Source organism: Botrytis fragariae, assembly GCF_013461495.1.
Source record: "Botrytis fragariae strain BVB16 chromosome Unknown tig00000012, whole genome shotgun sequence".
Classification (NCBI taxonomy): domain Eukaryota; kingdom Fungi; phylum Ascomycota; class Leotiomycetes; order Helotiales; family Sclerotiniaceae; genus Botrytis; species Botrytis fragariae.
This window is the reverse complement of record NW_023500989.1, coordinates 2338581-3281694: the sequence shown is the minus strand read 5'-3', so window position 1 is coordinate 3281694 and position 943114 is coordinate 2338581. Positions and strand designations below refer to the sequence as shown.

Genomic DNA, 943114 nt, shown 5'->3' with positions numbered 1-943114 from the left:
ATATAAATTTAGAATTATAAGAATTAATATTTAGAATTTATTATTAATATTAATAAAATTAAAGTTAATTTAGAAAAGATTAATATAATCAAAGAATAAAAACTATTAATCAATATTCAAGGGATATAATTCTTTCTAGAATTTTATAATTTTTATTAGCGATTTATTTAAGATTTCGGAAGGATAGCTAAATCTTTTATTCAATTAATAAAAAAAGATATTCAATTTACCCAGAATTCAGAATATAAAAAAAGCTTTAAAGAATTAAAATATAAATTGATATAGATATTTATTTTTTGATATTATTATATTAAAAAATAAATTATAATTGAAATGGATATATTTAATAGTATAGTAAATAGAATTCTTTTTAATTATAGGAGGATAATTAATAGTAATGTAATATATGGGGAACTCGGACATATGGGGAACTCGGACAGGTATCTTTATATCAAATTTTATATGTAAAGATATTTAGAGCAACTTTTTATATTTCTAGAAATACTAGAGATATAGTTTTGATATTTTGAAGTATAATATATTCAATATAAATATTTAATATAACAAAATTTTATAGAAATAAAATTTTTTTAATAAAGATATTAAAGTTTCTTTCAAATTTTCGTTTTTGTTTAACAAAAATTATTATAGGAATTTTTAGAATTATATTAATTTAAGAATAATATTATTAAAAAGTGTTTTATAACTTTAATACTATATTTTTATTAGATATTAAATTTAATTATTAAAAAAAATTAAATTATTTTTAATATTTATAAAGATATAAAAAGTCGCTTTAAATACCTTTATATAAAAAATTTGGTGTAAAGGTATTTGTCCAAATTCCTTATATATCCGAGTTCCCTATACGTTATATTATCTTATAATGTTTTTTATTAAAATAATATTTTTAGTAGAAATGAATTATATAATATTTAATAAAGAGATATTAGTTATTATAAAAGCTTTTAAGATTTAATATATTGAATATATAGTGATTCCTTATTATATTAAGATTTATATTAATTATAAAATGTTAGAATACTTTATAATTAAAAAGATTTTTAATTAATATTAAACTAAATAAACTAAAATTCTATTAAATTTCTAGTTTAAGATTGTATATTAATTAGAAGTAAATAATGCTATAGTAAATGCTCTAAATTGCTGAAAGTAGAAAATCATTAAATAAAAGATTAAATATTTAGAATAATAAATCTAAATTCTTTTATTGGATATAGTTTTTAATTAATAGATTATTGATGAATTCAATATGGAGAGGGAGGAAATAGTAGAGTTATTATTTATTAATATTGATAATATGAATTTAATAAACAAAATTCTATATGTTAATTAGAATTATATATTTATTTAATTTGAATGTGATTTAATAATTAAATTCAAAAAGAGTTATTCAATAAAGAATAGGCTTTTTTTTTATAAAGATTATTTAGTAATTCTAGATAAGGATAATTTATATACTAAAATTGTAGAAGAAACCTATACTCAAATCTTTTTAATCTATTTTAATAAAACAAAGATTAAACTAATTCTAAGAAAAAGATATTTTTGAAAGAGTATATTAGATTTTATTGATTAATATATTAATAATTATATTATTTATTATAATTTCTATATTTTTAAAAACAAAATATTAAAATTCCTTTAGTTTTTGCTTATATTCTTTTGATTATAAGCAAATATATTTATAAATTTTAAATCTTTTTCTATTAATAAATCAGAATATAATAATATCTTTATAATAATAAATAGATTATTAAAACAATTAATATTTATATTATATTATAAAATAATTATAATTAAAGATATAGTAATTATGTACTTTAATTATATATATTAATAAAAAAATATTTTATTAATAATAATTTTCAATTAGAGTTTTTAATTTATTTCAAATTTTTGGAAAGAGTTTACTTATATTTTGGAAATCAAATTGAAGCTATTTATAATTTATTTTTCTTAAATAAATGAATAAATAAAGATTATAAATAAATACTTAGATTAATATTTATATTCTTATATCAATTATTATTAGAATAATTAATTCGATTTACTATATATTATAAATTATATTCAATTTATTTTTTCTTATAAGAGTTTAGGAATATCCTTATTTAAACTCTAAAACAAATACTTTTTTATTACTTCTTTTGATTAGAATAAATCTATAATATCTTTTGTTTCTATAATACAAAAAAAGCTTTCTCAAAAAAATATATAAATCTTTATAATTAGAATATATAAAATCTAGGAAGTAATAAAAAGAATTATTCTCAGATCTTAAGAAAAGAAAAGAAGAAATATAAATAAATACAAACAATCTATTAACTTTATTATAAGAAATAAAGTCTATATTATTATTAGAAATTTTATTATTAAAAGATTTAATAGAAAATTGAATTTACAAATAATAGGATCTTATATTATCTTAATAAAAGAGGGATACTTATATTATTTAGATTTATTTGAAAATATAAAAGTTTATAAAATCTTTTTCCTTAATAAATTATATTTAACTCTTAACAATTTTATTTCTAATTAAAAAATAAATCCTTTACCCCTTATTATAATATCTACAAATATTAAATTCAAAGTATAAAACATATTAGCTTTCAAGATTATTTGAAATAAGATTTAATATAAAATCAAATGAATAGATTATAATAATAATTCTATATAGTATTAACGTAACGTATGGGGAACTCGGATATATAAGGAACTTGGACAGGTATCTTTATACCAAATTTTGTATATAAAGATACTTAGAGTGACTTTTTATATCTCTATGGATATTAAAGATAATTTAATTTTTTTTGATAATTAGGTTTAATATCTAATAAAAATATAGTATTAAAATTATAAAACACTTTTTAATAATATTATTCTTGAATTAATACAATTCTAAAAATTCCTATAGTAATTTTTGTTAAGCAAAAACGAAAATTTGAAAGAAACTTTAATATCTTTATTAAAAAAAATTATATCTCTATAAAATTTTGTTATATTAAATATTTATATTGAATATATCATATTTCAAAATATCAAAACTATATCTCTAATATTTCTAGAGATATGAAAAGTTGCTCTAAGTATCTTTACATATAAAATTTGGTGTAAAGGTACCTATCCGAGTTCCCCATATGTCCGAGTTCCTCATACATTACATTACTATAATAATATTATATATATTCTATATAAAATAAAAAGTTTTTATTTGTAATATTCTTATATTATTAAACTATTAAAGAATCTATTTAATTAAATAGCAAATTAGAAAAAGGGTATTAATAATTATAACAAATTTTCAAATAAAAAACCTATAAGTTTATACTAAAAACAAATCTATTTAACAAATTTATTTCTTATCGAAAAAAGATAAAAATATAGATTATCTTATAAATCTCACTAAAAATTGTTTACTTTATTTTGCTTTTTATTGAAAATTTTCCTATACTTGCTTTATTCTTTTTCCCTTTTGAAATTTATTTTATAAATCAATTTCATTTAAATCAAATTAATTCTTTAATTTAATTCGAAAATAAAAATATTCATAATATTTCAAGCTATTTATAATACATTTAGCTTTTTAAACTATATATCTCAGACTTCTCTATAATTTCTATTTCCCTTTCTTTTTACAATCCTATACCCTACTCTAAAACCGAATAATAATATATAAAACCTATTTAACTAATAATTCCATATTACTAATCCTTTTATTACAAATACTAATATCATTAGCCTTCATATAAATGAGATTATTATATTCACAGATATCTTCGATTATTTTGTTATTATTGGAATTCACATGTGTAGTATATATATGACATATGCATACCACTATAAAACTCTTTCTTTAGGGTTTTTGGATATATAGATTTAATATATATATTCAATATATTATTTATTATACATAACTTGCTATCTACTTCTAATAGATTATAAGCCCCGCGTTATTATAAGCTTCATTTTATATTTTTATATTCTCTAAATCTTAAATTCTTATTTCCTTATAGCTACTCTTACTCTTAACATTATAGTAAACAAAATCACTATCAATATAATTCAAACAAAATAGGGAATACTAATTATTTTTAATAATCATAACTAAATAGACTTTTATGAAGTTATTTGAACTATTATAATAACAGTATCTATACTATCCTTATATATAAGAAAAAGCATAAGATTAGTGAGTGGTCAAACTAATATTGTTGAATGGGATAGAAAAACGGGAATTGCATTTTTTATTATTAATTCCTATATTATTTCTATATATCACTTTCAACTTATATATATAATTAATATAGAAAATATTATAGGAATCTAGGCGAAACTCTTAATATTCAATAATAATATAAATCTTTAACACGCTTAGAATCTCTAGTAACAATTCGCTTGCAAGCAATTCAATCTTAAAACAAAGATAATTCAATTCTTCTTCAATTAACTCCTCAACTATCAACATAAATTATCTACAATAATATAATTTTTATTCAAAATAAAGATTTATTCTTATCTTTTGAATATATTGTTAGATACAGAAATCTAATAGATATAGTGAAACTTTATTACATTATCAAATATAAATACACGAGATGTATTATATGCTTTATAACAAATTAAAAGAATTCCTTAAAATATAATAAATCATTTAGTAATAGCTAATACTGTACAAGGAAATATAAGAGGAAGAGGTAATAAGAGAGCTCGAGGAAGGGGTAGAAAAGGATATAGAGAATATTATAGAAATAGAAGAAAATATATGCCTGAGAAAGATTATACTACTTTGCTAAATTCTAGTAAAGCTATTAAGACTGAATTTCACACTTATAAATTCTGTAAAAAGAAAGGACACTGACAAAATACTTACTAAAAGTATAATAAAACTAGAGAAACTTTATATTCAAATAAAAAGACTAAAAATAATAATTTTGTGTAAATAGTTATAATAAACAAATATATTAATTCCCTCTATCCTTATACTACAATATATACTGAAATCCAAAATAATATATGGATTCTTGATTTAAAAGTCTCTCATTACTTTACTAATTCTATTAAAAATCTTTCTAATATTATACAATAAAGTACTTTATAAAGAATCAAAACTATAAATAATATATATTCTATAAATATTACATACAAAACAGCTACTATTAAAAACTTTATATTAAGAAATATCTAGTATATTAAGAACTTTTGGAATAATCAATTCATTTCAATTGGAATACTTATCGAAATAGATCGAAAAGTTATTTTTAAAGGGGATTTAATATTATACTAAAAAAATAATTAATTAGAAATAACTACAAAATATATTAATAATAGTTATATTATTTAATAATCATTTATTTAATAAGTATATATAATTAATACAAACTCAGAAATAAAAGAGATTAATATGAATAATAATAAAGCCAAGATTATATATTATTGTTTAGATTATTTCAATTACGATTAGATGGACAAACTAAAGAAAGCTTTAAATGAATTATATTATATTAAAAGAAAGAAAAGTACTAATTGAAAAACTTGTGAGCCTTATTTCACAAAAAAAATGAATAAATATTTTAATAAATATACAGCTATTTGTATACCCACAAAACTATAATGCTTATATATGGATCTATTAGGAATTCAAGAATCTTTTGAAAATAAAAATAGATATTTTATTACAATTATTGATAATACAACAAAAAGAACTTAGCTTAGACTTATAAAAAATAAATCTGTAGAGATTATCATACCTATATTAATGGATTTTATTAATCAAATTAAGAAAGAGTTCAATTATAAAATTATTATTATCAGAGTAGATAATGAAAAGAATGAATTTAATATATCTTTTTAAATAAAAATTAAAAAAAGAGAATTAATATTCAAACCTTTATTTTTTGGAAAGTATTTTATAAATAAAGTAACTAAAAAGAAGATTTAAGATATTAATATTATAGTAAAATTGTTATTGAATAAATTAGATATTAAGTCTAGTATATGGGAATTTATTATTAAACATATTATATACCTAAAAAATAAATCATTCATTAAAGTATTACCTTTTGAAAAAACAGAAATGCTCTCTATAGCAATAACATTATACAAGGCTATATATAGCAGACAGCCTGATTTTAAGAAACTCAGAATATTCGATTATAAAGCATAGGCTAGAAACCCTCAGCAACCAGGTTTAATAACCAAGAAATTCGAGTTTAGAATACTCAAAGGAAAGTATATTATAATTGGAATGAATAAAAATAATATTTATTACCTTCTCAATCTTTATACTAAAATTATTACTAGAATAGTAAATACTAATTTCAATAAATATAAATATTTATTTAAAGAATTCAAAAAAAAAAGTATTTTAAAATTGTTTGGAATAGAAAGGAAAAAGAAATCTTATTTATATAATTTATAAAAGACTACAAAAAAAAGAGTGTAATTGGTAGTATAAGAAGATATACATAAAAATATATATACTAATAAGTGAGTGAAAACTCAAATCCAAAAAAAACAAAAGAAAGCTTGGATTTATTCTTTGCGAATGTTATGATAATAACAACTATAGGGAATTAGATATTTTATATAAAATATATAAATATTTTTATTTTCAAAATAAAGAATATAAGTAATTATAGAGATTCCAAGAGTTAAATTTATTTCAATAGCTATTTTAATTCGAGATGTTTTAAATAAGAATTATAAGAAATAATTAAAAAAGATCTTTAATAATTAGATTATTTAATATATAATTATATTATATATTGCCTTTATATATCCTAAAGATTATTTAATTAATAACTTTAATTCAATATTTAAAGAATTAATAAAACTTGAAAATATTATATAAAGAGATATCTAAGTATAAATAGAAGTAATTAAATCTGAATTACAGAGTTTAAAGAATAATAATATTTTCAAGATTATAAATAAAATTATATCTGTAGGCTGAAAACTATTAAATAATAGATATATTCTGAGAAATAAATTAAATTAATTTAGCAAATTAATTAAAAGAAAAGCAAAATTAGTAATTAAGGGATATCTTTAAAGATATAAAATAAATTTTCAAAAGATTTTTATTAATATAGCAAAATATTTAATATTATATATTTTATTAGTTAAAGCTGTTACAAAAGATTTAGAGATTAATAATATAAATATTAATACTATTTTTTTGAATGGTAAGCTAATAAATATAAAAATCCTTATAAAAGTACTAGAATTTTTCAAAGAAATCTTCTCTGAAATCAAATTCAAAAGCAAACTATATTTCAAACTAAAAAAGTTATTTTATAAGTTAAAACAAGTACTAAGAATTTAATAAATTATTATCTGAAGATTCTTCAAAGAGATTAGACTTAAGGAATCCATAATAAATCTAAATATTTTTATAGAAAAGGGAATATATATTCTATTATATATAAATGATTTATTAATAATAAAAAATCATATTAATATAAATTTAATAAAAAAAATAATTTCAAATAAATAGAAATACAAAGATTTGAATAAAACCAATATATTTCTAGATATTTAAATAGAGTATTATTAATAGAATTAATTAATCAAGATATATTAATTAAATTATATAAAGAAGATTTTATACAAATTTGAAATTAATCTTTTTAATACTAAGAATTTGCTTTTATTTCCAGATATAATAATTCGAAATATAAAAAAAGAAGAGTTATTATATAAAGATAATAAAACTCTTTATCTTTAAATTATTGGTAGTACTATTTACTTTTTCAATTATATATAATCCAATATAGTATATACTATAGGCTAGTTTGTTTATATTATATATACACTAAGGGAAAGTTATTTAATACTTATAAAATACTTATTTCAATATTTTACTAATATATATTCAATTGGTATAATCTATTCAAATCGATTTAATATACTTTTATATAAATATCGAGTTTATATAAACTTAATATAAGAATTTTTAATTAATAGGAAATCTATTTAAAAAATAGTTCTTATTAAATATGATGATGTTATAATGTAATTTTTAATAAAATAGAAATTGATATTTTTTTATATAATGGAAGTTGAGATTATAGCAGCAAATGAGGGTGTAAAAGAATTAGTTTAAATAGAAAAGCTAGTTAAAGACTTGGATGAATGCTTTAAGGAAGAGCTTTTTATTTCAATGTTATATTATAATAATATAAGTAGAGTCGATTGAATACAAAAGAATAAGTTTTATAGTAAGACAAAGCATATTAATATTTGATGGTATTATATTTGGAAAGATATAATTAACACAAAAAGGTTATATATTGTATGGATTCTAGGAACTAAGCAGATAGCTGATATTCTTATAAAATAGCTTATATATCCTGACTTTATAACTTATAGAAAAGGTTTAGAATTAGATTTGGAATATTGAAAGTAAGTGTATCAAAGAGTGTTAATAAATATTAGTTCTGAATTTGGTTATATTCTATATTTTGGTTGATTTAATTGATTTAATCCTTTATTAACTAAATTGATCAAATCAATTGATTAAATTGATTAAATTGAACAATTTACCTAAAATTGATTAAAACCACTGAGTTTACCTGATTTTTTAATTCTATTAATATTATGAGATTCACTATAATCACTAGATTTATCAAATTTATCGAAAATTGTATGAATTAATTAAATTAATCGATTTACTGTAAATTAATTAAATCAATTGATCAAATTGATTAAATTGATTATTTGAAAGAAAACTATGTGGGGTAACAAATAATCTGGAGGTTTGTTTGCATAAAATTGGATTTGGATTGTTTATTATATTAAAAAGGTAATCCTATAATTTGAAAATAATAAACCTAAAGTAATCCATTAGTGTATATATAAAAAGGATTTTATAAAAGTAGATTAAATTTATATTACTATATTTCTTTATAATGGATTAGATTTTATTTGATATAGGCAGGGAAAACAAGATTCAGATAAAAGAGTATTTTTATATTGCAATATGATATTAGATTGTAGGATTATTGAATTCTATTGGAGATATAAAAACCATAAATAATATTAGAGTGTTAGCATTGTTATAGAAATTAATAAGGCTTTTTACAAATATATATATATATATAAAGTTTATATAATTTAGATGGTAGATTTCTATTATAGAGGGGATATTGGAATTCATATGTGTAGCATGTATGTGGTATGTGCATACTACTATAAAACTCCTTCTTTGGGGTTCCCGGATATATAGATTCAATATATATATTCAATATATCATTTATTATGCATAACTTGCTGTTTACTTCTAACAGTTATAAATCCTGAATTATTAAAATAAATACAAACTGAAATAATAAATATAATTAAAATATAAACAATACAATTAGAAAGATTTATAAACAACTTTATAGCAAAAATAAATATTTATAATAAAAAAAAAAAGCTTTATAAATATTTGAATATAATAAAAAAAAATATGAATACTAAATACCCCTAATTTATTATTATAATTAGTTAAAGAATTTATTTTATAAAAAAACTCAAACTTATAACTAAATATTTAAAGAGACTTATAAATTCAAAAAATCGAATTATAATAAAAACCATTAAATATAGCAAAAGATAAAGAAATAATATTATTAATTCTAAAAATTTCACTTATTTCCTTAATTTGATATTTAATAATTTGAATATTTGCTATATATTAAATATAATTATTATAGAATAACTTGAAAGAATTGAAAACGGTTAATATAATGAAATCAGATTTTTGGATATTATTATTATGAATTTCAAAAAAGCTTATAAACTTATATTTAAATCTCTTATTTCCTATTTCTTTTATAAACTTTTATTATTATAGAAATATAGTATATATATACTGCTCTTTAGCTTTTATAATAAATAAAAGCTTTTAAATTATATTCTTTTATTAACTTTCAGTTTTAAGAAAAAGAAAAAAGATATAATAATTAATATATATTACAGATTATTAATAATATCCTAAATTATAATTAAGAAATTTGAGTTATAATAATAATATTATTATATTAAATATATGAAATCTTAATCGAAATTCTTAATAATAATAACAAAAAACCTTTTATTATTTTCTCTAAAAAAAGAAAATCGATTAAATAAGGAATAGGAAATATAATAATAATAAAAAAGGAATCAAGCTTATTATAAACAAAAAGAATAAAATAGATTTAAAAATAAATTAATTTTCGAAAAGGGAGTAATATAATAATTTAGCTTTAAGCTTTGATTAGTTATTTATTTATTTTATTAGGTAGAGTAAATCACTTTATCTAATTTTAGTTCTATTTTAATTCTATTTAGGTTCTATTTGATAAAAACTATAAAAGCCCTTTTCAGATTTACTCTTTATATAATAATTTGTTATTCTTTAGTTATAATAATTGATTCATTCTATCACTATAACTTGACTCCATTGCCGTTACATTTATAGATTACTCTTTTGGAATCTTAATACTATAATTTCCTAATATTCCTTTTCATAATATCATAGATTATAGATTTATTATAAGCCAAACTAATAACTCTTAAATTGAGTTTTACTAATATCAACTTTCCAATAGTCGCCAAGCGATTAGCCTATAATTATCCCGGGGTTTCCCCAGGGCTTCCCCGGGGCTTCCCCAGCTGACTAATAGTATCCTGCGCTAACAGATTTGAAATTTAATTATAAGAATTATATTTACTTTATATATCTAAATCAAGTAGTAAAATTATTTAATTAAATTAATAAGATTGTTACGATCAAATCCTAGAAAACTACTAAAGGCATATAAATAGGTTCTTTAGACCTACTTCGGGCCAATATTAGCCTGTATATAATTATAAGTTATAGAATTTTTATAATTTAATAATAATGTTTCTTTATTACTATTTTTTGAGTGAAAATTGATTTATAAGAGATTTAGCTTTATTCTTAAATTATAAACTTTTAACTTTTTATTTAGATTTATTATCTTTTATTAATAATATTTCATTTCGAGCCTTTTAATAGCAAAAAAGAAAAGAGTACTTTTCAATTAATATAGAATTAGATAATATACTTAATTAATTAAATATATATTAATATGTGTTTTTTAAATTTAAAAATAATAATAAATAAAAGAAATATCGAGTATATACTCTATATATATCATGAAGAATAGCTATGTCACTTGGTCACCTTAATTAGAAAGTAGATATATATAGTAATAATAAACTAAATTGACTTAAAATATAATTATAAGAACTATATCTATTTTATATATCTAAATCAAATAATGAAATTATTTAATTAGATTAATAGAACTTACTAATATTAATAATAAAAGAGTGTTTTATTATTATATAAATAGGTATTTTAGAGAAATACTATATTTAATTATATAGTATTATATAAAATAGTGATTTTCATGATATATCTTTTAAATTGATTAATATTTTAATAATTGTATTAAATAATTTATAAAATAAAGAAAGGAAAATTGGTAGATAATAAATATTATAAGTATTAATGAATTTATTTTCTAAGTAATTATTGTGAATTTGACTTATTGAATAGATATATTTATAAACAAAAAAAATTAAAATGTATAAAATATATGAGTTTTATAGTAAAACAAATGAAAAGTTAGTATGTAAATATAGATAACTATTAAAATGAATATAGATTCTTAAATAAATAATTTAATAAATTAGTTTTTTATATATAAATTGATTTTATATTATTATTTATTTAAATCAAATAAATATTTCTAGAACTTGATTTGAAAAATGATTTTGTATAGTGTTTTTATAGTATCAATAGAAATTAATAGAATTTAAAGGTTATAAAAACTTTTAGATATAATAATTAGTTAATATTATTAGAAGTAGACAGCAAGTTGTATATAGTAAGTGATATATTGAATATATATATATCCAGGAAGTTCGAAAAAGGAGTTTTATAATAGTGTACATATATTATACATATACTATATATGTAATTTCCAATATCCTCCCTATAATAGAAATCTATTATCTGAATTATATAAACTCTATATATATATATATTTATAAAAAGTCTTATTAACTCTTATAATAGTACTAATGTTTTAGTATTACCTATAGTTTCTATATCTTTAATAAAATTCGATAACCCTACGATCTAATATTATATTGTAGTATAAGAATACTCTTTTATCTAAATCCTATTTTCCCTATTTATATCAAATAAAATCCAATTTACTATAAGAAAATATAGTAATACGAATTCGATCTACTTTTATAAAATCCCTTTTATATATACACTAATGAATTACTTTGAATTTGTTATTTTCGAATCATAGGGTTATCTTTTTAATACAATAAACAATCCAAATTCAATTTCATATAAACAAACCTTTAGCTTATCTATTACCCCATATAATTTTCTTAAAATAATTAATTTAGTTAATTTGATTAATTTAATCGATTTATAATAAATTAATTAATTTGACTAATTAAAACAGTTTTTAATAAATTCGATAGATTTAATGAATATAGTAAATCTAATAAATCTAATGAAATTATTGAAATAGATGAAATTTATCAATTTAGTCAATTTAATTAATTTGATTAATTTAAATTAATCAAATTAATTAAATCAATCAAAATGGTTGATTTGATTAAATACAATACTAGTATTTATTAATTCTTCTTAATATATATATATTTAATATTCCAAATCTAATTCTAAACCTTTTTTATAAATTATAAAGCTGGGGTATATAAATTGTTTTATAAGAATATTAGTAATTTATTCAATTCCTAGAATTTATATAATATATAATCTTTTTGTATCAATTATATCTTTCCAAATATAATATTATTAAATATCGATATACTTTGTTTTACTATAAAACTTGTTCTCTTATATTTAATCAATTCTATTTGTATTATTATAATATAATATTAGAATAAAGGATTTTTCTTTAGAGCTTTTATTTAAATCTTTTATTAGCTTTTTTATTCAAATTAATTCTTTTATATCCTTATTTGCTATTATAATTTCAGTTTTTATTATACAAAGAGATATTGATTTCTGTTTTGTTAAAGACTACATTATAGTATTATTATATTTAATAAAAGCTATTTCTTGAACAGATTTCCTATTAGCTAAAGATCCCCATATTAAGTCTATATAAACTTAATATTCATATAAAAGTATATTAAATCGATTTGAATAGATTATACTAATTGAATATATATTAATAAGATATTAAAGCAAGTGTTTTGTAAGTACTAAATGATTTTCCCCCAATATATATATAACATAAGCAAACTAGCCTATAGTATATACTATATTTGATTATATATAATTAAAGGAGTAGATAGTACTATCAACAATTTGTAAATAAAGAGTTTTATTGTTTTTATATAATAACTTTTTTTTCTCTATATCTCAAATTACTATATCTAAAGAAAAAGGCAAATTCTTAATATTAAAAAGATTAATTCTAAATCTATATAAAATCTTTTTTATATAGTTTAATTAATATATTTTAAGTAATTGATTCTATTAATTATACTTTATCTGAATACTTAGGAATATACTAATTTCACCCAAATCTTTACATTTCCATTTATTTAAGATTATTTTTTTTATTAAATTTATATTAATACGATTTTCTATTATTAATAGATTATTTATATATAATAGAATATATACTTTCTTTTTTATAAAGAGATTTAAATCTACTATAAATTCCTTAAGTCTAATCTTTTTGAAAAATCTTTGAATAACAATTCATCAAATTCTTAGTACTTGTTTTAGTTTATAAAATGACTTTTTCAGTTTAAGATATAATTTGTTTTTGAATCTAATCTTAGAAAAAATTTCTTTAAAAAAATTTAGTATTTCTATAAGGATTTTTATATTTGTTAGCTTATTATTCAAAAAGATAATATTAATATTTATATTATTAATCTCTAAATCTTTTATAATAGCTTTAACTAATAAAATATATAATATTGAATATTTTATTATATTAATAAAAATCTTTTAAAAGTTTATTCTATATCTTTAAAGATATCCTTTAATTATTAATTTTACTTTTTTTTTAATTAATCTATTAAATTGATTTAATTTATTTTTCAGAATATATCTACTCTTTAATAGCTTTTAATCTACAAGTATAGCTTTATTTATAATCTTGAAAATATTATTATTCTTTAAACTCTATAATTCAAATCTAATTATTTTTATTTATATTTAAATATCCTTTTATATAATGTTTTCAAACTCTATTAATTCTTCAAATATTGAATTAGAGTTACTAGCTAAATAATCTTTAGAATATATAAAGATAATATATAATATAATTATATACTAAATAATCTAATTACTAAAAATCTTTTTTAATTATTTCTTATAACTTTTATTTAAAATATTTCGAATTAGAATAATTATAGAAATAGATCTAACTTTTGGAATTTCTATAACTATTTATATTCTTTATTTTAAAAATAAAGATACTTATATTTTTTGTATTGGCTTAATAATCTATAGTTATTATTATTATAATATTTATAAAGAATAAATCTAAACTTATAGCTTATTTTGAATCTAAATATTCTATTATTTATTAATATATATTTATATATCTTTTTATACTTATTATACTTTTCTTCTTTTTATAATATTATTATATAAAAAAGGTTTTCTTTTATTTATTATCCCAGATTATTCTGGAATTACTTTTTCTTTAAAATCTTTAAGGGAATATCTATATTCATTAAAATCAACATTTACTATTCTATTTATAATCATATTATAAAGACTAAAGAGGAAATAAATATTATTTCTATTTATTTTAATAAAAATATAATTTTCTTTGAATATTCTAAATTTGAATTTCTTTATTATTAAATTAAATTGCTATAAATTTCTAGTTTATATTTTATAACCAAATATTCTAAGTTTCTTGAAATTAGATTATTAATTAAATATAGTTTTGTATAGTATGATTATTGAGAAGAGTATTTTAGCTTCTTTAAAAGATAGGGATTTAATAAAAGATCTGTTTTTCAGATATATAGCATACTTAATTATAAGTTTTTATATATTAAATCTTATTTCTAATTTATTTAATAGTAATCTAAATATTATATTAATATCTTGAATCTTTTTTTTTATAATTCTGTTTATAGAATACTTTCCTAATAATAATAATTCAAAAATTAAATCTTTTTTTAAAATCTTTATTTGGAATTATTATTCAAATTCATTTTTATTATTATTTATTCTGATTATAGCAACTTTCGAGTTAAATTCTTTTTTAATTTAATTAATTAAATCCATTAATATAAATATAATAGTATTTATAAATTTATCTTTTATATATTTGATTTATATAGCTCTAATTATATTATTAATAATTATAATAAAGTATTTATTATTATTCTCTAAGAATTCCTAAATTCCTAAAAGATTTATATAAAGATAATATAATCTTATAGGAATATAAATAGTAATATATTTATTGAAATACTTATTTATTCTTTTTATAAGATATAACTTATAAACTTTTTGATTAATAATTTTTGTCTTTCTAATATAATAAAGATTATTTAAAGCTTTTTTTAATTTCTTTAATTAATTATAATTAAGATAATTAAATCGATAATATATAATCTCTATTTTATCATTATTTGAATTAATATTTTTAATTTCAGAATTTAAATAAATCATATAAATATAATAAATAAAAGATTATCTAATAATATAATTCTTATTAATTTTTCTTATAAATATTTCAAATTATTCATTTTTTTAATAAAAAACTGAATCCCCTTTGAATATGACTTTTCATCTAATTAATATAAGTATTCCAATTAATATAAAATAAATAGATTTAAAGTCTTTAATATATTATACATCTTTTAAAGTAAGATTCCCAATTATAACTATTTCAAAGATAATACTAAAAACATTTATATTACTTACAATCTTTATATACTAAAAAGTATTCTAATATATAATATTTTATAGATTTATAAATAAACCAATAAAATAATAGGAAACTTCAAAATCAAGTATTCATATATAATCATTAAATGCTTATATATATATAGTACTAGCAAAATAAAAAGAAATAATATATTCCGATTTCGCTATTATAAAGTATACAACAGCTATATATATAAAACCTTTATTAACTATCTTATTATTTCTTACTACTTTTCTAGCTTTAATATAAATAAAGTAATCTTTTTATACATATCCCTTCTTTCTACAGAAATTATAATTAGAACTATTTATCTTAATAACTTTATTAGCCTTTAATAAATATATTTCTTTATCATTTCCTTAATATTCTCTATAACCTCTAAATCCTCCCTTTCCTTAAGCTCCTTTTAATCTACATCCCCAAAAGACTCCTTATATAATATAAGCTGATATAGAGTTTATATTAGTTTAAAAAACTCTCTCAGCTTACTATAAAGTATATAATATATCTTAAAGATTTATATTTATAAATATAATGAAATTGTATTATATCTATCAGACTTCTATATTTAATAATATATTTAAGAACTGAATATAAATATTTATATCAATAATAGATTACTTTGTTTTAAATATTTTATACTTATATTCAATAAGGCAATTAAGGAAAACTTAAATAGTTTCTATTTTTGAATTAAATTATTTATAAATAAATAATCTTTAAAAATTCTGAATATATTAAGGATTTATAGTATTATTAAATATTAATAGCTTTATTTAAATATCTAAAAAATTATTTATTATAAATAGAGATACTAATTGAAAGTAATATATTAAAATTAGATAGAAATTAATAATATTAATAATAATTCCTTTCTTATTCTTTTAATCTATAATTTTTAAATAAAGATCTATTAATATCTCTTTTTTCTTTATATATATTCTTAATATATTAGTTTCTAATATTATAAATATAATATATTTATAAAAGTCCATTTAATTATTATCTTTAAAGATAATAAAAGATTTATACTTTGATTCAATTAAAGTTGAATTTATTATATTTGAATAATATGAATTTTCATATTAAAATATATTATAAAGAAAATAAAAAAGAAAGCTTTTTATAATATAATACTTATAATCTATTAGAAATAAATAATAAATTGTATATAATAAGTAATATATTAAATATATATATATTTGAAAAGTCTAGAAAAGGAGTTTTATAGTAGTGTGTATATACTATATATATGCTATACATGTGATTTCTAATAAATATAAATATAAAATAGGAATATTTCCTATCTTTTAGACTTAGTTTTTGAGTTATTTTCATTTAGTTTTTATTATATCTTCCTTAATTCAAGAATTGCTTTTTAAAAGGATTATACTTTTATTATTTTATGAATTTTTTGTTATTAAATAATTTCTTTAGATTTTAATTAATATATATAAATAATTATATATAATTCCTTTGCGATTTTTCCTTTTTATAATTTCTTATTATTCTATTTGAAAATAATAGATTCTCTGATTTATTAAATAAACTATATAATAATATTAAATTTAATTTTTCTATTATTATTTACTTAAATTGATTTGGAAAAAGATTATTTATATAAAAACTATTTAGTTTTAATATATTTGAATATGTTAGGAATTCCTTAAGAAAGGTATATAATAATAAACAAAAAATATTTTATTTATTTAATAATAAAACTAATCATATTATTATTATATTTATAAATTATAAGGATTTATTTATTTGTCCTATTTACACCTTTAATTCTAATAAACTCTTTTTATATGATAAAAATTCTAAAACTTTATTTTCTTTTTTTTATTCTAAATTTTCAACCCCTAAGCCCAGATCTATTTCCAAAGAAATATTAATTTATAAAGATTAATTAAAAACTATTATACAGAATATAAGAAATAAAGATAATAAGAATTATATATTTTATATAAAATATATTCAATCCTTTTTATTTAATTGTTATAAGAATTATAGAAAATGTTTTAAGAAAAAACGAAATTCTTCTTTCAAATATTAGAAGTATTAGATATATCAATATTTATTTTTTCTAATATTTTTATAATCTTTAATTATTTATTTAATAAAACTTTGAAACTCTGATTATATAATATTACTTAGGAAAATAAATATTTATAAAAACTTTGATTATTTATTATATTAAGCTAATACAGATTTTTAGAAAATAATTTCAAATAAAAAATCTATTTATATTATAATATTAATTATATTAATAATAGAAAAGAGAATAGTAAATTCTTTAATCTTAATTCACTTTTATTATTAATACAAAGTATTTCTTTTTTTGTTATTAAACCATCCCAATTATTTATACATCCTTCTCTAATCAAAAGATTATTATTTTTCTTTTTGACTAAAAAACAAAGATTTATTTTTTCTTTTCAATTTCTGATTATAAAGTATACAAAGATTAATATAAAAACTTCTTTTATTATAAAAATAAGGTTTCAATTTACTAAGGATTTTAAAGAATTAATAGTTTTTGTAAATAAAAATAAAAAGATTATATTTGAAATTAAGAATAATAATAATTTCAATAATAAATATTATATTGTTGGTAATAAAGATATAATTGATTTTAATAATAAGTTTATTAAAAAGAAAAAATAATTTGGTTTATTGTAGTTTGAGATTGAATTTGTTATAAAAAAGTAAGCTTTTAAGAATAAATATATTATATAAATTTCAATAATATTATTTGATTATTATAATTATTATTTAATATAATATTATTATAATCTTATTAAGAATAGTTAAAGTTATATTTATTATAATTTATTTAATTTTTTTAATCCTTATATTTATATTTCAAAGATTTAATAGGGATATAAAATAATTAAACTTTTATTATAATAAATTCTTAATTAATTTATTTACTATTATTTTTATAATAAATAAATAAATAAAATAAAAATTGCTTTTTGTATATTCTTAATATAACTATATATTTTGTATATTAATGTATTTTAACTTAATAATGATTCTTTTGTTTTTATTAATAATTAATCTAATAATTTATTAATTATTACAAAAAATTATAATTAGCTATTTAACTATAAAATTGATTTTCTTAAAAAAGCAAAATATTATTAATATCTTTTTTGATATATACTTAATTTCTAGTAATTTAGCTTTTATTATTAATATAATTATTATATTCTATCTAAAAGCTTTTTATACTATTAATATAATTATTATATTCTATCTAAAAGCTTTTTATACTATTAATCCTTTAAATAAAAATATTAGGAATTCTTAAGATAATTTTCTTGATTTCTTATTATTAACAAATAAGGAATCTGAAAACAATAATAGCTATAGAATTTGTTTTCTATAATATCCAATTATATAATATTTTATATTTTAGAAATATTAAATATAATAATCAATTATTTTTATATAACCTAAAAATAGATTAATTAAAAAGTAACTAAATTGGAATATTACAAAAACTATATTTACTCTAATTATAATTATTATATATAATATTAATTCTATCTTTTCTTAATATATTTATATAAATATAATAATTACTTATTCATCGAATTTTATAAATTTTATAATAAATAGTGAAATATATAAATTACTTTTATTGAGATTAAATTTCTTTATGATTTTCTTAATATATATATTATATACTAACTATAATTTCTTTATCTTTTAATTACAAATGATTTGAATATTTAAGAATTACTTTATATTATTTAGATTTCTCAATTTATAAATTGTTTTGATATGTTACAGCGGGTAATAATATATCATGTGGCAAGTGTCATATAATGGAGCCTTTGGAGCTTCGGATCCAAGGAACTAGGAGCTTTGGAGCCTAGGATCTAGGAGGGCTTTAAATGGAACAGAACCTTAGGTTTTGTAAAGAATAAAGACTTATATAAGAAATAAAATTTTATTATAATATAGAGCTTTATGCTTAAGAACAATCATTAGTTTTATTACTATAGTTACAAGAATTGTAATTAGTTATAATCTTATTGAATTCCTATTTGAAGTTTAGTCTAAACCATCTTGAGAGATCTTTAACCATTTCCATGTGACCCTAGAGGCAGCTCCCGTAACATGATATTAGAAATAATATTATTAATTATAAATACATTTTTATAATAATATATAATTTATATATTATTTATAAAAAATAATATTAAAATAATCTAATCTAAATTTATAAAAAGATAGAATTCTTTTTTATACTAATTTAAATCTAGATTCTTTAATATTTTATTAAAGTCTTTAAACTAAATAGTAAAAGAATTTCAGAAATTATGTAATATATAATCAAGTATTATATATTTATTTAATTTCTTAAATTTATTAGATAAATAGCAAACTACAAATATACCTAATAAATCCCTTTAAACATTAACAAATATATTTATAATATCAAATTGTTTTATTTCCAAATCATATTTCACTATTAAAACTATAACAATTCTAAATAATCTTCTAGCGAATATAATAATATAAATTAATTCAATTATATTTTTAGTTTAAAGATTACTATAAACAATTAATCTAATTCTACATCTATTAAGAAATCCTGATTTATTACATTTGTATATAAATACCCATTATAATAAAATAAAAGTAATTAATATATTTTCTATATTTATCTTATACTAGGTTTTATAATCTTTTAGATTGTTTATTTCAATCTTATACTCACATTTGAACCATTTTCCTAAAAAGTAATCTTTAAAATAATAATAATATTACAATGATTTAAGTAATCCTAAAAGATACAATTTAAATAGCTCCTCTAAATAATCCTTTTTTAAAATATTAAATAAACTAGTTTTTATTTATATAATAAAAGCAATCACACTATATACAATAATAAATAAATACTATTCCTTCTATTTATCTATATTTAAATAATTAAATCAAAATATAATATAAAAATCTTTAATATATAAATTACCTTTTTATAATATATTTATAATAAAAATACTTATAAATATCTAATTATATAATAATATTTTATTCTATAATTTCTTTTATTGTTAAATAAAATATTAATGATTTGTAGATATATTGATATCAAAAATTAATTAATTAAAATCAAAGGATTAATACTTATCTAGATTAAGAGTTAAGTAAGGAATTTCGATTCTTATAATTCTTTATCTTTTGAATATTCAATCAAAAAGCAATAAAATTTGATTTTCCTTAAATTAATCAATTATATATATTGAGAGAAATAATCTTTTCAATAATATTACTTTCTTAATTGTATATAAATCTATAATATTAATAGAACAAATATCTGAATTGTTTTTATATTTTCTGTATATAATTTGGGTAGTATTACTAATATATTTATATTTTATATTTTCTAGTTAATTATTATAATTACTTTATACTATCAAAATAGAATATATAAATTTTTTTACCTAATTAATTTGTTTTTAAATGAAAATTCAATTTTTTACTTCTGAAGCTTTTTTAGAATATAAAGCCTTATATATATTACTACTTTTAAGATTTAATAATATACTTTTACCCCCCAAATATACTCCCAAGTTCTATTCTTTTTAAAATATATTTATAATATATATAATAATATTATTAATCTCAATAATAATATATATTGAAATTATTATATTATTCTTTTGATTATTAATAACATGGTTTATCAGTGCGTGGCCCATATCAGTAGATGGCCCATCTCATTTTACATACAAAATTCGTTTATGTATAATCATACACTTTCTTTATTTATTTATTAAATCTTTTAAAATCTGAATATATAAAATTTAATCATAATTGTATTATAAAAATCTAATCTTTTTTTAAAAATTCGAATTAATATAAGAGTTATTATAGAAATAGTTTTTTTGTAACGAAAATCGTAACAATTTCTACTTTTCTTAGAATATAATAAGAAAATTTATATTAAAACTATATATTCAAAAGACTGAATTTTAATTATTATTTAATATTCTTTTTTATTAAGAAAATAATGATTGGTTATTAAAATATGATTATTAAAAAAAGCTTAATTTTGGTGTATTTTTGAAGTGGGCCATCTACTAATATGGGCTATGTACTAATAAACCATGTTAATTCTATTAATATTAATTATTTTTAAATATCAAAAATTAATATAAATTACTATAATTTTTGATTTATATAAATATTAATAATTAAGTGATTTATAATTAATAATATGGATAATTGGAGATATTTATAAAACTAAATATTTAATACTTTATTTAATAACTTAAATAATTAAGCTTTGAAAGAGCTAATATTATATAAATAAATAACAATTTATACTATTTCAATCTATAATAAATCTAATATCCCTAAGTATTAAAAGGAATAGAAGTTACTGGTACTAATCATGTACTATGATTAGTAATATGGTTACCTAAATAGGCTAAATTAAACGAACCATAGACAGATATATTGATTCCCTTGAAGGGGAGTAAAAGGGGATCAAGATGTCTATATATATAGTAATATAATCAATATAGAAGCCTCTTTTATTCAATCTTTTAATAGATTATAAGTCTGGATAGTATAGCCTCTAAACATAATTGATATGATCATTATTATAATCCAACTTACAGAGTTGAAAAGTGTATGGTACTATTCTATAACTAGTATATAGTGCTATAATCACTATTATTATTAATTTGTAGAGTTGAAAGAGTATATAATACTATTTACAAACAAAATATACATGGTATAACAAAAAGGCATATAATACTAATTATACTTATATTTATAATTTGTATAGATTTATTTATATAAAAAAAGGAAAAGAAAAACCTTGTAAATTCTTTGTATAAATATCAAAATAAACGAAATCAAAAAGCAAATAAAAAGTATTTTGAATTTTATTTAAAAGACTTATAATCGATAGTTTTAATAAATAAAAATATAATTAAAAGAAAAGGATTAATTCTATATAATTGAGTTTATATTACAAAAGTATACTAAGATTAGAGAAGTTAGGATGAAAGTTGATGATATTAAAGTTTTTCTAATCCTTAAAGGAAGTAAAATTATGAATATCAGGCTTAATTTAAATAAGAAGATTAAATATTTGAAAGATGAAGCTAGTATACTATTATATATATATAGATTATTTAGTAACAATAATAAAGTACTTGTTAACAAGTATAATATAGTATAAATATTATAGAACTATCTGAAATTAAAGTATTCAAAAATTAGTAATATTATAGTCAATTTGTATTTGATAATAATCTAAACATTCATTTTTAAGCCTATTAGCTATCCAGAGATAACTATTATTAAAACCTGGGATAAATTGAAAAAATATTAATACAAGTTTAATACTATTAATTCTATATTTAAGAATTTATATAAAAACAAAGCTTTATTTTTAATTCTAACTAGAAATCTTTTAAACAAATATCAAATAATAATCGATGCTATAAGCATTCAAAATATACTAATAATAAAAAACAAGATTAAATATCTTATAGCTAAGAAACTCAATATTCAGAAGATAGAACAAAGCTATATTACTAATGGAAAGTATATAATCCTAAAATAATAAAAAGAATATAAAGAATTAAATCTATCTATAAAGCAAGATCAAAATAATAAAGCTAAAATCTATACTTATTATTTTTATAAACAAAAAGAATACTTTCTATATAATTATAAAAATCTTATACTTACACAAATTTTAATCCATAATTATTATAAAGCTGAGTAATAAAAAGCAATATTCAAAAAGATAACTAAAGTATTATTTGCTAAGAAAAAAAGTAATCACACTTATCTTATAAATAACGAAAGTTTTCTAATTAATCTTGATTCATTAGAAAACAAAAAAGAGTTTAATAACAAAAAATATCATATTTCTAAAGAATTCATTTATAAAACTATCTCTTTTTGCTAATATACAGATACTAATATTTCCTTATACATATTTAATTAACTTTCTCTTTTTAAAAATATTAAGAAAATAAAAAGAAAAACAATAAAAGTTGATAGGGAAATTATATATTATAATCGGATAAATATTACTATAATAAAGCTAGAAAACAGAGGCATAATTTTATTCTCAAAAACATTATATATACTGGGATTAGAAATCAATCTTTTCTTTAATAAAAAAATTTATAAAACTAAATTTAAAAACAAATTCAATTTAAATCATATATATTTTTAAAAAAATGAAATAAATATTATTAAAACAAAAATGAATAAAGGAATTTATATAATCTCAGATATTACAAAAGGATATAAAGATATTACTCTTTAAAATATAAAGATTATTAATAATATAGAATCAAACAAAATTATAATAGAAATCTTCTTGAATAAATCTAAAAACCTAAAAAACTATCTATTATAATATAAACAATTCAATTATTTTAATCTAAAAAAGATATAAAATCTTTATAAAATTACTATATTAGGAAAACTAATCAAAGTCCTATTCAAAATCTTTATATACAAAGTTTATATATTTACTAAAATAAAGAATCTAATTCTAAAACAATTCAATCTTTATAAAACAAAAAGATTAAAATTTATTTATTTTGATATTATTAATCTATTCCTAAAGTCTTTATAAAAAAACTATTATTTCCTATTAATTATAAATAATTAAATAAAAATAAACTAAATTTTAATTCTAAAAATAAAAAACAAAGCTATACCAAAACTAAAGAAATAGAAAACTAAATTGAAATTAAATATAGATAATAAGATATTAACTATTCGAATTGATAATACATTAGAGCTAATTCAAGTTATTAAAAAATAGAATTCTAAAACTCAATCGAAATTAATTATTATAGTATTATCTTATTAAAATGAAACTACTAAGAGAAACATTGGTATTACTAAAGCTGATATAAGAGTTATACTAAAAAAAGCTAAATTACTATTAGAATTCTAGGATAAAGCTATTAAATATGATATATACTACAGGAATAGAATAAATACTAAATTAATTATTAATAATAATATTATTAGTTTTATTAAAATGTTTATAAAATTAATTCCGAATATTAGTTATTATAGAATATAAGAAAACAAATACTATATATATATTAATTTAAAAATAATCCTAAAGGATTAATAGTATAATAAATTATGAGATATAATTCAAATAGGTATTTTTATAAGATATTTATATATAATTAATAGGTATATTAGAATGTATTTACTAAAGTTAGGCTATATTATATAAGCAAGCTAAGTAATTATAAACAAATCTAAAAGGGGGGAGATCTAAACTTGAGAATAAGAAATTTTATATTAAAATCTTAAGGTATAAAAAATGTCATTTTTGATAGAAAATTGAGAGATAAATCTTATAAGATATAAGAGATATAAAAATCCTTATCTAAATCATTATAAGATGCTATTATTTCTAAATATTTGAAAATTGTAATTTCTAGTATATCTAAAATCAACAATATTCAGTAATTCAATAAAGATAGTAAAGGGAATATTATTGAGATTAATCCTTTTACAAAACTAATTCTATTTTTAGGAATGAAAAAGATAGAAATACTAGATATAATATCTATAACTAATAAATCTTTAATTGAGACTCCAATTATATATATAAATATAAATCTTTTCAAAAGATACTCTTTTCGAAAATATAAATAAAACAATAATAAACTAGATAAATATATCCAAAAACTAATAAAAGTAATAATAATAATATTCTCAATAAATCTAAATAAAAATATTATTAAATATATTATGATCTCTATACCTCTTATACTAAGAATCGATTTAAGTATTAAAATGAAATTGTCCAAAAACCTTCAATTAATCTTAGAAAGTTCAATAAATAAGGATATAGCTTTCCTTATAGAATAGATCCTAGATATCCCTATTCCTATTATATATAATCAAATAATCTCGAACTCTAAATATAGAGAAAAATAGAAGTAAGTTATTAAAGAGGAAATCAGCTTATCAATTATAAATAATATTTAAAAAGAATATATTCTATTAAAAGAAAGGAATCTTATTTTAATTAAATGAGTATTTATAATAAAGACGAAGAACAATAAGATTGAGAGATTTAAAGTATAATTAGTAATAAGAGATTTTAGTTAAATTCTTGAAAAAAACTATAATGAAATATTCGTTTCTATAATGCGGCTTGATATACTCTGTTTGTTCTTAGTAATCACTGTAAAAGAAAATTTGGAGTGCTGATATTTTAATATAAAGAATACTTTTACAAAATCTTATTTCAAAGAAGAAATATATCTTATATTATTTTAAGAAGTTAATATATTAGATAGAAATGTTTTATATATATTATAGAGTTTATATAATTTCAAATAAATTAGATAAAATTGAAATCAACTTTTAAAATCCAAATTGATTAATTAGGGCTTTACTTAAAATCTCATCAATTCATATTTATATATATATACTACTTAATAATTTAATCTATTAATTTATATTAATAATATAATCACCTCCTCAATTTTAAAAGATTAATTCAATTAATTCTTTATAATATTTTCCTTATACTTTAATACTAAGAATCTAGGGGAGATTAGTAAGATTCTAGGTATTAGGGTTATAAGAGATTGAGTAAATAGATTATTCATATTAAATCAAGAAGAGTATCTGGAAGCTATATTTATTAAATTCGAAATCTTATATATTTAATATTATATTAAGAAGATATCTATCGCTAATTACTTATATCTATAATTTGCTATAGAAAATAATAAATTAATTGATATTATTGAATATTAATAAGCTATAAGTAGTCTTATTCATTCAATAATATATATAAAACTAGATATCTCCTTTATACTAAACTGGCTATTATAGTACATAGCAAAACTAATAAAATATTATGGAATAGGAGTAAAGAATTTAATATAATACTTAAAAGCTATAATCACTTAGAAACTTAAATATGGGTTTAAGGGAATATAATACTAAATTATAAAGAAATATAATCTATTAGTAAATATTATAAAAGTCTTTATTAATATAGATTAAATAAGTAATCAATATAATTGAAAAAGTATTTCTAAGAGAGTTATTATATTCTATAGAGGATTGATATTATAGATTAGTAAAAAGTAGAATTCAATAGTAATATCAAATATTGAATTTGAATATATATTAATAATAATGTTTATTAAATAAGGGAAATAGTTAGCTCAAATATTCAAAAATCTTAAAAAAACGGAATATATATCTGTATATAGAGATATTATTTAATTATTAGATGATAACTAAGGAGTAATAGCTTTAATCAAAAACCTATATTTATATGAATAATTAAAATATATTGATATATACTACTACTTTATTAGGGATTTTACTAAAAAAGAAAAGGTAGTAATTAGCTATATTAATATATTGGATATAGTAGTAGATGGGATAATCAAACCTTTAATAAGAGTAGTATTTGAAAGGTTCAAAGAAATATTAGGATTGAGATAATAGAGATATAGAGGATTAGAAAGATTAAAGGTAGTAATTCTTATAGGGGAGTATTAAAAGGAATAGAAGTTATTAGTATTAATTATATACTATAATTAGTAATATGGTTACCTAAATAGGCTAGATTAGACGAACTATAGACAGGCATATTAGTCCCCTCGGAGGGGAGTAAGAGGGGACCAAGATGTCTACACGCGTAGTAATATAGTTAATATAGAGGCCTCTTCTATTCAATCTTTTAATACTAAGGATATTTATATCTTAATTTATTTAGTAATTATTTTTTATTCTATTTATTCTAATTCTTCATTTAATTTATATATATTAAATAATAATAATTTTAGTTCTATACCTTCAGTTTTAATTTATTTCTTGAATATAGTATTTCTTATAATTCTAATAACTAAAATATTATTATTTTACTTAATATAAATTATTAAAAGATTATATTTTTGGAATATTCAAATAAGAAAGTATTAAATTATCTCAAAGATCTCAAAATATATTTTTTAATATAATAAGAAATTAAAGATTTTTTTATTATATATATTTTTAATTATTAAAAGCTAAAACACTTTTGTATATATATATAGAAAATCGAATAAATCCTATTATATTTTATAAAAGGAATAAGATAATTAATATTTATTAGAAGCTTATAATATTATTTGCTTAATATAAATATATATATAATTTATATATTTGATTTTAATAAATTCTTTTATTTTTATATTTCTTATTACAAAAACAAAATATTCAAAAGCTTCTTTTTCTAAATATTCTAATTTTTTATATTATAATTCTATAGAGTCTTTTTAAGATTTAAATGAATCTTTTGATTTATAAAATAAATATATAATTTTTATATTAAATATGGAATATATAAGAATATATAAATTTATTAATATAAAATTTAAAAAAAATAAATAAAAGGAAAATAATTTATATTCTAAAAATAAAAGATTATCTTTATAGATATATTGAATAATAATATAGTTATTCTTAAGATTGTTTTTTTATAAAATAAAATTCATTTCTAAAAACTATATTTCTATTTTTATAAGTTTTATTTTCAAAATAATATTAATATAAAATCTAGGGATATAAATAATATCAAAAAGAATTAGATTATCTTTTGAATTCTAAAGTTTTTATAGAATATTTTTAATTATTTAAATATTTTATTCAACGATTTGAAATCTTATAGTTTTTATTTTAATATAATCTAATTATAAAAAAATACATATTTATTTCTATTAAGAAAATCAATATTATTAATAAAATATATAGTATTATTATTATTAAATATAATATTATTAAAGAATAAATGGAGTAATCCAAATAATATATTATATATTTTATAGTCAAATTAATTTTAAATGATATAGGCTATTATTCTTATTCTTAGATCTCTAAAATCTAATAATTAAAAAACCCTGCTTTTTAAATTAATTTATTTTTTTTGTTTTTAATTCTTTTATACATTTGATTATTGATTATTCTTAATTCTTTTTTATATATTATTATATTCATTTTTAATTAAAATAAATAAATTCCTAAAACTATATTTACTTATAAAAACTAGTTTTATTAATCAATAGATTTTGAAATAATATTTGGAATTAGCTTTTCTATTTTTTCAATCAGATTTTAATTTATAAAAACAATAATATTGATTATTATTCTTTTTAGATTATTCCCTTTTTTATATATTCTCTTTTTCTTATAAATTATCTAGATTTTGCTTAATTTAAAAATTGATTATTAAAAATATATCCTTACCTTTTAATACTAAAGAATTTTGATAAACTAATCTATCAAAAATATCTCCAAATTGCTTTAAAAAGTAGTTAGGGATTTCAAATTAATTATTAATTTCAATCTAAATAAATATAATAATAGCTTATATAAAAAGTATTTATATACTTATAATCTATAGAAAATTAATAATTACTAAATTATTTTTAACCTCAATATAATAAGATTTTATATTTATATAAACTTTAGTTCATTTATTATACTATTTAATAGAATTAATTTGATCTAGAATTACTTATTAAAGAATATTTCGATATTTTTATATAATAACTAATTTTTTTATTATAATTATAGATACAAATTTATTCTATAGTTTTTAAATAATCATTTTAAATAATAAAACTTTAAATTCATTATTTTCAATTATCAATTCTATAAAACAAGAAATATTCACTATTTCAATAATCCATTTATAACATTCTAATACAATTTATATATAATATTATATTTATCTCTTTTGCTACGATATTCTCCTTATAATACTAAATACTCTATAGAGATATTCTAAAAGATATAAGAAATAAATAAAGAAATAAGATTCATTTGAATATCTCCTTTTTGATCTTATTTAAATCTATTTTGATATATAATAAAATCTTATTTATATTTTACTTAATTGATTATATTATATTTACTCATAAATTCCAAGATTTCAATAAATTCAAATAAATCCTTAATAAACCAATCTTCCTTATAAATAAAGATTACTTAATGAAAATTTTTATTATCTTTCAAGGATTTTCTAATCTTAATTGAAATAATCAAAATAATCTTATTTTTGAATAATTTGATATCCTTCTAAATACTTTTTGATATATAAAGATATTATAAATATAAAAATCATTTTAATTAATATCTATAAATAATTAAGCAAATAATTTCTAAAGAGTTATATTTTGATATAACAAATTATAATAAAATTGAATATAAAAGGATATTTTATATTTGAAGTGAATCAAAAGATATATATATATATATATATATATAATTTGAATACTAATCAGGCTTATAACTATTATAGAGAATAGTTATATCATTTGATTACTTTAATTAGGAAATAAATATATATAATAATAATAAATTAGATTGATTTAAGATATAATTATAAGGATTATATCTATTTTATATATCTGAATCGAGCAATGAAATTGCTTAATTAGATTAATAGAGTTTACTAATATTAATAATAAAAGAGTATTTTATTATTATATAAATAGACATTTTAGAGAAGTACTATACTTAATTATATAGTATTATACAAGACGGTGATTTCCGTGACAATATAATATATATAATAATAAGAATTAAAGAAATATATTATTTCTAAAATATAGCTTTATAAATAAAGTGATTTTATAACTTTTATATCTATTCAAAATAAGCAATTAAGGACTATCGAGAACTACTAATATTATGAAAAAAAAAATACTCTATTTGTGACGACAACAGGTTCAAGGCATAGTAGAAAAGAATCAATTATCGTAACTAGAGAATAACAAACTACTATATAAAGAATGAATCTATAAGAGGCTTTTATAGGCCTGAAGAGAACCAGGAGGGAACCAAGAGGAGACTAAAGCGAAGCGAGATTTGCCCTGCTAGATGGGGCAAATGGATGACTAATCTAGGCCTGAGGCCGGATCGTCACACTATTCAATTACTTTAAAATTATTCTATTAATTATTCATTTACTATTTATAGTAATGAAGCTTTATTTATTATATAAAAAAAATCTTTAGAGAATTGTTAATATTAAATATTTTGAAAATAATTAATAGATTAATAGCTTTTTTATTAATTGAAATATATTCAAATAAAAAAGGTTTATATTTTTAAATTAGATTTTTATTGAGAATCTCTTATCGCTAGTTTATTTATATCTTAATTCTTTATGATATTAGCTTTATCTATATTCTATTTATTTTTTGATTTAATATACTTAATATCAAAAAGATTAAGCTTTTTAAAAAAAATTAATATATTGATTTTAGTATTTATGATTTATACTAAATTGAAACTATTTTTCACTGATTTTGAATGTTTAATTAATATAATCTTGAAAAATAGCTTTTGATATACTATAATTCAAAGCAAATTTTTTTATTAATTAATTAGTTATAATTATATCAGAAATTATTACAATATTATCTTTAATATACAATTTTATTATAATTTAATTAATAAATATTCATATTTTCAAATCAATTGATTAAAGGATTATAGAATTATTAAGATTCTAAAAAGATAGATTGCTTTCAATAATATAGATTTCGAGGTATAGTCATCGTACACAGCTGTTCGTCGGTTCCAAAAATCACATCAAAAACAGTCATTTTGCCCTATTTTTAATTATAAAGAATAAATATTCAAAAACATTAAAATTAATTAAAATTTTAGATAATATAATATATGAGGAACTTAGACAGATACCTTTATACTAAATATTATATATAAAGGTATTTAGAGCGGCTTTTTATATTTCTAGAAATACTAGAAATATAATTTTAATATTTCGAAGTATAATATATTCAATATAAATATTTAATATAACAAAATTCTCTAGAAATATAATTTTTTTAATAAAAATATTAAAGTTTCTTTCAAATTTTCGTTTTTGCTTAACAAAGATTACTATAGGAATTTTTAAAATCATATTAATCTAAGAACAATATTATTAAAAACTATTTTATAACTTTAATACTATATTTTTATTAGATATTAAATCTAATTATCAAAAAAAATTAAATTATCTTTAATATCTATAGAAATATAAAAAGTTACCCTAAATACCTTTATATACAAAATTTGATATAAAGATACCTATCCAAGTTCCCTATATATTAGAGTTCCCTATATATTACGTCATATTTTTATTAAATATTCAGAAATCCAAATTTAATTTTTTATTGAGTTTAAAATATAATAATATCATTATATATAAGATTGAATTAATATCAAAAGAAAAGTTCTTAATTTTTGCTTATTTTATTAGTAAACTTCAATATTTTAGATTCATATTAACTTTCTATATAGATTTTATGATAAATAAAAATCCTAAAAATAAATAATCTTATTTTTATTAAAGTTTAATTAAAAATAAAGAGATTAACATGAAATTTATTATGTTTAAGCTATATTATTATTGAGAAATATATTCATAATTTATCTGACTTTTGGTGTGATTTTGGTGTTCGGCAAACAGCTGTGCCTTAGTACTGTAGTCGAAATGAGGGGGTGACCAGGGTATGGGGTAATGGACTTATATGGAGATATGAAAGTTTTCGGTTGACCAGGATTCAGTTGGCCAACCAGACTATCATTTGGCGCCTGCACTTTCATCATCACACCTTGCTCCAATAAAATATCTGATTATATCTTAGCTCGCGGACAGCTTTACAGGATTGGAAGGTGACCATATGTATAGATATCGAAGGGGGGAAAATCTACCTGGTTATGGCATTCTAGATCGAACCGACGACTCCGATTGTAACTGCCGTTCTGAAATTGGTCAGCCAGATCAGCTCATTACAAATCGTGGTGTTTCTGCAACCAATCCTTGGTTCCATGAGCCGCAAAGTTTCCAGGTGGCAGCTCGCGCCCACTATTCTCTTTCATCAGACAGCTTTTTGGAGAAACTTTTTATCATTTGCAAAATTATTTGTCTCAAGAGGAACCATATTCTCTTTCTATTGAATAGTACAATGGCAACAGAGAAGGAACCACTGTATTCACAACTCGATGGGAGCGATGAAGGACTTGAAGATTCAGTCTCTTTGCATCACCCGTTGCCTACTCTTGAATGGAAAATATACTTCTTCATTCTTCTTGGCATATTCTCCACTAGTCTTGTGGTCATTGTAATTCTTGCTATGATTTACTCGCCACATTGCACATGCCCTATGGACGAAAGTGATGTGATATCTCCATATTGTGAGTTATAAAACAAAAATCGCAAGACGCTCTGATACTATACTGATATTGGACTGGCTGTAGCTCCAGCAGACCGACAGTTTGGCTATGTGAACAAATTTCTTACCAGTGATCCTGATACACCCAAGTTCATGGGAAGACCGAGACCTGAGATGGATGACGCATGGCACGAGTTGCTGGAAGGTGAATCTTGTCCTGAAAACAGAGAAGTAGACTTCTTAACAAGAACTGTGTAGGAACTTTGATACGAGTCACTGAGGAAGAACTTGATATGGCAGGCAACAGCACATCAGTCGAGTACAGTGAGGGAGGTTATGTAGCGGGGCTCGGATTATCTCATACACTTCACTGTCTGGTATAGCAAACCCTCATCTCGAAGAATCACATATCGTGCTGATCCTAATGACTTCTAGAAACGACTCAAACAATACATGTATCCAGATTACTATTATTCACAAGAGGAACAAAACTGGGAAGAACTGGAGTCCCACGCTGGTAACATCATAGCATCTTTCTAAGAGCCAGATCAAAAGCTGACATGGGTTTGAAAATCACTGTCTCGAAAGTCTTCGCCAGATCATCCTCTGTCACCCGGATACCTCAGTATATACGTTAGAATGGACACGGCATAGTAGGGTGAAACCAACAGTAAGAGTACCGCAGCCTCACGCTTGCGCAAACTGGCCAGAGCTACATGATTGGATGAAGGGACGTGCAGGATTGACGGAGAATATGGTACCGCCGCCAGGTTCACTTTATGCTGATAAGGTACCGGCATAGCAATCACTTGATGGCCCTGAGTAATACATGAATTCATTATGTATGTAATAGCAGAGGATAAGAAATCCTAATACATCTGAACTATCATCCGATCCGATCGTATCATATCCTATACAACCTATGCATAAAGGCGACATAATAATCCCAGTTCAATACTATCATCACACAACAAGTCTCCTTAAATCTCCGAACACACCTCAAAGAACCAAATATCTAAGTTCAAAATCTGAAGACCATAGCCCCCAAATACACAAGGTTAGTGTGGATATCCAAAAGGACTATCGTCCGAAAACTCGTACCTCAAAAGTCAACTACCTTTTGTGGTCCTCTTGCAGATATAACGACTCGAAGGCTCGAAGTCAGAAGACAGGCTAGTATCGGATTACGAGTTAGAGCCAGGGGCAACTCTACATCATGTGTCTCTTGTCGTGCGCCATCTCAGGATCCCGCATTCGCCGTGGTATTCTCTCCTGCCTGCCAAAACAAGAAGAGATTTCACTTTCCTTCTAATCCATTACCAGCTCTTCTTGAGTGTATACCTCAATCTCCACCCCCTGCATATATATACTTTATGGAAACGAGGTATGCTGTGAGAAGAAAATGAGCTGGAATACAATGGATTCATTAGCGAAATGGAATTGAAAAAAAAAGCCAAAAAGGACAAATACAATATACAACATCCATTAAAATAAGAATCTATTCTCAGAAGTCTAGGAATCAAAGAATGATATGAAAATTACTTCATACTCAACCAGTGAATCGAGTATGTGAATGAATAGTTTCTTGTTCTCTCTCAACTCTTTCCTCCGAAGAATGGCACGCTTACTAATCCAGCAAAATACTTACTTTCTTTCTTACCTATTTAATCTTCCTTCACTCCACCTATCTACTAAATTTCTTCTCTAACTTTCTTTCACGTGGCAGAAAAGCGTTGTTCATGCTGTTGTGCATGCTTTTGGTTTCTCTTAGGTCTTGATGGGGGTTTAGATCTGGTTTGGGATGTAGATGGGAGGGTGTGGAGATTGAATGGGTTGGTTGGTATGGTTTGGGCGGATGAAGTCATCTGGTGGTTGGGTGAGATGTTGGTATTCACGGGATGATTTTTCACTGTTTTTTTGTATATATTAAAAAGGAGAAAGTAGGAATCCTGAAAATAAAGATAAAGCGAGAAGGAAAGAGTAAAGAACAAGCTTCGAGTGCTATTATTTATCGCAAACGAATTTTTTATCACTCTATTTCATAGTATAACCCAATGCTTATACCAGGAGATAGTATATAAAGTCAAGAACTATATCAGAGGGCAAATATTTTGATTAGCTGGATTTTAGGACGGAAATTTTTTGGCTGCTTCGATACTGGAAGTATATTAGGCACAAACTATAAGCCCAATCTCATCGCTTCTGGGCGTGGGTGGTGGTTGTGAGATTGGGGTTGGGGGTGATATTTAAAGAAGAGGAAGGGGGAGAAAATCTGGTGATAAGTTAATAAGATCGGACCTAAGATTGATAGGTCAGAGTGATGAAGGAGGTGCGGGGGTAATATGTATGGGATAGTATGTATGGAAAATCAAGAAGGTTCATCTGTTTCTCTGATTTGAAAGAACTCATTTAGTGGTTACGCAAGCGCTATTGGCTTTTACACACCTGGACTGTTATCGTTTATTCAGAACAGCTATCTGTTGTTGCTGTTAGCTTATTTCCCGAACGCGTAATCAGACGAGGATTAAGAGAACCAGAGAACTAAGTTCAGTACCCCACTTTTCGGCCACCCCTCTTTTCAGCCACCTCATAAATCTTATCACTCTAACTAACCATCTCTCTTTAATCTTTAATAATTCAATAACTATTGAATCAATTAATTCAAAAATTTGATATATTATCAATTATATTATAAGTAGTAGTTATACCGAAAATGATATTACTATAGTACTTAATATTATAATAGAAAATATAATTATCAGAAAAGCTGATTTAAATTATAGAATACTCTACACTATTCTTCAATACTATATAAAAGATTACCTTTTTTATCAAAAAGGTATTCAAAATATACAAAAAATAGTTTCAATACAAAATAAAATATTAGTCAAATAAATATTAATTCAAAAGGCTTTAAACACTAATCCTATATATCAGTAGATACAAGAAATTAGCAAAACCCTTCTCAAAATAAAAGAAAATAAATCTACACTTGGAAAACAATAGATATACAACTTTCTACTTAGAAACCTTGAAATTCGAATCAAAAAACAAATCAAAATCGATAATCAACATATTTCAAATACTATTACTGTTGGTATCACCATGGGGATGGTGAAGTCAATATAGTACTATGATTCACACTGTTGTAATATTGCTCGAGGTTCTAAAAGCTAGGACTACGAAACCGCTGTATTAGAGTGCCGAGGCACTAGCGCAAGCGCTAGTGCGGTCACATGATCCCTATCCCGACAATTACCGAAATTATTAACAAGTTCTTCGAAAAGTTGAATTTACCAACTATTATCCATATTAAACCAAAAAACAAATAGAATATAAATAAAACTAATATTATAGAAAACCAAAACTTGAATAATATAATACTTAAGAATATTAAGAAATACTTTATTCAAAAGAAACAATTTAGTATAAAAAGTTGGACCTCTTTTATTGAATATATTTCTATTACAAAAAAAACATTACTACCCCTTATTATATATAAAAATAAAAGTATTCAACAACAATAATTCTCTACTAAACTTAATATATATAAAGATTGGAAATTCTATACTATAGAAAATGAATAAACTACCAATAAAACAAATCTAATATAGCTAAAAGAAATCTTTATTCCTCAAACCACCCCTTCTAACCCAAAAAAAGCTAAATTGCTTATTTTAAATAAACATAGAAACCACAAAACCATTCAATTTATACTTAAATACTTCAAGAATAATATACACCTCTTATTTCTTTCTCTATATACATCATATATACTACAACCTTTTAATTTATCAATATTCTTTTCTCTAAAATATAAATACCAATATAAACTCAATAAATTAGATTCACTATCTGATTCTATATTTATAAACAAAAAGAATTTTTTTATATACTATTAAAAAACAAAATTAAAAAGTTTAACTTTAAATAATATCACTTCAAAATAAAGAACTTCAGATTTATAACCTCAAAACTATATTAAACCTCTTTTATCCAAATTATTACTTGAAAATAGCAATAAAAAAATTCAAAACCTGAATTCAATTTCAGATAATGATTTCATACTTCAATAAAATATAAATTCATTTTTGATTCAATAAAAAACACTACAAAAAACAAATAATCTACAAAAATATATATTAATATTGAAATCTGAAAAAGAAACAGACTTATACACTCATCGATTACTCTTTCAAAAAATTCAAAAAGCATTTGATACTAAAAACTATAAAATTATAAAATCTAAACATCAAACAAAAAAATTAGAACACAAATTAGAATATATTATATCTAAAAAAAGAGAAAAATTAATACTAACCCAAATTCAAAGTTTTCTAAAATTAAGATTATATATCAAATTTAAATTAAAGCCAGTAATCATAAAATTGATAAGATAAACTCCAATAATATATATAAAACTAATATTACAAAAGATTATATTATAATTAAATAATTATTGAATTATTGAAGTTTAAAAATTGTATATATATATTTTATAAGGTGGCCGAAAAGAGGGGTGGCCGAAAAGTGGGGTGCTAAACTTAGAGCGATGATTCCGGAAAGGAGATATACTTTCTCTACTACCGCAATACAGGAAGCACAGCAAGCACACCCCCTCCAAATCGGTCTCCTTGCCGGTCAATGTTCGAGGTTGTCTGTGAGAGTTGGGAATTTAGAATAACACTTAAATAGAAAAGAGGAGGAAATGAAGTAATTGGTAAGCAAAATCAAAATCAGGGTAAAGATTGATAGGCCAGAGGGTTAGGGGGCTGCTGAGTGGTGGTGTTTATGGGATTGTATGGAAATCAAGAAGGTCCCGTCTGAGTTATACAAGTATTGTTGTCGTTTTATGAGAAGTGCTGTTGGTTATTTTGGAAGCGGGTAATTAAACGAGTATCAAGGGAATTAGTGATTAATTTGGGAGAGGAGGTATGTTTTTCTGTATAGATATGGTTTAGCATATACACCGGGCTTTTCTAGTTCGGTTTCCTTGCCTGTTAGTGTTTGGGTTTGTTTATGGGAGCGGGGGTTTGGGTGGGGGTTGATATTTAAAGAACTTGCACTCAACAGAAGACTGATTACTTACGTATTTTTACGATTGTGTTATTGGGTGCGGTATACTTAGGGCTTGAGGCTCTTGCTCTGGTGACAGGCTGGTTTAGAGGGGATGTATAGTGTGTGCCGAGAGAGAAGGAAAGGAAAGGATGAGAATGGAGGCTTGAGCTTGACTATTCCGTTCAAGTGGGCGAGAGGGGAGTTGTAAATTCTGAGCTGGTACTTGGTATTTGTCCATAGGAGGGTAGAGGGGGAGATGAAATCAAAGTATGAGAATTGGGGATTAATAATTGAGGCGGAGATGAATGAGCTCAAACGAGCGAAAGCCCATGGTGGATTTTTGAAACTTCTTATTGTGCTGCTGCATAGGAAAGAGAAAGAGGGATGGAAGCTCAAGTGAGATACTAATAACCACTTCTTTGAGCCTTAGGTACGCTAAGAATCGGATTGGTGAATAGTAGTCGCGATACCGTGGAATGAGGCTTTTCTCTCCTTTTTTTAGTCAGTAGGGATATCATATTTACTTGGTAGGCCTGAATTTCTTGTTTGATATTCATCTGTATTACCAAATCTTATTAAATAATAACGTGGAATCACTGTGAACGGCGAAATGCAGGCGATATCTTTTTTTGCTTGATGTCCGTTCTTGCTTGATCTCGCCCGGGTCGTGGATAAATTATGGCCCGCTTGGAGACTGGATTCTATCTTGAGATGAGGGGTAGTGGGAATGAGTGGCAGGGGACAATGAGGGTGTTGTAGAAGGGAATAATGAAGTTTGATGGTAGGATATAGCTCATCGACGCAGGCATACTGTTAATGGATCATACCATTCTTTGCCCAATTCTGGTAACGATAGTAGGTGAATAGAGTCATCTCTGTTTTCAAATTCCTAAAGACAGCTCTCAGCTCCGTGGGTTTCACAACCTTCAAACCCCCGCCTGGGTATCTCGTTCTTTCAAGTTGCAGTATCGAACGACAGCAAAAGTATTCAGAAAATGGTGGACAAAATTGTGCCAAGTATTTCGTTCTGAGAAGAACAGGGTAGGAATACCTCGGCTGGATCTGATTCTTTATATCAATTTTCACTCCCTTCCCCTCGTTTTTTGCAATTGGTCTCATAGTGAGAAACCCTGTTTAAACGGAGAGGTAGGTTGGACTAGGAATTAGAAGACATCTTATAATAAGCTGCTGAATATCCAGTGTTTTGATATTTTGAAGTTGATCAATAACTTGAATGTCTTTGCCACTGTATGGTCTACCACTTTCCTCTCAAATTTTCCCTTACTTAAAGGACTCAAAGCCTTTGCATTTCTATCACAATCCTTAATCTCTCCTACTCCAAATCTTTACCTCTATCTTTTTCGACTCGTATACTTGATACACCATGTGTCAACTTGTCAAAAGAACACGCTTTTGCGGACATCTCTTTGATATGACATACTGGATTCCGGCCGATGTGAATTATTGTACGTTTGCCCAAAATGCGGGCATCTATATTCATGGTCTACTACAACGGTGCACTTGTAGTAGTTATTCAACAACCATTTTGATAGAACTATAATAATAGATTATAGAGTTATCAAACTTCATTGAAGAAGTAGAAACTATGAGCAACTCTAGAATATTGATATTATCATAAAAGTTAATAAGGTGTTTTAAAGATATTTACATAGAGTTCATATAATTAAATAGTAGATTTTTATTATAAAGAGAAATATTAGAAATTATATAATATAGAATAACGTGTTTTATATACATATAGGCTTTATTATTGTATAGGCTACTTTCACCTCAATTCTTATTTACTCAATTTAATATACAATATAATCACATACTAGAGTATATTATGGAGATCAAATAACTAGAATAAGAAAGCTAAAGAGGAAAGATATCCTTAAGGGATCTCTTTATCTCTTATATAATAACAATCGCCTTAGTTCAAACTAGTCTTGAACTAAGGTTGTGATGAGTCATCACTTTGTCACGTGATATTCTTCACATATCTATATATAAAATAATGTCTTAATTATTAAATAATTATTGAATGTTAATTAAAGACTATAAGAATAGCTTCAAAGTTCAACAATTAGATAAAAGAACTAAGGAAGAAAGGTCTCCCTAATAAATCAACCTCTATATAGAGGTTGATCACGTGACTATCTATTCGTCATTCACTAGACAGGGGTCTAGGCATGACAATAATTAATTATAACAGAAGTAGATATTATTTTAATATTAATTATATAATCAAATATCCACACGTTTGAATAGATTTGAATAATCCGAATTGAGATATTTAATTTAAATCATTCTAATTTTCGTTCAGAAAATCAATTCGATTCGCGTAATTGTTTTAATTGAGAACATACTCTGTAAGTTTAGTCCATTAGTAGTTTTACAGACTCACGTGACACTCGAAAAGAAAGTATTGGTTTGAGAAGGATACAGAAGACGTAGTACCTACGAATGTAGGTCCTAAATGTCTATATTGTATTCTATCTAAAGAGCTAGCTATATACAGGAAATAATAGGTCTTATATAGACCTACTAAAAGAGCTAGTCTCTTTCGCTTTCGCTTAGGGCTTGTAATACAGTAGCTAATGAATTGAAACTACTCACTGTATGATCAACGTTCATACAGAAAGTATAATTCTACACCAAAAACAACGACTTTGATTATTCAATCAAAATTCAGAAATCCAATCAATTTCTTTTAAAATCAAATTCAAAGATTTCTAAGTATAAGGATTCTACATAATATAAAAGTTGAATAAAGGAATGAAAATCAAGTTTTCACGCATTAATTATATAATTTCCTATCAAAATATTTAACGAGAAAGTGTACTATTGAGTTTTGGAGCTCAAATTTGAAAAGAATTCTAATAAATTTTATATATAATATTTTTTTAATATTTGAAAAATACAATGTTTCAATTTGAATGATATTAAATCAGATCTCCAATTTCAATTCAATTTTGAAGTTGATTAATTTAAGTGTGAAATTGTGCTTTATTATTACGCTGTCTCATGAGTCTGTACATCTACTAATAGTTGAGAGATAGAGGAATAAATGTTCGAAGCAAAGCGAAACTACCCCCTGTGGTGGCAAACTTAATATTCTGGATGAAGATAAATTCAATATAAATCCCCATACAAATTTCTATTTCGTACATTACAATATTGATATATATATTCATCAATAACGAATAAAGCTTTTTATTATTAATAAATCAAATTGGTTTTTTTTGTAATTCGTTTATTATTGAATTTTAATAGAAAAAAAGAAAATAAGGGTCCTAAAAGGCTTTAGGAATTTCGAGATCTTCGAATATTAAAGTTATAAATAAAATGAACAAAAGAAAGCAAGTGTACAAACTAAAAAGAAATTAAAAAGGTAAATTAAAACTAAAAAGAAGAAAAGAGGAATAAGCATAGAAACTAAAAAATAAATAAAAAGTATTAGTCGAAAATTTAAAAGGGAGTATCCCCATTATTTATTATTCATTTTCAAGTTATTCTTTAATTAAAAGTTTTATTAATATACTATATAATACAGAATATACTAAATAAGCAAGAAAACAATCTAATTTGAATATATATAAATATTTTGATCTGAAAATTATTATCTTAAACTAAAATTTAAAAGCTTTCTAAATTCAAGAATTTCATTAAAACCTTATTAATTAGAATAAACCTTATAAGATATAGAGATTTAGATTAATCATATTAATACTTTAAAAACAATTTATTCAATACATAATAAAGGTATTATAGAATTTATAGCAATTATAAAAGGATCACTTCGTCAACCACGGATTCTGCCACCACAGGGTACCGAAGTTTCCAGTGTACATTACATCATTAAAATTTGTTTGGATCGCAAATAATTTTATTTTCGTCACTGTAATTACAAGTCAAGCTCAATAGTGTATATAGTGTATCAACCATTTCATTCATCAAAAATATCATGTGAAGATAGATAGACCAACTTTCCATCCATTAAAATTCGTTGATCCTGCAAAGAATATGGACGTCGTCAAACAAAGTCATTCCCAAAAACAATCCTTGAGCTGATGAACAGCCTAGCATCTCATAGAAAGCTCAACCATAGCGACTACAAAGACAGGTTATCATCCATTGTGAATTATCTTCAGTCTTCAATCAACGTTGGGGTCTTTTTGCCATGGCTCATAATAAGATCTCTTGCCTCCATGATAATTCTCTTCCCAATCTCCATTCTTGTATACTCGGTACATCCCGCAAGTATCCTTCCTACACTTTCTAGTAGCGGTACCTGGGTATGATCTATTGAAAGTTCCGCATGAACATTGCCAAGTCATGATCGCGGGAGCTTGTGGTGCTGATTTGGGTTCGGATTTGGATTTGAAGAGGGGCATTTTGAACGGAAGGTGTATACTTTTTTGGGGGGCGTAGTGATGTGTATACGTTGAATCGAGGTGGCTCGTGGTTGGTAGAATGAGTAAAAGACTTAAAGTAGATTTCTTTGAATTTGTTGTGATTGCTGAGGAAGTGTTTGAAATAGATTTACTCTTAAACTTTATTATCTTAATTATTCCGTGACTCTGAGAGTTTATGAATCAAAACAGTTCCATGACTCTGCGGAGGTCGAAGTAGTGAATTATACGGCAGAGAGATTGTACAAATAATACTATGTTTTTGAATGGCGCAGAAAACACCGAGTTACTCTAATCAATCTCGCTACACAATCTTGTCACATGTGCAAGTTTGAATCATAGCTTTCTAAATTTGGTATTGATAGGTATCAAATTGTCTCCGGGAGAAATTTGAAGAGATTGTTCTCTAAGTCTCCTCCATGGCCCAAAATTTAGCTCGAATCTATGAAAATCCTGTAGCATCTCCTGTGAAATCAGGCAATCACCAACGAGATAGAGCCTTCTCGATTTCAAACCTTTGACGCCCATCCAATTTCTTCTTCATGTCATTTCAATATTCACAGAACCCGCATTCACTCTTCTCACGATACTATCGTGTGAACAAGGTACGTCTTTTACATTTCCACTCTCCCTTAATATTCATCTCCCACCTGGTGCGACAATTCTTGCACTGCTTCAATTGTATATTTGGGCGATTCTCATTATCTAGTCCGCAAACTAGACAATGAAAGTTGATCCTGTTTTCTTAATCGGGTGTTTTGACATCTCCGACTGGACTAATCATCTTCTTGGATTCTCAGTTGGTGTATAATTTGCTTTTTGTGTAATGGTGCTTGTGTTTGAATTGAGGATGTGATGATCTTTGAGATGTGAAATGCACGTCTGGTAGAGGTTTGTAGTAAGGGCCTTTTGAGTAACTATCCAATTCTACCCCAGGACTTTCTTTCCCTTAAATATCCGCGAGCCATGGCTAGTAGATGTATTTGATTAACAATCTTCAAGGAGTAATCAATGTACGTTGGTGGTGGAGGAACTTCAGTGATTCAGAGTGTATACATTATATCGAACGTTTCCGTTCCATGGCAAATCACCGTTATGCGAAAATCAAATATTTTATTTCTATTTTTTGCCCAACCACATTCCACTTGGTGGGGATTCAAATTAACTTTGGAAGCTGCAGAGAAAGACATAATCTTCATGTAATTGTTTGTGAATAGACGATTGAAGCCATTCTACACACTTAACAAGGTAGTTCATGCACAACAACCTGATCTGAATGGCTCAAAACCGCTCGGTTCTATGCTACAAAATGGTCCATCATTCTCATTAACACTTGCTGTAAATCCCCAGGCAACCAAAACGTATCACTACCCAGGTATTTAAGAGATAGACCACGATCTTCCTAAGTTTATTCCAAACCTCGACAGAAGAACATCTACAGCACAAACACAATCTCGATCATTGCACCAAAAGTCCAACAACTTCAAACCCTTCGAAACGACATCACATATCGATAAATCACAAAGTTCCGTAACGATAAGCATCAATGGGGGCAGCTAACACTTGGTACTGTTTATCATGTTACACCTCTCAATATGGTTCTGTCTCCGCCATTCGCCCCTGCAAGAAATGCAAATACATGATGAGTATTTGGCATCAACCTGGATCTAATCCAGCTCTGCCAGTATATGTTGGTACCACAGGTGGTTGTGTTGAGCGTCAAGCTCCCGTTGAAGAACTCGTTCAACACGAGAAAGTAACTCAGAAACTGGCTAGTTAAGTTTTAGCAGTCAAAGGCATCATGGGCTACTAGCTTTTTGCCGGTAGTCACGGGCGTCAGAAAGAAATTATGGTCAACAGAAGATAGTACGCGGAACGGAGACATGGATATGGCACGGAAGGTTGGATCATAGCAAATTGTGTACTTTCCGCAATACAAGGCTTTCAACATGTACTTGGTCAAGGTTGATTGCTAGTGATGCATGATCTTGTGAATTTTCTTACCAGAGAATGATTTCTTTTGATGGTGAATGTTACGATCCGCGAATAAATGAAAAGCAGACAGAAAAAATCGATGAACCAGTGAGATTTGGGTTTCAATGATAAGACTCTGTACCCCCACTTTGGCTCCCTCCCTAGTATTCTCTGTGGCAATTTCCTCATTTCTGTCCAGCCAGTAGCTTTTCCCTTCGACTTGACTCATCATTCCAGCACCACTGCCTTGAATTCTCAAATAAAACATTGAGTTCCCACAGAAATTTGCTTGCCGTTCGGATCTGTTATCAGGAATCACTATCGGATTCCTATCTAAATCGCTATATATCTGAGGCGAATAGACAACCGGTTTCATGTGGACAATAGGAGCCGAATGTACCTTCAATGCTGCTCCTTGAAAAATAAACTGATATAACATCAGAAACCAACTCTTGAATAGTATTGGCTTGACATAAGATGCTTAAGAAACATCCTCAATCGAGCAGCCGGAATCTCCAAATTCAGGCAGACCAACTTTGATTAAGGTTAGAAGGTTTTCGACTTCGAGGTAAACAATAGAAAATGGCCGCCTGAATCAAAGCAGACCGAGGTTGATTCAGGAAATTCAAAAGTCCACTTCATCTCACACTCCGCCAAATCCTTCCCCTCTAGAACTGACAGTCCTTTTTCCCTTCTTCAGAGCCATATCCCACCAACTCGCACTTCTTGTCAAGCTAGGTCTCGGACCAGTTGTTGCTGTAATGGTATCGATTGAAGATATCGAAGTGTATTTTGGTCTTTGTATAGGCGTATAAGAAGTCATTGGCGTTGTTAATGGATGCTCTGGAATCGGATTCATAGACGGCGTGGTTGATGGCGAAAAAGGTGACTTTATTGGAGATTGATGACTAGTATTCGAGGCAAGCTCTTTTCGAGCCGCAAGAGATTGAGCGGTATTGATTGAATATGAGTGTGGAAGAGGTTTAGGTTTATCGTTGTTGATATTTATGGAGCTTGAACTTGTACTAGGATATGATTGTGAGGGGTCTTTAAAGATGTTAGCTTTTTTCTCTTCCTCTTTGTTATTTAATTATTTGGTACATACCTCCCATCAATGACGAAGTCTTAGTGACCGCTGAAGAAGATGATGATGATGATGACGATGAGTGAATACCTTGCTGTCCAAACCATCCCAAAAGTCTATACCACCTTACTCTCCAAAATTGCATACCACTGGTAGTGTTTAATGCTCCGACTAAAAAGAAGAAAGGAACACAGACAGTCGCCATTGTTATAGCGAAAGGGGTAAAATCATGATCAGTGGTCATATTTGTCATACCATATACCGAGGTTACAAACGTGAGTGGAAGGAAAAATATCGAAACCATAGTCAATAGTTTGATATTATGACCCTGTAAAATAGTCACCGCGGCCATCTCCACACTCTTTCTACTTTCCAAAACACTCGTACCCGAGAAAAGTTGATCCCTCAAAGTTCTAATCTCTTTCATTTTTTCGTCAGTTTCCTCATAAAGTTTGAATAGATTAGCCATTTGCTTTTCGAAATCTATTTTTAGTTTTTGCATGCGCTTTTGCCAGTATTTATTCCGATGAGAGTCTGGGTCCAGCATTGGCCAGAGAGTCTTATGTTTTCCCTCCCAAACATCATCGGTAAAGGTATCTTCGTAACTATCCATCATGGCTTTAAGTCCATTCTTCAATAGACCGAGTGTTTGATAGGCCCAGAAGTAGCGACGGGAGTAGGTGAATTCTTCATCTTCGAAAAGCAATTTATCTCTAATTTCCCCATCGAACATAAAATTTGCCTGCGAAATGGATCAGTAGGAAATGAATTTTTGAAATTGAGAACTAACTTACTGGCGGTGACACGAGCTTACTGATCTTCATGTATATTGCCTCAAATCTCTTTTCTGCATCTCTAAATTCCGAGAGCAGTGTATGAAGAAAAGCTTCCGGTCCGTTTACATAATGCTTAGTTGAATCATGAACATCCATAGTATGACGATGGTCTGGGTAGCATTGAACGTTGAGAACGTGCCATGCTGCCCATGGATCATAAACATACCCATAGTCTGTGCTAGCACGTCTAGCAGGATTTCTTAGCTTTCGGATAGGATCGCCAGACAAGGAGAGAGCTACAACGGAGTTACATCTCGATATAGGGATATGATCCTTTGAGGTACTTGGGGTTTTATCAGCCAGTTGCCAAGGCATTGGTTGACATTCTTCCCCCACGATTGTCCAGTACTCAAAGTTAAAAACAAAGGACTTTTGTTGTCGGCTATCAGCGGAGAAAGGTCTCCGCATTATATTGGCCTGTCATATGATGTAAGCAAGAGAAAAAATGTGGTAAATCAGACACACATACAGATGTAACTTCGTCGGAGACTAAATAATTGAATAATTCATCCACATCAAAAGTCTTGTTCAAAGTGAGATGTAAGGCCCCAAGTACGACAGGAGATGGTTCTCGAACAATTCTTTTGCGTACATACATTAGCTCTAGGAATAATCAGTATAGGAGTGATAGAAAGACTCACGTTATCCTGCCAACAGCCGGCCGGAGCGATTCGGGATCACTATTTAAGTCCTACACTCAAAAACTTAGATACAACGATCGATCTTTTTATGGTAGATGCATTCGCTCACTTTAACCGCTTGCCATATAGCAGAATCAATTTTAGTAGTACCCGGTTTCACTACATCTCTTCTGGATAAAGGAGCTCCATCTTTTCCAACATCAAACACAGAATAATGGGAATTATGAGATCGATCAGCTCTATGATAATCTGGAAATAAAACAGGATCTAGGAGTCGTCCATTTTTGGTGATCACACTTTCCAGAATTATATGACCAGCATCTGTAAAATTATAAGTTCTGAAATGCTGTCGTAATTGTTCTTCGTCATATTTAAATGGTACGAGCGGTGTTTGAACATATAAATCGTCATCATCGTCACTATCGTCACTATCTCCTGATAAAACAGAGCTGTGAAGTGTTGATGGTCGTACTTTGGGAATCTCACCATCATCTTTGGTAGATCTTCTTCGCCGTTTTGTAAATGTTCGGATGGAACCAGGACTTTGTGGTGCCGCACTAACAGGATTTGGATTTGTAATACTGTTATTCAGAGCATCGTGAACAAGTTTGAATGTCTCGAGGTAAGCTTGATGTTGATCGTCGAGTTTCTTCAATAATTCCTCGGTACTCATACTCGACATTTCTTGGAAAGGCTGTTGGATGTGATTGTGTAAAAGAATGTAAGAAAAGGAAGAGAAATGGCTGGACCGATCAAGATGTAGACCCAGCCCTTGCCACTCACCATCGTTGGATACTCACCTGCGCCCCAGTTGAGCCGCGAGGCTTTCGCTTTTAAATGCCATATTTCATGGCCGCCTCTATAAATCAACAAACATCATTGGATCGGGATTGTGAGCTGGCACTTCTTCGTATGCATCTCTCCATAGATATTTTTTAAGCCCATTGAGGAATCGCAGTCTCTAACTTCAAAAGTGGCGGTGAATTTCTTATCGATACAACAAGGGTTATGAAGATCAAAATACTCGGTATGACAACGCAGAATTTCCGCCAAGATTTGTTGGGACCTGTGCACGTGGTCTCCCGAAAATGATGCATTTCGGAATTCCTTCGACTAGACCGGTTCGTCTGGTTTGTCAAGCCGTTCAGTCTCCCCTTTTCTATGTTTGAACCGACGATTCGGTTGCCAATGGCTCAAATATACCATCGTTCGATCTTCAAATCACCGTTGAAATACAAGATCCCTTCTGCCAGATATTAACTTGGTGGCTAATCTGTAGCGGTGCACCCTGTGGAGAAAATTGATTCTGGCGCAGGCTTCGACACGGCATTCATAATTCTCAAGAGAATGAATGACCCATGACAAAGAGGAGCGAGTCTTGAATTGCTTATATCTCAACCAATTTTAACTCATTTATCGTTTATGGTGTCAAAGTCGTTCGTAATAATACAGATTGGAATATACCAATAGCTTGTTTCCGGCATACAACAATCGTACAAGTCCCTTATTTTAATCACTTTACCAATGGTGTACGCACACCAACATCTTAGCTGAAGTAAAACTCCTGCCGTTATTTCTTTCAAGGATTGTTTCTTGTAAAGCACATTATTAAACATTTGCACAGCCTTTGTCTGAATGGTTCGACAGGTACGAATGTGAGGACGGCTACCAAGAATTGAAGAGCTGACAATGTCCTTACTGGACCGGGACATCTGGATAGAAATGATCCGGTGAACCTCTTGGAGACTCATTTGGTTTCAAGAACTAGATGTTATCATGTAGAAAACGAGAAAAAGTATAGCTTTGGAAGGAAAAGGAGAAACTTGCCGTGGTAGCTTGCGCGGCTACTGCTTCTTCCCGCACTTTCCGTATAATATCTTTCATTGCCATTTCTGAAATTTGAACTCCTCCGAAAGAGATATTTGGAACGTCGTCCTTTTCAATTGGCTTGTTGGGTCAGTGTCCTATTCAACATCTTTTGAACAGGTTGTTTCGAGGTTCATTATTCATAGCAGCTTCATGCGTGATAAGTTGTCCATCATCCTGGAACAGGAGTTGTTAGAAGTCCCCTGGACTATTCAATCCATAAGATCGCCACTTTTCTTCTTGTACCGATAGGCTGGCAACGTTGTAGTTCTTGATTTCGGAATCATCTATCTCCGATTTTCCACCATATATACATGGACATTGAAAATCTTGACAAGCTTCGCAGGACGGTTTCCACCTCGTACATTCTAACTGTCGAATTTCTCAGTGGACTGAATTTATCACTGGGAGATAAAGAAACAAACCTTACGCCTTTTACACGAATCACAACCTGCCAACGCTTTTAGTCGACTACCCTGTACGGGTATGCTGCGTGCTAGTGGATCATGAGCTCCAGAAGTTGCTATAAATAATCGCACTGCTAGGTGAAGATTCTGGTTTATACCTAAGGAATCTCGGCTCCATCGTCTCCAACAATAGTTTTCATGAACGCTCGAACCAAAGTTTGTATTACTAGACTGTAAAAGACTGATAACCACCATGTCTTGCCACGCAAGTTCTCCTTCTTGAAGAAATCCTTCGATAGTTGCTCAATGTACCGCTTTATTGTGGACATTAAGCTTTCCACATTCCTGTTGTTACAGAAGTTTGAGGAGGTTCCTCGTTCACGTAGACGGGGTATAGAATTTTATCATATCCTGGCTTGTCTTTGCAAAGGGAATATTATCTATGACAAGATTAGGCAGATCTACGTCTTCAAATATGTGACATCCTCAGTGGGAAAATTCGTGCAAAGCGCCTAATGTCTTGACACGCTTGAGCTCAAGTGCTTCACGAAGGCATATAAGTGATTGTGCGATCAATCCATGTGGATCCTGGCCAAGTCAATGATCTATCTTGAGTAAAACCATGAAGCTTTCTACTGACTGGTTCTAATTTTGCTTAATAAATCGAAGCAGACCGCAACAATATAACTAGATCATCGAGTGGCCTCTCTGAAGATTTGCAAAATGTTGGTAGACTTTGAAGGTATGGAGAATCTTCTACAATTTCCCGTACTATTGCCATGGAACATTGATCAAGGGCAATGAGTGATGGCATTGAAGCTTGATTCGGAAAGTAAGTGCCAGTCGACGATAGGGGGCGAAAAAGTCGCCCAAAGTTTTCTAGACATGTTTTGCCTAAGAGCAGCAATGGTCAAACCCAACTTGGTAATTGTACCTTCTCCTTCGGTGAAACTGACTACATGCTTTTGTCGTCTTCTTTCGGCTTATTCTACGTAATTATTTTTATTTTTGAGATCCGATGTGAAAGGTCTGATTACCGTGGCATTGATTGTTTAGCATCTTGGACATTTGCTTTCATGCGAGTCTGGGCTTTGACACCAATGACGCCGGTATTGAAAACAAAAAACATCGATACCCCAAGGCATTGGTTGGAAATACGATATCGGACAGAGATCGATAGACTCCATCTCCTCTGAAGGTGTGCCTCGCTTACGGCCAATTTGAGTCCAAGCTGTTTTGCCAACTTTGTTTCGTTTTGGGCAAGTATCGCAAGGATTCTCTTCTATACACTAATCGGCTTTAGAAATTTTTTTGTCTCGAAAATTTTACACACTAACCTTTTACCCAGAATTCGGTATTACCAACACGCTCCTCTGATCATCTTGATAGTTTTCATGCCGATGCGTGCAAAAGAAGTTAGTGGTCCACTGCGACCAGATCTTCCAGAAGAGGCACATCTAGATGTTGAATCATATGTAGCATACATCGACTGGCTCGCTAAAGAGTTATGTCTGCTTACGCTTGAATTTCTGGAGGTTTGCGTAATCCGATTACGTCAATGTTCGCTCTGAAGACTGGAAACACATATTGACCTAGTTCCACTCGCAAAAAATATTATTCCTTGCATTTCAAATCTATCAAGTGATGAGTTTAAGGTGGTAAGTCCGAATGGAGGAACAGATGATAATAAAGTGGACGAGTTAAAAGAGTTGGAACGTGAGTTCCGCGGACTCGACTAGTTTTGGAGGGTGTATAAAGGTCTTGTCAAAAATGGTTCGTCGGTCAATCACGCTCTCATACTGTCATTATCAACCAAGTGGACGAAGTGTGAGATGGTAATTTAGGAATGTCCGGTGATTGTCTGCAGATGTCTGTTGTTCCAAGTAATCTCTTTTTATGCGCCTCTTCCCGATGCCGTATTAAAAGATCACGTGGAGTAAAGTACTCTGCACAATTTGGGCACTTGATGCGGTTGTCTTCTACATGAGCAATTCTCTTGTGGCGTCTGAGATAAATCTCCCGAGAAAAGGACCTTTGACAAGTTTTGCAGAGGTATGCTCGGCGTTTAATGTTCTGTTGAATAGGGTCATAACCACTATTGACCGAGGAGATCCTGGGTGTGCCGAGATTCGCAGCCGGAGTGACTTCTTCGCCGACAGTGTATTGCGATCAATTTCGTGTCAACTGAGAACTGATGAATTATCATAGATGTCATATTCGAGCATATCTGATTGTGAGCCAGTTTCGGGTTGTTGTAACGGCAAACCTTCCGACGCGACATTGTCCTGGGCCAGTTCGGTTGGTAATTCTAGTGGATATGGGTACACTGAATACTGATGCGGTGGCTTTATCTCAGTGTACGAGCCAAATTAATCGGTCTTGTAGTGGGATGGTTCGTTGACAAGTCTTCCAAAGTCGGTCGATTCATTGTAATGGGTAAGTTCCGCAGGAGAGTTTTCGATCATAGCCTCAATATTCCAATCGGTTGTACAATTACGCAAGACTCTTCCATAAGCTTGTTGATATTCATAGTCCAAGTTCCTACTATGAGCAATTGACTGAATCGCCCTTTGCTGTGAACGATCAAGATTTCGAGTATCAATTCATACTTGCCGATGTCGTTCTCAAAGTCTATAATTTTTCTATAGAACTCGAGATTGCCAGGAACATTCATGTCTTCATTCGTTTCGTCAGCATACGATCGGGGACACAACCCTACAAAGGTAGCTGTGCTCGGGTGCTTACCTGGTAATTGTATGTCATCTGAAGAGTCCATGCTGAATGACCTAAATGCAGGGCAAGATATTGGCTTGGAATGAGTTAGAGAAGTCAAGGAAAAAGGTCCTCTTTCCGGTAGGGTATTACCCGATAGAGAATGGAAATTGATAATGTTCCCCGCTGCTGAAACTCGTTGGGGGCAGGTTTTAAGCTTTAATCTCTTCCAGAATCTATTCAAAGCCGATGCACGATTTCGTGTACCAAATATATAATGAGAGCAAATTCAATCGACTGCTCTCTAGAGTTTGATTCCCTATAAGGTTATCTTTTACGAAACTGAAAGGTAAGGACCGATAGTGAGAGAAAGCATGAAATCAAATCGCACCAAGGAATGACAAAAATTGAATCGAATTATGTCAGAGCTCGAGTCTCTGAAGTTTGCCGACGTGTCTCGAGCATGCAATTTTTGGACGTCCTTGGACAGTTGATGTAACCTTGGTTCGTACTAACCATTTGGGGTCTACTCGAAAGATACGTTGATTGGTCAACTCAACGCCCAACATTGCTGATGACAGGGGAGTGAAACGATACACAGGACCGCCAAAATAACTGCAGTCGAGCTCGGAATAATACATTAGTAAAAACCGCCAATCTGTAGCCCGACATATGAGTATAGAATGCGGTGCGACGTGTCTTGAATACGTATTCGAAATTAGAGACCGACAATCAGACATCTGGTAGCTTCTTTTTCAACAATATATCTCAACTGGTACGAGCATACTATTTGTATAGGACCACCAGAACTGCGGCTCTGAATTCCCTCGTCTTTACCGGAGAGTGTAAGATGTAAGAACCATTGATTGAAGACCACCGTAATATAAGTGAACGCTCCAAGTGAGATAAATAGCACTCATACCACTGGTGAGGAGACTTACATTCAAATGTTCATTGTCTTGTCATGTATTGCATTTATTGACCATCATCCATTATCTTCTTTCCATCATTCACATTTTCACGATGAGTGATCTTGTTCCATCCTCTGTTCAACATTTTGGGACAAGCTCAGCCGGCAAGAACAGCTTGATTTCAGATGACTGCTTACATCCTTCACCACATAGCTGCCATAGGAACTTGCTTGAAGAGACACTCCCCAATGTCGATCCGAGTCTATACTCACCTCCTCCGTCCTGGACCCAAGTTGTAAGAGAGCCTCCAGGGGCTCCAAGTTTCGCGGTACGTACGATAGCAACCGTATTCGATGTTCCTTCTACAACTGTTCTTCGACCTTTGCACGTCGAGGAGATTTGGCTCGCCATTAGAAATCTCTTCATTGCCCCAAGACGCCATGTATTTACTCATCAATGGGCTATTCATATCAAACTGGTCCACTTGATAAAATGAAGGAGCATACAAAGAAAAAGCATCCTACCATACCTCATTTCGATCGCGTAGGTTAGATGAAAATGTCCGATCAATAATGAAATAGAATAAAATAATTGATTCTGTACCCAGATATAACCAACTATCAAGAAGCTAGGACCGAACGTTTGTCGCACTCTGAGATATCACATTTCCCAGAAAGTGAGATTGAATGGGCACCGAAAATGGTGATTTGAGCGCGTTCGTGTGGAAGGATATCAACCTTGGAGCCGAAAGTATGGGGGTGGAGTTTCCTCTCCAAATTCTTGATGAATTGTAAGAGTAGGGAATGTGGTCTGAATCTTGGAGGTAGAAGAGGAGGACGGATGAATTCGTGAATGGGTACAGCATGCAAGAACACCCCCGTTTGATCAATAGCGAAATGTAGTTTATCAATGAATTGGCATGCAAGTCTCATCTATATTTTAAGAGAAGCATGATTTGTTGAAAGCAACGTGCTGTAAAAATGAACTCGTGTACACTGAGAAACGTCGTTAATTGCAGTCATGGTATTGAGAGTCTTGATGCTGTTGCAGATTCGGACTTGAGTACATATGACTGACCTATTTTAGAACTTTAGTAGTATTGAGATAAGAAAAAGAGAGGAGGCCAATCATTTTCCTATCAATTTACTTTATATCTATCATTTCCATCAGACAAAAAGCAAGTAAACCTTGACCTACCTCATCCTTACACCCTGTTTTCAAAGCAACCACCAAGCAAACAAAACATTCTTCTCAGATCCTTCATTCCATTCACTCTCGTAGTATGAATGGCAAGAAGCAGGATTCTAGACGCTATTCTCGTCCAAAAAGAAAACCCCTGAAACTCCCCAAAAAACAAAACAAGGAAGACACCGGGATTTGAACCCAGGACCATCTGGAATCTAGAGTCTAAGAGCTGGAATCAGATACGCTACCACTGCGCCATGCCTTCGATCATATGCCGATTCATTTGATGAGATGGAGGCTATTGTTTGAGTTCATAAAGATCAAGTGTTCTGTTGTGTTGAGTGAAGATGAAAAGGAAGGTGGTGTTGGGAAAAGAGAAAGCGAAAAGGGGCATGGCGACATAACGGCATTACCTCGAGTTTCGGGACACCACAACTGGACAGGTACTTTCTTATCTACTTTGATAATTTTATGATTCGAAAACGACTTAGATTATAGATTTATTACACTGATGAGGAATTCGATGATAAGTTTGTATGTGAGATCTGCAAGCATAGCATGATGATCGCACAAGTACAGGACAGTAACGACGAAGTTGATATAGGCTCATAGAAAGAGGATAGATGTAATGTTGTATAGATTGATTTCAGCCAAACGATACAGAAAAAGCAAGAATATCAACGCCGCCCCGAGACTTATGTATGTGTCTGGATATTTATTCTAGAAGCATTCACCCATAAAAGCAAAAGACTAGATCTCATCTCGGAAAGGTCCTCATTTCTTTCCCTTCTTTCCTTTAGCTGCAGGTCCCATGGCAGCCTCTCTTCTTTTTTGTTCCCTTGCCAATTGCTCTGACTTTGCCTGCTCCTGTTCCTTACGCTCTTCTTCTTCGGCCTGCATAATATTAGCATGATCTCAAGACAAAGAAAAGGGGGTATAGTGGAACATACAGCCTTGCGTTCTGCTGCCAAGCGTCTCTCCTCTCTGACCTTTGCCAATCTTGCGAGATCGGCTTGAGCTTCATCAGTCTTTCCAGCAAGATGTAATCTTTGATATGCTTCTCTCTTCTTTTGTGCCTCAATTGCCTCTCTTTCCTTGCGACTCAACTCTTGAGGTTTCTTGCTGACGCTCATCTTTGCAACTTCATCGGCAACTTCATCAACAGATTTTGGAGGTGCCATGGCTTGATTTCTAGCAGCCTTGCTATGATTGGGATTGGCGGGCATGTCATCATCCTCACTCTCTTCTTCGCTATCGGTTGGGAGATCACCAACTTGTGCAACTTTTTGGTTCTTCTTCTTGATAGCGGCTTCTTTCTTTGCTTTGGCGGCGGCGCGACGTTGTTCACGGGTCATCTCTTGCTTTTCTTCTTCCTCTTCCTCAGAAGATTCCTCCTCCGATTCCTCTTCTTCTTCTGAGGATGAATCATCGGCATTCTTTTCGCGGATTTCGTTTCCATTGGCGTCGAGAGGTCGAAGATCACGAGAGAAGTGTTTACCACCTATTGAAAAGTTCAAATCAGGATGTTTCACAATGTAGCACTAGCATTCATGATATTCTTACCTCCACGAGTGAACTTCTTGAATTTTCCACCTCTGCCACGTCCGGCTGCTGGTCCTCCTGGAGCCATCTTGTCTTTAGATAATGTCGAGAAAATCGAAAATATATTATTTGATTTGAGGTGTACTGGCGTTGAAGATTTTATCGAATGCTAACCTCAAGGTAACCTTTTTATCCTGTGATGTCAGGTAAAAGGATGATGACTGATTGTGCTTTTAATCCATCCAGAAGATATCGATTTTAGTGCGGGGCACATACAAAATAAACCCCGCCGTACTTAAAAGAGTCTTTAGCTCAAAATGAGGAAGACCTGGACCAATGAGATAATAAATGAATAAAATCATACCAAAAGCCGACTGCCCGATGATTTAGAAGCTAAGATCAGTGCTAGTTTGGCGCCATTGCTCGCTTAGATCACATGATGATAAAAATTCGAGTACAATATAATCTACAATCTTCGAGATTTCTTCTACTTCTTCTCTTTATAAAACTAAAACTGATTCCTCAATATTCACTCTGGTCTTTTGTCTTTCAATGGCGGGATCTTGGAGGGGAAATTGCAGGATAGAAGAGAATCTTTTCGTTTACTTACCCTCCATCCTATGGCATGAGAATGCGTTGGGTCATGGAGAAATATAAAAAACGGGACATTTACATCCATCATTGTTATTTTCTTTATTGTTTTCGGAGCCAATTTTAAATAGCATTGTCTTGGATTCAACAGCATACTTTGCACTTTGCGCGCGATTAAATCTAGTCGTTGGGCTTGTGTTGTCGTCCATTCATTTGCTTTCAGCCATACCAAAATGGACAAAGAATGTTTGCAGTGCGAGTTGAGGAATTTTGAATCTTGGTTGCCAGATCCAGTCTCGTTTGCAACTTGTTCTTTGTTCACATCAGGTAAAGATGGTAAGAATTGTACAGTCAAGAAGGTTCAAATCAATCTTTCAATTATGACCATTTGCTATACCTGTCAATCATCCATGAATCATACTCACGTCTAGTCATTGTCAACCCCATTTCGTTTGAGACTCATCTACAAATTAATATGTCCGCATGTCCAGCCTGCGACCGTCCCCTCGTCCTACCTCCTGCATTTGCATATATTGCTCTCAAGTTCCCTCGAATTAGAGCCTCTCTCGATTGTGATCGCACATTGCCGCGTTGCAAAGAATGCGATCAAGCAGCAGCTGAAAAACGAGCCGCTGATGCAATCCTCCCGCCACCGTATTATATCAATCCTGTCGCGCAAATCAAGAAACAAATCGACTTGTCGCAAGAATTGATCAAGGCAGGAGTGCGGCGAGAAGAACTGGAGATGGAACTTCCTGCTTTAATGAAAGAAGGGCTATTAAGATTGCAGAACAGGAATGCAAACATGCGAAGTGCCTGGCATGAATATTGGGAGATTTGGGGATGGCAACAAGGACAACCTCGACCTTGAATGTAATTTGCGCTTGGGTGGTACGAGGATGGATATAAACAATATTAACCATATGAGATATGGAGTTCTATAATTATTATTGAATGGAGATTTTATATATACATTTTTGAAGAACATATTTGGACGCTCGACTTGTTCTTTGAAGCAGGCAGTTGGTGGCTTGGACCTTAGGTACCAACTTTTGTAAGGGTACTGTTGCTGTCAAAAACCACTTCATAGCGCATGCGCCCACATTATGGAACGTCTGTGTGGACGGATAAGAAATAATGAATTTAGATGAATGATAACATATCAATCAATGTGAAGATATAAATATTTTGGGTTGTGATGATGGTCTTTGTCTAATGATGTTTAACAAAACCCCCTGAATATCTCTTTTATTATTCATAGCCAAGAGATACCACGTAGGTTCCTTCAGATGACGCCAATAAGGCAATTTCAAGGTTCTTCCAACAGCATTAACCCTCCTGGTCACTATCGTAGCTAATAACCAACACCAAAACACAATATCAACAACGTTTATCATTCCACATCTGTCAGATCAAAATGGCAGCATTTCTACGTGGAAAACAAGCAGGTATACAAAATGATTTATCTGCTGGTATATTGCCAGGTCTATTTGCGCCTGATGATCTAGATCGTTTCGGCATCAATTCTCAAATAGGGTATGTCCGACTCTGTCGCCGTCTGAATTGAAGGCATTCAACTAACTTTTCGCCCCTTTAGTTCTCTCGCATTCGATCCAGTACAATCTCTGCTTGCAGTGGGAACGAACGAGACGACATTCGGAAGTGGACAAATTTATATCTTTGGTCAGAAGAGAGTTCAAGTAAAGCTTACATTACCCCGCCGAGCATCAGTCAAAACTTTACAATTTTGCGCCGATAGACTCATCAGCGTGGATTCCAAAAACGAAGTGATAGTATGGGACTTGGCAACGGCAAAGAAATTGGCGGCTTACTCTCCGCCAGGAGTAGTGACAACCATTGTGACGGATCCTATGCTGGATTGGTGCTTGATCGGACTACAAACTGGAGATATCATCTGCTACGATTTGGATAGAGAGAAGCTTGCGCCATTACGTCTTCCCAACTTCTGGCGTGAAATGAACCCACGATCGAGGTTATTAAGTTGTGTGTCTTTACAACTACATCCTAGAGATATCGGACAGCTGTTGATAGGATACACGGAAGGAGCTGTAATATACTCTTTCAAACAAAACAAACCCATCAAATACTTTAGATACGAAGTACCAGCTGGAGCCCCTGGTGGGAATGGAGATCCTATGGGAAAGAGTACGCCGAGGCAACCACGTCTTACGCAAGCTCTATGGCATCCAACTGGAACATTCATTGCTACAGCGCATGATGATGCAAGCATTGTATTTTGGGATCCTAAAGACGGTCGGATTGTAATGGCTCGAACCTTACAAGATACACATGTCAATGTGCCTGGTTCTCAACCACAAGGTTCCGGTGATACATTCTCGTTGAAAGGAGATTTTGCAAAAATAGCTTGGTGCTGCAAAGGAAACCCCGATGATACTGGTCTACTCATAGCTGGTGGAATCCCCACCACCATGCCTCACAAAGGATTGACATTTATGGAGTTGGGAGTAACTCCTGTTTATGCGACTTCCACTTGGCAAATTCTGACTGATCACTTTGATGGAAAACGTTCGAATTTCCTACCAATTCCTGTTGATGTGGATATAGCGGATTTCTGTCTTATTCCTCGTGCTTCTCCACATTTTGCCGGTGCTCAAGATCCTATTGCTGTTATAGCACTTCTGACATCCGGTGAGCTAGTTACATTAAGTTTCCCTAGTGGTCATCCTATTTCACCAACCAACCAACTCCACCCTTCTCTTACATTTGTTCATCCTTTCGTCAATTTTGTGGCTGTATCTGCCGTTGATCGTGGACGATGGCTAGGCATGACAGAAGCTCGAGCTATAGGTCCTCAACTTCTGAAAGGAGGGGCTGAGGGAGTAAAGCATCTACGAAGATATGAAGCTCGTAATATTATTCAGACGGCTCACGGTGATGGTACAGTCAGAATTTGGGACGCTGGACATGGAGATGAATTAGAAAACTCCGTCATGCTACAAGTCGATGTGGCCAGGGCTGTTGCGGGTGTTGAATTTGTCAATATCTCTGCCGTCAATATGGCTTCAAGCACTGGGGAGCTGTGTGTTGGAACAGCAGCTGGTGAAGTCGTAGTGTATAGGTGGGGTGGCAATAGAGCCTATGGTAGCGAGCAACCGGCAAACGAGAGGCAGCCAGGAGGTATCACGGATATTTCAATTCGTGCAGAGCCATCTCTCAAGGAAGGTCTACAACCATTCATCCTTTACGACATGGCACAAGGAGCCATAAGTGCGATCCGTATGTCAGATGTGGGATTTGTGGGAGTTGGGTCTGAAGGTGGAATCTTCTCAATCATCGATCTCCGAGGGCCATCGGTCATCTTCACCACTGCAATGAGTGACTTCATTAAGCAAGATAAAAGAAGCAGTTTCATGAGAAAGGGGAGTAGCCAAACTACTGCCAAATCGGAGTGGCCCGTATGTATTGAATTTGGAGTCATGACACTAGATGATGATAAATACTCTAGCATTGCTTGTTTTGTGGGAACAAACAATGGTAAGGTCGCCACATTCAAGATTTTACCACAACAAAACGGTGGATATACAGCTCAGTTAGCAGGAGTAACCTCTTGCTCCGATAAAGTAATTTCAATTACACCTATTGTAGCTGAAACAGGAAAACCTGCATCAGCAACAGGTCCTATCGTAGCTGCACTCCGCAATGGACAGCAAACACACGGTGCCCTTGTAGTTGGTAAGTTCACTATAGTCGTGGTTGCTATTAACCTCCTTTCCTATGTGAGGAGGTCAGTAGCTTCTAGACCCTTCGGACATTCCTTTCATTATTCCATATGATATAATACTAATAATCCTCTAGTCACCCAAACTGAAGCTCGCATATTCAAACCCTCCAGTGCCAAAGGTGCTCACAAAACCTTCGATGATGTCTTTTGTGATTCTGCTGCCGTAACCGAATTCGAACTTCATGGTTTCGCACTCGTCGGAGTTTTTGGTGATGGAACAGCTCGCGCTTACTCGCTTCCAGCACTCAAAGAAATTGGATCATCGAAACTTGACATACTGGACAAAACTCGCTCGTCGAATAGTGTCGTCACACCCGCTGGGGATATTATTGGTTGGACTGGCCCTAGTGAGATAGCAATGGTTAATGTCTGGGGAACCGGACTTCCACTTGGAAGAAGTCAAGATAAATTGTTCAATCCCGAAGCATTGATTCCTCCTCGTCCCACGATCTCAAACCTCCAATGGATATCCGGAACCCAATACGTCTCTCCCACTGACCTCGATCTCTTAATCGGTGGTCCTGATCGTCCACCTAGTAAACGCATGCTTGCCGCTTCGGCTGAAGAGGAACGATTAGCTCGGAGTGCTGGAGGTGGAGCTGGACCTAGTGGGAGTCAAGAGGGGTGGGGTGATTACATGACTAGACAACTCAATGAGAGGACGGAGAAACTTAATATCATGGGAGATAATTTAGATAAAGTACAAGAGAATAGTGCGGGGTGGGCGGATGACGTTAGTAAGTATGTCAACAAACAGAAGAGGAGTATGTTGTTAGGTGGAATTACTGGGAAATGGTTCTAACGGGCAATGAAATGGACGGTACGGGCAGATAGGTGTGTTGGAGTGGCGTTCTTGGGATTTAGTGGATACCTGGCTTGGGAATACTTCGACGATACTGAAAAAGAATCCACGTTTCCAAAGTATGGGAACGTACGAAGGATGGGCGTTGGACTAGTGAGTTCAACTTCATGTCTCATATGACATCTCATTTCAATGGAAAGGTGTTGCTTTTTGACGTTTGAATCCAAAACCTATGCTGTTATCAATATTGCGAATGCTATTGATATCTGATCTGGGTTGGAAGAGTATTGGGTGGAAACAGCGCGCTCAAGCTGTCTAGATTAGGTGGAGTCCGCTCAACATCGTTTTCGTCGAAAATTGGCCAACCATCTTTAAGTTCATGTATCTACTCGATTAACAAATTATCTCTATGAAAGTTTCATAACGTAATGAGGAGTGACGTTACGTCTGGCCAATTTTTGGGCCAAACTGCGGTGGACTACCTAATTAGCATAAGCTAAGCGGCAACTGGCTGAAAAGTGGATAAGGCGGAAGACCAAAGACCTCAGACAGGATAATTTGAGGGTTTATGTTTGGGCCAAGTCCGAGAGACAATTGAGTTATGAACGGAGGATCTCTTTTGAATGTCTAATAAGGGTTTGATAGTGTGGCGTAAGTCATTTTGGCTTCTACTAACACGGCCAGTAGGTCCGAAATATTTTCACCTGTGGGTACGTCTCGTGTGAGTTTGAATTAGAGCGTTGTTTGTTTTTGAGGGTTGGGTTAAGGCGCGAGTTGCGCGCAGTTGAGAGTTGGTTGGAATATCTGGGGGTGCATAGATTGAGTAAAATCTTAGAGAAAGTCAGAGCACAGGAGATACAAAATTATCGATTGCAATAGAATTGTTCAAGATATTTTCACCATGAGAATCAAATGGCATTCATCCAAATTACATGCTGGCTAGCAGGTCTGACGGAGAGAAAATTTATGACCTTATTACATACGTCGCCACGGCAACATCTAGACCTTTGTGATATTTTTAGCACAAAACATTGTGGATGAACAGATATGACGGTATGGTAGCTTGTAAATGTGGCCTGGTCAAAAGTTGATGATTGAGAATTTCTCCAACATGTAGTTGCGTAATTGAGTTGAACTTCTCATATTTATACAGTCCGTTTCTTACTCGTATCAATTCTAATCATCTCATACCAATCCCCATCAATTTCATATCATCCTAAAAGTTTCCATCTGCACAAGACTCAAGTGTCTTCCAAACGCCTCTCGAAATCATAGGAACAAATCCCCCTCTATTAAACATGCCTACTGAAAAGTCCCCCAAGAGAGAAATCAAGTGGGCTGCGGGCACCAAAACAAACGATGGCAAGAACGAAAAGCTTGGAACTAAGAGAGGTGCGCCGAGTACCACACCTGCCCAAGGGGAAACTGCGCCGAAGAAAAAGGCACCTAGGACCATTTTACCAGCTAAGGGGAACCAGAAATGAGAACAGGGACTTCGTAGCTTTATTTTGATGTAGATCTAAGCGCGGAGTTTGAAGTTTGGAGGTTAGATATGGTGTGAGATTTGATATCTTGCGAGTTGGGTATTCAGGCGTTTGGATGTATCGTTACTAGCTGGCTGGCTGGCTGGTTGGCTGGTTGGCTGGCTGGGCTTTACCTGGGAATACTCCAGATTAGATTGAATCATTGAATGATTAGTAGATACACATGGCAACTTCAAATCTTTTGAACCCATTCGCTGCTACTATTCTCGCGATGTTTCCCCCTTGAGTGGAAATGATGATGTATACATAGTTGTGTATTTGCTGCGATGTATGAATATTTTTCTGTCAGTGCTTTCATGAATTGTATGTGTACGAGGCTACATATGTACATATCGGTTGTTGAATCAACGCTGCTAGCCACCCAAAGTTTTCTCCATGTCGGAATTGGCGTCCAGCTGGCTATTCGTTTCATCAATATGCGACAAGTAGTGTCACTAGCCTAGTTCATCAGTAGAAGGAAATGAGACAAAATTAATATCAACGCAGAAAAAAGGATCATAAGGCCAGATGGAAATATGTTCATGATCGTAATGCTATACTAAAAGCATTCAAAACCCTATTTGATATTCCTATTTAGAGTATCTTTATTGACTCTTTGTATTCATCATGTAACTATTTTAATATTTGCTTCCCTCCCAGTCATAACCTATCGTAACGCGCTCAATGAATTCTAAAATCAAAAACTATGTATTGGGTATGGGGTATTGAAATTAGGCTGCCATGACAACGTCAACTTGATTTGTAACGCCACCAGTTTTTCCGGAGATTGGCTTCTCAACGCCATCCATCTCCATGTCGTCATCTCCAGCACCTTCTTCTTCCTCAACTTCCTCATCGGATTCGCCACTGCTCTCAGCCTCAAGATCTTCACTCTCATCACCAGTTTCTTCAGCGGCAGCTCCCTCAGCTTCTGCGCCAGCCATCTCTGAATCTTGTTCCATTGCATCTGGGTCGGCTGCACCACCTTCCTCTCCCTCAACTTCCTCGTCCTCGTCCTCTCCAGCTTCTTCAGCGCCATACTCTTCTCCATCGGCGACCAAATCTGCCTCGGGTTGTTCAGGGGGGAATTCAGCAGGAGCAGATGCATCAGAGTCCCTGTAAATCAATATTAGCGTGTAACTTTGCCTAACGAGTGCATGGTGACTCACCACTTGATAGCAAATCTAGTGACACGAGGTTTTTCAGCAAGAACATTTCTCTTGACTCGATCTAGGAGTGGCTTGGCGGGGGGATCGGCGTTCAATTCCTCAGAATCGTATTCGTTGTTAACATAATAGCCAACTCGAACAAATTCTCTACCATCGTAGGCGCAAGTAAGAAGAATGACAGTGACACCGAGGATTTCTGCGTCTGGGATTCGCTTGGTATCTGGGGCATCTGCCTGGAAGAGGAATTTATTTGTGCCGACTGGAATAGGACCGACAAGGAGAGAATCGAGTTCTTGGTCATGTTCATCGCTTTATTTCGTTAGTTTCATATTTGAAATAGGCAGAAACTCAAGGACGTGGAGACGTACGACGTGGCAGAACCAACATAGGTCAATTTCCATTCGAGGTCTGTGATGAATATAGATTAGCGATTGAAAAGATGGCGGCGAAGACAATCCTAAGAGAGCAGGACAGGAACTTACCTTTTTGCAATGCCTCAAGACACTCGAAAGTGATCTCAAACTCATAAGGGTCCCCAAATTTGGCTGGATTGTTGAGGACATTGACACCAAGAAGTGAGACGACAGACATCTTGAAAGTGGTTGATTTTGCTGTTTCGTATAATGTTTAGATGAGTTCCAAATATCGATTCAAGATTTGTACTCTTTTTAACCAAAAGATGCCAGTCAAGTGAAGTTTGTGAGGTTGTGGGAAATACTATGGTAGTGATTGTATTGAGTATTGGAAGAAGAGAAGAAAGCACGGGGGGGTCGAGACGAATAAAGTCGATAAATTGGTTGATGGGGCAGCATTTAGTTCCAAATACCACGGTGAGCCATGGCAGTATTAACGCGTGTGGAAAATCCAAATCGCGTGTGTTGAGATGTTTGAACCGCGATTTCCACTTTACGAAATGCGCTAACCGGATTTGATATTAGCGTATCTCTCTCATTTTCTTCGCCTTCTTTCCAAGGTTGTTACTAGGTACCTAGTAGTTAAGAGCTCTCTCAACTTTTGGCGACATCTACGAGGAAAGAAATCTTGTTTGTTTCTTTTTTCAATGAGTCCTTCAACAACAACAATAATCAAGTACATCAACAGTTGATTAATTTAGATACTCTACCTACTTTCTTTGTTGCGCCGACGATCCTTTGACTTTGCGCGCAAGTTTGTTGCACTCTTCATACAGGTTAGCCTCACCTTATTTAACTTGCCCTCCTCAACATCATTTCACCATAACGACGCAAGCGCATTTGCTAACTAATTATCAATGATCTTCTAGACACTTTTAACCATTAGTATCTACATTACCTACCACATTAACTCAAAATCGTCGCTCGCGCATCCATACAACAACTCAAAACGGTCTTGTCTTCAAAATGGCGGAGGAAGATGCAGATATAGCTCTTTTACATCAGTTTCAGGCAGGTCAAGAAGCTACGGCTTGGGAAGATGGAGATAATGGAATCGCAGAGGGTGATCTACCTTCCAATACAGAAGATAACAACGAACATGTCAAGCAAGATTCCGTTAAAGATGCCCAAGTTTCTCGTGCTTTGTCTCCTTCAGGCGCAGCTGCTTCGGCCGCTGGCGACGACTATGACCCTTCCTCTGTTATATCCCTTCCAGCTGTGGTAACTGAACAAGATTCTACAAGACCCAGCTCTCAAACTTCTGTGCGCAAACCAAAAACTGTTGGAGGATTTATTGCAGATGATTCTGATGAGGAGAATGACGAATCTACACCAATTAATACTGGTCATTTGCAACTGCCAGCCTCTGATGACCCCAAACGATCTCCTTCTCCATTGCAAAATTCTATTACTCAGCAGGAAGTGCACATCAAGATGGAGAATCAAGTTGATTCCAAACCCGAGGCACTTTCCTCTGTTCCTAATTCCATGAATCCGAGTAATGTTGGAACACCTATAGAACAATCTTCGGTGCAAGTGCCCATTCCTGTTGGTACATCACAAAGTGCATCTGTTCCTAGAGCTCGCCTTCCCCATGATAAGATCGGTATGCTTGAAGATCGGGTCAAGGAGGATCCCCGAGGTGACATGGAAGCATGGCTTTCTTTGATTGGTGAACATCGCAAGCGTAACAAGTTGGATGATGCCAGAGCAGTCTATGAAAGATTCTTGAAGGTCTTTCCACACTCTGTAAGTTATAAGTCCGGCAATCTTTTTTCTCGCGATACTTACTAACGGCAAATTAGGCGGAGATTTGGGTTGCTTATACTGAAATGGAACTCGAATACGAAAACTTTAGTGCAGCAGAACAAATCTTTGGCAAATCATTATTGACGGTCCCGAACATTCAATTATGGTCGGTTTATTTGAACTACATACGCCGCATGAATGACCTCAATGTCGATCCCAGTGGTACAGCTCGTGCAACCGTGTCTCAAGCATACGATTTTGTGTTGGCAAACATTGGGATTGATAGGGATTCTGGTAAAATTTGGCAGGATTATATTCAATTCATTCGTAGTGCACCTGGTTCAATTGGTGGCAATAGTTGGCAAGATCAACAAAAGATGGATCAATTGCGAAAAGCCTATCAACGTGCCATCTGTGTTCCTATGTCAAACGTGAATGAATTATGGAAACAGTATGATCAATTTGAGATGGGCCTGAACAAGATGACGGTGGGTTTTGGTTTTCAAATTTCGTTACGGTTCAGAACTGACAGATCATATTAGGGTCGCAAATTCCTTCAAGAGAGATCTCCAAATTACATGACTGCAAGAAGTGCGAATACTGCGCTTGAAAATATCATTCGCGGCCTCCAGCGCACAACTTTACCTCGACTTCCACCTGCTTTTGGATTTGAGGGTGATCAGGAGTATTTACATCAACTCGATCTATGGAAGAAGTGGATAGCTTGGGAGCAGGAAGATCCTTTGGTTCTCCAGGCGGATGAGCTGGATGCTTACAGACAGCGCATCTTATATGTCTACAAGCAAGCTGTGATGGCGTTACGCTTTTGGCCTGAGATCTGGGTAGATGCTGCTGAGTGGTGCTTCAACAACAACCTAGACAAGGAAGGCGATACTTTTCTCGCAGATGGAATTGCCGCAAACCCTGAGAGTTGTTTGATAGCTTTCAAAAAAGCCGATCGACTTGAGTCTACGCTCTCTACCGAGGAAGCTGGGAAAAGCGATGTTGAGAAAGGAACAATTGTTCGGGCACCTTACGCCAAGCTTCTCGAATCTCTTTATGAACTGATCGCGGACTTGAAAGTCAGAGAGACAAAAGAAAAGGCTAAACTTGAGGAAAACTCAGCAATCGACGCTTCCATCAGTGCAATTGTGAGAAAGGCAGAGGATGATGATGATGATAGTGATCCCGATAAAGATGCCCGAGAAAGTTTTAAAGCTGCCCAACTGAATGCTATCACACAGGGTTATGAAATGCAGAGAAAACTTTTGCAGAGAACTGTATCTTTCTCCTGGATTGCACTAATGAGGGCTATGCGACGCATTCAAGGAAATGGTGCAATTGATGCTAAAACCGGATCAAGATACGTCTTTGCTGAGGCCCGTCAACGCGGCATGATCACAAGTGAAGTTTATGTTGCCAGCGCGTTGATTGAACACATGGTATACAAGGACAAATCTGGTACTAAGATCTTTGAAAGGGGAGCTAAACTTTTCCCAACCGATGAAGCCTACCTTCTTGAGTATCTAAAGCACTTGATTTCCATTTCTGACATCACCAGTAAGTCTTTTACCTCAGTATTTTCCTCATCCATGCTAATCATGACATAGATGCCAGGGTGGCTTTCGAAACTGCAGTTAGTCGTCTAGCACAGAAACCCGAAACCGTTTACAAAACAAAGCCACTTTACGTTTACTTCCATAGCTACGAATCTCAATTTGGAACGTTGGATCAAATCAAGAAGCTGGAAAAGCGCATGGCAGAACTCTTCCCGGATGATCCAAAACTTCTCAGGTTCTCTTCGCGTTACAGTGTGGAGGGATTCGACCCTACTGCTGTACGACCAATTGTTTCGCCTGCTTCACAAATGAGACCAAAATTGGTCATGCAATCAATTGAGCAAGCCCCGTCCGTTCCAGATAGTCCACGTCCTCAATACGTACAAGAACAAAGCCCTCGCCCACAGCAACCGCCACCATTTATGCAGAATCAAAACACAAACTCACCAAAGCGACCATTCCCAATGGAAGATTTTGAAAGCGAGCTCAACCCTCCACGAAAACTGGCTCGTGGTCAATCTCCTCTGAAGGGAGCTGCAGGACGCAGATTGGCGCAACAAAAGGGAATACAACAAACGCAAGGCGCACCTGCATGGCAATCAAACGCCGCACCATACGTAATTCCACGAGACATCACATTCCTCCTTAGCATTATTCCTCGGTCTGATATCTATCTTCGTGACCCACAATTGAAGGGCGTCAAATTCATTCCAAGTGACTTGGTGCAGCTCCTTGCCCGTACGGAGGTACCGGATTTCACGCAATGGAAAAGTGCGCGAGAACAACCTCAACAATCTCAACAACCACAACAATCTCAGCAACGCTATGACGGTATGACACCCAGTTACCAAGCTCCCAATACTCGTGAATCTCATGGTTATGGTATACAAAATACTGGAAATAATGGATATTCTGGGGAGCCGCAGCGCATGTCGCAGCCTGGTTATCTTCCTGTAGATGATCGAGTTTCAAGCGTAATTCAGGGTCATGATTACACCAGGTCTCCGGTCACACCCCAGGATAATCAATGGGGAGGCGGATATAGCCAAGCAACTTCTCACTCACGAAATGCGAGCTTTGAGAGTAGAGGATGGCAAGGGCAGCAACAACAGCCTGGAGCATACATGCAACCTCAATGGCCCGGCAATGGAAATGCCAATGGTGGATATTATCATTGAAGCTAACTTTTGAATCTTATACAGGATATTCTTATCGATAATGATCTTTCTTTCAACGATCATGATTCTGTTGTCGACCTCGCATCAAAATCTTTCTTTACTTCGTAATCTCAAAACCAAACGCAAAATGTATATTTAAACAACCTCTCTTCTTCACCATACCCTACATATCTTCGCGCTTCTCCAAATTTACGTGGCTTCTGGTGGTTGGATGGGGGGGCAGTGGCGCGGATGAGGTATTTCTGGTTTACCAGATTCTTGTTCGCTAGAGGTTTTTACGCCGTATCAATTATTCTTCGTTTGATGGAAAGGGGTTGATTGTAACGAAACAGAAAACTGTGCACAAGGTTTTGCAAGTTGTTTCTTCATAGTAAGGCGTTTAGGAGGGAGCTGCAAGTTTTACTATGTCATGCCAGCCAGTCAGCTTTGAATGTATATTAAAGAAGTACGTGGTGTAATCGATGAATACAAATGATGACTATCATACCTACATGAGTTCTTGTCTATGTTTTTCTGTTCGAGCTTTCTGTTTGATTCCTTGGCTTTTGGTGAGGGGCAGTGCATGATTGATGTCACACTGCATGCATAAGTACTTGTGACAAAAACTACGGTGTGTCATATAGCAGTCCTCTCATGTACCAATAAGGGAGCTCAAATTGCATATGTGTTTCAACATTAAGTTTTATGTATACTTACTACAATCGATTCATGCTTGGAGGGAGGGAGGATTGGTCAGCGTAGTCATGGCAATCATCTTTCTTTTCCCTGTCTCGACCGTTCTTCCCTTCTGTGCATCTATTCCTTCAGTCTCTTGCCAAACCATCTGTGCGCCTTGCTTTTCTCACGTCGATTACAGATCGCAATTCGATGTTGAAAGTGAGTATTACAATTTCATACATATTACACAGCAAATTAAGCCATGAAGTCATGTTTGAATAAATCGTTCCATTGCGTACATATGTTAGGCACACACGCAAGCAGTTACTGTCCTGAATTTGCATCGCGCATAGGCGCATACAGAGACGCAAACCTAAGAGCAAACGCGCCTTCAATAAACCAATGCCATAAATTGTAAATCTTCATGTGTGCAATACGCAGGTATCCAAATTGCTTCAAGGTATAAACTTAACGCAATAATGACACTTAATTGCTGGCTCATAATAACATTTGGGACTCATTTTTCGTCCAGATTAACACAAAACTTTTCATATTTCCTCATTCTAATCTAATCTAATGAAAGAAGAATATCATCTCATCTCATATTTCACCTCGGTTCTGAGCTTTAGTTCATTTATAGAGGTTCCTTCCTCCAATCAAGAAAGAAAATAAAAGGCACCTTGCCAGCTCTTTCCAATTTTCAATTGACCTTTACACTAGCGCCAAATCTACGTTGACTCAATCTCGCTGTCGCTTCTCTCTCGTCCCTCAATTCTTTTTTCCACAACAACAACCAACAACCTTTCTATCTACAACATCAATTTTCTCTTCTACGCCATAGTTCTATCATTCGACGCAACAAAGTACAAGTAAGTAATTTTCTTTCTTCACGAATTGAGTTGGTTTGTCTTCCTGCTTGAAGTGGACTTGAAAAATATATCTTCAAGCGCAGTCGCGTTTGTTTGCCCTCTTGACTGCTGCGGTTGCTTGCTTTCTCCTGGCAATCCAGTTTCTCAACTTCAAAAACCACTCTCATCCATTGCAACAATCTTTCCCTTCCTATCTAATATCTATTCAACTGTCAATCTCATCCCATATCGTTGTTGATTGAATTTTAATCGTTCGCATAAGCTAATTCCATTGCATAGCTCGACTGCCAGAATCTCTGGTAATTGCCTCACACAATTACAGCTAAGCAAAACCAACAGTCCTCAACGGTGATCAACTTTTGGTGAGTCAAACAAATTGATTATTTTTGCCATCCTTGTCACTTGCTTCCGATCTTGTTCTCGTCGTCGCTATTCTCACAACCCAGCATCTTCCTCCCATTGTTACACCCACGACGATCTATCAATTTCATATCACTTTCGCGATCCAAGTTTTTACCATCATCTTTTTCAAGCCCTCCATTCCTCTTCGGTCGAGATTTTCTTGCCATACATAGATAGCAATTACTAACACACTGCTTCTCAAATTACAGACGCCATCAAAATCGACATCATGGGTGCTGGTCAACAGCAGCGTCGCGATCAGGGTCCACCTTCATCGGCTGGAAACCCTGGTCAGCAGCAATCACTTCCTTCAGTATCACAATCAGTTACTGGTGGACAACAAATCAGATCATCAGTCATCCCTCAAGTTGACGGACCAAATGAGCCACGCCAGAATTCATTTGTGCGTGGTCCTGGCTTTGATCCTGCGAGAGATCCGAAGAAAGATGAGACCAGAAAGTTGCGTTGTGAGCTTCCCTCTTATCGTGAAAATGTAAGTAACATATTTGCTTTATCTATCTGTTTGGCCATGGTATTTTTACAATCTGTGTGGAAGCAGTTGCTACTTCAAGGAAGTATGCCAAGCTGCGTGGTTTTGTGATGCGATTCATCTGTGGTTGGATTTCTGCACTAAATTTACTTCTTAACTTGATGGTTTCAACCTCGCTGTTCCCACTCGCAGCTGAGATCAACAGGCTGTTGTACCTGTCCATCAACTTCCATCTCTCACTTTTGTACCCCTCCTTATCTTGTTACTCCCCAGCATCTTGCCCACTCAAGCAAATCAAGCTAGTTGCTTGATTGGATTGCTATTATTTCTGGAAGGAGTGAGGGGAAATTGAAAGAGAGTGACCCACCAACCCTGATGCACAGTCATACCCCGCTCTATGATCAACCAAGTTTGGACAAAATTCACCTCTTCAGGGCATTAGCGCTCTTTCTCTTCCACCCCCCTTCCACTAGCTCCAATCTACTGGCTACAAAAGAGTCCTCCTCTGCCCTCAATCCCCATCTCTCTTACAACCAAACGGTCCAAGCCCTTCAGCTCTTTACTCCTCCTTCAATCATCTCTAACCCTTACACATATCAAAACATATCACTGTCCCTTCCAGCTTTTAAAAGCACAATCAAATCTACCACATTCGCGAGTCTTTACTGCAGGCTGGTTTTTCAGCCAGCACTTCTGACTGCTTTCCCATCTCATATCCTTACCCTCCAAACATTCTCATCTTCCTCCGCCTTTTCTCTGACTCTTTCCTCAAACTTTATCAACTGCAAAAATGGAACAAAACCATTTCTTCCGACGTGAAACTGATATCAAACAGTATGACAAACCCCCGGAGACCCTTCTTCCAGCTCGCCCAGGATACAATTCCCAGGGCAAGGCAATTAGCATTCGGGTGAATCAATTTAAAGTCCTGGATGCTCCGAGCAAGGATGTCTACCAATTCGATGTAAGTATTGAAATGTTCACATGGCTCACCTTCCAAATACTAACAGACATCAAGATCTTGGTTGGTGAAGGTGGCGAGAAGATGGGACTCATCAAGAAGGTCTGGGAATCCAAGACCGTTAAGAGAGAGTTGGCAAAGCATGGCAAGTACTGGCTCTGGGATGGCAACAAGATTGCATGGTAAGTGATTTTGCTCAGTTCAACTCTCATCTCACACCATGCTTATATGTCCTAGGTGCTTAAATCCATTGGCTCGTGGTGAATTCCGTATTCTCGTTGATCTTGATGCCGAGGCTGGCAAACCAGGTGGAGACTCCAAACGCATGATTTACTGCACGGTCAAGCAAACCACCACCATCAGAATGGCTTCTTTGCACGCCTATCTTAACAAGGAATGCGACTTTGACAACAATGTTCTTTGCGCTATCAGTAAGTCTTGTTGATGCAACCCCAATAAATGTAACTAACTCTCATGATAGACTTCCTTGATCATATGATTCGACAATGGCCCAGTGAGAAATATGTTGTTCAGAAGCGTAGCTTCTTCGCTCGTGGCATTGACCGTTGTCCTTTGGACATCACAATTGAGGCTATGAAAGGTGTTTATCAATCGATTCGCCTTTGCAATCATCTCAATGAGAAGGGTCCTGCCATCCGTGGCTTGGCAGTCAATGTCGATGTTGCCAATGGCACATTCTGGACATCGCAAGATTTCATGCAGGCTGCTCGTAACTTGTGTAGTGTTCCTCGTAACAAGGCTCTCGATTACGATGTCTTCCGAAAGCATCTGAGACCTGAACAGAAAATGATGCCAAATGGTAGACTCGAGAAGTCTGCGGAGTTCTTGACACTTGAAAAGATGAAGAAATTGAAGTTCACTTTGAAGCATCACGGCAAGACAAATGGTTTGTTGCTTCTCACCACTTGCAAATTGATATTGCTAACATTTGATTTTAGACCTGAAGATATATACCGTGAAGAAATTTACTTTCCATCATGATTCCGTATATGCCGCTGATGGTGTCAATTCTAAGAATCATTTCTTCACTCCAAAGGATACTGGAAAGGAAATATCTATCTACAATTACTTCAAGTCCAAGTACAACATCAATCTTAAATATTGGTGGGCACCTTTGATCGAGACTGAGAGAGCAGGTTTCTTTCCCATGGAGGTATGCACTTTGGCCCCAAGTCAAAAATACCAGTATAAGCTGGACCCCAATCAGACCTCCTCCATGATCAAGTTTGCAGTCACTAGACCAAAGGTCCGCATCCAATCGATTGAGCATGGTCTTGGCATGTTAAAGTGGAACGAGGACCCTTATCTCGCTCACTATGGTTGCAAGATTGACCGAACTATGACCATGGTAAGTTGTTTCCCCTTGTAATACTCATTGCTATACAGTTACTTACATATCTTCAGACTCAAGCTCGTCTACTTCAAAATCCAGTAGTTCAATTTGATAAGGCTACCATCGATCCCAAGACATCTGGACGTTGGGACTTACGTGGCAAGAAATTTCTGTATGCTAATCCAGAACCATTGGTCTCTTGGGGTGTTGCCATCGTGGACAACTGTATCCAGGAACCTGCTGTCAAGAATTTCCTCCAGGTGTTCATTCAGACTTACATTGGCCATGGTGGTAGAGTCACTAATAAGGTTCCCCCCATCATGAAGATTTCTGGTGCTCCAGACAAGATCGGCGAGGGAGTTCAGACCGTTCGCAACGCTGCTGGTCAACAGGCCAAGCAAATCCCTCAAATTTTATTCTTCATTTTACCTGATCGAAATTCTTTCGTGTACGAACGCTTCAAGAAGAACAATGAGTGTCGCTTCGCGATGATGTCCCAGAGTAATTATGGCACTCGTACCCCAAAGTAATTGACTAACAAATCATAGTGATGAACGTTGCTCATGTTGCGAAGGCGCAACCTCAATATTGCTCCAACGTTTGTATGAAGGTGAATGCAAAGCTTGGTGGTACCACATGCAAGGTTGCGGATACCAAACCACCAAAGCCCTTTTTCCCCCGTGCAACAATGGTCATTGGTGCGGATGTCTCTCACGCCACACCAGGATCTCCACAGTCTTCTATGGCTTGTTTGACAATGTCAATGGACTCTACTGCGTGTAGATATGCTGCTGCGGTCCAAACTAACGGACATCGTGTTGAAATGATATCGCCTGATAATATTAACTCAATGCTAATTCCATTGTTCAGAGAATGGGTCACCAAAGTTGGTAAGGGATCTGGACCGTTACATATTTATTACTTTAGAGACGGTGTTTCCGAAGGTCAATTCGAACATGTTATCAACCAAGAGGTTAAGAACATGAAGATCGCCCTCGAGAAGGCATTTGGCCCCAAAGCTGCAGCAGTAAGTGTTTGAACTTCTCAATTCTTGATGGTCTCTTTCTGACAACATTTAGATTCGCTGGACTGTGACGGTGTGCACCAAGAGACATCATTTGCGATTCTTTCCCAAAGACAACGACATGGCCGCTGGTGACAAGAACGGAAATGCCCTTCCAGGTACACTTGTCGAACGAGACATCACTCATCCTTTCGAGTACGACTTTTACTTGAGTTCTCACTCAGCCATCCAAGGAACTGCTCGTCCAGTTCACTACCAGGTTATCATGGATGAAGCTCAGGTTCCAGTCAATGATTTCCAGAAAATGGTCTATCAGCATTGCTATCAGTATATGCGTTCTACTACTCCTGTCTCCTTGTGTAAGTTTCTAAATTCTCGGACATCTTACTTATACTAATTTCTTCTCAGATCCTGCCGTCTACTATGCGCATTTGGCATCTAACCGTGCTCGTGCTCATGAGGCTAAGGGCCATAGTGCGGGACCTCGCGGTGGAGAGAAATTCCTTGAGAAGCAAGTAAAGGAAGCCCAAGACAGAGTCGCTGGCAAGGCACCCTCTAGTCAAACTGGCTCAAGCCAGCTGGTGGTTGAGGATGTTCCACTCCTTCCTTTGGGACAACTCAGTCAAAACGATAAAGTTAATCCGGAAGTCATCTCAAAGCTTCGCACTGGCATGTGGTACATTTGAGTACTTCTATCACTTCATCACCAACACGATCTTTGACTCTTGTCCTTGATCTTAACACCATTTTACTTCTTCATTTTGTTTTATTACGACTTTTCGATCTTCGGATCCCTGATCTTAGGATTTCTCAATCTTTCTCTGCTCGCTGATTGCTATGGCAATTGGTTTATAAGGGATTTGGGAATAGGACTTGTACTTTCACTTCTTAGGACTTTGATCTCATCTCGAATTCTTTTGTGAGGGATTGAGTTTTCACGGTCTCCTCCTCTTTATTTATGCATATGGGTATCTGGAAGTCGCTATGGGCTTGATGATGGGAAGGATATTATTGATCAAGCAAAGGTTTATTTAATTTAGCGGTGCGATAGTTGCAAGATGGGGGCTCTTTCTCTTTTTATTTTAGTGTAGTTTTTAGTTTGATGTTCTCGATTGAGAAATCTTCCTACTAAAATGCAGATGTGAATGGGAAATGACGTTCTTGCGGCGGGTACTTAGTTAGGTTTCAAGAAAATAAAAGATTTGCGATTGCAATTCAAATCAAGACTCGTGCTGGTGATTCGTGAATGAAGATTCGCCTTTTACAGTAGTCGGTGGGCCAAGAGATGGACATACAAAAATCTTGAAGAAAGCGACCACAAGAGAGCTTATTGGATATGGATCGATGCTGGAAACTATATGGAAAAGGGATGGTTAGTTTAGGATTTTTTACTAGGATTAAGAGATTGAATTTATGTCGAAATGTGGAATATAGGTAACGTAAGGAAAGGCATAGTAGGATAGAATGTAACGTTGATGAAGTGTGTAAGAATGATAAGTTCGAAGAAGAATCTGGGCATTCAGGGTAATCCTTACAGATTTCATCGGCGTAGTCCTTTTCAACAATACAAGTTAGCTGGATTGATTAATTAAGCTCATTTGAAAGATTGAACCCGAATGAGAGATCAAGATCATCTAAGCAACTGAATTTAAATCAACCTTTAACCTGCCTGTAGATAAGCACAAGGCTTGCCACAAACAAAACAAAAAATCACAATCATAATGGCATACACCCGATCTCAAAGGCATACTAATCCGGTACTTTTCTAAGTAGCCTTACTTGGCCTGTCAATTGAGAAGGTGGTTCCCCTCTCTCCATGAGGCGACACTAATCTATGTCTTCGTCTTTCGGCAATGGCGTTAACCACAAGCACATTTATTTATATGCTGGGTATATATGTACATCTAACATTTGAGAAATACTGATTCCTGCCTGACCAATACTCAATGCATGAGTTCTCTTTGTAACACAAGATATATTGATAGACCAGGTCCGGATCAAGTACTTCTCAAGAGAAAATGTTCGAAGAGGTCATAATTATAGAAACTACTGAGTACTAAAACCGCTAAGTCATAGTTCCATCCTTAGTGAAGAACACAATTAACTATAAAAACAGGTTTCTCACGCAAGATACACATGTCCGCAAGAATATCATGAACAATACGAAAGCACATGCGAATCGTTTCTTAGAAACGACAAAGACTTCACGAAACACATGTCAACATATTGATATTCAAGGCCAGCAACCATGAATGCAACCTCCTCACCCGCACAAAATATCACCTCCTCCTCCTCCTCTTACTCGAATTCCACCGACATTCTGAAATACGGTTTGTCCATAGAAATAAAACGAAAGTTGCCACCATGGATGATTGCATTAATCTGTGGCATTCCAACAACCTAATTTTTGTGTGCTTTCCTGTGCCTTTGTTGGAAGGCCCGTCACCCAGGACCTGATTTCTATGGAACAAATGAGGGAGATGAAGAGAATGGGGGAGGAGAGGGGAGGATTGAAGGAAGAAGAGAAGGAGCAGGGAGGGGAAGCACTCGAGGACTTGGTGAAAACGATGAAGTGATCGGGACGTTTGATGCACATGTGAGAGATGGTTGTCATAGACAGGAGATGGTGACGATCAATGCAATTGTGGTTGATAAAGGACCCTCTAAGATGAAGATGAGTGAGCTTCGGCCTTTTGAGGGGTGAGGGACGAGGGAGATGGGAGATGGGAGACAAGGAATAGGAAATAGGAGATGGAAGATAGAAGATGCAAAATGGAATATAAGGAATAGAAAATAGGAATTGGGAGATAGAAGATGCAAAATGGAATATATCATTGTGTTATATTTGATACACACATCAGTAGTTTCACGACCTATCTATCTAATAGTATAAGAACAAATGTTTAAAATGTGTTTAAAATGTTCAATTGATGTAGCGGAACAATAAGAGGGAAAAAGATTGAAGCACCTCCCCAACCCAGGCCGGACCAGCCTCGCCAATAATCTCTCATCTCTGATGGTTTATTCGCAAAGGAAGCTCAACTCGATGAGATTGCATTCTATTCAAGGTGCAGCTTGCAACCAGTTGAATACTCTCCTCACTACTCGAGTACATATCTTCAATTCAATGGGAGGGGATGGGTGAATGAAGCAAGGAATTTGAGGAAAGATATTAAGAACAAGAATAGTCTGTACACAAGACCTACTTATGTATTGATTAATTGATCAATTGATCAATTGATTAATTGCTTGCTTGCTTGCTTGCTTCATATCTCTCCGACCAAGCACAAAGGAAGAGAAAAGCAGATCGAAAAGAACAAATCACAACAAGACCATCTCGGCCGTCTGCCCACCAAGCCACCCACGAGTTCATTGATCCATCTTATCCATCTACCCACAACACCATTCAAATAATCCCTGCCCGGGTCGACCCTTTTACACTTTCATTCTCATATTTCATTGGTTTACATACCCCTGATGTATCCCCGCACATTTACCTTTTATCACATCATCCCATGAAACCCAATCTCTCAAATCTCTCGAATCTCTCGAATCTCCATTTCTTTTCCTTCCCCGGAGAGTTCAGTCTAGGACTTGATTCAGATTACCTTTTTCTTCTTCCACGTCTTTCATAAGGTCTTATATTGACTCGGGGCTTGGGAACGGATTACCCAATATAAACATTCGAGTCAAACGAGATGGGAAAAGTATAGAGAGTAAAATGTCTTTTGAATAGGTAGGTCAGAATATTTACCAGGGGATTATTCATCGCTCGCCTTGTACAGCAGGGAGAAGCTGTCCATGTAGATTGAATCCAGACCAGTATCTACTATCGAATGGTATGATTTGACTCAATATAATCGCACCGCCGTTCACGTCCTGCCCTTGCTTGTCTGCTTGCTTGTCTCGGGAATTTGGAGAAGACTAATAGAGGGGCGTGGTTGTACAAATGAATTGTTGGGTGTGCCACACCTTTTTCTTTTTCTTTTTTCATCGTTACATATCGGTCCTCAAAGTCTACAAATGTATAGACGATTCCAATCCCTCAAGAGAATAGGAGAATATACATACGCCAAGCCCAATTGAAGAGGAAACATACTATTAAAAGAAAGGGGATAACGGTAAGATGGATTGGAATTAAAAAGAGACGCGGGATAGATTATATTTATATTACAGTCTGTGCGGAATTTCTTCTTTCGACTAGAAGACAATTGGGTTTTCGGAAGTTAGTTGAAAGAAGGATATTCGAATTGGATCAAATTGTTTTAAATCAATTGGGTCGAAGGTTTGGCGCAATTGGGAAAAGGAAAGAAAGGAGAAAGGATATAAGGGAATTCGCGAGTGAATGTGGAGGAAGGTAGGAAGGTTGGAGGAATACATACACACAATACATACACGAACGAACGAACAAACAAACAAACGAACGAACGAACGAGCGAATGATTGAATGAACGAACGAACAGAAATAGAACGGACACAGAACGCTCAGTCAAGAACAGATATCTGCGACAATCAATCGGGTTTCGAGCGACGGTTTCAATTCTACTTCTACCATACCTCAAACACCTTCTCAAACAACTTGTCCTTTCGCTTTCGCTCTTAAACAAACCCTACCAATCGATCACTCTTCAATCCATTTCCCTGTTACCTCGTCTCCGCAAATACCTCACCATACCATATTACACGACCAAATCATGGCAGCAACTTCTTATGACTCCAATCGCATAACCATAACTATCCTCGGCGACGGTGGCGTTGGCAAATCCGCTTTAACCCTCCGTCTTGTAAAATCTCAATGGACATCTGACTACGACCCTACCATTGAGGATTCCTATACTCTCACTCGACGCATCGATGGCCAAACATATCATCTCTCCATAACCGACACCGCAGGCCAAGAAGAATATCGCGGGATGTGGCAGAGTGCCAATGGGAGTATGAGAAGCGATGCTTTCTTATTGGTATATGATATTACGCGACGGGAAAGTTTGGATGCGCTGGATTGGTTCGACGAATTAGTTACTATGGAGGGAGAAGTTCGGGGCGAAGAATGGAGAAGAGCGCAGGCCGAATCTTCTCCTTCGAAATCTCGTTCAAAAACAAAGAAAATTCAGAGCTCAAATGCAAAGTCAACACAAGGGGGAGGATTCGATTATGGATATACGCCTCCGATTAAAATTATTGCGGGAAATAAATGCGATCTTCAAGAATCGCGCGAGGTGACGGCTTCGCAGGGTTTAGAGTGGGCTAGAGCAAGAAATTGTGGGTTTATGGAAACAAGCGCGAGGAGTATTGTTAATATCGAGGAAACTTTCGCGTTGATTGTTAGACGGGTTGTGGAGGGAAGAAAGAGGGCGCTCATGGATAGGGAAATGATGGATAGAGGGGAATTTGGGGATGAGATATCGGGTGTGCGTATGGATGGGGTGGAAGGGGATGAAATGAATGGGGAAAGGGAGAAATTGGGGACTAGGAGGGCGATGACGAAACCATTGACGCCTTTACCGCCAGGGACCCCAAATGAAGAGTTTGAAAAGAGAGGGAATAGAAATGGGAGAGGAATTAGCAAGGGGAGATTCAGGGAGATAGGAAGGAAGTTCGTCTGTTGGAGATAAATCGAAGGAATGGATGGGATGAGGTGGTTGGAGATAATACTGAATGAGAGCGAGTGGCTGGAAAAGAAGGAATGAGACGAGATGGACGACACAAGACGAGAACTTACGACATATATTAATGACATCACAACTTATGAGTAGTGATTTTGCTTAGTTGATTTACTGGATATCCATTTGTATTTTTTATTTTGGAGGGACAGGAAAAGGATAGGGATAGGGATAGGGATAGGGATAGGGATACTGTTGGTTTGAGAAGGATACAGAAGACGTAGTACCTACGAATGTAGGTCCTAAATGTCTATGTTGTATTCTGTCTAAAGAGCTAGCTATGTACAGGAAGTAGTAGGTCTTATATAGACCTACTGAAAGAGCTAGTCTCTTTCGCTTTCGCTTAGGGCTTGTAATACAGTAGCTAATGAATTGAAACTATTCACTGTATGATCAACGTTCATACAGATACCGTTAGCGTGGAAGGAAGGATACGCTTGGACGGGATGGATACGAAATGGTTGAGTTTGTCAATTTAGGCAAGTAAAATGCCAATCAATGTCAAGGGGTTGGATGGGCTGAACGGATTGAAATGGAACAAAAATACATTGCTGCAGTACTGTCTGCTATCTATTGCAAAAGAAGAAAAGGAACAAAGGGAAAAGAAGGAATAGCATATAGCACATACCATAGGATAGGAAAGCATATAGCGAGGAGCTGAGGAGCTTTTTATATTTTTCTCTAGCGATTAATAAACTAGTATCGAATACTTGGATGCATTGAAGGGTCTTGAAATGAAATATATATGTACCTGACTAACTATTTACGAAACACAAGATGCGCGTGGAAATGCGAGCTACGAGGTAAGAACTGGCCAACTTACTCACGATGTCTCCGATGTCTCTAGTCTTATCAAAGAACGGTGTCCAGCACGCTGCTCGAAATGTGACTGACTGTGTTTGAATTTGGGTGCACCACACAAGAACGCGTTGAACCACATACGTGAGATAGATTGAGGTTGAGGTAATTCTATTGATGTTTCCGAGATTTGAATATATCAGAGATTCAGGTGGAGAGAAAACGTAGTATGTATATATGGAGCGCTAGAGGAAATCCTATACACCCTTGGATACCCTTCAATTAAAGTCCAAATTCTTTGAATTGAAATGGGACAATTGGATTGTTGAAGGGATTCGCCAGTGCTCAATTCCGGTCTGTTTTCCCTCGTATGAATAGGCCGGCGGATGAGGGAAGTAGTTGAATGGTATGGAGAAGGGTGGAAATCAAGCAGAAGGGATAGATTGAATTAAATGAGCCTCCGGTTAAATCTCTATCTGTTGTCATAAATCATTGTATGTTGTATCTTATGCACTCCCTATTCCATGTTCCCGCACACTTTTACCACCCGCTAAGATCGATGATAGTGAGATTCCTTCCCATCCTGTTCCTATGTCCAGTATTTAGAAGGTGTAATATTCGTCACCTCTAATTCCTCGCCTCAACCTTATTGTCCAGCTTCTCTACCCAAGTCCTCCACTCATTATATTCCTTCCAGCTAACACTCTCCTTTCTTCCCTGATACCTCACAACACTCAGCTGGCTCACTTCCCTCCACTTCTCTCTTCTTCCTCCCCAGCCCGCCTTCCTCATCGCACTCACAACCGTCTCTTCCTTTCCCCACTCCTGTTCCACCGCCACATCAGGTAAATAGCACGCTCCAAACCTCTTGTTTTTATGATAAAAACTGATCCTAATCCCATGAACTCCGATTTCCCAATCCAGCGGATGAACACACTCTTCGAAATCCGTAAGTAAAGTAACGGCAACCTCGAGAGTTGGGAGTTCCCGCAGTGTAATGGGATCAAAGCGGGAATCGTGCAGGGCGGAAATTATTGCGTATTCGGGTAGAGATGTGAGGAGGGGTTCGGAGGAGAAAGTACCGATGCAGCCGCGTAGAGAGGGCGATTGTTGATGGGGTTGTGAGGAAGAGGAAAGAGTATTCCAGGTTACGAAGAGAGGGGTGGACCATTCGCGGAGGTTGCGGGGAGGGGAGAGTTGGGTTGTTTGACGGGGAGTGGGGGAGATACCGATAGGGGTGAATGAGGTGGTTGAACTGGAGGGAGTAGTTGCAGATGTGGAATTCGAGGTTGATGTTCGTTCGGAGGAACTAGAAGATGGTGTACTGGTTCCGGAAGCAGATCGTGTAATTCGCTGGAGAATAGGATGACGTGCTGAATTTGTGGTTGAATTTGGATCTGGTCTTGGATTTGTTTTTGGTGGATGGGAACCAGTTATTTGAAGATCAACATCTTCTTCTTCCTCTTCTTCGGTGTTTTGTAATTCGAGACCTTTGGGATAGGACGTCCATAATTCTTGCACCTTTTCCAAACCTAATGGTTGTCGTTTTTCGAGATGAGCAGTCAAAACCTCGAAACAATAGAGACAATGATCTGGAGTTGCCATAATTGTTGGTCTTACTGGCGAAGATGGATTGGTTGATGAATTTGTGGTTGTGTCGAGGGTTAGATTTGAATGGAGTTGTAGTTGTCGTCGACCTAACGGTAAGGGAAGGGGATACGAATATGGATACGAGTGTTTGTATGAATATTTGTAATCGTATTTGAATTTGGATTTGGATTTGGATTCATGGAATAAGTTAACTCTATTGTACTTGACAAACTTTGTGATGAGAGTAAGTTGGCGAAATGAGGTTATTGATGTTGTTGAGATAAGGGATTTGAGTAGAAGTGAAGTCTGATAGGAAGGTTGTTGTGAGTGAATGTCAGTACCGGTGGAGGGAGCTCGGGTGTTGTGGGACTTCATAGCGGGGGTTATCGATAAGCTTTAGTCTTGATTTGTGGAAATCGATGATGAATGTTTCAGGTACCCATGATTTGCATAAATCGAGAGTCGAGTGGATAACTTGTGAATTGTGCATTATCTATTCCGGATTCGGACTTCAAGAAGATGGATCATTCCAGGCCGAGATCTCCGGCTTGCTCGGTTTATTACGTTCCGTTAGTCGGTTGGTCGGTCGGTAAGAATGCCATAAAGCATGAGATGAGCAATTGAATATATGCTTTCTTTTTATTGCTTCATATCAATGATGTTTATATTTTATTTCCATTGTAAAGGGTGAGGCTGGAGTCGTTCGAATTAACCGACAACGTGGATATCATGGCGATGATGATGAAGTTGATGTTTTAACCTCTTTGGTATTGAAAGTGCAGCTGACAAGAAGCCCTCTTTTTCATCATCATTAAAATTAAAAGAGCTCCTGTTTGAAGCTTGAAAGACGTTTTTCCTTGTATGTCATCATCGCAAAGTACAAAGTACAAAGGACGAATATCTTGAGACACTCAGGTACCTAGCCAGTAGTCACCTATTCAAAGCCACGCTTTTATTGCCAAGTACAATACGAATCGCAAGTCAAATACTCAAAGGCTATTTACAGATCAAAAGCAATAATCACTTTACTTACACATCAATATCGGGTATCTGTCTTAGAAGCTTGCTGTCAATCATTTCCCAAACCACCCAGCCTCAAACGAGACCTTTACCCCTTAAATCTATAAACAACAACAGAAAGCCTTATTCCTCCACAACATCTACAGCCTCCAAAAGTTCATCCGTTCGGATCTCAAGAATCCCGTCCTTCCAAAATCCTCTGTGCATGAAAGATCCCTATTATATCGGTTCATTGGATCGTTTTGGAGCTTCATGGGTAATGTTAGGACGACAGCCTTGTTTGCATCTCGCTTCACTTCATCCACGTTTCATCACCCTTTTTCTTTTAAACCTTACAACACATCAATCCTGTTTTTCTTTATCATTATCCCCAACTTCCCCCAGGAAATCTGAGATATATCCACGAGCTTAAATAATATTCTATACAATATAAGCCTTGCCCATACGTTCGATGTATCATGACCATGTGAATATCATTCAATTTGTAATGCAGTGAGCCCCGGTTTCTGCTCGAATCATGATATCTGCAAATAAAGCAAAGCTATGGATTCCAGTAGACATGGGATTGGGATGTTGATAGGTGCTCCTTTGAAATCGTCTCTTAATATTGGATGAAGTTTATGACGATGGCTTTGGGAAGCGAGAGGCGCAGGTTTGAGTCTAGATCCCCGTCTTGAGTTCGTGGGATGTTGATATTTGGATGAAGAGAAGATATAAAGACGATGACCTCGAAGTATAGGGGATTCATTTTATCACTATTTTCATCTCGTTCTTCATCCATCTATTCATCCATCAATCATTGATTGATTTCTTGTTTATACGCAATTACTTGTTGCCGGTCGACTTCATTAAATCATCACTATCATTAAACAGTCTTCTGCATTTTTCATCGCTCAACATCTAAATAAATATACCCACCAGCAACCATGCAGTTCACACTCGTCACTATTCTTTCTTTCGTCGCAATTGCGATTGCCACACGTATGTTATCCTGATTTTCCACACGCCGACCTACCTTTGTCATCCACATTCCTCTTTCCGCTCTCCTTTTCAATGGAGCCATATATTGTTCCCCAGTGCTGATATGAACACAGCTATTCAACTCGCAGCACGCGCAGTAGATGCATCGACTGCCTCAATGACCGATGCTCAGGGAAACGTCGTTAGCTTCGACTCTTCCAGTGTTAATCAAGGTACGCTACAAAAATTCTTCTCTTCTTTTTCGGAAGATATGACCGTCCTTTTCTTCTATCCTCCATTTTCCATTTTCTAAGATCAACTTCCTGGTATACTAACACTTGTGGAACTACTTAGCTGCAAAGAACTCTGGCATGTAAATCAACTTCTTGTCTGGATGCCACAGGTTTCATTCCCATATGGAAGAACGGAGTTTGAATTCAAGAAACAACCGGAGGGGATTAGTAATGAAGCGGAGGTGGTCGAGATATCGTGGTGTATTGTTCAGTGACAGTCAGCTTGGTCCTGGAGAAACCTATGCGGCATAGATTGTATTGCATTGGTATTTTTCTACGGCAGTCGTCCATTGAATTAGTAGGATAGGATAGGAGTAGATCATATTGATGATCAAATCTGCACTTTATCACAGGATTTTAATTGCATACTATTATCCACGATCACTTTCATTGTGAAGGGATGTCAGTATCTCTCTTGCGGGAGGAATAACAAGTAGATGCCTCATTCATCGAGGGTTATTCTGACTCTTACCTTCATCGGCTGTAGTTCGGTTGATATTGATTGTACCGCGTCGACAACATCTCAATCATTTCTTTCCAATTTCCAATCCAAGATCAGATGTCCACATGATCTTTGTCGGAAGATAAGCAAAACATTACTTACTTGTAATGTTCACCTGGTGGTCGTCCAATATGATAAGCTAAGCCTTCTATCACGGACAATCATCCGAACCTCAAATGTGGGGAAAGGTTCCACTAGAACTTCACGCCTTTAGATAGACATATGCTTACTAGACGTTCTTTCTTATCTTGTTCCTCGTCATATAGTTTCCATTTTGATTCTTTATTGCTTTTCAAACTGCGTGCAAGACTACAACTCGGACAAAACAGACTTCTTCAATTAATCGATCAATCCCGTCTCAATTTATCAAGCAAGTATGGTCGACTCAACTCCACAAACCCTTCGTCCAAATCTCCCCGAAACCCTCCGTATCCTCCGTCTCGATCCAATCCATACACCCTCACCAGATTTCTCACCTCTCCCAATCCCTTATACCGTCACCGAGCTACCCAATCCTCCTCCAAAAGGTGACGAACTAATGACATATCTCAAACCCGCCCATGTCTTAATCTCCACTCGTTTCTTCCTCACCTCTACCATTCTATCCCAACTACCAAATTTGAAGCACATAGCTATTCTCGCCATCGGAACAGATCATGTCGATATTGCTTACTGTAAAGAACATGGGATTTCAGTATCAAATGTTCCAGCAGCAAGTAATGAAGCGGTGTCAGAACATGGATTAACGTTGTATATGGCGCTTAGAAGAAATGTAGTAGGGATGCATGAGAGGACCAGAGAGGGAAAGGAATGGAAGGAGAAGGGGAGTTTGAGTGAGCATTTCTATGGGGGATTGATGACAGGGTTTAAGGGGGAAGTGGTGGGAATTGTAGGGGGTGGGGAGTTAGGTACGATTGCAGTTTGATTTTTCTTGGTGTTATTTTTGAAGGCTGAAATCGAAGGAGTGATTGAAACGTAGTTCGCTTCATGCTTATCTTACAATCATCTATCAGTAGGAGGTATTTCCTAGGTGATGTTGTCAAAGTTGGCCAGATCATGCGATATGGCACTCTACTGAGCTCTCATCTCCTTTTCAAACCAAGGTAGTCAGTAGTCTGAATGATGTATTCCGTATGAGGAACACAGTATCCAATAGTCTTGGCTGCAGTCCAATGATATGAAGTTTTGCATATCTAAAAGCAGTCAGAAATCTGAAGATGATTCAACATTCCAATCAAATTCAATGTCTTGAATAATTTGAATGATTCAATTGTTTTGGAGATTCAGATAATCTTCATGTTGAACTGCAGTCCAGACTATTGGATACTCTGATGAGGACCGAGTGTCCAAATGAGCTTCCGGCATTGAAAGCTTCTGGTTCTTTCCCTGTCGGACTGGGCCACTGAAGACTTTACCCACAATCCCACAACACCAAGCACACGAACCACAAAACTAACAAAGCATAGGAAACCGAGTAGCAGACCTTTGTCGAGCCCTAGGAATGACGGTCCAGTTCAGCGAGCGAAAAGGCGTCCCTGAAACTGAAACCCGTCCAGATTATGCCTCATTCACCACCGTCATGAAAATCAGTACCGTCCTCTTCCTTTCTCTCCCCTTGACACCCACCACGGAAAACATGATTGCCGCGGCGGAATTATCAATAATGAGACCAGACACTCTCATCATCAATATCGCACGAGGAGGAATAGTCAATGAGGAGGATTTAGTAGATGCATTGAAGCAAGGCAAAATTGCTGGAGCCGCAACGGATGTTTATGTAGAAGAACCAGCCGGAGAAAATAATACGTTGGTGAAAGCAGCGAGAGATAGCGAATTGCGGGATAGTGGAAGATTAATTTTGAGTCCTCATGTTGCTTGGTATGGAATAAGTAGTGTGGAGAAATTGAGGAGGGTTGTGACGGAGAATATCAAAGGGTGGTGTGAGGGTGCTGGCGGGAATGTTGTGGGTTGATTTTTTGAGGGGTAAAGTGAACAGTATAGGAATAGAAAGGCTGAGGCTACATGACGTGCAGATTTCAATCAAGTCAATACCATTTAAATCATGGATCTTCATTATTCCGATCTCCGGATACTTAATTGAATTCACATGCTGAGGTCTTTCGATTTTGACATCTTTTTTTGTGTATTCACAATTGAAATAAGCGAGTATATGATCATGAGAAGGCCTTCAATTTAATTATTGTTAATGTATATCCTAGATCAAACTTCCCACTACTTCTTGTATATCAATCTATGTCTAATTACAAATTACCCCAACCCATTAAACATGACTCTGGGTTATTCATCAGATCGTCAATCATGGTGCACATTCCCAATCCGCACTATCTACCAATTCCACTTCTGATCAACAGGTCTGTCATCCAAAGCCCACGATTTCCATTTCTCTAATAGCTCAATTTCTCCCTCTGTAACGGCAAACCAGAAATTCTTGCTAAACCATGCGTTGAAGAGCTCGGCTGTGCTCCACTCAAAATGTAGGGAATTGTCGCATTTGTACAGGGTATCGACGAGGAAGAGATGCCAGGGGCGGCCGGTGATGGTGGTTGTTGGACTGGGTGAGGATCGGGATTGGGATGAAGGAGATGAGGGAATCGAAGGCGTTGAATAAGTTGAAGGTGTCAACGAATCAGATGGCATATCCTCCTTTTTATCCTCAGCATCATCCTCAAATGTAGGTTCAGAGTGAGCCGAAGGAGTTGATGGTGATTCAACAGATGTCCATTCACCTGAAGAAGTTGAGGGGGTCAAGAGACCCGGTTCCATTTCCTCCTCTTCATCTTCACCTTCATTTTCATCTTTGTTACTAACCTCATTCTCAACTGCGGCCATTTCTACATTTTCGAAAATATCTTCCAATTTTCTTTCCAATCCCTCTAATTGCTCAATCATTCGTGGCATATTAGATTCTGATATTGAGTACAATTTTTCGATATTTTGTTCGGTTTCTATGATGATTCGCACTGCGTTATGTCTCTCTACTGAATTTAGATCTCGGGTAACTGAGTCGATCATTTCACGGAGTCTTGATCTCAAAGGACTTGGAAGGCTAACGATGATTGTTGACCGGGGTTTAGTAGATTGAAGTGGAGAAAGAGAAAAAGTCGGGGATATTGTTTCGTCGGCGATAGAATGTTTATCGAGACTGTCTTGGGTTTCTTCCTCGGTGTCGAAGTCTACAAAGTTGAGCCAAAGATGCTTCCTTGTTTGGGACAAGGGAGGTTGATTCTCTGAATGTCTGAGATCGGAAGAAATTTTCATTTCCTTCTTATTGTCTGCATCGGTCTCGGATTTTTGTATTTCCTTTAGTTTCCATATCATTTTCTTGTATGGGTGTGTTTCTTCTGACCCTGTGACAATATTGTATTGAATTCCGTCTAGTAGTGAAGACATGTAACTGATGATTGCGGAGATTGGCTCAGGGTAGTTTGCAGAGTGAGGGTTTTCTTCCCTTTTCTCATTCTCAGCAGCGTTCTTTTTCTCCACCCCAAATGGCTTCTGGAAATGCTCCAATGTGATATCTACACACACTTCACCGATTTCGTAAGCAGCGCCAATTAAAAGCCAGCAAGGTTTGACAGTGATCATAACTGCGAGGAGCTTCAGCTTTCCTCCCGTCTCCAGAAGTGAAATCGCAAGTAATTTGCGCCCAATTTGATAGAAAACATAGTAGATGAGGAAGTCTGGATCTAGACTGATTGAAACCATGAGCGCTACGATAATTTTTGCTGTGTTCTTCCAAGGAAGGATCTGAGATGTGACGGTTTTGTAGTTGGAAGTAGGGTAGAGTAAGGGTATTCTTGTAATCATCATCAAGATAAAGAGATATATTGTGAAGATGGTGAGTGCTCGTGATAGTAATGATAGGTGGTAGGAAGATGTTCGGAGTGAAGATATGCATTGATGGACTTGGGGAGAAGTCATGTTCGCTGGATTCGTCATGGTTATTTCTGGTTTGTGTGTAAAGGTATATGTGAGGGTATGCGTAAAGGTATGCGCGAACATATATCTGAATGTTGGTATAAGGAGGAGGAGAGCAAGTTTTCTCAAATGCGGGCGGGACAACCTTTATATAGAAAATTTCCATGCAAGCCAGCCAAGTTCCAAGAACAGATCTACCTGCTAAAGACAAACCGTTGAATCTAGTCCGGAGAATTCAGTATCTTAGTACTGAAAAGTCTTTGCAGTACTTGATGAGCTCTATAGTGGAAGGAGCTAGCCTGAATAGGCATATATTTTACAATAAGACCAGTCTTTGTGCCCTTAGGGGTATGACCTGGCTCAATGGTAGTCTAGGTCATTATAGTAAATTTCAGTTTTCTTCTGCCTTTGAGTTTTGAGTTGGTGCTAAATATTAACTACTGATATCTAGTCTACGAGCTAAGAGATTTAACTCTCTTCCTGTGTGGGGGAGACAGATTTATGAGTCTAATATCTTAGTTTTCATGCTAGTTGTGCGCTAAAATGAGGGGGACAGATTTGACATCTCGCTTAAACGAAGGCGCGGAGAAGTTCTGCAAGATGTGATTTCATGATCGTACTCGATTGCGGATAATCTAGATACTTTATCTATGTAGTTAATCTTTGTAGGAATAAAGATTTATATTTTTCTCATTCAGGATCCATCTCAACTACACTCTCCCTTCTGTAATGAAGAGGTCATTCCAAACCATGAATTATATTGTTTGTTGAGACTTACGTCACAAACTTTCACTTTGTTCTGTGTGGAATACTTTTTCGACAATAAACTTTGATTGAAAACTTAAAGTTCCAACGGTAGATAGATTATCAGATAAATGCGTGTGGGCGGTTGTGCAATTCTTTGAGATTAGATAGTAATCTGGTGTAATGCTTTCACTACTTTAGCTTCAATGTTTTCTTTCTTCTCTTCCAAGATGCAGGTGAGCGAAAGATGAAATTACAGAAGGACAACGTATACTTTTACACTTTAAGAGAATGCTTGGACGGAAGAAGGTTTTAACTTCTAGGACAAGATAGCCAAGAACTCGGAATTCCAGTTTTCGTTTGATATGACATTCCGGCTTGTGCTACTGCAGGTATTTTAAAGGTACTACTATTTTTAGATCAAATATGTCTGTTAAAGGGGGCAGTGATTGTTCATGATGAGGATAGAATTGATAGGTAGAAGGCATAAAATAAACTTTCGGGCGGCCGATCAAAGTCTGTGATGAAATTTCTAGAACAAACACATTAGTACTAGTGTCAATGATTTACTTTGGCTATCAATCTAGCTCAATCACCAAAAGACTTGATAATCACCAATTACAATGTTGAATATCGTGATGAATCGGAAAATTTTCAAGACTTTATCTGTCTATAGTTGGCATGACGGATGCTTAATACTAGCACAGCCTTTTCGAAGACGACATAAGACATCCACGTCATTTAGGTCCTTCGATATTCGAACATTGACAACCTCTGAAGTTTGTGAAATTTTCAATGCTCAATTATCAGTCACAGAATCACTTATCCAGCAGATAAAATATTCCAGTACGGCGTCGATCACAAGAGCTCCGGTCCCAGCCAATCTCGATGAATGCTATTGTCCCGATTAACAGTGTTTCCTTACCTTTTCGGAGACAATGAAACCATTCAGAAAAACGTCTTCAGAAAGAAGAAACAATATTTGAATCAAATCAATGTAGTGACAAGGGCAATCGTCGAGGGGTCGATGAAATAACTGAGTGTTCACGCAGAGATTATACAAGAGAAATCCATGAGAATTTTTCATGAGAACCGTATTTAATTATTTAACATTTCATTATACAAAATAGACCGTCATTAATTATCATCCAAAATTTCCTTAATCGTTCATCGTAACCGCACTGGAGAAAAATCACAGCCCAAACTTTTACCATCCCTTATTCTTCTACCCCCTCATTCTCTTAGGTAAACTGCATGTCCTCATGACTTGACAGGTTTCTTTGAAACTTGATCTGCCTTTTCACTACCGGTTGTCTTTTCACTACCGGTTGTCTTTTCACTACCAGTTGTCGTCTCACTACCATTTGTCGTTTCACTACCAGTTGTCTTTACACTATCAGTTGCCTTCTCACTGCCAGTTACCATCTCACTACCAGTGACCTTCTGAACAGCCTTGGTCATTCTCCCTTCTTCAACTCGTCTCTGTTCATCCATAGACCTATTCGAGACAATGCGAGCGCGAATATTTTGTATGGCGATAGCAAAAATGATGATGAAAAAGAAGGCGATAGAGACACCTGCAATGTAGGCGGGTCTTTGCTCGTCACTTATGGATTTTGCATCATGTGTTGGAATACATGATCTCAAGGTGATAGCTTTGGCGCAAGTGCTGTTTTTGGAGGTGATTCCAACGTAGAAGTTATCGGTACTGTTGGAATTCATGGTGTTGTTGGGATTCATGGTTATGATTTGGTAGATGTCGAGTTGAATTTGATTGTTTGTGTAGAAAGAGATGATGTAGAAAGCGATTGTATATATGTATATTATGTAAACTGAGTGATAGATTCGCGAATGTTTGTAAAAGAGTGATTGGATATGATCAGAACGTGAAGAAAAATTGGGGAAATATTTATATGCGTTCGTGAAGCTGTACGCTAAGAAAAAACGATCAATATAGGGGTTACTTCATCCTATCAGATAAAGCATATAATTAGTTGCCATGTTTAAAGTCTAATTTAGGGATGATCTCTAATAGTGAATGACGTTTTCCTGAGGCGCACATATGGAATTTACTATTCAGCCTGAAACTAGTTCTGTGATATCAATTGGCTCATGGGCGATCTGCACTAATTGCGGTATTTGAACATAGATTGTCCCATGACCGCTCGGCATTGCTTGTGAGAGACATAAAAAGAAATAAAAAAGTGTTTAGGTTTTATCCAAAGCCACAAATCATGGTTGACAGTAAGACGATATTTTGAGCTTAAGTGATTTTCGAATCTGACGAGCAGATACTTCATCGAGTGCAAGGTCTTTAAAGTTTTAAAGGAGTAGACTTCAATGCTAAAACTGTTGGTCCATTGATGACATTCAAATCTCAGGACAAACTGAAACTGACTGCCTTGGTAAGGTACAGTTCAGCGCGAGTCGCTATGATGAAAGACACGCTGACATTCTCTCTTGAGTAATGGTGCGACGAAGATGCGGGAGGAGCCAAGGAAGCTATAGAGAGGGGATTATGGATGACAAGACAACCCCTCTTAGGATACACACTGCTTATTGCCATCTTAGGTATATAACCCGTTTAGCTGAAGATCGAAATGTGTGGATTGGGATGATATGCCAGGTACTAGTGCAGAGTGGATTCTAGCGGCTCTTGGAAGAGCGACCCTATGAATGCCATTTAGGACTTTGTTTGGACGACTTTGTTCATCGTCATCTTAGTTTGTAACAGAAGTGTAAATGAAATGTGATTTGGTCATAGGGATATAGAAATGACGGTACTCGAGTCCTAGTGCTTTATAAAATTAGATTACCAAGGCTATCGAATACTAATCGAACGCTTCTGAGAATGTGGCCTATGAAAAAAGGTCATAGATATGCAACAAAAACTTTGAAAGAGCTGTAAAGAAGTTTAACTGGATGACAGTAATGTTAATGAACACCATTAGAGTTTTGGATCGGCATTAGCTGACGAGGAGAACTGTAAGGAACAGAACCAATAGCTAATCAGAATATCGAATGAACATCAGAAGAGGCTAGGACAAGAAAAAATGACCTCGGGACAAATCGTGGAGTACTTGCTTCTAAACTAAAGAGGCAGATCAGGAACATGCAGGATTGAAAAAATTCCAATCATATCTGGGTTGGTAAGACAAGATACAATAATAACTTCAACAATGATGACATATGGAATTTTACTTTCTGACATACTCATCACTTCCAAACATTATGGCAAGGATGAAAGTTTCGAAAGCTCGGAGTGATACGGTCCACTCATCTTTTCCAGCCTCTGCACGTAACTTCCTTGATGTCAAGTAAACCACGTTACAAAAATTTGTTGGCTGTACTTTAGGTTATCAGTCAATTCATCAAGTTAAATCCCTATATCATCGAGGATTGGCAATTTTCCCGGAGAAGTCTAAACATCGATCTACAACAATTGCCGCATTCTTTGCTTCTTTGTATCATCGCATTTTATCCCCCACGAGGAGAATATCATGGGATGCATTTTGAAATTCATGCAACTCCACTTTATTACCCTCTACCTCCTTCCTCTCCGCTGCAAACTCAACAATTGTATGGGTAAGTACCTCCCTCCACCTTTCGATCACCATTCATATAAGTACTGGTGTGGGAAATGAATGGGGTAGTAGTGAGAACCAAGAATTCGTGATTTCCATTAGGTCTGGGAAATAGAGAATGATATCCCATTCTAATGTGAAGCCTGCTAGGTAATCCTGTTATGTAATTCCGATGCGAATCGATATGGGCACAAGTTTGAGATGGGAGATCAATAGATAGACTCCACAATGTACAACTGACAAGATTGGGTAAGAATTAACCATTCCCACCATTTGATTTCTGCTCAGAAACATGTCTCAACAACGCAACCGCAATGTCTCCTCCAGCAAAATCTAACGAAATGATAATTTTAGATGGAGAGATACCCGGATAAACAAGATGCTTGTATACAGTGACCCCGTCCTGGAGAGCCACTGAGAATTACAAAGCGGAACCGTCGACAAGGTTGTATTGGACAAGCAGTGCATATTCAGCACTGTGTTTGATGAGAAGCTCGGCCGCATCCGACCATTCAGATGTTCGACGAGATTCGAATATAAATGAGGCACTGTGAAAGTGTATAACGACGGTGTCTTGTTCGTCGAATTAGAAATTTTCTGAGTGCTATGTGCCTCCACTCATAGGTGATATGACGGGAGCAATGGCAAGAATGTCACTATAAATCTTTTTTTTTTATGCTTTGATTATTAGAAATCAATCTCCTTCTGTCCCTGGATCCATTGACAGAGGTAGTGCAAGCTTGGTATATGTGATAAGGCAGAGGGCAATTCGATAAATTCGTTGATCATGGCGTAGCGATGTGTCCATGTAGAATTTTGACGTCTAAATTTGGGATGTAGTGGCGACTAAGAAAAAGCAAATGGGCTGTAAGATGAATTGCTGCGACGGAGAACTATAAAGCTTTCCTAGGCTATCGAGCGTGGAAACCTGTCAGAGGCGGATCTATTTCGAATTCAGGGGGGAACAGGTTTCAGCAGGAGCATGATGACGACCGCTTCCGAAGTTGAGAATGGTGTATCAAATCTACTTCAGGAATCCAAGCAGAATGAATCGAATAGGCGACTAGAATGCTACTTTTCATATAAGCGCAGTGTAAAACCCACGATTACTGGATGTAGACGGGAATAAAGCAGTGTGATGATAGTAATTCAAAGATTATTCAAGTACCACTTGTCACCATTTTGTCTACACTTGTAGGAATTAAGATTTTGAAAGGTGCATCAGTATCATGTTTGGTAACCAACATTTGTGTATGTTGGCGGTTGTGTATGTTGGGAGCGTAGCTCCACCGTGCCCAATTGATAGCACAAACCTATCAACTTGATCAGAATGTGGTATTCGATCACTGCGTAATCATTTGTATACTTATTCATGCCTTTGGTGGAAAATGTATCACTTGTTCTATAGGGTATCATCTGAATTTCCAAGCCAAATCAATCCATCCCAGGAAGCCCTTCAGTCCCACCAATCTTTTCCCAAAATGCTTCGAAGTCGACTCCTTGTGACTCGAACATTACTTTGGCCTTCTCCATTGTGGCCTTTTGCTGCTCCGGACCAAATCCTTCTGGTTTCGAGGATTCGAACTGAACCAATTCAATCCATTTGAAGAAAAGGTTTTCCTTCCCCATTAATGTCAACTCATCCTTGAAAGCTGTTATTTTCTTCCTTCCCAACTCTTCCTTACTATTTGGGTCGATAGGAGCCTCAGTTTGAATCATCCATCCATAAGCTGCGTGCCATGCGAAAACAGTCGTCTTGAAATCTTGAAGATCCATAGTCTTCTTATCCACCAGTTTTGTAGCCTGAATCATAGCTTTCCAATCCAAATCCCATTCTCTGTTCAACATCAAATATCCGGTCTTTTGTGACAACCATAATGGTTCAATGGCCCTTCTGACATTCGATGCCATTAATTCTTTTCCAGTTTCATTATCTTCCTTTAAGAAGTCCCCGATTGTTTGATCCCATTTTCTACTACGACGCACAACAATCTCTGTTTCGCGGAAACCTACTCCTAATCTCCATGACACCGGATTACCAATCGTTCGTCCCAGGAAGAAATCTCGAGGCCATGGCCAAACAAAAATATATAGAAGTAGATCGATCATGAATATTGAAGCACGACGTAAAATCTCGTATCCTGTATCATTCAATGGTATCTTATGAGTTTCAATGGTTGTCTCGTTGTAATTCCCCATCATCGAAAAACAAATCTTCATGTAAAAGGGGAAGACAGTAGAAGCGCGCCATAGGAGTCCTACAACAATTGCAACATTCATAAGCACCGGAACCACGAAGATCTTCTTTTTGAAGTCTGCGGGATGTTTGTCGATATGCGCAATGTAAATATGATACTTCGAGAGCTTCTCTAGGAATGGTTGAAGCTTTGGAGGAGGCCGTGTAAAGGGGGCAGGAGGTTCATCTGAAGTGGTTGGGGGCGATCTCTTAGCAGAGGTAGTATTAAAAGTCCTCTTGGACTTCGCTTTAGGAGGCATAATGACCCGTGGATACAAGAATGTATTAAAAATTATGTGGTTGTGAAGTCTAATTTGTATGGACTATAAATGGAAAGGGCTGGAACAATGTCTCGGAATATCTAAATGCGTAGTTGGTACTTTTCGGTATCCGTAAATTCCTTCAATCATTATGATGGCAACTTTATGAAAATTATTTAAATATTCATTGAAACGACAATGCAATCATGAGGAGGGGTCGCAATTTAATAAAGGTATGCGAACTCAAATTGTATTATACTTTATGATATTCTAATTAATATAGGAAACATCAGCTCCATCAGTATGCGCTTTTTGTTGGCATCGACTTGGAGCAATTGGCCCTACTTCACATACACAGCGGCGATTTTTACAATCCTCTAATTCGAGATCAAAACCACCCGCCGAAGGTACTGCGGTACGAGAATCTGAAGAGTATGAATCAACTCCGCTTGCGCAGCCCAAGGTATCTGCTACATCATGGCGCCCTGGACCTGGGATGGGAAGTGGCTTCAATAAACCGGCCTTTGGAGGTTCTAAAATTCCTGGAGTAGGGCCTTCTGCTAGCTTCGGTCGTCCAGCTGCTGGAATTCCTATGAAGTCAAGAATACCAGATCCTCCCAAACCAGAGCGACCTGCACAGCCTTCTGCCGAAGAAGAGTTCCGTGTAAGTCAACAACGAAAAGTCGAGATACATTCAGGGCCAGGGCCCGAGACAAATAGAGCATTTAGACCACCACCACGTTCACAAAAAGAGAAACTGGAGATAGCTAAGGTCGCCGCGAAAAGGAAGGAGACTATGGATATACATGCGATGAATAAGCAGCACACTGTACAGGATGCGCCTTTGCGATTTTTTGAGAAAGACGATCCTCGTATTCGTAGACAGACTTCCAGTCAAATAATCAATGACTCAACTGAAACAACTACTCCAAACGAAAGCAATGGCGAGCCCTCCAAAGATGTATCCAAATGGACCCAATTAAGAAAGAAGGTTGGAGAAAATCGACCGCCGCCACCAGTTCAACAACCACAAGATCCTATCACTGAGGCTCAAGCCAGAAGAGAACAGGAAGCTAGTTCGGGGACTTACACGCCGCTGAGAGGTAGACTTCCATCAGAAAGAGGTCGATTTACAGAACTTCCAAGAGCGGACATGTGGAGTAGGCCAAATAGTTATAATAGAAGTGATAACATGGCCCAAACCTCACAAACGAGTCCCGCAAATGATTATCAATCCTCGCAAAACAATGGTCACAGCAGATCCATATTCAATTCACGCCCTGCCACAAACTCTGAACCCGCACGTCCAGCTCAATCAGCACAATCAGCTCGCAATATGTTGAAGCCTCTTGGATCTTTCGGACCTTCATTTGGTGCAGGTTTTGGTAAGACCGGTGGAAGTAGTTTTAAGATTCCCGGTTTGACAAGTCCAATCCCATTGATTGATTTGGCGAAACATCAGGAATTTCAAGATCCGGTTGAGAAGCCTGCCGAAAAACAAGTAGCTTATAGTCCACTAGCGACAGAGCCGGAGGAGTCAAATGTGCGCGAAAAAGTGATGAACGAATTTTCATCTCCAGCGGAATTAGAAACGAGGCATCGAAGATTATCGGGACGTTGGGGAGCCGACGAAGATGTCGGGAATAATCCAAATCACAGAGATCACTCGTTGCCAAAAAATGCCCACAGTAAACAAGCTAAAAAGGCAGCCAGGAGACAGCGGGAAATGAAAACGGACCAAGACGAAGATGAAGCGAGTGAGTTAGCTGCTGAGCGAGCAGAACTCAAAAGGCAAAGAAAGCGTGAAAAGGCGGCAAAGAAAGCAGCTGCACCAACCCCTATGATTTTGCCAGAGTTCATCAGCGTCTCGAATTTAGCCGTCGCACTCAGAGTCAAGCTTGAAGATTTCCTCGATAGACTGGAAGAATTAGGTTTCGAAGGTGTTAATCATGATCACATTTTGAACGCTGAAAATGCTGGACTTATTGCTATGGAATATAATTTTGAGGCTATCATTGAAAGAGGTGAATCTGAAGATTTGAAAGCTAGACCTCCAGCCGAAGATCCATCAATACTACCTCAAAGAGCTCCGGTTGTTACCATTATGGGACATGTTGATCATGGTAAAACTACAATTCTTGATTATCTACGAAAATCTTCCGTTGCGGCATCAGAACATGGTGGTATTACACAACATATCGGAGCATTTTCTGTGCCTATGCCTTCAGGGAAGACGATTACCTTCCTCGACACTCCTGGTCACGAAGCTTTCTTGAGTATGCGCCAAAGAGGTGCCAATGTTACTGATATTGTGATCTTGGTTGTTGCAGCAGATGATAGTGTTAAACCACAAACTATTGAAGCTATCAATCATGCCAAAGCAGCAAAGGTACCAATCATTGTCGCAATCAACAAAATCGATAGGCCTGAAATTGATATTGAGCGAGTGAAACAAGATCTTGCTCGTCATGGTGTCGATGTCGAAGATTTTGGTGGTGACACTCAAGTCGTATGTGTAAGTGGCAAAACCGGAAGAGGAATGGATGATTTGGAAGAAGCCGCTGTTACTCTATCCGAGATTCTTGATATGCGTGCCGAAAGAGATGGTCCAGCAGAAGGTTATGTCATCGAAGCAAGCATCAAGTCTATGGGTAAGGTTGCTACAATCTTGGTTAGGAGAGGTACCATGCGACCGGGAGATTTTATCGTCGCTGGTAAAACTTGGGCTAGAATTAGATGTCTACGCAATGAAGCTGGTATGGAGATTGAAGAAGCTGGTCCAGGTACACCAGTAGAAATCGATGGATGGAGAGAACAACCATCTGCTGGAGATGAAGTTCTTCAAGCTCCTGACGAAGCAAAGGCTAAAAGCGTTATCGAATTCCGACTTGAGAAAGAGGAAAGGGATAAATTGGCCGCGGATATGGAAGCTATCAATGAGAACCGCAAAATGGAACATGATAAACGCGAGCGTGAAAAGGCGGAGAAAGAATCTGCTCTTCTTGGTGAAGAAGGAGAAAAGGATGATTCTTCTACTCCTAACAAAGATCCTACCGGTCCTAAACCTGTCTACTTTGTCATCAAAGGAGACGTGAGTGGATCTGTAGAAGCTGTCGTCGATCAATTGAACGCAACTGGTACTAAAGAGGTAGAACCTATCGTCCTTCGATCTGGCGTCGGCAAACTCAGTGAATCTGATATTGAACATGCTGCCACTGCAAAAGGTTACGTTATCAACTTCAACACTGAGGTTGAACCAAACATTGCACAATTTGCTGCGCAAAATAAGGTCAAGATCTTGGATCATAATATCATCTATAGATTGATGGATGATGTAAGAGCTGAGATGTCGAAATTCTTACCACCGTTGGTTACGCAAAGAGTATTGGGTGAAGCTGTTGTGGCACAGATCTTCGATATCAATATCAAAGGAAGGAAGTATAGGAGTGTAGCAGGTTGTAAGGTTCGTAATGGTACCGTGTCTAAGGATGATCGATATAGGGTACTGAGAGATGGGGAGAAGGTGTTTGATGGTATGTCATTGCGCTTTGTGGTCTTTTGTTTCTTATCATTGCCTTGCCATTGCTCAGCTCTCGTTCCGACGAGTAATTGGAATTCAATATACTAACTTGTGTGATAGGTAAACTCGAATCCCTCAAGAACGTAAAGAAAGACGTTTCAGAGATGAAAAAGGGTGGTGAGTGTGGCATGGGATTTTCAGGATGGACAGACTTCCAAATCGGAGATCAAATACAGGCATATGAGGAGAAGCAAGAGAAGAGATATTTGTAATTTCTCGTAGGAGTAGTTGTGAGGATTTGATATGTATAAATATAGATTTCCACTCGCATTTGCGGGAGTCGAAGATAAGAGATGAGAGATGGATGAATGAATGAATGAATGAATGAGAGATATGGTTTTTATGTATAGAAATTAGATTAGTAGACTCTATCCTCAATTCACTCACTGCTCTTGCATGGATCGAAGATTCTCTGATTTCACTCCATTTTACCGGAAGAGATGGATGGGTTTTCTCACCTCGTCGATTGAACACATCCTATCCTTGGGGACATGGGGGAAAATGAGGTCAAAATTCATCGGCCCATAAATTCTATAACAAATCAACTACAGATAAAGTTATGAGAAATAATAGTGTTAAACAGACCTTGAGAAAGTCTTAAGTTTTAACACTATTTAAATATATAATTCGCTGGATTGAATTGAAATGGAATGATTGAATTGTGGAGAGAGGGGTTTCGCTCGTGGTTCTTCTGGACTGTTATGTTCTTTTCTCCTATGGAGACCGGTAGGTAGAGTAGAGTTCGGAGGAGAGCTAGGTGGCCAATGCCTTTCTTCGGGTAGTTGGTCGCTCGGATTGTCCTCATTGATTTGGGAAGTGTCGTGTGTTCACTTACTTGGATACTCTGTGATTGTTGTTGTTAATATTACTGTTATTAATGTTATTAATGTTGTTGATGTTAATGTTGTTAATGTTAATATTGTTAATGTTCATGCAGATATTAATGTTACAGTAGAGTATGATATACCTCCCTAGATACCAAGTAAGTCTGTGCTCCGACTGACACGAAACGAAACGAAGATTCACAAGAAACGAAACCCATTTCCTGATCATCGTTTAGTGAGGAATGTGTGTATTTCGCATGGAATCTGAACATTGATTGTTGGATTCGTCTGATGTTGATGTTGATGTTGATGTGATGTTTGAAATTCGATATCTTGAAACGGAAGGGTGGGGGATTGATGGGTAGGTAGGTATGGTGTTTTGATGGTTGTTTCGGAGGGAGGGGATGAAACTTTACTTTGCTTTCTTCTAGAGAAATACTGTGATAGGGAGATAGGTGGAATTTGGTGTGTATGTGTACTTACCTAGGGAGATTATACGGCTTCGATGCATGATTGATCGACAGAGAGAAGGGGTAGGATTTCGTTGCGAGATTTGCGTGTGGTGTTTTCGCATCGGATGGGAGGTATTGATGGGCGAGGAGAGGGGAGGGGAGGGGTTAGTCTGCTAGTCTGACTTCTTCATCTGGGTATCGTGTTGTGTTGTGTTGTGTTGGTTGGGAGTTTTGGTTTATTTCTTTCTGGACTTTTTGGATCTGGATTTATATTGATATTTATATTGTGTTATGCTATATCACATCTGAAAGTCCTCCACGATATAATTACTCAACACCCAACACCCACAACCCTTAACCTCTGCTGTACAATACAAAACAAGAACTCGTTTCCAGACCATATCAACTTTATAGATTCACACATCCACGCCTCGCCTTCATATTGATATCTATCCATTTTCGCCGAGGAGAGGGATACAAATAACATCACAAACTACACCTCGTTCAACCACACTATATAACATCACTTATAACATCCACAACCAACCCAAAACCACACCACAAAAAACGTCTCTTAGAAAATCACACTCAAAAACATCTCCCGCAAAAACCATGAAATCAGCCCTCACCTACCTCTACAGCAGCACCAAAACCGCCGCGGAGGAACGCACCCAAAATCGAGAATGGAGACGGACTTATGATGGAAATGGTGGGTATCGGGTCAGTAAATTAGAGTTTGGGGATCAGAAAGAGAGGGAGAGGAGGTTTACTATTGGGGGTTGGGGAAAGGGGATGAGAGGAGAAGGGAAAAGGAGAAGGAGAAAGAGAAAGAGAGGAGATATACTATTGGGGATTGGGAATGGGGATGGAAAGGAGGAGAGAAGCGAGGGAGAGGGAAAAGGAAAAGAAGAGAGGGATGGGGATGGGAGGGGAAGAGGAGATGATAAGTGGATTACGATCGAGGAGATGGATGGGGATGGGGATGAGGATGGGGAAGGAGAGGGGAACATGGATGGGAACGGAGAAGGAAGAGAGGGGGAAGGAATGGGAAGAAGAGAAAAAGAAAGAGAAGGAGGAAGGTGGAGAAAAAGTGTGATTTCGATGTTTCAACCGGTTTTGAAGAGGGGCGATTTTTGATTTTTGATTTCGGGAAGCGAGCTTTGGATAATGGAAATGAGAGATGGAGTATTGGTTGTTGAATGGTTTTTTGTTCATGAGGCTTTTGTAATTAATGGAATTTGATATAAATTATCTGTTATGCTTTGTGTGGATTGGATTGGGTTATAATGGAGTGATGAAAATCCAATCATCTATCCAATCATCTAGTTCTCGACGAACAATGAAAGGTTCTTATACCTGTATTATCTTTCCCTCTTCTCTTCTTATAGTTTTGGGTGATGGGAATGATAGGAATGGGTATCGTGAGAGATGGAGTACTGTTCGTTGCATACCTAATCAACGAGGCTTTTGTGATGGAATCAGATGTAAACATTGCGTTTGATTCCTTTCCATTGTTTGCATTGGATTGGATTGTAATGGAATAATGTAAATCTAAATGTCTCTCCAATCATCCAGTTCTCATATCCACCTTCCTTTCAATCCCTTCTCTTACAAAATCTACACCACAACACCCTCTCCAATCTCCACAATAGCTTTCACCAACCCCTCCATTGTTTCCCGTCTCGTTTGAATATTTACCACGGCCCTGAAGAATTTCCCCTTTTCTCCACTCGCATAATCCACCATGAATCCCCGCGTCAACAATTTCTGCGCTACATCCTGGGTGATTTTCGTATTTTGTTCTTTGTCCCCCAATTTCCCCTCCTTCGCAAAGTAAAAACAAACCTGTAAACAGGGCGGTGGATTTTGCGAAACAAGTACCAGATCCCTATGGTCTTCGACCAATTGGGCAAAATATTCCGCCACGGAAAAAGCATGATCGATCTGTTGCTGGAAACCGGATGTGCCGTAGTAGATCCAGGAGAGGGCTAGTTTGAGAGAATCTCCACGACGACCGCATTGCAGAGTGAGATCTGCGAGGTCCCAGACTTCGGCTCCGTCTTCGATGGCGTGGAAGAGGTAATCTGCGGGAAGCGTGTTTGCTTTGTGGAATTTTGAAATATCGGGTGCGAGGAGGAAGGAACAGGTTACGGGGACATTTAACATTTTATGCGGGTTTACGGCTAGAGAGTCGGCGAGGTGAGAACCTTTTAATTTGGAGGCGTGGGTGGGAGAGAAGATGGCGGGACCACCCCATGAAGCATCGATGTGGAACCAAAGGTTGTGCGATTTACAGATGGCGGAGATTTCGGTAAAGGGGTCGTAGGAACCATAGATGGTGGTTCCAGCGGTGGCATTTACGTAAAAGGGAGTTTTGTTTTCGGAAATGCTCTTTTTGATGAGGGAGTCGAGTTTGGAGGGGATCATACGACCTCGAGGATCGACGGGAACGAGAATCACGCTATTGGATCCGAGACCACACATTTGAGCGGCTTTCTCCAGGGAATAGTGACCATGCGCCGAAGTGAACAGAACGAATTGATGATTTCCATTTCCATTTTGTTTTGTGTTTGGGAAGAGAGTATTGCGGGCAATGATGATGGAGGTTGTGTTGGAAGCCGAACCACCTTGAGTTGAGATACCTCCTGCGTGAGGACCATCGAAGCCGAAGAGATTGGCAAAAGCTTTTGCCGTGGTTTTTTCAATAATGGTCAAGGCTGGGGAAACTTGGTATACATGAACCTATTGATGCGTTTAGTATAGGGCTGACATGATGGATGACATGCAAGGTTATCAGTCGTCAAGACATGACCCATGAAGGATTAATCTTACATTTGTATTTAAAACGGCCAATATTAATTCCGAAATAATTCCTACCTATCGATCAAGTTTTCAGCTGAAGTGCTTTGGAATGTGTAACTTTCACCGCTTCAATTGTGGATGCAGCGAGATGCAGATGGATACGTACCGCATTGGTGCTTGCATACAGTTTATCTAAGAATCCTTGATCCCACGTATTCACGCTGTATTTGAGCACTTGCTCGATGGATGATAGTAAACCCTCTTTTCCTTTTCCACTGCTGGGAAGATTGAAATCTAGCAATTGGAGTAATTTCTCTGGTTTGTGATGTTCGAGAAGAGTGGTTCGAGGCCCTCCACCGGCAATGGCTTTTCCATGACCGGTGTGTTTGGTCATGGCATCTTCATCGGCCGATGCGATGAATGGGATGATGAGAGATTGAACGGCATTGAGTAACTAGGATAATTAAACATGTTAGATGATGTGTACTTTTGATGGTTACTGTGGTTACTTTTGATTGCTAAGATTTGATGTGACATGGAGATGATGGGATGAAAGACATGGCTTGGTGGATTAAGGTTTTTTTGATATTGAGATGAGGTATACGGTAAGTGTAGGAAGGAAGTGAAGGAAGGAAGTGTAGGGAGGAAATGTAGAGAGGATGTGTAGGGAGGATGGGTAGGTCGTATGTGCAGGTCGTATGTGCAGGTCGTATGTGTAGGTAGCTAGGATGTGTAGGTAGCTCGGTGTGCGTATAAGATTGAAGGGGTGATGATCATGATAACGATCATGATAACTCGTAACTGGGAATGCATGAATGCATGGACTTTTCTCACATCTTCTACTTCATCGGCACGGTTCAATGGGTTTGGAGCGTCTGGCCCAGTGGAAAGCGTGTCGTCCCGGAGTGGCAAGGCGGATTCTGCTGTTACATGTGAAGACATTGTGAGGGAGGATTTGATGGAGAGGGCGAGGTGATGTGTGTGTGTAGGAAGTAGAGCGAGGAAGATCAATCGAGGAAGATCAATCGCGGAAGATCAATCGCGGAATGTCCTTGACCACCAGTGATGTATGTGTATGTGTGTGTATACCGGTGCCGGCAGCACCGCATTATAACCTCACTCAAGCAGTCAATGATGAATGGATTGACATGATATGAAACCGTAATCCACGGGATCTTACTGGCGATGACTAACCATTTGTATTAGTAACAGATGAAAATATATTCCATTCCCATGACGCAAAGATTTCACCATCATCAATCATTTCATCAGTCATTTCACCAGTCATTTCGTCAGTCATTTGGGATTGTCAAAGCCATAAACTTATTATCCCTGGTAGCCATACCTCTCTTCCACTACCCTTGGCCGGGCTGGCTGGGCCATAGCAAAACCAAAAGAGAGAGAAAAACGGCAGAATATCGGACCAAAGGAAACAGCGGTGATTTATTTGTACCTGGGCTTGAGGATGTGTAGTGATGTATGGAGGGAAGTGAAGTTGGAGGGAAGTTGGAGTGAAGTTTGAAGGAAGTGAAGTTGGAGGGAAGTGAAGTGAAGTTTGAAGGAAGTGAAGTTGGAGTGAAGTTCGACTGCAGTTCGACTGCAGTTCGACTGAAGATTAATAAAATCAAGCGAGTAACGATTGAAATCGAAACTCAAAGCAAAGAAATGAAAGAAAAAAAAAAGATTTTAAAAAAAAAGGCTGAAGATCTCACCGCTTTGATAAACGCTGGGATTTTTCTTCTGATTGACCTTCCTAGCTATGTGACAACAAGGCACGACAAGGCTTACAACCCACTTCGTTCCAACACTTTGACCAATTTACTCGTTCACTGACAGTCACTGGTGCATTTCCTCGTTATCCATCACTCGATCGACTCCATTAAAAGGTCCATTCACTCTGTTCACTCCATTCATTCATCATTTTGCCAAGAAAGTTCAGCTACGATACAAGGTTATTTCACAATCCCCAGCACTTCATAGGTAAAAAAAGTACAAAAATAAACCGCTAGCGCCCGCAATTTACATTTCCAAAACTTTTGATTCGAATTCTTCAATTACATCAACTTTCTCTGTCTGCCCTCTCCTACCTCCTGCCTCCTCCTCCACACATCCCTTGATTCAAAGGAAGAGAGAGAAAACAGAATTCATTCTTCTTTCTACATTATATTCTCACTCTTTTATTGTTTCATTTTCACATTACATTCAATTCTATTCGACTCAATTCCGTTCAACGTGATTCGATTCGATTTACCTCGATTCCCTCGATTCCCTCTCAAAAACCAGCACACCCCCTCCAAAATGCCAAAAGAAAATAAGCATGCCAGAGGTAGGAGAGACACTTTGAAAAGAAAGAGGGAAGAAAATACCGATAGGGAAGAAGATCATGATAATGATTCCCAAGATCTGAAAAAGCGAAGATCTTCCCAAATTGAAGACGAGGTTTCTTTCACAGGTCCAGACAACGACAAAAGTCTATCTTCCTTCCCAGCTGCTACCGGTACGAATGCAATCGAAGTTGCTGACCGACCTTATTATGGATTGCTGGAGGACGAAGAACAAGAATACTTTCGAAGAGCAGACGAATTACTCGAGTTGAACGATTTCCCCTCAGATGAAGAGCGAAGCCTTTTTCTCGCAAATGTATATCGGGAAGCAAAGGGAAAGGAATTGAAGATTGCGTGTAGTCAATCATGCTCGAGATTAATGGAAAGATTGATTTTGTTGAGTACACCTCAGCAAAAAAAGAAATTGTTCTCTCAATTTGCCGGAAATTTTCCTCATTTGGTATCACATCGTTTCGCAAGTCATTGTTGTGAAACGTTATTCATTCAATCGGCTTCAATCGTTACCGAGGAACTCACGGGAGAAGAAAAGAAGGATGAGATGAAAGTGGCAGAGGTAAAGGCAGACGCAGAGGATGGAGCAGAGGGAAAAGAAGATGAGATTACCGAGTCGATGGAAAGTTTGTTTCTAGCAACATTGGACGAACTTGAAGGACAACTGTCCTCTCTCCTCACCGATCGATTCGCTTCCCATACACTTCGAGTGTTACTCATCATCCTTTCTGGGCGACCTTTGGAGAAATCTTCGACCAAATCATTACTACAAAGCAAGAAGAAGGAGAAGGTTGGCATAAATGGATTGGATACCGCTCCCACAGAATTTTCTCTCAATAAGCGTACGGTGCCGGAATCTTTCTTGTGGGCAATTGAGAAGATCATTTCGGATACCATTGCTTCCATGGATAGAGCTTTCATCCAAGTTTTGGTTGGACATCCTACAGGAAATCCTTGTTTACAATTATTACTCGAATTAGAGCTCACGAATCCCAGCTCCAAAAAGGGTGGTAATTCTGAACAAAAAACTCTTATTTCGACACTTTTACCAGATGACATCACTGTAGAAGGTAGTCAATCTGCCATCTTCGTCAATGGTATTGTCTACGATCAAATTGGATCTAGAGTGTTGGAAACAATCATGACACATAGTCCAGGAAAGTTATTCAAACAAATTTATCGAGCAATCTTCAAGGATCGAATCGCGGGATTGGCACGAAACGAGATCGCATCTTACGTTGTCATTCGAGTTTTGAATCGTCTCAGCAAAGAAGATCTTGAGGAAGCGATAACCGAAATTTCTCCTCAGATTGAAGGGTTGGTCGGCAGACAACGTACAAATATCATCAAGGTTTTATTGGAACGTTGTCAAGTACGACGTGCAAGTACGGAAGCTCTCACAAAAAGTATTGCTGATGCATATGGATCTGATAAGAATGAGTTGATATTGAAGATGGCCGATATTTCTCTCGAAACTCTTACGTTAGCTACAGCACCACCTCCGGCAGCCGCTGATGATGATAAACCAGCTCCGGTTCCGGTTCTACCAAAACCTAGCCCATCTCAACTGCACGGATCCTTACTCGCTCAGGCTATGCTCAAGATTCCTGGACCGCCTGCGCAACTCATTCAGAATTCTTTACTGGCTCTTCCTACCTCGACGATTCTCGCACTCTCGTTATACCCAACCACAACTCATATCATTCAAGCGTCATTGCTTCCATCTCCACCTAATACCCCTTCAAACCTTTTATTCCGTCGCAAACTCATCAATTCTATTATATCACCTTCAGCCGGAGCTACTCCAACACCTCAACCTCCAATTATCACATTATCCTTGTCGTCTGCAGGAACACACATCTTGGATTCCCTTCTACACACCACGACCACTCCAACTTCTACTTCATCAGCTTCCCTATTTTCTCTCTGCGAACGTATCGCTATGTCTCTCATGCCTTACGAACCTTTACTTAGAGATAGCTGGACTGGAAGAATTGTTTGGAGAAATTGGTCCATGGATTTATTCAAGAGGAGAAGAGCGGATTGGGTAAAGAGAGTTAAGAGTGGTGATACACAAGGAAAATCGAATATTCAAAGTCAAATGGTATTGAAGAGTCAAGATGGTAATGCAAATGCTGTTGTTGGAAAGGAAATTCTTGGAGATGGAATTGGAAAGCCACATGGGAAGGGCAAAGGTGGTGAGAAGGAAATTGGAGGAGAAAGACAAAAGAGTGCTATCGAGTTGGCAAGAGAAAAGTTCGCTGCTCAAAAACTTGCGGGTGGAAAGATAAAGACTCTGCCACCAAAGGGATTCAGAGCAACTGGTGCAAATGCTATTTGAGGGGACAGAATTGTAATTGGGGGAGGGGGGTGTTGAATTAAACGAACATGGAATCTTGAACGAGTTTTCACGATAATGACATGATGGAATTGGACGGGTGGATCAAAATACTCATGACACGACTCGCTTTTCTGGAAAACGAACGAACGAGCATGAAGGTACTAGCCTATGAGAATTGGGATGGATGAAAACCGGATATCAAAAGCCAAGGCAAAATAACGAATGAGAAACAGGTACATGAAGGAACAAAAAAAAAAGGGTGTATGATATGAGAATGCAGAAGACCATTGATGTGATAGCCAGGAGCGATGAGAAAGAGTTTTTACATTACTTTACTTTCTTTTTTCGTTTGTTTGTCTGTCTACTCTGGTCGGCAATAAGATGTTCTTGATTGTTTGATTGGCTTTCAAATAATGATTTTCGTTATTGGCTATTTTTTTCTTTTTTTTGATTGATCAAACATATTAGCGTGCATAGCATGGGGGAATGGGGATAGGGGTCGATGAATGGTTGGATGTATGATGAGAAGAGAGGGGGTGGTGATGAGATTAGATTAGTGGGGGGAGGAAAATGATAATTCGGAATTTGATATCAGAGAATTCATTCTTTGATCTTGGTTTTGGTGATTGAAGTGCGATGTTGTATTGTGTTATTTGATCTTCTTGATACTGGATTGTTGACTGACCAGACCGAACGGGGAGAAGGGAGGTAGTTTATTTAGATATATGTATGTGTGTGTAGGTATGCACTCAATTCATAAATCACATTTGAACTTTGAGTTTGAGTTCGAGTCTCATGTCGTTGATACACTATGGGAATGAGGAGGAAGAGCGGCAAGGGAAGACGATAGATTGCGGTTTGGTTGACTGGCTGGCTGTGAGAGAATGAGAGAATTTGGTCTTTTGGGGGTTGAATGGGTGGTTGAATAGGGGGTTGGTTAGAGGGAGTGATTGTATGGATTGAAGTATTGATGCTAATGTGATAGATATCGTAATTTCCCATCTTACAGACTCACTTTGGTGCTTCTTGTTTCCAGACAACAATTTGCAATTGCCAAGGCTACGAGCGCAATCTCAATCGTAATAACTGATGCAAGACTAGCAAAATTCAACATTAGTCTCCTTTGTAAGTAAAAAGAAGTTTTACTTACTGTTTTTCAACCCCAATTCCCCGTACTCTCTTCTTAAAGTCTTCCTTCGTTTCATGCTCATAATTCTGCTTTCCATGTTTGGTCACGTGATTAGTCTTACGATCAGTTGTTTGAGTTATTATCAACTACTAACAATTCTCCCTCACAATGGTGTCTGTATGATCAGCGGTTGATTAGCATACCTCCGTATACTTAGAGTTGATATTATTGGTCTTACCGAGCGTGCAATTGACTTCTAAAATAAGAGTTTCATTAGCCTCGCTGCTTTCTGAGTTTGTACATCGAGACTTGCTGCAAATTTGTGACTCTTCTGCATCTACAAAACTGAGTTCGGGTGTTAGCAACTCACTCACTAATTCACCCATTCACGGGTAAGGCCCAAGTAAAAACATACAATTCACGTATAATTTCTTCGCTAGAAGAAGTCAGCTTTAATTTCTCTTTGCATATTACTATATCTGCTACTGTGCATCACACTGATTCCGGCCTGGTCTATATGCATAGAGCTTCGGCATGAGCATTGGCCTTTGCTTCTCACATTGAGATGGCATACGCCCTCTGTCTCATGAACGATCCCTCTTGGTAGGGGAATCGATCCCAAGCACCAGACGAAAAAGATTCTTCAAGTCGGAAATGTTAGCGCTACTTTGAAGAACATTCAAGAAGGGTACAACACAAGAGAGTTTTCTCTCCAAATCTTCTGAAGTAGTAGTATGGCTATCCAAGCAAATACCAGAATAAGCTCCACTCTGAAGTTGTCGTACTAGACATAGTATCGAGGAATACAAGATGAACATCATCTCACAATACCATCTACTAATGGGGGTTTGAAAACTTGGTATACACTGGTTGCTTCAGATAATGTCATGAAGACGAGAAGGCATTCTATCATATGTATCGACACCAGGTTCACCAGCGGGTGCATGGATTGATGGGACACTACCCAACTTTCAAAGTTTTTAACAAATTCATTCTTGAATTGTATGATATCAGAATTCACAATTTGATTGCTTCATTTTGGATGAATGATTGTGACAATTGCTAAAATATGCAAGTTGAAATATCGAGAGATGTTAGAAGAATAACCCTCGGAAGCCTTTTGTAGCTTTTCCTCGAATAGATACAAAAGTCAAGCGGAAATTCTTTACTCTATTTAACGGAGTAAACAGATGACTGCCTAGGACTGAACCTTTATAATTTTTTTAGAGATATTCATGAAATATCTGATGCTAGCCGTCGGGGGAAAAGAATTTACAGACTACGAATCCGAGGAATTTCTTTCTTCTTATTAATGAGTACAGAATTCAGCCTCTCATCATAGAATCCAATCTTTCATCATGAAATTTACCCTTCTTCATATCATTAAATCTAACCTAAAATGACTAGAATCTATCACTTGAGGGCGCATTCTACCTATCATAGAATCTAAGGGGCATGAGAGTAATTTATCATTTGATGTATTTCTCAGCTTCCCTTTACTAGGGCTTTCTCTTAATACAATAAGAAATAAGATTAGTGAAGCGGTTGATATCTTGTCGTTTTGAGGGCCAAAGACTATAGACAAGATGTCACCATCTGATGAAGGGAGGCTTGTAACTCAAAAAATCAGTCGGCCAATGACTCTCACTTCGTTCTCCAGTAAGATCACGAAAAATAAGTTGAGAAATCAAAAGGGGATTTGATGAGATTGTGTTCGCTTAGCATATCAATTAGTACCCATCTAGCTCCATACTAAGCATTCTAGTTATACCTCGTTAGGCTTGGAAAAGGGTTAAATTAATGTTTTTTGTAATATCAGATTTTTCTAGAATATTATGCTTACATGCTTATAATATTGAAACTAAATTACTCAAATTAAACATGATATTCAAACCCTTAATAAGAGTCAGAACTCCAGTGATACATGATTCTGCCCACCCCACCCAGCGCCTCGCCAAATGAGAATATCCCAGTCCACTCCAAACAGAACAATTACATCATGATTCCCAATTTACAAATCCACATATTCCCTCAACAAAGTATGTTTCGCCTTCCAATATCTCGTAGGGCTCCTCGGATACATACTGCGACAAATCTCCGTATCGACCCGCGTAACCACAAATCCCCTCTTAATCACCATTCTCTTTCCCTCCTTCGGCGAAACCCTCTCCGCCAGCTCCCACGAGTTCACAAGATCTTGTTGAGTCTTAACTGATTTCTCCTGGAAATCCAAATTTAGACTTTCCGGTTTCCCCCAATCGAAACAAAGATATTCATGCACATATTCATTCTCTGAAGTGGCGAGGTGGAGAGTTATGGGTTGGCCGACGAAAACGTGGAGTCTTCGTTTGATGATGCGGGGATCCGCGCGGATGATGGAGGTGAAGTGTTCTTCGACGATGGATCGGAAGGAGATGGTTTCTTTCGGGGTCTTTTTGGGGAGTTTGGAGTTGTATATGCCGGTTTGGCAGGTAGGGCAGTGAGTGGGATGCGGGCAGTGGTGGCCAAATAGTCGGTTGAAAGATGAGAGGTTTGAGAAAGGCATTTTGGGATTTAAATGATGGAGGTGAGATAGTGCATAAATTAGGTGTGAATTAGAATTAGAATTAGATGTATAGCAGAAGATGTTTCGAGGAAACTCTGGTGTTGCAAGTCATGATTTGATCTGATGTGATCTGTGAATTATGGCTTTAGAACAATTTCAAGGAGAGAGAGCTCAATAAATATTTCCACGGGAGGCCAGAAATATGTCATTCTTGTCACTTCACTAGTAACTTGTAGCGTGTAATCTTATATCATTTCTAACTAAATAATTCAGCTATGGTGTCGATCAACTTTTAGGTACACCATTTTGGGTGTGTAGCCTAACGGGACATTTCTCAACTTCTGAAATTCTCAACAAATTCATTCTTCAATCATTTGATATCAGAATTTATCTGTTGATTGTTCAATCTCTAATGAAATACGGTATATATTCCTAAGATATACCAATCGATATATCAAGAGATATTTATAATTCCGTTCTTGGAGTGTCCCTTCAGTCCGTACACCTACTGGTGGTACCGAAGACCTATCACAGATTCCCAGATTACGCAAGGACTTAGTGTATAGATTCATCACTTTTCTTTCGCTCTGGTGTAATGATACCTCGCCATGTGATGCGTGTTTCCTGACCATCCATATCTATGGCTACCATTTCTAGACTTTCCTTGTCACTTGATTCGTTGGTGATAGCAGGATTATTGACTTCTACTATCTGTAGATTTTCCCTGTCACAAAATTCGTTGGTCATAGGCGTGTGGTTACTCTCTACCATCTCTACTATATCTTGAGACTCGCTACTGAGCTCTTTCCCCGCCGTCTCGATTCTGTCTAGGTTTGAAAGCTCATCCAAGGGGACTGAAAGATTGAAGTTGATGACCTCCTGAATATGCGTAACTCCATGAACATCATTCAGAGTAATGGTGATTGGTTCGTATTCTCTATAATCAATGACTCCTCTATCATATTCCTCCTCAGTAATATCCCCCATTCCGAGTCTTGGTTCCGTAATCGCTTCAATTTGAGCGTTCATTCCAGTGTTGAATTTGGTTTCTTCATCGACTTTGATTTGGGCATCTTTTTGGTCCTGTCTTAGAATAGATTTTTGATGTTGCTTGTGAGATAACTTCGAGAAGTAGGTTCTGATACAGGAACAGGCCATCTTGATAACTTGGGTGTGATGTTGTGTAGATGAATCGTTGTATGTGGTTTGGAAATATTGTTGAGTGATTGGGTTCGAAGTTCTTTTGTTAGACTTTTACAAATAAAGTCTCATAAGAATTTTACCGGGTGTCTAGATGATCTTTTTATATGGGTAATTGCATCGGGGTGAAATACGTTGCCTGGTTTGGTGCACGTTTAAAGTTAGTGGTTGAACTTTGACCGTACTGCAGAGGAACAGCGACGTAGCGGATCTTGTCAATCTCACCCTCGAATCTACGGTTCCGTATCTTCAGAATCATGTGATCGCGAATTAATGTGGAAGTATGTATGTGCTTAATACATCTGGGTCACTGGGAAAGCTAGGGTTTTCTATATCTTTTCATGCTGTAAAAGCGATCATGGGCTCATCACACTTCAATCGTTCGATAGTAATTGGATACTTCATATCTTCAATTTGACTTGTTCGTGAAATCTACTCAAATAGGAAGTATCTTGATCAAAATATCTCATTATTGGCAACAATTTATTGCAAAAGAGATTGACCAATATATACCTTTCCGCCCAGTTACATGATGAACATGAGACTATCTTATCTCAGCATGTGCAATCCAAATAAATCCCATAACTCCATCTCATGCTAGACTCCAAATTCTCATAGTCATCAGGGCTCTAAGACAATTAAGTCCATTACTGAACCGAACCTCAACCGCAGCAGTATAATATCAAGCGCCTTTAATGCTCATGAAATTACTTCAGTCTGCGGCATGGAAAATTAGCTAAACTCCTTGAATATATGTCAGGAGACAAGTACAACCAACTCACAAACTTTTTCCAAGCAATCCATGATATTTTATTCACGGACAGTCCCATTAGTCATGAAGAGCAAAACCTTTTCCATGAAGACATTAATTCTCTGCTTCGTACTCATGACTTGACGACGGCTTTCAAGAGCATCTTTTCTACAGCGTTCTTTGATCTGATTCACAATAATTTCTGTGAGATTTTGATTCTTAGGCCTAGATGTAGCGAACAGAGCCCAAAACCAGTAAATAACTTTCGAAATCGGATTTGGCGAATTCATGATTGTGAATGAGAGAACTATGATTTGATACCACAAGAAATTGAGATTCAAGATATTTCAAATCTGATAGTCTTCTGGATGGCGGGGATATCATTATACTAATTTTGGGAAGGGGAATTAAGTCGAATTTGTGGTTGAGGTTAAAAAAGAATGGAGAAGAACTTTCTCTGGTAAGAATTTGTACGACTGCATATTTGGGAGACATTTAGGACTGTGAAATTAGTGATAGACTAGACATTTAGTGTCGGTACACGATGCGATGATTCTGAGTCCGGTTGAAATAGGAGAACTCGTTTAAATGAGGCTAAACCATTTTAGGTCTACTGTCTCTTTCGGGGTACCACTAGATCGTTCTAAAGCATTTCTAATTACATCTTTGGGGAGCATTCCTTTGCGTATGTAGATTGAGGTAATCGTGTTGTATCATGTTCATTTGGGACCACTCTTGTGAGGGCAAATTGGATTAATGTTGAATTTATGTGTGGCTGCAATATGATCATTGAATATTCAATCCAGTATTTACGTTCAATGATTGAGACCGTGTTGGACTGTTTAATGCCGAATCATTTATAGACCTTCAGGTAAATACAAGAATTGTGAGCGACTCTCAACATCCGAGCCCACCAAGTGAATCCTCGGCTCTTGAAAGACATCGAGCCATCGAAACCAGCAGATACTACGGATCTCGGTCAACGTTTTATCAATTATTTTGCCTCTAGAATAAGATCAGGAACTTCCGCAGTCAAGATGAAATATTCAAGAATGCAGGGCAAAATTCTAAATGCTATAAATACACGTTTCGAGTTGAGTGATTGCGTTCAAAGGACTTTCAAAGATCAAGAAGCAAAGTTGGTAATCATTCATAGTGACACAAGCATGTGAAGTGTTCGTTGCACTAAGCCGATCCAATTTTGATTTTCCTATTAACGAAAATATATGCGAAAGGTTCATCGAGTACTTCATTCTGCTCGGCAGTAGTGTTGATGCAATATGACTCTCGATTCTGCGCATCACATTCTGACAGTTTTCAGTGCCTACTCAAAGTTATGCTTCAACAATCAGTTCTTTCGACGATATTGTTTGTTACAAAGTGAAGTTGCTCCGAGCGGATACCATTACTTCTTGCAGATTGCACTGGCTTTCTCTGAACCGGCCAGTCTCTCCATCTTCCATCACATCATTAAGATGCTCTATATGTTGTGAAAGTTATAATGTTTTAGAGCCAGCGAGACAATCATCGTGCCGCGGTTTCTATAGATCGCCTTTGTGTGGCTTGTGGTCTCTTTACTAGGCTCAATCATATGGTTATATGGTAAGATTGTATGGAAATATGAGGGTATGAGTGATTGTATAATATGAATTGGGATAATAATATAAATTGAGATAATTATAACAACTGGGACAATGATATCAATTGTGAGGATCATAGACTTTGAAAGGGGGGAGTGCTTTAAATCTATTTGAGTTTATGATAAAGCTACCTACCACTTCTTAGCTACCACTTCTTTGGTGCCCCAACGACCGTCCTTGAAAATGTAGCACTGGCAATGGTTGGAGATACGGTCTTGGCTTTCTCTTTTGCTATTATACCTGTCCTATCGGTGACAGGAGTAGCATCAATGATGTTGTCAAATTCATCGTCTTCTCCATTATCCGAATCCGCTTCGACTTCCGAATCTTCTTTCAATGGTACTGGCCTTGAGATCTTTTCTGGTGCGACCTTTTGACTGGAATTTTGTGGATTGGCAAATGGTTTGGAGGCTAGGACTCTTCGTCGGAGTTCTGCCATTTCCTCTTCATCATCCTCATCATCTGAGATGGCAAAAGGATCCTTGTCCTCATCCTCCTCCTCCTCCTCATCATCTTCGGGTGGGGGTTTCTTTTTTGGTTGTTCTTTACCGAGATAAATTCCATCGACTTCGTCGTCACTGTCTTTTCCCTCTTCATCTTCTTCGTCCTCATCCTCATCCTCATCTTCCGAACTTTCCGGTAATCTATGATTTGTATTTCCGCTTTTCCAAATATCATCTTCACCATCCGCTCCACCCTCTCTACTCTCTTTATATTCTCTCTCTAATTTCTCCATCCAAACTTCCTGAGCCTTCTTAATCTCTGCTTCGTCTTTGCATGCTGCATATCGCTTTAATAAACTTGAATTAATATCCAGGAATGATCTGCCGTAATTGAATGGTTCTAATATTTGTTCTGCCCAATCCTCGAATCCACATATGTAAAAGGCAGCTCCCAAAGCCTCTACACAATTTAGCCTCCAAGGTTTACCATAATTGACGGAGTTCGCGGCGACGAGATATGGTAATAGTCTCTCACATTTTCCACCTATCTTAGCCCAAGGAACTTCTGCTGTACGAGCCCATGAACATTCTACGACCGCCGCACCGTACTGTTGCATGATTTCACGATCTGCCGGGGATATTGTAGCTTTCGCGTTTGGAGATATAATAACGCCTTGATGTTTCTGACCAATATGTAACTCTCGCATAAGATTAAGCTTCATGAGTTTCTTTCCGGAACATCGTTTTGGATCGCAGTGACCGAGATCCCAACATGCGGCTTTGAATGGAGGGCGAGAAGAGCGGGGTTGTGATTCATCGTCGGAGTTGTTGCGAGGGCCTCGAGTTCGTGGAGGATTACTATATTTCTTGCCTCGAGAAGAGAAGTTATCTTTCTTGTGTCGAACCATAATGTGTATATGCAGATGAACGTCAATATGTGGCGATTTATCTACAAAAGAGAAAGTAAATGTATGATGTGATATAAAAATCGAGGTGGGGAGCCAAGAAATGTTCCAGCCTTGCGAATAGTGATGACTAAGCACCTCTCATCATTCCAAAGTCCAATCGTGTCCACCCCACTGAGCTCATTACAACTCTCTCTATCGCGCCGCATCAGCTCATCGACGAAGTTCTTACAACCAACACTTTTTTTAAAGATCGATAACCGTTCCGCTTGGTAATATAGGAGAACACACCTCCAAATGGAGGCAGCTTCCGCAAGAATGGCGGCACGAGACAGGTTCTCTATGATGGGAGATCCAGGACCCTCCCCTCTCCAACGATATATCCAGCAAGCTTGTTCCCCTGAAAATTACGAGCCAAATCTTGCTATGAACCTCGAAATTTCCGACCTCATTAATTCGAAAAAGGGAAACGCGCCACGGGAAGCAGCCATTGCAATTGTCAATTATATTAATCATCGCAACCCAAATGTCGCGATACTAGCACTTGTCCTGTTGGACATTTGTGTGAAGAATTGCGGTTATCCATTTCACTTGCAAATTAGCACAAAAGAGTTTCTAAATGAATTGGTGAGAAGGTTCCCGGAACGCCCACCCATCAGACCGAGTAAAGTCCAGATGAAGATTTTGGAAGCTATCGAAGAATGGAGGGGAACGATATGTCAGACTTCGAGGTACAAGGAGGATTTAGGTTTCATAAGGGATATGCATAGGTTATTAAGTTACAAAGGCTATGTATTCCCGGAAGTCAGAGTGGAGGATGCTGCGGTACTCAATCCAAGCGATGTAAGTTCAGTGATGGATCTGGGTACGGATTCCTTCGTTAGGATACTAACGATATCATAGAATTTAAAATCTGCCGAAGAGATGGAGGAAGAAGAAAAGGCGGCACAATCTGCGAAATTGCAAGAACTAATTCGTCGTGGTGGTCCCGAGGATTTGCAAGAAGCCAACAGGTTAATGAAGATTATGGCTGGATATGATACCAGATCGAAAACGGATTACCGAGCCAAAGCAGCAGAGGAAGTCGGAAAAGTACAACAGAAAGCGAGATTACTAGAAGAACGTTTGGAAGAATTCAAGCCTGGAGATGTTATGACGGAGGGCGATGTCTACGAAGAACTTGCGTCGGCTCTTCAAAGCGCTCACCCCAAAATACAGAAGATGTGCGAAGAGGAATCGGATGATCATGAAGCTGTCGCAAAGCTTCTTGAAATTAATGATAGTATCCATCGTACTGTGGAGCGGTACAAGTTGATGAAGAAGGGCGATGTGGATGCAGCTTTGAAGATTGCCAAGGGTACCCTTGGTACCAGTACAGGGGTTAGCAAGAATTCCGCAAATGAACTTTCCTTGATCGATTTTGATGGAGAGCCGGAGACCAATGGAAGTTCGTCTATGAATAACGCTCCGGCGAGCACATCCCAAGCCGGTGATTTAGAAAATGACTTATTGGGACTGTCTATGGGAGATTCCTCATACAGTCAAGAGGGTGGCATCTCGCTTGGCTTTGGGAACAATACTAGTGAGTTATCCATATATGGTTGAATTTTACCATCCTAACAAGCTCTAGATATTCCTGGTCCCGCTTTAATGTCTTCAACGACTGAAAACAGTACTGCCAGAGGACCAACGCCAACCAGATCTCCGGCACCTTCAAATTTACCCGTGAAACCCGATTATTCTGCATTCTCTGCATTTGGATCACAGCCACCTTCCAAACCCGTTACTCCACAACCATCCCTCTTCCAACAGCAACAACAGCAGCAACAAGCTGCAGCCGCAAGACCTCCTCCGTCAAATATTGATCCATTCGCTGCTCTTACATCCCCATCAAGACAATCCACCCCTCAGCAATCTGGCTCCATTTTCGATTTTGCAAATCCCAAACCTCCAGTATCACATGCAGCGAATGCCCCAGCACCTGCAGCGGATGATGATGAATGGGCATTTTCGTCTGCCCTACCCGAAGGTCTTCCATCTACCAACGATTTAACCATTAGTAATACTAACGTCAAAATATCCTTAAATGCTACCCGCGAACCTAGTACGCCTGATGTCATCACTTTATCAATTGCATTCTCAAATAATTCAAACGAACCAATATCCGACTTCACATTTCAAGCCGCAGTCACAAAGGTATTGTTTCTCTATCTATCTTCAGTGTGATCCAAAAATGCTAACACTACAAAAGGGCTATACACTACGGCTCCAACCTCAAAGTGGACGGAGGCTTAATCCCCACCAAAATTCGGGCATTACTCAAAAGATTTACCTTCAAGGTGTGGAGCACGGGAAGGGCGATCAGGTGAAGATGAGGTGGAAGTGCTCATACAAGCTTGGTACTCAAAATTCTAATGAGCAAGGTGAAATTGCGAGCTTGGGCATTTCTTGATGTTGATGAAATGAGAAATGGGATGAAAGCTGGATCCAAGGAGTTGAACTAGGACAGGATGTTAGGAATTATAGGTTATGGGTGTCGGAACGTATGTTTAGAAGCACGAAAGTTCAAGCGATTTAGTTCAGATGAAGGAGCGGGTTACAATACATGAAGGTTGCCGGTATCTGGCTATGGCCAATATCAACTAATTTCAAACTCATATTAAAATTCTATTTGGCCACTTATTTAATGCAAAACAGTTGGTTGATGATTCCTTTTCCTTGGGTGTTTCTTTGTGAAGAGTGCAGCTCCGAATCATACATACACTTCAACATTGTCAATTCAAGAAAATTTAGGATTTAAGCATAATCAGCTGTTTCTCTCTCTTCGCCCATTTCCTTAGGTGCCTTTGAATATATTTGAGGTGTCCGAATCAGGTGGTTCCTCACACCTGGGAGGTTCGATCCATTGTGGAAAGTTTGCGTCGTCAGTCGAATGTGTCCTCCTTCGCACCCGCAGTTATTTTTAGGCCTGAACGGAGTATGCGAGACAGAGTTATCCATTGGATAAAATGCAAAATGTATGTGAGGCTCGCTACACTTCAAATCTCGGAATGACTTCCAATTTTCAGCTTCAATCGCTATGGCTCCAATTCAAAAAGGTCTTCTCCACCGATCATCATAACTTCTCACTGGACATGCAATTTGCGTATAAAATCCTTTCTTTCGAGTCTTATCGTTGCAAGAGCATAATTATCATTTATATTCCTCCAGTTTCATCTCCGCATGGCTTCTCGATTTCTCCTCCTACGTTTCCTACCAGAAATAGAATCACAGCAGAAAAACAACATAGTAGCAAGCCCAATAATGATGAAACATATTATAAAATAAGCCCCCCACACATACATCAACATAAAGGCAGTATTGGCCTTATACCGTATTTTGAAGCTATTAGAGATGGTGAATCTTATGCAATCGGCTTCCCAGGTGGCTGTCCAGGTCGTTGAATTTGATTCGTGAAGAAAAGAGGTTTTCATGTTTTCGTGTGGCAGTTTGTGTTTGTGAGAATTTAGAAGATTCACAGTTAGATGTGTTGGTATTTTCTTTTTGGAATTTATAAGCTTTTGAATTATAACATCAGTAGGTTACTCAAGATAGTAGGAGGTATTCAACCAATGAAATCTACATCTGTACGAATCGATCCCATAATCAACCTAGCTAGAAGGTAGTGGAGAGGTTGATTATTTAGCGAAACGTATCATTTGGTTGGCCATCACATTGTATGCTACATAAACTAGGTCAAATTTTCAGCTTGGCTCATCACTAGCGAGGCTAGACGATACTAGATGTTTTACCACTCGTCATACCTTACTAGCTAGTCACGTCATCAATGAGTAATGTATTTCAGATATCTACGTTGAAGTGTCCTTTACGAACAGTACCGTTGAATCTACGAAAAAGGAAGGAGATTCATCTCACTTAGCTCACTCATACAAAATGACCTCGAACTTTGATATTTTCTTATCTCGGATCTTTCATTGATTCTAGAATAACTATATCCATCTATCATTTCAACAAGAAATTTCTTTCATCTCAGCGATCTAAAATGATTACTCAGTAATCCCGATTAAAGGTGTCTATTATCCCATCCCAATCACTATTACAACTCTATTCATCCCATCCATCCAATCCATCCATATCATCTATTTCAATTACTATCATCCGATAAACTTTATACACACAAAAATACAGACACCAAAACCAACTCAAAATACCCCCCCCTCCCTCAACTATTGCCATCAAAACACAATCATCTATTCAATAAACTCATTACTCGAGCAAATCTTAAATCTCATATTTCCAAATCCAAACATCATGCATCAATTTCCTCTCCTTTTTTGTCTCTCTAATTCAATAATTGTATTACATGACATCTTTCACTACCCCAAACACACAATTCCTTCCCAGCCCCAATCCCAATTCCAATACAAATCACAATACAAATACAAATACACAACAGACCATGAAAGTCCCAATCTCAATACACAGTTCAAACAAAGATCGGTAAATAAAACCAAATGATACTTAGGTAAGATTACATACTTCATACACCCCCTCACCTTTCAACATCTATAATTATCCCCCCTTCTCGCCCACCAACATCTCAAAAAAACACACACAAACAGGCATACAGACTTGTAATCCATGGATAAATGAATTTTTACTTCTCTTTCTCTTTCTTTTATAATAATTATAATCTATTCATCACCCTATCCATCTCTCTTCTATTACACATACAAAAAATGAATAGAATAAATAGAATACATATACATATCCACATTCCGGGGTATCATATCATACAAATTCTTCATAATCATAAACATACACTGTCAGCCAGCTGTCCACCTTTGTCCTCCCTTCCAACTTTCATTTATCTTCCCTTAATTCCTTCGTATCTCTCGTAGTGTCGTACCAAGCTATGCGATTCTATGCGATTCTGTGCTATACATATGCTATAGATATGCTGCCCATTCCTTCTTTTCCATGCTATTGTCATGCTGTTGTCATTACATCCATGCCCTATGCTATCCGGTATGTGTACATCTCCGTACATGCAAGCCCTTCTTCCTTGTTCCCGAGTTCTCTCCGTGGTATATCTATAGTATATGGTATCCTGTGCCCAATGCTATGCCGTGCCGTGCCTTGCCCAAAACTCCATATGATAAAGTGTAACAATATCAATACAACATAAGAAGAATCCACAAATCCCCAATCCTCAACCCTCAACTCAACCCATCAACCCATTAACGACTCCTACTCCTTCTCTCCCCATACCAACCTCTCCCATCCCCCTCGCTCCCCCCTCCCCTCCGGTCCGAATCCCCAACCCAGTCTCTCCAAATTCAATCATACCCTCTCTCTCCGCACTCCAATTTCTCTGCGTTTGAAACCTCTGTGGTGTTCCCAGATCTCCGAATTCGACGACTCTCCCTCCTCCGACTACTAAACCTCCACTCCCACTACTTCCTCCTCTTTTCATGAGCGGGGCTTGTAGCTCTCTCTCTGCTATTCCATTTCTATTTGTATTTCCATTCCCATGCGCAAATCCCTCACTACCCATCTCCGGACTCGGATAAATAAAACTCAAATCCCTCATCCCGACCCCCACTCTCCTCTCCTCACTCAGACTCTGCCCCAAGTATCCCATCTGACTCTGACTCCCACCCGCTGCCGCCCCCATCCTCGGACTAAAATTCGGCGCCAAAGGATTAAACGTTCTCGGAATCCTCGCTTGCGAAGAAATATATTGATTTGAATTCTGTCCCTGTCCCTGTCTCTGTAACTCTCTCTCCCTCTCTTGACTTTCGTACAGAGTTCTCGCAGCATCATCACCCACGACCGCCCGCGCAAAAGCTAATCTCGGACTTTTCCTTACCATTCCTCTTTCGCGATCTTGAGGAGAGTGGTTTAGATAATGAGCTGAAGAGATTTGATAGCTGATCTGCGGACTCATAGCCTGCGCGGTGACTCGAGGAGAAAAGGGAAGTTGGGGGAGAGGTTCGGTTTCTGCGAGGGAGGTACGGCGTTGTTTGGATGTGGAGTTGGAGCTTGAGCAGGGATGAGGGGAAGGGCGGGGAAGAGAGATGGTGGAGTGCGTTGATTGGCCCGAGGGGTTGCGGGAGAGGGGCTGGGATGTGTAGCCTGATTCTTGGGGGGAGGTACGAGAGGTTGTTATACTTGTTGTGTCGGAGTGGGAGAATTCAGGACGGCCGGGGTAGTATGTTGAAGGGGTTGGTCGATACTGAGAAGGAAGGAGGTTGGGTGAGGAGATTGATTGGAAGTGAGTGGGCCGAAGTAGATGATGGGGACTCTGATGATTGCCTTGATGCGGAATCGGATTATGCATCGAGTTGTGTAATGAGCTAGGATAAGATTGTGAATCCCAACTTGGATAATCATGAGGTAGGTCCCTCTTTAGTGACGGTGACAATGATGTGTATGGTATTGAAGATCTTGTCAAAGGGGGTGGACCTGTCATGATCGGATATATATTGTCAAAGGGATCTGGTATTGGTTTGAAACTATCTTGACTGTTATTCGTGATCGGCGTATCATACATGTTACTACTAGCCGCAGAATATGGTTGTCGATAATACAAATCCGGGGTATGAGGATATGGTGGCATACGAGTATAGGGTACGTGTGGTTGAGGTGGTTGAGACTCTGTATCATGAGGAATACGCTGTAAAGCGGCAACAGCTGTTGTTGGTTCTGGGTATCCAAGGTTCGATGTCGTATCACTAAAGTTTTCTTCAGTGCCATGTCTTGAAGCTGTATCTCTCGTTGGACCAGAAACAGCCGATGCATAAGTTGGTGTCCTAGTGATAAGATTCGTTTCTGTCAATTTATGTGTAGGTGCTCTTCGATTTTGAATTGGGCCACCTCCACGAACTGGGGGTGGACTCGATTTACTGATATGAGCGAGTGCTACTCTAGCACTAGATTGACCAGATAAGGTACCCCGAGATTGCGGTCGAATAGCAGGTTGTTGTAATTCACCATGTGCTGTAACACTAGTTACACGTGGATCGGAAAACCCTCCGGGAGTCATCGAACGAAAAGAGGCCGCACGATTACGGTATCTTCTTGATTCCTGAGCACGAATAGTTCTATGAAGATCAAGCTTCGGAGCCGTGACCCTTGAACGCCGAGGCTTGACAACTTCCCATGGACCCCCAGGACTTTCAGGAGAACCAGCCGAAGGAGCCAAAGACTTTGGTGGCTGTAGCGTCATGGTAGAACCTTCTAGTTCACTATCATATCCAGTATCTTCCTTGGGAAGTTGAGGCGGAAATCGAATTTGTTTGATATTCTCTACCTGTTGAAGAAAATCCGGATCATGAACAAGACTTTTAGGAGATTCAATGTGAGGCCCTAGAACCCAAGGTGAACCATCACAGAATTTGTCCGCAGGTGTTTCGGCATCGGCGCCAGTATCAGATGAGCTACCCGTCCGATCAAATATCGATGTTTGGAATGCTTCTGGTTGACCTCCAGCAATCACATGAGAAGATTCCGGAGTGCGTCGTTGGATTTCACTTCTAATTGCAGTTAATTTATCATCCAACATAATACAAGTAGCATCCGGATCCAAAGTCTCCTTTTTGTGATGCTTGATATATTCCTTCTTGTGTCTCTCAAGATGACTTTGAAGTCTCATGCCATGGATTTCGTAAAGGCGATAATCTTCAACAAGACCAGTGCGTGTTTTCTGTGTGATCCGATCGTTTGCTTGGTCAAATGAGTAGCAAAAAACTGAAATGGCTCGGTCAAGCCACATGGGCAATTCTTTTTTCGCATGTAAAGTATCCACAAAAAATCCTTGGACGACACTATGTAGCCTGATAACATCAATATCATCCGACAACAAATCTCTGCTACCTTTTGAAGTTTGGGAAGAGCCGAGTGAGGCTTCGTGTTCGTTCCGGTCAATTAAGGCGAACTTGTTCAATACTTTGAATGTGTTGTTCAATGATCTACCAGTAATAGGCTCGCTGGCTCTAATGGGAACATCGAGTGCATCTAAACCTATGGATGATGTTAGTATGGATAGATACCTATTGAAGAGATAGATATGCGTATGATGCACTTACCTAGTGCAATCATCTCAACCGGCAGGTGTTGACTGAAGAAGCACAAGATATGTATCAGATTGAGAGTTTCATAGGCACCCAATTTTTCCAACTGTTCAACCACCGATGTGAAAGCCTGGAGTTCTCTCAACCCCTTTGGCGCCGATGCATAAGATCTAGCATATCTTGCAAGTGGTTCATCCGTAGCTTTTAATCGTTGAGCGACGACATGAATAACTACAGGTAAAAATTGCATTGCTTGAACCAACTCCATAGAGTGTCTGAGGTCATCTTGAACATACGGCTCCCTCTTGTCCAGTTCTCGCAATAAAAGATGTTGAGCTTCTCTCGCCGAAAGTGCTGGTAATTTCAAAACCTGCGGATTCATAAAGTGATGATCGCCACTGACAGACTTCTCCGTTGATGTATAGATAATACTAGTGTTGATACTATCGGGAATGAATCTTCGTAAGCTATCATCAAAGTGCATACCATCCAGTATTAAAAGCCAGTGATGTCGATGATTTAACCACTTTTTGACCAATTTGATAAATTGATCCGGATTGTTGAGGACCTTTGGATCTTCATTAACCATCGAAGCTTTCAAAGCTGCTTTCTTCGCAATTTGCCAAAAACCTGCTGTGATTTCCTGTTTACTTTTCGCTCGAATCCAGAAAACGCCACCGGGAAATTCGTGTCTATATTCAAATGCATATTGTCGAGCCAAATGTGTCTTACCACCACCAGGCATGCTTTGAATCAAAACAGCACATGAACCTTGAGATCTTCTCTGTTCATCAAAAAGCATTCTATGCATTTCAGCCAATTCTCCTCGTCGACCAACAAATATGGAATTGGGACGGAATCCGGGTGGTTTGATAAAATATTCTGCACTCTCGTCTGACATATCGGGCTCAAGACTTGCAATAGTTTGTACTGAATTCGATAAATCTACGGAACCCAAAAAATCAGCTTCCCGCTAACAATATAAAAAAGCACAACGCGACGCTCCCATAACCAAAGAAAATATTAAAAGAAAACATCAATCTCAACGCCCGAGGTACAGATAATAGAGAGCCCTGGCGATCAACTCCAACGATCCGCCATCTCAAAATCTTCCTCCTCAACTTCCGACACCTCATAATCAAAAATGGGTCTTGCTCGTGGAGACTCAGTCAACACAGGTTGATGATGACTCGGAGAGCTACCATGGTACATACCCTGTGGTTGTTTTGGAGTTCCCGGCGCTAATGTTGGCTACGAATTTGTTAGTGAATTTCTTGGGCCAAGATCATAGAGGGCGTACATCTTCGAATTGACCTCTAAGCTCTCTGATTTGCGCTTCTGTTTCCTCGGCTCGTTTCTTTATTTCATGTCTCCAGCGAGCACGAATTACTGGGGAAGCTTCCAAAGCCCATGTCTTGATTTTGGTAGAGACATTCATGTAACCTGGTGCTCTTTTGCTTTCATATTTGCACATGCCGCTGTGTGTAGCCTCAATACCAAAGTAGGAGACATCTGGAAGTAGAGGACTGGCGGAAGTTTGATCAACGATAAAAGCTTTTGTCCCTTTGAAATCCGTCTTCAAACTCTCATGTGCCATACAAATCTTGAAGCGTTGATAAATGTCGAGAAAATGAAGATTGATATTGGCAAGTGTTTCATTGTTTGTCGTCAAAGTTTTGATGAGGATCGATTCCGAGTCCATGGCTTTCTTCGGCATTAAAGCCGATACCATTCCTTGGAAAATCAATCCCCATTTCGCCGGATCAGCACCCGTATGAGGAGTACCGAGAAATATGATACCGAAAGTCGAGACTGCGATGGAACGAATCTCGTCATTGCTCTTGCCCTGATAATCGTGGGAGATTTCTAGTGCCTGAGAGATGCATAAGCATTAATAAAATTGTGGGGGTAGCCAGTAGTGCTACTTACTCGTTTTACCAAGATACCACCCAAACTATGCGCAACCCAAATGATTGGGTTTTCTTCGGCCTCTTCACTCTTCCTCTCTAGCGCCAAACTGGAAACCAGACTTTGTGCATGTTCGTGTATCTTGTCGTGCGAAGCTGATTTCTCTGCAAAAGCTACCACATCCGCATTGTATCCATAGACGAGTATCCGAACCTTTGCAGATTTCTTTGGATCTTTGGAGCTGAAGGTAACTGGGAGAAGAGCCGTGGGCCAGAAGATGCCATTCTTAGCTGTCCACGTATGCTGTGGGTGGCCGTTCAATCCATGAACCAGTACGATGTCTACTTCAGCTTGGGGATGTGCATAGACTTCTGTGACTTCGAAGCGATTGATTTCGTTGGGGTTTATAGCGGATCCATCCTGCCAAAGCACCAAATCAGCCGAAGAACTCTGAGATCCCTGCTCGTTCCTTACAGACGGGAAGAAAGATGGAATCTGGGGAAAGGATTGTTCACTTACCATGTCGAGATCTTCGTTGGTCCGCGATGAAGCTCGAGTTCAATCGTATGGTTGCATATATAAGCATGAAAGAGTGAAGACTTATATAGACGAATGAAGGATGGAATCACAAAAGTAAGTAAAGTGTCATGAAGACTGGGAAAAGTAAGCCTGCGGACGCAAAGTATCGGAGACGTCTGCCTGACTCGATTGACGTACCCAGGGCATATAAGTTCTCGGTGTATATGAATATAAATTGTACCCGTGAAGATTGTGGCACGCGCTAATGGAGGTTGGGGTGTTAGTCACACGGGGGAAGAAAAGTATATACGACGCCACAAGAACAATATTTATTTAGTTCAAGACATGATTGATGCGATGTCGTAATAGCTATATACTTTTCCGAGGTGAACGATTTGAGAGAGGACAAGGAGTTGGATGATGGTGGGATGGATGTGAAAACATTTTGAGAAATATTGAAGTCAGCTGGTGACATGGGATGAAGGACTGGGGATAGTGATTTACAAGGGTTGAAGATGGAATGGGTATAGTTTCTGGGACATCAGGTTCATCAATAGGGCTACCGGTGGCTATGAAATCGATTTGAGGTGTCATAATAGGTTTAGAAGGGTTAGAAGGGCCAGGAAGGGTTAAAAAAAAAGGGCAATAAAGTTATTAAGAGAAGGCTTAGCATTTTTACTAAAACAATTGAGGAAGCGTGGGAACTTCCACTCCGCATATTATCTTTCCACCTAGACGCCCTTCCCCAATCATTTGGCCTGATTATCCCCATTCTCAAACCACCCTCGCCATCTCACAACTTTAACTCTAAAAATGGCGAATTTGGTGGAAAGGATTAAAGACGCTTGTAGGGTTTCTTACGGGCACGGGTAGGTACTTGTACATCCAATCCTAGAGAGTGATTCTTTACCTGCGGGATGGCGCCGTAATTGCATCAGCATTAGCATTAGCATCGGTGTCAGCGTCAGCATCATTGTCAGTACCTATCTGTATTAGTATCAGGGGAACTTTGTATCAGGGGAATCAGAATGCCAGTCATAATTCGTCCGATCTATGCGCGTATGTAACGCTGCGCTTCAAGACGAGTACTAGGTAGGTACGCTCCAATGCTAGATATATCCAGATCTCAGATTAGTAGCGGATAGATACTGTACCATCATGGAAAATTATATTCATATGCATGCTTTTCAAGAGAAGAGAATCGAATTTGAAACACCAAACAGAACTTATTACTCACTGCTATTGGAACAACGACGATCGCTTAAATCTTTGTACCATGACTTCTGTCCCGAAAGGAGTTCGCAATGTAGAATACGGTATAAAATAAGCTGAGTGAGCTTGTAACATAAGAGAGCATTTGGTGGAATTTCTAGAATGGCTACCTGATATCTATGACAAAATGAATCCTCCTACCACCAGATTTTGAGCCCCAAACACATTCATCGAGGCGCATGCTTTGAAGATCTCGGGAGATGTAGAGCCAATACGTAAAGGAGGCAAATCACGTGAAAGGGACTGATAAAGTTCTACCTGGGGGAATGTGACCTAATCAAGACACATAGCACCACCACACTCTAGGGCTTTGCTATCCAAATCTGCCCTACGTATGGTGTTTCAATTATGCGTTCACGAGTGACAAGTGACAATTATGAGGCTCAAAGTTTCAATACGCTTGATTTGTCAATAAGTATTTTAGCACCGGCACTTTTCCTTCTACCCAACTGCCCTAAAACATTCAAGCTTTTAAACTCTATTTGCTATTCTCGGCGAAATTACCGCGGTGACCTTGATAGGTTGCACTGGCGGCAAAGTCAAGTGAGACATTGTGAATTAGTGAGTGTTGCGAAGAGGAAAGTTTTTAACACATGCATATTCTGTTCCCTTCAAAGATCTTCATACCTCCGCACGGTTTAGAAATCTTGTGATGAGTTGCAGCTGACTTCTGCTTCGCTGATATGGTACAAATCGTATAGCATGATAAGTATCAAAGGAACTTTCGAAAGTATGTTACCATAGATGACAACCACCCCTTTCAAGAAATTCCTTTTTGTTAAGTTCTCGGTGCCAACATTAGGACGTACTCTCTTGTACTGTGACCAAACTGTATCATGTCCTTATCCATTAACTCTACATATCGACTCGCATCGATCGAATCTTTGTTCATCATCGTACCATTCGCAGATTCAAGATCGATCAAGTATGGCTTTACTTTCCGAATCTTATCTCCAAATTCGTTCATCTTCTCGGTGGCTTTGAACTGTATGACGGCATGTTGTTTGCTGATACTTGGATGTTCCGCAACTAAATCCACCACGGCACGTTCTCGACCAACAAGCCAGCAACTCTTCGCACTCACATCAATTGTTTCAATAATGTCGGCGCCTTTAAACACAAAAAGTTTCCAGTCGTCTTTAGATGGTGGCTTGCATGCTTCAGGTGGTTCGTGATATTTTAGAACTATAGAATTTCCATCTGCCTGTGTAATTGTATTTGAAGCTGCTGCTAAGACTCCCGTGTGGCCCAAATTCGGCTTCTCTTTTTCTGGTAGCGGTTCGTCACCGGTGGTTACAAGAGCCGTTGAGGATGGATCTTTTTTCGATTGAAACGATGCAGCTTGGGATGGTAGCGGACCGTTCTGTTTTCGCGATGCTACCGACTTCGTGGGTGGTTCCAGCGACCTGGTATTGTCGTTGTCATTTTCATCCTTAATTCGTTTTCGGTCTCGAGATCTATCTCTTCTTCTGCGATGTGAATCTCGGTCATCCTTTCGTCGAGGACTGCGCGATCTTCTGCGCTGTGAATCTCGATTGTCTTTTTGCCGGGAAGAATCTGAATCAACTGGACTACGCGACCTTCTGCGATATCTCACATTATCTTCGTATTTATCTCTCGTGCCTTTAGAACGATCATCATGCCTGTCGGAACGAGTTGATCCACGGTCAGCCTCTCGCTCTCTCCTGCGCCTTCTCCGCCTTCTCTCTGCTTCGGAATCTGTTGAGGGGGACCGAGAATGTCGCCGTGAAGAATAATCCTTCTGACGATTCGAAGTTTCAGGTGAGCTCATATTATTTAATTATTGGAGTGATTGGATTGTGGAAGAAAAATAGAAAAAGAGAAAAAGAGAAAAAGAGACAAAATTAAAGGATAAATAATGAAGAGACCGATAAGTACCTACTAGATGCGAGTGATTGTGGATGTAATTCAAGCTTACCACCATTCTTTGTACGTATCGTCTACCGTATCTTTAATTGGTATGAGCGCCCATAGCTGAACTTCAACCTTTCTGCTCCATACCGAATTCAGATTAGCCGAGATATTCTGACCATGAATCCTTCGGACCTTCAAAATGGAAATTCTCCTGAACACCACCTCGACCACCTAGGCAGGTACTTATCCATATGCCACATCTTGCTTTTCTCTATATCAAGTATATCAAGTTGTCCCCGGAACTGCTAACTCATGTCACTCACTCCATGATATGATACGATGTGATGCGATGTGAAGCGATGTGTTTGTTTGTTTGTGTTTGTTTGTGTTCTCTTGTGTTCTGCAATGTTTGTTTGCTTCTCTTCCTTCACCAACAACAATGATATATAACGCAAGGAAATCCGGTTGATGCAAATCTAACAGTTATACATATACATATGCAGCAAATAGGATCATGTGGACGCCATCGTCCAACCCCAAGGCTTCCTGATCCATCCGGTTCTATTTTCGAAACTCGCGATACATTCATCATTGATGCAAGAACTGTCATTGATGCAAGAACTGTCATTGATGCTTGGTTATTCCATCCTTATACGAAGAATACACTTACGATGTAAGTTAGGGTGCATTGCAGGACTTGAAACTCTCTTCGAAAATCGATTGCAAGGTATCTTTTCTCCGTATTCCAATTCTCTTACTTGATCTCTTTTACTGTTATCATTTGCTTCCAATCGCGTCCTTTTCTCTTCTCTAATATTACTTGTTCTTGCTCTACTTCCGAGTGTTTTTTACTGCGCCGCAAGCGTTGGCTCTCGCGTTTGGTTGGATGTAGTGATGACCAGATAAGCGACCGCCCCCATGGCGGTTACGAAAGTTTTTATGTCTTTTATGATTCGTCTGCATAATTTGAATCGACGCTTTTTTATCGGTTTCAGGTTACTGTGTCAAATCGAGTGGTTCATAATGACTCTTACCATTGAGACACCAGGCCGCAGCAGCGTTGCCGCATACTCGCACACTTGAAATGATTGATCGAGGCTTCCAGCTCGAGTCGAAAAATATAATGTGAGATGGGGTCCAATCCTACAATATTTATATATCTCTTTGACCATGGCCCAGCCTCAGCCCTTAGATCTAAGCCTACCTTGATTACAATTCAATCTTTTCGAGGTCAGTTTTCAACGTGAAAACTCAACTGTCGTTTAAATTTTACGTCGCATGGAAATAATTCCTTAGGCAATTACCCGACCGTATCTTTCCTCGGGTTTCGCGGATGCATTACTTGTACAATATTTTCTCTTGTTAAGCTCGTCTCAAACCTTTGGCATCGAGGGTTACCTCTTGCTTGGGCCAACACTCTTTTCAAAGTCACTTGTGAATACCTCTAAAAAGGGCGTGGAATTATGCCTCATGTTGTCTCTCAAATGCAGCCAAGGGAAAGGCCCCAACAAACGTCTAACTCAAAACGAGCAATGGTCAAGAATGCAATTTCTCAAGATAACCTTCGACCATCTACTACTCCTCGTCGTCGAAATGCAAATGGCCCAACTCCTACCTTGAGTTTGCTCGTTACCCCACAAGGTGCATGGAACTATACACCAGGTCGACAGCATTCAAAACAATTTTCTCCTGATAGAATGACACCTATATCTGCCGTCGATTCTGTTTTTGAATTATCTTCGGCAGCTACAAATGCTTCTCCAAATTCAGCCACATCATCATTTATTGCTGAACTGGAAGATACTTCTCCTGGGGCAGTCAAACCTCACAAAGTCAACATGGAGTCAAAGTCTCCACTCAGTCCTACACGTTCCGTAAGTTCTCTATTGACATGCCATTTTATACTATCAATACTCATTCATATTCTTAGTTACATGCAGCTACTGCCATTGACGCTATCAATGACTTCGAGGCAGAGAATAAGCGTCTTCTTGAGCGGGCTATTGCGGCTGAAAGTGTAGCAAAGTTATTGGAGGAGCAAAATATCGATCTCCGAAGAAAAGTCGACTATTGTATGGAACAACATAGACCAAAGACTGCACCACCTCAGAGAAACTCACAAGACTTACGCAAGCGCAATACTGCATATAGCACAACAACACCTCTATCCGCATTCAACACTATGATGGATCATGTGGAGGCTGAGTATTTACCACCTCCTATTAATGATACACCCACACCATTACCTCGACGAAAATCTTCATTCCCATCAGAATCATTAGTTTCACATCAAGGTGAACTTACGCCGAACAGATTTGGTCCCAGTGGGTTTATTCCCTCGCGGCGGCCTCCTCCAATCCCAGAGGGTAAAAAGATTCCTTCATTAAAAGACCAAAACCGTCGTCGTGATACATTAAAAAAGAACGACGTGAGCACTCCAAAAACAAGACGTTCTAATAGTCGAATGACCAAAATTTCTCTGTCGGATGCAACTCTTAGATCCAAACCATTACCATGGGCTCCATCAGCAATTCCAGGTATGGTTGAAATTGGCAGTACATATGAAGATGCTGCCCCTACGTCTCAATTAAGACCGAAGAAAAGTTTCGCAAAATTCTTTAGAAAGGCGAAGAAGGAATAATCAGTAGCGTTTTTGTCCACAAACTTTCCCTTTGTCAATAATACCAATGGGAATATATCGGGATGTTATATCATACATCTCAGGCGTTTTGGACTTTCAATATGTATATATCTTATGAATAATGACAATGGTATATATGGAGTAATGGGTATTTGGTCGCAGAGTCAGGATTTGACACGGGCTTTCCAGAATAAGGGAATGGTAGTTGAGTAATAATATACTGTTCCTTTCGCATTTGTTATTCATGTGTGTTGAATTTTTCTCGTTCTTTCATCTCTGATTTCTGTTTTTCTTTTTCTCTGTCTCCCTTTTCAGGGGATAGATTGGCAACGTCTTTCGCGGCGAGGCACATTGCATTTGCATGATGTGGGATTAAATCGTACCCCTGCGAATGAGATGCTCTACTCTTCGAAAGTGTTCGATAGCTTGTGGCTTCCTTCAACATACCAAACAAAATAAAGCGATCTATTCCATGAATTCTAATGGAAACGGGGGGTATGAAAGGTAGGAAAGGACCACGAGGATACAAACAGCGGCGAGGAAGAGTGATGAGTTCAATGGGTGTCTGTTCTACTAAGTTGTATCAACACTTCCCATCATTCATTTATGCTTTCACGAAGATAAAGGGTACACCTAATTCATTAGACAAAAAACATAAAACATCCCACTATGCGAGGATCTGCAAAGTTTGAATGACAGGAGATTGATTAGCTATCTTTACAATCCATTTATATCAATTTGTTGATGTATCTAGGTATCTTCTACATCATCGTTTATCACAAACTTTTGTGAACGCTTTCTTTTATCCTTTCCGTCCGTGTTGCCGCACTTTTTCTCTCATCCATGACTTTTATAAACGCCAACTTTCAATCCTTTTGTCTATATGCCCATACTTTTTTTCATTAACTCTTCCATCTAGTAATCCTCCCTTCTTTTCAACCCACTAATAAGCCCAAAAGCTTTCCGAACTAGTCGAACAATTATTGCATTCCTCTCGCGATGGAATGAATCCACTCTCTCTTTTCACTTCCCTATCCTTTCTCCTCGCCTCATCTAGAATCTTCTTATCACCAGCATATTGATCTCGCTCGTCACTCATAATTCTATCAATATCTCCCCAATTCTCATCATCCGGATTCATCTCCCTATCCTTCTTACCCTCATCACCAATATGCGGACCATCTGCTGCCGTTGCCCAAGGTAGACCAACAATCCACGAGGAAGATTCTTGGCCTGGAATTGCCACTGGTGCAGTGGTTGCGTTGGAGATTGTGAGAAAATCGGGGGAAGAGGAGGACTGCGTAATCTCTTGGGGGGATTAAGACGAGGGGGACGAGAGGGACGAGTAGGAGACGCTGCGAATTGTAGACCTGCTTGTTGTTTCGAGGTGGGTGGACGGCGGATGGGTCGGGGCAGGTTGGCCCATTCTACTTTGCGACGGCTAGGTGTGGTTAGGTGGGAGGGCTGGGCGCTTTCCCATTCGGGTTCGCTGGGATGGATATCGGTCGTTTCGGTAAGTTTAGTAGCTTTGACGGGTTTGGTGGGTTTGATAGCTTTGGAAACTTTGGTAGCCTTGATCGCATTGATAGCTTTGGTAGCCTTGGTATCATTGATAGGATTGGTATATTTCCAATTCTCGGTGCTCCTGGATGAAGGAACAGGGCATCGTCCATTCTCCTCATCATCATACGGAGAAGTCTCATCAAACGTACGATAACGAAAGAAAATTCTTCGCGTTATCAATCCTTCAAACTCCCCATATGATTCGTAACTATATCGCTTTTGCAGCTTGGTAACGTGAAGTTTGCAAACGTAGTTGAGGAAGTAGGTGAGGGAGAAGAGTGCGCAGCAAGACATGATGAAGAATAAGGAATAGAGCATGATTCTTGTTGTATCTAAAGTCTCTTTGGGTGCGGAGACTGCGTTCACAGTTTGGTTAAGGAAGAAAGACCTAGCGTAAATTCTTCGGAACTGGGTGGGTAGTGTGGACGCCGAATAGTAGGGTGGTTGAGTTGGTTGTGTCGAATAGGAAGGTAAAAGTGGTGGAGAGACAAACATAGTATTCGAGGAAGTGATGCGTGGCGAGAGGGTGCTATCTGTGAATCTGCCACCGGTAATCATTTTTGTGATCATTTTAAGGATGTTCACGTGGTGGTTAAATGGTGTTCCAATGATGAAGTTTTGGTGGTATCGGAATAGATGATCTTAAGCTATTCAAAAAATATGATAAACATTTATGTGACAACAAGTATATAACGATGAGATGAATATGATATTGTGACGTGTTCAAGATACTCTGATAATATTTTCTGTGTGATGCTTTTTCGTGCGATGTGTAGGAAAATATTTCGAGGGCAGAAATTATTTAAATCCATTTTCATCAAATATTTTTCTCTCAAGGGTTCGATATGAGAATCGAAGTGAACTAATGTTCTAGTTCTCCCTCTAGACATGCGCTAATGTCTGTCAAGCACAATACTAATGACGGGTTACATTGCTTATCTACTATTAGTAACTGAAATTGAAGTCCATACAGTAATTTCAGTGGTTGTAATGATGACATTTAAAAGCTAGTCAGGCTCAGTACATAGTTTATATTTTTGATCGGTAAACTGGGGAAGGACTGTGGGGTAAAAGTCAAACTACTTTCGCTTAGCCCCCCTTTAGTTTTGGAGCGAGTGCTGTTGAAGCCAAGCTAGATCGAACTATATCACGTGATTCGTTTATAGAACGTCTGGCCAGACGTAGTTATCGGGACTTGATTTCGTATATGTGATCTCTCAAAGTTTGATCGGAATTTTATTCCCGGCTCATGGCTAGACAATATCAAGTTCTGTAAGGTGTTTGAATGTTGAATTTGTATGGTTGTCACCGCTATAACTCCAACTACAGTGCTGACTCATTTAACATCCAGCACCTTCCTTGCGACGCTCTATTCCGCTCATCCATATCTTATGACAAGAAACCAGAATCCTTTAAAAGAGGTTGCTGCCGACCTTCATTCCGGCTTTATCTCCAAGTACCATGGTACTGTTAAACTTGTCCCCCATCAAAAAATCCCAGCCAAGGGGTTCCAAGACAAAAATCAAATAACCCAAAACCCAATTTTCAAATCTCAAAGCCCAACTCCAAAACCCCGATCCCCGATCTCTGATGTTGTTGAAACCGAAAGAACGCATATTTGATTCATTAGTAGAGACGTTTCGTGGAACCACAACCGCGCGCTTGTGTTTTGAAGGCCAAAGAAAAAGTTAAAGAGATCAGTCCAATACTCTGCCAATTTTAGGGGTGAAAATTCTTTCATGATATCAGAATCATTCGTTTGAATTGAAGTGAAGGGCCTCAACATACCTTGAAAAATTCTAGGCCCAACAATCGACCCATTGGCTGCATCTAATCGCAAGCAAAATCTTATATTTGAGGATATATGGTACAAAAACTCTCAATTATCAAAACCGTAGAAACCACTTGATGGCTCCACATTCATAAAATAGTCTATTCAATGTCAGTGATATAGTTCTGTAGAAATGTGAAAATTTTTGACCTTTCAATAAATTCGTACCGCTACTCTACAGTACAACCATAATGTTCAAACACCTTTCAGCACTGTTACAGTACAGCTTTTTGAAAGTCTAGTAGCTCATTCCATGATAGTTCCATGATACTCCAGATTCTCGAGTGCAGTCAGACGGAGATCTCGGAGTCTTAAAAGTTCAAAATATGGCTTCAATGACTTATCTTCAATATCCTCGGCAACTGAAGGCTCCAGTCCAGCCTGGACTTTCCTCCAATACATATCGTCTGTGACTTGGAAATCCTGGTCTATCCAAGCTTCGATAAAGTCACAGTCCATTTTGCCACCCAATCTGGTAAAAACCCTCGCGAGTCTTTGTTCGAACTCCCGATATTTGTACTCTTCTTCGAGCTCGCGAGCCAGACGTAATTGAAAGCTGGCATGCTTATAGCCAACCACAAATTGAGGGCGCCATCCATTAAATTCAATTGAACAATACATCATTTCTTCGAAGTCCTCTCCCAACGATTTGAAACTAATAAGATGTTCGAGTACGGTTAGAGTGAGTAGCATTGCCTCGAGGACTGTATCAAAGTAAATCATAGAACCTCCCCAAATAATTAAAGAGGCTTCATATAAAAACAAACTCATCGTTACAGATAAGTATAACAAGAATATTCGATATTGATGGCAACCCCTCCAACCCTTTGATCGGTAGTAGATGTACTGGATGAATTCAGAAATTATCCAGAAAATCACAAAAGACAAAATGTAAATTAAATGACCCGCTATTATGAATATTGTTCTGTAGAAATTTTCGCTAAAACACGAATTATGTCGTTGGCACATGATTGTCGAGAATTAATTATTTGAAGATGAGATGGATACCTTGAGATTATACAAGAGTGAAGAATGATCTGGCTTTTTGATGTATAATAACTATAATCAAGGCTAAGTCTCATGTGACGAATTGCTCTAAATGCCTGTAACTAACGCTTTTACTGGGTAGTGAATATGCTAGACATTATCTTCTAAAGTTTAAAGTGTTATTTTGAAATTTTTGATGCCAAGTGTTGTACTAATTTTGAGTAAAGGACAGTTCTTGTAATCTATCATCTTCATCAGTCTCATATCTACCACTAGAATTGACCATATTCTCAAGACTACAGGCAGTATATGTTAAGGACTCCTCAAAAATTGTATAGTTTTCAATGATCGACATTGAACTGCTCAATTCCAGATAATTAGCCTGAAGTCACAGAAATCCCAGCGCCGCATGATTGACTTGCACAATGAGAGAGATAGCTTCTGCAACTTCCACTCCGGCGAGTAACAATAATAGCCGCTGTGTCTTCTCTATATTTGAATCTCGTACAAAGACTTGGCAATTGAGAGCCTTTGAGAAGTGGGAATTCAAAATTACTGCCAACATTACACAGATTCTCGGCTAGGAAACCCAGTTTGAGTTCATCATGATTACACGTCATTCTTAATTCTTAATTTTTTTATTTAAAAAAAGAGCAAAAAATATATAGTTGGCCAACGATGCCCTATATTAGAAGTTAGAACCAGTGCAAATTCTTTCTCTTTGAATGATGACTTTTTTGATCACCATCGAAATCGTAATTTTGAATCACTTCAATTTCAAGGCAATTAAATAATCCTCAATCATCCAATCTCGTACGTATTCCCCCCATCCGAACCATGAGAAGGTCTAATCATTGAAAGTTCGAGTTTCAGAATGTCACCATTACCAGATATTACTGAGATTACAGGGCCTATCATAAATGGCACTGATATTACACAAGTTGAACTCACAATTATGGAAACGATTATATTTGGCTTCTTCGCCCCATTAGGAATTATATGTATGATTTTTATCATTACCTCGTGGATTGCGATACTCATTATCTCCATTTATGAAACAATAAATGATTGGAGACGTGGTTCATTGGATGCAAGCGAGAGAAGACCAATGTCGAAACCGACGAACATATATCTCAATTCAGTTAATGAGAGTGCGAGAAACTCACTTTTGGATGTCAAGAAATGGTCGGAACACGCGATCAAGGGAGTTGAATTTTTCAGCAAGAATGACTTGCCAAATTACGGAACGATAACGTGGATGTCAAGAGATGAGATTGATGCTCTTCAAAGAAGCAGAGCAGTATCTAAAGAAATGATGGGGATGTCCTTAGGAGATGATCAAGTATAGAGACCTGGATCTTTGAGGGCGCGATAACGAGATTAGATGAAGATGTTTTGGTTCAGAGTCAGGACTGGTTCAAGAGGAAGAGATTTGACAAAAACTTAGTGAGAAGAAAAGTTTGGAGTCATTGAAATCTGGAAGACTGTCATTTGATTTCAATATTTAAATAGTATGAAGAGTCTTAAATGTAACATTATACAGAGATCGCTTTGTACAACATTTCACTAAGTCTCAGGATGTCAAATCTATATTGTGCTCTATCAAAAGTATGGGAATGCGTATTATTACTGAAGACATGTCTCATCATACTGAATATTCTTTGGATAGAGGCCGAAAAACTTTTAAAAATGATCTACTAACGTAATTTATTGTATCATGTCATATTGATACTTACTTCCCTCACTTCTGAAAGTTCATGAATCTTGCACCGACTGTATTTCCAGATTTGCAAGGACTAGATGGCTGTATTTGCAAATTTCTGTTATCCGAATGTCATCGTTTCCTTTTAGATAATCACTACAGACTTTAGCTTTGTAGATCTGTACAAATTTACCCGAACAAGTCAATAGCGTTTATCGAGGGCCAATGTCAGAATTTTCAATGTTAAGAGTTTTGAAAGTGTTATTAGTGTAAATTTATTCTTGATCTTCTCAATCTGCCACATTTCGCTTCCAATGACAACATTTCTTCTCGCATACCACCCGTTTGTGGGAAGACTCTAAACCTAGATGTTAGTCTCAACAATATTTAACCAAGATTCATGTCGACGATCTACATGGGCCAATTGCCAAGCTTTGAACTCAAATATTTGTCATGCTTCAAGAATCATAGATACTTGTGACTAGAGAACATGTATATATTGCGTTGTGTCTGTAACTAAAGTTCTTGACTTCCAGAAAAACAAATCATCCCATTCTAATCAACGAAAAGTACCAAGTCTACAGCAAGATTATAATGCCTGCGCTACTCAATTTTCACCAAACACAATTGGATCCTATTACCGAACCCGTTCTCGACATCATCAAAGCAGTCAGATATGGACACGGACAGATACCCAGAACCTCTCCAACCGCGATATTTATGTATGGACTCGCAAGTGGGCTAATCATCATGACATCCATTATCGGTCTTCTCTTGGTATTATTCGATCGAATTCTCCGTAAGGAAAATGTGAAAACCATAAGATTTGGTCCTCACTTCCCTGAATCGCAAGGAGGGGACAAATTCTTCCTCGAGCAGAAAAATGGTACGATCTACGAGGGTATTGTGACTTTTAATGAGTCACATTACTACGAGATCAGAAGTGATGAGGCGATAGATCAGGAGTCAGTTATCATTCCTTCCTCTAAGTTAGAGCAGGCGGAGATAGAGGACGATCGGAAAAAAGCAAAGAGAGAAATGAGAAAGGTCGAAGAGGAACACGAGTACCAAGCTTTTATGGGTAGATTTTCTATTGAAAACTTTGCTACTTTTATGGATGCTAATGTTGATAATGATGAAATTGAAGAAGGTGAGGATGAGGATGATGATGAGGATTCCACAACATAGATGGTACTCGATCGGATTCTTTGACCATTTTTGGGAGATATCAAAGTGGATAGTGGAATGCATTGTGACATTTGGCACGAGCTCTGATTATTGTCAAGATCTGGGGATCGGGTGAAGAATTAAATGACTTGGACACTGTTTTGATTGATAAGGATTAATGGAAGGTGGAGTCGAACGGATTCTGGATAGTGGTGTTGTATTATTGGGTGCGCCGACGAGAGTGGGGATTACATGACAGGGAATGGAGGAGCTGAAGTTGAGGTGGAAAGCAGAAATTCACCAGAAACTCACCAGTGTGTCGAGCAGTTTTAATTGGAGACAATCAAAATGTATAATCATAATGTATAATCAAAGAATATTATGCGAGAGTTGTGAACCCAACACCGGTCCCAATGCTTGGATATATGTAACGAATATCGAGTAATCTGCATCTTTCAATCATCTTCAAATCTACCCCACCAGAGTTTACGGCTACTACAAGTGATCCTTCAAATTTTCTATGGCGACCGAGACTACGAAGACGGAGGGTGAAGGTCGTAGCGAAACAGGCGAAATGAAACAGAAAACTAAGGCCAGACAAGCAATGACTTCGATGATGCAATTAACACGATATCTGGAAGCGACAGGCGAGAGTGGATAGTAAGAAAAAAGAGAGATATGCGGACATATCAGCTATCAATGATTAGTAAAGTGTTTGATAAACAATAGGGTTGAAAGACAAACACCTGGCAGGCAAAATTTTAGCTACTTCAACGCAAAAATACTAAAGTAAGTTGCAACCGACAACTTTCCAGATCAGTATCATGATCTTGCGGCGTCCCCTTTTCTGAAGAAATGATTCATTGGAATGTCGTACCGCTCATCCTCACGGTATACAGACGATCGAACTTGAAGAAGAAGAGATACCACACAAGATCATTACTTAATAGGCTGAATGTTATAGACGCAATAAATCTAGTGCCTATACCTCCCCGTCCAAAACATCGAATAAGCGAGTCGGTTGACTTGTGGTTTCATGCACCACGATCAAGTCTCAAATCACATAATTCTTCCTCGCATCTTCAAAAACAGTAATCCATTTACCTTTTGCATCAAGAACGCTTTGTGGAAGTGTTAAGTCTAAGATTTGGGTCTTTCTATTATGTATGAAAGACATAGAATGATCTCTGGCTACAGGGTCGCTAGTTTTCTCAATGCCAAAATCCAAGCACCTCCACAGTACTTGACGTACGTTAAGATGTCGATTGCTCAGACTATGCCATTTCCTTTATTTCTTGGATATCGACCCGGAATTGAACAAGGCCTGGAGTTTTGTTGAAGGTAGGATGAACAAAAGCAGTGATGGTACGCAAAATACAATGCTCAATCATTAGCAGCCTTATCTTGGAATGCAGAGTTTCCCTTTGAGAAAATACTTAGAAAACATAGTTTTATTTTGCTTATTCAACGTTTTTAGTGTTTTCATGTTTATCCAGACAATCAATTACAGAACACAAGCATACAAGCAACATTCGTAGCTTCCCCAAATAATGTCCATATCTATCTGTTTTCCTAATCTTCTCGATCCTCTGCTTCCTCCAGAGCTACTTTTGAGTCGTACCTTCTCCATATCAACCGCCAAAATTGCTCTCAATCTCAGAAAGAAAAATATCTCTTACATTTTTTCATCATCATCATCATCATCATCATATCATATCACATCACCGATTTTATCCCACAAACTTAGGTATCTCGATTTTTGGTTATTAGCATACTATACATACAATATATATTTGCAAAATATATCACCATCCCTCCGTGTCGGCAAGAGAAACGCAAAAAATCCCGTGTTGATTTTCTATACCAGGGGAACCATCCCAGGACACTCGGAGAAGGGTCACAACAGCACGAAATGCATCCTCTATTTCAAAGGTACTTTGGACAGAGTTTAGCCAATGAAGACTCAAAGCAAAACCTCCCTGCAAACCCCAATTCCAAGAGCCCACAGCGCAATCCAAATGCGGGACCGAACTTTTCGCAGCCTACAAGAGTCCATCCTAGATCAGAATATCTGTCTAATCAGGTTCATCCTATGATAGAAAATGGCTGGAATGGAGGTCAACCAATGGAATTTAATGACTCGAAGCCATACTATTCGAACCTAGAAAGCCAATATCTAGGCACAAATTCACCTGTTACTATCGAAAAGAACGGACCGAGTTCTCAGCAAGGACCTGAAGCTCTCAAAGATCAATCAAAATTCAATGCTCGATTCCAACAACTTGACGTAAATTCTAGTCAATTTTCGCCTCAAGCCACAACAGCCAATGCTCCGACACCATACCAACTACATCAATGGGTCAATGGAAGTTTAAACACATTTGTCCCCATTGCAGTAAATGACTTGAATCCTCAGCGGGCGCAGGGAGAGTTCGATAATGGACTGGGATTCAGTCATTTAGACTTCAATCTTGTCTATACCCCACAATGCACAATACCACTATCTGAGCTGCATGTTCAGTTGACTTCAATTGCCCGTGAGATCAAGCTAAGAAATGTGGAGAGTATAAATGCAGCTTCAGAACATATGAAACCTCAGGGAAACGAAGAATTCTTTATGCTCTATCTTGTACGTAACATCTCTTATGCTCCAGACCTTTGCTTCTTAATCTAATCTGCAAAAGGTTGTTTTAGGGCAGTATATCCTACAAGGTGGGTCCGCTTGGTATACCAACCTTCCTCCTCCAGCCCCCAAATTGCTCATGTCACCCCGGGCCACAAAATCACTTTCTTCGAGTCCTATCCCATTTAAGCTGGAAAAAGTCAAGAGAGAGAGCAAAACAAATGATAGAGTTGATGAAAACAAATGCGCTCCTAAGAAAGTAAATCCAATTGACACTACAAACTGGGACACTGTTCTTCGTGATCCGGTCTTCTTTGAGCTCGAAGACGTAGATCATTCTGTTCCTCTGGACTCTGAAGGTATTCTCCTTGAACCAGAATATTTTGAGATCTATTCGGAGTACTCTACTAGTTCTTCAATACATGATGGAGGTTTTTTTTCTTCGTCTCCTTCCCCAGGGCCTGGAAACTCGAATACTCTTCTCTCAACATCCTCCATGCGAGTCCGCCCTCTTTCACCTTGTGCACCGGTATTTGTCCCCGCCAGCGAAAGTAACCAAACAGTTTCAAGTGTTGATGGCGATCATGAACCACTGGAGTCTCCAGACAATAAAGTCTTATCAAAGAGTCATTCTGAACCAACAAAAGCTAGAACTCCACGTGTAAAGTCTGTTTCATTTGTGGATGAGAAGATGCTTACAGACCCTTTTATCACCAATAACTCATCAAATACAACCACTCCATCCGTTGGCTCCCTTCAGCGAACTCGATCTTACTTATCGACTCCGCCAACTCCTATTAGTCCTTTCCTTCAAGCTAGCCCATCCGCTTTTGGCAGTCCATCCCCTAGAGAACTATTTGTTGCTCAAGGACCATTACAAATCCCTGGTAACATCTGTTTCATCCGTACGAATCCTGGCTCAGGAATAAGGGTCTGTGTCTTTCCAGAAAATACCTGGGTTGATCTTCCCCAGATAGGGATTCACCACTGTAATGAAGATTTACCAGAAATGTCAGTACATGTTACTCCTACCACGAGCAGACTAACAGCTAACTTTCATGTAGACATTATGTGATGGGTTCTGCAAGCTGGTTCTACACACAAAATTGGGTTCCGATATTATATCAAGAGATTCTTACTTATAATTCATTGAAAAGGTTTGAGGAACTTAGAACGGCGCCAACGCAGTCTGCACCCGAACCATACACTATACCAACTGGATATGTAGACATGTACGGAAGACCGACCTTTTTTCAAGCATGTAACTCTAGGCCTGAATCTAAAGCAGTATCGTGCCCTAGTGGCGACGACTTGGGTGTCAACTGGAATGCGACACTAGCCGAAAGAATGAGGATTAGATTAACCAAGGTAAGACAAATGTGGGAAGAATGGCAAGAAGGAGCTCGGGATGTAAGATTCCTTTGGCATCTTTGGAAGCGATGGGGCCGGATAAAGGGATGGACAGAGAAAAAAAATGGATGCGGGGATAATGCAAAGGCAGAAGAGATGGATATGACGGATCATTATCAATTGATGATGATAGTGATGTTCACGTCTAGACAAGGATTTGACACCAAACAAATTAGCTTTGAGGACAAGAAGAATATTTTGGATGGAAGATCGATTGAGCAATTTAACAAGGATTGGGAAGAGAGACAAAGAAAATTTGGCAGTTCGAATTGGTTGGAATGAGAAAATATGGAGGTCTTGAAGTAACGAATGACTACACAGCGATAATATAATGTAATTTCAGCGAAACAATCGATAGAGATTAGCATATGGATCAATATCTGAATTGTGCCGTTCCTCATAACGCACATTGAGCATCATATTCTCCTGATTTCACATGAGTTACATCGCGACTATTGTGCTGCCCTAGGATATTTAGAGTTGCTGTGTGAATTGATCAGCACAAAAATAGATGATGACATTTAAGACTCCAGACTTTGTGGGCACGTGCAATTAGCAGCAAAGGAAGCAGGTAGACTCACCACTTCCCACACCCTCATACTTCCTCCACCCCAATTTTTCAAGTCCACTCAAAGGATCCTTCGCGAACTCAATCAAAGTTCTCATCATCTCCTTACTCAATCTTTCTTCACCTCTCGTATTGGAAATACCACTTACATCTCTGCCCACACCATGCCACATATTCAAATCACTCAAATGATACGCACCACTTGTTGGATAAAGGCGCGTGTTATCGAAATCTCCAAAATATCGATATAGATAAACAGTGACATTATGCTTCAAGCGTAAGAGGGCAGACTGAGCAGCGGAGCAAGTAAATGTTTTGAGGTCGAAGAGATCCCACTGAGAGCGGCTGAAAGTGATGTTTTGGGCAAAAGCGGAGATGGCGTAGAAGCCTGATTCGTGATTCGCGTTGCCTACTAGGTATGGCAGTTTAGAGAATCTTCCAGCGTTGGCTCGGGTAGCATAGTCTGAAAACACAATCTTCTCGTCAATTGTTGGTACGAATTGTGTTCGTGGTAGAAATTCGGTAGGCGTGAGAGGTAAACTTTTGATGGCAGCCAAGATGGTTTGATATGGTGCCTCCTGCATACAGCTCACAACATCTTCTTCGACGCCACTCTTGCATCCAACTAGAACGGAAAGCTTATCCCAATATGACTTGCTCAATTCTGGACTATTAGGTTCGTCATTGATAGTTCCGGATATAGACATGAATGAAGAAGCAATCGGATCATCTGGCCAGGCAAATGCATGGTAATGAATAGATAGTCCACCAACTGATTGTCCGTACATGAGAATTTTGGATGGGTCTCCTCCGAATGATGCAATGTTTGCTTTGACCCATTCGAGGGCGAGTCGTTGATCCAAGATTGCTAGGTTGGCGCTGGGTAATAATGGTGAGCCTGGGAATCCAAACACGAGCAGTCGGTAGCTAATATACTTTAGTTCGTCATTTAAATGATTTGGAAGAAAAGAGTATATACTCAATAGTCACAACAACAATATCGCCAGTGGCAGCAAGATAATGTCCTTCATACAATGCGTTGTTGGTACTGCCGGACACAAATCTCCCTCCGTGAATGAAAAATATAACTGGCTTGAGCCCTTTTGGTGATATAGATGAAGTCCATATATTGAGCGCCAGACAGTCTTCACTGAATTCAAGACCCGTTCCACCAGTAGCTGTTGCATATATGCGGTCGAATGTGGAAGATTTGTTGGGGAAGGTGGGGAGAGGTGGAGCGGGGTTAAAGGGACAAGCTCTTGGGAGTGATGTTAGGTGGGGACTCAATTGCATTGAACTATTTAGTGGAGTATGATCCATCATAGATGCCCCAAAGAATCCGCTCGCTAATTTGATGTTCTTGACACAAACATAAGGCCCAAAGAGAGCAAAACCTACGGTGAATATTGTGAAGCTTTGTACGTATCAGAGGAAATGAATGGAACCGGAGGCCGGAATCTTAACGAGCCATTGGTTGCCTGAGCATATCGAATGCCTAGGAATTCAACAACATCACTTTCGTTTCTTGCAGAATGTCCAATGACTACTCCACTTGTCGTTTGCACACGAGGGATCGCAGTTCCACTGAAGCCAATGGCTGACGAGACAAGAGACGCAAAGAGAAATATCCAGTTAGAGGTAATGTCCTTCATATTGGTGAGCTCATGTGTAGAATCATATGTGACATCTCGTCGATATTGTATGCCATTTCGTGAAGTCTACAAGAGGGTAGCGAAGGTATGTTGATGGTAGGGTATGTAACACAGAGGATGCGGGGTTGATATCAATATCTGGATAATCCGGATAAACCCCGGAGAAGATCAGATAACAGGGGTTCGGTAAGACCCCACTCAACCTGATCGGTACTTTCGATTGATTCCTTGGCATCAAACATACTCTTTATAGATATCCTGATTTTCATGAGACAAACGTTTTTTCAATAATTCTTTAGCATGTCTTCGACTGTGCCTCCTTTCTGCAGACTCCCAGCAACCGTTCTACGCAGAAGACATAAAATGGCAACGTATCAAAGAAATCTCAGCCCCCGTTTATCGCGATCATCCCCTGCTCGAAACACTACCAACCAATAAAAGCATCATTTTTCCCCGATTCGGAAATTAACCCTGTATTCAGCGCACCACTTAAGGGTAGCATTTTTGCTAGTTGATGATCTACGGTAAAAATATGCACCATAAATGATGAAACTGGCACTTTTGAAAATCACGAAGAGTCCCGACCGTTTTGCTTCATATTGTTTGTTGTTAATTATTATCCGTTATCTATTCCTTGGCATGAACGGTCGGACTGGATCGATGCAGACGACGTGTATGAATGCATGAATGGAGTGTGTTCCGATTGAAAAGTGCTTGAAAGAAATTGGAGAGAGATGGCGATTTTGAGTGTGATTGCTGAAGGGTTGAGGTTGGAATTCAAGAGGGAATTGGTAAGGTCTCATCAAGCCTCTAAATTTTCCGCTCCGGCAACAGTCTTTACTAATATTTGATTGTTCTTTTGTTTTCTAGAACCAGAGTTCTGATCCAAGAGTTGGTTCTTCAAGAGACAATTCCACAAGTTCGACCTTAGCAGCTGCAGCATCGGGGTCCAATTCCTCGTCATTCTCTGCACTGTTTTCCACTTTAATACCCGTGGGCGTATTCGCTGCAGTCTGCACCATCTCATTTCTGGTGTTACGCAGGAAATATCCGAGAGTATATTCACCACGGACTTTCTTGAGCAGTTTAGATCCTCAGTGAGTTAGATGCGATTAATGACAAAAGATTAAACTGACGTCAGAATAGTGAACGAAGTAAGGAATTACCATCTGGATATTTCAATTGGATCAGACCCTTTTTCAATACCCCAGATGAAGCGGTTCTCAATCAGTCATCGCTAGATGGGTACTTATTCCTCCGATTCCTCAAGATTATGTGTGTAATATGTCTTGTAGGATGTGGACTTGTATTCCCCGTCTTGATACCTTTGCATATACTTGGAGGTGCCGGTAATGAACAACTTGATCAATTGACATTTGGAAATGTTGACAACCCCAGGATTTACTATGTACACGCGTTTCTGGCATGGCTCTTCTTCGGTGGGTATAATTTTCCAAATGCATGAACTTTACTAATGTATAGTTAGGATTTATCATGTATACTGTCTCACGAGAGTGTGTTTATTATATTAATCTCCGTCAAGCGTATCTTCTTCATCCGTATTATGCTAAGCGCCTGTCATCGAAGACCGTTCTATTCACGTGCGTTCCACAACAGAATTTGGAGGAGGCGAAATTACGGAAGGTATTTGGCGATTCTGTCAAGCATGTTTGGATCCCAAGAGAAACCCGAGAACTGCAGGATTTGGTGGATGAAAGAAATCAAACTGCTTATCGACTGGAAAGGGCCGAGACAGCATTAATAAAGCTTGCGAATAAAGAAAGAAATCGAGCACTCAAACATGGCCATCCAGATCTTGAATCGAGCATTGGTATCAATTCTGTTCAAGAGACAAAGCGGGGATCTTCAGCAACCGAGAATCGTAGACCAAGCTTAATTAGAAGTCCAGCTGATGCAAATCCCACGGACATCGAGATTTCGGAAGATCCTATGTCACCTACAGATACACTAGTAGGGTCAAATTCCAGTCCAATCAGTGGAAAGGAAAAGGAAGCCAGGGTGACCGAGAAAGCAATGTCCCAAACAAATTCTCAAGCAACCACGGACGAAAATCCCACAACCCCGACTTTGAAATGGGGAGATAATGGATACGGAATGTCTGGGCCTCCTCCTGGAGTAAGTGGATCAATTGCAGCACAATGGATTCCCCACAGCTGGAGACCAACGCATCGACCCTTATCAAATTATGGAAGAAGCGTAGATACTATCAAATGGACACGAGCTCGACTGAAGGAAATCGCACCACAGATCAACAAGCTGAGAAGAATGCATCGACAGGGAAAAGTAAAGCCATTACCCGCCGCGTTTATTGAATTCGATACTCAAGTCAACGCTCAATCCGCCTACCAAACATTATCTCATCATCGAGCATTTCACATGACACCACATATCAATGGAATTCGACCACACGAGATCGTATGGGAATCGCTTCGCATGAGATGGTGGGAACGTATCATGCGTAATTTCGCGATCCAAGGTTTCGTGGCATGTATGGTCATATTTTGGTCCATTCCTTGTGCATTGATAGGAATAGTATCCAACATCAATTTTTTAACCACCAAAATCCCATTCTTAGGTTGGATTGACAAGCTTCCATCTTCAATCCTCGGTTTGCTCACGGGCTTATTGCCAGCTCTAGCTTTGACATTTCTTATGGCATTAGTTCCAGTCATTTTACGACATTGTGCGCGTCAAGCTGGAATCCCGTCTTATTCGATGATCGAGCTCTACACACAATCCAATTACTTTATATTCCAAGTTGTGCAAGTGTTTCTTGTCACAACTATCACTTCGGCCGCATCTGCAGCATTCGAAAAAATCATACAGGATCCAACTTCTGTGCGCTCACTGCTTTCGCAAAATCTACCTAAATCATCAAACTTTTACGTCTCGTATTTCATCCTCCAGGGTCTCGCCATGTCCGCAACGAGATTATTGCAACTGCCTGCTTTGATTCGTCACCTGATGTTCCAGAATGAGCAAAATCCAAGACTGATCATCAACAAATGGCACCGAATCCGAATTGTCCATTGGGGAGCTGTTTATCCTGTGTTCACAAATATGGGCGTCATAGCTATTACATATTCGCTAATAAGTCCACTGACAATCGTATTCGCACTCGTGGGTTTATATCTCATATATCTCGTATCAAAATACAACCTTCTCTACACCTATTCCTCTGAGATATCTACACGAGGACTGCTGTATCCACATGCTCTTAAACAACTGCTTACAGGTGTATATCTTGCGGAAATCTGTCTCATCGGTCTTTTCGGATTACGAAGCGCATTTGGGCCGTTAGTAATCATGTTCGGATTAACAATCTTCACAGCATTGATCCATATAAGTCTCAACGAAGCACTCGGACCACTCCTCTGGAATCTTCCTCGAACCCTTGCTGTGGAGGAATTATATCGCGGACTTGCATTTAATTCCGATTTGCAAACACCCATGCCGACTATGAATCGAAGCAACACCCATAACGAAAATGAAAACGGAGATTCATTTTTCCCTATGCAGACGCCTGAACAAACCCAATCCCAGCCAGCAGTATCAACATACATAAGCCACCGCATATCCACAGCACCAGATCCACACCCCACCATCTCAGAAGAGAACGAACCCGAACCCGAAAACCACAAAAACTCTAATACATCCCCGCACGACGACTCCGACTCCGAGAAAGAAGACGAAGACGAAAATGAAAACGACCTCCACGATCTCAACCCCCAAACCCGCTCTGCAGCCAAACGCATAGAAGGGCTCCCCCACCTCTCAAAATTAACCATCACCTTCCTCCTACAGGCCCTGAAATCCAAAATCCAACCGCACCTCCACCACCTAACCCCCTATCTAACCTACCTCACCCCGCTCATCTCCCCCGTCTACAACCCCTCCTCCCCACCCAACTTCTTCATCAAATTCCTGCACCCAGAAATATTCTCCGACTACCATATTCTGCGCTCCCTAACCGCTTCTTTACCGCTTATGCCCTCCGGTTTTGAGTATACGCAAAAACAGCACGAGGATGCGTATTTCCCGCCCTGTGTGGCGAGAGGTCGAGATCCAAAATTGTGGATTCCGAGGGATGAGGCGGGGGTGAGTAGACAGGAGTGTGAGCATGTGAGGAAGTTGGCGGGGATGGAGTGTAGTGATGAGGGGGTGGAGTTGAGGTTTGAAAATGAGGAAGAGGGAGGAGAAAAGGGAAAAGGGAGATGGGGGAAGAAGAAGGAGGGGACAGTCGTGGTGAAGGATTTGCAGGCGGAGAATTGTATTTGGGTGAGGGAAACGAAGTTTTAGATTCGAGGGATTGGGACCACCAGTAGGTATACGGACTGACGGGACACTACAAAAATGGACTTGTCAATATCTCTTGATATATCGAATTATATATCTCGAAAATTGTTACAATCATTCATGAGATATGAAACAATCAAACCGTAAGTGTTCATATTAAACAGTTAAAGAATAATTTTATTAAGAATTTCGTTGGTTGAGAATTGTCCCGTCAATCCATGCACCCACTCACTGGCGGACTCGGGAGTGGGCACTGGTTATGAAAAGGAGAGTTTCATGAATGTGATGATCATGATTCGGAATTTTGGTTGGTTTGGCGTAATTTTGGATGCATGATAGAATCAAAAAGCGTTGTAGTTAGTACATAAGGAAACATAATTTAATTCAATTTTGAGATCAAGTTAATGATACCTTTCTTATTTAAATACTTTCAAATACCTAATCTTAGGTTGTACTGACAAGCTTTTCTAATTTCACTAAGCAACTGTTAGATCAAAGTGACCTTCCTGCACTGCGCAGAACATCCAGACTTAAATCATGCACCATAGCTTCAAGATCTCAAATCACCTAACACTTGAATTCCTTCACGCCTAATGGAAATAAGCACCAGCTACCGCTTTAGTCTTAGCCCACGCCTTATCCAATGCTTCAAGAATCTCCTTCGACAATGGTCCTTTCTCCAGATCCACCAAATTTTCTCTTAAATGTTTCTCGCTGCTTGCTCCAATAATAATCTTGTCCTCTCTCTCCGCCTCAAGTCCGCTATGATGTACCAACCATCTCAATGCACATTCGCTCTCCGTTGATCCCTCCTTCTTCGCCGCTTCTCTGATGATATCCAACGCGTCAAACATGGTATCATTCCAGTATCTTTGCCTATACATTTTACCCTGCAAATGCGAATCATCGAAACGAGAGGTTGCTTCGACGGATTCCTGGTTGCGATGGTAGCGTGAAGTGAGGTAGCCGCCGGCGATAGGGTTGAAGGCGTAGAAAGACATGTTGTATTTATGAAGACAGGGAAGGAGCTCTGGTTCGATGGAGCGCTGAATGGTATTGTATACACCTTGGTATACTGAAGGACAAATCCACTTTTTGAGTGTTAGTTTTGTATTTTCCTAAGATTGAGTGACTATTGAAGGGACTTACGTTATTTTTGATGCAAATTTCTTGAATGTGTGCAACCTCCCAAGACATGTAATTACTAACACCCAACCTACTAAATTTTCCTTCCTTGTACAAAACATCGCACATGGCAAATGTCTCCTCGTAAGAAACGCTTCTATCTGGTCCATGTAGATAAAAAAGATCGACTTTTTCAACACCTAAGGCTTTCAAACTTTTGTCCAAGTGAAGTCTGAGATCATCCGCTGAATGCGTGATCTTGAACCCAGTCATGTTGTTAGGATAGAGTTTGGTAGCCATAATGATACCACGGTCAGTGTATGAGGGTTGAAGTTGGCCCAGATACTCTTCTGATGAACCCAGGCCGTAGACGCGGGCAGTGTCTATTTCATTGTGACCATGTGACTGAAAGATATCAATCATAGAAGAGACATCTTTAAGATCATGGACTCGGGTTTGCATGACGCCTTGATGAGTTTAGTTCCAGAACATTGCAATTCCGGAGCGAAACGACTTACCAGGCTTCCCGAATGTCATTGCACCCAAGACAATGGGTATCTTAGTCTTTGCTTGTGTTTCTACACCCATGTTTGCTGATAGTACCTGTAGTCTTGTGTAAATATGGAGACTGAAGATGAAACCTGTGTTGAACTTCGTCTAGAGATTTGGAGGAAAGCCGAATTGATTCTTTTGTAGGCTTGGTTCGAGATGCGAGTTGAAAGATGGTCAATTGAGATTAAAATGGGGAGTTTAAAAAGTCTTTATATATGTCTCCTCAGTATCAGTCAACAAATGAGGAGTTTATTATTTAATTATTTGTATGTTGTCCCCCATCTGGCGATAACGGATTTTACATGCAACTTTGGTGGAGCTGGTGGAGTTAAGACTTTCGGCCGATGAAAGAGATCGACCGCTTTGTTACCGAAAACAGTACGGATGTAACTCGAAAAATGACATTTCGATGATGTAAGCTAGCATCCATCGAACTTTTCTCCTGCATCTAGAGCTACAGCATATATTGAAAATATGGATTCTCCCTGTCGGTTAAATCCTGAAATGCCATTTTGTCCCTGCTCACTTGATCTAATCTGCAAGATGTCAGTCAGCACGATTTGATACAGATTGGCATGAGAGGACAGCAAGATATATGGAGTAGAAGTTTGCAAAGTGGCCTGCCAATTCAATACGACGAACGTGAAAGTATCCTGACAACGTTGAGTTAGATAAAAGTGGTGTAGACTTACTCCATTAATGCTCTCTTGCGGTTTTCTCTAGTCAGCACAGCATACAACACCACTGCTGCTATAATTGTAATGCAATAACTATCTAGCGTCAGTAATCTCACCATCTCTATTCATTTAATTTGTAACTTACCAAATGATTAATCCTAACCAGAGTTCTGGATAATGTCTCGACTTCGTTTGTGATATGATCAATTGAGGTCCTACGATATTACCAACACAATATGCCACAAAAATAGTCGCTGCCATGAAACACTTTTTGGTTTGACCTGCGACATTGGCCATACCAATCGTGATGATCAAGCTCACTACAGGACCAAAAAATCCAATTATAGTATACCCGACAACTGGTGTAGCTGCATGATGATGCCAAGAACTCTTCCATATCATTGCACATCCAGCGATGACTGGCAGACAACAAATAACGAGGAGGATGATTCGTATATTTGGAATATGTGATGAAAGATAACCAGTGAGTAAGATGAAGATCAAACATATTGCCCCAAGAGGGAATTGGAATAGAATAGAATCTAGGGTCGAATACCCAAAAGTAGAAACGATGAGAGGACCAAAACCACTGACTGCTCCGTTGACAGTGTAAGCGGAAGCCATCATGATAGCGACGAGCCATACTTTGATATCAAGCAAAGATTCCTTGATCTGATACCACTTGAACTTTGTACAGCGAATTCCGGTTTGACCATATCTTAGACGTTCCGTAGCAACCATACGCTCATCTGTCGTAAGAAACCAAGCTGAGATTGGGGAATCTGGTACGAAGAAACAACAAATTCCGAAAAGGAAAGTAAGAGAACCGGCAAGCAAATAAATGTACTGCCATCTTTTAAGATCTCCACCATCGATTTGTCCAAATCCATAATTCAGTGCACCTCCAATAATGGTAAAAGCCCCAGTTGAGGAAAACCACCAACTCTGTCTCAAAGATTGTTCGGATTGTGTGTAAAAGGAACTGATTATACACATGAATCCAGTTGGGATGATACTTTCGACAAAACCAAGGAAGAACCTTTGTGCATATAGACCGCGCCAATTTGTTACAGCAGCTGTGCACATGCAGATCAAGGCCCACAAGCATACCACGATTCCTATGATCCTACCCATATTAAATCTTTGCAATGCAAATGACATTGGGTATAAACCCGCCAACATGCCAAAGTAAAAAAGCGATGTTGCCCAACTAAGACGAGAGGTATCTGTAGTATGAGGGGTCACATTGGTATTGGTGATGGATAGAGATAGATCAGTCGTCATGCCAAAGAGGACTGCGGATCCTAAAATTGCCTGAGAATTGTTAAGTTTGGAATTGATATAAACAATGAAAAAGCTGTATCCTACCTTATCATAATAAACAAGCCCATATCCAATGAACATCGCAGGGACCAAATATCGATCTATCTTTCGAACGACTCGAGCTTCTACCACGGGGTCAATTTCATGACGATGCTCTCCCACCACAGCGATAGCGATATCTTTGTCCTGGTCGGCAGATGGTAAAGTAGGGCCATCTTGAATTCTTGGAGGCTCTGACGATACCTGCTTCTCCTCCGCAGCTCCAGCTTCAATGGGAGAATTCATTGCGTGTATAGTGAATGGCACATTGATGAAGCTTGAAAATATTTTGATACCTGGGTGAATAGAGCCGAGTCTAACCTAAACTAACCTGAACCCTACATGACGGGATTGTTGAGGGATGGCCCGCAGCTTGGGATCTAGTCTGGAATCATCATGGCTTGTGAAGGGAAGACCTTTGGTATGATATCCCAGAATTCAGTAACAACTGAGTATTCGGTTTGAGTTTGAGCTTGGTATGACTGAGGGCGACGAGTACCCAGTAGTTGAATAACGAACCCACGATATTGTATCGGTGTTGTGTCAAAGTAACTCCACCCAAGTACTGCATTTCGAATTACCTTGTGGAAAAGATGCTAAGCGTTTCACTGGCAACTCATCGATTCGACCATCAAGATCAATGACAGATGAGGATATAATGATGCCATTCACCGAGATGCTCGAATTGGTATCGTGATAAAAGCTTCAAATACCAAGGCTGGTGGAGTAAATTCTAAGTTTTATAGACCCAAATAAATTGATGTCGTCGTGATTGAGTTCTATCATAGCTTCAGATACTTTCCGTCCCACTGTAGGTCTAGGCCTGACTAGCCAGCCTTGCGATATCGAGGGAAAAAAAAATATGTAACATTGGAATGTTTTTGTGTAACATTAGCCACACCAATTGAAAGACATGATTTCAATACGGCGAGCAGTTGATAAGACTGCGCCATTAATAAGAACTTCAACATTTCCCACAAGAAACAATACTATCATCCGATCATTAACGACGACAACCCCTCCAAATCCTCGCAGGCAATGGCGTGAAGAGACAAGGCAACCTCGAACGAGAGTGAACCTCCGACACTTTTCCAATTCAACCAATACCTCCCCAGCCCTCACGCTACACAATCAAACCGTCGAGAAAATCTCCGCGAATGTACGTCAATTCTACGATCGAAAAGAGAAATTCCGTATCAACCATGGTTCCACGAACAGCACACGAAATAATGCCAAAGGCAAGAACATAATCAACATTGGCGGGTTATCGCATGTATTGGAAGTCAATCCCACAACGCAGACAGCATGGGTGGAACCAAATGTGCCAATGGATAGATTGGTAGAGGAGACATTAAAATATGGGCTTGTGCCGCCGGTAGTCATGGAATTTCCGGGTATTACTGCTGGAGGAGGATATGCGGGGACATCGGGTGAAAGCAGTTCTTTTCGACATGGTTTCTTCAATGAGACTATCAATCGGGTTGAGATGATTTTGGCAGATGGTCAGGTCATCCAATGTTCGAAGACTGAGAAGCCTGATTTATTTCATGGCGCAGCGGGAGCAGTCGGAAGTATGGGAGTCACGACGTTGGTAGAGTTGCAATTACAAAAGGCTAGGAAATATGTTGAGACTACATATCATCCGGTTTTTGATATGCCAGATGCAATCAAGAAGATTGAAGAGATGACTGCGGATCCAACGATCGATTATGTGGACGGAATTATGTTTTCGAAGACGAAAGGTGCTATTATTACTGGTCGTCTGACAGATACCCCAACGGAGAATACTCCAGTACAACGATTCAGTAGTGCTTCAGATCCTTGGTTCTATATGCATGTAGAATCTAGTATCGACAACAGCCAGTCCTCCCCCAGATTCGCCATACCTCTCGCGGAATACTTCTTTCGATATGATCGTGGAGCATTCTGGGTCGGTGCTTCAGCCTTCAAATACTTCTCATTTCCATTCAACAAATTCACACGTTGGTTCCTAGACGACTTTCTACATACACGCATGCTTTATACTGCACTGCACACCGCCGGAATGCCATCCGGGTACATCGTTCAAGATCTCGCACTACCATATTCCACCGCCACAGAATTTGTAGACTACACCGACGAATATTTCGGTATCTATCCCTTATGGCTCTGCCCCCTAAAGCAAAGCCCTATGCCAACCATGCACCCCCACTCCGCCTCCTACGAAACCGACGGTAAAAGTCTCAAGCCGCTTATGAACATCGGTCTCTGGGGCTACGGGAAAGAAAAAGATCTAGTAAAAGCCAACATCAGTCTCGAGAAAAAACTCAAAGAGCTCGGGGGTATGAAATGGTTATACGCACAAACCTACTACAACGAAGAACAGTTTTGGGAAATGTACGATCGCAAATGGTACGATGGATTGAGGGAGAGATATGGAGCAACCACCTTACCAAGTGTTTATGAGAAAGTCAAAGCGGCGCCAAAAACGGAGGTGGCGAAGACGCTGAGCATTTCGGAAAAGATACTGAAAGCGTGGCCTATTAGTGGATTCCATGGAATTTATAAGGCGATTCAAAGTAAAACTTATTTAGCGGCAAGGGCTTCGGCATGGAAGACTCTTGATGTCGTGGTGAATAAAGAGAAGGAATCTCGTTAATCGTGATTTGAGCCTCCGGCTAACTGCCAATGTGTGTCATCGCGACAGAAGGGTATCTACCCTCGGGGTCCAGCGGAAACTGTACATATATACTACATTCCAAAAAAACAGACGATGTACAATACAGCATATATGTAATTACACAGGTAAAATGTTGAAGGTCATTTGGATTAGAAAAGAGCTTGGATTTTTCATCGCATGCGCATGCGCATGTACAGCGGATTGTATACTTAAACATCTCCAATTTCAGTACGCAGCCAAATGCGAAGAAAACTCACAATAATAAGTACCAGACTGGCATTATCTCGAACACCTATCGAGTTATGTCCTCTACAAACTTTCCGCATTGTTTTGCTTTTTCAAAACCGCATCCATCCCGCAAAACCAATCACAACACATCACCCCTCACCCCCCGGCCCCCTTTAAAATCACCACCGGCTCCCCTAATCTCTTCCAGAGAACCTTACAAGCATCCATACTCGTGATAATATAAATCGACGCATTCCAAAACCCCTGCAGCGGTAACACAAATACAGAAACATATTGCAGAGACATGTTAACCATGCCCGGGTACAAAATGGAATAGATGCGATTTGCAGTCGATGGAATCCACGTGATCATCATAGCGAGGAAGAACAGTAGCGAGACTTTTGCATAGGCCCACATAGCCGCGTTGGCTTGTTTATTGGGATGCACACTTGTACAAGATGGTTGGACAGGAGGTAATCCCGGTCTAGAGGGTTTATCGGAGGGGGTTCTTCGGCGGAGTTGGTGGTTGGGAGGAGCTCGGTCTGAGAGCTTCTGGACTTTTCTCTACGTGCTTTGGGTAGGGTGTCAGGTGATATGCGTTCATTTGCTCTCACAAGCTCTCGTCGCTTGTCGAAGATTTTCTTTCCCGCGAAGGTATAGATCATGACTGTGATTAATATGGTGATCCTTCAAATACCTAGTCAACCAAGGATTCCACGATGGTGAAAGGTGTAAACATACCAAACTGGTACGTAAAAACTCCAGAGTCTCCACCAACCCCATTTTGTCTTGATCCAGCACCATGATACAGCACTTCCATATATATACCCGCGTGTTCTTGTATGTACAAAGAAAAATACGAATGCGGGAATGAATGGTAGACCATAGCATAGCAGTATGTACCATTTCTCCAATTGGCGGAGCTCTACCACATCGAAGTGAAAGAAAAATGCACACATGACGCTACATGCCATAGCCAATGTCCAATATGCATCGGCTGGGAGGAACCTTTCATCCGTTAGAAAACAATTCTAGGGATTGCGCTGTGAAGACTGGAAAGGAGGTACATCTGAATGAGAAAAGCCTGGAATTGACAAAACCGACCATCTGGATCTGCAAGTGCAGAGCGAGAAATAAGCGTAGCGAGATTGGTGAAAATATTACCCAGAGAAGCGTAGAAAACCAATCGATTAATGGGTTTACGAAATGCAGTGGTGGTAAGAAAGGTAATGATTATGAAGAAACAACCTAGGAGAGAAATTCCAGAACATGTTCGTTCTATGGCGACAATGTTGGAGAATTCGTGGCTGGTGATGTTTTCTGCTGCTTTCATCTTATGGATGCTTTAACGGAGGTGGTGGAAGATCGGTAGCGAATTGATAGGTTGTGTAGATGAAGTAACAATAACGGAAAAAGAGAATGGTGATGCTTAGGTATAGGGCGAATTTGCAATCTATGGAAATGAGAAGGAGGGGACTTTGGGGATTCATAGGTAAGGAATAATTATGTATTGATTGACAATCTGGGTGTTGAAAATGCATATACGTCGTGAGAAGATGGGTTCATATCGACATGCTCTGTATTCATGGACGTGGAAAGCACTTTGTGAAGAATTTATCAGATATACTGCATAGCAGCTTCCTCGCACTGTGAGATGTGTAGATTGACATTGAAGAATCGTACGACATGGCTATATGACGATGGTCAGAATCAGACGGATGTGTTGCAAGCAATCGACACTAAGTTCGCAAGGCCTAAATGACAATGAAGATGACTGGAATTATTTAGGAAAGAAACAACGAGACAATAAATTAATATGTGAGATCGTAGAAGGGCACATTAGAACTCTTCACTTTTCGACATTTACAATCGATAAAAAGGGAAGGAGCGCTAGGCTCCGCGACTCGGGAGAATCGAGACGAAAATACTGTGAATTCAAAATCACTGCGACTGTAGCAATTCTCATTGTTGATCCAACAGTATTCTAAGACCTCGTAGATTCGTTCCTTTTGAGTCAAGGTAACCTTCCAATGGCTGGTTATAATGCCTGAAAATCAGTTCGTCAAATGCCCCGAAAGAGTGTTCCGAATTTGAAACCATAACAATTCCTTTATGCACTCTGGGAGCCTGGAACATTTCCAACTCTATGGCCATAGAAAATCGCTTGATATTGGGAGGGTTAAGATGACGGCCTTAGATTTACCTTGTTCAGATCCTTTCACCTAACCGACTTTCGCTAATCTGGGGTGCCTAGTACTCATGTGGGCTTAAGGGTATCTAAGGACCTGCCTCTTATCTTTTGAGGCCTGGAGTATCTCTAGGGTATATTTTTCAAGAGCGACAAATTAGGCAGAAAATGTTTCTCGCAATACAAAAGTAAGGGGAGTATCTGATTCTAGCGACATCTCTTTTCGTTTCATACACTCATCATATCATCATCATTGAACATATTTGCGTTACAGAAGCTTGCAATTACCTCATCACACCAAATTTCAAATCTTCCCTTCTTTACTTATTAAATTAATAATAATGCCAACTTCACGGTCCCAAGATGCTCTCAAATCAGCCCGTTAGAATGATCGGCTCAATAAGATTAGAAGCACAGAAACCGAAGTCGATCCACCTAAACTTGACAATAAAAAGAAACAGAATACAAAACGTATATCTGGTGAAATAATAGGCGAACGGCTTCCTCTGCCCAAATGGGCTACGGGCTTTAAGCTTCATAAAAAGTCTAGAATATATTTAATGTTGAGTGCAATTGACGACGAAGACGAATTCGATGTAATTTGGAAACCCTTCCAACCAACTATTGGGGATGCCAGCATGCCTACCATAGGATACACGAAAACGCATGCCATAATAAATGATGATCGCAAACTATGTAGTCGATTGTCACATGTGAAAATCTTATTCTATCAGCCTTATAAGCTCAATAGCTATCCAATGTGAATGTTTTAGGCAAGGGATGTTTGCATTTGGTTGAATGAATGAATGGTGAGATTGCTACTCTATTGCACGATGAGTCGAAAAGCAGGTTTGACATGATCATAGAAACACCCCGATATTATGATGTCAGTCATGATAATTGGTGATCACTCAACGCTATGTTAAGGAAGCAATTTTCTTGAACAGGATATATATCATTTTAAAATAAGATATCAAATGCACAGGGTGATATTTATTCACGTAGCTTTGAAGAGGGTTCTACTTGCTATTGCGGACCATCGTCATTAGCAAAATCAGGTGTGCTCGCTTCTTACTCAAAAGACAAGGATTATGGCACAGAGGTCTTATCCTCCTGCTTATGGCGGTTCTAAATTCAAATCAGATATACTTGGATGTATCCAAAATCCCGAAGGCAAAGACTATAAGGTTTCGAAAATTACCTGGGGATTGGAAGATACTCTCTGGCTCTCTGTTTCGTTACAGAAATGGCGTGGAGACGACCATTTACTTTCTCAAGTAGCAGTGCTGTGTCTTTCACTGGATTGAAAGACAGATAAACTGCCCCACTGTGAGGTAATTCGGTGATAACGACATTTTAAAGACCTAAAGCAGGAAATGCTGACACGAGTTTAGAAACCCACACAAGGAGATGGTGAAAATCCACGGATTAGATGAAACTGATGAAAAAGGAACAGCCTGAAAGACCCTTTTAATCCAATTCATTCGAGCTCCATCATACCACCAAGATATATTTCGGCAAATTTGTGGAGTGGATTTACATTATATATAAAAGCTTCGTGATACATACGGGACTGAGCATGATCGTTTTGTCGAGGGAATCTGATTCTGTTAATCCAAGTATAGTAGACTACGAAAAGAGCTCCAGGTGACCATGGAATGTCTTACAGGTCTTTGGTCATTTGCATATTACGTTCAGGTTCCTGGATTTTGAAGTATCGCCATTGGTTCTTTGGAATATCATAGAAAACTGTTGAGTCGACTGAGTTTAAACAGCTCCAAGAATTGACTGCCCTTGTTCGTCGACTCATAAATGATGATAGCAAGCTTCGCAGATGGCCTGTCAGCTCTTTGGTAGCTGCTGTTGAGATGGACTACCTGTTCATCCATCAAGGCCTAAACCGATCTTACATAGAAATGCAAAAATATCATGTCGCTTATTCTGTAGCTGGTGATTTAATAGTCGACAAGGTTACAATGAGCAATCGAGCAGCGATGATGCAATTTTATGTCGAAGATTCGGTAATGCCAGAGCCGGTAGTTGAGGGCGGATAGTGGTGCTATGGAAGAAGTTTTTGAGATTCGTTGAATAGAGGTCATAGAGGAGGAGGTTCGCTTGTTTCTCTACTTAGAGCATCCTAGTAGTCAGTAAAGGGAATTTTGCAGATCTTTGATTGAGCCTGACTTACTGGGCATATTTACTTTGCAAAAATGCAACAATTATCTACCAAAGAACAACATTGTCAGCCTCGAGATATGCTACAGGATGAGAGATCAGACGAGAGACAAATAGGAGTCAATGCAACTCGGATCTAATATTCTAAAATCTCCGCTGCTAATTAAAATCTGTTCAATAATTCACCATGTATACAGCCTTCTATGTATGACAGTTCGTCAAGCTATTTAATTTTTCAACCTTTGATAGAGTTTCCCTTCCCTCCAAGCTTTGTACAACTCTTTTTCTATTACCACTTTGTGGAATATTTTAATCACTACTTTCTTTAACATCAAAATATTCACCTATATCAGTCACTCTCAGTAGCTCAATATAGAGGTCGTTTTTGTGTTTTTAGATCTTGTTTCTGCTGCGACGCGATTTGCTAAGCATTTACTTCAACCTCTCGAATCTTTTCAACCTTTTCAACCTTCCTTCTTCTATCACAACATACATCACTCGTGTTACATAGTATCAAGCTCTTGCTTGTTTGGTAAGCATATGAATAATCTTTGACGTCCCTTTCATCATCTCATCGGCGTCTCTAACTCGGCTTATCCTCTTTCAGACTGACGTTACGCACTTCTCTCTCAAACTCCTCGATCAAACGCTCAAGCAAGACTCCAAATCTCAATTGTGCCTTGCCTGCCGTCTATTAGTATGTCTGATCCATTTTCTAGTCCTTGTTAACCCTCTTCTCACCTCGCTGGCGCCGCTTGTCGAAATCTTCCTCCTCCAGATCGTTTTGAAGACCCTTCTTCTCGATTTACTACACCGAAAGCGCCAGATTATCTCTCTCAGACTCATAAGCTACTCCAGATAGCTTGGAATTACCTCTTATCTATTATTTAGTTCCAGTCAACTCGACTAATCTCGCTTTAGAAATACTTGCTGCGCCATTAGATCCCCTCGGTAATCGAAACTCCCCGTCGTACAACAACTTCCTCACAATTACACCTCTAAACAAATACCTTTTCAAGTATGAACAATAACGTCAATAACTGGCAATGGGGCCAGCACGCTGCTCCTGCTCCTTTTGGCGCCTTCTCTGCTAGTCCAAATCGTGGCCAGCATGGTGCTAACTTCGACCGAAACGCTGTAATCGGACCTTATCGTTCGTACAATCTTGTCGTTCGGGATTATCTCGTTGGCAACTTGTCCACATCACACTCACCTCCTGTTTACAGAGGAACTCCCTATGAACATAGGGCTACCTCTTCCAACCTGATCGGGGTAGCTAGCGGTCTAACTGTCTATCCTGCTCTTGATACCGTTGCTGCTAACGCAACTAATACTAATGAAGCTGTGCGAGCACTAAGCCGTCTGCGTCTTGATGCGGCTAACCGTCATCAAGGTCCTACTTGGGAGTAAGCATCACCTTTTTCTTTACTATATCTACCCTTACTATTTATAATATTGATGCTGACTACTATAAAACAGAGACGCGCCAATGGATATGATCACTATCTATATCAAGGGAGAGGATGGTTCAATAGACGGTCCTCCTTTTAACCTCCACAAGTCCTTCTTCACACACCTCTCACCATACTTCGACGCTGTCTTCAACTCTACTTTTGCCGAATCTGCCACGCAGACTCTCCACTTCGCTGAGTCTAATCGAGAGATCTTTGCTATGCTTATCGACTGGGTATACAAGAAGCAGCTAAGCACTCTTGCCGCCTTTGAGCTAGATGATCGCAAGAATCTTCCTGTCGGTATTGGCTTAAGCACCCTTCAGGGAAGCGACCTTGACAATTACATCAGCAAATCGCAAGATACCGCCTTCAAACACACCACCAAGCTTATCGATCTCTGGTTCCTTGCCGACAAGGTCTTAATACCGGAGCTACAAAATGCTGCTATCCAGGCTATTGAGCTTCTCCGCTTCTTCACTCCATTGCAGGGAGTTCCTGCAGAGATCTCGCGTGCCGTCTACGATAAGACACCAAAAGATTCTCCACTTCGCAAGTACCTTGCGTATACTACACTCCGTCGACTACATCCTCAGTCTGAAGACAAGGGCGAGGACTTCCACCCTGACATGCTTGTGGATATCTTTGATATCGTCAAGGTAGCTGGATCTGATGCGAAGTTACGTCATTACGGTTTATCCGAGAAGGCTATGGAGTCGTTCTTGGTGGAAGTAAAGGGGGGAAGCCACCTAAAGGCTAATCCTAACACCGTTGCGCCTCTTGCTGACGACATTTGGGTTAGTTTGTGGGAGGTTAGAAGAAATGCTTTGAAGTTCTAGACAGATTTCAAGCAGATTGGGGCAATTTTGGGAGTAATTTTGGTACATTTGGATTCTTTTAGAGGTACCTTTATTGGAAGAGAAATAGATAAATTAGATAATAGCTTGCCCAACACTAATCCACACCTTTTTGACCGCTGCAAGCTAGTACTATAATGCATTGAAATGAGGGCGATAAGCTATTCTTTGATAATTATTTTATGGAATTAGATCATGGTGATAGAGTGGACTGAATGAATTAGACTCACTTACAATGATTATTCAACCCATCACCGATGTGAAATGTACACCTCTGGGAAATTTAGACATAACTTAGCACCAAAATGAGCCAAAATGAGTCAAATTTAAGATGGAACTACGTGACTTGGAGCAATTAATCACCATTTGACTCTAATTGGCTCATTGAATGAAGATATCAGTACTGAACTTGGAGAGATTGGCCTCAAAATGGCTCGAGATGTCCACCAAATGAAGCCGAAATGATGAATATACAGGCTGATTCTGAGTTCAGTTTGAGTAACTTGTTACAAAACTTGTCATTTTTATGGCAAAATACCTTCATTCTGGTGAAGAGTGCACGTGTTTTCAAAGAGATTTTTATCGAAATGACCTATAATTACAGCAGGTCGACGCGTAGGTATAGAGCCTGAAGCCTATAACTGTCAGAGTACGTGCAAAGACTTATATTGTACCATAAGGGTAGAAGAGCTATGGAAGAGAGAGGCCCTACTTATAAGAAGTAGAGCACACTAATGATCAATGCCTGAGGCACGAAGACAACTACTGAGCATGTAGTTGGCGCCGTGACAATAGCTTTAGGCTTACTTGCCATATATTTGGGAATAGTGCCTATACTTACAGGTCTCAAGATGAGCTTTCATCCACCATTTCGGCATCTTTAATTCATCAAAAAGTTTGGACGGGATTGTTATCGAGTGTTCGTACTTAGGACCAAGTTCTCGGTACCAATGTCTGATCTTTCAATTTTGAATCAGTTTGGTGTCTACGATGGAGATTAATGCTTAAAAGTGTCAATATGACACTTTCATGATATGAGATAAAAGTCTCCCAATGCTTGTGATCTGGGACTATACTAGAGAGCCCTTGTCTGCTTCTCTCAACATGAGTATCTTCAAGTCTTTGTATGATAACAGACGGTTTGGGCATGCCATTATAGCATTCCAAGAATATAAAACACATTTTCTTTAATATTTACCACTGACTGTTTATCCTACGACTATTGCCAAATCTTTAGGAGATAATATCTTGATTCGTCAAGTTAAATTCAAAATTTGCACTAGCCGGCGATAGGAGTTTTAGTCTCTTGTGGAAGACACGTTCAATTGTTTACTATTCAGCCAAGCAACAAGAGATTACTAGTTAGTCATTATATTTAACATTTGTCGTATATACATTGAATACTCCTGATATTCTAGGTTTACATCTCACGCTCATTAGACTAACCCGCGCTTAAGTAAAGAAAAGATGGAGTCCATTTGGTTATATACTATAGAATAATAGCGGATATATGATTAGTATTGAGATAGAATTCATATGATTGATAAAATAGTGGTAGAAATATCAGTCGAGAGTCGCTCAGATAATTGCGATTCGCGTATGTGTTAGCGTACTATTATTTCGTCTTTAACACGAAGATAGTCCCTTAATTAGATCACATCACATCATTTAGTCCGTGAATTTTAACAAATTCGACGCGATTTGGATAAATTTCTGAGGAAAACTGATATTTGAGATCACAGTTGACTACAACTTATGATGAGTATAGTTCAGAAGTATCAGTTGAGGTCGAAGACTTCCGAAATTGTAAGTTTATAATCGCAGCAATATAAGACGAGAGTTCCTTTGATGTAGAGGACTTTAACAGACAATGAATTGTTATAATAAAATGGTTGGTCATGACCATATAGATATACAATCCCTAATTATGTATTCTATGATCTTTTTCTCGCAATTTTGGAATCTTCGTATGATAGTAAGCTCATCGGTTGTAACAGTAAAGGACAATTCTATACTCGCACTTGATTAATCCAAGTAACAGTATTCAGATGGCACAATCAAAGTCATACAAATCTGAAATTTTCTCTTTGTCATTTTGAGGAGTTCAAAGAAAGGTCAAGCCAGTAGTCAAGACTCGTAATATGTCTAAGAGAATACTATCTGACATTTTAAAGGAAAGTAATCATGATGTGAAAACAGGGAATGAAAGTACATCCGTTTGTTTGCCGTTCTCATGAGGAAAATAATAACAATATTCAGATGTGATTGCCAGCTGCAATAAATAGTCTTTTCTGACGACTTAAGCACCGAGCACTCTAAGATTACAGTTTATATAGACGTCTGGAGTTCTAATACCCTGAGGAACTAGCTAAGAGCAACTCAACTGCTTGGAGAATAGATTTTGTTGAAGTAACTACTATAAGAAGATAGACAGGATAATAAATCACATATCAAGGCCTGACTTGAACATAGTTCAATAGCCAAATTTACGATTTTCATCAAGTCAATGATTTACTCGATAGAATTGAAGGTCAAGGATAATTTTGAGATGACAATGAAAATGAACTCGGACTGCATTTGTCGTATAATTTTCTAATGCCAATACATTTACGACACCTACTTTTGATTTGAACAGAGACCTTGATACCGCTCTGAGATCCCTTAAACAATTTAACAAGTGTTCCTTGAAGTTTCGTATGATACACAAGAAGAATCTCAAGTCGCATTCACGCCAACAATACCCTTGTTCAAGATAGCAGGCAGAATTTCACTTCGAGCCTGAAGATATCAGTGGAATCAGAGATTGACCGCTTGATTTAGCTTGCGTTTTGTCTAGTGCACTTGCGTAGACACTGGAAATTTTGAGATTTGTTGGGAAAAATCCATTTTCTAAGCATCTTCCTTGACGCGTTTGGCCCTTAAAACAGTGGGATTTGTCTGTGAACTAAGGATTTTGGTCGAGGTTTTCAATACATGCAAGTTTGGTAGAAATAGAGTGAATATGCTAATGTGTTCAACTCGAAAATAAAACGCGCATAGTCTCAAGCAGTGATAGCTGTGAATTATTTACCTAGCAAAGGCAGCAGTATCACAAAGAAAGTGAGATTTTACGGTGCAGGCTTCCGCTTTCTTCTAGAAGAAGGATAATTGTATATTGCCGCCAGTTTCCTATGGCAGATGTCAATTAAGTCTACTGAATATTTTCATTGAATGCCACTGCACGAAGCAGAATGAAATCTACCGTGGTTCTTGCCTTAGACAATTCATATCGTGGTCTCCCTAGCCTACCTAAGAATGCACAAATGTGGACAATTGTCATAAATTCCCTGAACTATGGGTACGCTTAAAACTTTGCCGTCACTGGCTCCAAAGAGATCATTTATTCCAGATCTGAACATGCGGAGTTAAGAGCTGCTCTGGCGTTGACAAGACTTGGTTCATACACGAACTCAATGGAGGTCGATGGACGTGTCACATTCATTGCCGATTCACTTTGCGTGACGCTTCGAAGATTCATCCTTGGCGAAAGCCGTAGGATGCAGGGTGCGACCATACCCGTTCATATCGCAATCAAGTTTGGCGATAGCCCATTCTTCGATATGAAAACCGCTTTCGATGTTGAAGTCGAGAACGTTCCTCTATTCTTGCGCCCAGGACCTTCCACAAATCAGTCGTTACATGACTTTATTGATATGGCGACATCTTCCTTGAATATTGCAATGCCCTCCTCCAAGTCTCTTCTTAGAACGGAGCCCATTGATGAAGACTCCGACCTCTCCAATGATAGGGTTGGACCCAGATCTCTTTCTACCATTTCCCTTGATAAAGAAGCATACCATTCAGTATCCTCTGATTCCCCACTTTTTGACGCCTGTGCTACGGCTAATTCACGTTGCGATGTAAGATATGGTATTGGAAAAGATGATACAATTGTCCAAGCACTCTTACATGCGGGCAGAGGAGGAAGTGCGGTTTCAACAGCACTCGTAATTGCTCACGATGCGTCAAAAGAGATCTGTACGTCTTTGCGGGAGAAAGAGATCCTCGTGACATTGCTTGGACATCGCGTTACAGACAACGACCCTCAGATGGAACTTGGAGGGTTCAGGTATTCCAGTACTGGAAAATACGAATTCGACGAGCATTATGATGTGGCCTATATTGACATACCAAGCTCGAAGGAGTTGACGGTAGACACGCATCAGAAGTGCAAGTTAGCCGCCTATTTGCGCGATTCTGGCAGGGTCAAAGGATCAATCATGATATCAGTGGGTTCCATGCCCGCCGAAAAGGACAAGTGTGACATCCTAAATATCTATGGTCATACCGGAACTAGTACAGATACTATATTTCGTCTTCGGAGCAGCTTTGATGACTCTCTCTATAGTGAGGAACCTTTCAAATGTTTGATAATGGGCACTATCGACGTTGCGAAGGGTGAAATCTTGAGACGATTTACTTTGCCTTGCCATCCTATCTTTACAAGCTTTCTGGACGAGCTCACTCCTGGTTTGTTTTTCTGCGAGGAAAATCAATGGAATCATGTGTTACTGGGTCAATCATACCTTCTCGCTAATGGCCTTTGGTCTTCATTTGAGCATGTGTTACTTGCAGAAAATCCCTTGCAGTGTTATGCTGCTCTTAAAATCGACACTCCATCTCAATTTTCCACTAGTTTGGAACAATATTTCATGTCTACCTCGGTAGATCATATCGATGTTTCACCATCATTATTCTTTTCCCACAAACCTCGCTTCATTGAAATGATGAGCGCACGATAGGACGAATTGAAGGTGTTTTGTCACGATACTACCACTGATGCGCCCGAAACGATAACCTCCCTATTATTCAGCCCTGCGGCAACTACCCTACTGCAAAGCCTGATGGGTTTTCGGAACTCTTTAAACGAGTTTGATCCTTACGATGAAAAGAGAGGTTATCATAGAGTGGTTCCCTTTGAGGCCATGGCAATACTTTACTCTATTCCGTTTTTTTATCATTCACATGTACATGTACGCTCGCCAAAAATTCATTGGTAACTCTACCAGCGTCTGGGAGCTTCAGAATTCCTTTGTAGGCTAACAGCATTTGGAACGTGGGAAGAAAAGCGATTGTACATGACACTGAAGTTCGGGAAGCTTCTCCACGGAACAGCTGATGAAGAGGAAATATGAAAAGGACAACAAGATTATCGAGGATTCCGATATTCGTTACCTGTATAGTTAAAACTCTGAAGGGAGAAAGAAAGGGAACGGGACGAATAGCGGACGAGAACTGTGCTTGTACTTGAATAGTGATGGTGCTACATAATGTATTACCAACACAAGGCACGACTTGGAGGCGCCTTGCTGAATCAACAGTATCATTAATCGTCTGTTTTATTCTATACCTATTGCTTACCTAGGTGCAGTACAGTACAGTACATACAATACAATACGGCCTGTCGATATACTTACTGTCATCTCAAGGAGAAGCAAGATTCTAGTCGAACTCAATATGTGAGACAAGTTGTTTCCTGGCATTCCAAACATGCTCCTCCACTTAAAGCTTCTTTTCTTGCGACTTAATTCCCACTACGACAGGCATTGAAGTGAACATCGATGGCCATTCCAAATCCACCAGATCTTGCTTGCCATTGCGACAGTATCGCAGCCAAATTGACCAGGTGATATTATTGTACGCAGCTATTCCTGTCAAAATATGCCTGTGTACCTACATTAGCTTTCTCTTCCCGGATATTGAAACTAATAAAAATTAAAAGACTCACCACCATCCATGGCCCTCCAGGAGAATACCCCACGGTAATCCCACTTCTCTTCTCCATCTTCTAATCGTCCCACAATAAATGTTGTCCAAATTCCATATGAAAAATGCGAGAGCTACATAAGTTAATCCTATAAAATTCAACTTCCACATCTGGCCCAAGATTTTGCTATCTCTCTCGTCTCTTCTTTTTTGCTCCATTGTAGTGACCTTTTCGTCTTTAACGCGACGCTTTGGATTAAGTATATGTACCATTATCCACATACTTCGGAATACCACAATGGCGGTGAGCAGTGCAAACATGTTTTGATGAAAGACTGGGTCTTGAAGGTAATGATAGTATAGAGTAATAAATATCGCAAGCGCAGAAATCGAGAAAGCGAGCACGAAACGCGACAAAGGGGATTTCTGGTGTGCAAAAACGGAGTAGGCTAGGATGCACTCTAGATAAATCATGGCCAGTTCGTCCACAAGTTGCATGGGGTCTAGAAGCTGTTAACTTCTTCCGTTTATTTTAGGAAGGAAAAGAAGGATATTGACGAACAAATCAACGTAGAATGGAATAGCATGCTTCCGACTCCAATAACCAGATAACTGAGGAAGGCAACAAGGAAGACGCGGTCATGGCCATATCTAATACAGCTAGAAATTCCCTTCCAAGCCAAAATCACAAACATCAAATTGGTAATCGTATTCACAATCTCAGCCGAATAGATTGTAGCATAGTAGTCCTGAACGGGATGTTAGTAGTGAGTAGGGAAATTAGAGAGAATGAAAGGCATCACGTGCTTCTTCACACCAATTGATGGTTGAGGTTACGGGGCCCCAGTATCCTGGGCCAGAGGAAGGGTAGGGCGTCGATGGTAGCATGTTGAAAATGCTTGTTTGGCGTTAAAATGATGCCGTTGTTGTTCCCTGAGGTTATAGATAGGTCTATAAAGATTCCAGGAAGATAGGAGAATTATGATAGTTCGACGGATTGAAAGATTAGTAATATGGCATCATGAGAAACAAGATTTCTTTTAGTCCTTTCTCATCAATAACACCAATGCAGAATGCGGACCAGAAAATAGATATTCACTTTGCAATCTACGACATGTGGCCTTTCGACAAGTGAAAATTTCACCGTCGAGCATAAGATTTGTGGTAAATCACATGATGTTGTGCAGGATAAATAGTTGACTTTGCCGAACCTCGGATGAGAGGTTCCGTGCTTCATCACCTTTCATACTATGCAGGACATTTACCTTTTTCACTCCCCCCTTTTCTACCGGATTCAAAAAGGTCTTTGCCTCTCTCCAAATGCAGTTAAATCGTCTGATTTCTTTTGCAGTCTCATCTTTTCTAGTTCTTCCATTTAGTCATTCTAGATGCGACGGTGTTTCAACCCCAGGATAATGAATGGCAAGGTACAGAGATTGAAGTGTCCACCCAGAGATCCACTTTCATCTACGGAACCAGCTACGATTGAACGTTTCGAAACATTTTAATGGGATCGCTCGTGGTGACGCGTGCTGTCCACGCTATCATTAGATATGGAAATGATGGACGGCGACGACGATAAGGTGATGCGCACATGGCTTGAAGCGCGTTTGTTAGAAGATCTAAGGGGCAAAAATATATAATTGAGGGGAAGAGCTTGTCTTTAGTTTTTCTGTCTGTGGTCTGTATTTCGCGTGTTGGAGCTTTCCGAGGAATTGTAATATTTTTAATTGCTGGGCAAGATTTATTCGACATATTGGCGATCAATGCGTACAGTTGATAAATAGAGACACCCAGAATTCAGGCTGTGAGCTCAATACATCGCCATCATGAACAATGAAGGAACAATTGCACTTATTCCTCATCCCAGTGATGACCCACGAGATCCATTGGTAGATACTTCCCCCTACTATTCAACAAATCACGATGTTAACAATTACTAGAATTGGCCCATGAGGAGGAAAGTGCCCATCGTTGCTGCCTTATGTCTCGCGACCTTCGCCGGTTGTGCGGGTGGCCTTGCTGGTCAGTTAATCCCAGCACCACAAGCAAAATTGTATGGTGTTGAGATTACGAAGATGGCTTATCAGGTACGCAGACATGTTCCAGCAAGATCTTCGTACAGTTGAAGTTTAATTGACACAAAGCGAACTTAGACATCTTGTTCCAATGCTGGCATGATAGCAGGATCTTTGATCCTCTTTCCATTATCTCACAAATTCGGTCGTTCATCAGTAATCTTCTGGTCTACCGTTGGAGTATTCATCACCCAAGTATGGGCAGCATGCATGACAGATTCCACGCAGTACGCCCCATTCCTTGCTTCCAGAGTAATGGCTGGATTCTTTGGAACCATAGCTGGTATACTCGGCCCTCGTATACTTTTTGATCTCTTCTTCTTGCATCAGAGAGGCCGTGTCTTCACCTACTTTTATTGGGCTTTCGATTTCGGCACAGTGGCTGGTCCAACGCTGTCGGCATTCATATCAACAGCTGGGAAGGGATCATGGACCTATGCATTTTGGTGGACAGCAGCGTTGGCAGCTTTAGCAGCAATAATGGTATTTTTGTTCGTGCATGAGACTTCCTGGGACCGATCGGAGGGGGCAGATAATTCAGCAATCGCAACGCCTGATGGATTCATTGCGAGTAAACTTGCGACATTTCTCCCTGGGACAAAAGTCACAAAGCAGGCCAATTTGAAACAGGTCTTGGGGGCTGCAGCCAATCCATTTTTGATCATGGCTAATCCGTCAATGATATTACTGGCAATGTTTACGCTGATTAGTTTTGGTTTCTATGTTGCTATGAATGCAATTACTCCGGTTTGGTTACAGAAGGGCGTGAAAGAGGGAGGTTACGGATTCACCTCCAAGGAAAATGCTCTATGTATGTACCTCCACTTCCCGAGTTTGAATAAAAGGTCATCTAACAATCACCAGTTTCTCTCGGTCACTGGGCAGGAATAATAATAGCCTTGATCTACGGCCACTTTGTCAGTGATCGTCTCCCTCTCTGGATTTGTTCTCGAAATCGCGGTCTTTGGAAGCCCGAATATCGTCTATACGCTCTCATTCTCCCTGCCTTGATTTTCAATCCGATTGGTCTTGGTCTCTTCGGCGCAACTCTCCAAAATCATTGGAGCTGGGGAGTTCTCATCTGGGCACAAATAATGGTGACATTCGGATCTCTATCTATCACCCCGATTACCGCAAACTATGCGTGTGAACTCTTTACGAAAGCTCCTGCTGAGACAGCTATTGTGATGAATAATTATAGAGTTGCATTTGGATTGTCGGTATCGTTTTATATTACGCCTTGGGTTGAGGAGTTAGGGTTTAGATGGACATATGGAATGATGGCATTCTTGCAAGTAGCGAGCTTTATATTTGTGGTGATACTCATGTGGAAGGGACATGAGATTAGAGAGTGGAAAGTTGGAGGTTTGAGTAGTGATGAGGAGGGCCAATGTGTTATGGATAAGGGAGAGAGTATAAGTGAGCGTAGCGTGGGTAGTGAACATCAGTATGTCGAGGGTGAAAAAGGGAGTCATCACGTCTGATTGTATACAATAATGTTTAATCAGTGTCAAATAGTTTTCGGAATGTATTCCAACAATAAAGATTTATCAAATCTACAAATTAGTTAAAACATCCAGATCATTTAAGATACTGAATTTGATTAGAATGTAAAACTATTTTCAGATTTCTAATTGCTTTTAAATATTCAAAATCTTATATTGTTGGACTATAGTTCAACAATTAAGGTTTACCAAATCTCCAAATCTATTAGAACATTCAAATCATTTAGAATATTAAATTTAATTAAAAAATTAAACTCCTGTCAAATTTCCAATTGCTTTTGGACATTCAAACCCTAATATTATTGGACTGCAGTCCGGACTATGAAACACCCTGCTCGGAGTCTTGACTGTTTAGAAGTTAACATCGTGTGAAAATAAAACTAACATTCAGTTATAAAGTACAAGTAAATGATAAAAGAAGAACAGCCACAAAAAGAAACAGACAGGAACGCCAGAAGCACCTAATCATGCAACATATCCATCATCAACCCAAATCCACGAAATCCCTCCACCCCCTAATCCATTCCCACCGATTCGGCAATCCCCAAGTCCTCTTTTGATTCGTGCTACTAGAACTCTCACTCTCACTACTAGCCGAAGTTTCACTCGTACTTTCCGAAAGACTCACACTTCCATCCACATCGTCCGCAATTTCCTCCACATTCCCAGTAACAGCCACACATTGCTCAACAGGGATTCTAATCCCCTTGGTCAACAATGCCGTTCCCGCAGATGGCAACTCGTCGTTTCCTCTCGACGCAGGAACACGTCCTACATACGCATTGAAATTATAGTTTCCACAAGCACAAATCTCTGTCACATTCCTGGGGCTCGTTTCCTGGACCACTATTTTTCCTTTCCTCCAGAGTCCGAAGATTTGCCTTCCTACTCCCATAGGCACGGTAAAGGCATTTACACCTTGCACTGCGTTGAATTGGAACGCGCCGCTTCCGGAGACTACGGTCACGTTGCCAGGAGATTTGAGGAAGGCGGTTACGAAAATACTGTCGGTTTCGGTTTCCCAACCATTGGGTTTTCCGTTGAAGTAATCTCCGGATGAGTTGGATGCAGCGAGCATAGTCGTATCGGTGGCATCGCAGTTGAGAGAGAGAGGATTGGGACGGTACCAGTAGACTATGAGGTCGCGTTTGATATGTTTAGAGGGGGAGGTAGCGCCGGCGTGAAAAGCACGGATGAATGGGGTAGCAAGGGTGAGCCATGCTCCATGAGGCCTGGACTTGTTAGCCATAAAATTCAACAGAAAAAAAATTGCAGTTGTGGAAAAAAAATCTTACATATCATTCGTCCATTTTGAATTTCCATCATCAGTATGTGGTGCAGACAACGGTCCCACGTAATGGCTTTCCCCTACTCCAAATCAGTATCCCAATTCTTCGATAATAGCAGAGCAACTGACCATAATCATTCCAACTAACAATTTCCACAAACCTTGCTCCCAGCCCCAACAAATCTTGCCATCTCTGAACCCACTGTCCCTCCGCTGGAAACACCCAATTCTTACTATACGACACCTCAGGTCCATAATGCGTAAAGAACCACGGGCTCACAGGCGCAATATAATCTTTCCCTGCCAACGCATTCATATACGCCAAATCACCATCACGGACTGTGAGATTCGAAGAAGAAGAGGGCGCTTTATTAGCACCATTATTAGGCCAACCCATCCAATTAAAGGCCGCATCCAGCTCCTTGAAATTAGACGACCCGGGGCTAAAGTTCGGCGCGAAAAAAATAGGAACACCAGCTTTTGCACGCACATCTGCGACATTGAGCGCATCTCCAATGAAAGTCGAAACAAAGACTTTGTTATCAACAGACAATTGTGCAGTCTGATCAGCATATTTTGCTATTTTTGCCCCTACTGATGATGAATCTGCCGGGTCCCATGAATTGAAATCGAAAGACAAAAAGACTTTCATACGATTTGTAGCTGCGGATGCATAGGCGTAGTCGAGCTGTGTATCTGTGAATGCGTCGGCGCCGATATTTAGTGCAAATGCGTCGATTCCGGCACGACGGGCGAGCTGCATATCTTTGTCGTAATCGCCGGGGCTGGCTCGGTTGCTTACAATGCCGACCTAGGGGCTTTGATTACTTTTCATTTTCATTCGCTAGAGAAGAGTGCATACCATGAAATGTGCAAAAACATAGCGACTGGGAGAAGTCTGATGGTTTGAATCCCTCGATGAGGGATCAGCAGTGATGAGTTGAATAGAGTTAAGTAGTGTGAGAAGCCATGGAATGGTCTTCAGGAAGAAAGTGTTTGTCTGCATAGTGAGGTTCATTGACCGAGTTACTGTACAACCTTGAGAACGAGAAACTGGCACTATATTCTGGAATGGAGCAGTAGGTATACCTCGAAGGATGCAGTTACTATATCCGCATGATGAAGCTTCATAGCGATACATGGAGGGATATGAATTACTGAAATCACGAACAAAGGAACAAACACGTATGGTCTAGTAACTCGCCATCCCTTTGATTTTGGAAGAGAAATGGAATTTTAATTTCTTTGTCTACTGTGGATAGCCTGTAATTCTTTCGGAAACATTTTGGCGTTTCTCTAGCACACACATCATCTGAAGCTGTTAGAATCTCTAAATAAATTGCAGTTTTCCCGTCGATATAACTCTGTACATTGAGCTTGCAATGCGCCTCCCACTCTCACTCCACTCATCAACAGCGAGGCTCAAGCCCTTTATATTGACAGCCAGCAGAGTCATGTTGTGGAAGCCATAATCAATTCCACTGTTTTGACAGGCTTAATTTAATAAATACCACAAGCATAGGAATCGCAAGGACAAGATTGATGAAATTAATGATACAGGTAGCACCTGGAGATATGAAAGGCGATAGACTAGCATTGATTGCTTATGAGAGGGTTTTGGTTGCTCAAGAGTTTGTATGGGTAGTTTTCGCTGATACAACGAGGAGGAAAATTGAGAAGAAAAAAGAGAGGCAGGGCAGGTTGTTAAGTCCCAGCTGTGAGAGAAATGTAACTGGTAAATGACTCATTTAGCATTTTTGGTTATCTATCCGGTATCCAAGTCTTTATATCCATATTAATTTCCGTATCACAAATGCTTATATCCCAACCTTTTCAAATGCAAATGCGAATTCCTTCTCTTCACACTTCACTTGAAACTCTTCCTTGACTCCCGGTCCACAAGCCGCCGATCCAACACCTGCAGACTCAGCATCTAACCTCCATAATACTTCATTTTCCTTCACCAAGTCCCTTGGATGTCTGGCTTTTTGCAATGTAGTAGGGGAATATCTTGTAGCTGCCCATTGAAACGTGGAGTTTCCAGATGAACTTGCCCTAACTCCCACTCCGGAGGAATCTGTCATATGTACCCATCTAGTCTTCATACGGTTACCGTTTTCTTGCGGTACATCGTAAGGAGTATGTAGCGCATCCACATCAGCAGAATATATACCGAGCTTCTGTGAAGAGCATTTATCCGCGTACGATTCTCCTGGTCCAATACCGAACCATTCTGCATTGTCGAGATCATCGCGGAGTTTAATGTCCAAGCCAACTCTAGGCAGGTTTAATGGCATTGATCCAGTAGGTTTGAGGTTGACTTTGATCTGCAAAGAGCCAGTTGCTGAGACCTGATATGTGGTAGTAGCCTCGAAGCCCCAGTTCAATATTGGAGGTGAAATGAATGTTACAGCGGTGAGGGTAACTAGATCGTCATCGGTCTTCACATCAAAAGATCGAAGCTGCGACGTCAACGCATCCAACCCATATCGTTTATAGTAAGGAAAATCATAAGGCATATCATTGTCTGTCGGAGCTCTCCAAAAGCCTGGTGTAATTGATGAGATTAGTATCTCGGTTGACTTCAAGGTCGTTGGACTGGTAAAATTCCATTGAGACAAACTACCCCGAGCTGCATCAAATGCAAATAGGAAGTTTGAGCCTGTAATTCTGTACTCCGTCCTAGATGAGACAACGTCGAGATGAGAAGTGTTTGTAGGGGATACTCGGGAGATCAAATCTGCATTAGGCTTCGAGATCTGCTCTTGCATCCATGCAAGCTCATGACCAGCATCAGCCCAAGCAGTCGAAAACTTTTGTTGAAAGGTGACTGTAATCCATAGCTCGCCCGATCCATTTCTAGAAGGGGTAGATGGTAATTCTATTGAAGAGGACTTTCCTGGGAGAATACTTGGAAGTGCCAAATCACCCGATTTTACAATCTTCCGGCTTTGAAAGGTTAGCAAATCTAATTCTTCGAAGTATGATAAACATTCACAAACCTTTTTTCGAACGACTCAATCTTGTACGAAGCGACGACATGATCAAGTCCTATGAAATCATATCCATTTGCGATCACGATTTTACCCTCTTCAACCCAAGCACGAATTGGAGCGATGACCTTTTTGAGTTCCGTCAAACCAGGCGTGGGCGTGTGATCACTGTAGCACAGGCCATCCATGACAAAGGTATCATCATTCGGGACATCACCAAAATCGCCTCCGTAGGCATAAAAGCCCTCCTTTCCTGGCTCTGTCTTCCACAGCCCGTGATTTGCCCATTCCCAAACCCAACCGCCTTGGAGTCTTTCGTAATCTCTGAATGCAGCCTGATAATCTTCTAAACCTCCGGGTCCATTTCCCATGGCATGGCCATATTCGCAAAGTACGATAGGCTTATCATAGGAGCCATCAGAAACACCAGTAGTCTCTGCGTGCTTGATAAGAACATCGATGGGTGGATACATGTAAGAAAACATGTCTGCAGACTTTGCATCGGTATCACCTTCATAATGGACCAGTCGGCTAGGGTCCACTTCCTTTGCGTAGTCATACATTGCCTTGTGATTTTTTCCATAGAATGCTTCATTTCCTAAAGACCACAAGATAATCGAAGGATGGTTCTTATCTCGATTCACAAGCTGGGTCATTCGGTCGATATATGCGTCGCGCCAAGTTTCGTTATCGGAGGTAAATTTGGCGGCTTGTGGAAAAGTCAGTTTCTTACGTTCTTCGTACGGTATCGATTCTGGGATATCGGCAGGATATGCTACAGCATCATAAAATCCGTGACACTCTAAGTCTGCTTCATCCATAACCCATAGACCAAGCTCATCACACAGATCATATATTCCTGGGTGTGATGGATAATGCGAGCAGCGTAGTGCATTGATATTATGTTGCTTCATCAACAGTAAATCTTGTTTGATAAAGGATAATGGCACTGCACGTCCGAGATGTGGATGGTGATCATGACGGTTTGCGCCATTGAAGAGAATAGCTTTGCCATTGACTGTTATAAGCCCATTTTTGAGCTCGACGCAACGAAAACCAACGTTTTGGTAAATGGTGTGAGTAACTTCGTTGTTTACATGAACTGAAATCTCAAGCTGATATAAATAAGGTGTCTCGGCTGTCCATTTCTGAGGTTGTGATACCGACAAGCTCAATGAGAGCTTCTTCGCGTCAGATTCAAAAGATTGAGAACCACTCGATATTTCTTCATCGCCATCAGAAGTATCACGCAGCGTCAATTTTACCTCTCCAGAAGATGGAGCAACCAAATCCAAGGCAACTTCCAGAGTCGCGTCATTATATTTTTCATCCAGCTTAGGTGTAACGAAATAGTCGTCGATTCGACCCGTTGTAGGAAATGATAAAAGATTCACATCTCTGAATATACCTGGAATAAAATTGTTAGTCTACGTTCCTCAGTTCTAATGCCCCTCCCACAGAATTCGAACTTACCAGAAAGCCACCATTGATCTTGATCCTCGATATATGACCCATCACACCATTGGTATACACGAACCCAGACTTCGTTTGCGCTTCCCCGGTTCACAAATGTCGAAACATCAAATTCCGCCGCATTTCTGGATCCTTGCGAGTACCCAATGAATTGGCCATTGATCCAGACGTGGAACGCGCTATCTACGCCATCAAATCTCAATCGCAGCTGGGAAGACTTATCCCACGACTTTGGAACGTGGAACGATCTGCGATAAGTTCCTGTAGGGTTTTCGGTCGGGACATGTGGAGGGCAGACGGGAAATGGGAATATTGTATTTGTATATTGAGGTCGACCATGCCCTTGAAGTTGCCAATGCCCCGGAACTGTTATATTCCCCCATTCCACCTCATCATCTGGTAAAGTCTCGATTTGTTTATCTGCAGTTGGTGGCACATTCACATATCCTTCCTTAGTGCCCAATTCTGAGGTTGGTGTATTTGATTGAGCTGGAAGTGGTGCATGTTTGGGTGTTGGGGCATAATGGAAGTCCCATGTGCCATTCAAGAGGAGAGAGGAAGGTGGGATATAGTATGATCTCGCTGGAAGTCGATTTCGTTGGAAGATCTTCTCGTCGCAGATATCCAAGTCGGAAGCCATGATGGTGTCGTAGCTGTAAAGAATACTATAACCCTTGAGAAGTGAATGGTGATGAGTGAGAAAGAAGGTATTGGTCTGTCTATGGCATATATTATACTACAATGGCATTGATATCACGGCTATCGTGACTCAGTGTACATCTTTGCCCAGAGTTGGCATCGAGTGCACCACTCTTGGGCGTGCCAGGAGACCCCTCATTACCCAGAGAGCACAGAGATGCGTAGATTGACAGCTGACGGATGTCGGCCTCGGGGATATATGTTCCGAAAGATTCAATCAAACGAATAATTTCACGATGGGGTAGAAGTTTCATTAGTTTGATAACTTTATTGGATTTCGTAATTTTGGTTGGCTGAAATGAGGGCGATGAGGTGAGGGGTAGATTGAGTGAAGTTTGGGGAAATGTTTAGTTCGGGGAACGCGGAGCCGAAACCCCTGCAGTCAAAATCACCACAAACACGAGACCATACCGTTAATTGATTTTGGCGCACCAACCCACTCTCACCGCGAATTTTGGCTTACATCTCCACTCGAAATCTTGATTCAGGTTGAACTGTTATTGGTCGTTCGATTACTCGCCGCAAAGTTCCCCTGTTTCCCCATGTTATGAATCTGGGGTATCTTCCAGAGCTTCAAGCTTCATGTGGTTGACAACGTCGGGATATAGGCCAAAAATGGACTACACTCACGATTCGATGGGATGAGAGAGCAGGTACGACGGGAAACGCAATCAAATGAGGCCAATGATGGTGAACTTCGTAGAGAAAGATGACAGACCTTGGGACTATATATTACGCCCTCGTGCTGCTGGTGAAAGGAGGAAGAGCTGAACTAAACTGTCATCTGTTCTTGTTCATTCCTATCTATCCGTTTAATTCTTGATATTGCCAACTGGTTCTCATCAGCAATGGCCGAAAAGCACTTGCAAGATGTTGAACTGCACGAAACAAAGTCTGAGGGTGTGGTTGGTGAGGCTGTTCAACTTGCTCATGATGTCGACGGAACGAAGCCCCGTCCATTCACCTTGAGCATGTTTCGTCTTTATGGTTGTTTGATGGTCGCATATCTATGTGGATGTTTGAATGGATTCGATGGTTCTTTAATGGGTGGTCTTAATGCTATGAAGACTTATCAAACCTACTTCCACATGTAAGTAATTATCTATTCCCTTCATTCCATTGCACTAAATCATTTCGACTCCGAGAATCATGTACAGTATGACCATTTGAAAACAGTCTTTCATCTCTTAAAGATGACATAAACGTCATCAACATAGAGTATCATGATACTAACCAGCCTAAAGGAGCGCTGCAGGGTCTTCGACTGGCCTTGTTTTTGCCATGTACAACATAGGCTCAATTCCTGCGGTCTTCTTCACTGGTCCTGTCAATGATCATTTTGGTAGACGAATGGGCATGTTTACTGGTGCCGTTTTGGTTATCATTGGTACATGTGTTCAAGCGCCTTCAACAAATCATGGCATGTTTCTAGCTGGTCGTTTTATTCTCGGCTTTGGAGTCAGCTTTTGCTGCGTTAGTGCTCCTTGCTATGTGAGCGAGATGGCTGTAAGTTCAATCATAAAAGAATCATGGCAGTGACTGACTAGTTTAGCATCCTGCTTGGAGAGGGACTCTCACTGGACTGTACAATACTACTTGGTAAGTCGAATTTCCATTCTTTGAAAGTTAGCAATCGCTGATCAATAATCAGGTACATCGGATCAATTGTTGCATCTTGGGTTGTGTATGGTTGTAGGACAATCGATGGCAATGCCAGTTGGAGAATACCAATTTGGTGCCAGTTGATTTCCTCCGGATTCGTCGCGATTGGTGTCTGGTGGTTACCAGAATCTCCTCGCTGGTTAATGGCACAAGACAATGCAGACGAGGCCGTTAAGGTCTTGGCAAGGTACCATGGAGAAGGTTCGATTGATCACCCAATGGTGACTTTGCAGCTCAAGGAGATGCAACAGCAAATTGGCCTTAATGACTCTGACAAAAGATGGTGGGATTATTCTGAGCTTGTGAAAACTCATTCTGCTCGCCGCCGTCTTATTTGCGTACTCGGAATGGCATGCTTTGGTCAACTGAGCGGAAACTCCGTTACCAGCTACTACTTACCCGAGATGTTACTCAATGCTGGAATTGTATCTGAAGAAAGACAGCTTTTGATGAACGGCATCTACTCTCCTATCTGCTTTATTGGAGCCATTGCTGGAGCTAGGTATACAGATAATTGGGGTCGTCGACCGCTTTTACTCTACTCCATCTTGTTTTGCTCGGTCTGCTTTGCAATCATCACCGGAACATCTAAGTTGGCTACCCAGGACACAACCAACGTCACTGCTGCAAACACAGTCATCGCATTCATCTACATCTTCGGATTTGTCTTTTCTTTTGGATGGACCGCTTTACAAAGTATGTACATCGCAGAGACGCTTCCAACTTCAACCAGAGCCAAGGGTACAGCTATCGGCAATTTCTCCTCATCGGTCGCGAGCACAATCATTCAATACAGCTCGGGACCAGCATTCGAGAACATTCACTACTACTTTTACCTCGTATTCGTCTTCTGGGATTTGGTTGAAGCGGTTATCATTTACTTCTACTTCCCAGAAACTAAGGATAGAACATTGGAGGAATTGGCTGAAGTGTTCGAGGCTCCAAATCCAGTTCAAAGGAGTTTGGAAAAGAGAAACGCAACTACAGTTCTCAGGACACTCAGAGTTGATACGACGATTGCGAAAGGCGAAGTTTAAAGCGAATATGTCATATCTGTCTGAATGGAAAGGATGTGAGATTTGTGAACTCATAGTGTTTGAGCTATTTTAATATTAGTATGAATCATGATCTAATTTCTGACATTAAATTTTATGCTAGCAGGCAGTGCATATAAACGATATCGTCGTATCCAGAGTCGTAAAATGTCTACTCCGTATCATTTATTTCGATTCCCAATTTCAAGATTGCAGGTACAATTTATCATGCCCGTATCTGATATCTAATGCCTGATGCATGCATGCGAGACCGCTAACCCACCATCCACCACCCACCACCCACATGACCCCAAATTTCAATTCCAAGCGCAAATTCATTTTCCCACACTCCACATAATCACAAAGGCTTTTTACGCCGGTTATCCATTCGAGCCATTCTTCTTCGAGAGGAAGAAACATCCGTGCCAATCATTAAAAAAATGGGTACGCGTCCACCAAGCAAGCGTTTTCGTATCCTGTAATTTAAATCCCAAAAGTCTTATGCCGAATCCCCCGATTGTCTTTATCGAAAGTCGAGAGCATTTGGTATTCCCTGCGAGCGTTGTGATGTCGGCCGTAGATCCTGCCCCACGGACAAGACGACGGGCAGCTCATGCAGTAAGAACCTCGGTCAATCCTCATGTGAGAAATTATTGACCACTCATGCAGTGCGATGTTTGCCGATTGAGGAAAATCAGGTGATTATTATTCGTTCAAGGGAGTCTCACATACTGAATAGTGGTATCGTAGATGCGATGGGCACAATCCATGTGCTACATGCATAGCGACGGATCAGGATTGTTCGTATGGAATTGATGTAAATCCGTAAGTTTCCACTTCAATCTTGAGTTGTACCTTATGTAACACAATCAAATTCTAGTCGAGGCAAGAATGACTCGATTTTGGAGGGCGTCCTCCGCATCGAGAGATATCTACAGGATATGAATGCAATGATGGTACATGATCCTTCGCTATGTCAGTGCAAGCGAAATTCCATTGCTTATTCGTCTCTAGGCTGCTTCGCCTGCTTTTATGAATCATCATGTCGCCAATGATCACAATTCAGGCTCGCCTCAAACGGCGTACTCAGGGGGAGCAACAATTGCATCACCATTACCACAACAGATAACTAGACCTCGTCATCTATCTTTTCATGATGAACAAAGTGTCCACAATGCCGTTCTATCTTCTTTTCACACTTCGGCTACCGAGTCCATTCTCTCATGGCAGCTCTTCGATGTGTTCCCTTCCATCAGACAAAACTACACCTCCATCTTCCATCTGGAACAAGCAATTATGCCAATCGCTAGCAGGTCGTCTACTATGCATCCATATGTCGGAAGTCCAGAGCTGGATCACATCATTGAGTCATTTCAAGCAAACATAAATTTTTGGTATCCTGCGATGTCAAACAATAAGAGAAATCAACTCCGAGATTGTGTGTTGTTACGGAAATTGGAGCAACCTACAACTCTATCTGTATTGGCTCTATTGATGATGTCACTGGGATGCGCAAGTCAATCAATCATAGATATTGCTGTTCCGAGGGATCTGACAACGGATGAGCATGAGTACTACAAGGGACGGAAACTAATGGCAGATATCTATTTCGATGAAGTTCTGAAGAGACTGTACATTCCTCATACCGAAATGAGTTCAACTGCTGTTCAATGTCTTTTCTACACTGCGTAAGTATCCTCCTCTTCGGACATGAACAAGTTTAACTGTGAAACTCAGGGTATACTTTGCATTTTCTCAGCGACCACTTCAAGCATGGGAATACATTAACGCAACCGCTGCAAAATGTCGGCTGCTCTTATCTTACCACTCACCTGGAGAATCGGCCGAAGATGTCGAATGTTTAAGGCGCATCTTCTGGTCATGTTATATACTTGAAAGGTAAGTCTAAGATATTATTTCGAGATTGTTTAAGTTAACACACACAAGTGACTACCTTGCGGAGTTATCTGGTCTTCCTGAGTCGGGTCTTGCATCAATTGAATCAACTATACCCCTTCCAGGTAGTTACGATACACACGACTCACAAGTAGACGAAGAACATTCATCACTCTATTTCCTAGCATGTATCTCAATGCGTCGACTTCTAAATCGCGTTCACAACCTTCTCTATGCTAAGGAAACCGGAGCAAGTCTTGACGACGCACGTTTCCCGTTCATTGTGGAAGAACTAGACCATCAACTCGAAGAATGGAGGGACTTTTTACCCCCAGCTTTACAATTCGTCGTCGATACACAACCTGCTCAAGGTCAACACGCAGGATTTCTGAGACAGAGATATTTGACATGTAGAAGCGTTATTTATCGACCTTACTTGACTTGGGTTCTTACAAATCATTCTCAAGACATAAATGTCGCACAAAATGTACTGGAAAAGTGTCGAAATTGCTTAGATGCCTGTTTGCTTCACATAATTAATTTACGAGGGTTTGCACATACGGTTATGATGGATACCTGGATATGTTCTTTGTCGTATTTCTCCCCCCTCTTCTTCATATAACGAATCCCATCCCACATATCCTACTTTTCATACCACTACACATTCAATCACATTACTAACGTCCATCCAGAATGACGGGCGCAATGCTTGTACTCCTCGCCGCTTCCCGTCTCCCATATCTCCGTATTCTTCTCGGCCAAGACGTCACAAACATTGGATCACATCTTCAAACATTAATCAAAAGGTGGGTTCAGATACCAGGGGAAAACAGATCTCCCAGTATTGAACAGAGTCTGAGGATGATTGGGGAAATTGATGTTTTCCTTCATCGGGAGTTTGGAACGGAGAAAAAAGATTAGTAAGGGATTGTGGATTGTTACGTCCGCAATCTTTTGATGGGTTGTACGATGGGGTGCTTGCCGATGCATCTACGTATCTACTTTGTCTTTTGCGATATGATGAGCGGGAGTTGATTGGAATTTTGAAATCACATCCTGCCAAATAACAGAAGCGCTGGGGTGTTCGTTGTCAAAATTAGTTGATGGGGAAATAGCACGAGCATTATCATGTCACCCACCAAAAGGAAAAGGGAATCTCTTGTGGTATATAATACACAAATATAAAGACCGACATCGATCCGTCAGAATGATACAGATATCCTTATTTGTGAATGAAAGTATTCATAAATGTCTCTAAAATATACACAAAACGTCTCGAGGTGCTCTCTTCACATCTCAGCTTGGTGTTGATGAACCCCTGTAATGACCCACGGATCCTCCGACTATCGTTATCATGCTCGTGACATCGATTATCACAAGGATCGTAATTATGATTCAGAGAGCTTCCTTCCGATCATACAAATACATTACGACAGAGTTCGACAGATAGGCCGTTGTGACAACGTTCCTTCACGTTCTTGGTGCGTTCTTTTCCCTATCAAAATTGATAGTGGCGTGCTGGATTTCTTGCTGGATTTCCTGATAACAAAAGGAACATAATAAGGGATGATTAAGATGTCGACGGAAGATACCCCGTTACTGTATTACGATTTCCCATTGTTTTGACCTCAACATTGGTCCCATGTATCCTCAAACACATCACTAATCTCTACACAGCTCAGATGAGGTCTCCGCAAACCTTGATCCCACCAAATCCAACAATGACACGATCACAACTTCACCGAACTCAGCTGTTGCTGTCTTTCCTGAGAACACAGCTTTCGCAAAAAGGCTGGTCAGAAAAATAGATTTAAGACTTATGCCATTGATGTTTATAACGTTTAATTTTAATTACATCGATAAGAGTATTTTGAGCACTGCGGCTGTGTTTGGGTTGGTTGGGGATACGGTATGTAAATTTCCTTTTTGAACTGGGAGATTCGGAATTCTCTAGTTTGAAGGAATGTTGACTATGACGGTCGTGAGATGCGGATTTCTAGTCGTTACTGACACCCGTCAAGCATCTCGTGGACGGCCAGTTTAGTTCCATCTCCAGTGTCTTCTATTTCGGCTATCTTTTGTGGGAATACCCCGGTGTCTATCTCATCCAAACCCTCCCTGTTGCAAAATATATTGCAGCGGATATTGTGATCTGGGGAATCATTGTTGCGAGTACGGCTTCATGTACCTCTTATGAGGGACTAATGGTAGCGAGGCTATTCACGGGGATGGTAGAATCAAGTATTAGTCCAGCGTTTCTGTATGTTACGAGCATGTGGTATACGAGGGATGAAATGCCTAGTCGTATGGGGCTGTGGTAAGTAATCTGTGAATAAGATAGGTAAAATCCCAGAATGAGGGGGCTGATATTGTTCTAGGTATGCGGGGAATTCTTTTGGGGGTGCCGTCGCTAGTTTGCTCTCTTTTGGGATTGGACAGATTCATTCTTCATTGAAACCTTGGAAGTTGTTATATATTGTAAGTGTTGTCCGAACAAAGCAACTAAGAATCATTTTAACAGATTGTAAGATATTTGGATTAGCAACAGCTATATGGGGCTTTATTGTCCTCGTTTTCCTACCAGATACTATCTCCAGAGCCAAGTTTCTCACCCCGGAAGAGAAGAAATGTGCAGAGGAGAGAGTTCGTGTAGCAGGGACTGGAATTACTATGTCTGTCAAAAACGACTGGAAAGGCGAACAGGCCATCGAGTGTCTACTCGATCCAAAAACGTGGTTTTGCGTTTTCATTTCCTTGTTTACCATGGTAAATCAACATTCTTACAGTTCCCGAAAACAGAACTAACCGAGCCCCAGATCCCGAATGGAGGAACAACCAGTTTCGCAAACATTCTCATAACAAGCTTTGGATTTACTGGTCTCCAATCAACTCTCATCTCCCTCCCATCTTCTCTAATATCTTTTCTCACAATCGTAATATCCGGACATCTCGCGTCCCGCTATCGCGACACCACGACTCTTCTTCTCTCTACCCTTCTTCTTCCCCCTATTATCGGCGCAAGCCTCATGAACTGGGCTCCTCTCAATTCGCTAAAACTAACAGGGTTCTATCTCATTGGCTTCTCGCATGCGACTATTCCATTAACAATGAGTCTTATAGGAGCGAACACAAGAGGGACGACAAAAAAAATGACAATGAGTGCTTGTATGTTTGTCGCGTATTGTGTGGGGAATATGTTAGGCCCGCATATCTTTGGTGGTAAGGAGAGAGATATGGGATTTGGGAGAGGGTTTGCGGTCTGTTTAGGATGTTATTTTCTGTCTGCAGCGATGGCGGTGGGACTGAGGGATATTTAAAGGGGGTTAATGGGAGGAGGGATAGAGAGGAATGGGGTTTGGAGTCCGAGGATGAGGAACCAGAGGGAGAAATGGACATGGGCGGGGATCTCACAGATTTTCAAACTCGAGGATTCAGATATAGATTATAATCTTTTGGAAGTGATCGAACTGTATTGGTTGTATTTCTCACTTTCCAACGACCTAGCCATTCAGACACCCAATTTCACGAAGAACATCGATGTACGTACCTCCACACCTACAAACCAAAGTAGAAAACCGCCATCTTTATCCGAACCAATACCAAATAGCTTGCTTGTAAGCACTAATGCATGTGTTACATGTGTTGATTTGGATACGATATGCAACAAATCCGCGATGTGTCTTTCAGATAGTTTTGCCACTCTGAAGAGGGTGTCTCACGTGATTTGTTTTGTTGGTTTGGTTTGGTTTGGGTTGGTTTGGTGCCGCGGAGAAGCGGAGTTGTGAGCGGGGATGGAAATTATAGGGGTGATGCATTGCATTTGAACGATTATTGGGAAGAGAAGTAGAGACGTAGAGAAAATGTGATGGGGGAGGTTAGTGCGAATTTGTCGCTAGAGGGAGTAGTTGATTAGGAAGAGAAAGTGGTGATGAAGCCGAAAACTTGTGGCCTCATGTTTTCTCAGGTCTTTCTTTTCGTTTCGGTGGATATGCATGGAGAAAGAATATCATCACAAGATAAAGTTCGTATTTGGAATCATTCAGAGTTCTCTGAAATGATTTATTTACCGCGAGCTTTTAACATTCTAATCTTGTCAATTGCGAGGATTCTAGTGCGAGGGTTCTAGGAGCCGCTCTCCTCGTATATCATATTTCAATCCGCTCCCGCTACATCCTAATGCCAAGGTACCAAAGTTAGATCTGCATATGTGGGTTTATTGCCTATCAAGTATTCTTAGCCTGCTAAAGGGTGTTCAGAATGCTTGTTAGGTGTTTGGCTTCGTTGATGGAGCGATCTGGGATGTTGGGTGGGATATCTTCTCGAGGTTGGAGTAGGCGAATCACTTGATGGGAGGATAGGTGTCAGCTAGTTGTGATATGAGAGTAAACTTTCATAATTCAAGATCGTTAGGTAAAATATGTGCGAGGGCTTGACCGAAATAAGGACCTTGTCCAGATGCTTGGAAAAGCTGTTGGTCCAAGTCTTATTTCTCGGAGGAAGCAAAGATTTATAATTTGCCTCTTTTTTCGTAGACATCGATGAGGTATTTGGTGATTGCAGCGGACTCCTAAACTTTAGTTTCGATGTTTGGATCGTTGATTGCTGGGGCTCTCTAGTGCTTGTGTTGGGATAAATATTTGAGTGAAATTCCGAATGGATCTGATAGATGATCTTACCGGCCATTTGAGTTGATGGCTAAGAATTCAGGCTCTTTCACCGTCTTGCTAACGAATTCGAGCTGATATGAATATCAAGCTCATCGCATAGAACGTCGATCTTCCTGGATTGTGGTACCTAGGCGAGGGAACAGATTGTAACTGGGAGTGTCATTTGCAATGGAATATTTCGGAAGTAGCTTGAGGATAAGAGGAAATTTGCTTGGCATGGAGATGATAGTTTCATTCGTATTTCGGCCAAGATTTATTCTGTCATTTATACATTGATGTTTTGAAAAATTGTTGTCTTTTTATGCCCCCGCTCAGCTCCAACAGTTGGTGGTGCTTTCAATGTCTTAAGCACACTCGTTAGATTGACTTTTGGAATAATTTCACCTCAGTGCTCATTCCCGATCAAACCAAAAGAGCTTACTTCTCACATTTCACAGTTGGATAATTGTGTCTTGGCAGCGATTGATCTGAATTCCATATCATAACTACTATCAGGAACTCTCGTTCCGTTTGTTGCAAACTACACAGGGCTTAGTCACATGGACAATAAAGTATTATCAAAAGTCTCACCATCAGTTCATATTCAAAAATTGAATTAGGATCAAAAGAGGCACAGTAAACTAGTGCGAAGCTACCCCTCAAGCAGAAAAAAGCGCTACCTGGCAACCATTACCATTTTTCACCACCAGCTTCACATCTTCGGTCCACGGCCTATCATCGCGACTTTCTATTCGCTGAAACTGACTTGCTATTCTGGCAACAATGTACGAGGCCTCTCCTAGAGCTTTATGTCGACCAGCACAGCTACGCGGACCGTGGCTGAATGGCATGAATTCCCAACTACTTGGAGAAATATGATTCCATCGGTCGGGGTTGAAAGTCTCGATGTCATCCCCAAATACCGATTTTTCTCGGTGAAGTGTGTAAAAGTTTGTGCTGACTTTCCTGCCTGCTGGAATGAATATTGGTGCTGTACCATTAGAACCCCCGCCAGTTGGAAGTGTTGTGTCGACAAGAGCTATACGGCTGTTTGCGTGGAATAGAGGACAGATGCGAAGAGCTTTATTCATTAGTTCTTTTTTGACAATAAATTAAGAGTCACAGATTAGAGCAAGCTTACATTCTTTTATGCAATTTTGAACAAGTTTTAAGTTCTTCAAATCTGTTGCACTCCAAACTTCGACTGGACCGAGGGCAGCAATATCATCTCGCAGGCGTGCCCAGATCTTTGGAGATCTCGAAAGCAGGAATATTGTATTGCTCAAGACTATTCCCGTTGTATCTTGAGTGACTAGCATACCTTGAAGAATTTGCGAGCGGATTTCGTCTAGATTCTTTCCCCGTAACACTAAATTTTCGAGAAGAGTTGACGCATACTCCTCTAAAGTTGAGTTGTCTGGTTTCTCAAGTGCTTTGACAATATGATGGTCCACGAAAGAATGTACTATTCTGCATGACTCTTTCCATTTGTTACTGAGGAGGGAGACACTGCGTCCAAACTTTCCAAATGCTAATCGTATACCCATCCAAGTTTGTGCAGCATCAAATGCTTTCTCGAAGGTATGCATATCCACCGGTGAATCCCCTGAGTATAATACTGCTAGACGCTTACCGAACAGAAATTGGAGTGATAGATCCAGGAACTATGGTCAGTTAGATATTGTGCACTTGTCTTTGGGCTACAACTTACCAATTTATTGAAGATTGGTGCCAAATCAACAGTCTGTCCATTTGACGGCAAATCTTGTATGTAGTGTTTGTAAGCATCGCCGAGGAGTTTCAAATTTACAGTATTGGCTTCTGTCAAGGTTGAAGCAAACAAACTTCGATGAACTCTCCATTCTTCGCCATCTCTAGTAACAAATCCTCTTCCGCAGAAAGGCTCCATGGCATCAGCTCTACCTGTACCCCATTCTTTCCAGTTTGTTCCATAAATTGCTTTTAGGTTGTCTGGATGGGCTGTATATATCGTGGTTCTGCCGAGACGTAAAGCTTGGAATGTCTTGCCGTAGATATCATGTTGCTTTGCGTGGGTTTCTAAGATGGTATGCTGTTTTCTTATCTCAAGAGATTTCTTGAACAGATCCAAACCAAGAAAAGGTTCGATTGTAGGTAAGCTTGGAGCTTGTTGACATTCTGCAGGTGTGTTCCTTCTGGATTTCCATCCTTTATAGAGCTGATAGCAGAAAATAACTGAGAATAATAGCAGCAATTTGATGAGTAAAGAGGCCATAATTAATAGAGCTCACTGTCCTTCTTATTTGAGAAGTTGTTCTTTCCTGTGTTGGAAGAGATCTGAATAGCTCACAATTCCCACTATTGCAAGGCATTTTGTTTGTGTAACTATATATTTATAACTGTGACCAACGGAAACGGATAGCAAACTGATAGAGTATTCGCCGTTTTCACGTGCTTGATATGTCGTCTATTGGCTCTCGTCTTAACATGGATTAGAAAGGGGTAGCTCCGATTGGCACGTTATTCACTACCATGACGGGTGGGACAATGCGCAACATCTTTCCGACAAGTGATTTAGTTGCATTCTCTCAAGCTACATAGTCAAAATTTCTTGGCCGCCAAATGCCGAACGAGCTTAACACTCGATCCCGCTCTTACATCCAAAATGATGCCATTGAAAAAGCAATTATAACAACACAGCCTCTACAAGCCACTCTACAATCCACTTCCTTATCGCTCAACTCCGCAAACAGCCTCCGACCTGTCAGACAACTCCTGCCGTCTTCAGTCCCCTTGGTAGGCGGCAACAGAAAGCCCGTTCGTATCAATAGCGTTGTCAGGCCATCTCACAAATTCATCACCATCTAATAGAAACTCAGTCAAATTATGCTGCATAGTTGAGAGTGTTTTTCACAAACCTGTTGATCTGATCGTAGGGGAGTCTATAATGATTGTTAGCGGGGTAACGTGTCAGGAAGGTGCATTTTGTCTCTTACCAGGATGGCTGAGAGGGGCAGCAATGGCCATAAATCCAAAGCTTAAGACGACGAGTTGGTAAAGAGTGGCGCGCATTTTTCTCTGAAGATGTTTGGTTCGATCGAGTTTTGAATGTATTAGATATCTGGGAAAATGCAGATAAGTAGGTAGGTTCAGTCGATCATTTTATAGTTCAGTTAATTGATTTTAAGAGTTCATCTTTTTCTCTATTTCTTAATCGATTCCTCCGAAAAGATCCAAAATATTGGATGATGACAAGGCGCAAAAAGCTTCGCTTTCCACATACATAAGTACCGAATACCATTTTCGATGTTCCGCCCTACGAGTTTGCTTGTACTATTGGTTGAGAGGAGAATTTCCCAGCTGGTTTCATCTTTCCCCTATATGAGAAAAGCCTTATCGGTTTCCCCATCATCTTTATCTCAATCTGGTTGCGCAAATGTCGGACATTTGTGCTTCCCGCAGCAAATCTCGACGGTTTTGCATTTAACCGGTGACCAAAAGCAGGCCGGTATCAATTTTATTGGAGATTATTGTTCAGCTGCTTGCGCGTAAGTTCTTGGTTGGACGAGGATCTTCCGATATCAATATTCTGCCCATTGTCTGCGGGGATGCATCGGGTGTTGAGTCTCGAAATTACCATTCTTGGCTATGTTGGCAATACATTGAAGCCTATTGCTACCCCGAAGATCATACGATGTGCTCTATGCAGCAGCGATACCACGTGCTGTACAGTTTAATCTGATTATTCGGAGCTCGAGTCGCCGATATGTAATGACCTTGGCTTCAATTAAAGATATCTGCGATCAGTCGTGTCAAGCTTCAGTAAACAGCTTCAATCCCACGATCGCAGTACAATGTCATCAGAAAGTAAACCATTTTTATTGGATGAGGAAAGATCAGAAAATGAAAACCCTAAGAATGAACGAGATAATGCAAAGCTGACCCTGCGAGTCGTCTTCCTACATATTTCAATAGTATTGTTATATACTATCATTTTCATACTCGCCCTACAGCAATCAACCTGTTCCATACCAACTTCAGTTCATCGTATGCTTCATGACTTCCCGATGACCCTTAGGTGCCAACGTACTCATTAATTCTAGCTCTACCGGGTGTGAGAGTTCAATATGTTCCAATTGCTCCTCCCGATCTCCCATCGTCGCCTTACGCTGGGCCCCCGAGCGAGTCGGTAGATCAAGCATGGCATGACCTGTTGAAAGACATGAATATACGGGTCACGACAGAAGAATTGGAGAAGAGTGGTCAAAAGTCTGTATCTCTACCAGAAGGTGGTGGGCATATGGTTTGGATCGGAGCTCATCATCAGCTACATTGCATTGCAAGTTTCATCTGAATGATTATCTCAGCTAAGCAACTGACAAATCGACAGAAAATGCTTCGACGATGGAACTATCGGGATTACTACTATCCCAACATAACAGACCCAACAATTGAACATTGGGATATCCATGCAGGTAACCTTTCCCTCTCCTCGTCACCAAGGTGAAGATACTGATGCAGTAGTTAGATCACTGTTTCGATATTTTACGCAGTGCAGTAATGTGTCAAGGCGACACAACGCTCACAACTTTCGGATGGGAAAAACTATCCAAGCCACAGCCGCATGTCAAACCGACAGAACATCGATGCGTGGATTGGAACGCGCTAATGGAATCTCTCGCCGATCGTGTTGTTGGCGAGGAAGAAATGGCTGCGCTTGTGAATCCTAGACTGGAAGGAGGTGCATAATCAGAATGGAGTTCGGAGCCGTTGAGTTGCGGATGTGTGATAGACGATAGTGGCAATGAAACATACGTATCTTGGAACGCTTTTGGTACTACATAAGATTCGTGGTTGAGAGAGTTAAACTGTGTTTACTGTTTTTGAGACACCTGGCCCTCCTCGATTGGCGCGCTTTGGCTAGCTATCTCAAATTTGTGGTGACATTATTTGATATTGTATCTATATAGAGTTCCATCGTCAAGATATGGTCTTACAATGATGAACCAATGAACTCTTGAATACTCAGGTTCTGTCAGATTTAAACTTCCATGACAGATTACTTGACTCTTGAGACAACAATTGAAACCACATGCGGTCCATTTTTTTTTTTAGAAATGCGACTATCATGCAAACACTATCTCGTTGCAACTATCCTATCTACTTTTGTACAGATTCCAGCTGTTCAGGCAACCTTCTTCCAATTTCTCCAAAAACTATCTTTAATTTTGGCTCATCATACCTGATTGTCTCCTATCTTTGTCTCTCATCCCTCGCGATCTAATCTCTGCCTCTCTCCAACCCATTCCTGCAACTCTTCCCAATTCGTACACATATGCTCAGTACCCCATCCCGTAACACCCTGTATGATTCCCGTTAGCAAGCATCCTTTCTTCTCTTCATTCATATCCTGCCTTCTCTTCTGCTTTTACAACTAGTTTTACTCTCAAACCACAAAATAATCATATCAACTTTTCTTCAAAGGCAAATGAAAGCTCGCTTCAGGCGAAGCAGAGAACAACCTACCTTCAGCTCAGGATTGACCCTCTCAATACTACTATCCCCACAACACATCAAACTCTGCCTCAAAAAATCAATACAATGCCTCATGTGACTTCTTCTCATATGAAGGTCTAATTCTTCGTCAAGAAGTACTGTTCCAGTCGTCGCTGCGTCATTGTTGAGGTAGTAAATGTGACGTATACCATCCTGAACTACGGTTAGTAACCATTATTGAGATGTAATAGGATGAATTCTTGATGAAAAGGTAAAACAATTATGCCGAGGAGATGGGGAATCAGATATAGGATTAAAAAAAACCAAGACAGAAATACATTCTTACCAAACAGTGTAACTGATGCAAGACGCTCAATGTAGCTCTTTCTCCTTTCACATAAGGATGATTGAAGAATCCCCCATCACCTTTTGTCATAAACAATCCATTCCAAGCAGCATCTGTGGTATTAGATGGCGGATACGAGAAATTGCGACTATAGGAGAAAGTACTCAGTTCTTTAGCAACTAATCATGTAATATTAGCTCTACCATAATCTCATTACTTCGGGGGAAAAGTGTATACATCGAAGTCCTACACGGGAAGCGATCGATTGCGTGTCTAGGAATCTTGCAGCAAGGAATCCCAGTGTACAAGATACGGAACAAAGGGCAACGAGTAGCAGAATGTTCAATCTCAAGCTCAGTTTGTTCTTGTAACTTCTATCAAGCCTCGATTTTGCTTCTTCATCAGAATCGACGGTGATAGGTGCGTAGACAGGTCGTCTCGTGATTAAAGGAAACCACATTGTGCCAAGAAGTTTGAACGTATCTGTGCATCACTCTACCATACAATGAAGTATATAGACAGGTTCAGCATGTTAACTCGCAATATAAATTGTTTATCTTCTCTCGCAGTATCACAGGAAGGACTCAATTTCTCGTGGCGGTACGAGATAAAGAAGTCACATATACAGAGAGGCGTCTTTAAATTTAATGCACGACCACTTTAAAGCATATTAAGCTCAAAGTCCGATACTTTATGTGAAATATCTGCGACATGTTTTTCTGCACGATAGCATTTATAGCACGAGTTGAAGGGAATCGTACGACTACCAACCGCGTTCTTATCGTCTTGGATTCTTGGTATGTCGTACATGTGCGACCTTGATATGAGCCGTGTATAACAATAGAAATCTTGAAAATTTCTTCCCATTCACATTTAAATAGATATCCATTTCAGACATTTAAAATCCTGTAGATTCATAATTGTTCTGAAATATTCATTGTCATCGTATCATGAATACATCTCCACCATACAAAAAGAGGCGCAAGCCGAACTTTATAGATAGCAACCCAAGGACATACCATGCGTCGGAGAATATACTCCCTCGGAAGTTATTCAAACTATCCGACTTAGAAGAAGTTCGGAAGCGGAGTCCCGCAATCTTGATCAGCCAGCCCGCCGGAAGTGCCATCCCGTAAGCAGCTTTATGGCAACAATCAACTTCTTTTAAATTGCCTTCCAGAAGATTGTCATCAGGTCTTCAAGCCGAAGGTTGCCTTCTTTTCTCCTGTATACATGGCGTGATTTGGTATTTTAATTCTCAAGCCAGAATCAGGGGCCTGAATAGAAAACAATTGAAATGAGGGATCAGATAAATGAAGATGATAGGGAATATGTCTCTGTATGTGATGCAAATTAGATTTATTGAGAATTAAAGTTTAGGTAGCATTGTTCCACGGCATTTAAAAGAACGGGATAGTATTGGATGTTTATGCGTGGACAAGTATGGTTCCAAGAAGAAGTGATTTGTTCGCGAGATGAGCGTAAATGTGCTTATTGTTCCACGCGAAAGGGAGGAATGGGTATTATTGGATGGCATCTAGAGCTTTTTCTTGGAGAGAAAGAGTGGCATGAGAAGTTTTGGAGGTAGACGGAAAGGATTTGAATGAGACATAAAAATGGAGGATTGTGGAGTTTAAATGTACATTTTCAAAGAACATGAACATTCAGCTATACATCGAAAAGGTAAATGGCGTTGGACTAGAAGTACTTACACGTACGGCCACCAAGACTCAATGCTATTGCTCATGTAATACCACTTTGGTCACAAAGTTCAGGACCTCGTGTCTAATTAATGTATCTAAGCATCCCAGCTTCTCATTTCTTGGAGCCCTGACAAACCAAATTGCCAAGTCATGTAATAGAATGTCCGAGCCGTTGCGTCTGTGGACAGGATGCAATCCATTGAAGAATCTTCCAGCTCAGCCGTTTCCACTTTTACCCCCCTCACGATTCTGTACCATCCAGCCATGCGTCGCGTCGAGGGGGTGGAAGATTCCAATTAATAGTATATGGTAGGCATGTAGCACAGCACTTGTCGGCGTTACGGATAATAAACCAGTCATATATGTAAAAATATCCCCACTCGAGTCCAGAGATATTGTGTTTGAAGTATAGTCCCACATCTACGTGATATTCTTTCTCAGACAACAACCATCATAATTAACTCCCATACTATGGCGATCCCAGAAGTTGCCGTCGGCGGCGTCGTCGCAAATGTGATTCTCGCTGTCCTCGCAACTATTACAGTTTCTCTACGCTTCTATGCGAGAAAGAGAAGTAAGCTGACCTTACAAGCTGATGATTGGTTGATTCTTTTCTGTTTGGTATGTTCTTCTTTTCATCAAATCATCATGTGTACCATTAACTTTTGTCTGGTAGATTTGCTCAATTGCGTTATGTGTTGAATGCATCTATGCGGCCGCGAGTGGACTCCGAGGAGTTCGTCTATCGACTTTGAGCTTTCCAGATATCGAACGGTTCTTTGAAGTCCAGTTTGCTGATACTTTGATCTGTCATTTTGTGTATGGACTTATCAAGATATCAGTGGTGGTTTTCTATAAACGCATTTTCACTAGTCGAACCTTCATTATTTGTGCGAACACCGTCTTGGGCATGATTTCGTTGTATATGATTTTGTCTTTCTTCGTAAGTATCAATGATATCCACTGGGAGTGTAGCACTAAAGAGATAACCCATTTAGCTGTTCCTTTTTTCTGCTCATCCTGTCGCAGCGTATTGGAATACGTCACCCGAGTTGATTGGCACTCAGTTTATCCTGGATGTCCCAAATCTCGTTATCGCCTGCGCAGCTGTAGATATCTTCCTTGATATCGCAGTTCTTAGTCTTCCATTCCCTGTGATCAAGGGCCTTCATATGCCGACGGAGAAGAAAGTTTATGTATCCGGCGTTTTCCTTCTCGGTGCTTTGTGAGAATCCAGTGTTGTCCCAGAAAAATGGTTACATTTTGCTGATGCCGAGTATCATAGCTGTCTCATCTCATCTTGCATTCGACTTTACTATTCCCAGAAACTATTCGGAACCAGCACACCTGATCTCAGTAAGTCTGCCATTTCCAATCATTTTGCAGCTCTAACTAACGACTATTAGAACTCGACGAAGAAGTATATCTCTGGGCTCATATCGAAGCCTACGCCAGCACTATAACTGCCTGTCTTCCCTGTCTCGCACCTCTTCTCCGAGGCGGCCGCAGCCTCGGCTCTATGATCGGTAGCGTGCGTTCTAAACTCTCTATCCGCAGCAAGAACAGTTCCTTGTTCCGAAAACACTCTTCTGACTCTACATCCAACAATCTGCCAAGCCCTCTTTCCGAAAAGTCGCCTTGGAATGACGATGGATCAGGACCAACTTCAATTGTTACGGGTGGAGCTAGAGATTTGGAGAGTCAGAGATATCCCAAATACCCCGAGGAGAGAATTCTGGTGGAGAAGAGCTTTGTTTCGGCTGCTGGATCAGCAGTCAATTGATGGGGTATATCGAGTTGATGGGTATAAGACCTGGCTTTGGAGAGTGGTTTTTAATTGGCTGTGTTCGTACTAGGAGAATAGGGACCTAAGGATAGATCCGTCCTTTGTGTAAGATTGAATTGAAATGAAACTTCATGTGGCATTGTCTTGTGCTTTTCTAAATGGGTTTCTTGAATTGACATTTCGAATAGAACTTTTCAAAGGGTAGTGTTGCACATCTGTAGTCCATTGAAGCATGCGTTATCCCTGTTGGTTTGAAATACTAATCGTTAGTCGACATAGCTTAATAGACTTGCTTCTGTCCATCCCAGTCACTAGACTAAGCTTTTAGGTGCAGAAGCAAACTGATCCTCCATAAAGGTCTATGTTGCGCAACCTCAGTCTGTTTGTTACATGCCTCATCCTGGTGGGCATGAAATAGTCCTATTTGGTTCTGGCGATGATGGTTTGCAGTGGGGAGATTTAATGTCCATTGTGAGAATCATTCATCGTACTTAATGAATTGATAAATGGAACATTTGCACAACTTTTGAATAAAAAGGTCAACGTGAGCTCCACAACCGTCAATAAAGTAAAACACAATTCGATCTCAAAACCAAAGGATTCCTGTGGATTCTCGCGAGATCCCATATACCCCACAATCCCACCCCGCATTAAACCATTAATTCAAGATTCTAGTCGTAGTATCGAGGTTTTTGGTGGATTTGGTACGTTTCAGATCTTCTCAATGCTCAAATACGACCCTAATGATTCCAGAAGCCTCAATGTCGGTGTTCAAAGACCCCAAGCGCGCGCATATACTGTACTGCCCTGTCCCGACCCACCAGACCTGCACCAACTTGAGGCTGAGTAGACGCGAGCCCTGACATATAGATACACGTTGAAACCCTATCTAGAGAATTAGAAGTCAAAGATTCAATTTAGACATTCTTTAAGGTTTCCATTTTCTTTCATTTTTCTTTTTATTATCGCATAATTGTAATTTTTGGGGTGCCTTGCATAATCACTAGTCTCTCGTTATTCATCATTGCTTGTAAATTTCACGCTGCTTCATACAAGACACGGCAAAAAAACATGGCAATTCAAAATTTGGATTTGATTCCTCGATTTCCCAAGAGGCGTGAAATACAAAAGCTTTCTGTCAACACCACCGTCACTCTCAATGCCGTCCCAGCTCAATCACCCATTCCACTGCCTAAATCGGCATCAAAGGTCATGACTCTCTCCGCCTACACCAGGGATTTATCATTATGGGGGATCCCCCGCTGGCCATTTGAACCAAAAATGGAGCGAATACGCACACTGGTACTGGATCGTTTGGGCTTACGAGATGATAATCCTTGCATAGTATCATTTGAAAACAGAACGGCATTCAAGAAAGTCTACAAGGTTATTGTTTATCAAATGGTAAAGTGGAGAGAAGGTTGGGAAGAGAAGAAAGAAAGGGTTTATCATTTGAGCGTTCGATATCCTTTGCAGGAGAGTGACGAAACGCTGAGTGAAGTAGCAACCATGAAGTTTGCGCGAAAATTAGGGGTTCCTGCCCCCCGAGTAATTGCTTGGGATGCAAATCGAAGGAATAAATTGGGTTTTGAGTGGATTCTGATGAGACAATTGGAGGGTAAATGTCTCAAGGATGAATGGGAAGATTTGTCATTTGCTCAAAAGGAGAAAGTGGTTAAAAGCATAGCGAAATATCAAGCAAAACTATATGCAACTAGCTTTGACGACATTGGAAACCTTTTCGACGCGCAAGACGCGGATGATTATATCACAGACTATAGATACGGTGATTTCAGTACTTCACATCAAATATCGAGAGAAGTCCGACCCTTTGTTGGTCGATTGATCTCTATTGCTGCGATTAGTGACAGGAATTCTTACTGTTCTTTCCCGAATAGCAGCTCCTATTTAGAAGCTCTGTTGGTACCCATATGGAAGGAGTTGTCGTCTACATTACGAACCTCGACTAATGAAGAAGAAATGATCGAAGCACAAAGTCTTCAGAAGCTCGTTCAAAAAGTACATGCTAAGATTCTTCAAACATTCCCCGAAGCAATGGTGTCCACGGTCCTTGTCCATGACGATTTATCGATGAGAAATATTTTGATTGACGACATGGGAAATATAACAGGCATTCTAGGATGGGAAGACGCGACGGCCATGCCGACCTGGAAAGCAACTCAATACCCGCAATTTTTGAGTGTCGAACATACACAACAATCAAGTACGGAATGTCAAGAGAGCATCCATGAAGACGTCGAGGAAAGAATTGAAGTGGTAAGGTTAAGACGTCTCTACGATGAGGAGATGGCTAAGAGGGTGGTCGCTTGGAAGGAAGAGATTAATCGAGGAAAAATCAGGAGAGAGCTTGAATTCGCGTGCAAATTCTGTAGCGTTGAAAGCTGTGTAAAGGAGATTGAGGACTGGGTGAATGCACTAGAAACCAATATACCCATCGCATTGGTAAAACAATAAGCCAAGGTACGTACACTAATTTCTGAGAAAAGGAAATTCTTCATTGAGAAGGCATTGTTATGAAGCTTCTGCTTTCTTGTCCTTCCCCATGTTGGTTACAATCCGCATTTCCTCATCGGAAGGCATATTGACGATCATGAGATACACCACATCCTATTAATACGTGAGTGTAATGCTTTTGCTTTGAAAAGCGGACTAGACTAACCTTATGAAGCTTTCTTTTCGCAGTCCTCAAGATACCAGTTCTTTGGGGCTTGGGTTTTTCATCCTTGGGCAAGCCTTTTCTCTCTCTCCTTCTCTCTTTCCTGGCAGTTCGCCCGAGATGACCACCAGACAATACTCCAATAATCCCACCTTGATTCACAGGGTGAGAAGCATCTGCCCAGCGTGATGAAGGCACTTGTTGTTCACCAGCGTTTGTCGCCAATGTCGTTGAAGGATTTTCAGTTGCCTGTTGCATGAGTCAAATTGTCATTCCTTACATTTTTATGATAGATGTAACGTTCAAGATTGAAGAGACGTAAGAACGTACAAACTTAGCCGTGCTCCTCTTGTCTCTCCACTCCCCAAACCATACTCCTGCTTTTTTCATTGCGTTTACTTTTTGTTCATCGGTAGCTGTCTCCAATAATGGAAATATCAATTCTGCACTTTCCGGCATCTGCGACTGTCCAATTGTTTTACCAGAGGTAGAATGGAATCCACTGCGACCCTGGACTTCACGTGAGGCGACAGATGTGACTAGCTTGGTGTTCATATCAACAGTAGAGACAAGTGGTTGAGAAGCTGCAGAGTTATTTGATTTCCAGGTCATAAGCAAAGCATAAAGTCCATGTGGTTTGAATAGTTTCTCATTCATTCCGACGAGATATTTGTTCTGTCTGGGGAGTAGAATTAGATTCATACCTCTCAGCCTCACAATCAATGAATCTGATAATACGTACTCTTTAGACATATATGCCCTTCTACCGAACTCAGTGCTGGTGTGCACTGCGAATGCAGCAGCGTGAACAATGATACTTGGTGCCACAGCGAGTCCTTCAGCCATCACACTCGCAGCCACAGCCAAGTTTATCACATGAAAGTATGGAGATGCCTGAGCAATTTGTTAGCACTTGTTCCATTGATCGCGCTGCTTTTAGCTACTCAGATAGGTTCTACCTTGATAGAAGCTTCGAATCCTACTAGAAAATCCATGAATTTATCTTGATCTATACCACAATCTATCAAAACTGGTGCATAAGCTCTGACGAATCCTCGATGTTTAGATCCCGGTCTTCGCTCAGGAATAATTATTGGAACGGGTAATCCTTGCTTTATGTTTGGCCGAGTTGACGAGGGTATGCCAGGATGTTGCTTTCCAAAGTCACCAAGTATTTGCTTAACACTCTCGGGTTCATCTACTATTTCCTGATCGTATGGAGACAGTTCGGCTTGTGTATCGTCTCTGATCCAGTCTCCTTCGTCGTCTTCATCGTAACTTTCGTACCCGTGAGCATTGGAGACGGTTGTAAGGCTATTATGTTCAACAGTCGAAGACTCTGAAGCATCTGGAGTTTTCGCTCTTTGGACATTCCTTTCTGCGCTCTCCTCTGAACCGACTTTTTTTTCTTTAAAGGAGGCGTATGCATCAGTGCCGAATCCAATGATCCCACTAACGGCATCTCTTATAGGTCGTCGACTCATAACTTGTTTGATCACTATTTCAGTGAATGCGGGTAGTGTGATGGTTCTTGGGTGACACAATTCGAGTGGAAGAGTAACAATAAAGAACACACCCGGGGGATTCTCTGTTGTTATAACCCCGCATTCCTCGCCGTTTTGTCACCACTGACTGATAGAGGTACAGGAATGCAACCATGCGACGCATTTAGTTGATGTAGCATCATTGCAGGGAGCCCACCTGTATATCTCATTCAGACGCAGCGAATTGCTAACTGGACGATAAGCCATATATCAGGTCTGCAGTGGATCGAAGTGTACAGATAAGGGTTTTACTGTGGAATGCAGATTATAGCGGTGATGATAAAACAACAATGATATAAGAGGGGATTATAACTTTATATCCACGCGACCTTGAATCTGAATACCCTACAAAATGGTATCCATACTTAGAATTTTGTGTCGCTTCTAAAGGTAGGCAGTGTATCTGATCACTCCATCTCGACCGAGGCGGATAACAAGCAATTTCGATTAGTCTAGAAAGATATTCAATCAAATGCTTATATAATCATTTGATATTGATTGGTCTACAGAGCTATTCAATTCTATATTTCACTAGGGTAGGCTTTGTGCGACCCAATATACACTTTCGATATGCGATGTGCGGCTAATGAACATCACGACATCCACTGAAGAGTTCGGATTTTGCCACTACCTGTCCCAAAAAGACACCTCAACGATAATCACTCCGATTTGTTTCAAACGGTCGTTTTAGATTTCGCAGAAATTTATGACAATTATCATTGAGTTGCTTAAACAAAATTAGTTACTATATGCATTGTCTACCTATGGGTTCCCGTCATACAAGATGATAAATGATATTATATCAGGGTTGATTCTTCATCCAAAAATTATCCAAATCATCTATTTGGCCACGACAACTTGGACACTGTCTCTTAAAGACTCGGTATAGGTATAGGTCTTCAATACTTTAAGACCGGCTGAGTCTAAAACCTTCTCCCATTGACTTTGAGTACGTTCCATTGCCGATAAAGCTGCCATCATAGTGAAATCAATGTTCATGGCTTGGAAATTGGTGCCGCTGTTGGGAAGAACCATTTCATCAATCAAGATGGCAGAATTTGGGCCCATTGCCTCACGGAGATGGTCCAAAATTATCTTGCACTTGTCATCTGGCCAGTCATGCAAAATCTATATCGCGAAAGGTTAGTCATCTTATCCCGGCGTGCTCTGCATGGAGGATATGACTTACGTTACGCATGTAGTAAAATCTGGCATCTAATTTCAGAGTCAGTATGGTACAACCGATGAGATTTTTGCATTATTGAAGTACGTACTCTTGATTTGTTGGGGTGTGAAGAAATCTTGTGGTAAAGCTTTTACGCCATTGATGGATAAAGCATGCTTCAAAGTTATTGGAAGATCCTCAAGAATAATCTCGCCCTTAAGGGCAGGGAATCTAGTCTTGAGTTCTAAGCATTTGTGACCAATTCCACCACCGACGTCAACAAACATAACTTGGGCTGGGTCAAGGTCCTTGACATATTCTTCGAAGGGGAACAAGTCTAACCAGACATCCATTCCCTCTCGCTGAGCAGTCATCCACTCCATGAAGAAGTTGAGTTTCTCTGGATTTTGCTGGAACCATTCGAACAATGGGAGATCTGTGCGATGTCCCATGTGAAATGGTGAGTATGATGCATCGGCAGGATTCTTGTATTCAGTAGCCTTGAAGAACTCTGGGAGGGCTTGAAATGCTGGACCAACACTATCGAAGCTAGAGGCGGATTGTCTTAACATATGTATCTTTGTTTGCGATAATGTACTTACGTGTGGTTCATTCCAGCTTTAAGGCCAGGTTTGGCAAGTGCTTTTGTGATATTGTCTGCGATAAATGTCTCTTCTCCGACCTCTGTTACGATATCTGTCGATGCCAAGAACCTCAAAATCCGACCTACAGTAGTTAGAACCTGGTAAATATCTTTAATGGGTAGGAACATACTTAAAAGTAGAGGGTCACATTTGGTTTTCTCTGCTAATTCTGACGTAGTCATGGGACCATCGTTGTCGGCTAAAATCCTGAAGAGATCGAGATCATTACCAGTACGGCAAAGTGCGGGTTGAATTGCCTTAAAAAGAAATTCGTCAGCAAGCGGCTATATGAATATCATATGTCAAGCATGGACACGTACGAGGTAGAGAAGACGCTGGATAGTTTCGCCCGAAGTCTCAAGGGACACAGCCGTCTTTCGAAGTTGATTGATGAGATTCTTACGCGTGTGCTCATCAGCAATCTTGGCTGCCTCCGTGATTCTGGAAAGCGCAAGTTCGAGATCTCCAACGGAACCCATCTTGATATTCTGACTTGAAGTAATGTCACGGTAATGTTGAGTTTCGAGAGGAGTGACGTTTGTATCTCAAATAAAGATATTCAGAAAGTCAATGACAGCTCTGATGCAGTCGTCGGGACTTACATATATATACTAAATGAACGGCCAACGGTTGGGGGGCGAGGTAGTGGCTCGGATTGGTAATGTTTAGCAACCTCGTACTCCATACCGAATCAGCAATACAAGCGTCGTGGTTGACAGCCCCTCTCAAGACCTCGCCTGCTCACCAATTTTGGACCCCACAGTCTTGATAGGCAAGAAATTCCATCGCAGGTTTAGTGAAGAGCATTGAGTTCGTTGCAACATGTGCCTATCTACAGTCACAATACTGCCGGAATCAACCTCTTTCTTGGACGTATCTTTCAGATGTTATCACGCCGCATGACAGCATACAGAGCTTGTTCCAGATCAATCGTGAATTGCGACCTCCGGCATCAGGGCATCCATGTCACCGCTAGCAAGGCCGGTATGTGAAATCCCACATCACAGCTATACAGACACGAAATTTCTTGCAATCTCCGTTTCTATATTATTTGTCACATGCCTGGGCGGCAAGCCATTTGATGATGCCTTTGATAAGCATAAAAATCAAAGATCGGCGACCTCACCCTTAACGTTGTTCATATCTAATTTTTGTTGTTTGAACATCATGGAGCCAAGGAGTTGAAGCGTGGGGTAAAAAGACGGTGCCTCGGCCTTGGGACAGGGGGTAAATTGAAAATTGCCCATTTTTCCAAGTATCGTCCCAAATTTAAATTTCAAGGGCATAATGACCTATAATATCGCATCGATTAAGCATGCTTAACCATGAAGCTGGTACTGGGGGTACGGACGGACGTGTCTATTTTGCTTCTTTGGATCCAATAGTACACCTTTACGTTGCAACCCTCGCTCGTAAGAAACCCTATAAGGGTTACAATAAGAGGATGGTGAGAAATTACAAATACGTATGTCAGCTTATTTTGGTGTAAATTCATCCAATAAGGAAAGTTGAAGCTCTTTCCTCTCAATGATTATGGAAGCTTAGACTCCTTCAGGATTTCTTTTCGAAGTTTATCATTATCGAGCATAAGCAGGTCTCGGCGATCCTTCCAACTGCGGTAGTTTATACCTCGTTATGTGATTAAGCTTATAATAGCATTTTGGTTTTACTGCAGTTCAGAATAATCTGGAATATTCAAGGCACGTTGCAAAGTTGCAGTCGGAAGTTCCCATTCCACTCTTTTATTTACTTTTACAATTCAATGTCACTCTACTGTGTGACTGTGTGATAGTCTACCGCTGAGAGGGTTGCAAGGCCACGTTTTGATCGTCCAGGCACATACTGGGGTAGAACGGCGTAGAACTTTATGACAATCACCTCACAATACTTTTGTGAGGTGATGTATTGATCATTTCAGCATAGCGCTCTAGGCAACACAGTATAAATTGTGGGCTAAAATGTGCGTAATGGCTTATTGATATATTGGCTGTCAGCCCCATATAGCATTTACAACAGGTCTTATGCACGCAGTATTAAGCGCTACACATCAATCACTATCTTCAGGTGCAAATACCGTCTTTCGTGAAGTGATAAAAATAACGGAACAATAGTAGCACTGAGCGCTTCTATATGAAAGTGGTGAAGGAAATAAATTACGACGTACTATCGGCTATGGGTGTTCAGAATGAGGGGGTACTTCTCTCTCCGCACAATCCACTTTCGACTTCATGGCTTAATAGAGTGGGATATACACATTCTCTGTTCGGCATCTGCTCCGTGTCGGTGCACCCGAAATCTCAGGAATACCACCTGCTGATTCCTCTCTAGGAAATGCTCTCAATGATGATATTCTCAGCACTGATGGGCCCAGAGAATATCTTTCTTATGCTGCATACCATTCTCTGCAGGTATCGCTCTAGCCGCGGAGTTGAACGACCACTCCTGGTAAACTGACCAGGTACTCGTAATAATAGGCGCAGTTTATGTCTACGTCGAGCCATTGAGTGGCGCATCGACTGTGCCATTATTGTAGCCTGAGCCTAGCTGTCAGATCTCCTCACCCCGTCTTCCTTCGTGAATGGATACTACATTGGGACACGTGGACAGCTCGGCATGGCATGGCAACAATGACATCTCTAGGTCCAATTTTCCCATATTCGATACACGCACAAGCTTTATGTTTGGTTTTGCTGATGTGCTGAATTTGTGTGAAAGAGGATCGAAGGAATAGTATAATTTCCTCAATTTGTGCTATCTGCATACACTATCACACCAGCCATGCTTACACATCACATAGATAGACATTGATTTCCACAAATTGTGATCATTGACTTGTTTGACCGATCTGATCTTAGGGAAAAGTTTGTATCTACATTCCAGAAATTCGGCACTCACGGATTCAAGCTAGCTAACTCGACAATGGAGGCCCCAGCTGGAGGAGATGTCGATAGAGGACCAACTATCATGGCAATTATGTGGGCGCAAGCTGCTATTTCTTGCATCGTGGTCGCTATGAGGTTTTGGGCCAGAATGACGATCAAAGCGCTCGGGAAAGATGATTGGATTATGCTTTGTACTTTGATCAAGTATGTATTGGTATTGGTACCCAATCAATCAAGGCAGTTGTTAACCATGATTCTGTTAGTTTCCTCGTTTTCTGTGGGTTTGTCACCGTTCAAGCTCTACATGGCGGCGATAGGCATCTGTATTACATTCCTCTCGCAGAGCAAGAATTCGCGATCAAAATGACTTGGTTACTGCAGCCCTTCGTTATTCTAGCAATCTGCCTGGGAAAAGTATCGGTCGCTTTCTTGATAATGAGACTTCTTTCGCCTAATCCGAAATGGCCAAAGCCATTCCTTTGGTTTTGCATCATCTCTTGCCTTGTCTTCGTTTTCGTCGATATTGTTTTGACATATGTTCAATGTACACCTGCAAAGGCGCTTTGGGATCCAACCGTCCCACATACCTGCTGGGAGCCAAAAGTTCAATCGGATTTCGCGATCTTCTGTGCTACCTGGCTTGTTTTCATCGATGCGCTTCTGGCAATTTCTCCCATATTGTTCTTTGGGAGGTTGAAGATGAGCTTGAGGAAAAAGATTGGAATCTGTGCACTCTTAGGAGGAGGTATTATGTATGTATCCTGCTACGGTCCTCACTTCATTGAGAAAGGCTCAGCTAACCACATTAATTTCAGCGCTGCGATCTGCGGATCAATCAAAATTTCTTATTTGACAGAGCTCAGTGCGCGAGCAGATATCACCTGTAAGGCTTCCAGACTACAAGGAAGCGCAAAGCCGAGAATTCTAACATCGATATAGGGGCAACGTACGATTTATTCGTTTGGAGTGGCGCTGAGGCATTTATCCTGATAGTCTGCGGAAGTATACCACCATTGAAGATTCTTTGGGATCGTTACATCTCAAAGACGACCGGCCAGACGAAGACGTCGAGTTCGTCATATATACAGTTTAGTAGTGGGAGATCTAGAGCCACAGCCCATCAATATGACGGAGTGACCTACGACATGAAGCCATTGGCTTCACCATTACCCGGCAGAGAAGTAGACTTGGAAGGTCAGAGGGCATCGACAGTACAGGAACACAGCGACTCTCTATCAATAGGAGACAGGGAAAGGCCGCATTCCGTAGGAATGAGCAGGTGATTAATTTTATATGTATTTTAGCGATGGGAGGGAACGGTTAACCCTTGAATGTATAATATGTAGTTCTGAGAACCGCAGAAGCAATGATACCCTAATGTATATGATCGAGCAAAAGATCTACAGAATCTGCGGCCCCAATTGGTCTACTCGTACACGCTTTACTTTTGCCTCAACTCCGCGTTATAATCATGTATACTCAGTGTCAACTCACCAAAAGCCGTTTATTACGCTATTTAGTAACGATCCTACGAATCCATGCTCACCAAAGACTCGGGTATCCGGGATTATTCAAAGTAAACGAGTACGGAGTACATAAAATACCAAGACCAACACGTCCACCAACACGCCCCCATCATACTCTGACAGTGTAAGTCTTCTTATCACCATCCCCGCTCTGTCGTTGAGGATATTAGCTCCAGTAAGATTCACTAAGGGAGCGGAGTATACAACCAGGAAGATAGAAGATATTTTCCCCTGGAAGAAACCCGAGTGCTGTGCCCCATAATCTAACTGTGATGAATTTGTCAAAGTTTATGAGGCCAATACTAGATAGGTGGGTGAGCATACATATAGTATGTCAAACTTTCCATATGGTATTTCGCATTTTGTACTTTTCCTTCCATTCAACAGGAACACCGAATCCTACCACCGGTCGACATAGGTGAATGAGGAGAATCTGCTAGGCCTCGACGTATTGCACTTATAGCCTTACCTGGACTAAACAATCGCCACGAGGTGATAGATCAATACTGATAATCGCCTCAGACGATACCCACCACTGACTGGATTCTTGGGGGGTCAATGACAAGCTATATCTAAGACTCTCTTACTCGATTATTGATCACGGTGTTACACCACCGCTAATTTGATTTAAACAATACCATACCACTAGTGAGCATGAATCTTCAACATTCAACCCTAGTCTTCGGACCGCAGACGAATTCCTTTGACGCGACCCATCTCTCCGCCGTTAGAAACTCTTTAGTTTCTAACAAACGCCTAAAGCCATTCCACAAAGCCATTACCGGACTTTCCGACTTCTTGCAAATACTACTCGCTCATGATCCTTCTCTGCAGAAACTACCTGCAGTAGAATACTGCACCTTCCTGATTCAATGGCTGGAAACCGGTTCATTAGCACCAGAGCCAATGAATCGGGATTTACCGAACATGGTCTGCACGCCCCTCACAGTCATCATCCACGTTGTGCAGTTTTTCAGCTATCTCGAGGCCCACTATGGGCCTGTTCACGCATATGATAGTTTCCTTGCATCTGCAACTCCAATTGGGGCCCAGGGGTTCTGTATCGGGTTTTTGACCGCAGCTGCTGTAACTTGTGCTTCGGATGAGGACACTTTGGTCCAACTGTGCTCAAATGCCTTGCGACTTGCTCTTTGCATAGGCGCTTATGTTGATCTAGATCAGTCGAATGCGGAAGAGAATCTGACAACTGCTGTTATGGTTTCTTGGAGTGAGAAGAATAAACCCGTTTGCGATGTTTACAAGTTCTTGAAGGATTTTCCAGAAGTAAGTCGTCTTACTAGTGCACAATTATGTGACGAGTGTCGCAAAGCCACATTTGTGCGATTGAATTCTCCACGTGAAATTCTCGGGTTTAGATGCTGATTTCTGGTGGCTGTGCTTAGGCTTACATTTCTGTTATCTCCGACAAAACCAAAATCACAATAACACTTCCCCAGAAACTTTGTGATCCCATTTCAAAAGCCTTGTTGGATCAAGGGTACAGTGTGATTCCATTGGTTGTCTTCGGTCGTTTCCATTCATCTGTTCAGACAAATGCCTGTCAGAAACTTATTCAACTATGTGCGTCGACGGAATCTTTACAGTTCCCCCAAGCAAAAAGTCTTCGGACCGCTTTGAGAACAGGTGAGGATGGACAAGAAATACGTGAAGGATCACTTCATGAAATTGCACTTGTTTCATTGCTTTCAAGACAATCGAAATGGTACGTGACCATCTCAAACACCGTTTCTCAATTGGATGCAAGTCAAAAGAGACATGTACTTCAAGTAGGGTTTGTCGATTGCATTCCAAGCCGACTTGTTCGTGAATTTGATCTCAAAGTCGTAAAGCTTAGCAACTTCCTCCTTAATTATGGATCCCATACCATTGCTACTCCTCTACAGAAAAATATCTTTCAATCTTGTCCACCAAAAGAACATGTCTATCCCAAACACTCAATTGCAGTTGTTGGGTACTCATGCAAATTTCCTGGAGCAAATTCGCCCGAAGAATTTTGGGACATCTTGACTGAAGGCAGGTCATTACTTCGAACAATACCAGATGGGAGATTCCCTGTCGAAGGTCTGAGGAGGTCTTCGAAACAACCATTCTATGGCAATTTCGTGGATGACATTGATGCATTTGATCATAGGTTTTTCCAGAAATCTCCTCGAGAAGCGGCGTCCATGGATCCACAACAAAGATTCTTACTTGAGTGTTCTTATAATGCTCTCTCATCCAGTGGATATTTTGGCCGGCAATCAATGTCTAAAAGCAAAGGACACAATGAGCAAAATGATGTTGGATGTTTCTTCGGAGTTTGCGGTTCTGACTACAATGATAATATTGCTTCACATCCACCAAATGCATTCTCATCTTTAGGCAGTTTACGAGCATTCCTCAGTGGAAAAGTCAGTCATTTCTTTGGTTTCACAGGGCCTTCGGTGATCTACGATACAGCTTGCTCTTCTTCAGCTGTTGCAATTGACGCCGCATGTAAATCTCTGCAGGCCGGAGACTGTTCAGCGGCTCTAGCAGGAGGTGTTTCTTTATACACTAGTCCATATTTCTACGAGAACTTGGGGGCCGCGTCATTTTTGAGTCCGACCGGCGCTACAAAGCCGTTCGATGCGGGAGCCGATGGGTATTGTAGAGGAGAGGGCGTGGGAATCGTTGTGTTGAAACGATTGGAGACTGCGATTGCAGATGGTGACCATATATTAGGAGTTATTGCTGGATCTGCTGTTAATCAGAGTATGAATTCAACAAGTATTACGGTGCCAAATCTGGAATCTCAGTCAGTGTTGTTCGAAAAGGTGGCGGCACTTGCAGGCTCGAGTCCATCGGAATTCTCATATGTCGAAGCTCATGGGACAGGAACACCTGTTGGGTAAGTTCTTCTTTTTCTCAAAAATCTTGGAACTAGATATCATCTGAATTATTGACATCGTCTGCAATAATTCTAGACTTTATAATTCAAAAGCTGACTCGAAGCAGAGATCCAATAGAAATAAATGCAATCCGCAAAGTATTTGGCGGAGCACACCGATCGATACCACTACATGTAGCATCGGTGAAGGGCAATATTGGTCATCTGGAAGGTGCCTCGGGTGTGGCATCATTGATTAAGGTCCTTCTAATGATGAAGCACAAATCAATACCAAGACAAGCGAACCATTTGTCCTTAAACCCCAAGATAAGAGCTTTGGAACCGGACAAAATGAAAATCCCGCTCCATACAACACCATGGGAAGCTGATCTCCGTATCGCCAGCATCAACAACTACGGTGCATCTGGGAGCAATGCATCTATAGTCGTGGTCGAGCCACCTTCTCAAGAGCTCAAGTCTCGTTTTTTTGACAGCCCAGAGAGTTCGCCTATGACAGCTAAATATCCTATCAGGGTATCTGCAAATTCTCCAGGAAGTTTGGCCGCCTATTGCGATCGTCTTAAGAAACAAGTTCCCCAACTCTGTCAGGACTCTATTACTTTGCGTGATCTCTCTTATGGCCTAGCAGAAACTCAGAACTGGAATTTCACCAACGTTTTCACGGCGGCAGTCTCAGACCTTAGCGAGTTAGACAACGCGCTGATGAATAGTGTGGAAGACTGCTTCACCTTCCCTCAGAAAGTTAAGCCGGTAATATTGTGCTTCGGTGGACAAACGAGTGCTACAGCTTCCGTGGATCGGGATCTATACAATCAATCGACACTCTTCCGTCGTCATGTTGATCATTGCGATGAGGTTCTGCGGTCGTTGGGAAAGAATTCCATATTCCCTAGCATCTTCGACTCCAGTCCTGATCCTAGCACAGTCAATCTTCACTCTAAATTGTTCGTCCTGCAATATAGCGCTGCTAAGACGTGGATAGATTCCGGTATCCAAGTTAGCTCGATGATCGGCCATAGTTTCGGACAATTGACAGCGTTGACGGTTGCAGGCTCTCTCTCTCTGGAGGATGGCTTGAAGCTTGTTGTTGGTCGTGCTGAATTGGTTGAGAAGTTGTGGGGCCACGATAATGGTTGTATGCTAGCTGTTGAAACAGATCACGATACTCTGAATAAGCTCATTGACTTGACGAGAAAGCAAGGGTCCAAATTTGAAGTCGAAGTTGCGTGTTACAACGGCCCAACAAGCTTCGTATTGGTCGGCACCCATCTCGCTATTGCGAAGGTCGAAGACATCCTTAAGAATAATGCAGTGGACTTTTCGTCACTCAAATCAAAGAAATTGGATGTCACCCATGGATATCACTCTTCATTGACCGATGTTATTCTACCTGAATACATGCAAATTATGAAAGGTTTGGAATTCAGCGAACCCAAGATTCACATCGAAACATGCTCTGAAAATGAAGCATGGTTAATTCCTAGTCCCGAACTGGTTGTTGAACACACGAGAACAGGAGTCTATTTTGGCAATGCAGTTGAACGAATTAATCAAAGATTTGGTCCTTGCATATGGCTAGATGTTGGCTCTGGGTCAGCCATCACCAAAATGGCTAGGAGAGCGCTCAAGTCGGGAACATCCACCGTTCAGTTACACCAGTTCTTAGATACCAAACTAGACAACGACAGAGTCTTAGATCAAATGACAAATACGACAATTGAACTTTGGAAAGGTGGGAGTAAAGTCCACTTTTGGCTTCATCATCGCTGCGAGAAAAATAGCTACAAAAGAATCGATCTGCCTCCCTACCAATTTGAGAAGGCACGTCATTGGTTGGAATGGAAAGAACCTCAGACCGCCGCGTCTCTACCGTCAACACTAGAAGACTCTTCCGTTAAACGGCCAAATTCCTTGCTATCATTTGTAAAATTTCATGACAAAGATAGGAGTCATGTTGAATTTCGGATTAATGTACAGGAGCAAGGATATCAGAAATATATCACCGGTCATGCCGTTCTTGGACAACCACTTTGCCCTGCCCCTCTCTATATGGAACTTGCATCCTCTGCGATTCTAATTCTCGAAAACTACAAGTTACATCAAGACACTCCTATACTTCCCCAAATACAAGACCTCGAGATCAAAGCTCCTTTGGGTAAAGCACTTGATAAATCAGTGGCTTTGATACTCAGAGCAGATGGCGAGTCTTGGCTATTCGAGTTTTCAAGCCAGAGTTCGACAATCAGGAGAAATTCATCTCAACCAGTGACACATGCTACTGGTAATATAGTGCTGCGAGATAGGTTCCCAACAAGCACTTCACGAACCGAAAGATTGATACCACAAACTCGCCTCACGGCTATTCAATCAGATACCAAGGCGGAAAGCCTTCAAGGAACGCAGGTATATGACAGGTTTTCTCGGGCAGTAACATATTCCGAAATTTATAAAGGTGTAAGAGAGGTCTATGCAAGGGAGCACGAGATTGTCGGAAAAATTGGACTTCCAAAAGAGAGTCAGCTCTCAGGCTTAGGACGCAAGACTATAATTGACCCAATCGCGTTGGACAACTTCATTCAAATAGCCGGTCTCCACGTCAATTGTCTTATTCCCATCAACGACAATGAAGTCAATGTCTGCGTAAAGATATCTGATCTTGAATTTCACAAAGAACTGGATAAATCAGATAGTCAATCCGGATGGACGGTCTTTTCAACATATTCGACAACTGGACCAAGAGAAGTAGAGAATGATATCTATGTCTTCGACTCACAAAGTCATAAACTTGTTTTAACGATTTTTGGCGCCATTTTCATGCGAGTTAATATCAATTCTTTAGCCAAGACACTATCTAAAGCAAATGCTCGTAGCACTATTGTCATTGATGAACCTCGGATCACCTTTGATAATTTTGAGGCAGAAAATTTGACAGTCTCGACACTTCTCGAAGATGAAGGCTACAGATCCATCGATACTACGATAATTCACTCCGAGGAAGAAGATAACGAAGAAATGTCACCACTACCAGCAGGTCACAATCCAATTCCTCGGCTGGAACAATTATTGATCGATCATTTGGATCTTCCCGAGGGTAGTGTGAAACCAGAAATGAATCTGGTAGATGAAGGACTAGATTCCTTGTTGGCTATCGAGCTTGGAAACGATATCAGCAAAATGTTCGGTGTTAGAAATCTAGCACTGGATGAATTTCAAACTTTTGGAGAGCTTTGTATTGCTGTATTTGGAAAAGATATAAAGCCTATAAAGGCAGATGTTAAAAAGAAGAGTATTGATGCCAAGGCCCTCACTTCTAGTCTGAAGAAGATCGAGAAGCCTATTGTCATTGAGAAATTTGCAAGCGAAATTTTGGTGCCGGACGATCCATCTTTCCTAAAAGGATCGCAGTTGGTATTTGACAAAGTCCGCCGTGAGTTCGACACGTTTGCGAAAGAGACAGGTTTCAATGGCTTCTGGGAGAATGTTTATCCTTCACAGAAGAAGCTTGTCCTATCTTATGTTGTGGAGGCCTTTGTTAAGCTCGGGTGTCTCATTCCGTCGTTAATTGCCGGTGAAGTTCTCCCGTCGATTGATTTCCTACCAAAACATCAGAAATTGGTTTCGCAGTTGTACAATATATTGGAAGATGGCAATTTGATAAAGAGTGGTGAAGGAAGATTTCTGCGAACCAATGTTCCGGTCGACACCACTCCATCTTCTAAGTTGTATCAGAAAATTTTGGCAGAAGTACCACTCTTTCACCTCGAACACCGTATTCTCCACATCACCGGCTCCAATCTTGCAGACTGTCTTATAGGGAAAGCAGATCCCGTACAGCTCCTCTTTGGAAAAAGAGAAAACAAAACGCTCTTGGAAGAATGGTACGCCACAGCTCCAGCTCCAGCGGCCATCACAGCCCACCTCACGCATTTCCTTCACCAAGCTCTGTCCGTCCAATTCGGAATTGTTAAAATTCTTGAAATTGGTGGAGGAACTGGAGGAACAACAAAGCACATGATAGATTTTCTCACTTCCAATAACATTCCCTTCGAATACACATTCTCCGACATATCCCCCATGTTCGTTAATGCCGCCAAGAAAAGGTTTGCTAAATATCCGAATGTCACTGTTACAACTTTAGATATCGAAAAGCCAGTCTCTGGAAATATGCAGAAAAAGTTTCACATAATTTTATCAACAAATTGTATTCATGCCACCAAAGATATCTCCAATTCCACGGCACATATTCGCGATATGCTCCTGCCCAACGGCTTTTGCTCCCTAGTCGAATTCACTCGTAACATATTTTGGTTCGATTTGGTATTTGGACTATTAGATGGCTGGTGGTTTTACGAAGACGGACGATCCCACGTTTTGGCCGATGAATGGTTTTGGGAATCGAGTATGAAAACAGCTGGGTTTGGACATGTTTCGTGGACACATAATTCTAGTGCTGAATCGCGGACTGTCAGGATTATTACAGGATTTCTAGAGGCTCCTAAGAGTACGAACGTTGTTCCCAAGAGGCCGAGGAAAAGTTTCAAGTATGAAACGCTGGAGTATAAGATGGTTGGGGAATGCCGACTTTTTGCGGACGTTTATTATGATTCTAGTACTGCGAAGAATGAAATCGAGAGACCTGTCGGTGAGTGCTACACAAGACGATAAATACGATGGTTAGAATAACATGCTGACAAAGTTCAGCGCTTATGATCCATGGTGGAGGCCATACCTTATACAGCCGAAAAGATATAAACCCAAAGCACATTCGACTGCTCCAAGACAACGGATTTATCCCAGTCAGCATTGACTATCGGTTTATACCCGAGGTACCTCTCCGCGAAGGAGCCATGTCCGATGTTTGTGATGCGCTAGTATGGGCTCGAAATACTCTACCATCCATCATTCTAAAGAATTGCCCTCAGCAAAGGGTAGACGGTAGTAGAGTAGTTGTACTTGGATGGTCCACCGGTGGTACACTCGCCATGTCCAGCGCCTTTACATCTCTCGAACAAGGGACTCAACCACCCGAAGCTATTTTAGCGTTTTATTGTCCTACAGATTATGACGATGAATGTAAGTTTCTCTTCGGTTTTCCAAGACGTATAACTGTTCTGATCTTTTAACTAGGGTGGAAAACTCCCATTAACCCAAAAATGTCCATCTCCGATCCTTCCACGCCATATAATCTTCTCGAGGGCGTACAGAACACTCCGGTAACAAGTTATACGCCCACAACCAGCACTGGTGCTTCGACTCAATTGTTCTCTCTACAAGATCCGCGCACCCGCTTTATTTTACATATGAACTGGCGCGCGCAAGCATTACCGATCTTGATCAACGGTCTCCCATCGCTTCCCACCTCTCAAACGACCACGTCTTTCTCTCCCTCTACCACCTCCTACGAAAGCCTCCCCATGCCATCACCCAGCCAAATCGCCCGCATATCACCTTACTCACAAATCGTCTCTTCACACTACAAGACCCCCACATTTCTGATCCATGGTACAGAAGATGATTTGATTCCTTGGCAGCAAAGCCAGAAAACATATGAGGCGCTAAAAGAAAGGGGAGTTGAGGCAGACATTGAGGTTTTGGAGGGATCGGGACATCTTTTTGATTTGACTAGGGATAGAGGTGGCGATGAGGGGGTAAGAGCGGTAGAGAGAGGACTGGAGTTTTTAAAGAGATTCGTGTAAGGTTTTTAAAGGGGATGAGGGGGCGTATTGAGGGGAAGTTTGGGGGCTGGAACTGAATGAATTGAAATGAATCCAGTGGCGGGGTTGTTCGTTTTTGTTATTCATGAAGTGTGATCATGATTCATGATAGCGACCGCAGGCGGTCTGACTTTGATGACTAGGCTTAGTTGCTGTTGATTTCCTAATTGTACATATCGAATACTATCTTCTATCCATAATAGTTGGTCCTCTACCTCTAATGATTAAATATACATGTGTATTTTAAAAATCCTAAGCGTCACCCAAATGATTGTCAGACTTTCTTTAATTAAGACGCAGACTTTAAAATAATTCAAACTGTACCGTCGTGATATGATCGCCAGTGAGGGGATAATCATAATGGAATGGTAATTAAAATACGATTTGTTGTGTGACGCTTTCAGATTCTTTGACAAAATATGCTGTCTGGGTGATAAGTGTTTACACCTGCTATATCGTTCGACCACCCATTGAGGAGCAGCTTCAAACACTATCCAGCTATTTTAGATATTGATGACTTGATATTCACATCGATGGATAGTGTAAGGCTGAAGAGGCAGTTGAGATGAACCTATATACTTACCAGCCAATACCTAGATTATCAACAAGAATGGGCGTTAACGAATCCGAGCAATCTAATTGAATGCTCGGAAAGCAATTTGGCTCAGATTTCGGACATTCGGATATGCAACGAAAATAAACTACTCCGAGATTCATTTCAACACTCCGCTGTCCACTTTAAATTTGAGCTGCTGAATGAAGTTTGCTGTACAGTACGTTATGGGATGAGAGTGGGATGATAAGAGAGATCTCGGATAGACAATCACCCAAAATGTAGCTTCGAAGTGGCAGAAGAAGAGAACAAAGTCGCAATCCTAATTAGATCCAGAATTCGCTTGTCGTGAGCTAAGGAACACCAACTATTTCCAGACTCACGCTCCGAGAGCTCAGAACTAAAATTCACGTGAACTTCACGTGGCTATGGTGATCTCAAGTCGATCCTGGGAAAATCTGTACCTGACATCGTGAAAAATAAAGAGCCAGTGAAAGTTTTGAATAAACCACCTGGTATGTATGAAGAAGAGAGAAGCTCCAGATCATAAATAGATTCGTTTCGCGCACAATACTCTCATGCAAAGTTGATATCGCATCCGGCCAACAGAGAACATGGAATCGCAGCCTATTGATAGAGATATATTCCGAGATGAGGTAGGCGTCCCATGGCAATGTTATTGGGTAGAGTCTGTTACCGTGAGCGGACATTGATACCATTGACAGAATGTTTGAGACACCTGCCAAACTTCAGGGTCCAAAATCGTTCAATGATCCGCGAAATTGAGTTTAGTAATTCAATAGATAAATAATCTCGTATCCAAGTCGACAAGGAATTCTATCAATCGTCAAGATTATATTATCAGGGAGAGATATGCCCATTCGAGTATATTGAACCTTGGTTAAATAGAATCGAAAGTAATGTCTCACTTGCCCTATCTATGCCAGGAGGGTTTGTAGATAGCGATATCAGTATCAATATTACGCCCCTGAGCAGTCCCATAATGCGGGTGTTATCTGTACGGAGTACACGCCAGCCAGCCTGGTGTCAATGCTCTAGTACCTGGGGACACGCGGAAGTACTCCAGATATGGTAGTGTAAGGCTGGATCCGTTTACAATTAGGGGAAGTGAGTGAAGAATTTCCTAGATATGGACTGGATATCAGAGATCTATGTGATGAGTCTCAAATGTTTGAAATTCCGAGGCTGTGAAGGTTCAATGCGAGGGATCCCCGAAAGACTCTATTTGTTACTATAATTGTTATGCAAGATGTAAAATGTCCTCTTTTCCCTCCCCCCTCGTTCTGATCCACTACCGGGATGCCTATTCCAGTAATACTCATCGTGATAAGAAGAACTCCGCATGTACGTATTCACAATACTGGAGTAAAATAATAATGCCAACCTTACAATGGGGTGCTCCAGTGTGAAAACTAATCTGATGTGGATTGATCTCGCAGTTTCCAAGACGCGGTAATGAGGACAAGAATCACAAGACTCGCCAGAGAAAACAAGAAAAAGAGGCTCAGAAACAAGAGATTAGACCAAGTTTCAAAACATATGAGGAATATGTACAAGGGACGAAATTTCATGGGGACGAAAGCACCTTAGTTGCTTCTCGTACTGTAATTGCCTTATTACGGGTGGTTGGAACATGGTTGACACTTGACAGAGAGAGAAAGGTAGACGGACAAACTAAATCGAAGTAAATGGAAAATCAAGAGCAAAAGCTGCACAACCAATGAAACACATGCTTTGACATATCAAAGATTCCACTGTGAGCCCCACCGCAATTCCATTGTAACATCACCTCCACACCACCGTAACTACAACTAAATTCTTATCCATGGGGTTATCCAGTTATTCGTCCCAACGTCTGACTGATATGGCAAAAATGTTGATTGAGTTTTCAAAAGATTCTATTAACTCGAATTCCCATGGAGATGTCCATCATTCTATTCCATTTTCCCATCCTAGTTCGGTTATTGCCCTCTAGCAGTGTGCGGAAATTTACTCGTATCCCGTCTTTGCCCCTTCACTTGACTTCATATCCTTTCATCCTAAGGCGAATGCTCCAACCGTCGAACTCTAGAAGCCAAGCAGAATGCTAGTTATTCTCCCAAATCTACCTGGTATAACTAATCCGTCGTTTATGATATACAAGGGGAGTCCTTCACGGCACCACCGAGATTTGTCCATTTCAGCCTATCTCTGTGCTTTCATTCTCACATACCTTGTTTCTCATGCAGGATGATGCACTCGTCTCCATTCATTCCCACTCTAACCTCAGAAATCGCCCGACCGACCACCGTCCCCATGTCGACTCGCGCTTACTTTCTTACTGACTTGCTAAAAACCCTAGCAATCACTGGTGCTTCGTAAGGAATCATGTCTTTCCAACTGTACCGCAGTCCAGAAGCAAGATCAGTATTTTTGCACTGTTACGTAAATTGAAGTCGCTGAGTAGTTTGCTAACATTCGCCGCCTGTTTTGGAACTAAAGAACTTTGAGTTTTGCCAAGACCCATTAATTCTGCCATCCATGGGTCAAGTATTTGGAACACGGCAAACGCTCATATATTTTTGTTGTTTCTAATCTTTATATATCTGGAGAGTTTCCCCTCCTTTTTTTGACTTTCCTCCAGATTTCGGTATTCACTCATTATCTCAATTGGTCCGAACCTGGTTTGATAGACATTGAAATATTCAAACATAATTACGATAGATTACAAAGGTCACTATGGCGGACTACAAAGGCACTTCTTCTGGTGGAGTGTTCGAACAGAATGCCAACCAAGGAGATTTACATAGAAGAAACGTCGTCGGTATGGAGGAAGGTCCCGATGCTGATGCGCAACTCGCTGCTCAATTTGGATACAAACCTGTATTCAAGAGAGAATTCGGATATCTCTCGACTTTCTCCTTCGCCGTCTCTATCAGTGGATTGTTTGCTACTACCATGACCACTTTCTCCTACCCAATTATGTCTGGTGGATCTGCCGCAGCAGTATGGTGTTGGGCAATTTCTGGTGCTGGTTGCATGTGTATTGCTGTAAGTTCAATGGCAACCACATTTTCTGATTAACATCTTGCTCATTTGATATTAGCTTTCTGTCGCTGAGCTGGTCTCTGCATATCCTACTTCCGGCGGTCTATACTTTGCAATTTCACGACTCACACCAACAGACTGGGTACCATCTATTAGTTGGGTTACTGGTTGGTTGAATCTTCTCGGACAGGTTGCTGGTGTTGCCTCCTCCCAATACGGTGCATCTCAAATGCTGTTAGCGGCTGTCTCCATTGGCAAAGATTTCGACTATACGATTAACGCAAATACAACGGTCGGTGTAATGGCCGGTTTGATGGTGCTTACTGGATTGGTTAACTCATTATCTACCTATTGGATGGAAAAGATGACAAAGAGCTATGTTATCTTCCACGTTCTCGTTTTGGTATCGTGCTGTATCGCTCTTTTGGTCAAAACCCCGAACAAACATGATGCCACCTATGTTTTTACCAATGTTGATTCAACCTCCGGTTGGACCCCTGTCGGATGGAGTTTTCTCTTCGGGTTCCTCTCCGTCTCCTGGACCATGACCGATTACGATGCTACCGCTCATATCACTGAAGAGTAAGTAATCTAAACCCTTCTTGGATCATTTGGGCTAATCAATCTATTAGAATTTCCGAACCAGAGAAAAAAGCACCTTGGGCTATCTCTATGGCTATGCTTTTCACCTATGTTGCTGGATTTCTTTTCAACATTGTACTTTGTTTCTGCATGGGTGACCCGGCCGAAATCCTTGGCACAAGTATTGGTCAGCCAGTCGCTCAGCTTTTCTACAACAGTCTAGGAAAGGCAGGTGGTATCTTCTACACCGTTTGTGGATTCATCATTCTTGAATTTGTTTGCTTTACTGCTATGGTACGTTATGAATCCCCTTTACCTTTGGCAAAAATGGGCTGACAATCAATCTAGCAATCATTGGCCCGAACTGTTTTTGCTTTCTCCCGTGATAAGCTTGTACCATTTTCCAAAGTCTGGACAAAGATCTTACCCATCACTGGAACGCCCATTGCAGCCGTCTGGATTTCTGTCGTCCTCTGCATTGCTATCAACCTTATCGGTCTTGGATCCTACACTGCTATTTCTGGAGTCTTCAATGTTTGCGCCATTGCTTTAGATTGGAGTTATTGTATTCCAATTGCGTGCAAACTTCTCTTTGGCAAATTCGAGCCAGGTCCATGGCATATGGGTAAATTCAGTACTGCCGTCAACGCATGGGCCTGTATCTGGACTCTTTTTGTCAGTATCATCTTCATTCTCCCGACCGAACGACCAGTGACTGCCCTCAACATGAACTACGCTATCGCCTTCTTAGGATTGATCCTAGGCTTCTCTACCATCTACTGGTATGTTTCTGGCAAGAAGTTCTACACCGGTCCTGTCATCGAGGCCGCCGACGAAGACTCCCTACGAAATTCGTTGGACCGCGACTCGAGACAGGAGAAGGTGGAGACCCATAAGTCATAAACCTGAGGTTTGGGTTATGATTATATTTCTAGAGATCATGATTGATGATTTGATGCGATTCCGATGCGACGTGTCTGCCATTGCGACTTTTTTGATCAAGGGGAAAAGGGATAACAAAAAAGCCATTGCGACTTGATGTTGATGTGCGGTGCAGGAGGATTTTTTTTACTAAGATACCATTTCATTTCCCATTGCGACACATACCTATTGCGCCTTCTAAAAGCTACTGCGCCTTTAAAAGAACTAAATTACAAATACAAGAAAAAACGTCTGCAAAAACAACCCCAAGCGCACCGAGGCTCCGTTTTTGGCGGAAAAGATACATCTTGATCTGATCTGACGGATCTTGACTTTGACGTAAATGAGGAAGGTCACGTGAAGATAAACAGCTGCCGATGTGATAACATTAGCCGAGGTCTGATTTTTTGCCCCTTCATCAATGCTCTCAAGAGCTAAGCAAATTTTCTGAGTTCTCTCAACAACGGTCGTTACTGTCAGCTTACCCGCATTGCTTTGCTTGTCGGTCGCGTTGAACTGCACCTTGATCAAAAGCAATTCAAATAACGTTCCACTCGAAACCAACGGTTCTTGGTGAGAAAAGGTCAAATGAACAATAATTTTTCCTGAGCAAGAACATTGTTCCGAAAATAAACTGGGGATTTTAAGGGTCGATTGATTAATGATTTCCGCTCGTAAACCCACTTTTGTCGGGGATTGAGAGATTGAGTCAAGGTGTGGGTTTGGCTGTGATGTTATGAGTCTGTTTTTGATTGGGGTGTGAGGTTGGATTTGCATGTGTGCTGGGAATTATAGAGTAGGCATGGTGTAGTGGGAAAGAGTAGTGGATGGGAAGTGGAGCAAGAGGTACGACTTATGTGCATTAAGTTTTGGGGAAGAGACTGGATCTTGTGCAGGTAATGTATAGGCGATGAATGACGGGGATCTAGGGACGATACTGTAGGTAAAGATGATGGCAAATTGCTACTTAGGTTGATGACGGATGTGATTACCGGGAATTGCTACGAGTAGTCTGGCAAATTGGGGAAAGGGAGAAAGAAATTGGGAGGGAAGGAACAAGAAGTAAGAGAAGAAAGGGGTGAGAGATGAATTAGTTTAGATGATTGATGGAGGTGACAGGAACATGATGGCGGCAATGAATTCAACTTTTCTGCATCAAGATCGTCTGGACGTTCAAGGATCTATTTAAGACTACGAGTTTTTGTTTAGGATAGGCTGTATTTTGATGCTTCAAAATCCCTCGGTTTGAGAAGCCTCGTGCTAATGTTTAGCAAAATCTTGCAGCAGATGTCTCGATCCTTGAAGCTGTACAGCAAATCTATAATTGCCATTGCCATACACTAGGGGATACGCCGCTCACCGGCAGACATATTTTAGAATTACTTTTTCGACAGTTGAAACCCCACTATTAAAATTTGCAGAGGCTCTAGGTGAAAAAGCGTTAAGACGAAAATCTTAGCCCACTTTATGATTTATGCAAACCGTGATACATATCAGATTATTTGATCGACGCACAGTATCGGATATTAAAGGCATAGGATTATCGTGTGCTTCATTCCCTTGTTAATCCAACGGGTTTATTATAATTTACATGCACTTGGAACTGCATCCTTTCTAGCATGTAAAAAAACATGATGTGAGATTTATCGGAAGCGGTGGTCGGAAAATGTTTAGATGGACCCTGACTTGGCACACGGCTTCGTTTGCCGATGTTGTCATTGTCTTGAAGAGTTTAGACGTTTATATCAAAGTAAGTGGTAACTATTCTGCTCTTAGAATTGATACTCGAATAAGAGTATAGATACGTTGTAGTTTGCTCGTGTTTGGTAACTTTAAACCATAAGATACAAGGAAATCAGCCAGTTTTGCATGTCGAAAAAAGTTAACTCGTTGACTTTTCATGAAGTTCGCCAACATGCTAACTCAATTTGGCTAAGTCTCCTCGGTAAGCGGCTGCAAAAATTTTCATTTTCAGCAAGGTGATGCGCATACTCGATTTTGAAATTTATACATCAGCTCACAGGCCAAGTATTGGCCCTCTTTAAAATCAGATTATCAATAGAATTGGATTTCTCGGGGTCAGTCGGTCTGAGTCGTTTGACAGAGTAGTATTATGTTGGGGTTAAAAGGCTACCAGTCAGAAGGGCAGGACTTATCTTCCCAGATGGATTATTCAATCTTGATGGAGATATTGGGGCCAGATGCTAGGACATGACGCTAGCTCGCACAAATTTCTTTGACAGACTAGAATTTGCTATATGGATGACTCTTCCCTTCTTATGTCAACCGTTTTCTTCTCTTGATTTCATGCATGCACTCTTTCTTGTTAATATTTTTGAAATTTGTTGTACATTTGCGTGAGAATTGACCTCTATTATCTAGGACCTTTGGAGTCAGTGATTGGAAGTGCATTGTGGTGAATACTTGCGGGATAGGACAGGAGTGAAGAGTTTCACGGAACTGTCTGTTACTGTAGCCTTTCGACGTAGTTTGAAATCGTCGAGGTTTTCAGTTTCAGTCTTTCACTGTTGAGTCTTTGCACTGCGTCCCAGGCCCGGTTTCGAGACGTTACATACAGCAGTAGCTGCAGGAAGGGATCTCGGTGAGAGAAGGACAACGCAGCTTGGAAGTTGAAGGAAGATATTACGTTTGGAAACCTCGAAAAAGTTGCGCACGCGCATTTTCTGTCAACATGGCTCCACATATGGAGATGGACTCAATTCAGGCAATAAATAAGGCCGCGGGAGATGACAAAAAAGATTCGGCTTCGGGTCATTCGTCGCAGGATCCAGAGAAGGGTATCCAGGTGGGCAGTGGGCCGGAGTTGCAGAGGAAGCTAAAGAGTAGACATTTACAGATGATCGCTATTGGTGCGTTACTTCTATGGACTATCACATATTTCCATCTTCACTCATCACAAGATGGTTGATGAAGGGTATTGGAATAGAATAAAGATACTAATAATGTATACCAGGTGGAACAATCGGCACAGGTCTCTTCATAGGATCCGGATCCGCCATTGCTGAATCCGGTCCAGCAGGTGCTCTCATCGCATATGCATTTGTCGGCACCCTCATATACAGCGTCATGATGTCCTTGGGAGAAATGGCAACCTTCATTCCCATTCCCGGAGCCTTCACTCTCTACGCAGCACGATTCATCGATCCTTCGCTTGGATTTGCCATGGGATGGATCTATTGGTTTTCCTGGGCAACCACCTACGCTCTTGAACTCACAGCCACAGGTCTCATTATCCAATACTGGGCGCCCCAACTCAATGTCGGCATCTTTATCTCTGTCTTCTTTGTCGTCATCTCTGGCGTCAATTTTCTCCCTGTCAGCTTTTTCGGCGAAATCGAATTTTGGTTTTCACTCATCAAGGTTATCACCGTGCTCGGTTTCCTCATCTTTGGTATCTGCATCGATGCCGGAGCAGGTCAACAAGGCTATCTCGGATTCCACAACTGGGGCAATCCAGGTGCATTTGCGCCTTATCTCATCAATCCCGAGAATCCCGTTTCCAAATTCGTCGGATTCTGGGCTGTACTTATCCAAGCCGGATTTTCTTACCAAGGAACCGAACTGGTCGGAATCGCAGCTGGAGAAACCGAAAATCCCAGGAAGAACGTCCCAGCCGCTATTCGCAAGACATTTTTCCGAATTCTCTTTTTCTTCGTCGGAACAGTTTTCTTCATCGGTCTCTTGATTCCATACGATAACCCAGATTTATTATCTGGGGGCTCAGATGCATCCGCCAGTCCTTTCGTTATTGCCGCCAAACTAGCTGGTGTTAAGACACTTCCCGGGCTCATCAACGCCGTGCTCCTCTTCGTCGTTCTCAGCGCCGCGAACTCTAACGTCTATTCCGGTTCCCGTATCCTGGTTGGCCTTGCGGAAGGAAATTGCGCCCCCAAATGTTTCTTGAAGACAACTAGGGGTGGAGTTCCCTACTTCGCCGTCGCATTTACCTCTATTTTCGGTCTTCTGGCTTTCCTGAATGAGAGTTCCGGAGGCAGTGACGCATTTGTTTGGATCCAAAATATTTCTGCTGTCGCTGGATTTATCAGTTGGGCTTGCATTTCCGGATGTCATATTGCTTTCATGAAGGCACTTGCAGCCCGAGGTATCAGTCGCGATCGTTTACCTTATAAATCCATGTGGCAACCGTGGTTTGCGTGGTATGGATTAGTATTTACGGTATTGATTATTTTCACCCAAGGATTCACAGCTTTTATTCCTGGATTTCAGGTCAGAGAGTTCTTTGTGGCGTATATCAGTTTGATATTGTTCGCGATTGCTTATTTTGGGCATAAGATTATTTGTAAGACTAGAATTGTAGGAAGTTTGGAGGCGGATTTGGATACCGGTTGTCTGGGACTCGAGGATGAGGGGGCCATTGATTGGGAAGCGGAGGAGCATATGACTTTCAAGGAGAAAGTTGTTAATTTCTTTTGTTAGGAGGTGCAGATGAGATGGTCAGAACCGAGATCGGACGGAGGTAGAAGGAGGTATTTGAACTCCTCCTTCTGGAATTCCTCCAATGATTTGACGGTTATGAGCATTGTATCTGGAGCTTTTCTAACAACAGTTACGAAGCAGCTTTGTTTTTGAAATGATTGTTATGGGAATTGTATTGATGAGGGCGTTATGATGAATGGGAATGACTTCGGAAGATGAGATGAAACTTTAATATATGGAGATAATTTAGATGATTAGGTAGAAAAACTGAATTCCTTACTCTAACTTGGTAGATCTTCATTGGACTGGAGAGGTGAAACATGATGTACTAATATGTATAGTTGTTGTACACTTGAAATCCTGCTGCATGTTGATTTGAGCAATCATAGAGATAGAGGCAACAATCACGTTAAAAAAAGACTTTGGGAGATGGAGGATGAGCTAAATCAGGATTGCTTGTTCGGGAAAAATTCAAGATTAGATATGATATTGCTTTACGGTGCGATGGGATGGCACGATAGTCTTTCGAAACTAGGGACCCATGTAATGCTCGGCTGCGAGCTGTCTAGGTATACTGTGATGATTCTCTAGGAAGTTACAAGAATAAAACCCTAGGTCATAAAAGCCTTTATACCCTTCCAATCTACTTCAGATCTCAACTTTTGCAATGTGAAAAGTGCTTCGCCTCCTCACTTGACTTGAACATGGCGGAAGCCCTCGATTATATTCTCATATGGCACTGAAACTTGGATGTAAAGGAGTCACTCACATGCCTTAAAATATCTCTCTCGTTTAAATTCCCTGTCCTTCTGGCAAATTCCAGCCAGCCAATCAGATCTCATAGTCAAAAGTTTTCTTGCATATCTGAAAAATAAAGGAATTGCAAGTGAAACTTATATCTCTCATCTTATCCAGATTTTGGGAGGTCACCTTGCCTGACGACGTTACCGGCTCCGATTTGGACATGGAGATCCTGACTCGCTGGAGTCAGATCTGACGCTCTAAACTGATGACTTGCTAAGATCATCAATTTGATTACTGTCTAATCTAGCTGGCAACGCAAAAACTTTCTTTTCCTGAACCTCCGGAGGGGAAGGTTGAGAAGTTTGATGATCATGAAGGGGAAATGATTACTTCGCTGGGCAAGGTCGTCTCTTCAATAAGCCATCACAGTCATTCGCACTACATTCATACTTTACTCTCAATACCTAGATATTCCACAATATTGTAGTTCAGAAGTTTTTCTTGGATTTCTTAACTTGACTACTTGATGGAGAGTTCTCTCTCTGGACTTGGAATGATGAGTTTAAGTTTCGAACTTTGAATGTTCCAGAGTTAGACAGACAGCAGAGTTGCCGCTACGTTCTAAACTCATTTTTTGGGCATCACTCTTGTGAATTGAAAGATTTTGATTCTTAAACATACGGGAAAATAGAGTTTATGCTGAATGATGAAGCTTTTATGGGGCCTTGATTGAGTTTAGTCTTGTCAAAAGTCAGTATGTCTTGGTTATGAGTAGTATGACATCTTATTGACTTATAATTCACGTGATATATAACCAATCAATGCCACTCTTCGAACTTTGTTGCATGCCTATAAACATATTTGCTTGACAAGTATCATTCTGATTCAATTAGGTGAGAGAGAACAGAGGTATGATATGATGTGATGTGATCTGCTCATAGTGAGAGACACCTGGCTCCTATCAAACTACAAACTTAGAATTGGCCAAACCTTACTTCCCGAGGTCTTCACACCGAAAGCTTCATTGCATACCTGGAAACAGCATTCTTCTTGGTAATGATTTCAAAGTTATTTTCTCTGAACAGCTGCACAATCGAAAAAGAGAAACAAAACAGTGAACATCGAAGCTCTATTCCTGGTATTGATGGAGTTCGGTAAAAGAGTCGTGAGACCCTGTAGCTATGGGCGTGAATAGCCTACGGAAGTTTCCGGATAAGATCAGTATTCTCGCAACGCGGCGAGGAACTAATTTCTTCGAAAATTCTACCTTTAAACTCTTGCCTCGAGTGACAAGTATCTGCGAGAGTGCGTTGGAGTCTATGGCTGCTCTCAATATCTCTGCAGTATACTAATGCATCCAAGCATGATAATCTACCTATACTAAGTACCGCTTCATGGAATACATTTACTATTTGCTTGCTATTTGGGCCTGTTAACCTCAGATTAAACACTATTAGATTCGATTCGACTATAGAGCACGTATCACTCCCTTCACTTCCGTGCTTCGCTTTTACGATGTCAGTATACACCAGACAAGAAAGTAGAGAGCGGCCACCAGCGCCTACGAGTAAACAATCGTTCTACCATTTGCATAACATACAACTCACCCATATCATTGTCATCTCGGGAATTGCAGCGACCGGGCGCTGTTCTACACATACATATCTTCAACACACATAAGCAAAGAAGGACATCTGGAAAAGCTATGTACGAACAACGGACACGAACAACGGACATGAGCTCGACTCCGCCCTTCGTGTGATACCAGCCAGACATACTTGGAAGTCCGACTGCGGTAAAAATGGGAAGGAGCGACACGACTTTGGATGTGACACATGTGGTTTATGTACACCCCGGAATGTAGGAATTGAATGATCATTCGAGCTGTGTATAGAATGGTAAGCTCATCATTACGAGAAGCTGCAATTGCATAGCAGGACTAGAGCACCAATTCTAGCGTCTCCACTTCCGACAACGAGATAATCGCAATTCACTTATACGGATACGAATATACTTTATCCTTCGGTCACCACGGCACTAGCACGAGATGTCTAGTTTATACGGGAATACGATGCGAACTTCGCATTGAAAATGGAACGTTCATCGAAAGTTCAATATGCAATGCCCATCGAATTGGTTCTGCCGCTTGTTACCTGTACAATCATATTACATTGCATTCGATATATGCGGAGGTTTGCATGGGAGATTTGGGTTAGTCAGAGTTCATAATGCGGTGGAAATTTGCTCGGTGAGTAGTTTGGGGATGTCGGACGGACGTTGCATATGGTGCCATGTACGATGTGCGACTTGGGATGTTGTGATACGATAATGATCTGCGGCGTGGGGAAATTGTTGTTTGTATATCGGGTTCCGGGTCGGAGAAGGGATTTGGGGAAGACTCGGACTACAACCTTGATCTGGGATGAAGAAGGATGGGTTAATGGCCCGAAGAAGGGAAAAGAGGTAAGTTTTGTTTGCGGCAGGCATGTCAAGGGCATAGTGTAGGTTATGACCAGGAATTACAGTAAGTCTAGATCGGGTCTTTCTTTTTTCTTTCCAAGGTAGGAGCATTGCCACCTGATATTTGTTCTTTCGCGTACGTCTTGTGCGCGCCTTCTGCGAGAACCGTGTTTGAGAGCAACATTTCTCATAGGAGGCTTTGTGACATGGGACTGGCCATCAACCAGGAAAAGGAAGTTAGGGCATAGCAATTATCACTACCCCTCGCAAGTTGCAAAGTTTAAGTCCACGTTAAAATGCATTCAAAAGTTATAACATTAGTCCTCTCTGTCCACATTGTCGCTAGGTTGCGTAGTCGCAAACATGTTCTCGCTGATAATCTTCTTTGATGCCCTATTTCCAAAATCTGAACAAGCCCAAAATAACTGCTTTATGCCCGGCGCTGGAACTCCTCTATGATGCTCCATCTCCAAATCCAAGTCCGGCTCTCCAACAGTTTCCTTGTCTCCCATTCAGTAAAGAATTTCCTAACCACAACGAAATTCTTTTCATCCAAGCAAGGAATAAATACATTCATCACAGCCTCCCTCATTAAACCCAAGTTAGAACCTCAATGGTCTTTTCCACATGTAGCCGCCTTCTCGGTACTATATCTCGTCTTGTGCGCCCCACAGCCACAAGAATTGCGCGCAAACATCCGGTACGCATAGCCAGCAACCAAAACACATACAAAAAGAATCAGGAGCAAAGGAGGCTCTGATAGATGTGAGCTGATAGGTTGCATTGGTGCACCAGATGGAACAGCAGGAATCGCTAGATATTGTTTTTGTGGTCGAGCAGGAGCATAGGGGACATAGGGGTGTGTTTCGTGGAGAGTCGCTTCGAAAAATGGGTTTTCGTGATAGGACATCTTGTTGGAAAATAGCGGGAAGGGAGACTTTTTCGGGGGAGGAAGAGGAGGCATGCTGAAGGTTTGTTATCGGATGCTTGTTGGTAGTAAATTATATGGTGAGGTAAGAATAAGGGGTATTTGATAGTTTGGTGGGGTTTATTGATGTCTTTGTTGTATGGAATGTTTTGGTTTGGATTAAAGATGTTTCGAAAATCCATCTTCTTGTTTCTTCCAGATGCTTCGTTCTTGCCTTGTGCTGTTGAGGGCGTTTGGAAAGTATGGACTGGTTATTCTTGTGTGGTATGCCATGGTGTGCAATTGGGTTTACTTAACTACGCCGGCCACTTTTTTTCGTTACGATCGATTTTGAAGATTATTCTGTTATGGTGACAGATAGCCATTTGATGAGTCAGATGCTTAAGATTCTTACGATCGATATGAATCTTGAGAAATCTTGAAGTGCCGTTTAAATTTCGTAAAGGATTCTTGAATTGGGTAGGAATAGGTAGATGAAGGTGGGTATTGTGTTTTTGACCTCTTTTGACGCGAGATTGAGAAGCAAAAACGCGAAACGGGAATTGAAGGAATTGAGAAAATTGACACGATGAGATTGGAGTGTAGAGTGTAGAGTGAGTGTAATTGTATAGTTATAGCTATGAGATATCATGTATATTCTCCCTGTTGCACATCGCGCCATTCATTACATTCACTATGCGCAATAGGATACTCACCATACTTACCTCCCACATTTGTCTTAGCGAATTGTCATTCTTAAACGGTGTGGGGAAAATTGCTATGTGCATCTTGCCATCTATACTATTCTTTATTTTTACACACCATGTTCAAACGACAGGGTCATCTGCACCTCTCATTGGTGCTGATGCGCCAGCGCGTATAACGCCTTTTTGGGCCGGATATCCGTTATTGAGGGGCAGCTTACCTAGACATCGTATATTTGAGTTTTCCCTGATGGTTTTCCCACTCCAATGGTGTTATCTCTTGTGATTTCGAAGATTTCATTCTGCCTTGATTTCAGAAATTCAAGGAATAGGGACAAAGAATTAGGGTGAAAATGCCTTCGTGTGTATCTCTTCTCAGATCTGAACAGCTGGTACTAATAAAACGGTAGAGAAATAGCGAAATCGAATTTGAAGGTCCTAATAGTAGGAGGAGGAATTGTGGGATTGACATTGGCTCAAGGGTGTAGGGAGAATGGGATTGAATTTGAGATTGTAGAGAAGGATGAGCATGGGAAGAGAGCGCAAGGCTGGGCTATTACTTTGCATGTGAGTTTGAGGAGAAGAGGGGGTTGGCAGTGGAGGAGTTGGCGATGGTGGTGATGTTGATGGGACCCTTGATGAGACCATTGATTGATGAGTGGTGCTTCAAACCACGGGTGGGGAGCTGGCAAGACGGTGGGAAGGGTGGGAAGGGACAGCTTGCTAACCAGACGATAATATAGTGGTGCTTGAGAAGCTTGGAAAGAACGATTGGGGAGAAATTATCCGAGTTGATACCTACGGTAAGAGTTTTCTAGCACGAAATTTAGAGATCGTGTGAATCTCGGTGATGAGTCGGAAGCCACAAGATGCAACCATCTCAAGGGAGCCACGTGCTAACAAATTGCCGACATAAAATGATCCAACAACTAATATGTCTAAACACAACAGGCAGCCGTTGATCCAAACCTCAACGACGACGATGGAAATTTTTTATTCCTCAACGCCCGTACAGCCTCACCGCGCTACAAAATCCCACCAAGCAAACTCCGTCGTCGTTTAGATCGACAAAAGATCCGCAATGTACTCGCCACCGATCTCAATATTCATGAAGGAAAAGGTCTTACATCAATTGCCCCTGCCTCAGATTCTGATCTCGTGACTGCGCAATTTTCGGACGGGACAACAAGCAATGCCACCTTGGTTGTGGGTGCTGATGGAAACAATAGTGTGATGCGAAAATGCTTGTTTAATGGATCCGAGGAGGCCAATTTGACGAAATTGCCTGTTTATTGTATTGGAGTCGTGAGGCCTTTTACGGAAGAACAAATTTCGTCTGTAAGAGCTATCGATCCATTGTTGTTCCAAGGGTTAGACCCGGAAACTGGAAGTTACATGTGGTTTAGTTTACAAGAGATAGTTCCCAAGGACGATGGAAGTAAGAGCTACAAAGGACTCATAGTTTTTTCTTGGTTAATCAAAGATGAGGTTGCGGATGCCATGCCGAAGACTGATGCTGAGAGAGTGGTGTATATGAAGAAGAGGACGGAAGGGTTTGCAGAACCATTGAGGAGTATTGTCACGGGTATTCCGGAGGACATAACGACGACTCCGTTGAGGTTGAGTGACTTTCCGACGAAGGAATGGGATAATTGGGGTGGAAAGGTTACATTGGTGGGGGATGCGGCGCATGCTATGACTATGTGAGTTTCTTAAGATTTCTTGATCTCTTAATCTCGCTCTTGCCATCGTATGATTACAAAATTCAAGGGGAAATGGGTGCACGGGAATCGGTAGGAATTAACATGATAAATAGGTATCGAGGCGAAGGGGCCAACCACGGCATCCTAGACGCAGCTCTTTTAGTTGATCAATTGAAAAAGGTCAAAGCTGGGGAAATCACACAAAAAGAAGCAATTGATGCATACGAAGCAGAGATGAGGCCAAGAACCCACGAGGCAGTCTTGAAGAGTAGACAAGCTGCACTGGATGCTCATGATTGGGATGTGTTGACTGAGAATTCTCCTGTGATTGGAGGCAGATTTGCTCCTAAAACTGCTTTTGTTTGATCGGAATTGGAACGGGATTGAAGAACTAGATGGACAGAGGCAGAGATAAAGATGGATGGACAAATTTAGATAGATGTAGAGGTAGACATAAATTCAGACGTATGATATGGTATACATTATTTGTTGAATTGGGGCTTTTATACAATAATTCGAGGTCCCACGTTTAGCGACTAGCGAATCCAGCAAATGGCTGAATCTTTTTGATGTCGAGTGGTGCACCCAAGAGTTTCTCCTCAGACAAAAGCTTTCCGAGTTCAATGAAGTAGGATGTACCCATATGAGCAGCTAATGCGGCTTCATCTTCATCTAGTTGTTGTTAGTATCTGTAATTCTACATGTGCCATTTATACTTTCATGGCTGAAGATGGGCAAGCGGACGATAGTGGGACGAGAGGAACATACAGATTTCTTGGAGAACGAAGACATTTCCTTTTTCACCATCATATTGCTCGAATGCTTGGTACTTACGAACTGCCTGCTCGTTCTTCTCGACTTGGTTTGCGAGGTCGGTGATGATTTCTCGGAGCTGGAAAAGGTATGTTAGCTCGGGTTGGTATTAGTGTAAGGAGAATATTGAGGCACATACACGAGCCTCCTTTCCCGGTGCGGGAGTAACAGTTGCTAAGCAGTGAACTGGTGCCATTATGTATATGTCAATATTTATTCGGATATGAGGCTCTTAGAGAGTTGAAGAAGGTAAATACAGGAAACGTTAAAGAAATAGTTGAAGTTCAAAGCACTCAATTTAGCATTTCAAAGACCGAGGTCTTTCTTTGGAAGCTCGGGATCTCTCATAAATCAACTTATCGGACTTAATGAGCTTGATTGATAATTTGGCAATAAACTTAATTATGATGCAGCAGAACCTCTCCATAAGGATCCAGTTTATAAGGATATATTTCTGGGTTCCGAAAGATTTTAGGTTTAGACGTGATATGTATCCTTAAACCCTTTTTTATAAGGATATCCTTATATTTTGAGATCCTAGGATTATGCGTATCTTTATCAAAGTAGAAAATATCTTAGAAATGCGACCCGATCGGAATTAACTCAAAAAACCGGTATCCTCACGGAGAGGTTTTGCTGTAGGCTCAAAATTGGATCCATTCTATGCTTTGCTCCGCAACAATTGGTATGAGCGTCAGTGGAGCTTCAGAATCGCGGACTCACATTCGAGCTTGACGAAGATTTCAAGATTCGTAGATGAAGCCAATATGACTTCATATCGAATGCATTTACCAACCACTCCCGCAACAACACTGCATTGCGAATATTCATTCGAGCCAGCAAACTTTGTCGCTCAAAAAGGAGCTACATACTCACCAAAGCGGTGAGACGCGGCAATATAAATACCACATCCATTCAAATTCAATCAGAACGTCTACTCACACTATCCCCAAGGACATCGCGTTCTCATAGGTTTAGCAACGAAATTCAGTTCCACACAATAAATCTGAAGTTTATTTCTGTATGAATCTGACCAATTACTATACCTGAGGCTTAACGATGTTAACACTAGCTCACATCTCACAATTACAAATCTTATAGTCCGTAACTCAATTGGCTTTCTATCATTACGTCGTAGAGATGCTTGTTTTGGCCGCAAAGACTCTTCGAGTCCAACTGCCGATGCGCAAGAGATATACGAATGAGTATGCACAAAGTCTTCTACAAATACGCCATGTAACAGCAACCAATGGTTGGGTGCGGGGTTGGGTTGGTGTGTTACTTTCATGGTTCATGAACGAATGAATGTCCGAGCCTGGAAACATCCATACTATAGTTGGAACGCGGGGAAGACGATGCCATCATACTTGAATGATATATATACTAGGCAATTCTAAGTAGAAATCAACGTTCACCTTAAAGACGTAGGTTTTGCATAGAAGTAGCCTTCAAGATGTCTCAAACGCAAACAATGAAAGCGGTTATATACCAAGGTATGATCCTTAATCCTATCCAAGTACTCTCTTAAAGACCGAATGATTGACATTTATATTATGCAGAGCCCTTCAAAGTAACTGTCGAAGAACGCCCACTGCCAAAGATCGAACATCCGGATGATGCACTGGTTAAGGTGACAACAGCCGCAATCTGCGGAAGTGATTTGCATATGTATCAGGGAAGAACGGCTGCGGAAGGTGGATTATGTTTTGGACATGAGAATATGGGAATAGTGATCGAGACTGGTTCTGGTGTTCAGCATATCAAGAAAGGGGATCGTGTGGTGATGCCATTCAATGTGGCAGATGGCAGATGTAGGAATTGTGAAGAGGGCAAAACAGCTTTTTGTACAGGTGTTAATCCGTAGGTCTCATCTAAGCTTGAGCTTCCTGTTTACACTTCATTAATTCAGTTAAGCGGATTCGCAGGCGGGGCTTATGGATATGTCGCAATGGGACCTTACCAAGGAGGTCAAGCACAATATATCCGTGTACCATATGCCGAATTCAACTGCCTTCCTCTTCCTGCTGGAAAAGAACACGAAGCGGATTTTATTCTCCTTGCCGACATATTCCCAACGGGGTGGCATGGCGTTGTACTTTCTGGCTTTCAGCCAGGAGAATCAATCGCCGTTTTCGGAGCCGGACCTGTTGGTTTGATGGCTGCATATAGCGCAAAGCTCAGAGGAGCAAGCAAAATATTCGTCGTGGATAGCGTGAAAGAACGTCTACAAGCTGCGGAGAAAATTGGTTGTATCGCTGTGAATTTCACGAAATGTGACGCTGTCGAGGAAATCATAAAGCAGAATGGTCAGATGGTTGATAGGAGCGTGGACGCTGTCGGGTACCAGGCTTCTGCACAGGATGGCAAGAAAGAAGTACCAAGTATTGTTTTGGAGAATTGCATCAAGGTGACGAGACCAACCGGTGGTATTGGTGTTCCTGGATTATATGTCCCAAGCGACCCTGGTGCTCCAGATAGCAATGCTGGTCAAGGAATGTTATTGATAAGTTTTGGGAAGTTGTTCGAGAAGGTGAGTTCGGTGATAGTATTACTACAAGTACCAATGCAGATGAGTGTTACTGACATTTCAGGGTCTTTCCATTGGCACTGGACAATGTAATGTCAAAGCCTACAATCGTTATTTGCGAGATATGATTATTTCAGGCGTCGCAAAGCCTTCATTCGTCGTTTCGCATGAAATTGGTATCGATGAGGCACCGAACGCATATACCAAATTTGATAGAAGGGAGGATGGATATACCAAAGTTCTAATTCATCCTAATGGCCCTCTCTGAACAATCAAGATTTGAAACTGGCATGAATTGCGATGGCCCACATTTGCAAAACTACCTCTGTATATATTGTGGCAGTATACATACAACGATTAATCTGCTTAATTCTTGGTCTGGAGGATTACTGATGGCAATCACTGTGTGACCAATGCAAAGCCCCAACATCTAAAATAATTCTGCTTGTGTTTGTACTAGATAGTCCTAGATATGCACAACAGATTAATTTCCAAAGAGATGCGACGTTCCTACCATATTAAGGTGAAACCTATCCAGCAACACTACTGGCTTTCTCATTACTTGATGTTCTTCTAGCAAACTCGGAAAGAACCCGGAATGTCGAAATTCAAAGAAGGTTCAATGATAGCAGGAGTGCCGTGCCCTTTTTCAGTTCTTGCAACACATGAGATAGAGACTGAGGTTTAAAGTGAGTAATTGCTATCATGACTGCCATCGAATGATCTTCTGGAAACAATCATGTTGAGTTAGTGCGACTGGACGCAGAAATATGCAGATGATTATTGCTTCTCAGGCAACTACTTGATGGCATTGACTGAATTCAATTCAATTACTTTTTTCCTGCGATTTTAACACAACACACACTCCTGGAACTCTTCGCTACCTGGAACGAAGTTGCACAACTCTTACAAATATAATGTTACATAAGAATTCGCTTGCTGCAATTCACAAATCATGGTCTCGCCAATGATTTTTTGTACTGATTGTGATTTCATAAAGCCAATTGTTAAGTGCATGGCAGGGACAACATGTGCATAGGTATATCAGCAAGCTAAATCACAGTGAAAACAGGAGGTTGACCTCTCATGTGCAAGGTCGCAAGTCACCGCGGCCACAATTTGGACATTCGAATGTTTTGAGCATGTTTGAAAGCATGCAATTGGCTCAAGACAATGAATATTGGATCAAAAGCGAGCTAAATGCTTGTATTGAATCGAAGCCCAATTTTCTGTCGCGAAATTTGCAGTAGGCGGCTTGAATGTTGCTGTGATAGCGCTAAGGGAAGAGATGGATCGTTTGGAGGTGCCAAGGTTGATTCTATGCATCCAGAGATGGATTAGATGATGTATGGCCATGGTAATGAGAACTGACTGGGACAGATTGGATATTTTGGGCAATATAGAAAGTCAGTTTTAATTTTTGCGGCGACTCATTTTTAAATAATGCTGGTTAGAGTACGTTGCTCTTTTATTGTATTGTTTGGTGAGTATCTTTTCATTAACATCCCCGTGGTAGTTCTCTTTCATCTAAGCCATCTAGTACCTTGTGGCAGAGTTCTTTTGATGAAGTAAAGTGATCGTCGTGTGTAAGTATCACGGCCTCGTGTAGTGTTACAGCTCGTATGGTACCACAGCTTAGATTGCACATCCAAAGCGGTCTAGTTGTAAATAATATCATCGGCATAAACATTTGAATTGTAGTTGTTCAAATAGAATGAAAGCGGTCGTGGAGAATTCTTAGCTCACGCTTTGGAGCATTGTGCCAAGATTTGACAAGAACATAAAAGTTCAATGGTCTGACTTCTAATCAAACAGTGATTGTTGTTCATATACGCTATTGAGTCATCAATGTATTATTTCTCTTTCCAGGGTAGAGATTCTGATTCAGATTGCAGATTTCCGAATATATGCGCTCAACAACCCCCCATTTCCTCTCCCGAAAATAAACGTTTGTCTTGAACTGGTTGTTTAATCTTCTACCAAGTGCACACCCGGATGTTTGTGGAACACAGAAACGAATCATTGGGTCATCGATTCATTCTTCAATTCTTATGTGTCCCGAATTGAATGACAATCTCAAGACTTTCGAGTAACTCATTTCCAATTGCTTTCGTTTGCCTTTCACAGTAATAATGACAGGATCAAGGTCAGAGGTCTCGATTATCCATTCCGTAATTTTCGCGCTGGTTTTCCCTTACAAAATTTAGCCCTCTCCAAAGTCCAAACTCTTGAGGTCGTTGGAGATATTTTTGTAGCGGTGATAAATTAGCTACTATTATTCCTAACATTCAAAAGTGACAAAAGATGATGATTCTCGGGAAAGACACTGCCGTACCCGGAGTGGAGTAAAAGAAAGCAGATTTTTGGAATCTTGTAAAACACAGCAAAGATAGTATGCACTACGCCTGCATCAGTCGCGATAACTATCGGCACGATATGTTGTCAAGAACTATTGCACTCGTAACACTTCCTTCATCGAGCCCGTTTTGCGAGGGACATGAAAGATGCTTGGTCTGAAACAGGCAAGCGTACATCTGTATCAGATCTAGGAATATTTTGGAATTTTGAATGCCGGAAATTAATGTGAAATCTAGAGCCTTCATTTGTAAGAGCCCCGAAGTCTGTCGAGGTCAAAATGATGATTTGCCTTGTAACAACGTCTGTTGAAATGAGTTTTGCTTTGAGATATTGCAGATAAACACAGGAACGATATTCACACTCTATAAAGGGATCGCATGTAAGTTAAGTTATAGGAACAAGAACAGAGTGCATTACTGGAGAGTAGCTTACGAAATAACACCAAGGCGCGAAAATAGCACAAGATATTGTCTGACAACTACCTGTAGTACGGCTGAGGTCAATAATATGCAAGCTTCCAGCTCGGATATGCATGCAGCCTAGAATAGAAGATACAAATTCTTCACATGGAATAACATATGAAGAGCAGAGAAGTCATTCATGTGTAAGCCCACCAGCCGGAATAATCGAGCTAGGCCATGCAATCAGTCAGTCAATGTCGTCACGAAAATTTCGCTGTCCGCAGCTCGATCATCGTGTTTTTGGAATAACATTATCTCGGATTTTTTTTAGGTCGAAGAGGCGAATGGAGAGAAGCGAAAAAGAAGGAGAAGAGATTATAGTAACGAAATGCAATTGGGTATGTCTGGCGGAAGGATTGAAGTGGCCCGACGAGGTCACGTGTCACAAATATATAGCAGAACGCGTTTCGCTAGCGTGTTCATTTTCCGGTCGGACAATCTCACCCACAACACCAACTCGTATTTTGCAAATGCAATCGCAACAGTACAATCGTGATCATGGAGGCATATCCCTCACGTTTGAATATCTCCCCCGATGAATGTGTTTATCTCATGGTGGTCTAGCTGGTCGAGTCTAAGACATTTGACTCTCAAGCAACTTGCTCCAACATTGGGATGCGCTCGGCTAGTAGGCTGAGCCGCTCAAACTCCAGGTTAGAGTCATGACCGCGTGGGGATGTCCGCCGGACAATGTAGCACCGGAACTTGTTACAATCAATTCTGTGGTGTTATGTACTGTCAGTACGGACGTTGCTTATGCGAGGTACCACCTAGCTCCAATGTCAATTATTCTTGTATTTTGGGTACCTAATCTCGGGCGAATGAGATCCTTTGGAACCAGTCCGATCTCTTCAGGATAGCTAATCACAATTAGTGCGGCGGAATGGGACAAATCGTCTCATTTCGTATCCGTATAGGCGTTAAAACTATCTACCCGGTAATAGACGTTGATACCAAAAAGAGAATATTGTAAGATATGGACTTGTCAGCGTTAGTTCTCAGAAAAGGTCTACGTTTCTTAGTCGACCCGCACCCTCCATCATTCTAAAAAAGCTTTTCAACCCTTGTTTGTCATATTATTTTGAGATTGATGACCGGACAAAGACACCAGAAGTCAATGAGCTGATAATGATCCACAGTGTTTTGCCATCATAACATGGTTGAAGGTAAAGGTTACTCCGTAAATTGATTTCAAATCAGATGAGATGAGCTGAGCTTTCTTCTTGGAGATTCAATATATACAGGCCACTTCAAGTTGTGCATATAGAGTTGATGAAATACCAGTGGGTTTCTCTCAAGGTTTTTCTACCAACTTAGCTTCTTCTATCATACTGAATATGGGAGACAAAATGTCTTTCCTGGTCTTTGGCGACCAGTCATTGGACACGCATACTTTCTTGACCGACTTTTGTCAACATGGGAGACCGAGTGTGCTTTCGAGATCTTTCCTCGAGCAGGCTGGCTCTGCCCTTAGGGAAGAGATCGATAGATTACCAAGCCTCCAACGAAATAGGATACCAGAGTTCTCCACGATACTCGAACTAAACAAGTTATATCATGCAGGAACTATCAAAAGTCCTGCTATTGACAGTGCCCTTTTGTGCATCGCTCAGTTGTCGCAATATATCGAGTTAGTATAAACTCTCTATAGAGCCAGTTCTGTCACTAATATATCTAATCAGTCGCCACGAGAAAGAACATGGAGATTCGACTAGTCCTAGTGAAACCTGCCTTGTTGGCTTGTGCACTGGACTTTTTGCTGCCGCTGCAATTGCTTCTTCCCCATCGATCTCTCAACTGATACCCATCGCTATTCAAGTGATGTTGATGTCATTTCGAACGGGTGCATATGTCGCAGCCCTCGCCGACAGACTCGATAGCCGACCAGAGTTACCAGAAAGCTGGACTTACGTCGTTCCCGCTGCCCAGGAGAGCGAAGTGAACTCGATACTCAGCGACTTTCACAAAGAAAATGTGCGTTGTAATTTTCTCACTTTGCCGATTTTTACTGACTCTGCAAAGGAAACACCTATAGTAAATCAAGTATATATTAGTGCAACAACCTCAAAAAGCATTGCGATAAGTGGGCCTCCTTCCACTTTGAGATCACTTTTTGCATCGGAGGCTTTGCAAGCGAAGCCAGTGTCTATCCCTGTATACGGTCCCTATCATGCTGCCCATCTTCGTTCGAGTTTGAATGTAGAGCATATTTTACATCTGAAAGACAAAAAAGTCCGAGAAGCGCTTGGGAATCTCAAGACTAGATTTCCTGTGATTTCTTGTACGACCGGAACTTGGTATACCGAACAAGAGCCAGAATTGCTACTCCAAGCAATTCTACTAGAGATGTTGACAGAACCGATTCTATTCAACAAAATTCTTCAAGGTTGCGTGCAGAAAGGAAAAGAATTCCAGGGCCGAGAGTGCCTGATTATTCCATTTGGTAAGAATTTGTTTCCAGAGAAATTTTATCAATTTGCTAATTCTGAGTAGGTCCTACGAGTGCGGCCAAAGTCTTAGCAGCAGTACTAGAATCTCAGACGGAACTTGACATAACTCTGCGATCGCCCCAATCCGGGAATCAACAAGCAGCTAAGCAAAAAAGCTCGATGGAAGTTTCTACAGGAAAATGCAAGCTTGCGATTGTCGGAATGGCTGGAAGGTTTCCAGATGCTGCAAGCCACGAGAAATTATGGGAATTACTCGAAAACGGCCTAGATGTTCATCGAGAGGTACCGAAAGACAGATTCGATGTTGCGACACATTTCGATCCTACAAGTAAAATCAGAAATACCAGTCATACTCCTTACGGATGCTGGATTGAGAACCCAGGGCTGTTCGATCCCAGATTCTTCAACATGTCCCCTCGAGAGGCATATCAAACGTGTCCCATGCAACGTCTTGGTCTTGCAACCGCGTACGAGGCTCTGGAAATGGCTGGTTATGTTCCGAATAGAACGCATTCCACAAAGCTTGATCGAATCGGTACATTTTATGGGCAGACGAGTGACGACTGGCGTGAAATAAATGCGGCCCAAGATGTGGATACGTATTTCATTACCGGAGGCGTAAGAGCCTTCGGACCTGGGCGAATCAATTATCATTTTGGGTTTTCAGGACCATCTTTCAATATCGATACAGCTTGTTCCTCTAGTGCCGCTGCGCTCCAACTTGCCTGCACATCTCTATGGGCCGGAGATTGTGATACAGCCGTTGTTGGTGGTCTCTCCTGTATGACAAACCCAGATATCTTTTCAGGACTTAGTAGAGGGCAATTTTTGTCAAAAACTGGACCATGCGCTACTTTTGATCATGATGCGGATGGCTATTGCAGAGCAGACGGAATTGGTACTGTTATCATCAAGAGGTTAGATCATGCACTAGCTGAGTAAGTCTAATTCTTGAAGTACATTCTCCATGATTCTGAACTAATTTGTTTGCTTTTTCTAACAGTAAGGACAATGTTTTGGCTGTTATTCTTGGAAGTGCCACCAACCACTCTGCAGACGCTGTTTCTATCACCCACCCTCACGGAGGAACACAAGAGATTCTCTACAAGCGTATTTTGAATAATGCGGGTGTTGATCCTAATGATGTTGATTACGTGGAAATGCATGGTACTGGGACTCAAGCCGGCGATGGGACGGAGATGAAATCTGTTACCAACGTTTTCGCTTCGGCAGATCGAAAGAGAAGACCGGATCAACCGCTGTATCTTGGGGCTATCAAAGCGAATGTTGGACACGGTGAAGCCGCATCTGGTGTCACCGCTCTTATAAAATGCTTAATGATGTTGCAGAAGAATACCATACCCCCCCACGTTGGAATTAAGAAGACGATCAATCAAGGATTTCCCAAGGATCTTAAGGAACGCAATGTACACATAGCCTTCAAGAATACGCCACTTCCCAGAAAGAAGTCCGGAGCTCCACGACGTATCTTTGTCAACAATTTCAGCGCTGCTGGTGGGAACACCGGATTATTGCTTGAGGATGCACCCGAACTTCCTTCCAAAATAGCCGACCTTCGTTCCACACATGTCATCGCAATCACTGCCAAGTCTAAGTCTGCCATGCTTAATAACGCAGAGCGTCTGATATCTTATCTTGAACGAAATCGAGACATAAATCTGGCAGATTTGGCATATACGACTACTGCACGTCGAATACAGCACAAATGGAGAATGTCAGTAACTGCAAGTGAGATATCCGAAGTCTCAATAGCCCTTAGATCTAAGTTACATCAACAATTCATTCCGGTCCTTCCAGAGCCACCCAAAGTTGCATTCTTATTCACAGGTCAGGGATCTCAATATGCTGCTATGGGTCGCGAGTTGTTCGAGAACTCATCCCTATTCAAGGAAACTATCATGGAATTTGATAATCTTGCTACAGTTCTCGGTTTCCCATCATTCATCTCCTTGATTGATGGCAGTGTGACTGATACTCAAGGATTGTCGCCTGTGGTGGTGCAACTTTCGATTGTGTGCCTGGAAATGACAATGGCTAAACTCTGGGAGTCTTGGGGTGTTAAGCCATCTGTTGTGATTGGCCATAGTCTTGGTGAATACGCCGCACTCAATGTTGCTGGAATATTGTCTGCTAGTGACACCATTTATTTAGTTGGACGTCGAGCTCAGCTCTTGGTTGAACGATGCACTGCTGGAACTCATGCAATGCTTGCTGTTCAAGGATCGAGATCGGCAGTGAGCGAAGCATTTAGCGATATTGGAACCTCAGTGAACATCGCTTGCATCAACAGTACTCGAGAGACAGTTCTTAGTGGCGAGGCTGCTGAAGTCTCGAATGTTTCTGATCAACTTTGCAACTCTGGTTTCAAATGCACACAACTAAAAGTTCCCTTCGCCTTTCACTCTGCTCAAGTGGAGCCAATCTTGGATCAATTCGAAAAGTTGGCTGCATCTGTACACTTCGGTAAAGAGAAGATCCCTCTTATCTCGTCCTTGTTTGGTAGATGCCTTAACGAATCTGAGGACATTAACGCTGCATATCTCCGCAACCATGCTAGACAACCGGTCAATTTCTTAGATGGACTCGTTTCTGCCCAAAATTCAGGTGTCATAGACGAGAAAACTGTTTGGCTTGAGTTAGGACCACATCCAGTATGTCTGGGACTCGTTAAAGCAACAGTCGGTACTTCCACTATTGCTGCTCCATCCCTTCGCAGAAATGAAAGTGCATATAAAACCCTCAGCAACAGCCTCAGCGTCTTGCACACTGCCGGTCTTGAAATCGATTGGAATGAGTATCATCGAGATTTCAATGATTCAGTTCATCTTCTCGATTTACCCACTTATGCGTTTGACGACAAGAATTATTGGATTCAGTATGAGGGAGATTGGTGCTTGACAAAAGGACAATCGCCAGACAAAGCTCCTCTTCAGCTCGAGCCCCCCAAGCCTAAGCTCTCAACTTCCACCATACATAGCGTCGTAAGTGAAAAGATTGAAGGAGACATTGCCGTTGTTACTGCCCAGTCTGATTTAGCACGTGCTGATCTTCGTGGGGTTGTTACTGGCCATCTCGTCAACGGCGCCATGTTATGCCCATCGGTTAGTAATTCGATGTGAAAACCTTGCTCAAGCTAACAGTGTTCTAGTCTCTGTACGCAGATATGGCCATGACTTTATGCGAGTACGGTTATAAGCTTCTTCGGCCTGATGTCAAGAATCTAGGCCTAGATGTTGGAAGAATGAAGGTACCCAAATCGTTGATAGCTGATCCAGGTGGAAAATCTCAAGTACTCACTCTCACTGCTACAATCAATGCGGCAAATGGTCGTGCTGATCTTCTCTTCTCAACGGGTACTGACAAGGCTCGAGTCGAGCACGCAAACTGTCAAGTCTACTTTGGCGACACCGAAGAATATCATGCCGACTTTCAACGAACTGCATATCTCATTCAGTCACGAATTGATTGGTTACAGGAGGCCGAGAGGAATGGTAGAGTCTCTAAAATCAATCGTGGACTTGCCTATAAGCTGTTTGCTGCATTGGTAGACTATGACCAGAAATATCGTGGCATGGAAGAGGTCATCCTCGACAGCACGAAGATGGAAGCTACATCACGTGTCGTCTTTCAAACTACAGAGCAAGACGGGACATTCAAATGCAGTCCGTACTGGATTGACAGTGTGGCGCATATCTCAGGATTCATCGTCAATGGTTCTGATGCTGTAGATTCACGAGAAAAGGTCTACATCTCACATGGTTGGGATTCCTTAAAATTTTCGGAGCCTCTGAGTGCGGATAAGACCTACCGCTCCTATGTCAGGATGCAGCAGCGCAAGGATAATACTATGGCCGGCGATGTTTACGTTTTTGATGGGGATAAGATTATCGGTATGGTCGGTGGATTAGCCTTCCAAGCCATCCCTCGAAAAGTTCTCAATATGTTCTTGCCTCCAGTAGGCGTTGCCACCGCAGTTCCTACGAAACCATCTCCTGCGCTCCGGGCACCTCAAGCCTCCAAGGCTTCAAACTCAAAGGCTATCAAGAAGGTTCAGGTTACAAAAGCCAATCTCTCCAAGGTCAATGAAAAGCTCACGTCAATTACATCTCAAGTTATGGATATTCTTGCAGCAGAAGTAGGCGTACAACACGATGAACTTGTTGACAACGTCGCCTTTACTGATCTCGGAGCCGACTCGCTCATGGCCTTAACAGTTTGTGGAAGATTACGGGAAGAAATGGACATTGATATCAATTCTAACGAATTCATCAACCATCCTACAATTGGAGCTTTCAAGTTATTCTTATCACAATTCGAGGGAAAGCCATCTGTTGCCTACAGCGAAGATCCAAGTTCGCCTGTCACTACGCCTAGTCCTGGGGAATCAGTACACGACCCACAAGATGACTCGGAATTCACAGATCCTTCAGATGATGATATATCTACCATTGGGGCCGTGGATAATCTTGGTGATGTAATTAGAGTTACAATCGCCGAGGAAATGTCGGTTGATGTTCTAGAGGTTGCGAGTTGCCCTGATCTCGCTTCACTTGGTATGGATTCACTCATGGCTCTTACAGTGCTTGGAAGATTGAGAGAGAAGACAGGTCTCTCTCTTCCATCTGATCTCTTCCAGGCCAACCAGACCATCCGTGATATTGAGAAGGCTCTCAACGTGGAAGCGCCTTCAAAGCCAAAGCCTAAGCCTAAATCTAAGGCTCCATCCGAGCAGCCAAGGCCATCTAAACCGTCAGCTCCTATCGCCAAACTGGAAATGCAGTCTACTTCTCAAAGAATAGCAAGTTCAATCTTACTTCAAGGGAATTTGAGAAAAGCAAGCAAGTATCTTTGGATGGTTCCAGATGGAGGCGGATCCGCAACTTCATACACCGAGATCCCGGCGCTCTCATCTGATGTTGCTGTCTTTGGTCTCAACTCGCCATATATGAAGACCCCCGAGGAATTCACCTGTGGTGTAGTGGGTATGGCTACTCACTATATCACAGAAATGAAGCGTCGCCAGCCAACGGGGCCCTACACCTTATCCGGATGGAGCGCTGGTGGCGTCATCGCTTACGAAATAGTCAGCCAACTTACCAAAAATAACGAAGTTGTCGATAAGCTCATTCTCCTCGACTCTCCATGTCCTGATATCATTGAACCTCTTCCATCTTCACTTCATCAGTGGTTCGCTGAAATTGGTCTTCTTGGCGATGGCGATCCAAGCAAAATTCCAGAATGGCTTCTCCCTCATTTTGCTGCTTCCGTGCAAGCTCTTTCGACTTACATGCCTGAAGCAATAGATCCTAAGAAGGTACCTCAAGTGATGGCCATTTGGTGCGAAGACGGCGTCTGTAAACTACCAACAGATCCACGACCGGATCCTTTCCCGTATGGTCATGCTCAATTCTTGCTGGACAATAGAACCGATTTTGGACCTAACATATGGGATAAATATCTGGGCAACAAAAAGTTTGTCACCAGACATATGCCAGGGAATCATTTTTCTATGATGCACACCCCCCATGTAAGTTGAATAGCATTATTGACAACGGCGCACATTCACTGACTGCATCACAGATAAAGCTCCTAGGGGATTTTATGAGGGAGGCTCTTACCATGTGATAGGATAGATTTTATACTTGTTTATTGTATTAGAATTTGGTGGTACTTGGTTTGGTGGATGCTTTTGATTTTGACGAATTTCCTTTTCATGAATACCACTTTCGTTACTGAACTCTTCGTACAATAGCTCAATATGCACGCTGCAATTGCAAATAAGATTTAAAATCCTCTCCCAACCATGTTCTTGAACAGTGTGTGTCTACAATACGGGAAATACGTAAAACGGCAAAAATGACACTTTTGACATTTCAGGTATTACCGTATATAATATCTCCCCCCCCCCCCCCCGAATTCAAGTGACTTGACAAAATAGCTCTAGTGAATTGATTTCATTCGCTATTAGGCAAAAGAAAAACATCCAATGCAAGGCTAAGATTGAGAAGTAGCATGTCACCAAAACCTCATGTGTACATGAACCGTCACCACTGCCTCCTAACTCCACACATCTGCACTCGCGCCACACTTCACACCTACGACCATACTCCTTGTATGCAAATCAGCATGTTCTTCGCGTTTTCAAACGCGGCAGAGAAAATGCGCACATGAAGCCACCAATATGTATCTGCATCGATTCTGCAGCTTACTTTTAGATGATCCTTGTTTGTTTACCCACCTCATATGTTGCACAGCCTATTTTCCGGCCTGCGTATATTAGAGTCGATTGCGAGCGGGACATGGGATTTTTAATACTCTTTGTATACTAGTTGCATCCTGATAAGAACTATCGTGGAAGATAAGATGACGGTCATAGACCAGGGCAGGGGTTGCTAAACGTACATAACGGTCGATATCTATTTGGGAAACTTGCTCGTTCCGAGCCTCCCGGATGTCTTGCGAGCTGAGAAAGCTCGGGATTTATACACCGCAAGCGAAGATAGCCCGAAAGCTTGTATCTCATTCCGTTGAATTTATGGTTTAGCTCACAAGTAGTCTGGTAAAATTAATACAGTCATTGGTTTGTTTTCAAATAATCTTCATCCAATGCCGTAGTAGAAGGTCTAGGTCCGGACTGCAAATGCCGTTGCGAAGATATAGCCTGAATTGCTAGCCTTCTTCTCGGGTGTATCCGAGTAGAAGATGTAGCAGCCTTGAAATGCGATTGGACGAGCTCGAAATTGGGAATGGGCTGCACATGTTTAGCATATTAATTGATTCTTGGGTAATTCTTAAGCTTGTTTTTGGTAGGTATTTCTTCTTGGAAATATGTGAATGGCATGTTGTATTTATATAATACAATTGTGTCGGTATTAGATGCGGAAAAATCAAGGTAATTCACAGCTTCCTTAGCCATGAATGGTGTGGTGTCAAGTAACACGAGGGTGAAATATGTAGAAAGAAACAAGTATACTTGGTGTATGTCATGTTTCGTGAAATTGAACGTAAATAATCTTAAAACTTTCTCTTCCTTCAATCAAAATTAGAGGATCCAAGGATTTGGTTTATCAAATTCCGTGGAATCATCGATAAGACTGCTCTTGTGAGTTATCTAGGGCAAGCAGTCTCTCGATCGGCGGCGTCAATTTGGCGGCCGCCTTGCTGGCCATCTTACACGTCATTACTCTTAATAAAAACTCACTGAAAGTAGCTCCGCCATTGTTCTTGGGTGCTTGATAGATACGAGTCTCTTCCATTATACTCGTGAGTTGTACACTTTCAAGCTTTTCATCATCTTTTCATAGTGAGCCACTGGCAAAGAAATTGCAGGTAGCACAAAGGTTGCCTCATAGATACCAATACCAAGGTCATGGGCTGACAATTACAAGAATAATTAAAGCACACCACGATAACACTGCCTTCGCAGCAATGTACTGACATATCTTGATGCGATGCAAGTAATACATTGCATTTTTTAATAAAAAATGGTTCAGCATCGTATTGCAGGCCCAAATTAATGTCGCCATACATCTTGGATGGCTACTCTTGGTTTGTTTCAAAGTTGATCGTGTGCTGTATAATCATCGAGTCATCGATAAAAAATATTAAGAAGAACGATTGTCAGTCATGCCGGCATCAACAGGAGAATTCTCTATTCACTTGACGATATCGACTAATCCATGCATATCCGCATTCAAACCAATAGCTTCCCGACTCCCTGCAAGATTTACCGTCTCGAGTAACGCTCTATGTTGGTAGACAGCTTCTATTGCAAAGGGCCGTTGCTGTCCAGGCATCTATGCCAGTTTACGGAGAAGGTTCAGCGGCTGACTGGCAATACTACCATCCCCATACCAATACCGTTCCCCGAGCTGGTACAATAATAGGCTCTATCTGTGGATGTGTCAATATGTTTGGATTTTATACGGTGTGGTGGATACGATCTCACTTGCATAGACGGCTGACTAGACCTAGTCGAGGGCTGGAAGAAGCAGCCTGTTTTAAATAATTTCAGTGTCTTGGAATGGGCCATGAATATCTCGTGAAGAAGTTTGAAGAAGATCCCCAGCTTTATTTTAATTTATTTGATTTTATACTGAATCCCATGATCGCTTACCAAGATATGGGGCATGCGAGTTCTAATCACGAGTGAAAAACGTGATCGGCTTCACAAGAAGTGTTAAAGTCCGATCGTCCTTCACAAGCCAGTCCTTTTCCAATTCGTATCCTTCAAGTCTTGTTGTTTGTATATCAGCAAGCTTTGTGGCGGGATACCCCACCGGATGTCCGGGTAAGCCAAAGCCTAATCAATGATATTTGCACATACCAACTTAGGGAAGTAAACATTGCCAAATTTTAGAACTCATAGTCAAACTTCCTCCCGTTTCGAGATGTAATTCCATATTTGAGGTTCTCTATACTAACGAGTACCCCTGACCCTTTCTCGTCAATTCGACGCCAAGAGTTGTCTCTTCAGCCAAACTCTCGGAATCTCAGATAAGATACACATCTACAGCTGTGCTCCATCTACAACCAATGGCCACCTCTTGATTTATACCAATTTCTTAATCAAGATCGTAATATGTGCTTGCCTGTGCATGCATATTTGCATATGATCCCATTCTTTCGTCGGTAAGTCTTCCGTGCTATAAAGAGCTTCCCTAGAAGCAATGCAAAACAAAATTATGAATAGTGACATTCGGAGGCGTTTCTGTGATTTAGTCAAATTTTAGAATCCAATAATTTTCAAGTTTATGCGATTCTGTAAATGAATTCTACGATAACAACATACAACATTGTAAAGTAACGTCGCATTTCAGACATTTCCTTATACTAACATCAGAATAACTCTAACCCTCGAAATGTACATGTCCGAAACTCCTAAGGAAAGGCATATTCGACGCTCTATGTATTCTGCAATATGATTTCCATGTTCCAATTCTTCGAAAACGCCAACAATTTCCTTCTTATCCCGTCCGACACTGGTAGAGTAACACCAAATTCGAGTAACGAGATACAATGGCTCATAATATCGTTAGGCCTATGAAGTTCCACGTACCCGTCGGCCCTGCTGAGTACTGGAATACCTTCACCATTCCATAGATAAGCTTTGACAGAGGGATGATCAGGTGCCACTGCATCAATCGGAAATATTGGGCCCTTATCACATTTTTGTGTATAGGTGTCAATGCGTGATACACTTTCAAGCCATAAGATCATAGTGGCACGATAGATAGCCACCGACCACCAACGCGGACGTCCCTCTTTTGCCATCGAAGTCACAAGACGAATGACTTGTCCACAATGGAAAATAGCTTCTCCAGAATTGTAAATGCATCTTTTGTAGCGAAGAGAAAGTTCTAAGCTTGTTCCATCGAAGTCCTCTTTTCGTGCTAGCCGCTCAATCTCTGGGAAGAATGTCACCGCATTCAGACTTATGAGGTGGTAGAGGACGAGATTAGCTCGAGTAACTTGACAACTTGGATCATTTCTAGCATGAATCTCACATAAGTCATACCATTTCTGGAGCAATGACTGAGCTTCCTGAAGACGTAGTAGATTGGACGCTTTGGTAACGGATCTAGTTCCTTGTCGTGAGTTATATATTTCAGAATGAAAAGTTAAAGCTTGATGCAGATGACACAAGGAGCTATGAATTGGGTGAAGGAGAAGTTTTAACTGTAGCGGAGATAATTGCCCGTGTCGACGTTCGATGTTATCCGATAACATGTCTCGGAAGAGGCCACAGAGTGAAGGTCCTACTGGTGGTGTACCGATAGAATCTGGATTCAGGAGCCAATCAGTGCCGATATATGTTTGCTGAACAATTGCCGCCCAATCATTTGCATCTTTAGCCAACCATAAGCACTCTATTCCAGGCATTGGAGTCTCAAGTTCTGTAATTGACATAATAGGTGAGGTATCGTGGAATAAGCTCAGCTCTTGGTCTACCATGACCCAGTTGTAGACCAACCTAAAATATTGTCAACCTTCGTATAGAGAAAATCCACAAGATTGAACGAATTATCATGGTTCATTGAATTGTAATGGATGGAAACGGATTAAGATTTTGGCTTTGGCTTTGGAATCTTACCTGCTTTTCTTTTCTCTCTGTAGCCAAATTCTCCACTGGTCATCTAGACTCGAGGATTCGCGAAAAGATGGCGCCATTGGTATGTGAGGCTCCAACATACCAGCATGTTTTAGCATCTATATTCAACAAATAAGTATCTTGAAAGCTTTGATTTAGTAATTACTTACCGCAAGATACATCCCTCGTTGTGCCATAGCTAGGTTCATGTGAGAAGCATCTCCACCCCAAGCACCAAGTATCGTGAAAAGCAGTGCGCATTTGAACACCACAGGATCAGCTGATAAATCAACGTTTTTTTCGATCACCTTAAATAGCGATATGCGGCAAGCTTCCGTAAGCCCCGCAGTCAAGCATCTAGCTTCAGCGGTTGGAAGAGCTGCAGCGCCATGTGCTATCATTAACAACAATAGTAATGTTGAAGTTTGGTTGTTCAGCATTAATTCGTTGGGATCAAGGTTTCCGCCATTGATGAGAGTGTAGTAAGGAGCCAAGCTTCGAACGTGACTTCGAAGAAAATACTCCAAGACGTTTGATGGAGGTAGAACAAGGAAATTGAATCCTGCATCAGGACTCGTGTAATTGGAAGATTTTGGCCAACCTTTCAAACCTCCTCGATGTGTTTCTAAAGCTGTATGAAGAAAGCTTTGGGTGATGGCCATTATCCTATCTCTGGTGCTTGCACTCACAGGCATAACAGATACTCCATCTCCATATCGAATCTCGGCTGGTTCCAAATCATGATTTAACGAATCCCATGTGGCGTCATGCTTCGAGTGTTGTTCCAGATTCTCGAGGTATGCTATAGCTGTTCGTGCTGACGGCCCAGGAATCAGTCGTGGATTGCATCGTGCAAGAGGCCACGCCGATTCCGCGGCTACCAGGAGCTCAAAGTCATCAGAGCTGCTATCTGTCAGAATGGGAACCGCGATTTCGATAAGCTTGGCTGGACGGTTAGCATCTGAAGAGATGCTAGCGCTCTTAGTATGTGACATCGACGGAGATGGATGCAGAGATCCAGTAAATAGTGGCTCTGAAATTGAAGACGTATCGCTTGGTTCCAGAAAGTTTGGCGTTACTAGATTGCTGGATAATTCAGACCCCATCGAGTATATTTCAATATCTAAGGGGTAGTGACTCCATGCCATCAAGTCATGGTAATTGACGTTCCCATTCATTGTATCTGTGTTGCCGAACATCGAGTGTTCCATCCCCCCAAGGCTTTCGCCTGGGGAAGGTCCGAAGCCATCAACAGTAAATCGTAAGTCTTGGGTGGGATATATATTTTTTTCCGGTGTTGCTACCATAAATTGCGGATCTATGGGTGTTTCTGTGGGACTGACTTTGGTTTCCGGTAATATTTCCTTTGGTACTATGTCCTGATCCATGGGGTCACGCGGTGGCTCTTGTGTTGGTGGTGTCTTTTTGTGCGAGCTTGAGGACCGGTTCGCAGCCTTTGATGAACGTCGGGCATATCTGCTCGCGCATGGTAGGTTTTTCTCAGAACATCTTGAGCAAGGAACCCTTTTATCACAACCGGTTTTTGCACTAGCGCAATTGATGCATGCAATGGGTGTTCGACCGTTGACCGTTGGGACACCACCTGGTAATGGCTCCATTGGATCTTTTGCTTCATGATATGTAGAGTGATGTCTTTGGAGAAGATCTCTTGAGATTGCATAGTTAGTGGATCTCGAGTCTTAACATAGCCAAATTACGGGGTGTGAATACCTTCTGGGAAAAGATAGTTGACACAATGTACACCTATGTGGCTTTACGTTTGTATCTGCAGGATAGAGGTTATATTAGAATTCTCTTATTCAATGGTGATAATAGGACTTTTCGTTACTTACGGCTCGGTATGTGTCTTTCTAAATGTTCCTTACGAGTAAAACTCTTTCCGCAATATGTGCAAAAAATCATATTCTCCATTTAACGTCGGCAGTGGTTCTCTTTCTCTTTATCGTAGCTTCCATTGATGGGGGATCTGATAGGGATTTGAATAGTTAAAGATTGGGATCTCCTAAGCATATTGTGTTGAAAGCGGCTGACAGCTTTATGCGTGGCCGAGTGTCAAAATAGTTTGCAGGCAAGTCCTATGGACAAGGCTTAGATTTGACAAACATTTGGTAAGGATAAGAGTAGGTGACCATGATATTAACAAAGACGAACCAAACATCTTACGCATGGTCAGACCACACTCATTCGTGGTGACAGGGTTCAGAGGCACCCGATCTTTAATTCGCCGACTAGGGAAATGTCGTATTAGCCATGCAGTGGCTTCGTGGTAATCGTGAAGCTTGATGTTAATATTGGAATCGAGGCTGGAACCAGTGATATTAGTGCTGCTGGCCTGAAGGATTTTAAGATCCCTCTTTGTACAGGTATCTGAGAGGGCGGTACATAGACCAGACACCCTAGTGTAGATCTGATGGAGGGTCCAATCCCAGCCGGAAAGCCGCAGCTTGGGAGCTTGGCTAACAGCTGAGCTAGGACTTTTGACGTTGAAAGTACCATCATAATTAATAAACAAACCGTAGGTAGCCATCTTTACGACTCAAAGTAGTAGCAGTTTCAGCGTGAAGATAATTAATTGTACAAACATGTTTTGGGATCCTGACGAACCAACCCCCTACCAGGTCTAAATCACAAGTGTTATCACATGCAGAATCCTTGTTTAAGCATTCTTGTATGATTTCAAATCATCGTTACTTGGATAAATAAACCCCACGTGTACTTATGTATGCAGTTAAGACGGGATGTTAATTGAATTTTGTTTGTGCCATGATTATGCAAGATTCCGGTACAGAAAAACGAGGTCTGCAGTGGTAAGTACCACAAATATCCAAAGTAGTATACTGTACATATTTTGCAATACTATACCCCTTCTGGAAGACTGCAGTAGATCTAGTGCGTGAAACAGTAAGAGTACCGGCGGAAGTATGATCAAGCCGTTGAATGAAGATAACAAGAACAACTGTTTGTAGCAATAGACGAAAAGAAGTAGTTAGACTAGTGTCGTTTAAACAAATTGGGTCTCATCATTCGATACCTACCAAACGAGGTTGCATCGAAGCTAACAAGGGACAGTAAGCCCAAATATCGGAATAAGGTACGTGTAAGGATATTAGATAAATCCATCCTGGTATGACCGTCAGGATTATGCACGTCATAGCATGATAGCTAATAGCAGTTCGAACAACGCATGATCTTCATGTCTAGTTGGGGTAGCCAGAGGAACGCGAGGAGACGATTGATTGCCCATGAACCCTACCCACACTCCTAAAATATTTCCAAAGGGGAAATCGGCATCTGTTCAATCTGAATGAGTGCTTTGTGGCTTGGATTCTTAGATATACATCTAATGTTTCACGAAGGCAGTACAACCACACCTGAATTAATTTCCTTCTCCAGCTCCTCCCTCCTCCATTGAGAACGTGAAACCTTGGCGAGTACTTTGGCTAAGAATAAAGAGCTTGTACAAATATTAGTTCCGAAGAAGTACTACTCGGTACCAAAGCATGGTGGAACTATTCGGATTTCGTAGATAACGATCGAAAGAAATTATACGAGGCTCTGGGCGTTCCGAAAAAGGTAATTCTAGAATGGGGATTCTAGATAATGATTTTGGGATGAGCCAAGAGCCAGTATTAACCTATCAAAATCGTCTGAAAGTCTTACCTTGGGGGAGCCCGCGAGGAATCGAAACACTACTCCAAATCACACCCCGCCAATCATGCCCACCACATTCCAGCTCATCCAACCATGAGAACCCCACAGTCAAAGGACTGATCCTGGAGAATACAAACACTTTCAAGACTTCACCCCGCTATCCATGAAATGCCAAACAAGACCTTTCTGAGTACTGTAGAGATCAGCTGTACGCTTATAAGCGCCTTTTAACCTCCATCCAAGAACAAGGCTGCAATCGAGTTGTATACTCCGTATTTCAAGTGCTATTTGTGATCAGTAAACCATCTCGTGGCGTTGGCCAATGCTTTTCATTTGGATTCATGGGTTTCATTGGCTATCATTTGCATGAGCCTACGATCATTAGAACGATGACATCTCAAACCTCAAGAAACATTGAATACAGCAATCTCCAGTAACTGTCTTGGGAATCCTGAGATGGCCTCGAGAACCTTGTGAAAATAGAAGGTGCGACTCTCAGTTGGAGCCACGAGCAGTTCAACTTGTGTGTTTTGAAGGAAAAATGAGTTTCTCTGCTGATAGAACGAACGACTCCTGTGATATAATTGGTCTATTGATAAAACATGATCGCATGCTCTCACCTTTAAATTGTGTATTATTTCGATTAAATGTACTCGTAGAATTTTTCCGCCGGTTATTCACGTTGGAATTCCAAGCGATATTCGGGTACTGCCCATGAAACAGTTTACCCCACGGTTCAAGAGCTGTTTAAATCAGCCCGACCTTCTCGCTTAGCCGTAAACCCCCATCTTATGTTTCATCCCAGCTCCTCTGCTCCGCCGTCTGTATGACTGACAGTTCCTATAGGTGGATCTCAGTTGAAGAGGATTTAAATTACCTTGCTGGTATATCAGCCCTACATGACTTTCATTCCGATAATAATACGACAAACCGATCCGAGATGGCTCCTGGTTTTACTCTAAAACGCCATTGAAATCCAGGTACTTGTGGATGGAAGTTGAAATTCCACAGGGCAACTTCAGAATCAAAGTTTTTTCAAAATATTCTGTGTAAATACTGAACACGTATACACCATAGAGTCGTCTCAAACTCTTTAATCAAGCTGGTGTTACCATAAGCTTGATGATGTACGGGATAATACGAGGTGCAAGTTCTTCAGCATCAGCACGCCTGGTCTTAACTCCGCGTATCAAAGCATACTAAGTATCGGCATGAAGATGAAATATTAATAGTTTATCATCGGTCAGATTTTAGTATTGAACACGGCCGGCAGTAGTACAAGTTTGCGATTCATAAAAATCATGACCAGCGCGCAGTTGTCAAAACATACCACATGACTGTCAGAACTCTGTCCTAAAAAAAGGCGTCAAACCTTTTTTGGCCATCAAGACTTATAATTGCAGATGATGAGAAGTACCAGTACAAAATTAATGCCGGAGGTACATTACATCAGGGGTTGCGGTAGATTAAAGCCGAAACTTGGCACCGTTTCATAGTCCTGAACACACCACGACCACATTACAACTTGCTCTTAGTACACAAATATTAATGAGGAAACTCATGGTAGTTGACGAGGTAGATCTTACAGTTTAAATCAATGATGACGGTCCAGACTATCGGTCGCTATGGATGACGTGCTTTAGACACGATTTCAAGTTTTGATGCGAAGTTTTTAATCCGAATCAAGATTACGCAGGTCTGTAAAAGGTTGTCAAAGGTATGAACCAGTTATCAAGATAGTGGCTGCAATAGATGTCGGAGATAGAAGCCATGAATTGGTATCTCAACTATGCATGTAGGCATAGAACTTGACTCATCAGAAGGTAATTGAGAAGTACACCTATGACTAATGCACATGCAGATACGGTACTCTCCAACGACCACATGAGTTTCATGCTAGATAGCTACGATAAAACAATCTATCAGTAACAGGCAACTAGAATGATCTGAAGTCTCGCAAGAACGCCAGTGCATAATCCTGCAGCGTGGCTCAGGCTATTGGCCGTTGGCCACGTAACTATTTACTGGAAACGATCATAAATCCCGACAACCACTTCTACGGATCATCGCTTCCGTTTCTTGGAATAGTCTTTGAAGATAGCTATCTTTTGTAGCTACTAGATAAGATGAACAGGGTGAATTATTATGACCCGAAGTGTCCAAAAAGCTTTCTAGAGTGACCCCGAGACTAAAAACTTGAAACAGCAACAATATTCATTCATGGCTTCCAGTAGCTTTGAAAAATCACATATACATACCAACAGTGATTTTAGCAATCAGGGCTCAGAGCGAGCACCGACTCGTCAATCGTAGTGCCCAGGAATTTTGAGATAAGATCTAAAGTTGACAATCTGGTCACTGCATGGAAGTCGAATATATGAACTCCTACGCCAGGAGCAGATTTCGAAACATCCCCGCATTCTTGGCAAGAACAATTCTAGCGTATCAAGAAGCTTACCGAAGGTGAGATGAAAACGCCACTTCAAGCTATTCTAAGTTATATCGTCTCTCAAATAATGGCCAGGATCAGCCTCTTTGACTAGCCAGGGCAACTCATGCAGTGATCGATATCTGCACTAATTATATATGTAGAAGAATATAGATCACTTCAAGTGAGATTTAGGTACATAGGAGCCATTATATGAATGATAGGATATAAGGATCTGGCGTTGTTGATGAACCTCCCGCCATGATGAAACAACGATTACCCGATATCACATCACCTTGCCCCATACTTGGCACCTTCCTTCAAAACTTACCCGCTCCAAGTTGCCGGCATATCCACGCTCTAGACTATAACCGGGGACAAAGTTTGAAGGTTCCGAGACCTTGGAATTGGATATGCTCATCTTAGAACACTGTATGGATAATTCATGCCTGGATCCTTGAAACTAGGTTATTTATTGAATAATTGGAATGAAAATCAATGGATTAGTAAGTGCGGCGCCCAGTTATTCCATGGAATTGACACAATGACCAAAATCATCTAATTGGCCGTCGTCTATTTTTCGGTACATTATCTTGTAGAGCTCATCTCACCTCACGTAATCGCCAGTACATATCCATCATCAATCAGCCTACGTATATCAGAAATAGATACTGCGCCCATAATACATGTGATTAGCCCACACAGCCTAAATTAGACGACGCATAGGAGAACACAACAGACAGTAAGAAGCTTCAATCTTAGCAAGATATAGCACAGTAAGAATCATATCTGGGACTAAGAAACCGGAAAGTCAGATAAAGCTTGACATAAGCCAGACGCTGAGAAGTTTCGATACCTATTCTGAAAATATATCACAGCTTTGACATCAACAGAGCTGAGCCAATACTCTGAGATGCGGGGAGATGAGTAAGAGTTCAAGATATAGCATCAGTATCTGTCTTTGATATATCATCAAAAGCAGCAGGAATTTGAGATTAAAAAGTAATAAAGGTCGGGCTATGGACAGATGTGGGGTACATGAGGCTGAAAAGGAGTGGGATACGATATATTATGGATGCAACACTCGGTATTGACCTCTTTCGATTAGTAACGTAACGCTAAAGTCTCATACCTAGAAAAGCAACGATAGATAATCACGTCAACGCCGCTTGCATCAAGTATATCAAGAAGTTTTATGGGTAATCGGGATCCAGCTTCAAAAAACCGGGACAACTTTTCCAGTTCCATTCAAGCAGGTTACCTTACCCCCGATGCCACCGGTTTTTACAACGGATCATGCTAGTAAATAATCGGGATCTATAATAATCAACCCAAAACACACAATTCTTCAACGGCATGTGTCATCAGCCCCTCATACTTCTCTGACACCGGAAGTTTACAGCCTAGAGCCCTAACAACTTTCCGGTTGACTCATCCGGTGATCAAGGATACGTGAGATGCCTTGTCTCTTGTCCTGGGGAGAAACTCGTTCGGTATTGCTATCTCAAGGATTGGTACTACCAACTTGGTAAGGAGCTTGACGATCGATAAATCACGAATCACTAATCATCACAACCTCGCCTCAACCTTCTAGCTGCGTACTTTCTATTAGCGTTAATCTCAGCCTCAAAATGTCCAAGATACACATATCATCCCTTGCTATCTCACACGAAACCTTGTCTAACCCTTGTTTTCCTGGCTTCACTGGTTCTCGATCCAAAACCAAGAAACCCCAAGATATACCGAATTGTCTTCGGCGAGTCAACCTTGATTGTGACCGCAAATAACACGAAATCAGGAATCAGATATCACATCAACAAGCGCAAGCACAATTCCAAGAAACTAAAACTGGTATCAAGATCGATATCATGCATGCACTAATTACGAGCTATAATACCAGAAAACACCACAGTCTAACAGTTTCAAGAATGCCAATCTTCAACTACTAGCTAACAATATCATCAAGACAACAAATTCTTTACAATCCGACCTCGCCAAGCAACTTGAAGATTTCAAGCAAAATCCAACAACCTATCATCACCAACACCAACATCACAATCAGAATCGTAAGTTTATCCGATCTGACATGCATCTACCGACCCCACCAATCCTCGCCCCTCTCCACCACTTGAGCATCTATTCCGCCTTACACTTTCCAAGTTCATGGTCACAATATCAATGTCACTATCATCTTTTGACTACCACCCATTCACTATCACTATCACAATCAATATCACCTTTTCAAACAATCACCTCGAGTTCTCTCCCTCTCATCTTCTCATCCTCTCTCACCCTTTCACATCTCCATCCCCCAGCCCCGCTCGCTACACAGCCCTATCTCACCCCCAAACGAAAACCCCATCGCACCAATCATCAAATCAATTAAAATCAATTCACCAACCCAATACGAATCTCCAACAATCCAGCTCTTCTCCAACAACCACCCTCCTCTCCCACCCATCCCATCCCATCCCATCCGCTCATATATCAATCACATCTCAAAAACCATCCTCTTCCTATCATCCACCCATCCATCCATCCATCTCCATCATCCCGCCCCAACATCTCCCAATTCAAATTTATTCGTTCACACACCACACCTGTTTGCTCACGAGCCACGCCGCTTATCACAATGTAACCTCGTTTATCCCCCACTAACCAACACTGAAATAGGCCGCGCTCGGCGCCCAGCGCGCGCTAATTCAGAGGATGAGGTGAGATACTACATCGTACTTACGCGGAGAGTGGCGAGGGATTATGTTTTGAGAATATGGGATGTGAGATGTGAGATGAATTTTCTCGATGCGATGATTTGATTTAATAGAACTAGACACAATTGAATGAGATGAGCTCTGGTGATTCATCTCTTATTGTCTTGAAATCAGGTGATTTGTTTTAGCGAGTGATTGAGCGAAGATTGTGAATAGGAGGGTCTAGGAGAGGAGATGATGAAGATGCTTGCATACATTGGTTTTGAGTTTGAGTTTGGGTAATGATGTGTATCAACTTTGTTTGTGCTGCGTAGCAGATAAAGATGTATATGTAGATGCATGTGAACAATAAAATCACATAGTGCAAAGACAGAGTGTACCATCTATCAAAATTTTCAATTCCAAAGAATCCCTGGCGTTCAATGATTTGCGATAGCTAGCAAGCAACAATAGAGTTTACTTGAAACCCTTTGTCAAATCTTACACTCTCGGTTCATCTGATCTCCCGCTCCCCTTCCCTCTCTTGGCAACCCCTTTCCAATGCGTCCTCATTCCCTTCAACAATACATAAGCCAAGCCCCTATAAATCACAGTACAAATGCCCAGCGCAATGATATTCCACAGGGCGTCCGTATTCAAATCGTAGAGATCCAGTGCTTCCACTCCGTTATTGATCGGACAACTTCCATCTGGCAGTTTCTGCGCATCAGTACACGTAAATACAATGCTTCTCAAGGTGTACGGCGCCAAATTCCTAATAGCGTAGCGAATAGGCGAGAGATAGTTTACTCCTTGGAGAAACGCAGGCATACCAATGGACATGATACCGGACATAAATTGGGCTATTGATAGGAATACACTTGTAAGGTTTACCGCGAAGCCTGTGTGGGAGAAGAGGGTATTGAACTATTGTCATGTTAGTAACTACTATGAGTCTTGGACTTCGGATAAGGAGAACATACCATAATACCCAGACTCTCTCCACAATTAATAATGCAAAAGCAATTAAAGAAGCACACAAAGAATACCTGAGAATTTCTGGGTAATCCCGTAGCTAAATCCGTCAATATCGCAAAGATTAAAGATGTGAATATCTCAAATGGTATCTCCAGTGTAGTATATTGAGCGAAAAAAGCTTCGACGCTATAAATACCGTCGTCGTTTTCTCGATAGAAGACATCTTTTTCATTAGGATAGACTGCAACGTTTTGCAGCATACCTACGAAATAAAATGCACAAAATTCTTGGATGAAACCAAATCTGTTTTGTACGGAATAATAGTCGTGTTTTAATGGTGCGAAGAACAAAGCGAGAATTATAGCGAGACCCAAGACTTGCATAGTTCGAGCTAGGAGTAAATCAGGCTGTCGACGAAAATTGATCGAAGCTCTATGAACAAGAATAGGGTATGCAGAGAAGAAGCCAGATGATTTGCGAACAAGAGAACCCAGTTCTGCAGGAGTAGATATTGTGGTTGGGATGATAGCTTTTGTGAAATCTCCCGATGACCAGGAATTAATGAGATCTCTTACTCTAGAACGAGTGGCTTCCTCTCGTCTAGACTGTTGTAAATCAATGGTGATTAGATCGAGTGCGAAATCAGCTGGATTTGTCGTAGTAGGACATGGATGGCCCAAATTATTAAAGTGTGAAATCATATCAGAACCTTTACCAGCATAAACGGGAAAGCCTCCACGTGCTAATAGAAGAACACTCCCAAAATGCTTAAAGGTGTCCGAGCGAGATTGATGGATTGTGAGTATTAGAGTTCGACCTTCTTGTGCAAGACCTTGAAGCACTTCCATGATGGATGAAGCGGTGAATGCATCTAAACCAGAGGTTGGTTCATCTAAAAGGAGCACCTATGGTAAAGAATTAGCGGCAAGCAATTTTCAACAGAGCAGTAATTATTTGCAATTGGAAGTGTAAGGGGAATAGATAAAGTTCTTGTAGACTCACCCTTGGATCCGTCAGAATTTGAACGGCGATAGTTACTCTGCGCTTTTCACCACCTGATATACCTTTAATGAGATCAGATCCAATAAGGTTGTCCGCACAATCCTTCAGACCCATCTTCAGCAGAACATCCTCAGCACGTCGAATCTTTTGGTCCTTTGTCATAAATGACGGAAGTCGTAGCCCAGCTGCAAAATGAAGGGTTTCCCTAACCGTTAATGAAGGAAGTAATGCATCATCATCTTGACATACGTAACAACAAACAGATCGTATGACTGAAGCCGATGGCACTGCACCATTAAAAGTCATGTCTCCACTTGGTCGATATTTTGTTCCGATGGAATTACGTAGTCGCAAAGCCATCGCATTGAGAAGAGATGTTTTACCGCTGCCTGATGGTCCCATAATGACATTTAATACACCGGCTTGGAATGTTGCTGTGACTGGATTTAATATGGTTTTGGTGGGTTGTTTTTTCCCAAATGAATTACGTTTCTCGAGATCTAACGCGAATTTGTCAAGGCCGATATCAACCTATGCTAATTAGTGCCAATCCGTCATACAAATCGATATAGACATGGTCAAGTACAAGCGTGCATCAATTCACGTTTCGCCATTCATGATATCACTGGAAAGCGGAAAACAGAATATCCACTCACAGTTCGAACCTCCGCCGCAGACCTTACTGTCATCTTTTCTTTCCCTGCAGAAAAGTCCGCATCTGACCCTCTAGCTCTGGCAATCGTCATTTCAACTTTTAGGAATCGTAGACCAATGCCCGCAAGTCCGTAGAACATGATTGAATAACAGAGTAGGAAAACGATTGGCCTGACAACCCAGTTATCAGGAAATCCCAGCGAATTTATGATGAATGCGCCTGTGTATTCGACACAGGCTGGGTTCGATTCTCCGCCTTCATAAGGGCAATCATAAAACTGGCCTACGAATTCGTTTGAACACAAAGCACCAAACGCATAAAAGACATAGGCTGTCCATTTCAGCCAACGCACGTACACCGGAATAGTATTTACTTGTACGAAAAATCCACAGGCAAAGCTCTGAACTGTGTAACCCATATTTGCAATGAGAGATGCACCAGCAAAGTTCCTTGAGGCAGCTATGCACGTCATGGCGAAGGTGACGGCGATATATTGACAGAGTAACACGATAGAAAAGAAAGTAAGGAAAGTCGAGCCATCTGATCTAAAGCCTGCCATCCAATAAGATATGAGTGAAAATATCAGAGGAACAGGAAAGTCTTCGGTAAAGAACCTTGCAATTCTTCTACTGAGCAGAAAAGGGATAACGTCCACAACATTCTCGTTATTCTCACGATCAAAGAGTTGTATGTCAATCGTCAGACGATATGTTTCGAATAAGAGCATGAGATAGCCTTGTAATGCGGCAGCATTATAAAGAGCACCTTCGCGACTGCGAATACCAGAAAGATCTTCCCCCAGGTTAAAGAACACCCACCCACTCATGATCCCCATTCCTATCGCTTCTATAAGAGACCCAAACATACCCATAGGGTCTCGATAGGTTGTGACAAAGGTTCGAGAAGTTAGTACACGAGTCTGACGAACGAACGGAGAGTGACGTGTCCAATTCTTTGCTACAAGAGGGTTTGTATCCGGCGTCTCAGTAGCTGTAACCTTTTCCGAAACTTGGAAGAACCTTTTGTCATTTTCTTCTGCCCAAGCAGATTTCAAATTTTCAACTCTTGCAGAAGAAGTTGCCTCGAGTTCCGGGGAGCGATTATCAATAGCAGCTATATCAATTAAGAACTCCGCTGGATTGACAAATGCCGGTAGCTCCATGCCAATTCCTTTGAACCAAGACAAACAGTCCGCAGCTTTGCCAGAATATACTGGACTACCTCTTGTTAAGATTGTTAGACCATCAAACATTCCCCATATCTCGGATCTAGGCTGGTGAATGGTTGTAATAACCGTCCGACCTTTCCTGGCCAACCCTTTCAGGGTCCTGACTAGCTGAAATGCACTCGTCGCATCAAGTCCAGTGGTCGGTTCGTCCAGAAATAAGACGCTTGGGTTGCTTAATAATTGTACGCCAATACTTGTTCTTCTTTTCTCGCCTCCAGAGCACCCCTTGTGTTGTGTGCTACCGATTCGTGTGTCGGCGCATTCCTTCAAACCAAGCTCCAAGATTACTTCCTCCACAATATTCCTCCTTTCCTTTTCAGTTGTCGGTGGCGGTAATCGCAGATCTGCGGCATAACGTAAAGTTTCCCGAACTGTCAAAGTTGGTAGTAATACGTCTTGTTGCATGACATATGCACTACGAACACTGTGTACACCTTCCATGCCATTGAAAGTTGTGGTTCCACCAATTGTTAATCGTCCACTTGTCATGCGCTCAGCCATTGTATTTAACATAGTTGTCTTTCCCGAACCACTGCCACCAATGATGGCAGTAAGTGTTCCGATGGGCATCGAGGCAGATACGGAGTGTAAGATCTGTTTCGTGGTGGGAGTGGCAAATCCATCTTGGGCCTTCTTTCGCGGTATCCACCGTTCAATTGAAAATGGCGAAGGAGAGATATCAACGTTCACCGACAGATTTCGTATCTGAACATCGACCGGTTCTACAGCGGACAGAGAAAGTGTATTGCTCTGGGTAGTCGTGATAGCTTGGAGATTTGTGGCATCATTTTCATTTGTGGCTGATGAGGCAAGCGGTTGCGATCGAATGGATAACGATGATTTGGTTTTGGCTTCGCGAGCTTCGTGCTCATCCTTCGAGTCCATATTTCCTGGTTTTCCCTACAGTCGCATTTTCTATCTCAATGTCTGTACTGCTGTATGCTGGTCCACGGGGTTTGGTTTGATGTTTCGAGATATCCCTACTGTCAAAGAGCAAATAGCCTAATAGAAATCTCACCAGCCTGATTCAACGTTTCCGAATCGCACATGTCATCGTATTTGAGATAAAAAAAGATCAAAGAGATAAGATGAAATATACTTAGACATGTATTTGAGGTGAATCCAAATCCTTCGAATAGAACATCAATATTATCTATACAGATTGGTCATTTTCCGTTGATTTGCCTCAAGGTTCATGATACCCTAGCTGTAATGTGGATAAATTTCTTGCGGGGGGTTTCAACAATAGGTTATTTAGCGCACCTCGGCTGCGAAGCGATGACTGCAAACAGTAATTTCAGGCGATAAGACGCCTATCGAACCCCGCAGTATAATGAATATCCCCTGTATCGGGATAGTGTAAAACCCAACAAACGGTGAATCTGTCAGTCTGTACAACAAAATAACGTGTATGTCGCGTGTAACGCGTGCGATCGTCGCATTCCAGAAATTCTAGAAGTCTAGAATAGAAGTCTACAAGACTACAATCGACCCCTATATTCGTGCGGATCGCACCAACAGTTTTCTGAGAATGTCCCGGTGAGCTCCAATGCCGAATATGGAAGCGTTCTACATGTTTGGGCATATCACTTGAAGACCTTCAACTGAATTGATATCCTTATAATACTTTGCAACACACCTACTTTGATGATAATTCAATAAAGAAGTCGTGTTAATCGTAGGAATTGATTTTCTATCCTAGATGCATGGTTATCGTTTCGATCAAGAGCTTCCAAGGTTCAGTACAACACCGGTGGCTTAGGCATAGAAGGCCATCAATACGAAGCTCCATTATGTATTTTGTCTATCATTGTATATCCTGTTTTCATCTATGAAGATCACGGAGAGGTCTTCTCTAAAAATGTCCCAGAGATTCTATTTCCTCAATTTCAGCAGCTAAGTAGTGGTAGCACCTGGAATCCGAAATACAACCAAAACAACCAAGTCATGAGTCCAGCTTTGGGATTGGGATTGCCACCGATATTTTCTGCAGCCAAACCGACAATCAAATCAATATAGACTTGCGTCGATGTTGCACAGATTCCCCATATAATACAGCCTGATTCCGCCGATCGAAAGTTCAACACACGGCTTAACATGCGGTAGCATTCATATCCCAAGTTTTGCGTTGATCTCGAGGGCTCCGCGTCACCCTCTAACTCCGAGTACGTTTCATGAGCATCTTCGTCTCCCTCTGGATGCCATCGATACCAGTGATGCAGAGCTGAAGCTGTCATTATTAACAAAATGACTGTGGTTGTAGTAATACCATATATCCCAGTAGTGACCCCAAATTTGAGGCCATGGCGTACCAAGTTACTCGCCAAAGTGATTGCGCCGAACATTATACCTATTGTCGCTGCAATGAATATTGCCAAAATCCAAACGGGTATCAATGTAGGTTCAGAACGCTCCGATCTTTTTTGTGATTCTTGACGGCCAGCAGAAAACGCGATTGCGCTCGAAATCAGAGAGGTAACGAGCTTCAAGGACGTTATAAATTGAAGATGGCAGTTTTGACTTTCGACTATCACTATTGGCGGAATGATTATGGTCGATGAGAACTGCATGACAGCTAATATGGCATTGAAACGCGCATGCTTTAAACTGGTCCCATCTTCTAATGTATTTCTGCAACAATTGCTCCAAAATAGAGGACTCTTACTACACAACAACATGACGGATATGTAAAAAGTGATGACATCTGTCGCAATACCAATACCGCCATATGGAAGGGCGAAATTTAGACTGGCTTGCGCTAGATCTATCTGTTCCGAAGGGGGTTTGACCGTCATCATCTAACTCTGAAAGACCAAACCTAACGGATTACGTAGTTAGAGTTCAATGTGGGAAACGCCTCTGTCTTCAAACCGTAGCAGCTATTATCCTCTTTTCCTCTTCACAGATATAATCAACCTTTAAATGTGTTTTCCAACATTGGGCATTGCGTTCAACATATTGCCTCTCGAAGAGGCACATGCACTACATGAAGCTATGTTGACTCCCGCTTTAGTTAGCAATCACTTCCACAACAGAGCGGTACCCAAGCTGGCCCCTATCAGATCTTCAAAGTGCCATTTCTTTAATGCATGAACTGTACAAACAGCAATTAATAATCAGACATGTGAAGGCTTTTGGTCAGGTGGGTACAAAAATCAAAACAAAGACACAAGCTTTGATATATGTCTGCGGGATCATCATTCGAAAGGATGTGGGTTAGCAGTTGCCAATGCAGAACCAATTTGATATGTTTGACTTATGGTAGAACTTCATTGATACTAGTTATTCAATAATTATCTGCTCTTACTTTAGGTTATGGCAACTTTTCTTTCGTTTTCCAATTTGGGCTCTGTATAATCAAGGCGTCCTTGCGAGCCGTTCCAGAGATACGAATGGTAAATTTCGATCAATCTTATAGCTTTCTCACACAGCGGATAAAGTTTAGCTAGCACACCAAGTGGTCATAGTCATTCAAATCTTGCTTTACGATCGTTAGTATTCAAACCTCAATATCTACCAAATATCGACTTGTGAGAATCAATACCTGGTACATCTAGATACATTTAATTGCAACTGCTCTGTTCGCATAACAATTTTCATCCTAACTTTTCTTACAACGCTTTTGAGTTTCGTCTTAGGCCATCGTAGTAGCATTTTATTCACCAGTGTATCGTTCAAGGAGCGAATCGACTATATAAATCGCATCTCAAACACGAGAATGCTTCTTATACATGCCACTACTTCATAGAATGCTCTCTGAAGGCTCTGTGGAATAGACAACGCTGGAGATTATATTTGCATCTTTCTTCTCTCCAGTATGCATTTTTCGCTACGAAACATCAGCCACTATACGTCATCACTCACTATCAGTCAACCCAAATTATCACCGTCAAAAAAAATTAACGACATTATTCCTGAATAGTAACAGCGCTACAACATGCAACATGTCTCTGATACCGTTCTCCAATAATAATACTATTGCTCAACGGGGAAGGGCGAGAGAGGATTGCAGATGGATCCCCGCACTCTGGATTTTGGAGTGTCTAGATTTCGATGGAGAAAAGGGAGTCGTTTCTAGCATTTCTATCAAGTCTCGAATACGAAGTTGGTTTCATACTACAATGTGGCCCCTGATTATTTCACTCTATTCCCTGTCGACTGGAACTTCACTTTGAGTATGTCGATTAGCTGAATACAATACTTCTCAGTACAATTCAGACTTCTCTATAAACCACTTCTGATTAAGTCCTTGTTTTTCAGTCAGACACCATGCGTGACGAATTGCTAGATTAGGCATCAAGGTTCACGTGAGAAGGAGCGGTTTGAAGATGTAGCTGTTTCAGGTTCTCTGGTTTTGGTTACTATCACCAATCACACATGTAGTATCTTAATCCGAAAGTTGTCGTCAATTCAACCAAGCGGGCACCATTCATTTATTATTGTCGATTATGTTGAATACTGAACATCGATGTTTCTCATCGGTCCTCCTCTTTAATTCAGAATCGAAACAACGGAATAAAGTTAGTTGACCATTATAAATCACTTCTAACTTTAGCTCGCCTCATCAATTGTGTATCCGTTGATTGGTAAAGATCTGAGGGCCCCAGTTACAAGATTGTATGATTATTTTGTACTTCTGTATTCAAAATTGATCTCGAAAAGCGAGAATCGAATCTGTCATTTTTAGAACTAGACGTAAGCCACAAGAATCTGACCGAGTAGAAGAGGTTATTTCATCCCCCAAACATACATGTGGCTGCATATTCTCGTCGGGTTTATCTCTCTTTTCCAAAGAGCATCTGCTTTCGCCTGAAGAGGGGTATTTTGATGAAGTCCATCTTTTCCCTTCGTCAGTTTCTTAAGTTACTGTCGTTGAACAACTGATCGATCGCTAAGGATTCTGAGTTCTCGTTTCCCGTCCCAACTTTAAAACAAATGCCCCACGATGACTGACATGAATGATGATAGCGGTATGCGCGTGTCTGGAAAGCTTTCGATTGAGAGGTATGTTTGAATATTCCATTCGTTCCTTTGACTTTGCTTCCGGATGTTCTGAAATCGATGCTGATATATCCTTCTCCTCATCAGTAAGCCATTGACCCATTGGATTGACATGCGAATCGGGGATGAAGGAGAAAAAACAAGTAAAAGGTTCATGGTAAGCAAGGAGTTACTTATCAAGAAATTCAGGTTCTTTAAAGATGTGTTGGTAGTAGAAAAGGAAAGTCGTAGGAGGTTGACAGGTTTGGTGATTGAAAATTGTGGTGAAGATGTTTTGAAGATACTTTCGAGGTGGGTTGATGTTACAAGTACGCGTCAGATTATTACACTGAGATGTTGTTCACTCTGAGAGGAGATGGAACAATACACGTCGAGACTGACATACCAGCTTTCAATTATTTACTCTTGACAGTTCAATCTTCACTCTCCATCCATCTCTAAAAACTCCTGGTCATTCAATCTCAAACTCCTCCACTCTCACTTCCAAGCCCTCATTTCCAATCCTCACTTCCCACCTAGATCCTATACAACCTTAACCCCGCGTGTCCCCTTGACTGATTAGTCAAAATTCATCTGCTATGTACCGAGAGTCCTAGATCTAGTTTCCAAGGATCTTAAGACGATATCTCATACCATATTCACTCAAGCTTCCGCAATTAGCTTCGCTAATATTAACCGATGAAATGAATACTCCTACATCCTTCCATTTGTTGCACATCTGAACTCTGGCCTTTTTTGCGCTCGTTCAATTTTTGATCAATCTTAATCAATTTCGATTCACCTCATGCATAGATGAGATTTTTAAATCGCTGCGGCTTGATATATGACGTATATCTTATTGAGATGGGATTGTGCATTCACTTCCCATGTATTCACTTCCATCTCAAAACTTCGTGTTTCTAACACCTCACTTACCCAGTTGAAATCCGGTTTTAGTTTTGGGTTATAAATTTGATGTGATTGTAAGTTTGAGGGGCAAATTTACAGTATATGACGGGTAAAGCTCAAAAGCTCTCTAGTCATATCAATCATGTGACATGGAAAACCGTTTACGAAGAGAGATTAATCTTCCAAGGATCTCTCAAACCTTTCTCAAACCTCTCTCAAACAATGACAACGTTATGATTCATTCAGAAGACTACAGACATTCAAAAACCACATTGATGTGACATGAGAAAAAAAAAATGCACTTTCAGAGCGGCATTCCTTAGAAATGAGCGGATTGTGCGATGTCCTGAGTGTGGGCCAGGAAATTCAACAGTTCATGTGTAAAAGCGCAGTTTACGTATAGATATGTATTGTTTTATTTGATTTCCCTTAGCGACATTTGTCTCTTTACTATATCGTATAGTAGCGTATATAAACATAGCACCACCCAGCCAGCGAGCCAAGCCATATTATCCTTCCAATTTCCCAAGACGCCAATTACATGTCATATCAAGCTCATTCCCCTCCACATTGTCCCAACCCTTTATAAACATTCAATACTCTTAAAGAACGGATTCGCCCTCAATTTCTCATCGCCTCCCACCAACCTCCTCAAGACCGCAATTTTGTCCTCCTTTGCCATATCCTTCCCGTCAATTTCCGCCTTCCAGTTCTTCAATATATCCTTCAACAATCTACTTCCCTCCTCCACATCTTCCTTTCCATATTCTTGACTACTTGGATCTCCATTGTCAGCCTTTCCACTCGTTCCGAAATCTTCTAATTCCTCTGCCTTTCTCCTCGCCATGCCTATTACTTTTTCTGGGAATTTGACTAGTTCTGCTACATGAATACCGAAACTTTGATCGCAGATTCCCTCTTCAACTTTGTATAGTAACGTGACCTCTCGCTTCCTTTCTTGTGACGAAGGTTCTGTATCAATATGCGCGACCACATGTAAATTTCTGACTTGAGGGAAAGTATCCGCCAGCGCTGTCAATTCATGGAAATGCGTAGCAAACATACTGAATGCTCCAATTTCCCTAACGATATATTCGGAGATGGCCCACGCTAAGCCAAATCCATCATATGTACTAGTACCTCTACCCAATTCATCAATGATGATAAGAGATTCTGAAGTTGCTGATTTGAGTATATTAGCCGTTTCTAACATCTCTGCCATGAATGTTGAGACGCCTTTGAGTTGTGAATCTGATGCTCCTACTCTCGCTAATATGCAATCGAAGATTGTTAGTTCTGCTTCTGAGCAAGGGACGAAGCAACCGATTTGAGCCATCAGTGCTATGACGCCGATTTGTCGTATATAAGTACTCTTGCCACCCATGTTAGGACCCTTTTCGGTCGTTAGTTAAACAAATTTAAGTTACACAATGTTTGTAACAAACTGAAACATTGTGAGGGTGAAATTGTGGTACATACTGTAATTATAAGGAATGAGGACTCATCACGAATAAGCGAGACGTCATTAGTAATGAATTGAACATCATCTTGCATTTCCATACAAGGATGGCGAGCTTCTTTAAGAATCGTAGAACCAGTTCCACGAGGATGCATCTTTGGACGAACGTAAGATGTAGGGGCATGCGCAGAAGTATGGGCTAGCGAAACGATAACGTCGAGATGGGCAAGAACAGAGGCGAGTTGTTCAATGACTGGACAATAGGATGCAGCTGTAGCTACAACTTCGTTCACAAGACTAGATTGGGTGCGATTGTAATTTTCTGAGAGCTGGTCAAATTCGCGGCGTATAGAGAGGAGTTTCGAGGTGGTAAAATAGACACCATTCTTTTGTGTCTGACATTCTTGGTATTTGCTCTTGTTTCGAATACAGGAGGCTTCCGTCCGTGTGAGTCTCATGCACCAACCATGAACTTTGTTGTTTTCCAAGAAGATTTTCTTTTCCATTTCCTGGCCGAGATCTTTGGCTACTACACGGAATTCTTGATCCATTTCGTACTTCAATTTGTCCAACTTTCGCCTAATGATATTAAGGCTGTCATCGAATTCAGGCTTGATGATATATTCGTGGTTGTCCATAGCATCGAGGTCAACTGTAGTCTCTACCATTTCTGCTAAATTTCCCAGACTAGCGTTGCATCCACGAAGCTTATCTGTATATGCTTCATCAAGAGCATCACGATACTTCTCATCCATAACGTCCTCAAGAGTTTTAATGAAGTCCGGTATTCTTATGACGACTTGATATGCTCGAACGACATCTTCTAGGTTCGCCAACTTTTTCTGAAATCGTTTGGCTAAGCGATATAAATCGGGTATCGACCGCATATGAGTTTCTTGTATGGTTTGTTTCAATTCTTGATCTTCAACAAAAGCCTCTACCAATTGTTGTCGTTTCTCAATTTCCTCTAAACTCATCAAAGGTTGCTTTAACCATTGTGCCAAAAGTCTACTTCCGACTGGTGTTTTGCAATGATTGAGTAGACCATAAAGAGACATGGTTTTCGATCCGTCCCTCGGTCCAGGCATAAGATTTAGAGCTTTGAGCGCAGAAGCATCCAGTTTCATAAATTGGGAAAGGTCATGCTGATAGAGTTGGTATTGTCCGAAATTCGAATTATCATGTAGCACACCCAAATAATTGATAAGAGCTGCCGCTGAACCCATAGCAAGTTTCAGATCCGTTTGTGGAAGAACTCCCGTAGACTTCTCATCCTTCAAAAGTCTTGCAAGATCTTGTTCGATATCTTTGGTCCCAAAGGTTCCTCCTGCTCGTTCCGTCCAAGCACAACCGCAGTTTTCGATAATTTGTTTAAGTTTTTGTAGCTCTACATCTTTTGTCGATCTGTCTACTTGAATTAGACATTCTTTAACTCCCAGCTGAATCAGTAGCGATTCGAAGTTTGAGTATAAATCGTTGTCGAGAAATTCGCTGACTCCCAATTCTCGAACACTTGCATCTGCAAAACAAACACCAATATTTCTTGCTTCTGATGCTTTGGCGGAAACCTTGACAGCGAGGATGATTGGTGCGGCATCAAATGATCCTCCCAATTCTTCCTCTACATCTTGTAAGTTTCCCGGCGATGCTGTCTTTGTGACCTTCCAATTATTTCTTCCAGAGGTTGTGAATATTTCCACCCTCTTTCCCATTCGATAAAGTGCTTCTCGTAGAAAGTTTTTGTATACTGTTACGGTCATCGTTACTGAGGGGATTTTTGTAGAATTACTGCCTAGATCACGTAGGACTGAAGTAGTTTTGTAGACCTAAAATTGTTAGATGTATGTCTACCTCCGTTCAAAGATACATACAGTGCGGGCAATGAACGTCGCATCATCTCCATGAGCCGTGTAGAAGTCCCCTCTATCAAAGACTCTAATAGTTTCTCCATCTCTCTGAGGTAAATTTGTGAAAAACTTAATGAATCCAAGCTCATCATCAACCTAAAATACACCATCAGTAAGGAACCTTTCAAACCCAAAAGCTACAATCAAGGGGTGGCGTACCTTAAGCTCAGGACGAGAAGACATTTTGAGAGGTTTTCCTAGATATCAATTATAAAAGAATGTCTTCAGATTGCTCTAGAGTCAAGAACATAGAGGTCAAATTATCAAAGTCAAACTTCTGAACAAATTCCCCAAGAATAGAGTAGAGGAGACGCGACGGGCGACACGCTAAACCATAAATCACGCGTTCTGCCAAAGCGGTGAAGAAGAAAATCAATTTAGATATTCTCAGTCATATGAAATTCAAGCTTTCCCCTCACCAACTTCTCTAATCTATGTAAAAATGTCCGACATCGACGAACGACCCTCTAAAATACGCAAAGTCGCACCTACCGACGATGCATCGACTTCTACCGATTCAATTGCCCCCAATTTCAATTCCAATGACATAACAAAGCAGCTCGAAACTTCAATAAGTACTGAAGATGCCCCCGCTAATCCCGAGTCCACCACTATAGCCAATTCAAATGAGCCCAATCCCCTCTCAAAATCGCAATTGAAAAAGCGCAGGAAGCAGGAAGAATGGGAAGCCAACAAATCCAAACGTACCGAATTCCGGCGCATCAAGCGCAAAGAAAAACAGGCTCGTAAAGCTGCGGCTCAAGCAGCTGGACTGCTACCTCCCCCTCCACCTTCCTCATCCCGTCGACCTATTCAAGTCCCAGTTTCTTTCCTTATTGATTGTGATTTTGAATCCTATATGATGGAAAAAGAAATCATATCATTGACAGCGCAAGTAACACGCTGTTATAGTGATAATCGAACTGCAGTTTGCAGAGGACATATGGGAATATCGGGATGGGGAGGCAAAATGAAGGAGAGATTTGAAGGAGTATTGGCAGGTAATTTTAATAGTTGGAAGGGAGTTAAATTTTTGGAGGAGGGCTGGATGGAGGCAGCGGGTATTATGGATGGACTTATGAGGGGACCTGAAGGCGGGAAGTTGCTAGGTGCTTTGGCGACAGAAAATGGACTCGAGGAATACAAGAAACCGCGCAGAGGATCAAAGAAGTTGGAAGCAGAATCAGCGGAAGCTGTACAGCTAGAAGTTGATGAACAGCTAAATCCAACCATTCCAGAAGCCTCAGAAGCCTCAGACTCTACACCCGCAACCAATCCCTCATCCACCACTCCAAATATAGTCTACCTCTCTTCCGACTCCGAAAACACCCTCACTACTCTCTCCCCATACACAACCTATATAATCGGCGGCATAGTCGACAAAAATCGTCACAAAGGCCTTTGCTACAAACGGGCTTGCGATGCGGGTATCCCAACCGCAAAGTTACCCATTGGAGAATATATGACTATGCAAAGTCGGACCGTGTTGACTGTGAATCATGTTATGGAGATCATGATAAGGTGGTTAGAGACGGGTGATTGGGGAAAGGCTTTCTTGAAGGTTATCCCTAAGAGGAAGGAGGCGAAGTTAAAGACCAAGGGGAAGAATGCCGGGGCAGAGGGCGAGGAAGATAATGAGGAAGAGGACGAAGATGAGCTGGATGAGAACGAGGAGGAAAAGAGTGGATATGAGAGCGAAGATGGTGATGAGGGTGGAGTTTCTCTTGAAGCCGAAAAACGGGCAGAGGAGCAACAAGCATTGGATAAGGAAGAAGGAGATGATACCACAGTTTGAGAAGCTGATTAAGTAAACTCGGAAATAGAATAACAAAATCATTTTGACCATTCATTCATTCAAAACACTAATCAAAATCCGGGTATAATCTTCCAGTATCCATGAAAACAACCACACCCAAACGCCTCATTCCAGTTCTCTCAAACAAAATTCTCTCACCAAAGAACTCTATTCCCACAATCCTAACCTCTCTTCCCCGTCCCCCTAACATATTCTTCCGCCCGTCCCGCTCTATCCCTCGTAGCCCCTACCTCCGGCAACCCCCTAAACAACCCCTCCAACCCACCAATCCCCTTCTCCCAATCCCCTTCCACCTCCACCATCCTCTCATTCCTCTCCAACCCCAATCCGCTCCCCCCTTCTGCAAAAATCGCCTCATCCTCCATCCCCAATTTTTCCCTCCACCCCTCAATCTCCCGCTCTTCCTCCTCCACCTCTTTCTTCCACCTTCCTTCCCTCTTCACCACCACCGCCGGTACATTTCTCCTCAGCGCAGCAATCTGCTCTACTAATTCTTCCTCTTTAACCGCTAATGCTTTCGCCCTCTCCCATAACTGTCCGTCGAAAGGTTCGTGTTCTTCGCGTTCTTCAATGATATCTTTATCCTTTTCTTCCGGTTGGAGATTGGCATTGATGAGTTTGCGCTGGGGTACCATGCCATTGATGGAGATGCTGGGGGAGGCTGTTAGGAAAGTTTTGTGTATGTACTATTATGGTAATTAGTATTCTTCCATTCCCTGATCTTAGCATTCCCTTTCCGTTTCCCGTCTCTCAAAAAATCCCCCCCCCTCCAAAGCCCAACATCCCTAGCATCTAAGAAAAAGAAATATCACAAACCTCTCCCACAATCTCCTCCACCAATCTCCTCATCGCATCCTCCCCCTCTATCGGCGGTAAATCTCGATCAATCATTTCCCGCGCCGCCCTCTTCACATTCGCGACTAGATATTTTAAATCATCTGGCGATTGGAGTTCGATTTTCCGTTGTTGTTCTGCCATATTTGTTTTCTGTCTCTGTCCCTTTCCCTTTCTTTTCTTTCCTATGTAATTGCGCTTTCCCTCTGCTATCTGCAGAGATAATCGCGAAGATGAAACGGTTCAAGAAAGCTGGCGTTGCGCGATCACTCCTCCGCGTTCACAAACCAGAACCCAATCAGCTCGAGGAATCTTAAGGCGAATCAAAGAATTCGTTTCAATTCACTCGAAGATTGAAGTATAACTGTACTTGGTAATCGATTAAGCAGTGTAATGTGGAATTAAATTGTCATTGTCTCAATTCTGCTTCAAAGAGTATTTGTTTACATTCACAAGTCGGTAACCATCTTATCGGAAAACAACTTCACGGCACCAGAGCAAAGCTTCTAGACTTTTTAGAGTCCGTGCGTGGGGTATTGATTAGTAATCACTTGACCTCACCGGGGTTCTGCTCTGTCTTTTTTTTGTGTCTGAAACTACTCCTGTTGGATAGACTTATGTGCACGAAATAAGCTTTATATTCTCCGAGAGCTTTTTACTATTAGTTTTGCGTCTTACTTCTGTTGTATATTCAAGACTAAGAGATTGAATAATTGCATAGCTACAAGTAGATGTCAAGATTTCCTTAGAATATATCTATTCAACAACATCTCCTATTTACATAAACATCTATCTTGTATTCCGGATAGATATATTTCTACGATTCGATGCTAGTGTGCATCATGGAGCACTCCAATATTTACCTGATGACTCTTCCAATTCCACTTTCTCCCTCTTCCCCGTTCTCTCTAAAGTTCCTTCTCACGTTCCCGTCTTCAGGCGATGGGCATCCCGCGGGGAGGTCCTAGTAATCTAGACACAGCCACTCTTTCACTTACCTACTCCAGACTATAAGGTAGCGGCACGTGTCAGTCATGATTACATACCACGAAACTTTCTTTGTGGTCTTAACAGATATAACACAATACAAGAGCGCTCTCGTTGTTTGAGAAGTACCTTGCTGCTCCCAGCTAAACAACTATACTTCTTTTTATGACGTGTGATGTGCAACAAAGCGTAAGTGCCAAGCCTGGACTGTATAACATCTCTTCTAAATCTTTGAGTGGGTGGCCCTTAGCTGCGCAGAATATATCATAGGCCGCATTCCGAACAATTGTAGTAAATTTAGACCTAGCTCCGTATTAATAAAAGAAAATCTTTCAACCGCTCAAGTCCGAAGCAAGAACAAATTAGGACCATCCATATAACCGGTAAAGACTATAGAGTAAAGCATCATCCTAAAAAAGCAAGCTATGGCAACGCCGTTCAGAGGGAACAAACAAACTTAGAATGAAACCTTAAATCGCGCAGAAGTTCTGCGGAGCAAATAGGGAAAATCTTTAATTTAAGAACGCTCGGATGTTACCACGCTGTTGTTAGTGAAACTTTCGAATCTCTGACAGCGCTTGGAAGCAACGAGTTTCAGATCCGGGATTTTGTCAGATAGAAAGTGACATTATTGATTAAGCCATGTGGCTTGTCTCGATCTGGATTGAGTTTACCGGATTATATTAAGGTTTAGTTTCCGTACTGACGCATACTTTCCGGCACTTCGGATAGACCTGTGTTAGAGGGTCAGCACTAGTATGTATTCTTGCAACGGTGGAATTACATATGATATGCTAGTACTGAACTATTTGGAACTAGGGTATCGAAGCGCAGAGGAAGACTGATGAGACGTCTAGAAACTTCATCTGACCAATGAGCCAATCTCAGGATGTCTTTGATTAACTCCGAATACTCTAGCTGCCGTAACATCCAAAACCAAATGTTCTGTCAGGGTTGAAACCTAGCACGGATTGATATTGTGCACGGAGAAACAAGATGAATTGGCATTGCTCCTGCACAGTTTCTGCCATCCATAAGTTATTGGGAGGCCTCTATCTTTCTCAAGGAAACCATTATTTCATCAAACGAACGTGGCTTCAGATTCGGCACAAAAAACAGATCCAAACTGAAAGTTCATAACACATTGGATTGGCAAGATGGTTAACACTGGTAAACCATCCAGAGGATGTTATCTCTGCAGATCTCGGCGAGTCAAGGTCAGATGTCATCCTCAATATAGCAGATGAAGAGTACTAACACAAATCAGTGTGATGAGAAAAAGCCAGGCTGTGGTAATTGCCAAAGGTTGAAGCGCGATTGTCCTGGATATCGACCAATCTTTGACGTTATGCATCGTAATGGATCGAATTCGGCACAGCGCAAAACGTCTCATGCAATCGCAACCACAACAGCCCTTGCTACAATTCAAATGGCTCGCCCTCACAGCCGGAGTAAATCGGAATCTAATATAATGCCTTATACACGATGGAGACCGAGGCAGAACTCCTGTCCGGAGGTCCAGAGATTGGTAGAAGCAATACAGAATGGAACACAATTGGCATGCCCGCCTTTGACAGCGGCATTGGAAGAACGTGCAATCTGTTTCTTTCTTTCGAATTATGTTTTGATTCCTCATGGAGCAGTGAGATGTGGCTTCCTCGGTTTTTTACTTCCATTGATGAAGCTTCAACCTTCGGCTGTCTTATCAGATTCGCTCTCTGCGGTGGCACTGGCTACGTTTGGAAATCAACCAAATGCAAGGATGCTAAAGCCAAAAGCCGAGCAGGCCTACTTGAAGGCATTACGCCAAGTCACTAACGCCATAGGCGATCCTAAACAAGCCGCCGAAGATACAACACTTGCAGCGGTTATGTTACTTGCGTTATTTGAGGTCAATATTCTCCAAATTTCTTTCAAGATGTCGTTACTGACTGTAAGCAGACTATGGCATATAGTCTCGTGAAAGAGAATGAAGGCTGGAACACTTGGAATTCCCATGTGACTGGTGCAACAGCCCTTTTGAAGATGCGCGATGTAAAAGGGGCGATGACTCCGTTAACTTTGGAATTGATATGGACCGTAAAAATACACTTGGTACGTCTAAAATTGTTTGCGTCATTGATTAGATCAGTCAGTTGATTTACGAAAACAGAACCTGAGTTGTCTCCTCAACGGAAAGCTGTTCGATATCCCGGCGGAGTGGAATGAAGTCCTTACTAAGAGAAGAGACAAATCCAGGGGCGGTCCAACCATGTGTAATCGTCTTCAATCCAAAGTCGCGGAAGCTCGTGTTGCATGTGATGAACTTATGGCCAGCGCGAAACGAACTCCTCAAGACTTCGAAAATGTCCTGAATTTGATGCGAAGAGCTGAAGCCATAGAACAAAGCTACTTGGAATGGGCAGAATCAATGCCACCTCAATGCAATTATAGACCCATAGGATGGATCGACGCTATACCGGAAGAGAAACTTGCCGAATCGAAATACTTTCCGGGTAAGATTGACAAGTACCACGAAGTTTGGGTAGCTCATATTTGGAATCTGTCCCGTGGATCGCGATTACTCAATAACAGTACTATCGTCCGATGTGCTGCCTGGCTATGCTCACCACAAGATTACCGAACTACTGTGGAGTATGAGAAAGCTATGATAGCCGGAAAAGAAATGATTCGGGACGTTATTGCCAGCGTCCCTAATTGTCTCGGAGAAATACCAACAGCTATGGATATCAAAATCCCTTCTGAACACAGCTTCGCCTGCGGAGATGAAAGCGATGCCCGTGCGAAAGGTCTATCTGGACTTTTCATATTGTGGCCTTTGTTTTCCGTCGCTACTTCAGATTTTGTTAGCCAATCGCAAAGAACATGGGTCCTAGGAAGGATGAAGTATGCGGCAGAGGAGTTGGGAGTTAGTCAAGGATCTACTGTATACTCAGAGGTATGTGCATATGGTGGCAATGTTTTGTAAGTGAAGTTGCTGATCGGTGTTGTAGCAAAAATGTTCTGTACGAATTCCATCTTCGATGTTGGAGAAAGACGGCCTCATGCCTTCAAGGGTGGAGGAAATCTTGAACCTTCAGATTCCTCCTATCCAACAAGCCTTTGAGGATGTTCAGGAGATCTGGACCGAAAGGACCGATAGATTTTCTCATTATCCGACCCCAAGCCCAACATCGACTTCTGCATGTTCGCCGAGGGCCAAACACGATTGGACATTGTTGAACACTGAATCTCTCGATATGAATACACTGAACAATTGGCCGCATCAAACTCAGTCTAATTGGTTCAACCCAAACATGGATACCAATGTCATCACCTCAGCAGAACCAGCACAACAAACGTTGGCAGTTCAAAATCCTCATTCAGAGTACCCGGTTGAGTCTCAACCAGACAGAATATACCACGAGAGATTTACAGAAATATACAACATATGACGAGGACCGACCACGGATGGAAGTTTGCATGAGAATATGACAAATTTTATGACTGGTGTTATTGATGTCATTGGTATTATTATTGGTGTTAGTGAGGTTGATTTTGGAGTACATTTTGTGAATTTAGCCAGTCCTGCGCTTATCTACTTTTGAATTTAGCGTCGAATGGAAGCGGTAGAAGCGGAAGAAGCGAGGACATTAAAAAGCTTGGCGAGATTTTCCAAAGAAGCTACAGCACTGCTGCTGTGTATCATTATTATTGTAACAACGCTCTACATTACCAAAAAATTTCAACCATTTGGATAATTTGCAAGTATGATTGATTGTTCCGTGTCCTGAGACATTCGTCGCTGCTAAATTACCCCGAAGGAAATATCATGAACATGAAACCGTGCCAATACACATGATACATTTGATCATCAAAACATAGTTCGTGGAGAGATAGGACAATCCAATCATGACCAAGTTTCAAAATAAGACATGAACAAGAAAGACACCTTCTCAACTTTGATCCCTGATGCAAACTTTAACTTGATCTTAAACACTACCGAAGCATCTATTGGCCGTGGTAGCTTCATTGGCAACGATCCCTTCAACATTCTTATATAATGCTGGCGCACGCATAAAGAAGTTTGATTGTGATCATCTCTATAGCAGTAACTTCGAATCCAAGGCCTTCGAATGGTTGAATGTTATCGGGATCTCAAATCCAATCGTACAGATGCACGTGCACACACGGTTTGACGATGAAAGGGATATCGAAGATCATAGGACGGAGTGAGCCAGCAACAACGAGACAACTTTCTTGAGGAAATTGCCTATCACCAACCGAATACTACAATTTTGATTGTCTTTCCTCACTCGATCTCCCACTGGATATTTACAACATATATGATCCAGCCCCCCCCGATTACCTAATCCATACCCTCCGCATGCTCAACCTAAGCTAGCCATGATTAGCGCCGGGGTCACGATAACACGAGTGGGGTTCTTAGATAGTGAAAGCTGATAGCTAACCGTACACCTTGTGGGGATGGAGTCGTTTTAGCAATGAGCGATTCAGTTATTTGTGAATCGAACCAGAAAAAGAAAGAGAAATGTCTTATAGTCCGAGCACACAGTCGTATTCTAAGATATAATCTATATTCAGAACGGAAAGAACAAGACCAAAAACCAAAAACGGAATTATCGGCACAAGTAGCTACCTAGGCACCTAGGTAACTAGGATAACTTTAGCGATGACTTCATCACGAGTGGAAATGGCATCAAAAAATATCTCGGTCGGCTTAGAATAATCTTTCAAAATTCTCACAATATGGCTACCTAGGTCGTTATGTTAGATATAGTCATGATTTTCTGGTTGGATTTGCAGTTGGTGTTGTGTTACTTCTTGTATCGCAACCTGTCGGTGGCCCCGAGTGTAGCCTATGATGCCCATGCAGTCGGCCTTCACATGAGGCTGAGTTCGTTGTGCTTTCTTTTCCGCCACCACAATTTTTTCAACAGAAAATTAAGAAGCAATCATGGTCTAGCAAGGCATGTTAAAATGGAGTTGAATTGATCAAGGGGAATCTGTTGTAAAAAGAGGGACGCCTAGTCCAGTACACCCAATAACCAAATTCCAAAAGAATTGTATCCAAACTCCTCATGTCTCCTAACAAAACCAAATACCACCAGTCCCTAGATAATATATCCCACTCGCAATCGCTGACCAGGCTACCTAAATATAACGCACCTCTGTACCCGCGAAATCGTAATGATATGTTCAAACCCTCAGCGCCAGAATGTGCAACCCAAACCCATCAATTTATATCAACGTCCATCACTAGTGTTTTGTACACAGCCTATTGAGGGAACATTTGCTTGATTTCCTCATCACTCAATCTGATTTCAAGAACAGGCTCGCGCTTTCGTTCGAGCGATTCGAAATCGGATTCCATGTAGGAGGGGAAGAATATTTCTATCACAAATTGTTAGCATATTAGGAAGGATGATCATAGGGCATTCTTACCTGGGTTCCAGTCAAACCCTTGTGAAGAACGCACGCAAGTGATCTATATATAACATTCGTAAGTACACATTCAATCATTAGCAGCATTCTCACGCCGCATTAACGTACAAGTCGTGGTGTGCCGTCAGGATCCCCAATATTAATTGTAGTATGTTCTTCCTTTGCAAGTGCTGTGCCTGAAGTAGATATGTTAGTCATGTTCTCTGCTGATTGACATGAGAATGATGATCCCGTCCGAAGGTCCGTTATAATTCCATAAATTCACAACTCTTGTCTTCCGGAAATGAGATTTCAAGCACCAACGAGGGTAAACACTTACTCAAAAGACTTCTTCTCCTATCATATCCACATCGAGTGTTTGGAGAAGTAGCGGCTGATGATGGTGATTGTTGTGATGTTGTAGGAGAGCTTGAATATGAAGAGGAGCTGCTTGGGCTTGCCGTAGCAGCAGCCTTATTGGAATTTCTAGTTGGGATCGTAATAGATGACGACATGGTTGACAGCTTGACGAGCTGGACGTTGATGGATTCAGGTGATAATCAAAGAAAAGTTGAAAGTTTATGAAAGGGATCTTTCTGGCCAAACCGACACTCAGTGACTAGGTACTTTCCAAAGTTGTTGTATATGTCCTGGTTTGAGTCGTATGAGAATGAAAGTAAACGAGAGCCTGGAGATAGATTAATGTTAACATGAGTACCCCCCGTATTTGGTGGAGTCACAGATGGGGCGAACTAGTGCTGAGCTAATCTGAAACAAGTATAGTCACACAGGGCTCCCACCCGACTGTAAGATATGCTTCATTGCCTCAAATGTGAGGCGTGAGTATTGATCACGTGACCATATCGTTGATTAGCTAAGCATGATTCAAACACCGAGCCAGCCTTGAGCTTCAGCTAGGCTAACAACTACGCGCGCCTTCTAAGGACTTAAATTGAAACCGAATCGACAACAACATCATCATAACCATCTACCACATCTCACCACCACCGTACATCCGCATTCAAATCCAACCGGCAGATCTTCAATATGGGTGACGTTTTATTAGAGAACCCTGCGACTCAGGCTTTGCCCCATCGAAAACCATTACCATCCTCGATACCAAATATAGATTCGCTGGAGGGCTTAGGAACCGATGGAAGTGATGAATATTCAACATTGAAGAAGCTTCAAAGGCACTTGGAGTTAGTATAGTTTTGGATAGATTTTCGAAAGGGAAATGCTAACCAAGTGTTACAGATATATCCAACTTCAAGAAGAATATATCAAGGATGAACAAAGGTATGCGATCTAAACTCTATCTGTTGTTTATACAAGTACTTATCATGATTACTTTAACAGAAGCTTGAAGAGGGAGCTTGTCCGAGCTCAGGAAGAAATCAAACGTATTCAAAGTGTTCCTTTGGTGATAGGGCAATTCATGGAAGCTATTGATCAAAAGTACAACACACACTTGTTCATCTTTCCAGCAATTAGTGATACTAACACATTCAAACAGTACTGGTATCGTACAATCATCAACAGGATCCAACTATGTTGTTCGAATCCTATCCACCCTCGATCGCGAACTTCTAAAACCATCCTCCTCTGTCGCTCTCCACAGGCACTCAAATTCCTTAGTCGATATCTTACCCCCCGAGGCCGATTCATCAATTGCCATGTTAGGTTCTGATGAGAAACCCGATGTTACGTACGCAGACGTTGGAGGACTTGATATGCAAAAGCAAGAAATTCGAGAAGCCGTCGAACTTCCATTAACGCATTTCGACCTATACAAGCAAATTGGTATCGATCCACCACGAGGTGTTCTACTATATGGCCCACCAGGAACAGGAAAGACTATGCTTGTCAAGGCAGTAGCAAACTCGACAACTGCAAACTTCATCCGTGTCGTTGGGTCTGAGTTCGTACAAAAGTATCTTGGAGAAGGTCCACGTATGGTCCGTGATGTGTTCCGTATGGCTCGTGAGAACTCCCCAGCTATCATCTTCATTGATGAAATCGATGCCATCGCCACGAAGCGTTTCGATGCACAAACTGGAGCTGATAGAGAAGTTCAACGTATTCTTCTCGAGCTTTTGAACCAAATGGATGGTTTCGACCAAACTTCCAACGTTAAAGTCATTATGGCCACTAATCGTGCCGACACTCTCGACCCTGCTTTACTTCGTCCCGGTCGTCTGGATAGAAAGATTGAGTTCCCCAATCTTCGCGATCGCAGAGAGAGACGTTTGATTTTCACTACTATTGCATCGAGAATGTCATTGTCACCTGAAGTCGATCTGGACAGTTTAATCATTAGAAATGATCCATTATCTGGTGCTATTATTGCAGCTATCATGCAAGAAGCTGGTTTGAGAGCAGTAAGAAAGAACAGATATAACATCATTCAATCTGATCTTGAAGATGCCTATTCTAGTCAAGTTAAGGGTGCACAAGAGGTATGTATAGAGCTGAATTTTTTATTAATTTTGAGTATGCCATGTCAAAATATTCTAACATTTCTCAGGCCGATAAATTCGACTTCTACAAATAGAGGAATGATAACGGCGAAAAAGAAAGTGGGGAGAAGTGGCATGGGAGCGAGGTGGAAAGTGGAAAATGCCTTGAAATGCGACATTTCTGAAAAGTATCGGATGCTTCATTCATGCTGGGCTTTTGCAATTGTACCAACATACCAAACATTACGTTGTAGTAATAATCTCTGCAATGAATGCAGGGAACTTTATACAACCCGCATGAATCTATACCCTTTTGACATGAAAATTGGTTTGCTTCACTGGATGGAATATGAACGACTTGATAGTTACTTGTGAAATGAAATGTGATTTTTCAACCAATCAAAAGCGTCGATGTAGTGACTTAATTTGTGGCATATCTGATCCGAATTTGAGACATGCATTATCACTAGATAGTAAGAAAAACTTCAGTTATTCTTCAAGTGAAGACGAGGGGATTGAATAAACGTGCAAACAATCATCTTTACTTATGAACTGAAGACTAAATAATAAGCGGGTGAAATTTTGTACTCATCGAAGGAACTCACTACTGAATCTTACCTCTCCAAATTCCTTCTATATTTCAAGGCTCTTATTTGGGGTGCAAAAATGGTGATTAGAGAGAGCGATATGCCTCGTTGATGTCGACACTAGTTCCGACGTCTGGGTGGCTTGAGTGGTGCATTGTGCTTGATGGGTAGATTCTAAAGATGGGGTTACCCAGTATTCTTGCTGTTCAATGGAAATGCATTGTATTCATGAAGTATGAATTCCATTGCATTATTCCAATATGCCAACCCTCTCCGAAATTACTCAAGAACAGCCAGTTTACCTGCAACTTTCTCCTAAGCTCTGCAAACTTCCCATGTTGTTGATATTTACCTTTGTAAACTCCGCTTCTAGGTTACTTCGAATCTGATTCCGCACTTTCACCCTTCCACTGTGCTCAAACTCCTCGCTTGTTCCAAGTCTTGCGTTAGTCTTAGGGTCTTCATGAACTGCTTGTTCAAGTCATTCACTTTGTTTGTTCTTCCGGCCATATTCTTGAGCTATTTATCCAGTATTAACCTCGAGTGAGAAGTGTTGATTTATATTCTCTAGCGAGTAGCAGAAGCTAAGTAGGCTTTTCCCTTCCGATTTGCTATTACCAATGTCCAATGACAAGTCTATATACGTCATTTCACGATCTATGTTTCGATGATCATCAATGCCTCAAAGATGTACGGCGAGTATTATCTCAAGAAGAAGGCCGAGGATCCCAATTATCTATCTCAAAAGTCTCTTTTCATTACTTCGAATTCCCAGGCTCAGTCCCGCTCATTGAGAAGCAGAGTGTCAATATCTATTCTTGAAGCATTCTTTTCGTGAGAACTACTCTTGCCAAACTTTTGTTCATTTGTTACTTTGTTTCATTCTTCGCAATATTGAGAGAGGAATAGAGGACTGAGACACTCTCTCTTGAAATCGTAGTCATGTGGGATCAGACGAGAATTACTTTTTCTGTTATTGGTAACCTGGTGTGACTAACCTGTCTTGATGATTAATCACCTGATGATAGAATTATGAGTAAATGAAGTACCAGGCTTCCATTTCCAGATGTTGAGTATGGTCCATCGAAAGCGGGATTCAATTATTTGTCTCGCAAGATACATTTTGAGCACGAGTTTTTAAAACAACATCTGCGCACAATCCGGGGTCATAACGATTATTCCCTTCTCGCATAATATAATATTGCTGATCGTCAAATAAATGGGTGAAAACTGCTATTGGAAATGCAGAGGCTCAAACATTTGAATTGGGAGAAACGGCGCTATCAATAGATGAAAATATAGCAGGTTTGGTGAAAGTTGTAAGTTCGAGTTCACGCAAAAAGAAAGAGGGGGTTTGTTGACGGGATCATATAGATTGATGGAGCTACCGGAGTTAAGACCTCAGGGAAATTTATGGAGCACATTGGTAACGAATTGGATTGGTAGCATTGGGTATTGAAGCAGAATTTCTACAGTGGCTGGGGAAGTTTCCAACTTGTTGGTATGTACTACTTTACTATAAACTTGGTCACAGAATCATAGCCAGCGTTTTCAACCAATAGTAGGTTACAGTCATGCAATTGCTGGTTTCCTACTCAGTGATAGCTTTATTGGTTCCACGTATTTGCATTGTATATGATAGACCACCTGTGCATTCTGGTGGGCGATTGAATTCAATCCCCAGAGAATGAAAGTGCAGAGAATTCCTAGTATACGAAACACTATCTCTACCGCTTAGCCGCAGTTTCATGCTTAACCAGATCTCAGGTAGTTTCAACTTAAATACTGCCTCAAATCTTAGACCTCGGCATTCAAGAGTTAAATTTACTGGTAGATATTTTATCCATTCTCTTAACATCCGCTTAGAGCATAGACTTATTGCGTCTCAGCACATATCAAGACTGATGAAGAACAATTTTCATGTCTTTGAATGACTACTTTTTCCTTGTCTTTGAGCTAAGTCCTAGGAGAATAAAAGACTTGCAAGATCAGAGACGAATCCAATTCTGAACGGTCAGTTCAGATTCACACAAATAGAGCGACAGATATGATACAAAATGGATAATAAAGGCAGAAGATTGTAAGAGCAGAAAGTGCGTATAAGAGAATGGTGTCAACACGTACCTACCGTACTCAAATTGCATATGCCTTTCAAAGCCATGGCTATCGTCTGCTAGCATTGAAAGCCTGAAGTCCTTCGCCTTCGAATGGAAATTCTTCGCATACAATGTCTGAGTCGCGCATATCTTTAACCGAGACTTGTGCCCAGCTTAGGACTTTATCATCGTGACGTGTGACACGATGAGAGTAGTTATTATATTACCATTGTGAGACCGATTGCAGTCACGGGATTCAACTTCTTAGAAGATTGTCTTTTTGCGTGATCTAACCAAGTATCTCCATCTTCCGGTGGAATACCCGATTTCAGTAGGATCTTGGTATCTTGAGGCCAAGGGAAAGTTCCAACCTCTAAAAGATAGGGGTATATATTTTGACCTGTATACTTACCTATTGGGTTATTTACTACAACAATGTCCCTTATGTGATCCCGGACTTTATTGCGCATGACCTTGAGTGCAGGCGCATAGGCTAGCATGTGGAGACTGAAACTGGCAGATCTATCTACAAGGAAAGGACTGCTCAGCGTAATTTCAAATTTTGATTGTGCGCGTGCAATGTTAGAGAGAGTCTTTCTGATAAATTCAATATTTGAGGTTCCCAATCTGCGGACGAGTTCCAAATTAGGCAATACTTGTGCATCGACCCTCGGTGCATAGATATCTTTTCGAATACTTCTCAGCCTAAATTCGTCAAGTGGGCTTAGGCGCACTATAACGTTTACGACTCGTCCGAACGGCTCTCTGGTTTGAGGAAAGAATGGTAGTGGCAAAACCATAGTGAATAAAGTTAACAGCAGGAATATATAAGCCCAATCATCCAAATTCTCGATCCTAAAGTTAGCCAATCTCTTTGACGAACGAATGGGAGGTAATACTATAATTGAGAGTATTATTTCGACTTCAGACTCCAATCAATCAACTTTTGATTCAGCTTTGAAATTGTACAGGAGCCTTGATCAGAAATAGCTAGTATGTATAACTCTGATTCGGTAGTATATTATGAACATAAGATCTCGGTTCGCTTGCATCTCGTGCGTGAAAATTGACGTCAATTTGTGTATCTACCAAAAGAACTAACGACCAGTTGAGACCAAATTGGCAAACTGTGGTTAGGATGGAGGACAATCACACTCATCAATCGAGACCAATTTAGATGTAGATTTGACTTGGTATATCCAGGTATTTGATGTTGATTCTTATGAGAAATGGGTAACAGTGTGTAGTGAGATTTCGCATGGGAAATACATCTTCTAGCTGACTAATCGAAGATTAATATCCAGCCACAATCGAGCCACAAATCGATCTCATCACAGCAACAACGTAGCTAATTCATTTCAACGTCCAACATGCACTGCACATATTCCAATCTTTCACCAACATCCTACTCCAATCCATCCTTCTAATTAGCACCATGCTCCGGTGCTCCTCCCTGAGGACCCCAAATACTCCTCTCTTGCAACCATTCCAACTTTCCACTCTGCTTATCCACCTTCCCAAACATAAAGCTTTCAAATTCCGTATCTTCCCCATCAACTTTGATAGTTCCCGTCATGTGTGCTGCCAGACTATCTCCATCGCGGAGGAATTGATCGCTATACATATCTGTGTCAGCTTTCCGTAGCTCAATCTTTCTCTCACCTCCTAAAGACTACTTGCTAAACTCAGGAGATAACTTACACAACAGGTTGATACGCACTAATCTTCCCCCTCCACATCTCAATCCCCTTGATCCAATTCTCGGCATTTGATTTCTGTCCGTTCATCACATGATAGAATGTAGGAAGAGCAGTAGCTTCTGCATACGTCTTTGCTTCAGCAGGTGGACCAATTAGACTCTCTTCCATCGCGCGCTGGAAGCCTTGAATTGTGGATGTATATTCGGCCATTGCTTATTCAAATTGGAAGTTTGAGAAATCGCTACGCAGTTTGGAAGTGTTGTGTGAATTTACCTTCTTTTTCTTTCTTCTCTTTTTCAAAAGAAAATCATTAATGATTGCAAACAATGAGGAAGCTGATCTGCTTATGGTGCCAAATATCTTTGCTGCGCCGCACAACTAACAGTTGGACTGTCAAAGTGACGTCCGCGAGTGGATATGCGGGATATTTGTGTAATGGGGGATGGCGCTAGTCATGGTTATATCTTATGTGAGAAAGTAGCTCTTAGGCTGGATCAGCGCCCCATGGTGTTTTTTTTAATCAAAACGAAGTGGTATTTAATCTATAACGCTTTTCTTCTGACTGGGCATCTTCTTTACGTGTATTCAGTGTGATGTCAAGGTTGTTCGAAGTCTCAATGTACTTGTTCTCAGTATATGCGGTCTCGCCCATTCTCCTCCTCCCCCCTTCTTCCAATTCAAATTCAAATCCACTACTTCTTTCTCCCAGCCCTCCTAACCAAGACAAACTATCATCCCAATTCAACCTCTCTTGGTTAGTTCCTTACCATTTTCTCTTCTACTCCCTTCAAAAAGAGGCAGAATAATCACACCCACACAATTTCTTCCTATTCCACTCCATCCCTCTAACCCCCAACTTCCCCAGCTAGCATAATAACACTTATTAAATTTGAAATCATGCCTTACCTTACCAGTATCAATATCAATACTAATCAATCTCCATCTCCATCTCCATCTCCATACTCTAAATCCCAAATCCAAATCTTCAATCCCCAATCCACAAACTAGAATACCCCAACTCAACATCCATCATTCACCACGATTCTTTCCAAGTCTTCTCTCCCTCCCCATATCAAATCTCCAACCCAAATTCCAACACAAATCCCAGCACCCAAGCTATCATTCAGGAGGGCTTTACCAACTTCCAGATATCGAGATCCCTATCCCCATCAATCCTCATCTTCCCCATCATCCAACCCACTTGTATCTTTCCAACCAACCTAACACACACCCACACTTAAACTCCTACCATAGACTTACACTAAATTATCTCCCCCCCTTTTCCACTTTATGTTACCTCAGCTCTTTCCCTCTCACTGATAACCATCCGATATAAGAAACTCAATATCAATTCCCAACTTCCAATTCCCAACTCCCAATTCCCAACTCCCAATTCCCAACTCCCAAACATCTCCTCGCTTAACAGGATTACTTATTCAGAGCTAGCTAACATCATCTGAGTAGATTCTATCCAGTCAGCTAAATACATAGATATATAGATATATAGACCTATTCACCTCTTCACCTCCCCACCCACCCACTCATTCATCAAATCAACGAAAAGCTCTTCAAATATCAATATCAAATCAAATCAAATCAAATAATCTCACTCGTCATTCTTTATTTATCTATCCATCCATCCATCCAATCTCTCACTACAAACACTACAAACACTACAGAAATAGAAAAATTACACTCTGTACCTACCTACCTGACTACCTGACTAATTGTCAACTCTACTGTAACCACACACACATATACCAGCTCCCTTCAAAATTACCAATCCACATATAATAAATCAGGTAATGAAATATAATCTCTAACAATTTCATCTCATAATCAATAATCATATCTCTTTACTCTTCACTCTTCACTCTTCACTCTTCACTCTTCATTCTTCACTCTTCACTCTTCACTCTTCATCTTACAATCTAGGGAATTTTGAAATCGTTTTCTCAAATTTAGATGTATAAGTTTTCCTTCCCTTTAAATCTATTCTCGCTAATATCTATTCACAGAATTTTGACTTCGAGGTCTTAATGTACTGTACCAACATAGACCATATAATTCATCACCACCCTACATCCTCCCTTCAACCTCTCTAATCACTATCTTCCTCTTCACTATCCTCCTCCTCCTCCTCGCTACTCTCCTCGCTCTCCGCCTCCCTCAACCACTCAACAAACACTCCCGTCCTCTCCCTCACCTTCTTCATCTCCGCATCCCCGCCCTCCTTTCCATCCCCTCCACTTTCTGCCTCCTCCCACCATCCCAAAATCGCTTCTTCAGTCACCACATCCCTCTCATATAATTTCTGGCAAAGACTCGCCATAACCGGCGCTCCATTCTGTTTCCCCACCAATCCCTTCTGCAAACAAACGAGGAATTCTTTCATCCCCCCTTCATCCCTCTCAATTCCCACCGCGACCTCCTCCAAGAATTTCTGTGCACCCGCTACACTCAATGCCTGCACCGTTGCTTCGACCGCTGTTTTCGTTCCGGCCGTTACAACTTCCGCTATGAATTTCGTAAAAGCCGCTGCGATTGCTCTGCGAATTTGATAATCATCCGCATCATTACTTAATCGCAAGCCCATAAATTCCAATTTCGCACCATCGAAATCCCCATTCTCTCTTAATGTATCAAGAAGACCTTGAACAGCATCATGATGGAAAGATTCCGAATTGCCATGTCCATGTTCATCATCCGATAACGAGCCTGCGAAACTGGAGTGACGGGATCGAGTATCAACTTCACCGGCTGAAATTTCGGATGAGATAGTAGAGATGGATTCGCTAGAGATATTGAGATGTGCGGTTGAGTATATGAGACTAGAGTGAAAGGCGCTAGATTCTTCATCTTCAAATTCTTCTTCGTCAATGAATTCATATCCTTCTCCGCCTTCTCCAACGATTTTAGAGTCGGTGGGTGTATCGTCATCAGACTCAGAATCATCCTTTGCTCTCTGTCCGGTTGTGATACGTGATCCTTTAGTGATTTCAATTCCATCAGCTATCCTCACACCGAATGAAAGAAGTGATCCTTCACTAATCTTGCACTTTTGTCCAATCAAAACATTATTAGCAACTATAGTCTGCTCCACAGATGATCCATCACCAATGATAACATCATCCCAAATATAAGCATTCTTAATCGTGACATTCTTTCCAATTCGACATCCTCTACCAATAGTACTATTGATAATCGTCGAGCCATCTCCTATACTCGTACCTGCCCCTAACACAGTTCTTCTACCAATCTTGCAAGTTCGAGCTAATATGACACCATTTTCCTTGCAAAATCCACCTCGTTGGAATTTATATGTTTGTCCTGCGACTAAATTGCTATCTGGAACAAGGGGATATGTCCATCTTCCCAGAACATCCTTGGTTATAGCTTCATAAGCTTGTAGATTAAATGCTCGAGCTGCGTAATGATCTGTTACAATCTCGGTATGAATAGTCTTTCCATTCAGTTCATAATCTTTCAATACACCATGTAAGAAATGTCTTCTAGGAACCTCGTAGTCGAAAGATTCCGCCCATAATGCTAGTACATCCGGTGTACAAATATCGATACCACAATCAATAAAATCCGTTCGAATCTCTATTTCGGAATTTTCTGAAATTATGTCCGGATCGAGACTGAGATATTTATTCGATTGAAGAGGGTTCATCTCTTCATAATGAAGACAGCGGTTCTTCGTTGGATCCAAGACAAAAACCGGTGTAATACCATTCGATTTTGTTCTATGCTCTTCCAATCCAGCTGATCTTAAAATCATAGTCATAATAGCATTTTTATTCGCATATCTCCTGGCTCTATGTGCAGCCAACGCAGAATCGATTGGTAAATTCGAGACCAAATCCCCATGAACCAGTAGAAAATCCCCCGTAATCCAATTTCGCGCGTCCAAATCCCGCATCGCATCTCCAACCGAGTGGGCCGTAGTTTTGACAATCATGAGTTTGCTGAAGGGGGACGAGGGCGAAGTTTGTGGGTCCCATTTGGAGTTATGGAGGTATTCTTCTACAGCTTCGGTATGTGCACCACAGTATATATAGATATCCGCGACACCGGACATGGCGAGAAATTCGAGTGTATATTCGATGAGAGGAGTATTGGCTAGAGGTAACAGACATCTTGGTGTGTTCAAAGTAAAAGGATTAAACCTCGTCTCGAAGGAATCGGCCAGTACCACAGCTTGCAATGTCTCATCTCTCTCATCTTCTTTCTTTCCTCCACCTGCCGCAGCACCCTTTTTGCCTTTAGAACCACCTCCTTGTGCTCCCTTTCCTCCAACCCCGCCAGCATTCTTGGTGGACTTTGCCGATTGTGCCATATTCGTTTGCTTGTGTGTCTCTTTTTGGGGGAAGGAAAAAACTCTCTTTATGTGCGGAATGAATAGATAGTATTTCGGTTATTGTATTTCATGAAGGAACAAATATATGATAACAATCCAGTCCCTTGTATAAAAGTATCTTCTAAGTTCCAATAATTGTTTGAGGTTGAGTTGAGAAGATATAAATCCAAAATTGATGAAAATCGAGGGGTAGAATAATTCGTTGCTTTGGTTGACTCATTCACAGCCTTTCCATTCATTAGCTTATTATTAGTTTTTTTTAGCATTTGGTGGGGTTGTAGCCTTCCGTACTCATTTCCCGCATTTCAATTTCAGCCTCGTCTTGTGCCTCGCTTCCTTGAAGGCTCATTGCATATAATATCATGAGTCTCTAAGAATCTAGACCTTCAGGTGGGCTGACGATCTAGATTTCTTATCATTAACCAAGTGTATATAAATGTCAGCTCCATCCCTTCATGGCCATCATTTTCATATCTCAAAAAAGCGACATTCTGGGTATTCAATTTTTTTATATTTTATCAACCTAAAAACCTATGAATAGTTTTCGACCGTCAACAATTCTAGATAGCTAAATAGCTATACTTGTTTTTCAATCTGTCAATTCTGCGGATCGAAGTACCGAGTTGGATTACTTCGACATTAAACCAGACATATATCGACCTGTCCGATTTCCCGGCTACTCGTTCATCCATATAAACGCCCCGTCCTGTCCCATCCGAATCCAGACCAAACCATGCCATGATTCGCATCTAAGTTTTCTAATCATTTAACAAACACCGAGATGCCTTCATGGCTCGCCGGATATTGTTCTCGTCAGACCGTCCTGCTCGCGAAAGAAATATAAATGAAGCTACCATCTGAGCTTTTAATGTCCAAAAAATTTGTCCCGCAGTGATTAGATAATTCAATCTAAATCAGGGACTGAGAAAAATATACAAATTAAAGACCAATCGAGTCAATAGCGATGGGGTGCAGAATCTTTGAGAATTGATCTGTCGGAAAGATATCTAACAGAAAATTATGGGACTGAAGGAGGTAAGTCAAGGTCCTCATCATGTAATCAAGTATGGTAGCTTGGGTTATTCTTGTTTGATCGAACAACAAACTTTTGAAACGGGGGGTTCGTCTTCTTGAAATAGAAGTTGGCAGTTGGGGAAGAGATTTCAGCCTTGCTGGTAGTTTCCAGGCGGGGCATACATTCTCTGGCGTTTTTGATCAGAATTGCCATCCGGGGTACTGGAACCACTTATATCGGATATGCCTCTCCTATGTGGAGGTCTCTGATTACCTAGACCGGATAGAGGCGCAGCGAAACCAGATTGAGAATGAGGGTGGGTTGGGGTCACAGAATATGATGGGTCTCTCATGCCATTAGTAGGCTGCATATAGCTCCCTGGGGCCGATGTTACAACTGGAGACCCCCCTGGTAATTGAATTGGCGACTGCCAAGATGTAGCAGTTTGAGGTGACTTTCCAGAAGCTGTATCATCTACTATGGACTGGGTAGCAGTTAATTGGCCCATGTTTAGACCCAATGGAGGGTGAGACTGCGATTGGGTTGGGGTAACAAATCCACCCGGATGTGACATTGGTCCGGGGCTTGAGAAACCGATCGAAGGCGCATCCTTTCTGAAATGAGCCAAGTGTTTCTCAAGTGCTTTCATCATACCCTCTTTCGTGAAAGGTTTGGGTAAGACATCATTCATGCCTAGTCAAGTCAGTATTCGAAAGATGAAACGTATGTGTGTATGTGTAATGTGACTAACCGTAACGGAAGTACATTTCAATGTCATCAGTTCGAATATTTGACGTCATTGCAATGATAGGAATATTTGCACGTATTTCTCGTATGCAAACAGTGGCAGACACTCCATCAAGGTGCGGCATAATAATATCCATTAAAATGAGATCGAAATGATTTTCAGCACCAAGGTTGATTTTGCTTACTGCCTCGAGGCCATCACGCTATTGAGGGTAAGCTTTGAATGCACAACAAATTGCACAAACGGGGTAAAAACTTACTGCTATATCAACTCCACATTCAAATGATTCCAAGAATTTAGTTCCAATTCGTGCGCATACCTGATCATCCTCTACCAGTAAAATCCTGGGCTTCCGTTCACCCCAAATCGAAACCATACCCTTCTTACGCGGGCCGGGTGCACGAGGAGGTTGAGGCATCAGCTCGGCGGGGGGCATACTGTCCCTTGGCATTAATCCTTGAGGGGGAAGCGCGTATGGGATGTTATTGACATGCTGTTGATCAATCGGATCAATACCGACGATAGCACCAACAGGATAGACCAAATTATCCAATTCAGATTTGTCCATAGAATAGCCTGTTGTTGGGGCATTCACTGAGTCGGAAATCGGAGGCATTGAAACAAGTCCTCCTGGATCATTTGGGGGAGTTGAGTAATCTTGTCGTAGATGATAATCGTGACTCATTTGTTCCAACTCTTTGCTGGGAAAATTCTCGGCCGACAGTTGCCCAAGAAGGCTTCGAGCTTGAAGCAATGGAGTTGACGGATGACCATCTTCCGTAGGTCGGCCGAGCATGTTAGGTCCAGCACCATTTGAAAGTCCTGGAGCGCGACCATTCCTTCGCTGCGCGTCCTGGCCAAATAGATGTCCAACGAGACCATGCATAACCCCTTCGTGATTTTTGATGAACTTTTGAGCATCGACAACTTGTTGTAATAGCATTACGTTAAGCTGTGCTAAATCCTGATAACTTCGAGATAGGCCTTGTAGTTGTTGTTGAGTGGCGGCGAGTTGATTACCAAGGAGGTCCATTTGCTGTTGGGCATGAGCCGGGTACGTTTCTTCATTACTCTGAGCAACCTTCCTCGGAGCTGGTGCCTTTCGTCTGATATTATCTAGTGAATCCTTTTTGTTCGCTTGAAATTCGGGATGTTTGAACTCCCAAGCCTGTAAATAAATTAGTTTGACGCCTTTGTATAGTTAGAAATACCACGCACATTTTGCCCATAAGGAGATTGTGTGTTATCCTCATTATTTTGTCGGACCTTGTGGAAATCATATTTGTTTAGCTGTCTAACAAAACTAGCAAAGTTGCTGTGTTTGAAGTGCTTCGGGAGGATTTGTTTGGTAAATTTCTCGTTCTATATCTCTGTATTAATAACGGATCAAGATTCAACAATTTTCCCATTCGAAGACATACTTCAAGAACCACAAAACTCTCTCCTGCTTCACCCCACCGTACTATACTTTCATATGTTGGGTCTTCGAGCATTCTAAAGATTGGGCAGAATTAGCGGTTTGTCGCATGAATGATTACCCAAGTCGGACATCGAACGAGCTATTTGCTTACTTGTATAATTTTCGGACCTGTGAAAGAGATATTAGTCATTGAAGATATTTCAAATATTTGCGCCATCACGTCGCGAAAAGGTACAAGTATTGTGTGTGTGTGTGTGTGTGTGTACTTACAAAGTCGCTGGAATTGTTGGCGGAAGGACCAGCCATATCTCCACCCTTCTCCATCATATTTGCGCGGGAACCTGTCCGATGACAGGAATATCAAACGATATTATTCCCTTCCCCCCAAAGAACCTGATTTGTCGACGACGATGTGGGCGAGGATAACCTCTATATAGATAGAGACGGGGAGTATATATAAAAAGGGACGATGATTCCAGGTACCCAGTAGTAGTACAAATGACCTTTTTCTAGATGCACGGGCCGTCGCGTCGGTGGGAAAAAAATAAAAAGAATGCCTTAAAAGGTGTTAAAGTGTAATAAAAGCTGTAGGCCAACACACACGGTTAACGGGAAGTCATTTTTGGAGAATCCCGGAGGATTATTTGAGAAACGAGATTTGAATGATGATGTGAGTGATATGAGTGATAAGGTGATAAAGTGATAAACGATGCTGTTTTTTTTCCTGGGGTATAATGTATCGATCGAGTTAAGGATGACGACTTACAAGAATAGAGATTGAAGAGAATGAATGGATTGATGTTGAAGGGATACAAACAAGCAATCTAGAACGGGACGACTATCTAGATCTCAAGCGGTCCGGCTGTGTGTGTATGTGTATGTGTATGTGTATGTGTATGTGTGTGTGGTTCTATTAAAAGGCTGCAGATCTAGAACTCGAGGAACAAGAGAGGGAAGGATAGAGGAAGAAAGAAGGTTTGATGCGTATATCTTTGGTGCGGCTGCCCTTTTTTTCTTCTCTCTCTTTTCTTCTTCTTTTCAAATTAAGTGTGACATTATGGTTTTCTAAGTGTGAGGTGTGTATAGTATGGTACGAGGTGCGATGAGAGAATGGGTAGTGCGGCTGGTGCCAAATGATATAAAATGAATGATACAGCACGGAGTCGTAGGGTGGGAGGGTAGGAGGACAGCGGGTAGCAGGCGAGTAGACGAGTAGACGAGTAAGAGGTAGAGTTCAAAGTAAGTTCAGAGTCTAAAGTAAATTCAAAGTTCAAAGTCCAAAGTTCAAAGTCCAAAGTTCAAAGTCCGAATTCCAAAATCCAGTTGCTACAATTTAATAAACCACGATAGGTACTAGGAAACACTTTCGTACCATTAGCAAGAATATCAAGTTTAATCCTGGTGAAGTGGAGATTCCTTTTGAAAGTTTAAAAACTTTAGATGTGATTTAAATCATGTTAGTCTTGACTGGGAAGTAGACCTTACCTATATCAGAGCAGCTAATACCAATCTGGCTGATGGTGGGTGGACTGCGGGTGTGCTGGAAGTATTGATGAGATGTGTATGGAGTGTTCTCTCTATCTTTCTGCATTATCATGGATTATACTCGAGTCACTCACTCGCTCAGGGTCACTTATCACTTTTTCTTCTGGCCCTTTGCTCTGTCTGTCTGTGCTGTGTTGTACTCCTGTGCCTTATTCTTTTATTTGCCGATGAAAACTTTCCATGAACCCTGAATATCATTGGACGGGACCAGCTTTAATTTTTTCCAGTAATCCGCAATGAGAAAACGATACAAGGATGGAGGCGAAGGAGAAAAAACATCAAGATTCATAGAGAGGGAGGAGACGTGAGCTCCAGCACGAATTAGATGTCGAGAAAAGGGTGAAAGGCTGCTTGAGTGTTTGCATGTTTGAATAAGGGACCACCTCTTATTAATTTATTGATCTTTCGGAAGAGATCCCCGAGAGTAATAAGATTTTAAATTTTACGCATTGGATGGGATAATGACAAAAACCTTGAACCTTGAATATACGGAGGAATATTGGTAAGTGGTAATAAGTTGTATATAAGTTGTAAGTTGTAACTTTCATTCATTAGATACATAGTACACACATATTACATATTACTGCATCTGCATCTACCTGGGTATCGGTATAACAACCTAGTCAGTATGTATATATGCAACCGAGAGAAAAAACTGTTTGAATCAAGACTTGAAGAGAAAAGGGTGTGGTCGTGTAGGAGGACGCTCTCCCTCATTGATCTAATTGCCGACCAAATACTCCATAGCTCTCCACTTGATGTGTTGTTAAATGTTGAAAAGTCTTCGACGATGTAATGTACCAACACCAGCAAGTTTTGAATCATAAAAGCTTTGATGAAGGGGCTCGTACCGAGAGAAAAGCACATGCCACCTTTGCACCTTTGAGCCACAAACCAAGTACTAGGTAGAGGACTAGGTAGTAGGGAGGTGTACGGAGTAAGTACGATGTAGGTACGTAGGGAGGCACACTCGAGTATTACTTATAAAAGATGTCCTCTGATCTGATAAAGAAACTCCTCCTCCTTCTCCCGGTGCTCTTCTTGTCATGAACCATGCTACTTAGTGTTCCTCGAACCGAGCGTGTGCAGGTAAGATGTTGTGTTGTGGCAATTGATCGTCACCCATTCAAGCATTGCAATTTATCACCACATTTTGATTTTCTGATAGAAATTCTTTCTAAACCAATCAAAGACGAATTGTATTATTCATTTGAAAGAACTTAGAACTTCATATCGTAATCCCGGAGCTTCTTTCTTTCATCCTTCGAACCAATCTCATCGCATGAACAATAGACCTATTTGTATGGATACTGGAAAATGCTATAGATGACAGCATCCCTCCCCTTTATCTCTTTTCGATATGGGTTCATAACTCAAATAAAGTACAATAGCAATGGTGATCGATCAGACGTTTTGAGTACTTCCCCTCTCGGTCTCGTTTGTTCTCTGATTTATCGGTCAAAGAAGAAGAGTTTCCACTTTTCAGCTACGAGCTGTGTGCCAAAGAGCTGGGAATGACGCAGTGGTAGCCACAGCCGAGGGGTTCCTGTCACATGCCATCAGTGACCAGTGACCAGTGACCCTTTATGCATACGAAACATACTGGCACACGCTGCACAGTTGCGTGTATACTTTTCCTTTGAGATACTTTTTGGGCGTTGCTGAGGGTTGAGAAAGAGGAAGACGCGTTGAGGGTCGTATATGGAGTATAGAAACGAGCATGTGTCTATATAAACACATAGCTACTCCGTATATAATACGACTGAGCTAACGTGAGAACCATACTACTTCTCCGCCAACATAGGAATCATGGGAATCATGAGGATCATACTGCCTACTCACTGCCTACTCACTGCCTACTCACTGCCTAGGTACCTTTCACCTACTCAATCATCACGATTTTCTACCTTAGACGCTATTAGACGACACATACGAGATGAACACATTTTAATACGAGCTTAATTCATCTGCTTCATAATCATTCATGTGAGTAAAGTTTAATCCCTTCTCGAGATCTCTTAGAATATTTTGTGTCATTTTAACAAGGCTTCCAAAATCTCCAATGTCTCCACTACTACTTCGTACATCTCAAAAAAAATCGGATATCGGCTTCTCAAAAGGATTTTTATCTCGGGATATCCACTGACATCCCATCCACCCCTCCACCTGAACTCTGTGAAATCTTATCGGATTTATCCAAAAGCAACAAAAAGGAAAGGATCTTCTGTGGTGTCTCCATACTTAACCGGCGCGCATATCAAACTACTGACGCATGAGAGGGGATCCACTGATCGAAAAAAGCAGAATCATCTTGTCATGCTTTGTGGCTTGCTTACAGGACCCCCATGAACTTCTATATCTTGGCTATTAATGTTACTGTACGCAGTAAAGTACAACTACCTGAACATTGTACCACACTGTGTACACACTTTTCTTGATTCGCAGAACTTTCCCTACCGTTCGAACATGGATGCACGCCGCTGATGAAAGGGATGTTGACTTGGATTTCTCGGCACCTTCTTCTTCCTTTTGCTTCTCGGAATATAATCTATGCGGGTTCACGGGAGCGATTGAGGAACCTTCAAGCCAATACGAGTACATCTCAGCCAGAATCCTACTTGTACTCAAATAACATCCAGTGATGATCCTTTCCAAAGTTCAACAAGTACGCATGCATCGTCTACTCAGTACCCCATCCTTGGTCGATGAATGGGAGTGTGGAGGGTATGGACTCAGCGCGAAATCCTAGTATTTCCGCTTTAGTGTAATTTTCGTGCTTGTTTTTGTTCAGCGATAATTACATGTGTTGTGTGCCGCAGAAGATGCCAAGTATCTAAAATATCACTGCGTTAGATTGTGTCTACACCCTCCAGTTTCTATCTACCTTTAGATGTCGACCGTTATCACGTGCGTCGGTTCATTCATTTCGATTATGTAGTCGAATCCTACATCATGCCTTCAAAAGCCTCACGAAATCAGCCATGTTCTGAATACCTTCCTGTATCATATTCCAGTAATTGTTTGTGGGGGGGGGAGGGGGGTTCTAAGCTCAAATTACTCTCGCACTCAAAATGATGTTTGATGGAATTACATGTTATTGCTGTTGATGGTAAACATTCTACTCTCTTTACACTGTCATCTTGACCGCCGCCAACTACTCATACTTTGGCGTAACGGTTCAATTGACCGAAGACCCGAGTCCATACAACATAGGAGCTTTCTCGCCAGGTGACGCGGTGATCACTTCTTCAATAATGTATTCTTCCTTCGCCTACGGGATGACAGACATGGTACGACAGATCGACTTGAAGGGTTCAACAGGGAAGCATTATAAGACTTGTGCCGGCGTACAGAGCTGGAGCTGATCTTGCTATCGATGGGTCTGCGCGCTTTGCTATTATTCTCCCTAATCCGCAGCACGCTGTCAAAAAGTTCCCGGACGGATGATCGGCATATCTCGACTAACTAGCGAAGATGTGAGGGATACTCAGAGTAGAATTCGTTACGTTCGTGGACAAAACTGACTGAGACGAATCTTCGGAATGAGTATCTTGGGAATGCTCTATGAAGGCTTGCCGGATCTCAACGAATGGTGTATGGAAGAATGGTGGATTCGAGGTGTACTGGTCGCAAAAACAAAAATCCAACTACCCCTAACCTATCAGGTCTTGGCATTTCTACTTGCTATCCGCAAACGTTGTCTAACCCCTTCCAGTGTCATTTTAGCTAGAAAATCGTCTACCAACAAGTCCTCTATACCTCTGTACGCAATAATCTTATCCTTCGATGTTCTCCCACGAATAACTTCTAGGTCGGTCTTTGGACATTTTAATATCTACATAGACACTGTTAGGCAATCATTCAATAATCATACTGTTTAAAACATATTGGCCAAAAGAAAAGCCAGTAACAAAAATGAATCCATACGTGACTCAAAACCTCAACAACACCTTTATTTGCTTCATTATCCCGTGCTGGTTGGGCGACGCATACTTCGATTGAAGAAGATGTGTCTGAGAAGGCTTTTATACCTACTCTTGATGCGCTGGAGTTGGGTTTAACGTGACAGCTTAAATGAATGGTTTGTTTGACTATCTTGAGAGAACCACCTACAATCTTCTTCATTGTTGGAATTATCGAGGCTATTGTAGATTGTTGTTCTAGGTTCTTTCCGTATCACGTCCGGTGTACAGAAAACATTCATTGTGTGAAGCGAATGAGAGTCGAGAACCGTAGCGCTACTGTTACGCTAAACTCTAAGACGCTTAGCGCCACGGCTGGTCAAAGCATTTCGAGATTCGAGGAAAGCAACACCAGATAGAAATTCTGGCAACGTCGAGAACCTAGGTACCTATCAATCGCATCTGCAAAACAACGACAATTGAGCGCAGAAGTTGCACATTATCCCAAGAGCTCTTGAAATCACTGTGTATCTTATCAAGAGCTTCTCACGTTACTGTGACTTACGCCTCATCATGGCGCAAACTCCAAATGGGGGATCGAACTTCAATCAATATACAACCACGGCTTTGAATCGTTGGTCTGTTGCGGATAAACAGTTGCCTGGTAAGATGTTTTTGGATCGGGAGAGATTTGGGAGTGAGGATGGATGAATTGCTAATCATTTATAGCTGTGGATAAAATTAAGGCACTTCATGTTTATGATTTTGATAATACCCGTAAGTTTAATGATATTTCTAGAGGGGCAAAGTTTACCATCCTGTCGAAGCCTTGTGCTCCTATTTACATATACAATTTGCTAACATACTTTCACAGTTTTCAACAGCCCTCTTCCCAATCCGAAATTATGGAACGGACCGACCATAGGATTTCTACAAACTCAAGACACATTTGCGACGGGTGGTTGGTGGCACGATTCGAGAATTCTTGCAGCTACAGGTGAAGGTGTAGAGAAAGAAGAGCCACGAGCTTGGAAAGGTTGGTGGAATGAGCGAATTGTTGAACTCATTCAGCTGAGTATGCAACAAAAAGATGTTCTTTCTATTCTCTTAACTGGTCGTTCCGAGGCTGGATTTTCAGAACTATTGAAAAAAATGCTTGCCAGTAGGGGTCTCGATACGGATATGATTGTCCTAAAACCAGCGGCAGGTCCCAGAAATGAGAGGTTCAGTAGCACAATGAACTTCAAACAATGCTTCTTGGAAAGTTTGATGGAGACATATAAAGGTGCTGAGGAAATCAGAATCTACGAGGATAGAGTCAGACATGTCAAGGCATTCAGAGATTTCTTTACGGATTACAACAAACGTCAAAATGGCTCCAGTGGTATTCCATCTCGCTCTACTATCGTTGCCGAAGTGGTTCAAGTTGCAGATGGAGCTACATTACTTGATCCGGTTGTGGAAGCTGCTGAGGTACAGCGTTTGATCAATGATCATAATGCTGCCATTGAAGCAAGAAATTATGGCGAGAGGCTTCAGATTAAGAAGACTGTTTTCTATACTGGATATTTGATCAATAACACTGACACTCAGAAGCTGCTTACTTTAGCTCAGCTTCCATCGAACATGCCAGATACAGAAGCCAAATTTCTAGCCAATAATGTTCTTATTACTCCACGCCCATGTCCAGAAAGTATCCTTCAAAAAGTTGGAGGGATGGGAAGTAAGACCACCTGGGAAGTAACAGGAACAGCAGTCTTTGAGAACAAGATTTGGGCCGCTCGTGTCAGACCTGTACCGGAATCCAAGAAATTCTATACCGAAAACCCCATTCCTGTAGTCGTTCTCGCATTGCGCAAAGGAGCTCGACCAATTGATGCAGGTAAGATACAAAATTGGCAACCTGTTCCACCAGAGAAGGCATTTGTCTTTGAAAGTACTGTGGGTGAAAAGGTTCTTTTGAGGATAGAGAAGGAAGATCTTTCCGAAAACGAGTATGAGAGTTTGTTCCCCAATAAATCATTCAAGCGCAAGCATTCCCCTGAGCCTAAACCAACAAATGGATCATATGGTGGAAATTATCAAGGGCCATCAAGCAAGAGAGGAAGTCAAGAAAATAACTATGGTGGTGGTCGTGGAGGTCGAGGCAATCATAGGGGAAATGGAAATCAACGTGGAGGCTATGGACGTAATAATCGCGGAGGCAATGGTAATGGTGGAGGAGGTGGCGGTAAGGGAAAGGGACGAGGATATGGTTATAGGAGTTTGGATGATGTTAATGAACGAACATCAAATAATACGCCGCCAGTTTATAATCCGGCAGTTGCGTATGAAGATTTCCCTCCGTTGCAGAAAAACTATCAAACGCCACAGCAACTTGTGCAAGCGCAGTTTCAACAGTATCAGGCGCAGTTGCAGAAGAGTAATGGGGGAAAGAACAGTGGGAATGGAGAGTTGCAATATTTCTAGATGTGGTTTGAGGGGGTGCAGTTGGGGAACTTGAGAATAATGAGAGATGGGAAATAAACAACTACTCGATGATTGTTTTTTACTTATATTATATTATGCTTCTGAATGCATGGAACGGAGGTTTGAACGCATGGCATAGCATGGCATAGCATAGATGCATGGTGTTTCTGGGGCGTTTTGGGAGGGGTCGATAAATTATGATTTACAGATGGATGTGTCTTTTAGGGATTTTGATATGGGTTGGTGTTGCATGGTCTGGTATGGTCGAGCTTGAAATAAGGAATGGATGGGTGAATAAATGGATGGATGGCGTAGAAATTTATCGTGTTGTGTGAAGTTGGGTTGTATTAAGTGGTATTGTACGTGTTATGTATGGATATATTGTGTATGGAATAAATAGAATGAATAAAGTGAAATGGAATGGAATGAAGTGAAATAGAAGAGTTGTTATGCTTGTGTTGGTGATGTGATGTAGTTGGGATTTGGTAGCTACTTATTACTGGGTAGTGGCTAGGTGGGTGTTGGATTTGAATTTGGTTTTGGATTTGAAGTTGTGAAGGTGAGGGGAGGGGTCGTGGGTTGATGAGAGGGGATGAGAGGGGATGAGAGGTGAAAGGTCATGAGAGGTGATAGATTAATGAAATGATGAAAAGTGATGGGTTGATGTGTTAGTATTTGATTGATTAATTGATTAAATAGGTAGGTAGATGAATGAATTAGTATATAGGTATAGTAATACTCTAGAGTGTATTATATGGAGATAAATATATATATACATAGATAAAGAGGTATATAGATAGAGAGGTAGACGAAAGTATGTATATAAATCCTCAATACACCATCACGAGTTTCTATCATACATGCATACACACATCTCAACTTTCCAATGCAAATTCGTATTACATTACTTAAATCTCTTCCATCCCACCCCCTACGCATCACCCATCTTCCCCAAATCTCTCCTCACGCGCCAAACTCTCGCGCCTATCCCTCTTCCCTGCGAACCCGTCAATTTTTCCACCCACGGAATGTGGCGGAATGCGTGATGCGGTGTATCCGTATCGATGGATACTACATCCGGGGTCTCGAGTGCAATTCCTATCCCGGCATCTATCTCCAATTCTTCTGTATTACTCTCTTCGTTGTCTTCGTCTTCATCTTCATCTTCGTCCTCCTCGGTGTCGTATTCTGCTATTTCGTCTTCTTCGTCTGATTCTTTCCTTCGCTTTTCCTTCTCCATCCATGTCCTTCTTACTAATTCCTCTGTGTAGGCCCACCCGGGGGTATCTAGCTTTCCACTTACTAGCACGATTTTCTTCCCTTCTTGATTGATTTCCTCAAACATGACTTGTGGAATCGGAGTGAGGATTTGCAAGCGCTGGCGTTTAGTATCAATTCCACGAACGAGAGCTGATCCGATCGTATGGGAAAATTCCGGATCGAGACTTATCGCATTAAGGGGGTTGAAATATGGGAGGTTTTCGTGAGGAGTTGGAAGGATGAGGGGCTTCTTGATGAGGTCGAGGGTTAATGGGGAATTGAACTCGTGGAGAGTGTTGGGATCTGAGATTTCGGATTTGTCTTGTTGAGTGGAAGTGTATCCTGGTATTGCAGCTGGGTCTTCGATGACAACTATCGAAATTATAGAGCCATTTATAGTTTCAAAAAGGAGATCTGATGGTGGTTGTTCGCCGTAGCATAAGATACCTAGAATACCGGCATTTTCGCCGGAATACTTGATTTCCCAAGGAGGAATGGATGATAATGGGGTTCCGCTCCATGCTAGTTCCTTCTTGTTTGCTGGGTCTAGATGGAAATATGACATTGATTGCATAGTTCTTAGATGAGCCGAAGTGCGTGTCATGAAATCGGTAGTTTGTGAAGGAAGAGTAACAAGAGGTGTTGTTTTGGCTGCATCTTGAAGACTTTCGACCACTTCGACAGGACCTGCTTTAGACATGTATATGACTTCTGATGGGTGCACCTTGGCTATTAAGTCTACGAGAATTTCAAGCCCTGTTCCAAGAACCCAGCCGGGAGTATTGATGACCAGAGGGCAGTTGAAATGAAGAGAGGCTAAATTGCGGTAATGTGCAAATAAATCGAGTGCACATGACATGTAGAGACTTGGATCCATAGATGGCGATACTGCACCTAGAGCATGTGCACGAATTATACGACTGCTAGTTCCCGGTATAGGATGAGTAATTGAGGGACCAAAATTTGGTTCCTTGATATGAATGAGGGATACTTGACCAGGATGAGAATATTCCGGCTGCCCTGGATCAAGATCAAGGAGTGCAACACCAGGACCCTTTCTTGAATTTGAACTGTTCTCATTCTGACTTGTAGACAAAAGTCGATTTACAAGCAATTTCGCAAAAGTCGATTTTCCGGATGACTTGGGGCCGCAGAGCATAATTCGGTTGGTAGTTTGGGTGGAGCTGGATAATTTGGATAAGGTCTTGTTCCATTCTGGTGGTGAGATGACTGGTTGTAGATAGGATTTGTGTACAATTTGAAATGTGCTTTTTCCGAGCTTTGCGGCAAGGTGACTATGCGCTGATTTGAAAGCTCGGGAATCCTCGTTCCATAACTTTCCAAATAGCGGGGAGAGAGATTCCAACGATCTTATTCCACAATCAGATTGATGAAGACGGAGAACTGCATGGTCCAGCTCCCCATCTGGACATCTAATCACTGGTAACGAATATGAAGTCGCTGCATATACTGGATGTTTAGTTTTCGAAGCTCTTAGTATAGACCCTAAGATCGTGATTTGTCCTTCGACAACTTCAAGATTACATTGGCCCAGAATGACCAATCTCTATAAAGCGTTAGATTTTATAGTCAACGGATATAAAATCACTGACCTCACCAGGTGCAAGCTTCAACACTAGTATTCTGCTTTTGAGCACCTTGGTATTATCGTCACTAGGTTTGAAAGTAGACAACACCATCGACGGTCGGTTTGAAATCAGTTCAGGTGACTGCTCACGTGAATCAGAACTGGTTTAAATCAATATTTGGAGGATTAATAGCACAATCCAGCAGCAGTAAAGAACGCACCTCAAGACATGGTTTTCTAGCTCTTCTCCTCGTCCATTTCCCTCAACAATAAAGCCTGGGTTTATGGAAGGGAGATCACGTTTAACCGTACTCGGTTTTCCACGGTTAGAGTTTCTGGAGGGGACATCATTTGTCACCTGCTGAGAGATTCTTTCATTATGATTTTGAGAAGATGAGGTCTCTTTTTGTGAACTGCTCTGAGCAGCAGCATGCGCCTTCCTGGCTGCGAAAGCACTCACAGCACTGAGCTCTATATTGAAGTTAGTGAAATTGCATTTGTTTTTGTAATATGATAAACTTACGGGGTTTTATAGGAGAATCTAACTTTCTTCTTTTACTTGACATTATTTGAATAGTTTACATCAATAAAATAAGTTCCAATATAATTATAAATTCGAGAGCAGAGTTCTGATAGCAGCTCGGGGTACCAAAAAACTTAGTTCCGATGTTTTTCCGAGCAAGGCCGAGCCTTGCCAAAAAAAAAGTTTCGATGCGATTTTCCATTTATTTACAACTACCAGTGAACCAATCCTCCATCAATTTCTCCTGAAACAATAATATACTCATTCATAATGGGGCCTTCCAAAGTAACTCTTAGTGAGCGAAAGAAAAAGGCAGATTCTTCGAAGTCCTCCACGAAATCCTCTGCCAAAACTGCTGCCAAAACTCCAATTGTCAAATCTCCGCAAGATTTCAAGAGCTCCGAATTTGTTGGAGAAAGCGACAATGAAAATGACGAGCCGAAGGGAAACACATCGGAATCAGATAGCGATAACGATTCTCTGCCATCGAATCCCGCTGTGAAATCTACATCTAAATCCAAGTCCAAATCGAATAGCAAGGCCGCAGAGAGTAGCGACAGTTCCGAGGCTGAAAGCTCCGAAGAGAGTGAAAGTGAAAGCGGGAGCTATGAGAAGGAGTCTGAAGATGAATCAAGTGCAAATGCAAAGAAGTCTGTTGTGCCATCGTCATCTAAGTAAGTTTTACCAAGCTTGACAGACTCTAGGTTTGTTTGCTAATATCATATCAGGAAAGATGCCAAAACAGTATCGATGAAAGTTGCGCCCTTCAAGCCCCCTCCCGGATTCGAAAAGTCTTCTTCAAAGAATTCAAGTAAAGCACCACAATTGTTCGGCAAGTCTAATTTGGAGGGAAAAGAAATTTGGTATATCACAGCACCTGCGTCGGTACCCATTGCTTCTGTAACGGAGATGTCGCTGCGAGATGCAAAATTGGGCAAAGCAGTATTTTCGCAGAATGGCAACGATTATGGTTTCGTTCACGACCCGCTTGATGACAAGATGTATACCAAGATCTTGTTACCAAGCAGTTCTAAAGATGGTTACTCCATTGGTAATCTACCCCGTCTACTAATGCGCTTCAGTACACTGACATACAATTACAGAGAAAAAATCCGTGGATCAAATATATCATATGCAACAAGTCGTTAACCTTTCTAAGGAGAATTCCAGCCAAGCTACAGTGCCTGCGAAGCGACCTGTTCGTCAACAGCCCAAAGGTCTGAAGGCGCGATACCAACCAATTGGCTTTGCGAGCGCACCTGGTATCATTGGATCTGACGAAGATGAAAGCGAGTCAGAAGAACGCGCTCCCAAATTCCAAAAAATCGCAATGTCAGAAGACGAAACATCAGATGTGGAGATGGAAGATGCACCGCCGGTGAAAAAGTCAAAATCCGATAAATCGAAGAAGAGCCACAAAGACTCTGAAGAAAGTGCAGATCGCTCATCGAAAAAGAAGCACAAGGATTCTGGAGATAAGAAGAAAAAGCACAAGAGTTTGTTTCCATCAACCTCCATAGGATCACAGGAACTAAAAACATTGAAGAAACAGAAAGCAATTGAGCTCGTGGATCAGCCTATGCCACTACGTCAACGAGTAAAATAGCATTCAGATTCGGGCCCCGAGATTACCACTAATACTAGAGCTTCACCGCTTCACATACTCCCATCGGGGAAGGCGTCATCAAGTCCGAGTAAGGATATCTCGCAGTCTCGGCCTGCGACGCTCGGTTCGACTGTAGAACCCCTGTCCTCGCATCCGGAGAGTACGAGGAAGAAAGTTACAGCAACGTTTGTCATTGAAGATTCGGGTATGGCAAACACCAAGGATGAACCAAAATGGGAGAAAAGGGCGCAAATGGAGGCGAAAAAGAGACGTTTGGAGTCTCGTACTGATAATTTTTGACAAGGGAGATATTGTGTATTAAAAGCTACTTGCTCTCACCAATGGAGAACTAGAGTCCTGGCAATACCTCGCTCGCGGGATCAAATAGACTCAAGAAACACTATGAATGAATCTCACGCAATGAGCAAAACACCGTGCAAACTTCCTTTTCGATACTTCAAGCGAGCCCCTTTCACGGGAGACGTCGAATTTTCGTGCCTTGAGTCTTTGACAATGAGAGCAAGCAAGCAGCCCCGGGCAGTTGTGTAATGACCACTGCTTCGTAGATTTGGTGATAGTAAAGTTTACAAATTCAAGAGCATATCCAGATACCATTATACGCTGATTCTTCATACAACTCTTCCATCAATAGTAGGAATGACCTTTCAATTCATCTTCATTCAAACCAAAATATAATATATTGTCCCGTGGTTTAACCATTGTTCCCCCGCACCATTTTTTTTAATGCGGGATATTCATTTTAGCGAGTCACGTCGATAGTGGTTGTGGGGTTTCATTGGCTGAAATCCACTCCGATCCCGCTAGCTTGCTGGAGGGGCAACTCTTAGCTTGACTAAATTTTTGTATATACTTCTTTGTCTGACCTCTCATCTTTTTTTATTTTCTTAAGCAAACTTCACTTCAGTATTTCAATATACAAATCAGCTACACTCTCCTTTGCATTTAAGAGTATCAATTTGCAATCATGTCTACTACATACGCCCTCCCAAAGTCTCACCAAGAGGTTTGTCACCATTCAAAATGCCCCGCGATCAAAAATGCTGGGTAATTTAACTGACTCATCGTTTCACAGATGTTGGAAAAGTCTTTGGTTGAGACTGATCCTGAGATCGCTGAGATCATGGTAAGTAATTCAATCCATCTCCTCATCTATGCCAATTACTCACGAGAGTATATAGAAACTCGAGATCCAACGTCAGCGTGAATCGATTATCCTCATTGCCTCCGAGAATGTTACCTCCCGTGCCGTTTTCGATGCTTTGGGATCACCCATGTCAAACAAATACTCTGAGGGATACCCAGGTGCTAGATACTATGGTGGAAACCAACACATTGACTCTATTGAGTTGACCTGCCAAGCTCGTGCTCTCAAGGCATTCAACTTGGATTCTGAGAAATGGGGTGTCAATGTTCAATGTTTGTCTGGTTCTCCAGCAAACCTCCAAGTTTACCAAGCTATCATGAGACCTCATGACAGACTTATGGGTCTCGATCTTCCACACGGTGGCCACTTGTCCCACGGTTATCAGACTCCCCAGAGAAAGTAAGTTGCAAATTTGTCGTTTCTTCATATTTTCATCCAATTAACGAATATTTCAGAATCTCTGCCGTATCAACATACTTCGAGACCTTCCCATACCGTGTCAACTTGGAGACTGGTATCATTGATTACGATCAACTCGAGGCCAACGCTTTGATGTACAGACCAAAGGTTCTCGTTGCTGGAACATCTGCTTACTGCCGTCTTATCGATTACGCCCGTATGCGCAAGATCGCTGATCTTGTCGGTGCTTACCTCGTTGTTGATATGGCTCACATCTCTGGTTTGATCGCCGCTGGTGTCATCCCAAGTCCTTTCGAACATGCTGATATCGTTACTACCACAACCCACAAGTCTCTCCGTGGTCCTCGTGGTGCCATGATCTTCTTCCGCAAGGGTGTCCGTAAGACTGATGCCAAGACCGGAAAGGAGACCCTTTACGATCTCGAAGGCCCAATCAACTTCTCCGTCTTTCCAGGTCACCAGGGTGGACCACATAACCACACCATCACAGCCCTTGCTGTTGCTCTCAAGCAAGCCACAACTGATGACTTCAAGAAATATCAACAACAAGTTGTTGACAATGCTAAGGCTCTCGAGAACGAGTTCAAGCAATTGGGCTACAAGCTCGTAGCCGACGGCACTGACTCCCACATGGTTCTCCTCGATCTCAGAGCACAAGCACTTGACGGTGCCCGTGTTGAGGCCGTCTTGGAGCAAATCAACATTGCTTGCAACAAGAACTCTATTCCAGGTGACAAGTCTGCTTTGACCCCTTGCGGTATCCGTATCGGTACCCCAGCTATGACCAGTCGTGGATTCGGTACTGAGGACTTCAAGAGAGTTGTATCATACATTGATCAAAGCATCAAGATCTGCAAGGAAGTCCAAGCTGCTCTGCCAAAGAGTGACAACAAGCTTAAGGACTTCAAGGCTAAGGTCGCTGGCGGTGAAGTTGAGAAGATCAACGAATTGAGAAAGGAGATTTCTGAGTGGGCCAGCAGCTTCCCTCTCCCAGTTGAGGGCTGGAGAGAGTAAATGTTTGACAATTTGGCATTTGGTTATGGTGTTTATGGTTTGGGTGTGGGTAAGAAAAAGCAATTAGGATTCATCATTTGCAGGCGCTACTTCTTTTGACTGATTCAACGTCGTCATGATATACCAGGGAGTGGCAGGGGGTTTATGAGGGAAAAGTTTAGAGGTCGAATTCAATAGACCATATGAGATACCTAGATAGAAAATCAACTGTTTCTATCGTCACTTTGTATTGAAGTATTACGTATTAGAGACCAAAACGTGAATGCTCATTGGGGGAAACCATTACTGATATTGTACCACCTACCATTTCTGTCTTCTGGATATACATTACGGGCGCTGAACGTACTGCGTGAGGGATGGGTTTAGGTTAAGATCTGACCAGGATAATTATGTCAAATAGTACCTAGGTAGGTAAATAATAACATGATTAAATATTTGCTTGAGCAAAATCTTATTCCTTTCATTCACGGCCGGCTTTACTTTCCATATCTCCATATCTACCTAGGTACCCATCTAGTGTCTAATAAGTGAGACAATGAATCACATGTGGCTAGGTACGTAGTTTATCTTAACCAATTCCGATGCTCCTTCACATTCTCGTAATCCGAGGCAAGCCACTCCAAACTTTCTGTGTTCCTGAATTCTGGGGCGAAAAGGCGGTTGGCGCCGGATCCACACAAGCAGTGTTCGCGTTGTGCCTGACATGACACGATAAGATTTTCATCAAGTTTTAAGCTAAGGGATTGGGATACGGGTACGGATAGTTCCAAGGTTATTTAGGTATTTGGTTGGTAGGTAGGTAGGTAGGTAATGAAGATTGGTGTTATGACGATATAGGAATATAGTGTTTTGATATTTATATAGGTCGTCTTTTATAGGTCGTATCTGGATACGGAGATAGAGTAGAGAGTAGATAGTAGGTAGTTGAGCATGTTGATGTATTACCATGCATCTTTTGATTAGAGATAGATGAGATGGATATAGAGATAGATATATAGATAGAGATAGAGATAGAGATAGAGATAGAGATAGAGATAGAGATAGAGATAGATATAGATATACAGATAGATATACAGATAGATAAAGTCACACGTATTCGTACCGTCACCAAGGTGAAACTGACATTGATAGATCAAGGCATATATACTTGTAGCTACCAAGGTATGTTATGTATGGTACCTCTTGTGGTATGATTGATTCCCTTTTCGAAATGTCGGGGTATCGGTATCTATCTAATCATTTTAAGTCTTGCGCCAATGTACTCGACGAGACTCATGATCACTTTTCATTGGTTAAATCTCACTTTTTGAGCGTGTTAGTGGGTCGGGTTGTGGAGGCAACCGTAATAGGCGACCGCTATCGTCATTCATTCGTGCTCGTCCATCCTGCCGTGCTTTGCTTTGCTTTGCTCTTGCTAATACCTTGAAGCTCTCTCTCTCTCTCTACCTTCATCTCCGCCATCTTCCTTTCTCTTATCAACAACCAACTCTTCTACTTTATCATCATTTTGCAATTCCATCAAAGATATCATTCTCATTTTCGTAATTCATTAATACAATTCAATAAAATACATACGAATTAAATCTACATCATGAAGGGTGCAGTTTTCGCCGCAGCATCGCTGCTCGGCAGTGTGAGCGCCGGTGTTCACAAGATGCCTCTCAAGAAGGTATCTTTGAGTGAGCAACTTGCTACTGCCAACATGCAGGAGCATGCCAAACACCTGGGTCAAAAGTATATGGGTGTTCGACCTGAATCTCATGCCAGTGAGATGTTCAAGGAGACTTCCGTCCACGACGCAGGCGACCACACTGTTCCAGTTTCCAACTTCCTCAATGCCCAATGTAAGAACATACACCAACAACAAGCATTAACCACAGACTAACTTTCCAATAGACTTCTCAGAAATTACTATCGGTACACCACCACAAACATTCAAGGTCGTCCTTGACACCGGAAGTTCCAACCTTTGGGTTCCATCTTCCCAGTGCGGTTCGATCGCATGCTACCTTCACACAAAGTACGACTCCTCCTCATCATCTACCTACAAGGCAAATGGAACTTCATTCGAGATCCGATACGGCTCTGGAAGCTTGAGTGGTTTCACCTCCAAGGACGTCATGTCCATTGGTGATCTCAAGATCAAGGACCAAGTCTTCGCCGAAGCTACTGAAGAGCCAGGTCTTGCATTTGCCTTCGGTAGATTTGACGGTATCTTGGGTCTTGGTTATGATACCATCTCCGTAAACAGTATCGTCCCACCTTTCTATAGCATGATCGACCAAGGTCTTTTGGACGAGCCAGTTTTTGCCTTCTACTTGGGTTCCAATGATGAGACTGACGCATCCGAGGCTATCTTCGGTGGCGTCAACAAGGATCACTACGAGGGCAAGATCACTGAGCTCCCATTGAGACGCAAGGCTTACTGGGAGGTTGACCTTGATGCGATCGCCTTTGGTGATGCTAAGGCTGAGCTTGATAACACTGGTGTTATACTTGACACTGGAACTTCTCTCATTGCTCTCCCAACCACTCTTGCTGAGCTTCTCAACAAGGAAATCGGTGCTAAGAAGGGATGGAACGGTCAATACACTGTCGATTGTGCCAAGCGTGACAGTCTTCCAGACCTCACATTCACCCTCAGCGGTCATGATTTCGCTATTGGCCCTTACGACTACATTCTCGAAGTTCAAGACTCTTGTATCTCCACCTTCATGGTAAGTTTTCCTTTGACACTGATTCTACTCATGAATGTCTGCTAACAATCTACTAGGGTATGGACTTCCCAGAGCCAGTTGGACCTCTTGCTATCTTGGGTGATGCTTTCCTTCGAAGATACTACTCCGTCTATGACCTTGGTAAGAATACTGTTGGTCTTGCTAAGGCCAAGGCATAAATGGACTTCCATCAAGCCAAAGTGCTAAAGTTGTAACAAATTGAATACCCTCGAGTAACTCGAGGATGGAAATCGGCGATGGGAATTTCCTTTTAGTGTGTAGAATAGGGAGTTCTCATTTCTCTAATAATAACTATTATGCATGGTTTTCTCTTTGGGACGGAGGGTTACTTTTCCTTGGTCAGAATGCCTATATTTGATCATTGGTGATTATCACATTAGTTTTTGATGTCTACACATCTACTAGTACGGTACTAAATACAAATATACCGATGAAAAATATTGTTCTTTGCGAGATTGTTTTGACTGTGAATGAATATGATGTAATTTATTACTTTATTTAATGAACGCTATGAAAAACTTACAACGATGAAGATTGTAAACCACACAAAGCGTGACAATTGCATCTCTGGCGGGGGTGAAGATGATGCAAGCACCACAGTATTACATAAGCGAGAACTTTACCTATATGTTGTAGTGGGCAGTTTCGATAATTTTGAATATCATAAATATTTTTGTTTCGCAGACGCCAAATATGGCGGATACAGATACTAAGTAAGTGAAGAATCTGCATTTGTAAATGAACCTGCCCAGTTCTGCAATTCTGTAGGAAGAGAGGTTCCTATAGTCTATCCATTCAAAAGCGTTCCCCAGGTCGCAGAATGGCGAGTTGCGGATGGCTGTGTGAAGTATATAATTTGGTCTGCAGAGGAGAGGGGTCTGGGGAGCTTACTGGAGTTTGTGGGAAGAGTTCACTACCATTCGCAGAGAAGAGGTTCTTAAAATTCGCAGAAAACTAGCTAACTCTCAACCCTTCAGAAAAGATGCCGCCCGCACAAATGAGCGAGGTATTCCATATGCACCATTCGTGGATCGAGTCGAGGATTACGTTACTACGAGGGCGGATGTTGAGCCTACGTTGAAGAGATTCCAGGAGATGATTTCGTAGGTTGGAACTCTATTTTTGGATATTTTATGCACATGGAGGAGTGTGTGCATTAGGGACTCAGACTTGGGGGATCGGGGCATTGGGGCATTGGACGATTCGAGAAATCAGAAGCTCATACTTTCGAATTTGTTTAGGAAATATCAGTTCATGGAGGTAAATCAACAAAAGAGAATCGCCGGGTTGAAAATCAATATGCCGGATATTCAGAAGACGCTGGATACGGTGAGGTTTCTGAAGACGAGGAAGGTATGTTTGTACTATGTTGTGAGCGGAGGAAGGCTTGAGATATTGGTGCTGATATTTTTTTGATAGGAGGGTACGGATCCTATACAGGCTACATTTGAGTTGAATGATACTTTATATGCCAAAGCCAACATTCCGGCTACGGAGGAGGTTTATTTATGGTTAGGGGTATGTTCAACATTTAGGGAAGAGGTGTTGTAGGTGTATTGACAAGATGGCAGGCAAATGTGATGTTAGCATATCCGATTGATGAGGCGGAGGAATTACTTTCGAACCGACTCGCGGCTGCGAAACAAAGTTTCGCGAATTGTGAGGAGGATTTGGATTTCTTGAGAGAACAGATTACGGTATGTTTACTCCACTTCACCCACAGACCATGACTGGGGAAAAGAGAGGGTTGCGGAGTGGAGAGAGATTAAGCTGACGAAACTCTTTTAATGAATAGACTATGGAGGTTGCTACAGCTAGGGTGTACAATTGGGATGTTACGATGAAGAGAAAAGAGAAGAACGAATCGGAGGTTGCAGAGGAAAAGGATGGGAAGACTGGTAGTTCTAATGGTTGATAGAGTCTTTGGAGGAGAAATAATGAAAACATAAAGTTCTGGGATGTTGATGGGAGCTTTCTTATGATATGATAATGACGATGATGTCGATGATATTCAGGAGAACTCAAACCAAACCATCTCTGGTCCAAATACAAGGAGAAGAACAACAAAGATCTTCGAGATCTGATGTAGAGAAATGAAACTCTTGATATTCTATTGGTGTGTTGATATTTGATCAATATAGATCATACACAAGTTTTCTGGCTCCTGATAGAAACTTTGGTACAATAGATATACTCCGTACAGAGTAAGTACAATGCCCACGTAATTTAGCTTCTCCCCTGGAAATGCATGCTCGTGTAATCTACGATATTCGTAAGATCTAATCTTGATCTTGTTTGTTCCCAACGGCTTCTTAATATCGAAGGATAGAAATATCGATTTGGGGTTGAATACACGCCCCTGATCAGGGGATCGATCAGGGGAACTTTTCCTTACCAAACTCGCTTACAGGGTGGATGTAATCATCGTGAACTCATACGTACACTCCATTTGTAGGGGAAAAAAGAAGGCAAAGTTGAGTATTTGCGTTGATTTATTGAAATTTTAAATCGACCACATATCAAATGAGAAGATGTAAAATGATGAAGTGAAACTTGGGCTTTTTTTTATATCTCAAATTGTGAAATAAATATATTTCATGTAGAATAGGCTGGTAATAATTGACATATAACCACAATCTGAAGGGACCATTTCCAGCCTCGTAAAGCTAGAGCCCCTCTTGGATCTAATAATTAGTTCAGCCAACTTACCTGGCAATAAGTTGAATCTCTGTGCGCACATCAACACCTCCCCATTACATTACCTTCCCTTTCTTCTTTTATTCTTCGCCGCACATATTACCCTGAGAATTTTTAAGATAGCATACCGTGAGAAATCAGACAACATGGCAGCCAATCTCGAAATCAAACTCGATCCCAAATACGATCACTATGATTTCCCAACCACGTCGCCTACGGCTCAGAGTGGTCACCCTGGACACACTACCCCAGAACAGGATGCGCAGGTGCAGCAGTTGAGGATGAAGTTGGAGGCGGCGGGGTTGACGGAGAGATTGGATACGCTTACTTTGGTATGTTTGTTTGTTTGTTCATTTGTTTTTCGTGGTGCTGGTGTTGATGCTTGGAATGAGGGGAGAGGGGAGAATCTACTAGTGTTTTTGATGATCGAGATTATTTTCTGGGCTTGTCGCTGTTTGTTACTTGGTTTTGAGTGTTTGGTGATGTGCGAAGGATTGATGCGAAAGGGGATTGCATATCGAATATAGCTAATTGTTATTTCTTCGCAGCTTCGATTCCTACGAGCACGTAAGTTCGACGTCACATTGGCTGAGAAGATGTAAGAACCCTCGATATATACACCTTTGATTTTCAATATATGTTGGAAGGATGATAAATACTGATACTGGAGAATAGGTTCGTGGATGCAGAGCAGTGGAGAAAAGATTTCGGTCTTGATGAACTCGTCCGTACCTTTGATTACAAGGAGAAGGAGGAGGTCTTCAAGTACTATCCTCAATACTATCATAAGACTGATAAGGTACGTCTTTTGTTGGCTTTGTCTGGTTTCCTTTGCGAGATTGTCCTCTCTCGTATTTGTTCGTTCACTATCTAACATAATCCACCCATAGGATGGCCGTCCAGTCTACATTGAACAAATGGGTAACATTGACCTTAACGCCATGTACAAAATCACCACTTCCGAGCGTATGCTTCAAAACCTCGCTGTCGAGTACGAGAAAATGGCCGATCCCCGTCTCCCAGCCTGTTCCCGCAAAGCTGGTACTCTCCTCGAAACCTGCTGCACCATTATGGATCTCAAGGGCGTTGGACTCTCCAAGGTTCCTTCCGTTTACGCATACGTAAAACAAGCCTCTGGCATGTCCCAAAACTATTACCCAGAGCGTCTCGGCAAATTGTATTTAATCAATGCCCCATGGGGTTTCTCCACCGTTTTTGGTGTTGTTAAGGGTTGGTTGGATCCTATTACCGTTGAAAAGATTCATGTTTTGGGATCGGGGTATCAAAAGGAATTATTGGCGCAAGTCCCCAAGGAGAACTTACCGAAGATTTTTGGAGGTAGCTGCGAGTGTAAGGGTGGTTGTGCATTGAGTGATGAGGGTCCTTGGACAGATCCTGCTTGGGCTAAACCTCCTAAGTGGGCATCGACAAATGGTGATCAACATGTCATCAACACCGAGAACGTTAATGCAGGCACTATCCCAAGTGGAACCACTGCTCCAGCTCCGGTTCCTAGTGAGGAGGGTGTCAAGGCACCTGCGCCAATTGCTGAGTAGATGTATATATTGGGAAGGGAGTTGTTGTTGATTGTGATGGGTTGGCGTGTGGTTGAGCGAATGGGTGTTGAGGTGTCATCTGAGATGTCAGTTGAGTTGTGAATGAAAATGGAAATGGAAATGAGAACGAAATTGGGATGAAATGCATGTTACACGTGGAAAAATAAAGACACTGTCATGGATGGAGCATGGAGAGAAATGGATGCATACAAATGAGGGAATGGAGAAGAAAGACTCCATCGATGCGATTTTTGCGTTTTTCTTCTTTTTCTTCCTTTTTGGTAGTTCAGTACAGACAGAAACAGAACTTTAGATATGGGATTTGGTATTGGTATGTTTTTACTTTTTGAGGATTTTTGATTGTTTGATTGTGTGACTGGACGGCGATTGAATGCCGCCCAACCATTGACTTGGTATGACTCTAATGTATGAGTACGAGTAGTCTGGTAAATGTAAATGTGCTGAATGGTTGTGAAGGAGAACAAGCAAATTTACGAGAGGGGACTAATGGGTTTTAGACTTTGAGAGTTGGGGATTTGTGTGGTGAAGTAAATGGAATGGATTGTGCTTTTGTGATTTGATTTGATATTGCTGGCTAGATCTAGGTGGCATGGATGGGTAAGTTGTAGGTTTGTAGGTTTGTAATAGTGAAAAGGATGTGTGGAGGGGTTGGAGGAGGTGGACATAGAGAGAGTGGTGTATTCTTTCTTATCTTAAGTCTTCCGCTGTGTGTATCTGTTTTCTTTGGGGGACTTGGGGTTGGGGAAGAAGATGAGGATTGGGAAGAGAGAAGAGGGAAAAAGGAAGAGGGAAAAAGGAAGAGGGAAAAAGGAAGAGGGAAGAAAATAGGCAGAGTGGGAAGAGAGTAGGCAAAGTGGATATATATGTATTAAATAGGAGGAGGAAGGTAGAGCTCATACAGAGAGAGAGGGGAGGAGAGAGAGAGAGAGAGCGATTAAAGCACCACATCTAGTGTTTTTGAATATCCAACAACTCTGCCATTCTGAGTTTCTTATCGTCTGGAATGCTCACTGCAGTTCGAGCGTTTTTTTTCAATAGTAAAAAATGATTGGAGTTTTATGTAGGTGAGTAGAGGTTTGTCCAATTTTCGATTTGGGATATGAAATATGAAATATGAAATATGAAATATAGGATGTGAGATTAGTTTAGAATTTATCTCAAATCTGTAGAAGTGAATAACTGAATAGCTGAGTGAGTTCCCAAGTAGTGATATTGATAGTGGATATCAACTGCAAATAGTCTGCTTGTTTGGAACTACTGTTGGGTTTGCTAGCACTGGGGTGTTTTATGTTTGTTTGTTTGTTTGCGAGTGATGATGACACTTGGCATTTATGTAGAGTTTTGAATCGTATCTTCTTCATAGAAGTGTGATGGGATGTGATACTGCGTTTGTTGATTTGGGTTTGACTTGGATATTGGATTATGATGGTGTATTCATGCAAGACTACCAATACGAAGACCTCTTTCGGGTAATTTATATAATAAGGAGAATTTCGATTGATACGATTTGATTTATAGCTTCGCAGAATCTTGAAAATGGAATCTAGATGGTATAGAGCGGAGCCGGGAAAGGGGAGGTGGTATTGGAGCTCGCTTGAGATTATGAATAGTATGAACCATCATTCTGAGTATCGAAGGAAAATTGAGGAGCATGTAGCATATGTGCTCTGTTTGGTATTTGCTATCTGTGTAAATCTATCTATGTACTTTCTTTCCATTTGCATGGTATCGCGTATGCGGGATGTATGTAATCGCTATCTGTGTATCATATGTCTTAATCTCATCTCAACTCATCTCATCTCGTCGTAAACGCTCCTCGCCAATGCTAAATTCAAAATGCCACAGAACACCCAAGAAAAAACCGCTCTGTATGTACCAACTCAACCCGAGTAAAAATCAAGAAACAAGAAAGAAAGGTCTCAATGTTTACCATCCAAATTTCTCAATCGTAACTTCTAAATCTCTACCTGCTCGTACCAATTCCGCGCATTTGTTGTTTACTGTTCGATTCAATCCATCCGGTCCACTAACCACCACACCTATCTTCTGTTTTTTCTCCATCTCTTTACTTGAGCCGCGAACAACCCCCTCCATCAACCCATCTAAATCCGGTCTCCCAACCTCTATCGTAGCACCCGGAATAATAATCTCCACTCCCTTCCTCGCCAAATCTTCCCTCTCCTTCTCATCAATCCATTCAAGATGGGCACTTTTGTGAATAATCCAAATCATTACAATTCTCTGTCTGTTCTTAGTCGTCAGTGCTCCAGTCTCGGGATCTTCGCCTTCGCTTGAGATATTCAGGAGATGATGTATGATTGGCCACGTAACAGCGATTCCACTCCCTCCAGCAACTAATATCGCGAGATCCGAATCTTCAAGAAGAGAACGAGCATGACTACTTCCGTATGGACCGTCGAGACGACATTTTAGTGTGTCTTTGAGTTGGGCGGCACGAAGGAGATCGGCGGAGAATCCTGAGCGGGCTCGGATTAGTAGGGTGAGATTGGAGGTTTTTGAAGAGGGAAGGGGGCTGGCGAGGCGATGGTAAAAGGGTGAGCTTGGAGTGCGTGGGAACGACCTAGAGATGGAATGGTGAGGAAAACGTGGTCGGTTGCGTTCCAGCCGGAGGAGATCGAGTGGCCGAGGGTTTGGGAGAATATTGTGGTGGGTGATTTGGGGAGGTTAAAGGTTATGAGGAGGGTTTCGTTGTCAGGGTAGATGCTGACTTTTGCCTAGGTAAAGGTGAGTTAGTTGTGTGGAAAGTGAAGGAGAGGAGGCAAAACCCTACCTCAACCATGACACTTTTCGCGCAAAGGCGATACATCAAGCGATCCACAAGAAATATTGCAATAGCCCATCCAACATAAGTTCTCGTTCCCCTGTGGTGGAAATACAAAATGATCAAAGCACCAGCTTGCAACACAACGTGCGATCCCAAAAACACCTCGTACCATCGCTGACGAAACGATGCTAATGACGTTACATATAACGATTTATATGTAAATAAAGCTGATAGTCCCAAATAGATACACGGGTGAGATAAATAATCCCAAATTGTCCAGCCACTAAATGGTACCAAAATCACATACCACATCACGAACATAGCGCCAGCATGAATGAGCGCAGCAACCATAATTAGTTCTCCAAGCCGCCGATGAATAATATTTAGAGATTCGTAGGAAACACCTGTTAGAACTTTAAGTGGTTGATTCTTTGCACCGAGGATGTATAGAAGCGGTAGATTGACACCGAATATTAGGCCTGCTCGGTCTCCAAGCACGGAGGCTTCGAACGATGTGAATGAGATGTTGTAGAAGGTGTAGAAGATATTGAGGGCAAGAAACGACATGATGAATATCGAAGAGCCGTTTGAAGGGAGAACTTTGTGGAAATAGGGGATTGGTCGAGGTTGGTATACGAGGAACGCTTTGATGCGGGAGATGATGGTGATTCGATTCGACGAGGTGCTATTGGGAAAACGGCTTCCGGATAATAGAGGCATGCGTTCTCCCCCGTCATCGTGTTTAATGGAAGGGGTGTTTGATGCAAATGTACTGCTCCCGGACGAGCTAGCACCGCCATAGTCTGTCGCCTCCTCTCGAATTGTCTTCGATGGTCCATCGTCAAGTAAATCGTATGGATATCTCTCCCCTCTCTTCCATAAAGCCCTTCTTCTCCATCGTATAATCTTCTCCGTCCAGTGTATACCCGAAAGAACCAATACAAACCCTAAAATAACCCAAGGATAAGTATTGATAAGTTTCTCATTATACAGCGCTCCATCGATCAATTTCTGGAATTTATTCTCATCCGGCTTCTCCTCAGAATCGTCCGTCGTCGATAGTTGTGAGCTTGTATGAACAACAACATTTCGAACAGTGCTGTGTATCCATTCCGTGAGAAGGTGATGTGATAAAGTGGTATTCATGTGGAAGTTTAACAAGATGCATATGCTGGTGTAACGAGGGAATCCCGAGGATCAGATTAGATCTGAGAAATGATCTGATAAGATTTCAAGAGTTGACTAATTTAATATGGTGAAAAGTAGTCTAGCGAATCATGGTGCGTCGGATTTAACATCAAAAGTGGAGTGCGATGCGAAACGAGCTCTTATTCACTCAGCAGCTCAAAGAGCACACCCCCAAAAGCTCATGGAGGGGAGGGGAGGGGATATTTATCAAAGGGAATATTTGATCAACGAGTTGATTGAGAAATGAGAGATCATATCAGAATGCAAAGGAACAGGGGCAAACCTCGCTGAGAACAGGCAACCCCTCCCGTTCAACACCACCTGAACAGTAGAGTGTGACAGAAGCGTGTCTGCATTTCCTAAGAATTAGTTTTTGATCATTTATATGCTGTGGCTTATGCTCCGACACACCAAGAGTTTTGGAAACTTGTTACATGGGAATACCTGACCCTTCGGCAGATTACTATGCAGGTATTTTGTCGAGGAATCTTATCTTGTACTTACTCAAATTGACTCGCACCATACCTTGAACGTATGTTATGCTCTATTACAAGTATATCCAATGGAGAGTCTGAGTATTCCTGCAAGTTTCAGATACGAAAACGGAAGCAAAAGTCATTTGCTAGTGTTGTGGGAAAGTTGGCAAGCGCACACTTTCCGATGTCTTATGTTTTGATTCCATGAAACGGCCACGCTTAGCTGTACAGAACTCGAAAGGTCTAGGCTAAGTTTGTTGGATGTCAACAGCGATAAAGCTACTGTAATTTCATTGCCATCTCTGTTTATATCTCTTGCTAGCTGCATAGTGAAATAGAAGAACCATAGGCGAATTATGTGGCATTTTAAGATTGATGAACAAAAAGCTATCACTGGTGTTGATTCTGCATTTGCGCTTCCACAGAGGTTCAGGAGATTAGAACATTGAATTTGAAAAGGAATGACATGCGCAATTCGAGATGCTGAAGTTCCCCTAGTAGAACGTAATAAGTGAAGCTAGACTGGACGTCGTTCGCACCCAGGACAACATAACGCATACCGGTCATTATTTCGAAAGGATATCAACACATTAATAATCCACGACGCCAAACTCAAACCACCAAAAGTAATTAAGTCACTTGCACCCAATATCTCGGCCTTAGACACTGGTGATCAGCTTTGGATGTATCCCATTTTCCAAGCAATAAATACATCCATCACCTACAAATCATATATTCTGATCAAAGTAACTGACATGCGACAACGAGACTCATAGCACAAGTTCCACTTTAAATTCACTCCTGCGCTCCTTCAGCAACCAACCCCCAAAAGTTTTCAGGTGAGCAAAAGTGCAAAAACCAGACCTTGCTGGCTATTTTATGATAGACAGGGTCTGGAAAATTCCCGAGTTGGCAGGAATTTTTTTCCGATCATGAACCCTTCGTTCCGGGGTCACTTTTACCGTATTCCGTTTTAACACTCACCCACCTCGCGGTGGTTAAAGCGCAGTGGACAGTCGTATTGGCCACTGCGCCAGGTCGTACGATGAATTGTTGTGAGAAGAGAGATTGTTTTGGTATATATTTGAGAGGGGATATAGTGAATGATGGTGGCTGAAGATGTTACGGACGATAGCGAAAGCGGTGAAATATGACTGAAGTTTTGTGAGTGGAACGTGAAATTTGGGAAGCAAGCAGTGGCTTCATTCAGATAGGGATATAGAAGGTACAGGAATCTTGGGAGTCTACATTGGATATCTCATCATGCTCAAGCATTATTTCCATAATGTAGTAGCCATAACGTCAGAGTGGTTCATTATTCTTGGAATCGATGACTACAATACCCCTAAATTTGGGATCAGTCTCTTCATAAAACCGACATATAACTTCCATTGTTCAAACCCCAATCATAGAATAGAATACCTTTCCTCCACTATTCTTCAAACCCATCACACACCAGTCCTTTCTCAACTCAGATACGCGAGACCCATGGATCTGACTATGCATCATTTCACACCACCCCCTCCCCAATCCGGAAAAATCGCGTGGAACTTCTCCAAGATCCCAACTGGTGAAACATCGAGTTCTTTGCAGGTATCATAGAAAGCCTGCAAAGCCTGATCGTCGACGAACAACCCACTGTATCTTCCACTCAATTGTCTAGTAACCCGTACAAGACGACCCACTTCTAGTTTGAAGTCCTCCAACCCACGGGAGATCTGCGTGATGCCGGGAGCTGATCCTTGAGTTTTATTGGGTGCGCAGGTAACATTCAAAATTTTCCGACCTGCTGCATTTCTATCTCGAAATCGTGGTCATCGAGACAAGAGACCGAGGAGTGCGTGTATTTCTCGAGGACATTGCAAGTGTGAGAAGGTGTCGAATTTTGACGACTTTGTGTTTGATATGGCGGCGGTGTGAATCTACCAAGCATCTAGGAGGTGCGCCATCGACCATAAGTAGTCCAATAATTGAAAAAATGCGGGCGGGAATTTGAACCTACAGGGATCTCGGGAGCTTGCATTAGTTTCGACGTGCGACTTCATATTATCCTTTATTCTTGGTAGTTCATCTGCATGGAGCCGCTGCTACATTATCTATGATGAATAAAATCAAGCTCCCCGTCACTTTTCTTTCATGGTCAGCATGTTGCTTCATCCATGAGATTGAGTTACACTAAGGCTTTCGAATATTCCCATAAGATGAATGCGTTGGTTCCGGATATATTTGTAGAGGGAGGACTATTATAAAGAATTGTTGCTTCTATATAGTTGGGAGAGAGCCTATACTTTGTCTCAGTTTGCAACCATACGCAGATCAATGCCATGCTTGGAGGAAGCATCAAATGCAAGTTTCAGAACACCACACCATCAATGCATGTATGGTCATTCATATAGACCATTCATTTCCTCACTTGAAGTAGACGGATGAACATCGAGGTATGATACCAACTACTGTGCCTTCACTTGCTTGTGACACTTATCGTTTCTTATCTAAGTATCCAACAGTTCTTGTTGTGATGAAGGTCCCCACCCAAAACATGAGAAGATTCTTTCCGCAGAACGCACATTCAGAATCTGGATATTCGAGACATTGCATCACCAGCATAGATATGATCGAATAATCAAAAATTAAATCCTCTGATTAAAATTACACTTGGATTTTTTCCTATGTCGGCATAATTTGAAAATGCATCATCGTCGATTGGTAAATCGCTGTTCCCAAATGTTGAACTTGGTACTTTCTTCCCCCAGAGCACGCCCATCGTTGGACCCATATGCCTATCGTAAATTATCCAGTTAACGCCTCTCCATTACTATTCTACAATGCCCTCATGCCCACCACCTCCACAGTTGGCGGTACCCATTCTGGGTCGTCCTTTTGCATATGTGCAAAGATTTGTTTCAGCGTAGGAAGTATCTGACTTTCCTCCAAGGAAATATTCCTAGACTCCGGAAGCTCTTTGCACATACGCAAGCGTCTTCCTTTAGGAACATAACCTGTGTTGTAACGATGCGGCTCAGCCCCGTCCGGATCTTCAACCACAATATATAAATGATCGAGCTTCTTGAAGATATCGAATTCTCGAAGCAAAGCCTGACAGGACCAATAACATAGATTGACCGCAAGCTTCGTGATACCTTGATTGACGGCATTGAGGACAATATATGGTGCATCAAGAACATTTTGTGTGAAGTCGCGGGAGCGATTGGTTACAGACTTGTATTGAAGATAAATGACATCAAAGCACCGAGAGTAGACAGGTATAGATGGAACTCGGAGGTCTTTGTATCCGTATTGCAAAAAAAGAGTGTTGAATTTTTGAAGGGCCACTTCACGTGAGGCTCGACAGGTAAAAAAGAGGGGAGAAGGTTGTCTGTTTGGAACGAAACGAGGATTTGGTTGTGTCGTATTTGAATCTGAAACGTAGAACACTTCGGTGACATGGCAGAGGTCATCTTGGAGGATTGCTTCTTTCCATATTTGGAGCTGTACTTCCTTAGGGAGGGAAGAGAAAATGGTGAAAACGCGTTCCGTCTCTGTCCTGTGTTCGAGTGTGACCGGCGAAAGGGTTTTTTCCATATTCGTATTAGCTGGCATAATCCTCATGTGTTGCAGGGACTCTTGAATGGTGTTTGGATTGTCAACAGGGCCTGGCTGAACATCCTGGATGGCATTTGTAGCGGGAGGACGGTTGACAACCAGGACAGAGCTATGGCAAAGGTCGGGAGTGAGATTTTGCATAGGTTTGTTGCATTGAGGAATAGCTTGGTTGCTCGTCATTTCATCACCAACAACGATTTGAGAATCTATCAATTTCGTGTTAGTACAGAATTCAAGATATGTATGTGGTATAATTAATAGGAGATGCGACTGAAATACGATTCACATAACAAATGAAAACAATTAAGTGAAGCATGATTATCTCATGATGCTTGCCTCCATGGTTTGAATTGACAGTATTGCTGCTATCCCACTTGCATTTGTTCTTCATCTTTGGTTATCAAATATATTGACATTATCTGGGCATGAGAGTGCTTTGAGAGGAGTAGGAATCCATCTTGACGACGAAGAAGCGAATACAACTATTTTCAAACCTAAATTTCTTGGGGACCGAAAAATATATCCTTATAAAGAGATGATCCTTATGTCGGGGATCCTGATAGAGAGGTTTTACTGCAGCAACAAGGAATTACACGCGAGAGTGAGCTACTGCATCAAATGGCACAACTCTGGCAAAAGGTGAAACAAGCTTCCACGAAATCGATTCTGATTGGTGTCTTTTGGTAAGGGTATCTACTAGAAAGCTACCATCTCAAAAGGAGCAAATTGACACAAAGAAGAAAAGAAAGCAAAGCGTATTGAGCAAGGAGCTTCCAAAGCTGTATACTTAACGAATTATCAAACCATCTTGGTTATGGGCGTTACTGTGGTACATCAAACTATGCTTGACACCGAATTCAATCAAAGAGTCCCCATGAAAGTGTTCAAAATAAAACTGTCGAAGCATTCCAAAGCTCTGATGGGAATCAAATATATCTCCGCTAGATATTGTGTGCTTTGGATGGGACCTTACCTTGACAAAAGTTACTCTAGTTTCTCAAGAGATGGTCGTGAATGGCAGGCTGAGTAAATCGATGTTGATGGTTGGAAGCTTGGAATTGCTGCAATTCAATCTGCGGCGGCCGTGGACGAGCAAGAAGCCTCAAGTGTAACACGTCAATAAAGAATATTTACAAATAACTTTATCGTTATCGTATGTGATTACCTAGTAGTTGCCGTCGAAGTAAGTGATTGAGTTTTGGGTGTGTTGGAGCATCCATGTGAAGTATGATTCCAGTTCGTACCTGGGTACCTAGTTCGCCTGAAAGTGTAAAGACCAAGCGAATCACGGCACGTGACAAATCGGCAAAAACTACTGGGAATTTTTTGAGCCTAGCGCATTTCACGGGCATCCCACGACGAAAAAAATAATCCTAGGAGCTTCTGAAAATTTGTGGAAGCTTAACTTTCAACCCAACAAGTCAACCACCAACAACGACAACATTATATCGACAAGATGTCTGCCGTTGATTATCTTCTCCATGAGTCGGCCACTGGTTTCGCAATCTTTCAGGTTGTGCACCAAGCTGACACAATTGGCAATCGATTGAAGGAAGTTCAAGATGCAGGTCAAGATCTTGCGAAATTTGGCAAAATGGTCAAGCTTGTCAATTTTGCGCCATACAGGTTAGCTATTCAATGCTTTGCAGAGCGGAGAGTCTGAATTGACAATTACTCTAGAAATGCTGCTGAGGCGCTCGAAAATATTAACATGATCTCCGAGGGTGTACTTTCCGATTACTTGAAGTCGAACTTGGAATTGAACATGCCAAAGCCATCGAAGAAGAAGAAGACCATTCTCGGTGTTTCCGACAAGACTTTGGCTGGTAGCATCAAGGAGGAATTCCCGGGTGTTTCTTGTGAGACTGGTGAAACTTCCGAGGTTGTCGCAGACTTACTCAGAGGATTGCGATTGCACGCACCAAAGTTGTTGAAGGGTTTACAAGAGGGTGATGTCGAGAGAGCTCAATTGGGTCTTGGACACGCATATTCGCGCGCTAAGGTTAAGTTCTCAGTCCAGAAGAACGATAACCACATTATCCAAGCTATCGCTACTTTGGATCACCTCGACAAGGCTGTTAACACTTTCTCCATGCGTGTCCGTGAATGGTACGGATGGCACTTCCCAGAACTTGTCCGACTCGTCTCGGATAACCACACATATGCCAAACTTGCTTTGGCAATTGGTAACAAGAAGAACTTGACCGACGAAGATTTACACGATATTGCCGCCCTTGTTGACGATGATGGAGATAAGGCGCAATCGATCATTGATGCTGCAAAGGTTTCCATGGGTCAAGATATTTCAGTCAACGATATGGAGAATGTTTCCGCATTTGCAAACCGTGTCGTCAAGCTCGCCGAATACAGAAGGTCCCTTTTCCAATACTTGACCGACAAAATGGCAATTGTTGCACCTAACTTGGCCGCTTTGATCGGTGAAGTTGTTGCTGCCAGACTTATCTCTCACGCCGGTTCCCTTACCAACCTTTCCAAATACCCAGCCTCCACTGTCCAAATTCTCGGTGCTGAGAAGGCCTTGTTCAGAGCACTCAAGACCAAGGGTAACACACCTAAATATGGATTGATTTACCACTCCAGCTTCATTGGTCGTGCAGGCGCAAAGAACAAGGGACGTATCTCCAGATTTTTGGCCAACAAGTGCAGTATTGCAAGCAGAATCGATAACTTCTCTGAGGCACCAACCAACAAATTCGGTGAGGCTTTGAGAGCCCAAGTCGAAGAAAGATTAGATTTCTACGCTACTGGTACCGCACCAACAAAGAACCAAGATGCTATGGTAAGGACTCCGAAAAATTCCCAATCGTGATCTAGAGACTAACATATTTTGATAGAAAAAAGCAATGGATGCTGTTCTCGGTGACATCAACGTTGAAGACCCAACCGCCGAAGATACCGAAATGGCTGACATCGCCCCAACCTCCGTCTCCAAGCAAGAGAAGAAATCCAAAGACAAGAAAGAGAAGAAGGAAAAGAAAGACAAGAGCGAAAAGAGTGAGAAGAAGGACAAAAAGCGTAGACACAGCGAAGCCAACGGAGAAGAAGAGGGCGAGAAGAAAAAGAAGAAGAAGAGCAAGGCGGAATAAATGTCGCCTTCATCATTTTAAACATGGTCTAGACGTCCTTCTCCTTTTCTCTTTTTCTCCTATCATCTCATCTTGTAAATTTCGGGCAGCTGGGTCATCAATGGCGGAGTATAGCTGTGTTATTATGGGCGTTGAGGACTACTTTTTTGTTAACAATCTTACCGTAGAAGCTCTGGCTTGTGGTGGTATTTTATATGGCTTGGCTAGACACTATGAGGTGCATAAAATTGGAAAAAAGCATATAACTCATTACTTCTACGGATGATCTCTCTTTTTCCATTTGACCTGGACTTAATATTGAATTATCAATCTGTGAGACTTGCTTGACATTATTGACATATATGTAATTGTATTCTTGTAGCTCTTCGCCTTTCTTAACTCGTAGCATTCATTTAAATCGACTTGTGCCGGGCGCTCGTTTAAGTTTAGAACGCTATCCATTTATAAACGCCGCCTTCGCCATCATACCCCGTCCCATACTCCTCTCCCCCAACCACTCCCCGTAGCTATGTTTTCTTTTCTCGCTATTACTAAGTATCAAGGCAAAACATAATCAAGCACCTTCACTACCAAACTCATTGGTCCAATCTGTGCTCCTTTGGATATCTTCTTGAGAAACGGTAGGTCTAGCCCCCTTGATAGCTTTGATGAAATCTTTTACTTGGAGAGGTGGCTCGAGAAGCTTATCCGAATCGACTGCCGTCCAGGACATTTCCATGGCGCCTGCATCGCCGGGTGAGCAGGGAGTTAGTTTTTCTATTCCATCGGACATGACCTTTCGTGGAGTTAGTCAAATCTTCTTCTATTGAGAGAGGAGATCACTGGGTGATATTGAAAACTTTACCTTTTTATAATGTGTAGCGGTTTGGATTTTCCGTACAGGTTGCATCAAAGCATCTTGAACCGCAATACTGATATCACTTCCCGAGTACCCCTCACTCAGTTCTCCCAGCTTTCTATAATCAGAGGCCACCAATTCACAAGGAGTAGTTCCGACACTGATCTCGAACATTTTAGTTCGTGCGGGTAAATCTGGAAGGGAAATATGAACTCGACGTTGGAAACGACGTCGAATGGCAGCATCTAGTTGCCAGGGGATATTGGTAGCACCTAGGACTAATACGCCTCGGCTGTCTCTTCCTACACCGTCCATTTGGACAAGCATTTCGGTTTTGATACGTCTCGAGGCTTCTGATTCTCCTTCTCCTCTGGGTCCGCAAAGAGCATCTACTTCGTCGATGAAGATGATAGAGGGTTTGTTTTCGCGGGCCATGGTAAATAGTTGTTTGACTAATCTATTGAATTGTCAGAAATGCATATAGCTCCATGATACAAATTTGAGAAACGTACCTTTCACTCTCTCCCATCCACTTACTGACCAAATCGGAACTGCTCACACTGAAGAACGTACTGTTTGCTTCCGTAGCTACCGCCTTGGCCAAATGACTCTTTCCTGTTCCCGGTGGTCCATAAAGCAGAATACCCTTCCAAGGTTGTCTTTTTCCCGTGAACAAATGCGGAAACTTAATTGGCAAAATGACAGCCTCCTTAAGCGCCTCCTTGGCGGCCTCCAAACCCGCTACATCCTCCCACTTGATATTTGGTTTATCCTGTAGAATTGCTCCTTGCAATGCATTTCTCAACTTTTTACTCTCTGGATCCCCTTCCTCTTCATTTGCCTTTCCTCCCGCCGAGCTCCCATTCGCTCCCATCATACTGGGTTTCTTTCGTTTGCCTTCCGCATCTGCAAGATGTGTTTTTAATTTTTCGGCTCGTTCCATGTATTCGCCGGCTTTGGCGCGGATCATTTCCTTGGATTTGGCATTCTTCTCCCATTTGAGAGCGAGCATGAAGAGTTCAAGAGATTGGTAGTAGAGTTGATATGCTTTATCATATTCCGCTGCGGTGTCGGCTTCGATGGCTTTCTTAACCACGTCTATGGCTCGCCCAAGGAAATCGGTGTTCGACATCTTGAGGGTGGGGTTTGCGAGTGTTGATGTTGATGTCTAGATACAGAAGCTTGCTTGGATAGTAATGAAACTCCAGGCGATTGTTTACACGGCGCTCCTCTTTCTTGTCAAAGGACACCAAGATTGACGTTTGATTTGAATGTCGTTGTACTTGTACTTGAACAAGTCTCGAATTTGGTAGAATGACGATGATAACCTTGGTCAACAAAGCGAGCACAAATTAAACTCTGTGGGACTGCTGTAGGAACGAATATTAACAGACAGAACCAGTATATTAATTCTCTATGCGCCCGGTACTCTCGTCCTATGTATCTTGGGGTATGAATCTGTGGAGGGGATTGAGAATTCGAAAGTCTAGGTTGTCGCTTGAGCTTGTGAGCTTGGCGGTGTTTTGGTTGCCCCGCGATTGCGCTAGACATCATCTCAATAATTTGATACTGGATAAGAGAAACTTACGAAATTTCGATATTAGAATATTATTTACAGACAAATTATTTTAATTCTCTACGACTGCATTACAAGACGGTCGATTTGTAGCGCTCATAATCGCAATCTATTGGTATAATTTGCAGCTTTCCTCGCACAGAAAAAGTAATCTTCGCAGAGTATAATCAGCCTACTCAACTCCTCTAAGCTCCAGACCAGATATCAAATACCCTCACATCCTCACCATGGCAGAACAGCAGCAGCGTCTCCAAGCTCTCACAGAGGAATACCAAAAACTCCAAACAGGTCATTTTCACCTCTCCTCTCCTTTACTTCTTCCCGCCATATATTAACCTCCCCCAGATCTTCAAAGCTCCATTTCTTCCCGCCAAAAGCTGGAATCCCAACAACAAGAAAACAAGAGCGTTCAAAAAGTACAGCTCTCCTTCCTCTCATTCCCATTCACTTGACACACCTTTCCATTCCCCAACCTTCTCTCAATTCCAATCCCAGAATCGCACTGACCCCGCTGCCCTCAGGAATTCTCCGCCCTCTCCTCCGACTCCAACATCTACAAGCTCGTCGGCCCGGTCCTCCTTAAGCAAGATAAAACCGAAGCTGTCATGGCTGTTGACGGAAGATTGGAATTTATCGAGAAGGAAATGTGCGTACCTTATCTCTTCTTTCTACACTTTACATTCTATACTTTCCTCTGCAACACTATTGGATGTTCTACTTATGGGACTTTCGAAATGGAGTTTCGGAGCAATCAGATGAATTTGAGAATGAACAAATTTCTAATACTTTTTGTCTCTCGCCTGTGTAGAAAACGAGTCGAACAAGCTATCAAAGATGTACAAGATAAATGTGACGGTTTGAAGATGGAGGCATGTTCCCCTTCCACTCCCCCCAAACCCCAACTAACACTGCCTCAGATAATAAAACTCCAATCCGAGACCCAAGGGGCCCAGCCCCAAGCCGCAGCCTAAATCCTCACCAGCTAGCAAACATACATTAAAAGTACTTTAAAGAAATCAAGCAAAAGTGAGGCAGGCGGGCGTTAATATCATCAGGGATGTATAACATATACACACAAAAGTATGTATGTACCGGAGCATTTGCATGGCCAAGGGCGTTAGATATCCATTTACTACGTTTCCTACGCACTAGATATGCGTATGACGTATTCATAGTAGAGCGAGCAAGAAGTGACTTTGACCATACAAGATTTCATTCTCTTCCCGCGTATTCATGATCAGCACAAAGACCTCTTGATTTTGATACAAAGTACCAAGCTAGTCCCATGTGGATATGTAGGCTAAGAGCTCATTGGGATCGATGCTTGAATCTCAATCTTGTAAACAAAGCTCTCTCTGGAAGCGTTTTCAAAGTCATCTAGGTATTCCACAGTCACACAGTCACACAATCACACCTCAAACTCTAATAATATCATATAACAGTATAAATATCCACATAATTTTCCTTAATGGCTCCATTCCCAGTCAAAGTGGTGCTCATCAGTCCAGTCCACACACACTCCCTTTCTAGACTTCTACTCAAGTATCGAATCTCGAATCTCGAACCCCTCCCCCGGGGAAATATCAAACTCCATCTGCCCTCTCCTCTAGAATACAAATTTGACTTATTCGGGCATCCCCATCCCCATCCCCATCCCCATCCCAATCCATAATTTCGCATAACTTCGCATCGCATCATCTATCTTGATTCTTGAATATAAAAATAAATATCATTCGTATATGCTTTTCCTCTTTTCCCTCTCCCTCTCCCTCTCCCTCTCCCTCTCCCTCTCCCTCTCCCTCTCCAATCCAATCCAATCCAATCCAATCCAATCTACTAACCAACATCCTCACCTACTACCTAACATACAACCCAGAAACCCCATCCAGACATCCCATAATCATAAATCATCCTCTCATCTCCTTATCCCAGGAAGAAAAGTTCCCAAATATGCACATTCTATCCCATCCTATCCCATCCCATTCCATCCTATTCACCACACATGCACACATGCACGCAGCACTCCCAAAAACGAACGAACGAACGAACGAACAAAAGAACGAATGTAAATGCCCAACAAGAAAAGATTCTGATCATCCACCTAACCACTTCCTCCCTTCGTTGTTTACCAAAAAAATGAACATCAAATATCACACCCGTCCAAGCGAAAACTCTTTATCCCCATCCCATCCCATCCCAATCCATCCCTATCTACCTGTCTGCCTATTCAAGCCCAAGCGCCCCTACCCTACCCTACCCAACCCAACCCAACTCTACCCATCAAACTCAAACTCAAGACTCAAGACTCAAGACACAAGACACAAAACGCAAGAAGCAAGACGCAAAAAGCAATAGACAACAAAAAACACCATGCAATGAGAAAAAAAAGGGGATAATTCTTAATACATATAACACGAACTAATTAACTGAATTGATCTGCTCGAATTGCTCGGCGCGCTCTCTTAAAATTCATGGTGATATCAAAGTTTCCCACCATACCCTATCCTATCCTATCCTATCCTACCCAGATGATCATCTCCTATGTGGAGCCAGCTGGTACCGTTGGAAAAGACCGCCCATCCGCCCACCCATCCATCCCTTTCCCATATGTACTAGTATATTGAGTTCTTTCTTTCTGCTATCACACTGTCCGCCCATTCCTATCCATGATGCCGAATGCTTGATGCTCGGGTCGTTTTCTGTGAGTGGTATCAACCAGCGAGCACACTTCACATTTCACTCTTGTCTTTCCCGTGTTCCTTTACTTTCCTCGATCTGATTCGAAGGAAAATATAGGATCGTGAATGTGCACATCTCATCATATTCATCCCATCCAGCTCTACTCTCCCCCTCCCAGAAATAGCCACCCCCAGCAACACCACCATCATGCATACGCAAAGCACAATACAACCAACCAACCACCCAAATTTTTTTATATAGCCCATCCTCCCCCCACATAACCCCATTACCTCTCCCCAATACTCTCCGGGCTCATTGGAATCGTCGCCCCATCATCTTTTTCCACCGGACTATTCCCATCCATACTCTCCTCCACGCTCCCCGCATTTCCATTTGGCAATCCTGATTTGCCCTTCTCACCCTTACCCTTTTGCGGACTTCCACTTCCACCCGTCTTAATCGACAACTGCGAATCGACTGCTGCTCCATTATCCAATTTCTTCTTCTTCTTCGCGTTACCGCTCTGTTCTTTGAGAGGTCTCTTTCTTGGGCTTGTAATTTTACCCGTCGGGCCCAGACGTGGTCGAGTGGGCTTTTGTTTCCCAGTCAGTTCCTCGTCTTCTAGTAGCGGTTCATCATCATTCGCATGTAACTTAGCGAGGAAGAAATTCTTGACCAAGCCGATCTGACTAGTGATGCTTTCCTTTGTAATAGGTGGTAAAGGTTCGAGTTGTGCGAATATTTCGGCTTGGGGCGCTGCTGCGGTGGGTCCTTGGTAGGCACTACGAACTCTCGTATGAAGGAGATGGAGTGGTACGCCAAGACTCGTCATTGAGAATTCACTATCCAAACCAAGAGCCTTGAAACCGAAGTAATCCTCGCCCAGTTCTGCTGCGAAATCACCACCGACAAATTGCTCACTGCCTTCGTTGAATGCACCGGATCCATCTTGGCTATTATCTTGCAGAGCGGGTCTGAGTAGATCTGTAAGATGAGCCTTCATGCGTTCATGCATGACCGAAAGTTTGGTTCCGAGACGCTCCACATCATCTTTCACGTAGCTTTCCAAGGCTTCTATATCCATACCATTTTCACCCAAACTATGCAAGACGACTTCTTCGTTGGTATAACGTTCTTGCCACTTACTTCCAGTGCCAGGTGCAGCAGGGACTTTATGCGCTTCTCGATAAACACCAAAGGTTTTGACAATTTTGCCAAAGAAATCTCCAGCAATATCAGTTATAACATCTAAAGCAGACGGCTGCAATTCTTCAAACCCAGCATGATAGCAAAGCTTGGCGACAGATCGTTGCATTGCAGCTCTACAAACCCAAGAAGACATGATAGGGCCATCATCTGAAGTGACGTGTGGTTCGATATCTGTTTCTAAGAAGGGCTCAGGCTCATACTTGGGGAACTGATTGTTATACATCTGCACGGAAAATTAGTAAAATTCAATCTCCGGCCAAAACCAGCTCAATCTTACCTGCGCCTGCAATTGCATCTGCTTTATAACACCAATCTTGGAACACAGCTTTCTCGTTTCCTGCATTTGCTTCATATTGGCTTCAACTTTGCCAGTCAAGAAACTTTTCGGTGCGGTAAAATGTCCAGCAGGTACCATTCGAAGAAATTCTCCCGACTGTTCAACCAAATTACCATCCGCATCTTCCACCCATTGTAATCTCGGGTTGATATCTGGAATGGCTGATAGCGGATCATAATAATCAGGCAAGAACTGTTCTTCTTCGCCCTCCATACCTTCGGCAAGAGTCTCTGCGCCCTGTTTCGCTTTTTTATCTTCAATGGCACCTTCGACATTCGAGCTATTGGGATCATCCAGTTTCCGTTGGCGCAGCCACCTTCTCATCCCGGCTTTGCTTCGTAGAAGAGCAGGTTCATCTGGATTCAACTTATCACCTTTGAATAATCGGTTTCGATCTTTAGCGACCATGGCACGATTTTTCTTGGTGACCTGCTTCCAGATTTTATACTCTTCATCTTCATAGATGTTTTCTGTCGCAAATCCTTGCATACCCATGCCATTGATTGAAGGGGCATCAATATCCATACCATCACCCTGACTAGCGACACCATTCATGCCGCCAGGTGTTACTGAACCACCCGGAATCGGAGTAGAAAAGCCATTCTGACTACCATCCACTTCTGAACCATCCTGATTGAGGTTCCCGAGAACGCCATTGAGTTGAATAGCAGGTTTTTGATCGATGCCCGGGGTGCTTTCTTCACGCCTGGAAGTATTCTTCCGTGCCTTGCCATGCCCCTTCACACCTCGACCACCTTCACCCCGACCTCTAGAAGACATGATAGGTTCGTCGTCACTTTCATCAGCATCATCCCCTCCATTTTGTTTGCGACGTTCCTCTGCTTCTACTTCTGCTCGAGGTCGAATAACAAGATCTGGAATCAAGGGGATAAGTTTTGCTGCCTCTTTCCTCATGCTCTCCGCATTTCTTCGCAAAGGATGTTTATCTGCGCCATTATAATTCAAGCAATTCTCCCATATCAAGTCGAGATCGGCAACAAATTCACTCTTCGATCTGTACTGGTGTGTCTTCAACTTCTTAGTCATTGTGCCGAGGTCCATAGGGTGCTTGATAACTATTTCATGTCAGCGACAAAATTCACTCATGTATGAGCCATGGAAATTACCGTTGTAATAATCAGGAGCCTCGCGCTTATTGACTCTGACAAGAAAAGGAGCCGAGTATTCTGTCATAGCCTTGAGCTCACTCAAAACCTTATCCGCAGCCTCGTACAACTCTTCCTGGTTAACATTGTCCTCACTGGCCCATTTACTTCTATTCTTACGGACCTCGTTGATCAAGGCTCTCAACTCTAGATCCGTAGCTTGGACCCTGTCACGCTTGGCGTCGATGCGAGCAAAGAGATTCTTCAACGTCAAACTCGATGCGCCCATCTCGGCACTGGCCAGGGAACTATGTTGTTCGGCTTGTCGATTATTGGCAGGTCCAGCATTGCCATTATTATCCATTTCCGCGTCTGTTTGCCTTTCGGATTCCTCCAGCCGCTGCTGTTCCAGCATGGCGATCCGATCATTCTCCAATGTGTAGAATATGGTATTGAAACTGCGCTTGGCAGCATCCTCGACGGCCTTCTTCTCCTCTTCCAATTTCTTGCGCGCATCTTCAGAAGTTTTAGGGAGGTCGCTCGCCGCATCATCTTTATTTTGTTCCGCGTTCTTTGAGGGGGATAAGTCAGATTGGATGGGAGAACTCCCCGACTTCGAAGGCGACAACAAAGCATTCGCGCTTCTTGCCTTTGAGGGGGAATCTTGTTGTTCATCCTCGTCGTCCTCGTCATCATCATCATAATTGTCTTCGTCTATGGCGCGCGCCGGTTTCTTTGGTGGTTGTGCTTGCTTAGCCGGTTCAATGGCAGTTGCATCTTCGACCAATTGTGTGTTTTGTGCCGAGACATCATGATCTTCATTGAAATCTGCAGGAGAATCTCCACCTCCAAATAATCCCGCCAACTTTGCCTCGCTGCGGCGATATAATTCTTTAAATATTGTCCTTTGACTTTCCTCCTCCTGTACGTTGGCCGAGTCAGCCATTGTGGCATCGAATATACTTGGAGTATGCGATCGCGGAGGAGTATTGTTTTTATTTTGGTAAGTCTTTTGGGAATGAATTACATTCGATGAGGAAGGTGACCATGATGTGCCATTTGTGATGGAAGAGTTGTGTCCGGATACCCCAGAGCGAGACAAAAGTCCCCTCTCTCCGCCGCCCATAACGTCAAATCTCTAGGTCGCGACAAACCGTCTTGAAGTTGTCGCCTTTTCGTGATTTAAATTGGATTCGATATTGTGCGCATCTTTGTATGAGATTTGCGCAAAATATTGATTAATTTATGGCGTTGATGTTGATGGTTTGATGAAGTTCTTGAGATGAGGTTAGATTTGGTGGTTGTAGGACGTTGTCTGTGATTCCCTTACCTAGAAATCTAGCACTCGTAGTGTATTGAAAAGACAATGAATTGAGCAACATTTGGACCATCATTTCCTCATGAATTTCATGTTCTCCCTCCTGGAATATCTTCAAAATTCGTATATCATTACAATACATCACAATTTACAAACATAAATATATACATTTCAATTATCTATCTATTTTCCCATGTATAGGTCGAATTAAAGATTACCTCGTACTGAATCTCCATATTCAACATTGAAGATATTGGTCCGTGCAAGAATTTTGATAGGTGCACGAAGTAGACTGACTGACCATTGGAAAGAAATTGAACCTCAGGCGTGATTTCGAGCTGCAGCCAACCCACATGGGAGATGGAGAAGGAATCTGCAAGTTGCCAGGTTTAACCAGAAGCTCTGAACTCTTTTTGAACACAAGAAGAGAGAGCTTGTCTCAACATAATCCATAAGGAAATCAACCCATACAAGTTAGTTAAAAACTAGCAGTGATGCTTTTGTAACCTCGAGGAAATCCAATTTACCACAAAAGAAAAGAAAAGGGCTCGAGGACTTTCAAGAAAATGCGCATAAGGCTACCCTTTGCAGGTAAATCATACTTTAGCTCCCCCTCCCAGTTTCATGCCCTCCCCTCCTTCTCCACACCATACCATCCTATCCATAATCCCTTCCCCATGTCCCCAGAGATCTCCCAAACTAACACAATCTTGTCACGATAGGAGCATTCCTGTTCCTTCTCCTACTCGCTGGTTATGCGGGGTTGACATCCATCCAAGTCGACGCAGTCATTAACGACAAAGTCCTGCACACCATAACCTTCTTCATCCTCACCGTCGTCTTCTATTGGATACTCGATACCAGTCGTCGAAGAAACCTCAACTTTACTTTAATAATCTGCACCGGTATTCTTGGAATCGGCTCCGAATTCCTTCAGGGTTTCTTGCCCAATGGTAGAACCTTTGATTTCTACGATATTGTCGCCAATATCGTAGGTTCGCTAGCTGGCGTCGCATTGTGTAGTTGGTATCATTTGCGGATGTTGGAGCGTAAGCGACTGGCAAAGACGTATCATGTTGTACCAGGGATGAAGAGCAAGATTTGGAATTGGGAGAGGGAGTGGGAGCACAGGAGAGTGGTGTGGCCGCGGCATCGAGGACACTAGATGAAGAAGTGGATAATTGGGATGAGAATATGGAAGATGCGTGGGATGAGGATGAGCAAGCAGGCGTTGTGGACAGCGTCGAGGGCGAAGAGTTGAAGACGCCAAGTGCTAGTAGCACTGGTGAAGTCGATGGAGACTCAAAGAAAAGGGCAGTTTAAGTTACAATGTAACTTGCTATGATGTTACGGATATGATTGGCTACAATGTAGTTTTATGAAGGAACGAAATCAAAAACTTCCTTAACGACGAAATATGTTAGGTAATCGGGTGTATATTAGATGATATTTCATGCGAAAAAGGAAAATACTGGAAGAGATATAGGCAACTGGCACAGGTACTCATACCAAGTTCTTTGATTCAACCACTAGAATATTATCCACATGAATGTGTGGGGGAGCCTTTCGACCAAAATCCCCAGTACAAACGCATGATCATGAATACACGCAGCACTTCAAGCATTTCTCCCAGTATCAGCTCTAACGACCACACAATATTTTATAAACCCCACTAGAACATATCACCCATGAATTCGCATGCCGCTCCTATATCGTGGACATGAAAAATACACTTTGAAGGAGCCAAAGGTTTAGGAGATGAGGGAGGAACGGACGGAGTCACGAAGCTCTCTTTTTTAATAGCATTCATCCATTTCGATACATCCCTCCACAATTTCGGATGGCCAGATCCCATCATCCAGACCTGTTTCTCTGAAAAATCACCTATAGCTAAAAGGCTAATCGCCAATGAGTGGGACACGAACGAACGAAGTTTGGAACCGTCATCCGTATCCAGATATATCAAATGGGCGTATTCTTCGTCGAATGACAATTCATCATGCATTGCATAATTTGTGATGAGAACGGTCATGGTATAATCCATCAGTTCTGAGAGATCGTATTCAACTCCTAGACCATACAGGATGATGCGACTCCGAAAGGGGATAGGTCCCTCTTCGATATCCAAAGGTGCGTACACCCCGCGTTGAATCCAGTCGAGAAACAGAGCAAAGGAAGTTGGTTCTTTGTCGGGAAGATTCATATGCCTGATCTCGGGGCTCCGCGTGAAAAGGTCATCGAAGTATTTGACTTTGGCACGAAGAAGGGCTTTCGGGGTGTGAAAGGTACGACGATTGTGCGAGACTTTACCAACGTATAGTCTAATGCGGTCATCACGATCGATGAAACGCGCCCGTGTATTCCCCTGTTTACCCAAATATTGCCGCCCATTCTCATGTACGTCCTTTGAAGATTCTACAGTGGCATGCTTTTCTTCTGGGTCATGTTTTTTTTTCAATGGCGACATAATATTGGTGTCATTAAAGGATGCCATTCCCTCCAGCGTTGTCATGCCACTGTCTCCATCAACCACCGAATCAGCCCTCCTCTTCGTCGATTTCTTCCTCTTCCGCTCCACATATTCTATTTCCTCACCTTCCTGCTCGATCGACATCGGTCGTGGTAGTGCATGTGGTAGTTTCATGACCTTCAAAGCCAAAGCTGTTGGGGTAGACATTGAATCCTAATACCAGGTGACTGAACCAGAGCAGGTTGTAAAAAGATATCTGCCGCACCAAAGTCCAAAAATATCCCAGAACTGCTTATTGACTTTCAGTCAAAACGAATTGATACTCGGCGGTAAACAATAAGCACGATTTCTATCAATATAAATACTGATTTCTAAAAGCGAGATGATTTAGTATCTAGTAAAAGATACGAAAAGAAACAAAATCAGAAACCCAAACCAAAATCGAGAATAGTAATGAGGAATTGATGGGTGTACTTATGAATGGAGATTTTGATAGAAGAAGAGGAAATAAGAAAGTAGGGCAGAAGGCTCAAGGTATCGAAGAGACATATAAAGTTAAGAAAGAGGTGTGAAATTCCCCTACTGTTAAAATTGGAAAGCGCGACTGCTTGATATGGCGGTTTGTGACATGAAATATTACTAGCGAGGCTCTTGCTGATAGCCAATCCTGTCGTAACAATCTACGATTAATGGTATGAAATGGAGTGAGGCAAGAGAACTTTTTGATGCAAAAGCTTAAAAATTGTCACCAATTCGCTTTAACTTACTTGTGGATTCTCAAACCCGTGATAATTGAACTTTCTATTTCTTAGCCAATTTTTTCTCCCGGAATCTGGCCATGCAACGAATGTTCTACTCAGACTTGAATATCGTAACATAAGATTCTTTTCTGGGTTGATAGGATGGGTATACATGTTTGTGAGCGTTTGGACGTCGAAATGATGTTTTTGCAAATAATAGGCAGATAGGTCTAACACAATCACCTTGATTGCGAATCGTCATCATATCATGATATAAAAACTCATGCTGATTTCCAAGGATCTTTTGTACACATCATAAACATTAGGCCAAAGATCATTTCTCATAACTCGTCAATCAGCCTTCCAAATATGCCCACCACCTTTCTGCCAAAGCCATAAAGCTTCTATAGCGTAGGCTTTGCTGCCTTGGTGCCCCCCTCGGTATTAGCAGCTTCCTCAAGAGTCTGAATAACTTTGCCCTCTTCCACGATTCTCCAAAGACCCTTTGGCATCTCAGTACCCGGATCTCCCCACTCGCCTCTGCCGAGCCTATATAGGAATCGCCCCAGAGTTTGGAATGCAATACACCTTTGGGCCGGGAACGCAGAGCGAGCTAATCTTGCCAATTCCGGAATTGTATACCCAGCAGCTTCAGGAGCCTCACCATGATGGTGCAGCCCTTTGGTAATTGGCATAGCCCTCGCGATTCTGGGTGGCAATAATCCTCCTCTAAAATCAAATCGAAGAGCTGAAGCTGCTAAAGCTTCCGCTGCTGGATAGTAAGGAGATTCTTGATCTGCTACCGAACCATGTGTGGGTATTGGTGCCATCCAAGCGAGCTTTGAAGGATCAGCGGGAAGAGATGGATAATATTTCTGATGTAGGTTCTCGAGAAACGAAGGGTCGTTCGGATCTAAGTCTGGAACAGCGGAAGCGGTCGGGAAGTGTATAGATGGTTGAGGAACTTCAGGAACGCTCGAAGCAGGCTCTGATGCTGGTTTTAGATCTATGGGTTTTGCCGGCTCTTCATCTTCTTCAAATCTCACAGACTTTTGAGGCGCGACTGGCTTTCCTTCTGGTTTGGGTGCAGGGGTGGCTTGATCTTTGTTTTCCAGAGGTATAGTTTTGGCCTCATCGTTCTTTAGAGATTGAGTCAAAGATGGGGGATCGATTCCCGTATCTCCACGTCCGTCATCGAAATTGGCTCTCTTCAAAAGTCGTTGGATCAAAGAAGGATCTAAAGTAGCGAGTAAGTCTTCTTGTTCTTGCTCGATTTCTTCTTTTGACATAGAAGCTATTCTCATTTTATTCTCCTCATCTATTCTTTTCCTTTCCTTTTCGATACTGAAATCGTCCTCCCGAGTAGCTGCCGTCTCTGCGCCCGTTGGACGTCCCTGAGAAGGTGGAACTCCGAAAGCATTGGGAGAATCTGCCACCGCTGCGTTTGGAATGTCTGCCACCGAATCGTTTGCGTTACCCGCCCGTTGTTTTTTGAATGCTGATACTCGTGTTCTTTTTTTATGTTCGGGAAAGCCTGTCGTTGAGGTTTTTAATTGAGGAGCTGTTGGTGGTTTTGTAGAACGTTCTTTGATGTCTGCGACGAAGGGAGAGGTAAATGAAGGGGTATTGTTCGATGGAATAGTTGACCTTGATTCGATTTCATCCTCATCATCGGAAAGATTCACAGTGAATCTCTCACCACGAAACTCCATGTTTAGTATATTTTTGCGCAGAGCTACCTAGGCAGTGTTTTTGTAGTCTTTTTGTTTAGGTTGTGGGGAAATTAAGATCCGTATGCAAGGCTGCTAGGATATCACAAACGTGAGCCTCTAAGGAAAAAAATAAGGTTATGCGCTAACTCATATCTGACTAGCTGCATTTCACAAACATTTATTTCGGGAAGCCATCAGACGTCGAGCAACGATTGACAACATCTCGATGGAAAACAATATCAATTCTGTTGTTACATTTTTGGCTCGAGGTTATGCATGTTAATAATATACCGACATAAGTGTCCATGCCAGGTAGATGCATAGGAAGGTATGATATATATATGTATCCTCGGATGAAGCAAAATATTTATCACTCACGATACGAACATTTAAAGGGGAAGATTGAATTGAAGTAGGTTCTGGGACAGTATTTGCCGAAAATGGAGAGATTTCTTTTAGATGCGGAACTGCACATACGGCTGCACACACGGAGATGTTATCTGATGTTTCCGTTGGATATAACTGGATATAACTGGGTATAAAATCACAGGCATTATAAACCCCCCTTGTCAGTTTATAGAGGGAGGGAGACTGGGGTGGTGAGAGTCAGTCAGTCCTATTGTTGGAAAAACGGATAATTATTACCTACCAGTATTCTTCAAGCTAAAAATAAGGGAGAATTGATTTATCGAATACTATCGAGGTACTTTCTTTCTTTCTTTTCTTCTTTCTTTCTTTCTCTCCCTCTCTCTTTCCCTCTCTCTCTCTCTCTCTGTGTCTCCTAGATCCGTATTCTTATTTACTTTCCCATTACCAAATGGACCATTTTGCCTTAGGTAAGCCTTTTTACCCTTCTTGCCCTTTGCACCCTTTCCCCCTTTAGCCCTGGTCTTGTTTCGTCTATCGTCTATTCTCATCGGACAATCCATCGTAGCTTGGAGAAGGACATTCTCTGCTACGCTTCTATCTTCCCTTGTCAGACCAACCAAAGTGCCTAGGGACCTACAGCTCACAGGACTATTTTAATTGCTTCGATGATCCGCAATGGAACACACCACCCACCACCCACCACCGCACTTAAGCTCCGAACACATACCCCCATGTCCAACACCCAAATCTAAAGCAAAGCCCCATATGCCCAGACCAAGTCGTACCAATTGATTGAGGTGAAGGTGGGTAGGAAAAAGCAAAGAAATCGAAACAGAAAGGCTTACTTATTGCTAGTACCACGGCATTTTTGACCAACTAGCGTCGACAATCTCTCTTTCTCTCTTGCTCTCTCATCTAAAGTCATCAGTCAGTCCGTCAGTCAGTTAGTCAAGTCAGTCAATCGATCAGTCCATGTTCCGGCAACCGTTCTTTCCCAATCCAATTCCCACTTCCTCTTCCTCTTCCCTTTCCTTCCCTTCCCTTTCCTTCCCTTGCTCTTCCCTCTTCCCTTTGCCTTTCTTTACCTTTGCCTTTGCCTTTGCCCTTGACCACCACCACCACCACCTTGCCTTTCGTTCCCATCCGTACCATACGGCCCCAAAAGAGTTTCTGATTAAATGGCGTCTGTGAATAATTGGAAATGTCGCTTGTATTGAATTAAATCCAAAACGTAGTAATGATCAAAGTACAAGAAGTCTAAAATCCCCCTCTCTTCAATCTCCATATCTAAACACCTTTTCAACACTTTTCTTCAACCCAAACCCTTCTTCTCATTTACACTTAACAATTTATACAAGTTCAAATCATCAATCGATCCATTTCATCAATCATTTGGGTCTTTCTATCGATCACCGCCTCAAAATAATACCATTAGATAGCGATTGGTCTCAACTATTTGTTCCTCTATCAATCACATTAAAACTCAACTCGCTTCCTATCAACAACAACGATTTTTCATTTTCCTCATCCTCGTGTCAAATTTGAAGCTATTCAGAAGTTTCGCAACGCTTTCGTACTACGAACGTTATCGCCAACAACAATCACGGGTTACATGCAAATCACACCAAAAATCAAAGAATCATAGTTGTCATACGTACACTTCTCCAGAGAGCAATAGATGGTGTCGATTACACATTTAAATACCCCAAATTAAATAATTTGACTTTATTTGTCAAAAATGTCAAATTCTCATGATGTTCGCGGGGTCTCACCACCAATGGGTTCCAACAACAGCAATTCCGATTTATCATCCCCACCAAGATCCAGTCCCGAGATAGATGACATACAAATTCGTAATGATTCAAATAGCATTACCGTCAACCAATCTAATGGAGCTGCTTCAACATCAGAAAAGCCAACCCGCAAGAAGGCCGTTAGAAAACCTAGACAAAAGGTCGGTGATGCTAGTTCGGCCACCAATACCGACGCTCCAAAACCTAAAAGAGTACGCAAACCAAGAGACCCTAACGCTCCTCCTTCTGCACGATCACGAAAGCCAAAGGCTACACCTTCCGAAAATACCAATGGGGGAGAATCATCACGACAAACCAAGATTACGGATGCTCCTGGAATGCATTTAAGTGATGTTAGCTTCAGTGCTCCTGCGACCCCACCAGTACAGAACGCTATGATTGCCAATTCGGGTCAAAGTGAGGCTATTCCCAAATCTTTCTTCAATTCCGCCCCACCTCAACCAAAACCTCAAGTTCCTCCGCCACAACAAGTACAGCAACAAATCAGTCAACCTCAGTCACATGTGGCAATACAACAACCGCAACCACAAAGTGCGGTCCGTACTAGCGGTCAGAATTATGATCCTATTAGATCTAATTATGATCCCGTTCGAGAAACCCTCGTCAGTCATCACTCGTACAATAATTCTCAGGGATCACCAATTCCACCTCAAGTCACCAATCGCGCCAGTGCATCACCTTCCATCGCCAGTCTCGTCGACCCTCCGAATCAGCCATTGACCTCACCATCGGCTCATTCATTTTTAATGCATCAACAACGTCAACAAGACGGCCATTCTTCCTTACCTGCCTCCCCAATTGTTAACAGGTTAGGATTATCAGCAATGTCTGAGACAAATAGTCCTCGGCCCTTTGCACCCACCCCAACATTAACGTCACAACCAATGCCCGCCCCAACACCACCTACTGCTCCAATTGTTTTGGCGCAAAAGGAACCTCAAGTTTCTAACGGTAATTCGAATAAGAAAACCGCAGCCAACGGAGTTTCAGGAACATCAACGCCGAAACCACCGGCAAAGGGCAAAGAGAAAGAGAAAGAAAAAGATATTCTCCTTACCCCACCGCCGCTTCCTGGTTCAGGCCTGATGGGACTCGGAGGTAATGACGGTACGGAGACGCGTGCCCCTACAATTGTTCTTGACATCCCCTTGAATGGTGATGTAAATATTTATGTCAATTTCGCTCGCACGGCCGAGGAGAAATATGGTTGGGATGCCTTACACCCCCGATTGGCAGCTCAACGTGATCGGCTCGCAAGGGTTGCAGCAGCAGGTGCAGCCTTGGAGAGAAATGGCTCCAACAAGGAGAGTGGTGATGAAATGTCACTGGATTCTGAAGGAGAGGGTAGTAATGTTGAGATGGGCGGAATGAGTGATGGGCGAGTTGGTACTGATAGCGGTACAAGAAAAGCTAAGGCTGCTCCCAAAAGAAAGACCAAGGAGGATGAATACGACAAGGACGACGGTTTTGTTGATGATTCAGAGATGATTTGGGAGGAACAAGCTGCCGCTGTAAATGATGGCTTCTTCGTATATTCTGGTCCTCTCGTTCGAGAGGGCGAGAAACCAACACTCGAGAGGTATGTACCACAAACCATTGATGAAACCCAATACAGGACTAATCCGTTACATAGGGGTGAGGGTCCAGCAAAGAAGCCGCGAGTTCGAAAACCAAAAGCCGCCACTGGCGAGAAAGCCACCACAAGTCGTGTCAGTACGGGCGGTAAAGCTGCCGCTACATCAAGCGGAGCGGGTTCCCGTGGTGGAAACACAGCAGCACGTAAAGCTCGTATCACGAAAGCTGATCGTGCGCGCATGGAGCAAGAGAAACTTGAGCGAGAGCAGATGGGTTCCATGGCTGGTATGCCCGGAGGATATAATACCATACAACTTGCACCGAGCTTGGGTGGAACACCCATGGTTTTTAATCAGTAAGGTTAATTTATGGAATGGATGGCATTTGGCTGGGATTAATGGACGGGCATTTTTTTTGTAGAATTTTTTATTCTTGAAAACATCACCTCCTTGTATGGGTGGAAATGGTAAACTTACCAAGGCGTTGGGAAGGGCGGATCGAAATGCATATGGAGTATTGGGTTGGGGTTTCAATCCACGCGCATACAATCCTGGTTGTACATTAGACTGCCTATCTTTGCATGACTGAATAGTTCTATGTCCTCTGAATGTACGAGTATATTGCAGAACAAAAATTCTAAATGTTATAATATTCATTTTGCGGTGCACTTGAGATCTGATAGGATGTTGATTTGATTTTGGTAACTTGGAGAGTTTAGGCGGGCAAATTAAAGCGGCAAGTAAGTGATACTCATACGAAGAATGTGAAGCCATAGATACATGTCAACGTCATGGGATATGTGAAGATGAGTATACCTATGAAGATAGGAATAGACCTCTGCATTAAACTTGTTATACGTTCAGCTGCTAGACCAGTGTCCATAACACTAGTGGTAGGTACTACTAAATGAACCAAGCAGATCCAATTATCAGTCAACTTATCAATCGATAACGAAAATACCCCTCGCTAAAAGCGGCCAGCACCGAGTATCGGGTGCAACGATATGATTGCATCACAATCCCCAAGTAAATGAACACACAGGCACGAAAAAGTATTTCCCGCCCGCATGAATCCCTGTTGATAGCTCTTTTTGGTCCCCTCGAACAGAGCCTAACTTCCCATTCCGTACTTTGCATTCGCCATTGTCATTGTCACATACATCTAACTTTCCCTCCATCCATCCACGCACGCAGTACTCCTGCGACACACACCTCCTCACCATGGCCTCAACCACGGCTGCCGCCCAGGAAAAACCCAAACAGAGACCCTCGGCGCTGCGCAGCATCATCGCAGGAAGCACTGCCGGCGCCGTCGAAATCGCCATCACGTATCCATTTGAGTTTGCAAAGACGCGGACGCAGCTGAATAGAAGATTGCCCGAGAGTGGGAAGCTTCCGTGGCCGAAATTTGGGAGCGCGTGGTATGCGGGGTGTACGACGTTGATTATTGGGAATTCATTGAAGGCGGGAATTAGTATGTTTTTTTTCTTTTTCTTTTTTTTTTGGTTGTCTTTGGAGTTTTGGGGATTGGGATTGGGATTGGGATTTGCTTTGGATGGTTGGGGAATGCGGGGGGAATCGATAATGTGGGAGAGGTGTGGATGTGAATGAATGCTAATCTCAATCGCAAATAGGATTCGTCGCATTCGATCAATATAAATCGCTACTCCAAGACGCGGATGGGAAGATTTCCGGGCCCAGAACTGTAATTGCTGGATTTGGAGCTGGTGTTACCGAGAGTTTATTAGCAGTCACGCCTTTCGAGAGTATCAAAACTACTTTGTAATTCCCCCTCACCCCTCTGCAAATAAGATCAAATCTAACACCCCCGTAGAATCGACGACCGCAAATCCGCAAAACCACGTCTTCGAGGCTTTCTCCACGCCGTCCCCATCATCGCCCGCGAAAGAGGCCTGCGCGGATTCTTCCAAGGTTTCGTCCCCACCACCGCCCGCCAGTCTGCCAATTCAGCTGTCCGCTTCGGCTCCTACACTTCGCTGCGTCAGCTCGCACAATCCTATACCGCGCCGGGGGAAAAACTAGGCGCTCTGTCTACCTTTGGAATCGGGGGATTGGCAGGTATCATCACGGTTTATGTAACGCAACCGCTTGATACGGTGAAGACGCGCATGCAGAGTATAGAGGCGAGAACGCTGTATAAGAATAGTTTTCACTGCGCCAGCTTGATTGTGAAGAATGAGGGCCTGTTTACGTTTTGGAGTGGGGCTTTGCCGAGATTGGGCAGATTGATATTGAGTGGTGGGATTGTGTTTACGATGTATGAACAGAGTATTGAGTTGATGGGGAGAGTGGATCCGAATGGTAGATATATTTAGGGGAAGGCAGTAGGAAGGGAAGGGAAGATGCATTTTTGGGCACACAGTGAAGAATCGACAAGCCTCGTAGAATTCCGTGATATAACTCGAGGATACCAACTTCGCAGTGGAATAATAGCTTGCAGGTTTGGATATCTGGGGTTGTAGTCTCGGTAGGAGGAATGGAGTGATGAGCTGTGTGCTTTGTATATGTACTGTACAGAGCAAGAGTTGCTCTTGCACTTCCCTTACTCTTGGGCACATAGAAAGAGAGGAAGGAGGGAATGAAGCAAAAAAGAAAGAGCTTGGTATCTAGCTAGAGATTCAGGGTTTCAAAGCTCGATTAACTATCCTTCAATGAATGTATTATGATTGCCCAATGAATATATACCCCTCTGTTTACCGAGTGATGCGAGCACTTATGCAATCATCTCTTCATCCTTCACTCCCAGACATCTTTCATTCATCAATCTCATCAATCAATCAATCAAAGGTACTAAACGCCTAGTATTTACACAATTCCATTCCATTCCCTACCTATTTATATATACATACTAATTTTACCCATTTTTCTTTCTCCCTTTCATCATCGTCATATCGGTAACATAAGTAAATCACTCATTGAAATCGTAAAGCTCCCTTCCATCTGTTCACCTGCTGTTGGAACCAACTCCTATTAGGTGCCTCCTCGAGCTCCTTCACTAGATCTTCGTAGTATGTTGGGTTGCTGGCGGGTTTGAGGGTTTTGCTTGTTAGAGGGTACTAGATTGAGAGGGGTGTTAGTTGGATTTTATGATTTCTCTTCTTTATTTTTTTTCTTTCCTTCTCTCTTTTAAAACAGAGCATAAGACATTCTCTACCCTCCCTCTCCTTCTCCCTCTCTCTCTCTGTTCCATGAAAGTAGAAGAAATCAAATCAAATCAAACATACCTTCCCCAAATACCGATTCTCAACCAAACTATACAGTGCGTTTACCTGGCCCAGCTCTTTCTTTTCGTTGAAGTTTCCAGCGGCGGATACGCGTTCGAGGCGGCGGCGGATGGCGTCTTGGAATTGGGCTTCGGGACGGAGGGCGTCTTTGGGCCAGCGGGAGAGGGCGCGGAGGTAGTGGCGGGTGGCGGGCTGGAGGAGGGGAGGGGTGTTAGTTGGGTTGTTTGGGTTGTTTGGGTTGGGAAGGGAAAAGGAGGGAGGAGGTAAGAGGGGGGAACAAGACAGGGAGGCGTTGAGGATAATGAGGATATAGCTTATGCAGAGTAAGAGGTTCAAACAGTCCTCATAGCATAATTACTCTATCCCATCTCATCCCCCATTCAATTCATCCCATGACATGAAGATCTAGACTTCTAGCCCAAGCGAGCACATCCCATCATATCTCGCCCCCGGTACAAATTCAAGCATTTGATTTCCCCAACACCACCACCACCATCAATACCAAAGACCAAAACAAACGTTGAAGAAAATCCAAACTTACAGATTGCGACATGATGTTTTCAATAAATCAAACCCTCTCGTACAAAATATTCACAGAGAAGGAATCGACAGGGAATCTTTTGGATCTCGTAGAATTGGAGGGGGAGAAATAAAATGGATTTTCAATGCAGATTATATTATGGATGTATGTGATGGATAGATATGTGGGTGGTAGGTACAGGATGCGGTCATGACTTTTGGAGAATGGTGAGTGGAATGAATGATGCTTCTAGGGTGAGCTAGAGCCTAGAGAGGAATGAGAGTTAGTGAGTTTTAGTGGGTGGTGCATGTTACTATGCGGTGCGAGATTTTGCTAACGGGTGGTGCGGTGCTGCTTGTGCTGCTTGTGCTGCTGTGCTGCTATATTTGGATGTTAGAGATTGGGTGGGTGTGTGATTAGTTGCTATGGGCAAATATGATGGGTGTGCGGTTAGTACATATGGGAGCGTTTGATGCGAGAATTTGGGGCAGGTGATTTGAGAGCATGATTTGTAAGAAATCATACTTTGGCACGGGGTCAGAGATGTATGTGATTTGAGTTGGGAATCTCATCTCGGAATGAATGGATGAGGGAATGAATGATTGAGGAACTTGGAGTACCTAGGTATCTATCTATCTATCTATCTATGTACGGAGTAGTTCCAACATGAATCGTAAAACATATAACTAGACGATCGTGTATATATATATATATATATATGCATATTTACTAAATCTTTCTATATCCTTCTAAAATGCAAATTCACAATAATAATCCCATTGTCTATCCCCTTATCAATCAAAAGAGCCGCTCACCAGTCCTTGTTCCTTACTGCGCCTTTTCCCTCTAAAATGCCAATGATTTCTAGCGAATGAATGCACTAAATAAGAGTACCACCTAACCATACTGTAACCCATCTCATATCTCAAACAAAGCCGAAAGGACCATCCTTCTCCACGACCTTCTACTTCTACTTCTTCTTCCTTTAAATCTCCTGACGCTTCACACAAACAACTTTTCCTTTTCTTCCTTTCACCTACTTCACGACCCACGCCTTTTTTTTCCAACCCTTTACATTCATTCGCTCACAACTCGAGTTTTGTTCCTTGGTCTTTTTCTTTTCTGTCTTGTTCGAATACCCAAATCAATTTTAAGATGAGTTCGCAACGATACGAGAGGGTGCGTAATCCCCACCTAATCCGCGCCACGATTTGTGTAGTGGATGCTATGGTTATGATTCAAAAAGAGAATATATACTAATGCAGTTCAAAATAGGTATCTGCGAACGATGAAGATACCCCTCCGACACCTACATCCCCTCCACCATCCTTCCGATCGCGAGGCTCCTCTCCTTCTTCACGACATCACGTAGCGCCCGTCGACCAAAATCTAGCGGATACTTTTGATGATGGATCTGATGATGAGGATAACGATGGAGATGATAGACAACGATTAATGCGTGGAAATCCTTCTTCGTCAACGGAGAGATTGAACGAAACGACGAGCGATGATCGATCAACTACTCAGAGAACAGTAACCGTCGTGCCGACATTTGTACCGCCAACAGGTGGAAGGGTTTATGGCGGTGGTTCCGGATCTGATGGTGTTTTCGCGAATCTAAGTGCTAAGCCTGAGAGAGGCGAGAAACAAGAAGAACATCCTCCGGTATGTATACATGCTATTGTGTTGTGAACTTGTACTAATGAAATATAGACATACGAACAAGCAGCCGCAGATGCCGCACCACCGTACTGGGAAACCACCATTCTCGCTCCTGGACTTGGTGGATTAGATGAAGTATACGTCGAGGGTCTTCCAGTTGGCTCTCTATTCTCTTTTATCTGGAACGCCATGATATCCATGTCTTTCCAACTCGTTGGTTTTCTCCTCACATATCTATTACATACCACTCACGCCGCCAAAAATGGATCTCGTGCCGGTCTCGGAATTACGCTTATTCAATATGGTTTCTATATGAAAGGAACAAATAATGTTGTTACGCCACCTTCAGGGGGAAATGATGCATCATATGCTCAACCTCCCGATCCAAACTCTCATGATTTCGACCCCGATAAGGTTAACGCGGCTGCTACTGCAGGAATGGATTCGGGAAGTGGAGGAATCGGTGATATCGCTAGTAATGAATGGTTTGCGTATGCATTGATGATTGTTGGATGGTTCATCTTGATCAGAGCGTTTAGCGATTTCATTAGAGCGAGGAGACATGAGCAACTGGTGTTACAAAGCCCGGATCGTGGATTACCAGTTCCTATTATTGCGACTGGAGAGGAGAGCGAGACTATTGTTTAGGGATGGATAAATGGATAGGGTTGGATGGGGGCATGGACAACTGCAATGATAGGGAAGATATTCTTCACACGTAAAGTAAAGCATAGAAGCTTACCCGGAGTTTATATGGACAGGCTAGGCTAGGATGGATTCAAGAGATTATGGATGGGAGATAGGGAAGGGATTACTTTAAAAAAGAATTCCTGATAGGGTTACTATAACTTTTTTTTTTCTTTTTTTAAATATCATCTGGTTGGACAAGCGGGCGTTAGATAATCTAATTCTCCCTTCTTTTTGTCTTGTATTGTGGTATGGTTTTTGCTACTGGTGTAGGCTGACTGAGGAGTGTGAAGAAGATCGAGGAGTAGATGATGTGTATTAAGTTGAGATATATAATGAATATATGGGATTTATATACAAATAGGTGCAATTACTCTAGCACAATTGCATATGGTTTAGTTATGGTTATACACGTACGATGACTTAGGATTTTCTGACTGTGATTATTTGGATGGATGAATGGATGGATGAATGAATGGATGAATGGATAATTGATGTGCTGGTATACATAGGTAGGTAGGTATACAGAGAAAGCATCGTTGATCTTGAGCTTATTTGTTTACCTACTCTCTTAAAGTTCATTTTGCTGTTGCCTACTACTTACTATTTATTTATCTATTCACTACTTACTCACTACTTACTCACTACTTACTCATTATTCATTAATATCTACCATCTACCATCTATCGCCACAGTCACAACCACAACCACAACCACACCAAGCCAGCCAGCCAAACTCAAACATCAAATCTCTCTTCTAGGCCAAATCACCAAATCACCAAATCACCAAATTACCAAATTACCAAATTACCAGGATGTTTCACCAGGTACTAGGTAATATTTATCCGACTTATCCGACTTAACTGACTTCACATACTCACTCACATACTCACTCACATACTCACTCACATACTCACTCACATACTCACTCACATACTCACTCACTAGACAACCAGGTAACTAATCATCTCACCATAACGATTCTCACCAAACCGAGGAACCATTGTCATGGTAGCTAAAATATCTACAAGTCTCACCGGAGATTTAGATCTTTTCGGATTTTCACTCACTTCCTACCTAGATAGAGATTCTTGGGGCCAACCGGGACTTGAGCCAAAGGAACAAAAAAAGCGGTGACAGCACAATATACTCCTTTCTATCATCGTGATTTCGCAGTCAACTATCAGATGCATATCTAAATCAATCATAAATATATCATTCCGAATTATCGTTTCTCATTCCAATCCTAGTCAATACTAATCCTAACCATGACCAATAGCCTTATTCGAGGCTCAAAAACAAGAGCAACAGGATATCATTTTTGCCTTTATCTATTTTCCCATCTCTCTCTTCTCACCTGTAATGGAAAACACACAATGAATCTTTCTCCTAGCTTTCTATTACTCCCAACACCAAACACTCTTTTGTTGTCCTCCCATGCCACAATTTCGGAATCAATCCTTCGCTCCAAACTCCATAATATAGTAAATTTAACAGTAACAATTAATCCAATAACATATGCTCTTCTGCTGTATCGATCAAGTCCTCGGCATTGTTGCCCGTTGCATTGTCGATGTGTTCGTATCTTTTCGTATTGTAGGGTCGTAGTATTGTTCATCATATCCGCGTAGGTCTCCTCAGCATCCTTAACCAGCATATACAAATCGTCCCAAATGGAGGCCGAAACTCTTACTTTGCCCCTCTTCGATAGGTGATAATGGCTCATCCTCTCCCTCGCTGTCTGGTATGATCATATCCTCACTTCCCTTTGAATTCAAAGCAGCCTCCTCAATCGCATCAACTGGAGGCAATGGAATGGATGCCGGTTTAATGTCTGCCAATTTTGTTCTGCTATTTTTGTTGTTTTCGGGGAAAGAGAGACCGGTTGTCCCACGAAGAAGGGCAATGGGACCAGCAGCAAGCATAGGAGTCATTGGTGGGGTTGGTGGTAAGTTGAAGCGGTTGTGTGCGACAGCACCTAATCGCTGAAGAGGCGTGAGAACAGATCTAGTAGCGGTGGCAAGGGGTTTCTTTGCAGCTGCAGTGGTTAACTTTGTTGCAACGGGAATCTTCGATTGGAACTGAGCCGAAGAGGAAGGTGGAGTTGGAAGACCTTGGTTGAAAATGGTCTTCGGAGTTCTCAGAGTCGAAGCATCAAAAGAATACCTGCTTTTCAGACTTGAAAACGGGGTAGACGATTCGGGAATCGGAGATGGAGGTTGCTCAGATGAATTCCTACTGGAGGTCACAGATTCGAGGCTAGGGACCGTATCCTGGGAGTCTTCAGTTCGATTGTGCTCGGTTAACGTACTTGTGCTTTGCTGTGAGCCAAGGGTAGATTTGAATGAAGCCTCTCTGAAAATTTTGATTTTTGGCTGCCTATTCGTCAAGTAGTCATCGACATCTGGAATGCTCATCATCGCTTCCTCAATGGAATCATCCGAGAAGATGGTAATATCTTCCTTCTGTTTATTCTTTTTCTTGGAGACCTTGTTAACACTTGGACTATCATCCTCAAATCCATCTGCAAAGAAACGGCTTCGACCAAGTTCCACTTTTTGGCCAGTTCCCGGTGTTTGGAGAAAGGAATCATCTTCACATAGACGGGCACGCTTTTGTGGGCGAGACTCTGTGGGCGAAGACACTCTTCTTCCAGTCGAAACGGACCTTTGAGAAGTAGGGTGAGGAGGTAATTGAGGCTCGAGATCGGTGGTAGCTCGTTGCAGATGAGGGCGGACTGGTTCAGCAACCCATGAGCCAGGGTTGCGAGAAAGAACCTCCTGTTGACTACGAGAATGTGTAAAGGAATTGATATCTAGTTCCGCAAGAGGAGTCCGCTTGGCTTTGAAATATGTCTCGATTGAAACACCCTTCTTGAGATCGCTTGTGGATACAGATCTCTTCGAAGCCATGAAAGGATTTGCCATCTTGCTTCTGCGCCCAGTGACAATAGGTTGCTTGGTGATAGGATTCAAATCGCCTCTCGCAACTCCTTGGGCAATTTCTGGCAATACGTCGTGCCCAATAAATTGGGTTTGATCTTCCGTAAGTGGAAGATCAGGTTGAGTATGAAGCACTAAGGTGAGAGATTGGGGACAGAAAACTCTTTGATGTAAAAAAGTGAATTCGGCTTGATAAAAAGATTCCAGGTAATTTTTCGGCACGTGAAATTTTCCGTCAAATTGAATCATACGCAGGACTTTTTCAATCGTCTTATACTTCCGAACCAACCGATAGGCTGTCTTTAGCCCCATATTGCTCATACTGGGCAAATAATCGCACCCACTTAAAATTGCCATTCTTCGAAACTCGGCGTCAGACCAGCCCGTCAAGTTAACATCTTTGCAAGCGCAGAAATCGGCCTTGTTGACCTCGATACAATTTCCATACTGGTCCAACTTGGTAAGAAGACATTTAGCACCGAATACTAGAAGATCAGAGTCCTCAGACAATATTCCATCGATTATGCCTTTTCGCTCCAGGTAGACCATTTGGGCATCGGCTTCATATGGAGCTACAATGTATTGTACCCCCATCTCTTTCAACTCATCAATAACATGGCGGGCCATCTCGGGGGTCACATCGACCGCCTTTTGGAATTCCAGGTACGCTTGGGAAGTCTTTCCAGCATTCAATAGTTCTTGCCCAAGTCGTTTACTATCTTTCCGACGCTTTTCTCTATCCTTCTCTGTCGCAGCTTTACTTGGCAAGTAATCTCCATCGAATATCAAGTAAGGAGTGACGCCGAAATGGAGCAGCATTCGTACCCGGTGCATACAATACTCAACATATCTGCTTTTTGGGTTAGCTATTTCTTCCTAGGTTCGTCTCGGTCTCCATACTTTCTTGTTGGCTTTCCCATAGCAAGATCCATAGCACATGACACAGTTCCACGATGGAGCCAGCCATAAGCGTCCACCCCGAGGGTTTTGCCATCGAACTTCTTCAAATTACATGGCTTGTGTATGGATTTGAGCAAAGGGAGAAGACCTATAAGTGGTTAACATAAGGAAACTTGTAGAAATTATCAATGAATTATATACATACCATTGATCCCCATATTGACGATAACGTTAGTAACACAAAACAAACGGATCAATAGAGGGAGATTCGAGGAATCATTAGACCATTAACCATGAATTAGATGTCGTAGGGTGGCGAGCAAAGAATGAAACGAATGTATGAGTCAAGACATGAATAAGGGGAACAGGATACCGTTACTTATAAGTGTTCAATGGTCGTTGAAGTTGTCGTAGGTCGCTGTGAAGATGTCGATAAGACGTTGACACCAAAGTTCGAAGTCTAAAATGTCCATCCACTTAAACCTGCATGATAGAAAGAACGCGTGTGGAAGGCGCGTCGAACACCAAGGAACTTCCTTTGGCTTCACTACGGCAACCATGAAATTGATTGGCGGCGCACCCTTTTTTTTGCAGGTAAGTCTGTGACCTCATATCCCTGCTAGCTTAAAAATTATCAAGCGGGGAATTTTTGCGATAAAGATTCCGATATGGAAAAAAAGTTCAAGAACCGAGTATCTACAACTATACCTACAAAGCATCAAAAATCCCAATTTAACATACTTCAATCAATCAATTACAACTTTCACGATGCCAAAAAGTCTTAAGAAAACATCGAAGCATATCTCGAAGAAGAGAGGAGGGGAAGTTACAGCTTTACATGAAGGGTCTCGGGATTCTATGAGCTTAAGAAGAGCAGGAGGAAGAGATGATAAATTAGAAAGAATGGCTGCTGAGAGAAAGAGACATAATCGTCCCATATGTATGTACTTCAACCGATGTGTGCAAGCTTCAATTCAATTGACACAATCATAGTGGAGCGAGCTCTCTATTTCCAAAATGCCATAAAGGAAAATGGAGTGCAGCCACTCGAGCTCGATGCGATCCATAGTCTCATAAAAACGTAATGCGGTCCCCTAAACAACCATACTTTCAACGCTTTTCGTCTAACCACAATATATCCAGTTTCGTACACCAAAACGATGAAGAGCTTAATGCTATAAAGAAAGAGCGTCGTCCTGGACGACCTGCGAGTACAAGGGAGGACCTCCTGAAAATCAAAATCGCAGCCGACGAGAAAGAATACGAAAATGGATTCTGTTCGTCAATACTCTACCCGAGGGACTTTGAAGTCAACGACTAACAATATACAGATCTACCAGACCTCACTGATTCGGATAATGTAATGGCTTTTGCGCTATGGGAAAAATCCACCTGGTCGTATCTTAACACCTTGAAATGGGTGCGCTTGTCGAGCAGTGGACATATTCAAGAGACTAAATTCCCACCCAAAGGATCTTCATGATTGAGTTAAGCAGAACTGGCGGCGTTAGTGGAGTTTATATCAATACCCAAAATTGCGGGAGCAAATTGCGGATGATATGGTTCGGACGATATTGTTGTTATTTGTGCTATGGGGTTTGTTTGTTTGAAACTTTGAATAGAGTTGAGACATTCAACAAATCTACAAATAACAAACTTGAAATAATAAAATACATTTCTAGCACATACAGAGTAGTAGCTAATACCTAAAAAGCCAATCAAATTAATTCTCAGTCTGAAAATACCTTTGTGAAAACAGCCTATGAAATCATCTCAAATTTACAAGATCCACCTTTTTTTCCGTGCTCAAAAAAAGTTCCCTCAGAGGCGAGCTCAAGAGATCAAATTGTAAAATCTTCCATACCACCAATTTTATATCGCATCAAATTCAAAAAACTCAATTCGAATCCAAAGCATAAACAAATTCATCATGCTTTCCCTCCGTACTCTCACCCGCTCAGCACCACGAGTTGCCCGCGGTCTCACCAGTACCGCCATTAAAACCGCAACCCGACCCTCCCTCCTCCAAGCCGCTTTCCCCGCCTCAAGACTCCAATGCGCATCTGCATTTTCCACTTCGAGCATCAGAGCCAAGTCTGCTGCTCCAGAAAGCGATGCCGAGTTGGTCGAGAAGCTCGCTAGCGAGATCCAAATGGAGGAGGAGATGAAAGAGCATGAGGAACTTCCTACAAGTGTGAAGGATTATATGGAGAATGGTCCTTTTGAGATTCTTGACACACCTGGGCAGGAAGAGGTTGTTTTGACTAGAAGCTTTGGTGATGAGAAGTAGGTTTTTTTCTTTGCTTTTTCTTTTCCGCTACTCTCTTCTATCTGCCTATTTTTCTTTAGATCTTCTTCTTCTTCCCGTCTTCACAACCCTCAAAAAATAAAGAAACCCCAAAACTAACCTCCACCCCACCCACAGAATCCGCGTCTCCTTCTCCATCGCCGACCTCAACGCCTACGACCCCGACTCCGACGAATTCCAAGACCGCGCCATGTCCGACGAAGACCCCAACATCGACCCCGCCGACCCCTCCGAGCTGGACCCTGAAAACCCCTCCGACGCCGAAGGCGAGTCCCACGGCTTCCCCGCCCGCGTAAACATCATTGTCGAGAAGAAGGGCAAAGGTGCGCTCGCCATTGAAACCGTCGCTGAGGATGGCATGATCGTCATCGATAACGTATACTACTATGCCGATGCCGCGCACGCCTATGCGAAGACCACCGAGGCTGTCCACCAACGTCAAGATATGTATGTCGGACCCCCTTACGGAAACTTGGACGAGGATTTACAGGTGTTGATGGAGAGATATTTGGATGAGCGGGGAATCAACCAGGCATTGGCGATTTTCGTGCCCGATTACATTGATATGAAGGAACAGAAGGAGTACTTGAGATGGTTGAAGAATGTCAAGGGATTTGTTGAGGCTTAAGTGTCATCCACTGACGCTCAGAATCACTGATTCTTAACTATTCCTTTTCCCCTCGGTACGAAAAAAAAAGCGTTTCTATTTTGACTTTCCCTTCAATGTTGTTTTCATACCCTTTCCACTCTGCTGGCACCATCATACCTATAAGCTAGGTATACCTGTATATTATCAGATAGCAAGACTGTCTACACTACGTACGATATGACAGATACGAATGCTATGTAATGAATTTCAAGAGAGATACTTGATGATTATAACTTTTGCTTCGCTCGATTGGTGATTGGTGATTAGTGATTGTGCTGTTTAAATTCCATTGCTTCGTTAGACGTACCAGTGTTGTGCTTCTCATAGTCTCACTATTCTCTATTCCAAGTGCTATTTTAAGCTAGGAAACTTTCTCAAGCTTCAAATGGGTGAAGCATACAAGTAGTATGACAAGTATCAGCATCAGCAAGCACCAGGTACAGACGTCATGAATCATACTACGCAGCAGAAAGATACAATTTTTTACGCTTTTTATTTCAAAATACAAAGTAACATCGCTAATTATCAATTCATTGATACGCCATATCTCATTTGATCCCATCCTCAAAATCAGACTTGATTTCTAGTCTTGTTCTCAATCTCAATCTTGTGATTCTTATTTTTATCTGCTCAATAGTGACCTAGCTCAATCACCTACGCCCTGCCCTATCCGATCATACACCACCCACCCCTATGTACTCCCCGAATCCATTGCAAGCAAGTAAGCGACCGGCAACCAACCAAACCGAATTCCTACCAGTGCAAACCAATTCCTTTCCATTGGATACCCACCAAAACATAGATAGATCGCCCGGCCGGCTTGTGGAAAGACAAGGCAAGCAAGAGGAGCAAAAAGCAAATGATAACCCCATCACGCCATGATCGATAAAATGGACGAAGACAGACAGCTAAAGTGGAAGAAAAATTATGCACCGTGTTCTTGTACCTATTCTTCCCGTGTCGTAAAAAGGTATTCAGGTCGAGGAAATTGCAATAGGTGCTGAAAATAAGAAAACATCCAGTGTCGAGGGGACTAAGATAAGCCAGCACAAACGCCCAATGATGCAGAGAGAAGCCTTGATCACTGTAAAAAAGACATTTAAGGTCTAGACACTGGTAGAGGGGAACCTTGAAGACCATCGCTCAAAGATGGTCGGTATAACAAAATCTTCCGGCATACTTGAAAATAGTTATTGCTCTCGCTCCTTGGTCTTTGAAATTTCTTGGCCATCTACCAAGGCTGAGTCATAGTCAGCGAAGAAGCGACCAAAGACTGAACAATGTGCGATCTAGAAGTTTGTGCTCCAAGACCACGAACCATTGGCAAGATTTTCGGCCGTATCTGCAAGCAGGATGACCCGACGTTTATTGCAATAGGATGTCTTGTCCATAATTTCAACCTTCAACTTCTGAACTGCAAGTTCCTGAACCGGCTTTTCAAACATTTCTGACAAATTTTCAACGGCCATCTCGAGATCTCTTTGGTTATTTTCGAACAGCTCTGTAAGATTGTTGCGCTGAAGATAGAAGGCAAATGCGTAAGTCCATTTAAGAGTTTGACGGCAAGTTTGCAAGGCTTGACTAGCCGAGTTAAGGTACTGAACTTCGATCCAAGATAATCCCGACGCAGATTGAAGTTGAATCATCTTCTTCTCGGTCTTATGGTAGATATCCTTGTCCAACTTTGCCGACTGTTCATGATTTGCATATCGATTGTAGTAATGCAAATAACGTTCTAGGGACTTTCGAGAGTTGGCCTGAGCATCTCTAGCTTCGGAGCCACTCTTCTCTTCAAATCTATTGCAATTGTACCAGCTTGTGCCGTGCTCCGACCATAGTCCCATGCACATCCAACAAAATTCGTGTTTGCACTTCCGACATGTCATATGGTTGCAACCTCCGTTCTTCTCGATAGTAGAATTACATTCTGGACATTCTTTTGTGTTGGCAGAAATCCAGTTGGCAGTTTCTGAATCATCCGCGCACTTCTTCAACCATTTCTTTACCAATGTACAAGGTGCAGGCTGATGATCTGCTAAGATACAACCAAAGCAGAAACGATGCTTGCAATCACATACGACTGTTGGGACAACCTTGTCGAGATCTTTCTTCTTGATGCCGCATTCGATAGCATTCTGACAATCTGGAGCGGGACACCATTTCAAGAACTCTTTATCCTCAACGTACGTTCTGGTAAGAAGTTCGTGATATCGTGATTTCAAATCTGCAGCGACAAGGAGATCTAGAGAGTGGCTATCCATAATTCTTCGGCATCCATCATGTGGACACTGAATACGAGCTGCCTCCCCCTCCTCCTTGATCTTTTGAATCAAGTATTGATTGTAGCAGTTGACGCAGTATCTGTGCCCACATTTCATGGCAAATGATTGTAAGCCGGGTTCGTCCTCACAGCAGATATCGCAAACAAAATCCGGTATAACCTCAAGTTTGGGTGGCCCAGATTTACTCGACACCAAACCAGCATCATCAAGAACTTTTTTCGGGCGATCCATGTAATCTTCAATCAAACGTTCCTTGTTCCATCTGAAATGCCTCAAGAGAATAGCTGCATCTTCTTTTCGAATGTCGAGTATCATGTTGACTTCGTTGATAAGTTCGTCCTGCTGACCTTGGACATCCTCGGGATGATGAACCTTGTAGTTAATGTCGAACTTCGCCTTCTTCTTCTGCGAATTATCATCTTTGAAACTGATGTCAGGTGCTGATTCTTCAAAACCGAACTCTAGATAGCATTGAAGGTATCAGCAATTGTATCAAGGTGGGGGAAGTGATTGTGAGGGGTTTAAGAAAATATACCGTTACCATCTTCAGACTCCTCCTCGTTCTCACTCTCATCCATAAGAACGTCATCTTCACTTGATGCTCCAGACATGAAGTCGTCCTCGGAATCCATGCTGATACTGTTGCTGTTGGTTTGCGGCGAGGGAGGTGTTATAGGTTTTGCAGAAGATGCTAAAGTTGCTGCTGCTGAGGCGATCCGTTTGTTGGTTCGAGTCTCGTCCTTGTCGTCGTATGATATCGCCTCAGCCGCCTTTCTCTTTTTAGATTGGGAAGAAATGGTGACTGTGAAGGGGTCCTTGGCTCGTCAAAGCCGACGAGGTCCTAGGCACACAAGGCTACCGAAGAAAAGTGATCTCGGTGTGAGTGACCCTCAAAAGCAAGCAACGAGTCAGGAGTGGCGTGTGATTGTTAGTGTATGTAACCTGATGATTAAAGAGAGAAATGCTGAAGGATTTGCTGAGACCTTCTCACGTTGTTTAGTGGAAGAAGGAATAGGTGTTGTAAAGTAAAAGTAGAGATGACCAGAACAAGTGAGAAGAATTAGGTTGGTAAGAAAGTGTCTAAGAGTGCAGGTTGCAATAAACTTTTGGACTTAATAAACCTTGGAAGATCGGGAACAAACAAAATAGTATGGAATAAGTTTTATTTGGGGTCGTAGTGGCTCTGCTTTATTATTTGTCTGACTAAGGGTTATGAATCCATGTTACAAGTACTGCGTGTACTGCCACTGTTACCGTCTCTTGAAATGGATCTTAGATCTTGACTCTTGAAGTTCAGTTGTTGGCCGTTATCTAATCAATACTTATTACTAGCTAACGGAAGGCAAGGCAAGGCACGACGAGGCAACTACGGCGAGGCGCTTACCCCATCTAATATTAGCGTGTTCTGAGAGCGGACTCGGCGCCCGATATTAACCGATTGATTGATATCTCGACTCATTTCGTACGGAGCTCCTTTCGAATCCTTCCGTAAGTGAATCTTGCCTCTTAGGAAGTCAAACAGCCGTTTCAATAACCCTTAGAAATACGATGAATATGGTGAAAGGCATAGCCTGCAATACATCAGTTATGAAAGTCCATACCTTTCAAGGTACAGCCAATAATTATGAGCCAAGCAATCCTCTGTCGGGTCCTCACATCTTAGAGGTATCCATCGTTTGATCCGCCACACCTAAGTTTCCGTTCAAATGTTATGGTGAACCATATTATGTCTTCAGTTTTCTATACACGTTCCTGGTTTGAACAATGGAGAAATCGGGCGTCGGGTTTCAAATTGCCATTGCAGGTCGGAGGCCCCAAAAATCCTACTGGTTTGGCCAATTACTGCCATTCAGCGTACGTCATCTTATTCAATCTATACCAAAACAGTTCGGCTTCAGCATAAGTATACGCACAGTTGTAAGTATAAAGAATCAAAGTCGAAGCCGTTTTGATCACCTCTCTCTCTCTCTCTCTCTCTCTCTCTCTCTTATTTCTTGATATAGTTCTCTTCTTCATCATTATTATACAAATCGTTACCATGGCCGCTGAGCACCAAATCCCCATCCTGATCATAGGTGGCGGCATTGTAGGTCTATCGGCTTCTCTCTTTCTCTCCCAACACGGAATACAATCTCTCCTCATTGAGCGTCACTCGGGAACATCTATACACCCACGAGCTCGATCCGTCAATGCTCGAACCATGGAACTATTCCGCGGTCTCGAGATGGACGATCTTGTTCGAGAAGCCGGTGCCTCAATGAAAGCAACTATGGGTATTCACAAAGGAAAATCGCTCAAGGAAGTGATAGAAGCTAAGAAACCAACCGATGGTCCTAGGAAGTTTCCTTTGGCTGGTTTGATGAGTCCGATTAGTCCGGTGCAAGGAACTTTTGTAACGCAGGATATGCTTGAACCAGTTTTGGTGGATGTGGCAAGGGAGCGAGGGGGTGATTTGAGATTCTATACGGAATGTGTTAGTATTCAACAAGACAGTGATAGTGTTACGGCCACACTCAAAGACCGAGAAACTGGCGCTGTCTCCTCAGTTCGTGCAGAGTACCTTATCGCCGCCGATGGGGCAGGAAGCCCTATCCGAAATCGACTCAACGTCCCAACATCGGGACAAGGTACGATGGGATATTTAATCAACATACTATTCCACGCCGATCTCAAATCCCTGGTACACAAACGTGAATTTTCCATCTGTGTGATCGAACGTCCAGAGATTAATGGAGCATTCACATCCATCAATAATGACGACCGTTGGGTGTTCCATCTCGCTTATGACCCCTCCAAAGGCGAACAAGCTTCAGACTTCACTTCCGAGAAATGTATAGAGTTATTACGCATTGCAATAGGAACACCCGATCTTGAAATAGATGTCAAAAGCATACTGCCTTGGGAACCATCTGTACGAGTAGCAGATCAACTACAACATGGGCGTATCTTTCTCGCCGGTGATGCTGCTCATCAGATGCCTCCATGGGGAGGTCAGGGTGCAAACTCTGGCATTTCAGACGTTCATAATCTTGCTTGGAAACTCGCACTGGTACTTCAAGAACAAGCAAGCAAGAGATTGTTAGAAACATACAATACAGAACGTCAACCCGTAGGCAAAACAGCAGCAGTGGTATCAGCAAGTGGTAGCGATAAACGGGGAATGGTCTCGCTAAACCTCCGGGATCCAGCTGTTATAGTGGGATTTTATAAGAGGATAGGATTAATCTCCGGACACGGATATACCTATGCTAGTAACGCAATATGCGCAGAGAGTACATCTCCTCTCGGTGGACTGACATGGAAACCGTGGACATTAGCTAGTTTGTTCTTTTTACTCGATGGTAGACCTGGTAGTAGACTTCCACATTTATGGACCATGTATGAAGGAAAACGCATCTCGACTCTTGATCTATGCGGGAAAAAATTCATCTTGATGACTGGAGCAAAAGGAGAAGCATGGATCGAAGCTGCGAAACTAATATCGAAAACTCTAGCTGTTGACATATCCGCATACAGTACAGGACCAAACGGCGATCTCATCGCAGAAACCAACATATTCGAAACCACAACGGGCATATCATCTCAAGGTGCAATATTGGTACGACCCGATGGGTTTATAGCATGGAGAGCCAGAAGACAAGATTCTGGTGTGGAGACGCCAAGAGTTCAACTTGAGGTGGCGATGAGACGAGTTCTTTGTTTGTTGTGATTTATCTGTGGGTTTTGAAGATGTGTGATTAATGATATGGAAATCGAGGAGTTCAGGGATAGTTTTACTGGATCGGATGATGAGTAAATGTAGATCGTCTGGTTGGGATCTATACATCTCCTCTTAGTCGTTATTTGAAATATGTACTTTATCTTAATTGAACATGAACCTTTGATTCTACCCATGGACATGGACATATTGCAGATTAAAGAGTTTCAAACCCCCAACTTTATTATAATTCATGATGGTCTTATTCTCTTACACAAGGTGAGCAACACTCTCCAAAAACGAGTTCCAACAAATGTAAATGTGAAAGCTAGCAGGATTCAGGAAGCTAGGGAATTTATGTATGTATCTCCTTAATAATTTTATATACTTCCATAATTACTTAGTTGCTTAGTATCAGCCAAGCCACTGGAATATTAAGATCGATTTCATTCATGATCAAAGCTAGTATTAATATCAGATTTTCTTGTATACTTTATACTCGTTCAGAAAACTATCATAGGAAGCAGTACATGTCATATGATATATAGATTTAGAATCTTAGGATCATATTTTCCCATTCTTCTTGTATGTTCTCCAGATGTTGAATCGTATAAACTGTAAAATGCATTATCTATTACCAAAAACTATATAATAATGCCGCGGGATTGTTTGTTTTTCAAATTCTAACATACTTCAGATTGTTTCATAATTCTCACTCTTACTAAAATTTCACAAGTATACAGTAGTATATACAAATAAATTATACATTTCTTATTTCTTAATTCATATCTCATACATCATATACCCCAAGCAACTCCAACCATTCCACCACTGACTAAAACTACGACTCGGCTGCCAACCCCTTTTTGATATCAATCACACTAACAGTAACCTTATTTGTCGTACTAGGTGGCAAAATTCCACCACCGGCAATCAAAAGATGGTTCTTATTACTATCCAACACTCTCAAATGTCGGGTGTAACTTGTTCCCTCTGGAGTTGCCACTGTCTTCCATGCATCTGCAGCTCCAAGGGCTCTATTGACGAAAACTTCCGAGCGGCCTCCGGAACTGACAATGATAGTACCGTTTGCACCACCGATTGGTGACCACACGTTATATGGGGAGCCGGTGGGCTGGATACCGTTGTTTGTGATCAGAGGTGTACCGGGTGCGGAGAGGAAGGTAAGAGGAGAAGATGAAATGCGGTAGTAAACGGGGAAGAGGTAGGTGGAGGTGTTGTTTACGGTTGGGCCACCGCCGTATTCGTAGGTCATGATGTATTTACCGTTGGGAAGTTTGGAGATGGTTGTCATTCCTGGACGAGCGGTATAGGTTGAATAGTGAACGTCATCTACAATTGCTCCCCAGGTGAGGAGGTCAGAGGAGACAGTGTGGACGAGCTTTTGACCGTATAATGGATCACGTTGATCGGAGTAGTAGACTTTTGTTTGGTCAGTATTTATGGGATGGTATAGATTATGAGAGTACTTACGAACAACCTGTCCCTTGTATGTGAGAAGGAAAGGTTCCCAAATAGCAGGAACACCATTATCAGGAACAGCTGCACCACCATTTGCTACAGTCGATACGAATTCCCAAGTATATCCGTGATCCAAACTAGCATAGACATCAATCTGAGTCTCACTCAAATCCGTCGGGATAGAATTTCCAGTCGCAAGGATAGTACCAGCTGGGTATTTACCGACTTTCTCCGTCATATAGTATAAGAATGGTTGATATCTCAATCCCCATCCATTGACCTGGTCTGTAATATTTGAGATATGTTTCCATGATTCTCCACCATCTGTACTCTTGAAGATGGGGAAATAGACAAGAGGAGGTTCGGGACTGTAGTTTTCCCATGTAGCTAAGAGCACACCACCTGGTAACTCGACAGTTCGGGCATAGAGAACACCAGGATCAGTCCAATTAGCTCCAGGAGTAAAAATCGTGACATCAGAAAATGTGCTAAAAGGAGCAAGTGCAGGAGCCGCAAAAACCGTCTCGCACACTGCAGCAAGCAGCGCAAAAGAGAAGAACTTCATCTTGAGTAGTAGAGGAGGATCTAGTATGAGAACATAAGGAGAAACTACACAAACAACAAGAGAAAATTCATGACTTTTATACTCTCCTCTATACCCCTGTATTCCCCAAGTTTGATTCACTTGATCATGACCAGGTACTCCGGAAAAATACCCCGCATGAGAATAGTAACCACTGGGAACATAGCTTTGCATCGTACTCTCCAGTATGCGGTCGGTATGGGGATGTCCCCATGTTGATCCCCGCAAAAACTATAGTTGAGCGCGCTGGCCATCAACACGGGACTGGTTCGCAAGAAAGGTTTCTCCAGTGCATTTGGATGCGCACCAATCGGAGAAGAGCGCTAAGTGACTACATCACCCCATCGCCGGTAAAGAAAAACATGTACTTGGCGTTGAGGTGTACCTTGAGAGGGGAAACTTGGGGATACTATAGATTGCATACAGATGTACTGGCGGTGAAATTGTTTGTCCGAGGTTTGGAGTTCTTGGTTTTTCTTGGAGAAGGTTGGGATGGATGAAGTTTTGTGCTAAATTGTCATACGAGAAAGCTAGCGTTGATGATACAATCATTGGGTTGTTGCCGATATAAATTGAGTCTTGGTATTATTACTCAATTTGAGTCAATTTACCACCAGTGTGAATAACTAGTATGTAAATCAATTGACGGGTATCCATCATGTTGTGAAGTTCGAGAGTTCCAATGACAATGTTTCTCGGCCTCATCCCATCTCAAAAGAGGCAAGAAGTGACGATCCTCAGCACGTCACCATCGCTTGCAACTTCCCTTCCAACTTTTCCCAACCCCATGCTATCAACATCTGAATACCTTCACCATTTCACCTCAACAACTCAATCTCATTGACCCCAAGAGATAATTCCTAAACACCAATTCATCTCTCAATTAACAATCAAAACACCTATACAATGGCTACCAGATTCGCGATTCGCCGTCTTGCGACCCCTCAAACTTTCCGCACTTTCTCCACCACCCGCCCAGCATTCATTAAAGTCGGCGATAAAATCCCCAATCTCGATACCTTGGTCGAGAACTCACCCGCTAACAAGGTTAACTTGAGTGAGCTTACTACCGGCAAGGCTTTGATCATTGGTGTTCCTGCTGCTTTCAGTATGTTTATTCCCCCTTTTCTTGCTTTCGCTTTCAATCTTTAGTGGGAATTCCGAATCTGCAATTCTACTCAAATACTCAAATAGATTTGGAGACTTTCGATACCTAAAATCACAAAGGAAGAAGAAAGAAAGAAAGATGGATAATAAATTGACACAAAAACAGGTCCCTCATGCTCCAATTCTCACATTCCGGGCTACATCAATCATCCCAAGCTCAAGGAAGCAGGTGATGTATTTGTAGTTGCTGTTAATGATCCTTTTGTGTAAGTGAGCTACTATGTAAAATTCTGTCATCCATACTCGGCTCTATACTTTCCATTTGATAACTTTGATCGAAATGTCATGAGGATAGCACATAGATGGATGAAATGATCAGATCGTACTAACACGAAATTCCAGTACCAAAGCATGGGGCTCAACTCTTGATCCTACCGGTGAATCGGGTGTATGTGCTCTACCCCCCTCTCCCTAACCCATCCACTCACCCCCCTCAACCATCCGCGGTCCCCAAACTACCATTGACTCTCCCCTCAAACAGATCCGTTTTCTCGGCGACCCAACCGCCTCCTTCACCTCCGCCCTTGATCTAACCTTCGACGGCGCCACCATCTTCGGCGGACCCCGCAGTAAACGTTACGCGCTCCAAATTGAAGATGGGAAGGTTAAGGCTCTTCATGTTGAGCCTGATAATACTGGTTTAGATGGTATGCTTTTCCATTTTCAATTCCTTTCTACAATCTTTTGCTTCTCCCTTCTTCGTTTTCGATGTTATCCACCCAGTCCCGTGGTATCTCCACACATCACTCTCATCCTAGTTCAATCATCGCAGCTCGAGAGCAGAGCAGAGAAAGGCAAAGCAGGAGAAAAAAGCTAACACAGCCCCCTCTAATAGTCAGCGCCGCCGAAAAAGTCCTCGGCTAAACACCCCAAGTCAAATCAATTCATGATCCCTAGTCACCCAAGTCCTAGACATTTCTCACTTTGATCAGTGGTGTATTTATCCATTACTTCATCTGCTTCATATCCACATGTCAAATAGCTGGCCCACGAACAGATACCTCGAAATGAATGATCAAAATACTCTTTCTGCTTGTACCCATCCATCGTTTCCCAAACCGTGAAACATCTACCTAGTAACCAATGAATGTGACAATGACAGTGACCCCTTCATCTCAAAGCAACAATCCCAGCACACCCAATACCCAAGGAGAAACCCCACAATGAGATACACGATACAGGTAAACGCACCAAGACTAGCTTTAGTGATGCTCCTCTGTATTTTAGATTTTGTAATTATCAAGGTCCGTTTTCTCTATACACTATCATCGAGAGCTTATTATTTTTTTAGGACCGAGCAGTCTATTTTTATAGTGCCTCGGCCAAATATTGTGCCGATCTGAACCCCGAGAGCGATATATATAAGCTGCTCATACCCCAATTCAAAACTCAGCTGTATCTGTCCGACAACCACAAGATTAAAGTGATATCTCGTGTTCACTTTCAAACCATCGGGCCCAAGTTTTGGGGGGCCAGTTGTTATCATTCGCTCAAGTGCGTCGGATGTTTAGAACTCCGTCTTCGTTCTGTCAAATCATGCCTAGGCAATTAGTCGCTGATGTTGGATTGGATTCTGGTGGTGCAGAAGATCGCTCGAATAGCTACAATCGCATCCGAAAGCGAGATTCATCTATGCTATATATATTCTCTCAAGTTACATTGCGTATATTCATGATCCTATTATGCTGTACGACGCGACGTTCTACCTCCCCCTGCATCTTTCTTACATTGTAGCACCTTGTAATGTCAGCCCTAGAGCGTTTTACATTCATCCTTATTTTCTTTATGTGTGCGGCTACTCCTTCAAGAATAAAGCATAGTTCACGGGATGAAGTTTACTCAAAAATCTACCCATGATCTGGTTTCTTTTCTTCGTCTTTCTAATAGGCAGTGCCGGTGCAGCGGGCACCTCTAACAATTTCATATTCCCCTCAAACCTCTCAACTCTCAACGCTTCTCACGTCGTCGAAGGATCATACGAAGTAGGCAGCACAGTCGACTTACGATGAGATACCATCTGGGATATGGTCACCATTGTCATCTGGCAAAATGGAAAGCCACCTTATCAATACCTTCCTAATTCTGGTAACTCAACCTTTATTTTTATTTTACATTCCATCTGATGGATTCCAATATCTCGAAATTCGTTTGACATATTGAACTCATTCAAGACATTTAACCAGCTCGAACCACTAGGATTTACTGAGATATCTACGGTGGCTGGATAATCGAAAGCTTTCTCATCTGTACTGAACTTGAATGAACTACGTTGTTTCATCTTACTAACAACGTTTCCAAATAGTTCAAATACCCAATCTGGTAAATTCATACACATGGATTATCGATATCAGTGGCACGAACGGTAATCCGGGATTCGACCTCAACAATGGATCGACATTTTATTTCATAATCACGCATACTGGAACCCCTGACTTATTCGCAAGTCAGTCGATTAATATTACAAATAAGGCTATCAGTTCATCTGCTACTTCTTCTCCTTCTTTGGCAATTGAGGCAACAAGTACTGCGAGTGTTTTGACGGCTGCTTCGAGCACATCTTCTTCAGCTGCTTCTCCAGCTACAACATCGAGTGAGTTGAGTACAGGTGCTAAAGTGGGTATAGGAGTGGGTGTGACACTGTGTGTTGTGGCTATCGTCGCAGCATTTGCGCTAGGATATTTTTTTCGACGACCTTCGAAGTCTCCAAGTACTCATATCATGAATACGAGACCGAGAGATGAGTCGGCGGAACCGAAACCATTTGGATGGCAACCGCCACAGGAATTGTCGTCTAGCGCCCCGCGCCCGAAACCATTCGTACCGCAACCTCCTCAAGAATTGTCATCGAAATCTACACGCTCGAAGCCTAAGGGTCCGATTTTTGAGATACAGGGGTAGGGAATGCATGAATTGCGTCTAAACTTCGAGGGAGTTTTGATCTCTTTTTGTTGGTCGCATGGTTTTATTTTCATTGAGGGATCTTCTGAGCCGATTTTGTTCGCATGGTCAAATATCGTAATGCATGATTTGCATACTATTACGGTACGCTTCCTGTAAATAGCTTTTAGAATATACATTACTAGTACATCTCACAGAAGACAAAGTGTTGATAAAGGTACTTGGATATTTGTTATTTCATCTCTTGGCATAATCGCGAAAGTGTTACGAGCACCTTCAAGCGAAGGGATACGAGTATCGAGAAAGCCATCTATCAACCGAGTTTCGATTTCTCGAGGTACAAAGTGATCAATTTTCTTCCGTGTTGCGTGGTGTCAATATCAAGCATATATACAAGTCTGCCACAGAATCGGTGTCTCAAAAACATATAACGAATTCCACAAAAGATCGGAATGGATTTATGTATTCGATCAGCCACTACAGGAGCGCTAATAAACTCGTGGTTGATGTTCGCCTCCGCCTCCGCCCTGATATAGTGTATATTTGTTAACATCATCCAGAGCCACAATAAAGTTTATTTATTTGCACGAAAGGATTTTGATTCGTCTCGAGACCACACAGAAAGAGGGAGACCACTTTAGCCCTTGTGCCAATAATACACGAATACAGAGACGAGACGAAGAATTGTAGTACCGGGTCTGTTACCCGAGGCGAGGGTGACAGTGTCTCCTATTGATACCCCAAAATTGTGCTGGGGCGTCTACAAACCAAGTCCCCCTTCCTCCCCCAACAGGTTCGCTCATATAATACTTCATCCGCCAAGAAGAAAAGGGTTAGCTGCCAGTCCAACATTCGTCGCTTTTTGTGTCCGTAATCCAGCATACCAGATCACGCACCGGCCATTCATTTTCTGCACCAAAAGTTTCGATCCCCCTTTCCGCATAACGAAGAGGTGCCAGAAGAAGCCCCTCGTCGTTAGAAAAGCCAGTCTGAATCCCGACAGAAGAATTTCAGATATTATCAATATGTCATAAATCAGCTTCGCACTTCTGAATCCAGGAAACCTATTCATCTATCTACCTATCTACACACACACACACACACACACACACACACAATTCAATTCTCCTGCTCCGCTCCATTCCACTAATCTCCTAACCAGCTAACCCACTAACCCACCAACCTCCATACTTTGCGCAGGTAGATACTAGATAGTTTACGTATGGATTTAAATTCAAGGGGATCGTTGATATACTAAGTACTTCTCTCCCCCCCCTTTATCATCTTACATATGATACCTGCCCACCCACCCCACCTACCAATTCACGTCAACTTCTCTTGCAGAGGAAAGAATCTCTCTAACCAGTATTATTTCTTTCGAACTCTGCGGATTCTGAATCTCAAAACTCAAAACTCAAAACAATCATCACAATAATTTAATAGCCTAATTTCACCAAAGCATCTCGGATACAAATATTCCCTATATGAACAGAACATTGAGATTTAAAGGCTACATACAAATCGCTAAACGATGTCTGAATTGTCAGATAAATTAAGGAGGCTCAATTCATCAAACTCCAATTAATAACGCTAAATAACTTAATTCCCCATTTTCCATTCCATCGTACATGATTTAAATCATATCCCATGATATCATCCCCAAAATCATCCATCTATAGCAATGCTTGCTCGCTCAAAATCAATATGGTATCTCCACCTTACGCCAAACCAAACCAGAGATCCACACCGCACTTGTACAACCAGCAATAATAGACTGCTCGTATTAAACCAAATCCCAACCAAGAATGGCCTGAACCCAATATAAACCTTCCAAATCACGCCATAGAATGCCCAAGTCCGATATATTCACCAATTGAAATAAGATTCAACTCCAAATCTCACAAATGTTTACAACATTCAAAGTTCCACCTCATCACTCTCCTCCAACGGAATCGGAGGAACGGATTTACTCGCCGCACTCCCCAACTGAACACTCTTATCACTAGCTTCCATTTCATACCTTTCCTCCTGGATCGCCACAGCCTTCGGATCGACACCTTTTACAAAAGCCAACATATCAATACTATCATCATCATCGTCGTCGTCTTCTCCAGCGTCTTCAACATCCATGGCATCGCCATCAGATGATACTTGAATGTCGTTATCTGACATTAGATCTTCGCCTTTTTCTAGAGGTTCGTCTCTAAGATGAGAAATTCCCATGAAAGACGACGAGGTATCCGAAAATTCTCCTGTGGTTTCAGTGCCGGAAAGCATGTCGAAATAAGAGGATGGCTCGGGTATGGGTGACGGGTGGAGCATTATCAATTCTTCCGAGATGTTTTCAGTCTTAATGGGTAAACTCTCATATGGTCGTTGCGGTGGGCATCCATTGGCAGGATTGGTTAAGGAAGCCAATTTACTAATTATGCCATCCGCCTTATTCTGAGGCTCGGGATTGTGAAATGAATCTAATGAAGACTGTGAAATTGTGTGTAAAATCTTCGAGGTTGAACGCGGAGCAGAGAATTTAGAAACCTTGAAAGGAACATGGTCATGATTCGTTGTCAATCGTGTATGAACCTTGTAAAGCAAGTGGTCGGCTGGCTGTGTGCCGGCGAGCCCACTGGCGACAAATTCGGCAAGGGGCTGAGGAGATTCAGGGTCGTCACAAGCGATGTCGGTGGTAAATTCGAAGTCCGTATCATCGGAGAGTACACTAGGGGTTTGTGGTCTTGTTTCTGGGGACTGTAACAGATCTCCTCCTTTGGAATAGTCCTTGAAAGGCCTGAATGGTAGAAAAGAGCCGGAAGGAGTCCTGTCCTTAAGAAGGTGTCTTGTAGGATGTGAGCAGCCGACAGCATCTTCAGTGTGATTGCTGTAACCATCTTTGTCGACGCTGGTAATATGTAACGGGGTTTCAAGGTCGCCACGATCACCAGAGAGATCACTAAAGAATTTCGTTCCATTGTAGAATATCAATGGCCCATCATCGCGTGGACTGTTGTCATGTCTCTTGATAGGGAACGCAAAACCGGGAAGACTATAACCATTTGGTGAGATGTCGCTCTCATCACCAGACACCTCGGACGTATGTTGTGGATAACGAACAAACATCGGCTCATAAAAGCATGCATCCGTCACTTTAGGATTCCTTGAGCTCTGGTTTATAATTTTCAGGGGTGCTTGTCCCGTAGGAGTGAATTTGTTGGCATGAACCTTGCGTCTTTTGCGCGAAGCTTCATCACTGCCATCACTATCGGGTGGAGATCGTTGATGAACACTGCTATTACCGCTGTCACTGCTTAAGCTTGTTCCTTGCGTACCACCTCTCCATCGCAGTTTCTTGCCATCTGGAGATATCTGAAGTTTCCTACTCATTTCGGTGACGGCAGATCTAATAAAGCCAGGCGTAACGTTGATAATATGCAATTGCGCCATATTGATGAGAAGATTCAGATAGACCCACCCCTCGGCATCAACGGCAGCATCTTGTGATTCTTCTGTTAATAGTTGGGGTGCTGAGATTCCGAGGTGGCGAATATACTCGACATTATCGGAACCGACTTGGTCACGATCTGGATCCAAATCCAAGGGTCTAGTCGGCCTTTGCTGTGGTGAAGGGGATCCGCGAGACTTTTGGGGAGAATTTGACTGTCCTGTTGGCGATTGGCTATTCTTTGAATTGTTTACTAATCCCTGCTTGTCTAGTTCCATATTATGTGGCCCGATATGAGCTTCGCGTACACCTTCTCTAGGGTGGAAATGAATTTGCGAGGCATGGTCTGCTCTCGCGGCCGACCTAGACACCTCTTGCTGTTGTAAAGATTGACTATGCGCACCGATGAGCGATCCTGTCTTTCCTGTAAATAATTGTTCTAGACGCCGAACAACCATCCTCTTTCGCTGATTCTCGGACATCTCGAGGGACGATCTCGGTTGTAATCCCTGAGGAATGTCTTGCAAGAAATCTTGCATTTTTTGATCGTTTGTGATCCGCGATTGCGTTGGCCTATGCCCTTCTCCAGCCGAGGAGCTATGCGAGGGCCCGGATCTTGACATCGAGGCATATGCGGAGTCAGTCGGTCGGGAGTTAGACCCCGATGAAACAGATTTATGCTTTGTGGGTTTACCGGAAAGCGGATAAGCTCTTGACTGTCGACCTGTTGGACCATTGATACTTAGATCTTCTGACGAACTGTCAAAACTGGTAGAAAATGAGCGAAGAAGTTCTTCTAGCTCCCTTCGTTTACGTGCCGATAAGGCATGGATTTTGACTTCGAAGAGTTTCTCGTTCTCCAAGTGGGTAGTCGATGAACGCCCATATCTTTTCAATTTCTCCTTCAACTTCTGATTTTCGATGGTCAAATCGTCAATGATACTGCGATACTCTTCTGATGCACTGCCATCTCGAGATCTTGATATGGGTTTCAATGAGTGTAGATTGTATCGGTTGCCTCGAAGTGGAAATTCTTTGCTGGAATCGGTGTCCTCGTTAGAGCTGTGGTGAAGAAAGTATGGCGGGTCACCTGCAACTATGTCAATTTACAGGAGCCGGTGAAGCTCCGTAACCAAAAACTTACTGGTGTCTCCAGAGTCCTGGTTGACAGCAATCATAGGACGTGTATTTGAGCGATCAAACCATTCATTTACATTCGTCGCAACAGTATCTTCTGAATCGTCCGATGTTTGTTTTCTGAAAGGCGAGGTGGAATTGCTTCTTGGCTTAGTAGAGGTGTCAACTTGCTTTACCACACTCAAATCCGACCTTTCCTTCCCAATAGGATCAGGCGTGTCGTGCCTCAAGGAGACGGAGAGATGTGCCGGAGGTCTTCGAGGATGAGAAGCCGTCGCAACCATAGTTGAATCTGATTCCAAATTCATAGTCGACGAGACAATTCAAGATGTTTTGAGGTACTATAAATGTAAAGAACCCATTGCAACAGGCCGTGGACAATATCACAGTCGACCTACGGTTTGAATGAGATTATGTGCAAATGTTGAAGCGAGATAGCCTTATGAATCTTCACCGACGGATTTGTTGGATATATGAAATAGATTTGAGCCTGCGTGAAGTATTTATTTTTATTTTTTTCCGATTGAGTACCTAGGTAGGTAGGTATGTATCGTATTTCGTATGTCCGAAGGAGGGGATACGATTGAAAGCTTTAACAATTTGGGTGATTAATACTTGGGTACCGGCACCTTCTGGATTCTTGAGAGAAGCGAAGACCAAGGTTGTATATAATTCGTTGAATGAGGAGGTACTGGATATTGCATATGTGTGCGCAATTGGAGTAGATGATGAAAATGGGACTTCTTTACGTCTTTACAGAGAAGGAAAGGATTGATGAAGGGAATAATATTCTTTTTTGGTGAAAAGAAATAAATGATAAAGGAAAGAGAATATTCATCATATTGACCATATCATGCCTACCTAGTTTGCTGGTATTATTGAAAGTTGAAAAAATCGACCTCATGTTTAGGTTCTTGCTTTGCTGATGCGATAAACAAGCCACGATCCATGGACCAACTTTCCAGTTTCTGAAGGGTCGTCGAGATCTGAAAATCAATGGGAGATCTGAGCTTAGGTGGCATGATCTTGGTGTGATTGGTTGATGGTCTTACTAATCCACAGAAATCCGGACTCCACCAATCGAGAATTTACGATGGTGAGTTTCCCCAATTCAAGTGTTGAGGAGAAGAAGTTGTATTCTGTCCGAGTCTGTAGTGTATGTATATGTCTATCTGTATTTGTGTATGTATGTACGAAGTATATATATATATACATATATACACATACACATACATACACTCATACACATAAATATATATAAAGACCAAACGATCGATTTACCGATTTTCTCTACACCAAAATCCGGTCCCGTCGCATCCTCCAACAACAGGGGAGTCGGACTGTCGGAGGAGCCCTGTTGAAAGTCTGGATGCTCTCCCTCTCCATTTCCTCGATAACTAGGGGTCTTTCTCGATTCAGGGACCTTTATTAGCTTCGGAGTAGCCACTTTCACACTAGCCGATGGTCTACCCAGGCAAGAAGCATTGATCATGATTGATGTCACCTGCATTATTCCAATTAATGAACCACGAGCCATACCTAGGTAATCCACGAGCCACAATCCACAACCCACAAGCCACAACCCATGAGCTATCCAGCCCTTTTCCAACGGAGACTTAACTAATTACCAGATTATCACTCAATGCCCCTCACCAAGTAGGGCTCAGATGTTTGAGACACCAATCGTTACGAGTAGATGTCTGAAGATACAGATATCTAATCTCGTCGAGTGCTATTCAGATATCCAGGTATCTGACCTCATCTCATCTATGCTAAAGGATCAAACCATATTCAGAGATTCCAAATCTCTCCTTCCAATTCGAGATCGAACAAGCATTGAATGATATCCAACGACAGAAATCACCAAGCGATTGGCAACGTTTTCAACTTAATCTCGAATCTCGATTGGCTCTGAAACGTTCCAAGCTGTCTTGTGCAATAAGCTTGATAAGCTCGTTTAACCCCTTCTGCGATTTCATTCGGCATTCGGAACGTTGAATTCGATTTCATCGACGATGAATTTGAACAACGTTCTGTATTACCCTAAAGAACCTTCTTCCCATGGTCTTACTTCAGATGGGCATAGATAGTCAGAAGTTGTTTCACGTGTATATCGAGTCACATTTTTTGCATGAGCCTAGATTTGGCCACTAACCTACTATGTCATTGAAATTTGAGTGGCAACGATATGTATCGAAAGATCAACATGTCAAAATCTCCTTATGCCATTCAGCAGCCCTTTTATATATTGGTCTAGCACACCGGGCACGCACTAAAATCGCCCAAAGTCGATCTGTACATGGGATCAACAAAGATACGTCCTACCCGGTGTTGTCGGTGCGGAAAATACAGACAAATACCCTTTCAGGATACAAACCTTCCGATTCGGTCAATTTGCGTTTCAATATGTGTCCCGAAAAGAAAATGATAAGCTTACCTAGATGCGATTTTTGGGGGTCTCACAATTGGGCAGATATTCAACCATGGATAATGAATGAGCTCAGAGTTTACATCCTGATCAACCCAATTCCTCGCCTATTCTATCAAGAAAAAAGGGATCGAGATTTCTGAACCCTCATCACAACGGTGCGACCCCTCTCCGACATGATATGATCTCCGGCTCTTAAACGCCCATTCTTGTGATTACACAGAGTTGCTTCTCCTTCAATCTTACTCCGTATGACAAATTCAACCCGCAAAAGATAAAGGTCCAGGAAGATATCAACCATTCACGCCCGTCACGAGTGTCTCATCATACCAAACTCTTGCCCATTTTTACAATCTCCAATACCAACCCATCATCGAGAGGCGCGTCGGATCTTCCCAATGCCTCGTACCCCATCTTCTCATAGAATGCAACTCCACTCAAAGTTGAGCCGATTTCAGCCTTCTTAAAGCCCGCTTCTATCGCAGCATTCTCACAAGCTCGAATAATCATACCAGCAATACCTCTTCGTGTCCAATTAGGATGAACAAAGAAAGCACGAATTCTGGCACCATCTACATCAGGATCCAACAGTTTTGAATCTCGAGTTGCAAATTGATCACCTCCATACAACGTGGACCTATAAGATATTCCACCACTTCCCACTATCGTATCTCCAGATGTCACTACAAAGTAATTTCCATCCTGGATGAGTTGGGTGTCAACTCCGTATACTGATTTCAGAGCCCCGGCTATTTGGGCTGGCGTATAGTGTTCGACTTGGAGACCTCGGACCGACGCATCGATCAGCGGATGAAGTTGCGGGATGTCATTGACGGTAGCTCGGCGAAGTTGGAGTTCCATGGCGAAATTGGTATGTTATTCTTCCCCGAGTACGACAATTTGTATTCTCTCGTCTGTCTCAGATCGAAATACTTTGATCGAACCTTTGTGAATCTCTGAACCGTGAACATATAACCGCCCACTTTTGAAGCCATTATCGGCCGGGAGATTATCGGAGGTGAAGCTGTACAGAAGTGAATCCGGAAATAGATAAGAAACCTAGGTATTTCTATCACCAATTCATGATTGATATCACGATGAGGTTGCAGTACATCTAGGCACCAGTCAAATGGTACCGAAATCGCACGACCTCATGATTTGATTGTTTGGCTGCAACACTGCGGCATGATTGGGATACTGATATGGGAAAATGGAAAATGATGCCGGTAGGTGATACGATCAATATAGCCGGAAGTTATCCCAAGATTTCTCTAAGCATGGAAAAAGCATTGGATGCGCGTATGGCACGAGAAGAATGCACGACGACCCTCCGTCTTATGACTTTTTTGTCCGTATATTAATAAATGTCGATTGAACGCCATTCTTTAGGAAACTCACCCGACGGGTATATACTGACGAAATCAGAGACGCCTTGTGAGGTCTAGATTGGAGGTGCAATCAATACATGAAGATATCGTGAATACCTATCCATGGATGATATGAGATGATGTTCGCATGGATGAAGTTTTTCAATCTATTCAAGATGATCGACCAATTAGATGTTTTTATTCCTTTATAACTTTGGTTCATTGATTCACCTTGCTAACCAATAGTGAGGTTTATATTGCAGTTAGTCGAGAATGTCATCAATAATTATAGCAAATAAGTTAGTTATATCAGAATCCGAATATTTCTTCTTCAAGTAACCTGGAACCTTTGACAATTGTTTAAATTGGATTACGTCGTGTATTCTTCCTTCTTCAGCCTTCTTCACTGCGGGGTCAAATTGTATGGTAAGCGGGATAATCTTCTTATCAGTTTTTATAGGAACATTTCCAGCAGCGGAATACTTTGTACAAGGTAGATGTCAACAAATAAAACGCATCGACAAACACACATTACACTCCAACCACCTTTAGACGACCTATCTGAACGTTTGAAGTAAGAACTGAAGTATATCTTCACGTTCAGGGCCCACTTCGAACTATCTAGTAATCTCTCGAATGCTTTCTCGGTGACTTTCAACATGGGGTGGAGGAAAACCTCCTAGAACTCTCCGCCGATGAGGTAATTGTTGTTAATTTGATCATTGATGCCCACCACCTGCAAATATTCCATGTTCCTGTTGGCGGGGAACGAAAAATACTTGACAATAAAAACCCAAAGGGATATCATAAAACTTTTAGAAGACTAGACTAGTATTCCTAGATTAAAAGATATTTTTTCTGCTCTTCTTTTCAATCCCTTTCGAAGAAGTTTACTACACCTTGGACAAGTTCATGTAATCGCTATTGAAGACATCTTTGTCCTTTGTTTTTTTCTGAAGCTACCCATCGACTGTCGGTTTCCAAGTTTATCTATATTTATAACCTTGGAAATTATTCACTCCCAAGCTCAAGCTTGCCAACGAACAAGAAAACCACTTACAGGAAAACCACTCACACCTTTTGGAAATTTATCCAACTCATACTACCTATTTAGCCTTACCGGGAACACCCGTTTATCGCTTGTAAAGCTTCCCATTATCTACTTCTTTGACAGCTTCCTTTAAAGATCTCAAGAGGATCTCAAGAAGATCCATCTCAACTTATAATCCGAACCATTTGATCTAGCCCAGTTCTAGTTCTACTTGTGCCATCAGCCGCACATTGCATCACGACCATAAAACGAAAATAACTGCAACATGCCTTCCATAGTTGACGAGGAGCCCAAAGCTTCTAGCAGATTACTTCTGGTATCAAACAGATTGCCCATCACAATCAAACGAACTGAGGATGGTCAATATGAATTCACTGGTTCCTCGGGTGGATTGGTAACGGGTTTGAGTGGATTGGCAAAGACGACTACATTTCAGTGGTATGGATGGCCAGGTTTGGAAGTGCCAGATGCTGAAGCAAAACCTTTGGTTAAGAGATTGAAGGACGAACATGGTGCTCATCCAGTTTTCGTCGATGATGAATTGGCAGACAAGCATTACAATGGATTCTCTAGTATGTATTTTCTACCAACTCTGCCCGGTTGCACCTGTCGTTACATCTGCAAGTACTAACAGCAGTCATAGATTCTATCCTTTGGCCTCTATTTCATTACCATCCAGGAGAGATTACATTCGACGAGTCACAATGGATGGCATACAAGGAGGTCAACAGATTATTCGCGAAAACGATTGCTAAGGATGTACAAGATGGTGATTTGATTTGGGTCCACGATTATCATCTTATGCTTCTTCCAGAAATGTTGCGCGATGAAATCGGCACCAGCAAGAAGAATGTCAAGATTGGATTTTTCCTTCATACACCTTTCCCTTCCAGTGAGATTTACAGAATCTTGCCTGTTAGAGAATCTTTGTTGTTGAGTGTCCTTCATTGTGATTTGATCGGTTTCCACACATATGATTATGCCAGACATTTCCTTAGCAGTTGCTCTAGAATTTTGTAAGTATCAATCCTGCTCTTCACAAACTCCATCTAACAACATATAGAGAAACACAAACAACACCTAATGGTGTCGAATTCCGTGGTAAATATGTCACAGTAGCTGCTTTCCCCATCGGTATCGACCCCGAAAAGTTTATCGAAACTCTCAAAAAGCCAAAGGTCGAAGAGCGCATTGCTCAACTAGAGCGCAAATTCGAAGGTGTTAAACTCATCGTCGGGGTTGACAGATTAGATTACATCAAAGGTGTCCCACAAAAATTGCACGCTCTTGAAGTTTTCCTCACAGAACATCCCGAATGGATCGGCAAGGTAGTCCTCGTCCAAGTCGCTGTTCCTTCTCGTCAAGATGTCGAAGAATATCAAAATCTCCGCGCCGTCGTTAACGAACTCGTCGGTCGTATCAACGGTCGCTTTGGTACCGTTGAGTTCATGCCCATTCATTTCCTCCATCAATCCGTCAATTTCGATGAACTCACCGCTCTCTACGCCGTCTCAGACGCCTGTCTCGTATCCAGTACTCGTGATGGCATGAATCTTGTCTCTTACGAATACATCGCCACACAACGTAAACGTCACGGTGTAATGATCCTCTCCGAATTCACGGGCGCGGCTCAATCTCTCAATGGCGCTCTCATTGTTAACCCATGGAATACGGAAGAACTTGCAGATGCTATCCATGACGCCGTCACAATGTCACCAGAACAAAGAGAAATCAATTTCAAGAAATTGGAAAAATATGTCTTCAAATACACGAGTTCATGGTGGGGAGAAAGTTTCGTAAGCGAGTTGCAGAGGATTAGTGAACACGCGGCGAAAAAATCAAGCAGTAAGGGGACGGTAGATAAGATGCCAGACTTGGTAGAGGGGGTTCAGCAATTCAATCTTGGGGAACAGAGAGAGGAGGGGAGATTGGAACCGGGTGAATTCGATGACTAGATTCAGGGTTTGGGATAGAATGGAAAGGGAGTACGACCAGATAGGAGAGAGGAAGATCTTTTGATGGGACCGCACATACTTTCCTTGATAGCATTGATGGGTGGATGGATGGACGGATGGCGTTAATATGTTTGTTTGTTTGCTTGCTTATGATTGATGACTTGATTCATATTTCAAATTGAATCGAATTGGAACATGCACGGATGGATGGATGGGTGTGCTGGGAACATAAGAAAATGGGAAACAAACAAATACATACATACATGTTTACAGCATACATATATGCGTGCAAACATATGTGCATAGATAGATAGATGAATGAAAGAGAGAGAAAAAAATGATGAAATGAAAAGAGATCATATCATATCATATTCACCGTTAGAATATCTCTATCAAAATCTACATAGCAAGATCAAAATCACACGGAGAGTCAATAATAAAAAACAAATAACAAAACAATAAGAGAATTTTCATTTTTGATTTTTGATTTTAAAAATTGAAATGAATCATTTGATCGAAGAAGGAATTTGATGCGTGTCTCGACTAAATCAACCCACCACCCACCTTATATCTCTCACGAACGTAATCAGAAAAAGGAAGGAAGGTAGGTAGGCAAGAATGCAAGAAAGAAAGAAAGTCTCTACGTATAAAATTAAGACTTTCACTCCATTCATGTATACATCAATCATCTGATTCCTCTTACATTCTCACTCCTTAATCATCATTTTTTCCCTCACACGCACCATTCATTCTCTTTCTGTCCATGCATGCATGCAACCATCCATCCAATCACCCCGTACTGAATTCCTTTTCTCCATCCTCCCACCTCATCCTGCTTCTCCAAACTCACAACCTAAGAACTAACCTTCTCCCTCATCATCCCCATCCACTGCTGAAAGCTCATTCCCTGATCCGCCCTATCCTCGACCAACAGCGTCTGGGCCCACAATTTCAGCGACGGTTCTCCGTCTTCTCTCACCACATACAAATGCGGCACGACAATACTACCGACACCTCTACTCCTATAATCTCTTGCTTTCTGGAACACATTTCTGACTCTCTCACTAAAATCGTTATCCAATTCCGGTAGTGTCGCTTTCCCAACCTTTAGTTTCGAGCGATCCGAAATATCAAATACGTCAGCTAACAATTGAGGAACGGCGTCGCGGCCGACCCAGAGGAATTGTGTTTGGCCGTCATCAATAAGATAGAGACCGAATGGGACGAGACGTTCCGATGAAAGATTCATTGGTGGAGGAAGGACGATTTGATTTGTTTCCGGGTCGGGGATACCGGCGTTATCGGGCATATCATGCAATGAGTACAAACGTGGATAGATGTATTGCATCAAGAGTGGAAGAGGAAGTGTGGATAATTGGCAAAGAGCCGCAGATCTCAAATCTGAAGGAATTTGAGCCGATTTTCGAAGTCCAACATTCTTGATGAGACCCAGGAAAAGAACTGGTAATCCACGAAGGTTGGCAGGGAATTGAAGTCCACCGCCACCCATATTGCCACCTGCGAGCTCTTTCTTGAATGTTTGGAGAAGCTCAATCAATTTCGATTGGAGAGCTTCACGTGCAGGCTCAAGCCCACCACTCAATGCACGCTCAACAGCCTTGTGACTGAAGTAAGTAGTAATTGCGCATTGATCAGCAGATGCATAAACATCTTGAAGAGTAGTTGTTGTAGGTAATGACAAAGTCATAACTCTAATACGACGTTCTCCGTTACTTGTAGTGTGCAAGACGGCCGTTTGCATGCAAACAAAGTTCTTGGTAAGAGACTCATCGATAGCAACTTCGACAACATAGCTTTGATCGCGAGGGAAGGCTGGGAAGGCACATAGATCCGAACTTCGGTTGAAGAAATTACCATAGAAAGTGCTCATTCGGAGGCCGGTAGTAGCACGAACACGTAACACTGCCTCAAGACCAATCTCAGCAGAGAGATAATCACTGAACTCGGTAGCGAATTTGATAGCGTCTTCGCTTCTTCCAGCATTCCATCCAGGGTAGAAATAGGTTTGTCCACCAGTATATCTTGGAAGGTTGCTAAGAGAAGCAACATCCTGATATTGTGATGAGAATAAGAACATGTCGATGGAAACTTGGTTCTTTGAACATTCGACCGCAAAACTCTTGTAGAAACTGTTGGCTGTTTGTAATAGACCACTCTCCTTTGAGGTACCCAGTAACTTTTTATCCTCGCGCATCTCTAATTTGCCAAATCCAACATTAGGTAATGAAGCAGTGATTACAACAATCTTTCCACCGAGAGGAGAGATAAGTTTGTGGCCAGCCCGGAGAGCTGAACCCATACATGATCCATTGTTTGTATTGGTCTGGAACATTTGAGGAAGAGTCATGAGGAATTTCTCTACATTCAATCTGCATTCAGACAATGGCACCAATAGCTCTTGAGGAACTGGAAGGAAAGGCTCATCCAGATCGCTAACAACGAGCATATTTGTCTCGCCATTCTCTTCCGTATCTTTTGGAACTTGGAAGTAGTGTAAGCTGGAGTCTACAGCCATAAACCCAACTCTTGTTCTTCGATCCGCATTTGGTATCCTGTTAAGACTGTCGAGAATAGTTCTGGCACTAGTAGCCAACAAGCCACAAGATACAGAAGCGAAGCTGACGTCGAACAAGAAGAGATAGACAAGTGGTTGTGGAGGTCTAACCATATATTCCTGTGGTGCGACGAATTCCACCACTGCGTGGTTGAGTTCCGGCCGTTGCCATCGGTCAACACTTTGTTGTGCAGCTGCATCCCAGTCGAAAGCTTGTGGAACATCGTTTGTGAGGTTACACATATTACACCTCCATCTGTGGCCATGGTCGAGGAATGAAACATATGGGTTGATGTATGAACGACATCTTCTACAACGTGAAATGACTTGATCTTGAACAACTGGTACCGGATCGTCGACATCGTGCAATGAAGTGTATGGCTGTATAACTAATGCGAAAGGAAGTTTCGATTTCTTGAGGAGAGAATTGGTCGTAGGAACCGCATTCAAAGTGGATCTAACATATTTTGGTGGGCAATTCGCATTTGGGGAAGGGGTGACACTTGACTATTTAAGCATTAGCATAGAATTCCATAAAATAGATATTCAAACTTACATTTGCAGGCAAGATAATTGGAGGAGGAGGTAAGTCCAACTCTGCGACATTGAAAGGTTGGTTGGTGAGATCTGTAGGATAAAGCTGATTCAACGCAACCTGGGCTGGAGCACCACCAGGACGAGCTTGAGCCGCAATAGGTTGTTGCGGTCCACCCATTCCCATCTGCCCCATTCCTTGAGTAATTCCCGCTACACCAGGAGTAACGGGTGTGCCTGGACCAGGATATCCGGCATCAGGAGGTTGATAACCACCCACACCGCCGCCATATTGCGGTTGAGCGAAACCGCCTTGAGGAGCGCCGGCCATGCCAGCTTGTGGAGCTCCATATGCAGCAGCGGGATCTGGTTGAGCTTGATATCCGCCATATGCAGCAGGTGCTTGTGCGGGTTGAAATTGAGCACCGCCATGTGTTTGTCCTCCTAAGGCTGAATTCGCACCTTGACCAAAATCATAAGCTTGTGTCGCATAACCCCTCTTCTTCTTCTTTCCGGCATCTGCTCCTGGCGGTCCAGCTTGTTGTGTGGGAGAAGTCAGTGGTTGTTCATAGCCTGGTTGCGCGGGACTTTGCTGTGCGTATGGATCTTGAGGAGGATAAGCTTGGCCTGGATATCCATCTTGTGGTGCCGCCATATTTGCTATTGTTTTAATTCTCTGGGGCAGCGTTTCCGAGATTTAAAATGTGGTGTAGTGGCGCAAGAAAATTGGTAGTCGCGCTTGAAAGCTTGATGTTGTCCTGTTCGAGGGGTAGGTCGAGTATGGAAAGTGACAAGTCAATACCCAAGCTTAGAATTCTTGGATAGATCTACGATAGTTGATTGCCTCAAGGAACACGTTGCTAAGAAAGAGCTTCCTAGACAGATGAGATCCGAACAGATTGTAAAAAGTCCAGGGGTAGTTCTAGACAACAAGAGAAGATTTGAAAATTATAATCAATTCATTCATGACATTGAATTGAACTTTGCATATGATATGTATGATCTGTATGATATGAAATTGGTTGAGATTCCAAAGTTTGGACTTGGACTGGTCACTCTCTGAAAGGAATCCTGGCCTTTCGGCTTTCATCATTCACGCCCACCGACTGACCAAAGAGCCCACCCTCCACCAAAACTGCCCTCACCCAAATTATTTTGTCCCGCAGCATCACGTGTTAGAGTACAAGGCAGGTACAAGGCAGGGTACAAGCACAGCCTTACAGTGTGTCGAGAGTGGTTATCGGGCTGTATTGGGGACTGTATTGGGGGTCTATCTTACACTATGACCCCCTAAATTTGGAATCACTACCTAGTAAGTACCTGTCTAATTGATGACTGCGCAATCCCCAAATCCCTAAAATCCCTCTCCGTATTCCGTATTACGTATTACCAGGATAAACATCCTAAATTAACAATCGCAATATAACTTGCAGCCCTTCAATCTGAAACTTATCATCTACCAGTACATATACTTCTCCAACATCCAATTCTGTGGTTCGAATTTATATTCTCCATTTGATAGACAAAGATCGATTCATTCATTTTATACCCATAATAAATCCATTTATTCCTCTTCAAACAACAGAACAATGGCTTGGGGATCGTCTTCAAAAGCCCCTCTACCACCCCGCTCTGCTTTAAGGTATGTCCAGCTGTTACCAGATATCTCTTTGTCTTTGTACGAACGTTGGAACTTTGTCGCATACACCAACCAATCTTGTTCTTACCTACTCCTCTCTATTCTCTACCTTCATTAAATAGCACAAATCAAATCAAATCAAATCATGTGGAACTTCAACCCCCCAAAACAATAGCTAACCATGCTCCCAACCAACAGCAAGCTTCTCCCTCTCCTCGTCTTCCTCATCGTCCTCGCCGCATTCGCATTCGTTGGCTACCAAGTCTACCTCGTCACGCAACAAGTCTCGAAATCCGCCTCAGACAAGATGGCTTCCAAGAATGTTTCGTTCACCAAGGACGGCGTCAAAGTCGGAGTGAAAGAGTTGAAAAATGAAAGTTATGTGGATAAAACTCAAGGCTTCTTGGTCAAGGCCTGGAATTTAAGTACATGGCCTGCGTACCAATCGAGATTGGGCTGGAATAGTCCCAAGGATAGTGGAAATGGTGGGAAAGTAGAATCTAGAAAACCGTGAGTTTGCTCTATTTCTTTAGATGCGCCGAAGAGAATGAGGGAAGAGTGGGTGGAATAATTATGAAATTTATGCTTTCAGTTCTCCTGCTGTTCCCGACCTCCTTCCAAACAACTTACTCTCAGAAAGTAACTAATTTCCCATTTCCCCCTTCAGATATTCTCGCTCCTCATCCAGCAGATAAATCAAGCTCCCTTGGGCGCAGATCTCGCTAATACCCCCGATTTATTTCTTCATATTTTGTATTACCGTACTCTCTTTCAAGTTTCTCATTACCAGATTCTCTCTGAACCAAACCAGAGAATATCCTCTAAAGTGAGGTCAATACAGCCAATAGTCCTTCCATCCGCGCAAAGCATGAAATCTTGGGAAAGGATCGATGGATGGGGCATTCATCGATATTTTTATACTACAGATCTACAGTACTCGCTCATCTTCCAACTCCGGTTACCGGGCTGGATTATAAGGGGAGAGGTCGTCTGAAATTCCAGACCCCCATTACTAGTAATGGAATTGCGCAAACGTTGGATTCACGGAACAGATGAGCGTTGGTCAGATATTCTCATCTTCATCTTCATTGGGATTCTCATATACCCATCTGGTATTCTATTTCATATAACTACTCTCTTCATCGGCTCACGAATACTGGTTTTACGACGACATACGTACGAGTATTTCCTAGGTTATGTTATCTCAGATTCGATCTCATGAACCCTCTTCATAAAAGGTTATGATACTAGATATATATAGCAGAGCTATACAAATCCCATCCTCATTCTGAAATCAGAATCTCACATCCTTCTTGTCTCCTCGTGTCAAATTTGAGAAGTGAATATACATAAATAGAGAGCTTCTTTAATGCAAAATCATTCATAACGTTCCAAGTAGATTATTCACAAAGTTTCTGAGAAATTCCAAACTACAACCCGTTAACTGATGCTTGTTAATTTTTAATCACTTTAATATGGTCGGGTCATTTCATAATCCTACTGAGTCCTTTCTAATATGTAGATCGATCTACTCACCCTGATATCTATATCCAATTATCCAATCCATCATTCATTCTGATCCGAATACTACACCTAAACCCAAACCTAAAGCCAAACATATCCCACTACTACTACTACTACTACTACTACTACTACTACTACTACTACTACTACCACCACCAAATAAATACTAGATAACTCACCACTTTCAAAACTCATTTCTTGCCTCCCTCTCCCTCTCCCAGCTTTCCTAACCTCATCAGCAAACTCCATCTCCATTCAGATTCCATACCACTACATCGCTCCACCACTCCATCGTTACAGTACAGTTCCATACCTCTCATACCTCTCATATCCCCTTACCACATGACATACATAAACCACAACCCAGAACATAATAGAATAGAATGCCTTGATTTCAATTCAACATACTTTACATATAATACTGTGCTTATAATACTCATCATACTGTATTCATATACTCTATCTATTCAATCCTCTCGAGTATCTATGTAACATAATATAATGTATATATATATATTTCACATGTGTATGTATAACAACCCCTCTGCCCCCTGCTCCCCTTGGCTAACCTATAAACACTATAAACACCCTAACACCTCAGCACCAATACCCACACCAGCCCGAGTTTTTGCTTACTGGCTGACTGACTGACTGAATTATAATAAAGAGTTAAAGACAGAGATGTACAAGAGGTACAAGATTAAACAACAGTATACGCCTTTCCTGAGGACTTTTCCTCTCCTCTCCTTCCCTTTCCTGGCCTTTCCTTTCCTTTCCGTGACCAAAATCAAAATAAAATCAATCCATACGCTCCATTCACCCCTTCCCTTCATTCCATTTCAATCCGAATCCCTCCCATTCCCTTACAAAACACAGTACCCAGAACCCAAAGAAATCCACCCCTATCCAAAGCTTTGCTCGCTCTACCCAAACCCCCACATCAAACTGTCGTCTCCCACCATCCCAACCCCTCCAACCACGCGTATTTCTTCCCCTGCTCATTACTAATTTTCCAACCCATCTCTCCCGTTTTCTGCATCCCATTTGCATTTCCCACACCATTCCCACTCAAGCCCAGCCCATATTTACTCTGTTGATATTGAAGCATGACATTATTATTCAACCCATTTCCATTCATAGCTCCGATCCCACTTAATCCCCTCCTCCTCCCCCTACATTCCCACTACTATTCTCCAACACACTCCTCCCCAAATATTGTTGTCGTTGCTGCTGTTCCTCTCTCACCTTCTCCATCGCAGCCTTTCGTTCCCGTTCCCACATTTCCCTCTTCATAGCTTCTCGTTGTTGAAAATTGAGTGCCGAAATAGAAGGGGGGAGCGTGGGCATAATTGCCGGTTTACCTGAAGGTCTAACAGAGTTTGTCGCGTTCGGCGGTGCGTAGCCCATGTTATCGCGGCGGACGATCATAGATGGGAGACGGAGCTGGAGCTAGTGTGTGTGTTAGTATAAATTTTATATACTTGTGAGATGGTAGATGAGAGGGCAAAAGGAAAGAAATAACGTACAGTACTAACAACCTTGGCCTGATTTAAGCCCATGACTTCCGAAATGAATTTGAGCCGTCCTTTAATCCACAACCTCTGCGAATCCGTCGTGAAATCACTACAACTAACTGATAACAGTGGCCAAATTGCATAAACCCCTCCTAACGCCTTAACGCCCGTAGCATCGTTACCACTCATAGGATCTCCTGGTTTCAATCTTCCCTCATCATCTAAATGCCACCCAAACATGAAAGGAATAGAAGCGATAATATCACAAATCATTTTCTGACCCATCCTCGACATTTGCGCGTATTCCGGCGTGGTCCGGTAGTCGACGGGATGGCATGTCCATGCTGCACAACGGATAACTATTGCAGCGATGAATATCCTTGATACACGGGAGAAATTCCATGCCGAGCAGGCGAAAACATCGGGGTACAGGTCAACTCGTCCAGGACACACATCGGCTTTTGTTATATCACCCCCAGGAATATTATCCACCCATGCTACCGTTTGCTTTGTTTGCGTTTCTTCCCATCTTTGATACTCTTGCTCTAGTTCTAGAGCACGATGCATAATCTCAGTAACTAATTCGGTAGTTTCCGGTGACCGGGGATGTGACATTAGTATTCTGTTCAGATCGCTACGCAATTCGGCTACTTGAAGGTTTAATCTGTTGACAAAGGCAGCCCCTTCATCTTTCTGAGAATCAGCGCACCACCAGTCGGCGCCTAGCATGGGAGTCTTGGATGAAGAGAGACAGTTGACAAGCTAAATGCATATTAGTATCGAACCTACTTAAAAGAGGGGCAACTAGCATACCATTTGTCCTCGAACACTTTGGAATAAAGCAACACCAACTTTCGTCCTTAACTGTTTCTTCCCTCTCATCTTCACTATTTGTACAGCTCCATCGATGTGTGATCCCCAAGCCGTGATACTCGCTTTCTCTTGAGTAATAGTTTCGAAGAATCCCAATAATAGAATCGAAGCTAGTGTCTGATCGGTTTTTTGTTGCACTGAATTTTGTAGCGCCAAGTTAACAACCTTCAACGCCTTGGCGTAATTCTCAATAGCTAAATGCATCAAATTGCTTCCTCTCGCATTTGGTTTATTTGCTAAAGAAGCCATGGCCACAGCTTGGAATGAAAGAGATAATGCCGAGTCAGGAGCTTCCATCTTGATTAATGGTAATACCCAGTCAAATGAGCCTCGTATTTGTCCGCTCTGTGGTATAATGACGAAATTTGACATGAAATAACATGGTGCTTGTTGCTCGATAGGACTGGTGAAGGCCACTTGTAATCCTAGGGCATCTGAAGATGAGGAATCACTGCCGTTGGATTCAATCTTGGCCAGCTCCATTCCAGTCGTTGAATACATGATTTCGGCATCGTTGGAACTTGAATTAGAGACAATTGAAAACTTGCGACTTGCATCACTTCTATTCACTGGTCCAATCTGGGTGTTGTTATTGCTGCCCCTCTTGTTCTTTAATGATCGTTGTGCTCGTCTCTCTGTAGCTTTTGTCTCATTACGAAAGACAAGATCGAAGTCATCCTTATATCCTGGACATTGTCGTCTTGATTTTTGACACTGGTTGCAAGTGGGTTTGGTTTCATCACACTATGAGGATGATATTAGCAAACCAAATGTTCTCCTTGATAGACAACGTAGAGACTTCACCTTTATCCTTCGAGTTCTGCACATCTGGCAGCCCCGTGAAGGCTTGCCACAGTATACCATCTTGATATACGTTGACTTTTTTGTTTATTCTTTGACAAGATGAACGCTTGATACAACAACAGGTTTAACTGAATACTTTGTTTCCTTCCAGCTCACAATTGATCATCCAATTTCTCAATCAAAGTTTCGAAAAGAGGAAATTCGAGGAAATGAACAAGATGATGTGAATATACAGTAAACAATATATGGGACGAGGCTCTAAAACCCATGCGATATTGACAAATGGCTGTGCTTTAGATCTGAAACTCATACATGAAGTTACAACTCGGTAACAGCTCCGATGAGACAAGCTAGAACAAGCTTTGTTCCTCCGATTACACCTCGGTCAGTCACAAGTTTGAGTAGCTTAGGTATGAAGAATAAGAGTGCGTGCTAGGAATAAGCATGTAAAACCGAAGGTGTAATCAAATAGGCTTGATGGTGGAATAGAGACACCGGTAGCAGTGGAGAAAAAGAGTTGAAATATATGATTGAGATGAAAAAAGAAACAAGACGGATTGACATCTGTCAGTCTGGGATTAGGATGTTTAGATGTTTAATAAGTTCAAGGCTTTGAAGTCGTTGGAGGAGAGCCACTGGCGGTATTGGTTTTGTAAATTGTAGAGCATCCCCGTCACCTACCTAGACGGTTGTTAGTTAGTGGGTTTTAGCAAAGGTACCAAGTAGCAAGTAGCAAGTACTAGGCAGTATTTCAAACAAAACTATCTAGATTTACCGGTAGATTGTTTCGAAGATCGAAAGATGATGATCAAGTAAAACTGGGGGAGAGGGAAAAAAGCATTTCGAGGCAAGCAAGCATACAAGCAAGCATACAAGCAAGCATTCAAGCAAGCACCACCACTTTTTTTCTTCCTTACCAGTTGAATCAATCGTGCAGCTGGTCGCCGATGTCAAGGGATATTTGATGCAAACTCTATCCTTTAGTCAAGGGTCCCCCCTGAACGATAGACCTCTGAGCGATCAATACCACCCCTAACCCCTCTTTTGGGGGAGACTTCTTTTTGTGTTTTGAATAGCAGGGGACTTGAAGGAATTATATTGTAGAGTGCTGGTAAAGCTCTCAGCTGAATATAAAAGGAAAATGAAAAATGGAAATGGGAATGGAAATGAAAAATGGATATATAAAAAAGGCAATAGATCTAAACGATTTAAGAGATGTCCCTAGTAGAAACGTATTTACCAATGATAAGTAATCATTCATTCAATCATCCTTGAACGAAATTGGAGAAATTGCCTACCGCTTCAAGCCGTTAAGTACACATCGTAGATAGCAACTTTCCCCCAACGGTATTGCCGTCCCCGGAGAATAAGGAAATTGTAGGGAGAGTTTGTATTATTACACATACAGTGTATACGAAATACGAAAGAAATACTTGGTATAAATAAGATGTCCGGCCTAGATTCCTCCAAGTACAAACTGTGTAAAATGTTATTGAGTAAAGGGGCAGTGGAGCAAGCGGGGGGAGTTTGGTCAAAACGGTCAAAACGACTTGCTATCGGTGCTATGATTACTTGGGCGTAGTATGAAGCAAAGTTCCAAAGGACTATCCTATCGTGCGACGGTTAACAGTCAAAGACAGTCTCACCGTTGATTTTCTCTGAGGTATCTCAGCTATCTAACCGTGCGAATGCGAAGTTTGAATGCTACAGGTCTATGTATGTATGTATGTATGTATGTATGTATGTATGTATGTATGTATGTATGTATGTATGTATGTATGTATATATGTATGTATGTATGTATGTATGTATGTATGTATGTATATATGTCCTAGGTATATATATGTGTGTGTGTATAATATACATACATGTACATTTATTATCCCGGGAGTCTCACACTAAATGATACTTACTCGAGTACCCATTAGTATAAAAAAGATCGACCACCAAAACTGTTATTGTTTGTTGTGTTCGCGGTGGTGGTTCTTGGATTAGATGCATGGAAATGCATAGCGCTGAGATGTGTGCAGCCATGTGCAGGTATCTCATATGCTGTATGGGCCATTATTGGTCATTGTTAGACCTTCTACATGGGTATCTCTACAAATGAAGTAGATCAGGTTATACTGCCGCGAGAGATCTACAGAGTCCCTCTGGCAGCTTTTCTTGGGAGATCTCGGAAAAGGGTCCGGCAATGTCGTAAGAAGTCATGGAAGTATATGGAACTTTAAATCATACGATTTGGAGATATATGACAATGACAGTATGTGTGTATCTGGATATGTTTATCAATTGCTACACAGAGTAAGTGTACAACAGCACTTTGTAGTCAGACATTTCCATAGCTCAACATCGAATGATAAGTGGAATAACGGTCCCGTAATAACGGCATCTACCGCAAGTCATTCTAAGTCATCGGCATTGAATCAATATCCACTATAATAATGAGATACCACCCTCAATCTCCAATCTCAGATTTCCATTTAGATTTCCCGTTCTGCAAGATCCCGAGCCGCTCTACCTTACCATTCATTGATCTAGCCCGGAACCTCTTTCCATCTCCCCTTCATTCCCGGTTTCCCAAGATCAAACCCAAGTCTCTTTACTAACAAGGTTATTTCGATCGATGCATGCTAGCAACAATACCGATTGTTAAATAAAATACACGCAGCTACCAATCCCATGCTTCACAACCACAATCTCCTCGAGTCCTTCTCCATCTCTTTGCCTCGTCGAAAAAGCACATAACATCCAGATCCACACGCATCTGTCATGTCAAATCAAATCAAATAATGCTTCCTAGGTATCTCGAGGTCTACGTACATCCGTCCTCCCAAACCCATCCACCTACCCCACCAGAACGCGACCCAAGCGCAACATCCCCCTCAAGGATAAAATATACAGAACGACTGGGGTTTCAAACTAACGCCTAATATTTCCCAATTCAATTGTGCAAACAAGATCTCACTGGATCATGTTTGGCGAATGTGGACGAGCCCTGAGATTGCATCTCTCCAGGCCTCCGGAATCGTCTTGGAAGGATGAGGCGTGAGGTAGTAGCCTTGAATCGATCGATGGTGATGCCGATGATGGAATCAGAGATGGATGGATGATGGCTCGCCCCACTGCCAAACCATGGGTTTGGAATTTGCTTTGTTTGATATATAAGACATTTTGTGCCAACGGCTGATTCAACTAGACGATGTATGCTATTAGTAGAGCATATTTCTTATTCTTTTGACGGCGAGAGAAGTCTGTAGAAGCTCTGCACGACAATCCATATCGTCAGGTCAGGGGAACATCATCAGCTTCTGGAATGAAAACGCTAGTTTCAGCTCCTCCTCATCCTTTCTATGCACAAAGGTATACGCACTCGATCTACTCAATTACTCTTAAAACAGTAACCTAATCCAAAGGCATGCTTACCCATAACCTTATCGGGACTGCTTTGCATGCACGCACCATATGCTGGAAGGATTGACAACCTGACGGACAAATTGGCCAGGGATTATGTCCGATTTAGATCGTTTACCAGATCTGTCAATTGAGCATACACACACTCTTCCCCATCTCTTCTCCACCAGTGAACTCACCTCCTCGTTTTCCCCTACCTCAATCCAATCCGTTTCGTCTCATCTCGTCTCACCCCATCTCAACGCCCTCTCCATCTCCATCCTCCCCTCCCTTCACCCCGTTCCCTCTAAAGAAAAACAAGGTATAACAAGACCCCAGAACCCGGATACCACACCATACACAAACCATACATACATTATTGACGCATCCAAGATGTCATCAACCACACATCAACCACACATCAACCCAAAATCATTCACATCATGACATTCCCAATTCTTGACCCCCAATCAAACTCCTTTTCTGCACCACTTATATGCCACCGCATCCATTCCATTCTACTCTATTCCCGTACATTGCACATAGCTAGTGCTACGTCCTGTACTGTACCACACTGCATATGCGTGATCCAAATTACCATTCCTACAGGTAAGAGAACCACCCATCTACCTCCCTACCGTCAATCTCCATCTCCATCTCCATCTCCATCTCCAAACCAATCACCCAACTCAACCCATCATCCCCCATCCACCCATTTATTCATTCGCAAACATTTCCCAATCCATCCATCCCTTCTCCCTCTCCCCCCCCCCCCCCCCCCCCCCCCCCCCAAGTCCCCCCAACCTTCTCCTCTAACCTCCAATCACAATCATAACTACCAAGAAATGCCCCCCTCGTCCTTCTCTCACCCCTGTCTTAAATCCGAACACTTGCATCTACCGTAGTATCTGTACTACTACTACCATACATCATCTAAGTTCTAACCCATCTCCATACGATACGATACATATCTCCGACCACGGCGTTAAGTAAAACCTTGGGGACTTTTGATTTCTTCCCCCTAGAACTAGCTCTCGTTTTGTCTCCTATCTTCCATCTTCCATGTGTAGCTGAAATGCATATATCCCTCATACACACTTCATACACATACATACAAACATACATACATAAAACCCACAATCTCAATCTTAATCATAATATCTCGCCATCTAAGTTCTAACCGTCATTCCTCCGTGTATAATACATAATAGGACCCGACTCCTTATGGTAAGTCTGACTATCTATCATGCATGCTTCGTTAGAAGTCCAGAATTCAGAAGTCCGGAATTCAAGATGCAGATTCCATGACGCTCACAAATGAATTACATCGCTACAGATCTAGTACGCTGTATGTAGACTCTGGATGGGTGTATGAATACCAATATGCTATGCCATTCACAAAACACACTACGAGTACCTAAATAGATAGATGAATACCCAGTATGGATTCAGATATACCTCTCTGTCTATCTATCTATCTATCTACGCAAAGTATTATGTAGACAGATAAATAGGTAGATAGGTGAGTGGATGCTATAGCTGTAGCTGTATCTGTAGCTATACCTAATAACCCACCCACCAAACCCATCAATGAGCCAGTGCACTCTATCCCCAAGCCCAACCCTAACCCCTATCCACAACGCACTTTACTATTTTATCTTTTGTAACTTGTATATTCTCAGCAGACCTCTATTCCCCCATTCCCTTCCTTTCCTTGCCTTTCCATCCCATTCTATCAATCATTATCTTCTCTCCCCTCTCCAACCCTGCCCTTTTCTTCCCTTTCTTTTCCACCCATCCATCCTACCCCTTCACCCACCATCTAATTATCAAAAAGACCCGCCACCCCCTCCAAATCATCAATCTCACTCTTCACCTTCCTATTATCCTCAACCGGTCCCCTCATAAAAGCCTCTTGCATTTTACTCCTCTCCTTCCTCACCACACTTGCACTCTTCGAGATCCTCCCCTGTTCACTAATACTAACACCCTTCAAATCCTTCAACAAATCCAATACCAGCGCCCGCTGGGTTCTCTGTTGAACACCCTGTACTGTCAATGCCTCGATACATTTATTTACCGCTTTTTCTTGGATACCAGGTAGACTGAGGAGGATTTGTTTGGGGGTATCTGTAACGGGTGCATAGTGAGCTAGAATCGATGCGATAAGAGAAGCGAGATCTTTTTGTAGTTCTACGAAATAGGGTTCATTTAGTGACGAAATGGCAGCTTTTAGTACTTCGGTGCTGATAAATTCTCTGATTGATGAAGCGAGGGAAGAATCGTTGCCTGAGGAAAATTCGGGAACAATGGATCGGAAAACACGGAGGACAACCCCACAACAACGGGTATCTCTCATGCGAATTGCGTGTGTTAGGAAAAGTAAAAGAGATTCGAGAATAGCTTGTGATGTTAAGCAAAACTTTCTCATGCTTGGATATGAATTCGCTTGATTTTGAATGAATGTTGAAGCTTCTTTGGCTGACCTCGGTGCGGGTGTGCTTCCAATATCTAGCAAAGGGTTAGTCTTGGTAACATATGTGAAGATCTTTGGTAATTTACTTGGTCGTGCTGGATCGAGGAATCCAGCAATCATCATGACAGATGTATGTGTCAACTGTCGCAGAATGCTCTCTTCCTTCATTTCCTCGGTCAAGGTGTCTCCATCTGCAGGAACCACTTCCTTATGAGATAATCTCTCCCATTCGGAACTACATTTAGCGTCCATTTGAGCGAAGCAGGAAGCCAATATAGGAGGCACAAAATGAGATCGAACTTCGACTGGACAATCATCCACCATGAGTCGCACAACATTCAACAAAGCAATAAGTTGATGCGAAGACAAGCAATGCGCATCTGCGAATAAAGCATTTGCGAGTGGTCCAGGAAGTTCGCTAAAGCCATAGAAATCAACATCCAAACGACTCATGGAATAAAGTATCGAGTAACAAGACTCTCTAACAGTACGAATTGAGCCTCGAATAGATGATGCAAGACCTTCCATGGTAGATTTGGTACCAGTAACCCTAGCATAGAAGTCATCTTTACTTCCAACAGAAATTCCAGATTGCCAGAAGCGGTCCGTCAGAATTCGACTAACAATCGGTGCCATCTCTGGGGGGAGTTCATTCCAATTTGCAGGGTTATGAAAGGCATGTGCATGACTACAAAAATTAGTAAGAACATACAAAAATAAGCAGTTCCACTCTTACCTCAAGTATCTTAGAAGAGTTGGCAATATAATTGGCAATGCATCTCTCCATAAGGTGCAGGAAACCTTATAGGCAGGGTCTTCTTTCTCAAGCTTCTCGGTCGAGCAGCCTAAAAATGATTTTGTAGTTCTTAGCGGCAAGGCCTGTACTCAAATTAGTGATAACCCCATGAGTTCAACAGCATTGAATATACCTTTAATCTTTCTTCCATATCTTTCTGTATCGATTGAGCTTCCGAGTCAAGCTGATAAGTCGACCAGTCCTGTATCTCATGAACTCGCCTTGTGACAAGAAAATCTCTTACGCGGTTCAACCCAAGTAGGTCGCAGAAGCCAGAGAACCCTTCGACCGCGTGATTCATTTCTGAATCTTGCCAACTTGCTTGCACAGGTGTTAAAAATCCTTGCAGCTTTTGTAAACGAATCTCTGGGTCAATTTTAGAGTTACGGTGGCTGCCAATATTAGTACGATATCTCAGATTTGGTTGTGAGGAACAACATACATGATTGTGAATAAGAAAGTTTGATAAGATGTCTGGCGCTTCTTATCGAGATTTCTGGTAGAAATAATTTCATCGACCTTTGCTTGGAGTTGATCATAGACGTCCTGCGAGCTTCAATCAGTAAACACATCTTAAATACTTTGAAGAAACTTACTAATAGTTGATCAGGCATTTTTCCGGCTAGTCGTTGCAACTCATAAGCAGACTCTGCTTGTAGCTCTTTCACAGCTTCCGTATAAGCTGAGGCGTTGGGATACTCCATGGGTTGTGTCATCAAAATGTGTTCTAGCACTTTTAGCATGAAGCCCACTTTCTTATCTAAAGCAGTGGTTGAAAAGGCGACGGCAAGTTGTGTAATTCTCTTTTGGATGATTGGATCCTAGTGACGAGGTTAGATAAGACCAAGAAAAGTGTGACTTCAACGGACCTCAAACTTGAGCTCCAGTAATCGTTGACACCAAGTTTCTAGATTGTCTTCTATACTTGTGCGCTCTTGTTCCTGCTGATAGTCAGTTGGATGCGTCAATCTTGCTGTGCGTATAATTACATCTCGTTGAGGGTCAGAGCCATGGCCTGCTCTCCATTTCATATATCCCTTGAGTGCTGCTTCTACCACGGTGAAATTCTTGTCAACTCGTAGTACTGCTATCGAGGTTTTGGAATAGTTTTCCACTAAGATTGGGTCAATTAAATGCAATTTAAAGTCGGGGTGGGCGGGAGGAGGCAATCTACCAGAAAAGGGGGGCATCCATCATAAAGGTGCTGCAAAGAGTTATCCACTTGGCTTAAAATATGATAAATGGCCTCTGATTGCTTTTGCCGAACGACAAGCTCTATGATTTGAGAGCAATATCGTCGGTAATTTCCTAGAAATGCATGTCTTTCAGGCTGTGTATCGATATCTTCCTGTAGAAATAGGTACTCTGGATCTTCGCAGTCATCTGGCATGTTCTCATATCGAATGAGGCGTGAACTAGAAAGTTCTAAAAGAGGTGCAATTAAAGGTGTTATAAAAGAAGACCCTCCAATGATTGGTGAGCGAAGTAATTTTGTCCAGGTAAGAATAATGGGTATCGAAACGACAAGGCTTTGACTTTGAGCAATAGCAAGAAAAAGATTCAAGAGGTTAGAAAGATCGCATGATTCGGGTATAGCTGAAATTTTAGATTCTATGAAGACTCCGAGATTTGACATCATCTACACGAGGTCAGTATGAGCGGGTTGGTTGTCAAAAGTGTGTCAAACCTCAGAAAACTTCTTAGCAAATAGATACTTTTCATCGTCAATATCATTTGCGTCTACCACAGACCATTGGAATAGATTTCGTAGTAAACCAACCACTTCGCTGGTATACATCGGGCATACAAGCTCTAAGAATTCTTCATCCGAAAAATGCACACGAGAATAAAGTGCAAATAGAGCCTGAACAGACGCCTACAAAGGATATCAGTTCTAAAAGCTAGTTTCACAGGTACTGTTTTAAACTTACCAGTTGCACGGGTGTACTGGGCGCAGCGAGACATTTGCACATATATTGCACGCATTGAGCACTGGAGATGGCTTTTGGTACGGTCCAGGGTACCACGGATTTATAAACAGCCAGTATCTTCACTGCACAGCTCTGATACTGAGGACTCGAAATGTCCAGTTGAAGGCACTGGCCTAGCAATCCACCAATTCTTACAAGCCAACCTTCTTCTCCGTGTCTCAAAACGGTACCTAGCTGTCGATTCGGGAATGCTTCTGACAGTACAACTGCAGGTGTAAAGATTTCGACACAGGCTTTGCTCAGAGCACCCTCGCGTAAAACCGTGACAGCGTCTTCGCCATTGAAGACCTCGTCGGAGAGGGTTTCGAGAACAAACAGAACAAATTCCTTATAAACCACAGTCCCTGGAAGCTCCCATAGGCCCACGAGGAGCTTATCCATATCAATCCACTCTGATCCCCAACTCCTCTTCGCAATCTCTACCCAAAGTTGTGCTGTCTTGTTTCGCAGATATGAGGGGTCCTCTTGAGCCAAATTCTCTGAGAGTTGAATGACCCATTGCCGCAGCGCACTTGCTTGCCCTTCCGAATATGCTGCCCATTTATGTTTTATCGCATGCTCCAAAAGAGACAGTGCATAGTGGCGTACGACCGGTTCTTGCGATTTATCGGATGCTAGGGTAAACCCATGATAAGGAGCTTCGTCTTCGGCTTTGATATTCTCTAGGAAACTCGAGGCTTGTTGGCGAGACTGGTTGGATGAATACGGAGCATGGACAAGTTTCAAGGCTTCGTGGATTTGTGATAATAATGCCGTATTTCCATTGGCATGAGAAGCTGATACCTCGTTGGTAGTTGGGTTATGCCCATTAGTAGACCCGTTCATGGTGACCTATTACTGTATGGCGGAAGCTAGAAAGTCAAGAAAATCTTTGCAAATTCTTGGGGTTTATTTCCCAATGCTACCCGTCTTTATAGAAAGAGTCTCGAATTATGTGGTCCAACCTAAATATATGTGAGAGTTAGATGTTCAAAGAGCTTTATCGAATTGCTTCGCAAACGCTTAAGTGAAGTTTATGAGAATTACAATCAATAGAAAAGTGAGAGTTTCGTGTCAGCGTAATTAAAGAAGGTACAGGAAGTCGGTATTGAATGAAATCCTCGTGTGCTGCGTTCATTCGAGAATATTGTACAGTAGAGAGAGGATTTGATACCGAAGATCCAAAGTAAGTAAACCAAAGCAATATCACTTGTACAGTGAATCCAGATGTAGCCTTCTTCCTTAGTTTTCAGCGGTTGCTGCAGCCTTGCGGACCCACCCAATCACATCAATTACATAATCATCATAAAGTCGGTAACTTAAGTTAATGCATCAATTATCAAATCTCCGATCCGGGGTTGAATTCTCAACGTCAATTATATTACCTTGCCCAGGCCCGTGGTACAAAATGACTAAAGGCATTGATATAACGAGGATCTCAAATCAAACTGGGATAAATACAACGAATCCATTGAAAGTTTTATGTATCGTATATATTGTGGTTCTATGGTTCAGATTAGCCATATTATTTTCCTAAGCTGCCTTCTTAGATGGTCATATCTCCAATTCTTCCGCTGCTATGAGAATCTAAAAGTTTGGACCATCAGTTCGTCAACTGTAAGTGATAGTACGGTGGAAATACCAGTGTATTTGGATCCTCAGTAGTTCTGAACTCACTCCCTTTGGCGCTCTGTTCATTCGTTCTTCTCTTAACTAGTGCCTTTCTGAAGCCCTTCCCCCTCTTCTGTTCTCGCTACTTTCATAATTGCTTTGCCTTCCTAACTTGAGTAATGTCCTTCGGGCAGCACTTTAGCTGCATACACTCCCAATATTGGACGTTCATTATGGTATCCTATCTTCTCCCTTTCATTTGAGGTCTGTTTGAATGAATTTGAAATGAAATGGAATATATGTATTTTCGTGAGCTAGGTAGAGGGTCCTGCTTATCACTCATTCCATTTATCTTCGTCTGTCTGTTAGCTTTGGGGAAACTGAAGCATTGGGGCTACCAAACACACTCCGCGGAGAGAAAAACTACAGAGCAGACATGTCACTTATTCAAAGATTCACAAACTGGCACATGCTCTTGTTTTGATCTCGAACAGTGTGTTCTCGCTTTCTGTTGAATATGTTATTTTGCGACGATAGAGTAAGAAATAGATTAAAGATCATGCTCGAACAAACCTCTGTTGCACAAGTCACTTTCACGAACCCAGCTCTACTGCTCCTCAATTTATTTACCCTCTCTTCTCTGCAGTCTAGCCCTAAAATAAAATGGTTATTAGAAACAGAGAGACTCGAACTCCCATCACACATACTCACGGTAGGTCCGAACCACGAAAGCACTCAGAGGTGCCCCACATGCAGTCCGTCCACACTTAGAGACGAGTATTCTACCATTGAACTATGTTTCCAGTCAGTCAATGTTGTTTAACTAGAAGAGGAATTTGTTTGGGTATTTGGCACAAGGTTGGAAAGTGAAATTAGAGAATATTATTCGTCATAAACTGAAGAAAAGATTGAAGATCGCTGTACAATATTACCTTATTATAGAAGCAGTACTACAGTACTTGTGGAAGTATCAAGTTTTTAAATATAATATTCTTATTTACACACAAGCTGACTAGAAAATTACTACTCCTACCTATTGAAACCACATCTAGATATTCAAATCTCTCCTACTCCTATCACTATTTAAAACTACAAATTAGTGTTTTTGCCTCCATCCATCTTCTGTCCCGATTCAAACATATTCACCCTTAGTCGATCCAGCACATCAAATTAAGTCTCATACCCTATTTCCCTCAAACCCAGAGACAGATATTCCCCCCACGCATTCATTTCTCGCCTAATCCAAACTATCAATGCAATTATCAGTCTCAGAAATCAAAAATCATAATACATAATGCTAAGTGTACTGAGAATTTACAGTGCATCACCCTTCACTCTACTGTACCCATATCTTCAAAATCTCACACATCCCATCTCGCATCTCAACTCATCTCAACTCACCGCAAATCTATCCATACTAAAACGTATATAGCGTAGAGACTTACATAACATCACCACCCTTTTCTCCTTTTATTTCCCTGCCTGCCTTCCTTCCTTTCTTCCTTTCTCTTTCTATAAAAACAATACCCTTTCACAGAAACTAGCTACGCAGCTAGATAATCCTTACCCGTATATGAAAGCAAGCGAGAAGAAGACTCATATGATTCATAATTGCAATTTTGGAAAAGCTTGACTAGCCCTACGAGATATTGGGGGAGAGCAAGAGAGAGAGAGAGAACCGAACAATTCAAAATCAAGTATCCCTTTACTATTCACCTACAAATGAAGTGCTACCAACCCAACAGAGATGAAAGGAGAGAAACAAAAGAAAGAAACAAGAGTACCCTACCCTATCACACAAACAGATAAATACCATATCAAGCAAATCATCACAGATGACAACTATTGCTATTCAATCCAATCCAATCTAATTTTAACAGATCAATTCGATGTATCATTCAAATATCTGGATACTACCCACGAACAACCTCTATTCCAATAGTCATACTGAAATATCGAAAGCAAGTTGAACTAATTGTAGAGAGCACGATAGGTGGTAGGGATGAGGATGTATCTTGTGTATAGATGAGTGGGAATATGATGAGGGAGAGAGTAGTATGATAATAGGCAAACAGGACTAGGGGATAAAGGTATAAGGGAAGATCGAGGTTGGAAATAAAGCACAATAGGTTTTGGGCATGATAGATTTGTAGTGAACCGAACTGTATATTGTAGAATATTGAGCATGCGACTTTGCATGTATGGTATAATTTGATTAGTTTCCAGTGAGGCTTGCACTATTTTACCTCAAATTTTTTTATTCATGTGTTTGAAGTATGATTGATTCGTATTGATTATTGTGCAATTATGAGTATCCATCGTTAATCCATCTCAAGAAGATTTTAGTGTCTAGAAAATACAAACCCCATAGACGACAAAAAACACACTTTCATTGTGCCTCGAGAATTCTATTCCTTAATCACATCCCCGTTCTTCTCCATTTCACCTACCAAGAATCTCCACTCATCACTACTTACTTTGCTTACACTCAATCGTGCCAGCTTCAACATCTGCATATTATTCAATGCATTTCCCTTTTCTTCAAACCAGGCTTTGATTTCCTTGAGCGTGATAGGTGTTTTTAGTTTCTGGCGAAATTCGACGTGTACGACACTCCACTTGGGATCATCCGGTGACGATTTAGGATCGTAGTACGGAGCCTCAGAATCATGCGCTGAGACTATTCTTCCCATTAGTATAGTAATTGAAAGTATATGATTGATGGGGATTTATTACGATCCGGAGAATGTTCTTCAACGATCTCCATGATTCCAACAATTGCAGGAACTTTGCATGATGAATGATAAAAGAAGGCTAAATCTCCCTTCTTCATCGCACGAAGATTGTTGCGTGCTAATTTATGTGTTAGTGATGGTATTGTAAAACAGAATTGCAAGGTGACACACCTGGATATGCTCGTATTCCTTTAAAACGTTAGTATTAATGTTGACATGTAATACATGTATAAGGAATAACATACCATCCCAAGGCTCTGGTTCAGTTTTGGCTGCCAAATCATCGATGGAGAATTTAATATCATGACCTTTTTCGATACGTGATTCAGGTTCAGCTTTCATTAGCCAATATTGACGAGTTGATGAGGATTCGGCCGAGGGGATTTCTGATGTAGTAGATTTGGTGCCATTTGGTAGAGATGGTTTGGTAGATTTTGTGGATTTGGTAGAACTCTAAAAATGGACCAGAAATTAAACTCGAAAGCGCAAAGATAGAAAATGAAATTGTCAAAATGGTTCGAGAATATGTGAGATCAAACCACTACCAGTGAGAGGGATTTGTGAAGAGCACGTGCTTGTCCAAAAATGCCCTCGTGAATCAAGATATGAAGCAGTAGATGCTAGGTCGGTATAGAATTCATAGGAGACTAGAGCATGAGAATATTGAAAATAAGGGAAATAATCAACCTACAGCAGTCGTTTTTGGGGCAGTAACTTCTCCATTAACATTTGCTCCTTTTTGAGAATCTCTCTTTGTCGTCTCCTTTTTGATCTCCTTCTTGGTATTCGGTGCCGAGGAATACGAAGTTGATGAAGTTGTAGCCTTTTCTTTCAAGCTCTCAGTATTGTTTACTTTTTGTCGACTCGATCTTCGAGGTTCTATATGAACTTCATCTCCGACACCTTTGGCCTTTCTCTTGACCATCTTGTACCGTATGTACCGTATGTACCGTGTGTTGTGTTTTATTAATGGTAAACACAATGGATATTTGAAACCTTGTATGTTTATGCAATGGAAAAGAGATAGGTGAATTCCCCTAGCACGAAGTAGATAAGCTAATGGATGATTTGATGGGTCCATGGAAGTAATATCACCAAAGCTTTCCAAGCTCCAACGCCTCCAATGCCTCCATATATTTATTTGGATGGAGCAACAAGGATTAAAACCTTCTCGGCGTTTCCCAAACTTCCTTAAGCGAAAGAAATGACGACCAAGAAGCCTCGTGCCTGCCGAAACTAAAATCAAAAGCTAATCCATTTTTATGTTGTGCCCCAGTTACACCATCTGCACTCCTCCCTTTTAATACCACCTACGAAAGTGTCTAAAATGTAGGTCAACACTAGGCAAGTAATGTTCTGAGGTATCTAGTAGACACTTATTCAGATCATGAGAAGGGGAGTGTTTAGACACATGAGAATGAGAGTTAACCCAATAATATTCGCCTCGTAGATTATATAAGAAACATCTTTTCCTTTTCCATGGTGTCACTAGACGTTTATTCTCGTTCCTCACCTGGACATTCATTAATGTGTGATTTAACGGACATTTATCCATCCATCCATCCATCCATACTGTTCTGGGCTTTCAAAAGCATTGGACCCTGTCTCATGCATGCTTGATAGACCATGGAGGCACTCTTCTCAAATAAACCCTAGCAACATGAACGCCATTCTGTCAAAAGCATCTATCCTTCCACAAAGCTTTCGTGCTTCCACCCAGCAAGCTTCAACGAGATATTGAGTCTCCACAATCATCAACGACGGATTCGGATGGCCGGCTCCGAGGCAGATATCTAATGAATATGAAGAACACACGAGGGAAGTTGCAATTTCACGGCACATTACTTGCAGGATAAATAGTCTCAGATGCAGGAATCATGATACGCAGTAATCACCACAAAATAGCATACACGATAGCCTCCCTTCACTTTCCCACGCGTAGCATTTCATTGGTCTCATTAATTTTCAATGAATCAATGTGGTTGTGAGGAAGAATAGCGTACCAAGGAGCTATCAGTCCAGGCCATGATAGCAATGCTCTATAAACTTACTCGGTATTGAGATGACATTAAAAAAGAACCTAGATGCATTGATCGACCTGAGTCCAGTATAGATTTTCCCGTCTAATCTTTTGGTTCCCTTTCACCTATTCTCATTAGTGGATGTCAATCGAAGCCACAAACATACCACAAACATATCATACAGAAACACACAGGAATTGTCAAACGAATTCCCCGAGAAATAACGAGTCAACGGAACGAGGTTCCAAGACGATATTGGCACCTCACGGAAAGAAAGATCTAAATATCATATGCCCACCTGTCTCCTAGTGAAATTACCAAGCCCATTTCTCACCCATCTCGTCCCAAACCCAAGAGGCATAATCAGTAAGGGTATCATTGGTCTGTGTGTTTGTGTGTGTGATATGGTTAGTATCTCCATGATGTGAGGAGAATTGAAATGGGTCTAGAGAAGTAAAAGAAGGAACGAGTACCATACCAGCATATCCTTCAGAGACGGCATTTGTAACCTATCAATCTGATCTTTTCTGGATCGTCAGGTAAGGCAATGGATTATACGCCAAAAGCTTATATCCCGGTGGGAAACGTGATTTCCAAATTGGCCCTGCACCTTTGAACAATTAAATAAAACTCCATTCCCCCTCTTTTTCTTCTGTTCCTGTTTTTTTCTCATCCTACTATTCTCTCTCTGGTGTCATGGTTCTCTCTTCTATTCCATCTGTCTTTTCTTCTTCGTTTTCTTTCTTGTTCCGAGTCATTATTGGGAATTGATTCAATTTCTCCGTCTTGTATCCTCCTTCCTCACGCTATCATAAACCTTGTCAAGAAAGACACAGGGCGGCCTTCCATCTTCCAAATACAACAAGCTGGACGAGATGGATTCACAGGATCAAATGACTATGGAATCGTCTGTCTCTACATCATGGAACATTGTCCTTCATTCCTGCAACCTTTTCTTCACTTTCTTCATCTTGCAAATGTCAAGTTTTTTTCCCTTTCTGTCACAGATTTTCGTATGGTGCAAATCCGTCAGGTTAAAGCGACCAGGAATTTCACACCGCATCAGGAACAGGCACGACCGGGAACCAATCACACTAGTCCAACACACATACTATCGCTCATATTTACTATACTTACTCACCCAATTTCATTAACCAAGGAATCTTTAGGACATTGCGAAGATATTAACAGTAATAGAAGGATAACCTAGGTCTTGGTGAAGGATCATTCTATGCGTTTTTTGATGTGATTCGAATTCCCCTTCGAATTCACTGAAGATGATAAAATGATCTTTTCGGATGGAAGGGTTACCAATTGAGTTGAGCCAAGGTTATCAAGATATGATTGGCTTAACCGTCGTTAGCCTTTTTCTCTTTTTCTCTAAAAAAAATGGAGCGACGACCGAGGAAAGGAAAGGAAAACGAAACGAAACGATTTCATACAGCATCCATCCATCCTTCAGCAAGAAACAGGTGAACGCCGCGACATTCATCCGACAATCTCATTACTCAACAACGCAACCCTCCCCCGGAAGACTTCTCATTAGTTCAAATTCGCACTTTAGAGTGTCATTCCAAGCTGCCTAGGCATTTCAATTATCTTTGGGTTGCTTATTCGGTCCACCAGTTGATTCAACCAACGTGTTACAGCAAGCATTCTCCCATTCTCCCATTGATTCTTATTTTTTATTTTTACGATACAGCATTATTTCGCCAACCATCGGATCCAAACCCCCATTCTCTGTCCGAACCTATTCTAATCCGACCTTGTTTTTGGAGCCGTGTATTGAGACGGGTATGTTCCGATCTTTTCTATTATCTTTTGATCTTCCCATGTATCTTATCCGCACAAATCCGGAGAAGTTGTACGGGCTGGCTTCTTACCGCTTCGTCGCTGCCTTACCTTTTCTCTCCTCACCTTACCTTGCCGGACTACCGCACATTCGCAACTCTCCCTCACGTTTACCACCACCGTACCTTATTATTCCTCAAGCTACCTACTACCTACCTCCACCTCCAACCCACACAAACGTGACCTTGAATCCTTACACTCAGAATTGGTCACGCTTTCACTCTCCGCCAATGCTATGTTGCACTCATTTACTCTGGAGCACAACACCGATCTATTCATCGTATCAATCATCAATCATCAATCATCAACCATCAATCAAATCAGCACAAATACATACACATTCATTCATATTCCACCCACGCACCCACCAATTCGACCATTCTGGATCTCCCAATTACCATGGATAATTGACTGACACAACATATTTTGTTCTAGAAAATAACCAATTCTTCTTTTTTGAGTACACTTCGATTATAAAAACTCACCTCTTCTCATTATCTCGTCATTGGTTGGTGAGTTAATAATTTCTGAAATTCTAGAAAGTCTTTTTCCCCTTTGATCTTCACTCAATTGACGCTCTGTTCCGTTGTTCTGATTGAACGAACGAAGCGTGGTTATTTTGGGGCGTTACTTTTTTAGTCACTAATCCTAATCTTACGTTAGCGTACAATTCAGGTGAAGAGAGACTCCGAGACTGTCAAAACAATTTGGGACCTCAACAGCGCGCGTCGATAGGTAAGACCTTACCTTTCATTCCTCTCATTCCTATCCTTATGTTAGAAAGATGTCACGAGACACATTGTAGTTATTGATGCGCATGTTGATTGAATATCGTGGATGCTGTTGATAATAAAGTTGATGAAGCAATTGTTTCCCCCTTTGCTTCATTTGACCCATCAGCGCGTCGCGACTTCATCGCGCTAGATTCTATCTTTTATTTCTGCATCTGCACCTTTATCCTACTGGATTTCAATGGATTCAAACTTAACTTTGATGATAACTAACACTTGTGCGCATCTGCAGATGGGTTGCCACTACTATCATCCACAGACATGAGCTCCTGGATGAACGACGCTGCCGTCCAAAACCACAATGGCGCAGGCTTCAATCATATGAACGAATCGAATACCGGAGGAAACATGATGGACCCATCGGGTTTTATGCCCACTTCATCATCCTTTGATCCCAATCAATTCCAGAATCAACAATTACAACAAAGAATGCAAAATGGTGGAATGCGCAATGGGTCGCCAGCCTTCAATAACCCGTGTATCAAACCAATCCTGTTATTCCATCAAAGAGACCAAGGCCAAGGGAAGACAGTCTAGGTACATCACCCAGGCAAGCTTCTGGCATGCTACCTGGATCTCGCTCACAAACTCCACAACAAGCTGCCTATCCCAATTTTTCACCTAATAATGTCCCCCCACAACATGCGCCTCAACAGACACCATATTCGCATTTACAGAATGGATCGAGTAATGCTAGTCCGTCTCCAATCATGGCTAATCAGCTACGTCCTGGCGGTGTACCACAACGAGTTTCTACAGCTTCTCCTCATCCATTCTCGCCTTCACAATCTGATCATGGAAGCCGAGTCGAGACACCACAAAGTAGTACATTTGCCCAGAACACTCCCTATGCACCTGCCTATGGTCAAAATTTTACTCCCCCACCAGGACGAACTTCGGCACCACCGCAAAGTGCAATGTCGACGCCACAAATGCCACCTACGATGTCACAACCTCAAATGTACAATCAACAGGCCCAGCCACCGAATCACCAACCGCAACAAAAGAACACTTCTTTGGACCAAACCAGGCAAATGTATCAGATGCGACTGCAACAATCACTTCAGCAGCAGCAGCAGCAGCAGCAACAACAACAACAGCAACAGCATCAACAACAGAGCAATCTACATGCTGCGCAACGACAGAACATGTCGCCCGGTGTAAATCCATTGTCTCAAGGGCAGATGATGCAAGCACCAAACGGCCAATTTGCTGGCATGCGACCTCAGCAAGCTTCATTGGCCCAAAACCAAAATCCGAACAATTTTCTCAAAAGCTTGGCTGCTTTTATGCAGTCAAAGGGTCTGCCTTTAGAGACGAATCCATTTGTAGGTGATAGACATATCAATATTTACGTTTTGTATGTGGCAGTTACCAAATATGGAGGATACAGAAATGTGACGGCTCAAAATGCATGGGGACAAATTGCGCAAGCCATTCAAATACATCCTTTGAGATACCAAAATGTGCCTCCGCAACTCAAGGCTCTATATGAGAGAAATCTTCTTGCGTTCGAGGAGGCTTTTCAATCCAATATGCAAAGGCAGAGAGCAGCCGCAATGAAGCAGGGTGGTGCTATCGGTGTACCCCAAATGTCGCCCACTAAACAAATGCCTCCATCAAACTCTATGCAAGCATCGCATTACATGCAACAGCAGATCGCCCAACAGCAGCATCTCCAACAGCAACAAACTACCCCCATGAAGCAAATGACACCTCTACATCATCCTCAACAACCTGCCATGAATGGTTTCTCAACTCCACAAGCCCCGCCAGTACATCCTTTAGGATCTCAAAGCCATGCTCGGAACAGTCTCTCGAGGAGTGTCGAGGCCACCCCGCCGCAGAATACCGGCATTTATCCTATACCGTCTCCAGCTTCAATACCCAAGTCTGGCAGTATATCATTGGCATCACCTCATCCTAACATGGTGCCGGCATTAGATGAGCAAAATCAAGATGAGGTAATGAACGTAGTCCTTCCTGAGAAGTTGAAGGTCTTTTCGCGGATTCCTGATGAAAATGGGGGCGCCCTCGATTTGGAGGTTCTCCGTGGCGAGGGGACTTCCTTGTTGAAACTGAAGCCAGATTTTCCACCATTGACTGAAATTGGTACCATCGACGTCCATGCCTTAACCATGAGCCTTCAATCCGGACTACATGCCGAAGTACGTTTGGCTTTAGATACTCTGGCCTTGGTGTCCTCGGAACAACGGCTACCAATAGAGTTGATGAAATGTGATGATTTGGTTGAGACACTAGTTGATTGCGCCGAGGATCAGGTTGAATTGTTAGCCGAAAACGCGGCAGAGGTATCGGATATGATGCTCATAAATTCATACGAGGATGTCGTCCGCGCCTGCCAGGCTGAGAAGCATACCGTACAAGATATTCCACCTTTTGGATCGGAGGAATATCAGGTCGATCGAGCAGTCGAGAAGCTGATTTGCATAACCAGTATTCTGCGCAACCTTTCATTTCACGAACCAAATCTTTTGTTCCTTGCAGAAGAGTTTGTTATCAAATTCTTCTGCGTGGTAATACGGTATCTTGGAACTCGAAATATGCTACTTAGGACCAACCAGAACACGCTGGAGTTCATGAAAGACGGTGTTATTTTACTATCAAATATGGCACATGAGATCAAGTTACCTGGTCGCGAACAAGCGTTATGTTTATTGCATTTCCTATTAGCATTTGCGCCCTGCCCTCCCCCAAATGTAATGGGATCCGATAAAATCACATTTTCGCAGTACGACCCAACTATTCATTATTATATCTATCCTGCTGTTGATAGTCTTGCCAAGCTTCTTGCGCGGGATGAACCAAACCGAACCCATTACAAAACGATCTTTGCCTCTGACGTGTCTTCGTCTCCACCTTTTGACCTTCTGACAAGAACATTCGCTCTGTCTATCTCGGTGATACCTGATCAGCAAAAAGACCCTAAACGGGGAACCTTCCTACCTCTGGTTGAAGCACGAAAGCCAATGCTGATGCAAGGCATGCTTGCTGCGGAACTTCTGGCAAACCTTGCACCAGGATACGACAGTGGCATTGCAAAAGCTTGGTTAACTTCAGAGGATGGGTTTGCAAAGAACCTTTCACACCTTGTATTAACATTATGTCACGAAGCCCCACAAGGTCCATCGCATGGCAGAGTTTCTGCCGTACCTAAAACGGCAGAGGAAGAGGCAATGTTACAAATAGTTCTTGGTGGAATTGGAATATTACGCCGACTGGCTGAAAAGTCACGAGACCCCGAAGACCCGACCTCTATGATACCCATACCTGGAATGCCAACGACGGAACGAATAATAAAACTACATGAACGCAAACAGCCTAGGCTGAAAGAGGCATTGCGACAATTGTGCACTTTTACAAGTCTTGGCTAATGAGTGGTTGGGTTTTCATAAATGTATTAAGGTTCATAGACGCATGAATTAATAGCGTATGGAGTCGGCGTTTGTAATTTGATATATCTGCCTGCTAAGCGTGGCATTTGCTTGATGTCTGTGATTCTTGTGGTATGGCTGGTATTGGTTTGTGTACAAGGGGTGATGGGTTCTCTTGAAAAGTAAGAGTGTATTGTACATATAGGCATTGAGTGTGTAGAATGATAATCAAAGCAAAATATTGCTTTTGAAACAACTAAACCCGTATAAAATCTTTCTCGTCCATAAATGTATTGCAAGTATCCCATTAAAAATGTCGCTCCTTGAGGAACTCCTTTACTTCCGGTTTGCACCACCCCTGTGATATGGTCAGTAAACTCATGGATCAGACCTCCATAAAGACTACACAACATACCTTGATTATGATATGCTTCGCCAATTGATTGACCCGAATTTCCTTGTTGGAGAATGCCTCTTCTAATTGCTCCTTCAACTTCATGATATCTCCTTCAATCTTTCTAATTTTTGTCTGCTTCAAGTTGCCACCTGCTTTGGAAAGTGCATATACTGGCAGTTGTTTGGACGGCGTTCGAGATACATAGTACGGTTGATTCGGGGCTGTCGCAGGTGTAGTTTGTGAGGGGATTGGCGTCGAGGTTGAAATTGCTTCCTTTGTTGGGCTTGAGGAAGCGGGGTTCGTAGATAGTCTAGCAACACCAAGGAAATATCGTAAAGTGGTTGGTCTAGGCAAAGCCATAGGTCTGAGGAATTGTAGTGACATCGTAAAGGATGTGAGGTTGTGGAAAGATTGATTTTTGATCAATTACCTTCCCCAAACTTCATTCGAACGTCGCGAACTTCTCAAAGACAAAAAAGACGCTAATAATTTAAGCTACCCTCCACTAGCGCGAAATTTTGTAGGCGGGCGCACACAATCATCAAATTCCGACATCTTTATCCTGCGAAAGCGTGAACCCCACCACTATTTCCAACTCACGACAGCACAATAGGATCGCAATCATGGCGGACAATACTCCCACGACTGCGAATGACCTTCTCAATGATGCTGCTCAAGCAGCGGCCAAGAGCCCCGAGGAAATCGCCAAAGAGAACGATCTCCTTCCTAAACTCATCACCCACCTCGACAGACATTTAATCTTCCCTTTGCTACAGTTTGTCGGTGACCAAGATGACGAGCCATCGCCAGAAATCACAAAGGCAAAATTCGAATTGTTGAAGAAGACCAACATGACAGATTATGTTGCCAGTCTCCACTGCGAAATCGAGGGTGTGGATGAAGCCCCAAAGGAATACGCGAACAAGAGACAAGAAATTCTTCAAAGATTAGAAATTTTCGGACAAGAGAGCGAGAAAATTACAGATTTGTTAGGCAGAGAGGATGTTGTTACTGGACTGAGAAGTGACAAGGTTGCTAACTTGGAGTTCTTGAAGAAGGAGCATGATGTACGTATGGGAATTCTGTGTCACTGAAAATTCAACCTAACAAAGAAACAGGTCACAATTGAGATGGTCAACGTCTTATACGACTTCGGTAACTTCCAATACAGCTGTGGAAACTACGGAGCGGCTGCCGAACTCCTTTACCAATTCAGAGTCCTCTCTACCGACGATGACAAAGTCACTGCAGCAACATGGGGTAAATTGGCTTGTGAGATCTTGACTGGAAACTGGGAATCCGCTATGGAGGAAGTCCAAAAAGTGAAAGAATCGATCGAGACCAAGCTCTTCAACAAACCTCTCGCACAACTTCACCACCGCACCTGGCTCATCCACTGGGCTTTGTTCCCATTCTTCAACCACGAACCCGCTCGTGATGTTATCTGCGACCTCTTCTTCTCCCCAGCATTCATCAACACCATTCAAACCGCCTGCCCATGGATTCTAAGATATTTGACTGCTGCAGTCATTACCAACCGTAACCGCACACGCAACACTGGTCAATATCAGAAACAACTCAAAGATATTATTCGTATTGTTAAGCAAGAGAACTACGAATACTCAGACCCCGTCACCGATTTCATCAAGGCTCTATACCTCGACTTCGATTTCGAGGAAGCACAAAAGAAACTTTCCGAGGCTGAGGAAGTTCTCCGTTCCGATTTCTTCCTCGTCGCTGCCTCTGAAAACTTTGTTGAGGCCGCAAGACATTTGATCAGCGAGAGCTACTGCAAGATCCATCAGAGAATTGATATCAAGGATTTGAGTGCAAGATTAGGTTTGAACCAAGATGATGGTGAAAAATGGATTGTCAACCTCATCAGAGATACCAGAGTTGACGCCAAGATTGATTACAAGGAAGGAACAGTTGTCATGAACCACCCACCAAGCAGTGTATACCAACAAGTAATTGAGAGGACGAAGGGAGGATTCTTCAGAACACAAGTTCTGAGCGCAGCTGTTGCGAAGTAAGGCGAATCTACACTTTAGGGGGCTGGAGAGAGGTTAGGAGCGTGGAAGCTGTTATCTAGGTCTCTCGTAATGGGTAGATGGGATCACGCATACTGAACGATATGTATATGGTCGGTCTGTTACGATCTGGTCTGGTCTGCATGGCTTTAAGCTGGCTGGCGTTTGGATTGGGGAAAATAAATAGCAAAAATGGAATGAGAACGAAATGATATAGTAGATTTCAGTCTTAGCTGTGCCCTTTTGACCTCGAAATGAATGGGGATGATGCATGCAAGACATGATGGAAATGAAAGCATGTGGGCGGTTGAACAGATGTATTGAAAGCAAATGATTATATGAATTCGTTGCTTGCACGAATATATCAAATTACTGGATCTATGTTTTGCTTAAGGAACTGTCTGCTGAACTGAAACGCCCCTTTATATATTTTATCTCTCTTTTGCACATTGTATTTGCATACTTTCCTACTTCAGCAACTGAATAGGTCAACCGAATACAACCTTAATTTATCGAGGTAGTCCTCATACTTCTGTTTCATTCTTGGTATTAGTAGGCGTGCACCAGTTTTTCTGTTTGGACAGTCTGCTTTTGAATTCGAGGGATGGGTTGGTGGATAGATACTAGATGAGCCACACCACACACTCTCTCTTGTTTGGTCTTCGTAGGCGGCAGTTTGTGTGGTTGGTGCTACTGGCAAAATACACAATGCATGCTGGATACTTGATGATGAACGGAAATAGAACAAAACAGTGCACTAGAGCTCGATTCTTTGATTTATTTTAGGGTTTCTTGTTCTGCCGAACAAAGCTACATGTCTTTTTCATTCATTTCAATCCTATTGTTAAGCTTTCTTTGTCTCTTAATAAAAGATGATTGAGTACAATAAGATTGACAGAACAATGCCCCTCTTCCTTTAAAATGCTTCTTGTGCCGCGACATGTTTTCTTCCTTTCCATTTTCTGAAAACCTTCCAAGTTATACATCTCATCTCCTATTTGCCTTTACGTTTATATTTACAGTCCATCACATATTTTCTACACTAAACAATTCTCAAAACACACACACACACATCAACACCCATCAAACCTACAATCTTCACCTCACAAAGCGAACTAACAACCACCCACCCAACCATGCCCAAACAAACTCGCACCCCAGGACAACCCCTCCAAGAACGTCCCCACCTCGACACCCACGTCCAACAAACCCTCACCCGCGCCCTCTTCCGCGAACCCACGCTTGCGCGTCGCCAAAAACAAGCACAGGTGCAGCGCAGAGAAACACTCGTCCAGAGAGCAGTCCAAAGACCCCATGTAAGTATCTTCACCGAATCCGATTCTGACATCTTCCCTGTAGTGCATACTCCTTCCTTTACCGTTTCGCCCGAAGATGCTTTTGCTGTTCGGGGGAGCGGGGCAGGTTCGCCCGTTTCGCCTTTGACTCCTGAGGCTCTGTCGCAGTCGCAGTCGCGGTCGCAGTCTGAATCTCAAGAGCAAGACGCTGAGCAAGAACAAACAAACTACACCCTCGAGATCGAACCCGCGACTCCAGCCTCGGAACTCGAACCCCGTGGTGCAGCGATGTATACCCATTGGTATTTTGATCATCAGGCGGCAAACCACTATGATGAGAAACATGTGAGTATGAGTGACAGGTCTGCGTTTACGATGATGAGTGGAGGGTTGGAGAGGAGAAGGGGGGGAGTGAGGGTTAGTGTTAAGAGGGTGAAGACGTGGATTCGAGAGAAAGCGGAGAAGAAGGAGAGAGAAAGGTTAGAGAGGAGACGGGAGAAAAAGGGGAGTTGGTGATTAAAGAGAGGGTTTTGGGGTGCGAGGAGAAGGAGGGGGGTGAGAAGGGGAAGGGGTGAGAGGGAAGTTGAGCGCGGTGATGAAGAGGGGGTCGGATAGGTTGAGGAGATTGGTGCCGGGGGTGAAGAAGGAGAAGAAAGAGGAATGGAGGGTGTTGGATAGGATTACGGGGTTTCAGACGATTGAGTAAGTAGGGCGAGTACTCTAGGTAGGTGTTTGATTTCTCTCTTGTTCTTTCTTTCTTTCCTTCTGTCATCTTTGGATCGCCTTATTCTTTGTGGGATATCAATTTGTTTGTTTTGAAGGTAAGTCATAAATAATACACTATACGCATAAATGAGAAATTGTCTCTACTCCTTATTTGTGACCCACTGATATGCTGTGATGAGTGAGATGTAACTTTGATTTTTGTCAGGAGTAAGTATTAGTGAAATCATTTACTATATCTAGTACAAGACCTATTGATAAACAACTGTATGTTCCAAAGGAATGGTATAAAAACGAAGCGACTGCTGACATAGGGAGACTTACCAAGCCAAAAGATATAGACGGTCTGATCAGTAATATACAATAAACAGGCCATTAATTCTCTCAAAAAATCCTCTTCCTCCATCACCAAACACGTCAATCATTGATCAACAATCCTAATCGAGGTAAGGGGCAGAACGAAAACCCCAACACCGCGTATACACTATTCGTCCCCCTCCAAAATATACCAAGTCGGTACATTCCTCGCAAAAAATGCAAAAAGATACATACAACAGTGGGGATTCGCTGGTGGTCACCCACCCAACTACTAATCCACCGATCTGAAGCTTGTGTATGGCAGAGCGGACGGGATGCCCAATTCTCTTCAGTCTATGGTCGTATGTAACAGAAAGTGATAGAATTGAGTATATACTGCTGGTTTGTTTGTTTATCCTGGTCTCATAAGCGAGGGGTTGCACTACCGAGATTCGATTTGGCTTGATCTCACCCTCACTCAGTCTGGGTATTGAATTTGGAGTGTCTGCTTTGACCTTGGACTTGATTGTAAGGTATGTAAAAGATATTGTCATTCAGACAGAGCTAGTTGTTGCTTTGCGAAGGAATGATAAATAGTGACTGTCGTGAATGGAAAAAAACCGCGGGTGCACTCCAATGCTGACTTCCGTCGCAAAGGATATGGATTCCTCATCATCTCCTATGATTCTCATCCATATGATGATATGATTCCGCAAACTCGAAGAGTTCACCGGCTAAACAAGCTTCGTGAAGCTCTAGTAGATCTGCCTCTCTCAGAAGTCTCTTGTAAGTCTCTAACAGAATGCAGGTTTCCTCAAAAGTCTGGCAATTCATGAACCCATAGTCCACTTTCACTGTTTCATTTGGTGGAAACTCGGCGGGATTGTCAATGGCTACGAACTGTTTCAAAGACCAGACTGAAGGTTGTGGTCCGGAGGGGGATACTGATAGAAACCATTCTAGCAACTTAAACTCTGATCGCATTTTCTTCAGACCTTTGGAGTCTATGAGTTCGATTAAGGTACCAGACTCGTACGCATGCCAAAATTCCGTAAAGGTAGCTGTTAGCGGCGCGGGACCATAGAACATGTGTTGAGTATTGCCTCGAAGGTCCCCAAGAAGTTCATTCCCGAGTAGTAATCGTGTGTAGAGCACTCCAAGCGCGCTTTCCTCTCGCTCGTCATTGCAAGTGCAAAAGCCAAAGTTGTACCAGTTCATTTGGATTGGATTTGGACGCGCCATATGAAGAGCCGTCGCTAGAAGTTCATAGCATTTCATCTTGGCCTCGGGTTTCAATTGACTTGGCTGTTTATGCTGGTCCTCTTTATCCAAATAAAGTTGGGCTTGGTCGTAAAATGTGGCTAGCAAATTCTGAGTTGACTCCTCTTTAGTTAATGGTTTCTCTAAAATATGTAGATTGACCAGAAACCACGGAAAATAACCCCCTCGATGGGCTTCGTTGATTTGATAGAAGTGTTTTTTGATGTTAGTAATAAGGGTACTCTCGACTTGCCATCTGTGAATGTCTTCGACTGGGACACCACCGAGCCACAACCCCTTATAAAGCCCCAAAAGATTAGATCTATCGGCAAATGACGACAGATGATTGAAACCAAAATCCTCAAGCACTTCCTCCTCATCAGGAATGGTATTCTCAGATATATTTATATAAAGATAATCAGCCGAGGTGAGCGGTCGCTTGGCACACGTGAACACATGCGACCCGTTTGTCCTGGTTTCGCATGATTCACTGCAATAGTAATCTATATTGCAGATACTGCACAGTCGAGATGTCACTCTAGAGCAGGTGTTGCATTCACCGAGTTCTTCTGACTCTACCAATGTGCCGTCTGACAGATTTCCCCAGGTGCGCTTCGGGAAAGGGGTACCACTCCTTTCTACCGATGGTCTGTGCGGATCTCAGCTCTTGCATAACAGTTTCAACAGCTGGAAGATTATATCTCTACCCTTCTTACCTATTGAATAGCCTAGCAACTCTTTCTTGCTCCATTTTCTTTTTTCTTCTCTCTATTACCAGGTGCTTACCTGACTTCTCAGAATTGTGGTCACTGAATATGCTGCTTCCACCAACAACAGACGTTTTTTCTAGTCGTATTGCTTTGTCGAAGTCCGACTTCAATTCTTTCTCAATGTCTTTTTGCACTTGTACCACTGATTTGGCTACTTTATCCGCCTGGCTAGAAGCTAGTCCTATTGCTTCGGGTACCGTCCAGGGTTTGAATAGTCGACCATGGCAGCCCCTTGTACCAATCCTGCCATATGCTTTGAGGAAGTGCGAGCACATGAAACAGCTATACTTGCTGCAACCAAAATAGGCGAATGATTGATCCAATAACCGCTCATTCTTGCTCAAAAACAGAATCATTTGAATCTCAGCATGTATGTTAAGTGCCTGCTTTTGCAACTTCCCGTACTCCCGCTCAGCCTTGGCAACAGTCCAGCTTGGCCCGATCACAGTTTTGACTGTCAAGGTGTCGGTCGGGAGATCAAGGAGCTTCAAGGTCTCCTTTAGCTTGAGTGCATCCTTGAGCGCCTTTTGCGGTATCCTATCACCGGTCACTGCAGTTATGGTAACATTGTTGAAACTTGGGAGCTTAAGAGAAACCTCTTTGAATCTTTCAAGTATGACCCGAAGCCTACCGAGAAAACAAATATCAAGCCATAGTTTTCTAGTTTGTTTCGTAGACTTCGGAGATGTTTGGAGAAGCTCCTCGACGACTTTGCTCTTTCGTAATTCATATGCTTTTGTGACAAGCGTGCTATGTCTGTCGATCAACCTCTGACCCGTCTCTAGCCTAGCAAAGGTCTGATTTTGAAGAACCGAGAGTTCGTTACGTGCTGTAGCGAACCTGTCGTTATTGTAATCGTTGAATGTGGTGTTGTAACTCTTGAGGCTCAACCTCAGGTTCGGAATATAAGTTTCTTCGAGACGGTCTTCATAATACGCCAACATTTCATTCCAAAGCACCACCTCGACTATTCGATTCGGCAAGTCTTCACAGAAAGTTAAATTTGGCTCAAGGTTTAATTAGTGAACAGGTACCTTTTCCGTGGAACAAGCCACTTAGCCGCTTGCTTAACTTCTCAAAGAAAATATTGTCCACAATCTGAAAGCCTCCATTTCGGGTGATCCAAAGCGTCACATTCTCCTCGTCTTCCATCATACTGGAACATGCAACATATTTGCCGCCTTTTCTATTAGCGATCAATTCCGCCAGACAATCCAGGAACTTTGTTTTCAATTGATGATATCCTGAATCTGAAATTTGGTCACGGTAGCTTGTGTCTATACTAATCGCATCGCTGTCGATAGTAGACTCGTTCTTGTCAGACAGCTCCGTGCCCAAGGAGACTGACTCAACTTGCCCATCATTTCGAAGTGCAAGAAGATTTGCGTAGGCAGTGAATTCTAGTTTATTAAGTCCTGGGAGATTCCAGTTGAAGTCTTGAGTCATGATGCTAGACTTATCGATGAATTTTGTGAGCCATTTAATGAAGGTGTGAAATATAAGTCATGCCATGCATGCATGCGGAGGCGACCATTATCATGTCACAGAATATACGCCACAATATGTGGCTTTGAACCTGTAAGCTTACAATTGCAAAGTCTAACATAACAGTCAGTCTATTAAAATTTGAATTTGAATGCATATCAGCGTTGGTAGGATAGAAGTAGGAACCCATCTAGTTCTTCCTTGATCTATGCTTGTGAGTAGTGGGTTAGCGCTTACTACAGAGTATATGGAAGCTTTATATTATCAGGAAAGGGGGCTGAGAAATGAGAAATCTCAGACTTTTCACATGAGAACATGTTACACAATCTATCGAGGAAATCATTGATAAAAGGGTAGGTTTATGTATGGAATAAGATACTTAGACAAATCTGCCACCTGGGCAAGCATCTGGTTCGTGATTTCGCTACGAGTTTATTGATCGGCTGTCTGACATGAAATTCTTCAAACTTTTAGGAATTCGTTATTTCAATAAACTCGGTAATAGCATGATGCCGAAAACCAAGAGGCTATCGCTGTTGAGGTTGTATTTCGGACCATCGAACGAACTGGCCTGGTCTGAGGTGGCTGCTTCCTCTTTGAAAAAATAATGGTCCAACACAAGCTAGAGTACTAGTCATGAGGCAGCAAACGGGCAAACAATGTACTCAAAAAGGTATGCTATACATGTATATAAACTAAACTTAAACATTAAAACCACAACTAGTATTTATACACGTGAATATTAATATATCGCATCAATCCGCATCCACATCCAAACTATTCGTACAACGCTTGTTGCCACCATGCACATCTGTTGTTTGCAGTGGTATCAGTTTGCACACTTCCCAAGCCAGTAGTTCCAAGAACGAGAGTCGTGGCATTGCTTTGGTATTCTGGGAAAAATGGCACTCCAACCCCATTGGGATTACCTGTCATAGCGAAGTTCATGATGTATCTTTGTAAATCAGCTGCTATGGTAGCATTTACTGGCAATCCATCGTTTGATGTAGTAGTGTCACCATTGAAGAACGTGTATGCAATATCTTCGCCGTGAAGTCCGGGTGGAACGGTAAAGTAGTAGGAGTGTGTTTCGTTAAGGAACGCGGTGTTCAGGTAGCGAGTATTGCACGTGAAAACGATTTCGGCTGTGATGAGGGATGCTCGTTCCCAAATACTCGTGTATGGATAAGAACCATTGTAGACTGGTGGGTAAAGGGTTCCAGTCACGTAGGCAAGCGTGGAATTGGATATGGTGGGCAGCGTTGTTGTAAGATCGGTAGCAATATCGGCGTCTGTAGAGAAGAAGGGAGATGTGAAGAATGCACCTTCATTGGAATTGTGCCCTGTCATGATCTTGACGTTCGTATCGAATTTGCCCTCAAGAAGTAATTTGGCCGGTAACTCAGGTACAAAGGTACCGTCAACTGCCGGTCCGAAAGTAAAAGTACCATAAGGAGCCGATCGCGCAGTAATAATAGTATTAAGCCCGGCCAGCGTGGCGAAGTCGAGATTTCTCAAATCCGATACGGAGGTGATGTTAGGTCCAATAAGTTCTTGTGCTTGAGTGATGACGTTTTGGAAAGTCGCCTCTTGTTGGGCATCTGAATAAACGGGGGATAGCCAGGACTTTGTAGAATGGCCTGAGAGAAAGGTGCATTGCCATTGCTACCACCATATGCTGTAATCTGATGCATGATCGACCCAGCTCCGGCCGATTCGCCGATAACTGTTACTCGATCCGCATCTCCACCAAAGAGGTAAATATACTTTTGTATCCATTCCAAAGCCAATCTCTGATCAAGAAGAGCAGCATTTGCTGCTCCACTTTCCTCAAATGTGGGACCAGAAAGCCATCCCTATATCTGGTCAATTACTTTCCTCAAAATCAATGAATATGAACTTACAAAGAGACCAAGTCTGTAGTTTAGAGCAACATAAATTACACCTTCATCCCCATTCTCTTGACTCCTTGAAATCAACGTAGCCGGATTCCCTGAACCAAATTTTGATCCGGCGACATAACCACCTCCATATATCCAAACAACAACGGGGGCGCTACTTTCACCACAAGAATCGTATATGGACTTTGGGACAATGACATCGAGGAACAAGCAGTCCTCTGAAGTCAATGGTGCTGGCGCGGAGAGTCCCGAGATGGTGAGATTCTTCTCGACTGCTTCTACTTCTGCCTCGACGAATTCCAAGGTAGCTGTATTAGCACCTTGAAAATAGTACAAAGCAACTTCTTCCCAATAAGGTGTTCCCTGCGCACAGATAGCACCCTGCTGACCATCGTTGATGGTTCGGTTTACTTCAGTCGGTTCGATCGGAGCAGCAAATCGAAGATTTCCTATAGGCGGGGCTGCATATCGAATATTTGAGAAGTTGTAGTACTGTCCTGTCTCCTGTAGTTGTATTTAGTATCTACTCCAAAACGTGACCGATTTGAGATTGCATACATTTATTGTAGCCCGGTGAAGTGCATAGTCAAGATCAACGACTGGTAGGGAAGCGTTAGTGGGCAAAGCGTAGGCAGTTTGAACTGCACAAGCAGCAATCACAACGGCCTTGATTGCAATCATCTTTATTTTTCAGAAAGGAGGCAATTTGCGATGGAGCAAACGGCATAAAAGAAAACTTTGAAGAAGGGAAGCCATCTCGTATATAGAACTCAAGTGAGCGTGCAGCGGTACATCTTCTTCGTTACCTCGGTGGCTTATCAACCAACACTTGTTTTGGCGCCGAAAAATATATTAATTACATTGTTGTCAGTCTGCAAAGGCTTGTCATTAACTCGACATTCGGAGATGAGCATTTAATCGGTGCACTAGCAACGGGCGGGGGAAACTGGGTACTAGGATAAAGACGGCATGAAGATCTTAGGGGCTGTCATCCAAAGAAAGGAGACGGGACTACCTGGTACCTAGCCACTCATAGCTAAGAGCTCACCGGAGAACAATCCCTTTAGAGATGTGCTTTGAAATTCATTTCAGGGATAAGGACAATTTAGTCCGGGGAGAAAGGAACATTCTATCGAAGATCTCACTCGTATAGAGCTGAGAGTGACATGTCTACGCGTTCACATTACACGCGAGATCTACATTGAGAGGAAGTTGCGAAGCCTAAGGGTTGCTAATACATTCCCGGTTCGTATACCCACGAGCGTTTGTGCCATTTAGACAGTTGGCCCATTTTATTTTGTGTCTACGCGTAAATAAACATGTTAATGGTTTCCCAATATAGATCGCAAGCAATTTCGGTAAGAACATCAAGCAAGGATATGAAGGTCACATCAAAAGCTTGTTATCGCTTGTCTCAGGGTCTAGGATTATACCGTATCGTTCCGACGTGATTATATCATTGGACGACGGATGTGGTTCATGAGAGCGAACTGTAGTTTGGCAGCTCAGCCTTACGCTCGAGCCACAACCTCAATTCCCGTCTCCTGATTCAACCAAGAACAATTGTTTTACCAAGAAGCATTATACACTTATTGATGCGAAATACTGACCCCGCGCATTATGTCTACAATTGCCCAACCTCGAGAAAGCTCCGTGAATGGGCGTCGCGTTCCTTTACTCACGACACCTACTTCCTCAACACGACCGAGTCTAGACCATTCCCGTTCATCTGAACCATCTCCGAATCGAGGATCCTCAGTCGCGATACCTCGACGCAACCGTGCCGCTTTGCGAGAATATTATAACCTCAGAAAAGGACAAGACGCTCCCACTGACGATGCGGCATCCGAAGTTTCCTCAATACACTTTGATAGTGAGGTACAAGAAAGCGAAATGGACAAGGACGGATTTGATGGGGAGAAATATGTGAAAGAGGTTCTGGAAAAGCAAACATTGGGAGAGCTATTACGGACCTACAATGGAGTTCTGACCGATATAAGGGCTTTAGACGCGGAGAAAAAGGCACTGGTCTATGATAATTACAGCAAGTTGATTGCGGCAACAGAGACAATCAGGAAGATGAGGACAAACATGGACCCATTAAATCCAATGGCCAGTACGCTCGACCCGGCTATCGCGAGTATCTACGAAAGGGCTGAGAAGATTAAGGTTGAGTTGAAGGAAGGCATTCCGGAATCACAAAGGAGACTCATGGAGATGGGGGCAGAGGAAAGGACGACATTCCAGAAGAAACAAAACATGAAGAAGCTTGTAATTCAAGTATTGGAGACACCTGAGAAGCTAAGATCATTGGTAGCGGGGGCAATGAAGACGAAGCCAGATTGGAATGGGAAAAAATCTCAACGTTGTTGAAAAGATGGAAAGAGAGAGGTGTAGGGGGAAGTGACGTGCAGGCCTGTATAGAAGACGGAGAGTCAGCCTTGAGGGGCGAGCCTCCAAATGAGAAGAGCTGGGTTAACATAAGAGCAAAGAGATCATCATGACATCAATATTTTTATCACAGCACAGCAACGACAGCACGACAGCATAGCGGTAACATTTTGAGAGTATAACGATACCGTAGTGACAGCGATAGCACGACAGCATACGAACTATTATCGTTTATCAGGAACACAAGCGGACAATTATTCGTATAAACTTGCAAGGACACCCACTATCTTACCAGTTCACCTCATCCTTGTGAATCATATCAAAGGGATCCCTATCGACCTCACTTACCGCGATATCCGCTTTCCCCTCCATTGCCTCCGCCAATGCAGACTGCATTCGGTCCTTTAGATAGGCTCTTTCAGTGTTGCTATGGAATGCAGTGACAACACATTTACCCTGCTCAACGGCTGCCAAGGCTTCATGGTGGCTCAATTCGCCAGTGAATAATAAGTCAACGTCCAAACCGTTGAGCATGGATCCTCCAGATCCGGCACATATGCCAATGGAAGAAATTTCAATAAATGACTTTTCTCCTCTAGGTATGGATTGTGGAACTGCAACGGAAAGTCCGGATATACGGTCTCCAATTTGGAGTGAAGATTGCATCCGTGCAACAAGATCTCCTAGCTTCTGAGGTTGCTTGAATCGAACGATTCGGCCATATCCGGCACCCTCGAACCCATCGGGTATATCCTTGATGGGATTAATAATCGAGCGTTCGTGATCAATGGATTCGGTACCGATACTATTTTATATCAGTCTCTCATTTCAAGAGTAGGATTGGCATTAAAAATTGAGCATACGGTTGGTTCTTTTTCAAGGGCCGATTAGTGACTATATCGGCAAGCCAATCATTGAGGCCTTCTGGCGCAGCATCTACAGCTGTATGAGGACTGTAAACACTGATTCCCTCTTGGGCAAGACGGAGCAGAGAACTCTGTTGGGAGTTGGCAAGGGTGACTGCTTTCAAGCCACGAAATATGATAGGATCTTAAAAATGATTAGAAACATGATACCTTTGCTCTAATAGACACCAAATATACTTACGATATGTGACAATGATTGAATCTTTCCTGCGGATAGCTTCATCTGCAACCCCCTTTGTGAGATCAACAGTCAGAAGAACTGAATCCCTAAGATAACTTTCACGATGTGGTGCCTCCAACAGAACTTGAATATTATGAGTGAAAGATTCTCAAAGATAAGCAATGAAACTCACGCCCGGTGTTATCAAAACTACTGTCCGCGAGCTTTTCCGGATATCTGCAATGCACCATGAGAAATGGACCTTTTGGGAGATATTGATTGACCATAACTTACAACTTTCTCATAGCCGCAACAACAGCTTGAGTGAATGGAGAAGAAGTTGTAGACATGGTTCTTTTTGATATTGCGATGTTCTTGGAAACTACTCTTGAGAACATCACGTTCATATTGAGTTTATTTTGTCTACAGCCCACATGGTGATGACTTTCTTCCAGAGTGCAATTTGTATTAAAGCGGCGACATTTTTGCATCATCACAATCGCAATCCCCGATTTCGCATGATGATAATTTCGAAAAAGTTCTAACACAGTGTTTGACATATACCGGTATTATATTACCACAGAAATAATGGCAGAAGCTTCAGGCGTGTCTGCTGAAGCTCTCAAGGTCAAGATCACAGATTTATTAAATGCAAGTCATGTCGAAATTGAAGATATGTCAGGTACGGATACCTTCAACTGCCCCGCAGTATCCCCGCCATACTGATTGAATATGGTCTATAGGAGGTTGTGGACAGGCATTCTCTGCCGTGATTGTTTCGCCGCAATTCGAGAAGAAGACTACATTGGCAAGGCATAGATTGGTGAATGGGGCGCTGAAGGCTGAGATTGCGGCCATCCATGCCTGGACTCCCAAGTGCTTCACACCGGAACAATGGGAGAAGCAGAAAGAGGATGGCAAGGAGGCGGTTGCGCCAGGAAAGAACACTACTGGGGAGGTTGTGGATGGGACGACTGCTTGAGAGGGAGAAGGAATCGGAGTTCTGGCGCAGAATGAATCTATACCACAGCTTCCGGGGTGGTGATGGCAATCGGACGGGGAGAGGAACGGGGCTTACGGGGACAATGGAGCACGGGGAAGAAGAGCTATGATATACCAAGGAGTCACCGGGAAGGAGAAAATCTGTTTGTGATTGAGCCCTTATGTAATGGGCCATGTGGATAGTATTTCATATTGGCACTGCGGTAAAGCAAAAGGAATCACTGCGTTTGTGATCACAATGCTTCTCTACACCCCGGCTCTGTGAAGACCAAGGACAGTGTCTTCCAAAGCAGGTGTGTGGGACTCATGTGGCTCTGAGTTCTTCAGTCACACATTTCAGAGTCCTGCACGCTTAATCATACGAGGCCCAGGGATATTATTCAAGCCTTTAGAAAGCCAAGATAATGACAAGTTTCGTACAGCAAATTGTTGACGTCTCTTTCCAGTTGTCTGGATAGAGCCTTCCGTCGCTAGTAATCAGGTCTGGACTTTGCTGACACGCTGTGCAACAACACTGAATACTGCAATAGATGATATAAATAAGACTATGTTGTAGAACTATAGTTCATAAGCTAAAAGTCATGGATCTTCAATCTTGAGGAAACATACAGCATTCCTTGAATACGTGCTCTCTTCAGCATCTGTTCTTGCTTCAACAAAGAGCCTTCGAAGATTGGGTAAATTTGCCTTGGAGAATGCCATCATTAGTTTCGCAACTCAATTAGAACAAATAGGGGAATTAATGAATGTTACCATATTAAAAGTCTTTCGGGAGTTTATCCAACAATTTGTTTCAGATGACTTTATTTGACAGGGGATTCACATCTGAAAGCACGATTGCTGGTCCCCTGTTCTTTCAAGATCTAGCGAGTCCTTTACAAAGCGCACCAGGCTGAAGCTATCTGGTATCAACAACTTGCCCACCACTTTGACCCTATACTTCAATTACAACACAATCCACGAATCACACGATTCTCCCTCTCTATACGGAACACTCGCGGATTCCCTTCTGGAAATTTCAAAGCTCACATTAATCCACCCCTTCCACGAACCGTGGCCTTACCGTCAATCGACAACTTAGCCATCGGCGTATGAGGGGCACCCTCAAGGTCGCCATCTGTGTGAGCGATGGCGGTGAATAGGATTAAAGGTGCCTTCGCACCACCCAAGAAGGGAGAAACATACGAGTTGAGAGCTGGTTTAGTATCTCAATATGCTTACGAGCGCAAAGAAGCAATTCAAAAGACCATCATGTCCATGACCCTGGGCAAAGATGTGTCTGCGTTGTTTCCGGATGTTTTGAAGAATATTGCTACAGCAGATTTAGACCAGAAGAAGCTGGTGTATTTGTATTTAATGTTTGTCAAGACTACTTATTGGGATTGGAATGAATGATGTTGCTAATGTTCACCACTAGGAATTATGCCAAATCGCATCCCGACCTTTGTATTCTAGCGGTCAATACTTTCGTACAAGATTCCGAAGACCCAAATCCGCTGGTGCGAGCTCTTGCGATTCGGACAATGGGTTGTATTCGAGTAGATAAAATGGTAGATTATATGGAGGAACCACTGCGGAAAACGTTAAGGGATGAATCGCCATACGTACGAAAGACTGCAGCAATCTGTGTTGCGAAATTGTTCGACCTTAATCCTACAATGTGTCTCGAGAACGGCTTCTTGGAAACTCTGCAAGAATTGATCGGAGATCCTAATCCTATGGTTGTGGCTAATTCTGTAACGGCGCTCGTGGAAATCAATGAGACTGCACCAGAGACAAAGGCTTTACGGATCACATCTGCGACATTAAAGAAGATGCTCATGGCTTTGAACGAATGTACCGAATGGGGAAGAGTAACTATCTTGTCTACTTTGGCGGATTACAAGGCTTCGGATATTAAGGAGTCAGAACACATTTGTGAAAGAGTATCTCCTCAATTTCAACATGTCAACCCAAGTGTTGTCTTGGCTGCTGTCAAAGTTGTTTTCCTCCATATGAAGAATGTCAATGCGGATTTGGGAAAGCAATATCTGAAAAAGATGGCACCACCTCTTGGTAAGTGAAATATCTATGTCAAAGGAGAAAGGTGTCCTAGTCTGGACTGGCAAGCGTGATAAAAGCCCTCGGTATTTAGAACCATGATTCTCCAAGGCAATTTGGTATTTCGAAGCATTTGAATCATTTGAATCCAGAAGCGGAAAGCTTCTGATTGTTGGGCTGCAGTCCGGACTATTGAGAATCTTGAGGAGGATTGAGCTAATAGATTGTAGTAACTCTTGTTGCTTCCGCCCCTGAAGTTCAATATGTTGCTTTGAGAAACATAGATCTTCTCTTGCAAGCGAAGCCAGATATTCTTAGCAAGGAGTTGAGAGTCTTCTTCTGCAAATACAACGATCCGCCTTATGTAAAACTTCAGAAATTGGAGATTATGGTACGGATAGCTAACGACAAGAATGTTGATCAATTATTATCGGAGCTCAAAGAATACGCTCTTGAAGTCGACATGGATTTTGTTCGGAGAGCCGTTAAGGCTATTGGTCAAGCAGCCATTAAGATTGAGAGCGCAAGCGAAAAGTGTGTCAACACATTACTCGACTTGATTGCTACAAAGGTCAACTACGTTGTACAGGAGGCCATTGTCGTCATCAAAGATATCTTTAGAAAATACCCAGGATATGAGGGTATCATTCCAACCTTGTGCAAGTACATCGACGAATTAGACGAGCCAAACGCGCGAGGAGCTTTAATTTGGATTGTTGGCGAGTATGCCGAGAAGATCAGCAATGCAGATGAAATCCTTGCAGGATTTGTTGAAGGTTTCATGGAAGAGTTTACCCAGACTCAACTTCAAATCTTGACAGCTGTCGTTAAGTTATTTTTGAAGAAGCCAGATAACAATCAGGGCCTCGTCCAAAAAGTTTTACAGGTATCGACCGCCGAAAATGATAACCCAGATATTAGAGACAGAGCTTATGTATATTGGCGTTTGTTGTCAGGTGATCTTTCAATAGCAAAGGTAATTATGACAGTCCTATCCCCAATCAAGATCATATTACTAACAATAAATCTAGAACATTATCCTTTCAGATAAACCACCTATTACTACAACCATGACATCCCTTCCCCCAGCACTCCTCGACCAACTATTGACAGAACTCAGCACTCTCGCTTCTGTATACCATAAACCTCCTGAGACATTTGTCGGCCAAGGTCGCTACGGCGCTGATGCTATCCAACACGCTGCTATTCAGGAACAACGTCAAAATGCCGTCGAGAACCCAATTGCAGCCGCTGTCGCTGCAGCCGGAAATGGCGCTCCTGCTCAAAATAACGCCGAGAATCTCCTCGACATTGATTTTGATGGTGCAGCTCCAGCAAGTGCAGACGCGCCTCCCAGTGCTGGAACAAGTGGATTGGAAGGATTGGCAGGCACGCCTCAAAGAGTAGATAGTCCAGCCGCGGGCGCCAATGCTGGTGGTAGTATGGCAGATATGATGGGGTTATTTGATGCTCCTGCTCCTGCCCCAGCTGCTGGCGGCATGGGAATGGGCGGAATGGGGAATGATATGATGAATGGGTTTGCAGGGCTAGATTTGAGTGGTACTAGCCAACCTCCTAGTGCGCAAACGCAGTTACAGCAGGGTGGTGCGAAGAAAACAAACGAGGATTTGTTAGGGATGTTTTAAATGTGAGGGTTGGGCAATAAGCAGCGGGTCGGTGGTGTTGTGAATGAATCTAGAGGGAATAGATCATTCGATGCAGCCAGTGGTTAGAGATTAGCAAAATTAGTATGTATGTATGTATTCAAGGCAATTCGAAGCAATTCAGTAAATAAGACAATGTTGATGAATGTGAGTTAATATGTTTTCCACATATTTTCAACTTGTATGAAGCATAATTGAGTCAAAATTCATTGTATATCTGTATCGTAAATGTATTCTAATAACGAAGAGTGTGCCATTTTCAATATCTGATTGAACTGTAAGTTGCCAATTTTGTGAAAACACTCACCGGGGCGCGGCTGGTAGATGCCATAGCCTGATGGCCCAAGCTTTTGGAAGGCTGCAAGGCTGATGGGAATGCAAGAAATGAGCAAGGCTACTTGCTTTATTTATTTCGCAAACAAGTATACATGCATGTATTTAGGTATAACTTCTCTTCTTCTTTCCCTTCTCATACCATGTCATTCTAATAAAGCTATTACGACACGTCACGATATGTCTTGCATGGTTCATCATTATCAATTTCTAGCTATCTTCTAGAAAAACAGTTCGTTTGTTAATTTCTAATAACTCAACAACCACTTCCTCCTCTCTCTATGAACCAAAAAAGAAAAGAAATATGAGCACCCCAAATCCCTCAACCCTACACAAACAACTCCTCCACTCCCTCTCAACCTCGCACCTCCCCCTCCCCAGCCCCACCTTCCTGCACTCCATCCTCACCCCCTCAACCACACACCTCTCCTCGCTCCCCTCGCTCCCCTCCCTCCTCGCCACAACCCGCCACCGTCTCCTCTCCACCTCCCTCACAACCCCCAACTTCCTCTCCCCAGAAACCCACTCCCTCCCCCCCTCCCTCTCAAACCCCCTCGTCAAAGAAACCCTCCTCAACCACGACATCCCCGTCCAAGTCCTCGACATCGAAGACATCAGCCGCTCGAAAAGCGATCTCCTCCTCGATCTGGAAGCCGAGCGATCAGGCGAGCGCACACAAGGCCGTTCGATTATCCGCGTCGCAGACGAATCCTCCTCTCCCTCTTCCTCCTCTACCCTCGATCTCGGATCTTCAGCCTCGACGCAACACCCCAATCAAACACATACCCACAGTCATAAATCACACCCATCCAATTCGCCCGGTCCTTTCAAACTCCACCTCCAAGACCTCACCGGCGCAACTATCTACGCATTTACGAGTTCTCTCTCCGCATCTTCTCTTCTGCAGGAAAAGATAGGGCTTCCTCCGAAAATGAATATAGGCTGTAAGATACTTTTGCAGCGGGGAACGCGGGTGCATAGGGGATTGGTGAGGTTGGAGGCGCATACGTGTATTGTGCTTGGGGGACGGGTGGAGGGATTAGATCGGGTGTGGAGAGAGGGCTGGGAGGGGAGATTGAGGGAGAGTATTGAGAAGGGGAGGGGTGGGGGTGAATGGGTGGAGTAGAGAGGGGATTGTAGGAGGGGATGCATGAGGGAATATATTGTTGGAGACATTTGGGATCACTTAGGATGTTCGGTCGATGGTAGCAATACTGACATCGATATGAAGGCATCATATGCATGCATTCATCCGTCCACGTCTTGTCGTCTCTACAAATCACTATACCCCTCGCATAAACACCACGAGCTGCTTTATTTCACCGACAAATTTAAGAGGAGAGAGAGAGAGAGAGAGAGATCTATGCCTCAAAGCTCGCAGATACCAATCAACAGGTACAAGAGTGAAGTGTCTAGAAAAGAGCAATCCGTATCCGCTATTACTGGATAATGCACGAGAAGAGACACACCATACTTCACACAATAGAAATCAAACACCCTATCCAATCTCTCTAGAACATCACAAAAGCAAAGAAAAGCGTAGCAACACCAGTACAATACCAATATCAATCACATTCAAACCCAAGTTACAACGAATGCACGTAAACATCATATCATATCATATCATATCATATATGAATCTTTATGAACCTTTATGAAATAAAAAAAAGAACCCTAGCAAATGAAAGAAACATAAAAAAGAAGAAGCTGTACGTAACATGATTTCATGCCATCATAATTTGCATTCCATCCTCCATCGCCATCCCCATCCCATCATCTCACTTTCAAAAAAATCATCTCAAATGATATCCCGCCTCTGACTAATTCCCAACACTCCATCTGGAATTCCATCCTGTGAATTATGAAAAGAAAATGGTCTTCGAGTCTCCCCCTTTCGACATCCCGCCCTCAGGCTATCCAACTCAAAAAGCAAATTTGATAGCCATATTCTTTTATACCATCTTCGTAAGATTCGGTTATTTAAAGACTCTCTTTTGAGACTACACAAATCGGGTGAAGATTGCGTCACCAAGTGAAGCGAGATAAATACGGTCCAGAACAGAAAGTACAGTTTCAAATGTTTGAAATTTCAATGCCACAAATACCTTCTCTCTAGGACTAAATTAATCAATAGTTCAAGATTTAAATTTCCAAATAATGCGTTGAAGGATATCCGAAGCAATTAAAAACAAAATTAAAGGCAAAGTCTATCTCATGATCTCTTCATAAATCAATTTTTTGAGTTGTTCCTTGGTGAGATTGTCCTTGTTTTTGTCGAAATCAAAGAATTCTTCAGGGATGGGGTTGGCGGTTGGTTCATCTTCGGGATCGTGGTATGGTTCAAGGTATGGGTGCTTCAGTGCTTCTTCAACAGTGATTCTCTTGACTGGGTTAAAAGCGAGAAGCTTCTCGAGGAGGTCCAAAGCGAGATCTGAGGTCTTTGGGAACATGGTCTTGAAAGGAACCTTCTTCTTGAATGGCAACGATCGGATATATTCTCTTGCACGACGAGATTTGATACCGTAGTAATCTTCCATGGTTGGAGTACCAAGAACGTCAAGAATAAGTGTGAGTTGGTGGTGGTCTATAAGTTATTAGCAGGGAGCATTACTTCTATACAGACGTCACTCACAATCCTTTCCAGGGAACAGGGGCTTTCCGCTCAGCATCTCGGCCAAAATACATCCAACCGACCAGACATCAATAGCCTTGGTGTATTCCTTGAATGTCAACATAATTTCGGGAGCACGGTACCATCTGGTCGCAACATATTCGGTCATGAAACCAGAGTTATCTTCTTGAGATGCAGCGGATCTTGCAAGACCGAAATCGCAGACCTTCAAATCGCAGTTGGCATTGAGTAACAGATTAGATGGCTTCAAATCTCTGTGTAGAACATTTGCGGAGTGCATAGCTTTCAAGGCTCGGAGGGTTTGGTAGATAAAGTATTGGCAGTGGTCGTCGGATAAATCTTGGGTGCGAATTACACGATGCATATCGGTCTCCATGAGTTCCTGCTATTGCATTAGTGCATTGTCTTATTTCCACCTGATACTGCAAATCTACATACCTGAATAAGGTAAACTTCGGTGAAGGATTCATAGCTTCTTGGCTTCTGGATATCGAGAATGGAGATAATGTTTTCGTGATTGAAGTACCGGAGTAGCTTCATTTCACGGAGTGTTCGCAAACAGAACATAGAATGATCGAAAGGAGTGATCTTCTTGATAGCGACCTTTTGGCCCGAAGGCTTGTGCAAAGCTGAACTATAAAGAGAGAAATCGAATCAGCACATCTCCATTTTCTGCAAGTTGCCGTCCTCTGCATCCATTCGAAAGATTGTACGAGTAACAAAGTGGGGTAGCATACCAGACAACACCATAAGCTCCTTCTCCTACAACATCCTGGATATCATATTGTTCGCTGACATTGAAAGAGATCTTTCGAGATCCCGAGGCAGGATTAGGCGCACGAGCTGTCATGGTGCAATGATGGGTATATGAAGCAAGAAGATCGTATATTGCAGAATTGAAGAACTGGAAACTTGTCTACCAGTTATAAACACTAATAGACAGCTTTACTGAATGATTACAGGAATAAACTGTATGTGCTGAAGTTGAAGGATGCTATTTTTATTGTAGATAGAAATGTCGAAGCTCGGGAACTTTTCTTTGTTGTCGTTAGTTGGGGATGTTCCAAGCGACGTCAAAGCAAAGTATGGATCTATTCACCCTTTTTTGAACCTTGTCTTTCAATATTCTTTCAGCTGGCGGGCTTTCTTTTCTCTGGGTTAAAATGTTGTTGAAAGCTAAATTTGTACAAAGACAACAAGCTTCAGATTAAAAAGATTGATTGATCTCTCTCTCGAAAGTAAGTCGTGAAGGTTGTTCTCAACACTTGTACCTGCTTGCGCTCGGTCCTGTTGTAAAGGTAAAGAATATCTTCAGCTTGTCACAGCTTTGATATAACTCCAGCAAAGTCGTAATTACCAGAATGTAACCAGCTGAGATGATCTAGTAGTGAAGAAAGTTGATCGAAGGTAATGGGAATCGTGGTTTATCTATGTGGTCAAGTAAACATAATCAGCATTTCTTGTTCTCTCTTATTTGTGTCCCGCTTTCACATCTCCTTCTTCTCGCATAGAGACCAACCTCAAAAAGATTCTAAAGCTTCCCGAACAACTCGAGACTTCTTCTAACAAATGCGCAAATTGAATACGAAGATTGTAGACAATTCATCCGATATATGAACAGTTGGGAAGGGAGATATGCTGTACCTGTACTGTAATCTTTCCCAATATGTGTTCCAGACCAAGAGGTTCAGATTGCCCCGCTACAAGGATGAGGTTTCTTTCTTCCAAGATTTCAAGTTGGACCTGTGAATTCGGAGAACGTTGACTTGTCGCAGAGTTGAGAAAGATGTTTACGAGAGATGGAAGTCTTCCAAACTTCAGATGATAAAGTGTGAAAAGAAGAGAAGATAGGAAACCTTTTGGAAATATGTCTCTTGTCCGAATGGTCAAGTAAATGGTAGTTAGTGGGTGATGGATGTTGTTGAAAGTAAAGTAGTAAAAAGCACGGGTGTCAGTGGTTTTGAATGAGGGGGGAACTTTGGTGCTGATTGGAAGCTTTTTAGTGGAGTGGGATGAAATGGATAAGCTGGGTCCCTTCTTTTCTCTACCTAATAGGTAAAAAGGTCAAGCAAGCAATGGCCCAAGGTCCAGGTCAAGAAAGTCAAAAAGTACTCAAAGTCCAAATTCAGGGACGTCCGAGAAAGATCTCAAACAGTAGTTGAATACTTTGGTATTTGGTATTTGGTATTTGTATATAAAAAATACTGGTAATTGTTTGGTAAGTAATTATTCCAAGGAAGGAGTGATATGATATGGATATTACACGAATAAATAGACAAGATGAAGACTACAACATTGTTAGTATCAATTGTGTGAGAATTGATAGGTGTAGACATAATTGACTTATTATTATATTTCCATGTCAGAGGGATATATGAGAGACCCCATTTGTCTAATGCTTGGTGGCTATGTTGCTCAATCAAGATCAATATCAAATCAAAGAATCTACCTCTGACTTTCTCACACCAAATAACAAATATCTCTATCAATCACCAATTGCAACATCCAAATAACAACTCGCTGGCCCTCTAAGAAAAGGACCCCACCAGGAATGTACTCTTCATAACCTCACAGACTCAATTCTTTTCTCTCTAAGCGCCCAACTCGAAATTCCAAAATTCCATCACATAGAGATTTCACTTACGAGGTAGGTGAGATCAAATCAACCTCTCAAACCAAACTCTGACAACCACTGGATTACCATGATCTGAAAATTTCACTCGCTTATGCGTCTGTTTCACACGGCACAGCCGTTGGCCTTTCTCATGGAACCAATCAACAGATATTCATGTGCGTGGAAATTATACCTAGGTATTTGTGTTACATATGTTCACACTTTAGAAGATCCTTAAAATAGCGATTTGGATATTCATTACTACCTACCCAGAGAGTGAGATTCTACTGTGAACAGAGATACCATGGTTTGCGTTTGATTAACAGCTACCTACTTGCTAATCCGTGGGCACGAAGGTGATACAAGATGAATCGTATCATCAGAGCGTCCTTTGAGGGACCATACATATACTGCGTAGGGTCCCAAATATTCAATAACATTGACAGGAACCAAATTCATCCAAGACGAAGATCCATATGTATAGCACCGTACATACAGCATCTCATATTCACATTGACATTCGTGCGAGAAGCTTTGCGATTTCTTTCTAGGAAGGATCCGGTATGCTCATCCAGTGTATTCTGCTACAATCTTTGAATCATGATATATACCGATCTCTCTGTTCTTTTGTTTCATTCCATCATCCTCAATTTCCTTTCACAAGCCTCATCATATCCACAGTACAGTAACATAGAAAAACACCACCACTTACAAACCAGCCTTCGTATCTACTCGAGCAGACACTAAAAACATCTCATATAGATTAAGAGGTCCATCAACTGCCATCCACTTCTCAAACAAACACCTACACGGAGACTCTGGCTCGATGGATCTAAATCCTTCTGACCTGACCTGACCTGACCTGACCTGACCTGACTTCGATCATGTGGCCCGTGATCTGATCGTCACTCTTATTTTCACTCCCTTAACCTTAACACTTATATGTCCATCTCATCACCATACCCGATCACCATATAAGTATATAGCCAAACCAAACTCTACCATCAAATCACCATCACAGTACATCAACTTAACACAAACTTAACACAACACAACAAATCCATCCACCCCAAGAGCAAGCCTCTTTAAACCCTCCCTCCCTATCCTCCCCCCACCCTTCCCCAACCTCCAAGTTTTGACCTCCCCAAATACAATATACTCTACAAAGCACCTCCAAGTTCCAACCGCATCACTCCCACCACCCTACGCATTACTCTTCCCCACCACCCAGAAACTCAAATCTCTCCATCCAATAGATTTCCCCTCTGCACGCCACCCCGTTTGACATTTCTCCAGACGAAACACCTCCTTTCATCATCCCGGTTCTTATTCCTACCCGCTTGGTTTCACTTTTGATTCTCGCTTTTTACTTCGGGAGGTGTTCATTTTCATGTTCATTTATTATACCTATCTATTTACCTATTTACCTATTTACCGTAAAAGAAACCCCCCATCCCAAAATCACATCCCAAAATCCCACTACCGTAAATCATAATACATACTACACACCCACAACCCTTCAGGCCATCCCCCCAAAATCCAAGATCCAGATCCAGATCCAGATCCATCCATCCATACCCACCAAGAATCAAGATCACCACATCACACAAACAAACGCTTAATTAATTATGCTTAATGCTTAATGCTTAACACTCCCTTCCTTTATACCTTCATACCCTACCTCGAGAATGCCCACTCCACTCACTAACTCTCTACTCTTCGAAACGCTACCTCTTACCTCGCACCTATCCCAACAAGCTCGAGACTCGAGTGTATGTCATCTAACCTAATCCATACCCTCACGAGTTCCTAGTGAGCAAGCAAGCGCTTTTGTAACCTCTGCACATTGACGCGTATTTCCAAATCATACAACGCAAATCACAAGCATAGCATAGCATAGCATACAGAAAATCCCCCGAATCCAAAAAGTACTCAAATTCAACACAATACAAAATGGCATACCCATACATACCCCTCATATAATCGCCATGCCCTTCTACATGTAATCTTATCAATATTCCATGCAGATACCAAGTCTACAACTCATACCGCACCATATCACAATTTGATTCTCTCGTCTTCAAATACCAATACCCAATACCCAATACCCAATACCCAATACACCTATTTCTCCCCCCTTTGTTCTCCTTCAAGAAAACTCCTCTAGTGACCCGACACACTCATATCCATGACCGCAATCCTGCACCTATCTATCTATCTATCTATTCAATCATCTATCACTCACTCAACTCCAAGTCGTTCACACCCTACACCCTATACCTTCCCTTTCACATACACATGTACATACATAAACACAAGCACAAGCACAAATAATCTCATCTCCCAACACGCTGGTATTCAACTAACAAACATCTCGAATGTCGAATCTACACGCTATGAAAATAGGTAGGTCCAACTATTAACAACCAATACCCATTCATCCCAGCAATCCTCAATCAACAACCTATAAACCCCGCTCCGAACACCAAACCATGCTCAAAAAACCCATATATATTCTTTATCTCATGTCATTCATTACATCAACGTGCAAGACTTTGCAAACCCCAGCATATTTTTATAATAACCCTCATCATCTTCTTCCCCCGTGTTCACATTCTGTTTACTTATAACCCCCGTGACTTTAATCGAATGTTCACCTTCCGCATGCCACCATCTAAGTCTTTGAATCAACCCTCCATCCGCATCATCCGTACTAATTGTCCACTTCCCCGCGCTAACTTCAACGTCGCATTTATCTTTCGGGAAATGGAATTCGGGGAGGAAGACTTCGGTGGGCGTATCTTCGGATGTTGCTTGGCCGGCATGAAGTCGCAATGTAAAGGTACACTTTCGAAGATCGAATCCGTAGTTCAAAACCTTACCAACCGTTGCGATGGGGGACGGACGAATATAGGCCTCGGCGGCTCGGTAACCAGGGGAAGTGGTGAGTTCAGGAGGGCTATCAGTTTGCTTCGACAAAATTGAGGGAGTTTTCAATGTTGCTTTTAAATTACCTGGATTGACAGTTGACTCGTCTGAGTTTTGTTTTTTGGTATTGGGTCCAGCTGTGTGGTCTACTAGCGATGTACTTGAATCGCTGGGCGTTGTAGGGTTGGCTTCGAGTGGTAGTGGTAAATCATCCAAGGAAAAAATTGAAAGATCCTCGCCATTCCATTGGTCGCCGAGAGAATGTTTATTCTGTAAATGATTAGTGAACGTCAAGTTATGAGAATCCTGTTAACTTGCCTCGCACATATAAAGCCATAGAGTATAACCTGCCATAGCACTTCCTTCTACGGCAAAGTGATTTGCATCCATTGCTCCTGATTGACTAGAATAATCACCCGTTTTGTAAGCATACTTATCATCCATGTCATAAGGAATACCAAATTCTGTTAAAACACATGGATGATTTCCCATATAGTCTTCACCCTCTTTCTTGATCGCCGCAAGTTGATCTTTGAAACAATTCCTGATTGCTGTCTCTCCAATCTTTATAGCTAAGGCCGGCGTCCAATATCGACCTCGCAAAATACCAAAAACATCAACATTCCAATGTCGATTCCACTTTTTGGTCATAAGCGTGACTCCATCATAGTAATGAGGCGCATAGACCATAAGAGGATCGTCATCTTTTGTACCTTTGATTGACGGAGGAATTTCCAATACTGGTGGTTGACAAAACAAAATTGAGTCTTTATGATGAGCTCTGATGGCATCCCGGTGTTTGCGGTAGTAATCCATAAAGTATGAGTTCGTAAACTCTTCATAGCTAAGTTCTTGCCCTGTTCGAGGATTCTTTTTAAAATAATCTTTCTTCAACAGAGTATCTGTAGATGGATCCCATACGCCGTGCTGAGCCCAGATACACTCGCCCAGCTTCCAGCCAGGGTCTCGCTTGTAGCCATATCTTGATTCGTCATAGTCTGCTGATAACCATGTTGTTTCTCCTTGGGGATCAACATAAGTTGTGCCAGATTTGTATGGTCCCATTCCCCCAAAATCCCATGTAGCTATTTCACATGCTCTTCCGGACCCAGTCAACATGGCTTGAAATGCAGTCGGAGATGTTCCTTTCTGCAACTTCTGTTCGCTTGGAATGGTAGATAAATCTGCCCAGCCGGCAAAGCCACGATTAGGCTCATTCATACTTTCCCAGCCAATTACCACTTCGTTTTCGAGATCTCCAGCTTCATGAATCCGCTTTGCAAGGTGGGCGCAAGCATTTATGAAGTGATCTTGAAGGTAATCCTGTATGTTCTTACCATCAATGATACATTTAGGTGCAAAGTCCCGACCAGCGAAGAAAAACGTAAATATCGTTTGACAGGCTAAACGTGTATAATTGGTAGACCAAATCATTTTGGGAAAATTCTCGGGATCTGGATATGTATTGTGTACGACTGCCGCTTCTGTCACAGCGAACTTTTTAGGATCAAGTCCGCAAGCATAGAGCGTCCACATCGGAGCTCCTGATCCACCTGAAAATCTCGACCACTACTTTGTTAGTCTTTTAAAGTATTGCTTGAAGGCTGTATACTTACGACATCTTGATGGGGGTCCATAAAAATATAGAAACCATAACTTTTTGCCAATCGCAGAATTTCAATGGTATGCTGAATCCACGTTTCGTCATATATGCCTGGGCCTGCTGATTCTATTGCCTCCCATGTAAAAACGTATCGTATCGTATTGTAACCCCAACGTTTCAATCGCGCCAAATGAGTATGTGCGTCTTCTGGAGAAAATGGGCGAGTATGGAAGTTGACATGATCTCCATCGAAGAAGTCCTTTACAATATGTGAGGGTTGGTTCGGATTGCTAGGGTACTTGGCGTCCCCAGCAAGATTTATTCCACGAAGGGTAACTTCACGGCCATAGGAATCGCGGAAGAGGCCATTCTCGATCGTTAAGCGCAGTGGTGACATGGTGTGAAGGCGTTCTTGGAGAGAGAGTGCGAGAAAGGTTCAAGAATTGTTCTCGGGCAGCAGCGAGGTACGAGATGGTTTTGGTTGCTGGCAGACAGCGCTTAGTGATCTGCTTGCTTTGATACGATATCGGTGTGGTTCTTGTTATCAATCTCTCTCGATTGATTGATAGCAGTTATATCTCTATCGTCTTAATTGCAGTACGGAAAGAGATATTTATATGAATTGAATTAAAAGTTATACGAATGTGATAGGAACAAATAAACAAAGACTAGTACCAATTCACGTATTCGGGTTCTTGGTTCCTTCTATTTGCACCGCCTAGGTAGTTTTGATATCTTGCGGCAACAATGACGATGTCAGATGGGTATCCGACAATCACAGGGGTAAAACGTACCCAATGAAAAGACCCTGTTAATCGAACTTTACTTCGTACAACTGGCTATCTAATAGGTGTGTTGTGTGTCAGCACAACACAGGCCTCTTCCAAAGGGCGAACTTCGTAAGCTTTTAGGACGAAGATGATCCGAGCCGAACAGGCACGAGGAGACATGGCAGGGCAGGCTAGACCCCACCAAGAAGGACAAGGCTGTGATCAAAAAATGTATGATGTACCTACCTAGCTTATTAGTGCTTGCTATAATTCGAAATCATGTGTACTTCAGAACTTACCGTTTGATCTTCAACACTTTCTCATAAATCAACCCTAATTTGTTGGGATAACTATGCCGGATAAATTACTCAGTAATACAACATGTCAGGAACCAAAGCCGCGCTGAAAGCTATCAATGCTGCAGTTCAATCTCAAAAGTATGATGAAGCTGTCGAGCAAGCCCGGAAGCTTCTTGATTCGGATCCAAATAGCTACCAGGCGTAAGTTATTAAACCCTGTACCACTGTACATGCATTTATACATCTTTCTCGGAAGCAACATCTCTCTCTAACTTCCTGTCCGCAGGAATATATTCTTAGGATTTGCCTATAGTAAACAAGCGAAATACTCAGAAGCAGAAAAGGCTTACGATGCTGGGACGAAAGTCAAAGAAGGAGAGCCACAGGCATGGCAAGGTCTCATTCAGTTATACGAGAAGCAAGGTGGTTCCAAGGTTGAGCAATACCAAACAGCAGCTTTGCAGTTAGCTCAAATCTATCAAGCTCACGACGACAAATACAAATGTCAAGATGTCATTGACAAGTTTCTCGCATTTGCCAAAAATGAAGGATCCCGCTGGCAACACAGGAAGTCCTTGGAAGTTATTCTACCTGATAGCCCAATCTATCAATATCTGGAAGGTCGCGTTCATCATCCTTCACATACCTATCAAATCATAGCCCAGATTACCGAATTCGAAGAGAAAGAGCGTATCAACAAGGAAATAGGAGAGCGACGAACAAGACTAGGTGCCAAAATTAGTCAAGTAACAGTCGAAGTAAAACGAGAAGTCTTGAAAGATAGTGATTTGGAAGAAATTTACGATAAAATCATAGACTGGACCACCGACGATGAGATTCGCCGTCAATATGAAGAGAAACTCATTAAAAGATGTCTAGACACTCTGGTAGTTCTCCCGCCTGGAGACTCAAAGACAGAAAAACGATCAAAAGTATTCAAGCTGGCTACAGATATGGTTTTAATTAAGCATCCGTACAAGCTGGCCTGGGATATTGCTATTGAGTGGCAAGATCCCGAACATGTTCAAGGCTTGGATGTCAACAATTTGCGCGAATACATAGATTTCTTTCCTACGAGTGGTCTTGCTCAGGTTCTTCGAGGATTCATGTCAAGTGAGATTTCGCCATTCCCGCCACCGCCACGAACTCCGGCTCCCACGAATAACGAGAAAAGTGATGAAAGTAGTTCAGATGAAGACGACGGAGGAGGAGTGACGTTGGATGATTACGCAATGCTTGCAGAAGATCGCCTGGCAATGATGATAGAAGGCATGACGGATTCTCCCACATCAATACTGGCACATCGTCTCATGGGAGAGTATTATCAATTTTTAGATGAGCACGAAAGCGTAGTGGAACTTATGCGGAACGCAAATCGGCTTGCGTTAGAAGAATCCAACAAAATTGGCAAAAAGTTTAAAAATGCATCCCAATCTTTCAAGGCCTTGTTGGGTACTGCTCTCGTATTTTATCAATCGCCAAAGAATCATCCGGAAGCCAAAGCTTTATTCGATGGACTGTTGAAAGAAAATCCAACCTCAACTCCTGCTCTCATAGGAATTGGTTTGATTTATGAAGAAGAAGACGACTTTGTTGCCGCTATTGATTTCCTTGAACGTGCTTTACAACGAGATCCTACGAATATTCGAGTTAAAACTGAAGCCGCATGGGTCAAGGCTATTAATGGCGATTATCTTCGTGGACGTGATGAGTTAGAAGAGTGCTTACCTCAAATCGAAGCCAAAGATATGAAGTCTCGAGACTTGCTGGCCCAGACACAATATCGTGTCGGTGTTTGCTTATGGAACATAGATACTTCGAAATCCGCACGCAAAGACAGAAAGGGTGCATATTCATATTTCTTAGCATCACTGAAAAGTAACCTCAATTTTGCTCCGGCATATACCAGTCTAGGCATATTCTACGCAGACTATTCGAATGACAAAAAGAGATCTCGAAAGTGTTTTCAGAAAGCCTTTGAGCTTTCATCCTCGGAAGTGGAAGCTGCTGAGCGCTTGGCTAGGATATTCGCAGGCCAGGGCGAGTGGGAGCTGGTCGAATCAGTTGCTCAACGAGTTGTCAATTCAGGAAAGGTCAGACCAGCACCTGGCTCGAAGAAAAAGGGCATCAGTTGGCCATTTGCTGCTCTCGGAACTGCCGAGTTGAATAAACAAGACTACTCCAAGAGCATTGTTTCTTTCCAATCCGCACTGCGCATTACACCTTCTGATTATCATTCATGGGTCGGCCTAGGCGAGAGTTATCACAATTCTGGACGTTACATTGCTGCAACAAAAGCTTTCCACCACGCGGAACAATTCGAGAGTGAAATTGAACAAAGACAGGATGGTGAGACTTGGTTTGCAAAGCATATGCTCGCCAATGTAAAGCGTGAGCTAGGAAATTTCGATGATGCCATAGAGGGCTATAAATCTGTGCTTCAGAATCGTCCCGCAGAATTTGGTGTTTCCATTGCTCTGATCCAGACTTTAGTTGATAGTGCCTGGGATAGTGTTGAGAAAGGTCTATTTGGACAAGCAGCTCAACGTGCGACCGAGGCTATTGAAGTTGCTAGTCTAGTTTTCCAGAGCAGAGCTGATGCTTTCAACCTCTGGCGAGCTGTAGGCGATGCTTGTGCTGTTTACTCTTGGGTTTGGAGTCGCATTAACGAGTTCCCAGATGCGAATATCAAAAAATTGTTTGAAGAATGGGCAACTACTTATGATGTTTTCGCAGACATTGATGGAGTATCTATTGATGTCGTATTAGCAAAGGGACTATTTCCTGCCGACGAGGAGGATGGAGTGCGCCGAACTCGATGCCTTCATGCAGCGATTTTAGCTCACAAGCGAGCAATACATGCCTCATCTCACGATACACACGCCCAGGCGGTCGCTTATTACAACCTCGGTTGGATTGAGCATCGTGCTCATGTCTGTTTGGCACCTAGTTTGAAAAAGAAATCTACCAGATATCAGAAAGCCGCAGTGCGATGTTTCAAAAGAGCTATCGAATTAGAAGCAGGCAACTCAGAGTTCTGGAACGCGTTGGGTATAGTCACCAGTGATCTAAACCCAAAGGTTGCACAGCATTCTTTTGTTCGAAGTCTCTACTTGAATGAGAGAAGTGCTCAGACATGGACTAATTTAGGATCATTATATTTACAACAGAATGATCACCAGCTTGCCAATGATGCCTTTACAAGAGCTCAATCTACTGATCCGGATTACTCGCATGCTTGGATAGGACAGGGACTTCTTGCTCTCATGTTGGGCGATGTGAAAGAAGCCAATCTCCTTTTTACTCATGCTATGGAGATCTCTGGATCATCTTCTTTAATCACGCATCGGCAATACTCACAGTCAGCTTTTGATCAAGTTCTGGCTGCGAAGAATGTCACCAATGTAGCAGACTTGGTTCAGCCTTTATTTGCACTGAACCAAGTGCAATCGATGGCTCCTCATGATCTTGTCTCAAAGCATCTCTCATCACTTTTTTCTGAGCGTGCACACGATATTTCTTCAGCTGTAACAACCTTGACCACAATCTGTGGAGCAGCTGAAGCCGATTATGAAGTCACAGAATCACCAGAATCATTATCTCGATTTGCTTTGGCCAAAGCAGATCTCGCTCGATCTCAATTGGCAAATCAACAGTATGAAGAAGCTGTAGAAAGTGGAGACCTCGCTTTACAACTCTGTGATGAAGATAGTGGCAATGAGCTTTCTGCAGAAGATCGTCAGAAATGTAGACTATCGGCTCATCTCACTGTCGGCCTAGCCCATTACTACCTGAAAAATCTCGATACAGCTCTTGAATATTTTGAGCCCGCTCTCAAAGAATCCAAAGGAAATCCTGATGCAGTATGCGTCCTTGCTCAAGTTTTATGGGCTCATGGCACCGAATCATCCCGCTCCAAAGCACAAGATATTCTCTATGAATGTGTGGAGTCTCGTCCCAATCACGTACAATCAGTGTTACTTCTCGGAATTATAGCTCTTTTCAATTCAGATACCGAAGGCATCGAAGCAGTAACTGCGGAATTACAAACTCTCCGCACTAATAGACTTATCACGGGTGCAGAACAAGCACGTGTTGGCGAAGTTCTTCGTTCCATTGCTGCATTTGCTGAAGAGGATTCGCAGATTCAAGTAATGAGTGAGGTCCAGAAAGATGTGATTCTTTATCCAGGTTCGACGCATGGTTGGTCAAGATTAGCAAATACAACTGGCGATGCAAAGGCGGCTGAGATGGCAGTACTGACGGCGAAGAAATCCGTCCCTCCACGTGGAGTCTTGGGTGCTGATGATTTATCAACTGCGTATGCCGGCACTGGGAAGGTCGGAGACGCTCAGAGGGGTATTATGATCGCACCGTGGAAGAAGGATGCGTGGGATGCTTTCAGTAATGGTATCTCTGCATAGTCCGCTATGTCTCAAATTGAAAATATCATGATTAATGCCCAATTCAACGTCATCGCGTGGACGCAAAAAAACTATCTTTCTATGCATGGCATACTATCTCATGTATCAAATACGGTGTTCTCGAAGGCGCATCACGAATAGAAACCATTGCTTACGTCTAAACTTGAATATATGAACTCGTTAGCGCAGAAATGCTGTGTATTTGGTAACGAGTAGTGCCTTGCAATTAATTCACTTTTAGACCTCGCGGATAGAGACTACGATTTCCTCATGATCACCCCATGTCTCGATCTTTTCTGATCAATGGTCTTTGCTCTCCTCTTTATCTTTAAACCTTCCATCGATATTGATACCATCTACCAAATCTCTTCCCAATCTTAATAACTGCAGTATGTCAAAAAATTCGTAGCACCGAAACCAGTCTAGAAGATCTATTGATTTAGATCTAGAAGATATAGATGAGATCACGCAAAATCTCTGATATCAATTGGCTGAATGCTAGTCTCTGGCCTCAATCGTAGGAGTTGTATAAACATAAATCGATTTGGATTTTTGGAAATCGCTCGGGATCTGATATGTAACATTATGTGGAGTCTAGCAATTACTAAAATGATACAATTTTCATCTTTAATTTCGAGGGCAAATCTTTGTTGTTAATTCAAACATTGGAGCGAGAGATCAGTGCTCTGAATCTGAGATCAGAAAGAGAAAGTAATACATCTTACAAATTACCTCAGAGATTGCAAACTTTTATTTGAGTTGTAGAGAAATAGTTGGTTGCCAACTTACAGAGGTACTACTCTCAATAATACCTGCCATGTTTCGTGATGAGACAAAACCTCTCGAAGTTCAGTCTGTTCAGATATGTCACGGCAATTCATAGATCCTGATCTGAAATCTTGAAATGAGTTTCTTAAACTACTCAATTGTTCCTAGTTAGAATTCTGACTCTAGGATATTCCATGCCTAAGCCTCTTGAAGAATCTAGAGTACAGCTAGTATCCCTCATACTTGAAATGAGAACACCCTCATGAAACCTCCCTCAATCTAGGTCTGTAGATAAAATACGCAGCAGCACCCACGATCACCGAGCTCATTATCACAAGCATGGCCATTAACCACGGAAGTGACATCGGAATAAGGTGAACAGAATCTTGATCACCATTCGCAATCGTAGAATTACCCGTTCCATTCCCATGTGCTGCGGCGTAAGCGGTAGCCCATGCTTTGTAGTTATCTGTTGTGATGGTAGTCAACGCACTATCCCCATCCACAGTCGCGATAGTGGTAGTTCCGAAGACGCTCTCGAGATCGGCTTCTAGCACGACGGTGTATTTAGACATTTGTATAGAATTGTAGGAGCTGTAGTGGTTATTGGCAGATTCCCAGGAGACTGGCAGTGCAGAATATGATGGGTCTGGAAGACCATTTGAGGGCGTCGAGGTGGGAGCATCGGCTGGTCCAGAGGTATTTGGTGTTGGAAGAGGTGGCTCTCGATTGTATACGAAGACTGCAGCTGTGAGGCTTGTGGTAGGCGAGAAGATCAGATCTTGTGTGGTGGGTCCAGGCTCAGTGTGCGAGGTTGTTTCGAGAGATGAGAGAGTTGCAGGTGGCTTTGTGTCCCCAAGGATTAGTAAACAATATTCACAGATTACTTCATTGTCAGAGATGAAGACGGTGGGAGTGGAAAGATAATGTTGGAAGTCCGTATTGTTGGTAGGTCTGTGAACTATTAGTTTGTGGGATCATTTAATGAGTAAGTACTACCTCCCACAGTGCAGGTGAACACATAGATTGAGAGAAATAGTTAAGAACATACTTAAAACACCAATCACTTCTAGTAGTGTCGGCTTGTATAGTGACTTGGTCCCATTGAACTGGCCCAAAGTCCCACTTACTTCCTCCTTGTGTTTCGATAGCGAAAAGTGCCTAAAGAAAGTTAGTCTATGTCTGAAGGTCATAAAGGAGTATCAAAACCAGCTGCTTACCTTATTAAACGGGCTTTGGCCACCAGGGGTCGCTGTTAATCATCCTCGTTAGCATGTTCTACTTCTGGTTCGTCGGATTTTGATAGCAAATGAGAGTGTTCTCTGTGACTTACGATGCTCTAAAGGATAGAAGAAAGATTCTGCAGTAAAGGATATCTCGCCAGCTTGAGTGCCGGAGTGACCCCTCTCAACCTTCCATGTAACATTATACACTCCAGTATTTGCATTTATTAATTGGTACTTTGTAATAATACAATCTCCTGGATATACTGTATATCTATCAGCTCGACTGTCTGCTTAGATTGGCACAAATTTTGAACGTACCTTGCTGAGCTTTATCAGCTTGCCAGTCTTCAGGTCTGCATGTTTTCTGAGAATCAGTGTTGTCACTTCAAATATTTCACAATGATCTCGGTTGATCTTAAGTCGAATTGTGTGTAAAAAGATAGAACGAATACATACGTGCAACAGAACTCTAATCCAATATAAAACCACTCTCCGATGCTTCCTTGGTTTGCGACCACAGTTTGCATAATGCCTTGATTGTTTTGAAGTGCAGGCCATATAGCTTGAACGTTGCCTGGGATGACTAGTGCGTTGGAGGAGGAGGGAACCACTTGAACACTTTGAAACTTCGACGAGTCAGCTTGCTACCAAAAAAGTAGGTTAGCAGAGTAGAAGTGACCATCTTACCATTGTGATTGTTGCATTTGGATCCAGAGTAAGATAATAGAAATTTGCATTAATGTCAGCTGAAGCTGTAGAAGCTGCAAGTCCACTCAAGAGACCCCAGACCAATATGAAAATTAACATTATCACAGGCTGAAATTGAGCCAATGATTCTCGAAAGACAATAAGCATGATAAAAGGTTCAGTTAAACAAAGCTTAAAGAAGCAATTTCGTGGTTATTGGGGTTTATTGGAGAATGAATAGTGTGTATTGAACTTGATGAAAATCCAGAAGGAAATGACAAAATAATTGCAAGAATGACAGTAGAAAGTTTGATACAATGTAGATATGAATATCAAAGAGAAAGCTGAGACGTGTGAAATATATGAGTAGGTATTTTGTCATGACTGAATAACTGCCAGGTAAACACCGGAGAAAGATAGTTCCGAAGTGTCCAGACGAAGTTATTCACTACTCGAGCAATGATGTTTGACAGATGTGACTTTCTTTATGAACATTTCACACTAAGCACAAACCACAGCGTTCTAGGAGTAAACCAAGAATTGAATCTCTTCCTTATGAAAATCATGGTTTTTCAAACATGGCTGGCTGGGCCCTTGGATTTTTCGCTCATGATGAGCTACAGAAACTGCAAATCCTTCTTTATAAAGGAGAAATGCACAGTCTGGTGGTATTTGCCACAAATGTGAGCTTTCGAATAGTTGTTGCTGGAGAGGACAGTATGTATTTATACTCTTATGGTGGAATTTTGCAACGGGTTTAAGGCCGTAGGATGAGAACACAGAGATCTTCACTCTGCTGCAATGCAAAACATAGGGCTCAATTTTGTCTTGGCAAGATGAAAAGAACTTTTCCTGATACCATCAAATAACAAAAGCTTTTCTAAAAGAGCGATCGTGACGAGGTGGAAGAACCAGAACACACCACTTTGACTCCTCTTAAGAAAAAGTTTGCATGGACACTAATCATGATAGTCTTGTAGCATTTCTCACTTATTTTAGCCTGGAAACTCGTCATTATATCATAGCGTCACTCAACACATAATGTTTGTGATACTGAGAATGAAAATTTTGCTTCAACAATTTCAGGGCCAAGAGGATATACTCAAAACATACTTGAGCAGGTTGAATTCCTTCCCGACCAAGTGCAACATGACAACGAAAGCTTCACACACTTGAAGGAGCTATGCATGGCAAGCGCTTATGCATCGGCAACGAGGTACTTCGAGCTAGATATTGTGTCAAATTCGTGAATTCCTGTTTCGAACTTGCATACCTCCAAGTATGAAAAAGGATACACAGCTTACGATAACCTTCACAGGATTTGATGCCTCTTGAAACTAGTTACTAGTAAACTACCTATTAGAATTCCTTTCTTGCGGCTATCCTCCGCAATGTAACATCTAGAGTGCAGTCGAGTTGAGGTGGGTTTAAGGTTCATCGGCGTCGGTTATCTCGCTTCCAGGTTCGGCCTGACGTTACAGCTTGCTCTTGCCGAATGCAACAGCATACCGACATGCAGATTGATACCTATCGACTTCAATTTAGGTATTATCTCGTCAATATTTCCATAAAATTTTGGACTTGTCACTAAATTATATTTCTTTTATATCGTCTACCTCAAGAATATTACTTCATCTGATGTCACACTTTTGAGATCTTCTTAGATGACAACTGCTCGGCTTTTACAATGAGATCGAGGAATCAAAAGGTGATCCGCATAGCTTCATCACCAGACCCTACAAAGTTACTTTTATTCTCGCCTCCCTAAACATATAAGATATCGCGTTTGAAATACACTCTCGTCTTATTGATTGCCAAACACTTCTCACAGATTTATTGCTGGATGGGATTTCGAAAATTACAAACAACTATTCATAGTTGGAACAAGTACCTCCTCCATGACTTACCAAGGTGAGGTGTAAACATATTCGTGCTCTACTCATATCCATGTTTTTATTGTGCTCGTTTAAATTGACAGATTGACCGACCGCCTTTACCCTGGCGTATTTAATTCAAGAATGCTAAAGGTCTCGGTATACCCCACATATCGCTCGGTAAAAATCTCCACGCGCCTTGATGTGCACGACAATACCAATAATGGACAAGATATCTTGCAAACCCCGGTACTGCTGGAAATACGTATTTTCCATTCTCAAACGTGCTATCTGACAGACCCAGGATCAGTGGCAAGGCTATATCCTGTCTTTGCTTAGTCTTGTACACGAAAGATCATATTGCGGGGTAATACCAACATTTGGTTGATTGAAGCCTGCAGCCTCGCATTCTTTGAATATCTTCATAATACCCTCGCTCTCGTAGGGCTGCAGTGCTAAAAGTGTGGGAATTTCTGCTTTTAGATGATTCCGTAGGGCATCCGCAAATCCATCAATCAACGAGCGTACCTTCGTGGCGCTGAATGCGGAAGGCGAAGTCTTCTCTGAGTAATCAGCAAGTTCGTGAAGACCAGGTTCGAAAGTTGCATGCTGCGCAACGTTGGCACTCATGCAGCCAGGCTTGCCGGTAAAATCCTCAAGCCGAGGGAACACAAGCTCTTCCTCAACGTCGTGGTGATGCTTCACAAAAGAGCACCAGGCTTTGACGAAGAACAAGAAATCCTTAACATCTTCTGTCGCTCTCACGTGGGGCGCTTGTAAATAGATACAATTGATGCCTCTAATTATGCAATTATGTAAATGAGCCATCTCGTTTGCAGAGTGGATTGCGGCGTGGTTTTTCTATTCATATCAATAGGTCAATTGGCTTTGCGTTTCACGAGTGTGAATAATTACTGACTATATCTTGAGTGTTCCCCGGTGTCTCCAATAGCTCCCAGGGGCCATCTGCCCAAGAACTCTGGGTAGATGTCATCGAGTTGGGTTTTGAGAAGAAAAGTTAGAAATGATTATCGAGGCAAGATGCAGTCTCTTAAATGGATACGATTGCTTATCAGCAGCAAACAAAACTGGATCACCGAGGGTCAGACCACGATTGTACTAATTTCTGACTGGCAGTATGCGACTACGCGGCAAGTTGCATTCATTGGCTTTACAAGGATAATGATCACATGCATATTTATCATAGAGGATGCTGTCACACAAGCGTCACAAGAAGATATGAAATTATAACCATTGAACTTCGGTTAAATCACGATATGAAGAAATACCCCTAAAGCCCAGAGACACAAGCGTGCTCCAAGTGGATTCCAGATTTCCAGCTTTGGCCACCAGAGAAGCCCTACTAGAAATTCGCTTCGTATCCCGTTTCTTACTTGCTGCCCTCGATTTTGTCACGCTTTCTTTGCCGTAACCTCTGAGAATGTGATGCTCGTGGAGAGAAAGAAAATGATGCATAGGATAGGATATCCATGGTTACACATATAACTTCTCAGTGTGAAATGCAGAGCAACTCAAATACGATGCAAACTTCCATCCTCGGTTAAAGAAGACAGAACTTTATGCCATATAACATCGATAAGAAGATTCACACCGAACAGGATGCTCATCATTCTGCAGAGATGAATAGTAAAGAGGATTCCAGGTGGAACAATCCAAAACTGTACATGCTTTTATTAGAAAGAAACAAGTTGCTAAAAGTGTACATATACGGAGACATGCCAGAATCAGCCTGGTCACAAATCTTAGTATTATATTTCACACTGATACCAGCTCGACCCGTAAAAGAAAAGCACAGGGTTGGGAATCAAATTCAGTTCTAGTATTTCTGAAATGCTCAATAGGTAGCTGAAAGTGTGGGTTCCCATATCGTTTTCACCCACGTATTCATGAAGCTCACGGGTTATTGAAAGAAACTCATTTTCACACTACATGCGCTTCCTCGTGCGTCGCGTTACTCATCAACCAGCCGGCTGGAAGATTTGCAGAAGGAAACCGGAAACCAGAAACCGAATTCATCGTTTGTATTAGTTCCTACTCTTACAGCTTTTTGAACTTCATGACATGATAACATCTACTACTCAATTTCTCGATCGTCCGTATCAATAAATCCTATCCCGATTTCCTTTAACGTCTAGTGAAAATTCTACTAAGATCATAACTCCTCGCTTATTCTCCCAGTCCTTGAAGCAATCATCACTGTGTATCGTTCATTTAAAATCCCTATACACCAATTAGTCTACAAATTAATCTCCTTCCATCTCATCCCATTCTATACTTCGATCTAAACTATCCGTTACTCAACACAGTGCTTGCAATCCTTCCATGTTGTACAGTCGAACAGTTATCCGTGGAAATTCTAGCGATGATACATTCCACCTCTTCATCGGGTATTTAGATAGTCAGTATCTCGATATCGAGTCACATTACCACCCAGTTTATTCAAATAGAACGAGTATCATCTTCTTCATCCCCAAGATATCACATACGTATAAATGATTCTCATCATGGATGAATAGTTTCCATCCCATGCATTCACTCATTTGCTCACCACTTTTGAATATAAATCGTCGTTAAGATAGAGAGAGATCATGATAAAACTGAAATTGCACGCGAGGATAGCTCAAAACCCCGTCCCGCAGTATCCCATTCGTAATAAATATTAATCTTCCCCTTCCACAGCAAGTTACATACTGATTGCAATCCCACCTACAGATATCCACCCTCCACATCCTATTCGCGTCGCTCTCATCATGTTACAGTACTGAATCCTTCCCTTTCCACTTCTATCCCCTTAATTTCCTCGTTTCCCCATTTCCTCATTCCCGCTTCTTCCACATCCATTCCATTTTCTCTCCATCAACACACTTCCTGATCGCCGCGTACTAACTAACTTCTATTTCATATTCCTCGCAGAGATGTTTGATACTATCAAGAACTCGCAATAGAATTATCATCTATATATATACATACTCTCCTCTCTATCCACTAGCCTCATTAAAAGACTCCTAATACCTTCACATACACTACTACCACTTCCCATTTCGTCCTCTCTTCTTCTCGCCCCCCCACCACCAATCCTATCCACCAACCAAAATAAACACTCCCCCCTCAGAATCCAAATCAAATCCCAAAATCCAAATCCAAACCCCCTTTTTCCAATTCCCTTACTAAAACCCAGCAAACTATATAAAAAATAAATCCTCCATTCAAAAACCTCACCTCTCATCCCATCCCATCCCATCCCATCCCTCAATTCCCATACCCCATACCCCATACCCCACCCATAAAAAACTCACTCACTCACTCCATACAAACAAACAAACAAACAAACAAACAAACAAACAAACAAACATCCCACCATAACCCAATAACCCAATAGCCCACTATTCATAAAATCCATCACCTACCTACCTACCTACCTACCCACCTAGAACAAGACTTTCATCATCATCATCATCATCATCATCATCATCATCATCATCATCATCATCATCATCATCATAACCATCATCATAACCATCATCGAGAAGTCCACAAGAACGTATCTCAAAAGCCTACCTAGGTATTTTCCCGACTTTCTAATCAGACTAATCAGACTAATCAGACTAGCAAGACTAGCAAGACTAACGAGACTTCTCCAGTATCGCTTCGCTAGTCGCTAGTCGCTAGGCACCATCCAATTTATAAATACCTACTCGTACAACCAGTAGGTAATTACTAATAATTTCTCAAGCACGCGACCACAGTAGTACACTTCATTCATATGTATAAGCAAGATATATTCAAATCCATTTGTTCATTTGAATTTCATTTCATTCAACTCATATCAATCGTCTTCATCTTAATCTTTATATCTTCATTTTGTTCTTTTTCATTTCATTTCATTACTTTCAACTACACTCTCCTTCTCCCTTCTCCCTTCCTTCAAGAGAAGAGAGAATCACTTCCTTCCCTCCATCTCCTTTCCATCTCATCTTTATACATCACACCTTAAAGTCATTCCAAATCCAAAAGTGTGTGATGATTCCATCAATTCGATTCGATCCAATCCGAATCGTGTCTATAACGACAGATGTAAGCCCAAACCAAAATCAGGTTATGCTATGTTATGGTAAACCATTTAGGAAATCCATCTATAATCCCTTGTCCCACGCTCATTACATCCATCCGTGACATTAGAATTCCCTAATTCCCTATCATCTTATCACCACCACCCACAAAACAACTGAAGTAATAAAGAATAATCTCAGAATCTATATTCAGCGAGAGACTTTAAAGAGTAATTCTCATTAAAAAAAATGAAGAGAATATACATGTATAGCGAGCCCAGCACAAACTTTTCTCTATAAAAACACCTCCTAAGAGAAGAGGGAAAAGCGGCGGTAACTCTAGCGATAGTTGGACTGTTTATTCACACAAAGTGGGCGAATAAATAAATAAAAAAGTGCCCATGTCCATAATCAACCATGATAGGTGTATTATGAACGGTAAGAAATGAAGTTGAAATCGAAATGTTTAGCCAGAAATCGCTTGCCATGTCGAAATGACGCAGCAGGTCGGCATGGTTCAGTTGATTCCGGCAGTATTATCATTAGTATATACTGTAAGGAACTCGTGTATCCAAATCTTCGAATTGAATGGTCCCGAAAATAGTTAAAAGAGGTATATGTACAAATGTTCGAACTGTCCAGTATTCCAGGGAATGCCGGAAATGGGAAGTCGAATTATGATAGAAGTCGCTCGTGTCGAAACGCCGTAACATGATAATGCCGTAAAATCATGATGAGAAATTCCGTCAACTTGGAGAGTTGAGAGAAATTACTCTTGTCGAGTGCAATATTATTGCAGATGTGAAAAGATCACCTAACAACGACCTCACTGAGCTCACTATCGGAAGCCTGAGATGCCAGGGTATCGCCTTCCCATGCTGATCCGTTTTCATCAGTTGGGCTTCTTGATCCGGAAGAAAATGAAGAGGATGATCCCATGGTCCACTCGTCACTGCTATCATGACGGAAATCTTGATCGAGAACTGCAAGTCCATATTCGTAAATGCCGGTAGGCGCATCACCTCTCTCAACATAGTCGTAATCCCAACGGAACATCTTGTCTGCTTGAATTCTTGGCAAGAAGTTTGTCTTGGAGATATAGAAAGCAATGGCGGCAAGGAAACCTCCGGCTACGAGATCAACGGCATAATGGTGAGATAGATACATGGTTGCCCACCACATCCACATGGCGTATCCAATAACGAATGGTCTGAGTTTTGGGAAGCAATGGCTCATGAAAAGTGCTTCCAATACTGCATTACCAGAATGCAATGATGGGAAGGCTCCAAACACCAAAGGCGATGCGGTAAAGTTCGTTGTGTACATATCAAAACCGAAGAGTAAATCGATTCGTGCAAGACCTGCAGGTGATCCTTCCATGGAATAGTTGGCAGGCGCAAGACCATACAAATTCTCATACCATGGAGGCGAACAAGGGAAGATCAATTGAATGACAACGCCAATAATGTTCAAATAACCGAAAGTTCGTGCGAATACTGGTACGGTACCGGGAGGACCGAAAAGGAACATCAAGGCGGCCCAAACGAACGGTCCTCCAAAGTGTAGAATTCCATAGGGTAACCATGCTAGGACGTCAAGAGCGACATATTGGTGTGCTGAGAGAATGTTGCTAATATTTGCGCCATAAAAGATATTTTCGAGGGCAGGTAGAACTTTAACCCAGATATGTGGTCGATACTCGGCAGGAATAAATCTATGAAATCTGTTAGAAACAACGCGGTCTGGCATGTGTTTAGTGGTGGAAGAGGGAGTTTCAGAGTCGCTCAAAGACAGCGGCAAAACGAATCGCAATGCGAATTGAATAGTACACATACCGAGCATTGAAAAAGAAAATCAACCAGGTGAAGATTGGGAGAACTGGTAAGAAGAATTGTCTTGTTACTGGCATCAGAAGCGCAAGCATTAAAAGAGTAGCAGCTCCAGTCTTCATGAGAGGCCCAGGAGCCTGACTGATTGAAAGCGAGAATATTGCGATGATGATCAAGATCAAATATTGACCGTCATAAACCGACCATCTATGTGACCTTAGAGCTCGCAATGTATCCTTTGGATCGAAAGACGTCTCAATTGAAGCTATTGATGAAGCCGGAGGTAAATTTGAACGAAACTTGGACCTCAGCTTCCTTCTCATTCTACGAGGTATAGGATTTGGTATCGACGGCCACGAGAAAGGCATCTTGGATTTTGTAAATGTTGGTGAAGTTGTCGAAGAGTAATAATTTGTTTCCGGCATGGCAAATTATGAGGGAGGTACAGGTATCAAAGGAATGATCACGTAGAAGTCGACGATGTTTAAACCGTTGAACTTTTTTTTTTCCCTGTTCACACGGTGAGGGTGAGAGTGAGAGTGAGAGTGAGGCGTTTCTACGGGATCGGCGGATACGCGCAAAGGAAGATGGCGGAGTTTAAGAGGAAGGATGCTGATTTATAATTGACGAAATGTATGATTATCTCATGAATGATGGATAATGTTTGTTTGTTGATTTGGTTGTATGTGATTTATTGAGAGAGGAAGAGAAGATGCTATTGTCTAATTTTATCGAATCATAAAATTAAAATTGTAGTTGTAGTTGTGGTGAAACCCAAAAGTATAAAAAGACTTGGGAAGGTAAGGTCAGGTAGGACAGGTCAGAGGATTAGAGGGGGAGGTGGAGGGAGGTGTGTGATGTATAAGAGAAGTCTGGTTGTGATTGATGAGGGAAGAGGCGGATGTATGATGGAAGTGATGGAAGCAACAAAAAATAAGAAAATCGGGGTTAGGAGGATATGGCGCGGTACTAGTAAAGTAGTCCGAACGTACCAAGTAATGAGAAGAAGGTCTTTTTTGGATCTTTTGGGTCTTTTGGGTCTTTTAGGTCTTTTGGGTCTTTTCGGTCTTGTTAGTCTTGTTAGTCTTCTTCTTATTATTTTAGTCCCTGGTCCTTTTTTAGTTTCCTTTTCTTCCCTTTCCCTCCTCCTCTCCCTCTCCCTTCCCTTCCCTTCCCTTCCCTTCCCTTTTACTTGAATGGGGCCGGGATCTCGTTTGGCTTTCGAGCGCCAGGTCTTTTTTTAATTATGACTGGGTTCATAACTTATGTCAGCTAAGCTCCCCAAGAGAAGAAAGAAAAAAGACTGGATCTTGGCAAGGTAATGAATGTCTGAATGATCTTGGCAAATAGATTCATGGCCCCAAAAGACATGATCAGATACACACAAACGGGGTACGGAAGTGTAACCAAGGTTCTACTGGTATTTTCCAGTTGATTTGACTATTTATTTATTTATTGTTATTTACTGTTATTTATTGTTATTTATTGTTATTTATTGTTATTTATTGTTATTTATTGTTATTTATTGTTATTTATTGATTGATTTGAATCTCGGTGGTTTACGTGTGATTGTGTAATGAATGTGCGTGTTTGTTGAATCTTTCTTATGAATTGGTCATCATGTGAGAAGTTCTAGTTCCAAAAGATCAAGAACGAAAACGGTCGGAAGAAAGGTAAAACAATATCAAGAGGTGAGGTGAGGTGAGGGCTGTTTGAAGTGAGTCTTGCATAGGTAGTCCAGACTTGAAAGTACTGGTCAAGAAATCAGGTCTCATCTAGCTACGCGCTTCAACAAACCTCGACAGGCGGGTGAGATTGGAAAGCAGGCGCAGGTCTCCCTGGAGGTAAAGGATTATTGTTGAGACTTTGAGAACTCAGATCGCCCATCGGTACTTTGATTACATCGTATATCGTATATCGTACGTGCCTAACACATACATACATACCGGCCGGTATACATACATGATACATGATACATCCAACCTCCAAACCTCCAACCTCCAACCTCCAACCTCCAATCTATTACAGTCACCCAACGAACACCGATACGAGCTATCCGAATCCGACTGCGACCAATCATCACCGACACACGAGATTTTCCAAGGTTTGTTGCTGCGGAACTGGAAAACTTGGAAGGAACCTACAAATGCGGCGGGAGACGATGTAAAATTATGTCAGACAGGGTACTTCTGATGTGCATTTAGACGGATGGATTACCAAATGTTTAAGCTGCGAGATTACCCGTGAAGAGAGTTTCGAACAAAGAGAAAAAAAGGCTGCTTGCTCTCGACTAGGTGAGTACGAGTACGAAGGAACTTTAATAGCATCCGTTTGACATAAAGAACACTCATATAGATTATACCTCTGAATTTCGAATTGCCGTTTAAGAACATCCAACTGTTTTACAAAGATTGTCAACTCTTCACAGCCATGCGCATCGCGATGTGTACCGACGTATACCAACGTATACCACCGTATAGCATATCAAATAAGATGTTTTTCCCAAAGTCCAATGCTTCAAAATGATGATAAGCTCCATCTTAGCCCATCTTAGCCCATCTTAGCCCATCTTAGCCCATCCTGATCCTCATCCCTACCGACGTGCTATCCCCATCCATCCCCATCCATCCTCTCAAGGCTATAATTGCCTGCATAATTTTATGCAGTGTAATCGCCAGACCACCCAGGTGCCTAGGTAGGTATGACATGATTGGACAAATCCCATGTCTCGTTCATCAAGTTTCGCACATCAAAATTTAAACCCCCTTGTCGTGAGAAACAAAGACCGCTTTTCCGAGCATGCCGTCGTCGTCTTTCATTGGCTGCATTGGACTTCATAGTCCTCTTATTAAGGCTTCCTCGAAAAGATTCATCACTTAAAGGAAATGAGGATAGTGAAGGATGAATGGTGATACCGCAGTAGTAGCAGTAGCAGTAGCAGTAGCAGTACATATCTGAATATTGATTCAAATTCAATATCGAAATTACGGCCGCGCAAATCTTTCAAGGGAGTAGAAGCCGTGGTATATCATTTTGCAAATGATTAGGTATCAATCAACCGACAGGATACATATGTGCGTACAGATTATGGTTTCGATGCCCCTGATTAGACGGAAACATCTAACCTTCACTCAACAATTCCTTTTGCAGTCTGTGAAACCCTTAAATTATATCAATAGCATGAATGCCGGGGATCTCCAGGTTTTGAACTCTCAGCTCCAACCGTTCGCATCAGGGTCGTCTTCAATTCATCTCATCGTATCTCCTTTCACGCCCTTGAGGGTGTCGTCGCGTTTTTTTACGAACGAAAGTTTCACATCCTCAAAGTGTCGCTTACAAGCTTTTCTAAGCCACTCACTACAAAACTTTTGATGTTATAGGATTTCCATGGCCATTTACGGAATCAGCCTCCTTCCACCTTAACTGCGGGGTTCTAAATGGGTATACTTTTCATGCTGTGCTGCTGCGCCAGTATTGTCCGTGTTTTCAGTTGATGACTGCCTGGGTCAATGTCCAGCACTTCCATGGATTCTCGCCCACCAAGCATTGCCCAGCCACCCACGGAAGCGCGTACCAAAATTCCCATGATGAGGATCATCTCAGCAAAAATCGTCATGTTTCACAATCTTTTAATTGCTCACGAGTCGTTATCGATATCAAAGCTCAATACGCCGTATCGCTCCCCAAGTCTGGCAAGGCAAGTCAAGATAATTTAGCTCAACAAGACATCTCGAGTCTTGACAAGAATAATACTGGTGTAATTGATTTGCCGATGCTGGCAACTTACAACTTACGACAGTGCCTCTTTCATCCATGGGCGCAGCGCAATCAACGAGCTACACCGTTCTTGGTATATAAATACGCCTTGCCGTGCTTGTCGTGCTTGTCGTCTAATAGCCTCAAAGTTACTGTACAATGACTGTAAGCTCCGGAAACTTCGGTAGATGTCGAATCCAATCAATTCCATCATTCATTCACACATCGCATCCTCACCAAAACGTTTACTTATGCGATGCCACCTCGAATTGCATAAATCCCACTCGGGACAGAGAATCCGCGATAAACCGAGCTAATTGCCTTATCGATCTATCAAATCTTCAATTCCTTATCTTGAATATACATGGTGATATCTCAAATACCGATAATGTACTAGGTAGTGTGTACATGTACAACCTCACGCGACCAATTCGCCTCTCGAATTAAAAGCTCCAAAGTCGAGTAACGTTCATCGCGGTTCTCCCGAGCAATGATCAACACATGTGACATATCATGACAACCAGAGCAAGACGACTAGGTAGCTATTTCTATCTTGTCAGACCGATACTCCGTAACTTCTGGTTCAAGAATCGCGCGATGGATTTCTCACCATTTATGGAGTACACTTTACCCAGGCATCTTTAGAAAATCACTCCACCGAGTTCCCACCGACTATCGAAAGAGTTTCTAAGCGCCTATCCACCTATCGGCACCAAATATCATCACGGATCTACCTCCGTCCAATCGTCACGAATCATGATTTAGCAGGAAGTATTCGTCCTTTCTTTCCTACGGTGTAAGGTGTAAGGCGTACGATGTACGGTGTACATAACCTTAAAGTTTACTGTATTTTAAAACTTCTTTCAAGCTTCTTCTTCTTCTTCCCCTTAGTTCCCTACCGAATCACAATTCTACTAGTCATCCATCAATCATTAAACACTATACAGACCACTCACTCACTATACACCACCAAGATTTGTCAGATCAAACTTCACCTCTCGCCATATTTCCCTTACCCCTCCTCAATCTCCATCCATAATCTCCTTATCCAAATTTCCATCCCAATCCAATCCAATCCACACCGCACCGATACAACCCCTCCCTAAAACCAAAAAATCTCTTCTCCCTACCCAGTAACTAAACATGTGCTTGTTTACCTGTCATGTCAGCCTGTCCCTCATTACCTTACCCAGTCCAGCGAACAATCTCATCTCAATCCCTACGCGATCAACGATAGTACTGTAGTCTGTACAGCAACACCTCCTTATCCTTGCGCCCTATAATTTCCCACGCGCATGGGAAATGGGGCGAGCGGGCTCGGACATCGGAAATAGGATGGGATACCTAGAGAGCGAACCCAATTTATTAGTTTTTTTTTTCTCTTGCGCTTTTTCTTTTCACGGCCGGCCGGCTGGTTGGAATTCTCCGCATGGCGATGGCGCTTTTGGGTTTGGAGTTTTGGGTTTGAGGAAAGGGAAAGGGTGGGGACGGGGGTTTCTTTCTTCAGTGAGGGATGGATGCTTTGTCATGGAATGGAAGGTAGATCATGTAATGTAATGTAATGTAATGTAATGTAATGTAATGTAATGTGATTCTTCTTTCTTCCTATGGAACCATCCGGACGGAGAATGGAAATGGAGATGGGAAAAGAAGGAAAATCGGGAATCGGGATACGCGGATCTCGGAAACGGATGTAGAGAGAGAAAGTGAGGGGAAGGGGAAGTCGAGAATATCTTCTTGCATAAGTGTATTATGCATCGATGCATCGATTCATTAAATGCAAACAGGTGGATGGATGGAGGTATAGTATCGTATGTAGAGAGGCAAGGAGAAGACTATTTGTGTTATCATCTATTTCTTACGCGGTGAGGTTGTTAGGTTTGATGACTTGTTTATCTATCTACGCTTTATATACTATCACTCTATCAAATCAATTATTATCCTCTTTCTAACCTTTTCCTCTTCCCATCCCACACAAGTACAAATACAAATACACATATCTATCTACACACAAACTTCCCAAACATCATCCCAATCCCTCCTCTCCTCCCATCCACCCCCTTTTTCTCTCCATCCCATCTTCCCTCTCCCACACACACACACACACACACACACACACACCACATATCCCAAACCTCACCACCCAACATCGAATTTCGCACTCCCAATGCCATTCCCACAATATCGATAAACACCTTCTCTACCAATACTCCCTAGCAATATCCCCATCGCCCTATAAGGCTTCAAAGTTGAAGATCAGCTTTTGCCAAAGGGATAGCGAATGGTGAAGGTGTGATCCACCGTTTTTTGCGCGGTGCTGGGTGCTTGCTTGTGAGTCATGGGATGGGAGATGGAGGGATGGATGGAGGGATGGAAGTCTTTTATTATCCGCTTTCCGAGGGGGTGCGCAGGTGGTCGGAAATTGGGTGGTGGAGTGGAGATGGAAATTATATTTGTTTATCTGGATTGGGTTGGAGGGGGGATATATATATATATAAACAATAATAATACAAACCAAATAAAAGAATCGAATAATTTTCTCAGAGAATCTCGTTAAATAGTTCTTTTTTCTTCTTCTTTAGTTTTGATTTTGGGTTTGAGTTCCAATACTATATACTATGTATATATATATATTTTAAAAAGATTCTAAAGTAAAATCTAGAACTTTCATTCTTATATTCATACATCTCTTATAATTACATTGTACACCAACTAAATAAATACTATTTCTTCCTTCTTTCTTTCTCTTTATATCTAAACCCTAAACTCTAAGCCCTAAATCTCAATCTCAATCTCAATCTCAATCTCAAAATCTCCTTCTACAAATAAACTTCCCAAAAGACCATTCTTATCATTTTGATACGTAAAAATCAGATCTCACACACAAATCGGATTTGAGAGACAAGCTAAAAAAGTCGGTATGCTTTTTGTATGTTGTTTTGTTGATATATGTATGTATGTATGTATGTATATATGTATGTATGTATGAATGGATATAGTATATGAGGAGATTCTTAAAGGGGGCGGAAAGGGAGGTGAAGAGGGGCTACGAAAGAATGAATTGAATGAATGGATGTAGTGTGATGAAGGGAATGAGTAGAGAAGTATCTGAAGAGGGTATCTGTAATACATGAATGATCAATACAATACAACGCGATGAAATCTACACACACATTGAATACCAACACTAGTACCAACATTCTCAACCAGATCATCCAGAAGATCAAAGACAGCAAGGGGATGAAAGTGGTTTGAATTATTCTTAATGCATAGATAGATGTACTTCATATTCCATAGAGAAAATCGATAGTAAGCACGAGTATTACTATATGTATATAGATGTTTTACTCACTTACTATCTATCTATCTATCACTCGACTCAAGTCTATCAAGATATTAACTTACGATTTATCATTTTTCATTATATATATAAATACTCACTAATATAGCTATCTATCTACATATCTACATATCTACATATCTACATATCTACATATCTACATATCTACATATCTACATATCTACACACATACACACATACACACATACACACATACACACATACACACATACACACATACACACATACACACATACACACATACACCAACTCAATAAAAACCAACACTCATTATCTATCGATCGTTCTCAGCTTCAGATATTTCAACACCTCATAGTATGAGCAGATAAATGAGTTAGACGAGAACTTAAAAGATTTCGTAGGCTTTGAGATATTTCTTGATTGATTACTTAGGTCTTCATTCATTCATTCATTCATTTAGATCTTGAATCGGTCGAGGCGGGAGAAGTACTTCATACGAATGATCCTGTCAATATCTAGGATATCAACATAGGTGCATTCGAGACTCAGTAGAATCCCCGAAATAAGCGAAATGTCTAGTCAGGTTAGCGACTCGTGAGTAAGTAATGATATAGTATAGTAGCTAGATAATTAGACAGCTAGACAGCTAGACAGCTAGACAGCAAGAAATCCATTCATTCCTATAGAAGCTCTTTATTCATTCATTCGGAAATCTTACTTCAACAACTCGACTCAACTAAATTCAAAAAGATAAATATATACATCATCTCATCCCATCTCATCTACATTAAAATCTTTTCCCCGCTTCCTCCCTCCCAATTACATTCAACTTTTCCCGCTCCGCCCCACTCCTAATTCATTGAATATCGTTTTGTAACGCATAGAATAGCACATTTAGGTATTTATTTTCCCTTTTCCGTCCATGACATGAAATGACACCCCACGAAAAAAGATGGGAAATTAAAAGGTAGAAGATAGAAGATATATTAAATGTGCACAAATGCACCTCCGTCCATTCATTCATTCATTCAATCATTCCCAAATTCGTTCCAAATCCTAACCTAACCATAATATCTCGGCTCATCAAAAACGTGATACCTGTGTCCCCTCACCCCCTCACCTCTGAATAATTGTGGGAATCTCTTTCCTTCACTCACATCCCCTTCATCCACTCTTCTATTCCTCACCTCGTCACTCTCTCCCTCTGGTTCTCCGACCAAAAATTTCCCCACTTGAATCTCCGTATCCGTAATCGTACTTCTGGAAACTCTTGCATATGCCGATCTTCTGAGCCCCTTGTAAAGAATGTATTCGCACCATCTATCCCAATCACTTGGATCAATATCATGCATACCCGATCTTTCAGATACATAAGTATTGTAATTTCCTTCTAGAGGTTTAGTGACAAGGTAAGAGAGGAGGATAGATGGGTTTGTAGAAGCACCCATTAAGTCAGCCAAGTATTCAGACTGAAGTCTTCGATCTTCGGGATCTTCTTCTTGACCTGAATGGAAGACGAAGACGTCCACTGGACTTCCGTATACGTCTAGGGTAGCAGCGATCGCGGGAGCTAATTCTCCTACAGGTGATGGGAGTAAGTGGTGGGTAGAATTGAGAATTGGAAATTTGGAGAGTAGTGCACAACCCCAAGTGTGTTTGTTAGGGCCTGGTCCGTAATCAACATACATGCCAAGATCTTCTGCGAGAAATTGAGTTGTATCACGGTTGCCCATGATAATACGTTGAAGATCCGATTCGAGAAGGCCAATGACATCGATTTCCAATTCTTTGATTACATCTCTCATACGATATTCGGATGACCACATGTCATTGTCTAGACTGAAGTGAATAGTCCAAATGCCTGCCGTGAAAACCTTCTCCTCTTTATGGTAAGGGACATAATCATACGTTGGGAAACGCATGTATGCTGTCGAGATAGAAGTAAGTTGAAGAGCTACAATTATATAGAGGTAGTATAAACGTTGCTTTCGTTGATTCAAGAAAGCATTGAATCGTTTTCGTTGTGCTGCAGGAGTGGATGAAAATGTAGCGAAAACACCACAACCAATCAATAACATAGTAACAGTCATGACCCAGTCTGTGTGTTCTCTAACAAGAGGGCCACCTGGAACAAAGGCATAAGCCACAACCCAAACATGAAATAATACCATGAAGTTGTATACGAGGAAACCAATTCCAAACGCTTTAGCTGGACTTTTTCTGGCAGCTGATCCAAGCAACGGAACAGATACAGCCATGAGGTAAACAGTCAAAACCAAGGCACCATAATACCCTTTCCAATGACTGTATAAGGTAAGCATGGCAGCACCTACACAACCAACACCATACAATGTCCAGCTACGAGCCAAAGATTCATTAAATAATCCGAGAATGAGACCAACTCCCATCGCAGCAATGGTCCAGGCACCATGAGGTGCTGAAATTGGACCACGAACAGGGTATCCTTCCCAGACCCAAAGAATCATTGTGCTAGAATCGGATAGCAAGGAATGTAAACCAAAGAAAAGACCTCCAATACCAAGACCAGCAAGAAGTGATGGTCCTTCCTTACGACCTTGGACTGAAAGTTGATCCCCAGTGATCAAACTTTGACTTGGTCGTGTGGATCGCAAAACAGATAGAATGGCAATGATGAGACCATGACCATTCAAACCACCATTTTCAGCATGCGCAATAGGCCAGATAGGATTATTGGTGTGGAATGCAAATTTGACAACACTTGATGCAATGAGACCAATGGTCCATGCTGAAATTTTCGATTCGAGACGACCTGGCTGCCCTGCTGATGCGTACCAAGTAGCTGCCCAAGATAAACATGACATCCAAAGACCAAAGCCAACGACGAAAAGTCTAGGCGCTGGGCTCGTGATTTGATAGGCACATAAGCCAATCAAAGACATGAGATGGCATGTCCGAAGATTTTTCACAACTAATGCTCGAACGGATCTAATTCCTAAGAACAATGGAGAAATGGTACACATAACCATAACTTCATAGCCTGAGATACCCATATGCCAAAGAGGAAAATCTAACAAGATTAGCGAGCTTCATCTCAGTCACCTTTTCGGTACTTACACCAGACGACTATGCCCAAAGAAGTCAACATTGACCAGAATACGAACTACATAAATTTCAGTAAAAGTCTCCCAGACAATGAAAATCAATACTTACGCCATTATAGACATCAGCTGCCGCATCGAAAGCTTCAGGCCATGAAAAAGATTGGCCGAATAGTTGACCAACTTCCTTTTCTTTTCTACTTACCGATTAGCTAAAGATATTTTTTTTAGAAAGGAATTAGATATCACAAACTCTTTTTCAAAGACTTTATCAACTATCATCTTTTCTTTTCTAAATAATGATATTGATTTAGACGTGCTCATAATAATGTTACATTCAACAAAAATGTTATACACTATTTCGGAAGCCAGTGGACGTACCCCTTAGACTGACCCTTAACATCCTTCACAACTAATTCGAAAGTTTCAAAATCGAGAGCTGTAACAGCATCGAAAGCCACATCAAACAAAATCAAAGCCCATTCGAAGAAAGCGTATGCCGTGTATGCTAAATGTTCCATTAGTTGGGAATTTGATACCTGATTTGATAGTAATCTTACCTCCAGCAACTCTGTGAACTTTGTGTTGTATAAAAAAATATACCAAAGGTACCAAAGTTCCAAAGAAAGATCCCGCGAGATATTTTCGATATTTAACAGCTCGTGCATTATCTGGACTCAAAGCTAGACATCCTAAAGTCCATGGCAAAGTAGCCACCAAATATGAAATCATGAAAATATCATGCCAATCGTGATCGTCCGTAGAGGTAACATAAGTCCAACCACCACATGTAAGAGTACGGAAAACGCCCGCGAAAGCAACGAACTTGGGTAACTTTGAATTCGGACGCGCAGTGAGAAGGTACCATAATCCAACAAGAGCAAATCTAGGGCCTGAAAGAGGTGTTAGACAAGATTCATATAGCTCCAATATCTTGAATTCTGCCACATACCAGATGTAATAGCTATAAAGACCATGAAAAACGAACGTTCCGGGTATCGATCTCCAATTGTCGCGGAAACTGAAGGGAACCATTCATCTGGATAACCATAATATTCATTTTGAACGATTTTGTGATAATGAAGTGAAACCCCAACAATGAGTGCGCTGAGAAAAGCAGCTATTGATAAATTGTAAGTAACTTCAACATAAACAAGGATAACACCAAAGATTCGTTTGCTCTTACCATATGCGACTGCGGTATGAGTCCATGACACCCATTTACCTGAGAAAGCGAGTACAGTGTCGCCGTCCTTGAATTTAGGTGCCATCTGTGATCCTAATCACTTTGTATATGAAATATTCACATCCAAATGAGTGTAGTCCGTAGCATCCGGAGAGATAAAAGAGGAAAGAGGGAAGAAAAAATTGAGATGGGATGGGATGGTAATCACAAATGGGGTTCAATGTAAGGTACAAGTGGGCACGCGTTTATTTGAGATGAGATGAGTTGTTGGAGACCAAGCCTCTTGAGATAGCCGTGAAAGCCGTGAAAGCCGTGAAAGTCATGCAATTCGTGCAAGTCGATTGATAATGGCTTTTCCCCTCCAATAGACCTGGGTGCACTTACAAGGTAAATTCTCAGCCTTCTCCGAAAGCTCCGTGACGTCTCGTGGGATTTTAAATTGTTAAGGTGGAACCGGTTCAGAAAGCTGTTCAATGCAAAAAACTCGTGGCGCGCAGAGTTCAAAGTGTACCTGGGTAAACACGTAAAATATGACACGGATGAAGATAATCCTTGTTGGCCGGGGACTCGGGCTTTTGATATTCCGTCTTTATCCACTAGGCTCAAACTGATCGGCATAATGCACACAATTATTCACCGCCCAAAGAATTTCTGAAGATTTCCCCAGGGTAAAGAAAAGTCCAGAGAATCATCATAAAAATCAATCTTCATATACTTCAACAATGTCGGGCGCGAACGATAAAGCAAGATTCTATCTTGAACAAGGTGTTCCTCAATTGCAAGAATTGGAGCAAAAGAAAATATTTACAAAGGTTAGTTTTACTGTTTCTCTACATTTTATATGTCGTTTTCATCTTATGCGATCAACTACTAACCCGAACAATGTATTCAGGATGAAATTAAAACATTAGTTAAAAAGCGATCCGATTTCGAACATAGGGTGTTAGTGAGAGGTTCAAAAGCCGTTGATTTTGCTCGATATGCCGCATGGGAAATGAGTCTTGAGGACCTTCGTCAAAAAAGATGTAAACGAATGCGCATAAAAGGAAGCTCATCGCATGCCGGTCAAGCACGCGTATTCGGTATATTTGATCGAGGTGTAAAGAAACATGCTGGAGATGTCGCATTATGGATGTCATATTTGGAATATGCAAGGAAAGCCAAAGCGACGAAGAAATTCAAGACGGTATTGACAGCGGCAATTCGATTACATCCTACCAAACCGGAACTATGGCTGTATGCGGCCAAATGGGCCTTGGAATTAGATGCGGATATGAATGAGGCAAGAAGTTATATGCAGAGGGGAACTCGATTCTGTACTAGGAGTAAGGACTTATGGATCGAATATGCGAAATTGGAGATGATCTATTTGGCAAAGATTGCTATACGTAGGAGGATTCTTGGTTTGGATATCGATAGGACTATCGAAGCTCCAAAAGAAATCGAAGAAACACCGGAAGAATCTGGGTTCACAACCTCGCAGGATATGATCGCAATTCCAGATTTCAAGGATAACACAATGCAACCAAGCATGATGGCAAGAGTAGGAGTAGATTCCGAAGCCGCTAAAGATCCAATGACTACACCAGCTCTCAATGGTGCAATTCCACTCGCTATCTTTGATGTCGCTAAAAAGCAAGCATTCTATTCATCAGCCGCAGTAGAAGGATTCTTCAACATGTTCGCAGCATTTACTCAAGTAAAATGTCTTCCTAAAATCCTTCAGCACGTTTTGGACAGTATGTTGGAATCATATCCTAAGGATCCCGCAACATGCAATTGTTATATTCGTCAACCATTAATTGGCATCGATCACACCTCTCCCGAATTTGCAGTCGCCATTGGATCTGCACTGAACCGTCTCAAGGAATCCATGGAGAACACTAACGATAAAACTCAATTGTCACTGAAGACAAGAGCATGGATTGAGGCCATCATAGCATTACCGGAATTAGATTCAGGCATTCAAACGGTTTTGCAACATACACTCCGAAAGCTGGAATAATTGCAGCATGATTAAGGGGGCAGAGGATTCGAGCGCAGTACGAACACATTTAAGCGAATTTGGAGACGTGGACGTGGGAAATGTCTGAATTCTCATTCGATGATGAAAGCGAGAAATCACACCGGTGGGATTAAATAAGCCTCTACAATCCTTGACTACTCATTCATAAGATAAGGAAGGTTAGAGGTACAACGGAAGCAACAATCTAGACCTTGTGCATAATAATGTAAAGAGGAAAAGTTTCAAATGGCGTTGGGCTTGGGCGGGAGTATAGGAGGAAGGTCTCTATGAGATACTCAATATCGAGAAGAAAAAGTACTACTCGATACCAAGAATCTATCAATTACTTTAATTTTTTTCGAACCTGGATTAATGTGAATTTTTAAAACAGAGGTTATTTCTTAATTTTTTATGTTATTCGCCGCATAGTTCAACGGTATGTGGACATAAGCCAACCTTTTCTATCTCAAAGTTAAGATGGCAAGTTTTGAATTATTAGTATACCTACTCTGGTAGTCTCCTTCTCAGTGATTAGGAAAGTAACTCACTCATCTACAAACTATTCTCACATACATACATAAATCAAATAAGTAGGATAATTCAGAGATTCTCCAGTAGTCCACTGCATCTCCAGGTTTTCTTTCGCCGTATAAACAATCTTACCTACGTATTTATCTCTATCTATATCCACAAACTTACTCAGAAAGACGAATTGATAAATCACTTCAAGTATGTTATATTCTTTATCACCTCTCTATATCGATACTAGGTAGGCAGGTATCTAATCATCTCATCTTATCTCATCTCATATTATAAACTACAACTTCAATCTATAATCCCAATCATATTTTCCATAATAAACTACCTACCTATCTAGTATATACATAAAACAAACTCTACAAGTAGGCAGTTACCTAGAAACCCATCCCGTCGACTTCCCAACCCTCTTTAAAATCTTCATTCTGAAGTGGAAGGAGGAAGTTGGAATCGTATCTTGAGCTGGGAATAGTACTAGGTATGTATATATATCTATCTATTTGTGGAATTACAGAACTTATCTCTTCCTTCTGAATCAAACTCGCACCCAACAAATTTCTTCATGTGTGGCTGGAAACTCCGGGCTTTGGGGCCGTGATGATATACGATGTATAGTTAATACATCAGTAGGTGATTCGGATTGTTGGTACAGAGTCGGTGGTTCATTATCTATCTATCTATCTATCTATCTATCTATCTATTTATTCAGCATAATAAAGCGAGAAACACGAGAATGTGATAGAGCGGAATTCATTGTGGAAAGTTTTCACAAGGGGATACATGCATTGAGGATAGTAGTAGGATTGAGAGTATGACATATCATTCTAATTTATCTGGTTATCTGTATCTGTATCTGTATTTGTATCTGTATCTGTATCTATCTATATCTGTATCCATTTCAATTTCCCTATTTGCATCCCCATCCAAGAAGAAGAAAATTTCCCCAAACTCCATTCATCATAATGCGTAAGAAGCGAAATTTCGAAATTCGTCTCCAACTCAACTGTTTCTCAATCTATCTTTCTTTCCTTCTCTCCTTCTTTCTTCCAAACACTCTTGAAAATAATCTGATTGAGTGAATAGGTGTAGATAGTAGATATCTAGTATGGAAGAGTATACGCATGACTCATACATCCATACCATAAAAGAAGAAGAAGAAGAAGAAGAAGAGGATAAATAAGATGATCCAAAAACAATCAAGATCAAACCCCCTCTTCCCCTAGGGAGAAAATGTGACGAATAAATGAGTGAATGAGTGAGTAAATGAATGAATGGCCGCCTCCAACCTCTTCGTTGCCGCCTTGAGGTCTTTCCTGTGGGTGTTGAAGTGATACTGCTTCATATCACACCTGTCGCCTGATATCTATCTTTCAAGCATCAGTCTTCCCAGTAGCTGCATATCTTCTGGTAAGCACCCAACGTCCAGCACCTAACATCCGTTCCTCCTTCTCCATCCCCAACATATCCCATGAATATACCTCATCAACCATTCGCTCCTCAAACCAACCACCCATTAACAGGTGGATAAACCTGTTCCTCCCAAATCCTCCCCTCTTCCACACTCCCTTCACCCACCACCCCCCTCCTCTCCCTCGCCCTCACAATACTCTTCAAAATCCTCTCCCGATCTCCCTTACTCGCCGCAATTCTTGCCGAAATCGACACATGCGCTCGCTCCCCCATGGCTCCCGTTCCAAATCCTCTCACCCCATGCATTTCCATATTAGCTGCTGCGATTCCATCCCGTTTTCCATGCGTGAAATACCCATTTCCATGCACATCATACCTGTTTCGAGCGTTTCCGCGCACGCCCTCGGAGCTCGCAAAGGCTTTGACGCTGGAGGTTTGGTGGTAGAGGTTTTTGGCGGTGCTTTGGAAGTGCGTTTTGGAGAGGATGGATTGGTTGTAGCGGAGGAGGTGACGGGCGATGACGGGAAGGGTTTCGGGGGCGGACATTTTGGTGGGGTTGTGTGTTTGTTGAGTGGAGTTGTGTTTGAGGGAATAGTATGAAGATGGTGATGTACTTCAAGTGAGTTGATCGAGAAGTAGATATTCGGTATTCGAAGGGCTCAATGAAGAGATCTTCTTTCGACGATGAGCTGGTTTAGTTGATCGACTTGCTTGCTTTCAATATAATCTGTAGAGAAACCTCTCTTCTATAAATCTTCAAGATCTTGAGAATTCTCGACTCCGGAACTCAAAGTAGAAATAGCGACTCCGTTCCTGAACAGGAAATGCGGGTTTGGATGCGAGTATCAAGTGATATTCACGTGAGGAATATCTGCGGGGGAAATAAGGTTAATCGTTGATGATGATGACGATGATGATGATGATAATGATGATGTGACGTGATATGATTTGATGTAACGTGAACACTGAACACCAATAAAAAACGACGATAAAAGCTATCAAACAACGATATGAATCGAAAATCCTCCTGGGACTATTTATCGATATATATAATCTCAAGAAGCACAAAACCAAGAAGAAGGAACACGAAGGTAATTAAACAACGATAAAGTATGATAAATAGATAAGAATCCTGCTCCTAACCGGAAAACCCGTCTAATATTTATCCTCCAACCCATCAGCTGCCCACCTCATCTATTTCTCCATCCTATCCCATCCCGTCCCCGTCACCAAAAGTTACACCTTCCATCCGTCCAGCCCGCCAAGCGCCCACCAAGTTCCACCCGCTGAAACCATACTCCACCCATGCGATACAACCATAACCTACGTGCCGACTCGATAGAGAAATACCCAGAGAAACACCGTCCGTAGACTGCAGTGCTGCACACACACATACACACACACCCATTCGGAAATGCGTACATACAAACTGCCAAACATCTTGGCCCGCCCAAGCTTCTGGGCATTTAAGATTCCCACACTACATCCAGCAAATCACATGTGTCAAGAATGTAAATTGGCTTCCAAAGTGGATTCGATCAAGATAAAACTCGACAAAGTTAAAGGTTCCATTCGCACGCTAATACCTTATCTGTTTGGATAAATGGATAAATATAGATTTCTCGCTTGGCATCTTCAGATCAGCACGGCTGCTTCCGTTTGCATCAATTCGAGGGGGAGATCCCTTTTGGTGGGGGTGTTTTGAGGGAATATGTGGATTGTGAGTATGGAGAATCATAGAAACATCACGGGGTTAGATGGAAGAGTGCTTGATGCTCCAAGAACTCGGACACAAACAAGGTATCATGAAGGGCTAGACTTGATGCGAATAGCCCCATTGTATCCAATTAGTACGTTTAAAAGGAAGAACAAGAAGACTACCCAAGTGTTCTATTCATGAATATGTGATGTTCCAAGACTATCATTGCATTGTGAAATGGTATCCTGTTATTATGAAATCTATAGGTTTCCTTCCCAATACACCCCACTAGATTTCCAAGAGCTCATATCATAGCTCAACTGTCTCAAATCTCATCTTCATCATGCAAACAAAAATCCCCAACCCAAAGTTGCTCAAAAAGATACTTCAACTCCTCATTTGAATATAAAGTCGACGTGAAACGCCAGAAGAAATAGATCATGGTCGTAGGGAATTCGTATCGTCCAGTGGCATGGTGTGGAGAAAATAAAAAATGGTAAAGGGCCGAAGAGAACAAGAAGAATTGAAGTTTTGAATATCAAGTGCTTTTTCATCATCTTCCCGAGATCTTCGCCGCTCCTGCAGACCATAAACCCTTTGTCGTTTCAGCAATCTTCCTAGTCTGCGCCTCGATTTGTGCTTCCGTTTGACCTTGACCAGAGCTTCTTTCTATAGCCCTCATAAACCTTTCACGCTCATCATTATTCGTACCTGCTGTACCATATCCTGAATCAACATCCATAGCACTATCTCCATCTCCATCTCCAGGTCCCATTCCACCCAACCCAGAATCTTTACTGTTATGATTCAAAGGCCTGGCTCCACGATCTGGCTCCATGGACTTTGAACCGTCCATCATGCCAGCTTGACCTTCGCGGAGTTTGTTAATGGCGCGCACAGTATCAATGGCAGCATGAAGAGTACGCCTAGCATTGAAGTTCTTCTTAACAATCGGAAGTAAATCGCTACCTTTACCATCCTTTGATACTGATTCGCCGGTGACGAAAGGGTGTGTCAATGCTTCGTGGGCCGTCATTCTTTGGGTAGGGTCTATAGTAAGGCATTTCTTGATAAACTCTCGAGCTCCTCGACTAACACCTCGCCAGTATTCTATGGGTGTAAAGCTATAGTCTGCGATGAGAATCGCTTGCATTTCCTCCAAATTAGAGTCTCTGTCGAAAGGCGTATATCCACACAGTAAGAAATATGTAATGACACCAATTGCCCAAATGTCGACTGGTTTTCCGTGTCCTGTCTTCTTGAAGATTTCTGGTGCCATGTAACCTGGTGTGCCGCAAGTAGTGGTTAAAACGTGAAATTGCTCTTCGTCCATTATTCTGCTCAAACCAAAATCGGCAATCAACAAATCCGCATTATCTTCTGGCGTTCGAAACAATAAATTCTCGGGTTTAAGATCTCGATGGACGATGCCATGATCGTGTAGGTATGCCACAGCGGAAAGTGTTGCTCTGATAAGGTCTGCAGCATCGGATTCAAAGTAAGAACCTTTTCGACAAATGCGATCAAACAATTCTCCACCAAGTGCCAAATCGGTAACCAGATATAAATTATTGAGGGTTTCGAAGTAATCGACTAAAGTGAGGATGTTTTGATGTCCCATGGAAACACGTTTGAGTACAGCGATTTCATTACGAATCTGCAATCAGGAGGTGTCAGCAAACATTATTAATATGAGAGGAATGAAAAGTTCTTACCATATGTTCTCTTCCCGCCATCAATCGTTTATTAATGACTTTTGCGGCATAATATCTTCCTGTATCAACGTGAACACATTCTTTGACGACCGAGTATGACCCTGCGCCCAGCGTTTTCCCAGTCTTATACCGACATGCTTGAATTTGGGGTTGCGGGTGAGAACCCTGGGGATTCGAGGAGCTCATCTTGTTGTGCGGAGCGATGGAGTATTAGATGAGGTATATTATTAAAAAGTGCGCACGACAATCAAGAATGTGATGATGAACCACTCTGCACGGATGAATCTCGGAGAGTTTTGATAAGCAAATTTGAAGGGTTGCTGGAAGTTAAAGTTGTTGTTAGTTGTTCTGGTGTTCCAGAATTGAAAAGGATGGTCTTTCAGGTATTGCAGGTGCGGTTAGATTGCGGGGCAGTGGATGGTGGTATCTACATCAGGCTTAGTAAGCTCGAGGTCAGCCATCGTTAGCTGAAATTACCTGCATTCACCAACGGCCAAAGAAAATCAATCACTCAGGCAGTCAGTCCAGTCTTCACTTGCACAAAGTCGACTGAGCTCAAGCCTTCAAGGGACCATGTACACATACGACTAGAAATGAATACGAACCCTTTCAAGTTGATGCGAAAGTTTAAGAGTCAAAATAAGAGATTGCAGGGTTGCTGGTCATTCACATGATTTCTGGTCAGATTAATTGAAATGATCTTCTGTGATAATCGTGAAGACTCAGTTCAGGAAAAGATTACTGCATTATTATGTGGCTCACCAAATTCCCATTGCTGATCACTGGGTTTGCTTTCCGAAGATTTGGCTGGCGGTCAAGGAAGGCTGCTTACTTCTTACTTTGCTATGGCGTATGGCGTATGGCGTATGGAATATGGAGTATGGAGTATGAAGTACAGAGTACAGAGTACAGAGTAATATAAAGGTTGAAGTGAAGACTGATCATAGACTGATAACAGACTGAAGTGAAGACTGATATAATAGACTGAGCTAATAAAAGACCCCCAAGCTCAGCCATAGATATTTTTCGACATGTAAACCAAACCTGGACCCTGATAGTGGATGTAACGATGATCTTATTGGTCATGATGATGTAAAAGTCTATTTTAAGGTTGGTGAGGGTATTGGTGAGGGTAATGGTAATACATAAGTTGCTTGGTTGTGACTTGGGGAAATAGCTAGATCAATTGAATTTTTCTTCTCGAGTACCTAGTGTAAAAAGGGTAAAAAAAACACAGGGCAGACCTTCATACTTCACACTTCACACTTCACACTTCATACTTCACACTTCACCTGACCCTTCACTCCCACCCTTCACTCCCACCAAATACGAGTACGATCCACTAGAGACCTCGTATCTTTCTTCACTGCACTACCTACTACCTCGTACACAGTCTACATCCACTATACACTCGACCACGATGATATACCTACTACTTTGCAATCAATATTGATAGATATATCATCACATATCATCACAGATCATCACAGATCAATACTCGTACTATCGCGGTTACTATTCAATTTCCCCAAAGCTGCTACCACCTCCTAGCATTCTCAAACTCAATTCACTCATCTCAATCAAAAATCTTCTCATTTTGTGGTAGAACTTCGACCATTCCCATGTGTTCTGCTCTTGAACCTTGCTATCGGTATTTAATCCGAACCTCCAGTCCTTATTACTCATTCATGGATGTGGATGGTAGAATAGATGGATGGATGGATGTATCAATCAATCAATCAATCAATCAACCAATCCTTGATCCAACATTTCATGCTTCTTGCTTCTTTCTTTTTTCTCAACACCAACCTTCTCAATTCTAAAACAAGTTCCAGAAGATTGCATTTTCACTCTATTTCAGACAAATTCATCCATTTTCTTTCATTTAACAGCATAATTAATCTACACGTGATACAATTGTCTCCATTTAATTACTCCACAGCAAAAGACGCGTCGTCACAGATATATCATCTCAAAATTCTACCGAATGTGATCTTCCAAAACTTAAATCGTGTTGCTGGGACTGCGCCTTGTCAACAGTACAAATCCACAAAAAATCGTAAGTCTCGACTAGGATATCATCTTGTGTTGTCATTAATGTGTATGGCGTTGAAATTCACTTAATTATGTTGTCCTGCCCTGGCCGCGCCATTTCTTTTTCTTCTTCTTCTCCTTCTCCTCCTTCAGCTCCTATTTATTTGTTTCAAGTATACCCTCGTTTTGTACTTTGAATTTCTCACTTGTTTTTGTTTAATTTTCTTTCGTGCACCAAGAATATCTTCTTGAGCAAGAGACCTGCGCAAAGAAACTGTGGAAAGTAGTAATCAGTCGTACATTTACCGTTAAGAGAGATGGACGACTATGGTGTGGGATCTAGTGGAAGTAGTGGTACCCCAGGAAGCCAAGCTGGAGCCCAAGGAAGCTATGACAGTTCCGGTAGCTATGGATCAAGTGGGAGTCAAACAACACAAGGTCAATACAATGCTCAGACAACCGCATATACATCTGCATATACATCTGCAGCTACTCCAACAACTACCTCTAACAGTCAAAGTCAAACAAACTCCGCATTTCCAACTTCTACTTCTTCATCAAGTGGACTATCATCAACGGAACGAACAGCAATCATAGCAGGTGTTCTTGGTGGTGTCGGAGCATTATTGATCATCTCTCTCATTGCTATCTATCTACTGCAAAGGAGGAAGACTAAGAAGGCTGCTGGTCGCAAAGGAGTTACTCAGCAAGTATCTTACAATGGATTAAACTCTTCATTTGCTGGCGTGCCTTTTATCAAGAGGAACAGTCAAGGGAGTGATAGTGAAATATCTCGACCACCAATGGTTGCCGACACTTCATACCAAGGAGCATATATGAGAGGCGGACAATCAAGCTATCCTGACCTTTCCAGTGATATGGAAACAGACAGATTCTTACCAAATGACGAGGAAACCCAACAGAGAATGGCCGGTGGAGGAAATGGATATCACTCACCATCTAATCACCTTGGCTCTCCGACACAAGATCCCTTCACAGATCAAAACCGCCTATCTCAGCTGACACAAAACCGCCTGTCTCAGTTGTCACAAAATGTCACGTCTCCTCCCAGACCAGGACCATTAGTCAGACATGATACCATGGGGTTTCCTCTCGACGACGATGACACCTCATACATCGGACCAGATGGTGAACAACACCGCCTCTCTAGAATAATGCACAGCCCTCAATCCTTGAACCGACCATTATAGCTCCCTCCCCCATACGCCCCACCATTTCCCATGAGAATCTCGAGCGAGGCCTCAATGGAAACCAGGATCTCCATCAAAATCGGGTCGTTCCCCAACATCTTGATTCTCTGACATCAAATTATGATACTCCATACGACGTCGAAAATGAAAATGATACAGTTCCACCTATGTATGGAGGTGTCCAAAGTCTGTCTCCAGCTCCTATGGAATCGGGAGCATGGATCGCCGCACGCAATCCACATCTAGCTGCTGCTTTTGGCAATGATATGCATAGGAATTCGAGCACGAGGACTCAGAGTAGTTTTGCACCTAGTGTGATTAGTGATACGGAATTGGATAGATTGGGTGTGGGACAGAGATTGTGAGAATGAGAATGAGGAAGTTAGAATCAAAGTGGAGGGGAAAGTCGAATGAGAATGAGAATATGAATTTCATTTGTAGGATCAGTGTGGTGGATTGGATTGGGTAGTGAAAAAGGGTAATGTTGATGTTCGATTGGATAGGATGGGATAGTATTGGATGGTATTGAATTGAAAGTGTAGGAAGGGAGGGAGTGGGCATTTGAATTGGCGTTTTGGGAAAACAGCATATGATATCCTGGTCCGGTCAGTGAATAATGAGTTGTTAGCATAGCAGTCAATCGATTTTATTATAATTGACTTCTTTGAAAGATGCTTGTGATTGTATTGTGGTTGCGGAGTGTGGGGGGGGTTCTTGCGATTTTGGATTTGGAGTGCGGGGTTTGGGCTGTGCTTCTTTCTGGGTGGGAGGAGAGTCGGAGATTAAATTGAATTAGATGCTGTGAGATGAGGTGAGATGGGTTATGGTTGGCTATTGTGTGTTGTTAGTTGTTGGTTCTGAGTTGGTTGGTTTCGTATTTGTATGTTTGTATGTATATATGCATGGGGTGGCTTCTGTGTTGTGTCTCTAGTTGGAGAAATTTGGGGTTTGGCTTGTATTAATATCATCTCGAATCTTGGTCTGATATGTGTGATTGATTCGCGAATGAATCTATAAATAGATGGTTATGGTACCGGACTTTTGTTCTCTCATTTTCCAAGTAACTTGGGATTGCAATCCGAGCTTTGAAATAGTTTGGATCGAGAGAACTTTGATTTTTTTTTGTCATGGTTCATCGTCCAGGGTAATGTGTGTGATGATCTTCTAGATTCTGTATACTTCTTGATGTGATTGATATTGATATTTATATATGTATATATATACACACACCTGGTGATGTCTAGAAACCCAGTATGATTCCATATCAGAATCATTATGCGCATATCCATACTCATCCTTTTGGGTGTGAGCCAGGTAATTAGCTTGCAGCATCGCTCGAATTCTCAATGTCGCTGGGAATCAGCGACCTATGGTGGTTTACCCGATGCATTGGGACTCCTTCACGCACGCCCTATCCGAGACTCCTCGCCGCCAGATCCCGCGACAGACAGCCCCCGTCACGCAACTTTCTCAGTTATCTCTCCGATGTCGGAATATGTGTTGCGGTCCGGGTACGTGGGCCAAGCCTGGCTTTTTATGGTGAGTCTTCTCGTTCATCTGCGAGCTGGACTCCTTTCTTTCGAGAGATGCACAGTGCTCCTGGGGTTACGGGATAAAGTCTGCGTTGAAATTTCCAGGGAGATTAATTTGAGGCTTGTGGTGAGGAGACGGGGTGTGGATTCAGGGAAATAGACGAGGCGGGAGCGGGTGCTCGTATGTTCGTGAAGAGTTCGTATTTGCGTATGGGTTTCAGCTTGATGTTTGTCTCGATGGGTATTACACCCTCATGATGTCTCACTTCAGCACTTTCTGCAGGCTGCTGGGTGGAACACATTATTTCTAGCGTTTTGCGGAAAATAGGTAGCTACCTACTTCTTGCTTCTCATCAACTCCCACAAACTGGGTTTCCACAAATGAGAAATAAGAGAATGTCCAATCGCTGACAATCCCAAAGCGGGGTTTCTTTGTATTCGATAAGTTGAGGATTTGCATGCGATTTCGTGGGTGACTTCAAGGGGTCTTTGTGTCTGACAAAGTAGTCCACGTCGATGCTCGCGAGAGCTTCAATCTCCGCGGAGCTGATCGAATAACTTCAACATTGTCACATCCTTCGGGATAAAAACTTTGAAATCGGGAATGTTTGAGGTGGAGCGGCATGCTATATGTCTGAATATATTCCCAAGTTCCCAATGCTACTTGCGAGATGGTGTTTATGTGGTTTGCCCATGAAGGGTGCTTTGAAGAGCAGCAGATCCCTTCTTCTTCTTCTCCAGATGAGGAGAAAACTTCTGTTACCTGTATGATATTCCAGTTGCCCGACGTTTTGAACTAAGCAGCTATATATATAGTCGGATATCCTGTGCCTCAGGCAAAATGCATCGAATCATTACTCTGAATCTGATTCTGCATGATACTTAGCCATGTAGTGCAAACAAGATCACGGAATATCACCTATCAACTTTTGCTCGGTTCCTTGGATCATCAGGTTGAAGTTTTTGACACCGGTCCAGGAGGAATTTTTCACCCTCAGAGTTTGTTGCATATTGCCTTCGAGAAATTTTACCAACGTAAGACGCATTCGCCAAGACTAATCGAATTGAAAGTGTCAATTGGCGAAATATTGTTTATTAAGTTGATACATCGAAGCTTTTTCAGATATCCTGGGGTCAGGTAGACTATTTATCCTTCAACCCCACCAACGATCAATTCATGTTGGTGGCTGAGACATGGGGTCGTATACCTAGGTAGGTATGTATTGTAACCACGCAGAAGTGTTCGTTCTGCTGGCTTCCTGCATAATCTGTATCCTCCAACTTTACAACAGCCACCTCCAATACCCATGTACAGAATCTGCTTTGAAGCAATTGAAATATGATACATATATGCTTCTTCATCCGGTGAACCAATTTGTGTTCTCTTGGTGAACTTTTGAAAGCCAGTAGAACATTCCAGACAACAAAATGAATATGTGATAATTCTATTTCAGATGTCACCGCCGCCCTTTCCACTACTTCTAGATTTCTTTTTATCCCCATGTTGCTTTTTCATTTTCAACCTTGCTATGTTGGCCGAAGTTTGTCTGTCATGAATATTAGCACGTTCTTCATTCTCGTGATCAAAAGGGTGACAATATCTCAAATCTATCGAACTGTATCGCTTTTGTAAAGTTTTCAGATATAAATCACAAAGTTGACTTGCCCTCATCCTCATAGCTAGACGACGGGCGCCAGCCCCTGACTTCCGCTTATTTTTTGAAGAAGAAAAACTTCTGGGCATCTTTACTTATCCCTTTCATTTACACGGTTTGCTCGAAAAGAGCTTCTTCCGCCATTGTTTGAAGGAGATGATGTTCTATGTAAGAAGCACAAACTTCACGAATGAATAATGATTGAGAGAACATAAAAGCAAAGAAATTTATGACTTACAAGTGCTTCACTCTCTGTTGTTGTTCAATTGAAGCCTTTCCCGGAACGGTTGTTCTGTATATACGTTTGATTTCTTCATTTAATCTTCGATGTGTCTCCTCTTTATTATCAGTCCGATTGCGACTACTATCACATTGAATCTGAATTGCATCAGTATTCTTCACATAATAAGTGCCACGGCGTAATCCCTTCGATATTATCAGTGGCAGAATGGCATCGAGCTTTTTCATAGACCAAATGGTATTTGCTTTTGAAGATGTTCTGGAGGGGGTCAGTACTTGGGAGACTTTGCCTTTGGATCTCAAGAGGCTCGACGTACTTGTTGGTCTTTTGTCCACCGGGACCCCCGGCAGCTGAGTAGGTAGTCTCGGCTAGCTTTGTGGAAATGGTTGATTCATTGAAGTTAGAATACCACTTTCTGGCAACCTCAAATTCAATGTCATCTGTAGATTGAACGGAATATGATCTACAACACTGGAGATTTAACCCTGTAAATGAAGGTCGTGTTTGAAAAGGTGATGTATAAATTGGCTTGACACCTTGAGAAGATAATTGCAGCAGCTTAGCTGTGAGCTTGGCAAAATAATGCATATCACTTCGACAAACTTCTTTGTTATCTCACCTGCCTCGAGGTTCATATGATGTTGGCAAGGTGTTGCTTGACTGAGATAGTATGTAAATACTCTACAGATGGAAATTTTCCCTTTTGAGCTCCAGCATTGAAGTGTAGTGTGACAATGGAGATGAGGGCAAATGTAAATGTAAAACAAATGACCGTCCGAGGATATTACATAAGCATTATTAATAAGTCAAGTCACCGAATTCACAGATCCGAGATTTATCCGAGCCAGACTCTCCCAGGCTACCTAGTACTTCATACCAGTACCGGTACGGCTAGTGAAAAAAGGTCTTTCAGGATTTCTTGGCATGATCAAATTAATCCAATTCTCAATTCTCTCCCAAATCATATCTAGAAATCATCAAAAGCATTGCGACAACCTCATAACTTCGATCCCACCACACCCAAGAAAAATCATCAACTTGACGCCAGTAACCATCAAAATCTTTTACATTACCAAGGTGACAACGTTACTTTTGATAATCTAATAGATAACTATTTTTTGACTGCAGTTTCCCCCAAAGTTTTCAATCGAGCAGGCAAATCAAATCTTGCCTAAATCTGGACAAACTTATCGCATCGCCTTTGCCTATCAAATTATCTCCAAACTCCATTAATTTTTATATCTGCTACTTTCTATCAGTTTGTATCTTCTCCTAGCCTACGACATTGTCAAATATCGGATCCAATCAACCTTGATAGTTTGTGTGCATTCCGCACTCATAACAAAGACATTTATGACTTCAGAACCACCTGAATTCCATACAAAAATTCAGTCACCGCTCTCTCCACTTCCGGTTCACTTCCCCAATCCATCTGAAATTCCTGTTCTTCGAAATCAGATTGATCCGACTTTCAACATGACGGCGACCCACGAGCCATCAAAGGCTCCTTTGGTGGTTCCTGAAATTATCGAATCCTCGATGGTTTCTGAGGATATAGACTCTCCACTTTCCGATACGCGCTTTTCAGATGCATATGATGAGAAGGATGAGGATACAACAGTAGCAAAGGCTGAGGAAGAAGATGAAGGCGATGATTATGCCATGACATTTGACTCTGATGGGGAAGAACATTCAGATAGTCGCGATCAATCACAGGCAGTTGACCAAGAGTCGAACAGTCTTCCTAACACAGTGCCAACGAGCGAATTGCCTCATTCTCTTTCCAACAACCGACCTGCCACATTTGATACCCAAAATGGCCCAGAAACCCAGCCCGCCCATACCATCCCTTCTCTTACTGTCCCCTCGATTCCTCAATCTACAGCTGCCCAAAGCTCTGATGATTCTCAAAATCCCATTACCAAAGCGGAAACCACAAACTCTGAGGATCCAAACGGAGAAATAGACATTCAGCAGCTTTTGGACAATATTACTGCCAATGCCGAGATTAATGCACAAGCTGCCCGCCCAAATTCTTCCTCTTCTAGCAATGCCCCTCCAAAAGGTAGCTCGAGTCTACCTACCCATGCAAGCCTTCCCCCCCGCCCACAAATTACCCAAATTCCTAAACGTTCCAATTATACTTCTTTCGATGATCCCCATAAGTACAATGTTGGAGGTTCAGGTTTTTCACACCAACCCAACTCCTATAACCATTCTGGTGTAACATCATCATTAGTTGCAGTCGGTGCCCCTGGTACCGCTACTGATCCCCGATATGGACTTCCCCCGCCCCCATCTGTTTCTTTCAATCATCCCCATCAAGATGCGAACAGCCCAAAACTTTACACACAAACCCGTCGCTTTCCATCTGACCAATCCCATGATGGAAATGACAATGATGACAGACCTTGGGGACCAACAGTGCAGAAAAAGTATGATGAATTTCTTGATAGAGAACGCACATATGTCACTGAAGGGCTTTGGGAAAGATTTCCAAAAGGCTCACGGTTGTTTATAGGTAAGGAAGTCTTATGCAATACCGCTAATCATCAAATATCTAATTTTTGTTCAGGTAATCTTCCATCGGAAAAACTTACTAAACGAGACTTGTTCCATGTTTTCCACAAGTATGGCGAACTTGCCCAAATATCGATCAAACAAGCATTTGGATTTGTTCAATTTCATGATGCTGCCTCTTGTTATAAAGCTTTAGAAATGGAGCAAGGCAAGGAAGTTAGAGGTCGTAAGATGCGTAAGTTATTTCATATTGCTTTTTAAAGCCAAGCTAATATCCTTCGTACAGACCTCGAAGTGTCCAAGGCACAGAAGAACACTCGGAATGCTGGTCAGGCCTGGAGACGATCCCAATCCCCCGAACAAACAAGAGGAAATACATCAGCTCGTAATCGTAATCCTCAATTAGAAGCTCGTGGTTCAGGCTATAATCACAACGATCGTAATCAGAATGATCGCCACAGATCGCAACCACAGCATGGAAGTCAACGCCCACATGATGGATATCGATCTGGTAGGTCGCCATCGCCAAGCCGAAACTATAGGGGTAGAGAAGCCAGAGACGAATACAGATCTACTCGTAACAATGATTCATACGATAGCAGAGATAGGCGTCGTTCACGATCTCCTTTCTCAGGTGCACAGCGCGGCAGTTATAGAGATCGTAGCCCAAGCCCAAGAACCCGTGAAGCCAATGAAGATGGCACACTTCAAATCCCTCGACGCGAGCCGTCAATGGTTCCCGATGTCCAAATCATTCTTATGGCGGAGTTGGACCGAGGATTTGTCTCCTGGGTTGAGGGAGAACTTCGTGGACGAGGTGTCAAAACCGAAGTAATGTTCCTCAGCCCTCGACTCTCCCTTCAAGCTGTCATTCGTAGACAAATTCTCGAAGGTGTCATTGCAGTTTCTCAACTCGATATGAGGTCTCAAAACGCTAGCAAAATACCTTTGCAAGTATTCGATCGTTCAGGAGGTATCAATGCTGCTGTTCGATTTGATGAGTATCAGGATTTGGAACCTAAGATTGCTGCCGAGCTTGTCGTGCGCGCGAAAGCCACGGCTCAAAGACCTCAGTACGCGCCAAACCCAGCTCCGATTTACCAAGCTCCAACAGCACAACCAAACGCAAATATCGCCAACATCATGGGACAACTGGACAATCCTACTTTGCAAAAGTTGCTTGGAACGTTGAACAGCATGCCTCAGCAACAGAACGCACCTGCTGTAGCAGCAAACTCGGCAGTAGACCTTGTTAGTCTGTTGGGTGGTTTAGCACCGCAACAACAACAGGTTCCTCAGCAGGTTTATCAACAATCAATGCCACAAGCTGCTACAGACCCTTACGCCAGCTATAACAATAGCGCTGCATATGGACAGCCAGCTGCACAACAAAATGGACAAGATGCACAGCAGGTACAGGCTATTATGGCTCAGTTGGCTAGATATAGGCAGTAAACGGTGGATCTGTGACCTTTGTTCCTTTTCAACTAGGAGACCGTCGTTAAATTTGCATATGGGGGTGGCGTTTATGTATATTGCGCGATGAATTATGGTTAAATGTGCATTTCGGGAGTTAAGGGCATGGCATGGTATGGGAGTTATCATGATGTTAAGAGTTTGTTTTCTACTGTGTATGATGTGTATGATGCATGCCGTTTCAAGGAGAGCTAGCGATGAGAGCAAATTAGGGGATAGAACAGAACAGAAGAAATCACTCGTGCGTAGATATACATCACAGCTCTTAATAAACAAATAATATCAAATGCAGAGATGTTTCTATTTCTATGTCTATCTATATACTGAGTGAGGTCTTTTTATCTATCGAGAAGTGTGGTTGCTTTTTCCCGTATCCTACAATTGCTGTACATGTGGAGATGATTTTGTGAATGAACAAGAAATGGAATCGAAGTGCGTGTATCTGGACATAAAATTCGTGTGCTATCGTACAAAGTGGTCGTGTGTGCTCGTAGGTATCTAGAGCATCTTAGGCTTCGAGGGCCATGCTGCCGGTCTTGTAAAATGGTCAGCTGGTAAATTTAGGGGCTCGAAGATCATTTGTCAACTCACCTAGTCAAAAGCAGGGTTTCCACTCCAGCCTTCTCTCTCGATCTCAACCAAGCATTCAAGTGCATCCTTAACATGTGGACATCCCGTCCCATAACATCGATTCCTCTTTCCACACACGCCATCCTTAATTCTTCTTCCAACATCCCTTTCACACCCCCCTCATTTTTAATGAGCTTATCATCCATATCCAAATACTTCACCCTCTTCTCCACTTTCCTCCTCAAGATCACATTCGGCAGTCCAGGCAATCTTCCTCCGATATAATCCCAGACACTACTACTCAGACCCAAACTCCAAGAGATATGCAACAATTGCATGCGTCTCAATCCCTGCGCATCCGTTCCCGCAGGCGGAGTCTTCATAGTTAGATTCCTAAAACTAATCGCCCTCCTCTGTTCCAATTTCTTTCGATCCGCATCGATTTGTTTGGGAATCCGACATGTCCACGGCACGACACTACTAATCGCAATAACGACCAGCGGCGTAAATTCTCCACAGATCAAAAATACCAGAGCGAAGATGGGAACGCGCTTGACATCGTGGCGATTGCGGATCAAGAGTTGGAAATCCGAACGAGATAGCGCATCGCCCTTTACGGCGGAAGAGAGAGAGGATTTGTGTTTTTCGTCAATGATGGTTTGGATGGTGCGGGAGGCGATGAAATTGTAGTAGATATTTTTGACGCCGGTTTTGTAGAATTTGGCATAGGCTTTTCCGAGGGTGAAGGCGTATTTGAAGAAGAATGGTTGGTTGGGTTCGCGGGTGGGGAGATCGAGGGGCGCGGGGAGAGTAGAGGGGGGTCCGTTGACGGTGTTGGCGGGGATTAGATTGGAGGGGAGGGAGGGGGACAGAGGAGTGCTGGATTGGAAACGCTGGGTTGATGGTAGGGAGCAGAGACGGATGAGGGGTTGATATTGAGGTTTGAGGGGCGAGTGCAAGAGGGATGAAGTGCGCAGACTGCGCATGGTGGTTGTATTCATCGCATTGGTGAGGTTCGTAGATATTCAATTTTGTAAATTTGAATAGGAAGATAAATGTTGATGTTAGATACCTTGTCAAATAAACTTTCTGCGAAAAATAAATAAAATAATTCACATTACTCAAGTAGTGGCATTCTAATTTTCCGCATTAAAAATGTATTGACGTCCCAAGGTCTTTCATGGGGTATTTTAGTCGAACAGGGATTAGTTTTATACATTTCATCCCTCTGTATGGTCCGAGCTTCCGCGCGGGTCAGAATCGGTATTAGTGTAATAAATCTTCAGTGATTGGTCAATTAATTGCTTAGTGCTGATGAGTTGGATATCAGTCCGAAAGGATTCGGATAGACAGGGACTGTAACAAAATATGCCATACTCGATAAAACTCTATTCGCCCGGATGTTTTGAATGGGCGGGTAGTTGGGTATAGACATATATAAACGTTCCGTCTTGATTTAGATTTCTAGATACTCTTTCATTTTTTGGGTAACCCTTTTTGCAAACTCAAGAGGTGTCGTTCGTTGTCGATATCAATAACCAAATACAGGTATAGGAATACCTTCAAGATGTCCTGGCCTTACCGCATCAAGTTTCCCACTCCGGAAGAGAGAATACAAAGTCGTATTCTCCTCGATCGATATGGTCTCTACGCCCAACTTTCCATTTTCATCCCCATCATCCTGTATAATGTCTATCGATTAGCAACATGGGTTTATTCCGAGCGTCAACGATCGAAAGTCGATTATAATGCCCTTCCCAGCTCTCCTACGTCGAAGAAGAAGAGGACTTCGAGGAGCGCGGAGTGGAAGCGAAAGGCAAGAAGTGTGGTATGGTGGTTGGGCGGGGAAGTGGCACCCGGTCGGGGTGAGAGGGGCCAGTGGATTATGGCGGGGATGTGGGGGGCTTGGTTGGGATTTTTGTGTGTGCATAGGACGGGTGATGGTATGATTATTTATTTGTTTTTGTCGTCGATTAGAGGAGGTGTATTGAGTATACTGGTCCAAGTAAAGTTACTTGGATTGTCTGTATATCGGAGTTTGTGGGAATTCTTCTCGAGGGCTTGCAAAGAACAGCAGATGTCTCATCTGAGTAGATTTGAGATTGCAAGCAAATTACTCCCTCCTCCAAATGAACCACTGTTCCATCTCAAATGGATCGAGTCTTTGAAATATACTTAGCTGTCAAGGTCCTCTCATTGGTGAAACTGTGGTTGGGCTATCTAGGACCTCGGAAATTCCCATGCTGTACAATTGAACATAGTTACTAATGATCTTCCCAGATTACTTTCACATAACGAAGCGATTTGGTATAGTTGCAGCATCACAATTCCCTGCTCACTATGCACTATCCATGAAGTCTTTATATTCACCACTCTCCGTATTCTTCGGATCATCTCATGAGCAGCTCAACACCTGGCACCGAATATCCGGCAGAGTCATATGGACTCTTCTTGCTTGCCATGCCAGCTGGTATATAAACGCTTGGGTTCAGATTGGAGTTGTATACATGAAAGTCACAACGCCTATAATCATCTACGGTATACTTTCTTTCTGGCTCATCAATCTCCTCATCATCACGAGTTTGCCAATTGTTCGTCGTTGGTCTTACCGGGTTTTCTTTATCATTCATCTTTTTGTCGCCATCGCCATAATTCCTCTTCTATTCTTCCATGCCACTGCTCTTCGTGTTTACATACTCGAAGCATTTGCTCTTTTTATAATCGACCTTGGCATTCGCAAATCCAACACCCTTAAAGCTTTCGCTATCATAAAGCCAGTCCCAGAGACTTCACTTGTCGAAGTCACTATCCCAATTACACCTTCGAAAATCTCCCAATTTCAATATGCTCCAGGTCAACACGTTTACCTGTCTATCCCTCCATCATCCGTCCCCAAATCTACAGAGTATAATCGTCATCTCTATGAATTACTCTACAATCCCTTTACTGTTGCTTCCGTCTCAGAAACTCCTTCACCACAAATCACTCTAACAATGCGTACTCTCAACGGACCCACTACATCCGCTCTATCTTCTCTTTCCCATCTCAGCAAAGCCCGTCCGCCACTCAACATCGAAGGGCCATATGGAACCTCTCGCAAATTCCCCAATCTAGCCGAGAAATTCGATAGAGTATTGCTCGTAGCCGGTGGCGTAGGCGCTACCTTTACTTTACCCATCTACCGAGCTGTAAAGCAAGAAATGGAGAATGAAGGTAGAGTAGGTAGTCATGTAAGAATGATCTGGGTTATGCGAGATGCAGCCGAATCATCCTGGGCACTGTCCTCCTCCTCCTCGCCTCAAAATGAGAACTCGGAACTCAAAATCGAAAGTAACCCGGGAATAGAATTATACATCACTTCTCCCCGTGCTTCTTCTTCCACATCCACTACCTCGTTAGGTGAACCTGGAAGTGTGGAAATGCATAACTTGGCATCTCCATCTAGTGATATGAAATATTCGAGACCGGATTTGCGCGCGATTGTAGATAGAGTCTTTTGTCAAGGATTGGAGGAGAGAGTAGCGGTTCTGGTTTGTGGACCGACAGGTATGGCGAGGGAGTTGAGAGAACATGTAGGGAAGTGGGTTGAAAAGGGTAGGGAGGTGTGGTGGCACGATGAGGGGTTCGGATGGTAGATGGAGGAAGTTGGGACTTGGGACTTGGCGAATGTGCTTTTCGGTTTGTAATAACTGCTGATTGAGTGGTAAGAGTGTTTGAGCAATCAAGCAGGGTGCAAATTATGCATACTTAGTGTCTCATACCATGCGTTAGCTCTGGAATCAGAGATAGAAAAACCATGTTTGCAGATCGAAAGATAGGTTTTTACAGATCAGATGGAGAGGTCAGATTTAGAGATAGTATCTTCAATTACACACCTTGTAGAGTTTCATCGAATGACTACTACATTCGAACAGTATCACATTAACAATCACAACACTCTTTCATCTCAAGATAAATAAATAAAACAATCCATTTTTAAACCATTGAATCTAATATTATACCGCTATCTAACATAGGTTCGCTACCCCTTCATGACTTTCCGCCACGGGATGTTCTTTTTTCAAGACATGTTAAGAATACCGCGCATAAGACACCATAATGCTATGCTATTCTCTGACCTGAGTTTGACCCTTGTATACAAAACCCAGAATATCAAACCAGGACCCCGCCAGACCTTCAAATGAAACTTCTGTGCTTACCCATACCAGTCAAATGAGCTATTCGAACCAACACCCCACGCAGCAACTAACCAAGCTCTACCTCACTCCGAGCAAACCGCCCAAAAATCTCTCCGCGGACGTTTCCTCGGCGAAGTAGAAAGTGCAGAATTCTGCACCGCCGCTAGCAAGGGCTCCTCCCTTAGGCGCTCCTTTCGAGAAGTAGAGCTTGTAGTTCGCACAGTTGGCCCCGAAGACTTATTTCTCGCAACTTTTTCAGAAGAAGGTTTATCTTCCGATGTTTGCATGACTATTGCCCAAAAATCTTTCCTTGCATGGGTCTGTGGAGGAATTGGGTTTGCAGAATCTTGTAGGGATGTCTCTGATTTCCTTTTTGGAGGATTCTTAGATGGTTTGCTGATATCTGCAGGAGCTTGCATGACGGTCGCCCAGAATTCACTCCTTATGGGTTTCTTATGAGGTAGAGCAATATTTGCATGAGATTTTATGACTCTCGCCTGATCATTTAAATCAAGTGCCGCGAACTGTTTCTTATGCCTCATCAAAGTCTCTGCTATGATGTCGTGTTTGAATGCCGCAGTGTAACGTCTTGCAATTTTTCTACAAGTTTGGGGATGACCATCTATTGCATCAACGAGCTGCAATTTCTTCTCATTCTGATAACAATCCCTGGAGTATTGAGATTCGCATTTCTTTTTTGATATCTGGTGATTTATATACTCACCAGCAGCCTTATTGTTCAGGGCTTGCTTTACAGGGTCTGAAAAAAAGCGCCGTGTTGCTGAGAAAAATGGATCGGACTTCTCTCTTCTCTTTGTATACTGATCTGGGTTCGCGACATCTCGTGAAGAGTCATGTGGAAGAGGGAGACTGGTCTTGGCTACTGTGTCTTTTGACTTGTTCAGCGTTGGGCTCGTGGTTCGAGTATCTTCAAATGGTTTGGACATTGGCGAATATTCGAATTCGGAGGTTTCGAGAAGCAAAGGTGGAGACGGCGTTGTAAGATCGATGACATGATTCAATCCCTGATGATTGAGCGCAGACTGAGTCCCGAAGCACTCGGCAGAAAATGAGATGTGAATCGGTGATTCCTTTTTACGAGAACTCGCATTGATTGCAGTGGATCCGTCCATTTTAGAAGGGTAAGGATGATTAAGACTGTTGACAGAATTAAGTTTATTGTGCGCTGTGCAATGAAGATACTTCCAAGCATACAAGATTAGATAACTTAGTATGGTGTTGAAGAGATGGAAGATTAAAGGAATAACTATCACTTGTGTTCTTGAAGGTCACCAACAACTTCCTCCTCTTTCTATTATTTGCGTATCACCACAACAAAAATCGCACCTTTCTCGTCTCTAGAGATGAGACTGCAATTTTGAGAGTACACAGATATTGCCTTTGATCTTGCCCGATCGATGTGCACTGGAGGGGATTTTTGCCACACAAGTGCGATTTTTATCTAGGATTCAACAACTTGGGACAGCAGTGCTTAGTCTTGAGAATGAATACCTATCTAGGTAGGTACGTATAGTAAGTAAATTGAAAGTAAAATCGTCGGGCGGAGTTAAATTTCATCGATTTGTGAGCCGAACAACTCCATGCAAGTCTTAACAAGATCCATCTACGATAATGTCGTGGACATTTCGATAAGAGTGTCTTGTCTACACTTGTAGATTTGGTTCACTTCTTTTAATACATAAATTGACATTCAGACCAACGGGAAAATGTTTTGTTGCACAAATTATGGAATTTCTGTGTCCAGTTACTCGCATTTTGAAGAACCACCTCTGATATGTACAATTTCCCACCTCGCAACAAATAAAAACATGGTTATCTATATGGTGCATCAGCCCTTGCGGCTGCTGCCAATTCCGGCTCCCACTTGTCTCCGTTAGACAGTAACTGTAGAATAGGTTAGTAAGAGATGAACCAAACCCGGCGGGTTATTTGATTATAGACATACCTTCTCCTTGTTGTACAACAGTTCCTCTCTCGTCTCAGTGGCGTATTCAGCGTTTGGTGATTCCACAATGGCATCAACTGGACAACTCTCCTGGCAGAATCCGCAATAGATACATTTTGTCATATCGATATCGTATCGGGTCGTTCTGCGACTTCCATCTTCACGCTCCTCCGCTTCGATCGTAATAGCTTGTGCGGGACAGATCTAAACTATATGAGAATCCGCCACTACTCGTTAGAATGGAATAACATACAGCTTCGCAAAGCTTGCAAGCAATGCATCGTTCTTCTCCTGAAGGGTATCTTCGTAAAGCGTGCTCGCCTCTGAATCGAGGAGAAATTGGACCCTATATCCTATAAGTATTCGTTGCCACCCTAATGTATTTTTGAACTGTATACCTTCTCGAAAGGATAATAAATTGTATATCTACAAGTGGTTAGCCACTGCAATATGGAGGTTGAGAGACTCAATGGCATAACTTACGGAGGTCTAAAGTACTGTTCTAGTACTACATACATTCCCCGGAACAACTCCGACATGAGAAAGTATTTCCCTGCCTTATCCATTGTACTCTCCTTACTCTCGTTCCATCTTACAGGTTTTGGCAGTCTGAAGCCGGGCGGGGGAGGACCGGCTGGGGTGGCGCCTCGAAATTGAGAAGTTGAGAAAGTTGCTCTAGATGCAACGGGTGTGAATGTGCGAATTGTTGAGGCAGTCAAAGTAGTTAATGGACGACTGCGCGCCACGAGCATAGTTATGGGCTTTGTTGTTGCCATTGTGAAGGGTTGCTCGTGGCAGGATTGTTGGAGATCTGTAACTTGAATATGATATTATTTGAGGGTTGACGGAACTTTACGACTTGATTTCGAAATGACTTTCTGTGATTGGCCAAAAGTTGAAAGCTTCTATTATACGCCACCACTTCCTTTTATATTTTTGAAACGGTAGTATAGATTGAATATAGTCTTCAAGATACAATTTACCATTTCAAACTGAATTTGTACCAATCAAAATTACTCTACGTAATTCCATCAAACTCGTCGGCGCACTCTTTGTCACGTGAATCCAAAATACGCTAAAGCTAAACATTCTGGGAAGCATCTCTATCGTCAAATTCGTATCTACCACTGTATTATCCACAGACGTCACTTCTAATCCTCTCCACATATCAAGATGTTCAGAACCGCCCTTCTCAGATCAGCCCGCAGCGCTGCTAGCAAAGCTGTCCAAAGACCTGCAGCAATTGCTCGTCCTATCAACCAAAGTTCTTTCATCACAAAATCTCAATTCGCCCCATCAGCTTTCCAAGCTGCAAGATGCTACTCCGCAGCCGCCAGTCTTAACAAGGGAGAAGTTGAGGGCAGAATCCTTTCTTTACTGGGCAACTTCGACAAAGTAAGTATGCTTAATGATGTCTGACTGGAAATGTACTAATTTGATCTGTAGGTTTCGGACCCAACGAAGGTATGATATATGATAGGGAAGACGGCTTGAACGTCATGGTTGACATTGAATAGCTTTCTGCAAGCGCACACTTCTCGAATGATCTTGGGTTGGACAGCTTGGACACTGTAGAGGTTGTTATGGCTATTGAGGAGGTTTGTACAAGGTATTCACAGTGGGGAACTAGAGACTGATGCGATCACAGGAATTCAGCATTGAGATCCCAGACAAGGACGCAGATGCTATTCTCAGTGGTATGTCGTCTTGGTGGGAACATTCAACAGCGCAATTATCTAACAAACTCCATAGTTGACCAAGCCGTCGAGTATATTCTCCACCAACCAGATGGTGAGTCTCTTGCAATATTCCACAAAGGCAAACACAATAGCTAACATCTTTTACAGCTCATTAGATCATGGAATTGTATAATATGGAGACGGTCAAGATTGAAGTAAGGCAATGGGGGATTCATGGGCCAGGAATGAGAAATACAAGTGGTGAACGGGCGGCGATACAAGGGAGGGGAAACTTGTACGAGCTTCGATGCGTTCATAGAAGTGATGTGATTCTATGCGCCTGTAAAAATGTTTAGATCATCTTACTCAACAAACCTTTATGTTCCCCTCTTAAATTTAAAACATGAAGATACATTAAGTTTGGATATGTTTCAAATCATTCTTTTCACTAAGAACTTTCTCTCCGAACCATCATAATAATCTCCCACTTCCCCAGTCAAAGAAGTTCCTCTATAAAATATTAGCGTCCTCTGATTGCGCTATCCCTGTTCATCCACGCACCTCAAAGCTCTACAGAACAATTCAACCTACAAGACACTACAATTGCCCCGCCCACTTTTTTACTATTGATACGAAAAAGAACGAAGTCAAGAATCTAGAACTTCGATATCAATTAATTTATCGACAGAAGATAGGATATTCTACTGGCGGAATTGCTTTTGTGAGCGGTAACGCCGCTGTCTCACTGCAAAGAGGACAAAAATCCACCCCCCTTTGCTTAATTCTTACGACATCCCCTACTCATACATCAAATACTACAAGTATAATCGATTTCGCGATACGACGCAATGTCTTCTGGACTCACACGCAGACGAGGTGGCGGAGGAGGAGCTGGCGATACAGAAAATGGAGAATCGAGTCGTGTTGCATCACCGGCGCCCAAGGCCGGAAATTCTCGCGATACAAGCGGCCCAGAAACATCATATGAGAGCGGAGAGAATGGACACAAAATCGCCTTTGACCCAAGAGACATTAACGAAAGTGCAGAGAGAAGCAAACAACCTAAATTGACGTTAATGGAGGAAGTTTTGTTGCTGGGATTGAAGGATAAGCAAGTAGGTGGCTTGATCTGAACAGGTGGTGGTTTGCGCTTCAGCGATTGATACTAATGTCGTTGTGTAGGGTTATCTTTCATTCTGGAATGACAACATATCATATGCGCTTCGTGGATGCATTGTCATTGAGCTGGCATTCAGAGGGAGAGTGAGCATGCAGAAGGATTCCTCGAGGCGGCGATTCCCTTTAGCAGACAGAGTAATTGAGGTTATCGATGATACTTTGACAGGCGAAGTCTTATTGGATGAAGCGCTCAAAATGATGAAAGCGAGTGAGAAGATGAGTGTCAGTTCATGGATCGATTTGATGAGTGGTAAGAAATCGCAATTCCGCACATCTTAAGATCTCAACATTAACATTATCTACCAGGCGAGACATGGAATCTCATGAAAATCGGATATCAATTGAAACAAGTCAGAGAACGATTGGCTAAAGGATTGGTCGATAAGGGCATTCTAAGAACCGAAAAGAGAAACTTCCTTTTATTCGATATGGCGACACATCCCGTAGCAGACGGCGGAGCAAAGGAGGAAATCAGAAGAAGAGTCCGAAACGTCCTTACACAACGAACCGTTGTACTCCCAGGCAGTCAATTTCTCCCCGAAAACCTCGAATTTAGATATGTCAGAACAATTGCCATGGTATGTGCTGCCTATGCAGCCAACGTATTAGAGAATGCCCTCGCATCACTCGGTCACGAATCCAGAGAACGAGCATTTGCTCAAGTTGATGAGTTATTGGCAGAATATAGCCAATGGCCATTTGGAAAGAGAGCAGGAGGCTCAGCAGGAATAGGTGCAAATTTGGGACAGGTTATTACTGATGTATGTATCATCGTCTATTCACCCATACCCCTGTCCATGCATCCCTTTCTAACATTACGTATACTAATACCATGCAAATAGGAAGTAAACAATGGAAAGGATAAAGAACTACAACTCGAAGTCGTTGCAGCATGTTTAAGTGTCTTTACCCGTTTGGACTCTTTGCTATAATTATTTCTCACACATGCAATTCGATCCACGATCTCATACACAAGGCGGAAGTGGGCCGCATCTCGATGTCACTTTTATGATGGAGCAGGGAAAATTACAAAATATGACAACACACACACACAAAGAGATCTTTTGCTATGCCACCGCTTCATCATTCATTTTCGTTCAATTGGAAGGGGAGGAGGAGTAGGGGAGTCGGAATATTAGACTCTTTGTTCGTGAAGGAAATGGGGGAAAGAGAAAGGGAAAAGTTCACCTAGTAGTTTCACTCATCTGTTCTTATCTGGGCGGGCGCCAGGAAATGTATTTACAGATACGGTACGAAGTAAGGGAGGAAAATGAAGATTAAGATCAAGATTCAAGAGATGACGAACTTGGGCATGCATGATCATCGGATTTGCAAATGGGTGGGGATTTTCTTGTAAAAGAAAAAGGAAAATCACATCTTACCTTACTTTACTTTACCTTACCTTACCTTATGTACCTTTGGAATCTTGTTGTAATAGCAGAATTTAAACAGATTATTAGATTTTTTTACATGTTGGATGAAGGTGAAGATGAGGATGAGGATACTTGGTGTGAGTGATATGGTGGTTGTGGTTCTGCTTCTGAATATCTTTTTCTCGTATCTTCTTGTCGTTTTCTTCGCTTTCCTCTCCCCCTTCATTCTTGATAGATAGATAGATAGATAGATAGATAGATAGATAGATAGATAGACAGATAGATAGATAGATTGCTGGGGAATAAATAGATGATAGGGGAGAGGGGAGAGGGAGGAAGAGGGAGTTTGCTTTGCGATTAGTTGATGGTTGGTGGTGGATAGTTGATAGTCGATTGCTAACGGTTAGTATTGAGAAAGTAAACAGACTTGATAGGCGTAATAGACTTCATAGATTTAATCAAAAAAAGGGTTGGGAAGAGAGGGAAGAGAGGGGAGAGAGGGAAGTATCAACGATAGTTTAGTAGATGTTAATTGAAGTACTGTCTATATACTGTCTGCGTGTATACTATTTCTCTGGAATACTATCTCTCTGTTTATATCTATATACTGTCTAGAGACTGCATACAGTAATAGGAACTACACCATGATTAATTTCAAATCCCATTGCAAATCAACCGCTGCATGGGTGAACAAACAACTGGACAAATAAATAGTTAGACCAATGTAATAGTGTATATATGATCGCTCCCTACCTATCTGTATACAAGACCCCCAAATTTGCAAACCAAGAGTTATATATAAAACTTCTTGAATCTTGGACTCAAAGATTCAGGATACTTTATGAACAGGGTTACTTTAGGAGAGTCTGCTTTATGTTTATGAGGAAGACAGTGATGGTGAGTCTTATATGGGAATTGAGCTTGTTTGTTTGCTCTCTTTTAGGTTGTGTTGAGTTGGGTTGAATCGAGTTGGATAGGATGAGATAGGATGGGATGAGATTCCAAGCTATTTTAATTATAAGATGTTTTAATAAGGATTCAGTTGTTCACCAAATTAATTGTCTTTTACAAAAACGTTTATTGTAGATGGTATTGTAGATGATTTCTCTCGTGACCAATGTAGTAAGTACAATTCCATCATCCATGCATCCATTTTGCTGGATGAGAATGATTCTTCTTCTGGTCAGTCTACTCCATAGACGTGACACTCACTATCACTTTCCTTTCCTATCCTACCTACCAACCACCACATCCTCTATTATAATTTTCCTATCCTCACTCCCAAACACCTAATCAAAACCCTAACAGAACGTCATGTCACGATAGCCTTTATTTTTTCTTTCCTCCACCTCCGAAACTACCCTCAAAGCCCGGCCTACTCTTCTTCTTTGCACCACCAGCTGGTTTTCCACCCTTTCCACCCTTCTTTCCCTTTCCGCCCTTTCCATCTCTCCTAGCCTTGAGGTTCTCCTCTCTCTTCTTTTGCTTCATATGAGTTGCCTTCTTGACACCATCCATCCTATCACCCCATTCCTTTTCACTCTTCTTCCTCGCGGCCTCCTTTCTCTTGAGGGTTTTCTTCAGTAACGAACTATCGTCTCGAACTTTCTCACCATTGACGCGCTTTTTCGCAATCAACCAACGTTCTTTCTCTTCGATATCTTGACGTTTTTCGGGATCCATAGCTTCTAGTCGAGATTGTTTCTTGGCTGCTGCGGCAAGTGCACTATTGGCATCTTGTGGACCCTTCTTTTTTGGTATGGATTTGAGGGCGGTCAAATCTTCATTGAGACTTTGTCCATCAGCGAATGCGACTCTACCGAAAGCAAAATTGTTTTCGGGTGAGCGAATTAGAGGGCTGAGCAAGCTTCCTGCTGGACTACTTCGTGCTGATACCAAAGCGGCTTCTCGTCTAGCCTCTTCGTCGATCTTGGCTTGGAGTCGGAGTTCTTTTTTGTGGGCTTTGCGTTGCTCTTCCTTTCTGCGACGTTGGTCCATGAGTTCTTGGCGGTTGCGAACGGGGGTACCATCGGGATTGTTTGCTTTACGTTGAGCTCGTAGGGCTTCGATGCGAGCTGCTAATCTAGAACGGAGAGCTTCGGAGTCGGCTGGAATGGTGATGTGCTTAGGAGGGGCGGTAGGAGGGATAGTAGAGGATGTGGATGTACCTCCACTGGCATTGTCCTCGTTTGTTGCGGAGAAAGTAGAGGATGGCGGCGATGATTTGGTAGATTCAGGCTCCTCTAGACCTTCAGCTTCGAAATGGCCAATTTCGTGATCATGCTCTGGTTCCTCATCGGCCGCAATTTCATGCTCGATTGTCTTTTTGGTAAGGGTCTTGTTAGTGGCAGTGTCCTTGGTCACTTCTTCAGCCACATCATCTTTTGTAGTCGACTCACTAGCAGGAGTGTCTTCGGTTGGTAATTCGACGACTTGTTTGGCAGCTTCCTCCCTCTTTGCCTTTTGTTTAGCTGACTTCTTGGCTGCCTTTGCCTTCTTCTGTTCCTCTTTCTGGTTTCTCTTCTCCAACTTTGCCGCCTCTTCTTCTGGTGTCAAACCCTTCTTGGATGTAGAGTCTTTTGGCGTCGCAGATTTGGATGTCTCTTTTGTGGATTCAGCATCAGTCTTCAGTTTCTTTGCTGGCTTCTCGATGGCCTTTTTCAATCCTTGTTTGGGTAATTCTTTTTCAATACCCTCCACTTCGGAGCCCTCTTCAACATCCTCAGACTCTTCCAATTTTCTTTTCTTTGCTCTTTCATCCATGACATCCTTTGCGGTCTTTGCAGAATCTGGGTCAAGCTTTGCGCGTCTTGCAGCGGCAGCTTGTTGCTTAGTTTGCTTCTTCTTTTTCCATTGATCCTGTATTGGAAAGGCAATCAGCATTGTGGCACTAGCAATTGAAACCAAGATGAATTTTCAACATACACTGGTATCTTCGGCATAGTAGTATTTTGCTGGAATCAAGGATAGCAATCCATCGAATGCCTCTGCATGCTCACGCAGTCTGTCCTGTGAAAAAATGGTTAATGGATAAATAGGAAAGGCGGGGAAAGGAAGACAAACTTGAAGAGTACTCTCTGCCATCTTTTACCAATGACAAATGAGACACAATATGAATACAAGTAAGATAAAACTTGAATTAAGTAAATGCTATATCTTTTGATCCTAATGCAATCAAAATAACACAACTATCACAAAAGTTGTTCCGTGTTTGTATGGTACCTAGGTATGATTGAAATTGTAGTAAAAAAGTATGAAGCTTTTCTTCTTCTCCCTCTGTACGATAATCCGAGCCAAAATTAATTTTTCGAGATTTCTTAACTCCTAGTGCACGAACTTTTGATGGATTTTAATTGGCCACTTCGTACCAATCAAGGGTCGTATTTATGGGGTTTTGGGTGAAATATCCATTTTAAGCGGGCGAAGCGGGCAAGGTGAGTGAGGAGTGAGTGGACTCTCTACCTCTACCTACAAGACTCAAGTACCTCCCTGGTACACACTCGTGCCTACCTAGGTAAAGTGAAGTCAAGGGCAGAAAAAAGAAAAGTCAAAAATCTCAGCCTCATACACCAGCCTCACACATTTCGTCGGTACATCTCAATTGACATTGTGGCAGTGCAAAGCTGCAAGTCAATCTTATGGTTGGGATTTCTTGGTGACCCGCCAGCAGATGATCTGATCGACCCAGCCAAATAAATTATTTGCTTGGAATAGCACAAGGAGTCCAAGAATCAAGGATTTCAATATAAAAGTCTCATCTAAGTATTTATTTTCTTTATCTCAACATACCTGGGTAGCCCCAAGCAACATGTGGATCAGCTATATGATGTCGTGGCAATCATTATCACCGCTACATCTTTGATAACTTTCTCAATCTTTATAAGTTTCTGCGATTCCTTGTTACGCCAGCTCTTTTTTCATCCCATCAGCATATCAGCCTTCCTCATTCGCCATATGCGACCCCAGTTCCAGATACCCACCATCTCTCCCTGACATAGGTATCTGGGGTACATTTTCGGCTGCCCAATATCAAAGTGATATAGCAAAAAGCGTAATAAATCGAAAACCTACAAAACAAAATTCTCTTCCAAGAAGGCTGAGCTTCTCCAATCCGCTTCTTGTCAATAATCCCAAACTTTAATCTGCCGAATCTGTTGCTTTGCCTTCCTGGTTGTGTGTGATTGATTCACTTCAAAGGAACAGGAGTGTAAAAAGAAGAGCTTCCCTTCTCTTTTTTTCGGTCCAGTCCCATCGTACACCTCAAATCGCCGGCGAAATATGTCTCCGCAAGATTTTGTTGAAGCAAACTCGCTTTCTGGTCTGATCCAGCTTGCTGGAAACCCTCCGAAGTATCCACGAAATCCAACCGAGCAGAAAAGGGCCAATCTAGTTCTCTATATCGCCAGAGTACCTGGTAGCAATGGTGCGTTTGCATGCATATAGGTCGTACATCGTCAAAGCTGACCATGTTTTCTAGATATCATTCTTACAACCTTGAAACCACTACTCAAGAATGTCACATCCGAAGATGTCGCAAACTCTTTATACTACTTACATCTAAATTCGGATGAGGATGCCCAACTCTTACCCGAAGAGCAGCCGATTCCCTCCCGGGCACTGTCTAAAAAGACTTTACCCCGCAAACCTCTACCTGATGGCTCTAGGGCCCAGTCTTTGGATATTGATAGGCAGAGTGTGTTGAATTTAGAGCGCCTACAACACCAAGCACCTACGCTAGATATCCAGAAGGATGATACTTCGGGACACGATGACATCGTGTCCCCGCGTGACAACGTTGCCAATAAGCCAATGGTAGCAGAAGCAGGTAGTTCTCGGCGGGTCGTAGGTCAGCATCCTTCTATGGCGCGATCAAATACCGTCAACAGAAAGCCTCTCACGAAAATAATGCCTCAAAATTCGATATTCACTCCAGAGTCTTCTCAGATTGGCAGTCCTATTCACAATGATCTGGAAACATCACACCGGCCTCAAAGTAGCCATACGATGTTTGAAAGACCCAAACCAGTTGACGATTCTGCGAAGGCATTTTCGATAACCATCATTCGACGAGATCCAACCTCGGGCGCCCAATGGAATGTCGGCATAGTTGAGGGAAAATCAAATCCTCCCACTGTAGGGATGACGGCAACTAAAAAACCTTACTATGACATTTCTGTGCATATCACAACGCCAGGCTATACCTATTTCCGCAATCATACTCACCCGATAGGCAATAACAAGCTCGGTGGTACAGCTCAAAATCGGGAGTCACAAGGAGCTAGATTCCAACCCTCCGGAAATGAAGTCCCACATCAGTGACGCAAAAGGCTGGGGTCTCCGGATCTGGGTTTCACAGTCAAATATCGATGGAATGGGCTAGTTCATGGAATCAAACTTTCAAACAACACAGAAGGGCAATATCTGATTTCTCGACAAATCACAGCAGAAATAACAGCGGCAGCTCGGAAGGTCCGCAGGAATCTGATCCAGAAAATCGGTCCGCAGATGGGTCCGAAAATTCTCGCGCCAAGGGTTACACGTTCTTAAGTCCTTGGGGAGGTACCTGCACTTTCTCCACCGGTGGCGCTGGCCGGTCCTTACGTTGTCTACACAAGCTACCAGCCCCAGTCTCCGCAGATTCCACCGCCTCTTCGTCAAGCTCTGTAACTGTGAGCGAACTTCGCTTCAATTTACCAAGTTCAGATTTATTCGATAGAGAGAAGATGGACTTGGCTGCAGCTCAAGTCAAGAGTGGGTCGACTAAGCTCACACGAAAACTAGGAAGTTTCCGTAAAAGACTATCTAAGTCTAGCCCTCACCATCCATCTGAAACTCAGCTGCATCAAACGTCTCATGCTATCCCATACGCAAGTGATGGGACGGATCTTTCCCATCTACCACCTAGACCTTCCTCGATCAACTCATCATTTGAAGAAGACTCTCCGCCCTTGACACAAAGATTAAATGACTTCTTAGACGAGCTGACAATCTCGAATGATAATGACGATCGGCTGGACCTTAGTATTGGACAGGAAAAGGCCGGTGGTGGGAATAGAGGCAAGCGTGCAAAACTTGGAAAACTTATCATCCATGATGAAGGCTTGAAGATGTTAGATCTAATCATAGCGGCCAATATTGGCGTTTGGTGGACCATTTGGAACCCAAACTAGGCTCATATTTGGAATAAGTACTTCTTTCGCATTTCTGGCACACATGATACTTGAAAGGAGACAAGGGAGGTCTGCATAATCTTTGAATATCTAGCTACATGTTCTGCGAAAATTTCACCTTACCGAATTTCAGTGGCGAATTGACTTTGATAGTTATGGAATCGAATAATTGGAGTTATCTTAGTGTGGCGCATTCATCGGAGGATTATGGCAATTTAGCATCACACGCTCTACAGATTATCAGCCTCGTAGATGTATCTATTCTCTCCTTCGTTCTGTGCTTCAGTGTCCCCCCAGCCACTATCTATGATGTACAATTTCAGCTTAATTTCACGGGGACCTATGAAGACTCCGACGATCCATCGTTGTTGCTTGTTGACTCTTCCTATTCAAGTGTATGCAATATCGTAACGTGGCAAAATTGACTCTATCTAAAGTTCGGTATTGATGTAGTACATCGTCACATGGAAACTTTTAACTTGGCCTTTCCCTATCCATCGAATTCTCTTGGCCAATTGCGGGTTGTTTTCACTTTTACTCTTACACAAGATCACGTTCTGCCATGATGGCTCACGATGGCTCATTCCTTTTTTATGTGAGAAACATGCTCATTTTAATGATTCACATAAAAAATCAGGATAGGAATACGCAGTTCCGGAAAGAGACGGTATAACAGGCATCAAGGACGATTGGCGTTTTTCTAGTGACGTGAAAGCTCTTTCCTCCGTAGTGTGAATACACAATGCCATCTCCTTTGTCCCATCTCGCTTGTGAATCGCACCTACTCCTTTCAACATTTCGGCCTCTTGGCAGTCCATAAGACTGTCTACTGGGGGCGACAGCTCTTGCCTCGATTTTCCAGTGTTACTTTGATGAGACAAGCTCTCGTATATAAGGTCTCATACTTCTCCTCTGCATCTCATTTTTTCATCAACTCATCAACTCACATTTGCTTGACTTTGCTGAACAACCTCGCTTCATACAAACACTTTTGCTCATATTCATTCGCTTTGAAATCAACGACTCAAGCCAATAACATCCTTCCAACAATCAAAATGCGTTTCACTATCGCCACTGTTGTTCTCTCTTTGGCCGCCATGGTCGTTGCTATTCCCACTACGGAATCAACTATCTTCGCTCGTGGTGGAGGTCAAACCTGTGCTCAAGGTCAAACACTCTCATGTTGCCAATCTGTCACTACTGGAGGTGATGGTATTTTGGGCAATCTATTGGGATTGAACTGTATGTTCTATTTTATTAACCCGTTGGAGTTCACCAATCTATAAATATTGTCTCGTCTGGTCCAGAAGTCCTTGCTAATGACAATAACAGGCGCCGAAATCCCAATTCCGATCCTTGGTGTCGTTCTCGGAGGCAAATGCAACTCCGCACCCGTCTGCTGTAATTCGAACGGTGGCGATACCAGCGTAAGTCTTCTCTATTCTTTATTACATTTCTTTATCTTACATGGCTAGCCCGATTGCGATGACGATTCTAACAGTGGTGGTACACAGGGTGGAATCAATGTTCTCACCAACAGCTGCGTTGCCATTCCAATCGTTCTTTAGATGGTCAAAAAGCCTCGAATCCTCCACGAAAAGGAGTATTGCTGATCAATCGATCATCACCCCTTTCCTTACCTCCCACCTACCCGTCATCTCAGCAACAAGAAATATATCTTTTGACTTCTTCGACGTAAATCAGCAATATACGCTTCGAAGCGTTAAGCATGGATTTCAACTGGGTGGCCGTCATTGCGCATATGTTTGTTCTCTTTCGGCACTAGGACTCGGTATTGACTTTGCGAGTGTGCGATTCTCTCTTCATTTTCAGATGATGTCCCAATTCAACATTGGACACTTCTCTTCATTCTTTCATCGTGCATGGAATCTCGTTTATACATGGGTATTGATATGGTTGTTCAAATGGTTCGGTTTGAAAGAATTATATATTGCCAGGCAGTTACTTTTCTCTTCTAACCGGAGAGATATGATTAGTATGTATGCAATACAGAGACTCTTCATGATACTGCAATTTTTTCTTGGTGAATACGTGGCATTCGTAATGGTAACGCAAATGTTTTGCATTGCATTGATGGGTAAAGCAGGTCATTTGTACAATGTCTCATCGGGTGTACGACTCGGTAATCTAGGTATCTTATATCGAGGCTGGATGTGGTATGTGGTACGGCAGGAAATAACTTGCTCATGATTTCATACGCACGCCACGGAGATACACAACATGTATTTCGCTGTGTATTTTGGGAAGTGATGTCTGGAGGAGCTGAGATGTGGAGATGTGGAGGGGTAGAGTGGAAGTATGGGGTATTTCATTTATGTATATACGTATGTGCATGTGCATGTGCATGTAAACTTGGAGTTTTAAAGATTTTTTATTTTATTTTTTTTAAAAAAGGGGCGTAGGAGGTCGATTTTGAGTTCGAAAAAGACGATATGATGGTTGTGTACTAGAAAGAAACAAAGATACATTGATATGGTGGGGTTGTAACTTGTATTTGTATTTGTAAGAGGAGAGGGAGATGAAGATGAGGGGTATGGATTTATGTATGGATTTGTGTGTTTATGACAGTATTTATAGAAGTATGCACCTGTGTATCCATTTGATAGTGGTAGTGGTAATGGTAGTGGTAGTAATGGTGTAAATAGTGGTGTAATCATTGTTTCTACTAATGTAATGTGATGAATTGTGATGTGGCTAAAGTTTTGATGGGTGAGTATTTATCTATCTATCTAGTAAGTGATTGGCTTTTCTGATTCAGTTAATAGTGGCGAAGAAGTGATATGGTAGGGTTTGTGGTTTGAAGATTTGAAGGTGGAATTGTGAGAGGAGGAGGATGAGGAGGAGAAGCTAGGATATGTAGGGAATAGAACCGGTGGATGTTTGTAAATTGTAAATTTCGAATTAGTTATCTGATATATAACTTCTTACGTATAATGTGGTTGGAACTTGGAAGGAGCACGTATGAAACTTGGGTGTGAGGAATATGGGATTGTGTTATCTCTGTACTTCTATTTTGAGGTAATGTGAGTTTGTGATAAAATCTGAGGGCTGTGATATGCCGTTTGAAATTGGACAGTTTCTTAATGCTGATTTTAATGTCGATGATTGAGCATCTGGTGATCCTGAGGTGTGCGAGGGGAGTTTGACTAGGTAGGTATACAAGTAGACACAATACTGGAGGGGTTTTTACTGTTGACCTTTGACTCTTATTTTGATATGTGTGAGATATTTGGATAGCAAATGAAGCAGTCAGTGATTTTAGGAGGTCGAGAGAATTGAAAATCAAAATCATATAAGTATTCTAGGTACTATAATCGCTTCTGTCTATCATTATCATGCCAAAACGCCCGCTCGAGAAAATACTACAAAGGAGCTTAATTCCCTCCGAGTCGTCGTTGAATTCCCAAACAAAATTAAGGATGACAAAAAAAGTATGCTCCAATTCCGTGCATCAAAAAACACCCAGCATCCGTTCCAGTCCCATAACCCTATACACTCAACTTCCCTCTCCTAATGACTTATGTACTGGAATACTGCACTAACATCCTCATCTCCACACTCCTGTCTTAACAACAAATCCTGTATTGTTCCCAACCCTGCATTAACAAAATGATTCCATGTACTTGTATCACCATACATCATAGCCTGGGCCTTTAAGAACTGTTTCCCATCCGGCTTACAACGTTTACATTTGAACGTATCATGAGTATCACTCGTCGTGTCTTTCCTATATTGAAACAATTCTCTCAAAGAATCCAGACTAAAATGTCTTTCGACATCTTCGGCAGAATCAACAACACAGGATGAAAGCGATTGTTTATGGGATTGACGTTGGAAGATCTTTTCTTCAATGGTACCAGTGGCGATGAAGCGATATACGAAACAATCCTTCTTTTGGCCATCACGCCACACTCGAGCGAGAGCTTGTTGATCAGCAGCTGGGTTCCAATCGGGATCGAAAAGGACAAGTCGATTGGCTCCGATGAGATTGAGACCGCATCCTCCGGCTTTACTACTTAGCAAAAAGACAAATTCCTGACCATTCGGATCGTTGAATTTGTCAACTAGCTTTTGACGCTTCGTTACATTCATGGTACCGTCGAGACGTAGAGATCCATAGCCGCGGCTTCGACATAATTTATCAAACATGTCAAGGGTTTGTGTGTAATTGGAGATTAGCACGATTTTATCATTGGTATCTTGACGGATGCGTGCAAGCATGCGGTCGAGAACTTGCATCTTTCCTGAATACCAAGGTTTGATATCACGATCGCGACCGCGGCCATCTTTTGGAACGTAGTCTTCGGGCCAGTATTGTTCACATCCGGGAAGGTCTTCGGAAAGATTCAGAAGATCAGGATGATTGCAGAGCTTCTTGAGCATGCCGATGGCTTTGAGAGGTTGACTTCCTTTTCCTCTCAGAAGAGCTTTGATGTCTGGACTAGTGATGAAATGATTATATAAATCGAGTTGAAAGGGTGCGAGACCGCAGAAAACGACGTGTTCATATTTGACCGGTAGATATTTGGAAAGAATATCGTTTGTTCGGCGAATAATAAATTTGTTGACGACGTTGAGAAGTTCTTTGATGCATTCGTCTCCCTTTTGTCGATCTTTATCGCTACCAGCCGCATCTCGACCACGTTGAATTGGTAATTCATATTTTTTACGGAATTCCATTCGAGTTCCCAAAAGACCTGGATTGGCAAAGCTGACCAGGGAGAAATATTCTGTCAAGTCATTCTGTATTGGTGTTCCAGATAAAATAACTCTCCTAGTAACATTGAGACTATTCAATGCTACAAATGTCTGGCTGTCTCCATTCTTCAAACGATGACCTTCGTCACATAACATCAGTCCGATTTGAGTATGCTTGAGTTCATCAACATAAAGTCGTAAAGTCTCATAAGAAACAATGATAACTGGCCTTGTAATGGATCGACCACTAGCTATAGCCCATTGTCGTAATTGCTGGATAAGTTCCTCCTTTGAAGCTTTGCCATCAATCGCAAATGGTTGGATGGCATCCGGACCTAGCCACTTGACCAATTCATTCGCCCAATTCTTGACTAAACTCGACGGACAAGCAATGATTGCCTTGTTGATAGTAGGTTTCCCGGCATCGGTAGATTGCTTCAACATTGTCCACATAAGAGTAATGCATTGTAGAGTCTTTCCCAGACCCATCTCATCTGCCATGATGCATCCATTCGCCCTATCATCCACCATACCAGTGACGCATCTATACATGAACTTGACACCTTCAATTTGATGAGGTCGCAAAACTTTTGCGAGTCGGGGATCAATAACAACCGGAACCTTAGGCCGTTCACCTTCCACAACCTTTTTTATCCCCAGTATCTCCGCCAGACTTTTATGTGCCAATGGGGCGTCCAATTTCAGTACCGGTTTCTCGGGTTCGCCATCCTTCTTCTCGGTCTCATTCTTCGCATCTTCTTCCTCTTTTTTGGCTTGTTCTATACTCCTGGGCTTCTCATCAATCGTAGGGTCATAAAGAACAATCGCAAACTCGCCACTAGGGTCGTGTAAAGGTTTCGCAACAAACACCGCTCCCTGTCTCAGTCCAAGTGTTGGTGGCGGTCGATTAGGATTATACCCTCCTTCATCTTTGTTTATCAATGGTACCGAAAATCGTTTCCTAAACATAGTATCCTTATCCTTGACTTGGAAAACAGGAAACTTATTTGATTCTCTATTCGCAAGAGCTAGTCGATCCTCATTTGTCCAAGGTTTATCTCCATCTTCCGTCTCGCCATCTGCACCTCCATAATCAACCTTTCGCCGCTTTCGAGCGGGCTTTACAGAAGCTCGAGTTATCGTCGCTGAACCAGGACATCGGAATGGTTTTACTAATTTATCGACGGATTGAGGAGTTCCGCCATATAATCGTCCTCTCTGTGTCGAAGGAGGAGCATTCTCCTTATCTTCGCCCGATGTGACATGAAAAGCTTGTTTGAGCCGATCCGTTGATTGAGGAGTACCTGCAAGTCCAATCCTCTTTTTCCCTGCGAGAGGAATTGAGGTTCGCGCCTCTGCTTGCGCGTTAACAGTCTCATTTTCACTCGGTGGCGTTATCATTATGTCGTCGATTAAACAGGTCCTATGTCCTGAACGCACTGCTGTGACACTTTAAACACCCAAATTATTGTTTTAATCAAATTGTGGTCGCGGATTTGCAATTTGATGTTATTAGATTTCTTGATGTGGCGTGGCGATAGAGAGAGAGGGTTGAATGTTGAACGCGTCTAAACTTCGCGAAAGCACGTGACTGCACCCAAATACAGCACTAGTATTGTTGGTTCCTTCCGTATCATCCTTTCGAATTTCATTCGCTGTGCTGAATCCAAAACCATCTTGACTTCCTGTATCGTTGTCAATTGCAAAGCAACGTTTCATAATATCTCACAGGTAAACATTTGTGATTACTTCGCTTGGGGTGAAAGATATCATTGATTGGTAGTTTCCCCTCAACAGTCACCACCTGCGATACTGCTTTGCCCCTTTCAACTCTTTTGCTTTCCTTCTATTTGGCATTGCATTCATTACATTGAAAATATTCGTAATTATTCGGGAAGTAGTCCACTTCATATCTATCATGGTTCGATAGCTGTTTTGCTGATTGAAAGTTCTTTCTATAGATATTCATGAAAGTGCATCCACCATTGAGGAGCAGCGATTGTATAGGTATCATTAATTGAAAGCCAGCACATACCATTATCGTTCACAATCTAGTGCTTGTAGGATATTTTGGTCACTTTCACGATGTTTGCAGAATTTGTAGTGATGAGCCACGAAAGGCTCGAAGTTACAATTGCAATCTTACGCGGCTGTTAGTGTGAGCACTTGAGTGCTCTTATGTGGCCGTGGATACCGACAATTTCCAACATATATTAGGCCAATCGATTAAACAATCACACAGTTGTTCACTCAGTTCTTTCGAAATGAACTTTTGGGTCGCCACCGTCAAACCTACTGCCAAAATTTGGCCCCAAGAATTTCAAACACCGCCAGACCCGCCCCCATCTCCCGCCCGAACCAACTTCGTAATTTCACCGCTGCTAATGAATCTATTCCGTAACTTTCCACCCGATTCCTCAACTCAATATCATCTTCTGGTATGCCTAAAATCTTTGATAAACTCGAGCGTAAAGCAATAGCTACTAGAAGCCCGGCCTCCGCAATTGTGAGACAAGCGGCAAGGATGTTCTTATAATTTGGACCCGCTTCGTTTGCATCTTGAGATACTTTGCTGAGTGCATTCATTTGGTGCAAGGGGAGGAACATTGGCTCGTAAAGATAGGAAGGAACTGTTTTACCTTCTGCAATAATTTGGGAAAGAATTCCTAGGCCAGTGATGACTTGGCTGTGTATTGGCGATTGAAATCGCAATATCACGTCACAGTAGAGGTCGAAGAGTGCGAAAAGCTTTTCTAGATCAAGCGGTAGAATTGACCCAATTTGTTGGAGTGTCTCCCTTACGCCAGGGGTTTCGGTTACAAAACCCGCACCCAGTACAACACCCAGGTCAATAGCGGTCGCTTTCTCACCATTGGATAGACGGAATTGTGCGAGGGCGTCTTGGTAGGTGTTTCCCGCTGCGTAATTGGACTGACCCACATGTCCGATAATTCCAACAGTTGATAAAAGGAGGATGAAGAAATACATCTCTTGGGGCAGAACAGTATGTAGATTTCATGATCCTGAAACCTTGGGGTTGACGCAATGCTCCCATTCTTGAAATTTCATATTGACGAAGCGAGTATCCTGCATATTGTTAGTTTTTACTAAGCTTGAAGCGATTAAAATTTGTTACATACCTTGAGTACCATTGCGGCTTGAAAGCAGCCTGTAATTGTGGCATCTTTGATGCGCATTCATCAATCATGCTTTGTGATGACGCCAGATCTGTTATATCGCACTGTGGGATCTCGACCCGAACCCCCTGGCTTTTAAGCTCGATCAGTAATTTTTGTGCCTCGTCTTTTTGAGGCCCTGATCTTGATACCAGAATAAAATTTTGTGCGCCGCTGGCTACCAACCAGTAAGCGATACTACGACCTAAACCACCCAGCCCACCAGTCACCAAGTATGTTGCATTCGGGTCCATCGCGTAACTTGGTCTAGATTTCAACGACGTCTACTCAAAAATTAGCCTCGCATTTCTCATATACAAAAAGAAGATAATGCATACCAGAACTTTCGCTTTCTTTCGAACTCAACGACCATCTTTCCAATATGCTTACCGCCTTGCAATGCTCTAAGAACCTTCCTCAGGTCCGAGATCGATAAAACCTCTAGAGAATTGAAAGGTCGCAGCTTGTTTTCTGCTATCAACTCCATGATCTTGCGACAGGGATTCGACATTATCAGAGGTCTTTGCGCTGCCATATCATCGAGATTCACGGCTGCAAACATGGTATTCCTTGCAGAAGAATACATGTCAAGTTTCCCACGCGAAAAAAATGTCTCCCATCCGATCTCTATCATTCTACCAAATGGTGCTATGCATTCCCAAGTTACTGCAAGTTTCTCTCCAAAAACAGAATTGACAACAATGTCTACCCCTTTGCCCTGTGTCATTGTCATAATTCCATCTGCGAAAGCGTCATCTCGACTGAAGAAAATATGGTCTTCTCGAATATCGTACATCTTCATCAGGTGTCGTTTCTTCTTTGCACTGCTGACTGTTACAAACACTTCAGAGCCCAATAGCTGAGCAAATTGGATAAGTACTTGTCCAGTTCCACCAGCACCAGAATTGATCAAGATATTTTCTCCCGGCTGCAGTGAACTGATCTCATTTAAACTATACCAAGCGGTTGTGAATGCTACTAGAATAGATGCAGCTTGCGAAAATGTCAGACTTGTAGCAATCTTCATCGCAAGAGTCCAGTGACATCTCGCGTATTATCTAAAGACATTTCGGCCGATCATCGTCACACGATCCTCTGCGCAAAACTGTGTGCAGTTTTCTCCAACCCGAGCACCTGCCCTTTCACAACCATAGACATCACTAGCTACCTTTCCATTGATCTGGAGAAGATCTCTGAGGTTAACGCCTGCTGCGTGGACTTCTATCTCAACCTCGTCTGCGCCCAACGGTTCGGATATTTGTCGGTCTTCAATAAATTCAATAGAGCCGATAAGTCCTGGGGTTTTGACATTAAGTTGTAATGGTTGTCCTTCTCTGAATTCTTGAGTCTTCTCCACGCAGTTTGTTCTCTCAAAAGTGTGATTATTGACAATTGTGGCTTCTGAAACGCGGTTGATACCAAGAAATCCGTCCATGTATTCTGGTTCCAACTTACTTGTGCTTTTTGATATGAGATTGAAAGTTCTAGCTATATTTGTGGTATGCCGCTCTATCCGCTCCTCTGTTGAATCCTCCAACGCCAATGCGGTAAAGGGAACTCCGAGAATTTCTTGCCGCAGCATGCGTGCAAGTCCCAGAATCGGACTGTAGTCGGAATTTATAATGTTGCTACCTCCTGATGTGACGCAAAGAATTTTACTTGCGGAAGAAAACAGGGTTTGGATCGCTTCAAATTCTTTTGCGGAAATGTTTCGGATCACCGGGCGATCGAGTTCGATCAAGACAATTTATGTTTTCTTAAAAATTGGGTAATGATGCCAAATCTATCAAAATAGACAACTCGCCGAGCAATTCTCCCGATTTTTTCACATGTTGCTCGAGCTTCTGCGCAACCTCGGTCTGAAGTCCGGATTTATTGTCCAAAACAAGCTTCCATCCTAGGCTTTGAGAAGAAATCAATGCCCCTGTAGCTGTTGTCATCAAGTTGTTTCATAACTTCAATGGCCATCGCAAGGACACCAGCTGCAGGATACAAGATGATACCGTTGATTCTATGATCTTTTGCCCAAGACATATCGTTCAAGTTAATTTTTTTGATGTACTGCGAGTTTGTCTCGTAACAGAACCGAACTGTATGTAATTGATGTGTGAGCTTTCTTCACAGATGTCAGAATACTGCGTATAGGTCCTTGAAGTGCGGCATGAGGACCAATCTCAAGCCATGAGTTGATTGAAACTTTATTCAGATGACTTTGATCAAGCTTTTCCCTTACTTCCACAACTGTGGACTGATTATAACACCGCTGAACAGCCCCGACGAAGTCCACTTTCGAGATCATGTTTTGCACTCAGTACTACGAAGTGCAAAGTACGTCGGCAGAAATGATATCTCCCATCACAGAGGAGACCATCTGATGTTTTGCCGGACTAGTTCCTCTCTATATTGTACTAATCAAGTGCAAATATTCGGACTCAACTTGCATCATCTGAGGAGAGTTAAAACCAACGCTAACTTGTAGCTTCCGGGTGAATATTTGCCGGGTTTTGAGGTGTGCCACAAGAGACTCAACTTGAGTCACAGGTCCTGATATAGTTGTGCATGTTGGGCTATTGACGCAGCTTATTGTAAATACAGTAGCCACAACAGAATCAAGTTCTTCCTTCCAAAAATATCGCCGAGCTTCGCCCAGATCATGACAAGACCTATTCACCACTTAAAATTTGAAACTAGCATGATAGGTTTTTGGTCAAGTACCAGCGTATGTGAGAATATTAGAAGTAAAGAACCATGAAGCTTCATCGAATCCTTTTAACTCATTGGTGATGGAGACGGTAGAAGGAAGTACTGAAGAGCGATGACTCCATCTGAGCCGAAAAAATGCTCATACTCAAACTACAATAGATAATAATTAGATAGGGTTAGTAGACACCCTTTTCGATAGCAGACAAAGCATGGTGGGCATACGCTAAAGTGATTAGATGCAGCCTCCATCCAGAGGTATATTCACCCTCGGACACAGCTTTGTTGTGATGAAGATATCTGCTCACAGAAGTCGTTCTAAGCTCAACTACTGAGCCAACTCTGCCGATTCTTTCGCTCGACTTGATATATTCGAGCTCTGTCATTGGTAATGGTAATAATGTCAACAGCAAGTACACTGATTTTAGAGTGGGCTGCAAGTGAAAATACTGTAAGGGAGTCGGATTGAATCTACATATGTGCCTGGTAAGCTGTAAAACGAGCGGCAGCATACAACATAATGTTTATGATCTCTGTACGTATATTTTATGGCTCCCAAGGTTATGGCACCTCTTCCGTGTACTCCTCCCTCGGAGTTGAAATGTTGTGGTACTGTACTACAACCCAATGCAAGTTTTCAAATGATCGCCAATATGCGGTGCAACGTGGCTGCCACTGTTAAACCAAAATTGCACGAATTGATTAGAGTTTCACAATTATGTAGTGGAAGACGATAATATAATTTGTACGAAGCAAAGCCTGTAAGATCTGCCAATAAACTACTTGCTGGACTTAGAGCTCAGAACCGGTGTACTGAATTCGCAGCGGAAGCATAGTCAATCCAATCGAGAAGCCACATGGTTTCAGCCAAAAACATCCTGTTAAAGGATTGCATCCCATGACCTATGTACGCACTTCTTCTCTTCCCCTGTCTTCTATCATTCGCAGCCGCACCGTTCCCTGTGTACCATATGCCTCTCAACTTCTTAAAGGCCTCCACCACAAGATCTCAGAAATTATCGGTTTTCCTGCCGATCCTCATGTCTGACCCTTCTACTGACATACGTTTCGGGGGTACAGCCTTTCTATGTCATATAGGGGCTTCAATCAACACTATAGTTTGTGTTTGAGGTTTGCATAATGTGACTGGGTCTGAACTTTGAACTGAGTCACCATAACTTCTCCACTCCCCTCTCTTTGTGCCACCGATGAGATATGAGATGCCTATCTCAAGAGGGAAACTTCTGTTTATTTGTAGCATGGAATGCTTCTTGGCTCTCCATATTTGTATAGTGACATCGCTGATCCAATGTTGGTCAATATTAGTTCCTCTTGAGATGGAGCCTGAACGAGTGATCACGAAAATATGTAAGTTACGTAATTACAACGCTTCGTGTTGACATTGCACACGACTTTTAGACTTCCAAAGCAAGATTCTGTCCCTCATAGGGGAGAAGGGGTTTGGTTTCAAGCATTTCTGTATTACTTTCTGTCCAAGATTTAGTGCGAAGCCATTCTAGGTATTTGTCGGTGTCGTCTAAATTTGTGGACCTCTCTGTATGTAAACAGAGCCCTGAGGCCTTCTAGTGATAGGATTGCAATTCGTGTGAAGCAAGGGCCTCCAATTCCCAAATGGGACAAAAGACGCCAGCCCCTGAGTTGCTACCCTGTTCATTTTAATCTATTAGAATCAAACATCATAGGAGGTCTAGCAGGATTTAGTTGATTGCCGTTGTGTATCGAGTAGAGTTTCTTGGGTGGATACTCCAGCTACACGCTGATTGATCCCTTCATCTCTGTCTGTTTGGTTTGGTTCGGATATTCATTATTCCGTTCCAGAGAGCTAGTGCTTTGCCAAGGAATATACCCCGCCAACTTATATTTCCCGATTCTCTGTTTGAATGTCTCGGGTTCCAGCAAAAACGAGCGAATGGATTCACATTATTGAGAGTCTAAGTCAGTACCGGTGGATATCTTATACTGAAGTGCAAAGGCGTCTCCCTCACTTAGTGCCAACTATGATAGCTAGCTTTCTATCATAGACAAAGCTGGAATTGAGCGAAGGAACAGAACAGTTGTTTACTGTATATATAGTGAAGCAAGCGACACACGGCTTTCAGAGAAAGTACTGGGTGTCTTAAAGCGGGAACCAATTTACAGCCTATCGGCAATTTATCCCTCAGACTTCAGTCGACATACGATCCGTTGATCCGAGACATGATCCCACGATAAAGACAATTGCCAATACCCCTTTATTATCCACAAAGATCGGACAATGTCCGCAGATTTCTGGGCTGGTTACATTAGTGGTGCCATCAGTATTATAATCGGCAATCCTCTTGATCTCCTCAAGGTCCGTCTCCAAGCCTCGAGCTCATCACGTGCCAATGGTCTCTCTCCGATTCTCACCCCGCTCACTTCTACTCCGCCTACTACCGCTTTCTCAACCCCTAGCTCCCTTATCCGTGGAACTGCCGCACCCATTCTCTCAACAGGTGCTCTCAACGCCCTTCTCTTTGTAACTTATAACAGAACACTCTCGTTGCTCCACCCTACTTACACCCCCAACCGTCCGGAATCCGTATCCCTATTCTCGACCTTTCTTGCAGGCACTATTGGTGGTCTCTGTTCCTCTATTGTTTCTACCCCAACAGAATTGATAAAATGTCGCGCTCAGCTCTCTAACCCTCCCGTCTCTTCCCTTGCGATAGCTCGCTCTATTGTATCTACAACCGGAATCCGGGGTCTGTATTTCGGAGGTGTAGTTACCGCGTTGAGAGATAGTATAGGTTACGGGTTTTATTTTTGGAGCTATGAGTTATCATCGCGTCTTTACACTTCTTACGTTCTCTCATCATCGCCAGGAATGGAGGATACTACCAGTTCTAGGGACGAAGCAATCAAAATTCTTCTCTGCGGTGGCGTAGCCGGTGTGGTGACATGGGCTAGTGTTTTCCCCCTTGACGTTGTAAAAACAAGACTGCAAACTCAAATTCTCTCTCCTGCATCGGTTACGGAAACCACACCCCTTCTTATCGGATCTCCACCATGTAATCCCAGAGGAGCCTTAGAAATAGCAAGACTAGCATACCACAATGAAGGCATGGGTGTGTTTTTCAGGGGACTTGGTGTATGTAGTTTTAGGGCTTTCATTGTGAATGCAGCACAGTGGACAGCATATGAGTGGATTATGAGGGAGCTGGGGGCCAAAGGTGGGATCGATACTGGCGTCAAGGACAGAGGCAAGAGTGAGATTCTGATTTAGAAAGGGATGATTCGACTTGAAGTTTTATTTTGAAGATGAAACTTTTGAAGATGCTGTAAACATAGAGGAAGAGGAAGAGGTGGGAAGTCGGACAAAGGCCATGACAAAAGAATAGAGATAGGATACTTGGATAGATGTTATAGATTCGGACTGAGAATTAGGTGTACAAATTAAAGCCAGACAAGGTGCTCTGGTGGTACCACCGTCAAGATAGCGGTTAGCTCAGTTATATGAAATCCAGTCAAATTTCAAGATTATCTTGTCTGCCACTTGGTAATTACTCAACGTTAAAGTTTCAGCCAACACGAATTAACTTGTATTCTAGATAAATGTCGACATTTACACGATACTAAACATTTTAAGTGCTAAAACATTGACCGCCGTTGGCGCTGACAACACTACCGGTCATCCATGCACTCTCTGGGCTACAAACCATACCAACAACGCTAGCAATTTCTTCGACATATGCTGGACGACCACCCCATTTCTTGCCAACTGCCTTGACCTCTTCGGTATCCCACTCACGTACACCTGACAATGGGATCAACGGACTCCATTGTGCTTGAGCTGCAAGCACATCGTCGCTACATTGACGGAACATATCTGTGAGTACCGAACCAGGGTTGATAGTGTTGACGGTGGCATTTTCAGCCAATTCTCTTGACCAAGTTCTTGTCATAGCCTCAAGTGCACCCTTCGTTCCATTGTAAAGCGTCAAGTATGGAGTGCCGACCTTTTGTCCGATACTTGAGACGTTCACAATTCTTCCGGATCGATCTGTTGGTAGGTATGGTTTGCATGCTCCTGTAAGCAAGATAGGAGCTAGCACATTGGTCTCATACGACTTGATAAAATCCGCGTGCGTAACTGATTCAAGAGGACCAATGCCAATCATAATAGCAGCACAGTTGATCAGGATATCAATTTGTAGCTTGTTGGTTTTGGCATTTGGAGGCATCTTTGAGTTACATGCCTCAATGATGGCTGCGCAGCCTTCAGGTGTAGAAATGTCAGATCGACATGGTACGGCAACAACTCCATGGTTCTTAGTAAGCTCTTCTGCGAGCTCAGCAGCAGAGCTGTCAGAACCTTCGGTTAGATAGCTGATTAAGATGTTGGCACCCTTAGATGCGAGGTTTCTAGCAATACCAGCACCAATGCCTAGAAACAAAATCAGCTAAGACATTGGGAAACGGGTAATCTATCAATCCTTACTTCGTGCTGAACCTGTTACAATCGCAACCTTGCCTTCATGCACTCGACCGGTGTTGTTAGAAGCCATGTTGAATATTGGATCACTAAAAAATCTTTGGTACTGAAAATCTAGTGCGGGTTAAAGGTAAAACGTTAATTTTCCAGAGTAAGTGACGGGAGGAAGAAAAGAAGAGACTATCAACCCCCCACGTTTGCATACCAATGTATGAGACCCATACCATGGGTAACATGCCCATGACACATGATGGTGGAGCAAAAGGTTACCGAAGGGGCAATGAATGGCAACTTTAATCAATCCCATGCTGCATTCGTGAGATTTTAGGAATCGTCTCCGCCCGGGGACAGAAAAGCCCAAGGCCCCCTATGCAAAACCTCTCTTCACTGTGGGGTCATTGGTGGTGACCGTTGGGAATTAATATCCAAGATCTTGCATTGTACAGATAGTACACCGTACAGAGCCTGTCAACTTGTCAATTGACTGGGGACTTGATCATTCCGTCCACATGGATCTCACGGCAAAAAACCTTTTACATCTGCAAACTATCTAGTAGGTAAGAATTAGAGGAATCCTTAGAAAATTTCACGTTGCACGCAAAATTCTGCAACGAAGCAGTTGCCAAGCCTACTAATCGAAATGAGTACGTGGTCGTCATTAGCGAATCAACGATTGTGCCATGTTTTTGTCATCTAGAACCTTCATTTCATGTATAATATCGAAAATATACCTCTATTAAAGTTCACTAGTGACAAACGGGTAATCCATGGCTCATCTCAGAGTTTCAATACCTGGCAATATTGTAAAAATACAGAACCAATCCATCAAACTCAGAATTCTCACACTAGCCTAAGGAGGAAGTCAGTCGTTTAACGACGACAACTAAAAAGTGGAACAAGCCCTGTCAAATTTCATAGAGCAGTTCTCTATAAGGCTTTTGGACATTCAAGATTGGTCAAGGTGCAATCATTCCACTCCACCGCGATCCGGCCCACCCATTTTGTAGTGGATAATGTGGGGCCAAATATGAAAGGGGTGGAAAGTGGGATCATTTTCACCGCAATAGAAAACGAAAACTCTGGAATCCCACGAAAAGGCTCGTCCTCTCGGAAGCAAGTGTGCGAGTCCCAGATCCGGAATAAACGAGGGACATCAGTGGATAGTGTATAGAATATCTTGTTTCCGGAACCCTGGGGAAAATGTCTATGCATCGGATCCTTGTTCATAATATAGACTCCTTCAGACTATAGAGTATGAAGAAGTACATCATGTCGTTGTCTCCAGATATGATGATACGATTCTTCACAAACACACACCACGCTTCTCTTTGAACCAGAATCGACTCGACGCGCAAATGGCCGATGTCGATGCTACAATACTTCCCCTCGAAGGTTTCCCTTTGGCAATCTTCGCCGTGTCTCTTGTCTGCCTTTGTATTTCGACGATTACCATAGTCGTAAGGACATATGTCAGAATTAATGACAATGCATTCGGCTGGGACGATAAATTGATAGTCCTGGGACTGGTAAAGTCACTCCAGCTTTTCAATTCTCAACTTGAAACTAACTTTTACTAGATCGTTTACATCGCCGATGTCGCTTTGGCTTGTCATGGTGCTCGAGTTGGCCTTGGTTCACATAATAGCAGGCTAAATACCTTCTTCTCGGTACAAGGCACAAAGTACCTCATGCTATGGATGATGCTATATATTTTAGGTCTGGCAATCATCAAAAGCTCGATTTGTGTGACTCTCTTGCGTATAGCTAGCGCGCACAAGACGTACCGATTTTTCGTCTTGAGCTTGCTCGGTCTCACCATCGCGACATTCTTGGTGACTTTCATTGGAATTCTGTTTCTATGCAGACCTGTGGCTGCAAATTGGGATACGTCGTTGATAACAGAAGGAAAAGGGACATGTTCGGGCATGGGCACAATGATCGCATTGAGCTATACCTCGACAGCTTGTACCATTGTGACAGATTTGGCTTGCGCAGTGTTCCCTGGTGTAATGCTGTATAGGACGCAGATGCCATTGGGAAGGAAGATACAAGTGGGCTTGCTTTTGTCATTCGCTTCTGTGTAAGACAATTCCTCAAATCCTTACTGCCTAAGCGTTCGGTGTAACTAACCAGAGTCTTTCAATTAGTGCTTCAATATCGACAATGATTCGAGCACCGTACATTGAAAACTACCGCACTCCCACAGATAACCTGCTCTGTAAGTTATTCAACAGTGTTCTCTAATGACAATAATGCTTATAGATCTCTAGACTATACCGGTTTCATCGTTCTCCTATCCAACATAGAAACAGCCATTGGTTGTGTAGCAAGCTCGATTCCTACAGTCGGTCGCTTTTTCATGCGCAACAGCGCCACAAAAAAATCAACATCCGAACCAGATGGCCCAAAAGATCTCGTCACTTTTGGTAGCGCACCGATAAGTGCCCGACACAATACCAAAGGTCGAGTCTTTCGCAATCCTACCGACACCGGTACAACATTCGCTACAGTGCACGCACACGGAGATGGAGATTGGAGTAGACTGCACGATGGAGATTCCGATCACAACCCGGAACTAGATGCTCAGCAGGGGATTCGCGCAGATTATACTTATCAAGTAGAGCTGTCTAAGTCGCCGAAACACAACCAGTCAGAATCCGTCAGGGAGTTAGCCCATGATGGATCTTCGTGTTAGACAAAGGGAAAACCTCTCTCTCATTCTTCTATTTTGTTATTTATACCCAGATCATTAAGGCGCAAATGGCGGGGCATCTTTTAGTTGCGAAAAGTTAGACACTTATTGCATTGTATGATTAAAGAAATATTGACGGCTTTCACTATGTTATAAGAATCTATCGTATTTGCTCCCATGTTTTCCTAAAATCTTCAGAAATACATAAGTGGGGGTAGCCAGACTCAAGATAAGCGAAAGATTATGGCGAAGTATATCCTTCATTGACAAAACTCAAAACTGTGGACCACAGAGCAAGTGCTATTTAAGCGGCCATACCTTTATTCCAAGTAGAAGGTCACAAAAACAGATCGGCACGTACAATCAGTGGCAAAACCTGTGTCTATCGATTATTCTATGGAGCCTCATGACATTGAAGATACTGGTGGCGATCAAATACGGAGTGAACATGCGGTTAAAGTTAAGCCTTGCACTTGATCGCCGTGAAGATATTTTTACTTGAAAGCGAGAATTGAAATGACACAAATACCAAAAAGCCACTAGAGTTGATCCCACACCTTCACTCTATAAATCGCCCTCTTCATGCATCTTTTCCCAATGCATTATATAGACGGAGCGCTCCAGCCATCTGACAAGCAACGCTCAGATCAACATTGAAAATTATCCGCCTTATGTATTGAAAACTATCGTTATCCACCACCCCGAAACTTTTTATCAAATTTGGCCAACCTTGTGCCAATTCAAAATCCTGCCGCGGCGACGGTGACCAGCTTAGTACGGCCTATGCGTAGGTTCCCGCACGTGTAAGGATATAGAACTGGACTCTCATCGTCGGCCAGATAGCGGCGTATGCTCTTTCTCCATGGTGGAGAAAGGTGGGTCAATGAGTGGGCGGAAGATGAGAAACGAAGTGATTGAGACGAGTGGATTCTTTCCACTGCAAAGAGGGGATGTCGGGTCACCACTACTGTGTAGGCAGAGGGATTCAGTACAGGAATTGAAGGAAGACGAAGACATGTGAAGCATGGCACATGAAAAATCTACCATACTTGAAAACCGAGAGGAATTCATATCAAAAACAAAGACGAAGCCATGGGATAACAGACCGGTCTGCGACTATAAGCGTGGTACCCCACTGAAACAACAAAAAGATTTTTCTCGACGTTCCATATCAAATTATATAAATGGTGAGATGGCCAGACAGAACGGAAAAGCATAAACTAACTTGAACGTGGCAGAGTCATCCAAAGCCATATCGAAGTTCTTGTTGGTACTTGAATTGATGGTTATGAGTTATTGGAAAGGCTTGTGCGTCAATAATTCTGAACTGACGGATAGGCAAATAGGTAATTGAAACTTTAACGCCGAGCTTCAAAAGCTGAGTTGAATGCACGTGCAGAAAAACAGAATGCAGAAAAAAGACAGATTTGAGAAGTCGAGAAATCTCGGTTTTATTACAGATTTGGATATACGGCTGCAAAAGCTGGAGCGAGCTTCTAATCGTTAAATTTGAAGCGACTTGCTGACGGGCGTGTCGTATATCGTATTCTTCCCATTCTGTATATATAAGAGGGGAAGATATTGTTCCTCGCCTCATTCCTCCCTAAAAAATCAAGTCTGTGGCCATAATCTCAAAACTACCAATATACTCTACGTAGTACGAATGTCATTTATCGCTTAATCGACTGACACTCTTATACCAGTCTCTTAGAAGGAAACGTTGCCGCATACTTTAGTTTGCATGAGGCGCCATCCGGAAGGTATATACAGAATAATCCTTGCTCCTTACTGGTGGTATACTCGAGCTATTTTCACCTTATACCAAGTTAAGAAAAGACGGACACGAGTTGCGAGTTACACACTGTATCGGCTTTGGTCTTGAGTGCAACATTAGGCGTAATTCGCGTAAGCAACTGCGGGTGGCTCGGAAATTTTTTACTTCTTGACTTTGCGAGGCGCATATCAAAAGAACCACACCCAGCCTCGTCTTTCAGACTACGCTTCAGCATCTTTTGCCTTTCTTTGAATCTTACATTTGTTACCAAACTTCGATCGAACTGTAAACAAAATGTTCAAGTAAACGCTGAAGCATCATAAATTAATTCGGGCAGCCAAAAATTGCAGCACGAAGAATACTTGGCCACGCTCACGACTCCTCCGTCCCCATACCATGGTTATAAAGGTACGGTACGTAGAAAAGTCAAAGATATAACATGCAGGTACAGGGGAGGTTTTGTCTAATCAGGAAGTACCGGGTAAAGGGTAGCAGAACCTGGTAGAATACAGCATGCAGGACAACTGCTGAAGTGTTTGGATATGGGCCGAGCCTCGGGAGGTGTGTTGGACCGAATCTCGGGAGACCCACCACTACCCATTTATGTCCTGGATGAGTACACTTGCCTCGGACAGTTTGGTTTTGGGTGGGAAAATAGGGTGAATTGAAACGATCTGACGGTTATATTGAGGGAACAACATGGCAAGACGCAGTGATAGAATCAATGGGGACACTGAGGAACGAGAAATACTTTCTCCGTGATCTATTCTGTTCTTATGGCACTCGATTTGGCATGTGATATTTTTCTGCATGCGTGAATCATTTTGTGGGTGGAGATGCGAGCCGACCGATCAGAGGTTGAAGATGCAGCAAAGCACACAATGGGCTGGTTGCAGTATAAATACAATCAATCCAATCTGATTCCCAAGTCAGATGCTGTCACTTGGCATAGTTTACTGAAAATGTCACATCAAACTGCATAGCCTCGTCGTATTTTGAACCGAGTGACGATCAGTGATGGAGTAATGAAATGGTCAATGTTCGGCAGAGGAGTATGAACCTGTGGATCAGTAGTCAACAGCTCTGCAGGCACAAAACGTAATAGTGACGTGCAGTGGTTACTTTGTCGAACCTCGACATTTCATTTCAAATCAGTGCAACGGTAAGCCAATGGAGTCACTAGTCATATTCAGACCGTTCCTCTCAAGCGTTCAAATATCGTCAGCCACAAGATCTTCACTTTGCAAACACCAAAATGAACAAACCATCCATGCCTTCGATTTGAGAGTTCATTCCACACGAGAGAATATGCTATGAGAAAGGCCAATGCTCGATATAGTTTGAGCTCGCCACATAATAACACCGACTTTTATCGCATTTCTCGTTGCGCATTGATTGGAATGCATAATGGGATGCTGGTAATGGCAGTTAACGGATTGTGGATAAGTGGTTGAGAGGGACCAAATGAAAGGCGAGAGGGGGAAAAAGTCATAGTCTAATTTCCAAATAGCCATGTAGAAGTCAAAAGGGTGAAATTCGTTTTGCTGCAGTTATCAAACGTATTTCATTCTTATAGTTCACTGCATGGCAACTGGGAAGAATACGTACAAATTTCAATGGACATCACAAGAAGCTTCCTCCTCTAGTGACCGAATTTGAGTGAGTACCTTTGGAAAAGTCGTCACAGCTATTACTTCTTCTTAAAGCTGAAATAAGTCAAAAGCTGAATTTTCGTTTGATGCTTTCGATTCTGTGATTTTATCTGTAGCTGTCTCGTGATTTCAATTGATCAATAATATCAAAACACGCAAATCCGAAGACTTATTTCGCTGCCTTAAAGACTTTGTTGACATCTTCCAGTAGGACGGAAAAACGAAGCATTCCCAAAAAAATATATACTCTTTTAAATATTCAATAATAAATCTTGTAATCATCAATTTAAATCAAAAACAAAATGAGTTATTCGAAAATCTTTCGATTTACCATGAGAATTATTTTCAATATTGTTCGATATCAATTGATTTGACTATAAGATATTAAGCTATGAGTGTTCTCAATGTATGATTCTATTTGAGTGATTTGGAGCCCGTTCAACGACTACCTCACACAAATCCTGATCTTTCTGTTGGCTTACGAATTGACTGACCTGTTTGAGAAAATCTAAGCATATGTATAGATTTTGGTTTGATACTCAAATCATAAATCGTCCGAAAAAAGCCAATCTGATGATCACCTTGATAATTGAGGGTGTTACGTTTGACGACCGGATGATAATTCGAACGTTGATTCCAAATTTGAAGGAAATGAAGCTGTTCGCTTATCAATCTCGAATGAAGGAGTTCTATAGGTTTGAATTTGAATATTCGATAAAATCGCTGTTTCCATTCAGAATTCAACAAAAATGATTTCATTTGAAAGCTAGCAATTGAATATTTCTGAGTACCAAGCTTTATAAGATGATAACATTGAATGATTGAAAGAAATCCAAGTGAAGTTAAAAAGCTTGAAACCCTTTCATTTGGCTTCGAGATTCGAATTGATCTAAGCCACAAGAATATGAACCACCCTTCAAAACAGTCTCTCCAGCTTGATCTTAATTTCGAAAATTTGATATTGATTAAAAATAATAGTGATTTGTATGCCTACTCACAAAATTAATATCTGAATAGACTCACTTTTTATAATCTGGTCCCCAAACAGTGATTTCAGAAGCAGAATCAAATGCGACGCTAATTTGATCCACAATCAAAATCAGATTCCGGAGACCGTTTTTTCCACTCACACATGAACACATCATTTCTTTTGTTAAAATATATATCCAAATAATCACGTGTCTTTCATCAAACAAACACACTCAAGCGGCTTTAGCTCACTTGGGAGAGCGCCAGACTGAAGTACACTTCAGTTCATTAATCTGGAGGCACTGTGTTCGATCCACAGAAGCCGCATTCTGCGAGTTGAGGTAAACCTCGACCACTAAACTTTTTTGTCTTTTTAGCTTTTTCTATTCTGGAACTGTGAGGTAGGTGGTTGTTCGCTCTTTCTGTTTTGGAAATTTGATGGTTTTTTGGGGTTGTGTAACATCGGGTAGTTGTTCCGAGGTTACCCCATATTTATTTGGTACGCTTGATTTCTCAGGTAGCTTCTACAACTTCATTGAAAACATTCAGATGTTAAATTTCGAATACTCAGCTTAGAGAAGTTTCTTCGATTCTTTTATTTCAAAAAAGCTCTATAATTCGATAGTACTCTTGATTATATCTAACTTGTCTATAATTCTGTATATAATAAATAGACTCATTAAAGCATTTCAAAATCAATACAAGAATTCTCTCTTTCAATTAAAAACAAGCACACACACTACTACTACTCACTCGCTCAAAAAGATATTCAATCCTAACTCAAAACCGTAAAGTTGAAGTTTTATCATAACTATCTATCTGCCTACCTATCTACCTACCTTCAGCAAAAATTCAATGACATTACAAAATCGCGTTTTGAAAGCTAGTCAAGAAATCAAAAATATCGGGATATAACATAGGGGTTTGATTCGATAGACGTTTACATACAACGTCTCTGAATCACAGGGACTTACTTTTTGAATAACAAATGCATAAATTCATTCACAACCAATCATTGATGCCCTTCACATCTTTCTTCCTGTAACGAGTATGCCGCGTCTTTTCTTGTTCCTGATAATACAGTGTTTGTTGATGTCAGCTATCCTGAGGATTTATCAAGTTCACAATCGATGAATGTACAGGGTACGATGAGGAGAATTAATGGGCCGACTGATATATCATTGGTAGGTTCTTTTACAAGTAAATATAGAATATGTATAAAGGCGCAAAAGGTGTTTCAAAAAGTGTGATTAAACTCATTAATTCATACATATGAGAGACCGCTCATGTTAGAACCTCATGCATCGTCCAGTATAATATCCTTCGACGAGTTGTACCTCATGAGCTAGCCATGGCCATACTGCTCCAGACTATGCTTATCCGGTTGACTTGCTTAACCTTCCATTTCCAGACCCCTCTTCAGTATCACCTCTGTCATATCTCATAATTTGCATCCAGTTCTTCAATCCCATGGAATATCCAGCAATACACCTCAGATAGTCCATAAGCAAGCAGCGAAACCATAAACTCAGGCTCATAAACCCAACCCAACCCAACCCCCGCAATGCTTCCAGCCTTAACTCCGACCAAAGCACCGTAAACATACTCATGCATTGAAAAGCAAAATGACAGACATGCCTACCACTAATCAAAATAGCGCAAGACTTCCATCACGAATCTTCCTCTCGAAGGCCACCTCTCCATAATTTGAGGACAATACATCTGTACATTGAGTACCAACCATCACAAAATGATGATTCACACTATTGTAACCCCTATCGATCATAACCTTATTCACCCATTTCAACCAAGTCCTAGCATACCCGATGTCTACCCACTTTCTCTTTTGTCTTGCCGAGAGATGCCGAAACTTGATTTCATTATCCCGGTCGATGATTGCTGAGTCTCTGATTTCGTTTATGACGACGTAGATGTTTTTCAAAGAGGGAATCTTTTCTCGAATATATTCGGATGCTTCAACCTGGGTGAAAGCATTTTGAGGGTTATCGGTAAGAAATGTTCGACGCAATGCCAAATTTTGAACCTTTTTCATGTGAGGACAAGAGAGAAGAGTCTCGTAAAGAATTTTGGATGCCTCAACTTGTTTGGTCAAGTACAAAATGTCGGTATGAAAGTTGACGTATGTTCCGAATGCCCAGGTATTGTGCGTTCGCGAAAGATACCATTCTCGGGATTCCTTGCAGACTTGTACGATATTCGAGAACGAGAGATGTGATGTGATTGAGTCGGTGATCTTTCCAGTATTGCGGTCTGTGTTATTTAGATGATGGACTTTTGGGAGGAGATCTTCCGCGAATGCGTATTCCCAAATATCAAGTCGAAGTTCGGCTGGCAGTTTCTTGAAGGAAGGAAAAGTGCGGTCACCAAGTTGTGTATTCGGACTCGATTCGATTTGTGGATACCGAATATTACGATATTCCGAGAGGTTTCTGCAAGTCAAGCCTTTCAATAAAAATGATCTAAGCTCCCATAGATCCAATTCATGAAAAAGCTCTATTACACCATTGTAATCCTTATGGTTGTGATGTTTTCCCAATATGATATTAAACCATTGACTTGGCCACTTGGAAACCATGTCTAGTTTGTCAGCCATTTGAAGATCAAGCAGATTTTTGAGAGACTGTTTTCCAACATCTATTTCTCTTTTCGTTTGCGGGCCAACAACCTTCATGATTGCTGATTTGAAAGATATAGAGAAAAGTTAAGTGGCTGCTGGAATGCGTTGTATGTTTGAGAGATCATAAACCAAAGAGAGTACAGTGGGAGCAGTGAAGATAATAAATCTATACACTTTGTAAAGATATAATAAGTACCTTGATGATATTGAACCCAACAAGGTTGCTGAGCGTGAACGTCCAAAGAATACTGTGAATCATAATATAATGGACTTTGTTTACGGTTTGATCATTTAACCAGCAAGGTACTTTTCTTGGCTTTGCATGATTGCGCCATCGTAGCTTCCACAACCACAATTGTAACTGCAAAGTGTACACACCCAACATCCGTGGATATAGCAATTGTTTGTCAGGTGATTGATTGAAAGGGAAAATTGACCAAAGAGCAACTCTGCTCTGTCCATTGAAGAAAGACCACATTCTTGTATGTTATTTACATACTGTCCTACCAAGCATTGGCAACATCGTATTACAAATCTTCCTACATCTTGTCATAAGCACCTGACTATTTGCGATGTTATCACCGTATGTAATATCACCACGTATTTTATCAAAGAATCTGGCATTGTTGATGGGCGCAAATGATACGAAGTATCATCGCATAGAACTTTGGTTATCAAATGATAATCGAATCCAACGGAAGACAAAGTCTGGTCACATGAGCAGTTGCATGAAAATCATGACAAAGTTGTTGTGGGTCATGGGAAGATCACCAAATTATAATCATCAAGGTGATTTCGAAGATTCAGCGATATTCTTGGTGTGCATCATAAGTTTGAAGTTCAAGATACTTCATCTTATGTGAAAGTAGAACACGACCAAACATGAACGAGTGAGAACTACTCCAGAGGTCTTTTCATCAACAGATAAGTTTCAATGTTCTCGACCACCTGAGCCCCTTTTCGTTCGCTTCCACGTGATTAGCCACACAATCTCGTATCCATTTACTAGGTGATTATCCTTGCCGCCAATCTCCGCCATTAACGGCTCCTTGTCGGTACTTGGTGGAGACAAGCTTTTTTCAAGCTTCATCAAGAAAAAACGGAGGATTACTCTCTTGACTTGGACCATACTAAGCATCGCAATCCAAGACAATTATGGCTTGGCTTCTATCATCGTTCGTTATTGCTTTTTGCTAGTTTTATATCAAGATCAAAAGTGGCACGTTTGCAAGATTCGATACTCGATTCACGACGGTGAGATATCAGGAAATTTTGGGTGTCTCTAGGAGATGAGGGCCGCCAGGGAATCAATTAAACGTGAACCAAACAAGGATGACGTACCCACCGCGTAAGCCAATGCGTGTCCATTATTCATTTTGTTATGAACCAGGCATCACTCTTTCAGCCCATAGGTTTTCAAATCTCTCTGAGTCTTTAGTTTCTCTCCCAGGGAGAAACGCTGGTGGGTCTAAAAGATTCTGAAAATAGTGTTTTAAAATCCACTGGGATGTGGCTGACACGCAAGGTCTATTAAAAGGAAGAAACCAAAGAAGACTTGCCGTGGGCCGTATGTCAAAAACAGAACAGTGGACCAGGAGTTTTGTTATTACGGAACTAGAGGTAAGTGTAGTAGGAAGTATGTCTCTCCTCACTTTGAATTCTGGTGAATAGTCTTCGTTTCTTTTCGACTTGATGGTAAGATAGTACGCTTTTCTTCTTATACATCAGCGATCCGGCATATTTTATCTTATACTCTCGTTTGGCCGAATCGTTTGCAAATCTGGAATTGATCGGACCCCCCCGTTTTGGTATTGTGATTGGTGAAGAAGTGTTATATACAGTATCTATACTCTAGTTTGAATCACGGAAGAGGAGCAAGATGAGGGTCAGTGGAGGAAAAGTCTTGGCATATACTGCTGCCATTTGCTCAACATGTAGTAGTTTGGTTAGTGCAATCACTCTTGATTTGAGCTCTGATGGTATGTTGTCTCTCTATGTTGCTTCCTGTTGAGTGAAGAGCAATATACTGATTGAAAAACTATGATCAGAAAGCATCAAAACCGCCGCATCCGATGTCGCCTACGATATGATGAAATACTATACAGGAAATAATACCGGAGATGTCGCTGGTAACTTACCTGACCCCTATTATTGGTGGGAGGCAGGAGCTATGTTTGGTATAATGGTCGACTATTGGTATTATACTGGAGATACTACCTATAATGCTGAAGTAAAACAAGCTCTCCTGCATCAAGCTGGCGACGATTACGATTTCATGCCTCTCAATCAGACAAAGACAGAAGGAAACGATGACCAGGGATTCTGGGGAATGGCTGCTATGTCCGCTGCAGAGGCTAATTTCGACAATCCGGATAGTGGAACACCTGGTTGGTTAGCAATGGCGCAAGCAGTTTTCAACGATATGGCAACTAGATGGGATGAATCAACTTGTGGAGGTGGGTTGAGATGGCAAATCTTTACATTCAACTCCGGATACGACTATAAGAATAGTATTGCGAATGGTTGTTTCTTCAATTTAGGAGCAAGGTTGGCAAGATACACTGGAAATTCATCATATGCCGATTGGGCCGAAAAGATATTCACGTGGGAACAATCTGTTGGATTGATCGGTGATGCTTGGGAGGTGTATGATGGTACATCCGACACAACGAACTGCAGTTCTCTCGATCATGTACAATGGACATATAACGCTGGTATCTATCTTTTCGGAGCCGCCATGATGTACAATTACGTTCGTTCCCCCTTTTCTTCTAATCACCTCCCGGACAAGTCATATAGTTCTACTAACACCTGCCTCATAGACCAACGGATCATCCACATGGGAAAATCGAACAGCAGGACTTTTGAATGCCAGTAGTGTATTCTTTAAAGATAATGTTATGTATGAAGCAGCATGCGAAACTACCACCGTCGGTTGCGACACCGATGAACAATCATTTAAAGCCTACCTTTCTCGTTGGATGGCAGGAACAACTAAGCTCGCCCCATTTACTGAACCAACAATCATGACCTACATTAACGCATCTGCTCAAGCCGCAGCAGAACAATGCGATGGAGGAACCAGCGGAAGGGCATGTGGAGAACATTGGACTGCAGGAAGTACTTACGATGGAAAATATGGAGTCGGAGAACAAATGAGCGCTTTAAGTATCATTCAAGCAACACTTATTGGGCAAGCAGCCGATCTTGTTACAAACAACACGGGCGGAACAAGCGTAGGAAATGCAGCAGGTGGAAGTGGAAGTAGTACCGCTAGCGATGGAACAGTCGAAACACCCATCACCAGTGGAGATAGAGCCGGAGCAGGAATCTTAACGGCGCTTATAATAACCGGTGTTATCGGAGGTGTGGGATTTATGGTTCTGGGTTGAGATGAGGAGGGTGAATGGGGCATTGAGAGGGAAAGATGGTTGTATGTTTACATGGAATAAGTTGGGCGTTTGGGGGTTCAAATCATGTGTGCATCTACATTTTTGGGGTATATCACCAGCATTTTGCATTAGGGAGGGAGTATATTATCTTACAATCTGGAATTCGATACCGGGGCATCCATTTATCAACTTTTTAGTATTTACCCGATACAATTTGTACATTTACATTTATCTAGATAAAACAGAATAAGTCAAGGACTAAAAAATTAAGAAACCTATGAATATCTAATTTTATCATTTGAGAATCCCTTACCTGCTAGTCTCGTATCAATCATTTCATGCACCACATCACATCGTATCGTCCACCCAATCACACAATCCTTCTTCCCCACTATGGTACAAGACTCAGAAAAAATTCTTTATCTTCTCATTTTCCTTCTCCACTTTTACTCCCCTGAAAATATATACGCAAACAAGCAGCACATCTCCAACGAATCATGAATAATGATTTCACAGGACAGATGGCCGAGTGGTTATGGCGTGTGACTCAAGCTTCCTAGCTTAATTGGTGTAAAATCAATTAGCATTCTCATGGGCTTAGCCCGCGGGGGTTCGAATCCCCCTCTGTTCAATACTTTTTGTGTTTTGGGGCTTGGGAGGAAGAAGAGGAAGTTTTTGGACGGCGGAAGTGGAAGGGTTGTGTACAGAGAGAGAGAGAGAGAGAGAGAGATGGGCGGGGTAGAGGAGATGAATTTTTAATATGTAAATTGATGAACTCTTGGTGTTATGGATGAGAGGTTTATTTATTAAGTTTTTCGCTATACTTATTCTTATTCGTATCTTCTGAAATATAATAAATCAGAACAATTCTTTACCTATTTACTTACTTATGCGCAGTGGTTATTTGCAAGCGCACACAGTGGAAATTATTCTCTTTCTTACTAATACAAGGGCCCAGTATCTGGAAATCGGATTCCGCATGTGTGATGGAATGCAAATGGCATAATCGGAGATTCCCATGAAAAATTGGATGCTTGATTTTCATATACTGGGTAGATAGATGGTAGGTATTATCACTTATTTACTTACACACTTTACTCTACCGTGTACTTGTTTACTTGTAGGTGGATACTAGATATGTATATAAAATGACATTTACCTACGTACTTGTTTTATTTTATTGATCACGTAATTGTATTCAACACACAATATATGACAATATGTACTAGCTAGCTATCTAGATACACATATGAATTCCACTCACATCACATCACATCACATCAGATCTCTGATCTTGAATCTCGAATCTCAAATCAAGAATGAGGTAATGGCACTTAGGTATCTATCTATCTCTCGATATCGGTGGAAAAGAGGGGTAAATCACCTAGCTAGTAGCTAGAAGTAGACCTCTAACGATGTACGATGCGGTGGAACGAAAGTGACGTCATTGTGACGGAAGGAAGCTCCTTCCTACCTTTCCAATAGCTTGCTTGGAGCTACCTCCCTACCTACTTTGATGGAAGGAGTGGAATGGTATTTATATATTGATTTCTTACCTTTTGTATATATATTCTTTTTCGTACCAACAAACAAACAAATAATCTATCTACGAAATCTCCAATTCCAATCTCAAAACACGACAACAACGACGAATTAATCAAATCAAGCAAACCAAACAAACAACCACACACCCCATTCAAAATGCAATCCATAACCCGCACCCTCTCCCGCCAATCCCATCTCCTCAACCCCCAACTACGCCTCCAAGCCACCCGTCCCTTCTCCTCAACCTTCATCTCTCGCAAATCCGCTACCGAAACCGTCAAGGAAACAGTTCATAAAGTCGACAAAGCCGTTGCGAGCAAGATCGTAGATGGTATTGAAGTTGGTCGTATGTCACCCTCTCCCTCTCTCCCTCCCCCTTCTCCCCCCTCCACACCACACCACACACACCACAAACACAACAGCAGATAACTAACCCCCTCCCTCCCCTCTAGAAACCGCAACCCAAAAAGCCAAAGCCGCTGCCGGCCTCTCCGCCTCTGAAGCCAAAACCGCCGCTTCCAACGCAGCCTCTGAAGCACAAGGCGCCACCTCTTCCGCAACCGGTTCTGCATCTGGTACCGCGTCGGAACTTTCTGGAAAAGCGTCGGAGTTAGCTGGACAAGCGAAGGGAAAGGCGGCAGAGTTGAAGGGAGGGGCGAAGGGAAAGGCGGCGGAGTTGAAGGGAGAAGCGAAAGGGAAGTTGTAGAGGAGAGTTGGATAGGTGGCGAGGTGTGGAGAGGATGAAGATGAGATTTGTATTATAGGTTGCTGATGGATTTGGCGGAGAGAAAAATGGCTTGACAGGACAGGACACGAAAGGGCAAAACACAGCAGAAACGGTTGTGATAATATGGGAGTCAGTCAATAATTGATGAATGCCACGAAATTCAAAGAAAGAAAGAAAATTATAATTTGCTTCACAAACATACACGTACCCACTTACTTATTTCGATTGTGAACATGTGAGATCTAAAACCCGATGATTCTGGAAATATTATCATTAAGTAATCCGTATCTATATACAGTACATACATACAAAACCTATCACCTCCAACCTCTCCAACGCTCCTTTTTATTTGTCTCGTCTCATCTCATCTCATTTGGCCTATGGAAAACCAATCATATATACAAAAGAGCCCGTCAATCACTCATCCACATCCACATTCATTCCACGTAATTTCTAATGCCCACCCCTCCGAGCCATATACCCATTTCCTCTCCTCAAATTTCCATTTCCCTTGGCCAAACTGGCCACACCACCATTTAACCACCCAGCACTGCCTCTTCTCCTATCCTTTCCCTCATCAGAATTAGTCGTCAATGCATACCACATATCCATAATACCCGCTCGACGAGCTGGTAACATGCTGTACTGAAGCGAATAGAGATTTTTGCGATGTATAGGCGGAACGAATTTGCCGGTCGCGAGACAGAGCAGCACTCGAGGTGAAGCGTAATGTTTACGGATACGATGACCGAGTTGAAAATATTGGTGGAACATGGCGCGGAAAGTGAGGGGAACGGACTGTAGGTTTCTGTTAGTAATGTGAGAACAAATTAGTAGGAAGAGAACCATCATACTTTGAGATATATATAGGATGTTGGTGGAGGAGATGGGGTATTAGGTATTTGGCTTGCTAGTTGTTGGGTATCTCGAAGTTCAAATCGTATGCCACCTTTGTATGTTAGTGTGATGTAGTCTGGAAAATTTATGTGAGAACATACCTGGCAATCGTTGCGAATCTTTAAGTCGTAACATCAATGCAAAAAGGGGGAAATGATTCAAGCATGCAAGTAAAGCATCTAAAATAGCTTTCAATGAGATGATTGCCATTCGTGCACATGCAAATGCCAAGTAGAATACAACTACTGTAGGCAGGAGAAAGAAGAGTAGTGTGAATAAAATCGTGCCTAGCAATAATTGATCGAGATCGTAATCGCATGAATCGATACGTTTTCGAAGAACGTTATGCTTCTTGCCCCGAAACAGTTGAAACAGAGAGAGGAGGATCGTATACTGCCAATTGAATATACGTGCAGAAGCCATGTAAAACGAATAGATGTGAAGTGTCAGGATTGTGAGTAGATCAGAGAAAAGGGCGATTGGCATGCTGGCTCCAGCAAAACTGGAAAAACCAACAACCCATATAACATGAGGCAATACTGGATGCAAAGCTTCAATACAGCCTGTGACAGTCAGTTAATGCATTGTTTGTTGGAGAAGACGATAAACATACTTGACCAATGTTCGATGACCCATAAGAACAAATCACCAAGGAAAGCAGCCAGTTCGGTATTGAGTTTCAAGCCAGCTGGCCAATCCATCAGCCAATTTATCGTCCTTTGTAGAGCAGCTATAGAATAAGTGCTTAGGATATCACTGATAGTCTCTGCTACCCAGGCGGAGTTGTCAATAATATAAGACCCCAATGCAATTCCAATGATCACGTCATTAGCAACTAGCCAAAGGCTATTATAAAACCTTATGTAGTCCGGATGACTTGTTGTCACACTACCCCAGTCTCTTTTACTTCTTCGAAGTGTGACATATTGCATAGGCCAATAGCAGAATTGTTGTAAGCGTATCTCCACTTGCTGTGCAGTTGCGGAGATATCTTTCAAGGCTGCATAATCTGGCTTAGCTCTCCACTCTAGAATCAGTAGTAAAGCTTCAGCAGCAAATCTATGACAAACGAGACCAACAACAAATCCACGTCTGATGATAGGATATATGTAAAGAGTGATGAGTTGCCATATTGTCAAAAGAACGAAATCACGCATCGTGGTTGCTGACTCCACTACCCTTTCCGACACGCTCAGACTTCTCCTTGACCGAGCTCCAACTAGCGAAATGTTTTTCTGTAATAATTGATGGACCTCCCAAGCACAATTGATTTGATTGACTATCCTTGGCAAGGCGAGTTCTTTTTGTGATGGTGGATGTTTAACGACGGAGTGGTACTTCAACTTTTCGACTAGTTCCTGAGTCCTTTTCCTCTGTCTTATTTCTTCTCGTTCTTCCTCCGCATCAACACTTCCTGGTGCATGAAATGTCATTTCAGCCTTGTCATCCAATGCCAATGATATTGGCTTCAGAGATATGTATTGCATCCTATTAGGCTGAGGTCGATCAAACACGACTATTTGATTCGTTGATGCTCGAGCACAGGATATCTGAGGTAATTTGTATGCCGACCCTGTAGTTGCGCGGATTTGAAGAGTATCGACATCTGCTTTTGGTGAATTTGTCAAGCCCAATACCTGTAGAGACGACTGTCCACATAATTCATATATTCGCTCGATGGGATGACTGGCATTTCGGAACAGAGTTCCGACCTTCAATGCATTCTCTACATTGCGCGCCTGCAATTACGTCAGTCGGTTCCAATTTCACATAGCCTTATCGCTGCTCACGTCAACATCCTCCAATATCGCAACCACAAAAATATCAAGGCCAGAATTCCTCCAGCCAACAATTACTCCAGGTGAATCGCTCCTTGGGATATCTCTCGGCCAGAAGATCCTCATCAATCCATCATGATCGGGCATGACAAATGCTCACTTGTCATAAACTCTCTTCCTTCAAAAAGAACCCCGACGTCGCAATTGTTCTCGTGCAGATATGCCGACGCTGCCAGATCGCGGATGCTATTGGGTTATTAGCTAGGCTTATGATTGTAGATGTAATGCTTCTTTACTAGTGTCGTCTCCCTCGACGCGAGCCTTTCTACGGGTATAATGAATAAAAAGAAGAAGAGGGAAAGAATCGCGAATCCTTTCAAAGTTCGTGCCTATGCGCCAAATGATATTAGTGACATGTATCGAGTTGATTCAGGGGAAATCAAAGCTAACCACTACTCCGTGATCCCATGCGAATATTGCAAGCTCATAAAGTCTAGTAACCAGATCCCACCTCGCAGTGATGTAGCCGGCTACGAAAATCGCAAGTGTGAGAATAGAGAAGGGGTGCATGAATTGTTTCCTATTGCTGGCGCATCACTGTAATATTTTGCTGTAGGAAATTCGAGACGGGTTTACTGGCTTCTGCAGCTCACGGTACTCGGCGGAAGAGTTGGTGGTAGGAGGAGTGAGAGTAGAGAGGGGAGGGATAAAAGAGAATGAAAGATATTGGTAGTACCTAGGTAGGATGAGAGTATATAAAGGTGTTTTCACAAGTATGAGGTTCTCGAATCCCACATAATTGTTTAAAGTCAGGGTCCAGATTTCGGGTGGGATTCTTTTTTCTGGATCTCCCTTCATATAAACCAATCCCAGTACAGGAATTTAAACTTATCTGGAGAAACGAAGATAGAAAGGCTGAAAGCAATTTGTTCTTTTGCAGGGGTAGATGAAATTAAGCTTTATAGGCTAAGAATTATAATCACGTGCTAGTGTGAAGTTTGGAAGTTGGTGAACATTTGATGGGAAAGGGATGAAGATGGAGAGGGGGGAAGAGGAGATGAAGATAAAGATGTTTTAAGCTATGTAATTCGATATATCATACACATGATTGATGCTGTACTATATTGATGAAATGGATAGACGTAGAGAATTTGCACTTTCAATAAGCCATGTTCCTTCAACGGAATCTCCATCTTAACTTTGGTAGCTCTCAAAGGCCTTCGCGCTATGTCGTTGTATTGCTTATGATATAGAATGTTACTGTTTTTTGAACATCATACAAAGTTGAGATAGTTTTTATATCCCCAATAACAGTGGAATCTTGATCTGCAAGACCATCCTAACGCCTTTCCCATGCATAGGTAGTAGTGTTGTTTGTACAGTCTGATGTTATGCATGCATTTCATTCTACTCAACAATCAGCCATCATATCCCCTCCCCGGAAAAGAATGCGAATAACTCACAAGGCCGTCGCAGATTTACGGCATCATGCTCCTTATGATCCTCTCGTGCCTCTTCAAGCATTTTGTCAATACCACGCTCTTTCAAAGCACCCTATATTAGTTAGATTGGGAATCGTTCAGAACTACTGAAGGATTTTCCAAACTTACTGTTAAGCATTTCCGGTAGTCTTTGAATAAAGATTCACACTCATCAGTTGTACCTTTACCTCGAAGGTATTCTAGTCATCTTGTTAGTCCATGTCTATACTTCCAATAACGAACCTTACTTACTTTCGCTATACCATTTCAAGAAGCACGAATCATATCGTCTTTGGAAATGTTCAGCATATTAAAAACTGGTTCAGAAACGAATAGAATATAGCAGACATTACATACTCCTTGACTTCATTGCATTCAGGTGCAAGTGAAGCCGACATGATGAGAAGATTGTGGTGCAAGATTATATGACAGTAAGTTGTGTTCTTGGATTGTGCCTTATGACTACCAAACTCGTGTGGCGATAGATGGGATCCTTTGTCATGTGAAGTCGTGAAGTCGTGGGTAAGTGAAAGAATTTAGAATTCCGGCTGAAATGAAACTGATGAAAATGCGGAGGACCCAACCTGCAACAAGGTTTAGAAACATACGCTAGTGTAGGCAGTTCCACCCACCGTTTGAAATAATGACAAGGGTAGGAAAGTTGAACTTTTGAATATTTTTTGACCAAATCAAATCGCAGAATTTAACTCAATCTTTTCCGACGCAACAACAAATTGATTTTGTCAATTATGGCAGAAGATACACAGGATTTCAAGTCCTTACAAGATGAAGTTCAAGCTGCTCTCGTAACAACCGTCAAAACTGCCGGTCATATAGCATCAGAAGATCTCGGCTTTCATCGATCATTAAATCCTGAAGTGGGAAGTGCTCTCGACGAACAGAATGCGCGCTTGCTCGCACTTGCCAATCAGTTGCTCAAGTCTGCAGCTTCTGTCTCAGGTATCCAGGTACCAATTTTAGAAGATGTCGACGACGTTGATAACAATTGGCGCGGTGTTGTGGATGTTGTGGATTCCTTACTCGAAAAAACGGATACTTGCCTTGACGAATATACTGGAATTATCAAAAGGAAACAAGTGGAAGAGGTGATTATTGAATCGCATAAACTATCGAATTGCATACTGATATCTGCCAGACTTCTGCGACAATGAAATCCCAGAAACGACCTCTCGACAATTCGCTCCGTACACAAAACCTTGTGAAGCCACAACTCGCATTCGAGGTCAAACCTGACAATGAGAATACATCGCCATGGCTGCCTCTACTTAAGACCAAACCGCACGCGAAAGTGTCATTAGAGGATAGTCTTGGAATGATTACAAACGAATACGACCAAAAACAGTATGACTACTTTAATTTTATTCCCCTCGCATTACTCCCAGATTCCCCGCGTGAAGGAAAGAAGCTGGAAGACTTAAGCAAGTCGGCCAGGGCCAGTCGCTCCAAAGCAAAACGGGAAAAACTAAGAAGGCATCAGGAAATGGGTTCCACTATAAGATTTACTAACAAGCAATTCAGGTATAAACACCCTTATGAAACGGAAATCTTACAATTACAATACCCGAGCGCTATGTACGAGAAGGCGGAACCAATAAAATATCTACCCGTTGAAAGTACGTCTGCGAAATTTGTTGATACCTACGAGGGCGTTCTGGAGATGTTGGAAGAGCTCAAAGGTGCTACGGAAATCGCAGTCGACCTGGAACATCATGATACTCGTTCATATGTTGGACTCGTGTCTTTAATGCAAATCAGTACTCGCGAAAAGGATTGGATTGTCGATACTCTCAAGCCATGGAGACAACAGCTTCAAGTACTCAATGAAGTTTTCGCCGATCCAAATATAATCAAGGTATGTTCAATACTTTTCAAAATTCCTCAATGTCAGCTAACGATTTAGGTCTTCCACGGTGCGTATATGGATATTGTATGGCTCCAACGCGACCTCGGCCTATATGTAGTTGGCTTGTTCGATACACATTATGCATGCAGAAGGTTGGGATTTGCTGGAGGAAGCTTAGCCTTCTTATTAAAGAAGTACATTGATTTTGACGCCGACAAGAAATACCAATTAGCAGATTGGCGAATTAGGCAAGCTGATAGTATGAGACTTTATATCATTAAACTAACTATTCTCCAGGCCACTTCCCGAAGAGATGTTCTTTTACGCTAGAGCTGACACGCATTTCCTTCTTTACATCTTTGACAATTTGCGAAATGAGCTACTTGACGCACCTGATGTTGAAACGCCTGATGCAGAGGAACCCGTAGTAACTTCGATGGATATAGTCTTACAAAAGTCTAAAGAGACTTCGTTACTTCGATATGAGCGGCAGCTATACAATGCAGAATCTGGAAAAGGGCCAGGAGGATGGTTTTCACTAATTTACAAAACGCCTGCTCTGTTAAGTAGTGAGCAATTCTCAGTATTCAAAGCTGTGCACGCCTGGAGAGATCAGATAGCAAGAAAGGATGATGACAGCATTAATTTCGTCATGTCAAATTCAGTTGTTGTCAATCTAGCCAAATTCATGCCCATGGATATGATAGCCTTACTCAGTATCATTCGACCAATATCTCACAGCGTAAAATCGCGTACTGGGGAACTCTTGGAAGTTATCAAGGCGGCAAAGGAAAACGGAAAAGATGGTCCAAAGTCGATAGACGTCCTCAGAAAATCACCGGATTCTGCCGCAACCCCGAAATCCAACACTGGAGCGAAATCCACATCGCAAAAGCTATCCAAACTTGATGTTACACCGGTAGACAAAACCGAACTTACAACGGAGACATCCTCTTTCTGGGGAGGTGCATTTGGAAGCAGTATATGGGAGCCCTCAACCACAACTCCGGATCAAGATAGCATGAGACTCGCAATACCCTTACCTCAATTATCGGAAGAAGTTTTCGCCGAAACAAGTACACCTCTTACCGATCGATCCCGTATGGTCATGCCCGAAGCACAGACGCCTGTTGCAACACCCACACCTAGTAAAGTAAAAGACGAACCATTTGTTCTCAAGCGAGGCTCAAAGAGAAAGAGCGAGACCATCACAGATCCCGATGAAGACCAGAAGGCTACCGGGGACTACGACATTTCTCTTGACTATACCTCCTCCGCCGAAGCCGAAAGACGTCGAGCTAAATTTGCAAAAATGGAGGAGAAACGATTGAGAAAACAACAGAAGAAAGAAGCAGCTCAGGAACTCAAGGCAGCGGCACAAGAACGTAAAGCAGAAGAAGAGGAATCCGATAATCAAGAAGGAGAAGAAGACGTAGAGAAATCGGAAGCAGAACAAGCGGACGAAGAACAAGGACAAGAAGATGAGGAAGAGGATTTCGATTACAGTAAAGCGGATTCGGTACTTAATTCCAAAAAGGATAAGAAAGACAAAGGTGGAAAGGGTGGAAAGGGAAAGAAAGAAAAGAAACCGTTTGACCCATATCAGAAGAGTAGTAATGCGGAGAAGGGAATGAGAAGAGTGCAAAATGGGGAGAGGGGTGGACGAAGTGCGACTTTCAAGAAGTGAGGGGTATTCTAAAGGGAGCAATATTACTCAGGTTTAGAGATCATGAATATAGGGATGATGAACATGAAGTGGAGGATTCGAGAATTGAAGTTTAAGAATTAGATCGAGCGGATATGTAGCATGTGAGCAAAGCACGAATGGAGAGATGCAGAGGCGGATATAAGGAAGCAAATGACGAAGAGGTGAAAATGAGAGAGGATAGGCGAGGTGATGATCTTGGTGCATATGATGTATATGATAATACCTACCTACTTACCTACCTACACTACTATAATCTAATATAGTGATTTGCGGTACCCATAGAGTTCTTTGAATATGAATTGATATCGTAGGATGTGATGTGATGGGATAAGATAGGATAGGATATGGTGGGATGTATTGTGAAGAGATGTGGGGTGAAGTGTGATGAGCAAAGATATTGACAATTTTTGCTTTTTTGCTATGAAGAGAAAGGAGAAGAGAGAAGAGAGGGGAGGGGAGTCTGATTTGAATCTTTGGAAATGAGAAATAGACTTATCATCATTTACAATTCGCTTTACACGGATTCACAGTAGCATCAGTATAGTACACATGAAATCTTGCATGCGTGCACGTATTCATTCACTCATTCATCCATTCATGAATCAATCAATTTCATTCATCATAAAATATCGCATCATCTTACGCAGCATACCTATCATAAGAAGAAGCCTACCCAACCACCCGGTAATCTTCCCAGAACCCCCCTCCCCCATTGTCCCCAACCCGTCCGCTATCAGACCAGCCCAGCCTAGCCCAGCCCAAATCACAGGTACCCATACACAGAAAGTGAAAGAAAAAAAGAAAAAAAGAAGGGTAACACGTCAACGCCCGCCAATATTGAACGATCCAGACTTTGGAAAATTCGATGCACTCTGTCCCACACACATCCCAGAATTCTTAATAGCAACTTTTGTTAAAAAGACATCTTACTTCTTTTCCTCGAAATAGAACTTGCCAAGACCAGCTTGATCGGGACTACCAAGAGGTGGTCTACTCGCCGCAGAAGGACTATCCTCAATTCTCTCTTTCAGGATTTTTTCAGCAGCTTCGGCACCTACTCCCGTACCCAATCCCGAACCGGTCGAATTGCGATTCCCGGCGATTCCTACCCCTTGACCCCGCGCAGCCGTGTCTACATACCCACTCGTGTTATCATCTGTGATGCCATCCAGCATTCTCGCATCGCGTTTCTGTTGCTCGGTGGTGGTGGATGTCGATGCGCTGACGGGGGTTCCGGGATTGCTGCTTGAGACTTCTTTTGCTAGGCCGCTTTTTCCCACGGTGAGGGGACTCGCGAGGAGATTACTCCGGCTGTATATTGGTCCGCTGACGGTACTTCCGGCTCCTTCGCCAAAACCGACTAAACTCGTATCGTCGCTCATTCCATCCTCGTTGCCTTCTTCATCCATCGCAGATGCGGAAAATCGATCCCGATCATCAATTTCCCGGAAGTTATTATCCATGCTCATTTCATCATCATCGGCTTCCGTTTGTCCTTTCGCGCTATTAGATGCCCATGTAGTTGTTCGACCGGTGAGAGATCCGGTTGCTGATGCAGAACCGACGGTAGACATGCGGGTTGTGTAGACGGGGTTTCCGGCTTGGTCGAAATAACCTGGGATCTGACCAGTTGTGGGGACAGAGGTGTTACCGCTGGGATTTTGAGGGGTCGCGGTGGTGACTCGTTCGAGTCCTGCGAGACGGGAAATTCGATCAGCGCGTTGTGCTTCGAGAGTGTTGCTAGAGAGGGTGTGTTGGTGGTGAGAACTTGCGGTTGGGTGGGCTGAGCCGCGATGACCATCTTTGATGGCGGTTGTGGAGAGGGCGGAAAGGGATGTGGTGGTTGAGTTGGGAGTTCCTCTGGAGAGAATTTAGATTAGTGATTTGTAAGAGAGTGGTAATGGAGGGGGCAGCTACGTACGGTGCATCGGTTGGAGTATCAACAGTTGATGGCGGTTCGGGCATACCGATTAATGTAGGTGTAGATGACATTTTGATGTTGAACCTTGGATTACGAGATAATTTTTAGTTATTTATCGTGTGTTTAGGTTGAGTAAGAACGTAGGTATGTTTGGTGGGACTGGAAGCTTCTTGGCTCGTTTGGTTTGTTTGGCTCTTAAGGTGGGTTGATTAGCTCGATAGTCTCTGGAGCTGTAAGGCTGGACTAAAGATTTACACCTAGTAATAAGATTAGGCTCTCGAATTCCGTTGGTTGAAAGAATCTTGATATGATTTCTTTTTTATGTACTTTGTAAACAAAATAGTATGATATCAATCGTATTGCTTGCTTGCTATGAAAGTCCTTGTCACTCCAATTCTTGAGAGAAAGATCAAAATTGAATTATCTATCTGGGTATTTAATAGATGAAGGAGAAAAGCAGCTTAAGCTTCAAAAGCTGCAGGATCGTCTAATGACGCAGTTCCCAAGACGCTAGAGCTTATCGGTCGAGCCCCACATTGCAGAAACATACTATTCCTGTTTTGTTGCTAGTGAGAAGTTAATTTCCCCTGTCTTTCATTCTTCCAACAACATGATCTCTCCACTCATACTCATTTCAACATACCAACAGGCCATCTTACAAGGCAAGATGGTGAAGTGTGATTTGAGAAGGGGACCAAGTTACTTCTAGGATTGTGATTCGCTGAGTTCGGTCCGCGGTTCGCGTGCTACTTGCCAACATTTTGGAGATACAATCACCCATTGTGAAGCATGGCGGTCAGCAATACGCTACCCGCCTCGTGGCTTGAGTTCAAGTGAAACTTTATGGCATCTGCTGGATGATTGATACTAAAATCGCTTTTCGAGTTGAAAAGAGACGAATGCAGATCGAATGAACATTACTGATTCCAAAGCTTCGTCTTCCAACTTGTCGTTGACTTGTGTCTCCTTTTCGTCGTAGATTAGGACGAGAAATTTTCATCAGGTCCATGTCAAGGTCAGCAGTTCCGAAAATCATAGAGCGCCAGCTTGTCCTATTGAATATCCTGAAGTCTGGGATATCGATTTACTTCACCCTTTTCATAAGAGTACACTTAACGCCATGTTGAAGGCTTACCTGTCTTAACTACTTGAGTTGTATAGAGGATGGTACATGAAATTATCATCAATACCCTCCGATGATTTCTTGTCTTCATGAACGATTGGGGGCATACCGTACACTTAATATGGTAGAACTCATCAGACACGTTCACCATTCCTTCATGACCACAAAGTTGGCTGATCCTTCTCTACGTAGCCTTCATACAAGTGCACAAGTGCCTCTTGATTGAAACAAAACTCACGACTATGCGTATATAATTCTCACTGTTATCTCAGAATCACTATGTATAGAAACTTCATTGAAGATGTCACCGAACTAGTGATAAATTTTCCATTCTTGTTAAGTTATCGGATCATCCTAAAGGCCTCTCTTGTAACCATCCAACTTTGCCAAGCCCACTTGAACCTTCGAGTGATGTGTCAAGCCTCTCATTTACGATAGAATATTGCATCAAACTGCTGCAACTTCCCGCTCATTGTATGTACAGCAGTCGAACTTCTGTCGAGGTTGCCGTCGGCAGGAATAGTAGGCAAGATGTATGGCACGGGAGAGTTGTTGTCGGCAAGGTAGCGTTGAACACGACGTGTAGAGAGGTGCTCAGCTTCAGTGGAGGAAGTAGCATTCGAAGGGTTATGCGAGGTATTACTTGGGCTAAATGAAAGAAGGTACATTAAAAAGAATTCTTTGGAAGCGGTCACAGTTGAGAGGGAGGAATGAAAGAGCTCTTGATTAAAGACAAAGTATTGCATTGCATATTAGTAGTTTTTGGGTATGGATAACCTCATAGCAGGTGAAACCAGGATGTGCAAAGATGGACAGAGAGGACGGGTTGCAAGATACTCATCCAATGAAGACACTGCTGAAAGAGAATCTTAAAGTCCAATAGGCTAGAGGATAGAAAGAAAAAAGTTATGGAGGAACATTATGGTATGTTGCGAACTGTGAAAGATATCCCGTATGGTATTGTTGAATGCAGGAAACAAAGATAACTTACTCGGAGGTTATAGAGACTTGCACAGCAATGCAGGAGCTCTTACTAGTGTTCGACATGGTTACTTTGGGATTTGAGAGACATAGATGTTTCGTTCGGGATTGGCGAGAGGAAGTTGGCAATTGAACTACGAAAATCTGAGCAAGAAGAATCTCTTGTATAAAGGAAGAAAATAGTGAAAAACTTGGGAAATAAAGTGTTTATATACTGAAGTGTAAAGGACTGAAGAAAACTCATGAGCAATCATTCCGGTCATCAATTTCTGAAGGTTACATGCAACGAGCAAAAAGTAGTGAAGAGCCCCAGTGCCATATCAGTCTTCCCATCTTGACACTAACCTTCTACATTTTAGCCAAACCCTTGTCCAGTGCGGTTCCAACAATATCGCGCTACCGCATCTTTCTTCCACATCTTCTTCCAACCCTTGTTCGGTCGCGGTTGTACTTCCCCCAAAAAAGGTCTTTGGATGTGTATAGTTTGTAAATCCCTGGTAAGGGTAAGGTAGGGGCCGATGGAAATCATTGGATATCATCACTCCAGGCGAGAAATTTCAAACGGATTATCCAATGAACTCACAGTTATCTCTGTTTCGATAACACGGCATATGCACATAACACGTAGCTTTGCCAGAGGTGCGTCAATATAATGTGGACCGATGAGCATGGCGATGAAGCAGACGTATCATGCTAATCCTTTTCTCTACTTGACTCGTTTAGGCTAATCATCTTTGTGTATGATCCCTGTGCGCTGTGTATGGTATGCTAGTAAGATTTTCAGTTTCTCAGCCAGTCGATTGAGGGGTAAGGCCCAGCAGGGGCATTTTTTTTCGTGAACCACATTTTAGCAATTTGATTGGAATTTGAAGGTTTACCGAGGCTGGAAGAAGATTGAACGTAGTAATGCAACGAGGCTGGAGATGGTTACGGCGAGGCAAAGATGGGATGGCAAAAATGATGTTTTCTTCAAGAACCACAACCTTTGATAATTTTGATTAAGATTTGAAAGCAATTCCATATTGGGAGCCTAAAACCATGTGAACTACTTTAAATTCATAATGTTTGCCATTCTTGGTTAGGATTTGAGATCGGTTCGAGGCTAGGGCTCCAAAATGATTTTGACCAACAAGGCTGCGTGAGAGAAGGCAAATTGTGATTTTGCGAACTACTTAAGGACCGAATTGCAAACCACGATCTTTCGTGTTGTCGGTCGTGATCTGAAAGCAATTAGAGGCTGATAGGAACAAAACAGTGCGTATGCGTCCCGGAAATGTTGGGAAGAAATTTATCAACCGCATTGTTCCGAGGTAGAATAGCTTCGAGCCAAACGATACTAAGTCATTTTCGCTGATACAAAAGATTTGCCACCCAGCCTGGCGTTTTAAAGTAGCTATACCGACCTCATTCAGTCAGGAATACAACCCAGATATATACAAACATATAATCGTTTTGATTGCAATACGCTTACATCTTCTTTCAGAAGTTAAGGTTTTTGAGACATGCCTATTTCGTATACGTTAACCTGTGACTTATTTCCCATAAGCTTCATGTTCATAGAGCTCCGTAGCTGTACACTTTGAATTTGTTGCCTCGATGCGCAAAGAGTAAGTCTTGTTTAATATTCACCTGCATATCAAACCGGAGATTAGTAAGACCGATATACAGATAATCTGCTTGATGTAAAGACCACTGTACTAAACATATAACTAGCTGTCGCATACAACATTCTTCCAGAACATGAGAACTCAACGTTAGCGGAACACATTATTGATGACGTACACACTTAGACAAAAGGTTGGTTATGTGGTACGGAGTATGCCTTGGGGGATAACACTGCGTGAAGAAGCCTTGGGAATTGTAAGTTTAGTTCTCCAAATGTAGTTGTTTGATACTGGAAGCCAAGCTTTTCATTCATGAGCTATATCGTGCCGAACCATTTCGGGTGTCGGCCACAAGGAATGACCCGAGTCGGAATATTGTTCGGGTTCTAGTTGGATTGGGAATTGTTTCATCGCGAGTCACATCACACCGTAAGCCGCAATTCAATTCTATAAGGCTCCCCACTGTAGTGTCATTTTTTGGGCAAGTTTATCGCGCTACTGTTTGGCTACGATTTGGTTTATAAGATTTGGATTTCGCCTCTCGGTTATTCTTTCTAATTGAAGAATACCACTTGAGGTGTTAAATAAACAAAATCACTGGGTCAAATCATATCGTCAGCCCCTGAACTGAACATGTTAATTTCGCTTGCAGTGGCAATCTACTTTCCTCCTCCATGTCGGTCTAGGAGCTATCACTCCATGTTGTGTACGGTATCGGACTTGGTAAATGCAATGAACTTTTCTTGTAACAAATCTTTTCGTTTGTACATCAGTCTATCTTTCATACTCATCGGCTAGCAGCAAGTGTCGCTACATTCACACATCTCAGAATAGTAATTCTCATGCGTTACACATTTGAATTTTGCGCACGGAATTTTTTTTTGGAACTTCTTGTCTTTAAATTCTTTCTTGCATACTCTGAAAGGTAGTTAATGTTTGAACTAACGTAGGAGAGTACAAAGTTTTTATCCCTCGACGCGAACCGCCCCACTTCCTAGATCAATCCCAATTCTACAGCCGAAATGGACTCGCTTCCTACATTGCACGATCTGCTAGACAAAAATTTGATGAAGCTATCAGAATTTAGTTAATAGAAGGCAGTTTGCTTTCTTCATTACTCATTCTCAGACAGAGGCTCATTCGAGCCAACCATACTCTGACTAAACCAATTCATTGAGAATAGGCCCCACTCAAAGATCCTAACAAGCTCTGAGGTCGCAGAGTATGTTCATCATTGGTGTATTCGTATACACCTACTTGATGTAGGTGTCAAAATGTCGTTACGGTGATAAGAAATTGAGTATTGAACCAAGTTGCGGAGAATACATGCTACCACTTGACAAAATGATCACTAGCCACACTTACACTTGTTGGATGGCGCACAGAGTTTAAGGCTCTAGCTCTAACGGTAATAGTAGGTTAAGAGCAGATACATTGAAGTTGCACTGACAGGAATGTTTGGATCTAAAGACGCGTACGCTTTGAATCGAAATAAAATCTGTTTGGAGTTTCTGAAGAAAGACAAGGAGCTTTTCTCTTCAACTCATCATTTACTCAATGGAACCATATTAAAGTTCTCCCGATAAGGAGAACTCGTGGTATCCCTCTCCGAGTGTATCTCTATGCTTGAACGTACATGCACCTTGCCCCCCGAGATATTGCCTTCCTCGGCCTCATGCAAGCTGGTGAACGGGTGCGTTGAGTCCGTCGAAATAGATTCTCCGAGAGTAAACTCTCCTTTTCGTTTGCGATTCTGTTTTTTGGGCCCTGATCCAATTGTCCAGATCGCTGGTCTATCTGAGGTTGGTGACGATGCATGGTTCTTTTTGCGCCTGGATATACACACCCATACGATGCGTAGGGTCGGAAGACAAGCTTTTGTCGGTTATAATCAGCATTATCCATCTAAGATTGGAAAGATAAAGATTGGGAAGTGTATCTAGGTAGGTGATCGGCATACCTGATACTATCGCAAAATTACTCTCCACCACTGCCCATATTCCCTGATTGACCCAATTCCAGCTAAAGTCCGAAACCGAATTCTGCTGCCAAACACTAATCAATCTCATGATTGATGCTATACAGACGCTGTAACAGATTGAGATTAGAATAAATGCACATCAAACATAAGTTATATGGATTTTTGAGAACTTACAATCCTCCAAGTAGGAATGTGCCCATCAAAAGTCGTTTCTGAGACCAGGCAGTGTTCAATCGCAAAACGTATGGGATTGGTAACAACAGCAGAGCAACATCCGTAAGAATATTAGGAACCGAGATACCGATCAAGAATTGTTGGCTATTGACGTTGCAAGAAGCATGTATGTCTTTATCCCAAAAGCCCTTTGGGGGCACGCAGGTGAAGATGGAGAGAAAAAGCTAAACGGATTGTGTTAGAATCTCAATAGTTGACGGGCGGACGGAACGCTTACAACTGCAATTCCCCAAGATGTGACAATCGCCGCTAGTATTACTACTGGCCATTTGATGCTGGTGCTTCGAAAAACCCGCCAGTACAAGGCCAAGATGGAATATTTGACGAAGACAATGATGACAGTGTATATCACTTCAGCCATGAAGAATCCCAAGAAGAAATTATACTCCGCTTTTGGGCCAAATGCCTCCATGTGTTTACCAAATCCATTTGGTATCCCTGGTGTTGAATGAGTGACAGTGATGGGAGTGAATAAGTATAGAAAACTTGAACTTACACCAACAAAAATTGATCATCATCGCAACACCACCAACCTGGACAGAATTAATCCCAATTTCTTCTTCAAAAGTGGACACGTACCAGTGCTATGCAAATAAAGAGATCATCCAACCACAAGCCAGCACCAGCAACTCGCCGCGACCAGATGCGAAGTCCCACGGCCACTACAGCAGCGAAAAATGTGACGATATCTGCTGCGTACAAATTGGCTTGCCTGCTGGCAGACAGATCGATTGAATCATCCATAGCAGACGTAAATTTGCAGTAAGAATAGAACAAAGTGAAGATAGGTATGAAGAAAGCTCCAAGTCAGCAATTCGTGGGATGCCGGTCCGGAGGTCAGCAGCAAGTATAATATAACATGGTAAATTCTGATGTTACACATATGCCGCTTCCTTTCATGCAGTCATCTTCGGATTCTTGATCTCATATTACATGGTTTTGGCTTATTGTAGAATCATACGCATGTATGCTCAAGGAATGGCCATCAGCTCGGAGTTGGCCGTACATTGGATTTGATGCTGTGTTCAGGCGGTTCAATCATCCATCATTGATTCGACAAACAAAAGTCAGGATTTGAAGCTATAAAATGCAACAAAAACTTAGAGGCCTTGAACCGATAGGATATCGAAATTCGAGAAGGCTAATCAATCATCTTAGTGAATCTCGCTAGATATCGGCATAGTGGAGAAATCGAACACGGTTTTGATACCCGGGTACCTATTGCTATATGCCTGTTAATCTATCTTTAGGGGTATTTTGTAATTCTTGTTACAGGCCTCGGAGTATCTCCATGGTAGAACAGGGGTCATTGGTAGGGGTAATGCATTAGGAGAAGACGCAAGCCCCGCACTGTGTAACGTTGGCGAGGGATTTTTAATTAATACCCGCTGACTGCCGATCATTTCCACCCGTTTGGTTCTCAAACAAGTTAGACCCAACATTGCTGATACATGCGGCGTGATATTTATCCACACATATATGGGCTGATCTACCGTGAAATATTTCTGTTTCAGCAATTTTTGAATAACACTCAAATTTTCTTAGAGATTTAATATCACGAAATGAGTTCTCCTCGTCCAACTCTGGTATTCTTTGCGGGTGCGTTTGCTGATCCCTCTTGCTTCGATCGTGTTGTACCTTTGTTTAGAAAGGCCGGATATCCATCTGTCTATGTTCGCATTCCTTCTTGCAATCCAGACCCGTCCAATTTGGGCTCAATATCTTCTTCCAACGACGTTTCAGAGGCTCGCAAGAATGTTCTATTGCCTCTCATCGAGGGGCAACACAAAGATGTAATCGTTATTACTCATTCTTATGGAGGAGTCGTCGGAGGAGCTGCTGCAGCTGGTTTAAGTAAAGCTGCTCGCAGCTCTCGCGGCGAAGCTGGTGGTGTCTTGGGTCTGGTATACTGGGTTGGCAATATTGTCTCTGAAGGTGAAAGCTTATTTGAAGCTGTCGGTGGTGCATACCCTCCTTTCATCAAAGCTGGAACGGTGAGTTTGAACCCAAGTCAACCCGAATTTGCAATGCTGTTCAATGCTAATGAATACTTTGGCTTTGCCATAGCCATCTCCGGGTCTTGCAGTTATTGACCCTGTAATGCCAATACTCTACGCTGATTGTGATGCATCTTTAGCACCGACTCTCGAAGCTGCTATGATTCCTCATGCTCTAGCCGCCTTCGAAACCCCGGCTCCAGCTCCAGCTTGGGCGGAGCCATCGTTTGATGGACGTCGCGCCTACATTCGTACTGCGGAAGACCAATGCAATCCATTGTTTTTACAAGATATCTGGATTGAAAAGAGCAAAGTCTCGTGGGATATCGCAGATCTCAAGACATCTCATTGTCCATTCATCAGCTGTCCGGAGGAAGTTGTTGAGAAAACCCTTACTTTCATCGAGAAATGGACTTAGCTTGAGAATCGGGAAAGAATGCAGCGTTTCATGCTAGAATTATGGGCTGTAATAAGTGAAGCTCTATCGATTGTGAGGCAGTAGATTTTGACCAGGAGCTCATGCAAGGTGATATATAATGTGGGAACACTTTAATGTATACTTGTCTATCTTGGTATATCATCATCGCTATCATAGGCCATATGACTCGGATTTGGGATGCAAACAGATTCGAACGCATAATCACTATACTATAGCGCCTATAATCTAATTCAGACCAGGACCAATGAGGAGTTCTTAACTAGATCATTGTATAGTCCTAATGTGCTTGACCGCTACCTTTCTTCGACATAATACAGCCTAGGTCTTATAATAGGCTAGGCAAGACAAATCGATGACATGATTCTCGGTGTCATCTCCGTTGATTACTGGACCGATTTCGTTATAGCGAGTCTCCTCACTAAAATCAATTCAAACGTAATCTGTGTTAGAACCCAATAGCTTTTCATTCGTCTTGTTGGGAAATTCGAAATTCGAAATGTGCTGAAATACTGAGGTTCTTTCAGAAAATCAACACCCTATTTCAAAGCTCTACTTTATCTTTGATTTTTCAGAAAACCATGTCGTCCTTTCAAAATCCTGTAAAACCTTTGACCTAGCTGCTTACTCAGCCCGGCATTCATTCAGAGCGACGCTGAGCAGACAAGAGGAGCCCAAGACAATGCAAGGTCCCAGAGTGGTTGACACTATTCACTGCGGGAACATGGTCTACTCTAATGCCCGCACCCATTCCGCTGGGGTAATACCCATCCTTTCGTATTATTTGAACAGAAATCTCATCATAACTCTCGAGATTTGAGACGTTATCCTCAAAGCACAATCTCATGAATCAATTTGACTATCTAAAAAGACGACGAGTAAAGCGAAGATTTGTTTTTGTCAAAATTTTGACACTGAAGAGAGGCACATCCATGATTATGTTTTGCATGTCGGGAATGTTTTCTATGCCAGGGCTTTGACGTAAGGGACTTTGAGACGTTAACTGTGCCCCAGGCTGAACTTGAACTAGCATGCCAGGGGGATGGACAATATGTGAAGATGACACTTCAACTTGCTTGCGTAACCTTTTTTGAAGGGGTTCCAACCAATTGTTGCTCCCCCTAGCCACTATCTGACGTGGGAATAGGAATAAGATTTGATCAATATCCATCTACGTAATCCATTCAAGCAAATCAAAGGGGAAATCCGTATACGAACATCGCACTGCAGAATTATTGTAGACCGGATCGTCCCTTTGATTGATCCCCGGATACTTTTGGGCTCAAGGAAACGACCAAGCTTACCGGAACCTCACCAGTAACTGTCAAATCAATCACACGATGAGTAATAAGTGCCGTTTCTCACTGTCCAGCTTATGCTCATGTGTTGCATTCTAGGTTCGGCATTGAGTCAATGGTATGTCACTGTAGCTCTTTTGCCGCAACGATACATTGTTTATTGCAGAGACTGTGTCGTCGGCTGTGTTTATCCCACATGTTTGAGATAGGGGTTATGGGATTCCAGGCGGACAATAGTATCGATGATGTTGGCAGATTCCTACTGGCAGGATCTTGCAGAACAGAAAGTTTCACAAAAGAGACAAAAGAGGCCATGCTATATTATCAATGCTGATGGAGTAGTATTGAATACCTTGGAAGTCATGATGGGACAATTATACCAGGCATACATGAAAGTTAGGTTGCAATTACTTGTTATCTAGTTTGTTGTTCTCATTTTCTATTGGTGCTCTGTCTAGGATTGCTATTACATGGCCAATATCTTGGCGATCCAAGTCTTTCAAGTGAAAGACGTCGAATCTTTTGTCCGCTTCTATTTATGACTCTTCATACGGAAATCAGAATGCTTATCATTGTCCATGAAGTACAACAGCTGAGGATCAAGTGAAGACTCAGTATGCGAACTCTTGCAACATAATGTCATCTCCCTTTTAGAACGATTGATTAGTATCAATTGGACAGAAGGCACTACTGACTGCAGACGATGCGCATTTGACATAAGAATAGAATTCAGTACTTCGCCACACATGCTTTCAGGCATTTCCAGTTGCAAGGAGTAAGCACTGCTTATAAAGAAGGCTTCAGACCTCAGAATTCTCTCCATTCATCAACATTTCAATGCACTTCTTCTTTCTACCACCTCAAAATTCTTCAAAATTCTTCAATTAGATAGCAATGGCCCCCTTTATGGCTTCAAGTCCACAGTCGGTCGATACTTATGAGTCTATTCCCAAAGGTGTTTATGCCCTGAAGCGTGATTTCAACGCGAGTACTAGGTAAACGCTTGCATCCATTCGTGTTTTAATTTGCTAACAAGAATTGCAACAATAGGCTTACCGCCCAGCACTACTTGTGGAAAGATGCCCTTAGATTCAACATTCATCCAGACATACCTACAGATAACAGCCAGATAAGGATTGCAGATGTTGCCACAGGGAACGGGTTTGTCGAGACGCTGTCCATTTCCTAGTCAAATGCTGATCTATAACCCTAGTATCTGGCTTTTGGATGTGGCACGCGAAATCTCTCCATCGGCAAGACTAGACGGGTTCGATATCAGTCTTGATCAATGTCCTCCATCCCCATGGCTACCGGCCAATACTCATCTTCACACCTGGGACGTCTATAAAGAGCCACCAAAACAATTTCAGGAGATGTTTGATATTGTTCATGTGAGGTTGATTACAGTTGCCATCAAGAACAATGATCCACGACCTGTCTTGGCTAATCTGCGTAAATTGCTTAGTAAGCTTATCATACGCTCAAGTCCATCGTGTTCATGGAACTGACATATCAAATCTAGAACCTGGTGGTTTCCTTCAATGGGATGAGGCTGATAGTGTTGATTGGGCTGTCAAAACTATTGACTCATCTGTGGCTACTGACGCCGTGAAGCGCTTATTTCAGCAGCTATGTGGTTCTCATGAGTGAGTGGAGACTTGACAAATTTCAATCCCAAATTGCTAACAGACCCCAGTTGGAAGCGCTATATGGTAGACATACTCAATGAAGACGGATTTGAGGATGTCCGACTCCACAAAGTGAAATATGACCTGACCATGGCAAGGTATTGGAATGACGTGTAAGAGAATATACCATAGCGCTTTTGAGAGTCTACAGCTTGCTAACACTTTATAGTTATATGAGCACTTGGGATGAGTTCGCAAAGATGATTGTACGGAAACCTGAAGAATCACTGCAACTCAACCGGGAAGCCATGGATCAAGTTCGTGATGGTTGTGCTATATCTTGCCCTAAGCTTGTCTGGATTGCCCAGAAGGCTTGGTAGTTGACGGATATATTTCTGGAAATGATAGAGTGCAATAAGCTTCCGAAATTCTATTCCAATATAAATGTAAACCATCTTATCTTTTTTGTTCATGGCAGCTATAAGGTGAAGCAAAGTCTGTCGGTGAAAGTATTACTTAGTCATTAACAGTTACAGAATGAACGCCTATAAATCTATCAACAACCCAAACAACATGTAATCTCTACTCTAACTAATCACTTTCACTGTTTTCCATAATCCCCCCGCCTACTTTTCAAATCATTATAATCCTCCTCCTCCTCCACCCCCAACCTCTTATTAACCATTCTCTCCACTCTCCTAATCAATCTATCTTCCTCCGCTTCCGTTCCATCCCAAGCTCCTTGCCCCATTACCCCGGGATCCTTCACACTAAAGAGATCTTCAGGCTTATCCTCAACCACTTTATGAAACCCTGTATAAATCGCTTTTGTAAATTTCTCAGCATCAGCCTTTCCGCGTTCATCATCATCTCGAGTTCGGACGATGCGACGTTTGCGATCGCGAGAAACCTGATTTAGACGTGCATAAGCCCAATCGTCAGGAGAATCGATATAAAATTCTTTAGGAAGCCAGAGACGGAGCCAATTTACGAATTTTACGAAAGCGGAGTCTTTAGTACTTGTCTTGCAATCATCGGGGATTTCCTAAGGGCGTACTGTGAGACTTTTGTTCTAGTGGAAAGCGAGCGACAAAAACTTACAATTGATTCGACTTTGCTGAGTTCAAAGCCGAGAATCGTGTATACGCTCCACTACACAGTTGTTAGTCCTGCTTCGGAGAGATTCATTTAGACAAAGAAAGGCACCAACCAAAGCCGCATGTCGATAAATCATATCAATAGCTTGACGAGGTGGCATATGGATCATACCAATAAGTCCGTGCGACTTTGCAGTTCTGAAGAGAATACCACTTCTATTGTGAGCTCTACCATTTTGGTCGAACCACATAGCTGGACAATTGACTGTTCCATCTTTGAGCCTGACGCCTGCCTCTCTGTCATAGGCAACAAGTGCTAGTCGTTCATCGTGATCTTTCTTTTCGTCAAGTCGATAGAAATGTAACTCGATCAGGTGTGGAAGTTCGTGAAGGTGGGCTGACATCTTGAGGATTAACTATTTGACGACAGCTGTGCTAGGAAAGCAAATAGAAGCTCTGCGAAAGGGAATTCCACATAAATAGATGGTGATTTGTGGCCGTGATAAAGTGGTGGCGCAGAATGTAGGCTTCTTGGCAGGCTTTCAGGGTCTGTTATAAGGCCTTGAGAATTTTCCTAAGTATCTTGTTGGGCAGCAAGCTTCCTGCGGATTGATAAGGTATTACAACTCTAATCGAAAAGTCATGAGATTTCATTCGTCAGATTGATTGATTTCCGGCGGTGGATGATAAAGATTCTCGGCAAACATGATGATCATGCCAGTCCAGACACAATAGCGAGCATGAGGTGCCTACGGGCGAGTCATCGAGGGTCACGATCAATATACCCGACTTATCTTGCCGAAGCATTGTCATGAGGATGAATTACCACGAACCTAAACGTTGATTCAAAAACTTTTCTGTGTGAACGCCAGGTCATGTGCTAATATGGCAGTAATTAGTGTTCATCGATGGCCCAGAACGAGATCATTTCCACAAATTTGTGATTGTTCCGATTATATATGCCTATCTAGACAGTGTATTGGATGAAGACCCTTTGAATCTTGTTCCATTATTTAAGTTTCTGTTATCAATGACTTAAAATATTGAACGAGTAATCTTTGGAATCCATTTTGAGAATTTCGCAAGGTCAATTCAATATTAGTACTGGGAGCTCTCCAAGCTGACTGAGAGCGGGACTCCCTTGTACAAATGGACCTAGAATCTAGTTTTAGCATGGCAATATTCGAGTGGGGATTTTTGCTCAGTAAAAGAGAGTTGGAATACGCAATTCAAGGCAGTTTTCGAGACCCAATGGTCTTCTAGTGAGCCTGGAATTCCAACAATGATAGTCCAGATTTCGTAAACTTTTGCCTCCATCAAACTCACAGTTTTATTGATTTGCTTGGCATTGCCTATGTATTCCAAAAACGTGTCGTAGAAATCCCGATTATTAAGAAGTAAAGATCAAGCCACAATTAGAGAGAAAGCAAATATTTCCGAGTGGCATGGCGGCCACACATAAGGACACCAGTGATAACAGTAAGAGACCAGCAAGAGACCAGCTGACTATACCAATCAACATGTTTGTCTTACTGACACAGAGCTAGAGTTTCAATTGAATCTCATCGTAAGTTCGGGTTTGGCAAACAAATACACATCCGAGTTCTTTTTAGCCAAGCTACTGGAACCGAACTATAGGGCTAATGCAGTACAACTCGGCACGACAATGGTCGCATGTTAAAGTCGTGATCTCTACATTTGAGTGAGACCGGAGAATTTTGGTATTTTGGTACAGATATTCATTGATTTTTCTTGTAAGGCTGAGGCTTGATTGATGGAACAAGGTGTTGTGATGGCACTATTCCACGTGGAGATTGGTACTATCACTTTAACTTTAAAAGGTCCAGTTTTGTGTAGAGCTTAGAAATTAATTTCTTGATTTTAAATTCAATACTTATATCATAATCTCAAATATTTAATCAAAATTGGGTTCGACAATCAATTCTATGAGAAAAACGTTGTTGGTCTTGGATTTGTGAGAGCAAATTGGCGACCGAGATACTAAAATTTCCGGTGGTGCATTCATTCATCCATCGCTAATTGTACCCTACACCTTGAGCCGAAGATGAGCCGTGAATACTAACGCTGCTAGACCAACATTATGCAGATGTTATGATAGGTATGAAGACTAACTTTAGCAAAGTTGTATTAATGAAGGGTCTAATTTGGTAACATTAGTTTCGGAAAATTGATCGGTTGCGAGATCACTCTAACGGGGGTTTTCTGGCCCCGATTTTAATCGCACAGGGCTGTAACAAAAGGAGAAGAAATACTTTTTCAGCTTGTGAGATGGAGCCAAGTGCTGGTGAGGCTCACTTCATAGTCCGCTTCATAGTAACAGCGAATGTGTTCCCGAGAGGAAGCCGTCTCAGCCGATGATCGGGATTTCGCCCGATAAATTGTAACCACACCTACATTGATTATTATTATCTCGTTTTTAGATGTAACCAACGTAGTCCCAGAGCCACGTTAGAAAACCGAGAAAGCTCTTCTAACACACCTAAGAGATATTCCTGATGCGCAATACCGAGGTGGGATTATGACGTGATAAGGGAAAATCATTATCTTTGGAGACAACACACTGCCTGTCATATCGTTAGCTCGTACTAGAAAGGCACAAGGCCTTTGCGCAAAAAACAAGCAAAGCCGCCTTACAAGTGACTTTTATTGAATTTCTCATATGAGGCCAAGACATTGCGCTACTAGGAATCCATAATATCTAACCGGAATCACAAAAAATGTGAAATATCTAAACTCTTCAGATGCTGTACCACAGTAGCATAGAATTATTGCGATCATACATGACACCAATCTCTGCCAAGCGTTGTCGTGTTGTGCCTATCCATCTCCATTAGATTAGAGGACCGATTAGAGGCGCGGTGGAACGATGAGATGCGATTTCTTTGAAATATGACAGTACCCAAAATTTTTGTCAATATTGCACGATCTTGCAATGCTCAGAGCGACTGAGAATTCTTTCAACAGGTTGTTGCCACTCGGCTAGTGGTTGTCGAATCTATCAATCAAATATTCTCCGGATATGCAGGTGCAAACGCCACTTGCACATGGATTATCGGGAATGCCTGCCCGGACTTCGATGAGTTGGTCTGGACCATCGTTGGGAATTTCTGGAATTTATTTGGTGGATGCAAAGCTTCCACCTGATGACTATCTCACCAAGTGCATACGGGTTCGTTCCGTTCCGAGCATAGTTCGGCAGGTATAGCAGCCACCCGTTATTATCCTAGTTCAAGCTTGCCTATTCAACGGCTTGGATATGAGTATTTGCATTTTTTAAGGCCTCGATTTTAGGTATACCTGATCCTGCATCTGCAAGTAATGTAAGTTTCTAGACCTTTGGCACACCTGTCACTTCTTGATATTTCCCTTTTAGGTAAGCCTTTGTTTCACTAATCTTTTTGTTACTGATAATACCTAGAAAGTACCTTATATTTGAATATGACTCTAATAGTGCTAGTGTAACATTCTATGAGATCTCCCTACCGTCCTTCTTGTTGCAGATACTTCATTGATATACCAATAAATTGAGTTATCATTTTTATGTTTAATAGTACTGACTTTTACGTATTGATTATATACCCTTGAATCTTGGCAAGTACTTGAAAAACTTACGTATCTGCGACCAAAAACAACAGTATTGTTGGACGAGTGTAAAACAATAGATATATTGAAAGAGAAAAGAGCAGTCTAGATAAGCTTAGAATAGACATTTTTGGTGCGGGGCATACCCTTCGATATTGTGTGATGTGATCTAACACCACAGCTCGGCAATAGGCATAGTGCATGATAAATGATGCATTAATTTCGTGGCTCCAGTTCATGGTGAAAAACAGCCTGATCCTCAGAGCGCAACAGTCTCAATGACATGAAACCTGCTATCTATAGCTTGGCGGCTTTCCCAATTTTCAGTTCATTATATAAAGCCCCTTCTCTTTAAGTATGGCCCTACATTCTATCGATCCTTCCCTCATGAATAAACTCCCCTTGTTATCATCGACTCACGAGACTTTCGTGAATTGCCCGATCGAAAACTCCCACAATTACTATTGTCATGTCTAACTTGAGTCAATACTCCGATTTGGCGGTCCAAGGCTCCGAAGTGGCAGGGTCAGTATTCTTTCTATACCTGTTACCCTTCTATAAGTGGTACGTTTCACTTCTATATCATATCTCCCAAGCTTTTCACTCGGTGGGGGGCTTAAAGCTTCAATGAAGACTCATTTTTTTCTGCCGCTTTGATGTCTTGCTCTGTTACTTGCTGGATACTAGCTATGGTGAAGTATCTTCCTTCTCAGTTTTCATCACTTGATCCATCGCTTTAGAGCTCAAAACAATCAGAACTGCCAACTATGCACTTGATATCGCCATTAACATTCTTGTCCATCTTCATATGTTGATCGTTTACTTAATCTTTCCTCCCAGCCTCAAAGTACAAAGTAGAAAGTCTGACTAACACTCTTGTATCTAACTAGAACGAATGAGAATTCTACCTCACCGAACTGTTCCAGTTCCATCCCCGCCTCTACCGAAACTATCAGTTCGTCATCACTCTATGCTTACCGCATGGATCGCTACCTTGCTGATTCAGATCATTCTGTTCCTTACACCTCGCCTTCTATTATCGACGACGAGTTGCCCAGTCCAAGACACACAGAGCTTCGCAAGGAAGCAATCGCAGCGGACCTCAGAAGATGCATTACTGAGTTTCGTGATTAGCTATGACACATGAAAGAACTTTTGCTTGATAGTAACCTACCTTTCAGGAAGCTTGCTTTGCGGGAGGGATCAGGATGGGCATATCGATGGCAGAATCGAGTAAGCATAAAGTTTGGACTCGATGCATGGCTATGTAAAGGAACTTTCTAGACTGGTTGTGGATTAAAAATTGTTCCTATAGTTCGGGCCACTGATTTCGAGGCAGAAATTAGTTCTTTGGGAAATCCAGACACTAGTTTCTTTTGGAATTGGTTCAGCTTACCGAGTATCTGGGCGTTAATTTTCCGACACACTTGTGTAGCTCTATATGCCAGATATATCTCCATGATCTCTTCCTTATCCCAATTCGAGATCCATGGATGCGCTATTATTTCCTTGTTGACATTTGGGTCAAATCAGTCGTCGTATTGCAGCTCATTCAGTTCATTTTTGGTGAGATCCCAATGTGTTTCTCTCTTTTGATCCTTGATTCATCAATTAGTGGTCGCAAAGGAAGTAGCCTTAGTATGATGCGCGCAAAATAAATGCTCTAAAGGCCTGATGTTAGTCAAGATTCTTTGTTGATTAGGATATCTTTGAGCCCGAGGCCCATTTTAAAGCGTTCATAAGCGTCGCCGCTACCAGAATACCTTTTCATTCACTTAAAAAGAACTTTTTATGTCGGGAGAGTATTATCCTGTCGTATATCAATGAAGGAAATGCTGTTGATGTGTAAGAAATATTGACAGGTGTGGCTGACGATAATATACAGAGGTAACGTGTTCCGATAGCTGAGGTTACATCAGCAGCTTCTATAAATCAGAGGAAAAAATTCTAGAATGATTCTCAGTCGATGCTTTAATTGCAACCAAATGATCTAAGTTTCTACGATTCGTCGCGTAAATGAATCGACTTTCTATGAATTACAAAATCGGAAACTATCTATACGAGCTTCAACAATATGAGCAGCATAGAATGCTTTCGTTGTTAGCGCTTCTGCAAGTTTAGGCTCGAATAAAAGTTGACAAGCAAAGAAAATAAATGAACACAAAATGAATATATTATGATATCTTCAAGCTTTCTGCTCATGGATAAGTAACTGGTAATTATGATGTGGGTATATTCGAATAGCCAAGGTAATAATCAATGCCTCAGTGTTTGTGCTGGAATAGTATCAAAGATTGATGAGAACTGTAGGTCCAAGATTGACGTCTGAAAAGAAGGAATTGGCGGTCTGGTTTGCAAGGGTAGTATGAGCTTCGCTTCAAGGATTATAATGTATGATCTTCATGGTTTACAACGCCTTTATATCCTTAATAAACCACAATCTTCTGTAGGGCAAGTAAGCAGCACAGAAAATTTAAGCCAGGTTGTAACTGCCAGCTAATGATGCGCCGAATTGGTAAAACAAACAGGCTAAATTCCTCGCGTATCTAGAGTACGAGTTGGAGAAACCATCCTTGAGTATTTTCTGGGATGGTGGGGGAAGCATCTCACCGAAAACCGTGGTTTGCATTTGCCTCATTCTTTAAGACATTCATCTCAAAAAATATACTATATAACAATAAGGTAAGCCCACTCATTCAAAAACATATATAAGAACTATCATAATCCCAGAATTGTTTCCAAATGCAATATCTCTTCTTTAAATTGATTATCTTTTCTCAAACTTTGCTCTTGAGGATTAGTGATTCTAAGAAAGTCACGTGCACTGGCTCCTCGTTACTTGTACCCTCTTTCATATCACGAATTCCACCTCACTTCACATTATGCCTGGCCAAACTTCCGAGATTGTTTCGGAAGGCTCTAAAGCTCCTTAGTAAGTTAAGAGTTTACAAAATTATTATTCTATCTCTTACATATTAGTCGACTCCAAGAACATCATTTATTCTCCTTCGAGGCTCTTTTTAAAAATCTCGGTGTTTAACTCTTCGGATCCATTTAGATTTTCATACCGTTCCTAGCCAAACCTGTTCATGTTACTAGTTCATATCTCTCCGTTAGTCTAGTTTATGCTTCATTTACTCTTATATGTCAGTGCTTTCCCCAGTTCAACCATGGTTGTATATTTACCTCTTTCCTTCAAAGATCTACCTCTCAGAGTCGCCTTCTCGTATCGTCTCTTGTCCAATACTATCACATGCGCTTAATATTATAACTGATAGGCTATGACTCTATTTTTCTCCACCCACTTTGAAGTATACTAACAGCCGTCTCTCATGTCTAGCCCAAAGAATATCTCATCTCTTCGATCTTCCTCTGCCAAGTCCGCGGAATCCCAAAGAATCGCGGCCTCTCGAATTCATAGCTACCTCCAAGACCCAAATACCTCTGTTCCATATGCAATGATGGTCAAAAATCCTCAAGCTAGTGTTCATAAACAGCTTAACAGAGTAGCGGCCGTCGGATATAGAATGGGTACTATGCTGGAGGAATTCGACAAGGCTTTTGATGGCAATACCAGTGGGAGTAACAATGGATCTAATGATCGGAGCAATACTGGCTCTTAATTTTACTGCTTGGACGATGTATTAGCCCAGGGATGGCATATGGAGAAGGGCAGTTAATCAAAAATTAATGGTTGGGCTCGGACGGAGCAAAGAGATCACTTGTCGATTCCATAAAAGCCTAGTGCTATTGTGTCAAGATTCCGAAACATTTCTTGGAGTGCGGAGAGGTATAAATTTATTGAGTTGTTTGCTTTTGAGTGGAAAGTGTCTTGTTGGAAATAATACGAAACTTCCCCTTTAAATTCTCGCTTAAGCTTTTGTGAGACATCTACTCTTTAACTATCTCCAAAATTGTGGGCTCGCTCAGTATCAACTGGCAATCATGAAATATTGATAGTCATATCAAGGTAAGCTGGAGAATTTTAATGGCTAACGTAGCATCCTTACGCAATTTTGTATGTAAGCTGCAGCTGCAGCTACAGGCATCAGAATGGAAAGCGGGGTTGATCACGTGAATGATTCAATGTTGAAGAGACGCTCGTACATAGATGAACGAGATCAAACAATACAAGCGAAGGATAAAAGTGATGATGCTTACCGTCCTGCAGGGAAGCTGATCCTGAATATTTTGGATATATAAACACACAAGCCAACTTCACATGTCAATCCCAGTATCATTGGATCCGCTTGTTTACATCGTGAGAGAAGTGATAACACACAGTGTTATGTACTCTTAAACACCGAAATGCTTAATTCAGCTGATTTCGGATTTAATCCTTATATTTTATTGGAGCTGGATAGTTCTGTTTACGTCGGATTTAAATGTCGTATGTCTGTTTGGGGCGCTTGATGACTTTTTTTCTCGGATTTAATTCTTATGTTTCTATTGGAGCGAGCCAGTTCTGTTTATCTCGGACCGAGTCCTTGTGTGTCTACTGCGCCAGGGCTGCGTTCAATCACCTTCAAGATTGAAATCTCGAAATCTAATTTGTAGCGACATAATAAGTTACACTGCTGACGGAAAAAAGGCAGTGGATCAATATTCCAAGCTGTGCGACAGGCAGTTTACATTCGCCTGTTTCTTAGGAGTAAAAGAAATGAAAACGTCTTCTGCAAACTAAATGATGGCAAGGGAAGCCTGCGCAATCAAGAAGTACGATGGTCGCCATGTGCTTGATAGTACTCTGCAAAATCAATGGCGTCCAATTTGGTCCATCGACGCTTTGGGGCAAAATACATTTTCCTGTACAACCCTGATGCATAGAATAATGGTAGTTAGGAGATTTCACACTCATCACATTGTCCGCCTCATTTCTCCACCTGCACATCCGATTTTTCGCGGATCTTTTTGTTTTATCAACGCAATATAACAATATAACATTGTGAACATAGTCAGAAAGGAAAATGTCAGTTCTTGGGACCTTTCAGACCACTAGTCTCACCGAAGTAGAATTGCACATATAAATAGTCTTTTTCCCTCACGAAATTATGTTCTCTTCTCTGTCCATATCCCAGTATTTTAATCCTTGTGTCCAGAAACCACGCGCACATACATTACAAGATCATCATGTCAAACTCCACTGAGAGCTCTACTGCAGCCGTGCGAGGATCTGTGCCATCCGAGTGAGTTCTTGTCGTGTTGGAATCTATCCCCGAAACAGTTTCAAGAACTTGCTTGTCGTTCGAATTTGGCTGAATGAATGTTCACTTGTGTTCTCCTACTACCCATCGCAAACACTTAAACTTTATTGTGTTTCTGTGCATTCAGTTTCTGTTAAATTATCATTCTTGCCTCATGATCTAATAAAGCTCTCTTTTAGTAACAACGTCGCTTCCAACACTACCCGTATCGAGGACACTTACCTCTCCGCCAATCGCGTGAGTTCCTATCTCGCAGATCCCGATCTCCTGGTTCCTCACACATCAATCAACCAACAACATGTTGGTGACAAGACTGTTGACTTTGCGGTGTCTCAGATGAGAAACAAATTGCAAGAATTCGACGCAGCCTTCTACCGCAACGGCGGTAGTAACGGTGGTGCTTAGAGGTCACGACTACAACCCCCTTTGGGACTCGCCAGTTGTGATGTGAAGGAGATATTTAGTGAGGAATGTTGATTTTACTAGGGAAAAGACGAGGAGTTACCAGATGATATTGAGAGGAAGTAAATTTGCTTTGGTCGATCGGCAGGGAAAAGACAATAAGACATTTTCAATCTTTTGTATGGAAATTCAATTGCATTGATATGCCGAGAGAATCAAGGCAGAGGTCCTTAAAATTAGGATCATTCTGTACACGATGACAGACCTCCAGTTGCGGCTCAGCAGATGCACGGAAAACTTCAAAGACATGAAAAAAGAAAGAAATATGCAAAGAGACAAAGTGCAAAGCGTCTGGAAAACAGATTGACACTACAACTTTAGAGTAGTCTGTATCATGATCTTTGTATCTGAAGTTGATCCAACTCACCTGCAAAAACAACATACTTTTGTACATTTTCTACTATAAACAAGATTATGCACCTCCCCCAAAAGCTATCTTGACCTTCTATTCAAGTCATGATGAAGCGAAATTCGAGTCACCTATGTAGTATTCCCTGTGTAATATTCCCTGTCTTGTTGCGTGTTAATTTCGTGTTGTAGTTGTCATTTCACATAAGAACTGCGACAGAAAACCTCAGGGGCAATATACCGGTGTCTTTTACCGCAACTACATGATTGGTATTCGGAAAAGGCTTTTAATTTCCACATTTCGGTTTTACTTATACGATAACCTATGTCTTGGATTCGCAAGCGATAGCGCATCTTGGTAGAACCATTGTGTCCTCGGTCACACTCTTTGTTGACGATTAGATAGTAATGTTGAGGTACAGAAAGTGAGGATGTTTGTTGACTTCATCGTGGCATTAATCACATAGCTGTACACTGTAGCTCATCGATAATATTTCAGTTATATACCTAGGTAGAAATAGAGCTTTTGAGAAATTAGATATAAAACCTAAAATCGTACTAAGTATCTTGACTTCAATGGCCTATTCCTCACCTCCGTTGTTCAATTAATTGATGTGGAAATTGGGATTCCTGTATGCAAAGAGGGTGCCTCTTATATTTAAACTCCACTACGTTTTCACTGATTCTGCTTTAAGCGGATCTTATTTGAAAGAAGCAGATAGCACCTGGACAGCCTGTAACCGATTTCATCGTGACTATAATGTGCAATCGTGGCTCGGTTAAATTGAAAATAAAATTTATATCTTTATAAAATCACGTGTTGAGACCGATTTTGAGCTAGTACTAGCTTGGCATCCCAGCAATATTGGAATATCTTCAACGGTCGGGATGTCTTATTTAGAGTACCTAGAAAGGCCACATGTTGTACCTTCAGCCTCAAATGACGTTTCGACACTGGATGGATGTGCACGCGGACATATTTTACTAAGAAGGATGTTTAAAATGAATTCCTTCGATGAACTTATTGATTAAAGTATGCTCCATCCAATTTCTTGAATGGGAATATCAACTTCTAAATTGTAGAAAGTGTGTGAGGATGCCGATTACATGTCCAGAACTTGCTCATCATCATTACCCTCCTCCTCGATTACTAATTGTTTACTCCCGTCCTGTGCAGAACCAACCAGAATCCCTGATCTGTTGATCGGCAACAGCCACAAGGTTGCTCTCCAATGATTTTTCAACCTTTCTCATTCCTTCATGTACCTAGAATCTCTGTTCACTTGCGTCACAGCTCCCCTTGTTCACTCCCCTGGATTACTTCAGATAAGGCTCTGACGAGATTTATGGAAGGGCATCGGAAAAGAACAAAGGAACAGACTTGGAGGAATTATGTAGTATCACATGACATTCAAATTGAACGACTCGGCCCCTTTAGAACGTCCCATTCAACCAAAGAAAGATGGAAAGGTACATCAATGCCAAAAAAAGTCGGCATTCCTCATTACCAAACTAATCCGGGGCGAGGGATCTCGCCTACATTTCAGAGTATATAATAATTCGAAATCATTTGTTTCTTTAATTCTTTATATAATTACACACAAATGGATTCTTAAGTCTTGAAAACACAGACAATCAATATATTATGCTATACAAAAGGTTTATAAAATCCAACGCATAAGTTTCTTTTGCTAGACGCCCAAACATAGATCAAAATTTATTAGAAGTGTGGTAGCTAGCGTAGTGCAAAGCGGAGTGGGCGTGGCTGACTGCAGGAAGTTCTTTTGACATGTGTCGTAATCATAACTTAGCACCCAAGATCAAGTACCGAAACATAATTGGGACAATACATGACCCTAAAAATAGGCTAATTGGCCCTTGGCACACTCATAACAATTTTGAATTGACCCAATAACAGTAACAGAATGCCTCGTAGGCGTGCACAATTACACTTTGCATATATATACGAATGATAAAGTGTTGTGCTGGGATGTCTGCAAATTTGCGACGGAATGGAAGTAGTTGCGAACTTTTGTCGCACAATCCCTCTTCGGGAAAAAAATACATGTCCAATTGTTCTATCGGGATGCTTCATTACCACCTTTTTTTTTTTGCTTTAATAATTACACGTATGTGACACCGCCCTCGTTCTCTTCGGAGTTCGCGCACTTGCTCTCCATAAGTACTAGAGGAGAGAAAGTATAGACAATGTAAATTAAAAAAATTGCTGGAATAAAGTATTTTAATTGTAAAAATTGATCGGAATCACGAATCTACCATAAATGTGATCAAACAAGTTGAAGCACAAACAAAAGTTTATTTGTCGTCGCAAGTTAGAATTTAGGTTGAATAAAGTAAAAAGGTCGTGAACTACACATACCCAGACCCCCATCGGCTTGCTCGGACTTCTAGTGATCTTTTAGAGACCATCGGATGCCGGCAATACATTTCTCCTTATCAGTAGATCCAACAACCCATGCCCACTTGTCACCATCCATCTAACACTGATTTGGTAGCCTGCTAGGATCAATTATCGACGGAAGTGGTATCAACATCATCTCTTCTAAGTCTCCCGTAAAAGAATTAAGGATATCTAGAGCTTTCACTGCGTCATTGCAAATATCATCTTCTATGATTTTCAATCATGATTTTGTAAGGTTATCTATGCGTCGTCCAAAAGCATATAAGGGATGACATGTTGCCGGGAGAGCGAAATCTTGTGAGGACCAACAATCTTTACTGCGATTCTACTAGACTCCAAGAAGTGACAAGAACAATCCAGCTGAAAAGCTCTACTCAAACCGTAGCATCATTTTTGTGCAGCTATGTGATCAATACCGAGTCGTACGCACATCTTAGACAAGTCTTTGAGTGCTTCTCGAAGTCCAAGAACCGTTGTGTGGCAGAACTTAACACGATGAAGAAACGCCTGATCTAGGCTCAAAATCGTGGAAAGAACAAATGGTTGGTCGCGAAACCAGTGACCTCGGACAAAAGTTCTGGTATCATGTATGGTTGCTTTGGGCGAATTCGAGTATTACCCGGGGCAGTGGTAGCTAACAGCTGGAAACATTCGTAATCGCAATTATAACATGCCGTAGCCTTACAGATTTGAACGTTGAGTAAATTTAAGAACCATGATTGATGATCTAGAACCAAACCCCAATTCTTTTACAATTGTATGTGCAACTTGCACGAAAAACAATCTGCATGATCTGTGTGTGACTTTCTACATTCAAGTCAAGCCATAACGGGTCACAGAAAAACTCTGGTGGATTTGGGTAGAATTCATCATCATCAATCACGGGCTCAGTAACAGCCAATGGACCAACACAGATAAGTAAATTTTGGAATAACAAATTGTTACAGCTCGTAATACCATTTCCGCCTCCGTACTCCGATGTTGAGGATGCGCATCATGTTCATGCTGACGATGCGGTCGCACGAAGTGCAGTCAGGGTGCCCCTAGTCTATCCATTTTTGATCACAAATTGCTTGGCAAGCATACCCTGATCAACCATCAAAAGCCACAGGACCTTCGTCCATAGGGTGCACATAAACCACTTAGCAAGAGCCTCCAGGAACGGGGTTCTCAGATTTCAATAATGTTCCTGGAAATTCTGGCACGCCGCTTAAAGAATCTGTACCATCCTAGAATTTGATGTTGTGCTGTCTACCTGCTTTCATTTGATCTTAGCCATGCCAATTGGCGTCGATAAAAAAAAGAAGTCAGGGCCTACATCCCGCTTTGTAGCGAAAAATGCAACCTAAAGCGCGCCTCATGAGGGGCAAGTCTAAACCAAGTGAAATACAAGGGTTTATACCGAGGATTGAGCCAATGTAAACGATCTAATCAAAAAGAATTTTGAAATTCTAATTCAATCTCAGAATATGTGATCTTTGAGTGGTTTCGGGTCGATTTATGCGGGGACTTAATAAATACTGTACCTTGTAGAATACTCAGATTTCTTACCAAACTCTTGATTTGTTTAGATGAGTAGTTTTAATTCCTAGTGAATATTGATCAACGGTACTCATAAAAAGCCTCTAGGTATAGTTTGATAAGGTATTAAATCAACAAATATTTACTGGTCTAATTTGACAAATTCTAGGCCTGAAAGAACAATTGATCGATTTGATGATAGATATAGAAGAAAGATTGCGAGATACTGGATCGCTGCTTTATGATCGAGTCGAAAATTGGTCTTGAAAATGCAAGTATCTAATTCGTTTTCCGATCTCGCTTGACAATTGCTTGTGCACCCTCTAAGGTTATCGCCCAATTCGACAGAATCGGATTGGTCCGCCAGCAATGTCGATTTTCTGATGCAGGTGGTGGTGGGTATATAACTCCATTCTCTCGCTGCAATGATATCCTTTTTAAACTCATCTCCTCAAGCTCAACTACCTTCTACAATATCCATATCCACCTCAAGACCACCTCAAAAACACCGGGTTCTATCAAGCATCACGTTGATATCCCTTGAAACACCATCATCATGGCTAGCCAAACATTCAACACTGCCGTAAAAGGCTCAAACATCTTTGAGTGAGTTTACAACCTCTTTATTTTCCTTTCCGACTTTCATGAGTTTTTTCTCTTCGAAATTTTTGTATCATCCCTCCTATTTGATGTCACTTCTCGCTGCGCTCTCACAGTTCAGTCTTCCATACTAAAACATTGCTGTTCTTTCATACATTCGTGTCTCCCCATTCACCACTTCGTTCTCTACTTCTATCTCTTCCTGGAACCTTTTATTACTACTCAGTACACCTTTTCCTCGTGTTCTCCAGCCCATATGAGTACTACTCATTCATTATATGTTATGTGTCTGTTCCTTATTACTGTCCAAGCCTGTTCTGTCGCCTCTACATTTCCCACTGAAAGTTTGTTTACGCTCTTCCCCACCTTGCGTATCGCCTTTCTTTTCACATAAACTTTACCTTTTTTCTTCCATCACCTTTTCGAATCAACAACCACTTCACACATCTCCCATCTCCTATCCCGCACTTCCTTTCATACATCCACCAACATGCACTAACACATTCTTCCCAACACAGTGTCAACTCCACCTCCACAACCCGAACATCCCCAGCCGAACAATCCATCCTCTCAACCAACCGCATCCAAACCTACACCAACGACTCTCAACACTCTACCACCTACGCATCTCCAACCCTTGTGTACAACGGTGATCAGGCAGCAGTCACCCAGTACTACACCGCCGCCGCGAGAAACAACATCCAAAACTTTGATGCGGCATTCTACAGCAATGGTGGTGGGCAGTAGCTCTTGTACTTGTACTTGTACTAGCGCTTGCTATGCTATGCTATGCCATTTGATATATATAGAGATAGATCATGTGTACCACGTGTGATGAAAGAGATGGGATACCAGGGCTCGGAGCTTGGAGTTTAGAAACGGCAACGAAAAAAAAAGGGAAAGGATAGGATTGGAATACAGGAACGATATAACGACATTATGATACAACGTAGGAACAAGGGTGGCTCGATGGGTGCGGTTGATGGGTTAAAAATACAATGGGCTGATCAAACAATCATTCAATGAAAACTTTAATTGAACAACAGACCGCGACCCCGCATTGACCAATGACGTGATGTGTAACTGACACCCGAGCCCCTTGCAGTTTTAGCCACGGTGCTTAATTCTGCCACCACAAACCCTAAGGCGGTATAACCCAAGCTGCGGGATATTCCCCGCATCATGTTCCATTGCACGAACACAAGCCCCACGGGTTCACCACGTTCAAGCAAGAGAGATTTAATCATCAATCAACGAAGGTAAAAATCAAAGCTAATACCAAATGAATTGAGGTAGCCCTAGAGATATAACATAGCCTAACCTCATACATAACTAATACATAAAGCCACTTAAGAAAAAACATCCGTTGATCCATCGTTATACTTTCCTCATACATTGTTTCTCATATCCTTATCTTATCTTAACCCTAGTTCTACCCCAAGAAAAAAGCTTCAATCTTAACTCAAAACCAAAATCAAGATCTAAAAATAACTTAAAAGAACAAAAACAAGGAATCGCATCTCATCCTCCCCTTTCCACCACATTATCTCAATCTCCCTTCGCCAACAGCACTAGCGTACACGCCTAAAATTCAAGAATATTTCCTTACAACAAATGAAGAAGACACCCTCCTAAGCGTCAATCATCCTCAACGTCCCCATTCTTGGCGCCAACTGCGGTGCCATTTCTCTGGTGCTCAACTTCGTCTTGGTTATGACCACATCATCAACCAATACCATACCATCGCTCTCTCCTCTACACTCAGTATAAATCTGTACCTTGGCATCTGTCTTGCCAATCAAGTTCTTCTTTGGTTTGTAGATGATTGTGTTCTTCTTCCATTTACCCTTCTTGAGAGGAGTTGGAACGGAACAATAGCTATCTTTGTTAACACAGATTTGGAGCCAGCAGTCGCGGGACTTGGCGGCTTGACCCCAGGCTGTGACCGTGAGAGATTTGGTGGCGGGACAGATGGTGGTGGTCTGTTGGATAAGGGACAAGAAGTCTTGAGTCATGGTTATTTGACTAGGGAGTGAGTGTTAGTTTGGGTTTCTTGGAAGAGATGAAGCGGACAAGAAAAAAGGAAGGAAATACTTACAGGTAAGAGTTACCAGTATGGGCAACGGCAGGGTTGTTGATAACAACGTTACTCTTGGCGTTGGCAATACCATCACTTCTAGGTGCCCACGGAGACAAAGATCCGGATTCAAATCCACCATTTGTGATTGTTGCCGCTGGACAAGTGGAAGTGGTGCTCGAACTCGAACTTGAGGAAGTACGGGTAGAGAATGAAGAAGGGGCAGCAGAGGAAGTTGTTAGAATCGATGAGGATTCAGCGGAGGAGGAGAATAATGTACTGCTGGGAAGTTCAGAGGTGGTGGATGAGCTTTGGATTTCGGTGGTGGAAGCTGCTGAAGTGGAGGGGAGCACAGTACTTGGAATAGTGCTAGATTCTGAGCCAAGGAGTGAGGAAGTTTCGGAGGTAATGGAAGCGGCTGAAGTGGTAGGGGGCACAGTACTTGGGATTGTGTTGGATTCTGAAGAAATTACAGAGGAAATTTCGGAAGTCGTGCTGGCCAAAGAGGTGGTTGGTTGAGCACTGTTAGAAACAGTGCTAGATTCTGGAAGTACAGATGAAGCGACTGATGGTTGCTCAGTTGTGCTTGAGGGGGTATTTGTAGCTTGGCTAGTGGATTGTTCAACATTGCTGGAAGTTAGTGCTGACGAGCTAACAATTTCGCTGGGTGAGATCGAAGATCCTACACTACTGGTTGTTACATCACTGGTGAGAACTGGTTCAGATGTGGATATAGCACTGGATGAGACCGTTTGCTCAACAGTGCTTGGTACACCACTGGATGATACTGAAGGTTCAGTAGTACTTGGCTCAGCAGAAGAGACTGCAGAAGTGGTTTGGATAGCAGTGGAAGGAGTAGCTGAAGTCATTGGCTCAATAGTACCTTGACTAGATAAAATCATCGAAGAAACGGCAGATGAACCGGTTGGAATACTTGAAGAAGTTTCAGCAATCGAAGAAGTGCTAGCAGCTCCACTGGATGAGACGACACCACTGGAGGATGTTATAATCGAAGACGCGACATTCGAAGAGAGGGCACTTGAGGATCCGACATTTGAAGTCGTTCCAGGAACTTCTGAGGATAGAGGAATACTGGAGCTAATTATGGCGGATTGAGATGTCAAAGAAGAGGACTGCAAAATGCTGGATAAAACTCCAGAAGAGCTTGCGCTAGCAGATGCCGAAGCCGAAGCAGATTGGCTTGGAACGGTTGACGAGGCAATACTGGATACTTCGGAAGGTAAAGAAGATATTTGACTCGAGGCAATCGAAGAAGGAGCAGCCGAAGAAGTGAGACTAGCTGATGCAGATCCAGGAATCGTGCTAGAAGCAGCAGAAGATATGTCACTTCCGGAAGATTGAACCGACGAGGAAGTAGCTGGCGGTGAGCTAATCGTAGAAGATGATACAGCAGCAGGGATAAGCTGATAAGCGACGATTGAAGGTGGACCATTACGTCTTGAGAATCTTTTGGCTGGAGAATTACCTCCACAAGATTGCGATGGATCACCTGGACATGGAAAGTTGCAAATACCTTCTGGTTGACCGAGATTGAATCCATTTGAACAATAACAATGACCTGGTTCGATACCCATGTATGTGAATGGACCCCCATTGTTCGCAGTGGAACAGAACAATGCACAGCTAGCGGGTGTTTCAGTAACTGTCGGAGAACTATTGTTATTGACAGGCATGGGAGGTGGAGTCAACGGGAAACCATCGAAGGTAGAATCCAAGAAACAACCTATTTCCTCGTATACACCAGCAGCAGTAACGACGGATGGAACCTGAGTTGGTCCAGAAACTGATGTTCCGGTAGTGGTAGCACTGGAGCTAGCTGCGGGGGTCGAGGACACAACGGCACTCGAGCTAATTGCAGCAGACGAGGAGGCAGCCCCGCTGGATACAGCAATAGTAGAAGTTGGTACAAATGAAATTATCGAACTACTAGGTGCTAAAGTAGACTCGGAGCTCAAAATGGAAGTTACTGGAAGTGAACTCAAAGTTACGGTTGGTTGTGAGCTGAATTCAATCGAAGATGGAGATCCTGGTATCGTCGAGCTGGTGGCGATGTAGGATGAAACCGAGGAAGTATTACTTTCAAAAGCTGAACTAGCGGTCGAAGATACGAATGAAGATTCTTCGGATACAGTTGAGCTAGTAGATGTCGATACTGATTCGGATGAGGTTGAGCTTGAGACGATGGGGACGCTTGAGCTGGATTCTAGACCAACTGATGAGCTAGTAATTCCAGAAGAGGAACTGGAAGTACTGCTAGATTCTACCGCGGAAGCGGAAACGAGTGGAGGGGTAGAAGTTGCAGATTCCGACGCAGAACCAGATGTTACCGAGGTACCCGAAGTTGATGCCGATTCAGATAATGTTAAGCTACTGGAAGCGGATGCCGAGTCCGTCGCGGATGCGGACATAAATGAACTTGCAGAGTTTGATGCCGATTCAGAAATAAGCGAAGACGATATCAACGAAATTGAAGAAGTGGCAACTCCAGATGAAAGACTAGATACCCCGGTTTCAACAGCTGAACTTTGCGAAATAACGGCTGAGCTGGAAATTGTTTGCACGGAAGAGCTAGCAGCTACGGATGAAGAAGACTCAATTGATATACTGGTGCTACCTGATGGCGAAGATGTCTCGAAAACAGTGGAAGTTGTAGCGTGGGATTCGGTTGGGACAAAGGTAGAAAGTGACGCAGTGCTACCTGGGAGCGAAGATGTCTCAAGAACAGTCGAAGTTTCCACTGTCGATTCTGTCGATAATGCGGTTGAAGATTGAACTGGTGAATCAGAAGAAGTAGCAACAACTGAGGAGAGAACATTTGATGAAGTTGCTGTAATTCCAGAGGAGATGGGGGTATTTGAGTTTATCACGGTCGATGAGCCACCACTAACAGGATTTGACGTGCTAGCAGCTACCGAGGAGGATCCTGGAGCGGTGGAGAGAGCATTACTGTTCGTAGGAACAGCTTCGGAGGATAGAGTACTGCTAACCGAAATATACACTGAAGATGATTGCGACTCCGAAATACTGAAAGTGGGGAGTACCGAAGAAGGAAGTATCGATGAGAGGCTTGATACAGCTGCGGAGCTCGAAAAAGTTGGAAGCACACTTTCCTGAGAAGAAACAGGGCCAATTGATGAGGAGGGGCTTCCTGAGCTACCGGGAATCGACGTAGATCCTGGAAGATTACTACCGGAAGAAGTTGGCTCTGAGGCACTGCTAGTCGCAGCAGGGTTCGATGTTAATTGGCTGGAGACGATTGGCACAGCAGTACTTGTCGATTCAGGTCCCGCACTGGATGTAGGGAAAGCAGAAGACGTTGCAACAGTAGAAGATGGCGCAGCTGAGCAAAAGCTTGGATAAACAGTGACTGTCACTGGAGGTGGACAATTTGCCTGACGAGGTGCAAGATCCAAGTGTTGAGGATTACGGCCCTCTAATTTGATGCTTGCACTTGCAACACCAAAGGTGGCAGCAAAGAATAACGAATCTCTTAACGAATGTGGTGCCATGATTGCTTTGAGCAGAAAGATTGATGCTTAAAGGATGGCGTTGACGAACCTCCAGAAAGATGGAGGGTTTAAATGCAAAAAGAAGGACAATTAATGATGAGAATGAAGGAGAAATAAGAAATGGACTTAGGCAGAGAGTATTGAAATACTAAATAATTGAAAGCTCAGGCAAATTCTTAAAGCCACCAAGGGGTGAGGAGAAATCCAAATGTCTCTTGCAAAAGATACAGGTAAATAAAGTTGACTCACACCAGCTTCGAGCATATGGCTGAAAGCTATCAACCATGGAGGGAAGGCGCAAACAAGAATAGCGTGATGCAGACTTTTGAGGAAGGAACACAGGAGTTGATAGTAAGACATACAGGATAGTCTATAAGCAGGTCTCGAAAGAACGATTTGGGTAGAGGATTTGTTTTTTCTCCTTGGCGCCACCAATAAAATAATACTTGGAACATCCGAATACATGTAAGGGCAGAAAGATAAGATTTCTTTGCCCGCAAGACAGCTTTCAGCCCATGATTGCCGTGAGATACATTGAGAATATATTCTAAGATCGAAATACGTATGCAGATTGTGGCATCCAATGTAATAATAGGCATTCTCGACATGAAGGGATGAAGGCGTTCGAAGTATCAATGGGAAGCGACATTTCAATATGAACGTTAAGTCAAGTTTTGAATGTATGGAATTTGAATCAATCACAATTGACATTTGAATGTTCAAATCTATCTCGAACAATAGAACGGGCAATTAATTTTCCAAATTTTGAAATGGCATAATTGAAGGAACGACCAACTCAATTCTGAATATCATCTGACCGAAGATAAGATCTCGTGACCTCGTGTTTTCAGTGATACTTCATCTAGAAATTGACAATTTAAGATCGCGTTTTTTTTTTTTCAATCTGCGAGCGCGACAACAATCCCACCTCACCTGCATGAGATAATTTCTTTTGTTATTATCAAGGTTTCAAAGTGATAAGAGAGACAACCAACGTGTTGGTTTCTTTTCTCCCTCACTACGTATCGCAATTATCCATATTTTACTAGTCTTCATTCATTAAATTCAATTGACTTTGGGTCAAAAGTTTTATCGTGCGCATCGTCTGTTTCTAATCGCTCGTTTGTTCAATTTATCCCAAATTTTGAACGAGTGTAAAACCCTTATTAGAATATCTACGAAACGTCCTTTTGTCATCCTTCGTTCTTCTTCTTAAGGACTTAATTCATGTACAAATCATCCTTCGACTTCGAATTTGTCCTTTGATTCATCACATTTTGTTGTCGATCTTTCGACTTGTCACATCGGGTGGAAATTAAAGATCTGTATTGAGCCGCAATGGGTGACCTTGATATTAAATTTCTGTTACAACAGAAGAAGGCTGAAAAACTCAAAGCTTTGGAAGCAGCTAGAACCACGGTACCGCCGGCTTGGGACGCAAAATATATCACAACCAAGGAAGGGCATGATGGCGAATTCGAATCAAACGCCAATTTTGATTCAGACAATGAGACTTCCGCCAATACAGCCTCGCCTCAACAGCTATTTGGATTCAACTATGAACCCCAAAGTCTATCGTCGACCAATCCAAAACCTTTGAGGAAGGACGAGCTTTCAAAATCATCTACTATACTCACATCAATCGAACCCGACAAGCGACGATTCTTTCGCCCCCTAGCAGACGCCATCACATCATCTAGTGGTGACCAGCTCGGCAAAATACTTCTGCGTTTATGTGTCGAGTATCCCGACGCTAGAGCAGTGGTTGAATCTTTGCTTGCGGATACTATCGATGATATCTTCATCGAAAATCCACATCCATTACTTCGCATTAGCTCAAACTCGAGAATCGAGCAGTCCTCACAAAAGATTTCACCCATCAAGAAAGCCTTGGAAAATCCGTTGTTGCCAATTGCGTTAAACAATAAAAATCAGAAAGAGGAACAAAGGCCACTTATCGCGAAGTCTGCTAGAGATGACCCAAAATCGCCTCCAGCCGTACTTGCTATCGTGAAGCCTATCAGAAAATTGCCATCAGTACCTCAACCCCCCATTTCTCCATGTAACTCAGTGGTCAGCGAAAAGCGCAAACGGGAGGAACTTGCAGATGCTTTGATTGTCTCTCCGCCACAGAAAAAATCAAAACCATACGTAAGTGCTTCTTCAGATGAAAGGTCTATATACTAATAGAGATAGTTTGTCATTCCTAAGCATTCAAAGAAGGATATTCCATTGTACGAAAATAAAGATACAATTCCACAATCAAAGTTGCTGTCGTCAAACTCTCTAAGCACCTCCGAACGCTTCAAACCACCCAAGTCTATCGAAGCTTTGCAACCTCTTTCTGATTTCGGTAACAAAATGGATGTTGGAGGAGAACAGTCTGATAAATATACTTGTTCAGTCTGTCATCAAGAATTTGGTATGAAGAAAAGCTTGGAGCGGCATCTGAGAGGTGTACATAAAACAGAAGGGGAGCCATTCGGATGTTCTATTTGCACCAAAAAGTATGCTCTTCGGGACTATCTTTATCGCCATCTGACCTCTTTTCATACAACTGGTTCGAAATGTAATGCTTGTGGACTCTCATATCCAGATGGCGACATTTTGAGTACACACATGAGATCTGTACATGGCGTACAGGCAGTCGAAGACAAAAAGGCCAAGGAACCTTCAACTGCACTAAATCCTGCTAAGAAGCAGGTCCGTTTCCAAGAGGATTCGATGAAAGAGCGGAAGTCCTGAATCTACGCCAAAACATTGAACAATCATTTGATTCGAAATACCTATACAACACCATTTCATCTGAACTCTACGTTTACGCCCACCACCTATACACCAATGACACGTATGCCCGTGGTGGCCAAATTCTGTGGCCAAGCCCGGTGGTTTGAATGTCATATATGTTCGTGTACATTAATCTGTTTTGAGAATTTTAATAAGGTCGATCAAAATGCAGAAGCGCAATACGCGATCCCAGTAATAGCCGCTCACATCCACCGCAGCTCTCTTTAAGTCAAACAATAGTCCGTGTATTATTTCCTCTTTCGATCACGATCACAATCCGTCATCATGATCAACCACCACTGCAGACTCATTCCAGTGCACGCGTTTCCGATAATCAATCATATGCGGTGTGTCAGAGTGCAGAAAGATGCTCGAGATATGCAGGGTTCATGATGTGCGGCTGCGGCTGCGGTCACCGAAACTGCCAATAATAAGCACGATCGTGTGATAATTGGGATTTCATGTGGTGAGCATATGTGGTGTGTGTCGCAACCGCGCTTGATAGTGTAACCGCTGCTTATCACCGGAATGGTGGTGACTAATTAATGACAAGCTAACAGTGCATAATATTGAGGGTGTGCATACGAATTTCATTGCTTGTGAATGGTGATATGTGAATGATTGTTTGTCTTCTTTTCTGACATTGACAGATTGGATTAGTATGTGCAATTTACTGGTGTCACGGATTTGAATTTCATTCGGTGATAATCCTTTTGGATGAAAACCGGCGGTAAAAATTTCTCTTTTTGTCATTGCGGTGGGCAAACCTCATTTTGGTTGCTTCTCATACCTGATGAGTAGCGTATGCGTATGCAAATTGCTGTTGTCAGATGAATGGGATAAGACAACGGGGTATGAGAAGCTCATATAAACAGGTATTTGGCATTGTATTTCTCGCTTTTCTTCTCTGTTTTTATGTTCAAGTTTTCTGTTCCCTATCTACCACTGAGCATCTCTATCTCCAATTCTCTTTCTTTTTCTTTCGCCTTCTCACCAAGCTCTTCTCTCTTAGTGCTCTCCTTCCCTCCATAATCTCTTCGGGTTTTCACTACCTGCCTCTAACTCCACTTTCTACTCTTTTCTTACCCCTCACATATTCTCTTCCCGCCGCCGAATTTGCTGTCTTACAGCACGCAAGAACAGAGTGGTTTTTGATCATCAATCTATACCAACACTCTGTCTTCACTCTCCTATTCAGGGACCCTGAGATATCAAACCCTCTCAAACATGCCAGGAAGTGTTTACTCGAAAAATTGGTTCACAAAGGTCATGGATAGTAGCGCGGCTGAGTATGTACTTTCTCTTTCCCATTCTCTCCTTCCAAGACTCTAATGCCTACTACTTCCTGTGACGCAATTCATCACCTGATTTTCTGTCAACAAAACTAATGCAAGAACTAGATCGCGTAAAGAGCAAAAAGATGCGTCAAGAAGCGCAAAAAAAGAAGAGGCGCTGAGGGAACAGAGATTGAGGGATTTTTGCTCTGAAAGTAAGAGAGAGGCACCCTGGAGTTCGGTTAATAGCAGGGGGTCTGCTGGTGGCGAGGGGAACAAGGAGAGCGCGGAGACTCGATGGAGGTGACGGGCTTGCTTTTTGTGGAGGGGAGTCGAGTTGAGTTGGGATGCTTTAGGTTCTGGATTCTACAGAAGAATGGAAAGGATGTATGACTGCCAAGATATCGAGATTGATAGGCTATAGTATCGTTTCATTTTGCTTTTGTTTGGTTCTGATAATCCTGTTTCCTCTTCTTGTATGCTTTTCAGGCGAGCCTGTCTCATATCTTGTTTTATTTGGTTTAATGGAATCGGTTCATCCTTCTATGGAACAGTACTATCTGGGAGGGAGCCATATTGCAGATAAACATGGCTCATCAAAAACTGAGCGTTTCCGATTTGTACCAGCATCAGTATGGCGTTTTGCTTTGCTCTCAGTTCTCCATCTCGATTAACACGTCTTCTTATCTGTCTGTTTCCTATGTATCTTTTCACTCAGTCTCTCTTCTCTTTCATTCATTTATATCTTTCTTCAGACACTGCTAATCTGGTGGATCCTAGATGTTGAAGAATATCTGAATATCTAGATCGCCTAATAAATGGGGCTATTGATGTGCCGATAATAATTGGCGTAGGTCGATTCTAGGTATGCGAAGGTGAAATCAATGATAGGAAACCAGGTGTAACATAGAAGAGATGTGAGATATTGGTATCGCTTCTAGAATGAGCGGCTACTCACGTGATAGGCGAAGAAATTTGAGCACTTAATAAAATGCTAACAATCGACAAGTCTAGATAATACAGGTAAGCTTGAGTCTTGAAGGATTGATTAAGCTTAAATATCAGTGGGACATCAAGGATTCTTGATTTTCGAATTCGAATTGGGATATTGAAGAGTGGGTGGTGTAAGGTTTAGGTGTATTTGTCTGGTGAATGATCACATGGGAATCGTGATCCTTTCCATCACATGCCACCATGTCTTCAAATCGTTGTAGTAATCTAAGAGTTAGCTGCAACCTTGGGCTCTATACTCACATAAAACCACCTTGATGATCATGTGTAAACAATAAACTTTTCATTAAATTGAAGTGACGTGAGTACAACCCAACGCCATGATCAAATACTAATCAGACATCAAACATCAAACATTACACAGAGAAAAGCCAGAATACTCCCAGAGTATAGCCTCCAATATTCATAAGTAAAGACACAAAGTCTAGAAAGTAGCAGCCGCAAGATTGTTTGCGAAGACAGATGGAATGAAAGGAACATTCGCAGAGCCGAAATCAGTCGTCTCAAGAGCAGTTTGAGCAACAGTAGGTAAAGATTCCCAAGCAATCATGGGTTGTTGTCCACCAACAGTGCTAGTGAGACCCATTGAATGATCGATAGGCCAGATACTCTCGTACTTGATGAGGGGGCTGGTACCAGAAAGGGAATAGCCATCGGTAGAACAATCCCAGTCTCCATGGGCAGAAGGACAGACGGCTACGATGTTGTCGGCAGTTGTAGCGGTTGAGCTGGAAAGCCAGACGATTACACCTTCCCAATCGTGACGGTGACCAATACCGGTTGAGGGTTCATCTTTTGGCATGTACCTGAGATTTTATTAGTTTGGATCTGTAAGGAGGTGATTAGAGAGAACTTACCAGGAGTACATGATACCGTAGTATGATCCGCTTTGTGCTCCTCGGACGTATATTTGACCGGTACTACTGCTGCAACCACCGTTGCTACTGCCAGTTGGTTCCAAACCACCACTAAAATATTTTAGACTCAATAGAAATCATGTGAATAAAAATGTAAGGACATACCCTGTGTTACCCGATGCATCGACGGCAGGGAATGGTACGCATCCATTGACTACATAAAGATATGGTTGATATGCCTCATAAACTGTTCCTACTGTCCCGCTGGGAACGGTTTCGGGAAATCCTACAACGGCATCGGAATCGATAACGGCCCGAGATTCAAGCTGCGATGGTGTAGGAATAGCAACGACTGTAGATGCCAAAACCGAAAGGGAAAGCTGTAATGATCTTGAGAAGGTAACCATGATGAAATATGTCTGGATATCCCTTGCAATTGAGAAGAAAGAGAATGATCGACGAATGCAAGAATGATTTCTGCAGTCAACAGGAAAGAATATCGAGGATTCTTATAACTACATTTTTAATCTTCGGTATCTATACCCTAGATTGATTTAGTGAGACCAATTAAGAACACAGACTAAGACGCCCACTATTCAAAGTTCATGATCATCCGGATTCCATATTCATGATGAATAACCGCTTGGATATATCCCCAATCGGAAAAACTTCTCTGGGCACGTTTCCATTGGCCGTCAAAGATTGGCATTTATCACTCGTGATATGTATTCCCATGTATTACCTACTACATTCTACAAGAGGAAACACAAGACCGAGAAAAAACGTGGTGATTCTTCACGTTGTAGAAGTACCGTGTGGATAATACATCTCGGAGACAATAGATTGTAAGCGGGTCCCAAATCGGCTTGAATGTAATAGGAAGGAGAAGCGAAGGTGATATATCGGCTTGGTTATTCAACACCCTTGGTTTTACCGGATGAGGATACACTTCCGGCGGCCGGTTGAAGGATGGGGTATGGGGGGTTTCTTCTGTACATGAAAGTAGGAAAGCTTGTGTTTGATTCAGCCAGTTGGCGGATTGTATCTTTCCACGGTGTAGTGAGTACCGACGGGGTTGCAGATCGCTTACCCCTTACAGTAGGTCACACCCTTATTATCAAATGAAATGATTGGGGAATGAAGCCATTTCTTTTGAAAGTGAATCGTGTACGGATATGCAAGAAGCGGTATACCGGCTTTTTTTGGAACAAAGTGATAAATCAAAGCTTGATATCCATTACAAATTGTTGAAGCTCTTAGAGGGTAATGTCTGGGTAATATTTGGTGTCGGTGCTCTGTAGGTGTGTTTGTACGCGTGCATGTGAAGTGACATGCAAAAGTGGATTGAGTGGGGCAAGACTCATCGTGCACGGATCATACTTACCGTATCACGTGATGATATCACTTCCCCTCTATTCCACTTCGTCCAAGTTTATCATAACCATCACGCTTAATTTTCCAGGTTGAAATCCATTTTAAACTCATCATCACTTGCTGGAATGTCATGGTGATTCCATTACTACTAAGATATTAGCCCTTTTTATCACAGTATTCCATCTGATTAACGTGGCTACGGAGCCTATTCTGAGACTTTACGACACTTTCTTGCGACTCGGCATTCTTGAATGATTCAGACGACATGGGCGATTCTTATGAGTGGGCTAGAAAAATTGTATTCAAAACTAACAAATACCAAAAAGTTGTTTTTTTAGGAAACTTCTCCTGTCTAAACAGCGATTGGCACTATCGTCCTGCTCGGAGCAGCCCCGAGTGTCTTTGTCCCGTCAAGAGTTCTTTTATTGTACGAATACTTCACTTTAGGTATTGTTGCTCTATAATGTCGGTTTGTTTCGCCCGCTTAAAAAAGCTCAGCAGCCCAAAAATAAGGGTTACCCAAGGTGAGAGATTAATCTCGTCACCTGCAGACACATCGTGATGATCAGGACACTCAATAGTCTGGGCTGCAGTCTAACTTAGAAATTCCAATATTTTAACGGTCTTGAATATCTTGGATCATATTCAATATCCCAAGTACTTTCGAGGTCCAGCAATCGCGTTTGGATCTCTTCGCTCCGGCATTACAACCTACGAACATTGAGTCCTCGATTGTTCTAGCGAAGGTGCCGCGCTTAAATACTTTTGCTCTGTCGTTTCAAATGAGTGGTGTAGTTCTGCCTAACGGTGATGCTTCTGCAAATATCAATGAATTTTGTCAGACAATTCAATGATACGTGTTCAGGATACTGCATTTCTGGTCTGATTGATTCCCAACTCAGTGGTACAAACCTCTCTGAAGCCGGGCTTTCTACGCCTCCTAACAGATACCATACTGTTGTACCAGAGAAGTCTTCGCAATGAGGTAATGAATATCGGCAACAGTTGTTAGAGTATATCTCATAATCCCTTTTCGCTGCCTTGAAGGACATCGAAAAGGAGAGCTTGATCAGTTCACACCAAAATTCAACTTCGGAGTTTGGCAATCTAGCTCTGGTTGATGGTGTCATTTAAGATAAACTCTTTAGCGTTGATCAAGTCAGAAGGCTATTGGCTCTGTAATATGACGAATGTCGCATTTATCTCAATTGTCAGTGTTGGCTTCACTTATGTTTGCGAAGGTAACATTTTGCGGAAATATTTCAAATCAGGGGCGTCTTTGAGGTCTAAGAAAGGGAGATTAGATAGACAGTAATCAAATCTCTCGGGCCCAAATCAAAAGATAAGTAACATTGAAATTCCTGTGGGTGTTCCCAATATTGTCTCAATTTTTGGAAAATGGAGGGGGGCTGTCGTTTCTCTCGGTATATCTTCGACGTCTTGAAGTTCTCGGTAGTTAAACACACATTCTGCGACTAGCAGTTAGAAATTATCTCCTTTATGGTGTTTGTTTCCTTAACTCACTGCTATATGTGGAGTTCCTTCCAAGACTTTGCTAAAAACGAGAAATTCCGTCGAATTTAAGATTTGGCGTTGGTGAGCATTTACGAAGATTACATCTTCATCGTGCTCCTCAAAACTTATTTCGTAGTTTGTATTCAGACCTATCTCCTTTACTCAGCTAGTATTTTCAGAGATCATGGGACTCTTAAATATTCATGGGGATTCATTAATCCAAGACGTGAGTACTGTCTAAACCCACAACTCACATCATTCGTTACCAAAATTGGTAGATGGGCAAGTAAACCTAATGAAACTGTCACAACTTTCTCTCTCTACCACGTCGACTGGAGCATCCAAAGTCGTATTTGTCTGAAAATGACAGCCCGTCTAAATTCTCAGTCAAATATTGCCATAAGTGACCGCGTTATTAGAACACGCTTGAAGTCTTAGCAAGCAAGATGTCACATAACCGCGAAAGATAAACTGCCTATCATCTTTTATCAACAAACTGAGAGACGCTTCAGAAATTGTGGAAAATCGTATGTGAACGAGCTGGCACTCCACTAAATATCCAGACCTTATTTTCCTATCATAGCGGGATTGCTTATATGGTTTCTAGTACGGGTGACATACCCGGAATTATATACTTCAATTCTATGGTAAGTTTAACGACAAGCTATGGCCCGTTTCAATAGAAAGCGCAATCTCGGTCTTGCAGGATCAAAGCAATCAAAATTGTATCTGTTAAATACAGACGAGAAGCTTTTAATAGTAGAGCAGTTGAGTTTTGCAGGTTTGAGGAGAGGTATACCGATTAGTATAGTGTTTGAATTCGAGAATTTAAAGTGCTCGTTTTCCTCATAATTCTGTCTGCAAGAAAGTGTTGGTATCATTTTAATCAGTGACTCAAAAGAATCATTTTCTTTGAGAGATCCAATGAACTATATGGATTTTTTCAGCAAGTAAAATGTTCATGCCCTCCACTTTCTTCTCCTTTCCCGAAATCAGAACCTCTTTATTGTCTGCTAGAAGCTCCCTGCTCCTTGTCGCCTATCATGTTCAGGGGAGGGACCCCATCGCTTCTTCGTCGCCTTCTATCTCTTTTCCTCTCTTTATTCCTCAGTTTCTAAGCTCTGTGTCTAACCTCAACTATTAACGGATAAAATTGTGATGCTAGGATGTTAAGAAATGAGTAGAAACTAGTAGCATACATCAATTTGAGAGGCAGGATGGACTACGAAAAGAGAAACAATTCTAAGACGTGCTCCAAGAGTTATAGTTTCTCGCGGACTGAATGATACCGCGTTTCAATCTTCGAATACCTTGCACCAAAATACAAATACCTACAGACTAGGTCTGCAATATAAAAAAGGGGACAACTACCCATTATCGCACTCTAAGTCGTGTAGTTGCACAACAAATTATTAGATCAGTCTATAAATCCGATCTACAGGACAACGATTTTCACTCTAGCCATCGATTCAAATTGGTTACTTTAATCCCATCGAATATTTACCAATCATTCTGGCTATCAATTGCATTCCAATTAATGTTGTGTCTCCACCACTTGTCGTCAATGTTGTGTCTCCAGTGCTTGACATCAACAGATGTACCGTTGTACCAGATAACTACTGGATCCGTCGGGTACTGCTACAACCATGATTCCATAAGTACCACTTCATACGTCGTAGTTCTCGCTTTCATTGACTACCTCCCCATTCCCCCGCATCAAAGTATGCTTTTTAATCTATCCTTCTTGTTTCTCAGTTGCACGGAGTATGCATCTCGGATGCGATGCGTTAGATACATAGCTAGTGTAGTGAAATTGAAGAGGAGTGGAAGTTTATAAATTGATCCTGTTTTCCTGTCAATTGAGAATGAAGATATCGAAATTACTTTTTTTTCATCTTTGTACAGTCATCAACTTCTTCCCCAACGCAACAAACGTAGAAAACTCAACAATTCACCAGTAGACTTCACCAAAAAATCATGAGTCTCTCCCTCCTCACCCTTATTTTCACAACCCTCTCTCTCATCTCCCCCCTCAACGGCCTCACCATCCCCTCCGAAAACGAACCCCCCAGCCCCACCCCCCTCTTCCCCAACCTCACCGTCCTCATCCAAACCTCCCCCGGAATCTTCTCCCCGCAACCCCACCGCATCCCCTCAATCCGCGCTCAAATCGCTTCCGGCACTCACGATCTTTCCCCCCGCGCCTACGCCAACATCCGCTACTGTTCGGATATCCAATGCACCTCGTGTAGTTCCTGGAGCGGAAGCTACAATGTGAATTTTTGTCTCGCGACGCAGGGGACTGATTGCATCATCGTGTATGATCTTGAACAGGCGCAGATTCACTATTGGAATCATGTGGGGTGTAATGGGGCAATTACCGGGTATGCGAAGTGTGGGGTGCAGGGCACGTTATTGAGCGCGCCGGGAACGAATTCGATTGGGATTCAGACGGGGAATTGTTAAGTTTGGAAGGCGGGATTGGGGAGATTTGGGTATGCGGTTGATCATTGGAAAGGGATTGAAATGCTTTTACAACGCTGGACTATGTGCCTTGTATTCGTGAGACTACATCTTGTAGTCTAATCTCTGTTCTTGTCTACAATGACCGGTAAATCTATAGGACTACATAAATGATAGATCCCCTCTTGTATCGAGAACTACCCTGAAGAAAACGCTGCAAAATATTCTCCTTTACCTTTACCCTGAGAACGGCCTCCAAACAATTCTGATTCCACATCAAATAAAAGCAACTCTTCCCCCTAATCATCATACAACAAAACTATAGATCCCAACTATACAGTAGAGAGAAACACATCTCATTAAAACTCACCCTACTCCACACTTACCAAAATCCAACTACCATCCCATCACCAACCCATGCACACCAACAAATCTCACCCTTTTACCACCTCACCAAATCCTCAATCCAAGCGAATCCAAAATGAAATATCCCTATCCATTAACTATCTCCCAACTTGCTCAACAACATCCATCATAGATGAAAACAATACCAAACACCTAACTATATACAAAACCCCATTCTACAACCAGATATCCCGTTGCTATAATATCACCATACCCAGTATTCCCATTTCCATTCTCATTCCCATTCTTATCTATCCCTATAGAATCTCAAAAATGAATACAATAATAAAGTAAAATCGAAAAGCCTGAAGAGAAGAGGATTTGTTCAATTCGCGTTAGGAGAGATATGGATAAATGCATAGAATTGAATGGCATCAAGATATCTATCTATCTATCTATCCATCTATCCATCTATCTTATTCATCTCCAACCATTTTGATATAACCATATACTCGATATGGTTATCAAGATCGAAAGAAACCTAAGTTTAACGGTATAGATCTGGGTTTATACATAGATAAATATTCTCCTCTTCCCTCTTCACCTTTCTCCTTTCCACAATAGAATAGAGTAATCGTCGTCGTCGAAAGAAAGAAAGAAAGAAAGAAAGAAAGAAAGAAAGAAAGAAACAATTAGGATCTCTCTAGCAAGCACTAACTCAGACTCTCAATACAATACAATACCACACTATAGAATTCTCTTGGATCAAGATACCTTTGTGTACCTCTCACTTTCACTTCTACATTTATCCTGAACCCGTGACTCTCGTAACGTACCCCGTGACATCTCTCCTCCTTTTTTCTTTTCATCAATATCGTCGTAATGAAGATTATACAGCAATAACCCCATATAGCAACATTCCATGTATTGACACCTCAACTAGCATGTGAAAAATCGCTTAGTGTTACACATGCTAGTTGAAGTTGTTTTAGTCAAAAATCTGACATTTGAGGTATGAATAACTTATGTGGAATGTTGCTATTCGGGGATACTACTGAAGATTATTCTCCTCGTCATTCCACTTCCATTTCGCGAATAACATTCTTCCATTCATCATCTCCCCATATCATCATCCATCTATCCCCTTCGACCCAATCACAACACCCCATTAAAACTTACAGAAATCGAATCGAACCGAACCAAATCAATCACAAACTCAAACTCCCTTACCTACCTTCAAAACCCCATTCCCACATTCAAAAATCTAGGATTCGGAAAAAAAAAAAATACCTACTCTTCCCCACACTCCCCACACACTCCTCCAATCCTACATCTACCTACCTCCCACCTCCCGGATGTACTCATCCTACTCTCTCATCCCAAACCGAACCATACCAAATTAGATCAAATCAACCCGTCATTTATGCAGGTACCCCTCCCACTCCCTCATTAACCGGATAAAAAGCACCAGCTGAATGAACAGAACGAGTGAGCGAGTGAGTGTATTGCATATGATTGCGCGTCCTGGGCTTACTTGCTTGCTTATACTGGCTAGGTATTTATATATATTTTGTTGATGGATGAGTAGGTAGATAGGTCGGTAAGTAGGTAGGGGATAAGCTTCATATCGATCAAAAGACCGAGAAGGAAAAGAAAGAAGTAAGATGAAATGAAATGAGATAAAATAGAATCGATAAGGAGGTAGGTATATACAGACAAACAAGAATCTCACACAGGGTTAGATCATTTAATTCCGCACTTTTTAACCTTCCTGTCTTCATATCATCCCATCATGAAATTGAAAAGAACTAGTAAAATCGGATATATTGAATTGAATGTAAAATTACCTAGGTGTGAAAGAGATTATGTTACTTGTGTTTTTTAGGGTTGGGATTTATAATGATATAATGATATAATGATATAATGTATTGGGATATAATGGGATATACGAGTACTTATTAAATAGATAGTTGATGGATATCAATCACGAGATACCTAGATACCTCAAGCTCTCGGGACCGAGAGTACGAGATTAAAAGGCTTGGTAGGGCGAATGAAGTTAGTTATTTGGGCGGATACGATGGATCGACGGTGTGTATACGGATCTTCCAGGAATATTGCGTACGAGTACGAAAGATTGGGTTTGGAGATGGTAGAAGAGAGGGACGACATAGATGGATATATGGTGAGTGAGTAATTGGAAGACATAGGTATATAACTTACCATCGTACAAAATACCTAGGTAGGTATACAATGCGCATTTACCTAGGGAGAGATTGAAGATTTGAGTTACGTACGAGGACCTAGGTACGAAGTATACATGGACATATGGACATATGTGTCTAAATATAACTAACTACACGACTTGATCATACACGATTAATGCATTCTCGAATCTTCGCAGAGACTAAGGAATTGAGAAGAAAGAAGTTGGTTCAGAGTTTATTGTTAAGGTTGATGATAAGGTTACTTCGATATATATTACTAACAATCGTGTATCGTAAAATGTAAAATGCATGTGGGGTAATGTGGATAAATCAGTTTACGAGGATCAAGAAAGAATTCAGGGGTTTGATTGCTGTGTTACGTAACATGGGTAGATGAAGTTATTACAGAGTTTGTAAATTGTGTGTGAGTGGTGGATGGATGTGTGGATGGATGGAATAGGGTTTCTCGAATTATGCACAAGGAGCAGGGTCTTGGTTGTATGGGAATGGTTCTTGGTATTTGGATAGGGGTTTATGGTTTGGAGAGAGGTTTGAGGTTGGGATTTGGGATGAACGGGAGTTGGGGTTGATTGATTGATCGATTGATGGATGGGAAGGGAGAGAGGGAGGTATGAGATGAAGTGGAAAATATAATCTATACTTTGTACATCAACACAAATGTATTTATGTACTACATTTCAACCCTAATGATTAACCCCACACATATACGTATTACACATATACATATTACACACTCACACTCACTCTCACTCTCACTCTCACTCTCACTCTCACCCTCACTCTCCCACGTGACACCAAAACTAAAAACAAACTTCAATCATAAGAAATAAAAGTGGAGGATATTCTGGACACTAACCCCCCTTCAAGTATAGTATCCTGCACTCCCCTACTTTAATCACGTTTGACAGCGGACGGCTCGTACGTCCCCTACCGTATCTCTTCTTTTTCATCGTTTCTTTTAGTTCGGGCCCGGAAGAGAATCTTCCCTTCGTTAGATCGCACCCTGATTAAATTCATCATCATGATTATCTAGATCTCGAATTCGAATCTGAGAAACTCAAAGGATCCAGCATCGGTACTCGTATTTTGAGTCGACATGTAGTCAGATAGTTGAGCCAGGGTTACGTAATGCATGAATTAATGTTTCGGAAGGGTAACGTGTTGTCTAGAATTAGAATTAGAATTACACTAGAATTAGACTCGAATTAGAATTCAAACTACAATATCCAAGCGCGATGCTATCATGGACTAAGTTTCAAGAGGAAAAATAAAGAAGAAAGTGAAACGTTCCAAAGAATCTTCCAATACTGAGATGAGTGAGTGGATGAGAGGTACCGCTTGGTGCAAGACTCGAGAGATACCAAGAGACTGAGAAATTAAAGAATCCACACTTTTGGCTTGGACTGCGAATCAAGAATTTCCAAGTCGGATGTCGGAATCGATTGTCGCTTTTTACTAGCGAGGTTGTAGAGTACATACCCATCCATGTATGTGTTGACCACCAATCTTTTCATCGGTATGGGATATGATAATCGCCATCTTCGTACTACCCAGGTATTTTGGTGTAGAGGAGTGTGGAGCATACGACGAGCTGGTAGGTATTCCAATTCCTATGGAGATTTTCATATTCGATATTGTATTCATACTTTATTCATACTTTATTCACATCTCTTATATTCATGCTTCACTCACATCTCCTCTTATATCCCCTTTGGTACAATTCTCTCATATCGTGTCATACCCACTCGATACCCCTATATAACTCAAGATCTACCAAATATCCATCTACTACAACTCAATTCAATTGTCTACATCCCAATAGATCTTCCATCACATCCATCCAGCTTCCAATGACGTGATGCATTAAAGAGATAGCGACGCCTCGAGGACATACGTAAACCCTAGTCACCCCAGGAGAAAATAAAAGACCCCGGCATTCATCTACCAGATACCAAGACTCTAGCTGTCCAACCGAGCCAGCTAACCAGCTACCTCCCTACCTAGGTAAATCTTCATGGTACACCTGCAGCACGAGCTTTCGGTCTTTAGATCCTAATCCGATTTTACCTATCATCCATCTCCATCAAATCTGTTCATGCAACTTACCTTACCTTTTATGCTTGTTATCCGATGCGATGCGTGCGTGTTACATGTTTTTCCGTGCAGTATTTTGCTTGATTTTCGCATTGAGTTTGATTTGATTTGATTGATGTGAATGATAGATTGATTGGAATTAATTACCTAGTAGGTAGACGAGGGAGATGTGCATATCCTTACCAAATCAATCACCAAATACCTTGAAGGCTATACCCATCCATACATACATACCCCATACATACAAACATACATACATTCATGTTTGAAGGTCTGCCTACAATTGTACACACTCCGTTCATCTCATATTGTGTGGGAGTACATGCAGATCCGCTTTTCCTTCTTGACCTTCTTTTCATTTCTCCATGTGTTACCGGTACATATAATCAGTGCCTAGATATTTGATTTTGATTTTGATTAGATGTGATTGAAACCAAGACTTCTTTTCATTTGATCTTCCATTTGATTTCGTTTTGCTTTGATCTCTCTTCTCACGTTTCTTCATCTCCATCAATTGATTAAATACTTAAGATCAAGACATCTTTTCCACACTCATTCAAAGAAGAAATCTTTCTGCAAAGAATCATCTCTACACACTTGGCGAAGATACCTGCCTCATTTGCAGCAAACGGTTGGGGGATAGATAAACAGGATAAGAAAGAGTGACGGGCTTCTTCTTTCATATCTATATCTATAAACCCAGGTACCTACCCGGGTATCTATCTGCATGGTCTTTGGATCTCCTTCTTGACCAACTTTTCTTTCCTCTCTTTCTTCATTCATATATTTTCTTCGAAGAATTCTTTTTCTCATTGTCGAATCCGAATTTGAATGCATCTCCGGTCGGTGAAGGTGGAGTTTGAGAAATTATAAAGTTTACAAGGTTACTCTTGTCTACCATCAAATCATCGTCAAATCCTCATCATCGTCATAATCATGTCGGTCAAAACGGAAAATGTTAAATGGGTTGATGTAAGTTTTATTCATATTTAATTCCTTCATACTGATCTCAATTGATCTATCACATCAATTACATCAGCCCATGTCAATCCATCAAATCTAACCACAAGAAAATAAAATAGGGTCTTCGAGGAATAGCATCCCTCCTCGTAGTAGCAACCCATATCGCACGAGCCTTCGATCCCGATCTCTTCCTCCCCAGTTCCGGCGAAGGACTCCGTCCACGTCTCCTCCAACTCCCCATCCTTCGCATTCTCCCTCAAGGACGCATTGGCGTCACGATTTTCTCCCTCGTGACGGGTTACGTCTGCGCTCTGAAACCCATCCGACAATGTCGCGCGGGTAATCAAACGGCTTGCTTCAATACGATTTCTCGCTCGGCGTTTCGACGGGTTCCGCGTCTGGTTTTGCCGACGACAATCGCAACGACGATTATTTGGTTCCTGTGTCAGTTTGGCATTTACAAGGTGGCCAAGAGATCGGACAGTTGGTGGATTGAAGCGACGAGTCCGGATATCACGCCGTATTTTGGTGATGCGGTCAAGAGTTTGTTGTATCACTTGATCACGACGTGGACGAGAGGTTGGAATATTTATGATGGGAATCAGTGGACTTTGTTGCCGTTGTTGAAGGGAGCGATGATGGTTTATGTGTTTATGTTGGGGACGGCGGGCATGAAGTCGAGATATAGAATGATGTCTAGTATGGCATTATTTGTTTATTTCTATGTCGCGAATGATTGTAAGTTTGTTTTCTTTTTCTTTTTCAGTTTGGGATTGGATTGGATTGGATTGGACCGAATTGGATTTTTCCATGATTTCCTCTTTTTTTCTCCCCCCATGAAAATCGTTCACATACTAATCATCCCCAGCTGCATTCGGAATGCAATTCTTCTTTGGAACATTTCTCTCCGATCTCTCTCAACATCCACCCCACATCGAGTGGCTCAAAACCGTCACATGGCCCGCTATTACCTGGCTCCCTCACTCATTGTCCTCGGTTTGATCTTCGCCTCATATCCCGAAGGAAAACCCGAACTCCAAGCCTGGTCGCAATCCCTCTACAATCTCTCACTCTGGATTTTCCCCCACGATCCAGATGTTCCTCGTTTCTACTCGGGCCTCGGTCTCGAACTCATCGCGCTCGGAATCCATTTCTCCCCCCTGTGTAAAGATTTCCTCGCGAATAAATATTTACTCTGGTTTGGCAAGAATTCGTTTGCGGTGTATTTGATTCATGGAACGCTTTTGAGAACGCTGTTGATTTGGATGTTGTATGGGGTTTCGATGCCGGAGGATTCGGTCAATGAGAAGGGAGAGACTGTAAGAGGGGTATTGCATATGTGTGGGAGGTTTAGGTGGTATAGTATGTTGTTGGTTTGGTTTGTGATGTTGTATGCGATGGCGAATGCCTGGACGAAGTGGGTGGATCCGTGGTGTGGGAAGGTGACGCAGAGGTGGGAGAGATATGTTTTTGAGGAGGATGGAGCGAGAGAGGTGGTGGTGGATGCGAGGGGGAAGAATGAGGGTGCTGATAAGGGATTGTTGGGTTGAGAGAGAGGAATTTGTGTGTATATGTATTTCGAAAATTGTATGCTCTCGTGCGTTATACAGGACTTTTTTTTGAGAATCTCATTTGTTGAAGGGTGGAATCATTGTATGAATGAATATCTGCATGGATTGATGGATGCATGGATGTATGAATGTATATATGTATGCATATAAACAATAGTGAAAATACAAGGAAATTATATTACTTGTTTATCGAGTTTTTGAATTGCGAAATTTTTAGTTGTGGAGATTTAATCTAGGATTTGCTTTTATGGGGATTTGCTTATGTAGGGATTTTATGGAGTATAGGGATTTTGTGGAGTATAGGTAGAGAAGAGGAAATTGAAGAGGTGGTGGGCGGGGAAAAGGTATGGAATGGTATAGGGGGTAGATTAGGGTAGTATGGGATTGATTAATATAGTATGGGATTGGTGTAATGTGGGATATGATGAGATGAGATGGGATGGGATGGGATGGGATATATAATCGAGAATGGGAATTGGATGGATGGGAAAGAGAGGGAGGGAGAGAGGAGAGGAGGGAAGGGAAGGGAAGTGAGAGGAGAGGAGGGAGAAGGGGAACAGGAGTGAGATGGGTAGAGGGGAGTAGAGATGGTGAGATAGTGAAATTGGGGATTTAGAGGTGGGAGAGAAACGAGGGGTAGGGAACTTGGGACAGGGAATGTGATGATTGGAAAAGATAAGGAAAAGGGAGTTTAGAAACATAAGGGCAATAGGGTGATGTTTGGTATTTGATATTTTACTAGGGATTTATGGAATAGGGAATAGGATGGAGGAGGGAATGAAAGGGAATGAGAAAGAGGATGGTTAGTAGAGAGTGGGGTTTTGAGATGGGATGGGGATAAGTGATTAGGATGAGAATGAGAAAGAAAGAAAGAAAGGAATGAGAGAAGGAATAGCAAAGGGGATGGAATAATATTTGATATCATATCTGATATTGTTTTAAAGAATTTGAAGGTGGAAGAATGGAAAGGGAGGAGTGGAAAAGATAGAAAAGGGAAATAAAGATAAAGAACAAGGGAGGGGGAAAGAGTGTTGATAAGACATACTTTGTATCATGTGATGGGATGGGTGGATTGGTGAGTAGGGTTTCGGGGAAGGGAAAAACGAGGAGGGGAAGAATAGGATGGGTAATGGGTAATGGGTGGTGGAGAAATAGTGGAATGGGAGGAGATGAGGAGAAGGTGAGTGAGTCGTTTAGTAAATAGGAATTTGAAGGGATGAGTGATAGGATGTGCGAATGAGGATGTATATATGTGTATAATGAAGACAAAGAGAATCTAGATGTGGATATGGAGCTGATTGATAAAGAGGGAGATTTAAGGGAGGGATGGGGGCTCGGGTGTATGGTTTGGATGTATGGGGTTTGATATAAAGATTACAGTTCTTCGGGTTGTTTTGACAAAGAGATTTTTTTCCATGATTCCAGTTACTTTGAAGCCTAGTACTCGAGTATCTTCTAATTTAATTTATTTCATTTTCACTTTAGAGTTTGTGGATAGAAAGATAGGAGAAAAGAGTTAGGTAAGATTACATTGGTTTTCGATAATGGGGATTTGGAATGGATGGGAAATTAAATTTTTGTGTTTTTTGTTTTTGCTCTTGCTTTTGATTTGTTTTGTACATTGGTTGTGATTTCATTTATGAGAGGGAGATGGATTCTGGTTTTTAAGGCTGGGGAATATGCATTTTTGTATTTGTGACTATGGAGTTGTGGTTGGGTTCTTGAGAATGAGGGGGTGAGATGAGGGATGGGGGATAGGGTTTGGCTTGGGGTTTCTGATATCTGGCTTTGGGAAGGAAGATAGGGGAGTGGAGATATCGGGGATAGGTGGTTCGGTTTGGTGTTGCTTTGGGGATTGGGGATGAGGGTTGGGTTGGATTGGATGAGACTGGATTGAGGATAGAGATGATGTTAGAATGGGTTAATAGGTGATCTAGAACTGATCTGGAATTTTTCTGTGAGGGAGGGGGAAAATATGATTAGCTCGTTTTCTTCACTCTATGAATGAGAAGTGAGATCACCGGGGTGTTTATCTGTAGTTTGGCAGGGGAAAGGGCTTGTAAAATGTTAGGTAATAGCAGTTTTGATTCGATATGGGAGAAGTCGTGTGAAGTCCCATCTCACTTTTAAATGTATTTGAGATTCCGAGAGATGCTGCGAGCGAGGTTGCGTCTTCTTCATCTTTTGGGAATTTGAGTTGTGAAGTTTAGAGAGATGGATGAAGTTGAATGGATTTTTGGTGAACTTGTTGTTGAGTATGTATATCTGGAGAGGTTCTGGAGGTCCATCTGACGCGATGCGATGTCGGATGCTTGATGAGATACAGAATACTTTGGGATTTTCTGGCGGAATTTGGAGTGCTGAAAAGGTATTAGACTTGGCTGTCACTATGTACTTACAAGTGTGTATCCTCGAGCTCGCAAAAGTTCAAGCACAGCATATCCATAAACCCCGGGAAAATATCTATGAAATGATGTTGGGATACTTGGATTCGGAGAGGAGATGAGATACGCAGGGCGCACTTGTTTCTTGTGGTTCTAAAGATTTGGAAATGAACAATTGTGGGAATTGGACCTCTAAAGATGGGAATGATGTGCTGAACAGACAATTTGAGAGAGATATGTATTTGTGAAGATACTTGTGTTTGTAGAGGAATAGGCTTGAGTAAGTCGTTTGCTAGGAGATGTGGTGTATTGATGGAGTGATGGGTGTTTTTGCGGGACTTGTGTTACTTGGTACTTTAGATGATGATTTCCCGTCAGAAATTCGTGTAAAGCTGTTTTCACAGTGACCCAGCAAGACTAGGTAGGGTATGGTATGTCGCAGTAGATGTAATGATGTTATTGTGAACCTTTGACACCGTTGTGTTTTTCCGTCGTGATAGAAATGTTTTGGGAGATTGAGAATGGCTGTGTTCATGATGGATATCTAATTTCTCCAAGCTAAAGATTTTCAAGGTCTTCGGATAAGGTAGGATACCTCCCCTCCCCCCTTCCTCATACAAGGCAATTACTAGTCGCTGAAACCGAAACCCCCTCCTCGAACGTAACACCAACTTAATCTTTTCGTCATATTCAATCCTTCATATCTCCTCGATTTTGACTCCTAATCATATAGCTAGGAAGTTAGGTAGGTGATTCGTAGTTATAAGTTGTGTGTGTTGCGCTTTCGATCACGAAGAAGCTCTGCAGTAGAGTGGCTGGCAAAAATTCAAGGTTGCGAATCTGCAGTTCAGAGTCAGTAATTTGGTTCTTGTATCCATATAGGAAGTGGAAGACATTAGCAATTCATTTCTTCGTCACCTCTTGCTTTTTCGGTAGCTTTAACCGCTCTGAGAAGAGCGAGAGCTATTCTTTCTTCTTGATTTGAGATACGTTAATGTTGTGTGTTTTTATGTGGCAGGCGACAGGTTCCTGGAAGCAGAAAAAGCCAGGCTTGGATATGGGAAAGGCTGGTAGTACAGAGACATTTCTCGATAATATAATGATAACACTATAGAGCATGGCTGCCAAAGACTTCTCTACTTCCTCCATATTCTCTGAGTTTCGCGCTCGAAAATAGATACGCGATGAAGTAGGTTTCGAACTCTGTCGAATCGAGGACGGCAGAGAAAGAGTTGCGGGGTGTACTCCCCGGAGACTTAACAAAAAAGTAATTCAGACAGATAAGGTTCGTCTGTCTCTGTTTCCATGCCGTTGGTATTGCATACCCGTGAGGGAGAATACCCTTGTAGAATTTTATCCAGTATTCCGGCGTAATGATCTAGCAACACATCTCCATGTAGCCTTGGTGAGGTAGCTCTGAGTGACTTGGAATATACGAACTGACCTAAAGTGGGATTATGAATCTTGGACAGGAGAGTAAATCTAATCTGAAGTTGTGATCTGGGTAAAACGGTAGCTTGTGTGAAGCCATGTTGGCGATTCCTAGAAGTGTTGATGCTGACTGCTGGTAACTCCACGTCGAATCATGTGTAAGCAAACTCATGACTAGAAGATATGGGGTATCTGTTTTTGGACCACTTTTTCGTAAGACTCTCGCATTGTTATACAAATGTGGTTTCCTCGAACTCGGCGTTTGCTTACTCTTTTGAATATACTTAGTGAAATAAAAAGGCAGAGAGGTTAAACACATTTCAGCATAATGATTAGATCTTGTATTTATATTCGATACTATTTTAAATGAGATCTAATCTAAATGATTTTAAGAGATGTTTACATACTTCCGTCAGCTAGAGTTCATCATATAATAAGTTTCTAACCAGCGTCGTGATATGATTCGTTCAAAGGCTATAAGTGGGGACAGATTTTAATGCATTTTACATTACTTGCTCATCCAATCATTGTATAAATACATTGTTATTACAAGTGCTGAAAGGTTCTCAACAGAGCCCCAAAATAACTCCAAGTTCTCGTACATTCCGATCACTTTCCCTGAGCCTTCCTGGGAGCCATCAGCACGCAGAGATTTACTATCGAATCCTTTTCCGACACCCTTATGTGTTACAAATATACCCCTACGAGCTATGATTATAAATTCTCGTGTTTAACTAATACAAATGAAAAGATTGCGAGACCAAAATAATGAAGGGAGGTATACAGAATGAATTTATAACCTTAAACCCTTATATATGCCACAGGTGTATACACCGGAAGGCGCGTCAAATTAGTTGGCCACCTTAGTCATCAAATAGAATTCACATTAGCCTCGGATAGCTTTTCGCAATACTACTTCAAACGAATTCTACGTTCTTGATTAAATTGCTTTCTACACCTTATAGAGTTTTTCCAACAACTATAGAGGTCAGAGAACCGTAATATCAAAAGGCGTGGCAGTGCTACAGTGGTAGTTGGAATACGCGAATTCAGTAATATTCGACCCGCTAATTTGTGACTATGAGGGATTGGCGAATACTCGTATTTGATAGCGGTCCGACTTTTACTACAATCCTTCTTCACAACAAGAGATATAATTTCTTGATGAATACACCCCTTATATATGCCTTCATGCGCTACGACTAGGATTCACATGAGGACAGTATGTTCCAAAATCTATTCAACTATTCTCTTGCTCGTTCTTTTTCAGAAGTATCTACATCCACTCCCTCTCATTCATGGAAAAGCAATACGAATCTCGATTTATTCTAACATGTCATTCAATTCCATCGCTGTGCTAGCATGTTCATCTCTTCCTGCGCCAAGTCTCTTTGGGGCCGAGATCCTATCTTTCCACGCCAATCAAGTCACTAATTACACTCGCACTATCTCGATGGGTCTATATATGAATCATGGAGCTGTCGATATTCAAGCAGCAAACTTTTGCAATGTCTCTATAGCTTACACTCATCCCGGTCTTAATAATATAGTCAACGTACAAGTCTACTTGCCATCTACAGAATGGAACGGTCGAATGCAAGCCATTGGAGGTAACGGCTGGCAAGCCGGCCTCAACTACGCAGCTTTGGAAGGTATGGCCGCAGCAATGTGTGAAAGCTACGTATCTTTGTCTACTGATTCTGGTCTGGGAACTAGTGATAGCGCGACTTGGGGCCTTTTGAGTCCGGGAAACCCAAATCGCAATCATCTGCAAAACCTTGCATTGTGTACTCATTATCTATCTCCATAATACAGTATTTAAGTCAGAATTGTGTACCTCAACACACCAATAGAAAGCAAAACTTCATACAACTTCATACCAGAGAAATCCAAACACTAACCTAAATATCCAAACTTGATTAATAACTCCCTTGATCATATTCTTACACAAGGTCCCTCTATCACAAACATTTCATTTCCTATTCCCACCTCTATCCTCTTTCACGACTTCATCCACCCACAACGATTCACTCCCACAAGCCAAGACTCAAATTTATAAACCAGAACCCATCATCCCTTATTTCCGACCTTTCCCGAGTTCAGAACCTAATATATCTGGTTTCTCTATGATACAACAGTGCTCACCCCATCCGAAGTCATCCGAGGTTGACCCTCTACCCCTCTATGGAAAGTTCCCGAATCCTTTTTCCCAACAACAAATTCATTGGAACTCAGAATATCACCTCATGTCTTATTGAGTGACGGGCTGTGTCTTTCAAATTTTCCTTGAAAGTTGGCTGGGTGATTCACCCAAAGGAAATTTCCTTTGAGAAAAACTCTGATATGGGCTAGGGGTAAGTCCGAAGGCCGAGTAGTGAATAGTTAATGGATGAAAGATAAACGATAGGTCATTTGAGGCTGTGAGAGAAAATCTCTTGAGCTTGCAGAGAATTTGAGATTGAAGCGGCGTGGAAAGGAATGTGAACTTGAATTTGAATTTGAGATCATGGGATGCACTTGAGTTGAAGACGGCGCTACGAACTTGTAATTACCTTGTTAGGAAATCTGGTTTCCTGATACTAATTGAGGGATATAAATTTCGAGAGAAATTGAAATATACTTATTATCTCTTGATGAGAGTACAAGGTATTGAGAAATCGTAACACGGTAGAATAAAAAGCATTTCGTAAGAGAATATCGAGGAAGAAACCGACCTCGAGAATTAGTATTACAAAAACAACTTTTTTGATAAAATGTATGATGATTAAATAGATAATCAAATATAATCAAATTCAAATTCAAATAGTTTAGATAATTCTTTCCGGAAGTTTAATCCAAAGCCGATGTTATACTCGAGTATGAAAACTTAGAAAATACACCGTGAAGAGATTTTATTTTCTACTCACTTTAACACAACTCTCAAAACACTAATTTCAAAAACTTGAAATTACTCGGAATAGTTATATAATATGAGAAAAGAAATAAAAAATACTTTATAAGATAGTTCGCAATTGATATAGAGGAATAAATATCATACGAAGACGTTTATTTTTTACAACAGCTCTATTATTACACTTGAGAATACTGAGCTTAATAAATACTTAAAGTTATTCTATATCTTATCTCTATATACTAATATCTATAAAAAGAGTATATCGATTTTCGAAAAGATCTCTATATCTATAATAAAGAAGATTTCCCTCAAATGTACAGAGTCTCCAACTTCTAGTCAATATAAAACAAATTAGAATATGTTTTATTTCTTATTATATAACAATCATTACTAACTATATACTATATTATTTATGAATTAAACTCTAATTTAATAGATATATATAGTGAATTTAGTGTCTGGGGTAATATTACACGAGAAATGAAGTAGAATGAAGGGGGTCTAGTAAATAGAATTAAGGAAAATTTGGAATTATTCATTCTTTATTCTATTAATTATGAGAAGTTCTTAGAAACCTAGGAAAAGTAGAATTTGATTTTGAAATATATTTAGAAATAATAATATCTTCAATTAGTTCCAAGTAGCTAGATAAAACCCCGGAAATACTGGTACTTTCTGAAGATTTTAATGTAATCTAGCTCAAGGTGAGGGATATATATAGATAACCATAGAATAAGTAATAGTATTACTCTTTCAAGACTAATCTGTAGCGCTATTGAAGCAACTTGAGTAGTTTAGAGGGGTTTTCGACATATATTACAAGTCATTAAGTGATTTCAAGATATATCCACGTTCCAATAACATTCATTTAGTCATTTAAAACCTCGTTGAGGCCTTTGCTAGCTTTTATAATTCATTTCAGCCCCATCAACTACTCTAATCAAGAGAATAACAAGTAGTAAACTCATAATTAGATGGTTTCAAGGGCCAATCAAGTCAAAACATGAATTCTTTGAGCAATTCAAACGTGGAGATGAGCCGCATGTTCAGCCATTGGGTACGTAGAGGCGCAGTTCAAGCAACATCATAGGCTATCAAGCTTTTCATTTGTAAATGAGCTACTTAAAGGATTTTTCAGCCGTGTGACGAGAATTTGCGCGATTTAGACAGGAGTTAGCGTCGATTTTAGCCTCGGGACTCGGCTTAAGCAGCGAAAGACATCCCATCATACCAGATCTAAGCTTTATCATTGGCCATTGAATAATTTAGACGCGTGTTAAAGCTTGTTCTGACCTCAGTTCGTGATCTGAATGATAGGAAGAGTCACATTTTAATAAAATTGAAGTAAGAGTGTACTTGTTAGGTAGAATTAGATTAAATCTGGTTCATGCCAAAGTGAATGATTTATTTCACCATTCGAAGATGCTTTTGGGCGGTACTATTGGTCACTTTGGGCAGTTTTAGCCCCAATACAGGCCATTGAGTGGTCCGAATACGTCTTGCCGCTTCTAGTGATTTTGAAGAGCGGCGGAGAGAATTTTGTTGAGTGAAATTGCAGCGGAATGGTAGTTTTAGATGGGGTCATCAAACAACCTACTTGATCGCATTAGGTGAATGATTTCATTGATCATCTGGAAGTCGAAATAAGCTTTAGTGCAGGTCACTAGATGATTTTGAGGCGGCTCAACCTTATGATAATAGGTCCTTTACAGGTTTAGTGGAATTCTGGCGCTCACTTAGACCCTGGTAATGGATGTTAGCGGCATAAAATACAACCCTATATACATTGCTGCCGTAATATTGGTCATTTACTAGTTTAGACACGAATTAATTGTTTCTTTGGCCTTAACAATTGAATTTAACGGCAAGGAAGGTTCCGTAGAGTAGATTCGAGGCGGGGCTAATGGTTTAGCTTGCTGGAATTTCCAATCAAGACTTCTATTTAAGCTTCCCCATTGATCTGTAGACCACTTTCTGTTTCTTCTTCTCTACATACCATCCCTCCTCCTTCAACCAGGCTCTTCTTTTCCCCTTCAAGACCCCTCATACTACAAGATACTTCAACTAGAACGTATCTGTGACTACCCTTGTGTTTCTTCAAGGAGTTGCGTTCTTTCAACTATTCTCGTTACTAGAAATTCTTCTTTCTACCCAATTCTTTCTTTCTAAGGTGTTCTCGATCTCAAAATCGACGTTTAATTGCTCATAGACCTCGAGTCTTTCACAGTGAGTACCTTTCAGCCAATTACAAGGACTCCCGTTGTCTTTTTATTAACCATTCTACTCTTTAGACGTTTGATTTCAGGTCCAACGTCGTTGAACTGCCTTTATTCTCCTACAGTAAGTTCATCTTGGTCGATTAAGGCCAAATAATTGAGTATTTGCTAACTATTGTGCTCTCCAGACCTTCGATTCTCCACCTAAAATCACCCTACCTACCTCGAAACCCATCTCGAAACCCCTTCTATAAATTTATAATGGATCCATATCAGAATAAAGGCTATGGAGGTAACCAGGGCTGGACTGGTGGTGCATGGAACCCTGCCCAGCATGGGTACAATCCAAACAACAACTGGCCACCACAACAACCACCACAACCTCCGCAACCACTACTCCCACCTCCTTCTCAGTACAATATGCAGGTGTCTTCTGCTCTTTTCTGCTGCGAGAACTGCCAGCGTGTTGCTGCTCCACCTCAACCGAGCGTTCATGCATATACCACTCGTTTGGCCTTTTTCGTGGCCCACATCCTGCATCCTACGGTAGCATCGTATACACAGGTGCCCAACCGCAACCAGCACCCCAACCACTTCGCTAGCGATGTACCACTATCTCAAGCAATTCCCTCCATTGGAGGTCATGCTGGTCATGGTCAAGGTACCAATGCCCAGCAGATTGCACAGCAAGTCGTCCAGCAGCAAGGTGGCCAGCAACAGCATATTCTCATGCAACAAGCTCCAACCGGACCTGCTGCGGGTGGTAGTACTCATTACACTGCTGTTACTGGTACCAATCATCAACCTGGCTTCAATCAACAAGCAAGCTACCAGGCTGGTGGTGGTTATGCTCAACAGAATGCTGCACAACAACATCCTCATCCAAATGGTCCTCCTAGCAATACCTCTCAAGCTATCATTGCTCCCATTATGCATGCTGGCTCATCTTATAGTATTGATCCAAGCACCGCCATCCCTCTCCCACGCTTTCTTCGACCCAACTTCCAGCTGAATGTCAAGTTTCGCCTTGAACGCTTCCGTGTAGATCCTCCGCAACAGCCTTTCCAGTATGGAATGTCGAATCCTCAAGGTTTTGGTCCCTACCAACATCACTCGTACATGAATCCTTACCATAACACTGCCATTTCTCCCTCCACCAATGCCCCTAAGCCCAGGGATAATATGGAACTTATATGGTATTACTGGCCAGTTCAACTCGAGGTTCCTCTCTGGGCTAGGGGTCAAAATACTCTGACTTCTGCACCAGATATTGGCGCTCAGCTTGTTCGAGAGGGCATGCAGATCATCAATGGAGAGCGTTGGGGCTTCATTCAGCACCAAGAGAATCCGGAGGGCTTGTGGCACAAGAGACGCTCTTACAAAATTCTCGAGTGTCCTGTTCACGGAATGCTCTGGAAGGTCACTGTCTTCGTTCGTCGTGGTTATTAGGCTATTTTAAAAGGTATTGGGTCGTTTTTGGGCCTTAAATTTTGATTTCTCAGGGTGTGATGTCCGGATTTTTACTCAGAGCATCCTTCTTGTCATCATAGGAAGGAAGCTTTGAAGCTTTTTCATGGACAGTTTTCACCCGTGTTGCGGATTTTTGGCCAATTTTACGACTTTAAGCATGCCTTTCTACTACTTTGCTTCACGGATGATGCACTACTCTGGCTTTTACTACTGGTTTTACCTACTGGCTTTCACTTCCCGGTGCCGATGATATGGTTTTGCTGATTGCATACTCATCATTCGACTTTACTACACGGTTTTTACTCCTAGATGTCATTTTATGGCTTCTATCTGATGGTTTTGACTTGTGCATACCGCTTTCTCACGATTAGTTCAGAAAATTCTACTCTTTTGGGCTTTCTAATACATAGATGTTCTACTCCATTGACATAGCTCTTCATCCTTTATCGACTCCTTCATTCATGGGCAACCCCTTCATCAATCATCGCCAATTGTCGCCTACACCTTCATTCATCCTTCCTTATCCGTCAAATATCCAACGCAACTTCCACATCAGTCACACCTCATTGTGTATGCGTTGATCAACACACCTCATGCATCAACTTCATCTAGATAGATCATGGTCTACTATCTTGATCTTTTCGACCGGCATTCTTCAAGTTACCTGATGCTATTTGTACATCACGCATCACTATCTGGAATCCTTCGGTTTGAATCTCTTCGATGCTGTTTCGGTGTTACACTTCATCAAGTGCTATCTCAATCTCCTTGCCTGGTAGTTGGTGGTTCATTACATTGGGATTTGGCTATAATGCACCATCATTCAGCATACTTCGGGTTGAATGTCATTAGTGGTGTTCTGGTGTTGGTGTTCTCAACGACTCCTATTGTTGTCTTTGGGATGGTTATGATACCTTCAGTGCATGGAGATTGGGGTTCCTTCATCACCATCGTGTCATCTTCGGCTGAAACCACATCAATGTAGCTTTCATGGTCATATTCTCGGATACCTCTCTTATCATCTTTGTGCTGGATACTATGCACTTGTTGGATCGTGGATGGATTTTATCCATGGTGCATTTCTTCTCCTCCGAATAACATGCCATCGATGTACAGTTCTGGCTGAGATCTCGCTCATATCCATCTCCTTTTTGCAGGATGGTTATACATCAGTTCTCATTATGGTATGAGACTCTATACATCATGCATCTCTCCGTCTCTAGATAAGTGCATCTTTGTCACTCATTCGGCTTTGGCACACATTTCATATGCCTTTGTTCGTTGTTAGATGGCATTAATGGTTGTTCTATGAACTCTGGAACAAGCCACATCCTCCCCATGCTGTCGCTGGATGGAACTGCTTCGTTATATGACTGGGTTTGGTCTTTTTTCCACCACGCACCTCTCCATTTCTGGATAACACGTTACTAATGTTCACCCGGGACTGGTACTTCGACACCTTCCATTCACGATCTATCATCAATGAACACCCATCTTACTTCGGTAACGTTCACGAGAGATTCATAAATTGGTCTGATACCAGTCGTCTTCGATCTAACGCCCTACCACATCACCAATGCTCCGCTTCGATCCAGCTTTTCACGGGTACGATTTTAATTTCCTACGATGGTATACGCTACATTGACAGTTTCGTTCCAGACAATGGTCTAGTGTTGCACGCCATTCCTTCTCCTTGAATCGCACAACAGAGATATCAATTTCAATCTGTTTCGGACGTTTGCACCCGGTGTTTCATTCCCGCATGAACAACCACGACGGCTATTTCCGGTTTTTTGAGACGTTTACCATGATATTTCAGTGCAATTTCGCACATTCTACTCACTCACCACTTATCTTCTTACCCATTAGGGGCCTTTTTAATAATCGTCTTTCATTTTTCTACCTTCACATTTTCCTTATTTCCTTCATACTTGTGTTTTCAGGGTTGGATGGATGAATAATATTGAGGTTTTTGAACTAAACCACTTTGCGGGCGTTTAAAATAACGACATTTGACACTGGAACATGTCGGGAGGATTTCTTTGCGAAAATACTTTAGAGAAATTACTATTCCACTAATTTTTGAGTGTTTTAATGACATGGTGACTGGGTGATCTGATTTGATGATTTAGTGACTTGGTGACTTAGTATGAATTAATGCTGCGCTTGAATACATGAGATTCACAAACAGCTACACGGACAGAATCAAGCATGGTAATTACTCTTTGCACAGTTCAATCATCGTGCCTTACTAAATTTGAACAGCAGGAAAAAAACGCCATGACATCCAGCCGACATAGCATCTTCTTTTTGAAAAGCAACTCATCAATGACACCTATGAGCTACAACTATCCCGTCACCTTCACAGCAAATTCTCATGTCCATTCCCACGATCTGTGTGCTTACGATTACGGATTTCACGCCATGTCTTCATCACCTCCACCCCCACAAATCTCCGACAAGTATAGAGATTAGGACCCGGAACTCAAGGCTAATCAATCATCACTTGCTCTTTGCGAGACTTCGGCTTTGTGAGACAACTAGGAGGTCAAAGTGTGTGCAAGAAAGAAAATTAGAGTCAAAGAATTCCAAAAACGGGCTTTGGCATCCGAATCTCCGTGTGGAGCTCCCAGGATCTTGATATCCTGAAATTTGGTCGTCTGGTCAAGACTCGGAATGCTTACATTCTACGACTATTCGTATGGAACTCCGCGCTCAACTCTCAACGAGCCTTCCAAAATGCGATACTAGTCTTGGAACCTCAAAGTCTACTCTGGGTACATCTCTAGTGATCGAAGAATAGCTCATTCAAATCTTCAAATCAAGAATGGTATACCTTTCGGCTTCGCACTACCAATGATACTGATTCTTGCACATAGTAGTCTACTGTGAGCTCTTGTGTTCTGTGGGAAATGCGATACTTATGCTAAAAGTAAAATTTCGCAGTGATGGCGGTGACATCACCAATATGCGGTGCAGTGGGGGCGGGAGCGAGTCCCAATTATTACCTATGTTCCAAGACTTTTTCTTCTGCCGACGAGAAATATATGCAATTCACTACTAATCCTTCGATGCAGAAGTGATAGCTCATATACATCGATGCGAATCATCAAGTCATTTATTCAACATCCATTGATTCTGACCCACGCAGACCGGACTACACATCTCGAACATGACGATTAGTCACCTCTAACTACGTTAAGAGATCACACACTCCGCCCATTCCCATAATTTGAATTTCCAAACTTTCCAGTCTGAAATCTAGCTTGCCTGGACTTCTAGTACGTGGTCAGTATATTCAACACCCCCTCGTCTCTCTCCTCTCTTCTCTTATCTCACGTATAGTGGAAATTCTTTCACGACTCATTCAAATCTATCACTTTTTCGTGGAAGAAAATTCCGAGCCTTCGAGAATGCATATTTTATTTCTTCTTCGACTGAGAGACAAGAGGAAGAAGGTTGAATCTTATTGAAAGCTTTTCGGGTCCAGGGATGATTACATTTCATGCAAGTTTTTGAAATTTACGCAACTCTGATACTCCTCCTCCTCCATTCCCCCTTCACCGAAAGAATAGAAAAGTTAAAAAAAGGATAAAAAAGAGATGCCCATCAATTTCAAGGTCATAATTAGCCCCTCACTTGCAACAGTCCCGCACACCTGGGAAGCTCAAAAAAGAGAATGAAACAATCATCCAAACGCACTTTTCCCCTCCAAACTTCCACTCCCAAAACATTCATTGTCGACTTTCTCCCTCTTCTTCCCTTGTTGAAATGCTTCTTGTCTATACCCTTCTTCTTCTTCTTTCTCTTTTGATCTCAAAATCGAAGACCCAAGATAATATCTATGATATCCACAACATCAACAAAACCCATCCTCCAACCATCACCTGCCCTCCCTTTCTAAATCCCCGATTTCTGATCTGTTTACTCGACCTACTCTACATACATACCTACTTACTCAATCTCAATCTCAATCTCATACCACATCCCCATCCACATCCCAACCATTTCACTACATCATCCCTCCATCTAACCAACCACACACACTTAAATTCTAAATTCCCCTCTCCACTGCCCTTCCCTCACTACACTCATACCCCCAACCTACACATTCCCACAATCCAACTCCATATCCCAATCCCAATCCAGACCTCAAGTTCCAGATATCTTCACAAAACCTTCGAAGCAAAAACACCCAAGTACCCAAGCACCCAAGTATACAAAATTCAACACAAATGCAAATACAGGCATCCAAATATCAATATACGACCAGCTCAAAACCACAATCACGGCATCCACAGCACTCACCGCATCCAAAATCTTTCAACATACGAGTCTAACAATTGACGAACGATCTCTCCCACATGACGTTCATGAGACACTCGCGCCCAGATTCTTCCGTTATCATCCCTTGTTATTTCTCCCCATCAATAAATAGTCTTCTCCCATCCCTCCTAAAAACAGATTCTAAAATTTTATGATTTCTTCCCTACCATTTTTTCCCAATCAGTCAGGTCTTATCACTAATGTATGTCCCCACCGTCAATTCATCCCCTTACCAATTCTCATCCCTATTTCCATCCCTCACCATTCCATTACCAATATCCCTCACCAATCTCATCCCCAATCCCATCTCCACCTCACCACCAATCCCCAAATATCTCAATCCGCTACACAAAAAGAAATACAATACACATTTCCACTACTTTACTACTTCACCACTTCACCCCCACGAACCACAAATAATGTATCATAAAACATACATACATACACATCCAATAATCCACCTATCCAATCATCCATCTACCTCCCCATCAAAATCAATCTCACAGCCTTTCTCTTTCCCCCCCAAAAAGAACAGAGGAAATATTACACCCTACATACACCCTACATTCTCAAAAGAGAGAAAGAGAGAAAAGAGGATACAAATACAGATATGCACACCTCCCCATCGACGCAAGAATTTATTTCCAAGTTCCCAAGATCAAAATACTTATTAATAGATAAAAAACGTTTTCTCTGATTATGAATTCTACATCTATATCCGTATCCGTATCTAGATCCAGATATGTAGACTAGGTACCATACGTAGACAAAACGAGACAGAGTAAAGAAAGAAGATAGGATCAGATGAGATCAGACAAGATATGTTCTTCAAACGGCGATACTAACAAGTAATCCAAGAAGTCTTTAACACGTCATGTATTAGTCAGAACTTGGAAGATATATTTTTCTTTCCATCTCCTTCTCCTCTCCTCTCTTTCATCTACGGTATCCCTTACAATTTCAAGCTACCTAGTCATTTTGGGTCATCTATCACATGGTCCCTTTTGAACTCTCTCATCTTATCCCCTCCTTCCTCAAAACCCTTCCCTCCTCATCCTCACAAAAGAACAGAAAATCAAAAATGTCCAGATCCCATATCACCCACTTGCCCACCCACACATACATGAATACATGCATACATGCAGCCAGCCAGTCTCCAGAAACCCAGAAACCAAGCAACCAGCACAAGAACAAACAGGAGTAGAAGAATCCGTCCTACAACCACCTACCTCCACACTTTATAAAAAAGTAGGTTCCAGTAAATGATTGCTCTCTTTTTCGTCCAGAAGACAAAGAGACTTATGTTTTCGAGGGATTGTTTGATATACCGCATGGATTACAGAGTTTCAAGGAATGGTCTCGCCTTGTACTCCACCTTGCCTTGCGGAGGGGGTATTGGGAATGCATGAAATGGGTGGGATTTTGGCATGTTGGAATTGATGAGGAATGAAATGTGTGAGGGGTGATATCACGTCAAAGTGCAGAATATTCATCACTAGGCGCGCGCGAGAATCATATGGCAGAAAAAGTGAACGAGGGGATAAGAAGGAAACAGAACAAGGTAAAGAAAAGGGGAGACTGGAAATACGACTATATTCCCAATCAACATCACGGGGTATCTATCTTTCTCTTCATCGTCTCTCACATCTTCTCCTATCCGTCCCTCTCCATCCATATACTACCATTTTCCCTTCCCACCAAACAATAAACCTCCACTCGATCTCTCTTTGTTTTCCATCCTCGCTAATGCTCTATCGATATCATTAACATCCAATTCACCACTTCCTACCGCTATCGTTCTATCATCCGTCATCTCCTCATCTTCATCCTCTCTTTGCACCAATTGTAATGCATAAGCATTTTGGTTTGGTTTTGGCGCTACAGATTTACCTCCAATGAAAATGATAAACCTGTGTTCACCTATTATGAAAATGTCGGAAGGTATTTCCGACCTGGTATGTGGTGAAACTGAGGACTTGGGAGCTTGCTCAATACCAATACAACGTTCGCCCAATAGGTCCACATTTTCCAACTTAATGGGACGGGAACCAGGAGATGTGTTGAAAATGTTTGTTGAAGATTGACCTTTGCGAGGGTTGGCTGACCAGTATTTTGAGAGAGAGGGAATAAGGGTGTAGGAGTCACCTAACCAGAAGAGAATAGATTCTTCAAATGCCAAGTGAGATGCCACAGATGGCATCTCGAGTACTGATATCTTTCCGCGGACTGGACCAGTGGGCTGGATCTTATTGCTGAAGAGATCGGTTGTTTTACGCGTTCCAGGAGTCATGGGAGCAAATTTTGATTGCGAGATTTGTGGAGGGCCAGTTGTTTTCGAGTTAGATTTGGTTGCACCTTCAACATAACCTGTAAGGGAGAACTCTGATCGTGAACCTCCTTTTATCGATTGTTGACCAAGGACACCTCTTTTTGCTCCCGGCCCTACACCATTCGTATCCCACACACCCCATTCTCCGTCACTGAGTAGTACAAGAACTGCTTTGCCACCGTATACCCATTTTGCATCCACAATTGATTTTCGACCAAATCCAGAGTAAGTATTCTTATGCGATGCCTGGGAATCGGCTTTGTTGTTCTTGAACCCGGGGTACAAGGAAATGAGCCAAGATCCTTGCTCAGCAATCGCGCTCTCAGGATCTTCCGAAGGATTAACCAGAAGCTTATAATTGTATATTCGGCAAGTGCCTAGGTTATCGGCGACAAGTAAATGACTTGAATGATGTTCTGAGAATGATGGATTAAATGAAATGCTGACGGCTGGTGATGGCATATAAACCGATTGGAAGGGTGGCACCATGGTTGATGAAGGAGGTATTGGCAGTGGTATGCGCCATAGTTGTAATAATCCAGTGATCTCTTTTGAATGCGAAGCTACTATAAGTTGAGTTTCTAATGCAGTGTTTGAATCATCTTTCGTGGAAGCCTGTTTTCCTTCGAAATCAACAGTCATAGATATTCCATCGGAAGTCTTTTGGTGCCCAGTCAGGATAATCATAGTCTCTCCCCATTTTCCATTTCCGACATTTGCTATCGCAGGGGTAAGTCGAAATTCATCACGGTCCTTGCTAAGAGGAGACGGCGGTGTGAGAGGTAATGTGATTAGCCGAACAGTGTTATCACCGCAAGTTGCAGTGAAGACAATTTTTTGTTTCAATGGATCAATTCCGCGCCAGGGTGTACCATCTGCTTTCAGTGTTGAGCTTGGTAAAAGACTGATGTGGAGAACATCGGTTCCAAATTGTAGATCTAGAGTCTGCAGAATGCTCGGGTATGGCCTTCTTGGATCTATTTCCTCTTCCTCGTCTTCAAATTCTGGTTTATCTTCGAAAGGTGGTTTGGAAGGTTCATCCTCATCTGAGTCGAGAGAAATGACTTTGTTCGCACCATTGGTTTGTGTAGTCTTTGGGTTTATCTCTCTTTGTAATTTGAAAGGCCTACCACCTCTCCATATTATTCTCACTCCATCTTCATTGCCTTGTAGAATTATCGTTGATCCATTTGGTGAAGGTAACGGGTAGACCTTAGTAGTATGAATGCGATGTGGTAGTTCGTAACTATTGATGTTAGAAATGGTATTTTCTATAGATTAATTTGAAGCTACCTCAATTGTGTATTTTGCGAATTCTTTGAAACTCTTGGGTGGGAAAAACCGGGCGCCATGGCTCGGAGATGAATGGCTGAGACTTATTGAAAATTAATTAGATACTATGAATGGCTGATCACAGTGCGTTTGTTGCCAGCGATAGATTGTGGAAGATTTGGTTGGAATCTTGCTCGAAGTTTGGACATTTGCTTGCTTCTTCAGTTCGCGACAACAAATTGCGCTTGATAGCAACACGGTAAATCGCGTACAATTTCATCACACGTGATCCAGACGGCCGCACACCGGATCGGCCGCAGTTAATCCGGATGAGCTTAGATAATTTCCAAGGCCCAGCCAATTTTCGAGAATTGTTGAATGTGGATTAAAGTTCACCGGGGAAGATTTTCTTTCCAAGCCCCGAAAGTCTACAATCTAGAATCCCCTGAAACTCCTCCATGTTCTCCATAAATAAAAATTGAAACGACATTATATGACATGATATGACATCTGCAGGTCTCGGCTTAAAACGTCACCCTCTTCGATATGAAGCATTTGGAGATCTTACATTCATTCACCTTACGCATACCAGTTGCAAGTTCAATTAAGAAGACCGAATGAGATTCTACGAAGGAGTCGTGAAGGCTAGGTACAGAAAGCTACACCGATACAAATTTCGTCTTCTACTTGAACAGACACGTCAAGTCCTTTCCTTGCCACGTGCTTGCATTAGTATCGTCTTTTCTCCGGCTCGACATTGTCGCTATCAAATTTCGATACCAAGTATTGAAGATCACACCACGCAAATCGACTTTGATGGATTCCGTTTCGTGGCGTTCGGAGATGCATGAGGCATTTGCTCGTACTCACATCAAGTTCCTGCATTGGTGTCGTCTTCCCTTCGGCACACGGTTTCGCAAGCTTGAAACTTTTCAACGAAGCTTTATCTAATCGTAGATATCATCTTGGCCTTTTGGGTCATACCGCGAAAGCTTTCCATGATTAATAATACCTAGCATGGGCTAAAACCCTTATCATTGACGGAGCGGATGTGTTTTCCCCTTCGCATGTACCCAGCAAGTACTGAAGCTACCTACATTGGCGGTTCGAACGGATATCGGCACAAAGCTTGGCAAGTCGTCTCCCCTCCCACTCTCCAAAGGGCAGAGCACGCTGTCTAAGGTGGTGAACCTATCAATCATCACACCGTCTTCTACAATGAATCGCACCACCGAGATCTTCCAAACAACGCCATTCGATATTTATCCGTATTATATTGCATGTTGCATATTGCATATTGCACATGTGCATCAGGACTTTCAATTCCCCTCCTCACCAAAGCATCGAAAGATATTCAATGGCCCATGTACTTGTGATGCTTCTAACTATGATTCCCTCTGCCCGTGGAGAATCTGATTTGGATCAATCTCACGTAAAGTGTTTGGGTGCTTATGAAGTTCGTATCAAAAGTGGAAACATGGAATGAAAATATATGACAGCTCTCTGACAGTCAGCATATGATAATTTAGCCACCCGTTTTTACTCACTCACTACCTCGCGAAATCCTCGACTTCTTACTCCGTACTAGGTAGGTACTTGTACCCGGTACCGGTCTGGTACACTTTTTGAGCAAGATTTGCCTAGAGGACAAAAAAAAAGCTTGAGCGGAATTAGTGGCCGCGATGGATCTGCGCATTGGAACCGGGGTAGGTGCTAGATTGCCTGATTGCGAGGTTTGTCATCTCGACCTTTAAAGATTCTCAATGCCCACAATTTTCACATGATGGATGCATTCGCTTTCTCTCATTCATAAATGATTCCCTTCCCATCGGAGAGTGGTTTGCAGTCTCAGTATCTTTACTTACTTACTTACTCACTCACTACTGTTCTCAGCATTTCTCAATAAATCAAAGTTTCATGAGTAGAATATCAAAGCGCATTGTGTACCTCTTCTCAAGTACGTTTGGGTGACAAGAATAAGGGAAAGACTTGTTTTCCCATAGGTCTGTGGTCTATCACTTCACTATGACGGACAATACAGGCCTTGAGAAGGACGATCTCCATGATTTCAAATCCTCAAATACAGCTTCTGTAACTCTCGCATCTTCAATATCAGATCATGAAAACCACTACCCTCCGCTCTCGCACGCTCCTTCTATCGCATCTTTATCATCCGATTCAATCAATAGTGATCCTCTTGCTCCTCTCGAACACGCTCTCACACCGAATCTTGAAACAGTTGCCGAACAACTTGCACATGCTCAATTAAGTTACACGAGGACCGGTACATCATACGCGACCACTGGATCACGAAACCCATCGTTCGAAGTTGATTTCGAAGACAATGATCCTGATGATCCAAGAAATTGGCCTTTGTGGTATCGATCTTACACAATTTTTGCCGTGAGTTTTGCGACATGGTCTACGGTTCTGTACAGTTCGTCCTATACATCCAGTATGCCAGGAATGATGAAAGAATTCTCCGTCACAAGTGAACCATTAGCGACATTGGGTGTGACGACATATCTACTGGGATTAGCGACTGGTAGTTTGGTTCTTGCACCATTGAGTGAGATTTGGGGTAGACGACCAGTTTATATTGGATCTTTGGCTTTCTTCTCTTTGATGGTTCTACCGTGTGCTTTAGCAACTTCATTAGGGGAGGTCTTGGGTGTTAGGTTTGTTGGGTACGTTATAATGCGATTCGTCACGTTTTCTCGATACTAATGAGAACGTAGTGCGCTTGCAGGTGCTGCTATGATATCAAACTCTCCTGGAACAGTTGCAGATATCACAACTGACCAATACCGTGCATTGGTCTTTAGCATCTGGAGTATTGGACCAATGAATGGTCCAGTAACGGGTCCCCTTATTGGTGGTTTTGCTGCAGAATATTTAGGATGGAGATGGACAAATTGGATTGTGATGATACTTTCCGGATGCGCTTGGATAGCTTGCGGATTTGTTAAGGAGACTTATGCACCAGTCATTTTAATTAAGAAAGCAGCAAAGATGCGCAAAGAAACGGGCGATGAGCGATATTGGTGTCGATACGATCAAAAGAAGAGCTGTGAGTGAATGGCGAAAATTTTATCTATTGACAGACACTGATTTCTGATTCTAGTCTTTGAGATCCTAAAGATTAATCTTTCTCGACCATTTGTCCTATGTTTTACGGAGCCAATTCTTTGGTTTTGGAATACGTATATTGCTGTAAGTTTCTCTCATAACTTAGCTTCGTCAATTTTGGTACTGTAATATCAAGTTTCCAATAGTCCGGACTGCATATCCACAATTGAAGGCTCTCAATGTCCGAAAGCAATTCAATATTCACGATGGATCGGTTTGTCGAGCTGTCAAGAAAACTTGTTTGAATCCAGACATTGAAAATTTCTGATTGTCGAACTGTCATTCGGGCTATTGGGAATTCCATCTGATATACCAGAACGATTCAGCTATGATACTTAAGTCACGGAAACAAATGATACTAATCAGTACGTTTAGATCATCTACGGTATCCTTTATCTTTGTTTCGTCGCATACCCAATCATTTTCACGGACATGCGTGGATGGAGTCTTGGCCAGACCGGTCTCGCTTTCCTAGGAATCGGATCAGGAACCATGCTCGGAATCATTGCTGAACCACTCATTCGCAAAATGATCAACTCGCACAAGAAAGATCCCGAGACCGGAAAAGTCCCACCCGAAGCTTCAGTCAGCATCATTTGTATAGCAGCTGTCTTATGTCCCATTGGTCAAATCTGGTTTTCTTGGACTTGCGTTCCCATCACCATCCATTGGATTTGGCCCATTCTTGCAGGAATTCCTTTTGGAGCAGGAAATACCTTGGTGTTCATCTACGGAACAAATTATCTCGCCGGCTCATACGGTATTTATTCGGCATCGGCATTGGCGGGAAATAGTGTGGTCAGATCAATTGTTGGAGGTACATTACCATTGGCTGGACCGGCAATGTATGGCGCGCTTAACCCGCAATGGGCCGGAACTCTTCTAGGATTAGTACAGGTCGTACTCATTCCAATTCCTTTCATCTTCTATAAGTGGGGATCCAAGATTAGAGCGAAGAGTCCGTTGATCAAACAGATGAGGGAGGAACAGGAGAGAAATGATAAGAGAGCTACTAGGGCGAAGAGAAAGGAGGAAAAGAAAATGGCGATGGATACAGAAAATGGAGGAGTGATAAGGGCAAGTGAGAAAGACATGGAAAAGGGAGATGATGTTGTGACTGGGATGGAAGAAAAGGCGTGATGGCATGAGTATGGATGGTTTTCGAGATATGTTGATAAGGGATGAGATAATGATTGTAAAAGTGATATACATGTGCGGATGATACCCAACGATAGAAAATAATAGAATAATGTTTGAACTTGTAGTATTTTAGGAATTGCATTTCGAATATTTTTGATGCAGATTGGGTCCGCGAAATGGGCAAAGATAATCGGATGGTCAGGTCATCTGTAGGTCAATTGTGTATGATATGAATGATAATCAACCACCAATAATCACATCGTATCATTCAGCCCTATGAATTAGAATGAATGCGCGGAGAAGAGTGGGATTGATCTGAAATAAAGGATTATGAAACTGATAATACTATTCCCCGAGAACCGAAATTCAAAATTGAAAACTTACAATGAACTACGGTCCAGACATTTGAAGACACGGGATGATTCATCAGCCTTATGGAGCCTCTGAGACAGTTGGTATCACGAGCGCTAGACTTCGGCAATGTAAGATGCTGGGGTAGCACGATTCAAGATTATGGAGGCTGAGTGAAAAGTTTTCGAGAGAAAGAATAGTGTGAGCGATATTGGTGACGTGATGGAGGGGTGAGTGTCAGGAGATGAAGATGTGAACGTGATGATTTTTGCTGTGTAGTCCGTTCAGTGTGAATCAATAAAGGGGTTGTGGTGAATGGAGGAAAAGACTAATAGATATCGGTTCTTGATAGTATATCTACAAGGCTGAGGTGCATCGAACCTTATTTGAATGGTATCAATCCGGTACTGCTCACGTATAATATATAAAATCGCTCAAAGCTAGATATTGTAGACCAACCATAGGTTTCTATCCATTAGTATTGACACTGTCCTATAATTAGTGCAAAGAGCAGTTGTCCTCCCACCCATACCCTTATCCACATCCACATCTAAATACACCCACATCAAACCTTCAGCCTTACTTATACTAGCACAAGCGACAAACTAAACAAAGAATACAAAACAACACCTTCCACCTTTTTTTCCTTCCCCCTTCTTCTCTACACACGCTCAATTTCAACGGTACTCTCCCGAAAATCCCTTCATCAGTGTCAAGACAATTATACACCCGATTCCAAATATCTTCTTCTTCATCGTACGGTCGACTTGACGAAAATCAAATCGAGAAATTACATTAAAAAAAAACCCACATTTGTTGATCTATTTTGACATCATCTCAATAACCTAAACAAAATAGCCTTACCAATTTTTTCTCCACAAATTTCTCGCACAGTCACCGCCCACCCACAACGAACAACAACATCAATCTCGAGATTTTCGAAGAACTTATTCGATTCATTTCCATCAAGACAACTTCCCATTAAAAGGATTTCGTCTCGACGTTCAAGCCATCTCGAATCCAATCCCTAAGGACATTCCGCACGACAAAGAAGACTTTACAATATCCACAATTTGTTACCGAAAAGAATTTTACTGTGACTTTCATTAGCCATGGCAGTTCCGACACAAATTGCATACAGAACACTGAAGGGGATTGGTATCTTGGATGCCGCACCCGTCTATCAACCTTTGCCTGGTTTCCAGAGACCCGAAGGTAACTCTCGCTGCTGTACCTATTCGCCATGCGGTCGGTACTTTGCTTGGGCTTCTACTGACGGAGTGGATGTCATTGATACATACGTTGGTCGCACCATCACCACCCTTCCTACACCCAATGTTTACGAATTGGGCTTCTCTCCTCTCGGTTCGTACGTCATTACTTGGGAAAGACCCTCAAAGGATGAGAATGGTGATGCGATCAAGAACTTGAAGATCTGGCGTACAGTGGAGGAAATCGCGGAGGGGGCTGAGAAGGAAGTTGTTGGGAGATTTGTGCAAAAATCGCAAACCGGTTGGAACCTTCAATATACATTCGATGAGAAATATTGCGCCCGAAATGTTACGAATGAGGTTCAATTCTACGAGAGTGGAGATTTGCGTACAGTTTGGAATAAGCTTCGTGTGGAGGGTGTTTCGGATTTTGCAGTTTCTCCTGGAAACAACTATTCTGTAGCTGTTTTCGTTCCAGAGCGCAAGGTATGTAATGTTCAAAAAAATTAGGTTGAGAGGTTTGCTAATAGATCACATCAGGGTCAACCATCTGCCGTCAAGGTTTTCAACGTTCCTCAATTCAATGCCCCGGTTTCCCAAAAGACATTTTTCAAGGGCGACAAGGTTCAATTGAAGTGGAATCAATTGGGTACAACTTTGATTGTTCTCGCCCAAACAGATGTTGATAAGTCGAACAAAAGTTACTACGGAGAGACTACATTGTATGTGTTGAGCGCAAATGGTGGATTCGATTCTAGAATCACTCTTGACAAGGAGGGGCCAATTCACGATGTCTCATGGTCACCAAACTCGAAAGAATTTGGTGTCATTTACGGATACATGCCAGCAAAGACAACCATCTTTAACCAAAGGGCTGTTGCTACTCATACATTCCCCCTCGGTCCTAGAAACACGATCTTGTTCTCCCCTACTGGTCGATTTGTTTTGGTGGCCGGTTTCGGAAACTTAGCTGGTCAAATGGACATTTACGATGTCGAAAAGGATTACCGAAAGATTTGCACAATTGAAGGTGGAAATCCTAGTGTTTGCGAGTGGAGTCCTGATAGCAAGTATATCTTGACAGCTACAACCAGTCCTAGATTGAGAGTCGATAACGGTATCCGATTATGGCACGTCACTGGTGGAATTATGTACAACGAGGATATGGTCGAATTATACCACGTTACATGGAGGCCACAACGCCCCGAAAGTTTCCCAGCCGGAGACTTCTTGAGCCCAGTTCCTCAACCACATTCGTCGGCTGTCGCTTACTTGGGTACGGTGAAAACCCCATCCAAGCCAGCAGGAGCTTATCGTCCTCCTGGAGCACGTGGTCAAGCTACCCCATCTCACTTCAAGCGTGAAGATGAAGGTGGATCTGCTCATTTCGTCAGCAATGGTACATCAATGGTCAATACCAATGGATTTGGTCGATCTCGTAGACAAGTCCCTGGTGCTGATTTAAGCGAGAACGCCGTTCCAGGAGCCGCCCCTGCCGTTCCAGGTGCCGTTGAAGATGAAAATCTCTCCAAGGCAGCACTCAAGAACAAGAAGAAGCGTGAAGCAAAGAAAGCAAAGGATGCAGAGGCTAAAGCGGGTGGTCTTGGTGCTGGAACTCCTGATGCTCCAAGAGGTCCAGGTGGTGATCGTAGCCCAGATCGTAGAGATCGTCAACGTAGTCGCTCAAAGAGTAACAACAACATGCGTTCTCCATCTCAGCTTCGAACTCATGGTAACGGTGGTCCTCACAACCTTCATCAACATCCTCACCCCCATCAAAACCAACGTCAAAATGGAGGTGTATCTCCAAATGGAGGCGCAGGTACACCAACCAGTGCAGGTGGGATGAAGAATCTTTCAATCAACTCGAACCAAAAACCAATCACTCCAACTCAGCAATTTTCAACTCCGGAATTGTCAGTCACAAGCCCAGGTGGTGATGGTAGTCCATCTGCTAAGAAGAAGAGAGGATTACAAAAGAAGATCAGAGCAATTGAGGATTTGGAAATGAGGAGAGCTGGTGGTGAGAAGTTGGAGGATACGCAAGTGAAAAAGATCGCTACTAAAGGGGCTGTTCAAGCAGAATTGGATGCACTTGATAGGGAGTAGATCTTTTGGGGTGCAGTGATGTAGAATGGGAGGAGAGGCTTGATGTAGAGAATTGGCCAGTTAGACAATCCTTTGGAAAAACTTTTTCATATCAACCTTTTTATTTTATATCATAGTGGTGAAAATGGGTCTGTGAATCCAAGGCGCTGGATTTTATATGGTGCATGGATGGTTATCTGGGCGTGGCGTTGAGTCATGAGATATGAAAGTACTGATCTTGAAGGTCGGAAGGTGATCAAGTGGGTTGAAAATCAATGATGTGTATGATGAATGGATGAATGGATGGGATTCGTCAATTCGATGCGGTGGGTTGTTAGGTGCCGATGGCATGAATAGTGTGGATGGCATAGTATACAACAATTAGTCTAATCGTCGCAATTTCGACAGAGCGATACAACTCTTACAGCAGACTATTGTGGAAATGTTACATGAGACAATCAATAGTCTGTCTTATATTATAGACGTGCGCCCTCACAGTCCTTGGGTGTAATTACTTGATTTTGATTTTGATTTTCACTACGTAAGGAGTAATTCGTCATTATAGAAATTTGGGTATACTCAAAATAGACCTTTGAGCTATTGAAATGGCTATACCATTTTGAAAGGTTTAATCGGCGAAAAAATAAAATAGAAATACATGACTCGTATCCGATTCTTATATAGAAAACGATTCAAGACAGAGTCATGGTGTATAATAAAATATTTAACATCTAATACGTGGAAATGAAGAATTAGAAGTGAGATGGATGGATGGATGGATGGATGGATGGATGGATGGATGGATGGATGGATTTATTGATAGGGGGCTGAGTTAATGTGGGCTTGTGATTTTCATCTGGGGTTTGTGATTTTATGGGGAGGGAGAGGAGGGAGAGGAGGGAGAGGAGGGAGAGGAGGGAGAGGAGGGAGAGGAGGGAGAGGAGGGAGAGGAGGGAGAGGAGGGAGAGGAGGAGGAGGGGATTGTTAAGAGAGATTGGAAGGTGAGGAGAAGAAAGATATTGGAGTCTGAGTTTGGATATGGTGTTGGGGTAGGCACGACGGGAGAAGAGTTATAGGATGTTATAGATAGTGGGTGATGAGGATAGTTTATTTTGAAGTGGAGTTTCGTTAAAAAAAGAATTGTTGATGTCGATGCCGATGCTTCTGTTCTTATGTTTGGGTAGTGATATCGCATTCAATACTGGATGGAATGGGATGAGATGGGTTAAATTGTGATTTCAAGTGGTGGTGATTCTGTTCTTGAGTGCTAAGTATGTGGAATGTGTGATTTTTTGTAGGAGCTGCTTGGGTGTGTAGATGTTGCAGTGTAATGGTAACGAGATATATGTTAATTATGGGGCTTAAAAGCATTTTTCGTTGGGTTAACTTATACTGATCTTTCATATCAGGCTTGATTATATCTGGAATAGCAGTGATCTTTTCAATTAATGGCTTGCTTGTTGTTTGAAATGGTGTTTTTGATAGGGAATGTTCGATGAATTAGAATTTCTCGCCTGTCGGAACAATATCCCAATTTCCTGTGATTGATTTGGGGGCAAGTTCACCTCGATTTGTCCATCATACATTATCGGTTCATTTCTTTCGAAATAAAAAGTATATGAAATCCTCATCCTCGTTAGTGACAGTACAGCACATAGACTCATCTATATTGATTAACACTAAAGTTAATAGAAATGGAAATGAAAAACACAAGCGCCAATCAAGTAATTTTACTCGTAAAAATACCAAAAAATACCCTATATACAAAGAAGTATGTATGTACAATGAATCTCCAAGCAAACCATAAAAGTATATACAAAAATTCTTTTCCTAACCTCCCTTTTTCGCGAATTCCACCGGTAACAACGTTTCGATCCCCGATCCAAATATGAGGGTAATCATATCGTATGAGAACGAGAGGAAAGCGGAGACGATTTAAACAGAAGGCCATCCGTTGGTGAAGGTAAGATAGTTATATCCGAACAGATAATCTGCATCTGCGATACCTACTGTTGGATTGGCGTAGTGGTAGTAGAGGAGTGGTCCGGAGGATGAGAGATAGACACCCCTAATTTATAGTTAGCATATGCATGTATCCACTTGCTAAGCATCTTTGATATATGTAAAAATCACTCCAAAAATACTCCCAGAGAAAAGAAGCCAAAGAAAATAACTTACTGTCCACCTGGTCCATAAACATTTCCATGACTAGCCAACAAAGTTGTTCCACCACCAGCCGACAAGGCCTTCCCACTCTGATCCACGAAATTTCCAGTCGCAGTTGTGCTTCTTCCCATGATGATTTTATATTCTGCGCCTTGGGCAGGCTTGGAGGTATCGTAGCCGCAGCAAATTCCAGATGAGATGAGGAGGTAGTAGTATCCGGAATAATAGAACATGTAAGAACCTTCTTCGGAATGGGTGCCGGTAGAATTATAGGCGAGGTTGTAGGAGGCAGAACCGCCGGCTTTGGTGGGAGTTGAGGCCATGGCTACTTGGTAGATGTCGTCCCAGAAAGAGCCGAAGTTGAGACTGTGGGTGGGGGTTAGTTTGTGTGGGAGTTAGGGATTGAGAGTGAAAGAATGAAAGGGGAGACAAACTAATAGGTACTGCCGACCAAGATGAGATTAGGGTCAATGGCATTGTAAAGTTTGCCAGATGAGGAGGCAACACCAGTAGCACCATGATCGGTCCATGATCCTACTTCCATAGTGGTGGAGGTTGCAACTCCAATCGCTGAGTTTTGGGTACCGAAAGTCGAAACAGCATAGTACATGTAGTAAGTTGAGCCGATGAGATGAACATCAGGTGCCTATATTGTGATTAGTATGTTACTCTATATCTTTGTCTTCATTCTTCAACTGCATGATAAATAGATAGAGAGAACAACATGAATTGAAGAAGTGAAGGGAGGGAAGCATACCCAAAGATCACTATTTCCAGTCAAATCAATACTACTTTTACTCAAAGCATCACCAACATAACTCCAAGGACCAGCTAATGCAGTAGCTTTCCAAATACCAATACCATTTCCGGTATTGAACTTGAACCAAGTTCCATCACTTGAACGTTGGATCAAAGCAGGATCATGAGCGTAGCAATTACCAGAACAAGCACCTGGATTTGCATATGCAGCAACGAGACTGAGAAGCCCTAAAATCGGGAGGAGGATCCGAGAAAACATGATGAGATAGGATGATGATGGTGGAGAGATGAGATGAAACAGTTTGCGAGGGAGATCTGTAGCTTATATGTAGTACAGAAATACTGAGGTACTTCTCATCCCGTGCCACTCCTTTATTTTTCTTAGTTGCTTGCTTGCCTGTCAGATAGACTACTCTGTCGAGAAAATGTTACTAGAGGGTCATCTCTATGTACTTAATATCGAACTAATCAATAGCCGTCCCACTCTTAGGGATTCTCATGTATTACTTTCCTTGCCAGAATATTCCAATAATACAAGAAATAAGATATCTCATTACATACACTCACACAGCCGCCACATCTATTCATTCATTCGAATCAATATTATGTCAAATAAGTGCCCGAACTTCCGAACGTCCTAAGCTTTTGACTGGTGGATCCCATATGCATCTTGAAAATCGATTTGTATCAGAATATCTTCCCCAGTGCTGATCCACCTGGCACGCGGCCCTAGTAGCCTCTCCTTGCCCTGTGCCTGACAACCCTAATTAGAAACTGACCCCAAATATCCAGAATGTGAAAAGCGCACCAGTTAAGTTTACGAAAATAGGACCCGGAGAAACTTCTCTTGGCAAGTTGAAAGCCGACATGTGTAGATGAAAATTCATCTCGGCATCGAGGTATTTATTCTTCTGCCGTACCTTTGGTGCGTTTCTAAGTCCTTCCCGTGAAAGTAGTCGCATAAATTTCATCACTCCTGCATCTTGCGGGGTTCACGTGGTGTATTCTCTTTTAGCCGACCACTGGAGTTCGAACATCAGATTATCTAGCACTTGCTATTATGTTATCATTCCCATCCCGTCTGATCCGTTCCATTGTTTCGATTCAAGACAATTGGTGGATTCCATCTTCACAGTATCACGTTGTCCCATTATTCACCCAAATGGAACATGGAGAAATGAACCCTGTTGCTTGTAGCGAGTTTTCAACTAGGTACGCAATGGTAAGGTCACCTTGTGAATTCCATTGGGCCCTGTAAATGCCGATGAGGTGGAACTTCAAACCCCGGGAAGAACGCTATGTACCCACAACAAGGAACTTGTAATTTCTGATGCATGTAGACTTGTCCGAATGAGGGTGGATAATACGATAACACGTGAATTTTCTCTTCGAGTCTTCGAGTTAGGACAACAAAGAGCGCGGATTTCATCTCCTTAATTTCGTAAAGCTCGATACGAGTTGCAGGAATTCCGTTTCGGGTATAGATTCGAATTGATCACTCGGGAATAGGAGATTTTTTATTGGTCCACTTACGTTTATTTGTTTGTCTACTCCACTGTCTTCAACAAACATTTCCTCTTTTCGAAATGGACTATGGTGAACTTGGTAAGCTTAGAGGGGAAATGCAAAAATGGGGGTGCGGTATAATTGGAGCGAAAGCATGCTTCCGTTCCTGCAACGTTCGAGTAAGTGGCGCATGGACTCTTCTTGGCTGTTGGTTATGTCTTGATCCGCTTGACTAACGAATAATCGTTCGTTTGATCTAGAATACACACTAACTGACATGGCGGCCCGGCCCTGAGTTAGAGTTAGACGTTGATTTTAAACTTCACTTTTACTCTATGTGAAGTTTGGAATAGACTAGTGAACTATAGTAGGATTAGTTCCAAACATTATAGAAGAAAGTTTGGAATTGGAAGCGCACGAATGAAAAGAGTGGTCTAGAATCAAAATTCTGGTAAGTATTCTGGTCTCCCATTCATGTACATTGACTGGTACTATTTTCTTGTTCTGCATGACAGAATTCAGATGCCTGGAGTGGAGTTGGGTACTTATGTATATGTTCGTACGTCAAATAAGCAATTTTACGTTATTTTCTCTATTTTTCACGTCAAGATTCTGCGATGTCAGCTGTAACCATAAGCATCAGTTGTCCTCTTTACTTTCTTTACTTTGCTGTCAGTCTTCAAGTTGTCGAACCCTTTCGAATTCTTCTATAGTTCTCAAGTCTCGCCTTTAGCTTTAACCCACGCGGCCCCGTATTCGGATCATACGTAGTCCAGATAGCCGTAGACCATGCATTGTATATCCGATGGATATAGGTATCGACTTATATCAGCATGGATGGGTATAAAGATGATCAGGGCTATCTTTTTTAATATAAGGATGTTGTGATTTTTAAGACTACTTCGATGTTTTATCATGCTTGGAGTCCTGGGATGCTTTCCCTGAATAACATACCATAATAATCTCTTTAGCTTTTTCAAAAATGTCCCGATGAGTTAACTTACTTCGATTTCACTTCGGACTTGGACATCTATGGTGATAAAATAATAGATAATTGATCGGTCTACATGATAGGTGTATTACAACGCAGGTGAAAGTGTTGATCTAGATGGTCCATTGTTTCCATATCCTCACGGCTCGTATCTCCTTCACTCCTCTCTCGATGTTTCTTGCTCTTCCTGATCTCTCGGGAACCCGATATTGTATATCGATAATTAGCGAAAGGCTCTGGGGTACCTTCATCTACAGCAATATCCTAATAAGCACCTAACCCAACACCTAACCCATCAACGATACCGTCCTCTTTCATCTCTTTCAAATTCGCCATTACTCTTACATACCCCTTCCAAGAAATCTCTGTATCACTCCCCTTTCCATCTATCTCATGGTACCTCGTTCCTCAACTTCTGTTCCTCAACCTCTGTTCAACATCTCTTGTTCAACATCAAAATACAATCTAATCAGAGCTACCATCAACGAAGTCCCCATCGTTCTTAATCTTAGATGTAGACTAGTTTATTCATTGTTCAGTTTGGAATGAGAGTTAAAGGACATAGAGATAGGTATGTTTTCTGTCTTCTTCTATGTATATTGTTTGACATCCATATTTCCGTTTCCTTTTCATCTTCTGTCTCTTCCCCTCTACCAATATTCTTCGATCCCTCTCTCCCTTCCCTATGATATCCTCTCCTCTCCCTTTCTCTTCTTCCTCTCCCCATAACCTTACTGACCTACTCTTTCCCCCAACAGTTTCTTCATCACGTTCCACTAATAGAATTCAACTTTGCAACATCTTCAACTCCAACGCCAGCACCAAGTACATCCATATACATACGACACAACTTATTATACCACTTGTTAAGTGATGAAATTTAAGAGTGGTAAGACTCCCACCCAGCCCTGAGACTTTGTAGACACAGAAGCAACTTTTCCTGGAGCTAGTGTTGGGTACTTCAAAGAAATTAATAAAAAAAAGAGAGGAAAAGAAGGATGAAGATAGGAGATGAAAAAGATAAGTTCAATGAGTGAGACGAATAAAATGATAGAAACGGAAGGGTGACTGGTCTTACAACGATGATGTAGAATCCGAATGCTGGGACAATTTTCATCAAGCTAACAAACTTTGCGAAAGGGGGTATCGACATGATGGGTTCTCTAGGTTAGAGATGATTTTCAGTAAGAAAAGAAAAGAATGAACAGATAAGCGTGTGTGGCATCGGATCTAATCTCGATGCACGAAACATATTTAAATAATTTAAGATGCAATAATGTCCGTAGCAGGTACCCCTTCATTTTCCTGATATAATCAATTTGTAACCGAGACGCCTAAGACGCAAAGAGCTTCCAGTCTGCCTTCACATCTCGTGATGATATTCATTTTCATCTATCCTCCCTGTCTTTTGTGGCTGGTTTCAACTTCATCTTAGCCTTCCTATTTACCATGACTCCGCTCGATGAATGTCAAATTTGATCCCTCACAAATTTCGGTCCATGTCAATCAATGAGCCACTCATCTCCCCTTAAAAACGGGCTTTCTCTTCTCTCTGAAAGCAGCCAAAGCCTCGTCTCTATCTTCTGTTCCTACAACCCTTCCATACATATCATTTTCAACATCTTCCCTCGCCCACCCCACAGCTTTCAACGCACTCCTTATTGCCACCGGACCTCCTTCACAGATAGTCCCCGCCAGATGAACTGCCTCTCTCAAAACTGCTTCTTTAGCCCTCTTCATTATATCACCCTTCTCTTTTCCTTCTCCCTCCCCCTCCCCTTCATTCTCCTTAACCTCAACCAATCGATCCGCAATTCCTAGAAAATACGCTTCCGGACCACTTACTCTCCTCCCTGTCAATATCAAATCCCGCGCCCTTCCGATCCCTATCAAAGCTGGAAGTCGGTGTGTTCCACCCGCGCCGGGTATTATACCAAGTCTCGTTTCTGGCAATCCAACGACGGCTGTGGAAGCAAGAACACGCATATGTGTACAAAGAGCCAATTCGAGACCGCCACCAAGAGCAACCGAAGAAATCGCCGAGATGGTTGGAATTGGAAGTGCAGAAAGTTTGGTGAATGTTGAGCGGAGATTATGGAGGAATGTTTGAGTCCTGTTGATGTTTATTGATGATTAGTCTTCATATTTTCTTGCGACTCGACAGCCAGAGAAACGAATAAGAACATACATCTCAGGCGTAAAAGTAGCCCTCTCTTTTAAATCTGCCCCCGCACAAAATACCCCGTCAACCTCACTAGTAATGATCAAAGCTCTCGTTGGTCCATCTTCTCCCTGCGGCCTAACCTTCCTTATCTCATTTCCATCTGCGTCATATTCCGCCGCAATGTCATCAACATGCGCGCGCAGTTCCTGTAGCAATTGGATACTAATAGCATTACGAGCTTCGGGGCGACATAATGATAGAACACGGATGGTACCGTTGGAATGCGGGGTCGGGATTTGGAAGGAGGAGATGAACTGTGGTCGACCTGATTTGGCAGTAGAGTAAAGTCGTGGAGTGATGAGTTTTGGGAGCGAGGATTTGAGGGGCACTCGAAGCAATGGTCGCATTTTTAAGATTGTGGATTGAGGAAATTGAAGTGAGGATATTGATATCAATATAATGCGGAGAGAACCTCGGGAAGCTTTGTATGTTGCGGATATCAGCGGGTACTAGCGGACGGATTCATGGAGTTATTGTACAGGGAAGGTACACCCAAAATTTAACGATGTCATCACCATTGAATCGCTAATCAAATCCACAAGACCAATCCAGAACCAAGATTAATAATCTTCAGCCCCGAATCTTACTGTATCAAAACCACAGATACATATATTTTACATATAAACTCGGCATCCAATATCTAATACTTGGATTATCATTGATCTTCCTTCCTCGAAATAATACTTCTCAACTGTCGTCCAAAGATGTCGGATCCAAACCCTTCAAACGGTGCAACGGTCGCCTCACTCCCACCCGCAGCCATAGCTCTAGCAACCAGGATGTACGACGCAGCTCGAAATGGGGATATTGAGATTCTCGAACAAGCTTTACCTCGAGGACTACCGGCTAATATGACAAATGAGAAGGGCGATAGTCTCGTAAGTTTTAAGTTTTTACTAAAAATCGTTAATTGTGTTGTCATCTTCGGCGCTTTTGTTTACCCCTCATCACGTGCCATCCCTCCTTTCACATGATTTGAGTTTCGATACTATAACCTTTAATTCGATGGACGTTCTCTGATATGGGAAAATAGATAATGTTAGCTGCCTACCACGGTCATGCACCACTCGTTCGACTTCTTCTTCAGCATGGCGCGAATCCCAATTCATTAAATGACCGAGGACAATCTCCTCTAGCAGGTGCTGTCTTCAAGGGAGAATCTGAAGTTATCGAGGTATGAAGATCTCTTTTATTTTCTTGTCAAACTTTCTCGAATCTCGGATCCTTTTTTCTTCTTAGATATTTAATGATTAATAGGCACTACTCGAAGGCAACGCAGATCCAGAGCATGGTTCTCCAAGCGCAATGAGAGCCGTAGAATTATTTAAGCAAGAAGAGAAATGGTTAAAGAAGTTTGAGGAGGCGCCCGGCAGAGGAAAGGCTATTTAGAGAATGCGAATAGGGTATGGTGTTTAGGTTCAGACGATAATCGGGTCTCGAGGGGTATTGGGTCTTCTAGGATATGTATACTATTGGACGTTGAATCTGCAGTACGTCTCCGTATGGTCATAATAATCAATTGCTGCGAATCATTTGCGATCTATTTTGGGTTCTTATTCCTAAGAAAAAAGAGACAAGGCCCCTTCTGTGAACAATCCTACGAAACAAAATCAACACCATGTAAAACCCAAAACATCGTTGTCGCCCGATCAGCATTTCCAATCTTCCCACCATTCTCCCACCCTATCCTCTCCTCCCTTATTCTCCATTTCCCTCCTTCTCCATCCCCTTCCATTCCCACACTAATTAGGTACAACATCCAACCCATACCCCTCCGCCGGCAACGCCGTACTGCACTGTCCCCAAACCTGCACACTGACCGGACTAACCGTCAGCGGCCCACACGTATTCTGCGTCTGTGTAAAACTTCCCGAGTACCCCGTGATTGCACAATATCCCGTTCCTTCCGCGACTATCTTTGCGATCTTAAGGGGGTTATCAATGACGTAGTTATTTCCATCCACAGGGAAAGTTTGATGAACTAGAAAAGGGGTTAGTTGTGAGGTGAGGGGGAAAGAAGCAGACAAAGAGAACAGGGGATACATACAAGAATCACCATTCCTAGCATAGAAAGTAAGAACAACATCCCCCGCGCTCGGATAATCATTTCGTGAGATATGAGGAACAGTAGTATTCAAACCACTTCGTTGAACATGCGCAGTAGTAGTATTCAAACCCCTCCTTGACAGAAAAGCATCACCCTCAGTAAAATGATCAATCGGTGCCGCAAAGACACACGAAACCATCAATGCCACGAAAGTAATGAGAGTTAAGGTATTCATCTTTTCCACTCAAATTATTAATTAAGCAAAGATGGAATAAATTATTGAGAGAGAAATAAGAAATCGATAGTTTTTCCAATTTATATACTTGAGAATGAAATCAAGTTTGGTTATCACTTCAACATCAGGTGCCTATTTGAGTTTTATATCCCATCTAAACCCCCCCCAAGACTTTCATAACCCGTATCGAACCGGTCCCTTTTTGAATATACAGCATGAATCAATAAAAGAAAAATTTGCACCCCAAAAATTGACAAGGTCACTCATGGTCGCCATGAGGTCTTATTGCTGAAAGCAGAATGTTAAATCGTCAAATAGCAAATATGATGTAAGCGGCAAAGGGGGGGACTTTTGACAGACCTTGCGACGGGTTACTTTGCAGGTCATTGAAATTTTCATCGATGTTGGCATTTTAGATTGAGCAATTGGATAAGAAATGACAAGAATTGCAAGGCAAAAATAGATAGTGAAAACAAACTTATTTTTTGTCTTCGTATTGATATATCTAAAACCACAAAGATAGTATTTTTACACTCCTCTCTATAAGTCACACCTGTAATGACGCCAAACTTTTGACTTTATTTTTCAACACCATGTTAAGCCAGTCCCATTCATCATAACACATTAATTCATTCGATTATTCTTACTGCGAAATGAAATCATCTATTCCATCTCACCAACCCAGACCCTTGCTCTTAGCCTCTGCACCACCTCCTTCCTAATCCACCTCATCTCCCTTCCCTCCTCCATAGCTTTATCTGCCCATTCAAATAACAACCTCAATCCTAATAATCTATCCTTGTTCCCACTATCCAACGTCGCATGTTCAAGAATCAATCTAGAATCCACAGATGTTTGTTCTGCGCCTGCATGAATATCCCTTGGCCCACCATGATCGGGCGGCAATACCAGCGCCCTCTCCGCTTTAGTAAGTGTTGAGAAAGCAGGGAGTTCAAAAAGCCATTGAAGAGATTGATTGGCTGTTTGATCAGCTTCGTCTAAGGCTTGAAGAGTAGCTTTAAAGGCGTTGGTGCTAGCGTCGTGAGCTGGGCGTTTGCGAACGTATAGAATTTGAGTTGATTTGAATGCTTCCACATGGGCTTTATTGCTCTCCAGATCCAGAACGACATTCCAGTATTCAGGGCTGCATGTTCGGACCGTTTTAATTTGGTTGAGTTCCGGGATAAGACAAGGTGTGTGGCGTTCCTCCTCTTTCCCATCACGAAGTGTAATTTGAAGAGGTATTGGAACAGGTTGATCAGTGTCAATATCTCTTGTAATGAGACATCTAGGTTCCGCGGCTAGAACCCAGAAGTGACGGAAAGCTTGTAAGTGAGATTTGTTATCCTGAACAGTTGATGGAAATATTGGATAGAATGCCACAAGTAATGCGGCAATTGCTTTATCTGAAGTTCCGAAAGTGAAAGTACCACCACCTAAGAATAATGCACCAATGGCCAGATGAGCTGCAAGATGACTACCATATGGTGTTTCACTATCATCACGACCGTGCATTGAACGAAGTCTACGAAAAACAGCAATATCTCCGGTGCCCGCCATGACAGTAGCTACGCCAAGGGCCACCAAGTCTTGACAATTGCGAACGGTATTTCTTGCTAACTTTTTATCAAATGAGTCTGCTTCGATTTGACAAATTCGTCTAAATTCGTCTAAATAGTGCAACAGTATATCTCTTGCGGTCAAATTTGCAGAGCCAGCAAACCTCAAAGCGATGCTGAAACAGAGCCCAGTTAGTATATCGTAAAATGGAAGGTCTGCTGATGTCAAAGTTCTGATCCATTGCAACGAACTTCGACTCTTGTAAGGAGCAGGTAAGCTCTTTTTGATCCATTTGTGTGAAGGCTCTATCTTACTCCACATTATTAAGTGTCGTGCAAGTGTTCGAAGTAGGAAAGCGTCTGGTCGAACGTAATCGAATTGGAGAACAGAATCTGGCACGTCTACCTTGCGAGCCAACACCTGATTCTCCGACTTCATATAAATAAGAGCAATGGAAATTATTGCCGCAGCCGTGGACTTGTCCAAGATGTGTACAAGGTCAACTTTTTTGCTTCCGGCAGCCAATGCAATGAGTCTCTCTGTAAGTCGCATATCGTGAAGTCCTTTCAGATCAGAGCCCTTGCCGAGATTGATAAAACCAAGGGCAAACCCTGCCGCAAGTCGATAGCCTTCGTTTCTCAAAGGCTCCTCATCAACCTCTTGATCAATATGCTCCATCTCAGATACCATAATCTCACTCATCCGACGATGTTGGGTGTTACAATATAACAAACCAATACCCATGATACCCGTAGTCTGTGTAAGTGGCGAAAGGTTCAACTCGGCTGCTCCAGGTGGGAGCATTCTTGTCACATGGACTGAGAGTAGCCGTGTAATTAATGAATCCATAGTCCCAATATAGGATGCCGCCAATCCTAAAAGTAGTCCAATCGATGTCATTGTATGCTTTGGTGTCAGGTATCTAAAAGCAACCCATTTTGCTACCGATTTAAGATGGCCATTGAGACCAAGTGCTAGTAAGAAACCGGCATGACGATTGCTCAGATCTTGTTGTGGCTTGTTGTAAAGAATCCATGAAGTATCAATACCTTTTGCATCTCGAGAAATGCTAAGACCGGCAGATACGCCTGCGTGGAAGAATGCCCAACAGACCTTTTCTTCGGTGAATGCGTTCTTATCAACACCTATGGTATTATTGTTTGGCTTCATGACACAGCTTAGATTGAAACCCCCAATAGCAAATCTTTGGGTCAAAAGAGGAATGCGAGCACTGTAATATAGTAATCCTTTTCCAGATGGTATGGCCAAAGTGCGATAAGCCAGCATTTGAGCGTGCTCTTTTTGAGCTTCTAACAATTCTGATTCTGTCCAATCAGGTGATGATTTGACACGAGCAATTGTAGATCGGAAAGTGTTTAGGATATTAGATGCTTCATTAACTCTTCTGTCATCTTTGAAGATGGCTCGAGTAATAGCTTGACGGTCTACTTCAGCGGATCCATCGAACGCTCCAGTTGTTTCAATCTCCGTTGTGGATGCGCAGATGGCATGAACGTCCAAACTTGATTCATGTGAAGGTGGCTATAGATGTTAGCTTTTGTTGATATAATAGAACTCTTGACTCACCAAAAGAGAGGGCTGGAAGTTTCGAGCCGAACGGCCGGGCGTCAACAGCATGGTAACATCTTCACGACCAACCAGTGCAAGCAGTTCTCGACTCCATGTTGTTGGAGGTTCACTTTGACATTCAACGATTGCTTCTTGAAGAGGGGCAAGTATAGCCTCTGGCAAGGTCTCAAGAAAAAGGCTGTCTACTCCAGAAGCAGACAGTGCTTCCACAAGTTCTACAGGAGACCATCCATCCTGCATGCTTGAAAAGAATTGAGCAAGTTGCAGAGTTCTCGGTGTTGAGCTACGCCATCGCTCAAGATCTCTGATACCTCTGGTGGGAATGGCAGATCTAAGTGTCACTATATCTTGAAGTGTTAAAAAGGGCATCAACCTTCGACCAAGAAAACAATCCTGTATCCATGTGTAAATCGATGGACAATCAAACGGCTCAGCAATTTGATTTGCGAGAACAAGATCTACAAAAATGGTGAGCGGTTTCCAACCCTCACATACAGAGTATAGAAGCTTACCGATATCATAAGGTGCATCTACTAAAGAGGCTTCTTCAGTCTCATAAAAATCTATCCAGCTTTCCCACCTGAGCCATCGGACAATTTGAGTTAGTACCGGTGTTAGAGTAGATACGCCAGTACTAAACGAATCGGCTGTCATCGTGTTGAGCTTTCTCTCCTCGCGCAATAAATGTAGGGCGGTGAGAACATCAATCAGAGCAGCTTGACGAAGCTCAAGAGATTTGTTAGTTGCCGTCGGTAGATAGCCTGTGACCGCTTCCTGGCCTAATTTTGAGTAAAAAAACGTTTGTGCAAGAGTCACATGCCTTTTGGTAAAGGTTTCCTTGTCCTTGGTTGTCAATAGAAGGCCTTCCGTTCCAGAGGAAGGGAAGACTCCGGAATCCTCTTGTTCATCCAGGAGCCATTTCCATCCACCACTGTTAAGCCAAGGCGGCATGGGGTTTCCATATGGAGCCAATTGACTGAGCATAGTCTCATAGCAACTCACATCCACTTGCGCGCCACTGCTAGATCGTAATAATGCTGCGCGTGATTTTCTTGTTGCATGAGCCTTCTTCTGAGGCTGCTTGGCTGCGCTAAAGCTAATAACCATTGAGAATAGAACAATGAGTAGAGACGTCCATTCCGCATCTGCAGTTTCAACTGATTCAAGCTCAAGCCACCTCATAGCATTCCACCATGTAACAAGCATTCCTTCGCCCCCACTTGCACCCGGTAGAACTTTAGTGCACACCTCAAGAATTTTAGCCACGTAAGGACTGCGTGGCTGCATGAGTATTTGCAGCTGATGCATTTTGCCTTCATCATCCACCAAATCGACCAAGCCTCGAGGTTTTGGGTTACGCAGCCCCTTCAAAGCACGGGGACCTTGACTCAGAACTCTCTTGAAGCTTCCCTCCCTCTTTTCACGTGGATGTTGGTTATGACTCAAGTTTCGAATATTGTGTATGACGAAATTCGCAGGCAGAGTCACCTTCATGAGAATACTCCATGGGGCTTGTAAACTTAATTCTCCAAAACCATCATCTGTTTCAGTCAAAACCAGAATCCGAGATATATCGCCGTCATCGAATTTGCAAGCGTCGATCACACCTGGAGCTCTCATAACTTCCTTCAAGTTGACTAATGTTATTTCCTTCTCCGCATTTGAAGAAACCTCATTGTCATTGTAGTTAGCTCTTCTATGAACTTTGGTGTTAAGAGTCATTACAAGAAGCTTTTTCTCGTCTGAATCCAAGATACATATGACTATTGAATTTCCCTGATGATCATCTGCCGCAGACGGTGGTGCAGGTAGTATAAAGATCTTACATTGACTCTTTGCTGGTATATGTTGGCTAGAAAAGCGAAGGTTACTATGCTCGGCGGATACACTACAAACTTTGGTAAGGATGATTTCCTGTCTAAGAGCGTCAAATTCGTCATCATCAAGGCCCATATCATTGAAGCCGCCAAAATCACCCCCAGCACGAAGTTGATCCAGAAGTTCGTCGACTGGTGCTTCAAGAAAACTGTTGACGCTCTGGCTCAATTGACTGGGCTGCGAGAAAGTCTGCCCATTTAATCCAATGCTCGTTCTAGTATGCTGGCTTCCCAAAGAATCGCGAAGTCGACCCGCATTGTGCTGATGACCAGTTGCTAGCTCAGAGAAAGCATTTCTCTCGTGTGAAGCTGATAGATCTGCTCTCGCCAACATTGAGCTTACACGTCGGGAGCTTCTCCTAGGCATAATGCCACCTTCATAATCGGGATCAAGCGTGGAGGCAAAATCGATTTTTTTGTCTTTTTTCGCATCTTCAGACCATGCAGGGGTTTTCTTGAATCCAGGAGTGACTCCACCAAAGCTTTCTCGCATCGTCTGTTGACTATTTCCTATGGGTGTTGTAGCTCCTGTTCCACCCGGCATGAATGAGCTTCGTCGGCGCGACGCTGCACCACTCGGAACTCGAGATTTGCCGTTTGGTATTGTTTCTTGTCCAACATAAGTCAGCTTCCACACAGTATACATACTAGTCTCGCGATTAAGGGTGATGGCTAGTACAAGAGGATTTTCTGAGTCTTTGGCAGAAAATTCGTTCGGTCGAGATACATGAAGAATCTCTTCCGAAGGGTCCAGTGTTGATATTTTGCCAGAACTTCTACGTTTTACTTGGCCATCAGACAAGCCTGGCTGAGCAACAACCAAACCCATTTCCGACAATGGATCGGACAAGGAAAATAGTCGTGGCCAGTTTGCATCACTTTGAATAGAAGGAGGTTCCCACAAATCTCCCAAAGTAGACATTTGAGTTGGCATCTGCATAGGAGCACCCAAGTCCGCAGTGGAAAAGGTGGACTGGATTGAACTTGTCGCAGACCATGGTTGGGGCTGAGACGAGACAAAGGAGTTGGGTGGTACTCGTGGAAACTTTATAGATGCTGCAACGTTAGTTTCTGAACGTAACTTTCGCTGTATAATGAGACCGATAGGTGCTGCAGTGGCAGACTCGACTTCAAATGGCAAATGTATAACATGGCTGGTTCCAGAGAGAAAGTAAACATGCGCCTGCGTCTTCAAGAACACTACAATTGCCTTTTCCTTTGTGTTCGAGCCTTTCTTATGTGTCTTTGGTGTTCCATTCTTGGATGGCAGTGGTCCCACGCTGGGAAATGAAGTCAACAATGCCTGTGTAATTGGTTCTTTCTCGAGATCAAAATTGTAGCTTTTTCGAAAAACCCCTCCCCGAGACCAAATTACACATCTTGGTGTAACTAATAGTTCGTCGTCGAGTTCTGAGCCTGTATCATAGTCGCAAACATTATACCAGTCGTAAGAACCACTAGATGCATCTGCAGTCAGGTATCCTTCTTTAATAGCATATTGAAGTCCTGTAGGTTGATGTAGACCTAGAGAATTGACCAAGGCCATATTTTGGAAATACTGTGAAAAATCATGAACGCATACAATCTGCCATTATTTTCCCAAGTTTGTTCGTCGCACTCTACCTTTATATATCTCGGATTTTTACAATAATTGCCTCTCCTTCATCCTTTGAGTACTTTCCAAAAAGCGCGTCGTGAATGTAGAAGGCGGGAATAAGAACAAGGCTGCATCGAAGGTTGTGATCAGCCAGTGCACGGACCGTACGAGGCTACAGCATCAACTCCCCGCAATCAATCTTGAGATTGGTTGTTTACAGTATGAGAATGCCTAGGTAGTTCAAGACAACAGTTCACTTCGTCGCTCATCACTGGGTCAAAATCTATCATGGTGAGAAGAGACTCAACAACGTCTTACCACTTCGGATACTACTACTTTTTCAACTGGCTTTTGATTGATTAGTCGCTTGGCTTTTTGTGAGTGAGATAGTTGGTCTTGTCTTACAGATGGAATTGTAGCTCTTATGAATATCACTCTATTAGGAGGTAATCATGACAGCTTGATCACAATATTTGATGCCGAAAACAATCTCGAGAAACTACTTAGACCTGAGTTTTTTTGTCTACCGCGTCCTATTACTGGTCAAGCACGCACAAGGGGAAAGTTCCTGTATCTACTATGTTGCATCATCTATAAGCTAGTTATTGCTTACGATACATCTCTTATATTGATATCTAGTCTATTAGAATTTCTCAAACTAGTAAATATTCATGTTTTGGGATTGGACCATCTTGTACTCTTAGTCTTTGCTCTCATTCATGATTCAAATTTGAGTCTTTGACCTCGTTCGTTATTATAAGCGCTCGATGGGAAACCATTTCATTTGTGTTTCTGTTTCAAATATAATAATCCTCGGTTGATGTAGAAATCCTATGTTTGTGTATTGGTCAATCGATTATATTTCCCTAATACCGAAGTTCGTTAATACATTATTGCGAAGACAGCGTTCCGATTTTCAGCCCCTCACTGTATACCCATGAGTCACCCTCCATTTACTGGGTTACGACACATCTTTGCTCCTTCTCCAGTTTCCAGATATCTAAGCCTAATGACTTCTGATCAACTTCGCTAATATCTCAAACAACTCCCGTCTCTTGGTAGCAATATCCAAGATGCTACCAGCAGAAGCTAAATCTCCGATGAGAATGGTGTCTTCACCGCTGCATAGACCGGTGTATGCTTTGGCTGTAAATTCGCCGGTGGGCATACCTAGGTTACGACCGTGGGGTCCCATATAGTCGTGGAGTTCGGCTGGCGTGAGTGTTAGTTCGGATGGGATGGGCAACAAAGAAGCAACGGGCGGGAATGAGATGAGAGTATTGAAGTAGGTGATGGAACAATGGAGGCAAGATGGCGGAGACAGAATAGGAAGGTGAGCATGAAACCTACTTTGAACCATAGGAGGGATAACTCGATGACCTTTACTGACGTGTCCCGAAGGTCATCCCTCAAGCAAAGAATGAATGCGCTGAGAGCTGCCTTGGAAGCAGAGTAACCTGCTAGAGTTGCGGCTGGCACCATGCTCAGGTTTGTAGTTGTGCTTTTATCTCGTTAGCTAATGTTCGTTTCCCAAATTGGAAGTGACATAGAATCTGTGACGAGGTAACGAACTAGATGAAGCTGGTTTCCTGCTTTTTCTCTAAAAAATACGGAAGAAAAGCATGAGTTAATACCACAAAGCTGGTAAAGTTCACGTGCATCTCATGGTTGAAGCCCTTGATATCGACACTTTCAGGCTTAGAAAAATCATGTTTGCGTTGATATCCTGCATTGAGGAAGACGCAATCGATATCAGGAGAGCTCTCAATCACGTCAGCTGCAAATAGAGAGGCTTTCTCAGTATCACCGATATCGAAAGAGATGGATTTCGCTTTATCGCCATGCTTGGCTACAAACTCATCAAGTCGATCCTTGCGACGACCGACGACGGTGACTTTACATTCTTGAACGAGACGTTCAGCCATTGCAAGACCGATTCCAGATGTAGCCCCGATGAGGAGAACGTGCTTATAAGGGAATGTCATTTCGAAGGCTTGATAGCTTTGATAATACGGAATAATGTATGAGTGATAAGTGGAATGTTGTGATAATTTGAGATATTGAGAAGTGACAATGGCTTTCATAACAACTTTATAGGATTTACACCAAGGAGTTAATAATCTTAAGTCCTCCGAATGTCATGGATCGGACTTTGAGATGGATCAGACATGAGCGCCATCAGAGCTCTCCTTGAATTCAAAGGCATGATGTCTGTACCGCTCTCCGTCTCTAGCTAAGAGAATGGATTGAAGGCGAAGTTCACAGCCAATACTTTTGATGAGTTTCATTGGACAAAGGTTTAGCGTCGAAATGTATCCTAGAATAGGTAAGGCTTGGAATGTTTGTGGATCAGTCTCACGAGTGGAACTAGTAACTCTTCCAAAATTCTCCATCCGTTGGCTTGTTGAAGTCGAAGAAAATCCAGCAGTCTTCTTACAAAGAGAGAAAAATCACCAAATTCAATTCCAAGTCTAACCAACCAGTTAATCAGTCAACTGGTCTAAGTTTGGGTAATTATCTACAGTACGACTTATTCGCTTAATTTGATAGAATCACACGTGCCAAATTATCCATCGCGGCAATATCAAATTCCGAGTTTCGTTTGATTCTCGGTGTGGAATCATCATTATGTCCTTTCGTGGAAAACCATCTAAGGCTTGTGAAAGATGTAGAGCTCGGAGACTCAAGGTATTTCAAAACGCGATCTTTTTAAATAAATCACGATTGACATTCGTTGCAGTGTGACCTTGCGCCCGTGACTTGTGGCTCATGCATGAGAGCCTGGGTGATTTGCACTGGATATCGGGATACCGAAAAGCTGCGCATCAAAGATGAAACCGACAGCCTACATCAGAAAGCGACGGCTGTGCGTCAGCGTATTAATGAAACCAATGGCGGAGGAGATTCGCTGGTGATGAAGTTAGGAGCTGCCAATACCGAACCACGTTATCTTCCGTTGGCACTCGACGTTCAGGCGAAAGAGTTGTTCTTCGACCATTATATTCTTGCAGGTCAAATTAACGGATCAGGGGCTTGGGATTTCCTGAAACCATATCATCAATCGGAGAAAGCACCTGTATGTTTGCAGTTAACAATAGATGCCGCCAGTTTAGCATATCTTTCACACCAGTTTGGCTCGCAAAAAGCGCGTTTAATTGCTTTGGAGAGGTACACATGCGCTCTTGGCGTCATGAGTAAAGTTCTAGAATCACCTGAAACATCAAAGGAAATGACGACACTATTCACAACTCTACTTTTGGATTTGTTCGAAAAGCTCTCAACTACTCAACCTTTTGGAAGCCGAGGGTGGAGTAGTCACCTACGAGGTGCTCTCGCTATATCCGAAAAATGTGGAGACCAATTTACTACATCAAGTGCTGCAATGCGTGCTTTCACACGATTGAGCACAAATTTGCTCATTACCTCTCTCGCAGCGGGTACTGCTCTTCCGAGTGGCTTCTTTCGCCTTCGAGAATACATGGAGAAAAGTCCTTCAATTGATGTTCCTAGGAACCCCAAATGGCAATTGTCGAAGATAATGGCACAATATGTCAATCTGCAAAGCAATATTCAGAATGGAAAACGCGCCACGGAAAGCTCTCTTCGAGAAGCAAGAGAATTGGATTCCATCCTCAAGAATTTCTCTGACCGCGATGTAAGAATCAAACAAATATTCAGGGCTCTACCCTCTAGGATGGTCTATGGAAACGTCTACTATTCATACCCCGATAGACATTCAACCCAGACGTGGAATGTTGTGAGACTGGCTCACATTTTAGTGGTGAACTTTCTCGTGTCAAACGCCACCACTGAGATGGAGCGTTCGCAGTATCTTACCAAAGTAAATGAGATTGCGTCTAACATTTGTGCTTCTGTTCCACAATATCTCGATTGTATAGGTGCTGTAAGGTCGCTGGGACAAATGGACTTACTGCATCCAATTGTTACATCGAATAATTCATGCACTTCACACACACCTTCGCACAGATTGGCCTGCTATACACTTATATTCCCACTTTACGTAGCCGGATTTGTCAGAGATTCTGACCTCAATGTATGGAGATGGGCTACCGAAAAATTGCATTATATCGGCAGCCATTTTGGTATTCGAAATGCCGAACTTGTTGCTCAAATTCTCGAGAAAAGAAGCGAGAACGATCCGTGGAAAGTGTATACCATGCTTGGTAGCTATGCGTTCGGTGCTTGAAAGAAACTTGAAATGTCTAGTCTTCTGGATGCCTTGGTCAAAGCTCCTCTTTCATTAAAAGCGGCAGCTCGGCACTCAATTGGCTCTTTGAAGCGATTCCTACCCCATTCATAATGTTCACCCTACCCCAGACGGAGACTTTGCTTCAATAAGACATAAATCCGATGCATTTATCCGCTGAAGATTTTATCCTTGTGGTTTATCTCAGCTTTCACGTTACTGCAGTCCTGCCTTCAATCGTAGCCATACGTATCTCGCAAAGGCGAGGGTTTGCGGATTTCAAAGCATATCACCATCCCCGAGGGCCACGCTCTGGATCCTTGTCTGAAGAAACATGAGATGAAAGTTTGTTCTTTCCCTTTTATAAGGCGCAGAAACGGAAAACCAGAATCCATTTTTTCACCTCTTAATATGTTCATTTGATCATCTATTCTCACTCCACTTGATCAATAAATTTGGAATATTTTAACACCTCGGCATTTTTCATAGATTTGATGAGAAGTCTAATGAAATCTCTACTACCATCAAGAAGTTCTAAAAAACGGTCAAATCTGGCAAAATTACATTGACAGACAAATTTTATCCCGGTTTTACGCTATTGCCATGATTACTTGTCATTTAAAGTAGTCAATGCCGCCACATAACATTATACCTCGGAGTTCAACTTGGTGGAAGAGTTGCGATTGGCGACTCTACCAACGTTACCTCGATAATCTCGACTTGGAGAATGTCCCGAGGAATTGCAGATGTTTGCAAATGATGCGAATGTAATGTAAAAGATTGCGAAATGGTGCTAACCAACGCGCCATGAATGACACTGTTGACATGGTAAAAGAAGTATAAAGTCACAATGTTCGATTCCAAAATGATGAGATTATCGAAAGCTTCATCTTCTCGACTCATTCTTTCTAGACAATCCAGAGATTTAAAGCAAAGTTTTTCATCATGATTACGACTGGCTTTCTTCTGGCTCTAGTCGGCTTTGTTGGGGCTCTCAATTCAATCGCCATTGTTCCTCAAGGCGTCATCAACGGCATTCTTTCCCCCGTCCCAGGAGTCACTTTGCCTGTTGCCAAATTTCTCGGTATACCTTTTGCAAGACCACCTCAACGCTTTAGCCCACCTGTTATACCAGGCTCATTCGCAGGCAATTCATACAACGCAACACAGCTTCAACCAGCATGTATCCAGCAATTCAACTGTACGTGATATCATCTTATCTTCAACAGAGCTTTCCTGACCACCTGCAGATCCAGATGCTGCTCGTGCCTTCACCCTAACTCTCTTCAATAACCCACCACCTGTGTCAGAAAGTGAAGATTGTCTATATCTCAATGTATATGCTCCATCTGCAGCTACTCCCGCTTCATTACTTCCGGTGATGGTATGGATTTATGGTGGTGCTTTGCAGTTTGGCTCAGCGTCATCTCAATACTATGATGGTAGTAATATTGCTGGAAAGCAAAATTTGATTGTTGTAACTTTCAACTACCGAACTAATGGTGAATCTGCTCTGGTGCTCTTCAAAACTGACATTATGATCTAGCAATGGCTAATCAGACACAGTTTTTGGCTTTCCAAATTCTCCGGAATTGCCCAACATAGGACAGAACTTAGGACTTCTTGATCAACGACTAGCACTGGCTTGGATCAGAGCCAATATCTTAGCATTTGGTGGAGATCCTCTTAAAGTAACGATATTCGGCGAATCCGCCGGTGCACTCTCTGTGGATGCTCTAGTCACCAGTTATTCAATTTTTCCACCATTTCGCGCAGCAATCATGCAATCTGGGCAAGACAGTGTTCGGACCCTAACGGCTACACCCGGACTTGGCACTGTTTCTGGAACCTCATCTTGGAATGCCCTCGCTGCTGGCCTCGGTTGTTCCAAAACCGGTAGCGTGCTTGCTTGCCTACGAGCTGCCGATGCACTCACCATTAAATCTTACATTGAGCACGCGGGACTATCGTTCCAGCCAATTGTAGATAACTTGACTCGTGTTTCAAACCCGCAACTCAGGAGAGCAAATCGCCAAATAGCAAATGTACCGGTACTTATCGGCTCAAATGCTCAGGAGGGTTCTGCTTTCGTTTATGGACAAAGCAATATTACGGCAGCTTTACAAACACTATTTTCGGGCAACGCCACACTGCAGGCTGAAGTTTTTGCTACGTATCCTGTCGGCCAAAATGGATTGAACACACCAGCTGCTGTTGTCGAACAAATTTATACCGATATAATATTCCAATGTGTACGTTCAGCCCAATTCCCTCTTCCTTTCCAAAAACCTCTAACTAAACCTCACCCCACAGCCTGGTGCTATTGTCGCAAACTTAAGCTCCGCCGCCGGTTACCCTACCTTCCGCTATTACTACAATGCAACCTTTGCAAACATCCAACCAGTCCCAGGTCTCGGCGCTTATCACTCCTCAGAAATTCCTCTCGTCTTTGGTAACTTTCCCGCAAACTCTACCGCAGCCGAAATAAGCCTAAGTGCCTTGATCCAAAAGTCATGGGCCGATTTCGCCAAAAATCCTCAAGCGGGTCCAGGGTGGAATAAACTGAATATCAATGAAGGTTTTAATCAGGTTGCTCTGTTCAATGTTAATGGGGTGGGAAGTGTGAATGGAGGAGCACTGGACAAGCGGTGTGCTGTTTTCAAATTCGATTTGGGAGGGTTCTAGGGAGATAGATGCATTACATAATTCTATCAATTTTCTGGACCTGGAATTTATTGCTATCATGTATTGTCGTGTGTTCTCACGATATGTATTACACTATACCAGTGGCTTGGTTCGCAATTAGCTCCGAGAAGATTGCGTACACCTTGCACATACATGCATATGTATACAGCACAGGTAAGACAGAAAATGTTGATACACCGTAAGTCAAGTATCCTAAATAGGAGATTATTAACCTCTAGTTTCTTCTCCAGTAGTGGGGTTGTGGTGGGCATAATAGCTTATCTACTGGTCCAGTAATATTGGGTCTGAATTTGACATACAGAAAAACATCAATTGTTTGCGTCTAGACTTTGGGGTGAGATTGGTGACACATCAGATTGCTGACTCAAAATTATATACGTCGCGTCGAATTATATACTTGCACGAAACAATTCTACATACATCCATGAAAATGCAGCTTCCATTGCGCACAACTTCGTTGAAATGTCTCTCGCGTGTAACTGTTGTTTCATAGGTACGTAAACAGCCGTTAGAAGAACACGAGAGGGACTCGAACGACTGGGGAAATCCGGACCCTGACTTAGATCTATTTCGTATCCCATTATGATGTCTCATAGTACTTTTCGTCTCACAATCGGTAAGTGGGATAATAATTTTCCGATGCTGATGCTGATGCGATATTCATGCACAGCGTGACACGTGTGTGTGGTCTTAAGGTTTTTTCTCACCATAATCAATGCAAGCTTATCCCCGCAACTTCATTCGATTTCATTAAAGTACTTAGAATGTATCCTTATTGTTCCCATAAAATGTCAGCCTTGCTGACTTCGTGTAAGACTACCTTGCAATATCTACCTACCTATCAACTGAACAATTACGCAAAGAAACTCAGACTGATAGTGTTCACAAGGGTTTACAAGAGGCGTATATTGGCTTTACACAGCCATCTCATCTCAGCAGCTTACCGTAGATTTATTGACATCAACATCGTTCCGAGTATTGTTCCGAATAGAACGGAGCATTAATCACGAGCTGGCGGTGGAGTGAGTCAAGATGAAACATGGAGTCGCGGGATATATTGCATGAATGTCAGCTCAGGCACAAGGCATACACCCTTGATATTCAAGACTTGGAAACTCCGATCTTGATTCTTGTGCGACGTGTGATGTTTATCTGAAGAATGTTTAGATGAAGGGCGCTTGGTAGTGGGATATTTCATGCCTTGACTGATGTCTTGTTTGGCAGCTGAATAGAAACTCCGAATCAGCGAGAGCTAAAGGAAGAGTCAGACGAACTGCATTAACAGACAAATTGGGGCATGGATTGACATATTGGTTCCCGTCAGTAAAAGTAGCGAAAGCCCGAAATCCTCAGTGGGAGGGTAAAGGCTTGCAGAAGCGCCAGCTGGAACCAAGGGCGTGGATCTTAGGCTTGCAGTTTCCACGATTGACACGATCGAGCGAATGATTAGTGGCGGTGAATATTTCTATTTGGGGACTTGATGGCTGTTTGTTCCTGGAACTGAATCGTTGCATGTTGATATGCTATATGAAATGGCATGATACATCGTTCTGCTGTACTTGCTGGGATCTTTCGATGCTATTTTCTGCTTATTCTAGAACTTTTTGAATGAGAAGTCTATGTTTGTTAGTACATAGAAGAGCTCCGGTCATATTATGCTTATAGAATGGCGCTAGTTTTCGCAACTTTATTTCGATAGCCTGTCGACGCAGCGTGCTGTTCTTGGGCTGGGGTTTACTAAATGAAAGACGGTATAATGACGCGGGAATGATTTATACTTTCAAGGTATCAGCATTGCTTTAGCACAGAACTATATTTGCTCAGACATAGCAAGACTTCAAAGAATCGATCATCGATCAATAATGAAGTTTGTGACTGTCCTGAATCGACTTCTCAGCTTATGGAAATCTTAAAGACCGGAATTAACATTCATGAGAGGCCTTTGAACGTTAGAAACCCGACAGATGCATGCTTATAATTGACATTATCTAGACGAGCGATCAAAGCTGACTCCTGTTTTCTTAAGCCGAAATTACATCAAAAAAAACGTAATGTAGAACTAGAGCCGCGATAAAATGCATGGATATTGAGCATTAATCTATCAAACTTTCTTGTATAGGAAATATTGGGAAGACTAGACATGCACTGCCAGCGGATATTTCGTTCGGGGGATTCGCCACAATCCGGGGGTAAATGCTGTGCATAATGCATGCAGATTTATCAAGCATATACGGGTCACATAGCCGAATGCTACATTGCAGACGGCGAACACGAGAATATTTCAATACTTGATTTAATTGCACAAATACATAAAAATAACTCCAGGTAAACAGAGGAAAACATGTAACATCGTCCAGCTCGTATCGTGGTGTGACTTGACACAATTCCATCTTTGAATAGAAAATAGCTCTGGAATCAAATCGCGCCGCACCCCAATTTCTTCGGATCAAAAACTCCAGAAGAAATGGTCAGAACATAACGAACAAAGAAATGTAGAAGAACAAAACCATAAAAATCCTCTAAGATAATCAAACAATTGAACCGCCCTTCGAAGTGCAAGTTGCGATGACCGAAGCCGGCGTCGTCGTCTTTGTGATCGTGATCCTAGAGAAAGTGAGATGTTAGCAAGATTGGATTAAAGAATGAGAGTGCTCTCATGGATTGAAATTCACAGAAGGAATGATACACATACTTGTGGGTGATTGTCGATGTGACTGTGGTAATGGTGAAAGTCTGGGTAGTCTTTGTTGATGTAGGCGTTGGTGCCGTTACAGTTGCAGTAGTTACTCCGCTGCGAATAGTAACTGGTGCAGGTGTACTATGGTTTTGTTAGATTTAGATAATTTGGAGAGGGAATTTATTCTTACATAGTGGTCAATGTAGTTGTAGTAGCTAAATGAGTGAGGTGTATTAGTAAATACTAGCATTCATCAAACAAAATTCAAAAAGTAGAATCTCACCTGTGCTATAGAAAGTTGTAGTAGCAGCAGTGCTGGTAACAGTGGATGTGATCCAATCAGATGTGGTTGTGTCGGTGACTGTTACAGTTGGAACATCTGGAGCACGCTTCTTAAGCTTCTTTGCGATGACGCGACCAACAGCGCGACGTCCAAGAATATTAGCAATGTCAACGATAGCATCTCGGCTTTCAGGATTGGCCCTTGGAGCCGGGGTAATGACTGCAGCTGCGGGTGCTGGCATAGCAGTACGTTTAACGGAAGAATCGGATGTAACACTTTGTGCCAAGAGAAGGAAATGTTGATTGGGGTATACATCCTGCATGGGAGGCTTGGTGGGAAGTCTGCATGAGGCTGTTTTTGTGACTGTAACGATGGGGAAGGTGTATTTTCTTGAAGTGATAGTCCGTGTGGATGTGGTCGTTTCCGTAATTGTGACCTTCTTGGGTGTAACTGTAACTGTATTTTTGGCAGTGGCTGAAGCTGCGGTGATTGTAACAGCAGGAAGCGTGGTTGAATCGGTGTCAGTAATGGTAGTTGGTAGAGTTGTTGATGGTGTCACAACATTCGTGATATTCACTAACGGATGTCAAATTCCCAGAACTTTCATTACATCACTTTGAACAACTTACCGGTTGGGATATATGTTACTGTGGCTTGAGTTCCAACGGTGAGTTCAAATGTTCTCTGAGCGGCGAAAGAAGCTCCAGCTCCGTTGTTTGCCAAAATAACAATGGTCCAAGTTCCGCTGTACATCTGATTTTTGGAAATAGGACTGAAAAACATTAGTCAAAGTGTCAACTTGAAGTCCTTGAAAAGTATAACTACCATGTTGAAAGCATGTTTGTACTGTCAGGTTGAGTTTCAATGTCACTGCACTCCCATGAATCATCATTAGGGGCAACAAGAATCACCTCAGCCTCGCCAGAGCATCCGGTAAATTGAGTGACGGCGGTGAAGCTGGAATTATCTGCGCTGTTGATGAAGTAGTTACCTCCATTCTGGAAATCGATACCATATGATTTACAGTCTGCCTTGACATAAGTAAAGATAGATGTTAATACAACGAGCGTGCAAGAGAGATGAACGATTGAAGAAAACATGATGAAAAGCCAGATGATGGTGAACGATGAATTTGATGAATGTGAGTTACAATTGGGTTCGCAGGATCATATATCAACTTTGATATCTGGAAATACTTTATGAGCTGGATCGACTGGATCTGAGCTGTTCCGCTCCTCGCCGAGCCCATCCAAAAAAAGAAACATACCGCAGCTACAGAATCGTGGACACGCGCAATACTACACAGGATTTTCCAACACCACCCAGAATATTGACAGATTCCATCTGACAGAATGAAGAATATCCATAAAGCAATAGAAACGGAACGTCTCCAGCTTCTGCGTTACACTAGAGACCAAGATACAAGCCTTGCTGTGCCGCACAACAAACTCAAGAAGTCGATTTCGAAGAATGATTCTTATTGGCTTCATTGCTTGAATTCTTCTTGTCAGATGCAATGAAGTGGAGTGACAAATGTGGAGAGAGCCTGGAGAGTGCAATGAGAGGAAGGATCAATACGAAGGATGATGTGTGTGCTGACAGTGACTTGAGTGATACTTCAAAGCTACTGTACAGTAACGTGAGATGACTAGGTATTTCCAACTATCTCTGACTACCTCTGATTCGGACGCAGATAAACGCCACAATCTTCATCTTTGCAGCTGTCCTATTCTCGGTATCGGTACTGGGGTAAGTATACCGTGTATCTTGGTCATTTTGATATAAAGAAGGCTTTCAATGGCATTTTCAACTCCGATACGACCGCGTCATAAGTCAGTAGTCCTAGCGATCTTCAGCGTGCTACAAAAATGAGTGCCGCTCAGTAAAGATTGTGTTTAATACCAAGCCGCAAAGCTTTGTTTCTTTTAGAGTATCGCGGATGTCATTGCAAACAAGACCAAGGCAAGAAAAACCCAAGGTTCGGACAACCCCTGCAAAAAAAGAAGCCCTGATGCAGGGTAAACACGTGCGCGAGAAGCCTGAAGACTAAGCCAATAAATAAACGAGCCGCTGCTGTGGCTCACTGATTTCAAGCCAAGGATAGGCTGCAGATTATTAAAAACAGCTGCATAATATTGTTTTGTCAATCTTTATTACCAAATCAAGGATATATTCGACTCTTTTGACTCATTTTGGTGATTCAGGTGATTTTGTATCGTTTCGTATATTTATTTTCCGTCGGATGCTTCCGGAGGATGAATTGAACATGATTTGGCGTCAAAAAGTTCGTGAATAACGGACGACTTAGGCCCAATTGAAGCTCAGTCACAGGTGCCCAGACGCTAATTACACACTAAAACGCCTGTAAAATAGACTAATTATTCAATTTTTCCAAGGGGTTTCTGCAAGTCTGAGTAAGCAAAATTGGTGGTTTTACGGAGTTTGCACTCGCAACATCTTCCATAAACCATCGATCTTAAGTTCTACGGCACAAAAGAAATCCTAGGCCCATCAACCCGCCAAAGATCAACACGGTAAAAGCCAAGCGGGCTAGTTATCTATCCCATGAGGAAGGATCGCACCTGAACATTTCAGCCTCGCATACATGAAGAAATTCGGCCTCGGCATAAGATCGTGATATTGAAAGTCTTCCTGTGGATATCTTCGGGAACGGAAAGCATACGTATGCCAATAATTGTGTGAGATGCAACTGTTGCTATTGTTATCATCTTTTCCCGTAGAATATCGGATGTGGAAGATTGAACGAATCTTGGCGTGCCACCAAAGCAACTACAGTACTGTCCGAGGGCTGACAGCATATGTACCATGCTGCCGTGCCTGAATTATTTTTTTACCAATAGCACAAATCATGCACTAAGTCTTATCATTCTAGTTCTTGAGGATTGGCATCATGTAAAGTGGTGTACACTTTTGAAGTGATCCCGATCCGGAATCTTGATTTCAGTCAACAAATCAGATGACTGGACATGGAATGTTTTCAGCTGAACTCACAGTAATCTTTGGTCATTGGATGTTCCATCCCGAGATGCATGTAAGCCATGAAGCTTTTGATTTACAGTGCCATCTGAAAGCGCGTGTGGTAACAATGTGATGGCTGCTTCTCCTGCTTGTCAGTCGAGCCTCACCTCGTGTCAGAGACGGCACCGCGATCTCGTGTGCATCGACATGGGAATCCAGAAAAAGCATCTCGGGGCTAGTCAAAACACTCTGGGTGTTGATCTGACAAGATAAATACATCAAGTCTCACTTGAATGCGTAGATATTACTCTCTTCAGATCAATTCCCTCAAGTTTCTTTCTCTAACTTGCTCAAAATGAAGTTGTTGAATATTCTACTTTTGTCTTCCGCTGCCATTGGAGCAATCCTCCCAGCTCAAATCAATGAACGTGATGGTCTGGTGAACCGACAAACGGTCTCCAGCAGCAAGACAAGCACTTCATCGAAAGTCTCTAGCACTTCATCGAAAGCTTCTAGCACTTCATCAAAAACATCATCTGGTACCTCCAAGTCCTCAAGTTCGTCAACCTTGAAGTCGTCATCAGTTGGCTCATCATCTTCGAAGGTTTCAACAACTACTTCAGGCACGTCGACTTCTGTTGGTACCACGACAACTTTAAGCTCAAGTTCCACTTCTGCTCTCTCTAGTCTGGTCGCTGATCCTGCTTGTACGAACTCGCCGTTCACCAGAGCCTGTTGGGGCAATGGCTTCAGTATTGCAACTGATTTTGATACTAAGAATCCCAACACTGGTGTCACCAGAAAATATAATTGGGAAGTGACCAACACGACTTGTGCTCCCGATGGAGTTACCCGCCAAAATTGCATGTTGGTCAATGGCCAATATCCTGGACCAACCCTATACGCTGACGTAAGACCTGTATTAATGCTCTCACGGTATGTGCAAATTGCTAACATACTTTTAGTGGGGTGATATGATCCAAGTTACTTTGAAGAATTCCATGCCAGATAACGGTACTGGCATTCATTGGCACGGGCTTCGACAATACCACACCTGTACCGAGGATGGTGTACCAGGAATCACAGAATGTCCCCTTGCTCCTGGCGACACCAAGACATACACTTTCCAGGCGACCCAGTTCGGCACGAGCTGGTATCACAGTCATTACTCCGCTCAATATGGCGAAGGAATGCTCGGTGGAATCGTGATTAACGGACCCGCAACTTCTAACTACGATGTTGATCTTGGAGTATACACCATCTCAGATTGGTATTATACTCCAGTGTTTGCACTCGGTGAAAGAATAGCTCATTCTCAGGCTGGACCGCCATCAGGTGACAATGGACTCATCAACGGTAGTATGGTCGCTCCTGCCGGCCAAACTGGTGGAAAATATACCACGAACACCATAACCGCAGGCAAAAAGTACCGTCTCCGTCTCATCAACACTTCAGTCGACAATCATTTCATGGTGTCACTAGATAACCATGCTTTTACCGTGATCACAAGTGATTTTGTACCCATTGTCCCATACACCACAAACTGGATTTTCATCGGTATTGGCCAAAGATATGATGTTATCATCACTGCCAATCAAACTGTTGGAAGCTATTGGTTCCGAGCTGAAGTTCAGAATGGGTGCGGTACCAACAACAATAATGGAAATATCAAGAGTATCTTCACCTATTCAGGAGCAGGAAGCACCACTCCGTCATCTTCAGCTACTCCATATACTGGAAGATGTACCGATGAAACTGGAATCATTCCTTTCTGGGATAGCTTTGTACCCAGTGACCCACTTAGTGGAAATGTTGATCAACTCAACGTCGCCATCAATATTGGTGTTGATGCCAGCGGACCAATCGTGACATGGGGAATCAACCTCAGTGCCATTGATGTCGATTGGAAGAAACCCATCCTGCAATACGTGCTCGATGGTAACAATTCCTGGCCTGCTTCAGAGAATTTGATTGAGTTGCCCAATGCCGCTCAATGGTATTATTGGATCATTCAAGAAGTACCTGGAAATGTCAACGGAAACCCAGTTTCCATTAACGTCCCACATCCAATGCATTTACACGGTCATGATTTCTTCCTTTTAGGTACGGGAGTTGGAACTTACAACAACACTATCAATAGTCCGAACCTTGATTATGACAACCCAACTAGAAGAGATGTTGCCATGTTGCCTGCTGGAGGATGGATGGTTCTAGCATTCCAAACTGATAACCCTGGTGCTTGGTTGATGCATTGCCATATTGTAAGTACCTCCTTTCCATAAACTACTTCTCAGAATTCCCATACTAACACACAAATCAGGCATGGCACGTAAGCGAGGGTCTCGCGGTACAATTCCTGGAAACCAAAAACCAAATCAACGCCGTAAATCCGATCTCGCCAGCATTGACAAATACCTGCAATAAGTGGAATGCATGGTATCCATCTCAAGCTCCTTATCTCAAGACCGACTCTGGTCTTTAAACTTGGATTGATGCGGAGGTTTTGGGCGCGATTTTGTCATTTTTGATTGCATGTTTGATTCTTTGAGGATGGCTGGATCCTTACCCGGGCTCAGTCTTCTTGCGTTCGCTTGTAGTAGTATATAAGTAACAATTTAGGGAAAGGGTGTTGTACTTTGTTTTTTCCGAAAGGCAACAAATCTTGTTTTGGGTAGGTGTTTTGTATCATCTATGATAAATTTGCAATCTAAAATTGAGATTACTCAGCTTCTTTTTTTGTTATTTGAATGTGATTCATTCATTATCGATAAACAATTTTTGTACTCAATATGATTTGAGTAATAAATAGGGCGACATCGTCGTCAAATACTGTACCTTACTTACAGAATTTTACTGATAGCACAAAAGTATTTGTTCGATCGTGTATTCGGCCAGCCTGTGTGTCATCAATTACATTCCAAGAAAGATTCTTGAAGGTGATAAAGGATGATAGAATATTGAATATCCAGCGTGGACATGCATCATCATTGCACTGAACCATCCCAAAGCCAATAAGAGATATGCAACAATAAGCGAGCAATGAAGGGGCATTGAACTATTGACCAGGAGTTGAACTACAAATAAAACCAATAAAGCTTATCATATGAAACTAACCAATTTCGACTGCACGAACTCGAGACTAAACTCACCATGACTTCTCCCCATTTCCAACTCATTAGGCGCCGAGACCGAATCCCCGGGTGAAGAAAAGCCCGAATATAAAATCTCTAAAGTTTGGAGCTATCATCAAGAATAAGAAGCAACACAATATTCGTGTAACAGTGCCACATACTAGGAGACCAGTAAAGCGCTTATCGCAGCGCTTCATGTGCGTGGTCAATGCTGTGTTGGGGCCAAAGACTAAAGTACATTACTACGCGGTCGAGAAGCGAGCTGGTGGGATTTTTAGCGCCGAGGCTCTGCACTCGATGTGTCCGATGAGATATCGAGGGTTACTTTTGTGAAACATCTAGGCGATTGATAGATCGCATCAGATGTAACCGTAGATTGCCATATTATATAACTCTCGATTTTTTTCTGGGCATTTCGTTCACAAAAGCGCAGACACCTCGACGTTAATATGTATTCATCCAAAGCTACACACTCATGTACGAAACAGTAAGAGAATAGACTCACAGCACTGTGAAAACAGGGAAGGATTGGGTCAAAAAACAGTGCAACGTGTGTGTATATATCGGGCCAAACAATGCTCGGCGAATCCGTCCTAGCATCTTGGATTGTGTTAGCCTGTGTAAACCCAACTACTAACGTCGCGTCGAAACTTATAATGTCTCTAACATTCCTCGAGGAATGAAATGACGAGCATCAAATAACAATTACATTTTCTCTGGTCATTAACTCTAGTTTTAATCCTGTATATAATCTCTTTTCTTCTCCTACGTAGCTATAGACCCAACGAAAATGTCACGAACACACAAGCCTAGTACTGCTCTAGCCGAACGAAATTCTATAGAAGACTATGATTCGATTCTGCTTCCCATTTACACTTATTTCGCAGAATACCAAGATCATCGGAAGCGACTTCGCATGAGACAGATTTATTGGATTCCTACCATTCATGATGAATTGCAAGGCAATGGAGTTGTATTTCTGAGCAGAGTGCACAAACCGATGGCCGATGGAAAGACATTTCCCAAACCAAAGGAAGGATTGAGAACAATGTTTCATATCAACTCAAGAAATCGAAATCGGCTTTTCGAATTGATAGATATATTGTATACTGGCAAATCTATTTGGAGCAAAATGAGCGGAAGCCATCAGGTGGGTACCTTGTGTTTCCGTGAGACGCCGAGAGAGATGTAACTAATACTGTTTAGGTCAGAAAAACTCATTTGGCCTTTCTTGACCTTCTAAAGGAAGAGAAAGTTATTGAGGATAGCTATGAAACCTCAAAACAATACTTCGAGAAAGATTTTGAAAAGGAATGTAAAAAGATGCGCGAGAAGATGAACAAAATCAAAGCCACACAGCCGAAAGACATCAGTCCGAATCAAAAAGAGGCGAAGAAATCACACTCTGTACACCATGTCAAAATTATATAGGAAAAATACAATAGCGAATGAGGAATACAAGACCCCTTGATTTGGAGGATATCGTCTGACAGGACGAGTTGAGTAGGAAACGGAATGCTAAAACACGAGGTTTCTAGGGCGGAACATTTAGTCAGTCTTCTATGAGACACAAATTAGAAGAAGGGGAGACGACTAGTGTCCTTCCGACCCTTTGGAACTATTTGAATTTGAGGATTGACTATATAAGATAAGTAGCGTTTGGAAGATATATTATGTTGAGATACGATGTCATTTATTTTGGAATACTCCATATGGCGCTTATACTAGAGGGCGTTTTTATAAAAAGCAGAGACTTATTAGAGGATATCGGGATGATAGGATTAGAGTGAGATATCTGAAGATATCAAAGATTTTTTCTCAATTCTCCAGAGCTATTTTTCCATAAAATGGTTACTGATGTTCAATTGCATGGTATGATTGTGTACATCTAAGGCTTGAGATTTGAGTTGACTGTCTGCACATAATCCAGCTATTAGATTGAATTAATTAAATAGTTATTTTAACTGTTACCTGCTTTATATCACATGAAGAATGATTCACAAAAAGAGTATTCTTGAAGATACATCATTAAAGCAAATTGAAAATTCTGAGAAAAGTCTTCTTCACACAGACTGTTCAAGAAGTATATATTATCTTCTGTTTAACGGCAAAAAAATGTCATTTTGAATTTTCATTTAGATCTAGAATTTCGAATTGATGTTAGAACTCGAATTGACGGTCAATCTCCAGCACTAGTATCTTCAAGAAACGTGTATAACGATGAAATGACTGATGCACATTGATAAATAAGGGAGCTAGAATACCGGATAAAATTCGTTGATTAGATACTATTTGAATACAAAACGCCATGCAGTCAATATTTCTACACCAACCATCCCATTCCGTTGCCAACAAAAGCAAAGCCCCTATAAACACCCCAAAACACTCCCAGAAACAACTCCAACCCACGGCCAGCCACCTAGCCTACAGACCCCCCAAAACCTCCTCAACAACCGCCCCCAGCATTCTTAATCCATAAGACCTCGCCACTCTCCCCCACCCTTCAACCTTCATTTTCACATCCCCTCTATCTACACTTTCCCCCCACTCCCCACCGCACCCACAACCCTGTCTCAAATCATTAACCTTCAATCCTTTACACCTAACACATTTCAAATCTTGGCCCGCCCATTCCCCCACGCATCCCATGACCTCCCCAATAATCCTCTCTTCAATGCCTAGATGTTCAAACTCTCCATTACAGAATAGACATTTCCAGCTCCAACTTCCTTCACTATTTGGAAGTAAATCTTCATCACGACAAAAATCCATATCTCTTGACGTGGTACAAGAATCGCAGACTACGCTGAAGAGTTTAGCAGAAGTGGAAGGATTTTGAAATTTAGCAGCGTTGGAAAATTCGCGGATTTCAAACATTTCTAGGAGTTCTTTTCGTAGGAGACGAGCTTCGAGTGTGATGTTTTTGTCGAGAGAAAGAACTTGCATAAGACTCTTTACGAGTTCTAGCGCTGGGTTTGTGGGTTTGAGATGCGAACCAGGGAGAACGGGAAATTTGTAATCTTCCGCGAGTTCGGGATGGAGCATTTCATCTTTTTGCCTGCGAATAATACCGGCAATCTGTTTCTTGAGTGGTTTTTCGAAACTTTTTCCAAGAATAATTTTATCCTCCTTGTCGTCTCCTAGATTTCGAACTGGAATTTGAGTGGCGCGAGGGGTAGAATCAATGCCAACACGTGGTTTCTTGAGGCCATGCATTATATCAATAAACTCTAAAACCCAGTCATTGAAGATCTGTTGGAGTTTGTCCGGGAGGAAATTGCTCAGTTGCCAATGCATGATGTTATCCAGCGATTGGTTTTCAGCTTCGACGACTTCTGAGCAGCCTTTACCGCCGTAGTTGAATTCATCGTACCAAACTAGATAATCCCAATACTCTTTGATCTCGAGGTCTAAGAAATGGAAAAGTGGCTTTGCCTTGATTGATTTAAGGATATATTGACTGTATGCATATGCATTGCCGACTTCAGCTTTGGTGGTCTGTAGTAGAAGTCGATTTGAGTTCGCGAATACGACGTGAGATCCGACTCGCCTGAAATCGGTCATGAGTTGTTGGAAAGCCTTTCGAGACATCATTTGTACGTAGTAATGTAGTGAACGATCGTAGAGAAACGAATCCGGATTCTCAACCCAGCGGACAAGATGCTGCACCATAATATCCGCCATACTACTACCTCTGCAAGCTTCAGTCCACCAAGCTTTGACCATCTCTCTGAGGACTGTAACACCGGCAGTGGCAAAAGCATTCTCGGCATAAAGAACATTGGTACCATCACTAGGAGCATCGTCTGATGGCGCGGCAGGATTGAAAGATATCGAGTCGCTTCCTTCAAGCTCATTGATCAGAGATGACGTCAAGATGGTATTGATAGCCAAATTTCTGACATCAAGCTCAATACAAACTGATGGATAAGTACCCGGGTTATTGACCGACGGCATTTGTACAGTGTCAAGACCACCAAGAACATCATCGAGTTCATATCCGGCATGATCTGGCTTTGGACCACCAGACCACCACAAAACAACATTACTCCTTTGTAGTCTTCTCGCATAAGCCACATCGATCAAGAAACGAGGGTCGTCTCTTTCCAGGTTGCAAAGTGGAACATCTCCATATCTCGCGAGCTCAGTCAAATGAATGACCCATTCCCCGAGGTTTAAGTAATGACTGACCAAGCGCTTTGCTATGACAGATTGCCAGTTTAGTGGAGGGAGTTTACTATCTTGAACGTCCGATTTCAGAGGAAGTATTGGCAAGTCTCCTAAAATGGGCACATCATGTACCAGCAATCTCCTCTGTGGAGATTGGACAACGAGCATGAGTGGCTTGGACTCATCATTCTTCATTTTCTTGACAAGGTCACCAACTTCAAGCAATGCTTTTCTTCTTGTTGTGACTTGGCTGATCTTGAACTGTATCGTTTCTTGATACTCGAAGCAATTTTGCCAAACTTCTCCCTTCGCATCTTGATGACGTTTGGCAATGGCATCCGCGTAAGTTTTCGCGATGTTAGGAAGATCTTGTTCGGCAACCTTGGTCTTCTGGAGAATGACAACATGTGCCTGTTCTTTTGAAGTCGAGAAGAGTGCAAAGACTTGTCTATCACCGGCAATAACATGGTAAAGGAAGAGGTATTCCATCGACGAATTTGAAAGATATGGATTTTTCGGCGACGCGCGACGGAGTCCAGATAAATCGAAGCCTTGCTCAAGACCTCTCCCTAAAACACCAGGCTGAGTCTCATCAAATGTACACAAACTTCCCAATTGAAGAACAGCACGAACGTTTAGTGGAACTTGCTTTTCGTAAACACCTTCCACACTCGGATGATTGAAAAGTAAAGATATTTTTTGCGCTTCGTTTACATAGACATCTTCAGACATTGTGAGTTTGAACAAATGGACTGATGGATGTCCGTTCGGCAATGTATGAGTGACCTTCTCAGCCTCGCAGCCATCAATCTCAATATCTGGTAATTCCTTACCTTTCAAATTGAGGAAAACTGTTCTCGGAACCTTGACTTTCAACGTATGTACTTTCGAGTCAATAAGAACGAACGCAAGAACGATACCTGGACTTTCAGTGCCTCTCAATTGTAAAACCTGCCAAGTACTCTTGAATAGCTGTTCGGCTTGATTCTGGAAAGTAGTCGCAATGTTGCTTTGGGCGCCACGATTCTCACCGAAAAGATGTCGACGTCGTATTCTTGCCTGTTTCTGAATCTTCCATTTTTGTTTTTGATACTCCAAGAATCCTTCATAGTCTTCGCTTGGTGAAGGCATCTTGTCCGGAAGTGCTGCAAATGGATTTATGGAGACTGCTACCGCAGGTTCTGGAGACTTTCTTTTCATGGGTTTCTGTGAGGCTGCATTTAGCTGAGAGCCTAGAGTCTTAGGTTTCAAAAGTTGCGTTCCAAAGTCCTCCATGTCGGCCATTCTTGGATCTTGCAGGTTTGAGATGTCTTCAAGGGGAGTTTTAGTAAACATGTCGGTCATTTTCTTTTGCTTCATCTTGTCATCCTTGATCCGGATTCTTCTCTGTAGCCAATCCGGATGTGCTACCCTGGGCACTGGATTTGAACATTTTTGAAGAGCTGCAGGAATGGTAATGAGTTTCTGGATGACAGACCCAAGACGTTCAGAGTAATAATCCCAATCTAAGAGCGCTCTTGGATCCATGTCTGTAGGATCCTCCTTCAGCCATTTGCGCAGAAAGTGACGCTTTACTGAGATATCCGATGAGAAGATAGCTACCGGAACAGCTCGTTCTGTCACCGGTGCATGTTTTGGTTTGGCGCAAATAATGTACTTGCAATTCAAGCCTTTATCTTTCACCATTTGTTCACCCAAAAACTCCGCCAAGCGCTTTGCAGTGGTGATTGAAGTTGATTTTTGTGTGCCATATTCCTCCAAACTCTTTGACATACTTCTGTTCTCGCAAATAAGGTCGATAAGTTCTGCGTCGGCGAGGGTCCTTCCTTTCGAATCTAAAACATCAAGCCATTGATTCGCGACTTTTGCCACTGCTTGATAAGTCTCTTCAAGAGTTGTACCCTCCAAAAAGAATTTGAAGATTTGTTGTTGGAAAATCTTAATGAGCTTCAGTTCTCCTCTTCGCTTCACCTCGAATCCTTTGAGTTCTGCTAGACTTCCGTCATCATTAAACACAGCATAACGTTTCTTTAAATTCTTGTCCTCTTCCTTGGAAGTAGGGAGAATCATAGCACGATAAGGACCATCGACTTCGAAGAAGATGGAATTATCGCTATGCGTCTCGTACTTGAAGGTTTTTGGATCAGTGAGAGTTTGGTATTGGTGGTTTGTGAATTTGTCATGGACAAGATGATTCAACATCACACAAGGGTACGAGATAGCCAGCTTCTTTCCGTTCTTCATCTTAAAAGCATAGTTCTCCGGAAATGTCGCCGGAAGCATACACCAAATACCATCAGTATCTAGCTCTAGAGGCCGTCCAATTCGTTCAACTAGTTGACGAGCCATTTGAATGATGTGAGCTCCAGTCAAACAAGTGACACCGGCCATCTCCATAGAATACCATCGCGAACCTTTTCTCATGACATAACCATAAAAGGAGTTCAAAATCACTTTGTGAGCCAATTGTAGAGAGTCGAACAAAACAATCATCTTCTTCGCATCTTCGACTTCAGCAGCTGGAGCACCTGCTGACTTGAGAGCATCAGTTTTGCCTTTCCAGACTTTCTGCTTACCCTTGTAATCATATCGACGATCTCTGAAGTCCTTTACAGTGTCAATATAAAATGGGTTCTCTCGCTGACAAATGATTGCTTCTCGCTCGATGGTGGTTTGGTCGTGAATCTTGTGGTAAATTTTCTGACTATATGTTTGCAAGCGCTTCCGAATCAGCGCAGCCTGCTCTTCGTAAGAAAGGTCTTGAAATGACCTCATTGGTTGTTTGGGATATTTTCCTGGAAACCTTTCATTCTCAAGCGAATGCCTGATCATATTATATTCGTCCCTCTTCGCTGGAAGATACTCGCCTCTCCATGCCCAAGGCATTCTCCTATCGCAAGTTTTACCAGGTCGATTAAAGTCACACGCCGCACAATCTGATTCTTGGATCATGGAGTCGGGTTGAAGACGATTTGTCGTCATAATATTTGGGTACATAGAAGCGACATCCAAATGGTAAATCAGGGGTTTTTCGCTTCGATTCGCGGTTTTCTTGAGACTATTCAGGCGATCTGCAATTTGTTGTTTGACTTCCTCATAATTTTCGATATCATCCAGTGATTTCTTCTCTTCAACCGTGATACTGAATTTCAGCGCAGAATCCAAGTCCTCGAGAAGTTCATCGATAGCAGTCGTGTCGACAGCAAAATTAACGGGTATATCGGCTCGGAAAACTCCTGCTTCAATACTCTCCACATGCCCACCAACATAGGTTTCCGACTCCAGCAAATGACCTTCCCAGAAGGATTCTTTTGGTGTTACATGTTTATTCGGAAGTACGATCTCTTTTTGGTAAGCCTGTACCATGAGTAACATCTCGCAAAGGGTTCCTGTCCCTTTTCGCAAAACCGCATCTGGTCCTAGAGGAATAATAGTACATAGAGAGAAAATGAAAGGATGTACGTATTTCATGTATAAATAGTATGTTGCTACAGCATCAGAGACGGAATACTCTGCAAGAGTTTGAGGTTTCTCGCTGGCATATCTCAACATCAATTCTGGGTCGATCTCGTCTGGATCGTAACCTAGCTTTGCTGTTGTCACCGCTTTTAAACCTCTACTTCCTTGAGGCAGGTAACTGTCACGATTAACCCAGTGGAAACAGTCCATGTGAGCACTGTAATCACAAATGTACTGATCCTCGCTTTGACTCCTGCGCCATCCAATCTCCCGGTACATATCGATACCATTAACACTAGCTCGTGCGTCAACAAACGGCCAATCGAAAAAGTCTCCGTTGTATGTCGCTATAACTGTAGGTCGTGCTTCTTTGATGTGTAGGAAAAAACGCTCGATAACAGCCTTCTCGTCCGGTTCATTAAAAATCATAAATGGCCCATCGTATTCAGGTTTCGGCGTATATTCGAAGTCCTCAATATCTTCAGAAACAATCTCTCGATTCGTAATCAAAAATCCTTGGCCATCTATCATGTACGATATCATCATAATCTGATCGATTGTAGCGTCTGGGAATTTTAAGGGTAATTTGGTCGTTTCGATATCGTATGCCATAACTACCGGATCGGCTCTGGCCAAACGATCTTCCAGGCATTTCAGCGTCGTTGTACCATGTTTTGCTTCTACCGAATACCATTTTCCCGTTCGTATATCTACAATTTGTCAGCTTATTTGTCTGCAATCTGACTGCATTCCCCTCCATTACCTTGATCTATCATTACTCGTACATGGTATGGTACATCCCATTCCCTAATATCTACAATGAAATCGCTACCCTCCGCAATAGAAACATTAAGTCGTTTATCATCATCTCGTGAGTCGTCAAAAAGATCAAATCCAGCATTTGCACTGATTACCAGTTAGTTTTCTGCCAAGAAATAGTTCAATACCCAGGAAACTCACCTAGCAACCTCCGCATACGTATCCATTGCATTCATGTTCTTCTTATTCTTCTCTGCCACGGGCATAATGTCCTTCCTAGCCGCTAACAGGTCCGACACATTCCTAAACCTGCACTCAAAGAAACTCCTCCTGTAACCCAGTAAATGATTTGGCATTGACAAATCCTCTTTTTCCACTCTTTTTATACTCTTCAAAACACCTCCTCCTGGCGCTCTCTTAAGCCATTCCTCGGCTTCTGGTTCGTATCCTCTTTTGACCGCGACCAGGAAATAGGGTTCATATTCTACCGTCGCTTTAAAAGTGCCTCCATCGTCCTCGATAAAGTAACAGTCTACTCCAGCCCGACCTTCTAAATGCTTTTCATCCTCGATCGTCGTAGCCTTTATGTTTACCAACCATCCAATCTTCTTCTTGCCAGACTCATGCCGCGGAAATCCCATTGCTTCATCTATTGAATGGCCTAGTTTGACAGCTTCCATCTTTTCCTCCAATGAGGTACCTTCATTTCTTCCAGATGATTTTTCAAAAGTTTTGGCTTTTCGAGGTCCATGATATGCTTGCTTTCCTCCACGACGGAAGCCATGTTGTGGTTTTCGTGGTGGCATTGTGAGCGAATGTGTGGTGCCAAAATGGCGGGGCGAAAGGGGTGAAGTTGTTTACTCCTGGAAGGAATTGAACAATTCTATTGAAGGAATTATGGTGTTCAGAAAGAATCTTTTCCTGAATCAAACTACCATGAATATCAAACGTAAATTGGTATATGAGGTATGGAATTCGAGTGTTTACAAATCGTGAAATTATGATTGAAGATAGTAACTTTTGGCTGCGGAACACAAATTGGGGAACGCGTCGAGTCGCGAAAATATCCATAGCGCGTGGGAATCGTGTAAAGTATAATTCAGCCTTATCGGCAGGGCTAAGTGAGGAGCATTGCAGCCTTCTACGGTGGCCCACATATTTACGTCCCGTCGGTATCAATTCACAAAGCTCCCCTCAATTGTACGACAAAAAAGTAATTCAAAGACAACTCTTTGAAGCAATGGCAGACGATACTAGAAATTCCAATTCTACTCTACGGGGTCCACCTCCTGGAGCAACCTCACCACCCGATCACGTTAAAACACCCAATAAAGTATATGAAGTATTTCACACGCCACCTGAAAATGCAAATGCCTTACCAGACGGCTCGGGGCAGAATACTGCAGGTGCACATAAAGAGACACCTACTCTAGGAGCAGCAGTCAAGACTGTACGATGGCAAGATTTCTCACAAGTTCATATGTATCCATGTGCTAGGGAAAGTTTTCTTACTGGAATTGGTGGGGGCTTTGCAATGGGTGGAATCAGGGCTATATTTGGAGGTATGTCATTGCAATTGTCTGTCTTGGGCTTGAACGGCCGGAATGCTGACGCCTTACCCAAGCGCCGATACCTAAAGCCGCGAATTGGGCAGTTGGCACATTTGTGTTCTCTGCTTTTGGAGCCTATGAATTTTGTTTGTACAGACGGCGATTAGAACGAGCACATATGAAGCGTGCTGTAGAAATCATTGATAGGAAGAAAGCAGAAAAGGAGGCACAGGCAGAAGAAAGGAGGAAGGAAAGAAGGAGGCTGAAGGAAGAAGCGGATAAAAAGGCTGAAGAAGCAGCTAAGAGACCAAATTGGAAGTTTTGGTAAAGAAGTAAAATCCCGGAAACAATGTATTAGCAGCCCCATACTGCGCTATAATGACCGTCTATCCCGCTTGCATAATTTCGTATACTCAGAAATTGAGATCCTGTTCCTTTCATAAATACCCCGTACGCCTGTCAGTACCTGTACCGATGATAATTCCTAAGCCGTGTCTCGAGACTATGCTCATAACCAAACGCTGTAACCATAATTTCCATCAAACTCCTGAGATAATCCAATACTGAAAGCTCAAGACGTTGAAATGATTCCCGGGTTGTCAGTATCAACAAACCTTACTCTCCTGGCTACCTTCTCAGCTGCCTTTCTGGCGGATTCCTCTGTTCCTCGTCTTCTTTCACTCCTTCGAGCTCGAGCTTCCCTTGCTTCCCGGCTCCTGTAATCTGCCATCTGTTGCTTCCTTCTTTCCGTTCTAGCATAAGCAAGAGCAGGCGTTGGCCGAAATCCAATTCCATTGATTCCCTCTCCGTCATCATCTGGATCGTCTGGTTTGTGTCCAGTGATTTCATTATTATGCCATGTCAAAGCAGCTCGGTCCGGATCCACAACCTCCTTTTCTTCTTCCATGGCATCTTCAGATTCAGACAATGGCGGTGTACCCATCCTCTTCTTTCCCCGAGACGTAGAATCAGCCAATCGATTGATTGATGGATATGCCCTTGCCAAACCATTCTTTTCTTTTGCATCACTTAATCCGGCTCGAAATATTATGGGATCAACCTCGTTATGAAGTCGAATATTATTTCCCATCTCCTGAATTATTGGATCGACTTTCCTTTCTTCCCCAATAACAGCCCTGAAGGCTTTTGGTTGTGGTGTCTCGGGAATTTCAGTTACTGTACTCCCAGTCATATCCACATCCCTAGAAGCAAACATTTTAACCCTTTTGCGCATATCAGATTCAGCATTTGTTGCTTCTTGTCCCTTCTTCTTGAGATTCAATTTCTTTATATCGGTGGGTCCATCAAGGGCAAGACCCTGGAAGTGGTATGCGACTTTTGTACGTGGACTACCTTGGCCAGCCTCTTCTGGAGATAATGTAGGTAAAGTAATCGAAGTTTGGAGACACATAGGTGAGGAATCCGGCGGAGTTGGTGCCTGGGGGTCATTTCGTTTTCGTTTTGGAGAATCCATGAAAGGAGATATCATGATTGCATTATTTGAGATGGTTGTATGTTAATTTTTTGAAGCTAGAAGCAATGGACCGTAGTTGTCATTTAGAGCAGTTGATGTTGGTTATAAAGAAGGGGAATGGAATTGAAAGTGGTTGAAGGTCCAGGTGTGTCAGTGGAGTGTGAATCAAAGCAATGTCATTATTGGTGCGGGGTTCAGCCACAGTGAGACGGCGCTAATATAATCCTCGAATCCTTTTACACCCTTTTTGTTCACTCGAAACTCTGGTCGGGGACTATAAAGGAATTGATATACACATCGGATTCATGATATGATATCCGCTAGCATTTTGTTTTCAGCGAATTTACAATAGTTTGTTATACTGAGCTTGAATGTGAGGGGGTCTTTGAAAGCTCAAAGGTCCATTTCCGAGGAACCATCAACAAAATGTTATATCGAATTGTTAGAGTTTGTAGAACAGACAGAACTCAAGAGCTACATTCTACAGTTATTATCAGGCCTTGATGGATGCTATCTGACCCTCCAGTCGTACAAGATAAACATGAATTAAATGAATACTATCATTCACCATGGTTGGTTCCAACATACAGCTATCGCTTTCCTTCATTTTTTCCAAACGCCTTCCTGCTCCCTTTTCTCGAACCAAACCAAAAGTTCCCTCAAATCCTTCTTCACTTCCTCATTCTCTCTATAGAATCCCTCGTTGCAAGAAATTAGTTCTTCTATAGCCTTGGCCTGCTCGTTCTCTCTCTTGAGTCCGGAAGTTATGTTGGCTTCATTCTCAGTATTTTCAGCTCTCGCGCCTTCACGCATTTCATTGCATGTGCTCGCAATTTATCCTCCTTCCTCATTTCACCAAATTCTCCAATTGTCGTTCTCATTCTTTAGACGTGCGATCTCGTTACGATACTCCCAGAACATCTTGCCGGTATACCATATCGTTCCCATGAGAGAAGAGAATGCGACGATGAAGCAATTCTGGTAGAACTGTACTTTGGTGGCTACACTTTCTGGTATCTGAGATTGTGTCGGTGTTGGGCTTGATCTAGGAAGCTTGAATCTTCTTTTGAAGATTTTAGACCGCATCGTGGTAGTGTGTATCGTGCGCGTTGTTTCTTTGTTGTTTTTTTCGCCGTGCAATGTGAATTGAGCTGCAAACGATTCAAAATTTCGTTGTTGATAGGAAGATTGAAACTATGACGATTATTTTCCGCATTCTCGAGTGGAAAATTTGCTTCATTGGAAGTGTATTCTTATTCTAGCTTGGAAGGAGATTGATTCTTCCGAGTACACACGATCGTGCGACGTGGACTTTACAGAACCTGCAGTCGCACCTTCCATATTGATCTCTAATATTGTGGTTAAAGAACAACTTACTATCTTTCTACGAGAGGTAAGACCGGTCGCCGTCCTAAGAGAAATAGACAGATCTGACACTTACAGATTATACTTCCGATCACAATATACGATATGATTAAGAATCTTTTTTGAGGATGTGTTAACGGATTTATCTGTGCTCTGACAATTTTTCACTTGGATTCTTTTATCCACCTTGCTTGTAGGCCAAATGTGCTCTGATCTCAAGAATTTCACACAGAAAACCAGTGTAACGATGCATTATCACAGAATGATTAAATGTTGCAACAGAGTATATATTCCATTCACAATCATACGCTACGCTAAGACTAGACAATCATGGTGTAGGTGCCGGCCGAGAGTGTGAATTTATCCATAGCTTTAAGTCTCATCGCATGTAATCTTCTGATGTGCATATGAATCGCCAATATCTTTGTCGCTTGTATCTCAAATGTTATTGTGTCGCTGATTTCACTTTGGCTGTTTGGTTTTGTTCAGGCTCTAAACAAAATTTGTTGTTCAGAAGTCCGCGATTTTTGTTGGCGATCAACCTAGTTTTGTTTGGCCGGAGAATTTTCTTGGTAGTCTATTGATCCTGACTGCCTCTTGGTATCTACACCTTATTATTTACATTACTGCGACCCTTATGGTAATTTATTCGATTTTGGGGGCGTATCAGTGGGTACAAGTCCTTAAAGTGTAAAGAGATCTGCTTTTTCTTACACCCTGCTTCTCACGCCTCTTAGCACACCTATCTTATCTTACATAAAAGGGTAACATAGCATTTGAGATAATCTCCATGCGAAATAAAAGAGAAAAATTAAGCCGCGCTTGATGGACACATTTCCTGATTGTTATCGAGCCTATGATCGCGTGTTGCACCGCGACAGGAAGGCAAGATTCCTTAGAACCTTTCAAAGACAGTCATTGTTATCACTTGCTTATACCACACTGTCATGAATTTGATCACAGGTATACATTTTTGCCACTCCCCGAATTTGTTGGAGAGGTAAGAAAAAAACAGAATGGATACATGGAAGACGCTTGCGATAGCTATAGTTACATCTGATCTGCTTCATCTGTTCACAAGGAGCTACAAAGCCATATACGGGGGTCCCGAATCTCTTTCTCTTTGCTTGGAGTTTCGATACTTGGGATTCTATCTTTCTATGTATACTACATTCTCAATCTTTAGCAGAAGGAAATTGCGGGGAGGGTTAAGGAGATGGCGGAATATAGTGAATAGATTCAAGTTCTGACTATCTCTGGTACTTACAAGGTTATGACCCCGCCTCAACTTCGAAAAATTGTGCTTGCGGGTCCTATAAAAGTACAGAGTAGATAGCTTGAATAGCGGTCATGGAACTGCAGCGAATATTTTCCCCAGATTGAATGTGCTCTATTTTCATACCGAGTCATTTCCCCCCAGCTTGATCCAATTCTCAATCTTGTGTCTCGTTTGTGCCTGGTCCGCCACTCAGTGTTGATTTGATCGGATGCGAAAGTGTAGTTTTACACAGCATTGCCGTTTTGTAATTCACTGTCATTTCTTGACTTTTCTGTCGGGTTGTCATATTCAATCTCCGCAACTCTTTCCTTGACAACAGTTGAGAAACTATAGGGTATAAATGCGAGGTTCTGCGGGATACAGGCCTAGAAATCTACAAAGATGGTCTCTTAAGTGAATCACCACTGCTGTAAGATGCAGGTCTAAAGATGGGGAAAAAAGCTCACATATTCGTGGTATCTAGTGAATGATGTACACATGGAAAGAGGTATCTTTAGTTCAGCATATTGAGACGCAGTACTAGTAAAAGGTATTCAGACAGCCATTCACTCGTTGTATCAACGAGACAAATCTTCACAGGAAATCTCCATTTCATGGCTATATAATAAGTAACTGCCTTCTACTTACTTGGATCGTATTGGTCAAAAAAGCGTTTCAATCACTCATCAAGGGTTCCTAAACTTGTATGAGTACGACTAGTAGTATAATTTCATTTGCCCTGGAGAGCAATTTGAGAATGAAACCAAGCTCCTACTGTATCTGGTGGGTTGGGAACGCCCAGATTGTTGTCATTGTCGTTTGTTTCTCGTCAAATTCTGACAATTTCCGACGATTATCAACCCCTGATATTCATCTCATCTAATCTCTCATCGGGTGATCGAGATTCAGATTCTAGCTCATTCTTACTTACAGTAGTCCTAGACTTCTGTCTCAACAACCAACACTTTCCTAATCGAATTGGGAACTGGATCACACTTGCGTGCAGGAACAGATTCTAGATGGCAAGATGGTATTTATATTCTATTATCTTATCCCGTGCCCGCAAATAGTATTCTAATGACTATCCTCCCATATTTTCGTCTTATTATGATTGAACATGACGAAAGAAAGACAATCAAAAATAGGTTGACAGACAAGAACATCAATCCATTCAACCTCTTTCAGCACTTCCGTAGCTACGAAACCCCACCTGTAAGCTTTATAATCGCTCGGAAGAATCAAGCTGTTCGATATCCCATCATTCAACGGATATTCATGTACGATGGGTATTCTCCATTGAACTTGACAAGAAAAGCAAACTTTGGGGGCGTTTCTGCATCTTGCATAAATACATGTATGACACCGATAATCAATCAGGAGAGAGGATCTCCCGAATCCCAAAGAGTGGCAACGGGAGTTTGCATGTTCAGCAAGTGAGTATAAAGCATACGAATTCAATGAAAACTCAGGATGTCCTCCGAAAATTGGGAAAGCTAAGAAGAAAATAGGAGTAAAGAAGCGAATACTCGCTTGACTGCAAGAAAATCCCCGAAACTTGAGTAGTATGAAAGGATTCAAGTTGATACCGGAAAACATCAGGAGAGCAATACAATGTATTCCTCAATTCGAATCAGGATTGCGGAAACTGTGTGAATCGTAAATGGATTCAGATTCTCTAAAATCAGATGTAGAATCTACATAGAGCTGAGATATCTAGCTGATTATAGGAAGTCATCCATGGAAAGTTAGTAGATGTGAAAATTTTGATCGTAAAAGATTTCCCTTATTATTATTATCCTATACTATCTTTTTCGCTACTATTCTCACCGCTGCTCAGTCACTAGAAACATAACTATCCATTAATTCAATTCCAGATCTACAATAGTTCAATCAAGACCAGCGCGTTTGCAATTTAATGATCACTTTTCGCATGGCCGAGTCGTAGATTGCTTTCTGACCCGTGGCTCCCAACCTTGATTTTGATGCCTCTCCTTGTGTTCCGATGAAGAACTACCAAAGATTTCCTGGGCTTTTTTATTGATAGAATATCAGAAATCACATCCAGGCTCTGATCCTTGCATACGGACAAAGTGAATATTCGCACTACAACCACAGAGATTTAAGAACCAGCAACAAAGATCCAAAAGTGAATCATAGCCATTAAACTATTTTTTGATCTATCAATAACGAGCTCAGAGTTATATTTGTTGAGGTGCAATCATGTTGAGGCAAACATATTGTGGATAAGGAGCAGACATAGCGGTATACAGAAATCTAAGGGTGGGAAATCTTCGTCTACATATACACTACTTCTCTGATCTTCCATGAAGCAAAGCTTCCAAATTATCTATCAAAATGTAGGGAAATTTCTTTTGATTTTCACTATCACAAAATCCTTACCGCTGTCATTGATCAATTTCATCATCTCCTATTCTCCTATTCATTACCGAGAAGTCAACCAGCTAAAGTTATCCTGGAACTTGCACCCCATTAATAATCTAGACATATCTCAACCAAATCTCTATGCCAAGGAAATGCACATTCTCCCACATTCAATATCGGTAGTATATCTCGGTTGAGATACTTACATTGAAAAGCAAAGAGCGAAAGGACGGTATATATACATGTTTACCTCTCCATGAGCACACAAATGAACCATCTACCCGATAGAACTCGACCACCGTTCTAACTCACATGCATTCACTACAAATCATTCATTATCCATAAATTCATCACCCCAGTCTCTCACATTTCAGATCTCCGACCCCACCACAAAATCTCCCCTATATAAGCGCCCTCTCTTCCCTTCCCATTCGAACCCCCAGTATACCAGACGTACAGATTGGATACCGTTACGATATGGCTTCATGAGCTCGCTTTCTCTGACGTCTCTATACACTGCCGCAGTTGAACTTGAGATTTTGAGTTACTTGGAGGGGTGTATACCGTGTGCTGCTTGGAAAGTTCGGTTTTATCTCTTGGAGGGTGTGTGTGAGATTGGAAGATTGGAAAATGATAGTGTGCTGGTGAGTGATGACGATAATGGGGAGAATGGGAATGCAGGATGGAAAGATAGAATAACAATGGTGAACCAAACAAAATCATGGCTGTAACAGAAGTATCATTGTCCCCTAGCAGTATCGAGGACTCAAAATGCAATACCCGAGATAACATAAACGTCAAACCCTACCATATCAAAACCCGGACTCTAGACTTTAATTTTCTTTCCTTTTTACGGATTGTGTATGGATAGGCCTGCCTAGTCATGTCGGGATAAGGAAAGTTTAAATAACCTGGGTATAAGAATAATGAGACATCTTCGATCCAAGGAGTTCGTTTGACTGAATACCCACTCGAAAAATAATAGATATAAACAACAAAAATCGCCATCCTGCAGTTGGATTCCAATTTTTATAACAACGTTATCTCGCCGAACAGCTATAGCAAGGGAAATATTAACAGCGACGACAAAAATTATTACATTCCCACCTCAAAAGTCCTCTCAGTCTCCCTAATCTCCCCAATCCACCTCCCACCCCATTCTCAACATCACGCACCACACTACAGCCATCCCACCCCATCCCATCACACTTCCCAACATCCACATCCATTTTCTTCACCAAGCTTCCTGGTCTCTTTACTCACCCTCCCACTCTCAACAAGGAAATCTTTTAAATACCCAGACTTCAACATTCAATAACAAAAAAATGAAGAATTAAGAATTTGAATCTGTGATTCTGACTTCCGGGTTCGGAAATCTGAGTTATAAGCGAGAAATTTTAGTCTGGGAGGTTTGAGGACGGAGTGGATAGTGAATTGTGGATAGAAGGATAGAGTTTCTGAGCACGAGTGAGTGTCTGGGGAGGAAGGAAAGAGAGAAGAGAGAAGAGATGGGTATACAAGTCCTACTACTCCACATCAATAGCCCCCCAAATATCTCCAAACACATCTAGAAATCTCCAGAAAAACCCCTATGTAAACCCTCTCCTCTCCCCCAATGGATTCCTCACTCAAACACGGAATACGAACGAAACGTACCAAGCTGGAACCTTTTTCCGCGATCTTCACTGTTTCATAGTGCGGAGAATGAATTTTATTGTCAAATGAGGCCACGAGGTTGTGAGGTTTCGACTGAAGTCTCAGGAGGGTATTTTCGGAGAAGAAGATGATGATGACGATAAGAGGGGTATGCCAATACCAAAAATAAGAATGAAAACTGAAGCGTGATAATAGGGTATAATCACTAAAAAGCGATTCTGATTTTCGTACTCGTTATTATTGTTCCACTCTGATATACAAATCCATTTGCACAAGTCCATTAACACACACATCTATTTACAATCAGCATAACCACTATCATGCCATCCATTCCTCTATACCATCATTTCCTCGTTCATCATCTCATCCTACACTTTCATCCTTCCTACCTTCCCCTCTCCCTGGAAATTACGCCACAGCACACTGTACCCATCAACCCCTCTCTCAAAACCACCACCTGCATCTCCGTATTGGTCGAGAGCATGTGAGCACCACAAGCACCTACCCCTTGAAAGTTGAAAGAAATGGGGGGTTTATGGATAGAATATGAGAATGAATATGAGAATGAATATGAGAATGAATATGAGAATGAATATGAGAATGAAAATGAGAATAAATGTGAAAACAAGACAAGTGTTAAAAGAGAGGTAGGATTGTAACCAAGCGAATAAAATCTCATTGAAATAAACACTAAGGGGGGGAATGCGATAGAACGAAAAATAAGAATACACATAAGTAAATTGAGATAATTTGAATATGATTAAATAAAAATAAACTAAAAAAAAACATTTGAATGAGATGCATGAATAGAGAGAAGTGTAAAAATTGAATAGAAAAGGGGGAAAGAGAAGATTAGGATAGGAGTGAGGGCTAGGAGTCAAAAGAAGGATTGTAAATAGGTAAATTGCAATGAGTAAGCAGGAGGGGATTTAATGGGAGCAAGTGATGTTATGTTGACCAGGGGAGGGGGAGAGAAGATTAGAAGCGAAAATAAAGGAGAGGGGTAGGATTGAGAGTGAGAGTAGGGCTTGAAAAAGATCAGAGGAGGTGGAAGACAGTGTTAAAGGTATCATCAAGTGAATTAAAGTGATTCAGATCGATTCGTAATAAATAAGAGAGGGAGAGAAAGACTCGAGTAGAGTAGAATAAAGCAGGAACAAAAAAGATTAGTGCAGAAGAGGAAGGTTTAGGGGAGAGGAGAGAAGATTAAGTGTGAAAGTAGAGGAGAGGGGCGGGAGTGAGGAGGAAGAGAAGATTATAAATAAGTGAATAAAATCTCATCGAGATAAACAAGAACAGAAGAGAGGTTTCTGGAAAAAAAGATAGAATGAAAATAGAAACAGATGGAGATGAAAAGGATTAGTAGTGAATTGAATTGCACTAAATCGAATAAGATCCGATTCAAATAGGTCAAAGGGAAAGGGTGAGGAAGTTGTTCAAATAAAACGGAGAAGCGAGAACGAATCCGAGTAAACGAGGACAAAAAAGGGGACGGATAAAGTAAATGTTCAGAGGACGAATCGATGAATCAGATGAATGAGTAATTTGCATAAATCCGCCCAAAATATTCCACTTCACAGAGTGAAACAAAGAAGATCCCAATACCCTTACAAGAAGAGGAATGAAGCAGGAATTGATGCGATGGGATGAAATCAATGAAAGCAGTGATCCAGGAGATACAGATAGATAGACAGATAGATGTATACCTACCTACCCCACTGAAGATTTTCCCCTTCAATTTCCAATTTTCCAATTCAAAAACACCCACCTAGGGTCGCGGATTTAGCAACTTTGAGCAGAATCGATCAAGCAAGCAAGCACACACACAAATACCTAGGTATACAGTATACAGCACACACAAGCAACACATAAGACACAAGACAAATACCCGATAAAAATAATCTTATCCATATCATCCATTTTATCCATTTTTACCATTCCCACATTTTATCATATCTACACAATCCTACAAATCCCCTACGAACTCGTACTCGCACCACCTCTCCTCTTGGCCGCCGCTTTCTCCGCCGCTTCTCTCGCTCTACTTTCCGCCGTTACTGGTTCCCCTAGACCCGGTGGTGGTAACCACGTCACCGTACCTTCTTTGGCAGCTTGGAGACGTTTCCTCTGACCTTCTTCACCTGCGCGACCGAGGACTCCGGCTATAAGTTGGATGCAGCGGAGACTGTGGGAGTGTTAGTGTGTGTGGTTTGAGAAATGGGCGAGAAGAGGACAAGCGAGAAGGAGGGCAAGAAAAGAAAGGAAAGGAAAGAAGAACAAACCTATCATCATTCGCCGGAATCGGATAAGTCACCCAAGTAGGATCCGCATCCGTATCAATAACCCCAATCGTCGGAATATTATGCAGACCACACTCATGCAGCAAGATATAATTCTCCAACGGATTTAAACAAACAACCAAATCCGGTTTCAGCGCCTTCCACTTCAAAAGCTTGTCTTCATATCCCGCCACGCTCTCATCATGAGCATCCACCGCCTTAATCGCACACTTCGCCAGAATTTGATCACCATTAGTAATACTACCCGCAACCCATCGATTAAAAAGATGACAACCCTTCGCTAATTCCGCCGCCTTGACGACTGCGGAGTCCTGGCCTGCGCGCGTACCCACAAAGAGAATAAGACCACCATGATAAGCCACTCCTTCGACGACTTTCGCACAGCGACGAAGATGCGCGGCAGTTTCTTCAAGACTGATTATGTGGACGCCCTGACGAATACCATAGATATATCTCTGATTTGCGGGGTTCCACAACTGGGTCGCATGGCCCAGATGAGATTGACTCGCCATGAGGAGCTCGAGCGTTACATCTTTAGGAGCGGGAGGATTGACGATGAGTTGATGGGGTTCGTAATGTTGAGGGACGACAGATCCTAATTTTGCAGTTCGTTTCTTGATGTGGTTGAATCTGTGGAAATCTTCGGCGACATTGGGGACTTTGGGACCGGGGGTTTTCTTTTTTTGAGGAGGGGTGAAGTTTCGGGTGAGGTGGAGGGAATTGAGTGTGGCTTCGAGGGAATTGGTTTGTTTGTTGTGGTTGTCTATCGAGGCTTCGAGGGTCGAGGTCTCTGTTGAAAGAGTGCGGGATTGGGAGAGGCGGAGGGGTGCAGCGAGTGCTTTTCGGCCTATTTTGAACTTCAATTAATGGCCTATGTAGACAAAGACACAATTACTTACCATGCCGTATGGCAATATTTCTTAATATCATTTTGAGGGTGTGTATGGCGATTTTGACGTTATCGAGACTTTTTTGAGATCTCGGACATTGATATCACGCTAGTGGGGCAATACACGCTAACCCCGTTTTGGAACATTATGATTTTTTTTTATGACGGCGACAATGTCTGAGACAATAATAACATTCATGAAAGTAAAAGTCTAAATTTCACATGTAGCATGAGATGTAAATTCTATTTATTTGCAAAGAAGGGTATAGAGTTGAATTCCCGCAAAACTATCAAATGGTTATCAAAAGGCAACATGATGCTTGTATGACTCCGTCTAAAAGATGGAGATCTACAGAGAATTGAAGTCTAACAATATCAACGCAAGCTCTAAAACATTAGATTAACGGCTCGTAGCGCGAGTCAATGCAAAAACTCCAACAATAACAATTGCAAGAGTTACAATGGCTCCAGGTAATAAGAGCTCATTTGGTACTCCTTGAATGACTTCCGCAGCTGGTGGTGGAGCTGCTGCCTTTCGTGACTTTGATTTAACTCGAGGTTCATCATCGCTTTCATCCTCAGAATCAACAACACGACGTCTTCTGATAGTAGCTGAGGCTGGTGGGGTAGCTACTTGAATGATAGGTGGCTGAGGATCTAAAGTAGCAGCCATTGGTGGCTTCTCAGGATCGTGAACGAACAAATCGACTTTGTCCCGATGTCCACTTCTAGCGAGGACAATTGCTTCCAGAAGATCTTCATCAGTTGTGATTGATACAGAATCACCCTCATCATCAAGATAACTGAGAGCGAAACCAGACGAGCCAATTTTCCCATCCTCCACGGTTGCTACACCTCCGACAGCATCAATTTCGGATCCCAACTTGCCTGTTACAGCAGAAATAAGTTCAGCTAAACCATGGCTGGCTATGACTTGAACTCGGTGTACACGTCCGCTTGGAGCCTTGAATTTGAATGCAAATGGAACATCCTCAGGAGGAATATCATTATGCCGACTCAAATGTGAATGCGAAGGAGAATCTACACCAACATGTGAAGCAGAATCGTTAGGAGCAACACTAGCATCCACTTGACGTTCATGACTTCTTGACATGTCTGGGGACATCAAAGAACGACCGCCAGTAGTATGATGATGACTTCCTTCACCAGATATCATTGATTCATTGTCATGCTCCAGAGACATCCAAAACTTATTCCATGCTGGCCCGCTATCACTTTCACCTGTTTGCATGGTGTTAATTTGCTCCAGGGTAGCATATGTAAGTTTGAGAACATCAACCATGCCGACAATTTCGCCTTGGTCGTTCATGACTGGTAAGTTCAAGTAATGTCCATCTAAACACGTCAGTCCATGTACATCTGAAGAAAATAAACCAAAACTTACCATGCATCTTTCTTAGCGCTGCTTGAATGGTCATATCCATAGGAGCAAAATCCGGGTGCGGGGTCATGACACGTACAACAGAGCAGTTGGAGGGGTCCAATCCGGGTGCGATAACACGTAAAACGACATCTTTACTTGTGAAAATACCAGTAATCGATCCCCCATCTTGTACAAGAACAGCCGTGGTATGGTTCTCCTTCATCAATGCAGCCGCCTCCTTGACGGATGTTCGTACGGTAACCGTTGTAGGTGGAATTCCATTAAGGACGGATTCCAAAGTAGGTCCAGACATTTTTGATCGAAGAGCTTCCACATATTGAATGATTTGTTGTGGTTGACTGGATCCCAATTCAGATTGAACACCTTCCAAAGCATCGTAAAGCTTTCTCGATGAGCTATAAGCACGCTCCAATTTTTCCATGGCGTCGTAAAAGCACTTTGTGATATCGAGAATACCTGAAATATCTTGGTTCTCGTCCATGACTGGCAAATGACGAAATCCCTTTCTAACCATCAAATCTAAGGCATCGGTAGCACTGGTATCGGTTCTCGCACAGAGAGGATTTTTGGTCATAATCTCTGCGATTGTGATGTTGGCGGCCTTGATTCCTGCTCCAACCACTCGGAATGCCAAATCTTTGGCAGTAAAAATGCCGGCAATGCGGTCGTCATCATCGGTAACTAGAACGCAATCTTCTCTCTTTGCTGCCATCAACTGTGCGGCCTCTGCTACAGTGGTATTCGGTTTGATCTGAAGGGCTTGACTTGGACGAAGGGCGAGAACGGTTCCTGGCGGGGCTTTTCTTGTTTGACGAGCACGACCTGTCGTCTTACTCTTCTTACTGAGATCCGTCTCGATCTTCCTCCGGATGGCCTGTGGAACTGTCAACCTCGATTTACTTTTTTGACGTCTAATTTGCGGCATGGTGGGATATTTGGCAACTGCACACACCACGAACGAATTTCGTGATATGCAAAGGATTGATAAAAATGACGACGGGAGAACAAGATGAAAGCATAATCGGAAAATAATATAACGTACCTCATCCCTCTTGGATTGTTTTGCTCTGCTTGCACTCATACTGGATCCACCGACTTCACTTTGTGTATTTGGAGTAGTTGCATTTGTCGCATGAGAATCTTGTGCGGGTCGAGGGATATTCGACGCCGGACTATTGCTAAAGACAGGCAATTGACCACGCGCCTGACCGCTGCGACTTGGTGTCCCACGCATTGTGCCCGTAGTGGATGCCATGATTAATTATGCGCTCACAACTTTATGAACGGGGTACCTGATTAGTTAGGTTGTGAGGGGGGTAGGTAGCTAAGTAGTTAGGTACTTGAGTCGTATGCTGATATGGCTCAGGGAATTCGGTATCAAATAATTAAAAAAGTTAATTGTGCCTCATCTACAAAGTAAATTATGGGAGAATTGATGAACAAGAGTTGAAGAGTTGAAGATTGATTAATTAAGTTTCGAAGTTTGGAAGTTTTTGGAAGAGATTCCGACGAAATGAAATGAAATGAAATGGGAACTAAATCTTCACACGAAATTGAATTTTGGGGGGTGGTTTATCTTTCCGGGAGTCTTTGGTAGGTATATAATGGACCAGAAGAAATTGAAGTACGGGTGATGGTTGATAGGGAAATACCGAGATTCCCATTCAATACTCTACCTGGGTAGCCCACCGGTCGAAGAAGAAGAAAAATGAAGGAATTTTTGGTACACGATTCCACCCGGAGATTGAATTGAGGACGATATTTCTTAGGATAGCTGGAAAAGGAAAATTCAAATTGGCGTGATCTCATGATTGGGTTTAAAAATAGACACTTGAGGATTCTTACTATGGACTAGGTGAGTGCTAGGGAGGTACTAGGGAGGGAGGTATTTGAATCAGTTTCAGATTGGAAATTCAAAGTGATTCATGGTGAAATCATCAATCCTGTGTGTAGTTGAGTAGGATGTGGTGTGTGTGGTGTGTGTGTGGTGTGTGGTGTGTGGTGTTTGGTATGCGGCATGTGGTATGTGTGTGGTATGTACCTAGGAAGTAGTAGGTAGATGTCGATGTCGATGTAGATGTAGTACGGACGATCTAAGATGTCGTAGTAGGTAGGTAGGTCATCACACCTAGCATCTGATTCATTGGCTGCCCTAGATATCTAGACAGCAGTCATACAATAACATTGATGGAAAATGTACAGATGATCCAACATACCTAGGTACATAGGTGTAGGTACATAGGTAGGTACACCAGCACAATATAAATCAATATAAATCAAGTACAAATCAAGTACAAATCAAGTATAAATCACGCATAAATCGTGTATAAATCATCTACAAATCAAGTATAAATCTTCCAACATAAATCACACAATAGAGCATCCATATCCTATGAACCTAACAATCATCCAGCACTCGAGCACTCACACATCCCTTCACACTCCCCTTCCCCTTCCCGTCTGCTAATCTGCAAATGGCCCTCGGGAAGTCCTCAAATTGACTTTGTATACCACAATGCCCATCTCCCTCTCTCCCTCTTAGAACTTTCCCTACCGGAGGTCATTGATTGGCCATCTTCCCCAAATTATTGATTTTGCTTACTCTCACCATTTTAATAAAGTTTATCCGAAGTTTGATATTTATAAAGGACAAATCCAACCCAATTCAATCCAATCCATCGCACACGGATCATCTCATTAAGGTATTTTATCTTGTATTTATCTTGATTCATCTGGATTTATCTGTATTCATCTTTCATTGGCTAAAGAGTCCAAATTCGTTGCTATCCCAACCGACCCTCGGATTTGTTGATTTTGGCGCCTGAGATAACATCAGCTTTCAGGACGCGCGCTGGACTATCTAAACCTTCAATTCCTCTCTTCGCTCCCCTCATCCTTCATTTATCTCTCCACACATCCCCACAAATTCATATCCAGATTCAAAACAGAATCACATTCTCCAAAAGAAAGAATTATATTACCACCTACATTTTAATCCTACCAAAGTAGATCACACTTCCTCTACCGGAGAAGACTTTCGTTAGAAACACCCCCCATTAGCTAATTGCTCCATTGATTCAAAGGGCTGAGGAAGTCCTATATCTATTATAAAAAAAGACTCAAAAAAGAGTCAAGCACTGCTGAACAATCCTGAGATCAACATTTGCCCGGCCTAACGGCTTGCGCTGCGTGAGGTATGTATGTACGATTATGGATATCTAGACCGCTCTATCTTCATACATCGATCATCGCGCTAATTCATGCATTGCATAGTCTCGGAACATATAGGTTTGCTTAATTGCAATACTTTCAATCGACATCATTTCCGAACTCTTCGAGCATTCATAATGCTGTCTAATCCATCCAACAACCTTCAAAATCGACATCGACAACATCGACGACAAAATTCGACTCCAACCGCATTCGATGCAGTGAAGGCAAACAACCTGCCACCGGTTCAAAGACATGCCCACAGGCGTGGGATGAGTCTGGATACACGACCACGTCCAATTCAACAGCAGGGTCAATCGGTAAGTAATACTAACATAGGATATCAAACGACACAACAGCATATTTTGCGAGAGACGCAGCAGCAGAGACTGGTTCGCCCGGGCCAGCAGCCATTTCCTATTTACGACAATGACGAGAATCATTTTGTTTCACCACTCGTCACCCCACACAGACAATCGTTCGACTCCGGATGTTCAAATCCATATGAGGTGCAAGGTCATCAACACTCATATTCATATTCCGGCCCAATGAACCCAATAATACCAGTCGACCCAAACTTCAATGGGAACAACGAGTTCGACTTCTTCACTACAAACACAGCAATGACACCAACATTCATGGAATTCTTTCAGGATTCCGAGGTACAAAGTGTCCATTCACAACCAAGTTCTGCAACCCACAGCAGACGATCATCGAGAAGGATAAGTGGTGTCATTTTGGAGGGGGTTGCTCAATTCGAGAATCTAGCTTTGAAATCACCATCAAGACCCATTACACCTCCAGATGCAAACTCTACCAGTAAGTTCTCATCCTAGGTTTTCGGATATGTTCTCATTGTTCTAGATTACTTTCCCCCAGCTCCCCTAGAAAGCCCATACGACCGAACCATCAAGCTGGAACACATCCCACAAAGATTTCGTGATGATTACGACACATCTATGGAGGAAACGATCAAACCTAAAAGTAATCAGAGAACCAAGAATGTTTTTGACGACATGAGACGAGAAGCTGAGATGAAAGCCGAACCTGCCCCACTAGGATCAGGACCCATACCCACTGCCAGCACATTTGACTCCGCACCGATGCCAACATCGAATTTCATGAATATGTCGACTATTAACCTCGATTTTATGAAAAATGATCCACAATTTCAAGCGGCACAATACTCACCGACTTCTTCTAATGTTTCACAAGATCTATCATATCCCTCATCTCCAGAACAATCCCGAAGAAATGTTTTCAGAGATCCTTTCACAAACAGACCCATCTTAGAGGCGCCAGACATGTCACCTTACCCCATGTCTAACTACTCTCACGGTCTTCCCGCTTCAGAGCCAGCTTGTAGCTCTCCTGCTCAATCTTATCGACGATCCGAATCAGTGTCGAGTATCAACCTCGAAGAGTCAATTACCGATACCGGAATCACCATTGATGATATCGCTACCTACATTCAAGCACCGGAACCTGGCGACACAAAGTGGCTTTGCTTGTATCCAGAATGTGGTAAGCGATTTGGTCGAAAGGAAAATATCAAGTCACATGTTCAGACCCATCTTGGGGATAGACAATTTCAATGTCCACACTGCCACAAATGCTTTGTACGCCAACATGATCTCAAAAGGCACGCAAAGATTCACACTGGTGTAAAACCTTATCCATGCCAATGTGGAAATAGTTTTGCTAGACATGATGCTTTGACTCGCCACAGACAACGTGGGATGTGTATTGGTGCTTTCGAAGGTGTGGTAAAGAAGACAGTCAAGAGAGGTAGACCAAGGAAAAATCGACCTGACGATGAAGAACGTGTTGAAAAGGCATCGCGAACTCGAAGCAAAAACAAGACGAGTCCTTCAGAAACATCATCATCAGAATATTCGGAAAGTGCATGCGCTCAATCACCTCGGAGTGATCTAGACATCCTTGATGACAGACCCTTTGGAGACTATGGCTTTTCTCAAAGCTCTCTTGCTACACACGACAGCTATCAATTTTCGAGAGAAAGGTCCTCTTCAGTAGCAGCATCAATATCTTCGATTTCCTCAATGACATCAATTGCCGAATGCGTAGAACCAACTTCAATACAATCAACGCATCCGCCAAATGGATTCCGGACTCGACTCAACTTTCCTGAACATCTTCGATCAAACTCTGGATCACCCACCAAATCTGCGCATAGCAATTATTCACCGCCTGCTTTATGCCAGTCATCTTCTTCACCCACGGCTAGCGCCAACCAATATGACCTAGATGCCGTCTCAAATAGTGGTGAACTCAGTAATCTGCCAAATATTACAGAGCAAGACGATATGTTCTTGGAGGCTTTTGCTGTCACAGGCAGTACCAGCATTACACAACTCGAACGTGATCCAGATCTTTTGATAGGAAAATTCGACAGTATGTTTGGCGTAGCAGCTGATAATTCTGGCATGTTCAGGAATGAAGAGGATGTCTTCTTTGGCAGTCCGTGAGAGAATTTTGGGATATTTATTCCAACTTCTTTGGATTAAAACTGTACACTAGAGGGCGTGGAATTTTAGGATTGGATAAAATAGGATGGTTTGGATGGGTGTAGGATTTAGGACATCTTTGGGTTGGATGGGGGTGGTTCATCTACCCATTCTTTTTAGGCGTTGTTTACATGTGTGTTTTTTTGGATTTAGTTTTGATTTATTGATTTTATTTAGTTATGAGAATAAGGAATGAGGATGAGGATAGGGTGATGAGGTGATGAGGTGGTCTGGGGGGTAAGGATGCACAGGATAGTGCTAAGTAATAACAATTGCACGCGGAATATTTATTGTTATCATCTTTTTGATGGTGTCTGGTTTGAATTGTGGTTTGCTTCTTATTTGATGTGTTGTTATTTGACATGGAGGTAAATATTTGATACCCATATTTTCATAACCTTTGTTCACTTGCTTGGTTACTTGCTTAACTTGCGTTATTGGGTGTTGGGCGTTTTGAATTTGGCTTTTGAGCTTGAGCTTGAGTTTGAGTTTGAGCTTGATGTTGATGTTGATGTTGATGTTGATGTTGATGTTGATGTTGATGTTGATGTTGATGTTCAAGTTGTTTGAGTTTTTCCAGTTGTTCGAGGTTATAATGTTGAGTGCTATGTCAAGTGCTGTGTGGTATGATTAAATAATATAATGAAACAATGGAAAACAATTCATTCTCTGATACTTTTGTTCCCGTAGCAGAATAGAATAGAATAGAGTTTATAGTTTTATTTTTCATTTTCAATATTCGGATGCTTTTTCATGCAGCGGATTGGGGAGTGGAGTTGGTATCAAGCTATTAGGGGATTAGGAGTTCAGTATCAGGAATACTAGCTAAGTACCTAGTATGCTTAGTTGGGGAGGCGAGGCTGTGGATGTGTGAGGGATTCTCGGGTGGGAGGTAGTTTTTTGGTTGACAGTGTTGTTTTGGAAGGTTGTTCAAAGGAGGAGGGATCTGCAGATGATTGTGAGGACTTTGGGGATTGTAAGGATGTGGTTTATTGGGATTTTGATGGTTTTTGGAGGTGGAGAATGGCATGTATTTATAATTGGGACTGAATGGAGTCGAGGGTTGAAAATCTCGGGATCGCTGGGACTTGAAGAAGATGGATAAGAGGATTTTCGTACTGGACGGGAGAGGGGAATGGATGTGTGAAATGCGATTTGTGGTGAGGAAGTTGTGGAAGTCAAATGGATGGGTGATCTGGCTGTTCTAGTCGATCGCGACAGTGATGAAGTTTCAACTCTCGTTCCTTTGGGTTGTGGATTATGGATTGGGAAACTTGATGGAACTTTGCATGCGGTGGATGAGGGTCGAGTGTGAATATGACAGATTCTTGATTTAGAAGATCTCTTTTTATAGAAAGAGACGATAGTAGTGGGGTTGCGCTTATTTATCTATATGCATACAAGAGTATCATACACCTCACTTCACTTCATCTCTATTTACTTTCTACAATAGAAGTCCTATACTTGGCGCACTCATTCGTATTAAGTTTGGATTTATATAATGTTGTGGACTCTGAATCCTGGATCACATTGGATTGGGAGTGGTTGATGTCAATCATACTTCAATGATTTTCTCGTTGTTCTTTTACTTTTGACTCCACTTTCTGTCTTGTTAGTTCTCTCCCCTCAAAGATATTGGGAGAGGTCCGTTTCTTGATTTTTTGTTATTCACTTGTGTTGATAGAGATTATTGAATTCACTTCTTGCGTCTTTCGGAGATGAGCAATTTGATACCGTACTGTTCTTCACCCTGCCTTGTTTTTGCTTTGCTTCATCGTTGTTCTTTTTCTGGTTCTTCTTTACTTACACTGTTTGAGCTTTGATCCTTCTTTGATGGGCTTCACAATGTACATTCTAATTTGATTTAAGGGGATGGTTGATCATTTATTAGTTCTCAGGCTGCGTGGAGGTTTCGATTCTTCAAACTTGTCCTCTTGGGAGAAAAAGCAGCTGCAAAAGAAAATGAAGAGAGACGCCGAAAAGATGGAAAAAGAAGAATACGACAAAAATTATGAGCTGACATTGGAACCCGGTGGTTTTATTCATCAAGCAATTCTGAGAGACCACTTCCACAAAGACAGATATGACGAAAAGAATATAGTCATGTTCAACGTACAATTCCTCGCCCCCAAAACATTCCACTTGGTCACTGGTACACCACCTCCTCAGATCCCGGTTTCCGCTGAAACCTACGCTAGACACGGATACCCATTCTTCGAGATGCATAACGAGCCAAGAGCCATCACGGGTGATTTTGAAGAGCTTTTGAAAAGTGTAGGAGATATCGACAAGGAAAAGAATGTGAATTTGAAAGTCCACCAGCAAGAGAACGGTTTGCATTTCAGGAGGGTGAAGTTGAATACAGTGGATGAGATGAGTCACTCTATACTTTATTGGCTTTTCAGAAGAAGAACACGCAGAAATGACATGAGTAGGAGATTTGAAAAATCTTTAAGGGGAGGCAATACGTCGTGGCGACTTGGACGAGTTGAGTGCTGTGCGATTTTTAAGACTTCACAGCACCGCACAATTAAAATCGACTGAATTCATGCGGCTTTAAATATCTATCCTTGTGGGTCTTAAGTTCATAACAGTTCCCCAGAAAGACTCTTTCCAATACATGACCGACCACATTATTTCTGCGCAAGTGGCCAATGTAGGAACGTGCAATAATGCACACAGTCACACTGCAAGTAAAGATCTAATTACCATCCTCCCTACACCATCAGTGGGTGTACGGACTGACGGGATACTGCAAAACTGGAGTTGCGAATATCTTTTGATACATCAACTCTCATAATTTAGAAATTATTACAATTATTCATCTGAAATGAGACAATCACCAGTGAGTGCATGGATTGATAGAACACCTCTTAACTTTCAAAAATTTTAACAAATTCATTCTTCAATTGTTTAATATCAGAATTCATATTCTAATTGTTTGATTTCTAATAGATAATTGAAATAATGTACAAGCTAAATGATTTGATGTATCAAGTGATATTAACAAGTACATTTTTGTAGTGTCTTGTTCGTACACCCAATGATGAATCAAATCAGATATCTTGATATCAAACAATTAAAGAATGAGTTTGTTAAAAATGTCGATAATCAGAAAGTGACCCGTCAATCTAAACACCCACTAGTGCGTCCAATGATCAGATATGACATTAATTCAAACTAGGTAACTAGAAGAATAATTAGCATAGCGATCCTGAATGCCATGTGTCCACAGAGAACCGAAATTTATTATAATGGCCTAGGGTACCATTAAGCCAGGCTATTACCCCTAAGGGTACGAAATCCAGTTTTATCATACATCACATGCTTATTCAGGCTAGCGCCTTCCCCATCCACAGGAAAACTCGATCACAGGATCAGGAAACATCAAGCCGGAGGCCAAGGGTCATCTCAATTGCCTACAGAAGAGAAATTCGGAATGTGAGAGAACCATTACTGACGACGTTTGACATTAGACTACTGAAAAAGTTATTATGACCCAGTCGCCAAGACTCTGGATTCATCGTGAATTTACAGCACTGAACTAATGGAAACGGGCAGTTTCGAAGCAAAAATTCTTTTCAATGTATGGCTTTATCTAAGAAATAGTTTTGTGGTTGAGATTTCTGCTATTCAAAAACTCAGAGGCCATACACGTTGAGAGCTTCTGAGTTGCCAATTACCCCACAAAATTAGAGTTGCAGCCGATGTCTCGCTTATAAATTTAGGGGGAGACGGACTAGAAGTTCCTTAGTACATGGTATTCCAAACGTCATTTCTACACCCACAGTGAGAAATTTGTGCGCTCCACTGACCATAAATCTGAGCTAGTTTTGTAAATTATCTTAGCTTGCTAATACTCATCTACATCATGAAATGCGACACTAAGCTTTTTTTTCTCGCACGAATCTTTTGTATACAAATAATACTCAAATACTGCAGCACTTCTCGAACACCTAAAGTACTCACGACAAATAATCAACGTACTCAAATTCTCACCAAAATACCAAAATGTCTCAAAGATTACTTGTTCAAAACTTGCCTTTTGGGGCCGATAAATTCTCAGCGCCCGTTCAACAACAGGCTGAAGAAATTATTCACAGATGCGTCGGATACCGCCCCGAGAACAAATGCGACTGCAGCGATGTTGAGAAATTCAGTCCAGGTTCAAAGATTCGTGACGATCCGCTGTTTTTGAAGATCCTTTCTGGTATGGCTGACGTACAAATCGCCGGCCCCAGACAGGAAATACTGAATGGACATGGGTCGGAACAATATGCTGCACAGAGTCGTAAAGAAAGAATAAAGAACTGGATTTCACATGTGCAAAGCGAAAGCGAAAATTTTACCAAGTACGAGTATGATATGAAGGAGGATATCAACAATGGAGATACTACTCTCAATGGGTATGCGGTCAACGCGAGCCTACCGAGCCCAGCAGAGCGCTTCGAAACTAAAGAAGAAGTTGATCTGAGAATTCAATCTGCTGTTGACTTCATATTATATTACACTGACCCTCTCGCATTCTTCGCAAGCCCCGCCTCCGATGCCTATGTTGATGATAGTTATTAGGACGAAATCGATAGTGATAAGAGTTAAGACTTACTGGAGTTAAGCTCCCAAAAATGCGACGATTCGTGCTGTGTATAATCTCTCATCAGCTGAGATTTTTGAGATGGAACAATACTATATAATGGCATGTGGATAATCGCTTTCAACTCCAGTAGGAGATGTGGATACAGGAAACCTCAGGGGCTCTCGGACTTCTAATTGAAGTCCCCCTCTTGGTCATCAAATTCTCTCGCCTGTAAGTCATATTCGCTATCCAATCCACGCCCTCCACCGTCTGGCAGAATATCTCGAAATATTTGTTGTATATGTGCTTCAGGCTATGAAAGCCAAGAGATAGATGCCTATTCCAGACAGTCTTCAGGCCTCGTTGAATTTGGCATTATTTGATACTTGGTCATTACTTGTGAAGAATATGAGGCTAACTTCTCATTCTGAAGATGGCAATGATACTCAGCAAAATCTTCCCCACCCAACAACGAAACAAGATTCCCAGGCAGGCCAATTGCATCGAAATAAAGACTGGTGTAAAGGGGCAAAGATGTATCAAGATCTGAACCGATTCAAGGGCCTATCTTGCAGCTTGATCGGTGTCTCCCGAAGCAACCTGCATTAGTAACGCCATCAGAAGCTTGGCATCTGTATCGAAGCTCTTGATGCCCCTGATTGATAATGTGCCATTATACTGAGAGGATCTAGAAACACAATCAATAACCATGAGGATTTTACTTGGAAAATCACAGGCACGAAGAGGATATCTTGATGGATTTGTTGTGGGGATCCAGCGTGAATGGTTATTTATTAAACAAATACTTCGAGGAGTATCAAGTCTTGTCTTCTTCTTGTAATCTTAAAGACAATATACGTCGAATGTAACATTCTCATCACTTCTTTCTGACCTTAGAGCATGCGAATAACGAGGTGTCTTTGTTGATGGTGGGGTAGAGAGTGCAATCATACCGGCCAAAGGGTTATGACTCAGCATGCTTCATGGCTTCAACGTCACACCACACTTCATAGTTCAAAGGATACAAGTTACCCAAATCATAAGAAACGTAGGTCGAAGGTTTTCACGAACGTGTCATGGCTTCATCCGAGGACTTTATATTGTAAAGTCATATTCTCAGACTTCATCCTGCCAATTTCTGTGGGATTATTACATGTGACAGTTGCTTTGCCGTTCTCTCATTATCATACATAGAACATCGACATCATGGAAAGATTATCAGGGCTAAAATATGAGTCAAACTGCAGACAGGAATTATCGTACGATCTAATCATTCACTGTCTCGGCCAAATCTTCTTATTCATTGGCTCATCTTAATGGCCTTGCTGATATGACGTGTCGTAGATTTTCGACACTCCTAGTACACTCTATCGTCTGCACTATAGGAAACCAAAAGCTTCTGAAGTCTGACTTTGATATCAGAATAATTACCGCAGAAGTCAAGATGTAATCACTGATAGGCGTTGTCTTCTCTACAAATATGGGTGATCCCTTACTACGAATGGCGGGCCTACCAGGAATGAGATCTCTTGGAAACGGTCCACTGCCTGATGATGGAGATGATCGCATACCAACCGAAAGATATCTTTACAACACCAGAGAATTGTACGACAGTAAAGGATGGTGGTCTCCTTGGTTGGATTACCACGGATAATATGTTAACATATCCAGTAAAGACTAAGAAACCAGATGCCGATTTCGTCTCCAATGATTATTATGGGGTTCCTACACTTGAAGATAAGATTAGGATATCGATGCGACATGCAATGGGGGAGTTTTGTTGGATAAGAGGGTTTGTCGAAGTGTTGCGAAGACGAGAAAACGACGGTAGCCAAGAGGCGAAAGAGGTTTTGATCGATTTTCTCGGGTTCATTAGCACGCGTGTGGTGTGGTCTGTGAAATGTTGCAACCAAGAATGGAAGAGTGATCGTAACACTCCTATCATTGAGGTGGGTGTTTGATTCGCCACCATGAACGATTCAACTTTCCTTGTAAATGAAAGGCTAACAAAGTTATTCTTGCAGAAGTCTTTGACATGGTTGAAGAGAAACAAATTGTTTCATCCCTGCATAAAGCACATCTCTATAGATTTTGACCCTAGAGATGAATTTAATGTGCCCTTTTTTGAGGATTTTGTTACTTTATGCTGGTACATATCAACCCATCTTCCCGACCTTGATTCTGCAATTCTTTGTTTGACAATTGCTGGAGATGATTTCCAGGAGGTCTTAAAATCTCCAATGAGGTTCTCTTGGGTTCAAGCTTTTAGAGAATTGCGAATTGGGAAGGTTAACATCTGCCCGAAGTTGACCAAATCGGGTGAATCAGATGAGTCCAGGAGGTATAGGTCACGGCATTCCATCGATGAAAGATTTGCTTACTTTTTGGATTTCCATCATGCTAGGCTTGGCATAAAGAGCCTCCTTCTCAATGATTTGAATAATGAGAGAGGGTTAATCACTCATATGTTGACCCCGGGCTCTAAGCTTTGGGGCTATACTGATGACATTGATGATGATGCCTACATCTCCTTACAGTACATGGAGAGCTAGTTTAGCTATACTGACGATATTGCTGACAATGCTTACATTTTATGACAATCTATGGAAGGATGGGATGAAAAACTGCCCAAACCGCTTCGTTTTAGAAATATCAAAAGGTGTCTCAGACCTTTGAGACTACAAAGATATCAATTACCTCGTCAAAGTCCTCCCAATCAACGAGTACCACAGCAAATGATTCAGCGGGCACCACGAGCGGCTTTTCGCAATATTCTTCCAGGTGATGGATGGGCAAGATCGATTTGGTATCAAATGAAGTTGTAAATTAGTATTAGGTTAATAACACGCGATGAATTTTCAAAAAGAATAAATATTTTGTGATATTACCACCGAAACTTTAGAGTCTAACCTAAGACAGAAAGCTCGAATTGCTAATAGAGCCCGTCTATAGCGCTTTCAAAGCAGGGTGTCGGAATTTAAGTGAGCTTGAGGATGTTCTGGACTTTACTTCATCTTTGGGTGACTTTCTTTGTAATTGCTACCATGTGCGACTGAGCTACATTCTTACTTTTCCAGAGATTTAGTTAGTTGATCGAGCGAATAACCGTCTCCTCTGTATCGTATTACTTCTGGGTCAAAATACACATTGAGAGAAATTAAAAATAAATATCCAATGAGTAAGTATTCAGGAAGCTGTTTCATTTGTCAGTAAAGAACACGTACAATGATAGTTGTCGGCTTTACTAGTCGAAAAATAAGCTCCTCCTAGAGAGAAAAATATGACCAGACTCTACCAAATCGACTCTAGTGATCAAAGCAAGATGTACAAGAATCGAGAAATTTGATATTAGGGTTCGAGGTAGTGTGAGCTTAGGAAAATGACGCGATTTTTAGCTTGAAGATCTTCGTTTAATTTGGAGTATAAAACTCTGCACTTCTCCTGCAATTCTCAATTTCTTCTCAACTTCCGAATCCATCAAAAATGAATATGGAGCTGGGTATTCTTTGGATAATCCTCCAAATGGATCCATTCTATCGTGGAAGATCGAATTCACCTTGAGAGTCTTTTGGCCTCGGATCCTGAGGCTCAAGCCTAACAATATCTACGGCAATCATATTCATACCTAACAAGCTTCTCAAGTCAGTATTCCTCACCTTGCTTGATACTATACACTAACATGATGGACCTTTAGTCCAATACCAATAGTCCATATTGTAAGACATTAGCACTTCAAATGCTCTTCGACTTCGCAACCAAAGCAACAGAAAATGTGTGTAAGGAGTATTTTTCACCTTCTTGTGGGTGGAAAATGAGATCTCCCTTGCATCACGCCGCAAATTCTATTCATCGACTCCGGCGCGAAGACAAATGTCTCTAATTTTTGGATGCAACAGAAGCATTCGCTCCCTCTATTCTGTTCTAACATGGAGTTTTAAGATTCACGAATATGAATCACTGATTAGCCCGAGATTTAAGCATCTCAGAACCCCTCATATCAGATCAATACTTCATCACATCAGATAGATCGTTTCAATTCGACGTTAGAGCACCTGTAATGAATCAGCATAGATTCAAATGGTCTAGAGTACGATCTGACAATGAAGTCATTCAATCTCTAGATCCGAATGTAAATTTGAGATAGTTTGAAACGCTGAGGTCATTTGGATCGTCGAAATATTTCAAAGCATCAGAATATTTTCAGAGTTTGGACAACTGTAGGCTCTGAGATATCTCCCAATATCAGAATTCTTTCAAACATCGATATACATCTAGATATTGAGAGTCTTCCATTCTGAAGTACCTTCACGCGTTCATTTGCTCTCAGACACAGAAAGACTTTCAGACATCGAACGTGTCTCACCGTCGGACTACAATCCGGACTCATATACATTCTACCCTCATTCCCAATCCGCCAATTACTATTTATGAATGAGGCTAGTGTTCAGTATCAACTATATATAAATTAAATTTAACGACAGACTACCCTCGTTTGGAACGATCTCTTAGCGGAATGGTTAGTGTTACTACTTAATCCCTCATGCTTCCCTTTTTTGGTAATTTGAACAGAGTCCCGTGAAGGATGATGTTCACATTATTAATCGTGGATCCCATGTGTTCAGCGGGCTGGAAAGCTGTCATAATCTACATACGCTCTGGTGTATGTTTTGATTTAGTTGTGTGCGAGCTGGTGCCCGCATCGTTTTGGAGCGCTTGTGCTTGAGGCTGGAGTGAGTGCGGATACAAAGGAAAACCCCTTCTGCTCCCCTCTTCAAAACCTCAGCACAATCGTTTTATCGCTAAGCTCTAAAACACGAACATCCTGCCGAAGATCTGGGATCCTATAGGAAGGGAAACGGCAAAAGCTCAAGGATTATCTTGTTACAATCCTCATGTGTGTAGTCTTTTCGACTACAACATCCAGGGGTTAGTTCCGTCGGAAAGCAACTTGAAGGCTTTGTGGCCCCTCCGACCGCAATATATAAAGCGAGGTTCGTCGGAAAGCAACTTGATGTTCTTTTTTTCTCCGATTACAACACTCAAAGGCTTTGCCTGTTGAGAAGCTCATTTTCAACAATACGAAGGTAAAGAATACCACCCCTTCTCTCTTGCTACAATTTACTAATCGATTATCTAGACTCGACGACAATAAGATCTTAAGACTCTACGATTCACACACAACGTACTCATCAAAACATCGAAATCGGTCAACAATTATTAACGGAATCGAAAGCTACGACTACTCGTGATGGATTTCTAGGATTCTAACATAGCGGGGGCAAATGGATAATCAAGGCCAAGATCCAAGTGTGTTTCCGCCGGAAAGCAACTTGAGGATTCTCGCATCTTGAGTGATTACATCCAGGTGGAGTCACTCTTTGTTTCGGAATCACAGTTCAAGACTTCGGTTTCCGTGATTAGTTTCTGTCTTCTGACTCCTTACCATCCAAGAACCAGACCAGTAACCACGATCATATTCCAATTAGTGCTATGCTTGCGCATGATCATTCCCACATTTTCAGTGTCATTATGCCACTGAGAGCGAAATCAAGGCCAAGATCCAGGATAAGGAGTGGTTTTTTCAGAGGGCGATTCGATAATTCCTTCTTGACTGCATGAGTCTATCGACAACGTCAAGGCCAAGATTCAAGTCTTCCTAAAAAAACATCAGGGCCAAGATCCATGTCTCGCCCAATGGCGTCAAGGCCAAGATCCAAGACTCTCTCATCCCACAAACCAACACGACTCGTCTCCAACACCACAACAGCAACAATCAAAATCTGCATCAACCAGGCCATCTTGCAGGTCAAAGTCTCGTTCGTCATCGCAATTAAGCAGAAATCAAAGTCAACCACATTCTCTAAGCCTTTATCTAACCACTCAAACTGACGCTGGCCTGAACTTGATGAAGTACACATGATACGAGGGCATCAAATACAGCAGGCTGTGAGATGCAATCGCAAGGAGTAGTAATTTAGAATCAAGAAGTTGGATAAGCAAAATATGAAGGCTAAGATGCAAGTCTGGTTCCACAATGTGAAGGCTAAGATTCAAGTCCGGTTCTACAATGTGAAGGCTAAGATTCTAGTCCTTTCTAATACTTATCAAATCTTGATATATTCTACTTTCATATTACAACAGGGAAAAACTCCCCAATTTCAATACGCAGCTTTTTATTATTATCCAACCATCGACTATTTCGCCTACATCGACTGAATATGGAAGTTTTGGATATCGATTATACGGGAGGAAATTAGTGGATCGGATTATTTTGATGGGTAATTGGAGTGCAGCAGGGTGGAAAGGAGGAGATGGATGAGGATTGATGGGTAGATTGAAAAAAATGAAGGATGTAGGATTCGTTTGTAAAACAATTGTACACATGATCTATTTACTCTGATGACAGAATGCCCGTGTGAATAATACTTGATGATGTCTATTAATGCGACTAGACTATGATAATATGAAGATGAAATTACAAATCTATTGGGAATCTCTAATGTCCATCTCTAACACCCACCAAACGCCCCGTTTTAACCCTACACATCTCCTCATACAAATCATTACTTTATTCTTTCTTTCCACCCCCACCCCGACAATCTTCCAGAACCACCTATAACCCCTAAGGCGTACTAACATAACTCCTCTGCCTCTCCAACTCCTCCTCCCCCACCCTCCTCTCCCCCTCCCCCTTCTTCCCCATTCCCTCCTCATCCTCCCCCCCATAAGCAAACCGACTCTTCTCTCTAATCTTCGCACCCCACACCCAGAACACAAACGGAATCGCACAGCACGCCAACGCTATAAAAGCCAGCAACGAACTCGCCCACTGGTATCCCAGTCGCGCATACATTTGTTCCGTAAAAAGCACCACCGCGGCTCCCCAAAACGATCTCAAGAAAGTTTTCGCCGCGAGCGCTGAAGCTGCTTGATGTTGATAACTATCAACTAGGTAATTATTCGCAGCGTTATAGAGGAAGATAAATCCGAATCCGACGGGGAAACCACCGATAGCCGGGCCGATCCAATGGAGATGGGGATAGGAAGTCCAAGCGAAAATAAAGAGACCGATGGGGATGAACCAGCACGAACACATCATTGGGATTAGTCGTACTTCAGCTGGGGGATGTCCATTGTATTTTCGTACTTGGTTCATGTAATTGCGGTTGACGATTGGAGCGCACAGAGCCGATGCGATGACGCCGAGAGCGAGAGGAATGAACATGAGTCCTGTTGTGCCTGCAGAGTAACCTTTTCCTTCTTGGTAGACGATGGGGAAGGCGACGAAGAACATGTAGAGGAGACCGTAGAGGACGCTCATGTAGAGGGAAATGAGGAAGACGATGAGTTCTCCGAAGAGCAGTTGGAAAGGACGGATGAGGAAAATACGGAGACGTTCTGCAAAGGGTCGGAGATCGAGATCCTGTTCTGTGACGTGTTCCTGTTCGCCGGTTCGCTCGCGCATTTTTCTGGCTCGTCGAGCGAGGATTGTGGGAGCGTAGGTTTCGGGGACGGTGAAGGTAATGAGGACCCAGACGATAAAGGCGAAGATGATTTGGATGTAGTAGAGCCAGCGCCAGCCTGCTGCGTCGGAGAGGAATCCGCCGATCAGAGGACCGATGGCGGGACCGATGAAAGGAGCGGCGGAGAAGGCGGCCATGGGGACACCGCGTTCTTCGGTGCGCCAGAGATCGGCGAGGGTACCGCCTACGAGGGTCATGGGGGCGGAAAACCATATTCCATCGAGAGCGCGACAGATGAGGAGGGTCTCGATGTTTTGGGCGACGGCGCAGGGTATGATGAAGATCACTGCGAGAAATAATGTAACTCCGTATATCCAGCGGCGGCCGACGACTTCGGAAAGAGGAGCAAACATCATTGGACCTGATTAGTGTTAGCTCCTCGTCATCAACTTAAAGCACACATAAAAAAACAGAGAATCAACATACCGATACCAAAACCCATCACAAAAACCGTGATACTGAGAAGAGCCACCTCCTCAGAAACATGAAATTCTTCCTCCACCCCAATAAGATCCGCCGTAATAATTGACGAAGCGAGGGCAACCACAAAACACGTCAATGCAACCACCATGGTAATATACCATTTAAACGCCTTTGACCAATTTTTAGGATTCTCCGGATCACCGGGTAGGAAAGTAACGAGTTTATAGTCTATCTTTCCATTTCGTTTCGCAGAGGGAATTTCACCTTCTGGTTTCTCGGCTGTGTATTCGGAGAGATTGGCATTGGGACTGAGCGTTCGATAGGGAAGATTGATATCGAGATTCGGGTCTCGGGTTTCTTTTTGCGAGAGATGGGTTGGGGTATTTTGCAGCGTGGTACTTCCGCGTCGGGAGTGTGAGGATTTGTGGGTGGGAGTGCGGGTGATGGGTGTTTGGGGGTCTTTTGTGCGGTTGTTGAGGATGGAATCATAGAGGACATCTTTTGGATTCGAGGTACTACTCTCTGTGTCTGACATTTTGATGGAGGCGGGTGTGGATGGACACCCTGCAATACAATGAAAATCGTATATAGACGACTCGCACCAGAGGGAGAGATAAAGCCAACGTGAGAATGCAAGACAATATAAAAAATATATGAAGCCCAATACAGCGAACAAACAGATCTTATCGCAAAGGTACCTAGACCCTTATATATATTCCACTATCCAGATCTTCACATCCGCCCTCACCCATACAACATCCTCAAGATCCGACATCCTCCTCTCACCATTCACAAACTCGACTCAACTACCCTATGCATACTAGTTATCACATCTCACTGATCCACAATTAATCCATCAACCCTGTCTCAGATCCTCAAAGTCATTGTAAAACCATCCAACGACGCTATTTATTCAGATAATAGAAAAGCAAGCGGTATCAGAAAGTTTATTATTGCCGACTTACATCCGCTTTTTATCCGGGTGTGTTGGCTCTGCGAGCTGATGTTGTGGGTGGAGATGATCCTGCATCCAGGGTGATGAAGAAACCTCGTTTAAATGAGGGAGTAAAGGAGTCGGGAATAAGTATCGAATAGGCTTGATTATTCGGAGACAATTTTATTGTGGTGATGGTTTGGAAGATTGGTGAAGGGATGAGATCATCGCACCTCTTTCATCTCATCTGAGATGCTGTACCATGTTTTCGGTATGAGAGATAACCTCCATATCTACTCATACCTACACGATTCTGAACATGAATCCCCCAAACTCGGCATCATATCAATCACCCTGTGAAAAATGTTATTTATTCAAAGGCTCACCTTAAGTTCACTAACCGTAAACTCACGCACAAATCTAACACCACAACATCACATCACACCACACCACACCACACACACAATCTAGACTCTTCCTCCCTCAATACCTACCTAGAACCTAGATACACACGCTACTATCTCCCTTCCCTGTTATCACCAGTGGACCTTCACCGTCCCAACATGGCAACCATCCCAAAACTTCGGCATCTTGGCACTCAATTCGGCCCATTTGCGTGCAAAATTTTCCCAATCCCCATCATTCCACATCCCGTTCCCTGATATCGCATCCAAAAACAATTCAACGATGCGGTCACGGCCCGAGGTAATGATCATGGGTTTTCTCGGTTGTGCGTTTGAGTTTGCCGATGTCGGGTGCAGGGATGTGGGCGTTGGGTTTGTGTGCGTCCTGCGTAGGGCTGAATTGAATGTGCAGGGGGTGGAAGGGAGATAGCTGCTCTATGTACGATGTAGGTAGGTGATAAAATGGGCGGCATTTGAATATTTCTGTATACTTTCAATGATCTGTTTTTGTTACTTTTGTTGCCTATATATCTGAAGTAAAGATGGTCAGAAGATAAATCCTATTCTCGTTTTTCAAGATTCATTTGTTCTACTCGTGTTTATTTATACTCTAATTAATTCATAGATTCTGACACAAATTTATCGGCTGAATTCAGTCTTGTTTTTTTCTTCTATGTGGAGATAGACATGTACATACATACATATGTAGGTATGGAAAGGTAATGATGAGGTTCTGGTTCTGAGGTTTGAGATGTGATATTTTGTATCAAGTCTTTGATATTTAATATCTGATGAATGATGCTCCAAGATTACAAAATAAACAGAACACAATGAATTAACAAAAAGCGAATCCAGCATTTACCAAAACCCCTCCTATCTCATTCCCTCTCCTCCTCTTCCTCCTCCTCCTTCTCCGAAAATATTCATCCACCAAGCTAAGCAGTATACCAAATCCCAATCCCAATCCCAGTCCCCAACCCCGACTCCAAGACCATTTCAAAATCCCCAAATCCCATCACCTCCAATCCACTTGTTCCAATTCTACATCCATTACTCCTAACCCCAATCCCCAGTCCATATCCCAAAGTATGAGTACACTATCGATTCTACTGAAGAAATTATACCATCCGGAGATTAGGACTGATATCCAACCGATGCTGTGTGTGTTGATATACATTACATACCTTACACCAACTTACCCGAGGGAGGAGGTACTCAGTAGGCATATATTTATTTCACAGTCTCAATCGTACTCAACACTATCGGAGTCAGCATCATGCATGTATGTATGTGTGTACTTGAACTTTTATACTCTTGTTTTGTGAGCTAGACTCGGATGACATACTCCTACTGAGTTTTTCAAAAGATGTTTCTCCTCGTTATTTATGCGTGTTTTATTCTGAAGTATCAAGTTCATTCTCGACCCTACTATCTAGCAGGAAGTTTCTTGCCGGTCCCGACCTCTCAAGCTCTGCGGGAAAGGGACTCAACAACGTCAAATCCCTCCCTCTCCAAAAATATACTACATCCGAAACTCTTCACCTCGCCCTCAAAGAATCGCCGTAGCATCCAACACCGGAATATCCATACTCAAGAACGAATCCCAATCGAACCCCGTAAAATCCATCGAACCAATATTCGGCATTCCAGGCATCATACCATTCCCACTTCCATTCACATTTGCATTTCCCATCATCGTCGGCGCCAGCATCATCTGTTTACCGCTCATACCCGGAATTGGCATTTGGCTAGTCTGCATTGGTTCCACCCTCGTCTTGAGACCCTGACCCAAAATATTAATTTCTTCCTGTTTCCTCTTTTGAGACAACTCCACTAGCGTTCTAGCTGTTGCTGCAGATTCGGTAAGTGAGCGAGTGGTAAAACAGCGGGATACTGCATCTAGAGTTTCGAGAGCTTCGCCGATGTGTGAGAGTGATTCGGGCGTATCGATGACGAGGAGGATACAGACGAATTGAAAGGGGATATTGGCAACGTGCCACCAAGGTTGACGACTCTCTACCATTCTCATTACGGATCCTAAGCCTTTGATACCAATAGATATCACCTGAGAAATGGTATCTTGTGATATAGTCGAGGCTAGGAGACGCAACCGGCGGTATAATCCTAAAACCAAGTTCGTTTGTGAAAGAGTTGCTCCATCTGATCGGGCGTGAAATCTGTAAATCGATTCTATACCCGCTTCGAATTCTGCAGCCGTATGATTCGTATCTTGATCTAGCCGTTCCGATACCTGAAACAAGGTGAGATAATCGAGTGTGATATCCGCTTCACCTTCAGGCTCAGGAAAAGGAGGTGTAGGTATTTTCACGGTGACTTTCGATCGACCATAATCGTTTGCAACCCATGAATTCATCAGTCGCGCAATCCAAAATAATCTCTGCATATTTAAGACGCCACAACCGATTCCTCTCTCGAGCTCCGCGTCGCTACTGCTGTTATCCGAATCATCTTCCATTCCTACACTCTCAATAATGTGCATTGTCGTACAACTGGCAATCCATGCAGCATGAGGACAAGCTGTACATCTCAGGAAGAGTGTCCTTAATACCCACGCGACGACATGATGCCGAGAAGGATAATTCAACACACTCGTCGTTTCCAAAGCCATCTTTGCCAATTCTACCAATTGTGCCTCCACTGGACTTGGATTGCCACCCGAAAACAGAGATCCCAATGCAGCAACGCCACACAAGATGGGATCATGCGGATCAGAGTTTTCGAGATTCAGTCCCCATCTCTCCACGATCTTCCGATTAAATAGATCTCTCTTGAAAATTCCAAAGATTTGATGTGTAGTATCAAAATAATGATTTGTGAGTCTCTGCATCTCAGCTTGACCTATCACTCTCGTGATCGGCGGTTGAGCATATGATTGTTCATCCTTAAGACCCAAATTCCAAGCCAAATGAGGTTTACTTAACTTCCCGGCATCCAATTTCAAGGCCAAAGAAGCCGCAAATGCCTTTCCCCAAAGATTTGTATCTTTGGCACCACTGGTATGAGGGACATGGGCACTTTCACTATCTGCTCTCTCCCGTTCATCTCGATGATGAATGCTCGCATCGGGTGAACTATGACTTTGAGAAACATCCGTGTCGTGATCTTTCAAGGTATGTCTTCTCCGTTTCCTCGGACCGAGTTCATAATGACATTCGTAGCCGTATCGAATACACGTAGCGCAAGGCTCCGATCCATCACAACGCTTCTTTCTTGATTTACAAGGTTGACATGCACGTTTGACCCGTTGCCGCCCAGGTCGGATATCAGGTCGGATGTCAGAGCCTTGTTGGTTTGGTAAGTTGGGATCGAGTTGCTGATCTCCCGCAAAAGGTTGCGGCTGAACTTGTTGATTCGATTCGGTTGGTGGGTTCAATAATTGATTATCCATCTTTCCTTTCTTTTTTTCCCTTTCAATATATGTCGTAGAATTGATTCAATGGAAATGATTTGGGTCCAACTCCAATGTTTTAATGAAATTTTGCGCCTCCGGGATAGAATCTAATTTGGCCGAAGTCTCATGTAGGACTTTCGAAACCCCTGTTCAGTAAAGAATGCAAAATCGCTCACCAAAGCTTCTCTAATGCTTATCAAGAAATACTCTTTTCAGGAGGTCAATACGTGATATATATATATAATTATGCGTATCAATGTTGTTATTGCATCAATTGATAAAGTTGATAACTTCAATATCAAGGTAGGTGTCCTCGGTACTTGCTCGACATGGAAAATCTAGATCGAACCTCGAACTTCTCCAACTTAATAATTGTTTGGGTCAGGAGTTCAAAAAATTCTATGAATACCTGCTAGATCTGGGATTCCCTATCACCAAAGCTTCTTGCAGAAAAGATCTGTCGGGTACAACGGGACATTCGGTCATTGATCCACTTTATCTGCATTTAGCATTGAACTTTGATAAGGAAAAGATTTGAGAAACCACGACGTAGTAAAGCTTTGATAACTTTTCTTCAGAATGTCATCTATACATACCGACCATTATCGTGGAAGAAAACAAGATGCGGTCGAAGGCGTTGAATGGTGGCAGCTCAAACTCATCACCGACTTTAGACTCGAATTCCTTGTTCATATGATTGTGTCGAACAAATACCATCACCAAAAGATTGTATCGATACTCGAATTGAAAGGATGTGACGATTGAAGAGTTGATAGGACACAATTGAATGGATACCGAAGATGTCGATATCGATGTCAGTCTCTACTCATCGCACACAAGACGCACGGAGTCGATTCCGCAAACCAAACAAACCAGTGTGACCTCACCAAGAGTTCACAGCCAACAAGCCACCACCGAGATTTATCCGACTATAACTTATTCCAAATGAAGCCGCAACATCATCATGATTTCCACAATGCGGGCACCAATTAATAGGTGATGAGAACCAGGCATACGAGAAATCAATCCGAGAAATTAATCCATTTAGTTCACATCATCCGCTCCAAACATAGCAGCTCTAAACGATAGGGTAGTAGAATGGAAGTCAAGTTAAGTTTTCCTTTCCTGCATCGATTCATTACTCATTACAAGTATTCAATCCATCCAGAACACTACAACCAACAAGTCACTGCTTTATCCTGCCTCTCCATTCTTTCTCTCCATTCCTCCTCTTAATCCCTCCCCCTGATCCATTCCCCTATCTCGCTTCCTCTCCCCATACGTTTCCATCATCTATCACCCCATTCCCACTTCATCCCACCAAAATCTATACTCCTCCTTATCCCTATTCCTCTACCCATCCCCCATAATCCCTTTCCTATAGCAACAACAACGACAATAAGTTTCATTTTTCCTTCCCCTCCCCCCGTTCCTCTCAGTTCCCCTCTCCAACAGAAGAACTCTAGACTTTTTTTCTTCTTCCCTCTTCCCTCTTCCCTCTTCCCAAGACAAGTGAAGTACTCCCATTTCCCCCCCCATCTCCGAAACCCACCTCAAAAAGCCCTCGAGACACCAAAAACCAGCACCTACACACTCAAACCCAAAAGATCAAGAAGGAAAAACGAAAAACGAGCCATCTTCACAAGGCATGCAGTGCGCATTTTTTGATGTTGAAGGATAATGATGATGATCACCCAACATGAGAAAGCGTGAGCGTGATCATAAGCAGTAGCAGAAGCACAAGGATATGACAGAGTGATTTGTGTACTAAGTATCTACATGTGTAATTCCACAGTTTCGATAATCAATAAGTATCCGATGTAATAAAATTTGAACTTGATGCAGTGAAAATGTGAATTTCTTGAATCATATTATGTGTTATTGCTACGACTGAAGGTATCTAAGAACATTTCCACATCTCCCAATTCCAATTCAATTCGATCATGTAATGCGACTCCTGGGAAGAGAGTAAAAGAGCACGCGCGTGAAAGAAAAAAAAAGAGAAATCGCAACCTATCAAAATGACGCTTTGCTCACTATAAAGATCGAACGCACCTTGGATCTAGGTACTCTCATTATTTGGGGGGCATTCTCAGGTCGTCGTTTACGCATTTCAATTCGAAATCTGCTGTTCATTCTAAACCATGCGTATATCTTTCGGACTTTTGCCCAGCATGTTGTATGACTACTCCTATGTAATCCGCTCCGAATCATTTCTTCTTTGGATGACGCCTCCCGGTGACAGGCGGGGTTTGAAGTTGACGTTTCATTCCCACTTTCTTTATTCATATCGAAAATTCAACCCCGCACACTTTTCGTCACATAATTCCTCATTTCCTATTATCTACGCTTGATCCACGCTCGCCTCGTATTGTATCCAGATAATCTCCTCTCGATGAATCTATACTTGGTCTTAAAGAAGAACTTGAGCTCCTTCTTCTTCTCGCTCGAGATTCATTTGGATTCAAGGGATTGAGACCTGATGTACGAGCGAAGAGATTGAGAATATCGGATAGAGTAATCACACCTGTCAAACGACCCGAGATACGTGCACCAGGTAAAGCTGCGGCAGATACGGCAGGGAATGAAGGAGAGGGTGGCACGGAACCACTGCCACTTGGTTGTTGAACAACAGAGGCATGCGCGAGGGATGGGGTTGCAGGAGCTGATGGAGATGGAGATGCCGATTCAACGACCCACATACGGTGAGACCTGGTCGCGACAAGTTTTGCTACGGTATGGGCGAGAGTCGAATATGGGTTGACGTGAAAGACTGGGAAGGAATCCTTTCCATCACCAATTCCTCGTTCGCTCAATATGACAGAGATGAAATGTATGCAAGAGGATTGAAGGAGAGGTAGACTACTTGTGTGTGTAAGAAGTTTAGTGTCAGCTGTTGATATGTTACCAACAACATTTGCAGCGTTGTCAACCACTGCAATACTGGTCAATCCTTCGTTGCTCATGAGCTGAAGAGCATCTGTGAGAAGCTTATCACCACTATATCCTTGTTAGCAGAAATTGTGCTGTGAGAATACTGAGAACTCACTTGATTGCGATAGCGTGCTGCGTTCCAATATTCAAATCCCTCAGAATCGTTGGATATAACTGATCGATGGCTGGAAAACTACTACCATTATCCCATAAGAATTTGACCAATTTTAACTGACTCAAAATTCCCACAACTGTTGTAGTGCCTGGTTTGCAGACAAGAATACGATGTACACCACTGCCAAATATCTCTACGGCTTTCGAAAGGTCTTCCGATTCGGAAAGTGTTGTCAGAGGTTCTTTTTTGGCAAGTGTTATGATATCTCGAAGTGGGATAGGTGCGCGTTCCCGAGCTTTGCTTGCTAATTGCGAATATGCATCTGTTTGTCCTTCATCGGGGCTTGCTAGTCCAAGAACTACAAGTAGGTATGCATTGAGGTCATTGTAGTCGAAGCTATCGCAAGCAGTCACGTCATTTGAAGTTTCGCGGATAAGAATGACATTTGGGGGGCCGGACTCTATGAGCGCCTATCGAAGAGATTAATATTCAAAGTAAATATTATGAAGAAATTTATGCAAACCTTTGTCGCATGTTCAACATCTGTATCAAGTTCACACCAATGAATGTCAGATTCCTGTACCAATTCTCCGACGTGAATTTGTCTCCAATCCCTTCCTGCGAATTTTGGATCTCCACCTTTTTGTGCCGGGGGATGGTTTAGCAGCTCTTGAACCGCAGCTTGTGTGAATGATGGATGCCTTTGAGCTCTTGGTGATTGTCGTAGATTTTCGGCGAAGCTAGAACGATGATTGATGTTCGCAGGATTGTTATTACTAGGTGAAGAAGTACTTTGCCTCGGGGGAGGATCAAAAACTGTACGATCTGCCATGGCAGAGAAAGATTAATATGAGACTTGAATGTATCGCTACCTAAGTATGTAGTTTGTTCTTTGGGATTGTATGAGTCGTGATCTTAATCTACTGGATTGATGATTTTTGATTTTGATTTTGATTGTTGTTGGAGAATACTGGTAGATGGGAATGCTGATCATAGCGAACATGGATTGAGGGGTAGCAACACGCTAAGATCCCTTACGATCTAAAAAATTGGGGTAAATTTGGTCATGATGACTGTTTGAGTAATATAAATTTTGATTTGCTGTAAATTGCGAGGTAAAGGGATGATATCTACTACCAAATCTGATGATATTTTGCGAATGGGACCATTGAGAGATGTTTCAAGGGAGGGATAGAAGAGAGGAATGAGTATTTGAGTGTAATATTTATCGACCATCACACAGGTACCAGTAGTTATGTTCATGATGAGTAGTTCCTCCCTACCTAGGTGCATTATATCCTGTTCTATTCCGTTGTCCCTTGCTCTCCATATACTCATATCATTCATGGTGTATCAAATGTACCAGACCCTTGACCTTTTGCCAGCCAACACTTTTGTTACCTAGGTATCATCAGAGGGGCGACGGACACGCTACACGAACCCGGAAGCAAGGCCGTTCATAGCTATCAAATGTCCTTGCGTACTCTCTAGAGTGCCTAGGTACTCTTCATGATTAAGGATCAGTGGTGCGCGCGTTGATCTCGAAAGAAGGCTGAAGGCTGAAGGCTGATGGGTAAGTAGGATGATATAGATTGATGAGGCTTACTGGCTGGATAGAGAGGTGCTAGTTACCTACGACGTGTGTAATGGAAGGAGAATACCTAGTAACATCGGCGTCTCGATCAACAAGTCTTTCATCAGCAAGGGGTTCCAAGGAGGGGGACCTAGATTAGAAAATAGAGGAGACGCATTGCCATTCCGAGAAACAAGTCGTAATTAACCGGTAACCTACTAGGTGCGTAGGTCGTGGCATCCTGACTCCTGACTCTAGAATCGTCAATGGATGGAATCACAATAAACCCCGTGAGAAGACTGAGACATGAATAGGTACCTAGGTACGGTAGCTGTAATGTGATAATGGACATAACATATACCTACACATACACAGTGGGAATATCCAACAACAGGATCAAGGGTCCGTCAAGAAGTACGGTTACCGTGTATCTGTTGGTATTCATTCATTCATTCCTTCGTTCCTTCATTCAATTGTAGTGTTCGCTGACAAGGCCATTCATTCATTCATTCATTTGCCATTATCGTAGAGACCACTTGGATGGATCCGAGATTTTAGCGCGAGAGTCACTTTATTAAATGTTTGGTGATCTCCAAAAAAAACTGGGAGGGATTTCTAAAATTCTAAATTCCAAAATCTAAAATCCAAACCCCCACCACAACAACACAACTTTATCCAACGTCAACTTTCTAAATAAAGAAATCTTTCTTTCCCTCCCTACAAATCGTTACGCTTTCGATTTTTTTTTATCATTTCGTACAATAATTATCTTCCGTCCTCGACTTCGTAGGAATCAAGGCGCATTGAATGCGCCTCGCGCCCAAGTTTATAACTTCTTCCTTAATATTCAACGTTCCGATCCCTCGTATCCTTTGGAACCCGTCGAGTCTTCCCACCCACATTCCACCGTCATGTCTGTTCTTCCAGCAGATGCACATGCAGAGCTTGCACAGCTACTGTCTGCTCTACAATCTGCCGACAATAATGTTCGCACCCAGGCTGAAGAGCACTTGAACAACAACTGGGTAGCCACCAAACCCGAAATGTTGTTGATGGGCTTGGTTGAGCAAATATATGGTTCCAACGATGCAACTGTAAGATTCATTACTAGTCCTCAATATCAAACTTGAAGATCTGTGTCTCTAATTTCAATCATGTTATAGACTCGATCCTTTGCTGCAGTGCTCTTCCGTCGTATAGCATCCAAGTCTCGCAAGACAGACGAGAACAACTCGATCGAATTATTTCTCGCTATTCCAAAGCAAGAAGCATATGTTATCCGACAAAAGCTCATAGAGGCATTAGGTCTGGAGAAGTCGAATCCAGTAAGAAATAAGATTGGAGATGCGGTCGCCGAAATAGCTAGAGAATACTCTGATAATGGTATGATACTTGGGCGCAGGAAATAATTCGGAAAGTCAATCTAACATTTTATAGGTGAACAATGGCCAGAAATCCTGGGTGTTCTCTCGACTCTAAGTTCTTCACAATTAGCCGGACAGAGAGAAATAGCATTCAGAATATTCTCTACGACTCCTGGCATCATCGAGAAGCAACATGAAGATACAGTATTAACAGCTTTTAAGAATGGTTTTCAGGATACCGAAACTGCAGTGAGTCCTTTTGACTTTGAGGATACAGGACAATCACTAATAAAACAACAAGGTCCGCTTGGCAGCTATGGAAGCATTTACATCATTTTTCTCCAGTCTCGGCAAGAAGTCGCAATTAAAATATTATGGCCTCATTCCAGAAGTCCTCTCGATCCTACCACCCTTGAAGGAAAGTCTGGATTCGGATAGTCTTAGCACAGCACTTATTTCACTCATGACCCTTGCAGAGGTTGCTCCGAAAATGTTTAAACCATTATTTCACAATCTAGTAACATTCTGCATTCAAACAATTCAGGAGAAGGAGTTGAGCGACGTGGTTCGCCAAAATGCCCTCGAGCTCATGGCAACATTTGCCGATTATGCTCCAGCTATGGTGAAGAAAGATTCGAGTTTTGTAACCGACATGATTACTCAATGCCTGAGTCTCATGACTGATATTGGCGAGGATGACGATGATGCAGCCGAATGGAATGCTTCAGATGATGTACGAATATCCCCCCTCAATTTGTCAAACCACTAACTGACTTGAACAGATGGATCCAGAGGAGAGTGACTTGAATCACGTTGCTGGCGAGCAGTGTATGGATCGATTGGCAAACAAGCTCGGAGGATCCATTATCCTGGCACCTACCTTTAATTGGCTACCCAGAATGATGCTTTCCGAAGCATGGAGGGATAGACATGCTGCATTGATGGCCATCTCAGCAATTTCAGAAGGCTGCAGGGATTTGATGCTCGCAGAATTGAGCAAAGTTCTAGAGCTTGTTGTTCCTGCTTTGAGCGATCAGCATCCGCGTGTGCGTTGGGCCGGTTGCAATGCTCTTGGACAAATGAGCACCGATTTTGCAGGAACCATGCAGAGTCTATACCACGAAATTGTAGTAGGCAGCATTATCCCTGTTCTCAAGAGCCCAGAGCCACGTGTCCAAGCTCACGCAGCAGCTGCTCTCGTCAATTTCTGCGAAGAGGCCGAAAAGAAGACTCTCGAACCATATCTCGACGATTTATTGAGTAACTTGTTCCAGCTCCTTCAAAGCCCAAAGAGATATGTTCAAGAACAAGCTCTTTCCACAATCGCAACCATCGCAGACTCCGCCGAGGCCGCCTTTGCCAAATACTACGATACCTTGATGCCCATCCTCTTCAATGTTTTGAAGGCAGAATCAACAAAGGAGCTTCGTTTGCTACGCGCAAAGGCAATGGAATGCGCTACTCTAATCGCTTTGGCAGTGGGAAGAGAGAGATTAGGCAACGACGCAATAGACTTGGTCAAATTACTGGCTACTGTTCAGCAAGGCATTGTGGATTCGGATGACCCACAAGCTCAATACCTCATGCACTGCTGGGGACGTATGTGTAGGGTTATGGGAACCGACTTCCTCGCATATCTTGAATACGTCATGCCTCCTCTTTTGGAGTTGGCAAGTGCTAAAGCAGATATTCAACTTCTTGATGATGAAGATGAAGTTGAGGCCGTACAGGCACAAGAAGGCTGGGAGCTTGTCCCACTCAAGGGCAAAGTTATCGGTATCAAAACTAGCACTCTTGATGACAAGCACATGGCAATCGAGCTCTTGGTAGTCTACGCTCAAGTCTTAGAGGCCCATTTTGCTCCTTACGTGCAGGGTGTTATGGCAAACATTGCCTTGCCAGGTCTCGCGTTCTTCTTCCATGATCCTGTTAGAGTGGTCTCGGCGAAGTGTGTACCGCAATTACTCAATTCCTACAAGAAAGCATACGGTCCGGAATCCTCTCAACTAAGAGACCTTTGGGGAGCAACAATTCCCAAGGTTCTCGAGGTTTTGAGTGCCGAACCAGCTATCGATACACTTGCTGAGATGTATCAATGCTTTTACGAGTCGGTGGAAGTGATGGGCAAGAATTGTCTTCCTAGGCAGCAAATGGATCTATTCATGGATTCTGCTATTTCTGCCCTAGAAGATTACAAAGAACGCGTTAAGATTAGAGCGGAAGAACGAGCTGATGCCAACCGAGAAGAAGGTGATGAAGATTCCGAGGAAACACTTTATGCTATTGAAGACGATCAAACTCTGCTTTCCGACATGAACAAAGCATTCCACTGTATTTTCAAGAACCACGGTCCTGCTTTCTTGGAATCGTGGCAGAAACTTCTCACAACATACTCCGCCTTTCTCTCAAGCGAGGATCCCACACAAAGACAATGGGGATTGTGTATCATTGATGATGTTCTCGAGTTCTGCGGTGCAGAGAGCGCTAGATATATGGAACCCCTTATCAAGGGTCCCTTAATTGCTGGGTGCCAAGATCCTGCTCCCGCCAATCGTCAAGCAGCTACTTATGGTATTGGTGTCGCAGCCCACAGAGGAGGTGCACCCTGGACCGAGTTTGTAGGCAACACGATTCAGCTTTTGTTTGATGCTACGCAAATTCCCGACGCTAGAGGCAATGATGATGTTTACGCGACGGAAAATGCATGTGCTGCCATCGCTAAGATATTACATTATAATGCATCTGGTGTTGCGAATCAACAAGCAGTCGTCACAGCATGGATCGATACTTTACCTATTGTCAACGATGAAGAGGCTGCGCCATATGCATACCTTTTCCTTGTTCAGCTCATTGAACAGTAAGTCTATATATTCAAAATTTGATTTGTACATGACTAACACATCTAGACAAAACCCCGCTGTTACTTCTCAACCAGCCAAGGTCTTTGTTTTCGTTGCTCAGGCTCTTGAAGCCGGGACACTACAAGGCCAAACTGCAAACAGAGTTGTTGAAGCTACCAAAACCCTCCTCGCTGCAGCTAGTTTAAATCCTGCCCAACTTTTGGCGCAACTTTCCCCCGAAACTCAAGCAATTGTTCACGCATGGTTTGCTTGATCTTTCCCTTTACCTTGGGATTGATATTCGATTTGCATGGGTGGTTGAGGGTATGAGATGAAGTTTTGATGATAGAATGATACCACATGAGCACGTATATTTTCCGGGTTACCTTTGGGATGGTTAGGCTAAGGTGGTGGTTGGAATTTGGCTAGTCATCAATATTACTCGACGAATTCAATGGGTGTATGGAAGGACATAGCGATCAAATGGGAGCCACTGCAAGCTAGATTTTTTTCTTTCTTTCTTTGAGGAGGAAGGTAACAATGGTTTGTTCAGACCATCTCATGTTTTAAATAGCTTAGGAATGCCTGGGATGCAGATGGACAAAAATCGGGAAGTGGGAAAGAAAGAAGAGAGAACCGAAGATCTCTAAAATGGTAAGATGTTGACTCAACAAGAATAGGGTCAACACCAAATTTACAGATAGGCGAATGAAATGAAAAATATACTTATAAGTTCTTGATGGGGAAATTTGTGATACATTTTAATTAAGGGCCATAATGGTAACTCAAAAAGGGTTGGGGTCCCTACATGATAGTGGCTTGCATATGGTGACGCAATGCCGTGGTGCCCGACTGGGCTTTCGGTATCTTTGAACTGGGATTATGTGGTGCCGAGAATTTTGGAGGGGGAAGAGGGGGAGAGAATTAGATGATTTCTTGCATTGGTTTGGCGGGGAGGGAGACTAGGGAAGAGGGGGGGATGCGTGGTGGGTGGTGAATGGATGAGTGAGTAGATCGGTGTGTGAGGGATGGAATGTAGAAGAGAGAGAAAGAGGTGGGTGGGGTGGGGGTGGGCTTGTTAGGTAGATGGACAGAGAGGTGATGGGTGGCAGATAGAGGGCTGTTTTTGTAGATAGTTATGTATATGGGTTGGAGAAGAGAGAGAGAGAGAGGGATTGATTATTTTGATGTTGGGTATGTATGTATGTATGTATGTATGTATGCATGCATGTATGCATGTATGTATCAGCAATTGGGTATTGAGGTATGGTGATAAGAATAATTCAACCACCCATCGAATCAGAATATTTGATAATTACCACGAGTAAATGTTTCGACTTATGTTTTGTGTTTTGTTTTTTGTGTTATAATCTTTCATATGTAGTGGTTTATGTGCTGATCTATATTGATTGGGAGGGAGAGTTGATGATTACGAGAGAAGCGGTATTGAGAAGTTGACTCGGGCTTTTCTTCTCTAGAGATAGGATCAATAACCTACCTAGAATCCTGGATACCTAAGGCATTTAGAATGTTTAATGCGAAATTGGTTCATTTGTATGGAAGTACCTGACTATGGAAGTACCTAACTATGGAAGTATCCGCAGACGGAACGGGAGATATTCTCTTCGGGGATTAAGTGCATCATCTGCTTAGATCTCGCGATTAGAAATAGGAAGGGTGAAGAGATTGGTAGGTGAGTAAGTTGGTCTGTATATACACATTATTCGCAGATCTTTGTTATTGGAGAATACAAGAGACGAGACAGACACACATATGGATATATTGATACTCGAGTCAAGGCAATATAGAATTTATATGTATGATTAGTTACCGAAAACTTCACTCGCAATCAAAGCATTATGTAATCAAACCTCAAATCACAACGACTTATCTACCACCTACCTAGTCAATTTGCCTTTCGGTTCTTGCATCACCACACAAAAAGTTGATTCATTGATCGTCCTGATCTAACTATATAGTACTTACTAACACTACTACTAAACAAGCTTTGTTTCCCCTTTACAAACAACGTCAATTGATATCAGAGATATATTTATTGATTTGTATGATATTCTCTCACCTCAAATCGAATCCCCACCAGCCATCGGAGGACTGCCAGTTATCCATCCATATTACAATATCGATACAAATCCCACGCATTTCAATCATCGGTACTTTCGAAACCGATATCCACTTCCGACGTAAAGCCCCCCGCAGATTTTCGGAACGAAAGACAATCAAATTGTACAAAGTACACAAGCTTTACAAAACATTACAAGAATCCTCCGACCGAGAGTGTGTCTTCTGAGATCTTCTGAGGAGGACTGCTCGATTCTGCGACTCGATATTACCATCACGCACGGCGACTCGACACTCTGCGACCTAGAAAGAATGATGGCATACGACAAAGCGCATACTTGATTGAGAAGAAAAAACCTGATAGACCTACGATTAATATAAATATACACAAACGTCGAATTTCTTCTTGAGATTCTTTGAGTGGTGGAGTATTTGTGGACTTGATCGAGTGGAGAGAAGATTTCACGGGAGGTCGAAAGGATATTCGACGCTCACGCAAAGTTTCATTCATCTTCAACCCTCGAGTGTCATTACCGTACACTCGATTTCGACACAGCCACCAGCAATTCCGACGCAGATGTCGACTTTGTCATGAGTAATTTCTTTAATATGCCAATGACCCAAGAGGACCTGCAGCGGCAGGTTGCTCAAAGGAGGGCGCATTCTAGGTCTCTGAGTATACCGCAACCTCAACCGCAGCAGCAACAACAACAGCGGCCTTCCGCACAATCTAACGGAACTTCCATGAACATGAATCATAATATGAGTAGTGGAAATAGCTTGGATGAAATCATCATGCAGAATAACGACGAATTACAACGGCGGCAGAGTTACTCACAAGACTTTTCGCAAGATCACGATCGCAGATCTTCCATGCTGGAATTTGGCAACAGTGATGTCGGTCTGAACGATTTTCAATTTGCCACCCCAACATCTTCTTCCGAGAATCCAATGTTACGTCGACAATCCTTGGGCGAAATGAATATGAACGACCTTTATGGCGGAGGGATGGAGTCTGGAATGGGTATAATGCCACAAATGCAGCAACTTGGTTATTCTGACTCTGTGCGACCAAATTTGATGGATACAACTATGGGATATGGATCTTTCTCGGGAGATATGATGCCTGGCATGATGAGTTATGCTTCCATAGGCATGGATGGTATGTCTCAAGATTCGCCGATGGGCATGTACTCGAACGATAATTATTCCCCTACGGTATATGGAAACGATCCTATGGATTCGATGGACTCGAATATGTTTATAGGGGGTCAAGACCGTGGGAGAATACGAACGATGGCCGATGAGAATAACGAAGAGATGTCATCGAGATCCGTTACCATGGGCCCCACAACTTCGGAGTCACTTTTGAGAGCTCGAGAGGGTATGATAATGAGGCCCTTGGAAGATGAGAATAATGAAGCAATGTCTTCGAGATTCGATGTCATGGGTCAATCACCAAGCGCTATGAGCATGCCTCAAACTTTGATCAATTACAACTCCCCGTCTACTTCAAATGCACCTCCGAATCTTTTAACACGAACATCAAGTACGGCTATGATCCCCACATCTGTATCAACCCCCACAGCTCTCACCGCTCCCGACACCTCCCCATCAGGGCAAGGGATTACGGGCATATACTCCAGCACTGGATTTGATATGCTTGGAGCATTAATAAGAGTGGCAAAAAGACCAAATAAAGTTATTAACATAGGCGCCGTTGATTTATCATGTGCGTTTGTCGTCTGCGATTTACGAGAGACAGATTGTCCTATAATATATGTATCTGATGTTTTTGAGAACCTCACCGGGTATTCAAGACATGAGGTATTGGGAAGAAATTGTCGATTTCTCCAATCACCAGATGGCAAAATCCAAGCTGGTGAACGTAGGACGGCCACAGAAAACGACAAGGTCTATGAACTCAAGAAAGCCGTAGACAATCGAACAGAAACTCAGCAGGCCATCATCAACTATCGAAGAGGGGGTCAGCCATTTATGAATCTTTTGACGATGATTCCTATCCCTGCAAGTGATGACGACCCTACACTCTCTCTGGTGGTCGGTTTTCAGGTTGATGTGGTTGCGAATCCAACTAGTATCGATGGTATGAGTGGTGGGATTTACACGATGAATTATAAGCAAGGCACGTTACCACGATATCAATGGCAACCACCTCAGCAGAATGTTCGTCTAATTGATGCCGGACAAACGATTAGTCGAGATGATGTTAGCGCAGCATTAGCTTCATACGACAATGGTAGTGATCCGGAAACCACCAAGAGAATGTTTGATAAAGTACTTTTGGAGAATAGTGATGATGTTATTCATGTTCTTTCTTTGAAAGGCTTATTCATGTATCTTTCACCGTCATGTTGTCAAGTCTTGGAATATGATGCGTCTGAATTAGTCGGCACTGCTTTATCCTCCATCTGTCATCCTAGTGACATAGTTCCTGTCACTCGAGAGTTGAAGGAAACATCACAAGGGAGTGCTGTCAATGTTGTATTCCGCATTCGTCGAAAGAATAGTGGCTACACATGGTTTGAGAGCCATGGTTCTCTTTGTGCAGAGCAAGGCAAAGGTCGAAAATGTATCGTTATGGTTGGCAGGATAAGACCAGTATACGCACTGGCTCGAAGCGACTTGATGCGAATGGATGGTCTTAGTGATCAACAAATGTATTCGAAATTGTCAACATCAGGCATGTTTCTATACGTTGCAACAAATGTTCGGTCCCTCTTAGATCGCACACCAGATGATCTCGTTGGCACAAGCATTCAAGCGTTGATGCGTGCCGATTCCAAGGTCGCATTTGGTCGAGCCCTGGAGAAGGCAAGAACGGGAAAGATTGTTAAATACTCACATGAGCTTTTCAATAAGCGTGGTCTTGTCATACAAACTGAGACAGTACTCTATCCTGGAGATGCATCGGAGGGTCGCAAACCTACATTTCTTGTCGCCCAGACTCGATTGGTCAACAAAGCATCTCGAAATGTTGCTTCGGCCACTGGAGCAAATGGTACTACTATTCCTGGCGGTAAAACAATGATCATGAGTCCCATCACTAGAACCGATATACAAACTCCCGATGGAATATTATCAAACAATCAATTAGCTCGTCCTCAAGCTAGCCCATTTCCCGAACCTATGACACCAGGAGCTTCTGGTACCACAACCATACCTATCACGCAACCAGGTGGATCCGGGCTTCCAATTGGATCTCAAGATGAAGCCTTGGCTTCTAGGGATAACATTTTCGAAGAATTAAAAACGACACGCGCTACAAGTTGGCAATATGAACTTCGACAAATGGAAAAGGAAAATCGATCACTTGCCGAAGAGGTAGCATCGTTAGTGAATGCCAGAAAGAAACGAAAACGAAGAAAATTACCTGGTAACGTCCAACGAGATTGTGCTAATTGCCATACGAAGAACACTCCGGAATGGAGGAGGGGACCGAGCGGGAATCGAGACTTGTGTAATAGTTGTGGATTGAGATGGGCGAAACAGGTGAGTGATGACGGTTCTGACACCGCACCAATAGCTGGTCAAGCTGTTGATCATTCATCATCCTCCACATCTTGAAGTTGAGTTTGTTGAAAAGAAAACCCGCTTCAATTTCTGGTTCTTCTATATTCATCTCTGGATCAAAATCGAAAAGTTCTCAGTGGATAATTCCAATATCAAGGGCGGGTCAAGGTGCCATTTCGCTATTAGCCGCGAGAAAAATATTCAAGCACATAGCTGCTTTACGCCCTCTTTGCTCTATCATTGTTCTTAGTTTGTTATCTCATCCACCCCGTCGCATTACTTTCACGTCACACGACACTAATCTCATATCTTCTAAACGTTCAGCAAGGTCGCATATCCTCGCGTAGTTCTAAACGCAGTAAAGATGGTGATGCGTCAAGCAAACATTCCAATTCGCCGAGTCATTCTAGTCCATTACATAATGAAATTTCGCAAAACTCGGAATCATTAAATCCGAATTTAAATATCAATCCGGGAAATCTGACGGATTCTACGGTTCCGAGACCGGCAAAGTTGTTGAAGAAGGACTCGGATAACAGTGTAAGGACTGCAAGTACTGGAAGTCCCGTAACGGGTTCTGAGGGAACAAGCAAAATTGTAAAGGGAAATATTGGACCTGGGGGATCAGTAATGGTGGTGTCATGGGAAGTGGGACGGCAATTCCGGCATCTCTTGGAGGACGAACGACGATGCAGAGTCAACCTGTCCATGCGCGAAGTTTGGGATTTAATGAGGGCGGTGTTAGTGGGATCACTAACATTGAGGAGGGGCGAGAGAGTGAGAGGAGTGGGGGAACGGGTGAAATGAACTGGAAGGGAAAGGGTATAGTGAGGGAGGGGCTTACTAGTGGCCAGAGGGAGACAACTGAGGAGAGAAGAGAGCGAGAAAAGAATGAGGACGAATATAAACGAATTTTCGATAATGCGACGAATCATAACGAGCATTTCAAGGATGGTTGACTGGCAGGATTCTTCTAGATTGTTTTGCTAGCTGGATCTGGAGGGATTGATTACATTATTGGATGGGCTTTGCCTTGGAGTTTGAGTGGAGGGTTTTGGAAGGGTTTGTTATGGTGTTGGGAGTTGAGCTGACGCGCTATGGCGTGGGTATCCAAATCTTTTTGAGTCTTTTTGCTGGTTATGTTACTGGGGAGGTGGGGTTGACTTGAATTGAATTGATTGGGGGTGGGCTTGGATGGGATGGCATGGTGTGGTGTGGGGCTTAGAGTTCTTTATACCAGGGGCTTTTACGAACAGAGTTTGTAAGGGATGAAGAAGGTGGAGGGAAAGGGGGTTGGGCGGTTATCTTTGAAAGTGGAATTTAGACTGGATGGATGGGCTCGTTGTTGGGATGCGGAGGATGGATGATGATTTGCTTGCTTGCTATATTTTATCGTGTCGTGCTGTTATACTCTACTCTCTGATCTTTGAAAACATGATGGTGGGGTGGGGGAGTTGGAAGAGCTGGAAGAGTTGGGAAAGTTAGATTGGGAAAGTTGGAGGTTGGGCAGGGAGAGTCAGGTTGGGAAAGTTTAAAGAATACATATATATGCATTTATTTATTTTTGGTTTTGATGATTTGGTTTGATTCGATTGATTTGGTTTGGTTTGATTTGGTTTGATTCGATGACTAGGTGTGATCTAGATGATGGATGAACGATGGGTTGTGAGTGATTGAATGACTGGTGATGTAATCTTATCTTGTATGAAAGAATAGAATATGATAGAGTACAAACACATGAAGTTTGATAAAGTAGGTAGGTAGTTGATACTCATACAATTTCACTACTTTCTCAGTTTCCCGTTTCCCGTTTCCCGTTTGCTCTTTCCTATCCTATCCTATCCTATCCTATCCTATCCCTAATCCTGTTCCCATACGACTCTCATCTCATCCTATCTCATCCTATCCCGAAAGTTCACGTATACATACATACATATACATACATATATCGAATTTCCATTCCCATTCCCATCCCGATTTCCAATCCGAATCTCAAATCCCAGAGTCCAAGAGTTCCAGAGACACATACTCATACTTAGGCTCACATTCACCCAGCATACAGGATACCCATCCATCAACGAGGGGGAAAAAAAGCAAACATATGGGTACACAATAGCATACAATACAAGAACTCAACCACAGCCACAGCCACAAGCATCTCCCTATCATATCGTGCGTACTCTGGTGCCCTAGCATAGCATAACCTTTCATTGCGTAACAGTATTCCCTAAACAAGACCTCAAGAAGCCTCAGACGCCAACCCAGGATTTCCCAGTCAAATTCAACGTCAAAGAAGAGAAAAGGAGAGAAGAAAATAGAAGAACATATCCGAGAATCTGAGAAACCGAGTGACCAAAGAATCAGAGCCATAGCGCCTAATCATCAATTCCCAAAAACCGCGAGAGACAAATAAAGTAGAAGAAAGGGTATCATGTATACGTGAAAGCCATGCGAACCGAACCGAACCGAACCGAACCGAGCGAAATGAACAGAACCAGAACCAGAACAAGCGAAGCCAAGCCGATATGAAACCCAGAAAAAAGATCATGACCGAATGAAACTTCTTCGGCACATCATAACTCAATCTATCAAGAGCGCTTATCTTCCCTTGCTGAACTCTTGGCAAGAGGTCGTTGTGCAATTCGAAATATTCGAGTTCGAAGAACAACCAAGAAGAAATCGAACATAGCATCACAGCATCCTGATGCCTTCCAGAACGCAGACAAAAGGATTCATTACCCAACAACCCCCGCAAGCACTCCCATACACCCCAAATAGACCCCCACGCAAACCAATCCTTCTTTTCTCTGTGAACCTCTCAAGCCCTTGATACTTTCAATGACATCGTTTAGACCTATAAATCCACTTTGTACGAGTGCTCCTACGATACCCGATCCTACCAAACAAACCACCGTCATTCTGCCTAGGAATGTTGGAATAGTTGCGAAAGTCAGGATTGGTATTAAGATACTAAGAGCTATTGCACATGCCAAAGTGGGAAAATCTTCTGCATGAGAAGTTGTATTTCCCACTCCAGGATGATCATTTGCTAGATGGGGTGGTGGATGAAGAGGTGAGTCGACAGCGCTACTGGTAGGTGTTCTCTCAATCGGATGATCATCGTCACTACTATCTGAAACTGAAGATGGTAATGAACGTTTGTGACGAATGAATTGATCTCCATTTCGATGACGACCTTGACTTCTAAACCCAGAAGAAGCAGAAGCAACTGACACTAAATCGTCCTCAACTTTTGGATCTAAAAATCTAGTTTCCACTTCGGTTATGGGACGGACGATTTGAAGGTATTCGCGATAATGGCTAATATCTGGTTGAGAAGCGGGAGGAAGTGATTGAAGAGAGTGGAACGAGGTTAGAGTTTGATCTGGAAGAGGTTAGTATGGGGAAGTATGTGGGGTATGGGGTAAGGTAGGGATGGTGAGGAGTGCTGACTGTATTGAGCCAATTTGTAACCGATCCTCCCCAGAATATCCATTTTATGCCACTGTAAATCACCACCCATTTGTTCACTTGCTCTTCTCGACGCAGGAATTACATCTACCCCGATATTACCATTACCAGTATGACGTAACCTTCTAGATTCTGTATCGGCTTTATCCAATCTCTGTAACTGTTCTTCGAGTTCGCTTATCTCATCTTGAAGATGAAGGAGAAGACGATGATTGAGTGCTTCAAATTTTCGATACATGGGCTTGATACGATCTTCTACTACTGTATCGGAGCCGGAACCGGAATGGGAAGATGCTGATAAGCGAGAGGCAAGAAGTTCATAGCCTGTAATGGTCGGATCAATCTGAGATTGGAGTGTATGCTTGGGTGGATATGGATTGCGGGGTGTTTCAAGATCAGCGGGAGAGAGTGGATTACTGTCTGTGCGATGATGGGTTTTTGGTGTTCCAAATGATGGAGCTGCTCCGTAATAATTTTGACGTTGATTGGCAGCTGCCATTTGAGACGCTAATTTGACCGACGCATCTTTGGAATTTGTGGTGACTCTTAGATTTTCTCGACCATTAACGCTTCTCTCTGGTGATGTGCTCCTATCTGTGTCGATATCGGCTTCTGGTGCTGAGAAATCATCACTGTGAAGGCTACTTGATACGGATGAAGGACCAGTTGGATGTTCCTCTGGAGTATGTGGACGTGATACTGGGGTGAAACTTTTATCGCCATGGTCAATCAACCATTTAGAGGTATCGTCTTGTGTCTCGGCATTTTTCTCCTCTGCTTCCCCTTCCCTAACCTTCTCATCTTCTCCATCTTCTTCATCGGAGTCCTGTTGTAAATAGGCAAACACATTTGGAGGAGATGGCACAGCTGGCGATAGAGATTCTTCTTTAGTCTCAGCTTCTTTTCCTAGGGATAAACCTCTCGTAACAGAAGCTTGAGTTACTGTCGAGTTACTTCCACTTGAGCTACTAGATTTATTTGTCGACGTAGTCAAAGATGTCAAATTCGATATCATAGATGGTGATGTTAATTTTGCTCTTGAAGCTGCAAGGACTGATTTGTGATTAGGGAGATTCTCATTTTCATCCGAAGAGCTTGACGATGAAGACGATGATGAACTTGAATCTCGGTTCCGATGTACCGGCCTCTGGCGAAGACGTTGCCCCTCCATCTCATTTCCTTTTGAAGATGATCCACTTGCGCGCTTCGCATTTGTATGCTTAGGTTTTGGTTTTGATGCCGAATGTCTGTTGCCACTGGAAGTAGATTTATGCATCTTTCTTGATCTATCTCTTTCCCTACTCGTATTTGCTTTTGTGGGTGAGGAGGACATTGTGGGATTGTGGATTGATCGATGTTGACGACGAGTTACGCTACTCTGGAATTCTCGTTCAGCAGCACCCCTTACATCGTCCCTTGATTCATCTTCGGAATCCTCGATTATTGATTCAACTGTTGGTATTTTGTATCTTGTAGCCATATCTCAGGAGAGATCTACCAGTGTCCATTCACATCAGCTCGGCTTAACATTATTGATTCTAAAACAAGAGAAGAAGAATAAAAAGCAAAAATCAATAGATCTCATTGGGAGGGGAAGGTTCTTTAGATTGACAGGGCTTACCTAGATAATTTTGGGTAGCTATGATAGTGTATCGATATGCGATAACAAATTATCAATGCCCGATGAAGAAAACAATTGAATGAAGTGAATGAATTGATGATACAGATGAATTAAAATATTTAATAGTAGTAAACATGATCATGAAGAAGGAGGAGAGATCAAATGGAGGAATTCACGACAAGAGTAGAGAGAGGAAAGAGGAGGAGAAAAGTATCAAAATTCCAACGGATCAATATGATGATGATGGCAAAGTGATTGTCTGTATATCAATTCCCAGCTTCAGCTACGATACAAATATGGCACAAAACTGGCGCGCGCGTTGATCAAATTGGAATTACCTATGAGTGATGATGAATGAGGGGATGGGATGAGATGGGGCGAGGGGGCATGGATGTGTGTGCATGTGTGCGTGTGTGTGTGATGAGCGAGTGTTCAGCCGTCTCGTCGCCTCGTGTTTTGTGAGGGAAGAAGTGTTTCAAATTGTTCTTAAAAGATGGAACCACCAACACAGGCAATGAGAAAAGAATGAACGATAATAGATATAAAGTATAAGATACAAGGGACGGAAGGGAGGCGAGGCAGGCAGTGAAGGGTAAGAAGAAAAGGTTTAAGAAGGGACCAGGGATAATCCGAAATGTAGCAGGGGAGCTTTTAAGACTTTCTGATCATGGGAGAGTTCCCGTGAGTGGATAAGTTGGGTCGACGGTCGATATTGTTTAAGAATTCGCATAAGAAGTTGGGTGATGTACGAAGGATGATGTACGAAGGATGATGTTGTTTGTGTAAAGGTCTTGGAGGTCTTGGATTGCGATTTGACAATGATGGATGGATGGATGGATGGATGGATGGATTGATTGATTGATTGATTGATTCTATTCATATCTCGGGCGTTGTGTTTGAAGTGATGGAATCGATAAATGGACGATTGGTGGTTGGTCACACTTGGTTTGATGGGCTGATGATGTTGCTTTCCTAGATGTGGAATGGGAAAAGGAAAGGGAAAGGGTACGCCATTCGAAGGATTTCATGCATTATGAAGATCACAACATTTGGCTCTTGTCCAGGAGAGTTTGTCAGTGAAATGCATTTTGACTTGGGATATACGAGCATCTTTTGATGGCTTTTGTTTGCTTTCTTTGACATATACCTAGAATAGACACAGGTATCCTAGAAATGTTATATTGGCATTTATCAAGCGACCAGTAGCTCGTCCGCCCGACTGTCTTATAGTCCGGGGAATAGAAGCCAAGCTAGATTAAGTACAAAAGAGTAGAAAAAGCAAACCATCCCATCGTGACCATCTCACTATTCTACTCCGTGACAATCCTAGTCGGCCTCCACGGCAGTGGCCCCCGGAGGGCCAGCGGAGCGTCATATAAGATCTTAGTTTTGTTTGCGTTGAATCAGGTATTCTCACCTACTAGGTAGTCGTCTCCTTTTATCGATGATGAATCCAAAATCTGCCTGCCCAGTATGTAACATCAAACAAAACAAATACTAAATTATCACTTATGCAAATGTATATCCGGTTATGATGGGATTGGTCGGATCAATAGTCTGCTGCGTTGCTGCACTGCTGCATTGCGGGACCTCCCTTTAGACCAAACTAAATTATGTGACCATATAATGCAGCTATAATAGTGTGAACAGAGTGAAGGATGAAGTGTGAAGGGTGAAGGGTGAAGGGTGAAGGGTGAAGGGTGAAGGGTGAAGGGTGGAGGGTGGAGGGTGAAGAGAGTGAAGGGGCCATTAGATTGCAGCAAATATCACCCTTGATCTCATAGCAAATAAAAACAAACAAGTACACACATACCTACTACATACCTACATACATACATACATACACACATACACACATACACACATACACACATACACACATACACACACGCACACCCAATTCAATCGATATTATTGAATTGGGTAGCTACCGACATCAATCAATTAATCAATTGGTGATGAGAATTATCATCAATGTAGGTACCAATTTCCAATTCACAAATAGAAAATAATTGTGATACACATTCACTCAGCCTCACATTCTCTCATATTTTATCTTGATTTCCTTCATCTTTTTGATAAGAAAAGATAATATCATCGCCGAGTATGATGGAGATTCGATGACACGAGATGGAAGATTCTATCAAGACGTGCACCATTCTTACTCGACACCTTATATTTGTATAACCAATACTTCTCCAACACATATTATCATATCAATCAATATCACACGCCTTACGGGATATCATAATAAGTTCATCGATAACAATATCCGTCTCATTTGAAGTTCATTCATTTTTCACGCATCATCCACAAGTAAGACGGAGAGAGGAGTCACAGCCACCGAGTGATCCTATCCCTATCTTTTTTCCCCCGAGACCCCTCGAATCGGGTGCCCAATTATTCAGAAAATCTCATTGCATGCATGAGCCCGAGCCCGAACCCGAACTCTGCCTGACCATATGATCAACGACCGTGAATTCTCTAGAATTCTCTATCAAACCATTATTTGCCCAAGAGAAGACCAATTGGAAAGATACCACCTCTTTGAGAGGATCCGCAAGTCCGATGACTCGATTTTCTCCTCTGGTTCTTCGCAGATATCTCCTTGGGGGCCAACTCAATTCGACGGGTTGTCTTCGTCATAGAGCTATTGGTAGTAAACATGTACCTTCCATTTACGCCTCAAGATCTCGGGCAATACACGGATTACATACTAATGCAGAATCGGCGTCTTCCTCCTCCACGAATCACAGCATTCAAAATTCATTCAAAGCAGCGCGGAAACAGCCAAAAGATGAAGGAATAGGAAGAAATACAAATTCGGAAAAGTTACAAAGTCTTGATGAATGGGAGTTGACAGTAGGAATCGAAATACACGCACAATTAAATACCGAACGAAAACTTTTCTCACACGCGGCCTCATCCTTTAACGATACGCCCAATACGCATGTCGCATATTTCGATGTAGCCTTGCCGGGCTCTATGCCCATATTTCAAAGCGAAACTCTCATACCTGCTATTCGAGGAGCGTTAGCTCTGAATTGTAATATTCAAAGAACGAGTCGATTTGATCGCAAACATTATTTTCATTGGGATCAACCTGCGGGGTATCAAATTACACAATACTACGAACCTTTTGCGAAAGATGGATACATGACATTATATGCGCACGATGGAATTGCAAAGGAAGATGGAGAAGAAATTCGGATAGGAATCAAACAAGTACAAATGGAACAAGATACGGCCAAAACAATCTCACAACCTGGGGATATACACTTGTTGGATTTCAATCGTGTAGGTTTACCATTGATTGAAATTATTTCTCTGCCACAGATACATCATCCAAGTACAGCAGCTGCATTTGTCCGCAAGGTACAAATGTTGTTAAACTCAGTTGATGCTTGTGTTTTGGGTATGCAATCTGGGGGATTGAGAGCAGACGTAAATGTTTCTGTAAAGAGAAGAACAGAGGACAGTTCCGGTTTTGAATACGCCGGTGTTCAAGGACTTGGGCAAAGAACAGAGATCAAAAATTTGAGTAGTTTCAAATCTATTGAAGATGCTATCATTGCCGAACGTGATAGACAAATTTCGGTTCTGGAAGACGGTGGGGTTATTGAAGGAGAAACTCGTGGATATGCAATTGGAAGTACAGAGACACGAAGACTTCGAGGGAAAGAAGGAGAGGTGGATTATAGATACATGCCAGACCCAGATCTAGCCCCTGTGATTATCGATGAAGCACTTACACAACATCTTGGTGCTACGCTCGGCGTCTTACCGGATGAAGAATTGGCAATACTCGAATCTGAATACGGTATCACGGTAAAAGATGCTATTGATTTAGTGTCTTTGAATGAGGGAGGACGAGTGGAATATTTTCGTAATGTAGTAGATGTTTTGACATTATTGAATCCTCATGAACCGCAAACGAAACTGGGAAAATGGGCAAGCAATTGGGTTTTACATGAACTGGGTGCGTTGATCTCGGATTATGGAGAGGAGGAAAATCCACTCAGGTTTACGAGTTATGGGGAGTGTGTGATTTCACATTCTCAAATGGGTCATTTGATACATTATCTTAACGAGGAGAGAATTACGGGAAAGACGGCGAAGAAAGTTTTGAAGGTTTTATTTGAGAATGGACAGGGGGGAGAGGTGAAATCGGTAGAGGAGATTATTGAGGGTGAAAATTTGTGGTTGAGGAAAATGGAAAGAAGTGAATATGAAGAGTTGGCGAGGAGGATCTGTGAAGAGGAGAGGAAAACTGTCGAGGAGATTTTGCAGGGGAAGGATGGGAAGATTAACTTTCTGTTAGGAAAGATGATGAGGGGGGATAGGGAGGGGAGGGTTCAACCGCTTGTTGCGAGGGAGGTTTTGAGGGAGGTGGTGGAGGGGTTTAGAGATGTATAGGGGGGTTGCCTTGGATGAGGTTAGATGACTGAAATTATTGAAATGAAATGATCACAATATCAATCCTTGTTGGCGATTGAGATAAAGCTTTGTTCTATTTCGTTTCGTTCCGTCTAGTATCACTCCTTGACACTTTATTTCCTCTCCCTTCATTCCGTTTTCACATCTTCTTCTTCCTTCCTCATTTCATCATGTCATCACAATTACCAACAAACCAACCAACCAACAAACAAACAAACAGTACAATACCTCGATACCTCAGTAACGTGGCTGTACTGCATTCAGCACAGTCGACAAATTCGATTCCAACTCCACGTCCAATCCCACGCTAGACCCGTCCCCGTATCTCGGGTCTGAGACAGGGATGAAGATGGGTGGTTTGACGCGCGCTTAGGTGGAGGCTTTCGATTGGTCTTTGGATGTACTTGGGTTTTTAGATGGGTAGGTTTGTAGGTTTGTAAATGGGTAGGTTTGTAGATGGGTAGGTTTGTAGATGGGTAGGTTTGTAGATGGGTAGGTTTATAGATGGGTAGATGGGTAGCTGTGTAGGTATGAATAGATGTATGAATGGATGTATGTATGTATGCATGGATGGATGAATATATCTAAGAGTAGATATTCATTTATACATAGAGTCAAATGTAGATATTGAATTTTCTTTGTTTATAGAGGATTTCATCGGATATATGTATATATGATATCTCTAGATTTATCTCTTTTCTTGAATAAATACTGTCAAGGGAAATTATGAGGAGGAGGTGAGGGGAGGAGAATCATTGATTCGGAAAAGGTTTACTCGAAAGCTTTTTCAATACTTGCTTGATATGTTTCTGGGATTCTTTTGGGGGGGGAGAGGGAAGTTTGCGTTGTTGGGAAGTAATTGTTTTGTAATGATTTGTGCGGGGGTTTTTTCTTTTAGGGTTGGGGGCGGGGGGGGGTTTCTTTTTTCTTTTTATTGATGTTGATTGATATTTATATTGATTTAGATGGGTAGGTATGGATGGATGGATGGATGGATGGATGGATGGATATTTTCAAGAGTGTGAGTATGAATCTTTTTACAATATAGTATAGTATTACTTGCATTATCTTGATTCGCTTGATTTGCTTGATCTGCAGAGAGATGGAGAGATGGTAGTCTTGATAGATGGTAGTCTCGATAGATGGTTTGATTATGTTTTATCAGGTATGTGTGTATGTATGTATATGTTGATATGTATATACATCTTTATAGCTAATTTTCTATCAACGATAGATATAGGTTCTTGAGCTCTGTGAGATGATTCGTTTGGGTTGTTTAGTTTGTTTAGTTAGGTATTAGAACATAAAGTTTCCACTCCTGTCCTCAAGAAACGAGAAAATTGGATCGAAAAGGATCACCTCTCATCGATCTGATGAAAATTGGTTATTGGTGAAGAAATTGGAAGCAAGTTGGGTGGTCGACTTTATAGGCTGGGAAATTTTGAAGGATGGATGATGGAGGATGGAGGATGGAGGATTGTTGAGCCGCGGTTTGTTTTGCTTCTGTTCTGTTAACGTTGGGTGAGAGGTGGGGTTAGATCGGGTTACTGAGGATTGGGGCTAGGGTTGAAAGAGGAGAAATAACAGAGATCGGACCGGCACTGAGACTGGGGTCGTGTGGTTACCGTACCATGTCCTGGTGATATGATATGACCTTATTGTTTGCGGTATGTGGTAGGGCTGGTTGGATTGAAGTAAGTGAGTAAGCAAGTATCGGTAAAAGGTTTTTAGACCGTGGATAAGATGAGATGAGATGAAACAAAGATTTCTATCTGTTTGTTTGTTTGTTTGTTTGTTTGTTTGATGGAGACCGATGTGGAATCTAACTTTTTTGCGGAGGGTTATTGGATGAAAGATGTTTTCTATTTCATATCTATATTCTCAGCCACGGTTACGGTAGTGCTATTATGTCGAGGAGGACATTACTAACTTTGTTAATAAGTGTATTTTCGTTCTAGTCTTAACTTGAGTTTATATTGGGTATCTCATTTGACTCAAGAGAACTGAAGAATCGGGGAAGGATAGTGGTTGGGGCTGTAGATTTATGGATATGTAAGAAGAGGTCTGCAGATTTGGGTGGGGGACCTGAGACCTTGTTCCTTTGACCAATTGTTCATTTGTTCTTACTTGCTTCGCTGCTATCACTCTCTTTTGTATCTCTCGGAGTCGTACGTTTTGCTATAAAACCCCATTCTCAACACGTTCATATCTATTCTAATATCTAGATTCATCATTCTTTATTCACCATTTCATTTCATTTCACTCACTCACACCTTTCAACATCTCCCATCCTCCCCAACATCAAAATAAACCCAAACCCTCTCTCCCCTTCTCATACTCACCATACTCAACTCCCTGCCTCCCACCAACAATCCAGATCTCGTAAATTAATGCTCGAATCCCTCACTTCCTCTCTCAATCCCTTCCTACCAGAACTTTTCTCAATCTTCCATCTCGATCTCCTATTTCTTTTTCTTTATTTTTGTTTTTGGAAACGCTAGATAAGTCTTTAATCTTTCATTCCATCCAATTTTCAGAATTTCAGATCACAAGACTGATTAGATACCTATTCTTCATTTTATTTCTATTGTGTTGACGAGTTATTGAAAGTAATCAAGAAGAGATGTTCCTCCGCTACTGCGTATATGTCGCCTTGACGCTCTATTTGCGGTTTCTTTAGTTGAATGGAGGTTGTCTCCGGGGGGTTTTCGTTTTTTGTTGATGTTTCCTGTTGGTCATCTCATTATCAGCAATCACAGATCTCACTCCCTTTGAGTTGAAATACTGGTTGTTAGTTTCCTTTATCGACTTGTCCTTTTTTGCAGCTATTTTGCAACTTCTTTTCTCGGTTATTTCGTATTTCCTATTTCGTGTTGCTTATTTTTCTCGGTTATAGGCAAGCAATTGGATTAGATATGTATTTTCGAGATAGCTGGGATTTTAGGTATTTGTTTCTGGTTTTTTAGTATGTTGATACTTCTTTCTCTTTTACATCGCCTCGGTTTTCTTGTTATTTGATTGTCAGATCATTCATTTCCTATTTTCCTCTCTCTTATCCTCTCCCTCCTTTCCCGCCCTTCACTATCCCATCTCATCTCAGTCACTTTCACATTTCTCAATTTCGAGTTATCCTACCCATCCGAATAATTTCCTTTTATCTCCTCATCTCCTTTTCGTACTTCAGCTCTTTTTTACACACATTCCCGGTCTATCTCACCTATTACATTTTCCCACCTCTCATTCTCTCTTACCCTCGTTTTTACCTTCCTCTCCCTTCCTCTAAATCATCTCAAAAACAATACACACAGTCTCACTCACTAACTTCCATTTACCACCCAGAATCCAATATAATCTCTCTCGAATCTTCAAGTTTCTATACCTGTTGTCTCGCACAATCAAGAAAACCTAGCTAGCTAGCCGGCATTCTAGCATTCTAGTCTTCACATTAAAATTATCATCATACACCAATAACAATTCAATACGGATTCAATTGATAACTCGAAGTAGTATCTGAAATCTTATAATGATTCTTCGTTTCGCTTCTATTGATATCTCTTCGCTGAGAGGAAAAGAGGGGGAAAATTTCTGGGGTGTATTGAATAGGAATTGTAGTTCTTTAATTTAATCTTAATTAATACTGTACCAAAGAAACTACATCTCATAAGTGTGAAATTTTAGTTGAATCATTGATCTTTATAAATTTATGAACGCAAGTGGATGGCTGTAGGGATCAGGCTACTCTAGTACACTTGGCGAGAAAGCTAGTCTTCATGAACAAGGATTGGTTTTTCCTGTATAAAGCCAGCTCTCTAGATTTAACGTAATATTGATAATTAGGACCTACAACATAGGTGCTACGTCATCTGTACTCTTCTCATACAAGATGTGATTGTTAGTACAATCTCGGTAGTGATTATGACGTCTTTACAGTAGGTTTGATACTTTGATCGATATTGTCTGTGACTATTTTAGGTTAGAGCTACGAGAGCTATATGCCATTCCCTTATGCGTAGCGTGCACTCACGTATGCACATTCATTCGAATCGATGGGTGATCGTGAGTTGTTGAGATTGATTGGCCTCGGGGGCTTGCCTTGTTTTGTTGCGAGGTGTTCGAAGTAAGTAAGTAAATTCATTCGTTTATTGGTGAGGGGCCTGCAGTAGAAGACTAAAGTCATGATTTCATGAATTCTAAAGTTGATACTGCACTTGCCCCGAGCACCAGTCTATAGCAGCAGCCTACAAAAATTCGCGTATTTTATACTCGTACAGAATTTGACTATTCAAATAAATATTCGCAATAAACGTGAAAGCGACTGGCTGTACGGTTTGCCACTACTGTATGGGGTTTGAGTGGGATACATACATAGATGTTATAGTGATTGGAGAGAGAGGTAGCGATTTATAGGGGTTTTCATAGATTGGCTGGTGGGGTGGGGTTGGGTATGAAGAGATCGTCTTCTGTGCTGTTTCCATGGTAAATACAATACAAATCTTTTCCTACATACCATCTTCAGTCGTCTCTTCATTTGTGCGGGTACTTCCCATACAGTCGTGGCGTGGACACCAGGCTATGAAAAAGCTGAGACACCACAAAACGGCAATCACCAAGATAATTAAACGATGCAAATTTCAATATCTTATCATTTTATAGGTACAGGATAGTAATTATAGAGTTTGTGGACATTTTCATTTCAGGTCTGACCTCAAAATATTGATTCGTTGAAATGATGTTGAATATAAAAGAGGTCATGATAGACTAACAGGCTAGTACTAGCTCCCGCCCCAGCCGACTCTACCTAGGTATCCACAACTACACACCCTTAGAGGGACCATGTTCAACCGTCGCTTACATAGAATATTTCTCCACTCTGGTTCTCAAAGTTCTCATTCGAGTGCTTGCTACTATCATCGAGATCTGCAATAGAGGCTGTTCTACCCGGCATCTTTCCTGAGACTTCACGTTCTCTCGAAGAATTCTTCTGGCACTCGTATCAATTAAAATCCGTATCGATTATGTAATTTTATCGGACTTTCATTCTTTCTATTATGCACTTTCAAAGACTATTATCTGATGTCATAAAGACATTACTACGGGCTCCTCCACCAGCTCTCGACCATGTCTCAAATTCGAACAAGAAGCATACGTGAAAGTTTTCAAAGTCCACAGATAGCAATCCTGTCATGAATTATTGGGGGAGCATTGTTGATATTCTTTCTGGTGCAGAATCAAAACGTATTGCATACGCCAACCCAATTGTCAAGGATCTGGTTTATGAATTTGGCTCAGATTCTATAATGAGAGAAACCAGATCAGACTTGAGTCAGCGCAGTTTAGATCTGCTGAAAAAAGTATTAAAGGAGGACTACAGGCCCCCTTCGAGCAGTTTTGGTATTCACAAGCAAACTTTTCCAGATCCGGTGAATTCGACCGCATCCTATTATGAAAAACCTTATAACGAAGAAACTTCAAGTGGAAAGCCACATGAATTCGATCTTCGCTGGATTCATCTTCCTGTCAATGAGGTAAGGCCTTCAGAGTTCGCACGATGCTGATTATGTAGTAGTGCTGATGAATCATTAACAGTTACATCTGATGAGAGTAAGTTGTACGGTGACTCCCACTTTTCTCAAACGTCTGATAAAAAATTCAAGGACTTGGTGAGTCGGCTATCGAGGGATTCGAAAAGATCTGAAGGAGAACACATGACTATCATGAAACACTTCAACAAAAGCTGGACAGAGCTGGCTGCAGGCTCAGAACGTTACTACATGAAACCCCAATTCGTGGTATGCAACAAAAAACCATAATTATGATAGCATTGAGAGCTCACCATCCTTGCATCTAAATCGCAACCAGAATACCCACCACAATCACCCTATCAGTGGTGTTGATGGCGACCAAACCCCAAAAGAGGTTAACACCGACGATTGCGCGGCAATTTACGTAGGTGGCAACACTATTTCCCAATCTCCTCCTCAGACAGGAACTTAAAATACTGACCATTGTCCACAAAAGATGCCATATCTAGACACAGGGACATATCCCCCTACAGTAAATAAACCACCAACTACTGAACATCTCACGATGCTCGATGAGTCGATCAACGAACGTAATTCGAGAACCATTAAACATCTGCCGATGACTCTCGACCAATATTACTATCCGGCCATTGAAGATACTTCGAAGAGAGATAATGATCAGGTGCTGTCAAAGTTCTTGCAAAAGAAGTTTGGACAATCTAAAAGTACACTATTCCTGTCAAAAATAGTCGTGGGCAAACCTATGGTGTTCGAAACTGACGCTTACCAGACGATAAAAAAATCCTCATGGTAAAGTAGCTTTGGATTTGGATTATCGACAGAAGTATTGTTACAGATTCCGAATTGCAAGTATAAATAAGCGTGTGATTCGGCTGACTCTGCTTCAGAAACAATCATCACGGCCACAACCCAGAACTTTGGTGAAGCTTCCACAGAAATCAGCAAAGCAGATCGAGAACCTCCAGAAAGCCTCCAGAATGCAGTGGATAACATACTTTACGGCGAGACTAAAAGTCAATTTGAACGCGCAAGAACAGCCGATTCCCTGATGGAGCTTCTTCTTGGTGTTGCATCTGGGCTTTTCATAAAAAGATTTGTACCTGTTTCTGATCAAATCTATAAGGGGCCTATTGAGATATTTCGAGAGTCAATTAGAGATATGGTTTGTTACTGTACTCATATTGAATAACATGATCTTCAAACTGATATGTTTGATTAGGCTGAAAAAGAATCTTCGCTTTTCCAAGAGTTTCTTCAAGGTCTCCAGGAAGCAAACCCTCGGGAACCAGAGCAAAAGCAAGGAAAACCTTCCAATACAAAGTCTGACACCAAGTCGCCGGATGGACCGATGCCTTTAAATCGCTATCATGTTATTTCATCTGAAACCGAACTTCTAAACATGATACGAGATATCTGTGACGAGCTTCATATGCTCAGATCTTTAGCAGAGGACCAAGAAATTGTTTGGAAGCAGGCCTTTGCTTCCAGTGACCTGATGCACTTCAAAGCTTACACTCCCACTAATGTCAAGAAAGATCTGGATGATATGCTTTCTGAAGCAGATGAAACAGAGAGCTATGTCAACGGGATACAAAGGATCACATAAGTTGAGTTTTTAGCTGACATAAAACAAAGATCAACACTCTGCTCGACCGGCGACAAGCGGAATTCGGCAGATTACAGGCATACGATTCAGCCAGACAGTCCAACAGTATCTTCATATTCACTACCATGACCATTGTATTTGTAAGTCTTGATTGGCAATCATCAGAGAAATGGGAATACTAGCAAAGCTAATGGTTTTCCTTCAAATTCAGCTTCCACTCTCATTCCTGACGTCTCTCTTCGCGCTGAACGTATCCGATTTTCCCACAAAGGGGACAATGTGCAACATAAGGGGTGGTGGATATTTCCTATTATCTGCGAGTGTTTCTGAGGCCGAGAAATTCAATAGCTAACATGATGATTAGTTGGTGTCACCACACTTGTCTCTGTTCCAGCTACCATTTTCACGTGGAAATTCAACGCCATTTCTAGCTTTCGACCACGAAACAGTATTGTCAGTGAAAGTTTGAAGCATACTGATGCTTTAAAGGTAGCTTTGAGTAGAGTGAGAAGGAGAGGTAGGAAACAGCATGATATTGAGGCAAAATAATGGGAGGTGGGCGTAATATATATGCATAGGCTGAGAAGCATATTGATGATTATTTTCTCTGATATATAAACGAATTATTATTTTCATTTGACAAAATTTCTAATAACGATTAAAATGTATACACAAATACATTTTCCTGCTGGGTTGAGTGTACCAGTGTACCTACTGCTGCTTTCTTTCAATCGAACTAGCGACGTGTGCACTTTGCGACGACTGTAACAACATCGAATAGCTTGACTAGCAAGAGAATGGTGCATTATAGATATGAGTGGCAATTCCACCATTCCAAGATAAGCATGATTTTCGTTATGATATTGTATGATTTCGGGGAGGTCAGCGAGTATTGCGCAAGAAAGATGTATCAGCGTGAACGACACATCTTCTCCGGAGAACTTTGTGATATATAGGATGGTTATTTTTGTTTAGAAAGACTATCCACATTGACGTCACGAGTTGAAGAAATGACAGTCTCATTGATCAAGTAGATGATCAGGCATACAAAGTCATGAGACGAATCTACATATTTATCCTACCTTAGAACTTACGCATAAGAAGCAGACGTGCGAGGAAGACAGTTGGCGCACTACAGGAATTCAATGCGCGACTACAAGAGACTGATAACTGTTTTCTGTAAGTTTTAATCTAAAAAATCGCCGGTTTAAGGGACCCGGATACAGCATATGGTCATACATACCTGCCTAAATACATGCATATCTACTACGTATTGGCCCTCAAAACAGAATTCGCGTCGTTCTTCTCCGTCTGCATATCCACATTCATTACCCCCTCGGACATTTATCATCTACTCTTCCATCTCACCCTCCCCACCCAATCCACAAACTTCTGCACATCCTCCCTCTCCCCCAGTAACTCAACCGTATAGTACTCCCTAGCCAGTTCTTCATGCCCCGCAACGCGATGTACAAAACTATGACACGCTCTACATAACCACGCTACATTGTTTAAATCTTCCTCGGTATGCCAACCGCGTTTTAAGACTTTCGCATGCACGAATTTGGGAATGAGATGGTGGCAGGTGAGGGGGATCCAATCGCGGTCGCAGAGCTCGCAGGCGGTGGTAACGGCGCGGAGGGCTTGGGGCGTTGGAGGCGGGGAAAGTAGATGCGAGAAGTAGCTGGAGAGGGGGGTGTGGAGAAAGGAGGAGAGGGCTATACAGGGAGGAAGCAGGGAGTAGGTATGCAGTGAGTCGGAGATGCTAGGGGGGAGAGAATCGGCGAGGAGAGTTGAGGTTTCGAAATCGAGGGGATACAGGGAGGGATATTTCCTTTGGAGAGAGAGGTCGTGAGTGTAGGTTGTGTATGATAAGGTTCGGAGATCGGATGAAAGGTGCGTGAATATTTCTAGAGCGATGTACTAAGTTTATATATATTAATATTCATTTCCTGAAGAAAGGTTGCCGTTTTCACGTATAAAGGAAATCGTACTTCGATAAACTCCGCCAGCTCCGCTGCATCGTTGATTTTAGTTTCTTCTACATCGATCTCTTTCGATAGAGGTTTTATAGCTGTTTTCCTCCCCGCTTTAGCTTTCCTCGTTTTCCGTTTCGACGTATCTGGGTTCGAGGTAGATGTGCATTGTTCGATCAAGGGTGTAGAGATACAATCGAGAAAGATGCGAAAATTGGGTTCTTCGGTGGCGTCGATCATGAGGCACGGAGTTTATCGCCGATGTTGATGGTAAAGCTAGAGGGGAAAATGAAGGGGTAATGGCTCGGTAATTTTGGGTTCCGCAACTCCATGTGAAATTTGGAATATGTGGTTTTGTTTATCTGGTGATGTTTATATTGATCGAAAGCCCGGACGCCACCATCGATGAAGTCATGACGGTGAGATGCAGTGGTGGAGATGCTTAGTGCTGCCAAGTATTGAGCTGGAGCCACTATGCTATGATGTGCAGTGTATTGGGTCATCCCGCAGTAGATATCGTCAATTCTAGGCTTTCGGCACCAGGCGAATTTTTTTAGTGTTGATTACCGGTAAGTAAACCTTACCCCGCAATGATACTCTTATTGGAGCTTGTCATTAATGAATGGCAAATTTTACGGATATTATTCTTCCAAAACCTCATAGATATATAATAATTTGATACCAAATATTACTATAAAGCTCGGTAAGTTGTCGTTTTACGTTTTTGAATGCGAGGGATAGTTCTGATTTTACTAGGTATACATACAATCATGTCGGACAAGAAAACAATCATAGCCTTTGATCTCTACGGTACTCTGCTCTCTACCGAAAGTATTGCAAAAGAATTGGCCCGTCATTTTGGCGATGAGAAGGCGCAATCAGTTGCTACACTATGGAGGAGATATGTATGTAGCGATCCAGTGTTTCTTGTCAATAGGTGCAAGTCGTCTGATATGTGAAAATAGCAATTAGAATATACTTTCCGGATGAACAGCATGTGTAAGTTTCATTCCCTTCCCGGTTCAGGTCCCCATCTTAAATTTTCTTTACGATGCAATAATGGAGAAACATGAACAACCATGTAGGTATCTGACAGTAATTCTAGTACTATATAAACCCTTCTCAGAAATCACAAATACATCGCTTCGTCACGCAATATCCGAACATAGACTTGCTCTGTCTGAAACAGATATTGAGAGTGTAATGAAAAAATACAATTCTCTCTCCGCCTTTCCAGACGCTCTGACCGGACTCGAAAACTTGGCGAAACATTCGGAAACTAATGCTTATGTATTTTCAAATGGGACAAATGAAATGGTCTCTTCGTCTGTCAATAATTCACCGGAGCTCTCAAAGTTCAAAGATCTTTTCAAAGAGCTCATTACGGTGGAAGATGTGGAATACTATAAGCCCCATCCGAAAGTTTATGAACATTTGGTTAGGAAGGTGAGAGGTGGTGTTGAGAAAAAGGATTGCGAGGATGTGTGGCTTGTCAGTGGGAATCCGTTTGATATCGTAGGTGCAAGACACGCGGGTTTGATGACTTGCTGGGTGGATAGAAGTAAAGGGGGTTGGAATGATATGTTGGGCGATTTGGCAAGTGGGGGACCGCACCTGGTTGTTGAGGGGGTTGACGCCGCTGTGAGGGAGATTCAGAGAGTGTCTAAAGATTGATGAGGGGTGTATGCTGAAGCTCTAGCTTAACTTTGATAATTATATGCTTGTATACTAGGTCTGAGGTAGAATTTGTTATAGATTGTGAATGTATGGATTGTGTGCCCAAGGAAATGAATTGAGAAAGTTGAGACGTGAAAGAGTGAAAACATAAAAGAAACTTCACATATTTGATTGAAATTCCCCAGGTAAGATAGTTGAAATAGGCGAATCATTAGCCTTTCTAAAAACAAATCTTGAAGTAAATACCTAATGAATGGATCTGGGAAATCTATGCAGCAATTCTTTATTTTCGTCCTGGAATGCATTTTCCATGCACAGCCACATATCACGCGTGGCGGTGCAACATATCTTAGCTTAGTCCGCTGCCTGCCCCGCAATATATGCCAGGCCTCTTGCCCTTAAGATCTTATGATCATTCCGTATGAGCTATTCAATACGATATGCTTTGACAACTGAAGTCAGAACTACAGCAAAGATATAGGAAGGGAAGATATAGCTTTCGAAGCTGAGGTAATCTTCAAAAGGTTCTTGTCATCATGGAAAGGGAGTGGGTAGTTCACGAGTCGGCAGGTAGTTGGCTGTGGTATGGATAAAAAGAAGCGGACTGGGCTCCGCAGTGCTACCAGCTCTGCATGTGAGATATCGCTGATCTCTCAATACAAGGATCATTTCTTTCATCATCTGCGACACACTGACGACTATATCGCCGGTCTGAGGCGTAAGGTTTGATGCTATTATTCAAGCTTTTGGTTCAGTCTTCACCTTGAATCCACTGAGACATGAAGTTACATGACATGAATACGCTCGGAACATAGGAAACGAAACCTCCCAAGAACAACAGAAGAAGCAGGATAAGAAATCATGAAGGAATGGAATAATATAGGGGCACTGTCTTGACCTCCTGAACATTTTATGGAGAAGCAAGAATTTTCTGGGGCGTTTGTACCATAGGTGTGAATCTCCTTGCATCACTACTAATCAATTAAACCAGACCAAATCTCTCATTCTTGCTCAACAGCATCGTCACTTCACGAAATAATATAATGCTTCATATTTTTCGGATTTGATCAAGATTTCCTTGACATTTTAAAACAATCATCTGGGCGAAACAAAGCTGGAAGATCGATCGTGCTGAGAGTTGGAGAGGAAAGGTATTTGATGTATTAAGATTGTTAGGATGAAAAGTCCGCAGAAACTTGAAAGGCGGATCCTCTTCCTTTGTATGAAATTGGATAAGAACCTTTGAATTTTTGTGAAATTCTAGGACAGGATAGGGCACTGAGAAAATGTAGATGTGCTGATTTTTTCTCGTTTTTTGGTTTCAAAAGTCAGGATGGTGGGAAGCCGTTTTGTGGGAGTCCTTTTGTCTAATTTGTGTCGAATTTGGGAAAGGTGGGCGGTAAAATCTATCATTCAGGATGTGTAGTCATTCTTACGGACGTCCTCTTCCTTTCACAGGTCTGATTATGATCGAGAAGTCCTCTCGATTTGTATTGATTCTATTGAACGCGTCCAAAGAACAAAACGAACTTTCAGAGAGTAGTAGATCGTGAACTTGGCGTTCGCTGTCTAAAGTTTCTCGACTTTCCGTTCTTCAGTTTTCTCCCATAGTCTACCGACAAATGGTACAGGACAGTTTCTAGCATTCGTGAAAACCGTAAACATTTGAGGGCGGGTTGGCACGGTAATCCTTGGTTCTTCGACCTCAATATCGAATACAATACCTTTTATACATGATTTTGGTGGTACTGTCTATCTTTTCAAACTTGATCTTGGTTTGCCAGCACAGAGGTTAGAATGTTGCGATGTATATTGATGCAGACTTCGCTAATTCAGGGTGGGGGTCAGTAGACCCAGAGAAGACCTAAAGATTTTCGTTCTTGAGGAACCAAGTCAATGATATGTTCTCCAATTGCATATGTATTGAGTCTAGGTTTTTTGAATTGAATGGAGGTCAAGAAGATGCATTTGAGAATCCGAAACATAGACGTGCTTCTTCAAGGGGATTCTTACCTGCTCAGACTGTGGTGATTGCCCGGTTTACAACCTCCAGTTGATCAAATGACAAATTCCAAAAAAGGATCAACCTCAGGTTAGAGTAAGACTACAACAAACACAAGATTGATTTCGATGCCTTGAATATTTTTACTTTTCTCCAGTTCAAACCATCATGTTATGGTTTCCAAGTCTGCCTTCGTTCCGTCCCCTGGAAGAAGTAACTGACTGGGGGTCTCGGCTATCAACTCCTGCTTTTCTACAAAACGCTCCTTGCATTGGGTTATTTGGGCTCTTCGTATACGAAGGATTACAGCGGATCAACTGGGCATCAACACTTCTCACTCGATTTGGTGCAGAATTTTACATGCAGGATCCTATGGAGAAGCACAGAAAGTATCCTTCTCTAGCAGAGGGTTGAAAACAGAATACTCTGTATTCATCTTGAGATTATGCTTACATTCTTCGGGACTTTCAAGTTTCACGTGGTATGGAGCACGAAGGATTTTTTGGCTTAGTCGTCTTCGACTTTGGAGGATTTCAACTAGCGAGGCTCACCATAACTATTCAATTTCATGAAATTAATGTCTTTGAAGGATGAAGCGAGGCTGACTATGTCATTTCCGTTCTACTGCTTGGGATTCAAGTTTACAGACTTCGACATTTACAGTGCGACAGTGCGATATTCCAAAGCTCTGTCGACCAAGACGGTCAGTCCACATCTCACCATCAGAGGATCCACAAATAATAGATCGAGACTAGGAAATATGCAGATTCCTGTGAAAGGTCATATTTAGACCATAGAGCTTCCTGAAGTTCATAAAAAGATCTCTATATCGGAGATTTTTGTAAGACTATCAGAATGGGATTTTGGGGAGGTATCTTATGACCAAATATATTGTCTTCCTGTTCGTGCATTGCTTCATTGGGTAGACTCTACGATTTGACTTGTCACCTGGTGTTACACTGTCTTTGAAAGTTTCATAGATCTCGTAAGAATAATGCAATCACTCTAATCGCCCTTTCCAACGATAAATGCAAGCGGGGGTACTTCGTCACCTTGCCAATGAGATTGGGGAGAGATATCAAAGAAAAGCATGTGAGCATGCAATCATATGTCTATGGTTCCATGGAAGCGGGGAAGCAAATTTATATTCACAATACGATATCCAGATAACGGCAATCTAATGTAGGGGTTAGTACGAATGTGGCAGGTAGGATAATTTGAAGAAGGCCGTTATAAGGGATAGTTTAAGTATTCAGACGAGAAATAAACAAGGTATGCAATCAGAAATTGGTTGACTTTTGTCCTACACAGCTTTGGATTCTGGTTATGTTCGTTGCATATCCGATACTCGACACGCAAGCTGCATATTTCCCAAAACTAAGCGCTAAAACGAGGCATACCGAGTTTTCAGAAAATATATGTTGAACAACAAACTTCATGAATCAGGGGAAATGTTTGACTGTTGGTTCCCCACAATAGGCAGCCGCAAAACTGTACCGTTGTGGATATAGATGAGGCCGCTAGGTTTTCTCCGTGAGGAGCTTTTGGCTGCCAATAATTAAAGTTCCGAAAAACTTTCCGCGTCCTAATTCGAGTCGTAAACCTCCATTCGTAATACGCATCATCATTTAAGATCTCGACAGAAGCTTTTCAGTTCTGGTGTGGCTTGACAAATTTCCATAAAGATCCGAAGGAATCGTGACCAACATTTCGACAGGTCTCTAATTATTCCACGCTACAGTCAGATCGTGACCCCACAGACCCATCTTGTATTGCAAACTTTTCGACGTATTGCCTCGTACTATGCAGACCCTTTTAACAAGAGCGACGCGCCCAATTGTCCGAGCTTGAATTTGTAGCGAATGATCTACGTTATTGCTTAACATTTCGGATCCACTCCTTCCAAGGGGGTTTTCTGGAAGATGGGGGGGATCACCATGAACTAAGTCTTACCCTTTATCCTTACGACAACACAACACGAGGTTATTCACGATCAAGTGCTCCTACAGCATTATCATTAAATACAACATCAAACAAATCCTGTATCTAAATGGACGATTGATTGACTAAATGATTACGGTATCATTTTAAATAATCCATCATGTCATGGATTTTACTGTAAGACAGGAGTCAATTGGAGCAACTCCTATAAGCTCTCATTTTCGTGCATATCCGAGATCGCGAAAAAGGCAAGACAGAATTCATTTTCCATCATCTAATCGAACACGACGATGCTGTGGATCAAACCTAAGCACCTTATCTATCTATGTTGGTAATCTCCACTTTGTGCATAGGTAATTCGAAAGAAGTTGGGTATGGCCGTAATTCATTTGTTCTCATTCCAACGTAGGAAATCAGGCATACTCAGCCTCTGTATCCCTGAAAGGTTGCATCCTTCGTTACATACCTACTAAGCCTACGATGGCACAGCGGACTAGAAGCCCTGAAGGCTCCTCTCCAACTAGGGCGGAGTAGGTCCTGTTTGTCGGATGTGTTAAATTTAATTATTTGGTTTCACGTCATCTAATTGCTTGTTATCCATGAGATTGCAACACAACGGCTGTTTTCAAGACCATAAAACTCCTCCCTCCCCAACCAATATCTTCCTACAAGCGCGTTTGACGATTCAACTAAAAAATCGTCCAACACTGAAATTCGATAAGTTATCGAAGATTTATATTTGAGGAGAACAAAAATGTCAACTTCTTTTGATGGTCCATATCCACCGAATCCACAACAAAGATCATCATCCCGTTGGCCACCTACACCAGGAGTTTACGTCAACGTCGAGTTTAGAGTCTCCATGTCTGAGAACGATAAGGGGCATGGGGCATCATTGAGGTACGCATCAAGGAACATGAGGGAAAGGGAAAGAGCAAGAGCAAATACACATTTGGGTGGCAAACCAATACCATCGATATTGACTCCTGGCCATCTTCAACCTAATGATCCATCTCAATATCAGCAAAAACCACAGCAACAGCGAGATTTAAATCGGGGGTTGAGCATTGGTATGGAAATACCAGGGAGGGGAAAATCTGCACCACCGACGATGAACGATAGAACTCAACCAATTAGTCCAGTCAGTCCCGTTAGCCCCATGAGTGCTGTTGGCAGTCCAATACAACATCGGATAGTGAATTTGCCTCGGCAAAACATTATGGATCGATTAGACAGACCTTTGCCATCAACACCAGGACGATTTCGTCTCGGCGAAGATGACTTACCATGGTCAACACCCCCTTCGTATTGGAATGCCGAACCTGATACATCAGAAAGTGTCGGTCCTACACTAACTAGTATCGAGACCTTTCGGCCATATCAACCATCTCCAAATACTGCTAGACGAACCGAAGATCCTAAAAGAGTTCGAGAGTTGTCGGAACTTCAACAGGCTATGATGACGGTGGATAGTATTGACAATGATGTATGGGATCCGTGGATGTGGGACAGTGTAGGAGATATGCCTAGAGGGCCAAGAAGTATTGGCTGGGCAGTAAGTTCGAACGATGCATCTGGCTCGCCGGCCTCGCCGTCGCTGAAGACTCCTCCTCCTCCGCCTTACGTTGTTAGTCAGTGGGAAAATGCTTGTCAGAAGAGAATTACGACTACGAGACCTAGGAGTACGGGCTGAGGATTGAAATTGAAGTCCGTAGGGAATTGCTTGAATATGATCTATGGGACAGACAGAAAGACTCAGGAACCTTTCAGGGCGCGAGCACTATCAATCTTTTACAGCGGTATTACAGGAATCTAAAGGGAATTGCCCAAAATTCTATGGAAGACTTGCTTTGTATAGCAATTGTGAAGACATGGATACACCCGGCACAAACAAATTCCACACAAAAGCTACATATCAGAAAAACACATGGGTGAACATGCAATGAACCTCAGGTTCAAATTCATCTGCCATTCGTTGGAAGCATTTCGGGTCCGAGATTGCCACTCGCAGTCACTGTCGTTACAAAAAGCGGTCCGAAAACCTTCTAGTCTATTCGATTTTGCTCCACCCGCATACATGAATTCGTTTCCAATATAAAATTTGAATCATATCAAAAAATAGCGGAGCACAATTGGGCTTCAAACAAACTCTTCATTGGAACAAGGCGAAAATATCGGATTAACGGAACAAAGACAGGGAGTACAAAAACTACGAATAACCGGGGTAAAAGCGGATACCCTCGCATAAGCTAGTACATTTACGGGACATATTTGACGTCAAATATCAAGCTTGACTGAACTTGGAGGTTCAGGGAAGAGCTTTGATCAGAGGGAAGATCTTGCACGGGAATGGAATGCAGCTAGAATGTAGCTAGAATTAGGTAGCCAAATTCTTTTGAATTGATACTTTGAAACACAATTTTTGCAAGGGATGTGAGACTCTTGAGCCGAAGGAAATGGTGAAACTTATTGTAGCAATGAATGTCCCATGATTATGGCTGTGTAAATTCTGTTTTCCCTCTTTTTTCCCCTTCAGCAGACCTGGAGTACCCTTCAAACGCAAGGTTCCTTCGCAGGGAAATGGAGTTCTAGTGTCCTTCGTCTCGTTTGACTTAGGAAAAAGGACCTAGGTACATCGCCGTAAAACATCGGGCAACTTCCCTGTCCCTGTCTGTCAAAGGAGATCGCAGGCATACATTCTCGGTCTTTTTTGTTTGGTTGCGGAGATCCTGCACGGAGGTGCCGAAGCTCGTTCGCTTTTATGTAGGTGCCTGGAATTGACGGCTATGTATACTATCCGAGCCATCTTCCGAAGAGATGTCTATTGACTTGGTATTTCGGATGGATGGACGGAAGAGTGAAACTGGAGTGATATGAATTATATGCAGAGCCACTTTCGCACCTTACAGTTAATGTACCCTCATGAGTATGTGGAGATTGATATTGACGCCACCAAGGCGATAACTGAAGAAGTAAGTGATAGCGCGTTTCATTTGTTGCGGCATTGAAGGACATTGTTCGAAGATGCGCACATATATATTTCCGATGGTAAGGCATCTCAAATTATCCTTGTTCGTCGATGATTGCCGACTCTCCTCATTACCCTTAATAGGAATCTAGCACAAGGTCAAACTGACACTCTTTAAATAATGATGATTCGGATTGTGTAAGAGAACACTTTTATGCAGGCAGGCATGCATGTGATAGCCTGAACTTTATGGTCTGATTGGGAATCCATTGGTGACCAAGACTACTGGGAGAGTCACCGGTAGTCAGTTCAGTTCTTGGAACTTAACTGCAGAGACATGGAAGAAATAAATAATGAAGAATGGAAATCAAAATCTGTATCCGAGGTACGATACTTTCTTGTCATGTAAGTAAATATCGCAATTACATTTCGAATAGTATCAAGATGGCTGTAGAGGCAATGATAGGCACGTTCATGACTTCTCATTTTCATATGCAGGAGATGCCCCAATTCAAAAAACTTTGGTTAAATGGGACTGATAAACTCCGCTCATGACTTGCAGATTCTGTCTTCTCTTTCATAAAAATAGGGCGAGCGTCAAAAAGTTTTACCAGACTCGCCAGGTGCTCGTTACATTGAGAGGCTAATGATGTATCGACCTATCACTCTCTGAGAGTGACACAGATTTACATGATGCAGGGGCTATTTTTCATCAATACTGTCTCCCTACTTGTTTATCCCACAAAATACACAACTCCGATACGTGAAAGACTCTCCATCGCTTAGGCACCACACCCGTTGTGATAAGAGTGTCTACGCGACGCCGACATCGAAATGCAACCATCCGAAACAATACAAAGATATTAGACGAACGATCACAGAACCCCTCCATCCCAGCCCTTGCTAGCTCTCGGAATTCTTACCCCGTACTATCAGTCAAACTGGGCGGAAGATTGCATGCCCAATGTTTGATTGGAGGATCACTTCCGAGGCGGGAGGTGGATCTGTGGGGTTGACTGCGAGGCGTATTTTGAGTTTTCTCGGTCGGATGTACATTTCGTTTGATATTTTCGATTTCTTTTCAAAGAATGTACAATTGAAGTTACTGTTCAAAGTTGTTATTTGTACCATCTTTCAAAGTTCGCATTTGCCGTTGCATCTGCACTTGCATGTGACCTCGTTCCTTTGGTTGCTAAATTCGGCTTTGTTTGGTTGCGATATAGACGTGGCTATGAAATCGTTCATTGGCTTCGGGCCTTAAATCTTCTCATTCTACCGAATAGTTGGCTTAGAGTTTTCGGTCGCAAGTGTTTCGACGTGCCTCGCTACGGATGAAGATCTGTGGATCGCGCCTGCTGTTTGTGCTTGCTCTTATCTACTCACTCGATTTTCATCTCAAAGTGGTCGATCTAAGAGTTAAAAGTATCTACTGACTAGTTTACTCGGGCTCTTCAAAGAAAACATCAATCTAGAGAAAAAATTGATGTCAAGTTGAGATCTGTAATATATTAGGAGCCTGTGGTATTTGATCATGGCAAAGATTCGTTCGGTGTAATTGGTCTTCATTGATGACATGGCTGATCAAAAAACTGAGGCTGAGTTGCAAGAATTTCCCCGCTCAACAATTTCTAATATTGTTTAATCTAAGATTTAACTTCTCAAGTAATAACTTCTCTCAATTCTGAATGATTGACGACATAGAAAAGTGGGATCAATCCGTTCTACTGAGCGCAAACATTAATCATGTCCGGGGCAGCGGAAGGTTTGGCTGGGCTTGCTCTAAGTGCAATAAACGTTGTAGCCTTGTTCACGACGTGCATTGAGTGTTTTGACATTGTTATTGCTGGAAAGAACTTCGGTGAAGATTTTGAGCAGTTGTGTGCTTTGGTATAACTCAACATTCTCAAAAGACCCCTACTTTTACTAACATGCATAGTTCTCATTGGAGCGTGCTCGATCTGTGCTCTGGGGCGAGTCTGTGGGATCAATTCCTGAACCAAATACTGGCCTTCGTTTGAAGTATGGTAAGAACATCAACAGACCTAACATTCGGCCACGAGTAGAGAGAGTTCTCATAACATCAAGTCGCTGCTCGAAGAAGGCTCTAAGATCAACAAAAAGTAAGGAGATACATCATCAACTCCCCAATTGACGTCGCAAGGTATGCAAATCTTCAAGACTTCATTCGATCGATTCAAATCTCGAATAAGAAGACATCAAAAAGATACGTCTACTTAAAAGGTAACTTCCTAAACCGTACATAATACGCGAAAGTTTAAAAGCTTAATTGAACGACTAAATAGATATTTTAATAGGCTTAAACGTATCACTGCGTCTCTCAAGCTTCTCAGAGATCAAAACTATAAGCTAAGATAAGAAATTGATAGCATATCAGACGTGAAAAGTATGCGATTGCTCCGAGGTGTTACTTCAAGCCATAAAGATTCTGCCACTCTAGATGTTTCAGAAACTGCAAGTAGCCGTATGTTCAAAATTGAGGAAAATGGGTATATCACCAGAGTTATCACAAAATCTTCGTCTACGTATGGCTCGAGTTTATCATTCAAAACTGCGTTGTCAAAGCCATCGCAAGATATTGACAGTCTGGCTTCCTCGACTCCGCAGCCACCTGAAGCTTGGCCACGATTGCTGCAATCCCCCAACAAGAACACGAAAAAAATGGCACTTCTCAATTCTGCCATAGCTTGTGAACAATGTTCTTACGATGAAAAGAAATGTGTGACGAAAACTGAAGTATTTCAATGTTATAGTTGTATCCAGACTGGGAAGAATTGTAGCTTCTCAAGACGATCCGCTGAAATGACGCATACAACTTCAACGTCAACTTCTCATGAAACAGCATATTTGGATAATAATCTAACCAACGAATCATCTACAAACCAAGTGTCACAGAACCGCCGTCTTATGCAAGGACTTGTTGCGGTCACTGGGTACCGCCGGCATCTGAGCTTCTCCGACGGCGATAAACACTTTGGAAATCGACTTACTGCTAATAAGAACCAGGATCTAGAATACTGGGTTCACAATTCTGGAAAGCTGGTTCCGACTGCCAATACTGGTACTGCAGCTTTGCTGCGAATTTTTCTTGAGCTTCGCGATATTCGGGAGACTAATGTACCATTTATCAGCGCTATTACTGTCAATGGCTGCCTGAATACTATACTGGCCAGTATAGAGGGGCCCCCCGAGAAGCCCTTTGAAGGAGGAATATTTTGGATTACTATAAGAATAACTGATCGATATCCTGGTCAACTGCCACTCATGAGATTCACAACTAAAATTTACCATCCAAATGTATCCCCACAAGGATATGTCCGCTACGCAGATGGTCAGCTTCAAAAATATTCAAAACCTTTGAATAACTCCGACAAGTGGTTCTTGGGAAGTGATAGAAAACTCAACTGGTCACTTGGAGCACTACTCACCGCACTATGCGGTCTTTTATCTTCTCCAGACGTAGATAATCCTTTAGTGCCAGAGATTGCGCAAACTAATCTTGAAGATTATGATGAATATTGTTGCAATGCTCGACTATATACTAAAATGTACGCTATTGATGAGAGGCCAGACGAATCACATCTTCTTTTTCCAGATGATTTCTCCGAAGAAATTAATGTCGTGGACTTCTCTCATGATGATTGCAAAGAAGAAGAGCCCGAAGATGACTTCCTAAGCTTACAGAGCTCTCTTAGAGAGGAACAAGATATCAAACTTACAGGATAGCACTTTCCGGAGGAGAAATATTACGCATATTACAAGAAACAAATTCCGTAATCACAGTCAATGATAAAGTTAGTTAGTCATATAGCCGCATGAGTCCTATCTTACATTAATCAGATTACATTAATCTACGAGTGATTTACAAGATGGTTTTGGTTTCTTGGGAATTTTATCATTCTTTGAGGGATTGTCTTAAATTTCTCAATGCTGGAAGTTTCTCGAAAAGCTTTCGAATCCGATCAATGATCAAGGTCTACTGAAAAAATACATAGTAGAGTCCATCGAGTAATGTGGAGAAAGTCCGGGAACTACTAGCGTAAGGGGCGCGTGATGCTGCCTCTGATTGCCGTACATGCCACGCTCGCTGATACAGTGTCGTCATTACTCTTACAGGCTATAAAGCCATCATAGAAATGGGTTGATCATCTATACTCCTCTGCTATAGCTGGGAAGGGGCTTAATATTGAACAGCACCAGAAAACGATGCGGGACACTGGCAAAATCTACGGATTACACAACCTCTTATTTCTGGTTTAATCCTTTGTAAAATAAAGATACTTATTGGAAAGTTTTCTTTCGGTTTTGAATGTATGAATATTAGCAGATCTGAAACCTGGTCACTTTCGGTTTGCCCAAATCCAGCGTCTCTCCCTGCATCATGCCATGAAGGTAGGAATCGCCGATCATTTCATAATAGGTTTTATGATCCCGAAGAACAAAGGGAGTCCATCCGCCTCCAAGAATACAAACTTGATCTCCAACTTTAGCACCCGAAGCTCCAAATCCCATATAACCTCGTGAGGTGGTGAAAAATACTCTTCCTGATACCGTATTAACAAGCTCTAAGAGGAAAAGCATACTTTGTCCTTCTTGCACACTTTGACAGATATTTTGGGAGATTTTGTCATTCTTGAGCTTCTGTAGGATATCTGGATCCAGAGCCAGTTCATGGCTCGAGTTATGTCGATCAAACACAATTCCACGCTCCCGTAGTAAGATTGTATTGAGTACAGCCTGGAAGTGGCGGATGAATCGGGGCTTGGCAGGCTCGAAGTTTGCAGTGTTGCCGATCAACGTGCGCCACAAAGCTTCGAGGACTGATTCTTTGTTCTTGTAGATGGAGCAGCCGAGATAATTGATCATATAGCGGAATGCGGATCCGGGCTCCCCACAATCAACGTTAGCTAAATCCGCAAGCTTAGACAAGTGGATAATAATTCGTTTGATGTCTGGTAAAGGTGTTTCGCTTGACATGGTGCTTGTAGCAAAGTCAATGGAATCTAAAATGAGTCCATCGACATACATAGAACTGCCATCGAAGGAAATATTTCCAGGCAGAATATCACGAACTTTATAATGCGTAATCAAGAAGGCGGCAGGTGCTCCTTCCATTCTTACTGACCAATCAGGTACCCAGGATGGTAATTTCTGAACAATCTTTGATGTCAAGGGTTGTGCATAGCAGATTTCCAGGTCTTGTTGACTAAGAATGATATATGCAGCGGCATCTCGGTATACTTGTTGTACACTCTTGGTGTAGTCCACTCGAAGCATATTCTTTGCCAGATGCGGTAATATCTCTTCCGTATTGCACCTCAATCCGAGTAATCCAAACACTTTATCTCGTGGATCTGAACACTTTGAAGCTTGGACGAATCTTAGATAATCAGAAAGATAATCTGTCTCCTTTTGCTTGAACATTGATTGAATACCAGCGATAGATGCAATTATGCCTATACGTTCCGTGTCGGGCGCCCGATGAAGCAGAGATGTCGTAGTGCTGATAAATGAGACACCCCAGTGGAATAGCTTCCAGTTCATCTGCTGAGCACCACAAATAACAGTGGAACGGGTTGACACAGCAATTTCTTGTATGATCCAAGTCCGCTCGAAATACGTCGATGAAAAGAGAGTGAAAAGTGAGGTCCATAAGGAATCGTCTTGAAGTGCTAAAGATGATTTCTCAGCAGTACTAGGCTCTGTGCGAAGCGGCGGTCTTTTGTCTCCAGCTTGTAATCGGGTAACCTCTCTTGCTTGCCATAATTTTGCGAACTTTGAAAGTGCCTCAAATGCTTGCTTCGAGTAAGCAAGCTCATCCCCTATCCAGATGAGGACCCTATCTGCGAGAGCGTATATGTCACGCATCATGGTAACCTGTTGATTGCGCTCTGGTATATTTTCCTGGTCGATGCAAATGGCGTCAATCCACATCCATCGCGAATCATCTGCCCACCGCAAACGCTCCAAAGCAGCTGCCAAATTTGCCTTGACTCGAAGCTCTTGTCCGTCACATAGGACGGGCTTATCGCACATTTGGGTTCCCCATTCGTAAGATAATGCCTCGTACTTGGGTGCATTTCGCAGTCTTGTTTGGTGAAGACTGAGCTGGATCAATTCTTTCTCATCGTTTCTTGGGCCTATCTTGACCAGTCTGATAAAGTTCGAGGAGGGCAACGGAGCATGCTGGTGCGATAACATGGCGTGAGCAAGAAAGACTGATTACATGGAAAAGAAAAGTTTTAGAGGAGTGCACTGCACTTCCTTTTCTTCCTGTGAACACAACCCCCATGTCTTCAGCCTAGTAAGTAAGACCACTACGAATGTGCCGTAATAGCGGCAATCAATGTTACTGTGGCTTAGATATTTAAGGAAAAAACCTTGAGCTTTCGGTGAGAGAAAACAGTTAGAGCACTTAATGTCCAATCGTTACTGATCAGACCACTCGGTGAGCGATCTGGACCTCTTCTTCTTGATCGCGACAGCCAGATTTTCTTCGAATTCAATTTCGGAGTACTCGATAAAGGGATTCAGAAGAAAGAATACAAACCCAAATTTTGAAGGTAGTTGGGGAAGAGAGTTAGAAAGACCAGGAATAACGCTGTCAGATTTCGTCACAAAAGCGGGGTATCCGCGCCCCCCCTCCAAGCGAGAGCAAAGAATGGCTGATGTTGAATTTGACTGTTTTCCCCGGCTTTTGCTTCCATTTGAGAGGTTACAGTGCGATTCAGAGTGTATCAGGAAAATACCGCACTCAACCACACGCCCAGCAGCCACGCCTGTCACACCCTCTGCAAGAAGGCGTGGCAGCGACGACTCGGCTTTCATAACAGTCGGGATGTAGATTATGCAGGAGTGGTAAAATGACTTAAGTAACACAAGAATACAGAAAGCCAATGTTACTCACAAATTTAAAATCAATTAAGCCCAAGGTACCGACTGTTTGCCTCGTCATGGAGTCCGTCTCTCGTTGTTATGTTGCTTTTGAAACATTTCGAAGCTATAACGTCAGTTTCCGAGTCGAAAATGCACCACGTCTAGATTGGGATGCGTTCTTCAAGTATTTTTAGTCTCTTCCTCAAATACTATCCCAAAATTTGAAGACATCCTGTCTTTGTAAATATGCACTCCGTGAATTTCCTAGAACGATGGACAGGACTTTACTGGTGGCGGTAAATCTTAACGCAAGTTGGCATTTATGAAGACGATGCTTCATTTGAATTGATCGTGCCGCAGCGCGGAATGCTTGTAGAAATGTCTGTCCAATCACAAGCCTTAAGCGACGTGGCTTTTCAGAACTACCCGCCCACTTCAAAATCCCACTCGACCACTCTCAGCTTCTGATGTTTGCGACGTGCATTACACGTATATGACGCATATATTATACTAGCAGTTATATTTTCTTATCGCTTGATTACGAATAGCGTGAAAAGCACCAACCTGCTCAAGATACATTGAGCTCAACTCTCAATAATACCTTCCTCGAATACTGTACCACTTTTACAATTTTCGCTCCAATCCGGTCATTCCTTGGATAGAAGCAAGAGCTACCATCGAGTCCTCCACCTGTCATTATTACGTGTGTCAGGATACCCGTTGGTGGCACTCCGGCTCGCCTCATCTCACTTACCGCGATAAGCGCCTCCGGGGCCAGGGATGAATTTATTTTTCACAAACCTTACCATCGTCACTATTGGAATACAGACCGAGCCTGGAAATATCGTGACTTACATAGAATTGATCTTCTGCACGATCATCATGTCCCGCAACTGCATATTCTTCAGTTAAAGCATCATCTCCAGCCACTACTTCGTGCCCCATATTAGTTTAATCGTCAGCGAAGATTTCATATTCAGCAACGATGTGTTCTCAATCAGGAATAGTTCATGCTACTCCAGCATCATTCATCTTGTACAAGAGCCTATTACATGACCCTTTTTTTCTCTCACCAAAAACGATTTCCCAAAGAATTCGAGTCTTCCCGCCTGGATCTGTAATATCAGCGATTCAAAAAATGGCTTTGGCAAAGAAGATCATGGAGATGTCTTTTTGATTGAACTGCCTTCGTAGAACTATGAAAAAGACGGTTGGACTTCCTATAAAGATTTAGCTGCTGATTTTCTAGATTTTTCTCTGAGAGGCCATTGCTGGGTAGATGGAAGGTCAGAAACAAACCTACAGAAGTAGCAGTGCTATCAATTAGCGCCATAGCAAGCAATACAGTTACATGACCGAAAGCCTCCTCGAGGCTGCATTGGCACAAATCGAGTGATGTGAGAGACTCGTTCTATCGAACTACTGTACAAAGATATTTATATCTAGCTAGGTGGCCAGAAAAAGTAAGTTTCCATAGCGCTAACAACACTTCATATTCCATAGCGTGAAATCTAGAAGCAACTTTCAAACCCGCACCTTCAGTAACAAGAAAGCACATGGTTTGTACGTAGAAACTGGTCAAGTTTTCACAAAGCACATTCAACGACCTTAGCAATCATTGCCGACGAAGTGTCTACAATGCCTCTCAAGCTCAACTTGGAAGATATTCATGATGGTCCAAACTCTATTCCTGGTTAACTCAAGAAATTTACATCTACTATTGCCATGCCAGGCAATCAATAAAATACTGAGCTATAGTGGAGACACCTCCAGGACAATCTCACTGAAACAAAAAGTAGAGATGGTACTGGATCCATGATTAGGAGGAAAACGCCCTCTACAAAAACCAGTTCAAGGTATGATCAACCGTAAACTCCCGCTTTTTCACATTATTGGAGACATCACCAAAGATCTTAAATCAAATTGAAATGTTCTCCTCCTTCTTTTGGCCATTAACATTATATTCATAGCTCTTATCAGAAATGTTCCATCATGATGTCCATCATCTACGATACAACAAGTGTGAAATTCACCAGGGGAAAATTACTTCAACTGTCATGCAGTGCCTGTTCTATGTCCCTCCTTCACTTCTGTCTGCTTCTCCACTTGGTTATTCGCACCTCCTTGCCCTACGCTTTCCACACCACCCTGTTCCCAGAATTCTCTATGCAAATTCCTCCCCTTACACATCCCATAAATATCAAACGGATCAATAAAAGTAATCCACCATCTTCTCTCATCCTGATACCCCGTACCCTCAATCTCCGTCACCCCATCTTTCCCCAAATATATCTTATTATTCTTTGGCAAAAATCTCATCGGGTGTCTCCAATTCAACAAAAATGTATTACAAGTCATAAGCGAAGCTTCAAACACCCAGAAAAACCATTCATACCGAATAATCGGACTAATATCACCAACTTCCATCCCGGGCTCGGGATGCAAATCTGCGACACTGAAATATTCAACCGTGCGATATATTGTTCTCGTCCCAACCAAAGCACTTGATATATAAAGTGTGATTAACACATTATTCAAATTTCTCGGCAAAAGCGAATGTTCGCGACATTTCAAGTGGAAGTAAGCAGCGAGGAGGACAAATGCTCCCAGAATACCAAGTTGGAGACATAAAGCGGCCTTGAGAAGAGATCGACCGGTTTCTTGCGCATCTTCGGAAAGAGATGAGTTGGCGAGGCGGGCAGCGCCGTTAGCGTTGAGAGCTTCGACTACGGCAGATATGGCACCGAAAGTGGTAAGAACGCGGCCGGGATGAAGAGGAGAGTGGTAAGGGACGTAGTAGAGGATGCGGGAGAGAATGAAGTAGTTTACTAGCTCGTAGATGGGTCTGTATTTTGATTTGCATTTAGTGCGGATTCGGGTATGTTTTGGTAGGTAGCGAGAGTAGAGTAGAGGAGGAGACGAAGCGGAAACAGGGGTAGAACTTACGGTGCAGCGTAAAGAAGAACTATACTCGCGATATATATATTAAGATTGCTATACTGGAAAGCACCGATTTCTCTGAGGATAAAACCGGCAAGGTATATACATCCGCACCATGGGAGTAGTCCGGTTACTTTCCAGCATTTGTAACGACTTCAAGCACTTAGCATGATACCTCGAACAAAGTATTGATGGTGAAAGTACATTTGTGTGGTGGAGGAGACTACATACTAGCACTGATACCCATGAGTAACCACAGAAATTGCTATTAAGACAGCAAATATAACGGGTGCTACCTTGTTAGGCGCATAGAAGTAGAGACTATCTTTGACTAAATCAAGAGAATTAATTCGGATACTTTCAATTGAGATGTCAAGTATACACATACCAGGCTTGCCGTTCTCCATACTAGTTTTTGTTGTGATAGTCAAGTTGAAGTCGTATATATCACAAAGTAAGGGATACCTCCAAGTCCCGAGGTAACACAAGAAATACACTTCGCTAGCTTCCAAAAATGATAGACAATTAAATATTTCCAACAGCGGCACAATCATTTCTCTATATATATCCCAATAATCAGCCGCATTATAATAATATGTCATTTTCTCTCCCTTTTCTCTCATCCGATTCATTCGTAAATCATGTTTTTAGTCACCTGATCCCTCTATCATTCGTCCAAATACGTTTTAGAAATACAAGGTTGCAACATTATTGGCTATCTTCCACCTGCCTAGCAATGCCTCCAAATCTGGGGAGGCGAAGTCACTAGAGCTAAATGGGCGTGATGTAGCGACGTGACTACCCAGAAATTTATGTCATAATATCATTTGACGAGATTTGCTCTGAAGAATGATGAGTTGTTTGTCCGTTCGCTAAACGAAATACGCTGTGTGTAAGACGGGAAGAATGATATCCCGAAGATCGGGAATTTATTAAATGAGAGATGAATTATAGGTCTGGGCGCTGCATTTTTCTGTTTTGGGAATATAAGTATTGGAAGGAGATATAGGAATTTATATTCATACAATTTAATCAATAGTACAGACTAGTAATGAATTATTGAACCTCTAATTTTCTTTGGAAAGTAGTACAACTTCAAGACACGGACTCAACTAGCCGTTGGGGAAAATACAAACTATGAATTTGTAGAAATTATCTTTTCTTATTAAATCGATATTATATTTGTTATATCATTATCATCGTTAACGTCCTTCATAGGTCAATGACTATGTAGAACTGCCAAATCGAGGAGTAGCAGCTTACTGTATAGCTTAAACATGTCAAGGTAGTCCCTTATTGAAACTGTAAACTAATACTAGGGGTTGAGCATGAGAAAGAGCGGGGGAGAAGGGTGGTTTCCCATATGTATACAATGTCAGATGACCCTATATCCACACATCAGATAGCATCTCTTTAATTGTTCTCTGGGGGTCCCTTCGAAAGGTGCCACGTTCTTGTGGCTATTCTAGTGATGCCGATAAACTCAATGGTCTTCTCAAAACTGATTTTTGTGTAAAGAAGGACTCTGTATGTGAGGTTTCGGACGGGAACGACTGACTTTATTGGCTTTTGTCCGAGTTGTAGGTGCAAAAACGTGTTTTAACTGCTCTAATGCGGACGTGAAGATTACTTGTCCAACACTTTCCTTTATATCTGCTACGAAAAATTAATGACCCAGAACTTCATTCGAAATCCAATCTTGAAAAATGTTCTTGCCCTTAAACATCACACGCGGTGGGAGAATTGTCCCTCCGCACAAATGCGCTCAACCATTGAAACTCATTCCTACGATCTAGACGCGCTTGATATTTCGTACGAAATACAGAATCGATTAATCAAATTGATTCTATCGTTCCGATCAGATGTTCGGAATCATCCATGTTGTTCTCCAGCGCAATTTTCTTTACTCTTGAATCACTTTCTGATACGTTTTAAACTATGCGCCAAGTTCTTTCTTTTGTTCCCCCCCTTATATATGCCTTTCGTGAAAATTGTGAAAACCGCCTCAGAGGTATTTTATCCGTACCATGCAGTGATAATACCGGTAAGGCGTTTGGCGCCTAGAATCGTAATTGAATCTGATCACAAATCAGATAGTTGCACAGTCGGACGGGTTTTTTCATGCCTATCCTATTCTGGTAGCTATCCCCTGTTTCGTGGGGCTTAATGTCAGCTCAATTGAATTTTATTTACTTTCCATCTGTTTAGAATCTCCAATGACAAATCTACATGATCACAACTCGACAAGTTGCGATTAGTCTCATGAACTGTCTGATATTATTGAAATCAGAAGTTTGTACCCAGATCCAACGTAAAGGCTGAGAATTGGCCCTGCTAGCCATATTTAACATCTTTTCCGGACGTTCTCAAGCAATCTCATATACGAGTAGAGGCCCTGTAACTGTGAGGAAATATTTGTCGTCGATCATCAACCGCCCAACCTGACAGTATGCGCGGTAACCTTGTTCCAATAAACTTTGGGTGCGAAACGCGGGGCTGAAATTCTCCAAGACTTACAAGATGGAGTTGAGAACAGGTGAGTTCCAGGACTTCAGACCCTCAAAAAGTTTATTCTGACATTCGAAACACACTTTATATGTTGTTGTTCGAATAACGATCACCCCCTGAGGGATTTGGACCTTCTGTCACGGGCTACGCAAATTATGCAGATGCTTAGAACAGGATGGTCTTCAATGGGAAGGAAAACTATCCAAGGATGGGACCGATTATATACACGTCCGGCTCTTCATTGTTCCGTTGTCGCGAACCCTTCCAGAATTTCTGGAATGATGTTTGCCGGGAGCGACCGCGTGAGCTTATACTGAAACATGGAAAAGCTCTGGAATATTGAGTTAGATTTCACTCCTTCCAGCCCGACTATAAAATCCAGAGGTCAACTCTTGAGACTTAAACAGTAACTAATATCGCTTTTTCTGTTTCTTTACTCGTCCACTTACAATATATTTGACATGAGAACTACTTTCGCTTCTGCACTCCTGGTGAGCGCCATCGCTTTTCCTTCCCTCTCTTGCGCACAAAAGTTTGTTCAATTCCCTATAGCGCGAGTCAACAATGGTGACGCTTTCGTAGCAGCAATTAATGTTGCCGTTGGCAACTCACCGCAGAATATGACCGCCATCTTAGACACAGGCAGCAGTGACTTCTGGGTGCCGGCAAGTGGGAGCAAACTCTACGCCAATCCTAAAAATCAGTGCATTGCATCCGACAAGAAGTTTTCGACAGGCTCTTTCGCTTCCAACAGCTCTACTACCTTTGTGACAGGAAAGCCCAATTTTTTTGCGATCTATACTGGCGGCGTGAATGTCACTGGGACATCTATGCAAGACTCGATCCGTCTTGGAAATGCTGAACTCAAGAACAATACCATGGGTCTGAGTACCCAGGGTTTCTTACCCAGCGTTCTCTTTCCGGTTATGGTGATTGGTTTTGCAGCCCAGGAGTTCTCTGCGACGGAGCAAAACCCAACGCCATATGAGAACCTCCCATTGACTCTGAAATCGGTAGACTTGACCAATACCGCTGCCTATGGTATTTACTTCAACTATTTCAGTATGCGTCTCCTGTCCTTTATATTTAAGATCTTGCACTGATATTTATTTCAGGATCAACTGAAGGTTCGATCATCTTTGGCGGATTGGGCTTGCTCAGGCCAAGGTTAATGCTTCGGAGTCGAATATTCAGTAGATTACTCCTTCAGGTGGCAATTCTTCTGTAGCGACACGCGCGGAGATTTACTCTGGAAGCTGGAATAACCTTAGGAGGCCTATGCGTACGGTTCCATTAGTGTGAGGATTCTACTATCATATGCTTTGAATATTTCCAAGCTAAACACCGAAATGTAGAAAGGTCTGCCGTAGTCGCATTATCATCGTAGACACAGCCGCGTCGAGAGCGACAAACTCATTTATGTCAAAATTAAGAGCATTCAAAACGCGTGCTGTTACAGGATACCCGATTTCCAGATCTCTGCTGTCGTTGGATCCAAGGATATATAAGCTCCTAATAAGTCACCAATCTCTGTGAGTTCTCTTATTAACAAAACTTTAATCCTTAAACTACAACCAGAAGTCTTACGTGATATGTGATACTATTATATACTACACAGCCGCTATAATGTTGACACTTTTGTCAAGACTAACACCAATGTCATCGCCACAGCGCTTCTCGTCAACACTCCCGTAGCGATGACATTTCCATTTCGAATATCTACGCAAAAGTTTTCTACAGAATGGATTTCCGAACAAGGTGTTAGATATTAGCTAGTGTTATGCTAGTGAAGCTACGTATAGGAATCGAGTACGAGATACTCACTTCTGACAAAACTGCATATCTATGAGATATTTCCACTCCGCAATGCTACACGCTTGCATATCGCTGTGATACTATATCGAACATAATGAATCACGGAAAAAAATAACATTCAATAGACGACTCCGAATTCGTACCTGTGCGGTACATCGATGGTATGGAGTTATCTAGATAGATCGGCGGTGCAACTAGTTTGACATGATAGTCTTCCGATACTTTCCACTCGGAAGAGTTTAATGATGCAATCATTAAAACCGTGAACGGTTCGGCGCAGATAAATTGCAGGTTATGGTTTGGATGAAGGGAACGAGAAATTCTTGACCGGATTCACCTGGCATTGATGCGCTTCTTGAACATAACTGGAGTCGTGGTATTGGGCACGTAAATATACACTTCGATACTCATGGATTGCTTTGTTTAGAAAGTGAAAAGGGGTGCGCTTGTCTTCGCTCGCGTACACAGGATGGATGAAAGGTTATAAATATACAGTTTGCATGAGCGAAAGAAATGAGAGGTATCAAATCAATTTTATTCATTCAGACTTTCATATTGCCAAGAAACGGCGGTAATAAAGTGTATAATTCGAAACATATACTTCCATTACAGTCCTCTTTTTTCTCTTCTCCCAACAACCCATCTATCCAGACTCTTCCCTCGTATCCACAAACGAACGATGCTCAGGAGCCCTGGGTACCGCACTCCCTCTAATCTCTACTTCTCCGCTCACCCCTCCACAACCTCCACCTATATCCTCCACAGCACAACTTATCTCTTCTTTACGCACCCCATAACCACGTTCGAGTTTCGATATTAATGCGTTATACCAAAATCCACTAGTGGCTGTTGACAATCTCGATTCCAGCAGGAAGAGATAATGATAATTCTGCATTCGGCTTGGCAAAAGATATTGACGCGTAGAATTCTCTACAGTGATCTAAAAAGAAGGGGAGAACCGGGAGCTGATTGGAAATGGTTATTCGTGACAACAGGGGGATTGGAAAAAGGAGGAAAGAAGGCTGGAAGATGGAAGGACTATGGGAGGGATGGGCAGATGGAGAAAAGAGGTTTGGAATGTACGATGACTATCTTGCCATTCTGGTGGCAATCATCTCAATAAGCTGCCATCCGGACGAGATTAAGTCTAGATAATGTGCATGAGCTCACTGGACCTCGGGTCTTCTGACAGATATGATCTTGCTATCTCGCAGGTACAACTAGTAGCAAAGTCCCGAAGGAAATGATGTAGCTATCCACACTTTCCAACCGTCACTTGACCATATTTAAACTACAGAGGAAAAGTATATATTCGATGTATGTCTTTGAAGGATACACCCAGACCGCTCAAGACGCATGCAATCAGTCATCACATCACTCTAAAGTTCAATGTGAATACTTGTACGCCGTATGGACGTAGAACGAGTAAGTTTTGTATGGAAAATTGCTCCGTGTGAAAACGCATACAAAGATTAGGTTGATGGTAGTGAGTTGGGATGACTTCTCCTGAAGATTTCGGCAATACGTCACAATCACGGGCCCATACAAAATATCAAAAACATCAAGTTTTAACGTATGAACGAACCTCTACTTATCCATCCTGTTCATAACACAATTAGTCCATGTACTCATTAAAATGCACACCAAATACGCATTTATTGTTGGTTCTTTTGTTCTTGGAGCCTTCACCCTGCCAATCGCTAGTTAGTACCTCGCGTACGCAACGTTTTCAATATACAACTTGGCTAGGCGTTTCACTAACAGTTGTCGGGCGACAACGCGGCAAAAGTCTCACATAACGAGCCTGCCAAGATTTCACATGACGGAGCCTTCAAAGTTGCGCACGATGAAGCCGCTAAAGTCTCATATGACGAGCCTGGCAAACATTCCGAGAATGAGACAGAAAACGTCGCCTATGACGAAGCGGTGACTTTGGTCTACGATGAGCCTGCCAAAGTAAGTTACGATCAACCCGCATAGGTCGCAGGCGACGTCTATCTTTGTAAGCCGATCGGCACCCCCGCCCAAGCAGCTATGAACTGACTCAAGAAATATCATAGAGATATTCAAGACCTGATGATCTGATTTGGTGGGTTACAGAGACCGTGATGAGCGACCCAGTTGCTGAAATGAATAAGGATCTATCAAGGGAAAAGAAAGTATAAGACATATGACATGCTGATGTGAAGATCCATACATCAGAGTAGCTTTTACAGAGAATACACTTGTAAGGTTGCCTCTTTTGTTTGAAATAGTGATTGAGATGCTGAGCGCTTTATGTATATGTCGTGGCAACAATGAAAGATTGGGTATGATTTTCAAGTTCATGATGCTTGAATTCAAGCACGTCGAGCATGGCTACTTCTGCACAAGATGAACTGGACTTCCGTAAATTCATTGCAGCCGACTTTAACACACCGCATCAACCAGGAAGGAAGACCTTATGCAGAATCGACTTTCAAATACGCGGTCGGATGCATATTTGTCCTAGCAAGCATCAGGTGATAATTGTCTACAGCATGTGAAGCCGAAGTGACGTCTGATTCTAGTTTCATGGCAAGCTTAGACGAAGTGGACAATAGACAATTCGTATTTTCTGTCCGTCAAGTTCGCGGGGTTCCGTGCTAGGATGAGATTTTTGGACATGGTTTGGTGGTCGACGATGATAACTTTGACGTTATTGTCAAGGCGGTATGAGACTAAGCCCAACGCACGATGACGCCAATGGGAAATACTCAGGGAGTTGATATTTTGGGAAAAAAGCTTTGATGTTGTTTGGTGCGGTGAATTGTTCCATTAGAAGAAGATGGTTGGTGGTCGTGAGCGAGAAGGCTGTTCATGGTAAGTGATGCGAATATTTCGTATACACCGGGTTGGAACATGCGAATGGATCAGCATTTGTCCCTGGACAAAGAGATTATCATTCGCAAAACCTTCGTAGCTGTTTTTGTCCCAATTCTTTGATACGTATGGCAATAGAAGGTTATTGGAGATCTGCAGCTACCGACGATGATAGATCGAGTCATCCATGCAGCCTGCCGCAGCGTTTGGCGATCTTCGTGAACTATAATTCGTGATATCGGTTTCCGTGTTACAGGATCATCAATACCGGCATTGTCATCCAAATGCAATATAGTACAGAATAACCGCACAATCCAAAAAACTGCAAATATTAGAAAACAACCATAGCATGTCGTGATAAGCTTGAGTTGAAACCACACCTTCCCGTTGGTCACACATTCGAAGTATCCTCATCGTGAATATCTGATGTGTCGAGCCTATCAAAGTTGATGTAAGATTAACCTTATGTAAGGAATAAGGATCCTCGAGAAGAAAGTTGGGGTGTTTCCGAAGCTTCTCTCATCCTTCTCTTGATCCTTTGATGTCTTCTTTTACGTACTCAAATCTCAGCCCCCCAAATCGCTATTCCAATCTAAAAATAATAAAAAGTAACAGTCGTTAGTGACCAATGTAGCTGAAGAGTTGAGAACAAAGCGATAACATTCGACCGTACCATACTGCGTCGACAGTGTAGATCTATTAGAGATCTCAATGCTTGAATCATACCGGGCAAACGCCGCTTATCCTTTCTTGTCCTTACTTGCCATTTGATCATACAATCATCTTCTCCTTCGGCGTATAGGAAGTTTGTACAATCACGTGATAGCATCCTGCTACCGTTGTGAATGAACAAATCCTTGGTATCTGTCCCGTCTTTATACAGGGAAATAGGGGTGCGTGTTATCCAATTAACCTACAGGTCGTCTGCAGAGGCTTAATGCGGGACATCTGGATATCACGATGATTCGAAGCTTTGATCGCCATGCGATTTTGAATGTTTGTCTTTCCAGCTTTGAACGGGCGGGCTTGATACCGGTATGAGAAGATGAAACATTACTCTATTGGAAGCTTCGTCCAACGGATCTCAAATGTAATTTCCTTTCTCTGCAAAAGTAGATTATGTATATCAAACGCATCCACGAAGGCGTGATCTATATCAGACTCGTGGTACACCGCTCTTTTCCTATATATAAAAATCCCATCGTACCAAATCACCTGGGTAGTTACACTGTGTTCCCATGTATGTATATCTGACGGGTAACCGCAGGTATATCTTAAGGGTAAGGAATCTGAGGATCCTATTTTGACAGATTTAGAAGAGTAAGAAAGGTCATGGTTGCACGCACATTTCCGTTCCCCCTCCCCCTGAAACTTCGAAGAGGCTGTTAGTGTCACGATGGCATCTTTCCTTCGTACCCTCTCTCTCTTTCCAATCTCAATCCCTGGTTAGATCTTTTCGTTTGCCGGCCCCCAATTCCCCCTCCCTTCATGCAGTTTGGTGCAGTCTGGTGCAGTTTGGTGGTACGGACAGAGCCAGTCTCGCAGCGTGCCTCCTTTTTTAAACTTTGAACCAAGGTTCGGAATGGAATCTCTCGATGAAATTAAAAATGGAGAGAGGTTCATGGGTTCCCCAGGAGATGCAGCTGCCATTGTGTGTTGGTTGGTTGGTGAGTTTGTAATTTGCAAGCATAGACCTTCCATAGAGATACTCCGTAGATACCAAGTACGTACATATCGCAGAAATTTGACTTTGACCGACCATGGATGGAAAGTTTGATCAATTCGCGGATGCTCTCTCGCTCTGTATCATGATGGCTCTTCCACATTTATCGCTTTCTTTTTTTTCTTCTTCCTCTTTCCTTTTTGTGGATGTCGAGACTGGAAGTAGCTTGGGTCAGATGGATTTGGGTTCTCTTGTTTCTCTTGTTTCCCTTGTCATGAAGATCATAGATCCATATGGCCAACCAGCACGGGCCCACATTGATACACAGCAGATTTCTTTCCTGCAATTATGACTGCCCTCTGCACTGTTCAACTGCACTGTTCATTTTCGCCCATGAACCATGAATGAAAACGGAAATGAGTGTGTAAAGTCATAAACTTGTAAATGTAAATCATATCCTTAATGAAAATCAAATCAAATTTCTCTTCTGTGAATTTGAATGAATTTTTCTGAAGAGGGAAACAATCAGACTTCACTCTTCGTTTTCAGTTTTCCGTCTTCACTCTCAATTTTCCGTCTTCAGTCCTCAGTCCTCAGTCCTCAGTCCTCACTCTTCACTCATCATCCGATTCTCTAACCCCTTCCCTTCCCTTCCCTTCCCCTTCATCCATTTGCGGGAAAAGCACATCTTCTTTTGGACGTACCAATCTTCTCTTTACCCGTTACGACCCTTGAAGAAAACATTACCAGCAGCTCTTTTGGGATTTAAAATCTTCAATCCCAGTGGTCGCCTTTCCATCGGAGTCGGAAATCCTAGAAATTCTTGAGCTACCTGGGTGTATCTTTCTCCATAGGGGTAATCTAATCATTTATTTACCAGGTACCGCTACCTAAATAGATATGGATATCAAAAGCAAACAGTGACAAAGACCCAATAAAGTATATGCCCCATATCACGAATTTACTACTGCACGACCCGTTATTACTCAATAGCTGCTTAGAGTCTTGGAGTATCGTATCAACATTGTCCTGCATCTGCATCTGCTGCTGCTGCTTCTACTTCTCCGCTGTCACGACCGAATCCCGCTTTTGTGTACAGTACCTTACGTACTTCACAATCTGCCAATTCAATATTTACTTGTCCGACGACAAACAAACAAACGCACAAACAGACGGATAGGAACTCATCTTGCCTCAAGTGTACCTTACATCACCTCACCACACCTCATTCAATCCTCACCAGCACATGCCAATTTCTAGTCAGTCCCTACCGATTCAATCCCGAGAAAGTAAATTGTCCTGGTAGCACGCAAACAAACTTTCCCCAACATTTCGGCTCGTTTCGAAAAGAGTTTCTGTTGCATCAACCTCTTCCGACGTTTGCTGCCTCAAACATATCTTAGCACCCATTTAAAATATATTACCTGCAGATAAATTATCGCAAGCGGCAGATAGACGGGAAGTATATTCGAGAAACTCTAGAATACGAATCGATTGAGTGTTTCGCGTCGGCAGAGGATTGATACGCAATTGAAAATCGAACTTGACGTATTGATCCGGGTTACAGTCGCAGTGAAGGTGGATCAAACCAGGAACCAATTCGAAGAACCATCATATAATCCTTCCAAAATTCGAACCAATTTATAATACTTCATGACGGCTCAGCTGCAATCGTGGCTGCCATGCATACCGTCGAGAAGATGCCGAATGCACCGACGAAGCGACTCGGCGTTGACCTGAATGTTGATACTGGCTATAAGGCAAAAAGAAGAGGAAGCATATCTCCGCCCCAGACACCGGAGGCGCAGGCTTCCAGTCCAGAAAATATTACTTCATCGAATCGGGCGCTTAATCTGCGGAATGGAACAGGGCATACATTTTTAGATGACATTACACCAGTTGATCCTTCCAACAAAGAAAATGATCCTGAGAATGTACGAAATAACCGGGATTCTCACGACCTCTCCCTTTCTCCCCGACAAGTTACCCGCGACTCATTGGTAGATCATATGCTACTTTCCTTAGACCAATTCTCTTTCGGGCAGGAAGATTTTAGCTTGCGCAATCCTACACTTGACGAAGATCGATTATATTCCTCCTTCGGTGATGAAGAACCATATCAATCGCCTCAAAACTTCGCAGCTAGAGGTGGCAGAGGGCACGCTTACTCCTTCAGTTCCGACTACGATCCAGCAGACGATTCAAGTCATTATTCGGACAAGATTTCTCGCAGCCGAAGAAGCAATAGCAGTTCCAACTTCCAAACTGGGTTGACCAGAATCAATAGTATACGCAACGATACAGGTGGATCACTTAGAGGACCTCCGATTCCACATCGAGGAGGGAGAAAGAACACCGGTAGTAGTGTGGGAGTAGTGCGAATAGTTTCGACCTTGGATACGCACAAGTTACAAGCAGCCAGAGGTGGGCGCATGGTTTAGCAGGAAGGTCTTCGAGCTTTGATTACGGAAGCGGTCACCAGGCAACTTCACAATTAAATGCAGGAAGATATATCAATACAAATGTACCTTCGACTCCTACATACGACTACGACGCCGCTCCCACACCCACAGTACCTGGTGGTCCACGACGCCCTCGACCTACATCCCCAATTTTGGTCTCAAGACCCGACCCTAGCCTTATCGATCCCCCAATGGAGAAATTAGAAAGAAAAAGGAGCGCAAAATCCTCGAAGAGCGCATACAAGTCGAAGGGGTTCACGAATACTGCCAGGCATGACTATGGTCTAAATCTAAATGATCGCAGTAAAGAATTGCCACCCATGCCAGCATTCATCAAAGAGCAATCTCCGCCAAATTGTGGGTCATATTCAAAAACAAAAGATATTCTCGGGTCGCCGCAAGCTTCCACTCAAATGCCCAAGGAACGACCCGGATTCTTCAGAAGGGTTTTCGGTTCTTCCAGGAACAACAATGTTGCGGTACCCGACCCACCACCGTCGCACGGTTCCACTACCTCTACTGAAACGGCGGATCATCCAGGTAGCAAAACTCACATTGCTAACCAGATGAAACCTAACAACGTAGCACCGCCTCGAGAAAATCCGCAAGCCCCAAAAGAACAACCGCATGTCATTACCAAAAAACCATCATCATTCTTCCGAAGGCGTAAGAAGTCGGTATCTGAGCCCGAACCCATCCCCGTTCCACCAATGCCGTTGCCACCCATGAAACTCGAGCCGCACAAATTGCGACCAGACATTCCAGATTGGCAACCTGAGGCTAGCCCCGTCAGTAGTCTTCGCCAAGTCATGAATCCATACCTTCATAGCCCAGGGAGACCTCCTATCGAAGCTCATGCACCAACGGCTAGTCTCGATCGGCAAGTTAATGATATTTCCGATGATGTTGAAAATAGACGCCATGTAAGAGGCTTTTCTCCAGACTACGATCCAGACCCAAATGCTACCATCAGACAAATACCTCCTTCGAAACCAGCGTCGTCGCATGCCGGAGATAGTCGCAAGCCATCTTATTCGTCCATCAAACAACCACGTAGATCGGCAAGTACCAACTTGGCAATACCTGGTGGATTCGACGGGCAGGCCAGAGAAGAACGTGAACCATTTTTCCAAGGTTCTACCGAGAACGATCGTGACGCGAAGTTTAAGTTAGAGATCACGAAAGATGTACCTGGTAATACACCGTTACCCAGTACGACATCTCCTGGTCACTCTCCTTCGGTGGCGAGAGATATCGCTCTTGTTGCGGAATATGAAAGAATACATTCCAAACGTTCTCCAACGTCCTCCAAAGTTCTACCAAAATCAGAGCCTAAGGTAGCAGAGCCTTCTTTGAATTCACCTCTAAGCACGGTGAGTTCTAATGACAGTCAGGAACTGCCAGCAGGTCCTGCCAAAGAAGAAGATTGGGTCGTTCTTTCTCCTTCTAAATCCCACTTTCCAGAGAAAGATCGTGTTTGGTTGGAACCTGGATCGTCTGAAGATGATCTGCCAGGTACAAATACCTTGAAACCTAATTTCGCAAACTCGATTGCAGCTACAGGATCTACAGATACCATATACAAATCGGCTGTCAGTCTACCACTGTTGCAAGTTGAGGGACAAGAAGAAGGTCCCCCTTCCAGTCCACCTACTATGTCCGATAGAGAAGATATTGAGCCATTTGATGACTCTGAATCCGAAGGAGTTGACGACGCACAACCTACGGAAGAAGACCTGATTAGAGCACAGAAAATTTACGATGGCAATGAGGATTTCATTCAAAAAGAAAAGGCGACCGCATGGATGGGAGATGAGGGAGCTGTTCGAGCAAGGACGCTAACAGCTTATATGAGCCTTTATGACTTTACGAATCTTAATATTCTTGCCTCGATGCGTGTAATGTGTGGCAGATTAGTGCTCAAGGGTGAAAGTCAACAAGTTGACAGAATCTTGGACGCGTTCTCAAAGAGATGGTGTCAGAGCAATCCCTATCATGGGTTTAAAGCTACTGGTAGGTTTACGAGTTTATCTCAAGTATATCAAGCTAATTTTGTTAGATGTCGTACATACAATTTGTTACTCAGTTCTTTTGCTAAACACGGACTTGCATCTTGCCGACATTGAACAAAAGATGACTCGTAGTCAATTCATCAAGAATACAATGCCTACGATCCGTCGAAGTGTGGTAGAGTCTGCGCATGAATTTGAGCCTAGTAGGCCTACAGTGCTCCCTGGAAAAAGCTCTGCTTTTGATGATCCTCACGTCAACGACGAGAACTCTGACGCTGTATCAATTGAAGCTTTTGAAAAACCTTCTTGGAGGTCTTCATTCAAGCCTGCGCCACGTCCAGATCCTGATAATCCAAGTGCCCCCACACCTTTAGATTATGATACTCCCATGGATGATTGTGGCCCCTTGGTCAAGGCACCTTTCCGAGGAACGCTACGTACATGGGAAGTACAGGTTGAGATTGTTCTTAAGGATTTTTACAATTCTATCCGGAATGATCGGCTTCCATTATTCGGCGCCGTTGATAGGTCACAAATGCCGGCTTCATCATCTAGCACTCTCTCAGTATTCACCAATGGCATGTTGCGCCGTTCCCCTAGTGTTCTGAGTAAAGCTCCCTCAGAATCACCTAGTTATATTCGTGGAAGAACAGCAGAGACCGTACGCACAAATGGGAAGTGGAGCAACAAGACCAGATCGAGACCTCGTTTATATCCTAACTCCGGAATGGGATCTAGTCGAACTAGTCTTGATGATCAATCATCTATGTGGAGTCCTTCGGTATCGTCTAGTACTTGGAGCAAGTATTCTCTTGGCAAACATACCTCGATGTCCGTGGACTCTCTTGGTTCGGCATTCCAAGGCGATTATCAACAATCTATTGGATTCGCCAATGCTCTCAGCCAAGCAATTATCCGTGAAGAGACGGTCCATAGCTCAGGAAGTAGGGGCAGTGATCATGAAGAACTTCGTGTTGCCCCTTTACTTGATGATGAATCTTTAGAATTGGCTGGTGCACCGTGGGCAAAGGAAGGTATGGTCAAGCACAAGCATCATTTGGAAGCTCTCGACAAGAAAGCCAAGGATCGTAACTGGATTGAAACATTCGCTGTTATCGAAAAAGGCTACATGAGCTTGTTCTCGTTCTCTACTAAGAACGTCCGCAAGACTAAGGGTAAAACTAGTGGCGGAGTTGTTGGTGGTGGAAATTGGCAAGAGAATGCCGAAAATCTTGGTTCATTCCTCCTCCGCCAGACTATCGCTAGTGCCCTTCCTTCACCAGGCTACTCCAAAGCTCGCCCTCACGTCTGGGCGCTTTCCTTGCCCACCGGAGCAGTACATCTCTTTCAAGTAGGCACAGCAGATATCGTCAAAGAATTTGTCACAACAGCCAATTACTGGAGTGCTCGGTTATCAAACCATCCTCTTGTAGGTGGTATCAGTAATATCGAATACGGCTGGTCTGATGAGATTGTAAATAACGCCCTAGTCACTGCGATTAACGAACAGAATACCAGACCATCAACTTCTGGCGCTAGGCCCAGCATGCAGAGCTCTCTACGATCAAGCTTGGATCACGGCTATGTAGGAGGGGTTAGATCAAGATTGCCAGGTGATAGAATTGCTATAAATGATTGGAGTCCTCCAATACAGAGCATGAGAGCTAGTAACTTGATGGAGCCGGATCAGTTGAAAACACTGACTGCTTATGTGCAGAGTATTGAAGAAGAATTGCAGAAACACAATATGTTGAGGAATCCAATGCTTCTAGCTGTAAGTATTACAAATCTTCCTCCTGCTTCATTTTCACTGACCTAGTACAGTATTCACCGCGTCATCCTAACGCACAAAAAGCAATGGCGAATTGGGAAAAGAAATCCTCATATTTGCTCCGCGAAATCGTAAAGTTCACAACATACATTGATAGTTTACATGCAGCCGAAATCGGCAGACAAAGAATCTATCATGAAAGAGCGGCACATCAAGCCGTCGCCGAGGAAAAAAATGAAGATGAGGAAGCTGAAGTTGATACCACAATCACTGGATGAAACTGAAGCAACTTTCATTGAATGAAAAAAAATTAAGATACATTACGACGATTATGTATATACGATACGCATGACGCTGCCCTCAAAACTTCCGATAATTTGTTCTCTTGATGGATGAGAGATGGGAGGAATGATTATATGGCGAGTATGGCAGGAAAAGGAAAGAATGGCGTTTATCAAGTTTTTGAAGGGGATGGAAGTAGGACGTTTTAATCTGTAGGCACTTTGATGAGTAGTGCGCTTCTTTTTACTACTTTGCTATTTAATTGGCATTGATTCCGCTTCTAGTTGGCCCAAATTGCTTATTGAATTCGATTGGGCGCGTTGTTGGTTAGTTGGTTGGCTGGTTGTGGTTATACCCCGTTCGCTATTGTTGAGTTTGCTTTTGCGCTTTCTTGCTTACTGGCTTGGATTTTGTTTGTTTGCTTGGTTGTTTGGAATGGGAGAGGAGAAGAAAAGAGGTGGATCGGAGAGAAAGGGTGAAAAGAGGAGAGTAAATAGGGGTTCGCTTGTGATGGTCACTTGAGAAATCAGGGAACAGATTTGAAATGTCTTTACTTGGATTAGCTGAAATTCGCTTCATCGGGGGAATTAAGAAAGAGCAGAGTCGCTGTGTATATTTATGTGTATTACTAATTTGGCTTTGCTTGTCTATACTTGCTGGTGCTTTGTGGATGTTACGAGTGGTAGAGAGATTACGGGTGAGGACGAGGAGTACGATGCACAAGGTGTAGTTCAGTCAGAGGAAGAGAAAGTTCATGAGGATAATATATTTGTTATATTGAAATTTATTTTATGCTTATCTGTGTATATATGCATGTATGTTTGTATGTATGAATTTATAATTCTTGTAACTTGAGAAGATTTATGCAGGAAAGAATATAAGTGAGTGAATTCTTAGCTTATTCGCTAATCTCATTAGTTTCTATCTTAGTCATAACGGAAGAGGAACTACAAATCGAAGCACAACGCCTTTGACCACACAAGCTAAGTATTATCCTATCAATTCAATCAAAAAAGTTTAGAAAGAAGAATGCCCGGCAATCGAAACAACCCGAACACCAGAGACAGGCTGCTTACCTACCTACTTCAATCCACTGACCTTCCTGATAGTGCACCTACGCTTGGATATCGCGCTATTTTATATGACTTAACTAGACTCGATGCCTGGAGACCTCGGATCCTGATGCGGCGAAGGAGACCTGGTCAACTCTAGTATCGAACAATTTTCGGAGCGATAACAACATCGGCCACTTGAGGTGGAAAAGGGAAGCAGATTACCGGAATAAATCCAGGCTTGAAGACCCCATAACTTCGAGTCAATGAAGGAAATGTGTCCATAAGAAACTACCAAGAGTACCGCAAATACTCTGCCCCTATAGAGATGCTCGATCCAACAACGGCTTGAGTATTCCACGCAAAGAAGATTCTCCGATTTCATTTTTTTGTCGATCTGGACTACGCGACTCCTAGGTTCCGCATTGCAGCTATTCATTCTCAGCTTCTCCGTAGAAAACAAGCAGCTTTTTGTGAAATTTCCGTTCATTGGATCCAAATGCTGGTATCTTTAAGTATCTTTGAATAGACCTGACGAGGAACAGCGGACTTGATGCATCAGAAGTGTAGAAGCTATAGTACGAAATCATTGCTGTAGTAGTAACGCTCATATATACCTGCAAGCGCTTTGCCAGATGGAAAAGAACCAAGTCAAAGACAAACTCTAGATATGCCTTCCTGAGAATTGGCTCCAACGCAGAAAAATAGTTTGTGGAAAAAAATGATTAGATGTCAGTATGGGCGGAAGAGACGCAATGGTCTGGAGATGATCTCTTAGCGACAAATGTATCAGTAATTTTCGTTCATCCAAATTTAGCAACTCCGCCAAAATTAGTTTTTTCTTTGGAAATAAGCGGCTAACAGTGATTGTTTTCATTTTTTTCTGATGATTCCCAACGGTGAATCGATTCAATCCTCCCACCATGCTTGGAGAAATCTGATTGAATCATCATCACACTCATCAAGTCCGTCAAAGATGAGAACTGTACTTTCTGGAATGTTTTTGACCATAAACATAGATATACGCCACGGGTTTTCCCAGTAGGCTTTACTGGCAAGATTTTGATTTTGACGACGAAAGCTATCAAATCACCTAGAATATCCTGGTAAAAGTTGTTGTTTGCTTTCCAAAAGCCGACAGATCAGACTCCAAAGCACACTTAATACCGAGTCGCGTTTAGTTTTACTACTGTCGCGATAGTATTCCAACACCAGATAATTCGATTCTCGAAGGTCTACACGCAAAACCCAGCGACTCGCCGGATATGTTAAATAATGTTTTCCCTTTTCCGGAACCATCGAACACCCAGAGAAATTTATTGGAATTAGGTATCCAGCTCTGCTCAAAGATTTGGACTTCCTTGTCTTTTTGGTTCAATTTGCAGGTACTGGGGACCAGGTGACCATTACGATTGCAAATTCCTTCTCTGTCTTCTTGGGCGTGCGTTAGAAAAAAAAGCACTGTAACATTCATTATGATCGTCCTTTTGTTTTTGGGACACTACCCGAATTCAATGAAGTCAGTCTCTAATCCAGATAATTATAGTAGGTCTGAAAAGTCACTTGAGATGCTTGCAATCCTAAGATAGTACGGTGTTTACACTGTTCACGATTTGGCCATTAATCTGAGAATTCGCACCTCCTGCTAGTGCATTTCCACGCGACAATTGAATGGGTTTCAACAGCTATTGAATATTTGGACTTCGCAACCAGAAAACTCGTGAATTATACTCTCCGTTACCAGTACTATCAGCAAAGGTTTGAATACCTCAAAGATTCGAGGAAACTCTTATATTAGATAACAAACCGATTCAGATTCCCCACATCGCTTAAGTACTCCATACAGTCGAATCCACCTAGACGCCTGCCTCAACAGTGTGAACTCGCACATACATGAACCAATAAATACTCAGACGGGGAATGGATCTGCCACACCACTTACCCCTGCGAATATAAAGGTGTGTTGATATCCAATGAATTCGGATCGACCAAATGAGGTTGCACTCGATGTAAGCATTCTCCACCAAAAAAATACAGCGCATACCACAGAAAGATCAAGCATGCGTTTACACAGCCGCGAAGCCAGGGTGCTCAATAGTCTAAAAGATTTCTGGACAATCCGTTCAAGAACGAGTGATGATTAAATAGTATTGATAGTTGAGATCAGATACACTCGAAGTGTTGCATTTGTCCTCAAAAAATAACTTACTAAAATTTTGTTGTGGTATCCAAAACACATCTCTTAAAAAAACTCGAGATCCGGATTAGATTCTCAAAAGTCCCAGAATATCACAGCAATCCTGAGTACCCAGTTCTCTCCATTCTTGAGCTAAACTTGCGACCACGAACTTCACGCGATCATATACTGCAAAGTCTCATAGTATGGTAACTACCCCCTCATCTCCTCACAAAATAAACCTCCTAACCGAGAATCAGTCCGGACTAGAAATCCTCGGAGCAATATCCGCCGTATCCGGCCTCCTAGAATCTAGCATCAATCTTCTCAGCCGCCTGCGCAAAACCTACAACGACCAGAAAGACTCCTCAAAAGTACTTGGAGCCCACGTCGTCGAAATCCAAGGAATCCTGACTATCCTAGAACTAGTCAAGCATGAAGCCAATTTGCGCACTGTGGTTATTCTCTCCGAGATCGAAAATATTCGCAACATAGCGGTAGAGCTGATAAGTAACCTAGAATTAATGGTATCGGGGGAGAAAAGCCAAGCACGGCGTTTTGCACATCAATTTCTACAGGGTGCCAAAGAGCAGGAGACGCTTGCGAAGCTGATGGAGCGGCTTGAGCACGCAAAGACGAATTTGGCTCTCGGTCTACATGTTGCCCACGTGAGAGTGACGCAGTACGTGAGTGATAAAGTTGCGATCAATATGGATATTTTGAATCGGGTGGATGGGCTACTTCGGAATGTACTTGGAGATGACGGAGGTCTTAAGATTGCCGATGTGGTTAAGAGCCATCGCCCCGAAAGTATGCTGCTATTATCTCCCTTCTCTCTTTCGAGAATCCGCTAACAGATACAAGGAGATGGATTAGTGCATATTAATAGTGAAGAACTTCCACTAAGAACAGATGGAGATGGAAAAGACGCGAGAAAGGTTTTTAGTCGGGTTGTCTTGAAAAATGTGACCAGAGACCAAGCTCTACAGATCAATGGATCTATTGGAGAAAAGGGGTGGCGAGAGGTATCTCAGTTGGAAATTCGAGACAATGAAGCTACTGGAAATGGCCTCCAAGTCAACCATGCGATTTCTGAAGATATGTTTTTTCAGTTGCTGGCGCATAGAGACCGAAATAAGTCGGATGGTACACTGGGACCAATTCTACAAGTTAGCGCCAGGCGCTGAAGATCTTACTCAATAAGCTCACCATCCAAGCAGGCGATACCTGAGTTGATGTCTGAAATAAACTTGACCTTCACTGATCTCTATTCATTACTTGCCGCAATGAAAATAGCGTTCAAGACAAGAGAACGCTGCGTAAGATTCTCACTGTTGACTGGATTGAGCTCTTTTGTGTCTACGAAACATGTTAACAATCGTCTGACATGATACATTTGCGGGGATATTGTCATTTTGGTTGTGTATCCGATTCCCTGGGTGGAAATGAAGGACCATTAGCTTTCGGATAAGATTGAAAGGGCCTAAACCTATATTTATCTGAAAATGGAGATTTATGAATCTCGTAAATCAACTGAATCTAACAAATGAATTTCGATGGTCTTTCGATGCATTACCTTTGGCTATTGATCAATAGTCTACTCTACGAGACTCATAAGTCAATCAATCGTGGATACATTCAGCACTTACGACCATCAAACATTCGATACCATGACATGATGTATATGATCAATGAGACAGCAATTATAGGCCATATATAAGAAAAAATGGCAAGCCATATTAATTTTAATGGGTATCAACAATAGTAAAATCATTTTTATAATAAAAATCCAGCGCGCAACGCGAACGCAAATGCAACGATGGCATATTCCCAATGCCCCCTTTGAACAACGCCACGCCAGTCGGACTTCTTCGCAACTTTTAGAAACCATCCGAGGTGAAGTTCAACGCCGCTGATGCCACTGTAAATGCAACTGTCTATACACAGAACGGATTGAGAAAAAGGATGATCGTGTCGTGTCGTCTCTTCGTAAGTCGTAAGTCCATATCCACCACACCATCCACCCCTGACTATCATCAACAGTAGAGTGCTCTAAAAGTGCCAGGGCGCGAGTTTCACGGTGCGACCCGTGTCTTGGCAGCTGCTGACCCACGCTTGAATCAGCCCCCATGCTCATACTATATCAAAGGCCCTACGTCAACACCACAATATTCTCCTCATCCCCACCAAGTAATTGACCATGCCCCCACTGCTCTCCCCTCTCCAATGGCGTTCCCCACGTAAACTTTCCACCCCATCCCCATCTCTCCTTTTCCGTCACCAAGGTGTTCAGATCCTCTCCTTCTCCAAGCTCACAGAACAACCACTTCCAGACAGTCAAGTCTTCCTCTTGGGGTGTTGATTCACCGGTTATTCTTTTCACTAAATAATTGGGTCAGTTATTTTTACTCCTGATATCAATATCGCTTCATGTGAAAGGGGATATGAAGGAGCTACTTACATTGGATCATGTCCCCATCTTGGTTCTGTACAGCCAAAGCTTGGATCCATAGTCCATTGAATCTATGGTCCAGCAGATGCTGGAGATGGAGTGGCACACTGCCAGGTGCATATCGCTTCTTAAACTCCGTGAAAATATGAACCCTCGAAGGGCGTATTGCCGGTCGTCCGCCGACCCTTACTAGGTATCATTAGCATGAAACTTCCACTTTCCAACAAAGATTTTGGGAGCTCACGGGCATCTGCGCGGTATATTGGTGCGGCGAGGACAGTGCCTCCCGCTTCCAGATATTGTTTCAAGAGTTCCTGTGAAGGTCAGCATGTGCTCATCAGAGATTTTAATGCTTCTATTCAACGTTAAAAGGATTTATGAGAGCAAACGGCCAAATTTGATGTTTCCACTTTCTAAATCGATTGAAATATGGGAAAATCTCAATGGGAAGCGAAGTTTGGAAGAATAACTAACCATGAACTCCGTTTGGAGCTCGACAGTTCTCGTCTGCCAGCTACGGGCCTCCTGGGCCGGAACCCGTGTTTGCTCCATGAGCCGGTCGGTGCTTTCGTGGATTAACGAATCCATCTCGGCGCGATTTTCCGCCAGGTAACTTTGGGTTGCCTGGCGGAAACCGGCCGTCTCCTCGGTAATGGCCTCCATTTTCTTCTTCTGCATATGTTAGTATTGATATGAGAGACCCAGAAGAGAAGAGAATGAAAAATGACATCTCGTGAAAGGCGAGGTATCCGGGGTTCACTGGGGGGGATGTACTTACTTTTTAAAGAGGCTTTATGATCTTCGGAGATCTATAGTATCTGTTAGCATGATGTCTTCAACTTCAGAATCATAGAAAAGAAGTGGATGTCTTAAGAAACAAATAGAAAACTGACAACTCCGCCTTTCTAACGATGAGATATCGGGAAAATGGACAAGACTCTCCGGTTGGCAATTGCAAGAGGTCTGAAATAAAGAGCTATGAGAAGTATATGGAGCAATGAAGCTTGTCGTACGATCAATATCTTGTTTACTCCTTACTGGGGAGATAAAGTTCTAGGAATCGGATAAACGACAACCCTTGCTAACAGAAAAGGGTTCTCCGGTGAATCTTTGCAACAAAGATAAGCCTCGAATGCAAATTATATCTATTGCAATATATAAACCATATATGAATGTAGAGGAGAGAGATGGCCAATGTGGTTAAAGGTTGGGGGTCAATAAGTTGAAGACGTAGAGAAGATTGGTAGAATGACGTAATTTGAAGATCGTACGAGACAGCCGTCTCAGAGAAAATCTCTGGTGTGGATACAAAATAGGAAGGATCGAAGCTCAAAGAGCTAAACGAGCTTGCAGAGATTCGGTAATGCCAGGGGCTTCGTGGGGGGGATTTGAATTGAAGAAAGACGTCGCAGCTGTTGCTGATATAGCTGATATTATACAACTGTAGTTGAAGCTCTTCTAAAGGAGGTGCGATATGATAGAGGTGGGTCGCTGGGAGGAATTTTTGAGGTAGTTGATGGAAAAAAGAGCGAAGCCTTGATCAAAGAGAAGCTTGGCGTCGTCCCAACAATAGACCATGAGAAAAAATCTGTGGAGACACGTTGAAATTGACCCAATTAGAAATTTTTGAGAGCTGTGTAAATCTCTGGTGTTTAATGCACAAACAGAAGAGCTTATAATCCAAACGAAATATCGTAGTCTTGAATGGTATTGTCTTGAGGTTGGAACAGCGAGAGAGGAAGGTGTGGATAGGAATGCCGTTGTTTATAGTATTATCGAATTGCTCGCCGTGGATGAAAGGATAGATCTTTCGCGAAATCAAAAGGTAATAGAAATTTTTTCAATGGGTCCGACTTCGAAGTTGATGGTGATCTTATTGTGCAGTATATCAAGCTAGGACTGCAACTTTCTCGTGCGAGTAAGATAAATTGACGGCAAGCTTCTTATATTCTATGTGGCGGTGGGTAATTTTGACTGAATTTGGTGCGCGATTGAAGGAGTGAGTGGCAGAAATTCGCAGCGATAGCAAGAGAAATGGACGAGAAGCTGTGCGAAAACGGGAAGGTTCAATTCCAGATGCTCGTTTCTCTGAAGAATAGGGATTGAGCCGGTAGCGTTGGGTAGCGGCGTTAAACAATGACGAAGAGTGGTATCGCGTGGGAGAAGATATATTGATGTAAAGCCTCTTGAGCAGAAGTAAAGCAGAAGGTATCGCTTTATGAGCGAGAGGGGAGGGAGAGGTTTGGATTTATGGAGCACCAATCAGGATCTTGCACACAGGACTTTGAAAAGAAAGCGCGTGCTATCTGTTGTGGCAAAGCTCAATGGTGAATGTTCGCATCGTGGCGGTGAGTTGGGGCAAATGCCGATGAAATTTAACATCTCTGCAAAGAGGCGAATGACAATTCCAATGAAGAGACTGCTTCAGTGAATAGAAGTCACATGGTTTTGTCAAGGTACTCCATTGGTTATGATGCTATCCTTCAATGGTATGATAGCATAGAAAATAACTTTCTCTGTGCATGTAACTGCACGCTTTGTTCGAGGTGACTGACCCAAAGCAGAGAGTAAGTTGCACATAGCTCAATGCGTGGTGTTGTGACAAAGACCAGGCCCTTTTCTGTACATCTGTATATGATCTTTGCTTGAGATGACTTATCACAAGCCTAGACATCATTTCGCATAGTCAGACGCTGGCCAAGACCATATAAGTTGATGTAATCTTCATGCGCTAGCATAGAATCCAACATCCAACTGTGCCGACACAATATAAATCTACAAGAGTAAAATAACAGCAGGTGGACTCGTGCATATATCACAATTGAGTGTTCTAACAATAGAGATTTCCTTTTTACTTACTTGAACTACTATATAACGAGGTCAGCTTGAGTTTAAGGCGAAAGGTAGATGCGGGAGTAATACTTACAGCTGGCGCGGAGCCATCTCAACATTCAAACGCATACAATGGTACTGTAATTGATATTAGATTAACTTATGAAGCTGAATGTATATCATAGAAGTATTCTTACTATATTCTATAAGTGTTAGTACTTTGTACTGTTGATTTGCTTTGAAGTGTTTGAATTTTGAATACAGCGATCTTGCCGATCAAGGACTTTCAGATCCCACCATCAGCAATTAGAATGAGCTCAGCGCTTCAACTGAAGCAGAAAATAGCAAGGAATAAGAAGAAGAATATAATAAGAAGTAACTTACATACCTTGGATGTGATAGATTAGCGTCGAGGTGCTGGTGTTGATTGTGGTACATGGATGGTGTGGAGAAAAAGAGAAGTGGATTTTGAAATTGAGCAGGAAAGAGAATTTTGAATTAAAGACAATGGGAAAGTTTGTGTGAGCTTAATGGCACTAAGAAGTAAACTTAACTTAAAAGGGTGTTAGGTACCTAGATACCCTCGAGGGTCTGTCTCGGCGTTGTTGCCATGACCTGGGAACTGTGATGTGCTGATATGTGAAAGCTGGCTTCTGTAGACTGTGTAATATGCTCTCTTCCTGGGTTTTTGATCCTAAAGTATCTATCAGTGGTATTATCAGCTTAATTAGATTTCCTACAATAATATACTTTGGGTCGACATGCCTTTCAACCTCCTTCATTGTCTTGTTCTAACAGGTTTCTACCCTGACATACTAGTTTGGCCTCACTAAGCAGCAGCAAACCATTCTGAGAAGAAGGCTCCAGACTTTCCATTTACCAATATTCTTTTCCTTTGTTTTGCTAACTTCTTGTTATAATACAACCTAGATTTTGGTTCCGCTACCACCTCCATGTTAATCTCAATATCCGTGAACAGCATTCAAACCAAAGGAATAGTATACAACCATGTTGAAGAGGTAATAACCTCCGTCGAAGTCCGTCTTCTGCTTCCTGTCGTTGCTAGAGCTCAGATACGGTGACTGCTGGGCAGCAGAATGTTATTTCCTATACCTGACCAGCTTCTAAGTATTCCGTGTTACTGGCGTCTTAATCTCTACCAACCTCATTGATCTAAACTTTGTAGAACTTGTATTTAAAGAAGTGCGACAAGTATAGCGGGGTCTGAGAAGCAATTGGAATCTTCGTCTTCCTTCGAATCGTCTCTGATAGCCACGGAAGGTCAGTTATTTACTTGATTATAGAAGCGCTTTCTCTACACTATCTGCTTTGTGTTACTATATACCACGAGAACACAGATCCAACCTCGAGAGTTATCAATGTAGGCTTGCAGAACAGGTCCGAATGAGGGAAGCACCAGAAACTTACAATCAAACGGCCCGCTGTCCTCTTTGCGACAGACCATCGCCGGTGATCGAAACATACTACCCGCTTCGAGATGAAAGCTTTTCCTCCGATTCTGCCAGCTTTTCTTCCCTTTAAATCGCAGTTGGAGATTGTTGTAACCCGATGGTCATCTACATATGAAAAGGTAATAAAGCAGGGGAAGGCATATACTTACCTCTTTCAAGCTCAGTAGAAGTATTCGGCCCTTCCTCGTCCCCGTGAAAGTCACCTCAAACCTCCGAATATCAATTGTTGATCAGCCCTTGATACATTCGAATCTTTAATACATGATCAAGGGAACCTTCAACAACAGGTAAAGGACCTCGCCATCAACGAAATTCAGATACAAGGAGCGATAGGTCGGGAGGAAGGAGATACTTACTATGTAAAACAGAGTCTGTAAGAGGATCTGCTTGTTCCTTGCGTTTCTTATGATTGGTGAAGACCAAAGGATACTGACTGCTTACCAACTATAGAATCTCCTAGACAGCTGACCATCATCTCTCATCCACACGCGAAACCCCTCGTTGTTAGTCCTCGCGGTCAATTTACACAAGAAACGATAGTAGTTAGGGGGGCAGATAGGACTTACAACTAACAATAAGGTATGTGAAAGGTTCGGGCTCTTCTCTTTGCTTCCGAGTATTGCTGACGATTGAAGAATACTAACTTCCTACCCAGTAAAGGTCCTCTCTCCCTCTTCCAAAATTAGTCGACATCCATGACTCGAGGGTCGGCGCCAGAGCTCATCGTCAGTTATCGAAATAATTTGGACATCGATAAACAATATTATATGGGGCGAAAAGGAGATACAAATCATGATGAAGCCCTCGAGAAGGTGGGGTTTCGGCTCCATCCTTTCTATTTTAAAAGCCGGAGGACCAGGTAACACAAATTTCTTGCTCACGAAAGGCTACATTGTCTGTCTTTTCCAGCAGTCGACTACTAGACTTGACTCGTAAGTAAAAGTGTCTGGTACCAGTGCTTGCGGCAGTTTGGATACGAGAAACGATATTAGATGAAGTATAAAACAGTATTTACAACTCACAACAAGCTCCGCGGAGGGATAGACTCCCCTATTAGTTTCCAGCATCTAAGAAACGTGGAAGACTGGACATTACAACCTTCATACTCACACAACGCTTTTGTTTCTCTAGTTTGCAGCAGTAGGTCAACATGATTACCTCACGAATATATGGGCTCATTGCCAGTCTCTTCATCAAGTCGAACCGCGAAGTAATATAAGATTAGGTGGCGAGCATAAGCTTATAGATCACGATAAGATCCGCAGAAGGGATGTCTTGCATCCTAGCGTTGTTGCCAAGCCGGAAGTACTCTTGATATGAATTCGACACGCAAAGTGGTATTAGATTGGGTGACTGACAGATATTTCTAAATCGCAATGAATTCCGCAGAAGGAGCTGGCCTTCTTCTTGCTTCCTGCCATTACTGCCCGATCGAAAGCACCGACTAATCGCACGAACCCATCGGCGCTCTCTCAACGGGTGGTCATTTTCTTGGACTCATAGATACAAGAAGGGGCATATCGTCGATTCTCATAACAAACTTGGCTCAACGAATGGTATTGGGGTGGTCGGATGAGATGTAAGAATACACACACAAGATAGTTTCAGACGGTGAGATTGCACACATTCATGATTTTGGCTATCACTGAGAATAGGTAACTATTACCTGCTCGAGACTACTGATTCTCTACTCTTTTCTAATGCCTGGTTGTAATTTTGAATATCGATTACATCACCTGAGGGTCCACCCTCTAATCAACTTAGCCTCAGATGACGATATGAGATCAACGTGATAGCCGAGAATTGCTACAATAACAAGCTCCGCAGATGAATGGAGACCTTTTGCTTGCTTCTAACCATCTGCGGGGACTATTAAGCACCAATAATTACTCATTGGACATCTTTCCTAAATCCGAGCCTCTTATTCATCAAATGCGGGCACATAAAGTTACCGTTACTTTTCGTATCAAGTAACCGAGATACCGGTACTGATTCCGGGAAGTAGGAGGTAGTCGCTACAACGAGAAAGTCACAATCTAAAATGAGGACTTCACAAGACTTAGCTATCATCGAGTCTTCAAAAATGTCAATCATATACCAGCGACTAGCTCCTCACCAAAAATAATTTTCCATTCCACATTGGAAGCTCAGGAATTCACCAATATCAACTGATTCGCACGGAGAGCATTAGATCGAGAGACTAATCGATAATTTTTACATTAAGAGTGGCCGCAGGCGGATTTCAGTCTTTTAACTTTACTGGCTACCTATGTTTGAATACCGAGAAAGCCAACTACTTGTCGGCAAAAAGCTTCCGTTTCTCACGAGAGTGGGGCACTAGTCTAAAGACAAACCACAATGTTAGAACATACCAGTGTCAAGAGCAAGTGGATTTAAAAAGACGACATTAAAAAGTGGAATCACAGGGACATACTATGATAACATCGTTCACGAAGAGATTTTCGTCGATCACGGACCCAAAAATATAGACGGGAAAGTATGTTATTTACCAATCTTTGGGGAAGGAATCTCAGCCGACCTTCATGACAAAATTGGGCAAACGACAAAAACTCCATACTATTTTCGACCGGTTCTGGATCCAAGAGCACTTATATGTGGGTATGGCTATGAAAAGTTCGCAAAGGGACTAGAATCATAACTCTCTTGCCACATATTCATTCATTGTCGAAGACCGAACAGTGTCGCCTGCCTCTCTGCGAAAAGTCCTTCCCCCATGCGGAACAGCCAATCATATTGATTGTGGTACGAGAAGAAAATAGTTGAGGGCGAATTACATCTACATTAGGAAATAGTATTATTTGAATGTGGATGAGATCACCGGAATAGATTGAAGTTCGACAGACTATCATTTCCAAGCGCAGGTCATTTGTTTTTCGTCGTCGGAATCCGTTGGCCTCTGAGCCAGGCCACCAATGTTTGACTGCAAAAGGCTCAGAAATCCCTTGTGGCTAAGTTTACATAGAATTCAAGACCCATCCAGTCTCTCGTCAACGACCGCGGAACATTGACTACAGATTACTGTGCTGACTATTTCTAGACAGGTCCCAGAGCTCTTTGCCGTCGGAAGCGAAACTAGCAATCGTATGACTGCAATGAGCGCAAAGCTGCTGTACAGAGGGTGTAAGGCCTGAAGATACCCGATAAAAATGCAAAAGATTGAGGCTGAAAGAACAATAAGCGAAAGATAGAAGTTATGAAGAGACAACACATGAATTATCAAATAGTTGAAGAAATGAGGGCTTAAGAACGGAGGTTGATGTACGAAAATCGAAAAATAAGAGGGAAGAGTACGAGAAAATAAGGAGAGAGGAACAAGAACAGAGAAAAGCAAAAAAATATAGGCGGAGAGTAAGAGCGTGGCGGAGTGGAAATGCAACAGACCAGAAGATAAAGAAGGCTTAACTTGAAACTCTAAATGGGAAGAGACACGGTATGGAATATTACAGAGCAAATACCAGGCAGTTCTAAGACGGCAAGGCAAAGGTTCAAGAGCTGAAAGAGCGGAGTAGACTACCGCAGCGCGGACAGGCCGGATTATGAACGGACAGAGAATGGAGAGCATTATCACAGGGCACTTGATCGACCATAACCTAGTCACACAAGATGTACAATTATACGTAGGGAACAATAGCCGAACAATAGAGGCAGACAGGATTACGAATACAGAGTTCCAACAGAGAAACATCGCGTTATTATGAGGAGATACTGGTTCTATTTCATACTTCTCTCGAAGTTGTATTTTTTCAACAAAACACAAATTTTTACCAAACGTGACTAAATATTACGAATAGAGTTTGGAAAGGAGGTGCTTCAACGCTTGTGAGCTGGGAAAAGTTCCAAGAAACTGCATGTAGCCAGCAATCACATCTCATCTGAGTATTCAGTTCCGCTTCAATATTATGTACAAGTGTTTCCTCCGCAAGGAAGGCTAAAAATTCACCCTGAGCGTTTTTCAAAGACATTCGCACTAAGCGACGCTATGATATGGATTCATGGGCTCATTCCACAAGAAGCCTTGTAGATGTTGAGATTATTGAACTAGATTGAGGTCGATGAACTGATGCACTTTCCTTGGGAAATGGAGCAACGCTTTCTATACTGCATTTTGACTTGATTCCTTTCGCGAGTAAAGCCCACTGGGCAGGAGGGGCATACACATTATCCAAAAGATCGTAGGGAGTAGTGGCATTGCCAAGGTCATGAAGATACGTACATAGCTTGAGACGAAGGTTTCTTCCATTCAGCAAGTGTGGAGAAGAACCTAGTCCTTGCTGTACCCATCTTTGTTATCACGTTGGCTTCCAAAAAGTTGTTCACGTCTTAAGAACCATAGATACAGAGGCATTCGACCTGCCAAGGGTGGGCATAGCCTCTATATACATACAAGTAAGTCTGATTCCTACTCACTTGACCATGTAAAGGGAAGCATCGCAGTACTACTAGTACAACTTGCAGTCGCATATTTCTCAAACATCAATCGTTGATGTTATTATATGCAATGACACTCTTCAACCCCTCGATCTCGACGAAGATGACTCAGCTCCAAACGGAGCAAAGTACATACTTAGAAATCCGTCTTTCACCTTATATGGTAGTACTTGACCACATGCAAGAACCTAGGAGGGGAGCTATTGTCTACTAAGCCCATACGACAAATATCATTCTATCCTCGCAGCTCTCTCCTGTACTTGTACGATTCCTCAATCACATTAGCAAAAAACAACGCCTACAGCAAAACTGTCGCTCTCTACAGAACCTTTCGATCCACGATTCAAGAATCTCCTTTCGCTTAGCCCCCCCGAAAGTTGCCAAATTTGCCAAGAAATATATTCAGCATAGCACATGTAGAAGCCAAAACAGAGATACCATAGAAATGACAAAGAGAAATAGTTCTCCGCCCCTCACCATGATTCTTTCTTTCTTTCTCTTATTCTTCTTTTTTTGTATATCATAAGTTATTTGGACACTGTCTGAAAAATATTGTTGTTTTGAAATTCCAAGTTGGAATTCTCGACATGAACCTTTCTTTCGACAAATCAAAAAAAAAAAACAATACCCAGGAAAACAAATATAAACTTCCAAACATCCAACTTCAAGTACCAGGAAAGTTGTATAACAACTCCCCAATGAGAACATGAAATTCTTCAATGAACATCACTGATGAACAACCCCAACCCCAGCAAACTTAAATGCACTCTCACAGTTGCAGTCACAGTCTCAGTAGTAAAAGGTGTGCACAAACAAATTACATTCTCCCAATCTACCATACCACCCATCCCAGCCAGGCTCAACCTCGGCTCGGCCGGCCAAACAATTCCCCATCACCTAACCTAAACTAACATAAATCAACTGTACCGAACCAACCAGCACACCCCTAGTCTCGTGATCTCTCTGCTTTCGAACCCTTCTGTTGCATATCTGAAAAAGTTGATTTTCGAATTTCCAGGAGTTTTTAGAGAGAAGTTTTCAAGAAAGTTGATTGATTTGTTTATTCCGAAGAGTTGAAAAATTGTTGATAAATTGTTGATTTTCGTTACCCCTGATTTCTTAATTTTTCATCAACTATCAAGTTTTGAAAATTTATACTTATTCAGATCTTCTTTTGATTGGTTTGGAATTGGATATAATTGTTACTTAATACATAAAAAATTGTTCATTCAAGTTTTCAAAGAGATAGAAGGAGTTTTGAGGCTAGAAAAGTTGTTTATATTGAGTGTGTGGATGTTTGATGGAATCAGCTGATTTTGTTGATTTTTTTGGGAAAAAGAAGGGAATAGTTGATTTTGGGAGCTTTGAGAGAGATTATAGAGTGGGTTTGTAATGATGATATAGTAGGCTTGGATGGAGATTCACAACTTTTTGGGGTTTTGGCGGGGACAAGAGGGTGGAGGGTAGGTATGCTATATTTGGTGTTGAGAGATGTGTGCAGAGGGAAGGGGTTGGTGGATATAGAGGACTAAGGACATGAGAGAGGTAGAGACTTTGAAATAGTATGGAGTATGCGGTTGTAGCGGGGGAGAACTGGAATAGATGGGTTGGGGTATTGAGGTCAGATGCTGATGTGAATGAAGTGTATATGTCAACCTTCATATGCATTAAGTTAACAGCTTTACTTCTCCTACCAAAGTATCTGAGGGTAAATTGAAGAATAGTAATATAATCACAAGGGATTGAAGACAGCTCCCACAAGATGCCCCAATTATCGACCAAGATGAATAAAATCAACTCTTCTATAAAATAAAACTCCATTATACAACATAAACATTTATAACCCAGCAATCTTTAAATAATCCCAGCCATAACCATTATCATCATAATCTCTACATCATAATCACGCCCCCAATAACAACCATCGCCCCCCAAACCAATAGCCCTCCACCAACCACCTCCGCCGCACCCCCCTCAAAAGCCACCACATTACCCTTATCCCCCAAGCTCAACCCCGGCGTCGGACTAGCTACTGATCCCGCCGTCTCATTCCCATTCCCCGCCTCGTCGGGATAAAACGGTTTCGCCACAATCACCCGAGACGGGTTTTCCGTTCCCAAGGCCACATCCTCATCCTCATCTCCCGTCCACGCAAGCGCCTGTTTAGCAAGTCCCCGAAGCTGTCCCTTCAATTCATCTTTTGCCGCATTGAGATAATTCTCCGCATTGATATCGAGATCGAAATCGGGGATGCCGCCAGATCCGATACCGAGGAGTTCGAAAGCGGGGGTGACGCTGGGGAGGGCGGGAGAAGCGGGAATGAGGTTTGCGAGATCGTTGGTGGGGTTTTCTATACAGGTGAAGGCGGGGGTTAGCGGACATTTACCACCGCTGCCACAATTGGGGTATTCGGGATCATAGGTGGGTTCGGGACGTGGAGGAGGAGTGCAATTACCTTCGTCGCCGAGGTCGCCGATGTTTCCGACGAAATCGGAGATATGGTTGAGAATAGAGTCGTCTTCTGGGATGGGGTTATTGTTACCGATAGGTTGAGAGGGAGGCTGACCGACTGGTGTGTTGATTGGAGTTGCGGGGGTAACAGCTGGAGCTGGAGGATTTTGTGATTGCTGTGGACCGACAGGAGATACTGGTGGTGCTATAGCACTGGGAGAAGGCGCTGGTGCTGCGGATGGAGCGTTGGAAGGTATAGGGCTGGCGACATTTCCAAGTTGATATATCTTAACTGATTTGACTAGCCAGTATCTAATTTTATCACATCAGTCTCTTGTCTTTTCTCTTTTAAAAGCAAGAATAGAAAGATACAAGGAAATCAACTCACTGATCATCAAAAGCCTCTGGCTTACCCGCCACATAATCCACACAAGTTGCCGCTTTTGATCCACAAGTAGCGTCACTTGACCAAACGGCACTTCCCCAATCTCCACAGAACGTCGTATCAAAAATCAATCTATTTTCTTTGAAATGAGTATCGATATCACAATCACCTTCGAAATTTGAAACTGGAGTTCCCCATTTACTTGGATCGGGATTTGGTCCGTTGATATCTGTGGGTGCTGTTCCGGCTGGGAAGAAATAGACGCGGATGTGGGAGGAGGTCCATTCCATGGCATAGATACCACCGCCATTGAGGTTAAATCCTCTGCCATAGCTGTTGGTACGTGTATCACTGATTCCGCAACCAACACTGACGGGGTTGGCGAAGTTGTTGCAGTTGGCGCTTTGAAGAGTACCGGTTTGTCCAGAGCCAGCGACTGAGCATGTTGACCCACTTTATTCATTCGTATTAGCGAAACTAATTCAGAGTGATGCTTATGATTTGAAGGGATACTAACGAGTGTAATGACATAAGATTGTGGTTCTGGCTATTCACACCCTCAATAATATCAATTTCCCCTAGAATTGTCATTAGCAATTGACACCTCCCTAAAGATGTAATACAACATACCATTATATGGCCAATTATTACCCACAGTCCACACTGTAAGAATAGGTTAGTCCAATATCCATTAACAGCTACCGAAGCCAATGACTTACTCGCTGGCCATGAACCACAGGCTCCACCAGGCATATGACCCAAATCCGCGATGAAAAGTCCATGAGTCCAACTCTTTTTACTCTCAATTCTCACGCTATTTCTTCCCGGTCCACTAGGATTCAATACCGTCTTGGAATCAACTCCCATATAAACCCCATCACTTCTCACAGATATCAATCCTTGCTGAGATGCAGCACTCTCACTCACATACGTAACAAAACCATGAGTTGGATCTGGCGCTGTAAAGAAATCAAAGGCATAAAAAAAAGTGTTGCCACTATAGCTTTCTTCTAATTGGTATCCTGTGATTGCCGTAATAGAAGTTATGAAGCTAGAGATGGTAAGGCATCTCAAAAAGAGTGATGAGGTTGCCATTTTGGACTATCTTCAAATGTATGAAGGAAGAAAGGAGGTGAAAAAAACGAAATGAGGAGAAACGAGTGACTGAATAAAATGCAATATTATAAGATAATAGGAAGAATGAGCTTATAAGAGGCGGGGATTAGAACACATTCTTATGTTCTTCATATTTACTTGTGAGACTACTAGACTCAGGCCAAGTGTTGCCATAGCCACTGGTCTCCGTTGCCTCCAACCCATTAGGCATTGATTGATATGTTGGGAGTATTTTTGAAATCTTCTCGGAATGAAACTCGCATTCCTAGAGATATTACATTTGTATTGGTCACCGGAGAATGTTCCGTTCCTTCTAGTTTCCACCAACCGAGCAAAGGGGTCGAGAAAGCGGAGATTCGGAATGCACCATGTGAAGAATGAAGGGGGAATCAATAAACGTATATATCGAATGTACTACCATATAACATGTACTTTCCCTTGGCCTTGCCTCCTGTTAAGATTAATTACTGACTTCATCGATGTTCCAATTTCGCACGTTACAATCTCGCCCATTGAAGTTTGCTTAGGAAGAACGGGATGATTTGGCAAATCTTCGAATAAGACATAAACTCAATTGATAGCATAGAACGCGGCAAGAAAACTCGAAATCCTCCATATGTTCCATGTAGATCTGGTCTAGAACAGAGTTGGTTGCCAGGTGAGGCATACCTAGGACTTGCCCTTGGAGTTACCTTGAGCATGTGAGACATTTGAGCGATCATCGAAGTAGACTACATAGATCATCAATTGCCCTGAGCAACGAGTAGACTTTGTCGATGATCTTCGTATGGAGAGAGCATATCGTGGCTTAAAGAAAAGCGCTCGAGTTTCGGAGTTCGAGAATGACGGTCAAAATCCATCTATCACGTGCCTCGAGAATTTAGAAATTATGTTGCACATCTGCAATCTTCACCTTTGCAGATTCATTTACGTCTGTAGTTGCAGCTTCAATATTCGTTCCGTCAATACGAAACAAAACCAACATGCTTTGAGACTCATATCGTACGTCACGTGTGATGATATCCCAAGTCTTTGTTGCATATCTACAACATTGTCCCGTTGATTTAATTCCATGAATTCCTCTCGTCTATCTTCGATATTTTCCGGGCTTTAGATTTGAGATTCTGGGGACACGTGTTGAAGAATGGGTTTGAATGAAAGCTCCTGTATACACGAGTCGAGAGTAGATATTTATATATCCATACAGTCAGCCAGTTGCACGATGATAGGAAACCCGACTTTGTAATGCGAATATAATGTTATAAACTAAACAATCTCCCGAATCCCTATCCAAGCTCCAACACCGGCCAAAATGCAAATCCTCGATCTTCGATTTATAATACACAAAAAGATCATTTTGTCTTCCCTCTATCCTAACGAGAGTACAATCTGTTGCATGGGGCTTAATTAATATCTCTCTCTTACAATTTCATTCCCAACGCTTTTCCGACTCTCAAACTCTGTCTGATACTCAGATCCAACATTATCTCCTCACTTCCTCCGGGAATAGCATAAGCTCTAACGTCTCGGTAAAGTCTCTCCACCTTTCCACCTTGTCCACCACGACTATAACTCAAACCTCCAAAGATTTGACTTGCCTCTCTGGCACAGAATTCAAAGGTAACAGTAGCTTGAGCCTTGAGACCTGCGATTGGCCCACCAAGTCTCAACATAGCTTCTGTCTCTCCCATCTTTGAGCATTGGTAAATGAGAGATTCGAGCCAAGAATATGAGGCTTCGATTTGACGCGCCATGTGAGCGAGCTTGAGACGAATAACAGGGTGGTCAATGAGTTTCTTGCCAAATGTGCGACGTTTATGTGCGTACTTCACACATTCCTCATAACAGACACGGGAAAAACGGAGACATTGGATGATGATACCGATTCTCTCATGATTGAAGTTTGTCATGATGACTATGATATTGTTAGCGGAGTTTCAAACACAGGATTACGACAAAACTCACCTTTGAAACCTTGGTTCTCCTTTCCGATAAGATTTTCAACTGGAACCTTCACATCCTCAAATGTGATGTATGTAGTTCCACTAGACCAAACACCTTGACAATCCATCTTTCTCGTGCTAACGCCACCAGCCGATCTCTCGATGAGAAGAACGCTGACACCATTCATGCCATCCTTTCCGGTTCTAACCGCAGTTGTGAAATAATCACACCAAATACCATTAGTGATCCATTTCTTTTCACCATTGACGATATAATGTTTTCCATCTTCCGTCAACTTAGCCTCACAAGTCAAGTTTGCGACATCAGAACCAGCATCAGGCTCCGTAATAGCCAAGCAAATTCTCTTGTCACCGTTCAAGATCCCTGGTAGAATTCTCTCGACCAAAGGTTTCTTTCCAAACTTAACCAGAGGCGGACAACCAATTCCGAATCCTCCGATAACATTCCACACAAATCCACCACTTGCCGCACGCGACAATTCATCTGTGAGAAGCATTTCATGGAACAAATCCCATTTCTCGGGTGCCACACTCTTGATTCTATTCTCTGTATATTGAGTTGGATAATGCATACCCATCAATCCAGCCAAATATCCTCGAGTTCCCATCTGTTTGTAGATTTCCTCTGGGACTTTTCGTGCCTCGTCCCATTCACCGACATTTGGTTCGATTTCGGCCGATACCCATTCGCGGATTTCTTCGCGGAGAGCAGCGTGTGTCTCATTAAAATATGGTGAGTGGTACTGTTTTCACATTAGTATCATTCGCAGATTTACGAGAGTGGAAAAAGCATACACCCTGGTACCACGATGGATCCGCAAACGGAATCAAATCACCATACGGATCCAACGGTTCCGATTCCTCTTCAACTTGCTTCGCAGCGGCCGTTGGAGCCGGCACAACCGCACCACTTTCCGCCTGTGGCTTGACTGCTTCTTTTGCTGGTGGAGGAGTCGCGGGTGGTGTTGGTGGTGCTGCGGCTTTCTTTGTGTCTAATGATCCCACCTGTAGCTTTGCCTTGTATTTCTTGAGAATACCTTCATTGTGGTATTTCCAGAATTGTTTCGAAGCATCTTTTCCAGCAACTCTTGTAAGAATCTTTTTACCACCTGGATGGTCGTCTTGGAATTTGGTGAGATCATAAACATCTTCATCTACGACAATGAAGAGATCATCGGGCTTATTGTGCGATGCAACATCACTTTGACTGAAAGTCTTTGACATTTTTCTATATGTGTTGGTTCGTATTGTATAATTTGTTAATGTAAGTCTTACAATCAATGTAGATGTATTGATTCTAGACAGTAAATAAAAACAAAAAAGTAAGGGGATAGGAACAAAGTAGGTGAGGTGTGAAGGATGAGATGTTTTTATTAATTATTCGGAGATGCGACTCGCTTTTGTTTGACAAGCAACTTTCTCTTTCACATGTCACTCTCACTTCCAACATACATCGCATGCAATTCTTGATTCAGCTACACCCGTCTTCCGTTACCACCCAATTTAATATTGCATTTAAACTCTCTTCACCCCGGATTTTCTCCATCTTCTACAAGTAAATCCTATCACCTGCCATCCGGAAACACCTCATGTGCACTCTGTCTTACGATTTCCCATTATATGATTGGTCAATACATCGCATTTGACATGTGAAATCCTACCGGTTGCACTTAGCGCTGGTACCCGGATGCCGAGGTATATTCACTAACGCCGAAAATATAACACACGTGACTGTTCTCGGTATTTCTTGAGACTCAATTCATTCGAATGGACTCAGATAAGTGCACTTGAAGAAACTCTCAGATAAAGTACCAAGTTTCACCGGATTCTTCACATGTCATGCATGCCGCTCGATTCGACTCGGGAGGGAATCCTAATATGCTATGATATTTTGCTAATGAACGCTCAAGTCAAGTACGAGTCAAATACTAACTTTTGGCCGTGCAATGTTGCTTCAAAAAATCCTCCCAATGATATCGAGCGCATCCGTTCCACTATTTAAACTTCAGACCACCCCTTATAAACAATTCTACTTCCATAAACTTGTCCCTTCTTGAGCAATACTTGTCCTCTCCATTTTTCCTCGTTAATTGCATTAACATATCGACTTGGCTCAACACAGAATCCACTTCTAGCTCCTCTAGCCTCAAGTCCCTCAACTGCTGGTACGTCGATGTATTTTCCAGTGTAGAATTGGAATGCGGGTTCGGTACTCAAAACTTCCAGATGGATACCAGTTTCTGGATGAGAAGCTTTGACTAATGTAGTGAGAGGCGAAGAACGTGTATCGAGGGGAGTAGATTCGGATTTCGCATCCACGATGAAACAGTCATCAACATTTGGTTCCTCAGGTCCCAATGTAAATTCCTTATTAGGCGTAATGCTCTCATATGGCTTTGGTCCAGAGGTAGGAATCCCTCCATCGTCGACTGGTAAGTAGTCGTTGGTACATAATGTGACTTGTGTACCTTCGATTGTCGATTTGCCAGTAAGGTTAAAATACCTGTTATAACATTAATTATCTCTCTTCCGAGAAACTAAAAATAGTTATTTCAGATGACGACTACTCACGAATGATTGGTGACATTGACAACTGTCTCCTCAACTCCCTTTCCATCATCCACCAACTTGACCTCATATTCCATACCCAACACTCTGACTTCCTTACCATCGACCTTTTGTTTTCCAGTAGTATAAACCACACTAACATCCAACGTTCCGGGATAACCTTCCTCGCCATCTTTATCCCTCAACGTAAACTGCACACTCTCGCCTCCCTCCAATCCCTCCACGCCCGGGATTTCTCTCAAACCAACCAACTTTGGGCCTTCCCAAACACGTTTGCCCCATCCCTTTACACCACCATGTAAAGCATTCACCCCATTATTCTGCGCAAGAGTATAAGATTTTCCATTCAAAGAATTAATTTTCGCATTAGCGATACGATTCGCCACTCTTCCGATCGTTTCACCAAAAAATGGCTGATTGTGTTTTTGATATAGCTCTGCGGTTGGAAATGATTGGACAATATTCACCGATTTGTCTTTTGTGGGGACGAGGAAGCTTTGGATGATGGCTCCCAAAGGGAGGAATTCGAAATCTGCATTGAGAGGCATTTTGATATTTCCGTTTTGATACTTGAAGAATGGAGGATTGAGATGAGTGTGAAAAATTCAAGATGATGTAAATAGAGATTTCCTTTACGAGAAGAAAATTAGTGAGGTCATATGAGGAAGGAGGGGTAAATGTGTCTTCAGCCTGATTTCGAGAGGAGGTGGGGTGAATCTATATGGGGAAAGTGGGGGTGGGTTATCCATAGAAAGCTGTTTCTCCGTCTAAGTATGATTAACTGGAGGCTGGTTTTAGATGAATCTTGGGTACTTTCCCTAGATGATATTAATCCATACACTTCATGTTCAATTTAAAAGTCTCAAGAGAATATTGAAATGTTTCTCTAGAATTCAGATATCAATTTTGCGAACGTCTTCTCTTTTCAACGAAAAGGCTGTGGAAAACTATCTCATAGATCATTTAAAGCTCATGGTAATGTTTCAGCATCTTATGAGAATTACTCCGATCTTATATGATATCTGTGATGACAGTGTTACGACATTGTTGAACGAAACAAAATTCCGAAATGCAGTGGTTAGTGTCTCGCCAAATTCCTGAACATTTAGCGCTCCTGCCCCTATTTCGCTTCCGAGATTAATTCCTTTTGAAAAATCGGCATGTTCTTGCGTCCCTCATTAATTTTCTGAAGCTTCTGTATCAGAGTATTTTTCAACTGATCCCCACTAAATTCAATATCAAAACTAATTGCTGGTAGCATCCAGGAATCTATGATCGAAAGCCTAACGTTCTTACGAATAAATTCGTCCGTGTCGTAAGTACTCAGTTCTGATTCTAAATGCGTATAGATGAACCTCTCAAGCCTCATAAATGACATACTGGCAAAGCTTGCAGTTCGTACTCAGTTACCGGATAGTATAGGTACGTGAAAATAGGACTGCCCGAGCTTCTGATGCACCACTGGAAATCCAAAATGCAAATCCTATGGTTAAGTTGTGTCGGTAATAATATCCCGAAACTTTCCCTCTCATCTTTGCTTGTCGTTATAAAATGGGTAAGGTCATTTGTAGTTCATCTAATAGAAGTCTAAGCATCACTCACGGCTTTCTAATGGTAATTCGGGTTAAGCCTGCTTTTTCTACTGCCCATATAATCCTGATTCGTATTGGCCTCATAATCCTGATTCGTACCCTCCCTGTAATCATTATTCGTACCGGTCTCATATAACCAGGGGTACGAGCCTTGGTTACTCGTACCGGTCTCATCTGTCTCTGGATACGGGTGATAGTAATTCGTAACGGTCGTATATGTTGAGGGATACGAGCCTTGGTTATCTGTACCGGTCGAATATAGTGAGGATTGCGAGCGAGAGTATTGTGAGGAAACACTAGGCCAGAGGGCATTATTTGTACCGCCCACGTTCCTGTTCTTTTGCTTTCTATTCAAGGATCTGCGGGAAAGAAACCATTGTGCGATCCAGTTGGGACATTCTGCAGTTGGACGAGCAAGGTTCCAATAAGAAGACGTTTTACCAGTGCCAATTCTATCTAATAATCGCATGGCTCCGTCCCATGATTGTTCTGTGAAATTCCATACATTGTAAGGCGATTCGGTTTCGCCATTGATTAGGTGAGTTGTGTCAGAGATTAGCCATCGATAAATGACATCCGTTTCTTTCTACACATCTGTAAGTATCAAATCTGGTGCGTAACTCAAGAAAAGTTCTTACCTCCATTAGTGCATATGTTTCAGAATCTATGTGAAGATACTTCATAAGCACTTCTTTGGTCTCGGACATTGCTAATGGTTCCAGCACACTTTCAAGTGGAGCCCCATGTCTCTTCATGTGACGATCACGGTTATCTTGGCTTACAAAAGACCTACCACAACCAATGAAGTGGCAAGCAAATCGAGGAATGGGGGCGATATTATTGACGGAACGTCCAGTAAGAGGAGCTGTAGGCATAGCTGCCCGGTTTGTTTGCAGGTTTAGCCATCCAGATCCTCGAGTTTTATCATTCTTATTTGAAACCCTATCCGCGAGGGTACCTGTACTCTTGACAGATAATTTATGAGATTCCGCAACCCAATCATCCATCTTTGTGAGCTGATCATTTTTTCTGGATTTGTCGATCGGTTTATTAACAATTTCAGACGCAAATTTCCGTTCAGATCCGTCCTCTTTCCGGTATCTTGCACTTTCAGTTCTCGATAAACTTGTTGGAGGAGCTTGGCTAGGAGTGTAGGTTTTAGCAGCCGTGGTTGAATAATGATATGACGAACTAGAAGGGTAGGGAGAAATTTTATCGAAGCCAGAGACATAAGGGAATGGTGTTTGCATTGAGCTCATGGTTGTATAGGCTGAAGGAGGTGATTCATCACTCATACGGGCCGGCGGTTGCTGTTTCGTCTTCAATGACTGATAATTATCGCTTTCAGCAACTTCTAGCGGTGAACAAGTTGATGCAGAAACTATTCTTATGTTTGGCTTTTTCTTGATGATACCTACAAGATTGAAGGCCGGATTCTTTCCAAGGCAAACCCACATTGGTGTTGGCATAGACACCAATATTAATGTTGAAAAGCTGCTGAATCCAGCTTCGATAGTAACAGAGTTGGCAACAACAGGCATCATGCGAAGCCATTCAGCGAAGAGATCGGCAGATAATTCTGGAGTCAGATCCTCCTTCAGTCTCACACTCAGTAAGATCCTCGGAAATTGATCATCGGCAGAGTGCAGGCTTGACATAGGTGATGAACCAGAACCTTGTTCAGAATCTGTCCTTTCATTGCTCTCGGATGAATCGGGACTTTGCGAACCCAGTGATTGGAAAGGACTTCGGAGTGATATTGGCTCCAGAAATTGGAAAGGATTTTGGAGTGATATTGGCTTCCGCTTTAGCTTTGGGTTTACTGAAAGCTGTATGCTGGATGGTAAAGCTTGATTTTGAGTAAGAACAACATGCAGTGGAGCTTTCTGCAATTCTCTACCTTCAGGCATCCAGTTTTGTAGTCGACATAGTATTCTATTGTACAGGACCGCTGCAGTAAACTTCGGATATGCGCTCAACAGACGTAATTCTATTGTCAAGGCATGGGTGAATGAATGGCGTCCAACGCCATTTGCAACATCATTGAAACCACAAGCAGCGATGAGCTCTGTAGTCCCACATCCATCTCCTGTGTTAGCAGTGCCCGAAGAGCAACAGTCAAGTAATAGTAGAACGTCGGATTGTGCTTCTTCCAAGGAATTTTGAATCCCGCCCCATTTTACCATGCCGAAACTAGGGTCTCGGGGATTAGAACGACTAGGTACAAGAAATGTTAGTTTGAGAAGGCAATAGTAGGAAATTTCTCAAGCAGTGTATCGTAGGAAATATTTACTAATCACTTACCTCGCCCAACAAGGCTGCCGATTTTGAGCTAGCATGCCATGACCGCCATAATAAACAATCTTCAAGTCTTCCTTGCTATCTTCACCTAGTTCCACAAAGTCCAAAATCTTTTGATTCAACTTTTTGTGGCTTCCGCCGCTAGGGATACGATATATCTGGACATCGTAATTGTAGATGGAAGCTAAAACAACGCCTAATTCGTGTACTTCTAGCGAAACAGGTAATTGCGGGTCTTCGTCCTCCCATAATATGAGAAGGGCATAGACTCGGGCATATTTGACTACAGCACTTCCAGTCAACAATATTTTTCCGACAATTTTAGCATTGAGGCAATTAATGGTTCACATGGATTTAGATGTTGAGTGATGTGTATTACTTACTCTTTTGATCATTGGGGTAGGCCGCATTAGCAGCTCTTTGTACCTTTTCACCAAAGTCGCGTAAGGTGATATGATATTGTAGTTGACTCAAATCATGAGGCTCAATTGGAGGGCCAGAAAAGACGTCGTTCATTTCAGTGTCTGTCATTGTTCCGTACAACTTCGATCATTAAAGTTTCAAAGCACGATTTTGATGTTGAATGTTTTATTTTGGGCTAAGAAAAAATCAATCTGCAGTCAGCCTCATCTCACTAGCTTACCCGAATCAGTAGGTGGCATCAGCCTAGGAACTGGTTAATCTTGTGACCACGCCACCTTTTTGAAAATCACGGATTTCGAAGCAGACTCGAAGGGGAATTGCTAGTGGTCAATATAATACGCCCTTAACTCTGAAACACACTGATTTAACCCTAACAATCAATAGGAGGGTCAAGTTAATAAAGGTATTGTGAGATTATTAACGGAGTCTAGGTTGGAAAGCTTTAAGGTGATTTTTTGAGCTAACTGGGCAAAATTGGAATAATATTTACCTATGGGTTCCAGAGATGAATGTATGACAAGCATTGAGCTGACACCGAATCATACCCTTTACTATTTCATCGACCTATGATATTTTCTCTCCGAATTCCACACCTATCTTGCGCAGAGGTGCACTCAAGCAGATATTCAATGATACCACCATAAATTGAGCCTCGCATTCCTACCTGCAAAACGTACTTTCATCGTCATAATCAGTCTCATATAATTATTTGCAACCTGTCCTCTTGTGGAGCAATCGCAAAGCCATAACAGGAGCAGTCGGCCTAGAATGGCTGGGACCGTAATTAGTACTTATCATCAAAGCCCACGGGCTTGTATTGAACGGATCAAATATAAAAATCCCCTAGCTTTCGCAATAGGAGACAATAAACCAACCATTGTTAGATTTGCAGTGATGAAGAGATATGTCTTGGTGAAGCAGCAATCGTGTATTAAGAATCATGTGAAATTTCGAATTCAAAGAAACCTTCTCCGCGAGCAATATGGATAAAGCAAAAGTGAAAAGAAGAATGAATGTAACGTCTCTCTATTCGTGCATTGCGATGCTGCTAACAAACACTGTACATGCTCTTCAAAAACAACTTCGGCATGTGATTTAGAAGTTTAACTCTGGTCCAGCAAAGTCTAATAACAGAAGATTAGAACGTAGAATGCGGATATCGATGCATGTATATGCAGTAGATCTGTGAATGCAGGCAATGGAGGCTCGATGCTTGTACCGGTAGCCCTATGGTAGAGGAACCCTTCGCTGATGCGAAGAATTACTCCAATGAAGGCATTTGAATTTTTATTCAAAGCTGGAAGTTCAGCCAGGTAGCATTTTAGCAAACGTACGTCATTTCTGCAGGAAAATACCCAACGCCAACGGAAGTACGCCCAAACCACTTAGTTCAACACGACGGAAGCAATATCCCACCAACGGACTCCCGTTGTGGCTCAATCAGTTGTTCAAAAATCTCACTGAGTGTCGATATTCCGACGTTTATCCGACCGGATAAGGAACCATCACCAACGAAATCAAACTTGTTTCTGAATCTTTCTTCTCTTCCGTCCTCTTCCTACACTGTACGCGTATCAACGGCGTCAACATCATCAACATCGAAGTACCCTTCAAAATCTCTGTCCAAGGATCCAACACTGCACATCTGGAAATTTCGGTGGAGTCGTCGAAAGCTTCTACCCCATGCTCTTAATGTCGTGGATCCAGCTGCAGCCCTGCAGCAACGGCCAAACACTACCATTAAGGAAGAGTTCTCGAAATCCCACAATCGAGCCATACTACCTTGAACCCTTTTACTCTCCACTCATGAGTCAACACACCATGCTGTATACTGTACGGTATCATGCTTTTTTGTCGTGTCCATATACAATTTGGCCCCGTTGTCCCTCTACCATCCAACCAATTTTTGATACAGTGGGGTACTAGAGGAAATGGCTACGACGCTAATCCAAATACGGTAGGATGTAAACAATTAAATTCATCTTGATTTGATTTCGCATATCAGGTTCAAATCCGAATTCACTTGACCCATTCTCTCTAACATTATTTCAGCCCATGTTGCCTTTAAGTTCTTGCTTTTTATTTTGTTCTTGATTCTATGAAGCATCGAGCATTTTCTTAATTCCATACGCAATACACTGTACAGTATTCACCTTGCTTTCCAGTGAAACAACAAATACTTCAATTGTTGATCAAGGTAAACACCCATACATCGAGGGTATGGCGGAGAACGATGTAACCATGACCGTGGAGGTTGATCAGCCTATTGCTTTACGGAGACAAAGAAGAAGTTGTATTGGTCCAGAGACACTATCACGATCAACTTCCCGGGCTTCTACGCCGTCTATGATCGAGGTGTCAATACCTTTACCCGCAACACCCAGATCAAGAAAACCTAAGAAGAAGGTAAGGTATTCCGACCCAGGTTCAAACCTTCTTCACGAATCTTCTTCTGGCTTGACACCATTCCTTCGAAAATCTTCTCTCTCATCTGCCAGATCAAACCGTCGACATTCAGCACCTGTAAAACGACTGCTCGATCGTCGGCAGGACAACGAGCCATTCTCCGGAGAATTACAGTTTGCCCCACTACGACAAGTGTTGGATGGCAGAGTTACAAGGCGGATGAAAAGAAATCGACTGAGTGAGGAGACCAACAAGATTGACTGGGAGAAGAAACATGAGGCTAAAGCAAGAAAATCGGAAATATTTCGACTCAAGAAGGAATTGGAGGAAAAGGATTATGAATTACAGTGTATCCAGGATGAACATGACGTTGCAAGCCAATTAGGATTCGAAACAGGCACATCTATTCGTGCAAACCCTGTCATCGTGGAGAGGTTTCAGGAAATGGAAAAAGAGATTCAGGAGCTAAAAGCAGAGTTATCACAAAAGGAAGAACGTTCGAACGCTCAACATGACTGGCAAACTGGAACGCAGGATCCGTTTGATTTCGATGACGATGACGATCAAAGTATCAGTATGAGTGTGGTCGGAGATCATGATGCCTTTAATAGACATGATGATGATACTGGCATGGTGATCGACTCTTCATATGACGACCATAAGATGGTAACTTTTGACGGTCCTTTTTCCAATTCCGATGACCTGACGAACACGCACAATACTTCACTTCCTTCGCCACCTGCCACAATAGCTGATACATATTCACAAAAGCCTTCCCATGCATCAATGTCGACACAAGCTGACTTCCCGGATCCTCTCAATGAAAAGCTCGAAGCTCAACTTCTTCACTTGCAATCTCAGATCAAGAGTCTTACTTCCACTTTGGCACTGAATAAGGATCATGAATATCGTCTTTCCCAAAAGTTAATGTCATACATCCCATCTGATCAATCTCACGATAGCTCGTCCCTCGACTCGGCACTTGATTCGATTCTTACAACTCTTACTATTGCTCAAGCTCAGGCTCTTGAGAAGGAAGCATCGTTCAATGCTCTCTCAAACGAAGTAACCTCGTTAGGATTCTCCACTGACCCAGAAGCCACCATCAAGATTATTGTAGAACAATTTCGCAATGCAAGACTCGAGTACGAATATCTTAATCCTGGAGAAGAAACCGAAGGGTTCGAAAACGACAAACTTTTGAGTATGTTACTGGGACGTCTTAAGACTTTGGTCGAGAAAGCAAGAAAACAAGATGAAACCATCGATCAGTATCATGCACAAGAAGTCATTCTTAGACGACAACTGGCCGCTCGTATTGATGCATTACAAGATGTTCAAAAGGAATTATCCGCTGTTACAACCGCTGTTTCAAGGATGAGTAAAGAACTCGCCGAAAACGAAATTTCAAACTCACGTCTCCAAAGTGCACTGAATGGATACCGAAGTGAGGTCTCTGGGTTGGAGAATCTCGTCGAGAAAATCGAAAAGGAGCACAAAGTCGTCGAGGATGATTTGAAACGTGGAATTCATAACCTAGACGATCAGCTCCAACACGAAATTTTCAGGGCAAACGCATTTGCTATGGAGCTTGAAGGAAAGAACATGATTGTGGGCGAACTTTCGGCAAGATTAACGGCTGCTTTGAATACTTCTGCCACTCTCCGGGATCTCCTCAATGAGAAAGATGGACAAATACTTCTCTCAGATCGGCGAATCAGCGAGGATTTAACAGAACGCGATGAGAGAATAGCACAGCTTCAGGAAGAACTGGAAAGAACAACATATATCCTGAAGAACACTCAAAAGGCGGTTGAGAACTTGCGACAAGACAACTCAGATTTGAAGACCGAAAACGAAGATCTTGAGAACTGCGCAAAACAATTGAAGGGGCTAGTCAGCAAGGAAAAGAGAAGAGGAAAGAAAGCTGTCAATGGATTGTTGAAAAAAATCGCAAGTGTTGCGGATTCCGCAAAGGGTTACATGGAAAGTGATAATGAGTCCAGTGAGACGGAAGCTGGAGAATTTACAAGGAATCTGCAAATCAAAGCCCCGATTGTCAGGAAAGGTCAGTTTCTGGATGCGACAATGGCAAGAAGAAGATCAGGTGGTAGAGTGGGAGCTAATGGGAAGAAGAAGAGGAGAAGATTTGATAGTGGATTAGGATTTTTGGAGGAGGAAGAAGATGAAGCTGAGGATGAAGGAGAGGAGAGAGAGGATACGTGCAGTAAGAGGGAGGAAGTGGATTCACTTGCTTGATTTATGACGCTTTCACTAATAACTGTCTGGATTTCTGGAGTTGGATGTCAAATACCTTATGCCATATTGTACTATACAGCTCTATACCATTTGGGGACTAGGGATGGGGTGGATTGGATAGGATAGGCATTAATGGTGGGAATGGGAAACTGGATAGATAGGCAGTCGGGTGAATAGAAGTCTGCCTGTCTGCCAAACATATCTGTCGATATTGTTCTATTTGTTTTATTTTGTTATTCTGCGGTATGTCTAGAATGGGAAAAATGGCTGGAGTGGTATGATATGATATGATATGGTACCTCTTTTTATGGATGCAAGTGGAGATTTGGTGGCGAACATGATATGAGGGTACTTTTTTAGTTAGTTGTAATGTACAGATAATTTGGTAAATATTCTATTTATGTTCATCTTGACTTCATGATTTCATGTGCTCTATCTATACATGTACACTCATAGTTCTACTCCAGTAGTAGAGCGAGGTCATGAATTTGATTCGAGCTCTAGCAATGATAGTTGTGTTTGAAATGTATTTAATGTGATAAAGCTGATTGCGATGTTATCATAGGAGCCTCTTTAGGTTCTATGCATGGGCGGGTTTCGTCAATAATGATTCTGTCGGAGACCAAGCGTGAGCTGCATTCATGCATGTGAAGTGTTGAAGTGAGCATTTGGAAGATGTTAGTCTGATGTAGGTAACTTATTGGAGGACGGTTTATTGTGGTAGGAGAGTAGATTCAGGTTGCGTTTGAGGTTCGAAATTCCACGGAGCTGTTCAGTTGAGTGCAAAGGGTAAGCAAGAATTTGAGATGGTGATGACTTGGAACATTTTATGCCGATTGCCTATTAGAGGAAGGTAAGAAGGAAGTTGGCTTACGGGTTGATGTGAGGTTTGGGGATGGGGAGAGGTGAAGGGAAGACTAGGAAGGGTGAGTATTTAGGGGAAGGAGAGAGGCATAGTGCGCGGATGCGGAAGTAGTTCAAGAGATGGTGGTAGCTGGGTGACAGGTAAAGGGGGATGTTGAAAACGAGGGAATATTTCCGTGAGACATCTTTGGCTTTTTTATACTAGATTCAACTATTCAAGTATAAAAAAAAACCATGTTTCTAGAGACCAAAAGCCTTGCACACTATCTAAATTAAAAAGAACAATGGAAATGAGTTATCATAATCTTCAAACCCCCTCACAGAAACCCCCTACCCGAAAATTCTCCCTTTTCCCCCTGCTCCCCTCCAAACCCCCTACATCCCACCCCTCAAATCAACTATTCCAACCTAACCATTACACACCCCACCAATCCAATAACAACTCTCAAATCCCTATCCCTCTGTCTCCCTTTTCTCTTTCCCAAAAACTTCAAATTCCCAAATCTGAAGAATGTCAAAAAATCAACTTTTTCATACTCACTACTTCTTCGAGACTTATTTCAAAACTTAATGGAAGGAATTCAACAGTTCTGTCATTTGGGAATGGGAAATCAACTTTTGAGATGTGCAACAAGGAGAGGAAAGAATGGGAATCAGGTGTTTTGAGGAGCTGTAGTTGGTTCGGCTATGGTTCGGGGTGGAGGATTGTTGTTCCGAGGAGGGGGTGGGGAGGGGAGAGTTTGGGAAAGGTTGTTTGTGGAGATTTGAAGGATATAGACTGCAGAACATGTCAATAGTGGGATACTAGTTTGAGGATTTACGGTCATGTAGCGTTGTAATTCTTTGTGTCAAGTAGAAAAGCTGGTTTCCTTGGAAGGAAAGAGAAAACGTTGACAATAAGGATTAGTGTGATATATATAGACAAGAGAAAGAAGTTCTTGAATTCTGGTTTCTTCTCTTCAACTATCTTTGCTCTCCTTCAGTCATTTCTTCTCTTCCTCTTCATTTTTACCTTGCCATATTCTTCCTGTGATGAGTTCCTTTATGACTGCTTTCTCGCTTAGTTCCTTGAAGGATGGACTGTGCCTTGATGCTTGGAGGATGTAGAGAGCATTGAAAATACCGCAACTTGGGCTTTTCTTCTGTGCAGAATAGTAAGCAACCAGCTGTACTTGTTGTTAGAAACATTTATCCATTTATTGGTGTCAGTATGCTGTGAAGAAAGTTCTTTCCTTTCCAAAATCTTGGGACTGTAGTTAGATGTCTTAAGTGCTAGCAGTCTTTTGTTCACAGGTTATCTCTCCTCTTGTCTTATGTCTACCCTATATCTTGTGCTTTGTTTCTTTCTAGAAGTATATACATATTTCAATCTTTCAATGATAATTGTAATATAACTTAGGACTCAAGTCTTTCCAGTTAGTGTTTGTGGTCAAGCGTCTATGCATGTCTCCCTCCCCTCAACCACACTTTTCACCTACACTTACATCTATAATATCCTAAGGTCTTGAAAGATATGTTGATACAGTTTGGATTGTCTTAGATTACATCTTCCAATCCACCTCTCATACCCCAAAATAACAACAAAACATGTCAACTCTCATAATGCAATCTTCCCCTTTCTTCCTTCTCCTTCTCCTTCTCCTTCTCCTTCTCCTTCTCCTTCTCCTTCATCAACCTCCAACACCACAAAATCAACTTTTATTACGGGAAGAAGTTATTTCAATGATATAAAACCTGTTCACTGACATCAGCAAAGTCAATCCTTTCAAACAAATCCAACCTTGAAGCAAAATTCCAAGATTTCAAAAATCTCTCAAAAAATCAACTTTGAGAAATCTCTTGAAATCAACCTCGAAGTTTATAAAATTAACTTGGAAATCTAAAATCAACTATTTCAGATATGCAACAAAAACCTCTCGAACTGCAATAGAATCATGTGCTTTGAGGTTTTGGGAAATGTGGTTGGATGATCGGAGAAGGAGGATGGTTATTCCGAATCCGAGGTTGAGCCATGATGGTTCGTGCACGAAGTTAATCTGTTTGGGTGGCTGTGTGGATTGTGCTCAATAATGCTTACAACTTTACTAACAGCAGGTGAAGATGGAGCTAGCTCTTAGGACTTTTCTAAAGAAGAAAACCCTTAGAGTACCTGATATTGCGTAGTACGTACTGACTCATGTCTTGCCTGCTGTCATGTCAGACTTCTTTCTATTTTGCAAAGGAGATGGAGACCATAAGAAGAGCTTTCCTCCATGAAGGAGGTTGACAGAAGATGATAGATTCCTTGGATTTACGCCTTCTTATTCCCTCTACAAGGTACTGAAATGGGTGATGTACCGGAAGAGTCAAATCACTGAAACACGTATGGATAAGTATTCCAAGTTCAATATGTGTAGTGTTACTTTCAACTTTAACAACCTCAACCTCAACCTCTCTTCTGTATCGATGCCAAGCAGCAAAGTCCACTTCTCCCCTACAATTTTACACCTTGTATTTAGGATTGGCCCTGGAAGAAAAGACAACAGAATGTTAAGGTCACTCGACCCGGTAGTCTCCTCTTGCAACTTGTTCGGTTTCAAACATAGTTTCATCGAGACATCACATATCTGTCGACTCAAACTTTCTTACTTCTTCTCCCATGGTAACTCCATTCCTGGCGTATAAAGTACCCCGTCACTCGGTTTTGGTTTCCACATCCACCACGTAGTCTCTCCTTTACATTCATGCGCCATCTTACGCCAAATAAATCCTGGTTTCCCGTTCTTGTAAGTGGTATCTACGATCACCTTATGAATGGTTCGGAAACCATATTTCTCATACATAGATATCCCCCCCGCGGAGGCCTCTACGAGTGCTTCTACATCCATTTCTGAGATTTTGGACATTCCGTATTCCATGAGTGAAGATCCGTAACCACGGCCACGGTGGTCAGGGAGTGTAAACATCTTGGAGAGCTCTGGAAATATTAGCAAGAAGAATATGGCAGGTATGAAGAGTTTTGAAGAAAAATGAAAGGGATCCTGGGGAATTTACTGACGAGCATGAGGTCTTGTCATCCTTGTCGCTCTCATCCCAAATACTTGTGAAAGAACCGTCTTTACAAATTCACGTGCTTCGCCTTCGGGCCACCAAGATAAAAGGCTATTGTCTTCCTTTTTCTTTTCCTCCCCATTACTGATTTCATCATCTTTATTGCCATGATTGCCTTCGTTTTCGCCATTCTCACCATCTTTTTCTCCCCCAAATGGACTCACTTCATGAAATAGCCAATTCGCTGCCGCCAAAACCTTTCCAGCGTCCTCTCCTTGATCGTCTTCGTCAACAATATACACCCAAAAATCATCCTTATCCGCTTGATGAGATTCCCAGAATCGTTCCTTGAGCCCCTGGACTGCAGTCGCTACTCCTTCGGCAGTAGGCTCTTTGATTGGAACCAAGATACCCAGAAACGGGTTATAGGGATCAGCATACGATTCCCACATGCAATCTATTACAAGGCAAAATTCTTCGAAAGTTGCGACTGTGCGAAGAGTGGGGGCCATGGTTGGTTCAAGCGAGGTATGGTCTTAAAATAAGAGATTTTGGCTGGGACAGAAGGGTTGTAGGAGGCGAATCTCAGATTAAAAAGCTTAGAGCCGCTGGTTATGGTTTCTGAAATGAGGTATCTCCGCAGTATATTAAGACTGAATAAAGACATTTCGTTGATCTTGCTCGTACATTTCGAGGCGCAGCTGATGAAGATCCAAGGATACATAAGCACTTGTGCGTATGAGCTCTCTCAAGCTTACTATCCAATATCTTCAGCTACCATGCGGAAGTATGTTGGTGTTGTTGGTGACTGTTGGAATCTCATGCATGACAAGGGTTGGCTCGGTAAATGGCCAATAGACGGGTTTGTGGTGACCATGGTAGCTTGACCACCCACACCAACCACCTGTTATCTCATTTAGTTGATTGAATATTGATATCAAGAGATAAGATGTGTGTGCAGCGTTTCTATTCCTCTACATATGACAGGGAAGATTGAACTGTAATCTATCAAATCGTCTTTTTTTATCATCGGCTATTCGGATCTATGGCTCGAGTTGACCCCAGTGAGAACTATCCTGAGTAGCAGAGACAATAACAAGTACGGTACCCTCGACATTTTAGCTATGAAAAGAACATCGAGGATAATTTGAATGCTGTCGATAGGATCACAGGCAGATCTTGAGCGATACACTTCAACATTTTGGGGGTAATGATCATTTATCGTGACAATTTGGCGTCTCCCTCCAAGTTCTGTGTCATCAATTCTTGAGTTGCTTCTATCTAATCAAAGTTCTCGAATATGATTTGAATATTCCATCCAGAACTAGATTGAGGCTGTTCCACCGCGGCAATCACCTCACACAGTAGACTGTGAAAGAATCCCGAGCTATTGTACCGATCATTGAGACACCTGTGCCATCTGAAACTGAAATTCTGCTTCATTAAGTTCTTCATAAATCATACGCTTCTTCATGACATCAACTATCATCGACACAAACGGTGAAATTTGACACATCTGAAGAAGCCACAAATTCGGCGAAATTTCATGTTCTCGCAGCACTTTTCATATAGTGGTGTGCGCTACGATACAAGGCGATGGCAATTGAGGGTAGTAGTAAGTCATTGCATGTCACATAATGGGGGAAAAATCTAACTCCGGAAGCCAAAATACATAGGTGGGAGCTGAGACTAGGGGTTGTGCTGGGTGTAAAATTTGATGATTTATGATGAACGATGGCCTGGAAATGCTTCATGTATCATGATCAACTATTTCGATATTGTACTGAGACTTCAATGTTGAGTATTACTGACATTATATGCATAGCTAGGAATAAGAGCCATAAGTTTGTGAGATACGGCGAGGGTAATGGTTTTGGATTCTTATAGCGAAGGTCAGACTCGACCACATTGATCAGATGAGATAACTTGAATGATTAGGAAGGTTAGGTAAATCATTAGATTGTACGTGTGTGTTGATTTCTCTGGTATCTTTGTGGATTTATTTCATAGTGCTACTTATTGTTATCGCTAATTTTCTGACCTTCAAAAGAGATAGCTGGAGGGGAACGCTTAGAAGGCAGAAAATTGGTGCGACGACTTGACTTCGATATGAAAGGTTAAATATGGAAGAATTGTGGAAATATTACCATACTTGAGATTCGTCCGGTGTTACATTGTCGTCGGGTTTGTTCTTATGAGTTACGGGTGAGATATATGTCACTTTTAGTGATCAAAGGAGAAACAATATTTCTCTGAATTAAAGTTATCAAATTTTCACGATTAGTCGTTGCTATCAAGTGAAGAACATTGATATTCATTTAAAGTCACTGTCCAACGTGGAAAACCATCGCATTGTCTGAAACCATCGATTTCCCTTTCCCGTCCCCCAATTGCTCGAATTCATTGAACAATGTATCCTTCTCCGAAAGTCATCCGTCGCAAATTTGACTATTGAACCCCAAGGCAACCTATTTCCTATTCAATACACGACCTAAGATATCATTCATCTCAAAAACACCTCTCTCCTTGCGTTCCGCAACGGCTGCTTCCGCAGCAACCAAATTTTTAGGTGACGTCGAGAGGAAAAACTTCTTCGCCGTTTCCATATCATCCATATTGATATCTCTATTCGTCGACTTCCCATTACAATCCGCCCACGAATCCCCAATAAGCACAAATGGTCCGATCCAACCTCGTGCCCATCCTGTGAGCTTCTGAATACACATATTCTCCCCGCATTGATCGAGGACATCTCCATCCTCCAATCCCATGATGGTGCCCGGTGTCCAGCCTGCAGGATCTTCTTTTCCTGGAGTGATCATCCAGCTCACAATATCGTCTTGTACATTGGCTGTGGTGTTTGCGCCTTGGGCCAAAATGGGGCCAGGGAGCGGAATATCATAGCCATGACAATCGTGACAGCTCTCGCACACAATACAGGTGTCGCAAAAGGGAACGCAGGGGTTCTGATTGATAAGAGGACAGGGACACCAGAATACTTGAGGCTTCTCGGTATTGGGTGGAAAGTAAAGTGCGAGTTTGTATTGAGGTGTAGGACGAGCAACATGCTTGGAAACATTGGATATGCAGAAACTCCAATGCTGTCCTCTGCAGAATTCCGAACAGTAGTATTCGTGGTCAGTGCATTCGCAGACAAATCCTCTGCATGTAATTGATGCGCTACAAGCCCTGCATGGAACTGGACCGTTGTTCGTGGTATGCTTTGTAAAGTTTGGTCGCGTGAATATTACCATGTTCGGATGATCCAGAACTGACCAGCCATATGGTTTCGACATTTTGATAGATAGGGATTCGAATTTCGATTTGGATAGAAGTTATTGGGTAAGAGTTCTCTATCGTATCGTATCGTATCGTATCAGAACAGCACTCTGCAATTTCGATTGAAAGTGAACGATGATTTGGTTGTTGTTAATTGGATGAAAAGAGTTAAGAGTTGGAAGCTGAAGTTTCTGCAAGAATAATAAGTGGTGGAGTGGTGGGATACTTTGAAGTATTTAACCAGTCTGGAATCAGTCCGGATGTCGACCGTATCTATATTGTATGGCTTTCTTGAGCGCGCTAGTTCAAGCACCACGGATGATATTAAGTGAATCTATCACCGCATATAAACTCGGACCGTAGTAGAGACGTTGAATTAAAGACCGTATGTTTGCCTTGCCAAATGTTGAGTTCAGTACTTGGATAAGTAGCATATATCAGAAATTTTCAGTAAGATGCATACTGATAAAGGTCAAGATAAAAGAAATTCTGGGTTATTGCCTAGGATGAATCTTTTAATCGGGTGATATGTTCACGTTTTTCACTCAGGATTTCATTCGATAGGTTGATACCGATGCTATATTGAGGTGAAGTTGAGACACCGTATCTCGCTCCGAAGATTGTTCACTGCAAAACGTCTTCGTTCCATATCGCTAAAGTTGAGAGGGAACATACAAAACTCGCCGTAAAGTCAGCGTATTACTTGACAGTAGTCTACTTACGGGATCACCCTGTCATGTACAGTATGAGGTGCATTATTTGAAGTTGAATCAAGTACATGATACTATTGTGATACAGTGATAATACGGAGGAACTATATAGAATTAGAGGGCTCTACTAGCCTGAACACTGGTACAAGTGGCCTAGATACTGCGGTGCTTAGCACGTCTTTCCCAAATGCTTCCAACAAGATTATACGTACAGAAATTAGTGGAATGTGAAATATAGTACTAGATATTGGTATGGGCTTCACTTAATCCAATCCAATCTCTTCACTTTTCAGTTCAAAACCACGAGCCGCATATTGGTGAAAATGTTTAAAGCATTTTCATATCGCAATCTTATGTGCGTCGGTAGAAAATGGTAGCGTAAGAGTCTCATGGAGCCATGTCTCTGTCTTATTCCATCTAGCAGCGATTTTCCCTAAGGGATTTCTTGGAAAAATTGCCTTCCTTTGTTGTATTATGCTTCTATCATAATCTTACCAACCCAATTCCTGCTTAGCCTCGAATCTTTCCAAATGTAGACATTCCTCAAATAGACATATCAACAATCTTTCACCATCTCGTCATAGGTCTTGTATGATAGCCATGTACCATAATAGTGGTTTATTACTAGCAAAAAGCAGCGAGAGTGGTCGTACGACGTCGAGATGGGCCGGCTATCCTTGACTCTTCTAGTTAGGCATTACGGTTGAAGGATACCCCACCTCCCTTTTCCTTCTCCCATCGCTCTTAATTAAGTATTCAACCAAGCTAAAAGATGTTTAGTGTTTAGCTTCACTGATTTGACTGCGAATTTTATAGTTTTCACCTATCTACTTCAAGAAGGAACCGTATATGCCGCGTCATCTTGTAGCACTACCTATACAGCAGCAAGAGTTAGCGTTCTGTGGAGAGGAAGTGAAGGTTCGTTTCATACCAAGGGGTTTATCTTGATCTCTTGATTCGATGAACCCCGGGTTCTCCCATTGATTCGCTCAATCACTAGTCTCATGATATTGTGCACGTGGTTATTGCAAATACATCTAGTCCTACAGTCACGAGCAACGCCTGAGAAGCCCCAAACGCTGCACACCTCTCTACCCACTGAAATGTTGTTGCTCGACGGAAAATCGATAGCAGGCGAAGTAGGGGTGACGGGGCAGTGACTTAGCAGTTCCGCAGCTTCGAGCTTGAAAGTACCAATGGGTTGTATCCTTAGACATTCCCGAAAGATATCGTGTACCGTAGTCTCTCGCTATAGCAGCTTCCTAATAACGAAAAATCTAATTGTGGCTGCGGTAAGGACTTTTGTAAGAGATAAATTGCGAAAAATGATACTCCGGTCAACTGAAACCTCAATCTCGGCAACCCCCCCAAGAAAATGCTTGTAAACGATTCCGTCTCGATAGATACCGCTAATAGCAATACCTGCCGACTAGATATGGATAAAATTTCTGGGACTTGTGTATTTGCATGATGAAGGAGAGCACATTTCAGCGAGAGAAGAATGTGATATTGTTAAAACGCTTGATCGCTTCGAAAACAGTATACCATAAGAATGTATCGTCTAGGCCTTGACAGCCAAATTGCCGACTTGAAGACAGATCCTTGATCTAAGAAACTGGCCGATAGAACACTGAACTTGCAGCATTGCTCTTTGTGATGATATATTTCGGCAAATTGGACTAGGAGTTGACAGAAGCTAGTCTAGGCCCTCGGTTCTGTTGGATTTTCAATTCGATCGTTCCAGCCATCGCCGAAGCAAATGGAGGTGAACTTGGAGAAGGTATTCAATGCTCAAAAATTCGAGCCTATCGAAGATTAAGATATAATTGACTTCAAATTTGATGGACCGCCTTCAATTGATAGATCATGGTAAAAGATCGGCAATATCCCATGATGCTTCTTTTCAGGAATCGCAATGCAATGAGTCTGTCAAAGACCTGTTCCATTCGAACACTGTTCAGGCGAGATCTATCTTAAGAAGCACTGCATTCGTAGTGGAGTTCACACAGGAAGCTGTTCGCAATCCAGCCCTTCTATTTCGCAAGATTATAAGGACTGGTTCAAGAAAGTCAGTATTTGGCATAGGCTTGAGAAGACAGTAAGCTATTGCAACCGTATTCGGGTGGAAGATAGACAAATCAGGGACTTTTAAGTACGGGTGCAAAAGACTATGCATTCTGAAAGGTGTTTCCATGAGGCAGAGCCAGGTATCATGGAACAAAGGTGGTTTGACAGGAGGAAGGGCGGGCAATGGTACAAATTCTGGGTAGTGACCTGAGTTCCTCCTTTAGCTATGATAATCAGAATAACACAACCGTTGGAAGGCAGTTTACAGGTTTACTACGCATTACAATCATAGGTGAAGCTGATCACACTCTGATGACATTGATCCTACCTCAGCCATTTCTTTTGCGGTGCGAGTCTGTATGACATGAAATTTTTAATCTTCGGAGGCTGATATTAGGATAGTTTGAGTAGTAAAGCAACTCGAAGATCAAAACCTGAATATTCACTCTTCAAATGAATTTGAAATGAATTGGCTATTGTATTGATAAATATCTCACAAATCATGCGATCTCGGCGATCTACCAAATTCATGATGTCGCTTACATAATCCCCCACCTCTCCGACGCCCTCTTCTTGACAACTTCAGTTGTCGTTCTCAGAACAACAGTTGCACATCTCGTCACTCTCCACATACGAATTCCTCAATATAGAATCTTGATTTCGAATACTTTTTGATATTACTTTTTGAATAATTCTGAGAATTGCACAGTGGTGATCTTGCGGGGTGGTATTTTTGTTTTTTGGGTTCGTTGTCTTGAGATGGACGAATTGAGAAGCTGTAGTTGTTCTAACGATGCCATCAGTGTTTACCCCTGAACCCCTTTAATCCTCGCATTACCGACTAGCTTTCAAAATGCCTGCCATGCTCGATGACCCCAGCGCTCCCACAATCTACCGAGCTTCAGGGTCCGCACCTTTTCCAGATCCTCACGACACTAACCCCGCACTACCCCTCGATGTCTTCCCTCGACAGGTTACTCTACGTGACCGAGTGACAGTCGCTACAATCGTACCTTTCGCGTCACAAAACAGGGTTCCTCCCTCGCTTCTCGCATATCTCAGTGACCAATTCAAAAAGGAAGTCGAATTGGGCGACACATATCCTATGCTTGATACTATGCCACCTGAGAAGTTTGCATCTTATTGGTTTCAAAACTTCGGTGCAGTAATGCTTCTTGGTAATATCGAGTCCGCAGATGAAGTAGTCGAAGGCAAGAACTGGGCAACAGAATGCCTAGGTAGTTATTATATCAAGCCCAACTATCCAGGACGTAGCTCTCACATCTGCAACGCCGGATTTCTCGTCACAGACGCTGCACGAGGCAGAGGTGTCGGGCGTCTACTTGGCGAAAGCTACCTCCACTGGGCTCCACTTCTCGGCTACACATACTCGGTTTTCAATCTCGTATATGAGACAAACGTAGCTTCTTGTCGCATTTGGGATGCACTAGGGTTCAAGCGTATTGGGCGTGTCAAGGGTGCGGGAAACCTCAAGAGCTATCCAGGGCAATTCATCGATGCTATTATATATGGGCGGGATTTAGGGCCTGATGGCTCCGACTTCGTGAGTGAAGAACGCTTCGATAAAATCAAATTCTACTTGAAACATAAAGAATATCCATTGGGTGCTGATCGCGCGGAAAAAAGCAGACTTCGTAGCGCGGCCACACATTACAAACTACTACCGGACGAGGATAAGCTCATGTTGAAAGGGAAGGAAGTCATCAGTGACCCGCAAAAACAATACGAGATTGCGAGGGGTATACATGTACTACAACATGGTGGAATCAACAAAACCACAGCTATTATCGCCGAGAAATATCACTGGATTAGAATCAAAGAGACGGTTAGTCTAGTAATTAAGAACTGTGGAGAATGCAAAGAATTGGGCAAGGCACCATTTGTTAAACCAGATTATCAAGCTCAGCTAGCCCGTCAATCTACTCCTAAAAGTCAAGATGTAACAGATGCAAACATACTATCTTTACCCGAGCAACAACAACTCAACCATCATCGGGATCTTCATCATCATCACCAGCAGCACCATGATCAGCAACCACAACCCTCCCATTTGCAGCATGATTTCCAGCAAATGCAACACCACCATGACCACACCAGTACATCCGTATCACCACAAGTCCTTAACCGCAGACTACCATCTCACTCTCCCCATCCTCACAGTAGTCCCATTATTCACCTCAAACAACATCAACCGCCTATTTCCCAAATGCAACTTCATCACGCAGAAACTCGTACACAATCTCAAGCTCGGGCTCAAGCCCACTCCCAATCACATGCCCCATCGCATAGACATTCTGCAACAGATTACCTACAAATAGATCCTCAAATCATGGATTACACACATACATCTCATTCTCCGCATCCGCATTTTGACGCGCATCATGAACATGATACGGATTCTTTTCAGGCGATGTTGGAAAACAGGGATGTAGATGTAGACGGGGGTGTTGGGGATGAGGGCACTGGCGTGGATGGAGATATTGATGACATGCTTGTGGATCAAGATGAAGTAGAAGTAGTGCACATCGGAGATATAGGAACAGTGGATAATAATACTGGAGATGATATAAATGCTGATGAGACGATGAATGATCCAATGGGAAATGGAAGACATAAATCTCATGATGATGTTATGGCTACGGCGAGATTGGCGCAGGAAATGATTTCCAGGGGGGTGATGGATGGGAATGGGGGGTGAGGGGCGTCTGATATAAGGTAATCACCGAGTTTGGATACCGTAGTATTTGATACGAAAATGATGGACAATCGTTGATGAGATGGAGCCGAAACCGGGTTTCGAGATACATACCGTCTGTCGCTGGCTGGCGGCAAATACAGGGAGCGAAATGCCAAGGACGATAGTGCTAGCGGCCTCTCGTTGAAGTATTGGATTGTTAGGTCGGGAATGCATCGCCGATAGCCTACGACATATTTGCAGGTCATATCTTGATGTTCAGGAAGACATCACGTGCACCCAATCCTGATATAAATCAGCGTAGAATGTGTTCATACAAGAGACACATATTCTAGTAGACTTATTAGATTATAGTAGATACAATAACGTCATAAATCACAGTAAAACTGTGATACTCAAGACACGAGAGGCCTTCGTTTGCAAAAAGGTGACACCTTGGAATAGATACAACTGGCCAATCACAGAATTTCTAGAGCAAGTTTCATTACTAAATTCACAAATTCAGACATAAGCGAGGGGGTGAACTTTTGAATTCTAAAGTGCAAGTATGTACTTGTCATACATCTAGCACTCTTATATCATATCATAGAATAATCATCTACACATCAAAATTCTGCTTGTCCTTAATTTCCCCTGCATCATTCATGAATCATGATCTCTCTCTACCATTTATCGTTTATCTTCTTGGCATGCCTCTGCCTCTACCTCTCAATGCTCTCTGGGCTGCTCCCGGAGGTAAGCCTCTTTGTGGAGCTTGTGGTTGTTGACTCTCTTCATTCTTAATGGTCTCGTCCACGCTCAAAATCAAACAACTAGCTTCAGTTGCTGCTTGAATGGCATTAACCTTGACCAACGCTGGTTCCCAGACGAAAGCCTCCATATTATCTGTAATACCTTCACCAATGAAATCAACACCAGCCCACACGTTTCCTTTTCTGTGTTCCACGCGGAGCTTGTTAAGGATATCTGTAGCATCGAAACCGGCGTTGTCGCAAAGCTGACGAGGAATGACCTCGAGGGCTTTAGCGAAGGATTTGATGATTGCCTGTTGCTTGTTACGAATATTGTTATCGGCGTAGTGATGGAGATAAGCTGATACTTCCATTTCACAAGCTCCACCTCCAGCAACAATTGTAGTATTCTTAATAGCGCGCTTGACGATCATGATAGCATCGTGGAGGGAACGCTCGACTTCGGCAATGAATTGCTCAGCACCTCCACGGAGGACCAATGTGCAGGTTTTGGCAGCTGGGCAATCTTCGAAGAAGTTGAAACGTTCTCCACCAATTTGACGCTCTTCGAACGAACCGCAGGTTCCGAGGTGCTCTGGCTGAATATCGGAACAAGTAGATTGAATGGATCCTCCTGTAGCTTGAATAATGCGTTCAAGGTCATCGGATCCTACACGGCCGGCACAGAAAATATCTCTATCCGCGAAATATTGAGTAGCAAGATCACCGATTGGTAGCTTGGAAAGGACAATTTTTGCGCCAGTCTTGTATAAAGCTTCCATCTTGTTGTAAATAATTTGCCATTCAGCATCGACAATAGCCTGGTATTCCGAGACTTGCTCGACACGAACCTCCGCATTGTCTTTCTCAGACTTGAGCTCAAGTTCAACATTTAAGCACACAATCTTAGGGTTTTTGAACGATTTTGGTTGTTGTTCGAATCCGGCGTATGAAAAGGTCTTTTTGAATGCAACACCATTAACAAAGAGGGAGTCGGTAAGGGATCCACCTGGAATCTTCTTCATGCCAATGAGTTTCTCGTTCAAATCGTCCTGATCTAATGTCATAACCGCATCAACGACCACTATATGTTGTTAGCTATGTCTCACTACAAAATCTTGAAGCCATACTCTTTGTGAAGAATCCGGTATTTCTCTTAATCAGCTTACTGCTCATAGCAGTACCGGCCAATTTAATAAGAGTTTCCCTTTGGTTACCCTCACTTGTGTTAACGGCGATCTCCTTTATCTTATTGACGGCCATCGTAGAGGCTCTTCGTAGACCCTTAATAATCGTCTGCGAGCTGACACCTTGTTCGACATGGTCCTTTATTTCCTTCAAAATTTCACCTGCCAAAACAACGACAGATGTTGTTCCATCTCCTACTTCGGCATCTTGTGATCGAGAAATATCGGTAAGAATTCGTGCTGCGGGGTGAACAACATCAAGTAACTGCGCCCAGAAGTCAGTTCATGAGTTCTAGCTATACCAAACTCACAGAGTGTTCTGCCGAGAAGCTTACCTTCATAACAGTAGCACCATCATTAGTGATAGTTTGTCGTCCATTCTCATCCACAAGTAATAAATCCCCACCATATGGTCCCAAAGTACTTCTTATTGTGTTTTGAACAGCTAAACAAGCATTAATATTGCTAATGATTTGTCCTTTTCCCTGAGAAGAATCTGTGCCTATATTATACACTTCTGTCAGTATACTATGTGGTCAAACCAATATCTGGATTACTGACCCTCTTTCAGCACAATAATGGTTGGAGTCTGGCCACCGAACGACATTTTTGCAAGAGACTCTGTTTATGATACAAATTAAGAAGACGCCTGAATCACCGAATAGTCGCAATGCTGGGTATGTAAGAGAGCGTTGCTAGGGTATGAAGAGAACTCTCAAAGCTTTGCTGCCGCTACCTAATTAATTGTAGTTCAACTTTTTTCGCGTCGCGATTTTGCTATCATGTTATTTGTCGATAACCGTAGTCTGTTACACGTGAGATAAGTTCTGCCACATTGCATTGAGCTACTGGTATTTCAGCCACCCCCACTAGACCAACATCTACCGGTGAGCTACCTTAGGAACCCTCTAGTTGATTTTATTTTACCACGGGCTCACCGGGGAACAGTTCCCAGCGAGCTTAGCTTGAGAATCGCATCTTGCGTACATTCCAATCTTGCACAATATATCACATTATCAGCGCCCCATTGTTTCCCTTGATACCTTTCTATTTCCTTCATCAGTGACTAGAGCTAAAAGCAACTTCAATATTGCCTCCACAACTGGTGATCCTTCAACCTTGCGAATTGGATGTGTGCCGGATTAAGTCAAAACATATTTGGTTGTTATGCATATTGCAAACCATCATACCCTCATCACTTCGCGACGGATTCATCTCATCTTATAAAACAATAGTGTGAATGTCTTCACCATGCTCATAATTTCCATAAGTCGCCACCGCCACTGCCACACCAGCCTTCCTCATCCTTCATCCTACTGCATCGTAAGCCTAGCCAATCAGAATCGATGTGCCGTCAATTTGTCTCTCGCGGTGCAAGAGCGGTTTAGGCCATATTCGGACCTACTATGTCACTTAAATAAAGTCCTCAGCCTTTCCCGTCGTCCTCTGTCTAACATCCTAAAGTAATATATGGCGAACCACTCCTATCCCTCTGGATTGGGTTGTCGCGGGGTAGCGCAATCCTTCTTCTGCGCCTTTCGCTTGTCGCTCTATAGGTCCCGAAAAGCGAGTGCAACTCTGTATGACAAACTTTTGATTCTTTACATTCATTCGGATATTGTTTCAAGCGCAGCTTACCAATAGCTACCGGTAGATGGCTCATTTGTAGTTTGAGCGATGGCCGAACCGTCGAATCATTAATCGGTGTCCCACGGCTGAAGAGTCAGCAAAGCTTGAAGAAGCACCTATACGGCGTTTCTATGCGCTTCAATGTTTTGAATGCCTCAATCGGCAACTGTGATGACTTCGCACTTAACAATTCGTCACTGCTGACAATACCGTTCTCGAGCTGAAACATCGGATTTGTGACCACGGAATAATTTACGTCCTTATCCACCTTACAACCGGCAGATGTTTGGGGGATGCGGAATCTAGATATAACACGGCAAAGCCCTTGCGATTTCATGTCAAGGTTACAATCCAAAGCTCCTACACCGCTAGCCCATTCAGGAACTTCCTTTTATTCGATTCAATTCGTCGATCAACAATCTAGAGGGGTTACATAAAAAGTTTCTATGTTACGCACATAAGGAATACTGCAATCCAGACCAAAGGTTTACGTACGTATGGATAGTTTCTGCGCCCATGTGGATGCAAATGATGCTCAGAATCTCGAATTAGCGGTAGGGTTGCAGCCGCTGTAGGGACGCGCGACCAAAACAGCCTTGTTTCCGTCGTGCAGTATCGCAAGGCCGAATTAAAATGTGGTCACACATCGTGTAGAGGCCAATGAAGACACCGTAATTCGGCTTTTGCGTTAGTCACTAATATAAGCGCATTCTACATTCAAGGAGCGAGGCCGAATTCTATAATTGCGATTTTTGTAATCAAGGGAAGTGGCCATTTGTCGCTAGATACGAATCCCTCGTCAGAGTCACGTTGTTACGGCACAGTTTCTGAATCTGAGAGTTGACTCAAGGGTCGACGGCTCCCCCGAGATATAAGAAATGCGATGGGTACCCGGTATGATGTCTTGGATGAAACGAGAAGGAAATCCGCCATCAGTGCGAAGCGTGCAACTTCATATAGCAAAAGGACTTAAGCCGTCTAGAAAATGGCTACAATTGCGAGAAAGAAAGCTTGGAGACCAAAATCCAAAACTGGCTGCCTTACTTGTCGGTTGGTTATTCTACGTCAAGTTATCTTTTCTGTGTGATCAGCACACGAGAGAAGATCCAAATTTGGGTCGCTAATGGAGATTTAGAATTCGCCGTGTCAAATGCGGAGAAGAGAAACCGGGGTGCTTCCGATGCACGAAGACTGGACGTAAATGCGATGGCTACGATCAAGATCGTCCAGAGATGTCGAGTCCCCCACTGCGACGAAGGGATAGTGCGATTTCTTCGTCAAATCCAAGCCCGATTTCTAGCCTCATCACGAGTCCTATCCCAAGCATAGTCGAAATGCCTTCTCCGGTCATCGAATGGGATGAAGAAGAGCAAAGAAGCTTCAATTTCTTCATCACCAAGACAGCACCAGAATTGGCGGGTAATTTTGACTCTAGATTCTGGACCAGTCTAATTTTGCAGAGGTGTCACTCGGATCCGCCCATTCGCCATGCAGTCATTGCTTTGGGAGCCTTCAACGAGTCCTTCAAGTTTGGCGATATCAAATTACTGGAAGCGGGAGCGATTGCTGATTCGAAGCAACGATTTGCTCTGCTACAAAATATTAAAGCCATACGGTACTTGACGGGTCATCTCTCGCATGGAAGCCACCGACAATCTACAGAAGTAATCCTTATATCTTGTCTTTTGTTCATTTGCTTTGAAGCAATGCAAGGAAATTACCAAGCTGCATTTGCGCATCTAAACAGTGGATTAAAGATCCTAGGCGATTGCATGGAGATAAATGGACAAAATTCCCTCGCTCATTTGGAGTCAAGCATGATTCGGGAATTCATCCGCTCAGAACTAGTACCTTTATTCGGAGCTTTGGACATCCAAGCGATCAGAATACTACCAAGTAGCTTCATTCAACGGGAAATGACGAGCGGGTCCACGAAATTTGATTTTAGAACCCATACTAACATACCAGATCCCATTTTATCGCTGAATGAAGCAAAATATCATCTGCAAAACCAGACCCACGCAATCTTGGTATACCATCAGAGTGCAGCACAGCATTATATCCCAGAGATTCCAGATAATAACGACACTCTATGCTCGAGTAGCATGAATGCTATCATAGAAGAAAAGAGAGGGCGAGTTCTGCAGCTTGAGCAGTGGTCCAAAGTCTTCAACAACTTTGTACAAGCGGCAGGTCAAACAATGAATACGAATGATCTACGAGCATCAATATCGCTCAAACTTCATCATGTCGCCAACAAACTAATTCTCGAAACAGCGCAGTTCAAGACTGAATTGGACTACGATCGATTTATGGATCAATTCGGGCTAATGACTTCACTAGCCGAATCTCTTCTCAAATCGTACGGCGATTCCAGACTGGAAAATGGACGGGTGTTTTCTTTCGACGCTGCAATAATACCACCGTTGCTATGTGTGGCATGCAAATGTCGTGATCCTTCGCTGCGCAGGAGAGCACACGCTCTTATGGTCAGCTCTTTCAAACGAGAAGGTGGTTGGGATAGTGATATGGCGAGTAGTATTGGTAGGTGGACTATAGATAAGGAAGAGAAGAATTTAGAGAATATTTCGAGAGCGGAAGAGGTAGTGGAGTCTTCTCGTATCGCAGTAACAGAAATAACGTCCATTGGAAGACGAAAGGCATTGATCAAATTTAGACAAGGTCCTCGTCGGGATGATGGAGATGAAGAGCTCCAGGAGGAATGGATTGTATGGTGATGATGTGTACTTGTAGCCATAAGGACTCTGGTAGTTCATTGCGATTGTATATTCTGATTACAATGATTTGTATGAGCGAAGACATCCTTCTTCTTACAAATTTTCAATGAATTCTTTACCCCTAATCTCCACAGAACCTGATTGCCAATGAATTAAGCTTCTTTTCCTCCTGACTCTCGATACAAGTATTCTTTTGAGCAGCGTAAGAGGAAGAGCAGGATGAGATTTCACAAGACATAAAAACAACAGTCACATTTCCGGAATACAGACTAGACTTGGAAATCCTCTTGAGAATAAATCAAAGCGATAGAAATGAAGACCCCGAAATAAACCCTCGATTGAGGGAGTGATGCTTGGTCTCGAACGGGGACAACAGTTGGAATGAGCATTTGATCTACGGATACCCATTCAGCCAACCCTGCAACTCCTCGGTTCATTCGTCATCGACCCCTTCATTCACCAAAAGCCCTCACGTCATATCAGCGATGGATATCTTGATGTGTGTGTAGGGTTTTCAACATTTCTGATTTTGTACTTATTGATATAGAACGATTGAAACCCCTAAATTCTATTTAAACCTCGGTGTCGAATTGGGATCTCTGAGCAAAAAGTGTCAACTCCAAATTAAGCTAGAACAAGAGCTAATTCCAGCTTGTTGGCTTACTGCGTGCAGGTCTCGAGAGAAGTAGGTTCTTGGCATCATCTATACATAATCTTTTCTGTCCAGAGTAAATCTTATCGTCCTCACATTACTCTTATCACCCATAAATAAGCTTCACGAAATAGCATTCAGCAAAGATGTCTGGTATAAAAGTGTTGATTCCCATGTCAGATTACGGCCATGATCCAACAGGTAATACACAACCCTCTTCAACAAAACTCCAAACATCATAAACAATCACTTCTATCTCTTTCCCAACCCACACTATCAATAACATTTATACTAAACTCCTCTCCCAGAAACCGCAATTCCATACACCACATTCACCAAAGCCGGATATACCGTGCACTTCGCCACCGAAAGCGGTACCATCCCAGCCTGCGATAGTAAAATGCTCGAGGGGATCACCCAGAAGCTTCTCGGCGCCACCCAAGAAGCCGTCAACGCCTACAAGCACATGTCCCAGACGAAGGAATTCACAAGCCCTCTATCTTGGTCTTCTGATTCCTTTTCTCTCGACTCCTATGATCTCGTGTTTTTGCCTGGCGGCCACGAGAAAGGCGTGCGTCAATTGATTGATTCGGATGTTATGCATCAGCATTTGATTTCTTACTGGAAGGGTGTTGAGAAGCCAGGAAAGAAACATGTAGGGGCAGTTTGTCACGGTGTTATGGTTTTGAGTGAAACTTTGACGGCGGAGAATAAATCTATCATTCACGATTGTGATACAACGGCTCTTCCGGGAATATTTGAGGGGGCAGCCTATTGGAGTACGAGATGGGCGTTGGGAGATTATTATAAAACTTATGGAGCGGGGAGTGAGAATGTAGAGACGAGTGTTAGGAAGAGGTTGGATGATCCGGGGAAGCAGTGGAAGCATTATGCTGGGTTGCAGCCGTGAGTGAATTTTTTCTCATTCCGTTTTGTTTTTTCTATCTTATGGATTGTAAAGACTGATGAGAAGACAGATTTGTGGTAGAGGATGAGAAGTATAATTACATTAGTGGGAGGTGGCCTGGAGATGCCCAATTATTGGCGGATAGAATTGTGGAGTTGGTTAAGAAGAATACAGATAATTGAGTTGTGATATGGTATGGGATGGACGGGATTGATATTTGTTTCCTGTTTAAAATTTGAATGAGAACATTATTTATCAAGAGCTAGCTAGTATTGATGTCAATTGAAAGCATTTGAATGATCAGCAGGTGCTACTATCGGTGCTTCCGGCGTGTGAAGAAGAGGCACGTCGAGAGCTCATCCGGGAGCTAGCTTTCAGGCCCGATTAGCGTGTGGATATGCCAAGTCTAAGCTTTTGTGTAGTCAAAGTACGTACTGCAGCCGGTCGCTTAGATCAACACCTTCATCACGTTTATATATTCGCATTTTCACTGTATCAGATCTGAAATGATTATCTCATTTCTGGATTTGTTGTACGTGTTTCACTATCGAAACTCGAAACGCTAGCATATCCTGCAAATGGACTGAACTCCGTGAACTCCAAAATTACCCCAGTAGTACTGTGGAGACATCCAGCGATTAAGTTCCTAAGTGAACCATAATAGAATGACAAAGGAGAACCTAGAAGTGCCAGCACCTCACAGAGTATCCTTATCAATAGTACCCTCAGTCTCTCCCGTAGCATCCTCCTTCGAGCCCTTTAAAGGACTATCAAACAATCCCATCAGCATCTTCCTGTATAGTCTACTGTCTAGGAACTCCCTATCAACATCCTCATACGCAGCCACCCCTCCTTTCCCCCATATATTCCTACACATCTTCGCAATACACGCATCTCCACTAACGCCTGCGCTCCATCTTTGGTTTAAAGGTAATCCGTTTCCTTCAGGCGTATATAGTAACATGTATGTGCCAATCAAAGCATGTTCTGTTGAATCTTTGATCCTACCTAGGGAAGAATATTTCTGTATACGAGCGTGCCAGGCATCTCCATCGCCCCAAAATGAACGCATATCAGGGATATGCGAGAGATGGTTATCTTTGTGTCCTTCACCACGAATATCTATTGTACGAAGTTTGAGAAGGATGGGTCGTGTGCCTGCTTGAGGTAATAAGAGGATAGTGATAGAAGTAGTTTCAAATCTTGGAGATGCAGGAGGACTTGTAGAGAAAACTTTATTGAAGATGCCAAGGCGATTTGTACTGTTTCCTCGATGATGCAGTGGCGGCTGAGGTGGAGGCTGGGGTGGAGTATCTGAGTCTGAAGGAATATGAGGTGTCTTGGCTTGGCTTATGATAAATTCTGTCTCAATTTCTAAAGCTCTGTAGCGTTTTGCAGTGTCAGGCCCGTGTTCATGTGTCGGAGGAGGACTGTAGATCCCCGAAAGAAGAGGAACTCGTTGTTGAGTTGCTAGTTGAGCACGATAACTTTCACTAGCCGCCATGTTGAACAGAAGATGTTGGGTTCAAGGCTATCTTCTGTACGAGAAGAAGCGTTATGTAGACGGAGAGGTAAGGCTTAGCTTTTGTGGATGGCGAGAACTACCTAGAGATTTCGGGTAACAACAGTTGCGATAACGTTGGTTTTAGCCAAATCAAGGATGCCGAGTACAAAAAAATGAGAAAAAGTACCGGTATTCTTGTTCAAGTGCAAAGGCTCTGCGGGGTTGTGAACTGCAGGGTAGTTTCCACGGCGGCAAGATCCAGTGGGTATCAACCAATCATAGTACAGGCGCTCGTACCAACAAAACCGCTTGGGTCGAATACCTGATAGTTCGAGACTCTTCACCAAACGTTAAGAAATAATTGAAAGACCAGAAACATGAACCAAAACCACAGCACTTGGGTAATGGTCATTTGATGGGACATTGCAATGGGATTTGAAAGGATTTATTGTGGTTTGTGTATTATTGATTTTTGGTCGGAGTGATAACAATTGAAGGCAGCCAAACTTGGCTTGGGTGATCCCATGCAAATTTTGAAGGCGCAGTGATAAGTTAGGTTACAGCCAGCTGCCTTTGCGAGCCTAGGTTGAGGGTATTCCCGAGCCCATTCTGCAGCAAGGTTTTGCTGCAAAGCCATCACTTTTCCTACTCTGCACATGATGCTCCTATCAGGAGGCGTAGAGTTTTCCGGGAGTTTGGTTGTGTTATGGATAAGATCCAGATAAGGTAGCTAATGCACAATCCTTGTGAGTTGAATCCTCTTTTTACGAGACATGACCAGTTCATAGCTCCCGAACAGAGTGTCAGGGCTTGTGTCACGTCACAATTGCCAGAGTATTTTCAATGTAGTTCCGCCGGGTATATGGAGAGTGATTCCATCTGGTCCACTGTCATGGCTATGCCAATTAATTCAATTTATTTCGTAAAAGGTTCTTTCAGGACTTATTTTGTTCTTCTGGAGAACCATTTCGCACAACGTAGTAAAATCTTACTTTCGTATTTGAAATAGCCAAATAAAGTACCCTCATATTCCGCCGTAGCGTTAACAGGCGCTCACGATCTTTATAAAGGGTGCAATATAATCTCTGTGTATTCTTTCCTGTCTCGCAAATCGTCTTTGCATATTTAATTTGATCCTCGATGCATATATCGCGTCCCAAGGACAAGTCGTCGGCGCAAAGCTTAACAGCGAGATATGGTGATCGTCTTCGGGATGTAAAACAAATTGGGAAGTGTGATCCGAAGAGAGTTCGTTCCCGACACAAACATTGACAGTGACGATGAGTAGACAAAGATTCGGGAAACAATGACGAATGATGTTTTCTGCCTCGCATTCTGCATTTAAGATGGATGTTCGAGAAATCACTAAACTTTCTACAGACTCAAAGATACTCGGTAGAAGCACTCTACAATCGCCATTCTTAACATAATTCACATTCCGCAGCCAATAACCTTGGACAGAACCAAAGTTGAGATCCTTGAGAAACAGTGAACTGATGAAAAAGTTGATGGGGAGTGAGTTGTATCTCGAATGTTTAGAAAATCGGTACCGCTTTGAAACCTCTTGCCTGGATTCGATACAAGTTGAAAGCAGAGGGTGCGGAGTTGTGTTGCGAAAACTCCAAGACGATGATCGCTGCTGCGAATCGGATGCTGCATCCACGGAGGTCAAAAGCTCGAGCTGGACTATATGAGGCTCCTGAAAAGCAAACGTCCAGATCTGAGCCCGGAGTTCGAGTGGTAAATTGCGAAAAGGCGAAAAGGTCGTCAAGTTTAGTAGAGATGATCCATCCAAGATGGTATGCGGGCATATACCGATAGACTGAATGTATCTAGATGCAATGATACGACGCATACTCCGCGTGATTGGGACGTGCTCCGCGACGGAGGTCTCTATCGAATGTTCATAGATATTCATTTCGAAGAATATACGCATATGCAAGCAATGCAACAGTTTTGATAATTGAATTTTATCAACCGGACATTTAAATCAAACAAGAATTTTGAAAGTAAAGATGAAGTTATAACCTAGGTAACATTAGGAGAGCAACAGCTTGAGGTCAACCAACATCCAAGTGGGCCTTCCATCTTAAGCTGGAAATGCGCGCGTAACGAGACCATCCTTTATGAACTCTTAATCCGACTTCAGAAGCTCAATATCCCTCGATGGATCCGTTAAAGCACAAGATGGAAGGTTCTTCATCATCGGTATCTCTGTTCGTTTGCGGATGTATATCTGCAAACGTATGAGGAAAGCGCAGTCGAACACGAAGAAACGGGATGCGCAAAGTCTTAAAATATTAATGGAATATATCCTCAAAGATATCATTCAGTTCGAGATTATACTATGAACCGATGAACCTTAGGAGAGACGAAATTTCAAGAGGTTGGGGCATCACAAACTGGATCAAAACTCGGAATAAAGTATAAGCTATTCATGATGACTAAGCCACCGAAAGTGTGGTAGAGCTTGTTCAACTCAACTACACCTTCAGATCAAGAATTTGCACGTAAAATGATCGAACGGGAGATAGTTCTTCCTATACATCCACAAGCCTACAGAACATCATTTTGAAGTACCGATCGTCTGTATTCTACTCTGGATTGTTTGTCGCCTTGATAATAATCGCCCACTCCGAAATCTATTCTCTATAAATCCCTGAGGCTTCTGGAGCTCGCTCTCGTGTTTCGATACCAGATCTTTGGATTAAAATGGATCAAGGAAGTCGAAATGGTTATAATTTAACATCAGAAGCGATGATATAAATACCCTGGAGCACATAATCGAGTCAGATAAGCATGTTCCTGTACAGAATCCTTTCCAATCAAGTGGTCATCGTTAATATATGTGACATATCTGGTACATTATTTAAAATGCTTTACTCAAACACAAAAGACAACCTCGGTCTTTCTCTTTCCACCACGGTCATGTTTTCAAAGTTGGCTCTGACCGCCGAGATATCATCCGATAGAGACAGCTCAGTAGAAACTCCATTGTCCCGTTTCAATTCAGACTCTTACGCTTCATCATTCTATGTTTCTTCAGATAGTAATCATCCCAAAATCACTCTTTCAACCATATAAAAGCAATTGTGAGTGGAGCAAATTCGATATTATCAGACTTCGAGCAGATCCTACCAATTTTCTCCCTAGCTCCTCTTCAATTTCATACGTCAATTGTGTCCAGTCGCCAAAATCTTCTCTCCAAAAAAGGCCAAAGGACGAGGTGGTCTAGTAAACACAAGATGAAAGAACAAAAGAATTCAAAATAGCAAAAGTTCAGGCCCCAATTTTGGACCTTACATCTTTGTTGACCTATTTCGCGGTCTCAATGACTCCGAAGGGATCAAATGCTCCCCACAAAGATACCGCGCGCACCTCGAGTTGTTGTATCTAACCGTCAAGCTAGAGTGCCGTGTTGTCATGCCACCAATTGACGAGAGCATGCACGATCTCTTTGATTATATTTGAGAATTAGGCGAGAGCGGTCTTGAAATACAATGGTAGAGAAAGTGGCATTGCCGTTCAAAATTGAATATTGGAGACCAAAGTTCGGGTCAAGGAATTCAGTTCTCTTTCCCCAGGAAAGATATTGTTGCCACCGCCCGCACTCAGTTCAATACAATACATATACATCAATAACACGGTCAACGTTGAAGTGGACATCGATGTGGTACAACTCTTTCTGTTTGAGAAATCTTCCGACATTGGTGTCTTCGGAATTACCTTGATTGCTTACTGCAAAAAGCATATGTGAAGATACCTGTACCGAAACGCCGCGACCAGAACATTGATCAGTAGATCGTAATCTCAGCCACAGGAAAAGGATTGTTGTGACTTGAAACCTCATTCAGAAAGCTTTCCAGCGGCCAATTTCCAGTCTACCAGCAACCTACCTTGTCGATCATCATCTCATCAATAATTCAAAAGACTCTAGAGCCCAACCCAATCTCTCCAAAACGTGCCTTTTTTTTACGATGACGACTGGAATGTTGATTTCAACGAAATAAACCCTCTTCAAACTTGGTCTTTCGATATGGAAGTAACATGCGGATGGCTTCACAAAGATACATAAAATTCGTTGATGCGGTTATGCACTCAATTATTCTTCTCCACCGAACGCGGGATGCTTAGTTGAGTGTATGTTTCTTGATGCGATAGAAATCAACCTTTATTGATTTTTGAAGCTTCGAATCGCCGATGTAAAGGCTCAGAGGTTACAACACTCAACGTTGCACAGTCGTTGTAACTTTGGTTTGTGCCTATTGTCAGGTGAGGAGATCAAAGGCTATAACCAGCTTGATCTCTTACCAAATATCTATCGCACTCGATTTATTCATCTGATTTTCGGCAGTGCAAATAACTTTTTTACGAGCCAACACACATGCACCAAAGTGGTATGCAAGCATCTCAATCATAATATTTCTCAACTATTAACCAACTTCCACATCCACACCCTCACTTTCAACAAAAATTCCGCCAAGCATATTTTCCACACGCAAGCGCTCAAATAATCACCATTTGCACTCACAACATCATCTCTATTAAATCACCATAGCCCAACTCGTGCAAACATAAAAGCCGACGATCTCCCTATCTCGTGATCATTAAGCCTTTGCCAAGACCAATTCAGCCGGCACTTAATCAAAACGGATAAATTTTATTGGTGGATCTGGCACTTGCTGCCGAATTCTCCTGCACACATTTTCACGTTCAGGCACAGATAGTTAGTTATCAAATGAGGGGACCCGCGCCAAAAATCTGGGGTATACCAAATCTGCAACGTGAGCGAAGATCTACCGAGTGCGAAGTTTGCGACTGGTGGCTATATTTCATTTTTCGGATGAAGAATAAGCTTAACATGCACGATGAAGTTTCCGTCTTGGCGTTTTGCTTAGATGAATATATCGCTCAGGTGGGTTGCTCGGGTGGAGATTGTACGAGGAGCATGGGAAATTTTTGGGATTGGTTTGGCGCCTGGAATTGGAGGGCGTCCATATGCGGATTTGTAAGTGGAGGTGTATGCGGATTTTGGTGGCTAGCAAAAAGTAAATTTGATTGAAGGGGAAGGGGAACTCGGCGCCGAGAATCTCGCTCGTATTGAGGGGGCCAGATGGAGAAATTGAACATGGAGGTAGATAAAGACCGTTTCTTTTATAATTCCGCATGATGGGTCGAAGGTTAGCAAAACTATATAAAGAGAAGAAGATCGGCTCGAAAATCAAAAAGCTTGGCTCGAACAGCATCTATCAATTTTGCAGCAATTCTTGGCATCGATCTTATACCATCTCATATCATTCATCATGAAGACTTCCGTTAAAGTTCTGCTTTCCTTGCTCGCGGCTCAGGTATGCGCAGTGCCAACTTTGTATTTGGCTGGTGATTCCACCATGGCGCTTGGTGGCGGTGGAACTAGTACTCAAGGTTTGTGCTTTTGTTCTTCATCCTAGAAGTCATATAGGAGTGTGGGAAATTTGTCTAACATATGTTGCGTATAGGATTCGGTGAATACCTTAAATACAGTTTCACCGGTATCAACGTCGTGAACAAAGCCGTTGCCGGACGATCCGCCCGCTCATATTGGAATGAAGGAAAATTTGCTGCACTAGCAGATTTGGTTGTTGCCGGCGATTATGTTCTTTTGTATGTCTTCAATGATTCCTTCTCCTTTTCATTGATAAAAATGTGCTAATTTAACTGTCAGCGAGTTTGGCCACAACGATGGAGGCTCTTTGACCACAACTGATAACCTCCGTACCGATTGCTATGGAGGCGGTACCGAGACGTGCATTTCTCCTGTTACAGGGGAGACCGTGTACACATATGTATTCTACCTCTTACAAGCAGGGTATGTTTCTCTCCCCTTCGGCATTTTCCAATTCTCCATTTCCGCAGCCCTTACCCCATCAAAATCACCAATTCAACTAACACTCCTTCCAGACGTCTCATAACCGCCAAAGGCGCACACTTAATCGTCGCCTCGCCCACTCCCAATAACGTATGGGAAACCGGCACCTTTTCCTACGCCACCCCCCGCTTCACCGGATATGGGAAATCCGTCGTCACTTCTCTTGGCTCGCTGGCCGCCTTTGTCGACCACGGTCAATACGTTGCGAACATTTACGAGTCGCTTGGTGCTACGGCCGTCGATGCGTTTTACCCAATCGATCACACGCATACCAGTCCCGCAGGCGCAAATACTGTGGCCGCTGCGTTTATGAAGGGTCTTATGTGTGGAGGAAGTGCGTTGAGTGCGTATGGCAAGAATACAACTAGTAGTATTGCAGGAAGCTGTGTTTAGGTTAGACGATGAGAAGTTTTTGGGTAGTGTGAAAAAGAGGTGTTGTGGTGGGGGATCTGAAAGGGAAGATTCATTGTATATATGTAAATATTCTATATTCAAATCTATATCTGTATCCGAACTCATTTGCCTATAACTCCTCTGTTCATAAATCATCTACCTATAACTCCTCTGTCTATATCCAACAATGCTCTATACTTTGGTGTTGACAGGCAACATGCCCCTCGCCATTCTCTGAATCTGTGACGAATAATACATGCTCTGGAAACCAGCCCCGACCTGTTTGACAGGCGAGTGGCGAACCAAAAATGGCGGGGATAGTGGTTTAAGAGTGATGTTTGCTTCCTCATCAGGTACGTCTTTATTGAGGATAATCTCGTTTGGCAGTTTGGGAATAACGGCAGCGGGTCGGGCAATACCAATGAGATCACACCCTCCCGACTTCAAAGCCTCCTCCATACCGACTCTTGTGCGGAAACCTCCAGTGACCATCAGGAGGACAGAAGGAAATTGTTTGCGTACTGTTTGGGCGAATTCGAGAAAGAAACTTTCGCGAAGAGAAGTCGTAGGGGCTGAGGAGGGTTCACCCATCATACGAGGGTTTTCGTAGCTTCCTCCGGAAATCTCAATGAAGTCGACTCCAGCTTCTACTATGCACTTGACTTGCTCCATACTATCTTCCAATGACTCGTTGGAAGCAGCATCCACACTGTTCACCTTGATACCGATGCAAAACTCCTTACTCGTTTGCTTTCTGACTTCATTAATAATTCTTACTACGACTTCAGCTCTCTTTCTGGCTGTACCGCCAAACTCGTCGGTCCGGATATTGGACTTAGGAGACAGGAATTGTGCTAGCAAGTAGCCGTGTCTATAATTGAATCAATAAGAGCAATCCCGAGGGAGAACAAAAAGTTAGGGGACAACTTACGCGCCATGGAGTTCAACACCCTTGAATCCCGCCTCGAAACTTTGCTTCGCAGCCAACACAAATTCTTCGATGATACCGCCTTGTCCAGAAATTTCATCAATCGTCAATTCACGTGGTGTGCCGAACATTAACGCGGCAGCGGCCCGTTCGAAGAAACTACTTCCAAAATTAATTGCTACAGCGGAAGGAGCAACGGTTTTTGAAAAGAACCCGCGGTCGCCAGCCCCAAGGGGTGATTGTCTACCAGCATGACATATTTGGACTATGGTGGGTGTTCCAGAGCGTTGGGAGGTTGCCGCCCAGGATTTCCACATGGCTTTGGTCTCTTCTGTGGGTTTGGGAGTGCTGGCTACGTCTTTATGGCCTCCGAGATATTTGGAAGACACTTGAATGTTTCCTGTTATCCGGATTAGGACTTGGAGTCATGACGTTTGAAGTTCTTGAAAACGTAGAAGCTTGGGCATTTCAATTGATCAAATCCACTTGGAATATTGAAGTTTGTCGTAATGCATTCCTGGTTCGTACCTGTCATTATCATTCCCCATCCACCGTCGGCCCAAGTACCATATGCCTTCAAAAATGATTCATCAGGAACATGAGTAGTTGACATAGCTTCGGCCATTGCACCCTTTGAAATTGTATTAGCATTATGGAGGTAGTAGTGATAGAATTTGATGGATGTTTCATACCTTGCAAAGACGATTTGGCAGGGTCAATCCACATGGTAATGTGATCTTCTCGGAAAGTAGCATGATGAAACGGTTCTTTTAGATTTTGGATATACAAGTATGGCAGTATTTGTTATCTTGATTGAATTCATCTTTTTTCGAGGATTTTCAAAGTTTTATATGGTCCCAATCACCGAGGTGTACCCATCGTCTCTTGAAAGGAGGACCGGGACATGATTTGAAAGCACCACATCGTCGGACTTTGATCGGGCAGATAATTGCGCCGACTGGGAGTGGATCATAAGAGGAAAAAAATTGATAGTCATATCATATCAGCGTTTGAGTTTTCACGACGACAACAATGTGAAGAAATCATGACATGAAATGAAATGAAAAATGATGGTCTATGTCAACAGTGTGCATAGTTTATGTCTAGTTTTCGGCTTCTCACTCTTAATAGGCTTTCGGATGAATTTCATGTACTCCATAGGCTACCTACCCACCGCCTAGACGAAAGAAGGCGAGGACGGCTTACTAAAGGTGCTGACAAACCTTTCATTGCACGTCCAACATATGAACAAAACACAACAAAACACAACAAAACAAAATGTTTTTCCCTCAGTCTTGGTAATGGAGCAATCAATTACTACATTATCCATATTATCCATATTATCAGGAGTCGCGCTCCATTTATATATATCTCTGAGCCTTCCCACATTCCCTCAGGATACCATTTCATTTACATAATTGCTTGATCTAGGCAAGCATAATTAGATGATGACACAAACATCAAATCCTGGTTCAAACCCCGAGGCGCTGGAATGCTCCATCTAGCTAATTGAGGCTATCTTTTTGTATGCCATATTGCTAATTGCATTCCACTCGATTGTGGACTATATCTCAACAGCGCACTGGATGTCATAATTAAACCGGGAAATCTGACCACTTTGTTGCAAATATAGAGAAAAAATTGGTGGGAGAACGCATCGCTGGTTTGTCATGTATGAGTTACAGTATGGCCAACGATTGCAACACGGTCATTGTTGATCTACTCAGCAATTAACGGTATTGATCTGTCAATCTTGGTTATCCTACCGCTCTAGCATTCAACTCCAAGCCCATAACTCACTGCAACATGGGCTATTTCTGCATAGCCGTGTCTTTTCTCAGAGTGGAAGAGACTTGATTTCTCAAATGAGACATTGGCAGAGATAGAGAAGGTTGGACAGAAGCACATGGATGATGAGGATACATGATTTTCGACTCTTCTGGCCATCGACAAAGTATGTGGTGGTGATCAGAAGAGCCACTACATCGTGCTTCATATACCAACTTCCATCGATGCATTATACAATCTGTTGGTGCTTGCTAGGCGTCGTAAATTACAGGGGTTGACTTCGCAGTGCGTTCTCAATATAGTATGCCCCACATCAGCATCAAACTCAACACCGATTGAGCACAAAATCATTCTGGGAAGGAAATTGGTTCATCGAATACCTCGCGTCAGCCTGAATGCGCCGCAAATTCTCATTGCGGGATCTCTCACGACTCGGGTCCATATCGATGGTCTGAATTCATGTTAGAATACCAACGGCGGCCATTTGCCAACCATTAATATTCGATGATAAGGCGCCAGTATAAGTCTATGAAACGCTTCGGATCGAATTTTCCGACCGTTTCTTGTGCCGCATGATCCACCAGACAAACGAATGACCTACACGAGATCTATTTCTGTGTTTGACGACTTTGGCTTGTGGAATGCAGGCTATGTATTCCGAGTTGTTGATCGGTTCCACACTGAAGAATTTCTGCAAAGGAGAGGGGCGACAGTCCTCAGCTACACTCGTGGCCGATGTTTCCAGCCGAGCTGAATGTGAGAACGAATCATTCTGTCACAATAGCCGTACTTGATCACCGTCAGACTGGTTCACACGACATTACTAGCCTGTGTGACATTCCAAGCCTTGTCAGCATGCAGCTCGTGCTTCCTTCTCCACGCTTACTGCAGGTCCATTGTGAGGGCTTCGAGATCTGTCCACAATCTATTATCGAGTGTTCCACGCGAGATCTGCCACGCGATGTCCACGCTACGATACCTTGGCGGGACATTAACGCTGGTCAAGATCAGAAACCGCTTGTAGTTCCGATTCGGAAACCGAATGAAAGGAATAGACGACAGGAACGGACCCCGAGTCAAGAACTTTTACTTTTTTCTAACTACATTGATGAATTGAATACACGAAATCATCTGATCGCAAGTTCTTATCTCAACAACAATATTGAAAGCTAGACTCGGGTCAACGATCAAGATGTTCTTTTTATGGTGTCGTGATGATCATCGTATGATTGTCCAACAGACATGAATTTGCACCAACCCATACTTGCGAAATGAGGTTTAAAATACCCACAATTTCTCCAATCTCGAGCAGCAGCTATCTCCAATATGATAACTTTTAGCAAGGCCGGGGAAGCGGATCGAGAGTGGGCGTCTGGTCGAGAAAGTAATTAGGCAGACATTACAAATCGAAATGTCCAAAAGATACTAGCGCCAACAAGTTAACGAAACAGTCGAGAATGGATCACAGAAAATGGATTCACTGGGCCTAGAAATAAAGTCAAACAGCTTGCCCAAATATTGGCAACCTCATTCATAACCAATAAAAGACTTCAGAGCCTCTAAAGGGATAAGCCAAGCGAAATAGTTTCTCAGCTTTCGATTGCTAGACATATCGTCTGTGTGGTTGTATTCACAAGCTAAGTACCAGATTATTGTAGGTACCTCATATTGTCTTTTGTATACATTCCAATTCGCACAAACACGGGCGGATTTTACAAAGGGATGTGATTGTTTGTAACACAACCTTTTCTCAAACTATTTCTTCACAGTACTCCTCGTGAGCATATACATACTCCGTATCTCCATTGAATTTCTACTTTCCTTCTCGGGAATCTTGCCGCTCGAATGCATAATTGCGCGTGAAGTACCGTTATATTTTCAGAATATGGCGGGGGGTTCGAACAAGTGTAGACGAAGATGTTACCCGGCGCGGGTGAACTCCCAAGTTTGGATTTACCCCAGATAGTGTAATGCTATTAATCTAGTAACGTTGATATCTACAGTCAATGATGATTGTCTGTCTCAACTTATCACCGATGACGAATTTTCACCGGCAATCTCCTTCAAAGTCGTTCATGTAACTCTGTACCGTTATCGTACCACATGAAACCCGTGTATTATTCGTGGCTTTTAGGCAACTGCAATGATCTATTTTTGGAATTTTAAAATCTCTTGCCCGCCTTCAAAGCTATATTGACGGGTGTTAGCAGCCCATCCATGGCTAATGCAGGACGCACAAGATGATTTACGGCGCTATAAGCACTCAAAACATACGGCCTCTCAAATTGTATAGTATACAATTAGATGAATTTGATTTCAAAGCTAATTCCGGGATCTACACCCAATCTGGGTTGACAAGGGCAAGAATGCAGAAGGCAACACTTAGCAAGGATGTTTAATAGCTAAGCCAATAGGAATGAAGCGAAGGCCACCACTTAAAATCTTTATCAGATGAGACCTACTACATTAGGGGATCGCCAAGGAAATCTTAGCAGCGGGATGGCGCAAATACTCAAGTTTTCTGTGGACAAAATGAACTGAAATTTTACATGCCCACGGCAGTTGTTCTTAGTTACTTCGAAAAACGTTGACATGCTTGAACCCATGAACCTTTTACGCATGGTAACTCTTAGAATGTTTGCGATAAGGATTGGAAATTGGATTTCTAATCTCAATTCTTCCACTGACTGTCAACTGCTTGTGGCTAATACAGCAAATAGTATATTATTGGGTGGATTGGAAATCCTGCTGCGGAGAGGCGTTCGACCCCAGCAATTTTGCTACCAGGGGAGGCTGCCCGCGGTTGGCAAGCCTAGTCGACACTCTCGTATGGACAGAAAGAGTTCATGACATTTGGGTTGAAATTTCCCGATCGTTCATTTCTCCTAGACTCGTGCTTCAACTCAGGTTAAGGTTATTGACACAAACATTCTTTGAATATTGATCAATACGCCTGGGCGTGTAAGCAAGAAATCAAGCTTATGGTAAATAGATGAAATTCAACAGGTGGGCTATGCCCTAGGGTATATGACAGCGATGGTGGTATTGGTGGCATCGGTGGCACGAGTGGCTGCAGAATAACCTTGTACACCAACCGGGTTCTCTCCCTTGCTCTGGCGTTATACCTAGTCCTCCACATCATTATCTTGTGGGGCGCAAGACCATTTCAAGAGCATTACATCAGCGAATCACTTTGGATTTTATATCTTCAGTCTTTTAGGAAACTCGATAATTCTTTTCATGGTGGCATCTGGTACAAACTAAAAACGCCGAACTTTTGTCGGATTTATTGTTGTCTGTTGACTTCGCGATCAATACTACTTTCCCAACTCGAACTCGGGGTCCCGTAAACAATGCTCCCTCGAGCTGAATCTTGACCTCGAATCTTGAAGATCGTGAACAGAACATCTGAGAAGACAATGGAGGATTGGAAATCGGAGTTCAGGAGTCTTCTGAATTGGATGAAGTACCAATATCAGCCTGACTGTGGTTGAGATTCGTGCTGTCGACGGCGACAATAAATACCATGGCTGTTTCCCGTTTTCAAAATGTATCCTTCATCAGCTTCTCACCACTCTTCACCAAGAGATCAACGGGTCACATTCAGAGCTTTCTCGACAACTCATCTTGCGCTTCCTTCAAAAGGCTGCACAATATATTTGGAAAGCAACTTGGTTCAACAAGATTTCATCCGCCCAAAACAGATCCTGATATCGATCGATCTCAAGAATGGTTTCTATCCGCGCCTTGAGCCTTTTGGCTTTAGGTTCTTCATCTGTATTAGCATTGTAGGTGCTTGCAAATCAGAAAATTGGCAAACACCCTTACTGACATCTTCAAGAAATCCCAAACAGGCACGATACTGGTCTCGAAATGATGCTCGGGCTAAAGTTACACAAGACACACCGAGCGAAGTTGACTATATCGTTGTTGGCAGTGGTCCAGGTGGTGGGCCTCTTGCATCTCGTCTTGCTCTTGCCGGATATGAAGTGCTATTGATCGATGCTGGAGATGACCAAGGGGATCAGATCCTCGCTGAAATGCCTATCTTTCAATTCGCATCGACTGAGATTGAAGCACAGCAATGGAATTTCTTCGTGCATCATTACTCGGATCTCGAACGTCAAAAGAAGGATACGAAAATGACCTATCAAACTACTGATGGAGACTACTACGTCGGATTAGATCCTCCAGCGGACGCAGAACCACTTGGTATCTGGTATCCCCGAGCTGGAACTCTTGGTGGCTGCTCGAACCATAACGCTATGATATCAATCTACCCACACGAGAGTGATTGGCAATACATTGTAGACATTACCGGTGACGATTCTTGGGCTCCTGACAACATGCGAACATATTTTGAAAAGATGGAGCATTGCGATTATCTCCCAGAAGACACTCCCGGACATGGCTTTGACGGATGGCTCCACACAAGTGCCACCAATCAAACTATGATTGTTCAAGATGACAAGATTAATTCGATCGTTATCTCTGCCGCTGATGCTTTCGCAGTAAATGCATCCGACTCGATTCTTGCGACTGCTGAAGGCTTCAACCAAGTCGTCTCTCTAGATCCTAACAACCCATTACCTACGCGAGACAACGACACTGGATTGTACCAGATTCCAATTGCTGTTGATGGGAGAACAAGAAATGGAGCTAGAAATTTCATCCTCGAAACAGTGAATGCAGTCAATACTGACGGATCCAAAAAGTACAAGCTGTCCCTCAAACTCAACACATTCGTAACAAAAATTCGATTCTCTAACGATACCACACCTCGCGCTCTCGGTGTCGACTTCTTGGAGGGCAAGAGCTTATACAGAGCCGATCCTAGAGCTGGAAAAAATGGAACTCAAGGTACTCCCGGTAGTGTCAACGCAAGAAAGGAGGTTATCATTTCAGGCGGAACTTACAACAGTCCTCAGCTCCTCAAGCTCAGTGGTGTTGGACCCAGAGCTGAACTCGAATCATTCAACATCCCAGTTCTAGTTGATCTTCCCGGTGTCGGTACCAACATGCAAGATCGCTACGAAACGACCCTTGTCTCTGAATCAGATGTTCCATTCTCCATCGCCGAGGGCTGTACCTTCCTCACCACTGCCGACGATCCCTGTTTAACGCAATGGCAAGACGACACTGCAGATGCAGGACTCTACGCCACGCCCGGTCTCCCGCTCGCCATGATTGCGCGATCCAGCACCGCAGAACAAGATCCTGATCTCCTGATTTCCGGCGCTCCCGCTAATTTCCACGGTTATTATCCAGGATATTCCGGCCCTGCTCTCGGTGATGCTCTACACTGGAGTTGGATTACGCTCAAGGCTCACACGCGCAATACCGCGGGGACAGTCACCCTTCGATCAACCGATCCGCTCGATACTCCGTTGATCCAGATGCACTATTTCGACGAAGGAACATCGACTGATGATGCGTGGGAAAAAGATCTCCAGGCAATGTACGAGGGCATGTCACTTTCTCGCCAGATCATGAATAGTGTTGTTCCGCTCGACGGATCGTTCAACGAGACATGGCCTGGAGCAGACGTTTCCACAGAAGAAGAACTCAAGGATTTTATCCAGGATGAAGCTTGGGGTCATCATATTTCGTGCACGAATCCCATTGGTGCTGATGATGATGAAATGGCGGTCTTGGACAGCAGTTTTAGGGTTCGGGGAACAAGTGGTTTGAGAGTAGTCGATGCAAGTGTTTTCCCTAAGATTCCGGGATTCTACATTGCGGTGCCAATTTATATGGTTAGTGAGAAGGCGGCGGCGGTTATAATTGAGCAGGATGCGGCGGGAACGAGTTATAGATAGGTAGTGGTTGGTTGAGTGGAGGTTGGAGGTTGGAGGTTGATTTTTGTGTTGTCGTGGGTTTTCATTCTTCTTTCTTGCAATTATTTACGGAATGGTGGTGCGGGTGCAGGTGGTGTCTTGTTTTGCTATTGGTATTGTTATTGTTGTTGCTATTCTTTTTACGGATTGGAGTTGCTTTCATTTTAGGGGTACTAGATGTAGATAGTTATTCTTCCATGGGGTGTTTAGACTTGCATTGGCGGTTTGTTAGAAGCTGTAGATAGTTATTTGAATTCACTCGTTGCTTACCAACCCCTCTGTGCCAAATGCCATCTTAAAATTTTGACACTCGCTACCCACAGGGGTGATATCCAAGGGACCCCATTTGGATGTTCTTGCTTCGAACTAGTATGCCGCTAGGGTCTGATTGGGCAAGTACCTTGTTTATCATTACTAGGGTATAGTTTTCAACTCGTCTCTTCTTTCCTGGTATTTCTTATTGCTATCTTCTTGTAGGTAAATCCTGCCATAATTGCTATCGTGGTTTATGGTTCAAAAGTTGTTCGAAATGATTATTGTCAACATAATAGGTTGTGGCCATCCGCTCACAAGCTGTATACCTCTGCATCACCTCGCGGAGACACCTTTGATTACCGCACGCAACTACCGGTACTAACACGGAGTCCGAGCATTTCAATAACTAATTGTCTCTAGAGCCCAAGCGCTCACCACTGCATACCTAGGTAGGTGTACGCAGAGTAGTTGATAACCATAACGAGAACTTCCGGCAATTGAAGTATCTGCCCCTATGCTGTCCAGGGTCTAAAATGAGATTATTTCTGACAGCGTCGATCTGTACGAGAAGAGTTGATGATCTACTGCGTGTGCACTGACACATTGCCCATTCGGTATATTGAACATCGTAGTCCCCGCCGTTGGAAATTATGCTTTTATATTGTTTCCTCCTAAATAGCCTTATCCCCACATTGTTGACGAAAATAACGGGCATGCTAAAATCATCATATCATGTGCGCCTAGTTTGCACAGTGGTCTTGGGGGGCACGACAATGATCTATATACCGCCAGATTTTGATTTATGTATTTATGGTACTAGAAAATGTATGCGGTTTTTTGACTTCAACAAATTTATCATCTTGTTGAATTATAATTATGATATTGAGATGATATGATATGTAATGATATGTAACGATTAATGATCAGTCAAAGTATGGTATCTTGGTTTTTCTAACCATGATGCTCCCCATTTTAAGCTTTTGAATTTTGACATACAGAGTAGACACTGGAATTCCCAATTAGGAGGTTTCTTTTTTAGCTCAATAATATTCACCGTCATTGGAAAATCTCTGCATGGTTAATTCATTCTCCATGACGATCTTCACTATCTCGTCTCTTTTGGTAGCTGTTCTTCGTGTCTTCTGTGGAGGCCGTATGATTATTTTCTGACTGTTTTACTCGTGCTGCCAGCATATCGAAATACAGAGTGGATCTGTATGTGCATCAAAGCTGTCTTGCTTGGGTAGTTTCCATGTTTAGATATGCTGGAAAGAAGAGCAGGTACTTTCGGGAAAATAAAAGTCTGGGCGATCAGTGACCACAAAGGTGGGACGTCTTGTTTCGTAGATGAGAAGACGTCCCAAATTCCTAGTCTTTGAACATCCACTATACAGCCATCAAAATCTCCTGGGATTCAATAGCTCCTGTCTGTTTCCCCTTTCAAGCATTGATGTGATCGTCGTCCATATTCAAATCCTGATGACGATGTGAAGTCTATGTATGGATTCTTGTATATATACCCCATCATTCACTTTCCCATCTCATTCTCACTATCACTCATTCATCCAACTACTACACTTTCCTTAACAACCCCACGTTCTTTACAAAACAAATCCATAATTTTTTATATAATTCTCTAATTCTCCATTCTCCAACCTCAATCCCTCAAAATGCAATACAAAGCCAGCCTCATTGCCGTTCTCGGCCTCAGCGCAACCTCCTTTGCCGCGCCCCAAGCCCCCATCCCAGAGCTCGCATCCGCTCCCTCCGTCCTCTCCGAGCTCCCCTCTACCCCAGTCTCCGCTCTCCCAATCCCAAGAGATGCGAAAAACCTCGCCTCGCCTTTCTCGGTCGTCGACGGTGTCGTCGCAAAGGTCGGAGCCAAGAGACAAGTTGGAGGACTCACCGGTATCACTGGTGTCGCCTCACCTGTCATTTCGCCAGTAACTGATATCCTTGCCGACGTCGCTATCAAGCGCAACCTCATTCAAGTCACCGACGTTGTTACCTCTATCAAATCAGTCAGAACCACTGTCGTTTCTGATGTTTCTTCTATCAAAACTCTCATCACCTCCGTTGGTACCACTGCAGCCGGCCAACAAGGTCTTGCCGAGGAGATCATCAAGGATTTGGGTGATATTGTTGCCGCACTTACTGGCGCTGTTGATGGTGTTCTCGCCCAGACCTTACCTACTGTGCTTGACGTTGTCGTCACTGAGGTCACTGATGTTCTCGCTATCTTGTCCGATGTCGAGGCCATTGTTTTCCAAATCGTTCAAGTGCTTTCAGACCTTCTCGGTAGTCTTTTGGACTGTATGTATTTCCTTTTCATCTCCCTCTTCACTTCATCCCTTAGCTTTCTCCCCTTCCTGTCTTCTCATTCATAGACCGTCCCATGAAATATAAAACTAATTCTATATAGCAACCTTCGAACTCGTCACTGCTGAAGTACAGGAAGTCTACAGCCTTCTCAGCCCAGTCCTCACTCCAGTTCTCAGCTTTGTTGGCCTTGTCCAAGGTGATGCTGGTGTGATCCAAGAGGTTAACACTGCTGTTGGTGGTATCTTGACCACCGCAAACGGACTTTTGAGCGAGAAGGGATTGAAGGAGATCGAATTGTAGATTGTGATCTTCGAAAATAGAGGAGATGAGGAGTAGTACTTGGAGGGGATGGTAGATGAGGAGATTGAATTGGATTGGAGATTTATATGTAATTATTTATGAGATTAGATTTAAATTTTAAATAAACTAATATTTCGATTGACATATGTTTTGCCTCCGGTGCAATGGATTCTTCATTCGCTAGCTTTCCGTGTGAAAAATTGACAGTAAAAAGTGCTTCGCTCTTTGAAGTCAAGTACCGAATGCCTCGTCGGCATATCACAACCTGCCCAATAAACATACTTACGTGCTGTAAAATTCTTAAACAATATAATTCATGATCACTAGAATGCAGCAGGTAGTAGGTAATAGAGGGCCCTGTGAAACGAATGATAATTTGCTGCAAGTTTTTTGCGTCAATGCAATAAATGCCATCCATCCATAATATCGCCATCATCAATTGTTGTCTGTCTCGTACTGATTTGAGACTGTCTAGCAGTTTGCTCATACTGGGGTATCGCCGCTTTTCGAGATTCTATATATTCGTCCCTCGGGGTAACAACTGATTTAACTCTAGAACTCTGGACGTTATCCATCTTCGTCGCATCATATTCCAACAAGTTTGGAGAATACATCTTCCATGGTAAGACATTCCCAGTATGGAATTACTCCCTTAGATTTGATTGGACATATCAGTGCCTGTAGTGTCAGTGGATCAAGCCAGAGATCGAGGGCGTCGCCCTTAATATTTTCTGCGCGTCCTCCAAATCTTGGAATGGTGTCTTCATAGGATGTCAACACCGCTCTACTGATAAGTGGGTAATGTTCGCGCCTTTGACGAATGATAAGTGTGATATCAGTGTCTTTCAAACGACAGATGAAATCATTTTCCCGGACTTCAGCTGAAGTAATGCCAAACTCTCTTGTGCTTGATATAAAAAATCCTGTTTCGTGAACCCTGTCAAATCTGATCGACATTTCTTTGGTCACAGACTTTCCGACATCACACAGCGGTAGATTTTCTCTCGTAGCGTAACCAAATACACTGTCGAAACTCTTTAAGATGTTCTTGCTACAGGAATCCAAGTCTCTAATTTTGCTTGAAAGAATCTTCCATGTGCTTTTAATCTCTGGCAATTCCATTTTCAATCTTTGGGGGAGATCATGTCTGCCAATACTAGACGCGACAACAAGGCCTTCCATATAACCACGGTAATTGAACAATTCTGTCTGGCTTACTTGTTCTATTTCACACCACTTCAAAGCCATTCCAGGGGCTGGGATAGGACCATTTAATACAAGCTGCAGAATCTGACTCAGTCTTATGATGCCGAGTGCCGGTGACTCTGTTGATCGTGTTTGAGTATAGCAGTTAAGGATTTCAACATATGTATCAAACAAGGGTCGAGCATAATCTACAGGGAAATTGCAGAGTTCCGTGTCACTGACTATTCCTAGAAGAACATATATTTTATCGGCTTGGACTTGGCATTCGGAATTCGAAAACATCTCCAGCAATGAATTGAAAGGTCATCTTTGATTGCCAGTCTCTCGGAGTCTGTCAAAATTTGCTGGTGCACTCTCTAGGATAGCTTCGATAACTTTTATCTTAAGCTTTCTATCCCAACTCAAGGTAAGTGAAGACCTAAAGTTCTCCAAAAGGTGTCTAGCTTGACTCCATTCTGCCCAGGTCACAGTTCTCAGTCCTGGACTATGTTTATTGCTCTAGCAAATAACCGGGTCTTTAGCGAGAAGAACTTCCTGCACAATCCATAAGCGATTCTAATATGGTCTGCTACACAATTCACCAAGAGATACAAGTTCTGCGCCTAGAAGAAGCCCATCATTTTCTTCGGTAACATTTGCTCCAGAACCTTTGCACACTAGATTTTTCTGCAATGCAGCCAATCTTTTGATGAAATCAAATCCAACGTCAGGTATCAAAGTCTCCGCATTATTTCCAAACCCTCACCTAGCCATACTATGACTTCTCTTGCCTGTTTATAGATACTGCCCATTTGCATGACCTGATGATTTCTCTCAATTACATCATCTTGATTGATGCATAAAGCGTCAATCCACAGGAAGGGAGTGGTTGGACAGATATGTACCAAGACATTTGCTAGATTAGCTCGCACTTCCACTCGGGTGCCGTTAATAACTATACATTTTAGGGACAAATCCTCTCCCCACGCATAGGATAGCGCAGAATACTCTATATGATTGCTGAGCGATTTCACGACGAGCTTGAAGGCCGGTAGGTTGCGATAACTTGTTGATTCGGGATAGGCAACCACTCGTTCTAGAAGTCTAATCTGGTCGGTGGATCGGTCCAGAGGTTGATAAAATTCGGTAATAGGGTGTACGAGAAACACAGCAGAGTGTGGGTCCAAACAAGTAATTAAGGTGTTCCTCGTATTGGAACTTGATCGATTTGACGTCCTACTTGTGTGTACAATTGGTTTTCCCGCATGCTTGGACACTATCACCGTCGGCCTTGTACGACTATTCATTTGGTGGCAATGCTGGAAGTAACCGTCTATGCAATTCAATGATATCTGAAGATTTGTCATAAGATCTGATATAGCTGGAGCGTCGACTATCCGGATCACCACCCTCTGCCGTTTCTGATTGTGTCTTCGTCTCCCGTACCTTTCCAATATAATATCGTTTACATATCTCCTCTGGGGTGGCCATCTTCTTGCCAAAGAATCTTTACGGTCTGCATCAAAATCAATGGCGCATGGTTCATCCACAGTATCTGGCTCGTTGTTAACAGGGACTCTTTCTTTGCTCCCACTAGCCATAACTACAGGTTCGTCCCTCTGACAGTCAGATGTAAATACCGGCGATGAGGGATTATGTATCTTGAGAGATCGAGCGGTGTTCTCGTATGTTCGACACTCAGGACGGGACACATCAACATTTTTTAGCATCATAGCAACTTCTAATGTCTAGCCTTATCGGTGTCTGGGTGCAGGCTTGCAGGTGGCTGTGCCATTTGACGATGGCCAATCAACTACCCTTCACAGTTTATAACAATGGTTCAAGCCTGCTCACCCCTTATTTCCAAATGGAATGTCTGTATTTGTGTGTACGCTGGACCCGTGAAATCGTTTGATGGTTTGCCTTGAAAATAGTCTGCATGTGGGAAAATTGGAGTACGTAGGATAAAATTCTTTCATTTTGGCAGCTGAAAACGGTGGGCACAAGTCTTAAACCTCTGGGATCGAATGGAGAGTGGGGTATCTTGAGAAAAACGAAACAAGTCAACGGTCTAGCAATGTCACGTTCCATTCTCTTTTCCCATTTCCTTTCCCAATCGTTCACTTCGCTCCTTCCATAATCTCCGAAGCTCAAACCCTACTTCCACAGCAATGAGAACAATAATAATCCACTCTAGATGAATACTATGTTTTTCGCTCATCGTCTCCCGAAGAATTGTTGCGATTTCCTGGGCATAATCCATCTTCTGATTCAGAGTCTTGATCCGTACACCAACATCAAGAGCCCTCCCAACCTGATCATAATATCCTTCCAGGCCCAATTCATGCCGACTATCCCAAAACAGATCCGGAAGTGAATCTGTAAGCTCGGAATAGTGGTTCAGCCGCGCTCGTAAATCGAGCAACTCTCCAGTCTTTTGTAACATGAATTGCCGATTAAATGGTAGCCTTGAACCTCGTGAAAGTAATGTGGGTATAGATTTAGTAGATTCGAAGTATTTGGATAGCATAGTCTCGAGGACCGCGAGTTTTGTTGATCTAGCAAGGCCAGAGGAAAACGCGATTTTCGCAAGGGTTGTATCGACTTGTGAGCTGCAGCAATAGTTAGTGTACACGATTCATGACGCAAATACGACTGATCATAGCATACCTTATACGTCCCTCGCTTGGTGAGTCCTTCGTTCCTAACACAATGGTGTCTCCTCTGATACTGCTATTTTCCCGTTTGGGGTCTTCCTCGCATTCCAGATCTTCTATCTCAACGTTGCCTACATGTGAATCAATAGCGGCCGGCAATAGGGTCTTTGTTGCCAAATCCGTAACTACATCTTCGGGCAAAGACCATGCCACAAGTGAACCCGAAGGAAACACAAATATATCTCCATTATTGACCCCTCGTGTGTGTATAACCTCATCGGATTCAAAGCCAGTTCCATCCGGGTCAATTGAGAAACCATGAGATCTTAGCACTCGAGCTACAGCTTCCATATCAAAATGATCTGCCACGGAGATAGCAATAACTCTGTTTGTGCCTTCAACATTTTCAGAGGTGACTTCAGGTCGAGTTATGTTCTGCCTGGATCTTTGAGCTTCAACTGCAACCCTCCTCAAACTCGTCTTCCCAGCGGGCGACCGTAAAGGTTTCCTTTTTTGAACCGGCTTCAGCTCGGCTGTTGATTCGATACTTGATGATGCGACATCTTGTTGGAGGGTAGCATTGGAAGAGAAAAAGTTCCGTTTTCTGGGGTATAGTGTTGGTGCTGAAGCATGGAGGCATCGATAAGGAAGTTGCAAATTATTTCCACCAATTGGCCGTCTAACTGCGACAGAGCAAAATGAACGAGAAAAGACTTCATGATAATTGTAGACCTTATCAGTCATACAACATAAATTATATAGAAAATTGTCCATCTTTGCGGGGGTTCGAAACAAATTCTTAGGATCACAGAAAATTAAATTTACTGCCGAAAGCCTAGAACTCGGCTATCTCAGGTTGCTCCAAACCTCAATGGCATTGACGTCGTCGGTGTAGCTACCCCTGCACATCCTTGACAACAAAAGCAAATGTGATCGGGAGAGTCTGCCGTTATGGCTGAAGGGTCAGAAGAACAAAGCGACACCAAAAATCTGGACAGTGTTGAGTCCAGTCAAGGTGGAACTGAAACCGGGGACGATGATGACACCGTTGAGACAGAGTCGGAGGATGGCGAAGAGGAGGACGAAGAGGAGGACGAAGAGGAAGAGGAGCCCAAGCTGAAATACGCTCGAATGACAAGCCATCTTGGACCAGTCTATAGAAATGGAGATGCTACAAGTACCTTCCTGGTTGCTGGCGACAAAATGGTAAACCTCCACCACCAGGTGACTGTATTTCTCTAGCTAATTGTTTCCTAGTTTGTTGGTACACATAATGGTAATATTGTATGATACGGATCCCTCCCTTCCCCCAGATAATCTGCTAACAGTTTATGTAGCATGTACTGTCGTTGCCTTCATTCAAGTCTATTCGAACCTACCATGCCCATTCAGCTTCAATTACGAGCATATCCATATCCCCTTTCCCTCCTCCTCTACCCACACCAGTTCCCGAAGCTGTACAACGCTTTACGTCGCGCGTGCAACCAGAAGCTCCAAATGCACCGCAAAGAGCCCCATCAATGGCATCCCAGGCCTCCGCGAACACAGCTCGGAGTCCTGGAGGTCCGGTAGTCCCCAAAACTCCTTCGAACGCAATATACATTGGCACGTCTTCCGTTGATGGCAAGGTATGCATAGCATCCTTGGTTGATGTAAAAGATGTACAATTGAGGGATTTTGCAAGACCTGTCCAGGCTGTTAGTCTGTCGCCGGATTACAAAAACGATCGCTCATACATATCGGGAGGACTGGCAGGAAATCTGGTGCTTACCGTCGGCGGCAAAGCAGGTACAAGCTCGACTTCTACCACTACAGGAAGTGCGGCGGCCACTGCAAGTGGCTGGCTTGGGACTATTGGTCTAGGAACGCATGCTGGGAAGGATACCGTGTTACACTCTGGCGAAGGCACAATTAATACCATCAAGTGGTCCTTATCAGGAAGATATGTGGCATGGAGCAATGAGCATGGTATCAAGATTATGAGGTCTCATCTACAACTGGATAGTGCGGATACTGAATCTGCTTGGAAGCGAATCGGGCACATACCTCGTCCAGATGGAGAGCAATGGGAAGATATGGCTAGTGTTTGGAAAGCTAGAGTCGAATGGATAGACGAGAAAACTCTTGAAACTGATGAAGATGACAAAGCTCGCGAAGCATCATCTGCTTCCCCAGCCACAGCAAAATTGAGATTGCAAGCCTCGAGGGACAAATTGCGTATTGAAAAGTTGGTCGTTGGATGGGGTGGTACAATCTGGATGATTAATGTGCACCCTGGTGGAACCGGGGTTGGAAAGAATGTGGGAGAGCGCACAGTTGGTAGCGCTGAGATCATCAAAATGTGAGTTGCAAGATATGAACTTATTATCACGGTGTTTCCAGCACTTTTCTAACATTATTAGGTTACGGATGGATTGCATAATTTCTGGATTATCGTTATATACCCCAACTTTACTTGTTGTACTTGCTTATGTTATGCCCGATGAAGAAGATGAGGAATCTATTACACCGAAAGGACATAAATCGCATCCGTCAACAGGTAGCGAGCCGAGCGGTGGAATACGGCGTCGACAAAACGCACTATCTCCGGAACTTCGTCTTATTGATCTTGGAACATCCCAAGAAGTTGATACTGATGGATTGACGGTCAGCCGTTACGAAAGGCTCTCAGCTGGTGATTATCATTTGTGCGTATTGCCTGCCGCTCGAGATCAACCAGTAGTTCAATCATCTCGTGGAACTCTGGAAGCCCTTACTGGAATGGGTAGTGGTATGTGGAATGCTACAATCAACGCTACGGCACTGTTGAGTTCCAGTGCAAGTGTGATTAGCAATGGAAGTACAGGTGATGGTGATTCGAAACACACATCGATTAGATCGAAAGTTGCTCACCACAATCGCGCCACGGCTGCTCATCCGCACATCATCACACCAGGGATGAAAATCTTCATCCAAAGTCCATATGACTGTATTCTGGCTACGAAGCGAGATTTATCCGACCATCTTGCGTGGCTATTAGAGCACGAAAAGCACCAAGAGGCCTGGGAACTCATTGATGAACACCCCGAAGTGATCTCATCTTCTCCCGAGAAACTCTCTGAAATTGGGCCAGCAACTCCGGATCGAACACGCTCAAGTAGTGATGATTTCTACGATAACGAAAGTACAACCATCGAATCTGCAAGTCGCTTGATTAACTCTTCTGTGGAAAAAGAGAAGCGTAGGATTGGTGAACTTTGGATTCAATCATTGATTGAGAACGATGACTGGACCTCAGCAGGTAGGATATGTGGCAAAGTGCTGGGTACATCGGATCGGTGGGAACATTGGGTCTGGACATTTGCTGGAAAGGACAAATTTGATGAGATTACCAACTTTATACCGACAGCACAAATCACGCCACCTCTGCCTTCGACAATCTACGAAATCGTACTAGGGCATTATATCACCCATAACTTACCACGAGTTGGCGAGTTACTCGACCAATGGTCTCCCGACTTGTTCGATATCAAAGCTGTAGCCACAGCTCTAGAAAACCAGCTCAAATATCGTGATGTCCGCCAAGACAGCGTAGAGGATGGCAAAATCGGTAGAGATTGGAGAATTGTCATGGAAAGTTTGGGGAAGCTTTACGTGGCTGATGGTCGACCTCGCGAGGCATTGAAATGTTACATGAAGCTGCAGGATGCAGACACCGCCATGGGTCTTATTAAACAATATCATTTGGTGGACGCAGTCGCAGATGATCTACCCAGTCTTATTATGCTCCGCGTTTCAAAAGAGCAGAAGCGACATGCTCCTATTTCAGAATTAAAAGAAGCTACTTCCGAGGCTATTCAATTACTTGTTGACGAGGCTCATCATGGCCTTGTTCGGCCTCAAATTGTCGTGGATCAGTTGGAAGAAATGCCACTGTACCTCTTCTTCTACGTCAGCTCCCTCTGGAAAGGAGACGGCATAGACGAAATTCCAGGCGAGAATCGTGATCGATTATTAGCAGAAAGTAGATCGCTTGTCGATGGTTTGGCTGATTTGGCTTTACAACTCTTCGCGACATATGATCGCGATCTACTTATGGAGTTCCTTAAGTCTTCCACCTTCTATAGTTTTGAAAAGGTTTGTGTGACCTCAATTTGTTCTCGATGCAAACTAACAATTTACTAGGCAACACTTGAATGCGAAAATCACTCATACATCCCAGAGCTCGTGTATCTTTACTCTAAGACTGGTCAAACAAAACGTGCGCTCTATCTCATTATTGATCGTCTAGCAGATGTCTCACAAGCAATATCATTTGCAAAATCTCAAAATGACGCCGACCTTTGGGATGATCTTCTCGAATACTCTATGGATAAACCTAGATTCATTCGCGGATTGTTAGAAGAAGTTGGGACGGCGATTGATCCAATCCGATTAGTTCGCAAAATTCCTGAAGGTCTGGAAATTGAAGGCTTGAGAGAAGGTCTTAGTAGAATGATCAAGGAATATGAAATTCAAGAAAGTATCAGTCAAGGAGTAGCAAGGGTATTAAGAGGTGAAGTTGCAATGGCTCAGAATACCCTTCGAGCAGGTCAACGTCGTGGCGTCAAATTCGATGTCGCCGAACAAGAATTTGAGGTGGATAATGAAACCCAACAACCCCCACAAGACGATTACACAAGCACAAGCCTGCACACTGCATGAGTTGCAAAAGCGCCTTTTATGAAGGCGAAATGGAAACGTTGGTCGGTTTTGCATGCGGTCATGTGTGGCACTTATCACATTTATTGAATTACGGCAAAAGCGAAGATCAGATTCGCCAATCCGCAGATGCAGAAAGACATCCTACTTATGATGGATTTGATGATGGGGAAGATGAGCGCAGATACACGAATGTGCACAGTATTGGGACTAAAGTCACGAGGGCGAGGTTATTAAAGGATAGAATTAGAGGCGGTTGTCCTGTATGTAAAGACAAGGGCGATGGTGCGTATGCTTGATGAGTATTTGCGTGGACTTCAGCGGTATTATATGGAGTGATGAATGCATGGTTTGGAGCGAGGTATAACGGAATACGAAATTCAGAATATAATAATACCTATACTTACGGAATAACTACTCCTTCACACCTTGAGTGATCGTTTTGATCTGCACATTCATGAAAAGTAAAAGTAATTGGTACCCAAATTTAATTCTAGATCCCAAAGCGCCAGCCCCAAATCCGCAAAACTCACTGGTATATCAATACATCACCATACTGAATATAACCCCTCTAAGAATAAATTTTCAAAAGCCCGACGAACCAAAAGCCTTCACGGGCATATCACCAAACACCATACTCAAGTTGCTCTTTCGATGAACCAAATAAATCACTACTGTAACCCATCTTAATTCATGGGACTTCTGCCGTCGCGATACAACCACAATCTGCTCAAGTTCTTGACTTTGTATCCGCTCGTCCCAAAATCACCATTAGTCACTATTATTCCCTCCCCCGGCAAGTTCGTCCCCTTCTTCTTCTTTGGCCCATTCATTTTAGCACTTTTTGCACTCATCTGTGGCGCAATTCCATCGTCGGCGTTCGATTCTCCAACACAGGAAACTTCCCAATCTTCTCTTCCGAGTTTGTCTTCCGGCGCCACGCGACCTCTGCCTTCGACTGAGCTGGTCATAAATACGTCTTCTTCATCTACCCGCTCCCGATCCCAGTCCCTATCTGTAGTCTTCTCGTCGTCTTTGATTCCGGTGCCTTGCAATAGCCTTCGCGAGGCTTTGGAAAGTGGAAACATGGTGTCTAGATAGTGCTGGACGAACATGTGACCGCTCTAAACATTGGATCATTAGTAGATGTGTCAAAATATCTCTATAGTTATACTCACAGTTTCTACTTCAAATAGTCTTCCCATGAAACGTGGGGCGAATGTATCATTACTATAATTTGTGTGGTAGTGAAGAACTCCGAATCGAGAGACAAAATCATATGTGTGTGCATAGTGTTCGATATGTGGAATAGCTTTTCCATTTCCGTTTCGACTAGTTGGAAGTTCTACAGGGTTATTCGAATTTGTGAACAGGGTAGTTACTGTTCTAGTTAGAGAATTTGCTGGTAATGACGGATGGGCCAGGGCATTATTCTGAGATGCTATTTGTAGATGTGGATTATTGAAATGGTTAGCGGCGTTTCCGAAGGTGTAGACTTCAAGCTTTTGGAGAAGATCTTGAGGAATCTCGGCGAGAAGCCAGTCTACAATCATGCTGCCCTCAATGGAGCCTTGCGAGTGTAGAACAAAAATCACGCGTGTAACCTCAGGTTCGTACAGTGTCCCCTTAAGGATGCGGTAGGAGGTACGAACGTCAGTAGTGGCGTAGTTAAGAGTACGCTGAACCAGACATTCGAAGAGGTCGAAGACGAGTCCCTTACTACACTTTGTTAATGAAAAATAATAATACAATATAAGGGGAACTCACGTTCTGTTGTGAATTCCTAGAACCGGGCGGCCGAATGTGAGAGCAAGGCGATCTACGGAACCTTTAAGCCAGTGGTGACTGTCCATCTATTAGTCTACGACGGTAAATGATATACTCGGGATAATTACCCAGTACAAACACCATTCATGTACAACCATCGCTCATGAGCATGTTCCTCCTTTCTTTGGGCATACTCGGGAGCTGATTCACATGTTGTCACCGATGCTGACCCATTCAAAATCAAACAAAGTAAATAATTGAACACCCAAAATACGGTGAACCCCGTGGCTACTACCCACACGGGCATCATAATCCAAATAGGGACAGAAAGGATAAAACATAATTGCAGAAAGAACAGAACAGCATGTAAGGCAAGATCGAATAGGTTTCCTGCAGAAGGGTATAATTCATCCAGAACACCAGAAGGCGTGGGAGTAAGAGGTAGAAAGATACCAGGAACAAATCTGAGATTCACAAACACGACCCATAAATCTTGAAGAAACAATTTGGCAGGAGATGCAGTGTAGGACAAAGGGGTAACGAGGTTGGATCCGATTTGCGACGGATAAAATTTGACGGCCATAATTGGTGAATTTGCTTAGGAAAAGACAGACAGAATAAACATGAAGACGAAGAAGTAGACCGACGCGCAGAAGAAAGTAACGCGAATAATTCCAGAAGTTCACGGAGAGGTATATCAAGGCATTTGTTTTTGTTTCAGTTGATGAAGGAATGTGACGCAAACATTTGATTCCTTTTTTTCAACAGCCAGCCTTATTATGAATCACCCGACCGCGAAACAAGTTGACTCGGTGGCTTGACCCATAACAGAGTTTCCCCTGAGTAGAACTGGGGCAAGGTGGGTATACTTGGGTCAGAAGCTGAGGAACTCGGCACCGTTATTGTAGCCTTGCTCCTCGGCGCTCTACATCATCGATACTTAGACATCGGTGAAGAGGCTTAGCCGGAGGACAGATGACAATTGTTCATCAGCGAAGCCTTTCAAGAACATAACCATTCCTTCCATAGATACATAAAATTATATTTAGAGTGTGTTCCTAGGTGGATATAAGTCGATGTGTAATTCGATGCCATCAAAATTAATTATTTTGTTCGTGATTGATTTTCTAGAGTATTTTAGTTATTGATGTTAAGTGTTAAGATGGTCGAATGCGGTCTGTTTGTTCTCCACCGAATAGGGCTGTCCGACGAGGGTTTGTTGTCTTGTCTTCAGCCGGTTCTCCGGCGTATTTCAACCAATGATAATAATTGGGGAAAGAGATACAATCGACTAATTTGCAGGAGTGACGATACTCCAAGCTCTTGCTTATGTCTAGTTGAGTGTTGAGGCTGAGTGCGACACTTCAACATCACAAGTCAGAGCTTTCGGGAAATCATCGGCTTCGCGTCTGCATCACAACCACATTCATATATAAAGCACGTCGTTACAGTATCAACTAAAATTGGGAGGGGAATTTGGAAGTCGGAAGCATCGAAGCTGAAGTTATAGCCTTCACAAGACGACCCAAGATTCTTTGATACTCGAGCATCTTCCCACCGGTTCCGTCTTGGCGATCGATGCTGTGATTATCGCTATGTATCTTCGGGAAAAAGCTTTCTTTATGCTATGTGTTTCCATCAATTATCATTCAGGCATTGTCTTGTTTCAAGCAAGTAGGTACTCAAGTTAAATATAAGTCCTCCAGAACATCATGGTAAATGGATTCTGTACTCCATTCTTGATCAACAGGCGTCTACAAGAATCACCTTCACAGATCTCACTTATGGTAGAGCCGACATTGGAGATAGCACGAGTGCTCCAGCAGAGTCAAAATCATAAACAGCGGATGCAGAGGGTGCACTATGTTATGAGCTGTAATCTTTTGGACAAGTTTTGGGCGGTGTTTTTGTACACGCATGGTGTAGTTATAGCTAAACTGGGAATTGAGTATGGATAAAATCTGAAGTCTGATGTGTGATAGAGCCGCGCCAGGTAATATGTTTCGCATGTCATTTTTAACCCTCTTTGTGTTTATATAGACAAGCCACAATCATATCTCGAAGGCACTGTATCTCTAGTATCATGATAGTGCTGTTGTGTCAAACTTGACTTGTGGTGCGTGCCTACATGTATGATGGGAAAGTCTCAACAATATAGACAAGACGTCCACACTGTGCAATTACTATAGAAATTACAGAGAGCCAGTGACTTCCATTGCCCATCAACATATTTCTGCTACCACATCAACTGCGCGGATCACATACATAGATATGTTGCGGTGTACAAAAATATTCATCCGTCAACCACCTAAATATCTACCATTTCTGCACACAGGCATCAACTCTACTATATAAACCCACTTAAGGAACTTCTCTCATCCAGATCGCAAAGGCGACAAACAGTCCTGTTTGTTCAGGTCAAATGCGGTCTGGTGGTGGAGTGGTATAGACGCCTGGTTCGAATCGGAAAAAAATCCCGTCGCGGGGTTTCTCCTCCCGTCCCTCTCATGGGACGGCAAGGTTTTGCTAATTAGATAGTTTTGCTGTCTGTTTTTTTGTTCTGGAATTTTTTGAAGGCGCATGGGGGGAGGTAGTAGGTGGCTATATCAAGAGTTCTGTTTTGAGGGGCGAGATGCGGCAGTGAATAGAGGAAAACTCGCGTCGGCAAAGCGGCGAGATGTACCTAGTCTTGAGCATTATTCCTACCTGAAAATCGATGCTGGAAATGCGACAGCTCAGTCCAGAAAATCATATTTGGGTCATGGCTTTTTGCTTCTATTGTCAAGTATCTCCTAACTCCGATTGCCGCGTTGTCTGATTGCCTACATGTTTAGAAACACCTTTTCACGCTGTGTGATCCATAATGACCGACGGCTGCCGTTTTTTGATGACAAGACAAACAGTCACAGTTCACATGGATATCCCACTCGCATCTCCGATGACTGTTCCGGCCAAAATCGCTATCAAGACTGCCTGGTATGTATTGTTGACTAACAATACTGTATTTCCGAAGCTCTTCACCAATTAAGAATCAGTATTTCTGCAGCGACATGAACGACAGCATCATGTGGTCGAATTTTTGTTGTAAGCAATATGATTCAAGGGCGCCTGACAAGCTGCAGATAAGCGGCATTTAAAGACCGTGTTGCCGGAACCCAATCGTCCTTTACCTATCTAGGTACACGGTATTGCGTTGTTTTGATTCATGGCGGGAAGAAGTACTGACGTCAGGGAATTCAACTCTGCGTTACCTTAACAAGGACATCAACTGGGTATCTTGAAGTGGAAATTCAAGCATACTATGAAGAGCTTGAAATCCTGAAACAGATTTCTGAGTAGGAAACCCCCAAACCCAAGAACTTGAGAGGTGGCTGATGTGCATGCAGATTTATCGATCATTGGCGAATCAAAAAATCTAGCATGATGTTGGTTTCCTTAATAGTGCATGTTTGCGAGCTTGCCTTGTCGCAAAGTATGAGTATATGCCGATGGCGCAGGAGCTCCAAGAAACACTGCTTCCCGTTGTATCAAGAGATGTCCAGGAATAACCGGACTTCCGATGCCTGGATAACTGCTTACATGAGGCCACAGCATGTATTTGTCCGGTCGTCAAAGCATCATTCTTGAAATACAGGAGAAGGATGCGAAGTCAATAGATCATACTTCCTGTTCGGCGTCTGGCAAGATGCTGATACATACGCATAAGCAAAAGGGCGGGAAATATTAAGCCACCCTCAGATGGTGGCCACGTTTTAATGCAAAGAAAATCCACAACGCACAACTTTTCCAGCCATCAATGCATCTTCGATGTGTGGCCGATCTTTTGCCGCTTGGGTCACGTCGTCAAATCTTTGAGATCCTGTCAATCATAATTTGTGATGCCTAGACGGATGAATATACAGTAGTATATTTTATGTCAAAATGAACATGTCAGAAAACTTTTCGACAGTTGAAGAAGTTGTTGTCCGTCCCCACATTTTGGTTTCTATTAGCCAAACCGGACACAGGCACCGATTTGTTGTGTTATCGATGGTCTCGGGGAAATGTTGGGGAAGTTATTGTACGAGATAAACGGTGTGCGTTGGAGGGCCATTAAGATTACTTGGACCGGGTCGTGGTAGTTGCACTCCTTAGATAGTTTGGATGCCCGAGCTCCAACGTTGCTCCGGAAGTCAGGGATGGAAGCTTAAAAGTTGACAACAAGTTCAAGTTCGAAGTGCAATTTGGGAAAACCATCAAGAAATTATCAATTCGAGGGATAGGGGAGAATTATATGTTTGCCGAGCCTTCCGAATAGGATCTAAACGCGGGAGGAACTACAACTCAAAAAACAAAAGTTGAACGATTACGAAGTACATGTATAATCCTATGGGTTGACGAGGGAAAAGATCGGCTTGAGGCTCAGTTACTTCGAAGCGCCCGAATGGGGCCGATGGCGTATTACCCCTGATTACCCTAAGCCCTTCACGGATGGTACCTTTCTGTACCTTGTATATCAGATGAAATTTCGGGAAATTGTTACTACCGAGGCAAAGGAATACAACAAGTGAGAAAGGCACACTCCGTATGTGTTTTGTATTGAGTTGGCATACCAAAGAATGGGTACTTGCTATCTACTGCACGGCAATCCCTTTTCAGCAGAATAATTTCAATCCCCCTGAGAGCAATTTCAAAGAAAGTAATGTAATATCTATTATGCAAGTGTTGTTCGTGTTAGGACGTATCAGATGATTCAGACCAGATCATCCATATCAGAGTTATCAACCATCGTCTAATCAATCAATTCGGTTATCGTATATCCACTCGGAAGAAGCGAATGTGACAAAACACAGTATCGTACAGTAGCTAATTAGCTGTTAGACGTCAAAACTCAATAATATTCTCATATCATCAAATTTCAACTCATCCCACTCTTCATCTAAAGGGTTCTCATTCTCACCTCCACTGATTCCACTTAATCAATAGGGTTTTGTTTTTTTATTTCGCTGATCCGGTCTGGTGGAATCATTCTGCATCGGCTGGCTGTCATTTGACGCAGGGGATAATGTAGTTACCCTACTCTGAAATCCAGCCAAACATTCTGGCTCTTTTCTATGCACAGGCTGTCAGCTCTATGGAACCCACGAGCAAAATTGCCGGAAAGTAGGACATGGTAGGCCAGGTACGGAAGCCCAGTACGAAGATGCAGGGGGTATGGCGGAGGTGTCACCTCAATCTCTCAATCTCTCCCACACCATTTCCTATCTCATATATTGACATACACAAACCTTGCCGATTTCTGAAGGATGTCCGCACTCAGAATGTCAGGGTTCACAAGTCCAACAAATGGAAAATGGAAACGAAGTCAACACACCATGGATTTCTGGTATTACCTGCATCGTAGTGCATATTTGCCTGTGATAATGGATAAAATGCCGATCACAAATTCATTTTATCCCAAACAATCTAGAAACATCTACTAGAAAAGATTATGCAGGAAGCTGGGCGAGCAAGCAGGACAACAAGCAGATCTTGGAAGCGCTTTCGTAAGGACTTTTTCAAGGTTCTATTCCTCTGGAAAAGATTTCTCGTTGGTCTATTTTGCACAGTGGGGATATAGGTATGAGCTATTACCTAGGTATGTGAGATTTTACGATATGAGTTCATCATGCTTCACTTAATGCCTGAATAAAAATGCTTACCTTTGCGTGTTCTGTTCATTTGCTGGCTTTGTTGGCGTGGTCTCGTTCGCTCTCCACGTTACAGGGAGCAGATATCACTATAACCAATAACCAATAGGGGGGTCAGCATGAAAGCTCACGCTGTGCCGTTTCAGTGTGGACATATGCACTTTGGAAATTTAACCGTAGTTCTTTTCTGTGCGACATTACAATTTACCTTACCTCACTTACCTTGCCATTCATCTACTGCAATATTATCTATCGATCGCTCTTAACCGTTTCGTATACAACATCATACATTTCTTGTGTTCGCAACTTCATGCCGATCCAATTGTTTTCGATCAGAAATCTGAGCTGCAAGCAAATATCCATCCATCCATAGAATTCAACATCAAGACGGTCTACATATATGTAATAATGTCTGTGAGACGGACAAGATCGGTATCTAAGTGGAAAGAAGTCCTGGGCTTCGACGAGGGGTTCTACCCCACATCCGAAACTCCTCCTCCATATCATCGCTATGAATCCCCCGAATCCATCTATGAATCAGTAGGGTCTATCAGTCCTACTGTATCCTACTATCATGAGACGCTCGAAGAACTCACACCCAAATTTCACTATCACGACGCACCAGAAGTCGTAAATCACAGTTACAATGATGCGCCCGAGGTGATAGACACTCCTCTCGATTATACCTATTCAGATGCTCCGGAAGCAGTGATAGAACCTTCAGATGCCTTGAAGGCAGTTATAAAATCCTCAGATGCTCCGGAAGCAGTTATTCGATCCCCCACTTCATCTAATTTTTCACAAACCCCCATATCAGCGATAACGTCGAGATTTAACACCACTACTCATTCGACGCATGCACCGAGCAATACTGCATCTCATACCCCTATCAATCCTTCTAGTTCCGGAATCAGATTTCCACGAGATTTAACTTTTACGAGGAATTCAATATATGATATTCTTCTCTCGCCATCGTCAGCACAGCCAGTGAGCAATGGCCATAAACCTGCCTCTTCACCACCACCACTCTTCTACATAACGATCCATCAATCTACACCACAGAGTGTCCCCGCCCTACCACCTCCCAGTAATCCCAATAAACCGGATATAGCGCTCCATTCCACCGCCTCACCCAATTCACCCCTCCTCGCTTTTGCAAGCTTTAACACCGTCACCCTTATAACAGATATAACCACCCTCCCACCGCCCACGCGCCCGCTCTCCCCCTCACACCCCCCTCATCCTCCTCTCACCCCTCAAAATCCATCGTTCCACCCCCAACAACCTACAACCTTCCTACCTCCCCCAACGACTCCCTCACATTCGGCGTCCGATCCCAAGGTTACAAGACCGAAAAACTAGTTCCTACGGGTGGAATCTTTACCGCCGAACGTTACGCCTTCTATCACACGCTTCCCCGTACTTTTGTAAAAGAGAAATTCGAATGGCGCCAAGTATCCTCATCTTCCTCCGCTCCACATGTCGGGCTTGCTTCCGTGCCCGAGGAAATGACTAGTAAGAAAGGCGGGGTAAAGATGAAGTTGATGCGCTGTTCTACTGGCGAGACGATAGCTGTGTATGTCGGGGTTGGGAATGAAGATTGGGCTGACAAGGAACGAAAAAGAAGGCCGAGAAAAGAGAGGGGAAAGGTGTTAGGGATGATGAGGTGGTTGGAGCTGGAGAGTGGGAGTGCCGGGCTGGGAGATGAGTTTGAGTTGATGGGGGTGATGAGTGTATTGGGGGTGATGGAAAGATGGAGGAGGGTGATGAATGTGCAGAAACAGTTGGGGATGTTTACTTCGTGAGATCAGGAGGTGGAAACACAATATATCATGATAAATGAAGATCGATGAAGACGAAGAGGAGAATTTGCAGATGCAAATGCAGATGCAGCAAAAATTGTACATGAGATTGCAGAACAGTTAAGACCTTCCGTGGTGGATTTGGCATGTATTTAGCAGGTTATTTTACATTCTGATGTATGTTATGTATGTTATATACTTAGTACGTTGTATATGTTATAGTGTTTTATGAAACATTCAAAGAAGAAAGAGGGATGAGCAATAAATGAAGAGACTTTTCCAAACTACAAATTTCAAATCAGATCAACATCATCGAGAAAGAATCCTTAGCTCTATCTCTGCCCCTCTGCCAAATACTCTCAATCTCTTCCGCTCATCCACCGACACCCAAGCAATCCCCAATCCCCAAGCTCCAAGCTCCAAGCTCCAAGCTCCAAGCTCTCCTTATCTACCAATCCAACATCAACCAACACCACCCCAAGCTCATAGCTCCTCCACTTTTCCACCTACTTCCCCACCTGACCAATATTATCCATCCAACCCTTACCATTTCCAAGCCATCAGACCTCCTTCATCTATGAATCATCCTATCCTGCATACCCGCATACCTCATTTTCCATACACCACTTCCCAGTGTGCCAAAACTATCCTTGGTCCATCCCTGTGTTCATCTCATTATATCCAATACTCAATATGATCCATATGCCGAACTCCGGGCTCGGCGATGCCTTTCTACTTACTAAGAGAACACTTACTGAGGAAACAAGGATTTGATACTCAAGAATTTGTGAAAAGGTTATCAAATTCGGTGAGTGAATGGACTGACGGGACACTTCTGGACTTTCAAAATCTCTGACAAATTCATTATCTGAATCATTTGTTTCGTTATTTAATCTTCAATGAGTCATAATAACAGTGTTCAAGATATTTGAACGGATATTTCAAGAGACATTGCCAAGCCGATTTTGCAGTGTCCCGTCAGTCCATACACTCACTGGTAATCTATCTACTTCTATATCGTACACCAAAAAAGCCCAATTCCTGAACCTCTTGATTCCAAGAAGTTACTAATGTACATTCAATTAGATTTAAATAATGGATTATCTTAGTAGAAATCTCGAAGTAATGTCTTTTCATCTTTTACATCATTTCCATCACTCACTAAAGAGCTCCCACCAGATTCTAACGATGGGCCCCCTTCAACGTAAGTCCTAGCATCCTGATCAGTTGGCCATGCCCAGCCCTCGGCGCCTTCCACCAATATGCGTGCTTCTTCTTCATAGGATGTCTCATTGCAAAAAACCTTTGCAGCTATTAGAGTTCTTTTCAAAAGCTCGTGACCGTTGCGGCTCCACTTAGCCTCAGTAATTAAACGGTCGCGATGAAGCACCATCCACTCTACTACAGCTTTGATGCCCTCGAAATCCTCTGCTAGTCCTAGAACACGGACGTAGGCATGTAAAACAGCGCCGTGTAATTTGCTATGTAAATCGTGAGCAAGGGTCGGAAGTCCAATATCGAAACTTGTCGAAGATAACTTTGCGAATTCATCTTTCACAAGTAGAATATCGTCCGCGAACGATGACTTTTGGTCCATTCGGGATGATGCAACCATTGCCTTTTCCAACCCTCGACAAATGAACTGAAAGCCGTTCGGCTCAAGCTCAAGCCCCGCGTCATGGAAGTCCTGTAGTACAGCAGCAGAGATTCTCCAGGAATTGATATCATCTTGCGGGTCACCAATTATATTAGGATCAATTGTAATGCCAGGTCTAGCAAGTGCATTGAAGACCGCATACCATGTAGGCTTATATCTTGTCTGGCTGGTTCGTATGAGCTCCAGTGCGTGAGACAGCGGATTAATACCAGACTTTCTAGATCTAGGCAGCGTCCGTGGCATTGTCTCATTTGCGTTGATATCGTTGATGGCATCTGCGAAATTTTCATGAAGCCTTTTCAGATCTTTGGACATTGATGTTTCGGAGTATGAAGAAGCTTGTGGGATAAGTTTATCCGTACACCTGCAAAGTAAGGTGACGAATGCATGAATGATGCGAATTTCCACAGATGTCATTTTTGCTGGTGGATCGGCGTCTTGGCCAACGATATACTTCAAGAAAGTACGTCGCTGTCCACTTTCACGAAGATACTTTATACCATCAGGTATTCCCCTAGCATGACTAATAAGGAAATTTAGACAGTCGCTTTGTGGCCGTACTCCAGCTGACATCATAGTTTCATACAAGAAATCAATGGATGATGGCGGTCGAAGCTCCTCTTTATAAAAATCGCTGAAGTTGTCGACGGACGGTGGAAGAACTTCTTTCCCCTCGCCAGGCGTAACATCTATTATTCGAGAACGACCGGCTCTCCTATTTTCGGCTTCAACTTTCTCCATCATAGCATGATAAATGGAAGAGGTGGGTGTGCCACCTAGACGTTGGAAACTCTTGAATGCGCTCCAGGCTTCCTGTACATCACGCGTTGCTGTGATCCTTGAACTCCAAACCCGGTGGTGCAGAGGACTCGACCTTACCAAAGAGCGCAACTTTCTAATACGGCCTTTAGACAAAGACCTGGTATGGATTGTTGGTGTCCCATCATCTTCTTGTCCCCCAAGAATACCATGAGCATGAGTGCTAATATTCGAACTGTACCCAGCTTGCTTCATTTGCCTTATTGCAGAAACAACCCTACTCAGATCTTCATCTGGCGATCTTCGGGCATCCATACCATCTTGGTCAATTCTCCAGGGAGGCCAACTTCTCGCCTGGAGCTTTGCCAATCTTGATTCATCGTCGGTCTTTTGCAATGCAAGTAGTACAACTTGTACAGCATGGTAACCGCCCCTGTCAATGATTAAGGGCGGTTTAGTCTGATTTGCTAAACGCAATAGGACTCTTTGCGCATGCCAATTATGGATCATGGATTTGAATGGAACAAATTGTGATGGTCGAGAAAGGGCGTGAAGTAGTTTATTGAGCAAATGAGAGCATCGGCTATGTGCATGCAGCTCAAACGACTCCGTTGCAGACCCACGATATAAATTACGGAACAAATATGGGGGAACCATATGGGATATGGGGAGGACAGCAGAGGGTAGTAAATGCCGTGCATGATGGAGGAGGCGGGAGATAAGAACTGTGAAAGTGGTCAATTCCATGTCAGGTGAAGAGAATAACATTGAATCCTCTGTCTCTTCCTCAAAGGAAGACCCGGAAAGTGCAGGCCAAGAGTCTCCTGTGTGTTGTTGTGGATTTGGTGAGAAAACTCGAGTCCAAGTGTAATTTAGAAGTGATCTAAAAGTTTCCACGTGCAAAATTTCTTTGCGGAGAATTTCCAATAATAAAAATGTTGGCTTTTTCGAGGGCGAAGATAGGAATCGTTGTGCCTTTTCATCTGTATCTTTTCCTTGAATGATGTAGGTCCATACGACTAGATCATCTATACTGAAGCCTCGCTTACGCAAAGCAAGGCTCATGTCTGTGGTCAAGGGGTAGCCCTACGTTACCTCAAAATTAGCAATGTCAAGCTAGAGGATTTGATAGAAATACCCTAATATGCTGTAATAGGATCGTTGGCAAAGCTGATTCCGAGATTTTGGATTTAGATTTCTCTGATCTAAAGTGTTGCCAAAATGCTTCGCGAGCATCATCATCTGGCAAATCTAGCCACTTCCCAAGAAAATTAAGACTCGAAAGACGTCGTGCTTTTTTAAGCCTGTTGCTCAGCCTTGGCGATCTAATTTCCGTGGACCGTAAGGGAACTGGCGAATGGTTGATCACGCCAGGAGCGAGTCCGTTGGAGCGGCTCCTATCTTCATCAAGTCCCTCCAAATTAGACATGTCATCGTTTCTGGATTTGAGAAGCTTCATGGGACTTCGTTCAATGGAGCTTTTAACATCCACATATCTCATTTGCGGACTCTTCCGATTTCTGACATGATCCCAAAAATCCTGCGAATGGTTGTCCTCACTGAACTCATCCAAATTCGAAGTGGTCGAGTTTTGTCTAGTTGATAGAGGCCGGAGCAAGTGGCTTTGGCTTCTGTGAATACATCTTATTTCTGAGGGGAGCTGTACGCAAGATATATTAGAATTCATTGAATTGCTGAGTAGTTGTGTAGAAATGTTCTTGTGCTTACTCGAAGGAGCGATACAATGGACAGGATCCTGGCATGACGCCATGAGGAGGCATTGCCAGATTTCGAAGAATGGAGGCACGATTGCATCCGTTCATGTTGTACTGTACAAGATCTCTGTCTAGACAGTATCAAAATGCAAATCTAACTTGCATTACTGTATTTCAAGGGGAATGATTTGGTTAAGGTGTCAGATATTGTATTGTACAGAAAATATCTCTCCTTGAACGAAACAAGAAACCAATGCGCGGAAATGGATTCAAAGAAGTAGAGGTATATAAACCTTGCAAGAACGAGAAGACCGCAAGAATTGTTGCTTCATAAGTGAAGTGATAGACAGTTACGATAGCTAAATCCATATCAAGGTCAGAAATTATTTTTATGAATGACTAATCAAGACATCTCACATGATCAAGCAAGCATTATCCACAATTACCAATTTCAGATTAGCCCGTCGTGGCTGAAGTCTACTTTTGTATGGTATCGTTCTGTTCTGCGCTTAATTTGTCTCATGTCCGTGCCTTTGGTTCTTTGGTCTGCCATTTCTGCCATCCTACCAATCTGCCTCGTCTTTTTATTAGAGCCTCGCAACCAATATTGAGGAACGAAGAAACAATAACATCATATACCGGTACATCTCCTACACTTTCGACCCTTTCTTGCAATATTTACAACCAAGTTTCCTTTCAAGAGAAAGCGACACAACTATTACGACTACATTAATTTTCTTTCATATTTTGCGCATCGAAATCACGTATGAAGTATTTTTGAATGAAGACTTCAATGACATTGCAGCGCTGAATTTTGGTTTTCCTTTCTACCCCCCAAAAGTCTCCAACTACCTACCTACCCGTACAATCTTACCTTACCCTTACCCAAAAAAAAAGCGTCTCCTTCATCGGTAACACACATACCATCTGCGATCGCGACGCGAAAAAAAGGAATCCCCAAAAAATCTTTGGACCGCGAGACTACGTGATGGCCTCGACCAACGGGATTCTCAGTCCCCCCACTCAACCGCATTTAGATATTACACTATCAGCGAAACGAAAACGCGACGATAACATCGATCAGCCCGCTCTTATAAATGGCACCAGCAACGAATCCAAAATCGCAATTACAACAGAACCATCGACGATAGATACGCAAGGTCTTGTCGAAGATTTGATTGACGTACTCAAGAGGTGAGTTTTGTCTTTCAACACACCCTTTCAATCTGTTCATCAGGTAGCATAGCTTCCAGTATCATATCAATTCATTCCAGACCTATTACTGATCTGAAACTTTCTAGTCATGATCCCTCGCCCTCCATCTTAACACGAGCTCTTCCTGAATCAATCCCGTCGACCGAACCTCACGCTAAAAGACAAAAGTCAGATGGCGCGACTGATTCACCAACTATTCTATCACGCGCGACAGCAAATGAATATCTTTCTATCGATGAAGTTCTCAGAGATGTTGATACTGTCGCATCCGATATCATAGAAAGGCTACAATTGACTGTTGGCTCAAATCAGAATCAGTACATACCTGTTCCCGCTGGACAATCGGAGCTAGCTGTCAAGATTTTGGCCTTTAAAAAGAAAGCTCATGAGCTTGTGCGCAGAGAAAAGGCTACCACGGTGCTGCAAGAAAACGCGAATGATAATCAAATAATCAATTCCAACAGTTATTTATCAAACAGGAATTTTGGGTCCAATGCTAATGCGCCAGTTACTGCAACGTCGGAGGATAGCAAAGTGGTTCTTACACTCTACGGCAACGCCCCGCAACCGAAACAGTTATTCTCTAGTTTACAGGTTCCAATCAAGTATGACGGAGAATCGATTTCTCAGCCTCTTCGCGAAGCCGGCCTACCCAATGGTATTACAACAACGCAGATTGTTCCCTTACAGCCCACGAGCTTTGATGATAATAAGAAACGTCCGCAGACTTTAGGAGAGCTTTTTCCAACACCTCCAAACATTCATCCCTTGAAGCCGCCTAAAATTTCCAAGAGCTCGTTACCAACTTCAATCGATGGGTGGCACCAACCATTTGTTGCCGATCCACGAAGTACTAGCTATTGGAAACAACCACTCACTACTGGACAATGGCTTGATTATAGTAATACCTCGTCACTCAGCCCAGAAAGGAAACGCACTGGAGTTGCAGGTTCCAATGAAGATGCCGAAGCACCCATTGACTCGAGCGAAATCGATGCTGCTAAGTTGGATGCTTTGTTTCGTAGCGCGTATTCGGGATTTGCGCCGACCAAGGATGATTCCAAAGCTATCGCTCCGGAAAGTGTTTTGAGCAAGATCTGGTGGCAACGAGTCGGTGAAAAACGATGGGGAGATATAATTAATAGGGCTGAGGGGCTAGGCGATGATTATCCCACGGAGCCAAGTGCCAATAGCTTGGTTTTCAACGATGCAGAAATTGAGGAGCTCGAGCAAGCAGCGAAAGAATCGTCTGATGCTTCGATCGATCCTAGCTTGATGTCTACCGACTTGAATGTGGAAAAGACGGCAGAAGAAAAAGATGTTGAGGAAGTACTGCAGGGAATTTCGGAGTTGCTAGAGACTCTGAACTCATATCAAAGAAATCGACACGTTTCTCTCAATGCTACAGGTCGTCCTATTAGCGCGTTTGGGACGTCAGAAACTAATTTCATGGGCACTCCCTCGAAGCCCAGCGAATCAGAAGTGACGACATATGAGATTCTCAAATCGCAGCTAGCATTGATGGTTGCCATGTTACCACCATATGCCGTTGCGAAGTTGAACTCTGACCAGTTGGCTGAACTTAGCATCAGTACAAAGATTGAAGTCCAATTGAGCGATCAAAAAGGTGTCATGGAGGAAGACGAGATAGCAGCTCGCGCAAAGGTCGCGGCAATGAGCGCAGCCTCAAACACACGACCCACCACTAGCTCTTCGTTGCACAGAAGCTCTTCCTCTGCTGCACTTTACGGCAATCAATACTCGTCTTCGCGACCAGCTCCAGCCCCCACTGGACAACACTACGCTACTGCTCAAACACCAATCAGACCGCCACCAAGCAATTTGCAACGTCCGCCTGCTACTGCGCCGGTTCCTACTTCGTATACACAGCGTGCTCCATCTGCTCCATCGTATCGTCCGGCAGCTTATCCGGGGGCTGCATACCCACACCAGTTCCGAACGCCAGGTCCAACAGCACCGCAATACGCTCAGGCAAATGGCCAACAACAACAGTATCACCATAATACCCCCACTACCTCTTATACACGCCCTCCAACTCAGCCCTTCCAAAGCATTCCACAATCTACACCTCAGACAGTGCGATACCCAAGTCAGCCACCATACGTTGCCCAGCAACAGCCAATTCAAAATGGTGCTGCATATACACAGGCTTTTGGAAATGGAGCGCATGTTGGCCGACAGAGCTCGCCTCAGAAGCCTGTGTATAATCAAGCAAATCAACACTCTCAACCTCCAGTCCGCCCTCCGTACTCAACACCCGCCCCTCCAATTTTACCACCCAATGCCACTAGGCACATGCAAGGTCAGTTGGCTCAACCACCGGTCATGAATGGCTCCTCTCAATCACCTCAACCTCAGCCTCAACAGACTCTTCCGCCGCAATCACATCACCAGAATTCCTATAATAACATGAGTACTTTTTTAACTTCAGGCGAGCAACAGACTATAATTGACCGTCAGCGAGCCCAAATTGTTCAGCAGCAAGGAACCCAACATCAAGCAAGAAATACTGCTCAAGCAGGTGCCTTGGGATCACCGCAGCCACAAATCAACGGCAACAGTGCTGTTGCGGCAGGGCTATGAAGTGTTCGATGCAATCGTGTTTAGGTCGGGAATTTATCGAGGCAGGCATGTCTGAATAATCGTGCGATGGTAGCGCAAATCTTGGTAGGAGAGTGAGAACCATGTCGAGCACTTTTCTTTATGCTTTACGCGCAGAGTACTTTAATTTTCATGGATGGCGTTTATTAGGACTATTCAGTTACGGATGGGGCATGGATGGTAGGAAAGTCGAGGGAAGCGATTAGGAATGACTAGATAGATGGCCCATGATCAATACGTGTTCTTTTGGTGGTTACAGGGCTACATCTACAGCAAGCCAGTTGTTCACTGGAAGATGAAATTAAAACGTGTAAGATTATAGATCTTTGATTTTCAAATTCGTTAAATAAATTAGGTTATTCATTTTAATTGTGGTTGCGTTGGATGACTAGGTAATTTACTTGTATGCTATGGTGCCGCGAAGTCCTTGAAATCCTCAATACAGATACAGAGTTGAGTCTCGTTGGAATAAATGTACAATCATTGGAGTTTGACACCGTTTCCCCCTACCATTCCCATTCCGTGCCAATTCCTCCACCCGCCAGCAGTTTCACTGGGTAAACTAAAAGTACAGTACAATAAGGCATTTGAACCTCAAGAAAATTTTACAGCCAGGCTCACATAAATTCAATGCATCACTGTGAAATGATTAAGCACCAGAATAAACCGCGGTACAGCCTCTCCCACACTCAATTCTCTGTTCCACACTGACATTCCTCCCTCCAATCTTCACCGTCTTCCTTGGCGTAATCTGGAAGCGATGTTCCTCTCTCCTTCCTTTCTCTCTATCGGCCGCCAAATCTAGCGGCTGGATGTAAATTGGCTGGCTGACGTTATTTCTCTTTCCAGTGCCTAGTTGGTAGAATTCATTTCCGCCCCACCATAATACATCGGCACCCCAATTCGTATCGTTTGAGCTAGATTTAGAGGTAGCGTTCAGATGAGTTACGTTGTTCATTACAGCGGAGGCATGAGTGCTTCCAATGGAGAGTCGGGAGAGTCGGATAGGGACTACTTTGTTGGCAACTTCGTCGTATTCGAAGAGGCCAGAGAGAGCTTTCATTTTCGAGGGAAGTCCTTGGACGTGTGTCCAGCGGCCGTTTCCGAGGGTGCCGTAAATTCCTTGTCCGCATGCCCAGGTATCGGCAGTGATACGGCCTAGGTCTGCGGGAGGTTCTTCTTCTGATTGTCCGGCCACTCGGGTAGCGTCGACTGTAAAGAATGTATTTACACCCCCTGCGAAGACGCCGGTTACGCGAGGAAGTAGATTTGTGCCTTTGTAGAGTCTGTCAATGGGAACTAGCGAGGGAGCATCGATGGTAGATGCTTCAGAGTTGTATTCAAAGCCTAATTGGCCGACGGAATTATCGCCGAAGCTGAAAACTCGCCCTTGCGTATCCACTGCGAGAGAGTGATAGTCACCGGTAGCAATCTTTGCAATGTCGAATCCTTGAAGTGTACTTAACCAATGTGGTTGGTCGTATCTTCCAGGGGGCCGCGACGTCCATGTTAAGCCAGGGACACCAAGTTGTCCCTTCGAAGGGTAATCTTCAGAACCGGATGCTGCGGAGAAAACACGTCCTTTGGATGTAAGGAGAAGGCAATGCTCAAGACCGCTGCTAATATCCGTCACTTTTTCTCCCCAGACCATTTTATCCGGGTTCAAGGTTCGATACCCAATTGAAGATTTACTGCTCCAGAAAGGAATCCATGAGCTCTCTTGTTGCTTTGGTTCTAATGCCTGATCTGCTTGTGATGCTGAAATTGAGTATACCGTGCCTTTTGACGAAAGTGCTATGATCCGATCCTTCGATATAGATAACTTGACAAGGTCCTTTCCCTTCAATGTTGATGTAGGCCCTTTACAATCCGGTGAATATCCTGTACCCCATTGTAGCAGATCGCCGTTCTCAGTAATCGCTGCTGCAAAATTACGATCTAGCTTAATATCTCTAATAAGCTTCCCATCGAAATATGGTATTCGTCTTGGAGTTTTGACATTGATTTCCTCGGAGTCGGGTGCAACAACACGACCCGTATTTGATCCCCATGCATATACTCCTGGGTTCTCCCAGCTCCTCTTCACTTGCAAATGCTGTGAGCTTATTTGATCTCGATTCTCTTCTTTTGTGCTAGTATTCCTCCTCTTCTTCTCGAATTGTAGCTCGGCGGGTGTAGGGATCTCTTCTGCATGTAAAGCTCGTGGATAGCCGGTTGCATATAGACCTCCGGCGCATATTGTCAGTGATAACAATAAGGCAGCTTTCCGTGAGTTTGCAGCTCTACTGGCAACGGCAACTCTGGAGTCACTCGAGCCTCCAATGTATCGCCTCTGGAATGCAATTGAGTGATTGGTATGTCGATTTGCTCGTTGAACAATCGTGCCGCATTTTGGTATAACTTTACTTGACAACATCATTGATTTTCTATGCCTATATCAACATTTGAGAATCAGGCCTTGTACGATTACAACAATAACATTTATTAGACTCGCCACTACCCCTCATACCACAAAGTTCTCCTCAGCCTTGTCCGTTTCCATCCCATGACGAATTGACTTTCCTGGTCCAATTATAATCTGATTGAATGTCAGGCTAGTGGTCCGTGCCGAGCCCCATGAATAAACGGTGTTTCTAATACTCATGACACTTCAGCCTTACTCAACATCTTGGAACTTTGATGTAAGGTACCGGTAAAATGTACGAAGATGCGTGGTACAGTTTTGTGCCGGAAACAAGTACCAAAAAGGATCATGTCACCTCGCAGGCATCGCAACATCGTCGCAAAGAATCTCTTTTGCAGCAAACTAATGTAAGCCTCCTTAGTCCTCTGAAAAGTGCCTCAAGTTAATAGTGTACATAGGGTAACAACCAAATGTTGGACCAGAACTCTCCAATGCTAGGAATATATGAGGATGAACCTGTATCGAAAGACCCTCCAAAAGCTACATTGGCAAGAAGAGCAAAATCATATAGCGATTTCTACGAAGTAGCTATGGCATATATAAACAAGGAAACGAATGAGGGAAAGACACAAAACGAGCGCGATGCCGAAGGAGGGGAATCTAGGACTCCCCTTTTTGAGGAGCGGTACAGTGCGCTTGAGGATGAACTTGTGGATGGAAGCCTCGAGGAATACCAGTATGCCAAATATAAGCGACGAGCATCAAACCAATACGCTGACCATCTGAAGATTATATCTAGATCAATTAGTTCTATCCGAGCGTCATCTTGACACTCTTTTAAGTGATACCACAAGCGCATTGGATACACTTGCCAGTCTTTCCGAATCGTTCAAGAATGTCGAAGCACAAACCACAGCCTTTCAAGCCCAATGTGAAGATCTTTTGGAAGAACAAAAACGTATACGTGAATTGGCAGATGAAGTTGGAACGGATTTGCAATACTATGCTTATCTTGAACCTCTGACTCGACGCTTGAATGCTCCAGGTGCTGGAAGGCTGGTCAAAAACGGTGACTTCTTGGATATGTTAGAAAATCTTAACTCTTGTATTGAGTTTATGGATCAGCATGTAGGTCTTGTCTTTCTTATGTCCATATCTCGGAAACTTCGATACTCGGCGGTTGCTTCGTGTAGACTAGTAGAAACACCTTCTATGCATGTTACTTTTATTGAATACGTTGTTAAATCAATGAGCTGTTTCACAACAAATTACGAGGCTCATCTATCTTGAGATAGACCTTGGATTACTCGTGACTAATTATTTACAGCCAAACTATAAAGACTCGACTGTGTATAAGACTCGCTACACAACACTTTTAGACAAAGCACTCAACCTCGTCCAAATTGCTTTCTCAAATTCTCTGCGTGAAGTGTCAGATGACGCCTCAAAACAATTGAAAGCCAAAGAACAAACGGAGACAAATCAATACATTCTTCTCTATGGCAAATACGAATCTGCTAGGGAGAATTTAGGCCTTTCGATTGAACGACTTTTGACAACTGATGAATTTGCGTTTGGGAGAAGAGGAGATGTGGACCGAACACCATATATCCAACAATGGCATAACCTATATCAGCAATTGCTTGAGTCCTACATAAGATCCCGTGATCCTGTTGGACCTCTTGTTCTCAAAAATCTTCAAAATTTCTCAACTACTTCACCTCTCCCTGACAAAGAGTTTGAATTATTCGCTAGACGATCCGTGCAATATGTCTTTGATACATGTCAGAATGAGTTGAAATTGGCAGCAAAATTCTTTCAGAATGGACCTCTTATGGCCGATTATCCTCCACCACCCATTCCGTGGAACATGCCTAATACATACCTCGAGAAACTAGAGGAGAGTTGTCTGTCGCATGTGAAGATACTCCATGGCTTCCTAACCCCATATTTGAGCAATGGTGACTTGCATCGAGTTTGCGACTTGGTTACTTGGTTGGGTGACACTTTTATTTCAGCAGAGGCACATGAAGATGAGAGTCGCGATGGGCAAAGATTGGCTGCACAGGTCTTATTGGGCGTTCATCTCTGGCCATTAGCTGATCAGCTTTTCATCATGGAAGCAAAAAAACTTGAGCACTTCAAACCATCTCCGGAAGATCTCAGGATCATATCGCCAAATGCTCCAAAGTTATCCAATGAGAAAGCCATTCCAACTAGTGGCTTGCGAGTTGATACGACCCTTAAGCCGCTTGAAGAAAGCACATCTGTTGAGGCTGGTGTTTCAAATGCCTTTCCGACAGTCAAGACGGCGGTTAGTCTACTCGTTTTATACAACGAAAGCATGCATGAGAGAACAGTAAGTCACACTGCTTTTAGATATAAACGTGAATGCACTAACATTCGTATACAGCTCAAGAAAGGTGATGTTCTTTACGAAATTGTGCACCAAACTACCGAATCTCTGCAGAGAGCCGCAACAATCATAAAGCGAAGTTCGAATAACATAATGGATGCACAGCTATTCCTTATCAAAAATCTGATGCTCATCGAGAACCTATTCATGACTCACGAAATCCCAGACTCAATCCGTCAATCCGCCGAACTCGACTTCACTCCTCTTTGGGAGACGCTCAAGGAACTTCAATCCCGTCACCAAGTGTTTAATCCCCTTGCATATATCAGACCGATGATCAAAGGTCAACTACTTCCTGCTGTGGTTGATAAAGTACTAGATGCTAGGAAGGAATTAGAAAAGGTCTTGGTACAACAGATTACGGCTTTCACCAAGCACTGGCAAGCGAGGTTGTTGGAGAAGGATCCTAGGAAGAGAGATCAGGTGTTGAAGGCTGAGCAAGAATTGGATGTTTTGTTGGAGAGAGTTTTTGACGAGGAGACTACACGGGCCGCGCTGTTGAGAATGATTAGAGGGGGAGAGGAGTATTAGGAGGTGGGGTTGAGTGGCTCCTGTTATTGCTTGTTGATGTCTAGCATGAGATTGTAAATTGATACCAATCTCCAAGTTATCGTTTATTTTATCCAGGCCGCAGAGCAGTTTTTGGAATTTACATAATGCCATTCTTAATCACTCAAGATCAGTACAATCCCTTGTCTTTTACCTTTTATATTTTCTCATATCTCAAAAGCACATTATGTATCTTTTCACCGTCGAACAATGTTCCCCGTACACTCCTTGCCAAGCATGTCATACTCATCAGTATGACTTGTCAATATGTAACGTATCTCAAAGTCCACATATCTCTGACTCCTCCCTACATAATCTTCATTCACTTCTCAAAGAAAGAAAAACAGCATTACTTTGATAATACTAAACACATGTACTGTCTCTCTTTCCACTTCATCTTCTAACAGCTAGTACAGCGAAACAAAAAGCTGCTTAGCATCTCATAACCGAGTTCCACCCCTAATCAATCAAGCGCAGAGAATACCAAAGTTGACCTCTAGAACTGCATCAAGATCACACTACATAAGCTTCAGTACATCTGACTAGCTCTATAAGACCAACTAACAACCACATCAACAAGCCACACTATACCATTGCCGACTTAACGAGTGAAGATGGATATCTCCTCCATCGGGAGTAGATTAGTAGGACAGAAGGACATTTTTCCTCCATGAACTGTAATCATTCTCAACAAGCCTTCTGGATACTATCAGCTCTTTCCGTTCGTCCTACCCACTGGTAGATCCTCAAGGTTTGGATAGTCCATTGAATTTCATGTAAATCGTACATCAAGCTCTCAATCTGCTTTCTTGAAATATTTCTACATCAATTGCCGTCAATTTTGTGAGAAGGAGATACACCGTCATTCAGTTCTAAGCCAAATGCAAACCAGGCAAAAGAGTCTTGTACTCAGATACGATGTGCTAATACCTACACCTACATGAAGCGCTCACCGATAAAATCAAGATAGATAGTATAAATCTCATAAGAATGGTATATTATTTATTTATAAGTAATAACCCAACGGCTTTTGCCCAGCTCCAAGACTGTCTATCAAGCTCCTCTTGGGTATGTACAATTTGAGGATTTGAATTCCTCGCAATCAATTTCTTCCACGCCAAAATACGCCAGTCAAACCCAGAAACAATTAATCTGTTCGTACACCCTGATGTCACAAACGCCACTCTTTATCGTAGTGCCTTCGTTCTCCCAATTTTAAGGGTTTATGCTTCATATTTCTTGTTTCCCCGACTTTCTCTTACTCCGTACCATTCAACTGTTTGTAAAGTGCCTCTGTACCCTTTTGCAAGTCCTCTGTCCAAGCTTTAATATACTTAACTTGAGTGTCGAGTATAGCTTGTTTTCTAGCCTCTGCCTCATCTTTCGTACGCTTCGATCTTTCACTAGCTTCGAGTTCCAACTCTATTTCACGGATTTTGCGTTTCTTCTCAAGTTCCTCCTTACGTCGTACTTTTTTGGCTAGATACTTCAAACTATGTCCCAAAACTTGTGACTCTTCCGGAATTAGGTTGGAGTCAAGTGGAGGAGAAGTATAGAAAATGACCCTGCCAAATTCGTCCGTGTGAAATTGTGATCGAACGTCGGCTGGAATGGCAGAATTCGCTGCATCTGGAAGCGTGTATACTTCAATTGCACGTGGTGGATTGTATGCGTTCCCGTGTGAACCATGTGTATTTGAAGTAGAGCCACCAACACGTGGTGTACTGCTGCTATGATAATTTTGGTAGTTGGCTAATGGGTTGGAGTGATGATGGGTGGCGGTGGTGGGAGTGGAGGAAGTATGATGGTTGTATGAAGTTGTTGGCTGGTATGTCGGGGTCGGTGGTACAGCTTGCGTGGTTCCGTGCGAGCTATATGAATGAGCGAGCTGAGGAGGCGCTGGAGATGCAGATGGCCGAGCTTGTGCAAAGGATTGCGTATATGCCGGTTGAGCTGAATGCTGATTGATCATGGGCGAGGCAGTAGCGCTTGGAGTTGTACCACCCATTGATATATCTCCCTGTGAGTCAAATCGAGGTCTTTCGCTTGTAGGAGGTGGACGACTGCGCTCTGGATTTGGCACAGGAGATGCGGCAGGTGGGGTGGGTGATGGCGGTGGAGAGTCCTTTATAGTGTTAGAATATATAGATTAAGACATCTCATGAAAGAGAACTTACATTTTCGGCACGAGGTAGCTTATGCACAGCTCCGACGATAGGAGGTGCCCCATCTACGCCCTTAGTGGGTTTTGGAGTCTCGTCATGTTCTGTAGCATCATCGCGGAGCAGATGTTTGATCGGGCTCGGAAACTTTTTCATTGGCCTTGGAGTGTCAAAAAGATCCATTTCATAATCTTTCTCCCTCACTTCATCTGGTACACAGCTAGCCCAGGTCTTGATTTTGTTGAGCTTGAATACAGTTTCATTGTAACGCGCCTCACAAACATAGATCTCCTTATCCGCAGGAAAGTTACGGGGACGTCCTTTGAAGTATCTTGTAAAGAACATGACAAAGCAACGGTCAACAACATCATCAATCTTATGATCGATATAGCGACCAGTCTTAACAACCTCATTTTCGTAGAAATGCTTATCATAGCGATGAACTGTTTGCTCTGGTCGTAAGTACCAACAAGCATTAATCCAGTCCTGTCCTGCGATATCCCGCCAGGTTCGATAGATCTGCCCAACTACCGGCTTTGTAACATCGTTAAGGTTGGTTATGTGAATCCAGTCTCCAACCTTCCACATTTCGCCTTTGTAGAGGATCTCTTTGAGAGGTATTCGTCCATCCTCAGAAGCAAAGTCTTCATCCGGCCTGTTCTTCTCTTGTTCAGCTAGGGCTCTAGCTTCATTTTGAAGGAACACTGCATCGTTATAAACTTCACTGTCCTCCTCATTGAATGCCTTGGCATTCTCAAACATGAGTTCTATATCCTTCAGAACCTCGCCCACGGTTTCGTACTTCTTGCGCTTTGCCTGCCTCTTAATCAGATCCATTGCCATAGGGGTCTTGACTTCCTGGTAATATTCCGGCATGTTTGTTTTATCGGGCAATCTTTCGAATGGTGCAATTTTAAGCTCTCCCCTAGGGTTTTTGAATTTTCTCAATCCCTTCAGAATATTATTTATGCGGGCTTCCATGGGAGTATGCACCTTAGGTGGTCTACCGCGCTTTTTCTGCACTTCGGGCTCTTTTGTTGCTTCATCAGTACCACCATCGCGCCTATTCACGCTCGAACGTCGAATTTTGCGTTTGTATTTTCGTTTCACACCCTCATCATCGGTATCGTCTTCTTCGTCATCCTCTTCGTCGTCTTCGTCGTCTTCCTCCTGTTCTTCGTCTTCGGGGCCAGGTGGTGGTGAATCTTCAACGGGTGGGAGCTCTCCTAGATACGGCATCTCTGCTTCCTCCGCGGTGATAACCTTTCCATCTACCAATTGTTGCATTTCCTTTTTGAATAACTCTCTAAGCGCAATGGCATCATGATATGCAGCTGCAGACGGACGATTGTAAACTTGTGCATTATGAGATATGAGGGCAAAGTCGCGGACGAATTCTTTGAAGCTCTTGTACTGCTTCTTGAGGATTTTTTGCTATCAGTGTGTCAGTTAGATACACTCGCGCGCATCTGATAGGCAGAAATAACATACTCTAACGGTGCTGAATGCGGTAGGTTCCTTGATCACCTCAAAGTAATCTGGTAGGAACCTCTTGTTGAGCATGCGCTGAAAAAGCTGTGAGATATCGTAACCGCTAAATTCATATCAGCATCCCTAGAAAAACAAATGCGCAAACCACAATGGACATACTCTTCCGTGCGATATTCCGATAATTTGTGTACAACTTCATTCATAACAATATATCCATCCTTTGTGACACCGTCGACTGTCGCAAGGGAACCTACAGGTTCTGGCGCATTTCCCGTTGTTTTTATCTCTGGCTTTGCAGCTACTGCTTCTACTTCTGGTTCTGGTTGGGGTTCGGGTTGGGGTTCGGGTTCAGGCTCTGCTTCTGGCGCATCGGTCATTTCAACATCAATGGAAGTCTTAGGTTCTTCTGTCTTGACGCTTGATTCATCTTGAATCGGGGCCGCTACAGGCGAATCCATCCTTTTTATTGAATCTAGCAACTATATCGCGGGGTTGTGTTGCTAAGGATTTGGTCGCTTTTTGAGGGAGCTCGAGTAATCGCGTTGGAGCGCGATCCCCACAAGCAACGGAAACTGGACTGGTCGGGCAAAAGATGTGACCACGTGATCACTGGATTATTCAAGCCGAAGTGAACAGCGAACACAGCTGGAAGGGGTGGACATCATTCACCTATTTTGCCACAACATTCTTCTCCAAACTAAATACGGTTCTAAAGGATTCTAGACGATAATTATTAATTAATATATAAGATTCACGGGTTTGCGACAATATTAAATTGTTATCGTTCATACATATTTCAAGGTATTGTTGTCCATATAAACCACATACCGAATCGCTTTCGACCACACCCACGTGCCAATACCAACCCAGATATCAAAGATGCCGCGAATGCGAGTTCGAGGACCCGAAGGGACATCCACCATAACTCTTCCCGACGATGCCAAAATCAGTGATCTCATATCCGAAATCACCTTGAAGACATCTCTCACAAATTTCGATATTAAATATGGTTATCCGCCAAAACCGCTTCTCCTTTCTCAAAGCGAGCCTTCATTACCTCTGAGCAAGTTGGACATCAAGTTAAATGGCGAACAACTTACAATTAGCTCAAGAGAGGAACGTAAATCTGTGGCATCACCAAAATCGACTTCACCTTCTAATTCTAAAACCTCATCTATCCCGCCTCAAGTAAAAGATAGACAAACAGCAGAGGCGAAGTCATTTTCTTTCTCTGGTATGCATGGTGATGCGAAAAATGCATCGAATTCTGCAGCTCCCGTGTCACTTTCGCGTAAGAGAGGTATCGCTGGAGATGTACCTGAGATTCCAATTCCGGAACTTCAGGCTACACTTGGTTAGTCTTTCATCCAAAGATTATTGTTCACTCCACTAACATCTTCCAGTCCTCCGTGTCATGCCAGACGATAACTCATGTCTTTTCCGAGCTTTTGGAACGGCAGTTCTTCCTGGTGATGACCTTTCCATGCATGAGCTGCGATCCGTCGTAGCTTCTACCATTCAAGGCAACCCCGAACTTTATAGTAAAGTCGTATTAGAACAAGAACCCGATGACTACTGTCGCTGGATTCAAACCTCTGATGCTTGGGGTGGAGCTATCGAGATGGGTATTTTGGCCGAGGCCTTTGGTATAGAAGTTGTTTGTGTCGATGTTCAAGTATGCCATCCCCTTTTCAATTATAATTGACATTTCCATTCCCCACGAGAACCCCAATCCATTATGACCTTCAACCCTAATCCCACAAACTAACAATGCCCAGTCCCTCTCCATCCACAAATTCCACGAATCTGGCTCCAACAATAGATGTGTTCTGGTCTATTCTGGAATCCATTATGACATGCTAGCCCTTTCGCCCTTCTCCTCAACTCCCGAAAATGACGTTCGAGTTTTCGATAAGTCCGACGATACCATAATTGCTAAAGCAGTAGAACTATGCTCAAAATTGAGAGAAAAGCATTATTATACTGATACAGGGGGAATGGCTATCAAGTGTAAAGATTGTGGCGTGATTATTCATGGGGAAGCACAAGCGGCAGCTCATGCGCAGCAGTTGGGCCATTACAACATGGCTGAGGTTGATACTTGAACTTGTGGTTATGGTTATGTTTATGATTATGAAATGGTCCGGGTTTGAAGAGAGCGAATGATAAACGAAATACACAGATGGATTTATTGAGCTCGTACAACTCATAAATATCGGCTGCCGCAAAGATAATCGGCTAGCTACTCATCAACTAAATGTCCACACCAGGGGGGCATTCAAAATGAATTGAGCTAGATCTCGATGGATAGGATATTTATAGAGGTCGGAAACACGTTGGATTTGATGATGGAAAATATGGTAGACACATAACCTACCTACCTATCTATTATACACCCAATCCCGCTCTTGCTAAGCAGAGCTCATGCCAATGACTATTACACCCTCACTACACTACACTTCACATCATCGAGTTTCATATAGCATCTCCTCACCACTGTAACATCGCAGTGATAGAAACGCTGATAAAAAATAAACCATCAAAACATACCACTCTATAAATACTCCACCTTCGGACAAGTCTCTCCCACCCCCAACTTTCAAGATGTGCCTAAGTTCGAGAAGAGGCAGGACAAGACAAGACTCAATAATGAATCCAGTACATAGTTGTTTCAGGGAGAAGGAATTGAAGGACAAAGAACGAGATCATGGAATAGAATAGATAGTTCTACAACGCTCGGGGTTTGACTTTGTCAAATTTTAGAGCCTTGGAGGTAGTAGGTAAGATTTTTTTTTTTTTTTCTTGTTTCCTCGAGCAACGTTCTGTATCTGGCTCATTATTTACGTACTTGAAATGAAAGGAGATAGGCACTTGGAGGCATTGGTAAATTCTGATGTACAAGGAATCTTTACGTAGATGTCTATATCTCGTTCATCGATATAATGCTAATGCTATACCATGCCATACCATGCCATACCATGCTCGCTCTGCTGAAAATATCTCATATAAAGGGACATGTAGTATGACTCTCATCATCCCATGAATTCATCAAGATACTAAATGCACCAACTATTCTCATTCCTTCAGCGATCTAAGAAATAGCTCTCATAGTCATTTCCACCACGGCGAAAGTACCCGCACTAACCGGCATGGCCCTCAACAATGTAGGGAAAATGCCTTTCCAGAATCCTCTTGCACCTTCTGCTCTCCACGTCTTTGCAAAACAGTCTCTCATACCGTTGTATTTCATCTCCTTCCCGAAGCCATCACTCTGCATTTTGCTCTTCACAACATCAAACGGATAACTAGCCAACCATAAAGCTTCTCCGGCTAGACCACCATAGAAAGCAATTTTCCAGCTCGGAATATCTTTGCGTTCGATTTTGTTGCGCGCGGCGTCGCTATTCATCATGTATTCGAAAGAAAGGAACCACACACCATAAGCCTGCGCTTCTCGGATAATGGTAACGGCCTCACCGCGATAGAGACCCTTGAGAACGCCTTCATGGGCCGACAGTTTCCGAACACAATCCACGGGACCATTGTAGAGTTTTCCTGCACCGTGAGGCTGCGTTTGTAATCTGATTCTCACGTGCTCAATGGGACCCGAGATACCAGAGTTGGCGATACCGGCAAAGGCACCTGCCGCATAGTATTGTGCATAGGAAAGACCTGGGGAAAGAGGGCTGCGGGAAGTGTTGTAGTTTTCCAGGTAACGACGGGCTTGGTGGAAAGCTCCAAATTGGACGGAAACACAGGCTCCAATACCGATCAAAGGCGTGAGGGTACCTTTGTAGAAGGCGAGAGCACCTTCATTGCGGTAGATGGTTTGGGCAGCTTCAAGAGCATTTGCATACTGTGTAGTGGTTTGGAGACGAACTTTGACTATATCAAAGGGTTGACCTGGGGAAGAGGTTAGATTATTTTCTTGTGAAGTGCTCGTTATGTTGTTTCCATCTTAGAACAAGTATGAAAGAAGATCCAGATTTGACCTTAAAACCTATGGAATATCCGCCAAAAGGCATATGCAAATCCACAAACCATTGCCATCACTCGAAGACAATTTCACTTCTCGACATATCTCGTTACCTCCACGTGATTATCCCAACCAACCCCAAAACATCCCCCAAAACACCGCAGTATGAAAACAACATCTTACTTACCCAATAGAACCTGAGCTACACCCCCAGCAGCCCCGGCAAACAAGTCCTTCAAGGTTCTCTTGAAGCCCCCCTCTTCCAGTTCCGCTGCTACGTCCGCCATTTTGTTTAATCTGTTCCTTTCCCCGCAATGCCAGGCACGTTCCCTGACACCTTTTCAACTTCTGCTTCTCCAATTGATAATTAAATCAATTTGTAAATTGAGGATCGGATAGAGAGGATAAAATCTAGTCAGAGATCTAAATCATAAATCGGATTGGAAAGCAAGTGAAATTTCGAAAGAATCGTTGGCCTTTTGAAGTCATCTGTTATCTACAAAGAAAAACACACCAATTCGCGCTTGTCATCGGAGTCGTAAGCTAGCCAGTGATGATGTGCTTTTCGCTTAGATAACTTTGATTAGGTGTATACATGCCTAGATATTGAGGCCTTTGGGTGCAGATTTCAATATGAAGGACATTTAAAATCGCCTTGAATAGGGGCTTGTACATGTTTGGTGATGAGCACACTTTGAGAAATTATATATCACTCTCAAATTTACAATAGGAAGTTGCTTTCCTCACAATCTCAAATATCTCTTCAGTCTATCATTTAATATACAAATTAAAATCTTCAATTGACGCTGTGAGGTGTCAAAAGAAGAGGAACCAAATGACGCCTAGGCAACATGAAATGACTATCAAGGAATGAATGACATATTACTACCCGATCAATTTTCGAATGAAGATACACCTTCATCCAGACAGCCAGAAATCCACCGCCGAAAAATGCTAATGATATCATCTACAACATGATCATACCCGCACCTGCCATTCCAGCAACCACGAGATAGGCACCCAATTGCAACAATCCCAAGTCGAAACGTGGGACGATAGTAGCACCGGCAGCACTCTTCTTAGTAGAGGTGGATGTACCAGATGAGCTGCTTGAAGATCCAGTACCAGTTGGTGCGCTGGTAACAGTTCCAGTTCCTGCGGTTCCGGCTTGGCTGATGAGACTTGAGCAGGTTGAACTCTTGGCGCCAGTTTGAGTCTTAGCACTGCCGCTGAAGTCACAGGCAGTAGCGACTTTGCCTTGGTTTTGGTAGTATTGGTCAAATACGAAAGACAATTGTTGAGCGCTTGTGCACATGGAGTAGGCACCGTAAACTCCAGTGGTAGCATTCTTTGAAATGCCATCACAGGCAGCGCTGTCCAAACCACAGACATAGTCGAAGAGATCGGCACTGGAGTTACCGGAGATACCGCTGTTGGCGACACAGGACAAAGACTTAACCATACATTCGCAAAGCTCGGCGTTTGCGATAGGAGGAAGGTCGCTGGAAGCAGCCCAAGCGGTACCGGTTGCTGGGCATGCTTGTGCTACTGTGTTGGTAACAGTGTAGGAGGCAGAGTTGGTGAAGCTAGGAGTGGCAGAGGCCAATTGCTTGGACAGAGCAGTGAAATCAGCGAGCTTGCTAACAGAGCTTCCTGAAACCGAAACGAGACCTAAAGATTTGTCAGCTTGTGCTTCGAAAAAGTTTGCAAGTCATATCTTACCATAGTCATTTGCCTCTTGGAAGTACATGTAGACGATTCCACCAGACCAGACTTCAGTCATCTTGTCGCCGTAAATTGCCCCGACCTCAGTAAATTCACGGGGTTGGACAGTGTTGCAACCGTACTCGGCAAAGAATGCAGGGACGGAGTAGTTGGCAAATTCGAGAGTTCTTTGATCATATCCGGACTCAGTGTAGGAAGAGTCACCGCACCACGAGTAGATGTTGTAACCCCAGAAATCGATGGCAGAATCAGCATCACCACAGTTGAAGTAATGAGCCAAATCAATTCGAATGTTGGCATCATCGTTGGTAGCATAACCAACACCGATAGTGCGGTAGCCCTTAGTCTTGATGTAAGCCTTCATGTCACGGACGGCAGCTTTAACGAAAGCACTGGCGTTAGTGTTGTTGACATCGTTGGAAACTTCGTTACCGGCAAAGAAACCGAGGACGTTTGTGTAGTTGGCCATGGCACTGAAATTTGAATGTTAGCACACGGAGAACGTGATGATGAATTGATAATCCTCCTCCTTCATAATGCAAGTGAAAGGCCAGAGATATTGATATGACGATGGGTAACAAGTACAAGATATACATACTCAACAACGCCGGCATAGGTGGCGAAGAGATCGGTGTTCCATTCTGGGTCGCTTCGATCGATAGAGGATGAGGGGTTAGACAAATCTTGGATAAGATAGATTCCGGCATCGTTAAGCAATCCCATGCAGACGGAGTGGTCTAACGAGGAGTTGATCGCGTAGACACGGATGACATTGGTGCCAAGCTCTTGAAGGAGAGGAATGTCACGCTTGCAACCAGCTTCATCTGCAAGGGGATCGGTAAAAGTAGCGTCGGAAGTAGTGTTGGAATTAACGTCTTGTTGGTATGCTACACCACGAATGAAGAATTCGGTACCGTTCTCGTAGAAGAAGTGGGAGCCCTGATATATGAATTAGCATTTAAAGTGACCTCCAACAACGTCGGATGGACCGATCCATGACATACCTTAATGACGATAGAAGGGAGATCAGCAGCGGCAGCAGACGATGCGAAAAAAGCACCGGTCAATGCCGCAGCAGCTGCTGAAGCAAAGCCAAAGGTCTTCATGATGCTAATTGAAATACCAATGTGTGTATGTTATAATGTTGGTTTTGTTGACGATAGATAGACGTGAGAAGTTGCTTTTGATGATGAGATGAAAGTTCAAGAATCCAAGCCCAATCAGATTGCTAGCTAAAGATATTTCCGTCTCAGGTGAGTTTTGAAATAGGGAAGAACGAGTGTGTTGGTGATGTAATCTCTCCTTCTCTAACAACGACTTGCACGGCAGATGTCCTAGTTAAAAAGAAAAAAGAAATATATGTTGTGTTTTAACGAATGACTGTCTTCCTAACTAGAGTGAGTTGGAGATGGGATTGTTGGAGAAATGGAAAAACAGCAAATGAATGTCGAGAAGTAACGGAAGTGGAATGATTAACACAGTCCCATTAAGAGTGGCAAGGAGATTTGGATTGGAAGAATAATTTAGGGGATACGGGAGAATGATTCAATGGTATAAATTCGGAGTGGAGATGGGTACGAAAGTACTTTGGTACTTTGGTAGAGAGAGTCGTGCTAAAGAAAGAAATGTTCCTGGACTAGAGATTAGATTGGGTCTGTTGGTCCAAATCCTCTTTTATCCCGATTGCCTAGCTGGGAAATTCAGGAAACTTTCATGTGAGAAAAATCTGCTTAAATCTACTTAAATCTACTTGTGGGAAAGAGAAGCATGGGAAGGAGCGTGCCGGTAGTACGGCAAGAGGGGAAGGAACCAATCAAATGGACGGATTCCATTGGATTAGATTCTTGGCTATTCGTAAGGTTCATACGTAGTACATGCCTCTGAAGCACCTAGGATGCTAGGTAGGTAGGTATTCTTGACCCTGTTGTTGGATTGCTGAATCGTGACTGGATGGATGGATGGATGGATGGATGGCTGGATGGATGATGAATGGATGGATGATGAATGAATGGATGAATGAATACCTAAATAAATGTACCGAGTACACAAAGGGAGTATGACATGACATGAATCACCACACTGCCACCAGCACTCCATCAACTTGATCAATCCTACACGTCGCTCAAAACCACCTCACAGACAACTCTGGCGGTCATGGATACAGTGTGTGGCACCGTGCGTTACGGATTGCTCACAAACCCACCTGGTACTTCTCTCGATGATTACAGCGTTATTTCTGGACACTTGCTAGGGGCCTCTCAAATAATCTGAACGTACTCCGTAAAGCTTAAACACGTCCATGGTTTGGTCTGGGATATTGGTTGATCCTAATTTGAATGCTTCTCGAAGCACTGCCCCAACTCAAAGATTAAGGAGTAATCATTGGACTGATAACTCGGACGGGTTGGTATGCATTGAGAAGTGCGAATGCGAGAAATCGAGACATGTAGTTTTGGAATTGTGTGGATTTGGAGAATCAATCATCTCATCAAAAGGGTATATATGATAGTATCCAGAAGGCACACCAATTAGATGAAATTGAAAGTAGACATTTGTTTCGGCTTTGCTGAGCATTCATTCGATTTTCCCTCACAGAAGATTGTTGTCAAGACCTCCCTACCTACATAGGCAGTCGAGTATAAAATATCCATCAATCCTCAAGATCTCGAATACGATACAATCTCTTGCATTCTATCCTCTATTGATCGGGAAGGCTTGACCAACAGCTTCAGTCTGAATTTGGCATCACTGGTAGGCTGAGCATACTAGGTACATAAAACAACATCTTTTCAGACGACGCTGATACAGGATTATCTCTCATTCGCATTCCCTCAAATCAGCCGCCTTGACAAAGTCGTAGTAAGCTCGTATTAACGTAAGTGAATGTTGAGCCATGTCACTTCTCCCCTCCAATTGTTGTCGTACAGCAAGGCGAATGTTACACTCCCGTATCACGTTCGAAACATAACGTTCCCGAGGACCTCGAGGATTTTCATGTCAATCGATTGCCGATATACAGTCTTTCATCACATGCTGTCATCGAGATAGTACTTCAATGGAAAATCATACAGAGTGCCCAATATCTACTGGCAGCAAAAGCCCCACGATACTTTCACTTGTCATCTAAACGGCTGTCTCTTCAAAACGCGTCTTGGTGCACCACCTTCAACTTCAGAGACATGCTGGATCATGTACGGGCAGAAATGTTTGATGGTGATGGGAAATAGGGAGATGGTTGGTTATATACACTTATTGAAAGGTTATTTGCTCTTAGTTTTGGCTCTGCAGTAGTTCCCCATCAACATTCTCTGATATCAGTTCAACCTTACCAATCAATATCGTATTTATCCTGTCGTATATTAAGCTTCGGACATTATTATTACAGTCGCCACCCAACTGGAACATAGTTTGATCTATTTTAGGAGACTAAAAGAGGCACGAATCAGGATAAACTAGCCCGATCAGTTTTTCACAACCCGTCTCTATTGTTGATCGGATGGGAAGCCTTCGGAACCCCGGGAGTCTAGCATAGAAAAGAATGAACGATAAGTAGTGGCCGAGTAGGTAGTTCGTTGTTAAGTAGTCCAGGCTAGAAGAAATTTCAAGCACTTCTAACTTCTGAGTGGGTGGGTTGTCGACGCGCTTCGATGATGGATTTCAGATTCCATAGGAGCGGGCAATATCACTCTTCCATCTCTACGTGATTCAACGGAATAGCTGCTGCTTTTCGAGGAAATTAACAGACCCGGTGCAATCTCCAGAGTACTGCTCTACTATCGAATTTTCAAACATTTGAAGCAGCACTTTATATAATACAATTTTTAGGGGAGTAAATATCGATTCCGACTCCGACCCCCTGTCGATAGCTCGAGATCTTTCCGAATAAGAGTGGTCGTATACCCTGGTCGATTTGCAAAGTATCATTCATGCATGCACCGCCTTTGTTCCAACTTGACTGTGGCACATACCCACTCAACGCATCCACTTACCACCGATCAGTTGCCGTTTTATCCCCCTTTTCATCTCCTCTGGACCGTTTGGAAGAGGGATCGTCTCGTTCCACTCGGGATATGACTGAGTGTCGTCAATGGCTGCACCACATCAAAGGATTATCAATAATATCTATGCGTGTATTTGGTATGAATTTGGGTACCTGTGAGACGGCCTGACGGCCAATCCGATGAGGAGACAATAGTAGGATCGTAGATGTAAATATGATGATCTGGAATAGAAGTGAAGCTCTCAACAGTAGGAATAAATAGATTGATGCAGATAAGAAACCATTATGGATACGTCCCTTTCGGTTAAGGCTCATAAGCAGCAGGGGCAAGAGAGGAGACGATGATGCTGTGCCATGATAATCCATGGTCTTTTCTTTTGAAAAGCAATTAGAAATCGATGGCGATAATGACATACAATAGAATAATACCATGAGGCATTAAGATATCGATAACATCTGTGGATTCGAGAGAAGACAAGCTTTTGACAACGAATAGACTTGGGGAAGAGCAAGACGCATCAAGTCAATGGCTTAGTCGAATTGAATTGAATTGAATTGAATTGAATTGAATTGAATTGAAAAGAAAAGAAAAGGAAAGGAAAATTGGAAAACACCTTCCCATACCGGTACTTATTTTATCGACCTTTTATTGCCTATATATATATCTATCTACACATGGTGCGAGTAGCTCGAGCGTAGGTAGATGCTTAGCAATGAGCGAAGCTTTCAGCTGGCTGTACGGAGTATGATGTATCTATCGGTAGGTATGGGTCAAGACTCAACTGATGCGCAAGCTTGTTGCGTGCCCCTGAGTTAGCAAAGTGGTTAACACGATGATGATAATGATAATGATCATGATTCTGTAATAAATGAATGAATTTAATGAAAAGGGCATGGAGCTGGCAATCGGAAGACAAAAGCAGCAAGGTGAAAATCCTATCGGCCCCTGGCGACTAGGCATGATCCGGACTCTAGAACTTTCCCCTCCCAATCAAAATCAATTGTCAGCATTATCTGTCTCCTGAATCTCTCGAGATACCAATCCTGAGTCCTCGGTAGGTAACAGACGAGTCAATCCAACTTATTAAACTGAACCATTTCAAAGCTTCCCAGTTCCATTTATTTGGCCCCCTAGTGCATCCATCTACCTAGAATGTCTAAATTTATTCTAGACGTTCGCTACTGACTACCTCGAGATTATTGTCCACATGCGTACCATCTTAACTTCATGGGGAAGTATTCTTCTCTCCCTTTCATTGCCCAAGATTGTCACCACAATGCTGATATTTGAATCATCTGAACCAATGGAAAGCGTGAGGCCACCACCAACCATAGGAACCAGCCTCTTTTATTTTGGGTCGATATCACTTGTCTCTTGACTGCTCGCCCCCCAAGCTAGATATTTCTGCTGGTGCACTACAGTCCGTACCAGACTACCAGATTGACTACCAGACTAACTACCAGACTACCAGACTACCATACCGGACCAGACTCCAGCCAGTATCTATTTGGCTATTTTGTAGATCCACCCAATTCATATCTTACTGACGAAAACAACCTTCCCCCCCCCCCCCCGCTCTCTCCCATCTCAAGAAATAAATAACTGTCACCCTGTTTTTAGTGCCAAAATTGATTTTCTCAATGAACCGTAGACCGAATTTCCTTATTATTAAGTTAATTACCTAGTAGTACTCTAAAAATCCCTCTTTGCTCCTCTTTCACAACTTTTTCACTCTCTTCCTCTCCCTAATCTCTCATTCTTGGGAAAGATCACACACACCTCGACAACTATACCAACATCTTTGGAATAGACCCTCGGGAGAAAGGAAGGAAATTCTTTTTTCTCAGTGTGCTTCTCTCTCTCTCTCTCGATTCTTGTTTATTACTTTGTTCGTAAACTGGATATTGTAAATCTTTAAACACTCGTTCAGCGCTATTTTTCCTGTTTCGTTCCATTTAGACGCGACAGTATCAAAAGTTTACTAGGTAGTTCGAATTCGTAGGAAGGACAACAAGCCGCCCTAACGAAAATCAACAAGACCAAAGCAGCAACGAATCAACCAAAAATAAAGGGGGAGAAAACAGAAGGGAAATCTCACACCATTTGCTTCCTTCTCCAAATCATCAACATATCTTTTTTTTTAATTGAATAGTCACTCTTTACAACTCATTCGACATTCTCTCGAAAAAGTAAACTTTATTTTTCGAAAGGAGGTCAAGTCCTTGTATCCTCCATTTTATTCAATTCATCCTATCGAAAGATTCACTGTTAAGACGAGCAAAATCGGTCTTATTTAATTTACATCACGACCATCATTTTTTGACCGCATCTCAAGCATTTTGCTCAGCCCATTTTCAATTCAAGGCCTGCAACGGAATCATTCACTCTTCCAATGTGCCTTTAATTTGTGAGTATCAATTTCATTCTTCGTTTCATTCACCTTTCCAATCCGCCACGAAGGCCGGGGCAAAGGAACGGTACTTTTACGCGCCAGTTCACCTCGGAAGACCTTTGGAGATCTCAATGTTAACATTCCATCCATCAGTAAATAATTTAACACGCAATCATGTCGGGACACCCACAACAAGGTGCTCAATACGACGAGGGCTACGGTCATCAGCCCGGTAATACCGAATCTTATTATCAGGACGAACACGGAGGTCAACAATATTACGACAATAATGCTGGCTACGAGCAAGGTCATGGAGGCCATCAGCAGCAGCAAGGTGGTGAAGGGTACTATGATGAATCGTGAGTGGGCTTGGGTGACTTTTTTTTTTCATAGATCGGAAGCTAACTACACTTTACAGAGGCTACTACAATGCTGATGCCAACAATCCATATCACCAAGAGGGAGGATATTACGAAGGTGGCGATCAACACCAAGGCCAATATCAAGATGAATTCTACAACGACCAGTACTACGAGCAGGGTGGTGCAGCAGCTGGCGAAGCACCTCAAGGCAAGCGTCGGGGCGATTCAGAAGAGGATTCTGAGACTTTCAGCGACTTTACCATGAGATCAGACATGGCTCGAGCCACCGACATGGACTACTATGGCCGCGGCGATGAGAGATACAACAGCTACAACGAGAGCCAAATGGGTGGTCGTGGTTACAGACCGCCATCTTCGCAGGTTTCATATGGTGGCAACAGATCGTCCGGAGCATCAACGCCAAATTACGGAATGGACTTCAACAATGTCCTTCCAGCTGGACAACGATCCAAGGAGCCATATCCCGCCTGGACCTCAGACGCTCAAATTCCTTTATCGAAGGAAGAGATCGAAGATATCTTCCTGGATTTGACCGCCAAGTTTGGATTCCAACGTGACAGCATGAGGAATGTGTACGATCATTTGATGATTCTGCTCGATTCGAGAGCTTCGCGTATGACTCCAAATCAAGCTCTCTTGTCCCTCCATGCAGATTACATTGGTGGTGACAATGCCAATTACCGAAAATGGTATTTTGCCGCTCATCTCGATCTTGATGATGCTGTAGGATTTGCCAACATGAAACTTGGCAAAGGAGATCGTCGTACTCGTAAAGCCCGCAAAGCAGCCAAGGCGGCAGCACCAGATCCTCAAAACGAAGCCCAGACCCTGGAGCAGATGGAGGGCGATAACAGTCTCGAAGCTGCTGAGTACAGGTGGAAGACCCGCATGAACCGCATGTCTCAACATGACCGAGTGCGTCAATTGGCCCTCTACCTCCTCTGTTGGGGTGAAGCCAACCAAGTCCGATTCATGCCCGAACTTCTCTGCTTCATTTTCAAATGTGCTGATGACTACCTGAACTCGCCTGCTTGCCAAAACTTGGTTGAGCCGGTAGAGGAATTCACATATCTCAACCATATCATAACGCCTCTGTACCAATACTGCAGAGATCAGGGTTACGAAGTTCAAGATGGTAAATATGTTCGCCGAGAACGTGATCACAACGAAATTATCGGATACGATGACTGCAATCAACTGTTCTGGTATCCTGAAGGTATTGAGAGAATTGTTATGGAAGACAAGTCTCGCCTAGTGGATCTCTCTCCCGCGGAACGTTATCTCAAGCTCAAGGATGTCAACTGGAACAAGGTCTTCTTCAAAACGTATCGCGAAACCCGTTCCTGGTTCCACATGTTGGTCAACTTCAATCGTATCTGGGTTATTCACATCAGTGCATTCTGGTTCTTCACTGCTAAGAACTCCCCCACCCTTTTGGAAAAGAATTACAAGCAACAAGAGAACAATCAACCTCCAGCCTCTGCACAATGGTCTGCAGTCGCTTTGGGTGGTGCCGTTGCAAGTCTTATCATGGTTGTTGCTACAATTTGCGAATGGTCCTACGTTCCTCGTCGTTGGGCAGGTGCTCAACATTTGACTAAGAAGCTGTTGTTCCTCCTCGCTGTTCTTGCTCTCAATGTCGCTCCCAGTGTCTATATCTTCATCATCCCCAACACACAAAAGACGAAGATTGCTTTGATCCTGGGTATTGTCCAATTCTTCATCGCTCTGATCACCTACTTCTTCTTCTCGATAATGCCGATGGGAGGATTGTTTGGTAGTTACTTGACCAGAAACTCTCGACAATACGTTGCCAGTCAAACCTTCACTGCGAGTTATCCTCGCCTGACGGGCAACGACATGTGGATGTCTTACGGTCTTTGGATCACGGTCTTCGGAGCCAAACTTGCTGAATCTTACGTCTTTTTGACTCTGTCCTTCCGTGATCCTATCAGATACTTGGCTAGTATGGAAATTTCCTACTGTGCTGGTGATGCTATTATTGGCGACGTTCTCTGCAAATTGCAGCCCAAGATTCTCCTTGGTATCATGTTCGTTACTGATCTTACGTTGTTCTTCTTGGATACTTTCATGTGGTACATTATCATGAACACTATCTACTCAGTGGCTCGATCCTTCTACCTCGGTGTCTCTATCTGGACACCATGGAGAAATATCTTCTCGCGTCTTCCAAAGCGTATCTACTCTAAGGTTCTCGCCACCACTGACATGGAGATCAAGTACAAGCCAAAGGTTCTTATCTCTCAGATTTGGAACGCCATCGTTATCTCCATGTACAGAGAGCATCTCCTTGCTATCGACCACGTTCAAAAGCTTCTCTACCATCAAGTTCCATCTGAACAAGAAGGCAAGAGAACTCTTCGAGCCCCAACTTTCTTCGTTTCACAAGAAGATCATTCTTTCAAAACGGAATTCTTCCCCAGTCAGAGTGAAGCCGAGCGTCGTATCTCTTTCTTCGCCCAATCTTTGTCAACTCCTATCCCAGAACCACTCCCAGTCGATAACATGCCAACCTTCACTGTTATGATTCCTCATTACGGAGAGAAGATCTTGTTCTCACTGCGTGAAATTATTCGTGAAGACGAGCCATACTCCCGTGTTACTATGCTTGAGTACCTGAAGCAATTGCACCCTCACGAGTGGGACTGCTTCGTTAAGGATACTAAGATTCTTGCCGACGAGACCTCTCAATTCAATGGCGATTATGACAAGGATGAAAAGAACACTGCCAAGAGCAAGATCGACGATCTTCCGTTCTACTGCATCGGTTTCAAATCGGCCGCTCCTGAGTACACTCTCCGCACACGTATCTGGGCCTCTTTGAGAGCACAAACTCTTTACCGTACAATCTCTGGTTTCATGAACTATAGTCGTGCTATCAAACTTCTCTACCGTGTGGAGAACCCTGAAGTTGTTCAAATGTTCGGTGGTAACTCTGACAAGCTCGAGCGCGAACTTGAACGTATGGCCCGCCGCAAGTTCAAGCTTTGTGTTTCTATGCAACGTTACGCCAAATTCAAGAAAGAGGAGATGGAAAACACCGAATTTCTTCTTCGTGCTTACCCTGATCTTCAAATCGCTTACTTGGATGAAGAAGCTCCTCTTGCCGAAGGTGAAGAGCCACGTCTCTACTCCGCTCTCATTGATGGTCACTCTGAAATCATGGAAAATGGAATGCGCAGACCCAAGTTCCGCATTCAACTTTCTGGTAACCCAATTTTGGGTGATGGAAAATCCGATAACCAAAACCATGCCATTATCTTCTACCGTGGTGAGTACATTCAACTCATTGATGCCAATCAGGACAACTATTTGGAAGAGTGCTTGAAAATTCGTAGCGTTTTGGCCGAGTTTGAGGAAATGACAACCGAAAACGTCTCTCCCTACACTCCTGGTGTTTCCAATCCTAAGGTCGCCCCTGTTGCTATTCTCGGTGCTCGTGAATATATTTTCTCTGAGAACATTGGTATTTTGGGAGATATCGCTGCCGGAAAGGAACAAACATTCGGTACACTCTTCGCACGTACTCTTGCTACCATCGGTGGTAAGCTCCATTACGGACATCCTGATTTCTTGAACGGTATTTTCATGACTACCAGAGGTGGTGTTTCCAAAGCTCAGAAAGGTCTACATCTCAACGAGGATATTTACGCTGGTATGACTGCACTTCTTCGTGGAGGTCGCATCAAGCATTGCGAGTACTATCAATGCGGTAAAGGTCGTGATCTTGGTTTTGGCTCGATTCTTAACTTCACTACAAAGATTGGAACTGGTATGGGTGAACAAATGTTGTCAAGAGAGTACTATTACCTCGGTACCCAACTGCCCATCGATCGTTTCTTGTCCTTTTACTACGCCCATCCTGGTTTCCATTTGAACAACATGTTTATTATGTTGTCTGTCAATCTGTTCATGATCTGCTTAATCAATTTGGGAGCCCTCAAGAACCAGGTCATTGAGTGTAATTACAACGTCAACGTCCCCATCACCGATGCGCTCTTTCCAACCGGTTGTGCAAACATCATCCCTATTACCAACTGGGTCTATCGTTGCGTTATCTCTATTTTCATTGTGTTCTTCATTTCCTTCGTGCCCTTGACGGTTCAGGAATTGACAGAACGTGGTTTCTGGCGTGCGGCTACTCGTCTCGGAAAGCAATTCTGCTCTTTGTCACCTTTCTTCGAAGTTTTCGTCTGTCAAATCTATGCCAACGCTGTCCAACAAGATCTTTCTTTCGGTGGTGCCAGGTATATCGGAACTGGTCGTGGTTTCGCTACTGCTCGTATCCCCTTTGGTATTCTCTTCTCTCGATTTGCCGGTCCTTCGATTTATCTCGGAGCTAGATTACTGATGATGTTGTTGTTCGCAACCATCACCGTCTGGCAAGCTGCGTTGGTCTACTTCTGGGTTACTCTCCTTGCTTTGTGTATTTCACCATTCTTGTACAATCCTCATCAATTTGCCTGGAACGATTTCTTCATTGATTACAGAGACTATTTGAGATGGTTGTCTCGCGGAAACTCTCGTTCCCATGCATCAAGTTGGATTGCTTTCTGTCGTCTCTCGCGTACCAGAATCACAGGTTACAAACGCAAGATTCTCGGAGACCCATCGGCCAAGATGTCTGGGGATACCGCTCGTGCCACGTTCTCCAACCTTTTCTTCGGTGAAATTGTTGGACCGCTCATGATTGTCGCTCTCACCTTGATTCCATATCTCTTCATCAACGCTCAAACAGGTGTCATCCCAGCGAACAACGATGGCACCACGACCAAAGCCACAGCCGCCTTGATCCGTGTGGCCATTGTAGCCGGTGCCCCTATTGCAGTTAACGCTGGTGTATTGGGCGCAATGTTTGGTATGGCTTGTTGTATGGGGCCCCTTCTTGGTATGTGTTGCAAGAAATTCGGATCGGTTCTCGCCGCTATTGCGCACGCTCTCGCCGTCGTTTTCTGCTTGGTATTCTTCGAGGCCATGTTCTTCTTGGAAGGATTTAACTTCGCCAAGACTTTGTTGGGAATGATTGCCTCGGCCGCCATTCAAAGATTTATCTACAAGCTCATTATCAGTTTGACATTGACCAGAGAATTGAAGACCGATACATCCAACATCGCCTTCTGGACTGGTAAATGGTATTCCATGGGTTGGCACTCAGTTTCCCAACCTGGCCGTGAATTCCTCTGTAAGATCACTGAGCTTGGAATGTTTGCTGGTGACTTCGTTCTTGGTCATCTCATTCTCTTCATCATGCTTCCTATCATCGCCATTCCTCAGGTTGACAAGCTTCATTCTGTGATGCTCTTCTGGCTTCGACCAAGGTATGTTTATTTCCACTACATCACTCACATAGGTTCCAAGCTAACTTTCTCCCAGTCGACAAATTCGTCCTCCAATTTACTCGTTGAAGCAATCCAAGCTACGAAAGAGACGTGTTTGGAGATACGCTGTCATCTACTTCGTTTTGTTCATCGTCTTCCTTGCCTTGTTGATCGGTCCACTTATTGCCGGCAAGATGATTCTGTCCGATAGCTTGACCAGTAAGATTCCATTCAATCTTTACCAACCTACCGGCCAAAATAACAACGACACTCGGGGCTATAACGAGACCGGTACTGGCTGCGTGACTTGCTCTGGTGCTACTGCCACAGCGAGTGCCTCTAGCACAGCCGCTGCCAAGGTTAGGCTCTTTTAGAATGACGGTGTTGTATAGATGACTGCTAGGGCTGTAATATAGAATGGTATGGTATGCAGTACATTAAAAAGATCTTTGGAATGGATGCGTGGCCATCGTCACTTCATGGGGTGTTTTTAAACTTTGAGTTAGGGTGTTTGCATGGTAAACGGCTTTAGATATTTGTTTTTTGTTTCCTTTTCCCTCCTTTACTGTTCCATAATGACCCGAATGCAATACTGGATGCTCAGGCTTCGATCACCTAGAGTCCAAATTACGGCTGTAATATGTTCTACAGCGCGAAGATAATACAGAGTCTTTACTACAATGAATATGAGTAAATTTTTGGTTATCCCAATTTCTTTAGATGGCTGATTACTGTGACGATTGCAATGTGACCGAATTTTCCAAGCATTCATGCAATGCTAGCCCAATCTATTTGAATGAAACGAGGGAACTCTGACGTGCCTCCTTTTCCCTCGAAGAGAATCGTAGCATGAATTTCACTAGCTTACTAATTTTCTTTGCAGCCCACATCACATTCTAGCTAGCTAGTTATAATAAATCGATAATCTACACATATAGTCCTTGAAGAAGATACAATACAATAAACAATAGTATCTTTCGTTTGCATCGTTGGTATCTATACGGATAGTGACAATATATATCTCTCTTAAGCCCACCTGTTCAACTTGAACTCCACGGACATTCAATTACGCGAAGCCGACAGCAAGTCGCGATAACCATCATTGAACAAGCCAGCACTTTTTTGTGCCAGTACGAGTGGAAGCGGGAACGTTTTCTACCAATCGTCCCTTTAACATCATACTCAATTCTTTTCTCTGATTCCGGCCAACCCGATTGCTATCAACATGGACCTTCAGGACATTCAATCGTACATGGTCTCGTCCATAAATGAGATCACATCGACTTTTCAAAAGGTGCCTGGCTCTGCCATGCTCATCCGCTATATTCAATCAAGTTATCAGGATGATCCGGTCAGATCTGTTATCGAATTGGTTCTGGTTATCTTCTTCATCAGATATTTGCTGGCACCTAGTTATGTGACGCATAACAATAATTTTGTTCAGTTGACGGAGGAGGTGAGCGGTCTTCCCCAATCAGATTGGTCTGCGAGTCAAAGTTATGGAAACTGATCTAGTAAATTACCAGGAAATCGACGACTTGGTAGACGAGTGGCAACCTGAGCCATTGGTTGCAAAGATGACTCCTTTTGAAGAGGCAGACAGTGAGAAAACGCCCATCATCGTAGGGTGAGTTTGACTTCCCCTTCCTCAACATTCTGTTTATGCAGTGTGCTAATATAAAGAAGGCCTACAGGACCAAAATCTAAGCTCTCGAATGGCCGCACGGTAATGAATCTCGCATCTTATAACTTCTACAATTTCGTTGGCAATGAGCAAGTCAAAGAAAAGGCCATCCAAACTCTCCGAACTTATGGTGTAGGACCTTGCGGACCCCCTCAATTCTACGGCACTCAAGATGTACACATGAAAACTGAAGCGGATATTGCATCGTGTTTGGGAACTGAAGGATGCATTGTATATGCTCATGCATTTTCTACGATTTCAAGTGTGATACCAGCATTTTGCAAAAGAGGTGATATTATTGTGGCGGATCGAGCAAGCAATTACTCAATCAGGAAAGGTCTGCAGATCTCTAGAAGTACAGTCAAATACTTCGAACATAACAATATGGAAGACTTGGAAAGGGTATTGCAGAAGGTGGTTAAGGAACAAGCCAAGAGACCGTTGACCAGAAGATTTATTGTCACAGAGGGATTGTCAGAAACAGTTGGTGATTGCGTGGACTTGCCCAAGCTGGTAATTATCTCAAATCACATCCTCATGCTCATATGCATAATTGACAAATCATTAGATTGAACTCAAACGTCGTTACAAATTTCGCCTAATGTTGGATGAGACATGGTCCTTTGGAGTTCTTGGTAGAACGGGTCGCGGTCTTACGGAAGCACAGAATGTGGATGCATCGCAAATTGATATGTTGATTGGATCATTAGCTGGACCTCTCTGTGCCGGAGGTGGATTCTGCGCAGGCTCAAACGATGTGGTAGAACATCAGCGTATCACTGCTGCTTCCTACACTTTCTCCGCGGCTTTGCCGGCTATGTTGGCTACCACCGCTAGCGAAACGCTCAACATGCTACAGACTAATCCTGAGGTTTTGGTACAATGTAGAGAGAATATCAAGGCAATGAGGGCTCAGCTTGATCCGAGAAGTGACTGGGTTCACTGCACCAGTGCCGTTGAAAACCCGGTGATGCTCCTTGTTCTCAAGCAAGATATTGTCAACTCCAGACGTCTCAGTATCGAGGAACAAGAACGTATCATGCAAGAATGTGTCGATGAGGCAAGCAATTCTATCACTTAATATTGGTTCTATGCGCTAACTTGTATACAGACACTCGCCAATGGAGTAATGATCACTAGACTCAAAAGTATGCCAGTCTACTCGGGTAGCAATGGCAAAGATGAAGAGTGGAAATTACAACCAGCACTCAAAGTATGCATTACGACAGGACTCTCGAAAAAGGAGATTGAGAAGGCTGGTGTCGTTATTAGACATGCTATTACGAAAGTCTTGACCAGAAAGGCGAGTAGTAAGTTGGCCTTGCCACTGGCCTAAAATTATCGTTTCCTCGGCTACATTTCTAGTAGCGGGGTGTTTCTTTTTACATGATAGATGATGGATGATGGATGAATAGGGGGTTATTGACTTTAGCGGTTGGGAGAAGGGGCTGTGAAGGGGGCTAGAAGAGGATTGAAGAGCTGTAATGTATAATAATGGGGTACGTGTATTCGATGTGAGTATAGACCGATATACATAAATTAAAAATTACGAATGAATATCTTCACTTAGTAATTATTATGGCACATTGCACTTTATGGGCGGCTTTTTTTTTACTCGCGAATGAGATTGTTTGTAGACAAATATAAATTTGGACATTCTATGTTCATTAGATTTGTTGTCTGATAAATTTGAGGCTAGCTAGGTGGATGTATAAGTTTAAATCGGATGTTAGTACGTGAGTAAATTGGGAACGGATGGTAGGTAGAAGAAGAAGAAGAAGTACATGAGATGTTTCGATGGGGTTATTTTGGGCGAGAGTCCAGGTTTGGGTTTGGGAGGTGGAAATGGAAATGGAGGGCAGGGTATGGAGTAGTTCGAACTCCAGAGAGTGGTTGGGGTTGGTAAATTATTGATTCAGTGACAGAGATGATGTATGCGTATGCTCTTTACCGCCGCTGAAGAAAGGGTTTGCACGTTGAGAAGAATCTAGCAGGGAGGACTCTCTGTACTCTGTGAAGTACCAAATTTCCACTTGTTAGACAGATTACTTCCCCTTCTGTCTGGTTCACCGTCTATCTTCTTCCTTCTTCTTCCTTCTTCTTGAATCTTGAATCTTGGACTTTTCTAGAATGTGATGATGTACTTACTGTACGAGTAGATGTATCCCAGGGGAAAATATAAAAAAGGTCAATCTAATGAACGAATGAATGAATGAATGAATGAGCTTTATGGATGAATAATGGATGGTAAATAATGAATAATGGAGGTAAATAATGGATAATGGATAATGAATAATGAATAATGAATAATGAATAGGCCGGTAAATATGCAGGTACCAATCAATCAGCCAGTGACATTCGAATGGTACCTGAAAGGATAAATCGAAGTCTGGAAGGAAGACTTGGCGCCTCGTGGGCTTGTTGATTGCCGCTATAATGGAATTTTAGGGCAGAGTGAGAGAGTGGCAGTGGCAGACAGACTGGCAGCCTGGCAGGGCATGAAGGTTTATTACCAGGAGTCCAAGTCTAGGAGTTGACTGGGAACTAGGGGCTGCGACGGATATGTCCGGTAGACTGCAGTGTTTACCTATGACGAATTGAATACATGCCTCAAGGAGTTACAATACATCACATCACGTATTACCATGTTGAACTTCTCACTCACACGCTCTCCCATACTCCCATAGAACAGTATTTCAATTCAAGTCAATCTGTACCATCAAAATCAATCACATGAACAGTTTTACTCCCAGAACTCAAGACGCAAGACCACTGTGGGGGGTAAATTTCGATTTGCACAATTGATCTTGCAATCGGGCTCGGAAGATTTTGTGGTGCCATTATTTCGCATCGCCAATGTTCGTCCATCCATCGGTTACGTCTTACAATAGGGAAGGAGACCCATTCTTCTGAGCACCAATCTCGATCCAATCGGAGGACCGTGGTAGGGATTGCTGCAGCCCTGTTCTGCAGACTGTACCTGACATGTACACCGACCGGCGGCCAGGATTTGGAGATTACTTCGTTCGGCGGCTGGGTGAAGTGTTGCGTGAGGGATTGATCCAATAGGTTGTGCTTTGGGGGCGAATGCAGGAATCGGCGGGAAGGGGGGTCGTTTGATTAAGGACCACGTAGGTCCTGGGCGATTGCTAGGATCTCTTGAGTAGATAGGTGGGTTTGGATAAGGTTCCGGATTCCACAATTTCTCTGGGAAAGGGTTGTCACTTGTAACATTGCGAGCGAAAAGTTTTTGTGTGCGTGGTCTGGTGAGGTTTGGTTGGTGAAATGTTATGGGTTGGTGATGCTCGCAAAGTGGAAAGTGGGAAGGGAGAAAGAACGGTCGGGAAATAGAAGGTTCTCTTAAGCTTTTAAGTCTTGGCTACACACGACATTGGATCACTACTGGTGATACCCAAGCAACGTTGAGGCAATAATTTATATAAGGTTGTTATTCGGGGCAACGCATTGCATAATAGTCGGTTTCACAAATTCGGGGGTAGGGCAGGTGTGATGAGATTACAATTTACGAGCAGGTGGTAGGTGGTAGGTGGTAGGTGGTAGGTACACCAAATGATGAGATGAAAATTGAGATGCAGAATTCCGACTTTGGAAGGAGAGGAAGATATGGTCGAGAGGAATACATATGGTCGAGAAGTCGAGAAGAACAGAATGATCAGAGTCATAGTCAGAATCACAGTCAGAATCACAGTCAGAATCACAGTCAGACCCAGATGGGATTGAGATTTGGAGATGAGAAGGAGTTCTAACATTATTCTATGGACTGTCAGAAAGTGTCAGAAAATATTACCGTGATATATAAAGTGGATATATATCAAGACTTATATTAATATGGAAAGAGGTGGTAAATGGTTTGTAGTTGTAGCACTCAGAAATCCTTGTTTCATCCACTTTATTGATCTCCCATTTCATTTCAACTTGCTTGCCACAAAAAGTTCTTCCATGTGGTCGCTCTTGAGTTTTGAGTCTTCATCGAGGGCTTTGGGGGCTTTGACCAGACATGACCTTGAAGACGTGAGATGATGAAGTTGGGATGAACCTTTCTTCGCCTTCTCTTTCTCCTTCTCCTTCTCCTTCTCCTTCTCCTTCCCCTCCGTCTTCCAAAACAGAATCAAGACCCCGTATGTTCTCTTCGTCTCTTACCCCATACATGTCATGGTCATGGTCATGCCGCCTTGACTCTTTCCAATCTTCAGTCAGTACTTCATTACTAGGGAATCGTTAGACTGTAGTCTCGAGTCTTCGTAAGTCATAACTTATAACTTATAACTTATATTTTATATCTTCCATTCTCCATTCTCCATTCTCCACACAATATTATTCCTCAAATTACCTTGACCGGGGAAAAGAAAGTTGCTCCTTCTCACCTTCTAGACTTTGGGATCTTCATAGATACGGAGGGGCGTCTCTTTCCTTTTTGGTCCAATCTCATCGTCAATTAATATCTCTCTCTCGTCATCCCCGGTCAACCTCCACCATTACACCGTTGTACCGGTGTTCGGATTGGAATTCGACTTTGACTGTGATCATTCTGTGATCTTTCCTTTCCTTCCTTACCTTTCTTTTACATCGTACTTCACCCTCACTTGATTGGCCCTTCACTTCTTGACAGTCAACACCAACCCAAAAAATCTTACTCTCCACTTTCTTTGGAGTGAATTGCGGAGCGGAGCAGTAAATTAAACACAAAAAAAAAGGAACGTCAACCTCTTCTTGGGTACCTGGATACCTGGATACCTTGGATACCTGAGATAAGTAAGTGCTTCCGTAAACAAAACCAAGCCTCCTCCTCCAACATCAACAATAATAATCTCTATCGTTGGTTCCTTCCTCGACTTGTGATTTTTATTATCATTCTCCACCTCCAGAATTAATAAAGTCTCTAATCTCTTTTTAGAATTTCGAATTGATCTTCGAATTCTCATCACTATCCTTCAATATCACTCACACATTCACATACACACACACACACTCTCTCTCTCTCTCTCTATATCACCGACGATTTGATAATCAGTCAAATCTCATAACCTTCCTTTTCATTTATTTCCTGGACCTAGACGTCTTTCAGAAATACAGTCGACAATTACAATTGCAAAATTTGCCGCGCATCTTTTGCTTGCATTTGCCCAACACTCATTTCAATTACTACCAAGAAAATACAACATTCCTGTCGTCCTTGATATCCAATTGAGACTAAGCCTTCTTGACGTCAACATTCTCAAGATCATATTTACATTCCAACGACCTCGAAATCTAAGGTTGGTTACTTTTGTTCCTGTTATCAAACTTCACCAAGCCATTCTTGCGGCCTGTAAGGTCCTAGAGTCCTAGAGATCAACATGGGATTTCCTACCCAAGGAGTTTATTTGACTCCAATACTTTGGATCTTGTCCTCCTCACAATCTCATGACAAATTCATGTTTCATTCCTTGTCTTCTCTTTTGTTTATCTTGTCAACTCTACATTGAACCGTGAACTAACCGCTGGCCGGCAATAGATAGAATCTATTTCGACTTTCAACCCAACACATTCTTTCTCTCAATATCACATTCAATATGAAGAGCGCCATCCTGTCCCTCGCGGGTTTCTCCCTTGTCCAATTGACTTTGGCTCAACCATTCAGTATGTATTTGCTGGCGCAGTCCATTCTTACAATACTTATTGACACCTCACAGACCGTCATAATGCTCACCGGGCCATTCACGACAAGAGAAATTTGGTTACAGTGATTGATACTGTCGTCGTCGAGGCTACCGAAATTCCAGAAGTCATCATCTATGTTAGCACTGACGGTACCCCTCTTTCAACTACTACCGAGTATCTCGACAACGAGCCAACGACCATCTATCAATCGAACCCATCTGTCGCTACCTCGAGTGTCGCCACTACGACTACTCCAGTTGTCGACGTCCAAGCTGCCGCTGCTGTTGCCGTTCAACCATCCACTCCAACTACTGCCGCTGCTGTAAGCACAACAGCAGCTCAAGTTCCAAGTGTAGAAGTCTCTGTCGCCGCCTCCATCGCAGTTTCTGTAGCTTACACTAGTGCTGCTGCCCCAGTTGCCGCTACTTCTACCAGTGCTGCTGCTCCCGTTGTCAGCTCTTCCAGCAGCGCTGCCGTTGTTTCGATCCCAGTTTCTTCGAGCTCTTCGGCCACTTCTTCCGCTGCAGCCGCATCCACCTCAGCTGTCGCTGCATCATCGGGAGGATATGGATTCGCATACTCTCCTTACATGGCCAATAACGCTTGCAAGACTCAAGACCAAGTAAACGAGGACTTTGCCGCAATTCCATCATCATACTCTACCGTCCGTATCTACGGAACAGATTGCAATCAAGTCGCCACTACTTTAGTAGCCGCCAAGAAGTATGGTTTCAAGATCTTTGCTGGTGTATATGATTTCGCTGAGGTTTCATCCGAAACTCAAGCAATTGTCGATGCTGTTGATGGTGACTGGAGTTTGATCACTACCATCTCCATCGGAAACGAGTGGGTCAACAACGGTGTGACTGATGCTGCTGGTGTTGCCAGTGCCGTCGCTACTGCTAAATCTATCCTTTCTGCCGCCAATTACCCTGGAAAGGTTGTAGCCGTTGATACCTTGGCTGCGACTAAGCTTTACCCAAGTCTTTGCGACAATGTTGATTATTGCGCCGTCAATTGCCATCCTTTCTTCGATACTAACACCGCCGCCGATGCTGCTGGTACCTTCCTTAGCAGCCAAATCTCCGAGTTGAGAGCCCTCTTGTCCAACCCTGATATGGATATTGTTATCACTGAGACCGGATGGCCATCCGCTGGAACATCTCACGATCAGGCTGTCGCCTCTCCCGATGCTCAGACCACTGCTATGGCAGCCATCAAGGATCTCTTCGCATCCAACGCATCCAACGTTTTCCTTTTCAGTACATTCAATGATTACTGGAAGGTCAACACCGCTGCTCTTTACATGGCAGAACAATCCTGGGGATACCTTGGAAATTCTCCTTCTGATGTAGCAGCTGGCTTGGTCTAAATTCTCACGCAGACCTGAATGACGATCTGATCTAACCTTTGGAGTATTCACGGCGTTCTTTGGGGGTTATAACCAATATGTACATACATGTGGTGTGAACATACAAAACTTTTTTCTGCTATTATTGTGCTTGATGGAGTGGAAGGGATTGATGAATGGAAATCTGAGATAAAACATGAGTGTATTTCGTACTGTTGAGAGCCGACTGTTGGGTACTAGGCTCCGAGTATATATTGCGCGCGATTCGTGGTGGGGAGATTAGATGGACTGAGGATGCAAAATGGTGCTGTGAGCTTGATAGGATGAAGATACTTTTCAATTGTACATATTGTAGTTTTTATTTGGAGGGATAAAAGAGAGAAATGACGATACCAACCTGAATTGATGATACAACAATCGGGGAATTTTTAGTCTGAGTTTGTTTCGTGTGATACGTGATGTGAGGATGGGATCTATTGGCGAGCTTGAGTGATCTGGACCTCGAGGTTCAATATTTATCGAAGGCGGCATAGGAGCTGGTGTCAATTTGGCCATGCGAACAACAGCCGCAATTGATTATATCAGTGTTTCTTGTTCAGATGGCAAGGAATCAAGCGTGGATTTGAGCAGAACCCAATGTCGGGATTGCAGGAGTGGTAGCGAGTTGGGATTTGAAAGCAGGATCTGGAACTTTGGAAGTCCTTCTTTCACCATTTCACGCATGTCAGAAAGAGAAAAAGAGTCTTCGCCTCCGTCCTCTACAGTCATAGTTGGGATAGTTGGTTGAAGGAGGTGCGGATGGAGATATTTGTACTCGTGTAGTTGGTTTTCTGGCGTGCGTGTTGATGGTAGGGTGGTGGATGAATGGATGATGTGTGAGTTTGACTTGGTTTGACTTGGTTCGGTTCGGTTCTAGGGGTAAAATGATGTTAGGTAGGTGGGTAGGTAGGTGGGTAGGTAGGTAGGTAGGTATTGCTATTTTGGGGGCCTGGGGGAGGAAAGTTGATTTGGGAGATTATGGGGTGAGAGGGGGGAAGACTCGAGGATAGTATTCATTTGGTTGATTGGATTGGAGTTTCGGTTTGAGTTTGAGTTTGGGTTTGGGTTTGGAGAGGTAAGGAGGTGAGGAGGTGAGGAGGCAAGGGTCAGGATTGTTGATGATCTATGTAGATTGCTATGTTAGAGGGCTGTTGTGCTTCAAGCATGATATGTCTTTGTGTGGTGGACATTTGTTGTCGAGGTCCTTGGGGGGAGATATAAGTGTGGAGTTTGGGGAGGTTAGAGGTTGAGATGGTGAGGACGATGCCGAGGAGAATGATACAGTATACCGTAAACAGTTCGGGATCTGCATAAGCGTGGATATGAGGTTGCCTATGGAAATGACAGACAGGGCAAGGGAAAGCTATATCGTTTCGAGGCAATTGAAAATCGAATGTGATCATGACATAGCATTGGGTTGCTCAAAGGGAGACCCAGGAAGAGGGGATTGAATGTTACGTATTTTCTGCCTGCGATGGACTCGTAGCAACACATCAAATTTTATGAACAGAAATACAAATTGGCAGTATAGATCTCGGTCACAAAGTATCACACAAGTATCATAGAGAGTATCAATAAATGAGAGGAACAGCGTTCAATTGTCTACCCTCATAAAGTGGTCGACCTATTTCTTCACCATCATTTCCTCCCTTTCTCATCACATTCAACTAATTTATGCAGCGATGGTAACCTCAACCTCAACACCAGCTTCGATGTTGATGATGATTTGCTTGACAACCTCGGTAGGGGCGTTAAGACTATTATACAATTAGTATATTGTTCTCTCTTTAGATTTCTCTAATCCTCTTGATCTTCTGCCAGATTTCCAAGTATAAAGAATGCGGGGGGGGGGACGTACTCAATGAGACGCTTGTGGATTCTCATCTCGAAGCAATCCCAGGTCTTGGAACCTTCACCACAAGGGGTTTTACGGGTGGTAACCTTCAAGGTTTGGGTTGGGAGACGGACTGGTCCCTTGATGCGGAGATCCTTTCCCTTGGCACGCTCGATGAGCTCACGGCAGACCTTCTCAAGGGACTCAACCTTCTTGGAGGTGAGGGTGATTCTGATCTTGTGGGTTTTCTATGAAAGAGGGGATAGGTTAGTTTCATAACATATATTTCCAATTCGATATGCGGTTTGGACTTTGCGCAAACGAGGGGGGGGGGGGGGTGTTGAATGTATTTGGAGGAAACGTACTGGGCCTTCACCGGCGAAATCCTTTTCCTTGTTGTAAGACATGATTGCTGATAGATTGAATGGATTGATAGAATGGGATTCTATTGATTGATGTTATTCCTTCAAGACTCGAACGATGGTTCCAGTTGCGGCAAAGTGATGAAGGTGGTCGTAGAAAAAGAATTCTGAAATTTGGCGCGAAGATTAGATAAAATTGAAGATTCACGAAGACTGTGGGAGAAAGTCTTGGCATTGCAGGGTTAAACGAATGGATTCTATTGGTTGAAGATCACATCTGTGAGGTTTCATGAATATTGATGCCTTAACATCTTTTGCGCGGCATACGACTTCAATTTAAGGCATTCATATATTTTTCATCCAAGATGCCATCATCATTGATTTGATAGGTGGGTCAAGTTGATAAGTGTGGCCGAGTGCAGTAGCAGCAGAAGTAATTTGATGGTATACCTACCTACGTATTGAGTCAAACGGCGAGAGCATTTATTGTACATATTTTGACGCCTTTAAATTCTTCAATTGCACTTTCTTTCTTTCACTTGCAAACACATATCTCTCAAAAGTACCAGACGACCCAAACTTTCCATTGCATTTTAGCTTATTTAAGTTTCCATCAAATTAATTGACCAGACGAGGAAAGCACTGGTGTACAATACAAGACTTACCACCAGCTATTGGCTTGGCCTCAATATATCATCCTAGCTCACGAGGTCACAATTACTTCCCGTTCTACCGATACTACAGCAGAATTCAGAGATGGCTTCAAAATCAATAGTTCTCCCACCTTTAGTTCCATATCCCAAACTATCATGGAGGTCAAATATGCTACCGGAAGAGTGGGAAGCTTGCTTAGATGCTTGGATGTCTCTGACCGAAGCACATCTATCAATACCATCTCCAGATTTTGTACGGATATCAGCAAAAGATGAATCCTTACCGAACTTCCTGGCATCCTACTTTGCCGAAACGGCTCTATCACATGACGAAAACTCGTTAGCCAATCCCTCAAAGACCAAGCAACTTCGCAAGCAAGCATATCTTCTGTTCTATAGGCTGGTTGGCGTTGACAAGTCACCTGAATCGTTACTGCGTTGGGAAGTTCTCGCAGATGTATGTAAAGTTTATGGGAAGGAAAAGGGCAGCAAAGTCACAACATTAGTATGGAGCAAGCACTCTTCAATAATCGAGGGCTCGCTGGGCAGTGTCAAGAGCTTGTTGACAGAAGAACTGGAGGCCGGGATCAAAGGAGATCTCAAAGGTTCAGAAATACAATTGAGACGATTAAATCAACTGCTACACGCTTCTCCTGAAGCAGCTTCGTTCTTCATGGCTGGAGATGATTTCGTGGATGCTCTTATAAGTTGTTACAAGCTCATGAATCCACCACTACGAAAGGTCATCATCTCTACTATCTATCTCTGTATCATTGGGCTTACAGAAGGCCCTAAACCAAGATTTTCATCACTCGTTGACCAACTTTATTCCTTGAGTGCTGCGGCTGAAGCACATAAGAAAGGTCCAACCAATGTGAATGACTCATTGGTTGCAGAGTTGGTCACAGTAACACCTGTGTTGAAGCAACTTCAGCAAAGAATCGATGCTAGTGGCTCGGGGTCGAGCAGAGCAAAGTCTGTGATTACTACTCTACAAGGCTTTCGTAAACCAGGAAGTAGCGGAAGGCCTCTACGCCTTGTCAAAAAGAAACCTAACAAAGGCAAGGGATTGGCTGACACTCATGATCGTGAAAATAGTAGTGTACACGTTCATCAGATGAGTCTCATATCACAGGTTCAGGATTTGTTCCCAGATCTTGGATCAGGCTTTATTGTGAAGCTACTTGAAGAATATAATGATAATACGGAGGAGGTTATATCTCATCTTCTGGATGGATCCCTTCCACCAAGTTTACATAATGCTGATCGACATGAGGAGTTGTATGTGTCCTCATTCTGCCAATCTCACCACTCTAACCATTTCTATAGCGAACTACCTAACGAACCATCTTCAAGTCACGCCGATCTAGTACCTCATTCAACTCCCCCGCAACTTCCTACTCGCCGCAACATCTTTGATGATGACGAACTTGACCAGCTCACGGTTGATGCATCTCGCCTGCATTTCGGCCGTCGCAATCCCGATCAAACAGCCGATGATGTGCTTCAAGATCGCTCCACCGCTCCCAATAAAGCCGCGATTCTCTCCGCACTTGCTGCCTTCGATTCTGACGATGATGAAAGAGACGATACATATGATGTCGCCGATGTTGGCGGAACGGTTGATTCTGCCAACCCCGAAGAATTCAACCCCGAGAATAACTCACAACAGAGTGCACATGATGAAACCCTCTTCCGTGCCTACAAGTCATCACCAAGCATCTTTGCTAGGGATGCAACCACTCGTAGAAGCAAAGAAAGAGCAGCTATAAGACTAGATACGGGCATGACGGACGAAGCACTCGAGGGATGGGCAGTCATGCTTTCTCGTGACCCTAGGCAAATGCGACGACTCGAAACTCGATTCGCTACGTTCAAGGGAGAACAGACAAGTTTGGAGAGTACGTCGTGGAAAGCTGTTGAGGGTGAGGAAGAAGGGAATGGAAATGGCAACAGGGGTAGAGGAGGCAGAATTAGAGGACAGGGTAGAGGTGGGAGAGGTGGCGGGGGAAGAGGGGGAAGAGGCAATGGAAACGTGGCGGGTACGAGTGGTGATAAGGAGACCGACGTTGCTAGACAGAGGAAAGAAGCGAACAAGGGATCGAGAGCTAATCACAATCGTAGGGAGGGAAGGGCGAGAAAAATGGCTAGGGGAGGATTTCCGGGATAGTGGAAAGAGCCTTCAAGTATGGTAAAGGTTGAATTGAAGAAAGCGAAAAGCGTGGATACCTTTAGATTAATCTCGATACCATAAACTTGTTGATCATCATCCACATGCACGTCATGGTTCTATACTACGTGCATTTACCCAAATAGGACGACTTTCGTAATGTTGGGGAAGGCCAAGGTCTTGAACGAGGGGCGTGGAAGTGCAGCGAGACCATGGAGGTTGAGGGCAGTAGATTAAGGCAGGATATGAACGATGATAGCATAAGGATAGAATGTATCAACGTAAAGTATGAGTAGAAAAGCAAGAAGTAGTAACAGCTATGAATTAGAACCCTGTTGGTCGAGTTCCTTGCGCTTATTGCTCGTTGGGCGAATTCCTAATCCAATATGGCCTCTATGAAGTCACGACGCTGTTTACGCTCAATCTCCTCCTTATGCGACACCAAATCCACAACACTAGAACACGCACATTTTGTAAAGAAAATAGATATCTTCGTTTGAAAAATGACCCAAATGATCTATTACATGTCACATTCTATGATATTAATGCATCATATCCATACTATCTATACATGCCCAAACCATGTCCGAATTAAGCCCGTCAAAACCACAAGCACCACTTCAACCAAATTGATAATTGCATGACCTTCCCACGAATACTCCTAGTAAATCTTCTTTGATACAAATTATACCAAGCCCCAATTACAAAATCATAGTAGCACAAATGGTGGGTTTATAGTGTACAAATAGAAGCCTAATCGACCTCCCAACTCTCGCTGGTAGTCGTATCCTTCTTGGATTGTGAGGAAACCTTCCTTTGTCTTGAAGGCGTGGGTGTAAGACTAAATCCAAAGTCATCCTCAGTCCAACTTTCGCCATGATATTCGTCTTCGGTGAAATCCCAATGTACAGCCTCTCCTTCGCCGAGCAGGACCCCTCTCCATTCACCCGCTGCAATTTTAGATGCAACATTAATCATCACTTGCAGTAAGTGACTTGGGGGACTCAAAAGAATTTCACATGTCTTTTGGATGATGGCTGTTGGAAGATGTCGAGCGGTTTGTAGTCGCCGTGATCCCGGTGGTGGAGAAAACAGGTTTACTGCAGCAGGGAGAGGGGATAGTGTTCTTCTTCGTGAGTTGCTACCTGTAGTACCACGTTGTCTCAACCTTGATGGTGAAGGAGTAATGGCCTCAAAGGCTTCATCTTCAGACTTGCCGCAATCATTGACCAAAGTCGGTGTCTTGGGAGCAGGTGACAAACTTCGAGGAGATGTACTAATGAGTGAAGGTGTGGGCCATACTCCGTGTGTCTCGGGGGTTACATTAAGCTGTGAGATTGCTTGGGTAGGGTGTACTTTCTTTGGAAGGACAATATTATCGTGGGGGTAGGGAAAAGTGATAGGTGAAGGTGGACCGGATAGGGGCGGTGACGGTGGTACATCAAGTGGGGAGTGCCATGACTGTGTAGAGTGAAATGAATCGACGCTTGATGAGAGCTCTGAATCAGGGTCACCGACCGCAATTTTGCCCACTGGAGACCTGTTTCGACGCTTTGAAGGTGGACTTGTGACTAGAGAGAGGACAGGAGGGGCCGTGATTGATCGACTACAGTGATGTAACACTTGTGAGGGACTTCTGGAGCCAGGAAGTGATTGCGAACGTGGCGATTGAGCGGGAGTTTTAACTGTAGCATTGGTGTCGTACGTTGCGTCACTATCACCACCTTCACCAACCTCTATACGGGACAAGACGGTAAGTATAGATTCTGATGAGACTACACCATATTCTGTTGGATGGGGTTCGACTGCACGAGTTTTTAGTGGGTATGTTGGGGAGTGTACTGTTGGATTCGTAGATTTGGCTACAGATGTTTCTGGCGTTTCTTCTTGGAATTGCAGGTCTGATATGCATGTCTCTGTGGGGCTGGCCGCGGCTCGATGCAATGCAGAAGTCTGAAGTGGGGAAGAAGAGCGGGTTCTTCTGCATGACAGCTTTGGCGAGTTTGAGGTCAACGAGGTTGACTTCAAAGCAATAGGATAAAGGTCACCCCTAGGTAAAGGAATTCTAGATGATGATCTTTGTACTGGCTTCCACGGTTTTTGCGTGGTAGGTATTTGCAGAGCAATCGGCAGATCAACTGAAAACGTTCTTTGGAACGGACAAGGAGTCTTTTCATATAACAACACTTGCGCCAATATCTTCTTAAGTTCTTCTCCTTGCTTAATTTCTTCGGGAGTTGAGTTGCTTATCTCGATTCGCCAGTACTCCTGTAGCCTTCGCACTTGCAACACGAATTTGCTAGATCCATCGTCCGAGACAAACCAACATTGACTTCGAGGTAGTATCGGCTTTAAAGCTTTCTGACAATTGAAAAACGCGACAGATTCGGGAGCTCTATAGATGCGCAAAGTGCCTGCAAATCTCACATCAGCATGTATATTCATTCCTAGAGCGAACACAAAATTGCCACAAAACGCGTACCAACGGCGATTGTTCTTTCCCCTGGGGACGACCACCTCAAAGAGGAACCTATTTCCGTATTTTCCTTCGCAGATCCATTACTCGAGCTCGGTCGCAATGAAGTTTGCGACGGTATTGAAAAAGATATGATGCGGGCGCTATCGACACTATAAAGTGTCTCGATTTGGGGATCGGGAGTCGATATTGATCGATCAGAAACAGACACAGCGCGTGTCGATGACGAAGAATAAGCCATTGGCAATTGAGCCGATTTACTTTTTATATTTCCTGTCTGATGACCATCATGGTATTGCACATTTGCGCGATACGTGGCGAGTTTTTTGCACGTCGAAAATAAATGCAAATTTGAGATATGGAGTTGGGTTCCGCAAGCTGTCGTAGTTAGATTCGGCGAGTTTCAAGACGGTACAGGCAGTTCCATGTATCACCCTAAGGTGGCTTCCTGGCAATTCTATTTCTTGGATGAAATTTCAAGAAAGAATGTAGAGTGTAGAGTAGCAAGATTAAAGATGTGCGAGTGTGTGTGCCCGGGACGGTGAAAGAGACTATTGATTGTGGTGGTTAGAAGCAAGGAAGTTTATATCTGTAGATATACCTAACTTAGTGTGTATAGCGGCAGGTATCTATGTACTGAACATCTATGGCGAGACCGCGCGCTTACAATGTTGCTCTCCAACACATACTCTCATTCCTAAAAGTCAGTATTTATCCATCATATATGATTTCGGAGTATGTACGGTATGAATTTACAATTGAGTCAAAGTCACATTGTTTCAATTTCCTGGAGATTTATTGAGTTCGGACATTGACGGATTGCATTGCACGGAGCATACAGTAGAGTAATATAGCTAGAATGCAGCTTGTAGTGGGGGATCAGACAGTGGAGTGGTCAAGGTAAGTTATTATTAGTTGTCTTGACTCTGGAGGTTGCGTACCCGTCCCGAGTAGGAGGTAATAATAAGATGTGCCCCGGACCTTCAACTCGCAGTTCCAAAGCAATTTCAACGGCTCCTCAACAATTGAGATATAAGAATATAAGAATCGCAAGGTATTGATCGGTAAGGCAATGTGTAAGCAATGGATGCAATGGATGCAATGGATGCAGATGCACCAGTGCAAGATACTTGAATAGTCTCATTGACGGGTACCTGGTAGTAGTGAAGTGGCCAAAGTCCCAAAGACTGAAAGATGTCAAGAAACGGTAGATGGAACATTGCTCGTATTACTTTCCCACTTACAGTGCATATCCACGGGGCTTCGGAGAACAACCAACAACCAACAATGAATAATGAATAATGGATAATGGATAATGAGGGGTCAAATTGATGACGTCGCATAACCCGAACCAGGAATGCTGTAGCTTCTTAGAGCTCTGAGCTGTCGTATGCAGCGTATGACTGGGATTGAAGAAAAAAAATGGTGTAATGTATACATGCCACTACTACTACCACTACTACCACTACTACCACTACTACCTACAGGTCCATGTCCAATAGCTAGATAAGAAGGCTGATACCTACACTTTCTTCTCATCCTTCATTCAACCTTCGATATTTGACCATCGTCCACTCAAGCACAGGCAAGGCAAATATGGACTCAGAAAGGTTGCAGAAGCCTTTCAAAAATCGTGATGAATTGAAGGAGAAATTGTCTATCGATCATTTCGATTTGAACGCTATCCTGCGAGGAGCCCAATTGACAATCGTGGGAGGTCAGTTTCATAGCACAACGACAATAATACCCTGTCGTACATTGGAACACTGTGTTGACTGACTGCTTTATAGCTCTAAGGGCTCTGCGAAATCCGCAATTGTTTACTTCGGAGCATTACAAGCAGGTTGCTCTCGCAGTTTTGGCAGGCGTCGTAATTCGATTAGCTATAGAGATCCCCGTACGACTTCTCACCATACTTCGGCATTTTTAGGTGATTGCTAACATGTAGCAGATTTTCGGTGTGAGAGTCTTCCTATGGCTCATGTCATTTGTTGTAGACCTAGGAGCCTCTACTTTCGACAACAGGGTTGTCGAGGGCTTAGATCTTATCCAGAATCATGTTTTACAAGTTCCGTTCTTTCTCATGAGTATACTAAGTCGTGTCACACCAACCCTTGACAACATGTGAGTATCTCAATGCGAGCGCACAAATGCCATTGAATTGCGATTCTTTACTAACCCCCACAGGTTCATGATGAGCCTCGCGTTCGTTGACGAAACATATTACGAGAAACATAAAGGAGAGGAACGGTCCACATTAAGAGACGAATATTATCCAAATTTACGACGATATCCTAAGAGAGATGGCACAACCCACAAAACAAGCACAGCGGAGAATATGTCCATGTTTTTGATAAAGTTTGGAAAGAAGGCGGGGCTCTCTTTGGCAGTATATGCTCTCTCTTACGTTCCGATCCTGGGAAGATTTGTGCTTCCAGCTGCCAGTTTCTATACATTCAATAAGTACGAAACCCAATCGAAATATGACATATATTATACTAACAGTCCTTAGAGCTGCAGGACTTGGTCCTGGCCTTATAGTGTTTGGCACGGGTATCTTTTTGCCTCGTAGATATCTCGTAATCTTTCTACAGAGTTACTTCTCGTCACGCAGTTTGATGCGTGAACTGGTGAGTTTTTGAATCGTTGTTGTGATGTGAATTGTATCTGACTGGTCTAGCTTGAGCCATACTTCGCTCGTATCAAGTTTACCAAGGAGCAGAAGAAGAATTGGTTTCATGATCGAGAGGGACTCTTGTTTGGCTTTGGTATCGGGTTCTACATATTCCTTCGAATCCCTCTGCTTGGTGTACTTGTCTATGGTATTGCAGAAGCATCCACGGCATATCTTATAACCAAAATTACCGACCCGCCTCCACCTGTTGGACAAGAGGATAACTTTGCTGCTAGCCAACAAAAGTGGAAGAACAAGCATGAATTCTTGAACCTCAAACTCGACCAACTAGATTCTCTGAATACATCCAGTAGGAATGAAGTCACGCAGGGGTTTTCAAGCGAGAAAGCTTCATCATCGGCCACAGAAGTCCCTCCGCCGTACAGCGAGTTAAGATCGCGGTAATGAATGGATGGATGGTATAAATAGAGCATATCGCTAAGCTCGGTAGCATGCAAAAATCACCCAGTGATCTGAACAGGATGACCGAAACGTGTGCCGTGTTCTACGGCTACCAAGCAGACGGTTGGTAAGACACTAAGAAATATCTGTGTAATAGTGTATACTGCATCTTACTAGACATTAATCATGCCACGTTCTATTGCCAAACTCTAGCCTCATGCCTGGCACACTTTATCCATCATGAACTTCCCGAGACAGTTGAATGAGTCCCTTTCTTTGGAAAATCCTAGTGTCATACATATTTTTCAAGCCGATGAACCCCGCATTCCTCCTACTTCCCATACTCTCTTGATTCGAGTGCCACTCAGATTGGTCTGCGCAGATGATTGGTTCGATTCATTTGAGAGAGGAGGGGTAATTTGTAATTTGTAATTTGCGATAAGAGCTGCCGAACGTCCCTTTTCTTATCATTTCTTACGTCTCTTCTTTGATCAGCTACCTGGATATCTATCAGTATCTAGGAATTAATGGTAATTGATAGGAACTATATCCCATTTTTGGTTGACTACTACTAGGTAGCCTAAAGTATAAGAGTAAGTGATAGTGCTTTCTTCCTGTTCATTTCACCTTTGGCCACATCGTCAAATTTCGTCTGGCCTCCTCTTTTACAACAAACTTGTGAACGTAATCGACGCCTTACTTCATTCTTCCCATCTGTAACTACTGCAACTCGACATTCAACAAGATACAATGGGTCGATCAGAAATCCGCAATATCTGCAGAGTTTCACTTGATGAGCCTGCAGAAAGTCAACCGAAGCTTCATAACAGATGGCATCCAGATATTCCGTTCGCTGACACCATCAAGAATGGTGAAACCGTTAAGATAGAATGTGTAAGTGCCCCTTACATCCTGATCTTTTTCAAAATAGTGGCTAATCGCATTACTAAAGGTTGACTGGACTGGAGGTCAAATCAGTAAGCCTTCGACCCACATCATTGTCTTCGTAACTATTTACTCACGGCTGCTTCAGAGAACGATGACAGTGCAGATGATGTAAAAAATGTCGATCTGACCAAGATCCACTACTTATCTGGGCCATTTGAAATTGAGACAGCAGAGCCAGGAGATGTATTGCTTGTTGAAATAATGGATGTACAGCCACATCAAGAGCATCCTTGGGGCTTGTAAGTCACTTGCAATCAATTTCGAATCTACGTCATTTACTGGTTACTGATTATATACAGCACCGGTGAGCAACACATTGTTCAAGTGGTTCTCATAGACTTGATATTGACGTTGACTGCCTAGGTGTCTTTGCCAAAGAAAACGGAGGTGGCTTCCTGGATGAACTTTACCCATCGGCGTATGTCTGATTTCGATTAATCTCTGGATTTTAGAACTAACGAGTGGTGATATAGAGCTAAGGCTATTTGGGATTTCGAGGGTATCTATTGCACATCGCGACATATTCCCCATGTCAAATTTCCTGGATTGATTCACCCTGGTATTCTTGGTTGTGCACCATCTGCAGAAGTAGGTTCCCAAGCTATCATTTTTATACTTTGCCTTCCATTCTCGCGGGAGCACTTCAGCAACAGAGTTGAATCCAGCGACCTGTATAGTCGGGGCCACAGTCCCAGAATAAAACATGCCTATTCTTAGAATCCGGTACACGTGTTGAATTTTACTTGGGATGTGGCAGATCAATTTCAAAATGTCATGCTATATTTAAAGAGCTCATCATCTCTTTTATAATCGAGGGTTCCCAAAGTTAGACTACGGTCAGACTATAACCATCCCGATCGACTCACCATTCATTTTACACTGTCCCTTCAAAATCTTTATATTCTGATGATTGATTATAGGTTCTAGCCACATGGAACAAACGGGAGGGTGAACTGATAGCTGCCAACAAGCTGGACAGGATCGTTGCTCAACCACCTAACCCTCAAAACGTGCATGCTGGTTCGGCATCTGAGGACATCAAAACAAAGGTTGGCCGCGAAGGCGCAAGAACAATCCCGGGTATTGTGTTCACATGTGGCCCCAAATTGCTGTTCAAATTTTGATATTTGTTAGGTCGCCCGGAACATGGCGGGAACTGTGACATCAAGAATTTGAGCAGAGGAAGCAAGGTGAGATTACCTAGTAACAAAATAATTGAAAGTGGATACTGACTACATGATGAGGTGTACCTTCCAGTACATGTGAAAGGAGCGAAGTTCTCTGTTGGAGATCTCCATTTCTCCCGTAAGTGGTTCTTTCTGTTGTCTATTCATTCAAAGTAATAACTGTGAAATCAGAGGGCGACGGCGAAATCTCATTTTGCGGTGCTATTGAGATGTCCGGTGTCATCACCATCAATTTTAAGGTGATGAAAAATGGTATAGCAGATCTTGGTATGAAATCACCAATCTACTTACCCGGCCCCGTCGAGCCCCATTACGGACCAGGAAGATACCTTACCTTTGAAGGATTCAGTGTGGACCACCATGGTAAACAGGTACGTAGTGTAGCAAGTCTGTGTAATGATTTTATGTACTAATGGAACACGAAAGCACTACATGGACGTCACTGTAGCCTACCGCGAGACTATTTTGCGTTGCATCGAGTACCTACGTCGATTTGGGTACTCTGACTACCAGATCTATCTCTTGTTATCCTGTGCACCAGTACAAGGTCACGTCGCTGGAATCGTAGATATCCCAAACGGTAAGTTCAATTGACAATTTCTAAGCCACAAGATCGCCCACTTACAATCTGAAACCAGCATGTACGACTCTTGGTTTGCCCATGGATATTTTTGATTTCGATATTTCTCCTTCTGGTCCTGCAAAGAAGCTGGATATGGGTAGCTGTGCCTTTGAGACCGGTGTTACCGAGGGCAAAGTCACAAAGGGTGGTGAGAATAGTGAGCACAGCTTCGGCGGTGGTTTGACATTCAAGTAGTAGTAAGATATTATTTGAGTGCTCAACATGGTACTTTATTATTGCGCCAGCAGATGATTTAGCTGTTCTCTTTTTTCGCGTAGGCACTTAATGGATTCTATATGTCGATATGTTGATAGCTTGAGTTCCTTCTGTCCTTATGCCGTACTTTCATTGATCCAACAATATTAACCAGACGGAGCTTCGAAGTAATTCTCAAGCAGCGATTTGAGCAGCCAATGCCGACTTTATCATCTCGTTATTCTGGGTGTAATTGAATGCACCCATGAACATACGTATTTGGTAACACATTAACAACTCATACTAATTTCAACCGATTTGTCAAACAGAAACTACTATCCGCAACGAAGCATAAATATACAAACACGTACTTTCATTATGACAGCAATTCGAATAACTATCAATTCAGTAAATATGGGTAACAATCTTTACAGTTTTTTTTACATCAATTTTTTGAACACCTTCTATTAATCACCTCTCTAAACTCTGGCCGTTGATATATATTCTTTGGCGTAAGTGGACGCAAGGTGGTCGAGCATATCCAAGATAGCCCAAGTATCAACATATTCATTGAGCAGGCTAAGAATGGGAGTGACGTTCTTGCTCCAATCAGCAAGTTCATTCAGTGTATCTTGCTCAGTCGCCGCACGTGTGAATCTATGTAGGTTTATTGAGCCTTCTTTAGTTCTTGTAAAAGCAACTACATTCATAGTTTCCCCTCTGTCAACAGGGAGAGTTATAACGTGACCGTCTAACCCGAGGTACATTTCAGTGTTCGCGGCCGTATCTTCACCAAATACGGATTGTCGAACGTAGCTGTTGACTCTATCCGCTCCTATCACCGCTTCTGCTGTCGCTGTTGTGCAATCTGCGAAATAAAGAGTGAACAGACCTTGATCACCGCTCTCATCTACTACCCTCTTGCGGAATTCGGCAATGTCCTGGGGCATGAACCCAACTATTTCATTAAATAATGAAAAATAGAACTGTACACACTATTAGAACATTCCCAATTGTAGAGTGAAAACAGAACCTTGGAAAACTCGCTGCCATTGTCGTGATAGCCGCCCGAGAAATCAAAGTACAATTCTTTGCGTCCTTCGAACATATTAGCACAGTTTGATTTACAGACGCCATGTGTTGCGACGGCTTTGAATGTAGTAGACACACTGAGCTCGCATGCTTCGCAAATATAGTTTGGAGCAAATGTAACACCAGCACCAATCTCGGAAAAGATGTGGCCTCGCTCGTGTATTTTGCAAGAGATGCCTCGATTAACAAGACCCAAAGCTAAAGTTATTCTAGCGATACCTCCACCAACGATAGCAATTCCATATGAGGATACTCAGAATGAATTTCAGGCATATTTTTCACTTGTGGTGTATGGAGAAATAGGTTGGTGATTGAGTGGAGAAGTGGGACAATAGATAAATGTGACGATGATCTCTTTAGTAAAATCATATTGATAGAGTGGCTTGATTTCGGATTGAGTTTGTCTATGAGGTAGTATCAATATATATATCTCTATATTTCAGCTCTTTGACGGCCCGTTTATCTTCTTCGCCGTGCGTCCTTTCCCCCCTAAAAAGTCGTCACCAGTGATTCGAGAGATTTCGCTTAAACTTATCCCCCCACGCTTGTACAAAAGTAACGTCACATGTATGACGAAACCACCAATCACAAGCTTCGGAAACAATGGATGTCTGGGTGCTTCGGACGGTTGGAGCCATCAATTTCAAAAATTTGCGGCGGCTCAAGTTGTCTTGATATGGAAGCACTTCCAGCACTACAGATTATCCTACACGACCGACTAATCACAACTGATCTTGTACTGATCTTTATCTCCATTTGATGTTGCGTTCCATCCCCCTCCCACTAAGCGCCGTTTACAACAGATGTGGTTTTTTGCATGATTACCGTTCCGTTTTAGAGACCAAGACCAGATCTGGCTATCAAATGGCTTGCTCACCGTTGCATTGAAATTATTTGCACTCCGCAAAGATAATGACATTTTCCAAAGGACAAATGACTTGACATCGCTGCAATGTGCCTGGGACAATATGCAAGATCTTTGCTGCACACAGGATCCGAAATCAACTACCATGCTATATCTTCCTGGTATAATCGATGCCCAAAGGATCATCAGGTACATACTTCTGGGCTTCTTTGATAATTACGATAACTGCCGAAGCTGTCTATGGTAGCTGAAATTCATAGCACACTCATCGTAAGCTTCTGGCCGACATGTTGCGTCACGCTACAGACATGTGTCGGATCAACACAAATGCTTACAGAGCCTGTTTCTGGTGTCTTATTCGCCACCTGTAAGACCGATCTTGTCTTGATACGATTGTTACCAAGACTAACCCAATATTACATCCGAGCCGTGGGATCAGTGTGACTTATCTCCTTACTCATTGTTTTCTATCGAATCATTTCTACAATGAGATTGTCCCCCTTAGAAATTTCTAGATCGGTGCGTGTGAGTGACAAGCGAGGTTACCATAGGTAGTAAGGTGCTTCGACCCGACAGGAAAGTGTTGATTCAAATACTGTGTATGCATACCAAGGCTTAATCAATTGTCGAAAATGCTGATCAGTTTAACCCAAACCGCCCCTTTGAACAATTTATCACTCGCGTAGATAATCTTTTATCGTCCTTTCGCCGGCGGCTCGAAATACTGTCCAAGATATTTTTGGCTCGCCGTGTAATCTTGATGCTTTCATTTTTGCTTTCGTACCGCTGCAACATTGAAATAGATCCAAGAAAGAAAATGAAGGTGGATGAGACTATTACAACTAGGGGCGCTATGGTACCAATTTTGGGGAATAATCTCAACACAAGGGTAAAATTAGCGAAGCAAGCAAGCCATGAATGTGGTTGGTATGTGATGCTGTGGTCACGGAGTTGTATTCAAAGGCAGAAGTTCCAGCTTTTCAAATCTCACATCCTCATCTTCTCTTGTCCTATCCTAAATCTAGGATGGAGACCCTACAACCTATCAATTTTGAACGTTCTCTAACTTTCCATCCTTCTAAGAAAGATTTTCATCCTCATGGAAGGGCATGTGTGATACTTTATGAAAAATGTTGGGAAAACGTAATAATTAGCTGATATGAAACAATCGAGATATTATGGATGAGTCTGATTCTTTCTCACTCCCTTGGATTGCTATGAAACTCTCAATTCATCTTCTTCTTTCGAACCACAGACAGTTTCTATAACCACCCTCAATTGAGTTTGTCACAATCTGGCCCTCAATCCAGCCCTTTTCCTCATCACCTTCCACTCCCTCGCTAAAATGTTTGTCTATCTTTACCAATCCATAAACTACTTCTAGAAAGGTGCCAAATAGTCGCACTGGTACGTGTTCTACTTCGCAAGTTTCCTTCAAACCTTATGTAGGTCCAGTTCCACTAGGATGTGTATTCGACCCAATATACCCTGTTTGAATCAATTCATTTAGCCACGATTGAGAAAAGAATCGGTGGCATAAAATGCAAATGCCCTCTTCAAAATTTCAAAATAACGATCAGTTGTCTGTAGATTTGCTGCTGAATTAGAGTTTGCTGCCGAGCCAGTCCTACTGTAGAGAGACCATGGTCAATGATGCCCAGGTATTTGTAGACCTTGAGATTGAGATTGAGATATCAACTCAAAAGATAGAAGAACAGATTAAGAAGAAATGGTTTAGAATTTTATGCATCATGGAAATCAAGACCAGGGTCTCGTTCACAAAGACAGCAATATATCTATAGAAATGGAGTGAAACGGTGAGGTTGTTGTGGTTGTGTGTGTACCACGTGACCGTTGCTGCTACTTCTCGTGACTTGATAATTTTCGGAATAATTCCGATGAATTAATTCCGCTCTAACGGCCCCTCCTATCGGTTTGTATAGGGTTATGTTCTTACCCCGGATTTCTGAATGAACACTCCGCATTATCAATAATAAATCTGGAAAATTATCTCACTTATTGTTCCTTATAAATCAGCTTCGTGAATCGAATCAATAAATTGAATTTGTTATTCCTTGTGCTGTCGTTCTTTATTTTGCTTTAATTTATTTCCATTGACACGGTAGAAATCGTCATATCCCTTGAATAAATATACACGCGGTGCAACTCTTTAGCTCTCCAGTTCATTGGGTCCCCATAACACAAATATGCCTAACAATTTGTGTTTAAGAACGGCGAGAGTTTATGTTAGGACTGGCAGAAAGGTAGTCTGCTGGCATAATCTGATCCATATATATATCTTTTTCTAATTGAGGTTCTAGCAATCAATATTACTCGCTCGTACATTTGCATCGACCACTCGCCGCAATGAAATAAACAAAGTATTTCCATCAGCCTCTGAGGCTCTCAAAGATATGAAGCCGGACAGTACAGTTCTATGCGGAGGCTTCGGCCTCTGTGGTGTTCCAGATACCCTCATTGATGAAGTCGTCAACAGACCAGAGCTCAAAGGCCTTACTGCAGTTTCAAATAATGCTGGTACGGATGAATCAGGTCTTGGGAAATTGTTGAAGACGAAGCAGATCAAAAAAATGATTGCAAGTTATATCGGGGAGAATAAAACTTTTGAGAAGATGTACCTGACTGGTGAAGTCGAGTTGGAATTGACACCACAAGGAACGTTGGCCGAGAGATGTGCTTCGGGTGGTAAAGGCATACCTGCTTTCTACACCCCTGCTGCATTCGGAACGGTTGTACAAACCGGCGAGCTTCCACTTCGTAATAATCCTGATGGTACACCAAAGGAGCTTTCTTATCCAAAGGATGTAAAAGTCTTTCACGGCAAACCATATCTGCTGGAAGAGAGTATTCGAGGTGATTACGCTTTCGTGAAAGCTTGGAAAGCGGATAAACTTGGAAATTGTCAATTCCGTTTAGCAGCCAACAATTTCAACGGTGCAATGGGAAGAAACGCGAAGATGACAATCGTGGAGGCAGAAATTATTGTAGAGCCAGGAGACATCCCACCGGAAGCTGTACATCTCCCGGGAATTTATGTCAAGCGAGTTGTTCAATCTACAACGTCCAAGAACATCGAAAAATTCACCTTTGCAAAAGATCCAAATGATCCAGCGGCAAAGAGTGCGCTTGGTAGTGGTGATACCGCTGCCAAGAGAGAGAGAATCGTTAGGCGCGCCGCCAAAGAATTCAAAAATGGTATGTATGCCAATCTCGGCATAGGAATGCCTATGCTTGCGCCATCGTTTGTTGGTCCAGAAGTCGAAGTACAACTACAATCAGAGAATGGTATCTTAGGGTTGGGTCCTTATCCTCAAAAGGGGTTTGAGGACGCGGATCTCATCAATGCTGGCAAAGAGACAGTGACACTAAACCCCGGTGCTGCAGTTTTTGGTAGTGAGGAGAGCTTTGGTATGATTCGATCTGGAAGAGTAAATTTGACCATATTGGGAGCTATGCAAGTAAGCGGGAATGGTGATCTTGCGAATTGGATGTTACCCGGGAAGATTAAGGGCTTCGGAGGGGCCATGGATTTAGTTAGCAATCCTTCAATGACGAAGGTTGTTGTAACAATGGAGCACTGTGATAAGAAAGGAAATGCAAAGATTGTCAAACAGTGCGAGTTTCCTCTCACAGGAAAAGCTTGCGTCTCGAGGATTATTACTGAACTGGTGAGTGGCGTAATATCCGCGCTGATGATCAAGTGATCACCTGGCGGCTGGTGATGGATGGCAAAGAACAAACAGTGCTAACAAATATGTAGGGGGTATTTGATGTCGACTTCACAAAAGGACTTACCTTGATTGAGATTGCAGATGGTGTGACAGTGGAAGAGGTCAAGAGCAAGACAGATGCACCTTTTACAGTTGCAGAAGATCTTAAGCCAATGCTATAAATCATAGATACGAAAGCATGCGGTTTTGCATATATTGACTGGGAGTATAGCCCTGCTTCACTGCGGTATAATACTGGGATTTAATTACATACTTTACTGTAGATAAAATGACTTGATCTAAGGATGAATCACAACTCGGGTAACTTCACTATTATGAAAATTGTAACTGTGAGAAGCTTCAAATTCCTATCTTTCAAAGGGTGCCAATCGACCATACGGTGGTTCCTTAATGATGAGAGGACATTTTATTCAAAAACTAGATTACTGACCAAGAACATAGAGCGAGTATCCAGCGTGACTGGATATAGAAACTACGCTCGCTAATTCAGTGGTTTGGGTGACATACTTTATTTACTTTGCTTGAGGATCATTTTAAACAGCAATTAGCGCAACATGCAATAAGGCTGCCTCCGCAAGAGGGTCGCAATCCAGTATGTCGTTGAATATTCAATGAACGACCCGAAATATATTGATCGCTGGAGTGCAATTGTTTGAATAGACACTAGTCAATAAATACCAAATTTTGCAAGCTAGAGGTGGAATGATTGGTGAATTTCAGCTTTATACATGATCAGCAGTGAAGTGCTTGAATACCTATCTGAACAGTCTACCCAAAAAATGTTTGAGGGCCAAACGAGGATTGTATGCATTCAATGTGCGCCGGTGCATGAGCACGCGTATGGCCGTTACTCATTTATAGTCAGGTATACCTGTACATTTATCGGTATTGGTATCGGTATTTATTTATTTGTATTGCACTACTCGTAGTACATTAACTGCTAGGCGGAAGGGTGGCTCTGACTGTGCTTTCTAATTCGGCCGATCCTTCGCTAAGCCTCATCCTTCACGGTCCAACAACAATCAGCCGATGAAGATAATACACCCTGTATTCTGTCATCTTGTTGGCTAATTTTAAATGAGCGACATCTTAGTGGGTCTTCAAAATGTTAGATTACAACTGCTTTAAGAACATCGATAATCATTGACCATCACAGACAATCCAAAGACAATCCAAACACCATTATGCAGCCTGCGCCATATTTAGTAAGCTTTTCTTTGCGGTAAAGGGAACTCAGGGGTGATTAACTATAGAACAGTTGTATTACAGGATGGGAAGAGAGAAAGACCTTGTATAATCCTCCTCTTAAAGGTCCTTGGTCTATTAGTCAATCCTCAGGACAATCCTCAGGACACTCCTCGTCCCTTTCAAAAGTCAAATTACGAGAGATGTCACAACAGTATTTTTTCCATAGATAGCAACCTCCCACATCTGACCTAAAATGAGAACCTACCTGATATGAAGGACACCGAATGTCTTGCTACGCCTCCATTCGTGGGATCATAAACTTGGTAGATATATCTTTCAGTCATTGGTGCACCTCCCCTACTTACTTAATGTTTCATTTCTGCCCTTCCGATCATTTGAAATACAACACTTACAATTGTCTTCATTACCCGCTGCACTGCGAGTTTCATTTCAGTCATTCTTTTGTGTCCTTCTTTTCATAGTCACTCGTTTTGAACAAACATCTTCATCTTACAAGAATACAGCGTTTGCTGTTGTCTTTTAAAATATTCTACAGAATCACCACCTTTCTTTTATCGATTTCTAACGATGGGACATTATCTCACCTCTCTTCTCGCACTTGCGAGCGCTGCATCAGCAGTTGCCGTTCCAGCTAGCTCTTCTGTTGTAGCAGCAGCCCCAGCAGCAGGGACACCTGTTGCTATAACCCCTCATCCCTTCTTTGGCAGCTCAATCGGAGTTCTTGGCTGTATGATTAACACTAACCGTGGTACGTAAATAATTAAGAAGAAAAATCCTCACTTACCAATATTAACTTCCGATCTTTAACAGTTGCATACTGGCCTACATGGCCTGACTGCGGTGCTAGTATGTGCGTGCAGGTATCTTACGGTGGACGGTCCGTCAACTTGCTTCATATCGACCATTCGGGTGGAGCACATGACATATCTTATGATGCGTGGAATTACCTTTACACAGGACAGTCTGCGACGGTAAACCCGGAACAAGGAGGCATTATATCCGCTACATATATTGCGCAGCCCATGTCGGCTTGCTCGGATTTGATTTTGTCTCCAGATAAGAAATTGCCATTTTCCGCCGCGAACTCGATGAATTACATTTCAAACTGCACACTTGCAGGGTCAAATTGGATTTCACAGAATAGCGGACTGTGGAACATTGCAACAAGTTCTTGTACACTCGGGATAGATGAAGAATGCACATTAGACTTGAAGACAAGCAACAACCCTGTCTGTCCATCTCAGTTGGGCTTGCAGACACCGTTGACTTCTATGCCAGTTTTTAATCTGGAATACGGCACCGGAAAATCTGTTTTGGCCTTGTAAACAGGAAAAAGACAGCCGAGAGGAGAAAAAGGTGAAGATCAGCTGAACAGGTTCGAGAGATGTATTATTGTTCAAATGATATCGAATAGACTTGGAAAGGGAAGGATTGATTTATAGTTTTGTATTCATAGTCTAAATAGGAATTTAAGTAGAGGTTTACTCGCTTGATATTCTTGCTGTTTATAAGACAAAATTACGTACATAGACTACGTTGATCGACACCATCAAATTTTTTAAACCCCTTTCACATTTAAATATGTGCGATTAATTAGCGATACAAATAGTCAAGTAGATCAAGGATGTAGAATATTATTCTCTAGATTTTCCATCTCTTCTTGATTATTCTCTCAGGATGTATATAAATATTTAAATTTGAATTTTTTTAAAAATAACACTTAGAATGATTCTTCTTTCTAACCTCATGAATGAATATGGGAAAATCACTTGATTTTTTCTTCTTAAAAAATAAAACTTTTTGAAAAGTTTTTTGAACAGATTTTATTCTTCAGTCTTCTATATCTAAGAATCTTTTTCTTTATGTTTAAATTTCCTTTATAAAAACCTCAAATACAAAGAGCTTAGATTATTATAAGAATCTTTATAGAATATCCCTTTTTAACTTACTTTGTATAAATAATATTAAATTTCTTTAATTCCGTATTATAATGATATACTTTCTCCCTTTCATAAATAAGAATCTGTATCGATTTAGTATGAATAAGAAAAAATATACAACAGTTCTCTGGCTTGAGTGAGATATAAGTTGGAGGGATATTTTGAGGAAAGTTTTCTTGTTTTTTTCTGTGACTTAATAAACAAATCATACATATTAAATATTAATACTTTTTGAGTTAATTAGCTATTAATTATAGAATATATTTTAAATATATAACATGATTTATTAGTACATATACTATATTAATATATATACTACTTTTACCTCAATTAATACTTTCGAATTCATATTATTCAATAATTATTGATTCAGTTAATTAAAACTATTAAGAATCTAATAATCTAGAATCTATTATATTAATTTGATAGATTCTTATATTATAATCTGTTTTTCTATATTTACTATAGCATTAATTAAAGAATATTTCCCTATTAGAATTTTTCCTATTTTGATATTTATTATATCGAATTTGAATATCAATTTTTTATTAAAATAATATATTTATAGCTTTTTATTTAATAAATACTCCCTTTTAATATAACTAAGTTTTTTTTGTATATCAATATTTATTTAATATCTTATTTATTTTTCAAAATATATAAATCTCTATATTCAAAAATATATTCTTATATATTAGTTTCTTTATAATTTTAGCTAAAACTAATATAATCTTAAATAAAGATATAGAAAAACTTAATTAATAATAATTTATTTAAAATTTAATTAATATTAATTAAAAAAGTATTTCTATAGAATTATAAAGTATTTGAGAAATCTAAGAATCTAAATTAGAAAAAGAAAAAATAAATATATAAATTCAAATATCTAGTTTAAAAAGCACTACTTCAGAATCAAATAAAACTAATCCTGTTTCTCGAAATTCTGATTTTATATTCTGATTTGTAATTGATTATTGATATATAATTTTAAAAGTTATAAAAAATTCAATCTTTGAAATATAATTGATATATACTTTTATAAATCTCTCAATTTGTATACTATACTTTCGTTTTAAGATACTAAAATATTTAATATCAAGAAATTAAATTAAATAACTTGAATATAATAATAAATATATATATTTAATATTATTCTTTTTATAATAATTCTAGAATAATATTAATTTATGGTTCTTATATTTATTTAGTATTAGTATTCTATATTTGCTTTTAATTCGATTTTTTATATATTTATTAAAGTATTTCAATTATTCTAAGTTTATTTTATTATTTGTTTATTTATTATTTATAGATTTAATAACCCGATCTATAGAAAGATTGATTTCTATATATTAATTGAAAAGATATATCTATTTTTGAATTACTAGAAATGGAGGTATAATATTCCTTTTATTATTATTATATATAATCACTATAGTCTATTTTCGATTGCCTAATTATATAGCTTTATTTCTATTATATCTCTTAGTATTAATAACAATTATATTAATATTTATTATTCTTATTATAAAGCTTATTTTATTGAAGTTCTATAAATCGTAACTGAGAATATCAAATTTCGCTTATATATTCGATATAAATCAAAACCAATCTTGAATAAATATAGGATCTTTATAAAAAGCTTTTTGAAAATTATAAATATATTTAAAATATATTCTTAACTTTATATAACATTTTATAAATTAATAAGCCCAAAGCTTTCCAACTTATTCTATATCTCGAAAATCTAGAATATAATTTACTATATCTTTTATTCCTTTAACTTTAAAGCTAAATCCTTTATTATTTATATCAATTATATATCGAATAATAATATTCTCTTCTAATTTAATAAGTTTTTATTATATTGATCAAATCTCAGCTATAAAAAGCATTCTATTTATTCTTCAAATAAATATTATATAAATAATATTATATAATTTAATAGTTTTTCTAAAGGATAACTTTTTGTCTTATTGAATAATCTTAATAACTAAAAGTATTCGAGTTTTTTTATAAGTTGATTACATATTAATTGATTAATATATTGCGTATTGTAATTGAATGATAAGAATTGAGATAAAAGTAGTACACATACTGATATGGTGTACGTACTGATAAATCACATTATATTAGAAGAATAATAATCATGATTATTATTTTTATCTACTCTTATATTTTTCAGTGTAATTTAATTATTACAGGATAGGCTTTATTGAAGAGATTTTTAATTTGAAATCGTAGTAATAATCTTGTACAGCAATATCCTATATATCAGTAGTTTCAACTGTTGAATTTCGTAATTAGTATATTTCAACTTGTATGTTGAAAGTTAAAGTCTTCCCTTTTCAAAAGAAAGTATTATTATTCTAGTTTTAATCAGTCACCTTGAGAAGAAGAGCTCATTTATAGATTTATAGATTAGAATTATCAGAAATTGAGCTGGTAATATCTTAAAAACTTTTATTCAAATCAAAAGCAAGACATTAATTAAAGCATATATATTATTGTATTCAATAAGAAAACGAGTAAAAATACTTAATAATATCCTTATGTTATCCCTGTATTATACAATATCCAATTGGGATATAATATTTAAGTTATGTTTCTATTTGAATATAATACATACATCTCTAATATAATAGAAGTGTGATTGCATCTTTACCTATTAGTCCCTACAGCTATACTCGGTAAGCACTATAATTATGTGCTTATAAATGAATTCGGAGACCTAATGAACTTTTGATATAAGATGATTAGTAATATTCAAATGGGTCTATCCAAGAAAAATTTTATTATTCAAAAAAGAAAAACATATAAACCTGAAAATTATAACAAAGTTTATGCACTAATTAAGCGTTATATAATGTCAAAATTAATCATATTGAAATTCTAATAGAGATATAATTCAATTTATGAATTTAAAATTATCATGTAAATATAGTCTTGAAAATACATGATTTTAAAATATAAAATTATCTAACAAATTAATAATTGAAAGAAAAGAACCAAAAAAATTCTATAAGAAACATAAGATTATTAACTAAATTGAGAACTTTTTACTATTGAATTACTACTTACTTCAAAAAACAATTGATTATAGAAATACATCAAAATTGATAGTTTCCCAAAATTTGAATATATATTTCAGGGAATAATGAAGAAATAAAGCTTTTCAAATTCAATAAGAGATTTAATAAAACATAATTATTAGATCTAATAAGAAAATTTTGAAGGAGCTTTATTAAGAAAAAAAAAAAAAAAAAAAACAGAGTTACGAAGAGAACTAACTAGGAGAGGATGAGAATTACAAAGGATTTAGAAAACAATTCAGGAAAAAAATATTATTTGGATTTATTAGATTTGACAGTGCCTTTGGCATCCCTATTCAGGCCAAAAGGTGAGAGGCAAGTGAAATATGTAAATTATCATCATTCAATCCTTTACTACACTTGAATTAGTGAATAAAACATTCTCTCAGAAAGCTTCAGATCTTCGAATAATTTCAAAATTCTATTTAAACAATAAAAGTCTTTCTGAAATTTAGGGTTTAGAAAGCTAGGCACACAATATAAGTGTAGATGAGGATTCTCAAATATACTAAAAATAGTCGTCGGGAAAAAGAATTTTCAGACTACGGATTAAAATATTATAATAATTCTGAAATCCTATGAATTTGTAAACTTCAAACTCTTTTTCTTTGATGGTTAGTACTAATATATAAATTTTAATTCTAATTCCTTTTAATATATAATATAAAATGTATATGGGGGCTGGCCCCCATACCTTCGATTGTTGTTATGCTTGAGTTTCAAGTCTTAAATCATATAAATTTATTATTCTAAGTTCTTTCTATTTATCTTCTTTTGTTGTAGATTTATTAGATTTATTAGATTTATCAGATTTATCAGATTTAACGAATAATAATAGAATAATAGAATTAGTAAAATAGTCTTTCTTATTTAGTTTCTAATTCAGTTTCTAATTCAGATTTAGATTCAAATGTTGAAAAACCTTTAAAGCAAATGTACTTTAGGCTATAATCCATCTACTTACAAATGTACCTCAAATTACAATTCCTCTGTTTACAAATATATCTTGAGCTACAATCCTCTTATTTACAAATACACTTTCGGATATAGTTTACAAAAACTTTTCAATTGATTTGATTATTATTAGAAAGCTTACTATAGAATTGATTATAGGAATAGAAAGCCTTTAATTGTTCTAAACTAGTTATTATTTTTCTGATTATTTTATTTAGGGTTATATACTGAATTGAAATAATATTATAAGCTTTTTCTTTTCATTTGATCAGAATAATTATACTTCGATTGATTAAAAGGTTTGTATATTATTTGTACCTAATTAGAAGGGTTTTTATAAATCTGTAAATATTAAAATGGTATATTATATAGATATAAGATTATATAATATATGAAGTGCAGATTTACTATGTTTGCTTTTACGAATCCATAAATACAGAAGGTATCAATAAGGTTATAGTTATTTTAAACAAGAAAGAGCCAAAAAAAAGCTTGCTTATAAGATTTGAAGAAATTGAATCATAACAATTGATTCCTGAAATGAGATCATAAATCGAATTTCAGGGGTATGGAACTACTTCTAAGAAAACTCTAAACTCTTTTACTTTTTCTTCCACATCATGAAGTTTATAATATCATGATTATATGAAAGTTTTAATGTAATCCTCGTAGTATTTCATTGAATAAATTTTTAAAATAAATTATTTTGTTGAAAGCTTTCTTTCCAAGGTCCTAATTGGGTACAATACTAATAGCCTATAGAGTCTGCAGGAACAATTCAGAGATTCACAAACCAAAGAAATGCTACTTCATTAGTATTAGCACGGTACTCTCTGAAAACACCTATATTAAAGCCGTAAAAGCATCATTCAAGAATACTGAGACTATAACTACACATTAATACACCCCCTACTTATCCACTAAAATTGTTATCAGTTTTACTAGATACAAAATATCGAAATCTGATTTACTTCATTAAAGCAAATATATTAACTACGATCTTGAAAGATGAAGATTTCTGATCAATTCTAAATTTAATATTTTTATAGAGTATTAAAACATTGAAGATTTCAGATAATGAAAACTATATAATATGAATATGTTAAGAGAATAAAAAGCAAAATAAATTGTTACTTCTATCATGTCTTTTATACAAGATGATACTATTTTGAAATAAGATACTTCTTATATTAAGATTTTAATCAAGTTAGAAACTACGATATACATCTGATTCCATAAGTATACAGGTTGCTTTAATAAAAAAATCGATAATACATGTAAGTTTATATCTTGATATTATCAAATTCATTTTAAAGAGATGTTTTTTTGAAATAAACAACGAGCTTTTTCTAAGCGCTTTATAGCTAAAAATAACAACTGGCTTACTAGCGTTCTCCAAAATTACTTTTAATATTATTTAGGATCTACATTTATACTTACGTTATATAGCTTTTAGAATCCTAAGATTATTAAGATTTTTATAACTATATTCTATAAAAATGTGAGATTTGAAGCTATCCAGAGATTGTAAGCTTTTTGAAGTAGTGAACTATGCACTAGTTCAAATGGAATAAGTAATCTAACAATAATAATAATAATTTGAACACTTTACTTATCGCTCGCTTCTAGCTCGAATAGGGGCACCGAGGGCGCCGTTAAATCTAATAATTTGACTTCTTTCTACATCTCGTACTAAATCTCGTACTTAATATCTATAGATCTCTATAGATCTATAAACCTATAAACTTGAGATTCTTTATCTCTTTTATCATATCCTCCGAATATCCAAATCAAGCAGAAATATTTATTTAATTCTTTCAAAACTTTAAATACTTCAAAACTTCAATTCAATTCTTTGAATAAATTCTTTTTTTCAAATCAATAACAGTTTATTAATAAAACAAATATCTTAAAAAACTTTCGATTCACTGAATAATTTTATTTTCTTAAATTTAATTTCATTGAATACTTTTTTTAAATTATTAAATTATTACATATTTTCAATTAATATCGATGAATTAATCAAATGTATAGAACATTTGTGCTTTTTCTCAATTAATTAGCTTCTATTTATGAAATTTGTTTTAAATCACTTATATTAGTGATATTGCTTTATTTTAAATTTTCATCAAAATATTATACAAAATAGGATAGTTTAAGAATGACGATTTATTTTATATATAATAAAATATCAATTTCGAGAAGATTTCAATATCTTTATTTTAAATATATTTGTGTACAATATTGATTAGTAAAAATATGTGAATGATTTCTTGATCTTAAGATGATTTGAATATATTTTGATAATATTAATAATATACAAGTATCATTTACCGATACTAGAATCGTAACTACATCATAATATACTCATTGTTTATTTTAAAATACAATTAGAATATGCAATAAATTCATTGGATTGTCAACATAACTCATCCTGTGGTTATTTGACTAAAGAGAGCTAAAATAAGACTATACTCTTCAAAATATATAACCACATTATGACTTGACGCTAGTACCAATTGAACCATAGCACTATCACTACGGAAACTGGTTCATTTTGAAGTTTGTTCCATTGAAACATAAATATATTTTAAATAATATCGAACACAACTACATAAAGTATTTTATTAATAACCTTGTTTTTCTTCTTAAATGTGAAAAAAAGGAAGAATAAACCACATAAATTTGAAAGTTCAAAAGGAAGTCTTTAAAAAAGTTAGTAATTTTCGAAAGATATTATCTAATTGAATCTAATCTAGTGCTCTTATTGAATTAATGAAATTTTCGAACGACTGAAGTTATCAATGGTGATAAGTCTTTAGTTAAACTAAATATAATCAAAATATATAATTGAATAAAACAATTATATTTTAAGGGCTTTATGAATAGAAAGAAATTATTCTAAATCATCATTACCATAATTGACTTATATATATGTATGTATTAGATCTTAGAAACTTATCCTAATATAATTAATTGAAAATGTAATCCATAAATGAAAGTCAATTGATTTCTAGAGTAGATTTCTAAAGTATATTAGAATCATGCCAGAATATTAAAATATAGATAGACATTAATTGAAACAACAAATTGGGAATAGGTAATATACAATATGAGATTTAAAGAAATGGAATTATTATAAGTATTGGAAGTTTTAAAATCCTATATTTTCGCTTTGAAAAGTTGTAAGCCTTTCAGAGTTGAATGAATATTTCTAATTAACCTAAAGACTTAGAGATACAATCGGAGAGATAAGGAACCTTATAATTACAACTTTACAGACTTAAAGATTTATAGGCTTATATATTTACAGGATTGTAATTTAATAGATCTAAAAAAGGAGTTATAATCTAAAAGACCTATTAGTTAGATTATAAGATTCACTGTCATTCAAATTAACAATATTAGATTTATTAAACTTAGTGGACTCCTCAAACTTAATGGCAACTTTCATACTCCTACTTGAACTCAAAATCGAGAATAAGCAAAGTATACAAAACATTCATTGTCAATAGATTTATTATTAGTAGATTCATCAATAACAAATTTGTTGACAGTAGATTTATTAGGTGTCTTTACTCTATTTAAGCTAAAATATAGATTATTCGTTCGAAAAGTTTTCAACCTTTGAATAACTGCAAAATTGCTGTTGAAATAATAGAAATCTTCTTTAAATTTAACAATCTGAAAGCCATATGATATAAATTGCGAAAAAATCCTAAATAACGTTGAGAATAATCAAAAAACGTACTAACAAACTGATTTGTATTATTAATTATTGATTGCTGAGAAAAAGCCTCTAATCAAGAATACTAGATATCAGCTTATGAGGTAGATTGTGTTCAAAAATACGATATAATAATAGAATTTATATATTTCTAATAATTGGTTAATTAGATTGGCTTTAAGTAACTGAATTAAAATAAAGATATACGTTCTTTCTCCTCTTACATCTGTTTTATACATATGTTACTTAATATTCAATAACCGGTTTCAATGTTTGAATGTATAATAGATAATTTTTTAGAATCTTTCATGAAATGTTTTACTTATTGTGTTTTTGTTTCGATTTCCTAATTTCTTCTTCTTCCTTAATAAAACAATAACAATGCAAAGAGATGTATATAACTTTAATCATTTTTTCGAATTTCGAATTATATACTTGGTTCATCCATGTTTCCTATCTAATAAATCCTTATCTTCCGACTTTAGGTAGACTAAAGTCAATATGACTATTACCTATTTACCTGGATATATATACTATGAATACAACTTGAATCCTTTTCTTCAGATCTTTGTTTGTTATACTTTGTTATTCTTTTGAAAGATTGAGAAGGAGAGGGATTTCTATAGTACTCCTATGTTATACAATACTTAACTAGGATATGATATTCAAGTTCTATTTCTAGTCGAATATAATATATATGCTCCTTATATCATGAAAGCATAAGTAAAACATTACTTATTGGTTTCTATAACCGTATCCTGTAAGCTCTATAGTTATAAAGATACAAAAAAAAATAAAAAATCTAATAGACTTTTAATATGAAGCGATTAGTTATATTTAAAATGCGTCTAGACCAAGGGAAAGCTATTATTCACCAACCCTAAAAATGTATTTAAAATTTATAATAAAGCTTGTTTACTGATTGGCCTTTGTATACCTATACTGTTTGCTATACTAGGATTTCAATAAAAATATGATATATCTTACAAGCTCGACATAAACTATATGTTTATAAGAATTAGTCTTATAAAAATATAATAAAACAGGTTTGAAGAATTTAAAATATAAATATAAAACCCTGGAATAAAATTAAAATCGAGTTTCAGGGGTATAAAGCTACTGTTGAAGAATTGCTGATTTTTGTTTACATTTTATTTCAAAATTGTAAAATTCGTAATATTATGTTTATGTGAAAGTTGTAACACAACTTTTATCTCACAAATTTAATTGAATATCAAATTTAATAAAGTTTTTTCAAAAGCTTTCATCTCTAAATTTCAATTGAATATAACAATAAAACTACAGTAATAACCCCATATAGTATTATTTCATATATTGATACCTCAAATATTAGGAATATAACTAAAATTATTCTAAATAATATTTTTGATATTTCAATCTTTACTTTTTTTGAAAATGATATTATTTTAGTCTTTCTTTTTTTTTTAAATATTTTCTGAATAGAATTTTCTGATTTTTTAAATTATTTAAAAGGATTAAGAAATCGAAAAGATTAAAAGAATTAAAAAAGTTGAAAGAATTGAAAAAGCTAAAAAGATTAAAAAAACTTTAGATATTATAAAAAAATTCAAAAAATTGAAGAAATAAAAAATAAAAAATAAATTGGAACTAAAATAACAATATTTATAAAATCAAAACAATTTAAACTAATATATATTAGACCTCAACTAGCACTTTTGATATTTGGGGTATCAATATATGAAATAATACTATATAGAGTTATTATCAATAAAACTATATAGTGATACTAATATAGCTCAGGGGTTCAAAAACTATAGAAGTACTACTTCATCAATACTGGTATCACCAAAACATTGGAATTGTTACTTTCTTAATACTAATACTTTAACAATATCATTTAATATTATTTGAACTATGGATATTTAATATTATACTCCGATTTGTCTCTGTAAAATTAATTTGAAAATCACGAAATACTTCTTTGAATCGGAATATAGTTCACAAGTTATGATTCTAATTGAGTGTAATATATATGTTTCTAGTATAATAGAAGTAAGTATAAGAGAAGTATAATTAAAGTGTTACTTGTTAGCTTTTGTAATCATACTCTATAAGCCCTATAATTTTGAATCTATAGATATTTTATAAGAAATCTAATAGACTTTCAATGTAAGATGATTAATAATTTTTTGAAATGATTTCTGGAAAAATCTATTGATTCAAATGAATATATATACGTTGATATACATTTATATACATTCAGAAAGAAAATACAATAGGGTTTATCCAATAATAAACTTCTTACAATATTATTATTTGTTATGTTGAGATTTTATTGAAAATCGAAAACTTTAAATTTGAATTAGTTCTGATTTTACATGTTTTTTATATAAATGGCTTATCTTAATTAATACATTAATCGCTTAACTCAACATGTAGATTATATAGATTAATAATTTTTTGATATTAACTTTTTCAAAAAAGAAATTTCTAAAAAATAAATAATAAATAGAAATGTTCATTTCTTTATTACGAATTATTGTATATATATATAGATATAATTTTAAATTATTAATTTTTTGAAAGACTTTAAGATTTTTAAATATAGCCTTTCTATTTTATTAATATGTGGAATTATTGTTTAAAAAAAATGCTAATTTATAATCTTTTCATTACTATTTTTGAACAACAATCCAAATATAACGAATTTTATATAATTTCAAGAAGATAAATTCAAAGCTTTTTATTCAATTAATATACTATAAATTGTTACATTTTTTATTCTTAGTCTCTAATAATATCTGAAAAAAAATTAATTTTTTTAATTAATCTAAAATCAAATAGAAAAACTTATTTGTTGAGATAGTATCTTTACAATCTCTTTATTTATTCAATATAGAGAGTTTTAGCTTATTTAATAGGAAAAGGCTGATTTAAAAGATAAAGAACTTTTCAAGTTATTCTAGATTAATATTACTATTAATTAATTTGTTTTCTATAGTAAAAAGGTTTCACTTCTTATAAAATATCAAATCTATTAGAAACTCTTTTTATTATATCGATTTTTCTTCATAAACAAACAAAGTTTTAAAAGTTTTTTAATAATTATTGTATATCCTATAAATAATATTTAAATTCTAAAATTAAACTTTTTTTTCCAAATAGAATAACATTTAGAGTTTTTTAAAACTAATCTGTTAAATCTCTATTCTTCTTATATGTTTGCTTTATTTATATTTTATTAATATTGAAATTTAATATACCAAATTATAAGTAAATCTAATTTTTGAATTTATTTATTAATAATAGTAATAATCATATCTTAAATATGTATAGAATCAATTCCAAGTTATTTTCTAATTCTAATCTTTGAATTTCTTAAAAGAAATTTCTACAATCGTTGCTTCTTAAATATAGAATCACTTTTTTCGATATCAAAAAGATTCTCTCTAATTATATAGATTTAATAATATAAAAAACTAATATCCAAGGATTCTTATACTAACGTTAACCTATTAGTTACTTTTTCTGAATCAAATTTATCTTTTATATAATTTTGAAAAGTTATTTTAAGAATCCCAAAATCTTAAATAGCCTTCTAAACTAAATATTTATTTATTTTTATATATAAAGCTGAGTTAATACTGTTTTCATTATATAGATTGAACATAATATAAGTAATCATACATTGAATCCTTAAATTAATTGATTTGAGTATCGTAAAGTTGTTCTAAATGAAAGAGAATAGGTTTTTCATAGTAATAAGCATTTTCGAAGTAGTCTAAAAGAGGAATGGCTAGAAAATGGGGTACCCGACTTAATAGATATAATATCTAAGTGGATCTTTGATTTTTTACATATTAAATATTGAATAAAAGATTAAAACTTGAATTATGATTTTGATACTACAAAAATAATATTTCCTAAAATATTCAATTGATAATTCATTTCTTTCAGTATATCATATAAAATGTGTTCAATTTTTTATTCAAAATTGCTCTAAAATCTTTTAAGAATATCGTTCCCATTTGAATTCAAGATATAATTTAATTTATCATTTGCTGGTTTCTATTTTCAGATAATGTTAATGAGAATATAAATGTAATCTTTAAAACTATTGGTTTAGTTATTCTTTAATTCATGATGGATATATTGATATCGAAATTGATAATAGGCATGACCATATGAAATTCAAAATCTATTATTGAAATAAGTCTCTTACGTTCGTTGGAATCAACATGAGAGACTTATTTTATCGAAACTAACATGGAATGTTTTCGATTTAAATTAAGGTTTAAATCTCTATTGTACTTTTCAAACTATGTTATCAGAAAGTATATTCAGCATAACCATAATCATTTATATTTCTTATAAATATAACCATCAAAAATGAAAATCCAATATTTCTTTTCAAATAAGCTTTTAATGTTTTTTGGGATCAATGTAATCTATTAGTTATTGACTTATTTAAATGATTAAAGTAAGCATCTTAGTATGCATAAATGAGTTTAATGAATCTGACTATCTTGAAAAGAATCTTTATTAAAATAAAATTGTTCGAATAAATCTCATTTTCTTTACATTTTTAGAATTACTAGAATACAAAGATCACTAAAGGAGTCAAGTTTCATATTGTAATTGACATTGATATTCACAAAGATAAGTTTTCATAATACACTAATTAATAGTGTTCAACTTTTTTTATCGAAATCAATATTGGGATTGATATCTCTTTTGATCTTAAACATTTTAGTATTTACAAAGCGGTATTTGTAATATTATTATTTAACCTCATTATAAATACTAACCATGATGAAAAATAAATTTTTCAAATTGATTATTTTGAAATCCCACGATTTTTTTCAATTCTAAATTTATCTTTCCCCGATGACTAACACCAATAATATACATAAACCAATATTTTAGTTCTAGTTCTAATTCTGATTTCAGTTTCGATCTAATGTAACATATATGGGCTAGCCCCCAAACCCCCAGTACTTGTTGCACTCGAAATTTGATTCTTACATTATGTGAAAAAAAAAATTTGATTATTCTTATCATTGTTATATACATAATTCAAAACATGTCTCATAACTAGAAGCTTATTAGCTTAGGAAAATACAGATGATCAAATACTAGAAATCAATTTTATTAAGAGGCTGAGAATTGATAATGGATAAAATGTATTCAATAGAGAATGACATGTTTTCTAAACTGTGAGGTTCTTAAAGTAAATTTTTTATATTGATAGGTTATTATTTGCTAAGATAACCAATTTTCATAAAAGAGTTAAATTAAAATCTCAAAACTTTGGGTCGCGATTAGAGAAATGGATTAAACGATTCTGATTGAATTGAAAATGTAGGGCATGCGAAAAGAAAGATAAGAAATGTTGAATTCTTAGTTATAGATTTATAGGTTTACGGGTATTTGAGTTAATCACAAGATTTGGAAGAAGATTTAGAAAGAGATTTAGAAAAAGGTTTTAACAGAAGGATTTAAGAAGGGCTTCGAAAAGAAGATTCGAAAGAGATGTAAGAAGTAGTTCAAAGGGATTCAAAAAGGAAGTTAGGAAGAGAATTTGGAAAGAGAATTTGGAAAGAGAATTTGGAAAGAGAATTTGGAAAGAGAATTTGGAAAGAGAATCTGAAGGAGAGTATTAGAGGATTCAACAAGAAATTTGGGAAGAGGATTCAAATAGACGGTTATCGAAAAATCTGTCAGATTCATCAGATCCATCAGATTTATGGGATAATAGTACCTTTAGCGCTATTTTTTAGGGTTTCAAATATTCGGAACAAAGGCTTCTGTTTTATTCAAACTCATTCTTAAATTGCTTTCATTCAATGAAGATTCTCATCTCTTACAGAGTAATCTATTTCGCCTTTTGGAAACAAAAATCAAACGCTATAGAATATATCTTAATTCTAGTCTATTAATCAATCCACTTCCGCATACGAATTATACTGATTTCTAGTATTAAATTCATAATGCTTCAAATATAAATGGAATAACTCCAAACTTCATAATTCATTTAAAGATTTAGTAATGTAATAATAAGGATAGGGAATTTTGACAGTCCAGGTTCACACATTTGTGATTAGATTCATCGACAACTTGGTTAGCAAAATCCGTTGTAGTATTATAAGTGAGTTTAAAAAATATGGCTGATCAGGAGAATATATTTAGGGAAAAGTCTATTAAATACATTGAATATTTTAGATTGAATAGATTTTGGGGCTCAATTACACAATTTGCGTTCCGATCTGAGTCACCAGCAAAAGACAAGCGAGGTGTACAAAAACATTATATTATTATTATCAGATTCATGATTGTTAGATTTGTTCTTATTAGACTTGTTATTATCGGCCTAAAGATAATTAAATTATCAAGTTTTAAGGATCAATCTATCCTACATAAGTAAGTTTATAGATGATCATTTCGTAAAACCCAAGACATTCAATTCAACTCAAAATTTGTATTCTGATAAAACATAGAGATAAAAATGTTTTTGATCCTAGAATTTCGGAATGTACGATTGAAACATAGAAATAAATCGAAAGAGACATTGAAAGTGATTATAAGAATTATGGGCGAGTTTCTTAACATTTCTAATTTCAATAGAGTACTCATATTGTAAATTTATAGTAAATTGGCTGTTAACTAATATGGTAGAAAGACAATGCTGTTTAATCAATAATATTTAATACTTTAAAACAAACAATATAGCTTTTTAGCGACTCCTAAATATTTTTTAGATATATGAACTTATGAATTTATAAAAAGGATTGTAATTCTAATTTATTATTATTTTGTAAAAAGACAATAAATCTATATATATATTTCAATATAATATATTTTATAATCTTGAAATTATAGATTTTTAAATAACTTCAAAAAAATCCAATAACTTTTTAATAAAAAATAATTGGTTGTTATATTTTGATTTTCTTTTGAATATACAAAATTATAATTCAAAGAGAAGGAAAAGTGAATTTAAAAATTGTAATAAAATTTATTAATTTATTAAATTTTATACAAAATTATTATTTATTATATTATAATTTCAATCAAATTATAGTAAATTTTCTAAATATAAATTATTATATAAATACAGTTTAATAAATATATAATTTGTAATATTCAAAGACTTGAAAATATATATACCAATTTTTAAAACAAGTATATTAATCGGCTTCTAGGGACACAAATGAATTCAAAAAAAATCAATAATCAATAATTGTACTTTTTTAATATTTAAAAGTCTGCGATAATGTGATTCTAAAACATTTTAGTATGTTTCCTATTTTATATGACCATTTCAATAATTTGTTTGAAAATTCAAATTAAATGCTTTTTTTCTTCTAAGTCCTTAATTGGATGTAATTCTGACACTACAGCTCTCATCACCTAACTACATGTAAAAAAAATTGAATGAATCATTTAATTTAGTAAAGTAATTCAAGACAGAAAGTGATAGAAATCTATGTATAATTGACTTTCAACTTAACACAATAAAAGCATTCTCAAATATATTAATATGTAAAGACATCTTTGAATTTATATGTCAAGCTTATTTTTATTAAATGTCTGAAAGTAAGACTTTATATTAGTTGACCGATGAATTTTCCAATTGATAAGAATAAAGCAAATTTTGACTGCCTATCTTTCAATATATGCCCAGGAAGAAATTACTTATTAAATTAAAAAAGATTGAATAGATTTTTCTTTAAAAAAAAAATTGGTTTCCTATTTTTCTCTGATGTGAAGCTACATTCTGATATAAAAACTATACAATTTTAGGGAGAACTTTCTTCTTCGTCTATAATTTGGTGATAAGAATTGTATTCAAAAATACTAGAATTTTATAGGCATATCAGAATAATTCAAGTTCTACTTTAATTGTAATCATTATATTGATTACAATTAAATCACTGAAATATTATTATACTGTTGACAATACTACTATAACTATAGAAATTCCACTTTTTTATTGTTGATATTGTAGTCGTGCTACAGTACACCCCTGCTCAACACATTAAAAGATTGAAAATTGTTAAAAGGCATGACGTAAGATACAATAATCATATTACTTGAAAGTTCATAAATAAAGAAAAAGCTTGTTGGTTTTTAGAAATGAATATAGTCATATATTCTATATAAACTTAGTATATGTGAGAATCAAAACATTAGTATTCTTCTTGAATCTATTAGTAAGATCCCTTGAAATGATGAAGCTTAGATTCCTCTGACTTCATTCAACAATTAATATGAAATATATAATACACACAAATGATCTTCAGAATCACGATATTTGATAAAGAAACCTTATAGAACAAAATTAATGAAAACAATATCATTTAAATACCTGCATTGAACTTTTTTGGTAGCATTTTAAAAATTTCTGAAGTGTTAGAACTATAAGAAAAATAAGTTTTATATTTAAACAAAAATCTATAATTATAAAAAGAAGCTCCTATAAAGCTTTTCTAAATAATACACAGAAAAGTATTAATTGTAAAGATAAATAAAAATGGCATTCTCCATTTCAGCTTCACATCTATAAACATTTTCAATATAGGTAATGAGTGATTTTATATCCTATAAAGTATTCACATTGTGTGCATTTCTTGCATATAAAAAGGTTCAAATTTTAGAAATTTCACTAAAACCTTGATGAGACAAACAGGGGGTCAATACGATGTAACTATGTATCTGGTATCCCTAAATAGTGGTATTATTGATAAAGTGATACTTCTCTAGTTCTAATACTTTTGAATGCTACTGGCCCCAATAGAATAATACTTTGATGATTTAACTCATACTACGATCAATAGAGTAGTATATATATAGTTCTAATATCTCTAGATATTCTGTATATTCCTCTATATAATTTAATGTTATATTTATTTGAAGATTTACGCAAAAACTTTTAATCATTGAACAATATTATTTAATTTTATATAATCAAATCAAATATTAATACTCATAAATATCTAAGTTGCGAATTTTGAGATCAAAACTATACTACCTTGATAATCAATAAAGTCTCCAAATACTTTCACTTTAGTCAACATTCCTATCGACTTTTGTGATTCAATTAATAATGTAATATTTATTATTAATATGATCCACTTCTGAGAGAGCTATAATTTAACTTACTTAGGTTTCCAAAAACTATCAATTATTTTGTTATATTGTATATATATAAAGTGATGGTATTATATCCAACCTTTAGTTTTCAATTCATTTATTCTTTTCAGTTCTTTAAGTTTATGAAAAAGAAATTTATAATAACTCATTATAACTCGAACTATTGAGAATTTTAAAATTCAACAAAGTATATATGTTACATCCGATACTCTAAATATATAATATTCATATTAATTTGTACTGATATCAATTGAAACCTAGTTATATATAGAATTCAAAGTATACTAATTGAAACAGTTCGTATAAAACTGATCATAATCACTATCTAACTATTCCTAAACGATTACATTAACAAATATATCCAATCTGTTCAAATGAAATTAATTATTATTCAGAACATTAAAAATTGTTTCCATAGAATTTTTTGTATGGAATTTAAAAAGATTTGTGATTAATTTTGATTTTTGATATAAGATCAAGAGAAATTAATATGAATCTGCTTAGTTATTACTATGATACATAGAAGTTGATTAAAATCCATGATTGATGACATAGAGTTGATTCTAAGGGGATTTTGTTTCGTTATAGAATAGTAAAACTAATATAATAATAGGTTCAAGCTATCTACAAAATATCTTTAGTAAAAGCTAATGTATAAGGTCGATCTTCTTATCAGGCTATAATTATTCTATAATCATTTTTATTAATTGATCAGTTCCATATTTAATATAAAAATTCTTTATATATTATTATAGGAAACTCAGTTATAAAAATATTCAGTTGAAGTATTCCTATAATTATTCTAAAACTTCTTAATGTATCATTCAATATTGTAAAATTTATTTCCTTTTTAGGAGTTGATTTAATCAATCTTCAATTTTATTTATAATTATAAGAGGAGGATCTCAGTATCTTTTATGATATCTGTTTTAATTAAAAAAGTAGTTTTTTCTTTTGGAAGTGACCAACTTTCCTAGTAATATCCATATCTATGAAAGAACACTAAGACTTCATATCTCTTAATTCTCGACTTTTCAATCAAAATCTAGAAATATGAAATTAAAACTTTTACATTAAAATTTTCTTCTTTTATTTTTCCTCCTTTTTGTACAATAAGTCAATCAAAATCTCTTTTCCTTTTTCTTCTTTTTTTCGACTTACTATTATATATATAGGTTTCAGGTAAATTGATCTTCGGATCTATACGTTTTACTGATATTTATAACTATTGTAATTCGTTTCTATGAACCATGAAGTTACATGTCTCCATTCCAAGTAGTGAAGAAGAAAACACTCGTATAGATTTCGATCCCTTTTCACATAGATCTGTTTCTAATATTATGTATGTAAACAATCAAAATCTTAGCTTAATATATTTTATAGTTTTAAAAAGGTTATAGAATTTAGGTATTAACCCCAGACTATGCTGAATATTAATGACAACCACTATTACTACTATTATATTATTATAGATTCTTCAGTATTCAAAAGTCTAGTAGAAAGATTTTATGTGCAAATAAAATGGTTCTTGAATATAACAAATTAAAAAATGAAATTTTTCAAGAAAATTTTTCATTTTAGGAAAGAAAATACTCATCAATAATTGGTAGATAGATAATCTTTAACACATTCAAAAAGCCTGTAGCTGTTTTATGTAAAACGAGATTATTTTTATAGTAATAAGTCCAAATATTATTATTTATATATTGATACCTTAAATGTCAGGTTTATATGAAAAATAACCTCAACTAGTATATGTAATGCTAAGCGATTCTTCAATTTAAAATACAACCTTCAAAGAATTGATGAAATGAAAAGAAAAGAGATATAAT

At 41.5% G+C, this 943114-nt stretch overlaps 281 protein-coding genes across 281 annotated transcripts; 136 read left to right on the top strand and 145 right to left on the bottom strand.

Annotated features, from left to right (window-relative positions):
* Positions 1–42426: 42426 nt before the first annotated feature.
* Positions 42427–42666, bottom strand: Bfra_003229 (uncharacterized protein; the record flags this gene model as incomplete). The annotated part of the gene is made up of 1 exon (XM_037333639.1): positions 42427–42666. The coding sequence occupies one exon, from the start codon at positions 42664–42666 to the stop codon at positions 42427–42429; it is 240 nt and encodes a 79-aa protein (XP_037195767.1).
* A 1564-nt stretch (positions 42667–44230) lies between these two features.
* On the top strand, positions 44231–44464 carry Bfra_003228 (uncharacterized protein; the record flags this gene model as incomplete). The annotated part of the gene is made up of 1 exon (XM_037333638.1): positions 44231–44464. One exon carries the CDS (start codon positions 44231–44233, stop codon positions 44462–44464), a length of 234 nt encoding a protein of 77 aa, XP_037195766.1.
* Positions 44465–45139: 675 nt separating this feature from the next.
* Positions 45140–47901, bottom strand: Bfra_003227 (putative mg2+ transporter zinc transport protein; the record flags this gene model as incomplete). Its single annotated transcript, XM_037333637.1, has 7 exons — positions 45140–45248; positions 45306–45705; positions 45764–46484; positions 46537–46995; positions 47048–47159; positions 47220–47269; positions 47329–47901. The coding sequence occupies 7 exons, from the start codon at positions 47899–47901 to the stop codon at positions 45140–45142; spliced, it is 2424 nt and encodes an 807-aa protein (XP_037195765.1).
* An 897-nt stretch (positions 47902–48798) lies between these two features.
* Bfra_003226 (uncharacterized protein) lies at positions 48799–49222 on the bottom strand (the record flags this gene model as incomplete). Its single annotated transcript, XM_037333636.1, has 2 exons — positions 48799–48957; positions 49193–49222. The coding sequence occupies 2 exons, from the start codon at positions 49220–49222 to the stop codon at positions 48799–48801; spliced, it is 189 nt and encodes a 62-aa protein (XP_037195764.1).
* Positions 49223–49277: 55 nt separating this feature from the next.
* Positions 49278–49821, bottom strand: Bfra_003225 (putative r3h domain protein; the record flags this gene model as incomplete). The annotated part of the gene is made up of 3 exons (XM_037333635.1): positions 49278–49457; positions 49511–49639; positions 49681–49821. The coding sequence occupies 3 exons, from the start codon at positions 49819–49821 to the stop codon at positions 49278–49280; spliced, it is 450 nt and encodes a 149-aa protein (XP_037195763.1).
* Positions 49822–49978: 157 nt separating this feature from the next.
* Bfra_003224 (putative r3h domain protein) lies at positions 49979–50273 on the bottom strand (the record flags this gene model as incomplete). The annotated part of the gene is made up of 2 exons (XM_037333634.1): positions 49979–50080; positions 50181–50273. 2 exons carry the CDS (start codon positions 50271–50273, stop codon positions 49979–49981), a joined length of 195 nt encoding a protein of 64 aa, XP_037195762.1.
* A 10-nt stretch (positions 50274–50283) lies between these two features.
* Bfra_003223 (putative dna binding regulatory protein) lies at positions 50284–51717 on the bottom strand (the record flags this gene model as incomplete). The annotated part of the gene is made up of 8 exons (XM_037333633.1): positions 50284–50447; positions 50598–50781; positions 50854–50949; positions 50977–50989; positions 51012–51059; positions 51085–51227; positions 51293–51639; positions 51678–51717. 8 exons carry the CDS (start codon positions 51715–51717, stop codon positions 50284–50286), a joined length of 1035 nt encoding a protein of 344 aa, XP_037195761.1.
* Positions 51718–51861: 144 nt separating this feature from the next.
* Bfra_003222 (putative dna binding regulatory protein) lies at positions 51862–52268 on the bottom strand (the record flags this gene model as incomplete). The annotated part of the gene is made up of 2 exons (XM_037333632.1): positions 51862–52036; positions 52102–52268. The coding sequence occupies 2 exons, from the start codon at positions 52266–52268 to the stop codon at positions 51862–51864; spliced, it is 342 nt and encodes a 113-aa protein (XP_037195760.1).
* A 2806-nt stretch (positions 52269–55074) lies between these two features.
* Bfra_003221 (putative casein kinase substrate phosphoprotein pp28 protein) lies at positions 55075–55930 on the bottom strand (the record flags this gene model as incomplete). Its single annotated transcript, XM_037333631.1, has 3 exons — positions 55075–55194; positions 55251–55801; positions 55864–55930. The coding sequence occupies 3 exons, from the start codon at positions 55928–55930 to the stop codon at positions 55075–55077; spliced, it is 738 nt and encodes a 245-aa protein (XP_037195759.1).
* A 978-nt stretch (positions 55931–56908) lies between these two features.
* On the top strand, positions 56909–57304 carry Bfra_003220 (uncharacterized protein; the record flags this gene model as incomplete). The annotated part of the gene is made up of 1 exon (XM_037333630.1): positions 56909–57304. The coding sequence occupies one exon, from the start codon at positions 56909–56911 to the stop codon at positions 57302–57304; it is 396 nt and encodes a 131-aa protein (XP_037195758.1).
* A 546-nt stretch (positions 57305–57850) lies between these two features.
* Bfra_003219 (putative snare-dependent exocytosis protein) lies at positions 57851–60998 on the top strand (the record flags this gene model as incomplete). The annotated part of the gene is made up of 3 exons (XM_037333629.1): positions 57851–57969; positions 58031–60147; positions 60271–60998. The coding sequence occupies 3 exons, from the start codon at positions 57851–57853 to the stop codon at positions 60996–60998; spliced, it is 2964 nt and encodes a 987-aa protein (XP_037195757.1).
* A 2254-nt stretch (positions 60999–63252) lies between these two features.
* Bfra_003218 (putative histone chaperone protein) lies at positions 63253–64281 on the bottom strand (the record flags this gene model as incomplete). Its single annotated transcript, XM_037333628.1, has 4 exons — positions 63253–63637; positions 63691–63999; positions 64059–64098; positions 64173–64281. 4 exons carry the CDS (start codon positions 64279–64281, stop codon positions 63253–63255), a joined length of 843 nt encoding a protein of 280 aa, XP_037195756.1.
* Positions 64282–65069: 788 nt separating this feature from the next.
* Bfra_003217 (putative cfia complex component protein) lies at positions 65070–68589 on the top strand (the record flags this gene model as incomplete). Its single annotated transcript, XM_037333627.1, has 4 exons — positions 65070–65852; positions 65909–66340; positions 66395–67412; positions 67463–68589. The coding sequence occupies 4 exons, from the start codon at positions 65070–65072 to the stop codon at positions 68587–68589; spliced, it is 3360 nt and encodes a 1119-aa protein (XP_037195755.1).
* Positions 68590–70746: 2157 nt separating this feature from the next.
* Bfra_003216 (putative piwi domain-containing protein) lies at positions 70747–75032 on the top strand (the record flags this gene model as incomplete). The annotated part of the gene is made up of 10 exons (XM_037333626.1): positions 70747–71010; positions 71843–71971; positions 72026–72150; positions 72206–72399; positions 72450–72875; positions 72928–73337; positions 73394–73823; positions 73871–74349; positions 74402–74705; positions 74755–75032. 10 exons carry the CDS (start codon positions 70747–70749, stop codon positions 75030–75032), a joined length of 3039 nt encoding a protein of 1012 aa, XP_037195754.1.
* Positions 75033–79040: 4008 nt separating this feature from the next.
* Positions 79041–79961, top strand: Bfra_003215 (putative ras family protein; the record flags this gene model as incomplete). The annotated part of the gene is made up of 1 exon (XM_037333625.1): positions 79041–79961. One exon carries the CDS (start codon positions 79041–79043, stop codon positions 79959–79961), a length of 921 nt encoding a protein of 306 aa, XP_037195753.1.
* Positions 79962–81434: 1473 nt separating this feature from the next.
* On the bottom strand, positions 81435–82412 carry Bfra_003214 (putative ammecr1 family protein; the record flags this gene model as incomplete). Its single annotated transcript, XM_037333624.1, has 1 exon — positions 81435–82412. One exon carries the CDS (start codon positions 82410–82412, stop codon positions 81435–81437), a length of 978 nt encoding a protein of 325 aa, XP_037195752.1.
* A 1931-nt stretch (positions 82413–84343) lies between these two features.
* Positions 84344–84754, top strand: Bfra_003213 (uncharacterized protein; the record flags this gene model as incomplete). The annotated part of the gene is made up of 3 exons (XM_037333623.1): positions 84344–84398; positions 84512–84610; positions 84732–84754. 3 exons carry the CDS (start codon positions 84344–84346, stop codon positions 84752–84754), a joined length of 177 nt encoding a protein of 58 aa, XP_037195751.1.
* A 794-nt stretch (positions 84755–85548) lies between these two features.
* Positions 85549–87144, top strand: Bfra_003212 (putative glycerate dehydrogenase protein; the record flags this gene model as incomplete). Its single annotated transcript, XM_037333622.1, has 2 exons — positions 85549–86080; positions 86639–87144. The coding sequence occupies 2 exons, from the start codon at positions 85549–85551 to the stop codon at positions 87142–87144; spliced, it is 1038 nt and encodes a 345-aa protein (XP_037195750.1).
* Positions 87145–87518: 374 nt separating this feature from the next.
* On the bottom strand, positions 87519–89132 carry Bfra_003211 (uncharacterized protein; the record flags this gene model as incomplete). The annotated part of the gene is made up of 1 exon (XM_037333621.1): positions 87519–89132. The coding sequence occupies one exon, from the start codon at positions 89130–89132 to the stop codon at positions 87519–87521; it is 1614 nt and encodes a 537-aa protein (XP_037195749.1).
* Positions 89133–91115: 1983 nt separating this feature from the next.
* On the bottom strand, positions 91116–91595 carry Bfra_003209 (uncharacterized protein; the record flags this gene model as incomplete). Its single annotated transcript, XM_037333620.1, has 1 exon — positions 91116–91595. The coding sequence occupies one exon, from the start codon at positions 91593–91595 to the stop codon at positions 91116–91118; it is 480 nt and encodes a 159-aa protein (XP_037195748.1).
* A 3278-nt stretch (positions 91596–94873) lies between these two features.
* Positions 94874–95935, bottom strand: Bfra_003208 (uncharacterized protein; the record flags this gene model as incomplete). Its single annotated transcript, XM_037333619.1, has 1 exon — positions 94874–95935. The coding sequence occupies one exon, from the start codon at positions 95933–95935 to the stop codon at positions 94874–94876; it is 1062 nt and encodes a 353-aa protein (XP_037195747.1).
* Positions 95936–96141: 206 nt separating this feature from the next.
* On the top strand, positions 96142–99727 carry Bfra_003207 (putative mitochondrial translation initiation protein; the record flags this gene model as incomplete). The annotated part of the gene is made up of 3 exons (XM_037333618.1): positions 96142–96168; positions 96219–99468; positions 99576–99727. 3 exons carry the CDS (start codon positions 96142–96144, stop codon positions 99725–99727), a joined length of 3429 nt encoding a protein of 1142 aa, XP_037195746.1.
* Positions 99728–101403: 1676 nt separating this feature from the next.
* Bfra_003206 (uncharacterized protein) lies at positions 101404–101928 on the top strand (the record flags this gene model as incomplete). The annotated part of the gene is made up of 1 exon (XM_037333617.1): positions 101404–101928. One exon carries the CDS (start codon positions 101404–101406, stop codon positions 101926–101928), a length of 525 nt encoding a protein of 174 aa, XP_037195745.1.
* A 480-nt stretch (positions 101929–102408) lies between these two features.
* Positions 102409–104535, bottom strand: Bfra_003205 (putative glutamate decarboxylase protein; the record flags this gene model as incomplete). Its single annotated transcript, XM_037333616.1, has 4 exons — positions 102409–103533; positions 103624–103668; positions 103718–104047; positions 104428–104535. 4 exons carry the CDS (start codon positions 104533–104535, stop codon positions 102409–102411), a joined length of 1608 nt encoding a protein of 535 aa, XP_037195744.1.
* Positions 104536–105891: 1356 nt separating this feature from the next.
* Positions 105892–108270, top strand: Bfra_003204 (putative rrna processing protein; the record flags this gene model as incomplete). Its single annotated transcript, XM_037333615.1, has 1 exon — positions 105892–108270. One exon carries the CDS (start codon positions 105892–105894, stop codon positions 108268–108270), a length of 2379 nt encoding a protein of 792 aa, XP_037195743.1.
* Positions 108271–111410: 3140 nt separating this feature from the next.
* Bfra_003203 (uncharacterized protein) lies at positions 111411–113102 on the bottom strand (the record flags this gene model as incomplete). The annotated part of the gene is made up of 2 exons (XM_037333614.1): positions 111411–112039; positions 112547–113102. 2 exons carry the CDS (start codon positions 113100–113102, stop codon positions 111411–111413), a joined length of 1185 nt encoding a protein of 394 aa, XP_037195742.1.
* Positions 113103–113954: 852 nt separating this feature from the next.
* Positions 113955–114185, bottom strand: Bfra_003202 (uncharacterized protein; the record flags this gene model as incomplete). The annotated part of the gene is made up of 1 exon (XM_037333613.1): positions 113955–114185. One exon carries the CDS (start codon positions 114183–114185, stop codon positions 113955–113957), a length of 231 nt encoding a protein of 76 aa, XP_037195741.1.
* A 1495-nt stretch (positions 114186–115680) lies between these two features.
* Bfra_003201 (putative rli and duf367 domain protein) lies at positions 115681–116886 on the bottom strand (the record flags this gene model as incomplete). The annotated part of the gene is made up of 1 exon (XM_037333612.1): positions 115681–116886. One exon carries the CDS (start codon positions 116884–116886, stop codon positions 115681–115683), a length of 1206 nt encoding a protein of 401 aa, XP_037195740.1.
* A 294-nt stretch (positions 116887–117180) lies between these two features.
* Positions 117181–119335, top strand: Bfra_003200 (putative vhs domain-containing protein; the record flags this gene model as incomplete). The annotated part of the gene is made up of 4 exons (XM_037333611.1): positions 117181–117726; positions 117787–118465; positions 118514–119079; positions 119135–119335. The coding sequence occupies 4 exons, from the start codon at positions 117181–117183 to the stop codon at positions 119333–119335; spliced, it is 1992 nt and encodes a 663-aa protein (XP_037195739.1).
* A 2772-nt stretch (positions 119336–122107) lies between these two features.
* On the bottom strand, positions 122108–127388 carry Bfra_003199 (putative nb-arc domain protein; the record flags this gene model as incomplete). Its single annotated transcript, XM_037333610.1, has 5 exons — positions 122108–124908; positions 124974–125903; positions 126050–126209; positions 126259–126831; positions 126888–127388. The coding sequence occupies 5 exons, from the start codon at positions 127386–127388 to the stop codon at positions 122108–122110; spliced, it is 4965 nt and encodes a 1654-aa protein (XP_037195738.1).
* A 2047-nt stretch (positions 127389–129435) lies between these two features.
* Bfra_003198 (putative smad nuclear-interacting protein) lies at positions 129436–130449 on the bottom strand (the record flags this gene model as incomplete). The annotated part of the gene is made up of 1 exon (XM_037333609.1): positions 129436–130449. The coding sequence occupies one exon, from the start codon at positions 130447–130449 to the stop codon at positions 129436–129438; it is 1014 nt and encodes a 337-aa protein (XP_037195737.1).
* Positions 130450–131995: 1546 nt separating this feature from the next.
* Bfra_003197 (uncharacterized protein) lies at positions 131996–133173 on the top strand (the record flags this gene model as incomplete). The annotated part of the gene is made up of 2 exons (XM_037333608.1): positions 131996–132406; positions 132463–133173. The coding sequence occupies 2 exons, from the start codon at positions 131996–131998 to the stop codon at positions 133171–133173; spliced, it is 1122 nt and encodes a 373-aa protein (XP_037195736.1).
* Positions 133174–134116: 943 nt separating this feature from the next.
* Positions 134117–135294, bottom strand: Bfra_003196 (uncharacterized protein; the record flags this gene model as incomplete). Its single annotated transcript, XM_037333607.1, has 2 exons — positions 134117–134418; positions 134472–135294. The coding sequence occupies 2 exons, from the start codon at positions 135292–135294 to the stop codon at positions 134117–134119; spliced, it is 1125 nt and encodes a 374-aa protein (XP_037195735.1).
* Positions 135295–136813: 1519 nt separating this feature from the next.
* Bfra_003195 (uncharacterized protein) lies at positions 136814–137338 on the bottom strand (the record flags this gene model as incomplete). The annotated part of the gene is made up of 1 exon (XM_037333606.1): positions 136814–137338. One exon carries the CDS (start codon positions 137336–137338, stop codon positions 136814–136816), a length of 525 nt encoding a protein of 174 aa, XP_037195734.1.
* Positions 137339–138428: 1090 nt separating this feature from the next.
* Positions 138429–138902, top strand: Bfra_003194 (uncharacterized protein; the record flags this gene model as incomplete). The annotated part of the gene is made up of 1 exon (XM_037333605.1): positions 138429–138902. The coding sequence occupies one exon, from the start codon at positions 138429–138431 to the stop codon at positions 138900–138902; it is 474 nt and encodes a 157-aa protein (XP_037195733.1).
* Positions 138903–139850: 948 nt separating this feature from the next.
* On the top strand, positions 139851–140928 carry Bfra_003193 (uncharacterized protein; the record flags this gene model as incomplete). Its single annotated transcript, XM_037333604.1, has 2 exons — positions 139851–140406; positions 140909–140928. The coding sequence occupies 2 exons, from the start codon at positions 139851–139853 to the stop codon at positions 140926–140928; spliced, it is 576 nt and encodes a 191-aa protein (XP_037195732.1).
* A 1407-nt stretch (positions 140929–142335) lies between these two features.
* Positions 142336–144738, top strand: Bfra_003192 (uncharacterized protein; the record flags this gene model as incomplete). The annotated part of the gene is made up of 3 exons (XM_037333603.1): positions 142336–143052; positions 143108–144057; positions 144111–144738. The coding sequence occupies 3 exons, from the start codon at positions 142336–142338 to the stop codon at positions 144736–144738; spliced, it is 2295 nt and encodes a 764-aa protein (XP_037195731.1).
* Positions 144739–144853: 115 nt separating this feature from the next.
* Positions 144854–146676, bottom strand: Bfra_003191 (putative carboxylesterase protein; the record flags this gene model as incomplete). The annotated part of the gene is made up of 4 exons (XM_037333602.1): positions 144854–144939; positions 145038–145951; positions 146004–146282; positions 146423–146676. 4 exons carry the CDS (start codon positions 146674–146676, stop codon positions 144854–144856), a joined length of 1533 nt encoding a protein of 510 aa, XP_037195730.1.
* Positions 146677–147410: 734 nt separating this feature from the next.
* Bfra_003189 (putative duf221-domain-containing protein) lies at positions 147411–150996 on the top strand (the record flags this gene model as incomplete). The annotated part of the gene is made up of 4 exons (XM_037333601.1): positions 147411–147467; positions 147547–147773; positions 147823–148115; positions 148163–150996. The coding sequence occupies 4 exons, from the start codon at positions 147411–147413 to the stop codon at positions 150994–150996; spliced, it is 3411 nt and encodes a 1136-aa protein (XP_037195729.1).
* Positions 150997–151583: 587 nt separating this feature from the next.
* Bfra_003188 (putative allantoate transport protein) lies at positions 151584–154955 on the bottom strand (the record flags this gene model as incomplete). Its single annotated transcript, XM_037333600.1, has 7 exons — positions 151584–152084; positions 152143–152585; positions 152637–152721; positions 153197–153206; positions 153363–153440; positions 153493–154661; positions 154716–154955. 7 exons carry the CDS (start codon positions 154953–154955, stop codon positions 151584–151586), a joined length of 2526 nt encoding a protein of 841 aa, XP_037195728.1.
* Positions 154956–155622: 667 nt separating this feature from the next.
* Bfra_003187 (putative fad binding domain-containing protein) lies at positions 155623–157347 on the top strand (the record flags this gene model as incomplete). Its single annotated transcript, XM_037333599.1, has 1 exon — positions 155623–157347. One exon carries the CDS (start codon positions 155623–155625, stop codon positions 157345–157347), a length of 1725 nt encoding a protein of 574 aa, XP_037195727.1.
* A 405-nt stretch (positions 157348–157752) lies between these two features.
* On the bottom strand, positions 157753–158261 carry Bfra_003186 (putative camp receptor-like protein; the record flags this gene model as incomplete). The annotated part of the gene is given in 2 exon segments (XM_037333598.1): positions 157753–158153; positions 158165–158261. 2 exon segments carry the CDS (start codon positions 158259–158261, stop codon positions 157753–157755), a joined length of 498 nt encoding a protein of 165 aa, XP_037195726.1.
* A 36-nt stretch (positions 158262–158297) lies between these two features.
* On the bottom strand, positions 158298–158929 carry Bfra_003185 (putative camp receptor-like protein; the record flags this gene model as incomplete). The annotated part of the gene is made up of 2 exons (XM_037333597.1): positions 158298–158604; positions 158664–158929. The coding sequence occupies 2 exons, from the start codon at positions 158927–158929 to the stop codon at positions 158298–158300; spliced, it is 573 nt and encodes a 190-aa protein (XP_037195725.1).
* Positions 158930–161437: 2508 nt separating this feature from the next.
* Positions 161438–161838, top strand: Bfra_003184 (uncharacterized protein; the record flags this gene model as incomplete). The annotated part of the gene is made up of 2 exons (XM_037333596.1): positions 161438–161482; positions 161560–161838. The coding sequence occupies 2 exons, from the start codon at positions 161438–161440 to the stop codon at positions 161836–161838; spliced, it is 324 nt and encodes a 107-aa protein (XP_037195724.1).
* A 1141-nt stretch (positions 161839–162979) lies between these two features.
* On the top strand, positions 162980–164249 carry Bfra_003183 (uncharacterized protein; the record flags this gene model as incomplete). The annotated part of the gene is made up of 2 exons (XM_037333595.1): positions 162980–163365; positions 163439–164249. The coding sequence occupies 2 exons, from the start codon at positions 162980–162982 to the stop codon at positions 164247–164249; spliced, it is 1197 nt and encodes a 398-aa protein (XP_037195723.1).
* Positions 164250–167497: 3248 nt separating this feature from the next.
* Bfra_003182 (uncharacterized protein) lies at positions 167498–169048 on the top strand (the record flags this gene model as incomplete). Its single annotated transcript, XM_037333594.1, has 2 exons — positions 167498–167604; positions 167656–169048. The coding sequence occupies 2 exons, from the start codon at positions 167498–167500 to the stop codon at positions 169046–169048; spliced, it is 1500 nt and encodes a 499-aa protein (XP_037195722.1).
* Positions 169049–169808: 760 nt separating this feature from the next.
* On the bottom strand, positions 169809–170900 carry Bfra_003181 (putative alkaline dihydroceramidase ydc1 protein; the record flags this gene model as incomplete). The annotated part of the gene is made up of 4 exons (XM_037333593.1): positions 169809–169971; positions 170035–170515; positions 170575–170761; positions 170850–170900. The coding sequence occupies 4 exons, from the start codon at positions 170898–170900 to the stop codon at positions 169809–169811; spliced, it is 882 nt and encodes a 293-aa protein (XP_037195721.1).
* A 941-nt stretch (positions 170901–171841) lies between these two features.
* On the top strand, positions 171842–173574 carry Bfra_003180 (putative polyamine transporter protein; the record flags this gene model as incomplete). The annotated part of the gene is made up of 4 exons (XM_037333592.1): positions 171842–171904; positions 171956–172102; positions 172169–172901; positions 172955–173574. 4 exons carry the CDS (start codon positions 171842–171844, stop codon positions 173572–173574), a joined length of 1563 nt encoding a protein of 520 aa, XP_037195720.1.
* Positions 173575–174079: 505 nt separating this feature from the next.
* Positions 174080–175901, bottom strand: Bfra_003179 (putative alpha glucanase protein; the record flags this gene model as incomplete). The annotated part of the gene is made up of 4 exons (XM_037333591.1): positions 174080–174827; positions 174891–174963; positions 175013–175694; positions 175746–175901. 4 exons carry the CDS (start codon positions 175899–175901, stop codon positions 174080–174082), a joined length of 1659 nt encoding a protein of 552 aa, XP_037195719.1.
* A 799-nt stretch (positions 175902–176700) lies between these two features.
* Bfra_003178 (putative beta-galactosidase protein) lies at positions 176701–179989 on the bottom strand (the record flags this gene model as incomplete). Its single annotated transcript, XM_037333590.1, has 3 exons — positions 176701–177832; positions 177886–179284; positions 179350–179989. 3 exons carry the CDS (start codon positions 179987–179989, stop codon positions 176701–176703), a joined length of 3171 nt encoding a protein of 1056 aa, XP_037195718.1.
* Positions 179990–180896: 907 nt separating this feature from the next.
* Bfra_003177 (putative mfs monosaccharide protein) lies at positions 180897–182747 on the top strand (the record flags this gene model as incomplete). Its single annotated transcript, XM_037333589.1, has 4 exons — positions 180897–181138; positions 181293–181554; positions 181601–181647; positions 181700–182747. The coding sequence occupies 4 exons, from the start codon at positions 180897–180899 to the stop codon at positions 182745–182747; spliced, it is 1599 nt and encodes a 532-aa protein (XP_037195717.1).
* A 498-nt stretch (positions 182748–183245) lies between these two features.
* On the top strand, positions 183246–188088 carry Bfra_003176 (putative mfs general substrate transporter protein; the record flags this gene model as incomplete). Its single annotated transcript, XM_037333588.1, has 14 exons — positions 183246–183362; positions 183414–183442; positions 183495–183569; positions 183625–183700; positions 183759–184432; positions 184482–184643; positions 184692–185189; positions 185333–185446; positions 186318–186549; positions 186662–186957; positions 187019–187118; positions 187170–187406; positions 187457–187809; positions 187929–188088. 14 exons carry the CDS (start codon positions 183246–183248, stop codon positions 188086–188088), a joined length of 3123 nt encoding a protein of 1040 aa, XP_037195716.1.
* Positions 188089–189945: 1857 nt separating this feature from the next.
* Positions 189946–191540, bottom strand: Bfra_003175 (putative cytochrome p450 alkane protein; the record flags this gene model as incomplete). Its single annotated transcript, XM_037333587.1, has 3 exons — positions 189946–190367; positions 190428–190950; positions 190998–191540. The coding sequence occupies 3 exons, from the start codon at positions 191538–191540 to the stop codon at positions 189946–189948; spliced, it is 1488 nt and encodes a 495-aa protein (XP_037195715.1).
* A 401-nt stretch (positions 191541–191941) lies between these two features.
* Bfra_003174 (uncharacterized protein) lies at positions 191942–192337 on the bottom strand (the record flags this gene model as incomplete). The annotated part of the gene is made up of 3 exons (XM_037333586.1): positions 191942–192129; positions 192184–192207; positions 192262–192337. The coding sequence occupies 3 exons, from the start codon at positions 192335–192337 to the stop codon at positions 192050–192052; spliced, it is 180 nt and encodes a 59-aa protein (XP_037195714.1). The 3' UTR covers positions 191942–192049.
* A 782-nt stretch (positions 192338–193119) lies between these two features.
* On the top strand, positions 193120–194014 carry Bfra_003173 (uncharacterized protein; the record flags this gene model as incomplete). Its single annotated transcript, XM_037333585.1, has 4 exons — positions 193120–193312; positions 193369–193568; positions 193656–193740; positions 193794–194014. 4 exons carry the CDS (start codon positions 193120–193122, stop codon positions 194012–194014), a joined length of 699 nt encoding a protein of 232 aa, XP_037195713.1.
* A 517-nt stretch (positions 194015–194531) lies between these two features.
* On the bottom strand, positions 194532–195567 carry Bfra_003172 (uncharacterized protein; the record flags this gene model as incomplete). Its single annotated transcript, XM_037333584.1, has 4 exons — positions 194532–194627; positions 194792–194974; positions 195108–195286; positions 195345–195567. The coding sequence occupies 4 exons, from the start codon at positions 195565–195567 to the stop codon at positions 194532–194534; spliced, it is 681 nt and encodes a 226-aa protein (XP_037195712.1).
* Positions 195568–195767: 200 nt separating this feature from the next.
* Positions 195768–196236, bottom strand: Bfra_003171 (uncharacterized protein; the record flags this gene model as incomplete). The annotated part of the gene is made up of 2 exons (XM_037333583.1): positions 195768–195924; positions 196127–196236. The coding sequence occupies 2 exons, from the start codon at positions 196234–196236 to the stop codon at positions 195768–195770; spliced, it is 267 nt and encodes an 88-aa protein (XP_037195711.1).
* A 1045-nt stretch (positions 196237–197281) lies between these two features.
* Positions 197282–198593, top strand: Bfra_003170 (putative integral membrane protein pth11- protein; the record flags this gene model as incomplete). The annotated part of the gene is made up of 5 exons (XM_037333582.1): positions 197282–197431; positions 197487–197753; positions 197809–198035; positions 198096–198166; positions 198217–198593. 5 exons carry the CDS (start codon positions 197282–197284, stop codon positions 198591–198593), a joined length of 1092 nt encoding a protein of 363 aa, XP_037195710.1.
* Positions 198594–199667: 1074 nt separating this feature from the next.
* Positions 199668–201071, top strand: Bfra_003169 (putative kinase-like protein; the record flags this gene model as incomplete). Its single annotated transcript, XM_037333581.1, has 1 exon — positions 199668–201071. One exon carries the CDS (start codon positions 199668–199670, stop codon positions 201069–201071), a length of 1404 nt encoding a protein of 467 aa, XP_037195709.1.
* A 57-nt stretch (positions 201072–201128) lies between these two features.
* Positions 201129–202757, bottom strand: Bfra_003168 (putative fad binding domain protein; the record flags this gene model as incomplete). Its single annotated transcript, XM_037333580.1, has 5 exons — positions 201129–201224; positions 201277–201522; positions 201604–201952; positions 202016–202167; positions 202233–202757. The coding sequence occupies 5 exons, from the start codon at positions 202755–202757 to the stop codon at positions 201129–201131; spliced, it is 1368 nt and encodes a 455-aa protein (XP_037195708.1).
* Positions 202758–203657: 900 nt separating this feature from the next.
* Bfra_003167 (putative o-methyltransferase protein) lies at positions 203658–205105 on the bottom strand (the record flags this gene model as incomplete). The annotated part of the gene is made up of 6 exons (XM_037333579.1): positions 203658–203945; positions 204007–204032; positions 204092–204531; positions 204585–204708; positions 204757–204910; positions 204947–205105. 6 exons carry the CDS (start codon positions 205103–205105, stop codon positions 203658–203660), a joined length of 1191 nt encoding a protein of 396 aa, XP_037195707.1.
* Positions 205106–207545: 2440 nt separating this feature from the next.
* On the top strand, positions 207546–217620 carry Bfra_003166 (putative polyketide synthase protein; the record flags this gene model as incomplete). Its single annotated transcript, XM_037333578.1, has 9 exons — positions 207546–207712; positions 207772–208260; positions 208324–208391; positions 208448–208787; positions 209688–210318; positions 210492–211924; positions 212032–216566; positions 216626–216997; positions 217052–217620. The coding sequence occupies 9 exons, from the start codon at positions 207546–207548 to the stop codon at positions 217618–217620; spliced, it is 8604 nt and encodes a 2867-aa protein (XP_037195706.1).
* A 3310-nt stretch (positions 217621–220930) lies between these two features.
* On the top strand, positions 220931–222724 carry Bfra_003165 (putative amino acid permease protein; the record flags this gene model as incomplete). Its single annotated transcript, XM_037333577.1, has 4 exons — positions 220931–221242; positions 221298–221821; positions 221872–222115; positions 222170–222724. 4 exons carry the CDS (start codon positions 220931–220933, stop codon positions 222722–222724), a joined length of 1635 nt encoding a protein of 544 aa, XP_037195705.1.
* A 2710-nt stretch (positions 222725–225434) lies between these two features.
* Positions 225435–227200, top strand: Bfra_003164 (putative arginine protein; the record flags this gene model as incomplete). Its single annotated transcript, XM_037333576.1, has 2 exons — positions 225435–225612; positions 225717–227200. 2 exons carry the CDS (start codon positions 225435–225437, stop codon positions 227198–227200), a joined length of 1662 nt encoding a protein of 553 aa, XP_037195704.1.
* A 1873-nt stretch (positions 227201–229073) lies between these two features.
* Positions 229074–229720, bottom strand: Bfra_003163 (uncharacterized protein; the record flags this gene model as incomplete). Its single annotated transcript, XM_037333575.1, is given in 4 exon segments — positions 229074–229292; positions 229354–229433; positions 229510–229590; positions 229606–229720. The coding sequence occupies 4 exon segments, from the start codon at positions 229718–229720 to the stop codon at positions 229074–229076; spliced, it is 495 nt and encodes a 164-aa protein (XP_037195703.1).
* A 552-nt stretch (positions 229721–230272) lies between these two features.
* On the top strand, positions 230273–230652 carry Bfra_003162 (uncharacterized protein; the record flags this gene model as incomplete). Its single annotated transcript, XM_037333574.1, has 2 exons — positions 230273–230407; positions 230506–230652. The coding sequence occupies 2 exons, from the start codon at positions 230273–230275 to the stop codon at positions 230650–230652; spliced, it is 282 nt and encodes a 93-aa protein (XP_037195702.1).
* Positions 230653–230721: 69 nt separating this feature from the next.
* On the bottom strand, positions 230722–231368 carry Bfra_003161 (uncharacterized protein; the record flags this gene model as incomplete). Its single annotated transcript, XM_037333573.1, has 2 exons — positions 230722–230909; positions 231032–231368. 2 exons carry the CDS (start codon positions 231366–231368, stop codon positions 230722–230724), a joined length of 525 nt encoding a protein of 174 aa, XP_037195701.1.
* A 1516-nt stretch (positions 231369–232884) lies between these two features.
* Positions 232885–234084, top strand: Bfra_003160sa (putative fad binding domain-containing protein; the record flags this gene model as incomplete). Its single annotated transcript, XM_037333572.1, has 3 exons — positions 232885–232908; positions 232967–233718; positions 233832–234084. The coding sequence occupies 3 exons, from the start codon at positions 232885–232887 to the stop codon at positions 234082–234084; spliced, it is 1029 nt and encodes a 342-aa protein (XP_037195700.1).
* A 163-nt stretch (positions 234085–234247) lies between these two features.
* Positions 234248–234727, bottom strand: Bfra_003159 (putative antibiotic biosynthesis monooxygenase protein; the record flags this gene model as incomplete). Its single annotated transcript, XM_037333571.1, has 3 exons — positions 234248–234390; positions 234487–234610; positions 234671–234727. The coding sequence occupies 3 exons, from the start codon at positions 234725–234727 to the stop codon at positions 234248–234250; spliced, it is 324 nt and encodes a 107-aa protein (XP_037195699.1).
* Positions 234728–235984: 1257 nt separating this feature from the next.
* Bfra_003158 (putative glutathione-independent formaldehyde dehydrogenase protein) lies at positions 235985–237326 on the top strand (the record flags this gene model as incomplete). Its single annotated transcript, XM_037333570.1, has 4 exons — positions 235985–236024; positions 236091–236391; positions 236446–237061; positions 237123–237326. The coding sequence occupies 4 exons, from the start codon at positions 235985–235987 to the stop codon at positions 237324–237326; spliced, it is 1161 nt and encodes a 386-aa protein (XP_037195698.1).
* Positions 237327–241214: 3888 nt separating this feature from the next.
* Positions 241215–247973, top strand: Bfra_003157 (putative polyketide synthase protein; the record flags this gene model as incomplete). Its single annotated transcript, XM_037333569.1, has 7 exons — positions 241215–241507; positions 241560–241851; positions 241900–242320; positions 242371–243265; positions 243331–245449; positions 245497–247875; positions 247929–247973. 7 exons carry the CDS (start codon positions 241215–241217, stop codon positions 247971–247973), a joined length of 6444 nt encoding a protein of 2147 aa, XP_037195697.1.
* Positions 247974–251252: 3279 nt separating this feature from the next.
* On the bottom strand, positions 251253–254361 carry Bfra_003156 (putative transcription factor cmr1 protein; the record flags this gene model as incomplete). The annotated part of the gene is made up of 5 exons (XM_037333568.1): positions 251253–252321; positions 252442–252557; positions 252609–254106; positions 254157–254202; positions 254292–254361. 5 exons carry the CDS (start codon positions 254359–254361, stop codon positions 251253–251255), a joined length of 2799 nt encoding a protein of 932 aa, XP_037195696.1.
* A 7368-nt stretch (positions 254362–261729) lies between these two features.
* On the bottom strand, positions 261730–265976 carry Bfra_003155 (putative abc transporter protein; the record flags this gene model as incomplete). Its single annotated transcript, XM_037333567.1, has 4 exons — positions 261730–262155; positions 262212–263111; positions 263209–263739; positions 263865–265976. The coding sequence occupies 4 exons, from the start codon at positions 265974–265976 to the stop codon at positions 261730–261732; spliced, it is 3969 nt and encodes a 1322-aa protein (XP_037195695.1).
* Positions 265977–266980: 1004 nt separating this feature from the next.
* Bfra_003154 (uncharacterized protein) lies at positions 266981–267886 on the bottom strand (the record flags this gene model as incomplete). The annotated part of the gene is made up of 1 exon (XM_037333566.1): positions 266981–267886. The coding sequence occupies one exon, from the start codon at positions 267884–267886 to the stop codon at positions 266981–266983; it is 906 nt and encodes a 301-aa protein (XP_037195694.1).
* A 3677-nt stretch (positions 267887–271563) lies between these two features.
* Positions 271564–274529, bottom strand: Bfra_003153 (putative dna mismatch repair protein; the record flags this gene model as incomplete). The annotated part of the gene is made up of 4 exons (XM_037333565.1): positions 271564–272373; positions 272460–274265; positions 274311–274442; positions 274506–274529. The coding sequence occupies 4 exons, from the start codon at positions 274527–274529 to the stop codon at positions 271564–271566; spliced, it is 2772 nt and encodes a 923-aa protein (XP_037195693.1).
* A 259-nt stretch (positions 274530–274788) lies between these two features.
* Bfra_003152 (putative trna m g methyltransferase domain containing protein) lies at positions 274789–276141 on the top strand (the record flags this gene model as incomplete). The annotated part of the gene is made up of 1 exon (XM_037333564.1): positions 274789–276141. The coding sequence occupies one exon, from the start codon at positions 274789–274791 to the stop codon at positions 276139–276141; it is 1353 nt and encodes a 450-aa protein (XP_037195692.1).
* A 182-nt stretch (positions 276142–276323) lies between these two features.
* Positions 276324–277140, bottom strand: Bfra_003151 (putative kinetochore protein; the record flags this gene model as incomplete). The annotated part of the gene is made up of 2 exons (XM_037333563.1): positions 276324–276848; positions 276979–277140. The coding sequence occupies 2 exons, from the start codon at positions 277138–277140 to the stop codon at positions 276324–276326; spliced, it is 687 nt and encodes a 228-aa protein (XP_037195691.1).
* A 2000-nt stretch (positions 277141–279140) lies between these two features.
* Bfra_003150 (putative transcription factor cys6 protein) lies at positions 279141–281417 on the top strand (the record flags this gene model as incomplete). Its single annotated transcript, XM_037333562.1, has 5 exons — positions 279141–279200; positions 279251–279874; positions 279925–280077; positions 280136–280921; positions 280977–281417. The coding sequence occupies 5 exons, from the start codon at positions 279141–279143 to the stop codon at positions 281415–281417; spliced, it is 2064 nt and encodes a 687-aa protein (XP_037195690.1).
* Positions 281418–282957: 1540 nt separating this feature from the next.
* On the bottom strand, positions 282958–283922 carry Bfra_003149 (uncharacterized protein; the record flags this gene model as incomplete). Its single annotated transcript, XM_037333561.1, has 4 exons — positions 282958–283377; positions 283429–283471; positions 283537–283604; positions 283748–283922. 4 exons carry the CDS (start codon positions 283920–283922, stop codon positions 283262–283264), a joined length of 402 nt encoding a protein of 133 aa, XP_037195689.1. The 3' UTR covers positions 282958–283261.
* Positions 283923–284454: 532 nt separating this feature from the next.
* Positions 284455–286099, top strand: Bfra_003148 (putative 26s protease regulatory subunit 6b protein; the record flags this gene model as incomplete). The annotated part of the gene is made up of 5 exons (XM_037333560.1): positions 284455–284609; positions 284665–284706; positions 284767–284865; positions 284924–285866; positions 285935–286099. The coding sequence occupies 5 exons, from the start codon at positions 284455–284457 to the stop codon at positions 285959–285961; spliced, it is 1266 nt and encodes a 421-aa protein (XP_037195688.1). The 3' UTR covers positions 285962–286099.
* Positions 286100–288767: 2668 nt separating this feature from the next.
* Bfra_003147 (uncharacterized protein) lies at positions 288768–289349 on the bottom strand (the record flags this gene model as incomplete). The annotated part of the gene is made up of 1 exon (XM_037333559.1): positions 288768–289349. One exon carries the CDS (start codon positions 289347–289349, stop codon positions 288768–288770), a length of 582 nt encoding a protein of 193 aa, XP_037195687.1.
* A 623-nt stretch (positions 289350–289972) lies between these two features.
* On the bottom strand, positions 289973–290459 carry Bfra_003146 (putative mitochondrial substrate carrier protein; the record flags this gene model as incomplete). Its single annotated transcript, XM_037333558.1, has 2 exons — positions 289973–290165; positions 290251–290459. 2 exons carry the CDS (start codon positions 290457–290459, stop codon positions 289973–289975), a joined length of 402 nt encoding a protein of 133 aa, XP_037195686.1.
* A 1891-nt stretch (positions 290460–292350) lies between these two features.
* On the bottom strand, positions 292351–294591 carry Bfra_003145 (putative translation initiation factor eif-2b epsilon protein; the record flags this gene model as incomplete). Its single annotated transcript, XM_037333557.1, has 1 exon — positions 292351–294591. One exon carries the CDS (start codon positions 294589–294591, stop codon positions 292351–292353), a length of 2241 nt encoding a protein of 746 aa, XP_037195685.1.
* Positions 294592–295775: 1184 nt separating this feature from the next.
* Positions 295776–298122, bottom strand: Bfra_003144 (putative stress response transcription factor protein; the record flags this gene model as incomplete). Its single annotated transcript, XM_037333556.1, has 7 exons — positions 295776–296320; positions 296379–296577; positions 296635–297543; positions 297594–297737; positions 297797–297869; positions 297947–297963; positions 298066–298122. The coding sequence occupies 7 exons, from the start codon at positions 298120–298122 to the stop codon at positions 295776–295778; spliced, it is 1944 nt and encodes a 647-aa protein (XP_037195684.1).
* Positions 298123–303001: 4879 nt separating this feature from the next.
* Bfra_003143 (putative upf0235 protein) lies at positions 303002–303465 on the bottom strand (the record flags this gene model as incomplete). The annotated part of the gene is made up of 2 exons (XM_037333555.1): positions 303002–303175; positions 303268–303465. The coding sequence occupies 2 exons, from the start codon at positions 303463–303465 to the stop codon at positions 303002–303004; spliced, it is 372 nt and encodes a 123-aa protein (XP_037195683.1).
* Positions 303466–303815: 350 nt separating this feature from the next.
* Positions 303816–305711, top strand: Bfra_003142 (putative tat pathway signal sequence protein; the record flags this gene model as incomplete). The annotated part of the gene is made up of 3 exons (XM_037333554.1): positions 303816–303906; positions 303972–304019; positions 304117–305711. The coding sequence occupies 3 exons, from the start codon at positions 303816–303818 to the stop codon at positions 305709–305711; spliced, it is 1734 nt and encodes a 577-aa protein (XP_037195682.1).
* Positions 305712–306642: 931 nt separating this feature from the next.
* Bfra_003141 (putative rna processing protein) lies at positions 306643–309125 on the bottom strand (the record flags this gene model as incomplete). Its single annotated transcript, XM_037333553.1, has 4 exons — positions 306643–308538; positions 308585–308720; positions 308781–309030; positions 309083–309125. 4 exons carry the CDS (start codon positions 309123–309125, stop codon positions 306643–306645), a joined length of 2325 nt encoding a protein of 774 aa, XP_037195681.1.
* A 227-nt stretch (positions 309126–309352) lies between these two features.
* Bfra_003140 (uncharacterized protein) lies at positions 309353–310988 on the top strand (the record flags this gene model as incomplete). The annotated part of the gene is made up of 4 exons (XM_037333552.1): positions 309353–309756; positions 309811–310133; positions 310186–310679; positions 310761–310988. The coding sequence occupies 4 exons, from the start codon at positions 309353–309355 to the stop codon at positions 310986–310988; spliced, it is 1449 nt and encodes a 482-aa protein (XP_037195680.1).
* Positions 310989–311673: 685 nt separating this feature from the next.
* On the top strand, positions 311674–313287 carry Bfra_003139 (putative serine hydroxymethyltransferase protein; the record flags this gene model as incomplete). The annotated part of the gene is made up of 4 exons (XM_037333551.1): positions 311674–311712; positions 311782–311832; positions 311888–312252; positions 312309–313287. 4 exons carry the CDS (start codon positions 311674–311676, stop codon positions 313285–313287), a joined length of 1434 nt encoding a protein of 477 aa, XP_037195679.1.
* A 1591-nt stretch (positions 313288–314878) lies between these two features.
* Bfra_003138 (putative aspartic endopeptidase pep2 protein) lies at positions 314879–316448 on the top strand (the record flags this gene model as incomplete). The annotated part of the gene is made up of 3 exons (XM_037333550.1): positions 314879–315131; positions 315184–316004; positions 316061–316448. The coding sequence occupies 3 exons, from the start codon at positions 314879–314881 to the stop codon at positions 316181–316183; spliced, it is 1197 nt and encodes a 398-aa protein (XP_037195678.1). The 3' UTR covers positions 316184–316448.
* A 270-nt stretch (positions 316449–316718) lies between these two features.
* Bfra_003137 (putative prefoldin subunit 3 protein) lies at positions 316719–317940 on the top strand (the record flags this gene model as incomplete). Its single annotated transcript, XM_037333549.1, has 6 exons — positions 316719–316738; positions 317003–317128; positions 317186–317378; positions 317445–317543; positions 317597–317722; positions 317821–317940. 6 exons carry the CDS (start codon positions 316719–316721, stop codon positions 317938–317940), a joined length of 684 nt encoding a protein of 227 aa, XP_037195677.1.
* A 928-nt stretch (positions 317941–318868) lies between these two features.
* On the top strand, positions 318869–320278 carry Bfra_003136 (putative sec14 cytosolic factor protein; the record flags this gene model as incomplete). Its single annotated transcript, XM_037333548.1, has 4 exons — positions 318869–319054; positions 319271–319320; positions 319398–319521; positions 319613–320278. 4 exons carry the CDS (start codon positions 318869–318871, stop codon positions 320276–320278), a joined length of 1026 nt encoding a protein of 341 aa, XP_037195676.1.
* Positions 320279–322225: 1947 nt separating this feature from the next.
* Bfra_003135 (putative ferric reductase transmembrane component protein) lies at positions 322226–324230 on the bottom strand (the record flags this gene model as incomplete). The annotated part of the gene is made up of 3 exons (XM_037333547.1): positions 322226–322776; positions 322881–323034; positions 323091–324230. The coding sequence occupies 3 exons, from the start codon at positions 324228–324230 to the stop codon at positions 322226–322228; spliced, it is 1845 nt and encodes a 614-aa protein (XP_037195675.1).
* Positions 324231–327568: 3338 nt separating this feature from the next.
* On the bottom strand, positions 327569–328742 carry Bfra_003134 (uncharacterized protein; the record flags this gene model as incomplete). The annotated part of the gene is made up of 2 exons (XM_037333546.1): positions 327569–328557; positions 328631–328742. The coding sequence occupies 2 exons, from the start codon at positions 328740–328742 to the stop codon at positions 327569–327571; spliced, it is 1101 nt and encodes a 366-aa protein (XP_037195674.1).
* A 1065-nt stretch (positions 328743–329807) lies between these two features.
* Bfra_003133 (putative pre-rrna processing nucleolar protein) lies at positions 329808–331458 on the top strand (the record flags this gene model as incomplete). The annotated part of the gene is made up of 3 exons (XM_037333545.1): positions 329808–329977; positions 330032–331151; positions 331207–331458. The coding sequence occupies 3 exons, from the start codon at positions 329808–329810 to the stop codon at positions 331456–331458; spliced, it is 1542 nt and encodes a 513-aa protein (XP_037195673.1).
* Positions 331459–331470: 12 nt separating this feature from the next.
* Positions 331471–331899, bottom strand: Bfra_003132 (uncharacterized protein; the record flags this gene model as incomplete). The annotated part of the gene is made up of 4 exons (XM_037333544.1): positions 331471–331572; positions 331621–331668; positions 331712–331748; positions 331796–331899. The coding sequence occupies 4 exons, from the start codon at positions 331897–331899 to the stop codon at positions 331471–331473; spliced, it is 291 nt and encodes a 96-aa protein (XP_037195672.1).
* A 112-nt stretch (positions 331900–332011) lies between these two features.
* Bfra_003131 (putative vacuolar sorting atpase protein) lies at positions 332012–333428 on the bottom strand (the record flags this gene model as incomplete). The annotated part of the gene is made up of 3 exons (XM_037333543.1): positions 332012–332233; positions 332303–332753; positions 332809–333428. The coding sequence occupies 3 exons, from the start codon at positions 333426–333428 to the stop codon at positions 332012–332014; spliced, it is 1293 nt and encodes a 430-aa protein (XP_037195671.1).
* Positions 333429–334099: 671 nt separating this feature from the next.
* Positions 334100–334872, top strand: Bfra_003130 (putative prefoldin subunit 6 protein; the record flags this gene model as incomplete). Its single annotated transcript, XM_037333542.1, has 5 exons — positions 334100–334160; positions 334218–334288; positions 334394–334518; positions 334681–334727; positions 334790–334872. The coding sequence occupies 5 exons, from the start codon at positions 334100–334102 to the stop codon at positions 334870–334872; spliced, it is 387 nt and encodes a 128-aa protein (XP_037195670.1).
* Positions 334873–336837: 1965 nt separating this feature from the next.
* Bfra_003129 (putative bromodomain-containing protein) lies at positions 336838–340329 on the bottom strand (the record flags this gene model as incomplete). Its single annotated transcript, XM_037333541.1, has 3 exons — positions 336838–337983; positions 338038–339173; positions 339225–340329. The coding sequence occupies 3 exons, from the start codon at positions 340327–340329 to the stop codon at positions 336838–336840; spliced, it is 3387 nt and encodes a 1128-aa protein (XP_037195669.1).
* Positions 340330–341087: 758 nt separating this feature from the next.
* On the top strand, positions 341088–341844 carry Bfra_003128ia (uncharacterized protein; the record flags this gene model as incomplete). Its single annotated transcript, XM_037333540.1, has 3 exons — positions 341088–341112; positions 341244–341547; positions 341607–341844. The coding sequence occupies 3 exons, from the start codon at positions 341088–341090 to the stop codon at positions 341842–341844; spliced, it is 567 nt and encodes a 188-aa protein (XP_037195668.1).
* Positions 341845–342193: 349 nt separating this feature from the next.
* On the bottom strand, positions 342194–343905 carry Bfra_003127 (uncharacterized protein; the record flags this gene model as incomplete). Its single annotated transcript, XM_037333539.1, has 3 exons — positions 342194–343204; positions 343632–343658; positions 343759–343905. The coding sequence occupies 3 exons, from the start codon at positions 343903–343905 to the stop codon at positions 342194–342196; spliced, it is 1185 nt and encodes a 394-aa protein (XP_037195667.1).
* Positions 343906–344135: 230 nt separating this feature from the next.
* Positions 344136–345443, bottom strand: Bfra_003126 (putative transcription factor protein; the record flags this gene model as incomplete). The annotated part of the gene is made up of 1 exon (XM_037333538.1): positions 344136–345443. The coding sequence occupies one exon, from the start codon at positions 345441–345443 to the stop codon at positions 344136–344138; it is 1308 nt and encodes a 435-aa protein (XP_037195666.1).
* Positions 345444–347550: 2107 nt separating this feature from the next.
* Positions 347551–349560, top strand: Bfra_003125 (putative histone promoter control 2 protein; the record flags this gene model as incomplete). Its single annotated transcript, XM_037333537.1, has 2 exons — positions 347551–349205; positions 349260–349560. 2 exons carry the CDS (start codon positions 347551–347553, stop codon positions 349558–349560), a joined length of 1956 nt encoding a protein of 651 aa, XP_037195665.1.
* Positions 349561–350421: 861 nt separating this feature from the next.
* Positions 350422–351536, top strand: Bfra_003124 (putative tricarboxylate transport protein; the record flags this gene model as incomplete). The annotated part of the gene is made up of 3 exons (XM_037333536.1): positions 350422–350674; positions 350835–350982; positions 351035–351536. The coding sequence occupies 3 exons, from the start codon at positions 350422–350424 to the stop codon at positions 351534–351536; spliced, it is 903 nt and encodes a 300-aa protein (XP_037195664.1).
* Positions 351537–352133: 597 nt separating this feature from the next.
* On the bottom strand, positions 352134–352998 carry Bfra_003123 (uncharacterized protein; the record flags this gene model as incomplete). Its single annotated transcript, XM_037333535.1, has 3 exons — positions 352134–352277; positions 352446–352637; positions 352987–352998. The coding sequence occupies 3 exons, from the start codon at positions 352996–352998 to the stop codon at positions 352134–352136; spliced, it is 348 nt and encodes a 115-aa protein (XP_037195663.1).
* Positions 352999–354120: 1122 nt separating this feature from the next.
* On the top strand, positions 354121–355275 carry Bfra_003122 (putative metal homeostatis protein bsd2 protein; the record flags this gene model as incomplete). The annotated part of the gene is made up of 3 exons (XM_037333534.1): positions 354121–354144; positions 354241–354630; positions 354679–355275. 3 exons carry the CDS (start codon positions 354121–354123, stop codon positions 355273–355275), a joined length of 1011 nt encoding a protein of 336 aa, XP_037195662.1.
* A 1685-nt stretch (positions 355276–356960) lies between these two features.
* Bfra_003121 (putative exonuclease 1 protein) lies at positions 356961–359374 on the bottom strand (the record flags this gene model as incomplete). Its single annotated transcript, XM_037333533.1, has 3 exons — positions 356961–359106; positions 359157–359304; positions 359362–359374. The coding sequence occupies 3 exons, from the start codon at positions 359372–359374 to the stop codon at positions 356961–356963; spliced, it is 2307 nt and encodes a 768-aa protein (XP_037195661.1).
* Positions 359375–359924: 550 nt separating this feature from the next.
* On the top strand, positions 359925–360639 carry Bfra_003120 (putative translation machinery-associated protein 16 protein; the record flags this gene model as incomplete). The annotated part of the gene is made up of 4 exons (XM_037333532.1): positions 359925–360096; positions 360150–360237; positions 360300–360433; positions 360488–360639. 4 exons carry the CDS (start codon positions 359925–359927, stop codon positions 360637–360639), a joined length of 546 nt encoding a protein of 181 aa, XP_037195660.1.
* A 447-nt stretch (positions 360640–361086) lies between these two features.
* Bfra_003119 (putative mitochondrial glycoprotein) lies at positions 361087–362092 on the top strand (the record flags this gene model as incomplete). Its single annotated transcript, XM_037333531.1, has 2 exons — positions 361087–361442; positions 361582–362092. The coding sequence occupies 2 exons, from the start codon at positions 361087–361089 to the stop codon at positions 362090–362092; spliced, it is 867 nt and encodes a 288-aa protein (XP_037195659.1).
* A 1211-nt stretch (positions 362093–363303) lies between these two features.
* Bfra_003118 (putative ibr domain-containing protein) lies at positions 363304–365027 on the bottom strand (the record flags this gene model as incomplete). Its single annotated transcript, XM_037333530.1, has 3 exons — positions 363304–363386; positions 363432–364856; positions 364931–365027. 3 exons carry the CDS (start codon positions 365025–365027, stop codon positions 363304–363306), a joined length of 1605 nt encoding a protein of 534 aa, XP_037195658.1.
* A 1406-nt stretch (positions 365028–366433) lies between these two features.
* On the top strand, positions 366434–368104 carry Bfra_003117 (putative fad-binding protein; the record flags this gene model as incomplete). The annotated part of the gene is made up of 1 exon (XM_037333529.1): positions 366434–368104. The coding sequence occupies one exon, from the start codon at positions 366434–366436 to the stop codon at positions 368102–368104; it is 1671 nt and encodes a 556-aa protein (XP_037195657.1).
* Positions 368105–368933: 829 nt separating this feature from the next.
* On the bottom strand, positions 368934–370139 carry Bfra_003116 (putative bnr asp-box repeat domain protein; the record flags this gene model as incomplete). The annotated part of the gene is made up of 2 exons (XM_037333528.1): positions 368934–369535; positions 369587–370139. The coding sequence occupies 2 exons, from the start codon at positions 370137–370139 to the stop codon at positions 368934–368936; spliced, it is 1155 nt and encodes a 384-aa protein (XP_037195656.1).
* A 924-nt stretch (positions 370140–371063) lies between these two features.
* Bfra_003115 (putative tsa family protein) lies at positions 371064–372235 on the top strand (the record flags this gene model as incomplete). The annotated part of the gene is made up of 5 exons (XM_037333527.1): positions 371064–371265; positions 371431–371530; positions 371667–371712; positions 371806–371971; positions 372160–372235. The coding sequence occupies 5 exons, from the start codon at positions 371064–371066 to the stop codon at positions 372186–372188; spliced, it is 543 nt and encodes a 180-aa protein (XP_037195655.1). The 3' UTR covers positions 372189–372235.
* Positions 372236–373348: 1113 nt separating this feature from the next.
* Bfra_003114 (uncharacterized protein) lies at positions 373349–374222 on the top strand (the record flags this gene model as incomplete). Its single annotated transcript, XM_037333526.1, has 2 exons — positions 373349–373409; positions 373627–374222. The coding sequence occupies 2 exons, from the start codon at positions 373349–373351 to the stop codon at positions 374220–374222; spliced, it is 657 nt and encodes a 218-aa protein (XP_037195654.1).
* Positions 374223–376139: 1917 nt separating this feature from the next.
* Positions 376140–379106, bottom strand: Bfra_003113 (putative frequency clock protein; the record flags this gene model as incomplete). The annotated part of the gene is made up of 2 exons (XM_037333525.1): positions 376140–378751; positions 378806–379106. The coding sequence occupies 2 exons, from the start codon at positions 379104–379106 to the stop codon at positions 376140–376142; spliced, it is 2913 nt and encodes a 970-aa protein (XP_037195653.1).
* A 2444-nt stretch (positions 379107–381550) lies between these two features.
* Positions 381551–382087, bottom strand: Bfra_003112 (putative gcn5-related n-acetyltransferase protein; the record flags this gene model as incomplete). Its single annotated transcript, XM_037333524.1, has 1 exon — positions 381551–382087. One exon carries the CDS (start codon positions 382085–382087, stop codon positions 381551–381553), a length of 537 nt encoding a protein of 178 aa, XP_037195652.1.
* A 1822-nt stretch (positions 382088–383909) lies between these two features.
* Bfra_003111 (putative glycosyltransferase family 20 protein) lies at positions 383910–385599 on the top strand (the record flags this gene model as incomplete). The annotated part of the gene is made up of 3 exons (XM_037333523.1): positions 383910–384216; positions 384288–384660; positions 384708–385599. The coding sequence occupies 3 exons, from the start codon at positions 383910–383912 to the stop codon at positions 385597–385599; spliced, it is 1572 nt and encodes a 523-aa protein (XP_037195651.1).
* An 853-nt stretch (positions 385600–386452) lies between these two features.
* Bfra_003110 (putative transport protein sec24 protein) lies at positions 386453–389363 on the bottom strand (the record flags this gene model as incomplete). The annotated part of the gene is made up of 2 exons (XM_037333522.1): positions 386453–388681; positions 388731–389363. The coding sequence occupies 2 exons, from the start codon at positions 389361–389363 to the stop codon at positions 386453–386455; spliced, it is 2862 nt and encodes a 953-aa protein (XP_037195650.1).
* Positions 389364–390297: 934 nt separating this feature from the next.
* Bfra_003109 (uncharacterized protein) lies at positions 390298–390861 on the top strand (the record flags this gene model as incomplete). The annotated part of the gene is made up of 2 exons (XM_037333521.1): positions 390298–390350; positions 390546–390861. 2 exons carry the CDS (start codon positions 390298–390300, stop codon positions 390859–390861), a joined length of 369 nt encoding a protein of 122 aa, XP_037195649.1.
* Positions 390862–392811: 1950 nt separating this feature from the next.
* On the bottom strand, positions 392812–395122 carry Bfra_003108 (putative negative acting factor protein; the record flags this gene model as incomplete). Its single annotated transcript, XM_037333520.1, has 5 exons — positions 392812–392961; positions 393048–393320; positions 393398–394147; positions 394199–395002; positions 395063–395122. 5 exons carry the CDS (start codon positions 395120–395122, stop codon positions 392812–392814), a joined length of 2037 nt encoding a protein of 678 aa, XP_037195648.1.
* Positions 395123–397000: 1878 nt separating this feature from the next.
* Bfra_003107 (uncharacterized protein) lies at positions 397001–397504 on the top strand (the record flags this gene model as incomplete). The annotated part of the gene is made up of 3 exons (XM_037333519.1): positions 397001–397102; positions 397178–397261; positions 397366–397504. The coding sequence occupies exons 1-3, from the start codon at positions 397062–397064 to the stop codon at positions 397502–397504; spliced, it is 264 nt and encodes an 87-aa protein (XP_037195647.1). The 5' UTR covers positions 397001–397061.
* Positions 397505–400277: 2773 nt separating this feature from the next.
* Bfra_003106 (putative nuclear import and export protein) lies at positions 400278–404543 on the bottom strand (the record flags this gene model as incomplete). Its single annotated transcript, XM_037333518.1, has 10 exons — positions 400278–401619; positions 401668–401810; positions 401861–402119; positions 402170–402273; positions 402324–402548; positions 402597–402671; positions 402717–402794; positions 402902–403366; positions 403415–403603; positions 403659–404543. The coding sequence occupies 10 exons, from the start codon at positions 404541–404543 to the stop codon at positions 400278–400280; spliced, it is 3765 nt and encodes a 1254-aa protein (XP_037195646.1).
* A 3173-nt stretch (positions 404544–407716) lies between these two features.
* Positions 407717–408968, bottom strand: Bfra_003105 (putative at dna binding protein; the record flags this gene model as incomplete). Its single annotated transcript, XM_037333517.1, has 5 exons — positions 407717–407988; positions 408045–408161; positions 408215–408232; positions 408289–408496; positions 408735–408968. The coding sequence occupies 5 exons, from the start codon at positions 408966–408968 to the stop codon at positions 407717–407719; spliced, it is 849 nt and encodes a 282-aa protein (XP_037195645.1).
* A 3999-nt stretch (positions 408969–412967) lies between these two features.
* On the top strand, positions 412968–416101 carry Bfra_003104 (putative arid bright dna binding domain containing protein; the record flags this gene model as incomplete). Its single annotated transcript, XM_037333516.1, has 2 exons — positions 412968–413182; positions 413257–416101. 2 exons carry the CDS (start codon positions 412968–412970, stop codon positions 416099–416101), a joined length of 3060 nt encoding a protein of 1019 aa, XP_037195644.1.
* A 307-nt stretch (positions 416102–416408) lies between these two features.
* On the bottom strand, positions 416409–416882 carry Bfra_003103 (putative mitochondrial large ribosomal subunit protein; the record flags this gene model as incomplete). Its single annotated transcript, XM_037333515.1, has 2 exons — positions 416409–416459; positions 416517–416882. 2 exons carry the CDS (start codon positions 416880–416882, stop codon positions 416409–416411), a joined length of 417 nt encoding a protein of 138 aa, XP_037195643.1.
* Positions 416883–417121: 239 nt separating this feature from the next.
* On the top strand, positions 417122–418531 carry Bfra_003102 (putative eukaryotic translation initiation factor 3 subunit e protein; the record flags this gene model as incomplete). The annotated part of the gene is made up of 2 exons (XM_037333514.1): positions 417122–417565; positions 417617–418531. The coding sequence occupies 2 exons, from the start codon at positions 417122–417124 to the stop codon at positions 418529–418531; spliced, it is 1359 nt and encodes a 452-aa protein (XP_037195642.1).
* Positions 418532–419664: 1133 nt separating this feature from the next.
* On the top strand, positions 419665–420339 carry Bfra_003101ia (uncharacterized protein; the record flags this gene model as incomplete). Its single annotated transcript, XM_037333513.1, has 1 exon — positions 419665–420339. The coding sequence occupies one exon, from the start codon at positions 419665–419667 to the stop codon at positions 420337–420339; it is 675 nt and encodes a 224-aa protein (XP_037195641.1).
* Positions 420340–420418: 79 nt separating this feature from the next.
* Bfra_003100 (uncharacterized protein) lies at positions 420419–420913 on the top strand (the record flags this gene model as incomplete). The annotated part of the gene is made up of 2 exons (XM_037333512.1): positions 420419–420525; positions 420790–420913. The coding sequence occupies 2 exons, from the start codon at positions 420419–420421 to the stop codon at positions 420911–420913; spliced, it is 231 nt and encodes a 76-aa protein (XP_037195640.1).
* A 602-nt stretch (positions 420914–421515) lies between these two features.
* On the bottom strand, positions 421516–424319 carry Bfra_003099 (putative zf-mynd domain-containing protein; the record flags this gene model as incomplete). The annotated part of the gene is made up of 3 exons (XM_037333511.1): positions 421516–422752; positions 422820–423858; positions 423908–424319. The coding sequence occupies 3 exons, from the start codon at positions 424317–424319 to the stop codon at positions 421516–421518; spliced, it is 2688 nt and encodes an 895-aa protein (XP_037195639.1).
* Positions 424320–425135: 816 nt separating this feature from the next.
* On the bottom strand, positions 425136–426940 carry Bfra_003098 (putative carboxylesterase family protein; the record flags this gene model as incomplete). Its single annotated transcript, XM_037333510.1, has 4 exons — positions 425136–425998; positions 426028–426214; positions 426263–426763; positions 426818–426940. 4 exons carry the CDS (start codon positions 426938–426940, stop codon positions 425136–425138), a joined length of 1674 nt encoding a protein of 557 aa, XP_037195638.1.
* A 939-nt stretch (positions 426941–427879) lies between these two features.
* Bfra_003097 (putative vps51 vps67 protein) lies at positions 427880–428763 on the top strand (the record flags this gene model as incomplete). Its single annotated transcript, XM_037333509.1, has 2 exons — positions 427880–428624; positions 428645–428763. 2 exons carry the CDS (start codon positions 427880–427882, stop codon positions 428761–428763), a joined length of 864 nt encoding a protein of 287 aa, XP_037195637.1.
* Positions 428764–428938: 175 nt separating this feature from the next.
* On the bottom strand, positions 428939–430143 carry Bfra_003096 (putative ngg1 interacting factor protein; the record flags this gene model as incomplete). The annotated part of the gene is made up of 5 exons (XM_037333508.1): positions 428939–429455; positions 429514–429700; positions 429758–429880; positions 429930–429973; positions 430031–430143. 5 exons carry the CDS (start codon positions 430141–430143, stop codon positions 428939–428941), a joined length of 984 nt encoding a protein of 327 aa, XP_037195636.1.
* Positions 430144–430324: 181 nt separating this feature from the next.
* Positions 430325–430718, top strand: Bfra_003095 (uncharacterized protein; the record flags this gene model as incomplete). Its single annotated transcript, XM_037333507.1, has 2 exons — positions 430325–430418; positions 430480–430718. The coding sequence occupies 2 exons, from the start codon at positions 430325–430327 to the stop codon at positions 430716–430718; spliced, it is 333 nt and encodes a 110-aa protein (XP_037195635.1).
* Positions 430719–431866: 1148 nt separating this feature from the next.
* On the top strand, positions 431867–434424 carry Bfra_003094 (putative ap-1 complex subunit beta-1 protein; the record flags this gene model as incomplete). Its single annotated transcript, XM_037333506.1, has 4 exons — positions 431867–432096; positions 432156–432793; positions 433009–433754; positions 433810–434424. 4 exons carry the CDS (start codon positions 431867–431869, stop codon positions 434422–434424), a joined length of 2229 nt encoding a protein of 742 aa, XP_037195634.1.
* A 2558-nt stretch (positions 434425–436982) lies between these two features.
* On the bottom strand, positions 436983–438257 carry Bfra_003093 (putative mitogen-activated protein kinase protein; the record flags this gene model as incomplete). The annotated part of the gene is made up of 4 exons (XM_037333505.1): positions 436983–437359; positions 437408–437792; positions 437846–438041; positions 438145–438257. The coding sequence occupies 4 exons, from the start codon at positions 438255–438257 to the stop codon at positions 436983–436985; spliced, it is 1071 nt and encodes a 356-aa protein (XP_037195633.1).
* Positions 438258–442556: 4299 nt separating this feature from the next.
* On the bottom strand, positions 442557–444949 carry Bfra_003092 (putative glycoside hydrolase family 5 protein; the record flags this gene model as incomplete). Its single annotated transcript, XM_037333504.1, has 3 exons — positions 442557–443219; positions 443268–444518; positions 444566–444949. 3 exons carry the CDS (start codon positions 444947–444949, stop codon positions 442557–442559), a joined length of 2298 nt encoding a protein of 765 aa, XP_037195632.1.
* Positions 444950–445703: 754 nt separating this feature from the next.
* Bfra_003091 (putative antiviral protein) lies at positions 445704–450045 on the top strand (the record flags this gene model as incomplete). Its single annotated transcript, XM_037333503.1, has 2 exons — positions 445704–445822; positions 445908–450045. The coding sequence occupies 2 exons, from the start codon at positions 445704–445706 to the stop codon at positions 450043–450045; spliced, it is 4257 nt and encodes a 1418-aa protein (XP_037195631.1).
* Positions 450046–451073: 1028 nt separating this feature from the next.
* Positions 451074–452894, bottom strand: Bfra_003090 (uncharacterized protein; the record flags this gene model as incomplete). The annotated part of the gene is made up of 7 exons (XM_037333502.1): positions 451074–451767; positions 451865–451974; positions 452034–452065; positions 452147–452302; positions 452358–452392; positions 452496–452683; positions 452727–452894. The coding sequence occupies 7 exons, from the start codon at positions 452892–452894 to the stop codon at positions 451074–451076; spliced, it is 1383 nt and encodes a 460-aa protein (XP_037195630.1).
* A 410-nt stretch (positions 452895–453304) lies between these two features.
* On the top strand, positions 453305–453976 carry Bfra_003089 (uncharacterized protein; the record flags this gene model as incomplete). The annotated part of the gene is made up of 2 exons (XM_037333501.1): positions 453305–453464; positions 453813–453976. The coding sequence occupies 2 exons, from the start codon at positions 453305–453307 to the stop codon at positions 453974–453976; spliced, it is 324 nt and encodes a 107-aa protein (XP_037195629.1).
* Positions 453977–454733: 757 nt separating this feature from the next.
* On the bottom strand, positions 454734–455594 carry Bfra_003088 (putative hemerythrin hhe cation binding domain-containing protein; the record flags this gene model as incomplete). Its single annotated transcript, XM_037333500.1, has 3 exons — positions 454734–454925; positions 454979–455461; positions 455520–455594. The coding sequence occupies 3 exons, from the start codon at positions 455592–455594 to the stop codon at positions 454734–454736; spliced, it is 750 nt and encodes a 249-aa protein (XP_037195628.1).
* Positions 455595–459480: 3886 nt separating this feature from the next.
* Positions 459481–460924, bottom strand: Bfra_003087 (putative aureobasidin resistance protein aur1 protein; the record flags this gene model as incomplete). Its single annotated transcript, XM_037333499.1, has 2 exons — positions 459481–460384; positions 460506–460924. 2 exons carry the CDS (start codon positions 460922–460924, stop codon positions 459481–459483), a joined length of 1323 nt encoding a protein of 440 aa, XP_037195627.1.
* Positions 460925–468638: 7714 nt separating this feature from the next.
* On the bottom strand, positions 468639–471928 carry Bfra_003086 (putative calcofluor white hypersensitive protein; the record flags this gene model as incomplete). The annotated part of the gene is made up of 7 exons (XM_037333498.1): positions 468639–470626; positions 470674–470719; positions 470770–470854; positions 471039–471165; positions 471218–471550; positions 471610–471777; positions 471844–471928. The coding sequence occupies 7 exons, from the start codon at positions 471926–471928 to the stop codon at positions 468639–468641; spliced, it is 2832 nt and encodes a 943-aa protein (XP_037195626.1).
* Positions 471929–472565: 637 nt separating this feature from the next.
* Bfra_003085 (putative rrna processing protein utp6 protein) lies at positions 472566–473848 on the top strand (the record flags this gene model as incomplete). Its single annotated transcript, XM_037333497.1, has 2 exons — positions 472566–472655; positions 472736–473848. The coding sequence occupies 2 exons, from the start codon at positions 472566–472568 to the stop codon at positions 473846–473848; spliced, it is 1203 nt and encodes a 400-aa protein (XP_037195625.1).
* A 2034-nt stretch (positions 473849–475882) lies between these two features.
* Positions 475883–476341, bottom strand: Bfra_003084 (uncharacterized protein; the record flags this gene model as incomplete). The annotated part of the gene is made up of 1 exon (XM_037333496.1): positions 475883–476341. The coding sequence occupies one exon, from the start codon at positions 476339–476341 to the stop codon at positions 475883–475885; it is 459 nt and encodes a 152-aa protein (XP_037195624.1).
* A 1706-nt stretch (positions 476342–478047) lies between these two features.
* On the bottom strand, positions 478048–479395 carry Bfra_003083 (putative calcium calmodulin-dependent protein kinase protein; the record flags this gene model as incomplete). Its single annotated transcript, XM_037333495.1, has 2 exons — positions 478048–479151; positions 479210–479395. 2 exons carry the CDS (start codon positions 479393–479395, stop codon positions 478048–478050), a joined length of 1290 nt encoding a protein of 429 aa, XP_037195623.1.
* Positions 479396–481560: 2165 nt separating this feature from the next.
* On the top strand, positions 481561–482819 carry Bfra_003082 (uncharacterized protein; the record flags this gene model as incomplete). Its single annotated transcript, XM_037333494.1, has 2 exons — positions 481561–482392; positions 482455–482819. The coding sequence occupies 2 exons, from the start codon at positions 481561–481563 to the stop codon at positions 482817–482819; spliced, it is 1197 nt and encodes a 398-aa protein (XP_037195622.1).
* Positions 482820–485436: 2617 nt separating this feature from the next.
* On the bottom strand, positions 485437–486470 carry Bfra_003081 (putative peptidyl-trna hydrolase domain protein; the record flags this gene model as incomplete). Its single annotated transcript, XM_037333493.1, has 3 exons — positions 485437–485533; positions 485880–486140; positions 486199–486470. 3 exons carry the CDS (start codon positions 486468–486470, stop codon positions 485437–485439), a joined length of 630 nt encoding a protein of 209 aa, XP_037195621.1.
* Positions 486471–487235: 765 nt separating this feature from the next.
* Bfra_003080 (putative rna-binding protein) lies at positions 487236–489857 on the top strand (the record flags this gene model as incomplete). Its single annotated transcript, XM_037333492.1, has 3 exons — positions 487236–488403; positions 488458–488637; positions 488689–489857. 3 exons carry the CDS (start codon positions 487236–487238, stop codon positions 489855–489857), a joined length of 2517 nt encoding a protein of 838 aa, XP_037195620.1.
* Positions 489858–490376: 519 nt separating this feature from the next.
* Positions 490377–491449, bottom strand: Bfra_003079 (putative letm1-like protein; the record flags this gene model as incomplete). The annotated part of the gene is made up of 2 exons (XM_037333491.1): positions 490377–490413; positions 490470–491449. 2 exons carry the CDS (start codon positions 491447–491449, stop codon positions 490377–490379), a joined length of 1017 nt encoding a protein of 338 aa, XP_037195619.1.
* Positions 491450–492015: 566 nt separating this feature from the next.
* Positions 492016–494083, top strand: Bfra_003078 (putative ferric reductase like transmembrane component protein; the record flags this gene model as incomplete). Its single annotated transcript, XM_037333490.1, is given in 3 exon segments — positions 492016–492608; positions 492628–492647; positions 492729–494083. 3 exon segments carry the CDS (start codon positions 492016–492018, stop codon positions 494081–494083), a joined length of 1968 nt encoding a protein of 655 aa, XP_037195618.1.
* A 626-nt stretch (positions 494084–494709) lies between these two features.
* Bfra_003077 (uncharacterized protein) lies at positions 494710–495759 on the bottom strand (the record flags this gene model as incomplete). Its single annotated transcript, XM_037333489.1, has 1 exon — positions 494710–495759. The coding sequence occupies one exon, from the start codon at positions 495757–495759 to the stop codon at positions 494710–494712; it is 1050 nt and encodes a 349-aa protein (XP_037195617.1).
* Positions 495760–496459: 700 nt separating this feature from the next.
* Positions 496460–497368, bottom strand: Bfra_003076 (putative nadh-ubiquinone oxidoreductase 23 kda subunit protein; the record flags this gene model as incomplete). Its single annotated transcript, XM_037333488.1, has 5 exons — positions 496460–496531; positions 496593–496796; positions 496846–496938; positions 496991–497018; positions 497076–497368. 5 exons carry the CDS (start codon positions 497366–497368, stop codon positions 496460–496462), a joined length of 690 nt encoding a protein of 229 aa, XP_037195616.1.
* A 385-nt stretch (positions 497369–497753) lies between these two features.
* Positions 497754–498630, top strand: Bfra_003075 (putative acyl carrier protein). Its single transcript, XM_037333487.1, has 6 exons — positions 497754–497987; positions 498039–498056; positions 498110–498190; positions 498241–498289; positions 498345–498383; positions 498440–498630. The coding sequence occupies exons 1-6, from the start codon at positions 497766–497768 to the stop codon at positions 498445–498447; spliced, it is 417 nt and encodes a 138-aa protein (XP_037195615.1). The 5' UTR covers positions 497754–497765; the 3' UTR covers positions 498448–498630.
* Positions 498631–499119: 489 nt separating this feature from the next.
* Positions 499120–500382, top strand: Bfra_003074 (putative vacuolar protein sorting-associated protein 74 protein; the record flags this gene model as incomplete). Its single annotated transcript, XM_037333486.1, has 4 exons — positions 499120–499386; positions 499454–499700; positions 499757–500211; positions 500293–500382. The coding sequence occupies 4 exons, from the start codon at positions 499120–499122 to the stop codon at positions 500380–500382; spliced, it is 1059 nt and encodes a 352-aa protein (XP_037195614.1).
* Positions 500383–502152: 1770 nt separating this feature from the next.
* On the bottom strand, positions 502153–503907 carry Bfra_003073 (putative 60s ribosome biogenesis protein rrp14 protein; the record flags this gene model as incomplete). Its single annotated transcript, XM_037333485.1, has 3 exons — positions 502153–503682; positions 503749–503832; positions 503887–503907. 3 exons carry the CDS (start codon positions 503905–503907, stop codon positions 502153–502155), a joined length of 1635 nt encoding a protein of 544 aa, XP_037195613.1.
* Positions 503908–505101: 1194 nt separating this feature from the next.
* On the top strand, positions 505102–506993 carry Bfra_003072 (putative oxidoreductase-like protein; the record flags this gene model as incomplete). Its single annotated transcript, XM_037333484.1, has 3 exons — positions 505102–505246; positions 505301–506071; positions 506140–506993. The coding sequence occupies 3 exons, from the start codon at positions 505102–505104 to the stop codon at positions 506991–506993; spliced, it is 1770 nt and encodes a 589-aa protein (XP_037195612.1).
* Positions 506994–508048: 1055 nt separating this feature from the next.
* On the top strand, positions 508049–508561 carry Bfra_003071 (putative hydrophobin class i protein; the record flags this gene model as incomplete). Its single annotated transcript, XM_037333483.1, has 3 exons — positions 508049–508235; positions 508326–508420; positions 508469–508561. The coding sequence occupies 3 exons, from the start codon at positions 508049–508051 to the stop codon at positions 508559–508561; spliced, it is 375 nt and encodes a 124-aa protein (XP_037195611.1).
* Positions 508562–508829: 268 nt separating this feature from the next.
* On the top strand, positions 508830–509193 carry Bfra_003070 (uncharacterized protein; the record flags this gene model as incomplete). Its single annotated transcript, XM_037333482.1, is given in 2 exon segments — positions 508830–509170; positions 509187–509193. The coding sequence occupies 2 exon segments, from the start codon at positions 508830–508832 to the stop codon at positions 509191–509193; spliced, it is 348 nt and encodes a 115-aa protein (XP_037195610.1).
* Positions 509194–510524: 1331 nt separating this feature from the next.
* On the bottom strand, positions 510525–513113 carry Bfra_003069 (putative dna repair and recombination protein rad54 protein; the record flags this gene model as incomplete). Its single annotated transcript, XM_037333481.1, has 1 exon — positions 510525–513113. The coding sequence occupies one exon, from the start codon at positions 513111–513113 to the stop codon at positions 510525–510527; it is 2589 nt and encodes an 862-aa protein (XP_037195609.1).
* Positions 513114–514004: 891 nt separating this feature from the next.
* Positions 514005–516470, bottom strand: Bfra_003068 (putative polyketide synthase protein; the record flags this gene model as incomplete). Its single annotated transcript, XM_037333480.1, has 5 exons — positions 514005–514643; positions 514699–514799; positions 514853–514881; positions 515227–515909; positions 515976–516470. The coding sequence occupies 5 exons, from the start codon at positions 516468–516470 to the stop codon at positions 514005–514007; spliced, it is 1947 nt and encodes a 648-aa protein (XP_037195608.1).
* A 290-nt stretch (positions 516471–516760) lies between these two features.
* Bfra_003067 (putative polyketide synthase protein) lies at positions 516761–517187 on the bottom strand (the record flags this gene model as incomplete). Its single annotated transcript, XM_037333479.1, has 2 exons — positions 516761–516978; positions 517025–517187. The coding sequence occupies 2 exons, from the start codon at positions 517185–517187 to the stop codon at positions 516761–516763; spliced, it is 381 nt and encodes a 126-aa protein (XP_037195607.1).
* Positions 517188–517286: 99 nt separating this feature from the next.
* On the bottom strand, positions 517287–517974 carry Bfra_003066 (putative mfs multidrug transporter protein; the record flags this gene model as incomplete). Its single annotated transcript, XM_037333478.1, has 4 exons — positions 517287–517455; positions 517482–517551; positions 517604–517713; positions 517814–517974. The coding sequence occupies 4 exons, from the start codon at positions 517972–517974 to the stop codon at positions 517287–517289; spliced, it is 510 nt and encodes a 169-aa protein (XP_037195606.1).
* A 1889-nt stretch (positions 517975–519863) lies between these two features.
* Positions 519864–520853, top strand: Bfra_003065 (putative mitochondrial carrier protein; the record flags this gene model as incomplete). Its single annotated transcript, XM_037333477.1, has 1 exon — positions 519864–520853. One exon carries the CDS (start codon positions 519864–519866, stop codon positions 520851–520853), a length of 990 nt encoding a protein of 329 aa, XP_037195605.1.
* A 358-nt stretch (positions 520854–521211) lies between these two features.
* Positions 521212–522135, bottom strand: Bfra_003064 (putative short chain dehydrogenase protein; the record flags this gene model as incomplete). The annotated part of the gene is made up of 2 exons (XM_037333476.1): positions 521212–522014; positions 522069–522135. The coding sequence occupies 2 exons, from the start codon at positions 522133–522135 to the stop codon at positions 521212–521214; spliced, it is 870 nt and encodes a 289-aa protein (XP_037195604.1).
* A 1282-nt stretch (positions 522136–523417) lies between these two features.
* On the top strand, positions 523418–524757 carry Bfra_003063 (putative integral membrane protein; the record flags this gene model as incomplete). Its single annotated transcript, XM_037333475.1, has 4 exons — positions 523418–523588; positions 523640–524142; positions 524210–524280; positions 524333–524757. 4 exons carry the CDS (start codon positions 523418–523420, stop codon positions 524755–524757), a joined length of 1170 nt encoding a protein of 389 aa, XP_037195603.1.
* Positions 524758–530797: 6040 nt separating this feature from the next.
* On the bottom strand, positions 530798–531841 carry Bfra_003062 (uncharacterized protein; the record flags this gene model as incomplete). The annotated part of the gene is made up of 1 exon (XM_037333474.1): positions 530798–531841. One exon carries the CDS (start codon positions 531839–531841, stop codon positions 530798–530800), a length of 1044 nt encoding a protein of 347 aa, XP_037195602.1.
* Positions 531842–532052: 211 nt separating this feature from the next.
* Positions 532053–532430, top strand: Bfra_003061 (uncharacterized protein; the record flags this gene model as incomplete). The annotated part of the gene is given in 4 exon segments (XM_037333473.1): positions 532053–532068; positions 532157–532198; positions 532214–532269; positions 532344–532430. The coding sequence occupies 4 exon segments, from the start codon at positions 532053–532055 to the stop codon at positions 532428–532430; spliced, it is 201 nt and encodes a 66-aa protein (XP_037195601.1).
* Positions 532431–533666: 1236 nt separating this feature from the next.
* Positions 533667–535179, top strand: Bfra_003060 (putative glycoside hydrolase family 76 protein; the record flags this gene model as incomplete). The annotated part of the gene is made up of 3 exons (XM_037333472.1): positions 533667–533766; positions 533836–534539; positions 534610–535179. 3 exons carry the CDS (start codon positions 533667–533669, stop codon positions 535177–535179), a joined length of 1374 nt encoding a protein of 457 aa, XP_037195600.1.
* A 1606-nt stretch (positions 535180–536785) lies between these two features.
* Bfra_003059 (putative lea domain containing protein) lies at positions 536786–537531 on the top strand. The gene is made up of 2 exons (XM_037333471.1): positions 536786–537070; positions 537177–537531. The coding sequence occupies exons 1-2, from the start codon at positions 536881–536883 to the stop codon at positions 537428–537430; spliced, it is 444 nt and encodes a 147-aa protein (XP_037195599.1). The 5' UTR covers positions 536786–536880; the 3' UTR covers positions 537431–537531.
* A 373-nt stretch (positions 537532–537904) lies between these two features.
* Positions 537905–540273, bottom strand: Bfra_003058 (putative n-acetylglucosaminyl transferase component protein; the record flags this gene model as incomplete). The annotated part of the gene is made up of 5 exons (XM_037333470.1): positions 537905–538249; positions 538306–538400; positions 538450–538911; positions 538962–540087; positions 540139–540273. The coding sequence occupies 5 exons, from the start codon at positions 540271–540273 to the stop codon at positions 537905–537907; spliced, it is 2163 nt and encodes a 720-aa protein (XP_037195598.1).
* A 110-nt stretch (positions 540274–540383) lies between these two features.
* Bfra_003057 (putative n-acetylglucosaminyl transferase component gpi1 protein) lies at positions 540384–540696 on the bottom strand (the record flags this gene model as incomplete). The annotated part of the gene is made up of 2 exons (XM_037333469.1): positions 540384–540515; positions 540577–540696. 2 exons carry the CDS (start codon positions 540694–540696, stop codon positions 540384–540386), a joined length of 252 nt encoding a protein of 83 aa, XP_037195597.1.
* An 855-nt stretch (positions 540697–541551) lies between these two features.
* On the bottom strand, positions 541552–542005 carry Bfra_003056 (putative mitochondrial distribution and morphology protein; the record flags this gene model as incomplete). Its single annotated transcript, XM_037333468.1, has 4 exons — positions 541552–541680; positions 541737–541807; positions 541860–541897; positions 541965–542005. The coding sequence occupies 4 exons, from the start codon at positions 542003–542005 to the stop codon at positions 541552–541554; spliced, it is 279 nt and encodes a 92-aa protein (XP_037195596.1).
* A 351-nt stretch (positions 542006–542356) lies between these two features.
* Positions 542357–545158, top strand: Bfra_003055 (putative exosome complex exonuclease rrp protein; the record flags this gene model as incomplete). The annotated part of the gene is made up of 4 exons (XM_037333467.1): positions 542357–542713; positions 542764–543480; positions 543529–543719; positions 543769–545158. The coding sequence occupies 4 exons, from the start codon at positions 542357–542359 to the stop codon at positions 545156–545158; spliced, it is 2655 nt and encodes an 884-aa protein (XP_037195595.1).
* A 947-nt stretch (positions 545159–546105) lies between these two features.
* On the bottom strand, positions 546106–547171 carry Bfra_003054 (uncharacterized protein; the record flags this gene model as incomplete). Its single annotated transcript, XM_037333466.1, has 2 exons — positions 546106–547039; positions 547101–547171. The coding sequence occupies 2 exons, from the start codon at positions 547169–547171 to the stop codon at positions 546106–546108; spliced, it is 1005 nt and encodes a 334-aa protein (XP_037195594.1).
* Positions 547172–547967: 796 nt separating this feature from the next.
* Positions 547968–549270, bottom strand: Bfra_003053 (uncharacterized protein; the record flags this gene model as incomplete). The annotated part of the gene is made up of 3 exons (XM_037333465.1): positions 547968–548056; positions 548657–548871; positions 549215–549270. 3 exons carry the CDS (start codon positions 549268–549270, stop codon positions 547968–547970), a joined length of 360 nt encoding a protein of 119 aa, XP_037195593.1.
* A 3084-nt stretch (positions 549271–552354) lies between these two features.
* Positions 552355–553767, bottom strand: Bfra_003052 (putative integral membrane protein; the record flags this gene model as incomplete). The annotated part of the gene is made up of 6 exons (XM_037333464.1): positions 552355–552683; positions 552769–552896; positions 552964–553187; positions 553241–553461; positions 553520–553556; positions 553603–553767. 6 exons carry the CDS (start codon positions 553765–553767, stop codon positions 552355–552357), a joined length of 1104 nt encoding a protein of 367 aa, XP_037195592.1.
* Positions 553768–554585: 818 nt separating this feature from the next.
* Positions 554586–555438, top strand: Bfra_003051 (putative prolyl aminopeptidase protein; the record flags this gene model as incomplete). The annotated part of the gene is made up of 2 exons (XM_037333463.1): positions 554586–555017; positions 555091–555438. 2 exons carry the CDS (start codon positions 554586–554588, stop codon positions 555436–555438), a joined length of 780 nt encoding a protein of 259 aa, XP_037195591.1.
* A 1558-nt stretch (positions 555439–556996) lies between these two features.
* On the top strand, positions 556997–558762 carry Bfra_003050 (putative umta methyltransferase family protein; the record flags this gene model as incomplete). The annotated part of the gene is made up of 7 exons (XM_037333462.1): positions 556997–557149; positions 557643–557749; positions 557805–557915; positions 557968–558218; positions 558277–558400; positions 558451–558555; positions 558612–558762. The coding sequence occupies 7 exons, from the start codon at positions 556997–556999 to the stop codon at positions 558760–558762; spliced, it is 1002 nt and encodes a 333-aa protein (XP_037195590.1).
* A 221-nt stretch (positions 558763–558983) lies between these two features.
* Bfra_003049 (uncharacterized protein) lies at positions 558984–559883 on the bottom strand (the record flags this gene model as incomplete). The annotated part of the gene is made up of 3 exons (XM_037333461.1): positions 558984–559427; positions 559484–559534; positions 559593–559883. The coding sequence occupies 3 exons, from the start codon at positions 559881–559883 to the stop codon at positions 558984–558986; spliced, it is 786 nt and encodes a 261-aa protein (XP_037195589.1).
* Positions 559884–563551: 3668 nt separating this feature from the next.
* Positions 563552–564216, top strand: Bfra_003048 (uncharacterized protein; the record flags this gene model as incomplete). The annotated part of the gene is made up of 2 exons (XM_037333460.1): positions 563552–563607; positions 563973–564216. The coding sequence occupies 2 exons, from the start codon at positions 563552–563554 to the stop codon at positions 564214–564216; spliced, it is 300 nt and encodes a 99-aa protein (XP_037195588.1).
* Positions 564217–566252: 2036 nt separating this feature from the next.
* On the top strand, positions 566253–566705 carry Bfra_003047 (uncharacterized protein; the record flags this gene model as incomplete). The annotated part of the gene is made up of 2 exons (XM_037333459.1): positions 566253–566258; positions 566406–566705. 2 exons carry the CDS (start codon positions 566253–566255, stop codon positions 566703–566705), a joined length of 306 nt encoding a protein of 101 aa, XP_037195587.1.
* A 1507-nt stretch (positions 566706–568212) lies between these two features.
* On the top strand, positions 568213–568691 carry Bfra_003046 (uncharacterized protein; the record flags this gene model as incomplete). The annotated part of the gene is made up of 2 exons (XM_037333458.1): positions 568213–568268; positions 568466–568691. 2 exons carry the CDS (start codon positions 568213–568215, stop codon positions 568689–568691), a joined length of 282 nt encoding a protein of 93 aa, XP_037195586.1.
* A 4904-nt stretch (positions 568692–573595) lies between these two features.
* Positions 573596–574386, top strand: Bfra_003045 (uncharacterized protein; the record flags this gene model as incomplete). Its single annotated transcript, XM_037333457.1, has 2 exons — positions 573596–573645; positions 574158–574386. The coding sequence occupies 2 exons, from the start codon at positions 573596–573598 to the stop codon at positions 574384–574386; spliced, it is 279 nt and encodes a 92-aa protein (XP_037195585.1).
* An 884-nt stretch (positions 574387–575270) lies between these two features.
* On the bottom strand, positions 575271–579246 carry Bfra_003044 (uncharacterized protein; the record flags this gene model as incomplete). The annotated part of the gene is made up of 2 exons (XM_037333456.1): positions 575271–575664; positions 575738–579246. 2 exons carry the CDS (start codon positions 579244–579246, stop codon positions 575271–575273), a joined length of 3903 nt encoding a protein of 1300 aa, XP_037195584.1.
* Positions 579247–580584: 1338 nt separating this feature from the next.
* On the top strand, positions 580585–581991 carry Bfra_003043 (putative c2h2 transcription factor protein; the record flags this gene model as incomplete). The annotated part of the gene is made up of 2 exons (XM_037333455.1): positions 580585–581397; positions 581443–581991. 2 exons carry the CDS (start codon positions 580585–580587, stop codon positions 581989–581991), a joined length of 1362 nt encoding a protein of 453 aa, XP_037195583.1.
* A 1269-nt stretch (positions 581992–583260) lies between these two features.
* Bfra_003042 (uncharacterized protein) lies at positions 583261–583614 on the top strand (the record flags this gene model as incomplete). Its single annotated transcript, XM_037333454.1, has 2 exons — positions 583261–583322; positions 583434–583614. The coding sequence occupies 2 exons, from the start codon at positions 583261–583263 to the stop codon at positions 583612–583614; spliced, it is 243 nt and encodes an 80-aa protein (XP_037195582.1).
* A 1128-nt stretch (positions 583615–584742) lies between these two features.
* Bfra_003041 (putative necrosis and ethylene inducing peptide 2 precursor protein) lies at positions 584743–585582 on the bottom strand (the record flags this gene model as incomplete). Its single annotated transcript, XM_037333453.1, has 3 exons — positions 584743–585124; positions 585176–585286; positions 585341–585582. The coding sequence occupies 3 exons, from the start codon at positions 585580–585582 to the stop codon at positions 584743–584745; spliced, it is 735 nt and encodes a 244-aa protein (XP_037195581.1).
* Positions 585583–590218: 4636 nt separating this feature from the next.
* Positions 590219–590422, bottom strand: Bfra_003040 (uncharacterized protein; the record flags this gene model as incomplete). The annotated part of the gene is made up of 1 exon (XM_037333452.1): positions 590219–590422. One exon carries the CDS (start codon positions 590420–590422, stop codon positions 590219–590221), a length of 204 nt encoding a protein of 67 aa, XP_037195580.1.
* A 5708-nt stretch (positions 590423–596130) lies between these two features.
* On the top strand, positions 596131–597707 carry Bfra_003039 (putative acyltransferase family protein; the record flags this gene model as incomplete). Its single annotated transcript, XM_037333451.1, has 3 exons — positions 596131–596166; positions 596277–596899; positions 597026–597707. 3 exons carry the CDS (start codon positions 596131–596133, stop codon positions 597705–597707), a joined length of 1341 nt encoding a protein of 446 aa, XP_037195579.1.
* Positions 597708–606551: 8844 nt separating this feature from the next.
* Positions 606552–606786, bottom strand: Bfra_003038 (uncharacterized protein; the record flags this gene model as incomplete). Its single annotated transcript, XM_037333450.1, is given in 3 exon segments — positions 606552–606647; positions 606686–606761; positions 606776–606786. The coding sequence occupies 3 exon segments, from the start codon at positions 606784–606786 to the stop codon at positions 606552–606554; spliced, it is 183 nt and encodes a 60-aa protein (XP_037195578.1).
* A 127-nt stretch (positions 606787–606913) lies between these two features.
* Bfra_003037 (uncharacterized protein) lies at positions 606914–608101 on the top strand (the record flags this gene model as incomplete). Its single annotated transcript, XM_037333449.1, has 1 exon — positions 606914–608101. One exon carries the CDS (start codon positions 606914–606916, stop codon positions 608099–608101), a length of 1188 nt encoding a protein of 395 aa, XP_037195577.1.
* Positions 608102–614126: 6025 nt separating this feature from the next.
* On the bottom strand, positions 614127–616129 carry Bfra_003036 (uncharacterized protein; the record flags this gene model as incomplete). The annotated part of the gene is made up of 2 exons (XM_037333448.1): positions 614127–616023; positions 616071–616129. The coding sequence occupies 2 exons, from the start codon at positions 616127–616129 to the stop codon at positions 614127–614129; spliced, it is 1956 nt and encodes a 651-aa protein (XP_037195576.1).
* A 1945-nt stretch (positions 616130–618074) lies between these two features.
* Bfra_003035 (putative mfs multidrug transporter protein) lies at positions 618075–620318 on the top strand (the record flags this gene model as incomplete). Its single annotated transcript, XM_037333447.1, has 4 exons — positions 618075–618736; positions 618788–619119; positions 619174–619262; positions 619554–620318. The coding sequence occupies 4 exons, from the start codon at positions 618075–618077 to the stop codon at positions 620316–620318; spliced, it is 1848 nt and encodes a 615-aa protein (XP_037195575.1).
* A 1463-nt stretch (positions 620319–621781) lies between these two features.
* Positions 621782–623989, top strand: Bfra_003034 (putative eukaryotic translation initiation factor 2a protein; the record flags this gene model as incomplete). The annotated part of the gene is made up of 2 exons (XM_037333446.1): positions 621782–622366; positions 622421–623989. 2 exons carry the CDS (start codon positions 621782–621784, stop codon positions 623987–623989), a joined length of 2154 nt encoding a protein of 717 aa, XP_037195574.1.
* A 1914-nt stretch (positions 623990–625903) lies between these two features.
* Bfra_003033 (putative extracellular endo alpha-l- protein) lies at positions 625904–627152 on the bottom strand (the record flags this gene model as incomplete). Its single annotated transcript, XM_037333445.1, has 4 exons — positions 625904–626036; positions 626147–626500; positions 626569–626780; positions 626892–627152. 4 exons carry the CDS (start codon positions 627150–627152, stop codon positions 625904–625906), a joined length of 960 nt encoding a protein of 319 aa, XP_037195573.1.
* A 3756-nt stretch (positions 627153–630908) lies between these two features.
* Positions 630909–631961, bottom strand: Bfra_003032 (putative enoyl- hydratase isomerase protein; the record flags this gene model as incomplete). The annotated part of the gene is made up of 2 exons (XM_037333444.1): positions 630909–631503; positions 631579–631961. 2 exons carry the CDS (start codon positions 631959–631961, stop codon positions 630909–630911), a joined length of 978 nt encoding a protein of 325 aa, XP_037195572.1.
* A 357-nt stretch (positions 631962–632318) lies between these two features.
* Bfra_003031 (putative ankyrin-like protein) lies at positions 632319–633038 on the top strand (the record flags this gene model as incomplete). The annotated part of the gene is made up of 3 exons (XM_037333443.1): positions 632319–632492; positions 632648–632788; positions 632872–633038. 3 exons carry the CDS (start codon positions 632319–632321, stop codon positions 633001–633003), a joined length of 447 nt encoding a protein of 148 aa, XP_037195571.1. The 3' UTR covers positions 633004–633038.
* Positions 633039–633356: 318 nt separating this feature from the next.
* Bfra_003030 (uncharacterized protein) lies at positions 633357–633896 on the bottom strand (the record flags this gene model as incomplete). The annotated part of the gene is made up of 2 exons (XM_037333442.1): positions 633357–633595; positions 633662–633896. 2 exons carry the CDS (start codon positions 633894–633896, stop codon positions 633357–633359), a joined length of 474 nt encoding a protein of 157 aa, XP_037195570.1.
* Positions 633897–634559: 663 nt separating this feature from the next.
* On the bottom strand, positions 634560–640469 carry Bfra_003029 (putative negative regulator of mitosis protein; the record flags this gene model as incomplete). The annotated part of the gene is made up of 3 exons (XM_037333441.1): positions 634560–636998; positions 637044–637504; positions 637559–640469. 3 exons carry the CDS (start codon positions 640467–640469, stop codon positions 634560–634562), a joined length of 5811 nt encoding a protein of 1936 aa, XP_037195569.1.
* Positions 640470–641526: 1057 nt separating this feature from the next.
* Positions 641527–642505, bottom strand: Bfra_003028ia (putative short-chain dehydrogenase reductase family protein; the record flags this gene model as incomplete). The annotated part of the gene is made up of 3 exons (XM_037333440.1): positions 641527–641732; positions 641867–642021; positions 642132–642505. 3 exons carry the CDS (start codon positions 642503–642505, stop codon positions 641527–641529), a joined length of 735 nt encoding a protein of 244 aa, XP_037195568.1.
* A 643-nt stretch (positions 642506–643148) lies between these two features.
* Positions 643149–644727, top strand: Bfra_003027 (putative c6 transcription factor protein; the record flags this gene model as incomplete). The annotated part of the gene is made up of 2 exons (XM_037333439.1): positions 643149–643208; positions 643261–644727. The coding sequence occupies 2 exons, from the start codon at positions 643149–643151 to the stop codon at positions 644725–644727; spliced, it is 1527 nt and encodes a 508-aa protein (XP_037195567.1).
* Positions 644728–645672: 945 nt separating this feature from the next.
* On the top strand, positions 645673–647412 carry Bfra_003026 (putative para-nitrobenzyl esterase protein; the record flags this gene model as incomplete). Its single annotated transcript, XM_037333438.1, has 4 exons — positions 645673–645928; positions 645978–646229; positions 646294–646979; positions 647041–647412. The coding sequence occupies 4 exons, from the start codon at positions 645673–645675 to the stop codon at positions 647410–647412; spliced, it is 1566 nt and encodes a 521-aa protein (XP_037195566.1).
* A 2549-nt stretch (positions 647413–649961) lies between these two features.
* Bfra_003025 (uncharacterized protein) lies at positions 649962–651493 on the bottom strand (the record flags this gene model as incomplete). Its single annotated transcript, XM_037333437.1, has 6 exons — positions 649962–650037; positions 650120–650251; positions 650301–650325; positions 650394–650969; positions 651023–651165; positions 651219–651493. The coding sequence occupies 6 exons, from the start codon at positions 651491–651493 to the stop codon at positions 649962–649964; spliced, it is 1227 nt and encodes a 408-aa protein (XP_037195565.1).
* Positions 651494–651745: 252 nt separating this feature from the next.
* On the top strand, positions 651746–652443 carry Bfra_003024 (uncharacterized protein; the record flags this gene model as incomplete). Its single annotated transcript, XM_037333436.1, has 2 exons — positions 651746–651826; positions 652240–652443. The coding sequence occupies 2 exons, from the start codon at positions 651746–651748 to the stop codon at positions 652441–652443; spliced, it is 285 nt and encodes a 94-aa protein (XP_037195564.1).
* Positions 652444–653727: 1284 nt separating this feature from the next.
* On the top strand, positions 653728–655854 carry Bfra_003023 (putative laccase protein; the record flags this gene model as incomplete). The annotated part of the gene is made up of 3 exons (XM_037333435.1): positions 653728–654282; positions 654338–655633; positions 655693–655854. 3 exons carry the CDS (start codon positions 653728–653730, stop codon positions 655852–655854), a joined length of 2013 nt encoding a protein of 670 aa, XP_037195563.1.
* Positions 655855–657293: 1439 nt separating this feature from the next.
* On the top strand, positions 657294–657934 carry Bfra_003022 (uncharacterized protein; the record flags this gene model as incomplete). The annotated part of the gene is made up of 2 exons (XM_037333434.1): positions 657294–657653; positions 657710–657934. 2 exons carry the CDS (start codon positions 657294–657296, stop codon positions 657932–657934), a joined length of 585 nt encoding a protein of 194 aa, XP_037195562.1.
* A 993-nt stretch (positions 657935–658927) lies between these two features.
* Bfra_003021 (putative dna polymerase epsilon protein) lies at positions 658928–665697 on the bottom strand (the record flags this gene model as incomplete). The annotated part of the gene is made up of 3 exons (XM_037333433.1): positions 658928–664842; positions 664896–665038; positions 665093–665697. 3 exons carry the CDS (start codon positions 665695–665697, stop codon positions 658928–658930), a joined length of 6663 nt encoding a protein of 2220 aa, XP_037195561.1.
* A 434-nt stretch (positions 665698–666131) lies between these two features.
* Positions 666132–666769, top strand: Bfra_003020 (putative cox20 fam36a protein; the record flags this gene model as incomplete). The annotated part of the gene is made up of 2 exons (XM_037333432.1): positions 666132–666453; positions 666516–666769. The coding sequence occupies 2 exons, from the start codon at positions 666132–666134 to the stop codon at positions 666767–666769; spliced, it is 576 nt and encodes a 191-aa protein (XP_037195560.1).
* A 243-nt stretch (positions 666770–667012) lies between these two features.
* Bfra_003019 (uncharacterized protein) lies at positions 667013–667930 on the bottom strand (the record flags this gene model as incomplete). The annotated part of the gene is made up of 1 exon (XM_037333431.1): positions 667013–667930. The coding sequence occupies one exon, from the start codon at positions 667928–667930 to the stop codon at positions 667013–667015; it is 918 nt and encodes a 305-aa protein (XP_037195559.1).
* Positions 667931–668518: 588 nt separating this feature from the next.
* Positions 668519–668728, bottom strand: Bfra_003018 (uncharacterized protein; the record flags this gene model as incomplete). Its single annotated transcript, XM_037333430.1, has 1 exon — positions 668519–668728. The coding sequence occupies one exon, from the start codon at positions 668726–668728 to the stop codon at positions 668519–668521; it is 210 nt and encodes a 69-aa protein (XP_037195558.1).
* Positions 668729–676553: 7825 nt separating this feature from the next.
* Bfra_003017 (putative mitochondrial 37s ribosomal protein mrp4 protein) lies at positions 676554–677806 on the bottom strand (the record flags this gene model as incomplete). The annotated part of the gene is made up of 3 exons (XM_037333429.1): positions 676554–676761; positions 676859–677723; positions 677776–677806. 3 exons carry the CDS (start codon positions 677804–677806, stop codon positions 676554–676556), a joined length of 1104 nt encoding a protein of 367 aa, XP_037195557.1.
* Positions 677807–678165: 359 nt separating this feature from the next.
* On the bottom strand, positions 678166–680425 carry Bfra_003016 (putative cbs pb1 domain-containing protein; the record flags this gene model as incomplete). The annotated part of the gene is made up of 3 exons (XM_037333428.1): positions 678166–679121; positions 679171–680044; positions 680213–680425. The coding sequence occupies 3 exons, from the start codon at positions 680423–680425 to the stop codon at positions 678166–678168; spliced, it is 2043 nt and encodes a 680-aa protein (XP_037195556.1).
* A 2092-nt stretch (positions 680426–682517) lies between these two features.
* Positions 682518–684869, top strand: Bfra_003015 (putative c2h2 transcription factor swi5 protein; the record flags this gene model as incomplete). Its single annotated transcript, XM_037333427.1, has 2 exons — positions 682518–683199; positions 683245–684869. 2 exons carry the CDS (start codon positions 682518–682520, stop codon positions 684867–684869), a joined length of 2307 nt encoding a protein of 768 aa, XP_037195555.1.
* A 2001-nt stretch (positions 684870–686870) lies between these two features.
* On the top strand, positions 686871–687452 carry Bfra_003014 (putative integral membrane protein; the record flags this gene model as incomplete). Its single annotated transcript, XM_037333426.1, has 1 exon — positions 686871–687452. The coding sequence occupies one exon, from the start codon at positions 686871–686873 to the stop codon at positions 687450–687452; it is 582 nt and encodes a 193-aa protein (XP_037195554.1).
* A 1467-nt stretch (positions 687453–688919) lies between these two features.
* Positions 688920–689507, top strand: Bfra_003013 (uncharacterized protein; the record flags this gene model as incomplete). Its single annotated transcript, XM_037333425.1, is given in 2 exon segments — positions 688920–689462; positions 689481–689507. 2 exon segments carry the CDS (start codon positions 688920–688922, stop codon positions 689505–689507), a joined length of 570 nt encoding a protein of 189 aa, XP_037195553.1.
* A 1457-nt stretch (positions 689508–690964) lies between these two features.
* Positions 690965–692036, top strand: Bfra_003012 (uncharacterized protein; the record flags this gene model as incomplete). Its single annotated transcript, XM_037333424.1, has 3 exons — positions 690965–691097; positions 691156–691433; positions 691509–692036. The coding sequence occupies 3 exons, from the start codon at positions 690965–690967 to the stop codon at positions 692034–692036; spliced, it is 939 nt and encodes a 312-aa protein (XP_037195552.1).
* A 4070-nt stretch (positions 692037–696106) lies between these two features.
* Positions 696107–697965, bottom strand: Bfra_003011 (putative polyamine transporter 2 protein; the record flags this gene model as incomplete). Its single annotated transcript, XM_037333423.1, has 2 exons — positions 696107–697368; positions 697434–697965. 2 exons carry the CDS (start codon positions 697963–697965, stop codon positions 696107–696109), a joined length of 1794 nt encoding a protein of 597 aa, XP_037195551.1.
* Positions 697966–700317: 2352 nt separating this feature from the next.
* Bfra_003010 (putative protein rdr1 protein) lies at positions 700318–702177 on the bottom strand (the record flags this gene model as incomplete). The annotated part of the gene is made up of 1 exon (XM_037333422.1): positions 700318–702177. The coding sequence occupies one exon, from the start codon at positions 702175–702177 to the stop codon at positions 700318–700320; it is 1860 nt and encodes a 619-aa protein (XP_037195550.1).
* Positions 702178–704510: 2333 nt separating this feature from the next.
* Bfra_003009 (putative cbs domain containing protein) lies at positions 704511–706061 on the bottom strand (the record flags this gene model as incomplete). Its single annotated transcript, XM_037333421.1, has 3 exons — positions 704511–705180; positions 705230–705699; positions 705753–706061. 3 exons carry the CDS (start codon positions 706059–706061, stop codon positions 704511–704513), a joined length of 1449 nt encoding a protein of 482 aa, XP_037195549.1.
* Positions 706062–707713: 1652 nt separating this feature from the next.
* On the top strand, positions 707714–711280 carry Bfra_003008 (putative importin subunit beta-3 protein; the record flags this gene model as incomplete). Its single annotated transcript, XM_037333420.1, has 6 exons — positions 707714–707896; positions 707966–708185; positions 708240–708415; positions 708468–708899; positions 708949–711023; positions 711073–711280. 6 exons carry the CDS (start codon positions 707714–707716, stop codon positions 711278–711280), a joined length of 3294 nt encoding a protein of 1097 aa, XP_037195548.1.
* Positions 711281–713694: 2414 nt separating this feature from the next.
* Positions 713695–717578, top strand: Bfra_003007 (putative white collar 1 protein; the record flags this gene model as incomplete). The annotated part of the gene is made up of 3 exons (XM_037333419.1): positions 713695–716598; positions 716944–717193; positions 717223–717578. 3 exons carry the CDS (start codon positions 713695–713697, stop codon positions 717576–717578), a joined length of 3510 nt encoding a protein of 1169 aa, XP_037195547.1.
* A 1776-nt stretch (positions 717579–719354) lies between these two features.
* Positions 719355–721570, bottom strand: Bfra_003006 (uncharacterized protein; the record flags this gene model as incomplete). Its single annotated transcript, XM_037333418.1, has 2 exons — positions 719355–720004; positions 720073–721570. The coding sequence occupies 2 exons, from the start codon at positions 721568–721570 to the stop codon at positions 719355–719357; spliced, it is 2148 nt and encodes a 715-aa protein (XP_037195546.1).
* Positions 721571–724279: 2709 nt separating this feature from the next.
* Positions 724280–726127, top strand: Bfra_003005 (putative pet112 family protein; the record flags this gene model as incomplete). The annotated part of the gene is made up of 1 exon (XM_037333417.1): positions 724280–726127. One exon carries the CDS (start codon positions 724280–724282, stop codon positions 726125–726127), a length of 1848 nt encoding a protein of 615 aa, XP_037195545.1.
* Positions 726128–731266: 5139 nt separating this feature from the next.
* Bfra_003004 (putative ankyrin repeat protein) lies at positions 731267–733846 on the top strand (the record flags this gene model as incomplete). The annotated part of the gene is given in 11 exon segments (XM_037333416.1): positions 731267–731294; positions 731318–731687; positions 731712–731937; positions 732008–732094; positions 732167–732395; positions 732490–732540; positions 732552–732853; positions 732911–733270; positions 733327–733437; positions 733569–733617; positions 733662–733846. 11 exon segments carry the CDS (start codon positions 731267–731269, stop codon positions 733844–733846), a joined length of 1998 nt encoding a protein of 665 aa, XP_037195544.1.
* A 798-nt stretch (positions 733847–734644) lies between these two features.
* Positions 734645–735513, bottom strand: Bfra_003003 (uncharacterized protein; the record flags this gene model as incomplete). Its single annotated transcript, XM_037333415.1, has 2 exons — positions 734645–735220; positions 735292–735513. The coding sequence occupies 2 exons, from the start codon at positions 735511–735513 to the stop codon at positions 734645–734647; spliced, it is 798 nt and encodes a 265-aa protein (XP_037195543.1).
* Positions 735514–736001: 488 nt separating this feature from the next.
* Positions 736002–736947, top strand: Bfra_003002 (putative haloacid dehalogenase protein; the record flags this gene model as incomplete). The annotated part of the gene is made up of 3 exons (XM_037333414.1): positions 736002–736178; positions 736239–736272; positions 736379–736947. 3 exons carry the CDS (start codon positions 736002–736004, stop codon positions 736945–736947), a joined length of 780 nt encoding a protein of 259 aa, XP_037195542.1.
* Positions 736948–741647: 4700 nt separating this feature from the next.
* Bfra_003001 (uncharacterized protein) lies at positions 741648–742586 on the top strand (the record flags this gene model as incomplete). Its single annotated transcript, XM_037333413.1, has 1 exon — positions 741648–742586. The coding sequence occupies one exon, from the start codon at positions 741648–741650 to the stop codon at positions 742584–742586; it is 939 nt and encodes a 312-aa protein (XP_037195541.1).
* Positions 742587–745604: 3018 nt separating this feature from the next.
* Positions 745605–747605, top strand: Bfra_003000 (putative heterokaryon incompatibility protein; the record flags this gene model as incomplete). Its single annotated transcript, XM_037333412.1, has 3 exons — positions 745605–745748; positions 745798–745885; positions 746257–747605. The coding sequence occupies 3 exons, from the start codon at positions 745605–745607 to the stop codon at positions 747603–747605; spliced, it is 1581 nt and encodes a 526-aa protein (XP_037195540.1).
* A 594-nt stretch (positions 747606–748199) lies between these two features.
* On the bottom strand, positions 748200–750080 carry Bfra_002999 (putative heterokaryon incompatibility protein; the record flags this gene model as incomplete). The annotated part of the gene is made up of 1 exon (XM_037333411.1): positions 748200–750080. The coding sequence occupies one exon, from the start codon at positions 750078–750080 to the stop codon at positions 748200–748202; it is 1881 nt and encodes a 626-aa protein (XP_037195539.1).
* Positions 750081–752810: 2730 nt separating this feature from the next.
* On the bottom strand, positions 752811–754102 carry Bfra_002998 (putative rta1 like protein; the record flags this gene model as incomplete). The annotated part of the gene is made up of 4 exons (XM_037333410.1): positions 752811–753600; positions 753702–753848; positions 753927–754026; positions 754084–754102. The coding sequence occupies 4 exons, from the start codon at positions 754100–754102 to the stop codon at positions 752811–752813; spliced, it is 1056 nt and encodes a 351-aa protein (XP_037195538.1).
* Positions 754103–756664: 2562 nt separating this feature from the next.
* Positions 756665–757505, top strand: Bfra_002997 (putative peptidase a1 protein; the record flags this gene model as incomplete). The annotated part of the gene is made up of 2 exons (XM_037333409.1): positions 756665–757265; positions 757414–757505. 2 exons carry the CDS (start codon positions 756665–756667, stop codon positions 757503–757505), a joined length of 693 nt encoding a protein of 230 aa, XP_037195537.1.
* A 2135-nt stretch (positions 757506–759640) lies between these two features.
* Bfra_002996 (uncharacterized protein) lies at positions 759641–760183 on the top strand (the record flags this gene model as incomplete). The annotated part of the gene is made up of 3 exons (XM_037333408.1): positions 759641–759721; positions 759783–759974; positions 760079–760183. The coding sequence occupies 3 exons, from the start codon at positions 759641–759643 to the stop codon at positions 760181–760183; spliced, it is 378 nt and encodes a 125-aa protein (XP_037195536.1).
* A 4021-nt stretch (positions 760184–764204) lies between these two features.
* Bfra_002994 (putative sec7 domain-containing protein) lies at positions 764205–769045 on the top strand (the record flags this gene model as incomplete). Its single annotated transcript, XM_037333407.1, has 4 exons — positions 764205–764897; positions 764945–766997; positions 767044–768770; positions 768821–769045. 4 exons carry the CDS (start codon positions 764205–764207, stop codon positions 769043–769045), a joined length of 4698 nt encoding a protein of 1565 aa, XP_037195535.1.
* Positions 769046–770958: 1913 nt separating this feature from the next.
* Bfra_002993 (uncharacterized protein) lies at positions 770959–771575 on the bottom strand (the record flags this gene model as incomplete). The annotated part of the gene is made up of 2 exons (XM_037333406.1): positions 770959–771204; positions 771312–771575. 2 exons carry the CDS (start codon positions 771573–771575, stop codon positions 770959–770961), a joined length of 510 nt encoding a protein of 169 aa, XP_037195534.1.
* Positions 771576–772483: 908 nt separating this feature from the next.
* On the top strand, positions 772484–773464 carry Bfra_002992 (uncharacterized protein; the record flags this gene model as incomplete). The annotated part of the gene is made up of 2 exons (XM_037333405.1): positions 772484–773087; positions 773142–773464. The coding sequence occupies 2 exons, from the start codon at positions 772484–772486 to the stop codon at positions 773462–773464; spliced, it is 927 nt and encodes a 308-aa protein (XP_037195533.1).
* A 965-nt stretch (positions 773465–774429) lies between these two features.
* On the bottom strand, positions 774430–775392 carry Bfra_002991 (uncharacterized protein; the record flags this gene model as incomplete). The annotated part of the gene is made up of 4 exons (XM_037333404.1): positions 774430–774659; positions 774739–774918; positions 774974–775043; positions 775204–775392. 4 exons carry the CDS (start codon positions 775390–775392, stop codon positions 774430–774432), a joined length of 669 nt encoding a protein of 222 aa, XP_037195532.1.
* A 9982-nt stretch (positions 775393–785374) lies between these two features.
* On the bottom strand, positions 785375–787413 carry Bfra_002990 (putative endo beta- protein; the record flags this gene model as incomplete). Its single annotated transcript, XM_037333403.1, has 5 exons — positions 785375–786245; positions 786322–786771; positions 786836–786896; positions 786949–786981; positions 787038–787413. The coding sequence occupies 5 exons, from the start codon at positions 787411–787413 to the stop codon at positions 785375–785377; spliced, it is 1791 nt and encodes a 596-aa protein (XP_037195531.1).
* A 1442-nt stretch (positions 787414–788855) lies between these two features.
* Positions 788856–790622, bottom strand: Bfra_002989 (putative acyl- dehydrogenase protein; the record flags this gene model as incomplete). Its single annotated transcript, XM_037333402.1, has 3 exons — positions 788856–789349; positions 789400–790141; positions 790194–790622. The coding sequence occupies 3 exons, from the start codon at positions 790620–790622 to the stop codon at positions 788856–788858; spliced, it is 1665 nt and encodes a 554-aa protein (XP_037195530.1).
* Positions 790623–791396: 774 nt separating this feature from the next.
* On the bottom strand, positions 791397–792514 carry Bfra_002988 (putative aldose 1-epimerase protein; the record flags this gene model as incomplete). The annotated part of the gene is made up of 2 exons (XM_037333401.1): positions 791397–791901; positions 791970–792514. 2 exons carry the CDS (start codon positions 792512–792514, stop codon positions 791397–791399), a joined length of 1050 nt encoding a protein of 349 aa, XP_037195529.1.
* A 1060-nt stretch (positions 792515–793574) lies between these two features.
* Bfra_002987 (putative glucose-methanol-choline oxidoreductase protein) lies at positions 793575–796521 on the bottom strand (the record flags this gene model as incomplete). Its single annotated transcript, XM_037333400.1, has 5 exons — positions 793575–794144; positions 794197–795775; positions 795863–796142; positions 796243–796383; positions 796503–796521. 5 exons carry the CDS (start codon positions 796519–796521, stop codon positions 793575–793577), a joined length of 2589 nt encoding a protein of 862 aa, XP_037195528.1.
* Positions 796522–798502: 1981 nt separating this feature from the next.
* Positions 798503–800947, top strand: Bfra_002986 (uncharacterized protein; the record flags this gene model as incomplete). Its single annotated transcript, XM_037333399.1, has 1 exon — positions 798503–800947. One exon carries the CDS (start codon positions 798503–798505, stop codon positions 800945–800947), a length of 2445 nt encoding a protein of 814 aa, XP_037195527.1.
* A 3488-nt stretch (positions 800948–804435) lies between these two features.
* Bfra_002985 (putative gnat family acetyltransferase protein) lies at positions 804436–805353 on the bottom strand (the record flags this gene model as incomplete). Its single annotated transcript, XM_037333398.1, has 2 exons — positions 804436–804767; positions 804849–805353. 2 exons carry the CDS (start codon positions 805351–805353, stop codon positions 804436–804438), a joined length of 837 nt encoding a protein of 278 aa, XP_037195526.1.
* Positions 805354–807309: 1956 nt separating this feature from the next.
* Bfra_002984 (uncharacterized protein) lies at positions 807310–808137 on the bottom strand (the record flags this gene model as incomplete). The annotated part of the gene is made up of 1 exon (XM_037333397.1): positions 807310–808137. One exon carries the CDS (start codon positions 808135–808137, stop codon positions 807310–807312), a length of 828 nt encoding a protein of 275 aa, XP_037195525.1.
* A 3613-nt stretch (positions 808138–811750) lies between these two features.
* Positions 811751–813616, top strand: Bfra_002983 (putative histone acetyltransferase spt10 protein; the record flags this gene model as incomplete). Its single annotated transcript, XM_037333396.1, has 1 exon — positions 811751–813616. One exon carries the CDS (start codon positions 811751–811753, stop codon positions 813614–813616), a length of 1866 nt encoding a protein of 621 aa, XP_037195524.1.
* Positions 813617–814289: 673 nt separating this feature from the next.
* On the bottom strand, positions 814290–816138 carry Bfra_002982 (putative t-complex protein 1 subunit eta protein; the record flags this gene model as incomplete). Its single annotated transcript, XM_037333395.1, has 4 exons — positions 814290–815428; positions 815475–815796; positions 815867–816033; positions 816093–816138. The coding sequence occupies 4 exons, from the start codon at positions 816136–816138 to the stop codon at positions 814290–814292; spliced, it is 1674 nt and encodes a 557-aa protein (XP_037195523.1).
* Positions 816139–818145: 2007 nt separating this feature from the next.
* Bfra_002981 (putative transcription factor cys6 protein) lies at positions 818146–819898 on the top strand (the record flags this gene model as incomplete). Its single annotated transcript, XM_037333394.1, has 2 exons — positions 818146–818210; positions 818296–819898. The coding sequence occupies 2 exons, from the start codon at positions 818146–818148 to the stop codon at positions 819896–819898; spliced, it is 1668 nt and encodes a 555-aa protein (XP_037195522.1).
* Positions 819899–820696: 798 nt separating this feature from the next.
* On the top strand, positions 820697–821639 carry Bfra_002980 (uncharacterized protein; the record flags this gene model as incomplete). Its single annotated transcript, XM_037333393.1, has 3 exons — positions 820697–820751; positions 820859–821456; positions 821528–821639. 3 exons carry the CDS (start codon positions 820697–820699, stop codon positions 821637–821639), a joined length of 765 nt encoding a protein of 254 aa, XP_037195521.1.
* Positions 821640–822154: 515 nt separating this feature from the next.
* Bfra_002979 (uncharacterized protein) lies at positions 822155–822961 on the bottom strand (the record flags this gene model as incomplete). Its single annotated transcript, XM_037333392.1, has 1 exon — positions 822155–822961. One exon carries the CDS (start codon positions 822959–822961, stop codon positions 822155–822157), a length of 807 nt encoding a protein of 268 aa, XP_037195520.1.
* A 5303-nt stretch (positions 822962–828264) lies between these two features.
* Positions 828265–829262, top strand: Bfra_002978 (putative rhamnogalacturonan acetylesterase protein; the record flags this gene model as incomplete). The annotated part of the gene is made up of 4 exons (XM_037333391.1): positions 828265–828385; positions 828460–828604; positions 828666–828809; positions 828902–829262. 4 exons carry the CDS (start codon positions 828265–828267, stop codon positions 829260–829262), a joined length of 771 nt encoding a protein of 256 aa, XP_037195519.1.
* Positions 829263–829454: 192 nt separating this feature from the next.
* On the bottom strand, positions 829455–831019 carry Bfra_002977 (putative fmn binding protein; the record flags this gene model as incomplete). The annotated part of the gene is made up of 4 exons (XM_037333390.1): positions 830883–831019; positions 830719–830821; positions 830194–830590; positions 829455–830133 (listed from the first exon to the last, which is right to left on the bottom strand). Exons 1-4 carry the CDS (start codon positions 830943–830945, stop codon positions 829455–829457), a joined length of 1242 nt encoding a protein of 413 aa, XP_037195518.1. The 5' UTR covers positions 830946–831019.
* A 1421-nt stretch (positions 831020–832440) lies between these two features.
* On the bottom strand, positions 832441–832970 carry Bfra_002976 (uncharacterized protein; the record flags this gene model as incomplete). Its single annotated transcript, XM_037333389.1, has 3 exons — positions 832441–832575; positions 832604–832728; positions 832793–832970. The coding sequence occupies 3 exons, from the start codon at positions 832968–832970 to the stop codon at positions 832441–832443; spliced, it is 438 nt and encodes a 145-aa protein (XP_037195517.1).
* A 2556-nt stretch (positions 832971–835526) lies between these two features.
* Bfra_002975 (putative choline dehydrogenase protein) lies at positions 835527–837797 on the top strand (the record flags this gene model as incomplete). Its single annotated transcript, XM_037333388.1, has 2 exons — positions 835527–835766; positions 835833–837797. The coding sequence occupies 2 exons, from the start codon at positions 835527–835529 to the stop codon at positions 837795–837797; spliced, it is 2205 nt and encodes a 734-aa protein (XP_037195516.1).
* A 1943-nt stretch (positions 837798–839740) lies between these two features.
* Bfra_002974 (uncharacterized protein) lies at positions 839741–840692 on the top strand (the record flags this gene model as incomplete). Its single annotated transcript, XM_037333387.1, has 2 exons — positions 839741–840383; positions 840493–840692. 2 exons carry the CDS (start codon positions 839741–839743, stop codon positions 840690–840692), a joined length of 843 nt encoding a protein of 280 aa, XP_037195515.1.
* A 585-nt stretch (positions 840693–841277) lies between these two features.
* On the bottom strand, positions 841278–842180 carry Bfra_002973 (uncharacterized protein; the record flags this gene model as incomplete). The annotated part of the gene is made up of 1 exon (XM_037333386.1): positions 841278–842180. One exon carries the CDS (start codon positions 842178–842180, stop codon positions 841278–841280), a length of 903 nt encoding a protein of 300 aa, XP_037195514.1.
* Positions 842181–843176: 996 nt separating this feature from the next.
* Bfra_002972 (uncharacterized protein) lies at positions 843177–843478 on the bottom strand (the record flags this gene model as incomplete). The annotated part of the gene is made up of 2 exons (XM_037333385.1): positions 843177–843210; positions 843324–843478. The coding sequence occupies 2 exons, from the start codon at positions 843476–843478 to the stop codon at positions 843177–843179; spliced, it is 189 nt and encodes a 62-aa protein (XP_037195513.1).
* A 479-nt stretch (positions 843479–843957) lies between these two features.
* On the bottom strand, positions 843958–845308 carry Bfra_002971 (uncharacterized protein; the record flags this gene model as incomplete). The annotated part of the gene is made up of 2 exons (XM_037333384.1): positions 843958–844489; positions 844548–845308. The coding sequence occupies 2 exons, from the start codon at positions 845306–845308 to the stop codon at positions 843958–843960; spliced, it is 1293 nt and encodes a 430-aa protein (XP_037195512.1).
* Positions 845309–845485: 177 nt separating this feature from the next.
* Bfra_002970 (putative vacuolar assembly protein) lies at positions 845486–849513 on the top strand (the record flags this gene model as incomplete). Its single annotated transcript, XM_037333383.1, has 6 exons — positions 845486–845740; positions 845792–845818; positions 845872–846875; positions 846937–848650; positions 848699–849151; positions 849196–849513. 6 exons carry the CDS (start codon positions 845486–845488, stop codon positions 849511–849513), a joined length of 3771 nt encoding a protein of 1256 aa, XP_037195511.1.
* A 387-nt stretch (positions 849514–849900) lies between these two features.
* Positions 849901–851564, bottom strand: Bfra_002969 (uncharacterized protein; the record flags this gene model as incomplete). Its single annotated transcript, XM_037333382.1, has 4 exons — positions 849901–850338; positions 850393–850933; positions 850982–851059; positions 851110–851564. 4 exons carry the CDS (start codon positions 851562–851564, stop codon positions 849901–849903), a joined length of 1512 nt encoding a protein of 503 aa, XP_037195510.1.
* Positions 851565–853895: 2331 nt separating this feature from the next.
* Positions 853896–854206, top strand: Bfra_002968 (uncharacterized protein; the record flags this gene model as incomplete). Its single annotated transcript, XM_037333381.1, has 3 exons — positions 853896–853957; positions 854028–854065; positions 854121–854206. The coding sequence occupies 3 exons, from the start codon at positions 853896–853898 to the stop codon at positions 854204–854206; spliced, it is 186 nt and encodes a 61-aa protein (XP_037195509.1).
* A 1733-nt stretch (positions 854207–855939) lies between these two features.
* Bfra_002967 (uncharacterized protein) lies at positions 855940–856369 on the bottom strand (the record flags this gene model as incomplete). Its single annotated transcript, XM_037333380.1, has 2 exons — positions 855940–856072; positions 856296–856369. The coding sequence occupies 2 exons, from the start codon at positions 856367–856369 to the stop codon at positions 855940–855942; spliced, it is 207 nt and encodes a 68-aa protein (XP_037195508.1).
* A 689-nt stretch (positions 856370–857058) lies between these two features.
* On the top strand, positions 857059–858455 carry Bfra_002966 (putative alternative oxidase protein; the record flags this gene model as incomplete). Its single annotated transcript, XM_037333379.1, is given in 3 exon segments — positions 857059–857715; positions 857762–857820; positions 857837–858455. 3 exon segments carry the CDS (start codon positions 857059–857061, stop codon positions 858453–858455), a joined length of 1335 nt encoding a protein of 444 aa, XP_037195507.1.
* Positions 858456–859557: 1102 nt separating this feature from the next.
* Bfra_002965 (uncharacterized protein) lies at positions 859558–862691 on the bottom strand (the record flags this gene model as incomplete). Its single annotated transcript, XM_037333378.1, has 3 exons — positions 859558–861954; positions 862007–862499; positions 862597–862691. The coding sequence occupies 3 exons, from the start codon at positions 862689–862691 to the stop codon at positions 859558–859560; spliced, it is 2985 nt and encodes a 994-aa protein (XP_037195506.1).
* Positions 862692–863571: 880 nt separating this feature from the next.
* Positions 863572–866402, top strand: Bfra_002964 (uncharacterized protein; the record flags this gene model as incomplete). The annotated part of the gene is made up of 2 exons (XM_037333377.1): positions 863572–863777; positions 863885–866402. 2 exons carry the CDS (start codon positions 863572–863574, stop codon positions 866400–866402), a joined length of 2724 nt encoding a protein of 907 aa, XP_037195505.1.
* A 667-nt stretch (positions 866403–867069) lies between these two features.
* Bfra_002963 (putative mitochondrial protein fmp25 protein) lies at positions 867070–868839 on the bottom strand (the record flags this gene model as incomplete). The annotated part of the gene is made up of 1 exon (XM_037333376.1): positions 867070–868839. One exon carries the CDS (start codon positions 868837–868839, stop codon positions 867070–867072), a length of 1770 nt encoding a protein of 589 aa, XP_037195504.1.
* A 278-nt stretch (positions 868840–869117) lies between these two features.
* Positions 869118–871771, top strand: Bfra_002962 (putative sec34-like family protein; the record flags this gene model as incomplete). The annotated part of the gene is made up of 5 exons (XM_037333375.1): positions 869118–869231; positions 869283–869560; positions 869613–869952; positions 870152–871183; positions 871238–871771. The coding sequence occupies 5 exons, from the start codon at positions 869118–869120 to the stop codon at positions 871769–871771; spliced, it is 2298 nt and encodes a 765-aa protein (XP_037195503.1).
* A 1276-nt stretch (positions 871772–873047) lies between these two features.
* Positions 873048–875900, bottom strand: Bfra_002961 (putative rsc complex subunit protein; the record flags this gene model as incomplete). The annotated part of the gene is made up of 4 exons (XM_037333374.1): positions 873048–873914; positions 873967–875385; positions 875443–875545; positions 875602–875900. 4 exons carry the CDS (start codon positions 875898–875900, stop codon positions 873048–873050), a joined length of 2688 nt encoding a protein of 895 aa, XP_037195502.1.
* Positions 875901–876321: 421 nt separating this feature from the next.
* Bfra_002960 (putative zinc finger protein) lies at positions 876322–877547 on the top strand (the record flags this gene model as incomplete). The annotated part of the gene is made up of 3 exons (XM_037333373.1): positions 876322–876796; positions 876846–877117; positions 877221–877547. The coding sequence occupies 3 exons, from the start codon at positions 876322–876324 to the stop codon at positions 877545–877547; spliced, it is 1074 nt and encodes a 357-aa protein (XP_037195501.1).
* A 986-nt stretch (positions 877548–878533) lies between these two features.
* Bfra_002959 (putative mitochondrial carrier protein) lies at positions 878534–879705 on the bottom strand (the record flags this gene model as incomplete). Its single annotated transcript, XM_037333372.1, has 2 exons — positions 878534–879345; positions 879606–879705. The coding sequence occupies 2 exons, from the start codon at positions 879703–879705 to the stop codon at positions 878534–878536; spliced, it is 912 nt and encodes a 303-aa protein (XP_037195500.1).
* A 680-nt stretch (positions 879706–880385) lies between these two features.
* On the bottom strand, positions 880386–882249 carry Bfra_002958 (putative 1,3-beta-glucanosyltransferase gel4 protein; the record flags this gene model as incomplete). The annotated part of the gene is made up of 4 exons (XM_037333371.1): positions 880386–881089; positions 881141–881616; positions 881742–882082; positions 882148–882249. The coding sequence occupies 4 exons, from the start codon at positions 882247–882249 to the stop codon at positions 880386–880388; spliced, it is 1623 nt and encodes a 540-aa protein (XP_037195499.1).
* A 2599-nt stretch (positions 882250–884848) lies between these two features.
* Bfra_002957 (uncharacterized protein) lies at positions 884849–885640 on the bottom strand (the record flags this gene model as incomplete). Its single annotated transcript, XM_037333370.1, has 2 exons — positions 885560–885640; positions 884849–885044 (listed from the first exon to the last, which is right to left on the bottom strand). The coding sequence occupies exons 1-2, from the start codon at positions 885580–885582 to the stop codon at positions 884849–884851; spliced, it is 219 nt and encodes a 72-aa protein (XP_037195498.1). The 5' UTR covers positions 885583–885640.
* A 2070-nt stretch (positions 885641–887710) lies between these two features.
* On the top strand, positions 887711–893632 carry Bfra_002956 (putative 1,3-beta-glucan synthase component gls1 protein; the record flags this gene model as incomplete). The annotated part of the gene is made up of 3 exons (XM_037333369.1): positions 887711–887895; positions 887955–893258; positions 893314–893632. The coding sequence occupies 3 exons, from the start codon at positions 887711–887713 to the stop codon at positions 893630–893632; spliced, it is 5808 nt and encodes a 1935-aa protein (XP_037195497.1).
* An 851-nt stretch (positions 893633–894483) lies between these two features.
* On the top strand, positions 894484–896278 carry Bfra_002955 (putative serine palmitoyltransferase protein; the record flags this gene model as incomplete). The annotated part of the gene is made up of 5 exons (XM_037333368.1): positions 894484–894714; positions 894785–894885; positions 894945–895455; positions 895511–896002; positions 896054–896278. 5 exons carry the CDS (start codon positions 894484–894486, stop codon positions 896276–896278), a joined length of 1560 nt encoding a protein of 519 aa, XP_037195496.1.
* Positions 896279–900515: 4237 nt separating this feature from the next.
* Bfra_002954 (putative cell wall glucanase protein) lies at positions 900516–901975 on the top strand (the record flags this gene model as incomplete). The annotated part of the gene is made up of 2 exons (XM_037333367.1): positions 900516–900582; positions 900636–901975. 2 exons carry the CDS (start codon positions 900516–900518, stop codon positions 901973–901975), a joined length of 1407 nt encoding a protein of 468 aa, XP_037195495.1.
* A 1690-nt stretch (positions 901976–903665) lies between these two features.
* Positions 903666–904352, bottom strand: Bfra_002953 (putative 40s ribosomal protein s20 protein; the record flags this gene model as incomplete). The annotated part of the gene is made up of 3 exons (XM_037333366.1): positions 904193–904352; positions 903852–904075; positions 903666–903750 (listed from the first exon to the last, which is right to left on the bottom strand). The coding sequence occupies exons 1-3, from the start codon at positions 904232–904234 to the stop codon at positions 903666–903668; spliced, it is 351 nt and encodes a 116-aa protein (XP_037195494.1). The 5' UTR covers positions 904235–904352.
* Positions 904353–904945: 593 nt separating this feature from the next.
* Positions 904946–907012, top strand: Bfra_002952 (putative cue domain-containing protein; the record flags this gene model as incomplete). Its single annotated transcript, XM_037333365.1, has 2 exons — positions 904946–906123; positions 906172–907012. 2 exons carry the CDS (start codon positions 904946–904948, stop codon positions 907010–907012), a joined length of 2019 nt encoding a protein of 672 aa, XP_037195493.1.
* A 753-nt stretch (positions 907013–907765) lies between these two features.
* Bfra_002951 (uncharacterized protein) lies at positions 907766–909729 on the bottom strand (the record flags this gene model as incomplete). Its single annotated transcript, XM_037333364.1, has 2 exons — positions 907766–909426; positions 909495–909729. The coding sequence occupies 2 exons, from the start codon at positions 909727–909729 to the stop codon at positions 907766–907768; spliced, it is 1896 nt and encodes a 631-aa protein (XP_037195492.1).
* Positions 909730–911084: 1355 nt separating this feature from the next.
* On the top strand, positions 911085–912567 carry Bfra_002950cb (putative transmembrane protein; the record flags this gene model as incomplete). Its single annotated transcript, XM_037333363.1, has 6 exons — positions 911085–911205; positions 911279–911385; positions 911440–911612; positions 911676–911951; positions 912001–912118; positions 912169–912567. The coding sequence occupies 6 exons, from the start codon at positions 911085–911087 to the stop codon at positions 912565–912567; spliced, it is 1194 nt and encodes a 397-aa protein (XP_037195491.1).
* Positions 912568–914908: 2341 nt separating this feature from the next.
* On the top strand, positions 914909–915516 carry Bfra_002949 (putative formamidase protein; the record flags this gene model as incomplete). The annotated part of the gene is made up of 3 exons (XM_037333362.1): positions 914909–915070; positions 915126–915279; positions 915338–915516. 3 exons carry the CDS (start codon positions 914909–914911, stop codon positions 915514–915516), a joined length of 495 nt encoding a protein of 164 aa, XP_037195490.1.
* A 479-nt stretch (positions 915517–915995) lies between these two features.
* On the bottom strand, positions 915996–916624 carry Bfra_002948 (putative salicylate protein; the record flags this gene model as incomplete). Its single annotated transcript, XM_037333361.1, has 2 exons — positions 915996–916502; positions 916550–916624. 2 exons carry the CDS (start codon positions 916622–916624, stop codon positions 915996–915998), a joined length of 582 nt encoding a protein of 193 aa, XP_037195489.1.
* A 3056-nt stretch (positions 916625–919680) lies between these two features.
* On the top strand, positions 919681–921386 carry Bfra_002947 (putative succinyl- :3-ketoacid-coenzyme a transferase subunit a protein; the record flags this gene model as incomplete). Its single annotated transcript, XM_037333360.1, has 3 exons — positions 919681–919737; positions 919795–921162; positions 921255–921386. The coding sequence occupies 3 exons, from the start codon at positions 919681–919683 to the stop codon at positions 921384–921386; spliced, it is 1557 nt and encodes a 518-aa protein (XP_037195488.1).
* A 1023-nt stretch (positions 921387–922409) lies between these two features.
* Bfra_002946 (uncharacterized protein) lies at positions 922410–923759 on the top strand (the record flags this gene model as incomplete). The annotated part of the gene is made up of 4 exons (XM_037333359.1): positions 922410–922430; positions 922537–922624; positions 922970–923182; positions 923245–923759. 4 exons carry the CDS (start codon positions 922410–922412, stop codon positions 923757–923759), a joined length of 837 nt encoding a protein of 278 aa, XP_037195487.1.
* Between the last annotated feature and the right edge of the window lie 19355 nt (positions 923760–943114).

Bases quoted from the DNA above. Each gene is read 5' to 3' on its own strand.
- Bfra_003075 (XM_037333487.1), top strand. From the start codon at position 497,766: ATGTTCAGAACCGCCCTTCTCAGATCAGCCCGCAGCGCTGCTAGCAAA. The intron at 498,191-498,240 runs GTTTGTACAAGG...ATGCGATCACAG, and splicing joins TTGTTATGGCTATTGAGGAG to GAATTCAGCATTGAGATCCC. The intron at 498,290-498,344 runs GTATGTCGTCTT...CAAACTCCATAG, and splicing joins CGCAGATGCTATTCTCAGTG to TTGACCAAGCCGTCGAGTAT.
- Bfra_003059 (XM_037333471.1), top strand. From the start codon at position 536,881: ATGCAATCCATAACCCGCACCCTCTCCCGCCAATCCCATCTCCTCAAC. The intron at 537,071-537,176 runs GTATGTCACCCT...CCTCCCCTCTAG, and splicing joins AGATGGTATTGAAGTTGGTC to AAACCGCAACCCAAAAAGCC.